A 1,150,482-nucleotide genomic window follows, 5' to 3' on the forward strand; every position below is an offset into this window, starting at 1 on the left:
TCACAGAAATGAAGTGCGTAAAAAAACATCCTTTTTATTGGAACTGAGATATTTAAAAAAACGAAAAGGAAAAAAATTAAATAAAATATTGATAAAAAAAATTGTGCACTGATTTTTTTCATTCTACTCATCTCTCTTGAAATGAATTTTTTTATCCTCAAATAATCAAAATGCAGCGCCTAAAATTTCAATTCAACTTTTTTTATTTCAGGACAACCTGCCGAAACTCTCCTAAGAAGAATCATGTCAAAATTTTTTATTGTCTTGAACGAAAAACTTTTATATTTAAATTGTTTCTGTTCTAGAACATTGTGAAGATTTTGCAAAGAAATTTTGCCTTGTCAAACCTTGTTCCCCACACAGAATTCTTTAAACGTCACCTGTCCTTCATTTCTGTTTTGTGCAACTGGACCAAAACCAGCCCTCGCCCCCCACATTAAAATTTCCTCAATTCTATCCCGACTTTACAGCTGTAGTAAAATTTTGATTGATAAACTGGCATAAACACTATTCGCTTTGTGTCCATAAAACTTCGCATACTTCAAATCAGTTTTATTCGGCGTCATTTCTACAAATCTATATTCCAGCGAGATCAGATTTTTTTATTGTATTATTTGTTCATGTGAGTAAATCCGGGTTGCAAATTCCTCAGTCCGTCGGAAAGACTTCGCCTCCGTCATTCACCAACAGTCGGCCATACAGCTGGTGTTATTGTTATTATTGTATTGATTTTTCCTGGGAGACCTTTAGTTTGAATCTAATTCAACGGCGGAGAATGAACCGGCATTATCACAGGATGAAAGGATAAGCCACACTTAAAATTACAACTGTCAGGACGACCCTACAGGAATGTAATTCCGAACGTACAAGTTTTAAATATTAATTTGTGGTAGATAAATAAATCTAATACTGACACTAACATACTACAAAACTATCGATTGGGGGCGGAACTCATCTCGAATTATTTAAAACGTGAATAAATAACGCAGGATCGTAGCCGTGCGAAATATGAAAGCGTTTTTCTCCCTTAATCCAAATTAACATGCGAATGGCATTCCGCCGTATAATTAACAGGAACGTGGGGTTCTGTAATTCGTATAAAGTCGTTTAGAGGGCAGAGTGTATCGCACCCCTCCAACTTCAGCACTTCGGGGGTGCTGTCCGCGTCCCTCAGGTACAACACCTGAAACTACAATACAGAATCTACTCGCAACTCCCCAATCCTTCACCTTGACTCCGTGACTCTGCAACTCCGTGATCCAGTGCAACTCCACAATCGCGGATGCGGTGTACTTCGGTACGTGAGGCTGGAACAGATTCAGCGCTGCTAGGATGTTGATCACGTTGTTTTCGTGTCCCGAGTATAGGAAGATCTTGCGTTCTAGAGGCACCAGAGTGCTGTTGGCTTTGTTGACCATCTGGTCGATAACCTTGCCCAACATCCTTCCTGCAACCACCACATTACCCAAAACCACACCTCTCGACTCTTCTACCTCCGTTGAGCCGCTTCAAGATGGAGTTGTAGTTCTCGTAGAAGCATCTCTTGGCTGTTATCTCGTGCACCTCATCCGGATACACCGACTTGGTCCACTCCGGTAGAGTCAAGTTCATGACGTCTTCAGCGTTGAGAGTTTGGTAGACTCCAAGGACGTTCAACATCTCCCTCATCGGTTTCTTCGTCTTCTCCTCCAGATACTCGTAGATGTGGCGTTTCGCTTTGATCTCCCTTTGGACCACATCCGACGACAGCACCTCCTCCAGTTCTTTCACATAAGTTGGGCAATAGTAGGTCGGCCGCCTGAGCGTCTGCAAACCGCGATAACGTCTGCGTGTCAGATTTGACCTTTCCACTTACAAAATCGTATCGGTCTTTATCGTAGCGATAAGGGATTGGCATCCAGGGGATCGACTCGTTCCACGTTTGGGACCTCGAAGGGGGGAACAATCCGGCTAGAACTAGAAGGACTGTCATCTTGGTGCGCTCGTAGTCGGTGCTGTACGCGGCTACGGTCTCAGGGATGTAGATGTCGCCCAGAAACGAGTCATACCGAGTGCGGAGGACTTGTCCCAACTTGTACGAGCCTTGTTTGCCTTTCTGTGGGGCAAAAATCAGATGGGAAGGTTTATTCGGGGGGACTCACGTTGGTCAACGCCCCCCAGCCCATGGGGGCGAAGGTCTCGAAGGTGTAGGGGTCGGTGGGGTAGGCGTCCTTGAGCTCAGGAGTGCGACTGCCGTGCCGGAAGAACTAAACTCTTGATGTTACAAAAGCAAGGACAAATGAAGTACGAGTAGCTACTCACCACGTGGACAAGTCGCAAAGTCTCGTGGTTCGCATCGATGCAGATGGATAAAGCCGCCACGGACCATATAATTACAACAAGCTTCATCTCAATAAAAAATCCAATCGAAATGTTTTGTTGAGAGAACGTCGCAAGTACCAGTTCAGCACCGTACTGAGACCCAATTCTGTGATACTCATTTTATAAGATGAACCAACAGTACCGGACTCTCTTTAACATTGACCTTAAGTAACATTTATTGTCGTTCAATCAGTGGATGTAAAATTATTTTTATTGTGATGATTTACGTTTGTGCAATTACGTAACACGAAGCATGTCAGTGCGTGGTATTCTCCATAATTTTTCAGTGGCTGTTGAAGAATTACCAAAGTGATTGAGTAAACAAGGTGATAGTGGTCAGAGACGCGTCAACATCTCATTCATAAATATCAGTGTCCTGACTTAATTCAATCAAACCAATGATCTCAATAACAAAGCAGATGATGCGGCCAGCGAATATGATTTCTTTTGTGTCGAGGTTGCTTTGTCACTTTGGAATTAAATGTTTTGTCGAGAAAAAACAACGAACCTCGGGGATTATTGGTCCAGATAAGCGAAAATAAAAGCGTTTGGGTGCCACTGAAAAAACCGAAACCTTGTACTCGTTAACTGGAAATTTCTAGTTTTTATCTGTCGATTTTCTTTGAATTGTCGTATTTTTCCTCGTGTTCTTGTTTCATAATGTCATCGTGACCAGAGATTTTGATGCGTTAGTGTAAGGCGTATTGTTCGATGAAAAAATTAGCTCTTGCACAACAAAAACTATTTGTGGTTATCTAAGAATACTTTGTAGCGTTATTTATTGCGTATTGAGAGATAAGTCTGTATTTTTAGAAGCAATCGGAAACGGTTTCTGTACCGTTGATTGCACAGAGACAAATCTAATGTTTTTGTGGCCCCTGATAGCTCTAGCTTTTTCAATAAAAAAAATCTTTATTCCCAGGAAAAGTACAGTGTCGATGACCTGTCAGGACTCTGGGAAAATTTTACACAACAAACATTTAAATTTAATTTATGTCTTGTCCTTTAATTAATCCATGTTTTAATTAGGTACTATTTTAGAAACAATCACAATAAGAATCTTTCTTATCACCTATTACAGTTGACTACATTCTTGCAGTTTCCATTATCTATTTCTACCGACCAAAGTTAGATGGCGCTCATACTCTTGGGTCAACTTGTCAAAAAATCTACAATCTGTGAAACTTGCACAATATTTATTACCTGATGTGATAACTTTGAGCCATTGCCCTCAAACATGATACAACAATTTTTTTGGAAGGAAATAAAAATGGTTTATTTTTCTGCTTCCTATCTAGACTTATTTTATTTATACTAAAAACAAATCAAAATAAATTACACTTAACTAATCCATATCTTTCACAACATGTTCCAGCGCAATAATCCTCAAATTCTATTTCGCTCAGTCGCATTCTTTTTCATTTTCTGGCAAATATTTCTTGTAGAGCTTGACCAGGCGCTCGAACCTGCAGAAGTGTCTACACTTTGGTAGTCTCATCCTCTTGGGTTTCCCCGTTGTGTAGTCTTGGTAGAAAATCTTGAACAACAATATCAAACGAGTTCTGAGTTAATTCGACCAATTTACCTTGACGCTTCTGACTCCTTTGACGTTGTGAATCTCGACCAAGATGTACGCCCCATATGGCGGAACATGCGGATAATATATTCCCAAAAGTTTCATCAGGAACGCAATATTGTATTCGTGAGCCGAATAGAGAAACATTTTTCTGTTTTGGGGCAATAAATTTCGCATTTTGGACTCGGTGTCGGTGATAATCTTCTTCAAGAGGAATCCTACAAGTTTCAAAATTATTTATTTCAAAAGCATCATCGCAGTGGTGATTACCTGAAGATAACCTCTTCATCTCGGGAGTCGCCGTAGAAACGTGATACCCCAAGTCTGTCAACTCATGCAAAACTTGTGGATAAACTTGTCTTGTCCACTCTGGCAACTCGAGACCATTTTCAAGCTAGAAAATAAATTTAGTCTCGAATTAACCCTCCACAATATCTACCTCTGCGCTTAGGGTGAAATACATCTCAGCCATCTCTCTGACTGTTGTGTTAATTCCTGCATATCTCTCCAGATATTGCGCTACTTCACTGTAGTTGCTGTACAGCGCTCTCCTTTCAGACGTTTCGATATATTCATAATACAACTTGAAGTAGCGAGGACAATTCTCATAGGACTCTCCTAACACCTGTTCAACACATTAAAACCGCCAAAATTTGAATTTGGATTCACTCACGTGATCAACTTCGATGGGCCAATAGTTGAAAGGCACCGGTTGCCATTTCAGATGTTTCTCCCAAATCAGTTCGTTTTCAGGTGGGAATAGCGACGCCAGGACCAGTTGTAAGGACATTTTCGTCCTGCGGTAGTCGGTAGAGCGTGCATCAACAGTATCGAGAGTAAAGGTCCCCAAGAATTTTCCATACCTTTTTTTCAAAGCTTTACCTAACAAGTACAGCTTTCTTTTTCCCGCCTAAAATTCAAAATCTTCACTTGGGGAATTTGTGCCTTGGAAAAATACATTTGTGAGTTGACCATACCCGACTGGGTGGTAAGTAGCGTTGACGTGAGGATCGTAGGGGTAGACGAAGCGTTTGTCAGGTGTTCGGTCGCCATGTCTGAAGAGCTGAAATCATTTACTTATCGCTTATTTTTTTAAGTTTAAATTGAGTATGTTACCACGTGGACCAGTTCCAGAGAATTATTTTTCTCACTTGTGGCCAATACCGCTGAGACCAAAATTACAAAGTAAAGAAGTAACTTAGTCATTATTGGTGTAAATGAATTAATCAATGGAATTTGAATTGTTATATAGTCGCACGTGTTCTACTATCTGTTCGAAATGTTATCATTTGGTATGTTACACGCGGTCATCATTTCAGGTTCATCGCGGTTCTCAGCTTTTTATCGTTGCGTAGTAAATCAATTATTTTTTCTTTGTCTTCTGATTACAAGTGTAGACAACAAAAAAGAAATAAACAATTTGCAAATTTTCAAAAAATTCAAATTAGTCTCCATTTTCTTTGACGCTTTTTCCCTCTAGTTGTGCTCGCTGTAATTACAAGAAGGGGCGTTTCAGATCGCTGCAACAGCTGCAGATTCCTACCTCAACTGATTCTGCACTTGCAGGCTTTGATAATGATTAATCGTGCGATTAGGTCTTTCTGTCGTTCCAGAAATTGGTCAATAGGGCAGAGGAGGTCGCATCCGGGTAGAGCCAGGTCGCTGCCTGCAAAAAAGAAATTTACAATGTCGCGAATCAATCATAATTTTAAATTGAATACATTTTTTTGGTATCTCCAATTCGTTACACAAAAAAAGATTGGACTGAAGTTGGAATAGTGACGTCTGATAAGTCAAAAAACAATACATTTTTTGACACATTCAATTAATTTTCTTCTGTTACTTAATCGTTGTCGCGGATTGCGCACAAGCCTTGGCCTTGCCAGACGACAATTAAAAAATCTTATATTATTGACACACTAAGATATTCGTTGTACGGATTTATAAAAATCCCTTGCACTTCTTCGTTTTCTGGAATTGTTCGGACCCTCCAAGGGCAACTTTCAAATTAGAAAATCATCTAACATTTTCAACTCAAATTACGTCTTCTTCTGCATCTGGTTTGCAAGTCATTGCCACACTAGATCCTAGTTCCGCAACTAGATAGCTCTTGATTTATAATGTCATCATGAGAAGGAATTATAATGTGTTATTGTAACGCGTGTCAGCCAGTAAAAAACATAAACAACTCTTGCACATCAAAAATTATTTGTGACTATCGAAGGATCGTCTGTAGCGTTAAATTTGACGTATTGAGAGATAAGTTTGTATTTTTAGAACCAAACGGAAAAGATTCGTGTATCGTTGTTTGTACAGAGAGGAATCTTTTTTTTGTGATAACTTGAGTTTTTTAATAAAAATATCTCTATCATAAGAAAGACTACAGTTGATAGGGTTGAACTGCAAAGACTTCCAAAAATCTTATCACAATTTATCACTGCTACTAAACACCAGACACCCTTATTACCATTTATTGCAGTGAACTATATTTTTGCAGTTTCCTTTATCCGTTCCTAGCCACGCTCGTTAGAGCTTGTTGTGTAGTCGCATAAAAAAAATACAAAATGTGAAACTTGCATAATATTTATTACCTGATGAGATAACCTTGATAATGCTCCCAAACATGATAAAACAATTTCACTTTGAAGGAAATTAAAATGTTTCATTTTTGGGCCTCTTATCGATACTTATTTTACAACTATAGTAAAAATAAATTACTCTTAACTAATATAGATCTTTGACAACTGATTCTACTGCCCTCAGCTTCACTCTTCTACCCTTTCACATTCTTCTTCACTCTCGGGCAAATATTTCTGGTAGAGCTTGACCAATCGCTCGAACCTGCAGAAGCGTTGACACTTTGGTAGTCTCATTCTTCTGGGCTTCCCCATAGTGTAGTCTTGGTAGAAAATCTTAGACAACAATATTAAATCAGCTCTAAACATCCTATTCAACTAATTTACCTTGACGCTTCTGACTCCTTTGACGTTATGAATCTCGACCAAGATGTACGCCCCATATGGCGGAATATGCGAATAATATATTCCCAAGAGCTTCATCAGGAACACGATATTATACTCGTGCCCCGAATAGAGAAACATTTTTCTGTTTTGGGGCAACAAATTTTGCATTTTTAATTTGGTGTCTGTGATAATCTTGTTCAAGAGGAATCCTACAAGTTTCGAAATTGTTTATTTGAGAAGCGTCGAAGTGGTGATTACCTGAAGATAACCTCTTCATCTCGGACGTTGCGGTAGCGACGTGATACTCCAAGTGTGCCAGTTGATACAACACTTGTGGATAAACTTGTCTTGTCCAGTCTGGCAATTCCAGTCCATTCTCAAGCTACAAAATAAATGTATTTTTGAATTAACCCTCCACACTATCTACCTCTACACGTAGGGTGAAATATATCTCAGCCATCTCTCGAGTTGTTGCGTTGATTCCTGCATGTCTCTCCAGATATTGCGCCACATCACTGTAATTCCCATACAAATTTCTCCTGTCCAATGTTTCCATATAATCGTAATAGAGCTTTAGGTAGCGGGGACAGTTCTCATAAGCCTCCCCCAACACCTGTGAACGCATTAAAACCGCCAAAATTTAAATTCGAATTCACTCACGTGATCCTTTTCGATGGGCCAATAGGTGAAAGGCACCGGTTGCCATTTCAGATGTTTCTCCCAAATGAGTTCGTTTTCAGGTGGGAATAGCGACGCCAGGACCAGTTGCAAGGACATTTTCGTCCTGCGGTAGTCGGTAGAACGTGCATCTACAGTGTCGACGGTAAAGGTCCCCAAGAAATTACCATATCTTTTTTTCAAAGCTTTCCCCAAGAGGTAGAGCCTTCTTTTTCCCGCCTAAAATTCAAAATCGTCACTTGGGGAATTTGCCTGTTGAAAAAATACATTTGTGAGTTGTCCATTGCCAATTGGATAGTAAGTGACGTTGATGTGGGGGTCGTACGGGTAGAGGCGGTACTTTTCAGGTGTTCGATCCCCATGCCTGAAGACCTGAAATAATGTTTAAGAAAAAAATAAGTCCTGATGAACTGTTTACCACGTGGACCAGCTCTAGAGAATTTTTTTCCTGACTCGTGGCCAAAGCCACTGAGACCAAGATTACAAAATAAAGAAGTAGTTTAGTCATTGTTCATATAAATGAATTAATCAATGGAACTCGAAGTGTTATATACTCGCACGTGTTCTGCTATCTGTGCGAAGTGTTATCGTTTGGTGTGGCACACGCGGTCATCACTTCAGGTTCAGTTTTTTATCGTTTCATATCAAGTCACTTATTTTTTCTTTGTCTTCTGATTAGAAGTGTCAAGAAAACAGAAAACGAATAAACAAGTTAAGAATTTTATAATTTCTGTTGACGTTGCTGTTTCTTACTTGTGCTCGGTATAAATACAGCAATAGTTATTTGTATCACAAGGCTAGAAAATGCCATTTTGCAAGTGCAAGCACGGTTTGTGGCCGAGGCCCACAGTGCAAGCTCTTGCAAAACATTTTCTAGCCGTGTAATACACAAAATTTTTTCGGCCGACAATTCATTTAAAGCAAAATATTACTTATTTATAGAGGCTGATTCACGTAGCCCGTTCATGAGAAACTTTCTGGTTTCCCGAAATCATATTAATAATTATTATTAATAATTACTATTACTTGATAGTATTATCCGTAATAGTGTATGTACTCCGGCAAAATTGCCGTGCCGCCGGGTGGAGGTGGGATACGAATGAAAATTGGTAATTGACTATAATAGACTACTTCAAGTTCAAATGAAATATTTTCAAAATTGTGGCACTTCCGGAAATACCGGAAATCAACGCAATCTTTATTTTTTTAAATGGAAAGGCCTCATTTTGACTTCACATTTCGATTCTACGTTAAATTTTGAGTTTAGAACGTCTTTTTGCCAACACTTATCTGTCATTGTTTTTGACCTATGTCATCTTTTTTGCAAAAAAGCGAGGTTGCAGGGCTTCATTAACAAATTTATAACTCTTGAACCATCGCAAATAAATAATTGATTTTTTTAGTTGAATTCCTAAAGACCTGGCCGATCTTTTCCGCCATTAGTGATATTTTTTTATGTTTCATACGTCTACTGAAATTGTTTTCAAAATTGCTAATGAAAAAATGTCAAAAACTTTATCTTTTTAAATGGCAACCACCATTTGTGACACTAGATATAAATATAAAATTTAATTCTAAGCCTACTTTTATTAACATTGTGTATGCCTATTCCCAGCCCTTTTGGAGTAATTTCGATTTTTTAAGTAAAATATTCTTTTTTTTTATCAAACAATTGTTTTATTTGAATTTTTATTCAAAAATTACATGCAATAAACAGTAGATAACAACGAAATAATAAAAAATAAGCAAATTAACAAACAAATATTTTCAATGAAATCATTTACATTAAAATATTTTTTTGTTAATTTGCTTATTTTTTATTGTTTTGTTGTTATCTAATATTTATTACAATGCTATTTTTGAATAAAAATTCAAATAAAACAATTGCTAATAAAAAAGAATATTTTATTCAAAAAATTGAAATTACGCCTAAACGGCTGCAAATAGACATACATAATGTTAATAAAAATGGCCTTAAAATGTAATTTTACATTTACATCTAGTATCAGAAATGGTAGTTGCCATTTAAAAAAATGAAGTTTTCGACATTTTTTGATTATCAATTTTAAAAAATTGCAGCAGGCGTATGAAACACAAAAAAAAACGTCGTTGATAGCGCAAAAAAGCGGTCGAATCTTTGGCAGGTCAGTAAAGTAAAAATAAATTATTTATTTCTGATGGTTCAGGAATTATAAATTTTTTAATGAAGCCCTGCAACCTCACCTTTTTGCAAAAAAGATGACATAAGTCAAAAACGATGACAGATAAGTATTGACAAAAAGACGTACTAAACTCAAAAGTTAACGTAGAATCGAAATGTGAAGTCAAAATGGGGCCTTTCTATTTAAAAAAACAAAGATGGCATCGATTTCCGGTATTTCCGGAAGTGCCAGCATTTTGAAAATATTTCATTTGCACTTGGAGTAATCGATTATAGTCAAATACCAATTTTCATATTAATATGATTTTGGGAAATCAAAAAGTTTCTAATGAACGGGCTACGTGAATCAGCCTGTATACCTATTAAGGGCATAATTAGGAGATTATGGTACCGGGGAATGTTTAAAACCCGAGGAACGAGGGCTTTTAAATTCCCGAGGGTCATAATCGACAGTTATGCCCGTGGTACATACAACGTTTTATTCTATTTTATAATTTCTAAAAGATTCATGGCCGGTTGCACCGCACTTTTAATCCAGTGATTAACGTTAAGTATTACATATTTAATTTGACAAGTTTATTTGCACCGCACTTTAAATAACGTTTAATCTTTGTTTAATAAAGTAGCCAAAATTGGCGAATTAACCCTTAAATAGAGTTTATGTAATGTCATTAATGTCAATGTGACTTCAAATTTAAAATCAACATGGAAGATTTTGATGATTTCTTGGAGATCATAGATTTTGGTTTCCATGGTTTCAGTTCACAAGGTCTAAGGTCTGACCGTTTTCATGAACAGGATAAATTTAGGTTTTATTCGAGGTTCCATCTCACAAAAGCAAGTGTTTTACATTTTTTGAATTTAATTGAAGAGGAAATAGAATTTCCTGCTGATACGTAGGTACTATTCCGGACACGGGATTTTGGCCAACTTTTTTTTGACATTTCTAAAAAAAATGATGTAAACCAATCATTAGTGTCATTAATAAATGACAATTATTAAAAATCACTTTGAAGTTTTTCTTGTGACATCAAAAAATCAGGGAAATGGCATTATCGAGTCAAAAGTTGGGTTATATTATATTCAATAAAGGCCAGTTCACACATATTTGTCAGTTAGATGTGGCCAAGATTCCATGTCCGGAATAGTAAGTTGTTGTAAGATATTTCGCAATTGTTTAACAAAAGCACATTTTACTTTAATTTTATTTACTTCTAATTCTGCTAGTTCCAATGTAGCATCACAATCAAACTCATTTGTAAGTCCTCGTACAGTTTTTTTGTTAACACCAGTCTTGTGTGTTTCCTTTTTTCTTTGGCAGCCGTTTTTCTTGTTTGTTGGACACACTTTAAAAAAAATCTTTGTAGCGACTTCTCAGGTTTTGACTATTAAAATCCTTGGCAATTTTCGGCCAACACTGACTTTTTTCCTCCGAACTAACCACGTGTGTTTTTTGATTCGCTATGATACTCTTGTACTTATGTTTTTATGTACAATACTCAAAAGAAGCGTTTTTTCCTCCGGGAAATAATTCTTTTTTCCTCGTTTTTCATCATTCTACAAAATGGAAATAGTTACTTTTCGAACTTCTCAAAAATTGTTTACAATTTATTCTGACTTTTTCCACTTTTTCTTGAAATTGTCAACTTTGAAACTGTCAAATAGCCGCGCCTCTAACGGAATTCTTCTTCCGTTGTCAAGGGCTTGCTTACAATTCGATTATTTTTGTTTAAATTAATTAATTAATCATGTTTACTTAAACAGACTTTAAAATATGCGGTGCAACGAAACAAATTTTAATACACCATTAAATTTTAATCTCGTTTTAGTTAATACATGATTAACGAAAATGCGGTGCAACCGGCCATCAAACAAATCAACTAAAAGTTGTGTCCATGCAAATTTAGTTAGCTATTTTGATGTTGTTAGGGTTACTGTGTATATAATGTACGATTTTCTTTAATAAAATAATGTTTGATACCATTGTTTGAATAATTAAAGCAACCGTTGCTTGGCAGATTTTTGACTGATCTGTGCCATAAAGACGATTATTGACTAAGGGCCTGATTTCTAGTTGACTTGCGACGGTCGCACTTATTGTTGTCATGGTAACGGCGCAAGAGAAAAAGATGACGCATATTGGTAATTAATGTGTAGGACAAAGATAGCTACACATTTGCGCTGCACCACCTATTTGCCACCATGACTTGAAATCGGGCCCTAAAATAGAATAAAACAATTTTTGTTAAAAAATTACCAGATAGGAATTTATTTTTTTTCCATTGGCAACATAAAGGATTCAAAAAGCGACTGTCACGACAAAAATCAACCAATTCCTCAAATAAGTATGCAAAACCGTCGTCGTCGTTTCTGTTATTCCTAACCCATCGCTTGAAACCCCCCTCGGCCCCTACTGCTATACACGATGTATATAAATTTTCCCGACATCAATATTTTACACTTAAAAAATTGTACAAAAATGCCACATGACACTGACATTTTGTGCTGCCAACCTAAAATCTTTCATTAAAAATTCCTGTGTCGATTTTCTTGCATAGGCAGGGAAATGCTAGTTTCCAGACGATTTAGACGAATGAAAAATCAGTGTTTCTAGACGGAGGCCGAAAAAGACAATCACAAAGGTAACAAAAAGAATTGTAACAGTTTGGAAATATTTATTTTCTACCACTACAACTGCCTCGGTATAAAAATGATTACATAGTCGTCGAATAAATAGGATTAAATGTGAGGATCAATACAATTCCTCTAATACTTAAGTTTAAAGTGCGTCCATTTTTGGCAATTTTTGGCGACGCTTCCGCCCTCTAGTTCTGTCTATATGAGGCAAAAATTGCAGATCCCTGCAAATTCTTCACTATCTCAAGTGGTTGTCGGGCGTAGCGACTTCGTCGAGCTTGCAGGCTTCTTCGATGGAGACTGTGGGAATCAGGTTTTTCAGCAATTCCAGAAACTGGTCAATGGGGCAGAGCAGGTCGCATCCGGGCAGAGTGAGGTCGACTGGTTCGGTGGCTTCGGTGTCATTTCTGTAGCGCAACTGCAAAAAAAGGGATTTACAATGCCGGCACGAATCGTCATAACTCTAAATTGATTCAGCTGGTTTTTTTGCTATCTGCGATTTGTTACAGAAATAAATCGGAGTGAACTTCGAATGGTGACGCCTGATAAGTTAAACAAACAATACTTAATAATTTTTGGCACGTTCGGTTTACTTTCTTCTATTGGCCAATCGTTATCGCTGACTGGGCACAAGCCTTGGCCTTGTCGGCCGACAATAAAAAAATGTAATAATATTGACACACTAAGACGTTCATCCTTGCTTACTTTGATGTAGAACTGGTCGGCCGATTTGCGCACTTCGAAGGAGATCGCGCTTCCGTAGGGGGGCACGTGGGGCTCGGTCACTCCCAGAGCGTTCAGCATGTACCCCAGCGTCGACTCGTGCCCCGAATACAAGAAAATTTTCTTGGTGGAACCCCCCTCGATTTTTTTCTGCGAATCGTCCAAAATCTTCTTCACCATGAAACCGGAATTGATCTGCTTGACTCTTGGGTCGAAGTTGTGGTATCCGTACACTTGGCTTGCTATGCTCTGGGTCGGCTCCGGAAACACGTCTTTGGTCCAGTTGGGCATCACCAATCCCATGTCGTTCTCCGTCTTGAATATGAAGTAGATGTCTTGCATGTCTGCAGGGTGACGCATCGCCTTTCCTGATTTGTTCTGGATGTAATCGAAAGTCTCCTTGTACGGCTTGATGAAAACCTCTTGCACTTCCTCGTTCTCTGGGAGGTGGTCGAGCACGTGGGACTTGTACGCACACGACCCCGAAGGGTGGAACAACTGCAACTTCCAAATTAAAAAATCATCTAACATTCCCAAGTCTGATTACATCTTCTTCTGCGGCTGTCTTGTACGCCACCGGAATGGGCTGCCAGACTAGGTCCTGGTTCCACAACTGGATCTCGCTGGGTGGAAACAATCCAGCGAGTACCAACTGTGCACTCATTTTTGTTCTGGTAACGTCAGTGCTCCTCACGTCGACGTAGTCTTCAGTATAGACGTCACCTAAGAAGTCTTCGTAGAGATTTTTCAGGTAGCGTCCCAATTTGTACTCTCCTAGCTTTCCCTCCTGTTGGACAAAGAGTTAGAGAAAAGGGTGTGACTCGAGGGGTGGGATTACATTAGTGAGACCTCCCAAACCGATGGGGTAGAACGTCTCGTTCTTGTTGGGGTCTGTGGGGTAGAAGGCATAAGTGGTACGAGCTCCATGCCGGAAAATCTGCAAAATTGATTACTTATTAAAACATAATTAGAGCCACCCCATCGTAATTATTTTCACAATTAAATTCGATTGTAGATAATTAGATACGAGGATAATAAAACAGTCACGTTGCAACCTTGATTCGTAATGAAGGTTAATTGATGTGGAAGACATAGGTCAAGAATGTCCACCCACACACGAATTCTTCTCTCTATTTGTAAAATTCTTGCGGTCCGTTTGAAAAAATTTGCAACTTACCACGCTCACAAGAATTAATTCGGTGTCTTCGTCGGATGGAATCACAGCTCCACTTACACACAAGAACACGCTTAAGTACAGTACTGCTTTCAGTATGAATGCCATAGTGTTGTGACTTAAGTAACTGGTCCTTTCAGGAATTTGTAAATTTATATAGTTCTCCCACCTTTCTGCCCGGTGTCCTTGATCCTTCATTTACCCTATGGTAGTTGCGATTTTCGATACAAACATGAGGCTATCTTCTTATCAGCAAACACTACGGAATTAGGAATGTACGAAAATGTGCGTCAATATTGCATTTTCGCAAAGACTTAAAAATTAAACACGAGTAATAATTTTTTCTCGTGAGAAAATAAATCGTAAATTTTTTATCTTTGCATGGCAACATTTTATCTTGACGTGGGAAAATAAATAATAATAAAGTAGGCACTCGTTTCTTGTTTTGTTTGATTGGAAATTAATTAAAGGTACTTGTGATAACAGTAGACGAAATATAATTTAATTTGATGTAATGATAATGAAGATCAGTCGATAATTTTCTGCGGGGCTTTGTTGTATTTATCTTGTTAAAAATTCGCAAATGTTTCAATAATTAAGTGTTTATTCAATCAGCAAGTACAGTTGTGGTGCATGGAATTCCCAAACCACATCTTTCTTTAATGTAAACAACCAGAGGTGTTGAGATTTTCCCATTTAGAGGAATTACCGCAATTATGCGGAAAATCGGATATTTTTGTTATCAGGCCATAAACCGATAAATAAATAGACAGAAAACTTATTTTTGTATTTCTCAGAATAGATAAATGAAAACAGGAAATATTTTCCGCATTTGAGTAGAAAAGTTGAATTGTAAAATCGTCTTAAAATCGATCCGTTACAAAAATTATTACGTTTTCTAAAATTTCAAGTACATTGTGCTTGATTAGGCTGAGACATTGCTTCAATTTCGCTATCTGTGAGATTTATGGCAATAATATTTACTTGGATTAATTCCGTCTTGTTTTATTTAAAAATACTTCCGACATCATGTTTACAGGATCTCTTTTAACATTCCTGACATTTGACACTGTAAAAGTTAATTTGACATATTGACAGATTCTCCAAAAGACAAGAGCACCAAAATTTTGTTTAGCGTATTCACACCCTGAGAGTACCATCGTCGAAAGAAGAAGTGGAGATTCTGTTGAATTTTGATCTAGGGGAAAATCAGTAATGTGGTATTGTAGGGATATTTTTTTTGTCCACATAATCCACCAGGTGCGCGTTTGGCACGTGAGCAGGATGTGATATTTACACTGGAGGGTAAAAATAGACAAGTTGTGTGTAAAATCTTCACAGCCAATGACGTATTTTTCAAAATATTAAAAATAGTGTTTTTCAAAAAATGTGTTGGTAGCCCTGTCGACAAAATACTCCAACACCTGTCTATAATCTGTTCTGGTGTGTCGCAAGGCCATCTGAATCAAAAAGCTACGCTTATAAGGCCGTTTCAATGTACATAATAATTGTTTCTGCAGAGTGGCCATAAAACAAAAGAAGACAGAACCTTATTGCGCGCCCTCGGTGGCCGATTAACGAATCAAAGCTACAATATTGGCGGCAATTTAAAATATTACCCTTCTATTTTACATGAAATGGTAAAAGCGTGTTTCATTTGTGGGGCAAAAGATGTTCGCTTATTTGAAATTCGCAGCAATATGAAACAAAGACGAAAATGGTTCGAAGCTTTTGAAACGTTTTGCGGTAAGCAAATTTATGGAGACAATGATAAGCACAACCTTTTAATTTGTATTTGTAATATAAAAGACTACAACAATTACGGATTACTCAGAAATTTGTGAGCAGCATTTTCAACAAGTCTCTATAATTACATTACAACCCCCAAAAGACGACGCTTATGTAAAGATGCTGTTCCTTGTCCTTCTATTTTTGTAAGTACCTATAATTAAAAAAGACTTGTGGTGTTTATTGCTACATGAAATATACGTAGAAGCGAAGTCAACCACGACATATGAGAAAACAAAATGAGCTTCCTCTTCTCATTTTTCGATTAATTACGTATTAGTTTTCACAGTCATAATTATAATTACTGTCATTTTATTAATGTTTTTGTTTTTTAGGCTTTTCCCACTGAAACTCCGGTTGAAATTCCTGTACCCCAAAGTCCTGTAGAGTCTTTCATCATTCCAACTGTTCCAATGACATCCAAATCAATTCTAGTAAATAGTATTTCTGCGCAGTATATGCCACCAAATGGTTGAGATAATGGGCCCTCATTTGCTAGAAAATCCAGTACTTTCATCTTGTCTAGTACATAAAAATCAGAACTGCAAGCTGATAACAACTGCAACGCTGAAACCAGTTTTAGATAATACATATTTGTCAAGAAAAAACAGATTTATTAAAGAGGAAATGTGCAATCCAGAACAAAATCCGGTAATCTTGCATTTTACGGTGGCAAATGTGCACATGCGTAGAAATGTCTAGTATATGGCGAAAATGTGTTGCTTCAGATCAAATTGTTGAATCCCAATTAATTTTAACGCGGCAGTAATTTCTCAATAAAAATTGGGCCCTGTCTAATTTATATTTTGAAAGCAAATTAGCAAATTATACCGTTGACAACAGGGGGTCAGTATATGAAGTTTGCACATGCGCACATTTGCCACTGTAAAATGCAAGATTACCCAAAATCCTTTGCAGAAAAATATTAAAGTTATAAATTGTTCTAACCTACCTTGTGTTGTGATTTCATGTTTTTTTGCAATTCTAATTTATTAGTATTTTGCTAGTCCAGAATGTATCCAAAATAAGCTCGGATCTTGGATATTTTATTGCATTCATGTTTTAATTGACGTTTTAAGCACTTAACCTCAAAGTAAAAAGTGGAAAAAGTGTCAATCGACTGCGTTCGAAATCAGTAGATGGAGCGCAAAAAGGTTCTGCCGCCCGAAATGTCACAGAAACAAAGTTTATATGGAAAAATCGAAAATTGAAACGGCCTTATAAGCGTAGCTTTTTGATTCAGATGGCCTTGGTGTGTCGATCACTGTGGCGCCAGCTCTTCGCCAAAGCTTCAACTAGCAGCCTCGCCAGAGCCATCGTAGATGGCAGTCTGAACGAGCTTTGAGCTTTCGCACGTCCCACAATCGAAATTAATTTAACAAATGTTCTGTCGTGAAATTGCGTAAATCGAGTCGAACGTGTGCTCGAGGCATTTATGACTTCTTCATCTGCAACACCACTTAATATATTGTCTCTGGGGTGAAAGTTTTAATCCCGAGCAAACTTTTCTCTTAATTACAAAAGTTATTCCCTGCTCAGTGAGTCAATAGTAATTAGTGTATGGTAATGTAATAACAGCGGTCCTCACTTTGCTTATCACTGCTTAGAAAAAAGTGTTGGTTTGTAGGATCGATTCATTAAAAGTTCACTACACCTAAGTGAATTTAAAAGTTGCTCCACCCCGACTAAATCCTAATTTCTAAACAAACATCTTCTCCTGGCGTCGTTCGCCGCCAAGCACCACCCTTAAACCGCGGCCGTAAAGTGAAACAGTTCGTAGGTAAGAGCGGTCGAGTCCAGGTTAATTCCCGGATTTATTATAGCCCCGTGCCCGGATCGTAAAGCTCCCCACGCTCTAATCGAATTTTCAAATTGTAAACCGCGATTCCGAATTAAAATAAATCCATCCGAAAGGCTGCAGAGTAATTTGTATCTGCGCATCCAATCAAGTTTGATTGTGTGTGAAGTGAGCTTGTCTCATTTGGGCCCCGCTTCTTTCAAATTTAAATTCCTTTTACTCCAATTTAATTCACTCTTTTGCTGTTGCTACAGACTCGACCTACTTACACTGATGCAAGAATTCGCTCTGGTATTTCCATAGATGTCGCCAATCGAAATGGGCGTGGTTTGCGTCACGTGTCCTCATCTAATCGAGCCACGTGACTCACTTAGTTCAGAAATGATCGGGAACTTTTAGGTTAGAGCTGTCATTTTCGGAATTGATTTTTTGGGGGGGTCGTTCTGGGGGAGTTGAAGCTCACGCTTCAGATTGGCGTTTGACATTTGCACAAATCGATATAAGCGCAGACGCACGCGCAAAATGAAACGCCAGCGCCTAAAACACATTTACACTGTAATTACATGAAGTTCTTTTATTTTGCTATCAACGGATTGTTTACCACCGCTAGTGTAGTCTGTTTTCGTCGCGCGCTCGTGATTTATCGCCCAGTATTAAATTGGAATTTAGTGAATTAAATTACACTGCGACAGTCGACACAAAAATGTGACGCCCCTTCTTGCAAACACTTTCAACAGAAGAGAAGAAATGTGATTGATTTGACATCTGTAGCTAGGGCGTGCATCAAACAAATGATTCAGGTGAGGATTGACCGATGTGACCTAAAAATAGCCATTAGATGATAACAAATTTAATTAAAAGAATGTGATAATGTTGTGGCATGCACGCGATCAGTGTTTGTTATTTGTCAGTTGGTTTCCAGTTAGTTAATTAGAGCAAGTGCTTCGGCTTAGTTATTGTTTCTATGAGTTCTGAAGAGGTAAGAGTGTCGAAACGTTTCAAGACAAGTGTGACTTGATTGTTTGCAGGGATCATGTCGGCTTTGGAACATAAGCATCTTGGCTGTGGTCTTCCTCTCCATCTACAACGTCCTCCTCACTCTGAAGCTGATGTACAGCCCGGAGTGCGTGAAGAGTCCGGCTCCGGCGGTGCGCCTCGCCCCCAAGGCCCCCAAGTGTGACCCCCCGAAGCACGCCAACGCCAAAAACGACCCCATGTTCAAGCTGGACCTGCGTCTGGGCCGCTGGGACAACCGCCTTAACTACAAGCTCTTCGACAACATAGTAGTCGGGGAGCGCTTCGCCGCCCTCAGCGACCACCACAAGACGTGTCTGGCCACGCAAAGCTCCCTCGACAAGCTCGCGTCTTTGATAGAAGTAAGCGCGAACTGGAACGGGCCTATTTCGTTAGCGACGTTCGCCGCCAGCGACGAAGAACTCAACTCCCTCCTCTTATACATATTCTTCCTGAGGGAGTGCAATGCCAAAATAAGGGAACAAGTCAGCTTTCATTTAGCTTTTCCGAAAGACCACCGACCCAAAAACATCAACGTCGACTTGGACAAGCTCGAACAGATGAGCTGCGCCAATCCGGTCGGTGCTCTCCAACACTTGGTCAAGCAGTACCTCAAGGGGGTCAGCAAGTGGAGGACGAAGTTGCCCTATCCGCAGAACCATTTGAGAAATTTGGCCCGCAAGAACTGTCAGAGTAAGTATGTTTTTCTGACGGACGTGGACATCATCCCCAACAGGAATATGGTGGAGGAGTTGGACAAGTTCTTGGAGCAGGTCAAGTGCAAAGGGTTGTGTGCGTACGTCATACCCACGTACGAGCTAGACGACAGGGTACGTTTCCCTCCGAACAAGACTGAACTGATTCGGTTGGCGAACAAGGGCCTAGCGAGACCCTTTCATCACAAGGTCTTCATTTACAACCAGTTCGCAACCAATTTTACCAAGTAAGTTTAAGAGTCAGTTGGGATGAAGCTTCTATTGGTACTTGCAGGTGGCAGAGTACCGGAAATGATATTTCGGAAGTCCACATCAGCCATCCAGTGACTAACTTCGAGTTTTTGTACGAACCCTTCTACGTAGCACCGGATACGGTACCACCGCACGACGAGAGATTCGTGGGTTATGGCTACACAAGAAACAGTCAGGTACCAAAGAGAAACAGTTAAAACTCCTTAGCACTTAGATTCTAGTACCACCATTATTAAAGCAGTTCCTTTACTTGGAAAATTTTTGGTACTTTCAGAGAGAATTTTTTGCTGCAAGCAGCTTTACAGTTGTGTAAGAATTTTTTGGGTGCATCTAAATTAAGTCCAGTTGAAGTTCTGCGGACAGGAACCAAATCTAGAGAAGTTGCAGTACCATTTAGTACTCTTTGAAGGTTTACGTAGATTAATTTTTTTTTTACTTTGGGTTAATTTATCTTTTTAATTTTGGTTGTTTCAGGTGTACGAGATGTTTGTGGCGGGGTACGAGTTCTTGGTACTGTCGCCGACGTTCACTTGTCACTGGGGGTTGCAGGTGAAGAGGACGCGGCCGCCTTGGCGCGAGCATCAGAACAATCTGAACCGGAAACACTTCGACGGCTTCAAGCGCGAGATCTTCGCCAAGTACGACAAGGACCCGCTGAACATGATGTCAGTACGAAAGAACTGAACCAAATTGATTTATGCACAGCATGTATTTCGTGTAACACGCAACTGATTATTTTGTTTACAATAAAGTATTCGAAAGAGGTTTCGTTTTGTTAGAATCGAGTCACGTTCCTGACGAAAGCTCTCAGCTCGGATATCCTGGAGTAGACTCCGGGGTATTCCGGGCGGGCGCATCCGAACCCCCAAGACACGACGCCCACTAAGAGCCCGTCAGCCACCACGGGTCCGCCGGAATCGCCCTGAAACGGCGCGCTAGGGGTGAGAACTTAAGGGATGAATGAATACCTGGCACGAATCCTTTCCTGATGCAGCGGCGCAGAACATTCTCGCGCTTATTGTCATCTCTTGGCCGTACGCTTTCTGGCACTGCTCGTTGCTCAAGTAGGGAATCTTCACCACTTGTAACTGCGAGGGGAGGTCGCCCCCTTCGGTAAGGGTCCCCCAACCGGTCACGATGAAATTCGCATCTGGGGATATTTGATAGTCGCTCGGAACCAACCCTATCGGCATCGCCGAGGGTGAGTAGTTTATGGGGTGCGCTAGACGCAAGATGGAAATGTCGTAGTCCATTGTTGAAACGTCGAATAGAGGGTGTTGATGGACTTCAGCAACTCCTATTACTTGGCCCCCTTCAGTGACTGTATTGGAGCCGACCCTGACCGACATACTGAACGGCCAGATCCTACCAATCAATATACAGGGTGTTATTGAAAGTTGTACAGATATTTTAATCACGAGCTACTGGCTTCATGTAGAACTCGAAAAAAATATTTAAAAAATTCTACGTCAAAAAATAAAATGACATTTATTTTTTGAGCTACAATTTTTTAAAATTACTTTTAGTTTTCTACGTTGTTCTACAAACTCGTAGGTAAAATTTTGGCACATTTTAAAAATACACCCTGTATATCATGTTTTATAAAATGTACGCCAATGCGAAGTAACCTATAGGAAATATGCTTTAAAACAAGGAAACCGCATTGGTGTACGTTTAATAAAATATGATATACAGGGTGTATTTTTAAAATGTGCCGAAATTTTACCGACGGGGTTGTTTGACAACGTAGAAGACTAAAACCAATTAAAAAAAATTGTAGCTCAAAAAATAAATGTCATTTTATTTTTTGACATAGACCCTGTAGATTAGCAAATATCTCTGATACGGTCCTGGACATACCCGTCGGTACAATGACCAGCTGTTATGACGAAGTTCTTGCTGATTATGATCCCCCCACACATGAGATGTCCAAAATGGAGGAGAGACACTTGGTAAGGAAACTCCTCGATGGTCGTTGTCGTCCCTCCAACGATCCTACTGTCAAGCTTTTGCACTTTGGGGGCGCCTAAATTCAACACGTTTTAATTTTAAGACTCACAAAAATTGGAACTTACCGCTAGCGGCCACCACAAGAGCAAGAAGTACCAATGGAAGCATGTTGAGATGTGAATCGATTGTCAAAAAATTCTCTTTTTATATCTTTTTTGAGCGGAGTTTCGTAATTGGTTCTTTTGCGCACAAAATGTTATCAACCAAGAATGAGAGTACAAATAGTGGAAACAATAGGGAAACGCAATTAAGACAATGAAATTATTTACTTTGAAAGAAAAAATTTAAAGAGTGTAATTATTTATTGTGGATCTTGACAAAAACACTGATTGCTAAATTACTTCGAAATTATTTTATCTATGTAGGTTCTGAACTGTGACACTTTCGTGTAGACTCCAGGGTTGTTCCTTTCTGCGCAACCGTTTCCCCAAGAGGTGACCCCTGCCAGAACTCCATCGATGACGAAAGGACCTCCAGAGTCCCCCTAAATCAACAATATTAACAATTTCCTTTGCAGGTACTGCGGGTACTACCTGACAAGCATCTTTGCCTCCTTCTCTGTAACCAGCACAAAACATTCTCTTGGTTATGTCCCCAAAATAAAAAGTGCCGCATTGAGAAGTACTTATGGTGGGTAGTTTGGCTTGTTGCAGTTCCACTGGTTGGTCCCCATCTTTGGACAAACGCCCCCAACCCGTGACCACTCCCAGTTGATTGTCCAAAATTTCAACACCTTGTTGTGGCAACGGTATCACTTGCACCGACGCAGACAATTGAAATTGAGTCTTCAGCTGTAGTACCGAAATGTCACAATCTAGACTGGTACTGTCGTAGTTGGGGTGTTGGTAGATGTGAACCACTGGACGTATTTGTCCGTTTTGGTCGATGAACGAAGAACCAGCTCGTACCAGAAGGTATACAGGCAAGAATCTGGAATTGAGTGAGTGGTACTTTGTTAATTTTGGTTGGGACTTACCCGTCGGTGCAATGAGCCGCCGTCAAGACGTAGAGAGGGTGGATCAAAGTACCACCACAAAAGTGCGAATCGATGTAGATTACGGAGACTTGGTACGGGAACTCCTCGATGGTGGCTGTGGTACCACCAACAATCCGGCTGTCCAACTGGGGGACGAAGACCGACGTGCCAAATACTGAATCTGAAAGAAAATGTAGAGTTACGTACTGGAGTACCAAAAATTGGTCAGTACCAGGGAAGACTGATCAAAAGAGAGTTTCTGCAAGAATTTTTATTGACAATAAATTTTACAATAAATTAGTTGATTATGGCATCGATGTAGTCTTTGAAATAGGACACTTTGGTGTAAACTCCTGGACTGTTAGCGGCTCCACAGCCATCTCCCCAAGAAGTTATCCCCAAGAGAAGAGTACCATCAATCAAGGGCCCGCCAGAATCTCCCTAAAACATGTCAAAAAACACATCGAATCTTCCACCTTTAAAATAATATACTTGACAAGTATCCTTTAGTCCTGCCACATATCCTGCACAGAACATTCTATCTGTTATCTTGTTTCCATAAACCAGGATACACATTTGCTGGTCCAGTGTGGGCAAATCGACTTTCTGAAGTTGCATCGGTAGAGGTCCATTCTCGGAGAGTCTGCCCCAGCCGGTGGCGGTACCACAGATATCTGCCCCAACATCCGCCCCCTTTTCAGGGAGTTGAATAGAATTGACTCCCGACCCAAACTCCAGACTTTGGCTCAATCTCAAGACGGAGATGTCGTAGTCGTAGGTGTCAGAATCAAAGTCAGTGTGTTGGAAATACACCAATACTTGTCTAACTTGTCCTCCTTCGTCGATCATCGACGATCCTGCCCTTACCATCAAGTCCTCGGCTGGAACTCTGGAACATTTTTACAATAGATGTGGAGGGTCTACGTGGAGACTTACTGGTCAGTGCAGTGGGCCGCTGTCAGAATGTGCGTGGGGTTCAAGATGCTACCGCCGCAATAGTGGCTGTCGATGTATATGACCGAGACTTGGTGTGGGTACTCCTCGATTGTGGTGTCTTCGCCACCCACGATTCTGGGTCTGAAGGGAACACTGTAGGCGCCTGGAAGATGCAAATTAGACTTGACAAAATTGGCCAAAGCTTTGGTGAAATATTCGTATTTATGTGGCGCCCCACACCAGTTCAATTGGATTCAGATCTGGTACAAAATTTTTTAATTGAGTTTATTTTGGACCAAAACATTCATAACTTCGACAAATATTTTGCCAAGCTTTCGAGAATTTCGTGTCACTTTTGTAGAATCCTAGAAATGCTGAAAATGGCCGCTCAGATAAATTATGTACGTGTCTACTTAAGTATAACATGAAACCAATGATTCATTCCGGCATACTTACTTAATAATTCCTATTATCTGTTTTTGTTGTCATCGCTTTGTAGGTTATTGACAAATAATCCTATCAATTCTCATTAAGAGATCTTATCAGACTGATTTCTGATAACAATAAAAAATAATCACGAACAATATCTGCGGTGTATTTTTCTTCAATCTGTAGCGTCTAATACCTGTCATAAAAAGTTAACAAAGGAAAATCGAAAAAATCAGAATTTTCCAAAGTGTAAGGAAATTTTGGTTTTGGAGAGGACTCTTCAATTTGACCCAATTTTTAATCCACTCGACGAGTTTCTCATTGCACCACATTATCACACTCTTACTCGAAGGACGACCAATCAAAGCAAAGCAAATAAATCTCCAATTTAATTCGATGGTACTTACGACTTTAGTAGTGATTTCGTAAAATCGATACTTACTTGTGGCGCAAAGAATTGTCAAAAGCAGAACTGAGGCACCTGCCATTGCACCTTCAACTCACAATCACTAAGTCAATGTTGATGCACCTACTGTACCTACTGAACCCAAAACACTTATAAATCCTCGCCTATCAATCATATCTATATAAGTCCATCTTGCCTAATCTTTGAAATTTCGTAGAATCACATCCGCCAAATAAAACTATACTTTTCGCCAATATTGGATTTTATCTTTATTGTTATTGTTTCGCACAATTATATCTTAATCTCCTTCCTGATCCATTTTCTAAACTTGGCCACCTTGGTGTACACCCCTGGGAAATCCTTCATGGCGCAACCGTACCCCCACGACACCACCCCCATCAGCTTCCTATTGGCGAACAAAGGTCCTCCAGAATCGCCTTGACAAGAGTCGCACAACTTATTCTTGCAACCAGCACAAAACATCCTTCCGGTGATTACCCCAACACCTTTGTAATTGTTCCGGCAGGTGGTCTGGTTGACTGTGACAAGCGCGACTTGGAGGAGTTGCGGGGAGAGAACGTTTTTCTCCTAAAATCGCAAATTATACAGTGGGGACGCTGCTTTATGGTCGTCTTACAGTGTAGCCCCAACCACTGGTCAGGACTGGAGTTCCATCTTTGATTATCTCGTTGAATGTGGGCAACGCCACCGGGAGGATTTTGTCACCAAGGGGCAAGTCTTGACAAAGCTGCAAAACTAGTCACGTGTGACTCAGATCGTGGGGACTTACCTTTAGAATCGCGATGTCGTAGTCGTAGTCCTCCTTGTCGTCGTTGTATTTGTTGTGGATTGTGACCGCGCAGACTTGCCTCACGGTACCACCCTTATCGTGGAAATCGCTTCCCGCCCTAATACTCAATTTTTTTTCCCTAGACAGGAGAGAATTACAACTGGGGTGTGGTTTAATGGTGTTTTTTACCCTATCAAGCAGTGGGCAGCTGTCAAGATGTAAGACTTGTGGATGATCGAACCCCCGCACATGTGACCCTCTTCGTTCTGGAGGGACACTTGGTAGGGTAGTTTGTATACGTGTGCAGGTGTTCCCCCTATAATTCGCCCGTTCAAATCAGGGTTGGCTGAAAGTGTAATCGGTGTTATTGGGTGTCGTGATTTGTGGAGTAATTAAACAAATGTAATCTTACGTTTGCAGGATTGCCTAGATGTATGCAACACAAAACACACTAAATCTTGTATTTGTACAAAGTAACAAAATGGTTGTGTAATGAATAAAATGGCGCCAATAGATAAAAATGTTTTATTGTCCTGTGTTGTAAAACTCCAGTGGAACTTTTATTTAGGTAAAAATATGAAAACGAGGAGCACGGGACAGGATAATGATGTCTCCGGTTATGTTGAACACAGCCAGCGTGTCAAATAATGGATGACTGGATATTCCAGGCTGATTAAATCCTGGATTACAATGCCATTCCCAACATAATGTGCAGTTTTATGTTCACTTTATTGTATCTGCTAATGGTGGACAATGGATAACTATTACGTAACAAAACTCGTGTTATCGCTTCGATTCGTGCCAGTTCCAGTTATTTTTTAGTGATTGCACACTAGCAGATACAAATTTTACAAGATAACGTTCCTATTTCGGAACATTTCGTTTCAAAGACGTCATGCACAAGTCAAATCACTCATAGGTTTTTTCTGAAGAAACCTTTCGTTTTGTTGATTTTTCTTTCAATACTAGACGAAGATAAGATCGTAGACAGATAGTGCGACAAATCACTATCTTTTAACAAACAAAGATAAATTACCTTTTAGTCAAAAGGTCAAGATGACCCTGCTCCAATTAGATTTTGTCACAAATGGAAAAATTAGTAGGTACTTAAATGGTACTGACTCACCAAGGATTTTGGAGGCGAGAAACAAGAAGCACAGGGACCGAGACATCTTCAAGGAGTCACCAAAGGTTACGATGACTTTGCCTTATAAAACACAAATACTTTGTCTTTCTCTCTTTATTAAATATTTTGTTATTCATAAATTGGCGGCGGAATGTACTCGTATTACGCACTAACAATAAAATTTATGCATTTATTATTTATTTGCTTGTACGCTGATTGCTATAATTAGATTCCAGTTTGGTCCCTTATCCATTCCCTGACTGAGGCGACGTTGGTGTAGACTCCTGGATAGCCAACCTCTCCGCATCCCAGACCCCAAGACACGATCCCGACCAGTTGTCCATCTTTGGTCAAAGGACCTCCAGAGTCGCCCTTCAAACATACCATCAATACAAAAGTACGAACATATCACGATTAAGTACCGAGCAGGAGTCTTTTCCTCCTTCGGGAACTCCAGCGCATATCATGGTGTCATCAACGTCGCCGCCCTCAACATCAGCGTAGTCAGCTGTGCATTCTTCTCTGTCGACGATGGCCACATCAACGGTGTACAACTGATTTGGTGAAATCAAATCATCCTCCTGAAGATTTGGTTTTAATTTTGGTTAACTCTGTGGGAGTACTTACGTTCAAGATACCCCACCCGGTCACTGTCACGGTGTCTCCGGCTGCAGGTTCTGCATCGGCGAGTGGTACCGCTTGAGTGGTGTCGCTCAACGTCAGAGGTTCGTTCAGCTGAAACAATCGTTGCAAAAATGTGTCCCTCCAGCGGTACCACTTACGATTATGAGCGCAACGTCGTTGCCCAAACCATCGTAGCCCTCGTGGACGATCGCTTGTTTGACTGTGGAGTGAGTACCGTTGCTCAAAAGATCGGCAGTACCGGACACAACCTCGTAGAACAGCGAAATCAAGCTGAAGCCAAAATGGATTAATTGATTATAAATTTGACAAAACTAGTCGACGGTAGTACCCATCAATGCAATGGGCTGCCGTAACGATAGTATCTGGACTTATGATGGAACCGCCACAATTGTGCAGACCGAAGGCTTCCAGAGAGACTTGCCAAGGGTTGTCTTCGATCGTGGTCTCAGTTCCTCCAACTATTCTCCCATTTGGATGCAGACGTTGCAGCTTTGGAGGTAGTACCTTACCTAAGAGAAGATTAGTAGTGCAAATTTAGAAAAGTTGGAGGGTTACCTGAAACCAAAGCTGCAGAAAAGAGTAGGACAAGAGTGTATCGAAGCATTTCTTCTGGTAGTAATAGTCCCAAATTCGTGGGGTTCTATTTATAGGGACTCGTTTGGAATAATCTTGAGTACGTGATAAGGCGAAAGTAAAAATGTAGATTACTATCAGGTTAGACTCTTTCTAAGTCTGGTATTTTCATGATAGTCAAAATAGGAATTAGAACGAGGGCACGAGGGAAGAAAGTGTTCTTATTTTCTATCCAATGAAGCAGAAGAAGAAAATAAGGAATCAGAAGGAGTTAAAAGAAGCAAGTGAGTTTTGAGAGAATATATATTACTTGGTTATAGAATTACTTAGACCATGCTCGTTAAGTGATTAAGTACCATGGCGTAGCGTACCGTTTTTGTCAATATCTTGGTTATTATATTCTAGGAATAATTTCAGAGAACGACAAAAATTTAGAAACTACTCCTACTTTTATTAGGTTGTCATATGGATTGATTTCTCACTAAAAGATGATTTTTTTAGCTTTTATTTTTCGAAGAATATCTTCCTATTGTACTTGTCTCAAATGGTGGAGCTCTTCTTATAGGATTCAGTTTTAAATTATCTGGAGTATGTGGTAACACAAGAATTGTGCTCTTCTTGATATCTTCTGAAGCCTGGCGTAGTACCAATAGTGCTTCTACAGTTTTGCATATTTTCAAAAATTACTTTTGGTGTTATAGTAATTGAAGGTAATGTTTTTGAAAGCAGTATGTTACAAGAACAGCAGGAATAGTTTACGCAATCGACAACTGAGACAGTCTGTTACTGTTGTTATTTTTTTTAAACGTAAAACAGCTAAGCCAAGGTCGTCGTGTATGATTTTTTCAGCGAAAAAAATTAGTACTTAAATGGTACTGATTCACCAAGGATTTTGGAAGCGAGAAACAAGAAGCACAGGAACCGAGATATCTTCAAGGAGTCACCAAAGGTTACGATAACTTTGCCTTATAAAACACAGATACTTTTTCTTTTTCCTTTTATTAAATATCTTGTTATTCATAAAATGGCGGCGGAATGTATTACGCACTAACAATAAAATGTATGCATTTATTATTTATTTGCTCGTACGCTGATTGCTATAATTAGATTCCAGTTTGGTTCCTTATCCATTCCCTGACTGAGACCATATTGGTGTAAACTCCTGGATAACCAACCTGTCCGCACCCCACACTCCAAGACACGATCCCGACCAGTTGTCCATCTTTGGTCAAGGGACCTCCAGAGTCGCCCTTCAAATATACCATCAATGCAAAAGTACGAACATATGACGGTTAAGTACCACGCAGGAGCCTTTTCCTCCTTCGGGAACTCCTGCGCATATCATGGTGTCATCAACGTTAGCGCCTTCAAGATCAGCGAAGTCAGCTTTGCATTCTTCTCTGTCGACGATGGTCACATCAACGGTGTACAACTGCTTTGGTGAAATCGTATCATTCTCCTGCAGAGTTGGTTTTTATTTTGGCCAACTCTCTTGAAGTACTTACGTGCAAGTTACCCCACCCGGTCACTGTCACGGTATCTCCGCCTGCAGGTTCTGCATCGACAAGTGGTACCACTTGAGTGGTGTTACTCAACGTCAAAGGTTCCTTCAGCTGAAACAATCGTCGCAAAAATGTGTCCCTCCAGCGGTACCACTTACGATTATGAGCGCAACGTCGTTGCCCAAACCATCGTAGCCCTCGTGCACTATCGTCTCTTTGACTTTGGACTTAGTACCGTTGCCCAAAAGATCGGCAGTACCGGACACAACCTCGTAGAACAGCGAAATCAACCTGAAGCCAAAATTGATTATAAATTTGACAAAACTAGTCGATAGGAGTACCCATCGATGCAATGAGCTGCCGTGACGATAGTATCTGGACTTATGATGCAACCGCCGCAACAGTGCATACCGAAGGCTTGCAGAGAGACTTGCCAAGGATTGTCTTCGATCGTGGTCTCAGTTCCTCCGACTATTCTCCCATTTCGATGCAGACGTTGCAGCTTTGGAGGTAGTACCTTACCTAAGAGAAGATTAGTAGTGCAAATTTAGAAGAGTTGGAGGGTTACCTGAAACCAAAGCTGCAGAAAAGAGTAAGACAAGAGTGTATCGAAGCATTTCTTCTGATAGTACTAGTGCCAAATTCGTGGGTTTCTATTTATCGTTTGAAATAATCTTGAGTACGTGATAACTGATAAGGCGAAAGTAAAAATGTAGATTACTATCAGGTTAGACTCTTTCTAAGTCAAAATAGGAATTATACAAATGGATTTGTCGTTTAGAACGAGGGAAGAAAGGGTCCTTATTTTCTATCTAATGAAGCAGAAGAAGAAAATAAGGAATCAGAAGGAGTTAAAAGAAGCAAGTGAGTTTTGAGAGAATATATATTACTTGGTTATAGAATTACTTAGACCCTGCTCGTTAAGTGATTAAGTACCATGGCGTAGCGTACCATTTTTGTCAATATCTTGGTTATTATATTCTAGGAATAATTTCAGAGAACGACAAAAATTTATAAACTATTTCTGCTCTTATTAGGTTGTCATATGGATTTATTTCTCACTGAAATATTTTTTTTTAACTTTTGTTGTTCGAAGAATATCTTCCTATGGTACTTGTCCCAAATGGTGGGGCTCTCCTTATAGGATTCAGTTTTAAATCATCTGGAGTATGTGGTAACACAAGAATTGTGCCATTCTTGATATCTTCTGAAGCAAAAGGGTACTGCCTGGCGTAGTACCAATAGTTGTTCTACAGTTTTGCATATTTTGAAAAATTACTTTTGGTGTTATAGTAATTGGAGGTAATGTTTTTGAAAGCAGTATGTTACAAGAACAGCAGGAATAGTTTACGCAATTGACAACTGAGACAGTTGTTGTCATTTTTTTTAAACGTAGAACAGCTAAGCCAAGACCATAGAAGGTCGTCGTGGATGATTTTTTCAGTGAAGTTTTACTTTGAGCCGAGTGTACTTGTTGTTCAAGGTCACCGGTTGTCCAGCTGTGAATATTCGCGTCGCATCTCGCTCGTGGTGGCTCCGGCGTCGTGAAGGAGCCTTAATCGCGTTATCCCGCCCCCCGCTGGCAGCGAAATGAGGCGTGGGTGGCGAAATGGCAGCGGTGTGCGTTTCGCGGGTTAGACAAATATAATATAAATGGGATTAGCATTGCTTTGCGAGTCAAATCTTCCCGTCTACACGGTCGCCGTGTGAACCGCCATCTGGCGTCGAATTTTCGAAGGGCGATAACTGAGTTTCTAGAGAACATTCTGGGCGACAGGACGAGTTCACTTCATAAGTCACCGGTCCTGCATATTATATCACGTTCCTCGCATTTAGGCAAATCCTGCAATATTTTGTTCCCTTACGGTAATAAGGAAATTTCGACGCGTGAAACATTAGGAAGGAGCGTGCTCGACGGCGAGCTTATTATCACGTCGTTACCGATGTCCTGGAGGAACCACCACATTCGGATCCCGTTTCGGAACCGAATAAAAATTTGCGAAGTAATTATGAATGATTACTCGGCGCGTTGAAAAAACGGTTTCATCGTCTTAATGGACTGAGGAAGGTTGAAAGAAATTTAAGTGGGGAGATTCTCACAAATTTTAATTTGCGCCGAATATTATTGCCCTAATGAAGATTTACGAGGCGGGAGAGTTTTGTAAACTTGTCTGCTTCGAATCGCTACAACTTCAAAAACTTACCGAATTAAATCGGAATTGTTATCGCTGCGATAGTTCAGTAGAATATTTATTTAATTCGGGATGGAGATGCGGCGGTAAAAATTGTTCGCGAATTTATGGGGCAAGAAATTGCCCTGATAATTTTCCTAAGCGAGCACACTCATAAAAGTTAATCGCTCAGTTGCGAATTGTTAAGCGGAAATTAATGTACTTTAAAAATCCGATTACAATTTAGTGTTCATTTGGTTAATAAAAATGCATACGGCGTCGGAAAACCCTCCTGCTGACGCACCGCAGATCCCTCGCTAATTTACACAGATAAGGACTCCGGGAATAAATTACACACGGAAAGAGTTGACTCCTTCGTTCCGTTCGTCCACATTTCGAATGTGCGTCTGTTCCGCGCAAATAAACTTTTATTAGTGTGGAAGTTTGGCGTGACACAAAATGCTGAAATATTGACTGTAAATATGAAGAGACGCTGTTGTAATTGGATGTCGGCAGTCTTTCCACCCACATAAATTTCACGTAATGACAAACAAATATCCAGACACGATGGTGAAGGACGAGATTTACGCAACGCCACCAGAATTGGATCAATCTGGTTGGATCCTAGAACGACGCAAAACAACTTTACAAACTAATAAAAAGAAAAAAAACTTCGCATCAACAATAATTATTCTTAAAATAATTTTTCAGTCACTCGAATGATCTAGACATGTAGACAGAGCAGATGACTCTGAAGAAGCGAAGAAGAAACGAAAAATATACAGGGTGTCTCAAAATTCACGAATTCCGAATTCAGAGCGTTGTAGGGAAGGACCCAGTGGAGCTCGAAAAATGCTTAGAAAAAAAATCGCTCTTCCTGAAGAAGATATAAGCAATTTAATTTTGTTCAATACATAGCAGCCTTCATATTCACTGTGACAAAATACTATTCTAGCTACGTTGCCGTTCCATTTTTAAGTAAAATTACAAAAATTTAAGATTTTTTTACTCCAAAGTAAAGCACTTCAAAGAGTGCACCTTCAGACCAATGTATCTTTGTGGGGGAGTCCCGATTTTTTTTTATTTCCATATTTGGACTACTGAAGTGATCCCCTACAACGCTCTGAATTCGGAATTCGCGAATTTTGAGACACCCTGTATACATACCATTAAGAAACCTTCTTTCTGAAGTAACTCAGAATGAACGAAATGTTGTTTTGGTTCCATTAAATGTTATGAACGAAATCCGGCCAGTTTTTTTATTTTTTTATTGGATTTTAGAAAGTTTCGGTACAATCTGCGTATAATCGGAAAACTGGCGAGATTTGGGGATTTTATTCGGGTGGAGTGTCTTCGATTAAATCGCCCGCTGGGCACGGGGAAGGGTGAGGAAATGGTGGATTATAATGTAATATGTGGAATTTATAGACGCATCCAGAAAAAATAATAAATTTATCCCGGCAGATACGCAATTATGGGAAGAAATAAATCAAGGGACGGGATTAAAAGAATATGTCGTTTGGGGAAATACTTAGACTGCAGCAAACATTTCTGAAGTGCAGTGGATAAAAAGACACTACTTTTTTATTTAGTCAAATTTTAAAACGCATCGAAATGTTCTCTGCTTTGTCTGAAATATTATAACAGGTGAAGAAATCTGGACAGATGCATTTGAATCTGAATCTAAAAAGCAATCGTTGTACAAAGCTTCACAAATAAGGTAGTCTTGCAAGGTTTTAGAGCACAATTGTTGGAACATTCATCTAACAGTCCTGACCTGGCACCTAGTGATTTGTCCCGGTTCCCAAATTAAGAAAGACGAAGTGTTTGGAATTTGCAAATCCAGATTAAGTCGTTGAAGTTGTACATTTTTTTTTTGTGACGTGTGACAAAGAAAATGAAAAAAGCCCCATTTGTTAAATGTCTCTTGAATGACGGAAGATGAAAATGACAAAATGGAAGGAAGTGAAGGTAAGGAAAATTGGTTGAACGCTAGAGAATCGGGACAAAACATCGTCTCTGTTGAAAATTTCTTGGATCTTCCTTTATCTTCTTGGATCCTTTTTTTTTCAAATCTCCTTGTATTCCCCTTGAATCTCTTTCTATCTCTCTAGATCACAAATGATCCTCCCTTCTTCTCTGGATCTTTCAACCCGGATTTCCATCTATCTTCTAAGGTACTTTTTATCTTCCTTCCGGATATTCCTGTATTTCTTTCCGCTCCCCATGTATCTCCCCTAGATTTCCCTGTATCTCTCCCGGATCTCAAGTCTCTTCCTCGAGTTCCCCCTATTTCCCATGGACCTCTCAGTATCTTCCCATGATCTTCCATTATTTTTCATTGATATCTTGGTATCTTTTATGGATCTCGCTGTGTATCAAGGTTATTTCCTTGTATCTACCCGGGATCTACTTTCTGCTCTTCTCGGATATTCCTGTATTTTCCCCGGACCCCAGTATTTCCCCCCCGATATTCCAGCATCTTTCATATATTTCTCCGTATCTTCCTTTATCTTCTATTTACTTCTCTGTATCTCTACTAAATCTCCATGTGCCTCCACCGGACCTCCATGTATTTCTCATCGATTTTCTTGTATTTCTTATCTATCTCACTGTATTCTTATACTCATGAAAGAAAATTAAGCAAACAAGAGAAACAAATTTGAAAACTTGTTTTTTTTTCAATTTCATTATTTGCACGTTCTTTCTTGTGTTTTTTTTTTGGTGAAGTCTTCGAGATGATTAAAAGTTAAAACGTTAAAAAACATAAAAACAAACGAAATAAAAAAAAGTTTTGCTGTTGTGACTGCCAGAAGGAAGTTGATTTCTTACCTTGGTGCTTTGTTAATTGGGGTGCGTTGCAAAACTCTAATTCAGACAATTTTTTGCGAATTGAAAGTTGTAGGCAGTTTGTCAGGTGACGAAATAGGGTGTAAAAGTGTACTGATACATTTCAAAGTCTGTTACGAAATTTATATACTTTGGAAGATATCATCAGAAATTGTAAAAGTTTATAATGAGTTGGAACTTTTTTATAAGAAATCGATAACAATATTTTAGCACGAGGCCGTCATATTTCGTGGGGCATTTTTGAATAACGATAATTAAAAGGTGCATTAACGCAGAAAAAAGGGTGTTTGATGTTTATTTATGCCGACGGGAGTGCTCGCTTTGTACGTGATTATGTGAAAAGGAAACATGTATGATGTAGTAAGCCATTTTGCGGCATACGGGTTACAGAGGGTAACATCAATTTTCTTCCCGAATCTGTCTATAACTCAGCGCTACATTATTGTAGGCAAGGGAATCCGCTGTAATTGATCACGCATTCAGAACAGCCTCTCGGGATTGCATGTTTTAGGGAAATGACATTTTAATGGGAATACAAAACATACGGAAAGTGAGCATTATATGCATGAGAAGTTTCTAAATCAAATTTTTGCCGAGGAAACTTTTTAAATATTCACCCCCTTTAACATTTAAACGGCGATCACTCAATATGTCGCAGAGGAGTTTCTGTGTTTTTTTTTCACCGGAGCTTCTGCGTAAACAAAGTGGACGGAAAAGGAGACATAAATTGTTGCGGCGCAAGAAATTTGGTTCCTGTTGCGACCCAGAAACCGTTTGATTAAGGAATAGTTCGCGATAATGGTCTTTCGCTGTTTGTGTCACATAATTTGGAAATGTGGACCGAATTAATAGCCTGATCTACGATTAGCGGCCCGGAGTTTCCTCCCGGAACCGGATTTTTATCACAACCTGGACGTTTTAGATTCAAGCTAATGAATTCGGACACTGCAGCGTTTCATTCAAACGGATCTTTTTACCAATTTTTTGTTCTGAATTTTCAAACAGTGAAAGTATTCAGAACTCAAAATTCTTTGCTTTTTGAAGCTTTACTTTTTTTTTTCAATAATTACGAATATTTATTAGACCGATTTTAATTAGATCGTATTGTTTCCACATACAAAATAGAATCCATTCAGAAATACTTCAAGAAGTATTCCGGGCAAGTCTCAACTTTTGAAAAGAACTTTATAAATCTTATTAAAATTTTTTTATCGGATTACGAGGGCTATTCGATAATTAGCGAATTTTTGTTATAACCTGAAGATTTTGTATTTAATTTATCGAACAGCAGCATTTAATTTAAGAAGCTCTTCTTGTCTGTTCTTTGCTGTTTATTTTCTGAGTTTAGTAGAGCACTGAAACTATCGTTTCAATAATGTTCTTAATCTCCAGTTGTTAGAGCTTTATGTAGTTTAAAAAAAACAAAAAAAATTCAAGAACACTGTTGGTCTGATTTCACTGACTCTTAGAGATAGATCCTCTACACATAAAAAGATAGAATGAAACTTGAAATGCTTCAAAAAGCACTCCAGGCAGGTTCTAATTTCTTGAGAAAATGTTGTCAGATTTATCAATCAAATTCTGAATTGTAGAAGGGTTCAAGTGTCCCTTTGTGATGCCTGGAAAATATTTTTTAGAGAATACTGAATAATTAATGATTGACCTGACCTATGCAGTCTGCAGAATATAACAAGCTGAATTTTGTCTTAGAAATTTTTCTCATTATCCGGATTATTCTTGGCGCAACTAATCTAGGATAAAAGACCCGGAGTACCCTCCTAGCTCCGGATTTTGATCAGAACCAGAAGATCTAATCAATGCAAGGAATCTGGACGTTTCAACAACATTTCCTTGTCAGTTCTTTACTGTCAAGCTTTCGGAGTTTCTAAAGCAACTAAAGTAGAGCTTTTGGTGTTCATAACTCTCAAGTTCTTGGTTGGTGAAGCTTTAAAATAAAAAATATTTTAAACAATTTCACTCAGTTGAATTAGACTGGATTTTCGAGGTTACTGTTTAACATATAAAAAAATAGAATTTGGAATACTTGAAGAAGCACTCTAGAAAGGTTCAAAATGCTACAATCTTTGCTACGCTGTAATCACATATTACATCCCAAGTGCAAACATTTTTATCGGAAACTTTTTGCCAATGAACGAAAACATCCATAAATGAGGCCAGAAGAGCAATTATTAGCAAATAAGAGCACGAGACGAAGTCGAGGGCTGATTATTTCCTGAATAGAATGAAACCAAACGCATTATTTCGAATCCTTTTTATTCAAAATAATAAAAAAAAGCAGGTACTGACATTTTTTATCAGATTATTGCACATATGCATTTTAGAGAAATTTGGTCAGGTTATTTTTTGTTTTCTCGTTTTGATTGGTCAATATTTGTCACGCAATTGGTTGCTAAACACATGAAGAAAACAATCATTTAAAAAATTCCAATTGGTAGAAGCTTTAAAGTGTCTCTTTTTGCTACATATAAAAATATTTTTATCACGTTTTGGTTTAGTTTTGGTTTTGGTTTGATATAGAAAACTTAACATTCTCCAGACTTTTCTCAAATTTTGAAAATGTTTCATTCATTTTAGCAAATCTAGTCCTGGAGCATTGAATTCTATTTTGACTACTTTGGCTGTCAAAATTTTCAAGTTTCGAAGTTGCCTGAAGCGGTGTAAGTAGAGCTTTCAGTCTTTACAACTCACTCCAAAGTTCTTTGCTTTTTGTAGCTTTAATAGTTTTCAAAACATTTTTTGCACTAAAAATGATTTTTTTTTACGCGAATTGACCTATTTCGCGTAAACGACACCATCTTGAATTGTTGATGTCTCATCGGACGCGTTCAGAGGGCGCCCCCTTAAGTCTAAGCTTTCCGAAATAATTAATTACAAGCTAAGCAATCCCAAATTGATAAGGCGGAAAGGTATGGTAAATATGTAATGGAAGTCCTCCGGCTCACAAGATAAGAGAGAGAGCTTTGTCTTGAAGAGTTCCAGTGTTTCAAAGTCCCCTGTCATTGCAGCGGAGCTTGTTAGTTTTCAGACAATACTTTTGCATTATTAATGAGAGCAAGGTAATTATAAAGCTCTCGCAGCCGAGTTAAGTCCTTCCCCGCTTCTGTTTTTGTCTTGTAAGTGATGAATTTTGCAGATTCCTTCATCCGGGAAGTGCCGATGTGAACATGTCCGCGAATAAGCTCGGGACATCGTCCTGCGGCCCAGGAACTTTTCGTTTCTCGCAGTGGTACGAGTGGCGACGCGATTGTTAAACAACTTGGTAAATTTATTAAGAGAACAGTGGGCTTAGCTGGAAAATCTCTTGTTATTTACGAGTGGATTTTCGAGCTTATAATGGAAAATGTATGGCAATTTATTACAGAACAGCGCCCAAGTAAAACATATTTAATTACCTGTATAGTGTAATTTGTGTAGGTTGCGGTTCCATACATTGGATGAATATTTACATCTGCGCCCTATGCATGCACTCCACTAAATACCTATCCTGCGGACCGGAAGCCGGAGCCGACCGCCGAACTGTTGAACTTAATGAATAGTTGGGACATTATCAGTGAAACTGAAACTAATTTCCGTTGTGTACACGACTGTGTCACTGAACTGCACAACAAGGCTATTAAAATTAATTGCGCACGCCGGGAAGAAAACCCGGATTATTATCGCCACACTTGCTAAGATTCCCCATCATAAATATCAGTTAAATTTAAATTAACCGTAATAAATGGTTGCACGGCTGAGATTTCGCCACTTTCCAAAAATTTACAAATCGGGACAAAAATTTATTAGACTCCCGATTTATGGTGATTAATTGGGCGGGGGCGGTCGCATTTCATAGATTTATGTATCTCTTAACTTGAAGCGACTACTTGAGTTACCCTCGTCTAAACCTGACGCTCGGTACACTTAGATGCATCACACGACGGACTCGTTTCATTCCATGAGCAAACTCATTTCTCTACCCTCTAATTATATTTCCACAATCCTTTATTGTTTTAATGCGAGTTCGCCGAACCTCACAAATTATGTCTTTGCATGTGCCAATCTCGCCTCAAATTAATTTCACCTCGTATTGTACTCATTGTTGGAAAAAGTGTGATTTCTGTAATTAAATCGACTGAATTATGCTTTCGCTCGGAATTCGCAGATCGATACTGAAAAATGTTTAAATCTTGCGGCGCTGGAAAAAAAAATAATGCAGTAGATTCAGTCATTTTGTTAAAAAAAGATTGGACTCAACTTGGGTGTTGTATTACTCGGCAAGTAAAGATCGAAGCGATATTTAATACGATTGTGTAATGTGAGAGTAATTATTTTAATGCGACCGCGACTGTCGAATTATAAAGCTGCAATTAACCGCAACGACAGTTAAATGTTTACACTGAAAGCTCCTTCGCTGTTTATCGGTGACGTAAATTTTAAGTGCGTTTCACAATTGTACTAATGACCGACACAACTAATGGAAATGCTATCGAGTATTCATCGTGTCATCATCATTTTAAATTTTATGACGGTCATTTCTTTATTTATTCATCTAACAATGAGGAAACAAAGTACCTGTCCGGGCATCACGAATCAACAACAATGATTAAGTAAATATGTGTGGCAAAGGATTAATGGTGTTAGTAATCTGTGTGGATCTAGGAGTTTCCTGCGATTTGCACTAAATTATTAATCTTGTTTTAAAAGCATTTACACGTATATTCGCTGGGAAAATTTGTTTGAAAAGTAACAAATAGGGAGTTATCTGTGAACGTGTATTGGGAGATGGAATAACCGTCAGAAACTTCTCTGGATCTAAGCTTTTTCAACGAATTTCATTAAGGTTGTAGTTTTGTTGTGAAGCATATTTGATGAGATTTATTCTGTGAACATTCCATGAAAAAATAATCAATATTTATTGAGATATAAAGTGTGAAAATTTGGACCAAAAGTGTTTTCAAACAAAGGAATTATTTTCGAATATATCTTCGGAGTTCCGGTCTCCAATTATACGGGATCATTATAAATGATTGTACCATCGTAGGTGGCTGTGCGCTATGCTTTAGATGCGCCGCTACGCCCACTAGTTGTTACAAACATTTATAATGACCCCGTATAAAATAGCCGAGAGCTACCACCTGGATCTGAGCTTGTTCAATGAGTTGCATTAAGGTATGGGCCTCGTTGTAAAGAGAATTTACCTAGGTGTATACTACCAGAATTTCAAAGCAAAATATTGACTAACAAGGGAGTTATCTGGAAATATATTTTGGAAGACCAATTGTCAAGCCTTACAAAATGATCGTAAGCAATCTATCTGGATCTACACTTCTCCAATGAATTGTGCTAAGTTTTCGGTCTTGGTTTAAAGTTCGTTTAGTTAGATATACACAGTGAAAATTTTAAGAAAAAATATTTAACAACAAGGCAGTTTTATCCAATAAATCTCGGGAGATCAAAGTTTTCATCTTACAAAATCACCTTCAGCAGTGTCTCTGGTTTTAAGTTTTGCTAACAACTCAGGCCAAGGTATGAGTTTCAATGAGGTTCTATCTAGATATACACTGTACAAATTTCAACTAGAAATGTTTAGTAAGAAGGGAAATATCTACAAATATAAATCTTCACCAAAAAACAAGTTTTATAAAATGACGGTTACCAATCCACTTGGATTTAAGGTTGTCTAATGAGTTGTACCAAAGTACAAACCTTATTTTAGAGGGAATTTATTCGAACATACAGGGTGAAAATTTCAAAAGAGTTATCTGAAAATATACCTTGTAAGATAAAAATATCAATTTTGCAATCATGTCTATTAGCAACTCGTCTTTCTCTAAGCTTTGTTCTTTCTCTTAAGATTTTGACAGTAGTTTAAAGATAATTTATCACGATATACTTCCTAAAAGCTTCAAAGAAAAATATGTAATAACAAGGGACATATCTGTAAATATAGGGTATTTCACGAGTGATAATGCGCCCGACGGAATTGAAAATGCAACCCACAATACATCGGGAAGGTAAAGCTGGATATTTACCGCGTCCATATCCAGCGTTACGTTCCAAATGTATTGTGGGTTGCATTTTTAATTCCGTTGGGTTCATTATCACTCGTGAAATATCCTGTATATCTTAGAAGACTAATCCATATTTCTTGTAAATAATCATTCCTAATCTACATATCGGACGTTCAAATGAAATCCTGGGCTGAGTATGCGTTGGAAAAATTAAACCGTTTAGAACAGTGTAAAGTTTGAATTTCCCGCCGTTTGACACGAATGACATTTGTTTATGTTTAATCGGGACATAATTGAACATGTTTGTTTTTAGCAAAGGGTGCCCTTAGGTATTTGCTTCGAGAATAGGAATCGTTAAGTTCTTCTATTTTTAATGTAAAACATTGCAAAGAAAGAAAATAAGGAAAGATATTTTTGGCTCTACATTTTAGGTTAGCTGTCAACATGCTCCAATTAATCTACGCTTTAAAAAAGCACAACAATTGACGGTTTCCAACGCCTTCCCAGCCCAGGATTTCATTTGAACGCGCGATAGATCTAAGCCTTCCCTGTCAAAAGTTACTGATTTTGTTTCAAAGACAATTTACTCAGATATAATATGTGAAAGTTAAAAAAAAAATCAAAAACAACGAAGTTTTCTGTATTTTTGTTGTCCAAATCGCTAATTTTACAAAATGAGTTTGAACAAGTCATCTGAATCGAAGTTTCTCCTTAGTTACGCTTAATGTGTGAACATTTCAAACAAAGAGATCCAACACCAAAGGAGTTATCTACAAAAATATCTTGGAAGACCAATCCACAAGTTTTACACAATGTCTATCAGCAATTTATCCGGATCTAAACTTCTTCAACGAGTTGAGCTAAGATTTTGGCTTTATTTTAAAGCGCATTTAGACAGATATTTATTGTGTAAATTTGAAGAAAAAATATTCAGCAACAACGAAGTTGTCTCCAATAAATTTGTGGAGATCAACTTTTCATCTTACAAAATGACCTCCAACAACCTAAGCTTTTCTAACAAGTTACACCAATATGTAGGTTTTGCCTCAAAGAGTATTAACCGAGTTACATATTGTAAAAATTTCAATGGGAAATATTTAGTAACAAGGAAAATATCTACAAATATATATTTTGAAAGAGCAATAACCAAGTTTTACGAAATTACTGTCAGCAACCCATTTGGATTTACGTGTTTTCAATGAGTACTAAAACGTCACCCTTATTTTAGAAAGGATTTATTCGAATATACAGGGTGAAAATTTCAAAGAAAATATGCAATAGCAAAGAAGTTATTTGGAACTATATCTTGTGAGATAAAAGCATCAATCTTAATAAAATGTTTAATTACAAGGAAAATATGTGTAAATACATAGGTATACAGGGCGTTTTCAAAGTTGAGGCGTTCCTTTTAGAGTTTTACTAAAATATGTAGGGCAATGAAGATACACTAAGTTAATTTTTTTGAAATTTTGGAACCGGTCCTGCTCAAATTTTCTCTGATTTGTTAGAAATTAGAATGGACAAAAAAAAAATCAAATGAGCATGGACATTAATAAAAAATACTGTCAGAGTTGTCATCTAATTAGTCGGAATGGCTTATCATTACGAAAATAATGAGCTCACAGATATGTTGCTAATACATATGGGCAATGTTATCAGTAGGGTTAAGCGGAAAATAGTTGGCGGCCCCCACCAGTCCGCTACAGCGTCGCACCATTATCTTTTCGCTGCGAGCGTGAACCGTGGATCGTTTTATAATACGAACGCGCTGCACTGGATCGTGATGGTGGGAGGTATTCTTGACGCGTTCACTATTTTTCGCCTAAGTCTAGTTATCAGAATACACCTGCGGCGTCCAGAGAGTATATACGCAGAGTGATTTCCGGAAAGACACCATCCTGGGCCACGTCAGTTATTAATCTAGTACAGCGGAGAAATAGACAGGACCGGACTCAAAATTTTAGGAAATAATAAAAATATACAGTCAATGATCTACGTTAATACAAACATTTTACTAAAAAGATTTAGGCTAAAATTCTTAAGAATAATGTATAGAACCTCGTGTTACAAGGAACGCTTCAACTTCGAAAACACCCTGTATCTTAGAAGAAAAATTAACAATTCTTATCAATGATCATCAGTAATTTATCTGGATTTAAGTTCTTTCAGCGATTTTTTCCAAAGTAATAGCAGATTTTTTTAAATCCTTTTAGAAGTAAATTGAAAACAAATGATTTAATAATTTTTTCAGGTGATAACCTTGTTTAGATTTTTTGTAAATTAGTAAAATTTCAACAACCACGTTGGACAATTTAAAATTTAATCGAATCCCGAGAGGAAATAAAGTCCTTCGGGCATCATTAGGGGGTCGTACTCATTAGTGCGAGTTAATCTGTCCGTCCATCGCAGGTACGGGTCCCCTCATAATCTGTTTTGAAAAAGTATGATCCCGTTCAAGTCGAGTAATATCGAAATTATTTCGAAGAGGCTTAAACGATCATCAAGAAAGGCTTAGGCCGGAGATACCTACCGGCTTTTTGGTAAGCAATCTACTCTGTTTGCGATAAACTTTCAAACTTACAAGCTGCCAATAAAATTTCCAAGTAGATCGATCGGAAGCGAGACGACTTCCCGAACGACATCGACGTCATAATTAGAAATTATTGCCGAAAATTATCCAGCCATTCCGCCACCACCAATTACTGCAACGCGCCGGGAACAATCCGGTTAAATTTTTTAATTAGGAAAGGACCAGTTGTTGCCCTCCAGCAAACGGACTCGTTATACAACGCAACGCAAGAAGTCGCAACAAAGGTCGGATGCAGTTTAGCAACGCGACATGTTTCCAGACAATTACAACAAGGAGGCATCCTTAACAAAGATAACGCACCCGGCGCGTCCCGATTCGGCACAGGAAAAAAATTAAGCCGGTTATTTTAAATTCGTGTCCATTAAAAGCAACAGAATTTAAGCCCCATATTTGGGAGAAGGGAGGCGTATATAAAGTTTTAAACAGCATTAAAACTTCGCCGTAAAGAGCAAATTAAAATACTTATTGAAACTTATTAAAATTTCCGTGACCTCACGTTTTTAATTCGGGCTTGTCTGTCTCTTATGTAAATTTGAGCATAGAGAAAATGCCGAAATTACCAGAATAATTATTAATTACGGCCGAAGGATTCTAACAATCGCGAAATTATTCCGGAATGTTGCATAATCGCTAAGTTTTATAACAAATTTACATATCTGTCTCGAGAAAAAATCTTGTCCCATATGTAGGTCACCCAAACCGGTGACTCTGATGTCACAATCTCGACTTTAATTGTCTTGTGTGTGATTTTTTTTCGACACCTAATAACTAATCAGTGATGATTTTTTCTGATAAGGAGAAATTAAATCAATTTGGTTGCACAAAAAAACTGCGATTGGGAATTGTCCACTGGAGGTCAAATAATGTCTTAATTGGTGGTCCGAGCGTGACCCAAATTGTCGAAATTACACCCACAATGTGAGAATCGACAATCGATTAGATACAGGTTAAGTGTACCACTTTTAAAACTAGATCGCACACCGCAAGTGACACCATAAAACTGGTACCCATAGTAAGTACTGACCTTACGAAGGCGCAGCCATTGTGTAATTCCCCGCTCGGTATAAAAGGCCTCGTTGGTCTCCAAAAATCATTCACTTCACCACACTCCACCGCCATGGCTTTCAAGGTACGACTCTCACCTGCTCGAACTTGTCTCACGATTTTTTCCAGTTTGTAGTCCTCGCCGCCTTCGTCGCCGCCGCCAACGCCGGTTTGATCGGCTCCCCTGTGGCCACCTACGCCGCCGCTCCCGTCGCTGTCGCCAAGACCGTGGTCGCCGACGAGTACGACCCTCATCCCCAGTACCAGTACGGATACGACGTCCAGGACGGTTTGACTGGAGACTCCAAGAGCCAGATCGAGAGCCGCAGCGGAGATGTCGTCCAGGGAAGCTACTCCCTCGTCGATCCTGATGGTACCAGACGTACCGTCGAATACACCGCCGACCCCATCAACGGATTCAACGCTGTCGTCCACAGGGAACCTTTGGTGGCCAAGGCTGTCGTCGCTGCCCACGCTCCCGTCGTGCACGCCGCCCCCGTTGCCAAGATCGCTCATTTCGGTTAAGACAGGATAGTTTAATGTACATAAAATATTTATTTATTGAAATAAAAATAGCGATGATTGTTTGTGAAATTCATATTTGGTTTGGGATCAAAATGGTGAGAGGAAATGGAGTGAAATATTTAGTGAAGCAACACTATAAGTGAATAAGAAAAAGAAAAGATAAGATAAAAAATTCAATCGATACCAGATGAAGAAAATACATCCATAGAGGAAGGAAGCTTCGAAATTTGTTTTCTTCTTTGATTTGCAAATTAAGTGGGAATAATACTTAAAGAAAAAATTTGGAAATATCTTTCTTAGGCACCCATAATGAAAATGGTAATTTTACATACCCACAAGCGCACGAAATGTAAGTCTTTTTCGGACGCTGACCGTGGCGGCATCTGTTGGTCTGTTTAGTAAGTTAGCAACGAAACCGACAAAACCAATAATTGTCCGGCCACCATAAATTATGTAAATAAGTAATTGCATTGCAAATAGTAAATTTCTAGTTTTGTTGACAAGCTGATAACAAATACTATAAAAAGAATTTGTTATAATGTCCAGAGTGAGCGTCAGCTCTATTAAAAGAAAAGGAAAGACGATAGAAAAAAATCTGAAAAGAGGTTCTTAAATGGGATTGAGTAAGGTCCATTTTAAACCAAATTTGCATATTTTTCCATATTTGGAAACTGAAGTAATGACGTCATCGAATTGTTTTTTCCCAGAAACATACCCATATTTTGGCATATTTAAAAAGAGCTAATTTTTCTGAACAATATTTGTAAAGAAAAAAATTTGCTGTCTTTAAATCGTGACGATTGCGAATTTTTGATATTTACAAATTTGCTTATCATTTTTTAACGGAAAAAGAATTTTTTTCTTTACAAAATTTGTTCAGAAAAATTAGCTCTTTTTAAATAAGTATGTCAACATATATAGGTATGTTTCTAGGGAAAAAAAATTCGAAGAATAGAGTTGAGACATCGAGTTTCGATCACCTTTTATGCAATAATAAATTTATCTATTTGAAAAAGGTAGATACAAAATATATTTTTAAATTTTCCAATGATGTCTTTTGTTTTGTCGTTCATGCGGTCGCCTAAAAAATGTAGTGTACACCTCTGCCAAAAAGTGTCTTTTGTCACGCCTCGGTTGCGCCTCGCCCAGAAAACTCCATTGACAATTTTCAGCCATTTTTTTTTTCGAAAATCCGTTTATTGCGCTTTCCTCTGATAATTGAGCACTCATTCTGAAGAAATAACAATACAAAAAACACTAATAACATTTTTACAATGTTTTTCGTTTCTTATTTCACATCTTCATAAAACAAAAGTTTCATCTCGACTATTTCCTCTTCTTTTCAAAGCTTTAAAAAATAAAATTTCCTTGTCACATTCTTCAACTTCTCTATAAACCACTTTAAAAAAATTTGTACAAGCTGAGACTGTAAGTCTAATTCTGCTAGCGTTCTTGTTCTTTTTTCTAATTTCTTGTTTTGTTGTTTTATTCTTCTTTTACCAACGAATTGTGTTGGATTGTGTAGACTAGCTTACAGGAAAATAAAATAAGGAAAAAAATGGAATAAGAAGAGAAGAAAGTTCATAAAGAAAGAAACATTTCTTTTCGATTTTCGTTTATTGTATTTATTGCTTTTTGTAGTTTGCTTGATTCAGAAGTTAAAAAAAGGGTATGTGCTTAAGACCGCACGACAGAAGTGTAAACTTCTATGAAATTAACTTCACTGTTAGTTTCATGAAAAGTAGGTAATAGTAGATTTTTAAATTTGGGGCATAGCCTGACAGCGTGACGGCGATTTGACCGTGACGATTTTAGCGTGTCGCATACGACTTGAGCGTGTCGCATGAAACTGAAACTGCCTAAAGAAGTTTTCACTTCAAAAATCAAAGAGTAATATTTTTTATTGTTCTAGCTGAAGCCAAGGTTTTTTGAGCGAACTCGTGAACTCTTGGAAACTATTTTATGTTATTTAATCCGAACTGTTGCAAATTTACATTCTCGGCAAGTTGAAACACGCCGCAGGTTAATGACGTTTCATTCCGAAATTAAACATTGTACCTGCCGAGATCAAAGGTAGGTCCGGTCAAGAAAGAAGTCCCGGGGAACTATCTGGACGTTGTGCTTTCAGTGTACATTTCAGCTACTTCAAAAAAAAACTTCCGTAAAAATTGCGTTATGTTTAAATAAAATAAGTTTATGTGTTGCGTCTCAGATGTGACATAAGCGCCGGTCCGGAGGACACAAGACCAAAAGAACATTTCTTTAATCAGTGAATCTTTCGATTCCGTCGTGTGTCAAATTAGCGCTTGCGGAAAATTTCGTAAATGCTTCAAAGGAATTTCGCAACCATGAAGGGAACGTCTAATTGCTAATAGAATTTTCAAAGGCGTTTACATTACCGAACTGATGTTTAATTCCCTTTATGCTTAATTCTTGGGGCGGCGAGGAAACAAACATAAAACGAACGAAAGTATGCGTTTAAAGTGCGAGAGATTATGTAAAAACAACACCATAATTTCAGATTAGGACCGGCGGGGCGTAAACAAGCGGGGGCGGCTGCAGTATTCATGAAGTAGTGAAGAAACGGGTGCTTGGCGCCTCTTCAATTACCATTCAATCATCTCGGCACGAAACAATAATTCGCCGAAACGAGCAACGTGGAAATTGGCAACGGAGAGCTTATAGGTTTTTCACGTGAGACGGAAAAGTGGTGCGTGTGCAGGCGAGAACTGAAGAGTTATTTGTGCGTCCAGGCTGAAAGGAGATTGCGGCGTTTTGATTGTGCACATACTCCGGCAAGGCCGGAATTTTAAATTAAAGATACGGCCGGATCGATCGATGATGCACACCTGGTACAAAGACGATCCCGACTGAATTTACATGTTTCCAATAATAGTAAATCACGTCGCATCGCACTCCTTACGTTATCTTTATGCCGGAGACCCACTTGTGGGTTCATCTGGGCTCTCTCTCTTTGTAAATGAAGGGCCTCCCGGACCGAGATAAAGCGACCTGATAAAATTTAGCAAACTCCACGCAAAAATATACACTCGTACGGAGTTGCCTTTTAACTACGACTAACTTCTAATTTAAATTAACAAACAGGACTTGTTGACTTTATCTTGCGAATTTAATTCTACATTTAGATTTGAATCGGCGAGGGAGGCTCTGGCCCGGCACAATTTCATAATTTACGGATGGGCTGCATAGGTACTTCCAACACGACGAGATTTTATCGGACACACGCTCGAAGATGAATTAAACAACGAGACAAGGAACAGAAAGGAAACGTAAACGTTGTTGAACAGGAAAAATATCAACACAAAAATTATTGCGGTTTTTCGATCTGCGTTGTATAATTAAATGTCAATAAGAAACGTAAACGTTGTCTGGTGAATTTCAAATATTATATTTCGCAATTTTTATTATTTAATAGAGCTTCGAAGCTCCGCTTCAGGAAGATTTGCTACACTTGAGCTCTTTTGTGAGCTTCGGACACACCGGAATGTTATCGGATACGGACTGAAGGAAATATGAAGGAGAATAAAACAAGAAATACAAACAAGAGTAGAAGTGGTTAAACAAGTAGTCAACAACCGCATTCTCCAAGAATTTGTTCAATTCATTAAAGCCAACTCATATTTTCATACAAATTTTGGAATAAAATCCAAAGATTCTCAAAAAATGCCAATCTAAAAATTTTTGCATCTTCATTTTATTAAAATGGTAAATACTTTATTTGTCTTACGGGCTTTCGGATTCCTGATTATAATTATTAATTGTATAGTCAATTTTTTTTAAACAATTATCAATGTCAAAATTCTCTTAAAGAGCAGGCTGTACAGTCATGGCCACGGAATTTCGTCAATCGTTGTCATTCAACTGACATGAGCTGTAAACCAGGTTTTATATATTTCTAACCTCACATTGGATTTTTGACATGGATGATGCTGATGGCATTTTGATTTTTATTATGCGTGACAGAATTTCTGTCACAAAAATTTTGAATGTCAGTCATGACAATAAAGCTACACAAGTTTTTTCGAATTGACAGTAAAATAACTGACGAAATTCCGTGGCCGTAACTGTACCACCCTAAAACCTGTCGTTTCGAAACATCTGACGTAAAATTTCCTTAGATCAAGTATGAGGTTATCTCAATAATTTTCAAAAGTCAGAAAAGTTTCAGTTGTAAGCAAATTTTATCCCAAAATAGAAGAAATAAAGACAATTGTGATACTGAAAAATACAATTAAAGATGTTCAGTAGCGCAAGCGCTTTTACATCAAAATGGCTGACATACAATTGACGTTTTGCGTTGCCAACCTAACAACCATCAAATAACTAGTGACTCAGGTTCATTTTTGTAATAGCATAAACATAACTGACATAACCAAAAATGTTTTTAATGTCGTCTCAAGTTAAAAAATCCTGTCAGTGCCAATTACGAGACAAAAAACACCAGTATTTTTCAATTGTTTCATTGCCAACAGACTCAGTCATTGTTGATCACGCTGTATAAACATAAAACTAACAATTTCAAAAAATAACATTTTTATTCCTATCCCCCATCCGTTTCTTTTTCTGTATTTCTCCCTGTTCCTTTCTCTCCCTCTCTCTCATATCACTACATCCATTCCACATGTGCTCAATTATCTTCCTCTCTCCGTATAGCACGTTCTGCACTATTTTTCCTTTCCTTCCATTCAATACCTGCTTTCTCTCTCCTCGTTCCCACATTTAAATCACGCCATCATTTTTCCTTTTTTGGCACTCTCTCTCCCCAGGTACTCCGGAATTTCCTCTGTCATACACCTCTCATACTTTCTGTTGTATCTGGATTCTTTGATTCTTTCCCTTCTCATTTGCTTGTCTGTGTCTTTGTTTCTTTCACTCGGCTCTACATTCATCCATCTTCCTTTTGCTCTTAATCTTTCCACCTCTTCACCGGCATACCCGTTTCTCTGATAGTATTTTTCTCTCTCCTTTTTCTCCGTATTTTTTCTTCTTTTCGCTCCAGCATTCCGTTAGTATCCTGCACTTTTTTCTTCTATCCATTTTGTCTTCAAACCTTGCCGCTCTCTGTCCCGCTTTCACTCTCAGCCTATTCCTCTTACACTCTTCCCCCACTATGTAACCTGGCGTTTCTCTGTCCAATCGTAGCACCCCTTTCAAGTATTTTTCTTCTCTTCTTGTTTCTTCCATCTCCAGATCTCGGAGTTGATAAGGAATAAAATCTCTTTCTGTCGTAGTTCAAGCTATTTTTTTGGCATACAATTAATTTTAATTATTTTTAGAATCAGTGTTTTGTAGCTTGATATTATATTTTGTGAAAAAAATTACTGTATATTCCTGAAGAAGAAGAAAAATGACACTCCAACAGCTTTGCTTTAAAAACTATCTCATCAGTATCTTTGTAGTGTCATTGTTAAGAATAAAAAAACCAATTCCTTGCCTGTTTTATTCCAAATATTACGTTTATTTTTCGATCTACTTTTAAATTTTTGTCATGTCTCGAACGGATTCTCACCGATTAAGAAAGAGTGACAAATAAATTCTTTATTTTAAGAATATTTTAATAATGAAGCTTGATTCCACTTATGTAATTTGCAAACCAAGAATCACTTCAGAAAATTGTTAATTAGATACGTCGTGCTCTTCTTTTAATTATTACATGATTTAACATGTTTATCATGTGTCTTTTTTTTTCTGAAGAGCTGAAAACTAAAACTGAAAAATTCTCCAAATTCTCCAAAATTTTTCCAAATATGTTATATTTTCGTTGTGGCTTTCACTTAATGAAGTAATGAAAAGTAATGACTTTTTCACACTCTTTCACACTCTACATCTGTCGTAGTTTAAACTACATACCTAATCTAATTTTATCTGTATTCAGTGGAACATGGGCGCTTAGAAATTTTGTAATAATACTCTCGAAAAAAAAATATTGAATTTCCCTAACGAACTAAATAGACATTCCAAGAGTTTTGCTTTAATAAAATAGTTATTTGTGTATCAAGCCCAAAAAGTGCATCTTTTTCGTCCGGGTATGAATCTTCTGGCCGAGGCTTGGAAACAGGCGAAAATAAAAGCCGCTTTTTGACAGAGGTGCACATTACATTTTTTAGGCGACCGCACGAACTACAAAGCAAAAGACATCATTGTAAATATTACAAATTTATTTTGTATCTACCTTTTTCAAATAGATAAATTTATTAAAACATATTAACCATTTTTTAATAGTATGGGTTATCAGATTACCAATAAAACTAGAATTTTACTATTTGCAATAGAATGACTTATTTACATAATTTATGATGACAGGACAATTACCGGTTTTGTCGGTTTCGTTGCTAACTTACTAAACAGACCGACACATGGCGCCACAGTCAGCGTCCGAAAAAGAATTACTTTTCGTCCGCTTGTGAGTACGTAAAATTACCGTTTTTATTAAGGGTTCCTAAAAAAGTAAGTTATCCGTATCCTTACGATTTGTTAGATTATTAAATCAATTAATTATTATTGTTTATTGGGTCCAAACAAGAATGTTATTTTTCCAAAAAAAGACTGAATATTTATCGTTTCTGGAGCACATTTTCACCTGTCCAATGCCAGGAGAATGTTTTGTTTTTTATTTTGAAAAGGTTTTAGCTTTTGAGTTTCGTGGAAATTCAAAGCTTCATTTCCAATTACTGGACAAATCAAGAATCACTTCAAAAACAAATAGTACATTATTTAGTACATTTTACATCTCTTTTTCACAAAAGCAAAAATGAAATTATTTAACGTCCGGTGAAATAATTTACGAGTTTTGATATTAGATAAGCAGGAATTTTTTTCCAACTCTCAAAATGAAAATTGAAAGTGTTAGACAAGATCAAGCAAAGTCCCTCCATCTTCGTGCCGTTCTCTTCCCCAGCTTAAAACAGCTTTCCCCGGCAAGATCCCTCTTTCGCCCATCGGAATTTTAAAATTCCGTCCGGATTACAGCCGACTTGCTTGCAAAGGGTTTAATTTTATAATTTCATAAAGCTTTGTATTCCAAAGCAGCTGTTGACGCCGCGTCCAGCGCGGAAATTGCCAGAGGTCCGACCTGTCGGTGATTACTGTTTTTGTGTTGGCCAAGTATACAATAATAATTGTAATAATATTAATGTTAAGTGCTTTGATGTTATTGTATCAAAATGTAAACTCACATGTTAAACAGAAGGGCGAAACGGGCACAACACCGCAACGTCTCTTAATTAAAATTTCGTCGCTGTCGTTCGTTTTCAACCGCAAAACGTTACAAAAGGGCGACGCCGGTGGGCCCCTCACGTTTCTAAATAAAATTATTAAACGCAAAACAATGAATTTGCACCGGCGTTTAAACGATATTAAATTGCGCCGTTTCGACCCTCGTAAAATCTTCATTTATCTATACAATCTTCGGAACGGCTCCGGAGGATTTTATAGTGCCGGAATTAATCCAAGCTTCCGATTGTTATCGACTAAAATACTTTTTCTTTAATCTCTCCCTCCAAGCACTCGCGCTCGCCGGATCTGTCTCCCATTGAACGCTCAGATTCCCTCCGAAATTACCTTCGGTTTGATCTAATACAATAAACATCTCGCAAAGTTTACGATGAATTCACAAACAAACCATCAAATCCCATTTAGAACATCACACATTTCGGCGAAGCAACAGTTCAGTAGTTGTGAGGCTTTGTGCAACCAATCCCACCGCTAGAATTATCTTTTTTGACATGTGTGGAACAACAAATTCTCTTTGTATTAATAACACGATAAAGGCAAAGCCGTCGACTTGCACCTGTGTTGAGAATTGTTTTTCTGACAGGACTCACTCACTTTGTTTGCTGATAAAACTTTGTGATGTATGGCGAAACTTTGAGGTATTACAAGTGTCCCCTCTCGTACAACCATTCAGAATGTTTTGCTACATAAGATACCTTATCAGGACGAAATAATATAATATTGTGTATCCAGTCCCGGCGAGCTTTTTGTTCGACTCTGATGACGAATTTTCTTTGTCTGGAAGCTCTGACCTCCGCACGGCTTCATTAATTTTGTTTAACTTTAGCGAGCAGAAAATTTGAGCGTTTGTTGTTGTCTTCGCTCAAATCTGGTAATAACTTTCCATTTTTACTGCTCAATTCCTCAATGAGGAATTTGCTCTTCGCCCGACACATCTGACCTTATCTCCACATAAAAGAGCCTCGACCTCAGCCTCATTAATTCCGTTTAACTTTAAAAAGCTTAAGGTTTGACTGTTTTGTTATTTTTGTGAAACGAGTCCAAGTTTCCGAATTTAATGTGAATGCTTTATTCATAATTAATTTTAAAAAGTCTGCGGCACCTCGCCATTTGCTAATTAATCCTGAGCACTTTTGTTCCGAAAAGTTGAGGCGCTCCGATATTATTCATCTTGCGGAACTTAACATCAACGCAAAACCGGTAAATACCTGCGAAACTACCTACTTCGTTACCTGTAAAGGATGACTCTCTCCCGGGATCTTACCACAGCATATGTTTCCATAATTTACACGGTGATTTCCCGAGAGGACGGGATTATTATAATTTCCACTGTTAAAACATGATGTCTCAATTTGTACGACTAATTCATTATTTAGGATCGAGTCGGGGGAAAGCGGCGAAACGACACCCGAAGAACAACTGTTGATCTGGGCGTGAGGAGTGCTGAGACTACCAAAACGTCGAACTGTCTAACGAGGGAAGTTGGGATGTGTGGGAGCAATAGGTCTATCAGATCGGAAGGATTCAACACGAAATGCTGAAATTCATCATTATTGCTAATTAAGAACTGTCAATTTTATTATCGCTGGAAAAGCAAGAAACAAGCACTCATCTTCATTGGATTTGTCTGAACAAAATCTGCAAAACATAGTTGTTGGATTTCATTTATCGCTCAAAACAACACAATGACTGTACGATTTATTTTTAACATGTTCCGGCGCATCCACCACTTTTATAAACGACAAATTAATTTTTTTTAAATAAAATCTTTTACAGATACAGGATTTCTCTGCCAAATCCTACATTAATTTTTTTTAATAAAAATGGAATTTCTGCTATTTATTTGAAGCCAGAAACAACGAAAATATTTGTATTTAAATTGCTTGTTGACCTTTCCGCCATTATCGTTAACCCAAAGTAAGAATTTTTATTTTTACGTTTTTACCGTTGGATTTGAAAGAATTTTCAGAATCACCAAAGAACGGTGGATTTTAAACCACTAATTTTGCAGTTACTTAGATAAGGGGCGGCTATGACTTTGACAGTGTCAGATTTTTCATCTTTGCTAACTGAGCTAATAAACGTCAAACAACTGTCACTATGAATCAAATTTTAACATAAAATATTCATCATTGAATAAATAACGGAGAATGGACATACAGTGTTGTTGCAGAGTTTCGCTAAAAATTTCCAAATTTAAATTGAAACAGGTGTATGCAACCAAAAATACTTCTGTGCATCCAGAGCATCTGAAAGTCTAGATTCGGACATACGTCCAGAATGTCAAAGATCAAAATTGTTGATCGCACGGTATAATATTCATTTTAAATGTTTTCCGGCGCATTCACCATTTTTGTAATTAAATATTTTTTATTTTTTGAATGATTGTTGTGATAGATAGCAACACGCAGTGTATTTCTTCGAATTCATCCAATCTAAAACTCGAATAAACAACTTGTCAATTTTATTGACTTCACAAATATCAGACATATTCAGCCAAATTCCTCTTAAAGAGATGATTATTGAATCGCACCAAATAACGAAAATGTTTACAATCGAAAATTTTATTTAAAAAAAATTCAGTCACGATATACAGGGTGTCCCAAAATTGGCGTAGAAACTACTTACTACCTTATCGAGGATGCTTAAATGTACATGAAAAAAATATGGAAAAAATGTTTCCGACAAAAAATCAATTATTAACGGTAATACAATGTAAACAAAAATATATTCGTACATCATTACCTTGCACTGTTATCGTAGTGAATTAAAAATTTTTTTTTCAATTTCCAAAGCTTCTAAATTCTCTATTATGCAGGATTAAATATTGGTAGTGACTGATTTTGTACTTTGTGATAATATGTACGATTAGAGGTAGCTGTCACGACAATTTCATACATATATTTCAAAATAATTGACGTGTTAAGTGCCACTTTCAAAGACCGCCAAATCAGCAAATAAGTCCAATAGAATTTTTTAAACATTTTTCTGACGTTTACGGTAATCTCTTCTACACCGTAGTGCATCGTTAGTACGCCATTTTTGGGACACCCTGTATAAAGAGCAACTTTTTCTTTAATTTGATTTAACTTCACAAACATTTGGCATCATCAGTATGAATTGTAATTTGTCTTATTATTACTGTTAAAGCTTGAAACTTCAGGATTTCTTAATTGGATTTATTTGCAAAAAATCTTCAAAATACGGTAATTGGATTTTATTCATTTCACCTTCATCTATGAAGTGATGGTAGTATTTATTTTTAGGACGTCCCTGAACATCTACAAGTTTTGCAAAAGAAAATTTAATTTTTTAAAATAAACTTTCTTAAAGATAAAAATGTGCATTAAAATTTATAAAGCAGAGTTTATTTCTTTGATTTAGCAATACTAAGAGCAGCAAGTTATTTTTTATTTATTATTTTCAATAAACATTTGTTCCTTTTAGTTAAATCAAAAGAATCTTCCAAATACGTTTAGTTAATTTTCATCTAATCAAATTACGAAGATTTAATAAATGTGTCCTAGCGCATCCACCATTTTTGCCGTTAAAATAATTTTTTTTAAAGAAATTCTGTTAGAGGGAGAAACATAAGTTTTTTTTAATCGAATTTATCAAAATAAAATCTATAAACTGTAATGTTTTCAATCAATTAGCTGCACAAACAACGGAGATATTTTTATACAAATTGTTGCTGTTGTTCTTGTTGTTATTCTTCATTGAATTTGTCTGAAGGTAAACCCAAAAACATAGTTCTCAAAGTTCAATTACTTCAGCAAACATCAAAGAACTCGCAATGTTTATTTCAAAGATATCCTGCTACATCGACCACTTTCTCAATTGAAAGTTTTTTTTTTAATTATCTGTCTTGCAGATCGAAACATGCTTTGTTACTTTGAATTCGTTAAAATACCTTTTTTGCCTTCACCGAAGATATTTTTTATTTATTGCAATTATTGTAGCTTGAGGCATTCACCATTACGTTCAATTCAATTTTGCGCATTTTTACAGCTTTCAAAGATATCGTTATACATAGTCTACAGGTTTCTTTTTAATTACAATTGACCTGAAGAAAATCTTCACAACGATGCTCTTGAACCTTATTTATCTCCACAAATCCCCAAGATAGCACAAATTTAATGTCATATATTCCCCAGCGCGTTCACAATTTTTGCAACAAAGTATTTTATTATTCATAATTACCAACAAAGATGCAAACTTTCTTCATCTGAACCTTCAAGTCAAAATCTGTAACAACCAACTTGTTAATTTTATTTACCTTCAGAAACAGCATCTAATATCTCTATTCAAAGTATATCATGATTGTCAATTTAAACCCTCAGTTCTTTGTCTCTAGCTGCTGTCAAATCCAGAAACATATGGTCCTCTTGATTCGATTTCATCGCAAACAGTCTTCAAAACAAAGTTATTGAATTTTATTTACTTCAACAAATACTGAAGAAGCGTGATGTGTACTAATTAATAGTAAAATAATATCTCGGCTTATCCACCATTTTTGCAATAATAGTAGATTATATCGTTAAGCGTAGAAGTGAGTCTTTTTGTGGTAAGCCCAGAGGTCGGCAACCGGGCGAAGCACAAAAAGACTCTGAATGATATACAGTGTGTTCGTAAAGTTCGGAATAAATTCGATAAAATTGTAAGTATTAATTTCTGAGAAAAATCCTCGAAGAGGTCAACTTTGTTTCTAAAAAGTGCATTTTGTACAGTACGTTATTTAAGTTGACAGCTTGTCGTCTCCTAATAATGACGTCATCAATAATTTTTTTAATGACAACCCTCACTTTTTTAATCTTTTTCTGGTAGACCTTCTTAGTACTTAAACGACTAATGAAAAAAATTGATACCTTACATAACATTTTTTTTGAGAAAATGACAAATTTTACTTAAAAACTTTAACTTAATTTTTAATGTTAAAATTTTAATTGACCTCAAACAAAATCAAACAAACATTTCAGGTTAACAATAAAATTTAACGCAAATGTTGAAATTGCCTCCCGCCAACTATTTGGCACTCACCGACACTTTGTACACTGCGCTCAATAATCTCAGGGCTTATTTGTTCCGTTTCAGTGCGAATTCTCTACCGCAAATTGTTCTAAATTGTTTGGTCTATTAAAATAAGCCTTCCACTGTAACTAAATCTATTGAAAAAAAAAAATTAAGTCAAAAATTAAATTACATTTTTTGATGTAAAATTTGTCATTTTCTCAAAAAAATTGTCATGTAAGGTGTCAATTTTTTTCATTGATCGTTTAGCTAGCATGAAGGCGTACCAGAAAAATAAGAAAAAAATGGGGGTTGTCATTTAAAAAAATTATTGATAACGTCATTATTAGGAGATGACAAGCTGTCAATATAAGCAAAGTACTGAACAATATGCACTTTTTAAAAAAAAAGTTGACTTCAAGAATTTTTCTCAGAAATTAATACTTACAGTTTTATCGAATTTATTCCGAACTTTACGAACGCACTGTATACTATTTTATCTTCAAGGGATTCACAAAAAATATATTTTATATATATATATATATATTTTTTTTTATGCATTTACAGTAAAATGACAATTTTCAATTTTAGAGTTTTCAAATTTTAAGGCACCAGTAATTCCTAGTTCTCTTGTTGCAATATCATTAGTATTTGAAGGTTCAATAATATTAGTAAAGTCTACTAAACTCTAAAGTTTACTTTTTAACGTTGAACGGCCATCTTGCTATTTTTGATTTTGACATCTGTCATCCGTGCACCTGGGCGACTCGTGTTACACCACAATGGCACCCTAAAATATTGGGTAATAATTTCGTAATTTCCCTTTTTTAGAGGCTTTGTTTAATAGAGATAATTTAATTCTTAAATATTTCTGGTAATTGATAAATAAATCGAAATACTTCAAATGACCTTACATTTAACTCGGTTTAGCCGCCTGTGGACATTTTAACTCCTAGGATTTGAAGTGTTTCAATTCCTGTTACAAAAAAAAAGCCACTTCAACCGCTTCTATAGAAATACACAAAGACGCGATTTTCGACCTCTTGAAGATAAAATATTTTATTTTTAGAAAGAATTATATAGAATAAGAGATGGAGAGATACTACCTTCTTTATCTCAATCTGCCCATCAAATTACATTATTTGTAGTACCATTTGGTGCATCAATCGTTACTGTTAATGGAATTGTATTTTTGTCCGCTATTCAAAACAGTCTAATTATTTTAATATGTTATTTTCTTGTTTTCAAATCAACTAAAACACTTTCGGCCACATTCCTACATAACTTTATACATTTCTATAATTGAATTTTTTTCAAATTATTCTAATTTATTTTACCCCAAATTCAACTAAGCTTTTGCACCTTTTCACAACTTTTTCCATTTTAATTTTTGGACTCATTAATTAGCGGAAATAGAACGATTTCACATGAAATTTATCCTCGAGGGACATCGGCGAATGCGACTCGCGTTGACCTTTCGTTCGCCTATTTAAAATTGTCCACTTTTCGAGTCCAGCTGCAGCCCTGTCCCTTCGCGAGCGATTGATTGTTTTATCGTCCCGAATTGCGGCGTGCCCTTTTTATGCAGAATAAATTCAGCAAGGGCAGTATGCATGATTACACGCCAATACAAGCACGTGTAGTTCGGGCGTGTCGGGTCGTTTGAGGGGAAACGAGCCTGCGCGAATCTATCAACAGGATAACTTATAGCCGAAACATCGTCCTTCCCATGTAACAGACGGTTACTGTCACGGAAATGATAAATCAGGACTGGAAAAAGACGATGATTTTTCCGCGTTGTGTTTTTTCGATTGTTTAAAATTTATTTTGGTCGCGTGTTTCCGATCCGACTATCTTTTCGGCTGGAATTGTCGTTTCCGAACGAATTTCTGCATTAATAACGTGGCCGCAGTCGTTTAATAATATTGTCAGCACGACATATTGCATGCTAATGCCGAGATGGCAGCAGATAATGCTAATGACGAGGGCGCATTCGGATTCGGTTTTGAACCCCCCGAATGCGGTAAAATGGTTTTTCTATTTTTTTTTTCGTTGCTGTTTGTCTGTGAGGATTTATGAAGAGGGTTTTTGTTTCGTGGAAATTTTATCGAGCGGACAAAATGTAGCCGTCTCAATTGGAAATGTATATCAGTGATGCAAAACCGAGAACTCTTCAGATAATGGCCGATTTAGACGTTTTATATTGAGTGGATTTGGGACGCAGAGATAAACGAAGAATAACGCTGACCACACTGCCAACACTGATAACACTCACATAATTTACGTTGAAATATATTCATATTCACAATACATCCAAAATAATAAATATAATATGGACTTGTCCACTCAAACAATTGTACCTCTGGAGTACCGCAAGGTTGGCTCCTAAGCCTGAAAAGCTTTATATCACTTTGTAATTTTTTTTATAATTAACAATTAAGTTTTCTCGCATTTTATTTCTTTCTTATGTGCTCCTATTTCCTCCTTGTTAATTCCTTCAATACCCTTCATTTATCCTTAGAAAATATATCTAAAAAAATTTGCTTCAATTTTTTCTTTTTCTCTTTTGACTGTTTTCTTTCAATTAGCAGTTTGTTCCAAAGATTTGCTCGCCCACGCGAACAAAACTTTTGGAGTCCCTCAAGGTTGACCACCAATCCCGAACAGCCCTATATCACTTTGTAAAATTTTTCGTAATTAATAATTACTTAAGTAATAGACAGTTAAGACCCTGTCGTGAGCTGGGGGCGGCGAACAATCGTATCGTAAACCGTATAGTTGAGCTAATCCTTCAAACGGTCATTGTTAACTTTAATTACAACAAAGTGGACCCGGACAATAGAGGAACCGGTGGGGTCGGCGGCGTCAAGGCCATTCTTTCATTTTTTGCCCCGACTGGCGACGACCCAAAAACTCCATCACTTTATGACGAAGAGAATAAGTGGTTAGGTGTGAGATTACAAGCTTCGGGCAACTACCTCTTCATATTTTTGCATCCAATTCCACATTCCTGCGAGTCACGTCACAAAGCTCCAAACTTCTATTCTAGTCTAGTAACTGAAGCTTGTGTTAACTAGAGTGTTATTCAACCGCTACAAAGCTTTACGTTCTATTTAACTAAAATAAATTCGGGTTTTGTTACAGGAAAATGTATAGATTTTGTAGTTAGATGTGTTATTGATTGTTTCCACGAAGCGTCATTTGAAATATTTATTATTGTGGAAGTCTGTATAATTTAAAAATTATGTCTACGTTTATAATATTGTCGGAATATGACGGGTCGTAAAAGTCAAAGCAAATATGAATGTACTAAATGAGATCGAGATTGGAAACGTAAAAGAATTATTTGAGTTTGTTTCATTCAGGACTAAAATAAAAATGAGAATTAAATAAGGTGATGAGTCGCTCTGTCGCTGCATTTCTGTGGAAAAATAAATAGATTCTTTAGATTTTTTTTCTGAAGCACTCGTAAACTTTTTGCTACCCACAACACAAATTCCATATTTCTCGACCGTCTTCTCGGGGCACTTAATAATAACTAGGATTTGCATCCAGATATTTTTCTTTGAATTTATATTATTTACAAAATTCTCTGTCTCCGTGTTTTAACTTTTTTTTGTTCTTCCTTATTCTACTTTTCTGTCTACCTTCCAATGTGTTTTTGTTGAACGATTTGAAAATATACATAAAAATTTAATTATAAAAATTCTTCTTTTTTACTCAGTATTTTTATTCCATTTTTTTTCTCTCTTTGCTATTCTCTCCCTTTTACTTTTTCTCTTCAACTTGTGGTTTGTTTCAAAAATTTGCCCATCTAGAATTTTTTCTCTGAATTTTTTAGAAACTATCACATTTACACAATTTATCGTTTTCAAATAGTAATATTATTAACAACGTCTTCTTTCTTCCCTATTATATCCCTTTGACTGTTTTCCTTCGATTTGCGATTTATTCTAGATAGTTTTTTTCTTCGAATATTAATTAAAGTCTTCCTTTTAATCATTATATTTTTATTCCAATTTTTCCTTTTAAATTTTCTTGTTTTTTCTTATTCAAAAAAATATATTTTGTTTAATTTTTGGACCAATTAGTCAGAATTTGTGAATAATTTTAAAAGTGACATTAGGTCAGTAAAAAATTCAAATTCTACCTATTCTAATAATAGATTTATATTTATTTTGTTATTATTGCTACGGACATGGAGAGACAAATAAATAGATTCCTCTTCACTCAGTATTTTTCTTTCTTTTTTTTTCTTTCAGATTATCTTCTCTAAAATTTTTCATTTAATTAGCAATTTTTCATAAAGGATTACTTGTTCACTTTTTTCTTATGAACCTTTAGAATATAATTAATTTTAGAAAATATTGTATTTTTGTATTTGCAAAATTCTTTCTTTTACTCAAAAAATATTCTCCTATACAGGGTGATTTTGAAAGTTGTGCAGATATTTTAAGCACGAGCTACTGGCTTCATGTATAACTCAAAAAAAATATTTAAAAAATGCTGTCAAAATTATATTGAATTGCTTTTAGTCTTCTACGTTGTCAAGCAACCTCGTAGGTAAAATTTCGGCACATTTTAAAAATACACCCTTGTATATCATGTTTTATAAAATGTACGCCAATGTGAAGTAACCTATAGGAAATATGCTTTAAAAGAAGGAAACCGCATTGGTGTACGTTTTATAAAATATGATATACAGGGTGTATTTTTAAAATGTGCCGGAATTTTACCTACGAGGTTGTTTGACAACAACAACAACAAGACTAAAAAGAATTTTAAAAAATTGTAGCTCAAAAAATAAATGTCATTTTATTTTTTGACATAGAATTTTTTAAATATTGTTTCCGAGTTCCACATGAAGCCAGTAGCTCGTGGTTAAAATATCTGCACAACTTTCAAAATCACCTTGTATAATTAGAATAGTTTTTTAATTAGCAGCTTGTTTGAAAAATTTGTTTGTCCAGACTTTTTGCTTAAAATTTTTAGAAGATACACGTTTACAAAATTCTTCCTTTTAAATTACGATTCTTTCCATTGTTTATTTACAAAAATTCTTTCATTTTAATCAGTGTTCTAATTAAAATTTTTCTTTCCGTCTGTTCACTGTCGTAATTTTCTTTCTTAATTTTAAAATAACTTTGGCAAATTTATGAAAATAATGTAACCCGGCGCATCCACCATTTTATAATATTTTTTTAATTAATAAGACTTATTTTTATTAATTTATTTGGAAAGAAATGTACACTGTTAAAAGTGATAACGACAGGAAAATATTAAGAAAGAAAGTAGCGCTTTTATAATTTTTATTTGATAAAAGCCGAAAGTTTATGAAGATTATTAGCATTAAAAAATTTACCGAAGCGCTAATAGCAATGCAGCGGCGGCCGCAGAAGCGGAAGACGATAACGCAACTCCCTGTAATTTTTCAGCAACTTCCTTATGTACCCATTTGATTAGTTTATTTATCTCGTTTGCGTGAAACCACGAAACTTTCGTCATGTTAAATGGTGCATAATTAAACCGTCGAACTAACCGTCCCACTCATTTATCCCGTTTAAAAATTCAGCAGCGGGCCAAAGTTGCGCCGACTGCTCTCGCCGCCTCCCGATTCCTCCGAATCCGTCAAACCGCCCCCGATCGCAATTAAATAAACATCCCGCCGAAGATGTCGCATGGTAGTCGGGGATGCACCATAAAAGTGGGATCGCGCAGACGGTGATGACCCATAAAGAGGGTGAGCTGGTGCAGTTCTCACTTCCGCCGCAGCGGCGTGGCGAGCGCGGGCATTTAAGGGTTTGGGGGTGGCAGTCGATAGCGCGTATCGTTCGCAGCCAGTCGCGCTGCGCCTCTCTTGCGGTGAGGTCTGCCACCACCTGGTCCCCGTGTGATGCATGGGAACGTGCTCGGACGCCTCTCCGAATACTAATCATCCGATAAGATCTCGTAATTATTCCGTATGTTTCTAGTTTCCGTTCCTGCGGAGGCCGGCCCGGTTCCTGCAAGTTGCGCATTGCTGGTAAGTAACACCCTGTTCAACTTTATCGCCCCGTTCGTTATCTCTTTCGGTGCTCGTTTATCTTACACGGATTTATTTCCCTCTTCTGCATCCACCTCGGACCCTGTCGACGCGATTCCTGCCACCACTCGTCAAATCACAAATTCCCCACCGCTCCAGGAATTCCCGCTATTCCACCTGATAATTGCAATTAATACCTCTCTCTTCTCCTCCTACTTCTACGCATATTTCCCATCTACTTAATAACGCTTAATCCCTTCCCCAAGTGTCTTTGTAAACATGACTGACGTTCGACGATTCGGAAAAGCTGCTTAAGCGATTTCACTTTATTTTCAAACGACTGTAAAAATTGATACCATCAAGGTTAACAAAATTATTACCAAAACACGTTCCGACCAGCTAATTCGCCGACACAAAACACAAAAATTAATTCGTGTTTACATTTCGCGGATGTCGCTCCAATTCCTTCCAGACAATTGGAGCGGAAAGTGTGATGCGAGCGGAAGAGTCTTATCAATCATTTATTTTTTTGGCGAAAAGTTAAATAAAGATGGATTAAAAGAAACCACCGTAAAACAAAGTTATCGGAAATCCGTTTGTTGGACAAAGTTGATCAATAATAAATGTTGTTGCGTTGCAAACAAGCTCTTTTGTAAAGTTTTGTTGAATTATTTGGTGATAGTTGAAGAGGGGAAGAATTTCATCGGAAACATGCAAATCACCGGGATGGGATTTTGGATGGGAAAAATATAATTGCTTTGTTATTACGAATTTATGCGGAAACTTTTCGGGATTTCAGATGGAAATGAGACGAAGCTTTAAGGATGGCGACATAACAGCCTTCAAAGGAAAATCAGAATTTTAAGAAATTGTAAAGAGAAGCGACGAAATCGGTTAAAATTACAAGGGATGAAAGACGTGAAAAATATTTGGAAGATGTTTGGGGAAAATTATGATCAAAAGCGTCAATCAATTAGTAGTTGCTTGCGCAGATTTTTATTCTTTGAATTTTTGGAAAATATAATATGGACAAAATTCTTTCTTTCAATCAGTCTTGTTATCTTTATTTTTTCTTTATTTGTCGTTCTCTTCTTCTGACTATTTTTTCTCCTCATTTGTTAGTTGGTTTCATAGATTTATTAGTCCTAGATTTTTCTCAATTTCTAGAAAACATCGTATTTACAAAATTTTTAGATCTTAATCAGTATTTTTGTTATAATCTTTTCTTCTTTTCTTATAAATATAATTACAAAATTCTCCCATTTTGAAAAAAATATGTATGTATTTCAATTTTTTTCTTATTGTCTCCTTCATACTGTATTTAATTTAGCTGAGAGTTTATTTCAAATATGTAGTTGCTAATCCATATTATCTTCTTTATCATGTTTAAAAAATTCCTTTCAGTTAGTATTTTTACTCCAATTTCTTCTTTCCTTCTTATTCGCTATTTTTGCTTGTTTTTTCTCCAATTTGTAGTTTCTTTCAATGAATTCGTGATCTATATTCTTTCCGCTAAATTAAAAAAAATATCATAAATACAAAATTCTTCGTTTTTTTCTCTTTTAATCTTTCTTTTTGAATGTTTTGTCATGCATTTATCGCTTGTTTTAAATACATATTTGTCCCTTTCTTAAATATCATATTTACAATTTTTTTCTTTTAAATCTGTATTTTTTATTACAATTGATTCTTTTGAATTTATTTTCTCTTTTTGAATGTTCTTCCTTCAATTAATGGTTTCAAAAATTTGTTGAATGAGATTTTTTTCTTTGAATTTTAATTAATAAAATATCGTATTTACACTCTTTTTTAACTAATGTTTTTTTCCAACCTTTACTGTTTTTCTTATTCCGTTTCTTTGATTGTTTAATTAACTAGCTTATTGCACAAATTTGCTAATCAAATTTTTTTTTCGAATTCTAAAAATAAGCATTTATGAAATTCTTCATACTTCATCAATATCCTTCTTGTAATTTTTTTTCTTTCATATTCTCTTCTCTTGACCGTTTCTCTTCAATCAGTGGTTTGTTTCAAATATTTGCTTATCTAGATTTCACTGTTTGAATTTTTAGAAAATGTTTTATTTATTCTTTAATTTTAATTAGGACTAGGTACTATTTTTTTTTTTGTCCTAATCTCTCGTTTTGACTGTTTGTTCTTCAATATTCGTCGATTTCAAAGATTTGCCCATCATGATTTATTCCTTTCATATTTTCAAGATTATCCGTTTTAATAATTAGGTATTATTTATTTCAATTTTCCAATTTCGCTTGTATTTTTTCTTTTTCAGTATTTTTTCCCTCAACTAATAGTTTGTTTCCAAAATATGCTCGTTTCTTTTTTGGAATTTTTAGAAAATATTCTCTTTACAGAATTCTACCAAATTATTATTAATTAGTGTTTTTGCTTTAATCTTTTCTTTCTTTCTCATTTTCTCGTTTTGACTATTTTTCATTCAATTAGAGATTCTATATACAGATTTTTTTTTATTTGAAAAACATCTCATTTCGAACCAATTTTTAAATTCAATTTTCTCTTCGTTCCTTATTTTTTTCCCGTCTAGATTATTTCCCTTGGAATTTTAGGCTTTACAAAATTTTCGTTTTTTCTGTTTTATTTTTATTTGCAATTTTGTTCCAACCAGACTTGTGTATTGCTTGACAAATAAATTTCCCATTTAATAATTTTATTATATTCAGCTTAAAAAATCACCCAAAAATGCATCGCTTCCCTATGCAAATCATCGATTCGACACAATCAGTCATCATAATTTTCTTTTATTTATTATATTTATTTTCAATTTAATATTCCATCAACAAATCTAAATTAGCGGTTTTGAAAGTTATGGCGTATTTACCTGCCCGACTAAATCAAAACAGAATTAATTTGATGATTATCTGACGAATAAAGTGTTTGCGTTTGTAAATAATTCACTTATCTTGTGTCGCGATCAACCCCCCATTATCTAAATTGGACACCGAGAAAGTTAGTTGATCGCAACAAACTTTCTAATATTTTTAATAAATGTAAATGACTTTCCGAGTCCTTCAACTCACTATTACAGATGAATATTTTAGAAGAAAGTGCGTGTGTGTAATAACACTGAAAGAAAACTGTGGAAAACTTGATTGAAAGCGAAAATTAAACCGAAAGAGTTTTGCCCTCGTACCGAGAGTTTTCAGTCGATTCATAAGACGCGATTTCGTACAGGCCTTAATAAATAACAGCAATATCAATTTCCTTCATGCCTGTAATAAAACCCCAATTTATAAAAACACAATTTATAAATTGAATAACTGAATACAGTCAGTCGGCTTTACGTGGGTATTGATCGCCAAAAAAAACCCTACTTTATGGTACAAAGCGGATGTTTTTTTCCCAAGGATACTGTAGGTTTTAAACAAATCATACGGTGTGTGCTCGGTACACGTGGACGTTGAGCATTTTATGAAATATTGATGGGGAATTCATTGTGATTAATTATTCACTAGCAAATCCGAAAATAACCGTAGCGCCGTTATGCGATTTAAAATTCTATCGCGTGTCCGTAATCTTGTCACAGTCGCATTAGTCTGCATTTACCAATTAATGTTTCAGGGTTCAAACAAATCGGGAAAATGGCTTTATTACCGGATTTTGGACACTTTTGGACAGTTTTGATACAACACATCACTACTCTGAATATTTAACGGGGTTTAGACTCATCAATAATCCACCGGATAAAATAATCATGGAGTTCAGTTAAGGAGACAGAGGCCTGGCGCTTCACGTACAGAACGGGGAGATTATCGTAATAAATAATGCGTCACACAATGTTAAAGCGGCCTTTTAATTTTTCAAAATATTATATTGACTGGCAATTTTCATTGTTCGTGTTAAAACTAGGATTTTTTTGACAAGGGTTTAATAAAATAGTGTTGCGGCTGTCAGGTAGTGGAAATATTTGATTTAATTTAAATTTTCATCGGCGCTTTTGACCGTTTAATAAATTATCCCAGTCTAGCGTTAAAATATAACTTTTTGTTCTGTTTGACGTAACAAAATGTCGCTTTTATATCATTCCTAACTCACTAAACAACAACTACATATTTTATCGTGCTTGTTGCATTCATAATTCTTGCGATATATAAACTATTCATTTGTTGAGTCGCGTAAAGGAACAGTTCTCTTGACAGGTTCGTTATATTTCAATCTGTAAAGTAGTGTTTTAAAACGAAGACACCAAACTATTTACATTTGCTCGGCGCATCCACCATTTCGACACTTTATAAAGTGTTCATTTTTACAGGTTGTAAAGCAGACTTTGTTACGATCAAATCTATAAAATGTAGTTTTCCATATTATATTAGATTCCTGGCAAATGGAGTCGTCAAAATCTTTATTATTAACACACCTTGGCCAGCTTTGCAAACCGTAAACTATTAGGAATTTTATCCAGAAGCATTCATTACAAAATTTTTCCGGCGCATCCACCATTTTAGTTCATTTAAAAATCGTTGTAAAAATGATTTTGAGAGAATGTTTCGGCTTTTATCGAGAAGGTGAAATTTATGTTACACAAAATTTAAATTATAAATTAACTTTTTAGGTTTTATCTACACGAAAATTTAAAAATATTGTTACAATTTTTTTCCGGAACATCCACCATTTAAAAATTACAAAAATTGTATTGATAACATAATTACATAACATTTTTGATTTACAATGCAAAAATTTCCGATAATAATGCGGAATCTGGAAAAGTGCCCCGAATGCTTGCAGCGTTTCCACGTTGAATAGCAAGGGAAATTCTCTCGAAAATTTATTTGAAAAATAATTTTTAAAGTGATTTTAATACAATCTTTCCGATTCTACTGCAGAAGTTGAAATCTATGTTACATGAGAAAATCTTTTTTTTTTTTTGAGACGACAGAAGATTGTAGGCCGTTTCTCGTTCGTTAAAATCACAATACAAAATTTAGATTAGTTCTACATTTTCAAACAACGAGAATACCAATCTTTCTAATTTTGTCAACCATTAACAAATTTGAAAAATATGTTTTTTTTGTTCCACACTGTCAGCATTCGAGAATTTTCTCCAAGCTAATTTTAAAGATTTTAAGCGATTTGGAGCCTTCAAGGGCCTCGTCGAACAAAAAAACGCATTCAACTCGTTCGTGTGTAAATTGGGCCTTTTCTGTTACTCATGGGCTTTAATTATTAATATTCAGACAGTATTTTAAAAACTGATTTAAAAACACTTTCAGTACAACATATTTGGAACTTTCTATCGACAAACTCGCAAAACATTCACTTTGCTCACTAGTGAGAAAATATTTTTTCCTCACTAGTGATCCAATGGCCATCTTTGCTCACTATTTTCTGCGAGCAAAGACCACTGAAATTCACTAATCATGGAAAAAATATTTAATATAATTACAATTTTTCCGGCGTATCCGCCTTTTACATTGATTTAAGAAAATATTTTTGTAATGTGTTTAGAGATAAATCAATTTGCATTTTCTTTAACAAGCTGTGATCTACATCATAGAATGTTTATTTTTTAGCTAAATAAACAATGAAAATGTTGAATTAATTTAATATAAAATTTTACCCAGCGCCTCCACCATTTTTGTATTATTTTATCTAGAAAAATTTCTTATTATAACTCAGATTCTCTCTTATTCCACTAAATCCACTGTACAATATCACTATAACAAATTTTATAACTTGGAAATGCTTATTTTTAAATTCTGCAATTCTCTCGAGACCACGTAAGTTTATTAGCACCATTCGTAGTAATCCAATCCTTGCGGCGGTCACATCTGTCGGAAGTTTTAACAAATCCATCCACCTGAAAGCAATTTTTTAAATGACCACCTGTGTATTTGGCATTTTTGGCCCAAGTAATTAATTGCTAATCCCCGAAGCTGCCACCTGCCCTTTTCCGATCTAAAACTGTTTTACGAGTGCGTTTATTTTGTGACGAGGAAGAGATCAGCGGAATTAAATTGGTTCTGCAGCCCTCTCTCGGAACACATTAATTCTTAATTTAATCGAGACCGTCTAGAACAAACTAATTTGAAAAAGGACGTGTACACTGCCCGAAATAATGATTCAAATTGGTGGCAGTTAACAAAATTATGTTTGTACTTTGGTAGTTTATTTGCGAAGAAAATTTCACAAATAGATAAAATTTCGTGGTGGAATCGCCGGGTTAATTTACCCTCGAGAAGTCTCTTCGTTTCGGCTCTCGATTCTCCGTTTAAACATTCAAATCATCCCGGATCGAGTGTACTTTAGCTACCTGTGAAAGATGAATTTCCGATATCCTCTGTATGTAAATCGGTCGGAACTTTTGTACGAGCTACGAACTAAAAACAGAATTCGCAACTAGATGAAAATTGTTTCGCTTTGAGTTCCGCAGCGGCGCGATCCTAAATCAGAACGTAAAAATAAAAACAGCAACTTTCAGGAACTGATCATGAAAGTTTCAGAGACCTTTTAGGGCCGAAAGTCTCATTTAGACAAGTATTACAAACACTAAAGTACGATAAAGTGATGATGTATAGCAGGAGTCGAGGGCAACTCTTAAGATTCCGTTTAATATTCAAACGGCGTGCTGGGGTGCGAGCTGAAAAAGTCGACAGCTATTTTCTCCGCTTCTAATCTAGTGCGGGGTCATTGCTTGGTCGGAGGGATAATTTGCTCGATAGATTATATTGTGCGATTAACGAAAGTCTTCAAAGCGACGGGATCGTTATTGCTCCAATTAACTGCATTCAACGGGGCCTAAATCATCCAAGGAGCGCCACTTATTTCCCTACGAAAACGATTACGGACTTTTTCTGATACTTTCCAAAAATAGACCGATCTAGGGAAAAAGCCGACGAGGTTTATGGCATAATAGCCGACGGTTTTTTTTCTCGCGCGCCAATAACAAAAAGGGTGCGTTATCGCTCTTTATCCCGTTATTCGATCAGGCGTCACGTGACCGGTCCATCTCGGGACTTTTTTAATATCCGCAAAGATTAATTTGTTCGATTTGTAAAGGTCGTTTGTGTTTTGGGAGGCCAACGCTTTTGTAACTCGAACGGGACATTAATTATAAAAAGAACTGTAACGCAGATTTTTTTTCTCTAAACTACAACATCATGCAAAAAAGACCCAAATGAAATTTTTCTAAAAAATTCTGAATCATTAATTACACCTGCATTCCCTCAATAAATCTATCAAGTACAATCATTAAAATAACATTTACATTAAATTTTCCCGGCGCATCCACCATTTTTGCATTTAAAAGTTGTTCATTTTTCCAGCTAATATTAAAAATAGGGACACGTAGTGATGCTCATTGAATTCATCACAGCTAAATCTTCAAAGTACAGTTCGTGGATTCTGTGTGACTTGACGAATAATAATGATATCGGAATATTTATCTTTCAAGTTTATTTATTTTTCTTGGTAAAGTTTTAATCGATAATCTTGGATTATCGAAGACGTGCGTATCTCCGTTAGATTCACCTCAAAGAAATTTAACAAATACAACTTTAAAATACTTTTAGCTTCACGAGCGGAGGAAGTATTAAGTTTTCTAGTTATTCTTTTTGTCTGACAACTGTCGAATTATTTCTCTTTGCAATTGTAATTATTGATTTAGATGGGGTCTACTACGCAGCTCGATAACTAACTAAAAAACTAATACATTTATTTTGCATTTTCCCGACGCATCCACCATTTCAGGAAATATTTAAATAGCTTACGAAAAATCTTCAAAATGTACCCACCTCCTCTGTCGTTTAATAAATAATGAAAATACCAAAGTGTTAAAATTATTGCTGTATAATTTATAATTAATTTGTAACTTTTAGATCATTTATCCTTGAAGTTGGTAGAGGAGATAGTCACGCGATATTTCTGTTGGATTTAGTACAATTAAATTTAAAACCTAGTTTTTAAATTTTTTATAACTTCGTAAAGAACAGATACTAAATCATTCAAATACAGGATGTATCCGAATTCGAACTATCAGGGCAAATTCTATGATCAAAAATGCTTAGTTTGAGAGATAATTGACTAAAAAGTTCTACCACAAAACGAATCGGGTGGAATTTTTTGATGAAACGTACAAAAATAAAATGGAACTATATACAATTTACAAAAAATGTCAAAATTTTGCCCCCTTGTTCAATGCACAGATAACCCTATAAAATCCAAGCAATTCAGATCGTAATTGTTTTTAGGTTTTTGTTGATTATCTCGCAAACTAAGCGTTTTTGACCCCATATGTATTAAGAGTTTTATGCTTATTTTTGATCGTAGAATCTGCCCTGAAAGTTTGTCGGTCGAATTCGGATACACCCTGTGTATTTTTCAGGCATATTCCACATTTATGTAATTTTCAAAATTTTCTTTTCTGGTTTTTATTGCGATTAGTCCTGAACCCATTCTAATTACATCTACGAATTACCATTTTATTTTTACAATTAACAACTAACGGAATATCAAGAAATTTATTTTAATTTTTAATGGTAAACGCGTACATTTTCGATTCGTTCTAAGAAAATATTTGAAAAAATGCTTCTGTGTGTGTTGTATCTTGATGAATTATCAAGAAGGCGAAGAATTTGTCTCTTCTTCTTTCAGTATTTTCTATTTTCAAGTGAGAATAACAGACAAACACGTCAACATAATTAAATTAATAAAATGTAGCCTAAAAAAATTATTGCTGATTTTTTTTTCAATCAGTGTAACAGTTGGAGATTCGATAACTTCCAGAAAGTACCATTCTTGAGAGTCTTTTCCAACTTGACAACCAACACAGATGTTAAAAAAACCTTTTCAATTTTTCTACGGTTTTCTTAGATGCGTCGTTATTTTTATTGGACTGATCATAACAAAAATTGTAAAATACTGTTTCGGGACCTTCACTGTATTGACGAATAGCGAAACATTCTTTGTCTCAAGTTCTTTTTGGTGTTTCTGTTGGTAACTTTTAAAGCATTAATATTTGACGTTACTAAAAAAGACAGAGCCATGCGAATGTCTTTGTCAGATTCACCAAAGTGGAAGCTACAAAAGCCAGTTTTTAGATTCTCTTCAGCTTCACAAAGATAAAATATCAAACTTTTAAAACTGTATGCTTTCAACATTTCCTCTTCTCTTTGATAACATTTCAATTTTTTCTTTTTGCAGTTAGTGTGACATATAGAGGGAATATTTTTGTTTAGTCTTGATTTGATCTACCTTTTCAGATTCTCTCTAGCTTGATAAATAATCTAGATCTCAAAACAATTATTTTGCTTTATCCCGGCGCATCCACCATTCTTGCGGTTCTTAAATAGTACTTTATTTCTCAAATATTAATCTCTCAGTTGGGCTGTGGCGATTGTTAAGTTAGAAATTGCTAGATTCACGACAACAAACTCCATCGTGTACTGAGGATTTTAGCCATCTGTCTTGTGTCCCTCTAGGTTTCCTTTTTCTACATCTTGTGATGCTAAAATGAGTAGTAGAGGTAGAGAGATCTGGTCTTTTGCATTTGATTTACCATAGCAAAGCTTAGAAAATGAATTTTACAGATCCCATTTGACTTGATAATTAACGGAGATATTAAAGATTTAAAATCGTCCCGGCGCATCCACCATTTTTAAATGAAATTTCTTTACAATTATTTCAGAGCTGCAAGTCACTCTATTCATCACTTCATCCAAATCTTGAAGGAACAGTTTTTATATTTTTAAATGCTTCATTTTTCCACTTTCTGCTGGAACATTTTGATGTAGCTGCATCTAGCGCATTTCTCACGTGGAAATCTTGTTCCCAGGTCAAAATCGAGTTGATCTGTTTAGAATGCTGCATGTGTGGTTTGAAATTCGCCACTTTACCATTTTCGGACTTGTCATTTATTAAAAAGCGCATCGATTGTCGGTAATTCCTATCTCCTTGATTTAGTGTCCTGCGCACCCAGTCAGAATATCTATGAATTTTTCCATTACACCGATTTTTGCGTACGATGGTGGTGTGCATGGAGAATTCGAATGACTTTGCACATTTTCAATATCCGTTTTAAAAAGCCTCCGATAAAAAGTGAAATTTATCGTGTTTCTCTTATCTCGTGGCGTCGTAGGTGTGCTCGTCGTCTTTATCAGAGAACTTCGTAATCTGCCAATAAAAATTATCCTGGTCGTGTTGATTTATGTAAAACCGCTTCGAGTCCAACAGGATTTTAATTTTATTTGTGAGAGCGTCGAGGAATTTTATGTAGGCTGAGTCATAAACCGCAAGAAAATCCCGTAAAAGATCTGGAAGGGAATTTATGTGGGGAGTCCCTCAATAACAAACCGAAATCCAGGCGGATGCGGCGACTTTAATTTAAGTCAATATCACTAACAAAGTACACTAGATTAAAAGAGATGGGTGTTCAAATAAGGGGTTGAAAAGCTTAGTGTACCTTTAATGCGCTTAGGAAGCTTAGTGCGAGCAAATGACGTCCAAACAGACTCCCCCGACGCCATGCAAAGTTGCATTTCGAATGCGACAATGCGCTGATACTTCAGGTTCCGCTTTCGGTACTACTTAACTAGTCGCGAAATTGGCTGATTCACTTTGCGAAGTTTAATTGAGTTCTGAACGAAACAAAAATTACCGTCAGCTCGCACGCGTTGTAATAAATTGTCTATTTCATAGTTTGATGGAGGAACTTTCAGCTTCACTTTGTATGCTAAGAGCGTATTCCATTTTTTGACAGACAAGTGGCAGGGGCTGATCCCGTGAAATTTTGTAGAAACTTTAAATTTTATACTACTTGCAGACTGCGGCTTTACAAACCAGTAATCCCCGTGAAAAACGCGAATAGCATAAATTTGTGAGGGAAAATCGAATTCGCCGCCCGCACAAAAATAACTTCTTACATCAGCGGAATATATTCGACGCTCTTCATCTTGCCATGATAACACATCTAAATGGTATTCTTTTAGCATCCTTCTTTTCACTACCTCGAATTCTAGATGGCAATAAAAATCAATATGCCACCTGTGGCGGATATTACGTGTGTCTTGCAAATTGCTACACCTCCGACAAGGCGATGCAAATTTATGGCGCCTCATTTCGGACGCAAAAACGCTAATCCGACGGCGAAGGCTCGCCAGGTCAACTGGAAATTACTCAAACTTGCGACAGAAAAAAAAGGAACCTACAAAGTGCAGCAAATGAGAGAATATGAAAGTGAGCAAAATAGAAATAAAGCTAAAAATAATGACAGGTGGAGATAAAGTCTGCAGTTCTATTTTCATTAAATTTTTTACAATTAATTCCAGAAAACATAGATTTTACATTTTTCTAGCTCATGTAATACCAGCAATATTGCTTTTAATGTTGGAAAATATCCCGGCGCCTCCACCATTTTTTATTTTTTATTTTTTATTTTTTGTATTCTATTCGTTTAATGTTACCGACAAAGTTATGCAATTTTTTTATTGGATCTGCCATATATTAGGTTATAAAATACAATTTTTAAAATTGATTCAACTGAAATAATGACGGAGATACTTCAATCTTTCGCGAAAAACATCAATGTGTTAAGTCAAATTTTTGCAGTGTGCTTAATTATCGTTAGAAATCAAATTATGAAATTTTTTGCATTCAATCCGTGACAGTTAAAGCTATTAATCACAGTTTTTAAATTCAATCTAGTTCAAACAGTAACGAAAATACCGTAATTTCTATCAAAAACATATTCTTTCCTATCTTGCAAATCACAAACTTGCAGTTTTCTAAGCTAACATTAGAGAAAGAATTATTGAGTTCTTTGCATTCATTTCGTGACGGCTAAATCTATAAAACACAGTTATTGGATTTGACCTAACTCAAGCAATAACAGAGATATCGGCATTTTATCGCGATTATATCCCGGCGCCTCCACCATTTTTCTAAAACATATTTGAAAGTTTATCCATTAATGTTAGAAATAAAGTTATGCAATGTTTCTGCGATTTATTAAACTACAAAACATAGTTTTCAAATTTATCCTAGCTTTAATGATGATTCAGATACTTTCATTCTTAGTGAAAAAATATTTTAGCGCCTCTCTCTTTTGACAAATTATAATTTCCAATTTGCTAAAGATAAAATTATGGAATTATTACAGTCGATTCGTTACAATAAAATCTATAAAACGCAGGCCTCGGATTTGATTTAGACCAAACAAGGACTGAGATATGTTCGTTTATATAAATAAATATCCCGGCGCCTCCACCATTTTTGCGAAACATCTTTGTAAATATCTCCGTCAATAGTACAGATATTGGAATGCGATTTTTTGCATTCCATTTATCACAACAGAATCTACGAAATACAGTTTTTTGATTTGATGTAACTCAAGAAATTACTTCAACGGTAATAAATCCTGTTTCGAGGTCTCATTCGCTTTATAAACAAAAATAAAAACGGCTAAAGCTTTAGGTGGAAGCTTCGCGGTTACAATATTGTCCGTTCGGAGCCTTCCCCGTTGACTCCTGTCGCAATCAAGGCCGCCTCAGCTGCGCAAGGACCAACTTAATGCGTCTGAATGAAGTTTTGACAGAAACAGGCAAACTTCGGCGGTAATGCCCGAGGACTCTCCTAGTGAAATGTTCAACAGGCTAAACGCAAAGTCTTATGGCTATCGCATGGAAGCGCTACAACCATAAAGTGACGCCGGATTTATGTGCTCTGCTCTGCAAAACTATTTTATCCGGGAGGTTCCGACAACTTCACGGCTGATACGTCGGCGATGGTTCGCAATTAAACCCCCAATCCCGGAACGTACAGATAACTTTGAGAAACTTGCACCAAAAAGACGACAAAACAAAATATGAAAACCTGCACTGCAGGAACACTAAACTACCCTGCAGTGTTGTTTTTTAAATGCAATGTAGATTTCACTCGAGCTCTTCATCGAGAGCTCACCGATTCCGATTGTGCGGATTCATATAAAATTATAAACTTGCTGAAGTAAACTGTTTCAAAATTGTCGGAACTTGTGGTTTCCGTTTCTGTTTGTCAAGATTCACGTTCAATGCGGGTTTACTGTACACTTGAAATTAGTTTGTTAATACCTATCGTAGTACTTCGGTCAATAAAATTAACGTAAGCTGATTTATGATAACATAATTACAGCGCTGGGAATTTACGGTGATGGTGTAATAGCTCATGTGTAATTTTAGTGACCATAATGTGTTACGTAGCAGATGGTTTGATCGATACTCATTTTTTATACCGTTCTGGGCAGGTCTACTTTTTGTGGGTCTCTTCAAAAAACAACGCGACCATTTGGGAACATATCTGTCAAGGTTCTACAATATAGATTCGTTATTGATAAAATTAGAAAAACAGAGGTGAATTGTTCAGCAATACAGCAAGTGTTTTCTTCGCTCCTTTCGAAATGTCAATCTGTTTATCTCGTAGGTGTGGAAAATGGAGGAATGACGTAATTTCATGATATTGTAAGTATTCAGCAGATGGCAATTATTCGGTGGAGTGTGTGTCAAATAAGACCACGAAATCCCTACAAAGAGCACTCTTATTGATACCATAATATTTCAAAGAAAATAACATGTCTCGCTTTATTCTACATTTGATTCCATCTTAATAGGAACATTTGCCTCATATTTTCTCTAAAGCTACAGGTAATGGAGAATCTGAGAGATGTCGTTTTTCATTGGAACTGCGTCGTTCTTTCACGTTAAAACGAACTAGAGTAATGACGGGAGCGCCGACGAAATGAAGGAAATATGCAAATATCCAAAGAAAAAATATTTAAAAATTTCCAATATAGTATTAAGCAAACATGTGCGGAACAGATGGTTTCCAATAAGAATTGTTGCCAACCATCAACAACAGACGTGACTTAGAAAGTCTGCTTCGTTAATTTTACTAAACTGAAGGCAGAGGCTGGGTGGAGTTTCCAAAACATTTCTAAGCTTTATTGAAAGAGCATTGTTACTGCTTCGCGGTGCTTTATAGATTTATATTTGACGAATCGAATGCAAAAAACCGCATTGAAAGCATTGTAGTATTAGCCGAGAAAACAACAAATATGTTTTGTAAAAATGGTGGAGGCGCCGGGGAGTAAAAAATTTGAACGTAGATATTTCTGTTACTGTTTGAGATAGATCAAATATAAAAACTGTGTTTTATAGATTCAATTATTGCGAATCGAATGCAACAAACTTCATAATTCTACCTCCAGTGTTAGTCTCAATAAGTGCAAAGGTATGATTTGGAGAAATAGTGGAGGCGCCAAGACCTATTTTCACAAAAAATATAGTATCTCTGTTACCTTTTGAGCTAGATTAAATCTAAAAACTGTGTTTTGTAGGTTTGAGAAAGGCGAATCGAACGCAGAAAGTGCATAATTTTGGATAAAACACAAATTGAGGAAGTTGGAATGCAAGCGACAGAATATTTTCTCAATAAAAATGAAAATATTTCTGTTATGGTTTCAGATAAATCAATATAAAATATACACTTTGTTGATTTGATCGTCACGAATAGGTTGTAGAAACCATTATCGTTCAATCTCGCTTGAGGAAAATGTAAACAAAAAATTAAGAATATTTTCAATAAAATGACAGTATCTCTGTTACGATTTAAGTAGATTTATTTGGAGACGAATCGAATGGAAAAAATTGGAAGACTTTATCATTAATTGAGAAAATTCAAAATAATAGTATCGTAGTATTTTGTAAATATGAATATAATGTGGAAACTCTCATTATTGGATCTCTCACATTAGGTAAGGAAAATGCAAATTTATGAATTGAAAAGTAATAAAGGAAATGTTGTATAAAATCACGATATCTCTGTGACGATTGGAGCTAGACTCATTTGATGAACTACTTTTTATAGCTTTGGCTGATGCAAATCGAATCCAATTAGTTGCAAGACTGCATTTCTAGCATTAATTGAGAAGAAAATGTTTTTTACAAAAATGGTGGAGGCGCCGGGACATTTTGCTCTTAAAAATCACTGCATTTCTGTTTTTCTCGATCTAGATTAAATATAAAAGCTTCATTTTGTAGTTTAACTTTAACTCCACAGTTCTAACTGTAACAGTAACACAGAAAATTGTAAATTCATGATTTGTAAAAAAGTGAACGGAATTTTTCATTACAAATGGCGGCATCTCTGTTACCATTTGACCTAGATAAAAATGTAATAACCGGCATTTACAGCTGCAACTGCCATCAATGGAATGCAAAAAATTGCACTAATTGAAAATGAAAAGTAAAAATGTGTTTTACATAAATGGTGGATGCGCCGGGGTTTTTCCTCGCAAAAAATTACAATATCTCTGGCATTACTTGAGCTAAACCAATTGAAAAACTGTATTTTTAAGATTTACTTGTGCTGAATCCAATTCAAAAAACTCTATTTCGATCTGTCGTTGTCTGTATTTTTAATTTTGTCCCTTGATGTGGTCAGATAACACTTTATTTTGTTTCTTGCCCGGCGATTTAATTATTCTTGTTTTTTCTCTCGCATCCATTCTCTTTTTCTGTGCTCTTCTGTGCGGGACACAACTGATTAACATAATGAATGAAGTCCAAGCCCGAATTTTTGTGTAAAACTTTTGCAAAATTTGCCATTTAAAATATCAATGGAGGACGTTTTATGTGTTTTCGGTCAAAGGACCCTTGTTAGTGTTCGTCTAACGATTAATTAAAAACGTCGGAATGGTCTGCGAGTGGAGATTTAAGCCGCAACTTTGGACGCGGCTAATTCCATGAAAGGGTTGTCGTGGTCGTTATCAGGGCGAAGAAGTCGTGGGAGTTTTATGCGTCGCCGTAAAAACGTTAATATTCGTTGTGTGTAAGTGTTAATGCAGGCGAAATGCAGACGGTTAATTGCTTAATTTACATGATGATGGGGGCACGCAGCGGGCCCGGCAGAAGTCACGAATAAAATTAAAGATGGGCATAAATCCAGCTCCGAGTCCAATAAGGCTAATTTAGGTTCGGAAGTTTTTGCGTCGACCCTTCTTCGCTCACAAACACGGATCTCCAGTCGAAATTATAAAATACAAACAAGAAAGTTTCGAGCTGTTCAGAAATAAAGCTGTCGCACACCGAGAGTTAGAATTAGCAGTGTTCCGCTTTTAATTGGAACATGGAGAGATATCAGCGACGCCTGGGGAATTTTCGGTCTAAGCTTGACCAACATAGTTCACTAATTCCGGACCAATAACTGCGAAACTTATAATGAATTTCCAGAGATATAAAATTAGCGAGTCCGGGTCGGGTCGGGCGTCATCGGAACAATTTTTTTTTACGTCGAGAAAACGATAAATTATTCAGGGATTGCAAATTGGGTTCATGCTCGCCCCGATAACGTCCCAACAACAAAGAATCGCGATGTTGTTTGCATTGCTGGAGGGCCCGCGACGGTCGGAGTTTGTTAACTGAGACACAAAGAATGCTCTTTTTGACAAATGAATTTTTATCAACACAAAGGACCCGAAATTAGCAGCAAGCGAACGCGGAGTGCCACTCCTACGGCATACAATTGCCTACAGAGTGGCCCAAAATTGGCTCAACTTTCATAAAAACCCCACTTTGACCAATTTTCTACACAATATGAAAAAAAATTGTTTGCAAAAACTTGCCCTTCAGCGGATGCAATGAAGGAATTTAGGCGTTTTTGTCATTTTCGGGACTATATACCTGAACATCTTGTGAGTTTTATTGGAAAAATGCTGGAAGCGCCAGGATTTGTTTCTCCCTCATTATTGGGGCTAGATTAAATGTAAAAGCTGTTATTTATTGCTTTAACTGTGAAATGCAATGTAAAAAACTTTAGAATCCAATTGCTAACTTTAGTAAAGAAACTAATTTTATTTGTAAAATGGTGGATGCGTCGGGTTACATATTGTACATTGTAAAGTCCATTCAAAAATCAAAAAACCACCACCTGTTGCTTTAGGTTGGTAAAATTTAAAAAATCCTAGGTAGATATTTTTTGATACTATGTTGGTAACTATAAATTATGACATTTATTTGATTCAAAATAAAATTCAATTCCTTTGAATTCCGTTCATATTGTTTTATTAGCAACACGTTTCATTTATTTATTGATTCTTATTATTTTTACTTAAACATGCCCAGAAAAAAAAAGACCTTTAATAAACACTTAACCTCAAAATTACAATTCTCACCAAATTTTTGTGTTTATTGTATATTAAAATATAATACAGGGTGTCACTGAAATGCGCGGGAAAATTTTAACCACGAGCTACTAGGCTTCATGTAAAACTCGGAAAAAATATTTAAAAAATTCTATGTCAAAAAATAAAATAACAATTAATTTTTGAGCTACAATTTTTTTTAATTACTTTTAGTCTACTACCCTTGTATATCATATTTTATAAAATATATGCCAATGCGAAGTAACCTCTAGGAAATATGCTTTAAAACAAAGAAACCGCTCGTGGTTAAAATTTTGCCGCGCATTTCATTGACACCTGTACATACCTGTACATTTTATTTTATATAAATATGTCATATAAAGATGTTGTTTCTGTTATTATTTGTACCAAATTAAATTTGAAAATTTCATCGTCAATATTAATAGTGAGCTGCATATATTATTTTACCGAAAGTAGTGAAGGCGCCGTTTAATATTCTCAATAAAAACTGCAATATCTCTGATGTTTTCTGAGATAAAACGAATCTAAAAGCCGTGATTTACAGATCTAATCGTGCGAAATAGAATGCCTCCAGCATTATTCTAACGTTAATTAAGAAAACTGCAAATGTATAATTTATAAAAATGTGAAAGATATTTTTAAATACATAAAAATAAAAATATCATTCTTGCTATTTGAGCTAAATTAATTTTGAGAACTGCAGTTTATAGTGTCAACTGCCATGAATCGAATACGAAAAATTGAATAACTATATCTCCAACACCAATTGAGTAAATTTAAAATATGTCTTACAATAATGGCGGAGGCGCCGGGATATTTATTACAAAACCCGTAATATCTCTGGTATGGCTTGAACTAACTTAAATCGAGAAATTGCACTTTATAGACTTAATCGTGACGAATTGAATGCAAAAAACTGCACCCTTCTACCCCTACTATAATAGCTTTTACATTAATTTTTATTTCCTATAATTTTCCTACTAGGCCTTGCCTGAATGGTCATAGACCTTAGGGTACAGCAACTGGACGCCTGAAGCGCCCCGGCCTCTTATCGTGGGCGTTTAAACCTGGAAACGTCTGACAGCTTTACATTTTTTAATTTTAAGGGCACAAGCCTAAACCAACACCCTCCTAATAAGTGAATAAATTTTCCAATTTCTGCCACCTATATAAACAATGGTCGGCAAACCCAATATTGATTGTGAGTGATAATAGGTGGCTCGAGTCGGTCTTCCTGTCAGAGCTCTTTGATTATTCAGTGAAATTCGTGTTTAGGAAAGGGAAATAAATAGTTTAAAGCCGTTTATTAATACTACATTCAGTCGCTTTCAATTAAAAGGAGTTGCGCCCGGAGAATTTTCTGGGCCGAAATTTTTGCCGAAATCTCGATTAATGGCGCGACAATTTTAAAACGAGTTCAATGAGATTATTTATGGAAGCTGTCGGCATAAATTCAATGAAAGTAATTAAAACTCCAATTTGATTATTTAAAGCAATCACATCGTGAGAATCGAGTTTCGCTCGGTCGAATTATTCAAAATAACTTGGGGAATATTCATTGCGTCTAAATAATTCAAAGACAAATCTATAACTTGGAAATTCTCGGACGGTCAAATTAGACTGCATTAAATTGTAAGCAACACTTGTGCGGCCGCGCCGCCTCCGAGACACTCCATTGATGTTCCCACTTAATATTTAAACTGTTGCCGCCGACTTCTCAAACGAATTTGTTGTCTTAAAGCGACTTCCCAACTCCACTTCTACCGAATGATTAATTATTAGGACTGTATCGATCACGGTCCGAATCACTCAAACGCCAAATTGAGAATCTGCGGTCTGACCATGCACTAGCCAACCATGTATTCCAATTATTCGGATTATAAAAGGAAACTCGCAGGCAAAACATCTCCCGCAGGAATTTAATAGAAACTTTGCCAAAGAATTGCGGTGAAAGACTCATACAGAATAAATTCGCTCATGCATTTATTGCATTATTGTGCGACTTCCAATTATTTCAAAGCTCCAACAAAGAAAATTTATCTCTTCGGACCGCTCCGCAGTCTTGTACCGGATGCATCAGCAATCTGTATTGGCGGCGAAAAGATTCCAAGCATTCTTCGCAATGCATCTTTTCGAAAGTTCAAATTTATTCAAAATATAAGCTTGTCAATATTCGACGACTTTCAAGTGCACAAAATTGATGTCAATTGGACTAATTTAAATTGACGAGTTTGTGATGGCAGCCAAGCGCGAGTTTGTGACACGAGTTTGATTGAGCAGGGAGTTTGTGAAGTTTGTGATAAAAAGTGAAATCGGCTACAATAAACTGGGGTTTGGGTGATGAGTTGGAGATGAGAATTATTTGCATAATGAGCTTTGAGTTTTCTTCGCAATGTACCTTTTCGAAAGTTCATATTTTTCAAAATATAAGTTTGTCAATATTCGACAATTTTCAAGTGCATAAAATTGATGCAATTGGACTAATTTAAATTGACGAGTTTGTAACGGCCGGTAAGGCACGAGTTTGAGCAGCGAGTTTGTGAAGTTTGTAATAAAAAGTGAAATCGTCTGCAATAAATTGGGGTTTGGGTGATGAGCTTGAGATTAGAATTATTTGCAAAATGAGCTTTGCGTTTCTGTTCGGAGGAAAGCTTCGAATGGCTTCCATTTGAGTTGAATTCAACTGTTTTGGTCGTTGCTCTGTTGGCTTTATGTTCCAAGTGTCTGTATAGAATCGTGTGCCCCATAGTAGTTGTGGTGGTGTAAATAAAAAAGCAATTAGTGAATAATCAGGAGGGCTGGGGCAATTTATCGTCTGGTGTATTATGTTTGTGTCAGCTGTCGAACCGCCGTTCCTGAATTGATCCCATCAAAGTTTAACTGATTGCTTAATTAAACACCCTTGCCAATAACGACGCCTATTTATTTATTAACTAAATCAAGTTATGCTTTCCTCATTACGTTCTCACATTGCAGCGCTTCAGTAAGCCGATTCATTCGTCGACTTCCGGGATAATTATTGGCAGGAGCAGGAAGTTTTTCGCATTATCGAAATCCCATATCCGCGACAATGAAACAAAGTTGAGGCGTTAGAGGAAGTTTCGCTTTAGAGAATTATTTGGAAAGTTGTCCGATCCCGGAGCATTTTTATTAATCTCGCTTAGGGTTTCTGTGTTAAATAATAAGCGTCTTTTGAGGGTGGATAAAAACGCAAAGTTTCACTCCGTCGTATGAATTTAAAAAGGTCCACACAATGTTCGCCGTGATGAAAAGAAAGCATGACACCCTTCTTGGGTTTCAGCTTTTTAAATTAGTTTTCAGCCGCTTAAACAATGAACGTATTAACTCATCGCGGATAAAGGGTGTCACTGTCAGGTGGTCTAATAATGTGTGGTCGATCCCGCGCCCGATTGTGGTTTTAACAGGACAAACTTAAATTCATTATCGTCGCCTGACACATGTCCTTAGTTTCAGGCGCTAAGTCCGGCCTGATCCTTGTCATTTCTCACTTGAAGCGCGTTTGCTACCAGGCTAAAAATTTGTCAGCGGTCTTACTCGTGAAACGTCGACGAAAGCTCACTCAGTCCTCGAGAGTGTGGAAAAATTTCGAGTGGGAGACAATTTTAATAATTGAAATCAAACACGACGACGATGAATTAATAAAACAACAACGATTCAACAATTACAGTTATTGAAGTTAATTTGGGTGAATTTTTGCGTGGTTGTAATTTGATCAAAGCGCAAACTTCAGACATTTAGGTAATTGTCAGGATTAAAATCTAATTTAAGAGAAGCAGAGGCCAAAAATATGAAAAATTCTCGTTCTCTTTTATTAAATCGGCGGATCTGGTCGGAGACGGCGAGGATTGTAATCCCGCACAATGTTCGTGTTGCTCTGTGTAAACCATAAATTTACATTAAATATCTCATAGGATTTGCACCTATTTTGGAACTTTCAGGCAACTATTTAAAAATTGACGTGAAAGCGAGATTTACTTTTCCCCGGCGAGCAAATATTTTTCTTGCACGGAGGATAATTGCAGACTGTCACAAGTTGTAACGCACAGAGTTGTGCATTCATTTTTATTAAATTAGCGACCGGAAGAAGTTGAGAAAGAATGTGGGACCATCCGGTGGTAATAAATGAGCGTTTTGAGAGCAACAGTAAAAGCAATGGCTTTCAAATTTTCGTACCAAATGGTAAATTATGTCAGGTTTCAGTAATTTAAAAATCTTACCGATTCATGAATCAACAAAGAGCGAGCCTGATTTTTGTTTGTTTGTTGAATCTGCAATTAAAAATTTGTAAACTTGGGAATTTGACATGCAACAATTATTACATTCATTAAATGAAAATTATTATTTATTTAGCCAACATGAGTTCTAAAATGAAACAAAAATCTGATATTACTTTTGAGTTTCCAGATATTTTATCTTTTATATTTGATAATTTATGCGGTAATGCTCTTAGCAGTTATAAATCATTTTCTGTTTTTGTATACACAAGAAATTAAATCAGACAAAATCGTTTGAGTTTATTGGTCGTCGCAGTTGAAAGAGGACTTGTTAAATTTTGGTAAATAAACACAGACCATTTTGCTCTCACCAGAAATAGAAGAATTAATTACATCAATAGTGAAACAAATTTCTAGGTTCTGAGTTAGATCAAATTTGGAAAAGGAGTTTTGTAGACGTAATTGATGAATCAAATGCACAAAACTGCATTACTAGATCTATCGCAGCAGTTAAAAAATGGTAAAAAAATTTCATAAAATTGGTGGAGGCGCCGGGATATTTTTTGTTATAAATGACCACGGCTCTGTTATTCCTTAGTCTAAATCAAATCTGAAAAGTGTGTTTTACAAACATATTTATGACCAATCGATTGCAATAAGCTCTGGAACTCGATCTCTTACCTTAGCTATGTAAAATATATTTTTTTAAATGTAATATTTTCTCCCATATCTCTGATATTGCTTGCGTCAAATGTAAATCTGAGAACACAATTTTCTTGATATAATTGTGGTAAATCGAATGCAATGCAGTATTTAACTGCAAGTATGTTTTGCGAAAATGGTGGAGGCGCCGGGATTTAAAAAATATGTAATTGATGATAGTTCCATTATTGTTAGGTGCAGATGAAATCTGAGCATTTTATAGATTTAAGTGAGACGAATAGAATGCAAAATATTTGTAATTTTATCTGTAGCATCAAGCAAAGGGCAAAATTATGGTTTGTAAGAATGGTGGAGGTGCCGGGATTTTTTTTTCTACCAATGACAATATTTCTGTTATTACTTGAGCTAAACCAAATCTAAAAACTGTATTTTCTGGAAGTAATTGTGACGAATCTATCGACTTTTCTTTGGCTCTTGCCAGACAATTAAATTATTCCGTCGCTCAAGAGTAAAGGAAATTTGTAACTTGTATAAAACTGAAATTTTCTACCAAAGTAAAATAATTTTACTAATTTGCTTACTCCATCTCTTGCTCTTTATACTAGAGCACTTGCATCTTCCTTACATAATCCTTTTTAAACAGACCCATTTACCCTTTCACTCTTTTCTCAGCTATCCACAAATCTCTAATCAATTTTTTCAGCTTTCCCCACATCACTTTCCCCATTTTATGCCCTCATTTCATTATTCCAAACCTGATGACTCTGTCCTCGTCCACATTCACTCCTAAATATTTCTTCATTTTTGTCCTTTCTCGGTTACACTCGCCATAATCAACTTGACCATAATAGACACAATAATTCAATGAGACACAATAGCTCAATCCAATTAGGCGATGAATAGCACCATTAGTAAATAAACTGTTTCCGACTGGTTTATTCGTCAAACTCCCATTAAAACTAAAAAATCTGTGCTTTCAGCGGTCCAAGTCACATTAAGCTAAAAGCTCCAACATATAATATCGCATTAGTAAAATGAGCTTTCTATTTATCATATTTTCGTTGGTGAAATGCCGAATTTATTGTTCGACACAAATCGCCGTTGTATTTTCTGGAATGGTAATGATTAGATTGTTACCGCCTCCTTGAAAATTTTATTATCGCTGATTTGTTCCAATTAGCCGCCATAACTAACTAGCACGGTAATGGCCAGTCCGGTCTTTGCGGGAGGCCATAAATAAATTACCAAAGTAAACAGTTCACTTTGCCGTTGCCGCACTTCGTGTATTGCCAATTACTCACGGAGGGGTAGTTTGGGTCAATTCAGTTTGCAAATTTCTGCCCAAAAACAACACAAAAATGCTTGTTTCTTGCGTTTTTATCCAGTCGATGAGCGTAAATTAGAGTGAGAGGCCTCAACCCTTGAAAGATTTGTTTTATGGGGGTTGTAAATATTACGCAATATCCCATCTTGTGACATTTATAACGTTCGAACGTTTCGAGCTGTTTGTTTTGGGAGCAGAACTATTCCGATAAAGTGGAATAATTAATTTCGCCCAATTATGAAAGTGTTTAACAGATGAGCTCTGCGAGAGAACTTTAAATTAAATTATCTGTTAATCAATTACCTACAAACTCATTTGCGAAAGAAATTTATGAAATTAATAACGACGGCTTCCATTTATTAAACTAGAGTGATCGGTGATTCTCTCCTAGTCCTCGACGATCGGTTTTTCGTCAATATTTGAATGCGAACAAGTCAGGATGAGTGAGGAGACACTTAATGGGTCCACAAAGAAATAATGAGCGGGATTTGTCTCGTGAAGGCTTGCTTCGCTAGCATTTTATCCTTCTTCTTGTTTGCCCGAAAGCTCAGATTTCGTTTCGGTAAAAGTTCAGTCATTTGCGTCTCAGCTTCAGAAACACGACGTAACTATATTTTAAATTAGACCGGCAGGTTTTTTAATAAATACGTTCAGTTTTGCGGTATTAAAAAGAGTCACGCTGAGGTCTGGGGGATTTCAAGCAAATTGAGGTGGGGAGGGACAAAGTGCCTAATAAATTCTGATAAAATGTTTCAAAGGTGGCACTACCTGCGCTTGGTTGTTGCTGAAGAATTGTATTTTTGTTTTAAAGAAATAGAAGAAAATTATTAAAAATTTACAAAGTCTGGGACTTAATCTGAAAGTTTATAAGAGCGGTATTACTTTCGTTGAAAGAAAATTATTCCTTTTTCGCTCGATGTGAGTTACAAAAGGAATTAAAAGTTTCATGCTCGGATCAAAATATTTATGTTTAGTACTGATTATAACTTTGCAGATATTTTGTCATTTATATTTGACAATTTATACGTTAATGCTTCTGACATTTATAAATTGCTTTGTCTTGTTTTATTGGCCGCGACATCAGCTTCAGTTGAAAAAGTGTTTCAGCTTTGAACAAATTTAGCCCAATTGAAAGGGACCTGTTAAAACATATATGGTAAAAATAAATTGTTAAAAGGACACTAGAAATGTAAGGGTTGTGTCTTCACAATTTTTAAGCATTGATAATTATTTCCAACAGCAGTTGTCTCCGTAGAATGTTTACTTTTCCATTTCCTTAGTTTCTGCGTTACTTTTGTGTTGACAAATTTTACAAATTTCTAAAAAGTTGTATAATCACCCTAGTTTTAGAATTCCAATTCAATCCTACCAGATGATTTATGTTTTCTACGTATTTTTCTGCCACCAAAACTGAAGAAAATTTGTAGGCTTTGCGTTATATCAAAGTTAAATTGACTTTTATAGACTTAATTATGACAAAGCGAATGCAAGAAACGGTTTTGCAATGTCTATAATATTAGTTAAGAAATCTTTGTTTTTCAAAAATGGTGGAGGCGCCGGGATATTTTCTTGTGAAAAATGACAATATATTTGTTATTGTCTGGGTTAAATCAAATCTGAAGACCCTGTTTTATAGACTTAATTATGCTGAATCGAATGCCGTAAACTACATAGTTGCATCTCTGGCATAATTAAGAAAATTCTAACATTATAATTTATAAAAATTATGAAAATGTCAAGATATTTGTTTCACTAATAATGACAATATCTCTGGTGTTGGATTAAATTTAAAAACTGTTTTGTAGATTAAAATATGTCGAATCAAATGCAAAAAACCGTGTTGCTCTATTTATAGTATTGTTGAAGAGAACTGCAAATAGTTTTACAAAATAATGGAGAAAATTTTCCCACTAAAAGCACGTTGTGTCATTTTAGATATTTTAAAACTAAAAGCTGTTTCATATATTTAAACGTTTAAATATTTAAATCCCTGATATTACTTAAATTAAATCTAAAAGCTTCGTTTCATACATTTAAATGTGGCGAATCAAATGCAACAAAGTCCATAAATCTATATCAGTTAGGAAATCTGAAAAACCGTCACTTAAAATGGAAATACGCTTTGACTAACACAATACGTCTGTTTTCATTTGAGAGAAATTAACCCTGAAAACTGTATTTTGCAGTTTTAATTATTATGGAGTATTTGGTAAATTTGCATAAATCCTCTAACACTCGTTGAGAAAGCGGCAAATTAGTGGAGACGCAAGATTATTTCCTTACTAAAAATAATAACTCTGTGCTTTCCAGATTTGACTGTCAGGAATACAATGCAAAAACTCCATAACTTTATACTTGTTAATTAGAAAAATTGCAAATTCTCGATTTGTAAAAACGTGGAGAGTATTTCTTAACTGTATAAATTGCTATATCCCTGTTACTCTTTCAGCTAGATCATATATAAAAATTTAGATTTATTGCCTTAACTTTCTCGAGTCAATTTAAAATTAATTTAGTAATAATGGTAAAGGCGTAGGAAATTTTCTGATAACAAATACAGTATCTTTGGTGATGTGATGATTTAAGTGAATCAAATACAAAAACAATATTTTGTAAATGCAAAAACTCTGTTACGTTGTCTTAAACTGCCATTATTTTTTCTTTTATTTTTTTATCTTTACACTCGAAATTATTTCAGATAACTTTTGAAAAGATAAAGCTTCACTAGTCCTATTTTTCACTCGTGTACCTTCCATACTAGACCATTTCAATCATCTTCACGTCATTTCTCCTTCTCAATTCTTGCACGTTGTTTTAGAATTATAAATAAAATAATTTCTCACTAATCGATTTATTCCTGCGAGTGCTTCGCGCTTTAGACAAACCCGAAGTAACTATATTTCAAATTAGACTGCGACGTTCTTTCAAAAAATATGTTGGGTTCCTCTCTATATTAAAAAGATCCACGCTGAGGTCTGAGGGATTCTTCGCCGGAAGCAAATTGAGTTGTAACGGGACAAAGTACACAATAAATTTTGATAACGAACTAATGGCGCCCATTATATAGACACATCAAAGCCCGAATTAAATCCATTTTAGTGGCTGTTGTACATATTAACATTTATTGGCGATAAGGCGCGATTTCAGCGTCTCGCGTGTCGCACGTCATTATTCCGTTCGGAAAAGTTTTACAGTTAATTTCAGAGTGATTCGGGCAAAAATCAGATGATTATCGCAATTACACTAAAACGCTTTCTTTGCGCCGCCTCTCCGTCCACTCTCTCTGTGTTAGCGGAGGAGCAGTCGTGACGATTTCGCTTTTACTCCGACTCATTTATTTGCAGAATGACTCAGGTATACACCTCACTTTACCTTTTAGTTATGGATTCAGCTAACTCCCTTCTTGTGCTTCCATTTCCTTTAATGGCGAGCCGGTAAGAGATGAAAGCATGACCTAATTCCGAGCAACGAGCCTTGTTTTTAACCCTTTCATATGTCTTGTTTGGTAGTGGCGAATTGAGGCGAATCTCCTGCCTAGCCGGTTGAAAAATGGTTGCGTTATGTAAATGGCAACTTTGGGAAGACTCCACAAATATTATTACAGTATATGTAACGAGCAAGCCCTTATTTTACACATCAGGAGAACGTGATCGCGGCGTAAGCAGCTTGCATTATCATAGGATAGCAAAGCGAACTTTTCAAAACAACGCCGCTATTAGGCGGTTATTTTAAATTCAGAACGAACGTATCTGGATGAATAATATATGGATTGATAAAAGGATTCTTCTGTTGCTTTACGTGCATAAAAGCTTTTTAAGTAAATAAATACGGACGTGTTTGCGTTTGATTGATACGTCTCTCGACTCGCCGTCTCCGCCTCCGGAATAATTAAAACAACACAACAGCGTCGAAAGCTCGACTTGTAGTGCCCCGCACGTGTTTACGATAAAACACGTTTGAGTGGTTTCGAGCCGGGATTTGATCGGGAATTTTTGTTCCCCAACTAATATGTTCAATAAAAATATATCTTCATTAAGGACCAACTCTTTGGCAACTCTTTTCAACTGCGATTTCCCAACATCGCTGTTCGCGCCAAAGACAGTGGAAAGTCCGTGACTTGGAGTCGAAATGTAATCCGACCGACCAAACACCAACCCGGAAACTATTTTCTTCGGTGGGAATTGGAGATTACCGTACTTAAAAAATTCTCCCGGAACCATCACCATCGATCGACGAACATCAACCCCGATCAAAGAATCGTTTTGTTCAAAAGCACACTTTCCAAACGCTCTAAATTGTTTTTAAAAAAATTGACATAACGGCCACTCTGTTACTGAGTGAGGAGAATCGAATACAAGAAACCCAAAAATATACAGTTGTCCCAGAGTTGCGAAAAAGCTCCATAACTTGCTTGTTATCAAAGATATCAACTTTTTCTTTTTGCTAGATGATAGCTACGCTTCTACTGCACATTCGGAAAATATTGCGGTATATATACAGTGGGTCTCAATATTAAAGCAACACTAAACTTATGTTTTTTTAAACGGAACCTACCCAGTTTGATTTTATTTTTGAATTCTATGCTAAATTATGAATCAAATCTATGCAGGTCGTTTTTACTTATCTACCATCGTTTTTGATCAGTGGCGCTTTTTTTACCAGAATTTCGCATTGCAGGGGTCCCTTCGAAAATTCGTACCTTCCAAATAGTTGCACATAAATGAAAATGATTGACGCCGTTTGATTTCTGAATGTTTGCCGCATTTGCTGAGTGTTTACCCAACAACCTACTCAGTCGCATATGACTACTGCGATGTTTTAAACATAACGAACTAAAAATGTCAAAAACTCATTTTTTTCAAATGGCACCCCGTATTTATTATTGCACTGGTCGAAAGCTTTTTTGACAAGCTTTTGAACGATATAAAGTTTGTATATCGAAATCTAAAATGCTATCATAAAATCGCTAAATTTGGTGCAATTTTTCCGTTAAAAACACAATACAAAAATCTAGTAGGCCTAACAAAAGATAATTACACAATATGGTCACTCCATAAAGATGAATCAACCAACAAAACAGTGTTTTACAATTAAACATTTAATTATTTTAGTGATTTTTAGTGATTTTAACATAGCACCCTAGATTTTCACATTCGACTATACAAACCCTATACCGTTGGAAAGCTTGTCAAAAAAGCTTTCGACCAGTGCAATAATAAATGTAGGGTACTATTTGAAAAAAATTAGTTTTTGATATTTTTACTTTGTTATATTTAAAAAATTTTAGTAGGCGTATGGGAGACTAAGCACGTTATTGAGTAAACACTTAGCAGATGCGGTAAACATTCAGGAATTAAACAGCGTCAATTATTTTAATTTATTTGGAACGATTTGGAAGGTACGAATTTTCGAAGGGACCCCTGCAAATCGTGAATTCTGGTAAAAAAAGCGCCACTGATCAAAAACGATGGCAGATAAGTAAAAACGACCTGTGTAGATTTGATTTACAATTTAGCATAGAATCCAAAAATGAAATCAAACTGGGTAGATTCTATTTAAAAAAACATAACTTTAGTGTTTTTATAATATTGGGACATCCTGTATATATACCGCAATATTTTCCGAATATGCAATAGAAGCGTAGCTATCATCTAGTGAAAAGAAAAAGTTGATATCTTTAATAACAAACAAGTTATGGAGCTTCTTCGCAACTCTGAGACACCTGCATATTGTAAAAATGGTGGAGGCGCCGGGATACCTTTTCAACAAAAATAACCATATCTTTTTCATTTTTTAAGCTAGCTCAGATTTAAAAACTACGTTTTATAGATTTAACCCTCCCCAATCGAATCTCAAAAACTGCGAGACTCCACCTCTAGCATTAATTTGCGAAACTTGAAATTTGTATGTGTCTAGAATAATAAAAATCAAAGGAGTGATTTCACTGAAGCGATTATAGTTTTTTGTGGGGAGATGCATCAAAGGTATATTTATGTGGAAAACTAACTTAGGATAATGTGAAAACAACTACTTTCAAAACAAAAAAAGAAATCTAAAAAGTAATATTTTTTCTTCTATCAAGCGAAAAGAAAATGTGTAGTCTTGTTGTTGCATTAACTTTGAAAACTGTGTTTTATGGACTTAATTATTTCAAAATAAGTGCGGAAAGTTGCAGTGCCCTATCTACAATGTTAATTTAGTGCAACTTTGTTTTGCAAGAATGGTGGAGGCGCCGGGACACGTTTCCTTATAAATAACAATATTTTTGTTATTTCTTGGGCTAAATTCAATCTAAAAACTGCATTTTCTAGATTCGATTGTAACGAATCGAATGGTATAAATTCCGTGGTAGTACTTCTAGTTGAGAAATTTTCAAAACCACGACTTACAAAAATGGTGGAGGCGCCGGAATATTTTGTCAATAAAGTGACTGTATCTCGACTACTGCTTGAGCGATTTCAAATCTGTAAACTGTGATTTATAGATTTAACTGTGACGAATTGAATGTCTGAAACTTCGAGACTCCATCTTTAGCATTAATTTAATATACTTCAAGTTTGTGGATGTTCCAAATGCAAAGAATTTACAATAGTTCAAGAATATCCTTAAAGATATCTCTTAGCGACAAGTCCTTTCGACACAGGTTTGCGAAACACACATTTATGTGGAAAACAATCTGAGAATAAATGAAAGAAAAATTGCTTTCAAGTTAGGCATCAAGAGGAATCAATTTGTCGGATGCTCTTGGACAAAATAATAAATGAATATCCATCATCGAGGAAGTAAATAGCAGGGGGCAAGATAAACATTGATTTTAACAAGAAGAATATTTTCTGGATTGTTGTCAAACGATTTGGTTATTCATTTTTTTTCTTCTATAAACAGTGAAGATCTTTGATTTTAATCTGTATAAAACCCACTAGCTGAATTTCAAAGATTTAATTATCGCAAACCAAATATAAGAAATAACATTAGTGTATCTATAATTCCGCGCGATCGAAAATTAAAAAAAATTTGATGGCCACACGATTAATACACTTCAGTTGGCAGCACGTAAAAATGTAATTCAAATGTCATCAGATGTCATTGATTGCAATAGTAACTGTCATTCCAGAATTCAAGGCATTTACCAACAACTTGCCTTGATTTGAAAACATGAAGCGAAGAGAATAGCATTATGTTTGGAAGCGGAAGGCAGATATTTCGAACATTTACTCTAGTTCGTAAATACGATTCATGATTCTTTTACAACCGACAAGTCATACATAATGCACACCTTTATGAAAATCATGATTTCAACGTTGTCAAAATCACTAACCTAACTTTTAAGACTGACATCTGATAACTGAAATTTTAACGAATTGCCAACTGAAGTTTTTGATCACAGCCAACTCTATTTTTTTTTCGATCTCACGGTACACTGAAACTTTGTGCAACTTCAGAAATGGTGGAGGCGCCGGGATATTTTTTAAATACAAATTACAGTATCTCTGTTATTGCTCTGACTAGATCAAATCTGAAAACTGTGTTTCGTAGATTTAACTTTGAGCAATCGAATACAACAAACGTAAACAAAATCATTCTATCATTAGTATTAATTACAAAATATCCAATCTATTATTTGTAAAAATGGTGGAGGCGCCGGACAAATTTTGTAATAAAAATGATTGCATCTCACATTATTACATTCAGTTGGAATAATACTTACTTTAGCGTCAAATATGACGAATTGCCTGCAAAAAATTCACTGCAGTTGAAATATTGCTCGAGGAAGACTTGAGAAATGTTTAAAAAAAATAGTGACGGCCTTAAGATATTTTCTTACTAAATATGTTGATATCTCTGACATTATTTGAGGTAGATCAAATATAAAAACTGTGTTTTGTAAAATTGACTGCGACGAATCGAATGTTGGAAACTTCAAGTCTCAATCTGCAGTATTAGCTCGAAATATTTCAAATTTAGGTACGTTCAGAATAAAACCGAGATTCAGTAAGATACGTTTATGTGAAAAACAAACTGAAGATGTTGTGAAAAACAGCTGCTTTTAAGTTGGATATCGAGAGGAATCAATTTGTCGGCTGTTCTCGGACCAAATAATAAATTAATATCGATCATCGAGAAAGTAAATAACAGGAAGCAAGATAAACATGAATCCTGTAAGTATTAAGTTAGATTAATAACCTAAGTCTTTAATAAAAGTTATGCAGATTCGCTGTAAAATCAGTGTACTCTGCAGGGGCGGTCGGGCGGTGGCAAGTCAGATATCTTTGAATTATATAGCCGGAGCTCCACTAACTAACTAATAGCTGGCGTTTCTATGCAAGCATAATAGAATTATGATCCTTCACTATCCTGTAATTTAATTAAACACTCATATACCAAAATTTCTCGAGCAATTCTAAATCATTTTATTTGTTTGCAGTTTGGGGGAACTCATCCCGCGAACTAGACAATTAAAGATGGAAGGCTCGTGTACAGCGATTAATTCGCACTAATCTACTTAATTGATTAATTCGCCCACACGAAATCGGCGTCATCTGCTCCAATTAATTCCGGAGAATTTCCTCCATGACAGACAATTGTCATTGTTTCAGTTTCGTGCTCCTGATCGATAAATAAATAAACTGGAGGCGCTCCACTCGTCTGAATTATCAAGTCAAATCGTCGAACTAGTGGTAATTTTATTTTTCCTCGCTCCTGTCGCATCCACTTCTCCGAAACAACTAATTCCGCTTCTACGACTTTATTTATACATTTTTATGAGGCTTGATAAAAGTTGGGTTGACCCACAAGGCTTACATTTACATCGGGGGCTTTTATTGCTCACAGTAAATTCTCCGTGATTGCTACTCAACACGTTTAGTTGGAAATCATTTTGTAGAATAAAAATCGACGAGACGATAAATGAACATTTCCTATATTGTGTTGCGATTCCAAGCGAACTGGAATCACCGGATTATAATAGTACGATGGAGTTGCGAATTTTTACTGATTGATTGGTTAATCCCAGCTCCAATACAGTTAAACTGCGGTGGTAAACACAAAAATGCAAAAACGGACGGAATGCAGACTGACTGAATTATTCACTTTTCCGAGCTTCGGTCCGGAGTATGTCTCTAAATCGAACTCCGGGTATCAGAGCTCCTCGATATAAGACTATCTCGACAGAAGTTTAAACTCCTTTGTTCTCCATAAGTTAGAATCGATTCCAACCACAACGTCAGATGGGGAAAACTTCCAACTCTTTGATACTTCTCCAAACATTTACCTTAATTTATTCTCCGGGTCAAAGATGAAGGAGTTGACCACCGACGCATCCACACGAGTGCCAACCCCGACACGTGTGAAACACGATCAGTTTGGGGGTTTACGGATTTACGTGCGTTAGAAATTTACTCTTCAAACAAAATGTTATAATGTATTCAGCATTTAACTTATTCGTTATCCCTGGGCATCCCTCACGCTTCCCACCTCCATAAATTTGCCTTGCATGTTAAACGGCAACCTAAAAGTGCGTAGAGGGATGTAATATATGTATGTAATCTGATAGTTTTACCGTGTTATGCAAACTATGCCGCTGATTATCGTTTGCGCTTCTAATTAATTACAACGTTAGAGTCGAATGAAATTTTCACGCCGTCACACACTCACTTTTTACGAGATAAGCGATAATAATAATTTTTACGAGTTTTCTGCAATTCAAGAATGTCACTCATATTCTGCAATTATTTTTACGACGGGTAGTATTTCCTTTGTTATGGCAGGATGGCGGAACACACACCATAAACTTTGTTTCCTACTTATTGACATGATTTATTAACGCCGATAGATACTCACTATAATGTGCAGAACGTATCGCGTGACTTCCTGCAGATCATATCTGCTTACCCGAATGCAATATCTGTATCTGCTTCTGCTAATTCGGCGTGCGAGCACTGATAAATCGCAACACAACGACATTCGCAAAAATCGAAGCGAATTTTGGTGTAATCGCGTTTACGCTTAAACTGCGCGGCGTGTGGCGAAAACGGATTGATTTGTGAAATTATCTGATGATTTTAGATCCGTGTAATGTCCATGTTCGAGAGGCTGGATTAACGCTGATTAAGCTTTGATGTGATTCGGGATCGTTTAACCACTTGAGACGTTGCCGCCGATCTTAAAATACAATCTAGACATAATTTTCGGAGAAGAATTGGTAGTTTTCTTGGCGGTGTGTTAATTAAGACCTGTAGAGAGGGGTTTATCGCCGAGACATGTTTCAGACGGCGAGAGAATAATTGCAAATGAACGTTAATTGGAGCTTTATCCTTCAATAATTCGACCAATATTGTGATTATTAGTAGAACTAGACTAAAACGATGAATGTTGTGGTTTTTGTCACTACGAAATCAACAAAATACAGTTCTTTGATGTTAGATGATTGGTTAAATAACAGCGATGTTGAAGTTGAGTTATACAGTGCATTCGTAAAGTTCGGAATAAATTCGATAAAATTGTAAGTATTAATTTATGAGAAAAATCCTGGAAGAGGTCCACTTTGATTTTAAAAACTGCATGTTGTACAGTACGTTATTTAAGTTGACAGCTTGTCGTCTCCTAATAATGACGTCATCAATATTTTTTTTAAATGTCAATCCTCACTTTTTTCATCTTTTTCTGGTAAACCTTCTTAGTACTTCAACGACTAATGAAAAAAATTGATACCTTACATAACAATTTTTTTGAGAAAATAACATATTTTACTTAAAAAATTTAACTTAATTTTTAATGTAAAAATTTTAATTGACCTCAAACAAAATCAAACAAACATCTCAGGGTAACAATAAAATTTAACGCAAATCTTGGAATTGCCTCCCGCTAACTATTTGGCACTCACCGACACTTTGTACACTGCGCTCAATAATGTCAGGGCTTATTTGTTCCGTTTCACTGCGAATTCTCTACCGCAAATCATTCTAAATTGTTTGGTCTATTAAAATAAACCTTCGATTGTAACTAAATCTATTGAAAAAAAAATTTAAGTTAAAAATTAAATTCAATTTTTTGAAGTAAAATTTGTCATTTTCCCAAAAAAATTGTTATGTAAGGTGTAAATTTTTTTCATTGATCGTTTAGCTAGTACGAAAGCGTAGCAGAAAAATAAGAAAAAAATGGGGATTGTCATTTAAAATTTTTTTGATGACGTCATTATTAGGAGATGTCAATATAAGCAAAGTACTGAACAATATGCACTTTTTAAAACCAAAGTTGACCTGTTCAAGGATTTTTCTCAGAAATTAATACTTACAGTTTTATCGAATTTATTCCGAACTTTACGAACGGACTGTATGAAATTAACGGTATATCAACCATTTTAAAACTTTTTAAATTGAATTTTTCCGATTACTTTTAGAAACAGAATGTAAAAGGACAAATTTTTTGATGCGGCTAAATAATCTATAGCAAACAACCTTTGAAACTTACCAAATATATTAAATATTAAAATACTTAAATATTTTATGTATCGTCAGATTTGCTTTACTGTTCTTATCAATAATAAAATAAATTCTTCCATGTTTATTCTCACTTGGTAAGCTTCACAAAATATTGTTCATAAATAATGGTTCGTTCAGTAAAAAAAATTGGCGGTGCATTCATTTTCAATTTGCAATTTTTATCCTTATTATTATACAGTTAATTTCAAAATTATCGAGTACACCTCAAAAATCAAGAAGTCAATTTATTACAGTTTTTTCACATGTAAAGATGCCTTTTTGAAATTTAAGTGTCATATTTTTTATATAGGTTAGGTAAGTTTGACAACATAAAATGTCGTTGATATTTTAGAACACCATAATAGTGTGTTTTATCCTCTGCACGGTGCTCTTGGCGATGTTATAATAGTGAGCTACCCTTCGGATGGACCACCCATCTTCTAATTTGGAAAGAATGAGCACTTTCGCGTTTTCGGTTAGATTAGGCATTTGGTTTGTCAAAATTGACATTGATTATTGACAAAAAAATGTAAGTACATTTTACACTGTAGAATATTAGGTGTACTCTATAATTTTGAAATTAACTGTACATAGAAAAATACGGTTTTTCTCCATCGAGTTAACACGATAAAATCCATAATAAGCAATTTTTATACAGAGTGATCAACACGAAAACAAATCAAGAGTGCTACCACATCTTTTGTTTTATCGAAACGTCTCTCTTAACTTAATCGTACACATATGTATACTTACTATACACAGTCGTTTTACTGGTTGTCTATCTCTCAAAAAATCAATTATTACTTAATTAATTAAATCTTCAAGAGTAAAGCTCATTTTACCACTTATTCAATTACAGGAAACGTCCGCTAAACTGTGCAGAAATTGGAACCGTTTTTTTCAAGGTTAACACGGCACACCCTTGTTTTAAAATTCACGTTTCTTTGACATTTCACTGAAAAATCTGCTTACCAGTGGCGTCGCGTTTGGTAATCAAGTTGAGAAGTTACCCATTCTTACGAATGTAAAATGTTGCTCTTGTTTATTTTATAAATTTTCTCCATTATCAGATAATAATAATAAATTGCACAACTGTCAAGTAGCGTTTGAGACCACAAGTTGTCTACGCCCATATAGATATTTAACACTTATTTCCATAAGATTTCGCTGAGACATGACCGATAATTTGCAACACCTGTTCTGATTTGTTTTCTTTTTGATCACTTACAATTAAATAAATGTACGTATATTTTAATTTATAATTTTTTAGTATTACATTTAAAAAAACGGCAAAAGAAAAGCTAATACAGTCATTAGACCTGCTCATTAGACCATACAGATGTGAAATTACCTTATTTAAAAAAATTTCGATGCATCCATCATTTTTGCAGCTTTGAATTTTGTATTATTGTCAAGCTATTATTTACAATATTTAAATGCGGTTTTCTTCAGTTGCTTTATTACTAAACAATCAGACACACTTGTTAGATTCACTCTAACGTATCAAATAAAGAAAATATTAAAACTTTTATTTAAATAATTTCCCGGCGCATCCACCATTTTTCACAAATTTAATTACAAATTTCTATTATTAAAGCTTAAAAAATAGACAAAATCTTTCATTTGAAATGGTTCTAATTTATTAACTAACTGTTGTTGCCATTTTTCCATTTACTAAAATCCTTCTTCCTGTCATCAAAGCAAAATAAAAACGGCCTTTAATTTGGTAAACTTCCCAAAACATTGAACAACTTTATCAGATTTTTTTTTTAATTGAAAATTAAATTTACTATTTTAGTGTTGGGTTCTGCATAAGAACAAATAAAAAAAGTGATTAGGGCTAACTTAGCTCCTGACAACAGAGATATGGAAATGTTTCATTCAAATCTCTTCCGGTTAATCTACCACTTCCTCCTTGGAATTGTAATTATATTGCAGTTAGCACTAAAAGCAATTGTATCCAATTTTCTATGCTAGTTATGGTACAGTAAAATCTCTTAAACACAGTTATTACGCCTGATGTATCACACATAACGAGACAGATATTGAAATTTTTATTTTGAGCTTTTCCACCATTTTACAACTTCTAAATTTCATATTTCATACTTGATACTGGAAACGCTGCATTTCTATTGGGCTTGAACAAATCAACATCAACCAACGTTCAAAAATTCATTTATAATTTGTTCAGACTGCTTTAGGTAATTTTTGTAATTTAATAAATACATTTTTGGCCTTCTCAACTCTAAATGACATGTTTACACATTTTGAACAAGTATGGTATTTCGATTTTTACACACTAATCAAACCATCTGTCATTTTACCGCACGGAGTGTGTAAAACAACACGAAAATTGTAAGCTTTCAGGGGCTTCTGAAAAAACTGTTAGCTTCTCATAAGTAAAGTCCGCTACTATTGATCCGTTCAGTTTTCAAAAATGAACATAATTTAATTGTATTCGTCTAAAATTTGATGGCGCCATCTTGTGGTGTAAATCGTAAGCATGTCAATTATCAGTACATCGCTCGATTTTTGTTAAAACACTCCCGTTGCGTGATCGTGTTTAAAAACCTCGCGCTGTAAAATGTAGCCTACCGCATTTGTAAAAAATAACTTATATTATAACTTATTATTATTATTATCATTATTACAGGAAATTGATATTTACTGATTTCTACGTGAGCTCTTGCTCGACAAGTTTTACAAAATACAATTTTAGATCTCGATTACATCAATAAACATATTCACATTGTTTAAAATATTTCCCGCCCCATCCACTATTTTGGACTTTTCCAATTGCAATTTTCACTGATATCACTAAACGTAGAACAATGCAATTTTTCGCAGTGCATTTGCAACTTCAAAATCTATCAATATCTATTTTATAGCATATCTACAGAAACCTCCAAATATTGTATGCACTTTTTCTCTTATATCACATGCGCAATTTATATAAAGAGATCTCCTTGACAAACGGATGTTGTTTTCTCCCTTTGCTTCAGCATTACGAACTGCACAAACACAATTTTTATCTTGTCAAAATATTCTTTGCAACCTTTCCCTTGCCATCTCTGGCACGCGAAACGCCACAAGAAATAGTAAATAGATGTGACGCTCCAACAATTTTATCATCGCTTACTTTTTACTTGTCCCACCCCACGTTGCGGCTTTATTACTCTCAGACGCAGAGTCCCGCCACCGCATAAATTACTCTTCCCCTTCCAGACTGCAGTATCCTTGTGGGGAATGCAACAGTATTGTCGAAAGTAGTTATTTGGAGGCCACAACTCAACGACACACAGCCCTCGGGCATGCTTCGGCGGTATCACGACGCCCACAGACGTCGCAGTCTGGAAAATCTTTCGCGTCCTTTACGGCCTAACCATCTTTGGACAACACACAAAAAGCCAGTCGAAGATTTTTCTTATTTATGTGGAGCTGGAGGGTGTAATTTGGCGGTTCTTTTAATGGGAATTATTCACGGCGTTGTAGTTCTTTGATGTGGGAGCAACATCGTGCAGGTCAGCTTTAAATTAAAGTTTTATCCTGTTGCCAACCTTGTAAAATATTCTAGTTTTCCCAAGCCGACGCCGCAATTTTATACATCTACAACGGTACAGGTCTTGAGGGACCCTGTTTGTCTTATTAGCAGGTACTAATAGCGTAATTATACGTTGCATTAATATTCTGAACTGTCTTAAAATGAACTAATGTCTAGTAAACAAGTGTCGAGTGTCGATTAATAATTTGTTGGGGGTGCGCAGGGGTTGGTAAATAATTCTTGAATTTGTTAAACGAGGGATAATCCTTCGGCGACAAATCCGGTGTTTTAGCATACACATGATAAATATTTATGAGTGGAGATTTCAATATCATAATGCGACATCGCCGGCCTGAATGACAGTGCACAATTTGAAATTCCACAGTCGAGGAGTCGATATTTGAAAATCAATTAAAAGTTTTTCCGTCGTGCTGACCCAGCAGAAGTTTTAATGTACCGATCGCCACCCAGAAAATAAACCAGAAAACGTTTTTATATTTGGTGTACATTGTCCGGATGCTTAAGTACTCCCCTAAAAAGTGTACGACCCGTCGAAATTTGCATACTTTTCATTAAAACACCGGCCACTTTTTTCCCGGTTTTATTCGCAAAAAGGAAATTATTCTGTTCAGTCATATGCATTTAGTAACGTAGATGTTTACATTTATGGTGGTTTTTTCATGGCGTCGTTTAGACGTGAATAATGCTGATTACCTGAGTTTACCCTGTGTTGTTTTAAATTATGTGACGCACATAAAGCTCCAAATCGGGGAAAGTCAAATGAGACGCTTTACGGCGCACTACTCGAGAATTCGTGCCGATCGTAAAGCTCTTCTATTCAGGAAGTGTCGTCTTTGCCGGGACAAAAAATTAAAACGTTTTATGACGCTTTCAGCGGAGAGGTTGCACCGCCGAGGGCGCAAAAAAAATAAAAAATCACTGCAGCTACAATACCAAATGCAGCGAGGTGTGGAGGGTTGCATAAATTCAATCGGGGAGAAATCTGGAAAAGAAAATTTTTGTTGGAACGAGGCGGTTAAATCTGAGGGCACTATAAAAAAAAAGTAAATATAGGATGTCAGGAAATGACAGAGTACAGAAAGGAAAAAAAAATATTTACAACACAAAGTACAATGACCTTTCAGTTCTGTGAAAATGTATTTACTGTGAATTTCTCAATGATTGAGGAGCGGCGCCTGTTGGAGTATTCTTGGGGGGGCCTTGGCGATAAAGGTGGTGGGAACGAGTCCTGCAGGCCCGCCGCCCCATCAAAATCTGCAAACAATCGTTATCGCCGTCCCCACATCCATTGAAATCACGATGGCCTAGTACATTTCTTGTTCGATAGTGAATGTCAGCAAGAAATGTTCATTAGCTAAGTTACGCAGTAACCGTTAAATAAAACAGCTGTTGTGCGTTGTTCTAATATAGAGAATGACGTGGCAACGGCTGCGGTAACGAGGGGCGCCATCGCCGCTCACTGTTATGGCTCGGACGAAACAAGAACTGTAGAGAAGGACGGAGTCCCTTTACAAGCTCCGCTAATCTGCGAGTTTTCGCATTACTATTTGAAATTCTGACCCGTATTTATCATCTCTTCGGAGGATCTCTTCGAATGGCTCCTAAAATATTTACCGACGTTTGTTCAACCGTTACGACAGCAGAGATTGTGACAATAACGGGCGGACATGAGCTTTGGGGAAGTGTAAATCACCGATTCGGTCCGACTGTCGGAACGTTTTAAATAAAAGGAAAACAGGAAGCGAGGCTTTTTCGAAATCTTATTCGAATTAGGGAGGAAGCGAAAGACAGTCCTCGAGGTGGGAAAGTTATTTGTCAAAGGAATAGGAGTGAAAGATCACGTTCCGGTCGAAATATAAAGTTGAAACGATTAGCAATAAAGTTGGGGAAGTGATGTAAAAGTTCGACGCATAAACAGTGCCACGGGAGGGCAAAAATTCGGTTAATTTGTCACTTCCCGGACATTGTTCCTCCTGTTTTAATAATATTTTCTCGATTGACTTTTAATTTAGGAAAGTTGGAGGGCGAGGTGCTCCCCTAAAAGCCATTTAGTAAAAAGCTCAAACGGGTTCGTTCACTCGACCAAGAATCTCAGTTTTACGGAACCGTTTAAGCGAGTTATGATCTGGACACGCTTCAAATCGAGCAAAGTCTAAGTGCCCCGGAACGTACTCCAACTGGACTAAATCCTGCCACATCTACACTTAAAGCGATCGCCTTTGCCTCCCTATATCAGTTTAACGACTGCCGAGTGTCCAGATTTGTGACCAATCGAATTTTTCTGGACTGTAGCGCCTTCTAACCTGCCGCACAAATGTGATTTAAAAAGAATTATAAACCGTGACTGGTATTAAATTCGTTCAGATTTTTCGCAACATTAAATTTTTTTGCTAGGTTTCCTTCGGGCTTATTGCTACTTTCTTCGCATATTTTTCCACGTTTTCCATTAGACATTCTCATGTTAATAATATCAATTTTTTGTTACTGTGCAAATTTACTCCTCTGGTAGCTTGTTTATTTTCCATTGCTGCTTTAACAAAACTTTTCTTGTATACTCGCAATTTAAAAAAATCATTTTTTATGTAAGTGATGCAACACATAAATATGTTTTCTTTAAATTGTTAGATCTCAGGGTGTTAGATCTCACCTATCACATTCAACTTCAGAGATATCAAAATATTTAAAAAAAAATCCACCATTTTTCATATATCGCGCGTTCCAATAAATTCCTGGGCTGAATAGGCGTTGGAAAAATTAAACCGAGAACAGTGTAAAGTTTGAATTTCCCGCCGTTTGACACGAATGACATTTGTTTATGTTTAATCGGGACATAATTGAACACGTTTGTTTTTAGCAAAGGGTGCCCTTAGATATTTGCTTCGAGAATAGGAATCGTTAAGTTATTTTATTTTTAATGTAAAACATTGCAAAGAAAGAAAAAAAGAAAGATTTTTGCTCTAAATTTTAGGTTAGCTGTCAACATGGTCCAATTAATCTACGCTGTAAAAAAGCACAACAATTGACGGTTAAAACGCCTTCCCAGCCCAGGATTTTATTTCAACGCCCGATATTATTAATTGCCATTTTGACAATTACTGTGAGTGATGTAAAATTGAAGATTTTTGCTCAAATTTTATCATAAAAAATTCTGAAAGACACAGTTTTTGGATTTTATTTGACCCAGAAGAGATACCACAATATTTAACTCACAGATAAAAGTATGATTTCCTTTTTTGGTTTCTGCATGATCATTTCTGCAAATTTCAGTTATTTGATCTCTCTTCTGTCGCATCTAACTCGGGAGACATCGAAATACTTATACAGGGTGTCTCAGCTAAGACTTTCGAGCCTAATAACTTAGTTATTTTCCAGCGGATTTTTGTGAAATTTAAAATGCAGATATTTTAGACGGTGAAGAATAAAATCCCATTAATTCAATCACCCAAGTCTTAATAACGTAATTTTTACATGCCTTTTAAAAATGTTGAATCAATTAAGATTTACATAAAAAATTTATCGTCAATAAAAAATGCTGTGGAGAAAAACTCGTCCTTGAAAGACGTCTGGTTTGCAAGAAAAAAGCAAACAACTGTGTAAAACGTGGCTGCAAATGCAAAAACGTAGACGCGTATGAAACAAACGCGCAATTTTGCAGAATTTTGGTCATCCCTTTTCGCAGAAGCACAGGTGACATATTTGACGTTTATTTTGCTAACCTTACAAACACTTACAAAGTTAAAGACAACATTTGGACGTAATTTATTATACTGGATGCTTTAATTCTTCCATAAAGGACTAAAATACGATCGGGATATTTTAGCAAGGTGATTTAGTTCACGTACGCTTCCTGTGTCTTCAAATAAATTGACGACTTTCTTAACCTTACATTTTGTAAAGCCTACATTTGGATAATATTCCACGAGAAAACGAACTGTGTCTTTGAAGGTCTTACGACACTCTCCATAGGCAACATTTTTTTCCTTTTTTAACAATATTGAAATTTCTGCCGCTGTAGTCTATTTTTAGAGTATTTTCAATAAATTTTCACAATTTGACGTTTCTAAAAAAGCGCGCCCAATTTTGACAGACTTTAAAAGGTGTACAAAATGTTGCTTGGCTATTAATCAATAATCATCAATTGTTTCAAAAGGTAACTGCTCAAATACCTTCAAATTTTACATTAAATTTTTAACGACAAAATCTAATCTTTTCGTTGAATCAGACAAGTGATTTACTTAATTGTTCGTGTAGACCCCTATTTTTTAATGTTTAACAATCTAATAATAATCGCGCATAATTTTCGATAAAGGAAACACGTGTTAAAATTCCATTTTTTAACTTGAGGTAATTTTATTATTACTAATTGAACCTTCACTGTCGAAAATTTCTGTGTTTTAAATTTCATAAAAATCCGTTGGCAAATAACCGAGATATTAGGCTCGAAAGTCTTAGCTAAGACGCTCTGTATAAATATTCCCAGCGCATCCACCATTTTTTTTTTAATTATTATTAATTGTAATTTTTACAGATTTGCTGACATACAGATTTTTTTGACTAGATCTAATCTTTTTTGGCACGCAGCAGAAATATGTATAAAAATATTTAATTTAATTTTTCTTAGAAAATATTTTTTTATGTTCTTCACATTACAAATAAAAACATTATTGTTTTTGGGTAGGGTCTGCATTATTAATTCAACAAATTTTAGTTATTGGTTCTCGTCTACCGCATTAAACTTCGGAGATATTAAAATATTTAAATCAATTTATTCCCGGCGCATCCACCATTTTTACTTTAGTAAATTATTAATTTCACAATTAATATTGGAGCTAGCAACATGCAATTTTTTGCACTATATTCATCACATCAAGATCTACAAAAAACAATTTGTAGGTATTTAAAATTTAGGCAGGTTGAACAAAACGGTGATAGCATTAAATATAAATGGAATAAATTAATTATAAGTTGAGAAAACGGAGAGGAATAGAGTGGATTGAAAATATTATTATTGTAAAACGTTAACATGGCGAGAAAAAAATCTTTTCCTTGAAGTACTTCAGGCTTTCCAGGACTAATACAAAATTCTCTACAAACTTAGGCGCCTTGTTTATTTTCGGTGGTTGTTTTTCCGAAATGTTTTTAATACATTCACACTGTCGGAATTTGGTCGGCGAGCGCAAAGCTGGAAGTCTCGCAGCCGCTCGCAACCGCAAAAATAAATATTTACGGAGGGCCGAATTAAAAAAATCCAATTTAAATTGTCTTTATTTGAATTGAATTGTTCGAGAGTTTGAAAATACCTATTATTAAGAAACAATCTCGGCAGATATTTCATAATATTATTTTAATTAAAATTTCTACTATTGTTTCACCGAGTTTGCACTGGCAGAACGCGATCCCGTGTTGGCTCTTTATTAAAAGCAAACAATAAAACCGAGAAACAAGTTCGTACTTGCTCGAAAAATGGAGCACCTGCGAAATCACAACGACGACCGCTCGCTCATCTCGGGGTCACTTAATTATTATTTCGGGGGAGTCGTGCTGGTGTTGCGTTTATTTGATCCTGATCAAAGTTGTGTGCGAGCCGGGCCCGCTTTGATGTGACAATGGAGCATCCTTGACGGAGGATAATCCGCAAAGAAAGTATCTCGGCAAAACCTATCTCAACATGCCGGATCATTATTTCCGGTAGTGCGGGCGGAGTCGCTTTCCGGGGCATCGATTAAGCGCGAACTTTCCGCTTTCCACGGATTATTCTTGCATATTTGGGCGGTTGTCCGGATCGATCAGTTCGCCGCAACAGATCGACAAGTGTGGCGGTTTTATCCTTTGTAATTTCGGTACAATTGCTTTTATGGCGGCCGACAAACAAAACGTTTTCATTTCGCTCCGCCAGATGGATTGTCATACATCATTCAAATAATCGTTTTCAATCAGAAGAGAAACGATCCGTTCTCGTGATTTATTTTTCAATTATTTAGAGATGGCGTTTTTTAATCTCCTCAACGATCTGCGTTATGTATGACGAGAAACAGGTGTCTCTCCCCTCTTGATAAATTGGCAAACGAAAATGAAATTTTAATTCGCAGATTTACTTCGCTAAATCGAGCATTAGTAAAAAGTATTTATTACGGAACCCGGGACTGATATTAACGAGAGCGTTTTGTACCCGAATAGACAAATAGAAGCGAAAGAAAGAGTTTTGTCGGATTGGCCGAAAACGCACACGTGCACCCCTAGGTGAACCCTAATAACGAACTTTAAATCGACTTCATGAATTAAAGATGAAGTTGTCTCCTCGAACCGAGAAGTATGTGCGTTACAAGTCTTGTTTTTGCTCTATTTAGCAGAATAAAACATCATTAAGCATCCAGACCTGCTGAGTGCAAAATTACAACATGTTAATGAGTGCTTCATCTGTATAAACGCACAGTAAATCTTCTTTTAATATATTCCGCGTTCGCAAACTTCCTCACGCCATTAAGACGTTCGACTTTTTCGGCCCCAAACTTTCACATCTGCTTTGCATTCGACTTGTCGAGCGCTTTTTTATCGATGGAGTTGTCAACTTTAAATGCATTTACACTTCGAACAATCGACCGGAAAGCTCGCACCGATAAATAATAAAATAATCGCGAAATTAATTTGTGCGAGGTCGGCCGGATGCTGCTCCTAATTAAATCTACCTTCGTCAACTTCTAAGTTAATTAGACAGAAGTAGAGTAATTCGGAAATTAGCAAAATTGTTTTGAATATTTCACTCCTATCCACTTTAATAACTCAGCTGCCGGGGTTTCCTTTTGTAATATTTTTGTACATTCCAGGTCCGGGCCGGATTCACTCGACTTTAGTCGAATTTATAAATACACACCTTATATTAAAAAAGTTTGCGACACTTTTACCGAAAGCAATTTTGCGCCCCCAAAATGCAAGCATCGATACCGGGACCCAAACTTATACACCCTTATTGGAAATAAACTTTCGAATGTGTTCATTTTATTCATGTTTTCTCGAGGAGACAAATTTTTCAGATGTGGATTTGACGAGTATGAAATTGTTATCAAGTAGGACAAGGATTAATCAGGCGCGCCACGAGCTCCAGCAAAAATGAAAGGAAACAACGAAAGAGGATCTATTTTATTAACATTTGAAACAATATTTCAAAGGAATCGGAGTAAGCACCTTACTCTAAGAATCTATTCGGGCAAACTGTAACGAGTTACAAAGAGCTCTAAACGCCGAAAGAACCGTACAAAGCGGCAGGTTTTTAAGTGTTTCTCGGTGTCTAGAAAATAATATAGAATTCAGGTCGGACGAAAATTGCAAAGCGAAAACATTTGATTGTAGATAATTATAATTTTCGCAGGAATTTAATACAGACGTGAGAAACTTTACACTTCACCTCACAAGATTTTAACATTTCAGTGGACACCTCCTGAGCTGGCTGAAAGCATCTGAAACATGTTTTCCAAATTAAATTGTAATCAAGGGGATGGTATTTTTAGAACTGGAGAGAAATCACAACACTTGAAAAAATTCGCGACAAAATTATTGTATTTTGGTGTTTAGGCGAGGTGAAAATTTGAAATGTCGCCTCACGGGAAGAAATCATTATGTGAGAGAATGCCGGCAAGAAAATTGCGAAATATTAGTCGAGAGTAAAACTACAAGTCGTGAATAGTAGAAATAATAAGATCAAGAGGAATCTGATGAGTAAAAAGTGGAGCAAAAAGTGTGAAAATGTAGTATTTGTGGATGGTGAAAAACAGGAGTAAATAAGTTGAAACTGGAGGCAAAAAAAAAGAGTAAAATGGCAACAGGGATTATGTGTAGGATGAAAATGTGTTAAAAGTAGAAGATTTGAATGAATCTCAATTTAGAAAAAAAAACTAAAATAAAAGGAAACAGAGAGAGGCAAGAGAAAAAATTCGCGGCGCATTCACCATTTAAAAAATAATTTTTTATTTCTGTTATTTTCGATAGAGAAATGCAATATTGTGCGTTGCGTTAGTTAAATCAAAATCCATCACAGACACTATTAGAGTGTATCTAGCTGATCAGATAACAAAAATATCAAATTGCTTAATTAAAAAAAAAAAATCACTGGAGCAACGATTTTAATAAATCTTAGATTCTATAAAAAATATAACAATGAAGGTTTCCATATTATTTTTATCGTATCAAAATCTGTGGAAGGTGATTTTCTTATCTAATCAGTTACGCCACGAAAACATCTAATTAAAGATTTTTGTAAAAATGTTTTCTGCGTAGCGAACAATTTTACTGTTTTCTTAAACACTGTTACAACTAAAGAAATGCAGTGTTCACTGTGGTATTCCTCATAATGAAATCTAAAGAAGATAGTTTTCAAATATTATTTAGCTTCTCAGCCTGCGATGATATCATGATTCTTGTAAAAATTTTCCCAGCGCATCCACCATTTTCTCAAATAATACTTTCCTCGACGATATAATAAAATCTGTCAAAGATAGTTTTCAGATAGGTTTCAACTGACCAGATAATAAATATGTATATCATTCACTTAAATAAAAAAAAATCATTACCTTGCATTACATTACAGAACAGTAGATTCGTGGAATCAAGTTTGTAAATAGTTATTTACGAACCGAGTGCGAGAAGACATTTTTCGCACATGAGCGCATTATTTGCGCGAATGTGCCGAAATGTCTTTGCGCATCGAGGTTTGTACAATATTTTTTAAAACGAACATTAGCATTTTTAAATTATTACCCAATAGTTCCCAATTTAGAGAACAGATGGCGCTTGCCCAAGTGTCAATCGAATTAATAGCGATTTATTTTCATTGGAGAAATGACGTTTTGTAAACCATATTTTATTATTATCAAGTTAAATTATTTTCAGAATGCTCAAAAAAGCCAATGCTTTTTGGATGATTTTGAAGCACTAGTGCGCGAAATCTACGTTCGCGGTTAACTGTTGCGTTTGCGAAATGTCATTTTGAAGTTAGTGAGTTCAAAAAAGTTGTTTTCATATCTTATTTAACCAGTTCAATACGAAAAGCATCAAAACATAATAAAAAAAAAATTCGACATATTTTTAGACATTTTTAGATTTTTCTTAAATAGTCTCACACGCAGAGAAATGTGATTGACAGCAAAGGATTCGTCATAACCTAATATAACATATAGAAGACAGTTTTCAAATATGTATTATCTAACTTGTTACTCTAGAAAGATATAAAGAACCTTGCAAAAATTTTCCCGGCGCATCCACTATTTTTGCAAATAATATTTTGGGAATTCTGGACAAAAATATAGAGAAGCAGTTTTCTGCGTTGGATTAATTACAGCAAATCTATAGAAACCAGTTTTCAAATCTTATCTAGTTTGCAAAACTATGTCGAGATCTTAGTTAAAACAAACCTGGCGCATCCACCATCTGACAAATAATATTTTGCACTTCATTTAATGATAAAAGGTGTTTTTTCTTAAGATTTGGCGTCGAAGTTGGCGTTGAAGAGTCGAATGTGAATGAACCATTCATTTTAAAAACACTAAATAGGAGATTGAAAACACAAACAACTCGAAAAGTGAGGTTAGATTTAAACAGCTGATCAACCACTCGTCTTAAAAAGACTGATTTTTGACTCTGCATATTAAAAACACACAGAAAGTGAGGTTAGATTTAAACAGCTAATTAGAGTTGTAATCCGGTGGTCTGTTCACAATCGACTCTTCAACGTCAACTTCGACCCCAAATTTAAAAAAAAAACTCCCCTAGCATTACATTAGTTATTGCAAAATGTATCGGGTGTTTTGACCTCATAGTAGGCGTTGAAGAGTCGATTGTGAACGCACTATACAGGTTACGGATCACGGATCAGCTGTTTAAATCTTACGTTTTACACGAGTGGTGCGTTCACAATCGACTCTTCAACGCGAAATTTAAAAAAACACCCGATATGAAAGGTTGGTCTTAAATCTTGTCTGTTCAGGCAAGAGAAAAAAATAAGACGTTTTTTTCCTCATTAAATTTTAAATAACAACTACACACTTATTTTTGGTGCGAAGTACAAATGAACAGCTGGAGGAAGTTGCAGGAAGTAGATTAATTACAGCCGGGATGCGTCCTGCTATCGAGCGCAACTGCATTGTCGTCCCCTCTTCGAAACTCGTTTTCATTTCGATAAAACCAACGTGGAAGTTGTATTCGTACCTGGCGATGGTGATTTGAATTCGGCTGTCAACTAGATTGCGGTCCATTTGTCAGTTTTCGTAGTAGAATACATACATACTCGATTATAGCGGTCCTATCGCCGCCGGCTTCACCTGTACAAATCCCAACCGCATTCAAATTCAATTTGTTGATTAACGCAAGCACGTCAGTTCAACGCTGCCAGAATAGATCATCAACAGAGTCGCGCGATAAATTCGCTCCCGCCATGCAATTAATTATGCACCGAAATTAATTCCATTAACGTTATCCCCATTGTCGCAACATCTTCGGGACGCTATCTGGCGTGATGTATCAAGTCCGGTGCCACAGGAAAACACGATTAAAAATATTACGTGAGGACTTGGAGGACCACGAGTCTAAGATAAATACAGATTTTGGGGGAGGGATTCGATATGTCGGTGGATGGGGGGGCGCTCCCCAACTTGCGAAGACGAATTCATTATGCAAAACTCGACAGATTGCTCCTTGTCTTTTATTAATATTTATTGTGGTATTATAATGTAGTGAATAATTTCGACTTCATTACCGATACAATTAATTCGGATTTGAAGTGGGGCAGTGAAGCTCCTTCGGGAAATATAAAATGAAGAGCGATATCCGCAATGACGAAGAACCGACCCTTGATGTATGCGTGCGTGCCGCCCTCGCCGAAGATTTACAATTTCGTAAGCAAACCAAGTCTGGAACAACTCATTCGCCTCGAATTTATTACGGCGTCTTTTTTCAGCCGACACTGACCTGGCAATGGCCGAGCATGAGTTGTTTCCGGTTTACCGTCTCAGAATTGATGATAGACAAACTCCATTTCCTGGTCATTTCCAAGCTGTCACTCTAAAAGGGGCACCGCCGCAACAATCCTAGATATTATCAAACTTCTCCAGTTTGTCATAGTCTGCTTCGAGATTGCTTAATCTATTCCATGCAGATCCGACCAGACCTGGCTCGATGGACGGACACTTCGTCACATTCCCAAATAAATTGACAATTTTCTAACTCCTATTAAAGACGGACAAACGCGGTTTCTCTTAATTTATTCATTAAGGCGAAGGCTATGGAATGCACTTTCCAGATCCTGTCAAGCTTTTCAATTCGCAAAGATATCAAGACCCTTTAAATTCAAAATTTTCCCAGCGCATCCACCATTTTACAAATCGTACAATGACATTTTTCTTGTATACCGTTAAAGATTAAGAAATGTGTTTTTTCGAGCCGATTCGTCACGACAAGATCTATCAAAGTCAGTTTTCAGATCTTGTCTAGCTTGCCACACCATAAAGATATCAAAGTTTTGTGAAAGAAATTTCCCGGCGCATCCACCGTTTCAAATATTATTAGGCGCGATTCTTCAACACTACTAGACTAATCGTGTCTAGCAAAAACGATACCACAACACTTCATTAAAAGAAAATTGCGCAGCATTCATGATTTTATTAAATAATACCTATACCATTTTTTTAGTACTGTTGAAAGATGAAAAATTACAACCGTACTGTTACGCCATTTTCACTGCAGGATTGATCATGATAAAATCTTCAAAAGATAGGTTTTAAATATTATTGTCAGACTTCTTTATGGTTTTATAAATATTTTTACAAATAGCATTTTATATATTTATCTTCGAAAGCCTTCAAAATCAGGGAAATGCGGTTTTTGCAGGTATTAATAGTATTAATACAGCCATTGCAATGTAATTCACAGGAAGCGGCTTCTCATGACGAAATCTATGAAAAGTAGCTTTCAAATATTGTGTAGCTTCTCAAACCATCAAAGTTTTTGTAAAATTTTTCCCGGCGCATCCACCATTTTTACAAATCGTACTATGACACTTTTCTTGTATACTCTTAAAGATTAAGAAATGTGGTTTTTTCGAGCCGATTCGTCACGACAAGATCTATCAAAGTCAGTTTTCAGATCTTGTCTAGCTTGCCATACCATAAAGATATCAAAGTTTTGGGAAAGAAATTTTCCGGCGCATCCACCATTTCAAATATTATTAGGCGCGATTCTTCAACACTACTAGACTAATCGTGTCTAGCAAAAACGATACCACAACACTTCATTAAAAGAAAATTGCGCAGCATTCATGATTTTATTAAATAATACCTCTACAATTTTTTTAGTACTGGTGAAAGGTGAAAAATTACAAAAGTACTGTTACGCCATTTTCACTGCAGGATTGATCATGGTAAAATCTTCAAAAGATAGGTTTTAAATATTATTGTCAGACTTCTTTATGGTTTTATAAATATTTTTACAAATAGCATTTTATATTTATCTTCGAAAGCCTTGAAAATCAGGGAAATGCGATTTTTGCAGGTATTAATAGTATTAATACAGCCATTGCAATGTAATTCACTGGAAGCGGTTTCTCATGACGAAATTTATGAAAAGTAGCTTTCAAATATTGTTTAGCTTCTCAAACCATCAAAGTTTTTGTAAAAAATTTCCCGGCGCATCCACCATTTTTACAAATCGTACTCTGACACTTTTCTTGTATACTCTTAAAGATTAAGAAATGTGGTTTTTTCGAGCCGATTCGCCACGACCAGATCTATCAAAGTCAGTTTTCAGATCTTGTCTAGCTTGCTGCACTACAAAGATATCAAAGCTTCTTGCAAAAAAAATTCCCGGCGCATCCACCATTTTTGCAAATATCATTAGGCACGATTCTTCACTACTGCTGGACTGATTGTGTCTAACAACAACGATACCAAAACATTTAATTAGTAGAATATTGCGCAGCATTCATAATCTTATCAAAAAATACCTTTAGAATTTTTTTAGTACTCTTGTAAGATGGAAATTACTTAAATACTATCACAGCCAGAGAAACGCGATTCTCACTGCAGGATTCGTCATGAGTCATGACAAAATCTTCAAAAGCGAGTTTTTAAATATTATTGACAGTCTTCTCTACGGTTTTACAACTATTTTTACAAATAGCATTTTATATTTATTTTCGAAAGCTTTCACAATCATGGAAATCCGGTTTTTACAGGGCATATATTTACAACAAATCTGTAAAAGATGGTTATAGTTTCAAAATCTACAAAAAGTCCATTTTCAAGTAATTTTTAATCAGCCAAACAACAAAAGCATCGAAACATTTACTTAGTACAATTTTTTCTGTATATCTAACGATTTTGCTTTATTTTAGTATTAATAACCCATTGAAATGTCATTCACAGCAAGCAGTTTCTCATGATTAAATCTATTAAAAGTAGCTTTCAAATATTGTTTAGCTTCTTAAACTACAAAGATATCAAAGTTTTTGTGAAAATTTTCTCGGCGCATCCACCATTTTTACAAATCGTACTCTGATACTTTTCTTGTATACTCTTGAAGATTAAGAAATGTGGTTTTTTCGAGCCGATTCGCCACGACAAGATCTGTCAAAGTCAGTTTTCAGATCTTCTCTAGCCTGCCACACTACAAAGATATCAAAGCTTCTGTGAAAGAAAATTCCCGGCGCATCCACCATTTTTACAAATATTATTAGACATGATTCTTCAATACTGCTAGACTGATTGTGTCTAACAACATCGATACCAAAACATTTATTAGCAGAATATTGCGCAGCATTTATGATCTTATCAAAAAATACCTTTACTATTTTTTTCTAGTATTCTTGTAAGATGGAAATTACTTAAATACTATCACAGCCAGAGAAACGCGATTCTCACTGCAGGATTCGTCATGATAAAATCTTCAAAAGCAAGTTTTTAAATATTATTGTCAGTCTTCTCTACAGTTTTATAACTATTTTTACAAATAACATTTTATATTTATTTTTGAATGATTTCAAAATTATAGGAAACCGGTTTTTGCAGGGAATATTTACAACAAAATCTATAAACGATGGTTATGGTACATAGCTGGTCAAATAAAAATGCCAAAATATCTACTTACTTTAAAAAAATTCCCGTATTGGAATATTAGTAAATAACTCTTTTACTTTTTGTTGAATGTTATAGAAAGTTGAGGTTTCTTCATCAAATTTATCGTTTCAAAATCTACAAAGAACCCATTTTCAAGTTATTTTTAATCAGCCAAACAACAAGAGCATCGAAACATTTACTTTGTACAATTTTTGCTGTATATCTTTGCTTTATTTTAGTATTAATAAGCCATTGAAATGTCATTCACAGCAAGCGGTTTCTCATGACGAAATCTATTAAAAGAAGCTTTCAAATTTTATTTAGCTTCTTAAACCACAAAGATACAAAGTTTTTGTGAAAATTTTCCCGGCGCATCCACCATTTCAAAAAATATTCTCATAACACTACGAGGGACAGAAGTCTAGCTTGCTGCATTAGACTCTTCTTAGCAATATCTGTAAAAGAGGTGTTCTGGATAGTATCTAGACCTGACCTGACCTGACCAGATATCAAAAATATCAAAATATTTCATTGCTTAAACGAATTATTCTTTTGTAATTTTCTTGAATATGTATTTTAAATATGTCATTAGGTTAAATGTGTCAAATTCTATAAATACCGTTTTCACAAATTTTCTTACTTATCAGATTACAAAAATATCACAGATGTTCAAATAATTTTCGCAATTTCTACAAATAACATTTTGTTCTGTTTTCTCTATTAGATACGAGTACATCTTGTCAAAATCTATAAAAGAAGGTGGCAAATTTTATGTAACTGGTCAGACAACAGACTTGAAAACATTTTCCCGGCGCATCCACCATTTTGAAAATAATATATTTGCTTCTTTCTTGAGTACTATTAGAGATAGATAAATGCGGTTTTCTCCACCGCATTCGTCTAGACAAACTCTATAAAATGTACTTATCGAATTTTGTCAAACAAGCTGACCTACAAGGATTACAGGATATTTGTAAAAGAGTTCCAGCGTATCCACCATTTTTCTGAGTAGTATCTTGTCACATCTTAGCTTGTATTAAATTTGTGAAAACGTGGGGTTCTCAGTAGGATTCGGAGGGACAAGATCTATGAAATGCAGTCAAATTCAAATCGGATCTATCTTATCAGGCAACGCGAATTCAAACCTTTTTTTAAATCCACATAAAATCGCACAATGTTTATGACTCTCACATCACACAAAGTAGTGCGGCATCCATTTTTTTTATCTCTCGCAGCCGCCACAACGACGCACTTGTGAGATAAGCGGACAGGTCAGAAGGTCACCGTTAATTTTCATCTCAAAGCGCATCCTCGACTGCGAATAGAATTTGATCGGTTGCAGTATTTTTGCGGCATGAAATTTCCAGCGTTCTCGTTAGCATGGAAGCGCTGTAAATACTTCAAAGTGAAGTACAAACGAGCGACCCGGGAGTTGACCGCGGCCGTGTCATCCATTCACGGTACGACGCAGATAAACAATCATAAAGGTATGGCCGTGTGTGGCAGATTTCCCCAAATCTATTAAAAAAGCGACAGATTTACTAGGTCGCCCCTTAACTACTAGTTGAGGAACGGGCGGAGAGCTGCGGTTTATTTGATCGACTGTTGCCTACGTCAAACACATTTTTTCGCTTCGAAAATGTGGCCCAACGAACACGCCCTTCATCCACAACCATCAATCTGGAGTGGACCGATAGTTTTTCACTTATTTGGACGACAAGAATGGCCCAGTAATGAAAACCAACAACGGAGAGATGTGAAGCCCGGGGAATTGTAAATTGACAGGAAATCTATATTTAATATTAAGTATACAAATAACCAGTAAATTATGTATACTTGCGGTCTTTGTTATCAACGGGAACAATAACTTAAATGCAGCGCTTCGTAGGATACACAACAACACAACCAAATGCAGTTTTTCACTCTCTTTGTTCTCACGATTTGACCCGATAGATCGATAATGTTCAATTAAATTTTTATGTCAATACAAACAGGAAGTGGAATAACAGGGATCAGAAAAATATTTTGGTGGTCCTTTGGACGAATTATCCAAGCACAGGCTAGTGGTAAAAGCACCCCACGCAATTGCGGCGACAAACCCTCTTTTTGGAAATGTGACGAGAGGGTGAAATCCCTTATCACCTATTGTTGGCAACTTAGAGGGGAAGAGCCATTGACACTTCCAAGTTCCGGTTTTAAAGCCTCAGGATGGAATGAATGTGCCATTTTCTTCGTAGCAAGTGATGCAAACTCAGAGAATTCTTGTCCTGAGCTGTAATCCTCGATTGGACCACACACGCGACAATTTAAGACTTCGACTCCCGATGTCGCCCCCCGAACCTATAAACTGGAAATATTTCCATAAACCTCCGTCGAGTAACCCCTTTTATTGGTGCTGTCACTTTACTACTAATCCAAGTCGTGATTTCGCTTTACGTACTTTTTATTAGGCGGCAAGTTTTATTTATTTAATAGTCTGGGGGCAAAATTCGTCCAATTATCGTGGCGATGGGGTAGGTTTTAAAAGCACTAACCCTAAAAAAAATACGCACAATAACGGTAGAAAATAATTTATTCGCCAATAAAAACAAAGTTGCTTGGTTGGGAAAAACCGGCGGCGAAACGGCGATAACTCGAGGCATTTAAAGAACGCGTCGAAACCTAATTAGACATTTTCGCACGTGGTAATTTTTTTTATCATCCATCCCGTTCGGTTTTTGTTTTGTAAACACATGATCGCTTCCGCTTGGCGTGTTTGTTTGTTAAACGCTTGAGGTTTCCCCGCCCCACGCGTCTTGTTATTGCGATTTAAAATTTCAACGATCGACCCAATTAAAAGCGATCGCGCCGCCCCCAACTCACCTATTCCATTTCGTCGGCAATTATTCTTGACTCGATTTTGAAAAAATCATGTTGGGTGATTTAGTGAGGGTTGCGGCGACGAATTAGTCGGCGGGATGACCGAATTAACGTTACGGAATCTGTAATTCAATTTTATGACGGGGAGAATATGAAACTCTCTTCACAATTGCCGCAGCTAAATCACCACGGCAAAACTAAATTACAAAAAGTGGTGGAAATATTTCTTGGACGCGTTGGAAGCAGTTAATTTTTCATGTTACCTTGCCGGAAAAAGTCTAACAGATTAATGTTGGAGCTATTTGGGATCTCGTCCAGCTTAATGTATTGTCCTCGAAAGATCTGCGAAGAAAAATGCAAGCTGCATACAGTTTTTTCCAGGGGGGATTTATCGCCGGCATTACACGGGAGTGCTTGCATGGAAATGCTGAAACAAAGGCGCTTTTTAATTGATTGACTTCGCCGGTTCGGAAAAAAGGATGTTTCAACATGCGATGTATCACGGGGCTTTAAACATAGCGTGAAATGTTTCATAACTGTTTGAAATAAAAAATTACACCAGGCAATTAAATTAATTAGTATTTAATAATTGATGAAACTTGTCATTACAGCTACCAAAATATCACTTCGAAATAAGGATCAGTCCAACGAAGTAGTTAAATTTATTCAAATCAATCAAACACCTGTGACATGGAAATACTAAATTTAATATTTATGAATTTACGGTAAGTCTTGGATAAACACTGAAACTTTGAAGAAAATAAAGCAACAGCAACTTGTCTGGATCGAATCTTTTTTAACGAGGTGCGCTAAAGTTTTGGTCTTGTTTCAAAGAATATTTATCCAAATACGGTTTGTGACCATTTCAAGGAGAAATATTTAAGAACTAGGAAAATATCTGCAAATATATTTTGGAAGACTAATCCACAAGTTTAAGTGAATGTCAGAAACCTTCTGGTTCTAAGATTTTCCAGCGAGTTGGGCTCAGCAATGTATCTTGTTTTAAAGATTATTTCTATGAATTCACGATGAAAATTTCAAGAAAATATGTGCAAGAAGAAAAAAATTTGCTTCAAATATATTTCGGATACTTAACTAGATCTATTATGAATAGTGGTTAGTTGGATCTGGATCAAAGCTCGATCTAAGCTTCTCCAACGAATTGGGCAAAGGCTTTAGCCTTGGCTAAAAGCACATTTAATAGGATCTACATGGTGAAAATTGCAAGAAAAAATATTTAAAAACGAGGGAGTTATCTGCAAATATATCATGGATACTTGACTATTTGTCCTATGAATCATCGCTAGAGATTCATCTAGATCTACGCTTCTCCATCGAATTGAGCAATGGTTTTGGCACCTTTTTAAAGAAGGCTTATTGAGATATACTCTACAAAAATTTCAAGAAAAAATATTCAAGGACAAGTCATTTCTAAATACATTTTGGAAAATTTGAAGAAAACATATTTAATAAGAAAGGAGTTGCCTGTAGATATACAGGTGCGTCCTAAAAAACGCGGCAAGCTCCAGTTTTTGTTTTATTTAAATCGAGCCATAAATAACGGAGATATGGCTTGCGGCGTTTTTTAGGACGCACCCTGTATCTTGAGATACCAATTTTACAAAATGGCGTTTAGTAACCTGTCTAGATCTAAGACTTTGTGATGAATTGTAGAAGAAGTAATCAGTAGTCTTGTTTCAAAGAGACCATCTCTTGTTTTGTCGCACGTGTTTTTTAGAGCACGACGAGCGCAGCGAGGAGTTCAAAAGAAAAATGAAAATAATCTGAATTCATTAAAGTTTAGTTGTTACCAAAATTAGAATCTCTGTTTTTATGAATTTGGATACAAGAAACACAAATATCATTTTTTTCTCACGTATTTTCCTCCAGATCCACCATTTTTAAATTTTGCAACTTAATGCTTTGCATTATACTAATTGCGTTGATTTTTTTGTGCCAGTAATTTCGTGAAAGGTTTCAAAAACGATTGTAACAAGCTTTTGAGCCCTCTCAAAGAGCAATTTTGTGAAAACAACTGGAACGGGGAGAGTACACAATAGTGTTGTCCCCTGCAGCGCCTGTGGTAATCATCAAAAAATTCTGGTGGTGCGCTCGCGTTAAAGTGTCGAAATTACACTTTAAAAATATACTGAAGTTTAAATGTTTTATGTAAATCTTCGGGTTTAACGCGACTATGGGGCGCAATTTATCCGCCTAAATGAAATGAGATAATACAATACAAAGACGTCAGGATAATAAAATGTCATCTCGTAGTACCCCGTGATAAAATTTTTATTTTGTTTTGAATAATGAAATTCAGTTCGCTTCATAAGAACGTCCTCCTGCACGGTCCGCCGACGTTAATCTGTGATCCTTTGATATAGTGGCAGTAGTTATTCTCGCACTCTTCCCGCTTTTAAAATTCCTTTTGTTCCCGTTCATTATCTATTCTCTTAACGTGGCCGAACGCTGTGTGTAAATTGGAAACCAAAGCCCGTAACCAGCAATTCTAAATAACTGTTCTGTGTAATTTGCCCGACTGCTGACTCCGTTCCACCGACCCCAGCTGCTGCCCCCGACGTAGACGCCGCTCCTATTGTTACCCAGAAATTCACACCCACGATTCCTCCTCTTATTTTTCCTTTTTTCTGTCTCATGGAGATGACGTTAATAGCTTCCACCACTCCAACTCCCTAAACTAATTTTACCATTTCGGAAATTCTCTCTTCTCCTCCTGGCCAAGATGGCCACATCGATTTAGCATGCGCTATCTAAATACCATGTTGCACCTCCACCTCCCCTAGATCGTGCCGCCCCCACATTATCACATTTCAGTTTGTTACGTGAAGACCCTCAAGCTATTTAGTCTCCGGAAAAATTGTTCATTAACGAATTGCACAATATTAATAAAACAGAGACACTCTTTCGGATTAGTTTCTGGGGCTTGTTTGTGCTAATTAGCGAGTGTGCAGTTCTTTGACTCAAGCAAACGTAAATAAAACATCCCACTGAGTACTCCGTTGATGTTTACTTATTTTTTAACCTATTTGCCCTGCGACGTCAAAAGACCAGTAATTCCATTAGTCGGAATTGCAAATTAATCTCGACTGGAGGAAATCGAAAAATTTATGTATTAATGTCCGGAGTGAGTTTGGTTGTTTTGTTATAAAAGTGTCAACCTAGAAGTTATTAGTTTGTTATTGTGGGGTAAAACAAAAAACAGTGAGAAAGAAGTAAAAAGATGATTTATTTGTGCGGCGCAAGAAAGGGAGCACCGTCAAGGCTGACGTCTTATTATAAAACAATTCTGCATTTTTTAGAGTGAGATCCGAACAAACAAAAATCTCGAATCAATTAAAAATTAATTACACCAGCCTGAAGCGTCCATTATTTTCACTACAGTTTTTCAAAAATAAAATTATGTTGCAATTAACTCAACTTTTATTTGAGCTGCGCGAACTCCACAAACGAGCTTCGAACGAAACATCCTGATGGAGTTATAAAATCCTGTTATGTCATTTTGCTAAATTTATGTCGCAACTACTGCTCGGGGGAGATTTATGCAGTTTGTTGCATTCAATTCGTCACAATTAAATTTATAAACCTCAGTTTTTACAATGACTACCGGTAAAAGAAATATCGCGTCAAACATTTATCAAAATATTTTTACACTCTACTGTTATGTCTAAGATTGAATTATCAGCTTTCTGTATTACGAAATCTATAAAAGGCAGTTATTAGATTTGATCTGGCCCTAAAAATAACAAAAATATCTACAATTGTATTTTAAATATCTAGACGCCTCCACCATTTTTGAAAAATATGTTTACAGTTTATTCGGTTTGAAATAGAGCCATGTAGTTCTTTGCACTATATTCGTCACAACAAAATCTATAAAACACAGTGTTTAAATTTGATCTGGCTCAAAAAGCAACCGAGATATCTAAACTTTTATTTTTACAATATCCCGGCGCCTCCACCATTTTTCTTAAATATATTTCTTTGGGTTTATTGGACTACTATAATTGATAGAGTTATGCTGTTTTGTGCGTTAGATTTCCATCAATCTATGCATTACATTTATTAAATGAATTTAATTCACTTGCACTATTTGCTGTTTGCAGCTTTTCCACCTATCAATATAAAATTTTTATTTGTCCAATCTCCGCCAGAAACGAGCTTCGAATAAAACATCCTGATGGAGCCATTAAGCTCCTGTTATGTCCTTCTTAATTATTAACTGAGTACGAATAAAATAACTCGCCATCTGATACTGTTTTATGACAGATTTCAAAAATATGAGGATAATAATATTGTGCTGTAGTAATGAAAAGGAATTTTATTATAATTTGGTCCTGTTTATGTTTCCTTTTCATTTGCAGGTTGCCTCGTAATAAGCTAAATTGGAATGAATTGGAACGTAATGTAATGAAACTCCAGTAGAGTAGCTTGTTGTGTAAATTCCTCTAGTTGGTGGTGTTGGTTCGATTCTTCTTAATTCGCTCTTTTAGTTTAATACGGGGTTAATCATCTCAGGACTAGAAACAACTCTAGTAAGAAATTTAAGTAGAATTCTCGCAGATAAAATCGGAGTAATGGTTCAAATTACCATTTATTATTCTCTGTAAATTACAATTAAGAATCTGATCTTATCTCCATAGAGAATTAACGAGCGAACTTAATTATGAAAGGCTTCCCTAGACATACATGAATCGAAGGATTTTTGCAAAGATCATGATGCATAATTAATTGTGTGTGGCGAAAACTTCAATTTTTATTTATATCGTGTGCGGAAGTTTTCCAAACAAGAAATTCGGCAAATGAAGTTGTCAAACGACCAAAATCAATATAAAATACCGTGGCTGTGAAGTCCCCCGAGAGTCGACTATCTGAGCCCGTATCGTGGACACATTTTTAAATTGTTTCTTTTTTATATAAATTGAGATAAAGTTCGGCGAAATTTATTGGAGCATAATGATTATTTTATAAAGCCGATCGGATAAAATATTACGCGGTGAATAGTGAAAGAAGAGTTGTTGGTAGCGCCGAATGAGTGTTCATTTACCATTTGCAAACTAATGTAAGTGGTATCAAAGATCGGCAATTATGAATTCCCCAAAGAGAGCGCCACTCTAGAAATTCAAGCAACGGAGTGGAAATTTGGGACCGTCTTTCTCATTGTTCTCTAATACGCGTACAGCGCACAATGGCTTTAAGACCAGAACAGCATATCTTCCCTTTTCACTATATTATCATTAATTTGATAATGACCCTGCAAATGAGACGTCTTCAAGGATGCTCCCCTCTTTAAATACACCTGTCTCCATAAGCCAAAATTGTTTGTCGTTAATTCCTTACTCCAACAAGAACAAATAACCAGAACAAAGCGTCTCTAATCTCACTTTCTATTTACTTGCACCGAGCTCCGCCGCCGCTTATCGGCCCATAGATAAACGGATTTTTCACCAAAACCATCACCGACGGATTCCCAACTGAAGATATTCAAATCAAAAGAATTCATTCCGGACGAATACATTTGCGTTAAGCGACGAAAACATCAAATGTTCGCTTAATAAGCTTACAGATTTGCTACATGAATTTTAGCTAAATCTTTAAACCGTCGCAAAGTGGACATGATTAAATTATAGCACAGCTTTCGTTGTTCCTCGAACAAGAACAAACGATTTACGTGGGATTTCATTTTGCAAGATTTTCAAGCGAATGTGCCACTGCATTCAACAAATAGAATGTCTAAGATGCAATTAAGGAGATTAATTTAAATTAAAAATAGTGGATGCGCCGGGAAAATTCTTCTCGCATTTAGTTTTAAGCTGTTTTGTTGTGGAGCTTCAGAGCACGAAGCGAAATTCTTAAAATGTCATAAAATAATGAATGAGTTGTTGATTATAATAAAACGACTTTCGCGAAAAAATTGGGAAAAAGTGTTCAGGTTTGGCTAAATTTGGATGCATGGAATGCAGTTTTTTGCATTCAATGGTCACAATTAAATGTACGAAACTGAGGCACTATGTTGCATCTAGCTCCATTGGCAATGGAAACATTTAAAAGTATATCCTACCGCTCTCACACTATTTTTGAAGAATATATATTTCCTCCTTTCTCAGTTATTATTCGCGATAGTTGCATCGCTGTATTGCCCTATATTTGTCATAATAAGATCTATAAAATACGGTCCTTTGATTTTACCTATTTCAAACCGTTACTGAGATATGACCACTTATATTTGAGAAATATCCCGGCGCATCCACCATTTTTGGAAAATATTTATTTCCTCTTTTCTCCGTTACTGCTGAAGATAGAGGCATGCGGTATATTGTGTTAAATTTCTCATAGTAAGATCTATAGACTACAGTTGTTAGATTTGACCTACCTCGAACCGTTACAAAGATATGGTCATTTAGAGCTGAAAAACATCCCCGTGCTTCCACATTTTTGGAAAATATCTGTTTTTTTCTTTTCTCCGTTACTTTTCGAAATAGAGGCATACGGTGCATTGCCCTAGATTTGCCATGGTAAGATCTATAAAATACGGTCTTTAGATTTAACCTAGTTCAAACCGTTACACTTATATTTGAAAAACATCCCGACACATCCACCATTTTTGGAAAATATTTATTTCCTCTTTTCTCCGTTACTGTTCAAGATAGTTAAATTTGTCACAATAAGATCTATAAACTGCAGTTGTTAGATTTGACATATCTCAAACCGTTGCAGAGATATGGCCACTTATATTTGAAAATCATCCCGGCGCATCCACCATTTTTGGAAAATATTTATTTCCCCTTTTCTCCGTTACTCTTCGAGGTTGAGGCATACGGTGTATTGCATTAAATTTGTCATAGTAAGATCTATAAAATACGGCCCTCTGATTTAACGTAGCTCAAACCGTTACAGAGATATGGCCACTTATGTCTGACAAAAATCTCGGCGCATCCATCATTTTTGAAAATACAAATATCTTCTTTTCTTAACTATCTTTGGAGATAGAAACATGCGGTGTCTTGCATTAGATTCGTCACCATAAAGTCTATAAAAACGCAGTTATGAATTTTAATTAAATGTTGAAACTGTCGCAAGGTGGACGGGATTAAACCGAAGCACAGCTTTCGTTTTTTCTGAAAACAAGAACACATAAATTAATGTTTGATTTAATTTTGCAAGATTTTAAGCTAAGTACGCGACTGCATTAATCAATTAGAATGTCTAAGATACAATTAAGAGGAATTAATCTAAATTTAATAATGGTGGATGCGCCGGGAAACTTATTTTCCTGTATATTTTTGTTCTAGAGTTTTACCGGAGGATTAATTGATATTCTTAAAATGTTATAAAATAATGGACGCCTGGTAGAGTTGTTAATTATAATTAAAAGATTTTGCGAAGAAAGTTGGGAAAAACTGTCTAGGTTTGACTATAAAGGAAGTGTTTGTTTTAATGAACTTAGAGCTTTAGTTCACGAATCTCACTTAAATTTTTACACCATTGTTAAAACGAACATGAATAAATTATTTCCAGTGGGAGCGCCGCCTTTCATTACTAGACTAAGTCTTGAGAAAAAAATTAATGTGGCGGAGCTAGACTTAATGTAGGTTATAATTGTCGAGCTTTTATCACGATTGTGGACTGAATTAGAGCCTTTTATTTGTTCGAAAACGACCGATAAAACGCTGAAGGTGTCAATATCGAGAAAAATTGTTTTGTATTGGTGTTAGAAAACACGAATAATGAGGCCAATCGACGGAATTATTGCTTGATATGTAATGCAACATAAATGATTCCCTGAAAATAGTTGGATCAATAGTGAATAAATATTGTAGCGGGGAGGATATAAAAAAATGGAACTTATCGAGATGCGATTATTTATTGATCAGTAATGTAGTATGCATTAACATTTGCAATGAAAAATGAATAATGTTACAGCGAACAGCGGTCGAAATAAATAATGTGTAATTACAGCGGTGGTCAAAAACGCACTCAAATTAGACAACCGATAAATTCTGTTCCCATTTCGGCGTTAATATTTTATGTTAACGAACGCATACCGGATCGTCGGGGTTATTGGCACCGTCGTTGCGCACCCTTGGTTCGAATTAATGAAAGGGGTGTCGAAAAATGAATTTTTGTAGCACTCCGTCCAAGCATTATGCAAGCATTAGCGGGAATTTGCATAATCCCTTAACAAATCATCAGTCCTGCTTTATGCACGTGCATGCCCGACCTATATAGCCGAAATGCGAAGGACTCGTCGCTGATGCCTTCCTGAATTCGCTATCTTAACGGTTAGCAGCTTCGCAGATCGCATTCTCCGACGACTAAGACCCATTGTTCCTGATCATAAATCATACTTCTATAAATCTTACATTCTTCATTGATCGGTTTATTGCTTCGGATCGGATTTCCTGTGCGCCGTAAAATGTAATAATGGCTGAAACATTTCTCTAAATATTGATACAATTTGTCAATATATCATCAGGGTGAGTCCAGATGTCGGCCGCGAATTGTGTGACTAATGCGGGGACGCTTCCGGGACAATGTTTTTCCTGCGGACTAGGCTGTTTAGACAAATTTATACAAAATATTAAAATTAGGGACGGTTCGTTAAGCAGGGCCCTCTCTATAAAATACAATAAGCTACGCTGAACATCAAAGCTCGCAATCTGAGGAGTTTTATTAATTTTTTGTGTTGCAAGGGTGGGCCGAAATGATAAATTCGTGGGTTTAAATTGTTATTAAAATTTTTGAGTCTGCTCCAAATCGACCCGTTCCATCAGTGACAACAAACTCATTTTTCACATGCTGCTTTTATCAAGATAACAATAAATCCTTGAAAAAAAATTAACCTCTTTATTTCTTTTTTTTTCTATTCTAAATTATTATGACATTATTTTTACACAAATGTGCCGAGCAAACTATAGTAAACTACCTTATTATTTTATAATAATTTACATAAAATCTCTAATCTGATTTTCTTTTTAACAAAATAATAAATTCATAACAAGCACTTAGTTCTCAAGGATTTTACTCAGAACTTTTAAATTAGTTTCATACTGCTTCTTATTTCTCTTGCAATTCCTTTCTTTATTATTCTAATATCCAAAAGTGTCTAATAAAACACAGTTTCCATCTTTGAACCAGATATCACGAAAAAAATCTAGCGCCTCCACCATTTTCGCGTTTTTTTTTTCGACAACCACTTGAGATAGAACCCAGCAAGTTCTTGCATTAAGTTAGCCGCAAATAATTCTACAGTTTCTAAATTTGACCTGAGTCAAATAAAAAATAAAATAAATAAACAATATATGTAGATTTACAGGTGAAAAATATCCCGGCGCATCCACCATTTTTGCAAAATATAATTCCAATTTTTATCAGCTAACATTAAAAATAGAGTTGCGCAGTTTGCTAAATTAAATTTGTCACCATTAACTGCACAAAATGCATTGTCTAGATTTGATGAAACTCTATTTAGCTCGGTTTTAAAATTTTTATATGCGGTTTTTGCAGTTAGAGGTAAACAAATGCACTTTTTTGCATTTAATTCCTCAAAATCAAATCAATACACGGCAGTTTTTATATTGAACCTACCTTGATCAGTAACAAAATATCCCGGCGCCTCCACCATTTTTGTAAGATATACAGGTGTCTCAGAGTTGCGAAAAAGCTCCATAACTTGTTTGTTATTAAAGATATCAACTTTTTCTTTTTTCTACATGATAGCTACGCTTCTACTGCATATTCGGAAAATATTGCGGTATATATACAGGGTGTACCAATATTATAAAAACACTAAAGTAGCGTTTTTTTTTACAAGAATTCCAAATTGCAGGGGTCCCTTCGAAAATTCGTACCTTCCAAATCGTTCCACATAAATTAAAATAATTGACGCTGTTTGATTCCTGAATGTTTGCCGCATTTGTTAAATGTTTATTTAATAACATGCTTAGTCGCATATGCTTACTGCAATTTTTTAAATATAACAAACAAAAAATGTCAAAAACTAATTTTTTTCAAATGGCACCCCGCATTTAGGATAACACCCTATATTTTCAGATTCGACTATACAAACCTTATATTGTTCAAAAGCTTGTCAAAAAATCTTTCGACCAGTGGAATAATAAATACGGGGTTCCATTTGAAAAAAATTAGTTTTTGATATTTTTAGTTCGTTATGTTTAAAAAATCGCAGTAGGCATATGAGACTGAACAGGTTGTTGAGGAAACACTCAGCACATGCGGCAAACATTCAGAAATCAAACAGTGTAAATCATTTAAATTTATGTGCAACGATTTGGAAGGTACGAATTTTCGAAGGGACCTCTGCAATTCGAAATTCTGGTAAAAAAAAGCGCCACTGATCATAAACGATGGCAGATAAGTAAAAACGACCTGTATAAATTTGATTTATAATTTAGCATAGAATTCAAAAATAAAATCAAACTGGGTAGGTTCCATGTAAAAAAACATAACTTGTTTTTATATTATTGAGACACACTGTACATATACCGCAATATTTTCTGAATGTGCAGTAGAAGCGCAGCTATCATCTAGAAAAAAGTAAAAGTTGATATCTTTAATAACAAACAAGTTATGGAGCTTTTTCGCAACTCTGGGACATCCTGTATTTGCAGTTTACTCCATTACCGTTCATCATAACGTCCTGCAGTTTTTTGCATTGGATTAGTCACAACCGAGTCTATAAAGCTCACTCTTAGATTAAATTTACTTGAATCCATCACTACTTAAAAATAAATTTGCAATTTTCTTGATACATTCAAAAAGTCAAAGCACTGTTTTTTTTTCTATTTCTTTTAATAATTCTCAAGATTATTTAATTGATATTGTGACTACTACGTTTTTAAACGATTTTAATTCCAGGAAGGGTCCCAAAAATAATCTGCGATTTTCCAATTTAGTTTTCATTTATGATGCACAACAGACGAGATCTTTGTCAAATATAAATTAATCACTGAAAAGATCTATCAAAATTGTGATCCTATTACTCTTTGTTTTATTGGACAACGCGCTAAACAATTAACGGGACATCAAACGGCCGAAAACAATCAGCCTAGTGTACATAACATAAATAGGTGGTTATAATATTAATAATAAAATTAAATTTGATGAAATCGCTTTGTCGTTCGTTTTTGTAGCGCTTTAGTTTTAATGGAGAGCCATTTAATCCAGATCGACAGTTCGCGTTTCGGCAAAGTTTTTGGTAATTTGTTCGAGGAGACAAATTCTTTGTCTTTCGACCGACTTAATCAAGAAGTTGAATCTGATCCGGGCCGAGACCATTTAAAGTTTTATTAGAATTTGTATCGTTACCAGTCGCCGAATAAACAATCCCAAACAAAGAATTTGAAATTCCCTATCTAGCAGTTCATTTATCAGGAACGACATTAGTTTTGGGCCAATTTTCGCCCGGTACATTCACTCGGAATGTTCCTTTGCTGACGGCGCTCGTTCGTTAAAAAATAATAAAATAAAGCGACTCCGACCCCGGACTATTGTTAAATTGGAAATTGGGTCTGGTTACAAATGACGAAGTAATCATTAATCACGGCGCGGAATGCGATTCGTATTTTAAACGCGGCCCATTCTTCGTTAGTTTCCTTTGTCCCGATTAATATAAACAAGTCGCGCCGATGATGTACCGGAAATATCGGCCCGGAGCCCGGAATCGATGAAGGGTCCGGCCCGATAGCGCTCCTAATTCAAATATCGCCGTGTAGCGTGACACGTATGAATTGTTGCACATTGAAATCCCTCATCAACCTGACAGAAGTTGCCCTTCCCGGAGGAATTACTAAGGGCGGGTCCAGATGCATCGAAGGGCCACAATCCTGGATGAACCCGCGCTATCCACATGCCAGACGGGGCCTGTCAACGCCCGAGATTTATCCCTTCGGGGTAGAGATTCACGAATATTGAGTAGACACCCGTTCGTGTTCGCCGCATCCAACCGAATTTCCACTGCTCCAGGTATAAAAGCGCGATCATACCGCTGACATTTAACAACGTCGTTCTCTTGTTGCGACAGCGATATTAAGCCGAACTGTTCTCGCACATTTTAAATTTACCCCAACCCCCAACCTGGACCCTTCGATTGCCACTTGACACCCCCACACATTTTCCTCCCGTCCACTACGAAAAACCTTTCCATACAGATTGAAAAAACGGATGAAATATGCGGATGAAGGATTAAATCAGTAATAAATAACCCTGACAAGGAATTATGAGTCCTGGGATACACAAAGAGCGTCCTCCGCGTTTAATTCTACGTGTTTTGCATCGATGGGATCAACGATAAATACAGACCTGTTACAAATGTTTCTAACACTGAATTTGTACAATATCAATCGCACATTTGACATCTCTCGCTTATCTTGTCATCTGTCAAATTGCGGACCCCTTGATTATAGGCAACCAAATAATCACAACAATATTGTGTGCCAACTGAAATTCCTCCGGTGTAATCGGGGCGAAAGTTCTTGTTTGCAGCCCGATGACAAATTGACTTAAGTGCTGCTTTGTCTGAACTAGAGACAAAGTATGCGGTGTATCGGGGTAATTTCTTTTATAAACAGTCGTATAGCAGGGCGAACCGCAATAATATGTTCGTGATGGCAGCGTTTTAGCTGACGTGACTTCTATTTAACCGCAAAGCCATTCATGTCTATCAATCTAAATACAATGAAAACTTGCCCCAACCTAATAATTTTCCCTTTCTTTTCCAGAGAAAAAATTCGTCGTTAATATTTACCTCTTATTCCCCACGGAAAAAATACCTGGAACTAATTCCGAGTGGTGAAAGGGTGACTTTGACAGCGTCGAAATTGAACCTTTCGGCGGGAGTTCGACGATCGATAGGTGGCGACAGCAACATTTAATTAACTTATAATTTATTCATTAGTTTAATTCGGGACAAATAAGCTGCACCTGGTGTGGCGTCGCAGCTATTTATTTCGTAGAAATGAAGAATTTCTTTCGGAAAATACTTCATTACGTTCCTGTTAATTATACCGTCGACTCGTTCGAAAAAAATTTCAGCCGTGCATGCCGAAAATTTTTGTGCTTAATTAAACGAGGCAAGTGAAAAATTCTGCCGGGAAAGTTTCCCGCAAGGATAATCAGGACGTTGCTGACATTCGGAGCAGTTCTAAATCGAGCGGTGCCAAATTGTGCACCAGTTAATAATTATTTGTGATCATTGGTGTGGAGGAGACGCCCCCGCAAAATGTGTTTAGTTTCCGGTCCGTTTGTCTTGTTGAAAAATTCAACGTTCCATTATTCAGCCGCAATTCCATCATTATTTAAATAAGTCTGGATGACAGTCTGCTTAAGAGAAACTTTTTCGTGGCCTTGTATAATTCAAGGCGATGTTCTTGGAAGTTTTCGCCCTCCTAAAAATTTAAATAGGCATCACTGTAAGCCTTCTTACGTGGTGATCAAAAATTTACTCCAACTCCGGGTCAATTTCAATTAAGCTCCGGTCGTGACTGGAACATTTCTGGAATAACGTAACTCAGCAGAATGACTTTTTACAAGCAATTTGTAGCCCGACAATTCCCCTAAACCTCAAGTGGGTCGGACTTACAAGGGCCGGTACATCGACTGTCTCGGAAGAGATTCAACACAGGAGAAGAGTCATGGCGAGTTTTTCCTTCCCACTTTGACCCAATTTAAGATCTAACTATAATCCAAAGCCCTGTCATCTCGAGGTTCCCGAGGGAGTTCGTGACTTGAAACCAATATTTTTCCCTATTGAAATATCCAGCAATATTTGGATGGAGTTGTAAGAAGAGTTTTAAATAAGCTTATTGTCGACTTTGCAAAACTTCACGGCTATAAACTTCTTATTTCGACCGCACCAGGAATTTATATTAAATCTCGACCTCTCAAAGCGCCCACGACGCCCTCATTATTTTTCTTATTAAACCCCGCAAATTTTTGTCACTAACAATCCGCCACACCTTTGACAAGGTTTCCCGACTCCTCCAAACGCGAATTAATTCCATCGTACACCTTTTACTTGACTTTATCTCGTCTCCAATTTCTGCTCGAAATAGAGTATCGTTGCATTTTATTGTAAACCATAACACAGCACACAAAAGTTTTAATCTCGCTAAAAACCGTAATAGTTCAATGAATTTACAACAAAACATATTTCCAGTGTACTCGGTTAATATTAACAATACAGTTTTGTAGTTTTTGTGTTCGATTCATTGCTTTGAAATTTATAAAACTCAGTTTTTAAATCTCCTATACCTTGATTAATAACAAATACATTAGTTTTTTTTTTAAATCCTGGCGTTTCCACCATTTTTGCAAGTTATATTTACAGATTTCTCCACTATTCTTAGAGATGCAGTTATGCAGTTGCCTGCATCGTATTTCTCATAATTAAACCGACAAAATCAAGTTCTCAGATTAAATGTACTTCGCTCCATCACTACTTAAAAAATAAATTAATTCACAATTTCTCAACTAATATTAGAAATACAGTGAAAGAATCAAAGGAGCTTTAGTAAGTTACAAGAATTGTAAGGATCATTAATTTTCCTATCAAACCCGGTAAATTCTTGTCAGTAACAAGTTCATTATTTTTTAAAAATTTTAAATATTAAACTTAATATATTTAAATATTTTCTATTTATTCCAGTAAATTTATAAAAGACAGAGTTATGCAGATTTCTACATTCGTTCTGTCGCAATCAAGTGTATAAAACCCAGCTTTTAAATTTAATCTACCCCAGTTTGTAATGTAGATATGGATATTTTAATTTTTTAAATCCCGGCTCATCCACCTTTTTTGCAAGATACATTTTTAGTTCTGCCCAGTTTTCTTAGATATGCAATTTCCTGCCTTCTATTCTCTACTAGTATTAGAAACACACTAAAGCAATTATTAAAAACTGTTCCTTTTCTGCTTACTTTATTAATTTACAAGAATAAGAAGGTTCATTATTTTTCCGTATTTAAAGCTGCAGGTTTTTTGTCATTAACAAGCCCATCATTTTTGCAAAATATATTTGCCGATTTCTTGTCTAACATTAAAGATATAGTTACGCGGTTTGTTGCATTCGCTCCATCATAATAGAGCCTACAAGACCCACATTGTAGATTGAATCTACCCCAGTTAATAACAGAGATATGGACATTTAATTTTTTTAATCCCGGCGCCTCCACCATTTTTGCTTTTGCTTGAACTTATTATTTGACTGCAGTAAATGTGTAAGCAAGCAATTTGCATACAAATTTAGACAAGAAGAGGACAATGAAAAGAACAGTCACGTTCTAGGTGATTTTGTCTCGCTGTTAAAGTGAGGAACTGTGATTAGAATCGGAGGGTTTTTGAATCGAAAAATGGTGGATGCGCCGGGAAAATTTTAAACAAATTTGAGAATATCTCGGTTATTCTCAAACGTTCATTAAATATAAAACAGTGTTTTGTAGATTATGATATGACAAAATTGATAAGCCACGTTGCATTTCTATATCTCGCACAGCTACTCTACAAACAATTTTTATCGATTGAAAAATGAGGGATGCGCCGGGACAGATTCTGAACAATTCTTAAGATTTGATTCACTCGTTTGGCGAACTAAAGAGGTTTTGGAAAATGTTCTTATGGATTTTATCGTAATCAATTCGATAAAGATACTCACATTTATCTACATCTGACATTACACAGTTTTTTTTTAGTTTTCCTCTTTTGTCAATCGTATTTCTGTATTTCTCAAAACTATTTCCTATCTCTATTAAATGTCAAAGTGACGTAAATATGAAATAGTTTTTAGAAATAGTGAAATACAATTGACAAAAGAGGAAAACCAAAAGAAAAACACTGTAAAACCACAAATGACAAATCTTTCAATTAAAATAAAAAAAAATATTGGGTGGAAGCAATTAAAAAACTGTTCCTTTTCCGTTTTCTTTATTGACTTACGAGAATAAGAAAGTTAATTATTTATCCGTATTTAACCCCGCACGTTTTTTGTCGCTAACAAATCCACCATTTTTGCAAAATATATTTGCCGATTTCTCGTCTGACATTGAAGATACAGTTATGCGGTTTGTTGCATTCGCTCGACCACAATAGAGCCTACAAAACACACATTTTAGATTGAATCTACCCCAGTTAGTAACAGAGATATGGATATTTTAATTTTAAAAAATCCCGGCGCCTCCACCATTTTTGCTTTTGTCTCGAACCAATTTATTTGCCTGCAGTAAATGTGTAAGCAAGTAATTTGCGTACAAATTTAGAATGTTAAAGTGAGAAACTGTGATTAGAATCGGACGGTTTTTTGAATCAAAAAATGGTGAATGCGCCGGGAAAATGTAAAACAAATTTTAGAATATCTTGGTTATTTTCGAAGGTTCATAAAATATAAAAACAGTGTTGTGTAGATCAAGATATGACAAAATTGATAAGGCAAGTTGCATTTCTATATCTCGTACAGCCACACTACAAACAATTTTTATCGATTGAAAAATGATGGATGCGCCGGGACATATTCGGAACAATTCTTAAGATTTGTTTAACTTGTTTGGCGAACCAGAGAGGTTTGGGAAAATGTTTTCATGGATTTTATCCTAATCAATTCGATAAAGAAACTCACATTTATCTACCTCTGACATTAAAACCACAAATGACAGATCTTTCAATTAAAATAAAAAAATTATTGGGTACTGAAAAACTGTCCCTTTCCCGTTTTCTTTATTAACTTACGAGAATAAGAAGGTTCATTATTTTTCCGTATTTAACCCCGCACGTTTTTTGTCACTAACAAGTCCACTATTTCGCAAAATATATTTGCCAATTTCTCATCTGACATTAAAGATACAGTTATGCGGTTTAATGCATTCGCTCGATCACAATAGAACCTACGAAACCCACATTTTAGATTGAATCTACCCCAGTTAATAACAGAGATATGAACATTTTAATTTTTAAAAATCCCGGCACCTCCACCATTTTTGTTCAATATTTCTCCTGTTTTCTCCAGTATTGTTACCGACAGACTTGTGCAGTTTCTGCATTTAACTCGTCATAATTGAATCTAGAAAACCCAGTTGCTAATTTAAATCAGTTTCCAACCATCTCTACTTAAATAAAATGAATTTACGTCTTCCTCGACTAATATTAAAAATACAATAAACAAACTAAAGAACTGTTTTAAAGAAAATCATAATTTTGTCGCTTTTTCGTTAGAAACCTTTGGCCCATGGAGCCCAGATGCTAAAGAGCTCTTTAAAGATATAAGCAAGTTGCTGCGTGAAAAATCTGGTGTTTCCGAGTCCCCTAGCTATTTCCAGCAAAGAATAAGTATTGCTATCCAAAGAGGAAATGCTGCTAGTGTTTTGGAAACTGGGGCCAAAAGCTCAGGACTTGAAGAAGTTTTTTTATTTGTTTAAAATTTAGTTTACATATCATATAAATATTATACATTATTACTAAATTTACCATTAAATTCCATAAATTGTAAAAAAAAAAAACTGTTTTCTGTCTTCTTTATTAACTTACAGGAATCGTAAGCATCATTATTTTTCCACCATTTCAGTATTATATATTTTCCGATTTCTGGGCATTAAAGATATGCGGTTTATTTCAATCGGTCCATGACAATGTAGCCTACAAAACCTAGTTTTTTGATTGAACCTAGCCCGGTTAGTAACAGAGATATGAACATTTCAATTTCAAAAAATCCCGGCGCCTCCACCATTCTTATAAAACATATTTTTAGTTTATGCAGTTTTCTGCGTCCCATTCGTCATAATTAAATGTACAAAACCCAGTAATGAAATGAAATCTGTTTCCATCCATCTCTACCCCAAAAAATAAATTAACAATTTTCTCAACTAAAAATAATGAAAAGACTGTTCTTTGTCTGCTTTCCGTGTTAATTATACAACAATCCATCGCACCTTCGGCGAGATTTCCCTGGTGCCCGAATTAATTCCTGTGAGATTTTTCACTTGACTTTCAGTCGTCACCGAAAAATCGCCGTTGCATCCTGGCTCGAATTGATCCGGGCTAACTGAATTATAAAGCTCGGCTCGCTGCACCTCGGGACTCAACTTCCGGCGGCAATCAGCGAAACCGGATGCTTGGCCAGCATCCGCGATAAATTTATAATCGGCTGAAATGGCTCAGTGTCCGTGCGCTTTCTGTGTGTTTGCAGACGTAAGTGAGTCGGAATTTGTGCGGCCATAATCGGTTCGATTTCCATTCGGGGGCTCCCTGATTCATGGCTCGGGGACAGAGGTGTTGTCAATATCGCCAGTTAACCGCTGATCAGAGTGTGGCGTGCGTACTGATAATAGGATGTGTTCCCAGTAATGGATAGACATGATTACACAGTAAAGTATTTTAGTGCTTTGTGAATGGCCATTTCGCTACGGATAATCATTATGGATGTATTTACCGATGGGGCCCTCTCAGCGTTTTGTGTTTGTCGCCTATTTGGCCACTTAACACTACAACACCATCATTTAAGAGCTTTTGTCACTCGAAGCCATTGTTGTTCTCTCTCATCCCAGATATTTAGCCGTATAATGTACGCATAAATCAACCCATACACCTTACGCCGACCCCGCTGCTCCGCATCGACGCTCTTAAGCCCGCTTCACAACGACAACCGCTCCCGGACAGACCAAATTGCCGCGACCACTTCAAACCCTTCACATCAGCATTTTCCAAAACTGTTTATGGCCGTTTCATTATCAAAGAAGCTTGCGCAAGCTCGGTAATGAATTTTACATTTATTGATTATTGTACTCGTATTATATTTATTAAACCATGGCAGCTAGAATCTGATGATCTAATCCATGTGGGCTTTCTGCGAAATAATTACTCCATAGTAAACACTACTTCACGATAACGCAAACCATAAGATTTACTCGAAAACGAAAATCTTCTTTTTAATTATTAATTCCAGCGCCCGAAAGACCGAATCTGTTTCGAATCCACCTTTGTCCGGATATTTATGAAAGCTGCACTCGACAAAACGACCAAACTTTCTTATCTGTTGAACATTTAATTTATTCCACCTTTGGAAAATAAACTAGAAGGCCAGAGAGAATCTTGTTTTTAAACGTCCCGACGTTATTTGCTTTGGCTGCAGTTCAGGTGGTTATTTTTCATGGAAAACTAAATTCCTCGATCAAAGTTGGAGCGCCTTGTTATGCACGAAAAAATAAATAAACACTCCTTTTCGCTATCCAATTGAAAAGCAATTTCACTTTTGTTGTAGACTAAATTGCAAAATATCAAAAGACAAACAGCGCGTCGAGCTTGGGTAAATGGAACTTTTAGAACGCGTCACGTGTTTAATTCGTAAGGAGCTTTAGCGCTTTTAATTTTTCGTGGAAAGCTCTGGATGTCATGTGCATGTAAATAACGCGATTGTCGCCGCCACTTAAAAAATGTATTCCAATCTGGAAAAGCGCGAGGGTCGCCGCCCTCCAGTTAATTATGTAATTTGTTCGATTCGAAGAGTGGCATTCCGGCGCCGTCCCTTGCACAAATGCACGCCGCCCACATTGAACATAATGGAAATAGCTGGATCCATAAATGTCTAGATACCGGAAAAATTGAATTGAAGCGATGCGTGAAACTTGTCAGGAAAATAATGGAAAATTTTGCTTACGTGGACGTAGCAAATGCGGAAAAATAATTTATTTTGCACCGATAATTACAACTATTACTGTGATAAATCATGTCCTGAGAGGTGGTTCGAGTGGTAAAATTCTGTAAACAATCTAATTTGTCTCGAATTCCTTGATTTGTATTCCTGTAATGTGTCTCCTTGATTACAATATTTCCTTCCCTCAATATTCCTTTATTTCTGCGGGGAATGCAATTAAAAACATTGCTGCATAATTTGCGCTGGAAAAATTTAAATTCCAGCTCCCGGGGTAAAATGTACTGCCCCGGAAAAAGTAGTGCGCGATCGGTTGTCGCTCGAGCTGATTGATAACAATTTTATTGGACAGTTCCAATTTCAATCTTAAATTTCGATTAGCATCACGCAGATGTGAGCATGATTGTTGTGCGCCAGGAATTTCAATAAAAGCTTTAAAAATCCGCAGGATTTTCGATTGTCAACGATGTCTCGTGCTCGTCAAATTCTCTACATATCTGCTTCCACGTTTGATTAATTCCTACTATCTCACGATCAGAGATAGAATCCAGTCCGGACAAGGATAACACGGGACGAGTGCGAAAAAGTGATGGATCGAATTCGTAAGTCCGAGAGGGATCCACATTTAAAACAGTAATAGAGTTAAAAGCTTTCCTCTACCTGAGATAAATAAGTGCCATTTAGCAAAGTTGTCAATTGTAAAGAAGCAAAGACAAAGCTATTGTCCTGGGATAATATTTATCGGGAGGAATCACAAACCGTGGAAGAGCGGGCCATTATTCACCTGAAACGACTCTGTGGCAATTGCTGGAACATTCCATAATAAATCTCGCCTCGTATTTAACCTGATTCTTACATAATTCAGAGATACGACGCTGCTGCATCCATAACAAAGCTCGTTTTTCTGAATCAGGCCATTGTATGCAAATCGTTGCAACACGGGACAAAGCTTCATTAACTCGCCGATCCAGTGGGACAAATCTAAAAACTCAGACAAAACGGACTTGCTCGGGAGAAAGGTGCTTTTGTCTCGAACCGATTATTTGCCTGCAGTAAATGTGTAAGCAAGCAATTTGCGTACAAATTTAGACAAGTAGAGGACAATGAAAAGAACAGTCACGTTCTAGGTGACTTTGTCTCGCTGTTAGAGTGAGGCACTGTGATTAGGATCGGACGGTTTTGAATCGAAAAATGGTGGATGCGCCGGGAAAATTTTAAACAAATTTTAGGATATCTCGGTTATTTTCAAAGGTTCATAAAATATAAAAACTGTGTTTTGTAGATTCAGATATGACAAAATCGATGAAGCAAGTCGCATTTCGATTTCTCGTACAGCTGAAGTACACACAATTTTTATTGATTTCAAAAATGATAGATGCGCCGGGACATGTTCTGAACAATTCCTAAGATTTGGTTCACTTTTTTGGCGAACTAGACAGGATTTAGAAAACGTTTTTCATGGGTTTTCTCCCAATCAATTCAATGAAAAAATTCACATTTATCTACCTCTGACGTTAACAGCAGAAATAACAGATCATTTTTAATTAAAATAAAAAATGTATTTGGGTCAAAGCTCTTTTGGTTCAGACTTCAATATTTTACAAGTTATGAAGGAATTTATATAATCAGTTGATCAAAAAAAAATAGTTTCCAAAATGGTGGATGCGCCGAAGAAAATTTGGAATTAATGCCGGAATACCTTTGTTATTGGGAAAATCATGACAAAATATTTTATGAAAACCAAATTCTTTTCTTTATTGAATTACGGTTGTCAAAAAAATGTTAAAAAAATAATTTGCTAAAAGGGTTGATGCGCCAGAAACTGGAACAAACATTTGGATATCTTAGTTACTTCGAGAAGAGATAAAATGCCTTAATTTTATCTTATCTACAATATGACCAACTGCAAAACGATTTTTGATTGAGAGAAAGTTCTTTGTGTACGGATTAAATTTAAAAAAAATTTTAGTTTATAAAAATGGTGGATGCGCCAGGAAAAAATAGGAATAAATACCACAGTATCTTCGTCGTCTGGAAAGCTATACGGTATGCAAAAACTGCATTTTATAGATAACAGAACATAATGATGAAAGACGAATTTCTTTGTTTCGTAAAGTTTTTATGAAAATATTTTTTAATGATTATAGAAATGGTGGATGCGCCGGAAAAGATATTACAATACCTTAGTTATCTGGAAAGGTAGGTGATATGCGAAAAGTGCACTTTATAAACTTTGATTTGACAAAAACCTTAAAGAAAACCGAATTTCTTTTTTCGTAAAGTATTGTGAAATTATTTTTATGATTACAAAAATGGTGGACATATTTTGCCAAACAAACGATATCTTCCTTGTTTGACGAGCTAAATGAAATATGGAAATTGTGTTTTATGGACTTTATCATGGAAAATTCACTGGAGAAAATAATGTTTTTAATCTGCCATATTATCGGGAGGAACAAAGATTTTTGAAGTTCCGGAAAAACCTGGTCGGATAACGCGTCCTTTGTCCAGAATCGATTATTTAGCCACAGTAAATGTGTAAGCAAGCAATTTGCGTACAAATCCCGAAAACCCGCCGCCAATGAAAAGAACAATCACGTTCCACCGGACTTTGTTTCGTCGTTGTCCGAAGGACTGCGATTAGAACCGGTCGATTTCGTCCGGTAATTACTTATTTATGACTGGTGCGCCCCAACAAAGCTAGAAAAGTGCACGCCTCCGGTACACTGTTTATTTGCAGTATCGAACGTTGAATTTGTCATCTGTTTCATTTGAATTTGAGGTCTACGCTTCGAGCTTAAACAATTAATATAATTTAACAAAATGTATTCAGGGATAATCAATTCGCTTGGCTAAATTTATCCAACAGAGACAAAAGCTCTTTTGGAGCTAGAAACTATGGTTTCCTCCGTAATCGGGATCGGTTCTGGTTTCCACACTACAAATCAAATTACGCCACATTGTTCGTGATACGTATCCGTCCTTCAAGTGCGTGATTGTTGTCGACGAACAGCCCGAAAAATATAATTGATAAATTCGCGAAGAAAGCTCCGAAAGCTGACGCCGAAAAAGCACAAAGGAGCGAGATTGATTCTCCTCTCGTCCTGCGGCTGTCCCTTCACTAATTACCGTTTACGGCCCTGTTTCCTAATAATAAACACACCTTGACTCGACGCGCGTCTTTTGTTTTTTCCACCCCCTCCTGTCGATGCATTAATAGCGGCGGTGCTAACTAGCTAGTTTCTATAGCGACGCTATCGCTAACGTCCCCTCTTGAGCGTTAAATGATGTTGCATTAGCACTTTTAGCATCCGGGGTCAGCAGATAAAGTGAAGAGCCAACTCATTCGGCTAGGTTGATGTAGGTGTTGTTTGTACGAAATCTCCGTAGACTAATTTATCTCGAGAGCACACTGTAACTTGGTGATAATAAATTTTGGTTTCAAAAGTGTGCTGACAAGTGGGATACTTTTCCGACTCGGACAAAATGCAAAGTAATGGAACAAAGAGGAACGCTGATCTGTAATTAGGTCAGTTTAAATTATTTACAAAATAATGCAGACCACAAAATTAGATATTTGCGGCGAAGGCTGGGTTTCTAATTAGCAATCAACTGTTGATTTGCATGCAGGACGTGTCCGCGGTGATGCACTAAAAAGCAACGGGGCCTTTGTAGTCCATCTCATTTCACGGGCGGTTGATGATTTCTTGCAGGCAACAGTTATTACACAAAAAATCTTTTGCAGTAATTCTCAGAAAATCAGACTAGTGGAAGTAGGAGAAATGGTGGAGGCGTCGGGAAATATCTTAGACAAATAATTCTATCTCTTCGCTATTTAGTCAGTCAGATAGATAATTCTTAGGAATTGTTTGGTATTGTATTTATTATGGTGGGTCAAATAAAGAAAACCGCATACTTCTATCTCAAACAACAACTAATAAAACGTGTTCAATTGAAAAGTTCATCAAATTGGCTTTGATCTTTGTCGCTATCTTTGTCTAACCAACCTAATTTACCATGTTGTTGTCTTTTAAAAATTAAAGTCAAAGCCAACTTGATGAACATTTCAATTGAACACTTGTTATAATTTATATTGCAAAAATGGTGGAGGCGCCGGGAAATATTTTCAATATATTTTCACATACTTACATCCAGGTGTCCCAGAGTTGCTTGTTATCAAAGATATCAACTTTTTTCTTTTTCTAGATGATAGCTAGGCTTCTACTTCATATTCGGAAAAAATTGCGGTATAAATACATACAGGCTGTCCCAATATTAACACTAAAGTAGCGTTTTTTTAAATGGAACCTACCCAGTTTGATTTCATTTTTGGTTTCTATGCTAAATTGTGATAAAATCTACACATGTCGTTTTTACTTATCTGCCATCGTTTTTGACCAGTGGCACATTTTTTTACCAGAATTCCCAATTGCAGGGGTCCCTTCGAAAATTCGTACCTTCCAAATCGTTGCACATAAATTAAAATAATTGACGCTGTTTGATTCCTGAATGTTTGCCGCATCTGTTAAGTGTTTACTGAATAACGTGCTTAGTCGCACATGCCTACTGCGATTTTTTAAATATAACAAACTAAAAATGTCAAAAACTCATTTTTTTTCAAATGACAGCGCGCATTTATTATTACACTGGTTGTACAGTCGAATGTGAAAATCTAAGGTGCTATCTTAAAATCACTAAAAATCACTAAAATAATTAAATGTTTAATTGTTAACCACTGTTTTGTTGGTTGATTCATCTTTATGGAGTGACCATATTCTGTGATTATCTTTTGTTAGGCCTTATAGATTTTTGTATTGTCTTTTTAACGGAAAAATTGCACCAAATTTAGCGATTTAAGGATAGCACCCTAGATTTGCAGATTTGACTATATAAACCTTATATTATTCAAAAGCTTGTCAAAAAAGCTTTCGACCAGTGCATAATAAATACGGGGTGCCATTTGAAAAAAATTAGTTTTGGACATTTTTATTTCGTTATGTTTAAAAAAATCGCAGTAGGCATATGCGACTGAGCAGGTTGTTGAGTAAATACTCAGCAGATGCGGCAAACATTCAGAAATCAAACAGCGTCAATCGTTTTAATTTATCTGCAACGATTTGGAAGGTACGAATTTTCGAAGAAACCCCTGCATTCGAAATTCTGGTAAAAACAGCGCCACTGATCAAAAACGATGGCAGATAAATAAAAACGACCTGTATAAATTTGATTCATAATTTAGCGTAGAATTCAAAAATAAAATCAAACTGGGTAGGTTCCGTTTAAGAAAACATAACTTTAGTGTTTTTATAATATTGAGACACACTGTATATATACCGCAATATTTTCTGTGCAGTAGAAGCGCAGCTATCATCTAGAAAAAGGTAAAAGGTGATATCTTTAATAACAAACAAGTTATGGAGCTTTTTCGCAACTCTGGGACACCTGTATCTCAGCTGTTTGACATGATAATAATAATTGTTATCGTGAATTAAATAAACAATACGTAACTCCTAAAATATGTCATTTATAGCTTTTGTTATCGTAAATTGAATGAATGAAACCGCATATTTCTCAAACACTGATCATGAAAATTAAATATTTAAGTAATAAAAATTGTTAAGCCCCGGAAAATATTTTTAATAAATGTTATGGCATCTGACAAGACATATATCTTCTAAAAACTGTCTTTTATAGCATCTCTTCTCGTAAAATAAACAAAGAAAACGACACGTTCCTGTGTCTAACACTAACCATAAAAATTAAATATTTTTATTGGGAAAGTGGTGTTGTAAATATTATTTTATCTAAGCTATCTGCCAAGACACATCATGTCTAGAAACTGTCTTTTATAGCTATAGTGAATTAAATAAAGAAAAATGTATCTTTCTATCTCAAACACAAAATGGTGGAGACTGTGGGAAATATTTCTCAATTATTTAGTGCGGTAGATAAAATGTAAAACTTGAATTTGCGATATCCATTCTTTGACAAGAACCGTGCTATAGAAATATTTTTTGATCGTTATAAAATTTGAGATCGAGATACAATTCCATATGGGAAGCATCAGCCGTGCAGCATTTGTCATCTGTTGATTGTAATATCCGTAACAACGTAGTAACGCGGCCTGAATGCCGCATCATCGTCGTCGACGGAGACATAACCCCCAATAACAAGTTCCTCGATCTCGTCTTAACAACCCTTCCCGCCTAGATCTCGTCATTTGCATTTTTTGTCGCTTCGCATTCCGCCTTTGTTCTGGCTCATAAACGATATGTTATTCGGCCCCCGGTTGCGAAATCCGCGGTGACGGTGCACCCCCTCGACGGTCCGCTTAAGTTTAATTAAGAAACTTCCCGCACTCCATAAAAATGCGCTGCATCCGAACAATCGTCTAATGCGAACGTATCGCGCGGTATCAGCGCGTCCTTTGTCCTCGTCCTTTTGTTATTAAAATATACAGTGACGGTCGTAATTACGAGAGACATGTGGGAAGTGCCGGCGGCGGCGATTAAAAACTTCCATTAATAACAATAAAACCCAGATGCGTTCCGTGAAAGCGACATCGATGCCATGGCCAAGTTATTAATGTGTGATTCCCCTCGCGGTCTCCGACGTGTCACCGCAGTTTTGCTCATATTGCCGAGATTCCGCCGGAATACAAAGACGTATAACTAAGGCAGAGGCGAACTCGTGGTAATTGAGTTCAACCTACTCCAGAAATGTACTCGTATACGTGATGCGGCGTTTTTGCGTGCCGAACATATGTCCGCCGAACGGGAAAGAAATGTCCCTGTCATTGTTTATTTTGTTTCTTCATCAACATTTATGTATCTTCGTTTCTCCTTTTTTGGCGGATCCTGCACGACGTGATAAATGACGACGGCTAACGATCCGCTTCCTGTTTTTAAGCGAACGTACCTCGCACGCCGACGACTGCATTTTTAACTAGCGAGGGGGTGGGAAGGACCCCTTTTCAGGAATCGGCTGTCCACCCTCACGCTTCCGAAACCAAACCATAAACAACACTACAACAAATAAAATTCACCACAGAATTTTACCAACACACGTTCTGATAAAAACTACACAGTAAAAATAAAATCGATTAGACGAACACGTAAATTGTTTGGTTTATTAGATTCTTGCTAGAATTTTCCCCAACTATTTTTAAATATATCGCTCGTGCGCTACTCCACAACTTCCATATATTCAACTTTAAGCTCTCCACAAAAACTTTATGGAACTTTGAATTATCCTCTTATTGGGGGAATATCGATCCTCTTCTCTTCAATAATCAAATACAACGAACAATTTATTTTGAACGTGTCGATTGCAAGAATGGTGGTGATGAAGGAAACTATTATACCATTATAACATTCTCACGTTGTCATTGTTTTGCTTCTTAGTTAAAATGAATATTGGCAGGATAAATTAAATCCAGAAACTGCATTTTATAGCATTTGCTATCTAGAATCCAATGAAGAAAACCGCAAATTTCTATCTCTAATGCTAATATTAAAACATTTTATTTTGCAAAAATTATGAAGGAGTCTGGAAAAGTTTTGAATAAATATTGATATGTGCTATCCGGTAACTTTAGGGAACATTGAATTATTCTTTTATTGACTCTGTACCAAACCGTTTCTCTTTAATAATAAAATAGAGTTTGTCTCCCAAGAAAAAAAATATTTCAAAGGAAAAACTTGTCTAACGAGGAATGAAAAAGGTGTAGAAACTTACTTTATACACATTAGGAATTTAATTTTTTCTTATGTTCTTTCTGCCAAACGGTCCAATTAGACGGGAAATATTTTGAACAAAATATTACTGTATTTCTGCTATTTGATAAGATAATAATTAAGATCTGTAAATTGTATTTTATGGTGTCTGCAATCTAGAATACATTAAAAAGAACCGGATGTTTCCATCTCTAATTTAGAGCGCATAAATTTAATTGGTTTAATAGTACACAAATGGTGGAGGCGCCGGGAAAATTTTGGCATAAATATTTTTATTTCTCTGCTATTTGCTAAGGTAAATAAGATTGACAAACTGTGTTTTATAGCATTTATAATTTAGAATCCAACGAAGAAAACCGTATAATCCTATCTTTAACAATAATGGAAAAAAATGTATTTGAAAAAATAGTGGAAGCACCCGGACATATTTTGATTAAATATCCGTGAATTTTGAATTATTCTTTTACTGACTGTACATCAATCTTTTTCGCAATAATATTTTCTAAGGAAACATTTACTTTGATTTGTCAGTTTCTATAATTTTTTTTAAAATTAATCCACGTTGGTCAGAGAGCAATAAATATTGAAGGACAATTTTACTATTACAGTTATTTATCTCCAATTAAAAAAGCAACATGCTTCTATCATCGACAGTATTTTAAAAATAAATTAATAATCACAAAAATGGTGGAGACTGTGGCATCTATTTTGAACAACTGTTAATGTCCTTTTGGTATTTGGTAAAATATTTAAGATCCGCATATTGTGTTTTATCGTGTTTTTACTCTAGAATTCAATAAAGAGAACCGTATGTGCCCATCTCTAATATTGAGCATTAAATTAAATTTTTTAATATTGCAGAAATGGTGGAGGCGCCGGGCAATTTAAAAAATATTTCTGTTTTTCTGCTTTTTGGTAAAGTAAATAAGATTTATAAACTGTGTTTTATGGCATTTTTCCTCTAAAATTACATGAACAAAATCTCACATATCTATCTTTAACAACAGCATCAAACATTTTTGTGCCAAAATAGTGGAGAAACCAGAAAATATTTTAAATCAATACTGCGATCTGAAATCCGGTAACTCTGCAGAACTTGGATTTATCCTTTTCTCTTGCATAATAAAATACGATTGTGCCTATATAAAATGCATTTCCAAGAAACTACTTTTATTGCAAATGGAAACATTCTAGCTAAATGCGAACAAATTTTTTGAACAAAATTTATACAGCAATTTTTTTTTTAATTTCATCTATTAGAATATCTTATTTCCCCCACCCTGCTGTTCAACAAAGTAATAAACAAACGAATAAACAACAACGATAGCTGGTTCGGTATTCCGTGACCGATTTGCATCTTTTCCCTTGTAGGACGTGGTGGTGTCGCGAGATTTTCAATTTAATAAATGCATGGAACATTTAGAGAAAATCACGCTATTCGTACGCCGCACAATCGCCAAGGTAAATAGAGTTCAACCTCTCATTACCATTTTGATTACGAATGAGTAATTACATTGTCCTTTACATAAAAGGCGTTTTATGCCCTAATTTGGGATGGACACGCCCCACCCTTTTATCAATAGTTTCTTGCCTCCTGAATTTTCAGCATGGCTAAATTTCCACGATCTATTCTAAATCATGAACGGACTCGTATGCGGTGGAACGTAATTTACAACGATCCTCGTAACAATGTTCGTATTTTGGCTTGACTGAGAACATACGAGGCTCTAATGTGCTGAGCATGCCCGATTGCAATTTCACAAAGCGAACGGGGTTAAGGCAGACGAACGCACCACTTTTCGTTTTGCTTGTTTCACTATTGGGGGCGGCGCTTTACACCCGCGCGACCAGGTGTGCCAACTTTTTTTTTTTTTTAAACACAAAAGGATTATAAATCTACTTATGCACGAACAATGGACGGACGGCGTGAAAGGAGGTATTCATTTTGTTACATTTTTGCACAAGACTCGCAAATGTGCACGATGATCTCGTCATTGCTGTTGTCACACCGCAGATTAAATTTGACTCGAAAAATGTGGTGACGCGCCCCGGGGCCTTCATTTTCATTACCAACATATTGGTTCGGTATTAATTACAAAAATATCCTGTCAACGAATCCTTTGTTCTTTCTTCTTTTGAAAATTTGATATTTTCTGTTGTCGAAAAAAATTGCTGCCATCAATAAAACATTTAGACCTCGTGGCGCCATTACCACAAAAATAAAAATGTCGCCACCGCCACATTCGTTGAAATCCGTCTAATGTGGGTCAAATAGAGCGTCCATTGTAGTTAATTATGTGGTTTTATTTGCCCAGTCCGGTCCCGATCTGCATTATTTAAATACACCATGAAAACTTAGAGCGCAATATTAAATTTATAACGACTTTGTGTAGTCGGGATCCTCGACGGCCATCAAAAAACCAAGTGGTGCTTAAAGCTCGAGATATTAAATCTGAATGGCGTGCCAGTGCCACTATCTAAATAGTGCAGTAATTTTGGTGTGACGTAGACAAAAGCTCCGGGCGCGTCCCGCCAGTTCCCCTAATGTGGAAACAGCCCGGAGCTTTCATAATAAAGGAGGACGTGCTGTCTCGGATGTAATCGCAGACTTATTGATATTATTGATTTGTTTCAGGATCGGACAGCGGCAGCTTCCAATACACTCCCAGCTACAGCGGTCCAGATAATCTTCTTAAACAATGAACAGTCGCAGATAAATGGCCGCATAAAACTAAGCACCGAGTGCCATGCCGTGATCAATTGTGGCCAAATGTTCCATTATTGTTAAATGGACTAGGATTTATCGCCTCGTACAGGAGGTTATGCTTGATTTTATGACGTCAGGCTGAGATTGCAGCGCCCCAAGATTCCACCTCGTGATGTAAAAATTTACGGGACCGCTGTGATTTAATCGGGCCGCGAAAGTGAAACCAGAAGTAATGTATCTGCGGCGTGGTCCTCATAACCGCCACGAATAAACATTCATTCACGTAATAAAGACAGTGACCGAGATTGCGGCGATATGAAGCGGCGAGGAGGCGCCGCCCCCACGCCGGGCGCTCCAACCGAGGGGAAGAAAGGACCCAGCTCGTGGCCGATGTACAGCCTGGTGGGCACCGTCGCCGTGGCGTGCTACCTCAACGGCCTCAACGGGGATTTCGTGCACGACGACATCCCCGCGGTCACTCTCAACAAGGACGTCCTGGCGCTCAACCCCTTCAGCCACTCCTTCAAAAACGACTTCTGGGGCACCCCGATGGCGGATCTAGCTAGCCACAAGTCGTACAGACCCCTCACGATCCTCACCTTCAGGTGAGTCCCTCTAATTAAAATCTGCAGTGGTAAAGGGTCTTGACCGGGAGGAGACCGTGATTTCCGGTCGACAAACCACTTGGGTCAGAATATAACAGATACAAATTGTTCTCGCGAGCCATGCACTCCCAGAGACTTGTTAGCGATGGTTTCGATTCCGCAAATTCCGAACTTCACGAACTGTTCCACCGGAGGATGATAACACATTTCAATCGTACGAACAACTATCGGAACCGTAAAAAATTTAATAAAAGCTCTGGACTTAAATATCGGAGCGAGCTTTGTTCAGGTGTTACGCGTTAATAAAAATTTATACTGCAATCCTTGTTTACGAGTGTTAGAAGCGGTTAAGCAGCTCGAGTGCAATTATAACGGCTCGATTTTAGCCGGGCTAGTTTTTGAGAGAATCCGGAATTCCGGATCGACCTCATTAGTAGTGCGCAGTAGTGAAATGTTGCGATATCTTTTATTCCAACGTTCGATCAGATAGTTCCTATCTATGGCACTGATGAAAGCGTAGCACCCACAATTTACCATTGTCTGTGTAAACGACACCCGTTGACGGTTCGGCCCCGTGAAATACTTTCCACTTTCTGCAAGCATGTTCCTTCACTGATTGCTTCTTAACTGTCTTATCCAAATAGTTGGAAATCGGTGACGTCAAAAAATATGTGAGCGGAACATCGTTACTCTCTCTATTTTCGATTACATTTTGTTTATTATTTACAGGATACATTTTTTTTTAAATATAAATGTGGCCTTTATTATTTTGACTAGAGAAAACCGTAAAATAGTTATTTACGTGACAAGTCCGGAAAGTTAGATTTTACTGGATGAGTAAGCAAATACCAGGACGAGTCCTAGACGAGTCCTGGTAGCTTACGAGACCAGTAAAAGCACTTTCCGGACGTGGTGCGTACAACTTTTTTTTTGCAATCGTGAATTTTTCACTTTTATGTAAAGAATGTATCATTTTAAAACTGCGGTGGCTTTGAAGTAATAATATTGCCCGTGTATTACCTTAGCAACCAGTCAACAAACATTTTTCAATTTGTAAAAACAACGTTCGTGTTTGCAATTTTTCGTGAATTTCGGATTGAAAATGAGTGATGATAGTAATTTTGACAGTAAAAATAACATTAACGAGGCCTCTAGAGCGATTGTGACAATTTGCTACCTTCTGTGTCGCGGGAAAGGTATGAAAAAGTTTTCCGGGAATTTGAAGCATGATGTAACAGGAAAAAAGTGAAACAGATAACTGAAGAAGTAGTGCTAGTGTACATCGGAGGATGGAAGTCTACATCAGTGGCAGAAAATATAAAATTCCATTCAGAATAAAATTAACATCGGGAAAAAAATACAGAACCAGAAAGAGAATACTACTACGTCCGGAAGCGGGAAACTCGTTCACCTAGAAGAAGCGACTCATTCATAACGGCATATAATTGTACACTTAATGTATATCATAAAAAAATTTCTTGTTCTACAGGACTAGTCCGGTAAAAACACACCCAGCGGACTAGTCCGGTAAAATGGAACTTTCCAGGTGGAAAATTATTAAAGTAAAGTGCTCATTACAGTACGATTGCAAAAAAAATAAATATTTATAAGATAGATAATTTTCTAAACGACACAGATGTCGTGGAATTAATTTAAAATTTTCCCAGCGCATCCACCATTTTTATTGCTTTAATTTTTATTCCGTGGGATGAACAGATAAAGCTATGCGGTTTCATTTGTTGATTTTCATAGGGAAACGTCTTTGAAACCTAGTTTTTAAAATTAAAGCGCGTTTGAATTAACAGAGATATCGTATAATTAAATCTAAAATTTTCTTGGCGCATCCACCATTCTTGCAAATTGTACTTAGAAAATGAAAAGTTATATTTTATCATAAATAGAAACCTGACAGTCTCTTCGCTTTATATGAAACAATATACTCCATATTTCTCTTAAATTTTCTCTAACACTCTTTGATGTACCGTATTAGAGCTCTTCGTAGTGCGATAATAGAAACTGAAGGCGGGAAAGTGCTATTTTAATAGTCCTTTTTAATGAAGCTACAACGTAAAAGAATTTTCATGTACTATGAGAACAAAAGCCAAATCCAATAGGTATTTAAACATAGCACGAAATTTTATAAATGACTACTCAAACAAAAATTTTCTTGCTTTCAATTTGAACATTTTCCTAGCAATTTTAGTTCAAGGAAATCTATAAAACTAACATTATATAACTGAGATAATTTTTCAACAACACAGACGTTGAAAATTTTAATTTAAAATTTTCCCGGCGCATCCACCATTTAATTACATATTTCATTTTTTAATTCTCATTTAGTCTGAAACAAATCCAGAGATGCAGTTAATTTTCCGTAAGGACACATCTTTAAAACCCAATTTACACAAATGAAATAATTTTTCAATTAACAGAGATTTCGCAAAAATCTTAAATTTTTTCAGCGCATCCACCATTTTTGCAAACTTTTTTTAAATTTTCACCACCTAAATAATCGACATTTTCTATGTATACAAAACACTGTTTATGCTTTAGATGGTTAATTTCTGGATGTAGCCACCACTTTTTAACGTACATAGATATACAGGTGTCCCAGAACTCGCGGATCAAACTTAAAGTGCGTTTTCCTTGGTGATAAATAAAAGCAATAGCGTTAAAAAATTGTCAGATTGCAGTAGATTTTTTGTAATAAACAATTAAAGTTGACCAATCGTTGTTCAATTTCAGGTAAATTCAACGAACACTTTAAATTGCTTAGCAACATAATTCTAGTTGTAATTTTTATTATTCATGCGTATTACACGTTACTTAGTAACTGAAGGAAAGAACTCGGTTTTCTGGTGAAAACTGCTCGAACACTATTTCTTAATTTGAAAAATTCATAACTAAGAAGTAATTACACCCTGAATATTTTTCTTAAGGTTTTTCACTTCCATTACGACTAAGGAATATGCCCTTTAAATCTGATTCACCAGTTCTGGGACACCCTGTATACTACTCTGGGGTGTCGTTACCAAAAAAGATTCCACAGTCAATATCTTTAAAAGTGATGTCAATTGAAATATTTTCTTTATTTATTTATTTCTATATTATTTGCAATTTGCCCTGAAGAAATAAAGAGAAGAATAATGTTCAGTGTTTTGGTAAATTTTAATTTTTTCTTTATTTGTTTTTCTGTTTGAATCCACTTAACTCAAAAACTAAGGAATGGATTTTCTTCAAATAAAGTATTTTAAAAAGAGAAAATTCCTGATTCTGTATATTGCTCTGTAGTGAGTTCGCCTCTCTTTCGTCAATTTTAATTTAAGTACGGCGCTGCGGTCGTTGCACTTCACTTCTTGTATTTTCGTTTCGATCCTAAATATCACAAGTAACTTTTATTCTTATTTCTTTATCTTGTTTTAATTTCTTTATCGTCTAAGTTTGTATGCCATCCTCTTCCTTTTTATTTCTTCTTCTAAATTTGTTTAAATTTACTGTACTGTACTGTGGTTTTTCTTTCACAACGCCTCAGTGGTTTGGAAAACTTTCAAATAAAAATTCATCTTGAGAATAATGTCGTGTCCTCAATGTACACGAGCAAAGCCGCAGGCAAAACCTCGTTTAAAATATCACTACAAGTAGTTATAAATAATAAATCTCTTCTTTGACAATAATTAGGACTGGAGTGATTCTGGAAGTTCTTTAATTGAGATTAAAATTCCGGTTCGATGAAGATTTTTTAAGCACACTTTGAAACACTTTGCGGTGCCTTATTAGCATAAGTAAGATGTTTTAAGTTTGGGAATAAACGAAACAAGGATAATCCCGCAAGGACGCCGCTCAAAGGATGTGGGAGCAGGAGTTTTGATGTAGGGAATAATGTCACGTAGCACAGTTGTTGGTTATACCTGATACGGCTTTTCGTCCCATCTAACCCCCCGAAATCAGTTTTGTACCATATAGGGTCATAATGAAGAAAAATCCATTCTGGCGGAAAAGTTGTTTCGCTTGTTTTATAGTTTCCATTAGCGTTCCACCTAACAAATCGATGCGATTATATCGTGGGGCTAAATATACATCTTCTATTAAAGGCTTGTTGATTTGGCTATAAATACCTTCGGCCAAATACAATCGAGATTTAGAGAAAAATTTTCGATCGAATCTTGCGCAACAAGTGCACTTTTTCGCTGTGTTTATGTAAAATGTAAATAAAATTTGAGTGGAAAGATCAAGATCGTATCTGGCGTCGTCCGGCTTTAAAGCGTGCAAGTCTTTGACCTTGCCGACTCGAAATAAATCAACAAAGCTTTTAACAAGCTCTTTTCAGATCTCATTAAGCCACCCCAAAGGAAAAAAATTACAGATAGGGCTAGGCAAAATAAATTTATATAGTCTTTAACCGAGCTGCGAAACGCTGAAATGGCTATCCCATAATAAAGGACTACGTAATTCACTTTATTATCTTAATTAAAATTCTGCAGGTACATATTTTACACGTAAAAAGTTGGAAACTACATTTTTTCATTAAGGCGTCGACGTCCGGAGGGGATTTAACACAAGAATTGAAACCGAAAGGGTCCTTGTTGACGGCTTAATCTCGTCGTTACAAACTCAGTTAGGATCGATGTTTATGCAATAATTGCTGGTGGAAAATAATAAATTACATTCGGACGCGGAAACCGCCCCTGTAAACGCGTAAACTAATTTAGACCGTGGTAATAGCCTGTGTGTGGTCAAAATGTAGTCAAATGAATTATGAAATTCGTAATTCCGCCCACAGAAGTTATCTATTTCTGCTGGTCTCTTCGTCCCGGTAATTACGTGGGGGCTTAATGACACCCCCTGCGGTTTTCCTTGTGTCGCGTTTTATCATTTCGACCCGGACGATTTGTATGCAGATACCTGCAGTCTTCTACCACACCGATTATGACTCGAAATCAATGCGCCGGATATAACGTCTGTGGCATTAAGCCACTTGGAACGATACCAAAAGCGCTGAAAAGAATATTTAAGCGAAGCTAATACCATGCGAAGTGCAATTAGCCGCTTTTCACAACGTCGGACCGAATACTGAATATGTTCGACTCGTGATGGGGGTTTCACGGACGGGGTAATTGACAAGAATCGACCGGAAGGGTGTAATGAGACTCGATCTGCAGTATTGTAGCGAGGGCTATAACTTCTCAAGTGTTATTGCAGTTGGAAGTTAAAGAGTTGTGTAAATCATAAATTGAACACAACAACGCAGGGACGTACTCGGAGAGTATTACAAGTTTCCAGTTGAAATACATTCTATTATTCAATTTATTCAAAGTTTCATGGAGTACCAATTTAATATAAATCTCGGATGCTCTCACATTTTTACTATTTTCAGTGTGTCCAACAGACAGAGATTTATGTTTTCGTTGTTGGTTTATAGAAATTTTAAAAAATGTTCCAAAAATAAATCTGAAACTTTTTTGAAGCATCCACCGTTCTTACAAAGTATGTTTACAAATAAACAAAAAAATATTTTTAACGAATAGAAAACAATTTTTTGTTTTATTTATGAAATATCATTCTTTACCTTGGTTTCATTTTAACACGTTTCGATGTAAAGTTCTGTAATATCTTACAGTTTGATAATAATAGAAACCAATGAAATACGATTTTCGTCATTATCATAATGAAATTATAAATTACAAGAATTTTTATGAATTATGATAACAACAGTCACAGGACAGAAATGCTTAATGACGAAGTAAAATTTACATAAACCAAGAATGTTTTCGATTCTTTTTTAATTTGAATGTTTTCCTTGTAAGTTTTAATTGGATTAATTCCCATATACGTGTTCAGCCAATCAGAGGGCTTGCTTTTATCCAATCAAAAATGTTTATCGCGGTTAAAACGTCCTGCTACTCTGCCATCTGTCAAAAATTATTAAAATTGCATGCTACTCCTGTAAGATTTTCAAATTGTTTTTAATAACTGTAAGATTTATAAATAAATAATTAACGTTAAAGTTTGTATTCTGGAATTGATCTTGCCAAAAATAACACGACCTAATTTTTTATATCTCATTATTTCCTTCATGTGTCTAGCAATCAATTGCGTGACAAATATTAACCAATCAAAACGAGAAAACAAAAAATAACCCGATAAAATTTCTCTAAAATGCACACTGTGCAATAATCTGATAAAAAATGTCGGCACTTGATTTTTTTTTTATTATTTTGAATAAAAAGGATTGGAAATAATGCGTTTGTGTTCATTCTATTCACTTCGACTTCGTTTCGTGCTCTTATTTGATAATAATTGGTCTTCTGACCTCATTTATGGATGTTTTCGTTCATTAGCAAAAAAATTTCCGATAAAAAATTTTGCACTTGGGATATAATATGTGATAAATTTCCCAATTTCCTCTTAAACATTTTTGCTTTAAACAAGTTTACTCGTTGAATTTCGGCATTTTTATTTAAAGGTTAAACCCTCGAGCTAAAGCTCTCGGGTCTAACCAGCATAAAAATGCCCAATATTCAACTCGTAAAATTGTCGAAGCAAAAAGTTTTCGTAAAATTGAAAAATTTATCCGGTAAAAAAATTAGGTCTTGTTATTTTACCTTCGAGAAAATCCTTAAATGAAACATTTATGACTTGGATAATTCTTATAAAACTACACGTCTGTCGTAAAATTAAATTTAAAATTTTCCAGGCCAGGCCATTTTTGATTATTTAAAAATCTAAATTTTATTCGGTGTAACAAACAGAGAGATGAAGTTTTCTTTGTTGGTTTTCTACGGAAACGTCTTGAAAACACGGTTTTTAAAAATTAAATGGCGTTTGAATTAACAGAGATACCGTAAAATTAAATTTAAAATCTCCTGGCGCATCCACCACTTTTGCAAATTATATTTAAAAAATCAAATTCAAATCAATAAATAGAGAATTGTATATGAAACACTATTATTTACCCCATTTACCATGTATTCTCTCTATGCATCCAAAAGTTTTTGATATGCCATTTTGGAGTATTGTATGACAATAAAAAAATTTCAAAAGTAAATTTAAACTTTTTCCTTAGTAACATTAGTATGAAGAATTCTCTAATAATACATTTTTAGGAGCTATGTAATTTTTGAAACAACGCGAATATAAAATTAAAAATTTTCCCGGCGCATCCACCTTTTTTTTTTATTTTGAAATTTTTATTTTTATTCAATATGTGAAAAACATGGAACTATGCGGTTTTCTTTGTTGGTTCTCATACGCAACCATCTTTAAAATACAATTTTTAAAAATTACATGACTTGAATTAACAGAGATATCGCAAAATTAAATCTGAAATTTTTTCGGCGCATCCATCTTATTCTAAATTAATATTTTTCAGTTATCATTACAAATAGAGAATTGATATTTTCTTTTATCTATACAGAACACTATTCTTTATCTTATTTATCTTACATTTTCTTGATGTGTCCACCACTTTTTCACAAAATTGTTACGTTACAATTCTTAGTATGAGAGCTTGCAAAAAATCTACAGAATATAATTTTTATTATTTCGTTTAAGAAACTGTAATAATTAAGATTTTTGATAAGCTGTAGCCCTTCTCACTGCAAAAGAAAATTTAATAACTGCTCAACCAAGATCGTTTAAAAAGTGTCTCTTAAAAACTAAACCTGATTGAAATATTTTTTTATTTGCAATTTATCAGCAACGAAGAACTCAAAGATAATATTTAATCCTGAATGTCAGCAGTTTCAAAAAAAGTGTTTGTCGAATACGGACAGTAACTAAATCTAGTTTAGTGCTCCAAACAACGGAAAAATTGCAAAATTAAGTTTAAAATTTTCGCAGCGCATCCGCCATTTATGAAACCCAATTATGCAATTTTTACTGTTAGTGTCAGAAACGGAAACGTGAACATCGCTGTATTGGATTCGCTACTGCAAACTCTCTAAAACACAGTTTTTAAATATCATCTATCGCTCCGAATCGCAGAGCTAGTGTAATTTTGATTAAAATCTTTTCCGGCGCCTCCACCATTTTTAAATTCGGTAAATTCTAACTTTTTAAATATTTCTGAAAGAACATTCGAAAAAATGATTCAACTCGATTAAAATGTGTGTTCTTGAGGAGAAAGCCGTCGAAGAAAGACACACAATTCATCCAATATGTAAAGGACGTTCGGTCCATAAAACGACCATAAAACTCTGACGCTTTCACAGTGGCCGTTTTGAGGCCCATAATTTCCCTATAAATGCCTGGATGCGCATTGCAACGACCGGTGCAAGAGCTTTCATTACGTAATTCCTACTAAAATGTTCCTTACTCATGACACATTCATCTGCACGAACGCTCTTTGATGCAGTAGCTGTTATCGATTTGCTTTGTTGTAGTTCGTGTTACTCCATACCTTAACAAGGTGTGCCGAGCTACGTCGCTAATTCCTTTGCCTTGTAAAATTTAATCAGAATGAAACACCACATTTTTACCACACAAACCTCGATCAACACTGACAGAAATTGCGCGATTTCGGAACGACCAAAACAATTAGATGTTTCAAAATGAACAAAAATAACATGGAACTTTGATGACCTTTTGCACGGTAGAAGAATCCTTGAGGTGTAGTAAATTTTGTCGAATCACTTTGTTCGGAACTATTGATAAGCGATGTAAATTTAGGCGGTTGTCGTGTTTGTGTGGAGTGAGTGTTTCCCTGGAGCGACGGGTTCGCTACTTGAAGGGGAACGAGGGAATTTGACGATGCAAATAACTCTCCTTATAGGTATGGAGGTACATTTTTAAAACAATCTTTTACGGGAAAACGTTTATTCCGGCGGAAGCAACAGCTCGAAACGTGACAAAGCGTGCAGGTTCGTGCAACAATCGTGCCAGGAGCAGACAGGAGTCGCATAGATATCGCAAAGACAATCGAATAAAAAACCGTACCTTATACCATCACCGAACGAAAGCTAACCCGTCGCACATAAATAACGCACCAAATGGACGACGAATCGGCCGTCGGGCTTTTCGTGATGCACACTTGTAATATTTCAGCATTTGCTTCCTACTTAGTCATCATAAATCACTCGACTACTTAAAAATGGTATCCGGGAATATTACATTTATGATAGATGCAGTTGTGTTGTGAGTGTCCGATTTGACCGTCTTCGCTCCTCGGGGATCCCTCCAAGTGATCCATCTTACTTTAAAATGGGAGTTATGATACGAAAATGGGGCGCCGGATTGGCTTCGCGGTTTTTTTCGATTAATTGGAGCTCTTTGAGGAAGGATTTTGGCTCGAGGCGGCCGCTCATGTCGAGCCTTCGGCCACATCTGCTAGAACTGCTTCGTCTTAATTAAGCTAAATATACCGATTAACATAAAATTGCCAGGCAGTTTTGGAACACGGCTAAATGTGCTTTTCAAAGACGAACAAAGTCTGCGGAAAATTATGGCTTTTGTAAAAAAATTACAACAAGAAACTGTTTTTATGTTCTTATAAAATTTTAAACATCTCAAAAACTAATAAAAATAAGTTTACAAAGCTAGATTTTCAAATTTATTCGATTATAACAAAAAATCTGTTACACCCGAGTTCTGGAAGTTACTCTTGATAAATTTTAAAACAGAATTAAAGAGCTCTGCATATCTAAAAGTGTTATGATTCTATTTTGTACATTTTATTTCTGTAAAATAAATATGAGCACGTTCCACTCTAATATTGCTGTTCTAAGTTGGATAAAGCATAACTTTTTACATTACAGTATATCACTAAAGTAACACCAAGGTAAATAAATAAGAACAAAATAAAAGTTAAAAAAAAATCACTAATCTCTCTCTGCTCTCCGTTATAATTAACAAGTTTATTCCTGCAGGGAAAACAGACTTAAATATCTAAATGTCGGAATTAACAAAGGTAATTAACTTTAATGAATAACAACAATTTTAATTTGCTAGTTAAGGATTTTAATTAATGTAAATGAAACATTTCTGAGACTGCTGTTGCCATATACCGGGTGAATGAAGTTTTACCGCCCGAGCGAAAATTCTCAAAAAATTCTGGAGTGATTGTGTATCACTGTAGAACAGTCTGTAAAAATTTCAAAATTTTTAATGAAACAGGTAAAGATTTTGTTTTAATTCAATAATCGCTACATTAATTTACATAATTTTTCAATGAGAGTTCTTTCAAACATTCAGGAAAAATTTGGTGTCATTGAAATCATGAAAACATCACCGGTTTTTGAAATAAATGGGATTTGATATTAAAGTGCAAAATTTAGCTATGATTTATTATTAAATTGGGCGGTCAGTTACACAAAAGAAGTTGACATAGGTTGTTTAGGGACTTAAGAATTACTAGAAAAGTGGTCAACAGATGTTTCCCAACAATGAGATATTTATTTATGACACTGTAGTTGTAAATCTTGGTAATTTTTCGCTCTTAATGTTAAAATTGGAATAATTCAAAAACGAATAATTATCTTTTGATGCGAATTTGATAAATGTGTTTTTTGAATTAATTGTGTATTATGAGCGTGTAGGAAAAAAAAATTTTTTTACTCAAAATCGATTTTTTAATTTTATGACTCTGAATTAAGTGATAAGGAAAAATTGATTACACACATTTGAAGTCTTATATCAAGGGAATGTAACCCTAAAGTTTCGTAATTTTTACTAATTTTTTAATAGGGTTAATCGTGCCGGCAGTAAAACTTCACTCACCCTGTACAACTTGCGAATTTTTATTTTGAAAAAAATTCGTAGAATCCCTTCCTTGGTAATTATAATATGAGCAAGCGTTCAAACGTTAATTTCCATGAGTTAAATAATTTTTTAACCAAGACAACAGGTGGCGCGAAATTTAATCCGGCGCATCCACCATTTTAAAATTTATTTTCCCCTAGATTGCCAATAAATAAAGGGTACCGCATTTTTGTTGGTACTAATGGTAAGACATATTTATAATATTTAAACAATTATAAAAGTTTCTCATATAACATTGCAAAAATTGCATTTAAAATTTACCCGGCGCATCCACCATTTTTGCTGCTTTTTTTTTTAAAGCTGAGTTATGAGGTTTTATTCTTTGGTTAATCTTAATTCGAGGGCATTTTAAAACTCAGTATTTAACAATTAAATGAACTCGCGGAGATAGTATTAAATTTAAATATTTCGGCCCATCTGCTTCAAAAAAAAAATCCCAATATGAACAACGGATAGAAATTTTCGATTTTTCTGTTAACTCAATATTAGTAAAATTGTTGAGCATCCTAGATGTCTAAAAACGAATCTTAAGTAATTCTAACGCATCCACAATTTTTCAGTGCTTTTGGATTTTTATTAGATTTTCATTTTCCAGTGCGTATACCTTTGAAGCTGTTATAAGCAATTAAAAATTAAATGGTTCTTCAAACAACACACAGATTCTCAAATTAAATCAAGACGCATCCAATATTTTCATAATTTTGTTTTTGCTTTGAAAAAATATAATAAACAATAATTTCCATGAATTACGGCATTAATAAGCACTCAGAATGTTTTTTTATACAATTCTGATTTTTTTAAGTGATTGCTGAACAAATTTACATTTTTTGTTGTTGCTAATTAAAACATTTTTCTTTGCTGTGTGTTTTTTGTCTTTTTATCTACCTGCTGAATTTTCCAATAAACACATCACTATTTTTCACTACTCACCTCCCGAATTAATTGATTAATATTCAATCTATTCCTTAACCCACAAATTCCTTAATTGTATTAACGTAAAAATTGTTTACTAAGAGTTAACACGATCAGAAAATTTGTTGAGTACCTTCCCAAAGTTTCCTTCCTTGGCGCTATAAGTTTGACACTTCACTATTTTAAGTATCAAATTTTATCGAAACAAAACCATCACGAACTCGTTGAAAGTGCAGAATCTAAAAATAGCTCGCGCTTTAATAGTTTCAGAGATGTTGAAAATCAATCTCTTCCTCTTTGAACGCAACAACTCGTAAATAATTGGTTTTGGACATGAGAGAAACATTTTGTTCTATTTTGAGGTAGAGAAATTCAAAATACAAGCAAAACCTCTCCGGTAAAAACTTCTCTCCTTGTGCATGTCGCGTTAAAGCTCACCCTAATGACTTTATAGTTGAAAGTTTAATTCGCATCTCGTGAAGAATAATTGTGAAAAAACGAAGAAGATTTAATTCCGGAGTGCACGTGTCGTGCAAGCATTTTTGTAATTATCGGGGGCGGCGTGCCGGCCGTATCTGGTGTGAGCCGGAGCATGAAGCTCATTACGCTACAATGTAAATCAGAATAAAATATAAGGAAAATCCTTTTAAAAGTTAAATTGAAGATATTACACGAGTGTCCTATCGTCGGGAGCGGAGGAAATTCAAATACACTATTGAAAAGTTTTCGAGTAAATCAATATTTAATTAACGAGGCAGCGTAAATTAACAGAAACGTTGGTTAATGAAAACAAAGCCAACTAAATAAGTACAAACAGAGCTCGCATTACTGAAGTATTGATGCGGAAGGAACACAGCGTAGATTGTGTTCAAGATGAATTGCCCCACATTTTGCACCAATTAAATTCGCAGGCGTCCGTTTCTTGTGCAGATGTGTTTGGGGTGCGTTTGACAATGCAATAAACAGGTAAGGGAACGAGTTTCCGAACGTGAGAGTTTATATTAATGACGGGGCTGAAATTAAAATCCCTAATTCAACTAATTCGGTTTGGAAGTTATTTAAGAAGTCGGAAAGAACTCACGTATAGAGTTGGAGCGCCTCGAACATTCGTTACCCTTTACTCACTCTTAACCGGAATGGATCCTATTGAAACTGTTTATCACTCCGGTGCAGCTCTCTAAAAATATCGTGTCGGGAGACACGTAAAGCTTGTCTCGGTGTGGCGCTACCTCCCTGGAGTTAATATCTCCAGATCGAATATCTCGTGATGAACATGACCTGGAGCTAAATGGGAATTAGTCGATTGTTCGCAAGTACGGCTCCATTCCGGCCAATTGGACCACCGCATTAAATGGTGCGGATAGATTTGACCGGATAAAGTTGCTCTAAGATTGCTAAACAATAAAATATAATACAGCCAATGATTTTCCAATTTGGCACGGATAATGAATGGCAATATTCCATTACCCGAGCGGACCCAGAAAGAGCGGGAATCGTCGAGGGATGAAATCCTGTAATTGAGAATGCTCCATGGGGAGCGTTTGTTCCATTAGTCTTCGACTTCCGAAGTGAAATGCAAAATAAATAAAAAAGTACCCACAGGACCTTCGGCATTAATGAGAAAAAGATGGAGGAGACGAATTATTTCGGCTACGAGCTTTAAATAACTAATAAAAGGGGAAGATTTTTATTTGATTTTGTTTTCGGAGGGAAGTTGTTTAAGGCCGCTTCAATTGCAGACGTTAATTCGACGCCGAACTCGACGCTGGATTAAAAGGAAGTGGTGAGAAAAGGCCCACAAACTCGCTAAAAATAACACAAAACAAACACTATTGTTCTCTTAATGCATTCCGATAAAGGTAGCTAGTGAAATCGCGTTTATTTTATGTTGATTCGGAACCGAACGCAGAAACGGAGTTACCAACATGGAACGTTCAATCAAACAATCACAATCGAACACTCATATTTTCCACCGTAAGCATTTTCTCTTTGTTATAAAAATGGTGGATGCGCCGGGATACTGTTATTTTATTGAAGAATTTTCTCCTGTGCAGTCGTTATGATCAACAGGTTTTTATTTCCGTCTCAAAAAGTAAAATTTTGTTTTGCTTCTGTTACGCTCCCATAGAGATTCATTTTCCCAATTTTTTTCACGTAAAAGTTACCTCATTATTCATAAAATTGTCTTACTTTGTGTTACGTCTGACATCATTAATTCCTCCTAAATTTATCCCATCTAAACATTTTCCTTTGCACTATCTTCATGATTTACTACATACTGGTAACGTCAATGATGGTGGATGCGCCGGGATTAATTTTACTTTAATGGAGCATTTTGCTGGAGGTGTTGATCAACAAAAACTTTTCAAGACAAAAATTTCCTGTCTTAAAGTATCTCCACAAATATCCTTCTACATTTCCTGGCAGCTCTCTGCGCCCATACCCGGTCCACCCTGTATTTCCTCCAGATCTTTCTGCATCTCCCCTGAATCTCTCTGTCTCTCCTTTAGTCGCCCCAGATCTCTCATCCTGAATCTCCCTGTACCTTCCCTAGCTCGGCCAACACGGATTTCCCTACACCTTCTCCCATCTTTCTGGGTCTCTCCTGGATCTTCCTGTATCTCCTCTAGGTCTCCCTGTATCTCCTTTGGATCTCACTGGGTCCACCATGGATTTCCTTTCTCTTCCCTAGATATCCCGTCCCAGAACTCCCTGTAATTTACTTTTATCGGTTTATCCCCAGATTTGACACTACTATCAAAAATGGTGGATGCGCCGGGACAATATTCCACATCAATATATTTACTTTTTTGTGCCCATCGACTTTGGTTTCATTTCGTATAAATGTTTGTTAATTAATCAATCATATTTAAAAGCACAAAAAATATTTTCCCTTCTAACACTTATCTTATATGCGAAAAATTGTGTACATAAAACGTGGGGTTATTAATTCTTGTGTCGGAGTTGAACAGTCTCGTATTAAAAAATCGTGATAAACGCGTCTTTTAGAAAGCCACTCTCCATTAGTATTTTGAGCGAAACTTTTCATCTCTCGAGTCTGTTATTCAGTCGGGTAAGCAGCAGTATGTACGTAATACATTTACGGATATCTCCGTAAAAAGAGTCGGATATGGAAGATGCATCCAGTTTTCCATTGAGAGTGCTTCAAGACGTCCATTGAACGCGAAAGTAATTCTAGTTGGAAGATTTAAAGGGTCAGACTGTATCTGTTTATTAATGCGATGAAAGGATATCGCGCCGTACACGTACAACCAGTTTTTTTCACTTATCCACTCCCTTCCAATAAGCCCGGAAAGTTCGACTTTTCCGGTCGTAAAACTTTTCAGAAAACTGTTTTAGTTTAATTAAAAATGTTCCGAGTTCCGGTTCAAATTTTTATTACGTGTAATACCGATTTGCCCCGAGATTTAAGACGGGAACGGATGATAGTCGAGAGGATGGTGCGTTCGCGGGACTGATGGAAAACTAAATGAATTTCATCCGGCAACAAAGAGTGTACGTGAGAGCGTATTGAATAAACATCATAAGAGTATCAATCACATGGGATTTAGCTTTATCCGCCTAGTCTTCTGGAAGTAGATTCAATAATTCAGTGTTGACTTCTCGCTTTTGTACCAGATAAGGTTATGGCTGCATCCGAGTCGCGCATAAGTCACCCCCGACAACTATAATGTGTTTGTACGATGAGACGGGGCCGATCCCGCCCCTTAAACAAACAGAAAAATGTACCCTCCGCTCGTACCAATCACACGTTCCCAATCTGTACACGGTTCCGGGACAAATCCGGGCTCCGATGAATTTCTCCGTGCTCAATGGATATGTCATGCCAAGAAAGGAGATTAAAGGACTTTTAGCGAAAAGCCGCAATGCCTTTATTTATACGGAGACAAGGAAATGCCTATTTCGCATTTTACACATCCCGAAAAGGAATATTAAATCTGCAGATATCGAATCTCCATTGACTTCTTTCTTTGTAGCGCGCTGTCAAATAAAAAGCGAATCAGACCAAGATGGTACAACAATGCTACATCCCTACCAACAGATTAAACATCATTCGGTTCTCCTATTTGCCACCGACGAAGATTTAAATTATAAAGAAAGAAAAAAAGAGTGTGTGCTTAAGACCGCACGACAGAAGTGAAAACTTCTATGACACTCGTTATTGATTTTAAGTAATAATGTATTCTATAAATTATGTTATTATGGATTATAGTACTCGGAGGAATAATGAACAAGGCATAAATAATTAATATTATTTAAATCCAATTGTGTTTTTAAATAATCATCAAAAATCTGCATTTTTCAATAGAAACTGTAAATACGTCCGCTTTTAGAGGTAAACACTCTGGCAAAATTTGTGAGGTATTCATGTCAAGGCCGATTTACATTACAAAGGTGGAAGAACAACTCTTTGGAAGAATTCTGTAGTGAACCCTGTTTGCAAATATGTTTTTTCTTGATGTATATAAATTCATTGTTCGGTTAACCCAATTTGTGCAATTTTGTTGTATATTTTGGCTAGTGTTGTAGTTTCATCCCTTCTGCCTTTTCATCTCCTATAAAACATTTTTCTGAACTTCATGTTTCTTGCTGTCTAATTAGTTTTTATCTGAAAATATTTCTATTAATCAATGCAATTAATTGAAAGGTTTGATTACGTTTAGTAATCCCCAAGTATTTTTCGCATTTCTCTAACTAACAAATGACCATTTCCTTCATTCTTCATTTCTATCGAGAATTACATGAGGTGATTTTGAGGTTTTGACATTGATTGATCTGTACCTGGACATAACCCCACTTTTCAACAGACGTGATCACAGCATGAGACAGACGTTTTTAGTTTCTCCCACTATAAATATTAATTTTCGTTATTAATATTGATAAATACATTGAGATCATTGCTTTACCATCATTGTCAAGTTTAGACATTTTCACTTCAGGTTCACACCGCACTAGATGGTCAACATCGGGAGCAAAAATTAAAAAAATAAATCCAAATACTTGCCTTCCACAATTATTGCTATCTTCTCAGCATTCAATCTTGTTTACCTTAACCTCACTTATATTAAATACTAACACCGTCAAATATGAATTTAATGCTCAGTGCGCAAGCGCTAGGGCTCGTTCACAATCAACAATTCTCAATTCATATCAAATTTTACCATTTTATCGGTCTCCGTTATTCTGTAGTTACAGAACAGCAAATTTGTCTCCTAGATTTAAAGACCTGTTAATATCCGATCTTTTAACGTACTCAATACAGAATAGCCCCCTATAAACATCAAAACTGTATTTCTCAATACACTGCCAATACGTCCGCTTTTAGAGGTAAACAGACTGGCAAAATTTGTGAGGTTAGGTTTCGATGTTTCAGTTTTATTTTCTTGACGATGGTTTATTATATTGAACAGAACACAAGTTTTCATAGCAATACCCTGTATTATGATAATTTGTCCATTTTCCTCTTCACATTTTGCTACACAAATTTTTCCACTAGATGAATTGTTGAAGCCTTATAATTAAGCATTACGTATTAAATCCTACATCCATCTGTAAATTTACAATATTTGTCGTGTCTGTCTCGTTGATATATAACTATATTATACAGGGTGTAACAGAAATAGGTGCATTAATTTTAAATGGTAATAGAACTCGTCGTCAAAAGGAACAACTTTTTTATCTACCATTTTGCCAAAAAAAAACTGGAGAGATTTTTCACTAAAGTAGCCCTACGCCACTAAATACTGCAATGGATAATTGAGATCAGCGCTAATATGATAAAAACGTCCATCTTCATCCAGAAAACGTGTTTTAACACCGAAATCGAAATTCAAACAAATGTACCCGTATAGCAAAAAATCCACTTCGTCAGAATCTGGTTGGTTCACGTTTTTAGGTAGCTTAGTTTTGTAGATATGAACGGTTTTAGGAAAATCTTTCCTACTTTTTTAAGCCATTACACAATGAACACTGAAAATTGAAAAATGACAAGTGACGCACAGTTGATTGTTTTCCGCCCGCTCTACAAAAAATCTCGACTCCCGAGATTTTACCTTGCCGTGTCGTGCTGCGAACGATTTTCGCTGAGCTGCGAACGATTTTACCGTGTCGCGTGAAACTAATTCACAACCCGGGAATAAAATGTATGTAGTGCGCCTAAAGAAGTTTTCACTTCAAGAAATATTTACATGCTGAAAAATATTTGACGATCTTCACATAACGACTCGGTGAATTCTAGATTTATGTCGAGCTGTGTAATTAATGAGGAGCTGAGAGTCACTTACTTGGAGTTATTAAAATTTAATTAAAGCGAGAGTCGCAAAATATGGATCTGAAGTACCAGGAGCGAGTGGTGAATTTTGGAAAAATTAAAAAAAATTGTGCGAGGTTCACTTTGCATTAATGCTGTCCGCGGTAAATTCTGAGGGAATTTCGCATCAGCAAAACATCACCATCTCGCATACAATATTCAAAAGGAAATTCCGGCAGAGGAAAGAAGTCGGAGGAAGCGGCCGTTTTAGGACCTGGCGGTACGATTCGGGGCTTGGTTCGGTTGTAATAGAAGCCCAAGGAGTCAGTTTTCCGACTTTATTATCCTTGTATGTATATGTAGGCAAGGTAAATTCGCAGCCATTACAGGACCGCCAGTCTGCAATCAAGCGGATCTTATTTGCTCTTCTTCCCACCGAAATATTCACCACCAAATTTGCCAAGTCGAGATAAGCGAAACTCGTCGAAAAAATATCGCATTATATACCTATCGGGACAGTCGATTTTTCCGGGCCCGGATCAGCAGGGTTGCAAAGTTCGCAACTAATTTAAACAACTTCGCTACCCTTAATAACGTAAGACAGCTTTACGGTGGGTTAATTTAATACACACCTACGTGCGCTAATTATCCCCCTTAATAGAAATATTCTCGTGCGCAAATTAAGCTGCGCCAGATTTTTTCCCGCTGAAAAACACCCATTTCTGCGTAACGGAGCAACACGAGAATAAAAACCATTATGCGTCCGTCTAACATGAATGGATGGAACGGTTCGGTTATAAGATAAATTTTCATAAAAATCTGGCGATAAACAAGCGGAATGTCTTGTGTAAACAAATTTTGCGAAATGGTGGATGCGCCGGGATTGTTTGCAAGTGCAATAAAACGCGGGCGCGGTGCATAAATTTCGGTGCAAGGTGTTAAAATAAAGCCTGACCCGGGTGAAATAATGGCATTAAGGGGGCGGTCATTACTCTTTCGCATCAACGTGGAACGAGTAACCGCATTAGGAATTTATCGGGTCCCGCTTTATATATTTATTTGAGAGGCGCATCCTTCGGGATCCCCAGGTTGGCACAATTGCGACCATCGGATGTTTAAGATAATGTTGTGCATTCAGCAGACACACGAGAAACCTCATCCCTTCTATTAGATTATGCTTTTAGCTCGAACCACTTCACTAGGATAAATTTATTCTACAAGAGTTCGGTAATTACGTTACGACTAACATTCCTACTAGTAATTTTATTAAGCGATTTCTACTCTTTTACAACCAAGTCTGGATAAATAAGCGACCTGGGGCACATCGATCCGTGCAATAACTAATAAAATCCACCGATTTTATGTAATTTTTCCGGGGTTTACGACCCGAACAAATCTACCCGATGGTATCGGCCACATTTGTTCTAACAAAGCGCTACGCAACTCTCTTGCATAATTCAGACGCACCGGTGCAATTAAACGGCTTGGGGCATTATATAAATTATCGACAGCGCAACTGATGAGAAGGCTACTTAGCGAAATTGAATGCAAGTCGGGTAATTAAGACTCACGTCAAACAATGAGAACAAACACCGATATAGAATATTAAGTTGAAAAGTTTCCGTTTTGTTTCCCAGAGTCAATTCTGTCATTAAACATTCGCTTTGTTCGCGACTTTACATTAACGTACTCCGTATATTTCACGCGGGTCGGGGCAAACCGCCCCCGAATAAAATTCTTTTAATTGATATTTGTCACGGGTGCCGCCTGGAGGCGGTCCCTTTTTTAATAGAGGTCAGTTATCTGTGCTGGACCACATCCGCCCCTTTTTTATTGGCAAGGTGATAATTAAGCCGAGCTGAATTAAAGAAACCTGCGTCCGGGCGCGTTCTTCGGTTGTGAAAATTTTTAGGTTGCGTCGGAGGAATTTTTGTGCGATTTGGCGTAAACAAATGTGTTTGATCGAAGGGGCTTTGTGATTCGGCGATTACCTTACCACCGACAATAAAATCAATTACCGGCAATTTAATCGACATGCGCTCGGTGCGGATGAATCGAACAAGTCGAATCCTTTAATTAACGAATTAATTACAAAGTTGCAGCCTCCACGCACGCATAAAGTATTTCTGGCCGGGTTGATGCAGCCATTCGTGGCGAACTCCAATTTATGAACGTGCCGGCATTAAACGTGCTTCCGCTAACCCGACGAGCATTTACATTTCGCTGTGTAGTCCCGACATTAGCCCCGTGAGCTTCTGGGAGTTAGGAAAAATCTCAAAGCGGCAAATGAGAGTAGCAGACAATCTCGGGAGACAGGAGGAAGCGAGCGATTCCAGATATTCGTTTACAACTGGACGGTCTGCCGTCGAATCACTATACATTTGTATCTTTGAAGGGTTTCCTTTAATCGGTTTTTTTATTCGAGACCTTTCCTCAAACGGAGCCCGGCCGATGGGGAGCTAAACGCTTTTGACTTAAGCGAATAAATTCGCCCCAGAGATCAAAATGAGCTAAATAATTTAGCACAGACGTTTCTTTTCAAGCTCGAAAAAGTTCGCACAAAGGAGGATCTCGTCATTGACGTGCGCCGATTTACAGGGAAATTTTTGTCCAAGACTGGCACGTCCAAATCCATCGACATAGCCACACCAAATCTCACAAACACAATCGCCAAGTTTCATCCAAATCTATTTCCATTAATCTATTCCTACGGCTCTACCATTTTTACAAAATATAAATTGCCAATTTTCTCATTATCGTGATTCACGAGTAATAATGACCCCGACGTAATTGAAAATGCAACCCACAATACATTTGAGAGGTAAAGCTGGATATTTACAACGTCCATATCTAGGTTTATGTTCCAAATGTATTGTGGGTTGCATTTTCAAATCCCTCAGGCTCATTATTACTCGTGAAACACCTTGTAGATTCTTTCATTCTTGGCGGCGTCAAAAAATTAACAACAACCAAAAAAATCTACATATTCAGCTTAAATCTATCGCGACACCTCCACTATATTTAAATCAATTACAACAATATACAAAGATTTGCACGCTGTCCCGGCGCCTCCACCATTTTTACAAAATATACATTGCAATCTTTTTTTCCAAATATTATAGATACGCTTACGACATCTTCATTCTTTCGTTGTTCAAAGATCTGTAAAATACAGTTTAAGAAGAATTTAAAAGGATGCCGACATATTTTACTTTAGTCTTCTCTACCCTTCTTCTTTACTTACGTAACAGATAGAGACTTGCAATTTTCGTGATTTTCTTTGCCGTCAAAAAATCTATGAAACACATTTTCTTAATATAACTTATCTGATATGATATCAGAGAATCGAGATATAGAGGATGTATCTAAAATACGTGTGTTAATTTTAACCAATGGAAGAACTCGCCACTTTATGAAACTTTTCTCCTGAATTTTTATCAAACGAGTCGTTTTGCGTGATTAACTAGTTTCCATTTTTTATAACGTTATGTTTAAAAAATCGCAGTAGGCATATGCGACTGAGCAGGTTGTTGAGTAAACCCTCAGCAGATGCGGAAAACATTCAGAAATCAAACAGCGTCAATCATTTTAATTTATGTGCAACGATTTGGAAGGTATGAATTTTCCAAGGGACCCCTGCAATTCGAAATTCTGGTAAAAAAAGCGCCACTGATCAAAAACCATGGCAGATAAGTAAAAACGACCTGCATAAATTTGATTCATAATTTAGCATAGAATTCAAAAATAAAATCAAACTGGGCAGGTTCCGTTTAAAAAAACATAACTTTAGTGTTTTTTTAATATTGAGACACAGTATACAGGGTGTTTAAAAATTGCTAGTACAAAAAAAAACTCTGGCATCTAGAAGCCCTAAGAAATCCAAAAAACCAATTTTTAATTTTTTTAAACAAAAGGGATAAAGTAACCCTATCCCAGCATATTTTACGCCTCAGGCGGGGCAGTATTTTTTAAACCTTGGTAACCAAGCGTGATAATGAAGGACTATACAACAATATGAAAAATTAATATTTTTTTGCAAGATTTTGGCAACTAACAATGGTACTAACAATTTTAACCCAATTTTTAGTAATTTTTATCTCGAAAACTAGAGGACTTTTATTAAAAAAAATTTTTGCCGATGACTTTAACTCACCATCACCAATTACCAGTATTTTTTTGTACTAGCAATTTTCAAACACCCTGTATATATACCGCAGTATTTTCCGAATGTGCAGTAGAAGCGTAGCTATCGTCTAAAAAAAAAAGAAAAAGTTGATATCTTTAATAACAATCAAGTTATGCCAGCTTTTTCGCAACTCTGGGACACCTGTATATCTGAAAGCTGCCCCGGCGCCTTCACCATTTTTACAAAATATGAATTGTTCATTTTCTTTCTTCGAAAATTGTCAAAAAATGTATAAAATACAGTTTTTAAATGAAATCTATTTCACTGAAGATATCCAAATTAATTAATTAATTTTTTAACCGTCATAGATAAAGACTTGTAATTTTATTCATTTTCTTTGGTGGCGCAAAATCTATAGTATCAATTTTTTAAATATTAATTTATCTTATTAAATACTGAGATATTAACCACAAATATAATTTGATATTTTTTTTATAATTATTAAGACACCTGAAATTGTTTCAGTCTTTTTACACCAACAAAATCTACAAAATAAACTTCCCAGATTTCATAAAGCTCCTCAAGCACTGGACATATTGGCATATTTATCTAGAAGCTGTCGTGGCATCTCCACCAATTTTCCAAAATATAAATTATTAATTTTCTGACTTTCACAATAGACAGGCTTGCAAATTTCTTCATTCTCTTTATCATCAAAAAATCTTTTAGACACATTTTTCAAATCTCAGGTATCGAACATATCACCATATTTAATTTCACACTAATCCGGCGCCTCCACCATTTTCGTACAATATAAATACAATTTTCTCTTCGTTGGTATCACACTCAGCATCTTGTAATTTGCTTCATTCAATTCACCGTAAAAAATCTAATAGACAGTTTTTAAATTTAATATATATCCCCAACCAATGAAGATATCCACATTATTTATTTTCCAGGTGACACAGCCCTTCCACCATTTTGTCAACCCATAGAGTGCAATTTGTTTCTTCACTATAATTAGACCCAGATGCACTTGCAGTTTTTCAATACTCTTTGTCACAACAAAACTTAGTAAACCCACTTTTTAGATTTAATCTAGCTCATCGGAGAGCCAACTCACTGACATTTATCTCTTGGCTGTCCCTGCGCCTCCCCCATTGCGAAATTATAAATTTACAATTTTCTCGTCTACTTTTAGAACTAGAAATTCGCATTTTCTTTATCCGCTTTGGCACAACAAACTCCGCAAAACACACTTTTCCAATTTGATCCCCGCCTAAGAAATTTTTGTTCAAGTGAAGCATAAATTAACTCGAGACGTATCAACACTATTACCGGTATCTGCACCGCTAGCAATATCGGTACGTGCACGACGGGTTCATTAAGTGCAAACATAAACGTAATAATTATCATTAGCATATAATCAGAATGTGCAGCGGCAAGTTTTGCTTTCGGTGCATGGAAATTCGTCGATTAGGTGGTCGTGGTGTAAGCGATTATTTCTTTTTGGAGGGATTCCACTCCAAGTGCTGCTTCTATTTTTGGGACAATATTAGGAGAGTCCTTGTAACGTTTATTAGCCAGTGATATTTGGACAAACTGTTCGCCCAATATTTGCAATGTCATTTCGAGTATGCACTATGGTTCTGAAATATTGATTTTCCTTTGCAAGAACAACGTCAACATCGTTTCGCTTTTGGAATGTTTGGTTTATAATGCGTTGGTTTAATACATAGGCGAAGCGTAGACCTGGATGTTTACTTAGTGTTTGTGCGGCTTTAAAACTTGCCGAAAGTCAATCTTTTCCCATTAATTATTAAAGGAAACGAGCATAGTTTTCAAATAATTGCAATTGTGGAGGAATCGCTACAATGGATTCGCAAACAACATTTCAAAACCAATTAAATACTAATACATAATACAATCATAACATAACATGTTTACTATGTTGAACTGCAAGAAAATGCAAAACATGTATGAAAAATATTCCACGGTGCAAGCCAAGCAGGACTGAACAAAACAAAATCTCCAATAATAAAAATCTTTGAATTCAGCTTCAGTCTACGCTCTTGGAAACATTATCGGTGCGAAATTTTTATTTATCATTTCAGTGTTCCAGCGCGACATTTTTTTCTGAAATCGTTTTAATTTGTGACCCTCTTTCGGTGTGCACAGCCTACAATAAATTTGTTTCAACCGAGCAACTTTATCTTCATGTTTCTGATGATTTAGTGTATGTGCAATGCTTGCAAAAACCACACAAGCGATTTTTTGTTATTGAACATATTTCATTTCAGTATCGTTTTATTGAGATACACTACTTTGCAGCTGAAAACAAATAATCTGAAAAACAGATGCAGCTCCTTTCAGTTTTTAAACATATGAAAGGTAACAGTTTTCTTTGGCAAACTCCAGCTGGTACAAGAAAATATGGTCAGAGATTTTGAGAAATGTAATTTATGTTTCTGAAAATTAGGAATTTATATGCTTACGACTGCGTAGCAGAACTATCGGACCTTCAAATAAATATATATTTAGAGTAGGCGTAGGCGACATTCTAATTCTGTTAACAGTGTAAAGATCATTTTTGTAGGTAACCAATTATTACACAGGTTGCATTGTAAGCTTTTTCCCAATTTCATATTATCATATTTCGTGGAGGGAGAATAGGAAGAATGCACTACAAAAATTAAAAATATTTTCTAACCTAATTTTATTTCGTTAAATGTCAGACGTTTCTTGTGTCATTTTCTACGCTGGAAAAATGTTGCAAACAATTGAATTTCCAAAGGTTGCTCTAAATATAAATTTATTTGAAGGCCCGTTAGAAACAAATATGACATATTCTTGCTTGATTCTTGAGTGTTTTAGATGTTATAAATTTTTCATCAATTCAAGTTTCTTCCACAGAATCAGTTTAGGGAATTAATGACACAGTTTTTAGATCTTTTTCAACTAATTAACAAACAGATATATCCACATTAGACCCACACTTTACACTGTGCCTTTATTTTTTACCCTCAAATTTTATTAGTATAGGAAATTACAAAGAGTTTTTGTTCATAAAATCAATGTAAAAAAATTCTTAAACCTCGTTTGAAACAACAAGCAGTACAAACTGAAATTCATTATTCATTATGAACTGGAACTTTATAATTTCCTTTAACTCGTGTCTGGCTCTGATTTAACATTTTCTACGAGATATTCTTCATCATGATCTCAACTTTAATTCCGCTTTAAAAAAAAATTTAGAATCCCGTAGCCAATTTCTTTACAAACTTTAAACGAGATCAGGATGTGTAAACAGGAAATCAGAAGTATTTAGAGTAGCTGTTAAAATACAATACACTGTGACAAATTTACATCAATAAATTCTACTTTGGAATGTATTGCTAAGCTCAGGATGCTTGCTACAAAATTCATCTTTTTTTTATAACCCAGCCCCCTCCCAAAGTGATGAGTAGCTTGTCTCTTTGGTTAAAGAATAATCTAACTACTAAGGAAGACCTCGTTAAAATGTGTTTAGAAATTCTTTAGTTATTAGCGCACAAGTGATACATACACACAAATTTTGCATTGTAAAGTTAACTCAACTGTTGCAGCACTTTTCCAAATTACAAATAGATATCATAAAAATCCTCAGAATGTGCGCTAATCGACAAGGAGCTTGAAACAAGACAAACAAATTTTAACATCTGTTGTAGTTATTTCTACTGACGAGAAAGTTCTTCCGCCTAATTCTGTTACACCGAGAAATTTCCTTTTTGCTCTTGTGACGTCTTGAAAGGCAAGTAGAGAGTCTTTTTTGGAACCCATCCAGTCGGTCAATTTCCTCTACGTAAGATCTGAACTGTACCTAGAACGAGTTATCTGTCTGGCAAGCAATTGATTTCATAAAATCTCTTTCAACAATTCCGACAAGTGCTTAGTGCAAGCATGTCTGTTCTAGTAAAGCTGTTACCGATTTTTTGCGAAACATTTCATCCCAAAATTGTGAGTGCGGATTGCAGATTCAGCAATTTGCGAGTGATTCAAGCGCCACGGCGACATTTTCATAACCGGACCGTCTGCACTTAAAATGGTCGATTAGAGCGTCGATTATTCGGCAGGTCTGCGGCGTTCACGCTGGGTGAAAAGCCCGTTTTATTGAGAGAATAAACCGTAGTTCTCGTCAACGAACCCAATTAACTAACACTTATTTAACCAACATGTGGCGTTTGAAAGCAACCGCAACCAAATAGGATAAAGGCCAGTGACGGGTCTTCCCAGTGGGCAAGGGTTTGACGTCCACTCCGTGTTTCACGTTTGCCGTTCCGGGAAAACTCTTTAATGTTCCGGCTGACATAAACCATAATTACGGCGCCGATCCGGAGACCAATGGCCGTATTTACTTCTGATGAATTTATTCAGCCCGGAGCCGTTGTTGTGCGCCGTCGATTATTATTCGCTTTGAGTAAGCACATTTTCAAATAGGCGGTGTAATGCGACATTTTAATTATCAGAGCGATTGCGGCGATCGTGCCCGGAGCAATTACGGGACCTGCATGCGATGGGGAAAAACATTAACTCAAACACACATTATTTGCATAATTCCGGACGTGTAATTTGGGAGATGTGGAGTCGAAACAACTCCATTTAAAACTCGAAGAAAACAAACGCCACGCCGGAACACTCCTGTTTTGCAGGTACCTTGTGTTCATGACGTCGAGGATAAAGCGGTCGCTCCGGTATGTTCCGAATAAGACAAACATTGCATTAACTGTTTCTTTTGATGGATCAATGTTGAACGCTCCGAAATTTGATGATGGATAACCTGGGCGTGCACTTACTCCGGATACGAGATGGAACCGGCTGTTATGTCTAATGCGAACAACACAAATTTTCATCAAGAGAAATTTTTCTCAAATTGCTTTATTTTACGTAATATCTCGTGAAGGGTAGACGACGGCATAAATATCCCAAAATTTGATATACGGCTCCCGTAAACCTCATTCTATCAAACAACATGATGAAACTGTTCTGGTTTATAAATCAACCGTGCCACACACAAATTTTTCCCTCCTACTCAAATATGTAGACTCGCGGAAAATTAAAAGCCTCGCGGTTTACAACAAAATAGGAAAAATGAATCGGCGAGCAAATTGCAAACGACTCTCGACTTAAAGAAACAAAATAATCCTGCCGGTAATAGTTTCGTCCTTTCAACAAATCGCACGTTTCTTAATTGTAAAGCTCCTCACAACTTTTCAAATTTCTTACCTGAAAAACCGACACGGACAAGTTTTAATTTGTTGTTAAAAAGCAGCGACGACTCTCGCTCGATTTATATCACGAACCAGGGCAACTTCTCCTTTTTTTATTGTGAGACGTAAGTGTGCTTCTGTATGCGGGCCGTAAAATAAAGAACGAAAATTCTATAAAGAAACTCGGAGAGGCTTTTGTCTCGGGCCTATGATTACAGGCTCATCTATATTTATAGCAGTCGATCGTTCAAAACTGGAACGCTGCGGCTTCGACTACTTACTTTTTAATCAAAAAACACAACGGAGCCCTACTCGTAAATACCTAGATGAAATATTAAAAAATACGTTTTCTAATAACTCGCTAGTCGCACAACCTCACCAAGATTTTCAAGTGGCAGGATTTAGACGACAAACTTTCAAAAATAATTCTTTCCAAATCTTACATCCTGAAACGAGGTACCCGTTTACGGTGAAAGTTTCTCTGGAAACTATGTTTCATTTTATTTAATACAATAGAAAACCGAGTGGACCTGCTCATAAACCCGCATTCATATATTCTGTTCTCTTGCATAAAGTAACTTCAAGATAAATTGCAGTCACAGCGACCGTCATGTATTATTCTCAACGTACATTGATATTAACAAATAGAGAATGACAAAAGCTTGCTTGATCGCAATGAAGACTGCATTACAGAATAAGGGAGGCAATAAAAATTGTACCAAAACACACAAAAATTGCTGTTAATTGTTTTTATGATTTTGTATTGCAAAACTAATTGATCGCAAAACCATGAATATGCACTGCTAGTTTTGCTACAGTTTAATATAAATAAATGAACAATAATAAAACGAGTATTTTGTTAGGAACAGGACAACAAATATAGAATCGATCAATAAATAATTATTATTCTAATTATGGTAGTACGTAAATATAAATTACGATAATAAATACATTCCAGATATTAAAGTGAACAAATTAATTTATGTGTTTTCCAGCACATCCATCGGTTTTAGAGGCTGTTTTTCATTTTTATATCGACAATATTATAATAACGTGGAAATTTGGTTAGATTTGGTAAATTACAATCACGAATCTACATTTTCTTCGATTTAAATTTATCTACAGTGATAGTAAGTGGAGCTTCCAAAATTCAAAAACTGTCCTTTGAAGATTTAGCTATGACTAGGGCCCGGATTTTAGGCAATTAAAAAGTCGGAAATAGGTGCCTAAAATAGTCCCTTAAACTACTGCAAATAGTCCCTTAAAAACTGAAAATAAGCCATACTAGGTCCTTAAAGTTGTGGTTAATTAAATTAAAAAATGTGTTTTTAAAGTTTTAAGTAGGTACACACAACAAGATATTTACTAATTATTTTTTATTAATTAATATACAATACTACAAGTTTGTTAGTTATTTACATTGTTACGTATTTACATTGCATACAAGATATTGCTCTAAATTTTCTACTTTAAAACATTGTCGGTTATCCACCAAAATGGACTTATATTTTGAAAAACTTCTTTCTACCTCGCAAGAGGTAATGGGCGCAAATTTGTAATAAATTTCTTCCATTTTGGTGTCATGTTCCGGCACATCTTCACCTCTAAAAATTCTTGCCAATTCTAGAAGAAATTTGTATCCAGGATTTTTTTCAGTAACATCTTCAAGTTTTTTTAATGCTACTGCTGCTACAGGGCCTGGAGATTTTTTTAGGGAGGTAAATACGTTTTCAACAATTTTGATTGAATCGGTTAAAGGTAACCCATTTTTTTCCAATTGAGTAATACTTTCGCAGATTATTTTAAAATTACTGCGAACATAAATTAATTGGTTTTTTATTCCGGGTTTCTTCATTATAGACTGTGCTTTTTGAATAGCAACAGCAGAACTTCCATCAAAGGACATGACAACCTGTGAGTAGTTAAAAACAGTTTAACAATCAATTAATTTGCTTATCTTTTATATACTTACTTCTTTAATGGAATCAAAGTGTTCGCTGTAAAACATAGCAGCCTGAAGCCATGTTCCCCATCGTGTTAAAATTGGCTGTGGAGGCAGTGGCATTTCTTTTAGTTTTTCTTTGTACATTTCAACTCTCAAAGGTGCCTTAACGAAAATTTTTTTCACGTTCGAAATTAAATTATCCACATCTTCATATTGATAGCGAATTTTTTCAGCCACTAGATTTAAAGCATGCGCTAAGCATGTGACATGCACAATTTTTGGATAAAACACCTTAAGGTGTCTACCAGATTTTATCATATATGGTGCTCCATCCGTTACAAACAAAAGAAACTTTTCAGCAACAACTCTGGTACTCCACAAGATTTCTACGCATAGAAATTTTAAATCAAAATAAATTTAAAAAAGTGAAAAACCCTTACCTAAAGATTGATTTACGAATCTAGCTATTGTCTCATGATTTGTTCTTTCTAATTGTTTAGACGCCAAAAGATAAGATTTTCCAGGTTCATCTTCTGAAAGTTTCCCAACCAGACAATTCGCCACATATCGCCCAAGTGCATCTGTTGTTTCGTCAACTGAAACCCATATGTTAAAAGGATCCAGCTCATTCCGAATGCGGTCAATAGTCTAAAAGTGAAAATAATTTTAAATTAAATATTAAAAGATAGTATGTTCATACATCTTTGTAGCATTTTGGTAAATAATTTTTCCGTAAAGTAGACTCATCCGGAATTTTTCTACCACAATATTTTGTCAGAAAATTCTGAAACGCAGGATTTTGTAGTTTGTGCCATGGTATATTGGCAGCTAAAAAGACGTTACAAAGTTCCATATTGAATGTACTATTTGCCGATTCCTCCAAGTTCTGTGTCAGCAACGTTTGCCGAAGCGGTGTCATAATGTTCTCTTTATGGATGGCCGTTTGCTCATGCTGTTGCAAGTGACATTTTTTTTCGCATATAAACTACAAAAAATAAAATTTTCAAATAAGTAAAAAATATAAAATGACATATTTTTAATTATGCTTAACTTACCAGTTTACCACAAGCTTTACAAAACATTTCTCGGGTTGATTTTATTTCATATAAATCTTTCTTGCTTGTCCACTGTAATATTTTTTCGCGTAAACTAATTTTTTGTTTCGGCATTATGTTCACTTTAAACAGGTTCACAAGAAACACGACCACTGCACGGAGATAAAGTAAACGAGAAATGACAAATTTGTAATGCTTATATTTACGTCTCCCACCAAATTTCAGAGGAGATGGTTAATTTTATATTTCTTAAATTTTTAGAAAATGACACCCTTAAGGTTTCTCTTATTGTTTCACTTCGGGATTTTAATTTTCGTTTTTATGGCAAGGACCATTTTATAAACGTTAAAGCTTCTAACAATACCTAAGTATCAGAAAACATTAGACCGCGTATACCTGCACCCCTTCGAACAGAGGCAAACAGATAAACTCTGTAATTTATGCCAGTCCAGTCTAATGGTTTGTGGTACTTAGGTATTGTCGGAGTATTTACCGCTGACATCATGGTCCCAACCGTAAAAGCGAAAAAGTAATTCCTGTATTGTACTGCACTTTGTACATTTCAGTAATTACATCTCCTTAAATTTTAAAATCATAAAGCATTGTAAATTTTATTGAGGTACCACTTTTACATTTTCAATACCGTAAACTTCCCAGAATTCGAAAATTGGGAAAAAACCGCAAAAATGAAATTGATTTTTGGTCATTTTAGGCATGTTCAGGCAGTTAAAAGGTAAAATAGGTATTTAAAGGGCATTTTAGGCCGAATAGGCAGAATCAAATATGGCTCTAATTACTCTAATTAAGCCAGAAATCATTTATAGACAAGTTTCATACATGTGCCTTAAAAAATAAAAATAGTCCATTTTGCCTAAAATCCGGGCCCTAGCTATGACGAATCTAATGCAAAAACCGCATTACTCTATCTTTACCACTATATAATCTATTCATTTTGATAACACTAAATCCAGTCGCAGTTGGCAACTCTCGGAGGCGCCATTTTGACAGAAACGCTCACAGAAGACAGAACGGAGAACGACTTGCGCAAACGTTTTTCGACGTACACTGTGCGCATATCTATAAAATTGAGTTTTGGTACAAAATTTTACAATTCCAAAACAAAATGCCACGTCGTCTTCTCAAAGTTGGGACTAAACGGTTAATATTGACTTGTTTCGAGACATTTATTGAAGCCAACGGGAAAACAACTCACAAAGACGAACATCACCAATAAAGTTAACTCTATTTGTGCTTTTTTGTTGTACATTTTGGCTAGTAAGTGTTGTAGTTTGATACCTTCTGCCTTCCCCTGCAAATCATTTTTTGAACTTTCTGTCTGATTAGTTTTTATCTGAAAATATTTGTATTAATCGACTGTAATTACACAAGAGGTTTTTTTTTGTCCGGATAAAATTGAATTTTTTTACGATAATTTGGTTGCTTGGTAAATTGACGACACAAATCACCCGATAAAAAAAGTCCGAAGGACGGGTTTTTTTATCTGGTGGTTTGTGGAGTCAATTTACCAAAAAGAAACCAAATTAGAGTTTAAAAAATGAAATTTTCTCCTGGACGAAAAAAATCTCGAGCGTAATTCGATGAGATAATTTAATGAATAATAATAGGTAGGTAATTATGAAACATTGAATTGGGCATTTTGCACTTCAATTTATTACAAGCTGTGTCAAAGTTTAAGATTGTTGGTTCGTTATCATAACAACAAACGATAATCAGGTTCGAAAAAGTTTGCCATGGAAGTTCAAACACATTTTATCCAGATGCAAAGTTAGGGCTAACTTTATCCGATGTCAAAGTGACAAATGCATCGCGGCTTATGGGATTTTTTATACATGAATTAAATTATCAATGCTAATTGAAAGTTCTGATTATTACCTTTAGTAATCCCCAGGCATTTTTCGCGTTTGTCTTACTACCAAATGACGATTTCCTTCGTTCTTCATTAATATCGAGAATTGCATGAGGTGATTTCGAAGTTTTTACGTTAAATAATCTGTACCTGGATATAACCCCACTTTTCAACAGACGTGATCACAGAATCAGACAAACGTTTTTAGTTTCTCCTAATTCAAATATTGATTTCCGTTATTAATATTGATAAATACATTAAAATCATTGCTTTACTACCATGGTCAAGTTTTGACAATTCTGACATTTTCACATCATGTTCACATCACACAAATATTTAGTGTAAAACGTATGCAGCACACAGCTAAACAGCGCCTGCTATGTTTTTCGTTGTGGTCACAATCAAAGTGAATAGATATTTGTCCATTTTTTTATTATAGTCCGATGAGCTTAGTTCGAATCAAGAAGTCGACATGACATGCGTCTGCTTTTGACATTTGACAGCAGTGCATGGTGTTACCAATATTTGAAAATTTATATTGGCATCTCGGGACAAATATCATTACAAATTTTAATTTTTGAGATTTTGAGTTGTGTTTTTTCGTGCTTTCATGATTTTTCTGAAAATTCATTCTTCCGTTTTCAATTTGTTTTTCAAAAAACAGTTCTTTTCAGAACTCTTTTGATAACTATTTATCAACTAACAGGTAAAATATATTAAAAGTTGTTGAAAACAACACTAAACAACCAGATTTGGACTGTCTTTCTTTCTTCCTAGATTTTGTTTCGGCAATGCCACGTAAGATCAATGCCTTTACACGCTAATAAGGAATTTGTTAATGTATTTTACACGAGAACGAGATAATAATGGTCCACTTCTGCCAGTGGCTGCTGTTCAAGAAAGAGTTGCGTAGCTTTTCCTTGGCGTCATATGGCGAAAATTTCAAGTAAAATTAAACGAAATGATCACAAATGTAGTTAAAACCTAACCAAAAAATTTGACGTCGCTAATGGAATAAACGTACAACTCGCGTCTTGCTCTAATAGCACATGCCAAAGCGAGATGCATAGTGGGACGGACTTAATGAAATACGTACAGGAATTCAATAGCTTGTTTTACATTATGTTGAAAAGAGATAGCAAATCAGTACCCTTAAAAAATAGTCGTCGGAAAACTATCTGAATCAAAGCCTTTTCGGCGAATTGCATTAAGTTGTTGATCTTCTTTTAAAGAGCATTTATATAAATCTTTTCTGTGAAAATTTCAAGGAAAAATATTCAATAACAAGGGAATTATCTACAAATATGTATCGCGCGTTCAAATGAAATCCTGAGCTGGGAAGGCGTTGCAAACCATCAATTGTTGTGCTTTTTTAAAGCGTAGATTAATTGAAGCATGTTGACAGCTAACCTAAAATTTATAAATAAATCTTTTTTGTTTCTTTGCAATGTTTTATATTAAAAATAGAATAACGTAACGATTCCTATTTTCGAAGCAAATATCTAAGGGCACCCTTTGCTGAAAACTAATATGTTCAGTTATGTCCCGATTAAACATAAACAAATGTCATTCGTGACAAAGAAAACGCTGGAAAAGAATGTTGAAAAGACGAAAATGATGGTGTTTAACAAGCCGAAGAGGAGAAGTAAAGAGAATGAGTGAAACTGCGAAGGAAGGAAAATAGAATGGGTAAATGAGTTTAAATACTTGGGTTACACATTCAACGAAAGAGTCACGGATAAGGCACATATCAAAGAGATAGTGAGGAAAGCTATTAAGTGGGATGTGTTTGATGAATAGGAGAGAGAAAGTAGAGGAGGTGATTTCAGGAGGAGAATGGTGATGTTTGACAGCATGATAGAGAGTATATTGACGTACGGGGCAGAGATTTGGGGATGGAAGGAACAAAAAGAGGTAGAGAAAGTGCAAGAAAAATATTTGAGAGGGTTAGTAGGAATGGACAGAGAAAGGCCAGGTTACATAGTGAAGGAGAGTGGAAGAGAAATAGGCTGAGAATTAAAGCGGGAAAGAGAGCGACCAAGACAAAATGAAGGGAATGGAAGAGTTCAGGATACCAACGAAATGCTAAAGTGAAAAGAAAAGGCACAGCGAGAGGAAGGAGAGAGAGAAACGGATTTGCCAGTGAAGAAATGGAAAAATTAAGATAACCGAAAGGAAAATGGATGAATGCAGAGCTGAGCGAAAGGGACAAAGACACAGACACGCAAGAAAGAAGGGTGTATGACAGAGCAAATTCCGGAGTACGTGGAGAGAGAAAGTGCAAAAGAAAGAAAAATGATGGCGAGATTTAGATGTGGGAACCAAGAGAGAGAAAAAAGTTATTATATGAAAGGAGAGGAAAGAAGGTGTAGAATGTGCTATGAGGCGAGAGAGACAATTGAGCACGTGTGGGAAATGAAAGAGAAGGAGAGAAAGGGACGGAGAGAAACACAGAATGAACACAGGAGGGAGATAGGATGAATGAAATAGATATGGAACAGGAGGTACTGAATGAACCAATAAAGGGGTGGGAGATAGAAAGGAATATGTTTTTTTTATTCTCATTTTTTTTAATATAAAACTGTAATCAGGAATCTGTAAGCCCGTAGGGCAAATAAAGGATCTTGTAGTAGTACCTATCTCCGTTATCCTTCGAACTATACAAAATCTAGAGACTAAAGACAGATTTAATTACGACGAAGAAACAACATTACACTATCTTCTACGGAAGACCAAAAATTTTTGTATTCATTGAGTGGCAGAAATAGAAGAGGCACCGTTATGCGTTTGCAACAAATTTTGAAATAAATCAAGACAAGAGAGATAGTAAGAAATGTGCGAAAACCATCCATCATTTTTCAGCAAATTTTATTTTCTAATGTTAAGAATAGCATGATAGGTATGGATAAGAGAATCTCTGAACTTCTGCAACAGAAGTAAGCACACTCTTGCAACCACGTTTATTTTTACTTCATATTAGACGTAAAATGTTATACAAAGACATGTACTAAGCCTTGAAAGTCTTGTTCAGACTTCCAACATCGGTTAGTTTATTGTCAACGACTCGTAAAGAACAAACCTCACATACTCAGCGCTCTTTTCTCGAAACTTTTCAATCAGGTCAGTTACTCCACTCCATCTTTTAGTAGTTTTCATTACAAACTAAATTTTGTATAAAACCGACCTCACTGATGCACGTTCGTGAAAAACGTATATTTGCTTTGGAAACTTTTTAAAAATTACATACGTGAGGCTGGATGTGGCCTCGACTCTAGATACAACATGAGTCAATCCCGACATCAAAGGCTGAAAAAATATTATATTTGCTGTAACAAGATAAATTAATTTTGTTTTTACAAGTGACTTTTAGTGCTCCGTAAACAAAGCGTCGCTCGGAATCCACATTTCGAGTGAAATTTTTGTTACAAAAATGTACCAAACTTACTGGAACATTTTTTACATGCAGTTAAACTTTCTTAATTAAGTCGTCTATCGACGAGTGAAAGTTTGCCGCCTACACCGTCTTGATACACCTAATTCCCATGTAAATGTAGACGGTGCAATTGAATCGAGACGTTCTCTTAACATTCTGCCAGATATAGAAAGCTTTAAATCTCGGCGAGAATATCGGATTTTGGTCAGATCGAGAATATTAGTATGCTGTCGGAGCATCCTGTTTCTCGTCCTCTGCGGAGCATGTCTTGTGTGTATCGTGCATTCTGCTCCTATCAGATATGCCCACTTGACAACAAGAGTATGCGACAAAAATAACGAGATTGGAACATATGTAAGCGCGATTTTCTTGACGGGTGCATCTAAGCGCATCGAATATAAAACAGACTGATTTACATTTGCTTTCTTGAGATGTACGAGAGGCTGAACCCTCGGGCCCGGCTCAGAGCGCCATAATACCGGTCTTTGCGAGTGCACAAATCTGCACTGACACCTCTTAATTTAGAGCGCAGGCGCAACAGATGTCTTACAGATCTGAATGTGACGATTCCGTCAAAAAGCGCGTTTCTCACGCGGTGTAATGGATGCGGAGCTTAGCCAGGCTCGATGTTAACTCCTTTATTATATTTTCCATTTCCTCGTCGAGGCGTTCAAAATGGAATACGAATGCAATTGGTCGAGGGCTTTTTATCCCGCTTCCATCAACGTCACCGCCAACATAAACAGACGTTTATCTTTCGCTGCAATAATTCCACTCGTTTTGTGTCCTTATCGATCAGGCGCCGGATCCTTGCGTATTTTTGCAATTAAATTCCGCCGCCATTATCAACTTTTAATCGAGTCGTGTTTCGGCAAACGCCCGGTGGAAACGTAAGCGATAACGTTTTTGCCCAGATATCGACCTAAAGAGCATGTTGAAAGGTTATTTTATGCAAATGCGTCCTGAAAGGACCTTTCATATGCGCTTGAGCTCACAGCAACGCCTCCAAATTCATTTTTACCTAGTTTATTAGTTTGTAACAAAGCTGGATTTTTTTTTGTGGGAACACGTCGCGTAAATCGCCCACGTGAAATTGCATCTATGCATAAATTACTTTTTAACTGCACACAGCATGCGGCGCGAGTGCTGCTGCATAAACTTTTATTCAGGTCAAGAGGATTACACAGGAAATACGATAATGTCGGAAGGCGTTTACGTTGATTGCAGAAATATTTTCGAAAAATGGCCTCTCTACACTTCATATCATTTAATAAACTGCACGACGAGCGCTGCACATGCAGCTCTGCCGCATAAATGAAACTACTTTCCGGGCTTTGTGCCGAATTATTTACGATTTATCGATTGCCAGGCTCGGATTTACATGGAAAAACGGCGCCGACGACGGCTCCACCGCACAGACGTCATGACGAAACGGATCCCGTCGGTCAAAAAAATCGACGCTAAACACGGAAATAGAAATTATTCGGCCCGGAATCCATTTTCAGGATGGAAACAGTAGCCTGAAAATAACTCAACAATACCGCAGTTATTGAAATTGTGGGGTTGCAACGCCGAAATTTTTTCAATAAACCAATAATGAAGGTTTTTGTGTCGGGGACGGGGTGTTTGTACTGCAAAACTAATTGACCGCAAAACCATGAATGTATGTACAGTGCTTGAATTGTGCACTGCTACAGTTTAACGTAAACAAATCAATAATTAAACCGGAATTTTGTCAGAAACAGGATAAGTATAAAATTGATCGATAAATAATTAATGTAATTGTGGTATCGGGTAAATAACAATTACAGTAGCAATAGATAATATTTATTGAAGAAAAAAATTATCTACATGTTTTGCAATTTATGTTTTGTTGATTTTTAGATTTAATATCGGAAATAGAGAGACGTAGAATTTTTTTTTATTGATATGGTCATCAGATTTTAACTCCAAATAATCTGTTGTATTTTCTAGTTTTATTCGTGATGAACTCAATACAAACAACCGCTTCAATGCATCTATACGATGTCAAAGACATTCCAAATGATGATATTAAATTGGTGGAAGTGCCGGGATATTTCTTGTTATAAATGACAAAATCTTCATTATTATTTGAGTTAGGCCAAATTCAAAAACTGTTTTGTAGAGATTCAATTGTGACGAAGCGAATGCATCTGGATCTTGTGTAAAGTGCTAACTGAAATTTTCCAAAAATGGTGGATCACCAACGAAATGCTTTCACTAATAATGATATTTCTGTTGTTTCTTGAGCTAGATTAAATTAAATAAAAAAGCTATGTTTTATAAATTTAGCTGCTACGACTATAATGTACCCTATCTCTACCGTTGATTAAAAAAAAACTTCAAACTTGTTTTGAAAAAATGGTGGAGGCGCCGGAACAATTAAAAAAAAGAGTGTGTGCTTAAGACCGCACGACAGAAGTGAAAACTTCTATGACGCTCGTTATTGATTTTAAGTAATATGTGTTCTGTAAATTATATTATTATGGATGATAGTACTTGGAGGAATAAGGAGCAAGGCATAAATAATTAATATTATTTAAATCCAATGGTGTTTTTAAATAATCATCAAAAATCTGCATTTTTCAATAGAAACTGCAAATACGTCCGCTTTTAGAGGTAAACACTCTGGCAAAATTTGTGAGGTATTCATGTCAAGGCCGATTTAGATTACAAAGATGGAAGAACAACTCTTTGGAAGAATTCTGTAGTAAATCCTGTTTGCAAATATGTTTCTATCTTGATGTATATAAATTCATTGTTCAGTTAACTCTATTTGTGCTATTTTGTTGTATATTTTGGGTAGTGTTGTAGTTTCATGCCTTCTGCCGTTTCATCTCCTATAAAACATTTTTCTGAACTTCATGTTTCTTGCTGTCCAATTAGTTTTTATCTGAAAATATTTGTAATAATCAATGCATTTAATTGAAAGATCTGATTACGTTTAGTAATCCCCAGGTATTTTTCGCATTTCTCTAACTGACAAATGACCTTCATTCTTCATTTCTATTGAGAATTGCATGAGGTGATTTTGAGGTTTTGACATTGAATGATCTGTACCTGGACATAAACCCACTTTTCAACAGACGTAATCACAGCATGAGACAGACGTTTTTAGTTTCTCCCACTATAAATATTAATTTCCGTTATTAATATTGATAAATACATTGAGCTCATTGCTTTACCAACATTGTCAAGTTTAGACATTTTCACATCAGGTTCAGACCACACTAGATGGTCAACATCGGGAGCAAAAATTAAAAAAATAAATCCAAATACTTGCCTTCCACAATTATTGCTGTCTTCTCAGCATTCAATATTGTTTACCTTAACCTCACTTATATTAAATACTAACACCATCAAATATGAATTAATGCTCAGTGCGCAAGCGCTAGGGTTCGTTCACAATCAACAATTCTCAATTCACAACAAATTACAGAACAGCAAATTTGTCTCCTAGATTTAAAGGCCTGATAATATCCGATCTTTTAACGTACTCAATACAGAATAGCCCCCAATAAACATCAAAACTCTGTATTTTTGAATAGAAACTGCCAATACGTCCGCTTTTAGAGGTAAACAGACTGGCAAAATTTGTGAGGTTAGGTTTCGATGTTTCAGTTTTATTTTCTGGACGATGGTTTATTATATTGAAGAGAACACAAGTTTTCATAGCAATACGCTGTATTATGATACAGGGTCATTATAAATGATTGTCCCATCGCAGTTGGCGTTGAAAACCCACACAAATTTGGAATGTGCCGCTAGCTTCGCAACGTTAGACAAACTAGTAGACAGATTTACACTACCGCCAGCAGAGCTACCTGTCGGCGATGCTAGTCTCACTCCTGTTATAAAGCTTGCGGCACATTCAACTACGGCACCAACGCCAACTGCGTTGAGACAATCATTTATAATGACCCCGTAGTTTGTCCATTTTCCTCTTCACATTTTGCTACACAAATTTTTCCAATAGATGAATTGTTGAAGCCATATAATTGAGAATTACATATTAAATTCAGTATATACAGAGTGTCTCAGCCAAGACTTTCGAGCCTAATAACTCAGTTATTTTCCAGCGGATTTTTGTGAAATTTAAAATGCAGATATTTTAGACGGTGAAGAATAAAATTCCATTAATGCAATCACCCAAGTCTTAAAAACGTAATTTTTACATGCCTTTTTAAAATGTTGAATCAATTAAGATCTACATAAAAAATTGACCTTCAAAAAAAAAGCTGTAGGGAAAAACTCGTCCTTGAAAGACGTCTGGTTTGCAAGAAAAAAGCAAAAAACTGTGTTAAACGTGGCTGCAAATGCAAAAACGTAGACTCGTATGAAACAAACGCGCAATTTTGTAGAATTTTGGTCATCCCTTTTCGCAGAAGCGCTGGTGACATATTTGACGTTTATCTTGCTAATCTTACAAATACTTACAAAGTTAAAGACAACATTTGGACGTAATTTATTATACTGGATGCTTTAATTCTTCCATAAAGGACTAAAACACGATCGGGATATTTTACCAAGGTAATTTAGTTCACGTACGCTTCCTGTGTCTTCAAATAAATCGACGACTCTCTTAACCTTACATTTTGTAAAGCCTACATTTGGATAGTGTTCCACGAGAAAACGAACTGTGTCATTGAAGTTCTTACGACACTCCCCATAGGCAATTTTTTTTTCTTTTTCAACAATATTGAAATTTCTGCCGCTGTAGTCTATTTTTAGAGTATTTTCAATAAATTTTCAGAATTTGACGTTTCTAATAAAGCGCGCCCAATTTTGACAAACTTTAAAGGGTGTACAAAATGTTGCTTGGCAATTAATCATCAATTGTTTCAAAAGTAACTGCTCAAATACCTTCAAATTTTACATTAAATTTTTAACGACAAAATCTAATCTTTTCGTTGAATCAGAGAAGTGATTTACTTAATTGTTTGTGTAGACCCCTATTTTTTAATGTTTAACAATCTAATAATAATCGCGCCTAATTTTCGATAAACGAAACATGTGTTAAAATTACATTTTATTATTACTAATTGAACCTTCACGGTCTAAAATATCTGCATTTTAAATTTCATAAAAATTCATTGGCAAATAACCGAGATATTAGGCCCTAAAGTCTTAGCTGAGACACCCTGTATATATATTCTTCTTAATAACCGTCAGAAATAGAAATATATCGTTAGCTTTTATGCAATTGGTCTGAGCAGGTTCATAAAACACAACTGTCACGTTCCGAGAAGTTTTTCAAACAATAGAAGTATCAAGAAATTTGTTTGGTTTGCAGATCCCATCAAACTTCTCACATTAGGAAATGTATTTAAATTTTTTTCCGGCGCATCCACTATTTTTTAATTAACAAGACTTAGAAAATTTATTATTCTTCCTTTGAACAAAAATGGACAGAAAATACAGTCGTGTATATGTTCAATAAGAGAAGAGAAAAGACTACAATTATCGATTGTCCAGTCACCAAAGTGAACTCAAATGGTAATCTGCAGCAAGAAACTAAAACAATACAATTTTTCATGCAAACTTTTTGTCTAGCCGTCTCTTTCTGTGGTGTGGGTCCACTGTAAAAATATCTTGTTGCGATGCTTAAAGTGGAGCAACAGATAACGGGCGGAGATAAATTATCGCGGAGATATTTAGTTAGTTTGGTGGATTTTAGGCAAGCCGAGCAACTGTCTCGAACGAGGTAAATGTATCCACTTTATAATGCGCATTTGATTTAATGGAGGGCATATTACAGTGTCCGGGTCGCTAAGTTGCTGAAACGGTAGGGAAATCTCCACGTCTCGTTGAACTCTCCCTATATTATAAATCGCACCCAACACCCAACCAACTCGACCCACTCGAGCTTTCGTTTATCTTAACCATTATTTGTTAATAAACCGGTAAGTTTTCTGGCGAACTTCCAGCCCGAACCGTGCAACTTCTTCTATGAACTTGGCGACCGCTCCGATTATTATTGGAATTGTAATTTGCTCCGAACGACGTCTTTTACGGTCGTCTCGCACCGTTCCGCATTTTTTAATTAAAATTTCTCGCGAAACTTGTCCGGAGAAATCATTGCGGCCCATCAAATGACGTCCGCCGCCGCCCGGAAAAATTGAAAAGTGCTGTACTCGAGCTTTACAAGAAATTCGGGCCGGCCAGAGCACACGAAAGCACTTCTCCCTCGAAATTAATGCGTGCTGTCGCCTGATGATGGATGCACATAATCAATCAAGGGAGATCAATTTTTAATTATCTTGTACAAGCTCGGAATAACAGGAACTGTTATTTTACAGTTTTTCCGGTGTCGAACAGCGGAGGTGCTCGGACGGACATTTGCCCGAAAATTTCCACGTGAATTATTATGACGCAGCGAATTTCAAAAGTGATTTTTTCCACTGCTTGTCAGTCCGCATTGCCGGGAGTGAATAATAAAACAATCCTCCCAGGACTTCTTGACTGACATTTCGCATATTAATTATCCACGGACATGAACACCCGTTCCAAAATTTATTCGCCACAAAAATCCAATCCTAATTAGCTAAATAATAATTCGCGTTATCGACGCTGCATTGTGCTCGAAGCTCACCCCAGATAATTATTGTTACGTATCGATCGAGAAAGTTACACTTCCGCCTAGAGAAAATTACAGCTTTGTTGCGTAGGTTGTCGATTTATAGAACTGAAGGCAATTTTCCCTTATGACGTTCTAGTTCTTTATGGGAAGATTCCATCTGTTTGCTTTTTTCCCCCGAATTTAAACATCTGACTTGCCAGCTTGACGTTGGAATCAAATCCTCGGAACAACCTCGTTGTAATCATTGTGTCTGGAATTGCACGAGGCATCACTTTAATTAAATTTGCTCGTTGCCACCATTACGATTAATATCAACAGTGCTGGGGTGCCAAAAAACGAGACAAACAACGTTTAATTTTAGCCCCCTCGAGTAGTTCAGATAATTTATTCAATCCAAGCTTAGGACAACTAACAAGTAATGGAAAAATGGTGGAGACACCGCGGTACATGCAAGCTTTGATATTAGAGCAATGTGAAGCTCTGGGCGTTCAGGAATTAAATTAAATGTTAAAAACTATCCAGTTTGCGGACTCTTAAAGAGTCGAGAGTGTTGGCCTGCAGCTCTTGTCTCCACTTTATTTATGACGGCCGATTAAACCGTCTGGCAGAGCATTTGCAATTTTTACTCATATTCTGGACTCGTTACGCGACCCTCTTCACCAACCGGAGAGCCAACACCGAGTACCGAATTTATTGAATTTGGTGTCACGTTCAGAACTTCATGTTGGCAGATTGTGTTGCATTAATGGAATATCCCGGGTACCGCTGTGGTAAACTCGACGAGCATACGAGATAAAACTTGTTACACAGTTTACACCTGGAGTTACCCCCTCTGAAATGAACCCATTACGTCTATGGTCCCCAGCCTGAACTAATTAGGTTGACAAGGCGCGACGTGCATCACTCCAAAATAAACAGAAAGCTCGGCTTCACACAAATTGATGCTATTTATTTTTTTGTGAGCGACGCCCAAGGTAAAAATATTAAAAACGAGCCAAGTAAGACAAACTTCTGATGTATTGTCTGCCACGGCGCCGCCCTCGACACCTGTTTCGATTTTTTACAACTTTCCACCCCGAAGACGGCAACACAGCAGTCTTGGTCCGGAGTTGCGGCGCTCTTAACTCATTTAAACTAAATCAAATCGAAAAGTGTATTTTATGAACTTAATAGTGAAGAAGTCAATGCAAAAAACTGCAAACATCGTTTATATCATTAATGTAGAATGGTGGATGCGCCGGAATACAAATATACAAAATATCTCTATCTCGATGATCATTTGCACCATTTTAAATTCAGAAACTGGGTTCTGTAGACTTAATTCTGAAGCATCCTGTGGGAAAAAGTGCGTGGCTCTAGTCCTATCGTTAGCGAAGGAAACGTTTTTGCACAAATGGTGGATGCGCCGAGATAGTTTCCAAAAAATTCTGTCTCGATTATCATTTGAGCTAGCTTAAATCCACTGTGCCCTGTAGATCCAGAAATGACAAATTCAATGAAAAAAGCAGCGTGAATATACTTTCATCATTAGCAAAGAAAACTAAAAACTTGTTGTGCAAAAATGGTGGAGTTGCTGGGATACTTTAAAAATGTCACTATCTCGATTTTCATTTAAGCTATTTTAAATCCAGAAACTGTGTCCTGTAGACTTAAGTCAGAGGTATCTAATGGAAAAAAATATGTGGCTCTATTCCTATCGTTAGCGAAGGAAATGTCTTGCACAAATGGTGGAGTCGCCGGGATAGTTCCCAAAAAATATCTATCTCGATTATCATTTCAGCTAGCTTAAATCCAGAAACTGTGTTTTGTAAATCTTCGTATGACGAATTCAATGAAAAAAGCAGCGTGGCTATACCTTGAACGTTAGCGAAGATAACATGATACTTATTGCGCAGAAATGGTGGATGCGCTGTTATACTTTTAACATAGCGCTATCTCGATTATTATTTGGGCTAGTTTAAATCCAAAAACTGCGTTTTACGAACGAAATTCTAAGGCATTTGTTAGAAAAGTCTGCGCGGTTCTAAAGTCCATTCAAAAACCAAAAAACCACCACCTGTTGCTTTAGGTTGGTAAAATTTAAAAAACACTAGGTAGTTATTTTTTCTTGCAATGTTTGTAACTATAAATTGTGACATTTGATTCAAAATAAATTTCAGTTGCTTGGAATTTCGTTCAAATTGTTTTATTATTGCTCAGTACGATTCAGTTATTTATTAATTTTTATTATTTTTGCTTAAACATGCCCAGAAAAACAAAACACTTAAAAAATACTTAACCTCAAAATTACAATTCTCACCAAATTTTACACTAGACAGCGTTGCCGATACTAATTATCGAGGAAAATGCGACGTTGGTGGTTTTTTTATTTTTGAATGAACTATATGTATATCTTTAGGAAATCAGATTTGCAGAAATGGTGGATGCGCTAGGGAATTTTAAAAAATATGTATCTCTATTTTGCTTTTTACCTCAACTATTTTAAATCCAGAAACTGTGTCCTGTAGACCTAATTCTGAGGCATTGAGTAGGAAAAATTGCGTGGCTCTAGTCCTTTCGCTAGCGAAAGAAACGTCTTGCACAAATGGTGGAGGCGTCGGGATACTTTGCAACAAACATTTCTCAATCTCGATTATAATTTGAGCTAGCTTAAATCCAGAAACTGCTTCTTGTAAATCTAAATATGACGAATTCAATGAAAAAAGCAGCGTGACTTTACTTCCAACATTAGGGAAAGAAATGAAACTTATTGCGCAAAAATAGTGGATACGCCGAGATACTTTTAAACAAAGCGCCATCTCGATTATTATTGGGGCTAGTTTAAATCCAAAAATTATATTATAGAAGAAATTATGAGGCATCTGGTAGAAAATTTTTCGCAGCTGTATTTCTATCTTTGGCAAATCAGATCTACAGAAATGCTGGAGGCGCTATGCTATTTTTAAAAATATCTCTTTAGGTATTTTAAATCTATAAACTGTGTCCTGTAGACTTAATTTCGAGGCATTCAGTGGAAAAAATTGCGTGGCTCTATACTTATGGTTAGCGAAGGAAACGTCTTGCACAAATGGTGGAGGCGCCGGGATAGTTTCCAAAGAAATTCTCTGTCCGGATTATTATTTGAGCTAGCTTAAATCCAGAAATTCTGTGTTGTAGATCTAAGTATGACAAATTCCTTGAAAAAAGCAGCGTGGCTATACCTTAAAAGTAAGCGAAGAAAACATGAAGCTTATTGCGCAAAAATGGTGGATGCGCCGGGATACTTTTAAATATAGCTCTATCTTATTATTTGGGCTAGTTTAAATTCAAAAACTGCGTTTTACAAACTGAATTATGGGACATCTGATTTTGCGCGGCTCTATCTCCATCTCTGGCAATTACAGAAACGGTGGATGCGCTGGAATATTTTTAAAAATATTTCTATCTCGATTTTCATTTGAACAATTTTAAATCCAGAAACTTTATCCTGCAGACTTAGTTCTGAGGCATTCAGTGGAAACAATTAAGTGGCGGTATTCCTATCATTAGCAAAGGGAAGTCTTCTACAAATGGTGGAGGCGCCGGGATACTTCCCAAGAACGTTTCTCGATTACCATTTGAGCTAGCTTAAATATAGAAACTGCGTCTTGTATATCTAAACATGACGAATTCAGTGAAAAAAGCAGGGTGACTATACTTCCCTCATTAGCGAAGAAAACATTAAACTTATTGTGCAAAAATGGTGGAGGCGCCGGGATACTTTTAAAAAGTTTAAATCCAGACTATATTTTCTGTGAATTTTATTATAATATATCTAATGAAATAACTTGCCTGAATCTATCTCTGTCAATAATAGTCAAGTAAACGTCCCATTTATCTTTTGTAAAAATGGTGAAAGCGTTGGAATTTTTTTCTGTAAATATTACAAACCCTCTGTTATACTTTGTTCTGGGTCAAATTGAAGAACTGTTTTTTGTAAGTTTCGGTGGTGTAGACATTAATAGCACAAACTATTCGTTCGGAGTTGCGTAGCTGTTAAATCATTAAACTCAAATTTGAACCGGAATTAGAGCTGGATGCGTGATGCCTCTTAAGTGCCTAATATATCACCAAATGCGACGTCTCCCCGAAACAAAGGGCGAAATTGCACGCCACCACCAAGATTTTTCCGGGCAATATTTGCGTCACCTTGCAACCGGTGCCTCCCCAAGATATCCGAAACATCACACAGGTGGAACTTATAAATATGGAAATCGACGCTAATTTACATTGATATCCAATATTGATGAGGTTTGCTCCGGTCCATCGCGACATATTTACCCGGAGCCGGTGACATCACCAAGGAAAGCAGAAACACCGGTTATGGTTTACTTTAACCTCGTTGTCTGAGTGCATGTAATTGTTTTACACCGCATCCCGCGGGAAATTATTATTCAGCTTCGCTAATTGCTAATTATTTTCTTATTACGTTCCCTTTCAATTTGGCGTGCGTTTAAGCGGCCGCTCTGCGTCCAAATTGGGGTGTTTCGCGGTTTAAAAATAATTAAAACGGCCAAATTATCGCTGGATAGTTAAATTTAAGTGCGAGAGACACCTGAAACGGGACAAGACATAATCATCTCATTTTTTTAATAAAATGAAGAAGAAAATTCACTCGAGCGTCCGAAGTTTTCGCGTAATGAGAAGACGGCAAGTCAAATGACGCTTTTGTTCCCGTTACCGTTTATTGTTACAATAAACATGTCGATACAAGCCTCTGGAGTTTACTGACGCCTTCCGAGTTCAACTTATAACGTAATAAACCCATGCGAGCTTCATGCAGAATGAATCCCGGCCAAACTTGGTAATTGAGTTAGGGAATATATGTAAGAGTTCCGGTAACTCCGGCGGTTTCGGGCTAACTCAGAATTTCATCATCACTTTGTATATCGCCCGCCCAATCATACAATTATGATCGGCCGGTATCAATGCCCGGATAATTCATTCGATTGAGTGCGATTACTCTGGTCTTACTTTCTCCGGGAATTTAGTCCTGGACACAATCCCATTCGAAGCGGTCAACAAGGAACAATGGGGGCCAAATAAAAAAACAAAAAGTTGGGGTTTTAAATAAAATTAATGCGGCTTTAATTTACACATCTCGGTGGGACTCCACTGCGAGCTAGCTAATTTACTAGCACGGATATAAAATGTACGACGCGGCGAAAGCTTTTAAAATAATTTTTAGCGCGGCTTAAAAAAGAGAGATTGTTGTTATTTTCACTTAGTTGAAAAAATATTTTTAATTAGCGGGGCTCAGCCAAGAGGATTGAGTGCTTACGTAGTTAACTACAAGTTGGGCTCCAAACCCACTGCGAAAAATATCCAATTAACAAAATGCTTTGTACGAAAAATTCGATGTTTTTTATGTGGTTAAGCGGGAAATGGCGTAGTTGTTTCGACGACTTAATAAATCAAATCTTTTTATTTTTGGTTCGGGACTTCAAACACCAACAAAGGAATCGTTTTGGAGTTTTTGTCGGTCAGGTTTGCGTATCTGAATAATTAGAGCCGCCGAGGTATTGGATGCTTTGTGAAGGGGTACAGCACTACAAAATTTACTAATGGAATACCGTATCACAAAGACCTTTCATAAATCACCAATAGTTGTCCTCTCTTGTACCTACATTAAACCAGTAATATCGCAATAATAACATCAACAAAGCAACAGTTACACACTAAGCATTAAATCAGCGAATTGTAATCGTAACGTACACTGTGGGATCAATAGCGCGTTCCGTACGCTAATAAGCAACCCAGAAAGTTGATTAATTCGAATCCTGATTACGCACATACAGAATGTTACATTACGTAATTGAATTGATTTTGGAAAAAAATCGAATTAAAATTTTAACGTATTCGAATTTCACAGTCGACTTGCAACATCTCACAGGAGTGACGTCATAATTTAATCTTAGTAAAAGATAATCTACATACTGCAGCGATAGTAAGAGAGTATCTAGATGAGGGTTAAATAGGATTAGTGGATTAGTTTGCAAGTAGTTCATAACTAATTCTCATAGATCTGTGGAATGTCTTGAACAGCACGTCCTTTTATACTCGAAAGAAAATTATTTTCTCCTTCCCTACTTCCGCTTTCAAAAGTAGAGGAATCAAAAATTTAACGATTTCGATTCTGAAATTTCAATCCTTAATTGTAAAATAAATTAACTCAGTTAAAACAAATTGTTTGCAGTGATTTCGCAAGAAATAATGTGGACCAAAAATGGTGGATGCGCTGGGTATTTTAAATCTGTATTGGAAATTTTTTTTTTTTCAATCGTACTGTAATGAACATTTTACTTTAATAATTTTCCACCTGGAAAGTTCCATTTTACCGGACTAGTCCGCTGGGTGTGTTTTTACCGGACTAGTCCTGTAGAACAAGAAATTGAACTTGGAGTTTTAGATTTATTTATGATATGTTATAAATGAACATTTAGGTATTACATTATTTTCAACATTAATTACATGACTCGCTTCTTCTAGGATCTAGGTGAACGAGTTTCCCGCTTCCGGACGAAGTAGTATTCTCTTCCTGGTTCTGTATTTTTTTCGCGATGTTAATTTTATTCTGAATGGAATTTTCTATGTATCCCTCTGCCACTGATGTAGACTTCCACCCTCCGATGTACACTAGCACTACTTCTTCAGTTATCTGTTTCACTTTTTTCCTGTTACATCATGCTTCAAATTCCCGGAAAACTTTTTCATACCTTTCCCGCGACACAGAAGGTATCAAATTGTCACAAATACGCTCTAGCGGCCTCGTTAATGTTATTTTCACAGTCAAAATTACTATCATCACTCATTTTCAATCCGAAATTCACGAAAAATTGCAAACACGAACGTTGTTTTTACAAATTGAAAAATGTTTGTTGACTGGTTGCTAAGGTAACACACGGGCAATATTATTACTTCAAAGCCACCGCAGTTTTAAAACGATACATTCTTCAGATAAAAGTGAAAAATTCACGATTGCAAAAAAAAATTTGTACACACCACGTAAATAACTAGTATCGGAACAAATTGTTTTATTGTTAAAATTAATCATCAGACATCCGGTAGAGCGTATTCCCTAAACCTATTACGACAATTCTGCTACATATTTTTAAATTTTGGTGCGGAAAAAAATTAAATCTATATTATTAAATCTAGTATTAAATAAAGCATGGTATGGTATCTTTAAAAAAATAAAGATTTTGTATAATTACAAACAAAACCATGTAGTGCAAAAATGGTGGATGCGCCGGGTAAAATCTAAATATATTTTAGACTTCGATTTTACAAAGCAGTTTTAGCAGAACAGAAGCAAAACCATTTATAACATAACTTTTAGCGTTGATTTTACTTATTCTCAAAAGTTTAAACAAAATGAACATTTTGCACAAACAATAATTTGCATGGTGGATGCGCCGGGTTAGTGCCTGAATTTAATTTAATTTTGACGGTAAACATACCACAGTAAATATAATTTGAATTAATATTTTAATAAATAGCAAATAGCATGAGCATAGAATAAATTAGTTGCAAACATTGATTCTGATAAAAAAAAAAATCGGATGTTCATTTAAATTTATCCTCAAAGAGTCGATTGTGAACGCACAACTCGCCCATCTGCAGAGTAAAAACACAAACAACGCATAAAGTGAGTTTAGATTTAAACAGCTGTAATCCATGATGCGTTCACAATCGACTCTCAACGCCAACTTTGGGGAGAAATTTAAATGAACACCCGATATTCACCAGTGTTACAAAAACCCAACAATTTCTTTTTCTCATATCAAACTACTTTTCCCTATTCTCTATTTAATATTTTCTTTACGCAACACCCACGTTTGTATTTTGTTAACTCAGACACCAAGTTTGTTTTGTTCTTAATCAAACAACGACGGTGCAGTCTGGAGGGATTCTCCGGTTCTCACTAAAAAAATTCCTGACATTTTATATTGGATTGTTCAATTCTTATGGAAAGAATGGTTTTCTACAAAAAATTCTTTCAACATGAAACACATTTGATGTCAGACTCGAAGCGCACCGAACAAATTTGCTTGTAGAAACGGTGGATGCGCCGGGTCAAGCTTTATTATTTCACGCCTCTTCCATCAACTTCTCTCGAAACAAAATCTTCGCACTCTTCATACATCATATATAACCGTAAAAGAATAACCGTGTTCGCATTTTGCCTTCGTACAAAATGCACGTGATCTAAAATTGTTCTGTTTCATTTAAACGCCAATCCGAGCTTGCATTTATACCGCATGCATATTTGATAAGTTGATTAGCTGACAAAAAACGAATTGTAGTGTCACGATCGCGTTTCTCGTCAAGTGGCGCAAATCGCCAAAGTAAAATATCATGTAGAGCAGTGTACCATTTTTGCGTGGTGATATTTGCAGGATTGGACAAGTCCGGTCGAAGCGGACAGTAATGGATCCGGTGTGGAACCACTTAATTTGGTTCTAGACGGACATGCACCGGACTTTTATCGGTTCTAACATAACATAACAAGTGCCCATCCATTATTAGATCGTGTGTAGTGCGTGGTGTGCGCGTCGAAGTACCGGCTTTCCATAGGGGTTGCTTCCACAGTCAGATTGCTCGTGTTGTATTATTAATGCAGTTTAGTCACGGAATCAGGATATGTATATTTGTGTCGCTCGGCTTGAATCCCTCGGCTTGCTCTGTGCAGACATATGAATATAAATCTTGTATTCAACGGAATTTTAATTTGCGAAATGCTGAGGAACAGGAAACATTCGTAAACTGTCTTGTCTGTATTCAGATTACACGTTATCCTGTTTATAAACGGTTGGAGTGAATTATGTAAACTTTATTTACAAATATTACGATTTTGCACAACCATTAATCTTACACCGGCCGCTTTTCATCAAATACGAACGGATTCGACGACGACTTGAAAAGCGTTCGTAACATTGCGAAAATAAGAACGAATAGGAACTATTCGTATTAAAATTGAGAACAAATGCTCCGCAGATGTAATGCTGCAACCAACGAACGTCTCGATGTTTTATTTTTCTCTCGGCTAAATCCGAATGTATCGATGAAAGATATAAAAAAAACTTTACGCCATTAGCATCATCCAACGCATCGATAACTCTTCAAAAAGAAACAAACTTTATCCATTCTTACTAAATTACAGAATAAAGGCTTTTTCCACTCTGTCCGGCCCCGCCCCGCTGCTCCCAAAACTTGCGATATTTTGCTCCGGATTAATTCCTCAACAACTAAACTTTGTCGTCTATCCAGACTGCAACACAATTGCATCGAAACACACTTGCATTTTGTAAACTGCCACTTATAATTTAGATGCAATCACTGTCACCTCTAGAACTTCGTTGTGCTCTTATGAAGGAGCTTTTGAAAGAATTTTTTATAACTCGCATAATAAATTTAAGTTTGAAAGGGTTTCACTCAACAAACAATTACATAAAGGAAGACCATTTTCTGCTGTTATTGAAGAAGGTAAGCAAGTTATAGCGTAAAACGGGAAGAAGAACCGAGCCAAATAATTTTATCTTCAAGCGATTGAAAACCTCGCCTTTGTGTATCTCCATAGAGACGGTTAAAGTGTCATTTTTTTCTGAGCGGAGTAGAAGTACTTCAACTCCTAGGAGTAAAAGTATCCAGAAGCAGCTCGACCCAGTCAAATGTAAGGTCATTTGAATCATTTGTCCGATTTATTTAACAATTACACGAAATATTTAATAATCAAATTATCCTTATTAAAATAAAGGCTCTAAAAAGCGATATAACGAAATTATTATCCAATATTTAACCGTTGGCACTGTAGTATTTCAAGAGTCGTTTGTTGTGGGCGTGTCGATGCTGTCAGATGTGATGTCAAAACCTGAAATCGCGCAAGCAAGATGGTCGTTCAGTGTTAAAAAGTAAACAGTTGTAATCGTTTGCTATTCACGTTTTGATCATTTTCGTTATATTTAGCGAATAAGTGAAGTTTGTACGATGCCCTTAAAAACGAAATGCATTTTGCAGCTTGAGAATTGACGCATATCGAGGCAAACTATGTAGGATCTAGTCCTATCAAAGTACCGAAAATTGTATGATTGCTACATAATGCTCAAATGCTCATGATGAAAAGTATCTGGCAACAAAAATAAAATTTCTGAGTTTCCTAGAGGAAGAATTATAAATTATTATTGTAGGTTATGTCTGACCGGCGCTTGTGATGCGATGATTTCACAAATTTGGCAATAAGAGATATGGAAGATTCGGGCTCTGCTATCTTAGTTAAAGTTCAGGATACTAAAAATTACAAATCGCGATCATTCACCAATTTCGGAAAGTTTCTCCTGGAAATTTGCAGAAAGTACATCGAATAATTTAGATAGCATTGTAAAGTTTACTAATATTATCGCAACTTCAAGTACCAATAACAAGGAAAGCAGAAATTACTAGGTAGTGACATAAAATTTGAAAACTGCAAATTTGAAGATTGCAACTGCAAAAAAAAAAAAATAAGTGAGTTCATGTCCGATTTTTTTTGTGATCCGCTTGAAAATAAAATAGTATACAGGGTGTTTTCGAAGTTGAGGTGTTTCTTTTAACCTGTGATAGTATGCGTTGTTCTAAAGAATTTAGCCAAAATCACCTTAGTAAAATGTGTACGGCAATCAAGATACAATAAGTTAATTTTTTTGAAATTTTTGAAACCGGTCCTGCTCAAATTTGCGCTGATTTGTTAGAAATTGGAATTGGCAAAAAAAAAATCAAATGAGCATGGACGTTAATCAAAACTACTGTCAGGGTTGTCATCTAATTAGTCGAAATGGCTTTATTATTAGGAAAATAATGAGCTCACAGATATGTTGCAAATGCATGGGCAATGTTATCACGTTATCAAAATGCATCTGCAGCGTCCAGAGAGTATTGCAAAGCGATTTCCGGAAAAACACAGGGGCCAGGTTAGTTATTAATCTAGTACAGCGGAGAAATGGACAGGACCGGACTTAAAATTTTAGAAAACAATAAAAATATACAATCAATTATCTCCGTTAATACAAACATTTTACTAAGAAGATTTAGGCTAAAATTCTTAAGAATAATGTGTAGTACTTCGTGTTACAAGGAACGCGTCAACTTCGAGAACACCCTGTACAGTGTGGAAACTAGTTATGGAATAAATTCAGTAATTTCAAAAATAATGACATTTGTGAAAAACACTGAAATAGGTCAATTTTTATTTCTCATAATGTTTATTTTCAGTTGCTTCACTTGTTCATGACGTCATCCATTTTTCAGATATGACGTCATCACCAATTTTTTAAATGACAACCCCCACTTTTTTCTTCTCTTTCTGATAGATCTTTGCACTAGCTAAACGATGAATGAAAAAAATTGGTACCTTATATAACAATTTTTTTTTATATGACAAACTTTACTTCAAAAATTTAATGTATAATTTTTTATGTAAAAATTTTTAATTATGGGTTTATTTAAAATAAAAGATTTATTTCAATAGACCAAACAATTTAGTAGAATTAGGCAGAGAATTTGCGCAGAAATGGAACAAATCAGCCGTGACATTATTGAGCGAATTGTACAAAGTGTCGGTGAGTGCCAAATAGTTGGCGGGAGGCAATTTCAACATTTGCGTTAAATTTTATTGTTAAGCTGAGATGTTTGTTTGATTTTGTTTGTGGTCAATTAAAATTTTTACATTAAAAATTAAATTAAATTTTTGAATTAAAATTTGTCGTTTTCTCAAAAAAATTGTTATGTAAGCCAATAATTTTTTTGATTTATCGTTTAGGTAGTAGGAAGGTCTATCAAAAACAGAAGAAAAAAGTGGGTATTGTCATTTAAAAAAATTGCTGATAACGTCATAACTCAAAAATGGATGACGTCATGAACAAGTGAACCAACTTAAAATAAGCAATATGAGAAATAAAAATTGACCTGTTTCAGCGTTTTCGACAAATGTCATTAGTTTTGAAATTACTGAATTTATTCCATAAGTAGTTTCCACACTGTATATTATTCAGAGTAGGTCTTTTTGTGCTCCGCCCAGTTGCGACCTCGACTGCGTCTCGGTCTTCAATCTTTGGGCTCACCACAAAAATACTTATTTCTACTCTTTATGATATAATATACTATTTTAGAAGGTACGCAGGTATTATCTTGATTACCTTTTTCCTTGCAACAAAAAAAATTGATAAATTGACCCGGCGCATCCACCATTCGTCCCTCTCAAAATATGTTTTAATTGTTTGGTTTCATGTTGAAGAACAATTCCTAAATGGCTTGATGTCGCCGTAGAGAATTATGTTATTGAAAAATGAGCCCAGCAGGTGGGCGAGTTATCATATAATCGGCTAAATTAAAAACGCTCAGGTAAATAACATTAGCAACATGATCCGTTGTTTTGGAATATAATTTGATTCCCTTTACGAGTGAGCATGATCCCGAATTGGACACATTAATTACAATGAGTCGGTACGTCAACGCCGGCCCAACAACAAACTTATTAATAATGGAACGAGATGAGGCGGCGTCCCTTGGTCTCGTTTCATTTAAAATTAAAAGCCTGTTTGGTGTGTGAGGGTAATCAAATAACCGATGGACAATCTCCTATTTTGTTAGATAATTCATAACCCGGTGTTCATGAAAGAATGTTTGCTGTCATAAGAGCGAATTAGGCCGTGGGGGAATCCTAGAAGATTTCCCGATGGACGACATCGTCGTTCATTGAAAGAGACTCCGGTTCTATTATGTATACATTTATTAATCAAAGTTGCTTTGATTACGCCACGGCGAGGACATAAACAAAATGGAAGGTTCGCAGAAACGGTCCTTAATGTTACTCGCCCCCATAATGTTGTACCGATCCACCCTCATGAAACTTTTATTTTCTCAGGCGCACATTTTTATTCGGCGTTTTATCTCCCGAAAAGTGATCAAGTCGATGCAAATAAATCTAGCTCCCCAAAAACTACACCCTTCACCTGTCATGTTAAACTAATCACGTCGAGAAAGTGTTGTCTGTGTAAGAGTAGAATAAACATGACCTGACGGAATTTAGCCTATCAAAACAGTGTGCATAACCCACCACCACAGGCGAACGGCTAGCTTATCACAACTAGGGTTGGGCATTTAATGCATATTTGATTAGCCCCCAACACCCGGATGTATCAGAATCGTGTTTGTTATTTTTACCCCACCTTTGAGCCAGCTTTCTCCAAATATTTTGAAACAGAATACGTCCCTCTTGACGCAACAAAGAAATAAATATGGACTAATCCCGCGTCTCTTCTCTTTGATTCTTGCTTTTATTTCCCACAAAAATATTTTTATTTTTTTATGTAGTCACATAAAAAATTTGAAATCTTGTCGTCCGGCGACGTTTTATTACTCTGAGTGGGCAAGAATTTATGTAACGTTTTTATTACTGCCAATAAGATATTTCTTGTCTGGTGCTGAGATGTTGTTGTTTGGTGTGTTTACCTGCACAAAATAAATAACGAAGCTACAAAACATCGGATCTAAAAGCGCAGACAATGCAGTCTGTTCTTATTTACAAGACTTGGAACAATTGACCAGTTACACAGGTTCAACGCTAATTGAAAGTGCATTTGATACCCACCGGCAAATCAACCAACATAACTAATCACGCTTTTAATCAACCAACTTGGTCTTCGAGAAAATATCAGGGGCTGTTTACTTTCTCTAATTAAAAAACTGAGACGCTTTTGAAGCGAATCTAATTTAGAAAATAAAATTGCAATCCTATCGAGAGCTTTCTATTTTGTCCTTGAATAATTCTGATCACCGCGCTGAAAGCTCAAAGTAAGATGCGATATTTTGTGATTTTCCTGGGAGAGGAACGAAAATAAAATATTGGAAACATTCGTGTTTGGCGGATTTTGAATTTTCAACATATTACGTCTTCATAATTTTCATGCAAAACGCCCGAACGGCTCCGATAATTTAAAAATAATTTAAATATCGCATTTATCCATATTTTACGAGAACCGCGTCTAATTTTATATTTGAAATTCTCATTAACGAGTCGCGTTTGATCCTGCGACGAGAATTTGACGTTTAGAATAATGTTTTCGAACAAATATGTCGCCACTGCAAACATGTAAAACGTAGGAAATCATAAATTTTAATACCGGTATCTATTAAAATACAAAAATACATTCGTATTTCACATGGCCTTTTTATGGTAATGCAAACCCGATGCGATTCATTTGACATTCTGTTTGGCGAAGAGATATCTCGTGAAAGTTTTCAGACAAAACGAATATCAAACATGTCTTGGAAGTATTATAAATTGTTTTCTAATATAAAACAAACATTTTCTTTAATGTACTGTTTTATGCCGAAAGTTTAAGAGGAATGTGTTAAGCACACAGTTTGGCAAAACTTTAGCTGTGATTTATGAAACACTCTTCTTTATGCTTTCACTGAAATGTGATAACTTAAATAAAACATATTTTAACTTCGCTTCGAGCATAAATTTCATTTAGACGCTCCTCCACGTGAACCGTTTAAAATACATCCTTACACCCTCTAGTCGCTGCGCACCGATGCGTCCACCTATTAATTTAATTAATACGTTAGTCAACATTTTTACCCCAAATGGAGACCGCAAATTCGTTCCGGGGTGGCAATTACCATTCCCTGGAAGTCGCGACTAAGGGTTAACTACATTTGTTTGCCATAATGCCGTACATCCAGCCTTTTACGTAGTTTTGGGGTTTATAACGACATTAGCAAGTTGTAATGTGCACTCCGTGACGTTTCGGGGTCTAGCCTTCTTAAACATAAATAATGTACCAACTTCTTATGTAAAACAATTACGACTGGATTTGAACATTTTTACTACACCCGGATAATATTAACCAAGGTTTATGTCATTTTCTCAAGCGACTTCCTCCATTTCGGAAACAAAGACGCTCTCATTCCGTAAAATGCAGTAATTCGGGACGAATCATTACTCAAACTCGAAGAGCATTTGTCTTTGTGACACAATTGTCTTGCCCTCTAACTCGAATTTGAATATTTCGAAATAATCCGAAGCTCCAGCAGGAGCGCTCCTGCGACTCACAGTCTAAAATCTGAATATTTAAACAATCATTGAGGTATAGTAGGAACGCTATATTGCTTCTGAGTGAAACTTATGTAAGCGCTTTCGAATCGCAAAGTTAAAGCACTTTTTGTACGGATTTTAGAATGTTTACGTTAGGCACAAGCGCTCCTGATCAATTAGAATGTTTCTGAGTCAAATTTGCATAATTAGTGTAAAGTGCAGCAGGAGCGCTCCTGTGAGCTTACAGCAGAAGCTCTCGTGGCAGGTTCAAATGCTTCCGAATCGCATTTATACATTGGTAAATAAGTATAGGATGCAGCAGGAGGCCTCCTGCGATAAATTTAAATATTATAAGTAACCGTGTGCGTAAGCAGGAAAGCTTTTGTGGAGTTAGAGCGCATCTGAATTAAACTTGAATATTCTACAAACGGGGGAATAGAGCAGGAGCGCTCCTGTGAGCTTCGAATGCTTCGATTAAATTTGAACCTTTCCAAATAAGCGTGAGATATAGCTGAAGCACTCCTGTAAAGTTAAAGCGCTTCTGACTCTTTGAACGTTTGTGAATAAGTGAAGATTAGTGCAGGAGTGCTCCTGCGAGGTTATAGCTTCTAAGCTTTTGTAAATATGAGTAAGGCACTGCGTGAGGAATTCTGAGAAGTTTGAATATTTGGAGTAGGGTGCAGCGCTCCTGAGTCGGGTTAGAGCGTCTGTAAATAAGCGTGCAGGAGAAGCGCTCCTGCGAGGCCCGGGCCGGCAGATATTTTTAATTGTGAGCTAATTGGATTAGAGCGTTGTATTTATTTTTGAGCGGCAATTCGGGGGCTGCAGACCGTGAAACAATAGAGCGGGGTTATAAATTAGTTTTATGGGACCGTCGGGGCTAAATGACGTTCGAAAATATTAAAATCGGGCAAATAACAATTTATTCGTTTTAAATCTCTCAGGATGGGCCTGGAAGTATGGTCTGTAGCAACAAAGGGCAATGTTTAAAGCCATAAATAGCGTCGGAAGTGGGACGGAATCGAATGGCGTTCATAAAAGTTTAGTAAACTACTCGACGGAATACCCCGAGTGCATATTTTAGATTTTTTAAAGCTGCGGAAACCACCGAGGTCACTTGCTCCGGCCCGTAAAAACGCTTCCTTGGAGAAATAAATGGTCCGACGTAAACTTTATTTAGGGACAAAGGCACTCACCAAATACAAACTATTTAAGCAAATCGCCGTCCGGGGGTGGAATTAGTCGGGCTTATTTTTACTTCGGCACAAAATACGACGGATTTTCTTTAAAAATATAACCGGTCTCGTTCAGAGTTATGTCGGCCGGCCTCAAATGGCCGACCATTACGAGGGTGAATTTGATTTATTCCCTCTCATGCTTAACCTTCAAAACAACGGCTCCTGCTGCGCGCTGTAAATAATGTTAATTCAGCTCTTAGCACTTCGTGAACAATATTTTCATTGTGAATGTTTTCCGAGAGCTCGCACGTCCTTGCGTGCCCCCATCGATAACAGTAAACACCTCTTCACGGACCCGGGGCTGTCACCCCCACAAAACCGAAAAATACATCTCCAGTCATGGCCACTCGAGATGAGCGCAACTGCCGAATTTAATTACGACAATTCCTGCCGGCCCAAGGACAATTCCTGCCGGTTCGGGGGCGAATCCTGCCGGGCTCAGGGCAAAAAGGTGATCGCGACTCGACACACGTCCCGTCTCGTGCAGTTACTTTAGCCGCGACGCAATTTATCCAGAAAATATTTTAACGGGACTCTGCTTGTGTCAACAGCCCCGGGCGCACTAATATCGCGAATATTTTAAAATGTTTTTCTAGGCGCGATCGATAATAGACTTATGAAAATTTCAGACGCGACGAAAATATCTGCGACGGGTCCGGGGTGATGATCCGGCTCCGGTCGATTTATTGTTTGATTAGTCCGGGCATCAAGTTTCCGCACCGACACAAAACGGTGAAAACAACAAATTATTGCTACCATTTAAGCATTTAGCGGAAATTTAATTGTCTTATACAAATAGTTGTGCACAATGTAAGGCTCCTTCGAGAATTCCATTAATTTACAGCAATAAACAAAGATTTTCATTACATAAATTTTGTGCGCCTCTGCAAGAACAAAACAATGTTTAATGACCTCGCCAGCATGGAGATGAAATTACTTCTGGCTCGTTTTAATCCCACACACGCACAATACACGTAAAAGCTCGTATATTTTTTTAACACGACATCAAATAAATCAATTTAAGCAGCGGATCTCGACAGATGGTACACTCGGAGCGCTGGAAAAACGGAAGTTATTTTATTATTTTTTCCGTTTTTCTGATACGAAGAATTAACCGGACTTTTATTTCAAGTTTGGCTCTCACCGACCGTGTAGTTCTTGCATGTCAGGGAGTCTTCGGACGATTTAACCCGACTACCGCTGATCCCCACTCTGATATCTTACATGTCTAAGTTAATGAAGCTATTACTATGCAAAGCAAAAAGGATATTCCGTCACTGGAGGCATTGTCTCTAATAATTAGCGCGCATATTTTTTATTTTTTGCACCATATTCGTTACTCAACAAAACTTGCACGAAAATATTTAAAATTTAACCTTCAGTTATTTTTTTTGCTGAACATGAAGGAAACATTTTTTAAAAATTCCTGATTCACCAACGATCGATACACATGGATTTAATGATACAAAAACCTTCAAAGCTTCAATGTTCATTCGCAGAAATTACTATAAAAAATTTCTCCAGTTGAATACTTATAATTTATTAATAAAATTGTAGAGCATTGTTTTAATAATATTTATGTTCAGTCATTCAGAAAAACTGTCAACAGAAGAAAAACAAAATAAAATGTTTCGTGGCTCTTATGAATTATTACAACAGATAAAAAATCTTTCATCTGCACAATAATAAACAAAATTAAATAATATTTGTACAAAACTCACCTTTCGTGGCTTGGTGGTGTAAAAAACAGTCAACACGGCGAAAATAATATATCCTGCGTGAGCTCAAACAAACAATAAACTCAGCAAAGGTCGAAAAAATCGTGAAAAACTAATCAAGCCTGTTAGAAGTTGAGGTAAAATGAGAATGGAAAAATTTCGTGGAGAATTGCTTCACTTGAAACTTTATAAACAATTAAATGACACAACCAGTTTTAAAAAATAACAAATTCAAACAGTTGTGAACACTATTCGCAACTGTTAACTTTTTAAACAAAATTAATTAAGCGCGAACAAGACACTACCGGCGAGCACCGGTCTTTAAAAATTAAGTTCGTTTGCATATCCAGTAAAAGATAATATTATTTTAACTATGCTATAGAGGAAAACTGTAAAATTGTTTTATTTATTTTAAATTCGCCCTCGTTTAAAAACGAGTCCAGATAAATTACCAAACGTTTGCTGTGGGCAAATAAAAAACTTCTTTGTTTATATTTAATGTACATAAAACCTAATCAATTTCAAGCGACACAAAAACTACGGTAAAATATTTGCATACAAATTATTTGTTTATAATCACTCTAAAATAAAGAATAACTGTAACAAGCTATTTGTGAATTTATTTTTTGGCCTCCTCAACTCGAAATGACATGTTTACACATTTTGAACAGCTACGGTATGTTGATTTTTACACACTAATCAAACTATCTGTCATTTCACCGCACGGAGTGTGTAAAATACCACGGAAATTTTAAGCTTTCAGAGACCTCCAAAAAACTGTTAGTTTATCATAAATAAAGTCCATTTATACTAAGACAAGATACCGCTACCAAGCTACCATTGATCCGTTCAGTTTTCGAAAATGAACATAATTTAATTGTTTTCTTCTGAAAAATTGTGACAAGGCCATCTGAATCAAAAAGCTACGCTTATAAGGCCGTTTCAATGTACATAATAATTGTTTCTGCAGAGTGGCCATAAAACAAAAGAAGACAGAACCTTATTGCGCGCCCTCGGTGGCCTATCAACGAATCAAAGCTACAATATTGGCGGCAATTTAAAATATTACCCTTCTATTTTACATGAAATGGTAAAAGCGTGTTTCATTTGTGGGGCAAAAGATGTTCGCTTATTTGAAATTCGCAGCAATATGAAACAAAGACAAAAATGGTTCGAAGCTTTTGAAACATTTTGCGGTAAACAAATTTATGGAGACAATGATAAGCACAACCTTTTAATTTGTATTTGTAATATAAAAGACTACAAAAATTACGGATTACTCAGAAATTTGTGAGCAGCATTTTCAACAAGTCTCTATAATTACATTACAACCCCCAAAAGACGACGCTTATGTAAAGATCCTGTTCCTTGTCCTTCTATTTTTGTAAGTATCTATAATTAAAAAAGACTTGTGGTGTTTATTGCTACATGAAATATACATAGAAGCGAAGTCAACCACGACATATGAGAAAACAAAATGAGCTTCCTCTTCTCATTTTTCGATTAATTACTTATTACTTTTCAAAGTCCTAATCAGGAACCTCCAGGTATTAATTACTATCATCTTATTAGTGTTTTTGTTTTTTAGGCTTTTCCCACTGAAACTCCGGTTGAAATTCCTGTACCCCAAAATCCTGTAGAGTCTTTCATCAATCCAACTGTTCCAATGACATCCAAATCAATTCAAGTAAATAGTATTTCTGGGCAGTATATTCCACCAAATGGTTGAGATAATGGGCCCTCATTTGCTAGAAAATCCAATACTTTCATCTTGTCTGGTACATAAAAATCAGATCTGCGAGCTGATAATAACTGCAACGCTGAAACCAGTTTTAGATAATACATATTTGTCAAGAAAAAACAGATTTATTAAAGAAGAAATGTGCAATCCAGAACAAACTCCTTTGCAGAAAAATGTTAAAGTTATAAATTGTTCTAACCTACCTTGTGTTATGATTTCATGGTTTTTTGCAATTCTAATTTATTAGTATTTTGCTAGCCCAGAATGTGTCCAAAAAAAGCTCGGATCTTAGATATTTTATTGCATTCATGTTTTAATTGACGTTTTAAGCACTTAACCTCAAAGAAAAAGTGGAAAAAGTCTCAATCAATTGCGTTCGAAATCGGTAGATGGAGCGCAAAAAGGTTCTGCCGCCCGAAATGTCACAGAAACAAAGTTTATATGGTAAAATCGAAAATTGAAACGGCCTTATAAGCGTAGCTTTTTGATTCAGATGGCCTTGAATTGTGAATTCTGATGGTGCCATCTTGTGGTATAAATCGTAAGCAGTTATCGGTATAATAGATAACTTTCTGGTATTTTATTAATCAAATGTCAGTCTTTGACAGATTTTTCAAAATTATTGGTTACAACAAATTTCAAATTTGAAAAAACCAGTTGTCGGCCAAAAAGATTAATACATTACTAATGCGGTAGGCATTTTACATCGCTCGGTTTTTGTTAAAACACTCCCGTTGCGCGGTCGTGTTTCAATCTAAAAACCTTGCACTGTAAAATGTAGCCTACCGCATTTGTAATGTAAAGAACTATTAAACTTTTAATATTGTTCTCGCTTTGTATTCAAACAAAAATGTATTTTGATACAAAACCTCATGCCTCAGGAGTAAGTGGGTTTTGATTTTGATTCCAACAAGACTTAGTTTTGTTAGTGGGAAATAATTAAATATATGTGTATACGTTGATGCAAAATTTATACACAACACATTTCATTATCAGCGCTCTACGTTTATTGTTCCAGTTGCAATTTATACTAACTTTCCAATAATTAACCTAACAACAAATATTATTAATTAAACCTACAAACTAATCATTAAACTTCTACTAAAGCGCCACTCTTAAGAGAATGGTTTTAGGGATGTTTACTTAATCGGAGCATCTGGTCCAAGAAGCGGAACATTGACCCGAATTTAATTTAATAATGTTATTAAATTTGCGCTAATTAATTTATGTCTTTGAAATATGTTTAGAGGAGAATTTCGATGCAAAAACTTTACAGACAATCACCATTTATTTTAATTACTCAATTAATTCTAACTAATTTCATTTTACTGAATTTTTTCTCTGGTCTTAATTAAACCGAAATGTGCATTATCTGACCTGGATACGATGTAATTCTTTTTTATGCATCCACCATTTCCGCATTTTTTATTACAAAAAGAATCTGTCGAAAACGGGATGTTTGATCTTGAGCAATAACAATTATCCCATCCCACGTCTGGCTCTCGAGGATCTATTAACAATCCATGTAATTCTAACACAGTAGCTATTAACTATGACTTCCTGACCCCTCGTTCACTGTTCCCACGAGATAATAATACTCATCCTCGACCGTGAACTAACCGCGCAACCAATTCCGATGTACCAATAACTAGTGCTTATTGCCATCCAACCATAACCAGCTTCGGAGTCCGTACGAGATTTTATCGAGATCAATAAAGCGCCAAACTAATGAAATGTAATAGATATTTGGTTCGGTCTTCGACGATACTAGTCAGCATTCTGAAAAAAAACCCCAATCGATGCCCTATTTAAATTCTAGTTCCTTCCGAGATCCTTCCAGTTAATCGAACGCGCCATAAAATTCATTACTGCCGGGCATGACTTTTTACTGCGAATTCCTGCAAACAGCAGTGTTAGTTAATGCATTTGTCTTTTTTCAGGGCGAACTACTTGTGCTTCGGACTGCAGCCGGTGTGGTTTCACGCCACCAACATCCTGCTGCACGCGGCCGCCTGCATATTGTTCACCAGGGTGTGCCTGAGCATCGCCGGCTTGAAACCCCCGTTCGCGACCCTCGCCGGCCTCTTGTTCGCCGCCCACCCCATCCACACGGAGGCGGTCAGTTTTATTTCTCTATTTCTTAACTTATTGCCTCGTAAATGCCTATCGGTCGTATTGGTTTCTCGGCTCGGCCCGGATTAAAAGTGTCCTGAATGAAATTTTTGTCCTGGGAAAATAATCGTTTGTCTTTTTTATAGCCAAAGCTCTAATTTCTGGCGAGCTTTCGCGCCAGATCTGCGAATCTCGCGCGTTACTACTACTACACAGTAATCCTGAAGGTTATGGCCGCATAATAAAACCGACAACACACACACAACTAATCCGGAAATTATTAGAGCCAGATGTTATAAATGTCCTTTATTTAACACGCAATTTACATGATTCTGTACTAGGGACGTACATCACACCAATGAACTTGGTACAATGTATTCAGGGAGTTGAGTGGAGCATCAATACCGAGATTACAATAAAGCCCACCACATTATCCTGCTTGATATATAGCCCAACCGTTCAAGGATAATCAGATTCGAAAACGCTACGATTGGTTTCAGTGATTGGTTTTATACTACACGGCTAATAATAAAAAGGGACGTTTAATTCAATTTATTTTGCAATTTACTTGGCTTGTTTTACGTTGCCGCCGTAAAAAAGGAAATCTGCATCGGCAGTTTCCGGGCACAAAATGCACCTGGATAATAAATCGTGCCGGATGAATTCTCCCCCGGATAAATAAAACTTTTACCGGTTTGCATACGAAGTATTTAGCTTGTGCACAATTTTAATTACCACGTGAACCGAAAAATTCCATTTACAAATTTCAGACCAACCAAATTAATTGCTTTGCACAGTTTCGCGTAAAACGTCTTGAACTCGATACAAAACAGATTAGATCAGTTTTGCGGAACTGCTTCGTGTTCCGGTGAGCAACTGGAGGATTTTGCAAAAGGACAAACATTGACCAACTAGTGATAAGGTGTGTCGCGATTGGTGGCGTTTCCAATTTGGGCAAGGATTAGGGAGTGCCATTTCCTAATATAAAATGTAATTTGATTTAAAAAAGTCATGGGCTCGGATGACATCGGAGAATTCGGGGCCTAATTTACATGAACTAAATTAAAGTAATATCTTTCGGCCTACTGACGATTCTGGGGTGAATAATTAAAATCAAAATTGTGGCAAAATGTCGGTGGTCGTCTTAATTAACAAGGGAAAGTTGGTGGAGTTTTGTGATTTTTTTATTAAGCTTTTGAGTCTTGATTAAACGATTGATCGAGTATCGGTGGTTAATTAGTTTGATTGTAATAGACCCGGCTCGGCCGGCAAACGAAACTATGCCGGGGCATGTTCAAAATTCTCACAAAAGCAAACTCTCTCTGGAATATATTACTATATAATAAACTGCAGAACCTATGGGGGCTGTGTTAACAAGGGTTGGATAATCTATTAGGAGAAACAATATGGGGGCATTTTACAAATTTCAATTTGGGACGCTTCATTTTACATGTAGACACCACAAGGTGCGATTATTAATTACAGGACGCTTTGTGTACCCTACCTTTAGGTAATTGCTTATTTTGGACAAACTCGAGGCAATACAAATAGAGCGAGCCCTTCACATTAAACGCGTTAAGAATCCGGTCCGGGGCCCGGATTAAGTGCGCCCACCGCAAAAAACACATGCTTGATTTGTTTTGTAGATTGTTTGTTTTGATGTGAACCAGCCCCTAAAGGAATTATACAAATGTGGTGAGCGTAAACTCAAAGTTTCGCCTGCTAGATAGGGTATTGAGTTCGGGCGGGTTGTTAAACAGACCAGAGAAATCTGTGCTTTCATGTGTTTATTCAAAGGACGAACATATTAATAGAAAATCAACAAACAATTAATCAAAAGCAAACAAAATTTGTTTCACAAATCTGCGGCGACTGACTGAAAGGATGCACGTGCTGGAGCAAAACAAATATTGAAGGAATGATGAGTCCAAGTGGCCAAATTACGTTCGAGATGAATTACCGGATCAAAAGTAGTGTTGGAAAAAATTATCGGGGAGGAAATCTCAGCCGTACAGGACAGAATGTAATTTTGCACCTCATGTGGCGATTTAAGGGTAGTCACCGGAAGAAAGTAAAAATTTACGACGACATCAAATTAACTTAAACTACTGCTCCGGCAGCAGTTTATTAGTGAACTGCCATCCGATCCGGTTACATAAAATCTGAAACATTTTTAACAAGAGTGTTTCAACGAACTGATAATTTTTCAGTCACTTTTCGGAAATTAACTTTTTTAATTACGCAAAATTTCACTTTTATGGAAACCTTGTCGTCTTTTGCCGTAAAACCTTTCACAAATTTAATTAAACCCTTGCAGATATTCGCATAAACATATATTTCAGGGCATCGTGTTGTCAGCTCCAGCAACAGAGTTTTTCCAAAACTGTACTATTTAATTTGGTGTGGCAATATAAACATATTCTGATATCATGTTTTATGGATTTCATTTTCATTTAATTAATTGAAGGGGTATTGTTTACATATTTAATTCGTATCGATACTGCAGTATTTGTTTTGTTAGATTTAATCAACTCGTATATCCATTTAAATATTCAGTAAATGCTGAATAAACATAAGACAATTATCAAATAAATTATGTACTAGTGTTGGTAGGAACATTAACAAGCGCTAACAACTAAATCAATGTATTATAAATAATAATCATTAAGCACTTTCCTTAAATATATCGACAGACACGTTAAATTTTCGATATACATACTTGTATTTTTATTTTATAAACCGCAATCAAGATAAATGCAAAGAGAGAGCCTAAATACTCTGAAACTATTACAAAATAAACTTTTTGCATATCGTAATGAAAGTGGCACTTTTTTTACACGCAAAATCGTAGTGAAAGTTGCACTTTTTTACACGAAAAATCGTAGTGAAAGTAGTACTTTTTTGCATCATTTTATTCCATCTCCTTGGAGATTATTATTATTTTGTTGTTGTAATTTTTCATAAATCCTTTTAGCCCAAATTTCTCAACTTACATCGATATGCAAAAAAATAGTGTGTACAATACGTTTCGAAAGTCTCTTTTTTTCACTTATTTGCTTGATTAACTCGGGCTACGCCCTCTTTAATCAAGCTGCAAATTCGTGAAAAAAAGTATGACTTTCATAACTAGTTGTACAAATAACTATTATTCGCTAATAAAATGTCTTGTCATTCCTAGAAAATTTTCCCATAAGGAAACTTAGAAAAGGAGTAAAAATTTAATTAACAAGTTTTATGTTAACTAACTTCAAATTGAGATGATCAGAGAACATGCCCTGGGAAAATTATTTAATATGTATTATGTATGTTAAACTCTTCTTAGATGTAAAGCAAAAGTGATAACGAAAACTAGAAATAATATAATAAATACAGGGTGTCTCAGCTAAGATTTTCGAGCCTAATAACTCAGTTATTTTCCAGCGGATTTTTGTGAAATTTAAAATCCAGATATTTTAGACGGTGAAGAATAAAATCCCATTAATGCAATCACCCAAGTCTTAAAAACGTAATTTTTACATGCCTTTTTAAAATGTTGAATCACTTAAGATTTACATCAAAAAATTGATCGTCAAAAAAAAAATGCTGTAAGGAGAAACTCGTCCTTGAAAGACGTCTGGTTTGCAAGAAAAAGAAAAAAACTGTGTTAAACGTGGCTGCAAATGCAAAAACGTAGACGCGTATGAAACAAACGCGCAATTTTGCAGAATTTTGGTCATCCCTTTTCGCAGAAGCGCTGGTGACATATTTGACGTTTATCTTGCTAACCTTACAAACACTTACAAAGTTAAAAACAACATTTGGACGTAATTTATATTACTGGATGCTTTAATTCTTTCATAAAGGACTAAAACACGATCGGGATATTTTAGCAAGGTAATTTAGTTCACGTACGCTTCCTGTGTCTTCAAATAAATTGACGACTCTCTTAACCTTACATTTTGTAAAGCCTACCTTTGTATAGTGTTCCACGAGAAAACGAACTGTGTCATTGAAGTTCTTACGACACTCCCCATCGGCAATTTTTTTTTCCTTTTTCAACAATATTGAAATTTCTGCCGCTGTAGTCTATTTTTAGAGTATTTTCAATAAATTTTCACAATTTGACGTTTCTAATAAAACGCGCCCAATTTTGACAGGCTTTAAAGGGTGTACAAAATGTTGCTTGGCAATTAATCATCAATTGTTTCAAAAGATAACTGCTTAAATATCTTCAAATTTTACATTATATTTTTAACGACAAAATCTAATCTTTTCGTTGAATCAAACAAATGATTTAATGTTTAACAATCTAATAATAATTGCGCATAATTTTCGATAAAGGAAACATGTGTTAAAATTATATTTTTTAACTTGAGGTAATTTTATTATTACTTATTGAACCTTCACGGTCTAAAATATCTGCATTTTAACTTTCATAAAAATCCGTTGGCACATAACCGAGATATTAGGCTCGAAAATCTTAGCTGAGACACCCTGCGTAATCACCTTAATGGGTTTCCGAAAAGTTTTCAGAGCTTAAGAGTGTTTGGTTGTTGTGAAAATAAGCACGAGTCGCAGACGATTCTGCAAGAAAGTCGCACACCAACAACAAGAAATAATGGAAGGAAGTGTAACCATGACCAACTTCATTAAACCATGATAACATACCTACATAGTTTAATGAAGTTGGTCATGGCGTAACTATATGAAATGTCCAACCTTCAATGTTCAAGTTTTCAGTATTGATGGCTACAAAACCATTTTGACATGAAAAACTTTCCACTTGTTCATTTTTTGCGATGGTCAAAAACAAAACCTAAAAATCAGAACAGGGCCAAATGGAAGTTTTCTGTTGGTGTGCCATTTTCTGATTAAGAAAATTCTTGAAAAAAGTAGAAAATTATTTTAGAAGAAAAACGTCTGTCTTTTTTATTTTTAATTTTTCTTTAATCTATTGCAACGAAATATGTAACCTTCTTGAAACAAACAGAAGAGGAAGCGTTGTTTTTAAGTTATAGTTAAATGAAACGAAAACATTCTTTTTTAGGCACTCTTGATGAAAACAGTAATTTTACATACTTGCAAGAGGACGAAAAGTAACTCTTTTTCCTGCGCACTTTTTTCGGACGCTGACCGTGGCGCCATCTGTTGATCTATTTAGTAAGTTATCAACGAAACCGACAAAACCAATAATTGTTCTGTCACCATGAATTATGTACTTAAATAAGTAATTGTATTGCAAATAGTAAAAAAAATTGTTTTGTTTGCAAGCTGATAATTAATACTATACAAAGATTAATATGTATGTATTAATAAATTTTATCTAATCCCGTGGGATAAATGACACTTATCCCACTCATTTGAGTGGAATAAGGAACTTCATTACCGGACGCATTTCATTACTCCACTCAGTGGGATAAATGACCTTCATTACCCCACTCAGTGGGATAAGTAAGTCATTATTCCACTGAGTGGTGTAATGAAACTGGCGGAAATAAATAAGATTTACCTTTTTTTTTTAATTCGGGGCGGTCTTAGATAAAATTTTGTACATAACACGTGGGCTAAAGCATATTACAGGAAACTCGTGTGATTACAGATGAACTCGGGCTAACGCCCTCGTCATCTGCAATCTTCACACTCGAATCCTGTAATATTGCTTTTATCCCACTAATTGTGTAAATAACTATTCCTATTCGAAAAAGGTAGATACAAAATAAAATGGTAATTTTTTAATGATGTCTTTTGCTTTGTAGTTCGTGCGGTTGCTTAAAAAATGTAATGTGCATCTCTCCCAAAAAGTGCCTTTTGTCCTCAGCTGCACGTCGGCCAGAAAAACATGCACTTTTTGGCCTTGATACACAAATAACAATTATACTTTTCCTTTATTTTAGACCATAAAGAAATTTACAGACAGATATTCGCGTGGTTGTGACGATGTCAATTTAGTTTTTATTTATTACTTGCTTATTTGTTTACTAATTTTCTCGTCTCGTCCTACGAAAAAATTTAAATTAAATTCCACTAGCATTAGTTTTGTTTTTATTTGAATCAAACTCGACTCGAAGACAAACTCTTCTAAGTAAAATTTATATAAAACTCTTCGGGCTGTTTTATTTAACATTCCTTCCAACGGTCCAACTCCAAAAAAATTTAGTTCTTGCTAGTTACAGGAGTGGGATATCATTTAATAGTTCAGTGGGAAATAGTGGATGCGCCACAATATTTTTTATTTTTTGACACATACGAATAAATTTAAAAACATTAATGGATTCATTTTGCGCCAGGCCATCCGTTTTGAAAACGGTAATTCGATTTTCCTAGTTTATCGTTTTTTATGTTTGTCCTTTGTGATTTTTTGTGTCCCTCGCCGGTGTTGCGTAGGCCGATGACACAACTTTGAAAATCGATCTGTAGAAAAGAGAGTCTGGGAGAATCATCTAATGAGATAAAACCGCTTACCACGTACAATCCATTCCCTCTAAACCGAAACAAAAAAACCCTCCCCTTTTCTCCGCCACTTAAGAGTAAAAAAATGTGAATAGTCGTCGCCGATAAAGCGAGCGTCTCTTCCTCCGAGCAAAATGTGCATCGCAAAATAAACACAACTCTAATATTCTTTATCATGACTCTTATCTCGCATATAATACAGTGCTGCAAGTGTGCTTGTAACTTATTTAAGTTGGAAGAAGGGGCGAACTGGTTCGGTTCGAGCCGACACAATATACCGGGATATTGCAGTCAGCAGAGCTTTCAATGTTGCGGCTTTATGCGCTATAAATCTAACATGAGTGGCTGTATAGAATGTTGCCTAGAGCAGGGCCAAGATATATCTGTACCTCAACCTCAAAAGGCCGATATCTGAACCACTTATATGCATACTCAATTCCCAATATGTTACGCACCCGGACTCCTCACGACTAAATCCCGCCGCCCCCGATAATACACTCCCGAGCCCGATCTGTTTGCACCTACATCCATTCTAATTTATTCGCGCTGGAGAAATATGGAGTTGTTTGTCCTAACGTGCTATGATTTCTATTTTATAGGTACGTCGCCAGACGAAATATATTTCAGTCGCAGTGCGAGCGACAATAAAACTCCGCGCAAACATATATTAAAGCTAACCTGGATGCAATTTACGGAGCGCATTCAATCTAAAAGTTAACAATGTAAACAATCGCGAAAAAATTTATTCAATATGCACCACGTGTTGCAGAGATTGCCAAGAATGAGGCTTTTTAGGAATGCCGTCATTGTCGATTCAGTGCGACGCCTTCGAAAATCTACACAGAATACACAAAAGAATAAAAAATGAATCTGGTTCGCGTGTTCGACGAAATAACGCAATAATAACACTTTTTCAAAATAAAACATCACCCTCATCCCCCGGATTGATATAATCCGCGCATTTCGCGAATTTTGTTTTTATCCGGAATTACTCAAAGCTTCACACATAATTAGCTCACACGTACAACTGCATTATCCTTATTTACTTTCCCAAAGAAAAATTCGTACAACAACAACGATTTACCGTGAAATATTTATTTTTCGTTTATTAATCGCATCGACGTTTTTGTTGTTCATTGTTCCAGCGTTAACACAAGTCGAGTTAATTTCCAAGGGTCGTTTTCATTATTTCGATAGTGTTGTGCTTTGAATGGCCTCCATTTCGTGGGGAGAACGTCTAGCAGATGCCTGATAAAGACGTGTAACATCTTGAAATAACGAGATATACGTCAATATTCTTTTCTTTGGCGGAGTACAGCCATAAAAAGATAGTTTTCAGAAAATTTCCTTTTCGAATATCCCTTATATTGTCGTTGGAGACCTGAAGCTCGGAATGACGTAATGTTCGAAAAATAACATACGTTATAAAAGGCTCTATAAAGCAGATAGGCTTTCTGCCGGCAATTCGATTTTATTGCCCCGAGATGGCCACGTATCGCATCAACAGATGTTTTAAAAATGTACAAGAATTAGACGAAGAAAACAACTTATTCGACCAATCACTGATACACTTTCGCCGAAGATAAATTCAAAACGAAGTCGACGTTTTCGCTCTTGCTCATATTTTATTCGCTGTACCAGCAAATTTCAAGATTCTTTTTTCGCTAGATTGAATGTAAAGTACATCATTTTACAACCCCATCATTTGAATATATTGGCCAAAGCTAAAGCGGGGAAATATATTTGAGGAGCTCGCGAGCGCCGGATAATTTGGGTATGTCCATATTTGCTCAACATTTTTTCACACTAATCACACTTACTTTACGTCGTCGAGATTAGAAAAATGTTGAAAAATAAATCGAAAGTGAGGATTTGCGTTCCAGAGCTTTCAGGATTTGCGGGAGCAATAATTCCAGGTGCACCGGAGTTGTTGAGACAGTTTTGATAGCATCGGTATGCATGAGGAGAATGTGTGTCAAAGTTCTCAAGAGATTTGTTCTATTCGAGGTTAAGTGGTTATTGTTGTTGCAGGTGACGGGTATAGTGGGCAGAGCAGACGTTTTGGCTTGCGTCTTCTTCCTGGTATCGCTGCTGGCATATCACGGGTAATAACACTTCACTATATTGCTTTGCTTGTCTCTCTCTTTCAACAGAAACGTCTCGGCGAGGTCGCACAAAAAGAATGTTTATTGCATTTGGAAGAATTTTCCGATTTTGTTGAACGAGAGATTTTTACATTTTTTCCCTTTGTCCGAATTAAAACCGTGCTGCATTCCGTTCCGCAGAACTGCGATCGGAAATGCACTCACGTTTCGATAATAACGCATCATTGTTTAACAAGTGTTTATTATTTGGATTTGTACACAGGCCGCATGCATGGACGTGTCTCTCTGTTTACACTGTGAACCGAGGAAAATGTTACGGGTTGAACGGAGATACAATGAGCAATATCTCGGAGAGATAGTGCTCGTTGCGAGCTTTTTACAGCTTTCAATTGCTGCACGAACGTCATGCATGAACACTAGAGGAGTTTTGTTGGTTTTTCGCTTTTAAAACTACTACTTGTTTAGAAGCGAAGAAGTTTTCAAACTGACTCTCATTTTAATTGCTCCGTGCCCAAATTTGTCTTTGTTTATAAACTGTTAGTCCTCGCGCTCTCGCATCGCCGGAATTACACTCGCTAAAATTTTATTTCAGTTAAAAACAAAAAAATTAATAGAAAGAGATAAACTGACTGTGTTTTATAGATTTCATTGTGACGAAACAGATGCAACAAGACATTGAACGATGCTAGCTCTTGCTCTAGTTAAGAAAACTTCAAATTGATGTATTAGAAAATGGTGGAGGCGCCGCGATAATTTTAAACAAAACTGAAAATATTTCTATTTGCGCTTGAAATAGGTCAAACCCAAAACTTGTATTCGATGACTTAAATTATTATCTTTATCTGAATATTTAATTAAGAAAAGTATTAATATGAATAAATGGTGGATGCACCGCAATATTCTCGTGGTGAAACTATTTATATCTCAATTATTCCTTGAACTAAATAAATGTTTCTTGTAATATTTTCAATTATTTACTACAAAAGACATCAAAACATTATATGTATTCTATATCTAAAGCAACATATTCCAAATTTATGCTTTGCAGAAGCGGTGCCGAGAAAATGTTTCATATGAATAATGACATCTCTGTTATTCCTCGAGCTAGATCAATTCTGATCACCTGTGTTTTATACAGGGTGGGGCATCGTATACGCGCACGCGAGAAATCGCGACTTCTAATTAATTAATTATTGATAAGGTATGTATATGTATTTGTGAATTTTTTAATTTTTTTTTGTTAATAAATAAGGCCGTAACAGTTTTATTAGTTTTCTGAAATTAACTGTTAATTTAGCTATAAAGTTTTTACACTAAATGAATCTGTATCTATTAGCGCATCAAACCCTGGTGCTACAATTACAAATTTTGACTTGGTTAGCTAAATAGTTCAATTTTTTATTTAAACACAAACCAGACGCGGGATTTATGGCGTAAATGCTATAATTTGCCAACAAGAGGACCATTCACTAGTAGCCGGCCGTTTTGAAGCTCTTACTTACAACTTTACCATAAAAATGACAGTTTCGATTGTCATCTAAATTTACGACAGCACAAGTAGCAGGTCATTTTTCCGCTGATTTCGCAAATAATTATAGAAAGTGAATCTAGGTAGGTCAGTATAAGAATCAGAATTTGACTTTTTGGTTGAAATTTACATTTTTTTTTTTTTGGCTTTGTTTGTAAGCGAAAAATTATTAAAAAATTATGAAATGTACCTTACCAATAGCCAGGTAAGTGTGAAAAATTTCCACAATTTTATTTAATTAGTCGCGATTTTAAGTACAAGACACAGTATTAACATATTTGTAGCGCTGATTAAGAAAACTTCAGTTATTTTAGTTTTGTTAAAATGTTGGAGGAGCCAAAAAATTATTTTAATAAAAATGGACATATCTTCGTTACATTCTGAATTTAATAAAATTTAAAAACCCCTTTTTGTAGAGCAAAGTATAACAAATCCAATGCAAAACACTCCTTGACACTAATTTAGAAAACTTCAAATTTCATATTATGCAAGAATGGTGGAGGCGCTGGGGTATTTTTTTGCAAACACCCCTGATAGCTCTGTCATTGTTTGAACTAGATACAATCCAAAAATTATCTTTCTCTCTCCATCATTATTTAAGAAAACTTCAAATTTATATTGCATAAAATGGTGGAGGCGCCGGGAAATTGTATTATCAAAAACAATGATATCTCTATTTCCAATTGAGCGAGATCAAATCTAAAAACTGTATTTTATACACAAATATTAGACAAATTGAAGGCAAAAAACCGCATAGCTCTAATTTAATATTAATTATTATTATTAATTAAATTTAGATTTTTCTAGACACAATCCACAGTTTTTGCATTAGAAGGTTTAGGTTAGGACAAATTAATTATTTATTTAAATTCTAAAGATGTACTATTGTATTGATAACATACTTACATAACATTTTTGATTTACAATGCAAAAATTTCCGATAATAATGCAGAATCTGGAAAAGTGCCCCGAATGCTTGCAGCGTTTCCACGTTGAATGGCAAGGGAAATCCTCTCAAAAAGGAATTTCTTTGATTTTGAATCGCCTGATTATTTAAATTAAACAACAACCAAAACTTCCCTAGAAGGAAAAATTTTTAAATTTGTGAAATAATGCAAATTTGAGCAAATTCCATATCAGAAATGGGAACAATATTGTGTAAAACACAAATTCCTTTGCAAATTAAAGATGGGAAGCAACTCTAATAATGACGTAAATATTTTTTGTGTGGATTGAAATATTTATTCTCGCGTTCCTTCACAACGAATCCTCAAAATTTCAACAGCTCGCCGACACAAGCACGACTTAACAAGTGTCAATAGGAGGGTGTCCCACGTAAAAATTCCAAATCGTGGGGTGGAAACGCGTGTCCCGAGAGGCCAAAGTGCGGGAATTAATTATTTCGAAAATCTCTGTCCGGAATTTTAATACGATCCTAAAAGAATCTGCTTAAAGCAATTTTCACATCCTCTATGCTTTATATTCACATATTTTGACACGCATCCGCTAACGCGACGTAGGGAAATTGAAAATGCAAATGTGTGGTACAAAAGCTGGTCCGGAGCTTTTTTACCGTTTGACCGACTTGTCTTCCGTGCTATCCGGCACCAGCTGGCGGCCAAACTTCATCCTAATTGAAAAATACGCTTGTGCAAGTACCTACACATCGACAGCTTAATTAATTTCGGCCCCGAGGGGGGGCATAGATTTGACGGGCCCGCTCATTCGAAACAACTGCAAAAGCTCACTCGACCGGACTTTCACAATCATACAGACGTGTTATTTTTCGGTGCCAATCATTCAAATTTGTTCGTTCGCGAAATTCCACCGTTTCGAACACGGTCCACCAATTAAAACGATCGTTTGTATGATTGTTAAGCCGTCTGTGCCCCTGTATCGACCCGATCTGCATAAACATTTTTACCCTTTTATCATTTCACATATTATATTAATTCCGAAACGCTGACTGTTTATTTTATTGGCCATTATCGAAAGCTCGGACCGACTCGTTCCTGCTGGCGGGACCCCTTTAATAATAATTCCTTACATCCGAGTGCAATTTCCAGTGTTTCCACATAAAACAGTAAAACGCGTGTAACATTTTCTATTCCGTCGTTTCAATCCCCGCTATACTGTGCAAGGCTCAGAGGCTGTAAAAAACTAATACATCAGCGGGTTTCTAGACATTTTATTTCTTTCGCACGAGCGTTTCTCGAAGCACTTGTATTAAATTATTTAAATAAAATTCAACATTGTTGCCGGCCTGTTTGCCATTGAGGTATTTATGGTTCCCGAAGGAGCGGCGTTTAATCATCGCAGCACGCGCAACACTGATGACTGAGGATATTGTTCACAACTTGTGGGAATTATGCAAATAAATTATTTCTTCCCAACAATCAATCTCTGGTGCAACAGTAAAAAATTAACGCGATCCAATTTGTTTGGCTGAAACACCCAACACGCTGATTTATCGAATTTTTGCGTAATTCCCAAATCCGCAAGGGTCGCAACTTTTAATCGCCAACAATTCAAAAATATTTTTTCGCAGTAAGACTTTTATTGGTTTAAATTTGAATCGGTTAGAGTCCGTATCAAAATCCCTGCTCAGGGGATAATCTACGAAAAGGTTTTTTTTGATACTGAATCCCTTTCGTCAAATTGGAAGACCCATGCCTCCATTAATATTTTATCGAGCTTCCGGCGAAAGTACGGCGACGCTTAAATTTCTCATTCTCTTTGATTTGTTCCGATGGAAATAAAGAAAGAGCACACACGCAAAACTCGTTATTCGAATTTGCATAAAGTTCAAAAATCCGCAATTAATCGGAGTGGGGGAGTAGAAAATGGGGCGGCGTTTTATTATTCCGTGTATCTGGCGGTGGCAACTTTGTAAACACTAACCAGGCCGAATTCAATCCTGCTCAATCCGTTCACAAGACGACTTGACAGCGGTCTTACTATTCAATGTCTTGAACGCCTACAAAATAACCTTGTTGAATATAGACGAGATAGCTTCTACAAGAAAAGGAAATCACAGTCCCTCGAGAGATGGGCACATCTATAAATAAAAAAACGGGATAAAGGGAGCTGGAAAATATTTTTATCAATAAACCCCGTTCAGGGGCGATTACTACTCGTCCCAAATTATTTGATTACATTTGATAAAAATTAATTTCGGCGGGATCTGGAAGAAAATTGTATTTCGGCGGTAATCCCGTCAGTCCTTATCAGCGAATGCTAATAATGCTCCAGAATAGTTGCTACTCCAGTCTTGTTAGCAATTCACACCCTTCGTATTACAGGGTAAAGCTCCTACACCAATGACACGTAATCCATCAATTTCACGTAAAAAGTTAAAGAACCCGGCCATTCTTCACGTGCCTCTCTATCATTCCTCATTCTTGACTTATCGGTATTTTATATGGGCGGCAAGTTTGCTGTATATGGTTTTTATTTGATTTTTAGTCCGACTTTTTATTGTCGCTGACCCAAAAGTATAAATTAGTCGTTTTCGGGGCGAACTCGTTCCGACGCGATTAATTTTTTCGCCCGAAACTACATCTCCACTGTTTGATAATTCTTTTGTGCAAGATTCGGCTGCACAAATGGAATTGACAGCGACGTTATTGTCTCCTTAAACGTATACAGCCGCGATCACAGAACAGCGACAACATTAGGATTCGCTTAGAACTTCTCCCTATATTTTATTCATGTCCTTTGACCCCCCACAATAAAAAAATATTACGACTTACGTTTCGACCACGTCGCTTTTGACATCATAAAGGATTGCATTGGCATAAAGCGTATCACGGGATATCATAAAATATTTCATTTTCCATTGTTACGAATCCATATGTCAAATTCGTCCGGAATGAATAAAATATGGAGTGTAAAGTTTACTTCTACATAACAAATTTATCGAGGCTGTAAAAAATTTATTGACAGGTTGAGATAATAACTGACTTAGTATTGGTGATAAAGTGTGAGTTGGCGGAGATAAAAGTGTCGGATTCTCGAAGATTTAACAATTAGAATTGAGTGGAGCATGTGGGAGAGATGTGAATAAACGGAAGAGGGCGACCCAATGATAATTTCAGACAAATGCAGCAGTTTGGAAGATTTCTGCGTAGTGCAATCGAAACGTAATGAAATATTCAGAACAACAGAGCGAAGTTTTCCAATCCCAAGGTTCACATTATTTATATTTGCCAGTAAGATATTTTCTTCAAGAACACCTGGGAAATCGCTCGGATAAACTCAACAAAATGAATATGAACACCCGCGTCCTTGAATATTACATAAACTGCTACATGTTCACATCTCAGCTTTTACAACATACGAATAGAATAAAATATACATAAATTCGGCAAAGAAAAAACGAATTCGCGGAATTAACCTTCGAGTTTGATCCGCGAACGTGTCAGAAAATAAAGCAAAGAAGACGCTCCAGCTGCTATGACAAGAGACTCGCGCCCACATATCATCACTTTAGTACTTATTTGTTCCATTTGCAGATCCTTCGTTTTTCAGACAATTCGATTTCAACAGTGATATTTGTTTTCCCGATAACCCTAATCTTTTCGAATGTATTCCGCTAGGGGTTGATTCACTGCACTGACACGGATATCGAAGCGGTGGATCAAATAGGCAGTTGGACGCCCACATTCTGGCCATTATGGCTGTGGCCGCCAAAATAAACCAAGTATTGGTCAATACAAAGGGTGTGAAATCGAGCCCGGCTCGACCCGGCGAAAATGGACCCATTGAGTCATTATGGCGGTTTTTGCCAAAAATAAAAAGTCTACACCGAGAAATTAACGCCGGAATTTTGACCCGACCCATCATTTATTTCTTCCAAACTGTATAATTTATTTCCATAAAGCGCACAGTGAAAAAAGGGGAAACATTTTAAACCCCAATTGTTTTCATTAAAGGTTTAGCGAAAATAATAAATAAATACCAAGAGAATTTATTCAAAAATTTACATATTTTGTTGACCCGGCGCATCCACCATTTTCCATTGTAAAATAAAATTTAATACAAGATGTTCAAAGCTTTGACGGTTCTGTTAGCTCAACATATTCACGATTTTTAAACAAATTCAAACAAAAAAGCTAAATAAATACCAAGAGAAAATATTTAAAGTGATAACAATTTTGTTGACCCGGCGCATCCACCATTTTAACTGGGAATTAAAGAACCAAAATAACGAATTATATTTTTGATTTTAATTTTTTAACACAAAGAATAAATAAATAGGCCAAATCTGTTCAAGTTTATTTATTGTAAGCTCAACATTTTCTCATTTTATGGGTCTTTATCGAGATCCATTCAACACTTTACGTATTTTGGTGGCATTTGCAGATTGATTTAAAATTTCCTTTTTAATTAAACAAAGAGATGATTTATTTCCCGTCGAATAAAATTAAGTTCTGGTCGACAAAAAACTTGTCTGAAGAGCTTTCGGTGAAGATCGCTTTCCAATTAATTTCCTTAGTCTCTTTTAGAACACAAGTAATAATGAGGTCACAACTTTAAATTGGCCATTCTATATTACTAACTGTTCAATAATGTTTAATGAATCATAACAAGGAGTTTTTATGTCGCTCTTCAAAAGGGAAAAGTCACTTTGATTTTACAATACCCCGTAAGCTTTAATCAAATCATTTACTGCGTAATAATCCTGCAGAGAAAAGTTGTAGCAGGTAACGGACTATGTAACGATATAATTTCTCTTCAAATTTTGAAATTTATTCGGCTGAACGAATCAGAAATTCTTTCGACGAAGATGAAACAATGTTTACAACATTCGTTTAAAAATTTAATTAAATCAACTACAACGGGAGCTTGTTTAATTTATTTATGAGGTATGAGAGGGCAGTTGTTTGTAGTGAAATAAAATTACCACAAACAAAAATGAATGGTGGATGTTGAGTTCCACATCAAAGTATCGAAATTATTAGATAAAGCGGACAATCGAGCTTTGGGAACTAGATTTATTTTAGAAGAAAAATATGCAAACATTTTATAAAGCTTAGAAAATTCAAAGTTAATGGATTGTTTCTGGCGGAGACTCCTCAGATTAGATAATCTTTAATTTATGTAAAGCTCTGCTTTTAGCTCCAGCAGAAATATTCTTTCAGTATTTCCGAATAATCCAGTTTCCATAAAATCAATCGCGTACACTTATGACCTTATTAAAAACACTTCACGAAGTCGAGTCAACACATCGACTTGTTGTTTGTCGTCGGAATATTTCATCGCCGGGTCGAAAATTAATTTTGAACTTATATACAACATAATTCGATAAGTTTTAATTGGCACTTTGAAAAAGTTGTGCGACGCGATCGGTACGAACTTATTTAAAATTTAATAGGAAATTTGATAAGGCCAGGCCGAACTTTTATGTGGTCACATTGTTGCAGGCATCCCGACGGAAAATGTCATATCTGGATCAGCGTCACTTTGGGAGGACTGAGTATGCTGGCGAAGGAAACCGGAGTTTCGGTTTTTTTACTCAATTTAGCCTACGACTTTTATCGACATTGGCCCGCCGTTAAAAAGTAAGTATGCATGACGGTCCATGAACTCTTCCATATTTAAGAAGCACTGCGAGTCGATCCATTTTCAAAAGTGCGCCACGGAAAATGCACCCGAAGGGCAGAAATTGGTCCCAAAATTAAAATGAGATTGGAAAAGTGCCGATCCGGGACGTTCACTATTTCTGCCTTCAAAAATATCAAGATATTTCGATTTAGAGAGAAAATTTCTTGAAGAAATAAAATAGAAGGTGCTAATCCTCCAACATCCAGCAATTGTATTCTCCTTCAAATAATGGTTCAATTAAAAAAAAAGAATGGGGCAGAAAATTTTCAATCCAGTGATTTCAACTTGGGTAGAAAGTCGGAAAGAAAAAATGTTCTGTTTTCAAAAAAATCTACGATAATTGGGAAAATTAATTTTCTTCAAGAAGATCCTGTCTTAAAGCTAAGAAGCTGCCAGCGCCTTTATCATTTTTATTCTTCTCCAGAAAGGAATGTTGTACAATTTAATAATTAAAAATCAAGCGCCATCAGCAGAAAAAATGTATTTCATCTGTTTCTATTTAGGGAGAAATTTGTCCTAGGAATTAAAAGACAAATAAGGGAATCGTGGCCCGGCGCCTCCACCATTTCTGCCTTTGAAAAGTATAACAATTAGGCAAATTTAACTTCTTGAGGGGCGTTCTAGAACGTTCATTATTTCTGCCTTCAAAAATATCTTTCTGTAATTTGATAAATTTAATATCAAGATAATTTCTCATCAAGTGCTTCAATTTAGAGAAAAAATATCTTGAAGAAATAAGATAGAAGGTGCTAACTCTCTACATCCTGCACATGCGTTTCTCTTCAAAATTACAATTTAAAAAAAATTAAATAGGGCGTCACACGTAGGATTTTTTCACAACAGTGATTTTGCTTTGAAAAAAATTGTATACGATAATTGAGAAAATGTAACTTCTTCAGGAAGATTCTGTCTTAAATATTTATGGACTTAGACAAAATGTATCAGAGACTAAGAAGTTATCATTTTTATTGCTTTCAACTGTCATAAATTCTCATTTTTCTTGTAAACAGCCTCCTAACTGCTCCAAAGCAAAAAATAGCAGATAACCAACCGTTGCCCTAAACAACACATTCAAAGTGACATTTCTTGAAAAATTTGTCAAAACTGTCAAAAGCAAATGCGAAATCATTTTTAAAAGATTTGGAAGCTTTAGGGACGTCGTTTCAAACAATAAAAGTTTGTATGCAACTCGTTTCTGTGCAAATTGGGCTTTTCTAATTGCCCTCGAGGTCTTAAAATCCTCGCTACGCTCGTATTTCAATCTGGCCTCTCGGGCAATTAGAAAAGCCCAATTTACACAGAACCTCGTTGCATAAATAACTATTATTGTTCTCCAAAAAGAAATATTGTGCAATTTATAAATTGAAAATCAAGCAAAAATATCAAGGTATTTCGATTTAGAGAGAAAATTTCTTGAAGAAATAAAATAGAAGGTGCTAATCCTCTAATATCCAGCAATAATTGTATTCTCCTTCAATTAATGGTACAATTAAAAAAAAAGAAATAGGTCATCACAGGCAGAAAATTTTCAATCCAGTGATTTGAACTTGAGTAGAAAGTAGTGCCTTTGAAGAATATAACAATTAGGCAAATTTAACTTCTTGAGGGGCGTTCTAGAACGTTCATTATTTCTGCCTTCAAAAATATCTTTCTGTAATTTGATAAATTTAATATCAAGATGATTTCTCATCAAATGCTTCAATTTAGAGAAAAAATATCTTGAAGAAATAAAATAGAAGGTGCTAACTCTCTACATCCAGCACATGCGTTTCGCTCCAAAATTACAATTTAAAAAAAATTAAATAGGGTAACACAAGCAGAAAATGTTCACAGCAGTGATTTGAACTTAGATAGAAAGTCATCCAAATAATAAAAAGAGAAATTTTCTGCTTTGAAAAAATTTTTATACGTTAAAATGTACCTTCTTCAGAAAAATGCTGTCTTAAATATTTCGATTTAGAAAAATGTATCAGAGACTAAGAAATTACCGGCGCCATTATCATTTTTATTGTTCTCCAAAAAGTAATATTGTACAATTTAAAAATTTAAAAATCAAGCGGTTCTACAGGAAATTTTATTTCAGTTGTTTGTATTTAGGGAGAAATTTGTCCAAGGAATTAAAAAACAAATTAAGAAATCCTTGCCCGGCGCCTCCACCATTTCAACCTTTGAAAAACTTCAATAATAATTAGGTAAATTTAACTTCTTAAGGAAGATTTTATGTCAGAAACTTGACCTGACTTGACCCGGCACCTCCACATTTTTTACTCTTCCAAATTTAAAAAAATTATAATTGGTGGTTATCAGTAAAAAATCTTTCAGACGTTTTGATTTACACAGAAATGTGTTGAAGCAGCTGACTAGGTGTCTCCACTATTGCTGCCTTGAAAGAATAATTGCTAATTAAAATTGCGTGAAAATGTAACGAAAAAATACACATTTTGCTGCAATAATTTATCCGTTTTTACCTTGAATAGTAATTCTGCGTGGCTTAATGTTTTGACCGGAGCTCTCGTTGCATGATAAATGTAATTAGTTTAGACACGCCGGTAGATATGTCACAATTGCAAATGTAAAACAGTGACTAATTAAAATTACCGTTAAAATTGTGTATGAACCTCCAATTTGCCTAGTTTCGCTTTAAATGAATTGATGTAAACTGAAAATGCAATTGGCGCTGCTTCCTGCATACTAAACCCTAGCGTTAAAATTAGTTAATTTAAAATTAATTCTAATTTGAATCCCCTCTATATTGCAAAACATACTCGTAATAAATGTCTTTCAGCAGCAATACAATAGTTTTATTGTTAATATGAAAAGAATTTAATATGACCTCATTCCCGTAAGAATCCGTTCAAATAAAATCCTCGAACCCACTCTTAATTAATACAACTTTCATTGTTTCTAGAACAATAGTGGAAGTGAGATGGAATCAGGAAACCCAGCAATTTGCTAATAGAGCTGCAAAGGTCCTTACATCGGTAAGTGCAATTAACTTTATGAAATCAATATTTAAAACATTAATTAACAACTCGGGAGAAGTTTCCTTCAACTCTAAACTCTTCGGATTAAATGGGCCTTAAAATCTATGCTAAGACTTTTTTGTACACGATTCTGTAATGAATTTTTAAATGGAGAACCTGTTCGAGGTATTGAAAGCCCGGCTCATATAATATTGAAGAGCGCACATACCTGGATTAATTATCTTAAGAGCTAGGAAAAAACACTGCGACCCCGCCAATCCGGAAAAGAACGAGTCCGAATAAATTTTCTATTTTTTTCAGAGCAATTTGGTTTAATTGCTGTTACCAACTGCTCCCCAACAAATGCCACTCCAATTACCAAATTAGCAAAATCTTTTTTATTCGCCTACTTGACAACAACAAATGGCGCAGCCAAATCGGTTTAGACGTTAACTCTTGGTTGCAAATTCAAAAACCGAACGTTTATCCAATTTTTAATCGAATCCAGTTATCATCTATTAAAACTCCATCAATCAGCAACCATTTGTTATTGTCGGAGCAATCAATCACCACAGTGAACCTCATAGTTAAGGATAACGGTAATTACCAGTTAATGACAGTCACGATCAAATAATTTATAACGAAAGCTGCACCGCCTGTTCCTCGACTAGTCCCGGATTTTTCCAAATACGCAAAAAGGACTTTCGGGGAGCTCAACGGTTCAACGAGTCGGAGATAATTTTTCCACATTCACAAAAATAAACAGAATCGAACGGTTTAAAAACGGGCAAGTGCGTTTGATGAGCAATTCCACCGATTCGTTAATGCCAAATTAAAAAATAAACATTCCGACCGGTTGTAAAAACAGCTTTACCCCCCGATAAACGGGGATGTGCATTTAACACCTAACGACTCGCTAACGGCGCGCCGTTAGATAAAATCTCGCGCGGAGATAAATTAATTAATTCGGTCGCATTATAAATTGATGGACTCTAAACGGCGAGTGAATAATGGTTACAAAAGCAGGAATTTGTTAACAAGACCCGACTTTCATTAAAATATTGATTAAGTTTGGTGTAATTTCGGGCGGGCATTGTTGTGTCATTTTCAAACGTTTATTTAATTAATTTGAATAATTACCGCAAATTAAATTTGTGCCTCGTACAACAAATTTACGTTTTATGCTAAATTTACCCTAATATTTCACACGGAATGAAAAAGATTCGCCGTCACGGATTCGCTGAATTATTATCTTTCATTAGAGTGTCGCGTTTCGCGACACCGATTCGTATTTCGACTGATACACACAAGATTGCTTCCGGAATCAAAACTCCAGCTGTAATAGTCTTCAGGAGACACTTCTAATTTCCACTGTCTCGAAAATTCAGGGTGAACTGTTCCACTCACAGCATCGATGCTTTATGGACTGAACGAGATAAGGAGGGGTGGAGCTGACGAGGTGTTAACTAAAACAGAACTAATCAAGTTAAAAACAAAAAATAGTTAAATGTACTTTGTGGGGCTGTTGCGAATCCCCACACTCAAAGTAATGAATTCTAAATTTACTTCCAGGCACAAATATTTAACATCTGTTGGGATAGTTCTAATTAGTCTGGACGAAACACGCAGGACTGCGAGACTTACCGAAGGATAATACATCAATTTTCTCATAAACTTTGTTAATTTTTACCACCCCACTATGTACAACTCTTGCATTTGGAGCAACAAAGCGCACAATTCCGATTCGAGGCGAGTCCACAATGTAGAACAAAGTTCTCCAAACTGACCCCGTTTTCTAATTCCACCCCATTATAGCACAAAACCTAAATATCGTAACTTTTACATTTTCAGAGTTAACTGAAACATTACGTTTCACTAAAAGCGTTTTTATACCTCATTTAACATTGTTTTATGGCATGTCTGTTTTGTTTTTCATAATGAGTTGGAGTCATTTTATAAAAAATCCTTCATACGGTGAAGCGAATTACGTAGACGGTGAAAAAAGCATGTTTCAGTGGAGTGAAAAAAATTTGACGGCGATGGGACATGATTTTTATTTTAATGGGTTTGAACATACTTCCTGTGCAAATGTAATATTGGAGTAAATAGAGTATTAGAAAAGTTTCGCAAGAGAGAATCGAGTTCGAGCTTTTCGTCTTTTGAACTTAATTTAAAATATTCTTCGACACGGTTATACTCGTACATTTTCAGGGGCTCGAATTAATAAAAATAGTTCAAGTATTTGAGCGGTTGGAAGTCGTGTTTTAAATGAACGCAAAGCGGGACATGCACATTTTCTTGTATCTTTCGTATTTTATTAAGTTTATGCCCCAGCTGCAGAGATATATGTATTTTCTTATTACAGCTTGGAATATTACTTGCCATCAGACTGGCACTTTTACAAGGATCCCTGCCCAAGTTCTCGCAACAGGATAATCCCACTGCTTTCCATCCGTCGCTCTACGTAAGGTAGGATAATAAAAAATGATTGTCCCATTTTTCGGCATAATTAATACCGGAGCATTTCCGTGCACTAATCCGCCAATTTTTTCCGGTGTAATTTGGACCAAATAAAATATTTAAGCTTCCAAATGAAAATCGAACGCCCGCCAAATTAAAATCAAACTAGAGTGAAATAAATTTCCACGGAATAAATTACACACGTAGATATTGAATTGGTCTCGGTGTGGCAATTACGCCGACCAACCACCGGGCCCATAAGTCGAACTTTTGCAATTACGAAATTCCCAAAGTTCCACACGAAAATAATACGAAACACGCTGCTTTATGAAGACTTCGTCAACAGTAAAGTTCGACGAAATGGTAACATCACGAGAATTCAATGCGACCCGGTCCTGATAGCGCTCCGGGTCGGGGTTGCTCACCTTGGCGGCGTTATTTACGGCGGCGGCGGACTTCATTTGATTTTTTATCGGGGTCGCCGCACCGGCCGGAATTGCGAATCTACGCTCCGGATCAAAACAATTAAGCAAAAATCCGGAGCGTATGGAGATCTATGAAAATATACGTTCCGGGGAGCACCAGCCGCATAAATTGTTTTCCGGGTGAAATGTTTATATTTTTGCGAGTTATTGCCCCCCCGGAGCCACATTTTGCTATTCGAGGTTATCAGCGAGCGTTTTTGTTGTTGTAGGGATTTCAGCACACGCCAAAGTAGAGACAAATATTATTGCAGAAAGTTGCGCGGCATTCTAGCGAAACTAAATAAATATTGTAATAGAGAATTAGAGTTTATCTTGATATGACGTCTAATTAAATCACAACATTTACAATCTTTGTGTTTGTTTGTTTGGGAATTTATGTTTTTCTTTCGGGAGGACGTTGTCTCGGCTCGTATAAAACCAAATAAAATGTAAATAATGAAATTTTGATTTAACAGTGCTAGTAAATTCACCGCCAGATATAAAAAGCACAAAGTAGTTAAACAAGAAATATAGCTTTCTTCACCGGAACGGCACCCCGGGGGATGAAATCTTGCGTCAGGATCGAGCAAGGACTTCGACGCTGCTAACTTACAATCCGATTACGTATGGGGTTAATGGTTTTAACGAGACATAATAGCAGTGTATTAATGCGGCAACATATAACATATTATAGTTTGATGCTAAAGCTTCAAGACATAACTAATAACACCACAAGATGATTACTTTGTACAGCTATGTTGCAAAGGGGATGAAATAAATTGTTTCATCAAAGCCGCCATACTTCATCGGAAGATAGATTACCCGCGGAGACTTCAAAAGAATAATGCCCCGACCTCGGAACTTAAACGGAATATTCCAAAATGCAAACTGGGCCAAAATTTTCTTTTCGATGCACACACACAAGCGAAAAAAGCTTTGAACGTCTTGCGATAAATCTAATAAACTTCACCCCTTCATTGCGCTAATTGAATTGGTGGGCAATTTTCAGACTTTTCTTTGTTAACGTTACTTAACATGTAATTCTCCCATTCTAACGTGATAGAATTACGTCAGCATGCCCCACTTTAATTTGCATAACACGCCCTTGTTACAGTCGTCACACGTTAAGAGGAATTTTATTCGAACCAATCGACACCCTAATTACTATTCATAATTTATTTGGAAATCAATCAAATCGGCCTAACAGAAAATTACCGAAATTAAATGAATCATCGACCGAAACAACATAAACAATGATGCAGTTTGTGCACATCGCTAAATAAATACTAGTTAAGCTCGCTATTTAATAAGCAAAACATAACGACAATTTAATAATCGCATCAAAAATGTTTCATTATTTAGTGTAATTACCGGCAAATTGATACGTTGCCCTTTAAAATAATTCTGCGATGGGAAAAATGTGTGTATGCGTCCGCTTAAAAATCTACATAATGTAGAAACAATTCAAAATTGTTCGTGCGTTCGCATTATTGAAAAATAATTAATAAAATAAAAACAAAAACATCGACAAATAAATTGTACATACATACATATTTACATTGGGCAGAAATTCGAGCGAGCGAATAAAATTTATTCTGCCTGAAATCGAAGCGCATCGGTTCAGATAAAATTATTTACACTGAAATATCTTGACCATTATTTAGCTGCAACAAATTCTATTGGTTAGGTAATTAAATTTTAAACATTCTATTTGTTTTTCTATATTGCTTTGTATACTGTTGTTTTAAGGAAAAATCAAAAAATCGTGAAAAGCTGCATATAAATAAACTAGGCAAAAATGAATAGGGAATTTTTCAATTTTTGATTTTTTTGTTAATACAGTTTAAAATGTATAATGAACTGTGTTAGAAATAAATAAATATACACATTAAATGTAATGTTTCAAGTACCTGTAACATTTTAAATTTATCTAGTGTTTAAGAATACGTGGGAGGATTGGGGCAATTATTTTGCTTTCTAAGAAAAAACGTGGAATTCCCTATTCATTTTTGCCTAGTTTATTTTAATGCCTTGGATTTTAAAAGCTTTAAAAGAATTTTGTGCGATACCTCCTTAGAAAGTGAGTCTATATCCATAGGTTTATCCTTCGCTCATCGTTTTTCGCTCACTGTCTTTCACTCACTGATTTTCATTCACTCGCAGATTTTTCCGATTCTTTCTAATAACGTAACTTTGATATTTTAGGCAACATTTGGTATCTTGCGGCACGTGCCTCTTCTAAGACATCCCTAGGAAGATATAACTCTTCATCATCCATTTCCACAATTTCCACAACGTGCACACAATCACTTTATTTACCCAAAAATATGATTTGTTTTTATTCAAAATTGTCAATACAAAGTTAGGTATCCTAAGGAGGTATCGAACAAAACCAAATACAGCACTCGAGAGTAATGCCGCTTTCGTTCACTTGAATTGCATCAGCTCCGCTTCGTGGACGAACACGCAATTCACGTGAACAAACGCTTTACCTTCCTCACTCTTACTATAAATAACTATTCAATGAAAGATTTTTTTTTAAATAAACGATATCTATCTCAAAAACACCTCCAAAATACTTTATCCAAGGTTTAGAAATATGTATATTTTTGCAAAATAGGATTTTCTTTGCAACAGGTACGACTATATCTTTTGGAACTTTTGAAATTGCCACTTTCTCTCGTACCTAACTTATTCTTGAAATTTCAAAATATTAATATTTAAAAATATTGAAAACGAATGTTCAAGTTTGAAAAATACATAAAACTCAAAAACCCACACTTCCTCTTAAGTCTACATTTCCCAGTTAATAAAGAAAAATTTTGTTCCCTTCAAATTCAATTTCAAACTTATCTTTCACGTAAAAACATCTCAAAAAGCTCGCATCGTCCTCACCTAATTCCTGCAACTTTAATTGCCCTCTCAAAACATGAATTTTCTCACATGCAAGACCGACGTTTTCCCGGTGACATTTTTCCCGTCCGAGCTTTCGGTGAAAAAGCAAACACTGAAGTTGAAGAGTACTTTAAACTAGACGCGATACGAGTTTCAGGTTGCAGGAGCCCGCTTTTTTCGTTGGGAATCCAAAAACCATTAGAATACATTAAAATCCCATAAGAGCTTTAAGCGTCGATTCCTTTTAACAGCAATTATTGCGCCACACTTATTCAACACGTTCCAGCTTGATAGCGAGCTTCAAAATATTGGATGCGTGTTGATGGTTGCGGATCTGTGTAAATTACTTCCAGAGTAAATATTTGTACGTCGACTACAACATTTATAAGTGATATTTGTTTTATCCGATCTGTCGAAAAATCCCGATTCCACACTTGGAAATCGACCGTTTAATCATGCTTACCTGCTGTGATGTCCTTAATCTTGCAGAGTCCTGACGTTCTGCTATTTGGCGGCTTTCAACTGGTGGCTCCTGCTGTGTCCTGCGACCTTGTCCCACGACTGGCAGATGGGGTCGGTGCCGTTGGTCACCTCAATGTCCGACTCGAGGAACCTGATGACCTGTTTCTTCTTCGGCGTGGCAGTTTTGTTGGTAATAAGGAGTCTGTGCGATTTCGAGGTGAGTCCCTTTAAGCCCGACTTGTTCAAGATAACCCACAATGTACGCCACACCTTTCACTACTCCCATGTGTACTCTACAATCTCCTTTGTTCCCGCTGCAGGATTTGCAGGATTCGATTGTTTCTATGTACACACAAGTACGCCGACAAAGTAACTAACTCCTACTGAATTAGCCTCCTTGATATTGAAACTGGGAGTAACGAGATCCGCTTCCGACCAGTAAACAAGACATGTTTTAGTCGGTGCGTGCACCAGAAATGTTAGCTGAAACGGCTAATCCGGCCAATAGCCATTAACCTGGATGGAGCGAATCCCGTTCGATATTTCCATTTAACGTCTTGTGTTCGGCGGAACGTTCAACCGAAAAGAATTTGAGTGTCTGACACCGACACGACATATCTTTTACACAGATTGACTGTCACAGACACTTATCTGTTCATACACGAGCAAACAATTTAATTCGAATGGAAGCTAAATAAAGCGCCCTCTTGCTCTCTTCTCTTGATTTTAATAATAGACGGAATAACTTTGGCAGTTCGTTGTTTCTGCCAATTATTCAAATGTAAATAAAATCAATGGGCACGGCTCCTCCCGGATCATTTATTCACCAGTACACTCGCGTCAACCTGACCTGGAAAAATCAAAACGTCTTAAATTCTAAAACGCGCCGGGAAATGCTGTGCAGTAAAGTATTGACCGCATATCTCATATCAGCTTAATGTAACGGAAATATTTACATTTACATAACGTATGCTACTATTAAGTATACAGCGCTACATTCCAAGAAATAAAAATATTGCTATAAAATGTTAAAAGCATTTTTCCTTATACTTATATCTCTTCCAACTCTCTTCTCTTCTTCCTAACAGAAAGGCAAATAATATCATAATGTTGCTTTAATATTTGCCTTTCAGAATTCGTTGCTTTAGCATTAACATAAAATACATTTATCTAATGCATGTTCCTTTATCCTCCGCATTTTACGACGGGAGTAAACTTATCTGTTAAAAATTCAAAAGTGCAAGTATAGTCTGTTTTTAATCAAAGAACCACGACCTGTTGATTTAGGTTTGCAAATATAAAATGTTACTAAATTTAGGGAATTTAATGATATCTATTGGCTATACCAGCCAACGTCTGTCATTTTTAATGTCCTTGAAAGTACTCAAACTCGCATTTAAAATTTGAACGTGTTATTAAAAATGCCTCGCAAAGTAAGACATTTATTAAACTCTCAAATTAGTTGTTATTAGTTGTTATTAACTTTATTAACATGCTGCGCTACTAATTTCTCTAATAACCTCAATTTTTATATGATGAGATTTTTCACCCTATGTCAAAAGTGTACAATGTTGTCAGCTCTATTTTGGTTGTAAATTGCGGTGTTGTGGTTCTTTGATTAAAAAATAAACTGTATATATCGCGCGTTCAAATGAAATCCTGGGCGTTGGAAAAATTAAACCGTTTAGAACAGTGTAAAGTTTGAATTTCCCGCCGTTTGACACGAATGACATTTGTTTATGTTTAAATGAACATGTTTGTTTTCAGAACAGGGTGCCTTTAGATATTTGCTTCGTGAATAGGAATCGTTAAGTTATTTTATTTTTAATGTAAAACATTGCAAAGAAAGAAAAAAGAAAGATTTTTTGGCTCTAAATTTTAGGTTAGCTGTCAACATGCTCCAATTAATCTAGGCTTTAAAAAAGCACAACAATTGACGGTTTCCAACGCCTTCCCAGTCCAGGATTTCATTTGAACGCGCGATACAGGTGTCCCAGAGTTGCGAAAACGCTCCATAACTTGTTTGTTATTAAAGATATCAACTTTTTCTTTTTTCTAGATGATAGCTACGCTTCTACTGCATATTCGGAAAATATTACGGTATATATACAGGGTGTCCCAATATTATAAAAACACTAAAGTTATGTTTTTTTTTAAATGGAACCTAACCAATTTGATTTCATTTTTGGATTTTATGCTAAATTGTGAATCAAATCTACACAGGTCGTTTTTACTTATCTGCCATCGTTTTTGATCAGTGACGCTTTTTTACCAGAATTACGAATTGCAGGGGGCCCTTCGAAAATTCGTACCTTCCAAATAGTTGCACATAAATTAAAATAATTGATGCTGTTTGATTCCTGAATGTTTGCCGCACCTGTTAAGTGTGTACTCAATAAGGTGCTTAGTCGCATATGCTTACTGCGATTTTTTAAATATAAACAACTAAAAATGTCAAAAACTATTTTTTTTCAAATGGCACCCCGCGTTTATTATTGCACTGGTCGAAAGCTTTTTTGACAAGCTTTCCAACGGTATAGGGTTTGTATAGTCGAATGTAAAAATCTAGGGAGCCATCTTAAAATCACAAAAAATCACTAAAATAATTTAATCTTTAATTGTTAAACACTGTTTTATTGGTTGATTCATCTTTATGGAGTGACCATATTGTGTTATTATCTTTTGTTAGGCCTACTAGATTTTTGTATTGTCTTTTTAACGGAAAAATTGCACCAAATTCAGCGATTTTGAGATAGCACCCTAGATTTTCAGATTCGACTATACAAACCTTATATTGTTCAAAAACTTGTCAAAAAAGCTTTCGACCAGTGCAATAATAAATACGGAGTGTCATTTAAAAAAAATGAGTTTTTCGAAATTTTTAATTCTTTATGTTTATAAAATCGCAGTAGGCATATGCGACTGAGCAGGTTGTTGAGTAAACACTCAGCAGATCCGGCAAACATTGAGAAATCAAACAGCGTAAATCGTTTTAATTTATATGCAACGATTTGGAAGGTACGAATTTTCGAAGGAACCCCTGCAATTCGAAATTCTGGTAAAAAAAGCGCCACTGATCAAAAACGATGGCAGATAAGTAAAAACAACCTGTATAAATTTGATTCATAATTTAGCATAGAATTCAAAAATAAAATCAAACTGGGTAGGTTCCGTTTAAAAAAACATAACTTTAGTGTTTTTATAATATTGAGACACACTGTATATATACCGCAATATTTTCCGAAGCGTACCTATCATCTAGAAAAAAGTAAAAGTTGATATCTTTAATAACAAACAAGTTATGGAGCTTTTTCGCAACTCTGGGACACCCTGTATGTCTACATTGTAACGGAATGCAATTAAAAATATTTCAACGAGTCGCAATTTTTTTCCATTTACCAACCAGTCAAATTACTGCTTTGTTTAAACGAAATAAAATAATTTCGATTCGCGTTTATTTTTGCGATTGTAAAATTCAAAATGAAACTCGTTTTGTCGAGTAACAAAACACTCGTTATGGGCAAGTGAAATGCTCGAAATTCCACTGGAAATTGACAATAATTTCGATTGGTGAAATTGTGAAAAAATTAGCTGTACGCAGGTGTCCATCTTGTCAGAGACACAAGTGATTTTCGATAATTCATAGTGACGGTGAAATATACGTCCGGTGTCGTTGCCAACATAATTGATTACCGAATGAATACTTCAGCACCCTCTCCGGTGTTGAGAATGAAAAGAGAGGCAATAAAAAAAAGATGCGAATAACAAAGCATGTAAATATTAAGAGAAAAGAGACGATTTTTTAGGCTCTGGCGGAACAATTGCCTTCTTTTCTTTCTCCTTTGGATAACCCCACAAGATCCTGTAATAAATTAACGAACCCTACGGGATCTGACAAAGTCTGCGACCAATTTTGAATTTCGAGTTCGTCGCTGTAAAAAGCAACTAGCTTACAGGATCAGAATTTGACGGAAACATTTATCCGTTGGAATTTATCGCTCGCGGTATCGGACCCCGCCCGAATTAACCGTTATGATTTTTCAGAACCAGAAACACGTCCCGGTGGTCCTAGGACTGATGCTGCTGGTTCTGCCGTTCCTCCCAGCGGCCAACCTGGTGGTGACCGTGGGGTTCGTGGTTGCCGAACGCGTCCTGTACATTCCCAGGTGAGCAATCGGGATCCATCAACGCAATTAAATTGTCGCTTGCTCTTCAGCCTAGGGGGCACCCTGCTGGTCGTGTACGGCATCCAGATGCTGTGGACTTCTTACTCCAAGCACCGCCAGACCATCGTGTGCTGCATTATGCTGCTGTTGACCACGAGTTGTCTGCGAACCGTGGTGCGCAATCGGGACTGGAGATCCCGAGAATCCCTGCTGAGGTAAGTTGAACTGGGTCAAGGACTCGCGACTCGAAAGAGGATTTGGGAAATAATAAGTCGAGATCCACCTCAGTGTAAACTCGTCGTTTTCTCAGGGCGGGGTTAATGACGTTACCCCACAACGCCAAGATGCATTACAACTACGCGAATTTTCTGAGAGATTCGGCGAGACCTGAATTAGCAAAGTCCCATTACCACAGAGCTTTGAAGTGAGTATCAGTTAATGCTTTATTTGAACTGGGTTAATGCAGCTTCGATCAATTCCAGACTGTGGCCCACTTACGCCAGTGCCCATAATAATTTGGGCACCTTATTGAGCAACGAACACGAGGCGGAACACCATTTCCTGGCGGCCATTCGATATTCAGCTGACCACGTCAACGCTCATTACAATCTAGGACAGCTCTATAGGTGAAGCCTTAAACAGTCTCTAATTAAACTTGAAATCAAACAATTCAGCCAACAGCGAATCTGACATTCGCAATTATCTTAACTGATCAAAGAGACGCTCTAAAATGCCAGATTTAACCAAACGAAAGGCAAATATGTTGTAGACCAGCCGCAATTATAATTGTCCCAACGACGCAAATTTGCTAACGAAAACACGGGCGAAAAATATTTCAAGCATTCCTCGTGCGTTCAGTTTATTAAAAGTAAACACTCACGCTAATCATCAAAGCTAATTTCGTCACGTTCCCAATTACATTTTACGATCCTTGTTTTTTTAATTTTCCCCGATAGCTACTGCATCGTTTCTAAACAAATAATAGCAAATTTGATATCTTTATAAAGACAATCCGACATTTTGAACCTCTCAGGAGCAATCCTTGCCGACAAGATAACCCTAATAAACAAAAAACAAAAACAAAAAAAAGATTTAACAGTCCTCATTTTATTGCTACAATTTTTATTTGTTTCTTTACTCTTCTTCTTACTTGTTTCCAGTGAATCAAAGTTAATTTCGTCACGTTCTCAATTACATTTTACGAGCTTTGTTCCTTTTATCTTTTATTCTTGTTTGCAAACAAGAATTTCAGTGGTGTAAAAATATTTTTCCAAAAACAAATTACCCACTTAATTGGTCGTTTCTCAACTTTGTAGGAAGTCCAACCGCACGAGCGAATCTGAGCACATGCTGAAGAGGTGCATCAGCCTGGAGCCCAGATTCACTCCGGCTTACATCGAGCTGGCGAGACTTCGAGGACCAAACGACCGGAGTGTCAGCGGCCTGTTGAGAAAAGTCGTAATTCTTAACCCCCGCGACCCTTACTACAGCACGATTTACGCCCACTGGCTCCTTGGTAAAGGTAAATTCAGCCGCATCTTCGGATGAGGTCCTGGGATAATGGAGGTGTTGTGTTCTAGGCCAGAACGTCAACGCCCTTCACTACTATTGGAAAGCTTTGTCCATCTGCACCTCGTACCAGGAAGCCATGATCGGGGCTTCGAAAGTGTTGAGGAAGTTCGGGCAGCACTCGAGGCTGTTTCAGCTGGTGACGAGGTAAGCAACGAATTGAAATTTTGATGTTGATAAGAGCGTTGTAAAAATGTTGTAGGTGGCAGTCAATTTTACGGATAAGACGAGGCGAACAACCCATAAGTCCGCACGTATATTTGCACGGATGGCAACTGAAGAGCGAATTGAGCCATAAAGCTAAGGCCTACGACAACTGTAGCACGTTATTATTCGTAAGTATTCTTTACCAAGGCGATAAAATTGCAAGTGTCGGGTTACACTAGACGTAAAAGCCATTGGAATTGTTTTTGCGCTTGATTATGCCACGTTTACTGCGCAAGAAGCGTAAGCAATCAAAAACAACACAAGTATCCGTTTATGGCGGCGAATAAAAAACCGTTTTGCCTCTACAAAAATTCACTTTTGTACTGCGAAACTAAACTTTTTGCGACGCTTCTCACTACAATCTTGTACATAGTCAAGTGTAAATTTTATTAAGCAAAGTCAACTGAAAGTTGAGAGCACTCTTCATAACGCTCTCGTGTCGCCATTGTTTTAACGGTTAACTTTCACACAAAACTTACCTTTGTATTGTCACTCCATAAAACTCCACCGTATGAAACTACTCCCAGCTTACACAACAACGTCCTGAATAATCTATAACTCCTGTTACGAACATAAATCCCTCGACAAAGTCTCGCTCCGGATTACAATCCCGTATCGTACCCAAAATAGACACATTTGTAGAGCTGTTCAAGATTTTTTGATTGCAGGGAAACCGTTGCACCCAGTCCTCATCCAAGACGAAAAAAGTCGCTCCCGCTGAAGAATCGACGACAAAATGGAACCGTCACACCAGCAACAGTTCAGCCAAGTACCACTCGATGAAACAGTGTAAAGTGCAACAAAAACTGCATAAACAGAGACCCACGACGCCGTTAATGGTGCATCACTTTCTGGATTAAAGTGCAACATGTGTAAAATTAGAAATTGACATTAAACAGTGCTTCTGCAAGATGTATAGTTTGATTATGTTTAAGTATTGAGTGACCTGTCGCAGCCTTATCACTTTTGTCGCCTAAATCTGTTGGTAAAGGCCCAAGACCAAAGGCAATTGTGACCAAATAAGTCAAATCGTGTGTATACGGGGTGTCTCACATCTAAAGCACCACCAAAAAGCTCTTTTCATTTATTTCTTCCTGAAGCAAATATGGAGATTGATGTGTTCAAAAAAGTACCACTCTGAATGTTCTTGCTTGAATGGAAAACAAAACAAAAAAACAGCTTTCTGGTGCCACTCCCCAAGCACTCCTTTTTCCAGATATTTAATAAAAGTAAAAGCCGAGACTAAGCAAAAATAATTTGACTTATTCTGGTAGTCTACTAATTTCGTATATTTTTGTAATATTCAAAGCTGTTGCATAAATAGAGATAGTTTTTGGGAAACACCTAAACTTAAGTTATTTTCACAATTAGAAAAAACAATTGAGCCCAACTGACTAGATAGAATGGTACTAATTTTACAAACAAAAAATGGCAAAATACGTCTTTGTAACGTTGTAACGGACAAAACAGCACCTGTGCAAGTGTGATATGATGTACTAAACTGCAGAAATTGTCAACAAACATGTTAATAACTAGTAAATATTGAGAAATGACACGATTAGCTTCAAACGCCATTTTTTTGCATACCTACATTATGTCACACTCCTATGTGGTAGATTGCTTCACTTGCATTCTGATTTCAATTTTTTTTTGCAGTCACTTAAAAATTCTAGTAATAGACATTACGTAGTTTTTTTATTGTAAAAAATAATTGATTTCGTCCTAAAAAGCCAAATTTTGTGTGATATAAATTTAACATAAAAAGGAACAGGTTCATTTCTATTTGAAAATTCGTTATTTTCGCTGTAAATATGAAATCGTTGATTTAAAAGATACAATCGTTAATTTAGTAAAATAAATATCTGAATAACAGCGTAGCATGTTTGTGCTGGATTAATAAAATATCAATTACACACGCTTCTGATCGTGATAAATAAAAATATTTCGTGTTTAGTTAGTCGGAAAAAATGTCATTACCAATCGATATACTCAAATGGAATAATTTTATTTACTCGACGATTTCAGTGGTCTCAGAGCTAATTATTTGTTATTTTGGTATCTAGGTGGTCGTTTGTTCAGTAAACAATGGAATTAATGTAACAATGTAGTTGTATTGCTTTCTCTCGTTGCTTTCAGTCCACTGAAAACAAAACTTTTGAAAGGGTGTAATCTTCATTCTAATATTAATGTTAGTGAGATTTACAGAAAAGGAATTGATTATAATTAAATAAATACGTATAATTGCGTTGCATTCATGATGATTTTCCACACCGAAATCTGAAAGAAACCGTTTGAAAATTAATTTTTCTCGATTAGGCGTAACAGCAGCAGTCTTACTTGTTTCGACGACTGCTTCATTTCGTAGATTAGTTACTCCTTTAGCAGTATTACAGAAACATTTCTTGAAGGACTGAATTTGATAAAAACAAAGATATTTTTAATAAGATAATTTTGTAAAATTCTCAAAATGGATGAACGAACCAAGACCGGTTTACAGTGTATATACTGCACGAAATGTACATAAAAACAAGAAACAGTATTAACAAATGAATCTTAGCAGTAAGTAGACTAGTAAATTCACTTTTAAAGCATTTTATAAGACATTGTTGATGATTAAGGTTCCATATACACATTTTTATAATAATAAAGTAAATGTGATCAAGAATAAAAGTAACAAAGTTGTTCTCTCCGTATATTATATAGCTTTATAACTGTGAAATTTTTCCGCTAGTAATTATGGCTGAAATTATGTTTGGAATATTTGTTTTTAGATGGGGCCATTTAATGAACTCTGTATACTGAATATTCATCAGGCAAAACTATTTCTCAATACTAAAGTGAAATTACGGATGCATACATACATATTTATAATGTTGTTGTGTCTACAAATTGTAATATACTTGTATAGTTTTTTGATAATCAATAAAATTATTTATTAACAAAGGCATCTCGTCATTCGGATCGCACCTCACGCTTTAAAACAATTTCAAGCTCCTGAAGAATTGAATAAATTAACAAAGAGACTGAAAACTGAGCACTCCCCGAGTTAGATCGCGTGCATTCACGCGTGTAGTTTGGGTTGCCTATCCAACGGTTGCGTTTTTAAAACTGCAACCACAAAATCATAAAACAAACGAAAACAGATTCATTTTTTATAAAAAACAAAATCAAAAGGCATTTTAATCTCCAAAATCTCAACATCCAGCTATTTCAACGTTAAGTAATTTTTTCCTTTTTATGTAAATCGGTTGTTCTTCTGACGACAGACGCATTTTACTCAGAGAATTTATATATTTTTAATTAGCAAAATATTTCTCTTTCACCAAATCGATAAAATAAAATAAAACGGAATAATCTGAACGATGCTGAATGAATTTTAATAATGTTTTTTTTTTTTAATAATTTCACTTTGGAATTTCTGTATTTCAGACTGTCACAATACAGCTTCTCTGTTCCTTTGCAGTGTGTTTGTGGCCGTACTTCTCATTAGCTACCCTTGGCTGTCCACGCCAGAAAAGGATTTATATAGAGTCTGTTTTAATGTACGGCTGAGTTGCTTATCATCAACAGAAGCTAAATAGTTTATTTTTGTTATAAATGAAAGAGGGATAATGGGATAATGCGTTGGTCCACAGTTACTCACTTTAGTCGACTGAACTGCGGGCTCACAACGCTAATTTTAATTCGTCACAACATTCAACAAAATTCGACAAAGAAAAAACCACAAGATAATTAAGACAATTTTATTTTCCTCTCTCATTTAAATACTGGCCTGTTTGGGGTCTCGCCTCGTCGCAAAAACCCATCCTTCCTCTTTTGGCCGACTTCCGACTGGAAGCGCTGTGACGCCATCACGTTCTTTAGAAATGACTATATAAAAGCAAGATTTAAGCGTTAGTTGTTTAGTTGTGCAATGTTTCCGTTGAAAGTTGTCAATATTTTAACGGTGCTGACTTGCCTGGCGTCAGCCGGACAAATTAGCTTCGCTCCGTTCTATAAGAGCGAGGTCGGTTCCTTCGGCGATGGCGGTTTTCACTTCGGCTTCCCTGAATATTTAGTCGCATCCGCAACAAATTACTACGGTGGCGGCGGCGGCGGCAGTGGTAAAAAGGAAGGCGGAGGGAAGGAACACCACGTGAAAAAATACGAGGAGCACGGCGACAAAGGCGAAAAAGGCTACAAGTCCGACCACCACCACGACGAGGACCACCGCAAGAAACACGGTGAGAAGTACAAGGCGAGCAAGTACGGGGAAAAAGGAGGCCACCACGACAAGCACCACGACGCTGCTGGACACTACAAGCAGCACCACGAAGGGAAGAATTCGCACAAGTCGGCCAAATTCGGAGAGAAAAAGGGCCACAAGAAAGGCCACAAGACCAAAGGCTACCACAACAAGTTCCACAAGGACGAGTACCACAAGGAGCACAGGTTCTACGACGACTTCCACAAGAGCGGCTACCACAGCAAGCACGGCGACCACCACCAGGACTGGCTGAAGAAGAACGGCGGCTACAAAAAGGGAGGATCAGCGCACTCGGGACACCACCACGACGACCACGGCAAGAAAGGCTACACCGACAAGGGAAAAATCGTCGACGACCACAAAGGCTTCAAGGGAAAGAAGGGCCACGAGTCCCACCACAAGCACCACGAAGACTACGGCAAAGACGGCGGATCCAAATCGGGCAAACATTACGGCTACTCCTACAAACATTAGTCGCCCCGTCACCCCCTGCTCACCTCGGCCAGTCTTTCCTGCTCTCTAAGCAAAATTACAATTTTATGCATCGGTGGACTTCACGAATTCGCCTCAACCGGTGAAAGCGAACTTGTGGTTTCGACTGAACATGCAAAGATAGTTCAATTTTTTACGGACATGCCATATTTTGTTATACATTGTTGTACGCCCAGTTTCACAGTACGGACCTCCACCACAGATAATCGACCCGATTGTCTCGCACAACAATAGACCGGCGACAGGTTTCGCTTGCGAAAGGGCAGACGCCGTGAAACTGGCACTTTTTCCACTGATTTTGTACTTGTCTTGTTAGTAAAAAATAAAAAAAACAATAAACACAAAAAAATAAAGAGCTTGCGTACTTACTGCATTTCAAAAGTATGTATGTATTTTTTTTTCTATTTCATTTTTAAAGTGTTCTTCTGGGGTTCGTCGTCGATGTAAATTTTCACGGATTTGTGGGGTTCGGGCGGGTTGAATATCGGCTTTTGATCGGCGCCCACGTACGAACAATAGGGGATCTCGGCCACTAGTTTCATTTTCATTTTTTCGCATAATTTCGCCCTGAAAAATCAAATTACGTTCTGTAAACATTTACGCGACGAAATATTAAACTCGCAATAACACAAAAAATCGCAATTTCCAGATCCACGAAGAAACGCCAAAACAACCCCGGCGCCCCTCGTGCTTTATTAAAAACAAATCGACACCGCACGAAAAATAACATTTGCCTTTGAACGAGCTTTCGGCAGTTAATCACGACGTATTTCTTGTTTAAGCTCATTATGATATTAAACTGGCAACTAGAAACAAATACGACTTCCAGCCGGCTTCAAAGTGATTCAATCCGGACTAATCGCTCGCAGAAACCTTACAAATAATTCGGAACGTTATAAATTAAAAAGTACAAATTGACGACGCACCGTGAAATTTATTTGCTCAATCTGGATTGGCTCTTAACGTCGCCGGTAATGGATTAATAAACTTTAATGGACAGTTTATGGAAGCGTCGTGAGGGACTAAGTAAAAATGCTGCATCAAATAAATTTTTAACTTTCTTCCAGCTCCTGAAAAGTATCAGATGTCACCGGAAACCGCCAAAAACTCGAAACTTGTCCAAACATGAAAAGCATCCGCTAGAGAGACATTTTTATAACTTTCTGCAAACGAACAATTTATGACAATCTAATTTGCAATTAGCAGAAAAGTACAACGAACGAGTCTTGGAAAGCAACAGATTTAATGAAAAAAACAATTTCATAACTCTCATTGTAATTTTATTCGTGGAAATAATTTGTGTCGAGACGAAGCAACATTTCGCGACGGTAAAATTAAAACTATCGCTTTTATTTCACATCATACAACATCTATTTCTATATCTCGAAGAAAATCCGAGCGTTAGTCTCGGGAGTGCCGTTTAATTTTGTTATTTAAATTTGGAGCGAGACGTTTCCAACTTTAATTAGAGCAAATTTATATCAAATAAAGCACAAAATATGCTAATTAACTGCACTCTTGCACTAGGCGATAACGTAAAAAGCCAGATTAGATTCGCTGATGGAAACGTTAAAACGCACACCGCCAATCCGTATAATTATTCTGTTGGTAACCGTAGCATCTGTTTACATTTCGTTAATAGATAAACTTTAATTAATGTTCTACCACACGTTGTACATCAAATAATGTAAAATAATACCGTGCTTACTTGTAGCACGCGTTAACAACCCTCTCTGCAAGAAACTTAAGATGCAAGACGAACTTTGCCACAAAACTATTATAATCACCCTGGTTGCACACAGCTTTACCGCCATTCAAGAGAAGTTTGTCGTCGAGTGGGAGCTTTAAAAAATCTCCAAAGCTCCAGCACGGTTCAATAATTCGTGAAGATCGGAGCTCGACGCCAAATGCAAGAGATGAAAACGCTCCCGTCGCGCGAAGATTTCTTTTTGTTTCTTGCCGAAACTAAATTTAACTAGTTTCGAGATAAGAGTGATACAATAAAATGTTTCTAAACTGTGTGTTCCAGGTGGACGAGCCGAACAGATAAGCCAACCACAATTCAAAAGCCTAATCGGTGTGATCAGCCTTTTGTAATATCTAGTTGCCAAAGCGAGTGCGTTACGTAATGAAGTGCTTTAGGTTGATTAACTGGAAAAACTTACGAATAATAGCTTGTGGCGTCAAGCCTGACCAGGGGAAATCCGCAATCTGCCGCCAAAATTCTCGAGTCTCTGGCGAGATTTTGGGCGATGCCCTTACCCCTTTCGTCCTTCCTCACGAACAAATAGGCCAGCTTTAAAAAAAAAATTGGGGGAAATCGAGTCGAGCGTTGTCGGTCTCTGTACCTCGAATATCTTCTGGACGCCGTATTTCCTCCACAGATCTGGCACTCTTTGCATGTAGGCGTAGAAATGAAGCAGTTGTCTGCTTTTGACGTCGTTGACCTTACAGGCGAGACTGTCTTTGACGTCCGGGTCCCAACAGTGAGTGGTTTCGTTGATGCACGCCCCCAAAATGTCACCGTTGTATTTGCACCTCGCTATCAAAGAGTATCCTTCGCACAGGGACTGGATGGTGTGATCTTCGAACACCACCGTTGGCTTGAACAGCAGAGAACTGGTGGTCGGTTCTTCGGGGTAGTAGGCCCTCCGCATCAAGCTCAAGATGCACTCGTAGTCGTCGGAGGTGGGACGAACGATTAGATAATTTTGAACTTTCTGAAAGCGCGACACCGTTAAAAGGGGAATTGCAGCAAGTCCTCCTAGTACTTTTTTGTGGCAAGCTGTCCTGTTCCTCTTGATGAAGTTGCTGGAATGTTTGATGGGTAATTTCCGAAAGAGTGATGCCATGACTTAAATTTTGAATGATTTTGCCGGAAGATTTTGACGTTTTCTCGCGTATCCACGGCGACGACGACGCCCCAAAAAATTAATCACGATTAACCACTTTCGATCCGGACGATTCTGTCTGGTCGACGAAAATCCGATGCGTGGCGCAAATTTTCCGTTATCAGGCAAAAACTCAAGAACCTGGTCAGCGAAGAATGAAGAAGTGGAGGTTTTTGCGAGATCGCTTTAATTATCGCCCCGCCTAATTAGTCGTGAACGGACCGCAAAGCGGTTTTGGCGTCGGTAATTCATGGTTTAGCGTCGGCCAAAAAAAATTATAGGTCATTGAATTAAGGAATCGAAGTATGACGATTTGCTCGTCATCGGCTTGTCTTACGTCAGCGTCGACTAAAAACTGAAGAGTTGTATAACAGAAACCGCAGTGAAAAAATCTGCCCCTACCAGAACCTCATTTGACTGGGAAAAAAAATGCACAGTTATAAGTAGAGTGAATTTACAAGTCTGTGAACACAGCTAAGGCAAACACCGATATATCGGGTATAACAAATAGGCGCATTAAAAAACACTTCGCGTTAAAACGTGCATATTTCATTTTTTCCGCGTTATCTTCCGGGGCGCTTTTTGTTGACCGTCGATAAATCCGGCTCAGGCGGCGCTTTATTTAGTTCCGTAAACATGTGTAAGCTCGCGGGTGCGTTTTTCTTGGTGGTGATGCCGGTGATTCTCGCACACCCGGCCAAAGACGAGCTCATGTTCGACCTGGGGGACGACACGGCCGTCGTAGAGTCCACCGTGAGGGAGGCCAGAGCCGTCGTCCCCGAGCACATCGAGGACCTCCTCCAACCAGGTGAGTGGTGGGCCGGAAAATTGCCGCATCAATCTAAATTCGCGTCACTTTCGATAATGCATTGCCGAACTTCCAGGAAACTCTTGCAATTTCGAATTCCACCCATCTCGATTTTCTTGCAGGAACCAAACAGGCGTACCTGCACACCTTCGGCGACAAGGAGAAAGACGACGGAGACGTCCAGGGCTACCACAAGAAGACCCAGGACAAGGGCAGCGACGGCTACAAACACTTCGACAGCTACCACAAGAAGGACGGCGACAAGTTCGGCTTCGAGATGCACTCGGAGTTCGGCAAGTCGGACAAAGGGGGCGGCGAGGGTGCCGGCAAATCCGGAAAGTACACCGAAGACTACGACAGACACGGTAAGTTAATAATTACAATCTGTATCATAGAACGAATTATTTAGTCTATCTAGATTTGATTAGACTGTCCAGGAAATGTTATTTAGAGGAGGATTTACAATTTTATAGTTTAATCAAATATAAATGTGGAAGTAATGTGAAACAATGATAATTAAATTACGGAATTTAATATCCTGCGATGTGCTAAAACGTCTGCTACATAGAAAACACTGTTTGCAATTCGCGGTTAACTAATGGAATGCAATTATATAAAGTTGTCAATTTTATTGTTGGATAATCATCGATTGTTCCGTTATTGGTCACGAATGCTGTTGATAACTCTGGATTGGTTGCAGGTGACGACGAGGCTGAAACCAAAAAGGCCTACAAAGTTGTGGAGAACGTAAACGAGTAAGTCATCGCTTTTTATTCACTTCAAAAATAATCCCCCGCAAAATCCTGTCCCGACTCGAATCTTCTACACAATCCGAATGCATCATTCCGGTGTCACAATATCAGGCGACACGTTTTCCACAATAAATAATTTCAGACATCCTGAAGTCTACCACAATTACGCTCGGTTCACTCTAATACTCGCTTCTGGATTTACTTCTGTACGAATGCGCCGCAAAACCAAATAAACAATTTTTTAAGAGAAAAACGACACCGGAATCGACAAATAAAGTGAAATATTTGGACTCTCTTCGTGTCCTGCAACGATCGATCCGTTTACACCATTTAAACGTAAAGTTTCCTCGGTTCGGTCTCTGCTGCACATCTATTTTTATTGTAGTGTCCTTCCATTGGGAAAACGTTCTGTTTAGGGCATTTTATTATACTTTGAAATGATGGTTCGAAAGAATTTCAGTCAGTGGTCTTTCCGCAGTTGCCCTCCAGAGATAACATTCGAATCAGCTCCGATCCTGAATAAATAAATGAATTTTATTGTTCAGTTTTTGCCAGTTTCGCTCCCCAAGACAAGCCTTCTTCAAGTTCAATGTTACTCAATCGAATTTACCGTCTGGCCGAAAAAATCCAAGAGGCTCTTGTCAGATCGTGTTTGTCTAATAGTTTTCTCGAGTGTCATACATTTTAACCTCCTCGACTTATCGATCACGTACCTCAGATAATAATAGAACTTTATCTCCAAGTGCATTTTATCATTTTCATAATTTCTATTCTAAGAATAAACCGGGGAGGAGTTTGACTTGGTGTCCTAGAAACTGTTGTGGAAGCTTTGGGGATGATTTATTGTAGCCTGAGTAGAGGGAATATAAGAATGTTCCTTGTGTAATACCATAAAGGGCATCTCTATTATCCAATGAAATAACAAGACCCCTAACCACATCTTAAAGCCGACGAAATCTGATCATTATTGTATCCAGTTGCGTCTCGCTGGCGCAAATATCATAAAACGCTTCCAAACGAATTATTTGTATTCGGTCCCATCTCCGGTTTGTCATACACTCTTTGATCGAGCTAATTCAAAGAGATTTATCCGTGGGTCGATCTGAAAAAAAACTACACAACGTTTCAGATTTTTAATTAAAGTACGTCTCTGCACCGGACATGTTTTTACTATTGGAAGCGACGAGATTTCAATAAATTTCCCGATTGTTTTTGAATTTGAACAACTCCAACTTGTGCATAAACAGAGCCTTTGGCGAGTGAAAGGCTTCATTAAGCTAAGCCAATGCGGATAACAACGGTGAATTTATTCATGAAGGTGTTTTGGTAAATTCGTTGTTACTTATCGATTTTAAATTAATGTTGGCCCAGAAAGCAGCTAATGTAAGCGAATCATATCTGAAGCAAACGTAAATATGATACAATTCATTACGTCCACCCTCGTTGCTCATTTTGTTGATGGACGACGTAAAAAGGTCTGTCTAATAGATGCAATTTCTGTAAGCGAGGGCAATTATTCTCGAGTGGACTATTACGCCGATAAAATATAACTATTGTCGCAAGGCTAACTGTAAAAAACGCATTTTAAAGGGGTAAAAAAGGATTGCGCGCTGTTGAAGATTACGACGGTGATTCCGGCTATTACGCCGATTCCGGAGACTCCGAAGGCTACACGGATGCAGATTCTGAAAATTACAGCGAAGGAGAAGGCGACGAGTCGGCCGGATACACAGAGGGAGGCGACGCCGAGTCGGAAAGCGACGACGAAGGTACGAAAAACTCTAAATAATTTGTAAACGACAGGATTTGCAAGGGCTGTATCCAGCTGTTGACCGTGTAGATTATGTAATGTTAAGTTATTATGCACCGATACTAATGTATATGCATGTTCTGAATTAATAGGCTATGATGAAGGAGATGGTGATTCGGGTCATTATACAGCAGGGGATGGCGACAACGAGAGTTACACGGCCCCTGCAGAATATGACGATGGAGAATCCGAGGCCTACACCGAAGCCGAGGAAGAGGATGACTATTGATTTTAACTTGTTATACTTTGTTACCTGTTTGTTGATTTTTTTTTACCCCTAGAATAATAAACAAAATTACGTTCTCCTAATTAGAATTTTTTTTCTTTATCCAACGAGATCCGCACTGTTGACAAATAACATTGTTTCACTTGACCCGAGATAACAATTTTATCAAATACCTGCCTAGGTGTAAAGTTGAACGTATCGATTGCAACAAATCACGTCACGTTATTGACAGTTTATGACAATCACAACATCCAATCAGGAGCCGGGGACAATTTTGATTTATTAAAATAATAATGATAAAAGTATTGTGTTATAATACCGGGTGAATTAATTATGATCGAATGGATATAGCTCCTCGTCCATTCTGCGATAGAAAATTAAATCGATTTCTGACGGTTCCAGTTGCCATAATGACAAAGGTCAATTGTCATTCGTGGAATCAATTAGTTTAAATAATTCAGCTAGAAAATTGTGCCACGGGTCCGCGCACGAAAAACAAGCAAAACAAATCTCAAACAGTTTTTGCAGCAACGAACGAGAATTCTTCCGAAACAATACAGGGTGATTCACGTAGCCCGTTCGTTAGAAACTTTCTAATTTCCCAAAATCGTATTAATATGAAAATTGGTAGCCGGCTATAATCGACTGCTCCAAGTTCAAATGAAATATTTTCAAAATGGTGACTTCAAATTTCGATTCTACGTTAAATTTTGAGATTATAACGTTCTTTTGTCAATACTTATCTGTCATCGTTCTTGACCTAAACTATGTTATCTTTTTCCCAAAAAAGTGGGGTTACAGAGCTTCATTAAAAAATTTATAACTCCTGAACTATTGGAAATAAATAATAGATTTTTTTAAATTGAATTCCTAAGGACCTGGCCTATCTGTTATGTCATTAGTGGATGTTTTTTATATTTCATATGACTACTGCAATTTTTCAAAATTGGTAATCAAAAAATATCGAAAACTTAATTTTTTTAAATGGCAACTACCATTTCTAACAATAGATATAAATGTAAAATTTAATTTTAAGGCCACTTTTATGTGCATGGCTATTCCCAGCCGTTTTGGCGTAATTTCTATTATTTGAATAAAATATTCTTTTTTATCAAGCAATTGTTTTATTTGAATTTTTATTCAAAAATCGCATGCAATGGACAGCAAATAACAATAACATATGTAATAAAAAATAAGCAAATTAATAAAAAAATATTTTCAATGAAAACGGAGCACACATTTATATTAAAATATTTTTTTGTTAATTTGCTTATTTTTTATTATGTTGTTGTTAAATTGTAATCTACTATTTATTGCAATGCTATTTTTGAATTAAAATTCAAATAAAAATTGCTTGATAAAAAAAAGAACATTTTATTCAAAAATTTAAATTACGCTAAGACGGCTGGAAATAGACATACACAATGTTAATAAAAGTGGCCTTAAAAATAAATTTTACATTTATATCTGCTATGAGAAATGGTAGTTGCCATTTAAAAAAAATGAAGTTTTCGGCATTTTTTTGATTATCAATTTTGAAAAATGTCGCTAATAGCGCAAGAAATCGGTCAGGCCTTTAGGAATTCTATTTAAAAAAAAACAATTATTTATTTTCAATGGTTTAAGAGTTATACATTTTTTAATGAAGCCCTGCAACCCCGATAAGTGTTAAAAGAGGAACGTTCTACACTCAAAATTTAACGCAGAATCCAAATATGAGGTCAAAATGGGGTCTTTATACCTATTAAAAAAAACAAAGATGGCGTCGATTTCCGGAAATGTCGCCATTTTGAAAATATTTTATTTGAACTTGGAGCGGTCAACTATAGTCAGATACCGATTTTTTAATACGATTTTTGGAAATCAGAAAGTTTCTAACGAACGGGCTACGTGAATCACCCTGTATACACTGCAGTCGAGATTCTTGAATAATTTTCTTGCTGGAAAGTTTGTTAACTGGAAGTAAAAAATTCTTCGTCCAACCATCTCGACGTACTATTGCGGCTTAAATTCCCCGACAATTTGTTAATGTCTTTGTAGCAAGTCCTGCTGACACCTCCAACCAACAGGTTGTTCCCTTTTATTTCCGATTCCGCCGTCTTGGAAGCCTCTAATTTCGGCTTCCTCCTCGGATAGTTATTAATGACCCCGCTAGTTTGGTGTTTCTAGTGAGTAGTTATTTATTTGCTGACGTCTTAAAATCTTTCGTGTTGCGAACAACTAGTTCCATAACTCTAATTACCTTCAGATTGAGTTTGATGGTTCAGGCAAGAACAATAAACTCGAACTTAATATCGGTAAATATAAAGTTCGGTACTATTCTCGGGGGCTTTATCTCGTCGTGTTTAATTATTCACTCCGTGCCAATTCTTTAATGCGCTATTACTTAATCAACGACTAATTCCGGACTCGTCTGTCTATCGGAAAAGTTCCGGAGCGGACACGAATAGTGGAGGGATGAGGTACAGGTCGATCCGATCTATATTTCGGGAAAACGCGCCCCGCCTTTAAATGGCGAGGTGAATAAACAAAGTGCTGGAACGTTCTTGTACGTCCTGGATGTCTCCCCAAAGGCACACTCTGCAACCTCGGAAAATAAACATGTGGTCAGGCGCCATCAGAGACCGCCTAGTTGGGCCTTTGTTTCTTTTAAGACGTCCTTACTGACTTAAATCTGTTGGAAAAGCCAACTTATCTCCCTTAATAAGAGCCAAAGCGTCTCTCTCCCACCGTATGTTTTACAGACTTGTTTGTGCTTGGTCTGTCGCAACTAATTGCGTACTTCAATGAGACAATTCAATATTTTTGACTTGTAAACAACGCTAATCTCGTGCGGCTACTCGATATTATCAGGAACGTGCCCGAGATCATATTAGAAATCCGGAAAAATTTGTCTATCGATAAGTTAAAAGTTAACGATTACGATCTGATAACTTCCATAAAAAACCCCAGTTTCATTACAATATTTCTAGTCGTCTGCCGATTAAAAGTGTGTTTTGTTGGTCTGGCTCGGACCGAGGTGAAGGTGCTCGAGATTTACACGGGATGGAAGGAGTTAAAGAGGAAACGATCCCCAGTGAGAAGAAACCTGATTTGAGTTACTATTATGAAACGCTTGAATTGGACACGTACTTCACTCAAAATAAAATAAAAATACCTCAAGTGGAAAAGGTTTATTTTAATTTTGTCCTGTGGAGATTTATGCCTCGATAAAACTTTTAGTCTGGATTTTCGTTTCGCAAATTATGGGCGTTCACGGGACCCGGATTTCTGATGTCGATCGCTTACTTAGATCCGGGAAATATTGAGAGCGATCTGCAATCCGGCTCCTTCGGCAGGTACAGACTCTTGTGGGTGTTGATGGCCGCAACCATACTGGGCTACTTGCTGCAGTCCCTCGCCTCAAAACTCGGTAAGTCTCGAGGGTGGTGATTCGACCACAAAATCGCAAAGAAAACATTCCAGGAGTGGTGACCGGACTCCACTTGGCCGAGATGTGCTACAGACAGTACCGAAAGTTCCCCAGACTGGTCCTCTGGATCATGGTGGAGATCGCCGTCATAGGCTCGGACATGCAGGAAGTCATTGGGACCTCTATCGCCATCTACTTGCTGTCGAACAATGTGTGAGTGATTTCGCCACAAGTGTGAAAATTGTCTCAACGCTTGTCTCCAGGATACCTCTGTGGGCCGGTTGCCTCATAACAATCGCCGACACCTTTACCTTTCTCTTCTTGGACAAGTACGGCTTGAGAAAGCTGGAGTTGTTCTTCGGGGTCTTGATTTCCATCATGGGCATCACCTTCGGGTACGAGTACGTGGTGTCGAAGCCGCCCCAAGACGAGGTGGTCAAAGGGCTGTTCATCCCTTGGTGCCAGAACTGCGACTCCAAGGTCCTCCTCCAAGCCGTGGGTGTCATCGGCGCGGTACTGATGCCCCATAATCTCTACCTCCACTCGGCCCTCGTCAAGTCGCGCGAAGTCGACAGGAAACAACCGGAGAAGATTAAAGAAGCTCGCATGTACTATCTCGTCGAGAACGGCATAGCTCTGGTCTGCAGCTTCATCATAAACATATTCGTGGTGTCGGTTTTCGCTTTCGGTCTCTTCGAAAAGACCAACAATGACATAGTGAGTCTGTCGGAGCGGAACGATCTAATTTTAAACCGTTTTTGTGTTTTCAGCTGAACGAATGTCCCAAAAGTGAATCTCTTGTCTACGATAGAGCGGTTGAAGTTTTCGACGTGAGTATTCGGTTAAAAAATCGATTAGAATTCAATCTTGCAAAATAGCCTCCAGTCGCCAGAAAATGAATAAATAATGTGTAAAATCGATTGTTTTGGTTCACTGGCTCTTTTCACTAATGATTCGATTCCGACAAATTTAATTATACTTTCACTCCGTTCGGCGATCTTTTTACGTGGGAACGTGACCGATTCCTGTCGAAATTTCAGAAAAACGACAAACTGGTCGACGCCGACATCTACCGAGGGGGTGTGTACCTGGGGTGCGCTTACGGCCCCGCCGCCATGTACATCTGGGCCATCGGTATTCTGGCGGCTGGACAGAGCTCGACCATGACCGGAACCTACTCCGGACAGTTCGCCATGGAGGGATTCCTCGACTTGCAGTGGGCGAGGTGGAAGCGAGTCCTCTTCACCAGGAGCATAGCCATGGTGCCGACCTTCTTCACCGCTTTCTTCAGCTCTCTAAACGACCTGACCACGATGAACGACTTTCTCAACGCCGTGATGAGTCTCCAGCTGCCCTTCGCCATCATCCCCATGGTGGCCTTCACCAGCAACCCGAAAATAATGGGGGAATTCGTCAACAACATGTGAGTCTGGCGCGCACTCGACTGTCGCTTCTGACCGCCTGTTCCAGGTTCATGAAAGTCGTCTTCGTCATCCTCAGCGTGGTGATTATTGCAATAAACATATTTTTCGTGACTGGGACTCTGGCCGACCTCGACATAAACAGCAACGTCTTTATCGCTATTGGAATTGCCGCTGCAATTTATTTCATTTTTGTGCTGTATCTGGCGCTACATTGTTACATTTCCTTCGGTAACAAACGCATCGAGAACCATCCTTGGATACAGAAGTACGTCATTTACCCAGAAATGAATACTCCCAAAAGAAAAATCTAACAAATTCACTGTACGTTTTCGCATTTCAATCGACTCACTAAAATTACTCTTCATAAGGCTTCAGTGGAACAAATACAATTTTATTCTGCTTCAGTGATAATAATTTTAACAGGGTGGAGTAAATGCACGTCACGTGATGATAAACAACTCATTGTATACGCAACCAACAGTTCGGAGGATAAATAGAACACCACCTTGGGATAAACATTGCCCTATCTCGGAGATTCTGTTTAAAATTCCACTCGCTTTTTTAGATAACATCCTCTGGGATCTCTTTTGACGTGCAAGCTGATTTTGATTTTGTTTTGTCCCGTCATTATATTATGCACAATTTGCTAAATCTAAATCTGAACGTCAATAAAAATTCCTCTTGCCACATCAATAACAGTTCGAAATTATAACATTCCAAATCGAATCATCGACTCGTCCCTCAATTTCATACACTCTGCGACAAAAACAAAGTTTCGGAACTTAACAAAAGTCTCATCGTATGATGGATCGGCACTTTTTAGTGATTGTTTGGGCGTTCGACCCTGCCCGATCACTTTCGACCGCCTGTGCGACTAGCGTGCGCCGACCCTCCTAATTAAATTCTTCCAAATATTTGCATTTATCGACGCTTGAACAACAATAAACCGTCATCCACCTCACCTGTGTTTTATTGCGTTACTTTATAACTCAATTTTCCGCTCGTATACGTATTTGATAAACGACAAGAGAAGTTAAAATTCGTCTCGATGTTCTGCAGTCCCATAGGTCGCGTAATTCAAGAAGATACGCAGAGGTCTGCCGTAAAGCTGACGGTCATTCTGCAATGCGTATAATCCGAATGTTACGCAATGAAAAGGGCCTCCTCGCATGTATTGTACGCACTTTACGTCTCCCAACAATTACTGCTGTCAAAGCTCACCTTATGTGTGATGTTAAATGTTGCGATCTGCATCAGATCATGGCCAATTAAGTCGTTTTACTGGCGATGAAACAGACGCACAATTAATTCCGCCATTAATAATAATAATCGTGCGGTACCGTTGGGGTGGACCACGTATTGGTACGTAAGTTTAACGTCCCTTCGAGGAGCGACCGTAAGCATTTTATATTTATGTGGGACTCTCGTGTTTAATTTTTATTGTGATTCTAATACAATTAACCGGGAGCTTACCATGTTTCCCGCTCGTGTCCGTTTTTAATTGAAACGAGCCTTAGCTTGTGCACTGAGTGGAATTTATAACCGATCTCTGGAGCGGTTAAAAATACAAAAAGTAACTACCGAATTACGTGTCTCGTAATACAATTAGTCCGACTGTGATTCAGCTCGTTTTACGACGGATAAAAATTAGAAAGATCGATCGAGACGTTGTAGATTCAGGTCCACGAGTTCTGTATATGAACGCAAACACTTGAGAACAAAATGGGATAAAGAAATTCAGACTTGGTCCAATGCAAACACTCGAAAGAATCGGCGAAATAACTCCTGCAAACCTGATAACTGATGTCAAGCCATTTTGCAGTCGTCGAAGAGATGTCTTTGCGGTTTCACGCGACCAGGTTGATTGTCGTGTGTTATCTTAATTTCTTCGATAATTCCCAAACAAATTATCTGCACGACAGTTTTCAGATTAAATTCAGCGCAATGCGCACTTCAATTTTCATAAAGAACAAGTCTGCTTTTAGATTCCATGCAACTGCGAAACCAACCACTGCATAATACTTGGTGCATTGTTGCAGCAGCGGTAATTCATCTAAAATTGAGGTAAAAACTTCTTGTCGGAAAGCTGCTCGTTTCAACAAAAACCGACGTACTTGGTGGGACAAGTTCGGCGCAACGATCTTGTTACATCCAATTAACGACACTGTTTTTCGGCATTTTTAGGTCTTCATTGTTTTTTTTAAATTCGGTTTGCAAATCTTGCAGCCGACGCAATTTAATATCATTAGCGAAACCCACTCTGTATAAGCCCAGAGTAATTTCCTAATATGGTGTTCCGTTCCGCAACCACCCGAGCTGCATCGCAAAGCTTGCAGTAATTGCAGATTTCGTTAACGAGCCGCCTTACAACACACTAAAGCGGCCGAATCCGACACTTTTTCGTGAGGTGGCTTTTAACTTTTTCCTCGAAGTAAGCTTGTTAATTAAAGCACTTCAATTGGTGGGGCACTTGAAGTGCGAAAGCACAACAAAACGCCAACGAAAAAAACACTGGAGAAAATTTCCGAGCGGCATATTTTCAACGCGAGAACAACCAACCATCCGAGTGGCCGTGTGAGAGAGAAGGCACAAAGAAAACTCAGATTTTGTACTTCTAAACTAATGATACTAATTCTAATCCCAGTTGCTGTCTGCCTGTTCAGCGCCATCATCAATCAGGCCGGAAAGCTTTCTGTAGTGTCCCAGGTTTCTCGTTCAAGAAATTAAATTCAATACATTTACGGCTAGCAGCTTTCATAAAACAAAAACAATTTAAACGGGGGACTTTCGTTCGTGCAACAAAGCAAAGAATATTTCATCGCGGAAATCATTTAGATCCGCAACCGGCAAAAACGAAATCGATTAAAACGTATTAGACTTGATGATTGTAAAAATTTCAAAATGGTCCGCCGACCAAGAGAACGGTGCCTGCCGTATCGATTCCAGGAGGAATTTTTGCAGTGCTAAGCGGTTCTTGATGAATTAAAAGAAACTGCTTTGTGACCGGTCGACGGGCAAATATCTACTCTGCAAGAGCGAGGGCATTTTTTTTTGTGACGATGTAGTTGCTGCCAAGTTTCGGACGACATCTGAAAATTTCCTTCAATTACCCATAATAATAAAATCCATTAAAATCTCCCTAATTCAGTTATCTCTAATACGCTCCGGAATTACAAAAGACGCTTTAAAGTTATTCTGGTTGTAATCACGAGAGCGGTTGTAATAATTGACAAACGAGAGCTTTTATCTTCAGCAATAAACAATGATACTAAAGCTGACGCCGTGAACCTCCAGAATCCTCCTATGCAGTAATATACATTAATTAGTGGACACATTGAACAATACATGTCTTCGGATTTAATGTGAGTTATGTTTATACATTCATGGCATGTGCTCACTGTACTGTGCCAACAGTTTCTCTATCTATTTGTTCTTGTATATCTGGGGCTTTGTCCTTTCCTTATAATGGAAGTGATACTGATTCTCAACGACACGCACCTTTTAGTATTCCAAGAGGGCGTTTCTCAACCGGTGTTACGTGCACCATTAGTACGGTATGCGAAGAGATTTCTGAGAGAAAAACCAAAGAAAAACTGACCTAATCAATTACGATTATTTACCGACGACTCGAACAATCAATTTCGGAAATTAATTAAAAACAATCTTTGCATCGACTGGAACAAGACAAAATATAAATGGAAGCGTACGAAAATAGCCCATGACAAATTAATATTCCCCCGTCGGGGAGAAATGAAATTGCCGATTTTTCCAATACCGAACGAGCATGATTCATCCCGTGCAACCCCTCTAACCGATTTAGGGTGCGGATTAGTTCGTCGATCCTACTTTCACCCCAACTAGGACAAGTGTCCGGTGCTACCCTCGACTTTAAAATTTCTTTGTCCTCCCTCGATTCTTCCTCCGCCGGATCGCCACATTCCTCGCCCTCCAATTAACCTTAGAATAATATCTCGAGAAACTCCGGACTCCCCGGATCTAATCAGCGGCCCCCGGAAATAAACAGCTACTTGTCACCGGAGGGGTTCTTTTATAACTCATGGTGAACTGTCGGAACTCCGTCTCGTCTCTCGTGTATTCCCGTGCAGTCTAATACATGTTGTCCTTTATTTATAGGCCCATAATGTTGTATTACATCCGTAGGCGATGGGCGCATGAATTTGTTTCGTACGCGGCCCAAACTCCGTTTTCACGTCATTTTTCCGACGGAATTTATGTCGACAAAATTATCATCGAAATACGCGACACGAAAAAAATACACCCAGCCGAAAATAGAAGCGTCGATTATGGTATTTTCAACGGAATAAATCACAACTCGGATAGAAATTATGCAAAACAGTTTCATGGCGATTGCTTCGTAACGGTCTTAAATACCTATTAGTGGTAGTTGTTTTATAACTCTGAAGTAACGATTTGGACTTAAATCGAGGATTTGCTGCTATTCAGAGCGTAATATTACCGCCGGTTTTTACTTCGTAAAATCTACAGTCGATTTATTTGATCGTGGACGTTTCATTCCACGTGACCTTCACCTGTCAGAATCAAATAAACCGACTGCAGCACATTCATAACACAGTGAACAGTGAAATTTTACGACTGGATTAGAGAGAGCTTGATTAAAATTGATATACTGCAAATGAAGTTGCTATTTCAGTTGCACATATCCGATACCTACAATACGTATCCCAGGATAAATCCTTGAAGTCCTGGAAACGCACGCTCTATTACGATATGCAGATATTGCCACGATATTGTACAGTTACGAGGAGGAAGCACAAATAGGAAAATATAGGTCTCGGAGACGTCGAAAAATTGAATTTATGTCAAACTAGATGTTGGGATTAATCATGAGAGACGGTAGAGTCACCGTCTCACGCGACATAGTTATTACCACTAATCATAAACGTAGGCAACTGTATATACACGGTTTTATGGCAGACAAACTAATAATGCGATCAGAGATCCAATTTTCATCAATAACGCTACAGACTAATCCAAATCAACGCTTTCAGCAAGTAGGTCATATTTTTTTGTGGAAGACTAACAAACAGTCTAGACGAGTATGATTAGTTTAGTTTTCGAAATTGTTATCTACCCACTGGGTGAATAATATTTGCTAGCAACTCAAAACTCAAAAGACTCAAAAGACATTTTACATTTTTGATTTGATCTAATCCAGTTGGGTTTTTTTTTAAATTTTGAAAATCGTGCCTGAAACCTGGCAAATAGCAAGGATCGACGTGAATTTTTCACCGCCGCCAATTTCGCCGATCCCGAAAAATCTACGATAATTTAATCAAGCTAGAACGTACGTGCGAGGCAAATGTAATTTTTCTAACGACCGCTCCGGTTGTACCCCGTATTATAAGTCAGATATATAAATATTCAATCAGTCAATCAATCCAATTACCTCGACGGCAGCATTCTCGTATTTATCGGTTCGCGAGGAAGTGCAACCGAATATATACATTTTTTTTCCAATCCGGGAACCGTCTATTCATTTACCACTTGGGCCGCCGCACCGCGGAGAAAATAAATTATTTATTTCCATTTCCGTCATGGAATTGCAAAATGGTAAAATTTAATTAAACGTCCATTCAGGTCGACTTCAACCAATACACGACCCATAATTGTGAGTTATTGTGAACATTAAAAATTCCCCCGTGTTCCATGGGAACAGTTATGAAACCTAATAAACCCAAATGAAACCTTTTCGACGTCGTACGTGGGACGTGTGCGGCCACGCTTTTGTACCGAACGAAAACAGGTCGGAGTCGATTTTTATTAATCGAAAAGTTTCCGGTAAAAATTGCTCCGGCGAAGAAAATTAAACGGTTATCGCGATAATTTAGTCCCGACTTGTTGATTTTAAAGGCGAGGGTCGACGCCGAACAAAGAACAAATATGAGACTTGGATCTCGTGCTTATTGTGTTTAAAAAGACGGCTGAATAGAGATCTCCGTGTCGGTGTCGGTGCCGACATTAACACTCTCCATTGATTACATTGTCTCAAAGGTTATGAAAACATTCGACTGACATTCAGCTAATAAAGCGATGTACGTGTATTGAAAGAAAGTATAAAAACAGGATATCGACATATTGATTTATCAAACTAAATGAAATTCGCATTCTATACATTTTATTCCGATATTTTCCTTTCGAAATATGTATGATTTTCATTCGGAAGCTGTCAACCAAATAACAATAATTTATAACCTTCACTCCTCCGCAAAGTGTTCCAAGCGCAGAATATCCATCGCACAAAACAATTTGTACCTACTTTACTGAATACTGAATTCTGAATTAATACAAATTTTGTTATGTTAAACAATGAAACGCAAAATAAATATTAACTGCACCATAAATAACGCTTGTCTGTTAAAACGTACACGTTGCAGTGTATTGTGTGTTGTATAATACAGTCCGTTCAAACAGTTTGGCTTTATTTTGAACATTTTATATTAAAGCTTGTCTGCATGACCAACGAAAGTCTTGCAAATCACGTACACTCTGTGGAATTGCTGGGGGCAAATGTGCTTTTTCCACACAACACAAATTGTAATAATTGTGGAAAAGATCATACAAGGACTCGTACAAGTTTGTAACATCAGCAGAGCTAACAGACGCGTTTTTGATTATTTAGAGGTGTGCAAATAGGATTGCACCGACGTTATTAATCGCACTCTATTTTGTGGACGCGAAACTACCAAACATTTTTATGACCACACTTGTTTGTTCATGTTGTTTACTATGGAAAATCGACTGTTAAGTAATCAGTGCAGTTGCATTATGCAAGCGTAAGAATGTAAATATAAATAGGAGGTGAGTGGTTCGCGTAATTTACAGCTGTCGATTAAAATTGTTCGATTAAAAGTGCCCAAATAATGTTGCAGACTAATATTTAACTTGTGTGATAGCGGTAAGAGGCGCCTTACGTTTTTATCTGTTTGTAAATAATGTCACAATTTGGATAGGGATTGTCTAGGAAATCAGATAACCGATTTCCAAAGAACTTGCTGCAACGGAAACAAGTAAAAAAGTACAAAAAGCAGCTCCAATGAACGTTGAATGCAACAGAAAACAGTTCAAAGTTGTTTCTTCGGGAAGTTAACATATCTGTGTTATCCGCTGAATTAAGAAAACGTCGAAAATGTCTCTCTGGCGGAGTAAAACGCAAAAATGTCATTTTTTTCTGTCCACGCATTTCAAGGTTACACCCACTTCTCTTCACATTTTTTCCTGTAAATTATCTAGCAACACTAAATGAACAGCAGTTCCTTGTTGTTTACCTGAAACGACTCCTGCCCCAAGGGGTGTACTCCGGCGCTCAACATTGCTCACTTGCGAAAATCAAAATGACGCCCCCATTTTTGACAGATTTGTTAGAAATGTCAGTTGGTACTGGCGCCAAAGCCGTCTTGATTTCACTGACTCATCGTAATTTTTTATTTAAAAATTCAGACCGACCCAAGTTTCTAAATATATTTATCAACTAGTTCTATCAATAGATCTTTAAAGTTGTGGGGTTTTCACAAATTCGTCGCAGTAATAAATTTTGTTTGGCATTTCTTGTACATCAGTCTGGGGTCACTGCACTCGCTCTCTTGACACCTCAACTACAAATATCCCGAACATTTCCATCTGGAAATTATTGGAATCGTGCAATTAATTAAATGGGGTTGTGTTCTGAGAGTTTAGACAAGGGCCTCTGCGCCTTTATGAAGCCGTGAGCATGCAGAGACCAAAGTGAAATTTTTCTCCCGCAAGTAATTAACATCTATTGCAGTATTGCACTCGAAAAGTAAAGTAAAAAGAATTCGTTAGTGTTCTACCCGAAGCAGGAAACACAACATTTAAATTTCATTAGATTATAGTGCCTTGATACTGTTGACTCGTTTCGCACAAATGTCACTACGCTAGTGTCACGGCAATTTGCGCTTGCGAATTTTCTTCAATATAATTTAAGTTTTCAATAGAGCTCATGTGTTTGGGTTACGAAATTCAACACTTTATTATCCTACAAGAAAATTGCGAGTGTGGAACTTATTTGACAGATCAAACATCAACGAGTTGAACAGAACAATCTACGATCGATCGCAGTACTGCAACAAATTCATGAATAATAAAAGTAAGTATTAATTTAAAATTGCAGTCTTCTTTGTTTTCCATAGCATTGTACAGTGTGATCAAGAATGACTGAGTCTGTTGGTAACAATGAAATTTGGCAAATTTGAGAATTAGTATAATCAAAGGTTAATTTTTGTAATAGCATAAACGTAACCGGCATAACCAAAAATGTTTTTAATGTCGTCTCAAGTTAAAAAATTCAGTCAGTGCGAATTACGAGACAAAAAACACTAGTACTTTTCAATTGTTTCATTACCAACAGACTCAGTCATTGTTGATTACGCGGTATATTTTTACTGTGTTTACGTAGAAAACTGAAGGAAAGGTAATTTTTTCAAATATTTTCTTAAATTTATCTGAAGCGCTATTCATTGTCTTGTAACGATAATGTTTCTTAATTTAAAATAAATTAATAAATACTAAACAAATAACACAAGTGTTTTAATCAGCAGCTACCTGTTAATAACAGTCAAACTGTCTTGGCAAAGCTACTGCGATGGTGTGCGTATTAAATGACAATTCTAGTTTTAATGTGTACAAATTGAGCGTTAATAAATAATTAATTGTACAACACATTTTCTCAAATACATACCTGAATAACTTACCTAGGCAACCAAACATCCTTCCACCTCTACCTAGACATATACGTACGAAGTCAAAGGGTAAATGTTTTAAATTAATAATGTTAGGTACCTGAAGCACACTCCTTGTTTCCAATTACAATACGATCCAACATTATCATGCAGAATAAAATGAATTTCTATTTTAAGGGCAAAGTATATTTATGCACCTCACTCTGACAGATGGAATACAAATAGCAACGACTTTTCGGTCACAGCACCCTACAATCCGGTGCGATTCTTGCTGACAGTTGCAAATTCTTACTTCTGAAAGTTAGTGAAAAAGAGTAAAAAACGTGAATTTATGAGGCGCAACTTTAATGATTTACTAAGAGAATCATGCGTCACTGGGTCCGCACTGTAAATAATGCAAGTACAAATTTAGAAGCAAAATTTTTAGATTATCACATTATCATTGTTGATATTATGAGGCATAAGAACAAATAATAATAACGCTATCCGCTTGAAATCGTGAATGTGGTGAAGTTTTGTTTAAAATAAAAATATAATGTGCTATATTTTTTTATTTGAAGTTTGACAGTAACGGTAGACTGGCAACGTTTTTCGGTCACAGCATCCTGCAATTTTAGCGCGTTTGTCTTGACAGTTGCAAATTATTAGTTGAAAAATTTGATAAAAAAGCAAAAGAAGATAAAATATGAGGTGCAATCTTGAGTTAATGAAAGAACCACCCGCTATGTTGTGTAGTTTGTCAGTACGTAGGCATAAATTTAAGAAGAGTAATTTTTCAAAAATTCTCATTTTAGATTTTATTTATAAACAGTGAAGTCTTTGTGTCTAAGTCAATATTGTTAATTTGTCTTGTGTTGTGTTGTGAAATAAAACATTTTTTCTGTTTCAGGGCAAATTGTATCGCGGTTAGATCTGACAGTTTGTAGTTTCGCCAGAACACCCAATGATCCAGCTCGCCAACAATTCGAAGAAAATGTTATTTTTCAATTTTACTGGAGCACCGTCGACCACTCCGGCCCTCGAGAGTCATAATCCCACGCCTTTTGTGTCACTTGCGCAATTAATGCAGTAGGGGCGCGACAAAATAAAACGTTTTTCTGTTGTAGGGGTAAATTGTATTGGGCGTTAGATTTGACAGTTACGAATACAAATAGCAACGTGTTTCGTGCGGGGCACCCTCGATTTGGGTCGTTGTGCCCCCGAGCGAAGCCCCGAGATCAAGCGTCGACGAGGCCGATTTGACTGATCGCAGTGGTGGTTTGGTTTTTTATTATTTGTCAGCTAACAGGTAAAAGGTGTGCATTCCTAGACGTGTATTAACTTCGCGCGGTGTCGGCAGCGTTCGGGGGCCGGCAGCCGCCGTCTGCCGGTCGCTGCGTTATTATTGGCCGAGTGGTAGTTTCGTGAGCGACGTTGCTTTGAATGTCGTTCGAAGTGTGTTCGCGAACTCGTGTGGTGCGTGCAGAAAACTCCGTTTGTTTGTGTTTGTGTTGGCCATCGTTTAGGATATTAATTAAGTTCTCGGATTATGTCCCCCCGCTAGCCAGTGAGTAGCCCCCTTGCGCCCCCCGCAGGTGTTTTCTGCTTTCCATGGGTGTGTAACCTACGCGTGTTGCTGCCCAGGTCCCCATGGAAAGCGGCAGCGGCGGTCGGGGCCCGTTCCAATTACCCCCCGATCGAATTTTCTTCCGCCGTATTGTTGCAACGCCGCGAGTTTTGTAAACACCGTCGAAGATTTTTGACCTCGAGAGTGGGCCGCCTGCGAGCCAGCTCTTCTCGCTTTGTCTCGGCCCCCGTTCTCGCTGCAAGAAACCGTCTTACCTCAACCCGTCTTGTTCCATAATTCGGGGGATTATCGTTGTTAACTAACCTCGTGTTTCTTGCAGGGAACGCTCGCAACTTGTCGAAGCCGAACCTATTCCCCCGTGCCGAAAGCTTTCAGATTTAAATAATTAGAAGGTATCAAGCGAAAGAAAAATGTGATAATGGTGTTTCGCTTTTGTGTTGTCACATTCGTGAATGCGAGGACCGACTTGTTTTATGGTAACTGCTCCCAGATCCACGCCGTAAAAATCACACGGCGTGTTTGTCAATTTTTACTTACCCTACTTGTTTACGTTTCCAGGGTTGGCAACGCTTTATTCACCCATTTTCTATTTTCGACTGTCAAAATTTCTGCCACCGACAAACATTTTCAAAATTCCGCTACGTAAATGCAGTTCACCTTTGCGGTTGCAACGGAATGTTGTGTTTGAATCGCTCGATTATGCCATAGATCACATTTTAACGACAATTATGACATTGACGACTTCAATAGTCGCTAGCTGGGCTTATTAACGCTTGCAAGTTTTGCAACGTCTCACACTGCATTCTATACCCCCGTTTCGAGTCAATACGAGTACATAAAAAAATACGCAACACTCGAACCCACTATTCATAATCTTAATCCTTATCGCAGAAATTCCGGCATTTTATTATCGGCACAAAAACTCACTCTATGGTAATTTATAGGTAAATACGTGGGGAGCTATAGGTTATGAATTGAACCATAAAAAAACTCGTAAAAACTCGATCCAAGTGTCTTACTTTCTCGCGTTTAAGTCGCTTTCGATGTCTCCAAAACTCACTTTTTGTCTTTTTTAATCAATTTGATCGATAATCTTGATCCAGCACAAATTCCAAATCGCTGAGACTCTTTCAAAAGAATTTCATTAAACTTCTTGTTATTGCCTCCAAATATGTATGATTCAACCGTGACTATTTAATTTGAGTCACGGCGAAGAGGACCAACAGATTATTAAGCCACACCGGTACCAATTTGCAAATTTTCGCCTCGATAACTGAAAAATCTGCACTAAAATTCCAAATTTTTTGTCCCAATTAATTTATAATTGGAACTAGTGTTTAGTAAGAAATTATCAGTGAAAAATCCCACTTATGCAAATTTTATTCCTTTGGTAATCTCTTTATCGCCATAACTTTTCTGTTTATGTATGTAAAATATTGATTTTATCTTAATAAAATTCATATCAGGAGTGAAGTTCTCTTTTACAGTGTTTACACACCTCTATACCTCGTTGGTTTAGGTCTGGGTTGAAAATTACACTTTCTTAGATTATAACAAATCTTTCATTTCCAGACATTTCATTTTGTTAGGTTTTTACTGCGAAGGTGTTAAAACAGTGACACTTCCGTGGTGCAAACCGGTTCAAATCTTGGACACGTGACCGGAGTATGCAATTTTAAAGGTCACGTGTCCATCTAGTTAGTACGCCATGTGTCATAATTTTTTGTTTAAATTGTGACCCGATGAGTCACAAGGAGTGGGGTTTTGACCGTTCGGTTTATTTAAGACATAATAAAAGCCCAGGAAATAAAATAGACATAAACTGGTTTAAAAATAAATAGTGCAATCAGCAAGTGATAATCCCGACAGATAAAATTTCCATAATCCACCACACCTAACTATGTAGTTTGTTTTTAATTTTTCCTGGTCCTTTTGTAGCACCGTCCAGTGTCACGTTTCGCCCGATAAGATTTCTTTTTAAGTAAACAAACACCGAACAGTACACTGCAGAACAAGATGTGTGCAGGGGTCAAAGTCCACGCTTTTGCAAATACAATCCGCATCTCTGATTGCACCGTTAGAAAAAAACTCGTCTGGCACTGTTCAACTATAAGTAAAGCTGATTTCCTCGGCTTATCTCAAATTATATAGTGGATTAAGTAAGAGTTAAATAAGTATTACGTACAAGAATTTCCACCCCTTTAAAGCTGCTCCATAATTCACGGTGCAAATTGTATCTTCAGACCGAAATAAGAAAAGTTTAGGGAATGTGTTCGCGAAGCGAGGGATTTGACCCCCGAGTGTGTTTTGTCATGTTTGGTAAGCGTGTCGCGGGTGTTTCTTAATATATTCAAAGTGGTTTAATTGAAAGTTGGAAGTGGAGGGGTGAAAGGTGACAAGAATCGGTTGGAAGTCTAGATTTTTCGCGTGTTCCGCAACGTTTCGTACTCGCAATTCGTCCACCATCAAAATTTTCCTTTTCTTTCAAATTTTGCGCTGGGAGCAACGCAGCTCTCCAATCAGTGCACTATCAACTTGTTGATTTTTATGCCAACAGAAGTATTATCTTGTCACTGAGTTCTTTTACTCTCTATAAATCTTTAATCGAGACGTTCAGAGTAATTAAACGCAGATCTATATCTTGGGTTGGAGGTCGGCGAAGATGATGCGGGTATTTAAGCAACTGCGCCAACGAATAAACGCGTTCAAGGTTTCAATTTGACAAGAATGCAACTGGAAGGGGCCTAGGTGGATGATTTTCAACCCTCGTGTACTTTTTTCATCGGATGTGTTAGCGGGGTGGGTTTTATCACCCTTTGATCTGTTCCTTCCGCGTATTCGCGATTTTTATCCCATTGTTTTGTGCCCTCCTCCAGGCATTAACTGATCGACTTTTGCTGTACAGGCTGTTCCGTAGATGTGGCTCCAAAAACATCTTTTTCTTATGTTATTTTTTACTTTCATTTTACCTAAAATAAAAGAAAGTCATGCCCATAAGCATCTTTATTAAATACTTATCACAATAATAGTAATAACACAAGCCTGCACTGATTTCGATGTTTGCATAAAATTGACAGTTTTTGAACAATTTCGACCCCCTGATTACGAAAATGATTTTGGTTTTGCGCTATCACGTCTAGTTTTTTCACAAATCGTTTTTTCTTAAAATTGAAATGTTCACCTAGAATGAATGAATTATTTCAAAATTTCGATATTGTAATATCGGACAACAATATGGAGGATATTCGAAATTTCCTTGTTTTATTTGCGAGTGGGACTGCCGGGCACGAGACAAGCATTGGACTCAAAAGAAGTGACTTTTAAGAACTAGACTTGTACCGGGAAGCAATAATAAAAAATAATTTAGTTGTATCCTAAAAAAGTAGTATTAGGTACCACCAATGCATATCAAACTTTGTTTGATGAAGCAATTTGTAAAGCCTCTTGATAAAAATGGACAATGTTTCAAGTATTAATGTACAAAGTTACCAGATCTCTCCAATGCCAAATGAAAAGAGGTTAGGACCCCAAATAAGATCTTTGTACAAAGGTAATGATTTTCAAAATTCTATGAATGTTGTTGAAAGGAATGCCTGGATGGTATTTAAGAACGTCATAGGAAAATTGCTTGGAAATCACAAAGATGAAGACTACGAAAATATTGTAAGAATCATGTTTAAAAATTTTCACATCTTGGGATGTAATATGAGTTTGAAAGTGAATTTCCTCTTTTTGCACTTAAATCTTTTTCCTAAAAATCTTGGTGCTGTCAGCGAGGAACAAGAGGAACGTCTTGACCATGATATAAAACAAATGGAGTGGTGATATCAAGGAAGATGGAGCGTATCAATGATGGTAGACTTTTGCTGGATGTTACAGCGCGATGTACCCAAAAAAAAAAAATACAGCAGGCAATCAATTCAAAGAAGTTTCCTCACAAAGCGTTAAAGATGCCATTCTCATAAGGAATAAAAAATTTAGTTAGATTATTAACCAAGAATTATTATAAACATCTTATTTTCCTAAATAAATTGCTTAATTTTTTTTTGTTAATTGTGAAAAAACCTGACGTGATACAAAAAAATGAATTGTATTTTTGTAATCAGGGCTCCAATGTTATACAAAATCAGTTATCAAAATCAAAACATCGATTAAAAAGTTTTATTTTGCAGGCCTGTGTAATTAATACATAATAGAAAAACCTTAAGGTATTGTTCGCAAATTTTTTAACATGGAGTCAAGCGACATTGGAAGTGATGTTACATAATACAATTTATATCACTTGATATGTAATAATCCGTACTGATAAATTGTTGGATGCGGTATCATTGGGTGTGTTGTGGATCAGAGCACAAAAATGTCTACTCTCGAGAATTTAAATTTGTTGCACAACTCTTCCTCTCGATTATCTATCTGATCCTAGATAACAACTTTGATTAGCGTCGAGATAATCGCACAAACTGTAATTAATCTCATATCCTAAATGAATCATTTCTATATTTTTTGCGTTATCTCTGCTTTTATTATGTAAGTTGATGTCCTGTTTTTTCTGTTGACGAGACACCCCGTTAGTTTAAGTGACAGTCAATCTGTCCAACATCTAGTGATTTATGCATCTTAGGTTGGCATTTAGAACCGATTCTGGTAAATTATTAATCGGCTGGGTATCCCCGAACGGTTCCAGTCTTGAATGGCACTTCATGACGTATTAAAGTCTTCGACGGGCCCTCGCTTACCCATGCAGAGATACAATACCAAGTCCAAGTGTTGGTTTGAGGGTGACACGACTGTAAATGCAAATAGCCACCTGAATGTGTACGGGATTTTAGGTACGAAGCCGTTTTATAATGGAGACACGCCGGAAGCTAAATTCTACCATGTATTATTTCAGTGCGAAAGACGAACGGTCCGTGCGCCATTGTCCGTTTCTATTTATTGCAATTGCATATTCAGTTATGGCTTTGTATTAAACTGCACAGTTCGAGGCGCAGATCCACGCTTTCCATTGTATAAAATTTCAATATTAGCCTTGTGTGTGAGCGGTGGTACCGCCGGTATCGATGCGTCGGTATTGTCTCTTGGTGAAGAGGACCGGGCGCCAACCTTGGTCACAGTGATCTCACTGTGACACTATTTTTCCCCATTTGATTAAAATAGCACAGTAGTTTGTTTAATTTAATGACGCATCGCTTTATATAGGCTCATTGACGAATGAATGCGGTGTGACCCACACCGGGATTATCAACTCGAGTTTATTTACAACCGGAATTTATTTTAATTAATAATTGTTTACGGGCTGCAAACGTCAAGGATGAACACTGTTTGCACGAGCGAATCACATTTCGAACAAGGATTTAGCGCTGACATAATTTCCGACATGTTTCGACCTGTTCTGGCTTCGTGGTGGTTTTCTAGACCGAAACCAGCGCAGAATTACATTGTTCATAGTACTGAGTCGGGAAGTAGGGAATCAGCAGCCAGATTTGGCCGGGTCAAGGTCACACCGGTTGGGTCTTCACTTTTATGAATGGACCACGAAGGTTGCGATTTGCAATTCATATCTTCCAGAGGTCTGTCATTCGATTGACAGTCAACGTTTCTTGTGGCCATGGAGTTTTCTATTGACGGTACTTCGTCAGACATCTCTGTTACAAAATTTTGGTTTCCACAGTAGAGTCCAATTCTTCAAACTTCAACTGTTGACAAGCTGTAGCTCGAGTACTAACTAAAGATTTTATTTTTCCAAATTGTTACTGTATTTTCAAAGAAAACATTTTTTTGAAAAATAAAAATGTGTAAATCTTTCACCTTTGTTTTTATCGTTAACCTCATTCTCCAAACACCAGGAAAATTTTGTAAAACTCCCTTCAAAAAGAAATACATTTTCCAAAATTTAACCTTGAAGTCAGTGGAGTTCGACACCTCTGTTACACATTTTCAAAATTTTGGTTTCCACAGGAGAGTCAAATTCTTCAGAACATTTGAGAAGCTATAGATGTCAACTAACTACTAAACAAAGATCTATTTTTTTAAATTGTTGCGGGGTTTTAAAAAAAAAAGTTTTTTTTAAGAAATAATAAAGATATGTAATTCTTCGACCGTTGTTTTGCTGGTCAAACCATCCTCAAGCCCTTTTTGAAATTTTTCTAAAACTTCTTTTAAAAGATTTTTTCCACAAAATTTGACGTTGAAGTGATCAAAACTTCCCTGACCCCGAGACCGTCCCCTAATCTTTGTACTTTGCGTTTCTCTAGTTCGCTTTTTGAATTTTTATGAATGATAACCCGCATCAGAAGCATTGAAGGAAAATGTTTTGTTGTCAGGTCGCTACTAGTAAATTCTCAAGAAATGGCTGGTAGCTCCCGGTTTTAAGACTTTGCGGTTGCGGTATCGATTTGGTCGTTTGAAAGACAATTTTTCCGTGATGGTAAATTTGCGGTTTTATGGACTAGGAGATTAGAAGTATATTTGTTTAGGTCCAGACTTCGCCAGTAGCGTCTCTGTCTGATCAGAGAAAGACCAGCGCCAATCGAAACCTGCCTGGAATGCTGAAAAACACCGAAAAGAGGGAAGAAAACTTGGTCCTGCATAATTTATTATCCATCTGCGTGTATAATTATTTGATAACCGTGCTCGTCATTCACATTCGCCGTAATTTACTTTTTATCAAGAGTTTTATGCGAGTTTTAATTAATTATAATAAAAATTAATGCAGCAATGTTTGGAGACCCGCTTCACTCATTATATCATAATGATGAGATAATAAGAATTTTGAATGAAAAGATACATCACGATAAAGATCACAAATGTCACGGGTCCGTTTAAAACGGAATTTTATTACATAGGCAACGTATAAATTTTTTACTTATCACGATCCATAATAAAGGTCACGGGAGGTTAGAACTTATAACATAAAAATGATTTAAAAGCGCAACGGATACGAAGCACTTCTTTAAAAATGATTTAAAAGCGCAACGGATACGAAGCACTTCTTTGTCCATTTATATTTGTTCGATTTGTGACAATAAATTCGTCCAGATTGGAAACATTCGCTGGGAGTTGATTAGCCTGGCGCAAAATTTTTCGCGAGTTTGGAATAGCTGACGCGGCGTTCCACAAACAAATTTCTGTTTCATCGTCCACAAATAAATTCCGCGACGAACTATTGTTTCTCCGAGTCCAATATGTTTCACTTAGGGAAAAATCGAAGAAGAAACTGATCAGCAGTTTTGTGTGGGATGTCACCAGATAGATAAAGCAATCACCTTGCATTGAGATAAATATGTCTGAAAGGAAACAAATTGTATGTGTGCGTACGTGGAAACACTCTCATTTAGTATCCGGAGTAATCATGAGTTTTCCCCCAGACGTGAAATAATCCCGACGTCGTGAAAATATCTGTCCGGTTTCATCGTGCGTGAGAAGAATTTTCCAATCCACTTGTAACTAATACTTTGTGTCACAGCTGACAAATTTATTATTTCGTCTTTTTGCTCACAGATTGAATTACGTGGAGGAGTAGTTTGATGGACATCCGTTCCTCCGGAGCGGAAACGCCACAGCGAATAAGAATTTTGACCACTTAAGAATTTAATATCTCCGTAAGGGAAAAGAAAGCGCTTTTAACTCTTCTAGTCGCGGTATTCAAACAGAGACTTGACTCCGGGGGAAAACATCGTTATGCTAACACCGCCAGACGAAATGTTATCCTCGCATTATTTACTGCAGCGTTAGATTAGGAGCGTAAATTTATGGATCACGAACTTCAGAATCAGTATTAAAGACGTTGGGCTAAATTATTACTGTCGGAGCAGTTGCATGTTCTCCGTTGTATCGGAAATATAAATAACTAAACAGCCTGCAAAGCTATACAACTTTTATCATCCATAATTCCATCTCCAGGTCAACGACTCCGTTCTCTGCAGCGGACGTATTGACATCACCTGCATCGCAGGCCACTTAAAACCACCTTTACGTGCGTTTATTATGCAAGTCGAAATGGATTTTTCTCGCAATTAGACGCTGCACCGAATTCACGACGAATCGATAGACCTGAGAACCGAACACATGCAGAATCCATTTCGGCAATTACAATCCAGGGCTAAAGCTGCTTTTCTTACCGGAATTTGATGGGTGAATAAGGACGGCATTAATTATCGCGGAATCCTGCAGATGCTCAGGATTTTTGAGGTCCTGGATGTGTGACACTTCAAGATGTTCGATATGTGCATTATAGGAAGAAGGCTTTTATGCATGCACCATCAGGGGCGAACTCGATAGAGTGGACGAAGACTCGGCAGTTACGAGTCCTACTTTTGGAAGAGTTGGGTCAAGGATTGGCTGCTAGTGCGACAGGTCTAAGGTTTTAAACGCCGTCTGTTGCGCCGCATCCGTTTTATGATCCATTTAGTGTCAGAATGTCTGTTGTAGCGACGATCTCGTGCCATCCGCAATCATAGCGTTTTAATAAAAACTTTTATGTCGGAGAGTTTCGTTTAAAAATTTGACCGGTGACTTTGTTTCAGTTTGTTGGGATCGGTGCAAGTCCAAAGATAAATCGTGAAAAAAGACCGGAATGGAAATGCAGCCGATACGTTGTGCTGTTTCATTGTTGTGACAGAATAATTGATGAATTTTGGACCGGAGCGTTATTCAATGCACAGTACGTGGCCGCAAAAACTGCCGAACTTAGACCCGGTTCAAGTGGAAGAGTTTAATTAGAGCGACCTTGAGGGCCAATAAAGATCCACCGAAATTACCTCCGAGCTTTTAAAATAATGAATTCAGGCCGAGTCACAATGGACATAAATAATGAAATAGCGGAGTTGATCCAAACAATTGTTCGAAGATAAAACGCGACTGCAGGAAGTAAAGTCGCGCCGCACAATGTGTTTTCAATCAAACGGAATATTGTGAAATATTTTGCAGCGATTCGTAGTCGCCTGATTGATCGAGTTTTCGGCAAGTTTTTAAACGAACATAATTGGCATTCGCCTAGTCCCGGATTGTTGCTTTTGTTCTCTTTGACTTCCAGACTCTTCTCCGTTGGAGCTGGATGGCGCGGCGGTGATTTTCACACCGGTTTGAATTCCGAATTTTGTTGGAGACGTACGAAACATTACAATACACTTAGTACAGTGGGGCTACACATGCTTAATGCGACACTGAGTGCACCTACAAAATACATTACGTTTGAAAGCCTTATCCTCTTTCCCATGCATATTTTGAACAGAAACAAACGAATGCTCCATATTGAATCCCCTTTTCTGCACTCGGATCTGTTTTTCTGGTGAGCTTTCGTTAAAGCTTCTTAGGTGGAGGCGCCCTTATGAAATATGAGACACGTGTACAATCTGGCTTCAAGATTATGAATGTCTGTTCTTTTCAGCCACCTTAATTGAAAGTCTCATTTTTCAGGAACTGGCTAACGGATCACGTCCGAACGAGCACTCGTAGTGCCAAGTTAGCAACATAGTTTCCCGGGAAGATTTCCGACAGCACAACCAATGTAACTAAGATTAGTTCGGGAAAGGGACCGCGACAAAGATTCTCGTTTATGATTAAAGTTCGCCCCTTCTAAGCTGATACATTGTGTTGCATCGCGCATTTTTATCACTGGAAATGGGTCCGATTCGGTGTTGTCTCCTCTTCGGATTTATGAGCAATAAACCGGTGTAATCAGGTGGAGTAAGAGCGGGTCCACCTCTAGGAGTTGCTTTCGAAAAAAGAGCAAGCACCGCTTATGACCAATAAGCAAGCACAAAGTTCACTTAACTGTAGTTTTCATTGTTCGCAATTCGCTTCATTAGTCGTTATCGTCATAAATAATGTTAATAAAATTATCGTCGATAAATGGAGGCAGTGGCGTGCGTGCACGTCCAAGGTTGCACCCAATTCGCTTCACTTCTTCAATGAATTTCATAGCGTCGTTTGAAGCCTAATTTAATGCTGCAGCTTCAGTGTAGCGAGTTCGCCCACGCTTTAACGGAAATCTGAACAATTTCCAGCCCACCAGCACATGTTCAGCTCCGGGATGCACGAAGAACGTCTAATGTTACAAGAAACATTAAGATTTCGAACAGATTGCTCGGAGAAAAAGTGACGGAATAATTATCCCGTGGTGTTTTTCTTTGCGTCTAATTTGTGGACGCATAGGTATAAAAGCCCCAAACAACACCGTTTATCGTCAATTAATTATAATTAATTGAATATAAACGCGAATTGTGAATGTTTGATGTGTGCCAGTGCTAATAATTAGGCGTAAATTCCGGGCCAGATCCTCGTTAATTAGTAAGGTCATAGAGCGATCCCGGAGCTCGTTTGATGTGCAGAAGAAGTGGTGGCGCCCCCTCAAAAATACAAAATTGCCGTATCCTTTGACTCCGCAAGCAAACATCCCCGACATTGCACCAGATTTGCATCCCGGAACTGGCGGTGGAAACGTGCGTTTTTCTTTCGTTTAGAAATCGTGCGATAACCCCCATTAGCCGCTTTTAAAGAAGTTGCGAATTATGTCAAAGTTGCACGCAATAAGCAAACGCGGAGGTGGTATTTACGACGTCTAAACAGCAGGTGCGATGTAATTTCGTCGATCGGAGAAACCATCATCGAAATGAAAATTGCTTCTAATTTGTTTAATCAGGGTGGGGGTCTTCTAGGTGATGGTGGAGGGCGCAAGATATGTTTTGTTTTCCCGGCAAGATTTATCGCGTGGTGCAGTCACAAACCGTTGAGTTTTACGCAAAAGACTTGGGCCTCGAGTTGTGGAAAAAGTCGGCGAAATTAACGATTTAAGGAAATGAAACGCAATTCTGCGAAAAAGAAAACTAATTTAGTTACTTGCGTTGACAGTTTTGTGTTCTGAAGTAATATTTGCCCCGACTGGTGGGATTTTCATTTTGGCTGAGTAATCAGCGAATGTCAATAAAATAGTGGAGACAGACTATTATTTGATCTATCAACACGTTAGAGAACAAAGTTGCATTGTAATGGGTGTGCAAACGTACTGTCACCACCGGCAACCCTGCAATGGGACTGACACGTGCGAGATATCCTCTACCAAATTCGCTATTTGGGTTTCTCAAGGGAGACAAACAGTCAGAAGGGATTGTAAATTTTTCTTCAGCTCCGGCACAATTGGGTTGAATTATGCGGCAGATCTTGTTGAGGAGAAGGGTACACAACAGGAACACGCTTCGCCTCTATGTTAATTAAAAGTGAGCAGTGTTGTAATTTTGCGTGTTGGGCTTAGGAAGGGTCTTTATTTTACTAATTCATTTATAATACTTACCTGCAGGAGCACTTTGCCGTTAATTAATTCAGAGGGCAGCGGTCAAAATTCCAAGCTGAAGTTTTGTCGTCTAGTAATTTTTTCTTGTAGTTCCTTGTCTTGGCACGTATTCGGCCTTAATAACAATATTTCACGGCCCATAAAAATTGCAAATGAAGAGATATTTCACGTCGTGTGGGAGGAACAGTCGCCATAATTCAGTGTCCCGATTGAGTTTTGATCAGGTGGCGACGGAGGCGAGTTTAAGCATCCCGAAATATTTATTTAAACATAAAGGAAGAAATATTGAAGACGTAGCGAATGTATCTGGAAAGCAATTTATGTTCGACTGAAAAAGAAATTGGGGTAAAATTGAATACCAGTAATTTGGCGATGAACAAATTCAATTCCACATGTTCCTTCGAACCGGCTTATTTTCCGTTTCCCGCTCCGGGAACTCCGGCGATATTTTTATTTATTACGCATGTACAGCAGACGGCTTAAAAATCGCTCTGCCCCATTCATATTACGCGGCGCTATCGCTAAACTCCCAAAGAACATTTATTTTTACGTTTTGCAATTCAACAGTTTATCTAGTGTCATTCTGCCGAAAGTTAATTTTGTAAATGGCGTCTCTCCGTTCGTGTTACTGCGAAATCCAGTTGTTCTACATGGTTTATTATTATTCTTGCCTGCATGTCGAGTAATCTCGAAGAAGGGGTTTTTACCGTTGCGACCGTCTTGTAACACGTCATTTATCTCGGGAAACTGGGAAAAGCTCGCAAGGAGCCAATAACAGACCGAGTCTTGGAGTGGCGCGACTCTTCTCGAGTGGAGAGCTCGCCGAACACGTCGATAAACAAATTTTTCCACCTAATCATTTAATAACGTTTCATTTTGTTGCTTCCAGCTGACCGGACGTAACGACTCCACCAATTAAATGTAAAATAAACGTACACGCCAAAAATACGAATTGTATCCTCATAATTGGATTTTTTACGGCGAAATAAAAGTCTTTGCAAAAGTTGTACACATCAAAGCATAATTAAATTAGAGTGCGGCTCTGCATTTCGCTCGCATACAAATGGATCACTTTCAAAGTTTTTATCGCCGCTTCCACGACTATAATTTAATAGATGCACCTCAAATTATTATCTGCCCAGGGAAAATACACCGAGGTTTAATCTGTTTAACCATTAGTTTACACATGCAAAATTTTATGGATTATTCTCTTTGCCCGGACAGGCTAGTTAAAGGGGTAGATGAATCTCGGTGGCGCGTCACTCCAAATTACCATAAATACTGTCACAACAAATTTTTACCGTTTATTTCTCGTTTTTCATCTTCGGAATCTCTAGGTTCAGACGCCTTTCAAAGCGTTTCCCATCTGGGGTCTTTGTTGACCCGAGTCTCCCAAAGTTCTGAAGAAAAACAACACGATTTGAATTACCCGTCAACATTTGTTATAGTTAACAACAGCTTTGTTTACCAAAAACTGCAAACTCGCTGGGGGCACGAATAGACCCCAGATAGGTAACTTGTTACAAACATTAATCTGATTTTTTTTATAGTTTCAAATACGTTTTTTCGTCTGACAAAAACCAAACCAGTTTTGTTTTGCTTTGATGTGCACTTGGTTTAAAGAATTGACAGTCTTTTGTTTGGTTTGTACAAAGTGCTTTCTCTGGACTCGGAACACAACTTTCGACCCATAATATCATATTCCTGAAATTTTTTGAGTGAAACACTCGTTTGAAATAATCTAAGTAATAATGGGTCAAACGAGACCCTTGAAGAACAAGATGAAAATCTGCTCTGGCAGGTGGCGAGAGTCAATCTAAACCATCATCTATAATCTAGGAAAGTAAAATCTGGACTGTAAAGAAGACAACCGTCCAATCGAAGGCAAAAACAACAGTTGGTAGAAAAATTATACTGGATTTTCTTCACTCAAAGAATCAGAATGAATCGGTTCGAATTTTTGTAAATCTCTTGAAATGTTGCAAGCCGCAGATTCAGTAGGAATTAAGGATTGGAAGATTTTCTTACTTTACTAATTTGAGAAACAATCAGAAATTTCTTCAGAAGAAGTATGTAATAGATGGCTCATTGTTTTTCTTTTGGATGTTCTAACTGCAGAGAAATGTGGGGATTTCAAGGTCCATACGTGGACCAAAATGTTTGCGGTGGGGTCGCGTCCATCTTGTTGAGCTTTTGTAGTGCACTTCATCCCTGTCAGTTCTACAAAGTTGCCACGCGTTAATTTACCTTGGATAATCTGGGAATCCGCGTAAATTGAGCTGGTGTGAAATCACTTTAGAATGACGTCTATTGTGAAGGAGCTCCACGTAACATCAAGCCAAGATCATTTTACGCAGAGCAGATTCTGCCGCTTCCTTCAATTATTATTCCCGCTAACACATGTTGTCAAGCACCTAACTGGTTTGTTTATTCCTGTCTGGTTCCCATTTTAGTGCGGAGCCGACCCTGGAAGGGAGACACTATGTATTCCCAAATAGTGTTTATCTGGTTCGGCGTTGTTTATTCCAGCGAAGAATATTACCTGGAGGCTACAGTCCCGGATGAATTTTTTCGACCCGGTCCGTACCCCTAATTAAACAAATTGTTTGGATTATTGATTAATATATCCGGTTCGGCCTGTTCGGTGTGTTATTTTAAAGCGTGAATTGTACAACTTCCGAAAACAGACGCAAAATGTTTCCGGTGTCGAACATTATAATTAATTAGTTAGTCGACTGACTCCTGCACATGGAGCCAGACGAGTGCACTAATAGATCTGTATTTAGATGTTCCCCAGCTCGCGGGCTTATCAAAACAGATTATTTTAAATTAAAGGGGTTAATAACGCGAATATAATGAGATTTTCTCACATGTTTGCGTTTAATTGAGCCAAGTCTAATTATATTTTTTGAACGACGAGCTACCTTTATAAATTTGAAAACAATACAGACAAGGTAAAAAGCACCTAAAAAGAATTTTCAAAACAAAGGATCTTGTTAAAAGCTATTGTGTGTCAAAAGCAAAAGAAAGCTTTCTTTTCAGCCGCTTTGTTTTCACAGTCATGTGATTACGTGCGTGTTGTGTCACATCATTTTGGACTTTCATAAACTAATCTCACTAAAATAATTTTTCACCAGTAACCAGATACCACATACACACATTTTTTCTAGTTTTATTCGCACTGTAAACACAGTCACAACGTGAATTGTAATTAGCGTAGTGGCGTTTATACCAGCGATAAATTAGTTAAATTAATTACCCACAAATTCGAACGGGGTATTATTTTTAATGCGGTTTTTTGGGGTTGAAAACCGACAAGTTTTAAAATACACTATCGATCCATCTCTTCACACGCTCGGTGATTCTGAACGATAATTGAACCAGACATGTTACTAATGAAGTGGAATTTTATCAGTTAAACAGGCTGTACTAGCACAGTCACCAGGAATGTTCCTTTTAAGTGATGGTGATAATAATTGTTCTTGGGGGAGCAGGCGCGTTCGACAAGAGCGGAAATTAAATTTCGAACAATATGATCCGACCATGTGGACAGATAAATGGCAAGCTCAGAAGCAACAAACGGAAAAGAAAGCAAAGTAACAAAGCTGACTCGAGTTGTTTTGTAACCGGGTCGAAAAATTCGAAAGGAAGATAATGACAAAATGATCACAACAAGCAGAGATGAAAGAGTATTTAAAGAGCTTGGAAAAGCAGGAGTATCGACGAGTGAGCTTTGTACATCGGAGGGAAAGAACGGAAAATTATGAAATAATTAATTTCACGGGATAATGATTGAAGAAAGATTTGAACAGATGCAGGACGAGTAGGTGCGAGGAGTAGTGGAACAAGGAAATGTTTAATTTAGAATGTGAGATGGCGGATAAGAAAAACTTGTTGACATCTTGATGAATTGAATTAGGGTTGGCAAAATATGGGTCGCAACATAATGACTCCACAACTCCAAACGAATTAATACAATTGATGAATTAGTCTGAATCCGGCGAACGTCATCCTGCAGAGAATCTGCGTAGTAGCATTTTTGTGGAAAGTTGTGAGTTAATTTAATTCATGCAATTTGAATAACAAGTCGGGTTCAACTGATTGTACGCCAAAATTCACAAGCACACTCATATACATGCAAATTATAACACCGAACACACTATCAAAACTTTGATAAATATTTTAACAAAATAACGTTGTTCGAGCGTGAGACACTCGACAGTTTACCGGTAATTATTTGGAAAACCTGAAAATTTCTACTTCTGACGTCAGCCCACGCCAAGGCTTCGTTTACGCGACTCGTAACAATATTCTAACGCAAACAAGTAGGACGAGTACGTAGGTTTTATTTATTTGTATAAGACAATGGCAGATTTATTCAAGTGAAGAAAAAATTGGCCCGTTTGCGATTCCTCAAGTTCAAACTCGCCAACGTCGATTTAAAAGTGGCTCAGTCTCCGGGCGAGCCCAGTTCACACCGGGAAACGTCCGGCGTGCGGTGCGACGAAGCGCACAACAATCAATATTAGCATCCGACGCCGGTTGATTGTCGTGAACTTTACGAGCACGGTGTGAAAAGTTTACAACTTAATGAATTACTTACCATATCTGGTTTGCACACTTTTAATGTTTTTTCTTGTTCCAGGCAACAGATGAAGAGGTTTACCTTCAGCCTAGACGATATGGTAGCCTTGACGCGGCGCAGTAAATCAAAGGTAAAACATTGAAGATGTCTTTTGACACAGGTGCGAAGTAAATAATATGGAAAAAGTCGACAGCTGAGGGTTTAGTTGTGTATTTTAACGAGGGTGGTGCGGTAAGTGCGAATATTAAATGGGGAGGACCGGATTATAAACTGTAGGGTTATTGTCACAAGCTCGGTCACAACAGTCTTCATAAACGGCACAATTTGAGTTCGTTTTGTGTCAATATTGAACCGCGTTAACAATTCACGAGCGGGTCGTAGGAAATTTGCGATTTTTACGACTCCCCTCTTTCCGAATTAAAATTAATTATCTTTGAACAGCACTCGTGATATATTAATGCGATCGTCAAACACTTGGCATTGTTTGTTTGACGAATTATAAACGCAGGAGCAGACCGTGTTAAGGTAAACATAAATAAATTCTCTAATTTTCCTTGCGTGTATATACAGCTGTAAACAAATCGTATAAACAGTAAAATCTCGAAATTATTAATTTACATTTAGAAATTTTACTGGCGCTGCACTTGTACCCCCAGCTAATTAGACCTTCCATAAATACGCATTAACCGCAACCACTTTTGCCCAAGTTCATTCCAGGAGGAACGACTGACCGGTGCGGCGTTACCGTTGCGGACGCATGCGCCCGTGTGAACGGCATTTTACGAGTGAGTTGCGTAACCTGTGCGGACCGCAGTCTGTGATTACAACTATTACGGCTACATTACATGGCTAGATTACATTTGGGATGTGTTTAAGCTCCGGCGACATGAGCGACATTCGAATTAGCCGTGATTACGCCAGTACACGTTGCACTTTGGTGCACACAATTTAAAGTGACTTGTCACTGAATCAAGAACAAATTAACGACTTTTGCCAAATTAACGAGGCGGTCGAGGTTGCGGTCAGGCCGACGTTAAATATGAAAGATAATGTGTGATGCCCCCTTAACTCGTTAGGGGTTGTAAATTCAAAAAGGGTCTTCCATCTAAAATTTACGCCGCATGCAATGTTAATCACATCAAGGCGAGACCTTATGTTTGCTTAGTAGCCATTATTATTAATTGGATATGGAGAAAGGAAGCAGTTTAAGGTGGATTTTGTTGATTTTGAGATGGGGTCGATTTTTCGGGGTCGCCACCTCTGCAAATAATTATTTTCAGATGACTAACACATCCTCAAAAATTAATGGGTCCGCGGGGAGGCACTCCGGAGTTCATTAACGTTTTGCTTTCGTTATGAAATGGCCCACTCGGACTGCATTATGTAGCACCTTCTGATCCGCCTTTTTCATTAATTCAAGCCACTCCATTATTAATTACGCCGAAAGTTTTGTGTTGATGTGTGCCCACCGAAATGAGCTTTATCACTCCATTAACTGTCCCAACCTGTAGCTTAGACTAGATTGATTTTATTTGTTTACTTTTCGTTTCAAGTTCCGGCGAAAGCTGCGATTCCGTCTGGTCGCTTCCCCGTCACGTCTGATACCATCGTCGACATGTTCATTGAACTCAATTAAAACTTTGATAATGTTCATTCCCGTAAATCAATTACGGCTAATTGGCAAGATGACCACGGAATATCATAATAAATTCATGCAAATCGCGCGCAAACAGGTGTTCCGTGCTGCTTCAGGGTTGGCCGCAAGACGTTGGGATTCCCCTCTTCACATCGTCGATTTCTTTTACCCCAGGTGTGATTAGACGAGTTTGTGATCTGTTGGTTTTTACGAGTGGATGTATTTCCTTCGTTTTTTTTTCGGTGCACCTCACAGCTCCCTGGATTTCGTGAGGTTGCGGCGTCCATATTGTTGTAGACGTCGTAAAACCGTCTGAGTCGAAAAACAAAACTGGGTAATTTTCCTTTCTCGCCCTTTTCGACTTAATATTATAAATTTTGTCCCGGTTATCGTCGCAGCAGAGACGGGGTGGTGTTATTAGGGGGGCTTTCCCGTAATCGCCGCCTTTTCCACTAAAGTTGTAATTTTTGTTACACCCCTGTCTCATGTAAATTCCTCGGTGTGTAGTGCCCTAGTTGCTCGCGATGCTTCGGAATTTATCGTTATTGCTGCTAACCCTTTCATGACCCCTTGGTAATTCAGAGAGCGGCCAGCTTTAGAGACCTGTTTTCTTCTACTTCTTTAAGCCCGATCCGTGTTGGATTCCCGCGATAGTCACGCTCCGAGTGAGTTCGCCTCTTTGTCTTACGGAGGAGTTCTTATCGGGCGGCGTCGACTCGAAATAAACACTTTTATGATGGAACTATCGACATGTGAATGTCGATGCACAAAGGGGAGTCAGAAGCCAAGGTTTCGGCTGAGGATACATACATAAGCAATTTCCATGCCAACATGTCTAAAGCTCCAGTGACATTCAAATCCGAATTTAACTGGTGGCACCGACAAGCGTACTACTGGATACAACTTTAGCATGAATATTGCAGAATTAGTTAACCTCATACGACTTAATTAGGGGTTAAGAGATGCTTTGCGTTTGATTAAGAGAACTGGATTTGATTCGCTTTTGGCTTGATTTATGTTCGCCTGTCTTCTATTTCCAACTGGCTTTGTGTAATTGCAACAACGGAAAGTGCACAACTCCGGATTACCAAAAACCAACTCGAACACCACTTTAAAACATCAGAACTAACGTCGTTAAGTTCCAGCTGAAAAACTTGGGAGTCGAACGTGAGGAAACCTGCACAATCCGTTCGAATTTTTGACGTTTTCCCAGATAAAACCCTTATCTCATTTTCTTGTTGGGTTAGGACCCTCTCTCAATTAATCTGTCACAAAAACACGATAATGGCTCTAATAATTGCGAAAAGTAAATACGGATAAGTAAAAGCTTTAAAAACTGTCAATTAACGTTGACTTTGCTTTTACGAATAATTATTTTCGCTCGGCGCAGACATTAAAAATTCGTCATGCCTCTGTTACACTTTCCGGTTTGCCCACTTCGAGAAGAAATCGATTCGGGAGTCATCAAGGGATTATGAATAATATAAACCTTCCATTAAATTAAGTGGAAATTTTGCAACTTTCATCATCTGCGTTATTAAATGGATATAATATTCAGATCACAATTTCGCCACATCATTTCACCCATTTTGCTCGCAAAATTGTTCGCCGATTTCACAAGAAGATTTTTCCCCTCGCCGGATCACACGACTCAGCTCTGGACTTCTTGCCGGTCGGTCACACAAACACACAAATAACTGCTATTTCGCGTCGTACATGTGCACGATTTCATAATTCTCAGAAATAATTAATGCAACCAGCGTGGTAGTCGATTAGTTCCTGGTAATTATCGCAATTGGTAAATACGGAATTGCAACTAGCGACAAATCTGCATCGCATTTGAATTCGGGTCGTTAGAAGAAATTTCGAGCAGAAAATCGTCGCGATGTTTTTGATTTTCTCTTTTAGTAAACACGAATCGATTGGAAACTTAATTGTGAAGGATTTAAAGTGGAGCTTAATTAACCTGAAACTAGAGCTTAACACATCACACGCTGTTTTTACGATTCCACTTAGATAGCAGGATTTTAAATATAGCTTAAACCGTCCGATAAAATATTCTCGACCACCGTGGGATTCAATTAGCTCCCATAAATATCTAACAAACAGTGTAGTTTGTTATTTTGGTTGGTAACTCCTCAGATTACCAATGAATAATTGATATTAAATCGATGTAATTGAATTTTAAACAGACTAAATCATAAATTTTATGTTACTGTACGGCTTTATGGTTTTAAAATAAATCACGTGTCGGCATTTGAAGCGTTTCGGATTTAAAAGGACAATTTAAAATTAACCACTTCCATCACGGCGATCAATGAATCACAGAATTTGGAACGACAGTTGTGTCAAAATCCTAACTACTGAAGTTTGCAACTTGGGCAAAAACTTTCACACCAATAAACAATAAGACTCCCATTCAGATTAGTGCGATAATTTCTTGACAATTAAATCTGAACAGAACGAAAGTTTGTCGAGTTACATGGTTAAGAATCGCGTCATAAATAACGCTCCTCTCTGTTATCTCAACACTTACAGAGATAACTCCTCCATTACATCACTTAACGGGGGTCCGCGCCACCCATAAATAATTCGTTAATGATGAAATGTGAAAATCTGCAATATTGGAGCTAATTTTACGATCGTAACGAAAGTGCTAGTGCACTAACGGTTAAAATGTATGAATTAATGGCGTCATCAATTATGATTTCTAGCGAACGAGGTTCAGCTTTCGACGTAATTGCGCAACCCTTCAGAAGTCGACGCTAGGCGTTCGCGTGGCCTTATAGGTGTACCAGCCGGTCGCGGTCGCCGAGAGTCGACACTGGCGCCCTCTCTGGATCACGAACGACTTTCAGCTATCGATTGGCAGGGGCACTTAACTACCTTCATTTGATCAAGTTTAATGAATTTCACTCTCAAACCCCAAGGTTTGTTTTAACGAGACGAATTCATATTCTATTTTGTCTTCGACGGAATTATCCAAAAATGAGACGCGCAGATCAAACACTGCGAACAATCGAGTTCTGGGTAACTGTGACACGTTCCTGGCCCTAACTAGGCACGGTCAAAGGTAATTGATCATGTAGGGCGCCCATTCAATTTTGATCCGTTGTCGGATTGTTTGCTATATTTCGAGTGCAGCATTGTTTCCGAACTTGTACAAGTTTTATTGTTTTTCTTTTTTGCTCGGTTAAACTACGGACAATATTCCGATATTCGTGCGGAAGCGAGGCTCTCGTAAAAAAAAATGATGAATTCCCTTTCTGATTTGATTCTCCGCATGTAAATACGGACGGAGATGTGATGATATTGTGTCTCGTCACGGAGGATTATGCATTTCTGTGCTAGTTTTTCCAAGAGAAGAGTCTCCCGGTTTTTAGTTTGAAATAATCGTGGTCGATCATGCAGAAAGTGAACTTGCGGAAAGACACAGTTCCTGAGGTCTTGTATCTTCATGCATTTTAAAGTATGAATGATGGTATCTGCAAGAGAACGGAGACGGTTAATCGCTCGGCGCTTTTTCTTTTTGTGGTGATACGAGAAGGGACGATAAGGGAGAGAGACAATGAGCCAAATTATGTAACCGAAAGGATAAGATCTGTTTACATTTTTCCTAGAAGGAATTTGAAGCGGGATGATTAACAGGCCGAGCCGAACGAGATTGTCTTTCAATCGAAGCTATTGTGTTACGTATCAGATTACGTCTACCAGAAATTGAAAAACTAAATTTTTAATCGATCCAAACCATAATGGGTTTGTTGCTGATGAGCTATATGACGCACAAATTCTCGCCCCCTTGTTGATCACAAAGTTAACAAACTCCGCCACAAAACTTCCAGATCTATTATTCAACTTCTCGACATGATAATTTTATACTTTTTCCAAGGAAACGGTGACGGAATTAAAAAGTTATTTGTGTCGAGAAACGCAGGTAGACTCGATGGAAATTAGGCGGAAGTCTGGACGTTTTCTGGGAGAGTAAACGATCAGATCGAAATCGGTGGTTTTAGTAGCGCGCACAACCGATTTCATCTGAATGGTTTATTTCAGTGACGTAACATGGAACTGCCATTCATATCTTTAAATACCAACATAAACTAGAAAGTAAGCGCTAAAACGTGTGGGTTGTTCCATTGATGTGTGTATAATGTATGCACATGTAGCCTAGTTGGTTTTTAAAATGCCACAACCGAAAGAGAAAGTTGTAATAGCTAGGGTCAGGATGCTAAAATATTAACCAGAACTGATTCGTTTCGTTTCTTTTTATCTCGGACAGGTAATGAGAAGCCATTAGAAAATAAACCTCGGGGGTACATCGCTGCAGTGGAACATGTCGGTGAGGGTAGTAAGTACTGCAGTTGTCCTGGGACCGTATTTTACTTTCTTAATTAAAACTTCTGACTTTCGTTCCAACTTGGCTCACAAACTAGCGTAATAATTCAAAAATTTCATATTTTATCTCGGAGGACCTCGGAATATACCTGTTGAAACAGAACAGAGCTCACCTGGAATTTTACAAAAACTGGAAATGTCAAGGTAAAATTCGACACCGACACTTAATTAAAAGTTTTGTGCATTTTAAAATCCCGTGTAAATCCTGTTTACATGCTCCCCGGATAATGAAAAGGTTTAAATCGTCGCACTCAAGTTTAATTACGCATGTCTTTGACGCCAGCCTGAAAATAGAAGAGTTTTTCAGCAACACCTGAAAGTCGAACAGAGAAAGGTGTCGGTGGCGATATCGCTCGCTGCAACTAATTATCAAACGGCGATAGGACACGAATATCGAATATTAGTGTTTTCGATTCGGTAATTAATTTCCTTAGGTATTTAATCTGGATCGGACAATTAGCACGCCACTGGAAGTGCGTGTTAATTTTTTCGAGAAAGTTGCCACGCGAGGGTGCAACGCTGACCGATTCTATGACGGTCCACCCCCGTAACAGCTGCACCGTATGGGGCGCAATAAGACGATGATTTATACGAGCGGGCCGAAATGAAATTATCGATAATCAAAGTTGCGGAAAGTTTGGGAGTTGGCAAAAATCGAAACGAGGACGCTCCGGAATGGACATCGCTCCAGATAATTATTTGTCGAGATTTGTTTTCGACTTTTTCACTCCATTAACTCTAATTCCGATATTATTCACGTCGTTATTCATAAATCAATGGAAGTTATGAATTATTCATGGGACTCTGTCCCTTCTACTTACGGCAATAATGTAACACCTAAATAGGTCGACAAAAAGTCGGTGGCGTTGGATTTTGGCCAGGGTGGTGCCAGTGAACTCTTAAATTTAGAAACGTTCAAGTCCAAGGTGTATGACGTTAAAAATAGATTTATAAAAGTGAATAGGGTAATGATACCAGACTCCGAAATAGAGCCAGCTGGTGTAGCAACATGTGGTCATAGTCGGCGTTGCAAAATCCCGGATTTTTTTTGGGGGGCGTGGGAGCGCTACTTGCGGCTTTTTGATTCCGGCATCTCGTCGCCTATTTTGAATTGATTGCTGTGTAAACTTTCCGAGATTGGGTTATTTCGAAGATGATTACTTTGGAACACAAAGATAATTTAATTTGGTTAGGGAAGTTTGTTTGAAAGTATAATACGTGTCGTAATGCGTCTAGATCTTCGTCCTCGTTTGGCAAACACGCGATCAGGATTTTTCAGGATCCCGCAATTAAAATGTTGTCTGAGTCGTTTCATTTTTGTCCGGGTCCGGGAAAACTCGTTACTTTTACGCATACGAACGGAAATATTATTTAGATAAGATTTAGGTCCGCGTCTAAGATGTAAACTTGCTTAATTACAGTTCTCTGTTGTATTTTATTAATCCGACGTCACATTTCGCTCAGATTGCGTCCGACTTACAATATGAATCCGACACAACAAACTAAGTAAATGTCAAGTCACGAGAACGTATCACTCCGGGGTTTAAATTAAAATTATCGATTGCGGCAGACGTCCTTAATTTTTTCGTTCGACTGCACAGCCGCCGATCCTATTGTGGCCCTCCGACCGAGCAGAAGTAGATAAAATGATAACACTATGATGGCATATTGTCTCGCAGGACCAATTTACACCAGGGATCAGATCCTGCGACTTCGCGATCCAAATTGCAAAGTGCCACGGCCTTTGTTACTCCTGTGCTTAATGCCCCACGACGCCGAGATGATAATTCACGTTTTTTCCGACGACCGAAATGTAAAATCCTTGTATCCTTTTTTCCTCCTTATTATGCGTTCGATGCGACTCGCTTGACTGGCACCAGTCCTTGCCTCCTCTAATTACTTTATCATTCCCCACGGGTGGCGCCACTAAACGTCTTCATAATTGTTTTGGAATAAGCTCGGCCAACCCTCTTGATCAATGTTATTTCGCAGTTTCAAGTTTTATTTCCAACTAAACCATTTGTTACGGACCGTTAAAGGCTCCTGAAATGTACATCGGAGTCAACCGTGTCTTGCAGTGCGTTTTAAATGTCCGAGCACTTAATTTTCCCCGAGGAAATATCCTCGGAATCGAGGGGAAGAGACCGCTCCACTCCCACCCCGTTTTCTTATTAGCAGTCCCAAACCTTGCAAATATTTCAACAGCATTTCAAACAACTCGCAAAGTAGACAGCTTTGGTGTGGTGTTCCACAAAGCTCCGTCCTGAGACCATTGTTATCGATTATATATGTGTATGAGTGTATGTTACCCGAGTTGATTTCTCTTTTTTGTGAATTTCGGTCCAACAGGAACGCAAATATCGCTCTGGATTTTCTTTTTCACCCCGTTCCGTTTACGTTGGTGGATTTGTGTTACCTTTGCCGAAATATGTAAATGGCCATGGCGAAACAATAATGTAAATGACAGCGTCCTTTATTGAATTTATGACGCGAGATCACAAACGACGACGACATTTGTCGTTCCATGAAGTTCAATTCTCATTGTTGTCTGCCCTTGCTCTATCACAATGGCCCCCCCTATTTAACTGAAATCTGACATGACAGGCCACAATCACGGGGGTTTTGATAGACAGCCAGAATTAGTTTCCTATAGCTGTGACGTATGATGAAGACCTATCGAAAAATGCGGAGTAGCAACGGCGGTGTATTTTTAAAACAAAGCCCCGATAAGGGTGGTTTTTTCTTCGTTGCCGCCGCTACAAATTTAGCGGCTGCTCTTTCGGTGATTGATGGTCAGATGCGAACAATTTGTTTGAATTTGACGCATCACTGCATTTGCCTATCACCTAGTCCTCCATTTCATCTATTATGGACAAAACCACTTTGTCAAGGCTTTATTAAGCATGCATCTGGATCGGCGTTTAATTTATCACGGGGCCCCGAATGATTCGAATCGGTGGGACAGTCCGGACCTGCCCCGGACCAGCTAGAAGTGAAAACTGGTAGCTCGGCGGTGGTTTTTTTGAACCCACGCCGCCTCAGCCCACACAAATACCGAAACGGCAATCTATTAAATTAATTACTCGGAGTAAATGCAAATATTTGTGTACGTTCTAATTTCTGGTGGGCAACTGTACATCGAGGCGATGCAAGAAGTTAATTACCAAATGACACGGAGAGCGCTGTTTAATAACGAAGTTTCGAGGTGGAGGAGAGCGCCTTTCCGGGATTCGTCCCGATGGAACGGGAAGAGGTCATAGTGAAAGTTGATTGTTACGACCTCGGGGACATTATCCTCCGACGATATGGCCGGGGCCGTCTTCAAGTTTCCGAACTGCGGCGATCTGTGAAGGATAGGCAGATGGAACGCCGCCATCTGTCTCTAATGGCACGCTTGTACGGATTAGTTGCGATTTAACAAACACCCACCGCGCAACACGTCAAAGCCAGTGTTATGCAAATAAGACGCCCGATGACCCCTCTTTGTTTCGGACGAAATTATCGCGACAATGAATGTCTTTTTCAGCGTTTGTTTGATAACATTGTCAAAGAATTAATTAGGGTGTACGGCTATATTGTGTGGAACTTTTTGCTCTGTTTTCACCTCTGAATACAAACAACTCCGTGTCAAACATAATGATGAATAATTGCCGTTTGATTCAGGTTCTCTGCATATATCGCCCGGTTATTAATTTTAATATAAAAGATGCCTATTTATTCAAAGGTACAAAGCGTGACAGGGGTCGCTTTCATCTGCGATGGTTTTAAATGGATTAAAGTTATTTATTTCTGAATTGAAATATTATTTTCAGTTGCGCAAAACGCTATTCACCCTACACCATTAGCCGGCTTAAGTGCATTCGATTGTTTATGGTACAGGGATTTCGTATGCCAGGAATGCTGGAGGTCAAACCGAATCTAACAGCAATAAACTTGCTTTTAACACTTGATAAAACTCTCAAAGTGCGCCGCAGAACGCTGTCTCTTGGACACATGTTCCTGCCAACAATAGTCCCTTTCTTTCGTCGATATTTGGTGGCAAAATCGAAACAGTTACTCCTCAGCTCCTTCAAACATTTATTGTTTTTATTAGATTTTTCAGGAAGGGAAGGCTGTCAATCACGACGAAATTGTGTCGCTCGATTCAGCTCCCGAAAGCCCCCCCAACTTCTCCCAACTTCTGACTCACTTGATAGATGTCTTTGGTCGGGTAACGGGCTCGCCACCCCATTATTAACAGGAGTAATACGCCGAGGGTCCATGACCCATTGTCCGGACCCAAAATTCTCACTTGGAATTAATTACGCGGATTAGGAGCACATGTGTATCAGGTAGCTGCGACATTCTGCATTATTAACTGGATACAAACGCAACTAAATTAATTATACTTGGGAGGACGCAAATCCCGTCGTTTCAATCGAATCGAGTCAGGTCTGTCGAAATGGTGGAAAAAATCGAGCCAGTTTAGAAACGATGCCCATTTGTCCACGTCAATTTGAGAACTCGAGGCGATATTTAGAAATCTACAAAAATAATTTTATTTTTGGGGTCTTGATTTATGGAGGTTGGGCGCAAGTGTTGACTCACCCTTTATTCATAAATAGCACGAAGCTCCAAATGTGTTCGATTACGAAAAGCAGAAGGATTTAACCGTCGTAAAAACGATTGACAAATTTTTGGGAATAATTTTAAAACGAAGCGAACGACTTTTTTAGAATTGCCATCATTTAAAAAAATGTAGAAAACCATCAGCCTATCGAAGTCGAAGCTCGTACAGCTTCTAGATATATATATTAAAAAAAAAATCGAAACAAAATTGAGTTATTTTTTCGTAAAAGTGGTCGAGAATTTTGCAAAATTTTTATTTTACAATTTGAAAGTCTAGAAGTGTCATTTTTTAAATTTTAATCCACCCATGAAGATTTGGTGTCTCCAGAACTGAAATACATAATTACATTACTCTTGATTGCCCATGGAAACATGAACAAATTTGAGGCACTGAACCACCTCCTGACAATCGATGAATAACTGGAGGATAATTGAATATTGGTCATCGTGAAAGCGGTAGAAAAATGTTTTCTTTTGGAAGGTAAATTAAAACCAGGTTGTCTTTTTTTCATTATAGTTTACCTATGAAGATTTTGTTTCACTAGAATTTGTCATAATTAAATAAATTGTTTGATTGTTCATCGAAGCTTGAATAAATCCGAAGCATATTAAGCTCTAGTTTTATTTCTTAGATCTCATGAATTTAGTAATCGTAAAGCGTTCGAGAATTTTGCAAAATTTTGATGTGTACTTTTGAAAGGGTAAATATGTTTTATTACCTCCCTAGAAAGTGAGTCCGTATCCATAGTTACCAGTAGGTGAAGGTTTGTCTTTCGTTCACTTCACTTTCGCTCATCGTTTTTCGCTCACTGTCTTTCACACTGGTTTTCATTCATTAGTAAATTTTTCCTATTCTTTCTGACAACGTAATTTTGATTTTTTAGGCAACATTTGGTACCTCGCGGCACTTGCCTTTTCCAGGACATCATAACTTTTCATTTCCACAATTTCCACAACGTGCACACAACCACTTTATTGACGTTACAGAACTTTGTTTATTTTGTAATTTATTTTTTTCCATAGCAACAGATCCGTCCAAAAATGTGATTTCTTTTTATTTAAAATTTTGAACACAAAGTTACAGACTCATTTTCTAAGAAAGTATCGAACAAAACCAATTACAGCACTCGAGAGTAAGGCTACTTTCGTTCACTTGAATTGCATCCTCCATTCAGCTCCGCCTCATGGATGAATACGCAATTCGCGTGAACGAAAGCTTTGCCTTCCTCACTTTTACTGTAAATAACTATTTTAAAAAGGAAACTTGTTTTAAAAAATTTACTTGCTACTGAAAACAGATGGAAAACTGACGGATCATTGAATATTATTTTTTTAAATCATTAGGATTTGATCATTGTGAACTTTTCTCTTTTGGAATAGTGAACAATTTAAAAGCACAATCTACAGCGTTGTTTTTTTATTTTGATTTATCCTAGTAAGGTTTATCTCCATAATATTTCGTAACTAAAAAACTGCTTGATTGATCATCAAAGCCTGCACAGATTCGGAGCACTAAGTTCCTTTATGAAAACCCTATTATATGAGAAGGATAATTGAATTTTGTTTTTTATTGTAAATCTGAAGGATTTAATCTTCGTGAAATCGGTCGAAAAATTATGCACGGGTATAGAGCGTTGTAATTTTTTATTTATTTATTTATTTTTTTTGGTTTAAGCACTCATTGAGGTTTTGTTTTTCTAGAATTGTCATAATTAAAAAATCACAAAATAACTTGAACCGGAGCACTGAACCACCTGCCGGAAACCGGTAATTAAATAAAGGATAATTCAGTTTTATTTTTGAAGTCTAAATTTTTATTTTTGCTTTTTACAAGTCTAAATAATTTTAAAACAAAGTCGAGAAAGTTGTCAACTTTTTTTTTCGTCTACCCATGAAATTGTCATCTCATAATTTAAAAAAATACAAAATTACTTGATTGTTCATTGAAGCTTGTACAGATCCGGAGCACTGAGCCGATAAATAAACCGATAAATAAAAGGATAATGGAGTTGTTACTTGTGGAAGTGTAAATAATTTGAAAACGAAATCTAGACTGTTGTCCATTTTTTCTCGGCTTACCTATGATGGATTAAATCTCTCGAGAATTGTCGTAATCGAAGAAATCACTTGATCGGTGAGTGAAGCTTGTACAGATCCGGAACCCTGAGCCACTCCTGGAAACCGGAAAAATAATTGAGCCAACCGGATTTGATCATTATAAAATACGAGTAGAATAAAATCTGTCGGAAATGTTGTAAAAAATCGAGGCAGTCAGTTTAGAAACTGTTTCCCATTTGTCTACGTCAATTTGAAGACTCGGGGCGATATTCCGAAATGTTGAAAAATAATTTTATTTTTACGGTCCTGATTTATGGAGGTTGGACACAAGTGTTGACTCACCCTTTATTCATAAACAGAACAGAGCTCGAACAGTGTAGGTGTTGTTCGATTAGGAAAAACATGTAAATTTCATCTGGGACTCGGTACATATTTGATAGATCCAGATCAAGCATGCACCCACCCCCGTGCCGAATTCCCAGGGCAATTATCTCATTTATTATGGAAGTGACCCCCATCAAGCCGGGTCTGGATAAGACACACGGACCCCACGTCAGTCCACAATAATTTTGACTTAAGCATTCTGCAGAGCGGATGGCGTAGGATTGAGCACGCCGCCCACCAGGCGAAACTTGTTTCTTTTTACACGAGCCGGAACGGCATTATCGAGTATCGAGGCTCGTCTCGTTTGAAGTCGAGTTGGCGGTGTCGCCTCTTAAATACTTTAAAATCTCGTTCACCTGGAACGGCGCCGTTCCAGGACGACTCCTGAAAATTGGGAGGTGCGCGACGGCCGATTCCAAAATTTAAACGTGCACTTAACCGAGAATGTATTTTGTGCTACACTTGCAAAGGCCATTCAGAACGCAGGACCCACAATCTAATATCGTGTTATCTCGGAGATCCGCTCCCTGCCCTAATGTTATTATGGCCCGGGTAGGATGTGTGCCTTGGCAGATAACAATAACACCGCTGACCGCTCCGAAAGCTCCGTCGGTCGAGGGACGTTTCACCTATCGAGGTGTTTCTTTACTGCGGAATTATTGAGTCATTTGCATAAACAAAACACGTTTCTTTACACTCAGCTTAATTTCTGGTCCAACTGGCGTTATGTTTGTTGGTCGTTAGGGAAATCTGTTACGTGAGGTCTAAAGGTTGCCACAACTTCCTCGCGCACCTACCAATTGTTACGGATTCGTGAAAAGTTGAGAGACCTCTCGCCACCGTCAAGTGTCTTATTTTTGTCATTAAAATTCACGATGAGGTTCGTATTGTTGTTTTTCTTTTCGCGGAGGTCCAACTTCTGAAGCACCATCGACCCAACTCGGAATCGATCGCGACTGCACCGAAACGCGAAACTTTTCCCCGGAAACGTGCAGTTTTTGGGATGAGCAATTTCAGGCTGGCCACACAAGATGAACGTGTTTAGACGTTTGGACGTCCCACGTTTCAACCGGGAAAAAGGAACTGTCAGTGGCTTCTGAAAGATTGTTATCATGAGTATGTTGGCCAGGAGATGACGTATAAATGTGGCGTTTGGGTGGAAGTGAATTTGAAAGCCGAAGCCACAATAACTTGCGCTACTTACCGTACACAAAAGGTATTAAGAAATTCGAATACACTTCCATTAGGAAAATGGTTTGTCGTCGAGATGCCACGTCGCAATATAAATGGGAGGTGTCATAAAAACTAACGATATAAATAATGAATATAATAAGTAGTCGGAGAAATAATGGAGCTTTTGTTTTTAATCAAGGTAATGTTTCAAGAGATGATTTGCATTGTCGTGACTCGAGGGGTGTAATTTATGGAAAAGTATGTCTTGGGGGGGGTTTAACGAGTTCAGGTCCTGGCGCAGGATGAGTCAAAATTGTGCAATTCGGAGTGGTGTGAAAGATTCTTTTAGAAACATTCGGAAAATTTTTCAAAATTTTGAAAACGAAGTATAGAACACTGTCGATTTTTTTAGATTCAATTCATGAATTGAGTTGAATTCTTGCGAATCGTCTGTTGTTAAACCATTACTAGGTTGCTAATCGAAGCTTGCACAGACCTGAAGCACTGAACCCCCTTCCCAGCAACTCGTAAATAACTGAAGTATCCTTCAGTTTTAATTCCCGGCAAGTGAAGGATACTTGACTTTTATTTTTTGAACTGAGAAGGATATAATCATCGCATGAGAAGTCACAAATGTTGCAGAATTTTTATTATTACTTTTGAAAATTGAAATAAGTACAGTAGAGTCGCGATAAGGTGAACACCCTATAAGGTGAACACTCAAAATTTTCTACAGAGAATTCTATAAGGTGAACAACTGAAACCTCGATAAGGTGAACAAAACAAACACTTTTTTATTACACATAATGCAATTGTATTTTTTTATTATACCTGCATCAGAATCGCCGTTTTAAGCACGCCTGAGCGTGCGAAAACAGGCGATTCAAGCACGCCGAGCTTTAAAGGTTGCTTAGGTAACAACAAATTCACCTACATTTTGAACAATGATAAATAGACATTGATACACGATCTATGATAGCAACGAAACAACAACAATTGACCATTTCTATATCAACGATTAATGACACAGATTACCTCAGAAAAGGTAATTCAATTTACTTTTTTTGCTATGATTTTCAGATTGTAGTGCAGGTATAATAAAAAATAGCGTATGATACACGTTTATAAGGGCCTTTAAAGCACTTGCGACGTTAAAAGCACTCCGCTACGCGTCGTGCTCTTAAACTCGTCGCGCGTGCTTTAAAGGCTTCCTTATAAACTTGTATCATAATATACTATTATATTTTCCAAAAGCTTCTTGTACCGTTTTTTGTAATTTTAAGTTACTGCGCCTCACCTTCTTAGATTTTACGTTTCTGCAAGTCTGCATATGTTCATATCAATTCAGATTTTTGTGGCATTAGACGTAGTCTTGTAGGTAGTGTTTTTAAAATTTGAAGGGTCTAGCGTGACTGCACTTTTTCGCTATTAAGGTGTCACTAATTCTAAAGTTTGTGGCTCTCAAAAATTAATTCTCGGGTATAAATAAAGAAAAACGACTAAAAAAGGAATTTCAGAAAATGGAGGCAGCAAATGATAAAAAAAAGCCAAAATATTTCAATGGTATTTTAAAGGAAAAGAGAAATTTTAATAACAGCCAAGGATGGCTTCACAACTTCAAAAAAAATTGGTATAGGGTCGCAAAAATTTGCAGTCTACTCGAACTAGAACTAAATTAACGCATTACTTTGAAGGCCAATAAATCTAAAGTGTTAAATAAAGAGTTACACGATCATATTTTGCCTTATTTTTTTGACCTTGATAAGGTGAACAAACTCGATAAGGTGAAAAGGGTCTGCCTGAATTAGTTCACCTTATCGCGACTCTACTGTACTTAGATAATTTATTTTTTCTACAAACGTCAGTAAAATATGACATTATACTGCTGGATTGATAACGCTAAAATGTCACTTCATTGCCATGGCATCTGACGAGCTGACAAGCGGCAGATAAAGTTATAATCTCCGCTGACGAGCGGAAGATAAAGTTATAATTTCCGCTGACGAGCGGCAGATAAAGTAAATTAGCTAAATAATTGAAACTAAAATTATAAATTATAACAAATTCGTTTCTGAATCTGACATATTGAAAGCTGAAGTGAATAAATAAGATGTAATCAAGAAACTTGTACATAATTGCAAAACATACTTACAAAATCTATCCAATTTAAAGCTGATTGACAGACGAATAATTATTTAAAAAAATCGGATTTTGTTCACATACTAGTCATTGTCATAGTAACACTTCCCAAAACGAGGTACATTAATTTATCACTTATCAGTCTACCCAATCTTCTACTTTAAAATAATTCCTGGTTTTTTAATTAACATTTCTTAAATAATTTGTTATGAATGTATGAAGAAAAAAATTGTATATGTTATTAGGAGCAAAAATGAAGTTTTATGTGCTGAGGCTGGTAGTTTGGCTGCCGAAGGAAGTGACTATTTTTTTGACTTGAGCCTGTTGATGAAAGTTTTATCTCTTTAGAATTGTCATAACTTTTAATTGAAATAGTATATTTCAAACCAAGGTAAGTGCCTAAGGTCTGCAAGGGCACTTTCTTAACAAGGTTTGAATACTATTTTTTTCCCTACCGGCACAACTTCGTTGAAAAAAGCCAAAAAAGATGGTTATATTCCTGATTAAAACGAAAATTTTGAGAATTGAGTAGTAGGCTGGGTTATTTGTTTAATTAACTTGTCATCGCATTTGAAGATTTGACGTTTGTTCGAAAATTTGAAATAAACAAGGTAAAGTAATCTACCTACTTAGCTTATCTGTTTATTTTCCAGATTATATGATTGATCTACCAACTTGCTTTATTGAATTGGCTTTCATTTATCAATAACTTATTTCACTTTTGACAGTTTTGACATTTGTATTTTGGTACAGTTTTACCATAAACATTTCATGATTAACTTTCTTACCTTAGCGAGAAAGTTGAATTTTCTCACCTCAAATGAGATATCCACAGCCTACATTTCTAACCGGTAGGGAAAAAAAATTATTACCTTCTGAGAAACGGCAAGTAACTATAAAAATAATTTAGTCTTATTCTTTGAAGTTTTCAGAACGAAGTATGTACGTATAGGACATTGTAATTTTTTTTTTTTAGAATCTAGTCTGCCCATGAAGATTCTATCTTTCTAGAACTGTCATAATTAAAAAATCACTTGGGTGCTCATCGAACAACTACCTACTGATAACAAGTGAATAACTGAAGAATAATTGAATTTTGCTTTTTGAAATCAGAAGGATTTAATCATCGTAAAGGTAGATTTTTACCTTTGTTGATGCAAATAATTTAAAAACGAAGTCTCCATTTTTTTTTAAATTTTAGTCATCCCGTGAAGATTTTATCTCTAGAATTGTCATAATTAAAAAATTACTGGATTGCTCATCGAAGCTTGCACAGATCCGGGACACTGAGCCGCCTCCTGGAAATCGGTAAATATATGAAGGATAATTGAGTTTTCTTTTTTGAAATTTGAAGGATTTAATCATCACAAGAGCGGTTGAAAAATTATACAAAATTTTATTTTTACTTTTGTAAGTGTAAATATATATTTTACAAACGGAAGCTTTATTCAATGTTTCCTTTGGATTTTAGTCTACCCATGAAGATTTTCTCGGTCTAGAATTGCCTCCTGGAAACCGGTAAAGAAATAAATTATTAGTTTGTTTATTTCAAATACCTACAGTTCATCATACAAAGTTCCCAAATGGTACAACACAATAATAAATGGTTATTTACATTATAGTGCGGTAGTGGTATTTTACAGCCCGAAAACAAGGTAGGTTTCAGACACGAGGCGAAGCCGAGTGCCTGATTAGTTGGAGCGCTGAAAATACCTACCGTACGACATTTGTATTGGACTAAATGTTTCATTTTGCACTTTTGCAGATTTTTATGAAGTAACAATGTCAAACTTTTTGACATACAGAGCTGTCAACCCGATAGGTTGTATTTTCCCTATTATGATATAAAAATAAAAAGAAAACATTTATAGGAAAAATAATACATGTAAATGTGTTTTTTTACACAAAGTTAAAGTAACGAATGAACAGTTTGATTTTAAAGTAACTGTAAAAAGAGTAAATTAACCGTGCATGCTACCGCACTCCTCCAGAAATTTAGAACATCAGTCGGTAAATCGCAGCTACCTTAACCTAAATTGAAAGGTTTTACAGTTAGGGAAGCCAAAAACCATTTTACAACAGCAATACGTTTCTAAAATTATCATGGTAAATTCTAAATAATCGATCGAAAAAGGAAAAAAAACATATGTAGTTACACCGTGGTGGAACTCCAATATTGATCATAGCAAATAATTTAGGACAACCAATTAAACCATTTACAATTTTGAATAAGGATAATTGAGTTTTTATTTTTTTCATATCTGAAGGATTTTTTCGTAAAAACGGTTGCAAAATTTTGATTTCTACTTCTGCGGGTGTAAAATGGATTTCTAGAGCTTTGTCCAATTTTTTTTTAAATATTAGTCAACCAATGAAGGTTTTATCTCTACAAAACTGTCATCATTAAAAAATTGTTTGATTGCTCGTGGAAGCTTGCACAGTTGCGGAGCATTGAACCACCTCCTGGCAACCGGTGGATATTTGACGGTCCACAGAGAGGTATTCTGGTTGCAGTGCATTAAATTATCGCTTTCCGCATTTCCGTAAGTGATTTCGGTGGAATAATGCATTCATAATTTCGGTACCAGTGCGGTATGGTGTAGTATCGCAGTGCCCCCGGTTCGTGCTTCGCTCCTCATTTTACTATTTTCCGTATTTTTTACCACCGGAAAGTCGGAGTCATTTATCCGGCGTCTTTCGCCTCGAGCGCCCCGACTGCACGTACGTCTAAGGTTTCGTGCATTTTAAAGGCTTAAATGCAAATTGTGGCGCATAAATCTGCGCCAGTTATCAGTTTCATAATTCCGATAGAACATACTCGTACGGACAAACTGAAATTGAGTTTCATGCACTTCCGCTAATGCGGTCATGGAAGGCAGAAATGGACAAGTAATTAGATTGCACAAACGTGTCGCACCACTGTACGTTTCCGATGAGACTCAGTTCTTGGCGTCTGGAAGAGTCCCGGAACACATGTTTTGCACCTTCTGGAAGTGGTGTGGTAACACCCGGTTTGTATATTTATGCTGGCGATAAAATAATCTCCGTGCTCTGTTAAATAAATATTTGGGGTGGCTGGATTCGTGTAGGTGATGTAGGTTGGGGCCAAGGCGGAGGTTGGGTTCGCTGTTTTGTGTTAGGAACTGGTGAGGTCTTATCTACCTGGCAGATTGCCTTGCTGACGACGTTCGTCGGTTCTGCTAACGAAACAAAGCGTACTCGGCGTGTGACAGTTGATAAGGAACTGATGGCGTCAGGGTTATCACGGCACCCACCTAAGACCCTAATTAATAAGTTAAGCCCTTTTGAAATTTGATGAGATCTTATGACCACTTGTGCCTGAGTGCAGAGATATGTCGTCGGAATATTCTCCGTCATATGTACGCAGAGGGCGCCGTAAAATGTAGTTGTCTGGAAACACCACCTCGTTACATTAATTTGCGCCGGTGGAGTTACCTACCCCAACTCGCAGAGTTTCGCCGCGAAGTAATGGCGACGATTTTTTCACCGACTTTTAATTCCGCTCGTTAATGACATTTTAAGGGACGCCCAAAGGCCGATACAAATTGCCTTCCTACCTTTAATCTAACCAATTACACACCTACAAGGTTTCGCTTGAAAACAATTTTTAATTGGCGCATTCCTGAGCTTCGACGTCCTTTTTCCCAAACTAATATTTTCTAAACAATTTTTACACCAAACCAAACCCACACACTAGGTTTTCTGTCCGGGGGTATTTTTTCAGCGTGTTTGCATTGCGTCGGTGTTTGGTATACATTTTCTTCTCTGTTTGTTTTAAAACCAGCTTTTCATTCAGCGCTTAGCTCAGACTAAAAGTTAAAATTGTTACCGTTCGTACTGCTGACACTGCAGCCTTGTTTAATTTTTTTGTTGCCAACAAAGGCGTTTTTTTAATCGTGAAAAGACCCGTAATTGGATGGATTCAGCGTCGTTTTGTCGACTTTAACTTAATTTAACTTTGTATTCCGATTTTGATAAACTGGAAAGCCGTCCATTACAATTAGCTCCATTCAAATTTGTCGTTCTGTTGACGGTGATTCACTGTCCAAACAGAATTAGCCAGGATTGATTTATGCAACTCAAGAGTCTAGAAATGGAAAATTAAAGAGCAACACAGTTTCGCGCATCTCCCCAGCGCAAGGACATTACCGAGCATTCAAAGGCAATCCAGTTAAGCATCAACCATTTGGTGCGGGATTTTTCTTCTCAAAAATAACGATTACCTGACGATCTCATCTTTATTCATAAATTGAAATTGCGAACCGCGATGAAATGAAGGGAGCGAGATAAATAACAGCGTCTATGATCAAGTTTCGGAAGTCCAACAGGACCGAAATGTGCCTTGTGGGGTCGCGCACCATCACTCTACAGTCTACACCAACCGGAGAAAATCAATACCAATAATGTAGTATTTATCGCTCCAAATATTTTTGTTCGTGAAGGTGCTTTGATGTCGCTGATGCATATTTAATTTGTTTGATTGATACTGTCCCATTTTGTTTATTTCTCTACCGACTTCAAAACAAAATCCAAACTAGCAATAAATCACGCGGCCATGTTGTTCTGTTAATATTTTATTAGTCTAATTGTTAACATGACGACAGTCTATAAACAAACTCAACTGACACGATTATTTTTTCATGCTAGTTAGATTTTTGATTTTTTCGTTTGAGCTTGTGATTGTGTGTCGAAATCGATGGAGGTTCGTATAATTGGTCAATTATTGTTGATGTTATGTAAGAGTATGGTCGTCAGTGTCGGGACGTTGACCTAATTGGAGAGTGGAAGGAAAATAATTGGGTAAAAATAATATCGAGAGTGAAACGAACGCCATTTGTTAGTGTTGAACGGTCAGGATTTTTTTCATTGTGGCGACTAAAAATTGATGTTTATTATCTGTCAAGAGGGGTGATGGCGATAAAACGATTCCATAGGCACGTTGTATCGAACAAACATGGGCAATGCTTCATGATGTGTGACAGTTGCTTATCAAACAGTCGACATGTCAACCGTGTGATACACAACAATTTCAATTTTGCCGGGAGTTGACCTCTCTCTTTACAACTTTGTTGTTGGAGTTGCAAATTTTAGAATGTCGGGATGACTAAGTGGTTAATTCAGTGCGGAAATATTCTTGCCGATAAACAGTTTAATGAATCGAAACTTGCTGACGAGGGTATTGAAAAAGTGAAGGACAAAAGGCCAGATCCCGGAAAAAGTCGGGATAATGACGGTAGTTGTTATTGAAAAGAAACAAGCTAATGAATTCAAAAAATGTAAGGAGCCATGTTCTCGGGCTCGGCTTCAATGGGAAAAGGTGGACGTCTCAGCGAATCCCAGTCATTATCATCCCAAGTGGGATTTTTTGCTGGGTGCAGCCACGAAACTCCTAATGCAGTTGGACCGTTGTATGAATCTATCGGTCGGCAATTTTCCTGCCAACTTTTACCCAATTGGTTTGACCATGTGGTTTTGATGTGTCGGACCCGAGACGTGCCTTACTGCACTTGATGCCTCACAAATTCCATTACATTCAATTCTTTGGCATTTTCCGAGCTACTCCCGACTCGCCACTATTATTCTTTAATAGTTTTATTGTTGGCGAGACTGCATTACCCTCGTGTTTGTGATGTGAATCCGAAACCGCATGCACATCGCTTTTTAACCGCCAGTCTGGCCGTCTCCCTGCGTTTCCTTCGATTACAAATTCACAACTCGTCTAATTAATGAACAGGTGAGACCTTGTCCATTTTTATAAATCACTGAACTTGGGCAACCCGCAATTAGTCGCTTCCTAGATTTGATGTAACGTAAAACCCGGCGCCGTCATCGACAAGCCAATAAATATCGTGGAGAATGTTTTGTTTTATGCGGGTTTGGTCTTGAAATATTCTCCACAAACGCAGCCTTTTAACCTCTGGTGGACGGGTCCGATGACACTATTTGAGCCCCATGAATAATGCAAGCTCCGAGTAACAGGTTCTCACAAAAACAATTTTATTATTTCATGAAATATTTTTGTATGTATAGGAAATATTTCAGGCGAAATTAGCACACCAAACACGCCAGACATAATTATTCCACTCAGTTTATTTTGTCTAATTTGTTCTTTCAAATTGAATGACTACCTACTGGTGGGGAGGCCTCAAAAGTTGTTTCCAACACAATTCAAATTTATTACCATTTCAAAAATTTTCTTTTCTTTCTGCTTTGGTGCAGTAGCAATTAAAAATGCTGTTTTCGTACAAAACTCTGTTCAATCGCTCAAAATTAAATCAACAAAGATAAGATAAAAGATATTTGCTTTTTCTGGAAACTGACAAAATTGTACCGGTTTAGATCAGAAAGCGGTCTGACGCCGTTTTCCAAGAATGGTTTTTATTTTAAGTACTCTTTATGTAAGAAATGATGATAAAAGAAATCCATATGATATAACATAACTTGATAAAGTTCCGAGAAAATGATGGATTACAGGTAATTTTGAAAGCAAGTAGGGAAGCTATGAATTATTAAAGGTACAAGGGAATGCGGTTTCCCGTCCAAAGACTGACCACGGTTGTTGTTGCTTAACTTCACTGATGGCATGGAGATGTTGCCTAAACTCACTGATCGCAGGAAGATTATGAAGCTTTCGCCGTACGAGTATCATCACAGGGCACGGCATTGAGGCCTGTTATATTAGTCATTCATGCAGGATATTTTTTCTTGTTTCGTTTCTTTTCAAATTTATCATAACGGTCATTGCGATATTACGGAGTAAAGATACATTTTGAAATCAAATAATAATTACATACATATTACATATTATCTATTAAGTATGTATTAAATTATTTGTACGGATTTTGGGATTAGGACTGTGGAATATGCTCTGTGCAGAAGATCCGGGATATTTGGTGGATTAATTTAAGACCCGGTAATGGAAGAGGTATTAATTTTTTGTTGTTGTTGTTGCAGGTGCAATGGAGATGAGCTGAGATGATGCGTCGTAGCGCTTTCGCCTGTTGCCTCCTGGTGATCGTGCTTATCCAGGTAGAGTCAGAAGGGGCGTTGAGCACAGACGTCGACATCCGATTCTCGAAGCAACTGTACAATGTCAGCATACCGGAGAACAGCGTCGCGAAGACTTACGCGACGCAAGCACCAGGTGCTGAGCGTATGGGCATCCACGTGCGGTCGAATGCGCTTAGCGACATACGATATAAGATAGTGGACGGGGACAGGGACAAATTTTTCAAAGCCGAAGATAGACTAGTAGGTGATTTTTGTTTTCTGTTCATACGGACTCGAACGGGTAACAACGACGTCTTAAACCGCGAACGCAAGGACAAATACGTGCTGCAAGTGCGGGCGACCGCGGCGAAGAGGGAAGGCAAGCAGAAGGTGTCGTTCTCGGTGGACACCACGGTCGTGGTTACGGTCTTGGACACTAACGATCTCAATCCGCTGTTCTATCCGACCGAGTACAACGCTACGGTTTTCGAGGACACGCCCGTACATCAGAGCATCCTGAAAGTGGTGGCCGAGGATGCCGACCTGGGGAGGAACGGCGAGATTTATTACAGCTTCGCCGAGGAAACGGACAAGTTCGCGATCCACCCGATGTCCGGAGTGATTTCGTTGAGTAGGCCGTTGAGGTACAACGAGGGCACATATCACGAGCTGACCGTGCTGGGTCAAGACCGCGGAGCCCTCTTCAGGCAGGGCTCTGGGATGGTGAGCAAGGCCAAAGTGCGGATCAGAGTGAAGAAGGTGAACTTCCACGCTCCGGAAATTCGGATCAGGAGGCATCCCCAGATAGTCGAGAACTCGAACGCCGACATCTACGCCATAGTGAACGTGTCGGACAAGGACAGCGGCGTCCACGGCGAAATAAAGAGTTTAGAGATAGTGGACGGGGACCCCGACGGTCACTTTCGCATCCGTCCGACGAAACAAAAGGGCGAATTTAATATAGAGGTGTTGAAGTTGCTCGACAGGGAGACCACCCCTCAAGGGTACACCCTCAAGCTGCGAGCCGTCGACCGCGGCGTGCCGCCCAGAGAGAGCTACAAGTCTGTCCCCGTCCACTTGACGGACCTGAACGACAACGCCCCCGTATTCAACAAAGAAATGTACGAGGTCAAGGTGCCGGAGACGGCTCCGGTCAACACTCCGCTGATAAGACTGAAAGTGACGGACGCCGACGAGGGCCGCAACGCCCAGGTGTTCTTGGAGATCGTGGGGGGCAACGAGGGTGGCGAATTCAACATCAACCCCGAGACGGGGATGCTCTACACCGCCGTCCCCCTGGACGCGGAGAGCAAGCAGTTCTACAGCCTCACGGTCTCGGCGATCGACCAAGGCAACGCCGGCACAAGAAAACAGTCTTCCGCTAAAGTCAAGGTCTACGTCGAGGACACGAACGACAACGATCCAATTTTCGACAAGCCGGAGATGACGGTCTGGATCGACGAAAACCTGCCGGCGGGGACGTCGGTAACGACCGTGCACGCCAAGGACAAAGACCGAGGCGAAAACGCCTACATCTCCTACTTGATCGCCAACATCAACAAAGTACCCTTCGAGATAGACCACTTCTCGGGCGTCATCAAAACAGCCGCGCTCCTCGATTACGAGAGCATGCGACGCGAGTACGTCTTGAGGGTGAGGGCGTCCGATTGGGGCTTGCCGTACAGACGGCAAACGGAAATGCAATTGACTGTGAAGGTTAAAGACATCAACGACAACAGGCCCCAGTTCGAGAAGGTCGAATGCACCGGCTACATCCCCCGCTACGTTCCGATAGGCTCGGAAATTATCACGCTGTCGGCGATCGATTTCGACGCCGGCAACATCATCAGCTACAGGATCGTCTCAGGAAATCACGACGGCTGTTTCAGCATCGACGCCACATCCGGAACCATCAGCGTCAGTTGCGACCTGAACGACCTCAAAGTGGGAGAGAGGGAGATCAACGTGACCGCAACTGACGGTACTCACTTCGCGGACATCACCCGAGTCCACTTCAAACTGGTCAACGCCAAGAGAAACTCACCTTCCGGGGGGAGACTCTTGAGCGACGACACCGGCGCCTTCGACTGCAAAGACACCGGGGTCGCCAGGAGACTGACCGAAGTACTGGCGGCGGCGGAAAACAACAACAAACCCCCGACTCCCGAGGAGTTCCCGATGATGCCCACTCGTTACGGCCAGAACTTGAAATCCCCCGAATTCATCGATTTCCCGGCTGAGATCAAAGTAAACGAGTCGGTAGCTCTCGGTACTACCTTGTTGAAGTTGAGGGCGCGTGATAGGGATCTGGGATACAACGGGAAGCTCATCTATGGCATATCAGGAGGCGACAAACACTCGCAATTCTGCGTCGATATGGACACTGGTGAACTAAAAGTCATCGGATATCTAGACAGGGAAAGAGAGTCGGAGTACTTTTTGAACATTAGTTTGTACGATTTGGGCAAACCGCAGAAGTCAACGTCGAGGATGCTCCCGATTACCGTGTTGGACGTCAACGACAACGAACCGGTCTTCGAGCGATCCCTCGCGAGTTTCCGCGTGACAGAAAACGCGTTAAACGGTACCGCGATCTTCAGGGCCAACGCTACGGATGCGGACTCGGGCGACAACGCCAAAGTGACGTACTCGTTAGTGACGGACACTAAAGATTTCGCGGTGGACAAGACGAGCGGGGTTTTGACCGTATCGAACAATCTGGACCGGGAGCGGCAAGATTTGTACGAGTTGCGAATCCGGGCGACGGACGGCGGCGGCAAAGGTCCGGACAACCCGCCGTTGTACTCCGAGGCACTGGTCCGAATATCTATCGACGACATCAACGACAACGCCCCCAAGTTCAGTCTTGCCAGTTACACGGTCAAGATCCGGGAGGACATCCCGAGAGGGAGCGTTGTCGCGGTGGTGACGGCGTCGGACCCGGACCTGGGGAGCGACGGCGAAGTGCTCTACTCTCTGGAGGACAGCGACAGCGACGGCACCTTCAAGATCGATCGCCTGTCGGGGACGATCCGCACGACCAAGCCGTTGGACTTCGAGGAGAGGCAAGTGCACAGTTTGATCGCCTTCGCCAACGACAAGGGCAACCCCTCGTTGTCGTCGGAAGCCAGCGTGACAATCTACGTGGTGGACGTGAACGAGAACATGCACGCACCACAATTCGGTGATCTGGTGTTGAACGGTACGGTGAGGGAGAACAGACCGGTGGGGACGGTAGTGATGCAAGTGAACGCCACCGACGCGGATCCGCCCGGCGGCGACAGCAACATCGAATACTCCATCAGGGGCGGCGACGGGATAGGGATCTTCTCCATCGATAATGAAGGTGAGGTGTAATTGTCGTTGCGGCCGACTATGTACATCTGACCGTTGGCGGGTCGACCAACGCCGCCACTATTGCATCGTTGTTTTCTTGTTTAATAAACGGAATATCGGGCTTACATAATCGACAAAAATTAATTCGCCTCCGTTTGTGTTGTGCCGGAGCACTTCTATTCTCTGTTTTAATTAACGCCGCCCGAAATTAATCGAAAAACGTGTTTCGGTTGATTAAGATCGGGAAACAAAATATTTCCTCGATGGAAATCACGTGGAAGAGGCGGCGCTTTTTAATGATGGAAAATATTTAACTATCATGCCACGAGATCAAAGATAAAGTTGTGCCCATGTCAAAGGAGAGCAGATCTCGTTTTTCGCTCAAATATCCACCGAGAGATGATTAGGTAGTTCGCCAATTACCGATTCGAAAAACCCGCAAAATAAAGAAAAACACAGTTTTGAGGGTCGGACGCCTGATTTAATTTTAATAAAGTGCAAAGGTGAACTTTCTCTCAATTCCGAAACTTTTCGAGTTTTTATTCAGCACACTTTCCTCCCTTTGAGAGTTCCCCACTTTGAATTTTTTTGACGGTCCTAACTTCGCTAATTATGCGACGAAGATATAAGTATCAGAAAGATGCTTCAGAACTGTCTCGACTTGAGTTACGTGCGTCCAACTTCTCCAGGTCGAATAATTTAGATGGAGATGTTCCAATGCACTGTCGCGGATAACGTGCAGTTCCTAATGAAATTGAATCCTTAAATGGGAAATTCACTATAAATTTTCTTGTTCATTTCCTATCGGAGATGTACGTTTGGCAATCCGAATTGACTGGTCGATCTGGCAGGAGGGAATCTGCATGAGTTCAAGTGGCGTTTTATTTAACACCACTCCGCGGAGCGAATTTTTGCCGAGAAATGGAGCATCAAATCGGTGCAAGATCCGAGGCCCGGAAAATGGTTTGTTCTATTGTGAGTTTTATTAAAGACAGCCGAGTATAAACAAACTTTCTATTGAGTTATAAGAATAAATCTAACCAGTTATACAATTACAACGTAGCGAGAGCCTCCAGGGCAAAACCGAACTTGTGCAAACGCCGCCAGCTGTCTTTTTACTTTCTGCTCAGTCTACCCCAGAGTCTCGTGTACAATCTTACTTATTGAAATTCATTGAGGTATGCAGTCTTGAGACGAGATAGTTGGAGTGTAATTGGCGTCGGTGCTGTCAAGGGCTTTGTTGTACATTTCTCGCTACAAATAACCCGCTGCAGCCGCAAATTGATCGAGGATATCCAGACGGTTGCGTCGACTACCCCAAATTTTTAATTTACGACCGACAGAACAACGGTCGATGGTGGAAAAGTGTGCAAACAAATGTCGATCGTCCTCTATGTTTCCTGCAGAGAAAGAATAACTGTTAATCGATAGGTTCCAATCCGCAGCGGAATTTTCGGTCTATAGTTGCCAAATAGCTCATTCATCCCTACTTAGGCCGTCGAACGGCGAAACTCCGCCGATTTATTCGAGCAGCTCCGGCTGAACTAAGCATAATTTCATTTTTATTCAATAGATTTCCGAACATAAAATATTTACGATTTTACATATTCCCGGTTGGGTTGGCGTCAAATGGCGAGCGGCAACTTTCAAAGAGGGAGTCGGGCTTTTTTCTCTCAACCACTCGAAACTTCACGGTTGTCCCCTCAATCAATAGAATCCGCGGGAGCAGATGAAGGCGCTAGGTAATCAAAGAAGCATTATTCATGGCATCGGTGCCACAATCAAATCCCATTCAAACTAAAATTCAGGCCGCCACATCGGGACCGATGTGGCCTATTCATTTCGTGGCTTTCATGCCGGCAAAGCGGCGAACAAATATCACGAATTTATGTGGGGTTGTTGCTTATTTATCCTTTAAATTAGCCGTGAAATGTATTTCATCACACGAGACTCCTGTATGTAAATTCGCACTGATAAATTGCAAGATATCTCGTATTAACATGTTCAGACGGACGGGTGATCCGCACCCTGGCATTTTTACTCTCCCTCTTGTTTTTTTTTTGGAATAAATTCTTATTAAAAATGTTATTTACTGTGTCTGCCTCGGGGGTATAAGCCCCCGTAAAAGTTTATTTGGAACTCGATTATGATTGATGAGGGGGTGAGTTCCATGATTTGATTAATTCTGAAGGTACGTCTCCCGACGAGCGGGGTATAATTTCGCATTAGACACAGACAAGTGGATCGAATTCTTTTGTACCTACTCTATTTAGAAATTCAGGAGTCGTATGCCGGTTATATCCCGAGGGAGCCATTCCTAATTCTTCAATGATCCCGCTTCATTTATTCGCACTAATAATTTTATATTGGATTGAATCGTCAGCGTTTCGATCGGCGGAACACCTCTCCACATTTTAGATGGATCCCGACGAAATTAAAATTTAATGGGGGACTCATCGCGGAGATAATTTCAATTTGCGTTGTTTGAAAAGTTGGCCGCGAGTATCGTAAACATGAAAAATTCTTAATATCTTGATTTTATGGATAGCGATCAAGCTGCAGCTGCGCCGAATTTAATAGCTCAACTTTTAATCAATTTTTCGTGGTGGGATCTTAATCTGGTCGGATTGCGCCAGATTTATGCCCCTCTTGCGGAATTTTTAAGCAGATTAGCGGGGTGCACCACCCCAGAAGTCATTAGATCGAGTCGATGACGTCCCCGATAGGTCCGATTTGTTCACCTCCGGGGACATCCAATTCGACGAGATTTGCAAGTTTTTACCGTCACAATCTCCGGTGTGGAATCTTGTTTACATTTTGCATGGACCCGATTCTATGGTCGAGCACACAAGCGCCACACTCGCCTGATTTAGATGTTAGGCCTCGTGTATCGAGGCCCCGAGTTTGCATATATCTGTCTTGGGCCAGATTGGTTTTGAATTTTATTGGCTCGTATGCCACGCTACATCCGCTTCTATCGCTGATCCTGAGACGTTTTACCCCGCTGACTTACATCCATCGATGTCTAAACACTCGACTGCGAACACCCCGCAGAGTCCAACAAAACTCAAAACGACCACATCGACCCGATCGACCTCTTCTAACAAGACTTTTTCGCCGATTCCATCTTCCATGCCTAATATGGGAATTTTATCGCACCGCCATTTCGCCCGATCCCAATTAGTACCCCGACAGGTGTTTTATTCATCGCACTCCATACTTACCGAGTGTTCGACGAACATGGTCAAGCTTCATTAGAGACGTCGTTTTAGACGTGTTCGTGAAGAAATTTGACAAAAATGCGTTTATTTCCAAAACTACTGACCCGATCGGCATCAAAACGAATAGCATAAAGCAAAATTCAAATCGGTGCATTTTTGTAAAAGTTGTTGGCGCTATTTTAATTCATTAAAAACATAATTACATAACATTTTTGATTTACAATGCAAAAATTTCCGATAATAATGGGGAATCTGGAAAAATGCCCCGAATGCTTGCAGCGTTTCCACGTTGAATGGCAAGGGAAATCCTCTCAAGAATTTCTTAGATTTTGTTGTTGTGAACTAAAGCGAATTTTTATATTTTTCACCATATTTTCATTTTTGACGCATCGATTGTTATAAAAAAATTTAAAATGCTCTTTTTTATCTTAAAAGTTCCTAATGTTTGCATTTTATGTGGAAGTTTAAAGATTTGCCTTTTATGTAGGTACATTTTGTATTGACATTTTTAACACACATTAATTTTTTTTCAGAATGTTTATGCATATCTGGAATTTTTATTACGAATTAGGTTTTATGGTAATTAAAATATTTCTTTTTCGAATTTGCGTCTTTAATAGGTCTATTATTATATTCAAGTTGGAGTCGTTTAAGGCTATCTATTAAAGCACTTGTGGTTTAATAGATCTCTAAGAAAATTTTTATCAATATTTCAGTGTATTATTGTCATTTACACCAAAAAACTTCTAATATTAACATTCAAATTCTACTTTTTAACATCTATTGCAGATATAGTTGCATCCGTTACCTTGAATTAATTAATGCAATATTCCCTAGAATTTGAATTTTTTTTTTATTTAAAAATAAAAAGTGCCGAAAAAATAACATAAAAAACTCGTTTTATAAGGGCATTGGCGCACTCGTCCCATAGAAAACTCCCCTACGACTCGTTTTCTACACCTGGGACTCGTGCGCCAAAACAACTCTTATAAAACTTGTTCTTTAATATGTACCTACTCTTACATATAATGAGATATACAGTTTCCTAATTTTTCGTCGTATCCAATATTTTTTTTTTGCTTAAATTAGCAGTTTTTCCCGAACAGATTTATCCTTTTAATTGTTTTTTATTGATAATCGAATTTTCATATTTTTTTTTCATTCCGTTTTTGATTTTCGGTCAAATTTTATTCTAATCGTTAATTCAATTTTCACCCTGAGACCTGAGAGAAATTTTGCAAAAAGGAAACATTCAAATTGGTTATTTTTGCAACACTTTTTATGAACTAGAAATTTTCCTGGCGCCTCCACCATTTTTATTATTATAAAAAAAAATTCAAAATTAAAGCTTTTTATCCTAAGTTGTTTTATTGACTGTTTTATTCCTAACTTATGTTAATAATGTTTTCATTTCATGTTAAAACTTACAGATTTGCCTATTAAGTAGATTTTTTTTTTAGTTTTTAAGACCTACAGTTTTTCTTTTTTTTTTCAGTTTTTTTTTTTACACATTTGGACATCTGTAGGATTCAACAAATTTGTTTAAATTAGTTATTCCTGACCAGATTTATCCACAAATTATTTTTCACGGAAAATCGAATTTTCATAATTTTTGCCTTTCAATTTTTCTCTTGTTGCTTGCATCAATTTGCTTTTTTGTAGAATTTCTGCCGAAAGCATTTAACTTATTTACAGATCTGTAATCTTTGTTTAATCCAGTTTTGTGCTTTTTCTGCCAAGACTTTTTCACCGACACCTTGTCACGAACCTAAAAAGGAAGTTTTATCGCAACACCATTTCTCCAACTCCCAATTAGTACTTCTGAAAGGTGTTTTATTCATCAGACTCCATATTTACCAAGTTTTCGACAAACATGTTCAAGTTTCATTAGAGATATCATTTCAGCCGTCTTAGAACTACACTCGGAGCTAATTAAAATCAAACATCCAGTACCCCAAGTACTGTTTCCACAAGACAGATTAAATTCGAAAGTCCATTCGAATTTTTTCCCCGTCTTCTAATTATTGCCAAAATTAAACGCTTCTAATGCGAAGGATGGTGCATTTACAGGTCGCCGAGCAACTCATTAAATCATTTTAATTGTTGTGGGGAAGTAACTAGAAAATAAATACCGTTTTTGTCGCGTTACGTGCACCGGGGTAAGAGTGCAACAGCTGCAATCAACCCCTCCGAGGTTAATTTACGAAAGACCCCATTCCGGCTTGCAGAGATGCAAATGCAGCTCAACAGCTGGGAGTGGTTGTAACAATAACACTATGCCTGTTTATCTGCTCCAAGTGATGTAATAACATCAGGGAATGATTGTTGGTGTTTTATCATTTAGTTTCACCTGTGTTATTGTTCAAGTTCTAATCAATATTTACTTAATCCGGAATATTGTTGTGTTTGATGAAGATAATTAGAGCCGGACGGAAACGTGCAAGAAGTAGAGATGGAATTTGTGTTAAGAAATGAAATTTTTATTTCCTCCGGTTCGGTCCCCGCGGACTTTGTTGGGATATTACAGCGAAACTTCCATTCGATGGTTGTTCCGGTACTAATATTAGGTCTGGTGAAATATCGTCGACGATAAAATGTAGTTTCAAGTGGATTACCGTGGAAATGCATTTAGAGCGATAATTAATAACTGTTATCTCGCTAATTTAACACGAAGATTTTTTTCTTGACACGCGAATAACAAATTATTATCGGAGTGGTAGGAGACGAAATTAATTTTTTGTCCATCGATACTTCACACCAGCGCTATTTGTTTTTTTTTTTTGTTTGGTAATTCCCCATGAATAAAACAACGAAATGCTCCCGGGTTTTGTTTATAATGTGGGGAAGTGTAACAGCATTGCAAGTTTAAAATGTCGCTGTCGTTGTTTTGTTGATGTATTAGTATTGATCAAATGGAAATTTATTCGACACAGCCCTCCGGCTCAAGTAAATGACTACTGCTAAATTATTTATATGAGAGTTTAACTTGGCAAATACTCAGGTCTGGGATCTACCCCCGAAACCCGCGGTCGATATTTTCCCAGTGTCTATTTTTTCGGTGGATTTGGGAAAATCGCGCCGGAGCATTTTAATCGGACCGCCTTTTCCGGCTCATAAAACCGGCCGAAATTACATCACATTCGCTTGTTTACAAATAAAAAAATATGTATATCTGGGGATAAAGGAGCTCGCATAAATATCTTCCTGTAGCAACCCATCCTCGTTCGAGCCTGTTTACATTCAGTATTCAAGACTCCGATCGGCCATAAGCCCCCAAATTAAAATAGGCCCAAAAGTGTTGCTCGTAAACTTGTCCGTTCCCAGTTATGGATCCTTTATCGACGTCGACGCGCCCCACAACGCTAAACAGGACAATAATTGCACCGCCGCAAAACAACGACCCCTCCACTTCTTCGGGGAGATTTCATCGAGTAAAGTTTTTCAACGGAACGATTTTAAATATTGAGTTGAAATTTTGCGAAAGCTGTTCGAGGAACGAATCCGGGCGTAATACGGTTCGCTCCGGCTACCCTAAGCTCAGAAATTTTAAATGACAATCTACTTTATGAGACACCTTGTTGAGGCTCCCGGAGTGTAGCGTTCGACGCTTGTCTTCACGCCGCCGCCGGAATTGACGGCTCATAATTGAAATAGTGAGATGCACATTTTATTTGTTTCGAGATCAAGGTCCTCCAGGAATGCCCCCGGAAATTTAATATCTTGCGCAGCGGGTACTTCTTTCGTAATGCCTTCACACCACCTCACGTTATTAAAATTTTACCGGGGTCGAGCATAATTAGCTCGGTTTTAACTTGAGCAGTGACATCCGAAGAATTCGACACATTTCGTTTTGTTTATTTACGAAAAGTGACGTGTTTCTCTTTTATTATAAATAAGAGGAGAGTGCGGAATGTGGCGAGTTCTGGGTTATTATCATCGTCGGGAAAAAATATCCGACCAATGTAAACAAATGATCCGTGTGCCTGAACAAAATCAAAAAATCGGAATAAATTTAACGCCGCCCACCGGCACGTTCTAGAAAAATAATCCACTTCGTCCTGGTTGAACGTGATGAGCAACAAAGCTTCGAAAACGCATGCTTGATAAAGGAGTGAAACTAAATCCTATCAACAGGAATCCTCTTTCTGCCGTAAGCCACGCGGAAAATTTCATTTTCTATTGGCGCAAGTTTTGCAGTAATTTTATTCAATCCGGAACTGTAGGAAAATGTGTGCGAGAATTAATACCACAACACAAAATTCGGTGTGTTTTCTTGGTCTCATTTCCACCGCGATGTGATGGATTCTTAGGAGAGGAAAAACTTGAGTCGTAAATTTGACGGCACATAATATTCTTGTCGAACTTACGTCGGCAATCTGTTGCCTGCAGATGAGGTGCACATCGCCAATCGGAAATACATCCGGCATGCATATGACCGCGAAGTGGCGATATCGATAAGGAGATAAAAGCTTCAAATAGATTGAACGCTGTTTTATTACGGTCCTGTCTGATTGGATTGACACTGCGGCCCGATCGGGCCAACTCAACGCGAAGACTGATTTAATTCCGACATTCCTAAACTTCGGACACTCCGTATTTTTCGATTGATTGAGCGCCAATGTACCGAAAATGCTTTTGTTTTTCTGTTATTGGTTCGAAGTGGTTTCCAGCGGAAGCGAGCCGGTGTCCTAAATAACACTTTCGACACCACTAAATTAATAACAACGATACTAATAACCGGGGCTGTTTGTCACGGACGAGGTTAGTATTTTCAGTGATTTTCTTTTTATTTCCGGCAATAACGCAACAACGGCTCCATCTATTCAGGGGCAATATGTAACGGTCCCGCACTAGACGGTCCTTAAGCGCACCCTCACTGAATCATTATGCAGGATAAACAAGCGCCAACCAGCCGTTTATGTAATGGCGGGAAAGCCAATAGTTTTCCTAAATAAACAAAATAACGATAAGGTGTGTTTATGGTATTTGGAAATTGTTTCGAGAGGAGATAATTCGAGATGGGGACTCGCGAAGCTGGTCCCACAGACGCGACGAAAATACACAGATTATCTGGAAAGGGATGAGGGTGCGACTGGATGAGATCTGTCGATGGCGAAGAGCGGAAAAATTACGATGAAAATGTGCCAACAAATTGTTTGCTCTGTTAAATTTTTGCGAAATATAAAATACAAATTTTAATTTGGTGAATATTAATTTTTTGTATATTAATATAAAATGTATCGCGAAACAGGATATTTTGGGAGGAGTACTAAACAGAGTTTCCGAATTCAATTTAGGCATTTTTGTAACAAATATTGTTGTTTTGTTATCGTCGAGTGTCTGTAATAAACTGTCAACAGTGTTTGTTCAATAAGCAATTTTTTTAAGGCCTTTTAATTAATGCCAACAAACAAACAACATAATTTTTTATAATGCTTTTGAATGATTATTTCCAACTTTCCCTTTTTAATATTCTGATTGTTATCAATTAATAATGTGGGTGCGTTACCGGCTCTTATCAGGAATCTAACAATAAACAGGTTTTTTGTTTTCTTTTTTCTAACATTAAACATAAATTAATTTTTTCACAGGAATATCTTCCCAAAATCCGAAAACTAACCATTTTTTGAGTATCTCATTTGTTTCAAGCCTTTCATAAGTATATTATTTAAATACAAAAATACACATTTTCAATTTCCAATTTTAGTTTTTATTATTTTACATAAAATCTAAAACTATCGCACGTTCAAATGAAATCCTGGGCTGAGTAGGCGTTGGAAAAATTAAACCGTTTAGAACAGTGTGAAGTTTGAATTTCCCGCCGTTTGACAGGAATAACATTTGTTTATGTTAAATCGGGACATAATTGAACATGTTTGTTTTCAGTAAAGGGATATTTGCTTCGATTATAGAAATCGTCAAGTTATTGTATTTTTAATGTAAAACATTGCAAAGAAAGAAAAAAAGAAAGATTTTTTTGGCTCAAAATTTTAGGTTAGCTGTCAACATGTTCCAATTAATCTATGCTTTAAAAAAGTACAACAATTGACGGTTTCCAACACCTTCCCAGCTCAGGATTTCATTTGAATGCGCGATACTTTTTTGCATTTTTTCTCAGTCCGTTTATTTTTTCACGTCATTATAATCGTCTTCCAAAATCTGAAATGTTACAACTGTTACTATTTTTTTAAACCTCACTCGCGTCAAGCCATTTATAAATTTTCGAAAAATATTTAAATATCGAAATTTTTTTTTCAACTTGACAATTTCTCATATCCTTTAGAATAATTTTTTTTACGTTTCCAAATCACTTTTTTAGATTTTGTCTACGATTACTTTGTAAAGGCTTTATTAGATCGTCCATTTGACCTGTTTGTGGAGTAATGAAGTTCATTACTCCACTAGTGGTGTAATATAAAAAAATCCCCAAACGATAATAAACGTTTATAAAATCTTTTTCGACTTTTTTAGATCAGGTAAAAGTGACAAGACCACATTTGCATCAGTTTCTAAAGGCAGGTTTCTGTTTTTTAAAAACTTAAATTTGATTTTGGCTTTTTTCTTAAATCTCAACCGTCGTAGATAAAATTTTGTACGCAACACGTGGCATAACGCATTAGTATTAATAATCTAAACACCTTTCTAATTTTTTACTTTCGAAAATTAAAAATATTTAGCAACTCTTCCATCATTAATTTTTGTTGCGTTTCTGAATTATTATTTTTCTTTTGGGGTCAAATATTATCATATGTAATTCTAAATGGCTCTAGACTATTTTTCCTTGCCCTTTTAATAATTCTTATCAGATTATAGAAAGAAAATTAAATATTAAATTCGAATTAAATTTTAATGCACGATTAACCCATGAATCCGAAACTTCAGTTAATTTCGCATCAGATTACGATGAACTTAATTTCGCTTCTGTAAACTGCCCCTAGATCATTTTCCAACATACTCGTAGAAGGCCAACTCTTTACCCAATGGAAATTATCCGGCGCATCCACCATTTGTGGTATTCAAGAGGTTTTTCTTTTCATTAATTACATGTATGTAATTGTTTTCTAGCGACAATAAAATTTTCATTGTGATTTATAATTTTCGTGAAGGTTTTTCACCAAAACTTTATCTAGAACCTTACTGTCACTTTACCGTTTTGCATTACATTTCCACATTTCATTTATTTCTCTAGACCCATTTATTTTTTCCATTTATGCCTCCTACAATTTTTTCACCACACCTCCCTCGGGCCGAGTCTTTCGAAAGCTCTCCTAAAATATTGAATTACATTTTGTTTTTCGTTTTTTAAATTTCCACACTTTCGTCTGATTTTACATTTCATTAATTGTATTAATTGGCAGCCGTGCTGTTGTCGGACATTTGTAGCTCGACTGTCAGGAATACAAACAGCCTGTTTACATATTCAAGGCGATTGCATTTTTTGCGTTGCATACTGATCGATCGATTCCGACTTGCCTTTTGATTTATTTGACAAATGACCATTGTAATCATCTCGGATAGAAAACAGCTCCGGTATCTGCGATCATTATTTCACTATATTTATTTACCGTTCCTCTCGAACAGACAAGAAAATTAATTACATACAAAAAGTAGTTTATTTTTGCGTGCGAACTAGATTACAACTGGATTGCATTGTTCCATTCGTCCATCAATAATTCCTCCGAAATGTTTTTTTACTCTGCGGTTCAATCTATATGCAAATCTTTGAGCTATTCCATCGATACAAATTTTTTAATGAAACTTGTCAAAATATTATCAGTTGCAATTTTGAACAATTCTGCAGGTGGGAACAACCGCGATTGCTCGCTAAATATGTTAACGAAGTGTTTGCATTTGCCGGATTTGCTGGCGTTAACGAGTACACATGGATTTTTTCGTGAATGTTTGTTATCCTCGATTTCCAGAAAGGACTCATCCAGCGCGTCGAGATAATGAGACGATCCTTCCTAAACGTGACAGTTGATCTCTTTAAAATTCTCCCAAACATCTTTATTCCGATTCCTTAGATTTATGATGAACGAAAATCGAGACGGTCAAAATCCTGAGGAAGACAAGATATTATCCTGGACCATCACGTTTCTTTTGATAAGGGCTTGAAAGTTCGCGGCCGTCATTGTTGACGTTATTGGTGTTTCGATCGAGGCGATTCCATCCCTCGCCGACGAATTTCCCGTAAATTAATAACGTTTTTCGAGTGCACTTCTACTTATCTATGTGTGGAAAGCGAGGAGATAACGAAGTCATTTCCGAAAGAAGCTCCGCTAAATCCAATAATGAATCGTGACTATTTCAGCCGTCCTATTTTGGCGGAAGAATCGATCTCCTAGTTCTAATGATGACAAAACCGACGCAGTCATGTGAGGACAGATTAAATTTGCCGATCAAATCACCGTAAATAAACCCGAAGTGCAGTTTGGTAATCGAGTTATCGAACGTCACCCTGTTGGTGTGCCACTGAAGGGCAACAACTGGGACAGTAATGGTTGCAGATTTTCCCTATTACTTGGACGTCAACCAGAGTCCATAAACTGCCATATTTATTGTTGGCGAATCAGCCGAGTGTATAATATTTAGTTCACGTAGAGACGCGTGTATTGTAAAAGTTTAATGCAACTCGCTAAACTCGTGTTCACAATGTAGCCACGCAACGGTAAAATAGCCGGAGTTACGAGCTAAAGGTGAGAGTTTTTCCTTCGTATTTACCGCATACGTCATTACTGAAACATGTCAGTTCCGAGTTTGTGTGTCAAGGTCTCGGCATTTTTCCACTTTATTTTCGGCGTGTAAGAGCTCATATAAATCTAATTTTTATTGTCTTACCCGGTACGGTTTTATTCCGGTGGAGTGGCGCGGCACGAAAATACCACGAATTCACAAAATGCACGAGTACCTGAGGGAATAAGAATTACATTTTTTCTGCGTGGTATTTATCCAATTTGGAGGGTCGAGGGACGGACACGAGTTCAGGTTGGAATAATTTCGACGGCGAGAAGGGTTTGTCGGGTTCGGATAGATTGGCAGTTGCAACGAGAGTGTGAATTGGATGTTTTCAAGCGCAACTGTCATTTTTAAGTTCCGAAATGGAGATTTTAGATTATGTTGTGACTGCTTCGTTTGTTAAAGACTCTACTCCCTCCATCTTTCGCTATTTTTGATCACTTACTCTGGATATTTGCAAATTACAAATTCTGCAAGATATTTCCCGGCGCACCCACCATTTTTGTCAGAAAATTTAATAGTTTGGACATAAATCTAAAAATAACGTTTACTTTCCCAAAGTATTTTTATTGGTTTTTGATTTTCAAATTTTATGATTTTTCCTGCGTTTTTCACGTACGTATTTTCTTTGTCGATATAAACATTTATGAATTTTTACATTTGCTATTCTGACGTTTTTTAAATTAAATATTTTCAGATCTAACAACCCTGTGTCATTTTTGTAAATATTTTAGTCATTTTCTGATATAATTTTCAATTCTTTATTTTTATTTTAGATTATTCCCGGGGATCCACCATTTCTAGTTTTTTTTTTCTTTAATGATCCAAACTACATACATAATTTTGAATTTTGTACAGGGTGATTCAAGTTTTACCGCCCGATCAAAAACACCCACCTCTAACCGATTTAAAATTCTCAAAAAATTCAGGAACTATGTATTGTGTATCGCTGTAGAAATGTAAAAATTTCACATTTTTTAATGAAACAGGTAAATATTTCATTTTAATTCGATAACCGTTATACATATTAATTTATATAATTTTTCACTGATAGTTCTTTAAAACATTTAGGAAAAATATGGTGTCATTGAAATCATGAAAACATCACCGGTTTTTGAAATAAATGGAATTTGATATTAAAGTGCAAAATTTAACTATGATTTGTTATTAAATTGGGCGGTCACTTCCACAAAAGAGGTTGGCATGGGTTATTTATGGTACCTTTTAGGGATTAAAGAATTACTAGAAAAGTTCTCAACAGATGTTTACCAACAATGAGATACATATTTATTTATGACACTGTAGTTGTAAATCTTGGTAATTTTTCTCTGTTAATATTAAAATTGGAATAATTAAAAAAACTAACAATTTTCTTTTGATACGAATTTCATAAATGTGTTCTTTGAATTAATTGTGAATTATGAGCGTGTACGAAAAAATTGTTTTTTTTGCTCCAAATCGATTGTTTAAATTTTATGGCTCTGAATGAAGTGATAAAGGAAAATTGATTGCACACATTTGAAGCCTTATATCAAGGCAATGTAACCCTAAAGTTTCGTAATTTTCTCTAATTTTTTAATAGGGATTATCGTGTGGGCGGTAAAACTTGAATAACCCTCTACTAATATATTTTTTTTATGTTGCTTTGGATTTTTTTTTTCAATTTTCTATTCTAGCAACCTAGTCATTTCATTTGTAAATTCTTTTTCCTAGATGCTTTAATTCGGAGTCTCAAACCCCAGAAGAAGTTTTCTGTTCAAGATATTTTACTTAAAATTGTAATATTTTTGGATAAGTTTTGCAAAATTTTTCAAAGAACCATTCCAAATTCCAACTCAAAAATACATTGCCTTTGGTCTTTGTGCTATTAGCATTTTTTCCAAATTTTCTGTTCCTTCAATATACATATTTCTTTCAATTTTCTCAAGTGAAAATAATATTCCTATTAATTTAATCTATTCAAATCTTTCCTTCCAACCATTTTTTACCCCTTTTATCGCCCTGAATACTTATTTACATTACAAATGCGGTAGGCTACATTTTACACCGCGAGGTTTTTAGATTGAACCGAGCGAAGTAAAATGCCTACTGCATTAGTAATAATGTATTAATCTTTTTAGCCGACGACACACTCGTTTTCTCAAATTTGAAATTTGTTGTAACCAGCAATTTTGCAAAACCTGTCAAATGTTGACATTTGATTAATTTATTAATCTATTACATATATCGATAACTGACGTTTTTCTGAAGGTCCCTGAAAGCTTAACAACATTTTCGTGTTAGTTTACACACTCCGGGCGGTAAAAATCAAGATACCGTAGCTGTTCAAAATGTGAGTTAAGGAGGCCAAAAATATATTTTATTTTTTATTTATTTATTAAATCAAACCAAAATTCTAATTATTGTTTCAAATCTTCAATAAATGGAAGGCTTTTCTTTCTTTTTTTTTTCATTTATTATATTGTTTACATCATCTATTGCTGAACCATCGTATATCATTCTAGCTAATGTTGCTGTATAATTTTTCAATATAATTTACAACTTTTATTTGAACTATCCCGGTGCATCCACCATTTTTTATTTAAAATGCACAAGCAAAATTTCTACCAATCAAAAAATCTTTCTTAATTATCTCAGCCCAGTCTACTATTTCTACGTCTCAAAAATGTTCTTATTCCTTAAAATCTATTAAGTAGTATCTCAAAATTTAATTCTTTTTGCAGTAAACTGAAAGTCGTTTTATTCGTATATTCTTTTTTTACAGATGCTTTAATTAAAAAAATATATTTTTTTCAAATATATTTTTACTCCTGTCTACGTGGTACCTACTTTTGGTCCTTGTTTAATATTTTAATTCATTTTTTCTAAATCTTCAATTCCTGCAAAATATTCCTTTGAGTTTAATCAAATCAAATAATTTCTTTCCCATCAGTCTGTTCTAGTCAAACTTTCTCTGCCAACCATTTTCTCCCCTTCTGTCGCCTTGGAAACATATTTGTATTAATTCCACCCAAAATTCGTAGTTTTCGGGGATTATTATTCAAATCTTGAATAAATCGAAGGCTTCCCCGGCGCACCCACCATTTTTGCGATTGAAATGTTAAAAGTTCGCATTTATCTGTAACCACCTGTGGTTAGGGGCGTGACTCCGGGTAAAATATTTACCGTGTCGGATTGCATTATCGGAACACTGTTGCATTTTATTCATCTTGTCGTTTTATCTGGCGTTATGGAACAAATTTCGCGTGTGCCTCCTCCGTTTCCATATTTACGTATCATTTATAAATCAAACCGATCCCCATCTCGCCCCCATAATTGACGCTTAATTTCGACACTTTCGTTCGATCCGAATTGCGGCTTAAAAGCGCTTTTCATGTCGGAACTGCGGGATCGGTTTTATCTGCGAATGTCTCAATAAAAAAAAAATCTCAGTCTAATGCGTGTTTCAATAAATTGCCGGTGCGGATGAAAGAAGGGTCGACACGCGGAACCGCCTAAATGCACCCGCCGATATTGGCGGCGATTACTCACCCGCGCTTTTCATCCCCGCACAAAGCCAACCTAACTAATTGGGCGATGGTTAATGACCGATACCTGCGCGAGGCGGCGGCCTCCTCTCTTTGTCCATTACTTTAGATAACGGCGAACAATAATACCCTAAATTACGGGATGACCCTTCGGCATCCTTCCCATAACTATTCGACAAACAAATCATTATGCAGCGTTGCCGGATCACGTTTTTAAAGCGAATGACGTGCCTGAAATTAAATTTTCCCATCACGGATCGCCGGTTTGGAACTGCGTGCGGAATTTTACGTTGTTTACATTTTTTTACATACGGTTATGGGTAAGTGCAGGAACAGGGATAATTGTTGGCGCGGGCGTGGCCGACCGTGCCGGGGGATAATGGAAATGGTGAGATCACAAAGGGACATGGTATGGGGTCGTAAACTTCAGGAGAAAACAGAAGAAGAGGTAAAAATGGGAACTGGGTGGTACTGATGGAGGTCTTAAAAGACAAGGATGTTGCGCCAAGGGCTACGTTTATAGTCTCAAAATGCCTGTTTTGTTGGAGGTTTGCGCTTTACCAACTGTTTTCAGATCCTGCGGGCTTGAAACATCAACATTTTCAAAAATTCCCAAATGTACACGGTGCTTGATAACGTTTACAAAATATTTTTTCAATATTTTTTTCTGCTTGATTCATCATTCAAAACTGTCTTAATTTACTTTCTCCACGACTATTAAAGAATGAATGCATTCTTGTTCAATTCCATACCCAGTGATAGAAAATACTAAAACACACGGCTGTTGGCCAATCAATCCCCAGTATTTACATTCTATCACCGGCAGATCGCCAATCAGATTTGTAAACAATAATCGGACGATTCCACCACTCGTCTACGACTCGTGTTGGAATTTTCATCCTCTTGAATAATAGCCATTATTATACACTGGTTGAAGAATGTACTATTTTCTACCGTTTTATCGAATTTTCATTTCCGGCTCTTCTACCATTTTTGCTTTTTTTTTCCAAAAATTTCTGATTTAAAATTTATTTTTTCCTTAATCATTCTAATTAGGTCTTTTGCATTTTTGTCTATGTCGACTACGCTTCTACAATATTGACTTTTCATGAATTTCCCGGCGTATCCACCATTTTTGCTTTATAACATTTAAAAACTATTTTTTAGGCAGCCCTAATGAACACGGTAATTGTACGAACTCACAAGCGGACGAAAACTCTTTTTCGGACGCTGACCGTGGTGCCATCTATTGGTCTATTTAGTAAGTTAGCAACGAAACCGACAAAACCGATAATTGTCCTGTCACCATAAATTATGTAAATACATAAGTACATAATTGTTTTGCAAATAGTAAATTTTTAGTTTTGTTGGCAAGCTGGATAACAAATACATACTATAAAAACATTATATTCATAAATTTATCTATCTGAAAAGGATAGGTGCAAAATAAATTTCTAATACATATTTACAAAAAATTTAATGTGCACCTGTGCCAAAAAGTGCCTTTTGGCCTCGCCTGTTTTCAAACCTCGACTGCGCCTCGGCCAGAAGACTCACACTCGGACGAAAAAGATGTACTTTTTGGCCTTGATAACACAATTAACTATTTTTCACATTACTCATCTTTTTTAACTTTTCAACTTTATTCGTATTTTTGAAAAATGTCTTGATACAGAGTGTCCCCAAAAAAAAAGACGAGCCCATAGCTCTCTTATTTATTGGAGGATTTTAATTATCTATACACCAAATTAAATGGTTGTTAATAGGCTACAAAACGGCTTAATAAATTCACGTATAGCTCCAAGGGCTTCAAGACTAAACTGTCAAAATATTTTTTTTCAAATGGGATTACGTACTTTTTTTTAGTAATTCTGATAGAGATTTTAATTCTGAAAACAACAATGTATCACAAGTATAACTTCACATAAAAAAAATAACACTAACTTTTGAAACAAATGACGAGCACAAAGCGAAAAGCTATCAAAATGCATTGCGTTACAATGTAATAACCAAATTAAAGTAGCTGGAAAAACAAATGACAAATAATAACATGTGGGATTGCGCAGATATGCCGCCAATGTTTAGCGCAAAATGGAACACAGACAATAGTAGCGATTTTTTACACATTTTTTTGTGAATTTTTGGTATTTAAGTGTATACTTGTGATACATTGTTGTTTTCAGAATAAAAATCTCTATCAGAATTACTAAAAAAACATATGTAATCCCATTTGAAAAAAAATATTTTGACAGTTTACCCTTGAAGCCCATGGGGCTATACTTAAATTTATTAAGCCATTTTATAGCCTATTGACAACCATTTAATTTTGTGTGCAGATAATTAAAATCTTCCGATAAATAACGGAGTTATGGACTCGTCTTCTTTTTTGGGGACATCCTGTATAAATTTTCTTTACTGTTCTTTTATGAAACTTTCTCTTTCAAGGAATTTTCGGCGCCTCTACCATTTTTACTTCATTATGCTTTTGCAAAAATTTTGTGATTTTAAATTTGTTGTTATTAACTTGTCACAAATTTCCCAGAAAATCTACCACTTCTTCTTCACAAGATTTTTTTTTTTTTTAATTAATCGTCAGACTTTTCAGGTTCATTGGCATCTCTCAAACCTGTTGTTATATACATTTTCTTCAGATTTTATCAGTTTTTTTTTTTCAAAAACCTTCCCCGGCATTCACCATTTAAAGATTTTTTTTAAGTATTTCTAATTAATTTTTTTGCCATTTTTGTCTATTCTTAAATCAAGTTCCCCAAACCGCGTGCACTATTTTGTTGCATTGAAAAAATCCTCATCATTTGGAACGCAGTTTTTGAATGTCTTAATTTATTCTCCTTTGTCGCATCGTGCGAAGACCTGATTTCATCTTGTCAAGTCACCCGAAGGGTGAGAAGGAGACACCGGAGGATAAAGAAGTCAAGTCGGAAGAGGGCGTAAGCCTCGACAAGAGATTGAAACTCATAAGAATTTCACGTTTTTTATAAATATGAAGGGGTCCACTGAATGGCATATGCAAGGCTCGTAGTATTCCTTTTTGTTTTGCTTTTGCAGTGGCCTCCTAAAAAAGCTTCCGGCGGACGTTCCGCCTCATTAGAAGACTCCTCCGCTCTTCTCATCTAGCAAAACAGCTTCATGCATCAAGGCGAGCTACGTCTTAGGTCGGTGAAAACTCGATAAATAAATCGAACACATTCTTGGGTTGTTTGATTGCCTGCCAAGATCTACATAGCGATTGATCTCGTTGGGAATGTATATTTTCGTCGAGTCTTGATTTTTTACGGCTTCAGTAAGAAGTTACTTCCAGACGGAGGGTTTAATGTCGGTTTTTATTCAGGCAGTTTATATTACTTTATGCAAATAGCAAGTCGGGAAACAAAGCGATATCGTGGAGTACACAAGTCGAACAGTTGACAGCAGCCGGATGAACAAAAGCTAGGAATATTTCGCAATAAATTCGAAGAGTGCCACTCGGGAACATCAAATTCTAATAATTCTTTCAAGTATTCAGACGGAGGTGGCGCTTTTATTAGCATATCAATTTCACTTAGCCCCGGGACACAGTTTCCGATGTTGCATCTTTAATCAGTCTTCGGGGTTATCGATTAGTCATCCCGCTTTTATAATATCTGTATTTTGCATCTCGGTCACGTGTCGGGGTTTGAGGTGGCGTCAAATGTTCCAGAATCCAGGCTAATATCTCAGCACTTACCCCCTTAAGGTTCTCCCAGCGCGATCATTTGCCCAAATCAGCCGCACTCAGTGCTGCCAACGTTACATTTATTATTTAAACTTGCCGCTTGGTCTTCGCTGTATATTATCGTTAACAATCTGCTCGAATAAATTCGGCGGCAGGAATTTTTTCGCATATTTATCGGCGCCGCTTCCGATATTTCACACGGGGGGGCGAAAAACGCCGAATCGAATGTAATTCGCCATTGTGCAAGTGGGAATAAATTCCGCCCGTATCAACTACGTGGGACGATTATTTCGCTTTGAGGTAACATTAATTTTCGTAATGGCGTGCACTAGTACGGTTATGGTACATAATAACGGGAGTGTGTGGCAAATATTAAACTGAAAGTACAATTAAGAAGCGTCTAGGTAGCTGCACTAGGAAGCCGCTCAAATTATTATAAACCAGTTGGTCCCGCTTTTATTGAAACTAAATTTATAAAAGCAATTTTCCCGGCTGTTATTAACTTATAAAACAGGTTAATGCGAGAACGTCCTGGCTGTTTTCGCGAAACTGAGCCCCCCAGTGCGGTTCTGCACAACAATCCGATTTGCTTACGCAAGCGTGTGTAATAACTTTAACTAAAACCCTTTAAGTAAGCGTGCTTGGTCGCACCTTGCCACTCTCTATCAATTTCCTGATGCTGAATAAGCTCGACCCACTAATTTCGACGCCACCACTCGTTTTCAAGAGGACGCAAATGCGGAACTCCGGCTGGCCAACAAAGACACTCGAGACACAGATTTAATGAATTTTGCACAACAGGAATCTCTTATTCCCCTTTGATCCTTGTTTACTCCGATTAACAAAGCCGACAGAACTATCGAGATCTGTCCTGGAAAAAATCTTGTCACCTTTCAGATTTTTTCGGAATTTAGTGAAAGAAATACCAAGAAATTTAATCAAATTTTTTGATAGCACAGGTTGTTGGTATTTAAAAATTGGCAAGAAAATTACATTCTTATCAAGCGAATGATTATGTAGGTGTATAAAAATTGTTGAAAGGAATTTTTATAAAATATGTATTTTCTCAAAAATACCTCAAGTGGTAACTCTTGTTGAATGCTTGAAGAAGTGAAAAATTAATAATTTTTTCCGAAATTTCGCAGTATGACAAGATAATAAAGTGGTTAACGGAACAAAGAATTAAAGACAAAAAAATGTTTTCCTATGTACTTCCTCCAAGATATTTTCTTACTATACTACTACTACTAGTAGTGCTACTATTACTACTACTACTACTACCAGTAAACTTATGTTGTTTTTATGAAAACGATTTGGTGATTAGGTACGTCTAAAATAAGAAAAGTAGATTTTATATATTTTTAATTTTTTTTAAATGTATTTAATCATTTTAGCTCCGTATTGGATGAGTATATTTCTGGTGCTGTCAATTAGACTGGAGTGGAGTATCTTATCAGGGCGAGCTTTTTTATATTCAAATTCTTTAAACACTTTAAAATTAAAGTTAAATGGGTTCGTCGAAATTCGCTGCAGACGATTCCAGCATAATTAAAACATCAAAAACCCTAATAATTTATTTACGAGTCGTGCTAAAGCGGCCCCTCTACCTACGCCGTATGCCTTTTCGACGTTATGCCGATTAAATTTCATAAGTAGCTTAATATTCACAAGGCAGTGTTACATTGCTCTAATGCCAAATGTACGTATTAGGGGCTTAGGCGATTACGTGAAGGCGTGACGTTTCCGGATCGTGTGCAATTTTCCGGGACGATTTTCGCGGGGCTGACTTTTGTGATGAAAATCTCGACCATAAGACTAATTAAGATAAGAAAAGTTCGTCAATATATTCTCTTGACACCAGTCGGCTGACTTAAAATTCAGTAAAATTTGCATTAAAAGGGACCCGCGTGTTGACAAAACATCTTGCATAAATTAAGCGAGCAGACGTGGCGGTCTGTTTACAAGCTTTAACCTTTGTTCCAATTCCGAGTCAAACATTAACGCCATTTTTCATTTTTTAAGTCCAGATTTCTTCGCGAAGTAACTTCTTCCGCACGATAATTGTAGTGGAGGTGTGGGTTTTCAGATTCAAAGAAATTTTGGAACAGGTAGTTTTATAATAATTAAAATCTTGAGAATTAAAGACATTTCGAACCTGAGGTACATATTTTGACGGAAGAACAAGTGAGATGGCAATTATTATTGAGTGGCAGAAGAATAAAAATTACGAAAATTGGTTTTGAACTAAAACCTGATTTGTTTTGAAAAGAATGTGATTATTTTTTCAAAATTTACTTTGCATTTTTTTCAACATGGTTTTAAAAGCTCAAATGAAATTCTGAGAGGAAAGAGAATTTTGGATTTGAAATATTTTCTCAAAAGAAAATGTGAGACGGCAGTTACGAGATAAAATGTTTAATAAATAATTTTCGCCAAGTTGCGACCTCGACTGCGTCTCGGTCTTCAAGGTCTGGGCTTAGCACAAAAAGACTCACTTCTACGCTTAATAATATATGTAATATACTGAAGCTTTTGTGGCTTTGCTGCTTCCTAAAAAAAATTAATTCCGTAATTTTTGCTGCTTTAATTTTCATTCTGTTGGAAAAGATTCTTCGGTGAAGCTAAAAGTGGTGGCATTTCCATAACGACTTGGGGACTTTTTCCACTTGATAATTACCCCCTCGACGATTAAATTGGGGGATGAGGCGTGCAGTTTTTGAGATGTCGGGATCCCTAATTGGAATTGTTTTGTTATGCGGCATCGGCCCGCTCGCATTTCACTTAAAATTGCATTTCTTGTTTAAAATTGAATCATTCTATAGCCAAACTCACTTAGTGGGCACTTCATTTAGGGTATACAAGGCCGATCCCGAAGGCAACCCAGAAATTACCGCCGGTTTAATACTCGAAAAACGACCCTAATCCAGAGTCGGGAAAAATGAAATTCCCTTTTATGGCCCAGTTATTCTTTCATATTCTATTTTCGCATTTTTTTCCATATTGTTATTGATTCCGCCCCTGCTGAATTACGCCAGATCCGAACAAAACGCAATTACGTAACGACGCAAAGTATTTAAAGTAAATAACAGTTCTGTATGTATGCCGAATTTAACATTCTGTTTGCATACTATGATTGCTTTCACAAACTCGAAGATATTGAATTTCGGAGGGAATCAGTTTGTTTGGAACTTGCACAATGGCATTTGAGAATTCTCAAAATAGAGTTTAATTAAAAAGTTTTTTGTCAAATTATCCGAACAATGTAGCAATAAATAATGGCGTTAATGTCTCCGGTGTTGAAAGTTTGCTGTTGTGTCACTGTAAACACGGTATTAATAGCGCGCTAACAGGAATAAATTCTATCAGCGCCTCTTAATTAACGATGGGTTATTATTAACAGGAGTAACTCGATGAGCGAGCGATCATTTCGGTATTTTTGACGTTGCACCTCGAGTGCCGTTGCAGGAGCAATTAGCAGGATTCGGGATGCTCCTCCATAAATATCCTTCGCACGAGTGCATCCAATCTACGTGGAAAATTTTATTTGACGAGAACAGTGCAAGGATTTCAGCGAAAATTAAAATTTGTGTTCGTTCTCATCTAAATCTTACGTAAGTTAACAGCCGACAGTTCTCCCTGAAATGTATGCCGGGAGACTTCAGCAGCTTTTAAATTACCCTCTTAGTTTATTTTTATTGCGCACTTCACAGACAATATGTTTATATTCAGCATGTTCGTAACTTGTTCCCAACTTTATTACATTCAGCTACGTGTATAAGTTCTGGCCTGCTTTTCAGCCCCCGTAATCCCCGTCTCTTCAATTATTTATATCTGGTTAGGCTGATCAAAGCTCGCCAACTTTTTAACTTCGACTCTCATTGTAAAACGTTCCGTTTATGATTAGTTTCCTCGTTGTTTTCCGAATCATGTTTTATGTAAAAGAGAAGTATCTTTCAATCCAGCCGCTCGCAAATTATTTGGTTCACTTTAAGCTCCAAGGAATTTGTTTGTTCCGACTTCAACTCCAAATATTTAATTTAATTTACGGTATATCCTGTTACGAAGATAATTTCCATGGGCGCGTGGCCGTCATGCAACACCACCGCCCCCGATTGCGGACGCGAAGCGAGCGGGGGAGAGTTTCCCTTTCACTTAAAACACCAATTAAAATCTATCCTAGACGCCTGTTTTAACTCTCTTTTAGGATTTTTTCTGCAGGTGAACAAAATAACACGAAGTTTAGTCGAAATTATTTTGTGCCATAGGCTGTTGTTGATTTTTTATTGTATTTAAGTCGACAGGAAAATACATTTTTGTTAAGCGGATGATCGTATAAAAAAAATTGAGAGGAATATACATTTTGAAGTTCAAATATTTTCTCAAAAGAATAAGTGAAGTGAAGTGAAGTCGAATGCCTGAAGCAACGAAAAGAAACATTTCACAATTTTTCTCCCAAAATCGACGGTTTAATAGGAAAATAATAACATACAAAAGATTAAAAACCTAATCTTGGCTTTAAGTTTTAAAAACCGAGAACTGAATCGCAAGTTATTTTTCTCTATAGTTCCCAAAAATACAATCAAAATTTATATGAATTTGGAACGACCGACTGGCTAGTAGCACTACACTTTCTATTTGCCATTAGTAGTTAATTGGGTATCAAAGCCAAAAAGTGCATCTTTTTCGTCCGAGTCTGAGTCTTCTGGCCGAGGCGCAGTCGAGGTTTGAAAGCAGGCGAGGACAAAAGGCACTTTTTGCAGAGGTGGACATTAAATTTTTTAGGCGACCCCACGAACTACAAAGCAAAAGACATCACTGGAAAAATTACAAATTTATTTTGTATCTAACTTTTTCAAATAGATAAATTTATTAATACATATGTATTAACAATTTTTTTATAGTATTTGTTATCAGCTTGACAACAAAACTAGAAATTTGTTATTTGCAATACAATTATTTATTTACATCATTTATGGTGACAATACCATTATCGGTTTTGTCAGTTTCGTTGCTAACTTACTAACCAGACGAAGAGATGGCGCCACGATCAGCGTCCGAAAAAGAGTTACTTGTCGTCCGCTTGTGAGTACATAAAATTACCGTCTTTATTAAGAGTGCCTAAAAAAACATTTTTTTAAATCTACAATTGTTTACTATTATTAAACTCGCCACTTAATTTTCAAAACAGGAAACGATCCTTGAAAAGAATGTATTCAAATGTTTTAAAAATGCACAAGAATTTGCAAGTTGTCAGCTTCATCTGTTAAAAAAAATCTAGTGTCCTATTTTTATTTTTTGCATCTTTGCAGCTTTGAGACTGAACCGTGTAATTTGAGCCAGGAAACACAACTCTGTACAGCATCACAACACCTATGAAAAGCTCTCCGGTGAATGGTTTTTTCCGGGACGCAATAACCGGAGCAGACTGATACCGTGCCTCTTTCATGCCGTCAAAATGTTTTGTTTTTGTAACGATCGGGTTCGGTGTATCTAATTAAAGTATTCATCCGGGAGACCTCTCTATAGTTTCGGGATGGGTTTACGGCCGGCCTCGACGTGCGCAAAGATTTCACCATCGGGCCATATTCTCAGATGTAAAGTACATCACATTAGAGGCGGCGGCATGTTACGAACATTTCTCATGAAAGCGTTCTATGAAATGGGTCGGTTTCAGGTCCCTCTGAAAGCAGTCGACGTCGGAGTTTTGCGACAGGTGAGCGCAAATCGCGCCGCCACCAACGAGTTTTGCAATCCGTCACACCTCCCCCTCAGGACTCCACTTTTGCATAATTAATTAGCCTAGTTAGGTTGCGGAAACCGTCTGGATCTGCTATCAAATGAGCGGCGGACATTTGCCAAAGTAGTGATGTATGCCCGGCGAAAAATAAAGAAACAAAATGGCCCTCCGCAACTATCGCGTTATCTGCATTTCCCGACGTTTCCTCGATTTCCCCCTACCTATCGCACATTTCGTGTCAACACAGGCGATTATTTAAAATTTATGGGCTCAGCTAATTATTGCTTTGATCTCTTCCATCCACTCATTACAACTTGTTGCTCGAGATGTATCTCTTAATGGTGTCTCTCGCGATTGAAAAAAAAAACGAGGAAACAAGAACCAGTTTCGAGTTTGAGTCCCTTGTTTTATTTCGGTGCCGCCGTAAACATCGAAACGGATATCGTAAAGGGGTAGAGCAGGTGGTGCACCGGATAATTCCATCCAAAATCTGTTTGGAAACAAGATAAAGCCGGCAGGGCTTTAAATTTTGTCGGCAAGTGCAGCGACTTTGTGCAACTTAACATGCAGATAACCTGTGGTTGAAGATTAACTGTTCCAACACAACAAGAACAGCTAACGCGCCGAGCAAAATGCGGTTAGAAGGACAAAAGAGATGCGTTAACTAATTATACCGGGTGTGCAGTTTGTTACCGTCGGAGTCGAGCTTTAATTAGTGCAAGGGCAAAAACTAGAATTTAGAATTCGGTGGGCAAAAATAAATAGGGAGAGCGTGGGGGCGAGGGTTAATCGCTGTCATCGGAAGGCGGAGTATTTCGTATTCCGGGGTCATAAATTAAATTTTCATATTGGGGCTTTTAGGCCGGGGCGTAAATTTTTGTGCTCCTCTAAGACCTCATAAGGAAGCTATTTATGTAAGTAATAAAGTTGACGTCTTCGGAATTTTGTTATTAGTTCATAATCAGTTCGCCCCACAGGAGACGTCCTAAATATCCTCAACCTGGGCTTACTGGCAACTCGGAACTACTCGAGCTCACGTACACAGTGAGCCATTTAACTACAATTACTGATAACTTACGAACCTAAGCCGTTGCTCTAATGAAAATTTCACCAGACAAATCCCATCAGTTTAAACTTCACTTAATGAGAATATTAAATCTATCGGCGGCCGATGGAGATTTATGCCAGATGCGCTTTAATTGGCACACTCGGTACGACGAGCGCGAGTCATTACCGACGTTTTGCCCTTGTTTCGCCATTAAGTAATACGAATGTGCCACATAAAAATGATACAAGGTTCGCCGAGAAAATTAGCCGAGCTAATCCGAAAAGGAAGATTTCGACCGGAACAAAAAGAGGCAATCGAGACGGTGCTTCCGGGAAATTAATGAAGATTTAACGAGGAGCGGACAATGGGACAAATTGAAGAAACAAATTTCGTGATTCCCAAATGATTAATACTGGTTGGCGGCCACTCCCGACACACTGTCCAAGAAAATGACTGACAACTTAATTTTCCATAACAGTGCGTATGAATAAGCTTTCGCAAATTTGCTTCCGTTCGTCGTTCGCAACAAAATTGAATCGTGGCGACCCCTCCGCATACAGATGGGAGATTTTTGCAAAAATTTCTTAATTAAGGCCGACGCTGCGCCTGTGAAAAACGACAATAATTATTTATTCCCGACAGGTAAACGGCCGAACAGATAAATAATGCCGATCCACAACTGCACCCGAACGGGGAATTGTGAATAACAAACGCAGCGAAAACGAGACGTTGTTGATAGCATAAAATGATACTTTGTTGAACTGACCCGAGCAAAGGTCGAATCGACGAGAAGCGAGACGTGAAAGAGCAAACTCAATTTTACTTGGAACAATGAGGTCACTTTATTATTAATTAAATTGGAAAGAAACCAATAACGGGAATAGATCTTGCGGAGTTCAAAGAAACGCGAGAGAATCGAGAAAGTGTGCAAAGACGTTTTACAACGGTGTAAAAAGAGAGATAAAATGATTATGCACAGGCGCGACAGGCAAGGTCGTGAATAAGTCTCGATGCAAAAATAAAATCAAATATTTTCACTCAGATTTTATGAACAAGAGATTTATCTCGTTACACGAGATATGTTTTTGCGAACAGTAACGGAACTAGATTTGAGCCTTGAGGGACGCCGAATGTTGGAAAGAAATTTTGAAAATTAAAAACGCGTCAAATAATAGAATAATTTAAAAAGTACAATTTAAAAATTGAAGAATGAATCACTTGATCTGAAGTTTTGTGAAAATCTGAAAAAAGTCGATTAAAAAAATTAATTTTGGGGGAACAAATTGTTTTGTAAAAAATAAAATCTTGAGGTTAACATATTTTTATCCTTAACTAACGAGTGTTCAAATAAAAAGTTCATCAAGTAGCCTTTGAATTTTTCACAACATTGTAAAGTATATCTTAGAAGGTCAATAACAAAAAACAACGACAAAAACATCTTAATTGGACGAAAGTCGCAGCAACACGACTGGCTTCTGTCAAAAAGACATCATTTTCGCTTTTTCGCTATATCTTTTTTAATCAATAGATCATGATGAAGTTTTCATTTGAACACCCGTTAGTTACTTGTGAGAAAAAGAATTTCCACATTTTTACAAGTTTTTGGGCCACTAAATAAAGCGAAACGTTTTGTGTTTGAAAATATTTTTGAGATTTTTAAGAAAGTACCAAAAATGAACAACAATTTGCAACTTGATCAAGAAATCATCTAAAAATAATTTGTATGTGAGCATCTCATCTGCTTTACTTAGAAAGAATGTTTCTGGCAGAATTTGTAACAGGAGATTTAAAATGAATCTTTTAGGATAATTTTACGATCAAAAGAAAGATTTAAAAAATTCAACGGATTTGATTAGCTAATAATAGTTATTTATGCAACGAGTTTCTGTGTAAATTGGGCTTTTCTAATTGCCCGAGGAACAAGATTGAAACACGAGCGCAGCCAGGGTTTTAAGGCCTCGAGGGCAATTAGAAAAGCCCAATTTACCCAGAAACGAGTTGCATACAAAATGTTATTGTTTGAAACGACGTCCCTGAAGCTTCCAAATCTTTTAAAAATGGTTTCGCATTTGTTTTTGACAGTTTTGACAAATTTTTCAAGACCTGTCAGAAATGTAAAGTTGAATCTGTTGTCTAGGGCAACGGTTCGTTATCTGCTCATTTTGCTTTAGGGCAGTTAAAAGAGGCAGTTTACAAAGGAGAACAATGAGAATTTATGACAGTTGAAAACAATAAATATCATTATACTCGCCACACTTCCATCGGTTTTCAGAGCCTATGAAAATAATTGAAAAACAAAGCAAATGAAAATAATAACGCTGCTAGATTTAACGACACATTGTAACGTTTTCAGGCTGGTAATTTAAAGACACCCCTGTTCTATCATCTCTAAAGGAAACACCTTTGAGAGTTCTTCTCTGAAATACAGAATTATTCATCTTTGAGACTCGTTGACATCACCTCCGTTCGCGACACAGGTACCAGTTTGGTAGTCAGGTGACTAGATGAGGCAAAAATAAATGAAAACACGATTGTAATTTTTGGTTTGTTTTACTTTACTTCTTACAAAGACACTGAAAGAACCTACAGGTCTCGTCGATGAATTGGTACTTTTTCAGTATGAAACTGGACGTATTAGAAAAGAAAAAAATCAGCAAATGCCATGTCATAAGTTGCTAAATTCCTCTTTTTGTGAATACATCCCAAAAAAAATTAATTGACACTTTTAGTATGTGTATGTCCGTGGAGTTGCAAATTAAAAAAAAAACTAAATTAAATTGTTGCGGCCGTTTTTAACGTGAAAATCCGATTACAAACCGGAAGGCCCTGTTCGGTTCTTGCCTCGCAAACTTGTTAACGCCCTTTGCAAAAAACCTCCTGTACAATTTTGGCGACTTGTTTACACAACCTAATCTTCCAATCTGTTCGGCCCCTATCGAGTTTTTGCCGTCGAAATTATTATTTGCTTAATGAGGCGCGTCCATTATGGCCGCCGCCTGTCCGATTGTTTATAAACATGGCCCTTTTGTCCCCGAACATGTACACGCGTTCGATCGCTTTGAGTAATTTAATTGCATTCTCGTTATTATTGAAACCATCTATGCCGTTATCAGTCGGTGTCAATTGTTAGCAGAGCGCTATTTCTCCAGTGACAAGTGGAATTGCAGTTGCACTCCGATCGTATATCAAAATGATGCACGCTAATGTTTCAGATAAAATATGTTGCCCAGATAGCTCCCCGGTATGTCTAATTCTCGTCGACTTGCCCCGGAAAAAATGGAGCTTTTTGTCCCCCAAAACAGTCCGATTGTCAGTTCTGGTTTACGCAGATTTGTATTGTGTTTTTCCCCCAACTCAAACATTTTTTCCGGGATTAAACGTTTAACACAAACAAGTCTAATTAGTCGTTTTGTTCGGCGACTCCGGTCGGGCCATTTGTCCGAATTAAAAATTTTAATCGATGTCGAGACGCTCCCCGTGATAGTTTTGGGTGGTCCCGGAATCGATCCGGGCGTCTCTCTCTCCTGAAATATCGGTCCACTTCTTGTCCAGGATCGTCTCAGGACTAAGTAGAGCAAGCAAGCTTCAATCCAGCGCTTTTATTTATTCATTCCATCTTGGGCGAATTAAATTCGCACCCTTGCGTATTTCCAATGCCGACATTAATCAAACGGGCTTTCGGGCTTATGCTCGGATGTATAGAGAGCCAATTATGTCAATTTAGTTTAACTTATTTCGCGATTTTAATACTTGCGGAAGTATTATCATTCGGGGAGGAGTGATTCGATGATTAATCGCCTAATAGGGCTAATTACGGAGATCCTCAGATCCGAGCCGGATCCGGGCCGTTCATTATTATTCCGGACGCAAAATTTCTTTCATATCCCCGGACTTAATTCCTCGCCCGGAGGATTTATGTTGCTCCTTGTATTTTTCTGCGATGCACCGGGTGCATCCGCCACTATTCATAATGGCGTCGTAATCCGGACCCAAGATGAATTGTTGTGGCGGAAGTAATTCGTGATAGGTATAATCACGTCTGATTAACGGATTACGATACGAATAAAACGATCACGGATATGAGAAAATAATTACAACGTTGACGTTATCTCGGCTTAATAAAAACGGTTTTTAAAAAATATTTCGCCAACCTCCGACGAGAATAATCTGAATGTTATAAGCCGAGACGTAATCTGACGTTCATGTCGCCTTCCCTTCTATTAAAGCGACTTTTTTCGAGCTCGTGTCACTTTAATGATATGTAAATAAAGCTTTTAGATTTTGGGTTTAGATGCGGCTGATCTCGACTAAAGTCGTCGCCGTATTATTTTAATCTTTTTTCCAGTTATCGATTCCCGTTCCATATAAAGCAGACATTAAATCATCCTAATCTTCCGTTATTGTTCTTTCATTACGATTCCATTATCCTGCCGTTAAATAGAATGAAGTTCTCGGTTTTGTAAAAGGTTTTTACTGCTGCCGGATAATACGCAGGGAAATGGAAATCGTAAATTTTCCTGTCATTTTTTCACCAGTCGAACCAAGATTTGTTTCTAATTCGGGTTTTGTTTGTTGCAGGTGAGCCAGTCGCCTAGACCATCAGGAGCAATCGTCTCGAATAACAGTTCATTCAACTATTTAACCTCCGCCCTTCATGACGGTTATTGTTAAAAGTAATTATCTCAAATGCGGAGAAACTCCCACGCTCGTTTTTCAAAATGTAACTAGAGAATAATATTTTGTGAAGTTTCCGGACGGTGTTTCGCCTCGCTGAAATTATTTCGCGGTCGCCTCATCTAACTTCATTACCTGGAAAATTTTTAATTCCCTTCACTTTATTAAAATCGACCGCTGCGCCGTCCATAGATATGCAATCTTCCAAATTGAATAACTAATCTGTTTACATCAAAAACTATCACTCGTTGCGTCATTTATCAAACAAACCGTCGAACTGTCCATTTGTAATTTGTTGTCCAGTACAACAGTAATTTTTGGTAATTAAAATATCAATCACCCACCTCGGCACCGTCAAAGCCTGTCACTACACCAGAACCAAATTATGCTTTAATGTATGTATTATTCATATTAAGAGGAATTTGCCGTCTACATTATTGGGGGGCAGCATAATGGATAATAATTATATGCTCCGGACAAGTATTAGGTAATTGAGTCCGGCATGGCTTATTGGTATTTTATTAAACCCGTCCAAGTAATTTATTGGCCCATTTATGATGAAAAAACACTTCCAGCTCGAGCAAATAGCTTTTGCAGGTCGCTGCAACGGTATCGATTCACCTCGTTGCACTTTTATTCTAAATGAGTAAGCGTCGACGTGGCTCAGTAAACGTTCTACACGGTACCAGTTCAGATGACTTCTTGCAAAGCTCCGTTCCAGCCCAAAATCCCGTGTATTTTCTCAGGGAGGTTCGTTTCGCAACCGCTTGCAAAGCAAATAGGCAACGATCCGAATGGCCTTGATTTCCAAGAGGAACCTCCACAAGAAAACGCATGAGATTTTGTGGTTGCGTATAAGAGTCACGTGTCGGTGTTGCGGACAACTCCTCAAGTATCTTAGGGCAAAAAGCTCTCGCAGTAATCGCCGGACAATTTACACCGCCATCAATCTGTGGAAATGTCAATGTAAACCAACAACTCTGACCCTACAAACCTCGTGCATAACTCATTCGTACAGCCCGGAGCTTCCCTCGAGAGCACCGCTAAGGACATATCTCAAGAGCCGTGGCGGGAATACGCCCTACCTGTAGACTGCGAAGAGCTTCCAGCTTAAATATATCATCACTTCAAGTTTTTATTGTTGTTCGTCTAATTTGAGAGAGATATATTTTTTGCGAGGGAACGAATTGAAAAAAAACCACACCGACCTCCACACATGCACATCATCCCGTCTTCCCCTTTTAGCGGGTCGTAAAGTTTCCATCCTAAAAGTAAAATTTATCGGGGGGGAATTTTTGTTGGCGCGCCTCGTTAGGTTTTGTTTATTTACAAATGTAGTTGTCACCACGGACAAAACCATATAGAACGCGCCATCTATTATTTCGGCAAAGTTGACATGTTTTAACAACGTTTTCCGATTCCCCAAATAAATGGCCTGTCTAATGCGGTCGCATCATATCTGACACTCGAGAGCAGTTTATCACGAAGACCGCCATCCATTCTAGACGTCGCATCATAAACAATACAGAAAAGTGCGGAGACGGCGTCGCGAAATGAGGACGTTAACGGCGCAGATTAAGAACTCGCCGGTCGGTGGAGGAACAACGTCGGAGGAAGAAGGAAGGGGTGCCGTGCCCGATGACAGATCCCCTCGTTTGTTCTTCTGTTTAGGATGAAAATGCGATGAGCTTGCAAATAAGTTATTTGATTATGTGCAGGTGTAACGGTAATGAACAAACAGGCTGATTCGAGCAGAGTCCCGGATTCGGCGACGAAAAATCCGGTTGGGTCAAAAAAAAATTTGCGCCGGTGCATTGTGCAGGATGCGAGTAATAGCGGCGCGAGTTAATGGGGCTCGTCACGGGCCCCCCTGCAACTTCCTAGTCTTAATTTACGGCGCAGATTTACGAGCAGTGCGTATATTTAATATTTGTTTTTGTCATATTTATCCCGAGATTAGGAGTGAGTTATGTCGGGACCGTGTCGAGATAATGAAGAAGAACGTTATCGGCTCGTCGGCGGTTACCATTCCAAAGGATAAATTAAGTAGATCTCAATTAACATAACCGTACTCCGGAGTGAATTAGAGGCGATAGGCCTCGCTTATCACCCAGCCGGCAATGGTGTCTTAATCAGACCGATCTGGCTTTATTAGACAATATGGCGAGGCAGGCACCTAGGGCTCAGCCGAACGGGCTGTTTATCGAATCGGATTGTTGACAATATGGCGGATAAGTGTGTGGAACGGTGGAATTTAGTCGGCAATTATGAGACTTGTCGTCTCGTGCCCCATCTATAAATTAGGGTCAATTAGGACGTCTGTGTCGAGGTCGAACCTCCGGTTAACCGGAGTGCAATTGTGCATCGAGCGTAACGTCTCATAACAACACGTAGATCGTTATTATGTCATATGCGAGATCTTCATGTTACGGCAGGAATTCTGCCAGGTACGCCGCATGAATGTTGAACATTTCGGTTTTTGTTGTCACCCGCCAGCTAAAACCGAACTTGCATATATGAATTTCAATATCGAATGTCGGGCCCCATCAAAATTACAATGTTTTCGGCGCGCCTCCAATAATATTTATTTTTCTGAAGCGTATACATTAACGTTTTCGACCTGGACGGGTCAACCTGAGAAACGCCGATTACACGTCGTGGGCTGTGGAAATTTGCCACCCACTATTCTTGTGTCTTCCTGTACTGTTAAATCTGACGTCATTAATTTGTTGTCTAAAAACAATGAGTTTTTAAGTTAAAAGAAAAGGTCTGTTCTGGGTCACTGAAAATATTCACGCTTTACTTTACTTACATATTTTCAAAAATCTTCTGCAACATTGTTTGATCAATATTACCTACGACGGTATCGTGTAATTTCCTGCTGTAGCTCTTCTAAGTCGTTAAATTGTCATTTAAAACACTTGGTGCTTAAAATAATCTAGTGGTGGCAGATCAAGTGATCGCGCTGAAAATACAGAATCCAATCATAAACGTGTTAGACTTGTTTTGACACGTGCTAAGAGGTCCTTATTCTTATCTTGTTAAAGATGTTTGTGCTTTGAGTTCATGGTCCAATCAATGTATTACGGCACTCGTGTAGTCACTTACTCGTACATTAATTCTGAGAGTATAAGAAAATATACAACGTGTTTCACGTAAGAATACGAGCCTGACGAACTCAAAATAAAACCCAATATTCAATTTTCATGAGTAACTAGATGTAATAAATAATATTTTGACAAATAGTAGTTTGGACATCCCTGAAGTTTTTTAGATTGTTCATACATTTGCGGAAAAGCTCCCGTAGGGGTAAATTTTTGAGATCAATCGTTACATAGCGCAGAAGCATTTTCACGAACGAGTTTATAACGATGACTTGCAATTCTCAATTTTGGTAGTTTTCGTTATGACATATTTTACCACTGGCTAAACAACGATTGCCACATTTGGCAGTGCAGTTTTTTCTGACAGTCAGACAGACGTGATTAGTAGTGCGATTTCCAGTCATAAGAAAGGTCAATTCTAGCGAAATGACTAGTGTACGCGGAGCTAAAATCAGCGATAAAAAAAAGTATTAATCGAAAATGTAAAACAGCTCCCGTAGTTGGTGAGCGGTAAATTCAGTGGATCATTTACCCAAAAAGACGCAGAACGAAAGTGGAGAAACATATCCAACACACTGAACAGCTTGGGAGGTGCTGAAAATGAATGGAAAATGTGGAGAATAGTTATTTACAATAAGAGTGCAATGCTTTCGTTCACGCGATGCAATTCAAGTGAACGAAAGCGACTTTACTCTCGAGTGCTGTATTTGGTTTTGTTCGATGCCTCCTTTGAAAGTGAGTGGGTCGTTCACGAAACTCGGTAAGGCTTGCAAATTCAAAACCATGACAACTGATATTGTTGAAGCATTGTATTTGCCGTTTCGTTAACGATTTGCAAATTACCTGAGTTTCGTGAATGACCTCAGTCCGTAACTTTGTATTACAAATTTTAAATAATAATAGATCACATTTTTGGACGGATCTGTTGCTATGGAAAAAAATTAAATATAAAATAAACAAAGTTTTGTAACGTCAATAAAGTGGTTGTGTGCACGTTGTGGAAATTGTGAAAATGGAAGATGAAGAGGTCGTGATGATGGCCTGGAATAGGCGAATGCCGAGAGATACCAAATGTTGCCCAAAAAATCAAAACTACGTTAACAGAAAGAATTGAAAAAATGTATGAGTGAATGGAAACTAGTGAGCGAAAGTGAAGTGAACGAAAGAAAAACTTTCACCCACTGGGAACTAAGAGTCATTTTCTAGGGAGGTATCGAAGAAAGGGTTTTTTCACATTTTTATTTACCATTTCGTTTGCAGACATCAACACATCAGAAAAAATATGTTGCTCTTAAGATATAGTTTATGTTTATAACAATTTGTTTAATTAAAAAGCGACAAATCTGTGAATGATTTCATCAAATAGAATTGGTGAAATTATTTAACACACCTTTGTTTTTCGTTCTATTTTAAATTTTAGAATGTTTGAACCAATTATTTAAATGTCGATAGTAAATACACTTTTGAAAAACAACCAAATATATGCTGTAAACATTCTCTCTAAAATTATTAATTATTCAATAATTAAATTCATAAATATATTTTATCTAATCCCGTGGGATAAATGACACTTATCCCACTCATTTGAGTGGAATAAGGAACTTCATTACCGGACGCATTTCATTACTCCACTCAGTGGGATAAGTGAGCTTCATTACCCCACTCAGTGGGATAAGTAAGTCATTATTCCACTGAGTGGTGTAATGAAACTGGTGGAAATAAATAAGATTTACCTTTTTTTTTTAATTCTGGGCGGTCTTAGATAAAATTTTGTACATAACACGTGGGCTAAAGCATATGACAGGAAACTCGTGCGATTACAGGTGAACTCGGGCTAACGCCCTCGTTATCTGCAATCTTCACACTCGGGTCCTGTAATATTGCTTTTATCCCACTAATTGTGTAAATAACTATTATTTTAGTTTTTCATCTCCTAAATTGGGTAAAATGTACAATTTTATTATCTTTCATTTATTTTTTAGGAGCAGTAACAATGATAACACAAAAATATAATGGGTGATTCAAAATGATTGTGGATAAGTATGGCAACTATGTACGAAAATTTATGTGGCAACTGCGTGGGTGGGGTAGAGTTGACATTTGTATAACATTTCAAAAGCATGCATTTGATTTTTTTTATATCATTGCACATTGATTTAACAATTTTCAAAATTGCGCGACAGTGAACTGTCAAAGAAATGTCTGACCTGACCTAACCTGACCTGCCCACACAGTTGCCACATAAATTTTCGTACATAGTTGCCATACTTATCCACAATCATTTTGAATCACCCAATACCATCGCTTGAGGACAAAAAATCTACAACTTTGAATCATTATTTTCCAATAAGTAATACAGGCTCGGAAATATTTCAAATTTAAGTGTAAGAAATGGAAATTAAAATGTTTGAAAATTACTTCTAATCGATATTAAAAATTTCTTTTCCGACGACCACTATGAAAAATGCGTAAATTCGCACAAATAACTATTACTGAAAGTTGGCTATTGCATGCAAATAGCGAACCCGTGTGCAATGAAACTGGTTATCCAATCAGATACCTTCTAGCCTGTGCGCAATGAAATCATTGCACACAGTTGTAGTAACCATGGCCACCAATGTATGTTTTGTCCGCAGCTCTGTCGAATAATATTTGAAGTTTGAAGGAATACCGAATATTAGCGTTTTTTTTTGTGGTCGTCGGAAAAATATCGTGTATACCACGTGTTGAAAATTCGATTTCAACTCTTGATATTACAATATACTATTGTGGTACACTGCTGTGCAGAAAAATCACGTACACCTTTTTTTCACTGTGTTAAATCGGTCTAGATAGGTTTTCACTTTTTATTTGTCAGTGTCAAACAACTGGCTGATTTTCCTAATAAATAAATAAAATAATGACAATTTCACTGAAAGTGTATATAACCTATTTACAAATATAATGTCAAAATCCACATTTACAAAGCATAAATTACTCGAAGACTTGATTGCTTGATTTTTGAAGTGTACGCGATTTTCTACACAGCAGTGTACAATCTGAACACTACGTTAACTTTTATTTTTTCCAATGAAGGTACCACAAAAATTGAGAGTGGGAAAATAGGAACCTTCCACTGCCGAACCGCGGGGAATTATTTTCTTGGAGAATTTTTCCCAACAATTCCCAGCCGCCCATGCAGAATTTCCTTGGAAACGCGGTCGCAATTTTCCCCGCCACTAGAATTTAATTAAACATCGAAATTATTTCGCCTTAAGCCTGGCGAGTACAATTTCGAATGTTCTGACCGTTTCCGGACATTTTTTCCCCGTCGATCTGATTCAGCCGCCCACAAATGGACACGAATTCTTCGCTTTTTTTTTCAACCGACTTGGGGTGGGTTAAGTCGATCGAGTCGATATTTTCGTTCGGGTCGTAATTAAATTCGTTTAAACGAATAATTTAGCGGAAAAGTTTGTGACATTTTTATGTTTTCGGGAGCTGAATCGGCAGCCGAGATAAGTCCGCTTTAATTGGGAGTAAATACTTTTATAATTTCTGATTACGGGGGCGGTTATGTCTGTTCGTTTACTCGACCGTAAACCGGAATAATAAACAAGTTGCGCTTTAAGTGCTCCACCTAGGCGGTTATAACCCATTCGGTTGTCATCCGGTAATGCACAATAAACCGGCGCCGTATCGGAACACTTCGGATGGTAAGTTTTCAATTAACCACCCCCCGGCTTTATTGTTGCACCGCCCTACTTTACGGTATAAAGCGATAATTACCGTTAATTGTCGGGTACAATTACGATTGGTTTTAGCGTACGCTGCGCTTGAACGAAAAAGGGTCGGTCGACGATCGTTTATAGAACGCTAAATAATTGGCTGGCATTGGTTTTGTTTAAAACTGTTCATTACCATCGCCCCTACTATCGCTAGTATCACAATACCCTTAATTACTACATCGGCAATTATCTGCAGGCGTCATCTCCACTCTGTTCTATTGATGCTCGATTTTACTTACCTCGACTGCAAGTTATTATCCTTCATCTTGCCGCTATTACCTCGGAGGGTCATCTCACGAACACTTCGCTCCGGGAAGAATCGCCCGGATTAATCTACCGCTAATTTCCTAGCATGCAACCAACAATACACGTCGAGCCAAATCAACCAAATAATAATAAAATAAGGAAAAATGAATTTTTTATCAGATTAAATTTCGATTTAGGTTAATTTTTTATGAAATACAAAATATAAAATTCGACGTGATGAATATTCAATGAATATTTTTTTTGTATTAATGCAAAAACAGGTAATTATGAAAAGAGGTGAATGTTTTGAAGAAAGCAGCTACAACGCAATACCTGTACAAGGTTTTTCGTTTTAATTCGGATTTTTTTACAAAGAAGAACTTATTGATTGTTGATTCGTTTATTGTAAAAAATTCTTTGAGAAAATTGTGTTTGTTAGCCTTGATACTTGTTTGTGCTTCCTCCGCCACTGGTGTGCGACACTTGCATCTTCTAATTCAGCACGTTAGTCACTTGATGACGACAGATATACATTTTATTAAGCTCCACGGTGTGTAAGTCAATAGTCCCTATGGCTCTTTCATTTCCAATCTTAATACAGTGTCATGGAAGTTAGCGGTAGCGCTCGAAGCTCTGCTTTGAATTTAATAGAGCACGATGAATTGAAATAGAATGTTTCACATGAAAAGAGCACATATTAGCAATTAACAGGGTATGTAATAGCAATTCGACAAATTTGTGGAACTTAGTGTAACGTGGGCGTACCTTTAAGCTGGCAATTATAATTAGAAAGTTTAAAGCTCAGGTTCTCCGCCAGTGTAGGAGTAATAGCTCGTCTGGCAATATTTGCGATTCTTTTCATCAAGCAATAGTGATACCAGAGCCGATCACTAATGTACTAAAACGTCCACGACTGTCGGATATCGCATGACATGATCTCTCCGGCATCGCTCAAGATTATGCTTGTCTCTGTAAATTATAAATAAATCAAGCTCGTGGCAGCATCTTGAGAGCCATTGTACAGAGAGGATAATGGATTGTCGGTCGCATTGTGCTTCTTCGTGTGTCGTAATGATATCCTGTCGGTGCAAAACGGGGCTTACATCCTTCACGTCGAGCACGAGCGCTCGTCCTTAAAAAATCTCCGAAACAGAATTCGCCTGCGTAATGAGGACTCACTCGATTTTTTTCCCACCCGTCGCTTAATTATTTTCCACCCTTTCTATTGAAAAAGTTGTAACTAACAGTTGGACGTAAAAATATTTCCGATTGAAAGTTTTAATTAGAATCGGAGTCAATTTGCGAAACTACGGCGGTGGCCGTTTTTCGATAATGAAAACAAACGTCCAATTAAATCGGTTAGGTGTGGCCAACCGCACAAAGCGAAAACCCGGACGAGTCTGCTGAAAGTTTAAATATTTACGGAACTTATCGCTGACGACGCGCAGGGCATAGTTGGAAACCGATGAAGCTATAACATTCTGTTTACCTTCTAACGTTGACATAAACACCCATGGCATTTTCTTGGCGCTTTATGACTCGCCACTGCCGGAGGAAGTGCCTCAAAATCAACATCAAATTTTATTTTTCCTTAATAAAATCACCCTTTCAGACAATTTACGAGGCCCGGGATGTACACCCGGTGGCCCAACCTATTCCAAAAGCTCCCGACGAACTTACAAACTTACGAAATTACAATTCTCCATATATTTTCAATTTGATAATTAATTTATATCGAAAGCTGTATTGGTTTTACGCAAACTGAAATGTTTCTAAATTTGGCAATGTTTTATAAGATTTTTTTAATTTTCCAAATGGTTCCTAATGATGGTAATAGTTGTTTAGGCAACAAGTTCGATATAGTCATTATCGCACGCATGTGAAGTTTGCACGAGGCGGTAGCTGAGCTTATGTGGTCAAATAAGTGCTGTAATAACGTAGTTTCCCAAGTATTTGTGACCGCACGATGTGCGGTAAAGCAAGTCATTACCTATCCGAAATGCGTGGGATAGATGAGACATGTATCACCGTCATGGATAAAATATTTTTACAATTTTGAAAAATTGTGAATGTTGTAAAAAGATTGTTACGCCAGTGGGTGCGACTCAGCCGTTTTAAATAAAGTGGTGAGATGTAGAATCGGGTGAGTGAACTAAAATTTATAGATTTTGGCATAAGCTCGAAGAAAAATCGCCTGATTCGTTCTAAATCCGACCCAAAGGTCGTTCGGTGAACTTGGAAACTTCCCATATTATTAGATTTTTTTGGAGAGGAAGGGATCAGGGCTCTTGAATTTCATATGAAATTTGATAATGAAGGCATACGGGTCAGAGACTTCCATTAACACTGCCGTAACAAGGATCACCACTAATCAGGCTGAATCAAATATGTACAGTTGATATTTCCTGTTGTTGATGAAACGCGAATGGTCTCGATGTCCGAGCAAGGCCAGAAAAAAAAATGTGGACCGTGGTCCCAGTTTGGAGATATTTACGGTCGCCTGTTAATGACACCTCAATGTCGATATGTGACGGTATTACTATGTATTACCGCGCAACCATACGCTCTGAAAATCATATATATGAAGGTCATAAATTGCCTATAAACTGTTCCTACATAATATAGAGGCGTGCGTGTGACACCGTGCTCATTAGGTATTCAAGTCCCCGAATCCCAGGGCCCTAGGTTCGGCGCGAGTTTCGGCGATAACAGCGCAGCGCCTTCCAAAGCCCGTGTCATGTCGAAGTCACGCCCTATTGCTCACATCATCACTGGAAAATATACAATTTCGACCCTTCAGGAGTTCCTGCATGCAAGCCGACGCCTTGCACCGGATCGAATAGAAAAGTGTTCTCTTTACGGCGACTGTATTGCCAGCAGAAAGGGTTTAATAGTCCGTCAACATGAGCACCAAGTGCTCGGACGCCGTTCGCCTGAAAGCTTATCTCCATAAAAATATACAGGGGCGACTGCATTAATTTGGCAACGATGCGCAACCGATTTCGTGTCGCGAAGCAGTCACAAGAAAATTATACGGAAGAGAAAGTAATTTTTAACTATGAAATTGATGATTGGACAAGGACGTTGATGATGATTGGCCGATGATGATTGGATTTTGAAGATTGGGCGCTGATGATTGGATTAATTAATTCTGGGTGCCTCTCGCGTGCGAAATAAGCCGGTGTCAGTTCTAAATTAACATCTCGGGCTCATTCCTCACAGAATTTTTTTGGGGAAGCCAATTCCGTGCAAGAATTTGACAGCGATCCCTCAACCGGTCTGACGATTCGGCTGTGCCGTTGGCAACAGTGCGTGTGCCGCTTTGAGCTGATTATGCGAGGAGTTACATGCAAATTATGGCGAGATAAATCTGGAGCTCTTCACTCTTGCTTTGTTGAATTTGGGAAACTGGCCCCGAGTTTTTCCATTGATGTATTATGTATTAGCGTAATTAATTTCTGGAAGTTTGATATTTATTGGATGGGAGGGAATAGATCAGTATCTGGACCCGTTGGGCTAATACGTCTGTCTGGAAGTTTTTATGTGTTCCGAGTTTGCGGAGTTATTTTTAATCTCGAATCAGAAAGCGGCTAAGTGAAAATATACTTTCTCGCCCGTTCCTTTCCTCCAAATAATGGGAAACTCCAAACCGAACCTATTCGTTTAATTTCCTAATGCCGGCATTATATGGAGCCACTCGGGAACGGCTGTTTTTCTTTTTTTTTCGTCGATCCGTCGTGAAATGCGTCGAGATTTCCAGCCGCGAATTTGAGGTGTTCCGGATTTAAACGTTGTGTTTGCGCGATAAATTTTCGTAGGTGGCGTTGTGTTCCGGATAAATATTTAATAAGCCTCTAATGAGACCATCCCCGAGAAACCTCCATTTAGCTTCACCAAAGAACATTAATTTCGTGATAAAATTAATTATAGCGGTGTCTCATCAAAAACGGCCGTAAATGTTCTTCGGCCGTATAAGCTCTTCCTAGATTTGCTGCTTGCCACCAGTTCATATATCATCGTTTGTTCTCTTGCTCGATGATTCTTATTTTGTTGAATGGCCGTACATAATTTACGGACCCTTTCTGCGAACGATAATTTTTATTCTAAATCCAGAGCGCTCCAAAATGGGACCAACTTGTAGACCCATTTGTCTATTGCTGACAAGAATAGTGGGTATTACGAATGTCCAATGGCAAACATTGTTTTATGATTTTGAAAATTATTTAATCAGCAATGCGATTTTACTCCATAAAACGGAATCCTCTTATAATAACAACGAAATTGGCCAAATTCTATTTTTAGAGTATTGCGATATTGCATCATAGGTTTTGTGATCCCATGAAAGAAAATCAGATTTCACAAATTGGTAATTTTTCTTGCAAAAATGGTGGATGCGCCGGGTAAAATCTAAAATCTCTATATCTTTTATTTAGAGATCAAGTAAATTTTAAATTCAGCAAAACTTATTGTTAAATAATTTTCATTATTAAAGGTGTGGAGGCAATTTGTGATTTGTCTTTTATTTGTATGATTAAAGGAAAGCAAAGGTTCTCCTTCTGATAAACTGAAAAAAAAAAAAAAAAGATATCGAACGTACTCCATAAAATTTTAAAAATTAATAATTTTTTACTGGAAAATGGTGGATGCGCCGGGCAAGAATTGAATAAATAACAACTTTTGCAGTCTGTCCAGTTCGACGATATTTAAAAGCTACGTTTGATAGATTTTGTGATGTCGATTCCGATGATGCAAACCGCATTACTATACCTGCGATGTCAATCGCACAAATTGCTTTTTTATTGCAAAAATGGTGGAGGCACCGGGGAAAAATTTTAAATTTCTGTTGCTTTTGTTTGGAGAATAGATAAAATTGAAACACTACTTTGTGGATCTTGTAATGACAAACGTGAAAGATGTTTCCATTGCAAACATGGTGGAGGCGCCGGGCAGGAAGTCGAGTGGATAAGATCCTACTTTCATAAAGTGACCGATTCGATAACATTCAATATCCTACATTTTGCAAGTTATACAGGGTGTACGTTTTATAAAATATGATATACAAGGTGTATTTTAAAAATGTGCCGAAATTTTACCTACGAGGTTGTGAGACAACGTAGAAGACTAAAAGCAGTTAAAAAAAATTGTACCTCAAAAATTAAATGTCAATTTATTTGTTGACATAGAATTTTTTAAATATTTTTTCCGAGTTCTACATGCAGCCAGTAGCTCGCGGTTAAAGTTTGGCCGGACATTTACCGAACACCCTGTATAATAGCAATTCGAATACAAGGAAATTCTCTATCTCTGTTGTCAACTACAGAATTTTGTATTTTAATTCATAAAATGGTGGGAGCTTCAGCCTAATTTAAAATGTATGCCGTGTCCTTTTGTTTCTTCTATTTTTATAGACTTTATATGTACATTCCAGTGATGCAAACCGCGTTACCGTTTCTGCGACACGAATCGCACAAATTGCAATTTTTATTGTAAAAATGGTGGATGCGCCGGACGCAGTAAACGCTGTAAACCTCTTCTTTGAGGAGTATGTAAAGTTCAAACACTCTATTTTATAGGTTTTGTCGTGGCAATTAGGATCAAAGAGAAACTCGTCTTCACTCTGACTCCGAATGTTAAATTTGTTTCAATTGCAAAGATGGTGGAGGCGCCGGGCAAGAAATCGAATACCCAATGCGATACTTTCGTAAAGTATCCGATTCGATAATATTCATGGATCTTGTTTTTTAGGTTATGTAATAGTAATTCCAACGCAGAAGGCCATATTTTTCTATTTAGGTATCAGTTGCAAACATTTTGTTATTCTGTAGAAATGGTGGAGGAGCCGGGTGATATATCTTTAATAATAAATAATAATAGAATTCAAATAGTCTGTATTGTAGTATTTGTGACCATTAAAGAGACATTTGATCTGCAATCTGTTTTTTCTCGCACAACGCAAAATGTTTTTTTCGCAAATTCTGCAATACACTTTTTTCCAATATTGTCCCTGGCGTATTCATTTTACATTTACCACCCGTCATTATTACCGTTCATTCGCACTCTTAAACCGAACTCTGCACACAATATTCTTTCACTCAACCCTCTAGCGAGTTGCGCCACGTGGCCCTCATTTTCATGCCAAATAAAAATATTCGACAAGAACTCGATGCTGACACGGGTAAATGCAGTAAGCGGCTTTCAATGTTGTTCAATTTTCTGTAACAGCAAATCGCAATCCTTGACGTCTGTTAGTTCGACTTTTTGCACCGCCATACTCGCTTCACTCTCCGCACTAAATAACTGAAAACGAAGACCATTAGAAATTTAGTGCGCCGACGATTTTCGACCGCTCTCTACAAACAAGACCAATGAAATTTCAAAGGACAACGTGATCCCGTAACGTGGCCATCAAAGCGGAAACGGAGCCGGTTTATATTCTGGAACAAATGAAAAATACAGTTGGTGCACTCCGTGATCATATCGCGCGTATGCAATATGGACACCGGAAGATGTGGAAGTCCAAAAGCAGAGACTGCATCAAAGATTCAGGAGTAGTTAGCGCGACGATGTCGCGACGTGAGGTGTGGATGAGGGATCGCAGGATACTGAGACAATGGAAAATAAATTTACAAACAGATTGGCGACGAAGGCTATAATTTACCAGGAATCCTACTGGAAGTTCTGATCATCTACTGGGAAGATATTTATTGCAGCCGATATTCCGTGAGTACGGTGTAGGTGCGATAAATCTCTTATTATGTGTGGTCAAACTTCGCCCAACGTTTCCTGACCCACCACCACAGATAAAAACTGCAAGAAATCTCGACCAGAATATTTTAATTCCATCCACAACACTTACGACTCTTTGATGAGACACAAAATGAAGTTATTTATGACGTACGAGCGCAGAATATAATGGACGCATGTATGAAAGCCAATCATAAAATATAGCTACGATGATGGGATGACGGTTTAATACCCCATCTCGACCGCCGAGTTATAGACGTATAGAGCTTGTAAAATTCAGATCCCTATTTACGACTTCAGTTTTCGGTTCCAGGCTCGCAAGGACACGTCCAAAATGAAATAAGAAGAGTGGGGACCGTTAAAGGATCAATTATCCTTAAGCTGGCGGACACCAAGCGTAATTGCACCTCTTAAGGCGACGTGGCGTGGTAACATGTGGATGCACTCGTTGACGTTTTTTCGCCAATCGCAAAACACACAAAAAGAGGACAAATTAGTTTGCAATGTGATGACCCCTTCCCCGGAGCCAAATCCGGTTTTATTTGTACTGTTTCCGAACGAATCGAACTATCCAAACGTGAATTTTATTTAATACAGTTGCATTTCGCGTTCCCACTTGTTGCAACACGTTTTTTTGGAAAATTCCGGCCGATCCTGGGTGCACTTCGTACAGCCGTGTCGATCTCGAATACCCAATCCGTCATTTTAATCCTTGCCGGCTCAACGCTCCTTGCTCCTGGTGGCGTGCAAAGGAAATTTGAAAGTGGTGTTCGCTTCTGTTTCCGTGATAAAATATCAGCTGGATTACCCCAGCCGATTCTAACTGTAGCGCCGACAGGAAATTGACAGTAAAAAGTTTATGTCCAATATTTCAAACGGCGCACAGAAATTACCCAATAACCTTGTCCAACCCTTTTTTTCCTCTAATTATGCAAAAATGAACGCGAACACGAACACGCAATTACAGCCGTAAAAAATGCAGAGGATCTTTGCGGAGGGTGGGAAACAGGAGGGAGGGAAGGTTCTTGTGCCGCGGAGCATCTGGGGGAAGACCGAATCTGTCCCGAGATCAGGAATTTCGATTGATTTCTTGGATGCACCGGAGGTGAGGATGGGCGCGCCCGCTTCCGCCAGTTAGTCTTGGAAGCATCGATGACAAGAGTCGTGTAAAATATTTATGTGTACGCAGCGGCGGGTGCGACACGCACAACGCCGTTGTTTATAACATGCGGACGAATTATTTATTAATTGCGTGCTACTTAGCATGTTTAACGAGCAAGGAAGTTTTTGTCTTGAACCGGCCAGGTTTTTGTCATGTCCTAAATAATGCAACCGTAATGCGTCCGCGTAGACGCGGCCGAAGAGGAAAGAGCAAAGCAATTGTAATAATTTGCGGTAATTCAACGGGACGGGTAAAGCGCTCCAGGTAATTGCTCAAAAGGGAACGTTTTGCGCCGACAGCACAGGAAACTTACAAATTAATTTGTTGCTGAGTGAGTATTACTTTCGGCTCGCCGAGGACGGACACTAATTTTTAATTATTGAGGGACGGCGGCCGCCTCCGATCGAGGAACTGATACGGTCGCCGACACGCTATATCACAAGGGATTCCCTTGTGAAATTTTCACACATGGAAAATCAATCGCAACGGCCCTCGTAATCTGGTCATCGAAGGGAACGTCCATAAAAGAGCCCTGCCCATTACATTCAATATTGTCCCGCAAGATTTGCGACCAAATTTTCTATAACCACATACAGGGATAGAAGCTGTTAGGCTTAAAAATAAAAATCTATCAGAAGGTTTTGGAACTTTTTACAGTTTATTGCCGTCAGGTTGGCAAGCTTTGGGTTTTGTTGCAACGAAACAGAAAACATCCAAAGAGAAAAGGAAGGAAACTAGGGAAGCTAGAAAATGTTTATTTATTTTGCGCATAACAAAGATAAACTTCTGTGTGGATTACTTTGCAAAAGTTTTACAAGCAGAAACACTTTATATACCTTGAATCCAGATTGAGATACTTAGTGCATTCTGAAAGACATTCTGAGGAACCACTTTTGAGTTTCTGCGTTAACTTCAACTTCTGAAGTTATTGATATAATTCTTATGAAACTATTGGCTTTGCATTTTATGTTTGAACTTACTGCTCTAGATATTTTTCTTTACAAAATTTTTCGAATGACAAAACTATTCCAGTAGAGATGGTTCGTTATACAAACCTATTGCTTTGATTTTTTCCATTTTTAAATAAAAAGTTAATCTGACCAAATAAAGAAATAGAGAATGCTGGAAAGATTGTGCAAATTGGAAATATCAGTTTGCACCATTGAAGAGTACAAAGGATTTCTCTTTGTGAAGCATTAAGATAAGTGAATTTATGAAAAATTTTTAAAAAATTTATAGTTGCTACACTGAAATGTTATCAAAATAGAGAATTTATAGTGAAGACAAACTAACAAAGCAATTTGTTATTACTTCCGTTAAGATATAGCACTCATGGAAAAGTGGATTGAAGATATGCTTGCAGATTTCTGCTGGTCAGTCAACCGAACGCCGTGGCCAAGCGCCTAGCGCGCCACTTTGCATTCGGGAAGTCCCCGGTTCTAACCCCGGTGCCGCCTGATCTGTAGTGGGTTTTTTCAGTGGTTTCCCCACTACATCACATCATGGTATGAGCACAGGTCTCATATCACAGATAAGGCGAATGCTGGGTCAGTATTTACCCCTCAGTACCTACCACCTTCCTTCCGCACCCATCCAGAACTTCCCGTCAGTGTGGCTGAAAAGGCTATGGAAATCCTCAGCAGCCGGCTCTCCCTCGGGGAGGAATGAAAGATGTATTCTTTCCTGCTGGTCAGTCTGTCATCAACAGAAAATTACCAAAGGAAAAAACAACGAATAATTCGCAATAGCTAATTTGCGTGTTAAAAAAAATTCATGTGATTATTAAAATTTCAAAAATGTTAGTATTCATCCCGTATAGCCTATTTTTTATTTTAAACCTTGATCCCTCCAAAGCCGGATGTGATAGAGCAATTCTGTCACAGGATTCGGATTCAGCACCCTCAAATGTACAAGGAACGCATGAAATTTTCGACGGGAGCGAAACAAACATTTTCGACAGACTAGTGTTATTAGCATCACGTTGCAAAAACTGTATTCGTTAGATTTCTCAGAAATCCGAAACAAAAAGAAAATAAATAATTGAGGAGGCGGCACGCGCAGAGTCGGAAGAATTTAGTAATTCTGTGTGAGACGCGTTCGCGATTTTATCAAACATCTCACTCGATCCCCTCCACGTTCCTGATACGAAACTGGTAACTTCACAAGATAAGCTCGTTTAAGGGTGGTTCTAATAAATTCGTGCCGAACCATTAGACACCGCTTAGTCCGAGAATGAACCGAGTTGCATACAGTAAGTAACGCTCTCGTAGGAAACGCGAACTATTTCAGGATTTTGGGCGAGTATTTACTAACGAGTTTCTTGTGGATGTGCCGTTGCAGGATTCACATTCTTACGTTCCATCTGTCTGTCTCGCCTCGTGAGGCTATTACGGCAGTTGTGGAGGACCAACTGGTCTCAAGACCGGCCTATTCCAGACGCGATTAGCCCGTGTCCCAAATACGTCTTCGTCATGTTAAATTATTCGGACGTTTAAATTTATGGATGGAGAACTATTTCCAAGTTAGCAACATAAACAGAAATTGGTGGCGGCGGAGGCGGAATTATTCACGCAGCTGAGACGTGTCCTTGTCTGTATTGATGGTGGAGTTGTTGAAAGAAAATGTCGAGAGTCCACGCGAGCCGGAGAATAATTTCCTGCGATGAAGCCATCGAAGACTAATCAGCGCTCATATTTCAACGAATAGATGTTTAAGCATGAAACACTCTTCCTTGATAAACGGCGATGGTTTCCTACCCTCGCTTTTCAATTTCCTAAGCCGGGAAACGTCTATTGCGATGGAACTTTCAAACTTTCCACTTTAAAGAATGTCATTTAAAAACAAAAGGCAATAGCGATTATGCATCGTTGACTACGGAAATTTATGATGGATTTTACATACATTTCCGACGAAAATGGTTCTTTATCAATCTCTTTACGATATGGAACTCGAGGAAACAGGTAATTGTGTCTCTGTCGTCGTACGCAGACGGGATTCACTTCAAAAGACTGACTCGGCGTTTGTGCGACGTGTGTCATCAGTCCTGAGGGATTGTTCCCAATATCGGGCTGGTCTTTTTCACGTGTCGTCCACCCCGCAATTTCTTCCGCACATAACGCACAACAAACACGTGGAAAGTGGCGAAACTACTTAGATAGATTGCGTGGAAAAGACAACGGAAGGACGCTCCTGCAAGAATTCCGATCGATCCGACCCCAAACAGGAAACGTCGACTCTCCTCCACCCTTAAACAAATTAACGCGATTCGGTCGTCTTGACCTCGAATTTTCGCTGGAAATTAATTTGCCCCGGCGAAAGTCTGCCATTTGGGCCTTAATCACCGTTATTATTTTTATTAATCAGTGACAAATTTTATGCGTGAGTTCCAACTATTAACTCCAACCCCCACGTAACCATGCGTGGAATATTATTTTAATGGCTCCATTGTGACAGTATCGAGGCCATTACGCATTGTTTACTTTCGACCGGTATCACGGCCGATCCGGTCAACTTGTTGACGAAGTGTACTTTATTTGTTGGACGGTAATTACCATTGTAATTAGTCTTGTGATGCCCCCACGTTGTTTATATTCAATAAAAGCTTAATAATTTCAATTATGAAATTCGTTGCCATAACTAATTTATGCACAACGAATATTCAAATTAGGACAGAGCGAATTCGATCGTCATTAGTTCGTGTATTTTAATCACCGTACAAATAATTTCGAAAGCGATTCCCAATTAATTCCGTGCATTTTTAGCGCTGCGCTGATTATTGATAAATAGCAACTCAGCTGCACCAATTCCCAAAATCTGTGTTTCTGTAAGAGTGGGGAAGGCCAAGCTTTCGTTCACGCGAATTGCGTGACGATGCGGCCTTACTCTCGAGTGCTGTATTTGGTTTTGTTCGATACCTCCTTAGAAAGTGACTCTGTAACTTTGTATTCAAAATACATGAATCACATTTTTGGGCGGATCTGTTGCTATGGAAAAAAATAAAATACAAAATAAACAAAGTTCAGTAACGTCAATAAAGTGGTTGTATGCATGTTGTGGAAATTGTGAAAACGGATGATGAAGAGTTATATGTTCCTGATGATGTCCTGGAAAAGGCAAGTGCCGCGACGTACCAAATGTTACCTAAAAAATCAAAGTTACGTTATCAGAAATAATAGGAAGGGTGAAAACCAGTGTGAAAGAGAGTAAGAGAAAAACGATGAGCGAAAGTGAAGTAAACGAAAGAAAAATAAAATACAAAATAAATAAAGTTCTGTAACGTCAATAAAGTGGTTGTGTGTACGTTGTAGAAATTGTGGAAATAGTTAATGAAGAATTATATGTTCCTGGTGATGTTCTGGAAGAAACAAGTGCCGCGAGGTACCAAAGGTTGCCTAAAAAATTGTATTTATTTTATCAGAAAGAGTTGGAAAAATTTACGAGCGAATGAAAACCAGTGAGCGAAAGTGAAGTGAACGAAAGAGAAACCTTCACCCACTGGTAACTATGGATACAAACCCACTTTGTAGGGAGGTATCGAACAAAATATTTTTAGCCAAATATGAATCTAGATGAATTTTCTTTTAAATCTCTTAAGCCGTTATCTATTAGAACAAGAAATCTGAATTGAACATTTTTCTAAATCAGTTGCAAGAAGAGTAAGAGTCAGATTTGAAACCAGAATTATTCAAAGCAAGAAGATTTAAGTAGAACTTGTCTTGGAATTTGTGGGGAACAGAAACAGTAGATCGTAGATCTTATTTTGAATATTTCAGTTAAATCTGTGGTTCGGACAAAATATCAATTAATCTTCTGAAATGAGTTCTAACATTGGTGTTGATGGTCATGTTAAAGATTTTCTGATAAAACAAATTTTTGGAAGAATATTTAGAACTATTTGCTTCAAGATTCGTTAAAGAGCTATCGTTTTAAAGTAAGAAATCTGAATAGAAGTTTTTTAAATCTGTTTGGAAGGAGAAGAATAAACGTCTTAAATCTTGAATTTTTTCTGACGAAAAATATTTGCAAAGATCTAATCAAAGTTAACTATAGTACGGTCTTCTTCAAGATTTATTTAAGAACTATTTTACATCAAGAAATCCTGATAGAACTTTTTTAAAATCATTTTAACAATAGAAACGATCATAGATATTGATCATACTTTTACAGAAATGATCTCAACCTCTAACCTAATTGCGAATGTGGTTCTTGGTTGAAGATTTAACTCAAGATCAATTTGTTATATTTAAATCAATCTTCTTTTTATTCAAAATCCATTTTATCATCAATTTCATTTAATTAAAAATTAATTCTGGGAAGAGAAATGATCATATTTTGCCTTCACAACGATTTGCTAATCTAGTTCAACAGTTATGGTTTCAGAAACTAGGACAGCAGATTCAGTCGTGATTAGTTCGTGTATTTTAATCACCCTACAAATTATTCAATTCGCAATTAATTCAGCGAATTTTTAGCGCTACGCTGATTACTGATAATGAATATGAAATGCAGTTTAATTGCACCGGGCAAATGAAAGAAACTTCTCGTCGACGTTTTTACAATTTGCATTTCGGGAGTTTTGTGCAACAGGTTGCATTTTTGAGAAGGCACCGAAACGTCACTCCATTCCTCGATACGTTATGGATGACATCTTTCATAAATACTTTCGGGATTCAGGATCCGGTTGAATTAGGACGGATTCGTGGGCGTCGAATCTGTCTCGGTGTGTTTTTCCAGCGAAATTAGGGCTTTTATGTAAATTCCTTGTAATAATTCATTGTTTTTAAAGGGGGCGATGTATTTTATAAAATCTCCAAAAGACTGTTTACTTTATACACTGGGGTAAGGAAACGATGAGGCGTAATAACGCTTCTCTCCCATACGCTCGTATAAAGTGAATTTTTGTCAGCTCGCTCACTCCACTCAGCCATTATTACTTTATTGGGATCGAGAGTCGCGCAGGAAACCGTCACCAACATCAGCTTTTCTTATTAAACGATGTGTCTAAACTATACACGAGAAAAACTTAAAGTTCTGCCCCGGAACGTTTTTCAATATTTAAATTGTCACTTGCAGCGAAAAGTTCGCGTTTGGAGCTCGCGAAAAACGCTTAAAGTTGAAATTAAAAGACCATTTGCACGAAGAATAGTCCATAAAGAAGCTCCTCGTCGTGATTATCTCGTATAATTGTCGCGGCGCGAAGACGGAATCCGTCATAGATTTTTTCAAAGCGATCGTACATTTTGTTCGCGTTTTGGGTCAAATCCCGGAGCGAGGACCGGAAAAGTGCAATAAAATGGCGAAACGTGGCTCTGCTAAACAGTTTAATTCGACGGAAATCCACCACCCTGAAAATCCCTTTGTCAGACAATGAAAAATTTCTGAAAGCTATGGCGCGCCGATCTTGATCAAGCAACAAAACTCGACTTCTCGCCGGAATTTAACAACAAAGTCTTCCTATCGAAGATCTAAATTGGATGTTGACAGTTAAAAGTTTGTAGTGTGACTCGACTTAATTATGGAGAAAGTTCGAAGGGTGATTTTTTCTGTGCGTCTGTTGACTTTTTACATGAGAGATTTCGTGCCGATTCGTATGGTTATTTACGGCAAAGTAAAATTTGTTTTCTCTAGAAATTATTTCCAAGAGTGGAACGCAACCGGCATCGTTGATTCGCTCGCGCAAATCGTCGCATTTCAACAGTCGACTGTGATTGTGTGTTCGGTTGTCTTTTAATGAGCGGGCCATTTTGAATCTCGGCCGACATCTTGCGCAATTAGCCGATGCAACGTGGCGGGATTTGGGGAAAAGTTTGTTCGCGGAATGATGAGAAAATGAGTGCTTCTGGGAAAGTTTGACGATGGCCACGTTTTATCTGTACATCGACTGCATCAGAAGGCTGCGAAAAACGCCCCCGGAATACTAATATGTGCTAACTTGAAAGGAACATATCTAACAGATAATCAAGTTATTGGAAAGTTTTATAGTGCCATTACACGAAATATCTGGCGAGGTCGGCGTCAGAAAGGTTTCGAATTTTCCTTTCCCTTTCATCTCGTAAAAAATCTCTTGCACATTTATTAAAAATTATCCGCCGACTCGTCGGGATTGATTTTCCGCACTTTTTTGTACAACGCGTTTATTTGTTTCAGGTGAGCGGACTGAAATGAAGTGACGTCCTATTTCTTCACGTTTCGAGAACGATTGATTTCCGGTATCCGGACGGATATCTGACTTGATCTACTCTCCACATTCTCTCCACCGAATTCGGCTTGTATATGACACCCCCATTAGTTCGTCTGTTTGACTAACCCCAAAACTAATCCCGCCGCCAAAGCTAATCCGGCTATCGTGTCGGCAGGACGTTCCGAATGTGAGGTACCGGCTTTGCAAATTATAAGGTCTTAGGGCCCCCACTAATTTCACCTATAATATCGAGGGGTCCGATTGATATTAATCGGCCAAGCCTATAATCGCCGCTCTCTTAACGATATCGGCCCCGGATGCGACGGCAGACCAGAGACTCTTTGTTTGTTGTGCAGATTTCAAGCTTCCAGGACCGGAGCGGACGAAATATTTAATTCCGACTGCGAGACTGGTATCTGACAGCATTGTGTCCCTACACCGGGCTTGATTTAGCACCAGCAACCAACACATAACTCCCGACATGTTTTCCGTTCTCCAGTTTATTTCACCGCGACTTTTACAACCACGAACGAGACCCTCACAAAAATTCTACTAGTGCCGTAAATCAATCATAACACCAATTCACAACAACAAAATATTTTACTCGTTACCTCCCTAGAAAGTGAGTCCGTATCCATAGTTACCAATGGGTGAAGGTTTCTCTTTCGCTCACTGTCTTTCACTCACTTTCCAAGGAGGTATCAAACACAGCACTGGAGAGTAAGGCCGCTTTCGTGCACTTGAAGCGGAGCAATTCGCGTGAACGAAAGTTTTGTCTTCCTCACTACTTATTCTGTACTGCTTGGAAATTATTTTCTTCGTTTCCGGAACCGAGATAAAACTTCTCTATCTGGCCCATTAATAATAATCAGATTGAAAATGTTGTGTTTCGATTCGATTTGATTTATTCCAAATTACAGCGTCGCCACACAAGAGAATTAATTCTCACTGTTGGCCATAAATAATTTCGATAATTTCAACGGTTCGTTTAGCAAACGAAAGCCGAAAACGCGATCACGATTGATAGAAAAAAAAAACTTTTCCACATAAAGGACGAGGCGACGCTTCTTTATCCTCCCTCATGGCTTAATCTACTCAGATACTAGCGCCTGATAGCTATTTTCCGTTGTTTAATATGGTAATGTGGCAGCTCGATAAAAAGGGATATGCACAGGGGCATTCGGATGTTTCCCTTTTGTCGGAATGGAAATCAACACTGCGGTCTTGGCAGCATTTATAAATTGATTCCTGCCGAGCTGTTATTACGCACGGGACATTTCCCGGCTCAAAAAATCGCAAGATTTTTCCTCTCGCGTCAAACCGTTCGGAAAATATGACGGAAAATGACGCCTTCGAGTGCCATTTTAAGGGTTGTGACTCCTGACGGCCTCATCTCGCCGCAGCAATAATTACGAGGGATACTTGCGTGGAATTTTTCAGGTGCCTCTCCGGTTTATAAATTGGAGACATCAGCATATCCACTCGTGGAAGATGTATAAATATTTTATTAGTCCTCTTTATATTCCGGAATATGGCGGTGGACGAAAAACTTCTTCAAATCGCGGTGGATGTGAGAGAGATTGATCACTGTAGCCGCGAGTTCAGGCCATGCGTGTTCCGAGAGAATTTGTCTGTGGATGTTTGCCACCCCCAGCCGCTGATTCCTTCTATCTCTTACCGCGTGCAATCTGCATTGTCGTTTCGTGAGAGCATTTGTCACCGCTTTCCTAGATTGATGGGACGGAACGTGCCACATAAACCTGTTTACCCTTATGATTCCATTCCGTTTTCATTTCCAGCCTAATTCGCAAAAACAAAGTTGATCGCATCGCCGGCGAACGCGTGTCGTGTTGCTGTTAAAAAACTCTTTCGTTCCAGTTTCGGCCCCAGTTTAAAATATCGCGCTCTCTAATGACCCAGAAGTCATCTCTGGTGTTTATTTGTGACGTAAAATTTTACGGCGTAATCCTGACGCTGGCCATTAGCGCCGTAAACCTTCCAAATCTCGGTTTTATAGTGTATGTGTGTTGTCGATATGCCGATTCATAAATGCGGATTCCTTTCAGATTCACATAAAACTGTTCGGAATACTGAAAAAGCTCAGATGCGAAAATGAAACAGTTCGAATTTGTTTTGTCGATTAAATCTAGACGATCCGGATCTTCGACTCCCGACTCCGGAAGCCTTTCGACAAATAATAAAGAAAACTTTCCACTGTAATTTATAAGATATGATTGATTTATGGCAGCAGTAAATTTTCCTAACTGAAAGATTAAAACTCATTCATGGTTATAAAAGTTGTACGGAAATAACTTGCGCGACGGAAAAACATCAAGAGTTATGTGTGTGTCAGTTGGCTCTAAATCGCCCCAATGTAAGCACACAATGGCATCGTTTCCATCTCAACAGGAATCATCATAAAATTCAAGAATAAACTACACCGACAGTTGGACAACTTGCTTCAAAATTGCTAGTTTTGCAGAGTTGAAAGAAAATTGATTGAGCTTTGTTCATTCAACATTATTGACGAATTAGCGCATCCACCATTTTTTAAAAAACTGTTTTGGCAATTATATTCCGAAGACAGCGATATGCTGGTTACTTCAATCGTACAATCTACAAAAAACAACAACCAACACTGTGAAACTTGTTTTTAAATTATCTAAATTATTCACCACAGCGCAATTAATTTTCTTGTGTGACGGCATTTGAAACATAAAGATAGTTTTTATTATCTAAACAAGTTATTAATGAGAAACTTGTTACAAAGCAAGAATTTTGTAGAACTGTTGACCACTTTTTAGGTTCAGGTTTTCAGTTTAAACAAATATAATTTTTTAAAAATATTTTCAAAGAGTGCTCTAGATAGAAATGTTCTACTTTCTCGATAATTCAGAAAATATTTTTTTTTTAATCAATTACCACAAAAGCAACTGTAGGAGTTTTTTTTCTTAGCTTGTAAAATCTACAACATACAGTTCTCTGATAACACCGTCGAAGAAGAAACATAAAAGGAAATTTTCTAGCGCATCCACTTTTTGTGCAAACGACAGTTTGGCACTTTTAGTCATTGTTACCAAAGATTCCGACTTCTTTACTTGACCCTCCATTATGAAACCTATGAAGCGTAATATCTAGATATCGTGTCTAATAATTTCTTGAAAAATTTTACGGGCGCATCCACCATTTTTATAAGCTGATTTCTTGGCGTCTGTCAATGACAGAAATAATCTGATTTTTAACTTTGGATCATTCATGTTAAGCACTGTAAAACATGATTCTCTACGTTATCTGATAAATTAACTAAAAAAACAACAACAAAATGTGTTTGCTGGCGCATCCACCATTTTTGTAAAATTATGTCGGCAAATATCTTCATTGCTACATGGGACATGTCAGTTTCTTTACTAAAGTCTTGATAGTAAAATCTGCAAAATACAGTCCTCAAGCCAACCCCTGAAAACTTTTTGGAAAATTTCACCAACGCATCTACCATTTGTACAAATTAAAATTTGGTCATTTTCACCACTGCTATTATAGACAGTGATAATCTCGTCAGATCTGATTCAGCGGTAGTCCGTCAAGTAAGAAAATCCAAAAATTTGTTACTGGCGCATCCACCATTTTAGATTAAAATTATTTTGACAAATATCTTCGTAGCTGGTGAAGACAGCGATCTGCCGATTTCTTCACTGGATTCTTCATCATCAAATCTACAAGACACAGTTTTCAAATATTATCCAACCCCTGAAACCTGTTTTGCCAGCGCATCCACCAATTTTTTTAAACTGATTTCTTGGCGTCTGTCAATGATAGAAATAATCTGATTTTTTGCTTTGGATCAATTATGTTAAAGACTATAAAACATGCTTCTCTGGTTCTGATAAATTAAATAAAAAAAACAACAACAAAATGTTTGTTGGCGCATCCATTTTTGTAAAATTATGTCCGCAAATATCGTCATTGCTACTGAAAACAGCGATTTACCGATTTATTCACTGGATTCTTCATCATCAAATTTACAAAACACAGTTTTCAAATATTATCCAACCCATGAAACCTGTTTGATTAGTTTTGCCAGCGCATCCACCAATTTTTTGAAGTGATTTCTTGGCGCTCATTCATTTTAAGGACTGTAAAACATGATTCTCTGATCTTATCTGATCCATTAAATAAATAAAATAAAAATGTGTTTCCGGCGCATCCACCATTTTTGTAAAATTATGTTCGCAAATATCTTCATTGCTACGGAAGACAGCGACGTGCCAGTTTCTTCACTAAAGTCTTGATACTAAAATCTACAAAATACAGTCCTCAATCCAACCCCTGAAAATTTCTTGGAAAATTTCACCAACGCATCTACCATTTGTACAAATTAAAATTTGGTCATTTTCACCACTGATATTATAGACAGTGATAATCTCGTCAGATCTGATTCAGCGGTAGTGCGTCAAGTAAGAAAATCAAAAAATTTATTACTGGCGCATCCACCATTTTAGATTAAAATTATTTTGACAAATATCTTCGTAGCTGGTGAAGACAGCGATCTGCCGATTTCTTCACTGGATTCTTCATCATCAAATCTACAAGACACAGTTTTCAAATATTATCCAATCTCCGAAACGTGTTTGATAATTTTTGCCAACGCATCCACCACCATTTTTACGACAATCTAATTTTTTTTTTAATGGATTTTTCTGCATCAACATTGGAATTATTGGCAAGAGAAATATTTTATCGAGTCGCGTTCTCGGCGTACCGAGCCAAGGGTTGAAATTATCTAAATTATTTACAACAGCAGAATGTATTTTCTCGTGTGGAGGCGTCGCACTTCGGAATAAATCAAATCGAGCCAAAACACTTATCTGGATTTTTCGATAAGATTATTAGTGGGTCCAGATAAAGAATTCTTGCTAGAGATGTAACGAGAAAGTTTTATCTGAGTTCGAGAGACGAAGAAAATTAGTTTCAATTTTATACGAAAACTTCCAAAGTTATAATTAAAATTCCCACAATTTGTCATTAATGAATTTTTATCCGTTTTCGAAGTTGCGGCTTACTTAACTGCGCCTTCGAAATTTTAATCAAACGTTGGATTGTGCCGACGAATTTCTATTATTTTCCATTCGAACGAGTGACCCCGGGATAAAATATAGCGGCGGTGGTTTCCCAAATAAATCGCCACGTTGTATTGGCTCCACTCTGATTTTTTCCCTCCCAAGACGTTCCACGGATTCCGCACTTCTTTATCTCGTCGTGGAATTGTTCCCGGCGGACTGATTAAAAATGTTAACTTGTTGCAAAAAAATCCTTGCAGGGTCGGACCAAGTCGTAAACTTCATTAAGGGCGGAATATGTGGTCACCTGGGATAGATATTATTTTCCGCGAGAAACGAAAAATTTTTTAATGCAATTCGGTTTATCGCCGGATCCGCTCATAACATTCATTTTTTACTCCCCGGTGCATGTCCGACATGGGAAAGGTCTTATTTGGGCCGAAATTATTTAGGTTTTTCGGTCGGCGACACACGAAGGACCGACTTTATTGGCTTTATAAATGTTGTAGATTCGCCGTTGTCGAATGTCTTTACGGCCGTACGGCACAGCCTCGCCAACCCATGGAAATTCAAATATTCAAGAATAGAGAACTCAGGAACACGCTTACTAGAACGGAAATTGCGCCCATATAAAAGTCCTGCCGAAACGCAAGCAAAGCATAAATCAGGACTCCTGTGATTCAGGAGGCTGCCGGTCAAACGATGTCCGAATGATAAAAAGGTGATAAGAGTAAAATATTTCACTTTCGGACGCTTTCAGCTGATCTACTGCGAATCGTACGTTTTATTTTTACATTTTTTATTGAGGGTCGGGTACCTGAAATCTGAAAGATTGGAGGTGGGGGTGGGATCCGTGGCGCATTGCGCCCTTCCGGCGAAATAAAAATGTGTAGATCATCGCCGGAATACGAAATAATTGCGAAAACAAGGCGAGAATTTGCATGCGCATTAGGAGAAACTGAGACCAGTTCCACAAGTCAAAAAGCGCTTACGATAATGTGTTTTAAAAAGAGTCGAGAGTGAAAAAAGGGTAAAAATAATATTTCAACTGTCATGGCGTAAGCGGCTTTGTCGCTGTTGATTACAAGATGATATCGGATTATGACCGCAATTAAGCTTACTTTTTCCGAAAGCTCCACAGTTTAAGTCGGACCGACGAATCGACCGTAGATTTATAAAAGCAATAACAATTAGTCATGCAAACGCCCGGACTGTTCCGGAATTTAAAACAGTTTTAATTTGTCATGATGACGATTCCCATCTAAGCCAAATGAAAAAACTTTATTAAATTAACTTCCACATCGGCCGATCTGGCTCCCGGGATAATGCGTTTTCTATGAATTTTAATTAATTTTTTTGGGGGATTAATTTTTTAGTAATTAAGGGAATCGATGTCGGAGGAGATTGCTTATGCAACGAAAAACATTTCCATGTAATTTTCCGGCAAGAAAATGCGAAAGCAGCTTAAATCCGAATGAATCGAAATGTTTAATACATCCCCGCCCGCGTTTTGAATAACGCCTCCCATTTTGTTGTGAAATGGTTCGTGAACTATTCTGGTGCGGGAAAAAATGTGACGAGAATTTCCACCGGTTGTTAAAATTTACAACGGAATGTAATTCACTAGGAAAAAATGTTTCCATTCATCAAGGGAGAAACTCTAAATGGACAAAATATTGTAATACCGCTGCCATAAACTTTCCCAATTGTTACAGATATTCAACCTGTCGCTAATAAATTTTATTTTGCGCCCTTACGCTTGTTCGTCACGTGCTCTCAACTCGATTCGCCCCCCAAGATGGATCAATTTTCTAGAACAAATAGTGCAGATAGTGGGTCCAGTGTTTGGTTGCCGTTACGATCTCTGTTGGTCTTTCAGATTTATGTACGTGAGGCTCCCGGCTCGACCACCAGCACGATTGAAATTGTAATTGAACTGTGACGAAGGTGCCATTATTTTGCCGTAATAGACGTTTGGATTTGCGTTGCTGGAACTTTTTGTTTTTCACACTCGGAATGTCTTTGTTGCACGAGATTTACCTTCCGCTGAAAAATGTTTCCACATCGAGAACAATCGGTGATCTGGGTTGGCTCTACAAATTATTTCTGATCCAGTTTTACCGTTATTGCGCTCTGATTTTGCAAGACACTTTCAGAAAACCAATCAGATTCTTTATCTCATCCTCTTTACTTTGAAAGTTACCTTTTGCAATCGTTTTGGAACAAAAAGTAGCAATTTACATTTATTGGTCTTGGTCCGTCAGCGATTATGAAGACATTTTTTCGAATTCTAGTCAAGTTAGAGGTCTTAGATTTTCTCATGGGCTATGAGTCATATCTACGGAAACGACGAATATCGGTCTCAAGCAGTCGCTACAAACCGGAAAATATCGTCATTCGTTGTCTCTCTCTCGTCTTTTCTTTTTCACTGGTTTATCGCTCCGCCTTCGCGCAGATATTTCCAAGGTCACAGCCCATGAGAGAATCCAACACCTCTACGAATCTAGTCCTGCTTGTTATAAGATTTAATTAAGAATGAAATTTTAAAAAATTATTCAAGATTGTCTTGTTTGCTTAACCGTTTGACTTAAGACTATATTTTTACATTAAGAAAAAGAAATTTATGTTTATTCAAATTCTCACATCAGAAACAATCTGAAAAATCGACTTAATCAACTTGAATTTTTTATTTTTGCTGTTCTAATGATCAGTGATCAGTAACAAAACTCTTTTTAGGATTGTCGATCACTTTAACTACTTGCAAGCTCAATTCTGTATTACTTTTTGGAGTTTCAGAAAAGAGAATTTCTTAGAGTGCTCCAATTAGGAATATACAGGGTGATTCAAGTTTTACCGCCCGAGCGAAAACACACTTCTAATCGATTTAAAATTCTCAAAAAATTCAGGAATGATTGTGTCGCTGTAGAGTAAAAATTTCAAATTTTTTAATGAAACATAAATATTTCGTTTTAATTCAATAACGGCTACATTATTTTACTTAATTTTTACTGAGAGTCTTTTCAAACATTTACGAAAAATTTGGTGTCATCGAAATCATGAAAACATAACTGATTTTTGAAATAAATGGAATTTGATATTGAAGTGCAAAATTTAGCTATGATTTATTATTAAATTGGGTGGTCACTTCCACAAAAGACGTTGGCGTGAGTTGTTTATGGTACACTTTAGGGACTGAAGAATTACTAGAAAAGTTGTCAACAGATGTTTGCCAACAATGAGGTATTTATTTATGACACTGTAGTTGTAAATCTTGGTTATTTTTTGCTTTCAATGTTAAAATTGGAATAATTCAAAAACTAATAGTTTTCTTTTGATGCGAATTTCATAAATGTGTTCTTTGAATTAATTATGAATTATGAGCGTGTACGGAAAAAACTTTTTTTTTGGTCAAAATCGATTTTTTTAATTTATGGCTCTGAATGAAGTGATAAGGGAAAATTAATTGCACACGTTGGAAGCCTTATATCAAGGAAATGTAACTCTAAAGTTTTCATAATTTTTACTAATTTTTTAATAGGGTTTATCGTGCGGGAGGTAAAACTTGAATTACCCTGTACTTCTGCTTTATTAAAAATTGAGTTTCTAAAGAAAAATTTAAATGCGGTTACAACAAAAACATCTATTGGATTCATTGTGAAATCTATTCTCGTTTAATCCCTAAAAAGAGGATATAAAAAAGAAATTCCTGGCGCATCCACCATTTTTACAAATGACAATTTGATAGTTGAAGTCGTTGCTATTATTAAAGCTCATGATATGTCGATTTCTTTATTTGACTCTTCTGTATCAACTCTGTTAAAGAAAATATTCAGATGTCGTGCTAACCAAACCAATTAAACAATTACAAAAAATGTTTTCCGGCGCGTACTATGACGGCCAAAAAATTTCGTCCGTCATTTTTCCGTCATTTCAAAAAAATCGGTGTAGTCCATTCCTTATTGTCATTATGATTGATGTTTTTACTTGTCACTTTTGAAAGTCCAGCAAAATGCCATCGGTATCAAATTTTAATAAAATTAAAATAGTAACTCTTGCACAAAGAGGAATTTCCAAGCTGAGATTTCGATGGACCTTCGAATACCTAAAAGTACAATTTCGTCCATTCCTCAAATCCTCAGAAATGGAGACAAAATGGAACTATTGAAAGACGCCAAGACTCAGGGAGGCCTAGGACATCTACTGCAGAAGAAGATAATATGCTTCTCAATAGATTACGCAATAGTCCTTTTATGACGGCTCTTGAAGCGGTAAATACAAGCGGTTTCCCAGGTTCCTTTAGAACCGCTCGCCGTCGTGTAAGAACAAGCGAGCTTAAGAACCATGTCGCGGCAATAAAATTAAGCCTTACACCTATGCATAGGGAGGCCCGCATGGCATTTTGTTTGGACCATCCAGCAAGAGACGACGCTTTTTGGGCGCAAGTTATTTTTTCAGATGAAAAAGTGTTTCAGTCGTGTCCAAATGGCCGTCTAAGAGTCTAGAGACCAAGGAACTAACGATATGATGAACCGTATATCCAGACGACGGAAAGGATTGGTCGATTTTCGGCAAACATATGGGCATGGATTTCAGTAGAGAGCCCCTGGGTAATGTTGCATGTAGAATATCGGCTCAACAGTGATGTTTATGTTAGGATCCTGACGTGATGCTGCCTTCAGTTTCAAGAATTTTTCCGAATTTTAACTTCATATTTCAACATGACAATTGTTCAGTGCATACAGGACATAGGGTAGCAGAATGGTTCAGGAATAATAACATAAACGTTCTTGATTGACCGAGACGCAGTCCAGATTTGAACCCTATGGCGACTTTTGGGTCGTAATTTGCAACAGCGACGACAAGTAATTCGGAATAGGGCAGAACTTTTGACTGCGATTACTAATGCATGGCAATCATTACCTAGGAATTATCACCGAGATTTATAAACAAAAATAAATGTTCCACTTCCTTGTCTTTGCCTTAATGTTTTTCGTTTGATTTTTTTTAAACTGCGGCATACTCGTATAATTTCCACAGTTCTCTATTTGGTACTCCAAAAATAGTCGCAAGTCTGCCTCTAGTGCCACAAGCGTCGTGTGGTGATTGTGTAAGAGTGGAACTTGTCCTTTGTATTCTCAAAATTTGAACTGATGGACTGAATGACAGATTGTCAAAATGACAATAAAATAACGATAAAAAAGCGAGGTTATGGGTGCTTAAGGGTAGTTTACACTTTATGTCAAGGCCTTGAAAGTGACGGACGAAATTTTTTGGCCGCAATAGTACATCATTTTTGTAAAGATATCGTCATCGTCAGTACTATTTAAGATAGCCGTTTTCTCGGTTTCTTCGCTGGATTCTTTATCCTAAAATCTACAAAATAGGTACTGTATTTACATTTAATCCAAGCTTTGAAAAATTTATTTTAAAAAATCCCAGCGCATCCACCATTTTTCCAGACTACAATTTGAATTATTTTTTACAAACACTTAAAGGTAGCAATAATCTGATTTTTTCTTTGGTTTCTTGATCTTGAAATCTGCAAAATACGATTTTCAATTCTCATTATCTTGGCAATTGTCATTAATGTTGAACACGGCGAAAATTTGAAAATTTCTTGTATAATTTTGCCAGCGCATCCACTATTTTCTGTCGACCGGTATTTACGATTACTTTATAATATATTTTTTATATTGTTGACCTTGAAGAATATATAACACGATTTTCAGAGCTCATCTGATCCGTCAAACAAGAAAATTCAAAAATGTGTTTCCTAGCGCATCCACCATTTTTGTACAATATTATTCGTCACTGCTATTAAAGGCTATGATATGCCGGTTTCTTTCTTTGCTGGATGCGTGATTCTAAAATCAACAAAATCCAATTTTTAAATGTTGTCCAATCCCCAAAAAAAATTAAACATTTTACCGGCGCATCCACCATTTTGTAATTTGATTCTTCACTGGATAATCATATCACGGATTTTTTTTGGAGTCATTTCTCAATGAAAAAGCGATAATTGGATAAGGCTGATGTTTGTAAATGTATATTTAGCTCCCAGGTGAGAGCCGAGCCACTCTATTAGGCCAATATTGTTAACTGGAGATGGTAATGTGACAATCCAATGAGACGGATGCTGATTCGGTAATGATTTTGATTGAAGTTGCGGCCTGGCAAATGCGATTAGGGCTAATAGGAAGCACGTATACATAGTGTACCATTTGCGGAACTAGCAAGTTGTCAACACGTTACCACGAACGCTACGAAGGCCCAGTTTCTTCGCACGTTATGGGCGGATAATTTACTGGATAATAATGCAAAGTAGTTTTCAAGAACTTTCGAAGGCTATCATTCCACGTCAATACCACACACGAGATTATTTATGCGATCGGTACTAGTTCGATTATTTTGAATGTGAGCGAGACAAACTGGAGGCGGCCGACCTGCAACAGACACTATCGAAAAACCATTTCGCAGCAGGAATTGTTGCGGCTGCAACACTGTACCGGTCTCCGGGGCCCCATCCCTTTCCTGTGCGTATGCTCGTCACAGAGGAGAGGAAAACGTATTTTACGGTGCCTCTTCTCCGATTTGGATTACACTCACTTATCTGTCGTCTTCTCTATTAGTACATGCTTCTTTCCGGATATATTTCAGGAGAGCCGGGACTTTTCCCCGAATAAGATTACTTTCGCGACGGCTCCGGATCGACACTTTTTCACCGATTTGCAAAGACTTTTTCACGCCAGCTCCCGTTTTAATTCCTCAACTACAAATCGCCACACAATAAAACTTCCGCCAAAGCACTATTCAAAATCCACACCGCGAAGAAGTGATACAACACGTTTAATATTTGACGCGACCCTCTGCGACAAACCCTCAAAGAATTACGACCTCCTCGAAGATCGACAGCTCCCATGAAAGTTTATTTATACAATTCTGGGGAAAAAATGTACGCAAAAAATGAATAAACGATGCTCAAGTAAGCTCCGGTTTATCGCTGATACTCCTTTTTGTCGAGTATTGATTGGGAGTTGTGCGATTTTTCTCTTGAAATTTAATTCCTGTGAAATATGTGATCGCATTGAACACAACAGGTGTCGGATTAGACGATGCACTTCCTGCAACACCTTCGAATGAAATTTCCATTAGAATCTGGGGTAATTAGAGGCGAGAGTGGTGAGTTGAGGAGATTGTTGGAGGAGATTTTTAATTAAAAAAAGGAACAGGAGAAGTGCTCTAGTGCATATGGAGCCGTAAATCTTCGCTATCTTGTCGGCACCAAAGACGAATAAATCACAGCGTTATCAAACTTCGTGGTGGAATTAAAATTGCCAATACAAGGCATCTGCTGAGCGAAAGAGAATTCGGAGGGAATTTACATACATTACTCATAAGTTCGCCGTTATCCTGTGGGAAAAAGGGCGACATTGTCCTCGCATACCTTTTGAAATACCACAACTGCGCAACCCTCTCTCGCAAATAATGACCGATTAGCGTTACGATTAATCGTCCAGAAAGAAAGAAAAATTATAATAAGAGTCGTCTTGGCAGTTATTTATGAATCTTGAAAAATGCGCGAGGTTTTAAATTAAACGTCTACTTGTTCTAATTAGCGCCTTAATCGGGGACTATGACACGGAAGAGACGCAAATCCCGCGGGAATAATATTGTTAGCGCCGTGGAATTAAGGTGGGCAGAGTGGGCGCGTATCTGTCAAAAAGCTGCCACAATAATTTTTATTTTCTTGGCATTTTAATCAGGGGTAGTGCGGCGTTCAGCGCCCCCTACATCCATTTAGCAGATGGCACCGTTGTGAAAAAGTACTCATGATTGCGGTGCTCTCTCATTATTTTCGCATTTAACCCGCGATCCGTTTTGTTCGGGTAGTATTTTTTCGAATGTATTGTGTAAACGGTGCATGTGCACTTTACGCTGTCCGCATGAGAGGGTATTAACAAGCTGCATAAACGTTTTGTTCATTTCGGGAGATTAATGGGAACGGTGCGTAAATGGCGAATGATTGGGTGTCAACTGTTGGTTGGTATATTTTATGATTAGCATGTGTGGCGGTGTTTCGATTCGTGACGGGTCGTTCGGGACAAAGTGCCGTATAATAAAATTTGACATTGCACAGCGGGACGGCGGAGTGATTGGATGGATATTGCAGTTTTCAAATCGGAGACTTTAAACCGGAGCTAATAGGAGATTTGTATCGTGGCTGGTTTTGTGCAGGATTTCGGTTTGGTTCAGGTTTCAGCGGCAGTAAATGCTAACTTGGATTATAAAATCTTTAAAGGTAAAATGTGACTGGCATGCCGTCGCCTGACAACTGATTTTTAAACGTTTTATGCTGACTAGAGTGCTTCTACGTTTTCTAATCAAAAGATATGTTCGACTCAGTTACGAGAAAAAAAATTTAGAATTTTTCTTAGAAAGAAAAAAGAACTTATCCTAGATTCAGTTCTCTGCACACATTTGATTCGTCATCAAAGGCAAACTAAAAATCCCTAACGCATCCACTATTTTTTAAAATATGTAGTAGTTTGTGATTTTGATCATTTGAGAATTATTTTTTCTTCCAGTTCTTCATCTTGAAATGTCTAAAATATAGTTTTTAGATCCAATCAAATAAGACAATCCAAAAAGAAATTGCTGGCGCATCCACCAGTTTTGTCAAGACGATTTTGGCAATTATCATTGTTGCCATTGAAGACATTGATGTACTGGTTTCTTCACCACAAAGTCTACACAATGCAGTTTTCAAATCACATCGAACCTGTGAAGATTCAATTAAAAATTTCTCGGCGCATCCACCATTTTTGTAGAATAAAATTTGGACATTTTGATAACTGAAATGTAGCGATAATCTGATTTTTTTTTTCTTTGGATTCTCAGTAAGAAGCCATTTTCAGTTCTCATGTGATTTCTCAAATAAGAAAACTGAAAAAAGTCCTGGCGCATCCACCATTCTTGTGAGAATTATTTTAGTAATTATCGTTATTGCTATTGAAGACCCGTTTCTTTACTGTATTATTCATCGTAAAATCTACAAGATACAGTTTTCATATCTAATTCCTTTTGCAAGTACTGTCAAAAATAGTGAAAATATAACTTCTTTCGGGTTCTTCGTTTGGAAATCTTTGGAACATGGTTTTTAGATCTCATCTAATCCGTCAAATAAGACGATTTTGACAATTATCATTATGGAAGACATTGATGTATCAACTGATCTCTTCACTAGATTCTTCTGTATAAGATCTACACAATGCAGTTTTCAAATCACATCAAACTTGTGAAAATTCGCTTAAAAATATCTCGGCGCATCCACCATTTTTGCAAATTTGGTAATTTTGACCTCGTACTGTTAAAGATGGCAATAATCTGATTTTTTCTTTGGATTCTCGATCTTGATCTCAATGAAAAAAAAAATTCAATTCTCTTCTGATCACCCAAATAAGAAAATTTGAAAAAAAATCCTGGCGCATCCACCGTTCTTGTGAAAATTATTTTAACGATTACCGTTATTGCTGTTGAAGATAGCGAAATGGCGGTTTCTACAGTGGGTTTTTCATCGTAAAATCTACAAAATACAGCTTTCAAATCTTATCTATTCCATGAAAATTAATTAGAAACTTTAGCCAACGCATCTACCATTTTTGGAAACGGGAATTTGTAAACTTTTGTAACCACTGTCCAAATTTAGCGAAAATATTATTCTCTTCGGATTCTTCGTTTCTTTAAACACGGTTTTCAGATTTTATCTGTTCCGTTAAATGAGAAAATTTTACAAAAAGTTTGTTGGCGCATCCACCATTTTTATAAAAACAATTTCAGCAATTATCGTTATTGCCATTGAAGACAGCTATATGCTGGTTTCTTTACGAGATTCTTGGTCATAAAAGCGCGAAAATTTATTGAAAAATGTTTAGCAGCGCATCCACCATTTTTGCAGTTCAAAACTTTATCACTTTCGTTAAATTGTTCACCTGAAAATTTATAACACACAGTTCTCAGATCTCGTCCAGTTTATGGGATATCAATGATATCTACAAATTTACCGCAATCTTGGACCAGCGCATCCACCATTTTTACGCACTAAAATTTACTTTTGCAACAACCATTACAGATGGGAACAATCTTTTTTTTGACATTGGATTCTTCATCACGACGTATGGACAAAAAAAAAAGAGGTAAAAATTTGTTGGAAACTTTGATCGGCTTATCCATCATTTTTTTAAATGAAATTATTTTACAATCTCCTCTAAAGCAATCCATTGAATTTTTCATCGTAAAATGTATCAAATCGATTTAGCAACAGATTCCCCAATTTGTTAAAAACTTTATAGTACTTTATACATTAAAAAAAAATTAACTGTTACTACACACGTCAACGTGATTTCTTCACTAGATTGTTTATCGTGTAATCTATATAATACATTTTCTGATAATAAAGATCTTGAAACGATTAGTATTTTTTTTTTTCGAATTCTGTTGCAATTTTCCTGCTACCCACCGCTTTGTGAATGTTTTCTTTTTGCTGGGAAGAGGCGCCACGACGAATTTCCCTATCGATTTCCGATTTTTCCATCAGCACACATTCAATGTAGAAAATCCCCGAAAGGCTAGCAGCTCGAGTGCTGTCCGAAAAACCGATTGTTATTAATTCTTTTTGGGAATGCGTAGGAATTCCCGCAGAAACTCCTTTGAGTGCGTTTAAAACATTAAAAAGGCAATTGAAATCCATTAGTCTCGTGCCTTGGCTTGTGAAGCAATTTTAGGGCGTACAAACATGTTAGTTCCGCACACACAGATGAGTTCAAAGCAACGTTACAAATCGAATTAACCCCGTATATGGAATATAAAGCGCACACCTACCTATAATCCGATCCCCTTCGAGTCGACTGCAGGGATTTAGTTATCATTTGCATAAATTACGATCGGCGACTGTTCGTTGACCTAAAAGGCCGTCCAGATAATTTTGCACTTCCGCAGAAGAAAACTGGCAAGATCGTGATGTACACGGTGCAGCCATGCGTTTAATCACCGCACCGTATTCCTCTCATCAATCAAAATTTCCAATGTTATCCCAAACAATGCCTGCATCCTACAAAGCAAGAAACCGGAGGGAAAAAAACAAGCAAAAAGTTGCGCCGCTGCAGCGTCTTCCTGATAGCAGAACGGCACCGGAGTGATTTATGGTCCCGGCATAAGTTAATTATCATCAATTAGTGTGGCGGCGACGAATAACATGACTTTTAATGAAATGCGACTTCATCGACTGAGATGCATCATCCACACGTCGTTTGCCAATCAATTTCACGAATTGAATAAAACCAAGCGCCGGATAATGCTATGGTGATTTTTTTTAAGTCAGTAAATTGTGCTGATTGAATTTTGTTTGAACGATTTTTTTTTGGCTGAAAATGTTGCAAAGCCAATTAATTTGATAATCTCTTTATCCGTCGCCATTAACAGATATTGGTGACCGACTCTTTTTAATTAAAAAGGCCGGATATCCGGAACAGCGCAACACAGACAATTTTGTCTTCAGCGAAATTTGGCAGACGTGGCAGGAATAAAAAAATTCTTATCGGGTGCAAGCGACGCCCAAGAAAAATTTACCTCTGACGGTTGATTAATATTTGCCAAATTCGATAAGTTGAAGCTTGAAAAATGCTCGATATGGAGAGAATCGCTCTATAAGGAAAAATTATGTTACTAGGATGTTGAAAATTTTTCAGAAAAGTAACCAAGATATTTATATTTATTTATTTACATCAGTTACGACAACAAGAACTACTTATTTTCATTAAATTTTTTCTCCTAAAATTAATGAACATACGAAACAATTATTTTCAAAGCATTGATGAGGACAGGAAGCTGGTCCTCTTTGTCTAAAGAGTTATTTAAATATTGAAGGAATCTCTATGTTTTTAAATTAATTCAAACACGAAATGAAAGAATGAAAGAACAAGATTTTCTTCATTGTTTGCTGTTACAATTAAAAATTAGGCAGAAATTGTGGATGCAGGATCAAGAAGCCGCCAGTGAAGAAATAAAATTGTCTCCATATTTAATTTTACAGAAATGGTGGATGCGCCCGTGCAATGTATTTAGAAATTTCTGAATATCTTCACGGTCTCTCAGATTAGATGAGATCTGAAATTTGCTTTTTATAGATGCCACATTATTATCTTTGATAGTAATGAAGAAATTGTCAAATCATCATTTGTAAAAATGGTGGATGCGCCAATACAAATTTCGCGCGTTCAAATGAAATTCTGGGCTGGGAAGGCGTTGGAAACCGTCAATTGTTGTGCTTTTTTAAAGCGTAGATTAATTGGAACATGTTGACAGCTAACCTAAAATTTTGAGCCAAAAATGTTTTTTTTTTTTTTCTTTGCAATGTTTTACTTTAAATATAAAATAACTTAACGATTCCTATTCCCGAAGCAAATATCTAAGGGCTGAAAACAAACATGTTCAATTATGTCGCTATTAAACATAAAGAAATGTCATTCTTGTCAAACGGCGGGAAATTCAAAGTTTACACTGTTCTAAACTCTTCAATTTTTCCAACGCCCACTCAGCCCAGGATTTCATTTGAACAATACATACATTATATTCTAAAGTTCTAAACTATCATCTCTATAGTTAGATAGATCCAAAAATTGTGATTTAGGAGTTTTACAGTAAAGAACTTTATTAAGGAGTCCACATTCAATAAAATCGCTTCATTTTTATTTTGCAAAAATGCTGATTCCCGCTTTAAGTTTTTGTCAACTTGTTATAATGAGCTGTGTAAGCCTGAAAGCAGTATTTGGTAGATTTTAAATTGAAGAAACGAATGAAAAAACAAGATTTGCGGTCTTCAATAGGGGTTACAATTATTGTAAATTATGTAAAAATGGTGGATGCGCCAATAAATGTTTTTACAATTTTTTTAAATCTCTTTTTGGTATATTGAATGAGATTTCTGAACTGTATTTTGTCATAATAAAGATGCCAATAACAATATACAATTGTCTTTTTTATTTCCATATTTGGACCACTGAAGTGGTCCTCCCCTACAACTCTCTGAATTCGAAATTTGCGAATTTTGGGACACCTGTATAAATTTTTGATGGAGAAACTGGTGAAGAAATTTGCATATCACTCTTTCGTAGTACTGAGAGAAAATTCCAAATTATCAGTTGCAAAAATGGTGGATGCGCTGATTTAAATATTCAACATCATAAATAACTGTCGTTTCGTGTCAAATGAGGTCCAGCAATTCATGCATGATTCATGCATTTTATAATGAATTCTATTAAAGGGTCGACATGTGGCAAGACTGGTTAAATTATTGTTTTGCAAAAATGGTGGATGCGCCAGTAAAACGTCAACAGAATCTTTATTGTGTGATGGTAATGAAAGCAAGAATGATTTCAATACAAATTTTACTTATTTTATCAGAGCATTTATAAAAGATTTTCCATATTTTATTTCCTCGTCCGCATTTCATCTTCCAAACAATGTAATTCTCAAGAACGACTGTATTAAAAGTTTTACTTTGTAAAGAATTTATGTGAGATTTTCTAAATTTTATTTCATCGCCTTCCTTAATCCAACCCGACTTGTTATCCAGGGAAAATTTTTACTAGACTGGCGACTACACTTGTTCTTGTATAAGTTCACTTTTAGAAGAGCATCCGCCTCCGAGCCTCGGGAAATAGGCGGAAAAGCGCGCGACGAATGCTCGCATCGCATCCCGAACTTATATTTCTTGATCTTGTTTTGCATACTTATACCGGAGCATCTCCCTATGATAAAATTTGTATTCATTCCCTTAAAATATTCCCCTTTTGCGCAGCTCTAAATAATGGCATGCGGCGGGGAATTCTTCCCGAATCCGTTCCAGGCGAATTCACACCGGTTTAATTGCGCCCTTTCTGTTCCAGGAGTGATCAAGACGTCCGCCGTCCTCGACATCGAGACCAAGAGCCACTACTGGCTGACCGTCTTCGCCCAGGACCACGGCGTCGTCCCGCTCTACTCCAGCGTCGAGGTAATTCCCGTTTCTTTTGTCGCGGCCTCGCCCCAAAAAATTCCGCTCGCAACATATCACATGTTTAATTTGGGCCGCTTTTGTGCTTGATAAGGGTTAATTACTTTAAAAGTATTGTGTTTTATTACGGCACGCGGAAAAGTTTACAACAGCATGCCTGAATAGAAAGCTGGGCTTTCATGCGTTCGGATGTTTTCATGCTTAAATGCTTGTTACAACAAACCGCATTAACGTCCGTCAGATGTTACCTGGACTCATAATTTAATACCGTCTGCATAATTCCTTTGTCGGGGAGGTATCGCCGTTTTTATTTACTGCGAAATTTTAATAAAGAAGGCTTCGGCGATCGGCCGCAATTTTAAAACGGCTTTCCTGCAAAAAATCAATTCTTTCTGCATTACGAGACCGAACCGTAAAGGATGTGCGCCAAAGTGGAAATAAAGTTCTGGCGGATGAATGGGCAACTTCTCTTTGGCCATCCCTTAGGCAAATATATGGTACGAATTTGTCACAAACTCGCCGCTCCCTGCCAAACTGCATAATTGTAATCTAGACTGGTGGATTTTCACGGAGACTTTTTCGCCGAATTTAATCTGACAAGCCCCGAGGTGGTTCCACTTTTGCGCAAAATAAGCTATAAGTCATTTACAATTTCGTCACAAACAAAGCCCGACTCGCCTCGGGATGCTCAATGTTTTTTGTTATTGAAAATCTTTACGGTCCGCATTTTGACGTGTCCGCACAGGACGCTTAATTGCTTTTGATAACTTTGAAAAAGCTTCCTGTGAAATTCCAGCAGCCATCTTGAGTAATGGAGACTACTTTTCTCGTTTGAACAGAAAGAAGGTCTTACCTAGCTTTTGACCCGGTCGATAGGACGTCGCAAGGAAATTGAATTTCAGATTCATTGAGAACTAATAATGAGTAGCGAAATAGTCAAATTTCCGGGTATTCAGCCCACTGTTTGTCACAAAGGAGTAGAAATTTAAAATTAGCTCTTGGAGAGGAGCAATTTTGTCGGATGAAATTGTCAGGTATCTCGTGATTGCTAGTTTTTAAATATTTCTTTGAGCGGGGAGGAATTCGCGTAAGGCGAGGAGAGATCCCATTGATATTTTATTTTCACATTTCGTCACATTTGCCTCTCGGATGTTCCGTTTAACACGTGCCAGTACCTACAATTTTACCTTAAACATGACGAAAACTGCAATGAAATCGGTATGTTGGTAGAAATCGCGCGGCGCCAAAAATGGTGGATGCGCCGGGTAAATTTTTTTAACATATTTTTATTTAATAAAGCTCTTGAAGAAGATTCATCAAACGAAATACAAACCTTTGCTGGTAACGAAAAAATTTCCAAAATATTATGTAGGAAATGGTGGATGCGCCAGTGAAATCTTCATTTGTAGAATTAACTGAATTCAAAAAAGTGTGATCGTGGATTTCATTACGAAAAAATAAAGTAAAAAAAGTCAAATTTTGTAATCTTGAAAGAAAATTAACACATTTTATTGTATGAAAAATGGTGGATGCGCTGGTAAAAAAAATTTAAAACTTTATTGTTGTACAGATTTAATGAGATCTGAAAACTACGTTTCATGAATTTTTTAATAAAGAAATGAAAAAATCGGCATGTCGTGATATTCCCTGAAGAAAATTTTCAAAACATCATTTGCGGTATTGGTAGAACCACAAATTTTTTACATCATAGTTAAAATGATGAGTTCAAAAAGTTGTGTTAAGAAATTTACCATGAAGGATTTCACTCATCACTATTTCTAACAATCACGAAAATAACCAAAAATATTCAAAATACCTATTTGGAAAATGGTAGATGCGCCAGGAAACATTTTTTTTGTAATTTCTTCATTTGATTTTTTGAAGAAGAATCATCAAACGAAATACAAACTTTTAATGGTAACGAAAAAATTTCCAAAATATTATTTAGGAAATGGTGGATGCGCCAGTGTAATTTTCATTTGTAGAATTAACTGAATTCAAAAAAGTGTGATCGTGGATTTCATTACGAAAAAAATAAAATAAAGGTAAAAAAAGTCAAATTTTGTAATGAAAGAAAATTCACATTTTATTGTAAATATAAAAAATTTGGATGCGCTGGAAAAAAATTAAAAACTTTATTGTTGCACAGATTTAATGAGATCTGAAAACTACGTTTCATGATTTTTTTTAATAAAGAAATGAAAAAATCGGTGTCGTGATCTTCCCTGAAAAAAATTTTCAAAACATCATTTGCGGTATTGGTAGAACCACAAATTTTTTACATCATAGTTACAGTGATGAGTTCAAAAAGTTGTGTTAAGAAATTTACCATGAAGGATTTCACTCATTTATCACTATTTCTAGCAATCACGAAAATAACCAAAAATATTCAAAATATGTATTTGGAAAATGGTGGATGCACCAGGAAACATTTTTTTTGTAATTTCTTCATTTGGTTTTTTGAAGGAGAATCAACAAACGAAATACAAACTTTTAATGGTAACGAAAAAATTTCCAAAATAAAGTAGGCAAAAATGAATAGGGAATTCCACAATTTTTCTTGGAAAGCAAAATAATTGCCCCAATCCTCCTACGTATGCTTAAACACAAGATAAATTTAAAATGTTACAAGTACTTGAAACATTACATTTAATGTGTAGATTAATATATTTGTAACACATTTCATTACAAATTTTAAACTGTATTTATAAAAAATTCAAGAAAGGAAAAATTCCTTATTCATTTTTGCCTAGTTTATTATTTACGAAATGGTGGATGCGCCAGTGAAATCTTCATTTGTAGAATTAACTGAATTCAAAAAAGTGGGATCGTGGATTTCATTACGAAAAAATAAAATAACAAAAGTAAAAAAGTCAAATTTTGTAATCTTGAAAGAAAATTAACACATTTTATTGTATAAAAAATGGTGGATGCGCTGGTAAAAAAAATTAAAACCTTTATTGTTGCATAGATTTAATGTGATCTGAAAACTACGTTTCGTGACATTTTTAATAAAGAAATGAAAAAATCGGCATGTCGTGATCTTCCCTGAAGAAAATATTCAAAACATCATTTGTGGTATTGGTATGGTAATTTTTTACATCATAGTTAAAGTGATGAGTTCAAAAAGCTGTGTTAAGAAATTTACCATGAAGGATTTCACTCATCACTATTTCTAACAATCACGAAAATAACCAAAAATATTCAAAATACCTAGTATTTGGAAAATGGTGGATGCGCCAGGAAACATTTTTTTTTCTTCATTTGGTTTTTTTGAATGAGTTCAGTTAAATCTGTATTGAGGATTTCCTAATTCAGTGTTTTAAAAAACCATATCGTCTTTTTTCAAATATACTCGTATAGTAATGGTGGAGGCGCAGGAGAATTTTCCGAAAATTTCTTAGATCTCCCTTATGTCTCTGGTTAAGTAAAATTTGAAAACTGTGTTGCATAGATGTCATGATGAAGAACACAATGAAGAAATCGTACAACTAGAAAAACTTCCGAATTTTATTTGTGAAGATGGTGAATGCTCCAGTAAATAAATGTTTCGCAATTTTTGTTTGACACCTAATGAGCAAAATAGTCACATTTCCAGCTATTCACCCACTCTTCCGGCACAAAAGAGTACAAATATAAAATCAGCCTCTTTGGGAGCAATTTCGTCGGCTGAAATTGTCAGGTGTCTCGCGATTGCTACTTTTTAAATATTTTTTCCAGCAGAAAAGAATTCAGTTTCGCCGTGAAAAAAATCGCATTGATATTACATTTTCGCATTTCGTTCGCCTTTCGGATATTCAATTTTAACCATTGGCCACATTTCAGCTTTAGGCTGTTACGTGACAGGATTTTCTCCGAATTATCAATTATTATTTATGCGGGCCGTAAGAAAAAGTCATGTTGTGTCGTATCTGAGTGATTGAGAAAGTCCCCGTCCATTGTGGTATCTCTCGTGCCTAATAAAAATTCTTTATTTTTGTGTTATCACATTCCGTGGCCGTTCCCTCCAATAAATTTATAGTTTCAACGGAAGCCGGGTTTGAATGGTTATTCATTGCCTTTTGATAAGAACATTCGATTTGTAATCTCTTCCAACGGTAAAAATTCCTCGTCGGTTTTACACTAAAATACCTTAAATTCCTCGTATCTCTTCTCCTTCGACAGTTTTTCCTCCGCACAATTGATTGTTTTGACCGTTGTTCCAAGTTTCATAATTAAATTTTTACAGCTCTCGATCAAATCCACCGAAAAGTTCTCCGTCCGCTGATAATTAAAAGTAATTTTTTGCAGGCGAACATCTGCGATAAATTAAAATGTATTCAAATATGCACTTGATTAAAATTCCGAATCTTTTAATTCTCCTTAACCGGTTTCTCTCCTTGATTAATTTTTAATCAGTTTTCTATTGCTCCGCTCTTTTTGGCGCCATTCGAATTTTTATGCGCTGACGGATCGTTGCGGCAACCACCCCCTCCGCCTATTAATCCCTAATTAATTGATGGCGCAAGAAGTTGTTAACTGGCCTGGCTACGGGGTGAGATAAATCAGATCGGTCCGACCCCCGTCCGATTATGTTGTTCTGCGAAGCTTCAGTTTGTCGTCGAAATGACTCTAATTAAGTCGAGGAATTCCGCGAGGGAGGCGACCACACCTCAAACTGCTCAGGAACTTACCCTCGTGTTGTCAACTATTCGTGCCTGAAAATATCTCCGCGGTGCCCTACGCTTCAACATGTTTCCACTTTATTACACCCTTATCTGGAGTTACGCGCAAGTCACACGCTTCATTAGCATGTGATGATATAAATTTTATTATTCCAACTTCGGGGCGGACCTATTAAGATTTATAATAATTGCTTTCTTGCTCGCAATTACCGAAACATCTAGTTCGGTGAAAATCGCAGGAATTATTTTTCGTGGAGTTTCCTGCGGTCGCGGAGTTGCGAAGTACATAAATATGAACGCAAGTTGGAAGAAGTCGCTACCGACAAGTCATATTTTTCCGAGGACCTCCTCTTGACCCGTGACTCGTTCAATCCCCGGCATTTCGTTACTTAACCAGCGCCCTCATTTTCGGTAATGTCGTCTGCCGACAGGATGTTTCAGCCGACTGAAACTTTTGTAATCACCTGATTTCATCCTTAAATGAGGATTAACTGTGGCTGGCGCTCGCATTTATCTTCTTGGTGCTTTCCCAAAACTGCCTACTTAAATGGGGCTTTATAATTAATTTTTTCCCAAATAACCGAAAAGGATTAGCGTTAAAGTGGCTCGGTCGGAGCTTTCGTTTTTTCATCCTTTGTCAGCTTTGTACTCTCGGTAATGCATCGTAATAATTAAGGAATGAGTCAGTCAGATGGCTTTGATGTCTGCGGTATTTCTGTTGACGGTAATGATAAGCAGATTTTTGTACAGTTCATTACCTAAATTCCTCGACACAATCTCACGTTCACGTTTTTCTGATGGCCGTGATTACTGTAATTTCACTTACCTACTTTGTCACCGGCGAGAGGAATCTTTTATGTTTATTGCGCGGGTTTTGTAATAATCATTACGCGCACGGCTCGGGATTATTTTTCGAGACAAGAATATGCCATCAAGACACTTTCAAGATTTAATAAATGGAAATACGTTGTTCGACGTTCATTTTAAAAACAGGGATATCTCGTAAAGCTTACCTGTTCTGATAATAAAATTTGTCGATAAAATAAATCGGAAACTTTCACCGTTAAACTGCATTTCCATTTGTGTAAAGAAATATTATTGGTTTCGATTGTTTCGAATATACGTACTACTAAAAGGTGCATTATTTTTATTCGTTCGACAATATTATAGAATCGTTTAGAAAAAAATTCTCAGCGCATCGAACATTTTTGTAATAGTCAATTATAACTATAATTAAATATATACCTAAAGATATAATTAAGAGTAGAAGTGAGTCTTTTTGTGCTAAACCCAGAGATTGAAGTACGAGACGAGGCCGAGGTCGAAAAAATAAATAAGTGAGTTCATGTTCGATTTTTTTTTTGCGATCCGCTTGAAGATAAAATCGTATAATGGGTGTTTTTTTTTTTTAATTTGGCGTCGAAGTAGGCGTTGAACGACCGATTGTGAACGCACTAGACAGGTTAGAGGTCACGGATCAGCTGTTTAAATCTTACGCTTTTACACGAGTGGTGCGCTCTCAATCGACTCTCCAACACCTACTTCGACGCCAAATTTAAAAAAACACCCTTTTTGTCATTCAGAGTAGAACGTCTTTTTGTGATTCGCCCAGTTGTCGATCTCAACTGGGTTTCGGTCTTCAATCTCTGGGCTTGGGACAAAAAGAGACACTTCTACTCTTGATATAATATACTATTATTATATTTGTCATGGTGAGATCTGCGAAAATTAGTTAATAATAAATAAAAAGATCATCACATTTATGATTCTTTATAATGATGATTCTCATGATTAATAATAAAAATAGAGACACGAGGTTGTTTTCATTGGATTTATGATGCATTAATGTACATTATACATTATAATTATACAATATACATTTTATCTGATCCTTCACATGACAAGAATAAGTGCAATTTTCAAGGTTAACGATAGTTACAGAAACCTGGAGATTTCTTTAATGGATTTATGAAGATAAGATCTAAAAAACATCCATTTTTTATCTACCTCATCAGACAATAGAATTATCAAATTTTATAAGAAAAAATTTCCCGGCGCATCCACCATTTTCGCAAATACACATTTATCACTTTTTATGACACACAGAAATGTTGCTGGTTTCAAAGGATTCATCCTGATCTGTAAGACATTGAAATACTCATTTTTATCTCTTAAACAACAAAGAGGTCGAAATATTTATTAACAATTTTTATGGTGAAATTTTTTATATTAAAAGTAAAGATAGAAACGTTGAATTTTCTCTGTTGGATTAACAATATTTAAACCTACAAGATGCAGTTTTTAGATTTAATCTAGTCCATCAAACAACACAATTATCAAATAATTTATGGAAATGCGTTCCCGACGCATCCACCATTTTTCTAAATAGACATTTTTTTTCATCGGAGAAATTCTGCTGGTTACAAAGCATTTGTCATGAGAAAAACTCCACATTATCCTGTAAACATTCCATCTGGCCTCTGAAACAACAAAAATATCGAAATATTTATTTAAAAAAAATCATCACAAATTTTGAAATATTCTACAGGGTGTCTTAAAATTATCGTATTCCGAGTTCGGGGCTTAGTAGGGGACATCCTGTTGACCAATTAAATGTTTAAAAAAAAATTGCTGTCACTTTGAAAAAAATATCAAAGTTGCCAATATTTGTTCGAAAGTACCTAATTAATATTCTAGCTATATTGTTCTTCCCTTTTTTTGAACAAAAATTGGAAAATAAAACTTATTTTTTCGAGATAAAGCTGTTTTTTCAAGAAATGTCTTTTCATTTATATTTTAATATTTTACATAATCATCCTCACCATATTTCAAAATGAATGTCAACCATTTATATTTTTTATTTGAAAAAAACATGATGAAAAGTTTGAACCCTCAGACCATGGATTTCCTCAGACACATATCGCGCGTTCAAATGAAATCCTGGACTGGGAAGGCGTTGGAAACCGTCAATTCTTGTGCTTTTTTAAAGCGTAGATTAACAACTGGAACATGATGACATCTAACCTAAAATTTAGAGCCAAAAAATCTTCCTTTTTTTCTTTCTTGTTTTACATAAAAAATAGAATAACTTAATGATTCCTATTCTCGAAGCAAATATCTAAGCGCACCCTTTGCTGAAAACAAACATGATCAATCATGTGGCGATTAAACATAAAGAAATGTCAAATGGCGGGAAATTCAAACTTTACACTGTTCTAAACGGTTTAATTTTTCCAACGCCTACTCAGCCCAGGATTTCATTTGAAAAGACCCCCCCCCCATATTTTTAATTTTATTTTTTCGAGATTCCTGAGATTTTTCCCTACAAGACCCCTGACTTGGAATACGTTAATTTTGCGACACCCTGTATAATGATGATTTCCATGATTAAGATGAAGACATGGTTTTCTTTATTAAATTTATGATGTTTAAACCTACAAAATTAAATTTTTCCGGTGCATCCATCATTTATGTAAATAATAAACTAGGCAAAAATGAATAGGAAATTTCACAATTTTTCTTGGAAAGCAAAATAATTGTCCCAATCCTTCCACGTATTCTTAAACACTAAATAAATTTTAAATGTTACAGGTACTTGAAACATTACATTTAATGTGTATATGTATATTTATATTTCTAACACATTTCATTACACATTTTAAACTGTATTTATAAAAAATTCAAAAATGGAAAAATTTCCTATTCATTTTTGCCTAGTTTATTTCTGCAGAATATTTGGTTACTTTTAAGGAGAAGTAATTGTTTTATTATTAAATTAGTTTAACAATTCATCTAAGTAACAGAAATATTTGTTTAAAAAATCACCACTTTTATCATTCTTTGACAAATTATATAATGACGATTTTCATGATTAATAATAAAAATAGAGACACGAGGTTGTTATTACTAATGAAAATGCGGCTTTCACATTTTATTGAACTCGTCAGATAACAAAATTATTAAACCATGCAGTAAAAAAAAATTCTTGGCGAATACACCATTTTTTCCAAATAAACTAGGCAAAAATGAATAGGGAATTTTTGCATTTTTGAATTTTTTATAAATGCAGTTTAAAGTTGTAATGAAATGTGTTAGAAATATAAATATATACAAATTAAATGTAATGTTTCAAGTACCTGTAACATTTTAAATTTATCTAGTGTTTAAGAATGCGTGGGAGGTTTGGGGCAATTATTTTGCTTTCCAAGAAAAATTGTGGAATTCCCTATTCATTTTGGCCTAGTTTAATATTTCTAACACTTTTTCTCGTATATTTTATAATTTTTAGTCTTCAACGAGGAAAATAGTTTCCAAAAAGTTATTCCTAGTTTTGTTGACCAAATTCCAAACAGAACAATTCCCGCTATTCAGACCCATTTTTAGAGCGAACGTGCTCCCCCTTACTGGGAATATTTCATTTCAGTTTTCGCAGTCTCCTCTTCTAGAAATAATCTGACGGATTCGAAGATGATCATCCTAAAAACGCTTCTCCTACTTTTTGTATCAATCCGTAACGTAGGAATTTTTTCCTTGATTTGATTGCGGTTCATGTGGTGAAAAGTGGACACGAATGAATGGCCGGGCTTAGCCAGATTTGCATAAAAATCCCGCCCCCAGCCATAAAATTGGACCCGAAAATACTCCCCGTCATATTTCAGCCGGTCTTCGCCACAACTTTAAATGTTTGCTCAAAAAATAAAATATTCTCACATTCCTCTCAAATTTAGTTCTTCAATTCATCCAAACGAACTCCTTCCATAAATGCAAATCCTTTGCATTTCCATAATGACGCCGTCCATTCAACTCGCATGTTTATTTATTTTATTAATCGTCGGAAGGAAAATATTTTCCGGCCCTTGATTTTCGCCGAAAAACTTCGATCGGACGGCGATAATGGAACGTGTCAATTAAGCACTAATTCTGATTACGTCTAATTGACTTTGGAAGTAACCTTTCCATTAGTTTAGCGATTTTTGTAATTACCGCCGTCTTCGGTGGCGAATAGATCTTGGTTAAATTGCGGCGGGAGCAAACGTTGCCCTCGTATACTTTGTTTGGTCTTTCGTTACATTTCCAACTTGAATTAGACGAGGAAATTACAGCCTTTGTTACCTGATGGAACAGGAAGTGAGCTTTTGAACCTTATTGCTTTTCTAGTTTCATAGTCTATGACCTGGAAACGTTTCTTTGAAAAATCCTTTTTTCTATCCTCCAGACAGGATACATTACCAAGGCAAATGAAAGGAGTCGCCAAATTGCTTTATTCGTCGATGGCCACCGACGCCTCCATCCAATTAAACATTTTCGTTGCTTCCAGGTGTACGTCGAGGTCCTGAACGAGAACGATAACGTTCCGCTAAGCGACGACGCCGTCTACTATCCCACCATCCTCGAAGACAGTCCTTCCGGCAGCTCCGTTCTCCAGATACGAGCCTCCGACAAGGATAAGGACCCTAATCAGAAAATAACATACAGGATTACGTCCGGCAGTCCCGAGAGGTTCTTCTCCATAAATTCGACCACAGGTAAAGATTACTAATTTTTTTTTGTTCAACAAGGATTATCCGCCAGTTAACCGACTTGTTTTAATCTCCCCCCACCTCCACTCTCAATAATTAAACCAGGATAAGAACTAAATGGATTGCACCCTGTTGTTTTAATTAACTAAGGGCGCTCAAGATCTGCAAATAATTAAAAGTTGCGAAAAGTTTCAAGTGCTCCTTTTTTCCGATGAGTTATCCTTTCTGGTGGGACATGCAAACGAAACATCAATTCCTGCTTATTCGCAGGATTGCGATCCCGGACCCGGTTCATTACTTTCGTCGGCTTATTGCGTTATCCTGGCACCTTTCTCGAGGACCTGTCGGGGACAGTCTTTAAACAATTCGTGTGCGTTATTCGATTTGGAGGATCTTTTCGTCCTTTTCCGTTATTAAACGTGACACCTGTGCGGGTCGGGAAAAATGCACGAGCGAGTGGAATTCGATATGAGGGCATTTTTCAGCGCAGGACGGTGCTGAGGCCCACACCATAAACATGACAGATAATTGGTCGTTGTGTGTTTTGGGGCGCATCCGAACTAAACCCATTAGCAATAGTTGGCTTTAATTTAGTATTAATGGGTCAGTTTAACTGGCGCATTATCAATTCATGCGGCCCCGGGGAGCGGTCGCAGCGACTCTCTTCGACCGTTTTTATTTTTTGCAAGAGTGCTACATCACGCCTGACAGATTCCGTCTTGCTTCCTCATTTATCTTAATACTGTTATGAGCATCGGGAGGACATTTTATCAGCGACTTTTACGACGGGAATATTATATTTTGTATCATTATTGCCGATAAACAAGTTATGGCACACATTTCCTTTTAAATATTAAGCCGACGATATGAAAATGTACGAGTCATAATTTTATGCTGTTAAGCGTATGACCTATAAAGCGACTTTCACAAGCCGAGCTCCGTCTCCTCCGCAAGAACTGATATTAGTTACGTAGTTTACATCGATCTGGTGCTTTGTTACCTTTGACAACAACTCGCGGTTGAGCATCTGCCTCACGGCGGAGAAATAATACATTTTACTCGGCAATGTCAACGTGAGGGATGATTCGAACAGACACACATAGACTCGAGATAATTTGGAAGGTCGCTCAGGTCACTCGCTTTACCCCAATGCATCAAGACTCGAGATCCCACACACGCCAAACCTAGCTTAGCCCCCATTTAACTTAATTATTCGTTTGAAAATTCCCGAACGCCCCTTCATTACCTTTTGATAATTACTCGAGGGGAAAACTTCTCTATTGCCGAAACAAACGCAACTAACTTACACGTGATTTCTAAAGGTTAATCGACGAAATATTGGAAAGCTTAAGACTGGAGGAGGCGTGTTTTTGACAACAAAGGAAACGATAAGTTTGAACGGTTCGGGTCGGCGCTTTGGAAATAACGTGTGGAGGGAAAATGCTAATTGTAAAAATGACTTGCGTAAGAGTGACCGCCGAAGGTTGGCGCTTCTCGAAGCCGTAAACCTCGCCGAAACGCTTTTATTTCCGCAATTAACAACATGTTTTATCAGGAGAATTGCGCGGATGGTTTTTGAGCCGACATTACAAACACCAGCTGTACCATATCACTTTACAGAAAGCCATTTGAATATTTTATTCCTCGTTTGAAGTAATTTTCAAGTCTCGTCGGCTGTTATTATGGTTTCTTGTGTACTTTCAAACTTCTCTATTTTCGCTCATGGAGAAAAACACTGATCAATCTGATGATAGCAGGATTTCAATTTATAGTTTGTATCGGCGCCGACACCTCACTTTAATATGGAACACCTTTTCCTCGGATCATTTCCAACATCTTATCAGATGCTTCATATTTTTACGTGGAATTTTCAAGGTTGACGATTGTTACAGAGACCTGGAGATTTCTTTAATGGATTAATGATGATGAGATCTAAAAAACATCGTTTCGATTTTTTATCAACCTCATCAGACAATAGAATTATAGAATTTTATTAAAAAAAAAAATCCCGGCGCATCCACCATTTTTGCAAATATAAATGTATCAGGTTTTAAGACACAGAAATGTTGCTGGTTTCAAAAGATTCATCCTGCTTTTTAAGACATTGAAATATTCAATTCTATCTCTTTAAACAACAAAGATATCGAAATATTTATTAACAATTTTTATGGTGAAATTTTGACAAATTTTATAATGGAAATTTTGGATATTAAGAGTAAAGATAGAAACGTTCAATTTTCTTTTAATGATTAATGATAATCAAACCTACAAGATGCAGTTTTTAGATTTTATCTAGTCCATCAAACAACACAATTATCGAATAATTTATGGAAATGCGTTCCCGGCGCATCCACCATTTTTCTAAATAGAAGTTTTTGTTCAACGGAGAAATTCTTCTGGTTATAAAGAATTTGTCATGAGAAAGACTCCACATTATCCTGTAAACATTCCATCTAGGCTCTGAAACAACAAAAATATCAAAATATTTAAAAAATTTCATCACAAATTTTAAAATATTCTATTGTGCATCCACCATTTTTGTAAATAATATTTTCACAAAATATTTGGTTACTTTAAGAAAAGTAATTGTTTTATTATATTTGTCATGATGAGAACTGCGAAAAATGTAACAATCCATCTAACCTCTTAAGTAACAAAGAAATGTATAAAGATAATAATAACAATAGGGACACGAGGTTTTTTTCATTGAATTTATGATACGATATGATACTAATGCACAAAATGCAATTTTTTGCATATCGTAATGAAAGTGGCACTTTTTTACATGCAAAATCGTAGTGAAAGTAGCACTTTTTTAGACGAAAAATCGTAGTGAAAGTAGTACTCTTTTACATTTCCTTGGAGATGATTGTCAAAGCATACCTTTTTTTTTGTAATTTTTCTTAAATACTCAGACCAAATTTCGATACATCGATATGCAAAAAAAAATTTATTACTGCACGTTCATGAAAAAAGTCTGGCTTTCATAACTAGTTGTACAAAGAACTATTTCAGAGTTAATTGAACTCATCAAATAATAAAATTATTGAACCATGTAGTAAAAAAAATACTGGCGAATGCACAATTTTTTCTATTTTTTTTTTTTTTTTGAAACGCGGAAACTCATTGGGTTTCAAAGAATTTGTCATGACAAAATCACCAAAAGATCAGTAAAATATTATGTTTGGCCTTTTGAAGAACAGTGAAATTTTTATCGCTTTTACCAAATTTTGAAAAATGTAATGATAATTTTCAGTATTGTTAGTGGAGAATAGAGACGTTGGATTCGGTGTAACGAATTTATGATGTTTAGACCTACAAAATGCAGTTTGCAGATTTTATCTAATCCATCGGACAACAAAATCATTGGATTATTAGTAAAAAATATCCCGGCGCATCCACCATTTTTTATATTTTTCTAAAACGTATTTCATTTGAGCGTTATTATTATGATGACGAAATGTCCGAAACATTATTAAAATTAAATAGTTGTCTTTGTTGAATTTATGATGTGGAAATCTAGAAAACAGATTTTATCAACGTAATCAAACAAATTTATGGAAATATGTAGTGAAAAGTATTCCAGGCTCATCAGTCATTTTAGAATTCTTCTTTGGGGTTTTATCGTGCAATAGTTATTTACAGCAAGAGTGAGGAAGCAAAGCTTTCGTTCACGCGAATTCCGTGGACGAAGTGAAAGAAAGCGGCCTTACTCTCCAGTGCTGTATTTGGTTTTGTTCGATACCTCCTTAGAAAGTGAGTCTATAACTTAGTATTCGCAATTTTAAATAAAAATAAATCATATTTTTGGACGGATCTGTTGCAGTGGAATTGTGTGCACGTTGTGAAAATTGTGGAAATAGATGATGAATAGTTATATTTTCTTGATGATGTCTTGGAAGAGGCAAGTGCCGCGAGGTACCAAATGTTGCCAAAAAAATCAAAATTACGTTATTGAAAGAATGAAAACCAGTGAGCGAAAGTGAAGTGAACGAAAGAAAAACCTTCACCCACTGGTAACTATGGACTTTCTAGGGAGGTATCGAAGAAAAGATGTTCAAACATTTAATTCAAAAAAACATTTTCTTGGCAAATTATAAATTGACGGTTGTTTTTATTGAATTTGTAATGAGAGAATCTGTGAAATATTATTTGAACATGTTATCTAACCTTCAGACAACAGAATAATCGAACTAATTGAAACAAAATGTTTCAGTAAATATAAAAAGTCAATTTTTGAAGCTCCTGCTTCGAATCCAACACCTTTTCAGACTTGTGCACAAAAATAAAAGTCGAATGTAATTTTATGAATCACGCGCCATTCATCTCTATAATGTCTAGTTATGAGCCGCAGCACTCCTCACGATATCGCATGTTTTATGATTGACGGCTGTACAAGTTTCATAAAAGAGGGATGATTGTTATTATTATTGCAACATGCAATTTTCATGTACCGTTCGAGTAATGCCGAGATAATTAAAAGCTTCGAGCTACGATTAAGACAACGGTCGAGCCACATTTCTCCTCTCGCGAACACTTCTCTGCGACTCTCTCTCTCCCAAAAAAAACACCATTTTTCTTCGTCCAAATCGACTGTTTTATTCGACTTTATTGAACTGACATGACAGTCTTAACAGAGCGCCGCGAAACTAAAAGAAATTCATCACAAATTATGGACGTAGAGTGGAGACTTCGTAATTCGAGGGCAAATGAATTTGTAATTCCAACCGGTGCGGACACGGAGCGATTAAACCGTTAAGAGTCGTCGATTGGTGCGCGATAAAGAGTCGCTTTGCAGTTGAACTCGTTCGAGAGACCTCTTCGTCGCAAAAGAAAAAGTCACGTTATTGATCATGGCGCATTCACCGTGCAGCCATTTAATTATTTCCGATCCTCGTGATAGTTCATACGTCAATATGTCGCCGAGCCAACAAATACCACCTTGTTATACGCTTCCTGAAAGTCGTCGTTATCGCATGCACAAAGCCGGCGAAGAGTCTCCTTCAAGGATTTGCCGCCGCCACCGATCCGTCAGATTTTTACGCCGCCAACTTTCCGGCTCGTCTTTAATTCAAATGTGAAAAGATACGTGAGGTAATTCCGAAAAATGGCGAGGGGCGGCGGCGAGGTCCTGTACTCATAACACGAAGAAGTTCGCCTTAACTCAATATTGAGGAAAACTTGGATGAACAAATTTGAAATTTTATTTGTCGATGGGTTCGGGATTCGGCGGCACAGACGGCAATTTAATTACGTTGTAAAACTTAATGTCCATATTTGGAAAATTATATTCATGGTTTAATTTCGACGGAAAGGATACTTTAACGGGGGCGGAAGCCTTTTATGGATTTGGATTTCGCTCAACAAAAAAATATTTTAATGGCGGACGCTCACTGGGCCGCATCACTCGCAACTTTTCGATTAGATTTTTTCGGGTGGCGGGATCGATTTTCCGGTGCGTTTTTTGCGCCGCCCCCGCGCTTGCATAACCAAATCGGCGACACGCGTTAATGGCAAATCAATAATCGTCGGCGTTATTTCTGTCAATAGTCGTTATGCGATATCTCGATCGTACGTGAGCCCATCGTTAATTTAAAGAATCCCGGAGTTAATTACGGTTCCGGGTGTGGCGTTTCGTGCCGCTCTCAAAAATCGTACCGATCGCGGCGATAAAATTTTCACTGGGTAATGTGCAGAAATTTAGAATATAGATTTGAAATTTCAGGAAAAACTATCGCTATCGATCACGCGATCTCATCATTACCATAAATGCTTTAAAAGTGGTCGGGTTGGCCTCTTTCTAGCCTCATTACATGCTATCAGCCACTATTTCAGGAGAAACTGGCGAATATCGATGTCCTCACGGGAAACATGAATCTGGAATGCGACAATGTGCCAGTAATTATCGGGAAAATGGTTTATGAAAAGTTCGCTGATAAAATAAAGCGACTCGCTGATCTATAAAAGGGAAAAGTTTGCGGGGCTTGTTGTGTAACCTGCTCCTGACACCGACAAACAAGTTACTTTTTAGGGTTTTTCTCCTTTTGTTAACTTTCCCGCGATCTCGAGGTTTTTGTGCTTTTCCCACAACTCGTATTAGTTTCTCAACAATTGACGCTGACACTTTGTCTTTTCACGTATCCGCAACTAACGCCAACGGTGGCGAACCGAACCGGTAAACCGGTTATAACCGGGGAAACTATTCCAACTCCCATCCAATCTGTGCAGTTTCTATATAAAATCGAAACTGCTACACCAAGACCCAGACGAATACATTTAAGTCATTTCTAAAGGAGCTTTATTCCTTTAAACTCAACTGAACATTGAATACTAATGATATTCATAATAATGTATTTTTCGTCAGGACAAAAATATTTTGCTCATTGCCGTAGCAATTAAAGTAGAAGAATATTTCTTTGATCCTTTATTCGTCCCTTATCAGTCCAGCCAAATTAAAATCGTGCTTGAATTAATTCTGAGAGCAAAAAAAAGTATGGCTCGTACAAATGAATCCTGGGCTGAGTAGGCGGTGGAAAAATTAAGCCGTTTATAACAGTGTAAAGTTTGAATTTCCCGCCGTTTGACACGAATGACATTTGTTTATGTTTAATCGGGACATGTTTGTTTTCAGGAAAGGGTGCCCTTAGAGATTTGCTTCGAGAATAGGAATTGTTAAGTTATTCTATTTTTAATGTAAAACATTGGAAAGAAAGAAAAAAAGAAAGATTTTCTTGGCTATAATTTTAGGTTAGCTGTCAACATGCTCCAATTAATCTACGCTTTAAAAAAGCACAACAATTGACGGTTTCCAACGCCTCCGCAGCCCAGGATTTCATTTGAACGCGCGATACAACAAAGCAAATACTCCGACAATTGTTTAAATATTTTTTTATAATTATGAATTTTTAAAATCATGTTTTTAGACCTTAATTAATTCTGAGAGAAACAAAAAGTATGGCTCGTACAAATGAAATCCTGGGCTGAGTAGACGGTGGAAAAATTAAGCCGTTTAGAACAGTGTAAAGTTTGAATTTCCCGCCGTTTGACACGAATGACATTTGTTTATGTTTAATCGGGACATGTTTGTTTTCAGCAAAGGATGCCTTTAGATATTTGCTTCGAGAATAGGAATTGTTGAGTTATTCTATTTTTAATGTAAAACATTGCAGAAAGAAAAAAAGAAAGATTTTTCTTGGCTATAATTTTAGGTTAGCTGTCAACATGCTCCAATTAATCTACGCTTTAAAAAAGCACAAGTGACGGTTTCCAACGCCTCCCCAGCCCAGGATTTCATTTGAACGCGCGATACAACTCCGACAATAATTGTTTAAACAATTTTTTTTATAATTATGAATTTTTAAAATCATGTTTTTGGACCTTAATTATACCAGACGGCCATTTTGTAGTTGTTATAGTTTAGAGGTGATGGACGTTTAAAGACGCACCGCGAAATACTCCAATTTTGCATGACTTTCGGCTTAGTAATAATTGATTGAAACAAATTAAATGTTGTCTGAAAATTCTAAAATAATTCATACAGAGTCTAGATACTACAAATGGAATTTTAATGCCAATTAGAAGCAATTTCACGTAGTTTTCAATTTTTAACACCGAAAAACAAAATTTTAACATTCATTTTTTATGCAATTTTAAAATGATCGCGAGCGTGGAAGAAGTGCTCCACGTAATTATTACTGTTGTTTATGATATTCGCTTGAATTTTTTTTATTTTCCTAATTATACAGGGTGTCTTAAAATTATCGTATTCCGAGTTCGGGGCTTAGTAGGGGACATCCTGTTGACCAAGTAAAAATGTTTAAAAAAAAATTGCCGTCACTTTGAAAAAAATATCAAAATTGCCAATATTTGTTCAAAAGTACCTGATTAATATTCTAGCTGTGTTGTACTTCCCTTTTAAACAAAAATTGGAAAAATAAAACTTATTTTTTCGAGATAAAGCTGTTTTTTCAAGAAATGTCTTTTCATTTATATTTCAATATTTTACATAATCATCCTCACCATATTTCAAAATGAATGTCAACCATTTATATTTTTTTATTTGAAGAAAACATGATGAAAAGTTTAAACCTTCAGACCCATATATCTTTGTAAAGATCCGCCCCCCCCCCTATATTTTTTATTTTATTTTTTCGAGATTCCTGAGATTTTTCCCTACAAGACCCCCGACTTGGAATACGTTAATTTTGCCACACCCTGTAGAATTAACACCATGCTTATTATTCTTTGACAGACGGTCAAAGAGATATTACTTTATTTGAACAAAATGCATGTAATGTTTTTTGTCCTAGAGTTTTTGCAGTTCTGAAGCAACTCCTAGCGTGTTCTATTTATCGCAAAATTACTACTATTTTTTAAATTGTTTTGTTTTCTTTAACTGTAGAAAGCGTGGCCCCAAACCTCCGCCGCAACCCTTTCCGGGGCAATTTTTTGGCGTTTTGGCACCAGTCGGAATTCCCTCGCCCGGGGGCGGCGCCTTACCGCACCTGACGCGCCTCGTTATTTACCAATTGTCGAGCTAACATCTATTCCGTGTCGCGGGATAATACAGATCCTTTTAATTAGTCCTGGTACGGTACAATCCGATAACAAATTACACATCAGCTCGTAGAACAAGACAAACATCGGATTCGCCTTCTGTATCGCTATTTCCATCTAGGAAGATTTAGCGATGTGCGAAATGGGATAGACACTGAAAACGGGATAACCACCGACTGAAATAGTTGCGTTTAATTTCAATGAACTACTTATTAACGCATTTAGCATTTAATCCCCGCATAAATAATGAACGAGTTGTCTCGCGCCCCCGCCGACGTAATTTCGCGGCGCTGCAGGAACGATCCCCGACATCGAACACGAATCCGGTTTGCAGGATTCGTCTCGCATCAAACGAGACTGGACAAATTTGCAGGAAATATGTTCAAGTTGTGTCTTGTCCTTCGAGCAGGAAAAAGTTTGATAAAACGTTTAGTCTCGATGTTAATCCACTTAGTGTTGCAAAGTTTGTCTCAGTTCAAGTCGCAAATTAATTCCAGAATTTAATTTATCAATTAGCGAGGTCCGCTCGCGTGACCGCAACACACCAACAACTCGAAAAAAAAAAACAAACGCGACCGAGGGAATTTTATTATCAAAAATACACCGGGAAATTCTACCGCAATTGAGATGCGCTTTTGACTGTACTTTCTCTAATTATTATATGTATTCGTATTATTCCAGGACTTATCACAACTACTTCGAGGAAGTTAGACCGGGAAACTCTAGACGAACACATTTTAGAGGTAAGTAGTAAATTGTCTTCTCGGCGAGCATGTTGTTTTATTTTGTTTATGTGTTTAATTAGTTGAGTCACGTAAACCGCCGGCTTTTGTATATTTTATTACCCAATTTATTCGGGGGTGTTTAAAGGGGACATTACGGTGAAGAGCGCTGATTGATATTTTAACGACTCTCCAACTTTCGACTCCATTTCCCCACGTCCCCGTTAATTGTCATTATTTTTCTTATTGACAGAACTCACCCGGAAGAATTCTATTGTTGTACAATTTCGTCGTTACCCGTCAAGATTTTCACCGGTGAAATTTTCTCAAAACATGTTTTCAGGCCTACAAATTAGATTTCACTTACATCCGAAACAACAGATTATAAAGTGATCGAATCCGAATTTTCCTGACAGTAATGAACAGCGATTTTTGACGGAATCGGTACAAAGGCCGCCTCGACTAAACTTTTCATTTGAATTAGCTTTGTACCTGGAAAACTCCGTAAACACGTCAGCTCAGATAACTCCGGCGTCTTCCCCTCGAACCTGAATTTTTTGCATTAATCTGGGAAGCCTCACGAGCAATAATTAACTCGCAAAGCTCGCCAAGATTTTTTCGCGCGACTCACACTAAGTCCGTCCAAGCTCTCGCCCGATTTGTCCCCCTTTGAACGCGCTTGGACCCTACAGAATTTCGCCGCCATTATGGAAATGAGTGTACTCGGGGTGCCCTTTGTGCTGTGAATTGTACGGGTGAAGAGCTACCTATCGCCGATTACCATAATCACCAATCAGACTACAAGATTGATCGAAACACAGTGCAAGCTGACTGGATGGTATTAGAATTAAGTCATCCGAACGAGTTACACGATTTGCATGGAGCCTTCCAAATCCGAAATTATCGACTTCCAAATCCAATTAAGACGAGACGAGGTCTAGATAATTGGAATAATTTATTTGGTGTTGCACATATTTCGAAAACAACCAGTTCTTATTGGTGTAATCATCCAATTATCTCGTTCGGAAAATGCGACTGTTAAGTCCGCGCTAATTCGGGCCGTGGAAATGGAGGGAGAGCGGATGGTGTCTTTTAATATGTAAAGATCACGACGCCAACCAAACTTTGCATTTATGATTCGCCGGCTTTATTTAATGATCCATTTAAAACTTGGCCCAACAGTAATGCCGATGACTTTTTAAGGCGAGTTTCAGGACTGCAATTGAAGCAAAAGCTGAGCTTTCAACAAGATAAAAGCTTCACTGGTAAATTGTTGTTGCAGTAGGAAAAGCTCCAACTTTCGCCGCATCGAAAGCTTGACTAGTAAATTGTTGTTGCTTTGAACAAAAAGCTCCGCTTTCAGGACAATGGAAGCTTGACTAATAAATTGTTGTTGCTTTGAATACAATACTCAAAAACACGAAAGCTTGACCAGTAATTTGCGTTTGCATTGAAGAAAAAGCTCTGCTTTCAGGAGCACGAAAGCTTGACTGGTAAATTGTTTTTGCATCGAAGAAAATGCTTTGCTTTCAGGAAGACGAAAGCTTGACTAGTAAATGGTTGTTGCAACGAACAAAGAGCTTAGCTTTCGGGACCGTGGAAGCTTGACTGGTAAATCGTTGTTGCAAGAAAGACAGAGCTCTGCTTTTAGGAAGATGAAAGCGGTTGAGAGAAAGCTCAGGCTTTGGAATGAGGGAAACTTGAATGTTTAATTGTTGTGTTTCAGGTGTTGATCAGCGACAACGGGAGCCCCCCGCTGTCATCAACGACGTACGTCGTCGTCAAGATCAAGGACATCAACGACAACGCCCCCGAGTTCGAGCAGATCTCTTACAACGTCCAAATCCCAGCGAGTGCAGATTTCAATCAGGCCATGTTCCAGGTGAGCCTTTTGTTTAGACGGTCGGAGTAAAATTAATCCGTTTAAGAAGTCCATTGGGGAATGTTTTCCGACGCAAGACAGTCGAGTTTTTGTTGATTTCCATTAACTGGTTTTGTTTAACAGTTTTAACATTTTTCCGCTCGTGACGTCGACTGGAAACTGTTCATTTCCGATTTGTTTTCCCGCCATGATTTACATTTTATCTCACGTTACATGGCATTCTAGACTGAACTAGATGTTAATGTCACTGCTAGGTAGATAACGATCCACTTGTAAGCGTGCATCGCACATGACATATGCAAGTTTCCTCGATGTTTGTTTAATGTTTTGCTCTGTCACCCATCTTGAAGCTCTCTTGTCTGATCGGATCGCTATTTGGGGATCGGGAACGTCCCGATTTGAACGGTCACGTTGTAAAGCTACTCCCGCGGGAGCAAATACCGATTAAACAAAGCCAACTTGTTGAGTCGTCATTAAAATTCTCTTAACGATCCAGAATGACAGCCCAGATGATTTCGACGGCGCCGACGCCGCTACTGACGATGATATGTGGGATTCTCACGGTCCTGCTGATCTTGCAGACCTCGATCGGGTCTTCCGGGTAAGCGGGACTGACATACAATCCATCATACGTGAAAACTAACTAGAAAATTGTATGTTCCTACTGCATGCTGTCACCAACTGGTTTTTACTTTTTTTTTTTTTTTCGTTAACCAAATCGTTCGAATAACTGTTCTAGTTCACCCATTGCATCATCTAGTGCATGAGAGTAATGATCAAGTGCAGCATGAAACGTGCACCCACATCTCGATTCTTGACCAGAGATTTTGTGTTCAGTTTTTTAACTTTTCGAACATATCTTAAGAGCAAGCTATGCCACGAACATGAAGAAAAAGTAGTTGTTCCTCGATGTGTCAAACAATTTTTAATTGCTCGAGCATCCAGAATTGGTCCAAACAAATTTTCGAAATTAGTTAAGAACATAAAAATTCTACGAGGTACATCTCTCTGATTTTACTATTATCAATATTTTACCTGGTACTGTATGTGGAGCTGCAGACCCCTTCGAAACGAAAGTTTCAAGAAAAATTTTTGAAAAATCTCTAAAAATCAAGTCTTTGTAAGTAGTACCAGAAGGTTTTGCGAATGGTACCATCAAACAAGCATTCCATTTTGTCTCTTTGAAACACGCTGACCAATCGAGTTTTTGCAATTAGTACCTGAAGGTTTTGCAAGTAGTACCATTGAAGAAATATTTATTTTGTCTCTTTGAGGACACGATAACTGATTTTGAGTGTGAAAAGAGGTCTTGCAAGTAGTACCATTGAAGAAATATTTATTTCCTCTCTTTGAAGACACGATAACTTATCTCGAGTGTGAAAAGAGGTCTTGCAAGTAGTACCATTGAAGATATATTTATCTTGTTTCTTTGAGGACACGATAACTGATTTGGAGTATGAAAAGGGGTCTTGCAAGTAGTACCTGAAGGTTTTGCAAGTCGTACCATTGAAGAAATATTTATTTAGTCTCTTTGAGGACACGATAACTGATTTGGAGTATGAAAAGGGGTCGTGCAAGTAGTACCATTGAAGAAATATTTATTTTGTCTCTTTGAGGACATGATAACTGATTCTGAGTGTGAAAAGGGGTCTTGCAAGTAGTACCTGAAGGTTTTGCAAGTCGTACCATTGAAGAAATATTATTTCCTCCCTTTGAAGACACGATAACTGATTCTGAGTGTGAAAAGGGGTCTTGCAAGTAGTACCATTGAAGAAATATTTATTTTGTCTCTATGAGGACACGATAACTGATTTGGACTATGAAAAGGGGTCTTGCAAGTAGTACCTGAAGGTTTTGCAAGTCGTACCATTGAAGAAATATTTATTTAGTCTCTTTGAGGACACGATAACTGATTCTGTGTGAAAAGGGGTCTTGCAAGTAGTACCATTGAAGAAATATTTATTTTGTCTCTATGAGGACACGATAACTGATTTGGACTATGAAAAGGGGTCTTGCAAGTAGTACCTGAAGGTTTTGCAAGTAGTACCTGAAGGTTTTGCAAGTCGTACCATTGAAGAAATATTTATTTAGTCTCCTTGAGGACACGATAACTGATTTGGAGTATGAAAAGGGGTCTTGCAAGTAGTACCATTGAAGAAATATTTATTTCCTCCCTTTGAAGACACGATAACTGATTCCTTGTGTGAAAAGGGGTCTTGCAAGTAGTACCATTGAAGAAATATTTATTTTGTGTCTATGAGGACACGATAACTGATTTGGACTATGAAAAGGGGTCTTGCAAGTAGTACCTGAAGGTTTTGCAAGTCGTACCATTGAAGAAATATTTATTTAGTCTCTTTGAGGACACGATAACTGATTTGGAGTATGAAAAGGGGTCTTGCAAATAGTACCATTGAAGAAATATTTATTTTGTCTCTTTGAGGACATGATAACTGATTTTGAATGTGAAAAGGGGTCTTGCAAGTAGTACCATTGAAGAAATATTTATTTTGTCTCTTTGAGGACACGATAACTTATTTTGAGTGTGAAAAGGGGTCTTGCCAGTAGTACCTAAATGTTTTGCAAATAGTACCATTGAAGCAATATTCATGTTTTGTCTGTTTGAGGACACGATAACTAAGTTTGAGTGTGAAAAGGGGTCTTGCAAGTAGTACCTGGAGGTTTTGCATATAGTATTGCTAAAGAAATATTCATTTTGTCTCTTTGAAAACACACTAACTGATCTTGAGTGTAAGATCAAGTTCCGACAAGTAGTACTTGAAGGTTTTACGTCTCCTACCGTTGAAGATTACTCCAATTTATCTCTTTGAAGCTACACTAACTAATCTTGGGTGTTTGATTTAGCAAATTTGACACATCGGGGGTACATCTCAACCATCGCAAATTTTCTTCAGCTTTTCTTCTTAAGATATTTCAGATAGAGGCAATTTTTTGTTTGTACATTCGTCAGCCAGCATCTGCTCGAGATGCCAAATTATAAAGAATCATTCGAGAGGCATATTTAAAATATTTCGCAATGATTTTATTCTTTCTGTTCATCTATTCTTGTCTTCATCTTTCTCTCAATCTCTCAACACTCTTGCAACTAATTTTATTTTATTTTTCTCCAAGTTACAATTTTGTCACCAGTCAGAGCATTATGTTTGCGATGTTTTCTGCAATCTCTCCCGCAAGCTTTCCACGCTTCGACCAGCATTTAATGAAATATGCCTTTCAGTTTCAGTTTTGTAAAATAATTTTCATCAAATTGTTTTGTTTCGTTTTTAATACACAAAAGCGAGTCTACATGTCAAACAACATGAACAAAACGATAAATTTGATTTTATTTAAATAACTACACAAACGAATAATTGTATTCGGTCGGTTGACTGATCTGATGAAAAATTGCCTTTATTCCAGTTTGTCAGTATCTGGCAAAGTGTGGCTTGCACAAGAATCGATTTTTTTTTATCGCTGACCTTCCACAGGTGCTAGCTTTTGATCGAGACGCCGGTCCTAACTCCGAGATTCACTACAGCATCAAGTCTGGCAAGGGGAGGTCAAAATTTCGAATTGACAATAGTACCGGAATGGTGTACGCGCAGAAGGGTTTCGAGCCTGGACAAGAGTACGAATTGAACGTAAGAGTTGAGAGAGTGGAGAGAGAGGAGTTGTTGAGCGGTTGTTCGTAGATTCGAGTGACCGACGGAGGGAACGTGTCGAAGAGCAGCATCTCCAAGGTGTCAGTCCACGTGGTAGCAGTGCCTTCAAAATCCAAACACGCTCCTGTTGTTATGAAGCCCCCGCAGCCGGTCAAGCTGACCGAAGGGGACGAAATCGGTTTTCTAGTTGCCTCAATCGAAGCCTACGACAAAGATAATGACACTCTCTGGTACGACATTGTCGGTAAGTAGTACAGTTTTGGTTGTGGACCTGTGGTGAAGAAGATATCGCAGGTGGAGATCCAAGGAACGACTTCTACGTAGGTCGAGAACTCGGTAATGTCCTGTTGGCTCAAAAGCTCGACTACGAGGTCCAGAACGAGTACTGCCTCAACATCAGCGTCACCGATTCTGTACACACTGTCTACACGCAGTTGAATGTATCAGTAATAGACATCAACGACCACCGGCCGGAGTTCTCCGAGTCCGTCTACAAAGTGGAGATCTCCGAAGCCGTCCCCATCGACACCGAGATCCTCCGGTTGCGCGCGGCGGATCGCGACGACGACACCAAACTCATCTACAGTCTCTACTCCGCACGCAACTTGATCTCTTTGCAAACCTTCAAAGTCGATTCCATCACCGGCGTGATCTACTTGATCGACAATCTAGACCGGGAGACTCTCGACGAGCACATCCTCACGGTCATGGTCCGCGATGGTGGTACCCCAGCCAAGCGAAACTACGCGCGCGTGCGCATCATCGTGCACGACCACAACGACCACATCCCCCACTTCTCCGAACAGATCCTTGTAGGGAAAGTGTACGAATCGGCGGTGGTGGGGAGCGCGGTACTTCGAGCTTTTGCGGTAGACCACGACAAAGGGGACAACGCCAGGGTGACCTACTCGATCATTTCGGGGAATTTCGGCAACGTTTTTGCCATCGATGCGGACCTGGGGATCGTTTCCGTGGCTCGAGAGCTGGACATGGCCTCGGTGTCGGAGTACATGTTGAGGATCAAGGCCACAGACCATGGACAACCGGCTCTGTCGTCGACGGTACCCGCGCACATCATGCTCACCATGGCGGACAACGCGCCGCCTAGATTCGCCCGGAAGGAGACAGCAGCGGAGATCTTCGAAGACCAGCCTTTGGGGAGCTACGTTGCGCACTTGACCGTCCGCAGTACTTCCTCCCTGCAGTTCGAAATAATCGACGGTAATGTCAACGGTGCTTTCTTGATCAGTCCCAGTACTGGTGTGATCACGACGCAGAAGTACCTAGACTACGAGGCGAACAAATTCTACAACCTCACTGTGATAACCACGAATATGGTAAGTACCGAGTCACGGTGTCTCGCAGGTGTTAACACGCACGATCCAGGCTTCCGCTTCTGCCACCTGCAACGTGATCATCCACATCTTGGACAAGAACGACAACGTCCCGCGATTCCTCCAAGCGAACTACTCGGGAGTGGTCAGCGAGTCCGCACCGATCAGTTCTTTGATTTTGACCAACAGCAGCGAGCCTCTGGTGATCAAGGCCTTCGACGCCGACTCCGAGATGAACGCGCTTTTGCACTACGACATCATCGACATCCTCCCCAGGAGGTACTTCCAGATCGACTCCACCACAGGCGCCATCAGGACGATCCGACTCTTGGACCACGAGACTTACGACAGGTTCACCTTCCACGTGCAAGTGTCGGATCTGGGCAACCCCAAGCTCACCTCGGAGACGACGGCGCGCGTCGACATCGTCGTCAAGGATGTCAACGACTGTCCCCCCAAGTTCTCGCAGTCCACCTACAACGTCACTTTGTTGCTTCCGACTTACAAGAACGTCGCCGTGGTGCAGGTTAATGCAACGGATCCAGACAGTTCCGAGAGTACTAGACTGAGGTTTGACATAATAGAAGGGAACAAGTTGGGAATTTTTGGGATCGAGTCGCGAACTGGTCTTATAACTGTTTTGCAACCGGAGAATATGAAGCATCTGTACAAGTTGCACGTGAGGGTCTCCGATGGGAAGTTTTCCAGTGTGGCGAAGGTTTTCATCCGGGTGGAGGAGTCCGACAATTCGGGCCTCATCTTCCAGAAGTCTTTGTACGAAGGGTCGATCGTCGAGAACTCGACCAAGATCACAACAGTCTGTGTGGTGAACGTGTTGGGGAGTGCCTTAAACGAATACTTAGAGTTCAAAATACTAAACCCCACCAAGATGTTCACGATCGGTCTGACGTCCGGAGTGATCCGGACCACCGGAATCAAGTTCGACAGGGAGCTCCAGGACAAGTACGAGTTGATAGTGGAGGCGCGCAGCCACTACACCGACAAGGACAGACCCAGAGTGGCCCACGTGATCGTCAAAGTGACCATCCTGGACATCAACGACAACTGTCCGATGTTCGTCAACCTCCCCTACTACGCCGTCGTCTCGGTGGACGACGAGAAGGGGAGCGTCATCGCCAAAGTGCACGCCATCGACTTGGACAACGCCGAGAACGGAGAGGTGCGCTACGAGCTGATCAAAGGCCACGGAGAGCTCTTCAAGGTGCAAAGGGAGACCGGCGACATCGAGATCAAGCAGAACCTCGAAGGGCACAACCGCGAGTACGAACTGTTGATAGCGGCGTACGACAAAGGCGAGTGTGGGATCACGTGCGAGAAGAAGTGTTGAATGTGGTTTTCTTTTTAGGAATCACTCGCTGCAGGACGGACGTCACGGTTCACGTGAAGGTGATCGACAGGTCGATGCCGGTGTTCAAGAAGCAGTTTTACTCGGAGGTGGTGCCGGAGAATGTGGAGCTGCATTCGCCGCTCTCGATTTCGATCGAGGCGGAGTCGCCACTGTCGAGGAAGCTGATTTACAGTATAGTCAAAGGGAATGAATTGGAGGAGTTCGCGCTGGATTTCAACACAGGTAGGTTTTGTTTATTGTGGAAGAGGTGCGAATGGGAAGGGAATTAAATTGAACAAGACGATCGGTTAAGCGAGTTTCGCTCCGATTCTGATCGATCTAGACGTAGATAGATTTGCCATTCGCTCTTAAAGACGAGTAGAAGAATTTGAAGCCGGATTTGTTAACAGAAAAATTGTGATATTTTTAATTGGACGAAAACGAAGCTTCGCACTAATTAAAGATTATAACGAAAAAAATGTCAACGCCGAGATTGGTAGAAAGAACCAAATTAAATATAAATGTAGCGTTTAATGAAATTTTCTTGAACCATTTAATAAATAAGTTTTTATACAGGGTGTTTTTGAAAGATGTGCAGAAATTTTAACCATGAGCTACTGGCTTCATGTAGAACTCGGAAAAAATATTTAAAAAATTCTATGTCAAAAAATAAAATGGCATTTATTTTTTGAGCTACAATTTTTTTTTAATTGCTTTTTGTCTTCTACGTTGTTCCACAACCTCGTAGGTAAAATTTCGGCACATTTTAAAAATACACCCTGTATATCATATTTTATAAAACATACACCAATGCGGTTTCCTTGTTTTAAAGCATATTTCCTATAGGTTACTTCGCATTAGCGTACATTTTATAAAACATGATGGTGTATTTTTAAAATTTTACCTACGAGGTTGTAGAACAACGTAGAAAGCTAAAAGCAATTTAAAAAAATTGTAGCTCAAAAAATAAATATCATTTAATTTTTTGACATAGAATTTTTTAAATATCTTTTCCGAGTTCTGCATGAAGCCAGTAGCTCGTGGTTAAAATTTCTGCACAACTTTCAAAAACACCCTGTATAGAGGACCAATCGAAAGAAAGTTTGAATTGCATAAATGGTGGATGCGCCGGGAAAATTTGGTGGTAGATGTAACAATATCTTCGTTGTTTGTCACGTTAGGTTAAATCTAAAAACTGTCTTTTATGGAGTTTTTTTTTTTGGGAATTTAACGAAAACAATCGCAGTTCTCTATCTCGAATGGTAATCGGAAAAATGAGGAAATTTGTGAATAGCAAAAATGGTGGGTGCGTCGCAAATAAATAGAACAATAGGTCCGTTGCTTGCTGAGCTACATCAGATTTAGAAACAGCATTTTGTAGATTTATTTTTGAAGAATCAAGTCTGTCTTGAACAGCAAACAAGAAAATTAAAATTATTTGAAATGCATAAATGGTGGATACACCGGAAGATTTTTATTAATGGTAACAATATCTCGTTCATCGAACTACGCCAGATCTAAAAACAGGTTTTTTTTTAAATTAAATAAACGGAGATAGTAAAATAAGAATCCTGGTATCGATAAAGGAAGAAAAGCTTCAAAATTGTTTCCTTCTTTGATTTGAAAATTAATTGGGAATGATAGTGACAAAATAATATTTAAAGATTAAATTTTGAAATATCTTTCTTATGCACCCTTAATGAAAACGGTAATTTAACGTACTCATAAGCGGACGAAAAGTAACTCTTTTTCGGACGCTGGCCGTGGCGCCGATCTGTTGGTCTGTTGAGTAAGTCAGCAACGAAACCGACAAAACCAATCATTGTCCAGTCACCATTAATTATGTAAATAAGTAATTGTATTGCAAATACTAAATTTCTAGATTTGTTGGCAAACTGATAACAAATACTATTAAAAAAAATTGTTAATCTGTATTAATAAATTTATTTTTCTTCAAACGTCCGTAAATTATGACATTATCCTGCTGCATTGATAATGCTAAAGTGTCACTTCATTGTCATGGCATCTAACGAGCTGACGAGCGGCAGATAAAGGTATTATCTCCGCTGAAAGCGGCAGATAAAGTTATTATCTCCGCTGAGGGCGTCCGTGAAGTTATTATCTCCGCTGATGAGCGGCAGTAAAGTAAACTACCTAAATCATTTGAAATTCCTACCTGGTTTCTTAACATGTCTTAAATACATAATTTGTTATGAAGGTTTGAAAAAAAAATAGTATATGTTATTCGGAGCAAAAATAGTTTTATGTGCTTTGGCTGGTTTGTCAGCCTCACTGCGTTCGGCAGCCAATCTACCAGCCGCAGCACATAAAATTTCATTTTTGCTCATAACAATATACTATTATTTGTTCATTTGAAAAAGGTAGATACAAAATAAATGTGTAATTTTTTCAATGATATCTTTTGCTTCGTGCGGCTGCCTAAAAAATTGAATGTGCACTTCTGCCAAAAAGTGCCTTTTGTCCTCGCCTGTTGTCAAGCCTCGGCTGGGCCTCGGCCAGAAAAATTCAGACTCAAACAAAAATGATGCATTTTTTTGCCTTGATCTCGCTTAGTAATCAGGAAAGAAAAATTGAAAAGAAACAAGCAAAACAATTAATATAATATTTCCTTTATTTGTCGAGTCAGATTAGTTTTAAATTTTGCGTTTTATGGATCCTTTCTTGAGCTTTACTTCTTATAATAATAGTAAAATAAAAAATATTTATTTAATTAATCAACTTAAGCACGTAACATTTTTGGTTTACAATAGAATCTGGAAAAGTGCGCCCAATGCTTGCAGCGTTTCCACGTTGAATGGCAAGGGAAATCCTTTCGAAAAGGAATTTCTTTGATTTTGAATCACCTGATTCCGCAATAAGTCACTCTCCGATGACATTAATGAAATCGATGGCTTCTTTGCACCAAGGGCCTAAGAAAAAATGTTTTCATTGCAAAAATGGGGGAGGTTTTTTAAATAAATATGACAATATCTCCGCTGGTTGTTAAACTACGTCAGAAAGAAAAACATTCTTTTGTAGATTTATTTTTGACGAATCTGATCAACAGATCCTCAAATCTCATATGTCGGAAAAAAAAAATAGGAATTTCAAAAGTGGTGGATGCACCGAGAAAAAATTTGTCAAGTTACGTCAGGTTGGAAAACCGCCTTTTTTTCTTGGCGAATCTTGTAAAGAAAACCGCAGTTTTCTATCTGTCCAAATTATGGGGAAAATGAAGACATATTCGAGCTACAAAAGTGGTGGACGCGCCGAGAATTTTCTTATAGAAATATAACAATATCTCCGTCGTTTGGTGAACTCCATTAGATGTAAAACATTTTTGTAGATTTTGTCTTGACAAATGTAATCCAGAAAAGCACAGGTCTCTCTCGAATGGCAATCGAGAAATAAAAAATATTTTTATTGCAAAAATGGGGAACCTTTCGTAAGCAAACATGGCAGCATCTCCGCTGCTCGTTGATCCACATCAAATCGGAAAACATCGTTTTCTAGAATTTTTCTTGATTGGAAAAAAAAATTACATGTCGCTATCTTAGGAAAAAACTTAAATCGAACCGGTGGAACGATCTTTTGCTCTGATTATGATAAATCCTCGCACGCAAACCAGATTTGCCATTCACCCTTAAAATGGTATCGAGCGAAAAAAATTCAAAGCCAAATTAATTAATAAAAAACAAATAGCAATGATATTTTTTATCGGACGAAAACGAAGCATTTAACTCGTTCGAACCAATATTGATTTTTTCCTCCTCTTTCAACTTGTTTTCGAGTGTTCCAGTCAAAGGAGCAAAATACACAAATTTAACTTTCTTTGGTGTTGGTTTTTCCTAACATTTGCAACCTCGACTGAGAGCCGAGAGTACATAAGTAATTTTTTAACATTAGCAGTAGACCCACGAATGGCATAATTTACCATAGATAAAACCCCCCGAAGTAAATACAATGACAATTAAATAAAATTTCCTTTTCGCAGCCCCCGACAGTAACAATGGTCCCTGTGAGTATTTGCATTAAATTATTAATGTTTCAATTTATGCTTTTGGGCCTGCACACCTGTTGCTTTTTAACATGTCCCTCCGATGCCTCGTCCTAACAGAGCACCACAACTCGCATGAGTCACACTTTTATTTCCGTTCGTTTGCTTGTGTCACCACTCCGACTCGAGATTTTAACAGTTTTGGTCTTCGCGTGCTTGCGCACTCCACCCGTCCACTTCTTTGTGTAGACGTCGATTGTCCGCAGGTGTGATCTCGGTCGTGGACGAGCTAGATTTCGAACAGCAACCCCAATACGAGCTCCTCATCCGCGCCACCGACTCCGTTTCCGGCGTCTACGCAGAAGTTCCGGTTTCCATCGTGCTGCAAGACGTGAACGACTGCCCCCCGGAGTTCACCCAAGAGAACTACAACGTCTCCATCTCGGAGGCGGCGCAATTCGGAACTCCGGTCCTCACGGTCTTGGCCAACGACAACGACACCGGAATCAACAAGAAGGTCAGCTACTCCATTCTGAACGACAACAGCAACTCCAGCGAGTATTTCTACATCGACGAGAACGAAGGAGTTGTGTATTTGAAACAAGCACTCGATCACGAAGAAGCTAGTTCGCACCATTTCGTCGTGGTGGCGAAAGATCTAGGAGTGCCGAGTCTGTCCAGTACTGCGCACGTTTGGCTCACAGGTATTGATTTTTTTTTTTTTGATTTGTCTTGGGTGTAATTGTTTTTTGGGTAGTGTTGGACATGAACGACAACCCCCCCAAGTTCGAACAAACCTCGTACATGTGTGGGTTGTTGGTCAACGCCAACCGCGACCAGTTCGTCACCATCGTCAAAGCCAGCGATCCAGACCTGGTGGACCAGAAGAATTTGCGCTACACTATCGTCGCCGGCAACGAACAACAAACCTTCTCCATGGACCCGGAGACCGGAATCATCACTCTGACCAACTTAGCGAACTTCGGAAGCGACAAAACAATCATTTTGAACGTTTCGGTCTCGGATGGGGTCTACACAAATTTTGCAAGACTGAAAGTGGAGTTGTTGCCGGCGAATCTGCACCCCCCGAAGTTCGACAAGGTGATTGTGGATGTGCAAGTCCCGGAAAATCAGTCCCCGGGATTTCCGGTCGCCGTGGTGAAAGCTACAGACGAAGACTTTGGAGAGTTCGGTGCAGTGTCGTATTCCATTCATTCGGATCTATTGAGCGAAACGTTCAGGATTGATAAGGCGACGGGAAAGCTCACCACCAAAGCGCGTCTAGACAGAGAAAAACAGAAGCTTTATGAAGTCCCGGTGATGGCGACGGATGGTGGGGGGCGGTCAGGATTCCTCACAGTGCGAATCAAAGTGGTCGACGAGAATGATAACGCGCCGTATTTTCTCCTGAAAGAGTACCAGGCGAGCATCCACTACAATCACAGTCTCAACGTTTCTTTCATGAGGGTGAGGGCGGTGGACGCCGACGAGGGGGCGTCCGCACAGGTCAAGTACCAAATCTACGAGAAGAAGTCGTCGGAGGTCGCGGACATCTTCGAGGTCAATCCGGACACCGGCGACATCTCCCTCAAGAAGTCCGCCAGTTCTTGGGGTAAGTCTAAAGAGACAAGTTCACAATCGATTAATTCTTGTAGTCGGTGAGGTGTTCCAGTTTTTCGTGAGGGCGACGGACAAGGGTCCGCAAGAGAAACACTCCGACGTCCCCGTTAACATTTTAATCATGGGACCGAAGGATTTCCCTCCGGTGTTCGAGCGCAAGGACGACAAATATTTTCTGTGGGAGAACTCCCCTGCCGGTAAAGACAGTCGCGTGTTTGTCGACCGCCGCCTAATCCGGTTTGCAGGTACCGTCATCACCAAATTGAAGATGGCGTCGAACGTGAGCGTCGTCTACCAGATCATCTCGGAGTTGGACGAGAGGCCGCAGTTCGAGGTGGACTCGCAAGGACAGATCAGTCTGGCGAAGCCGCTGGACTTCGAGACGCAAGATTCGCACCTGATCGGGGTGCTGGCGATGAGCGATTCGAGTCCGCCGATGACGGCGCTGGCGGAGGTCACGTTGAAGGTCTTGGATGAGAACGATCACGCACCGCAGTTCGAGAGCAGTCCGTATATCGTCTACTTGGCGGAAAATACGGAAGAGGGCACTTCGATCGTTAAAGGTTTGTTTGGGTGGGGTTTTGCAACAGAAACCGTCGAGAGAAAAATATACATTTGTTTGTTCTCGTTAATTAACAATTAAAAAGTGTGAAATATTTTTTGTGTGCAACCGTACGCGAAATGAGCACTTCGCGTGCGTACAACAGGCCGCGAAATTGAATTTCGCAGCCCTTGCCTTGACGACGGCCGTAAAAGTAAAAGTCATTTTTATATTTATTTATTATTACAATTACAACATATCTATCTGCATATTTCCGGTGTAATCTTACAAAATCTGGATTGGTTACAGTTAAAGTTTGATTTTGTGTCAGGAACGGCCACTATTAGTACAGAATTTTCATCCGGTTTGAAATTTCCGCCAGTGTCAAATGAGACAGCCGCATGAGGTTGAGGAGTCGATAAGAAAGATCCCCATTATCGATCTATCATCTATACGTAACATACACATGTGAATTAGGTTAATTTTGGTTAATTTTTCACCGATCAAAAAGAGAAATATCTCGTAACATTTCCTGAATGTCAGCAACAGACATTTTGGTTTATTTGTGTCTTTGCACGGCTCCTAATATTTCCACGAATAAAATAACCTAAAAAGGAGCAGATGATACAACCTAGCATAACAGAACTTAACATTTACCTTCCACAATCCACAATAAATAAATTCCAATAAATAGGTAAGCCAGTACAACATTATCCGACACGGTTTTCACATTCTTCTTGTTACATCAGTCTCAAAGTCACTGTAACATTTTTCATATTGCCGTTTCGATTCTTCAGGTTTCAAATGTGACACTGCACAATTTATAATATTTTTTTAACTCTGGATGAGTACACGGAACTGAAACATCGTAATTTTCTTCGGACATTTTTGCAATTTTTCTCAAAGTGAATTGTTTTATCTATGTCGTTTCCATAGCGACATGGCGACATGTAGGCCGACTTTATTTTTATTGACAGTGAAGGAAATTTTACTTGTTCATTTTATAATTACAAATTTTCGGGTTGCACACAAAATGTTATGTACACCTTGGCTACGAGGCTACGAGGCTACGAGGTCCTTTGACGACCTCGAAATTGTCTTGTCTCGGCCGAAAAGCGGCCTTGACGACAATTTTTCTCTCGGTTCGTCAAAGTACGATTTCGCATCCTGGATATGCAAATAACTATTATCGGCCGAAAACGAAAAAGAACCAATTATTTTTTTGTTAGAACGTTACAGTATCACCGTTAGTAATGAGACTAAATTAAATACAAGAGCTGTGTTGTAGATTTTTTGACAAAATTGGATCGAAAAAAAATGTCTAAAATAGCAATCCAAAAAATAAAAAAGATTTGTATTGCGAAATAGGACAAAAATTATTAAACATAACGATATGACCGTCGTCTATCGAGTTGCGCCAGATCTGAAAACCGTCTTTTATAGATTATTGCTTGACGAATTTAACAAAGAAAATCACAGTTGTCTGTCTTCAAGAGTAATTGGAAAAATAAAGAAATATTTAAATAGCAAAAATGTTGGATGTGCTATAAATAAATGTAACAATATCTCCGTCGTTTGGTGAGCTACATCATAAGTGTATGTAAACAGAATTTTACAGATTTATTTTTGTCGAATCACGTCGAGGTAACCGAAGTTTCTATTTAAAACAGCACTTAGGAAAATTAATAGTTATTTATGCAACGAGTTTCTGTGTAAATTGGGCTTTTCTAATTGTCCGAGGGACAAGATTAAAACACGAGCGTAGCGAGGGTTTTAAGGCCTCGAGGGCAATTAGAAAAGCCCAATTTACACAGAGACTCGTTGCATACAAAATGTTATTGTTTGAAACGACGTCCCTGAAGCTTCAAAATCTTTTTAAAATGGTTTCGCATATGCTTTGACAGTTTTGACAAATTTTTCAAGACCTGTCAGGAATGTAACGTTGAATGTGTTGTCTAGGGCAACGGTTCGTTATCTGCTCATTTTGCTTTAGGGCAGTTAAGAGGCAGTTTACAAAGGAGAAAAATGAGAATTTATGGCAACAATAAAAATATTTTAATTGCACAAATGGTGGATGCGCTGGGAAAGTTTCGAATTAAATGTCATACTTTCGGTATTTTTCGAGCCAGATCAGATCTAATAACTGAATTTTGGATTCGCTAGTGTTGACGTCGAATGGCAATCGAGAACTAAAAAATATTTTCATTGTAAAAGTGCGAGACATTTTAAAAATAAATGTGACAATGACGTGTCGAGCTACATGGGATCAAGAAAAAACGTTTTGTGGAATTTTTCTTGATGAATTTAACAAGGAAAAGCGCAGTTCTTTATAATCAACAGTAACTGGAAAAATAAAGAAATATTTCGATAGGAAAAATGTTGGATGCGCTGTAAGGAAATGTAACAATGTCTTTTGGTGCGGTGCATAATATTTAAGCACACCGTCTTATAGATTTTTTTTTGACGAAGCTCAAGTCAAGATAACCACAAGTCTCGTATCTCGAAAAGCAATCAAGGAAGATTAGAAATATTTAAATTGCAAAAATGGTGGATGCGCCGGGAAAGTTTCGCAATAGATATCATAATTACAATATTTTACGCGCTAGGTGGAATTTAAAAACTGCGTTTTGTGAGTAAATCGCAACTCTATAAGACCTGGAACGGCTACTGAAAAAAAATATATTTCAAAAATTAAAGCAATTTTATAAATAAGTATGGCAATACCCTTGTTGTTTGTCTAGCTACGTCAGATTTAAAAAGGACATTTTACAGAATTTTTCTTAACAAATAAAACCACAGTTCTCTATTATCAATAATAATTGTAATAATAAAAAAGCCTTTAAGTAGCAAAAACGTTGGAAGTTCTATAAATGGCAGTATCTAATAATATCTCTGTCGTTTAGTGAATTATATTAGATGTGAAATCAGCATTTTACAAATTTATTCTTGTCGAAGGTAACCACAAGTCTTTATCTCGAACAGCAATAGTAGAAAATTACGAATATTTTAATTGCAACAAATGGTGGATGCACCGGGGAATTTTCAAAATAAATCTTACATATTTTTCCTGTATTTTTTGAGCCAAATCAGATCTAAAAACTACATTTTATAAATCTTTTCTTCACTGATCTAATCGAAAAAACCGCATGTCTTGATCTTGAATGGTAATCGAAAAATAAAAAATATTTTAATTGCAATGAAAGATTTTTTAAAATAAATGTTGTTTTGTCGGGCTACGTTAGATTTAAAGACAATCTTTTATAGGGTTTTTCTTGATGAATTTAACAAAGAAAACCGCAGTTCTTTACCTCTGATAATAATAATTGGAAGAAGAAAGAAATATTTAGATAGCAAAAATGTGGGATGCGTTGTAAATAAATGTAATTATATCTCTGTTGTTTGTCGACCTACATCAGATCAAGAAACGCCGTTTTATAGAATTTTTCCTGATGAATTTAACGAAGAAAATCCCAGTTCTCTATTTTCAATATTTAAATAGCAAAAATGGTGGCTGCACTGTAAATATCGCGCGTTCAAATGAAATCCTGAGCTGAGTAGGCATTGGAAAAATTAAATCGTTTAGAACAGTGTAAAGTTTTAATTTCCCGCGGTTTGACACGAATGACATTTGTTTATGTCTAATCAGGACATAATAGAACATGTTTATTTTCAGCAAGGGGCACCCTTAGATATTTGCTTCGAGAATAGGAATCGTTAAGTCATACTATTTTTAATGTAAAACATTGAAAAGAAAGAAAAAAGAAAGATTTTTTTTGGCTCTAAATTTTAGGTTAGCTGTCAACATGCTCCAATTAATCTACGCTTTAAAAAAGCACAACAATTGACGGTTTACAACGGCTTCCCAGCCCAGGATTTCATTTGAACGCGCGATATTTTCTGAATAGGTACATTGTTGCCGGATCTTTTAAATCTAGTCTGTCCTTTTTAAATTGGAAGTAGCGAAATTATTTTGGCAATTTTGATTTTTCCTTTGACGGAAATTAAAATAATAAATCTGGCAATACGATGGTGGCAAAAAAATGTCTTACAGACAGACAAAAAAATAGTTGCATCCATTGTATCACTGAATCAGTTAGACCCAAGTCATATCTATAAACTGCACTTTGTAGATCCTTTTTTGAAGAATCTAACCAAGAAAACCGAAAAATAAACAATACAAGGTGTTTCACGTAACTTTCCGAGATCTACGCCGAATTTATGCAGCTCAATATTCAGTAGTCACAAAATGCTAGATACCAAAATATACAATTTAATTATCACATATGTATTATATCCCAAGTGCAAAATTTTTTATCGGAAATTTTTTTGCTAATGAACGAAAACATCCATAAATGAGGTCAGAAGACCAATTATTATTAGCAAATAAGAGCACGAGACGAAGTCGAGGGCTTTTATTTGATAATATGTAATTGGTCTTCTGACCGAATAATTTATGGATGTTTGAGTTCATTAGCAAAAAAATTGCCGATATTAAAATTTTGCACGAGGGGTATACGGCTGATTATTTCCTGAATAGAATGAAACCAAACGCATTATTTCCAATCCTTTTTATTCAAAATAATTTATTTAAAAAAACAGGTACCGACATTTTTTATCAGATTATTGCACGTGCATTTTAGAGAAATTTTATCGGGTTATTTTTTGTTTTCTCGTTTTGATTGGTCAATATTTCTCACGCAATTGGTTACTAAACACATGAAGGAAATAATCATTAATTATTAATTAATTATCGTTAATGGAAGTTATAAGTTATAAATGAAAGTAGTATTACGGGCTGTATTTAAATTTCGTTAGGGTTGGAAAGTTATGTGAATCACCCTGTGTAACAACGTCTCTGTTGTTTGTTGAGCTACTCAGATCTAAAAACACCGTTTTAGAGATTTTTGTCTTGATAAATCAATCTAATTTTTTTAAAACGCATGTCTGCCTTGAATAAGAAGGCACTCTTTGACTTGGCACCAAAAATCATTTTTGATAAAAACCGAGTTCTTTATTTTCTCCGTAGTTGTGGCCCACGACGAAGACCAAGGTGCCAACAGCGAGGTCCGATACAGCTTCAGCCACGACCTGGGCGACATGATGAACATCTTCGCGATCGACTCCCACACCGGATGGATCAGCACTCTGGTCAAGCTCGACAAAGAGACGAAAATGGAGTACAAATTCTACGTCACAGCTACCGACAACGGTACTCCCAAACACTCGGCCCGCACCACCGTCATCGTCCGATTGAAGGACTACAACGACAGCCCCACCACCTTCAAGAAGCGCTTCTACGAGAGCGCCGTCAACGAAGACGCCCTCCCCGGCACCGTCGTCTTAGCCCTCGACACCATCGACGCCGACAGCGACTTGACCACTCCCGTGGATTTCTACATCGTTTCAGGGGACCCAAGCTCGCAGTTCCAGATCCGGCAAACTGGTGAAATCTACGTTGCCAAACCGCTCGATCGGGAAAACGTGCCGCATTACGACCTTCAGGTGCTGGTTACTGATGGCATGTTCACGGACGTCACGAATGTTTCTATAACAATATTGGATGCGAACGGTGAGTTTGGCTGGTTCGGGATTGGGATTGGTGTTTTTTTAAAAGTGCGTGAGGTTTGCTAATTTGTTTGTCTTTGGGTTCGCGACAGGCTGAGCCCGTATTTGCGGCGAACTGACACGGATATTGTACATCAGCGGTCCAATACGGGAGTATGATGGGATTTATTGGCAAAGTTGGGGAAATATTTCGTATAAATAACGCGACGTCTGGCTTGCTTGGATAGATGGATCGACCTGAAAAGTTCTCTTTTACAGATTTTTTTAAGACGAAAGTACTGGAGAAAGTCGCGAGAATTTGTCATGAATAGAAATATTTTATGCAAAAATGGTGGATGCGCCGGGGAAATTTAAATTTGAATACAGTGTCTGTTGAGATGAAACAGATCTTAAAACTACGGCCACTAGACTTTTCTTGAGTTATATAATTTTTAAAAAATAATAAATAGAAAATGGTGGATGCGCCGCGACAATTTTAATAAATGCAGCAATATCTCAGTTGGTTATAGAGCTACGTCAGGTCTAATAACTGTTTCTTGTAGATTTGTTTTTGATGGATTTAATAAATAAAACTCCAGGTCTGTTAGTGATCGGAAAATTTTCGAAAATATTTGAAAAGACGAAAGTAAGAAAGCAAATACATGTCCGTTATTTTTCAAGATAAATCAGAATAGCTTTAAGGACCTCTTCTTCACCAATCTAATCTAAAAACCCGTAGGTCTCTGTCTCGAACAGCAATCGGGAATTGTTGCAAAAATTTAATTGGAAAAATGGTGGATGCGCCAAGAAATTTTCGATTAATGTAACAATATTTTTGTTGTTTATCGAGCTACGTTAAATCCAAAAACTGTTTCTTGTAGATTTGTTTTTGGCGAATTTAATAAAGAAAACCCCGCGTTTCTATCTTTGTTGGTAGTCGGAAAAATGAAAAAAAAAATTGAAAACAAAAAAGCAAAAAAATAAATATAATACCTCCGGTATTTCTCGAGGTAAGTTAGTAGGCCTTTTCTTAACTGATCGTATCGAAGGGATCTCAGGTCTGCTTCGAAAAGAAATGAGAATTAAAAATATTTAAATTGTAAAAATGGTGGATGCGCCGGGAAATTTTTCATAAATGTAACAATATCTCCGTTGTTTATCGAGCTACGTCAAATCTAAAAACTGTTTCTTGTAGATTTGTTAATAACGAATCTAATATAGAAAAGCCCACGTCTCTATCTCCGTCAGTTATCGGAAAAAAAATTGAAAAGACAAAAGTAAAAAAATTAATATATCCGGTATTTTTCAAGATAAATCAGAATAGCTTTAAGGGCCTCTTCTTCACCAATCTAATAAAAAAAACCCGTAGGTCTCTGTCTCGAACAGCAATCGGGAATTGTTGCAAAAATTTAATTGGAAAAATGGTGGATGCGCCGAGAAATTTTCGATTAATGTAACAATATTTTCGTTGTTTATCGAGCTACGTTAAATCCAAAAAACTGTTTCTTGTAGATTTGTTTTTGGCGAATTTAATAAAGAAAACCCCGCGTTTCTATCTTTGTTGGTAGTCGGAAAAATGAAAAAAAAAATTGAAAACAAAAAAGCAAAAAAATAAATATAATAACTCCGGTATTATTCGAGGTAAGTTAGGAGGTCTTTTCGTAACTGATCGTATCGAAGAAATCCCAAGTCTGCTTCGAAAAGCAATCGAGAATTAAAATGTGAAAATGGTGGATGCGCCGGGAAATTTTTCATAAATGTAACAATGTCTGCGTTGTTTATCGAGCTACGTCAGATCTAAAAACTGTTTCTTGTAGATTTGTAATAACTAATAACGAATCTAATAAAGAAAAGCCCACGTCTCTATCTCCGTCAGTAATCGGAAAAAAAAATTGAAAAGACAAAAGTAAAAAAATTAACATATCCGTTATTTTTCAAGATAAATCAGAATAGCTTTAAGGGCCTCTTCTTCACCAATCTAATCAAAAAACCCGTAGGTCTCTGTCTCGAACAGCAATCGGGAATTGTTGCAAAAATTTAATTGGAAAAATGGTGGATGCGCCGAGAAATTTTCGATTAATGTAACAATATTTTCGTTGTTTATCTAGCTACGTTAAATCCAAAAACTGTTTCTTGTAGATTTGTTTTTGGCGAATTTAATAAAGAAAACCCCGCGTTTCTATCTTTGTTGATAGTCGGAAATATGAAAAAAAAATTTGAAAACAAAAAAGCAAAAAAATAAATATAATACCCCGGTATTTCTCGAGGTAAGGCCTTTTCTTAACTGATCGTATCGAAGGAATCCCAGGTCTGCTTCGAAAAGTAATGAGAATTAAAAATATTTAAATTGTAAAAATGGTGGATGCGCCGGGAAATTTTTAATTAATGTAACAATATCTGCGTTATTAATCGAGCTACATCAGATCTAAAAACTGTTTCTTATAGATTTGTTAATAACGAATCTAATAAAGAAAAGCCCAGGTCTCTATCTCCGTCAGTAATCGAAAAAAAAATTGAAAAGACAAAAGTAAAAAAATTCATATATCCGGTATTTTTCCCGATAAATCAGAACAACTTTGTAGGTCTTTTCTTAATTGCTCAAGTCAAAGAAGCCGTAAATCTCTGTCGAGAAAAGAATAATTATTTTGCAATTCCAAAAATGGTAGATCTAAAGACAGTTTTTTATAGATTTTTTCTTGGCAAATTTAATTAAAAAACCGTGTGCCTGTTTTGAGCAGCAATTTGTAGACTACAAAATATGTGTTTGCAAAAATGGTGGATGCGCCGGTAATTAATTCTCGCCCTTTCCACCTACGAAAATAATTTTTCCGGTTTTACCCCCTTTTACGACCACAATAAAATTAACAGGCGTCATATAATCACAGTTTTATTGGTCGATCCTCGTCTCGAACTCGTCCACTTTATCGCCCTCTGTATGTTTCATTACATTTTTTACTGTCCCAACAGACAATCCGCCTTACTGCCTGCGCTATCGCTACAGACAAGTCCTGTCGGAAGGAATCCTGCCCGGTTCTTTCGTCCTGTCAGTGTTAGCCACCGACATAGACGGCCCCGAACACTCCAAACTCCGCTACATCCTGTCCGGCGACGGCATGGACAACTTCCTCCTGGACAAGGACAACGGTCATCTGAAGACGGTGACATATCTGGACCGCGAGAAGCAATCCAAGTACACTCTGACAGCCCACGTGCACGACAAAGAGAGAACTAGTTGGAAGTGTTCGTCGCAGATCGAGCTCGTCATTTCCGATTTGAACGACAACGCCCCGCTCTTCAGCTTGCCTTTCTACTCGGTCTCGTTGCCCGAAGACGTGGAGGTCGGGACTCTCGTGACGAAGATTCACGCAACGGACGCCGACATCGGGATCAACAGGAAGATCAAATACGCTTTTATCGACTCGTTTAACAATCACTTCAAGATGGCTTCGGACAGCGGGATCGTCACTCTTGCCAAACCGCTGGACAGGGAGATCAGAGCTGTCTACAATTTGACGGTGCAGGCGGTGGACCAGGGGAGTCCCCAGCTGTCCAGCGTCAGCACTCTGACCGTTAACGTCCAGGACATCAACGACAATCCCCCGGAATTCGCCAACAAATACTATTTCGCCGTCGTACCGGAAATTGACGCTGTCGGAACGGAAGTTGCCAAAGTTCTTGCCACCAGTAAAGACACTGGAGTCAACGCCGACGTCTACTACTCCATCATCGGCGGAAACGAGCACAAGAAGTTCGCGATTAATAACAAGACCGGCGTCATATCGATCGCAGAAATGTTGGACTACGAACGTGCCAAGGATTATTTCCTCACGATTCAGGCGATCGATGGAGGGACACCCCCGTTGAGCAACGTCGCAACTGTCAATATCACCGTCACGGACTGCAACGACAACGCCCCACTCTTCAGCCAGTTGTCTTACAGCTCGAGGATCAGGGAAGACGCGCAAATCGGCGATAAAATTCTACAGGTACGTCAAAATCGACATTTCAGAACTGCACGCAACGGTTGAACTCGGAGAAACTGTAAAACCTTCATTTTTAAACCGATACGCAACGGTTGAACCCGGAGAAACTGCAAAACCTTCATTTTTAAACCTACAGGGTGATTTTGAAAGTTGTGCAGATATTTTAATCACGAGCTACTGGCTTCATGTAGAACTCGGAAAAAAAAATAAAAATTCTATGTCAAAAAATAAAATGACATTTATTTTTTGAGCTACAATTTTTTTTAATTGCTTTTAGTCTTCTACGTTGTCAAACAACCTCGTAGTTAAAATTTCGGCACATTTTAAAAATACACCCTGTATATCATATTTTATAAAACGTACACCAATGCGGTTTCCTTGTTTTAAAGCATATTTCCTATAGATTACTTCGCATTGGCGTACATTTTATAAAACATTATATACAAGGGTGTATTTTTAAAATGTGCTGAAATTTTACCTACGGGGTTGTAGGACAACATAGAAAACTAAAAGCAATTAAAAGAAATTGTAGCTCAAAAAATAAATGTCATTTTATTTTTTGACATAGAATTTTTTAAATATTTTTTCCGAGTTGCACATGAAGCCAGCAGCTCGTGATTAAAATATCTGCACAACTTTCAAAATCACCCTGTATACGCAACGGTTGAATTCGGAGAAACTGCAAGACCTTCATTTTTAAACCGATACGCAACGGTTGAACGCGAAGAAACTGCAAAACCTCCATTTTTAAACCGATACGCAACGATTGAGCGCGGAGAAACTGCAAAACCGTCATTTTTTAACTGATACGCAACCATTGAACTCGGATAAACTCCAAAACTTTAATTTTTAAGTCGATAGGCAACTGTTGAACTTGGGAAAACTGCAAAACTTTCATTTTTAAATTGGTGCGCAATGGTTAAACTGGGAGAAATTGCAAGAGCTTCATTTTCAAACCGATACGCAACGGTTGAACTTAGAGAAACTGAGAGAATGCGAGTGTAAAGGCGGGCTGCCCCCAGAGAGGACGAGACTATTTTTATATAAATTCCTTTCAAATAAACGTCCTGGAGGATGCAGAAAGACGAACGAGCAGTCTATAGCCGAGTTTATTTCGTCGTGAGAGTGTGTCAAAGAGGAGTGAATCTTGGTGAGGTGAAACTGAAAAATCGAGTCAAAAATCTAGTTTCAATTGTCGCTAATCGAATCGGAGCGAATCGAATTACTTAGTCATTTGTCTAAACACAAAAAGCCGAAGTTTAACTGAGAGAATCGCTAACGAACCACTGACAATAACCCAAGGGAACTTTGCCTAGTTTTAATTTAAAATGTATCGAAAAGTTACCGTGTCGCGAATAAATTTTCGACAAAATGACTGCCGGTTAGGCACCGGTCATTTGACTTTAAAATTGCATTAGTCGGGATAATGAAGGGGCGATTTTATTACGTCTGGAATGTTTCCGGGGTTGCGAATAATTTTTCGTCGGCGAAAGACATAACTTTGCCTTAAATGGGAACGACAGATTTGAATTATTTAATCTTGTAATTATCGCGTTGAATGACGGACTAATTCGGATAAAGATGTTTAATGCATCCTTATTTGGTTTTCTATTGCGTGAAACCTAATTAAATCAGTTTAATGAGTTTCTAACTAATTGTATAAAATATTCACAAAGTACAGAAACTTTAATCTGTTAACGGTCGGCGGAGGTCCAAATTACGAGGCAATTTTATATTTTCGCTCTATGGAAGGGAATTACATAAACGCTTTTGTCGACCTCTCATCTTTGATGAAACTTCAAAATTCAGGTTTCGAAAAAATGATGGATGCGCCAAGAATTTTTTCAACACGTGTAACAAGATCTCCGGTGTTTTTTGGATACAGATCTAAGAAATAAATGTTTTTGATTGATAAATAGAACCAGAAAACCTCTATCTGGAACGCCAATCAGGATAATTTAAATTATTGTGTACACTTTGGCCGCGAAATCATATTTAACATCCTCGAGATTGTGTTGCCTCGGCGACAATTTTTCTCTCGGTACGTTAAAGAACGATTTCGCGGCCTTGAATACAAATAACTATAAACTGCAAACATGGTGGATGCGCCGGGAATTTTTTTACAATGAATCTAACAATATCTTTGTTGTTTGTAGAGATAAATAAAATATTGTCCAGCTCTCATCTTTGATGAAGCTTCAAAATTCAGGTTTCGAAAAAATGGTGGATGCGCCGAGAATTTTTTTTACACGTAACAAGATCTCCAGTGTTTTCTGGATACAGATCTAAGAAATAAATGTTTTTGATTGATAAATATAACCAAGAAAACCGCATGTCTCTATCTTGAATGCCAATCAGGATAATTTAAATTATTGTGTACACTTTGGCTGCGAAATCCTTTAACATCCTCGAGATTGTCTTGCCTCGGCCGCAAGCACCTCGGCGTCAATTTTTCTCTCGGTACGTGAAAGAACGATTTCGCGGCCTTGATAAACAAATAACTATAAACTGCGAAAATGGTGGATGCGCCGAGAATTTTTTACAATGAATCTAACAATATCTTTGTTGTTTGTAGAGATAAATTGAATCTGAAAGTTGCTTTTTAAGGATTTTTTTCTTAGAAAAAAAAACGCGTGTCTCAATCTTGAATGGTATTTTATGTGACTTTCAAAAATAGTCAGTGCCCCTTTTTTTTTTTTTCATTCATTATATTCTCATTATTTGGTAAGCTAGCCAAGATCTAAAAACTATGTTTTACAAAATTGTTATTATGAAATGGAATCAAGAACGATACTATCTCTAAAAAATGATGTATGAAAAATGATATCATTCGGTGATTAATAGGTCATCGCCACGGATCTAGACAGCGACAAGAACGGCCAAGTGACGTATTCCATCATCAGAGGAGACAATCGAGAGCAATTCGAGGTCGATCCCGACACCGGATACATCTCTGTAGCGGACGAACTGGACCGCGAGACCACTTCCAGCTACGTCTTGGAGGTTTTAGCCAAAGACAACGGAGTTCCGGTGCTTTCCAGACAAGCACTAGTCAACATAGAAATTTCCGACGCCAACGACAATCCCCCTCTTTTCGCGCAACCCAACTACACCACAATCATCCAGGTAGGTGTCGCCCCACCGAGTGTAACCCTCGACACAAACCTGTTTTGCAGGAGGACAAACCGATCGGTTACTCCATCATCAAATTCACAATAACCGACGCCGACACTGCCCCCAACACCATTCCTTACACCTTCGACTTCAGGAGCGGCAACGAAGGCAACAGCTTCAGGCTGGAAGAAGACGGCATCTTGAGGACGGCGACGAAGTTCAACCACAAGATCAAAGACAACTTCCTCCTCCAGATCAGAGTGTTCGACAACGGGATCCCCCCTCTCTACTCCGACGCTTGGGTGGTGGTGAAAGTGATCGAAGAGTCTCAGTACCCTCCGATCATCACCCCGCTGGACATCAACATCAATTCGTACTTGGACGAGTACCCTGGAGGGGTGATAGGGAAGGTGTACGCCAACGACCAGGACCAGTACGACACTCTGACCTTCTCGTTGGCCCCCACTTTGGGAATAGCGTACCCCACGCACGAGCTCTTCCAAATCAACCGTACCGACGGTACTCTAACCGCTCTACCTCGTCTGGACGTCGGTGACTACAGACTGAACGTCTCCGTGACCGACGGTAAATTCCACGCGCACTCCATCGTCAAGATCAACATTGAAGTCATCAGCGAAGACATGCTGGACAACTCGGTGGCCATCAGATTCCGACAGGTCAGTCCCGAAGTGTTCGTATTGAGCCACAGGAAAGGATTCGTGAGGGCGGTGCGAAACGCCATGAACTGTCGACTCAAAGACGTGGTCATCATCAGCGTCCAGCCCTCCACGGACGAAGACATCTCGCTGAGGTCCAAGCGGTACGTCGTTAACAAAGACCTAGACGTTCTCTTCACAGTGCGACGACCCGACGAAGGATTCTACACGTCCGAATCCATCCGAAAAGCTCTGAACGACAATCTGGAGGAGTTGGAAGAAAGCACGAAGCTCGTGGTCGAAGAGATAATTCGTTTCAAGTGCAGCAACACCTACTGCATGTTCGGAGTCTGTCAAGACCACTACGTCTTGGAGGCGTCCCACATCGACCCGGTCGCAACGGACGTGACGAGTTTCGTGTCGCCTCACCACCGCCAGAAGCTGGAGTGCGTGTGCAAAGAAGGCTACGGAGGAGAGAAGTGCGACACCATCGTGAACGAGTGCGCCCGCGAGCCCTGTCCGCCTTACAAGATCTGCATCCCGGACGCTTCCACTGCTGGATATTCGTGCCAATGTCCGGAAGGATACGCTGGAGCCATGTGCGACGTGGACATCTCCAAGTGCCACGACCAGAATTGCTACATCGCGCGGAACCCAATCTCCTTCAGCGGCAAGAGCTACTCGCAGTACAGGATCATCAACAAGAAGTCGATCGAAGACCAGCTGAGTCTGAGCCTGAGGATCAGGACGGTGCAGCCGACTGGGAACCTCATGTACGCCGCCGGGAAGGTAGATTATAATATCTTGGAGGTAAGTTGAAGGGGAGGGGAGAGTCGTGGGGGGTTTTGATCGGTGGGGATTTGTAGATCGTCAACGGTGCTGTCCAGTACCGGTTCGAGCTCGGGAGCGGCGAAGGCATCGTCAGAGAGTCCACTGTGTACATCTCCGACGGTAGATGGCACGAGGTCAAGCTCGAGAGGGACCGCAACAGCGCCAGGATCACAGTCGACGGCACTCACACCGCCCAGGGCTCCGCCCCCGGGATCAGCGACATCTTAAACCTGCAAAGCGACGAGATGTACTTGGGGGCGGAAGTCCACCAGCACCCGTCGATCTTGGGCTTCGAGGACATCCAGCGCGGCTTCTCGGGCTGCATGGACGACATCCGCATCTCCCGGATGTCGGTGCCGCTGCACAAATCCGGCGACAGCTCCGTGGCGGTGCTGAAGCGGTTCGCGAACGTCGAGTTCAGCTGCGACACCAACAACGTGCTGGTGCCGCCGGGGCCGTGCGGTTCCCAGCCGTGCATGAACGGCGGCACCTGCCACGAGACCAGCACTGGGTACGAGTGCAGCTGCCACACCCGCTTCACCGGGAGTCTGTGCGAGCTGGACATGGACCCGTGCGCCTCCGCCCCCTGTCTGTACGGCGGCAAGTGCGTCTCCAACGCCCCCGGCGACTACAGCTGCGAGTGCATCTTCCGGCTGTCGGGCAAACGATGCGAGTACGGCCAGTACTGCTCGCCCAACCCGTGCAAACACGGCGGCGTGTGCGAGGAGGGCGACGATCGGCCGCTGTGCAAGTGCAGGTCGTTCTTCGGCGAGTTCTGCGAGTACGACATCAACGAGTGCGAATCGTCGCCATGCCAGAACGGCGGTACTTGCTTCAACGACATCGGCTCGTTCCGGTGCGTCTGTCCGCAGAACACCACCGGGCCCTACTGCGGCAGTCAGCTCTACAGTACTTCCATCTCTTCGTCAATATACAACATCACTTGGGAGGAGTTGATCGCCATCAGTGTCGGGGTTGTCGTGATCGTGTTGCTGGTGGTGCTGTTCGTGTTCTTGAGGAGGTGTTGCGCCAGGAGGGCGCGAAGGCGACGCAACATCAACAACGAAAACATCAAGGATCACATCGTGCTGAACTCGACGAGGCCCCACGAGATGAGCGAGTTCAAGAGAGGGTCCAAGTTGAGCAATCTGGAGGTGAACCAGAGGGAGATTCCTGTGTGTCCGCCCAGACCGGTGTCTTACACCGCCTCGGGTCAGAACGACTCCCTCTACAATTGTAACGCTACGACGATGATGCTCAACAATCTCGACACTCTGAGGAGTTACGGATCGGCCGGAGACGAGCTCGAGAACGTTCCTCCGGATTACGTGAGGAATCTGAACCGGAGCAGCGGACAGAACTGCGTGGGGAACCATTGCGACTCGGAGAAGACGACGTGGGCCGAACAGATGCATCTGGCGTCGTCGCTGAACGACAAGCCCAAAGTGAAGAACGGTAAGTGCGAGTAGAGTCCTAGTTTAGATTTTTGTGTTTTATGATTTTTGTTGATTTCGTTTCTGCAGAATACAAATTATCGAGTCCCGTTAATTGTGATGTTCCAAACAGACTGTATGGAGGACGAAGTAATACTGTGAACTATGTCAAGTCGAACGGGTCGGTTTGTCCCGAAGAGGACCAGCGTTCAGTGGGAAGTAAGTAGCAGCGCCCCCTGCCACTAATCTCTACAAATCATCCCGCTTGTCTCGCTCTTCTTCTTTCTGTTAGTTGTCATTTTGATGATTTTCTAATGCGTTGCTTTCTTAGGTTATCATTGGGACTGCTCAGATTGGGCGAGACATAGCCAAACACTGCCTAACATAACGGAGGTACCAGGCAGTGAAATACCTGATTCCTCCAGCTTTCATAGTAATGAGAGTAACGAATCTCGTTGTCACCATCTTCCTCCGGTGCTGGGCCCACTTGACCCACATCGAGACATTGAGACGCTCAATGAAGATGCAGAGTCGGAATTCATGGCTGACAGTGAATGCGATCCGCATGGGGCTAGCCCCAGTCTCAATGCTCTCGATAGTGGAAATGAAGAATTTCGATTTACCACAGGTACATGTCCGAAATTTTTTATCCTACATACTTTTATCCCCTAAGACGCGCAAAAGATATTTACCGTCAGATGTTCCAGGCTGGAACGAAACACACTTGTAACGAGCCGATTTTGTAAGTCTTGTTGGTTTTCCAGTGTGTCCAACCAGCTACCAACTAACGTTGTCGAATCTCTCAAACACACTAACATTCTAATTCGCTTGCATAAACCATTTAAGTCGTTTCGACTGACTTTCACACTTGAATATGAACCGTGCTCAAATCAAAAACCCACCAACACAAAATGAGGAAAAGTAGGGTTACGGTGTCGTTATGTCAGTCACTTACGTCAGTTTATTTCAATTAACTTGGTTTTTCTACGTCCAGACGTGTTTTAACAAAATTTTCGAACTTGAGAACATCAACTCGACAATTGTATAATGATTTTTTATTCATTTTCATTCAAACCGGGCAAAATGAAAAAAATTACTAACTAGTGACTTTTTTTATTTGCCAACCTAATTCAACAGTTGGTGGTTTTTGATTGTAGCACAGACCCATATTAACCCATACTACTCACGTAAAATACTCTTCAGTCACGAAACAACTTTGTTTCTGCGACGATCAAGACAATTGTTACGATTTAATGAACTGAGCTTGTCTGATAACTAATTATTTTTATTAATCCTTTAACGCAGTGCCTTTAATTATCGTTAAACCAAGTGAGTATGACCTTGTTATGGTTCTTGCATGACTCACGGTGGCTATGTTGACGCATGCGTGTCCCATCCATAGAATATAGAGTATCTAGACCGTCGACAGACCATAACAAGACCACTGGTCCGCTTAACTCTTTAATGATTTAGAATTGATTTGTGTTTTTTTAGTAGCCCTCGTCGTAATAAATCTCTTGTGTTATCGAAGTTTTCTTTGTAGCGGATAGCTATATACGTCATCCCAACTCATACCTTCCTAGCCATGGGTACAACATTCCTAGCGAGTCGGAAGGCGAGTGCTTGCAAAGTCCCGGAGCCGAGTCGGACGAAGTCGAGCCCTACGGATTCCCGAGCAACCGCAACAGGAGGAAAAACTGTGATGACGACATAGGCTCCGTGATCACGACATTAGGTACGGATCCCCGATTCCGACGACGAGTCGTAGTCAGTGTTTGTGTTGCAGAAGAGCGCAACTCCCTCCTGGGGGGCTACGGCAGCAACAGCGACATGTCGACCAACCTGTGCGAAATCGAAGACTCCGAATGCGAAGCCGAACACAAACCGCTCAACTATCTGGCCGGCGTACAACAGACTTCGGTTTGACACAAAGCCAAGCCGGGTCCGGTCAAGACTCGTTTTCCTGGATAATTAGTATTACCGTTGTACCTATGATTCCCACAGCTCGATGACTTGTATGGCTCCGGTGTATCTTGTACAGTCGATTTTTTTCTTTCACTTCGGAATTGAGAAGGTTGTTCTTTCGACTCGTTTTATCATAGCGTTGGCATATCAAACAATGTTGTTTTACGACTTAAACATTTTGTACATACAGAAAACATATTTTTTATAACATTGGTTGATTATCGCTGATTTTAAAGTGAAATCACACTTGGAGAGTTGCCACGAGAGCAAATCGCAACCAGGATGTAGGTCTGGTTGTCGTTCGCGAGAGCGCAACTCGTAATTCGCTGTTACTTTGTAAATTGGATAGTTTCAATTTTATTTAAGGTAGGAAATAAAACGTGCCTAATGACATAGGGAGCTGAGGAAAAAATGAACGGCAGCTCTGTTTTAAACTCACTATTTAGACTTAGTTTTTATTTAAAATAATGTTACAAGACTTGAATATGACATAGATAGTGTATCTGTTGCGTTCAGACGTTCTTTTTATACATTGTGTAATGCATGTGATATAATGTTTAATTTAGTTTATGTGTCCCATCTTACTTTAAATTAATTTGCTATATGTTTTACATAGACAATTGAAATTTATACCATGAAAACTAATTTTATTACCATTATGGAATAGATCATGTAATTTTTTTAATAAAATTTGATAACTAAACGAAACTTATTTCGCCATCCGTTTATGCAACCCCTAATACACAGCTGTTGTCAAATGTCATTCCTGTTTCTGTGAGCGTCGCAACATAACCTCAAAATTTTAATTGAAATTGGTGTTTCTCGGTTTATTCTCGAATTTGCAGAACTGGTGATAAAATGTTGTACGCGTCGGACTTCAGCGATGAAGAGGGTTTATCCGACGACCCTGATTATTACGATTTCAAGGTAAAAAAAAAATATATTCATAACCGGTGTATAAATCGCAATTTTTAGCGCCGGCTCAAAGCTAATCGTCGAAAGGCGTTAGAAAAAGCTGATTTAGAAGCAGACCCAGCGAAACAACAGGCCCAAGCTGTCTTCTCGGCGATCACTTACGAAAGAAAAAATGAATTTTTTGAAGAGTTAGACAAAGGTAAAAAGATCTCAACATGGGAAAAAGAATCGTAAAAAATTGTAAAAAAGAGACTGCGCTTGATCGAGATTGCAGATTCTACTGAATCCTGAATCTCGAACCAGGTGGTGTACGTTGTGTTGCATAACTCCCACTCCTGTCGCATTCTTTCAGGATTCGACGTTAACACGGAATTTGAGTGCGGCTGGACCCCCCTGCTCCTGGCGTCAAGTATTGCCAACGTGGAGATTGTGACGCGCCTTCTCGAGGGCGGGGCTGACATCAACAAAACTATAGGTTCTCTTGTTCCCCTACAATGTTTTCTGTGTTGACCACCCCTTTGCAGACTGTCACACTCCATTGATGCTCGCCTGTAACAACTCAAAAAACATCGAAACGCGCATCGCGAGTTGCGCCCAACTCCTTCTAAAACATGGCGTGAACGTCAACGCGTTCGACAAAAAGAGGAGGACCGCGATCATGATGGCGGCAAACAACGGCCACGCTCGAACCGTGGAGTTGTTACTCCCGCTGGTGGACAGAGACGCCGAAGACAACCAGCGCTGGGATGTAAGAATCAAGCGAAAACTAGTCAGATCGTGGAGAGTCGAGTTGTAGGTGTTGTTCTGGGCCGTGAGCGGCAACCACCCGACGATAGTGAGCTTCTTGCTGAGCCAAGGCTTCACGTGCGACAAAGTGGACATCAGGGGCAACACCGTGGCGGACCTGGCCCAGTCCAACAGCAGCGACGCTATTTTGAAACTGCTTCCGAAAGACCCCATGGACAACTTCTACCTCGCTTTGAACACCTCGTCGACGTTCGAGGACACCTTCGGCTCTCTCAAAAACGGCGAAAAGTACTCTACACACTCGACACTTCCACTTTTCATTTGTCTCCTTCAGGCCGCGCTTCACCAGCGACATCTGCAAGATTCTCTACGGCACCAAAAGCGAGAGCGTGTTGGCGACTCTGTGGGAGAAAAACGTCGACCTGTCCGAATTGTTGGCGACCAGCGACACCAAGCTGATACAACTCGGGGTGCGCTTCCCCTTCCAGCGCCGCCGGATTCTCTTGGGGTTGTACAAGTTGCACAAACACCCCTTCCATCCCAAGTCGATACCGTTCGCCAGCCAGAGTCGCTTGTACACGTGAGTGGCCGTCCGGTCGCGAGATGGCGCTGATTCTCTTCTTGCAGAAACCTAGACGTCTCCGCTGAAGTGTTGACGTGCGTCAAACAACTGATCGCGATGGAGGCGGGGCTCAGATTCATCCTGGCCAATTACAACGATCCGAAGCGTCCCGAGTCGAGTCAGGTGAGAGTGTTGCTCAGTAAAAACCGACAACAGATTCGCAGGTTGAGGGGAGTGACTGAGCAGTTGGTCAAGAAGAGCGAACAGGTGAGGGATGCGGGTGGGAGGGATGGTTTGACCAATTGTTTGTCGGTTTCAGTGGGACTTGATGGTCAAACCTGTCGATAGGGTCACACTCAAGAGGAGGAACGTTCCATGGGCGAATCTCTACCTTTCGGTCAGTCTCATCACGCTTTTGACCGTCTTCGCGTACAAAAAATTTCTTTAGGGTGGAGTGGGGTACATAGAAGAATGTTTAAAAATACTTATATTGTTTATAAATAACTTACAAAAGTTTATTATACTACACTTGTTGCATAGCTAAACAGAGAATTGATTAAGCGTCGACACAGGTGACGTGTGTTAGACCATTTGCGAAAGAAACAAACTGCGGAATTTACCAGAGACGATCTAAAAGCGGAAATCAACCAATTAGTGTTGGATTGGAATCAGTGTTTCTCCGGCTGTGATCGCCGGCAAAGGCGCCTCCACGGTCAGCACTCCGTCTTTGCTGAGCGAGCTCTTGATCTGCTCGGGGTTCGTTCCTTTGGGCAGGAGGAATTCCCTATTGTACTCTCTATACACCGACTTGGACTCTGTCTTTTCCTCGTGTTTGGCGTGCACCTGCAACCCCCAATCAGCACCCTCTCGACAACGCGTCGCCTCCACTCACCAATAATTTATTGTCGACAGTCTTTACAACGATTTCTTCCGGGGCGTATTGGCTGACGTCGAACCGCAACTTGAGGCACTTGTTGTTGCCGTCCTCCTGGATCAGGGGGGAGTTCAGGTCGTCGTACCATGTCCTGACGTCCCCGCCGGGCCGCTGCGCTACGTCTAAACCAGAATTGTGCGACGACTGGGTGCTTGTGCTAAAACACCACCGGTCATCAAGTGAAAACCGAAAGGGCGGATGGTTACAATGGTTAGGCGAGTGTGAGTGGGTCTGTGAGTGAATCTCCTAATACAAACCTTGACGACGACTTTGATTTGTTTCCTCCAGAAACAGTCTCATATTCGTACGACATGCAAACATTAAAAGCATTGTTAGTTGTTTAGGTCGCAACTGCGACTGCTCGATCTTCGCAGATGGAGCAGCCGCTCGAACAATTGCTAATGCTAAGCTAAGACTCGGAGATGCAGTGGCGAGAACGTGACAATCGCACCGGAAGGCACAGACGTGACCATCTGGACGCATTCCTGCACTGTACGATTGTAGTGCAGTGTAAAACTGGTTTCTATTTTTGTCCCATGACATCACCCAACTGTTACGTAGCCGTCTTTAAATGGACACAGTTGTCAAGCGCCGATTGTAATCGTGAACGGTGAAAAAACAGATTTTTATTATGATAATTTGTTGGGCAAACAACGCGCTGGAGGCGGCCGATTAAAATTTCGACTGCCGCCTCCGCAACATTTTCTCTCGGTCTTAGACAGTTGCACTCGACTCGCAGCTTCATCTGATTCCTGGCATCCTTGAAATGGTCAACAATGACTCACTCTGATTACACCGATTGACAACACTGTTGTCGCAGGATAATGCAATTGATGCCAGTCGTCTTGCACCTGCGTCAAATCTACAAATATTTACACTGTGACGGAACTATTCCTCCCTCCTTAATAAATTCCGCTGTTGACACAGTTTGCGCTCTTTACTCTCGAATAAATTTCACGTGTGTTGTCCTTTTTCAGCGCGCATTTCCGGTGCTTCCGCTCATTGTGATGGACCGATTGAAAGTCTTTAACCCCATCGCGCGTCGCTGCCATTAGTGGTAAGCCTCAACCTCTTCCGCTCAAAAGTATCTACCTTGTGGTGCTCCTGAAGAAGTTGTTGGACTCTCTGTTCATCAGCTCGGACCTGAACTTGCTCATCTCCTCTTCCATTTTGCGCATTTCGGCGTCAAATCTCTCCCTGATGCTGCTGAATTCGGTGTCGATAACACTGAAGTCGCCCAATTTAATGGGGATGTCGCGTCTAATTCCCTCGGACATTTTGTTTTATTTATGACACTTCACACGCGAACACGAACTCCCAAACACTCGTTTTACCTCTGCTGCGCTGAGTCGACTGATGCCTAGACCGGGCTTTTTGGTTTTAAATAGATCGGCAGTGTGGGGGACTTGCGCAACGCTCGTTCTACCTTGGAAGAATTCGAGATGCATCGACTCGCCGATTAATTATTCAGAATCTACCTACGAGTTTTTCTTCGACGAGTAATTGTGACGTATTTTCGGACAAGCTGATTCAAGGATGTAGGAGTGCGACTCGGGAACAATTCCTTTAATGCGGAGGAAAATTTTCGCGGACAAGTTTTCACAGTTTCGTCGTATCGATCTACTGGCTCTGCCGGTTTGTTAGCCTCGCAATGGACAGGTGGAGACGCCGCGGTCCAGTTTTCCACGATTTTACGATTGTTGGACAAACTGGGTCGGCGTCAGACTTGCTTGCATCGAGATAGGTGCAACGAAATGTACTTTATCAAAGTGCAAACATTGATAGGCTGAATAAAAACATACAAAGTAAACGCGTCCTAGTAAAAGCTAGATCCTAAAGTGCGCACTAGGACCTTCGATTCGCATTTGCACCTGAGTGTGAAGCGTAAAACAAATAAATATATAATCAAAAACTGTTTTAGCGAAAACGTTGTTGCTCTTATCTGTTGTTGTCTCACGCAACTTTATCGCCACGCCCCCCTACTAGAAGCCGCCGGAATTGCAGTTTTACCGCTTCGCTCTTGGAAAAAATATATACGCCGCAATTGACCTTTAGCGATAACCTCGCGGGTCAAGATTTTGGGAGAATTTTGCTCATTAAAAATTTACCGCGATAATGAAGCATTTTGTGGGTTAAAATAGCAACAAGAGATGAAGACAGATTTGTGGATTAAATAATTATAATTCTGACTCATGTTTTTCATGATGTCTTGTAATAAAGAGGAATCATTAAGGCGGCGTCTGATCTAAATTGGAGCGCCAGCATCTGGCCAGGATATGTCGCAATTCCCACTGCAATAATATCTGAAGACCTCACATGGACTCGCTATTTTTAAATCTACTCCACGTCGAGTGAATAATGTTCGTAATTTTTCTGACAAGTGGAATCAAGGGAAGAGTACTAAAAGATATTATGCGTGGGTTGGGGCAAGTGGAGCAAGTTTATAGACAGACAACACGGCTTGGAGCAGAATTGAAGCCTCATCAGTGAAGATACGTAAAAATTATCGATTGCTGTGTCAAGGGTTTGTGGATTTGGTTAAATCTTCTTCATTGTATTTTGGAGAGCTCTACTGAATAACGATATTTAAACTTCCTCCTGTCTGTTTTAAAATCTGCTCTAGATCGCATAAAAAGTTTTGTAATAAATTTTTATTTTTCCAATCGGGATCAACAGCAAGAGGATTTTTTTTCGTGGATTGTGGACCTAGTAGAGTCTCAAAGTTTATAAACAATAGAACTTGAAGAAAAATGAAGGGTCACCAGAAAGTAAAAACTGAAGATGCGTAAAAATTATCGATTCCTGCATCAGATCTTGGCAGCTTTGTTATCTTCGTCATCATATTTTGGTTTTGGACAATACGAACAAGTCTTCGAGAGCTCTTCTAAATGGTGATCTTCAAAATGAATGCTACATTATTTTCCTCACGTCTGCTATTTCAGAATCTGCTCTGTATCGCACAATAGCTGTTTGTGCAATAAGTTAGGAAATGTAATTTTTTCTATATTAGGCATGGGATTTTTTATCGAGGTGATAGCCGAGATCAAAACATTCCGTGTACGGGAAAAAATGGATTTCCCACGTATTACACACATAATTTTTTCTACTGGAGTTTGGAAAGTAAATTAGGTAAATTTGAATATTTTAAGGGCCAGTTTATAGAAAGAGAATTAAATATTTAATTCGAATTTTAATGCGCGATTAACTCATGAATCCGAAACTTCGATTGGTTCAATCTAATCACGTGTTCAATTAATCTCGCATTTGATTATGATTAACTTAATTTCACTTCTGTAAACTGGCCCTTAATATTCTATTAATTATTTCAAAATTAAAAGGCGGAATTAAAATTGTTCTGTTTTCGTTACTATAGAGAAACAATTTTGTTTATAAAAAACAAATTTGTTCGCTCGAGTAAATTTACGGAAATTCTATTAAAAGTGAATCGCTTGATTGCAAATATGCTTGAATATGCAAAACAGGCCGAATACCTGAAAAGTAACAGCCCATGAAAATTGAACAACGTTTTTCGTGCTTATTTAAGCAAAGTCTTAAAAAAAAACATTAATTCCTTGTAATTTTTGAGGTTATCTTTGACAGATTTCAAGTTTTGTATCATAGGAAACGATCAAAATTGAACTTTTAGTGTTGAAATACCTATAGTAAATTCAAAAAACTCCTGAACTGTCAAAATTAAATTTTAAATAAAATCCTTGTTTTGACTGTACTTGGATATAAAAAAAATTTCGCTAGAGTGTACCGACATCAAAATCTAGTTACAAAATATATTTAGGTTATGTTTTCATTTTTAATCATTGAACATTGAACTAAAAATGTTTTGATTCATTCATTGCTTCGAACACTTGAAGTGAAATGCAGCAACTAAATGAATTAGAGCAATTTAATAAAGTTTATAAAAAACATGCGACAAACTGAAAACAGGTAACAAATTAAACAACACAACCAAAATCATCCAAAATAAACTAATTTGTTTCATTTATTATTTAACACTTGATTAACACTTATCTCTCCAAAATTTTGATTTGTGAATCACAAGAACGAACACCAATTCTTAGTTAACAATACTGGAGCGGCTTTGGCACAAATTTGTAATTTCTTCCCGTTATTATCACTTTTTTGTTTGTTCCTCATAATAATTTCTTATGGCCCTCTTCTCTCGCACCAGTAGAACCACCCTAGTTCGTTTTGAACTTTCCATTTTAACCTTTTTACAAAATACACTTAAATAATTTTGCAATTTATTTGACAATGTCAATTTAAACAAATGAATAGTTTGAAAAATTAAAAAATCATAGATAACAACTGGGCAATATGAAAATAACTAGTGATTTAACCAACCGAACAACTGCAGTTTTGATTTTGACAGTCCAGATGTTTATTGAATGGACTTTATTATTTCCGCCCTTGCTAGGAAATATTCCACTTTGCCTAACTCAAATTAGTATTCAAATATGTTAGTTTTCCAAACTCAAGTAGGAAAAAATGTTAATACATTTTTCCTTTTCAAAATTGGATCAATAGCAAATGGATCTTTTTTTTCTTGGGTTGGTGGACACGTGGCCATCAAAGTTTACAAACGACTACTGTCATATTCTGGACAAGCCTTTTTAGAGCTTTTCTGAGTAACACTATTCAAATTGAATGCTTTATCATTTTCTTTGAGTCTCATGTGGATCTGCCATTTCTAAATTCTGCTTTACGTCTCATAAAAAATGAATACATTTTTCTTCTTGAAAATCAGTCAAGAAAGAAATTTTGCATCGTGGCAGTCAAAATGAAGCATTAATAAAAAATGAAAGCTGTAGATAAATAAAAATTCTCAGTTCCTTTACAGTTTTTGCGTAGTTTTGCTCGAATCTTCTTCATCACATTTTAAACAATGTCAGCAATTTTTGACAACCCTTTATGTACGAATGACAGTCTTCAGAACGCCATTGCCACAATTTTATTGATTTCTTTAAGACAATAAACCACGTCTTATGTTTAATTTATCCCCGTGTCGTACTTCCGCAAGAAAAAATTGATTTCTGATGTAGTATCAGTATCGTTCATTGTCAAGTTTCTTATCATTTGTGGCGACACTTATTCTGCCCTACAGACACCGAAACGAAATTTTGTGTGAATTAGGACAGCTTCCGCGTTCAAAAATCTTTATACACTCCACAATATGAAACAAAAATGTTTTAAAATGCAGTCGAAATTAAATGTTTAAAGTTTTAAAATGGTATAGCGATTTGTGGGTCAATCTGTACAAATATTTGCTTCAACGTTGAGAAACCTTGAATCTACAAGTACTCAATATGAGTTCAATGAATAATTTTTTACGCACTAAGTGTTAACACCAGAGTTGCACAATTCACAATCACCTAATCAATAAATCAATAAATACATATTTCAAATCAGATTTTTTTCTGGATTGTTTTTACCCAATTGACATATCAAGATAAATTTTTCATCGGCCAATCTAAATCCAACACCTCATAATATGTAGGTACCAGGAAATTTCTCGATGATTAATGACACGAATCCGATTTTTTTTTTGTTTGAGCCAACAATTTTCTAACTCACATTACCCGGAAATTCTATTATTGTTGCCAATGTACAGATCGATAGAAGCCATTCCAAACCCCACACTCATCCAATTTAGTCTCATTTTCTCATTGACAGCTCCCAATGCACCCTTCCCTTGACACATTATCTCCAACAAAATAATCTCAATTAACACTTTACCGGCGTAAGTGCATAACTCCCGGCGACATTGAAACCAATTTAGAACCAATCCAGATCTCGTAAAAATTTTTGGCCGTGCTGAAGAATGCATGCAATTTGTAGTTTACAATTTTATGGCTCACATTGTGCCGCCGTCCCACGCCAACAAATTTGATACTAAGGTAAACAAGTTAATTTTAGCTTGTCCATTGTACGACTATTCTAGAACGACAATCGAGACTTATTAACTTTGAATAAAAATACCAGTGGGAAAATGTGCGGCGACAACTTTCCACTCTGTGGCGCGCCAAAGACACCGAGCTTTCGTATAACTTGCGTTCGTGTTTACACACCGAAATTAATAAATTTCTGGTGTGCTGTTTACACAAACAAAATAATAAAAATTTCTAATTTTTATTTCCATCTAAACATCTCGAATTTTCGCTATGATTCATCCGAGGAAAAATACACAAGCGACGTCAGTCTCTTTACTTCCGTAACAGTTGCCGACGAGTGTCGCCGCCCCCGTTTGTCTTACAGGGTGTTGCGTGCCTCCGATAGATCAATAGAGTACCAGTGAGTCACGCATGCGAGACACTTCCTCCCGAGAAGAATCCAGAATAAAATCACTGACCTTACTCAAGTTTCTGAGGTCACTCGGTGACGTACTTTTTAAAATGGAACATTTGTCGTTGGCGGAATAATAAATCGGTGTTGGCAATGTCCTCCATTGGCTCATATTCGATAACTCCGAACCACTAAATTTAGATAATTCCAGTGATTGCTTCTATTGCTTCTATTGTCCGGTATTGGACAACGCGAGTGGTACCTTCCTTCTTCCAGATGTGAGTCATGTGCGACTTGGCAGAATGCACAAATATGTGTTATTATTTCGTGGGCAAAAATAGAAAATAGTGCGTTGCGAGCAGGGTCGTCCGCATGAATTTTTTATGGAGTAAATGTGGCTTCACTTGGACAGGTGAAGGCCGTAAATTACGACAGAGTAGTGGTTTTCATTGTTGCAAATAGTCCTGGTGACAGCTTGGAATGATGGATGGAGACGACTTGGGATTAGGGTTGGCGTTCATTACATCTACTCGTAATATCGCTGAAGAATAAAATTCTAGCGGATCTTTCCAACGGTGGAAGACGTGCTCTCTTGAAGACACTTTTGTTCATCACAGGCTAGAGGGCATAAAGAGATGCAAAGCAGCAAAACCAAAGATGTTTTAAAAGGAGTTTTGTCTGTTGTTTCTTCTTGGGAAGAAAAAGGCGCGCAGATAGAACGGGTGGTGATGGAATTGCTTTTGAGAGAAAAAAGGACAAGAAATGTTGTTTAATTTTTTGCAGTATGTAGTTCGAAAAGTTTATAATGTCTTCAGTGATGGAAAAGAGTGTTGAATACTTTTTAGTAGGTAGTCTACGATAAAGAAGATAGAGAGTATTAAATAATTTGCTAAATATTTACCATACAGATTCAACATGTTTGAATTGAAATCTGTCAGTAGAAATTTAGAGAGAGCAGATATAAATTTATTCAAATGTATTTTGACGTCTGCCGTGTTGTTGTAAATGTTAACAGTTATAGATAGAAGAAATAAAAAAGAGTGTGTGCTTAAAACCGCACGACAGAAGTGAAAACTTCTATGATGCTCGTTACTGATTTTAAGTAATATGTAGGTAGGTGCCTATTCTATAAAAAATACATCATTATGGATGACTTGGAGGAATAGGGAACGAGGAATAAATAATTAATATTATTTAAATCTAATGGTGTTTTTAAATAAACATCAAAAATCTGTATTTTTCAATAGAAACTGCAAGTACGTCCGCTTTTAGAGGTACACTCTGGCAAAATTTGTGAGGTTAGGTTTGGATGTTTAAGTTTTATTCTCTTGATGATGATATTGAACACAACACAAGTTTTCATTGCAATACCTACCAATACCCTGTATTATGATAATTTGTCCAGTTTCCTCTTCACATTTTGCTACACAAATTTTTCTAATACTTAGATGAATTGTTGAAGCCATATAATTGAGAATTACGTATTAAATCCTACATTCATCTGTAAACTTACAAGATTTGTCGTGTCTTTATCGTTTATATTATATAAAACTATACAGGGTATTTCACGAGTGATAATGAGCCTGATCGAATAATAAATTCAACCCACAATACATTTTCAAGAAAAGCCGGACATTTTAATGACAGTAGCCAGCTTTTTTCGGAAATATAGTGTGGGTTGCATTTTAAATTACGTCAGGCTCATTTTCACTCGTGAAATATCCTGTATATACAATTACTCCTGCAGCTCTGCACTGAGGTCAGTCAGGTCACAACACAACGTACAATGAAAATTTAAAATTAACAAGTGACGCACAGTTGATTGTTTTTCCCTCGCTCCGATAAAAAAACTCGATTCCCTTGATTTTAGCATGCCGTGTCGTGCTGCGAACGATTTTCGCTTGTGCTGCGAACGATTTTACCGTGTCGCATGAAACTAATTCACTGCCCGGGAGTAAAATGTATGTGGCGCGCCTAAAGAAGTTTTCACTTCAAAATTCTGCAGTCTCGGAACATGACCCTTGACATTTCTACAAGTATAAAAAATTGCTAATTTAATTGAGGAGACTGGTGAAAAATGGTACATGTCTCAGAAAGTAAGAAAATTTTGAAAACTAGCTTAAATGTATTTTTCAAAAACCTTTACATCACACTCCACGTTGCATTTCTTAAGTGTCAACAGCTCTGATTGTAATTACAAATCCTAAAAAGAACCGAAGAAAGCAGGACCGAATACAACCAAATCTTTTTTTTTGACAGGAACGTGTTTTACACAATTTCGTACACACTAAATTGGAGATCTCCATTTAGAGCAGAATGAAGTCGTGAAAGTGCAGCCAAATATGGTTGGCATACGTAACAATAAAAGTCGACACTTGGGAGTCATCTCAGTGGGAAGAAATAAATTAGTCCGGATGATTCTCACCTTCTTACCTAAGCTCCTCTAATTAGCGAATAATTCACAGTCGAGATCAAAGGTTGTGACGGTTTCGTCACCCATTACCGACAATTTATGGAAATTTTCCGCTTTGTTAGGAGTGAGACTCGAGGGTCCCAAACGTTGAAGTGTCTTAGTGTTAATCGATTGTTCTCACGCGGAATTTTACGATCCTACTATAAAACTATATTTAGACATTTTAGATAGTGAGATGCCGACAATGCCATTTCTTCGGCCTACCGTCTATTCCATTAAGTGGGTGAACTTGGTGTGACGTGGCTGGAGGTCGCGCCCACACCTTTTCCCATTATCATTACCATTTATGGGCATCCTCGCTAGATGAATGGATAACTTTTCAGTGTTCGTTACCACATCTGTCCGATTGTTGCCCTCTTGCAAAGGGGCGGCAATAAAGGGTCACAGATTTATGACCGCGCCACTCCGATTCATTAAACCGTTCAATCGAAGCCTCCAAGTTACCGAAACCGTGTTTGATCCGCTCCATTTTGAAATGCACACAGAGCACTCCTCTTGACGCCCAAACCTACATTAATATCTAAAACATAAACTCCATATTTCTTCCATTACAAATATTTATTTCAATCGGAGATTATTTTAGCGTGACTGCATTCTCCGTCTGTTGCGTGATTTCGGAACAGACTTTATTATTTTTGTACCCCAATATTCGACTACAAACATCGATTAGGCGTCGTCGGTTACATGTAGCGTCTGGATCTTGGCTATTTTTGTTTCAACAGCCACGGGCTTGAAATAGCTTGGATGCTAGACAGCTGCTCTGAAGCCGACACCGGATGAAATTACATTTGTACGAATGATATCCCGTCACCTGGCAGACGGACAGATTCCTCTTGCTAGCACTTTTGATCGAATTTAACTTGTCCGCGAAGAAGTCAAGTTCTTGGGATGACCAATCGAAGGACAAAAAATTGACGTCGCGTCGAAATCCTGTCGCTCCTGGGCGTACATACCATTACGGAATTGGTACTGTTTGTTTTTAACTTCCATGGAGACGAGGCTATTATTATCGATTTTACAATGAACCTCGTTGAATAATGTACTATTGTTGGCGTTATTAGTGTTTCCGCAACAATTTACAACCAACGAATTACAAAAACACGAATTATTTTAATACAAATTAAACACAAAACGGTCTGGAAATGGGTTTAATGAATCTTTACCTTTCGAGAAGCGTAAATTGTGCCTATTGGGACCGAAAATCCACAAAACGCCGAAATACCGAAGATTACCTCATCATCAAATGTATTCCACAATTGTCACACACCTGTATAACGTGTTGCATACCCCAACGAATGACAATTTGAAAATTGCATTTTTTACCATTTTTTCAAAAACCGTAACGTCTTATCTAAATTTTTGGGAATAATAAAAAACAATAGTGTGTGAAATAAATTATTTTACTGTAATTTATCGACTAAATACGCAATTTTATTTACAAATCAGGTTGTCTCAACCTACTCTCCTTATTCAGATTCTTGCAATGCTCTTTCAACAACTTCATCACACCATGTTCATACTCTGCAGGCGTGGGTTTAATTTCAGTGGCCCAATTGTAAATGTCCCAATCATTTGAAGGGCCATTGATGAGGTTGTCATACTCTTCCAACTGACTGTCATTGAAAGTTTTCAAGTATTTTGCAACAAAAGTGCCCAACAAGAGGTCATTCTCGAGCATGCCGCGCTTGCGAGATTGATAAATCAGCCTGAAAATCAATTCTGTAAAGTGCACCACTTGTACCAACACTCAGTACCGTGCTTTGCGCTGCTCCACTGTCTCATTTTTCCGCTCTTTTGGTCTGGGGATCATGATGTCCGCCCGGTCTGGAGGGTCTATGATCGCATCGGTATTGACTTGTCTTTGGGTGGCAACGTGCAACTTGTAGGTCGGTCTCTACGAGGAAAAAAGTTTGAGGTTATGTCGACATTTCTGAGAAACTCGTGCACCCACCAGCACAGCTCTATTAAAAAATTTAACAGTGTTCATAACGAGGCTGTTAGAAACTGCAAATACCAAATCTCGCAACAATTCTTGATAATTATATTCGGAACACAAATCGTTCGTGTCAAATGTCAAATTGGCGGCGGCAAATTTAAATTTCAAATTGGATTTGTTGATTATTTTTTTAATGCGTCAGATGTTTATGTTTATTGGTTTTGACAAAGTGTGAGACGTATTTGATAGTCATAAAAAAATTAATTGTGTGTTGAGTGTCTCAAATCACTTTTTAATGAAACGGCATAGTTGTCCTAAAATTGTATCAATTATCCTTCAGGCGATGCGGCTAATTAGAGTGTGAATCGATTAGTGGCGTCTTCGACAACACTTATCGTATCTTGTGCATCGCCTTATCTACCTCTTCGCCATCGAAGAATTCCTATTAATAAAACCCGATAACACAAAAGTTTTGTTAAGGTCGTGATCCTTCATTATCATATTTCGACATGACAATAACTATGTATTTACTTGAATGGTTTTTAATCGGCGATGTTTTTATTTTCGAAAAATTCTCGTTCGAGATTCATCTTGCGTCATCTGAATCACTATTATTATATTGCGAAAGATAAGACGTTACTTCTTCTCTCCTAAATATACTCCGTTTATAAAATAGCCAGCGATAAGTATTAATTTATGTATTTAACATTCATGCGTCCAAGCTTACAATACATCAGTTCAGCGGTAAACTCCTAACTGGCAATATATTTTAACTTAAGTTACGGCGAGCAGTATTCTCAACGTATTATTTCAACCATCTCCTATCGAGTGTGTTTAGTGTTAATCTAGTGATCCAACAGGAAGAAGATGTCGGTTTATACAAGCAAACAGGTACCTACTTGTCCTCTTAACACCTAACACCTTTTGGGAAATCTTTTCTTTTCTAACTCTAACAATCGACTTAGATTTGGCCCTTCTAATCACTCGCGATGTTGCTCTTGTTTACTGATTGGAACAATGGGAAACTTCAATTTCGGTGATTTAAATCTGGAAATATCTGGAACCATTGATAAACTTTCAACTCCACCAAGCGATAATGTTGTAACAATCAATTTCAACACAAATCGACACTACAAGACAATCCTCACCATTGTCTATTTCGCCCAAATCTCGATAGTGACGCAAGTGATGTTTTGATTAGGTGTTATTGATTCTTCGACTACAGTGTCTACAGTACAATAGAAAAACATCTTGTTATTGTAGTTTGTTGATGGAAAGGGTTATCTCTTGATTATTATTTATTACCCCCGATTGATAATCTAGTCAAAAATTACCACTTAATTTGCAACAAATCCGATTGCCGATTGACTCAAAATTTATCAAAATCGTATTATCGCAAATTTGACTCATGGGGTGATGACCTGCTCCTAGGAAGAGGCCATACAACAAAAGGGGAGGGGCACAGTTTACGTAAAATAAAAACAATATACGGACTTCCTGCTGCAAAGTGGTGCAACAATGTTGTAGGAATTAATTGTTTTGTTGTAGTGTGCCTGCAAATGGGTCTTGCAGCACCAGCACAAGCTCAAACAAGCAGCGCGGGCTTGCAGTCTCAAAGTGAAAGAAGTTTTGGGGCTAGAGGAGTTGAAAACTTATGAACAGTTCGACTCGGAGTATACTTTCAGGGTGAGTTAGCTGAGCAGAGCTGTTTAAAACAGATTAAGAAACGCTTAATACACTGTTAAATAAATTCTTTAGACGCCTAACAAGTTTTTTCTCTTGATGAAAGAAGTTAAAGACCAAAGAAGTAAACAAACGCTATCTTGTGATTGTGCTAACAACTAAACAGACTTCTTTTGATTAAGGTGCAAGGATCTTGTTAACTTTACATAAAACGCACTTGTCATACTATTTAATTAAATACATCGAAGGGGCAAAAAAGTGTAGGTATTTGAAGCAATTGATCGTTGCGTTTTGTCAATACGAGTATTTTGTTTACGATGGTGATGTAAATAAATGTAAGAGAGTAGTAAACAAATGGTGAATGTTTTGGGCAGAGAATAGCCCAGCATTTTCGTTTGGTCAATTAATTCAGAAACAGGATATGCAAATGAATTATTTCAGAAAAACTTGACACCAAAATAGCACTGTAATGCTGAATAAAACATAAATATATACGACATTTTTTAAAATAATTTATTTGTCGAAAAAATCGCGAAGCTTGGGTTCGCAACGTTTGAGGCTTACCTAAGTCTTCTACGTACTTAATGAGTCCAGGAATAGATCTGAACTTGACCTTCACGAATTTATAATTAAAAAGGTGTCCGCGTTTGAATTCTTTTATCTTGAACGAGGTGTCACGGTGCAGTTGCAATTAAGACAAAATAAAAATTGATTGTTTTGACGCTTTTTCTTCAGTATAGAGATTTGACCACCAAATTGGCGGACCCGGACCAGCTGCGGTCCAAGCCCGACGTGTCAGAGCTCAAGTTCGGCCAAATCTTCACCGACCACATGCTGAAGGTCTTCTACCACAAGCAGCTCGGAGGGTGGCAGAAACCGGTGATCATCCCTTTCGAGAACATCTCGCTGCACCCCGCAGCCAAAGTGCTCCACTACGCTGTCGAGGTAAACTGTTACGCAGCTCAGCCGTCCCCAAATAACCGGAGCGATGTGTTATTCGTAGCTTTTTGAAGGTCTGAAGTCTTACAGAGGGGTCGACGGCAAGATTCGAGTCTTCAGACCCGATCTGAACATGCAGAGGATGAACCTGTCGGCGCAGCGGGCCGGCCTGCCCACCTTCGACGGGTTGGAACTCATCAGGTGTATTAATAGGTTAATTCAGGTGGACCAAGAGTGGGTGCCCCATCAAAAAGGTTCTAGTCTTTACATCAGGCCGACGCTCATTGGGATTGATGTAAGTGGGACACTTTTGTTGATTCGCGTTTTTTCTTCGCTTATTTTTGTTTTGATGTTCTTTATCTGTGACCCAAAAAAATACAACCTGCCCCACAAAGATTTCTCTTCGAGAATCGATTTTGAAAAATCTGCAATTCCTGTTTTACAAATCAACATTAGATAAGATTTGCTTGTGACCTGGAATTGCACAATAACCTTGACTTTGTGCAGGAGTACCGCTTAGTACCAGTGGTGTCAAAGTTACGTAAAAGTCGAGCAAAAGCTGATAGGTTTGATAATAATTGACATTAACGATTACAGCAGCCACTAATAACACGTTTAACAAGTTTTTTAGCTTTCGTAGAGATGGTACCACCGCACGTGCCCATTTATCAAAATTAATTCCACCTTCAGAACTGTACAAAAAATGTTTAACCTTTCGCATCAACGCTACTGCCGCACTTTTTTGACGTGAGCTTTGCTTTTGAAGGGTACTCTGGGGGTGGCCCAGTCCGAGTCGGCCCTCTTGTTCACGATCCTGTGCCCCGTGGGGAACTACTTCGCCGAGGGGTCCGAATCGGTGTCCCTCTTAGCCGACCCCAGCTACACCCGAGCCTGGCCCGGTGGTTGCGGCGACAGGAAGATGGGTTCCAATTATGGTCCCACCATCCGGGTCCAGAGCACCGCCAGCAGTAAAGGCCGCCAACAGGTCCTCTGGTTGTACGGACCTGAACACCAACTCACAGAAGTGGGCACTATGAACATATTCGTCTTCTATATAGACAACAATGGGGGTAGGTGTGCGCGAGTACTACAACCCTGGGTACTACATGACTCTCTTTGTAGATAAAGTCTTGACGACGCCGCCCCTCAACGGACTCATTCTGCCCGGAGTGACGAGACACTCGATCCTCCAAATGACTTCAGAGTGGGACGGGATTAGGATCGAGGAAAGAATCTTCACGATGGGCGAGATCATGCAACTGTTGCGAACCGATAGGGTACTGCCAAAATTCTTTTTGTTTGTTTTTTAGTAAACTTGTCTTTGTAGCTTTTGGAGATGTTTGGGTCTGGTACTGCGTGTATTGTGAGTCCCATCGGGTCTATAGAGTACATGGGGGAACTCCTCAACATCCCAACAACCGAACACTCGAATCCTCTCTACAAACGGATTAGGGAGCGCTTGTTTGACATTCAGTACGGTCACATCGAACACCCCTGGGCCCAAGTTATAGAGTAGTCCCAGAAGTACCTACGTACATTTCTTCAAGTGACTGTGTTACCATTTAGACTTACCTAAGTTCCTACCTGTAATTTTACACGTACGCATCCACCTAGCACTGTTCATAATAGCATAGTTATTTAATTCACCGCAGCGTAAGCCTCCGAATGTGATTTTTTATTTTAGAAACTTGTAACAAACGTCAAGGTCAAGGATTGTTACGGTGTGTTGTCCATTCTACTTCAAACAACACACCCGTACATGTAATTAGGTATGTCTTATTTATCTGTTCGTACTATTCAAGTTCTAGCCAGAACTGAAGTCTGAAACGAAGTGTGCTTGCCCAAAGTGATAGATGTAGCTGCAAGGAGTGTACTGAACAACCTGATCTGACAGGTTTTAGGCTTAAGCTACAATAACGTTAGAACTAGACTTAGGTTTAGGTTTTTATTTATACGTCGATAAGGAGATTTAATGTTGCATATTTATTCTTGTACTTGTCACATTTCTACTCTCGTGTACTAGAAGTAGATGAAATAAAACTTTTTCAAAAAAAAAAAGAATTTCCATAAAGACGCACCCAAAAGAAGCGGAACAAAACTGATGTTTTTGTAAGTTTAATATTTACTAATTTAAGAGTCAGTACTCGTGAAATTAACAACGATCTGTATAATACGCACAAGACCTTCAAACTGTTTCAAGTTTGTTGCTTGTGCTTTGACCCCTTTTTCCAAATCACTCTTTTCTTATCGTCGACACCATAAGTGAATATAGATTACGAACGAAATCTAGGTACGTGCAGATCAACCACGCGTGATAACTTGCAGTGTTAACACAGTCGAGGATTTGGATAAAAATCACACAATGACAAGGACAACTGTTGAGATAAACCTTGATCAAATACACGATGACGAGGCAAACGACGAAACCGCAAATTTCCTGCCGCCTGCAAGCGCACCAACAAGTGTCAGTGTTACTCTTCCTAAAGCGATGGCATCTGAAGACAAGAAGCACAAACACAAACCTCACACGGTGTCGCCGTTGTTCCAAAACCTGACGACCGCCGCTCACGCTTGCATCCTCCTCTACGTCACTCTAATCATCTACTTCTGCTTTTCGGGAGACTTTCAGTTTTTTACGTGGCATCCGCTCCTGCTATCAATCGGAGTAAGTAACCGCAACCGCACATAACCTCACTTTCTCTGTGCGTTTTTCAGTGGGTGTTTCTCATGTCTGAAGGGATCTTGTCGCTCGCCAAAGATAACATACTGACGGGGACCCTCCCAAAATTGATCCGACTCCGCCTGCACTGGATCTTCCAAACAATAGGACTAGTGCTGATTTTGATCGGCTTCACAGTTGTCTTCCTCAACAAAAACTACCTGAACAAGACGCATTTCAAGAGTTGGCACGGACTTTTTGGGTTCATAGGGGTGGTGTGCAGTGTCCCCACTTGTCTGGACGGGATCCTGGCGCTCTATCATGGCGCGTTGAGACACTACATCCGGCCAAGAATCAACAAATTTCTACATATAGCAAGCGGAGTCGCCACGTTCGTATTCGGGGGGCTCGCTTTGATCCTCAGCGTCTACACCAACTGGTTCGCTCGACATTCCGATAACAATATCCTTACATTCGTCGTGGGGCTCGCGCTTGTATCGGTCGCAGTCGTGTGGACGTTAGTACCCCCTGCTATCGCCTGCTGTCGCCACATAAAAGGTCTCCTGGAAGTCAAAACACAGTAACGAGATGTTTTGTAATTACTACGTACTTAGGACCAAATCATTTATTTTTTATGTATTATCTGATTGTACTCCATAAAATTGTGATAATTGGGGAACAGTGTTTTATTTTTTATGTGAATATTGACCCGGTGTGTAGCACACGTGACCTTGCCTTTCCTCAACAAGTGGCGCCACTAGTGCCGACGATCCGAACTACCCCCACGCGGTGTATTTTAGGGTCAGCACGTTAGCATTCCAGACAACCTTCGTTGGTAGAGTTCTGTACGAGTGGCTCGCTCTGAACTCAGCTGCTTAGCAAGCCGCCATTTTCCATCCGATAAAGTGTCTCACGCTCGCCTGAACACACCGAATTGATGACCTGTTACGTCGGACTGGTAGTAAGTAACACAGGTAAGTAACACATTTTGAGGAAAATAACTGACATTTGACGTTTTAGGTATCTGTAGGAGGATTAAAGAATTGAGGCCGCCATGTTGTCAGCTAACAACAGTGTCTCCTGGGTAGGTGACATCAGACACTGCGACCATAAAATACTCGCCAAAAAAATATCCCATTGTATTACGATGTATAAAAATGCAGAACAAAAAGACCGGAGGGTTTACGTAAAAGGTGGACGCGGTGCAGACAAATTGTGTACACTATGCGTCAAAGCTGTGGTACACCTGCACTCTAGTAAAAACAAAACAATAACGACAGAGCACCTCTAGAATCCGGCGGCTCTAGTACTCTCGTTTTCATAACTTGACAATTTTGGCCGCTCACAGCCTCATTTCCTTTTTATTTTAGACAAAAAAGCACTCGCTAATATCAAAATGGAACATTTTATTTGACAAATCTCCAGAATGGATCTCTTTCAAGCCCCAACTCGGCCTAAAAGTCTACCCTTGCTACTCTTGCAAGAACATGTAAGTGTCCACCTCTTCACCACCCTTCCCTACAACTATCTTTGTAGGTTTTCGTCGAAGTTGACGTTTCAGGACCACATAAATCGCCGCGTGGTCATCATCAGGTACAAGTGCACCGACTGCACCAACACCTTCACCTTCTACAATCGCTGTTCGTTCCTTGTCCACGCCAGAAAACACTTTTCTTTGGGCGAAGGTCGCATCAACTTGGCCCACGTCGACATCTCTCTGCTTCCGGTGGAACTGGCGGGGTTTGCGCGTCACGAAAGCATTCCATTTCTCTACGACGAAGAAGAAGAATACATTGATGGCAACAAATACGTCAACTGTCAGTTCTACACCCCCGATGATAGCGAAGCCGGAAAACAGATAATCACGTTGAGACCTTTCAATTTAGTTTTTCATTATTCTGAAGGTACCAATAATGTGCTTCTGGTGTTGAAACAGATCACTGTAAACGTGCCGTTGTGCGAGTTCGTCACTCAAGGGTACGACAAGCAGGCGAAGACTGCAGAGAAGGAGGTGAGCAAGAGTAGCGAACCGGAAATAAAACAAGAAGTCGATGAGTTTACGCTTCCGGTGATTTCTAAGATCGAGTCGCTCAATAAAGAGACGAAGAAGCATCCGCAGTGTAGCGAGTGTAGCGCTACGCAAGAGATACCGATGGTGTCGCATTTTCTCGGTAACAACAAGCCTCTAGATGAGTCTTTGTGTTGTTACGTTTGTAAGTATGTGGCTCCGACGAAGTGTTCGTTGAAGGCGCACGTCAGAACGCACGAAAACACGGCTCCTTTTGTGTGTCCCGAGTGCGGGAAAGTGTTCAAAAACTCCACACTCCTCAGCAGCCACATGGAAGAAGTGTGTTTCCACTTGAGCAAACAGGTCAGGTTCAGATGTCCTGCTCAGAAGTGCGGCAAACTCTTCGTATTGCCCACCACTTACGCGTCGCACTTCGCCAACCACTTCCAGTGCATCAACCAATGCAGCGTCTGCAATTCGAGCTTCTTCAACGAGACGGATTTCGCCGAGCACGCCAAAACTCACGACTCTTGCACCCCTGTCAAGACTTACTCTTGCATGGTGTGTAAAAACATCCCGACCTTGAGCGAGGAGAAGAGCACGGAGCACATCACCTGGCACCTGCAAGACCGAGAGCGCTCCGTCTACATCTTCACCTGTCGCTTTTGTCGCAGCTACTTCCGCTCGACGGCGACGTACTCGGTGCACAAACAGCGTTGCCAGAAAGCGGACAAAGCGCTGCCGGTGCTGATCACCGCGAACTGTCAGTTTTGCAACCAGAAGATCCAGTTCAAGGAGAAAGACAACTTCAAGACTTGCACCACTTGCAAGCAGATTAACCATTGTAAGGCCGCACCGAAGAGCGCGCCCGACAAGCCTGCCTGCATGCTGTGCAAGGAGGAGTTGGGTTCTGACAGCAAGAAAAATCACGCCAAGATTTGCAAGTATAACAATCCGATCGTGACGATTCAGACGTTGTCCAACGAGGGGAAAGACTCGGACGAGACCAGTTCGAGCGAGAAGTTCAGCGACGCCGAAAGCAAACCGTCGAATTTGGACTCGAGTAACGATTCGATGAGACAGGAGGAGACGCCGAAGAGCAAGAAGAGGAAGCGGCCGGGAGGGTCGAGCTCCAAGAGCAAGAGACCGGCGGCGAGCGAAGAGAATGACTTGCAAGCGGACAAACCGGTTTCTTTCGACGGGACTTATTATTGCAAGCTGTGCGATTACAAAAACACGGAGAGGGCGGAGTTTCACGGGCATATTGTCGGCCATCGTGACGTCTCCACTGCGTATCAGTGTATGGAGTGCGGGGAGTGCTTTGTCGTCAAGCCGACACTCGTCAAGCATCTCACCCATTACCACAAAATCACAGACACCAATCACTACTTTGCCAACAACGACTGCTACGACAAGTACGCCATTGAGAAGTTGGAAAACCAGCTGAAGCTAGTACCAGGAGAGCATGAAGGACCGGTGAAGGAGAATCAGTGCACGGTTTGTCTGGAACAATTCGACGATTCTCTCTCTCTAAGCAAACATTTCAGGATCCACGGGATGGCGTTCTTGATGAAGAAAACAAAATAAGATTGTCTGTATCAGTTTAAGAATAAAGTTCTGTTTTTGTTCGATTGTCTCTGACAATTCTCAAACACACATACTTTTTTTGCGCTTAATTTAATCCTATTTTTGCCCCAGACCTACGCTCATTTCTTCGTTTTTCCATTACGTTGCACGATGTACGCAACTGGTGGCAGAGTGCATGGGTAGTTCGAAATTACAATCAATTATAAAAGAAAAATCGTACATTTTTTACGAGTCATTGCAATTTTCAATCGAAATTAGCATGACCACAAGGAAAATAATCCTTTTGACCCTGCAGATTTATTTTTATTATTTTTATTTTTATTTAGTTTGTTATTTCATCGATGTGCCACCAGATGGAGTATTTAATTTTGTTTTTCCAGAAATTGGGAAAAACATGGATGTCTGGAAAAAATTCGATGTTTTCAATTTGTAAAATCGATCTCTCGACTCTTGTGCGTTTGAAATTCAAAAGAAATTCCACTATACAAGTTTTTGTCGAGGAAATTATCAACAAGAAAGGGCTTTATCGACAAGAATCAAAAAAAGGGAATGAGATCGGCCATAGAAAACAGCGGTTGGTTGACTACCACATTAGTGGCATTTCTTTTAAATGTATTATGTAACCGTAAGAACAGCCGTAAGAAGTAGATGTTATATATTTAGATCGAAGGACAAGTAAATTGTGAACATTCCAATACGGTGTGGGTCATAAAATGCGAAAAATTGTTTGTTTGGTTGAAGATGGCGCTGTTTCCTTGAACATTTCGTCTATTTCTGTGGCGATGTCGTCATGATGATGCCGCATTGCCGCCATTTGTAAAGTTGTCGCTGGTGCAGAATTGTTTGATTTAGTGCGTCGCAATTTCGACTTTAGGGCTATTGTTTTCGGCACAAAAAGGTGTAGATCGTGGAACAAGCCATTCGCCTGGTCCGAAAAGGTTGTGAACATAAAATGGGGGACAGAGACTCTTTGGACGAGAAGGACCGTTCTCGGGAGCGTTCTCGGAGAGAGCGTCCGAGTCGCTTCTCGGAGCCTAGCAGAGAGCGCAGCTTGGACAGGGGCCGCGAACGGGGCGGCATGAAGTCGTCCAACTGTCGAGTGTACGTATCCAATATCCCTTACGAGTACCGTTGGCAGGACCTGAAAGATCTCTTCCGGAGTCAAGTGGGAGACGTCCAGTTTGTCGAGTTGTTCGTCGACGAGAACGACAAATCTCGGGGTTGTGGCATCGTCGAGTTTTCCGATTCTCAATGTGTTAAAAAATGTCTAGAGGTGATGCAGCGGTTTGAGGTTAAGACGCGCAAGCTCATCATCAAGGAGGACTCCGGTAACATTCGCGACAAACACGGCAACATTATCGGCGGATCGGGGAGCAAGCGAGGCAGGGACGAGAATCGATACCGGGACGAACGGTATGATTCCCAACAGAGTCTGTCCAGTAGGGCTGGGGTGGAGGCGCCCGAGAACAAGTGGGGCAACACTTACGGACTCAGCCCGCACTTTTTAGAGTCGCTTCGCATTGACACTCCCCTTTGCAATCGGGTTTTTGTCGCCAACGTAAGTAACCGAACACATTGTTGGTATTTATTAATGCCCCGTGTGACGAGCTAGTCTTCAGACGGCCCGTCGGGGGTTTGCTCTTCACTTTTCTTCACACTCAGATCTGGCAAACTTGCTCAATCATTGACGATGGACACGTGGTATTAATAAACTCACTCACTCACTCGCTCACTTCTGTTGTGCAGTAGATAACAAAATGGTAAAGCTTTGTGAACTCTTTCCCGGATCGTTCGTTCCAACCGACGAGGTTTCACAATTCTTCAAATTCGCTCTCGAGGATATTTATTTTTGTAACTAAGATAAAAGCGATGACGTGTACGCAACGGTTGAGGGTTTGTTTTGTTGTCGTGTGGCACGTGGATATGTGTCGTTTAGGTCGTGATGTCGTGGTGAACTGTCAGGATTAATGGGGACGAGAAAATTTGTAATTCTTGCAAGATTTTCCATGACAATTGGCGGGAAATCTTGTAGAGGCGAGTGATTGATTTCTTTGTTGTTGACGTGTACTTAACGTGAGAAGGAAGTTTCTGGTTTTTGGGCTGGAGAAGAAAAGGATAAAGGGTTCACATCAGTGTATTTGTTGGGCGTTTGTTGATAAGTAGTTGATAAGTTGTGTGGTTGTTTTTGCAGTTGGAATATAACGTTGATAAGAAAAAGTTAAAGGAAGTGTTTCGCTTGGCCGGTAGGATCGTGCGAGTCGATTTACATTTAGACAAAGACGGTCGGAGTCGAGGTTTTGCTATAGTCGAGTACGACCACCCTGTCGAGGCAGTGCAGGCGATCTCGATGTTCCACAATCAGGTGTTGAACGATCGTCCGATGAGCGTTCGTATCGATCGCGCCAACGAGACGTTGAAGTTGCCCGAAGGACTGAAAGGCATAGGGATGGGTCTAGGTACGAACGGGGAGCCCTTGCGCGACGTGGCTCGCAACCTGCCGTCGATCACGAACAACTCGCAGCCGTCGAATCCGGGGGCGGGCATTCTGGGGGCGGTGCCGAATCAGGCATTGCAGATGGCGAACGCGCTCACCGGATTGAACAGCGTCGTAGGCGGGTCGGCGTTCGGCGGTTTGAACACGAATTCCCTCCAAGCCAATCTGGCCGGGATGAGCGGCCTGGCGAGCAACCTCCTCAACAGCAGTCTGAGCAGCGCCGATCTCTCTCTGGCGAGCAATCTGGTATCGAATCCCCTGAACAGCTCGCAGCTCGCTGCCCTCGGCGGGAGCGGCAGCTCCGGCAACCTCCCCCAAAATCTCAACTCGAGCAATTCACAGTCGTTCTCGCGGGAGAACTCTTCCTTCAACAACGGACAAAACAGCAGTTTCAACCAGAACCAGAGCTACAGCAGCGGCAGGAACTTCCAGAATTACGAGAGCAAGGGATCGACGGGGGGCGGAGGATACCCGTTCGGGAACAACAATAGGGATGGTGGTTATGGGTCGTTGGGCTCTAGTCTCGGCAACATGGGCGGCGGTGGTGGCGGCCAGATCATGAGGCAGCAGAACTCGTCGAGCAACATTAAAGATGGCGGTGGATTTTCCAGGAAGGTTTTGATCACGAACGTAAGTAGACGGTTCTGTTTGTTTTCGCAGGTGGGCGATGTCTGACGTCTTGATGGACATTTTCAGTTGCCGACTTCAGCTAGTTTCAAAATGTTGAGCGAAAAGTTTAGCGAGTTTGGCGATGTCCAACATCTCGAGGAGAAGGGCACAGGAAGCATGCTCGTTGTGTATGCGGCCGATTGGCAGGCCGAAAGGGCGATCAGTATCCTTTACTTTTTATCAGACTGTTTAGCGACATCTCTCGGTATCAGGTCTGTTTATCAGATTTTTTGAGGTTTTAAACTTCGTGCGGCGATGTCATCAAATCTGCACTTCCACAATTCTATTTATCAACAAATAAAACTTTGCGATTTGAGGAATTCTGGGAAATTTCAGAAATCCGGACGGTCTTCATCTCTTTAGACAACGTTTTGTATTTAAAAAAAACTTCTCACTTTTGTCTCATTGGTGGTCTTGTCTCACTGACGCTGCTCAGTACACACGTAGGTACTTCGGATGTTTCCTCGTGCCATCAATGAACGAATCTTATAGACAGACCTCTCGATTAAAATTTTTTTGTTTGCTTCGGGGTCTTTCAGCAAGTTTCCTTAACTTCTTTTACAGAAAACTTGGACCGGGCGCGGATCGACGGAAGAACAATTGACGCACGTTTATTTTATTGAACGAGAACCAACCTGAAAGTTTCTGTTTAATGTTAGATTTAGAATGCATCCGTTTCTTTTTAATGTTCGATTTACTTGACTTAGGGAGAATTGTATCCACATAAAATGTGTGAAAACTCACACTGTGGAGTTTATTTTTTTTATATTAAAATAAATTGCTTTGGCATTTTCAATTACTTATAGAGAACTTTTTTTATTGGTCGCATTTTCTCTTCGACGATGGTTTTAAGGTCGGGGCATTTGTCGTTTGTTTTTTGAGATAATTTGTCTCTCAATGGGTACAAATAGATTATGACATCCTAAATAAGATTTTTTTTTCGGAAACGTAATTTTCTGTACTTACAAAAAAAACAAATCGTGTTTTCATTCATCCGGTTTTTTTACATGATTTATTTCTATTGTACTGTCTGATCTAACTCGGAAAGAAACCGATTTGTTTTATTTATTAGAGGAGTTCACACGATCTGTATTTTGTGGTAAACTCTATCCGCATAGTTTGTTTTATTTTTAACAGGACACCACATGCGTTAAAACAACTGAACAGAAGGTGGGGTAGAAAATCTTTCGATCTGGAGTAAACAAAAATCTGTTGTTTTTGAGTGTATTTTGTTTTGAATTTATTCCTCGCAGACCCTATTTATTCGACTAGTTCTCACTTGGGGTCAGATCAGGCCTGTAAGGTGGACCTTATGTACATTAAAAATGCTCGGAGAAGAAACGGTGTTGAAACAGCGTCCAAAAAGATGACAGTAGTGGAATGATTTGTATTAATCGAGATCTCAATAAAATTTTCTAGTAGTAACGACTTGCGATTTTATTGCATCCCACTGCACTTCTCCGCACTTGCATACCCGACTCCTTTAATTCACAAATTGGGTCAACATCAAATTAGATTTGATCAATGCAAGCGTTGATCAAAATGCAATTCGAAGAAGTTCGTCGTTCAAGTGTGTGCTGTAGGCAACCCAAAATACACCTGCGACCATTAAAATCAAATCCACATTTTGGACGTTTTTATCTGCAACAATTTGATAAAACCGATCGAGTTCGAATCGAATTGTTAAAATAATTTCACACGAAATCACGTCTCGTCTCGTGTAAGATTTCTTCGACGCCAGTCTCGATGTGAACCGCTTGATTCAATCGCGACCAGATTTCGAGCCACTTGACGGTAAAATGTTCTTCTGGACGTTGTAAATTCACACATGTCGACTTGTATTTTATGTGTCTTTTATTAAAACAGGATTTCTGACATAAATATAAAATTATCATATGATGTCGACTTCCTACGGATGATTAGTTTATGACCGATGGCATAAAACTAACCGATTCTACACATTGTCAATGTAGTCGTAGCAATAACATTTGTACAAATATTTGCGAAATGAAGCAATTAAAAGTGAAATTATGATTCCAACATGTGGCACAGAGGCGGTTTTATGGGCAGATTCGCAAGTAAAAACCACAAGTGGACCGCCTTGGTGATAAAATTCATTGAGAAAAAATACTAACGCGAAAAACGTCGGCGGGGTGACGCGAAGAGAATTGTGATTTTCGTGTGGAAATCGGAAATCTCGCGGGCGCTGCTGTGTACTTCCCAATTTCTTTAAGCAACGTACACCCACATAAGCACGCTCAAGTCCCAACATGCGCGCATCTACATGTGATTAAGTGAATGAACATCAAGAACAAACCGTATCAGAAAAGCTCTAAAGCCGCTAGTTCCAGCTGCTGTATCACAGTCGCATCTTGGCGCTGTAAGTGTTAACATCATCGTGTTATCCCCGTCAGTGCTGTCTTTGAACTTTTATCACGTTTTTACAGACTCCCACGCAATTCCTAAAGACATGAAGTGTTAAGTGTTCATCCATACCCCACCGAAAGACGGATTAATCGCACCTCGTAAGTCGATTTCACCTGTTTTACAAAATCCCTCGCTTGATTTTTTTTTGCACTCGTACTTCTCGCCCCTACTTTACAAATTCTTTGTACGTAAAATTGACACACATAGTTATTTTTATTGGATCGTCGTTATCAACTTCCGCATATGTGCAGATCCATCATTTATCTCGGACTTCCTCCGAACGAGACGATTTTTAAAATGTGCACATTGACCCACGAAGTGTTTTACTCGATTTTTAGAGTCGTCGAGTAATTACGAGCGTCACACTTTAAATTAGAGATTTCAGAATGAAGCTGAAAGTTGTACGACCGCAACCAAAAATAACTTTCAGTTTCGTGTTGTAAATTACGAAGACTAATTCGAACAACGTTCGAGTTTTCTAACAAAATACTTTATTTTATAAATAGATACATCTTGAAATTATCGTTGGAGCGACAGATTTATTTAGGTAAATGTGTTGATCACTAACGCAAATCGAGTAATGTGTATTGGGAGAGATCAATCACGACCAGTTGACCCCTTGACTCTTGTGTATTGTTGCAGCGATTCGAATTAACCCCAATACTCCTTGGACACTTGGCTGTTTACAAGTCTGCTCCTCGCCGCATTTTTCACGCAAATCAAAATCACCGAATCTGTTCCAGGTAACATGCTTGGAAAGTCAAGAGCCCTCCTGTGCGTCTTCTTCTTGTGGGTAGTCTCCGTGGGGGATGCAGACCCCAGCAGGTACAACCGGAACCACCACGCGTCCGACTCGGAGAATTCGCTCCAACCTTTGACACCAGGAGGGTAAGTTCTTGCCACCGATAAATGTTGTGCCATCCGAGCGTCGAATTTGTGTCAGTGTCGACGCACTTTGATTAGAAATAAAAGAAATATCTTAGCTGAGGTCGGAGCTAATTTGGAACGCGACGATAATTCCGGATTGGGCCGAAAAAATCGGTCGATCGTCCTTGTAGAACATTTCTGAAATAATCGCAGGAAAATATTCATGTATATATGGCAACCTTGACTGTGGGCGCCTACACCACACGCTTTTTTTGTTCCGGTTACGCACTTACATGTGTAGCGAGCATGGTAATATATCGTCTCTTTTATATTCTCGCCACTAACATTGTAACATATTTTAAATTCTAATAGACAATATAATTTGTTTGCATCCTTGTGCACCGACTTATTTACGTTCGAACGAGTCTTGAATAGACTCACTTTTATGAATATTCATCCAAGTGAATGACGACGCTTCGTGTTTCAAATAAACCAAAACAAAACGATCGTTTTCTTCACGACAATTAGCTAACCCCGCTCTCGTGCAGGAAATGCATTCAGCTTTTCGCAATACGAATGCCATCATCACCGATTGACACTCCTTTGTGAGCCGACACGTGACCGACTGCAACTCAATTCATTTTTGCAAACAAACATTTTCATTGGACTCGTTGGAAAAATCGTGTGAATTAAATCATCACCTGGACGTTTCGACATTCAATTAACCTGTAGGTCGGACATCACGTGCTAATAAACCAAATCTCTAAGCACACAACGATGTCTTCAGATTGTTTGTTTTTCAATCTGTGATCTGTAATCGCGCGGATTTGTAACGCACAGGTATTGTTGTAATTGCACATTTGATGGATCGTAAACAGCAATTAAGTCCGGCTGCTGTAAACGCGATTAAGAGCTGTTTAATTACTAGGTAAATACTTATTAAGCCGATCTAACATAAACATATTTACGAGCGGCGGTTTTATCGTTGTGCTTCGATGAAGACTCGGACACCTAACTAACAAGCAATCATCTTAACGAGATGCATTTGCGTTCTTATTGAATTTAACAAGCCGAGCAGGTTCAATACTTGGATGCGATAAAAATTGTTACTTTCTGGTAAACATGTTGTAGCTTTTTATACTAAACGTCCGGCGTTTCTTGGACGCCGATCTGGCTTGTTTGTCTTTCTCATCGTCTTTCGCTTTTGATACGCCGAAAGTTTAAACACCCCTCGATGTGGATAAAATATTGAAAACGGGGCGCCCCTGCTCTCGTTAAAATTCTACCTGAGCTACTTGTTACGCAATTAATTACTTCTCGAACTTTGAACGCTTTATTCATTACAAACTGTAAACGGTGAAATGGGCGTAAGTGTAATTGAAAACAGGTGATAAGGAATTTAATACCGCTCTTGTTTTATTTGTAGTGTAAAGTGCGCAGCTAATTCGAAAATTAAAATTTGCCGGAAAGGAATTTAAATTAAGGTGAGATTAGAGTGGCGAGTTCCTGGTTTAAGTACCTTTGATAAAAACACTAATCTGGTGGTGTCTTTACACGTTCTTTTCTACCAACGCAGCTCGAGGTGCTATTAGATCATTCAGATTTGAGCGAATGTATTTATCAATTCCAAATCCTCTTCGGGAGCTTCCAAAAATTACCACATCTGCGTCGCAGGATTTTTTATCAAGCTTTTGAGAAGACCTCAAGACTTGCAAGTCCTAAGAAGCTTTGGAAGTGACAGTTAACGACAAATTTCGAAATTTGAATCTCTTTTAAAAGAGCACCACAAAAGTATTCTTCTTTCAGAAGAGTCCAAATCGTCTGAATGATCTTCCCTAGATTCATAAACAAAACAAGCCTGACAGGTCAACTTTTCTGACATAAAAGGAAACAGTTTAAAAGAAATATAGTCGTTTTCAACGACATCCGTGCTGTCAGTGTCATTTTTAATATGTTGGTGCAGATTGTACACACAAATTCATAACCAGTATTCAGAGTATAGGAAAATCCTAGTTAAAAAAAATGTCAAACAAGAAATTGAGGTTATGGTAAAAGAAAAATATATTTCGTGAAACATCAACAACAAACGATAAAACTCAATCTTCAACATGGTGTAAAACATCGTTAAACGAAGTCATCCTCGGAATCCGAATCAGACTACATTTTTTTGTCAGAAATGATAAATAATAATTTGAATTTGCCGCGTCAAGGTAAATTGCCAAATTAGGAAATTCAAAATTATTAAACTGAAACAGCAAGTGATGCCAACATACTGTCATACTGACAGCACGGATGTCACTGAAAACGACTATAGAGTTAAGCCGGCCTAAGATATGTCATTTGGTGGGGGAAATCTGCGCGGACAAATCACTTAAATTACTCAAAAAACAGCTAAATGGAAACTTTTACTCGTTCACCGGTTCTTTAATCTGTTGAACACCCCTATTTTACGAAAGATGAACTCGTCCGACTGTTTTCCGTCTTCGCGCACCCCCACCAAATGACATATCTCAGGCCGGCTTAACTCTACTTCATTTTGTGTTGTTCAGCCATTTTGCCGAGTTCCGAAGACTCATCTATCGGTTTTTGTTTCACATGGTACTTTGTCTTCGTTCAGAAGAAATCATCAACCAATTAATTTCATTCCCCAAATGAAGAACTTCCAATCCTGATTAACTTTGTAAGAAATGAGTTTCCTTCTGGATCTTCTGATTTGGAACACGTTCACTGTTACTGTTTGGACTCATTGCAAGCAAAACCTTCATATATTTTTATCTTTTTTAATTTTTCACTTGTCCATATTACCATATTGGCTGCTAATCAGAATGTGGACCAAGAACTGTCAGTTAGAGTAACGAATTTACACACAATTCACAATCGTTTGAGAATTTAATTCGTACGAGTTAGCACTTATGAAACAGTTTTAATAACCGTTTGTCCGTGATTGTTTGGCAATAACAACGCGAATAATAAACAATTTGTCAACATTGACAGGTCTGTGCCAAAATTCAAAAAACACCAACACTGCAATCAAACCGGCAACGCTGTTTGGTGGAAAATTAAAACAATACGGTTATGTCAGGGGTTGTCAGTTGCTTGCGTAATTCGTCTTTAGTTAATTCGGGTTTGAGGGTTTTTATTTCGTCGAAACAAGTTACAAGGGCTCGTTTTAGTTGTCCCATTGGAGGATTTTGTCGTTTGCGAGGCGTTTTTTATCAATTTTTTCAATTTTTCGTCAACCAATTTGGTGGAAAATGAAAACAATACGGTTATGTCAGGGGTTGTCAGTTGCTTGTGTAATTCGTCTTTTACTTAATTCGGGTTTGAGGGTTTTTATTTCGTCGAAACAAGTTACAAGGGCTCGTTTTAGTTGTCCCATTGGAGGATTTTGTCGTTTACGAGGCGTTTTTATTAATTTTTTTCAATTTTTCGTCAACCAATTTGGTGGAAAATGAAAACAATACGGTTATGTCAGGGGTTGTCAGTTGCTTGTGTAATTCGTCTTTTACTTAATTCGGGTTTGAGGGTTTTTATTTCGTCGAAACAAGTTACAAAGGCTCGTTTTAGTTGTGCCATTTAAGGATTTCGTCGTTTACGAGGCGTTTTTATCAATGTTTTCAATTTTTGCGTCAACCAAATAAAAAATCACCAAATGTAGTGTTTTTTTTATTTCAGTATATAATTCGGCAGGTGGCAAACAGTAGTCGGACACTTCAGTTGGCACACCTGAAGCAGTTCAAGTCTAATACCTGCGCTCTTTCATGTCTTGCTACTTAAACAAAAAAAGAGAATTCTTGGGTACCACATGTAAAGATAAGAAGAGCACGAGAGTAAATAGGTCACGGCGACAAAATTCGTCACTGGTGTCGCAGCTCTTGGATTCTTCACTTGATTGCTTTTCAATCTCGAGGACGTGTCCGCAACGAGAAATAAAACCAAGTAGCTAGTTCGCCTCGTAATTTATGTAAATTTTATAGCGCCACTCTAGTGAAAGACGCCGCCGCCTTTATCTGTCATAATGAATAACTCAACACATGAACTGCGTCCGTTCCTTGGACGCAGTTTTCCTCAAGAATGTGTTTTGCATGGTTGATCTTTCAACTGTTACAAGTTTATCTCGCGATTCTTCGCCGCGTTTAAGATAATTGCAACGTGGGGGCGCTCTCGCCGAATTTTTGTCGTAAATGGTCTGTTGTCTGCGGTTTTGACATCACTTCTATTACACCAATTATTTTAATTTGTCGGTATGCGCTGCGATGCGGTTGCGATCGTCATCTCCATTCATATCTGCGATTTGTGGTCATTTCCTTACATAATCCGTGTGACCTTTATCTAATAAAACATTACTTGAGAAAATTGTCGGCTTAAACCGTTTCTAGGCCAGATGCACCCACATATTGCAGTTCCTTAAATGTCTAATCGTCTGTAATTAGTCTGCAGTTTCTTGTTTGCCCTAATAGGATAATCAATGAAATTAGTTGGAGACCAAGGCTCATTCCGTCATCTTTACCAGATCACACAGTTCTGGAAAAAGTCACCGGTTATGTAAACTCCTGCGATTTCCTCGTGGATGAAATTACAACAACCGCCAGTTACCGCTGACTTGTAATATCAAAACGTGATATTAACACTTTCCTACGGAAGAATTATAACCACTTCGACGCCTTATTGGAGCGAGTATCAAACGGAAACACTAGACGTACACATTAAAAATTTATTTTGCTACTTAATTTCCTAAGTCCCCTTGTAAAAGTGATTGTGTATGTACACCGTATTAGCTTTGATTCTGATGTACTTCTCTGCTTGTTTCGCCTGACTCACATCGTCATCACTGTCTTTACTTTCTTCTTCTTTCGACCTCATGGATATCACAGTGGTGACTCCGTCGAACTGCAATCTGATATTTTCTGGTCCTTTGTTCACACTATTCGAATCACTGAAGGAACTGCAACTCAAAACATGGTCAACAGGCTCTTCTACCAAACCACAGTTGCCCAGTTGTCCGTCGACAGTTTGCGTTGTCACTTCCCTCATCACTGGTTCTGGGGAATTGACTTCAAAATTGACAACAGGAGGAGTGTCGCAGTTCCGTTCTAAAATCGTCTCCAAACTCCTGACTGACAAACCATCACTCCGGTCCAACACCACAGGGACGCAGAGACTCTCGTCTGGCTTCAGACGAAGAGCACCAGATTTGATAAACCTCACTTTCTTTTTTGGGGGCGATCGCAGCAACTCGTTGAGGGTCGAATTGGCGTCGTCGTTGTGCGTTATGCGCTTGGCGAAGACGCTGTAATTTGTGGGGACGCTGAGATTTCGCTCTTTGTCTGGATCGCACCTCGTCAAATCGACCTTCTCGAGGAGCACTCTCGGTTGTAAACAGTTCACTTCTGCGTCCGTCTGCGTGGTCGCTTCTATCATTTCGCACTTAGCTGCATTTCTTTTGGTACATTTTCGGCGCCCTGGTGGCATTTTCACTAAACGTCAGCGTAACAGCTACAACGTTGATCGGAGAGGCGGTTGAAATTCTTCGAGTAACGGTCGGATTGTGAGAGGATTTTTCTTACCCTATTGTTGGGACGGTGAGTGGCGGCACTGGCCATAATCCGTCAATTAGTCTTATCGCAATGAAAAGATAGGAGTGGAGAAATCCACAACTCACGAATTAGCCGTGAAAGAGAACTTGAACTGAGGTAATTGGGCGGTAAGGAGGCTTCTTCCAATAAAACGACTTGATGATTAATTCTCTCAGTTTTTAATTGGGGCGGTAATGGATTAAGAATAATAAAAGCTTCGATCGATTGGCGGGGTGGAACACTTTAGACTCTCCCAATATTGATATTATGGTCACCTCACTCTACATATTTATGGACGCCATAAACTAAATTAACTAACTATGTCACATGAAACATTTGTGTCGCCATAAATTATGCGCGATCACTGATTTGCTTGCTCAGACTCTTCGCATCTTCCAGTCCCTCGATCTAAACGATTCAATCAAATCGCCCGTCCAAGTTGACGTTTTAAGACTTTTCTGACAGATGTGACAATTATGCGCGACTCCATTTGACAGATTTGACACTTCTGCGCGACTCCATCTTGCGACCTACATCTCTATTGTTACTTTCCTTTATCAATGTTCGTGTCAAAACACCACCATCAACAAATATTACGTGAAAATTGTTTGTTTGTTGATAAATTAGGCAATAATTATTTATACCGCGAGACCCTCCTTATCACTCTTCATCGTCGCGTCGACGACTTTTCTTCTAATTTAACAAGACTGCTTCTGACGGGCTCCAGCACCGAACGATGTTTATACCACAAACATCGACTTCTTCATCGCGTAATTTAATGTAGATGGAAGTAGTTACATCACTTAGCGCGACCAGAAGATTGACTATTACTAAACACTTCAACGACTTCATAAACGTTCATTATTTTTTAATGCCATCAAGTACTGCGCCCGACAATGCGATCATTCAGACTTGATTGATGTTGAAAATCGGTGAATAAATAAATTGTTTCTGCGATACTCGATGACGTTCTCTTTTACCATCGCGAGGATCGAGTGGCCGATCGTGTCAGATTAATGACCATCTTATTCTTATTCGGGCAAGTCTGATAGTGCAGCTCGTCAGGAATTAATGATGAAGGAGTGCGTGATACGAGCGAACAAGTGGACCCAGCGGGGGTTCACACCGACCAAATTACAACTAAAAATATATTTACTTTTAATTGTTTAGTTCTCAACAATTGTTTGCTCGCTGTTAATTGTTGTCGAATCGGTGTGGAGTGTTCGAAACCAGTCGGATATTCACTTGGGGAATTTTTATGAGCTTTTCTACTACAAAGCATCACCATTCACAGTGAACACTAACAATCCCGATCAATCTGTGTAATTACATACCTCTCTATCTGAAATCTGAAAGCTTTTTTATGAGTTGATGGGAGATTAACTGTTTGGAAACATTTCGACACATGATAACGTGAGATTATCCACAGGTGAACATCTGTACCGTTTAAACACTTTTATTGCATTATCTCCTCTCATGTTTGTCTTGTTCCAGTCCCAACGTGTGCAAGGCGAGGTACAGGACGTACTGTTGTCCAGGTTGGACAAGACACAACATTTTGGGCTTGTGCATAGTGCGTAAGTACACTCCAGCAGCTCATTGACTCGACATTATCTCGTAACTTATTTTTCAGCTGTTTGTTCTAGATCATGTGGCGCTGGAAGATGCGTCCAACCCAACATGTGTCTCTGCGAAAACGGACAACAATCGACTACTTGCAGTCGCTCCATGAGTCGGACAGGTAACTCTACTGCCAATTTTTAGAAAGGTCTTACAGTGTCTTTAGGTGCAGACGGCAAGTCTTGTCGCGCCATCTGCATGAACGGAGGAACTTGCACCGACGGCAAGTGCGTCTGCACGGTGGGATACACCGGAGAGTTCTGCACAGAACGTGAGTCCCAAAAAAACTTCCACACAACTTCTAGTACTTTCCACGTCGTACAGTTGGCAGTTTTGTTTTCTGCCAACCAATTGTTGTACGTTTGACGTTTGCGACACTTTGACAGATTTTCCCCCATACGAAAAAATAAAACGTGCGATTTTTTCCAGCCATATGCTTGGACCCGTGCAGAAACGGAGGTAGATGCATCGGTCCAGACCGCTGCGCTTGCATCTACGGATTCACGGGGAACCACTGCGAAACGGGTACTTATCCAGTTTGTTGTTGCACTCGCAACTCACTCAAATTTTTCGATGCATAATACATAATTTTAGATTACAGGACTGGTCCGTGCTACACCGGCGCACGTGGAGCTTTGTGCGTAAACCAGCTAGAGGGAGTTGTCTGCACGAAGACTTTGTGTTGCGCTACCGTCGGCAAAGCGTGGGGACACCCTTGCGAGCACTGTCCCTCCCGTCTGGACTGCGAGATTGGATTCTTGAAGAATCAGAAAACTGGAGAGTGTGTTGGTAAGAGTGACGCAGGAGAGAATCCGCTTGACACTTTGTCCAGATATCAACGAGTGCGAAGCCATCCCGCACTTGTGCACCGGTGGACACTGCGTCAACTCGATTGGTTCGTTCACTTGCGAGTGTCCGGAAGGTCAGTCGCGCAACCCCGACACCAACAAGTGCGACGACAAGAACGAGTGCGAAGACGAGGACGTGTGTCTGGATGGGAGGTGCGTCAACACCGACGGTTCCTACTTTTGCCTGTGCAATCCAGGATTCATCCAGAGTCAGGACAAGAAGTTTTGCATAGGTACGTAAACGCTACTGGTGTGCAACGGTGTCAACTAGAGTTTCAGACGGGAGACAGGGACTGTGCTACACTCGGCGCTCCCACCAAGGCTACTGTCAAAACAGCCTCCCGATGCGCCTCTCCAAGAAAGACTGTTGCTGCGGAGTCAACATGGGGGAAGGTTGGGGGGGCGAGTGTTCCAGATGTCCAAAATTCGGAGAAGGTGAGTTCTTGCGCGAAGAGACGAAGAGACACGAGCGTGATTTTCAGACGAGCATCGCCAACTGTGCGCCGGTCCTACGCATCCTGGAGGCAAAGGCGGGGAACCTGTTTCCCCCATCAAAAAAATGGGTGAAGATGGAGAGCCCGGTAACGGTAAAAAACAAGGAATCGAGCTCATACCGATCAACGAGTGCGTCCTGCGCCCTCACATCTGCGGCGAAGGACAATGCATCGACACCTACGAAGGATACGAGTGCATCTGCAAGGCGGGATATCGAAAAGGACATAAACAAGTGTGTGAAGGCTAGTGCCACCCGCTCGAGTGTGCCTCCTTTGTGTTTATTTGATGAGTTGTTTCGCAGATATCGACGAGTGTAGAGAAGGGAAGTGCCAAAATGGAAGGTGTACCAACACTCCTGGCAGTTTCACGTGCGTGTGCCCCCCAGGATTCGACGTCTCGCCAGATGGGACCATCTGCACGGACCACGACGAATGCGCGGAGATCGGAATGTGCACCAACGGCATCTGCATCAACATGGACGGGAGTTTCAAGTGTCAGTGCAAGAGCGGGTTCAAACTGTCACCGACCGGATTCGCCTGCATCGGTACAAATCCTAAGAATTTCACCGTCAAAGCTTGATCGAATCATGTTGTAGACATCGACGAGTGCTACGAGAACCCCAGGATCTGTCTGAACGGCCGCTGCAACAACATCCCGGGTTCTTACACTTGCACCTGCCTGCCCGGATTCGTCGAATCCACCGACAAAACCTTCTGCAGCGACCTCGACGAGTGCATCAACACCGGAATGTGCGACCACGGCCGCTGCGTCAACATGGAAGGCTCATTCCACTGCGTCTGCGACTCCGGATACCGTCTAGGTCCGGACGGCAAGCACTGCATCGACATTGACGAGTGCATCACGAGTCCTTGCCAATTTGGCACTTGCTACAACACTCCCGGAAGCTTCCGGTGCGAGTGCCATCCAGGCTTCAGTCTGGGACCAGACGGACGCACCTGTCTGGACACGCGCAGGGACCTCTGCTACCAAGAGTACAGAGATGGTCTCTGTTTCAACCCTTCGACAACCGCGGTGACACGATCGAGTTGTTGCTGCTGCACCATCATCACAGGCAAACCCATGGGGTGGGGTACGAGTTGCCAGCCGTGTCCCATGCCGGGAACCACCGATTTTGATCTCTTGTGCCCGCACGGAATCGGATCCACTTTCGACGGAAATGACATCAACGAGTGCGCCCAAAATCCGAATATCTGTCAAAATGGCGCCTGCGAAAATATGATTGGCACCTACAGGTGCATCTGCAATCCTGGATTTGAGGTCGACGAAACTGGAAAGATCTGTTCGGACATCAACGAGTGTGAAGTTGAACAGCTGGTAAGTCTCGTTGTTGCCAAGAAGTGCACGGTTATTATAAATGTTTATTACATCGCAGTTGGCTATGGATGCGCATAATTTGCCGCCTCTTCAAAATTTGTAAATTTGACATTTGACAACTCACACTTGTCACTTTTCAAAATATTTATTAAGGTGCATTATCTCAAAGTTTCTTGTTTCTAGGCAAACAAGAAACCACGTCAATATCCCTTTAGTATCGTTACGCTATGTACTGTAGGTGGCAAATGTCGCAGCCACCTGCGATTTATAATAACCTTGTAGTACTTTGACAGATGCGAGTTGTGCTTGCTTTAGTACTCGAGTTGCCATTATGAATTGTTAGATGAATCGTGCAGGTATGCAGCGGCGGTCAGTGTCGCAACACTCCCGGAAGCTTCCAGTGCATTTGTCCCACCGGAACCCAACTAAACCCTCACACTTTCGTGTGCGAGGACGTCGATGAGTGCAGAGAGTTGGGCCCCGAGGCTTGCTTCAACGGCGAGTGCGTCAACACTTTCGGCTCTTACAAATGCGAGTGCGACCCTGGATCGATTCTGGACAACACCGGAAGAATCTGCATAGGTTGGACCGCAGACGAAATCGATTTTCCCGACTGTATGAGACTTTCCAGACAATCGCAAAGGTTCGTGTTGGACCAAACTCAACCACGGACGCTGCGAGAACAACTTGCCGCAGCTGAGCAGACGCTCCGAGTGTTGTTGTTCTATAGGAGTCGCGTGGGGTTCCCCTTGCATACGATGCAACCGCAACGAGTGCGACTGTCCCAAAGGCTACGCCAAAATCGACGGCAAGACCTGCACGGACATCAACGAGTGCGACTTGCACCCAGACATTTGCAGAGGAGGCACTTGCGTCAACACTGACGGGAGCTTCACCTGCACTTGTCCCCCGGGACTCACCCTTGATGAAACAAGTAATAATGTCTCTTTGTCTTGACTGTTGTTGCAACACTCATTTCAGGAACGTTCTGTTTGGACATAAGACAAGAACAATGCTACGTGCGCTACAAACATGGCAAGTGTACCAATCCCATCGACGGCCTCTTCCACAAGAATCTTTGTTGTTGTTCTGCTATTGGTCGGGGGTGGGGAGAAAAATGCGAACCTTGTCCCCGACCAGGAACCCAACCTTACTTGGAGTTGTGCCCCAAAGGTCCAGGTTTCATCGATAGGAAGGACATCAACGAGTGCACCGAATTTCCTGGGATGTGTCAAAACGGACGCTGCAAGAACACCATAGGGGGGTATAGTTGCAGGTGCAACAAAGGTTATGACTATGACGACAACAGAATCAAATGTGTAGGTAATTATTTGTTGGGACTGGGTTAGTAGAAGAGCCGCTTCGAACTATCTGTTGTAGACATCGACGAGTGTAGCATCACCACGAGTAACGTTTGCGGGAATGGAGTCTGCAAGAACATCCCGGGAGATTTTATGTGCGAGTGCAACGAAGGGTTCCGAACCATGGCACCGATGCAGATTTGCATGGGTAAAACTCGTCGATCCTACCACTCCAACACGTTCTAATCCGACTCTTTAGACATAAACGAATGCGACGAAATACCCGGACTGTGCAGAGGAGGTCACTGCCTCAACACGGACGGATCGTACAAGTGCGAGTGCCCCCCAGGACACGAACTCGCCTCCGACAAACAATCCTGCAAGGACATCGACGAATGCTCCAGGACCAGCGGCATCTGTTCGAACGGCGTCTGCGAGAACATGATGGGGACCTACCAGTGCGTGTGCAACGAAGGGTACCAACAGACAGGACTGAAGTCGCATTGTGAAGGTAAGGTACTCGGCACGAGCCTCTCAACTAGAACCCGTCACTCAACAAACTTCTACAGACATAGACGAATGCGACGAAGAGCCTTGCGACGACATCTGCATCAACACCCCCGGCAGCTACTCCTGTTCCTGCGGGTAGGTTCCCCACCCTGTGTCCCACCTGCTGAACCATCTCATTCCAGATCAGGCTACTCGCTCTTGTTGGACGGCAAAACTTGCGCGGACATCGACGAGTGCAAAGAGAACCCCAGGATTTGCAACGGCGGCAAGTGCACCAACACCATCGGGAGCTACATCTGTCACTGCACCGAAGGATTACTTCCCGGACCCGGTGGAACATCTTGCTTGGGTAAGACGCAACGTCGCGCGACCGTCGATTTAAACCGTCGTTTCAGACATCGACGAGTGCAAGCAAAATCCAAACATCTGCGGCAGCGGCGAATGCGTCAACACTCTGGGGTCGTTCCAGTGCAGGTGCGAAGACGGCTACTCAGTCAAGCCCGACGGGGGCCCTTCTTGCAGCGACGACGACGAGTGCTTCTTGGGATCGTTCAACTGCCATATCAACGCGGATTGCATAAATAATCCTGTATTGCACTATGCACATTTTTTCTCCGACTTATTCGCACTTTTTAGGGCTCTTACCAATGCAGATGCCAAGACGGATTCACCGGAAACGGCATCAGTTGCAGAGACATCAACGAATGTTTGACGAACAACGGCGGGTGCGACCAGAACGCCCAATGCATCAACACCGACGGTTCGTTCAAGTGCGAGTGTGACGCCGGGTTCAAAGGGGACGGGTACAACTGCGTGGACATCGACGAGTGTCTCAACGATCCCAATCTCTGCGAGAACGGTCAATGTCTGAATTATCCGGGTTCATTCAGGTGCGAATGCGAGATGGGGTTTATGCACCCGGACGAGAGGAACGACCAAGCGTGTGTCGGTACTGACACCAAACTCTCACATATCTCTTCTTAAGACGCTCAATTCCAGATATAAACGAATGCAACATGTTTAACAATTTGTGCGTCTTCGGTAAATGCGAAAACACTTTTGGAATGTTCCGGTGCGACTGTCACGACGGGTACAAACTAGACGGTTCCGGGGGCAACTGTACGGACATCGACGAGTGCGAAAGCCCCCAGTCTTGTCTCTACGGCAAATGTACGAATCTCGACGGAAGCTTTCGGTGTATTTGCCCCCCAAACTACGAACTAGTCGCCGAAGGAAACGCTTGCATAGGTATTCGAGTACCTCTCGACTTCTCTCTCTTTGACACTGCTTGTAGATCGGAGGACGTCTAGGTGCTACATCCAGCTGGACCAACAAGGCAGGTGCGACGCCCACACTGCCGATTACGTGACCAAAGCGGCGTGTTGCTGCTCCGTGGGGAAAGCCTGGGGGCCTCAGTGTGAACTGTGTCCCTCTCTCGACAGCGTCGAGTACCAAGAGCTCTGTCCCGGAGGGATGGGGTACAAACCGAATGATCTCACGGTAGGGGCACCAATCGTGATCGATTAGTGTCAAAGCGTTCGATTCTAGGTCGTGTTGGAGGACATCAACGAGTGCGAGGAACACGAGAACATTTGCAAGAATGGACACTGCACCAACACTTTCGGCAGCTTTATGTGTTCTTGTAACGAAGGGTTCCGCCTGGACGAGGCAGGTTTCATGTGTGTGGACATCGACGAGTGTGCGGAGAATCCGGGGATTTGTCAAGTGGGACAGTGTATCAACGAACCAGGAAAATACCACTGTCAGTGTCCTGAAGGGTACATGCCCTTGCCTGGAAGGAGTGAGTGGATTTTGCGTCTTGCAAAAACCTGCACTACAGCATGATTCTTCTAGGAGAGTGTGTGGACATGCGGAAGGACTTGTGCTTTCTGAATTACAGCAGGTGGAGGTGTTCGACTCCCATGACTCAGAACCAGACCCGCAAAGTGTGCTGTTGTTCGATGGGACAAGCGTGGGGCCAGCCTTGCGAACCTTGTCCCCTGCCAGGCACTAGTAGGTATACCTTGCAGTTTTAACTTTGTACCGCCAGACGTGACCAATCTCTACACTGACCCTTCTGATTCCCAGATGAACATTTTGCGTTGTGCGGAGGTCGACCCGGTCAGATCGTCAACCCGATGACGAACGAAACCATCGAGATCAACGAGTGCGACTTGATGCCTTCGATGTGCAAACACGGCGAATGCATGAACACGCCTGGAAGTTTCGAGTGTCAATGCAACCGGGGCTACATCTACGACGTCAACTCGCACCAGTGCATCGACGACAACGAGTGCTTGAGAAACCCGTGCGAGGGCAACGCCCAATGCATCAACCTCCCCGGCAGCTTCGAGTGCAAATGTCCCGAAGGGTACAAGCACGGCTCCACCTTCATGGACTGCGTGGACATCAACGAGTGCATCGAGAAGCCGAACATCTGTCAAAATGGCGACTGCAAGAACTTGCAAGGGAGCGTCCAGTGCATCTGTCACACGGGGTACTTGCTGACACCTTCGAGGGACGCCTGCGTCGACATTAATGAGTGTCTCAGACACCCCAACATATGCAACAACGGCACTTGCGTCAACATGGTGGGACAGTACAAGTGTCACTGCAATCCGGGCTTCAAGCTGAGCAACAATAATGACTGCGTGGACGTCGACGAGTGTCACATGATGCCGTTCTTGTGCCGCAACGGCAGATGCAAGAACACTGTCGGGTCCTTCGTTTGCGAGTGCGCCACGGGGTACACGCTGTCGTCGGATGGTCACAACTGCAGAGACGTCGACGAGTGTCACGAAGTCCCCGGAACTTGTCTTCCTCCCGGGCGGTGCACCAACGTGATGGGTTCGTTCGTTTGCAGCTGTCCCAATGGTTACGAATTGAGCACGGTGACGAACCTGTGCGAAGACATCGACGAATGCGTCGTCAATCCGGGAATCTGCGAGAACGGCGTCTGCACCAACACCGACGGTGGAGCTTTCTGTTCGTGTCCCGACGGCTACATCCTCGACCACAGCACCATGAAGTGCGTCGACGTCAGACAGGACCAGTGCTACGACATGTACAACAGGGCCCAATGCTCGGAACCTCGAGGCATGCAGATCACCGAGAAGGAGTGCTGCTGTTCCAAGGGGGCCGCCTGGGGGAGGAACTGTGAGAGGTGTCCGGCGGAAGGCTCCCGTAAGTTGTCCCGACACGAGCACATCCCTAACGATTCACCTTAGCCCAATTTTCCAAGCTTTGTCCTGAGGGACCCGGCCGGATGGACACCGGAAGTGACCTGAACGAGTGCGAGCTGATGCCGCACGTGTGCGACGGCGGCGAGTGCGTCAACACCGACGGCTCCTTCAGGTGCGAGTGTCCCATGGGCTACGTTCTCGACTCGACTGGTAAAAAATGCATCGACGACAACGAGTGCGTCAGCACTCCCAACGTCTGCGGAAATGGCACTTGCACCAACGTCATCGGCGGCTTCGAGTGCACCTGCGGGGACGGCTTCGCGCCGGGACCTCTCCAAGTCTGCGAAGATGTCAACGAGTGTCACGAGATGGGCAATCAGTGCGCGTTCAGATGTCACAACGTGCCCGGATCGTTCCGCTGTATATGTCCCTACGGGTACGCTCTGGCCCCCGACGGGAGACACTGCCAAGGTTTGTTCGTCTCATTCTCTGAACAGTTCTCACCGCTCAAATTGTAGACGTGGACGAGTGCATCACCCCAGCCAACAATTGCAAGTTCCAGTGCAAGAATTTGATTGGTTCGTTCATGTGCATCTGTCCCGAGGGCTACACCCAAGTCGGGCTGACAGACGACTGCAGAGACGTCGACGAGTGCGCTGCCAACCCGGACTTGTGCCAAAACGGAAACTGCGTCAATTTGCAAGGTTCTTTCAGGTGTGATTGTTACGAGGGTTACGAACCCACGCACGACAGGAGGAGGTGCATCGGTGAGTAGACCTCCAAAGAGAGAAACATTCTATCGGGTTGACTCCAGACAGGAGACAAGGAATCTGCTTCAGGAAGTTGATACACGGCAGGTGCACCACTCACAACCGTGAAATGAAGCACGTCACCAAAGCGGATTGTTGTTGCTCGATGGGCGAGGCGTGGGGGCCTCAGTGCGAGCTGTGCCCCTCCAAGTACACGCCTCAGTACCAAGAACTGTGCCTGGACAGTGGATTCACGGTCGACGGTCAAGGTGAGTACGAGTTGTGGCGATTCGTCTTGTGATCAGGGCTAAGTCTAGACGTGAACGAGTGCGAGACCATCCCGGACTTGTGCAGACACGGCCAGTGCATCAACACCATGGGCTCGTACAGGTGCATTTGCAACAAAGGATTCAAGACAGGTCCTTCCGGACTGTTCTGTCTCGATGTGAACGAATGCGAACGTACTCCGGCGCCTTGTCAGCACATCTGTCGCAACACTGAAGGCAGCTTCATTTGTTCTTGTCCTCCGGGGTATCTCCTCAACGCCGACGGTCTAACATGTCGAGATTTTGACGAATGCGCGACCGGACAGCACGTTTGTCAACACACTTGCATCAACACTCAAGGAAGCTACTCGTGTTCTTGCCCGAAAGGGTACATCCAAGTCGGCGACGACTGTCAAGGTATTTGACATTTCCCAGTTTGCCAGTTCGACTAAGACACTTTTTAGATATCAACGAGTGCAAGGAAGACACGACGATCTGTCCCAAACCTGGACGGTGCGTCAACACTTTGGGGAGCTTCAAGTGCATCTGTCCGCGCAGGTTCAAGCTAGATTCGACTGGTACTTACTGTATTGACGCCGACGAGTGTCTGGATGACACCAAATGTCCAGAAGGTAACGACCATTTAGCATTTTTGAGTCGAGCAAGTCGCACAAACGATATTTTCTTTGGATACATAACCTCACTTTTAATGTAAATTGTATCACTAATCTTAAGCTAAAAACTATCGTGTCGCACCAAGAAACCAAGAAAATTAATTGTTTTTGTAAAAGAAATCATTCGCACCATTTCACTACTGTTTTTCGCTAAATAAATGATTTTTGATTTGAAAATTACGCCATACGTCAACACAAACCAAAGCTAGTTCCAAGCCACTTGATTACAGATTTTTTGACAGACAATTCTAATTTTTGTGACAGGGTGTCAAAATCTGATCGGGGGGTACCGATGCGGCTGTCCCGAAGGCTACGTCTTGCATTACTATTACAATCAGTGCGTCGACGATAACGAGTGTTCGAACAATCCATGCGGAAGCACCGGCAATTGTTTCAACACCCCTGGCAGTTACAGATGTGGATGTCCCGACGGGTACCAGTTTGATAACAAATTAAGCATCTGCATTCAGGTTTGACTCGTTTTATGTAGTACCACCGGTACCAGTTGACTTTTAGGTGAGCGCCGGTTGCAGTAGCGCCCCCTGCGCCTTCGGGTGCACGTCAGTCGGAGCTTCCGGATTCGCGTGCGGGTGCCCTCAAGGGTACCAACGCATAGGCCAAGGGCACTGTCTCTCGACCATAACCCCCGCGACCGTGGGCTACGGACATGACATCGGGGACGTGCCGACTTACCCCATAAACGAGGGGTACGGGTCGGCGTCCAACGACAAGTTGATCACAACAGAGGGATGTTTCTCTTGCAAGGTGAGTGTCGAGGGTGCAAACGTGTAGATTTGACTGTCGTTTGGTAGATCAACGGCAGACACAGGAGACACTACAAGCTTAATCTGGAACAAAAGTCTGTCGGGAATCACACTTTGAGGCAGATATTTAAGAGGTCGAAGAGATTCAGACGACACCATCACGGGGAAGATTTAGAGTTGAAGATCAGTCTGGGACAGACCAAGCACAGGATGCGAATAATCAAGATCCAGCCGTCCGTGAAGCGAGAGATGGAGTACATGATAGTGAGAGGTAACGAGAGTGGTAAGTTCGAGTTGATGAAGAAGCACGGAGTGTGGGCGCTGCATTTCAAGAGGAGATTAAGGCATCCCGGAGCGTTCGACTTGTTGATACACGGAAGACCGAGCAAGAGTCAGCAAGAAAACAACTACGACAAGCCGTTAACACTGCGAGTGCGTTTAGTTGTCACGGAATGAAAATAATTCATAGGTAAATTTGTCACATGTTGATTATTATTTGCTAAGACTCACCAGTAAAGTGCGATTGATTCCAGACGGAATCGATATCATTTTATAATTAAAATAAGATATTAACACATTTTGGCACTGCCACAGAGGGTCAAAAATTACACTGCCGATTCGATGTGTTCTATCGCAACAGTTTTAGCTGCCCTGAAATAATAAAATGTGTTCATTTATAACGCGTCGATAATTTTTCAACATTTACACTTTTTTAAACGAATAGATGTAGGCCATAAATTAAACAATAAGTATTATTACAAAATATATATTTATGTGTATAGATAGGTATTTAAGTAGTTACCTAAAAATTTGATTCTACAACGAGATGTTTGTAATATATTTGCTTTTCAGTAATAAAATATCTTGCATGAAAGTTGAAATTGTGTTTTATTGGAAAGAAGGCGACGACTTTTTTGTGGTATGTACTCATAATTGTGCCATCAAGGAAATAAAAAGTGATTAAATGAGTGTGATGTTTTTTTAAATTCCTTACAAACCTCGACGACGAACGAATCAAAATGAACAAAAACTGTTTCTGGTTCAGCTATCTGGAGCAGAGGAGTTGAGCTAACGACAGATTAATTTCGTGTGCAAACATAAAGATTTTAAAATAATTCTACCTGTTGATTCTTGGAAGAGGAGTAAAATTGGAGTGAAGGGTATCTCGTGTCGACGAAAAATGTTCTGTTCAATCTCATTACTTGTTTATTATTTTCTAAGAAGGGGCGACGTTATTCCTGAAATTCCAAGGAGTCGCCACAGTTTTGAAAAATAAAACAAACAAGGAAATTACTGAAATTACGGAGTCATCTAAATTCCCTCACCTCCAGTGTCCCACACATGTTTTTAGCCTTTCAGTTAAATTAAAACGTTTTGACGTGCTCGTTTCTTTCAATAAATATTTGATTATTTTTGCTCTATAAAAGTAAATAATAGTAGTAATACAAATAATTAAAAAAAACGAGAACAAATAGATTTTCCTAATTCAAAATTTTACTCTTATTTGAATTAACTCAAACTACATGTCCAAGTTGTAACTTAAAGTTTGACGAGAGGCGATTGAACTCGTTGCTCGTCGCCATTTTGAAAAAAAAAATGCTGGAAAAATAGAAGTTTTTGCGAGTTTTTCGTACCAAGTCTAGATATTTTGGGCTCAAGCAGATCTTCGCAAAAAAAGTACCGAATGTATTGATAGTGCAGTCAAATAAAATTTTCTCCCGTTAATTCTAAAAGTCGAGAAAAATATGTAACTGGTACATGTGGGTTCATTAGACTCTATTATACATTTGCACCATTATCTCAAGCGATAATCGAGAAAAGACATTCTAAACTTGACCAATCCGAGTTGAGCACTATCACCATCAAGGTACGATGACCACAATTTTGCGTTGCCGGCATTTCGAATTTCAAAATTTGTTGCGATATCTATCAATAATTATTTTTGCGGTCTACCAACCTGTCCGATTTTTAGTAATACCGGAGGATGAGGTTCTGGGATTGGTGAAATTGAAAACTTTATAACTTCGTTATGTGAGCAGCAGGAAATTTTATTTTAATCATTGTGTGTTTCCAGGGCACTTATATCAACCGATTGTTGATAATAAGCCTACCTAAGCGAAGGGCTATGTTACGGGAATCGCGATTCAATAAATTCAAAAACGACTTACCGCTGGGGTGGACGTCTGAATTTTGTTCGTGTCTCTGTACGCGGTGGAACTCACCTCGTGTTCGAGATGTTACTTGTTTGGTAGTATATCGACGAACTATTTTCTTCTTTTGGGCCTCCCCGAGAGGGAGGGTTTTATTGTCGTTTTCGAACAGACGAATCGTGAATCGAAAAACGCGCCAATGACACACGATAGTAGAGTGCAACCACTTTCAATGAAACTAAATGCTAAGATCTAATAGATAAAGAACTAACTAAAATGTAAGGAAACAACAAAAGAAAAAAGTAAAGAGAGAAAAGGAAAAAAGATCAACTATGTACAAATTCAACAGTCATCTTGGAGTCTCTTGCAGTCGGCACTAAAATTAGTACATATATTAGACAGAGTTGGCTCCATCCTGGTTCCTAGAGGCGTTTGTCGATTGTTAATTAGCTGCACTGTTATTGTCAAAATTGTCATTATCTGCGGTTAAATAAAATTGCTCATTAACAAAATGTTTCTAGAGTGAAAATAAAATTTTTGGTAATTGTTCACTTTAACTACTTCTGGAATTTTCGCGTTTTTTCTGGCTAGACAGCCTCAGGACGTCCCCCTACATCGTTTCCCACCAGTCAAACCTTGTGCAAATGAAAATTTTCCTTACCCTTTAGTTATAACGGGTGACTATTAAAATTTTCACTTGGAGTTGGCTTTGAACGAGTTTTTATTTTTTCTGTTACTTTAGACACACGCAAGAACGAACGACAAATGTCAGTCAGTACAATTGAAACATAACCCATAATGTTAATTATAATGTCAAACTTGTCAGTGTCTAAGGTGCCAGGAAAAACAAAGAATGATCCACAGCCAACCTTAAGTGAAAATTTTAATAGTCACCCGTTACTAAGACTTGGCGCGACCTTGACGCGACCTTGAAACACAACAAAAGAGAAAAAAAGGCATTTGCACAAGGTTTGAATGGTGAGACACGATCTAGGAGGACGCCCTGAGGCTGTCTAGCCAGAAAAAACGCGAAAATTCCAGAAGTAGTTAAAGTGAACAATTACCAAATTTTTAGTTGACCGCTTATTAATTTCAATATTAATGAATTATTTTGTCTAAAATCTAGTGTATTAATGGACCTCATTAATAAACTATTTTTCATTAATCAACGATTTTTGCGATTTTGACGTTTTGATGATATTTTGATGTAAAGTCCATTCCCGTTGGATTTTCCTCTCAAGGTCAAATAATTAAATTTTTTGGCTCTGTAATTATGTTTTGTAAATAGTGACATGCAGGTAAACACCGTACAGGTTGGATTGAGCATTGCTAAATCGCATTATGTTGGTTAGCTGCATGTCACTATTTACAAAACATAATTACAGAGCCACAAAATTAAATTATTTGACCTTGAGAGGAAAATCCAACGTGAATGGACTTTACCTATAAACAACCTCGAACATGCATTGTTTGCACTTACCAACACTGCAGCAGGTAGTGCAGCAGGGTTTTCTATATTTTATAGATCCATAACTGCACAATCACGAATTCATTTTTTCAAAAGGCGACCTTTTTGGTTATATGTAATTCGCATGTCATATTTTTCAAAGATAACTAAAGTCCATTCAAAAATCAAAAATCACCAATGTCGCATTTTCCTCGATAATTGCTATCGGCAACGCTGTCTAGGGTAAAATTTGATGAGACTTGTAATTTTGAGGTTAAATGTTTATTAAGTGTCTTGTTTTTCTGGGCATGTTTAAGTAAAAATAATAAGAATCAATAAATAAATGAAACGTGCTGCTAAAAAAACAATATGAACGAAATTCAAATCAATTGAATTATATTTTGAATCAAATAAATGTCATAATTTATAGTTACCAACATAGTATGAAAAAATATCTACCTAGGGTTTTTTAAATTTTACCAACCTAAAGCAACAGGTGGTGGTTTTTTGATTTTTGAATGGACTTTAGGTTTTCTTAGCAACCGTGATTTTTACGTGAAATTGAATGTGAATGGAATTGACGTCTTCTGACACTCTTTGTGGAAAAGTGAATAGAAAGTATTGAAAAATTTAAAAATGGCCTACCCTTAGGACAAAAAAAAAGGATGAAGGTATTTTATAAGGTGTCATCTTCATCGAAAAAGATAAAATTGGTTTTATTTGGCTTTCATTTGAAATTTTATTACAAAAAAAAAGTTTGCGGTCAACGAAAAAATTTTGTAATCAACTCGTTTTTAATGGGCGATTAATAATAATCTCAACTAATATCTGTTCACGTTGGATTGAACATCAGTGGTGCAAATCGCTCACATTTTGCGTTAACTTTCATATGAGTTGTCATAGTAACAGGTCAGTCATTTGCACCATAGCTGTTCAACCCAACGTGAACAGGTTATACAGGCTTATTCTAAATGATTGTAGTCCAAGTAGGCGTAAAAACTGAATGTAAAATTTATGGTTGCCGCTCCATATAAAAAATACCGTTCACACACAGGAGTTAAATTGGATGCAAAACAACTCAATATTTTTAGAATTGGTTGCAAAACAACTCAATATTTTTGGATTCAATCGATAATTTAAACAAAATAAATAAAATTCTCATCACCACGCTTTCACCTAAAAAATGACAGTGACAGCGACAAAAATTGACAGTTCGGATGAAAACGGCAAAAATTTTGTAACATGGGCATGACCTCCTTCGACTACAATAATTTATGATAATCCTGTATTAAAGGCACTCACTCGCTACACTCGTTCGTGCTTTGAATAGTTTTATTAACAAACTAGTTTATTAATAGTTATTTATTTAACGAGTTCGTGTGTTAATTAGGTTTTTTTTGATATGAGTGGGCCAGATTAAATCGCGAGTGAAACGAGCGTTTTAAAGGCCCACCAGTGCCAAAAAAAGTCCGATTTACACAAGAACGAGTTGAATACAACGTTTTTTTGTTCGACGACCCCCTTAAAGGCTCCAAATCGCTTAAAATCTTTAAAATTAATTTGACGTTTCGTTTATCAAAATCCGTTCATATAGGAGAAAATTCTGAAATTCTGACAGTGTCGAACAAAAAATAACTATTACATAGGTATTATGTTAAATATTTAGATTTGCTTGCACAGACTTCACAAAGTCTGTGGCAACCAGGCTGCCAAATCAAATACATATATCTCTCAAAAACTCCCCTAGGAACCAGGATCGAGCCTACTTTCTCTATAATAGTCGGCACATGCCTGTTTTCTATGGGGAGGCAGTTCTGGGACAGTATACAGGGTGAAATTGAAAAATATCAAAATATGTACGCCATAGTATCTTCAGTAAGTGAATAATGCAAAATGTGGTTAAATATTTTTAAATTCGTCCAATTTAACTTAATTCCATCCCGAACGAGACGCTTTTGGAAATTGTAATAAATCGAAACATGAATAGCGGCGAAAACGCTTTAAAAACAGAGTCACAAAACCTTACTATGAATGAAATAGCCCAAAAACGTGTAAAAATACTATGAATGAAAACCAAAAACTATTTGCACCATTTTTGCGTTGCACTCGACAACTTTTTAATCTTACTATTCTTCCTAATGTGATATCAGTGGCGTACTCAACTTTTATGCATGGTATTTCTGCCCTCATGCGGATGTATAGCGCAAAACTGAATGCACGTGATTTTGACAAATGGTCTGAAGATCCTGGGATTTTAATATTCTGATGTACTATCAGTGGACATAAAAAACTGGGACAAACATGACACATGTATAAAGTCAAAAATCACAAATTTACATCGGATAAATTTGGCTTTTTACAATAAGGTTATAAAAATTATGACATATTGTCAGAAACATCAGGTTAAAGTTCAGTTCAGTTTTTAATGTCCACCGATAGTACATATATCGATTTCACCTTGTATAGCTAGCTATAGGTATATGTAGTTAGTTCCAGTAATAGATATTTACCGAATTTAAAAAAGTTAATTAATAAATATTGATTAATATTAATATTGAAAGGTTATTAATTAAGAAAAAATTTTAAAAGAAGATGTTTATTTATCAAAGATTTTTATAAAGAATTTTACAGTAAATGTTTATAGTATACTTATAATATTTCTTTATAATTACATACTTTAACGCATTCAGAAGTTATTTGTTTTTTCTACCAAAAAATGTATTTATAATGGAAATTTCGAGAATTGATTTATAATTCCTCTAAAAATTCTATAATTTACAATACATAGGTAGATCGAAAAACATATATGTATTAATTTTTAAATGAATTTTTCGCTCTTATCACTTCTTGATTTTTGAAATAAAAAAAATATATCTCACGAGCGTTGTATTTTTTCTGATTTCTTAATTTCCTTCTAAAAACCAAACAGAATGAAAATTTAAAAAACACATTGTTCCCTTTGTTCGTCATTTTTTATTTCACACGTTTTTCCGCATGAAAAATGAATTTAAAAAGCCAAATAAGCTTTACATTGTACTAAAACCGAAAACGATCGGAAATTACTTCTGATTGACATTAAAGATTTTTTTATGGTATCTACACACTACGTGAATCTTTTCAGAATTCTTAGACAACCTTCAGATTATTTCAAACAATCGTTACTCACGCGGCACGAATCTCATATAATCTGTAAGTCACGCAAAATCGGAGCATCTCACGGTACTCTTTTGAACGTCTCTCCTCACGCCTAAACTGTAATGGCTTACAATACAATACAACTATCCGTGACTTTTTTTTTATAGGAAATAAAATACAAAAATGATTCTATACAATTTTACTCCATTTACTGAGGCTCATTAACATCTATTAACGAAAATTTCAATTTTTACAAATTGTCAAAACAATTGCCTTAGTATTCGCTTCGGTACAAACGTACAATAGGATCTAACGAACCGATCTGTACCAGTGGCGTTTTTTTTTTTTTTTTTGTAGCCCTAGAATGAATGCAAGGATTGTCCTGGATGGACTGGACTACTGGTGAAGTGTGAAGCGGAAGAAGTAAGTAGCGCAGATTGCAGATGGACCTGGCAGGAACACTCGCGCCAAAATTTTTGTGTCGACCGTGGAAGCAAAAGCTGGGCGCATCGTGGTAGGGATCCCTTGGTGGGGAGCAAAACGGCTGCTCGCAACATGACGGTCGGCGAAGCGCTCCGCAGTCAGAATTCGTCGGCCAGCAAGTGTGTGCTTCTCTCCCACCGGTCGCAGCTGACGTCCACGCCTCCCACAGAGATGCACACATCTTCCAGCTGTATCACCTAACCATCGCCAGTTCGTCCGAAAAGTGCAGCGTGCAGCAAAATATTAATCTATGCCGACCATGGATGAGGTCAACTTCGCCGCTCAGTGTCTGGTCGAGATGTCCCACAGCAAAGACCACCTGAACCGTCCTTTGGACCTCTCGTTCACCTCGTCGCCGGCGGTGATCGTCGAGTCGGTCAACTACCCCAAGGAGGCCCCGCAGGAGTCCTCCTCGTACATGGTGGCGCGCATCCTCACCGACCTCACCCGAATCAAGCAGGAGCCGGTGCCGGAAGTGCCGTCCGACACCGAGGGCAACCTGGCGATAGACGAGGACGGTGCGGACGGGTGTGTTGGTGATGTGAGTGACCAAGTGAAGAACCGCAAGGACGCGACCGCCCCCCAGAGGAAGACCCCGAGGGCGCAGACCGCCGCCAGATTTGGCCCCCAGGCCAGGAAGACGCACAAGTGTCTCTACGAGGGCTGCCACAAGATCTACGGCAAAAGCTCGCACCTCAAAGCGCACCTCAGGACTCACACAGGTCAGTCAAAACAAAATCTGCATCGGATTTCATACGTGTCTCGTTTCTTCACCTGCTCGCCCGACATCCGCTTTCGTCGATAAGACTTAAGTCTTTGTATGGTGACCTTGAACGCAAGTCGCTGCTTGCTCAGCCAGATGTAGGCGTGTCCAGCTGTCTCTGGCTTTGAAAAAAGTTCATTGCCATTGTTTTGCACCTTTGACTCACCTCCGATGCAAAGTTGTTTGCACGTGCTCAAAGTGAACTTGACCGACACTTCTTCCTAATTATCTCTTCTTCAACACTTTTCAAATCTAATTGAAAACTCGGATTCCGCGTGTATCATCACTCGACATAATTACGTCTCCGTTTAATTCAATTTATTCGACGACGCAAGAGGTCACGCTGCTTTAATAATTCTTTCTTTTGTCAACATGTTCAAGTTGTTTAAAATATGTGGAGCACGTGTGGCGTTCTGCGCCAATTACCTTGAACTGTTTAAATTTGTAATCGCGGAATTGATTAAAATAAAATATCGCTTGTCTGTGGAGTTTCATCAAAAAAATGTCTGACGCAGTTGTGCGTTTCAAAAATGTCCCAACCAAGTTTTGCCACCAGATCTGCTCGTACAGGATTGATTCCCAACTCTCCCCAAAGCTCTCTCTAATCCTGCGAGGCTATCCTTAAGCTCCAAAATCTCCGAATCAAACGGTTCAAGCTAATGTGCACACTCATAAATGGACTTCCAAATCCGAAGACACTTCCACTTGATTCTAATTCAATCAGTCCGAGTGATTTACGATTTCCCCGGATTCGATGAATTATTGCTAAAGCTCGGTGCGACCTTGTACAACACGTTGCCAATTCGTCTTACACTCCATACATCGTCCTCATAAAAGCTGCACACCTTTTCAGCAAAACTCTTTGTGAGTGTTGTTGCAGTTCAGGTACGTCCCGGCTTGCTTCGGCTTTGAAAGCTCGAATTTATTACCTGGGTCGAACCTATCGATCGCTCCTTTGGACCATCCAGTCGTTCATCTTTTGTCAAAAAAATTCAACCCTTGTGGCGTGTTCCAGGGATCAAGGTGGTCCTCGTTTAATTATAGGCTGACGGAGTAAGTGGTGTGAAACCTACTAAAAGGTGAAACTTTTACCATGAGGTGGTTTAATATGGGATATTAAATTTTATGCCGCATAAAGCTTGCGACGCTTAACGATTTTCCATAGGCCGAGCGAGCTTTTACCGGAGCACTCGTAAACAGTTTTTGATTTTTCTTTGTGGATTTGTACGTGTTTGATTGCTGTTAATTAGGGGAACGTTTTCGGGATAATTATCGAACACTATTAGGTATTCAGAGGAATGAATGGGGTCGTTAGTCTTGTCTAATTCTACGACGTCAAGAAGGGAATGCATGCATCTACTTCCAAAGGTGTATCTGGCAAGAGCTGTAACTACCAGCCTGAAATTAAACTTTGCATGACTAATTTCGACGTGAACGGGTTCAATGTGCTATTTTAGGTGGCAAAGTAGCAAATTAGATGGTTCATTATACGACGAAGCTGTGATTCTAGTGTTTTCATTCCAACGACAGAAACTAGAAAAACATTTCAAGTTCCTATTTTAACAAGGTTCGTAGCATTTTTATTCACAAAGAATTGCCTTTTCTTCATTCTGTAGATATTTAGGTGACATTTTTTTCTATCCAATTCTAAATATTTATGTAAATGATCGAAGAAAAAATTGTGAGTCACGTTGCTGACGCAGGATCATAGAAAAGAAAAATTTCCAAATGTTTTCTTGTTCCTTTGGCATGTTTGATAATCTGCACATGTTGAAGTAAACTTGTTAAAATATTATAACGAGTTATTGTTTATCTTCGTGTGTTGAGGGTAATGCAAGTAAACACTTGGTTCCTCGTTTCGCCAAAGTTTCCCCCAAACATAATACTGATGGAATTGTTTCCCAAAACGCGGTGGGATCTGCACGGACATCACAATTATTTTCAAAACTTGTGTGTTATTTGACTTGAATGGAAACGTTGAATTCAGTTTTTTATTTATAGGCTTTTGCTTCTGACAGATAAGACGTCGAATCTCTCTTCAGGTAATTCTCTGGTGTGTAAATATTTCTCTTTGAAATTTTCCCACTACCTATCGAGGGAAATGCTCTATAAACAGAGCTCTTCGCACCTCGGAGAGGGTGCTAACAAAGATTTTGGAAGACGAGTGGTTCGCTCACTTGAGATACATTTCGACGTAATTGGCTTGTTATTAAATATATTTCTTCGTAATTTTTACAGTCTATGGCTAAGCTTTAAAGCTCAGCAAGTGCAACTGGCTAGAAAAGCTTAGATCCAGACACGTTGCCAGAGGCCATTTATAAGACGAGTAATTAGATCCCGGGAATATATTTTCGGATAACTCTCGTGTCAGTGAATATTTTTCCTTGGAGTTTTCGTAGTGTATGATGGAATAAATGAGCTTTAAAACAAGACTAATAGCTTTGCGCAACTTCCTTGAAAAGTTTAGATCCAGATAGGTTGTTGGTGATTATTCATAAGACTTTTGTTTAGGTTTGCAAGATATATTTCCAGATTGCTCCCTTGTTATTGAATATTTTTCTTTGAAATTTTCACAGTATATACCCAGAGAAATGCTCTTTAAAACAAACGTAATACCTTTGTGCAACTTTCTGGAAAAGCTTTGATCCAGATAGATTGGCGCGGACTATTTTTTAAAGGTAATGATCTGAAATATATTTAGATAACTCTCTTGATAGTGAATATTTTTCTTTGAAACCTTCACAGTATGTACGCGGGTAAATGCTCTTCAAAATAAGATTAATATCAACCTACAGCTTTCTGGAACAACTTGCATTCAGACAGGTTACCGACAGCCATTTATAAATTACGTGGTTAAGTGCCCAAAATATAATTGTAGACTCCTCTTTTACTCAACTCTCTTTACAATTTTTATAGCACATAGCCTGATAAATCCTCTTTAAAACACAACCAACATCTTTGAAAAACTCGTCGAAAAAACTTAGAACCAGACGACACCGTTCGCAAGACAAGTGGTTGGGTTCCAAGATATATTTGTAGATTGTTTCTTTGTTATTGAATATTTTTCCTTGAAGTTTTCAGTTGAAATTTAAATAAATGCCCTCCAGAACAAGGATAATACCTCAATCCAATTCGCTAGAAAAACTTTGATCCAGATACTCGTAGTTTGCCGGCGATTATTTTTTGAGATATTTAGATAAATGCTCTTTAAAACAAGGCCAACACCTTAATCCAACTCGCCAAAAAAGCGTTGATTCAAATACACACACCGGCACAAAAAACGACTCATTATGATTTCTTTAATAAATGATCTTGAAATTATATTTGTGCTTATTTTTCTTTATTATAGTTAAATTGGGATACATATTTTCAATGATCGGGAGTGTTATGGTCACCATGGCAACCGAATTGTTTTGTTTAAATAAATAATTAGAAAATTGCGTTTTTCCACGTTGTTTTTGTCGATTGATTTACATGTTAAAAGATTTAATGTGACAATACGAGATACTAATTCAAAATGCTGTTCAAATTTTGGCAATAAGATAAAAAAAAATCTGGAAAATTACTTTTTTTTTCATTAAAATTTTATTTGCTGTGTTTAATGTTTTGTTTGTCGGATATTCTTTGACAAAGAATAACTTAAATAACACTTGAATGAATACAACATGATATCAAAAAAAAATTCTAAGACAATGAATTACTTAATTATATTAATAAAATTCCAAGTGAGTCGTTTTTTGTGCCGGTCAGTGTAATTTTCCGACGACTATTTTGTAAGGCTACTGAGTTAGTCTCCTTGAAATCCTGTGCTGAGTAGGCGTTGGAAAAAGTAAACCGTTTAGAACAGTGTAAAGTTTGAATTTCCCGCGGTTTGACACGATGACATTTATTTATGTTTAATCGGGACATGATTGAACATGTTTGTTTTCAGCAAAGTGTGCCCTTAGATATTTGCTTCGAGAATAGGAATCGTTAATTTATTCTATTTTTAATGCAAAACATTGCAAAGGAAGAAAAAAAAGAAAGATTTTTTTGGCTTTAAATTTTAGGTTAGCTGTCAACATGCTCCAGTTAATCTACGCTCTAAAAAAGCACAACAATTGACGGTTTCCAACGCCTTCCCAGCCCAGGATTTCATTTGAAGACTCAATACATATTTGTAGATAACTTCCTTGTTATTGAATATTTTTCCTTGAAATTCTCACAGAAAAGATTTAGATAAATGCTCTTTAAAACAAGACCAACACCTTAACCTAATTCGCCAAAAAAGATTTGATTCGGATAGTTTTCTGACGACTATTTTTTAAGGCTACTGATTTTGGTCTCCTTAGATATATTTGTTGATAACTCCCTTGTTGTTGAATATTGCACAGAAAAGATTTAGATAAATGCTCTTTAAAACAAGGTCAACACCTTAATCCATCTCGCCAAAAAAGCTTTGATTCAGATATTTTTTCGACGACTAATTTTTAATACTATTGATCTGGTCTCCGAAGATATATTTGTAGATAACTTCCTTGTTGTAGAATATTTTTCTTTAAACATTTCGCGATATATATTCGGATAAATGCTCTTCAATATAAGGTCACTATAAACTCGCAACTTGCTGGAACAATTTAAGTCCAGACAGGTTTTCGACAGTCATTTATAAGTTGGCCGAGTACCCAAAATATAATAACAAATAACTTCTCTTTTATTGAATATTTCTCCTTGAAATTTTTACAGTGTTTGCCCGGATAAATACTCTTTAAAACAAGGTCAACACCTCTTAGCCCATCTATTTGGAAAAACTTTGAGCGAGAGAGGTTGCGAACAGTGATTTGGAAGCATTGAATTTTTTTTGCGATATCTAATGACCCTAAAATTTGACCTTATCAAAATGACGAATTACGAAGTTGGATCTACGAATGCAGTTAATCAGTTAGATATGAATGAAAGTCTGCATTTTTATTTCCGATATTCCGAAGACTTCTTCGTCAGTTCTTGTATAAGAGCCAAGAAAAACCAGACACATTATACCTTGTTCAATTTTAGTGAAATACTAGACTGATTAGGTATTGGCTGTGGGGGTGGCGTAGTCTTAGTATTTCCTGATCGATCCGCAGGCAGGAAATTTGATATTTTTTCAACATCGTCAACTTACTAACGAGCCAAATTGCGTGAGGCAAAGAGTTAAAAAAATCGTGGAAGAGTTCGAACGTCGTCAACAAAAATCCAACGTCGACCTGTTTCGAATAGGTCAAAGCGCAAACAAAATATTTATGCGCGCGTGAACGCGAGGAAATGGAAAATGACAATCTCGTAAAATAAATTCGGAACTAGTAACGAAATCAGAACGAACCAATATTATATCGGCACGTTGAAGTCCGTAAATCAGAGTGACACTAAACCACATCCTTACATGTATCTGAACACGTAAATCCGATATAATATACAACCTCCGCCAGATCTGATATCAATACAGCGAGACGCCACCAAATATTGATTCGAGGGCGGCGGCGTGTTCCAACTGACGTACACAATCAGTATAAATGCGGTCTCATTCTTACCGCCCCATTATTTCGGCGGCAAACATTCCCCACACTGGACGATTCAAATCATGCCGTGATGAACGTTTAATTCCACCGTCCAAGATGTACCACAATGTTTAATGAAAAATCACCAGAGATTCCCACAATTTTTTGCCTCCGGTTATTGATGCAAACGATTAAAACGTATTAGCTTGATTTATGTTTATAGGGCATTCTGAATGTTCCACCCTGTCGGCAACAGGAGATATTGCACCGGTTATTACAAGGATTCCTGCACGTATTATGAACGCAGATCCCCTCACTTATGAATGTTTTATTGGCCCAAATTAAATTTCCAAGATAAGATAATATGATTTGGAGGTTGTCAAGACCGGTACCGATTCCATCAGACAAACATCTCTGCAATCACGAGATCGTTGAACGTCCCAGTCCTGGAGGCTCCCGACGTGTCCCTTTAGTCTGAACTGGTTTACGAGAGTTGTTATTCCTTGATTCGGAATAATTCAGAATTGAATCGGAGGACCAGAAAGACTCGATCTTTGCCAAGTGCACACAAAAGGATAATCATGTTTTCTTATTCGAACTCGCAAAATAAAGTCACTCGGACGGTCTTTTTATTTTCTTAATTGTCCTCAATGATTTACGGATTCAGCTTTCTAGATTGTCTTTTACAGTTGGAAAGGTTTATCTCAGAATCTCAGGTGATCGGTTCGACCCAGAGATAGATTTAATGTAAATGCAAAATCTTTCAAACAAACTAAAATTTGTTGATTGTCACTGCCACCGATCAAGGCTGCCAACCGTATTAAGCAGGCGGTACTAAAAGGTGACTATGCTAATTTTAATTTTTTGCACCGATGATAATGAACTCTGCTTAATTTTATTTATTACGTGATAACATACGTCATGATTGGATTTTTAAATATGTCAGTAAATTTTAACCCATAAATGATTTTAGCAAAGTTGACATTTACTTGAAGCAGATGTGGCAATGTTGCATGGCCTAAAAAGACAATTGTTGATGACGTCAAATCCTGTGGTCAAATCGTAAAAAGATTTAAACAAATGGATTCAAAAAACGAATCATTTCGATATAATGAAAGTTTATCTTGTTATTTATCCTCAGTGATTTATAAATTTAGTTGTCTGGATTGTGTTTTCCAATGGGAAAGATTTATCTCAGAATCTCAGGTGATCTGTTTGGCCCATAATTGAAAACAATGAAACATAGAAAAAATTTGTTGGTTGTCATTGCCATTGATCAAGGCTGCCAACCATATAAAGCAGAAAGCGCTAAAAAGTTTTAATTTTAATTTTTTATCTAGTGGACGGATAGTAATGAGCTCAACCTTACTAGTTTTTATTATTACTTATTATAACATAAGTCAAGAATGGATTTTTAATTGTTTAGTAAATTTCAAATCATAATGATTTTAGCAGAGTCGACATTTACCTGAAATAGATGTGGCAATGTCGCATGACCTAGAGTGACAGTTGTTGATGACGTCAAATATTGTGGTCAAATTCGAAAATGAACCGTTTCGGCATAACGGAAATCGTTTGGTGTTGTTAATAATCGTCAATGGTTTATAAATTCAGTTGTCTGGATCGTGTTTTCCAGTCGGAAAGATTTATCTGCGGAATCGCAGGTGATCGGTTCGACCCATAGGTAGACATAATCTTCGATATCGCCCTTTCAAAATAAGCCTCCTTAAAGTTTCACTTTGAGAACAGGAATTTACTCGAAGCGCTTCAAACTATTCTGATTTATAAGTTTCAGGAGGGCACCCAGCAACGAATATAACTTTTCCAATGATGGTCTCTCAAGTACTGCAAGTTATAAACTCGTCGTGAATTTACGACCGGTTCTTACTCTATAAAAATTGTCGTATTTATGCCCACCCGAATTTGTACCTCTTGACAGACCGATCCAAGAACAGAAGAACTTTGTGCGATCGATTTTTGGAAGATCTGTAATTGCACGTGTTCCTCGGGAGGCCATTGTGCGAATCAAAGGAAAGTTATGGCGGCAAACAGGCTTTGTTCCTTGTGCGGAAATTTGATAGCGCCAGCTAGTAGAAGATGGTCATAAAACCACACTTTATTAAACTTGTTATCGGAACGAAATTGCTTATAACATAGTAGTCAGCTTTGCAACATTTTTCTCTCCTCCCCACTTGAAGTGCAAATAAATTGTTCCCAACAAACCGATGCAGTTTCGTGTTCGCCGCGATCAGTTAGAAAATCAATATTATTGCAGGTGCACGAGAAAAAACGTTATCTATGTATGTGTCGCAAGTAAAAAATTATCAGAGAGGTGTCCCCGGATGGGTAATTACGATAGGCAAATGTTGTGTGATGCGGGCAACACCGAGGGTAACACACTTTGTCACTTAGTCTTCGGTTAACTGTGACACGGTTGCAGCGATAAGTAATTATAACTTTGTCATATCCGCCTGCGAAGCAGATTAACAGATTAAACGCGTCTGCCGACGGTGAGTGGTGCAGAAATCCGTTTAAAATAATGCAATTGCCCGAATCTGATCTATTTTGAAGTGCACCCGTGTTTATTTGAGTCGCGTCCCACTAAAAACTACTGCAACATTTTGACCTGTCGCAACGCCACTTCTTGTCACTGCTTGTCTTTTGTGAAGCAAGAATTGGTATTTGAGGAGTGAGCGGCACAATTACAGCCACTCCAGGATCGGAAGTGGTCCTCAGCTTGGGGTTAGGAGATCTCGAGTTGTTGGACAGCAGCAGCAGTCTCAACAGTCCTCGGTTTCTCTGTGAATCTTGTTACAAGAGCAACAATCAGTGCGAAGAAAGTAACAGTATCGAATGTGCTGTTGACTTTCAAAACAGCCCACGAGAGTGGAAAGCTTCAAGATGAAAAACAAACAAATACATGTAATTCTGTTAAAAAGATGGTGTTTTGTTGGTTGCATACGCACCAAAAAATTTGCACCATTATCTGTTTTGAATAAATTTATTTACATCTTTCTTTGTGGAAAGATACATTTTTATGTGACTTTATAAGTGGTGTGTCGTTATCTGTTTATGCAAATTTTCAAATTCTATTTCTGGAAGGGATCGCGTTGAAATGCACGCCAAACGGAGCTTTGCAATTCCGGAGTGACAAAGGAGACCACTAATTGCGCACAAATTTCCATATACAGACGATTTACGTCGCGACGAAATTCTAGACTGTTGGTTCCGCCGCGGTTCGTCTCCGAAAAGAGTCGAACAAAAGTCATGCAAGAAATTTTTATCTCGAATAAGACAAATAACAATATCACTTTGGCACTCCATTCTGTTTGAACGCTCGGGGGGGCATAGAGATCTTAATTCCATAAAATCGAGTTTGTAGGCTTCCAGTTCATAAATGTTTTATACGGAGACTGACAGGAAGTGAATGTTTCAAGTGCAGGACCTTAAATGAAACATTAAACACGTCGGCGGTAATAAATGCACATAAAATCACAATTCGGACAAAACATAAACTTAATCCCGTGATCCATCATGTGCTTAGCCTGCAGGAGATACGTGTGGCCTGGCGGCCACTGACGGAGGTTTCAGATTTATTGATTCTGGATGGAATAAGAGGACGCCGTGAAATTTTAATACAAAATGTTACAACAGATGAGGTTAGATGTTATTCAACTCCAGTCACTGAACACCGAGTAAAAAACACCGTAAAACTTTTACACCGATGTTTGATCATATATTGAATTTGTCACGACGAAATTCACATTTCTTGAGCGATTGTTCGGTTTTTGTGACAATTTTTTTCTTCGCAATATTCCGTACTCTTCAAACAATCAACGCATTGTTACTTTGATCCTTTTCGATCTGTCACAAGATTCGAATCCCTCCAGTATTTTTTCGCTTTTACATCGATGCTTACATCGAAAAGAATCCGGATTGTTTCTTCGGCGGATTTATAAACCATTGCAGGTGTGATGGGGCCTGATGCAACAGTTCTGCTGATACCCTTCCTAACGACTTGCGCACTGCGGATGGCGTGATTAATCCAATATAAACACGACTAGAGCGGAACACATTCCGATAACAAATAATTGCTACAATAAACTTCTTCCCCTAATCGCTCATTCTAACTTGTTCCCGATTGATAAGACGTCGCAACCCACCTGCATTCGGCCAACACCTGCAACGTGCTGACCCAACGTCGCCGTCGTAAAACGTTTTAACAATTCGCATTCGTTCATTTCGAAATGAAACTCCCCTTCTCGTTGACGAAATCGCGAGGGAAAGCTTTCTGCAAATATAAATACACCGATATTTTTAGTGACTAGACACGTAGGAATAGCATCTCTTGACGCGAGTCTAGATATTTTCGAAAATATTTCGTTTTGCACGTTTAATCGAATTGCGCCGCGTCACATTGTGCAATTTTTTTAATGGAGATGAGGAGAGCAAAGTCCGGTGTATGAGTCGCAAGGAATTTGATCAGCTTGTTTGTTGAATAAAGTTGGTCTGAAAGGTATTTGATCGTAAGTGTGCATCAATATTTGCATTTCATCACACGCTCGATTTGTTTCCCTAAAGGTGTTAAGTCCTTTACACTTTCTGGTTAAAATATTCATCATCTTTAAAATATTCCGCCCACTCGGGGAGACACAGTCGAGTAAAGGGACGCAAAGCTTGCCTTTCGGGGCATACATTTGGGTGCTTCAAACGGAGTCTAATTGTTTTTGGGGTGTTGTAATGAGGTTTCTGATCGCAGAGGTGCTGCAACACCAACACTCTCACCATGTCGTGAGCGATAGAGTTGGGAAAGGTTTGTCCAAAACCAATCATGATTTGTTGGGGAGTTGGGGAATTTTCAGTTAAAAAAAGAATCTCGAAACTTTTTTGCTTCTACAACTGCACAAGATTGTCTTGGATGTTACAAAGAAATCTACTTGGGTCCTCTTGTGTCTTCATCTTGCTCCAAGACAATCAAAATGATTCTTTCCTTCCCTTTTCCGCACTTCTGGCCGTAATAAAAAAATCACTAATAAGAAAATACCTAGTGCATGGCTTGCCACGTGGAGCCTTGAGGGTGACGGGTTAATTCAGGCGCGCAACCTGAACAACCAACATTATTGATTTAAACCGCCCCGAGCCGCGCGCAATGCAGCTTCTGACAGCTTCATCCGCCACCCCCAATCCGTACCCTTATTGATGGTCATTTCGTTACGTCTGATTCTGATTCGATCGTCACTTTTATTTAATTTGCTCCGGGTTTGCGTGCATTCCGTCCCCATCCATCAAAAACCACCCAAATAAAATTCATACCAACGTGCACAGCTGCATCCGCAAGATGCATCCCAACAAACGTGTTGTCATCAATTTGAACCGCATCTGAACGTCACTTCAGATGCGTTCTTCGTTGTTGCAAAAACAGTCAGATTGGTGGTGGGTCACAGTTGGAAGTTGTTGAAGGCTCACGTTAAATAAAATGTTTTTTGGGACCGCCGGTATATCTGAAAAACAAACACATGTTAGCGGCGCTTTACAGTAAAAGTTTCCCAATTTAAGTTTTAATCGCGATTTATGGCGAGCACCCAGGACAAGACATAATGGATATTAAATGCTTCGACGCCCCTCGCGATAAATCAACCCCAGCAAATTCAGTCTCTTCTCATTTTTATTCCCTCCTTAACTGCAGCGTTTAATTTTGATTTTAGGTACTTATCTATGTACATATTTAAGCAGATTTGATCGCCGTTTTGGAGCAGAAACCAGAACAAGGTGCGAAAAGCATCTTGGGGTTTTTATTTTTACATTTTATGTAAAGCAGGGGGCGTTCTTAAATCGTTATTAATAGAGTTAAAATCTTCGCCTGATTAGATATTAGTTAATTAATGTTGATATAATCACGTTAGGTATCTTCGTGTTGGCCGTAAAATATGAATGTTCTGAAATCAAGAGGCTTCGCACTAATTAAGTACGGTAGCAATTTAATTAACAAGACAAACTTCAGAGCAAGTAAGGAACCCGCCCGCTTATCTAATGATTTATATGGCACGGTCAGCCGTTAAATACTGCTCTTTAAGCTTCTATTATGTACACGTCCTTGTAAATAATTATTTATAGTTCCGAACTACAAATTGTTGGTGTGCGAGTTGGGTTCTCGGGAGAAATGTCGCGATCACCGCCGGACTCGAAGCGATTTTCTCATCTTGTTTGTTGCAGGAGAGCGACCATTTCCCTGCAGTTGGAGCAACTGCGGCAAGAGATTCGCCCGTTCTGACGAATTGGCCAGGCACACTCGTACCCACACAGGAGAAAAGAACTTTGCGTGTCCAGTGTGCAACAAGAAATTCATGAGGAGTGATCATCTCAGGTAACTAACTAGTTCTTCCGCTTTTGTTGTCTACCACTTAAAAAAATGGTGGCATGTGCGGAGAACATGTCGGCTGCTGCCGTCACATTATCTCGAGCGGCGAAATGGCGGTCGAGGGGTGTTTTTCAATTCTATTATAATGAGGTCTCATTTACCGCTAATGGCTGACATTATGATAAGAAATTCAATAACGCAAGTGTCATCCTCGTAAAAATAATCTTGGGAAATGTTCAGCTCTCTTGTCGGCTCGTCTTTTACGATGTTTTTATTTGGAAAAGTCTTCCTCACTGGTAACCAACAGTTTTCCATCTAGTTTGTTCCGGAAACATTTTTGCCGTTGATCACCTGCGTCACGTGTTGAACAAGAAATAAGCTGTTCGAGCGTTGAGCAATATTTTTCCCTGTTTTATTGTATGAACATTGTCATTACTAGCCCCAACTTTCCGAAGTTGTGTTTGGGGGAAAATATAATTGAGGTTAAACGCTGTCAGTGTGTCACATATGAAAAACAGCAAATGAGATTATTTGGGACGACGAAATCACAAGTACCTACTTTTTAAATATAAAACGCAACTGTACCAAATTAGAGCGTGAAAATGTAATTGCAGTAACTTTCTAATATAAAAAAAAATTGTTGATTGTTGCTGCCACTACCAACCATATAAATCATAAAATACTAAAATGTGATCCTGCTAATTTTAATTTTTTCTCTAGTGGACTGATAGTGACGAGCTCTATTCTTATTTGTATTTATTACGTAATAACAAGACCCAGATTGGGTGTTTAAATATTTAAGTTCGAAAATATCAATTCATAAATGATTCGACCAAAGTTGACGTTTACGTGAAATAAATGTGGCAATGTTGCACGGTCTAGAGTGACAGCTGTTGATGACGTCAAATTGTAAAAAGGATTAAAGAAACGGATCCAAACAAAGAACCGTTACGACGTAATGAAAGATTTGAATAAAAAATTGAAGTAGAAAAACAACACGAGTGAATCCAACGAGAAAAAAGAAAAGAAAAGATTTCGACACGTCTAGTATTATGTTAAGGCGACGTTGCCAAATTTCCACATTGTCGACAGCTGATTGAGTGTAACAATATGATTTGTTGTATTAATAATTAATTTGTTTCAGTAAACACGCGAGACGGCACCCGAACTTCGATCCTTCCGTGTTGCGGCAGCGAAGGGCCCCCAACAGGGCCTTCTCGATCAACTCCAGCGACGGGACCCCCTCTGACGTGCTGTCCGACTCGATGCCCAGCCCTTAAAAAGCAAGAGAAAAGACATTTGATTTCCTAAAGTGCATATGTATCGTTGCTTTTCCAATTTTCTTCTTTCTCCAATGTGCATAAACAGTTTTAGTTGAATTAGAGTCGAATCTGGTTTCTGTACGAGTCGTACGTGTTCACTTATTTATGTACATACATTTATTTATAACTGGAAATTGTACCATTTGCTGTTTTGTATGAAGGCGATGGGATAGTTTATATGCTCAATACCTCTGAAATTACCATTCATAGTTGTTAATTATCGTGTTTCAACGTGTTCCGCCATGACGAGGGATTATTGTAAGAACTGTAATGGGAGATGCGTTGAACCTGCGTGTTAGAATTATTATTCCCTGCGGAGAATATTACTGTATATAATCATAGAGTAAGGTTTATTTTTTATTACAAGGAAATAAAGTACCTAAAACTATTAAATAAATTATATTAACAAAAACAATAAAAGACTACATTTTTGTAGGAATTGCAGCAGTTTAATTCGCATTTATTATCGTCCTGGGATTTATTTAGCTTTGGTACCTGTTTTACAACGTTTCTTTAACTATTAGTTAGTGCTTGTACGCGCAACTCTATCGACAATCGTGAGAACATTCTTAAGGCTTAGCTTCACCACTACTAGTTTAATTACGTTGATATCAAGTCTGTTCTTCCAAACGTTAGAACTTATCCTCGTTAGCAATTAATTCTAAAAGAAGATAGTGATGAAATTAGAATTCTAAAAAAGTTGACGCTAAAAATTCAATGATAATTGTTATGATAAAAGAATTTTCTAGGAGGTTTACTTAAAAGTGTACATAGTGAAAAACGCATATTTTGTAATCAAGTAAAAAAGTAGTCCACCTTTTGTATAGCATAGAGATGTAAATTAAAATGGACAATATTTGTGGTCACGTTATTTACTGTTGCCTTTTATTTCCACCGTGCTTTCGCCCCCTGAACATTGCAAATGACAGCCGATCCAGACGAGCAAAATGCGTAAAATTATTCATTAATATTTCCCAATGAAATTCGAACCATCTAATGCAGACTTACGGCTCTGTTTCACTGTCACTCGGTTCGTTTTGTCTATTGAAATGACGCTGTGATTACGTTTTTGCAGCTTGTAACGATTGTTTTGCCCCCAGAAACTTTGTATTCACACTAAGTGGTTACGTTATAGATTGCACTCTCTTGACCAATTTAGACATGCACTGGAGAAAATAGAGTATTTTTATATTAAAACACGCTTGTCATGTGTACCTAACGTTCAATCACAATTTTGTATAATACGGATGTTTAGTGTATTCTGTAGGGTAATCTGTATATATTGTACATAAAAATGCAAAGTTATATTTGTCGGTGTTTGTGTTATTAAATGAGATAAACAAACCTACAGATATGTGAACAATGAACATACATATGGTAATAAAAATTATGAAAACCGAATCTCTCTACTTTCCACATTTTATTTTCTTCAGATTTTTGTTACAAATTACACTCGTCTAGAACCTCCGATATGGGTTTGGTGAATCCCGAATGTCGCTTAAATGGGTTCTTCAGGTCTGCAGATGTTGTCAGACCTGGGAAAAACGTCGAACCTCTTTGATCCTTCTCGATCTTGAAGTTCCAGTAGGACATCGCGGGAGAAGTGTACAGCGGATACTTGTCATACATCTGGAACAAGCATCACAAACAGTGACAACGACAAATAACACTGTGATGTGTGATTTCGTCAAGGGACATCGCTTAACAATTTATATTACGGATGCAGAGCCGACATTATCTATTCCATGAATTTGAAAGTCGGCCCGATGCGAACACGCAAAAAGAGATCGCAGATTTTAGTGTTGTAAATGCAAAAGTGGAGTAGATTGCCACACGTCATAGTTTTAATTTCTACCTCTTTCTTAAAGTCTTCTTCGGTGTCACACCTGGTTGTTTCGATCTGGTTGTAATTTCCGTCGTATTCGGTGCAGTATTTTTCAACAGGAGGCGGTTCGCTACGCTCATGCACTATTTCTTCGACTGCTTCTTTGTACAGCTTCCGAAGAAGGATCGCCCTTCTTTCTCCTAGAATTTTTTCATCTTTCAATTCATTTCTTCAGGCTGAGTTATTTGTACAAACCGATTCTTTGTACCTCCTCTTGTGCGGCGGGATAGGGGTACGTGGCCTTCATCGTCGACATCACACGACCAGATTTTTTCCTGTACCCATCCCTCAGGAGCCATTTTCTGCTGTCTCCCCTGTGGTTCTCTTTCCAGAATCTTTCCGACACGACGCTGTCGTCGTCTTCGGTGACATCCTCGTTGCATCCATACTCCTCCATTTTAAACCTTCTTCATCAATTTCACCGACCACAACTGACGTAAACTTTGTTGCCAAGAAAAGTTTTGTCAATTCCCAAATTCAAAAATCTTGTCAAATTCGAATTTGCCCGCACTCTTGCGTAGGTACTTACTGTCATATTGTTGACACATTCTTAAAACTTCCATTAAGCTTTTTGTTTTTTCTTTAGAGTGGATGCACAATTATAGGAATGTGTAAGGAAGACTTGGCGAGCTGTGGAATTCAGGAGTATGGCCTTTAGATAAATAATTATATAACACAAATTTATATCTTGTTTCATTATTTATTACGTTTAGTTTGATCAGGTTTGATCCATCGAGCCTTCATGTGGAGGTCAATCGTTTTTTTAAAGCATAATTAAATTCTGAAGTCGAGACACTAATGATATCAGTAAAAATGCTCCAACTTGACAAAAAATATACAAAAGGCCGATAGGAACCAAAAATAACTTAATATTAATAACCGTAACAAAGAATTAAATTGGAACTGTTCAGAGATTATTTGGTTGCTTTTCATTTTAACAAAAAATGTAAATTATCAAAAATTGTTCTTGCGAATACTTGCTTGTGTAATGTTTTTTAATGGTATAATGTATATAATCGTTAATTACTTAATTTCATACATGTGCAACAGAAAGTTTCTAAAACGGTCGTAATTTTTTGATCGGTCTGACCCATTATTTGTCTGTGCACATAACCTCAACTTTATTTCATTAATTGCAATAAATACAACTTTTATAACTTACAATACAATAATAACGTCGTTTTTCGACTAATTCTTTGTAGTTTTGTACCGACAAGCCACATTAAGACTTAAAATGCCTGTGCCCGTTTAGGTTATGTTTCTCAACACCACGTTCGTGGTTTCATGTTTGAACACTTTACTCGTCGTGTTTTCATCAAACAATAATGAGCAAGTGGAAAAAATACATTCTGTGGTTCGCCCATGAACACATTGAATTTCGCTTCGCTGTAAGTCCTTTTGTTAACTTTAAAACAGTTGTGCGAAAATTATTTCGTATTTTTGTAGGAGATGGACTCCTTGCTCGCAATGTTCAATTTCGAGATGAGATACGTCGAACAAGACAACACCGTAAATTTGTACTCGATTGGTAATTACGTAACTGAGATAGTTTTTTAGGCACCTTACTGGATAGTAGAATGCGATTCAGAAAGTAATCTGAAAAAGTTAGTCAGCAGATCTGTACTGGTCAGGTCATGTATTGAACTGTGGGCTCATTCCAAGGACACACAAAGCTTACACAATCAATTGAAAAATTATCCAAAACACTTGATGGATCCCTTTTTTAGGCCAGACCTGTCCTTTAAAATAGAAGTGGAGACTTTTTGCCGCCACTTCACCCAAAAGGAAAAAATTGACAAAGTTGAAGTAGTAGCATGAATCTGATACAAGAAAGGTGATCATTGTGTTGAATGTAGAGTTTCAGTTATTTACCAGTCAAGGGGCCAGTCAGACTAAAAGATCCTGATGTGTGCTTGCAGTACATCGAGTATTATGGTGTAAGGGCCAATGACCCACCAAAGTTACCATATGATGTCTTTTTTGGGAGATGGGTCAGTTACTACATTAATTGGCACATAAAATCTGCCTCCACTTCTCATGTATCAAATTCATATATTTTATTTTATATAAGTGGGGTTAGGTTGAATTTTGACGTATCAACAGCGCCCCAACAATTTGCTTTTTTCTCAAGCAATTTTAAAATTAGCACAACTAAGAATTGGTAAAAAATATCAAAGTCTCTTCCACTTTACACGAAAGTGTAAAATAACTATTTAATTTTGACAGTTGGTTCTGTATGACTCAATCTACGACGCCACTTTCGTTTCTCATGTCCCAAATCTGCGTGAAAGATGATTTTTAGAGGCAGACTTTATTGTTCAATGTAGATTGGAAAGGGGAATTGCAATTGACTGTTGTAGGTAGCCAGCGGCCTTAGACAACTGATTCAAAAGTTGTCTCTCAAAACGCGAAAATTTATTGGCAACACTAGCATGGATCCGCAGCTGTCCTTGCTGATGGCCAACCAGGCGAAAGTCAAAAGCGGAGACATCGTCCTGGACCCTTTCGTAGGATCGGGTTCGCTCCTCGTGGCGGCGGCGCAATTCGGTGGATACGTCGTCGGCGGCGACATCGACTACTTGATGCTCCACGCCAGGACCAGACCGTCGAGAATCCGACAAAAGGAGAGAGCCACCGACGAGAGCATCAAAGCCAACATGGAGCAGTACAACTTGCAGCACAGATACTTAGACGTGCTCATCAACGATTTTTCTTGTTCGTTCTGGAGGGATCGTGTTGAATTTGACTCAATAATAACCGATCGTTGGTAGCTTTTCTGTTGCACTTTTATTGCCTAATTATCGCGATTTTAGCGCCGTACGGTATCAGAGAAGCGACGGAAAAAGTTGGGACGAATAAAGAAAACTTCACCGTCAGCGAGAAACATCTGCCGACGCACATCCCGGCAAAAGTCGAATACAGTATCGCCAACATTTACAAAGACTTGTTGCAGTTTTCTGCGAAACACTTGAAGCTAGGGGGAAGGCTAGTTTGTTGGTTTCCTGTCTTCAGGTGTGTTGAATTGTTTCACACCGGAAAAAAAATCACATGGCGTTTTTTGTAGGGAAGACTACAGCGACGAAGGATTACCGTCGCATTCGTGTTTGCAATTGGTAGCAAACAGCGAACAAGTCTTGTCGAAAGTCACGTCGCGGAGGCTTCTAACGTTCGAAAAAATTCGACACCCCACTTTGGAGGAGGCGCAAGATGAGAGTGAAATAACAGACTTTCGGAAAAAGTATTTTGTGGTTCGCGAAGAAACGAGGAAGGAGAGGAGGACGAGAGAGGCGAAGTTGCGTCACGAGAACTGGATCAAGTCGGGGAAAAACATAAACAACTTATAATCCCATTCTTTTTTATTTACGTTTACGATTAGAATTTTTATTTTTTACTCCATCTCTTTTAAATCTTTTTACTGGACTCTTGTTTGTATCGTCCCATTTCCTTTTCCTTCTGAACTGTACAAATTTTGGAGGCCTTTTCGCATTCGCTGTTGACGACGAAAATAAATCTACAAATTAAACCACATTAAAACATTCAAAAACTGTTTTTTCAAATAAACCTTCATCCGGTTCTTCCCCAACTTCTTCCCTGTAGTAATCCGCATCATTATCTTCTGGCTCTTTGACCTCGTTCGCCTCGCTTGACGACTTTTCTTGTGGATTCACCTTTTTCATACCTTCAAGAGACTTCTCTTTCAACTTTTGTTTGAGATTTTCCTTGACTTCCTTATTTTTTTCTTGTATCTTCTTACGCTTTTCCTTTAATTTCCTGAAAACAAAACCTCACGCGGTGAACAAACAAAAAAAATATCTCACTTTTTGTTCTCTCTCTTTTTTTGAATCTCCAACTTCTCCTCGTCAGTTTTCTCAATTAAATTGTGGTACAAAACTTCACCATCAAGCAAACCATCTTCAATTTTAATCAGCTGGAGCGTCAATCTTGGACCCAATTCGTGCAATTTAATTGCAGACTTTCCACTTTCGACGTTACCTCTTGAGATAATTTTTTGTGGTAGAGTCACCTGATTACTTGGATCATCTTCAAACTCACTTTCTGACAACATTCCAGATCTAAAAACGACTTTAAGACACTAAATCAATTGACAATCATCACTTACTTTGTCAAAAACTCTGAAATGTCATTGCAACGATTGAGATTAGGCACTTTCCCTTGAACAACTTTTTTAACCCCCTTAGAAATACCTACAGGAATTATTTTTATTGTATAATGCCTAAAGTCAATCATGTTTGTTGAGGGGTTGTAATTCATCAAAACACATCTTCTCACAGTATTTAAATCGACCTAAACGCAAATTATCAAAAGAAAATAAATAATTTGAAAAAATCTTACATTAGTCAAATTTATTGTTGGAAACATGTTTTGGAACATTGACGCCATCAGCTTCATGTGCAACCCTTCTGCAGTGAAACTGTTCAAAACAATCAAAGGAGAATGTTTAAAAGCTGCTTCAACCACATTCTGTTTTTTGAGAGATGACACAACATCTCTCGCTAAAGAAAAATTATGAATTTTAAACGTCATGGTGGGCCCCCTGGGCAATTTGCAAATTTTAAGATACATCCCCACTTCGGTTCGCGAAAAAATGGACAAGTGCGAGACATGTAATGGTCCAGCCACAGATACAAAATCTTTAATTGTGTTTTTTTTACGTTCCTGCAAATTGGAACAATAATAAAAACCACAAATTACGATCAAACTCACCTTCAGCGAGATTGCCGTGAAGGGTTCCATCACTTTTCGAAAATCTTTCGTCAATTCGAGCAAATTGCCACCTGGTAGCCCCTTGTGAATGACGAACGAGTGTGGGGCTTCCACCGTTTCTTCCGGTTCGATGTTGACATTCGTGTTGTTTTTAACACAACGACCCCGCCGCTTTCTTTTCCCCATTTTTCACTCACAACAGTTAAAAACCACACAACGACACAAATATTATAAGTATTTTTAGGTTATGTTATCACGTTAGGTTAGCACGTTTTCATGTTCTGTTAAGTACCGCTGAATAACGCTAGATGGCACAACAGTCATGACAGTGCTGACACTATTCCAAGTATGTAGTACCAACATGAACAAATATTTGTTAATTTTTAAATCAAATACCAATCAACTACTTTACGTAAGAGCAGAAGAGCACTGTTAACTCTTTGTTCTCCGCCTTCGATGTTTACGGTAGACATTATAAGAGAGAAGATTATTCAGACATTACTGGAGATAAATCAAAAGTCATTCCGAAAGTGCATTATTTTATTTTCTCAAGGGAAAAAATTTGTTTATACAAAATACTGGCGTGCAGAATATTTTAGTCTTGGAGATTTTTCAAGATTTTGTATGTTTTAGGTGGTGGCGCTAGTCGATGCGGTAGTTGCCCCTTCAGACGCAGTCGTCGAAGAATCACTACTTCCAGACGAAGCCGTTGTAGAACCTTCAGTAGTTTCGCCAGCCGTGGTACTCTCTTCCAGCTTTGTTGTCACTTCGCCGCTACACTCTTCTTCTTCTTCTTCCGTTTCGCAAATCGCAGCACATATCAGAGCGGTAAACGGGTCGTCGTAACACTCATCACAAATGTCATAACCGATCTGAAGCAAAAGATGATTCATATAATGCGATCCGTGAACGTAAAAAAAATAAAATGAAAGGCGGAGTTTTTGCGGACCATTTTAAGCACGCAAGTGCAAAAAAATCAACTTACCGAAAAGAAATTAGGCGCAGCGAACGCCATGGAGGCCACCGCGGTGGCGACCACCATCAAAGATGCGATCACCATCTTTATAGATTTTGCCGCCTCTATAAAGCTGTCTCCGGCCTAATCAGAATTCAATACTCCGCTTATATCCAGCATGAGATGTCATTATTCACCAGCATACGATCATAAAATCGGCGTTAGTTTGCCACCGCACGTTCGTTTTTGTTTTTGGTGGACGAAAAGTTCCACGCGATTATGCACAAATGGTCCGACGTGGTCTTGTTCGCACGCACCCATTTAACCATGTCCCATTTTGCACGAGTCGGGATCATTGTTGTTGAGCGGGTTGTACTTATATTATAGGTGCAAGTGCGCTGGTTTAGCCTCATCCTCACGAGGTACTGCAAGTTTACTGTCACCACGCTTTTATTCATCGAAATGAAGAAAAAAAAACAGTCGACCGTTACGCTCACGTGAAATTAATCCTTCCGGGATGGGCATTAATCTCGGTATCATTTTAATTACGATTATGAAATCGCGGAGAACCTGTTTGGAGAAAAATTGCGTGCGCCAAAGAATTCATTTGTGAAATATTTGACGACGCATCAAGGGCACCTAGGTCAGGCCAGGACGACTATTTTCTAGGAAAAAGAAGAACGGTTTGTCGACCTGGTCGCGCTCAACTTCCGGTACCACTCGACTGTCTAAAATCTCCATTTCAGCCGATCGGAGGAAGTACCAAGCGCGCTGGCTTCTTTTGTACCTCCGTGCCAAACACACATAATCGGCAAACTAACAAAAATAAAGCGATAGGAAATTGCTGCGTCCTTCTCCGACTCGCGTGTGAAACCTGCGCGACCGGGTGGGTTGCGGCACTATTCCCGTTAATACATATAGGTGATGAAAGTAGGTAAGTTATCGCATAACAAGTCGGGATGCATTTATGAAGCAGGTCGCTGCGGCTAGATCAGCAGCTAACTTGTCATGAGCGTGCCACCGCCAGTACCACTCAACGAACGACTGCGATTCGTCGTACTCTCGATGGCTCTACTTGCGGTACTGATACTGGCTGTGTACGCGAGTGTTTTCGACGCCGCCGACGCACACAAGACGCGACCCCCGTTTGGACAAGAGGACGCTCTGATGGGGGCGCGCTGCGAGGCACGCTGCTGGACAAACAAAACTCCGGTAAGACTAATTGGACCCGGAAAAAACACACCCACCCGTCGATTAATCCCACATAAAAAATGTCTTGTCTCGCCAGATTATCTCAGATTTATTAAACACACGAAATTATTCTAAACATATTTTTTATTTCGCACTGATAAACGCGGGGTCATCTTTATTCTCTCGATAACAGAACATACCTAGATAATCGTTTTTTAATATGTACATTTAATCGCTCCTAATTATTTATTGATGAAATGCATCGAAAATGTCTTATCTTGCTTAATTAGCGTATCTATTTCTCCGAAACTGCTCACGCTTGTTATTCAATGAACCACCACCAAGAGAAAACTTCTCTACAGTATGTACTGTTTATTTATCGATACCTAAGATAAAAGTGAAGTCTGCATCTGCAGATATGTGTTGCACATGAAGGCCATCAACCCAATAAAGAAGGTAATGTACAACTGACATATATGAAGCTGTATTGTTAAACTGTATCTGCACATGTGTACACACCGATTTGAAAATGTCGCTGCCTCGGTGCAAATGCAAATGCAACCGAGGGATCTCGACAAGGAGGACGCCTAGACCCTGGTCTATTGACGCAAACTAGAATTCCACTAAAATCGCGCACGTTTGTTACAGTGCGTGAAGCTTTGTTTGCAAAAAGCCTTGACCAAACCCGGTCTGTGTCCAAAACGGGAGACGCTTTTGTCCCCTTTCGACGCCGTCTGTTTGACCACTTGCAGTCAAGACTCTCAGTGTCCAGGACTGGCTAAATGCTGTCGACACAGTTGCGGAGTGACATGTCAAGACCCTGACCACCTCTCGTCGGCAACAGGTAAGCCATTTTATCATAGCCGAATTGTTGAAAGTTTTATGCAGACCTGCACCATCAATTTACATAATTTTTTGCGTGTTTATTTTCTCCATCCAGTTAATCACAACAATTTGGGAACCATAAAATTAAAATAACTGGTCGACTCCACCACTGCACTACTGATTGATTTTCGGCAAGTTAATAAACTGGTTTAGATATCAAAATAATGGCCTAGTTTTTGCCACACGACTCCCGCCTTGCATCCCAATAGGACCACCGGATTCGCCAAACAAAATTACAGCGAAGTCGACGCGATTAAAAAAATTTTCTTCATCGACTGAAGCTTTATCGTTGTCGTAAAGTAGCGTTTTTGAAAAAAAAAAATGTTATGGCGGAGGAGCCGGGTTATCTATTGTCAAAAAACCACCAACTCTGCATTCTAAGGAAAATACAACCGGCAACGTTGTTTAGTGGAAAATTAAAAAACTAAAATAATTATCGTTGCGCCAGTGATTGTCCGTTAAGTCAATTTATTGCAAATTAACTACGATTGACTTGTTTTCTTGCCTCCAAGCATTTTTATCAGACTCTTTGAGTGAATTTGACGGTTTATTTTTGATTTTTTACGTCAACCAAACAAACAAAAATCACTAACTGTGGTGACTTTTTGTTTGACAACCTAATTTGACAGGTGGTGTTTTTTTTATTTTGCTCTGTCACAAGAAGATTTGTTGCTTTGTAGGGATCCCAGAAGTACCCCGTAACGTGAGGGTCACCGAAACTGTGAAAAAGCGCTCCATTTTGATCGAGTGGAGTTCCGACGAGGAGCCACCCAGTGGTAGCGTGATCTACGTGATAGAAGAGCGCCACCACGCCGGTCGCAACTTCATAGAAGAGCACCTGAGCGAGTGGACACCTTGCGCACGCACCAACGCTTCTGGGTACACTTTGAAGAATTTGGTGAAGCCTGGACGATGGTATCAGTTTCGAGTGGCGGCGGTGAACGAGAATGGCACCAAAGGTTTCTCGAAAACCTCCCCCACGTTCGGCGCATCTTCGAGTAAGTGTGACGGGTCGAGAGGCGTCGTGATTAGGCCCCGACTTGCAGGACCCAAGCCCCCGAAAGCGCCGCAAAACGTGACCGTCAGCGCCCTGTGGAGCGACGCGAACGGCACGCTTTTCGGCGAGATCCGGTGGTTGCCTCCGCACTCCGACCTCCCCATCCAGCGCTACAAGATCTTCTGGAGCAGGAGGCTGCACGGGGCGAAGGCGCTGGACTCGGTGCTAGTGCACCAGCAGGTGGTGTCGAAAGTAAGAGGCGGCGGTAGTTGCATGGTATAATTGGGTTAGTGGTAGTTATTTTTCATACAGAGTAAGTATAAAACACTTCACAAGGAGCATTCGCAAGCGACGGTCACCGTGACCAGTTCGGGCTGCCACATGCCTTTCAGGGTGTCGGGCAGGGTCATCGTGGTCTTGATTTCGGGGCTGCGAGGGTCGCGCTGCTTCAACACTCGCACCTTGTAGTGTCTCTCCACGCAGCGGTACAACCCGCGGCAGATCTCTGATTTGCAGACTCCCGTGTGGAGGTATCTGCGCGAAAACGTTGTCACAACTGTTGGAACAAGGGGGCGGCTTACCGGGGGAAGTAGTGGTGGCCCAGGTCTAGGAGGCGAAAGTCGATGCCGCACGAACAAGGCATCGGACGAGTTGAGTGATAATGAGGTGCTAATCTTGTCGTCTTCTTTTTGTCCTCGTCCTGAAAATTGTGAACGACTGAAAGAATTATTTTCTTTTACTCACCGACGCAAATATTGACTCTTCGTCTTCTTGCACCTCTTTCTTGACCTGTTCTCCGAAAGTGTTGCGACAAAGATCGTTGTCCACACATTTGCTCTCCTCGGAATTGTTCATCTCGTCGTAGTCTAAAAGTCTGTAGTTTCTGTTTTTCATTATTTCCATCGATTTGTTCAGTGTAAAGAAAGTTGATATTAGAAATAGAAATATTATTAGATTTTTCTGCAAGTCAGAGAGAGAATTAATGCTGTACGATTAACATTAACAGAAACCGACCATATTTAGCGCTTAGCCGTTAGGCTACTTCTCAGTAACTCTGCTCTGTTGACATTTGTTCTCCTTTTATATACTCCGTAATAATACATCCATTAACTTTCGTGGGTGATGATATTGTATTACAATTTCATTGTTTCACGAGGATAAAAGGAAAGGGTGTCACCCTGTCCCATCTTATTGAACTGACGCTCATTCTCGACGAAGAAAAAAAAATTACGAAATCGAAAACAACGCGTCTAAAAATAATTCACTGGAGTGTTACACTTCCAGACTCAAAACATCCAATCTGGAACGTCTCATCGACGCACCACGCGCCTTTAATTTATTTTTTCCCTCCAGGACCGGACTAGATTTTTACTGGAAGACCTCCAGCCCAACTCTCTGTACTTTCTGCAGATCCAGGCTCTCGTACAGTTCGGCAAAAACCGCCTGAAGGGTCAAAAATCTGGACTAGTCCTGAACACCACAAATTACACAAATGGTACTTTTGCTTTACAAAAAATAATCGACCTTAAAATTTAGTCTCTGATTAGTCACAGTGTTTCGAACTGGTTTGTCGTTAAAATCGGTGCTCAAGAGCAAAGTGGAGGGACTTCACCTGCAGAAGCTTTACTGGTCGCGGAGAGGCTTAAAGGGGAGAATCTCGTGGAGGCCTCAAAAGGATAACGCGACGTACACGATCAATTTGTGGACTGGCCCGTGTTACGGGAGTTCAAAGTCTCAAAATAAATTTAAATTAGCTGCAACTAGTAGAGTGAGTGGGAGTTGGGGAGTCGGGAGTGGAGTAGTTCTTGGAATGAGTTGCAGGTGGCTCATTTCGATTTGTCCGATCTTCATTTCGACTGTCAATATAAAGTGGCCGTGAGGAAAGTTGCGGATCAAGGAGGGAGCGAAGATACTCTCACTTTTGTCACTCCAAACTGTGAAGATTTTAAACGGAAGAATCGCAAGACACGATGTATAAAGTAAATTATGTAATGAAAAGTATGTAATTGTTATTTATGTTGTCTCGAGGAAATAAATCAAATTTGACAATTTAATTTTAGTTTAATTTCCAAAATTTCACATCACAATAGCTCCCTTTTTAATACAGCAAGGACAATGGACTTTTGTATTGCTCCTTTCGATGTCTATTCTTCCAGACCAAATTTTTTCTCGTCAAGCCTTATCACTCAAAGCAATTTTAGATGGGATTGTTGATTTACTTATTTTCATTTTTACTGAAAAAAATATCCTGGCGCCTCCACCATTTTTGCTAAATATTATTTGCATTTTTCTCAGCTAATCCTAAAAAGAAACTCTTGCAGTTTTTTTACATTTACTTCCACACGGTCGAGTGTACAAAACACAGGTTTAGATTTGATCTAGCTGAAGCTATAACAGAAATATCGTCATTTTTGAAAAGATATTTACGTAAATTCAGGAATGAAAATAAATTTCAACAAAGATTTCGCTGCAAAGAAGCAGAGAGAAACTCTTCGACTGCGATTGTCCAAAATTACTTAAAATGAGTGAAGCAAGAGTAAAGATCTTCAATTTCGTGATTATTGTCTTTTAATTTTTTGTATGAACAGAATAATTATAAAAAAAAATTAATTGTAGTTACTTAGTTAGGCAACCAGTTATACTTTGTAATCTGAACATAACCTCAAAAATTAGAAGGATTAAAAAAAAATATTGTAAAATGACGATATTAATCGGTTGGCGATATAAAGTCTTCATCGGAAGCATAGTGGGAGTGATAGGTTTAGCTCTGTATCCGATAGCTATAGATCCAATGATAAACACGGAAAAATACAGTGAGTGATAGTTAATTGGTAAAGTGAGGTTATGTTATAATGGAGTTTTGTAGAAAAAAATCAAGAGAGGAATAGGAGAGGCGTCGCACAGGAAGACATACAGCCTGGCAGTGAGTATTTTACACCATATCAAAATTACGTGCCAATTTAACGTTTCGCAGATATGAAAGTATGGTCGGATCCTTTTGACCGGAAGAAGTCGTAAGCGTAAACAAGTAAAACACGTTAGATAAGTACAGTTGTATTGAAAAATTGAGACATGTCGAAACATATAAAAATTGTGAAAAAATGTTACTGTCGTTCTTAAAATAAACTGATTGATAGTTTTCATTAACAAAGGAAATGCTAACTGTCAAGTCACAACAGATTCTCGTCGTCGTCGTACACGTCCAAAAACATGTCGAACGCGTCTCTATTGCAAATCCCATCTCTATTGAAGACATACTTGTGAAACGTTCCGTCCAGACACGCCGCTAAAACAAAAAACAAAACAAAAAAAACTATTGTGTAAGATTTGGTTTGTTTTTGTACCAATAACTGTAGAATTGTTTTTGGTGAAGGCACAAATGCACGCGGACTCTGGTGGGACCGTGAAGGTGGCCAGCGCCCACTGCGAATTGGTATAGCTCGTGAACAAATTCGCGTTCCTAAATATCATCCTCTTGTTCCTCGACGGCTCCTTGACCGCGAAAATGTGGACCGTTCCTTTGTCGCCCGCGCAACAAAGAAACTCCGAATTGTGACTGAAATTGATGCTGAGACAGACAATAGAATCGTTCGAGGACTGGGTAAGTAGTACCAATAGATGGTGGCGGGGTCGGTGCCTCTTCTCAGCTCGAGCAGTTTGGCTTTGGTCGCCAACTCCCACACCCTGATCAGGGTGCCTTGGACGGACGCGGTTGCGATTTTGGTCGCCTCTTGGTTGAACGCCACGCAGGCGATTTCGCCCTTATGGGCGCTGATCCAGACGGGGGCGCAGGACACGTCCCTTTCCGTACACCCCAGATCCTGATTCGAACTGTGCAATCCAGAGAGTCAACAAAATCTGTTGTGCACTTACCACGATCTGGACGCTCCCGATTTTGTGTCCCGGGAAAACCAGGATCTGCTTGTCGCCAGTTCCCAATGGACTCAACTCGAGGATGCCCCTAGGGTTGGCGATGGTCTCCACCGAAAAGAGTCTCTGGACAGGCGACGGGAAGGAGAAGATGTGGATTTGATGCAATAAGGCCACGATTATCCTGAAAACGGGCGATAAAACAGTCCTGCAGAACAACTCGTGGGGCTTACTTGTCTTTTCTCAAGCGCACCGCGTGAATCGTCGACGCGAAGCTGATTTCCAAAATGAATTTTTTCGTCAAGTCGTCGAAGATCAGGAGGATGTTGTCGGAGAACATGGGGCGCGTCCCTCCCGCCACCACCGCTAGTAAATTGCTGCGGTACAACATTTCGCATTTGGCGACGCTGCCCATTGTCTCAACATCTGGAGAGAAATGGTATAAAAGGGGAAAAATGTGCGTGAGGCTTACCGTAATGACATTTTTCCACCAAGGGCTCGATGTTGTAGATTCTTAAACCGCTCTCCATGCAACAGGAGAAGCATCCTGCAACCACAAATTACTATTGTTTACCAAAAACACGTCAACGAACCTTGGTCTTGGTTGAATCTCAGACTGAGAATTTTTCTGTCGATGTTCATGATGGCAAGTGAATTAATTACGGACTTATTGCGTTTCTTTTTACATGATTATAATAGGGAACGACAACGTGCGGTGAACACTGGACGAACGACGCAATTCAAGAAAGAAGTTACCACGTGCAAACGAGAATTTTTAAAAAGGCATAAAGTCACTAGGATGGCGGTCCACTAATCACTAACTATTCTAGGAACTGAGCGTAAAAAAATCACAAGAATTGCAAATCGCGTTAACGGAGGGTCAATCGAAATGACCCTATTTCTGCAGCCATCAGCTGTTCTATTGTTTTATTTGTTGATATAAATATTATTGACGTTTGTGCTGACGGATACAGCGCCCTCTATATTCTGTATTCAGTGTTACTAAGTGACGCGACTGTAGGTAGTTCAGATCTCGCGTTTTTTGCATCGGGGAAAACGTCATGATTTCAAAAGCGGAACAGGATGACATAAAAGCGAAAAGTTCTTGGAGCTCTGCTTGTCACTCCATGTCTCTCAATTATTTACGAAAAGTGTAATCATTTTTTTTTAATGGGACAGAGTTGACGTTGAATTTTTTATGTAGCGCCATCTGCATTTGCACAACGCAACAGCACTGGCGCCACTTTCGAATTATGGCGGAAAGTGAAAAACACCTCATTTTCTTATATAATTTTTATTGAGAATAATTTCAGAGCAATAGCGACATAGCCATTACAATTTACACTGGGTTGTCATTCTGCTATAGCGAAAACTAATGTTATGGGCGATGTAGGTATTTACAAAAAGGTACACAAAACAACTAAAACAACGCACTAAAATTTAAGTTTGCTCGTATGCACGGGAATTTCGATGATTATATTGGTACAATTGAAAATGAGAGTGTCGACTTAACAAAAATACAAGTATTAATAGAAAAACTAATGCTATTACATAATATTTTTATCGCTTCATAGAAGCGGATGAGTTTTTGCTAGTTATGAAAATCTCTACGTTTTTAAATTCGTAACAAGAATACTTATCTACAAATTTGGATAAATTATAAGCGATAAAGCACGCATCTTAGAATAAATGAAAACGAGACGACGGGATTTATTGCAGACAAAGATATGTATCTTTCTATTACTCGAAATGATGGTGAAAATAAAATGGAACGATTCGTGTTGCACAGTAAACTAAAGCATAGCTACGGGAAACGTCTTACTGTAATTTCTACAATATAGTATAAATTACATAGATGTTATAAATAACTATACATAGGTATTTACAGGAGTACAATATCATCAAACAAACAATACTATAAGACTTCTGAAATATGATAACAATATATGTGTTGTATATTTTTTTTTTTACATTCGTACTATGCAACTTGCAAATGAACAAATCGAGAGTCACACGAAACGAAAAATATATAATCTGTTCAAGAAGTGATTGTCCTTAAATACGAATTAAAATACTCATCATAACAGATCGTGTGCGAGTTTTGTTGGTGGCAAGTCCGACAAAAGTAGCGAGATCTGTTCACACAAATCATTAAAAAATGTAGTACAAATTCTGGAACGTATTTACAATGGGTATATATTATTTTAAGGGACCAACACTTTGCAAGCGAAAAGTATTGCTTTGAATACGCACTAAAATTACAATATTTCAGATTTAACTAATCCGCGCTCAACAGTCAAGTCCATCATCCACTTTGGTCCGGAGTCATCAGTTTGTTTCAAGCTGATTGTTTCGCAGTGAAAAATCGTCAAATCAAGATAAACCTCCAATTACGGTACATATATATCACAGACCTACAATATTTAGAGAATTTCCCGAAACAAACACAAAAACCAGCGAACGAAAAGAACGGGTCGAACCAATCCAAAAAACTTTTTACATCGAAACGTCCCTACGAAAAATTCCTGCAAAAGACAACCGAGTCGACAGTTAAAAGCACTCATTCGCACCGTCCATCACAAATAAACAGGGCACTTTCACTGATTGATCGTTGATTCACTTTGGTAAGTCTGGCGAATTACATATTTACATGAAGAGAACGAGAGTCCAATACAGTGGGATTCCTAAAAACGTGAGAGCAAGGGGACCGTGCTGGATCAGCTATCAGACCAGTGGTCGGTAGATCTCGTTCGGGTGACTGTTCTGGTTGCTGTCATTCTGTCTGGAGGCGCATTGCTGCAACACACAATACAATACTTGACGAACGACACCCACCCACCGGTCACTTACCGCTTGCTTCTTCTCCCAGGTCTTCATCGCCGACTTGTACTTCTCGAATTCGTGACACCAATCCGAGTAGATCTTCTGGTAGTCGTTGCTCTTAGCAGGAGGCGAACACCTGTGCGCGTCCACCGTCACGTTGTAAGAACAGAGAAGGGACGCCCCCATCCAGCAGTCGTACCGTCCGGCGTCGCCCTCCGTCACGGCGATGATCACCAAACCGTGTTCCGAAGTCTCGACGTACTTGTCAGGTCTACAACAATCGCAATTAATTTTTATCGTCGAGTCGATCACACACACTCGATCCTACCTGTACTGGATCTTGTAGCGGCCCTTCTCTTTGGAATAGTGGTACCAGGTGATCGTCTGCGACGCCAGAACCGCCGGCATCTTGAGGAAGCAGCCCAGATGCAAGCTTTGGCCCCAAGTCACCACCATCTTCTTCTTGACGACGCTGCTGTCGCACACGTCCACGGTGCTGTTCGAGACGTCTTGCAGCAACCTGAAACCTCTCGATTGAGACGAGATCGCGAGAATTGGAATACCGACCCTGGAGAGTATGGCTTGCACACGTTGGAATCCTTGTCCCATCCGCAGTACGGATCGTGGACGCATCTCAAGCAGTTGTCGTATCTTCTGTTGCACATCACCAGGTCCACTTGTTTTACTCGGAAGTCCGACGCGACGAACAGAGCTTTGTGCTCTTTGGAAATCTCCATCACTTGGATCGGCTCTCCGGGAGTGACGTCGAACACGTCGAGAAGGATCGACGAAGTGCCGTCGCTGTCTCTCTGCCACTCGACTATCTTGTGGACTCGTCCTTCGTCTGGAAGAGGCGGTCAATACGAGAAATCGACGATCGACCCTTGGACTTACTGGTTCCGGCGTAGTAGACGGTGTAGTCGAGGACCGCACCGCCGATGTCCACCTTGATCTTGTCAACTACCAGTCTGGTGAAGAAGACGTCTCTCTTGAAGAAGACCGGCTTGTCGTGCTCGTGCATCACGGCAGAGTCCATCAGAGGGTGGGATCGGATGAAGTTGAGGACCGTGTCGGGGAGGGTTTCGGTGTCGTTGACGCAGGTTCCGGGTCGCGGCTCCGGGACGCGATTGGACAGGACCGGCAGCCAAGCCGACGACGACGAAGCTTGTTCTTTGAATTTACCGCTGAAGGCCGACTGGATGTCGGTGAGGGTGAACGAGCAGATCGCCGAGCCCATCAGACCGTTGGTCGAAGTCGTGAACGTTCCGTAGAATTTCGTGTCGTCGCCCGGGACCTTGTAGATGCTCTCTAAAGAAAAGCGTCAACGTTTTCGACCAACCAGACGATGATTCGACACTTACGTATCTCGTTGAAATAAAAAGGGAACTCGCCGGGGATCGAGCAGTTCAGTCGGGCCTTCAGGTAGGTCGCCCAGTTCTGCGACAGGATGTTCTTTCCTCCGGTGTCTTTTTTGCACACTCGGGCCACTCTCGAGTACACGCTTTTGCCGCAATTGATGTACTCGACGGCGGTCTCCCTGAAGAAGAATAAGACGTAGTCGCCGATGTCGAACGAGCCCACGAAGTTCGGTTCTGCACAGAGAAAATATTTTCATCATCTTGGACCCCTTTAATTCGTCTCGATCTAATAAAGAATCAATCGAAATCACGAAATTTGAAATCTGTTGACGTTTGTTGTGACAGGTACAGCGCCCTCTATATTGTAACAAAAGAACTATATTTGACAGATTCAAAATGCAAAATGGCAGTTTAGTCTTTAGTGTTTTAGTGTTTTATCGAAGACAATTTTGGAGTCTGAACGGTGAGTACAAAAGTACTAGCTCTTGCGAGTTTATTTTCGAATAATTGCAGATGTACAGATCGATCGGTGTAATTGTTTGCGAGTATTTTACAAATCGGAGTTTTGAGTCGGCGTCGCACAAGAGCAGAGTTGTTTTGGTTTTTTCTTGGTCGTTCGGTGAAAATGTAATGCAGCTGGCAGTTTCTGGTGGGATTCCATCGCGTCGTGATTGTGTTGGGCGCGATCTACATTTCGTCGAAATCATCCTTCTTTCGGGTTCGGCACCCATAACTCGTTCGGAGACTTCGCTAGATGTCGCACAATGGACGTAATAACCGGTGCGATATGTGGACCTTTTGAGAGATAAATTGGTCCGTCGTCCCGTCCGTGAAGACTCCATCGGGCGGCGATTGTCCGGAGCGCTCCGATCGCAATTTTCCGGATAGCGTGTAAAAAGCGAGCGTCGGGTGGGCTTTTTCGAGTCCGGTAAAACGCAAATTCGCCAATCCAATTACCGGTAATCTGTATTATCACGGTGAGCGGTGCGCGAGCACAGTCGATAATTAAATCATAGAGCGGAGAGCCGAACGAGGGCGACATCATCGAGGTTGGAGGTTACCCTCGGTGGCTATGGGAACCTGCAGGTGCAGGATTAGAACGAGCCTGTAATGGGTAACGGGATACTCAAAGGTGTTTCCGCTCGTTGGTCCTTGCCTACCTAACTTGATTACTCCATGCATGATTACGGCCCTGAGCTCCGTCTGAACGCTCAGGTGTCTAATACATCGATCCCCCGTGACCTCTTCTTTCCCTCCCGCAACTCTCGATGCCGCCCCCTCACCGAAAATGTCCCGACACGCCAACAAAGTCTTTCTGGACCGGTGCACGTCCAGATTTGGTCCAATTGATACAGCCTGGTCGTAATTTATGTAGGTCAATTACACGCTACAAATGCTTGATAAATTTATTTAGTGCCATTAGCAGTCGAACACCAAACTGATTTCAAATTAATAATGCGGATTTTTTATAAATTTGAATTGTAAAATGATGACAGAAAATATGAAACGAATTAATTCGGTTTGCAAACAGAGAGAAAAACACGCGACACATAATGCGGCCGATGAAACTAATTAAAACCGAACGAATTATTATTTTCGTCGCATTTCCGGTGCAAATTTATTTTATTCTGTCCGGGGCGAGTGCGCCGAGGTTCGGTTTTAAATAATTTCGGGCCGAGAGATTAGTTTAATCTCGTCTAGATAATTTAATTTCGGGGTCGATTTACATTTTTATAAGTTGCCTTTTCCTCGACAATTTACTTATATAAGAAGTGCATCCGTGAAATTTAAATGTCGGAGCGACTTCATTCCGGGACGTAAAAATTTCGGACCGGGGATAATATGTATGTAAATGCAAGGTGGAGCGAATGGAAATTAGAAAATTATGAAACAGGTCCGCCCCCGAAATAATAAGACGACTGTAAAGGGCGCCGCCGGTGTCACCTGTTGGAAAAACTAATTGGCCGCGGCGACATTAATTCCGCCGATTTTACATTTCTCCGCCGCCTAATCTGCACACAGATCCTGACGCCGTTCTGATATTGAAAATTTCATTTGTGGCGGCGGCGTCGTTGCGGCCGGGCCAAGTGCTCCGAGGCCCCTCTTACCTACGAAACTTCCCCGCCCCCATCACTTTAAACAGTTTTATGGTCGCGCCGTAAAACCGCACTTTCAATTTTGAACACCTCGCCCGACATGCCACCTCTCCGCGCCGTTACTTATTAAAACGAGTATTAAGTGGCTCGCCGGCTAAGACGTTTACTTAGAACTTCGCCCCGCTGATAAGACGGACCTGGATTTGCAGAGGCTTATCGGAACGACAGACGAACGTGCAGACGCACCAGCCCCACGAGTCGCACAAAACTCACCGATCTGCCTTCGGAATCGCAAGCAGTTGCTTTACTTTCACCCGAAACCTTCCAAACTCCCCTAATCTACTCGTTAAAAGTTACCGTTGAACGTTACACGTGCCCATAAAATCGACAGGTGCTGTTACGTTTACTTTTTGAAAGAGCGAGTGTTACAGTACAAGCTGGGACAGAAAACTCTGGGGGTTACACCTCACAGAGCTGTTGACGTCAGCTTTTTGAAAGTTTATGAATGTTACGCGGTTACAGAGTCTCAACAGAATTTGGAAGACTTTGAAAGTTACTCCATTAAAACAGCAGACTGCACGTCGAGGGTTGAAGCTGTATTTGTTTCGTGAAGGTTTTGCGAATGTTTGAAGATGTTTTGAAAGTTACCGTTACCTGGAGTGGAAAGTTACGGCGTCGCGAGAACCGGTGTCTCCCGCCGGAACAATTCGTCACCTCCACCACTCAACGAAATGGTGTTCCTGGTGCGGTCCTTTTTTCGCGGTTAGAGCGAGACGTGCGGATCGCATCTGAGCGAGGTGAGGCGATCAAAGAAACGCGGACCAGCAGGAATGAAGGCGAAGCCTCCTCCCCGTTTTAATTATCCCGACTTGGCACATGCTTTTGTTTGATGACGCCATTTCTAGACGGCATTGGGAATTACTATCTCCGGTAGTGAATTCCGCGTATCCCTCAACACTAATAAAGATCGACTCCGGTGATCCGTCCGAATTAGCAGCGAGCTCGCAGGAAACGATCACGCTTATCGCATTACGAGTTTTCGCCAAATGAGACAGAAGATATTAATACACATAAGCCGGCGGCGGTGGCGTTTAACGCGGGACGACGACTCGCCGCCCCCGGAAAAAATCGAATCGGTAATTGCGGCGAAAATCTACGCCGGCACGATACAATGGATGTCGTCGATGTTTCTGCGTAAATCGCGACGTTTCCACCCGTCGGATTTACGGCGGGGGTTGTAATATGCGCCGCTTAAAATCACGAATTTAACGAAATTTTAATGTCTCGGCGGGACTAATTTCGGCTAATGGTCCCGCGACATGAGATAATAAAGAAAAATTATTTATTAGTGCGGGGCTAAATAACACGGAGTCACCCCGCGACGTGAACGATGGTCATCGGATTATTTTATTGCGAGGGTCGCTTTATGAAATTCCTCCGCATCCCGAGCACGGAGGTGCGATACTCACTGTCCAGCCACTTGGAGTCGTACTTGAGGGTTCTCTTGAAGCTGAACTCCTTCCTGCCGGTGGTCAGGTTGTAGAGGTCCGTCCGGAAAATGACGGTGTCGGCTTTGGTGAATTCGGCGTTGGTTCCGGAGTAGAGTCCGGGCAGGTCTCCGGGGTTGCCCTTTTCCACCCAAACTGCCGTCGAATTGTCCGCAGGGTCGTAGGGACACTTGGCGATCCCCATTCCTATTCCCGGTACGAAGGTGTTGCGGCTGAGGTGGGTCAGATTCCCCTGCACAAAAAAAATAAAAAAAAATAAAAACGATGACGATAATGGTAACACAACGAGTGAAGAGCTGACGCAGCAGCGCCATTAATTTCCGCAATTTGTTGATTTAACAAAACGGCTCTATCTCGTTTCAATTGAGTGCGTTGATTCGGTGGAATTTATCAAAGATTCAGCGTTATGTATCTCGATGTACACGGCAGACAATTATGCCGAGGGGGATCCATTTCGGATTTAAATCACGTGTTCGGCGCGGTATCTTCCGCACGAGTTGGCACGGGGAACATCAAGAAATCTTCAACATTACAGACATATTAATTGAAGTTAAGCGAGTGTTGCTAAATCTGAAGCAATCGCTCGGGGATTTTCTCTTATTAAATTTTCGACGAGATAACGACGCCGCCACCACCACCGGGTCCCACTCGACTCTCACCAGATTTAATAAATGTGGACCATCGTTAGAGTCAAATTCGGGAGCGGTTCGGCACGACAGTCGACCGTAATAACCTCAATGGCGGACGCAAATGGCGGAATAAATAAGTAAAACACGGGAGAAAGTAATGCGATGCGAAATACGGGCGAGGTTGAAATGCTCCTGCGAAATGCGATAAGACGTCCTCCACCCTCGCCGACCTGCCGGGGCCCGTGTGCAACGGTATTAAAGATTCACGCCTGCATTACCGATGCTCGCCACCAAGAATCACATCGATTTCCCATTTGCTTTGCCCCCCGTCGAGGTCCCCGCGATATTACCCCGATAATACCCAAAGACACGGCGATTCCGTATAATGGATTTCGGATTATTTACGCCCCGATAAATAAATAATTCGCCGGCGGTGTGCAACTGGTGCCGCTCCACGTCCGCGATCCCGCGAAGGTGGTCCCCGGCCAAATAAAATATCCAACGCGAATCGAAGACACTTGGCCGTTCTTCTTCTTGACCAGAAATCGAAGAAATTTTCCTCACAATTCTTCTCAGATTGATGAAAAATCAAAGAACCATCTCCAGCTTATTCATAATTTTCCGATTGATAAGAAATCGAAGAAACTTCGCCGGTTTCTATGCAATTTTTCTCGGATTGACTAGAAATCAAAGAAATCTCCACAGTTTATTCACAATTCTTTTCAGATTGACCAAAAGTCAAAGAACTTTCTCCAAGACGAGAAATCGAAGAGACTTATCTAGTTTCGTCATAATTCTTTTCCGATTGACCAGAAATCAAATAGAGTTCCCCAGTTTATTCACAATCTCAGATTGATCAAAAATCAAAGAACCTTCTCCAGCTCATTCATAATTTTCCGATTGATAAGAAACCGAAGAAACTTCGCCGGTTTCTTCACAATTTTTCTCTGATTGACTAGAAATCAAAGAAATCTCCCCAGTTTACTCATAATTCTTTTCAGATTGACCAAAAGTAAAAGAACCTTCTCCAGTTTTTTCACAATTCTCAGGTTGACAAGAAATCGAATAGACTTTTCTAGTTTTTTCACAATTCTTCTCCGATTAACCAGAAATCAAAGAAACTTCGCCGGTTTCTTCGAAGAGAGGTCTCCAGTTTATTCACAACTCTTCTCAGATTGTCTAGTTTTTTCACAATTCTCCGATTCACAAGAAATCGAAGAAATTTCTCTAGTTTCTTCACAATTTTTCCGCGATTGACCAGGAATCGATGAAACTTTGCCGGTTTCTTTACAATTCTTCTCTGATCGATCAGAAACCAAAGAAACTTCTCCAGTTCTTCTCCGGCTGAAAACGGATGCTCCTCCCCCAGACCGATGTCATTTTTTAAACGGGCTCATAAACCGGCGAAATCGAGCGACTTGTCATGTGATCGAACCATAAAATTTCCCTCTATGGATTGTAACGTCTATAAATAGGTCGAAAAAGCCGCAGTTCCACATCAGCATAATAGCAAAGCTGCGGTGTTGCTCCCCCCGACCGCTTCACTTTATTTAATTCCACCTTAATTCTGTCGACTCTCCAATGTGAACGACAAGAAACTATGGCAACGATTGTCGCAAGCGAGGAGTTTTTCCACGTGTGAAAACCACCACGTGACTGTCGATCTGTCGATCGACAGATGATAAGACTTGTTAGTGGTAAACGCTTTGATTTTTATTATTGTGATGGGTTGGGCCCATCGCGCTGAAACTCAAGTTGTTTATGACTTACGTTGACGACCCAGTCCTTGGGGTTGTGAGCGTTGGTCCCGCAGATGTAGAGCCTGCTGCCATCGCCCATCGACTGTATGACTCTGATGTGGTTGCGGCAGTCGAAATGCTGGAAAAGAAGATCGGATGAGAAAGTGTACGAGAGGAAAAATCGCGCGTCTCAAGTTCGACCCTTGAGGCACGCCGATTAGACGTGAGAGAGAGTGGATGGATGCACTGTTGGAACGAGTGTCGATCGGCGAAGTATGAAATAAAAGGGCGATAAATTCTTGCCTTACGCGATTCGAATCATATGGTGAGGGGCTAACGTGTCCGGTCCCGGCGGTCAGTGGCGAATAACACGCCAATTTCTGGACCAATCGACCGATCAGAGCTTTTTGCGCCGTCGGGAACTCAACTTTTTCCAACTATATAAGAAGTTGTTCCCATGGGGAATCGATAGCCAAGCTGTATTTCCGCGGTCGGAGGTTAAGAGCCATTGTGATTCGACACCGAGAAACGCTACAAACTTCCTTCTTTCCCCGAACTGGGCGTTATTCAATTTTGATCTTCCGTCTTACGAGCGATCCGCGAATATCCGACCGTTTCCTCTCGACATTCATGCTGCCCCACGGAAACTCCCGGACAAGCCTTCGCCCCAGAAGAAAGAAACGACCGCGCCAGGATTAGAACATGCTTCATACGCGATTACATTAATACTCGGCGAAATAAAGAATCGCGAAAGGCGATTCCCCGGAGCGGAAGATTAATTTTAAGAGCCGGTTTAGTTTTTTTTTTCTCCCCGGAGTTTCAACACTGCAACTCGACGACGGGTCGTAAATCCCGCTCTTGTTTGTTCACTGGTCATTTCGCGATTTATATATTTACCCGCTCCGGATTTATATTCCTTTTCCATTTGGGAGGTTAAATGGAGCAGGTGAAGCGCCGAACTACATCATTAGGGGAAATTTACGCTTAATTAACGGCGAACGAGTCGGCGAAACTTTCCCGCTTTAACAACGAAAAACAATAAGACATGCAACCGGTCACGCGTGATCGCGTTAGAGTCAACGACATTCGACGCGACCATCACGTCAGGACAAAAAGCGTGCACGTCTGGATTTGAAGATGAATTATGTACTGGCGTGGGTGCTTACAGTTGGCGCCCAACAAGTCGCCGTACGCAAGGGCGGTAGATGCGTACGATGCGATCCGGTGAGCGCTCGTCATTACTTTTTTTTTTTTTTTGAAATTCTTGAAAATGTGGTTTATCGTTGGTGCAACTGCGGCTAGTTTTTGCGTGTCGGACTGACGAGTTCCGGTCGTGATTGGGTTTTTGTCCGTTTGACGTAGAAAATCGATGCGAAAAATATTTTAATCAACGCTGTCGGTTCGTTATCAACCATCACGTTTGAACATAATGGCATTTATCCGAATGGGACGAGACACAACGCTTCCATTTGAATTAGGAGCTATTTAATAATATAGTGGAAATTCGCGTACATGTATGAGCTATGTGGTTTTATGAAGTTATATAGAATATAAAGTAGGCTCTATGTAAAACTGTCACGTTACAAGCTCAAATTTATAGAACAAGTGGATAACTGGATAACTTTTCATGTTCAGGATTCACGTTCGTGCCAGATTAAATTAGATGCCAAAAGTTTAATGGACCCGAAAGTCGAATGCCGGCCCCATATCCATGTGCGGCAAAAATTAGGCGACGGCGGCGGCGAATCCGCGAAACTAATCAACCCGTCCGAACGTAAACCGGCGGCGAACCGTCCCCGGTGGCGGCGTCTCTTCCATTTTATGGTAAAACACGTTTCCGCGACGTGGCGTTTTAAAAGGGAACGCAAACGGTCGGTCTTATTTTGGCAGGGACACGAAATAGCCGACAGTAATTTTCCAGTTTTGAAACATCAACTCGGCCAACCACCCGAAGTGCAGTTTCAGTTGTTTTCAAGGAACTCCGAAAGCGGAACGACTCTCCTCCTTGCCCTGTCCCCCGTAAGGATCAATATCGCAACCGGGCAAATAGATGCTTGTCGGCGGCGGCACCGAAAGTGTGTACTTTAAATGCACTACGTGATCGCACTCGATAATAAGCCGTCCCTTTATTTTTTCGGGCGGCGGCGGTTTTAAAAGTTAAAAAACTCGAGTCGAGCGCACTATTTCCACGTGTGCGTTCGATCGGAAATCGAGTTGACAACTGTGTGGGGTGACGATTACAAAGGACATTTGCCAATGGAACATGCAAAAGGTCCGCGGCCGTGCCGACAGCGGAATGCTCTTTGAAATGTAAGTAATTTGGGATATCGGAAAAATCAAATTAGGACCTGCGGAAAAACGACAAATCCAGGTGGAAATCGAAAACAACGTCGACAAACAAAATTCGTCGAGTAACGACACGGATTATGAATAATACAGCTCGAAACAAAAACGGACGAATCCTTTATGGACCGATAAAGATCCCGGAAAGTGAGACGGAGAAGGAGAGCGGGTGCGCTCGGTATTATTGTAAACAGCTTATTGTTAATTGGCGAGCAGTCGAACGAGTGGCTTTTGAGGAGGGCTTTGCATCCGAGTGGTTTAAAAATGCTTTACGAATTACACGGATAATGTAAGCTCGCCGGAATGGATAAATTAAAATATAAACATCGGCGAGCGAGCACTCCCGGAGCGATTAAAGTCATATCCACAATTTACTCCAGAGATGATTCAATTAACTCCTCTTTTCATTACGCGCGCGAGCGTTAATCAGATTCCCTCGGAAAATAAAATTTTAGACAATTGCAAATGGTGGAGTGAGACGCAATGGCGGAGGCGACGGGAGGGCTTACACACACATGTGGTAAAAACAGTAAAGGTGGAGGGAGAGTCCGTGGAACCTCAATAAAAATAATGGAGTCATTGGGAGAGCTCGTGCAGGCGTGGTAGAAATGGTGGAGGCGCCGGGAGAGCTCATGTAAACATGGTAAAGGGTGGTGGAGGCATCAGAAGAGCGCACGCAGACATGATGGAGGCGCTTGAAGAGTTCATGCAGCTTCAAGTAAAACTAGTGGAGTCGTTGGGAGAGCTCGTGCAGCCCTGGTAGAAATGGTGGAGGCGCCGAGAGAGCACATGTAAACATGGTAGAGGCACCAGCAGAGCTCAAGCAGATATAAGTAAATAATGGTGGAAATCCCGTGCTGCCTCTGTAAAAATGATGGAGTCGTGCAGGCTTGGTAGGAATGGTGGAGGCGCCGGGTCAATACGGAGGTGATGGAATAAATTCCTCCTTTGAATTATGTGCAATTTCGTCAAATAAGAATCCACCTGTTTGTAACGCACTGCCGAAGACGAAACAGTCTCCCATGAAACGTGTCTCCTTCATAAAAGTCTCTTAGAGTAATATAGAGCGCAATTTAGAAAGTATGGCGGCAATTCAGGGATGATAAACCTGGACAGATTTTAAACGTAAGAAGATTCTCAAATAAATGCTCAGTTTTATCGTCGCTTCGACTCACCGGAACGATTCCAGCTCCGAGGACACTCCCATACATTTTCTAATTCGCGAATCCGTTTACGTCGGTTTTATACATTTATTTATTTTTTCCCAGTAACATTTAATTGGCAACAAAGGACAAAGACACAACTTTAAACAAGACTCAACCGATCTTAGCTTAATTATGTCTTCTTATTCGCGAAGCGGATGCAACAGTTGCAGCGTCCGCAAAGTTCGTTACGAAGTTTCAGTCATGTCCATCCGATATTAAGTAAATAACTTCGTTCAAAAACAAAAAAGGCGAAACTTTATTTTTACAACTTCTTGTACCGATTTCCATGAAAATAGCAACACCTGGTGGACCAGATTAATTATTCAGAATTGCAAACTTCTCTGATCTTTTCGAATTAGCGTTTATAAATGGCAGAATATTTTTTTGACTATTCCATTCACCTGTCATTTGTTAAAAATGGACCAATAAAAACAAAATTGGACCGAATATTCCCACTCGTGGAAATTGTATCGGTAATACCACTAGTGATCCCAGCGATAATTTTTAACAAATGAATGCAGCCTTGAGAATTGCTTCCAAATGGACTCACGTGTCTTTTTTGTGTTGTTGGAAACATTTTTTAAACTGGTTTCACTCATTCAATTGTGCTTGCGAATCTCACTCGTGCTGCCGCACTCGTGGATTCATTCCCACGCACAATTGATAATTCGTGACCAGTTTGAAAAATAATCGACATAATTTGGACTACTAAATTTCTTCTTTATTATGTTTATGTTTACTCTTTATTACTATTATCTTTATTTCACTGTAAATGCTGTACGTAATAAATTTTCTTCTACAGCTTCTCGTCTTGACGTTCAAGCTCTCTTTTTACCTAGATCCCCGCGTCAAAATAGCTTTTATTTTAGAAAGCTTTCTTTTTTCGTCGAACTTTTCTTCGATTGTTTTCAGCGTACTCTTTTAGCGTAAACGGTGTACACTGCTTTTTACTTTTTGGTCTGGAAGCTCTCGTCTCGATTCTTAAGCTGTCGACTTTCTCTCGTCGAGTTCTGCGATAAAAATAGTTGTTGGCATCCTCTCCACTATTTGTTTAAAAATCTCCCGACTCGATTTGGCCGAATTAAATATTCATGCATGTTTCCGAGTGCAGCAGACCTAATGGTCCCCGGAGAGGGTGCCGGTAAAGACATTCAGAATATTAAAGTAATAGTCGTTTGAGGGCGAAAGTGCCATCCCAAGACCGTCCCAATTAATACGTCGAAACGAAAGCGCCAGAAATAAATAATAATTAAGATGAAAGCGGCGTTAAACCAGTCGGCAAAGCAAACAAATTGAAGAGGGCCGTTTTTCCAATTAGACCCATTTAGCGTGTATGGCACTTGGACTAATTGTAAAAGCGAGTGTGTAGTCGTTGAATATTGCATTTTAATTAGTCCGTGATGAGTGCGCGATTTCGGCTGCACCGCCACGTCCATCAGCATTAAGGACACAAATTTCTGCATGCTAATCAAGCAAGCATCACGTCGTCCAAATTATCTGAGTTCTTCGCGACCGAATCGACATTTAATCGCCTCTATTTAAAAGCGTTTAGGTTTTTGCGCCTAATTACCGGGCCAAGTTGGCGGCGGCCGGGGGCGGCGCGCGACTCCCAATTACACGCGTTATTGAATATAAAACGTATCGGCTCCCGACCGAACGACTCGTGACGGATAATTTCGACGGGCATAAATCCGGCTTTATGAAGCACTTGGGATCGGGGGCAGGTGCACCGCCGCCACCCGGACGATCTGTCGATAAGTGTCAACCGGAAAGTGCAAACAGAATAAATATAATGCGACGCAGCTGAAAGAGAAGGCTCATGGATTACGCCGCCGTCCGGAAAACTAGTGGAAAACTGCTGAGGGACAGCCATCCTTGCAGCACCGAACGCTTTTCGTTAAACGGCGACAAAGGTGAGGCAGGAAATTGGAAAAGTTCAACGAGATGTTTACAGAAATCATCTCTAGTCTATAACTCGTTCGTCTTAAAAGTAGAGACATACAAAAAAATTCTATTGGCCAATTTTTTTTTAAATTTCGATATCTTCTCGAGAATACTTGCCACTTGACAAAAGTTTAATAACAGTTTTCATAACACGACTGTTTTTAGTTGGATTTATATTATTTCCACTTTTAGAACGAACAGAGTTTAGATGTGATTTCAATAATTCACTTTTTGGTTTGGATGAAATCTATAACTCGTTCGTCTTAAAAATGGGGACAATATAGAAAATGTATTTTGGATAGTTTTTCTTTTATTTGGATATCTTCTAGGGAAGGTTTAGCTTCTAACTGGTCTTGACAAGTTCTTGAATTGAATAAATTGTTTCCACTTTTAGAACGGACAGAGTTTAGATGCGATTTTAATAATTCACTGTTTGGTTTGGATCGAGTGAAATTAACCTTTCAACTGGGACGATTAAAAGGTGCCGAGGGTCGAAGCGAGGAGTGACAAAGGTGGTTCGGTCGGAATTAGTGCTAATGCAGTGCAAAATTCCTGTTGAAAAATCCCTCGACGTCTGTACTAAAGGGAACCACCGTAGTCGAGAGCTCCGACACAACCTTATTATGGGATAAATTTGCATGACACGCTTTAAGCCCGCTCTTCTGCAACACATGCACTGCAATCCATTAGCTGCAATTTAAACTGCAATCTAAGCGAACAGCAAATTGCTACAAGTTCCAAGGGACAAACAGAACAAACGGAGCGCACTTCCCGGAAGCAATAACAGAAACTGGAATAATTTTTCCGTCATTAATTGGGACAGATCGATCCCGTCGGATTTTGGTAATCTGGAGGGTATTTAGTTGGTGCGCGCCACCACCATTTCATCCCCTTTCCTCCCCTTCACATGTCCGCCGGTTCTCTTTCCTGCAAATGTTCCCGTTTCATCGGGATCCGGTCTAGAACACATGGTTGCTCATCGCCACGAATGCATTGTTCTATCGCATCCTCCGGGGGCGGAATTTGAATTACAAATGAGGTCAGAAGAACGGAGTCAAAATTAATTTCAATTTCGTGTCGGCGGCGTCATTTCGACGGGCCTGATTGAGACTTCAATTAGCAAATAATAATATTTTGGTGCGGAATCGGGATGCAAATTTGTTTAATTAAGTCTCCTCCAGTCACAGATACGTTAATTTATTATTAAAGATTCGGACTCGGTAAACTGGCGAAATTAATTCGGAAAGTCATAATTAAATATAAAGAGATATTCACGGATTCCATCTCCTTAATTGTAACGACAAAAACAAGACGGGGAGACGGCGCTGCTTGCTGCTAGAGAGCTACTTTTCGTTTTAATAAAAGGATTCTTAAAATAAGTTATCTTATTAGCGAGCGAAAGCGAAAGTCAAATAAGCAGGAACAAGTAAACGCTATTAAAGGACTAATTGAAACTTAGATCCTGTGTGCGATCAGCAAACGATATCATTTTAAAAGGCTCCCGTTCCTCCGGTTTATTAACGGAACCGTGACAGCTAATTAATCAGGGAGGAATGCGATTTTTATTGCCGAACATCGACGAATATTGAAAACGTAAACATCGCAAATTTAGGTATAAAACCAATACGACTCCCACTATTAGGTATTAGGGGGTGAGCGCACGCGAAACCACCATTACTCAGTCCGCTCGCTCCTTCCAAACGATCCGTCAAAAAGGGCATTTGCCCAAAACGCGGACCACCAAATTATGGCGATGCCAACCTCGTTTGCTTAAATACACCCTCGAGCACCACCCTCGTCGGATTTTTTATTTTAAATATCTCGGACGGAGGTGGTTCCGGATGCAATAAATCGCAGCAGCAGCAGCAGCGTCTTCGGCTCGTCGAGCACCTGTCGAGGGTCTTAAATAGCGTTTCGCGTTTCTGATAATTACGGAAAAGCACAGGGCGTCCGTTGTTCAAAACAGCATTTGTCAATGTTATCGTGACAAGTTCTATTGAATTAAACGACGTCCCGTGTTTTTATTCATACTCCGGATCATGGTCGATGTTGAAAGACATGTCATTCGTCAATCAGAACGAGCTTTTGACACTTACAAACTCACGCAAGGAATAAATGATGGATCGGGTCCGATCCGCACCGGTTGGGCGGCGTGAACCGATCCGCAACGGTCGGGAGGCGAAAATTAGCGACGCCAGTTATCGGGAAAAGTGCGAGCCGACGGTATTTCATTTCGCTTTTGAATGTAGTTTCCGCGATGAACCGGGGACGAGTAAGTGAATATAGAGAGCGAGAGATACCTGATAAGCGGTCCTGGTACAGGAAGAGGGGTAAATAGTCCCTCGTCAACGAGACACGTCGCCCCTCGAAAGTGAATGTGTCGCAGCGGCGTTCTCATCTCATTGACAGTGATGGGTTTCGATCGGCAAACACGACTCTTTTAATAAAGAGCTGTGCCGAATTTTGCAACGACTTATTTATCGACGGCGACTCGAATTGATCGATCGCGAAATCGCCAAGGACGAGACGTCCTCTCGATTACGTATTCGCGAAAAATATGAGATAAACATTTCAGAAATTCGAAATCCGTTAAATCCCGTCCGGGGAGGACGTGTGGATGTGTCGGAGTATCTTGCAGGTCCCGTCATAATTTAAAATGCAATTTCTTAGGGGAACGTGACGCATAAAAGCGAGAAATTTGTAGTCGTCGCGTAAATAGTTGCGCCGCCTTATACATAAAATAACAACAGTTTAAGAAATTCAGACGGCGACGAACTACTGCTACATCATGCTCACCTCCGATTTTCCCTTGGATACGCAGCTCGCCACGTTCGTCGGCTCCAGGTTCAAGGCGTCTCTCTGGAAAAGAACAAAAAATTAGATCGATTCGCACAGTATCGAGGCAAAAGTGCAGTGCGCGCAAAGACCAGATCTGGACCCCATGGACAACGCTTGGAGGACGAGAATATTAGACCGGCCTGAGATATGACATTTGGTGGGGTGTGCGTAGACGGAAAACAGTCGGACGAGTCCATCTTTCGTAAAATAGGGGTGTTCAGCTGTGACCGCTGTTCTCTGCTGTGACTGGTTTTGCCACGCCACTGGAATATTTTGTCCGCGCATATTTCCCCCACCAAATGTCATATCTCAGGGCGGCTTTACTCTACCACGATTTTTTTAACTCGTGCAACATCGTCTTGGTTCGCCGATCATTCGCTGCTGCTAACTAACTACAACTATTTCGCTTCTGTTTTGTTGGAGATGACATCACCTCAGTACGCGACAATACAATAATTTTTGTTTTTTCAGTTTACGAGACTGATAATATCTGTGAATTTATCAGAACGAATCAATGATTGGTTTTGTATGATTGATGTCGTTTAGATGACAGGTTCAGAGCCGGCACAAACATTACGTTATTGGGCCAATCCGATAATAATATTTTAGTTGAACCTTGAATTATTGATGACTTTTACTTAGTCAAACCGGCAGCGGTGTAGCTTGAAGGGCAATTCGTGGAACGGAAACTAAACTATAATTTTTTGATGTGGTCTATGAATAATAGAAGGGTTGACAGTGTGGGAAAGCGTGCGGGAAAAATGTGAAAACGTTTTGGTCGTCCACGCAGCGACTTCACACTGCAATCCCCCTGAGCGATTAGCGATTTTCTCGCCAAATTCGTCCGATTTGGCGAGTTAATTAGCGAATAAACAATGAAAAACCCCTCCGGCGAGCAAATTTCCATTTCCAATGTGGCCATGTAACAATAACATGTGATTCGTGCGGCCGGGGGCGGTCGAACTGATGAATTTATTGAACGACCTAAAGAAGATCCGCCGCCGCCGCCGCCGTCAAACAATTCGACAAAATTAATTTAGCAAATCTGCAAATCCGACAAAGCCGGATGTAAATTGGCCCAGAAGGATAAACATTTCGAATCCCTGACCCGTAACGCCGACACAAAACCCTCGACTTTCCTTGACCACTTGATTGAAGGCACAATAGCGAGAACTCACCCTGTATACAAACAAATGCCGAACAAATATTTAGTTCGTTTACCGATAGGAGTGGGTGCTCGAAAGCCTCCCTTATTTATCTCGACTCTCGGCGTCCCCCTCCCCACTCGAGCGGACAGGTTCGGGGTGAGATTTTTAATTAAACGGAGCAGTTACCGGCTTGTGCGGCCATTTAGAGAAATTACCGGAGGCCCGCCAAGACCGTCTTAGACAAATTTCAAATTTAAAACTCCGACCAACCCTTTCTTTACGACCGATAAAAATATACAAGAGCCCGAGTGGAGCTCGCTGCATTTTTAAATAGACTTTTTCTCGGCAAGTCGACGAGGGCGATAAAGTTTTATGGAATAATGGCTCTTTTCATAAATGTATTTCGAGTTTTATGCCATTCCTATGGCCGACTTTATAATGTCTGCTCTGGAGCCCCCAATTCTTCGATAACAAATAAATCTTTATTGGCGAAAACGCCACGACCTCCAAAACACGAACAATTAATTTTTGTCCGAACCCGTGTCGCGAACGGAGGTGATGTCGTCGCTCGGATTTGTTTCTTTTTTCTCGCACCGACAAATAAAACAATTACGACGGTGCGAGCCGCTTTTCCTTTCGTCTCTTTGACGTGAAACCAGCACTTTCGGGCGATTAGTACCTTCGTCCATCTTCATGAATTGATAAAAGGACGATTATGGCGCGGAAAAATCCGGAAAACCGCTCGGTTTCCGGTCGGGAACACGTTTTGCGTTTCGGCGTCGGACCCCTCCGCGGGGACCGTCTCGGCGAAGCCTCTGCGGACCAGGAGGAGACGAATAATGGGCGTCATTTGTTCCGGAAACGGAATTAACTACTTTAATTAGTTTGAGACACGTTGAATTTACGTACGTTTGCTGTCGTTCGGCTACAATTGCCGATTGCTCCCGGTTAGAATTGCACCAATAACAATCTCTCCTGTTTTAACCTTTCAGAATTTATTCGGTGGGGCAAGAGTCGGCGGAGGCGGCGCCACTAATTTATTGGACGATTTGACAAGCCTCGTTACTTTGCGAACATTGTTTCTTCACCGCGTCCGGTTCGAGGCGGGGATTAAAAAATTTCGCCGCAAAATCGAAACGAAACAATAAGCGAGATTCGTTCGGCGGCTTCGATTGCTCGCTCACTGTTTCTACTCAAAATTGCTATTGGTCTCCCGTCGAGTTATTGCTCTATAAATTTTCGAGTTCCATTTTCTCTGTTTATGTGTTATTACAATATTTCCAGGTACAATTAGCTTAAATTTATAGCCAATTAAAATTTAATTCGAACAATGAAAGGTGCTATATTCGGAATATCACAATAGCAATTGGCTCGGCGAGATCGCGTCTGCATGTAAAATAGCACGGAACACACGACAACAATCGCTCCCAACAATTCCAAATCAACGAAGAACCGAGAGGCTCACCGACACAATCGCACAACAACGAGGAATCTGATAAGCTCATTACGTTCGAATTATCAAGGAGGATCGATCATTTCGCGTAATTTGAACACACCATTTTTCCACGTTAAAAAAAATCATTATTTCAAAAACATGTGGCCAACAAAATATTCTTTCCACTATAATGCAACACCGATGTCATGAAATTAAATCTCTACGACCCTCGGTAAAAGTTTCGTGTACGATGTAATCTACATCAAGCAACACCAGAGCGAGCTGTATGAACTTTTTAAAACAGAAAAGCAATCAGACGCCATTCGGTTTACAATGGCCAACAACGGTGTACCGTTTGATTTTTTTTTGATTATTTTGCTATACCACTGTTACAATATCTACCTGTTCTCCTGTTGAAAAATCGTATATTATTCAAGGAGTGAGAAAGTTGGCCATTTCCATGAGAATGAAATTTGCGACCACGAGCCGTAGGCGAGTGGAGTAAGTCATTCGAATGGAAATGGTCAATTCTCACTATGACAATTGAGTAATAATTATATATTTTTTATTTCTACGTAATGAAAAAGTACACATTTCTTAATATGATTAGAAAAAAATCATTCCTGGTCAGACAGACGTGTGATCCTCAAAAAATATTTCCATCGCTTCTCTCAGATTTTAATTTTAAAATTAAATACATTTGTTTTTATCCACTCTCGGACTAGAACGTTAACCACACATTAATCAAAGATTCAAATTATAAAAGTACTCATTTATGTATGTATCTGCTTTTTGCTTAACCAATGTGCAGCACTGTCAGTAAATAAAACGTCGGAAATTGAAACTATTTGAATACATATTCATTTTATTTCCAAACGCCCTTGTGCGACAATTCAATAATGACTTTTTTTGGGTGAATCATTTTTGGATAACATTAACGAGCACTTAAAAAAAATCAAATTTTGTTTCTCCTAAAGCTTGCAATTTTTGAATAAATGTAGCACGTCAAGGGGAACAAAGTACTAGAGAGTAAAACCGAGGCCATCAAGTGGAAATATTGCTATAAGAGAAGAATGTGGCATATCTGGCTCTAGTTGAGGGGAAAATATGTATTTACCTCCACTGCGTATCTCATTGAGCTTTCTGTAAAGGCAACAGACAACTAAAGTGAAAGATTTAGGCCTTTCTCTCGAAGAACCCAGAGGAAATAATCAAAGAGTTTGAGTGGGACCTCTGAAAATAGTAATTTACGCAACGAGCATTTCGCACGAGTGCGGCAATCACACGAGTGCCGCAAATTGATTACTTTCTTAGGTGGTCGTTGGAAACAGGACGTTTAGAAAACCAAAGATCAGAAAATTGAGTGCAAATTTTTTTGCAGTTGGGCCCGGCGCCTCCACCATTTTTCAACAATTAAAAAAAAATGAGGAGGCAGACTTTGATGCTATTTAACGTATGCAAAGAAGTAATTTGATACGAGCAGCAAAATTCTCGAGGGTAGAAACAAATGGCTCCATTTCGGCGTACCGGAGGGTTGCAATCTGGCTGCATTGTTCCGAGTAGGGGTTGACAAATGTCCGTATGTAAAGCTTAGTCGGTGAGTCGCCGCCTCAGCGTAAATGATTAGCAATAAAACGTTTACCTTAACAAATAGTATCATTTTTTACAAGTTTAAGTACGTGTCTGTCGGTGATGTCGACGGGGGTGAGAGAGCGCACGCGGCGAGGGTAGTAGAGGTAGTCGTCTCGCGTAATTTGTTTTTCGGTTTGATTTTCCAGAGGGAAAGAAATTCTTTTCCATTACGGTTGATATACATCACGCGCTCCCGTGCATTATTTAGTAACCGGCGCAAACTTTCACCCCAAAAGTGCGAAACATTGCCGTAATGGCCCCTGCTACACACAAATTTCTAACAAGTTTTACAATTACCAGGGAAAACTTTTGTAGTTAGTGTTAAGCAAATGCTATATTAACCGTCCAAGAAAAGCGCGCCCCGCTCCCCGACCGATGAGCCACCGAACTTTCCGCAATTTTTCTTCCCGGAACGGGTCACCACGCTCCTTTCCGGAGGCCTCCCGATAATGTAAATCATTCGATCACGGTTATTGCGACGTAATTGGTACCCGGATTCGGTTTGCTTTCCGGCAAAGTGAAAATTAAACGGAACCGTATTTATTCACTCCGCTCCAGCTTTTACGATGTGTGCCGCCCCCGACTCTTTCATTAAGGTATCTCGACGCGACTCCAATATTAAGCTTATAATATGAATGCTTAGTTATTACCGCCCCCGGCGACGCTCCACTCTTAAACATTCCAAATGGGGTCTCTTATTCTCTTCCGTTACTTCCAATATCCGCCATGTTTGCACGTAAATTCCCGTCCGGACCGGTCCCGACGTTTCGCTTATTATTAGTTCGTCGTCAGTTGCGGAAAAGCGTAAAATAAACGCCGCTCCGGTTTTTATTGACACTGTAACGCTCCACCTTTATTAGACCCCATCACAATAAACATGAAATACAAAAGCAATTTTTAAAACGTTATCGTCTGTTGAAACGCCAAATAATATATTTTTGCCCAATATCGTGGTCATAATGGGAATTTATCGATATTGTAACTGCACTCGACGAAAAAAACGGCCTCTGTAACGACCCAGATTACTCCACTCTATGCAAATTCGCTCGATTTGAATTTGCAACGGACCGAAAAAAATTAAACAAAATTTTAAAACGTGTCCGGATTTACCGTTCCGAAACGCGAATTTTCGACCGCTTTAAACCAACAGTTAAGAGAAGCACGACTCTGGAGGAGTCAAACATTGCGAAGCACGTCTCCACCTCAATGATTAGAACGAAGTAAGGGAATTCAAACGCCGAACTGATTTCGAATTCCGTCAGTGTGCTAGTTCGAAACTGATTTCCAAAACAAACCGAACGGTCGACGAGTCAAATTGAAACTAAAACTACTCTGGATATTTTTGCATCGGAAAGGCGTTCGTTCCGGGGGTCTCGTCAAGAAAAACATCTATCAGAAGTGATATCAGATTTTTACACTTCTTCGATATCTTCGTCACTGTTTGAGCTATATCAAATCTAACAACTGCGTTTGAGAGGCGTAAGTACTCGTAAGACGAATCGAACACGAAAATCCCCATGGCTCCACCATTACCCAAGAAAATTGTCAATATATGTTGGTGAAAATGGTGGAGGTGCCGGGATATGCTGCATAAAAAGAGCGATATCTTTGTAACCAATTGAGGAGCTAGATCAATTCTAAAAACTGCGTTTCGTGGAGTTGATTATGACGAATATAATGCAAAACATCATGTCTCTATCTTAAGTAAGAGTTTAGAAAAATCCGGGAAAATAGAAGTTTTAAAAATGGCCGGGAAATTGTCTTCACAATAATTAGCGATGTGTCTGTAACCAGTAAAGCTGGATCAAATAAGAAAACTGTCTCTTAAAGAGTGAGTTGTGGCGAATCGAATGCAAGAAACCTTATAACTCTGTGTCAAATATCAGGTGAGAAAACGGCAAAAAATGTTTTGCAAAAATGGTGGATGCGTCGGGATATATATTTTTTTAAATCAAAACTAACGATATCTTCGTTGGTTTTTACTTTAGATATAATCTACAAACTGCGTTTTATAGATTAAATCGTGACGAATCTAATTCAATAAACCGCATGAGTTTATCTCAAGCATTGGTTGAACAAAACTGCAAATTTGTTTTGCAGAAATGAACACAGAAAAAAAAACATTCATGGTGGCGACAAAATTCAGGAAATCATAAATCAGTCGAGTAAAAAAAATTTGCACGCACCAGAATATTTTTCTGTAAAAGTGTCGATATCTTTGTAACAAACTGCGCTAGATCAAATCTAAAATCTGGGTTTTATAGAGTTCATCATGACGAATCGAACACAAAAAACCTCATGACGTCATTCCGAGTAATAGTTGTGAGAGTCCGAAATATATGTTATTCAAGAATGGTGGATGCGCCGGGAAATGATTGTCCAAACATGACAATATCTCTGCAATCAATAAAATTAGATCAAATCTAAGAACTGTCTCCTATAGGTTTATTTGTGGCGAATCGAATGCAAGAAACCGTATGACTTCTATCTCAAACGACAGTTTAGAAAACGATAATAATAGGAGTATAATTTATGAACATTTTCAGGCGCCGGAATACTGTTCTGTAAATGTGAGTTTGTCTTTTATAGCGAAACTAAAACTACTTTGGATATTTTTACATCGGAAAGGCATCCATTCCGGGGTCCTCGTTAAGAAACGGAGCGAATTAAGTCCGATTTAGCACCGGTTCCCCGGAATATATTAGTTTAGGTGGACCCGGCGCATCCGCCATTTTCAATAATTCTAGAGGAGCTGTTTAAACTTGAGTCGAGCGTAAAAACAGAGGGAATTAAGCACATCTCTAGGAATTAATGCGATCCTGAAATAAAGGAAGCGGATCTGCATTCGCCCCGAGTTGAAGGGGTTCAAGGCAAGAATACCTGCAATTTCAATTTGAGTTCTGATTATTGTTGACATAGACGTATTCCGGTATTACGTTTTCTATTTGTACACTGTTTCTTTGAAGTCGGTTAGCTCGTAATATGAATCGTGTTTGCTTATATCTCTAAGACATTCGAGCAAAATTAAAATCGGGAGGGGCACACGTCACCGGAAAGGAAAACGAAATAGTGCAGTTCTCTCTTTGCGATTTTAATTAACAATCTCGTCCGACGGAGAAAATCTTGTCGAAAGGGCCGAATTAAAATTGTTAACGTCCAAATAACTGTGAAATCGAATTCCCCACCGAAAAAAGAAATAATAATTTTCAATGGGGTCACATAATGGTGTAATTTGTGCGAAGATTTCTCCACAAAAAGGTCCCCGCCGCACGCTCCAAACCGATGTTGATGAGTAAGCGAGCAGAGACGGGTCGAGAAAATCGGATAGATAAAGTGTCAATATTTGCTGAAAACAAGATCCGATGGAAGCAGGATGCTTAAAAGCTTCGCAGCGAAGGTGAAAGTACAGGATTACAGCGTTTTAAACGGAATTCTGCCCAAAATACAAGGTGAGTGAATGATTTTACGCTTAAAAAGCTTTCAGCTTCGTGCGAATGTTATTAAATACACTTTCCGCAAAATTAAGAGGTATTTGCAATTTCCCCTTTAATAATGTATTACGGCGGTGGTTTTTCCAACAGGGATAACAAAAGATTAATTAATGGAAATTTGAAGGGTGATTGTTACATCGAACCGGCACAACTTGCACTTTCCCAACAAGAAACGTCTATTAGAAGAGATATCAATTCGGATTTTCTTACTTCTGATTTGATTAGAGCCACACGCAGTAGTGATGAATGATGATCCTGGTGCAGCGAGTAAAATAAAGATATCTCTGTTATCCTTCGAGCCAGACCAAATTTGCAAACTGTATCTTACAGACTTGTTTGTGACGAATCTAGTGCAAAAAACGACATTTCTCTACTTCTACTGTTAATACAGAAAACTGCAAAATATAATTTGAAAAATGGTGGATGCGCCGGGATGTGTAAAAAACAGTAATGATATTTCTGTAACGTGTTGAACTAAATCAAATCCAAAAACAGTTTTTTATAGATCTAGTTGCCACGAATCCAAACACGAAAATACAGAGTTCAATTTATTCTATTAACTGAAAAAGCTCCAAAAGTACAATACGCATTGCAAAAAATGGTGGAGGGATATTTTTTTCTACAAAAGGTGCGATATTTTCGTAATTGATTCAGCTAAAAACTGTGTTTCGTTAAGTTTTGATTATGACGAATAGAATCTCATGATTCTATCCTAAGCAATAGTTAAAATACAGGGTGTTATTGAAATGCGTGACCAAATTTTACCACGGCTTCGTGTAGAACTCGGGAAAAATATTTAAAAAATCCTGTCAAAAAATAAAATGACATTTATTTTTTTGGCTAAAATTTTTTAAAATGCTTTTAGTCTTCTGCGTTGTCCTACAACCTCGTAGGTAAAATTTCCGCACCCAGTTTATCATATTTTATAAAACGTACCCCAATGCATGGCGTACATTTTATAAAATATGATATACACGGTGTATTTTTAAAATGAGCCGAAATTTTACCAACGAGGTTGTGGGACAACGTAGAAGACTAAAAGCAATAAAAAAAATTGTAGCTCAAAAAATACATGTCATTTTATTTTTTCACATAGAATTTTTTAAATATTTTTTCCGAGTTCTACATGAAGCCAGTAGCTCGTGGTTAAAATTTGGCGACAGATTTCAATAACACCCTGTATAGTTTTAAAAAATGGTGGATGCGCCGGGAAATTGTCCTCGCATTAACTAGCGATATCTCTGTAACCAATAAAGCTGGATTAAATCTAAAAACTGTCTCTGATAGAGTGAGTTGGAGTGAATCGAATGGAAGAAACCTCAACACTCCATATCAACTATTAGTTGAGACAACGAAAAAAGTTGTGGCAAAAATGGTGGATGCGCCGGGATATTTTTTAAATCAAATTGGTTTTTACGCTAGATAAAATGAACAAATTCCATTTTATAGATTAAATAGTGACTAATTGAATGCAATAAACCGCATGAGTTTATCTCAAGCTTTGGTCGAACACATTGCAAATTTGTTTTGTCGAAATGAACACGAAAAAACCCATTAATGATGGCGACAAAGTTTAGGAAATCCACCTGAGTCTCGGAGTTGAGCAGCTCTGGCGCAAATCGAATTTGTTGCACGAACGATCAGTTTTTCAATCGTTCGGTGTGCAAGTACAATGTCAATGGAAATCGGGGTACAAAAAGATATTAATGGTAATGAACGTCTATGATCTCCCCCTGAAGGCCGGAGGCGTCTCTATAAATGTCCCTTCGACAAATACAAGCAAAACGTAGGAGTGCCTTCGTAATCAGTCAGTGCCCAAACATTGACATTGGGCTGTTCGTCGACAAAGAATCGAGGGGGTGTTTCTCGATATTCAATTTAATAACTCCACGTCGACTTAGAAATCTTCAAAGCAAACAGAGGGCCTCGAATCGAACGGTGAGGATTTAGAAGCTGTAATTAACTGATAACAAAAAACCTTCGGCCAAAATAACGTCCCAAGTGTTTTCCAATTAGTTTCGACCCTTCGACACGGAAAACGTCCGCGTTTAAATAAATCCACCCGCATAATTGACTCCCTCCCGTACGACTTTTCGCCGTACAAAAGTTGAATTTATGTTGCGGACACACGACCACGGCTCAGCTAACCGTTAACTCCTGGATAAAATCGCACCAGATTGGCCAATAAAAGAGCACCAAACAATGACCGCACAAGCTCCCGCTGTTTGCGTGCCAGGACGAAGGAAGCGGTGGTGGCGCCTCTGGCGGCGTGATTGATGGATCCTGACACGTGTTAACTGCCTCATCCTTGTACTCCTTATTGGCCCATTTCTCAAAACTGCACCGCAGAGATCTTCATTGGGCCACTCGTTGCGCTTCTTGTTGTTGTTTTTGCAAAATTAAAAATTAACTGGCATCAGCGGCACCGATAAAATACGGGGGCCGGTGCAAAATGGCGTCCATAAAGAATCGGGATATTGGAGTTGCTTTTATTTTCAGCGGCCATTAATTAAAACCAGGCCGGCGGTGGTGGAGCGATCATAGGTGGCGGCGACAACGGCCGTTGCGATATAAAAGTGAGATTTATGGACGAGTCATTTAAACGGCAGGTCCAGATTAGAGCGGAGGAGACCGGACCCGGTGCAGATGACGGTTCAATTGCTCGTTCTCGTTAAGAATTTTATTAAACAATGGCCCCACTGTAAATTATTGTGGGATAAATAGCGTCCGAACGTCGGGCGCGTTATTAATGCGAAACGGTCGTTTTCTCTGATTGGAGTGATTTTTTTCTCCTTTTTTTTGAGGGGGGCGGCGCGGGGTTTCCCTTCGTGAGGCCTAATCATAAATATTTCGCGTGCCGAAGCTGACTGATTTGTATAGAGGCGGGTGATACCGCCCTGATTATGATGGAATCAAACGAGATTGGTGCAGACATGGCATGCATCGTTAGGGCCAATGTTTCACGTTAATACGAGAACTAATCATAAATTTATTAGGCGGCAGGGTTGGGCGGAAAACCACCCCGAAAAAGTCGACCAACAAAGAATTCCAACTTGTAAACGGTCGATAGTGAATTCTCTTGGAAAACTAAACTAAAGTAATAACAGTTTCGTGATTCGCGAGTACAGACCCACCGGTTTGACGAAAATTCATTAATTTCCTAATTTGGCTCGTAACAATCGACGCGGTTCAAACTTCCTTAATTAATAATTGAAATAAATCGGAGAGTCGCACAATAACCACAAACCCACCGCCAAGACGATTCATTTGGAGTTAAAATTTCGGAGCTATCCCGGCGCATTCACCATTCAATTCCTCAAGATTTAATCTGTAAAGACAGCTTTTTAGATTTGATCTTGTGCAAGCACCAACGGAAATCTCAGTTTTAAAACATATATATCTCGGCGCATCCACCATTTTCGTAGTTTTTCTCAGCTAGTGTTACAAATAGACTCGTCACAAATAGATCTATAAAACACAGTTCTAGATTTGATCTAACCCAATTGGTTACAAAAGTATCGCTATTTATATTCAAAAGATATTCCGGCGCTTCCACCAATTTTGTAAAATATATTTGTTCATTTTTCTCAGTTGCTGGTAAATAGTATATTAAAGAACGAGTTTTATAAGGGTTCATTTGGCGCACGAGTCCCAAGTGTAGAAAACGACCCGTAGGGGAGTTTTGTATGGGACGAGTGCGCCAATGCCCTTATAAAACGAGTTTTTATGTTATTTTTTAGAATTTGCACCCTTGTTTTAATTTTTAAATAAAAAAATTAAATTTTCAAATTCTGGGGAATTTTGTATTAATTGGTAATTCAAGATAACGGTGCAACTACATCTGCTACATATCTTAGAAAGTAGAGTTTGAACATTAATATTGGAAATTTTTTGGTGGAAATGACAATAATACACTGAAATATTGACAAAAATTTTCTTAGAGATCTATTAAACTACGAGTGCTTTAAGAGATAGCGACAAACGACTCCAAATTGAAAACACTAATAGACCTATTAGAGACGCAGATTCTAAAAAAATAGATTTATGCAATTCGTCATAAATAAATCTATAAAACGGAGATTTTAGATTCAATTTAGCTCAGCTGATTACAGAAATATCGCCACTTTTGTAGAAATATATTCCGGCGCCTCCACCATTTTTGCAAAAGATACTTTTCCACTTTTCTCAGACAATGTTAGAAGTATAATTATACAGTTCTTTGTGTTCGATTACTCACGAATACATCTAGAAAACGTTGTTTTTAGATTTGATCTAACCCAACTGGTTACAAAGATATCGCCACTTTTGTAGAAATATATTCCGGAGTCTCCACCATTTTTGCAAAATGTATTTTGTCACTTTTCTCAGCTGCTGTTAAAAATAGACTTATGCATTGGATTCGTCCTAAAAAGATCTATAAAATGCAGTTTTTAGATTCGATCTAGCTGCACTGATTACAGAGATATCACCACTTTTGTGGAATAAAATTCCGGCGCATCCACCATTTTTTAAAACTATTTTTTACTTTTCTCATTTAATGTTAGAAACAGACTTACGTCGTTTTTTTGCGACTTGTCGCAAAGCAATTTATAAAACGGATTTTTGGATTCAATCTAACTCAACTGATTACAGAAATATCGCTACTTTTGGAGAAAGATATTCCGGCGCCTCCACCATTTTTGCAAAAGCTACTTTTCCACTTTTCTCAGACAATGTTAGAAGTAGACTTATACAGTTCTTTGTGTTTGATTAGTCACGAATACATCTAGAAAACGTTGTTTTTAGATTTGATCTAACCCAACTGATATCGCCAATTTTGGAGAAACATATTCCGGCGCCTCCACCATTTTTGCAAAATGTACCCTTCATTTTCCTCAGTTGCTGCCAAAATAGCCTTGTGCAGTTTTTTGCATCGGCTTCACCATAAATATAGTCATAAGACTCATAAGTTTTTAAATTCGATCTAGCTCAATTGGTTACAGAGTTCTCAATGAAAATATGTGGCAGTGGCCAATTTGCACGTTCAGTTGATTCGTCAGAGCTCGAGGTGTTCATTTGGGCTTGGAGATAAGGAGCTGGCGACGCCGCCGCGAAAAAAAAATCCCTTTGTGTCTAGACCCTCGCTTCATTAATTTCGCAATTAAACTCATAACAATCAGTGAGGTTCGAAACTTCGTTAATTAATAATTGAAATAAATCGTAAACTTTCGGTGGAACTTATTGTATCTATGATAACCGCAATCTATAAGGTCCGTGCTCGTCGCGTTCTACTTCTAGCACATCTCGACTCGATAATTGGAATTCCTTTTCCATTGTGCAGCCTTCAAGAAATATGGCTTCAATATTGTGCCAATCTGCAATTAAATATTTATTCATTTTGTCGTAATCCGAACGATTCGATTCGCACCGATCGATTATCTAGATTTCCGGGTCGCTTCTCAAAGTGGCACTTAGCGATAAATCGGACCGGCGATAATTAAAAAAAATAATACAATAACCGATCGGGGGAGGTGGTAAACTGCCGCCGTCGTCTAACAAAGTTCTACTGAATGGTCTGTTTAATGCGCTACATTTGTCATGTACAGTTGATTACGTTCGGCCGATTTGTGTGAATGGGTTCGTGGCTTACTGGTGCGGTTTCACATGGCCGTCGGACGCATTCGCACCGTGATAAGATGACAATGAATGTGTGCTCATAGACCGCCTTTATTGAACACATTTACCACTCACCGACTATAATTTACATGCAGAATGGACGACCGACGCCACCGGAACCGGACCATCCCGGAAACTAAACGAAAAACGCGACACACAAAACTATAGGCGCAGATTGATTCGTATGGGATTTACAAATGGAAAAAATCTAGCACGCGAAAGTCGATGCGCAGATTAGTTCGTTCTCTCTTTGGTCGACACGAAAAATACCGATAACTCTGCTGTTACGAGAAAAAATATTCAGTTGTAATACGAGTAGGTACTATGAGTAGTTAATGTTATGCCGATTATTTTTGTGGTGGTGTTACGAATTCGACTCGTGCTGCGCACTCGTCAAATTCCCAGCGCCGTTGACATGAGTAACACCACCGCAAAAATGATCTGCATAACATTGACTACTCTTTGAGTTAAATGAAATCTCAAAACTGTGTTCTATAGATTTGATTGTGACAAATTGAATGCAAAAAACTGCATAACTGTATGTTTAAGTTTTTTAAATAATATAGTGCAAATGATTACGAAGATTCTTGACAAAGTGAAATGTGAGCGCTTTTTTTTTCCAATGAAAGCACCTGACAAAAACAAAATAAAACCATTGCTGCAGCGTTTTTTTTTTTGCTTTTGTCGCCTTTTTTATAATTTGATAAATAACATTCCCTTTACACATGTCGCATTTAATAATTTTCAAATACTAACGTCTCCACCAAACGTCGTCCTTTGTTTTTTTAATTTTCACCGAACGCCACCACCTCGAGGGCCTCTGAAAAAACGTTTTTTTTGATTCAGTGACAAAACCAAATGGCGCGTTGAAATCCTTTGATAATTTTTATTTAGTGGCAGCGTCTTTATTTCACCCTCTTCATCCGTTGCCAGAACGCTTTCGCAACACAATTAAAACAAGTGTCGTGCCATAAAAACAACCCCATCGGAAACATTAATCTGACGCGGTTGATTAAAAAAAATGTACGTAATAAATACGTACGAACCAATCCACGACTCGACGTTTGCTCGTCAAGAGTGGTGGCGTAACGAGTGTAATAGCCGGTCCTGGAATATTTATTAAGCGGGCACTATTTCAGTTTGTTTTATTTGCTCGTGACTAGTCCGGCAACGATCCTGTAATTATAGAGCAGCACATTCACGCACGGCAACCGCACAAGATTAATTGTTTTATAAGTGCACCTTGCTAATCCCATCTGCATTTCGTATCAATCACTCGGACGTGCTCGATTCGCGAAGACCTAAATCAAAACGGCATTTGCCGTCGGCCGGTACGCACCCATCAAAAAAACAATAGTTCCAATCTTGGCCGAATGCGTTTTAGATTGGCTCCAGCTTCCCAAAGGATCGGCTGATCTGATGCGGGATCGACGTGACGCAGGATCGAGAATTAATAACTAGATCGGGGAATTGGTTAAAAGTTTTGCGGGGACGGAGAAACCCCCTTGCTTTGTCTGGAATTCTACCGCCGTCGCGATAAACACGTGTATTGCTCTGGTAAATAGGTTTTTATGGATGGGGGCGGCGGCGGAGGGGCCGCCACCCCACGATCGGAAACCGATATCAAAAAAATGCTTACATGAAAACTATTTTAACTGGTATTGGGGAGACGGGGTCCCGTGTCTCGGGAGGAATGACAATTCGGAACTTATCATTGGAAAATAGAAAAATGCCCCCGGATGGGGAATTGGCGGCGGCAAGGTCACCAATGATTGATTCCCGTTCGCATACATTTTTAATCGCGCTTTATGGATTATTTGGGGGAGGATTGACGAAAATCTTGCCCTTCACGATTTGATAGGTGCCGCTGTCTGGAGAGGGTTGCAGATTTCTCGGTTTATCGCCGAATAAAACCGGCCAATAATATTTTACGTGACCGACAACGGACGCCCCCATTAAAAATTTAACTCCCGATGGACGTCCAGAATCCTGAACGTTAATTTTTTTCCGGAACCACAACATTTTCCTCATTGTTTGACGCATATCGTTCGACAGAAGACACATGAATCCAGCTCAAATTTCAAGGAAAATGAAAAAGATTTAGCAAAAATGGTGGAGGCGCCGGGATTTCTTCCACGAAAATTGCCTAGCTCTCGGTAACCTTTCGAGATAGAATAAAGCTAAAAACAGTATTCGATAGATTTGATAGTGAAGACACAAAGAAGCATAACTCAATCTCTAGTCGCAGATGAGAAATGCACCGATATGTATTTTGTAAAAATGGTGGATGCGCCGGGATATTTTTTCCACTTCAGAAAGGGATATATCTCGGTAACCCCTCGACCTACAACAAAGTTAAAAACAGCATTGGCGAGATTTAATTGTGGTCAATCGAAGGTAAAAAGAAGCATAGCTCAATCTCCAGTAGTAGCTTAGAAATGATCCAAAATTTATTTTGAAAAATGGTGGATGCGCCGGGATTTAAAAAACTTAATGAAGCGATATCTCAGTAACTAATTGAACTAGATCAAAGTGAAAAACTACGTTTCCAGTCTGTTTCTGGTACCATCTGCGAAAACAAAAAATACGCGTTTTGCAAAAATCATAAATATTTTACTCGGTCGAAACGGACGTCCAAGAACCTCGCACGAATTTCGTTTTTGGGGCGGGTCCCGAGAAAAATTGCTAATAGCCGAGATTTATCCGGTTTGGCTTGAAGAATAATCGTTTACAGGATAATCCCGGGACGCACGAAAATATTTTTAGGGTGTCGTAAAATAAAATTTTGGTGGTGGTGGTGGTGGAGTCGGATCGTTAGACGAAACTGCCCCCTCTTTTGATGGGGTCGTCGGTGGTGATCCAGAAATCAAATTTCCAACAGAAATTTCTGCGTTTCGAGTAATTACACTATTTTACGAGGTAAAGCAATGCGCTCGTCGACAATAGCAGTAAAACGTAACATTTCCGACCGCATTCAACCAAATTGGTTTCACAAGTTATTTATCTAGTTTAATAATGCTGATAATGCCTGCTAAATAATTAAAACAGTTGATTAACGTTGTAATAACACCGAATCCCGGGGGTTTCAAGAAAGTATCTTTTAAATTATTCCTAATCCAATTATCCTCATAACAAGGGCTGTTGCTGTCCGTCTAGACGGACTCGCTTGCATTTCTCGCAAGAACCGGGGGTGCCCACAAGGTGGGACTCCCCCGATTCCGTGTTATAAATAGGCGTACACGCGGGGGTAAAAGTGACACTGCATCACATAACTCATAATCAAGGGGCGCATATAATCCCGGGGGCGCGCAAGAACCGCCCGTTTCCATGTCGGTAAGGTAGTAAACTGGCGTGTTCATCATGCATTATGACCTGCACGGAGGGAACAAGTTACGCTAGTGCGTAAGATGTGTAATAATCTAAGCTGGTAATCTCCGTGCGGTGGCTTATGGCCAGTAATAACAGACAAATGGGAAGGTAAAATCGCTGTTGCTGCACTAATCGTAAATTTTAAAAATTATATGTATTCCACTCACCTCGCAACTGGACTGGTTGATGTTGCTCAGATTCAGCCGGTAGACCCGATCCCTGCAACAAAAAAAAAAGTATTTGAAAAATTTCCAGTTTGAATAATTGGTATTTGACAATAGAGCTTCATCGAGACAAGTATTGGAAGCATTTCGAGTGATTCTATCTTTTCGAATGTGGCCGGTTTAGTAATCGGATCAGTACTTTGTCCGGCGCTTTATCTATGATGTGCGGATAGCTGGAATGAATTGGCAAAATAAAAATAAATTCCCCGACTACTGTTTGTGAGTGATTAAATTTGAAAAGTTCCATTGGACGTTGGAATCAGTTAATATCCGGAATTCGACAGATTTTGTGTGGGCGGGTGCATCTCAGGGATTCCGCGTGAGCCCTCCGCGATTGTCTTAACGGCGACAAAGGAGCCCCATTGTGCTTCGAATATTAAGAGTCCGATCGCGAAAAAAGCAATTAAAAATAATTGACGCCAGTAAATAATAAGTACAATAGATTTCAAAGGCACGCATTTCTTCGCGATTAATAATGGCTCCATTTCGGAGCAGTCGATGCGTTAACACAAAAGGTCGCAATGCAAATTAAAACAATGTGTAATTCTGTTGAAAATTCAATCGTCACAATGGAATCGGAAAAGTACAGCAGCGGCGGCGGCGGCGGCGGCGCAATTATCTTCCGTCATTCCGTGTTGCCAACTTATTTCGAAGTCGATCCGGGAATTCTGCGTGACAGTACTGGTAACCGGAGGGGTCGTCGTGGGACGCCGAATTATTTCTGTTTTTGAAGATAATGCCATGGACAAGTCCAAATACAATTTCACAGTAATATCGTTACAATTGGCTTTTGTTGGCTTGTCTTAATGGCAGACGTGATTGACATAAAACTGCTACTTTTAGTCCCGGACTGGCGTATCACGGCACGTCTGTCTCTTTGACAGTGATATCTTGTCAGGAGTCGGTCCCGTCATAACGCCGCAAAGGTCTGTGTACATTATTAAACTGTTTATGTCAGCCTGTTCAAACATGCCGTTACGGCGCTCCACTCTCCGTCGATTCACCCCAACAAGGAGATCCTCCGCAATGACTTCTTACAATTTTTTTAATTCGCTCCTTACACCGCACACTTGAGTGGGACGAATCGAATGCACGACTTTATATGAAGCATTAGGCGAAGATGTTTCGTAAAAATGGTGGAGGCGCCGGGAGATTTTTTACCCAGAAGATTGGCAATATCTCTGAAACTCATTGAGCTAGAGCTAATCTAAAAACAATCTTCTGTAGAATTAATTGTGACAAATCGGATGCAACAAACCACAAGATGTTACCTCAAGCACCATCTGAGAAATCTTCGAATATAAGGTTTGCAAAAATGGTGGAGGCGCCAGGATTATTTGTTAAATAAATGTTACCATATTTGCGTTACTTTTTGAGCTAGATTAAATCTCAAAATGATGTTGCATTGACTTCGTGGAGACATTTTGAATGTCATTAAAACTAACGATATCACAGACACCCATCGAGCTTGCGATAAGTCAAATAATAAATAAATCGGACGACTCTACCTCGGCATCGATGGGAAAATTTTTAAATATGTTTTGCAAAAATGGTGGATGCGCCGGAAGATTTTTTCCACAAGATTGACAATATCTCTGAAACTCATTGAGCTACACCCAATCTAAAAACAGTCTTTTGTAGACTTAATTGTGACAAATCGAATTCAATAAATTACAAGATGCTACCTCAAGCACCAACTGAGAAATCGTCGAATACAAGTTTTGCAAAAATGGCGGAGGCGCCAGGTTTATTTTTTAAATAAATGTCACAATATCTCCGTTACTTTCTGAGCCAGATCAAATATAAAAACTGTGCAACAAGTCGAAGACGACTACCTCGGACGTCATTAGAAAAAAATTTAAATATGCTTTGCAGAAATGGTGGAGGCGCCGGGAGTTTTTTTTTTTTTTTTTACTGGTGTTAATTTGTACTGGAGTAAGATTTAGGGCTTCACCTCGCCATTTCGGTATTGTTTGGTGAAGTTGTCGCCGGTGTGTTAAAACTAATACCCTTACAAAAAGTATATAGCCGGGAAAGTCGAATTTATACTTTCAAATGTGCATATCTTATGCAACACATCTGGAGGGAAAACCGCCAAACGTGCTCGAACAGCGAGAAACACGATATCCTTTCGAGTGTGTATGTTTTCGACGCCACGTTCGCCGACAAGGACGAAACACGGTCGGTTCCGGGAAAAACAAGAGAGACGCCACCGGATAAATACAGATATGTAAGTTGTGGCGTTATTTTGCGAAAACCTTTATGATACTCTCGAGTTAACGGTTAATACTGTTCGTTTTATGGTAAGTGTATTGTAATGTTTCCACAAGACGCGGGAGATACTCGCGTCGCTCACGCCACTGGGAATTATTTCATTTACATAATATGGAACGACTGACTTCCTGCAACCGTCTTCTAATGCGACCCAGTCGAATTCGGCACGCGTGAATGGCACAACGTTCACTAATTACCGAACGATAAGCCATCAAGTAATTGCACCCTTAATAATGGAAGGTGCGTACGATGCGGAGGAGTGCGCGCGAGGCCTTAAAAAATTCGCCAAGACCGCATGCAGATTCGCTCGATGAAATCGGCGGAGGCAAAGGTGAAGTATGCGTTCATTTGCACTTTAAGATAATTACAATTAAGGCCATTGCCTTAATGATACGGCACTTTGCGTGTTAATATAATTCGCGGTTTCCAATACTCGTTCCATTAGCATGCGCTTCACGGTCTGCAGATATAACTAGATTAGCATCTCCTTTGTAGAGAGTTGCCGAAGGTACGTATGTAAGTTGGCGATGGTGTGCACAGGCTGGGAAATCGTCTCTTCTCTATACATGTCGCCGTAATGACAGCATCAAGCTACGTGGTATTTCGCGCTAAGCTACCAAAGATTATTCCATTATTGTAATGTGTAATGTCAGTGGAGAAGTAACCGCACGTCTCTAGAAGCATGTCACTAATTCAGAGTTGAGTACTAAGACGCCATTTTGTCTAGGATCGCACACAAAGCCTCAAATCTGTTCGCTCGAAAAATGGGACAAGTTCAAAGAGACTCGAGTTTCGAAACTCAAGTCAAGTTTCTTTACCTTTATCTCCATAAAAAAAAAATGTTGGCAAAAAGTCAATTGCATTTTGTTCGAGACAGATCACAACCTGTATTTAATACAGTTCATTATTAGGAATCGATTGAAGAAAAGCGCACCAGTCTAGCTATTGTATTATGCAAATGAAATGAAACGTAAATGTTTATCAGAAATGGTGGAGGCGCCGGGATATTTGTAAAAACTAAATTTAGCTGCGTCTCAGCAGTTGAGCTGGACCAAATGTAAAAACTGTGCTTCGATTGATTCAATTGTGGTGAAATGAAGGCGAAAAATTGCAGAACTGGATCTAGACTGCCAAATATGTGTTGTTATCAAAATGGTGCAGGTGCCGGAATATTTTTGATACAAAAGGGTCGATATCTCTGTAATCAGTTGGGTTACATCAAAAATAAAAACTGTGTTTTGTAGAGCTATTTGTGGGGAATCGAATGCTAAAAATTGTAAGAGTCTGTTTGTAACACCGGCTGAGAAAAATATCTTTTGAAAAAATGGTGGAGGCGCCAGGATATTTTAATTAAAAGTAGCGACATCTCAGTAACTGACTGAAGCTAAAAGTGTTTGATAGATTTAATTGAGCTGAATCAAGGGCAAAAATCTTCGTAGTTCAATCTCTCACATTAATTGAAAAATCTACAAATATAGGTTTTGCAAAAATGGTGGAGGTGCTGGGGTATAAAACTTACCATATCTTCACTATCGCTTGGGGTAGATCAATTCTAAAAACCGGTTTTTATACATTTGATTATGGCAAATCGAGCGAGTCTACGTTTAATATTCGTTCAGAAAAATGTAACTACATATGTTTTACGAAGATGTTATGGTGGGGGCGCCAAGATACTTTTTCTGTAAAATGCGCTGGTATCAAAGCTGTATCAAAGCCAAAAATAGAACTATTTAATAGCTAGGTTTCGAAATAAAATAAAACCCGAATCTAACAGTATATTACACTATACTTAGTTGAAAAATCGCACTTTGATCACGAATTGTGTATACTATTTTTTCCAACGTCGCTTATGAAAATGAGTCTCAATTTTAAATTTCTTTATAATTATTTTACTCCCCTATTTTTTTAATCTTCCGGATCTGCAGTTTCAATTAATGGAAATAACAGTGTTTTAAATTTTTATATTAATAAGTAGGTAGTAGATTGTTTGTTAATGTAGTAGTAAACACATTTTCTTCACTAGTGAGTTTACTTTTTCCATTTTCCTCACTAGTGATGCAAACGCCTATTTTCCTCACTAAATTGAGTGATCAAAGTATCATTTTCATAAGCGATGTTGGAAAAAGTATTTAAATCAACAAACTTTGTGCCCTCCACATTCCACTCGCAGCCCCCTTCCTCCAGTATTTATTTATTTTCCAAATTCGCACACCGACTCGTGCCACCATCTTCACCGACCTTGGCGGCACGCCGCACTCCGCCGCCTCCTAATTGACCGGAAAATAATGAAACTTTCAAATAACCCACTCGCTCTAAAAACCCATTCTATTCTCGAATTTGTGGGTTTTGTGACGCAGGAGGCCACCGTGGGCGTTGTAAACTTCCGCCGTATTTATAGTTTTCATTCATATCGGCCCGAAGAAAAAACTTCCGACTGACGCTAATCTCGAAAAAAATTCATTGACGGTTTGGTCGTCACTACTCCATATTTCATTCTCCGAACCGATCGATCACACTAGAATATTCTTCGATCTGCCAACGCGGCTATTTCGAGAGAGCCTAGTTTAAAGCGTATAAATAGAAACGGAACTATCCAGTTATGAATAATGAAAAATGGAACACCTACATAATTTTACCGATTAAAAATTAAATCGATGTTTCATGCATAATCCATGTGAAAAATTCTACATTTAGACTTTACGTAAACTGAACGTATCTGTTGTGTTAAATATTTTATTGCGAGGATTTTTCACCCATTCATGCAAACCTAGGATAAATATAGAAGGAGGTGGGATGCTTGGTGCGCTATATTCGGTACGAACACGTCATTTCTATCGATGAAGAGTCGATAGTTTCCACATTTTAATTTTACATGAATCGTGCTTTGTGTTGGAGAACGAGTGGGACGCTCTAAATTAAGACGCGGCGGGACGTTCACACGAGTTAAGAGATTTGAAAAAAAAAAATTGGAGCGTCCTGTTTTATCCAGGATGATCCAGCCGGCGAAGTGGCGAATAATTCAGCGGCAGAGTTGTTTTTGATGTTCGGGAACGTGTTAATTCCCGCGGGTGAGGTAAAGTATCGTCGGATATCAAGAAATGGCACGCATTTACATCTTCCGGCGAGTCCGGCCACTCGCACCACCGTGTAATATATCGCCGTTTGCCTGAATTCGATAAGCGGGCGGCAACCCCCGCTTTCAAAAGACACACTCATGCGGAAATAATGTTTTGAAAATAGCGCGCCGTGTACCGGTTCTTCCGCGCTTTCGAACATCATATCGCTTTCGCTTAGATCTATAAACAACCCCAACGTTTATCAGTTGGCCAAACTCGACTTATTGAATTGTGGGCAGGGCGAATTTTTCGCGAGAATTCTCCGGCGATCGATGAAATCGGACGCGACGTATCAATTAGACAGCGAAGCGAGCGCGCCGAGTGTATAATCGGACGTCGTCTGGATGAGAGCCAGAAAAGAACAAAGAAGCTCGTGATGGTGGTTATGGCCAGTGATTTACTAAATCCGTAATAGAGTAACAACTTTATCCAGTAGTTACTGTAAATAACCGTAATTTACTTGCAGACCGGCCGCATTATACCAGAAAACAGCTGCGTCGTCGCTATTCGACAGAATTTTTCATCAAAATATTTCAAAAGTCTAGTTGCGATTTGAACCGGTGCCAAGAAGGTGGGATCGACGCGATTTATCATAACTTGTCGTGAATTACGGCCGGAGGGGCAACAAAAACTTAATTGCATTCAATTGGGACCCGGTGCATAATTATTATCACATCAAAGAGTCCAATTACTTTGTGAATCGAGCTTCGGAGAAAATCACCACCAAAGCATGTCAGAACAGGGCTGAGGACTCATTATACCACCATAAAACACTTAAAAATAGATTCAATCGCTCATTTTAAATTTTCAAAATCGTGGGTACAGTATTTTCGCAACAATTACTTCGAGAGCTTCAAAAAAAGTACCATACACCGAAGCAACAATTAATTCCGAAACCTAAACTTAGAAAATCTCTTAGAACGCACTCTTAAATTGTCGTTGGTCTATTACAGGCCAGGTGTTATTTCCAGGCTGATGAAAGGAGCTTTTGTTTGATATACAGGGTGATTTATAATAGGTGTAAAAAACTTAAACATCGTGTTCGGGAAGTCATTTTAAGAAAAAAATGTTATATGAATAAAGGTCCTATTTTGTTTATTTACAGAAATACATCAGATTGAAATTTTATTGAAAAACAGAGATTACTTTTATTTAATGAAATTACTGTAAACATTATAAAATTTGGATTAATAAACAAGAAAATCCGTCTTCACGTTTGTAAAAAAAATATTTCATCGAATTAGAGCTCATTAATTAAATTCCAAATTAATCCGGCTCCACCCTTAGCAGATTCACTCGAATTTTGCAAACTGATATTTTGTCTGTTTCGCGCGAATAAAACTTTATCCACTCCTCAACGCTCCTCTAAATCTTTGTGTTCTCCATCGCTCCGTCACTAACGACGGAAACCTGAGTAAAATTTTGAGTTCGATTTGTGCAAACGAGCGACCCAGTTCACACTTGTCGCCTAAATACCGTGATAACGCCGCGAACACGTATCCTAATAAACACGTAATGTGAGGACTGATCAAAAGTAAACATGATTACCTAATGTAAACCGAATGGATTTGTACGAATCCAGGGCCGTAATTAAACGCTCAAGAGCCATTATAGGGGCATCGGGAGGGCTTCGCAACATTTTCCACAACTAATTAGACCGAAACCTGTCCAAGAAAATTTCACATCGACTCCGGATAAATTGGAAACAACGCTGTTGCATTAATCCGGGAACGAATCGATGCGTCGATCAGGAGAGCAAAGGGCTGTTGGAAAAAGCCGACAACGGGGATTATGACGGATTATCATAAGCTCGAGGTTCGCATTGTCGCCGCCCCTGACAGGATTCCGATCTGGACCAGGTTAATTTTTTAAGAGGCGAGACCGACGGAAGGACCGGAAGCGAACGCGCCGGAGCAGATGACACTATCCATAAAAATCTAATCGTATTAAGTCGGGGAAGTTTGCCGGCGCCGCACTACCAAAATGAAAACTACAATCTGGTGGCAGAAATTGGCTGAAATATAGAGATTGCGCGATACCGGCCCTCACTCTGATAGATTAGACGTGTTTACAACTGTGAGACAGTGGATTGTCTCAAGGAGATATAAAATCTTCATTTTAGTTTATCTCCTGCCACGTACGATGCTCCCTCGAAGGCGAACCGTTCAATGCAACCACCACCACTCACTCTGAATGTAAGACGACAATTTATTGCCATTGTATAAAATGGGATTGGCCTTTGGGTGAACTTACAAATGACGTATACTCTACTGTCGTTCCTTTTTAAATTCAAATCGAAAAAAAGAGGAGCGAGATTAGAGTCGAACTCCAAAGTTCCAGTTAAATAATAAATGGTGGGAAGTTGTGACGTCAAGACATCCATCTTTATTCAAAAGCAACAAACAAAAATAAGACACTCTTGTAAAAAAAAAACCCGAACATATGGAATGTGTCTCCAGGCCGGAATAAATGTAGACGGTGAGGAATCACAAAAGCAAACTTTATCGAAAGAACGCGCTTGCACAGGAAAGCATGACAGAAAGATAAATACATCTCCTAAAAGCGTTAAATATATACTAGAGATATTCAGTGCGAGAGACGAATTCATTACTTTTTATGTTATTTATGGATTCATAAAACGGAGAAATAAAGAGTGTACCGTCGTTCCGGGTGACACTCTGTACATTCCGGTCCGACCGAAAAAATTCCTCGTCCTTTCTAGGAATTCCGCTAGAGTGGCTCTATCTCGGCGACGTCATCAATCATCACTTATCGGACGGAAGCCAAAAAGTGCATCATTAGTTTCGTATCAGCGGAGTTAGCGGCGCTGATCGGACATTAGAGCGGGGGATGAGGGCGAAAAGCTCCACATTTCACAATACGCGAGCAATATTCAGAGGAAAAAGCGCCGATAATGAATATTAATACGGCCCCGTCGGAGTTTACAAGTCTGGGATCGGTAATTGATTTATCCGAATGTTGGGCGATGCGACTTCTCGCACCACATTACTTCTTGTAGCGTCGAGATTGTGGAAAAACAAAAATCGCCACCGGAAGGTCAGATTCGTGTTTCCGGTCGATTCGGCAAAGAACGCGTCCCTTGCGGAAACCGAATCGCATTAAAATATGTTCCATGGTCGATTAACGGGGCGAATGTGCCCCCGGAGCTGGTTTCCTACGGGTTTGGGTCCGGGCAGATGCGCTGATTCAACCAGAACAAACTGTCACAAAATTAATAATAGGAATGTTTTTTAAAATATGGGTGTGCAACCAACAATACGGAGCTTTCGTACAGGCGTGCCGGGAATGGTGGTACGGCGTGCCGTACTGTTTACTTACCATAAAATAGTAAAACATTTCTTTTGTGCTTTTTGTAATTAATCTTGTGAGACTTATGAGGATTACAGGTTTGAGTCTAATACAGGGTGTCTCAGCTAAGACTTTCGAGCCTAATAACTCAGTTATTTTCCAGCGGATTTTTGTGCAATTTAAAATGCAGATATTTTAGACGGTGAAGAATAAAATCTCATTAATGCAATCACCCACGTAATTTTTACATGCCTTTTTAAAATGTTGAATGAATTAAAATTTACATAAAAAATTGATCGTCAATAAAAAATGCTGTAGGGAAAAACTCGTCCTTGAAAGACGTCTGGTTTGCAAGAAAAAAGCAAAAAACTGTGTTAAACATGGCTGCAAATGCAAAAACGTAGACGCGTATGAAACCAACGCGCAATTTTGCAAAATTTTGGTCATCCCTTTTCGCAGAAGCGCAGACATATTTGCTAACCTTACAAACTTACAAAGTTAAAGATAACATTTGGACGTATTTATTATGCTGGATGCTTTAATTCTTCCACAAAGGACTAAAACAGGATCGGGATATTTTAGCAAGGTAATTTAGTTCACGTACGCTTCCTGTGTCTTCAAATAAATTGACGACTCTCTTAACCTTATATTTTGTAAAGCCTACATTTGGATAGTGTTCCACGAGAAAACGAACTGTGTCATTGAAGTTCTTACGACACTCTCCATAGGAAATTTTTTTTTCCTTTTTCAACAATATTGAAATTTCTGCCGCTGTAGTCTATTTTTAGAGTATTTTCAATAAATTTTCACAATATGACGTTTCTAATAAAGCGCGCCCAATTTTGACAGACTTTAAAGGGTGTATAAAATGTTGCTTGGCAATTAATCATCAATTGTTTCAAAAGGTAACTGCTCAAATACCTTCAAATTTTACATTACATTTTTAACGACAAAATCTAATCTTTTCGTTGAATCAGACAAGTGATTTACTTAATTGTTTGTGTAGACCCCTATTTTTTAATGTTTAACAATCTAATAATAATCGCACATAATTTTCGATAAAAGAAACGTGTTAAAATTACATTTTGTAACTTGAGATAATTTTATTATTATTAATTGAACCTTCACGATCTAAAATATCTGCATTTTAAATTTAATAAAAAACCGTTGGCAAATAACCGAGATATTAGGCTCGAAAGTCTTAGCTGAGACACCCTGTATAAGAAAATTTTGGAAAACTAGTTCGTTCTTTCAAAATTTCAGAATATGGTCTATTGTACATCAAACAAAAGCTCTGTGCGTTTTAAAATGGCCGGTGATGGTGGTATGGCTTGCCGCTTGTTTTGAAGCACAGTCAAGAAAATATTTAATTTTTTTTATATTGACGAACAAGCCGCCGCCGTTGAGTAATGTAGGTCTGTCACGACTTTAGTTCAATACGGTTGGCAGTACTTCCAATAAAATTTTCGTTACATTTTTAATGGCATAATATTAATAAATACTAAATGTATGGACGCTGTGAATTTAATTTTTTACTGAATTTGATTTAACCGGAAAAATATAATGCTTTACTATTTTACTGTTCAATGACTGACATTTAAATCCCGAAATAATTTAAAATAACGCTAAAATATTAAATTACACATTTATTTGTAAACTAAATTCCTGTTTTTTTTAATTGGTAAAAACGAGAAATTTCTTTCATTCAACATTTAGAGCAAAGCATAGTTAATATTTTTTAGAGCGTCGTAAGTAGTTCTCGTTGTAGCGAATTCTATCATCTCTGTTGACATGACATGAAAAAATTTTCATTAAAAGTTTCCACGTCGAATAATTAACTAACTTCTTCATATTCAATTTCTGATTAGTATTTCAACGTTTCGTGTTGACGGAGAATTGAATCGGCAAACACGAAGCGAGGATTGCATCAGCGGAAAATATGACATGACCGGGACAGCCACCCTGCGGAACACCTGTTCGACTTCGAAATCTGGCAACACTCGATGACCGATTTAGTCGGCAGCGCTCGCTCGAATAAATCCCGAATCCGAAATCCATAAACATGACAAGAGCCCCGTAATGACAGTGCAGGAATTGAATCCGGGAGTTTGTGCGTCGGGAGCGGTTTTTGTCGCTCCCATTTTGTGTGTAGTGTATAAATCATAGCCGGAACGAGACGGTCCGATTTGTTCCAAGACGGGGAGAAATGGGACATATCCGCGATTCCCGTTATTACAGCGGTGGTGGAGTCGTGAGACGATCTCCAGCCGGAAGATTTGGTCAATTTTATCTGGCGGCAGATTTGCCGTCTCGACCAAATAAAACAAAAACCGACACGTCCTGTTTATAGAAAATAATAAAAGTGATTTAAGAAATACGGTCGAGTGATAAAGATGTATATCTGGTGGGTTTTTTAGCTGGGAAACTTTCCGCTACTTAATCCGGCGCAGCAGGAAGGAAAAACAAGCGTTCGAATTTTATTGCGACACACTCGGAAAAACTCCAACCCCGGTCGGCGGTTAACAATATCGGGGGCAATTAATTTGTGGTCCATGATGACATTGCAACAAAGATGTTATCAATCTGCTGTAATCACATGATATTCGGGTAGCCGGATCCCAGATAATGACATAACCCGATCTAATTTAGTCTGCTCGGCTATTACAGTAGACGGTGGTGGTCTGTAGGTCCTATCTAACCGGGCTATCACCATAGTATTAATTACCCCGAGTCCCACTTCATTCACGCTACTTTTGACAAACTAACCGTGATGATGGGTAGAAAGCGTCCCCGACCCTGCTGCATAATGTGCCTTCATCATGATTGATTACTGCAGCTGTAGAAATAATAGGTGGCGCTCTGCTCTATTTGCCTTAATTCGTTTTATCGCAATCATTGTCAATTTACCGCTCGTTTCGGCGTGTACACTTGCAAATTATGATTATTGCGACCAATCGGGCTTTTAAAATTTACCAATTAACTCCCGAATCGTATTTAAACGACAAACAGCCCGTCCGACGAACCCCACCGACTAATTGGACCGACAAATGCCAGCTCCGGCTCTAACGTGAGAAAATGCCGACACTTTTTACAAAAATTCCACCCAGGATGTCACATATTTTACGTACAAAGACATTTAATTTCTCTTTTTTCCCTGAAACGAGCCACAGGTAATGAGGCGTGCTGATCACCTCGGCTCGTTAAGACCAGATCCAAAGAACATTTCTCGAATGTGTAGTCCGGATTCTCGACTTACGCATTTTATTCTCATTTAATTCTACAAGAGATTCTTCTACCGGATGGCGACACCGCAAGATAATAATAACAACGGTTTATTTATCGTTTGCTGCATTGAAAACACTACTTATCGTAGAGGTTAAGCAGCGCTGCCCGGAGTCAACTTTTGGATGGGGGGCCGGGATTTTTTTTTGTGAAAAATCCCCAGGACGTGGCGGTTAATGAGCCGCGGCGACCACCTCGGCTCGTTAAGGTACACAAACCACCCCGGACTTTTACGAGCGTTCCAGGTCCGCTCCGGTTGCACTCCGGAGGCGTCCACGCACCGTCCCATAAATTATATCGCTAATTCGAGTAATGGTCCCGTGTTCCGGTGGCCGGTTCGCCTCCGACGTAATAAAGTAGAAGTTGTCGTGACTGCGAGAGGGTCCACCTGAACTATGCCGACTTGAAAACGAATGGATTCTAATAAGCATAAAATGCTTTAGTTTTGGTGGCGGCGGCTTACCGCACGCTCCGTTGTACCGCCGATGCTAAACCGCTTGTTACCGCGTGTTCACGCACCACGCTCTGCCGAACGCCCTCGCAAGCTTTCCGCCTCGATACTCTCTCACGCAAAATTATGGATGCAGCAGAAAAACGGCCACGTTTAACTAGTAGAACGCCACCCCCGACGCCCGTACGCCAGATGCAACCGGAACAGGTGTTTGGGAAATTCCTGACTCGCAATTAGCCACAAGAGAAAAATTCGTTAACCCCGCGCGGCTCGATTTATCGAATTACAAGTTTGAATCGTCGCGGAGGGGTGTTCACCCCTTGCTTCCGAACGCTGAATCAGTGAAACGCCCGCCACCAGTTCCGTTTAATAAGATTATGTACCAAGAATAAAGACTGATTTTCTGCAGTGTCATACATTACAAGAAAACTGCTTTAATCTATTGTGTGGGTGCTACAACTTCGTTACAATCCCTCTCGTATGTGTGTGTCAATATGAGATAATGAATGCCTTGCACGCTGCGTCGTCACTCTTTAATCCTTTAATCAATTAGGAAAATTGTGACGACTTGATTTCGCATTTGTTCCGTGATCACTGATGTTAATAATCGCTAATTCTACATCTAGGTGGTCCTGGGGGTTCGACTCTACCAAACTTTGTAACTTGCAGTGACAGTGTGGCGGGAACTAATGTCCTCGAGAGAACGTCTCCGCTTAGGCAATAACACACTTAATTGATGGATATGAGCAGATAAGCTATGCGAGTTCTAGACCAAACTCTCGTGTAGTTTCTTATGGAGGTTCGACGTGCAATTCAAGGTCATTCGGTTAATTGTACACGTACGAAGAAAATACACGGGATATGTAGAGAATGCGACTGCCAAGCAATTACTTTTTCTAATTATCTTCACACAAGGACCAAGAGTACTCTTGAAGAATTGCAATATTCTGCAATATAAGAATGTAACGCAATATTGCCACGGTTGGTAATAAAGTCTTGACGAGCCGTCTTCAGATAATGACTCTTATTTGGTTAGCAAGCGTTACATTAACATGGTGTATTAGTTTTTTCCTCACGTCTCCACGGCGCCCTCCCCCAGGCTGCGATACCGTATATAGGGTTACCAATTACAGTCTTGGTGGCTAACACAATTAGCGTCATTATGTCCTGCGAGGCAACCCCAAGACAAACGCATCTAACGATTCACGTGAAAAGAACCAGCTCCCGACAGTTTGCTGCAGTGTACAAAGAACCAGTTCAACTGGTGAAACCGGTTTTGGAAGAAACCGGTTTTTCTACTGTTTGGCGGTAGGTTTCGTATTGAGTTTGGGGGTGTCGCTGCGGGGGCGTGATCCCCTCCTAATTCGTGCCGAAACCGCAAGCTAAATTTGCAACGGAGCGAAAGCTCCACCACGCCGAACTGCGAAAGCAAAACTTGGCCAATTTTAAAACAGTTAACATCGTTAAATTAAGCAGACGAACTTCAAAGGTGGCAGAGCCGGTCGAGCCGAGCACGTCGCCGTCAAAGGCTCGGACGACAACGCCGGCCCCGGACTATTGGCGAGTCCGGTCACGCGTTCCTCCGGTAAGCAACAATGGCCCCGGAGACAACACTGCTAATTGCATTGGCTCGGCGCGTCGCCTCGCGGCTTTGTTATGGCAGAGGAGGAGCAGATCGGTTCTAATTCAACAGCTCTTTATCTTCTGAAGAATATCATATCTTGTGCACAGACCCTCCGGCGATTTTGACATCTAAAGGGTTCTCGGGACGATCGCTAATTCGATTCGACGAGATTTCTCCCAAAGAAGGCTTTGTCCTTTTCGGTGCAACTATCGATTATCTTATCTGGCCGCGATAAATATTCGCAGTTCCCCCGATGATATTTGTTTTCGGGCGCGTAAATTAAAAAACTTTCATATGTGCAATAAATCCCATTTATAACAGTTTAATTTAATGTACAAAATGCGGATGTTCGTCCCGTTCAGACGGAGTTGCACGCATTTCCACCAGGGGTCGGAGTTATGACCGTTCTAATGAATTATGGGTAATGACCACTGTCCACTCATAATGTGTTTCCCAGAAAAGCTCATTAATGTAAATGCTTACCAACCCCAGACTGAAACAAAGCGGAGACCGAACAACTTTTTCAGCGATTTTTAGTGTGCACACACACACACACACATACACTTTTTCAGCTCTACGGTAATTACCAAGTCGTCTGAATTTCGTGCAAAATTAAAATGTTCCATTTATATCCGGTGCGCATTTTGTTTCCTTTTGTTTTTATATTTAAAAAGGGGGCAAAAACACGTTAAATCCAATGCATATCGTGTTGTTGTTTACGTATTTTGATAAAAACGAAATTAAAGTTGGCTTTCACGTAAAACAGTTCGTGTCCGTTACGTTTATATTCTGGTTAGAATTTTACACGAACCGCGTTTTTATCAAAGAGTCACCTGTCAAACATTTATGGGGCTCGTTATTATACTTTATTATTGGGCAGATCTAGTAATTAATTTCGACGGCGCGTAAAACCGTTGTCACACATGGTAACTGCACGTAACATCGATGTTACGTCACCTCGAACATCTCTCACCTACGTTACATTCACATCTCTGGTATGTTACATCCTCGTCTCCGCTACGTTACATTCTCTGCTCTGACTCTGAATTTACGTCTCTGTAATGTTACACTCACCTCTTTGCTTTGTTACATTCTCGTTGAAGTTACATTACATACACATTACATTTTCGTCTCCACCATGTTACCTTTACATCTCCGCTACATTATAATACATTCGTCTCTGCTACATTACATTTTCGTCTCCGATTGATTACGTTCACATCTCTGGTACGTTACATTCTCGCCTCTGATACGTTAGAGTTACATTACATTCATATCAGTAACATTTTCGTCCAAGTTACATTAACGTCTATGTTATGTTACATTTACGTCTCTAGGACAATACATTGCTGTCTCCACGATATTACATTAATACCTTTGTTACGTTACATTTACTTTCCTGCTCGTTACATTACTATCTCTGCTACGTTACATTCTCATCTCTGCTACGTTACATTTTCGTTTCTGACACGTCAGATTTACGTCTCTGTTATATTACATTCACTCCTTGCTGCGTTACATTCTCGTCCAAGTTACACTTACGTTTCTGCTATGTTACTTTCACGTCTCTACTACATTACATTCTTGTCTCCACCACGTTACATTCACACCTCTGCTACGTTCCATCTATCTCTCTTGTTCCCATCACCGCTACGTTGCATTTACATCTCTGCTACGTTACATTCGTCTCCGTTACGTTACATTCCCGTTACTGTAACATTAACTGTGTCGAAAAACTTTGCACGGATTTCCGCGGTCTATCTACGTTTTATCTGACTTATCAAGTGCGTATTATTGGCCATTAACATTTCGGCCGGAAATTTGAAAGGAAGGTGTGAGGAAGCGTGATAAGGGCACGCCGTCGCCGTCAAACGGGAGCCTCCCTTGTGTTCCTCACGGGGGGTTAACGTTGGGCGGTCGGGGTGACAAAATTTATTGTTTTTAATCGAGCAACAAATTAATAACGGCGCGTGGCGATTCCGGTGTCCGTTTCTGGAACGTTCCGGGACAAAGACGAAGAATCGAAGGGTTGAGGGGGGCAAAGGGTAAAAAGGCGAGCGTTTTAGTGTCGATTAATCGTGAAACTAGAATCGTTTGGAAATTTTTGGCTGGTCGGAGTATTCAAATCGCCCTTTAATTCAGTTTTTCCTTCCTGTCTCATATTTCACCGGTATCAGATGCGTACACGGTGTAGTTTATTTGACGTTCTAGTTATTTAAGATTGTTGATAAGGGGCGGGCGCTGCCCTAGGGTAGCATGTTTTGACAATGCGTCACACTAAACGCAATCACGAACGCTTTTTTCTCTCACACCACCGTAGGACGGGATGAAAATATGGCCGGAATAACCGGTCCCCTCGCACTCGTAAACCCCATTTTAGCCACCGAACAAATTTTTTCTTTATAAATTACGCACCGGCGAAACGACCAGACGCTCTGTTTACCTTTCCATTAGGCACAAATCGGGAACGTACGCGTCGGTTATTAGATTCGCGGGACTTCCCCCTTCATCTGATAAGGCGACGCCTGATATTCATACCCTGCATTGATTTTGTAAGGCGTCCTTATCAAGATTTGTGTCAATCTTCGGTAAATGGGCGAAACAGGAGAAGGAGAGGAGGACTTAATGGAAGTTTCGCGCCGTTTACGAATTACCGTTAAAAAGTTTATTAAAAAGTGTATCAAGCCGGTCGTTAAGATCAATGGACAGTTATAGTATTTTACATTACAAGCCAGGTAAAATGGTTTTTACTGGCGAATGGAGGATATAACTGACGAGTCGAAGACGAGTCAGTTACCTCCTTGAGCCAGTAAAACCAGTTACCTGGCGTGTCTTGTATAATATTTTATTTGTTACTAAATTGTAAACAACTAAATAAAATTAAAAATGATCAAATTCTGTTTTCTTCCAAATTATTGCTCAAAACTCAGAAACCTTAGAAGTACAATTACTATGACAACGCGCCGTTTGTTCAAATTGTTTATTTCCGTCAAGATTTTTTCTCAAATGAACGAGGCAGAAGAAATGAAAAAGGAAGCTATAAACGTGGCTTCCAGTTTACTGCCAGCGAAGTCTTTAGCAAGATATGAACGAGAATATGAAGAATTTAAAAATTGGCAGAAAAACAATAACGTAACTAGTGTAACGGAAGACGTTCTTTTGGTGTATCTTCACCAACTATCAGACAAATTTAGCCCCAATTCTTTGTGGTCGAAATGGTCCATGTTAAAAAGCTGCCTGGAAATTAAAGAAAATGCTGAAGTTCGCAGGTTTGTTTTCCTATTACAGACGTTGTCAAAAAAGTGATATTTTAACTTGACATTTGTAGATTTCATAAGGTAATTGCTTTTCTCAAGAGAAAGAATGAGCGTTACGTGCCGAAGAAGGCAAGGGTTTTAACAAAAGAGCAAGTGGAAAAATTTCTTGTTGAAGCTCCTGATGACTATTGGTTGTTATATAAAGTGATTACAATTTTTGGAATGTTTGGTGCTTGCCGGTGTGACGAGCTTCTCTCGTTGACGGTGAAGGACGTAGAAGATGTCGAGAAATATATTATCGTCACTTTACGGAATACAAAGAATTTAACAACAAGGAGATTTACGATCACAGATGAGGGCTGCAGTTTTCAACCTTGTGTTTTGTACAGAAAATATGCAGCTCTTCGTCCTCGTCAAGCAGACCAATTACGTTTCTTTTTAACCTACCGTAATGGCAAATGTATTTCCCTCAATGTTGGCCAGCACACTATTGGCGGTGTACCGAAAAAAATTGCAACATACTTAGGGCTACAAGAACCTGAATTATACACAGGTCACTCATTTCGCCGATCAGCAGCAACAATGGTTGTGGATGCAGGTGGAGATATTTTGACACTAAAACGTGCGGGAGGATGGAAAAGTAGTGGAATTGCGGAAGGTTATGTGGGTGATTCTATCAATAAAAAAATTGAAATTGCGAAAAAAATGTTTCCTGGACGAAACTCAACAGATGTGGCTTCCACTTCGACAAATGTGGCTTCCACTTCGGGAGGTTCTACAATTAATTGTCCAATGACGAGCGAATTCACTTCCGCTTCAGGAATGTTCGACATTAGCGGAAATTCTAATTGTACATTTAATTTTAATTTGTATGAAACAAAGAAATAAAAATGTTCAAATGTTAAAAACGCTACTATCCTTTCCAAATTTCAAATTTCTCTACTAACTTGTTAAATTCATAACTGGTCTGCTGTCAATTTAACGCTACTAGCCAGTTAAAATGACTTTTCAACGTCAAGTGACAGTTCGAATAAATGACGTTTACAATTTAGTAACAAATAAAAGATATTACGATGGCCCTGGCGTTTCTTTTAATTAAGCGACCAACCCCTTCGTCTCGATTAAGCAAAACGGCGGCAAGTTACGATGTCTTCCCCTTAAAAGAAATTCCTCTAATTATCGGAGACACGAACCGTAACAACTTAACCGGTTGCGTCATTATTAAAACATGGCGCTATATTAGACAATCAGTCCGAAAGTGGATGGATCGATGTCGAAATTGTGGCGGTTTGTTTTCGCCCAACCGTTGCGTACCGGACTGTTCGATTTGGCGGAAAAACGGCTCGTTTCGACCTTGCCGACGCTGATCCACGGTGAGGGTAACCGAAATATTAAAATTTCACCAACCCCTCCAGGTGGTAGTCTGAATAGAACACCTGAATTTTACATTAGTCAAGCAAGTCTAATCTGTTAGCTCGTTTAACTCCCTCGCTTCTACTCAATTATTTGGCGATCAATTTCAAGGGTTTAGACTTGAAAACCAACTTTCCAGGATCTAGTCTGAGGTGATCGAAAAGTTGAAATTTATGTTGAGCGCGTTAAAGGTCGGGAACCAAGAAGTGGAAAAGGAACCGCGAGTTGTTCATCTCGCGTTCGCACAACGAGGTGTGAAAACTGCGGCTGCACCGTGCTGCACCTATTGTTTCCCGAAAGTGCATTGTGCGCCCACCCTTTCGTGCACGGTCTATTTGGGGATCCATCCCCTGCAACGAAGTCTGCATCCTATCGAGCGGTTGTAATTAAAAGAGATCACGTTTCATGTTTTCGCTTTAATTAACAACACCAAATTGGATATTACTTAGAAATTATTCAGAATCCGATTGTTTTCAATCAGGATTTTAATTACGACCAGACAATAAATTATTAAAAATCTTCGGCACAAAGAGATGCTCGCTGGTAATTTGTTTATCCAACGCAGCGTGTCTTTCGGTAATTAATCAAACGGCACAACGCTCACATTCTCCACCGAGAGTGTTATCACGAGCGCACCTCTTGTTCCCGGCCTTTTGTCTGCGAAACTTGAACACTTTTTGCCTCCTGTTTTATAGGCTGTTAATTTCAGATTTATTTATGTACACCGGGAATTTATATTATCAAAGTGAAATTTAACAGTGGATGCGCGAAAAATAACTTTTGTGCGAATGACACCCACGAATTTACGCTTTGATGATAAATGAACTCACATTGCTCCGACGTAAAGCGAATCTCTTTTGCTGTCCACGTAGAAAGTGCGGTAGTACAGCATCCCACAAGAGAACTCTCGTACATGATCTGAAACAGAAAACGACACCTTAGTACAAGAATAATTAACACGGCAGAGGCAGTACAGAATCTTTTTGCGAGAGACGCTCAAAAGCGCACCGCGAAATGTTCAGATTTCGCGTGACTCGCTGGTACATATATGGTACATGAAGGGGAGGTTTTTGTAAAAATTGGAAGCGTGATCGGTGAGTTTATAGCAGGGATCAATAGAAACAAAACGGTTGCAGCGTGGGGGCGCAACTGTCGGGCACGTTAAAAATATAGTTATTATGATATTAATAGAGGCGGCGGCATGAAAAATGCGTCTGTGTTGGACACACGACCGTAGAGAAGAGAGTGAAACATTCGGGGTAACCACCAATAATGGAAGGGTAATAATAATCTGCGGGCGAGCGTCCGGCACACGTGCCACCGTGGGAATAAATATTTTTATTACCACTCAATATCTGAATATTCAGATTGAAATTTTAACCGCACCCCAACAGCCGGAGACGGCGTCCGAAATTACACGTCTCCAACATTTCGGACACGTTCGTTTCAATTATGATCCAGGACAATAATAATTAAGTCTTTCAGGATAGCCGGCCATGGCAATTGAATTTTAGACGCGACTAATTACGTTAGGTCTGTTTCTCTCCCCGGAAAAAAAAACCAGCGGAGAGTTTAATTAGCGGATCCGGCGCACAACTATCGGGCCTTCAAATAAACATATATTTAGAGTAGGCGTAGGCGACATTTTAATTCTGTTAACAGTGTAAAGTAATTTTTGTAGGTAACCAATTATTCTCCGGAGTTACACAGCTTACATAGTAAGCTTTTTCCCAATCTCATATTGTCATATTCCGTGGAGGGGGAATCGGGAGAATGCACTACAAAAATTAAAAATATTTTCTAACCTAATTTGATTTCGTTAAAATGTCAGACGTTTCTTGTGTCATTTTTTCCATAGGTTGCTCTAAATATAAATTTATTTGAAGGCCCGTTATTTTTGTATGTGTGTGCTCACTTGACCGTACTAAACGTCGCAAGACGAAAGCTAATTATGGTAATCAGCCTTTCGCTCCGGTTTATACCGGAGGTGCGAAACGGCGGCACGAAACCCGGACCACTGCTTGAAACGTTACCTTATCGTTATTTCCAAGTCACTGGTTTAAACCGAACAACGTCCGTCAAAATGACACTTCGGCAAATGGGGGGTAGGGCAAAGCGTGGGAGGGACACGCGACTGCAACTCCACTCGGTTCGGTTTCAATTCGTCCGGTGGACTCGCCCGGAGTCGGTCCGGGCGCGTCGCGGCAATCCTAATTAAGTTGGAAATGGAAACGTATACAGGGTATCGTTCTTATCGGCGTAATTGTACAGGTGGAATCGACTCATGCGATCCTTGCATCCATTAGCAATGCACCGGGGGTTCCCGCACGCAAGAAGTACATCCTGCAAGTCGAAATCGAAAGATTCGGGGCCAAAATCGCTGCCCGCTTGTGGCATAAAAGTCCTAATTGTTACCGTAAACAGCATTAAAATTCCGCCTAGATGGAAGCATGAGTGGCCCTTTCGGTGGAATTACGAACGTATACTTAGCCCAAAGTACACGTTACTGTTTTAATCGAAAGCGGGAAGCTAGTTAAGAAACGTTATCGTGTAAATAGTTGCGGTAAATGGCTGCTTTGTACGGGATTGGTATAATGGGGCCATTAAAAAACGTGTAATTTGGGGGGTGGTAATGACCCCTCTTGGCTTTTCATTAAACAAATAAGTCTGCAGATCTCGGTGAAAAAAATGAACCGACTGGATGCGCTAATTGAGGATAATTGGCGTTTTGTGTTGATTGTGATAAGAGCAAAATCGAAAACACGCCACAAAAACCATCGAATTTAACAGTATCGGGTAGTATGGTGTAAACACACGCGACAGAAGATAATGTCAACCCTACCATACGTCTCCATAGCAAACCGGAATAATTGGACTTATCAAAAGCAAGCCGTATCGTAAGTCGTGACTTCAATATGCTTTACACGCGGTTGGGGAGAATGGGTCTGGTCATGCGAGCCGGAGCATGTGGAAAAACCTCACCACTTGCACCACTCACTATCTGTAGGGTTTTCATGCGGCACGCCACACTCTCTGCGGCAAAGTCCATACGTGATTGGTGCAGCGCGCCACATTAGCATGTGGGGTACGGCACGCCGGCCGCCCGGACCGGAGTGGGATTCCGTGTCGAAAGAGTTTCCGCCGCCGGAGCGCCAATAAAAATTTGCCAGACAATAACTCCAGTAATGTACATTGTTTTCAAAGAACAATACCATCATGCAAACTTACACAATCTGTCTGCAAAAACTTTCCAAGTTGCTTGTTGACTCGAACTTCGCCGAAGTAGCGAAGAGAAAAAGTGCGCTTCCTGATTCTGCGGGACGCGCCCCAAGTGGAATTTGATAATTTCTGACGTCGGAATTGGTCGATCGATTGGGAGTTGTGCGATCGGGCGACCTCTCACGAAAAACTTCCGCTCGAATTATCTTAATGTCATAATTTGTATGCTGAATGAATAAGGAGATGTCGCATCTGGGCAATAAACTCACAAATAATGTATTTAGTCTCGGCATAAAGAAGCATTACGGCAAAATCAGAGCACCTGTGTCCCACACACAAAGCCTTTATACTCCTTCTGTTACCTTGTAAATGTGACTAAGTCATAATCTACGGTGCACTCGCGGAGATTGGAACGAAACGGAATGGCTTAAGCCATCAAGAGTTCAGCAAAAATGACGTCGATTAGTGAGACAATAATTGTGGATCGTAAACCGAGTCTTGTTTCGAGATTTGGACCTTTCACAAGCGAACGTTACGAGTTATAACGTCATAAAGCCAGTTGTGGTGTTTTTTTACGGTGATTCCATTATTGTCACGGTTCGATTGTCGTCCTGCGGATCCTTCATCACGAGCTTGTCCGTAAATGTTCATTTGAATCCCGAAAATGAGTTTCGCTCGATTCACTTTTCAATTTTGTTCGACGTTTCAACTTTTATTAAATTCGACGTACCTGGAAAAAAAACCAAATTTATGTCTCGTACCGGGACGCTTTCAGTACAATTTACTCGTTGGCAATGACGTTAATCTGCTACTCTCAAAACGTCATAAATCACGAGGAGTCTCCCGACACAATGGAAAAAAATTGTTGGCTTTTGCCATTTTTTTCGCCCTGTCTCGCACTTTCAATAAAAAAAATTCAAAGTTTTCCGACGTTATTGGTTGTCAAAAAAAAAATTTTGGTCAACTGGCACGAAACCAAAAGATTTCCCGATTGAGTTTTTTTTATAAAATACTTGTTTTTTTTTTATTAGGATATTTTTAAGAAAAAGATTTTTTTTCACTACTAGTAATAAAATCTAGCGTTATCGGTTGTCATAGAACACTGAGAAGTTTCGTTTTTCTACGTTGGCCCAGTGACAGGTAAATAATTTTTCATTATTAACCGGTGGTGAATAATGGAACAACCGTCACCTAGCAACGAAAGATTGTCGTCTATTTCATTGGTTAACGTAGACGATTTTCATACCAATTGTCAAGAAATGACAACTCGGACCCGTCGCATCCGACAAAATAATTTGATTAATAATTATTATCAGAAAGGGTTTTAACGTATCTAGTAGTGGAAAAAATTGTATATAAACCACGGTGGAGAAGTCCCTTATAGCCTTCGCGCCTTATAACCCTCGGCGCGCCTCGGGCTCTAATCTTGGCGCTCTGGCTATAATCATGAACTTCTCCACCTTGGTATATAATATACTATTTTTTTGCATATCGTGATGACTTTTTTACCCGCAAAATCGTAGTGAAAGTAGCACTTTTTTACACGAAAAATCGTAGTGAAAGTAGTACATACTTTTTTGCATCATTTTATTCCATATCCTTGGAGATGATTGTCAAAACATACCTATCTGTTTTTTGTAATTTTTCATAAATCCTTTAAGACCAAATCTCTCAACTTATATCGATATGCAAAAAAATATTGTGAAAAAAAGTATGACTTTCATAACTAGTTGTACAATAGTACTACATATTTCGGAACTTTGTCTTGTATTTTCAATTGAGTAAAAAATCAAAGTTTTTCTTTCAACGCAACTGGATTTAAAAAAATTCCAAAAGATTTTCCAACCGAGCTTTTCATAAAATATTTGATTTTTTCAAACGTACGGGTGGACTTGAATGAGTTTTTTGAGCATTATGTTTTCCCTCAAAATCATCGCCATAAACCAATTTATACGAGACCTAAAAACCTTCTTAGAAACTAATTGTTTTTGCTGGCTTTTGCCACTTTTTTCGATCTGTCTCGCATTTTCAATTAAAAACAAAAACAAAATTTTCCGACGTTACTGGGTGTCAAAAAAATCAATTTGGGCATTTGAGATGAAGCCAAAAGGTTTCCCGATACAGTTCTATTATAAAACACGTTTTTTTTGTTAGGATATTTTGAAGAAAAAGAAGTCTTTCGGAACTTTGGGTCTTGTACTTTCAATTGAAAAAAAAATCGAAGTTTTTTTCCCACGCAACTGGATTTCCAAAAATTCCAAAAGCTTTTCCAAGCGAGCTTTTCATAAAATATTTCTTTTTTTGAAGAAACGCACAGGTGGACTTGAATACATTTTTGAACATTTTGCCTTCCATCAAAGTTAAGCCAAGTTCATGAAACTAAAAGCTTTTCCAAACAGTTTTTTTTTCATAAAGGACTTGTTTGTAATTTTTTTCTTTAGAAATTTTTGGATTTCAATGAATTTTTTTGACACTATGTATTTTGAATTTGCAGCTTACTATCCTTGGCATGAAACCGAAAGCTTTCCCAAACAGTTTCTGCACAAAACACTTGTTCGCATTTTTTTTGGGAGAGCTCGAAAAAGCACGTTTTTTTTTCGTATTTTGTGTTGTACTTTTTCAGTCTAAAAAAACGTTTATGTGCTTTCTGCGTGACTGGTCGCCGAAAAATTAGCTTTCCCAACGCGGAATGAAACCGAAGCTTTTCCAATCAAGTTTATTTACCAACCACTCGCGTACAATTTTTTACAAACTGTATTTTTTTGTCGAAGGAAATCACCGTCGAAACGTCATGTTTCCATGTCCTGCGTCATCCGCAGCCAGGAAAGCTAATATTACAAGTTCATATTTCCACAAGACATTCTCATACGCTCCGCCGCTTAAATCATTCTTTATTAAAACCGTTTATTTTGCAAAGCTGGGGGTTTTTATTTTGGGCCGGGACGAATCCAGTAAAATTATTTGGACTTTTATTGGTCGGTTTGCGATTTATCCTGATGGAAAAGTTATCCCGAGTTAAAAATCCCGCCAAGTTTCCGTTCCACGTTTAACTCTTCTGTTTTCGTGTGGAAGTGCGAGATCTGTTAATAAAAGGCGAGGCGAACCGTCCGTATAAACTATAAAATCCTAAAGTAATCCCGTCTAATATATTAAGACGGTCCATAATTTTGCTTTATGGGGGCGGCGAATAGATTGGATCCATTCGAGTGATCCGCAAAGTTAAGAGTCCGTTCTTGGCGGCGTCATAGAAAAAAACAATAGGAGACCTCCGCCAAGAAAAAGGAAAGTATCCAAACCATTGGTTTTTATTTCTATTCATGAATTGAATCCAAAGTCTTACGCTCTTCTGAATTAGGGCTCAACCGTTCGGATCTCTCCGGATACATCCAGTTATACATGTCGCCTTTGTTGGCGGAGTTGTGAAACTTCAGGGTTTGTTCGTGTTTAGCTCGAATGTTTATTTTCAGTTTCAATACGAATTTTCCTTACTTTATAATTGTTCCGTCCACCCTTTCGACGATCCATTGTTCCGTTAGCCCAACTCGAAACCGCGCCACCGAAGCACCTTCATTAATAATCGACGTACAATTCCTTGTTTTCTATCGTAAATCACAATTACATCGTCGAGTGAGTCACGGTGCAAGAAGGAACACAATCAGATCGGTGCACGCGAGATGGTAAACCCCAATGCAAAAGGTCCAAACAATTAACTTCCAGATCGAATTATCGATCGCGGCAGCGAACTCCTCCATATGAAAATATTCAAGAGGCTTTTTGAATGTCAAAGAGCGACGCTTTGAGAAGAATCGAATTAAATCGTCTCTTTAGAGTCGGATCGATGGATATGTGCTCGTTATTTAAAAATGTGGTTATTATGCGCCTCTTGAGGTATTCGCCTTTTGCTACAAAGGCAAACCGCATAATCCAATTTGTCCGCCGCTTGAAACTGTCGTCCTCGCAATTTACCCGATTAGGGTGGTTTCATGTCGCATCTCCCAAAAACTAACTTTATATCTTATTAAAACAATAATTCCGAGTCCTCCGACTCTTCGGCCAATAAAACGGAATTAAGTCGTCCTGCATCCTGCACCGCACGTGTATTTCCTAACGTAGTACTAAAGGGCCAGATGTTTCGACTCGTATATCACGAGGCCGTTGTCTTAAGGACTGCTATAAATATAGAAAATACTCGTGCACCCTTGTACGTAAATCGTCCCGGAAAAAAATTCGATAGTGCGAGCGGAGTTGAACACAACTCCACTGGCGTGCTCCCGACAAAACTTGCTTCCATTCGGGAGTAACATGTTTTAATAAAAAGCAAGTGAAGCATTTACCTTCCCGGCAAGATAAATAAAAACGTAAATTGTGCGTAAGAAGAACGGGATCTGGTCCGGATTCGAAAAATTATCGCGATCCGGAGCATAAATCGCAATTGAACATGAATTAGCCCGCAGATATTAATGTTTTCATTTAAATGTAAATCGAATGCCATTACCGACACACGTTATTGCAAAATTTACCGATATTCCCGTCCGGTGTTGTCACCTTGCGCCCGGAAAAACCGGAGGAGTCCGGACCCGATTTACATGTAGTGCTGCCATTATCTTTTAATTAAGCGCGACGTGATGGACTAATTAATCATTCGCGTTGCGTAATTATGCTGAACTAATCGAGCATGTTTTCAACATGTTCCACACAAATTATATTGAATTAAGTTGCAATATCTGGTTCCTACAGCCGGGATAAATCCGGGTTCCGGTGCATGCGCGCCCAACAATAAATTGGGTGCATTGTTTTGGTACAGAAATTCGCGGAGGGTGTTCCTGTCTTATGGGGTGGAAGAATCCAGACCGGCCTCAGCTCGAGTTCTAGATAACCACAAAGTTGGGACTCTTTAATGGATTTTGCCAGTTAAATATGTTCATTTCTCATCTAGAAACCGGGATAATCTTAAATTAAATCCAAATTTATAATTAATTGGAAGTGTGTCCGCGTCGCATCGATCACTTTGTAATAACCGACGAATTATCTATTGTTAATCAAAAGTTTGCGGAGTGGGACATTAAACTATCGACGATTGGAGAAAACGGGAAACCGGTGGACTTGAATGAATTTTTTCGCCGGTTTGTTTCTTGCATTTTCAATTTAAAAAAAATTTCAAGATTTTCCTCAGTTACAGCTTGCCGAAAAAAAATTGCCAAAGTGGAATGAAACCAAAGCTTTCCCAAGCAAGTTAATTTATTTAAACACAATTTTTTTGCAAATTGTTATTTTTGTTGGGAGATGACCACGATTTTTTTGGCACCTTTTATCTCGAATTTTAATTAAAAAAAAATCACCAAAGTGGAATAAAATGGAGTTCTCATAAAACACTTGTTTGTTTATTTCTGAAAAATATATTTTCCTTCCTGTGATTATGAAGAAAAGCAAGGATGGACGTCAATACATTTTTTTTTGGCATTGTACCTTCTATTTAAAACGTTTTCAAGGTTTTCCTAAGTTAGTGTTGGTCAAAAAAATTAATTTGCCGACGAGGAATGAAACCAAAAGCTTGCCGAATCAAGCTTCATTATAAAGCAGCCAAGGTTTTTCAGCTGCTTAGCTCAATTTTCTTGGTTGTTAGAAGAGATAGAGATTTGCAATATTTTTTATACAATTCCTCACGTTAAAATCTATAACAAACAGTCAAGAGACTCGAGTTCCACAAACAGATTTTTATTTTTATATTTGTGACACCTGATTGATAAAAATAGTTATTTACAGTAAGAGTGAGGAAGGCAAAGCTTTCATTCACGCGATTTGTGTGAGTGAACGAAAACGGCCTTTCTCTCGACTGCTGTATTTGGTTTTGTTCGATACTTCCTTAGAAAGTAGTAGAATAAATCACATTTTTGGACGGATCTGTTGCTATGGAAAAAAATAAAATACAAAATAAACAAAATTCTGTAACGTCAATAAAGTGGTTGTGTGCACATTGTGGAAATCGTGAAAATGGATGACCAAAAGTTATATGTTCCTGATGACGTCCTGGAAGAGGCAAAGAATGACAGTGAGCGAAAGTGAAGTGAACGAAAGAGAAACCTTCACCCACTGGTAACTCACTTTCTAGGGAGGTATCGAACAGCGATAATTTTCTCCAGGTGCACCGTTGACGTCAATTAATCTTTTTTGTACTTTGTGTCTTGGATTTTCAGTTCAAATAAATTTCAAGATTTTCCTACGATTGTAGAGTTGCCGAAAAAATTTATCAAAATGGAACGAAACCAAAAGCTTCTCCAATCAAGCTTTTCGTATTTGCATTTTTTTGTCAACGGGGATAATCTTGCATTAAAATGAACGATTAATTGAGAGCGTGTCCGAGTTGCATCGATCGATTTGTAATAACCGCCGAATTATCTATTGTTAATCAAAAGTTTCGTGAGTGGGACAAATGGGGTTCGGCCCCATTAAAATATTGACGATTGGTAAGAATGGGAAACTTCGGTAACTATTCCTAAATATAGTGTGGAGGGATCAACGTGACATGCGATATGTCGTGTCGATGTTGGTTTACTCGGCTGAAGGAGAGTTTCCGAGTTGTAAATTGTACGACATTTGCTCGATGCTTTCTTTTATGCCGAACCAATAAACAACTTATTAACACGTCCGAAAATCAAACGCGCGTGACAAACCGAACGTGTGTCTTAGATCGCGCGTCGTTCGGTATTCCGTCTCGCGGAATTACCCGAAATGTACAAGACATGCATTCACAAAGAGAATTAATTCCGCTGTGAGATTAGGGAATGTTAATATTCCCTTGTTATGCGGTAAGACGAATAAAATATTCAAACCATCATATTGAGACTGAGTCTGTATTATAATCGTATCTGCTTCGAGTGGTCTATTGTGGTCGCGGTGGGTTGAGGGAAATTTCATAAATTCATCTCGAGATCTGCACATTTAGTTCGGTTTCCAATGGAAGGAAATTAAATATTTTGCAACATAATTAAATTCTATATTTGGAACTGCTCGCTTCGCCCCATCTAGTCGTACTTTTAATATCGGCGCATTTAATAACACTACTAGTTACTTTTTTTCTGCTTAATAAACCGCACTTTTCAAACGTCACGCATCCGCCAAAATTAAATTCCGCCGGTGGAGAGGAGTCGGTCTGAGCGTGATTGGAAAATATGTATCAGATTTTGAATTAGAACGAGCGCTGCATCGTATTTTCACCCTACAGACCAAATAAATATCGCACGGGGTGGAATTCAAAGGGGATGCTGTGCTACGCTGGACCGCCACGTCTCACACTACTCGCACGGGTTGTTGCGATAAATATTTCACTACTCGCGGTAATAATAAATTAGAATTCTTTCCCTCCAGTTTCGGATTAGGGGAGTCTCTTCTTCACTTCTCTCCGACATCCCGGAGATAATGTATTGGAGCGTTTTCTTGACTACCAGGTTCTTCCAAATTATCATTTCTTGTCACTTTCAATTACAGATTTATCGGTTTCTCCAAACCCAACGCAGCCATCGATGGTCGCGCTGTAAATATTTTATAGGGGATAAATCGCTGGCGGGAGCACGAGGGCATTGCCATTGTATTTCTCATGGGACTGACAAAACTAACGCCACTGTGGCTGCACATTGACAGTTACACAGGGCAAAATCCCACTCTAGTGAATTTTTTATTACCTTCACGGTTTTGTTACACTACAATTAATCGATGCTCTAACTATTTACATGTACAGGTGTCTAATAAAAACAATCCTGTCAGGGCTGGATTCTCTTCTATCCACTCGCAAAAATTTTGCCCCGAGATTAAGTCGCGGCTTAACCCTCACATAATTACGGAACGGTGTGGACAACCCCAAGATCGACTTTATTCCTTACAAAGGATCCAAATCTCCTTCGCATTCGACACACGTCCGCTGGAGCTTTTCCTTGTTAAAAATGTATTTTTCTACTCCTATTAAATAATACATTCATTACACTTAGCAGACGCGTCTACTGCTAAATACATAATGCCGTTGATTACTCACGGCCACGGGTAATGACTCATTACTTCACGGGTTGTAACCATCTGCAAAATTACATTTGCAAATCATCGTGCAGATTATCATGCTGTTTATGATACTGCACAGCCATATTCATATATCATAATTATTTTGAAGTATCATAATCCGAGCTCTGTGTACTTTTTTTTTTTATCAAAAAGAGAGTTCTAGTTCTGAAAATAACGACATTTTTACATCGTAGAAACAATGTTTTTTTACTCGCGTGTAATTGCTAAATTTAATTTGTCAGGAATGAAACCGAGGCTTTTCTAATCAAGTTTTCTCATAAAAGACTTGTTTGCAATTTTCTGGAAACTGTATTTTTGTCTTAGCAGATTTTCAAGCACCGGTGAACGTTATGATTTTTTTTTTGACACCCGGTGTCTTGCATTTTCGGCTCAAAAAGTTTCAAGGTTTTAGTAAAAAATTTCCAAAGGAAAGAAAAGCTGTCCCAGTTATGTTTTTGCGTAAAATATTTATTTCCAATTTTTTAGTGGGGATATTTTAAAGAAATACACGTGTGACCTTCAATGAATTTTTTGGCAGTTGAAAAAAATCTCCGCGGCTTTGGTTGCAGACAAAAATAATCTACCTAGGAGGAATTGATACCAAAAGCTTCCCAATCAAGTTTTTTCGTAAAATATGTACTTGTTTGTGTGTCTTGTATTTTTTCGCTACATAGTCTGAATACGTTTTCAGATTAAAAAGAAGTAATAAAAATGCGTGCAGTGAAAATGATGAAATTTGTACGTCGTAGTAAAAGTATTGTATCCTACTCGCTTGTAACGGCCGCTACTCAGTCGGATGATTATACCACTCGCGAGTAGTAGCAATCGCTACACGCTCGTCGAGTAACGTACTATCATCACGAGTGTCTTAAATTATCAAGTCTAGATTGTCTCGCTCGTGTTTTTCTACCCGAAGAAAATTAAATTCAAACCGATGCAATATATCAAGCTTACACCACACACGTCGCGTTTTAAATGTTCACATTTCATGTATCTCCATAATAAATTTCCGCAATTAGCCCTGTTGAAATGGATAGAATTATTAATTTTTTTCGGTGGGTAGTTTGTCATTTCGAGTTGTCACAATTTCCGTGATAATTTCCAATTATTTGCGTAATTGCGGTAACGAGTAAGGTGCGTGTTAATATTTCGTCGTCGCGGATGCACTTGCAAACTGGGAAATCATTAAACGGGGAGATGTTGTGGGGATGGGGGTGAACTGTTTGTTGATTATTTTCGGGGCGACTTGTTTACTTCCGGCGAAAGCGGCAGGATAAACTGCCATTATATTGTTATTAATAGAATGACCCTCGTAGGACCTACTCGTTACTGTAATAGCTTTTACATGAAAAATTCGTGATTTATGTGTCAAGTATTAAGCGCTCGAATTACGGAAGTCTCGGTTCACGCATAAACTAATGCGGTACACCAAAATAGCCTGTTTCGTTGCATAAATGGACGGAAATTTATCTCCGGAAGCTGTTCAGGTAAGCAGTTTACGTTAAAACTTCGACTCGGTTTTATTCTCTCCAGTTCCACTGGATTACCCAGTCGGGAGCATATCGGTTATGAATAAGCGATCAAACGGAAAAAACTGCAAATCCTGCGCCGCTTCCTGCTAATTACCAGACAGCCCTCTCGAGTGCATGTGCAACCAACCCGCCAGGAGCTTTGCTCCACCCCTCCTGTTTTGCGGGAGGAAATTAACAAGAAGTACGACGGGTTAGGTCGTACTTTTAAGTGTGGAAACTTGGATGAGGTTGTAAAGTGAATTTTTAAGCCGCTTTGCGTGTCCTAATTTCCATCGGCCGCGTCCACATAATTTTTTTCATTCTCTTGTTGTCTCGAAATTTGCTTCGGTGTCAATAAACGCGCAGAGCGGAAGAGTGGACGAGTGAAGGGTGCAAATTCATGTCCAGCTTTATTCAGATGTCCGCCCTCGCTTATCGCACGCCGCCGGCCTAGGAAATGAAAGAGGGTTGGAAATCCGACATGATCTTGATGCCGACCCGCCGACAGAAGACTAGTCCCTACTAACAAGGTCGAATAGATCAGAGAAACGTGAGAGGATACCTCGAAGTAAACACGCCACTCCTGAGACAAACCGTCCTGATAAAAAATCGAAACGGCGGGGGGTGGATCGTCCGCTTTGATGTAACGCACCGCCATATTGGCAATTTTCATCCCCGAATAAACGTTAATATATGACGAGCCCCTGACATAACATTCTGTACCGGACTACCCCTCTAAAATCCTCCGAAGCCCACGTGAAACAACAGATTATTTATCGCAAGTGCGTGCGGCGGCGGCGGTCCGACCCGCACCAAAGGTTTAGCTTATAGAAAATTACCGCACACGGGAAACAAAAATCATCTAATCATACCACCCAAGGGAAATTACTCGGGGGATTTAAATTCGAATCCTCCCGCTAATATGTTAACGGCTCCGCAAAATGGATGCCGACTGCTCCTCCGGCTTGTTGCTCTGCTGCATCCTCAAACTTCGATGGATTTTAAATCCGAGGATCAGAACTGCTGATGCGATAACTCAGTCAAAAATTACTCGCGCTGATCCCTACCGATAACTAACCCGTCAGGAGAAGTTCTCGTTCCGCGCTCAACTCTACCAAGCAACACTTCTAATTTCTGCTTCTGATGCGAGAGATGTTCTTTGGTGGCGTGGGTGGTCTAAAAATCGTCGACTTCTCAGGCCGTGATGATAATAATCGACACGATTAAGTCGACTGCACCATAAATATTACACGTCGAAGGCTAACTAGTCGCTCATAATCACACAAGACCACACGTTGGGTAATTACTTTGCTGCATGTCGAATCAGAATACGCAGCATGCCCCGTCATATGGTCGGGTCATCGCTCTCGGCAATTCGATTCTTCCATTCTGAATATGAAAGGAACGTTTACCTTTCAAGGGCGCCGGGGAATACGCAAACGAAAACATCAATAGAGGGACGCGTGGGCAAAAATCAAAATGTTGCAAGGTTCTTCACCTGCCAGATAAGAGGCATATAAAACGATTTCACGGACGCGATAAAGACCGAACGAACACGACGCACATTTTTATTTATCGATCAAGTGGGCATGTTTTATTCGATCTGAGAGACGTGCTTAATGAAATGACTTGATAAAAGTCGGATAAGATGCGACAAACATCTAAAGACACTTCGAATGTTGTCGCTTTTCGAGCTAAACGGTAATTTCTATTTAAATTTAAACATTATGCACGTGTAATCCGACCGGTTCTTACAATAAACAATGCTTCCTATCGCACCGAAAAACAAATATTTAAACTACATTAGGTTCACCTTATACATATTGAAATTCGAACGGAAACTTTACTGCAGGTCTTGTGATAACATTGTGGATCAGTAGACTTGTCTTTAATGGTTTCATTAGAGCGGAGAGAGGCCCACTAAAACTGACCACTAAATGGGTACCAGAAACGGAAATAGAAAATATTCTTAGACGTTTTTCATATTACAATTTACGTAGCAAAAAATACTGCAGACCAGTTCTGGATATAGACACAAAGATCTAACTGATGATGCGTTCACCACATCTATACCAAAAGGATGGTACTTTTTCAATATCGTTGAGTACCATCCAGTAAATACGGGTGTGACAATGTAGCAGTGACTTGATAAAGAAAATATGCGATTCTAGAATATTTTCCTTCCTTTTATCATTCTAAATCCGTACCTAGTAGTACTAGAATATCCAAAGTACCCCAAATCACCACAATCTCCTCATTTTTCTTCTATGCCATCAAAACAAGACTGAAGAATTGAGTTTAGAATAATTCTGCTTCTCTATCTAGTTGTTTAGATTTATAAAATGTGTGTTGTACTTTTCCAAAAGTACTCCCTAGCGTTTCATTCATCTCTTCTAATGCTACCTGACATATACCATATACCTGTCATACCCATCCATCCACCGTGTCATGGAAAATATGCCAAAGTATCTCTTCCTATGCCTGTTCTCTGTTCTGACTTTCTTCATCAGTCAGCTTCGTCGTTCTCTTCTTCTGTGTATTTGGAACTATTACGGTGGTAGTTTTTTTAGGACATTAAGAGAATTAACACTTTCTTCTGATTCTTCTATTTCATCACCAAATACATTGTTGGGATTCCAGTTCTACTCTCACCATGTTCTTGGTCCTGGAAATTCGTGTCTCCTCATCTCACCTTCAGATTCCACTTCTCGCATTTTAATTAAGAGAGTTGACTGACATCACATGGTCCGCATACCAAACCGTTGTTGTTTTAACACCACAGAAGAAAATTGTTCAGTTTGTGATGGTCAGGGTACTCGTAGTTCTTTTTTGTCCTAATTTTAAATCTCAAAATCACTTCGCTTTGGGATTTTTGTAAGAAAAACAGGTCGAGTCCTTTGAGGTGTTTTTTTACCTCCGCTTCTGTCACCGAGATAGTGGAGAGTTATTCAAGATCGAACCACAAGAGATAATCTCCCTTCACAAAAACCAGTCGGTTGGTTTTTGTGGACATAAAAATCTCCGAATTATAGACGGCCAAAGCTAGACTCTCGATTAGATCTAGACCCGGCATCCATTACAAAGGTCTTCTAATCTGGGCAATTATCCCGGACGGAAATTAAAGTGAAGCTCAACTTGTAAAAACAGAAAGATGATATTCTACGATATTTTACATGCGCATGTGGACATAAGCTGCGTGTTTTGAGTAGAGATTCCGAACACGTAACGCCGCTCCTGGGCCGTATTGTCCCTGAAAAGGGACGACCCAAAGAGATAATTGTGGCGAAATTAAAATAAAATATTATCCTGCGGCTTACTTAAAGAACAACTCGGCCACCAAAAATAACATCGTAAAAACTTTTATGATGCCCGAGATAATTAAATTTCAACAGTGGTAATTAATTTTTTCGGGAGAAAAACCACCGTGTCCGTCACACACGTCCCACCGCCGCCCCTGATCGCACGAAACTGGATGTATCAGTCTGAAAGGTGGTAATTTCGAAATTCTTTCTTTTCGGAATCGTGAAGGAACTTGAATGCGTTCCCAGTTGGGAAACGTCGTGACACGCGTTTCTTATTCAGACTCCCCTCTAACCCGGACCCTGTTATTGAAATATATTGGACGAAGAGAAAATCTATCGATAAATCATCCCCCGACTAGATGGGTGGACACTTGTTGTGACAAAGAAAACGAGCGCACCGTTCGAGGGTGCACCCATATATTCACCCCGACGATTCTATCTTGTCTCGGAAAATACACCGAGATTCTATCAACCCCCCAATTAAATTGGAGGAAAAAAAATAACCAGTCGCCGAGCCGTTACTTACACGATAAGACGATAAAGAATGAAATTCCAAAAATCTGCATCGCGTTAAAAGTGTAATACCGTGTAAACAGAAATGTGATTTCGTGCGGAGGTCAAAAATAACGAACAGAAATATAAAATTGTGATACATAATGTATTTTCAGTTGGCTCACGAACGCGTTCGTTTATCGTGGCGAAATTAATTTGTGTGTAAAAACACAACGGTCTTATCAACTGTCATGCAACTACCCCAATTCGGAGTTCGGCAAAGCGACCACCTCGTTTTTCGACGAAACAAACCACCACCGAAATCCCCGTGGAATCCGCATCGCTTTTGCAAGCTGTGTATTAAAATAAAGACATGGTGCAGTGCAAGACCGTAATGGGCTCTTAACACGCCACGTCGTTCTCAAATGAAACTAATTATGACGTTTAAAGTTTAAATTTTAGCGAGACGAACAGTATTCAAACATTCCGGCGACGATTAATTCGTGCGATTCATGACGGATGGGGCAAAAAAAATCATAATTAAAGCCCTAATAAGAACCCATTCAGGACGTCCTCGTAATTAGGCTTCCTCGAATACAACTCGGCCAAAAGTTCTTGCCTGCTAAAATTACTCCCGGATCTAATTGAAAACTGTAATGAAGAGAGAATAAATGTCGCAGTCTTACGGCAGAATTAATATGTACCGGAAAAATACGACTCCGGGTACAATTTCGCTACAGTTTTTGCCGAGGTGGTGACGGTCAGTCGGGGTGCAAAAATGGATTTTAAAAATATTTTCTTGACTATTCCATTCTCCTGTCATTTGTTAAAAATGGACCAATAAAAACACAATTTTACACATTTGTTACCATGGTTTCAAAAAATTGGACCGAATATTCCCACTCGGGGAAATTGTATCGGTATTGCTTCCAAATGGACTCACGTGTCTTTTTTGTGTTGTTGGAAACATTTTCTTCGATTTCTGCGTTAATTTCTTCTTCCGATTTGCTGCCAAATTACCAAAGTTGGTTCATGAAATAGTCCTCCGAATACAACTCCTAGTCCACATTATGTAGACTATTTTTCAAACTGGTTTCACTCATTCAATTGTGCTTGCGAATCTCACTCGTGCTGACGCACTCGTGGATTCATTCCCAAGCACAATTGATCATTCGTGACCAGTTTGAAAAATAATCGACATAATTTGGACTACTCGTGTTATTATAAATCAGTATTTAATATACTTACAATTAATAACGTTTAACGAATCGATTTGTGCACCATTTTATGGGATGCACTTTTTGGAAATAGCTGGTGGAGGAGCGTGATTAGCACGTCGCACCGGAGGAATGAGTAATGGCGTTGTAAATTAAGAATGAGACCTGACGGCCGCTAAGTGCTACCGCCGCCCGATTCCGGGAGCTATCACAACCCGGACTTGACAAGTGACAGTCTGCGTAAGTTGTCAGCGGCGGTGCGCGGCGGCTACTCGATGGTACAATAATTTGCAAAGTTTCGAACCGAAGAGAATCGTATTATTTATCCGTTGGAGATTTTTCGGTTGGCAACCGGAAAAAAGCGAAAAATATATGAGAAAATCTGTTGAAGTGTAAATTCGTCGAGATCGGTAATAAAATATATTTCACGGGAGGAAGATCGAGCCGTATGTTTTAGATACAAATAGCGTTGCGCAGGGTGGGCTTAGGAGGTCCTGCTTCCAATATACTCACTCACGCACTCAATCAAGCAGAAAGTTTACGTCTGATTTCACTTGAATAATAGCTCAATACTCACAAGTGTTAAAGTTCGCGAATCGATTTCGGTGAATTTAAGAGGTCGCGCGGTGGAAATCACGCAGTCGCTTTCGCAGATTTGAAAAAGCCAATAGGCCGTGGAGGCGCCGCCGTCGGAGATAAGGAACTGCGAGAATTCATTGTGATGCCTCCGTAATAGAAAGATTAGGTTAGAATTGGAAGCGCGAGAGGATCTGCCAAAGAGAAAGGAAACACTGGCGTCCCGCCCGATCCGGAGATAAAAGTAAAAGAAAACATCCATTGATCATGGATCGACTCGAGATGTCGCCAATCAAACAAACAAACCTGGATTAATTCGGGTCCGGGAGGCGCGCTCCTCACCGTATGCAGCGCACATCTTCGGATCTTCAGAATCCGTGCCCCTAGCCAAACGTCACGAGTCGCGCCACTCTATCAGGATTCCATTTGCCTCCCTCGGAACCCACCCCACCAAATCCCTAATATTTTCTCCATCATCCTGAATCTTCCTAATGGACTCTAAATGGATGCGAGTCGTATGACAGCGGGCAAACCGATGCTTCTTCCCTCGAGACCCTCGTCGCAAGATCCAATTAAAAAAATAAACTATTAAGTTCTCAGGTTACGCCGCTTGCTTTTAAGAATCCACCCCGATCGCGTTACTTTCCATAATTCCCACCCTCCCCCACAACTCGCCACCGACGTCCTCGCTTTCGGACAAACGTAACAATCAACTGCGAACGCAAACAGAGCGTGATCTAAAAGGGAGATACCCTTAAATCAAAATCAAGTTATCTCCAAATGTTAACTGGACCGTGGTGTTTAGGTTAGTTCTAGGGATTTACCGGAAACCGCTACGAAATTCGGTAATCTATACAAATTCCAGAACAAAGTACAATACCTCGACCAAAATAATCTAGCTAAAACGCTAATGTTTATTTTAATGGACGGTCCGGACAAATGGAATTGTTGGGTGTGCGTCCGGGGGGTCCACCCCCGCCTTTCCAAGAAACGAACAGCGAAGGTGATAAGTCTGGTGCGACTCGGTCACAGAGACCAGATAGATATTGGAACCAATTTGCTGTACGACGTGCTCGAGCTACGGCCTGGTTAAAGCCGATAAATCCTGTTTCACGGCACCAGGTCGCGTTTTTTACTGCAACGACTTCACCATATTGCTTTTTCTGAGATGCACTATCTGAAATTAATTAAACTTCACGGCTCCGATAAAAGCCCGGACGACATCTGCGCCTCCTCCTTATAAAGGATATCAATAAGGTCAAAGCGAAGGAAGTAATCCCATTTAAGGATAACCGTCATTAGGATTCCCGTATTGCTTACACACAAAAATGTAGAGCGTCAACGGTCGAGTGCACCCTTCATGTTTTTGTGTATATTTCAAGGGTCGTTTGCATTGTGATTGCCTTTTTAAAAAAAAATCGAAATGAATTTAGTTCGTCCGGGTGGTATAGCGCGGGCGCTGTAAAAATGGGTCGGGCCATTTTTCGGAGGAACGCGGTTTAGTTGGGCAAATTGAATGAGCACGAAGTGAACTAATTGAAACGGTACGCGAGAAGGGAGGAACTCTTGGAGCATGTCGTAAATTAATTCCGTAGCTCACAAGCGACTCAGAAATCTCGGTGAGCATGGTAATGACAAGTTATAAACCGCCAATGTCGTCTGCAACCGCACAGGCCTGGGTAAACATGACAAGACAGAGTTTAATTAAGTCCCAAAACCATCATTGTTTTAGAGTCGGCCGTAATTATACATGTACTTGCACCTCCGGCTCGAAATCGAGTCCTTCGGACGGGTCCCTCCGACTTGATTGCCGTCTGTTGACTTTCCGCTCTTGATGAAACGGAAACGGCGGCGTTCATCGACGGGGGCGGGGGCCGTTTGCATACGGGGACCGAACGGCGGCGACAATTTAATCGGCCACTTTTATTTCGTCATCGTGTCAGAGCCGACGGCCGAAACTCGATCAGAACCGACGATCTGTCTTGGAGTTCATGGTAAAGCCATTTAATCCCCGAATTGCCGCCGTCTCGAATTCTATTCCAGGATGGTAATTAGGTTCCCCACAAAACCAACTTTGTTGTTCAAGATCCAGTCGAGTTTGCTTGACGTGTCGCTGCAACTTCTGCACCCATTACTGACTTCCCATTGTGTAATTGCTATTCTTATTAAATTACTTGAGCTCGTAATGGTTGCTATTGTCTGCACGTGACAGAAAATAATTGCCTGTTTATGAAGTATGAAGTGTTTGACGATTTAGAGGCTCATCCCTCAAGACTCGCGCCCGACACATTTTGCTCATCGACACCCTCCGCTCTCTCATCAACAAATCGAATCGAAGAACATTTTCAAACGACTCATTTTACCCACGAAATTCAACAGAGGCCTCCTCAAATTTTGCCGATCCCGAGATGCGATATTTTAACTCTGCTACATCTGCATGTATCGTATGATCAAATAAATTTCAGATCAAGAGTGCTTTGGACTGTCATTCGACACATGTACTTAAATGGAGCAAATGACATTCCGAAGCACTCTTGATATGAAATTTATTTGATCACATGATAGGTGCAAATCGGTTCGTTGAACACTATTATTACACATACCGGAGGAAATTTTTCGGATATTGTTTAAACAATTTATATAAATTTCTTTGCATTAATGTCTTCCGTAACGAAAACTACTTTGTCTAAAGCATAAAATGTCCAAGTATTGTGGCTAATGTAGTTTAGACGTGAGAGACGTTCAGAAGCGCGCCGCTAAATTATACAATTTCGCGTGACTATCTGCATGTATTGTTTGAAAAAAAAAAAAAAATTTTTCTCAAAAAATCACGTAAATCCATAAAATTTCAATTTTCATTTTTTCTTAAACTTTCAAATGCTCCTTCGAGTTGTAGTATTTATCCAGAATTATGATTCTTCTCTTAAATTGCACATTTTTCTGTCCTCTATAAGATGCTATGTATACCGAGTGAGTTAAGTTTTACCGCCCCCAGGATTAAGCCTATTAAAAAATTAGTAAAAATTACGAAACTTTAGGGTTACATTCCCTTGATAAAAGACTTTCAAAGAGCACATTTATGAAATTCGCATCAAAAGAAAATTATTCGTTTTTGAATTATTCCAATTTTAAGATTAAGAGCGAAAAATGACCAAGATTTACAACTGCAGTGTCATAAATAAATATCTCATTGTTGGGAAACATCTGTTGGCCACTTTTCTAGTAATTCTTAAATCGCTAAAGAGTACCATAAACAACCTACGTCAACTTCTTTTGTGGAACCGACCGCCCAATTTAATAATAAATCATAGATTCATAGCTAAATTTTGCACTTTAATATCAAATCCATTTATGTATTTCAAAAACCGGTGATGTTTTCATGATTTCAATGACACCAAATTTTTCCTAAATGTTTGAAAGGAAAGGAAATTAATGTAACGGTTAGATACGTGTTGCATTAAAATGTTTAAAATTTCTACAGACTGTTCTACAGTAATACACAATCATTCCTGAATTTTTTGAGAATTTTAAATTGATTAGAAGTGGGTGTTTTCGCTCGGGCGGTAAAACTTAACTCATCCGGTACAGTTTTTTGTTGATATTCTTCATTAAAAAAACAAATAAAATATTGGACTAAACGACAAATAAAGAAAAATTATGTTTTTCTAATTTTGACATATAAAGTGACACTTTTCAAAATTAACTGACGTTGGGAAACGTCACACTTTTCGTAACTGGTTACGAAAAGTAAAATCTTTCCTAACTGGTTAGGAAAAATTTATTGTATCATCAATTTGACACTGTCATATTTTTTGTTTTTAAGCAAAATAACCGTGCCTACTTACCTACTTGATATTTTAACACAATAATAATTTATTATTAATGAAATTCATTACTTCGTTTAACGTTTGAAGAAACTTTTTTTTGTCAAAATTAGAAAAAATCTTGTATGTAACACATTAGGAAATGCAATTTTGTGTAACTCGTGTGATTTTGCGGGATCTCGCTGCGCTCGTCCCGCAAATATTCCACTCGTTACACAAAATAACGCATTTCCTAACTGGTTACATAAATAGCTATTTTTCAAATTTTCGTTTGGAAAAAAAAAATAAAAAATAATCGTCAATTTATGAAGTACGAATTTAACGATTTAGAGAGCCATCCCTCGAGAAGCGACCGACACATTTCAGTCGTCGACACCCCCAAGTCTCTCATAAACAAATCGAATCGAAGAAAAAATTCCACCCCGTCGGGATATCATAATTTTGCCGGTGAAATTCAATCAAGAAATTTTCGTGGGCCGCCACGAAAAATCCTCCAAATTTAGCCGATCCCGAGATCCGATATTTACTTCTACATCTGGCTCTTCAATAATATGCTAATTTTCCTCAGTCGATTTGGGCATATCAATCAGACGGGGGCGACCTTTGCAGCCGTCTTATCGACTCAGTTTCGGCGTGTCCACCCCCTTGACAGCAGTGTCGCCTTAACATTTGCTCATTAACCATGAAATAAACTATCGATTCCCTCCCGGTAGCCGGAATTTATTCGCTTTGGAAAATTCCGACGTTTCCGATTTTTCCGCACCTTAAATTTAAAGTTGGCAGCGGTGCGGATGGGAGGCGAACAAATAAAATTCTCCTTCTGCGATCATTCTTCAAGTTTAACGTCAAAATTGTCTTGCGGAAACTGGCTGACCTGTGTCCCGCTCCCAAATTCAATTCCGAACTTGGAGTTCGCTTCGTACGTTTTTGATTTCGTTACGCGGTTCGTCGGACGGGATGGGGTGCGCAATTTACGCCTCGAGGACCGCCGTCGACACGCGCCCTTCGATTTCTTTCGCCGTAAATTCCACGCCCGGGGACGCATGTTTCTCGCCTAAATTATTGCCCACTCCTGTTTTCTAATCCTTCGACTCTTGATTGCTGCCGGAACTCCTCGATCAACGGTCCGTTCGGTCGGCGCCATCTGCGACGACCCAATCGTCGTATCCTCCGAGGCCTCGACGCCACAATAAAAACACCCAGATCGGATCGTCTAATCCGGAAGTGGCCTTTGTCTCGGGGCCGTTACGACTTGCGTTCACCTTTCGGATTCAATTCTTCCGAGGGAGGGTAGATAATTAAGGCAACGTCTTGGAAGGGCCGAACGCTGCCGTGTTTACCTGACGGCATCGAATTATAGCCCGGTCTTGATTTTACGGTAGTTTGGTAGACCAGATAACCAGAACGGTCGGAGGAACCCGCTCATAATTATTGCATCGGATGTGACCGTCCCCATGCGTGCACTTGCCCAAAATTAAGGTTGTTCGCTGACGAAATCCAATATGGGAACTGTTGCCCCGCCATTAAGCCCGAATAATTGATGGCTAATGGCCAACGTCGCTCATTCTTCGCCCCTCGGTCCACGATTTTTCAACCACTCCTCCATAAGAAATTACTTTTACCTTCCCTATTACTATTTTCCTCCTCCAATTTTCCGCCACACACCTTACACAGCTCCCTCAACGATGAGCCACTAGTCTTCGAGACGCGACAACATATCCCTTCCTATCTTACTCTCTGCTTCTTCTACTGTTCCCCACCAACTACTGAGATTCCAAAAGCTCTTAGCATTTCTTCAAGTCTTCGTGAACTCTCTTCAAGCCCCACGGGGGCGCCCTCGCAGATCCATCGTATTAAAGTTAAAGCAAAAATTAAATGAGAAACCACCTTCTCACATTGGGGAGCACGTAAGACGTCAGGTGACACGAAATAAGCGAGGCGAACTCGTTACAGACCCGCCGCAGATTTATCGTCACTGCGCAACTCCCTGATGTCATATCGCGATGAGACAAAGTGCAGAACACAATCATGAATTTTCTCTTTGCAACAAATTTTATTTGAAAAAAATCGATCCAACAGTTTTTTAGATGAAGGGATGCAAACGGAGAACCAGACAGACAGAGACTATAAAAACTACTGAAATGTCGTCGGCATCGCGTAGGCTGTTTCGTGAGAGTGATCCGAGCGCGGAGGGTGGACAAAAAATCATAATTGAGCGCATTGTGGTGGAGATTAGACTAATTCAAAAACCATTTGGAATGATTGATAAGATCGAGTGATTTGCACATGTCAATAACAACACAGTGTCACCTCTCAATAATTCAAATTTGAATGGCCATCACATGCAGAGTCATCTACGTGGAACGAGGGGTTGACGTTGGATCCGAGCCCGATTTAGAAATTATCACATTATATTGATAATTTCCTGTGTCGGCAGCGACATATTTCCAATTTAAAATGTCATTATCGGTTTTATAATTATTAAAAACGCTGCCCGTAATAGAATGGATTTTCAGGTGCGCTGATGGAACGACAGCCGCCGAAATATTCACCGACGGAATTCAATAAAAACTCATAAGGCCCGCGTAAATTTTCCACCGGCGACGATTTTTGTCCTTTTCAACGGTTCGATTCAGTTTTGTGTTGCGGGCAGGGACGAACATCCTGGATGTACATCATGCAAAGCATCTGGTATCATCAAGGGGCACATAATTATAGCGACAGATGCGGCGGATTTTAAATAATGTAGTCGTAACTGGGGTGGAATTTATAACATCCGAATAAAATCTCCTGGAGGATGATGCAGTATGATTGATTGCGCGGCGAGACAGTCCTGCGGGATGATTATGCACCCGTGAGCGACGTTCGAAAGTGCGCCGCGAGATGTTTCAATTTCGCCTGACTTGAAATAAATCTATAGGAGACCGGACAAAGTTCTCGTAAGTGCAGAATAGTTATAAGTTGCAACAAGAAAGCCGTCGTGCACCCTTCTTGAGCGATTCCGTAATCTGATAATAAAATAATCACGGAATGTTGTCGTACCGAGGAAGAAAAAAACAATCTGACGCCGCTAACTCGATAGAAAAGTTATCTCGCGAAGCAAGTCGTCCTGCGACAACCATACGCCTTATTAGGTTATTCAAATTTCCAGATCTAGTTTGGTTGATTGTGTTGTTGGCGCTTTATTCCCATGATTGGTGGAGGCATAAGGGCAAGTTTTGGGCGAAAGAAGACATGCTTGCAAATAAATTCGTTCCTTATGCATCCGAGAGACAATAGTCGCGAACAATGGACGAAACGCGGTGAAAATTTACAGCCTGTAATGCCGGAGCAAAAGTGGCTTCATCAGGACTTTAAATAGAGAGACAAAAAATAATCTATTGTTGTCTGCGAAATTCATGTGAACTTTGGCACTCGGAGAGCTTCCGGGAGGAGAGGTCTGGATCGGCGGCGGCGGCGACTCTCAAGACTCTTTAAAGTCTCCATTAAAGATGGAAGACAAGCGAACTCTTTTGCCAAATTCGATTCATTCTGCATGGTTTATGGCTCATACAAAAGTAGCAATCCGGGTTCGAGTCGAACGAACAGCGCCGGCATTGTTTGAGCAATCGGCGGAACGAAATGGTCCGGACGTAAAGACGACGCATTACCGGCTGGAAATTTATAAAAGTCTTAATAATTTACATTCCCAACTTTTCAATAAAACAGACGCGCAGCCATTTTTTACTTATCTGACACTCTAAAAGTTACCGGGGGCTTTCGAAATCGCCGCAAAAAGCAGACGGCGATTAGAGCACTTTTGCATTTTAAAATCTGGACCGGTACGTTTCCGCATTTTCCGTATTTGCCGGAGACAAATCCATCTTCACCTTATCTGCGTAACACAGTTGCACGCTGCTGCATCATGCCGACTTACCGCCGCCATCCGTCTCCATTCCACTGGATTTGTGTGCACTCGCTATCTGCACTCGACATCTCCACCTATTTATTTTCATAAACACTTGCTCCCAAGACCGGATCCGCCGCCGATCACCGGATGATTTGTTGGTCCCGGACCTGGATGTGCGCACAATGGTCCTGAGTGACGTGCGAGACCCAGACCGTTCAATCAAGTCTCTCCTCCGCGTTGTCCTGTCAAAGCTCGCGATTGTTAAGTTGTTCTAACTTACTGGAACGGAACAATTTTGCATTTCAATGCTCGTCTGGCTGGAAACAGACAGTCGTTGAGCACGACCGGACCCATGATTGACGGATTTTTCCCTCCCGCACATGTTTTATGATAATTCGGTGGTCCGCTTAAAATCACACAGCTGTTGCAGTTTTAGTGTACCGTCACAGTTTTCCGCTTTCCTTTCCGCTTTTTCTGTGTACACGAGGAAAATTGGATTTGTAATTGGCACGGAACGGTCCAGAAAGAATTGGAAATCCATCCGGATCCAGAGCAAATATTAAATTAATTTTGGCGTGGAGCGAGTTCCTGCTGGAGGTCGTCTTGTCTTGTAATTCCACGGACGGAGGTCGTACGGACAGGTGTTCATTACAACAGGACAAGAGTACCGAATTAAAGGACTACACGAACACCACATCCGTTTCCCCTTTTCTGGGAGGTTGTCTGGTGCTGGTGCAAAGATCGGAAGGATCGAGACCGAGCATTTGCAAGGGTCGATCCGCTGACCGCCGGCGTCATTACGGCGGTCGGGCAACCGCCCCCGGCTTAATTTCATCGCACTGCATCTTCCGCCTCCAAGGACCCGTCCGCTCTATTTGCGCAACAATCGCAACTGTAATAAATCTTTCGTTATGACGAGTCAACCCTTCGACTGTGCCACCCCCGGACATTAGCGCCGCTCACGTATCGATGCCGATTCATCAAGGTACAGTCGTCCCGGTGGGAGCGTGACACTCCGGTGCATTCCCGACTATACCAGCCGCCAACACGTGCATACATCAAGCACCACCGCACTCTGTGACAGATGGCCCCCGCAGTCGCTCTTCACGCCGCAACCCCGCTCGTTAAATATGTCCAGGACGCGGTGCGAGGCTCCATAAACATCCTGCACCATACAGATTTACTCATTAAAAGCGCCGTCACTACCTGATGTCTCCACTCCAAACGACCATTAATCCACAAACTTCACAAGAAATCATTGCCGTTAATGTTCTTTATTAAATACAAAAGATCTAGTTCGTTAATGAATTCATAAATATAGTAATCAAAACGGTAATTATACGTACTCACAAGCGGACGAAAAGTAACTCTTTTTCGGACGCTGACCGTGGCGCGATCTGTTGGTCTGTTTAGTAAATTAGCAACGAAACCGACAAATTTCTAGTTTTCTTGGCAAGCTGATAACAAATTCTATAAAAAAAGTTAACATGTATTAATTAATTTATCCACATTAGCTATTTATGCACCAAGGGCGTTACAACGATGATTACGCCCGGAAAACGATGAATCCAGCTCGAGGGCTTTAGCCCGAGAGATGGATATCGTTCGATGGGCGTAATCATTCGGTGACGCCGTGGTGCATACAAGATTTTATTTTTCACTAAACGTGTTCTTTAAAAAAAAAAAAATTGGCATCTTTGCAATTGTGAATTGATGAGGGCGTTATGAATTCATTACGCCCGTTTATTCTTATTACGCCCTGTTATTATTCCCCGGTTGTTATGGACATGTTTACGTATTTCGTATCCTAGGAGTTATCATGCAATAATTATACTAAAGTGAAAAATAAACATATTTGAAAAAGGTAGATAGATACAAAATAAATTTGTAATTTTTCCAAAGATGTCTTTTGCTTTGTAGTTCGTGCGGTCGTCTAAAAAATTGATTGTGCACCTCTGCCAAAAAATGCCTTTTGTCCTCGCGTGTTTTCAAGCCTCGGCCAGAAAACTCAGACTCGGACAAAGAAGATGCACTTTTTGGCTTTGATACACAAATAACTATTATTTTTTTATTCGGTGTGGGGCGCTAGTGTATCATTTGCTAATGTTTGTGAAAACTATTGCTGGTCTCAACAGATGTCGCAACTAAAGCTCGTACGTAACATTCGAACCACAGGAAAATCCACAAATAAATAACTGTTCTTTAAAAAAAAGTTTGAATTCGACTGCTTTAAAATCTGGCGCTCCTGGTGGTGTTTGAATTCTTCATCGCCCATTAGATTCGTCCGGAAAAACAAACGATTGTGGGAAAGTAACTTTTATAAATGTACTGGAACCCGAGATCGTGAAATCGACTCCGGAGGCGAAACGAGAAATAATCCGGGAAGACGTAGGTTACCCATCAGTGTCCCAAACTTGAGATTTAGTGGAGGCAACTTCTAATACAATTTCATGAGAGATTGCGATGTTTCGGAAGTTTCGGTGTCCACTACGGCGATGTTTACGACTCGATTTCTCCCCAACAATGGTGGGGTTATCGGTTTGTTGGGCAGAGCTGCAGAGTATTGGGAGTTTTTCGGGAATAAATGCGTCCGCGCGACGCTGGCGTAATGGATGCGTTGTTAAATGTCTTCTTAATTGGCCGCCATCATCTGTAAGCTGATGCGCTTTAATTGTAGGAGGAGCGGCAAATGTTGCGTCGAGAGATTCATCGGGTGGTGACAAACCACTCGGAATTTATGCAGCCGATTAATTACGGCGGTTTTTTATTAAAAGAACGCTTCCAAGTGGCACGATCTGCTCATAAATCACCTGCTCATATCTGCACAACACTCACAATTCGGTAAAGAAGCACACTGTTATTACACTCTATAAAAACGTTGTTTTTGTTTTATGATCCCTATTCCCCCGACATTAAAATGCAGCAAGGAACATAATGAACCAAATAACTTGAATAAATAATGAAGACGATCGTGTGTCAGTTTCGACCCTATCGTGTACGAGGAGGGGTGGAAAAAATCGACTAGTCATACTTGACAAAAAAAAAATTAATTAAGAAACTAAAGTGTATTAATTAAAAACGGAGCCACCCCCGTTCTGCGAACACAACAGTCAATTACGAAATGCAGAATTAACTGTACGGCCCGAATATTATACTACATGTTTGTTTACAAATTACTTTGTGTACTGGCCGCAATTTAATTTAGTTTCAAAAGTTAAACAAACCGAGTGCCGCACAGGGGTGTATTAAGGGCGGCCGACATGTGTCACAATAGCAACTTGATTAAAAGAAGTGTCTTCATTGCAAAGTTTGCTAGGTCGGACTAATTTTTGACATGCAGTCAGATTCAGAGTACTCTCACGGTTTAGCAATTTCTGCAGACACTGGAAATTTACGTGAGCCGGTGGTTTCGTTCGGAAAGTGGAAACGCTGCGTAACTGACCCGGATTAATTCAATTTTAATTCGCAGGAATTTTTTACGAACGCGATCGAGCGGGGTCGACTGTTCCATTTGAATAATGCCGGGGTGTTCGCCGAAGAATTGTTATTTACAGAGAGTGAAAAGTGTGAAAAGCGAATTTGAATGGATCATATCAAATTATAAAACTGGTCCAGATATTTTAAATTTGAGAGAATGATGCATCGGGTGAAATCACTTTTCATTCATTTGCGTTCATGAAATAGGTGATTTTTTAATCGGTCCAGAAGCGTTTTTTTATGAACGAAAATGAATGAAAAAACCTATGCATTTAATAACGGGCGCCAAAAAATGTTTCTAAGCAACTTGTTAGTAAAGTTATCTTTCTTTTACTCGGTGGATTTGCGCACTCGCTTTGCTCGTGCGGCAAATTTTCCTTTTCGTAAAAAAAGCATTACTTTACTCACTTGTTACATAAATATCTACACATACATGGTAAAAGTGAAACTAATTCACTGCCAGGGAATAATGTCAGTTTTTACTTCAAAAAACATGATTAGACCCACGATATGAATTTGAGTTTCTTTGTGGGTAGTGTAAAAATTTTGCACAATAAATTGAAATTAACAAAAAGATGTCTGCCTGATGCAAAACAAAAATGTTAACACCATCAGAAGTGCTATAGACTATGGATAAATGATACTTGAAACAAAATTGCTGTCGTGAATCAAAATCCTGATCGGTTTCCTGAATGATTTTTTTGTGGTGGTGAAACTCGCTTTGATCCAGCGTCAAAACGCTCCAGTTAGGAGAAAAGGTTATTCCAATTTTTTGGAATGCTCAATTTGCCCTGAGGCTGTCTGGCCAGAAAAAACGCGAAAATTCCAGAAGTAGTTAAAGTGAACAATTACCAAATTTTGTTTTTATCGTAGCAACCACCTTATAGCCAGACATTTTTTCAAAGAGCCTCGTGCCTTGAGCGATTGTTTAAAAAAATCCTTTGAATTTTCCTCTTTTTTGCTTCGCACCTTCTTATTATTCAAAACCCTTTTAACTGAAAATTACGGAATTTTCACCTTTTCCACTTAGTAACCCCGCGAAAATTCACGCTTGATCCATCGCCCATCTGAAACAGCTAAAAACAAAATTTTTTCACCGCGACAAAAACCACCCCACAGTCCACCCCGAACGAACCAGAACTTTCAAAACACACTTTATTACTGCGCCTATTGAATTTACAATCATTTTTCCGATCGACCGTTTTATGTAAAATTGATGCGCCGATAATCGGAGGTTCACAGTTCAAATGGTAATGACGCTGCGACAGATGGAACTCCATTCTTGAGTCAGTTAATGACTTCGGCACAATATAGTTTCAAATTGATTGGAAATGACGTCAGCTCGTTTCTGAATGACAAGTTATGTCCCCCGACCCTTCCACGCACCAGTACAAAAAGTCGTATTGTGGCACGTCGTGACGTTGTGGCACCGTTTCCGGTCCCCTTTCGAAAATTCCTCGCCGATTAATTAAGAGAAATATAAGAGAACAAGTGCGGGCGCGATAAATTCCGAAATTAATTTGTCCCCGCCTAATAAATTCACATAATCTCAAGAATATTAATTGAACGTTGCGTTATCGACGGACGACCACGTGAATTTATCGGTTGCGCTGAACGTTGAATTTTTATTCGCAATTTGCTTATCTGTACAGAGCTTTTATTGTTCTATAAAACATTCCACGATTCGCGTGTCTTATTCCGGGCCCGACTCTGTTATTTTATGATTGAGTGCGTGGTGATAGCCCATGATAGTCGAAATGGTTTGATGGCGTGCTCCACACATGCGTAAACACCGAGCGAAATTACAAAATTTCCTTGATATTTTCGGTAGAATTCATAAACTACGTGTTAGCACGAATGGGGCGATAATAATTTATGTTGTTTTATAAACTCATAAACGTGATGGAGAAAGCTCACTTTACACGTTTATCAAACGATACACCTGCACAATGTAAATAATCTTCGAGGTGGACTTCGTGCGGGGGACTTCCCCGAATCGCCGAGCTCAAGTTCCGGTGACGTTTTCATTTCGCCGCTCGGAAAAACAACTCGCCTGGACGGCATAAATTAAAAAAAATATATTGTGTCCGAGATTGTTTACTTTCGTAGAGCCGAATATTCGCACGCGAATTCATAATGGGCCTTGTTGTTGGCGATATCGTATCGGCAACAGGATCTACAATTTATGTTTGCGATAAAGGTCCTCTGGCCGCGGAAATAATCTCGAACATAATTTATTGGCGGCGTAACACGGCCATGATTGTTTTTACCTCTGAAAGAATCTCGTCCGGATCGAATAAATTAAAGCCGTGTATCGGGGAAATTGCTTTGATGGAGTTGGCTGCACCGGATTTCGACGTTTCAATCGAAACGTAATTTTTTAATCGACACGTAATTAAATCAAATCATTTGCCGACTTCAATTCGTTTCGTCTCCAGTAGATCGGCAAGTTTTCCGGATTTTTCCGGTGGAATTCCGGCGCGATACGAGGCATACATATTAACGTCGGCAAATTAAACGCTACCATTGTTTTACATTTAGTTTTCTGGTTTACACGTGAATTATGATAAAAGAAATCTCATGGCTTGACGCAATTAAAACCGACTAATGTAAATACACAGCCGTCCATTTCGGTGTGTGTCGCCGCCCCCAGGCTGAATTTTTATCAACAACGTATTGGGCCGCATCTATGTCCACAGAGCTGATATGCAAATTCCCTCACGCATGTCCATGCAAATTCAGAAAATGAAATTTATTCCATTATTACGTTCGGTAAACACCACTTGCCAAATATTAAAATTTCATTCTCTCCGATACCGACCGGCTGCTCTCTTATTTACAGTCCTGTACACAAATATCCGCTTTAATCAATTTCTGTTCTAATTAAAACGTCTCAGGGACGAGAAAAAATTCATCAGGAACGACGGCTTTCGTGTTTGTTTCACTGACATGTGCTCGTTCCTGATAAAAATATCGATTCGACACGACACAATGGAGCTTTTCCCTCTTTACCAACAACTAACGTCGGATTTTTGTTTCGATAAATCAAGCGAAACGTTTCGGTGAAAATTTCCAGAAAACTGACGCGATCTGTAAATAAACAAGCGGAGGAACATCGAATTTGACGTTGTTAATAACCACCGGTCGTAAATTGCGGCCGCGGAAGACTGTTCGAGAGGAATGCCTGGTGGGTCATTCCTATAAAGTTTCACTGTCTCGGAATTTTGATTAAATTCGAGATGGTGCGAATCGGTCGAAACCGAATAAAACTGTGTGTTGGATTTTTATCGCGATTTGAATAAAAAACATTCACGTGGAAGCGTTTTGTTGGAATTTTTACAAAGCGATAAATGATACAGGAAAAGTGAAATAACTTGGCCTAGGGTATCCTATTTCAGACAGGGACGAGAATAGAACGAGAGATTCAAGATAAAAAGAACTTAGACTCCGAACAAAAAAAGCACGAAAGGGAACTAACTAATTAATGCTGTCGACACCAGTTTTTCAAAAATTATTCGTTTTATTTTTAATGGGAAATGTGTTAAATATCCAAGATGCTTTCTGCACTGTTCAAATTTTCGGTGCGCCCCAAGGATCTAATTTGAGCCCATCATTTGTATTAGAATATCCAAAACTGGTTTTGTTTTTGGTACCTAAATGTTAATGATTTTTTTTCGCGTTTTTTGGGAAGACTTCATCACAATTAACATCCCATCGACCCATCAGACCGAAGAAATTACGATTCTTGAACCAACTTAAAAAGTCGAACCATTTTTCGTTTTTAAAACCTGTTTTTATTTCTACTGTGAAGATCTTTCCATCTTCAAAAATACACTCACCGGCACAAAAAGCGACTCATTATGATTTCTTTAATAAATAATCTTGAAATTATATTTGTGCTTATTTTTTTTTATAATATGTAGTTAAATTGAGATATTTCCAAAGATCGGGAGTGCTATGGTCACCATGGCAACCGAATTGTTTTGTTTAAATAAATTATTGAAAAGTTTGCGCTACTTCCATGTTGTTTTTGTCGGTTGTTTTAGGTGTTAAAATTTTTAATTTGACAATACCAGATACTAATTCAAAATACTGTTCAAATTTTGACAATTTTTTATAACATAAAATTTTTTTCTAAAAAATAACTTTTATCATTTTTCATTAAAATCTTATTTCCTGTGTTTAATGTTTTGTTTGTCGGATATTCTTTGGCAAAGAATAACTTAAATAGCACCTACCAATACAACATGATACCAAAAAAAAAATTCTAAGACAATGAATTACTTAAAATTCAAAGTGAGTCGCGAGGTGAGTCGTTTTTTGTGCCGGTCAGTGTACTTTTCGAGATTCTCCACCTATTTCCAAAAGCCACTGCACAACGGAAAGGACCACGCGTGTGAAGTTTGCGCAACGAGGCTTCGCCGAGTACGACACTGCACCGCCACAAAAATGTACAATTATCCTGCCCCGTCCCAACGAACACATTTTTCCGCCTTCATCCTAACATAATTTGTGCAGAAACGAAAACACATTATTAGCGCAATTACGTCCCGTCCTCTTCCGCAAACGCGATTGCACAAGATCATACGTACGAGTTGAATTTCGAACGTTGTAAATTCACATGTCCGTTGCTTTAATGGGGAAGGCGTCGGATGCGAAGAGCACATCGACAAAACGAAAAGCCGATATGTTAATACGTTAAATATTTACAGAGCGAGAACGTTTATTAAACGATGGGGCCGAAATGTTTGTTCTTCTTAATGACGTTTGTCAATTTGTAGAAAATATTTCAATTGGGCGAGACAAAGAGTCCGACTTGACAATCTGACCCTGTCCCGTGTTATCCTGTGGGATATTTAATTCGGACAATTAAAATGAATAATTGATGTGGCGGACAAAGTCGGCACGTCCACTGAAAAATTCTCTGTATTTTTTATGACGGATAAAGCTCCCATCCCTAAACACACATTACGCTCGTTTATACAGACGAAAAAGCTACCCTGTTAGGCGTAATTCCTCTTTTTCAACATGTAACGTGATTTTTATCGGCGACCCTGTAATGGCACGCACAAAGAACCGCCGCTGCTTTTCCACATGACCGGAATGAATGCAGTCCATCCGGTGCAGATGTGCACCATTAATAACCGGTGCGAATCTACACAGTGTTACATTTAGAAAATCTCCGGAAGCTGCAAAGTCCAGACGAGCCATAAATTGAACACAACATCGCTTTTAATCCCATTTATGATGTCCATCTCGTACCATCTCGTCGGTATTTATGGCTGTACCACGTATACCTGTTCCAACAAAAGAAAATCGAGTGGCCACCTTCCTACGCGCACTAGATCATTTTAAGTCCCGTACCTGGGGATTTACAAGGCTCCGAAGAGATGTAATTTAGGCGCGGCGCATTCACACCGCCATAATGGACTTGTTCGTGGATGCAATTCGACAGGGCGAAAAAAAAAACACCCACGACAGTCGACGACGACTACTCCGACGAGATAAATTCTAACGATTATTAACGACGTAAAATAATTAAGTACACAGCCACTAAACCGAGTTAAGTGTTCGCTAATGAATTTGCGAGTTGGTGTTCACTTTGTAATTGTTTGTAATCTATCTTCATTTACATCAAAAGATATGCAAGCGGGGACCGAGCAGGAATTCGGAATCGTATGCCGCCCGTCTTTGGTCCTTTTGCTCTGGTACGGCACTGTGTAGCGATTTTAATGCAGACCATTCAGCTGTACGAACGACATGAACTCGAATCGCTGCAAAATGCACCAGCACGGAATGTTAACTGGGAAAGACGATTACTAATACTGTTATCGCCATTGCAAATCCTGCAAGGTGCACCATTTCCGCGCACAATTTTTACTATTAATTATTACAGTTAGTTTAATTAAAAGAGCTCTCTTCAACGTTTCCTGTGCGCCATTGAATAGAAAAAACAAAAATCTAACGCAGTCGCTAATAAGAACTGGAGTGTAATAAAACGAAATCTTTCAAGAGATCGTTTAACGCTCCACACTTGCGAAAATGATTCGCAACAACAAGCTTGCACAATTTTAAATGGTTAAGGCAACAGTAAAAGCTTCATAAGTAAAGCTTTGCCAGTTCCTTGCACCATTATTGGCCAGAATTAATAACCAAGACTTCATCATCTTGCTACAAAAATAAAACAAAACCTCCCGAAGAGATCGTTTAAGGCTGTAGACACGTGAAAATGATTCGTAAGAAAAAGAAGCGAACAAAGGGAACATCTTGGAATCAAAGTAAGATTCACAAGCTTCAAAAGCAAAGCTTTGTTACAAGTCTGGTAGAGCTATATTCAGTTTTGATTGGATGAAGACAATTTAATTTTGGTAGAGACAAAACCTGCTAAGAAATCATTTAAAGATTCGTGATATATTTTGTAATACAAAGACAACTGCAAAAAGCAAACGACAATGAAAGTTCCACAAAAAGAGCCCAGCACAACTGGACTCAACTTTCATTGGATAAGAACTCTAAGAGATGACGTAACGCTCTAGACTTTTGAAATGGTTCGTAATAAAAAGAACACAAAGACAATTTGAAAAGAGCTAAAATGGTCAAAGCGACATTGCAAGCTTCAGAGGTAGAGTTTTGTTACAAGTCCAGTAGTGCAGCTGGACTTAATTTTGATTGGATAAGGACCATTTAATAACATAATGGGACATTCAAAATTCCGAGACGATCAAAATTCTTGCAACTGCACCATTATCGAGCAGAATTAATAATGGTCAAAACGACATTGAAAGCTTGTGAAGTGAAGCTTCGTTACTGGTTCACCAGTCTTGGACAGAAGCTTGATTGGATCATTTAACAACATAATGGCGACACAATTTCTACAAATTGCCTCATTGTTAATCAAGATTTATAATAAGCCTCGCCACCACTAAGAACACCACCATTTTGTAGAAAAATAAAAGAAAACCTCCCAAGAGATCATTTAATAATCACAAATAAGGCGTGTTGGTAGTCACGTGATCGACATTAAAAATCCTATAACGTACACTATTCCTGCACAAAGGTGTTTGTATCAATAATTACAGTTAGTTTAATGAGCTTAGTTCTGTTGATCGTTTCCTGAGCGTCATTAAACGGAGAAAAATAATCCAACAGGAGTAAATAAGCAGCGCTGTTGGTGTAATAGTTATTTACATTACATATGCGGTGGGCTACATTTTACAGCGCGAGGTTTTTAGATTGAAACACGACCGCGCAACGGGAGTGTTTTAACAAAAACCGAGCGATGTAAAATACCTACCGCATTAGTAATGTATTAATCTTTTTGGCCGACGACCCATTAAGTACACATGTTTTCTCAAATTTGAAATTTGTTGTAACCAATAATTTTGCAAAACCTGACATTTAATTAATGAAATGGCAGAAATGGCTTACGATTTACACCACAAGATAGCGCCATCAGACTTTAGAAGAAAACAATTAATTTCTGTTCATTTTTGAAAACTGAGCGGATTAATGGTAGCGGTATCTCGTCTTAGTATAAATGGACTTTAACTTGTGATACGCTAAACGTTTTTTTGGAGGTTCCAGAAAACTTAAAATTTTCTTGTTATTTTACACACTCCGTGCGGTAAAATGACAGATATGTAGTTTGATTAGTGTGTAAAAATCAAGATACCCTAGCTGTTCAAAATGTGTAAACATGTCGTTTAGAGTTGAGGAGGCCAAAAAAATAATTTTCAACTCTTTCGTCAGAAAAACACAAAAGGTTGTCCCGATATACGTTCCTGGGGATGCGAAAAAGTGTCACAGAAGGGTTTCTTTAAAAAGCACAGGTCCTGGAAAGTTTCTGGAGTTAACAATCTTGGTTGGTTTGGCAAAGAAAATCCTAAAGCTTCAGACAAAGAAACAAAATTTTACGATTTCGTGAAAATGCAACTGACACAACAGGGGCTGATAACGGATGTCAATCAACATTCTTTTGAGCCGGAGAAAATACAACATAAATATAACATAAGTAGTAGAATACGGTCAAGTCGAGAAGTACATGGGCGGTCCCATCATTTACGTGGTAACCAATTAGGATGGAAACCACGTGATGTGTACTCTTTTGAATGTGCACTACGTAAACTCTGTCAATGGAGTAGAACAATAGGTAAATGCAAATTTTCTGCCGGTGTTTGTACGATATGTCCTGACGTGTCGTCAGTACTGATGAATTTAGTTGTTTTAATGAAGAGAAAAGTTCAACGCTTCGTGTACATCATTATGCAAAGACAAACACACTAATGGTAGCAAATAAACTTGGCTCTGTTTACCAAGAATTAAAAACAGGCATCTTACCAGAATGACAGCGACGTAAAAATCGTTGCCAGCTGACTAAATGAACTTGTTCAAAAATAAACAATTTTTCTCCGAGATGAGAATGATTCATAATGCCAAGAATCTGGCAGAATCGAAGAGAAAATTTGGTAGTCGGAAGCAAAACCTGTTCTGATCCGGCTCGAGTGCCGATCTGACGGAGGAGTCGTCTTCTCCACCCTGTCTTGATCAACCATTTCGTTCTTCCGTTTGATTGTTGAGTTGCCGAAACAGGTTCAGCGATCAGTTTTTGATCCGCGACAGTTACCTGTCGGTCTTGCAACGTATTAATTAGCCAGGCAGTCCTGCCACCGGCCCCAGATATTATCAAACAATTAATGTCCGACCGAGAGAAAAATGATGAAGTAATAAAAGTAACGGCGAGCTTTCGTGTACATTTCGGCGATGATCATGAAAACTTGTAATAATGAGCGATTCTCCGAACCAAATTACAATGATCTCACGCCGCGGCTGGGAGTGGTCGCTTGAGATATCTTCATTGTGCGGTCGCTGGCGGCGACTCACGGGAGGTCCGAGATATTCGCAGCTGATGGATGTCGGCCGTTAACGACTCCGCCGAAGTTTCCACTCCGGGAATTCAAACCAACTCCGGATCCGGAACACGAATCGCTGTCGCGGCGAACACCAGGTAATGAACACCCGGAGCTGGACTTTTTCGCCGATCATCCGGAGTGACACGCGTGAAAAAGCGCCGCTCCGGGAACTATTATAAATATGCATGGCGGCGGACGGTGGACAAACATAAATAACTTTATCTTGATCAGATTGCGTGATAGCAGCTCCAATTCACCGCGTCCTTGGGCATGGGTTATTAGAGTAGTTTTTGTGAGAGTCTATCAACCATGGCTTCCCAGAAGACTGAATTACTTCTTCCTGCGACGACGCTAATCAACTCAGGACTCGTCGATCAAACAAACAAGAATAAAACCTTTACTGCTGTGTATTTTTGTGCATTTCGGCCAGACCTGATGGTGGAACACGTATAAATTGGATTTATCAAAGAAGTTTACGACGAGGCTGTAAAACCGCCTCAATTAAAGTTACCATCATTGTAAACTCCCTCCTACGAAAATCCTCTTTCGATCGGTGAGAGATGATCGACCGGAAGTGTTTGCTTGCGACGAAACCAACATCAGATTCTTTGGGACCTCCTGACCGTGAAGAAACTGGTTGATCCGAAGAAAAAAATAAATTCAATTGTTCTCCTCGTACCCGGTGGAGCCGAACGGGTTTCGCGATGAAAAATTAAGTTTACACGCCGCACTGTAATTAAGATAAATAATTGGTTGCTTTCGATAATAATTACCGGTTTTTAATTGAGTGCTCAGATGGACGGGAAGAATTTTGTTGGGACGGTCAAAAATCCAAACTGTAATCATTAGCGGAGTCGTGGAGGTGGCAGCAGTTAATTAAATCGGTTAATTGCAGGGTTGGAGATAATGCGTTAGGAGGACGTTGATGTCTACATTGACTCTTGGAAGGAGTCGATGGACTCGAACGCCGATAACACGGAATTCTTTCGGCAATTCGAAACAAACAATGGCGTCACAGTGTCAACTAATAAATTAATAACGCATATATTATCACTTATTAAGACAAATTATCAACATAAACGGATAAAGCCATATTTATGTGTTTGGCATTTGGGTCCCAATTAACGCGATAAATCACAGCACTTCGGTGCATTTAGTGCGATTTTGTTTTTTGAATAAAAATTCTTCATGATTAATTTCAACACAAAATGTTCTGGCTTTTTTATTTTTTTTATAAAAAAAATAAAATTGTCATGCCCCATTACATCATGTACTTCTTCTGCGGTATCCTTCGTGTCTATTTTCAATACAAAATTCTTAATTTAGTTTCTTTCCTAATTTTTGTTGGTGCTGTATTTTTGAAAATTTAAAAAATCAAAAATTCTCTAAATTTGTCTGTTTTTGACTAAAACTCCTTAATGATCTATTATTAATGAGAAATTATTATTTATTATGTATGTACATACAGGGTGTTCTGCATAATAGAGAATTTAGAAGCTTTGGAAATTGAAAAAATTATTTTAAATCCACTACGGTAACATTGCGACGTAATGATGTACGAATATATCTTTGTTTACATTGTATTACCGTTAATAATGATAATAAAAATATGTAATTAATTTTTTTGTCGGAAACATTTTTTCCATATTTTTTTCATGTACATTTAAACATCCTCGATAAGGTAGTAAGTAGTTTGTACGCCAATTTTGGCACACCCTGTATCTATTTATTATTTATTACATAAAGTCCATTCAAAAATCAAAAAACCACCAACGTCGCATTTTCCTCGATAATTACTATCGGCAACGCTGTTTAGTGTAAAATTTGGTGGAATTGTAATTTTGAGGTTAAGTGGTTATCAAATGTCTTGTTTTTCTGGGCATGTTTAGGTAAAAATAATAAGAATGAATAAATAAATGAAACGTGCTGCTAATAAAACAATATGAACGGAATTCAATGCAATTGAATTTTATTTTGAATCAAATAAATGTCATAATTTATAATTACCAACAAAGTATGAAAAAATATCTATCTAGGGTTTTTTCAATTTTACCAACCTAAAGCAACAGGTTGTGTTTTTTTGATTTTTGAATGGACTTTATGTATTTATTTATCGAAGGTAAAATAACAATAATTTTTTTATCGGATAAATTTTTCAATTTTACGAAAACTTTTTGCTTCGACAATTTGGTTAGACCCGAGAGTTTTAGCTCGAGGATTTAACCTTTGAATAAAAATGCCCAAATTCAACGAGTAAAATTGTCTAAAGTAAAAATGTTTGAGTGAAAATTGGGAAATTTATCAGATTTAAAAAATTAGGTTGCGTTATTTTTGGCAAGAATTCTTGACGTACAATTTTCAATAAGAATTCGCAAAAATCTTTTTACTTTTAGTCCCTTTCCTATTTTTACTTGTAGTGTTTTTTGGAGCTTTTTTGCAGAATTAAAAAAAATCGTCGGGTCGCAGCGCATCCTATAGTTAATGAGAGTGCAACAGACTGGAGGGTGAAATATCTGCATCGGAGACAATATATTAATGACGTTATAATTAGGTCGCGTTATTTTTGGCAAGATTAATTCCAGAATACAAAGTTTAACGTTAATTATTTATTTATAATACTTACAGTTATTAAAAACACAATTATTAAAAACAATTTGAGAATCTGACAGAAGTAACATGCAATTTTTCCGCTTTTGACAGAAGACAGACTAGGAAGACGATTTATCCGCGATAAACATTTTTGATTGGATAAAGGCAAACGCTCTGATTGGCTGAATACGCACGTTTGTTGTATGTGGGAATTAATCATTACAAAACTATTTTCTCTTTTCCATTCTTTGATGTTCCTTTGAGATATACTTTTCCAAAAAAAAAAAATTGAAATAAACTGTCAAACCCGGGGGCATCATGTACTTCTATTGGGAACTAGAACAAACTGGAAGATTCAATAAATCTCTGACTTTTCAAATTTTGAATAGGAATCCTTAAACGTTTATTTCGAACAGAACATTCGAAAACATTTTCAACTTTTTGTCTCCTACTTTTTTGAAAATTTTTTTTGAGTTGTATTTTTGAAAATTTAAGAAGAAATCAAAACTTGTACCTAGTCTCGTTGTGCATTGTGTAGTACATAAATACAAATAACCTTGTAGAGTGACCCCTTTTGATTTTTTCCGACTTTTCAGGTTCTGAATAAAGTCTTGGTGGTTTAGTCCGAATACATTTGAAAAAAAAATTAGTGTATCGTAATTTTTCCACGAGATGTACTTTTGTAAATTTAAAAAATCCAAAACTCTGCCAAGACCTGCGTGCAAAATCCTTGATCTACTTTTAAAAAAATTTACAAAATATTCCGGCTCTTACACTTTTAGAAAATTCGAAAAATCTGTCAAGCCACAGTACATTCTGCTTTTCTCTTGTAGATAAAATCTGCAACTTTTCAAGTTCTGTACAAGAATTCTTGACGTTCAATTTTCAGTACGAATTCGCAAAAATGTTTTGACTTTTAGTCCCTTTCGCATTTTTACTTGTAGTGTTTTTGGAGCTTGTTTGCAAAATTTAAAAAAAAATCGTCAGGTCCCAGCGCATCCAATAGTTAATGAGAGTGCAACAGACTGGAGGGTGAAATATCTGTACCGGAGACAATATATTAATGACGTTATAATTAGTTGCATATTCGTTGCAGTTTATGAGCAGTCGTAACAAATTACGGCCCAACTATAAACAAGAACAGCTGCTATCCACGGACATATTAAGCAAACTGAAATGAATAAAGGTCAGTTTACTACAATCTCCCACTATATAAACACCCAAACAAATCAATTTATGTTGCGTATACAGCAGCGATCGTGTGGACACACTGCCATAATGGCGCACTTTATAGCACCAGAAACTGGGGTAGAACAACACAATAAAAACTCCCCGAATATTTTTTTTCCCGATTCCTTCACAATTAAGGCGGGCTCATTAATATCTGAATCGGTTAACAACGGCCGTAATTACGCCGTTAAGAATTTAATACTTGATCGATTTCAATTATCATTAATGACGTTAGACACTGTACATAATTGGTTCAATCAGTCCGAAGAAAAAACTGCGGCAATTACAGCAGACCGCGAGAGCTCATCCGAATTCTGCACGTATGGGGCAACGTGCGCCACCTCCACGTGATGCAACACGAACGAGAGGTTTCCCGTGGGTGGTCACGACTTACGACCTACCATCGCGAGATGCATCTCGGCACGTCTCATCACCGGCCTCGTAACAGTACCCACCTACGACAAAGAAATTCCACCAAAAGAAACGATCGGGAGGAGGCGAGGGGTTGAGGAGAAACGCCAGGTGGTGTGACTCGGCACAATGGGCAATGGCGAGCAGGTGCAACGAGGAAAGACCCTCCGATGTGAAAATCTTAATTTCAAATCGACGAAATCCTCCACGGACGTTCCTCAACGGTCGCATGATAGACCAGTTCCATTGTAAACAATTATTATCATAATTTACGTGCATCCATTATTGAGACGTGCGTGTTGGTGGCGTGTTTGTAGCAGGGTCCCCGAGGAATACCTAATTACTACCCACGTTTCCAGTGGCCGTCCTATTATTCAAAAAAACTTGAAAAAGTGGTACTAGATGTTGGCAATTACGTCGAGACAAATCCATTGTTGGCGGAAGATTAGACGCTATCAAGTGGAGTAGTAGTAAATCATCAATCATTAAGTGGCAAGTTTTGTTTGGGTTATGGAGCCAACAATGAGTTTATCGAAACTAAGCCCCTTAGGCCGGCGGGTTGAGTCGGCACCGACAGTTCACAAGAACCCTTCACGCTATCTCCGCGCGGTTATCGCACAGAAAAGGGGTAATTGGTGAATTTGATGTGCGCCCCGGAACCGGCATTGTGCAGACGTACTTACGGGGGCGGCGACTTTTCCCTCCACTCACCTGAAACAAAGACGGACGTATTAAAACGAAACAGAATTATTTTCTTTGTCAAACGGAACGCAATCACACAGTCATCCCAACACACCAGTTCGTTGATTTAATATCAATATTGACAATGGAGTCATTAACGTCCTTTTCATACTTGACACGTTCATTTCGATTCCATAAATGGCACAGTCTAATTTAACGCATTAACGTTATTTATAACATCGCACTGATTGCATATTGTTCGACCAGAATTGCCCCGCGATTCTACTCCCGAAGAAGACTTCCTCAGGTGTGACGCCGCCAAAAAATTCACCTAAAAACTACACCGACGTTTCGGACGATGACTCATTCCATTAGTGTGATGGCGAGGGCGTCCACCTCACAACACGATAACTTGGTACGACCGGTACCCGATTCCGAATGTCTTCCATTCCGTGATCGAATTTGATCAACCCCGTGGACAAAGTCGACCAGTGAGGGCAGAGAATCGTGTGGTGGAGAAATGAATCAGTTGTGACTAACTCCGTTCCTTTGTGGAGACCCTACAGGGCAAAATACGAAAAACTGATGGAGACCTCGTGGAAAAAATTGCTTCGCAGAGGAAGACCGATACCGATCTAATTTATACAGTAATAAAAATAAATCTGGCAAGGCATCTCTCGAAACTAAACACTCTTAATTCTTGAGAATCACGTAAGTGGCGGTTCACTTGAACGAAATGTAAATGTTACTTTCGGAAAAGACAGACGAGACGCCTCGTCCGAATCTGAGCCAAACTGTACAAGATAAAATGCCAACTCATTGTAATTAATACGGCTTTTATGCTGCACCTCTTTGTTTTAGATACCATCTAAATTGCCGTGCATAAGTAATCAACTTTATGGCTCGGAACGATGGGTAAATAGAATCCGATGCAATGTCTCGATGCTCGATGTTGGGCGATATCAGGAACGGGAGCGGTATCGATCAGCGGCGCGGCATCCAGGCCGCACGAAGTGAAAAACAAGTGTCAATCGGCGCGGGTCGGCGACTTATCGGCATTTTTCCTGCCGCCCTGTTGGGCGAAGAGTAGATGGAGAAAATCGCTTTGGCAGCGAGGGAGGAAATAAACGGTCGGTAAACGTCGCGTGTTGCTGGTATCACAAGAAGTGTGCTGAGCAAACATCGAGTGCTCCGAGCTATTTTCGTCTGTTCTGGCATTCGTTTTTGTCTGTTCCAGCGGGAAGCAGGAACGAACGTTCCGATCCCGGCTAATTCGGTGCTCGGTTATGAGGAATATCGTGCACAAAACGCCGTTTGTTGCTTATTGTGTGATACTAAGGGCGATAAGTTTCTTTAAATATTTGCTTTATCAGTTGGGGTTGTTACGACTTGTATTAAACAGGCGAGTACATAAAACGAAAATAGTTGAATAAGTTTCCAGACATGCAACGATATTAGCATGCACTTTGTCGAACGTGTTCATTAGATTCGAGCCGGCGGTGCAGCGTAGAGGTGCAATCTGCAAATTGAGGCCCGTCTTTGGGTTCGAGTGGTGGGCGACGAAAAAGAGTTCCGGCGGGTTGGAAGTTAAGGAAAAGGAAAGGAGCTGACGAAAAGGAGGCAAAAAATAGAATGAAAATGAGTACAAGGTGTCTGGCTACACAAATTAAGGAAGAAGACACGTTATTTTTGTTGAAAGGAAATAAAATTAAAAGAGAAATGAGGAAATCAAAATTTGTTCAGAAGCCAATGGAGACCAAAAGGAATTTAAAACGGAGGAGAAAAAAATAAATGAAGATAATATGAAAGTAACTATAAGGACTTCAGTTACAAGTTCCAGTAAAAAAATTACAAAAGAAAAAATAAGCATGTATAAATTTGGAGAGGTGAGAAAAGTTGAGAAAGCAATCAAAAGTATGTGTCAAAACTTTCCAGAGCAAGGAAAAGTCAAAGGTGAGAAGAAAAACCTAAAATAGATATGAAAATGAAATTTAGATAATATGGGTTGACAGATGAAAGGGTAACATAATATCTACACCAAACATAGAAGGGAAAAAACAATTCACAGAGCATATAGAGTCCATTTCTCGTCTTTCTTTACAAGAGCAGTGTGAAATAGAATTAAGAAAATGTTTTGAATCTACAGACATCCAGGGCTGCAGAAAAAGCAGACAAAGAAAAAAAAACTTGAGTATAGAAGCAAATAAAACTAAATAAAGAAGATGATTGAGAAAGAATCATGCATTGAAGAATGAGTGTATTAAATCTTTTAAGAGGGAAGAAAAGGAAGCAACAGAGCTTTATAAAATAGCATTCTTTTTTTTAATAGAAGCATCATAAAATAAAATATTTATTACAAAAATCTTGAAGAATTTATTAGGTAACTCTCGCCAAATTATGTAGACCTAAAGCAGCTGGAACGCGGAAGGAAAGGGAAAGAAGAAAAAAGTTTACAAACACCTCTAAAAAAGTATAAAATGAATGAATTAATACCGTGCGATCAAAAATAAAAAAAAGCCGAGAAGGCCCTGATGAATACGCTTCAGTTGGCAACAAGTAAAAATTTAATTCAAAAGTCATTACAATGGTAATTGTCATTATTAATTATGTATTGAATATTAAAATTTGCTATTACAATACAATATGTACGAGTATGTATGTTCATTTTAGAGCAACAAATTTTCATTGTGCAATTTCAACAAAAGTTTCCGGACTTTCAAGGCACTTACCAACAACTTGCCCAGAAGGTAAACATGTTTTTGGAAACAGGTACTGTTCTGCGCAAAAAAGGCAGTAGACGACCGACAAAAAGATCAGCTGAAAATATTGAAGAGGTTGAACAAAGAATTGCATAGATTAACCCAAGAAACTAACCTATCATTTGGTACAGTTCAGCTTATCCTTAAAAAAGATTTGCATTTTTTTCCCTATCGTGTATCTGTTGTGCATGAAATTACCCCTTGACAATAAAAGCTCCCACAACAACCTCTCTGGATAATATTGATTGAGGCCCGATGATCGTTGGATCGATTTATAAACAAGCGGCGTGCGCGTGCTCACCGTTGACGTTGAATAAAGGTGCGGGAGTTTTAAATCTCATTGTTTCATTGCACAAACTGAGGAAATTATTTTACAACCGACAGGTCACACATGATTCACACCTTTATGATAATCCAGATTTCAACGTTCTCAAAATCACTAACCTAACTTTTAAGACTGACATCTGATAATTGAAATCTTAACGAATTGCCAACTGAAATTTTTGGTCAGCGCCTACCCTAATTTTCTTTTTTTCGATCTCACGGTATATTAAACCTTTGATAGCAAAGAAATACATACACACAAAGTTGTATAACAAGTTCGTATTATTGCTCTTACTAGAAGAATCAAAAGAGAAAATTATCTAATTATAAATCAAAGAGTGTTTCCAAGTCCAAAGGAGAGAAAAGATAACCAAAAAAATTACGAACATCAAGTTAAGTCAACACAGAAATTCTTGAAGAAGCAACAGGAGTGCTATACGTCTGCTGTTAAAAATTCCACTAAAGAAAGTCCAAAATCAAAAGCAGGATGTATCAAAAACTAAAGAAGTCTAGAAAGTGAATCAAATCATGCCAAGTTTGGAATTCAACATTCAACGCTGTCATTTAGTTTTTGTCACAGTATCAGAAAGCAAGATAAAATAAAATACAGTAGAAGCTCGATTATCCGGAACAATGGGGGGTAGACCCATTCCGGATGATCGAAATTCCGGATAATACGGAGAATTCAAATAATTCCTGGTTGCAATGATCATGTATTTTATTCAAAATACAAATTAATTACAAAATGAGAAAAATTATATTATTGGAAATATGATGAAATTGAAGGCTATTTATGCCCTGTCATACGTTTCCTTGATGCATAGTCTCTCTGTGTGTCTCCAGACGAAAAATTGTTTATCACCCGATCTAGATCGACAGCATCTTCAGTGCTAATTAACAATGCAGCGCGGCGCGTTTCACTGTTAATTATGGTGTCATCGGTAGGAGACGCCGTAGAAGGTTCGATTGGCCAGTTGTCCGGATGTTGACACAACCATGTGGGACCATTCCACCACAGCGGATGATTTTGCAATTCTGCCGGAAGCAACCCGCGAGAAGCACAATCCGCGGGGTTGTCACTTGACCGGATATAACGCCAGGACGCGGGAGAGATTTTTTCTTGGATGTACGCTACGCGGTTACTCACGAATGTTTTCCATCTATGAGGGGATGAACGGAGCCAACCTAAGACGATCATCGAATCGGTCCAGGCGGTCACGGAAGCAAAACTACAAACGCTTTCATAGATGGAGCGCACATACTTGATTAATTTTGAAAGGAGTTGAGCACCGCACAATTCCAACTGGGGTAACGATCTACGTTTCAAAGGTGCAACCTTTGTTTTGGCCATCACGAGATTGACAGTCACCTCATTGTCCGCTGTGGTAACACGCAAATATACCGCTGCCGCAAACCCTATTTCCGAAGCGTCGCAAAAACCATGTAGTTCGCACGAAAGCTGCACCTGGGTTTGTACCCAACAAAACCCCAGGTCGAAGAAGCGTGGCATAAACGTCACCACCGAGAAGCATTTCAATACGATGTGGACTATTAAAGTCAGGGTCCGCGAGGTTCAAATTCGAAATGTGTTTCCAACGACTAATGTCCACGGGATTGGACGGCTGATCGCCGGTAATGTTGGGCAACACATGCGCAATGATTTTTTGCTGCTCGATTGAGGAATTAAACACTCTGAGTATCCAGGAGAAATGGATTCCGCGCCTGGATTAATTCCCTTCACGTGCATCTTCGAAGGTGTGAACCGCAACCCTAAACGACGAAGACATTTCTGCGTTATGAAACTACCCTGACTACAATTATCTAAGATGACACGGACGCGATGAAAATTGCCGTGCATATCTTTTACCTCGATGACCGCGGTTGCTAGTAGCACAATTTTGTTACTGATTGAACTGGTCAAGGTGGTTAATTGTGAGTTGGGTACGTTCGGCGCTGACGAATTTGTTTCGATCGAATTTGAACTGGAGGACTGCGAAGTTGTTGACGAATTTTGAGTCGAATTTTTGTTGAAATGAAGCATAGTGTGATGCTTTTCCATGCAAGAGCGACACGACGATTTCGACGGACAAGATTTTGATTGGTGGGACGAACGAAGACAATTGATACAAAGGCGCCGTGACTTTACCACTTCGAACCGTTGGCGAGGTGTTTTTGACACAAAGTCCGGACATTTGTATATGTGGTGGTCTCCCGCACAAATGGAGCAATTTGTCGACGGCGACGACGAGTCGACGAGCAAAACCGATTTTGTTTTTGATTTGGAGTTGGGATTTGACGACGCGATAGTTGACGACGATTTTGAATTGCAATTTCCTAACGAATCAAGTACTCGGCACTGGCTTTCGACGAATTCGGCCAGCTGAGTATATTTCGGGACCTCGGCTGGTCCTAACGAGCGAATTTCGGCCTCAAACTGTTTCCGCGTTTCGGGATCGAGTTTTTCGAGTAAAAGTTGTAGCCACATGAAATCCTCTAACGAATGCGATAAATTTAGGGCCAGCAAGGCTGAACGATTTTCCGTGAATTTGTCGATTGTTTCACGTAGTCCCTGTGACGATTCTGATTTCAACTTGGGCAATGCCTGAATGTTGTTCCAATAATGATATGACAACCTTCGTTTGTTCTCATATCGGTCGACAAGAGCCTTATACGCTATCGGATAGTTTTCTTCTGACAACGTTAAAGCCTTCACTAAGTTCAAGGGTTCCCCCGACAAACAACTAAGTAGATATTGAAATTTTTCAATTTGTGCCACGTCTGCCCGAGAGTGAACCGCGTTATTAAAGAACTGGATAAAGGAACTCCACTCACTGAAGTTGCCATTAAAATTGCGTAACGACAATTTCGGCAGGCGCAAGTTTGACGATGACGAAGTGCTTCGATTTGTTTCTGTTGACGCTGGACGATCGATTTCGGGAAAATAATTGACATAAATGGCTTCGATTTCATCGAACGCTTCAAAAAATTCCCTGCGTATTTGTTCTTCCGCGGCGAAATCCGGTTCAGATTGGGCCGCGGTGTGTGCAAGAATTGCCGAGTGCACAGGTTCAAATTTCTCAAAAATCGATTGGGCGCGAGCGAACCGTCTTTTTAATAACGCACGTAAAGAAGGTTGTTCCTGCGAAGATTTCGCAACCTCCCAAATTTCAAACATTTGCGTCTTCAAACAATCCCGTTGGGCGCGATTCTCTTTTGCCTTTGCAGCCATTTTTGCTGGTCAATTCAATACCAAAATTGTGAGTTTTTGCGATAGAATGCGGTGTTTGCGAACGAACAAAAGAAAACAGGTACTTAGAATTGAACCGTAATAAAATCGACGCCAGTGAGACGGACCTTTTCCGGCCAAACCCCAAGTTGTCGAACAGATGTTTGGAAAAACCAGGTAGTTTCCCAGAAAAATGTCGAATTTTAACGCAACGCTTTCGAAACGAATAATTTTGTTTTGTTTGGTTTTGTTTTTAAATTGATTAAAACAATTGACGATAAATTTGTTAACTAGATGACGACGATATGACTAAACAAACAAGGAGAAAAGAAAATAGTTGCACTGCGCTGGAGACAATGAAACGAATTTTGAAAATTTTGATTGACAATTTTAACAATGAAAAGCCACAATTAAACGACCAATTATGACTAATCCGGCTCGAAGGACCAAAAAATGTGTGTCTCCAGGGCACTTAAGTCAGTTTTTGTTGACTTAAGCCTACCTAAGCGAAGAGCTTTGTTCGATTTTCTCCGTGATCCACAATTCGTTAAATCAAAATTGACTTACCTTTTTTGCGGACCGCGAAGAGACCATGGACCGATTGGCATGGGTGGAATTCGACGATAATTTTGGACTTCGGTGCCACTTCAATTAAGTGGGTTTCACGACACGAGACGATGAGTCCGAAAACTAGGTGTGTTCACTCAGACGGTCAAATTCGAAGTCTCTTTCTTCCCAAAAATGTCCATCACCGGTAGGGGAGGTTTCGTCAACCCCGATTTTGCACGAAATTGTGAATCGGTTAACGCGCAATAACCAGTGACAGAGGGTGCAACTATTTTCGAATTGTATTTTTAAAACTAAATTAAACTAGGCGCTAAAACTAAACGAACAAAACCAAACAAAAATGAAAAGAACTAAAATTAACTATTTACAAAAGCCAACACTCTCCAACACAAAAAAAGTGAACTAATGAATTTTGCCACAATAAGGTGTCAGTTCCAGACAAAATAAATAGCGGGAATCAGATTTCTAGTCAAAACAATTATTTTATTGTTTCAGAGAATCAGATTTCTATCTCATTAGAACTTTCCGGATAAAACGGAGGCCAAGAGCCAACAATTCCGGATAAAACGGTGAAATTGAAAAACACTTTTGTTGCGGATAATGCGGAGTTCCGGATTACCGGGTTCCGGATAATCGAGCTTCTACTGTATTAATGAATAAAATGGTAGAGAAGGAAGTTAGAAAGAAGAAGCAGAAACAAGCCATATGAAAAGAAGTAAAGGTGAAGAAACTGCAGGATTTGTAACCACTACAGGAGGTCTACATTCAGATTGTATCGTGTTCATTTAAATTTTTCGTAATTGTTCACTTTAACTACTTCTGGAATTTTCGCGTTTTTTCTGGCTAGACAGCCTCAGGGCGTCCTCCTAGATCGTTTCCCACCATTCAAACCTTGTGCAAATGAATTTTCCTTACCCTTTAGTTATACTAAGACATTGGCGCGACCTTGACGCGACTTTCAAACACAACAAGAGAAAAAAAGGCATTTGCACAAGGTATGAATGGTGAGAAACGATCTAGGAGGACGCCCTGGGGCTGTCTAGCCAGAAAAAACGCGAAAATTCCAGAAGTAGTTAAAGTAAACAATTACCAAATTTTTCCTCAAAAAGTGAGGTTAGATTTAAACAGCTGATCCGTGATCTGTAATCCCTGGTGCGTTCACAATGGACTCTTCAACGCTAACTTTGAGGAGAAATTTAAATGAACGGCCGATACCTAGGAGGTTAAAAGCAAGACAGATCTTCTGTGAAGAAAATTAAGTTATTTGTTAAATAAAGTATAGTCGTTTTCAATGACATCCGTGCTGTCAGTGTCATTTTTAATATGTTGTTGCAGATTGTACATACACATTCATAACCAGTATTCAGAGTATAAGAAAATCCTAGTTAAAAAAATGTCAAACAAGAAATTGAGGTTATGGTAAAAGAATATTTTTATTTCGTGAAACATCAACAACAAAGAATAAAACTCAATCTTCAACATGGTGTAAAACATGGTTAAACTAAGTCATCCTCGGAATCTGAATCAGACTACATATTTGCTTAGCTTTGTCGGAAATCATAGATAATAATTTGAATTTGCCGCGTGAAGGTAAATTACCAAATCAGGAAATTCAAAATTACTAAACTGAAACAGTAAGTGATGCCAACATACTGTCATACTGACAGCACGGATGTCATTGAAAACGACTATAGTAAAGCGGCAGAATTTTCTCAAACTGTGAAAATTAGACACGAAAGAAAAGAACTTAAAAAAGAGAAATTAAAAAAAAAAATCCAAAATAGAAAGATAAGTGGAAAAGGGAACAAAGGAAAAATCAAATAAAGACGATATGAATTTATCCCAAAAAGGAAAGAAAACGATAATGTTTGTTGGGGCAAAACAAATCAATCAGCCACAACAAGACAGTTACGAGTATAAACAGGAGAAGAGAAAAAAATAATGTCGAAAGAAATATTGTTAGACACCAAATGAAATGAAAACAATACATGAAAGAATCTGAATATTCTTCGAAAAGTGAAGAAACCGCATTAGATTTATCGATTGCAACAGAATTAAATCGCACCGGATCGAACATCCTCGAAACATTCAAACATTCAAAAAACAACTTCATGTGAAATTCATGAACGTCTAAAACAGACGCACCCTCAACTGTACCTAATTCCAAGGTGTTGACAGACGTTCAAAAGTTAATGGGGGAAGGGGTGTTCTCTGCGTACACAACCCGCAGTGAGTCAGCATTAACACCACCAGAAACAACGTACCCACTCCCATAAAATCCCGCCGAATTTTTGTCGAATCTCCAACCGATCTGGAGCTTGCTCAAAATTCAATTCAAAGTTCGAGCGGTTACCCTTTAAGCTTTATTGTAGGAAGTGCACAGGCATTATGAAGGATTACGTGTTCCTCTAGTATTTCATACGCGTAACGCTCTGTTTCCGTTCGACATACAGCAGGTGTTAAGTACCGGGAAGGAATATGTGAAATATCTCACCCAGGTCTGCTTTATCTACGACCTGTGTACACAACGAGTTATGACAGAAAAGTAAAGTGCACCGATGCACTGAACTTCCGATAAGAGATAATTTTCAGATGAGTCAATGTGTACAGACCGTCTTGACACGAGGCAAACAAACATTTTCCTAAACCGATCCGAGTGTTAAATGATCCGTAAACCTGGTGGCTCTTTGATCTCTTGACGATTAAAAAATTAAGTTTATTTTTAACAGACCCTCGACTTAACGTCCGTTGTTGCCTGTTAAAACAGATGTAGTCTCGAGTGTTTACAAGTGGCGGAATTATTACGCCGCACCGGAGAACAAACACCGTCGCCGAATTAACATCCAGATCCGACGGAGACGTTTTAAAACAAAGAAACTCGGCCCGTCGAACCGAAAGAAGTTCGATTATTGTCAATCCCGAAACACGGATCGGCTTTCTGTGCAGTTCGCTTTTATGAGGATAAAAAGTGTTCAAAGGCCAAAGCTTTATGGTTTGAATCAGCCGATCTAAAATTGGAACCACACAAGGATGAAGAATGTGGATAAAATGAAATTCTTTATTGTTATTGGTGCACTTTTGTATGTCTTGTAAGGCCGCCGCGGACCCGGGACCCTAATTAAAACGGCCACGGGAGTGCCGGTGGTCCTTAATTAAGACGTCAATTCTGAAAAACTATCGACTTTTTGGGGGGCCCCCACGATACGAAAACACATCGAGGATACCTGCAGCGATAAACCGGCCATGTTTCTTCGCATAACGAGATGCAAATATTCGGGGCCGCAACTTTATAGGTGTAATACAATACCCACGAATTAATAAATAAAAATACAAAAAATTATATTCGACGTACAGTTAAATGTCAAAGTGCAGATAACGGACAAATCGCACAAATAGTGCAATAAATCACGCGACAATGCACCAGCTACAAAAATAATTTGACGGGGCGACCATCATCGCCGCCATCCTCGACTCAACAATTATAAAATATTGTCATGAACACGTCCGTCCATTAATCAAATGTTAATTATCGCACGGCCACAATTACCTCTCTCAACTTTGGCATATTTTAATAAGGGGGGTGACTGGCGACTCTTTAAAATAAAATTTCCCAACAAATTCATTAATCACCGAAGTGACGGGGCAACGTTTGCCAACAACTAATTTTCGAAATAACTTGCCCCGATGCGTCAATTATTATGCGACACAACACGAAATTGCGTTACGGTATTTTTAAATTCGATCCTCCTGGAAAGGGGGGCAAGAGCAAGGCGTAACATGTGTAGTACGAGGGCCTCCGCGGACCGGAACAGATTGGGTTTTTCTCTCCCTTTGCCGAATTTGAATTAACTTCATAATGCGATTTCGCCATTATTCGGACACATGCCACCCTCTTTTTTCCGTCTTAATCGACACAATTAAATATTTGTTCGCGTGAGAACAACAACTTGCCGCTTTACTATTGTCCGGAACAAGAAGAATTCTTCCGACTCGACTAGATAAAATTCTACGAGTTTTTAATTGCCTTCGAATTTCCGGAAATTTGATATCTGAGCGTTTCACGATAAGATCGACCGATTGATTAACCGGAATAAGTGCATTATCGCCGCGCTATATTTAGAAATGATAAGCAGGTTTCTCACAAGAAATACTATCTTGCTATCTGAAAAGGAAGTACAAAATAAGCACGTCTTGGGATAGTCTTTACCCTGCCTTAATTGTGAAATTTTTCCCCCGATTATAACATCTACAAGAAGTCGACCAGACAAATAATAAATACTTGTCCAATGAGCACATTTAAAACACCCCAAAGCCGAGACAAAGTGAATTTTCTTTTTCGGTACTATCAAGCTAATCATAAATTGGGGTTAAAAACGTTGGCGTTTTGTATCTAGATTTCCGGGGCCCTAAATTGACGATGAGTTAATCCCATTACCTAAAATGCAAGTGGAGTCACGAGATAAGATGCGAAGGGGAGAAGAGTACGTCGATTTTTATCTTCAGAAAATTCCTACATCACAAAGTAAACAATTACAAGTATACTCCGTGTTGTTTCTTTTCAGCGGGATCTAAATCATGAAACGGGATTGATTTTGATTTGTCTGGACATATGAGCAAACCGTGGACAGTTAGGGTGAAAACCGAAGGGAGCCGGACCATTAGTAAACAAACCTAGCTTGCCAGACCCCTAACCTATTAATCAGACAAACCGCCATAATTTAAATTGGAGAGTTGCCGCACCAGCGCCATCTCTGCTTCGTTCCGATTGGTCAGTTTCTACATGCAGTGGCAGAATCGCTGTGTACGACATACATCCGCGCGATCCTGTGATTGGTTGATTAATAAAATCTAGGCGGGGATTGTTATAATTTTTGAACGTGCCAAAAGGGACTTACGAATTTATAAAAGCAAATAACAACACAGATAAGTGATTTCTTTTTATATTTGTTAGATGAGACAGAATACGGCATTGTGCACGTTGTGGATCAAGAGTTTCCAGTACCACATCAGGAATTACTTTTACATGAAGAGGAAAGGCTGACAGACCAGATTAGCAAAGAACTCTAGGAGGAAAAGAAGAAAAAAATTGCAATCAATGCAATTGAAGATGAAGTTGAAGAACGTTCTTCTAGATTCTTCAAGTTTATACAAGTCACATAAAAAAAAATCCAAACACAAAATTTGCAACAGATCAATGGTCAAAAAAAGAGGAGCTCTGAGAACAGATCTATTATGCATTTGGTGATAAAGTAGAAGAATTTTTCTTCGCAATTCTCTCAAAGTTCTTATAAACGGGCAGGAATCATTCCATATATGTAATATGTACACAGAAGAATGACTCCATAAACCTTAGAAGATGTGGATAAAGGAAGAACAGCCGTAGGAATGGATTTACTCTTCCTTAAGCAACTTTGACGTAGTTTTCCTTGCTTCATAACTCGAAATTTGTTTACAGATATGTAGAGACAAACCAGTGGTTCCCCACTGACGCGACAAACAGAAGATTAATGAAACAGTACAAAAATACTCCATCATCTATGGCAGAAAGTCTGTGGATAATGGGAGTTAGTCAAGAGACAATTTCTTGTTATTTGAAGACCAAAGCATCAAGTTTTTTGCTTCTGCAGTTCAGGTCATGATATCGAAGTGTCAACAAGAACATCACTCATAAAGTGAACAGATATTTAAAAAAGATCACATAGAGATCATGTCCGGAAGCTTCTCGAGAAGATCAAGGGTGGATCTTTCACCTACTTCTATCAGAGTCTTAGGAATCTTACGATAACTCTCGAGAGAAGGAATCAAAACCTATAAGGATCTTCTCAGATCAGATAAGGATCGTGTCAGATATTTCAGTGGATGGTACCCTTCAAGTCAAGAAAAAACAAAGAAGCCGTTAGCAAATCTTAATGTTCCGTGCAACAACAAGACAAACCATTTAACTTCTCCAGTGTCATGAGATATGTCTCTTTTAAGTAAGAATGCGGTACCTTCGGAGTACCTGAATCCTGAAGAGAACCCAAGCGTGTAGGAAATATCCAATATCCGGTTCTTCCGTCTATGTAGGAACTTGATGAGTTCGACTAATCACCAGTTTAGTACTTTTTTGTTCATAAATACGAATATCTATGTAGTTCTGCAGGCATTTTACAGATCTAAACATCCAGACACAGTGGTAAAATGTTTTCTAACCGCAATTGGCCAAATATAGAAGAAAAATGGTGAGTTTGTGGTACTTCAGATGTTCCAGTACCGGTCGGTACTACTCGCGATCGTCAGATTTATGGTCAATTTGACATTTAAATGAAACAATCGATCATTAACCAGCGCATAGTGTTCCTCATGATATTTTTTTGATAGTACCGCGATGAGATCGGCGTACCTAACACGAATTCTGCAATTTCCTACGGTCGAACTAAATCCAACTATTACCCAGCCGACTCGTCCCAGCATTAATTGTAATTTATGATAGCTTTTGGGCATTGGCCGTCAACAGAACTATTCTTGAATGGCGGACAAAAAACGTGGAGTCTATCCGAGGAGCATACCATTCCGATTCGCGTACCAACAAAAACGACCAAGATATATATCATTGTTCGTGGAAGCAGTGATGAATAGGGGAGACCTGCACTTATTCGTACGACTTTGAGAACGTCCATTTCGGTCGGTCGGACGGACAACGAAACACCACAATACGACTAAACGGCCATTAAATAATATCGTCGAGATAAGACGGGTTAGGTAAGCGTGCCCTAATGAAAGCAAAAAGAACGATCGCAACGCCCGGAATTACAAATAGGACGCGGTGCGGTTTCAACCCGTCGGAATTTATGTTTGGAAGTTGCAAGGAGGTGGTTCGATATTTCAAAATTAGTGCGAGGACGGCTTAAAAGTGTAAGTACACGACCTTCATTAATCCTGAAAAATGCGTCGGCTGAATTTGTTTTATTTTTCTTTGGGAGCCGTGCAAATTGACGCAAACAGAAGCGGAAATTCAACCGTTGCGTACCGGACCACGAATAATTAATAAAATTTTCGAGTGACAGTTTTGACAAATTTTCAAACGGAAATAATTGATTTGCCACTTGCACAATGGAAATTGTTAAAAATATTTCGAGTTTTAATGAAAATTCGCGTGAAAGGGCGGCTATTCCGGACGTGAATTATTGAGGGCCTCGTAATTTATTGAAAACTATTACATTCTCCCCACGAAGTTGTTTTTGTATTTTCATGAAAAAAAAAAAAATGTTTGGATGCTAAAAATCGCTTAGAATTTGAATAACATGAACTGTGTGCATAATGGATATTTTCGATAAACATATCCGACCATGCATTACAATAATGCGATATATAGCGTTACACAATAAATTCATTTTCCTTGCTGGCACTTAAACGGGAAATTGAACTACGTCGCCGTTATCAAATTTTCATAAACTAAATTTATATCAGGTGAGTAATCAATATGCAACAAAACTTTCGACTCGAACATCACCTGGCACCACGAAAAACCGGAGCACTCGGCTCCATCTTGATGCAGATTTAGACGTTTCCATGTATAAATAAATATTTAAACGAGCCGGCTCCGGTTAAAAGTCCGACTCTTTGCGGCGTCCATGAAATAATTAGGACATTCGGATGCGCCACTTCCGGGACACTCCGGACCCGCGTCGGAAGATGTAAAACGAGTCGTCCTTCGATGGATCGGATCGATCAATTTTCAATTATTTAGCCGACGAAAATAGTCACGAATCAAACCAAATACGTTATCGTTTGGGCAAATTGTAATGTAAACAACAGAATTAATGTTTAATTTAACTTTATCGTTCGGGGATAGTCGAAGAAAACGAAAATACCGACGACTCGCTCTTTATTTGCTGTCACAAATAGAAATACACGCGGCGCCGAGATTTATTTTTTCCGGGGGTACTGAGGAGGCGACTCGGCCGCAGAAACACGTAGAGAAACTGTGAAACAATAACGGAGCCGCGAGATAAACCGGATAACGAAAAAAATCACACACTGTGTTTGCAAACACTCATTGTCTGAGTATCTCCATGGGAAACTCCACTTTTTGAGACTTGAACGATAAAAAAGAAATTATCACAAAACAAATTAAAACAAAGGTCTCGTGAATCCAGCACGTTTCAATATTTTATTAGACTGAGCGTTTCCGGCAGTTTCAAATTACTTCAATGGATTGAGGTGTTTTTATGGCTATTAGGAACGAAAAAGGGCAAACACATAAAATTTTTATCATTATTACCTCACTGTTTGCCATGACTAAATTTTTCGGACTCGACTTTAATTAGTTTTTGCTTTTTTCTACTTTTGAGATTTTTTTACTTTTTACGAATACGAATGTACGAAATGTACGTGAAATTTTTATTGTAACACCACAGCTGTCACACGAACAGATGTGAAGTATCAAGGGAACCTGTCAAGCGCACAGTTTGTAAAGGAAGTCATCGGTAACATATTTTTTGAACAGGATAAAACCGTTTTCTTTTGAACAAAGGCATTGCAAAAGGGGGGCACGGCATCGAGGCCGGATTTACTTATCATTGCGGATACTTCTGGGCTTGTTAGTTGTTAAAAAAGCGCTACAATAGTGGAAATTATTTACAAAGTGAAGGATTTTGTTGCGAAGGATTGTCGATTAAGCTTTCCAAGTTGCTAACGCTGTGACCATCTCAAGTATGAGAAAGCTATGCGCAAAATGGCTGTCAAGGTTGTTAGCAACAGATCACAGACGCTTTCGAAAATAAATTTCTCGATAGTGTTTGGATCGTTTTAGCAAAGTGTAAGTTCTGGGAAATTGAAAAATAAAAGTAATTTGGAAAAAGAAAAATGCAGCTCATAATGTTAATACAAACATTTATTACGCCACAGTTCTACAGAGAACCAATTACAGAGCAATATAGAACAAGATAAAGAAGCAATTAAATGAAAAGAAAGAATTAAATAAAAAGAATACAAACGATTAATCCCTGCAAGTTGTGACTAAATATGTATTGCGATAATAGATCTTTTAATTAATCAATTAATTTAATTTCAAATGAAAAATAGCGTTATCATTTCAGGGTGTCGTAAAATGTTGATGTTTTCAAAACTGGTGAATGATTTAGAACATTTTCTATTATTTTGACATACAATATGAAAAAAAAAATTGCCAACACTCTATACTATCAATTCCATTACATATTTATAAACTTATAAAAAATATAAAAATTGATATCTGCCTTCCAACAATTCTTGAAGTATGGAGTTTATGATGAGGTTGCAAAGTTTTCACATGACCCTCGTACAACATATACCCTTGTTCATGATATAAGAAATTTTTTGTAATTATTTCTCTACTGAAACTATCTTTCTGAATAAATGCAAGAAGAATTTTAATTTGTTTGTAATTAGTTTCTAGCTGAGAAAAAGTGTTTAGTCAAATAATCAAGACTGATGTCAGATAATAACGTCGAAAAATATTGTCCTTAATTAAACAAAAACGTAATAACAAATTTAATCAATTTCAGTGCTGTCCAACAGTAATTTCACATTTTTCCACAAACGAAAAAATAAAAACGCTCGTTAAGTGATTACGATTGGAAAATTTTTAGGGCATTTCCAGGTTCATTGTACTTTTTAGGCATTTTATCTGAATTGACACCGTTTAGCCAATCGAATACATAGATGATATTAATTAAGTGCAAATATTTTTTCATTTTGTAGACTGAGTTTTAAAAATAAACGGACGGACGAGAGATCTCATTAAAACTTGATGCAAAACAGTGGAAGTCAATATGAAAACGAATCAATTGGACGTAATTACGAGTAAGAAAAACAAGACGATTCGAGGTCGTTGCAAAAACAATTTTAATAAATAAAACCGGCACCGTACCAACCCTAGAAAATAGACAGATCCGGTCCGATGTTAAAATTTTAATAAAACGTCAAGTGTTTCTTTATCAGGTGCTGGACGCGATATTTACTCGTTGGAAAACAAGCACGCCGGCAGTGCAACCAACACTCAATCCTCGACGTACCTCTGTGATGTCTGACATGGTGATTTCCTCTGCCCGAACAACAGGGTTGCTCCATGTACATGGTCCAGCTGTTCTCGAAGTCTGCCCCGACTCCGAACTCCCTTCCGACCACCACAGTCACAAATACAAACAACTTGAAGAAGGAGAACCTGGCGCGCTCCATCTCGGCACGTGGTCCGGCAAAATCGAAACGGAAAAAAATATATCACAAACTCAACTCCTGCCCTGTTCTGGTTTCATCGAAGAGCTAGATCCGGTCGTGTCGAACTCTGTTCCATCGGCGATGTTTGTTCGTTGCGGCCGGTGGTGCTGGGAAAACCACGACCAAACAGTACTCTTTGGGAACACTTCGGGTGCGTTCATGCGTCGTGCGGCCGGCCGTACCGCGTCTTACTCATGGAAATGGTGGAAAGCGGTGTCGGACGACATTGTTTACGTAAATCGGTCGGTGCTGTTCGACGAGCACACCTCTCATCACAACGTCGCGAGTCAAACTGAGCCGTCGAGAGTGGAGCACGAGTAAATGGCCGTCCTCATAGCCGAGCGGTCGGGAAAGCAATCGGCTCGTTCGGGCATCGTCGACGATTCAATCCGCGCTATGAAACGTTGCGCGTGCATGTCGCAGCAGGCTGTGCTCTGCCCTGTCAAACGGAGAATGTTTCGCCGCCGTTGTCTTTTTTACCGGCTGAGCACGATAACTGTCAGTTTTGACGTTTCTTTGACCGAATCAAGCAAACATCACGGACAACAACAACACAACTTTCTGTTCTCTGCATCTCCTTGTGAATCAAGCAAAGACGTCGCGTCCTTGTCTTTGTACATCTTTTGACAACTGTCATCGGTCGACTGAACCGATCTAAGACGCGCCTAGCGCCTACCGCGGAATGTCGCTACCTGAAACCCCTTTTCTTTCGTTCTGGAAGTTGGTTTTTGTCGTGGAACTTTGAAATTTTCTCATTTGGAGTTTAGTTTAAGTTAAAATCGAGAAGTGTATAATTTGGAAAGTTAATCTCTCGTCCAATGGGGCGCCAGATTTGCGCGTTACTACGTGAACCGAAAGTTTCTATTCAAACAAGACGTTCCGACAGTTCCTATTTTTATTCCGCACGGAACTTTTACCTCCACAAAGAGTAAAGATTACACACCGTTGAGCTTACAAATGTTAACGTCTACCCCCCGTTCGGGAATCTACGAATAAATACTTGTAACTCTACAAGGAATTGTCTTGCGGTATGAACGAAGAAGAATTATTAGGAGGAGATCGTTCGTGTCTGATAAAGAAGACGCTCCGGTCCATGAGCTCTAATAAAACTAATAAAAGCGATGGCGGTGTCTTTACACGTCACTAGAATAAATAAAGAAACTCTCGAATCTTAAATTCAATATGACGAAGAAACTTGATAATATGAAAGAAAATCGATGTTTCCTAACAAAAGGACATTTGTAGTGGGCTCAAAGCGACTAGGATATTCATATCGCGAGGACTACACAACTCCGGGAAATTATTAATTGACTCATCCCGGAGTCGCCCCAAAATACGAGGCATTTTGACTGCACCCCTTGCATTTTTGTCCGGTTTATAGTTTTTATCTTCCGGCAAGTGGCGACTTGGTGGAGACAGCCAAATATAATAAAAATGACCGTAAAAGGAGACTGCTCCTTCATCCCTATGTCTTCCGGTTATTACGCCGTATAAAAAAAATATGCTCCGGGTGACAACAAGAACAATAAACAGTGTCGAAAACAGTGTTCCGGTGATAACGACACAGTTTTATGCAACACTATAAGAGTCCTGTCAAATTAAAATTCAAACAGTACAAAAAAGTACTTTTTTAAATTTAAAAGACCGACAAGAGAAAAGTGAAAAATCGGAAAATAATTTGATTGGATGTAATGAAAAAAAAAAATTAATAAATTACTGAAATTTCAATAATAAAGATAAATCTTGGGAAAAAACTAAATGTGTGAAACAATCTAGAGAATATTATGTGCTACAATAGTAATTTATTATACGAGTTTTATAAGACACCATTTTGTCACACACGTTTTTTACAGCACAACGAGCGCAGCGAAGAATACTATAAAGCAAACAAGTGCGACAAAACGGCTTATAAAACGAGTGTAATACAATATTTTTTCTATTTTGCCCCTATTTTAAATTTTAAATTAAAAAAAAGTTCAAAACATAATGGTAGGAAAATTAATTTGGCAGATATAAAGGGTTGGTAACACTGGTAACTGGACGAACAATTGTAAGTTTTGCATTAAAGTGTCGGGAAGTGCAGTGATCACCTAGCAACTACTCACTGTGAGTCACTGCCAACATTAAAAATTTAAGTAAATATTCCTAAAACCAGTATCGAAAAGAACTCCTTTTCGAAACCCGTTTGAGTGTTATACTGACTGTGTTAGAGGTGCAAAATAGAAAAATATTTATTATGAAATTGTCTACAGGGTGATTTTGAAAGTTGTGCAGATATTTTAATCAGGAGTTACTGGCTTCATGTAGAACTCGGAAAAAATGTTAAAAAAAACTCTGTCAAAAAATAAAATGACATTTATTTTTTGAGCTACAATTTTTTTTAATTGCTTTTAGTCTTCTACGTTGTCAAACAACCTCGTAGGTAAAATTTCGGCACATTTTAAAAATACACCCTGTATATCATATTTTATAAAATGTACACCAATGCGGTTTCCTTGTTTTAAAGCATATTTCCAATAGGTTGTAGGACAACGTAGAAAACTAAAAGCAATTAAAAAAAATTGTAGCTCAAAAAAAATAAATGTCATTTTATTTTTTGACATAGAATTTTTTAAATATTTTTTCCGAATTCTACATGAAGCCAGTAGCTCGTGATTAAAATATCTGCACAACTTTGAAAATCACCCTGTATAACAGATTATTAATAAAAATCTTTAGCAACAAATAAAAAAACACTTTTCAAAAATTAGCGACTCCTTGTTTCACGCCCCTCATTAATGAAATTCATATACATGGTATTTCACGAGAGATAATGAACCCTGCGGAACTGAAAATGCAACCCACAATACATTTCCAAAATTAACGTGGCTATTTTAAATATCGTATTGAATGAAATTATGAATCCATGATGGCTTTGCTTCCAATAATTTTATTTGTCACAACTGACATTTACGAAAAAGTTAAAATGTATTCGAACGATGAGAAAACAGACGTTTTCCCAAAAACTCTTCGTTTTTTTACCATTTTATTTAACCACACAAATGACGTTTATGTTAAAATTTACGAAACTGCACAGCTAACCATGTTTTATGTTTTTTTAAACAACTATCCACGTTAACTTTGGAAATGTATCGTGGGTTGCATTTTCAATTCCGTCTTGCTCATTATCACTCGTGAAATACCTTGCATATTTTTTTTTCACAGGCTAAATTTGGTGAGTAGACAATGTTACGATTTGTTATTTTTATAAATAATAATAACGACTGGAGATGACTTCTAATTTGCATTAAAAATATGTGGATACCATGTGATTTTTTTCAAAATGTCACCAAGCCAGCCAGCGCCTACCGCCGAAGCTGCAAGTCATGCGAAATCGAAATTTTTCGCAGCGCGCTTATGAACAAAATAGTTATTTGTATAGCAAGGCTGCGAAATCCTACTTTGACGAACCGAGAAAAATTGTCGTCAAGGCCGCTTTGCGGCCGAGACAAGACAATCTCGAGGTCGTCAAAGGATTTCGTAGCCAAGGTGTACACAACATTTTGTGTGCAACCCGAAAATTTGTAATTATAAAATGAAAAAGTAAAATTTCCTTCACTGTCAATAAAAATAAAGTCGGCCTACATGTCGCCATGTCGCTATGGAAACGACATAAATAAAACAATTCATTTTGAGAAAAATTGGAAAAATGTCGCAAAAAAATTACGTTTTTGTTCCGTCTACTTCCCCAGATTGTGCAGTGTCCAATTTAATACCAGAAAAGTCCAAACGGCAGTACAATAAGTGTTACAATGACTTTAAAGAGCGGTGTAATAAAAATAATGTGAAAACGGTGTCGGAGAATGTTGTTTTGGCTTATTTAATGGAAAAATCAAAAACTGTGAAAAGTTCAACTTTATGGAGTACATATTCAATGTTGAAGCTCACGCTGAACATACGGGATGGCATTGGTGTTACGAAGTTTCTGAAATTGGTACCTTTTTTGAAAAAAAGTCAGTTGGTTATCAGGTGAAAAAGTGTAAGGTATTGACACGAGACCAGATCAATTTGCTGTATAGTCTGCCCTTTTTTTAGGTCATTTTAATCATGGGAATATTAGGAGCCATGTGAAGAGACGATGACGAACTAACCAAAATGTCTATCGATGACATCAAGGATGAACATTCTGTATTAATAGTGGCCATTCCTGACACAAAAACTGACATAAAACGAACTTTTACTGTCACCAATCCAGAATTTGTAAGATTATACCGCAAATATGCAGCTCTTGTTCCGTGTACTCATCCAGAGTTAAAAAAAGATTATAAATTGTGCAGTGTCGCATTTGAAACCTGAAAAATCGAAACAGCAATATAAAAAATGTTACAGTGACTTTGAGACTGATGTAACAAGAAGAATGTGAAAACCCTGTCGGATAATGTTGCATTGGCTTACCTATTTACTGGAATTTATTTATTGTGGCAGGTAAACGTTAACGTTCTGTTATAAGTTTTAGGTTATTTTAATCGTGGAAATATCAGATGCCGTGCGAAGAGACAAATAAACCAAAATGTCTATTGATGTCATTCAGGATTCAGGATATGTTACTACTTACTAGTTACTAGATATTTCCATTTTTGACCGGTGGAAAATTAATCTAATTTATACGTGTCTGTTCTAGATCGATCTTTTTTACCGACTCGTCAATACGTCAATCATCGAATCATCAGGCGACCACTCCATTTGAAATTGGCGGGAACTTCAAACCGGATGAAAATTCTGTACTAATAGCGGCCGTTCCTGACACAAAAACTGGCATAAATCAAACTTTAACTGTACCCAATCCAGATTTTGTAAGATCACACCGCAAATATAGAGATAGATATGTTGTAATTGTGATAATAAATAAATACTGAAATGACTTTTACTTTTACGGCCGTCGTCAAGGCAACGGCTGCGAAATTCAATTTCGCGGCCTGCTCTAGGCACGCGAAGTACTCATTTCGCGCACGGTTGCACACAAATATAATTTTCAAATTTTTACTGTTTATGTATTTTCTCAGATGCAAATGTATAATGAGGTGTGATTAACCGATCTGTAGGAATTATGTCTTTATATTTTTTATTGTTTGAATGAATGCAAGTGATTAGTCGTCGTCGAAGATTCGACCGGACTAGAAGCAATCGTTCAGAAGACGCGATTTTCCTCTGAGAAAAACCGGATGGAGATGCATCACCCCCTGCAGAGGACAGAAGGTGGCGTTTAGAAAAGCGGAATAATTTCAATCCGTGCTCGCGGTCCGGAAAGTAAAGCTCCCTTTTCTGAGCGCTAAATTACTTAGAGACCGATCAAAGAAAACTGCGTCCTGTCACACTTTCCCATTCACTTGATCAACCCCTTTTCACCCCGACTAGTTAAAACTCCACCTATGAAGTCGACTCCCGACTGCCAAGTCTATTTCTTTTACTGCGAAAATTTTCTTAATCAAATCTAACGCGCCACATCAAGCGGAAGTCTCCAGTGGGACATAAAATCGTACGGCCCCGTAAAACTTGCGATGATTGAAAATGTTCGACGAAAACATATTCGGTCCGTGTTTTATGGAAAACATGGAGTTTAGACAGTCGGAGACGTCGCGATTGATGCCTCCAATCAATTAGAAGTGATTGGAAAAAATTGCGATGATCGGGTCGCATTATTAAAATGCTCGTGTTCAAGTGAAAATTGGAATGTCACCAGGGGTCCGATAAATTACGCCGCTGTTCATTTACATCACCTCTTTACGATTGGTCCCCTCGCCAGCTTCAACCCTTCCGGAGGGCGACTCGTCCGAAAAATGTCTCCGAAAAATCGATCGAAACGAGGGAAACACACGAAAATTCTTCTACTAATGAATAATGGACGACCCCCGTGCACAAACGTCGAAGGGTGGTATTATTTTTCTCGTTTACTTGTGCGTGCAGACTTATGGGCAGACAAGCTCGCAATTATTTTCAATGTGCACGAGTACATAACAAAACTACAACCCGACTGTATTTTTCGTTCGGTCACGCACCTGTATTACTAATAATTACTTAGTATTTGCTTGATTTCACGTGACAGATATACGAAACTATGCCGGTATCAATTACTAATTCCGTAAAGTAGATTTGATCCCCGTACGGTTGTCACCGAAAACGATACCCATCGACAACCCACGTCGTCCATTTAATTTTTTTTTTCTTTCGGCTGTATCGCGTGCCAAGATTAATTACCCCTCTATTTATATTATTATCCTCGAAATTGCTTCGATTTCATTTGCACGCTCATAAATAATTCTATTAGTTCGCAATTACTGGCCATTTAGCTAATTGGAAAGAAAAAGTGTAATTTTTAGCTCGCCCGTTTGGAGAGTGGACCGGCAAAAAGTCCGGGCAAGAAAAATTAATCAGAAAGCATTAGGGTTGGCGGAGATGGGGTGAAAGGACAAATAGTGCATCAGTCAACAAAGCGCCACTCAGATGGACACCGGAAGCCAGCCCCGACTTCATCCCTTCAGACTTCGAGACTTCGAGGAGACGCCAGAAAGATTTCGTTCGCACTTCGTCATTACCCACTTTAATTTTGTTTATGATAATAGAAAGCTGACGGAGAAGGTCATCGTCGACGATTCGCCGCGATCATCCATTATCCTTCTTTGGATTGGCAACAATAGCGACAGACGTTCGCGCACAATATAAATTAAAAACGGTCTTTGATGTTGAAATTTTACTATAAGGGGAGTCAGCTATTCAAAAGTTTTAAATAACCATCAAACGAGATGCTCGTAGCTATTATTATTATTATGTAACCGACGCAGGTTTGAATTTCACGCTCGAACACGGTGCAAATTCTCATCGTGAATTATTATCTAGCTTCTCAGAAAATATTCTTGTTTCTCTTCTGAGACACTGGATTAAAAAATACAAACGTTTAAGGTGGCGATTCGCAGATACACAAATTTAGGTCTTTCCAGAACAAGAAAACGCAGTAAAGAAAGAATTCAGTTCATGTTTATTAATTTATTTTTAACTAAAAAAATTAATCTCTCTTCTATCACAAGGCTAGAAACTGTCTGTCATTTTCCAAGTGCGAGCACTTGCAAAACATAGAAAATTTTCAGCCGATAATTTATTTCACGTAAAAGAATTTTTGTTAAAATATTACCGCATGGGGAATTTATTTTTCTTCCGTTGGCAACATGGTAATTGTTCACTTTAACTACTTCTGGAATTTTCGCGTTTTTTTCTGGCTAGACAGCCTCAGGGAGTCCTCCTAGATCATGTCCCACCATTCAAACCTTGTGCAAATGCCTTTTTTTCTCTTGTTGTGTTTCAAGGTCGCGTCAAGGTCGCGCCAAGTCTTAGTATAAATAAAGGGTAAGGAAAATTTTCATTTGCACAAGGTTTGACTGGTGGGAAACGATGTAGGAGGAGGTCCTGAGGCTGTCTAGCCAGAAAAAACGCGAAAATTCCAGAAGTAGTTAAAGTGAACAATTACCGACAACATAAAAGATCCAAGAAGCGACTGTGACACCACAAGAGTTAATCAATTCGTCAAATATTCAAAATCGTCGTCGTCCTCTTTGTTATCCCTAACCCGTCGCCAGTTGTCTATGAAGGTTGCCGCTCGCCCGTAAGTCTGATAACCCCCTCAGCCTCTACTGATTCGACTTCTGCTATACACAATGTAGAGCTTGCGATAAAGGATACAAAATTGTCCAAGATTTCACACTTAAAAAATTGTACAAAAATTCCACATGACATTGACAGCCAGTGCCGCCAATCTAAAATCTTTCATTAAAAATTCCTGTTTCGATTTTCTTGCCAAAGGACGCCAAGATGCTTTAGACGAATGGAAAATCAGTATTTTCTAGACGGAGGCCGAAAAATTAAATTGTACGGTCATGATCAACGTGAAGTGAATTTTGACAAAAAAAATCAGTACGGCTTGCTAGACAGGACCGACGAAATCCTAGAGAAATTTTAATTAAAAAAATATTTAATAAAAAATTAAAAACCAAAAATACATACTTCGATATTTATTAATACGATATAATTATCAACTCAACTGATAAATAATATTTAATCAACTGTATGCAAGAATGAACATTCTATTAGGTTCGGTGCTCGGCAAGTACGGCTTGCCGTACTAGATATTGGTTGCTCAATGCTCGTTTGTTGAGATAATGACCTAGGAGTTTTCTTGATTCACACGTCTGACTCCTGTGCATTTCCAAACAGTAAGCAACGGCAAGCCGTACTAACGACAGCGGCGATTCTATACAAAATGTTTTGTTGGTTGCATACCAACCAATTTTTTTTAAATACTTCCTAGACAGTTCATTTGTATTTGGTTTTTCTTAAATAACTGGACTACAAAAATGTATCTTTAAAATCACATCATCTGGAAATTCCAATAATTAACGAATTTATAGCGGTTTGACAGAAATCTTCATTAAAAGAAAATTAAAAAAAAATTAATACCTATATGCGATTCTTCCTCGAAATCATGTGCTTTTAAATGGCTGCCATAATATCTCAAGATCTAGTTCACTGAGTGAAGTGACGGCTCATGAAAGACGACGAAAACTCAATAATTAATTTTCAAAATGCTCTTCACTTAATTTTCATTTGTTTTTTGTTAACCGCTACAGGCGCACATATTCGCTTCTTTTTTTGAACATAATTGTTGAAACCACGGCAGTCATTTAGAAACAAGACTCTTTTTTCGTGGATGGACATACTCTTATAAGCTTATTTCTGGCAAGTACGGCTAGCCGAACTAGACAAGACTAGGACCTAATCTATGACACACGTCACTCAACACCCGCTTGTTGTTCAATGCAGCAGATGTTGTTATAACGTGAGAATCTACTCGACTGACACGTCTGATCCGTGTGTTTCCAAACAGTGCCTTCGGCTCACCGAAGCAACAGTTTTGCTGGTTGCATACTGCCAAAAATGTTCGCAAGAAATTATCCACACACCCCTTGCTGGAGGTATAAGAACAATTTTAATTCTGTCAGTCGCAACATGACCCGACATCTTTAATTTTGATTCCGCCATGTTCGTCCTTGTGTGGAGGAGCGATTGCAATAATTCAAATTGTTTTTGTGGACTTGGGCGTCGTCTTGGAGACCAGAAATCGAAAGTCCCCCGAAGAAGTGGCCGGGATTCGTTAGACGCGTCAGTGGTTCGTGGGGTCCGTCCGAGGAGCAGTCGTGCGGACACCGACCAGATTCGGTTTTTCTGATTTGGAAAACCCCACTCGGGGCAAAGTCGTCGTCGCATTTGTCTTTGACAAGGATTTATAAGAAAACGTATTAATTACCGCGCTGACAACACTAAATTACCGACTTCGGGACGATTAGTTCCCCCCGACAAATGAATAAATGTTTCTTACGGTTGTCACCGGAGCCCCCTCCCCCGAAAACCCGGACCGACCTTTAACCCCGACGTCGAGAACTCTTCTTGCCGATTTGATTAAATAAATCGGAATTTCTGCGACTACGCTCCACTAACGCTACCTGCTGATCTCCACAGTTCTAAATCAATTTCGTTTTATGACCGAAGACTTGCCTTTCCCATTCGGGCTACAATGTAAAAAGAAAGTACCTCGAGAACACATTCGCTACGACGTCTCCGCGAATGCGGTTAGTTTCCAGGACTAAGGACGTATGAAAATCTAGGCGAAAGGAACGACGTTAAAAAACGAACGCACAAACGAAACGAATATAAAATCTCGTATGGTAAGAGCGTTATTAGAATGCATAAAACGCCCCAACCCCGAGAAATCGCAAGACAGCTCACAATAAAGAAACTCCCGTGGACTGCTCCGATGGGCTGTTACACGAATTTACCGCCCCTATTTAATTCCTGCGGCGGTTACGCAAAAAGATCAATTCTCACCGAAAACTACCCCCAACTTTGAAAAATTACTTCGTTTTCAATTTGCTAATTGTGAAGATGATTTACGACGGAGAAAGTGCCTCTCCTCCCCGATTTATCGATTCCGGATTCCGATCACGTTTGTCAATTGTTATTGGCTGGTTAGGGGTTGAACTTTTCCCAAGTTTTGATTTCTGCATCTGTCGGGGGCGGCTGCATGTCGGGTCACGGCAGAGGTGTAATAGATTTTTCGAATAGTTTGATTTATTCCAGGACAGAAATGCGATGCAGCCTCCGACGTTAATTTAATATTCAAGAGATCAGAAGAAATTTAAATGTAAGAGTTTCGGTTGATTTTCTCGTCCATAAAAAGCGCTTGGGAATGAGATAAACATTCTGTAGGTGTTTTTATTGAGATGATTAATTGAATATAATAGCTATCTAAAATTCCTCGCATCAGCATGACATCCTAATTAAGATTTTAAATTTCCAGAGGTAATAACGGACTACTGATTATACACCAAGTCTATAACGCAAGTGCTAATTAAATCTGGTCATAAGTTTGTTCTTTTTTTTGTGAATACGCCCGGAGCAAAGCACCGATCCGATAATATTCTATTATTTATTGCACAAAAGTATCCTCTAGAATCTAGATAATATCATGCAATACCTCCGAGTGACAAGTTGAATAAGTGAAAAATTATGTTTTATTAAATAAGTTATTCAGGATGTCGTGTTCGGGTTTGTTTCATTTCGCCGACAACAATAATTCATCGAATACACCAAAGAGGAATGGAAGATTACAAGATAAAAAAAATAAACGTGTAAAAATAAAATACGGCACAAAGTGACCAAACGTGTCAATGACTAAGTCCTATCGCTTCGATTATCTCCCCGTTTCCAGACAATTTCCATTCAAACAAACAATAAAAAAATTATCTAGACTTTCCGCTATCTGCATCGCTGATGAATTGTCTGATTGGACAAATACCGGATTTTTCAGAAAATGTGTTTAATAAAATGCAGATTTGCACTTGCCATTCAGGTCATAACTTTTAGAACTTTACCAGAACCATCTTTATTGAGTCCCCTGCACAGATCTGAATGTAAAGGCGCTATTAATTCTCCACCACCGACTGTGTAAGCGCCTTCTAGACAATGACACCGCAAATTAGACTTGGCAAAAATTTCATAAAACAAGACAGATTGTACCGTCCCACTTTTACAAACAGCGTGATTTACTCCGACACGATCACATTAAAAACAAACATGACTTGACAGCTCCTTGAAATCATTTTAATTCTTACAGTAGAAAATCTAAAGACTTGTTTTTTGCGAAAAACTTCTCACAAATTATGTCACAACTTGCAAAAATATTTCATTTTTTAACAAGAAGAATTAGCGCAACAAAATCTCGCATGTCAATATTTTTAAATGTTTTCGGTAGGAAAAATGACGTAATAGCTCTTTAGGATGATTTACATTTTTTCAACACAAAAATGAATGATTTATTTTTATAGATACTAATTCGCCATAAATATCGTTACAACAAATTGCAAAAATATTTCATCATATCGGGTTGGCAGCTCTGTTTGTCAAAAAGTTTGGTATTTTTGTTATTTCATAAAAATCTGCAAAAGTGCGAAATAAAACATTTCATCAGCCGAAAACTCGTAGAGTAGGTATTTTCCAGCGCTCAAACTAATCAAACCCTCGGCTTCGCCTCGAGCCTGAAACCTAGTTTTCGCGCTGGAAAATACACCTACCGTAGTCTAACGTAAATAACTATTAACTTTATGTAGCTCAGAAAGACTCACTGCCAACAATCCAAAGAGTGATGATTCTTTGAATTCTGAAGATTTTTTCATCTTCAAAAAAGAGTTTTCCATCCTTTCTACTCCTAGCAATTTTTTTATAAAGTATTGTAGAACCGAAGAACCATTTTTTATGAAACTCATCTAATCTTTTAATAGCTATTTACGCAACTCGTGGGATTGGGATGTGGATATTACTACCCCACGCCCGTGAAGTTTGCACAACGAGGCCGTAGGCTAAGTTTGTTAATCACTAATCACATATAAATCATGGAAACGCTTCGGCAACCACATGAACAGCAAAATTCGGATTTTCGTTTTTGTGAAAGTTTGCTACGAAAAAATAAGACGGGCAAAGTCTATCGTAATTAGGGTTTTCGTCCCGCTCGTTTAATTTTCTTGAATTTTTTCTTTCGTTTACGCACGTCGTGCTAAAGTAAGCCGTTATCTGTCTGAAATGAGCGCAGGATAAACAGGACATGTCGCGCGGTCGAGATAAAAACTAATTAAAATATTTTTGGCCAGACTAAAAGGTGGAACCGGTGCCAAGCGATAGATAAATGTGTGGTGGCGTAAACGCCGTTCCTGGAAGAATTACGAGCGTAAAACCAGTTGGGTTTGTTTATAAGTTATGGGTATGTCGAACAAGACACAGAGTGTGGCCATAATTTTTCACGGAATTGCAGGAAACAGCCAAATGTGAACGTCTCGATGTATCTCGGTCCGGAAAAAAATTTCGAGAAGCTCCTCATTAAAACGGAGCTGAATCGCATCAAAGAAAATTCCGCCGTGTGAGTTCCGGGTCTTGCAGAATTTGAAGGAAATGATACCTCATTTCACCTCATATCCTCTAGTAACAGCTAAACTTTATATATAAAAAATATCTGAAGTTCTTCCATTATCTTATTTTTCATATGACTCCGACAAAAGATCATCTTTCGAGTGAGCCTTTGCGAGTTCCTCCGGGCCCTTGATTACTCTCCGATCAAATAACAGTCGTCGACGTTTTCCCTTTTTAAATAAAATTCCCTGGTTTGATCCTAAATTATTCCTAATTTAAATTTCGTGATTACCGTTGCGCCCGAACGCGACGCACCGCAACCTAATCATAACGGCTACAGTATTGTCGGAATTTAATTAATTCGAATAAAGATGCGAATTCCAAGGGATGGTATTTACCACACGCAATGCCAGATACGTTAACCCCGATTATTAAACCGGAGCCGTTATGTTATTACACTTGTGTCATGTTCCCGAAAATACGCAAAAGCTTCGCATTTAGCGCTTATTAAAATGCGTCGAGGGTGTGCGTAAAAATCCGGGAAATTTTTATTTGTTTTGCGACACTCGCAAACTGTGCGGGATCCGGGAGTTTTTAAGGATCTTCCGGCCATTTCGACAACTTAACGTCTAATTTCAATTCTTAATTGAATCAAGTCTCACTTGAAAATTTAAATTGATTCGGAGCAAATAAAGTTTTGGCGCGGATTCGCCATCTGTTTAAATAGAATTAAAATTAATAGAATGCAGGGTGGAGCGCGAACTATTATCACGGAACAATTTAACTTCTCTTAATCGTGCTAATTAAAAATTAATTTATTCACCACCAATGTACACGATGTAATTTATTACGGACTTGTAACGCGCCACCAAAACTTTCTACATAAATTACGGATGTAATGATTTTTATTTTTACTTTGAAATTTATGCTAAATTCTAAATGTATCCCAGAGCTGTATGTTAATGCAAAGAACGCGGGTCTGCCAGTTCGCCTTTATAATTAAATTATGTATAGGAAGTCATTAAATTTGTATCCGGTGTTAATTACTACGGCAATAATCCTGCGAACCACAAGCGTGATTCGTCCAGGACGAATCGAACGTCGCACTAATTAACAATGTTGCGATAAATTCGCCGAGAAAATGTCGCCTCATTATGCGGAGAAAACTGAATTTTCCCTCATATTTTATGGAGGGCGAGTTAAACTAAATTAAACCACACACGGCCCCGTGAAAATTTCAGAAGCGAATTTGTGTCGTCGTAATGTGCAACTAATTAAAACGAATTTATGTGTGGAAGAAAAAGCCGGAGGAAAATTGCTCCGGGTGAGGAACAGCAGCCAAACGTGCCCTTTCGTTACCAGCGAATTTATTTATCTGGTACCGACCCGATGGGCAATCCCTTTGGGTTATTAGGTGGTCGGGGGAAAAATATTCAATTCCATCATCGTACGTGGCAACATTGAGAATGCATAAACTCTCTGAAAGCGTAATTCCACGGCAACATTGGCAAATGCTTTCTGCCTAAAAGTGGAAGGGGTGATAGGGTGTTCCTACCTTTGATGTTTAAAATGTTAGAGCATGAAAATTGAATTTCTCTGAAACGTCTTTACAACCTTTTAGCATGTTTAATCCGAAAGAGGCATAAAAAAGAAATAAATATGCAATTATTCCCCGACAGCATGACGACACAACGATCAAATAGGATTTCACCCTGCTCTCTATTTTTCATGCCGGAATGAGCATTTATTGCACCTTTGAACCTTTAATCACTCACGTATCGCCCCGTGATTCCTCCGCGACTCTCTCACCTGGAACAAGAAAGAAATCGAATGAATTTGTTATTCATGCGAGAGATACATAATTGCGGCTGCTCCGAGATCCACCCATAAAATATGGTAAATAATCAAAGAGACCCCCGCATTGATATGCAAATTTAAGCGAACAGGGAATATTAAGTGACAGTGACGGTAAGCGATCCGCAATGGGGTTGATAGGTGATATCACTGGGGCGGCACCGCACCAACTCTGACTTTGACGTGTGGTCTGTACTGCGGTTGACCCGTTCGCCAGCTGTTGTCAAAACGTAATTATAATCACCAAACGATAAAGACCGCCGCCTCATTAAACGCACCTCCGATACAAATCGACACAAAAAGGGAAAAAGGTGGCGGGTGAAGTCGGCCACCCTGCGGAACACCAGAAACAACAGAAAAATTAACGCAAACTTCGAACACCGCAAAAATCTCGCAAGATTAATAAAAATGATCGATGATGTCGTAAAATAAACAACCACGGCATCGAGGCCGGATTCATTTACCATCAAGAAGTAATGATAAGTCCTTTGAAAGCATCATTATTATTATTATTATTTTCTTTGCCCGAATTAACTCGAGGTTGAACCGGATTTTATATTTTTGCTCTGGTGCACCTATTATTATATCGGGTGTTCATTTAAATTTCTCCTCAAAGTTGGCGTTGAAGAGTCGATTGTGAACGTACCACTCGTCAGTTTGCAGAGTAAAAACACAAACAACGCAAAAGTGAGGTTAGATTTAAACAGGTGATCCGTGATCTGTATCTGTGGTGCGTTCACAATCGACTCTTCAACGCCTGCTTTGATAAATTTAAATGAACACCCGATACAAACCGCAGCATTTTGACAGACAAAAAGAAAAGACAAAATATTATCGTAAAATGACAGCATTGAGGCCGCGTTTATTTATCATCAAGTAATGATATTTTTTATTACTTATTAACCATTATTATTATTATTTTCTTTTGCCAGAACCGGATTTTATATTTTTACTATGCTGTACCGATTATTATTATTGCTTTTATTATTTTGGAGAAAACAAGACAGGAACTTTGTAGCAGTACCAGAAAGGCACGTTTTTGAGTAAATTTTTTTTTTAATAATCATTTCAGATTTTAAATTAATTGATTTCTCTTGAAGTTTTGGTGTTTCGGCGATCTCTTTGAATTGGAGACGATGCTTCAAATTAGACAAATCAGTTGTAGAGAACGTGGAACTGGAGCATTTTATTTAAGCAATTAGGTCGTTTGTTCCTTATGGCAAAGTAGCTAAACGCAAGCGAATGATTTTAATTAATGTTCCATAATTCTTTGAAGCAGCTAAATTTCCGCACAAAATTCACGCTTTAGCGAGAACAGCCAAACGCTCGTATAGTAATTGCTTAATTAAGAGTACATATAGGGACACTGAATCCACAATAAAGTCGATACGGCGACAAAACGCCTTTGAAGGCGGCGTTCGAAATAAGCGGCCAGAGGAGCGGTTACTCCTTTACCAGAGCGGCGGTGTCAGGACCAGAACAAAAACTAACCCCGACGAACGAGCAAATTAATTAGGAAAAATTACCAAGTCCGACCGGAGGGAGTCCAGGAAAAAAAGAGGCGTCCGACGGAATCCGCCGCCTCCGCGGGAACCCAAAAGGTACGAGATTATCATCGATCGTTAAGACGCTCTCCCTGCATCTCCCCGGAGAAAAATTAATTCAGATAGAAAATTGAAATATAGTTCTACATATTTATACACCCCCCAGGCGGCGCAATTTTCTATAGGGGAACAACATGTCTAGTGACGTGGTGCAAAATACATAATTAGAGGGTGTCAGGTGATGCTAAATGAAGCCGAGAACAAGGCCTCGCCTCCAGCGATCCGCATTAGGGGTTGCGAGAACGATCCAACAAAGCGGAGTAAATTCGGGAATGCAAATCTCCAGAAGATCACTTTGCGGTGTTTTTTCTTCTATCCGACACTGTAACTCTTAGGTCCGGTTTTGGGGTGGGTGTGCTCCAGGGTTGACTCCAAGTCTTCTTTCCGCCTCGGTAATCCTCATTATCGCAACTTGTATTGTGCAAGTTTTAATAAGCTGACGAATCCAATAACAAAAATTATTGTGCCAGGGTTAGACTAATTAGTCACAGAAATCGGAGAGGAGCCGTAACAATTTCTCAGTGAATGAAAAAGGAACATTTCCATAACAATTAATAACGCGCCAGTTTAATTTAAATCGAGCTTAATCCGATTGAAAAAGCGTACTTGTGGAAGTTAACACGATTTGCCAACGAAAACGACGTCTCATCTGCCGGCATTGTTACAGCGTGGACACAAAATGCGTATAAATATGTAAATTGGCGTAAATTTGCTTTGTCCCGCGTCAAAGTTGCGGGGAGCGAATGCGGATTGATTTAAAGCAAGGGGCACGAGTTATTGCGTTTCGAATATGTAAATTGCGATTCATAGTCTGCACCAGGAAAGAACTCGCACAAACTTTCTACCAATGATTTATAATGACGATGTCATGATACTCGACTAATATCAACTCCGGACAACTAACAAACCCCAATTTTACCCGCCGAAAGGAAAGTTGGATGTCGCATGGATAACTGAAATCGCGAATAAATCAAATCCCACACAAACACACAAAAAAATAGTCGCGGAATTTTACGCTGTACACGGTGTTTAACACTTTATACCGAGCGTAAAATATCGCCCCCGGCAGCTGTTTATACAGTGTCGATATGAAATCTCAATTTAAACTCGGCATGATCCAGACACTCGCCTTGATCCAGACGCCCGGACTGATAACACCAACAAAATGTCTCTCTCGAATTACGTCGCATGAAATTTTACAAGATAGTGGAAATTGAATTTTAGACAGACACTGTCTCAAATCCAATTTCAAGATGTCCACCGTCAACCACCTGCCGCAATTACGCATTTAATTACCAAAAGGAGACTCAGACGTTCGATTCTAATTCACGTAACGTCTCGATTGGAAACTAATTTTCGACGAAACATTCACAAAAGAATCGAGCAAAATTGGGGTACCCCAAAGCTCCACATCGGGCCCTCTATTGTTTACATGTCAATGATCAAGTAGGCACAAGGCACAATACACCAATGCTGATCGATGTTATCAATCCAATCTGGCTTGTGGAGAAGCTTCTGGAGGAATTTTAAGCTTGAAAAAATGTAGATCACGTGATTGTTTAAGAACAGGAAGAAGAAGAAGAAGAGGAAGAAAAAGAAAAAGAAGATGGTGGCTGCAAGTGATAAAAGCTTGTCATTAGATAATTTGGCGAAAATAGAAATGTGCCCTGTAATCTTGTAGAATCTATCTAAATCTGTACCAAGAACTCTTCACTTGGTTCTGTAGTGTCCTTGCATGAAGATGGAGCAGCAAACCTTCCAAAACTTTACTTATAATATGACGCCGAATAAAAAATTCTAGTTCTTCCATTCATTAGATTCGGTGTCAGCTGTGCTAAAGCAACGTCAGCATTTGTACCTAACCTAAACTGTGTTTCTGAGTCCGTTGCCGCTAAGCCATAAAACAGTCCGAAACATTTCATAACGGCAAGGCGTTATGCTGCTTATAGAGTGCAATTCAGACTACCTGATATTTTTGGTTTTCCTGCTCTAAAGTACTATCCCTTACCTGGTATTCTCCAAACATCATGTTTTCTCACTCTTACGCCCGCACACAGCTTTCAGAACAAGGATGGCCAGTTTGTTAACGTGAGCCGAGCGCAAGTAACAAAAGAAAGTTGCTTGTGCCGGTATTAAGCGGTGATTATTACTGATTCCAGGTTTACAACGTACCGGCAACGAACTCAGAAATGGATATTAGACCAATGTGTTTGAACAGCAACAACCTCGAGAGTAAGACCAATCGTGAGACACTGACAGCTGTCTCGTGCGTGTGTTGTTTCTGTTGCATATCTACGAAACCGGAGAAGATTTTGCTACCGAAGATACTCAAGTCTCAATATCTGTGCGATCAGCGACCAGAAGCATAAATATCGTAAGAATGCGTCGCCGGTAGGCTGATTAAAAAATAATTACAAAGTTATTGGTTCGGTGGATGTACAATGCACCATATGTTGTGGTGCAGGAACAAAAGGTATTATTAGAGATTTTTAAGAGAACAACCCACATCATAACGGCGGCAAAACTGGTATCCTGATTGGATCTTCAAACTGTTTGCAAGTGGAATGAAAAGCCGTCACCACAATAAAAGAAGTCCAGTAGACAATTTGTTCGATGCGGTGAGACGATAATAAAAATCTTGGAACACAAAGAAGACCATCGACACGTTCTTCATCCGGGATTTACCAGATCGGGCTTAATCCATGCCGAAATAATAATTCGCGGAGATCCTAATCAAATCGGAATACGTATCCAGTTAATTGGCATCTAGAGAGGCGACTCATGAACGTCTTCGCTGATGCAGTGATGCGATCAAAATGCAATCAGTGATCGATATTCGTTTATTAGTTGCGAGTGGCGGTGCTAGACGGGCATTAGCAATAATTATAGTTTGACCTATATTGAGACGCCATTTCCCAAGTGCTAATTGTCCACTGGATTGTTCACCGACGCTGTTACATCCAACTTGCCTAACTTGGTTACGTTACACTATTCAGATGCAGAAAGCGATCCAATTGAATTCGAAGTGGAGCGTCTCGGCATTAGTTTGGCCTCTTCGGTAATTTCCCATGATAAATAAGCGCACACGACCTGAGAACCGCCTCGTGCACCTGCAAGCTCGTTACACCATTGAGAAATAGTGAGAGTAACTTGTGATCCCTCTAGGTTTCGACCTTTCAAAACTTCATTTATCACAATATATTACGCGGTTCGGCTTATTACGGTTTAAATCGGGGCGCGTCCGTTAATTTATCATTTTTAAAACACAATTGAAACGCTGTTGTAAAATGCTCAACCGCTCTTGAACAACTTTGAAAATATCTTCGATGTGATTTATGACGGCGAGTTTTAATCACCGACGACAATTCCTCACTTCGTAATTCTTCCTGGCCGTCCTAGCATCCTCATCGATGTTTTCCCCGATTAGTGCGTACTGTTTAGCCTCGCATTATGGTGATTGTCAAAGCCAGAATTGCATATTCCGGGGGAAAATTTGCAATTTTCGCGTTGAGGAAAACGTGTAGTGATTCGTCGGTCCCCTCCAGTGCATGTTGCTAGTAATTAAGAAGTCGTTTAAAAAGCTCCAGTAATAATCTCGCAGCGGCTCTCGTTAATGGGATTCACTCGCGCCGGATTTTTCCGGGATGTCACATTTCTTCCATCCAGTTTAAATATTATTCGATCTTAATTCGCGCCAGCGTGATAGATTTTCTCATTAGAAACTTCCGTAAACATTAAGAGTACTGGAGAAAAATGTCGCCATTAAGCTCCGCAAGGATAATTATCTTTCTAGTTAGAGTCGGGACTTGTCAGCTCATTAAAACGAAACTGTTATACTTAATAAAAGTTTTTCTCGCGTATCGGCGGATAACGTGAGGGGTAATTTTAATTGGGGATGATTTAGACGACAATGACGATTGTCGGTTCGCAAATGGTCCGGTGGCTTCTTCGCGCGCCATAAAAGCCGTTCCTTGTATATTTCATGAGACAATTTATCTGAAACTAACTTGTGAAATATTTAAGGTAGTTTTTACCCTTTTAGTCGCGGTTGCGACAGTGATTTTTCCGCTTCCTTTCTGTGACAGTGACGGACGCATCCACCACGGCAAACAGATACAGAAACGCTTCTTGGAGCTTTCTTTCATGAAGATGTACACCGCGATGAATCAGAATTAAAACTGCTCTCGATATCGGCATCCGGAGATAATCCCAGCGCCACTATTTATTTATCGCCTCTTTCGCGGCACTAATTCATCCTCACCCACATTAATATGTAAATCACACGAATGTTATCATCAACATTGTCGCGTTTTATTTATACACTCGGAGGTAATTAATGAGCGCCAGTTTCAACATCTCAGTGTGATGTCTTCTCTTGGAAACAGCACGTCCCGAAATTAAAATTTTCATGGGGTCTTCTTCAAACAGCACGCTGGGCCTGTCGAACACGCCAACTACACCGGGTTATTAGTTTTGAGAACTTTTTATTTGGCTCGTTTACAAATCGTAAAAATATGGCTCGGCTCGAACGTGATTTAAAATGTCATTAAAAAATTAATTCCACTCATTTTTCACCGCTCTCACCGACAGACAACGCTAATGATCGATAAATCATAAGAAAAAACTTGGAAAAAAATGCAAATCCGGTGCCAACGGATAGGCATGCCGTATCAAAACGGCCAATAAAGTATCACTTTGGAATTCCGTCTCGAGGATTCGATATAAGCAAATTAATCCTTTGTACTTTCAAAATCCGCCGACTCAGAAATTCAAGTTCGCGATGCTAACCGAAAAAATGGTGGTGAAAATATTTTCAGGCTCCGAAGAAATCGTGTAACAAAAGAACTTTTGATTGATAATACAACAATGATTTAAAATTTAAATCCTTCTTCTGATGGTTAACAGGACATAAGCGTTATTACAAAAATTGCAGTAGGTAAGTGTTTAGTAGTTATTTGGATGTCAAGGCCGCGAAATCATTCATTAACGTACCGAGAGAAAAATTGTCGCCGAGGCTACTTGTGGCCGAGGTAAACAATCTCGAGGATGTTTAAGGGTTTCGCGGTCAAAGTGTACCCCACATTTTTTGTGCAACTGAAAATTTGTAATTATTATAAAATGAACAAGTAAAATTTACTTCACTGTCAATAACTAAATATATACAGGCTGTCTCAAAATTCGGCAATTTTAAGACACCTGTATAAATTCGGCTTACATTCGCTATGGAGATGACATAAATAAATATAAAAATGTCGGAAGAGAATTGTAATCAAAGTGACGTTTCAGTTTTCCTGCAGAGTTAAAAAGTACGTATTATAAATTCTGCGGTTTCTAATTTCATATTCAAAAAATCTAAACGCCAGTCTTACATGTAAAGTCTGATTTGTATAAAATATTAAATGACGTTTACTTCAACGGCCGTTGTTAAGAGCAACGGCCGCGAAATTGGATTTCGCGGCTTGTTTTAGGTATGCGAAGTGCTCGTTTCGCGTACGGTTGCACAAAAAATTTTTTTTGAGAAATTTAGTTGGATAAAATGTTTTAAAGTTGCCGGAGACAGAAAAATAAATGTCTTGGCAAAAAGAAAAATATAGCTTTGTGTATTAGACCGAGAACTTTAACATGGTCGTAGTAAATGGAGATCATTTTGAAAATTTAGTAACTCTGTTATGGAATTTTCTTTTAGTCTGACCGTAAAATAAAACGTTTTCGAAGAATAATATTGCAAGACAAAACTGTGCTCAATTTCGATACAAGTCATAATTGAGGTGCCTAATAATTTCTAGGTTAGGCTTTATACTCGTACATCATGTGTGAACAAAGAGAATGAATAATAACAAAACAAAGAAATTGGAGTTTCAAGGTTTAAAATGACATCATATACGAGTAATATAAATAATTTGGAAGGTGCAATCTCTATGCAAATATGATATAGTCACCAAAATAGAATCAATCAATCAAGATAAAACAAAAAATGTTTTTCACCGAAAGTGAATGAATAAGTATTACAGGCTTTGTATCCTACTTATGATGTTATCAGGACGTAGCTTTATTAGAAAAATGACATCACGGATTAAGTGTAAACTTTTTGCTAATTTAAAAAAAATCTATTTATGGTAACTGCAACATAAAAATTTTGAAAAATGTGGAAATTCAGGGAGACATTAAAAAATAAAGCACGACATATTAAAAAAATTACAGCCTCCTATTTATTAGATGAAGAAATTTCAAATGTCCCTGATCTTTAGCTTCAGGTACCATTTTGAAAATTCAACCACTCAAAAACAGATGGAAAATTTTTTTTTTGAAACAAGTTTAACTGTCGCAATCGGATTATAATCAAAGTGTAATTAGCTTTGTCCTCACTGCGAAACTTTCAAGTAAACAATTACAGGAAATTTAAAGAAAACAATTCTGTTTGTGAAAATGTACTTGCATAAGTAACTAGTCAAGGCTTTATATCCCACTTCTGATGACGTGAGTAATAGTTAAAAATGTTCCTGACAATTAGGTGTGAAAATACATATACAGGGTGATTCATATAGTTTCATACATATCTTAACCAGTGGCAGATTCTAGTCTCAAAAGGCTCTTGAAAACAAAATTTTGAGCCATACATCAAAAATTGGCAAAAATTACCATATCGGTTTTTTCACTATTAGTAAATGCTAAATTATTCCACTTTACTTCCAATCTATAACAAATGTCATGAATAATAGAAGCAAACAATTGTTGCTATAGAGTAAATATTGGTATTATAAAGTTCGCTTTAGTTTCATTTTGACAACAATGCCTGACAATTTGTTTCAACGTAAAATATTTTCATTTATCTGCAATTCTTAAAAGGTACACTCTTCAACATGCTTTAGTTTCAACAATTTTAATTTTAGAACCTAGACATTTTTGTAAGAGTGTCTAGGGGTTGGAATCTACCACCGGTTAAAGTTTGTATGATACTATATGAATCACCCTGTATTTGTGGGAATCACTAAACAAAAATTTTGAAAAAATTTTTCGTTGGGAAAGTGTCTTCAAATAATGAGAAACTATGAAAAATAAAATATTTCCAGCAAGAAAAATATTAATAACCTTCTATTATCAGATTGCAAAGTTTCAAATGACCCTGGTAAATGACGTTATAGAGATTGGTGGCCATTTTGAAAAAAAAAGAATGACAAAAGAAAACAAAAGTGCACGTTTTAACTGTCGTTGTAGGATTATAATCGGGCTGCAAAGTGCAATTATCTTGATCCCGAGTGAACTTTCAAGGATTTAAACATTTAAGGCTCATTAGGCGAAAAGCCTGGATAATTCAATCGGGCCGGCGAATTTAACAACATTAACAATCCTCCCAAAGAAACATCACATCACAACTATCTCCCAGTCCGCGCAAAAAATACTAGTAACACGTCGCTCTCGAGCTTTTTCGAGGTGAAATATAACTTTGTTAGCGCAATTGAATTATTTTGCGCGCTCCGACGTAAAAGTGCTTTTAATGCATAAATTCGTGCAAATTTACGTCGGTATGGATTCGGGAACGTTTGAAGATAATTCTTGCACGCGTCATAAACACCACCGTCTAAATTTGGGCCGGATTCTAATTGCGGAGTTGCATTTTGGGAGTCGTGTCGCTCCATGTGGGACGCAGCTTAACCCGACGTGTCGTTTTTGTGGACGACGTTGATCCACACATGGTAATTTTAAATCGAACAGGGCATGACAGTCAAATTTCCTCTTTATCTCCGTGACACCGACAGTCTCGCTAATATATTTAATATACGGCACAATATGGCCGTGCCATTGACGTATGAGAGTTAATCTCCTGTCGACGTGAAGACTCGACGCACAAATAAATAACGGATTCGGACCCTAATTTTAATAAATCGACACAGAAAAAACTGTCAGACATGACACCGCACCAGTCCAATTGATATTCTGCATTTCTGACAGAAACACGAATAATCCATTAGCAAATGTGCATATTTGGCTCGACTGCAAGCTTTCTGTCGCAACGACCTTATTAATAATCCGCATCGCGATCTTTACTTGTTGCACGTCAATCGTAAATCAGTGACGCCTTTTTAACGCGTCCACCATCTGAAGACAAAGATATCGGTCTTCAATCCTCCAGGCATTGACAAGTAAAAGTCCGGGATTTGGAAGATTCGGATATCTGAAAACTATTGGCTTTGCCGGTAATCTGACAATCCCCTGTTCAGGGAAATAGTCCGGTAACTCACTTTTCAAACTAACTGAGTGAAAGGTGCGTCAAGAAAATCTTGTTATCTCATTCGGTGTTCACGTAATGTCTGTTTTGATTAGGGTGCCACGACTGCAACACCTATTGGACTCTTGTACGATCGGTTATCGATGTTCAAATACTTGTCTAACAAGATAAAATCGTGAAATCTGTCTCTTAGGGGTCAACGCACGAGCAAACATCGCGAGGGTGTACACTACCCCTTAATCGCGTTACGTCCCTCCTAATATTTCTGATTTGTTCTTAATCTGATTCCGTTGTATTTTTCTTTGCCCACTGATAAATTAATCCCGAACGATTGATTCCTTATCTTGTCACGGGATTGGTTTTATTGGAAAATAGAAAAATCCCATCGACTCTGATCAATTTCACGACAGACAAGTCGTCAAGATTAACCCATTTTAAACCTGTCCTTGCACGTTTCCGCAAAAAGAATTCGGTGAAGTTCATGCATGGACGTGCACATGTGTTGTAAACAATGCCTCGCGCGAAGCTCTCTACCGTGAAGAACTATCTCTTGGAACTCCTTCCAGTAGACATCGATTGGGAATAAATCTCCCGTACCTATACAGTCGTTATCAAAATTCTTTTGTACGCACGAACGAATCGTTCACGAGCTATTTCACCAAAGCGTGCTTAAAAATTTATTTCCTAGATGTATAAATTTTCTCACCTAACAGGTGACACGAGAGGAGGTGTCGTTATGTTCAAACGCGCCATGTAAAAATTCGCATTATAATAATTTCCAGATTTATCCGATCCGTGATAATTTTTTTCCACTCTTAACTCATTTTTTTATCGACTGGTTTCGGGTTTCCCACCCCGGCGGAGCTATCCAATAACCGGCTCCACCGACAAAGACCTTACGCATGGTCACTTCGAAAGGTTAATGCAAAGTTCAAAAATTTCATTAAGTCCCCATCTCGAGGTCACGAGCCTCTCGCAAATGTCATGTTTTGGGCGAAAGGTTACGGTGTTAATTCGACGTGTCCCTCCGGCGTGACCGATCTCCTCGGGGGTGACTTTTTCGAAAATTGTTCGCATTGCGGGACCTAGTTTAAACTACTTCCCTCGGATTACACCCGGATTATTATCGGGTTTAGTCCGGCATTTCGAGAGTTATTCGACCGCCGTTTCGGCTACTACATGTTTACTGAGAATATTAAATTTTATTGTTAATTTGTATTCCGTATATGAGCGGGGTCGTAACTTATACTGAACTCTAATCTTGGGCCGTAACTTTAATCGCATTATACTTCCATACTGCAAATAAATTTTATGCAATTGTCGAATTTCTTCGACTCTGACTTAATCCACAAGATAGCTCCTCCGCAAGATAAAAATAAACGTGACGCGAGAGACCGAAAAATATGGCTAATGCAGGCGTACACGGAAAATCCATATCGCCTTCAAATATTCATTCAGACCATCCGGAAAATGCTGGATGCAGCTGTGCAGCGCCTCCGATCTACCAGATCTCCCGTTAATTATTCTTAATAACTCATTTACTTTGTTTGCCGTCTGAGGAATCTTTTAAATCCGCCTAAAAGCTCCGGTCGTGATGAATACAAGCTCGGCGTCATCATTTTTCGGCTATTATCTAGCGTCTAGACGAGCTTTGAGCTTATTACAAAGACGCCGACATATTTAAGCGGAGCAAGACTGCACCCTCCGGAAAAATCCCGTGATTTGTCCCATTTTTTCCCGAGACCTGGAGTGTCTAGTCCGAGGTGTGAAGCTCGGCACAATACAATTATCTGGATGGAGTTGAGCACTTGACACGCGTCAGATCTTTATATGGCCGGAGCAGAAAGCTTAGACACACGTCGGTTCGTGTTAATGAACAAGCTTTGTACTTGACGCTAGTAATTAATGTCGTAACTTGATGCGAATATCCCAACTTCAAGAATATATGAGCGTGCCTCTCGGTGTGACCTCAATTGCACTTTCCCCCCACAGAAAATAATCATTCCAGACGGAATCGTTCTGGTGGCGAAAAATATTTCTGGTCGGGCCCGAAACATAAAAGGAATGTATTACAAGAATTTCCTCATTAACTTTACATGTATAGCTGTCGAGCTTTATAAATGGATATCAAACATGATCTGACTGCTGCTAGCGCACCTATAAATTAAAATTAAGAGTCGCGGCTGGAAGCTTATCTCGGACAGGTGGTGTTGTCAAATATTCAGTCGCACACCTACTCGGGCTGTGATAACCGAAGTTAATGTCATCGACGAGCGGAAACACGTTTTCTCCATTAAACCGACTCTTGGATGATATCCGTTTAATTCAATCAGCACACACATGAGCGAGACCATTTCTGACGTTGCCTCCGAACAACACCAAATAATTCCAAAGAAATTTATCATGATAGATATGAATTCCCAGAGATGCGATTTGAATTGTAAAATATTTTGTTTAAATATGCAAATCGGCTCCGGTCGAATCCTCTACTATTAATAATATTCCACGACGTTTTTTTCTTCACGCATGAATTAATCCCGAACAATGACGCCGCTCTCGCGTCCATCTTATCGCTATAATTGAATAACACTGTACAATTAATTTTCTTCATATCTCTAGGACAACATCACCTCACTCTTTATCTGGAAGCCACCGGTGGATTTTTACTACGAATTCCTTTTGAAATGAGCGAGGAGCGTCAACAGCTTAGTTGGTGCCCGTAAAGTAATTAAAAAGAAAACATTCATTTATCACCTCCATTTAAACAGTCCCTGAATGCACTTAATGGCAGTGCACTCCTTTATCGCGAATAGAAAGTACATTAGTATTTAAATTATGCAGCACTAAATATTCCCAAATTGCAACTCTTAAAACGGTGAATTAAACGTGAAAAGCGTTGGTTTATTGATGACGCGACTATTTACATTTTCTTTCGTTTATATTTAGTAGTGCACTTCCATTTTCTAAATCGAAGCGTGTATATGGTGGGTCCGCGAGGCACATTTTACAGCTTTAAAAATAAACAACTCTTGGTGTAATTTGTTCACTTATATTTCGGTAGCGTTCGAAATGTCTTGAAACATTTTACGACTTTACATTCGCTAAGCTATTAAAAGGTTCATCTCGGAATCAACCCCTTGAGAAAATACAGGAAAAGGACGTGCTCCGTGTATATAGCATTAGTGATTTATTCACGTTTGCAAGTGCAATACGGCTATTAAATATTTGACATGAGTTTAAGTTAGATTTGGTGTGCGTGTAAGTTTGTTGTCGGGCAGAAAACTCCATTTCTTGATTACTTGTCGGGCCAATAAGAAGAGAAACATGCGGTCTGTTGAGAGTCACATTACTGGATAAAAAACATGCAGATGGAAGACATAAAACAGAAAAAGTTGCGCTAAGCACAACTAGATGTGGTGCTAATGATGGCTGGTCCCGACAGGTGACATGTCTTCCTGTGTTGTCGAGAGCAAAAACAAATATCTGGTTGCACGCGAACTATGCGAGATAACAACCGCTCTGGAGATTGTCACGGTGATATCTGTTAGTCGGAGTCGGAGTAATTTAAATTAGTTTTTGTTCGGCGGGGGTAGATTAAAAATGCAGGGAAAATCTCGGCTGCCACCTAATGACTTTATTATGAAGTTGAGCAAGACAAAAAGATGAAGACGTTGCCGTCACGATCGACGCCCCACAAGTACGGGTTAACTACGAAATGATTATAAGGCGTAGAAAAGAGCGCGGCACGCCGCTGGCCGTAAATACTGAGGGATCATGAGAAACCACCAAATTATATCATTATCGGCAAGATCATGATAAATATCGGAGTGGAAGAGAATCATCAATTACCATAATATCCGAGCATCCAATCACGCGCACCATTTATCATCCTCCATATTTTTCCAACCTTAATAATCATCAATTAAATATTTGTGGGCCCTGACAAACTCGAGGGCCCCCGATCATCTCCAGATCCTACATTATCATTTGCGGCGACTTTTTAATTTCGCCCCGCAAATAATTTTCCATTTTCTCATTCGAGTCACGCCGTTGACGTAATTCGCATTTTTATCCGAAAATTTCCGAGCTCCCCTAGATGACTACATTATTTTCAAATTCTCCGGGCAATGGAGTCGGCGAACGTCGTATATAAGAAGTGGTTACGATGAAACGAAACGTAGAAAATGTCTTTACGAGAACGTGTGCCCGAATTTATGCCCCCAATTACCGGAATTACTCAAACTTTTAACGCCGTGTGTCAGCGAGCCTCCCGGAAAAAAATTCAAGGATAATTACGCCTCTCCTCCTGTTTATACCGGATAAGTTCTTCGTCGGAGTGGGACGTGTCCGGCGTTCGCAAACCCCGTGAAATCAGATTTTATGAAGACGCCGCCGAATCCTGCACCTGAAGGGTCCTTCCGTCTGCATCCTGCGAGCGCTCCCGAAAAGGTAATTGTTGTGCAGACGCGACGTGCAACAGGAGCGACGGAGAGCAGACGACAGGATCTGGCAAATACCGGAGCTCGAAGGTCTAATAAGCGATTATAAGCAATTTAGCCTGAGATTGTGACAATCCGACCGCGAGATCTTGTTAAGATTTCTTTCAGTTGGTGATTTTTATCCGTTCAGTTAGTAATGGTCCGTTTATCGTCGGATAGGCGCTTCAGTACCGACGATAATGTCGACTGACTGCATTGTTAGCTCGATCGTTCAAACAAATTCGAGATATCGTCCAATTAAATTTTCGACGTTTCCAGACATAGTCAGGTGTGCAGGGCGCCCTACTGGTAGCAAGAAATCTTTCCGATTTCGCAAATATGCAACTGACATAACACGGATAGATGACCCTTGCCAATCACTCTGCAGGGGTCCTACCCTCAGGGCTTTCGCTTTCCATTTAACCAGCATGCTAACTTCTTCGGACCGAATCTGAAACTGAATCTGTTTCGTCGCCAGATCAGATACATCTCTTCAATTTACATACTCGAAAAACAATGTTCTTTTCAGAAAGGACCCGATGCTTTCCTTAATTGCATTTTTTCTTGTCCAGAAAAGTGCATACGTGCAATTGCTTTTAGTCATTTAAAAAAGCAAAACAAGCTCTTTGTTTCCTTTTTATTGTTTAAAATAATGCAACAACAAAGAGCGGAAATGTTACAGTTTAAGGTTTCTTGGTAGTTGGAACAGTCGGAGTGGTGGCATTTTGTACACACAAAAAATAAACAGAAATTTTTAGGCACTCTTAATGAAAATGGTAATTTTACGTACTCACATGCGGACGAAAAATACCTCTTTATCGGACGCTGACCGTGGCGCCATCTGTTGGTTTGTTTAGAAAGCAACGAAACTGACCAAACCGATAATTGTCCTGTCACCATAAATTATGTAAATTTCTAGTTTTGTTGGCAAGCTGATAACAAATACTATAAAAAAAATGGTAATATGTATGTATTCATAAATTTATCTGTTTGAAAAAGTAGATATAAAATAAATTTGTAATTTTTCCAAGATGTCTTTTGTTTTGTAGTTCATGCGGTCTCCTAAAAGGTTTAATGTGTGCCTCTGCCAAAAGGTGCCTTTTGTCCTCGCCTGTTTTCAAGCCTCGGCTGCGCATCGGCCAGAAAGCTCAGACTCGAAAGAGAAAGATGCACTTTTTGACCACAAATGACTATTATGTAACATTACTCCTTCCAGTCCAGCTTTTATATTAAAATTACTGTAAGTCCTCAAAGTCAAAATCTTACAATCTCTTCAGTCTCCCCTGCTATTTGGAATTTTTTCCACTTCCTTGACTGTTCTGCAATTCTTTCCTCTTCCTGATGTGACAGCTGCAGATTGAATTTTTTCCTCTATCCTTGTAAAAGATTCTTGCCATTTAGTCCTCACATTTTGTTGCGTTGTCGAAGGTGGCAGTTTCTGCTTTCTTTTTACCTTTCTTCCTGATTTATTGCTTGGTAGTGGAGCGGTTTTGAGCATTAGGTATGGTATAACATGTTTTCTTCAAACTGATACTTGAGCAATTTTGTATTGAGTTTCTTTACTTCACCAAAATTCTATTTAGCATTTCTTGTGCTTCTTTGATTGTCTTGCAACTTTCTCTTACTTCCGGCCGTCTTGTTCTTCCATTCTTCTCGTTCTCGTGACAACTCCAGAAGGATTTTCTTCCATTGTATCATCCATTTCGTACAAATATCCAGACATTTGTTTACCATTTAGTCCATTTCCACATTTTGTTGCTTTGTGAAAAATGGCGGTTTTTGATTTCTTTTGATCTTTCTTTATGATTGTTACTTATGGAGCGCGTGTTTACAACTAGGACATTTCTGTTATTCTTGGTAGAGGCTCTTTCCCTCAGAACGATAGATTCGCATTATATTTCTTTACCTCACCAGATACTGCTCTTTGAGCCTGGTAATTTTTTTTATTTTTTGAAACTTCCCAGCAAGTTGAAGACATTTTTTAATTATTGGAAAGAACTCTGGTCCTTTATTCCTTCATTTTTTCTTTGAGATAATACATTATGTATGGAAGTCGTCAGAATCACAATAATAATACTTATAAAGCTTACAAGCTAAACCAAATTTGCACAATGAGCTTTTCTGACGAATATAATAATTCCTCTCACGACCTCCAACTCTTCCAAGGATATGGAACATCTAGTGTCCTTGCCTTTAAGCCTCCATTTTTGTATTTTCATGAATCATGCAACATGGATTTATCGACCAGAAGTAAAATAAAAAATAAAATAACAGTCCAAACCGTGTGTAAATAGCAATTTGTACAACTAGTTATGAAAGTCATACTTTTTTTCACAAATTTGCAGATTGATTAACGAGGGCATAGCCCGAGTTAATCAAGCAAATAAGTGAAAAAAAGAGACTTTCATAACGTGTTGTACACACAATTTTTTTGCATATCGAAAAAAGTTAAGAAATTTGGTCTAAAAGGATTTATGAAAAATTACAAAATAGGTATGCTTTGACAATCATCTCTAAGGAGGTAGAGGTGGAATTATTTCAGAAGAACACCCCGTGACACTATCACGTGGTCTGCGCCAAGAACGTATTTTGGGACGATTTTAATTCGTTGTCAGAAACAGTGTCGCACGTGTTTTTCTCCACATTTTCGCAGCGTTTAGTCTTGCTTCAAGTTTTTCATCGATTTCTGACAATAGTGTTAAACTGTCTTTTTCAAGACACATCCTAGTGAATTTTTCTAAAAATTGTGAGTTAAATATTATGTTTTGTGAGGTTATGGTAAATTTTTGTATTGTTTGTTGTTAGCTTAAAAAACGTCTCAGACTGTTTGCAATGGCAACATCTTCATCCACAAAACTTGGTATCAAGGGTAAAGTGATACACAGTCAAGGGCGAGAAATAATAAGAAAGTTGGACAGATGATAGTCTATTGGGATTGCCAATTTCCAAAGGAAAACGTTTAATTATGGTCCATGCAGGTTCAAAAGCAGGATTTGTACCCAATGCACTTTTAATGTTTCCTTCAGGTACCTATTAAAAAACGTGTGTTTATGACGTGTATTAAAAAATTATCTTTTCAAGGGTCTAAATCTGGCGACTACCATGACGATATGAACTTCCAAAATTTTATTACCAGCAACGTCTGTACTTGTAATCGATAATGCTTCCTACCACAACGTGAAAATTGAAAAAGATCCTAATTCTAATACAAGAAAACAGGTGATGATTGATTGGCTGGTGGAACGAAATATAACCCATGACACAACTCACACTAAACCAGAATTATACGGCATAATAAAACAACATAAAACTAGAAATCCGAGGTACAAATTAGACACACTGCTGCATGAACACGGACATAACGTATTGCGATTGCCACCCTACCATCCGGAATTCAATCCGATTGAAAAAATATGGGCTATTGTGAAGAACTGGGTTGCTGCAAGAAACACAACTTTTAAAATGGCAGATGTGGAGGACTTGGCAAGACAAAAATTTGATTCCGTTACTAGTGAAACGTGGTTCTCAGTTTGTGAACATGTAGATAAATTTGTTGATGAGTATATGGTAAAAGAACATATTATTGACCATCTTCAGGATGAAATGGAGTTTATGGTAAATACAGGGGATTCAGATGATGAATCATCTATTTGTAGTGAATCGGACGATGATTACAGTGATGTCTGGGGAATAGAACCCTTTAGTGATTAATAAGCGATAGTGACATGCAGCTGACCAACATAATACGAATTTAGCAATGCTCAATCCAACGTGAACGGTGTTTACCTGCATATCATTATTTACAAAACATAAATACAGAGTCAAAATATAGTTACTATAGTACTAACGATGGTAAAAAAAATACACGAAAGAAAATTACCCACTTCATTTGTCGGACAAGTTCTAGTACTTTTTTCTATAATTGATGGATAACATGCGTGAATATCAATTTTTTGAATCAATTATAGAAAAAAGTACTAGAACTTGTCCGACAAATGTTTTACTACTCAAATAGTAGAAGTTGTATCTAAATGATTAGAGTCAGCCCGTTATAAGAGTAAAAAATATTGTAAAAAGAGTTTAATCATTATAAAAAGGGATATCCAGTATTCACTGTCTGTATTATCATGTTCACTTTCACTGAATTTGTCAGAGTCACCAGTATTTACGGTGAAAATTAATTCGTCGAATGCTTGATCAAACATATGTTCTTTTTGTAAGTATTCCGCAACAATCTTGTCAACATGTTCGCAAATTTTTGACCTGCCTTCAGCAGTAATAGCTTCGAATCTTTTCTTTGTCAATTTCTCTACTTCCTTTGCCTTAAAACTTACATTTCGAGTTGCCACACAATTTTTTACTAAGGTCCATATTTTTTCAATAGGATTTAGCTCCGAGTTATAGGGAGACAGCCGAAGAACACGATGTCCATGGCTTTCCAGTTCGGTGTCCAGCACGTATTCTCAATGTCTCGGTTTATTTTGCTTCATTAATTCGTATAATTCAGGCTTCGTTCTGTGTGAGTCGTGGGTAAATATTCCGTCGTATCAACCAAGAAATCATTTCATTTTTTTTGGTAGCGGTTGTTGGGTCTATTGATTTTTACGTTATGATAGGATGCATTGTCTATAAGTAAAACACCTTGTCGAGGTAAATTTGGCAACAGCTTGGTTCTAACCCAGGTCATAATATTAGTGATTCATTTCGTCGTGATAATCTCCCGACTTAGTACTTGTAATTTCAAAGAAAGATCAACCACTTCGTTTATTTTTATTGGAATTTACCTGAGCGAAACATTAGCAAAGCATTCGGGATGAAACCCGCATGAACCATTATCAGACGTTGTCCTTTGCCGATTGGCTTATTAAAATTAATGAATTAAATTATGAACCATCAGTCCATGTTTTTGCCGAGCTGTGGCTAGAGTGAATATATTACTCGTCAGTGAAAATTAGTGGACGATTTTCATTAACATATTGCTGCAATTGTTTTAAATATATGATCCTTTGGTCTCGGGTTAAGAAGTTACAAGTTTAGGTTATACTTTGTACGAGCCTTTGAATAGCTCTTTAGGTTTGTCTCCTTGAAAAAATTACATCCTGTACATTTATTTTGGACGAAGAATAAATCCTTGTTTTCCATACAAACTTTTTATCGTTTTCTTATCGGAAAATATATGGTATGCTGTGCGATAACTCACTAATGTTTGACTAACTGTTTTTGCAATAAAATCATTAGGTATAAATATTAGTTGTTATTTCAATTAAATTCCCCTATTTCCATCCTACACGATACGCCAATGGATTCACGCGCAGGAAAAGGCCACGCCTCTTGATGACGTACATGTTCTTCTGAAATAATTCTACCTCTACTGCTTTCACTACGATTTTTCGTGTAAAAAAGTGCTACTTTCACTACGATTTTGCGTGTAAAAAAGTGCTACTTTCATTACGATATGCAAAAAAAAATTTGAAAGCCTAAAAACCAACTGGAGAAAAAAGACCCCTCTTGTAGTTGTGGTGTTAAACCCGTGGCAAAGAACTCTCCGGACGTTGATTCGATCCAGATTCACGTTGGTTTTTTAATCCGTCAGATTAAATTTTCCAGCGCCGCTTAATTTTTATTATCTCTGTTTTACTTTGAACATATCATTTTCATTACAATAAAAAAGTTGCCGTGAACAATAGAGGTAATTTAATTTCTGCAACGGTTTTCCTGTTTCGGACACTTTTAAATAAATTCTGTCAGCAGTCTGGAATATGAACACCAGCTCGCCTTTATGTGTGCTATCAAATAACGAATTTCACGAGAGCTTTACACAAAAAACCCTGAGCTTTCCACCTTGAGGCCTCGACCGTCACACACACTGATTAGGTACAAGCAAGCGCTGATATATCCCGTACACATTACGAAGAACCATCTGGGTTTGTTAGTTGGACGCCATCCAAGATGCAAAATAGTGATGCCGTCTCCTCAAATAAGCTGAGATTTGCCTCCCGCTGCAGCGTTCAGGATATAGCAGGAGCGCCAGTGAGGCGGCAACGCATAACTTTAAATGTGTTTTATATGTTTGGGCACGACGATTCTTACTGGCTATCTTTGATCGTCTTTGTAGCTTATTTCCGGTATAATATATGAATGACTTTCGCATTGAAAGCAGACCATTCTCCCAAAATGGCTCCACATGCTAGGCCACTTATCGCTACAAGCTGTTTATGGTTCGGCTGCAGGAAATGGATTACTTTCCTGCTGCCCGACGAAAATAATACCCAAAACTGGGACGCAATTACGAATTTACTAGTGCAAGCTTCGTGCATACGAAAGGTGCACACAGTCGTGCATATTTGAATATTTCATGAGTTCTTCGGAGAAGAGATAGAAAAGTGAAATATGGAATTGAGGTGTTGTCGGTGTTTATTTTCGATCGCGACTCGTTGGGTAATTAAAAGTAAACGGTTCTGATTCGGGATTAACTTTTTAATAAGAAAACAATGGCTTGTTAAAACGTACGAAACATGAGAATAATGAAAGGCGCGCATCTTCGAATGTTATTAATTTAATGATTTCGCTGCGAGCTCGGCGATAATCAATTACGACGAAGTTTGTCCTAGATCCGGGCTCTTCTAATTGCTCCGTTTATTTTTAACGTGATCAGCTCGGATAAAACAATTTCGACGAGATTAACATCTCGCGATCGATTAGTCCGAAAAGGATCTGTCGGCGTCCACAGTTCGATCCTCGAAATTCGAAATAAATCGTTCCTCCCGAACAAACAAACCTCAAAAACTGCCAACCAATAAACTTCTCGCCATCGAAGTGAAACCGTAAAAGTGTTCGATCGCACGAATCGCTTTACTAGCGTGTGAGAAACGCGAAATGGCCATTTTTACAAGATACACCGAAATTGTGAGGTGGTACGCATGCAGAATCCGCAATCGTACCAACATTAACAATTCAACGGTGAACGCTCCGTTTTAATAAATCAATAGGACAATCCCTGTTAAATGTATTTATGGAAGAAGGTATTTACAGAGATAATAGCCAAGAACAAAACACAGAAGAGGTATAAATATTAAATCAAGAAATAATGCCTCGCCTTCCGGAAAAAATGTAAGTAAAATTTTCAGGGAAATACGGTTCATATATAATACACCAGAACGTGACACGAGCTTTGAAATTCTTTCCCTGATCAGAAGTCGACACTCGCTTCTTCTGACACGGTACATTTCTATTTTTGGGCCGTTTACGACAACAGTAAAATGATCAGGGTGGTGCGACGAATCTGTGTCTTTTTCCTTTTTGGGCGACGTCCGACCACCAAGTTATGGCGCGTTTTTGGCAAAACACCCTGTTAGGCAAATCTCCAGGTCTGGATTTATGGCAACAAGGTGACACACGTTGCGGAAGCGCCAGATCTGCAAAGGTAAGTGTAAAGTCGTGTCGGTGAGCGCACTCGGACAAGAAAAACAGATATTGAACAGTGGATCTGATGGAGTGCTCCACATGATCATAATAATGCAGCGGCTGTCTGGGATTTTCTGAATACGCATACATTTATGCATAAAGCATCAACTGCCACAATACCTACTGTATACATTGGTGTCAGAATAATTCATTTCTCGTTCTCCTTAAATATGACGGATTGTTGGCAATGAATTCTGTTGGTTGCGCATCTTAAACATGTTATGGTGGAAACAAGTCGAAAGATTCCGATTTGATTTGGTCGATGTTATATATTCGTATGAAATACTCCTCTATGTCAACATGTTCTCGTTGTGGATCCTAACTGTCGTCCCTGCTGAAATGTGCAAATAATGCATGCATCTGTAAATATTGAAATGTGTTGTTACCGGCTTATTCCACTTGTCGACTGGGTGTTCGCCCGGATAAAGCTACAGATAGATGCGAAACAGAATCTGTAGAAAAATGTGTATCGAAGCACTGTTATTTATTCTGTTCGGCGAGAGATTGAGGAGAAACACGAAAATATCAAAAACTCGACGAGCGCGAAGAATGCGATTCGTTTCCCACAAATTCACTGAAAATTGTTACTGATAATTTACGGGGAAATCTCGCGTCTCTTTGTATGGACAGTTTGTCTTACGTCAAGGATTTGCCTCGTAAGAAATGCAAACGAATGAAAACTCTCTAATACGGATACTCCGTAATCCAGACACGGACTCTAAAATACCTTCGAATTGTCTCGAAAACTTCTTTATTAGGGTCAGTTCGTACGGCCTCCCCGACGAGTTAGGGGAAAGAAGTAAAAATGTAAAAAAATAGACGTTTTCCTTGTTTGTCGAGCTGGCGAAAATCCAAAGTGTCTTTCAGAGGAATGGGTGAGTGAGGAATCGAATGAAAAAACGTAAATCTGTATCTCTAACATAGGTAGTGAAAATTTATACCTAATTAGTGATTTTAAGTTTGTGGCAAAAAACCTTAAAAAAAACTTTACTCTTCCCTGTGTCTTTGGAGTGCTTGAGCTGTCTTTCATAGATTTTCATATGCGGAATCGAAGAAAGAAAGCGACAAATCTCTTCTTCTATCTTCCTATCGATCGAGAAAATTAATTAATTAATTAAAATTAATGATTTTAAAATGGTGGAGAAACAAAAATTACAAAAACTCGTCATTTTTCTATTTTTTGAGATTTGAGTGTTGGCGTTGTCTGTTATTGATTTTGATTTATTATACATTAATTATTTAAAATAGATAAATGCACGAAAAAAATTGATAAACTCTGTCCACTCATAGATTGCTTGACATAAATGTTACTAAAAATGTTCACTCTACGCTACAACAAATAGATCCGGCGCGAAATTTTAAAAAATGGAAAGAGCAGGTTTACACGTGATGTTTTATTATTATTCTGCATGTTTGCACTTAGGAAAGACGAAAGACGAAAGAAAACTTCAGTACAGTAATATATTAGGTTTTATTAATACAGGGTATTTCACAGGTAATAATAATGTGCCCGACGGAATAAAATAAAATACATTTTCGAATTTCAGAAAAAGCTGGCTACTGAAATTAAAATATCCAGCTTTTTTCGGAAATGGCTAAGCACAAGCAAGATATGTAATGTAATATGTACTCCTATTTAATGCATGAACAAAAATTACCTCTGTATCATTTTCAATGTTTGTAATTAGATTCTTGAGGCACGCACTCACTTCACAAATTTAAAAAAATCAACAAAAAATCGTAACGGAACAGATCAAAACAGCAACACAATCAAAACTAATAACTTTTAAAACCAGAGAATCGCAAAACAAAGCTCTAAAGATGAAAAATCGCAAATCTAAATGCTTAAACCACTTTGACAGAACTGACAATTTTAAATTTGAAATGTCATATAATTAATTTTTCGCGTGGGTTTCATAACAACCAGTGGCGCGAATGCTTTAAGATATTACCAACACAATCTATGATACTTTCTTAGGGCCGATTACACCAACGTGAGTTAAATTTAACTACAGATTAAAATATACGAAAACATTGTTATAACAATAGGTAACTAAAGTAACGAAGCATTTTAACCCACAGCGTTGGTGCAACCGGCCTTTAATATTTTAATGTTATGGTTTGGGGATTTTGTTATCTAAGGATATTTAAAAAAATGCATTCTATCAGTGGACGTAGTCTTATCTTCCTAGTTCTTCAAGTTTGAGGGTGCCGATGCTGCCTCAAAGATTTTCACATGAAGAATCGATTAAAGAAAACTGCAAATCTCTATTTCTTCTCTTGATTGAGAAAATTGAAAGTTAATGCAAAGAATAAAAAAAGCAGCATTTTTCTTTTATAGTTTTTAGAGTGAGGAATCGAATAAAAAAAATCGCAAATCCCTATCTCTTCTAACAACCAAGAAAATAACAAATATGTAATTTAAAAATGGTGGAGGCGCAAAAGAAAAACGTCATCTTTTCTGTTTGGAATTTGGGAGTAAATTGGCTCTCTCTTATAGATGTTGACGTGAGGAATCAAATAAAAAAAATCGTAAATCTCTAATAATTCTTGTAACCGAGAAAATTTAAAAATGGTGGATGCGCCAAAAATCTACAAAAAATCCTTTATATTTTTTGAATGGGGCAGTAAATTGGCTGCCTCATAGATTTTAACGGCAGGAATCGAATAAAATATATTGCAAATCTATCTCTTCTAACAACCGAGAAAATAAAAAATGTGTAATGGTGGTGGTGCCAAAAGTCCAAAAAAAATGCCATCTTCTCTATTTTTGGAATGTTCGATTAGGATCGTTGACTGATGTAAATTTTGAGGTGATGAAACCGGTAAACAACAGTAGATTGTTTTACAAGTAAAGAAAAGTGAAGATTTACTAGCGAGTGAAAAAAGTGTGATTCACGAGCGATAGCGAGTGAATTACATTTTCACGAGCTAGTAAACCTTCAGTTTTCTTACGAGTTGAACATACTATTTTTTGTATACTCAATGGAAAGGTTTGAGGGAAAAAGGCATTGTTTACACAAATTTCTTGCTTCAAAGTTGTGTTTTTTCAAAACATGCGTAAGTACGAGTAAACAAACAAAACTATTGTGAAAAATATGAATCTGTCAGATATGAAGCTTTGCTCGAAGATTCTCCTGAAATATTGATAGCAGCAGAAGAAGCAACTTCAAATTTACTACCAATGAAGTCGAGATGTGTTTCAGTTAGAGAGTTCAAAAAACTTTAAAAACTGTGAATGAAAATATTATGTTGGCATTTTTTTTGGAAAATAAATCGATTGAATAATTATTGTTTGTTTAAAAAAAATGTGTGACTGCGTTGCTAATGAGTAAAGTGTTGCTCGAGTGTTGTTAACGAGTAAAGTGCCACTTTATACTTTATTAATTTCTACCTAGTAAAATTATTGTTTTCCATTGAGTATACAAAAAAAAAGGATATCTCTTCTATCAACCAAAAAAAAATTAAAAATTTGAGATTTAAAAATCATGGAGGTGCCAAAAGTTTTAAAAATAGTAATTTTCTAATTTCTGAACTTCAATAGTGTTCGTGTTACCTTTTATTATCGAATAAAAAAAATCGAGTATTTAAATCGAATTTTAAAAAACAGCAAATTTCGATTATTCTTATCAGCGAAGAAAACTGAAAATAAATTATTTAAAAATGGTGGAGCCCCAAAAACCTTCCCTCTTTGTCGAGCTCTCCTTTGCTGTCCAGAATAGTGAAGGCAAAGTTTTCTTGCAGACAAAACCGAGTTGCTCTCTTTGTTGTCGGAGAACCAGCACGCTTCCATTGTTTTGATTGCTGTTTTGTTTCTAGTGTGTAGTGGTGGACTCAAGTTTCCAGTAAAAATCAATAACAACCATATTGTTCCTAAAACGATCCACGCAACGTCGAGAAATTTGCATTCAACAGCACTTTAACAAACACCCCGTTCATCTTCCAGACAGTGTCTTCACACCCGATCACACTGATGAAAAACTATTACTTATGTCTCGTAACAGGGAAGTTTAATTGTGCAGCAAATACGACTCGTTTCCCTCAAATTTACAGAAAACTGTGACTAATAATTTATTGTTGTTAAAGTTGCGGCGATAAAAGTCGCCGACATAAAAAGAGATGAAATACGCCAGGTAGTAAAACAATAGTTTATAGGTTTGTTTTATCGTTTTATTCATATATTATTATTAAATTAAGAGGGTGGCGGCGGCGCACCCCTCGCATCGAATAAACAACGATGCTCTTCCGCCTTTACCTAAGTATGAAATATCATGAAAGAGCACGACTTTCGGAATCGTTCGGCGAATTTATGATCGAAAACAATAACATTAGCTGTGCAAGGGTTCGAAGAGGCTCCCATAAAAACAATGGCTCCGGAATAAATGATCGCTTTGTTTTCCCTTCGGCGAGGGACTCTATTTAAAATCCTTAATTGCCTGATATTTAAGTGGCGCGGTGTAGCCGAAAGTATGTGCTGAAGGAGATAAATCTACTCGCCGCGTGGCGTTGGAGTTTATTGCCGCGACGAGCCGTCGGGGGTCCGCGACGGGCCCCCCGTCGCACAAAATTCGGACAAAAAGTCAATTACACACGCGGTGATAAATTCACCGAGGAAAAAATGACGATGCGCGGGGCGGCGCTGGTTAAATTGCGCCACGCGACACCTAAATTTCAATCTGGCTGACACCCCACGGTAAACAAAGTTGACGACTAGTTAGCTCACATTGTTAGTATTCAACTTGGCGAACAAATGTTTAGTTTAGGGCGAAATGGGGAATTTATGTTAAACTCGGCTGGCAGGATGTTGTTGTCCTAAAGTTTTAGTCCTAGTGTATTTTTTCCGAGCCTTCTGTCGCACGAGGGGGCGCCCAAGAAGACGCACGTGCGTGCGGCGAGGGGACACCTGCGAATACTGAATTTAGAGAAATTACCCGGTTTGTCGAATGTCCTTTATGAATCACCGTTTAGTAACGGGAACACCGGCTAAATAAGCAATTATATCACGAACCATCCACCCTACTTCATATTTATACATCCTAATAAAGGAAATAAAAGACGAGGATTACAATTCTAGAGGGAGGTTTCTGATTTAAAAAGGGGGCCGAGATTCAATTAAGTACACAAATTAAACGTCAGCACCATTCTTCGTGTTGATGTAGTACTCGAAAATGTTAATGTTTGCATATATTGGCATCGATTGCGGCCATTTTGTCCATAATTGGACCCCAGCGAAAATTTTTTAAACGGCAATCTCACTTTACTTTTACTCTGTGCAGGCCGGAGTAATCCTTTTATCAACTTAATCCCATTACGTTCTGTATAAAGTGAATTTTAAAAGCTTCTAAAAATTACTCAAGTCTCATGATTAAAGGGAAACTTTTGATTGGAACTGCAAAATGCATCGGCTCGCCAACTTTTTATATCCCTTCTTTCGACATCCCGCGACCGGGGCGGTCGAAGCGATGTATCAAATCTGAAAGATTTACAGGATTGCAATTCAAATTAGCGATTATTCTTTCTTATGCTTTGCAAAAAATGCAAAACACTAAAATATACAATTCGCCGGAAAGCAATGCAAATGTAGATTTCCGCAAGATAAGACGCCGGCTTCATCTCTCAACCAACTCGTGTTTTCATCGGGACAATCGAACAACAAACCGTTCGAACTAATTTATTACAAAACAAATACAAAAAACATGTCAATAATACTATATCGAATTTTTTGAGCTGCAGTCTTAACGTAAACTAGTACAAACTCGAGAATCTGATCATGCCTCGCTTCATCGCGAACCCCACGACTAAAGACGTAGCGCTGACAACTAGAATGAAAATGGCCATGTACGACACTTCGTCGTCGTTCTGTCGAGTGGCGGTTTCGCTGGGCAAGTACTTCGCCTCCCTTTTCACGTCCGGGAAATATCTCGAGTCGACTCTCTTCACGAACTCGCTCAGATTCGGCCACATCGAAAGCAACGACGGGATGTCGCTGGAGGGAAACGGCAGCTTGACGAGGGGCGCGATGTGTGCATACACCACCACGTCCACCGTCATGGGGGCGTCGCCGTAGAAGAACTTCGCCTTGCCCAGGCGCGTCGACAGCGTCGACAGACACTGGGTCGCGGTCTTCGTGATGAACTCCTTCACCACCTCCATGTCCGTGTCGAGCGGGTACATCGTCTCGATCAGCTGCAACGCCTCGTTCTTCCTCCTCTTGGTGTACGCGTAGTTGAAGGGGAACGGCAGCGCTCGCATGAACCACCGGTTGATAAACTCTTCGCTGTTCCTCTGGTCCACCCAGTAGAGAAATTCCAGTACCGGTTTTAATTTCATTGTGACTAAATTTACGAGCGCCAGAGTCTCGCTGGCTTCTTTGGCGCTGAGGCCTCGGTCGGGGTCCCCGTGGGTCTTCCTCCAGTGGCCCACCATCGCTTCGAATTTATCGATGGCGACGCTGCCGCATTTATAACTAGGCGCACTGTACAACGCACACGATTTTATACTGTTCTGCACGTTTATCTCTACGGGAACGTCGTTCAGGGTGGCGTACAGGACGGCCTGGATGCACGCCACGTCCAACGAGACGAGCCCGTAGTCGCCGTCGATCACGTTCAAAACCGCTTTATCCATCGCCGATTCACGCACCACACCACGTTTCAAACGACAAAACGAGATCCATCACGATAATTTCCATCGAATTTTTGAGGTTACAGCAGCCGACAACTGTCAACGCACCCGATGCCATCGATCCGCGAGCGCAGTAACCGACTTTACCGACGCCGCGCGCGCTATTCAAACATTCCGACTCGCCCGAAAGAAGTTTCACTTCTTTTTGATTGATACCAGGTGGGCAAAGTTCGACGTGTAACGACATCTCAACAGTATTAAATTAGATTCGCCCACATGAAGACATCAAAGCAAAAAGACACTCATCAATATCCTATTTTAGTAAAAACAGGTAGACAGCTTCCCCCGCAAGTTTTTAATCAAAGAACTTCGACAAAGTGGATGCCAAAAAAACGCGTTCACTTCTTCAAACCGAATTAGAATTTTTAATGAAACGCAATCAATTCTCTAAGTGTGATGATGATGTATTTGCGCGACAACGGTATTGGTGTCACCCAAATGTGCGTTTAATTGTAGCAACAACGATCATAATTAACAACAGGACCGGCGATATTTCACGGCCGGGGGCGGCGATCAGTCACTGCAGATTTAATTAAGTGAAAATGATGATGGAACGCCGCCTTCGAAAAATTACAATGTGCCCTAACCGCAGCATCACGGGAGTATGACAGACACTCGATATTAAATTTCACAAATTAATCGGAAACATTCCTTATTAAAAAAACAGGTGCATCTAATACTCCAGTGAAATTGGTTTTGCTGGTAAATATCTAATTAGTTGTGTCATGCATGCTCGAGCAAGCTTAGGAGTTCGTGTCGTGTGACTTGCATCGAATGCATCTAAAATTCATGTAATAATAGCAAGATGGTGTAGTTGGTGGTAAGTAAGAGCCGGATGAATTTTTAATTAAGATGTGAGAGGAAAAGCAATGACCCGACGATTTTGTTAATTGCGCAATGGTTTTTGCAAAAGTTCGAATCGTCTCGGTTTACGACGCTTTTAGGAGAAAACTGCAAATTCAAATTAAGCCAAAAACGTAAGTTGCGAGGTTCTATGACACACCACTAGTTGAGATTTACGAGTCCACTAAGAAACTTATAAAGTTCTCGACAACTTTTAACAGATAATAAAATTTTAATCGCCGTCTTAATGAACTGATGAAAAATAGCGGCACCGCTCGGGGCACTAAACTTTGCTTTGCATTTTTCCAAAGTGAAACATTCTTCGTCGGAAATAATCCCGAACTATTCGAAATCCGTCGGCGAGTGACGTTTCGATTATTCCAACCTGTCGGTGCATAATTGGATCTCGAACTTTATTTGACAAGTTATAATGGAAATGAGGAGTCCGGAATACGGCTCTGTCATTCTCGCTTTTTATTCCAACACAATAATAAAATTATATCTTTTACGGCCACATTTTTCGAGTCGAACGGCAAAAAATCATTTTATCGTCCCGTAAAGCGCTTGTTTTAAATTGCGTATTCGAACAATTCGACCGTTTTGCCACTAACGGTTATGACTCCGACACTTGAGGGCTTACTCGTAAACCATCGCCAGATAAACAACCTGTAAATTTACCGGTGGCGGTGGTCGTCTTGCGGCCGAGACCGTTCGCCCCCGCCCCCGGTAATGTGTTGCCGCCGTTCGACTGACTAATTGCCGCCACAATTTGTCCGTCTTGGACGATGAATTTTTTCTCCACGGTGCTTTTATGATTTGCGACACCGACGCGGCCTTGTTTACGCTCATGTATCTTTCCATTAACCTCTATAAAAGTGTTATCTGTTACGTCGTACCCTTTATCTGTGGAAATTTAGCGTTTGTTGTAAAGTTTTAGGTATAAGAGCTTACTCGTTGGCTAATTTCAAAAACACATAAAGAGGGAAGCGTCGCAGAGTGTCTCCTAATTACCAGATAAGATTGCCGTTAAAACGAGGAAATGTTGCTTCTTTGTCGCTGTCGAGCCGACTTTCTATCTCCTCCCGTGTACTTTATGGCCGACCATTTGGCATTTTTAATACAGCACTTAGTCTCGCCTCCCGTCCAATTCTTTCAATCAAGACTCGACTAACAAACAAAGCGAGCCGACTGACACTAGTACAAGAACTAGTTGCTAGTTCGATGAATAAGTGGGAGGAGCTGTCCGGAACGTGTAATTTAAAACAAGTCCTTCGACGTAACAACCATACATCAAATCTCTCCGCGATATTAAATATCGCACACTGCCGATCCTATCAGTTTTAATAATAATTGAAGTTGGGGTGACGTCGATATGAGATCTTTTGATGTAGTTGCCGGTCCTTTGTGGCTTACCCTTTTATTGACCGGATTTTCTCATCGCATCTCGAATTTGGTAATCGCAACTCCCAAGCAAATAGACTGCATGACTTGCATTCGCTTATAATTTTCTGCGCCTCCTCCTTTTATTAAATGTCGACCGAGTGGACACAACAATGGCCACCTGCTTTAATGGCCGTATAAAACACGCTTTATCTCTGAGTATTGTCTCTGATCTTCACGCGAATATTCAAAGTCGACCCGTTGTAAATATTGTACGTACCAAGGTGCTTCGTCATTTTCTGTCCCCGACACGGGAGCAAAAAAGGAAATTCCAACAATATTGTCCTCCAAGACGCCATTTGAAAAGTCAAAAATATTCCAGTCGATGTTGACGATCGTTTCAAATTTTTCCTGTTGAAGGATTCCATGGGGAATTATTTTTTTCAAGTTAACACTGTCAGAAGTTATGTTGGGTCTAGTCAGAATAAGTCAGGTCAAGTCAGGTAAGGTTTAGTCTTTTTTTTACGAGAAGACTATGACAGCTTAGATCTAGTAAAGTTAGGTCACAGCAGGTTTAGTCTGTTAATCTTTTAAAGCGTTAAAGCATTTCCACTGATGTCTATTAGGAATTTAAACTATCGCAGAATGGTCTAGTCAAGTCTGGTCAGGTCAGGTCTTTTTTTTAATTCTTTGGAGTTGACGCATTGTTGAAACATTGAAATTTATTTTTGAAACTCTCTCTTTTTAGACATTAAGATTGTCACACACGTCAGGTCAGGTCAGGTAAGATCAGGTCACAGTGAGTTTTTAGCTTAATTTTTTCTAATTTTTAAAAACGATTTTTTATTAAAGCATCAAACAATTTCTTTTGGAAGTTATTTCCATCACAAATCTAAATTGTCACATGCTGCTATAGTCAATCCGAGTCAAGTCAGGTCTGGTCTGTAAATTTTTTTAATATTGAACTTTTTCATGATACAATTGAAGCATCCGTGCATTCGTTCATAAAGTATTCATTCATCAGATTAGAGATGTGCCTTGACCCGCTATTTTTTTAATCGTTACAATAACAAAACACTCAAAATCCGTCGTTTTGTTCCAATTTTTCGAGCCAATTTAATTAAATCATCCCGTCACGGCAGACGAGTCTAAAACAAAGGATCACGTCCAATTTAAATTATCTTTAAGTCTGTTTGAGGTCGTACGATCTGCTGCTTAATTAATTTAAATTTAATTTGGAGTCGATTGATGGTCGGAATTAATCAGCGCCGTTATCGAAATGCATTTGTGCAACCGGAATATAAACGTCGATTTTAATTAACGTTTTAATAAATATCGCATTAAAATTGTTTCACCCGTTTTCGGCTTTTACATCATTTGCAAAAAAGAAAATCGATTCGAATTATTGCTTGCTTAGTTCTCGTTAATTCGTTTGAATTACGAATTTCGCCACAACCTAAACAGGTACAAATTGACGGTTGTGTTGTTGTAGCCACCAAACCGATTTATAATGCAAGCTAAAAGCTGGACCATCAATATTTTATAGAAAAATGTTCCAAGTCACACATTCATTTTTTCCACAAATGATATATTCCTAGGAAAAAAGTGTAATATTAAAGAGGTATATTTTAGAGTAGCGAGACTTGTAATTTATATCTATTTCATCGATTACTTGCATGTTTTATGGATTGACAAAGCATTAAAAAAAATGTGGGTGATTAAGATTCTCGGTTGAAATTCTGTTATTAAATCTGCGAATGCGAAATGAAGTGATTAAATCACGTAATAAGACAGCCGCTGGAGACCGAAAGTAACGAGGGAACAAAAATGTCGGCCATTATTTTGACTTACAACGTAATATGCGCAAAATGAGAGCGACTAAAAAATGCAGCAATATTTCGAGTTAATTGAAGCTCTAGGTAAATGTAATAACTTCATAAAGTCCAGAGGTAATTTAACGTGAGCGGTTCTTAACAGTTATTTGGGAAATTGATGTCGTTCAGAGTCAGGATTTTGCAATATCGCAGAAAAATCTAAAAGGAAAAAGAGTTGAAGAAAATTGTATCGCGGAACATGTTAAATGTCTACATTGTGGTAACGCGAGTTGATTAATGGACTCGAAGAAATTAGAATATTTAAGTAATCACTTAAAAATAACGAGTCGGGCGAACGAATATGCTCGGCTATAAAATTTATATTTCATATTAATTTCTTTGAAGATTAAAAAATATGAAATAGAACGAGCGTGTGTCGGAGGAAATTTAAAAAAAAGCAATTATGTGAAAATTGCGGCAGTCAAACGAATTCATTACCTGAAAGTGAACAGCCGAAATTAGCGGTTCGAAGTTTATTGAAAAAAGTGGCCATGTCAAAATCGACTAGAATAGTGAGTTTTTTTAATTAGAATCTTGAACCTTGGTGGCAATAAAAAGTCCGTCTTTCAGATAACATCGGTAACACGGAGGAGAGGGAAAAGAAAATTAGGAGGGCTGAAAAACGAGCAAAAAGTTAGTCAAACTGGATTATTTCGGAGCAAAGACAAAGTAGGGAGGGTGCATAACGAATTAGCAAGTGTTAAAGCGAAAATGGGAGGGTATTTTAAATATTCGAAACATGATTTTTATGTGCGGAATAATCAGTTAGAACGTCGGTCTGGGGGTATGTTGCATTCAGAATGTCAATGACGAGTCCCGATGGATTTATTTTAATGATTTGCCCCGCCGGCAAAAACCCAACTAAATGGAACTATAATGAAAACTTTGTCTGAGAAATCGAAAAATTCCCACCGGTCCCGCCAACAAAAAGAACGGACAATGAGTTAGCAGGAATCGGAAAGAATAGGTCCTGAAATAAAGAATGTTGTAAGAGCGGTCTGATTGGTGTGCAGAGATCCCAGGTCTCCGAGTGGTCGTATATAAAGCCGCGGGAAGTATAACAACGGTGACCTCCGTGCTACTCCGGGCAAAAATAGACCTCCTCGCAAAAATTACCCAAACATCGCCGATTCCATTGTTCCGTGTTGGTGCGCGCGCCAAGAGAAATGCGCCTCCACTCCGGATAATAGTGTGGTGATTGCAGGGGGATTACGGTGGATAAACGTGGATTAGCGCGCCCCCGGGTGACAGCAGCAGCGGCTTCAACTCTTTCATCGTCTGACACCGGAATTTATATTTACAACTCCGGTGCGCCACCGCGCATTATCTAGGAGGAACACTCGCCGAAAACTACAACACTCGTTATCTCCGGCTCCGGCACCGGATTCGACCGGACCAAAACTAATTCAATTAAAAAAGGTATGCGTTATGAGTGTCCGCCGGTCGAGAGCATAAAAGCGCGTTCAGGAACAGCTTTTATTTATAGGTGGCCCATAATCCAATTTGTGAGCTTGTGATATATAACAGCGCATGTTTTGCGTTGGGATGTGCTTTAGAATTAATTTATTGTTTTTACAATGCTCATTCGTTTTATTATGTATGTTTGTTTGAATTTTAAAGTATGAATTTATTATCGCCAACGACCGCTCCAGTTTCCATTTTGCACGTTTCTGGCGATTTATTGGGCCGCAAAACGCAGAAACAACAAGTCCGGCTCTGTCCAAAGAGACAAAAAAATAATTCAACAACAACGGGACTAAAGTGGAGTCTTGAGTAACACCACTAGTAACAACTATTGCGTCTCAAAAAAAATCTAATACTTAATGTTGGTCCAAACTGCAAATGAAAAAATTCTGCCAACCAAGAGTTAATCTATATTTTAGTTGTGCATGCGTTGCATTAAAATTAGTGCCGTAATGGTGGTTTTATCGTAATTGTTAACATTCTCCACCCATCAGTGGCTCACGTAATATCACGACTGAGTAATCGTAAACCAAGCTATCAACAATCGCAGGTATTATACTAGTACGTTATAATTAATGATAACGAATTTACGCTTGGGGTTGCATCTACAGGTAATTACATGTACAGTTGGCACCACTGCCACCGCGTTAATTTACTACGTCACAGATGCGCCTTAAAATTTTTCGCTTTTTCGGACGCGTCTTCGTGGAATAATCCGCCCCACGTCTGCCATTTACAGGACTGTTCCAATTTGGAGTGTCCCTTTGAAATATCAATTAAAGTATGCGACCATGTGTCCTCAACGCATGGTCCCATTATAAAAAGAGAATGTGACACGCGCACCGTTTTCAAAGGGGTGTTAATAAACAAATCTACAGCGGAAAGGGCGATCCGGATCGACGTATTGAATATTTATCGCGGAGGACTAAGCAAATCTGGCGTGAACTGCGATTTGATTGGCGGCGCTAAAGAGGCGGAAGGGCGGGTTTTTGGAAATTCGCCAAAAGCGATACAAATCTATCGACAGTTGTAGACGAATAAAAGCGACCTGGGGGTTGGGAAAAAGATCTTCATAGAGTCGTTAAAATCAAAAACTATTTTTTTTAAATTTAAGTGTGTTCCCAAAATCCCATGTATTTTCTTATGGAGGTTCGTTTAGTAAATCAAAATCGTTCGGGTGATTGTGCGTGTTAGAAATCAGTTTGCAGCCAACAGTTAACTGACATAAACACTTGGTTCTCTTTTGCTAAATGGTTTTCTCTTGCAATCTACAATTAACCAATACAAAGAGTTCATCTCTTTTGCTAAAGGTCTTTGTTGGTTGCAAATCGTTTGCAAAGCGACTAATAGGCAACCAGATGTACAACTAGCCGAACGACCTTCAACTGCAAACCGAACCTCCATAAGAAAACGCATGAGGCTTTGGGCTAGTTGTTCTGTATTCAATAAATGGCCATTTGGATTCCTCAGCTCGTCAGTGATTTTGGTGATCCCAAAAAGTGTCCCAACTCTTGGTAAACACGTCCCGTTCTTGTTATTTATTTTGGCTTCTTGTCGGTCGATCCCGGCCGCCCTAAATTGGGCTAATCCGTCGAAACCGCCCACAAATTAGCATCGATGGCGTTCCCGGTCGGCCGGATAAATTCGTTCCCGCAGGTAAAGAATAAAATTATCGGGAAGGGATAATCCGGCGACTGTGCCGGCATATGTGCATGATGTATAGCAGTTCATTTAGGGAAATCCGGATGCATATTCTCTATTTCAAGCTCGGCTGGTCGCGAATGTCATAGTTAAAATAAAGGACTGCTACTGGCTGGTCCCTTTCGTGTGCAAAAAGTGTGTTTTTTTAATACGACCCGGAGCCGGCTTTTTGCAGTCGTGATTTAGCCCCGCGCCACTTTAAAACAATATTTTGTATTAGCGGGACTAAGCTCGCCAACTGGATCTCGCCGTTCGGGGTTAGTTCGCTACCGTGCACTCTCGTAAATATTCATTACCGAAACTGGAGATTTTCGATTTTTGTTTACGGATTCCGGACGGATAATTTGTGGCCGTTCGAATTTTTAACGGCGTATAAATTACGTTTAACGAGCATTTTTAATAGCACTTTAATTTCACTTTGATTACATTTCAGTCAAATATTGAAAGTTAAGTTTTCAGCAAGTTTTATGTCGGAATGTTTTACGGCCGCCATAAAAACTGTACTTATATCAGGCCGACGGCGATGGTCCTCCTTTTCCTGCCGTTTTATTTCGTCTTTAATGAGGGTGTTTTCGATGAATTACACGTTAACGATCCGACTCCACCAGAAAATGAAAATTATTCAAATGGACTTTTCTATTGCCTTTTTTATATTTTTTTACAGACACGTCAATTTGCACCGGCCGACAATTTTTTAAATCCTTCTATAAATTCTCTTCGCGTTCTGCACACTTTATTACGCCGGACTGATTTCGATCGGTATTTTCCACTCGAATAATTATTATATTGTTATGGCTCCTATAAATTTTGTTAATCTTTACCACTAAAAACAAAATAAAAATCCTCGCGCGCTTTACGACGCCTCACGTCACACAGCTCCCCTCTCAATTTAACAATTTTTCCAAAAACGCCGTCGAAGTTAGGCAGCATTTTTTTTCTCCCTCTCCTCCGGATCTTCTAGTCTTTTGCCAACCTAGAACATTATAAATTCTCCCGATTTCCGTTCCCTTCGGATCAATGTGTCGCACACGGTCAGAACATTAATCACCAGCTCCTGGCGGGTACCTTCGGGTTATCCACGTTCACTAACCGTTTACATGTTTATTTCAATTATTCACTCCCGCTCTGCCATACTAATTAGCCTTATTCGCTTTAATATGGTCGTTCCCTTAACGGGAACAGATCGCTTCGAGTCGGCGTGTTCGGATCGCACTTTGGGGATTTTTCTCTCCCCATCAAGGGAAGAATCTCCTGGATGTCTAGTCATTTAGGCCGTAAGCGGGAGCCGGCAGGTTCGCCTTGATCATGTGTAAAACAAGGTATACATATTTAAAACGATGCGAAGGAGTGATGCCGACCGGGCAACGACGAACCAGAGGCGGTTGTCGGAGTTATCGCACCTACGGGATCCCCTTTCTGCCAATAAAACATACCAGGGATCAAAAATATAGTGCGCACTTTGGCTATAAACTAAAATAGGTACAGGATATTCACATTCAGAGGTGGCTTCTGATTCCTGGGGGACCGTTGGGAAACTTTTCAAGTTTTCTAGACCGTAGTGGTGTTTCTCCGGAATTTACATGGCGGCGTGTTCGTGTGCCGCCTCCGGACCGGATGAAACCGATACGACTTTCTCTTACTAACTAGGCGGCGTGAGGTATTTTACGGGGGATGGATGATACTTATGATATTGAATATAAAGTTATGCGTAACCCGATTTGAATACGAAGAACCGAAAATGGGACCTAATTCTTGGGGGCGGCGAATTTTCCGATAAAATGTGGTTCATCAATTCCAAAGTTTATGATTATCCTAATGTGGAAAATTTATGCGGCAATTTCCCACAAATCTCGAATAAAAATATACGACCCCCACCTACACGTCGACCGCACATCCACCGGATTAAACTTCTGCACAGAAGACGTGCCAGTGCTAGTGTCAATATTTAATTACGAGCCAGAGTGTGTTCTACGTCTTCTCCGGGTAGTTTTTCCCGGATTAATTAAAACTTGTTTGCAATTTTAATTTTGAATTTATAATCCGCACTAACTGCACTACAACTAACTCAAGGCATGTAGACGAACAAAGAATGCAACACAACTTCGAAGTTTAATTAGTGTTCTTTCGGCTTCGACAACTTTCCACATAAATACTGCATTTTATGGGTATTGCTCGCTTTTTACGGTGGCCGTAATTAAAAACGAGTGTTTTCGAGATGTTCCATTCTTGAGGGGGCTCGACTCATTAATATTGCAAGTCGATTAGAAGACTCCCACCGTCGTCATGTCGTAAAAGCGACTGCATATGAAATACCTATCATCTTTGAGGAGTAATTTGGGGGCAAACTGCGGCCGCCTCGCTGCCACTTCATCGGCGGATTCCTCATCGATTGTATAATATAAATTAACTTGTGAAATAGTTTGGAAACGCAGAATATTCGGACGATTCAGGTGGGGCGAGAATCACGAAATTCAATTTAACAATTTAATAAGGAAAAAATGCGATTTTAAACAGTTCGCCCCGAAAAACGTGCTATTTGGCACCACGGCAAAGACGGGGGCGCTATCGAATAATCTCAAACATTCCGGGTGGAATCCGGGTCCGTTTGAGTATGGCGGGAATGTTTGGGGCCGGTATGTTGTACTTGCGATTACACGCTGGAATGTCCGACCGCACAGAATCTATACCGCGCATCATATCAATGTTTATTTTGTTGTAAAGCGCAAATGACACTTAATGAGACAAGTTTTCAACGTCAATATCATCAGTGGAATTAAATTTGTTCAAGAGATGAGGTCGGATTAGTTGCGGAGTCTATTTGGGAAAGTGTTGCTCTTCGCGATTCGTACACTCACAAAACTCTCTTGAACGAGCGACCTGCCATAAAACTATTTTCTATGCAAACGAGAGAACAATATTTTACGGTTTGTTGTCACAGAAGGGAACGAGGTTTCACCCGATCGAGGAAATTTTCAAAGGGACGAGATTACCACAGAGGTTCATTATTTAGGTATCGTTGTTCCTACAAGGAGTTGTTGACTAATAATAATAAATGTGTCTTGTTTCCAGTAAAATCAGCGTAAGAAAATAACTGTAAAAAATAAAAAAAAAACTACAATGAACCGATTAAATCTCTCCTGACCTGCCAGGCTTGAGCAACGATGGTTTCAATTTTTAAATGAAATAAAGTTTCGAAGGATCCTTCGTGTGACATCAACTTTAAAAGTACGAACAGAAAATTAAAAGACTAAACCCGACATGATCAGACTCCACTTGTCTGTTAGGCTCGATCTGTGATGGTTTTAATTTATTAATTTCTAACGGAAATACACTTTTTTTGCATATCGTAATGAAAGTGGCACTTTTTTACACGTAAAATCGTAGTGAAAGTAGCACTTTTTTACACGAAAAATCGTAGTAAAATCAGTACTTTTTGCATCATTTTATTCCATTTCCTTTGAGATGATTGTCAAATCATACCTATTTTTTTTTGTAATTTTTTATAAATCCTTTTGGACCAAATTTCTCAACTTACATAGACATGCAAAAAAATAGTGTGTACAACACGTTATGAAAGTCTCTTTTGTTCACTTATTTGCTTAATTAACTCGGGCTACGCCCTCGTTCATCAATCTGCAAATTCGTGTAAAAAAGTATGACTTTCATAACTACGAGTAGTTGTACAAATAACTATAGTAACATCCCTTACATATTTTAGGATTACAGCACCCTTGAAAGTACAAAAAAAAAATAAGGGACTGGACCCGATCAGACTGAACAGTTATAAACAAAAAAAAAACTCCTTCTGAGGACATTAAAATGCTCCGAGCATGCTTATCCCAAATTCGTTGCCACTTTAGGTGAATGTGTTGAAAAACATATTTTTTTCAAGTTTTTCTCTTCTGCCATGGGAAATAAATAATGAAACACCATGAATTACAGTTTTTTTTTACTTGCTAGTTATTATTTCTACTAAACAAGCAAATTTAAAACAATTTTTCATTAGATATTCATTCCGTATGAGAATTTTTGTACATTTATATTTTTATTATTATTTATTTCCAATTATTAATCATATTTTAACAGAAAAATTTTGGACAGTCGAAAAATGTGAACTCAAAGCTCAAAGCTTTTATTGAACTAAATTGATAACGTTCAGTTAATCTTGTTCCCAATATTTGATATACATAAATATGTACATATGTATTTGGAAACTCTCAGTTACATGTCCATTTTTTAATTACATATATTGAATTATTGAACTCTTGTACGTATCGTATTGTATTAAGCCCGTCCCACTATGCATCTCGCTTTGGCAGGTGCGATTAGAGCAAGACGCGAGTTGTACGTTTATTATATCGGGCCTTCAAATAAATATATATTTAGAGTAGGCGTAGGCGACATTCTAATTCTGTTAACAGTGTAAAGTAATTTTTGTAAGTATGTAACCAATTATTCTCCGGAGTTACACAAGTTACATAGTAAGCTTTTTTCCAATTTCATATTGTCATATTCCGTGGAGGGGGAATAGGGAGAATGCACTACAAAAATTAAAAATATTTTCTAACCTAATTTTATTTCGTTAAAATGTCAGACGTTTCTTGTGTCTACGCTGGAAAAATGTTGCAAACAATTGAATTTCCATAGGTTGCCCGTTATTAGCGACGTCAAATTTTTAGGTTAAGTTTGAACCACATTTGTGATAATTTTGTTTAATTTTGAAATTTCCACTGCATGATGGCAACGAAAAGCTACGCAGCAAGTGGACAGATTTATTTGTGGAATTGTAATACATATTGGAATAGTGCAGAGTTCTGAAAAAAACTGTTTTTTGAAAAACAAACTCAAAACGGAGTAATGAATTTGCAGAAAAACTAAGAAACCACGAAAGAACACAACTCAAAATCTCAAAAATTGAAATTTGTAACATAACATCTGTCTCAAGTTGCCCACATAAATTTTCAAATATTTGTAGCACCATGTACTGCTGTCAAATGTCAACAGCAGACGCAGGTCATGTCGACTTCTTGATTTAGACTAAGCTCATCGGATTACAATTAAAATATGGACTCTATATTTGTAGAATTTTCTTTCGAAAATTTTGTATACACAAATTTTTGCTTTAGGACATTCCCAATTTATTTTGATTTAATTCGACAAAACTGGACAAGAGTTGCATTTCCATAATGCCGTTTTCAGAATGATCGAACTTGTCGCTTTATCCGCCAGATCTAGTCTCCAGAGACTAGTGTTTATTTTCAATAAAAACATTTTTTTTAATGCCAACACCAGATTATTATCATTACACCTTGTTTGTTAGAATCTCGGATGATTGTGACAAAAAATAAATAAATTGTGCGAATTTTCCTAATTTGTTGCTTCTCCGTCAAAAAAAAACTATGAACCACCCCGGCATAATGTAAAATTGTATAATTATAATTTGTAACTGAACACCGTACAAATTATTTTTAAGTTTTGAATGTTCCTCTAGAGATCAATTAATTGTTATTATTCATTATTATGATCGTTATTATCAAATATTACGAACGCTTTCAACTGAAAATAACGTGTTCACTTTTTTGCACACTATAAAGTCTTGCAAAATTATTAAATTCAGGCTCATTATGTAAAGGAGATTTTTTTTGAGTATCGTAAAAAATTAATTAATCAAAATTCATAATAAGAGAACTAGAAGTTTGGAAATAAATTTCATATTATCACAAAATGCTGATATCGAGTTTACAATTAATTCTGCGGGCGCCCATTTCATTTAAAATTGATGTGAGCGATCATCGAATGATCGCAGTTCAAATGGTAATGACGTCGCGACAGATGGAATCCCATTCTCGAGTCAGTTAACGACAGTAGAATATACTGGTAGTTTGAAATTGATCGGAAATGACATTAAACAGTACAGCATCGTTAGACAGGACGTAGTAGTATTTTTGCTTGAGCTTTAGGGTAGGTAAACGGTGAACCACCCTCGTAAAGTGAAAAAATGCGGCGCGATTGTCAGAATGGAGGGTAAAAAGACGTCTGGCTAATAATAACAATTTGTTGTAAAAGGGTTGCAGCGCAGCTCCGGATCCAATTTTAGGTGTAGCACGACCGATAAAATAAAATTTTACGAAAGCAATTTTGTTAAGGAGGGCATCCTTTCGCTAGTTGTAACGCGGAACGGAGATTAATTAAAAAAGCGTGGGGCCCCCTTTATAAGCAGGCACCGGAGTAAAAAATATCTGGCTGTTCGGGCGTATCTCGAAATTTCACTGTTCCCCTTTACAGCTCGCAACGTGCCAATAAAAATCTGCCTAATCAAAATTTGTGTCGGGGAACAAAGGGGTCGGAGTCGGACCAGTTAAAATCCTCTAATGCAGACATACGAGAGGGAAAAGTGTTTTGTGACGTCGTGCGTCATTTCCAGGTGGCATTAAGCAAACGTAAGTCTCTGGAGTCGGATACGAACATGGCAATGTTAAACTAATGGGGATGTGTTGTCTCGCCGTGGCGCTCCATAAAACCAGATGTTACTCATGTGGGCGCTACGGATCTCATTTCCATGCTTAAATTCCCCCTTGTAGCTGCCACTGATGCTGAATTATAGATGCAGTCGTATATTTATTGCTGTCCTTTTTCAAGGTGGGATTCGCCATTGTGATCTGCGTCGGACTCGGCCGCTGCAGATCCTAGTTCTGGTCCCACAGGTATTACAACCTGGAATGTTTATTGTGGCCCCACTTATTTTATTCGAGCAAACTGTTAAAATATTTCCACAAACTTTCTGGAGAGCTCGCGCGCTTTCTACTAAAAACCGGAATTATTTATGCACTCTGGGCCACTTCTTCTTCGCATTAGTCACAAATGCGAAAGCTCGCTCTCCGACATCAATAATTAACCTCCACACCAAGATTTGAAATTTTTATGCCCCAACAATTGTCTCACGCAATCACCTGCACTCAAGATGCACATCCCCGAATACGCCACGCCGGATTTATGGGGTTGTAAAAATGTTGAGAGCCGTCGCGGCGCTTCACTTTGCCTTAGTTGTCTTTCAGATACGCATCCGTCTTGGCGGAAGACAATTTCGAGGCACTACAAATATTCAAATGTCTGTCGGATTTCGGGGGCCGGCCATGATTTATACGGGCGAGGAGACGGCAGCACTTTCTTCTGCGGTCCCGCCGGAGCCGCCAACTCCCACCGATATAAAACTCCCGACCTGTATCGCAATTCTCTCAGCTTTACTGCCATCGCCGAAACAACGACCGTTCCACAATGAGGACAACCGGATTAACACCGAATCAACAATTTATCGACTTGTCCTCCGGCTAATGCCGTCGAGGATAAATTAACTTGTAAATTAATTAGTTCCCGTCTAGATTAATTAACGCATAGATGATGTAAGTCACCTGATAACATCTAGAAAAATTACGCGACCGCTCCTCACTTCTCCTCAAGACCTACACCGTGCCACGCGCTTAATTACTCCTGTCTCACTTTATTTTTAAACTTTGCATATCAAATCGACAAGAAATCTACATATTATTCCGAACACGTTCTTTCAATTACCGGGAGTGAGCCGTCTAACTTAATTACTCAAATATACAGCACAGTGGAACAACCGCAACAAACTCCAACCAGATTGTTCTATACTTCCACACTCACCTTCGTCTATCTTTTCGTTTTCTGGTTCCCGCGAAGCCGACGTCAGAACTGCCACCAAAGAAATAACAAAAATCTCCTTGTACGGCGGGGACATCTTCTCTCACGCACAATCACTCACACTGTATTGTCTGAAACAAAAAACATTTCCTTTGATTGTTTGACTCGCAGAATGCAAAATTAAGATTTAAATTAAACTGGACGCTACATTGTTATTCAGGTGTGCCTCAAGGAACTACTGGCGGCCCGGTGTTGTTCTGTATATAAGAATACTTAGGAGTGGGAGTCGCCGTCCCATCGAGTGGGCCACTTTACTAATCAAGGTGATTAGGTTTCTGGATTATTTCAGACGGTTGATGGAAGTTGGTGTTATCTGGCGCGGTTTGGCCGCGGTCCAACTCCGGTCGGTAGCGCTACTCCGGGATTTGAGCAGAAAACCTTTGAACCCTCTCGATTTAGTCCGGCTCGTCTGCAATTCGAGGGCGAGTACTTTGTGCCCGTCTGCAAATCATCTGATCGCGACGTAATTAAATTTATTTGGCGAACGTCCCGAGTGCGACGTGACTAAATTGCAAAAGGCTGGCGTCCACCGATGGCACAACGACTCGTTATTCTTTGCGAGAGTGGCTAATGCCAGTTTAAGTAAAAATGAAACGTAATACCGTTGTTGGAGGGGCGCGAATTAAAATAAAGTTCTTCGAGGAGACGTTGAAACGTCGTCGGGAAGCTGAAATCACAGAAGACACTTTGTAAAGAAAACAAAAACAAAACCACACTTTAGACAGCCGGTATTAACCATCCCAACAAAGCTAAAACTAAAAACTACCCTCGAAGGCAGGTAGGAGGCAACAGTCAAAATCAACAAAAGGAATTTCACAAGCAATTACCGCCGAGGTGAGCCCATCGTCTGCAACACGAGACGATGAAAAATTTCAAACTTTCAGCCAAGTTTAAATTGACAAAGTTGCGAATGCCTCTGAACGGCTACTTTTAATAATCACCCGATTATTCTAATCGACACGTCAATACACCGTCTGGGAGGACTTCACGAGAACACCTTGACCATTGTGTGTAACATAATGCTGAGTCCTATCATGGAATTAGTATGCTTCGAGATGCGTGACGCCATCTATAATGACTTAATACACGACGGACTGCGGCAGCCTTCGTTTTGAACCTATAATTATGTCCGAGGCGGAATGACAGGATAGAGAGATGATGCTGGTGCGGCTCTTATTCAAACGAGTTTCTCAAATAGCCGTAATTTACAAGTGAGATTGTAAGAGAATAGGACACGTCTTTTTTTTACGTAATAAGCCAATTGCTCATTCGTCGAAAGACTTCATTGGTCACGCCGCCGTGAAACGCCAAGACCGTAATTGTGTCGGGTATTGGTCCCCCACAAACTTGTACCGCGGGATGACCTCGCCTGATGCAAATCACTTTTTTAGGACTTGTGATTGCTCAATCAGCAAACGTGAGTCGGTTTTTGCCGTCGAGTAGCGCAATCGCAATATTGTGTTCTCCACCTGCAAATCGACAAACGCTTGACCATTACCCACTTCCTTCCCTGATTCTTTCTGTTCACAAAAAACAAATTTAAGCACATCTCGACAAAAAAATTTAAAACCAACAAAAACGAACGACGTGTAATGTAGACAACCTGCAACAATAATTTTGCCAGATTTATATTTTGAATTTCACTTACCACACAATTCAAAACAAAACATAACCTCAACATAATTTGCACTATTAATGCATCTATTACTCGAATTGCTACATTTCGTCATTAATCTTGTCCTTCTAAAAATTTAGATTTAAATTTGGGGTATTAAGCAACTTCTTTGCGTAAAAATACGAACCACTAATTTGAGGTTATGTGAAAATAAATTGTAAACAATTGTCCCAAAATGATTAATGCAAGTTGCAGGTAATTATTTGCGAAAAATTGCAAGTCATATCTTTTAATAATTCAATCATTTTCCCACTTGTTTCCGTTAATTTTAATCTTTTTAATTATTTATTGGAGAAAATCAGCAACCGCAAGAGGGCGCTGAAAATTGAACGAAATAGGGAAAACAAAGAACAGCTGATTTCATTTGTATTTGGATTTAATTTGCCGCTAACAATTTTTTACATTTTACATTATAATAAATGGTTTAAAACAAATTGCAAGTTATAAGAACCACCAAGATTATCAGTTTGTGTTGATTTGTCTACCAAGACCTTTGTCATTGCAACTTTCTAAACTGGCTCTTCAACATTTATGTTTGTCTGTTGTGCTGTTTCTTCATTAACATCAACAGTTGGAGAAAATTTGTCAGCATCAGCAGCGTTACCCAGATCATTTCTTGCTTCTTTTACACCAAAATTTAACCTTCACGAACTACAAAAAAACAACACTAGTTCGGTCAATAAAATTTGTTATTATAGTACCTAAGAAGTGTTACCTATTAGTATAATTGTCCGTTTACTCTAAGGTTATATTGGGGTCGTAGAATTATCCCATTGTGTAAAAGTTGATTTTTCTACAATAGAAAACATTTTGTGATTGTAAACAGCAGGTAAACCCGGCTGGTTGTTTCATTCAGAGTGGGACTGAGGCAAATTTGTCGAAATATGAATTCCAATTTATAAATTTTCGTTTTTAGAGATTATGTTGAAAAATAAGCTATGAAGGTCTAGTCACAAGGGGGTGTTCTAATCCTATTAAAAAGACCAGTGAATTAACCAGGGTACCATATACTTCGGTTCAGAAAATAATAAAACTAAACATTCTCCCTTAAACCGGACCTTGTACATCCACCCAACAGCTTTTAAAATTTGATTTATTGCAGGGGCGGGTGGCTTCTGAAACCCACACAAAAGGGCAGCTTATTAGGAGGTAACTACTTTTACGGCCCCAATATAACCTTAGAGTAAACGGACAATTATAGTTTGTCGACATTTTACGGTTTTATTGTGAGTACCCACTGGTAAATTGTGAGAGGGAATGGCTGTGAGTTTCAATTGTCTCACTTAACACCTTTTGCTGATGTGTTTTTACATATAGCTTTTTAGCTATAATCAATAATCATCAAAGCTTCCCAAACTTGCCCAAAGGTATAAAATCGGTTGGTAGAAAGTGCTTTGTAACCCCCAATAAAAATATCTCCGAATTTAGCCTGAGTCCCTGAGTCTGCTTTCAAAAAATCGCAACATCTTGACCTGCTGCAAGGGGTTTTAAACAGTTTATTATTAGGGATTGATATCCAACTCTTAGGGGCCAATAAAGCAATTGACTCTATTCTCACTTATTTCTAGAAGCTCTTTAATAGGTTTTCCGATTTTTAAAACTTCCTGCCTGGTATTTTTTAGAGTTTTTCATTGGGAAATAACATCATGGAAATAGTGCAGAGAAATGTCTTTGCTCACTAAATATCACACTGTATCACACTGCGGCACGGAACAATAACACTTTGAGGTACTCGTTATCACTTCAGGCACAATTTATTATGAAAAATAAACGAATTTGGCTATTTTTTGGCGATTGAAATGTATTACAGCCAATACGTAAACATTTGTTTTCCCTATTTCGTTAGTTCAAAAATTACCACCAGAGGTCAGCCACTTCGCTGATTTTCTCTAATTGCACCCCGCCGGACCTGTTTTTTTACATTTAATTTGTAGTAGGCTTTGGTAAGGGTGCGGGCTGCGGGCCCTTTGTAGTTGCCACCTTTGACATTTCTCAATTCTCATTTCATAATATTTATTTATTGTGTTTATAACATCACTCCGACTCCGATTGTTTAATAATAATTCATTAACATTTCCTAAACAACTGCGGTTATCGGGAAGTTGTAAATTGTTTGTTTACATTGTGGAGCAAAATTTTGTTTTGAGGTTATGCGGTAAGTGGAATTAAATTAATTATGGCGAAAACATTATCACGAATCGCGCCTAACATTCCACACTAATTTTTCACGTTTTCTAAACACAAATCAAAATTTGGGCGCTCCGTAATAATAAATTATCACATTTTATTTCAATTCAATTTTATTTCTTCATTGTGTATCGAGTAGGCCGTGAACAAGCAAAAGCCGTGAGCTTGTTGTTGCTTTTGACATTTTCCTTTAAAATGAATTTATTGCGTTTATAATATCAATCCGCTCGTTTAATAATAATTTATTAATGTTTCTAAACAATTGTGGTTATCAGCAAGTCGAATCAATTGATTGTTTACATTGCAAAAGCAAAATGTTGTTTGAGGTTATGTGGTAAATAAAATTTAATTAATTCTCGCAAAATTATTATTACGAATCTTATGCAACATTCGATACATACAAACATTTTCACGTTTTATAAAAATAGAACCATATTCATGATTACAGTAGTATGTAATCAAATCTCATTTTTTAATCAGTAGTAATTTCTACTTGTACTCTGTAGTTTCTAGTAGGCCGCCGAAAAAACAAATGTCGCCCACTTGTTGTTGCTTTTGACATTTTTCTTATAATTTCACTTATTATGTTCATAATAATAGTCCAATTGTTTCATAATGATTTATTCGTGTTTTCTTAACAATTGTGGTTATCAACAAGTCGAATCAATTGTTTGTTTACAATGTAAAAGCAACATTTTATTTCGAGGTTATGTGAAAAGTGAAATTTACATACTACCTAAATCTAGCAAAATGATTGTTCCAAGTTGCCTATTCATTTTAATTTATATTTTGAAATAAATTGAAAAATTTTCAGGATGTTCACCAACACATCGAGCCCTCCGTCTGTCACACGGGACTCTACTTGATGACTGTATAATACGGTATGGAAACAGGTAATTAATTACACATTCGTATTAAAAAAAAGAGGATTGAGTTTAGTAAAAATTTGTCATCGTTTTTACAATTTTTTATAACGGTAATTAAAAAATGATTTTCAAAAACGTACTGCTGAAACTGAGGCTATTTAATAACAGTATAATACAGGATGGAAACTAGATGTGCACAGAATTGTGAAATAAATTATAGTAACTTAGTAGCAATGATAGGAACTACTATGTAGTAGAATGAATATGATTAGTTGATTACCATTATTATTACCAAATTTTCCAAATCTGTTGCTCTCTGGTGAAGATTTAATGTGAGAGCAACACGTTTTATGTGAAAGTATTGAAATAACGTGAATATACACGTGGTTGACACTTGGTCACTCCGCATGTCTTACACTGTATATCTAAGCAAAGAACAAATGGACCTAATGACGTTCGATCATTTACTGACACATGGCGATTTTTCACGGTCGTAAATAAGCCATCGGCGTGGACCGTATAACTTGTGCATCAGCCCCCCACACACAAACAAAGCGACCCTCTCCTCTAAACGAATATAAATGACAGTATCGAATGGCAAATCTCGCTAATCCGGCCCCTTCTGAGCGATTATCTTGCGATTATCGTCCTTGTGAAACGCTGCATGCGGACCCACACTGAAGAGGTTATCTAATGGCTCAATAAGATTCTTAAATCTCACTTTGGCCACTTTCTGGTCCGTTGATTTCGGTCTTGGGGGATGCTGCCGGCTGTCTGCGCGGTGCTCACCCAAACTAATGGATGACATTTTTAAGTAGCGAAGACTTCGCCGCCCTGTATGATCCTTGATGTAATAAGCCGACAATATAAATTGCGGTGATACATCGCAGACTGTCCGAAATTGCGAGTGGCCCCAAAAGTGCATCCTTCAAGTTTTATTCGGGCGACGGAGATAAAACGCAATTATGGTCCTGACACGGAACGAGACACTGCGGAAACGGAGGCGTAAATGTCGAATGGTGGAAGTGGTCAAAAAGTCAAAACCGATTCGGGAGCGAATAAATAACTGTTAAACTGTCGCTGCGATATGAACAATAATATGTAATTAATTAAAAATAATATGCATTTACGTGTGCGTCAGTCTCGCACACGGGTGCACTAATAAACCGCTCATTCATGATGCATTTAACAATTATTATTAAATTATGGCGGTCGTCATCAAAGAGCGAATGCATCGAAAACGTGCATTAGGAACTTTTCGATTTTTAAAGAGTTTAATATTGGCCCTTCAATAATGCAAGTGCAGTATCGATCGTCGACCGGACCAGAAAAAAAAAAGACAGGGGAAGCTTTGTTCCTTATATGTCATCCAGCAAAAAAACGCTATTTGCAAGACATATTGTAGGCAGTTAAAAATGGCATGATATGTCATTTACTTTGACATTTGGCCATTTTGGAAGCGCCACAGTTCGGTTCCTGGAAAACAGTTATTACATAGATTTGTCTTGAAGGGGAGGGGATTGCGCATCGCTTCCTGTGTGGGGTGAAGCTTCCTTGATACTAAACTGATGGCCAAGGGTAGACACGCCGTGATTGATACAGTTTTCGAATATCTCAAAAGCCGACAGACCTCCCCTGTTATCTTCCACCCTAATTGAAGTTGCCGAACTTGAATCTCTTTCTTTTCGTTTTAATAACTGGAGAATTTTGGAATTTTTTTGCGACGGAAATTCCGGCCCAGTTAAATTATTGCTGCGCGAGTTAAAAGACGAAAGTTGTTGCAGTTTCGCTCGTCTCATATATAACCATTCGCAATTTCCGTGTGTCCCGCAGCCCCCGATCCGAGATACGAACAAACTAGATATAAATGTTGGAAGGAAACGGCGAGATGGACGTAAGAAGATGTATGTGGGAAGAAGATGGCTTCAGTCAATGCAAGTTAAGTTATTACATCAGATGACGGTCCAAATTAATCAGAAAATATATAGCCTTCGGAATGGAGAAAACAGGGGAAATTGTCCGTTATGAAAGGAACGAACAAAGGTTTGAACGTGAAAAAGGAAAGGGGGCGCCGCGGTAATTGAAAGGAGGTTCGATCCGGTGGCGTCTTCGAAAAGTCAAACAAATCGAACTAAAATTGTTATACTTTTGTGTTGGGGCGGAGTCCAGAGGAGGATTTATGTGGGGGCAGATATATCTCGCCTTTTAATTACCGTTAGGAGTTTTAAAATGCTCCTGCGTGAGTAAAATAAATGCTTTCAGCAATGGTGCCTAAAAAGTTAATCAAGGAAATAAATTTGGTAAGAAGAAGCGATTTCTTTTTACCTTTTCGCAACTTTTGCTATTTTTCTTTTGGAACTTTTCTCATTACGTGTTGAATTCTCAACCTTGTCAGATAATAGAAAAAAATAGGACAGCGACGTATTTCATTGCTTGCTTCAATTTAGCACGTTTTTCAGCTTAATTGAACAGGAAATGTAATTTAGGATAGCAAAATTCATACGTTTCGCTCTTATTTATTTACTCTGTCGGTTTGCAGCGAAACGTTTTCAACACGTTATCGGTTTTTATCGATGTTATTGGAAATGCAATTTTTGCAGTTATAATCTACCTGTTTGTTTTCGAATGACAAATCCCGATTCGTTTATCGGACAATACCGCAAAACTTGCTGTCACGAACGATGAACTCCACCGAGATGCGACTGTCAGTTATGATGCAAATAAACCGACTCCGGATCGACCATTTTTCAAATTATCAACTTTCATCTGGACGGGATGAAGGACCGGAAGCCGGTCCGTGATACATCACTCCTCTAATTTCTTCCGTTGGAGGTGCTACAGTCAGATAAATTTGTATGCGGGCTTAATCGCGAAGTCTGGATTACATCGTCTGGATTAAATATGTGTAGCTATCCACTTTGTGAATATTATTAAAAGCTTACTCACACAACCCGTATACTCCTGCAGTACAGATACGTCACCAGATACCTAACGTAATTAATTCCCAACAAAACTGTTGACTCTGATTAATCCCCGCGAAAAACTGAACGTCATCAGTCAGGTTACATACTGTATTATGCGGTGACAAAAACTCGATGAAAACACTCACAACCGTCCGAATTTGCCGGATTTCGACGCACTTTCACCATTTTCCACTTTTATTTATCAGAACAAAGAACGCGAAACAAAAATATCGGGAGTTATGACATTTATAATGTGGAAGTAAATACACTTTATGGAGATGTCGACATATTTATTTTTCAACGTTCCGGAGCTTCCACCGTTTGTGCAACAACGAAACTAGTGTCAAATAAAATATCATCTCGCTTCCTCCGCCATTCCTGCAATATTATAAATTATAAATTTTCCAAACTAATGTCAAAGAGAGTTTTCTTTGATCTCTTCGCCTCAATAAACTCCATAAAACGTTCTCCTTTCAGATTTAATCTCCAGCTCTTCAGATAATGGAAGTCGACATGTTTCTTTCGTAACTGTTCCGGCGCCTCCACCACTTTTTTAAATTTTCTTTTATCATTATACCTAATAATTTATTTATGTTATTTCTGCCGCAGGTTGGGTTTTGCCGTAAAGTAAAACACAAGTTCTGATTGATCTCCACACAGCACAGCCGTTATCGCATAGAACACACCTTCTTGGCAAATAACCGGAAACGTACAGAATTATCGCGTCTGGTGTACCTCAAGTTTTAAGTTTAACTTTGCCAATCAACAGTGAAAAGTTTCGTCTAGGTTTCAGGTGTTAAAATTTCCAAACAAATCGCTAGTTGGTGTGCTAATGGAGTCGCATCGAAGTGACCGTTATTACTACTATCTAAGTGCTTTGTTATGTAATGGGTACTGACGTGGTATGAAGAATTGGGGATAATGGTAATCTAATGTAACGGCCGCCAAAATCAATCTCGATCGCCCTGAGCACTTCAACCAGGGATGAAACTTCCCTTTAACTGTTTCATCACCATCCGAGTCGTTCCTGTTAGTTGTGGAACGTGAAAATCCAAAAGAGTCGTTTTTTCGTCGATTGATCGGCGTCCAAATTTCGCGTGTTATCCCGGCTTAGTCCCGAAATCCGCCGACTGTTACCACGTGGTCAGCCTGCGGCGAACAAACTGGAGGGAAGCTAAACTCAATAATGATAAGGGTCAGCAATTGAAATGACCCTCACATACTGAGATACAAGCAGTTATCCCTATTCGGGAAACGCTCCCTCTACTTTATGTACTCTCAATAGCGCTTTTCTTTCTCCGGAGCTGCAAAAAGAGAGACACAAATAAAAATATCGCTGACGTTTACGTTTTTTCGTCGCATAACGGAGCAACAGTTATTGGGGGATACATTTGCTTCGGTTGTTGTTTCAAAATGAAAATTTTCCTGCAGGGGCTGAAAAGTACACGTTTGCCGAAACACACCTACAGCCAGTGTAATTCGCAGGGAAATATCGCTTCGCATCGCGAAACACCCGTTTGGATCGGATCCACAAGACCGTGACTGGATCCCCATTTTTAAGGACAGAGTGTGCATTCGAATATCAATTTAAAGTTATAATTTGCAAAGTGGCGGCTGACAAAAGCAGGGAGTCGAAGGTTCACGTGGGATACGAGAACTAGTCCCGTCAAAAGCAGAGCATCAGCGACTAGTTTCTTGCAGCTAGTTATGATGCGCCATCACACACAGGCGTGCATTAAAGTAAACTTCGTGTTGCTCCAGACCCGGCGACGGAAAGTTGCCGCCCGTTCCTTGTCCTCCGAGCTCTCCGCTGGCACACCTTTGCAAACTTGGAGATGTAAAATCGGGAGACAAGCTTACTAATCTCTATTGAGATGTAACCGAAGAGGCATCGAACGTAAGTGCAAAGCCCGACAGGACTCTCATCGACCGATAAAATATGCAATCAAGGTTCGCATCAAACGGCTCGTGTGACTCCACCAGAGCCATTGTATTACAATGAGACCGACTTAACATACAAACGACATCGTAGATTAGCTCGGATGGTTTTATGCAGTGGATGAAGAGATGGTGGTAGTGCATTAGCTAGAAATTCGAACCGCGCCGGACAACTTCCTACTTCCAAAAATGGAAGCCGGTCCAGACAATCGGCAACCTTGGGCTTGAAGAACAATGCAGCTTCTTCGGGAGGGAATCTTATTAAAACGGGCTCGTCAATACTGTCGGTCCAGTGTGCAACATCAATCAGCGTCAGTTAGCAGACACATCAAGGGTATTCTATTAGGAAGTATGGAGTGGTTCATGCAAATGCATCGCCGACTCGAACAACTAATCAAATGCATTTCTGGCATTCCTCCAATCTATCCGTTTAATTTATTTCAGATAGCGATTTAATTGGTTACGCTTCTCATTAAGCTTGACTGGAGTCACGGTGATTTGTAGTAATATAAGCCCCTTCACGCTGATTTGTTACCATTTAATGCCGCCACATTGTGCATAACTTCCTCAAAAGTTGTCCGCTGGCACCGTTGTCTATTGATATTCACTACAAAGTGTTCCGAAATTATTGTGGAAAAAATGTTTGCCACTATTCGACGATAAGGTCCCGCACTACACCATACATAACCTCCAAACCGCTGGCAAGTGTCAAATATCATTTCTGTCAGTCATTGATCAAAGATTCACAAGAAAGTGAAATGATGTCCCGGGTTTACTCAACGAAAACTAGTCAAAACATGTTATTATTATAGAGGTTTTAATTGATTTAAAACCATTACATTACTGTTTGGTTGATAAACCTAACCTGTCTTGTACCTGTCATTTTGACGGTTCTTGATAGCTGGTATCACTTTTCAAATGTGCGCCAAAATTCAAAGCCAACTACGATACCACAATCATTTTGGAACACTTTGTAGAAACTCTCACTTGTCTAAACAGTTGATTCCATGTTGCAACTTTTTGCAACAACTCTATGCACACAGATGCACCGTCTCCGGTCCCGGGGTCGTAACGCTGATTATACGGCCGATAAAGCCGGAATTATTGACATTTTGTCGTTATTTCGTCATAACCATACTTATTCCGGCATCGACTAATTACTTCTTTGGGGTTACGATCCAATAAGGGATGTTTTATGTGTTGGCGTATAATGAGTGCACATCTCCATTAGTCACGTCCGTAAAAGTGCACCGGAAAACAGACTTTTGCCGGATTCGAGCGTGAAATCGTGGAAAATCTCGAAGATTAATTGAATAATAATGTCGACACCCCCGACAAAATACGAATAATAAATATGGTCTCCACGTGTCGTCTCCGACGGTGGATGACTCGGCATAAAATGTAGATTAATGGAGGCGTGACAAACTTTCTAATAGAGATGCGCCGGAAGGGCACCAATACAAACTGTGGCGGAGCATTTCCCGGTGCTGGGAAACTGACAGATGTGCACTGTTGACCTGGCTAATGGAACCGCCGTGTTTTCTAGCCTTTATCATTCTTACAACCGTCACTCACCTTTACTGTTTACTGCCTGGAGGAAATGTTAATGCTGACCGAAGCGATTGCAAGCTTAGCTCTCACAAAATTGCAAACAACGAGGAGGAAGCGTCGCTCGAAAAAGACAAAGAAGAGCGTCTCACGTTTGCAACGGCAAAACTAAAAAATAAGTAAATCCATCAGGATAATAATTTCCGAGACGAAGACGCCTCCAGATGAGTGCTTGGTAGATTAGATGAATTTCCGGTGCGGCAGTCGGATAGATTCGTTAGCAAAAATAATTGTAGTCATCGACTGCGTTGAATAAATAACTGCAGCTTGGCAGCGACTGCTGTCGTGTTGTCGCTAATGCATACAAATTGACGCAATTACACGTAACGTTCCACGAATCCAAGAAATAAAACTATCGGTTGCACCGTTTGAAATGTGAAATGCAAACGAAGATATAAAAAAAAATGGTGATGGAGTGCGAGAGACCGAATGAGCGATAAGCTAAATAAAAGAGTCTTTATTGCGTTTTAAACCGGAAGATTGCTCAAAGAGGCTCGAAAGTGGACGATAACGTTTACGTCTCGAAATAAATATATCGCAGGTAATAACTTAATAGATTGAGACTTTTATAAAACGCCATATCTAAAGGATACAGCCAACGAACGAGCCATAGCTACGTAATCAATAGGACGGAAACCATTTAGTCTCGCCGATTCGTTTCGAGATTGAGAACACCGGGGCGTAGAAATGCTACTTTTTATTTGCGAAACTGGAGGAGGAATTAATCAAGAATGCCTCCGAGCGGACAATAGTCTCAAAAGAAAATAATAATAAATCAATAAGCCCCTTTTAGTGCCGATCAAACAGAACAAAGTAGCTTATTTTACAATGCAAAATCATATTTATTGTGATTCATCTCGCTCTGCCGGCGAAAACGCTATTAATTAGCGGAATTGCTCTCTCTCCGTGATCGACCGCGACCCATCGACATCTCTTCTTTCCCCTTTTGCATCATCCCTAATAACCTCTCGGTGTCTTGTACGTGTCAAAGGTATCTGGTGCAACGGCGTGATAGAGTGCTCGATCCTTCCGGAATTTAGACGTACGCCAGCTGCGACAGCTGCCCGTGGCAACCTATCCGGAGGCAAATCTTGTATCTGAATGCAACATTTACCAATAAAGACGGCGAAGAGACCTATTTGTTTTTTTCTATCCGGAAGAATCGATCCCGTCCGAATAATTTATCACGAACGGGGCTAATGGTGCGTCTTTACTCCTCTTTATCCTCAACCTAATACAGATATGTATCGCGAATCCTGAATCCGGAGATGTGATCGCATCACGAATCAGATGTCAGTCGGTATTAAATTGTCCAATCGAGTAGTACCGACACCACTCCGCCATTCATCATACCAGGAGCAGGCCTATAATGGGCGATTGTACCGAATTCAAGTAAATGGCAATTGAAATGCAGATCTATAGGGCGTAAAATTGAAAACGCGTACAGATATGACGTATGATGGATCCAGGGGCGGCGGAAGCTGGAGAACTGGAGCGGAAGTCGGTGCACTAATTCTTAAGAATATCTCTCTCCGTTCTGTATTTGTTACGCATTGATAGATAGCTTTCTTCATAACGAAAGCAACCAAAAGAAAAGGGTTATCCAGAAACGTTGAACGACATCATCACGCTTTAGATCCAGGTTGTCGCGAATTTATCAAAGACACTGGAAGATCAGCCCAGCCGGGGGATACCTTCTCAACTACATTCGATTATTTCAGGCCTAAATGTGGATTCCACCAAAAATTACATTTCGTACAGACGAACAAGTTTTTCATTTCGGTTATACGCGAATAAGCTGCTTAGTAGCGTTGTACAATTATAGGGATTACTGCTCCTATTGGAAACCGGGTCCCACAGGAAGCGGCAATGGAATAAAATTGCGCCGTTACGGTTAAATATTGAATAGACAGCGGCGCCCACCAGGTCGAGGTTTTCTCTTCGATAAATCACATTCGAGTGTTAACAGCTGAATTCGGGCGAAATTTAGGCCCCGATAATGACAGCTTTGGTTGTCGGGACGTGTTAACAAGAGCGAGAAGGACGAAATGTGCAATGTAATTGTGTCCAACGGGTTGAAACCAATCTAAAGATGGCGTTGGCTGAATTTTGTTGCCGCAAAGAGATTAAGCATAACAGAAATGGTGGATGCGCCGGGATTTTGAAGAACAGAAGAATTATCGTTCTTTCTAAATTTGATCAAAGCCATCAGACAACAGATATGTTGTACAAGGTGATCAAAAAGAAAACGTATCAAGAGTGCTACCTCATCTTTTGTTTTAGCGAACCGTTTGTCAACTTTGAGTCGTACGTGTAGTTAAACTTGCTATCCGTAGTCGTTTTATTGGTTGCCTATTTATCCATTTTACCACTTATTCTGGGATAATTGTTGCTCACAATTACAGTAAAAGTGTGTACATTTTTCCTAAATCGAAAAGTTGTTTGCTAGGTTAACAACAGCACATCGTTGACGTTTCTTTGACATTTCAACGAAAAATCTGCTTACCAGTGGCGTTGCGTTTAGAAATAAAGCTGTAAATTATCCATTCTTACGAATGTAAAATGTTGCTCTTGTTGATTTTATAAATTTTCTCCACACTCACATAATAATAAAATGCACAATTATACAGTGTGTTTCAAAATTCGCGAATTACAAATTCAGAGCGTTGTAGGGGATCACTTCAGTAGTCCAAATATGGAAATTAAAAAAAAATCGGGACTCACGCCACAAAGATACATTGGTCTGAAGGTGTACTGTTGAAGTGCGTTTTTTTTTAAACAAGCTGAAAAGTTCAGTGCTTATTGTTATTTATGGTGTAGATCATTGTGGAAAATAATAACGTAAAACAATTTTTTGAAAAATAGCTTTACTTTGGAGTAAAAAAATCTTAAATTTTTATAATCTTTTTTAAAAATGGAACGGCAACGTAGCTAGAATTTTGAGACACCCTGTAATTCCAACGTCTAAATTTTATGAGATATGATTTATTTAAAGTAGGATTTTAGACCACAAATTGTCTACGCCCATGCATTACGCTTATGTGCATAGAATTCCGCCACGACATGACCAATAATTTGCAACGCCTGCTGTGATTTATTTTCTTTTTGATCACACTGTACATACCAATGAAGTGAGTATAAAAATATGACATTTTGAAACATTTTTGAATTGTTTCTGGTCTGAAATGATCAAAGGTGTTTTGTCTGGACGAGGGCGCCACAAAAAAACGCCATAAATCCGTAAATTGTCATAACTTCCGAAAATAAACCCGGTTGATTGTGCACCGACACAGTTACTGCTTCCTAATTATACATTTTGTCGTTCGTCGAAACACGAACCGACCGTAAAGCAGAAAACGTTTTTGAATTTATATCGTCTAATCGAAGCCAAAGCAGCCGTAAAAATCTTGTAAAAAGTAAACATAACCGACACACGCATAAAGCAGGTCGGCCCTTAAAACATCATTTATTGATTGTGTTTTGTATTCAAGGCGAATTTTCACGCCTCTCTCTTAAATGACAAGCCCCGTTTATGTGCAGATCTTGATGGAAATAGAACACGACTCGAAGCTTCCCATAAAATGGTTCATTTTCGGATAGCATCTCTTTGTTCGGCGTTCTACATAACACGCTTTCATTTAACTCTACATCAATAGCAATTTCAACACCTTTTCATACACTGCATCCATTCTTTCCGTCGCTGTTTAAACAGTTCCTGCAATCTTGGCTCGACTTGCATGGCTTACCACTCGTTTCACGTGAAAGCCGTCGCGTTCGTATTTTTTTAAACGACGTAACGACTCGCCAAACCGAGTACGTGTCCATCGTTCGCAATTTCCTTTCCGAGATCAATTAATACCGGAATTTTATCCCGGATTATGCCTCGCAGTCATGCACACGTCGGGGGGACGCCCCCGATCTGATGCATCTGAAATTGAAACCTGAATGGATATTAGGACTTGAGTTGAGCACCATTCGCTACCATCAACTGCACGAACGGTCCAGAACAATTACATTTTCTGATACACCGTCTCCTCGCTAATCTGTTACGGTTTTTTTCAGCAGCTTTAATCAGCGAGAGCACGAACGGCATTAAGGTAAATAACGCCGCCTTGTAATAATTTAGTCGTTTTGTCTCCAACGAAATTTAATTAATAAGGGAGTTGAATCAGGATTGTGGGGAGTAAACTTACACTCATGTGTTTATCTTAAGTATTAAAGTGTTAATAGGATCTATGAACACGGCACGAGATTATGCAAGGGTTGCGGGCCCCGAATAACTTTGTATTGTGAAATCTTGTCGACGATGAGATGGGCGCGGCAAATTCGATTCGCCAGGAAAATATTCGGAATCAGACCTGCCTGGATGCCGCGTCTCTAGGCGTCGCTAATCCCGCCGTGAACTATGTTAACATCGTGCAGAGAATAGTTTAAAGTTGTATGCGTGATGGCCGAAGGTACAGAGTGTGGGATTTGCAGGAATTTAGCGGGCGACTTGAGATCTGAACTAATTTTCCCCGGGGTAAAGTGCTATTCCCTGTTCTGAACGTCTCGATAATTAATAGTATAACATGAATCCCTCTCCATTATCAGGCTAAACGTCTTAAACGGGGTGCGTATTTATTACGGAAAGTTTACAAAGTAATCGGTTTTTAAGATTATGTCTGGAAATTGAATTTAACTTCTTTTGATAGCGCCCCGACTCCGTTCGGCAAACATGTCGATTGCTTGCTATTTTAAATGGAAACATGGTTATCTAGTGCGGGTCGGCGTCGCGACCGAGCGGCAACGAAAGAACCCGCACTAGCGTCCGACTCCGGGGAGCGCAGATTCGTTAGTTCGGCAGGAAATTCACGAAACAAACTGGATAAAGATTGCAGGGAGATAAATTCTCAGCTAACAGTTGACACATTCGTCGGCTTCATATTTTATCGGATTCGCACATTTTCACGGATCACCGATTTTCATCCGCCTTCGACGCCGATAATTAAACTAATAATGTCGGTCTTGGTGCGGGGAAGTGCCGACATCTTAGATAAAAATATAAATCGTCGCTGGCAGGCGGTGGGTGCTGATTTTCGAAGATTTTGCTCTCGGGACGATCGATAATTGGACGCCTTAAGGAAGGTCAGATGGCAAAGGTTCGTTGCCAATTGCTTATTCATTATATCGGTAAGAAGAGATCAAAACGGAATGATTACTGACCGGAAAATCCCACCAACAAAAACAACTCTACAAATAAACTCGAACAGATACGGTTTTGTTTTACTTCCATTTAATTAAATCTATTCGTACCCTGTTTATTTATCAAATTTGTTGGCGTTTGTATTGTTGGTTGGTAAAACGGAACATCACTTTGTCAGCAGAACTACGCACAAGTGGAGAGTGTAACGAATTTTCATCGTAAAAAAAAAACTTCATTTCGCACAGTTTTTGAGCACTTCAGTTCAACTGATTTTAGCAAATTTATTTCCCTACTGTCCCGGTCCTTCCTTCCATTTTTCTAATCCATAAAAAGTCAATTATGTAAACTATTATTAGAAACACGGAATCGTGGATTTCATTTTTTGTTTCGGCGCACAAAAACATGTAAAGCACAGTCTGCAGATTGGTTAGAACCATCAAATCAATTTATAAAAAAGAATTTCGGCGCATCCACCATTTCCCAATCAATAAAATTCAATTCCATTGGCTATTATTAGAACAATTTTCCGTTTTCTCTGTTCGCTTTGGCACTGTAAAATATCTAAAACACTATTTTTAGGGTAGACATGAATTATTAAATAACGAAAATGTCGCGGAATGTTCACTTAAAATGTCACGGAATACCCATCATTTTTTCCAGTCGTAAAATACTAGATCTACACTATTATAAGAAACAGAAAATCGCAATTTTTCTTTCTTCATCTCATCACGCTAAAATCCACAAAAATTTAGATTTGATCAGATTCATTAGACAATCGGGATATTATTAAATATCGGGTGTTCATTTAAATTTTCCGTCAAAATTGGCCTTGAAGTGTTGATTGTGAACGCACCACGCGTCAGTCTTCAGAGTAAAAACACAAACAACGCAAAAAGTGAGGTTAGATTTAAACAGCTGATCCGTGATCCGTAATCCGTAGTGCGTTCACAATCGATTCTACAAGGCCAACTTTGACGGCAAATTTTAATGAACACCCCATTTACATATAATCTGTTTCAAAATAAAAAATTCACCATCTGTTGAATTATGTTGGCAGAAAAGAAGAAATGCCTAGAAAAAGTTTATTTTTTTTGGGTTGGCTCAACCTCCCGCCAAAATTTGACATTGAACTGTTGAGTTTATCTATGAAAAACAAAATAAATATTATGTACAAAAAGGTTTTAGCTACCATATCATACTTTTTGAGTGAAATAATAAAATGAGAATAAAAAAACACGATGAACTACGACGAAAACGACTGCACAACAGTTTTCTTTCATAACCCCACTTTTTTCTGACACTTACGGACACACTAAAAACAAAAGTCGGCGACGTTGTCGGTTGTATTTTCGAGGTAGAATGCACTGTTGGTGGATTTTTGATTTTGAAACAAATGATATATTTTGAATTTTCGCAAAAAAATGAGGTTAGATTTAAACAGCTGATCCATAATCCGTAGTGCGTTCACAATCGATTCTACAAGGCCAACTTTGACGCGAAATTTTAATGAACACCCGATATATTTTTAGAATTTTCCGGCGCATCCACCATTTCCTCCATCAATAAATTGTAAATTATCGAGGCTGTTATCAGAAATAGAAAACCATCTTTTTGTCGTTCGCCACTCTTAAATCGAGTCACTATTTTTAGATTTAGTCAGAATTGTCACATAACAGAAATATCGTTTGAGTAAAATGCTCCGGCGCATCCACCATTTCATTGAAGTCATTGAATTTCAATCATCTAGACTTCTATAGAGTCATAAAATCGCAGTTTTCTTCCTTCGCTTTGTTCCACTGAAATCTGATAACAGAAATAATAGAAATATCACTAAGGATTTTTCTAAAATTTCCGGGCGCATCCACCGTTTTTACACTAACAATTTTTCTGATGAAACGGTACAAAATACGTTGTTGCGTCGTATTTTCTAATTGAAAAATGTTTTTGCCGCACAAAAACCGGTTCGTCTTTAGTCAAACGTCACACCCGTTAAATTTTTGTCACCCCGCCTACTCCTCCATTTTTACACCCTTTCACTGGAGTTTTTTCCGCGAAAGCGTTCGCGAATTGTCCTGGCAGGATCGAGTGCAGCTGTTTGTAGCGCGTGTGCCTGTGCCAGCGCCGTCGAAAATTTCCTAATAAATAACAACATTAGCGCCGTCCCCGCAAAGTAGGAAATTCCCGAGAGCACTGGGTTGTTGTCATATCGCATTATCCCACTTTATGCGTCAGTACACAACTCCTTACTTATGCCGTTCCTCTCATTAAGGATAAAATCGGTACAGTAAAGCTCTCTACAAGTTAATGCTTCGGGGAGGTGGCAACGGGTGGTGGCAGTGTCGCGCCAAACAATCTTATTATGTAGCTCAAAGTTTACGTCGTTTAATTACAGACAACGAACGCACGAACTCGGTGCACCGACTGCCGCCACTGTCGGAGACGGCGCTGCCCCCGATCCGCTAACTTGGCTCCCGGAGAACCGGGCTAATTGCAGCGGTTTCGCGTTTCTCATGAATCACAATGGCGACTCGACGAATGGTGCGGAAAAGTATAAATGCAACGTGGAAATGGCGGCGCACCGGACCCGGATTAATATTTATAAGAGGGCACACGCGAGCGCGGCGACACAATTTTTTACAGATGATGTTTGCTCCGAGCAGAATGGAAAGCAACGAACGGTTAAACTTTGGGATTTCTTTCAGTTAATGTTGTTCGGAAGCGAGTCTAAATTCGAGTTCCTCCGAGTATTTGCTCCAAACATAAATAATTTAAGGCGAGGAATTAAAAGTGCGGAGCGATCAGGATGTTGCGGTCGAGGGGTGTAAAATCTCCGAGTACAAATTAAACTTATCCAGTCGAAATGGAGGTGTCTCCAAGTCTAGTAATCTAGTAATAATTAGTATAAATACTGGTTAAATTTGTCGTGTAAAATCTGGACTTATCCGAGTTTCTTAATTGCCAAGTTGCAGATTTGAATCTGGCAATTAAAACGAAATTTCTTTATGCCCTTATCTCGACTCCAGACGGAGGAGTAGTCACTCATTTCAACGCTCCAGCGTCTCGACATTAAAATTGAAATTACCCCGGCCCCGACTTTAAAGTCACATTCACTCCGTAATGAGTTACTGATACAATCTTATTAAGGCACGACTTGAGTATCTTTCATTCTTATCCACACTTAACACCCTCGTAAACGCCAGTAATCTCTCCGGAATAATACACACTTTACACTACACATGCCGTGTCTGGATGTTGCAAGTTTGTTGTCGGATGTTCTACGTAGATGTGCACGCTCCTCTGCACTCGCCGCCGTCTGTTTTCTTCCTTTCCTCGACACAACTTCCACTTCGACGTGTATTTGAAAGTTGCGCCCCGAAGAATGTTTCCTTGGCCGCTCTTTCGCCAAACAATTTTAACTTTGTTTCCGACCTAGACCTGCGATCAAATCTCGGCTAAGCGCGGCTCACGTACGACAAAAAAAGGACAAAGTACCTAAATACATTACAAATAATGTAAAACAAAAAATGAGAGTGAAAAAATCTTGAAGAAATTTTATATACTGCACACTGCAGGTCTTAGATTGGTACCTTGAGGAACCCCAGGACTGTTAGAGCGAAAGAAGCTCAATACGTAATGAATTTTATTTCTGCGATCAATGGAAGGACGAAATGAAGGTTATCAGCAGATAAATCTCCGAGACACAGGGGAGGTTGCAGAATAAAGAGACTACTGCACTAGTGCGCAACGAACCCTTTTCACCCCTCGCTCGCCACTCCATCAGAAATTTGTAAAAAGTGTCCCATTGGCCGGGAGCGAATAATCCGGCCCCCGCACCGACATATTTAAAAGTTTAATGTCGTGTAAAATAATTTTTATGACTGAATATATTCCGGCGTTTCCACGTCCGGGGGACAAGAATGTAACCGAAATGTTGCAGGGGGTGTGCACGTAAAAAAATCACGCGACCCGTTCCGATATCGCCGTTAATGCAATGTTTTCGCCGCCGACATAAATTCATAAAAATTTACACAGCCGTAAAAAACCTTAACACCTCTATCAATTATGTCGGTATCGCGGTCCCATCTCCTGCGAATATGAATAAGTGAGTAAGCCTTTCTAATATCGCCGGATCCGGTGAGGTGTGCACCAGTCAACCATTAAGGCATTGTCCTGGTGTGAATTACTCCGGGTTATTGTTACTTAACGACTCACGCATTCGTGCATTCCCTTGTTGCCTTATAGAGAATTACGCCCCCCGCCGGCTGTAATGTCTTCCTATTTCCAAGAAATACAGATACGAAGGTGAAATTGGAGAATTAAGATAATAACGCTGCAGCGGAGCTGGGGAGATTGTAGATTTGCCGACATATTTCACCCCGCGCGAAATTTTCCAAATTAAACAACCCCAAATGACCATCGCATATTCTGGTTGTTGTGGTGATGACGAGTTGCGCCGGAAAAATCGCAACACACCCCTCCTGGCAACCCGACGACCCGAAGATCTCTCATATATTGAACAATCTGTTCTTGATAGGCGCTTTCCGGTTTAGAACAAGCTGGACATGATTTGATTAGGGTGCTTATCGAACCCATCACTACAAATTAGTTTTGTTCTTTGATTTTCCGACCTGCGTCGTTCCTCAATTACGGCTTAATTGTAAAGCAGTTACTGTCACCCCACGACTTTATGACGCAATTTCATACAGTCCCCATCAAAATTAATTACCAAAAATGGTGGATGCGCCGGGTTTCGACCTAAAACTCCGAGTGATTGCATCGTTTTTTTTTTATTTGGAACAAGTTTAACTCGCAAAGAAACTCATTACGGAAACGATTTGAAGTTGTTATTGTTTGCCGGCGCAGGAGTTTTGAACTCGACGCGGCGGAAATGCAATGACTAATATCCACTTTTAATTTAGAAGTCCAATAAAAGGTAAATTTATCTCGGCAATAAAATCGGCAATCAACTGAACACGCCGCCATTAAAGCTGTACGATTGCGCTTTGTATCTAATTTTAGAAATTCCCAACAAATTTGGACCGATGAATTTTACAAATTTGTTTGGCACTAAACATTGACGGCGTCACGATTAATTGCATTTTTAAATATTTTAAAAATCTCATCAGTATTTAACGGAGAGCTCTTTTGTTTGTCCATTTTGTTAGTTGTCGGAGCGAAATGAATAATTTGATCCAGAATTAAGTAATTATTTGAGCCTGAGTACGAAATGAAACCTGAATTAGACCCTTGAACCGTAATTTAAGCCAAACAATAAAAAAAGCGGGGAGGTAAGCGAAAAAAGAAGTCCCAAATGCGACCAATTAAAAATTTAAAAATAGCTTAGGATACAATTACTCTGCTCCTTGTAAATATCGTGGGGATTCGGCCTAATTCTCCCCTGTTCGGTGAGAATTTTCCGGGTATATATTTATTGCCTGCAGAATATTGGAGGGAAGTGAAAATAATTAACATTCCTGGACCGGAACAAACGGCGCTATTCCCTTGTCAAATCATATCGGCGGAGTGCTTTCGTCGCAAGAAAATGTAAAAAAATCAAATTACAATGTAGAATGCGACCGGCGTAAGCTCAATAAACAACTGACTCGCAGTCACACTCATCCCGTGATTTATCTGCAAACAAGAAAAAAAACCGAGATAGTTCGCGAGGGCCATCTGTTGTTCGAAATCTACTCGAGTCGAGCTTACCATCCGCGCGAGCAGCGAGCTTTAGTGTCGGCGTCTGCCGTCGCGACGCCCGGAATCTGTAGTTCGGCACCGGACCCGAGACCGCGCTTCGCACTCTCGCCACCAGATGGAAGCCACAACTATCCAAACGGCCAGCTTTCGGCGGAGCTTAACGGCTCAAAGAAACGGAAACACTTTCACTATTTTGAATTATTGATTGGCTCGCCGACGAAATTTAAATACATTACAATAAATTTCGTGTTCGGGTTTCAGCTGTGTTTACGGAATGCCGAGAGGGAAAAATACAAGGAAAAAAATATGTACATATACCAAGAGAGCTGCGTCGGAATTTTTCCCGTCGTGATCGGCGGAAAATTTTCGACTTGATCGATGTCGGCTTTTTGTTTCGGAGAAAATCTCGCCCCTAATCAAATAAACGATATGCGCAAGATATTGCGCATCTAGTTCGTTTTATTCGTAAAGTGTCTCATCCCCTGGAGCGGTGGCAACCACCTAACTACCCTCGGTTCATTGATCGCGACACCCGAGGCGCGGGGCCACACGAGACCGATACCACTCAAGAGTAAAGTCAATAGTTGGCATTATTAATGACGCTGTTTTAGAAATGCCATGCGATACGCGAATCCGACTGTGGTACGCACACACCCCCAGGAGCTCGAGAGGGTGGTCGACGAAATCGGCTCGTGGGGGATGACGGGACCCAGGCGCGAATCTGACGAGAACTGGACTAAATAATAAAAAAGTGGTTCGAGACCAAGATGCCTCGATAAGCGATAGGTCGGGGGATGACCCCGTAGAGAGTTTTCCGAACGTCTGGTGCGATATTTCCCGATGTGTATTAGCATTAGATAATGTCTGATCGCAGTAAAGTGACAAGCGGTAATCCTGCAAGGGTCTCAACAGGCGTCAAGGACCGGTCCAGGACGATAACACCAGCGGTATTACAAGATGACAGTAATAACTTTACATTTATGATTTAGTATCAGCTGTTTATGGTGTAATCGGGGGGGATTTACCACCAGAGTAATCTACACGAGGCCAGAAGCTAATAAAATTTATGATTTAAAATTTAATCGTAATTCTATTTAAAATATGTTTTTGAGAGGTAATTTTATGAAAAATTAAAATTTCTGAGGCGAAAAGGTGGCCCTAATTTCGACCCTTAATGTTTCTTTTAATTTAAACATCAAAGCAAAGAAATTGATTTATTACTAAAAAAAAATACTTTTACCTTGCCGAGTAATAAAATTCAAGTGCAGGAGGCTTGTGTTTTATGAAGAAATAGCAGGGGCGTCGAATTAAGGAGCACATTCTCACTCTTAATTAAACCATTCCATTGTTGTATTTATTTTGCAAAAATGGTGGATGCGCCGGGGCGGATTCCTTTGGAGGCGACAAATTTGTGTTTAAATATTTATTGAGCAAAATTAAATTATACAAATGTCTGGCAGCATCGAAAAGATAAAATTTCTAACTTGGAGTTCAAAGGGGTTAAAAGAAAAGCTAATTAACAAAATTAGTTTCAAGAAATACTTTCTTAGTCTTGACACATATTTTGTAAGAGATCGAATTGGTTTAAATTAATCAGATTTTGAAATCGCATTTGATCTTGTCGAAAAAAACGCATTTCTGCGGTGCATAAAGACGAAAATTTTTATTCATTCCTCTGCAGAGAGCGAGGGTTGCCTGCGGCACACCTGACCCTGTTAAAACTCGACTTTTCCGAATTTGCATTTTCAGGTTAATGAAAACTCTAATTCCGGAACCGACGACAAGGGTCTCCATTCATACCGCGAATTTGAACTTAAGCCGCCCCCAACGAACGAATTTAAATACACCGAAAGTCCCAACCCTTGATGTATCGATTTTATCCAGGTAGAAATATTTTTAATAACGAAATAAATTTGAAAAGACATCGAAGGCGGCACGCGAAATATTTTAATCAAAGTCGGGTTTTTTTCCGAAAGGAGGAAACCAGAGAGCATTTTAAAGAAATTGTTTGAATTTATTAAATAGCTTTAAACGAACGTTTATTTGTTCGGTCCCGTCCAATCCTGCTAATGTGGGCTTCTTTCATGTTTCCCGATTAAAAAATTCAATTCCTTCGAATTTCCAATCGTTCTGCTTAAGCTGGCGGATCATTGTTTTCGTTCCCGAGTATGATTTATCGTAGATGGTGATAAATTCAGCTCGGGGTTAAAAACTGAACGAAACCGGAGCCAAATGAGGAAACTGACAGATCAAACGTGGGCTATGTGTATTTAGTCCGTATTAATTTACATTCGCAGCGGGGAACTTATTCTGGAAAATTGATTTCAACCTACGGAGGCACACGACCTCGATATCTTTGATTACGTATAACGACTTGTTTGTGTAATATCGAAATTCAACACAGATACGATCTTTAATTTGTTGCGTAAACCGCAAGCGCCGACACCGCCCGGACGATTAATTTTAAAAACGAAAAAAAAAAATCACCGCTGGACCTCACAGATGCAAAGACAAAGACTGAGTTATTACAGCCCGAGTTTGGCCGGCTGTCCGGGAGGCCGGAGCCTATTTCCGGCACTCCGTGAGCCCTAATGGGAAATCTATAGCCGGTGTTGTACACGGCTCGTTGCGTTTTGTTGCTTTTATTGTATCCTAAATAGAGGTTCATCCTTACTTATCGGCTGCAAGCGAAGACTTTTCCTTGACTCTTGACGCGTCGGCCGCCAAAATTAAACGGAAAATTTCATGCGAGACGGACGCGTGATTATTTCGAATTTATTTGATGCCAGTTTTATGCGGTTTTGTTTGTTATCGTTTTTATCGTCGGATTTATCGATGTTATTCTAGGGCATTTGAGTCGTTGTATAAATATTTTCCTTTATTACGCAATTCAGCAACACAATTGCACGGCAAAACTGGAAGCTATTAAAACGGGAGATTTATAGATAGTCGGGAATAGAGCGACCGTTTGTCCCGGACTTGTTCTAAACTAACTCGACTTTCCGAAGCGATTGCAGCTTTAACGATGCACTTTTTAGGAGAAAAGTTACGCAAAAATTAGTTTCTTATCGGTCAAACTGCGAAGAACAATGTAAGAGTCTGCTGTCCAAAGAGTTCAGATTAGATCTGTGACGTGGTCGATAAAAATTTGTCGCCAAAGAACGAAAACGAAAACTTCAGTCAATTTTCAATAATAATAATAATAGTTTTATCGGAGGTGAAGCAACATCTTGCGTGGTCATTATTTGGATGGGTGGCCGCGGAAGTAAGGACGTTATCATTATTAGATAGAAAATACGTAATGATAAATAATTCCGGCCTCGATGCCGTGCTCCTTTTCATAATAATATTATTTCCACCTTCTAAGTAAATAACAGTTTACAGGCATTTGAGGGAACTAAGTAAATGAGTAGTTACGGGTAGAGCCCTGTAATATTTTACAGGCTCGTAGGAGAGACGATACTCATCAAAAAATAATTAAATGATTTTTGAAAACGTTTATTATAAACACAAACAAATTTAACTATCAATTGTGCAATTACATACGTTAATAATGCATTTTGATCCGTTTTCGAAAGTCATTTTCATACCGCTCTTGGGATCGAATCAGTAGAGAACCGGACTTGCACCGTTGGTAATTCCGTGGTTATTTTTTTGCACTTCAAGAAAATCGCCTTCAAAGTCTTCATCAGGCATTAAAGCCATTCTTTCTTTTTGCAACAATTTTCACTAAATTTCTGACAGTATTTTTGTTGTTTATCTCAACACCATGACGACGTAGGTATAATTGCCTCACCGCCTTTCATTATAAAATTTTTAGAAACATAAATAACAATTAGGCTTCTTACTGGCTTATGAAGACTCGTTCCTTACGTCACTCGTCTCACAAGTGCCAGCGCGCCCGTAAAAATTAATTTACTAAGCTCGTCACATAAATAACTATTATTGTCCAACATTCACTATGTTAATACCAATCCGGGATAAACAAAAACAAATTATCTGAGATTAAAAGAAGTGGAAAAATGAAATAATCAGGAATTTGTAATGAGTTGACGTAAAAATTAGAAAAAATTCGTTGTGGAAATTTTTTTGTGGTCGTCGAACGGCACCGTGGACGGTTTCCCTTTGAAAAGGAAAGCGCCGACGAAATAATTTTGTTGTTGCAGTTTCGGGGTTGTTCAGAATCCGGATAATGGTCTTCCGGGATCGAATTGGGCGTGTGCGAGTCCCGGAAATGTAAATTCGGGCATTTAGAAGTTGGCACAGCCAGATCTGCGAAGATTTCTTAAACTGGCATTAAGTTCTGCTGAATGTGAGGACATATTTTCATGCATGACTATATTTCAGGATCTCTCATGTGTGAAAATCCCTGATAAGTTTCAATAAGCCCTCTCCTTTACATATTTCCGTTGGCCGACATGCACACGAAAAATTCGTATATATGTGGAAGAAACCTGAAAAGCCTCTTTAAATGGAAATCTGTGAGGTAACGTCACCCGAATATATTATCGAGTGGCCGAAACCCTCCGCGTTACTTATCGTTAAATCAGACTCTAAATTGACGTATCTGGTTTTAATCAAATCCACTCGTAGCAGTTATTGGAAGCAGTTCGAGCGGACGGATCATCTGTTTTCGTTCAATTGAGCATTCAAAAATTTCTAATTTAACTTTTACAATTTTCGCCGTTGCACCGATCCGGCCCGCAACAGTCACGAGGACCGGAGCAGCGCTCTTTTTATTTGCGGGGGCGGCTCCGGGCCAATTATGCCCCACGGTAAAACCCCCAAATCCGGTTAACCGTTTTACAAGGCAGGAATAGAGTTGGCTTAAAATTTCAAAACGTAACTAGTAAACCACTCAAAGCTCCAGGATTAAAAGATACTTAGATTAAGGAGCTTATTATATTAAGAAGACGAAATGAACACTGAGCACAGTTTACTCGCAACTAATTAGAAAGTTTGAGCAGTCGTGACTCCGAACGAGTCGGCAACATGCTGCGATAATTGTAATTATACATGGATCCGAGTGTGGAGTTTGCACCTGCAGGGGTTGTCGAAGAAGGAGGATCGGGAAGAAAAAGTCAGCAGAAAGCGGTCAGAATCGGTAACGCGATTATTCGGACAAAGTGCAGATCGTGAAAGAAAGCGGTCCTCAGCCAGGCAGGACACGTATAGATCAGGAAATGCGCGTCAGGCCTGCAGGACTCGTTCCGTGATTAAATTTGTTGCGGCTAGTCCACGACTGCGTACACCTAACACCATTAACCGTCGTATCCAACGAGCAGCTAACCTGAGCCGAACGTCCACGTCAAATGCAATCCGACGTCCGGAAATCAGCCGAGAACAGGCCAACAGAATTACGTTTACTAACTTTCCGATGAAAATACGGAAAAATGGCAAACTAAGGAGCCATTCCTGCCACGTAATGAAAAATTCAATTTCACACGTCAACAACACGACATCCGAAGGCGGCGGATGGAAGTGCGCGACTTTTTCCTTTTGTTCGACTCATAAGGCGGGTGGTTCTTTTATTGCTTATCGGCGATCGCGAGGCCGAATCGAGGCCCAAGGCGAAAAAGCGAACGTCGGTGGTGCCTTAAATGCAGGTTTCATATCTAATCGCGACGTAAACAACTCGCTCCAGGCACTCTTCCTTTCTGATCTTGGACATTTCAAGACGCAAAGAAACATTACTCCACTTGGCTTCCCGCCAGAACTTTTCCAGTACAGTTGAATGCATCAAACAAAAACACGAACTTTGTCAACGTTCTTCGGAAATTGCCCGATTAACAAACCTCTAAACTACGAGTAGATATAATTCAGATAATTGAAAAACGATCTGAATGATGGAACTCGTGATTGCCAAACACATTTGTAGATTTTGTGATAATTCAGATAAATAGGTATACATTTTTTTAGGTCACATAAACTCATGAACTTAATGGTTGTGTCAAGGTGAGGGAATAGTTATTTACATTAGAGTACGGGATGTGAATTTTCCGGCACGACAACTGGTTTCGGGCACGATGGCGCAGCCGAGTGCCTGATTAGTTGGAGGGCCGGAAAATACGTCCCGTACGACATTTGTATTAGACTTTTCGGCTGACCAAAATATTAAATCTTTTAAAAATCAAGACTAATTTTATTGTAGAATTTGACACCGTCAATAAAGAATCGAATGCTGTGGAATCAATTCCTAGACGACCGTGACCGCTCATTTGTTTTTTTCCTAACAAATTATTTACCGGCTAAATTTTCACGGTCGTGCTTCAAAATTTGATTTTGGTGTATTAATCGAGTGAAAAAAATGTCTAGTATATAATATAGAGTGAGTTAAATGTGACACCAGAGGCAGTACAACTAGTGGCAGGACTAAATTCGGAATTATTACCACAAAAATCGAAACAACGTTACATAGGACAATTTTTTCTCACGAAAGTATGTAATAACTATTCTTTAATTCACAAATTTTTAATAAACCATATTTTATTACAGACAGTTTTATTAATAGGTGTTTGTGGTGCCTGTCTCCGAAAGAAGTTATATACTCTGAAAATGTAAAATGTCAAGAGAAGATATTATATTGATAACTGACACAAAAACCAATATTTGTAGATCATTTGCCATTACCAATCCAAACTGGGTTGAAACTGTGAAGAAATATATGGAAGTCAGGTTAAATTGGTATTAATAAAATTGACAAATATTTGAACCTTGATTGCCCTATGGACACAAGATTGAAGTTCCTAAAATGATTCGTGATGACTGATGATGACCTTCCTTCAACATCAAAAACAAAATGTACTGTGTTGCAGCTATAGCTCAAACAATGGTGAGTTGTGTCACAAACTTCGATACAGTGCTTTAATCTACTTGAATTTTTAGCACTTGCTTCCAATATAACTATGTACCAGCAGACAATTCCATCACCAGTACCGTAAGAGAAGCACCAGTACAACATATTGACATTCAACCCAGAAGTAATAAAGCTGACAGTTACCAAATTGTTTCTGCATTGTTCTCTAAAGGGGAGAATTGTAACAATAATGTTTACAACTGTAATTTTACAAAATAAATTATGTTAATAATGTTGCAAATTATTAAAATGTCTTGTACTTAACCACTTCCTGGTGAAAACGAATCATCTTTCTTCATACAAGATTTTGGGGTTAGAATGTTTTGTAAATTTTTATTTTCCAGTTGCACTTTAGCACTAACAGCTAGTACTGGATAAAGTAGGTACACAAAACCATATATCAACTTCTATGGTTTAGTTTTATTGTGCAATTTTGCAGATATTTATGAAATACCTGACAATTGTCAAACTTTTTGACATATACAGCTGCCAACCCAATAGGTTGCATTTTCCCTGTTACGATTATTTTCTTTTTCGATCGATATAAATTAAACAAACACATTTATCGGAAAAATTATTCAGGGAAACGTGTTTTTTTACACCAAATTAAAGTAACGTATGGACACTTTAATTTTAAATTAACTGTGAAAAGAATAAATCAACGGTGTCCGCACATTTTTCCCGTACTCCACGAGATTTTTCCCACATTCCACTAGAAATTTTTGACATTGTACGGGAAATCGCACCTCCCTTGACCTAAAGTGTAAGGTAACGCTATATTTCCCAGATTGGGAGGCCGAAAAAAACTTTAATCGTATCAAAAAAAAAAAAAACAAATATGGTGGATGCGCCGGGACCAATCAAAATGTTACTATGTTTAGTTTCTTGACTATCATTAAAGCAACTGAAAAAAGAAAACCAAATGTCTAGCACAACCCTTAATCAGGACAATTTGTAAGTACATAAGTATTAAATGTTTATCAGCCAGAAATTAGAATTCAAAAATCGTCTTTTTTAGAATTTGCGTTTCTAATAGGTCTATTATTGTATTCAATTTGGAGTCGTTTATGGCTATCTATTAAAGCACTCGTGGTTTAATAGATCTCTAAGAAAATTTATCAATATTTCAGTGTATTATTGTCATTTATACCAAAAAACTTCCAATATTATTGTTCAAACTCTACTTTTTAACATCTGTTGCAGATGTAGTTGCATCCGTTACCTTGAATTACCAATTAATACAAAATTCCCTAGAATGTGAGAATTTAATTTTTTTATTTAAAAATTAAAACAAGGGTGCAAATACTAAAAAAATAACATAAAAAACTCGTTTTATAAGGGCATTGGCGCACTCGTCCCATAGAAAAATCCCCTACGGCTCGTTTTCTACACTTGGGACTCGTGCGCCAAATCAACTCTTATAAAACTCGTTCTTTAATATACTTTTATAGATGTATTGCGTTACAGAAAACAAGTGCAATTTCTAAGTTCTAGGGTAAAATTGATAAATACGGAACTTTGTCACATATTATTTAAATAATTTTTAAACCAAATCTAAAACCTGCTTTAAGAATCAACCAAGAAAACAACGAATCTTTATCTTCTGAAATTAGCTTAAGAAGTAAGTTTTGATTCCCTCACTGTTTCTTGACCTAAAGAAAATATAAAGATTCCATATTTTAGACCTCTCAGGCAAAACTAACAAGGAAAACCATAACATTTTCTCAGTTATTAATCTTTCTAGGACATGAATTATTTCCGAAAATTGTTCCGAGCTCATGAATCTTTTTGTTGTTGTCCGAAATAAGCTCGAGTCGCAGATCCAGACAGACGTGAAAAATTCTGCAAGAGAAAATCGCACGCCAAGTTCTTGAGAACATGTACATCTTTCAAATGTTAAACCTGTAATGTTCGGGTTTTCGCGATAACAGTGATGTATACAGGGTGACTTTGAAAGTTGTACAAATATTTTAACCAGTGGTAGAACTCCACAATATGTAACGATTGCACCAATAATGCCGTATACAAAGGTTGATATTTTTCGAGAAAAAGGGGCAAAAAGTTTTTCAAAAAAACTTGGAATTTTACGAAAAAATGGATTAAAAAAAATCATAGTAGACTTTTTTGTTGTCATTTAATTCAAAATTAAGTCACTTTAACAAGAACCTCAATCTTAACCTCAATTTAAATCACAAATGACTTTCATCAACCTGGAGAAAACCGATATGGTTTTGACCTATGGCGAAACCCGTGGACATTCAGAGCTAGCACGGCAAATCTACACTAAAAGGTTTCCCCAAAGGACACTTCCCAATACACGAACCTTTGTAAACGTTGTCCAGCATCTTCGCGATTTCGGGTGCTTCGAAATGCATTAGCGCGATCTTAGCCGCCAACGAGAAGATCGCATTTTACTTGCAGAAGAAGAAATTCCTCACGAAATTGAAACCAGCCCCGAAGAAGTACTTGGCGCCTTGCAAATCACCTAGGAGTTTCTCAGTTTGCGAGTTCTAAACGCCGCTCAGGGAATTCTGAATCGAGTTTGGTTTTCTTGGGCACGTCGCCGTCGTACTGAAGCTTGCATTGCAAACGATGGCAAGCATTTTGGACAACTTCTTTCATGTTTCATTTTGTACTTTTACTCACAATTACAGTCCTTTTACTTTGTTGTTTAAGCCTTTGTTGTTTTCTGAATCAGTTGCAGCCACTATTTTATCACAACTTTACAAATTTTATCAAAAATTCATGATGAAACTCAAAAAACTTTAACGATAAAAACCAAACATAACCTCGATTGGCATTTTAGGTTTTGCCTTCTTTTAACACGTACTACCTGCACAACTTTCAAAATCAGACTGCATTTTGAGCAATAGCACTTTTTATAACCCTACCAAATGTAGGCTTGCCATTGGATATTTATTGTAGACGTTTTTCTGTAATCTTTAAGGTAATTCCAGTGGTGCATGTCTATTTGTTGTCATTTCAAAAATGGTGGACGCGCCAGGAAAATATTATATTGTCTGGTTTAATTTGTGGTTAAAATGAATTTTTGTAATTATTATTAGCTTGATGGGGAGCAATTCGTCGGTTCGGATTTCCTCTAGGCCCCTTTGGCAGACGAGTTCATTATTTCGGAAGGGCCCTGTCCGTATATCAGCCTTAATTATTTGGATTTAGGCTTATCAAGGGACGGTGGCTAAGTGGGGTCGTTAACGTTGGCGGCCAACTACTCGCCTGTCCCTCAAGATTTCGCTGACCGAAAGCGTGGGCAACTTTAATCTCACGGACTGTGAACTCATATAAACTCGCCAACCACAAACCATTGTTTGCAACTAATAACACAATTCTGTTTCAGCAGACAGATTTCGGCGGAACCGCCCCCGAATCCCCACACGCTTCGATTATGCCCCACGTAACTGTCACTGCGGCTAATTAGTTGCGAAACTATCGGCCGATTAGCGCAGCTGAAACTGCGCCTAATTGAATTGTAAAACTGATTCCGCAATCGGGACACCATCCCCGGCTTTTTGCCTAACAAAACATTCCTCCAGGACCCCGAAACATCTTGTATATTCCGGCATCGGCTTCTTGTTCGGGCCTTTTTGTCAACTCCTGCTCTTGTTATCGCGGAACTCGTCGGATCGACGATTCCTAAACTGGCGAAATGTAATTTCGAGGGTCTCCGCAGCTTTGTAACAGTTGTGTGGTCATGGTCAGCCATTAAATTAATTGGACAAAAAGTGCGCCCGGGGACACCCTAAATTTTTTCTTTCATCTTCGCACAAAGACCCGCTCTCAAAGGGTTCCAATCGATATCACCCGCCGCCTCCGAACCAGATAAGCGTCTTGCACCAGGTGCAACACTCGACTAATGCGAATATGATGACCCCACATTAATCAAGACCCGGTGAAGGCGACACACCGAGTACATTGTTTAAATTTTTCGACGGGATGGAGGCTCAAATCGAAGCGATGTCGCCTCTCCGTCCGTCTAGTTTCGGAAATGCTGATCGGTATTCACACAACACATCCAGCTTACAAGTTGATCCTTGCAGATCCCTGTTTCCGCGAGTAATTCCTCTTAGCCCTGCGGCCTGCTTGCTAAGTCCCGGTCACTTCTTACGAGATATCGATCTCTGACCGAGAGATATCTATCCAGTGGACGCCTGTTTGCTGTCGGCGGACGAACCCTCGGGGATACCAATCATAATTTTATTAAGTGTATTGTGTGCGGGAGTGTTCCTTCTTTCTTGCGATTTACGGAACGACGCTCAAACATTTCATTTGGAACGGTCTGGCTTCCGCTCTTTCAAAAGGGGAACTTCTGAATCGCGATTATGCAGCCGGACATGCTACGAAATTTTTATCATTCTCTAATTCACTCTTGCAAAAAGCTGACCTGAGATTTTATAAAGTTTAGATGACTTCTTTTACTTTTTAATGTTCAGAAGCTCCACTATTTTTGCAGAACAATTTTGTAACTTGATCCAGTAATGCTTTAAGTAGAACAGTGCAGTTTTTTACGTTCGATTCGCCCAGTCAAATCTATTAAACCAATCATTTAGATTTGATCTAGCCCAATCAGTAGTCGACATGTCGTTAGTTATAGTGAGAAAATGTTCGGGCCCTCCACTATTTTTGCAAAACATTTGTCGATTATTTCGCAAATGATATTGGATGTAGAATCACAGGATTGCAAATATAACAAAAATTTTCAAAACGTGAATAGCAACCGATTACAACTTAAAACTGTTTACTTTTTAACACTGAACGACCATCAAGTAATGCTTGGGATAAAATGGCGAGTTTTTGCGTTCAATTCGTCACAATTAAGTCTACAAGACACAATTTTCAGATTTCATTTAGCTAATTTGACATCTGAGATTTCGACAATTTTATTTGACATTTCCCGGCACCTCCACCATGTTTTTTACTCGACTGAAAGCCGGAATGGGCCGAGTAGGATCTCCAATTTGCACAATTACTTTAATTATCCTGAAACTATGATCTCTCTTTGGTGTCATTTTGCGCTTGTTAGCGATGGCACCCGATCGCCGTCGTGAGTTTCGCAATTTGGAAATGTGACGAGCGAAAATAACGTGGGAACTCACCTGCCACGTCGATGCTCAATTTGAACTGTCGGCGGTGGCGGCGGCGGCGTTGCGAGGAAATTACGCAGACGATGGCTCGATCCAATTCTACGTTGGGGTTTCGTTTGCAGTGTTTATAGAGTCCCGGATTCGCTCATTCATTTTGTAAAGTTCTAATTTACACGTTTCGGTATTTGCCGCATTTATATAAATTAGGAGGATCGAGCGAACGACGCTCTATCCGTTCGTCGTTGGGCAAACTGAGAAAAATCGCGTGACTTTATTGCATTTTGTAAAGCAACAATCGGAAACTGAGCAGTAAACGATATAAAAAAAAAACAAACGGCGAGGATAAATTTTATTTCGTCCAGCGAGGTAAATTATATTTGCGCCGACCCGGAGCGACAAAATAAAAAGCTCCGAGATAAATTCGGTGGTAATAACAAAGTTCGCAACATTTCATTTTCTTTAAGATTATTTGAAAGTAACTAATTGCTTTTCCGCCGGAACATGAAACTGTAAAAGATTTTTCAGCGCTTTAGCTAAATCAAACAAAGAGTTTTTAATATTTAATTTCGTCTCGGGGAGACATGAATGAAGTGCTCGCTAATTGGAATTTGAAGGCGAATTTGCAGTTCGAGCGGAAAAATCGAAATTTTCCGATTTCTCCCGGACGCGCAATAACCTAAAAGAATATAAAAGGGACAGGACGTGCCCTTTCCCCACGGGAAGCAATATTAATTCGCAGATGTCAATAACAACAACTTCGGAATACTGATGATCATCTGGCACCGGAGATAAAGGAGAATGGATATATTGCTGCGGTTTCGGAAAATTACCAAACGTTCGATCTCCTTCCGAACAAATATTGAAGCCTCTCTATGCTTTACCGAACTCATTTGCGTCGTTTATTGGCGTGTTCCTCTTTGTCGGGATCCGCCAGGAAAAATTTATGCAGTTCCTGAACGGTGCGGTTCGGGGAGTTTTTAATTTTTTTTTTTTTGGCGGCGGTATCGCTCGAAAATCCACCGCGATATCGCGCGGGGCGACATTTCCGGAATCATTTCCCGCAGCCATTTCCTCGACTAACAGTTAACACTGGATCGTTATCTGCGAATTGGCGGCTCCAACACCGCCCTCTGCCTCCCAGTACAAAAGATTTGCGGTCCGATGACATTTATTACTCGCCAGAATCTAATTATTGCAAGTTTAACACTTCGAAGCCCAACAAATCTTGCCTGTTTAGCGAACGCAGCGCATCTTAAGCAAGCAAGATGCGGAGGACTGCCGACTCGTAAAACATCGACGACACCGTCACGGCCCTCGTAAAATTCGATGTTTTTCTTTTTGAGTCGCTCAAGTAATTGAAGCATCAAATTTAGTTTATCAATTCTTCTGGGTCAAAGGACTCGATAACTATGAGCAGGAATTGGCTCGTTAAACAAGCGATTGCCTCGGGTGAGCAGACGACGCAGCAGGAATGAGTGCGTGGGTTTGCGGCGCAGGATACGGAGACTGTAATTCTAGTACCTTTGTACCGACGAGTAGTCAGCAGTCTAAGAGGTGACAATGTCCACTTCACTGAGGTCTTGACGCTCGACGACACTCACCTGAAAATAAAAAGAAAATCAGGTGGTGATGTTGGTTCACGAGGAGGTTTGGCGAACGGATTTTAAAGGACAAGAGTGAAAAGTGTCGCGTCCGACGCCCTCAAAAACAAAAAAAAAACTTTGGGGGAGACTTTTCCCAGCGCATCCACCATTTTTGCAACAGTAAACCGCTAATATTGGAAATAGCGCGAACTGTTTTCTTTATTCGATTCACGGCGACAAAATCCACAACACACGGTTTTTTAGTTCTCCAAATGCGCAGATAACAAAAATATCGAATTGTCATTCCCGGCGCATCCACCATTTTGCAACACACTAAATTGTCAACTTATTTCTTTTCCAGATTTTACGACAAATGTTCTACTACTGGAAACTTCACTGCAATACTAGTGAAGCAACTGACAGTCGTGATCCCAATCTAAACATGAACAAGGTAAGATATACGAGTAGATATAAGTTTCAGCTCCACTATTTTAAATAATATATTATGTGGAGCAAAATGTTGCAACAAGACGGTGCTCCACCTCCTTAAGCGTCTCATCTGCATTTTCAATCCCGAGCAACCGCTTCGCTTAGTCTACATTGTGCCGTCGCTAATAAACTTCTTGAAAAATTGCTTTCGTACCCGAACAGCTATATAAAGTTTTAGTGGCCATTCGTTCAACTTATAATTATTGCAGGCAAACGACTATTCAAATTAGATAGGCGATTTTATACTGGTTGTGCACCTTTCATTACCGAAATGTCGTAAACAGATCCTGCCAAGGCAGCTGTTTATAATATTACAATGTGCACACAACACAAGACACACAAAGTGGCGTAGATCACGACATTTGCCGAACACACCCCCGATCTTCCCCATCAGATAGGTGAACTCGAAAGGTTCAATTAACCCAGGCAACATAAACAGTGATTATAACACCTGCTTTGTGATGAGTACGCAACACCTGATCTAACAACGTGACTGGTGATGGCGCCATAAGGTCTAAACTGATATTGAACCCTACCCCGAAATAAACAACGATAAGATTTTAATACCTTGCAAAAAATGGGAGCGTAAGATTTTATGTAGCTCGTCAGACAATGGAAATATCAACATGTTTCTCTCTAGGTTATTCCGGCGCCTCCACATTTTTGCCATTCATACATTATTAATTTTCTTGAGTAGTATTAAGGGCGGAGATTTGCGGTTTCCGCCGTTCGCTTCGCCGCAACAAAATCTAATGAACGATGTTTTCAGATTTGTTTTAACTCGTCAGATGTCGGAGATATCGATAATTTTATAAAATATTCCGGCGCCTCCACCATTTTGCAACTGCTACATTACTAATTTTCTTGAGTAGTATTATTAAAGAAAGAGGTTTGTGGTTTTCAGTGTTCGCTTCATCACAAGAAAATCTACCAATTGATCTTAGATTTATTTTAGTCGGCATTTCGATAATTTTCTAAAATATTCCGGCGCCTCCACCATTTTTGCTATTTCTACTTTATTAATTTTCTTGTGTATTATTAAAGACAGATTTGCGATTTTCACTGTTCGCTTTGCTGCAACAACATCTACAATATACCGTTCTTAGATGTGTTTAGTTCGTCAGACATCAATGATAGGGTAAACTGAGGTGGTAGCACTGAATAAATCGAAGATCATTAACGGTAGTACAAATCTTCACGGGGGTAATCAAGCGTTTTTCTTGTGCGCACCTGCTTGTGAATGCTTCGTGTTGCTACCCCCTTGAGAGACCCTTGTGAAAGGCGCCATTGTGTTTTGTAAAGCAAAAGTAACTATTTCTGACAGCTTTAATTCTTAAATACTTTTCTTGCTGTATGAGATACAGACACTTGCTTTTTACCTAACGTATGATTGGATATTTATGCTTAGATTCAATTATTACTATAATATTTACGTAACTTATTTTTCGTGCCTCCGGCCGGAATTTGGTAAATTACAGATCTCGAAATCGTCCAGAAACACATGCATTGCCGGCCTAGTCCGGCTAAAAGTAGGGATTTTGAGTTGTCGGTTGGCATTTGTTATCAGAATTCTATCAAACGTCAATGTTTGTTCTGTGGATGGCTCGTTAAAAATGTTTTTCTATTTATAACAACGTACAAACTACAAAGAAGCAACATTTAACTAAAATTAATTAATTAAAATTACGTTTCGAGCCACTTCTTGAATATGGGCTGGTGTATTTATTACAACAAATGTTTCAGGAAAATGTCAAAAACAAAACAAATTAATTAAATTTAATAAATGTCAGGAAACAAGAGCGATGTTGATTTTAAAATTTAAATGTTTAAATGTAAGTGTTGTCAACACAAAAAAGTCCCTAATACCAATTATTAAAACAAGTGCTTTAACTTCCATTTAACAAAAATCCGCAAAAGTCGGCACGAAAATTTTTGTGTATCACACGTCCAGAAACTGTTTTGCGAGCATTCGTACTTACAATACTCGTCTATCGACTCGTATTGCAAACCGTACTCATGCTCGCAAACGTGCAGTTTCTGGCCTAGTGATACAAATAACTATTCGTCATCGCATGTCATAGCATTCTAAAAAAAACAAATTGGGGACAATAAAAATTTTAATTGGGTCACAACTGGCCGCAGTGTATTACTTTTGGGATGATAGATAATGGTTTTCTGTTGCCACATGCTATTTCGCAAAAATAATAGATTATATCATTAAGAGTAGAAGTGAGTTTTTTTTGTGCTAAGCTCAGAGATTGAAGACCGAGACGAAGTTGAGGTTGACAACTCGGTGAAGCACAAAAAGACCTACTCTGAATGATATATACTATTTTATCTTCAAGCGGATCACAAAAAAAAAATCGGACATAATGTTATCTAAATTATCCGATGTACTTTTTGTAAATTTCCAAGTAAAACTTTCCCAAAATGGTGAATGATCGCGATTTGTAATTTTTAGTATCCTGAACTTTAACTAAGATAGCAGAACCCAAACCTTCGATATCTCCTTGTCAAATTGGTGAATTCATCGCATCATAAGCGCCGGTCAGACATAACCTACAATAATAATTTATAATTCTTCCTCTCGGGAACTCAGAAATGTTACTTTTGTAGCCAGATACTTTTCATCATGAGCATTATGTAGCAATCATACACTTTTCGGGACTTTGGTGGGACTAGATTCTCGAGGCACGGTATGCATTTCGTTTTCAATGACATTGGACATACTTCAGTTATTTCTAAATATAACAAAAATTATCAAAACGTGAATAGCAAACGATTACAACTCACAACTGTTTACTTTTTAACACTGAACGGTCATCTTGCGCTATTTTTGTTTTTTTTTAAATTTAATTATCAAATATTTCGTGTAATTGATAAATAAAAAGTGGCAAATACTTCAAATGACCTTACATTTGACTCGGTCGAGCCGCCTGTGGGACACTTCTACTCCTAGGACTTGAAGTACTTCTATTCCGCTCAGGAAAAAAGTGCCAGTTTAACCGTTTTTCAATAATTCCGTGGTAAGCTTCCTTAGTAGGTGGAACAATTAGAGTAGTACCATATTGTTGACAAATAAATACACTTTTTATTTACTTTCTGAACATTTCTTGTTCCAGTAGGTACTGTTATATGTTAAAAGTCCTCAAAATTAAAATGTTACAACTGACCCCAGTCTACCATAGATTTTTCAAAATATTCCGACGCCTCCGCCATTTCTACAAATCATATTTTTCATTTCATTTTCATCTACTTCATTAGAAATCATATTCCCGGTGCTTCCACCATTTTTTCCTTGATACTATTTGAGCCAATTCGACTTTTTTCTGTCGCTCGTCCAAACAGAAATGATTACTGTTGCTAAACACGACCCCAATTCTGTCGACTTGCAGGTGTCCGGGTAAATATTGAATAAAACAATAAAATCGGGAGTGAATTTATGGCTGTCCGTGACAAAGGCGAGAGAGCTCTCGGTACTTGTATATCATGTGTGCGCTTGATGTTTAACCAGTTTGCGATGATTGTAAGCGAGCTCCATTGTTTCTTGACAATACCGGCATTTTGAATGCAAAGGTGTCAAAAGAGGCAGGGCCGGAACATGCGTCAAACCGTTGTAAGGCTTCTCGTGTTTCTATAGCATTGTGTAAAACTTGAATGCTCAAGATGTTGTGTTTAGTTGACTTCGCAACTCTGAAAACTGATACCTGGGGTATCTTCGTCGGGAGTGTCGAACCTTGATAACTCTGCGCGACAATTTTAAGAAGGATTGTCTGCGAGTGGGGTCAGGGGCGTACTCGCGAGATTAAATCCACTAGTGTGAACATGTCGGGATGTGAGGCGCGTTTTAAGTGCTTTATGAAAAATTCAATTCTGCGAAACGTTCATATTAAAAACTTGACTGTTCGTTTGGAAATTTTCTCTGTATTAAACTGTCTCTCAGGGCAAAACTAATTTTAATATCATTCGCGAGCTCGATGCACCGACTCTGTAAAACTTACTACAAAAGATTTACATCGGAGAGTTGCAATTATGAAAAATTGTAAAGGATTTAATTCAAACGGTGCAGTTGGAATCTCTCTTTGATCCGTAAAAAAAAATCGGTGAAATAGAGATGCAGTCACAGTAACATGAAAAATGGTGGGCGCCAGAAGCCAAGAAAATGTTTGCCAAATTAATTCACCCGAACTGGAGTTTTTGCCCTTCCCTGGACTCCACTTTCCCTTGAACACACCGATGATAATTTTCGATTCTGTTTTCCACCGCCGAGCCGGTTTAATCTGCCCCCGGGTTCCGGTATCCGCTAATAAAAAATTCCGTAAAACGGGATAACTCTTTGGCGCACCTATAAAAAATGTGTAGGTGTTTTGGCTCAGGCTATCGGAATTTTCAGCAGGCCGTAACATATTTTTAACTGCGTTATAAAAAAGCAGTAAAAGTAAGACCTTTTTCAGGTGACCCGCATCATCACTCCCCTGAATAAGTTGTAAGTCGACAATCTGACTTGGAATCCCTCTTCAGTTTTCAGTTTTATGTTTAGGGTTGCAAATGTATGCGACAATGCTTTCCACTTTACATACAAAGGTAGTGCCCGTCCCGGTGCCACTTTAAAATTCATAGTGACGGTGCACCTGTTATTCGACTCCCAGATTTATGCGGTCGACTCTTCCGAAACCCGGGCGGGGGCGGCGACAAAATTACTTATGTATCTCCGACTCGACAACACCGCAGCCAGATTTTTATTAAGCGTTATTAGTGGCCGCACGAGCTACACGTTTATTGCGTGTCCGTCCCTGTACGCTCGGTTTTTATCAGCGATACGCGTACGTGCCACCCCCGACCTGCATTCAAAAAAATACAAGCTGTTTTTGCGCTCCTGCAGATAACGTGCACCGTGTGTTTAACATAACAATTAATAATAAATTATCGCTATTTGCACGGATAAAGCGGCGGTGGATAAATGGTGGCAGGTTTAAAAAATTACGAGGGCCAGGATCGACTGCCCTTTCGGCGTTTCGCGGCGGATTTTTACTGCCAGTCATGATTCAAATTAATGAATGCGTGCAGTCGGCCCGGTGACTAATGTGTCGCGTGTTGCTCATTAGGACTTTATTTGTTGGGGGCGGCGTGGGCTCCCGACGCTCTCGCCGGTCCACCATCTGCAAGAGACGAGGGTTTCTAAAATCTGTGAACAATCTAAAAAAAAAAAACACTAAACCACTTAACTCAACAGATAGTATGTTACTCGATCGGCGTGTAACGACGGCTATTACTCGCGAGCAGCAATTGACCATTACACGCGAGTTTAATACGACAAAAATTTCGGTTTGTTATTTCATCATGATATACGAATATTGGACTGTATCATAGCAACTTTACAATGGTCGATTGTATTGTACTTTATTAACCATGAATGTAAATACGTTTACAAATTAGTGTCAGTAATTAATACAAAATAACAGTAAACTAATAACAATAAAATGGTTTGCAAATGCAGTTTTCTCATTCGTCGTAACCAGTAGAGTAATGAATATCATTATTTAAAAAGCGCATCTATAATGAATGCATTATTCAATGGGAGTAGAAAAAAAATTGGTCTGGCGCATCCACCATTTTTAAACATTTTTTCAAAATAATTTGTCAGGTTATTACTTAGAAATTTAAAAACAATCTGTTTTTGTTTGGCACAAACGCACCTCTTTGTATATTTTAAAAAATCATCTTAAGCAAACGGTTTAGAGATACCTCTCGTCTAGAATCCCTCTTGTCTTAATCCGATTCCCTCAAGACAACACTCGAGACAAGATGTGTACAAAGCCTCCTCCTTTATTTAATTTCAATCCCTGATTGATCTGCGAGTATTATATTTGCCGACACCTCGATCCGTTCGGAACCGCCTCCAGATCGGTATTTGTCTTGGAATAATAACGTTTTTGAGTCCCATAATACATACACACGTCCATTGTAGGTCTGGATATAATAGAACCGGATCGTGTTTTAACATAATGGACCAGTAATTCAGGATAATTTAGATTTAGATTTGACCAGCGGCCGATAGGGAGAGGCAGCAGACACACACAATGAACAGGTACCAGCATTTGTGTTGTCAGTACGCACAATAGGTAAGTGTGTGCATATGCGAAATGGGATTCCATTGTTATGATTCAAAGCATCACCGGTGATTGATAGGTGGGGTACGCGGCGGTCGCCGCGGGTGCAGGTCACGACCCCCAGGTATCCAGGAATCCTGGGGTGCACTCCTTCCGGGGCATTACCGGAGGAACGTTCGTTCGTCGGAAAGTTTCTTCGCGACTCCATTAGTTTTTCGGTTAATTCGCGTCCCCTTTGAGGCCCCATATTGTCAGATGTCAAATATTTGCGAGCGCCCACAGAAATATGAGCTCTGTCAAGCTGAAAAGAAGCGGAGGTTATTCATCATTCAAAATAAACAGGACGCAAACGATTCCGAACGCGCAGAATATAAATCTTGTTTTATGGAAGGGCGCATTCTCACCGCAGTCATCTGCCATGAAAATCAAGCAGGAGCGTTAATAAACATCGCCGAAGGAAAAACTCGATGTCCGACATCTTCGGAAAGCGATGGCCCTCGCGGTGTTATTTATTGATTTCGATTTTATCCGCAAAATAACAAGTCGACGTCGTTGCATGATTGATGGCTTGTTAATGTAAATTCTTCTCGGCGAGCAAATGTATTGGTGTTCCGCATCAGCAAAAAAGGCGGATGATTTGCCGGGAGCCATTCTTCATTCACGAGACGCCTCTCATGTTTGGTTACATGTGCCAGACATGTTTTATGCACCGGACGAGCGAAAACGCCCGGATCCGCGACTCGACAAAGAAATCTGCGATTAATTAGTGCCGACTCGAAAAAATAAAATCTCCGGAGCCGCTCCGGCAAACAGTTAATTGTAACGACCCGGAGGCACCGAAAACGACAAATATTTATACTTCCCTCGACACATAGATTATCTTAAATTTCTAGGAAATGTAATCAACATAAACACGCCGAGGTTTCTGCTCTCGCTAACGAGAATTCACATTTTTTACAATGTTTACATTTAGAATCGCATTTCTTTCGAAAATTCATTATCTTAATTAAATTAACGTTGTCCTTTGGACCGTGTTTTTGCTCATTCCGGACACGAGACGTCGTTATTCTCGAATCACTCCTGACCCCCTCATTATTCGTTACACATTACATTTATCGCATCGATTCGAAAGCGTTTAAAACCGGCGTCAGTTTTTGCCGTCGCGACGAAACTTCAAATGTGCTTTTAATGGCCACTCTCATTCCACCGACATTTTCACGCTCGCTCTAATTTCGTCCAACAGTTTCCATTTCGCGGAGGTGTGATGTGGTGGAAGAAACACGATGTCGCAGGTGTCGAAGAAGCCCCACGCGGGGCGGTGTCACCTTTCCGGCCAGCCGAGACAATTACAAGAAACATTCAACACCGAAGGACAAGGGGGACATCGAGGGCGGGAGAATCATCACGATACGGTCCTGGTAGGGATGCATTTATATCAATAAGCTGAGCGGATTTGGAAAACGCCACCGAGCCGATCGTTTTCACTATAAATTCAATTATAAAGGGGGTGGATGATAAGGGAAAGCGGTTTTATGGAGTCGAGGGATGTGGCCCACGATTAATAGCAAAATAGGTGGACGCTGGATGAATCTGAATTTTTTTTTAATTTCCTCCCGCCGGTTACGTCCTTTGGTGCGACGGATCAAACGAAATGTGAATCGTTTTGAGAAGTATCAATAATTCTGGCTGAAGCGTTCGCGATTATTATCAATTAGCGCAACCCTCTGCGGGGCGGACAATTCAAATAAAACGATTACAACGGTGTGGAGTGCATTAGGGCAATCGCACACATCCGCGGAACAGATAAAGGCCGACATTTTTAACAATGTACTTGCAGAGGAGCCGTAAAATGTGCGATAAAAGAAATTGCTCCAAAATGTATACAGCATTTAATGCGTCGGGGCGTCAACTGGAAAATTCCCCCCCAATTGTTGGCATTCAACGAGATTTTATATTTGCCATGACACTTAAAATAACTAAGTGTAAACGTTTGCATTTCATTTTCCGTTCGGATGGGGATTTTTTTTTGGCCTTTTTGTCAAATGGCTGTTTGGAATTGGACAAAAAGCAGACCGTGTTTGCCGGTTATTGCTCTTCATCTATTACGCTCTCTACTTGTTAAGTCCAACTAGTCGCAGTTAAATAAATACGCGATGTGTGCACTCTATTTTTGAAATAAACGTTCAAACAAAAGGATCGAATCGTGGTTTCGAGGGAATTTTGTGGATGGACGGCGAGGAAGCGGCGAGAAAACGCCCCTTTAATTTGGAAGGCAATACGGGTAAGTAGCGGCTAGTTATCGGCCATTTCTATGTATAAATACATGTTCAATATAGGGGAGAGAATCGATGATTCCTTTGCGCACTAAACCCGCGCCTAAATATAATATATCTATCAACTGCATTCTCTTATATTTTCAAAACGGAACTGCAGATGCGGCTAAACGAAAGATCTTGATGGAGATTGAAACCGAGACGATTTGCAAAAAAATCCTTTATCGGTCATAAAATTGAACCGCAAAACGGATAATGAGGGTATTGTTGTTCTTTGTCGTACCCCTTATTTATGACTACAATAAAATTTTATGGGGACCCAGATTTGTCGGGTATACATAAATAATTAACGAGATTATTAGCGATCATAATGTTTTGAATGGCTCGAGAAAAAAATTATGTGTCTATATTAGTCTCCCCAGAGGATAAAATCACAGTCGAAGTGGTTGTTAAATAAAAGAAATAATATTGAATTTAAAAATAGTGTATAGTACAATTAAAGAAAATCATAATTTTGTCGCCTTTTCGTTAGAAACCTTTGGCCCATGGAGCCCAGATGCTAAAGAGCTTTTTAAAGATATAAGCAAGTTGCTGCTTGAAAAATCTGGTGTTTCCGAGTCCCCTAGCTATTTCCAGCAAAGAATAAGTATTGCTATCCAAAGAGGAAATGCTGCTAGTGTTTTGGGAACTGTGGCCAAAAGCTCAGGACTTGAAGAAGTTTTTTATTTGTTTAAAATTTAGTTTACATATCATATAAATATTATACATTATTATCAATAAGTATGTTACAAAATATTCTAAACAAAAACCTTTTACAAATATATAATTATTCAAGTGTATAGTATTTTCTTATGGAGGTTCGCTTTGCAATGCAAGGTCATTCGACTGATATAAAATTAGGAGTTTATATCGGTTAGTGTTGGTCGCAAACTGTTTAACTGAATTTACAAAACTACCCCTCATCTTAAGCTCGCCCTCTGTTAGCCGTCAACTCGTACTCGATAAACACCCTTGTTTTTACGTCCAAGGATTCGCCCTTCACAACGACTGTCTGGTTTTGTGTCCTTTTTCATTTTGAATTCTATCGTCCGTCCAGTTTCTTTATTTTCTCATTCTCTCTTCGAGAACGGTTCATTTCTGCAACGAATGAAGATGCAATTGCAAGTGTGTGTGGGGAGGGTGCATCTTGAAACCGGAGTAAATATCCCTCGTACCCTAAGGTAAGACAAGTGGTAACCGATGATGGTCACTACGTTATCGTGCCTCGAGGGTAACATCTACTCGGCCAGGCGTATTCTGCAGTCGGTGGTGCAATTGAGGATATCGCTCCCCCAGGTGCTCTCCGCTTTCGGATCATGTAAGACAAGAGATATATAAGTTTTTTTAGTGTCCATTTTGATTTTTACACCTTCGCATTAGCGAGCCCGTTAAACCTGACCGTTCGATCTCACCTCGACGTTATCTTGCGAAAAACGGGAGCGTACAAGTGCCCGCGGGACCTCACGAAGTCAATAAAGATGGAATGCGGCGCACAGCTTGCACTATCGTTGTTCGGCGTTATTTTTCTTTTCTTTTTTTTTTTTTTGGTTGGGAAAATCGTGTGAAACGAATGTGTAATGGAGCGCCGCTTAACCGGCGCACAAAGAAGCCGAATTATTTTCATTATTTCGTGTAATTTTAAACCGTCGGAGTAAATCCCGGCGGCTTCCTTTTAATTTTTGTTTGAAAGCTTATAAATCTCGCCTTTCTCCAATTATGCGACTTTTCACATTCACCAAATTAATTCCGCCTCGTCTTGTACGACGCGCACGGAATCGGCAGACCCGCACTTTCTTCCGTCGAGCACTTGAATCAACAATGAGACTTTTAACAGTGAGATACAGTAGCTTTTAGGGCTTTCCGCATTCTCTAAAGTTGAAAGGCTTCAATTTGTGAGCCGCGGCGGCGGGTTCGTGTCGATAGAGGGGTCCGGATTTTTCCCCGGATTCGAACCGGCGGTCGCGTTTTAATTGGACGCTCCCAGGCGGATGTCGCCTTCTTATCGTCGGAGCTTTCCGAATCGACACGCATAAAGCTGACGGCAGCTTTCGGGACTTTTTATATGTCGGTCATTCGGCGGCACCGCCGAACTCTAAGAGCGGAGGCGTGCATTGTAAATTATCTCGATGTTAGTTTTACTGTTGCCCATCAGGGAGGAACACGGCTGCCTCAAATGTAAAAGTCATAAAAAAGAAATAGCGGCCAATCTCTGCCAAACGCCGACAATAAAGATGCTATTTTGACTCGGACGTAAAGGCGGGGGCGCTCTCGACGCTCCGCGCCCGCTCCCCGGGAGCGGCTCGCGGTCGAAATTGCCGTGTCCTGTTGCTCACCAAATCGATTAACCAAAAAAAAACTTCGTTGTCGCTGAATATTTAAAAACCTCATGTTCTCACACTTTAACCGATGAGTTACTTCACAAAACATCCGGAACTTGCAACAGCTGAGCTTCTGGGTAACTTTCACTCTCACTGTACTCACAAATGAATATATTCATTGGTAACTTCCTCAGTTTTAAATATTGCAACTTTGAAACTTCTCAGTACATTCCTTCAGTAGTTAGATAATCAGCAGGTACTTCTGATTTGCTGTTAATGAATATTTTATTTGTATTTTCCATTTTTCTCAGAGAATTTTCTCATTTTTGAATATTTCATTTTGAAATTTTCTTTGTATTTACCCAATCAATAACTGTACAAAACAACGTAAGGATCTCTGCATTAACCCTTCTAATGACTGAGATCCAGGTGGGTAACTTTCACTATCTGACTCATATAGGTATTTCCGAGATATTCTTTCTGATAACTTTCTCAGTACTGAATATTGCAACTTGAATCTTTCTCACTTTATATGTGGTTAACTACTCTTCAAGATGAAATTAATATATCGATGCTAACATTTCCAACAGCGGATCTCTAGAAGAATCGATTTTATTGTGTAACCAACAACTCACTCACAGTGAGTATGTTCAGTGATAACTTCTTTTTTAATTAAGACTGTGATTTCAAATTTTCTCGATATCTCTGCGGTAGCCTTTCTGACAATCTAGTTCCACAGGGTTACTTTCATTTGACCGACTTTTTCCCTATTGAATATTTCAATTTAAAACTTTTTTCAATTTGTATCGAAACCTTATTTTACACTACTCTGGGCCGACATTTTGGTCCCGGTGCGAGACGGTGCCGTCCATCTTGTCTTTAACCGCGTATAAAACGAGAAATAACTAAAAGTGACCGCGTGGTGGTGCAATCTTTTATCCCAGTTTGAAAGTAGCACTTACTGTAATACACTGAAACCATATATTCCCCGGAATACGGCTACGAACAAAGAATACTGATGTATTCCGGCTGCGGTTCTCACCTTTGAGTCTCCGGTCTCTGCAGATCGACTTATTGATTCTTCGCGCGCTTGTTGTTTGAATATTAGATAAGCACAGACGGAATTTAATCCCGATGGTATTCCGCATGCAAACCCAGAAATGCGATATTTATATTCGGTTGTACGCTTTCCCGCTGTTCACACCTATTTTCCGCGATTTGCAAGCCGACACAAAAAATCACAATTCTCATAATTCCATCATCAGCGAAGAACCGAAAACTCTCCACCTAATTTCGAATTCGAGTCCGTCGCCTCCACGGCCACTCCTCTCCGGTTTAATTTTCCGGGAGGAAAATGAAATATTCACGCGCTCGACCGAGAATGCCAATCGAATTCATATGCAGGTCGCTTGTTCGGTGCACTCGCCATTTTCAAAACGAATGATGTTCCAGCCGCACACACGTCAAATTGCACGATTTGAATAAAATACCGGAACGACGCCGCCCAATCGCAAGTCCGAAATCGAAAAAACATCGCTAATACCTGTCGGGAATCTCCAGTTGGTGACTCTTCACAAATCAAACATCTCTTAGTTGGGAGATCAAGTCGCAGCCGTGGAAGAGATAAAATTTGCTCGCAAACACACGTGTTGTAAAAAGCGATAATACCTTGTAGCCACGGGCGCGGAAAAGATTTGCTTGCTTTTCTTATTCGTGCATTTGCAAAGATTCGGAACGGTCGACCAAAGAAATATTTACTGGCGGCGGTGCGGAAGGAATGCAAGAAATGCTTGTGCTGGTGAGGGGAGGAAAAAAACGGATTCTAGCCGGAGGGATTTTTTTTTTGGAACTGGTGGTGTGAATTCATTCGAGGCGGGCCTAGGAATACGACGCTTTTGATCCGGTCAAGGCCAATTCTTGTCCATTGAGGCGAGGGAGAGATGTAATTTACGTTTTTTTGTAAGATATTAAGAACAGTTTTAACCGAGTCAAAGATATTCGAAATAAATAGTATTTGTATATTTCTGTAAATTGTTTCGTTTGGACGTTTTCCCCTTTGCTGCGTGTGCCTTATTAGACGAATCTAATATCTAAAAAGTGCGAGTGCGTAACGAACGTAGTGGATTTATCGATTCGGTGAGGAATCACATGAGCGATGCCTGCTGACTACGGCACTCCGGGGAAATTACCGGAGTCCGGACGGTCGCGGCCACCGGATCCGATGCCAAGATTTACCGCTGCGCCACCGATAGCGGTAGCACTCACTCACGCTATTAATAAGAAAGTTATAATCTTCATTAAACGGTATCCCATCGAGGTTCCCGGAGGAAAGCTGCCAGACCGCACACGCATTGTTGAAAGCTGACTTTTGTGACCCGACAAAGATTAAACTCCCACAAAAACGACCTCTTTACAATGTTAAAGGCAGCTTTTTGTCCGAGATCAGTAAATCGCGCATCAAAAACCGCTCCCTGTCCTTCCACAACCATCTGTAACGGCCAAGTTCGAAAGCTCGAATAAGAGTTGTTAGTTGCCGGTGGTTCGAGTCTTTTGGGAACCGGTAAATTATGAGCCACATTTCATATGTGCAACCTTACATAGATGAGTTACCTTATTATTTACGAGACCGCACATATATCTCAAGATACCGGAACTCGTTTAATTCCAGTCCGGCCCAGCGGCTTCGAAAGGACGCCCAAGGCTCCATAAAGACTACAGATTTATGGGTGAGGCAGCCGAGCTTGCAATCTAGGCCAATGCAAATACACCCCACAGATCCAGCTTCGATTTTATTACCGAAAGACGTTCGTTCAGTCTTTTCAGATGTCTCACGCAGATTCTGAATTATCACCTCCGCTCCGGCGCACACCGGACTAACGTCGCAGCTTTGTTCGACCGCCAGAATGACATCTGTCAAACGTCGGTTAAAAGCTCTCCCTCTCTGGACGCAGGAAATGGGTCTGGTTTTCGCGATCGGATTTATGGGCGGTTTGGGTGCGTTCGCCGCTTTTAATCCCCCCAATAAACAATACACTAGCGACATCTGGTTTGTCTTTGATTCGCGTGATATATCCGCTCCGGATATCCGCCATTATCTTCATTCATAAATCAATCTCAATCAATAAGCATTACGCCAATCACGGTTCTCGAATTAAAATGGACGATCCGTACACGAATTATTACATTAATCTCCGGGGCATCGAGCCGGCCATTTTCGGATTTTTATACTTGACCGTTCGCCGTGATTGATATGCGTTTCGAAATTATTTTTCAACTGCCCCAGATAAGATAATCCATTAGCGAGATGTTACTTATTACACAAAAAACTAGATTCGATGATTGATGTCCCGTGCGTGCGATTAATTTTTCCAGTTCTTCCCCGGAACAATCACTTTCAAGTGAAGTCTCGACGGCCCCGAAGCCGAATTCTCCCCAACTTCGAGCCACTAGTTACGCCGCTTTTACTATAATTCGCACGTAAAATTTTTAAGTCGGGGTAATATGGCGTTCATTTTAGGTGACGTCGTAAATTCGTCATGAAAATGTGTAAATCTTACTTAATCCTGTGTCGAAGGCGAAAAAAGAGACTCCGAGTTGCTGACCTCGTAAAACGTACCTTAGTTGTCTTTATAAATCTCGAGTCTGGAAAACAAAGACCTTGTATGACACCGCCGGTCTTTACGATAACCTGAATTCCTTTATAATTGGCAGTTAACCCTGCGCAAACTGGTTATTAAACCCAAAAAAAACAGTGATAAAATGCGCGATAACCATCACCGCAGGTTGTCCCTTTCTGTCACGAATTTTTGTTCCTCTTCGGAAGTCGAGATCGAGAATTCTTCATTCCGAAGAAAAATTTGTGCATCCAAGAAATGCTCTGAAAATTGCCGCGATCACGAAACAACAACGTCGGGTTACTTGAGACCCTCTCGTTCTCGACTGTTTACCTCTGCCCTAACAGGATGATCCAGGTTGTTGGATTTAGTCAATAGAACGCGCCCCAACCCTTTAAATTACTTTAGGCAAGCTATCCGGGAGCCACATTTGCGGCTGAACAGTTCAACCGACAACAAATCAAACGGACCGCTATTTTGAAGTGTCACCTGTTCGAGTAAAAAATTTACAAATGCAGGTTGGGTCCTATTTGCAGATTGTCAGGGATCGCTAAATTCGCGACACGAACGGTCATTTTTAAAATAGACAACTTTTATTATGTCCGCTCGAGCGGTTCAATTCCCAAAGAGAATCGGACCTCGCAGCGAGAAGTTAATTAAAACAGACTCCCGGACAAAGCAGGAATAAGAGAATCCTCGCGATTGTATAAAATGTGTAAATGCACGGATGCCCTTTTCACCATCTCGCACATTCAACACGACCAGTCCACGGGAAAAAATCCCCCAACCCCGTCACGCATGTCTTTTATATTTCAAAATATTACACGAACGTTATTTTGTTGTGGGGTTTACGACAACTTGACACTTTTCCACGGTTAAGCCGCAAGTGATTGATATATTTTACATTGTGCGACCACCTATTCATAAACGTGCGAGTTTATCTTGCGCGGTCGGCGGATCCGGGTCCGGAAAAAAATCCCGACGAATAATTAAACCTAATGCCGTCCATTATTCTCCTAATTGAGTTGAAGTGAGAAAGTGAACTTGACACCGAGACAATTTATGGCGGTTCTTTGTGCTAAAAAACAACCACAAATTAATTTCGATGCAAATGAAGCGAATCGCATAAGCGGTGCGGTGCGTGCGTATCGCGGTGCTGATCGACACGCCTCGCGGTTGCATACTTGTGCAGAAGCAGCGAAGGCCGCTGGGGGTCAGCCTTAAGAAGTCGCAACGATTGATAACGCATGGATATCACGTCGTATGCTAAGTTGGGACGTGAGACCCCCCCGGCCAAGCGAGCCTCTTCGGGTCCCACAGGACGACTGGTCCTTCCGTTCGTCCTTTTCGAGCCCTGGAGACAGACCCGGGACGTTCACGTCCTCCGCAGATGAACTTACACTTATCACTCGATCGGACCTGGAACCAGGACCCTCGGAAAAATTTCAAACTATCGTTAGACAGTCACGGATCCTTCGACAATTTGTTTTCTTCAGGACACTCTAAGAATGTTATTAAATTACGCGATCTGAACCCGGCGGAATGATTCATTATAGCGAGAGCCGCCCTCATCGGATTTTAATATAAAATTAATTAAGGAATTAATTGATCCTTCATTATTAGTCGTTCGGAGCCCCTCGAAGCCGAGTAAATTTGTGTAGTTTTACAGCGAGGATTAACAACATCTGAAATAAACCGTCAGCATTGCTCGATATTTGTCCGTTAATGATTCCCCGAACAAGAAAATGTAAATAACGACACTCGATTCGTATCTTTTAATTAAAGAAATAGACTCGCTACTCGTCCATTCTTTTATTCTCTGAGCATGTTGCCAGCGATGAGTGGAGTCGTCAAGTTTCTTTACTGTCGCCAGTTGCACCTGCCGACTCTTCGCAAGCTTCTTATTCACGAAGAATTATGAGCAGAGAGGCGAGCCCCCACTTAAATTAACACTAAAATAAAAGGATTACAATCGCCTGTGTTGTGATCGCGCGAGCGGCACGGCGTAGTCACACCGCGACCGTCCGGACGGAGCGCTCTCATGCGTTACAACCCGTCCGCATTGTGCTCTCGACTAGAATCGAGTACGGTCCGAGCAGTATTTACAACTCGGTCTTCCACTTCTTCAAACTCAACTTGTTCGACGTCTTTGCAACAAGCGCTGCCCTCGAGCGGCCCATCCAACGTCCATTAAAGAAAAACGCAAACATTTAAGTCAGAAGCGCCGCGAGCGTTTGCTCAGCAGAAAGTGTAAGATCGAAAATATTGATATACATGGCTTACCGATCCTGTTTAACTTGTGCGAGACTGTTTGCGAGACTGCATTAATGAATCTCGACAAGATCGAAGAGTCGCTCGACCAAAACAGTGTCAGATTCGAACGGACACGAAATTCGATCGGCGAGGGTTTTTCTGTTTGTGAACGCACCACGAAGAGGAAACCGCGCTAAACAAACCGAATTAAATAAACCACCTGTAATTACTTTTGTGTCGGATCGAATTATCGCGTTTGAACTGCACTCGCGTTTTTTTTTTCAATCGGTAGGTGGGGCTCATCCCGAGGCAGAGATTGCGAGTCGAGTGAATGTTTAATTCATGGAGGCTTTGAGAGGCGAACGCTCAAGTCGGAGGCGTTTCGCACTTAAGCGACCTGAAATTCGTGTCGCTGAGAACCATCTCGGCTGAAAAAAGCGCCGGCTTAATGATAAGTGAATTATTGCGCGGTTGCAATTTTCGGCCAACTTGTGATTTATGGCTTTTACGTATTGTGGAGGTAATAAGGGCGTAAAGAAGAAAAACTGCTTCCTCTAAGTATAAAATATGCTATCGAAAGAACTAGGAGTGAACATGAATAAATTACGATATTAAAGGGGCGTGGGACCGCTCGACACGTTATTAAAATTTTAAGGGCCGAATCCTTAAATACGCCCCTTAATGTTATATTCTTCTATACCACAAACGGACATCCATAAGTCACCCGAAAGCGGCTTACTCTGAGCCGTCTCTGCTGTTTCTCCGGCACAAGAAAAAAACCAAAGAGACTTCGTTACCTATGGTTGTCGGCGGGAGCAGCGATTCTCGTCCGGTCGTAATTAAAAGAATCGGAGTTTCGAGACTCCGGACGAGTTAATATATCAAGAGTAAATTAATACGAAATGGGAGGAAATGAAAATTTATTATTTATAAGGCGGTAATTTAGAGACTTAACCGCAAGATAGTAGACGACGTCAAAGATCTTGTTCTAAGGCTCCGGTCCCGGGAGAGCCGAGGGATTTCATTAAACCGGTTACAAAAGAACGAACCAATTTAAATTAAGAAATATTTTATCAAAAGATCCCGTTGCCAACAAACATCTCAATTAATCTCGATGCCGAATGACGACGAGTCGACCAGACTTTCCAAGTTGTTCTGGTTGTTACCGAGTTAAACGAACGATGTGCTTGTAAATCTGCATAATTTGATTATGCAAGTTTAGCTAACCGGTAATGGCGGAGGATCACAGGAATAATAATTTTACCCGGACGCACATTCGACCCTCGCATGCTCCCGATATTCCCACGAAATCCTCGCCAACTGGTGCTCGATGAGTTCGCTCCTTTCCCGGTTGTTCGGCGAGACACACAGTAAAACTTCGCTAATGAATCGTTTGATTTTTAACAGTTCATTATCTACTTAAAAGCACAATTTGTGCGAGCTTTCCTTGCACAACTTGAACGCAGAATTATGCAAATCGGCCCTCCGCAGGAATATAATGGAGTCATTGCCGGCAAATTAAATCGATTTTCTCTTAATGAGCAATTCGAGGCGGGTGAACGTTTTATTTTTGTTTGTCGGAGGTGAGAGCGTGGCATGGGTAGGAGTCAAAAAAAAAAATGCTAACGAACTCGTGGAACGTGCCTTCGGTGAATTTAGAATTTACAGGGGATCCCTTTCTGGTGCGGATCCTACATAATTCCGAAAATTATGATGTGAACCCGGGGAATAGATCGAACTCGATAAATCTTCCACGGAATCACACAAAGAGGGACAGAGCAACAGTCAGAAAGAAACTAATCGACGTTCGCATCGCAGGCATGCTAATGGTGCCATCGGGGGTGAAATATTCCGAGTTTATTAGGCCGGGATTTTTCTAACTCGACTCTATAATTGTAAATAAAAAGATGAAAGTGAAAAGAATAAAAAAATAAGAGTGGGAACGGATGGATGGTTGAAAAACCTGAATGCCCTAATCAAATATTAAAATCCGGTCTCGTTAGCATTCCGGATTAGTGTTTGGATTGGCGAGCGAGCCACCCCGATGGCACAGTTTTTCCGTCGCCATCAAAGAAATCACCCCAAACATCGGCATTCATTATTCCCGAGCACGTAATCATGACCGATAACCGTTCCGTCACGGTTCCCGCCTTCGTCAAGAAATATCGAAGAAGTCGGCCAAACCTCCAAACAATATTATTCCGGTCCCTCCGCCCTCCTCCATTGTTTCGTTATTCCTGACGGCGCTCGGTTCGGGAGTCGTGGGACAAATTGTCGGTGTGAAAAAATGTCACGTCTGCCCTACGTATAAAAGAAGAAGTCTCTTATCTGAATCCGAAGGATAGCGGATATATCATTTCACGGAGGATGCGCAATTTTCATTCAATCAAAACGGGCACAGACTTCCCGCCTTGCGGTTCGTCGTCTGTCTATTTTGCGGCGCGTTCGTCTCCAGTTTGTCATCTTCCGAACGCCATCCATCTTGGCGCTCTTTGCCTCCTGCAATATTGACCGTGTTGTCGAACGACTCCTCCGAACGGAATTACCGGTTTCTTGCACCGACCGATTTACGGGGGCGGAAGTTGTTTATGGGGCTCGTTTTCGCACCCCGACGTCGATTCCCCGTCGACTCGTACGTCACCACTTGAGGAACACGCCGAAAGATTACCTGCGAACACCGTACGTCCTGCTTTACCGACCGGAAACGGCCGCCTTTCGCCGCCTCCCGCATCGATCATACAATTAGAGAAACGAAAGACCGGACTCGTCGACTCGTAAATTTCCCTCCGCGGGAATTGCACCCCCGACACATCCGCGTCTTTCGCGTTATTTCTCGAATTCCTTCCTCATATTGCTTTCGTTCGCCCAAAAATTCCGATCGTTCTTTTTTTAGATTTCTCTTATTTTAGCCAGACGTGTCGACCTGTTCGTTATTCGACCGGACCTTTATGTTTTTTCACTCGTTACATCCGAGGTCTGCTACATGCTACGTTCCATCTAGATAGCCGCTTTCCTTTATTTTTCGTGCTTCCTAAGTTTTGGCACGTGAGCTCCTTTGCCCTATCTTTCCTTATTTACGGCCCACTTCATTATCGCCGAATGTCGACATTAACGCAAGATAGAAAATTAAGCTGTTAATGGAATCTTGAATTGTTCTTTATTGTGGGACCGCCGCCTTCTTATTAATTTCATTTCATTCGCAGGAACGAACATCCTAATCTAATAATGGCGGCGGTGCCACGAGTAAACAACAAAAACCACCGCTCCGACAAGACACACCAGAAAACTGTCACATTTTCATTTCCGTCGGCAGAAATGGTGGATGCGCCGGGTCAACACCACAAACAATCGCATCCTGTTCACTTCACGTGATGTTTAAACAATTCAAAGAACCACAACTGTCTTCCCCTTCTGTTGTTCAAAGTGAAACGCACAAATTAATGGCGGATGCGCCGGGATAATAAATCTTGTAGCTGTAGATTTCGCCGAATTATCGCCGTCGGAGCGGGTCAAACTATTTTAATTAAAAACGTTGCGGTTCGCGCCAGTCAGCGAATTTAAAATTTATAACGGAGTCGTTCTGTCGCAGCGTTTGGATATTCCTTTAGGAGGCGACTCCTGAAACATATTGGTCCCGATAAATTTCGTCGGGAATCAAGGAGCGCTACACGGCCTCCGCTCCTGGCGGGTTTTTTCCGGCATCCTGGACGACTCGTACCCTAAACGCCGATACATAATTTATGTGGGAGCACTTAACGGCTCCGTTGACGGATCCCCGGATTCCGTCGCGAGACGCTCCGGCAATTATCGAAGTCATAAACGGCGACAACGTGAATTATGGATTGTATTCAAAGTTGTTTGGTTCCCGGAGTCCGGAATATCGGCCGAGTCCGGTGCGCGGCTCCACCTTGAACACCACACGGAGGCTTAGGTCTCTCGTTCCGGCCCGTTAAAATGTCACCGCCTAAGACCGGCCGTGTGTTTTATTGCAAAAATAAATTTCCCCCGTAACGTGTTTGCAGCCACCGAGCTTTCAGTCGACCTCCAGGAAACTGTTTTCCTCCGGACCGAAAACGTATAAGTAAGAGAAAAGACGGCAACAAAGGAGCTTTTTGCTTCGCGACTGAATTTTCTATTACACTAGACCGGAATCGCTGCCGGAGCACTTGGATGCGTGTAAAAGCTCCCGTGAAGCTCTCTTTACGCGTCGTCCTCATCAGTGGAATTTATATGTTTTTCCGGAGATGTTCCGGGCGAGGTTTTACTGCGGCAACACGTGCGTCTCGATCGGAACGGATGAGTGACAGTCGGAGCAATAGAAGACTTGTAACCGGAGCAATAACTGAGCTACAATATGGGGAGGCGTAAGGATGTCGGCAGCCTTCTGGGAAATTCTTAGCGCAGTTGGCGACAATCAATACGGTTGCTGGGTTGGCAGCACGCATTGTCGTATACCGCCAGAATGCTCACCGGTGAGGATAACACCGGTTCCATGCTCGCAAGCATGACAGGAACAAGCAGGACTAAGAGGAAAAAATTGTTGCGCAGCCGGGACCGTTTCCTCGTCCCCCGCCCCCAATTTCGAGCGGCGCCGAAGAAAGCTGGATTAAAAATGTACAACGTTTTTGGACCAATTAGTACCTTTTGTTGGCCGATTAACTTTTGTTTTTGCGTTAATTCGCTGAGGGTGCAAAATGGTGGATGCGCCGGGAAATTTCCCGCTCGGGAGAGTTTCGCTTGTGCGTCAGCAAATCAGATGAAAACGCGCCGACAAACAATAACGTTTAAAAAAAAACACGATTTGCGGAATCTTGTCGGAGCGGTCGATTTCAAAGAGCCGTTTTCGAAAAATTAATTTGTTTCTCCGGTGTTTGCCGTATGCGGTGCAGGACAAAAATTGGATGAATAAACAACAAAGGGATTTGTTTGCTTTATTCCGGGCAAACAAACCTTATCACCGAAATAATAATCTCTGTTTCGATTGAGCAAATCTTCGTGAACGTTCTGAAGGATTAGCGTTATTTTCGGAGCGGCGAAAGTCAACACCGCTAGCTGTTTCCGGTCAACGAACGATTCTTTAGTTCTGCTCCGGGTGCCCGCGGCGCTGCTGTTCAATATCGTTGCAAGAAACTTTATTCGCGATTTGACGATTCGCCTGAAAAATGGCTCCCGAATTAAACGCCCCTTGTTGTTCCAGGTAGAAGTAAAAATTCGACGAAAAGTTAACGCGCCCCGGGAAGCATGAAACTTCGTTCCGATGAAAGTGGGAATTTACGAGTAAAGACGCTTTTCAAAGTTGAGTTTCACGGAGGATTGCTAATCCAAGTGTTGTATACTAGAACTTCGTAATTTCATGAACTCCATTTTACATACAAATGTTCTTGATTACTAAATACTAAGTAGACCCTCCGAACATTTTAATACTACAAACATGGAAACTGAATTCGGGCTTTTGGAACCGGCGACGGCTCTTTTCCCATCGACCGATTCGTTTGGCGATCGAAATTCCCGCGGAAGGGACGTCGTCATCACCGTCGTCGACATTCAACATGCCGACTCGGCGCGATCATTATCATGGTAAGCAGTAATTAATTGGGAAACTTTATTAACAAACAAATCATTAAAAATTCCTGTCTCGGTTGAATTCATAATAATCAAACCCAGCACAACTTTTAATTAAGTCTAAGTAATTAAATCATTCCCTATTAGCAAACTGTAGTTCGGCTGAACTGCTGCGCCCGTGCCAATTGCTAACATAATTGTTTGCGTTAGTTACGCGCCAACTAATTAAATTTCTTACCGCTCCAGAACCGATCATATCGAACACCGAACATTTTCGCACTCGACCAAAAACCCAAGAAAGCTCCTCCTTCTCCTGGTCCTCGTGCCGACTTAATTCGCTCTAGCACTCCGCTAGCAAAACATTAATCAGATTGTCAGATTTTAAATTGATCTCAGTCGGTTCGAACCCCGACCGTGCACCACTTCCCTGTCATTTGCGAAATCTAATAGAGTTTAGTTTGAACTTCATTCGGAAGGTGTCTCCTTCTGGCCTGAAAAACTGGAAATTTTTAACGAGGAAAATTTGATTTCTGGCCGTTGGACATTTTGCGCAGACTAAAGCAGATTTGTAATTTATTTTAAAAATATTACTGATGAGAAATCAACGAAGTATTGAATTTGTCCAAGGGCCACCCATCCAACCAGTGACCGCACCCGATGTTGCTTCACCTCTCCGATCGAATTGCTTTTCGCGTTTCTCACTGGAATCTCATCTATTACCGTCATTATTATCTCGCCGGGTGCGTGATCGATAAGTCAAGGTTAATACCTAATTCGTATCTCTCCGACGAAGCGGCTGCGTTCCGTAAGAGATTAAAGTTTCTTTAGAAAATTCCGAACAAGCAAACTTTAAATAATTACTCGAATACTTCCTGCTCGACTCTTACAGTTTCTTGTTTCGTCGGAGCTTCGGAACTCTTTTCACGTCTTCCAGACCGGCGGCCATAATTTCATAATTAACCGTTCCAGCCACTATAACGGTCTAGTTTTCGCGTGAAAACTATATCTTTGCGTTCATTCCAGACGCTCAGTTTCGCTCGTGACTGACAATCCAGCGCCGAATAAATCTCCATTAGGCATTAGTCAAACGAAGTTTGAGTCGACAGCTCGCAGACAACTATTTGTAATTACTTCTGACTTCTGCTGGTAATTAGAGCTGTTTGTCAAGTGTCAATAAGGCGCACCGAGTGCAGAAAGGTCAAGTCGGGAGCGTCGACGAGATCGACAGTCCGTTTGGACTTTTCCCGATTGGCCTTTATGCACGTGCTCCTCGTTTTTCGGCGAGCTCGCTTGGTATTTCGTGCATGCGGCGACAATGATTTTTTTCGTATTTAAATGCAATTAAGAGGGTGGCCGTCGCTGTCGGCTCCACAACCGACAACAAAAACAACGGACGATGATTTCGAAACGCTAACGACCTGTTACATTATTCATATCGAGCCACTTAACTAAATCCACTCCACGCATATTGTATTTCGGACGAGATATCCTTTTATGGGGCTGGCAGTTCTTTGTTTTCCTTTTGTGCGCCGGTATTAAATTTTACTAATGACAATTGGGGTCGCTAATTGCAGGACGAAACCTGCGGCCGCGTCCTATTAACGTGTCCGAGATTCACACCTCCCATTTGGTCCTGGAAAGTTGATCGTAATTAATTGGATGGATGGCGCGAGAAACTTCTTGATACATTTTGTCCGATGTCTGTGTAAGAAATTCACTTCTAATCCCCCGAAAACTCCAAAGAGACTTTCCGAGCATAAATGTTGATAAAGTTCGTGCAATCTGTCAAACTTTTGTAACTCCATTCAGCAAATGGTTAGAGCGACGCTGTTATGAAAGGGGATTTTCATTTCGTATTAATTATATCAGTTTAACCAATCAAATTACTCAGGGCTTTGCTGCCACTGAGTTGGATTAATTTCGCGTTTCTTTCGTATTACACTTTCGACCCCATTTTGGCCAGATCGGAGAGATAACCGCGGCGGCTCTTGTCTTCGCTTCACCTTCAGCCTCCAGGAGGCAAACTTTCAAAATACCAACAAACGAAACAATAAAGTACGAGCGTTTCTCTCTCTGTGTGTGTGTGTTGGGATTTTTGGAGCCGGCGAGCTTGACAGCTTTTTCGAAAGCCCAACAATGGTAGATCGGCAGTTATCTTTCGCTTTGTACTGTGGAAACATACGGTCCCGAACACGCCTCCATTGTTATCAATACTCGCTAAAGCTTAAATAATATCGAATCCCTGGAGGTCCGCAGGAATGTTTGTGCAGGATGCGGCCGAGCGAGAAGTATGTGAAACTCGGACACGGGTCGGCAGGATTATGCGGACAAGGGTTGAGGCTTTTTGCCAACTTACACTTATTACATTGTCTTGCATACAATATTATACCTCAACAATGTGCGCTGATTGTTTCCAACGTAAATAAAACAGGAGCAACCGTGAATTCCCCGTTTAAAATTTTATTGGCCGAATTTCGCTGCCATCCATGAATATTTAAAACGCAACAGAAGGGGGGCTACCGCGTGATCGCCACCCTTTCGTTAAATCCGCCCCGATCCGAGTCCAGATCGTCTTCTTTGTGCGGACAGGTCTGAACAAGTTGACAAAGTTTATGGTCCATCCACAATCGAATTAGCTTTTGGACGGAGACCAACCAAGTGATATGGAAAATGTACATTAAAACGAAACGGAACTGGAACATATTTTTGGTCAGGTCAAACGAGGTGACTCGTCCAGATTTCGACGCGGATTAATTCGAGATTTAGTAAAATGATATTTGACGGCTCCATCCGGCGGGATATTATCATTACGTGCACGCCGGCTACAATTCATTTAGCTTTTGCAGTTCAATAATTCCGTTCTGTGTTTAATTTCTGAATTCTGTTAGTTAAACTCGGTTGAGCGCACCGCGCCGCAAAGTTTATACTGTTTAAAAGGGAAATGTGCACGGATAGTGCTCAAAATCAACAGCTTCGAGTGGGCAACGCGCTAATTTTGATCGGTCGGCCGTTTTCGATTCGCGAAAAACACGCGAATTAGCGTTCAACGCTAATTTGTTTACGCGGGTCGGAATTGGGGGTCTGGCTTTTTCCAGCTGTGCGGCGTTTTGATAATGGGCACAATGTAAACCTATTTAAGGAGGGCGGGCGTTTTGCCAGAAAATACACAGGCAAGAATTCATCCTGACGAGACCGCTTTCATCTCGGAGTCGGCGAGGGGCGGGTTGTCGGTTCCAGTATGTGAACCACTAAGTCAGAGGGTTGGCGGTATTATAGTTCCGGAATAAAACCCTAACGTGCTTGCCACTTACAGTCGGAGAAAATTGGGGACGTTCTGCCGGACATAACGACTTGAAAAAAATTCAGACGGAGGAGTGGAGGGCGGCGCTGTCGCGGACGAAATTCGACGAACGAGACGATCACTTACGGAAAAAAGAGAAAAATAAAAGTGCTCCTAAAACTTCTCGAACTCGGGAAAAATATCGATATTTCGGTTCTGCCATGAAGTGGACAAAATGAGAAAAAAATACTAAAAAATCAATGATTAGTCTTTTAGAAAGTTTGTGAGGAAAAACGAAAAAAAAAACTTGCAAAAATGGTGGATGCGCTGGGGAAAATTTAAACAAAGATTCTTAGTATCTCTGTTGTTTCCTAAACTTTATGATGTTTATGGTATTAAATGGTGGATGCGCTAAGAATATTTATTAATATAAATGTCGGCACTATACAGAGTGTCTCAAAATTCGCGAATTCCGAGCGTTGTAGGGGATTACTTCAGTACTCCAAATATGGAAATTAAAAAAAAAAAATCGGGACTCCCCCCACAAAGATACATTGGTCTGAAGGTGCACTCTTTGAACTGCGTTTTCTTCAAATACAGGCTGAAAAGTTCAGTGTTTAATGTTATTTATGGTGTAAATGATTGTGGAAAATAATAACGTATAAAACAATTTTTTGGAGAATAGCTTTACTTTGGAGTAAAAAAAATCTTAAATTTTTGTAATTTTTCTTAAAAATGGAACGGCAACGTAGCTAGAATAGTATTTTGTCACTGTGGAAATGAAGGCTGCTATGTATTGAAAAAAATTAAAGTGCTTATATTTTCTTCAGGAAGAGCGAATTTTTTTTTCTAAGTATTTTTCGAGCTCCACTGGGTCCTGCCCTACCATGCTCTGAATTCGGACTTCGCGAATTTTGAGACACCCTGTATCTGTTATGTCTTGATTTAGTTAAAATCGATGAAGCGCTTTTTGTAGATCTTGATATGATGAATAAAAAAAAAAAGAAAAACAGATATCTATATCTAATATTAATTGAAAAACTGAAAATATTGCGAACTGATAAGTGGTGGATGCGCCGGAAAATTTTTAAACAAAAATTTTAGTAACTTCCTACAGGGTGATTTTGAAAGTTGTGCAGATATTTTAATCACGAGCTACTGGCTTCATGTAGAACTCGGAAAAAATATCTAAAAAATTCTCTGTCAAAAAATAAAATTAAATTACATTTATTGTTTGAGCTACAATTTTTTTAAATTGCTTTTAGTCTTCTACGTTGTCAAACAACCTCGTAGGTAAAATTTCGGCACATTTTAAAAATACACCCTGTATATCATATTTTATAAAACGTACACAATGCGGTTTCCTTGTTTTAAAGCATATTTCCTATAGGTTACTTCGCATTGGCGTACATTTTATAAAACATCATATACAAGGGTGTAATTAAAAAAAATTGTAGCTAAAAAAATAAATGTCATTTTATTTTGTGACAGAATTTTTTAAAATATTTTTTCCGAGTTCTACATGAAGCCAGTAGCTCGTGATTAAAATATCTGCACAACTTTCAAAATCACCCTGCATGTGTCATACTATGGATAGTAAATGAGGAATTTTTTTAATTAATTTTGTTGTAAAATATGAAAAAGCAAAACGGCGAATCTGTATGTACTTAATCGTAAAGAAAATTAACAAATTGCGAAAATGAACAAGAGAACTTGCGAACACGTATGTCATTATGTCTGTTGAGATAGATTTAAAGTGCCTTTTATAGATCAAAGGGCAAATCTAAAAGAGAAAACTAGACATCTCTATTGCTAGCTACTTTATAACATTAGCTGGGTAACTGAAAATTTCGTTAATTGAACAATGGGGGATGCGCTACTAAAATTTTAAATAAAAATTTCGTTATTTTTACTGATTTTCATAAATCAAATGAAGCATTTTTATAGAGTTTGTTGGGAAGAATACTAAAAAGCAAAATTGATAATCTCTATATACAGGGTGAAATCGATATACATCAGAATATTAAAACCTCAGACCATTTGTTAAAATCACGTTTTGCGCTATACTTCCGCATGAGGGCAGAAATGCCATGTACAGTTTAAGCACAAAAGTTGACTACGCCACTGATATCACGTTAGGAGGAATAGTAAGATTAAAAAGTTATGAGTACAACGCAAAAAAGGTGCAAAAAGTTTTTGATTTTCATTCTTGTATTCTTTGGGATATTTCATTCATAGCAAGGTTTTATGACTCTCTGTTTTTAAAGCGTTTTTGCGGCTATTCATGTTTTGATTTATTAGAATTTCCAGAAGCGTCTCGTTTGGGATGGGAGTAAGTTAAATTGGACTTTATGAATTTAAAATCTTTAACCACATTTTCAGTATATTCGCTTATTGAAGATATTACAGCTTACATATTATGATTCATTTGAATTTCACCCTGTATAATCAGAACGAATAAAATTAATAAATTGCAAAAATGGTGGATGCGCCAAGAGAGCTCATGAACATAAATATCACTGTATCTGTTCTAAATAGATAGAATTTAGAAATTGTTTTTATAGATCTTATTATGGCAACTCGAAAAAAGAAAACCAGATATATCTCAAAAAACAATAAATAGAAACAATAATAAATTACATATTTCTTTTTTATTCAACAAAAACAGAATGAAAGAAATGATACTCAACAAACAAAATGAGAATTTTGCTTTGAAACTCGATGCAAGGGATTCTGTACAACTTTTTACAATAACTTCTTCCAACGCGAAGGAAAATGTCGAAAATTGGCCCCTATCGCAAGGTCACAGATGACTACCTAGGTTTATAACTTATAGTTGAATTGAGTTCTTCAAAAAATAAAACTCATTTCAAAAGTTTGGGAAATCGTCCAAGGATTTTCTTTTGCTTTTCTTTCCATTTTTTTTAATTTGATAAATAATTCGAAAATTGATAGCTGATTATGAGATTGGAATTCCAAGTGAAGTTACGGAGAAAATGTGTCACGTGTCCTCGAAGAAATATTACAACGTGAACCATTTGTAATTATGAGGAATTATCGTGGAGAGCCTCGCTACTCGGAGGGCGCCTCCGGCCGTCTCGTTTATTTAGGGGATGCTGTCGAATTTCAACTGGACAATGGTCAACAATCGAGGCTCTTGAGGAAATTGAAGTCCAGTGTAAATACTCAGCTTTGATTAGAAACGTGTTCGATTGAATGAGAATGAGATTCAAAAGCTATTATAAACAATCAATGTAAACTCGAGCCGTGATGCGTGTTAAGCACAAAGACGAGCCAAGCTCAATTAAAATATGCAAACATCTCCAGGGCGACACAACAAATGCACGCGAAAAATAATCGGGCACATGCATTTCGGTTTTAATTAAATCGAATTTTCCACCGATAACAACCTGCGAATTATCCCACAACATATAAACGCATTCGGATCAAACAATAAAATTACAGCCACAGAAGGATACAACTCGTATTCAGCTCATATCCGCAGCGACAAACATGGAAATGCTATTTACGGAAAATTATTTGACGTACACCGTCAAATAACAGGGGCGAACCGCCATCGGAATATCACTCTCCTGTTTAAACAGTGACGCAGCGTGTACGCATTACGGTGCATTTGCATAACTCCTATTTACTAATGTGCCGGCATGGCGAAAAATGCACCGACCAGAGACAGGACACCACTCCGGAGGATTTATGGCGGAAAAAGCGAATAAAGCGGCGCCGACAGTTCCCAGACACTGCTGCTCAAAATGGGGAAGTAATTAATTAAGAATTTTAAACAAACCACAGATTTCTTTCGTCCACAAATATTTTTTTATTCTTGCAAAAGCTAGGTTTAAAATCTTTTAATTTAGCCTGAGTTGAGCACAGTCTCGTGAAAAAATTCCGACACCGCTACAAATTCCCACAACGCGACTTTTTGCCCAGATCCATCCTCGACTCGATTTGCATAAATACCAAATCAATTTAAATAAAAAGAACAATGGCTCGTTCATCCTGTTGAAGGCGAACAATTCCTGCAAATGAGTGAACAAGTCCTCCGTTCGACGGGAGACCGGCTGCAATACAAATCCTTGCATTTTACGGGCCGGATGCAAAGGAACACCGGGGATTTACCTATCGGACATAAATCCCCACGATAAGACAATACAAGGCGTCGCAAAAACCCGCCAGGTAGTAAATTCTCCGGTGCAAAACGGCGGAATGATTTTTTAATTGAAAACGGTCTGTCTGAGATTGTTCGATAAAAGCTCGCCGCTTTAGCGAATTCTCGTTGCGGTTCATTTGAATAAGCGAACCGAACACAGAAGCGATACATTATAAAGCGAAATTTTGATGGGGCGATAGGAAACCTTGCGGGAATTTCGATGTCGTGTAAAACGGACCGTGCAAAGGCCCAGACGGAATACACGTGAAAGCCATTTAATTTGTTTCGATCAGATATATTAAATTAATTTGTCACAATTTCCAAATTGCATGACGGCCACGAGCTCGTAAAAAGCGTAACGGAGTGTCTGCCAGGAGAGGAGAAGGCAATAATTGAAATGTGCTCGAATCGGAGGATATTTCACTTTTCAAAAAGCTAAAATTTTCTATTGTTAAAATGGTGGATGCGCCGGGAATGACAATGCTCGGGTCCCTGTTGCCAGATGAGTTATCTAGGAACTAAAAAATGTTTCTGATAGATTACAAATGACAAATGGTGCAATAAAAACTATAAATCTGACTCTGATACAGAGAAGGAAATTATCCAAAAATGGTGCATACGCTGAAAAACATTTCTACAATAATTCCGTTGATTGATTGACCTATTTTCAATTTAATCACGATATCACAATGTTGATAATTACAATGCTAATTGCATTATTTTTTAGTCGAGAAAGTAGTATTTTTCGGTTTGAATATCTGGACGAAAACGTCATCTTTTCGTCATAACATCATTTTTCGTCCTAGGCCGAAAAATATTTTTCGTCCGCTATGTTGTTAAGCAATGAATAAGGTTCAACAATCGACAAAAGTTAAGTTGTCAATAACACCCTGGCAACACTCAGGGTTGTTAAGGAAGTTTTTAACAGGCCGCATTTTTTTCAAACGCTACTTTGACAACGGAATGAAAATTTGTACGAGAATTTTTATTGCAATCGACTAAAAAATAATGTATATATGATAAATATGGACGAAAACAATATTTCGGACTCATTGCTGTTGTTGGACTGGGCTTTGCCTCGTCCAGCAATTTCCAGCAAATCGTCCGAAATATTTTCTTTTTCGTCCTTATACCTTTTTTTACATTATAAAAGCTTTAAACACAGTAGAACAATTTTTTTAAATGTTGAATAGTTATTTGAAAACACCCATGGACGCCTTTTCCCGACGGGACTCGAACCCGTGCTGACCTCGCGGTGGTGGCCGAAAGAGTGTTGATCTTCCTTCCACCACCCTACCGTCAGCCCCGAGGAGACATACACACACATCCATGGCCCGGCGGAGGTTCCTTCCTTTGAAAAAATCCTCCCCCTTCGGTGGGATTCGAACCCACTAGCATCGGGACCGCGACCTCGGAGTACTTTCTCCGACAGCCATGCGGCGAGGTAGCTCGGTGGCCGCATGGCTGACGGAGACAGTGCTCCGAGGTCGCGGTCCCGGCGCTAGTGGGTTCGAATCCCACCGAAGGGGGAGGATTTTTTCGAAGGAAGGAAACTCCGCCGGGCCATGGATGTGTGTGTATGTCTAGTAGGGGCTGACGGTAGGGTGGTGGAAGGAAGAGCGACACTCTCCCGACACCACCGCGAGGTCAGCAGGGTTCAAATCCCAGGCCGGATGGGCCTCCCATGGATGTTTGTGCTGTATTTCATGTTGTGTTGTCCAGAAAGAAAAAAGGAGAAGAGAGGGTGGGTGTGGGTGGCCGGGGAAAGTACCCCGGAGCCCCGCCGCACACAAAAGGAAAAAATAGGAAAAAAGCCGACCGCAAGGTACCTGGTAGACCAGTACGGTGAAAAGGGAAAGGCTATTAAAAAAAAAAAAGTTATTTGAAAACACAAAATACATATAGACTTTTCGTTTGACAAATCGAACGAAGAAAACCATAAATAAAAGAAATTTATAAGCTGCAAAAATGGTGGATGCGCCGAGAAATATTAGCTTTTTTTTCTATTTCTTTGTCGTTTGATGAGCTATGCGCGATCCAACGACTGTTTTATGTAGATTTAGCCGTAGCAAAATAACACATTAAAAACTATAAACCATCACCTTTAATTTTAATGAAGAAAACTACGCTTTAAAACACGAAAAAATAGTGGACGCGCTGTGAAATAGGAAAAATATGTCCACATTTCTGTCACACCGATGGAATTTATAAATTACAGATCTTTAAATAAAGAATTTTGCGAGTAATTTTATTTGAGAAAATGCTAAATGCGTATTGAAAAGAAATTGATACTTTGTAAAACAAAATAAGTTTCCTTTCACGTCCTGCGAGAGACCCGACAACCGTCTAGAGGTGGAAGGTCCTGATTCCTCTTTAATCCTCTCTGTGGAGGCAGAAAATAAAACCTCGCTGATAGACGCCGGAGAAGACAAAAAAAAGTATGGTTTCTATTTAGCCAGCATTTACCAGAAGGGTATTTATGAACATGTTGAACCGAACTTTAATGAGAAACGCATCACTTCTGACACACACCTCATTAGTGAAGTAGCAGAGAAAAGCGGTGGTGCTTTTGAACTTCGCCAGAATGTTTCAGGAAACTCCAATTCGTTATGCCTTCATCGTTTCTGCGGAGTTCCACTAACATTAATTCACTGAAATATTAGTTTTCACCGGAGCGATGTAGTTCTTTGTCGGGGCGAGGGCGTCCCGGGATTAAATGTTCCTACGCGACCAATTAATATGCACAACTCCCGGAACAAATCGATACCGGACTCCGGATCAAATCGTCGGAACGATCGTGATCCATACGTGTCGACCCCGGCTTTCGATTTATGGTTTGTCGACCATTCAAGACGGTCCGGAACGAGCCCGAGAACCGCCGAAATGGTCGTAAGAGCTTTACAATTGAAACCGAAGCGTGATTTCCCCGGTCCGGCATAAGTTATGTCCGGGACCGCGAAATTAAAAATAACGACTGACGAGCTTAGGTAATTGGCGGCGGAAGGACGAAAGGTAAAAAACGGTCGGGCAAGAGCCGCAGTACATTTGGGCCGATTGCCTTGTTTCATGGACAGCTGCAAAAAGTGATTAATCTGTGGAAAGCTTCCTCGACGGGTCGCTGGTGTTTCGGGGATTATCGCCGGCGGTGCAGACGCTCTACTGCTTCCATTATGCCCGATTTGCACTGCTTCCTAATGCACTCGAACGTTTCCGAAGCTTATCAAAGTTGGACTCGTTTTAGTTTTGGTCGAGACATAAAAAGCAAATTTTCCAAAGATTAAGTTTAAAAGGATCTCGGTTAATAAATCTGAGCCGATAAGGACGAGCCAACCAAAAAAAAAAAATCTAAAAAAAAAGTCGATTCCTAGTTTCATCTCCGGTCGGTGCTCCGACTAGTCGAGATACTTTTTGATGGCTTATAAAATTTTAAACTGTTAGAAAATGCGAAAAGGCAGAAGAGCCCCAGGGAGTCATCCTTCCGGATAGATATATAACAGTGGATGTCCATTAGAAAGCAATAAATCTGTCCGCAATATTTCATGACGTACCTGTTGGAGATTTATACGCAGCTTCTTGCCAATGTCGAGGTAATAAATAAGAACCTTTTCAATATTCCTTCATGTTTCGGTTTATTTATGGCGCGTCGCGTGTTCGCGACGCCGATTAGCCTCCATTACCATTTTTACGACATGCCCATGGTGGGATGCGTTTTCCGTGTACCGCGAACGTAGCCCCACATAAACAACAATTAAAATCGGGCGAACACATTTTTAGCGACGCGCAACCAAAAAAAAATTTCTATTCTAGCGTGAAACGTATTTTTGTCGATCCGAACATGGTCGGAAATTTCCGTCTGAAAGGAACCGTTCCTGCAAATACACAATTATCGAATTGACAGCTCCAGTGTCGCTCGAAAGATTTCCTCGATAAGCTGCTTTGAAAGCTAGAAAAAGTATGATAAATGGTGCTATAATGATAATATTCTCTTTCGGAGTACATTTATTGAAACTGAATTTTTTATGAGGTGTAGCTTCGCCATGATAAATTATACGTTTCGGGTTATACATATTCGGCGAAGATAAATAACGACAGACACAATTTTTTCTCGTGTTTGGGACGAGCTTTTACCCCCCAAATTACAGCGGTTCACTCGATCCAGTCACAGCTTCGACTATTGTGAAAATATTACAACAGTGCTGCGGCGTTGGTGATTAATGGTGTTAAGTCGTGGAGTGCAAGCTTATTAGGCACCAGAAGCGCTATTGCTGTACATGGCGTTCAGCTGAACGACCTTGAATTGCAAAACGAACCTCCATCGGAAAATAGACGTGATTTTGGGGCGTGGCAAAAGCTCCGAAAAATTTCGCACAGCTTCTAATTCCGAGATTTAATTACGGAGATAACGTACCGGGCCCATAAAGCTCGGATTTCCAGTTTTATTGTGCGATCGTCCTCATCTATCAAACGGATTTGATATTTGAACGTCGAAGAAATTACAAGCCATTCACGATCCGAAACGAATTTCAATTCCGGCTCCGTAGAGATTGGAAGACTGTTGATTCTCCATAATCAGCCGAAAGTACTCATCATTTATCCAGTTTCGCAAGTGTACCATTCAGACTGTCCGTCCATTTCTCATTAGTCCAGATGCGTATTGAACGGTGGAATTTTATCATCCACTCGACGGAGCCTTAATGGGCCGGCCGGAATCAATTCTTGGTGCATTAAGCGAAAATCAAAGTCGAAAGGAGAATAAACAGGAAACGGCGAAATCTTAATTACGATCAATGCGGCACTTTATCAAGTTAACGGCCAGTTATACTGGCGGCGATAAAAATCTTATAAATCTTGGCCGTCCCGATTCGAAGAGACGTACCGTCACCTTTATGGAGCACCATCGTTCGGACGAAGCCACGATTTTTCCTCCGTTTCATTTAGATGGTCCTTCACGGTTCATTACGGGCACACCCCTTGATTATATTGCCGTATACCGAAATTAAGGGGGCATAAAAAAGCAACGAATTCGACGACAGATAAAGTCCTCGCTTCAATTTCCGCGAGAATATACGTTTCACATTACGGGAGGTATCGCAAATTGCGAAACGATGGAAATAAAGCTCGAGTACCGGGACCGCAATAACGTTTTATTTATTTTTGGAAAATTGAAACGGCACGAATGACATTAGGCGAGCTTCCTGCAGCGGCAACGTACGAGAAGACGATTGTCTGGGCTGCGTTTCGTAAGTGGGTCAATAAAAAAAATCTAAAAAATAAAAACGTGAAATGTACAACCCGGAACGAGACCGTTAAGAGTGGAACCGTCATAAGTGATGCGTTCACATTCGGTTTTGAAGAGAGCAGCATCCGGTGAGAGGTCATCACATACATTTTATTCCCGGGCAGTGAATTAGTTTCATGAGTCACGCTAAAATCGTTCGCATCACGCTAAAATCGTTCGCAACACGCTAAAATCGTTCGCAGCAAGCTAAAATCTCGGTAGCCGAGTTTAGCGGAGCGAGTGAGAAACAGTCATTGTTCATTGTGTTTTCATTGTGTTGCTAAATTTAAGTGACCTCAGTGCAAAGCTGCCACAGATAAAAACGATAAAGACACCACAAATATTGTAAGTTCACAGATGGATTTAGTAGGCAATTCTCAATTATATGGCTTCAATAAGTCATCTATTGAAAAAAGGTGTGTAACAAAATGTGAAGCGGAAAATGGACAAATTATGATAATACAGGGTATCTATAAATGATTGTCTGGTCCTGCTTGCTATGAAAACGTGTGTTCTGTTCAATACAATAAACCATTGTCAAGAAAATATGACTAAAATAAAACTTGAACATCAAAACCTAACCAGTCTGTTTACCTCTAAAAGCGGACGTATTTGCAGTTTTTATTGAAAAATACAGACTTTTGGTGTTTTTTTTAAAAGAGCATTGGATTTAAATCATATTAATTATATGTGTATGTTCTTGTTCCTGATTCCTCCAAATACCATCATCCATAATAATATAATTTATATAATATATTACTTAAAATCAATTACGAAGTCATTGAAGTTTTCACTTCTGTCATGCGGTCTTAAGCACACAATTTTTTTTTTTTTTTGGAAGCCCACAAAAATTTAAATAAAGAAAGCAACGAATCGAAATGGTCGACAAACCTTGACAAAAGCAAGGCAGGTTGTTCAACTCGAGTGAAAAAAGTCAAATCGATAAAACAAATTTGGGTTGAATTTAAGTGGCAATAAAAAGTGAAAAAGATGTATCAGTAGGTCCAAGAGGTTCTAATTTGGCAACATTATACAGCAGTGGATAACGTGTTTTTATCATTGATTCGTTAAATTGTCACCAAGATTGGATAAAAATCATTCAGGGCAAAGCAAAAATACCTTTCTACAAGTTAGAGTTGATTAATTTAAAATCAATTTGAAAGCTCTGTAGTCGTGATAAAGAAAAGGTGATTAGTAAATTGATTCATACGAGTATAACGATCAAAACGAAAGAGTTATTCGTGTTTAATCGATTAGAAAAGGATTTCTCTTGACAATGATTTTCTTATGTTTAAACATGACAAAGTGAGATATACAGGATTATTCACATAAGATGACGAGCCTGATCAGGTAAAATTGCAACCCAAAATACACTTTACAAAGCAGTCATTGTGTTTTGGTATTTAAAAATTAAAACAGGAATCCAAGTAGGTATTTTATTAATTTGAAAGGTATATGTGTCATAGCATTTTTCGTTCATATTTAGTATTTGAAAAGGTTTGCGAACGATGACAGAACCCATATGATCTTACTTACCCATTACTTTTGTAATTTTAATCCCTTATTATTCTTATTAAATCATACTTTTTTGAGAAAGGTATTTTTCTGTCAGAACTTGACATTTATTAGGCTGACGTTAAAAGCTGTCTATGTTTTATGTGCATTATGGTAATGTCGGATGTAACAGGGATCGAGATTGCTTTGTGAATTGTCTTTTGGGTTGCATTTTTACCTGGTCAGGCTCTTCATCTTACGTGAATAACCCTGTACATTAAAAACAAAATACGACTCCTAGTTTGATTCATAATGATGTAACTAACAAAATGAATTATATTTTTTTGTGAATTGTTGTCGTTGTAATGAAAATAGCAATAAAACTAACATAAAAACCAGTGCGATTTAGATTTGATTAATTCAAAATTAACGTGGCGTGAAATAGTTATTTGTACAACTAGTTATGAAAGTCATACTTTTTTTCACGAATTTGCAGATTGATTAACGAGGGCGTAGCCCGAGTTAATTGAGCAAATAAGTGGAAAAAAAGAGACTTTCATAACGTGTTGTACATACTATTTTTTTGCATATCGATGTAAGTTGAGAAATTTGGTCTAAAAAGATTCATGAAAAATTACAAACAAAAAATAGGTATAAAATGATGCAAAAAAGCACTACCTTCACTACGATTTTGCGTGTAAAAAAGTGCCACTTTAATTACGATATGGAAAAAAATTAATTTGAAAGCTCTACTAATCGTGAACATGGAAAAATGATTCGTAGCAATAATTTTACTTAGGTTTCAAGATTACAATTTGAGATAGATGTCAAAAACAAAACACGACTCTTTGATTGGCTCGTACAGATGTAATTGTCAAAGTGAAAATGAAAGTAATAATTATAACTTGTCCGTTGTGGTAAATATCAAACAATAAAAACAAATCAATCAGTATGAATCAATTTACGACTTGATTTTGGTTTCGCATGGGCAACAGGACTTATAATTTTTATGCGAGTTAAATTTGATTAATTGAAAATAAATGTGGCAAGAAAAATAAATTTGGAAAATGGAAAAATGATTCACAGATTAATATATTGATACGATGTTTCTAAGCAATATTTTTTTGATGTTTAAAGATTACAAAATGAACCAGTATGAACGAATCAACGACTTGATTTAGGTTTTGCGTAGACCACGGAACTGTAAACCTTACGAGATGGATTGATACAAAGTCAGAGTTATGATTTTCATGTAAAAATTGCAAAATTCGTGCACTTTAGGAAAATAGTAATGTAAAGATACAGAGTCGCGAGTGTCTCGGAGTGTTGGAGATTTTTACGATTCGCCTTTACAACCGATCCAGGCCCATAAAGCTCGCGATCCGAGTGTCGAAATGCAAATAAGAGTTCCGGTTAAGTGCAAATCCGTAGTGGAGTAAGCTCCCGGAATAATGTGGAACAACATGTGGAGAGCTAAATGACTGCACGTTCCCGAGATCTATTGTTCGAGGGCAATGATAGTACACAGACGGGTCGGTGATGCATGGTGATTGTGGAAGGGCCCCAGGTCACTTTAATCATCTACACGAAATCCGACCCGCTGCTGCACTAAAACGCTTAAAACTTTTCGCAGAAGTAATCCGCCAAGTTAAGATCTATAGTGTTCACGTGTAAATATTTTTCACTTATTGCGATTCCGCGGAGCGCGGCTTGGGGAGCATATTTCAAATTAGGATCCGGAATTAAACCGCGCCGGATACAAAGCCCTAATAAAAATTTTCCGGACGGGCTGCGTCGTCGATTAAACAAAGTCACCCCGGACCGGGGCCACTTTTCGATTCGGCGAAAGTTGAGTTGTCGGAGGAGTATCGACCGGTCGGGAGTCTCTGTTTGGTTAACCACCACGGTCCTAAAACCACATTAACCATTTTAACCAAGTTATAGGATTAAACTTGCGGCTTGTACTCGATTGATTAATTCCGCGCGTACAGTCGACTCGCCCACACCACCGACATTATTTTCGCAAATCCTCAAAGCGAATTTTCACAATTAACGAATTAGTTTCAGAAAGAGGATCAAGAGGGAGCGAAAAATACTCACGTTTTGGGCCGCCACCTCCGTCATACCTGGAACAGAAAACGCGGTTTAAACGGAGTTAATTAACTGCATCGCTTTTCGCGGACGGCCAGACCGTACGCTACAACAGAAATCAATTTGTACTAGAATAGATTCAGGTAAAGACTCACAAAAGCTGTTTCATTTTGCATGAAACTACGAAATTTCAAGGGTTATTCTTGGGCTCTTTTCCAAAGGAAATGGAATCGGTGCTGCAACAAAGGGTTAATGGCGTGGTTAAAAGAGGAAAGATAATTGGTAACAACCACCACAAATGGAATAGCATACGAGTACGAGTACCTTTTGTTGTCTTTCTTTCAGATTTGTAAATTGCGGTATCTATTAAAAACTCGAAAGGCACAATCTCGCATTAATGTATTCCTGGTAATAGTTAAAAAAAATCCAAATGCATGTCAACGAAAAATGGTGGATGCGCCAGGAAATTTTTTCATTTTAACTAACGATATCTCTGTTACCGTCTGAGCTAGATCCATTTTAAAAACTGTGTCGTATAGATTTATTCGTGGTGATTACACTGCAAAAAACTGCATGACCGTAGCTTTACTAACCGTCGAGAAAACGGCAAGTATATGTTTCACAAAATGGCGGAGGCGCCGGGACATTTCTTCGCTAAAAGTCATGATATTTCTGTCATCGTTTTAATCAGAACTAATCTAAACACTGCATTTTATAGATTATTTTGTGGCTATTATGCGACAAATTGCATGGTATCTCCAATGGTACTCGCGAAAATAGCACTTAATTATTGCGCAAAATGGTGGATGCGCCGGGTTCTTTCACTAAAACTGACGATATCTCAGTTGCTATTTGAGCTAGATACAATTTAAAAACTACATTTTATAGATTACTTTGTGGCGACTCCTATGCAAGGAACTGCATGACTGTGGCCATAATAATGTTTCTATAGTTTCATTTCCAAATTATAAAGATATTGACGGCTGCACTTCATTACTCTTAAATGAAACAAATTTTATTCAAACATTTAGAGTAGTCTCTGCAACCTATATTTTCCAAAATTCGAAGGGCAAATGTTAGTTTGACAACTGTACGAACCAATCTACGCACTGACTATGCTTTCCCACAACCCAAACGCCAAGCGTCAAATTGCCTCTTATCTAGGACACTACTGCGTTGATTCCTTGCCACTTGTGGTCCTTTATTTGCACACACTGTAGATACATACTTTTCCCTAAATGAAATTTTTGGGGCTGACCAGCCCCGTTCGCTGTTTCCGTTTACCACAGGTGGTTTCCAAACAATTTACCTTCATCATATTATATTACTTTATGACAGTGGTCCCAGCAGACACTTTATAACTTAAATACAATTTATCGCGTGTGGGGTACTTTAATCCACTACAACAATACATTAATTTAATTTTCATTATCCTTTGCCATTAATTCACATTTACAAGTTGACGACCCTACAAAGTTTTATTAGTGGGATAAGAGGCACCTTTGTGCGCGTTGCGAAACTCCGCAGAAAAATACCGATCCAGTTGGCAGCGGCGAAGGTCGACGAGGTGAGAACATTTGAAGAAATTCTTCTGCGAAAAGCGTGTCCTTGTGCGAACTAAAGACGTAGAGCAATGACAAACACGGCGTCACGTGTAAAAATAACGAGGAATTAGATGGTGTCAGATAAGAAAAGATTGATTCCGTGTGTATAACACAAAGGTCTGATGTTTGAGCGGCTCTTAGTGAAAAGAATTCACTCGCTCAACTGCATTCCAGCACCGACTGCTTCTTCATTCCTCACTGTCTGTCGCACTTTGTTGCCGTTTACGTGGCACCTTTTCAACATCGACGAAAACTATTTGTTCCGCCGATGCGCCGCGATCTTTGTATTGTATTTACTTTGCGATCTTAATCTACCACTTGGAGGTAATGGGAGATCGTGACTTCGGGTTCTTGCGAACATTAACAATGACACGAACGGCGGCGGCGGTGTGAATCCGATTGCTATGATAATATATTCTATTGCTCCCCGATCCTTTGCCCTTCCGGACTGATCGGGTCAAAACCACTACAAAGTAGTTTGTTACCGAAAGCTTCCAGCTTATAGAGATAACAGAAAGCTTTCATCTCTTTTGATTTGTTGTTGCGGTTTCACAACACATTGCACATCCCAGATAAATCATAATTAAACGCTCGGATACGTTCCTGGTTTTTTGGGGGTAGGTGCATCATCCACCGACAAGATCTCCAAGCAAGTTTTTCGACGTCACCCTTGTTAATTTAAATATCAAGGGTGACGGAATTAATTCGGCGCACAGATTATGATAGACACTACTCAGATTGGACCTCACTCTACCAAGTGGTTATCACTTCAAGCTCTCCCTCTGTGTAATGCAAAACCGAAGAAGAAACCCGAAAGATAGGCGCACGGAATTTAATTAAATTGCATATTGACCGTTGATGCGACCCAATGAAATATAGTTTAATTAAGACCGTGCACAGACTAAAACAAACGGTTAGCCAACCCTAATCTGATATTAACAAAGTTAATTAACAAAGACAAATGCGCGGCATCAGTCATGACACGCCCACCTGAAATACAAAACAAGTGTAATCAAATATTATGGCGGTACTACTGAAAATTGAATTGTCCGGGGTACATGTTCGCTCCGGCGTTGTCGTGATTGCGGTATTTTCGGGTGATCAACAAATCGCCAACATGACAAATTGATTGGCTCTCGTTAACTGTTTCAACAGTGGAGGAATCCTTCGCATGCGAAACACGAATTACTCATTCCGAAATGAAAATTTACAAATAACGACCGCTGAGGGTTACGGAGCGTCTGGAATCACAACAGCGCCACGAGGTTTCGATGGGGCATAAATCGGGACGAGAGTGGGCAAAAAAATATGTAGCGCGTACTGTTATTGAAGTGTTTCGCTACCACAAAACCGCAAGAAAATCAAAATTCAAGACTTTCGGAAAAGATTGCAAAAACATGCAAAAAAAATGGTGAATGCGCCGGGAAATAAAAATTTGATCCGATGAGTTATAGAGGTATCAAAGAACGATAGGTGATGATTAGCGTAAAAATTAGTCTGAAGAGGTTTTAACCAAAGAAAAACTGTTGGGCCACTATGAGAAAGTTTTGAAACATTTTGGAATTTATAGATCGTTTATTTACAAAAGGAGTCCTCCGGCCCGCAACACATGTTAAACTCCATCCGAGCGGCAAGTTTAAGGACAAACAAAAGTACAGAACACAACAAATCATTAACAACGGCGAAACAATTAAACTGGAGGAAGAGAAGCACACCGAGTAGAAAAAGTTTTTTAGCGATTATCGGCCAGCTGGCAGTTTCCACGCCAGGAGATAAAGAGCATCGCCCCAGCGGAGTCATCAAATTTGGAATGGGCCTTGGCAAAGAGTCGAACAGGAAAAGTTAATTGGACCGTTGTTTCCGGCGGTGGAATTCGACGGATTCCCCTTTTTTCGAGTCGCGTTCACCTGATTTCATACGGCGAGTAATGCGATTATAAGTGTATAAACGGCTTTAATCTGGACCGTATTGCGTTCATTTCACGCGAAGGGTTCCCGCAGGGTCCGAAATTCGCCGGATTACAGATTCATCCCCGTTAAATATGCAAGGCACATTTAAATTCCCAGATGAAGAAAAACAAACGGCGAAATCGGACGCGAAATCTGGACGGAATGAGGGATTCGCCGCGTACAAAGGTCGAAATAATTTCGCACAATTACAAAGAAATCTTTCAAGTTGCGAACAAAGTAATGAAGAAAGATAAAGTTTCTAATTACAAATTGCGTCGTGAGAGCGCCGGCTCATCAAATCGCTCCTCTCTTAGGGCTCCGGACAAATTAATTAAGAACCTCATAGATGAGGGCGACGGGACTCTTTTCCCAATCGGACAAAAAATCTGAATCGACGGCATCCGGGGCTTCCGAACTCCTCTTTTTTAATAAATTTTCAATTAAATCACCTCCCCGAAATGCTACTTGAGGACGCTGATCAGCCGGCCTCGATAAAAATCCGTTCGAAAAGACGTGACACGGGGTAAAGGTCAATTTTTATGCAAATCTTCTGTCACGACCTCCATTTGTCCCAAGAATTGGTTTACGCAGACGCTCTTGTTCCAATCCGCTCTCTGCACCGATGCGCTGCATATTAATCGAGACTTTTATTTAAAAATTCTTCGGTGCAATAAGACAGAAAAGATGAAGAGATGAATCACTCTGTGATTGCTTCATTTCCAGCAAGATCCAATTTAATAACTGTGTTTTACGGATTACGCTTCCGATGCACTGCATCGCTCTACACTTAATAACAGTCGAGAAAACTCCAAATACATGTGTTGCAAAAATGGTGGATGCGCCGGGAATTTTTTTCTACTGCACTAACGATATCTCTGTCACAGTTTGAGTCAGGTCCATTCTAAAAACAGTGCTTTATAGATTTCTTTGTGACGAATCCGATGCAAAAAACTGCATGATCCTATCATCAGTAGCAGTTGGGACAACTAGAATAATATACATTTTGCGGAAATGGTGGATGCGCCGGGATATTTTTTTATTTTTTTTTTATTTAAAAATTTGGAGCTGACGAAGCAGCCTTCGGTGCAGATTTGGAGTGCTTAATTTCCTGCAAGCTCACCGTTGGGGAATAAATCTAGGTTTATTTCTTTTGTCGCGATCAAACAATCTGGAGTCGTTCATTATTTTAAATGGGAAGAAAATAGGGTCGGTGCATGTCAGTAGCCCGAAGAGGCGCGATAAGGTTAATGAAACGATGTGAACCGGCTATAGAGAAACATCTCCGGCAAACGTTAGTTTAACTTTTACAGGAAAACGGTTGCGGCGGAGCGGTTAAAGTGTGTTAAAACTCAAATAACAGAGGCGCGTGCTTCACCGCGCTCTGAATTATTCAATCAACGCCCAAATGGAGCTTTGCTTTTATTATTTTATTATGTCTCGCCATTCAAATTGCAAGAATTTGCACAACTTCTTCTCTCCTACTTCCGGAACTAATTCCCAAGTTACGGAAAACTTCAATCTTAACGAGAAATGTTAATTACGTTCCCATTCCTGGAGACGCCTCCGGAATATTAATATTTATTTGATATTTATTTGCATTGCAGATTATTTTCATTAACATTTTTCGAAACCGGTTTACCGTTCGGCCGGGATAATTGATTCCGACGCGAGAGTCGAACAAAAAATCCTTCAGGATTCAATCGGCGGCGGCGTCCAGGGGTCGTGCAAGTGGCAGCCCGATAGATTAAATTTAAAATTTGGGGGCTCAGGATTTCAGACGTGCCGCTGACTCAAATATCGAGAATAAAAATTCACACACTAATGCAGAATGTTTTTTACAAACGTTTGATAAAGCAAACGAAAGAACTAGTCTACCTAACATTTAAAAAAATTATGAATTGCTGAAATGCAAAAATGGTTGATGGTGGAGGTAAAAATTTCAAAATCTTTGTTTGACGAGTTATTTTTAATCCAAAAACTATATTTTACAGGCTTACTCCTGATGACTTAAAGAAAGCTCCAAATCCACCAAATGATACATAATTGCCAAGAGTCAGAAATATATCAGATCTAAAAGAACTGAAATCTTTGCTGTCGAACAACTTCAATAACAAAACCTGTCCATTGCAGATTTTTCTGTGATGAAGCGAACTAAGCTATCTAAGCTTTAATGCTGAAACAAATTGCTAGTAAAAAATGTAAAAACTTACAAGATAACTTCTTGGTATCTTTCTTGCGTGTCTTAACAAATTAAGTTTTATTTTGAAAAAGGAGTTAATGAACTTTATCATGACAAACTAATAAGAGGAAAATGCGAAAATTTAATTATTGCAAGAAAATAAAAAGTGGTGGATACTCTGAGAAAATTGAGAAGATAATTTCTTGGCGATTTTGTCATCTACTTAATAAAATAAAATTTTGTTTAAAAATGCTAATTAATTTGTAATAATAGAACTTTATATTAATAACATAATTACATAACATTTTTGTTTTATAATACAAAAATTTCCGATAACATTGCGGAATCTGGAAAAGTGCCCCGAATGCTTGCAGCGTTTCCACGTTGAATGGCAAGTGAAATCCTCTCGAAAAGGAATTTCTTTGATTTTGAATCGCCTGATTCCGCGATAAGTCGGTTTCCGATGACATTAATGAAATCGATGGCTTCTTTGCACCAAGGGCCTAAGGTTTCAAATGCTTTTAAACCTTTAAACACGTAGTTTGACGAAATGATTGAACTATATTTGCTATGTAATTAATTTTGTCATAATAACAAAAAAATGTATCTATAAGTTTTAAAATGGTGGCCGGGAAAATATCTCTGAGATTAGAAATTTTATAGAGATATAGAGTTCTTCTTGGCAAGCTAAAAACGCATCCATTCGATTTTTGAAGTAATAGTCCAAAACATTCCAAACAAAGATGAGTTGAAAAATGTAAAAAGAAATTCGTTAATCTTCGTTATTTGGCGAATTGTTTGTTATAGATCTCTCTGAAAAATCGAACTCAGAAAATCGTAAATTTCTTGCTCTAGTAGGTCGTAGATTGTTAATGTAGTAGATTGTTAAATAAATTTTCCTCACTAGTGAGTTTACTTTTTCCATTTTCCTCACTAGTGATGCAAACGCCTATTTTCCTCACTAAATTGAGTGATGAAAGTATCATTTTCATAAACGAAATGTTCCAGTTTTCGAAAATGGTGGTTGCGCCAGGAGAATTGTAATAAATTAATTGATAAGTCGATTTTCTTAAAAATCGTCTCAAATCTAAATTCTAGATTTTGTTGTTGAAATAGAGAAACGTCTAGTGTCATCGACATCTGCAACGTCCGAGACTGCCGTTTTTTGATTTGCGGGTAAGTAAAACAAAATATTTTCTTACTGTATTTGGCTCGCCCTCGATCTAGTTTTTCCCTCACCTTCTTGTCGGTATCGTTTAGCTGCGATCATCACGCTGATGACGCAAGTTGTTTGCCGAAACGTCCCGTCCGTTCGATAATCGCCACAGTTTCCTACAAAGTTCCGCTAAAATATGTGTAATCCGAGAACGGACCTTCCTGCGGCACCCCTCGAAGTTCGCCGCCCTCGCTCTCCGTCACCCCTCTCTCGCGTTTAAAACTCTCCCGTAGGTGCGAACCGTTCCCGTCTGTCGGAGACGGGTTAGGGGACCGCAGCGTACAACAAAACCCGCATAGAAAATGTGTGCGAGGCATTAAGTGGCCGGCGAGGTGCGAACAACCCTCATGTCACACCAGTCACAATAACCTGCCTTGAATGCGAGACAAAACGAGCTCTTTATGCACTCCCCGTCGTTCTGTCAATTATGTTTAATTTGACAAAGGTCTGCGATGAACGTGTTTGCGAAAGTGAAACGTCGGAAAATATTAAACAACGACACTAATGATAAAATTTATCGAGGGGCGAAAGTCGCGCCACGAAATTTTGATTAGACCGCGCTTGCACTGTAATTGCACGGGGTCTTCGCCGGTGCGTTTACATTACACGCACGTTTACGCATTATCCTCAAGTACCTCTTAAAATTAATGCTAACGACCGTGCCTGCTGTTTCTGAATGTGGTGGCGGCTTCGAAAATATTCACAAACCGAATCTCCGTTCCATAAATCCGGAAAATTGTGTCTCTTTAGACCACACAGTATTCAATTTGATGTAATTATCTTTCCGGGCCCGGAGCTTATCTTGTCTGAATTAAACAGACAAGCTCCGATTTGAATATCTAATTTAATATTTTCGTCTAGAATCGAGAGCTTCGACTCTTCTTATTGAAAAGCTGCGGGAACACGGAGTCGAACGTTTATTGTTCCGGGAGCTCGAGAAGCATTTGTCAGCCGGTCCGGATTATGACAGCGGCCACCGGAATGTCACATCTAATTTACACAACAAACTGGCCGTCCCGAACTCCGGACTCTATTAGCAACATTCCCGTCAAATTAGGAGCGACGACGCAATTTGTTTAACTGTGTAACTGAAAAAGCGTCGTTCCCGGACGAGATGATTGCGTTTTATCGCAAATTCCCCGGGAAAAAAACAATAACTGTTCGTTAGAAAGCACATATTTACGTTTAGGCGTGGCGCAGGGAAAAATTCGGGGCGAAGTAAATCAAAGTTCGGGGAGCTTTGTCAATCCAGAGATCAATACGAATTGTCTACGGCGAATTTAAGATTCAAAATAGGCGTAAAGCGGAAGTTTGGTTGAATATAGAAGGCGAGGGGGTCGACGCGCAAGACGACTCCAACAGAAATAAAATATTTAAAATGATTGATGCGATATTTACGACGGAGACAACCGGATTTCTGAGAAAGTACAACGGTTGTTCTCGGATGAATTGTGCGAAAGTGGAGTTCGACCTGAAAATTGTGTTGTGACAAAGTTGAATTCGATTAAAAATTCTTGGCGAAGTTATGCCGTGCAGATTTGCATCGTAGCTGAGTAAATTTGACGCCATCGAAAAATTCTCGTAATTGCAGGTTTTAATAAAGTTTGGGAAAATATGCACCGGGAACTTCGTACTTCCAAACAAGTGTAAACAAAAGTTTTAGTGAAATTCCACAAGCATAGGCGAGCCATTGTCGAGTGTCTTAAACAAAGAAACCAAAACAGCATGTTTTACTTTGAGGAGATAGTGAAGATAAATTTCAAAAAGAATTTAATAAAGAGAATTTTATCCGAGTCGAGTTGGTGAAAATTTAGATGGTGGGAAATACGAGTATGTAGTTGCAAAATAAAAATGTGAAATAAATCAATGCGCTAGAAAAATAAATGTGTGGTGAACTGATGAGTGACAGAAACAGAAAAATCTATTTTCAATTGAAAATTTTCAAAATAGGAATAGCGTTAAACGCACCGGAAAAATAAATGTGAATCGTTTCGAATTCAGGCAAAAATTAATAATGTAGACATGATGGATGCGCAGAAAATAAAAAATATTTAAATAATGACGATCATCCATCAAAAGTATTAGTACATTTATGACGAACAGTTCAAACTTGTAAAAATGGTGGATGTGCCGGGAAATGTTTTAGTAATTTGTGATGAATACAACACATCAATGGATCCATCAAAAAGATTCTTTTGGTAAATTGCATGAAAATGAACAAAAAAATTCTAAACTGCATTAATGGAAGACAGCAAAAAGATACAAATTTAACAGCGTATTAGAGACAATAAATAATATCTTTTGGTGTAAGTTTAAGAAGAAAAATTTCAAATTTCTGTAGATTTGTTGCATAAACTTTAGTAAGTAAAAATGGTGGATGCGCCGAAAAAAATCCAAAATGTCACTTCCATCAACTAGAGCACGTCATCAAAATTGTTCGAAAGTTTTTGTGGAGAATACAAATAGCAAATTCGCAATTAATATTTTTGAAAAGTCAAAAATTGTAAAATTGATGGATACCTCGAAAAAAATTAATGTGGTTATTCTGATTGCTAACAAAGAACAGAAGCAATTCAAAAAATTTTTTTAAATCAGTTGCAGAAATGATACATGGAAGAAACAAGAAAAATCTCAATCTTTTAGCAACTTATGGAGACTAGAACTAATGAACAGCTCTACAAAAACATTACATAGTCAATTTCCAAAATAAACAAACCGAAGATTGAAATAGAAAAAATTCAGTGATCAGAAAACTAAAAATTGAAAAACGTATACACATCTTATTTATATAGATAAGTCATTATGATACTTATTTGTATACCAAGGTCGCAAAATCATTCTTTAACGTACCGAGAGAAAAATTCTCGCCGAGGTCGCTTGCGGCCGAGATAGCACAATCTCCAGGATGTTAAAGGATTTCGTGGCCAAGGTGTACATAACATTTTTTATGCAACCGAAAATTTGTAATTACATATTATAAAACGAACAAGCAAAATTTACTTCACTGTCAATAAATACATACAGTGTGGAAACTTTAACTGGAATAAAATTCACAACTTGGACATAGGCGGTTTTTGTAAAAAAATCCCGAAACAGGTCGATTTTTAGGACGTAGGGTTGGAAAATATTCAGGAAAAAATAGTGCGTTGTATTCTTTGCAAAGTGGGCTTTCAAACGAGGTGTCACTTGGCATACCCTTCTATTTGAAAAAAAAAGTTAGGGGTGGTTGCGCACTTCCTGGAGGAGATGTGAAAAAATCATATGCGCCAAAATGTGAGCAAGGAAAAACAAAAATTGACCTATTTTGGGTTTTTTTACAAAAATCACGCATGTCCAAGTTATGAATTTTATTCCAGTTAAAGTTTCCACACTTAAGAGAAGAGAGGAGAATTGTAGTGAATGAAAGTGATGTTTCAGTTAACTCCTCCATAGAGTTAAAAAGTACATAGGTATCATAAATTCTGCGGTTTCTAATTTCATATCCAAAAAATCTACAGTCTTACATGGAAACTCTGATTTGTATCAAATATTAAAATGAGGTTTACTTTAACGGCCGTCGTTAAAAGCGACGGCCGCGAAATTGGATTTCGCGGCCTGTTTTAGGTACGCGAAGGGTTCGTTTCGCGTACGGTTGCACAAAAATACACAACAAAATAGTTGGTAATAGTGAATAAATTGTGAATATTTATGAAAACACTAGATGCTCCGGGGGAAGGTGAACGAAGACATTTTAATGTTGCACAGAAAGCGAATATATCGAGAGTATCTCGTATGAAATGTGACATAAAATTTGAAAAAGAAACTTACGCTTGAGCATGTAACATTAATCAAGTTGTCAACATTCAAGTGGTACAAAAATAAAGTAATAGGTAAAAAAGTCGACATTTCTTTTACAACCAATTGACATCCACAAAATCGTAATTTTTGTATGGTGAAATGAATAAATAAATTCCCCGATGGCGTCGACATTGTGTTCGGTAATGAGTTGTCACTCAACATCCGTCGATCTTCCGAGTTTCTCCGTCGAAACGTGCAAAGTTGATCGGAAGTGCGCCCATCTATTATTTTCGTCATTCAGAACTTCTAATAACTCACTGTCGATAATCGTTAAGATCATGGATCTAATGCTTTTAGGGCAAGTTTCCTGGATCGGCCGCCATCGCCGAACCTATAAAACATTTAACAGCTTTTGGCAAAGTTCAAAATCACGATCCGTTTTTTAGATTAGGAAGTTTTTACAACGGTGGCCGAATCTGACCACCGCCGACATCGATTTCCTATTTGTCTAAGAAGATTCGGAACGTGCGATGACGAAACGCCGCATTTCCGACGACACGAACGAGAACACACCGAAAAAAAACTTTCTTTCATATTTTCCCCAAAGTTATATCATCGAACTGTATCTAGTTGCTCAAGGCTGTTTGTTATTCCGAGCGCTATTCTAATGTAATCCTTTTCTGTTTGTTGCCGAGTATCAGTCGATGTAATACCCTTGTCGTTTAAATGTACAAAATATCGAAGAGAACCCGGCCGCATTACAAACATTGCCTCATATTCCATTTCCATACGAAAAACTCAATTTGGAAAAGTTCGTTTCTGCGGCTGAAAAGAATATTTTCAGATAACACACGCGTGCAGGTCTGCTCGTTACAGTCGCCTTTCACGCTGAAAGCTAAATCGATTTTGTCTGTGTGTTTAAACACTGCACAATACGCCCATATCACTCGGTTTCCATAAATGATATTATTATTATATCTCGCGATGTCATTTTTTCAACAGCCGAAAGAGTGATGATTTAGCCCCCAACGCGACTAACAAAACCTCGCAAACTTTTACTGATAAGTGCTTAACAGTTATGTCGGAGCGTTTTCAGCGAAATTGCTTTCGATTCACCTAAAGACGAAAATACACATAAAGCGCCGCTTAAAAAGCACCAAACACAAATGAAAATCCTCCAAACTGGATGCCATTTTTCTGAAAGCGCGGATTGCAGAATCACCTCTGACGACATCAGATACTAATGGAAAATGATAACAAAATGAGACTTGTTTTCTTATTAGTAGATAAACCGTGAGTGTTGATATAAATTAAACTAAAATTAAAATGAGTTTAGAATTTACCAGAAATGTTATTAGATTAGGCAACCAGATATACAGCGAGCCGCACGACCTTGAATTGTCATACGATCCTCCATGAGAAACTGCATGTGATTTTGGACTGATGCACGACTACAGGATGCGTAGATGTAAACAAAGGAACGCGATCGAGTGAGCGCTAGCCTTAAGCCGCGATGAAGCCATCGCGAAACCACATTTTCCCCAGATCCGAAATTTATTTGCGACCCTGCTGCAATATCTTATACATATGCAATGGTTGTTTTATGCTCCGCACATAACAAACGGCAGATATAAAATAGAGTTATGGCGATACGTCAATACCGAAGAACTGGTGCAGATCGGTTCGTCGTGATAACCGTCGAAATCTTATCGCCTCTGATTAGAGTTAAAGATCGTGGCGGGGTCGGCGGCGGTTGCCGAGAAAACAAATGACAGTTGCCACCGAGTTCACCTACTCTGATCTATATTGTGCCTAGCACTGACACGGCTGCCGCCCCTCGTGGGATTCGCCCCATTTTCCACCACGCCACAGACCAACTTTCGTAAATATATTAAGGTAATACAATGTGGAAAACTAAAAGAAATGTTCCATCGTCGGAGGAATATTTCCAGGTTTGTCGCCGAGTTCCGGCTCGAATTTGTCCGGTCCGTGACGGGATGATGCGCAAATCGATCAGGACGAAAGGATTATTTCATCGAGGAATTGATTGTTGGTGGGGCGGCGCGAAGTCGAACCGGGGCGAACTCACGCAACTAATTCATGCAGAAAAATTCTTCAGAGGATTTGGCTTGGAAATTTACAAAGTTTATAACAAGTTCATTGTGCCATAAAAATTACGTGGTGGCTTTTCTAGAGAACATTATGTTTTATCCTATTTCCCTTATAGAGCCGTTCTCCAGGAAAATCGAAGACGAATGCAAATTCGCATCGCTTTTTTATTCTTTTCAGGACGAGTATTGTTCCAAGCGAGAGGGAAAATTCGCAAGAAGAAGACGTTTTACGTTGGGGCTCGGCGCCTCCACCATTTTCCATCAATTTCAAAAAAATATTTCCAACAAGAAATCGTTTACTTGTACCTATTGATAATAAAATTAATAAGAATTTAATATTGGTGTTCTTTCGGTTCTTCACACATTCTGCCTGTTTATTAAACACCCTTGTCAGCTTAATGAGTTGTCCTCTTCTTTCCATACAAACATTTATTTACATACTTAGGAATAATGAGCTCGAAATATTTACCCAATCAAAATTCTTCTATTCTCCCTCCAATCTTTTTTCTTCTCTTTATCTTAATCTCTGCATATAAATAACCCCTTGTTTTCCAATGGTCTTTTCTTTTCTTTACGTTTTATTTTATACCCGTTATAGACCGATTCCGCGGAAATTAAAAAAATATATTCCTCTCCCATCCAAAATCAAGAAATAGTTGCAAATCCGAGCACGGTTTGTATGCAGAGGCGTCAGCCGAGGCGCCACAAGTGCAAGGATTTGCAAAACAGTTTTTGGCCATGTAATACATAAAAAAAATTCGAGCGACAATTTATTTAAAGCAAAAGATAAGAAATTTTGTTAAAATATTACCGGATATGGAATTTATTTTTCTTCCATTGGCAACATAAAAGATTCAAGAAACGAATGTGACACCACAAGTCAATCAATTCCTCAAATATTCAAAACCGTCGTCGTCTTCTCTGTTATTCCTAACCCGTCGCCAGTGGTCCATGAGGGTTGTCGACCTGGTGGCCGCCCGCACGTAAGTCTGATAACCCCCTCGGCCTCTACTGATTCGGATTCGACTTCTGCTATACACAATGTGCAGCTCGCGGTAAAGGATATGAATTTGCCCAACATCTATATTTCGCAGTTAAAAAATTGTACAAAAATTCCACATGACATTGACACTCAGTGCCGCCAACCTAAAATATTTCATTAAAAATTCCTGTTCCGATTTTCTTGCCAAGGCACACAAATGCCACTTTCAAGACTCTTTAGACGAATGGAAAATCAGTAATTTCCAGACAGAGGCCGAAATAGCTATTTATGCACCAAGGGCGTTACAACGATGATTACGCCCGGAGAACGATGAATCCAGCTCGGGGGTTTAGCCCGAGAGATGGATATCGTTCGATGGGCGTAATCATTCGGTGACGCCGTGGTGCATACAAGATTTTATTTTTCACTATACGTGTTCTTAAAAAAAAAAAAAAAAATTGGCATCTTTGCAATTTTGAATTGATGAGGGCGTTATGAATTGATTACGCCCGCTTATTCTTATTACCCCCGCTTATTCTTATTACGCCCTGTATTATTCCCCGGTTGTTATGGACATGTTTACGTATTTCATATCCTAGGAGTTCTCATGCAATTATACTAAAGTGAAAAATAAAATTTTTTTGAAACACGTTGACATTGAAGCTCCAGGACTACGCTTTCTCCTACACTGTGTTCTTAAATTTTCCTTCCTGTGGAAAAACTAAAACCGAAATTCATTTTCGTTTTCCTGGCGCCTCCACGAAGTCTTCTGTTCCATTTTTCTTTATAACTTATATGTATAATTTAATTGTTCATATACTCCTTCCATTACATAATTCCAGTGCGAGCTACAGCTCTTCCGGCTAAAAGATTATTTTCACTTTGAACTCTGGCATTTATCAGTTTTATTTCCACCCAAATATTCCATTTAAATACTTTGAAATTGTTAGCTCTAAATATTTCGTCAACCTAGATTGTTTTATTCTAGATTCTTTCTCTTTCCGTTTAATAAGCGTTATAGAGCGACACCACAAACGAGATCTAAATCCTTGGCAAATTTTCTTCTCCAGTCCAAATTTGTGTCAGGTAAAGGAAAATATTTTGGAAAAAAATCATTTTAGGCTCTAGGGCGACGCCTCCTGCTTTTCCTTTAATTCGTAATAAAAAATTTTCACGAACAAATTTTTTCATCATCGGTTTTTGTTGATATAATTTATACTGACGCATTCACCCTTTAACCTTTCTATTCGATAAATCGAAAATCATTTTCTTTTACATTTAACCACCGCCTTCACTTCTCGTTTCCTTTCTACCTGTTTCTGTTCTCTCAAATTTCCTTTACTCTGGAACAACTCATTTTTAAGTCTGCCCCGGCGCCTCCACCATCACAACAATATAACTTTTATTCCTTTTTTTTTTTAATTCACACTATTCCTAATTACACCAACATCTCATTCTCCACTCTCCACCTTGATATTGAAAAACTATTTAATCAAGTTTCCAACTTGCTAATTCACTCACGAAGATCTGACAGATCATTTTCTCAAGTTTCCGCCGAGAATAGTCCGTGTACACACAACAGTACGAAGATAGCTCATAATCAGATTACCTCTCCGAATACATTACCACCCATAGTAGCCAAGATCTGGAGCAGTTTCCCGGCGCATCCACCATAACTTCATCGCCCCCCGATATTTTTCGTGCGTCACTTCATCTTGTTTAAAAAAAATACCTGAATTATGGTGTATCGAGTTGAAAAATTCTGTAAAAGAAGCGAACGAGATAACGACGGTGCCCCCGAGTACATTTTTTCCTCTTGTCAATTAGCCTTTGTGAAAAGCCAACCGAATCATAATGAGATCATACAGTTCAATTATTGCCGTGACTTGGAGCAGGTCTCGCAAGGGGGCCCCGTCGCGGTCGCCCCCGACACTCGTATCGACCGTGGCAGTCATCGACGGAGGGCGAGAGGTGCAAGTCTGCGGGAATCAGAGGTATTCACCGGAGGGAATTGAGTTTTAGGCTATTGGAAGCGGAGTTAAGTAGTCCATCAGCACGCGTCCCTCAAGGTTCCGAGCCGGTAGCTTCAATCATTCTAAACGAAGTGAAGGCAAATTTGTTAGTGTAAGTACTTCATTAACTTATTACCGGATCTTGTGATGATGGGACCCGCCAACCTAATAACGTTAAAGTATGTAAGAGATCTTGTCGCATCGACCGGGCTAATGTAATTACTCCACAACACTGATACGATTCGGGATCGGGGAGGCACTTTTAAATAATAACGGACAAGAGGGCATCCGTGGGGCGATCGATCGCCACAAAAAGGTCGTCCAAGAAACGGCGCAAGAACTGCGACACGTTTCGCCTTTCTTCATTACGCCCACGTGCCCACCAGAAGTTAATCTCCCACCTTTTTTACCTTCGTTTTCAACCTGATCGCGTCAACGTAAAAACTACCAAACTAGACAACCAGGAATACACCCTTGACGTCACACCAACAATACTCCCTCTGTTTCCATGGACAACTATATAAACAAGCTCTCCGTGCTATTACAAAGTAGAAATATTATTTGTGAAAATATTATTTCAACATTTTATTGTGCGAACAAGCTTCAATATTGCTCTACGAACTGTCTATTCGTTTTTGTTTCCTGTCTTGCATTGATATTAATAATGCACGATCGCTTTCACGAGACTATTCAACAGTTCAAAGTGGAGACAGGACAAGACGCTAATAAATAAAAATAATAATTTAATCGAGTGTATTCTTGGAGGGATCAAAAACTCGCCGACAAAACAAGATTCTTCTTGGCAGCCGTCAATAGTGAGTCACTTTAGTAATTGAAGTGGTCGATTTGCATAACTAATTTATACGGAAGTTTAAGCAGTTGCCCTTCTTCGGCAAAATAATTTCCATAGCCGTTGAAAAGTTCCGAGTTATTTTGCAGTCACTACTTACAATAAGATTATTTACATATTTGCTCCGGCGGAATTGCATTAGGGAGCGACATTTTCGTGCAATAATGTTCCTCTTGCCGCCTCGAAAATGGAAAAGTTTCCTTTATTTCGCGGGGCGAGATAGATTTTTAATCTGGAGAGAGAAGAAAAAAAGGTGGAGTTGTAGATGAGTTCGGGAGAGGGAAAAAAATGGTAAAATTTATCTGGTGTCAGGATGCACCGGCGAGATCCCGGATTTTCCGGGCCGACTCCTGGAGTCGATATTTCAGGACGGTGTGGTCCTAGACGAGATTAATGCCCGCCCTGCGACGCCGTTTGATGGGGAGTTTTCAAATAATGCAAATTGGCGAAAATCAGGACGAGTCATTTGAAATTCGGATGTTGTGCCGAAATGGAAGTGGCGAACTAGTGCGCCACTACTAAGCCGATTAAATTAGTTTGGGACTCGGCTGAGGTCTATTGTGATGGAGAGCGCTCTCGGTGCCGATCTGTTATGTCAGCGTCTTCTTAGGTTCGCTTTAATCCTTGGCGGCAGGAGATTTTCCTTCGGCTCATGTTGACGACACACAAAAGAGGTTGTTGTGAAATTATCTTCCTTTATATAAATCTTCGCTCGACATAATGTACTTCCGAAGCCTGCAATTTTAATACTAAAAATAAATCCGCCAGATACTGAGATTCCAATTTATATTTAAATGGGAGCACCCCTCTTTCTTTTTTTTCCAAAAAAAAAAAAAACGACGCGACGCCTTTCAACCGACAAATTAATTTATCCTCGAGTCTTCACACCGCGACTTTTAATTCCATTCAACCTCCGGATTAATCTGCTCCAGCAAACGGATCTAATTTCGTTGATTTATCAAAACTCTTTTGTACCCTCCATGGGCCTCAAATCTGGCGTTTTTCGTGTCTACTCGCACAAATCCGTTGCAATTTTCTCCTTATTCATAACTGAAGCGCATCCAGCACCATTCATGTAATATTCATCATCGAAGCGCCATTGTCAAAGGCTTGAAGACATGACAAATTGATTCAGTCGCTTCAACTCCTCAACTCCTCGACTTTTACTTCTATTTACAATCAAACTCCAAACACTCGAACCAAACGAACTAATTTCGTTAGTTTATCAAATCTTTGCCATTTCCTCGATGGGACTCGAATGTGGAGTTCTTGGTGGCAACTTCCAATAATCCGTTGCAATTTTCTCCCAATTTATCGCTGAAGCGGATCTACCGCCATTCAAGAACTATGTATTATAGATGCAACCGTGCCATCGAAGCCACCGTCAAAGGAATCCTTGAAGACAAATTGATTCAGAGAGTGCGACTTAATCTGCCCAACGAACCATTCTAATTTTGTTCCCTCGATGGGACCAAACTCTGGCGTTGTTGGTGGCGTTCGCGATTTTCTCTTACGTTGGTGTCTGAAGCGCATCTCGCCCCATTCATGTAATATGCATTATCGAGGCAATTATGCCATCGAAGCCATTGTCAAAGGAATCTTTGAAGACATAACAAATTGATTCGGCGTAGACGGCGGCGCTTTGAACCGTCTCTCCATTACGTATGTGTGTAAATTGCGCTAAAGACGAGTCTTCCTTTGAAAGTTTCCCTTAATTATGAAATCAATTAGCACGGTGTTCGCCGCCTCCGTGGTGGACGGTAGGGGCGGGGTCCGGTCACTCGAAATTTGTTGATATATGAGCCGTTATCTCGTGGACACACGTAGAGACCCGGGATGATGCTTTATATAAGTGTAAGATACTCGGATGAAAGATGGACTGGGCTAAGTGTGATGGACTCTTATCGTGGCCACACTTTGCGCCGTGAAATTTGTCGAGTCAGCTTCTACAAGACGGGAAGTTCCAGATGGATATCCACTCGATTATCGCTAATTCTTCTGTTTTGGCGTAAGATATCGAGCGGTTTTTTGGTGGCGGGGGTGCGGTCACGACCCCCGCCGCATTTCAAGTGAATCGTAAAATTGGGCCATCAAGAGCAGATTAGGGCACCGATTAGGGCTATTTATGTTCGATGTATGCGGTGAGGGTCAAACGGCTCGCCTTACAAGCTATGCAACCGACTTGCTCGGGATCAAGTCCTGAGGCCACTCGACGTCCCTCGCAAATTCGCGCTAACAGGACCGGGATCGGGGAATGATCCACGCTATTACTGTTCCGAAGGGGCTGTCAGCGATGCATAAATCGGACGAGTAAAAAGGTCCAGATTAAGCCGAGACGTGGCGATGGAATCCGAATATTTTCTAAGTGAATAAGTACGACGGACGACACAATGATAAAATCGTGTCCTCGTGAGTACGTTTTCTTCTTATGGAGGTTGTAAAAGTTGGATTTCGCGAAACATGTCAGCCCGGAATTTATACAGGACTGACGTGGCATTTTCAAAAGATCATAAACTTTATGCCATCGCCGAGTTTCCTCCTGTTATTTGCAAACTTTAATGGGGGTAATAAAATTCCAACATGGGTCTGATTTTTGGCACCGGGAAAATCACTTTTCTGACACTCCCTTTCGGACCATAGGCTTGAAATAAAATCATAATAGTAAAGTTTGCCGTGTTCTCTCGCCGAATAAAAATAAACTACAAAGTTATTATCTCGCAAAAAATATATAGAAGCTTATTATCATTTATGGACAATAAACTGGCACTTACTGCGGAACCTTGAGGCACCCCACAATGCCCACAACTAAAATATCTTATCTGATTCTACAACTCTTCAAAATTTCTGTAATTACGACAATTTGTAAATATGTACTCTGATGATTTTTTCCTTCACGAATTTTGTTTCGGTCTTTGCAAACATCTCTCTCTCTATGATTATTTTTTCAGTCGTCAGAAAAAAACTTGTTCTTTCTAAAAGCAAGCATCTATTGCTGTCGAGTCGAATATTTCATTTTTCGCTGCCCCTATCATGGAACTGACCTTTTAGCCCATTGGATCGGATAACTAATAATAATAATAATAATAATAACAATAATAAAGTAGACGTATAGAAAAATAAATGATTATATAAATGGTGAATTACCATTAGGTAGTTGGTAAAAATGTTCCTGATGGTGAATAAACGCGGCCTCGATGCTGTGTCCCTTCCACGATAAAAACAGCGTGAAACATTATTTACACATAATTCTGGCGCTGTTTAGCACTTTAGATCTGTACTGTGGCACTGAACCCAATTTGCTCTGACGCAATTTATTCTAACAAAGGCTAATTAATTTAGTAGAGCCTCCTTTGAAAAACTACTTTGACGAATCCACAGTTTTATGGTAAAAGCGAGAGAAAAATCCACGACGGAATCCTGTTTGCGCCTTTCATCCCTTTTGCGGGAGCCGCCTCGGCACTCTCGCCGGAATATAATAATACAACCGGACATTAATAGAATAACACCACGAGATTATTATCGCCTTGGCCGAAAGCTCATCACTCCATCGGCCACAGATAAGTTGATTATTATCATCGGAGAAGGGCTGAAAGGTCTTCCGCCTGGTGATAAACTCGATACGGTGTTGCATCTTCTATTTCGCGGCGTGCGCCTTATTCGCCTGGTTTATGATCAACCACTCATTTTACGGCCATGTTTACGGTTGTGTTTATCGTTACGTTCCGGCGAGATGAGTGCACCGTTCCTTCGGCAAATGGAGATTTATGCGATGCATCGCCGCCATATTTATGCGCCAGCCTTGATATCTGCACCGGTAAATTACTAGCTGACGGCTAAGATGTGCTACCTCGCAAATACAAAAACGAAAGCACAAAAGCTCGCTCCGACGAGGTGCGGTGGTGCAACACGACATCAAAAATGGAGAAATATACTGGTTTTCCCCGGCCGGCGAGACGTCCAGATCTTGGTCCCGTCGAGCGTAATTACCGCGCCCGTCCCGATCGCCTCCACTCGAGCAAACATTTGTCTTGGGAGAAGGGCCCCGGGCCCGGTTATTAGTTGGCGTTTAGAGGGTGCGAAGGGTTGGCCCTGCGCATTGTTCCTCCAGATTCGCGAGTGCGGAATTTGTTATTTTCGCTTGGCAATAAGGAACATCATATTAATGAACACAGCAAGAAATGAATAACTTCGAGTCGGACAGACAACACGGCAGGACCGAGTTAATTAAGAAAAAGAGCGGTGGCGAGGCGCAATAACATCAATCTCTCCCTGCTAATTACCAGGCGAACTGGCAACGCCGCCGACGTGCCCTATTACCATACAGACGTGCCGACCTATTTGTTACATTTATTCGAACTTATCCAGAAAGTAAGTTTACGGGAAAGTTGCCAGACGGCCGCATTCAGGTTGCCAGACACCTTTTAAGGGGGCACTCACTACCATTGGTAATTGGGCAAACCGACCCGCGACAATAAACATTTCACTTGACCGCTTTATGCCCAAAAGGCTAACCGCAAACGGCCAAATAAATTTGATTACCGCTTCCATATCCAAATTACCCCATTGCACAATTCAATTTCTATTTTTCAATAAGCCAGGGTTCCTCGGTAAACGCATTTCTTTCTGAAATATGTATGTTTTACTAGTGTGGCAACACGATTTGGTTAGTTGAGAGTTAATGTAATTTAACGTAACAAAGCACCGTCATTATACAAATGTATCGTGGAAAAAAGCTAAATTGGACATAAATCATAGAGTGAAGCGACTTGCACGCAACGTCACACTATGACTGATACAACAATAAAGTGAATCATTACGTTACAACATAAACAACATTAAAACAAAGATATATCACTTCTGCTGCTAGCAAATGTAGATTTACCCAGATAATCGGTATTTGTGCGGCACTCAGATGAATCACATTTTTTACAAGTGGGAAGTTTACACGCACGAGCGCAGCGAGTACAAAAAATGAATTATTACGAAAAAATAATTAATAAAATATGAATATGTAACCATGCTGCTGAATCGAGTTTTTTACAATTATTTTCATAAAATAAGTGGAAGCGCTGCCAAGTATTTTACCAGAAATTAATTTCTTTATATTTTCTTTAATTCTGTGGCAAATTAAGCAAACTTTGTGTAAGTGTAGCAAAAAATGTGCAATCGAGTTTTCCAAAACGTAAAACAAATGTTTTCATTTGACTTGCAAAAAATCTCACTTTAAGAAGGATAAATTGATTAGAAAACAACAACTTTTTGAAATGGCAAAAAATCTGTATTTTTCCGCCGTCTGAATTAAAAACGAAACGTGATTTAGTAATGTGCCCCAAATGTGGTGTTTGTGATTCTTAAATATCTCCGAGCTAAAATGCGAAATCCCTTTGAGGGAGTGCTCCAAAGAAATTAATTTCATTTTATTGCTGTACGTACATCTTCGGCGTGTAATGAAAGAAAAATAAAGAGGCGAAATTGAAATAAAAATATCAAAACGGGACTAATTTATTATTGCGTTAGACAAGGAGTGGCGCTAGTTGGGATCAATTTTGGGGATTCCTCCACCCCTCGTTCTTTTTTAGGTGGCGGTATTATCTTAATAATGCCTGATAAAATTATTAAAACGGATGGAGAGGATACTGGAACGGGTTCGCATAATGACGCTTTTAAAAGCTACCCCTTCAAATTTATGTACAATTAGTTCCTCCACTTGAAACAAATATTACGCCGACGTTAATTTCTTCATGATGCAAACGACGCGACCCCAAATTGCACTAGTGCGATAGGTGAAGAGATTAAAAATATTCGTTGCGATTTTATTAAATGAAAAGGATCGACTGCATTAACCAACAATTGCGCCCAATAAATTACGACGTGCATTATCTCGCGACCTACCTTTCACACTTTTTGCTGCGAAGAGTGTTGCCCCGAATGAAAATATAATTTAAATTACAATGCCAGAAAGGAAGGTTTATAAAGACGACTCAACACATTTGCATAAAGGAGAATATTTATTACTTTAATTGTAACAACTTTATTAGTCACTCTGGAAACTTGAATGAGAAGACGTCAAATAAACTTCTTTCTCCTTTTGCACATTTTAGAGTGAGGGTTGGGTCTAAACATTAGACACCCTTTCGCGTTACCGAAAACACAAAGATTTTTATCTAAATGAGAGGTCCAGATTCTGGATTAGGTGGAATCTCGTTGGTTTGCCGATTTACGGCGACACCCGAAATTGAAATTTTTGGTGATCTCGTATAATAGAGCGGTCTTATCAGATGCGTAAACAGAATGCGTGGGGCGCGCTTCGAGAAAAATTAAGACGGAATAAATTACGTCGGGGTTGGAGTTATTCTTTATTTGGAGGAGGTCTAGACATAAAACGAGATAATTTCGCGAAATCTCGCAAAGGGACCCTTAACATATCTTAATTTACTGTCAATTTGTTAGATATTTTACTCGGTTTTTTTACGGCGTTGTTGTCCCGCTCGCTCCCATAAAAAATCAACGAATTTACTTTCGTAATCTCGGGTTTCGGTCTATCTCCGGATTAAATAAAGCCCGGCGCGAGAATAACGCGTAGACCTGTAACCCACCGAGTTATTATTTCCTGGTTAAATAAAAAAAAAAGACGAGATAAGCCCGAGGCGTACCGCAGGATGAATAAAAAAAGAAGAAGACATAAAGACAAAGCTTGCTAACAGGAGTCGTAATTTTGTAAAACTTGATGTCGAAATTATTCGTTATCTTGCGGGATAACACCCGAAAGGAGAAAAAACAAACACTAGGAAGGGCGAAATTAAAAGGGAAAACGCGACGTAATTGCTAAAACAAATACATTCCGTATGGTAATTCTCGCCGGGCAAAAACTTTCAACCGGCGAATGCATCTGGGCGGATTGGGGCGGTTTTGTGCGGGGGTGGGATGCACTTTCGTGTCCGGAAAATAAAAAAACTGTTATTATACGTTATCGTCTTTCGAAGAATTTAATTTAATGAGCTGGATGTGTTTAGCCATCAAAATAAAAATGTAAATTGCATCCCTTTTAGTAATAATCTGCTGCGACTAAACCAGTCCCCAGGCTTACACCCCAGTTATTAAAGTTAGATTTTAAGTCGAGTCTTAATACAGGAAACTCGAGAAAAACGTCTCGCTGTAAACAAGTATCTGTGTAAATAAATAATAATTCGAGTCAACAAGTCTTTTATTCAAACGCTTAAATATTGGTCCTTCGAGCCGGATTTAAAGCGCAGTCCCCCAGTCAAGTGTTTTGATTTAAACGCTCAAACTCTACGTGACAGATCGGTGGATGTATACGCTTTTACTCCGGAGGCCGCCAAAAAGTGTCCTGTTTGCTGCATAGTCTAAAATGAAGAAATTGAAAAAGCGACTACATAATAGTACATGCAAAAAACTTAACCTATTGCACAACTAAAGGAAATGTATGTTCAAAAAGTCTGAGATTGGGAGCCTTGAGCATGGCCTACTAAATCTGAACTGCGCTGCGCTTATTACGGCCGTAACAAAGCTCGGATTTTCAAGGGAGCAATTGATTCCGCTAACCTCAAAAAATTCACCCTTAACCAACTCCATCTGTTAGCGAAATAGAAAAGAAAAATGTAATTTGAATTGAAATTATCCAATCACAATCACGTAACGTGTTTATTTTGTTAGGTTAACACTTTCTATTTTGTCATTTTGACGCGAAATAAATTTTCACGAATACGTTTCATGAACGTAAGAATACCTAATAATTACAATAATCAAATTATGAAACGTAATATTTATATATTAAATGGAATTGCAAAATCTGAAAATGGATAGAGCACAGTAGAAAAATTAAAAGTAAAACTATCTATCTGCAGGAAGACAATACCTTTCTTGTAAGTTTATAATTTTAAAACCTTCCTACTTGTGATTTTATTCTGAATGGATTTCGTTTTTATGTAATCTGTTTTTTTTTTTATAAACAAATGTTTAAAATTGGTTTCATTAATAATTGGATAATAACTATACAAATTTTATCTTTGTGTTTATCACAGGTAAATATGAAATTCTGTATTAAATGTGGATGCAAAGTAGTAACCAGTGGCTGACAAGGATTTTTTGGAATTAAATATGATAAAATTTGTGTGGCAATATTAGCCAAGTCTTTTAAAAGCCCCACAAATTTACAGACCCCACGGTCTTGAAGCCAAACTAATCGTAACAAGGGTCCTGGAGTTGCTGTAGATAATAAAGAAGAAACATGTATTACAGTGAAGTGTTTCATTTAGTTTTTTTTTATAATTTTATCAATTTTGGATTTGGTTTGGAGGTTGCTGGGAATTTGAAAATAACTGTTCTTATTTTCTCCACATGCAACGCACTATTTTTATTACTTCAACCTTGATGAAATTCAAGGAAATTTAAATTATTGTGGCAATTTAGTTGATTTGTAGTTTAATATCTTTAAAGAGATGGCGCTAGTTAAGGGTAGATTTTTTGAGGTTAGCCGAATCAATCATTCAGCTAGTTTGTTACGGCCGTAATAAGCGCAGCGCAGTTCAGATTTAGTAGGCCATGCCTTGAGAAACCTCAGAAGTTGGAATGATTCTAACAAAAATTATTATGACGACTCAAGCTCAAAAAATTATTTTGGCGGGTGTATTTGGAGGTACGGGATGGATTAACGAAACACTAATTGAACTGAATTGAAAATTCCTTTATTCAAAGTTTTATTTAACAATCACACAAACCACAATTTGAAAAAAAAATCAATATTTTGTTTGGAGCTTTTTCTGAAAGATAGAGTTTCGAAAATGTAATATATTGAAGTTCATAATCCTCATTAAATCCTCATTAAAACAAGTACGAAATTTTTTTATTAAATTCGTTTTTCTGAAAAACACAACTCTAAAAATGGCTGCCATTACTGTCTACTTAACCAGTTGACTTCAAATTTGGTGCAAATCATTATCGGTGGTACCATAAATGAGTGGCAATTTTCCTTTTCTATTTTTTTTACCACACGAAAAACAAACAAAACATTAACTATTTTCGAAAATACTCCTATTCTGATGAGTTTCAATGTTTTTTTTCTTTTTGGTACAGGCTATAGGCACACTTATACTGTTTAAGATACTTATTCGTTTCTTTTTTTTTCAGATAAGCTGAACTCCTGAATTCATCGCAACCATTTGAGAACTTTTTTGGCGGATATCCCAAAGTCAACAGCGAGCTTAATTCTTAATTGTAATTTTATTTGTTCCAAAAAATGTGTATACATATTATATCGAAACATTAATAAACTTGCACACCAAAGGACGGTAAAGTTTTATAATCCAAAAAAATCCACAAAAAGGATAAAATTTACTATTTTAGAGCAAAATATCTCCTTAACGAAGCATTAATTTATTTTACAATAACAAAGAGATTTTAAATTTTCAGAGACAGACGAGACTGGACAACTCCGGCAATGCACTCCCGTGTAGCAGCAGAAAGGGTTTCCACATCTTACATATTTTGAGTACGTTCTAAAAGACATTCTGAGTGAGCACTTTCGCGTTGTACTTCTCCTGAAGCTCTAGAGGTAATCCTTTTTCATCAAAAGCTTCAATAAACTGATTCGAATTTCGGTATAATCTACGCAACATCGGATGAAATTCAAACCTAGTCGGTACCACTACCACCTCTCATTTCTTTCCGGTGCCGTATCGTGAAACTCGTCCATGAAACAGTATATTTGCATATCGAATCCAGACCATTAAATCGAACAACAGCGTCTATCGGCCGTCGCCGATTTATGCCTGAAATTCAGCAATCGACGTTAGAGAGCTTTTGTAATGCGATAACCATACACAATCAGATGCGGAATGATCGAACTATCCTGAAACTCCGGAGCGCAGTACACGTTCAAATTTAATATCCGCATCGTGACATTTGAGCGGTGGCAACACAAAGAGCTGCACTGTTGACGCTGTGTGTTCATCAACCGAACCATCATCGCGCTGGTTGATTAGACCCGGACTAAACCCTGCCGATGACAGATGTACGGGACGTGTATGTGTGTGTGTGCGGACTCCGGTTCCTCTATTTAAATTTCATTTTCGAACAACCGCCACCTCGCATTCTCTCCCGGAGTTGCGTCCCGTCCGGACGATTTGTCCTACCGTAAATTCAATTTGTAATGAAATCAAATGAGACGAGGTCCTGGAAGATCACAGATCAGTGCAGGATTAGTGGGTACATAGTTTATCTCAGACCGCAACAGGCAACTGGGATCCAATTAGGTTTTACACATCGCATACCTCGAAATTGATGATGAGAAACTGGTGGAATGTTTCATTTGGCCTGCTGCGGTTATTCCCGATCATTCTCTTCCTATTGCACTTTATTGAAATAGTTTGTTCGGGGCTGCCCTAATAATGACATCCGCCCCCGATCGACAGTCTCACCTGTTCGGCAAGCTCGTCGATGCCCAAACCTTCTCAATGGGACCCAAATCTGGTCCAACTTGTTTACGCTGCACAAAACTGCACTTCAAACGACAACAAAATTTGCAATTCGGACATTCTCCGCATGTTTCTTTTTCCGCACCATTTGTTCCCTTTTAATCTGTGGTGTTTAGGGACGACGATCTGGAGGTCCGGGGGTGTAATACACATAAAAATAAATATCCGTATCAAATTAGATGCTAATAGCTCCAATTGTTCCCCTTTCATAAGACTTTCCGCTTAACAAGCGTTTTTTCGCCGCCCCCACAGCCGACTCCTTATTTGCCAAAACGGCTCATCTTGAAATTTCACTTCGAAAATGGCCCATAAAATGAATTATACTTTAATATTCTTGCAAACTGCTGTGTACATTCCCTATTTAATCAATGAACGAACGAACCAAGGGACGTATTAAACAGCAATGTTATTTACATTAAACGGCCGACGGTGCGGCGTTATTATCCGCCGCAATACCGAACTCGCATTATTTTTATGGAACTCTAATTACTGGACTGTTTTCAAAGCGAACCGTTCGAGGACCGATCGATTCAGACTCCGCCGCGACGAGTTTATCAATTTGTCGAATCGACGAAATTAACAAATCCTCCCCACAAAAAAAAAAAAATAGACAATAATTCATCCCGCATCCTCCCACCACAATTATGATCTTTGACCGGACTGTATTTATGGAGTCACGGACAATTAATTTCCGAACAGTAGATCTGGCTTCCCTTCGGCCATAAATTGCTCATAAAAGAGCAAGAGTATTGATTTACCGAACGTCGCACAGACAAAATGAGACAATCTTGAAAATTACACAACTCAGACATCCAAAAAAAAAAACGTAATAATGATATAGGGAGGCCGCACTGCTGTGAAAACACCCTCGTCGTTCGATCAGTGAGGTTAAGCAGCGTCGGACGCGGTCAGTGTTTGGACGGTAGGCCGTTGAAATTTCAGTGCTTCCTGGCTTCATTACTTGAGAGAAGTATCCGTAATGGTGAATAAATCCGACTTCGATGCCGTGCCCTCTTTACAATAATGGTAATAACGTTGAATTCTCTGCAATCCTAGGTGGAGAAATAATATGGAAAACTGTCAAAATAAATTGTTCCGTCTCGTTTTTCCAGATAAATGGCTTAAAAACTGTTCGCCGGCTGTGAAATAATTTTTGCGCTTGGAAAAAAATCTTTCCATTGTCCGGCCCCATGTAGAGATTCTCTATTTAACGTCATCTCTATTACGTGGCGTGAGTCCATGACGGTCACGATAAGCGTCCCAACAATGGAGCGAAATATTTCATTTGTTTTGTTTTAAAAATTGTAAAAGCAATCAGGAATAAAAATCCCAAGCGGAGCATTCATTATAGTGGACAATCCGACCGGAGCGAAGTCGGTTGTAAATCAGAAAATAATCATTTTTTCAGCGACGCTGCATTTTCAGTCGGATTAAAAAAAGAAATGAAAAAACGATTTCTACCGGACGGATTTGCGTCGAATCGGAATAAAATCAAGTGTGGAAATAATCTTGTGGGGATTTTGGAAGGCGACGCGGAGACACTGATGGATGACTGTCGATGGTTCGCGGTATCTCCCCCGTATCCATTCGCTAAACACTTATTTATTATTCATTTATAATGAAAAATTAGAGTCATTACCGGCAATTTCCTGTGCTTTTTATTCCGACTGTATCTCCACTTCATTGCTCCACCCTCGTGCACGCACCATCTTCATCGTGCGACCCCAACACACTGTTAATTACGCACGGAGCAGGCATAATGTTGTTGAATATTTAAACGAGACGGATATCGTCGTTCGTTATTCCACAAATCCAATAAACTCCCATTATTAATAGACGCGACGAACTAAAATATCTCTAATGGGCGATCCGGTGTGATAACACCCCCGTCTTAATTATTATTCACCCGGGGACAAGAATTTAACGGCGTCTCTCCCACAGGGCCGCCTCCACTTTTTGATCGGCGCAAAATACCTTATGCAAAACTATTCACAAGTGAGGCAATTATCAAGGCGAAGCCGTTACTCTTCGGCTGGTGCATATGGGAAGTGCGCTAACAAAGCGTGCATCGGAGATTAATCTCACCACTTCGGACTTGTTAAATAATAAAACGATCCGTTTTGCGTAAAACAATCCGTTCGCGATTGAAATCGTGACACACCGAACCAATCGAACTTGGAAAATTGGTAAATATATCACTGTTGATCTGACCAAAAATTTGATTCCGTTCGGAGCGCGAATAAATTCTCTACAATATTTCACTAAAATAAAATGCCGCTTGTGTGTTAATTACGAATCAATCACAGCCATATATGTCAAAGAGTCGGAATTAATTTTGATTTACATGTCAAACACAGACCGGGGGCGCGTCGCATTTTACGTACGTCGACGAAATAATGGCGACAAAATTAATTAGTCGGTGGAAATGATCGATTTTGGGGCCGCGAGAAGACGTCTCTGCCGTGATGGAACACTTTGATGTGGAAATGTGACTCCAGAAAAACGTAATCGTATCGAGAGCACCACTTATTTTACGCAGAGACGGTAACAAGCGTACCATTATTGCATCGAGTTGCCGTAAAAGAATCGGTAATTCGGTGGGAGCTCGAGACAAAGGCCGGCTTGTATCGCGAAATACCATGAAAGGGTACAGCGACAATCCCTTCGACCATCTTCGATTCGTTTAGTGCAGTGTTTCGCCCTCCGCTGATCCTGTTTAGGTAGTCGAGAAACAATCCCGGTATGATTCCGTCGGAATTCAGATTCTGTACAGGTTGTACGAAATTGCGCGGAACAAAACAGATTTCCTTTCGCTCTAAAAGTGACGTTTATAACACGCAATGCAGCGCGGAAGAGATTTACAGCAGCTGAAACACTAATACCGCCTTTAATGGCATTTTTTAGGTTTAACGGCAGCGAGGGAACAAACAGATGAGTCGCGAATAATTCCAAATAAATAAATAAATAAGCTTCTTACCGTTGCAGCAATCCCGGACGGGTTTTCGAAACAGCACACTCGAAACTTCTACGAAAGAAACACAAATTAGACCCGAGATGAGAGTGGATCACTTGCATATTGTTTTAATAAGCGCGTGACGCCGGGTCGGTGCTCGGCTGGGGTATTTAAGGGGGGCGAATTGTGCCAGTTGTTGATGCAAAACTGTCTGTAAACACATCGAGTACAGACGGCGACAGACCTTCTAATTTAGATTAATTGCGACGCCTAAGCCGAACGAGAGCGAGCAAAAAATCGCGGCGTGCTTTTGACTGTTCGATTCAGTTTAATCCGAAAAACGATATTGTGAGATTATCTCGCGACGTATCGTTGCGGCATTATCGGTCGAGATTAATGCCGAGAACATTAATTAGGCAGATTAGTTGATTAGGTAGGTGTTGGGAGCGCCACATTAGTTTAATCCGTTTAAGGTGTACGTGCATACGCCCCAAGCGAACCATTGTCGTTTCCCGGTCCTGCAACCGATAATTAGGATAACACCTTGTTAATTCCGGATGTGGCGTTCGGATCCGACACGATTCCTTCCCGGGTTTTTCCTATTTCTAAAACAAATTGAAATTTAAAAATTCAACGTAAGCACATTTAAGGCAAGCACGCCCTCAGGAAACTTGTAACAAAAACAAAACCAAAGAGGAAAAAGCGGGATTTTAGATGAGCCCCGTTACCTTATATTTATGTTTAATGAAGCGTAATTCCATTCTCGCCGAAAAATAAAAACACTTAAGTGAACAGTATTTCGAAACCCCACGCAGCGTAACCTTGAATGTCAAATTAATACCTAGCCCCAATCCGTACATTCTGACTCGAGTAAATAAACAAATTTAGCTACATCATCCTCCTTAATCCTCCGGGAGACGAAACGAAGCTTTTTCTGCTGTAAACCCGATTTGTGGTCCTTACGAAATGTTGCAATTTGTAGGTATCCCGTTTTGAGGTTATGTCAGTCGACATTTATCGGTCCATTTTTAATCGTTTTTTGTAATTAAAACGCATTTACGCAAATTTATCATCGTCTTATTAGACAAGACAGGCTTTTCTTTTACCTATCACACTCAAAAACCTCTTCCAAAATATTACAATTTCCCGGTTAGGTATCGCGTGTTGAGGTTATGTCAATCAATATTTATCGATTCGTATTTGATCGATTGTTCAATTGAAGCGCACAAACATGCAAATTTACAATCATCCTCACCCTTAATCCTCCTATACTAGAATTTCTAGGTTATATCAATTTATCGGTCAATTTGGGATAGTTTGTTGTAATTAAAGTGCACGAACCTGCAAATTTAGAATCATCCTTATCCTTTATCTTTCCAGATGAGACAAAAACTTTATTTATTTTAGAATTTAAATTTAAAAACTTCCAGAAAATAACACAATTTCCACGTCACGTAATACATTTTGAGGTTAAATTTCAAAAAATATTAGTTGGTAACGCAGATATTTATCGGTCCATTTTTGATTATAAATATATTATGTAATGTCGAACAAAGAAAATACAATCTTTTTGGAGCAGATTTTTTATGAAAAATGCTTCAACATTTGTGAATGTCTGTAAAATACACATGGCCTCCATGATCGAAAGAGACTTTGCCTCTTTTGATTTAGAAGGCCATGAAAATACAAATCAAGGTTCGTTAAATTATCGGTTGGTGGAGCTGACATTTGTCGGTTCATTTGAAAACATCATGATAGCTCCTGAAGAAATAAAATAATGTTGTGGCAGATTATTGTAAAGAATGGAGTCATGCTGGGGGTACTCGAATTCCCCCAGGCGTCCAGTGTCAGATTGACGTTTGCTCGTTGCGGTCGCGAGTCGGTCATGATGTCACTTAACGTCAGTCAAAAGTCAAATTTCAGTCTCATGCACCTGTACTTCCCGTGAAATGTTGTGTCTCGAAAAAAACCCGTACAACTTAAGAAACAAACAAGGATCAAAACGGAAGTACGCCCCGACCGAAAGCGTCGTCGAGAGAAAGCGCCTCAGAAACTTCGACTACATAGCCTCTCTCCCTGACGAGATCCTCCTCCACATCTTCTCCTACCTCGACACGGACGACCTCTACTACAACGTCCGCCTAGTGTGCAGGAAATGGCGGCGAACAGCCATGCTCTCCTCGGCCTGGAAAGACGTACGCGCCGGTAACGACATCCCCACACACATCCTCAGCAACTGGATACAGTTCTCCCCAGTGATCAAACACTTCAGGATCAGCGACAGGAACGACGCCGACGTCATCCTCGAAGCGGTGTCGAAGCATTCGAGCCACCTCGAGTCGATCACGATCGAGAACTGTTGGGGTTCATCGGAGAAGATACCCATCCAGAGCCAAACGCTGTGCAAGCTGTTGACGCGTTGCAAGAAGCTCGGCAAAATTAATTTCGAGAGAGTCAAGATACGGTCGTGTAAATTTTTCAAATTACTGGCAAAACGGAGGAACAATGGCAAATTCTTGCAATTGTGTTACGTCGGACCTGTCACTCCCAAACAGTACAACACGCTGAAGGAATCCTGCTCCGGCTGGATATTCACCGAGTTTATCGAAATCGTCTGAACCGTCGCGACTTCCCAGTTAATTAAGATGAAAGTGTTGGCTAGATTTTTACCGTTTTGCGAGTGTTACTGTAGGTGTAATTGTGAATTTGAATAAATTCATCTGATGCAGGCCGACCCCGCAATTACCCCTTTCAACACACTCTCGTTCCTCAATCGCATTTTTTCATAATTCTCATCTAGTCAACTCCATCTGCTTCAAGTTATTTTTCATCGCACCACCCTCCCTTCCGACGTGGATTTTCTTTATTACACTCCTGCTACATCAACCAAATCGATGTGATTTCGCTCCTTACTAGTCTAATCGTCAATTGATTATAATTAATAATTGCCTCGAGCGACTCAGTCGAATGTCGAAACCATTCCAGTTGAATTAAAGAGCTGACGGAACAGCAATAATTCCAGATTGCGCTGATACAATCCTGGCGCGAACGTGTCAACTTCCAATTGCTAATATGTACGTCCAAACAAAGCACGCAGAGTTGTCCGGTCCGTGTTCCTGTTGGTCTAGAGACGAAAAAGGCTCCGCCTTCGAGATTGATCACGTGAGTTTGTAGGTGGGGGGTCAGAGTAGGGATTAGGTCTGGAATTAATAGTTGGTTGGGCTTATTGTCGTCGTTTTTCAATTAACAAAGCACCACCTGTGTTCCTGCAGTCGGCGTACGTTTCAGTTCCTGCGGACATGTGGGCAGACCTGTAATTAGGACGACGGCGATAGTATCTCGTCGATGAAGTCCCGCCATAACTCCACATGAGATCAGGTGGAGAAGGCGTCGTGGGTCTCTCGCCGTAATTAATGGTCGGTCAATCGCGCCATCTACAATCCGCAGGACAACGTCGACGGAAGGAATGCAGTTTTGTGAAAGAGCACATTTAATTACGGCTCGTAGCAAAAGTGAGAAGGCAATCAGATAAAGGATCGCCTAGCAACGAAACCACCTAGTAGACACGCCGACAGGCTTTTACTTAATTATCAGTCAGCGGAGTTATTCGGCAAGGTTTGAGGGGTCGCCCCTCGCAATAAATAAATCGAAGGTCTCGATAAGATCGCCATCTCGCACCGAGTCCCGACGAGGTGTGTATCGCACTCGTAATTTCGACGGTCGACTTAACGCCCTGACAGAAACTCACCGGCTTATACTGAACCTTTCCAGCCGATAACAAATTGCCCGTGTAATTCGGGCGTACAGGTTTTTTCCTTTCTAAAGCTCAGACTACGGACGATTTCATATTTCACGCGTGATGTAGATTTTGTCGCGCCGGTGCCAAAGCAACACTTTACGCACGCCGTAATTAAGGCGACTCACGAAAACAAAAAACGCCACCGTTAGCACACCTACAACAAGGACTTAATTAAAAAAGTTGGCATGTCACTGGACCCTTTCTCACCGACAGTCGTTCGCCCGAATTATTAGAAGCGCCGATTTTTCCCAGGACTTTCTTAATTTCAGCTTTACATGCATGTTGCTCTCTAGTTTAATGCGAAATAACACGAAGCTGAGGAGGGATTACATCGTCCAATTTGTAACTACTACTGCAACATCACGAAGGATTCAGGTTAACTGTTTTAATAACAGCCAGAAGTTTAGAACGATTTTTGTCAGGGGACCTGACCAAGGATCACTGTTTCCACTCTTTCCTCGCAACAACTCTCTCGGCTCCGGTTTATATTTAGTCTCGATCAAATATTCAACCCCACTCGAAGTTTTCGATATACTTAAAGGGCGTTTATATAATTTCCGACCCTAAAGTTTGCATGACAAACATTTCTTGCAAACCAATCACGCTAGTTTCCAATAGATCCTATTTGACGTGTCTTTAGGTTGTTATATTTGGGAACGGCGGAAACTTTCCTACAAACAAAACTTAATGAAAAGCTAACTAATTACGACCGAATCTGTAATTCCCTGTCGCAGAAACTCAACCCGCGACTTGCCAAAAGTTTGTCTTAGCTCGGTTCGGCGTCAAAAATGTCGACCCAGCCAAATCCGTTCAGATCTGTTGATAATAATTATTTAATTCCGGTAGCTACGACTTTCACCCCCATTTACATGTAGACCTCTTGTTTTTAAGTCGACTGGGGGCGGCACATAGTTCGACCAACCGAGCGGCAAATTACATTCGTTCTCGAACACCCGGCAATTATAAGCCGTGTTTACCAGTTCCTCGTTCCACCCTCTCCTAATTCTTGTCAGGTTCTTGACAAAAAAGCGTGATCTATCGGAATATTTAATAGAGGAAAAAATCTGCAAAATTCAACTTAACCCAGTTTAGATTCACAAAGCGCGGCTGCGATGTTAAAAGATGAAATTTTCGAGGCGGCGTTTTCCTTATTATTGAATAAAAAATAATGTTCTTCATTTTTTTCCTAGCAGAGGGAAAACTGCCGCAACCGGCGATAAATAAAAAAGGATTTGTGGAAACTTTACCACCGGTCCTGTCAATTCCAAATAAATTAATAAACGGTGGAACGACGACGATTTTCGGTGGTGATTTGTGAGGGTAGATCGTGCATTAATTCGTAATTGGGGCGCAAGTGGAGGTGTACCCGGCAATTAAATAATTACAAAAAGGTAAGTAAGGGATGTAAACAGGAAGAGGTCGAGGGTCGGTGCGAGATCGTAAGAGTTCCAACCAGTCAAACCGTAACATGTAAACAACATGAATTACCTGAAAATTATCCTTGGGGGTTATTTGGCGAGGAGCCGCCGCGGGAAACGCAGCTTTGAAAGTTACTCCCGTGCACCAACACTCCACTAGGTCCGTGCGGGATCACACGTGCTGATCTAAATACTTTGGGCAAATCTCGAGACAGTCTAAGACCCCCTTCGAACGTGCATCAGTTGAATTCGAGCAGATCGCAAACGGGGGATCATAATGATCTTCACAAATCTCGCTCGGACCGAGCCGGAAACGTGGACCTCACCATGCCTTATCAGCGATTCGGTGCAACACGCGCCTCGGCATGCAACGGTCGAGATGACGATCTGGACGGGCACGCAACAAGAATACGACCACCTACAACTTCGCGACAGGACGAACTGAGCACAGAGGGCGCTACGGATCGGCTCCACGCGATCCGCAAAAGCAGAGTTGCGCAGGAGGAATGCCACAGTTTCCCCCGTTCGGTTCGATCTGTACACTCACCGACAAAATACGCCAAGATTAATTGTTTTCAGGCGTGATTGCTAATAGAGGGAAATGATTAATAATTTCGGAGGAGATGACCGGGTCGGGGGTGGAGTCGGTCGACTTGGAAATTTTACACCACCGCTGTTTTTGTTGGCGGCTCGAACTGGACCGACGTGTTTTCTCCTTTTATTTTCTATCGCCCACGTTGTAATCAGTGTTAAAATGTAAATACACCGAAGAACACGATTCTCGTGTCAATCGCAGCATAACATTTATGTAATTCAGCTGGATCTTAAACAGAAAAAGTGCCACGACGAGCCCCCCTTCCAAAATGTATACGTGCATAATGTTCCTGGCATATCATATCCCTTTGAAGTTCCATTTTATTTTTTGTAATTATTCTTAAACAACCCTTCACTTCCAACTTTCTGTTTTGCCACCAGCATCAATTTCAATTTCATACCTTGCCTTTATTTTAACTTGTACTGTCTCTTTTTTCAAACCCTTTCATGTACACACTTCCTTTGTTCCTTTTTCGCCCTGTAACTCGTGTAATTTTAATTAAATATTAAATGTAAAATAAAAAATTTGAACACATATTACCCTTGATATTACGCAAGTTATTGACACTTGATTAGGAATTTTTTTCTGTCAGGGTGGCAGCAGATTTTTTCCTTTAACTGTTCAATTAGTTTCAGATATGTCGCAATAATTCCTGTTAGGATTAGTTTTGCAGCTAATACACTCGGTGTAAGCTTTTACAGAAGCTGACGCTTAAAATTTAATGCCTTTTGTCAGAACTAATGATTCTCCTGATTAATTACCGAAATTAAAACAGTTTGCTTTGGAAACAAACAACTGCAAAAACATCATAAAAAACTAGGTAATAAATCAAATACTTCCGCTGAAGGATGAATTCGTCCGTAGTAATTTTTATTTGGTGGAGTAGATGGAATTCTGAATTAATTAAACAAGTCTGAAACACAAATTAGTTTAGGGACATGTGTCAGGTGGGGTTGGTATACCTATCATAACAATAACGGCTAAATTCCGCTGTTTTAAATTAAAGGCAGAATAAAACGGTCCCGCCTTTTAATACGTCATATAAATACCGAGCCTCTATTAATCCCATTTTAAAATTGAATTTGTAATTACTTACGGCCCAAAATACTGACTCGTAATGAAATTTATGGTGCTGAACCCTTCACCGCCGGAGCTCGGTAAAATTCTTGGATTTTATGGGGGCCTCCCTCGTGAAAAAATGAAAACTGCGCGACGATCGCCCCTGTCGGTCCCTCCTCCACCAGCGAGGGAGACTTTTCCGCAAATTTAATGCCATCAGCTCGAATGCTCGAAATAATGAAATGGATCTGCTTAATATAACGATCGCTGATTCTTTACGACGCCCTTCCGAAGAAATACACCGTATGGCAATAAAACTTGAAACAGAAACACGACGTGACCCCCGAAAACACCAGCACCGAGAACACCGCGAGACTCCCACCGCACCGTCATCATAAAAATGAAGTGCACTTTGGCGAGCCCGCTCCCAAAAACTCGACCGTCAACAATTTACGTTAATTTGAATCATCCGAGCGGAAGTTTTAATCCAGACTGCGAGGTGCGCAAGTTGGTGCGACTGAGCGCGATCTGTCATGTGTCAACTGTCAGGTGTCAGTCCGGCGGTGTTGTTTACGTTTAGAGTTGATGAACCGGAGGTGAGGGCCGCTCCATCTGGCAAGTATCGTGTCTCGGCTCTTTTTTGCGACTTCCGCCGCGTCCCGAGATGGATCGCGATGCAGTTTTGATTAAATCTGTTCCGAGATGTGGAGGGTCGGAGCGCTCCGAAATCGGCGGCGGCGACAACCCAGACATCAGCCAGCGACCAACGAAAGTACGAACATAAATATGCAGCTTCAGTCAACAACAGCCCGCGCGGTTATTTATGGTCAACTGAACCGTTTATTTTACACCGACCTCTGAAACAATAGCGCTTTGAGATGATCCCGAATGCCTCGAACGCGGCATGACCGGCGCGCACAACGGCTCATAAATTGTCTGTTATGTGGTAATTATACAAAACATTGTCTCTCAACAATGCGACCCGGACCGGTCAAGAGGCCGACCGGCATTCCCTCGCGGACGCTCCCCGGGACCCAGCCTGAGTGAATTCCCATATCCACAACTTAATTTCATTTCGAAATGAATAACATCGGAGTTTGTGTCGCGCCGTCGAGGACCCCCTTTATTGATAATTATGCTTTAACTCCTACACCCGCACAATAAACACTAATCTGTTTGCAGGAGGCGATCCGGCCACAACGAAAAATTCTGCCCCAGAAGAATGATTTCCAGGAGTTCGACCAGAAGTCACAATAAAAAATCGCCAATTTGTCCGTAACGACATCAACTTCTGGCACAAACAAGAATTTCGTTTGAACCGGAAAGTACTGATTGAAAGGACCGATCCTGTCCCTTTGATGACATTTTCACAAATGTAAATTCCAACTAACATGCACCATGGCCCCTAATTATTCAGGGCCCTTTTTCGGCGCGTCCTCTCTCAGGATTAGAATACGCGCGCGAACTAGCCGAATTAAATTATCCCGCCGTAATTTTTAAAACAACACCCCAAACAAATTTTTCCATCCTAATTAAAACAATTCTTGCGGCCTCAGCTTGCCCCATGCGGTTGTTTACTATGTTGACAACGCTCATCATCAGATAAATCTCCTCGATAAAAATTTATTGCAGCCGGCGCATCTAGATTTGTGTTGTGGTTTGTATTTTATCTCGTGATTAATCCAGACATGGTTCGAATCGACAGTACAATTAGGTGCAAGGAGTTGCAATAAAATTAAATTTGCAGGATGAAACATTTAAACGGAAACAATGAATTTATAACGCCCCCAGCCGTTGTAACTCTTTTTGCGCGATGATAAAACGGGGAACGCGCGAAATAACTATTTTATCTAGAGCGAATGCAAAAGTTTAATCCCTGCTCACCGATTCGTAATCACCATTAGCGTTCCACCAACTTTACACATAAAATAAAATTCATTTTGGGCCAAATTGGAGAGGGGAATTTTTTCGACGTGACGATTAATGGAGAATCTCTAAGCCGGTCCCAATTTGCACAATTACAATATCTGGGCGGCGTTTTTGCCGTCCCTTTGAACGCTTTAACCTGTTACTCTCACATGTCGCCGGTCCGATTTGATAAATTTACTTTGTTTTATAATACACAAGTGCGAACTTTGTAAAATTTCATTTGTAACATAAACGCGTCACGTGCGTCCGACACCACTTTTACTCTTTCCGTCCCAGATTTTTAAATCCAATTTTCGTTTCGATGTGTACAGAGTTTTATTATTCTCCGAACGCGCCCTCTTTCTTTTGATCGCATGCACGGATCCGTCAAATAAAATTCCTGCCAGTAATTTTTCTTATCAAATTTGATGTATCAACCCCGCGAGTGTCGTACTCCATAAAATCGAATATGACAGAAAATTGCTTTTATCTTTACGACGGATTTCGGTGGCGACCTTGTTTTCCGCAGTGTGTGCCTCCAAATTTATAATCAAACGTTACATAAACACGGCGACGCAATTAACCGACTCAATCAACTTATACGACTGCGGCGTTAAAACCGCACCCATTATGGACCACCAGATTGAAGAATTTACAACTTGTTCGTCGCCTTACCTGAGACAAATCACACCGAATTCGCTCGCGATAATTCCACAGAAACAGATGCGTGCACCCCAAAATTGCATTCAGTTTCATCAAACACTCAAAGCAGGAGCACCCCACTTGTCGATGTTTTGTCGGAAAGGTAGTCCTGGATTCGGTCCAGAAATAAAGATATTAGCTTCATTAGTTGCAGTGAAAGGGCCGAGATACTTTCCAAACATGGCCGAGCCCTAACGAATCTCCTCACGTGATGCGAATAAATTTTCGATTTATTTTTTTTAAGACGATTATGAAATTATGAAACGGGTAAAGTGGCGTTTTCATGTGATTTTCTTTGTTCCAGTTGAGTAGAGCACAACCGCGCGTTCGTTTCATTTTATTTAGTCTCGTTAGGCCTCGCGGAAATTATTTACAATTTAATTGGAGATTTTCCATGTCGAACCGCACTACTCGTTCAGACAAGGGAGCTGCAGATCCAGTCATTAAATGAACACCCACACTAAGTAATTACAGGATATGTAATTTGATCCCTTTAAATTAATTTACATATTGCTACGCGCTCCCGATTCGTTATCGAACAACTAAAATCATAATTGGGTAATTATAAATCGACGACTCTGTCTTAATTAAATTCTTGTCCTACACGAGTAGTTATTTTCCAATTTAAAATTCCCGATCGGATTTTAAAAGTTGCCCAATTAAAAATTCTCTGTGTTTTGTAATTCTTCTTGTAGCTACCGTGGTCGACTATTTTCAAATTCATCTTGCAGTTGCGCCATTTTGTGGACTAGGAGCCCAAGAAACGAAGCCTCGGAGTCGGCTTAGAGAGAATGCTTGAAAAGCGACCGGAGTTGATTGTGTTTCCGGCGAAAGTGATTGGAGGAACGGACTTGAATTTTAAAATAGCGCTGCTGTGTAAATTCCGTCAGTGAAATGGCGTCGAGTAATTAATTATGACTGCTTTGCACAATACGGATTGAATTCGGCAAAACCGATCGGAAGTTTATCGAGAACGGAGCGACAGTTTCAATTTCGATTGATTATAACAAAAGTGAAATGCCGTGTTTCGGCTTCCATTTCTTAATTTCTCTAACTTTCTTAAACTTTGTCTCAGTCGGCGGATCACTTTTACTGTTTGCGACAGATATAAATGGAAGGCTGCGATGAATCGAACGCGACAAGAGAAAAAAGTACCAATTTGAATGTGGTGTGTTGGAGTTGAGGAACGTAATTAAAATTTAGTTGGGTTAACGTCGATAACACGTTTAATGTATTTGCACGTAGTACCGCATTTCACGCTAACATCCAGTTTATTTAATAACAAGATGGTTCCGACTAATTACAATAAACGTATATGGCAATTAAATACGACTGCGAGCGCAGAAATTCGTGTGTGTTTTGTGTTTCTGTACGGGTTCATCGCTCCAAACCGAATTTGTTTACGTAAATACGTTAATTATTTTTAACTGTTCGCTTTTATTGATTATTTGTGCGCTTTTCCGTTGGGTAATTTGTTGGTGAAGAACCGATGGGATTGGTGTGCCCCGTTTGACGTATGTTTATGGAATAATTAAAAACTGATAAAGGTTTTGATTCTGGATTCGAACAAATTGCGTTCATACATCACGTTTTATGACCGAAATGGCTGCTGTTTGGGCCATTTTTCCAACTGTAAATTAAAAGTCAATTTAAAAAAATGTCAACGGAAGGATCGATGGGCGATTTTTCAAAGTTAACTTGGACGAAAAAAAACGCACTCGAAGCTCTCCCTCTGATATTGGGCTACAAAATTGACAATGAAATATTTTCGGATGGTGGAGATGCCAACAATTAAAAATATGGCCGTCTTCCTTGCTTCTCGAATTTAGGAGTCCCTCCCTCCTGGTCTGGCTTTTATGCGTGTCTTGACTTAAAAAAAAAACAAAACAAAAAACTGTATTTCTTCTAACATGCGCGGCAACTGATAATAATTGAAACATAATTCCAAAATGATAAAGGCATAGGTCAAGTCCATTCAGAAAACATCTGCACTGTCAAAATCAAAATTCCAGTTGTTAGGTTGGTTAAATCACTAGTTGTTTTCATATTGCCCAGTTGTCATCAATTTTTTTTTTTTATTTTTCAAACTATTCATTTGTTTAAATTGACATTGTCAAATAAATTGCAAAATTATTTAAGTGTATTTTGTAAAAAGGTTAAAATGGAAAGTTCAAAACGAACTAGGGTGGTTCTATTGGCGCCAGAGAAGAGGACCATAAGAAATTATTATGAGGAACAAACAAAAAAGTAATAATAACGGGAAGAAATTACAAATTTGTGCCAAAGCCGCTCCAGTATTGTTAACTAATAATAATTGGTGTTCGTCTTGGTGTTCGTCCTTGTGATTCAAAAATCAAATTTTTGGAGATAAGTGTTAATCAAATGTTAAATAATTTTCTTTCGATTCTGAATAAATGAAACAGATTTTTGATTTTGAAACAGATTATACAGGGTCTCTATAAATGATTGTCTGGTCAAGCCAGCCTTGGAAAAAAATTTTACTGTTCCGCTTTTTTGAAACTGATGCCAAATTCTAGTTCGTTTTCACGGTCACTTTTGACATTAGTGACTGACGTTTCGTTTGCGCTTGTCAGTCGAGTTTTGGTTCCTTAACTTCCTTATATTCGTTTTATCGCAGTTAATCACAGTTAATATACACCAAAAATCAGTATTTTTCAATAAAAATTGCAAGTACGTCCGCTTTTAGAGGTAAATACACCGGCAAAATTTGTGAGGTTATGCTTTAATGTTTTATGTTTTATTTTAGCTTTATTTTCTTTACAATGGTTTATTCTGTTGAACAGAACACGTTCATTGTTGTTTTTTACTTTCGAAATGGAAGGTTTAGTAATGGGGAATTATCTGTTTGTAAAAATGAATTCCATCAAAATATCTGAACAACATTGTGAACAGATTTTTAACAATCAGAACAATTAGCAAGGGTAAATCATTAGGACGAGCACCAGTATCTGATGAAATACTCGAGGATTTGAAAGAAATGGTGGAAAAGACTCTACAGATATCCATAGCCTGTTTATCTCAACAATCTGGTGTACCACGATGCACTTGTCACAAAATCATTAAAAATAGGCTACAACTGCATCTTTATAAAATTAGTGTTGTACAAGAACTCCAACCTGCAGATTATCAAAGTTGTGTTTAATAATGTATTCAGTTTGAAAATCACCTCAATTTCATAATTTGGAGTGCTGAGAATCCACACCAATTTGTAGAGGCTCCTTTACATGTTTTGAAAATTGGTGTGTGGACCTGTGGATAGCAGTGTTGCTGTACCCTTACCTAAGAAATGCTGCAAAATATTTTTGAAAATAAATGAAGAATTGTCAAGTGTTTAGAAGTTAATGGGGGACATTCTCAATCTATTTTATAAAAAAATACCTATTTGTTATCGTTATTTAGTGTTGTAAATTATGTTGTTCAATACATTTGATTTTATTGAAAAACCAGTAAGACTAATTTGTTATGAAAAACACTGTTATTTATATTGGAAGAAAAAATGGGAGTCAATACCATATTCGACAATTCAGTCTAGGTCGTATTTACCACTAGCATAAAACAAGAAATGTGAAAGCACTAAAGCAGACAAAAAGGCAGTACCAAGTATTGTATTGTGGTATACGGGGACAAGGTGTTCTCAATATTTATCTGTTTGGATTTGTTCTCATACCAATTCCTGTACAGTGTGTGGCGGTACGATTGGGGGCAATAATTGTTCCCCTGTTGGTGTTGATATTAAATAATAAATACATTAATGTTAGCAAGAGTAAAGCACAGTTGAAACTTGTCTCTGGTTAAAAGCCAACAACCTAACCTGAAATCCTGAAAATGTGACATTCATTAATTGCCGAACAAAGCGGCACATTCAAAATTTGACAACTTTCCATGGCTGGCTGGACCCGACAATCATTTATAGAGACCTGTACATATGTACGAGTACCTACTATAAAAAAAAAACTTTGGAACTGTCATAGATTTTCACGGGAAGAATCGAATCTCTTCAACAACCAAGAAAATTAAAAATATGTGATTTCAAAATGGTGGAGGCGGTAAAAAACAAAATAAAAAATCGACTCCTTGTCTACTTTTTGAATTGGGAGGTAAATAAACATTACCGCAAATCTCTATCTCTTCTAATAAAACCAAGAAAATTAAAAAAACATAAACTAGCCAAAACTGAATAGGGAATTCCACAATTTTTCTTAGAAAGCAAAATAATTGCCCCAATCCTCTCACGTATTCTTAAACACTAGATAAATTTAAAATGTTACAGGTTCTTGAAACATTACATCTAATGTGTATCTTTATATATTTCTAACACATTTCATTATAAATTTTAAACTGTATTTATAAAAAATTCAAAAATGGAAAAATTCCCTATTCATTTTTGCCTAGTTTATAATCAAAAATGGTGGATGCGCCAAAAATTAAAAAAAAATCGCATGTTTTTTATTTTTTGAACTGGGAAGTACAATGGCCGGCAAAAAAAATTAGCCATCACTTTTGTGTTACGTCAAAATCCAAATGTGTAATTAATGCTTTTTTGACAATGACATTTAAATGGCTAATTTTTTTTGCCGGCCATTGTACGTTGATTGCCTTTTATAAATTATAACATGCGGACTGGGGAATCGAATAAAAAAAATTGCAAATATCTAGGTCTCTTCTAACAACCGAGAAAATAAAAAATATATAATTTAAATATGGTGGATGCGCCAAAAATCCAAAAAAAATCGTCACCTTTTCTATTTTTTGAATTTTGATTAAAATTGATAAATTTGTTATAGATTTTGACGTGAGTAATCGAATTTAAAAAATCACAAATCTCTATCTCTTCTAACAACCTAGAAAACCATAAATATGTGATTTAAAAATGGTGGATGCGTCAAAATGCAAAAGAAAAAATCGACATATTTTCTATTTTTCGAATTGAGGAGTAAGTCGGCTGTCTGTCAAAGATTTTGTTGTGAAGGAATCGAATAAAAAATATCGCACATCTCTATAAGTCATTCAAAAAAACTCCCGACATTTTTGACATTTCGAATTTCTCAAAATGATATCATTAATGGTAATCTTTTGAAAGTTGTGTCGGTAATAGGATGATTAGGTCTTATGTACAGCAGTTAAAACATTAGGTGGTTAGTATCCGGCCTTCAAATAAATATATACCGGGACATTTTTTTATAGTATTGCCGTTATAACTTTTTATCTGCTCCGCCCACTAAAATTGACCAATCAGAATCAAAGCCAGATTCAATCTGTATACTTTTTCATCACATTTGCCACGTAAAAAAGTTAAGGTTAGAATTTTGCTGTCAAGTCCACAATTATTGTTTTAGGTTCTAAAAAATAAAATGTCATTAAGACAATTCGAATGTCAGACATTATTACTGTGTAAATCAGATCGTCTTAACAACCTAATTGATTGGTAACTAAGAAAATGAAATGGGCGGGGCAGATAAAATGTTACGTTGTCCTTAGTATAATACTGAACATTGCCCATACTTATTCCCTATGTTCAGTTTTAAAAAACACAGGTCAATGCATGTATGTAATCACGTAACCAAGATAACGAAAATAAGTACTTGACAGTTTAACAAAATGGTCAAGTTGTTTGAAGAAAAAAGTACTCATAATGCACTTATTTCATGGTAATTAGACCATTAGAAATGTGCGTAACATTTCCAATACAACACAACATGATAGACCAATTTCATCAATCGGAACAAATTTTAACACTATTGCAAAATTTCGACCATTTTTACAGGTCGTGTATAATTGGTTGCATAGCAACTCACAATGCATTGATCTGTGTTTTTTAAAATTGAACATAGGGAATTAGTATGGCCTATGTTCAGTGTTAAAAAAATGTCCCGGTATTTAGCGTAGGCATAGGCGACATTCTAATTCTGTTAACAGTGTAAAGTAATTTTTGTAGGTAACCAATTATTCTCCGGAGTTACACAGGTTACATAGTAAGCTTTTTTCCAATTTCATATTGTCATATTCCGTGGAGGGGGAATAGGGAGAATGCACTACAAAAATTAAAAATATTTTCTAACCTAATTTTATTTCGTTAAAATGTCAGACGTTTCTTGTGTTGCAAACAATTGAATTTCCATAGGTTGCTCTAAATATAAATTTATTTGAAGGCCCGTTACTTACTTATGAAATAAACAAATAATTTACGTATAAAATTGCAAATGACAGCAGATATTACGCGAGTTTTCTGAATAATCATCTCTCTCTCTCTTTTAGAAAGCGAGAAAATGGTAAAAGCGCCAAAAAATATAAAAGAAAAAAATCTCCATCTTACATCAAAACTGACTAGCGTAACATGACAAAAAACACGCTTTTTGCAGTGCGCTACTGATAACAGCCAATTCATTAGCTTCTTCAATTTATTCCCGCAGTTTGCAAACAATTTTTACGAACATTTCAAAATAAGATTTCTCGAACATGATAATTGATAAGACAAAGAATTTTGTTTCGCATTTTTTCAGGGTACCACGAATAGAGACAACACACAAAAATCTTTAAAAAAATCACAAATCTATCTCTTCTAACAGAGAAAATTGAAAATTTGTAGTTCAAAAAGTGTAGAGGTGTCAACAATTAAAAAATCACTATCTTGTCTATTTCTCAAATTCGGGAGTACGTTGAGTTATACAAAATCAATTATTCTTTAAATTCTGCCCTGCAAACTAAACCAAACTAGATACAAATTAGCACATTGGCCAACAGTTTTTATTATCGTCAAATACCGGGTGACTTTTAATGATTTAAACAAATTTAGTAGGTTGGCACGCCCGAATAATTGGTACGCCTAGTCATTTGTCAAAGTTTCTAAAGTGGACTCAAGCTGCAAAAAACCACGGATGAAAAATTAGGTTGGTATTAGCTGTCATCGAGTTTTTGACGAATCAATATTGCTAAAGTCCGTGTAATACCCTAAGGCAGTAAAATATCCTTGTCTAACATAAAAATTTTGGATGAAACGGACAACTACAAAAAAAAAACGTATCTCTGCTAGATCAATGGAATCTTGTTGTAGGCTGTTTCCTAAAAAACGCCGCAAACGGTGGCTCCGTTATTTATTATCCGATTTTAATAAACAAAAGAAGCAATACAAAACACTACAAAATGGCTTAATTTTTTATTTTTTTCAACATTAACTGTTATGTCAAATAAGCGTCACTTTGTTTTTTAAATGGAAACATGTATATATTTTTTTTATTCTGGTAGAGAATTTTTTTCTGATTTCAATGATGTCTAACTTTTGTGCAATAAAAATTCAAGAAAATAAATAAAAAGTTTTATTACGTTACGATGTTTTATTAATAAATTTGAAGAAAAAAAACCAAGCATGCCGTGGGAAAACAATGACAATGTGTGTACAGTAAATAACGGAGTTACGGCTTGCGGCGTTATTATGCGTAACATACGGTGTGATCAAGAATTAGTGAATCTGTTGGTAACAATGAAATTTACAAAGGTCAAAGGATCAAAGGTTCATTTTTGTAATAGCATTAAACATAACTGGGATACCCAAAAATGTTTTTAATGTCGTATCAATTTAAAAAATCCGCTCAGTGACAATTACAAGACAAAAAAACACCAGTACTTTTCGGTTGTTTCATTGCCAGGAGACTGTCATTGTTGATCACGCTGTATTATCATGCACATAAATTATTGCCAGCAGACTGTCATTGTTGATCACGCTGTATTATCATGCACATAAATTTTATAATTAAAAATATATGCTTTCATTCTATTGACTTGGGGTATTACACATGGACTAAGTATAGCATTGCTGTAATTTAAATCTATTTATGCTGCACCTAACCTCAAATAAATAATTACTAAAAAGTTACTAAAAACGGCCGCTATAAAATTCACACTAACGAAACTTCTGTTGCATACTGCAACTATAGGTCGTGCCAAAACCAAATAACGACCAAGACTGCATTCTATCCAGAAAACCAACCGACAACGTTGTGTGCAATTGCGGTCACGGAATTTTGGCCGTCACTTTCATGTCAATTTAAAAAAAAATTGATATAGTCCGTGCTTTATTGTCATTAACTCATTATGATTGACTTTTGGAATTGAAATCCAAAAATTTGCCATTTGTCACGTCACTCACTCAAAAAGCTGCGAACATGCCACCAATACCTTATTTCAATAAAGTGCAGCTAACATCCCCGTTTTCATGCAAGTTAATCACAAATTACAAGTCTTGGAATAGCAGCAAATGAGATTACGAATACGTAAGAGCCGCTTTACATCTCATGACAATGAAATGACAAGTGACGGCCACAATTCTGTAGATCTGATTAGTCTAGCAACCTAGTAATATCAAAACTGCCTAAGTGAATTTTGTTTTCACCAACTTAATTCAACATGTGGTGGTCATTTGGTTTTGGCATGGCAAGAATAGTTTTACTTTGGAGTAAAACAATCTTAAATTTTTGTAATTTTTCTAAAAAATGAAACGGCAACGTAGCTAGCGTAGTATTTTGTTACTGTGGATATGCAGGCTGCTAGGAATTGAACAAAATTAAAGTGCATATATCTTCTTCAGGAAGAGCGAATTTTTTTTCTAAGTATTTACGAGCTCCACTGGGTCCTTCCCTACCACGCTCTGAATTCGGAATTCGCCAATTTTGAAACACCCTGTATAGTCACCTAACACTATAGTATAATTCAGAATAAATGGCATCGCGGTAGGCGTTGATTCTCTAAAGTGAGCTTTATGTTATGTCAAAAAAATTAATAAACATGTCAAACCGTCATTACTTTATTCTGAGGTTATACGTTACATAATTTTGACATGGTTTTCACCCACAGCAGAGATAACCCCCAGACAAATAATACACTTTTCATAAATGAAACAAGGAAATTCGAAATACTTATAACAAGAAAATAAACACAAAACGATTTCAATGATAATATCAAGGCCAAATTAAAAGCGAAGGTTACCAACAGCGTCGAAACTAGGGTATTATTAGCAAGGGTCTTGCTGCCAACGTAAATTTGAATTTCCAACGCCTACCGAGATGCCACTTATTCTGAATTATAATATAAAGTTGACTCAAGTTGCAAAAAACCACTTTGCATTTGCAACAGCACTTTTAGGGTGTTAAGTAACCAGTAGGGGTGTCTTTCTCCCACCCCCAACTTAGCTTATATAACCACTGACGAGAGCCGTCCGAGCACTGTCCGTCTCTCTGTCACCACTCTGTCTTTACCTGTACCATACCTTTTGTAACACAACACAACACGAGACAATATACATTTGTTAAGTTATACATTCCGAGTACATCATTTATACCTCATCATCAAACCAGCAAACCACACATAGGGCATTAGTCATTTGAAATTACTTTAAAACTGTACTTATACGGAAAATATTCAATCCAAACTATGATTTTCTGGTCCCTTTGTGCTTTTATTTGTTTCAAAAATATGAAAAAAGTGCTGTTGCAAATGACAAGTGGTTTTTTGCAACTTGAGTCAACTATATGTAAATTTTCGAAGGTCAGTTGCAAAGTGGTTTTTTGCAACTTGAGTCAACTTTAGATTAGGATTTTTGCAAATTAATAAGTCGTGATAATGACAATTTGATCAATTTTGACTTTTGAACTGTCATATTTGAATTTGACAGTTAAGTGTACCTACTAACTACTAACATAAAATTGTAAATGTGTTGCCAATCGAACAAAAATAATTTCAATTATTAAAAGTCACCCGGTATCTACATGGCATAATTATCAACCACACACGCATTGATTTTGTTTTTTGACACATTGTATAGTTTTTAACTTGTTCATCCCCTATTACGTTACAACGATAATTACGGCGGCATAAAATTCCACAATTCAAGGCTTTTAACAAACCTTCCCTAATTGGTAGCGCCATTATTTTCCCAAAACAAACAACCACGACCTCTGCTTGCACCTATCTGCAAAAACATGCAAAATCGTGCGTGCAAACCCGGACGCCATATCGCACCAATTAAAAATGTATCTCTGTGCCACATCCCCAGTGGAGCCGTGGCAAAAGATTTGTAAACGTCACGAACTGCACCGTCCTGCACTTTCCAGAACAGGCGAGCATCGTCAATCTTTCAAAATTACGTCCGGCCGACTATTAAAATTCAAACAAGAAAACCCGGATAACGGGGATATTGAACAGTTCGGTGTGAAGCTGCAGAGGAGCGCAAGATAGGTGCGTCATACCTGAACCAAACAGTATATTCGGATTATGAGACAGGGTACGTCGCCACATAAAAGTTTTGTTGGTCGCTTTTCCGGATAAATTCTTGTTATAGTCGGAGAAATGCAAATGCATTTGCACATTTTTCGCGTAAATCAGCAGCACAAAACATATGTTGTCGGTACAAAGAACGCATTAGATTACATTCATTGTATTTTCAGTTATTTCTTGTCCCGTGAGACCGCCGCGCGCCGGTTTCGCCACCCATAAATCTGCAAAGTTATCGGTAAAAAGCTAAATAATGCGTTCTTTGCACAATCGGAAGAGATGGTGTTCCTCCGGCGAAATAATTCCTGCGCTCCTTGTCCTCGTGCAGGTGACGGATCAGTCTCGTCGAAGGAGAATTACGACTGCCTCTTGCATAATGGGCCGCTAATCTGCTTTCAAACAGATTATCAATTATTAATCGAACCCTAAAAGCGAGCTTAACATGTTCCATTAATGACGCGGACATTTTTAATGTGCACCATAGACGAAGATATAATTTGTATGTAAATTGTAAACTTGTGGATGTTCAAACATAAAACCCATCAGTATGGATGAATACTTCATTAGTGTTAATCAGAAACAGTAAAAAGCTTTCATAAATATCATGGGAGGACGCCAGAAATGAACACATTGGTCCATCGAGCCCGAGGGCCGACAAGCGGGAACTGAACGTGATTTATAGATGGACGGAACCAAATTAAAAAACTCTGGATGTTTATATATTGGGAGCTAGTTATGCGATAAAAAATTATTTAACCCTGCGATGTTTACTTCGCCGCAAAAATTGCAATTCCTGGTCAGCCAGCCTTAAAATGTTGTAAAACAAAAACACCACAGGCAGAATCGAAGATGTTCGGGAGTATTTAAGGGTTTTTTGTTTGTGTTGTTTGACGGGAAAGGAACGCCGCGTGAATTTTCATGCGGCAAAATAAATCAGGCTGATGTCCCAGACGAAGTTGCGACGATAAAGCATCGCACAATGTCGCAAGAGCAAAACTATGAACGTCACGCTCAACATCTATCGCTTAAATGTGTTTTAAGCAGATAATTAGATTATGAAGAAACACGACGCAAGAATTAGACGTAGATTTTAATTTAATGGGCCGCCGAACCGGCACATCCGTCATATTAAGAATGAATTTATATTTGCAAACGTGAGTGTGAGGTCGGACGCACCACCAAGATGTCGCCAAGTTTCCTCACAATTTGCTTATTAATATTTGCCAGGACTAAACAGTTTAGCATGTAAATCACATCGTACTCGGCGACGCTTGAATATTCATATTAAACGCACTTCGCATGCACACTTCCGCATTCGCATGTCTGCTGTTCCAATTAACCAATAGATTTAATTAATCTCGCGTCGCGCGTACCTACTCGCTTTTTGCGCCGGCCAAAGTGGCGTCTTGGCTAGCTTCGGCGCGATTATTAATCGAGGGCATTTGTTTGGCGTTGTTGCGACCTGTAAAACAAAGAATTCGAGGGAGATAAAAGTGGGAATGGAATTAATGGCCTCGATTAAACGAGGCTCTTGGTAATTTTATGGTCGATTAAAGGTAAATGTCAGGTGAACCAACACGTGACGCGTTTCGGAGTTTTTACGGCGACATCTTCCGTGAATTGTAAAAAATTGAAGGCGCGGATCGAGTCAGGAGAGCGACAAGAGTGACAAATCGAGTCATCTGGCCGGAGACAGCTGCACCCCTCGACTTCATCTGTTTTCATCTTGGGTGCTACTCTCGGTTTCATGGATTGCTTATTTTCTACTTCAGCCCATAATTTATGTATGAGCTCAAATGGTCTTGAATTTCAAATTAAACTAAGTGTGCTTTTTCAATTTTCTGACGTTTTCCGTGACAAAAACGCTGCATTTGTTGCCACACGCTGCTCAGATATGCAGCGAGATGCTAATGCATGCATAATTACTTATTCTGGTGAATTTTTTAGCACACCCCTTCTGTGCATAATTCACCACATTGATTTTTAAATCTTCTTGTCGTTCTGTTCGTTGTAAAACGCGACATCTTCCGACACCTGTCACTTTTAAAATTTGACAGTTGACACGACGTTGAGTTGAACATGTCTCAGACGTGACTTCGAGGGACCACAGGTTTATTATTTAGGCAAAATTTACTTTTATTCCTTCACAATAAAAAGTGCTTCTTCATTGAGACAAAATTCAAAACAATATAAAAATAACTTTACGTGCATTCATTAAAATCAAAAAATTATTCATTATCGAGTGAGAAGAGTGGCCACCGAAATCTCAAGTGCAATTTCTTTAAACTGTTGACCACCTCTAGTCACTCACAATAGGTCATGACCAGCTCCAATTTTGGTTTTGACACAAACTCTTTCCTAACAACTTTAATAGCTGAAATTTTCAGCTGCCGATCTGTGAATTTTATCAAGAACAACTAGAACTCATTTTGGGCTATGTGAGAGCGGTAGGTCTACATATCTAGCTGAATAATCATTCAGGATCAGGCTGCAAGAACATAACCTCAAAATACCGTATAAATCCGGAACGAGAAGTGAAACGGTCACCTTTCCCAGTTTTAGCTTCTCGTCTCTACGTCGCTAACATTTTTCAACTTAATAATATTTTCTTCTTTGCAATTAATAATTCGTTGTCTTGCCACATTAAATCCCAAATACTAGGGAATTTCTTGCCGCCAGGTTGCCGCTATATCGGTGATGACAGTTAATAATGATTGTTTATGTGTTTGACAGTTGACGCATTCATCAGATTTGAATTCTTCTCTTTAATTCTTTATTAATAACGTTTCCGAAAGGTATGTAGACACAAGACTAATTTTTGGTGTTGTTAATGTTTAGTATGTTTGCAGCGTTCACAATGAGTTTCTCTGCGAAACAACAGAAAGAACTTGAGATGAAAGTACACGAGAAGTTGTACAGCAACATTTTTCTTTTAACGCTGATGTATCCAACAACAAAAGACTTCAAAGCAGTGTTTAGAAAGGACATGTTTGTGAAAAACAATAAAGCTGCATTCCAGCACGTTATTTATTATCTCTTCACTGTCCTAGATCCAGATTTAACAAAAGAAAAAATCACAGTTTGGCCATTGTACGATGTTAAACTAGAACACATTTTTAGGAAGCAAGTTGTAGAAATGACGGAAGCAATAAATTCAAAATATGCTCATGCAAATGTCCCTTCTATTATGGCATCACATCTAATATCTCCAGGTGGTTTCAGTTTTAGCAAATTTATGTTGAAACTGTCGTTGCTAGTTATGTATGAACATTTAAAGAGGAATGATACAGTAGAGCCAGAAATATTAGCTCCAATTAGGCCACACACTAGTCCAGTGGTTACAAATGCAATAATAAGCAACATGAAAGTGAAAACTTTAAATGTGGAAGCGAAAACACAAGAAATGTGGAGTAAATTTGTAAAGGGTTTTCAGAGGGCAACTGCTGAAGCTAATTCTCTAACAGATGAACAAACACAAATTGAAAAAGACTTGTCTGAGCTTAATAAAAGGCTCAAAGAGAGCAGAAGGGATTTTATCAACACAAAGCAAGAAAACAATGAGAGATTATCTATTCTTAAAGAAAAAATCGTACATTTAGAAAATATTAAAAATTTGTGTGTGAGGAGCAAAGATTTGTTAATCTATTTAGACAGTGACCAGCTAGAATTAAAATTTAATAAGACTGAGTGGACAACTCCTGACAGCACTTTCCATTTACACAGCTGTGATAAAAAAGTGAACTTACATCATTTCTTCGAAAAACTTACTGTTCTTCTTGAAAATGAAAACTTTGAGATGCCCATGTTTGCAAGTGATCAGCTAAATGACAGAATCAAGGTAGTAACAGAACTCAGTGAAAACTTTTCTGAAATGGATCAGAAACTGTCAAGTCACAGAAATAAATTAACAGAATTAATCGAATCTTGTCCAACTGAAATGGCTGAACTGTCCAGAACTAGAATGAATAAAAAACAAGTTTTAGTTATTGCAGCACCTATTGATTCATGAAGACCTCCAGTGAGGATTGTTTGTGCTGCTTCTTTTAAAAACATTGCTTTATGGATATTTTTATACAAATAAAAATTATCAAATTAAAAATTTTCGAACCATGAATGTTTTTTTTCTATTGAACCGATTATTATCATTTGATTTTCGATAGGCTATGAGCACACTCTACCTTTCTAAATGTTCTAATCTAAACTAGACGCATTAATATTAAATTTGACTGTAAGATAAAAGTTTCGTTTACATAAAAATTAAAAGTGAATCAGTCTGAATTAAATGCAGTCTAGTGATAAGATTCCATTGAAACAAGAATCATTGCGATGTGGCCACTAAAAAAAGGTACCTATGTGCGAAAAATCGTATATTATTAAGAGTAGAACTGACTGTTAGGTGTTTTTAGTTTTTTGCAATTTTCTCAAAAATAATGAAGCGAAGCAAAGTATAATTTTTTCGGCTGAAAAGAAGCCCTTTGACGAGAGGAATCCAATGGTGCAAGATTCATTTAAATATTTATGTTATTAATTCAGCCTAGGACCGAGTAAAATGACTGAAATTAATTTTGGGGTTCCTTTTTTTTGACTCCTAGGTTACAAAATGGCGTCTGTGGCTGGAACTTTCCCTGTACCTGAATTTAATTCGTACATCGGGAATCTTACACCAAACACCATTCCATTCCTCTCTTCGATGCGCTTCTTTTGACATGAAAATATTTATGCTCGAAAATTTTCTTGAAAATCCCGGAAAACTGGGAAAACAAGAAATAAATCTGCAATAAGTTAAACCCATCTTATGTATATCGTGGTTAAACCATTGCGATCTGTTGCTTTTTTGTTTAATTTATGCTGAAATTATGAAGACTTTTTGTGAGGTTATGAACTTATCCACATACATATATGTCCACATCGGACTCATCGAACACTCATTGGATTCGTGTACCATTTTTTATTTGCAAGATGTTTGTACAAAATATTTACATGTCAGTTAAAATTTAATTTATATTCAACTTGTCTCAGAAATAAGTAAAGTTGACTCAAGTTGCAAAAAACCACTTTACATTTGCAACAGCACATTTATGGCATTAGTCATTTGAAATTACTTTTAAACTGTACTTATATGGAAAATATTCAACCCAAACCTTTATTTGGTTAATAGTTATTTAAGATATAAGTGTAAAAAGTTATCCTTTATTGCACGAACGGGTTTAAAATACGACCGAGGTACGAGGGAGTATTTTAAAAGATGTGAGTGCAACAAAGGAACTTTTTACACGTATGTCTTACAACATTTTATCTACGATCGTGAGATCATCACACCGGTTTCAACATAAATTTGTATAAAATAATTCATGGGTTCAATATTTCATGAATAACCAAAGTCGTTTGAGAACCACGTCGTTTAGCAACAATGTTTCCAACAAATTCGATTGTTGTATTCTGACAGTTTTGTGCCACAAAAGCGAGAAATCGTGCTCTAAAACTTTTAGAGAACGATTCCGTCAGTTTCTCTAAACGTCAACTTTGACAACGATTTTTAGTGCAAAAAGTGCCTACTTTTTACGCGATCGTAGATAAAAAATATGAAAAAAATGCTGTTGCAAATGACAAGTGGTTTTTTGCAACAGCACTTTTATGGCATTATTCATTTGAAATTACTTAAAAACTGTATTTATATGGAAAATATTCAATCCAAACTACGATTTTCTGGTACTTTTGTGCCCTTATTTGGTTTAAAAATATCGAAAAAATGCTGTTGCAAATGACAAGTGGTTTTTTGCAACTTGAGTCAACTTTAGGTAGGTACTTAATATTGACTCAAGTTGCAAAAAACCACTTTGCCTTTGCAACGGCACTTTTATGGCATCAGTCATTTGAAATTCCTTTAAAACTGTACTTATATGGAAAATATTCAATCCAAACTATGAGTTTCTGGTACCTTTGTGCCTTTGTTTGGTTTAAAAATATTGAAAAAACGCTGTTGCAAATGACAAGTGGTTTTTTGCAACTTGAGTCAACTTTACATTAACTTAACTTAGAATTCCTTAATATTTAGAAACAATTAGGTATACCTAGGTGTTTAAATACCTACATATATTTTTTTCCTAAACCTTGAAGTTATCCAATTAAAATTATTGAAAGATTTGGCACAAATTTCGTTACCCGCCTATGAGGATTACTTACTTCGCCGATGTTGATAAGCGAAGAAGAAAAAACAAATGCAAGAAAACTTTCACTTGTTTTTTGCTAACTTGTGCATAGCGGCTAACTGCTGCGCCCGTAACTGTTACCTAAGAGTGGAAGAGAAAAAAGAGAATGATATGGTAGATATTAAATAAAAACAATTTTGATAATAAATATTTTAAACTGACTCTAATGACTAAAATAATGACAAAATCCTCCTAAATTAGTGTATTAATTCGTAAAAATTCTCACGAAGTAATCAGAGTAATCACTAATCATTACAAGAAGTGTTCAAAGTGACCTCCGTTACTGTCAATTATACAATAATGAAGGCGCCGACGAAACGTTCCACTCTTTCCAGCAACCTACCTCTGCTATTGCGAACTGTTGTGGCAGCATTTTCCACCCGTTCTCTTAAAACTTCAATTGTATCAATTGGGATAATATACTTACCAAGTCCTTCATGTGCCCCCACAAGAAGAAGTAGCACAGAAATTCTCTTACTCGAGGAGCACTCCCCACACTTCACCAATCGCCAACACTACATTTATATACTCACTATTCGAAAATAAACGCACCATTTTCACAAAATTATAGCTCAAATCACAGAACCAACACGTAAACACCTGCCTTGTGCAGTCCGATAAAACTAACTAAAAATGTAATCCTCTTGTCTCTACTTCGACCGTGGAGCGAAAAAACTTTATTCTAAAAACACAATGTTTTGCACCAATTTTACAAAAACTATTATATCACGGTCACCGTCATTGGGTGAAATAACTAGAAAATAGACATCTCGTTAATTTATGAGGGGGTAAAATACTGAAATAAAAATTATATTTCGAAAAAATGGTACACTGCTGTACAGAAAAATCGCGTACACCTATTTTTCGCTGTGTTAAGTCGGTCTAGATACAAATAGATAAAACAGTGACAATCTCACTGACAGGTTATACCGTATTTACAAATATAATGTCAAAATCCACATTCACAAAGCACAAAATACTGGAAAACTTGATTGCTTGATTTTTTAAGTGTACGCGATTTTTTTGCACAGTAGTGTACATTGGCCGGCAAAAAAAATTAGCCATCACTTTTGTGTCACGTCAAAATCCAAATGTGTAATTAATGCTTTTTTGACACTGACATTTAAATGATGGCTAATTTTTTTTGCAGGCCATTGTACATAACAATTTTGTTGTTCTTGACGAGATCTGTCACTGATTAATTAATGCACAGTCGCGAGCATTAAATCTTGGTCGTCAAGGTCATTTTGAAATTTCCCTACTGTCATAAATTACAAATTTTGCCTGCTTAATTACGCCCAATGTCAATAAAACCTCAATCAAAAAAAATTGTCAAAGTTTTATTCTAAACATTTAAAATTATGACCCCAATATCGTATTTTAACAGAGTAAAAATTATTTCGCTGATAGAGACGGATGTGCCAGAAACTAGGGTGGCTACCCAGTTAGGATTTCCAAAAAGTTGACGAGATCTTGACAAGACAAGACAAATAGAATTTATTAGCGGTTATGCCTGTTTCACATTAGAGCACTTTCCGTTGCGTCAAAGAATGACCTTGACGACCAAAATTTATCACTCGCGACAGTACTTCTGAGACAGTTTGTAGGTACAATTACGCCCACGGAATTTTGGCCGTCACTTGTCATTCCATTGACATGTAAAGCGGCCCTTATTTATTCGTAATCTCACTTTCTATTATTAGAAGACTTGTCATTTTGATGCTGACTGACTTGCAAAAAACGCGCTTCCTCATTTCGTGCAATTTTGGAACAGGGATACTATCGGCACTTTATTGAAATAGGGTATTGGTAAAATAGCATGTTGGCAACTATCAAGTATGACATTGACAAATTTTTGGATGTCAATTCCAAAAGTCAATCATAATGACAATAAAGCATGGACTATATCCATTTTTTTTTAATTGAGATGAACGTGACGGCCAAAATTCCGTGGCCGCAATTGTATATTTGAAATGACATAAATTATCTACTGTAAATACAGGGTGTTTTCGAAGTTGAGGTGTTCCTTTTAACATGTGATAGTATGCGTTGTTCTACAGAGTTTTAGCCAAAATCACCTTAGTAAAATGTGTACGGCAATGAAGATACAATACAGGGTGATTCAAAACGAACGCACCAACTATTAGCAGTTGTACAGAATACAGGGAGAAGAATATAAAAAAATTGGAAATTTTTTCCCCAGCTTCAATTAAAAGTTAAGCGTGTTAAATTTAGACAATTTTAATCAAAAATGTTGAAAAAAAATGTTTTTTGTTCCAATTAGGCACATTAGACGGAGTATTCCTTCAATTGCAATAACATTCACTAATTAAATTAGTTTTCTTTTAGTCCGTTTGCCTTTTTAAAAACCGAAATTTAAAATTTTTGTTACACAATTTTTGAATAAATCTTAGGCCCGGTTGTATAAAGCGATGTCAAGTCGTTGTTAAAGTTAACATACTGTCAAGCGATCTGATTGGAGAATATTTAACATTTTATTTGAATCAGCCAATCAAATGGGCAGATTTCCGACTTGACGCATTGTTAGCTGACACGATGTTAACTAAGCTTTATACAACCGGGCCGTAGTCAATTAATCATGTGCTTGTATATGTCAACAAAAAAAATCAAAATTTCGAAAAATAAGAAAAAACAAAAAAGCATCAGGAGAACATTTGTATTATTTTTTTTGACGTTCCTCTCAGAACTTTATACGATTACAAGTAGTTGGTGCGGTCGTTTTGATACACACTGTATAAGCTAATTTTTTTGAAATTTTTTAAACCGGTCCTGCTCAAATTTGCGCTGATTTGTTAGAAATTAGAATTGACAAAAAAAAAAAATTAAATGAGCATGGACGTTAATCAAAAATACTGTCAAAATTGTCATCTAATTAGTCGGAATGGGTTTATCATTACGAAAATAATGAGCTCACAGATATGTTCCTAATGTATGGGCAATGTTATCACATTATCAGAATGCAGCTGCGGTATCCAGAGAGTATACTTGTATAATGTGTATAATGGTTTGTTTATCACTCTCAAGGATGGAGTAAACACGTTACCTACAGTGTGCGTCAAGATAATATGCAACGTTGCAATTGCCAAATAAACGAGTTAGTACTGCCTTGGTCTAATTACGAGTACATTAGACTCACCTTTAACTGTCGTATGACTAACCTCCATCAGTTGTCAATATTAAAAAGTGTTCCCAACAAATTCTTTCTTGCCTCTTACCAGCGGTAAGTGCTACTTATCCTAGTTATCCCAAATTCCCACGCACTCAAATTCCGCAACACGGTTTTCCTCATTTTTAGATGAAACTAGTGGGGATCGAATTTGCGCCGTTGTGCGTCCCGATGCACCGAAGATACGAGGTTCTGGCGGGGGCAGGCGCCTTCCTGTCTTTCGCTATCGGCGGCTTCCTCGGCCTGTTCATCTGTCTCTACCTGCTCTTCACCCCCTTGTGGTTTTTGGTCCTGTTGTACCTCGCCTGGATGTACCTCGACCGGCACACTTGCGAAAACGGCGGCCGCACCAGCCTCTGGGTGCTGAACTGGCGATGGTGGTACCACTTGAAAAACTACTTCCCCGTCGATTTGGATTGCGTCCCGGGGCTCGCTCTCAACGCCAAGCTTAACTACCTATTCTGTTGCTTCCCTCACGGGGTACTCCCTGTGGGTCCGTTCAACGCCTTGGCCTCTGGCTGCAACAAGTTTCACCAGTCGTACCCGGAGTTCATCGTGAAGACGGCAGTTGTGCCCCAGTTATTCCTTCAACCGTTCTTGCGAGAATTGGCGTTGGGTATGGGGATGATTTCGTGCTCGGCTAATTCCCTGAATTACGAGTTGAGCCGTCCAGAAGGGGGGCACATCGTGACTTTGATGCCTGGTGGTGCGATGGAAGTCTACAATGTTCAACCCGGGAAGTACAAATTCGTGGTGAAGAACAGAAAAGGATTTGTGAAGGTGGCCTTAAGAAATGGATCGCCTCTTGTGCCTGTTATCTCGTTCGGTGAGATCGACGTGCTCGACCAAATCGAAATTTCAGGACTACGCAAGTATCAGGAATTTTTCAGGAAATATTTAGGGTTTGTGCCTGTGATTTTTAATGGAAGAGGATTCTTCCAGTACTCGTTCGGTGTTATTCCACGGAGAAAACCAATTACTACAGTCGGTAAGATTGTAATCAGTACCCATCTGGTAAGTACTCTAATCGAGTGTTTTTCGTCAGTGGGAGCGCCGATCGAAGTTAGCAAGACGGAAAATCCTACAAACGAACAGGTAAAGGAGCTGCACGACAAATTCGTCCAAGCATTAGTCGCTCTATTTGAAGAGTACAAACACAAGTACTTATTGAATCCGGAAGAGCAGCAGTTAGAGTTACAGTGAAATAAATAAAGCCTTTCTAAAACAAATGTTTTTAGAATTTTTTATTTACAAATTGTCATCCCTAATGTAAAATTTTCTTAACGAATAACGTTGTATAGCTATTAACATACCTAGCGATGTTATGACTATCATAACTACCGCAGATGTCGGTTTGAAATTCAAGCTCGTAGAGGTTGTTATGATTCATAACATCCGTGGTTTGTTCAATAGTTTACCGGTTTCAGAATAATTAGAGAGAATTTAAAACAATTGAATCCAAAAACTCGGTTTAAAATAGATTGAGTTGATCGCGTTTGCATGATATGTTCAGGTGTCATAGTTACATTTGGTTGTTTATACAAACAGACACTTCGCAAAATGAGTTTGAATGATAGTGTTTTACCAGAAAACATCTGAAATGAAGCAAAACAAGCTTTAAATAGCTTAATACCGGAAAAATCAAAAGGCAGGTACTTATCTAAAATCATAGAGACATTCAAACAACGGCAGGATCTAAATAAGGTTGTAAATGAAAGTGATGTTGGCGTATTTTCATGAACTGGTAAGTGCTCATAGTGTTAGTTCCGTAACGTATTTATTTTTTTGTTTATAGAGTCGAAGAAATACAGGGTGTTATTGAAAGTTGTACAGATATTTTAACCACGAGCTATTGGATTCATGTAGAACTCGGAAAAAATATCTAAAAAATTCTGTCAAAAAATAAAATGACATTTATTTTTTGAGCTACAATTTTTTTAAATTGCTTTTAGTCTTCTACGTTGTCAAACAACCTCGTAGGTAAAATTTCGGCACATTTTAAAAATACACCCTGTATATCATATTTTATAAAACATACATCAATGCGGTTTCCTTGTTTAAAAGCATATTTCCAATAGGTTACTTCGGAGAATCGGAAGATGAGCCGGGAATTGGAACAACTGAAAAGTATGATGCGTGAAAAGGAAGAAAAATGGGAAAGAGAAAAGATGGAATTAAAAGAAAAAATGACAAAATTGGAGGAGAAAATGGAAGAGCAGGAAAAAAGAGTGAGAAAAAAGAATATTGTCGTAACGGGACTGGATGAAGAGGAATGTGAGAACGAGAAGAAACTGGAAAAATGGATGAAGGCAGAATTAGAGGTTGAAGTAAGGGTGAAAGAGATGTATAAAATAAATGGAGGAAAAATGATTGTGGCAGAACTTGAGAGTTGGGGGGAAAAACGGAAAGTTATGGAAAATAAAAGGAAACTAAGAGAAAAAAAAGGAAAGAGAGTGTATATAGAAGATGATATGACAAAAAAGGAGAGAGACACACAGAAGAAATTAAGAACGCTAGCCAAAGAAGAGCGAGAAAAAGGACTGCGGGTGAAAGTGGGTTATAAAAAGATATGGATAGAGGGAAAAGGTTTTTGGTGGGATGAAGAAAACGGGAAGTTACATACAGCAAATTTTTGAATAAGAGCGTAAGAAAAAGACGACAGGGCAGAAAAGGGAAAACGAACATGGAGAGGAATAAAGGAGAAAACGAGCAAATAAGAATAGTATTCTGGAATGTAGCGGGAATAAAAAATAAAGAGAATGAGTTTTGGAAGTATTTGGGAGAATTTGACGTAGTGGGATTGGTAGAAACGTGGGTGGAAGAAAAAGGCTGGGAAAGATTGGAAAAGAGAATGCCGAGAGAGTTTGAGTGGAAGTGTCAATATGCAGAGAGGGAAAGCAAGAAAGGGAGAGCGAAAGGTGGGATAATAATGGGTGTGAAAAAGGGACTGGAAGAAGAAAACGGATCTGGAGTAAAAGAAGAAAGAGGGTTTATGGAAAGAACGGTAAAAAGAAAACAGAGAAAATGGAGAATTGTAACAATATACAGCAGAAGTATGAAAGAAACGAAGAGAATAATAGAAGAGCGAGTAAAAGAGCAGGAAGAAGGAACTCTGGTGATTGGGGGGGATTTTAATGCAAGAATTGGGGGAAAAGGAAGGCGGATGGAAGAACAACAAGCAACAATAGAAAGAAGACCAACAAAAGATGGAATAGAAAACGCAGAAGGGAGAGAACTGGTTAGCTTAGTAGAAGAAAGAGGATGGGACGTACTTAATGGAAACTGCATAGGAGACGAGAAAGGGGAGTACACGTATATTGGATCGAGAGGGGAGACAGTTATTGATTATGTTATGGTGAATGAAGAAGCATGGGATAAAATAGAAGAATTTAAGGTGGGAGAAAGAGTGGACTCGGATCATATGCCATTGGAAGTGAGGACAAAAGGAAGAGAGAAAGAGAGAAGTATGAAGGATGTTAAAAGAAAAATTGTGAAGAATATTTGGACGGAAGAAGGAAAAGAAAAGTATAGAGCAAGACTTAGGGAGGCAAAATACGAAGAAGGAGAAATAAACGAAAAAGTGAGGGAGCTGAGCGAGAACGTAAAAAATGCAACAGAAAAAAAAGAGATAGAGATAAGAGAGAAGATGGGGCTGTGGAAAAACGAGTGGTGGGATAAAGAATGCAGGGAAGGGAAGCAAGCAGCAAGAAAGAAACCAAGAAATTGGAAAAAAGAAAAAGCAACGAAGGAAGAGTACAAGAGAGCACGCAAGAGGTACAAATTAGTATGCAAAGAGAAGAAGGAAAAGAAACGGATGGAAGAAGAAATGAAGATGAAAGGTATAAAGACGGAAGAAGAGGTGTGGAGATACATAAATAGGGAAAGAAAGAAAAAAGGAGAAATAGTGAGTGATAGAATTACTATGGAGGAATGGAGAAAGTACTTCAGTGAGTTGTTGGGGGGTGAGGAAAACAGACAAGAAAAGGAAAAGAGACAACACAGAGAGGGAGAAATAGAAGAGATAACAAGAGAAGAATTAGAGCAACAACTAAGAAAACTGAAAAGGAAAAAGGCACCGGGGAGGGACGGTATACAGAACGAATCGTGGATATATGGAACTGAAAGGGAAGTTGATAGGTTGTTAGAGATAATGAATGGAGTGTGGAAGGGAGAGGGCTTCCCCCAGGAGTGGAAGGAGGGGATAATATGCCCCATATATAAGAAAGGAGAAAAGGATACAGCCAGCAATTACAGGGGGATCACGCTCCTTAATACGGCATATAAGGTATACGCGATGATTGTGGAACAAAGACTGATGAAGGAAATGAATGAGCGGGGTGCGTTACCAGACGGGCAGGCGGGATTTAGGAAAGGTAGAGGGACTATTTGACAACGTATATATCTTGAATCATATAATAGGAAATGAGATAAAAAAGAGGGGTAGCAAGATATATGCATTTTTTGTAGACCTGAAGGCGGCTTTTGATAATGTGGAAAGAGACTTACTGTGGGAATACTTGAGAAAGAAAGGGATAAATGAGCATCTGGTAACAAAAATAGAAGAGATATATGAAGAGACGATAAGTAGAGTGAGAGTGGATGGAAGAGTGAGTGAATGTTTCAAGACGTATAAGGGAGTAAGACAAGGTTGTCCACTAAGCCCCAGCCTGTTTGCAGCGTTTATAGGAGATATAGAGGAGATGTTCAGGAAGGGGCAGGCAGGGGGGGTCGTGGTGGGCAAAGAAAAAGTGTGGTCTTTGGCATACGCGGATGATTTGGTGGTGCTAGCGAGAGAGGAGAAAGGTATGAAAGAAATGTTGGGAAACATGGAGAAATATATGAGGAGGAAAAAGTTGACGGTGAATGTAGAGAAATCCAAGATGATGGTGTTTAGAAACGGGGGTGGTAGGAGAAAAATAAATGAGTGGAGATGGGAAAAGGATAAAATTGAAGAAGTGAAAGAATTTAAGTATTTAGGTTATGTGATGAATGAAAGAAACACAGCAGCAGCACATGTGAGAGAGTTAGTGAAAAAAGCGAATAAGATAATAGGAGCGGTATGGGGGATAGGAGAGAGAAAATTTGGACATGACTTTAGAAGGAGAATAATGATGTTTGATAGTCTGGTGAAAAGCGTGATGATGTATGGAGCGGAAATATGGGGATGGAGAGAGCAAGAAGGGTTGGAAGGGGTGCAAGGAAAATATTTGAAATGGGTGCTAGAAGTAGATAGAGAGACACCGGGCTATATAGTGATGGAGGAAACAAAAAGGGATGGAATAAGAATAGAAGCAGGAAAGAGAGCAATAAGATTTGAGGAGAGGTTGATAAAGAGAGGAGAGTGTAGAATTTTGCAAGAGTGTCTGAAAGAAAAAAGGAAAGAAATAGGAAAAGGGGTATGGAAAGAGAGGGAGGCATATTTCGAAAGAAATGGGTACGCAGGAGCGGAGATAGAAAGAATGCGAGAGGGAGGCAGAGCAATGACAGATGAATTGGTGCAGAGAGACAGAGATGTGCAAGTGCAGGAAAGAAGAACGAGAATTAGGGAATCTAGGTACAATGGGAAGTATGAAAAAATAATAACGGAAGAACTACCAAAGTACCTAGGAAGAGAGTAGAAAGGAGAGAGTGATAATAGCAAGATTTAGGTGTGGAAATGAGGAGAGAGAGAATAAATATTGGAATGAGGATAGGATTAGAGTGTGCAGGATGTGTGGAGAAAAAAAGGAGACGATAGAACATATGTTGAATGAATGCGTAGAATTGAGAGAGAGAGAGGAAAGTAGAGAAGAAATGTTGAATGAGGACGGAAGAGGGATCGAATGGATGAAGAAGGTTGAGTGGATAAGAGGGACAATATGTGTGGAGGGATAATTGTATTTGGAAAGCTGCTAATTTGTTATTGTTTTGAATTATTGTCTTAGTTAGTTAGTTTTAGTTATTATATTATATTTTATTGTATTTTATTGAGTTAGTGGGAAATGTCGAAAATTGGATAATTTATAAACCTGTATAGGTATTAAATATACATACAACAACAAGTAATTATTGTTGTTTTTAGTTCCGTCTGTTTGAATTAATAATGAATAAAGTTAGATATTCTCTTCATTTTGTTGATTGTTGTTGACATGTCACTATGGCAATATTACCCTACAGCATAACTGTACCAGTACAGTTATGACTCACCTACCATCCAACTTTTGTGAACGTAAACCAAGGCTTACTATACTGAAACCGGTAATATTTATTTACCTACAAAATTACGTAAGCCACACATTACAAGCTTTTATCACTCTCAAAAGAAAACAACATGTTTTAGGACGGTAATTATAACTGATAAGTGATTACGGTATAATTGCGAAGACAAAGTTGCAATTGCTCGGTCGAGCAGTCTTGCATATTTTAAAGGATCCGAAAGACAAGAATCTAGAGTTACACTAATGTTCAAGACAGCTTTGTTTTCATTTATCTTTTATTTACGATATCATTCTCAAGCATATTTGAAATGACATAATGATGGTTTTTATCACACTCAAGGATGGAGTAAACATGTTAAATACAGTGTGCGCAGCTGATAATATACCAAATTGTCAAGATAAAATGCAACGTTAAAATTAGCAACTAAACGACTTTGTACTGTTTTGGTCTAATTACTCTAGATTACCCTAGACCTTTGACTTTTTTGTGATCAACTTTCTTCAGCGGTCAGTATTAAAAAATGTTCCCAACACATTCTTTCTTGGGTCGTATCAACGGTAAGTGCTACTCACCACTTACCCAAAATTCACACGCACTCGATTTCTGCAACACAGTTTTCCTCATTTTTAGATGAAACTTCTGGGAATCGAATTTGTGCCGTTGTGCATCCCGATGCACCGAAGATACGAGGTTTTGGCGGCGGCAGGCGCCTGTCTGAGTTTCGCCATCGGTGGCTTCATCGGCTTTTTCATGTGCCTCTACCTGCTCTTCACTCGCTTGTGGTGGTTAGTTCTGTTGTACTTCGCCTGGATACACCTGGACCGGCACACTTGCGAAAACGGCGGACGATCCAGCGTCTGGGTGCTGAACTGGCGATGGTGGTACCACGCGAAAAACTATTTCCCCATCGATTTGGATTGCGTCCCGGGGATCGGACTCGACGCCAAGCGCAATTACCTCTTCTGTTGCTTCCCTCACGGAGTGATACCCATGGGTCCGTTCAGCGCCCTAGCCACTCCCTGCAACAAGTTTCACAAGTTGTACCCGGAGTTCATTGTTAAAACGGCTGTTCTGCGCCAGTTATTCTTTCTGCCGTTCTTGCGAGAGTTGGCGTTGGGCATGGGGATGATTTCGTGTTCGGCTAACTCCCTCAATTACGAGTTGAGCCATCCAGAAGGGGGGCACATCGTGAGTTTGATGCCTGGTGGTGCGATGGAAGCCTACTATTCCCAACCCGGCAAGTACAGATTCGTGATAAAGAACAGAAAAGGATTTGTGAAGTTGGCCTTAAAAAATGGATCGCCTCTAGTGCCTGTTATCTCGTTTGGTGAAACCGACTTGTTCGATCAAATCGACAATCGTACTCTACACAAAATTCAGGAATTTATCAGGAAATACTTAGGGTTTGCGCCTGTGATTTTTAACGGAAGAGGATTCTTCCAGTACTCGTTTGGTATGATTCCACGGAGAAAACCAATTACTACAGTCGGTAAGATTTTGTTAGTACTCATTAGGTACCACACTAACTAGTGTTTTTCATTAGTGGGAACACCAATTGAAGTTACCAAACTGGAAAATCCTACAGAAGAGCAAATACAAGAGCTACATGACAAATTCGTACAATCATTAGTGGCTTTATTTGAGGAGTATAAACACAAGTACCTAGAGAATCCAGAAGACCAGCATTTAGAGTTGCAGTGAAATAAATAAAATCTTTCTAAAACGAATGTTTTTAGAATTCCTTATTTACAACTTTCATCCCGAATGAAAAATGTCCTTAACGAATAATGTTGTAATTTTCCTACTACGTATCTAGAAAGTTTCGTCTACTGTCCTAGCAACACACTTGTAATCGAAAGTGAAACCTATCTTGCGTGTGGTTGCTAGCTACGAAAGTAAAATACTTACGCGACTAGGAGATTCCTTACGGGACGATGAGAATTTATTTTATTTTGTGACAATTTCGATTGAGGTACCCAAATCATCAAATGGAAAACAGCAACACATTTTATAATAACATGTAGTTTAATTAGTCCAATTGAATACAACAAAATAATTATTATGATAAAAAACAATAAAGAGGGTTTTCCACATCACCTTAGAGGTACCCAATACATGCGTTGGCTCTTGTGGAGGCCTCGCCAATAGTCCTATCTCTATGTGTTTTATAAGTTTAACTATTAAATTTAAGTAATTTTCTAATTTGGTCGTTGATTAATTTTGAATAATTATTAAGAAATATATTGGCAAGTATATGACTATTTCAATATCAATATCGACTTCAATGTTTTGTTACATAAAATACATTTTTGTAATATCTAGTTGTTAAAGGTGGCTTTCCGGATTGTTTCTCACCATGTAAACAACCTCATAACGGCCGGAGTCCGTTAAGGGTGTCCGTTATGAGCGGGAGCGGCCGTTATGAATGACTAAATAACTATAGAAACGGACATCTAACAGTATTTTACAGTAGAAGTCCGTTAGGATAGCCTTTACTGCCGAGCCAGAGATTTTGTGAGACGAGCTCGCAGAGCGAGTCGAATAATACTGGCGAGGCTGTAAACGCCCTAACGGACGTGTATTGTACAATAGTTTTTGTAATATCTCTACGATTCGTTCACAATTATCTTTTTGCAATACATTTTTTTCGACGCCATCGAAAAAACCGAATGATTAATAAGTGTGCGGAGGACGTCGTCATGTCAACCGTTGTTTGTGAAAAAAAATTGTTTCAATGTTGTTTGTCAGATTTGTTCAACGCTTAACTTTCCGTTGAAAATAAATGAATGAAATCAATAAAAAATCGCAATCAAAATATGCCCGATGTCCGGAAGTGAGGTCATCGTTATTGCCTGCAAAATCGCGCTTGTGTTGGTGTTAAAATTCTGAAGCATCATCCTCGATCTCGTCTACGAGTACATCTGCTAGTGGCATACGGATTTCGATTAATTCAAGGTGTGTCCCATAACATTAAACATTAATTATTGTACCAATTGTAAAAAAGTTGAAAAATAAAGTTTAGATCTACGTTGCTATAGTTATTTAGTCATTCATAACGGCCGCTCCCGCTCATAACGGACACCCTTAACGGACTGCGGTCGTTATGAGGTTGTTTACATGGTGACAAACAGTCCGGAAAGCCACCTTTAACAACTAGATATTACAAAAAACAATTTTCACAACCGTTAACAAATTTAATTAGTAAATGTGCACAGTATGCGGCAATATAGAACAACAATAACAAAACAACAAAATATAGAACATGACAATATAGCAGAAAAAGACCATTATCATTTTTATTTCTGGCATCCACTGAAAAGTCTTTTAAAGAAAATGTTCCAAATTTCGCAGACTTTAATTTAAGAAGGCTTAAAAGTTTTAATTATTGTCTTTTTCTTGCCACCTCTAATAGGGATCCATCGTTTCTGGTCATTTTATCGACTCTTAGAACCGATGACTGCGAAATGTTTGACACAGACTGCTGAATGTTTTGTTGGATTAAATGACTCCCTATGAATGCATTTAATCCATCTTTTTTTATTTCTTCATCTTTTGGAAAAGAAAAGACGGTCACATACATATTAGTACTGTCGTAATTGCTTGAACAATTAATTTCAGGCATATTTAATGAAAGGAAAAAGACTCACCCAGGTATATATTTAGTCAAATTTTTAGCGCTTTTGATAAAATGATGTTTATTATTATATCCTAAAGGGCACCAACCAAAAGTTTATTTTATACCTAACTAATAATATATAGCTTTCATTTTTTTCATTTATTGAAAAACACAAATTTTACAATGCACTTCAAACACAGCTAACGGCCACCATATTAGCTGACGCTAACAGCATCAGTCAATCACTTGACAATCAATTACCGTTTTTCACTTATTTAAGAATCGTCTTCAATTAAATTTGGTAAATATAACAAGACTACCACCTTTAATTTATCACTTTAACTTTTCTGAACTGTTTTTTACACTTTTTAAAAAGAAAACTTGCGAAAACGGAACTACTTACACGTCGCGATCAACGAACAAATAGACTGTTCCGAGTTCCCGCTCGACGCATGGCGTGTACGGTCAGCCGAGACTTGTGACGAAATAGTATCGTGCGTTTATTTAAGTTTATTCTCAAAGTTGGCGTTGAAGACTCGATTGTGAACGCACTATACGTATAAAGGATCACGGATCAGTTGTTACGCTTTTGCACGAGTGGTGCGTTCTCGATCGACTCTCCAACGCCAACTTTGAGGAGAAATTTAAATGAAGGCACGATATATTATTTATATTAATATACAAGTTGCAGACGGCATCTATTCACGCACGAATTTGAAATTCCGAAACGAGCCGCGTAGCGGCGAGTTGAAGAACATATGAGTGCTTGAAGGACCTTCTGCAACGAGTCTTTTATACTGTTATTTTTTCTATTTTTCCGCTTTATACCATTTTATAAATAAAAAAATAAACATTTTAAATGTAGGGAATTTATGTGGCGTAATTTTGGCCGGTTGTGAAAAAAATAATTAATTCAAATCATCAGTTTTTTTATGTTTGCGTTTGATGTTTGAAAATGAATGCTGAAGAAAGTTTATCAGTTTATCACTAACACCGCCGCAAATTAGGCAAATTGCACAAAAGACGTTAGAAAATCTACTGCCGGAGAAGTCCAAATCCCAGTATGAAAATTAAACTTTTTGTTCATTATTATTTATTAATTTGCTTTGTTCTCTGCGAGATTTATTTTTTGACGTATGTCAGTTGACAGTTATTCACGCTACCAACATCAATACAGTAAATTTTACTAGTCTATTCTAACACGCCAACGACTTATTAAAACCAATTAAAATACTCAAATGAAGTCATTTGGGTGTTTTGATAGACTTATTTTAAATGCAAATGGAAAAAAACAGTTCTAAAACAAGTGTCTTATTCCTAGACTCACCAAAAACTAAATGAGTACACTACTCTAGGAATCTGTCTAGGACTATCTCCCGAAACAACATGGTCGACCAAAAATTTTACTCAAATTAATTTAGGAAAGATGTGAAAAGACCATGGATTTGTTTTGTAACATAAGTTGCTTAACACTTGTCACGGTTCGAAAATTTCATCCCGTTCGTTTTTCGTTTTTTTGCGGATTTGGCCGGAGTGGAAGGCCCATGGGTTCCACTAACACCTCGAAAGTAACCTTAAAAGTAACGAATTCAGTACACTCTCGCTCACAGTTAGGCTGAGAGTAATCGCATGTTACCGCGACCGTTTTGTTTGTGTCTTTTTCGTTCCCGATCCCTCATCCTCCCGTTCGCTTGTCGTTGTCGTTAATCCTTTCTACCTTGCCTTCTCTTTTGGTTTTCCTTGTCGGCTTTTCTTCGTTTTCTTTTCGTTTGGCCCCAGCTGAAGAGGCAGCTGGAATCGTGCCCTTATCCTCACAATTTCAGCGGGACGGTAGCTATATACCGTCGAGTTTGTCAGGTCGCGAACCTTGGCCCTTCGCCAGAAAAATTTCGCTCTTTCCTATCTTCTTCTTTCTTCACGGCCTAGAGTTTATCGGAGTTGAGTAGGTCTTCTGAATGTACCGTTCACTTACCTTTCCCTTTTTTTTTGACACCAACTCCATAAATTCCCTTCACCTTCTCGTCCCTGGACATTTTTTTTTCTCCCTCTTTCACGGAACTCTCTTCATCTCCCGAAACACCTGGAGACGGTCTCGATCGACGGTTCTCATCGATGATCGACGGCGTAGGCCTTTTGGTCCCTTTGTTTTGATTTTTCTAACCTATCTCGGTCCCGCTGTCGCGCGTCAAAAATTCGACCACGCACGCACCTGTCGGTTCACGATATTCCTTCTGTCGACAGCTGTTAAGGTCTGTTTTCCTTCACCGAGACTGGTTAGACTTTTTTGGGCAAGGCGATAAGTTCGCGTTTCGATGCCACTCTTCCTTTTTCGCAAAAGTACCGTGACTGGGTGAACTTCGTGTCAGCGTTTCTTTTTGTGGATCGCACCGATTTTCGGGATTTTCACGAAGTCTCCTGTGCCCGTCAGAAGAGTTGCGTGGTTCTTCGTTTCGTGCTGGATAGCGTACCTTTTGGAACCCCAACTCAATCGGAATTTCCGGATCTTGGGAGTCACGGACTTTTTTTTGGCTTTTCGTCGCCCCAAAAAAAAGACCTCACGCCGACTGAGTAAGTCACAGTTTTCCCGTCGTACGTTACCTAATGGCGTTCTCTTCTTTCTATGAAAGGGTCTTTTGAGCGGATCTTTTATTACGAGGACCTTTTGCCGGACCCGTTCCAGCGGATCCGTCGAGTTCCCTGTTTTTCTGGCCTTCTTTTTTTTTCATCTCCACCGGAGTCAGCAGCGGCCTCAACGGCAGCAGGACCGCCGAGCAGCGAATCCCGCAGGACGCCGAAGGACGACGCAGGAGGCTCAGGTCAGATCGTTCCCGAATATCATATCGCACCTACAGGAACAGAGCCTCCATTTTGCTCGTGTCGGGTATCTCCGTCTCTCAAGGCCGCAGCAGTTTTTCAGCAGGGAGATAACGTCCCTTCTTTTGCTTCTTTACCGTCTCTCTCTGTCGCGTATTTTGTCTTGTGTGTGTGTGTAATTTGGAATTCAAACTTTTTTTTGACAATATTATTTGTAAATCCGACGCCGGTAAGTTTAGAGTTGCGCTTTAATTCGATACCGTTTGTTTCGCGGTCGCACCGAAGCTTGTACAAGTATCGTCGGCGGCTCGCGGGAATTTCATTATTAGTTCAGATTTATTTTGTGCGTTACCGGTCAGGACCGTTCATTGAATTTTTTTGTTTGTTTGTTGCAATTATATTTGGCTTTGGCCACATCGAACAATAATTTAGTTTTTTTCCAACAATTAATTGTACAAATTACCCTTTTAATTTTCACTTATTGTAAATAAATATTGTACCAGGGAATATAATTTGATTAAATTGGTTAACTGGGACACGTGCGTTTCATTTCGGGTATCGGCCCCGGAGTATCACTGGATCCGGATACTCCCTAAGCATCAGTGCCGGAGGATCCTGGCGCCCTTACTATCTTGTCTTTCGGGTCTGGCTGATTCGTTCGCTACCCCGCCCAAGACTGAGCTACCGGCAACAATTGCCAACCGCCGACCCAAAATTTTGAAAAATATCGTGGCACACTGCGTTGTTTTTTAACATGTGTTATCAATTACTCCCATTTAAACCTGTCAGTAATCGCGTTGAGTGATTCGATCTATTGAAGTTAATGCAAAGTAACAATTTATTTCTATTTACGATATTATTTTCAAGCATGGATCAATTTATATTTGAAATGACATAAATTACTGATGGTTTTAATCACCCTCAAGGATGGAGTAAACATGTTAAATACAGTGGGTGCAAATTATCAAGATAAAATGCACGTTGCAATTAGCAACTAAACGAGTTTGTACCTACTGCCTTGGTCCAATTACTCTAGACTCACCTTTGACTTTCTTCAGCGGTCAGTATTAAAAAATGTTCCCAACACATTCTCTCTTGGATCGTACCAGCGGTAAGTCCTATTCACCACTTTTACGCACTCGATTTCTGCAACACAGTTTCCCTCATTTTTAGATGAAACTTGTGGGGATCGAATTTGCGCCGTTGTGCGTCCCGATGCACCGAAGATACGAGGTTTTGGCGGCGGCAGGCGCCTGTCTGAGTTTCGCCATCGGTGGCTTCATCGGCCTTTTCATCTGCCTCTACCTGCTCTTCACTCGCTTGTGGTGGTTGGTTCTGTTGTACTTCGCCTGGATACACTTCGACCGGCACACTTGCGAAAACGGCGGCCGCATCAGCGCCTGGGTGCTGAACTGGCGATGGTGGTACCACGGGAAAAACTATTACCCCATCGATTTGGATTGCGTCCCGGGGCTCGGACTCGACGCCAAGCGCAATTACCTCTTCTGTTGCTTCCCTCACGGAGTGATACCCGTGGGTCCGTTCAGCGCCCTGGCCACTCCCTGCAACAAGTTTCACAAGTCGTACCCGGAGTTCATTGTCAAAACGGCGGCTCTGCGCCAGATATTCTTTCTGCCGTTCTTGCGAGAGTTGGCGTTGGGCATGGGGATGATTTCGTGTTCGGCTAATTCCCTCAATTACGAGTTGAGCCGTCCAGAAGGGGGGCACATCGTGACTTTGATGCCTGGTGGTGCGATGGAAGCCTACAATTGTCACCCCGGCAAGTACAGATTCGTGGTAAAGAACAGAAAAGGATTTGTGAAGTTGGCTTTAAGAAATGGATCACCTCTAGTCCCTGTTATCTCGTTTGGTGAAACCGACTTGTTCGACCAAATCGACAATCCTACTCTACACAAGATTCAGGAATTTATCAGGAAGTACTTGGGGTTTGCGCCTGTAATTTTTAACGGAAGAGGATTCTTCCAGTACTCGTTCGGTTTGATTCCACGGAGAAAACCAATTACAACAGTCGGTAAGATTTTTGTTAGTACTCGTTAGGTACCACACTAACTAATGTTTTTCATTAGTGGGAACACCAATTGAAGTTACCAAACTGGGAAATCCTACAAATGAGCAAATACAAGAGCTACACGACAAATTCGTACAATCATTAGTGGCTTTATTTGAGGAGTACAAACACAAGTACTTAGAGAATCCAGAAGACCAACATTTAGAGTTGCAGTGAAAGAAATAAAATCTTTCCAAAACAAATGTTTTTAGAATTCCTTATTTACAAATTTTCATCCCGAATGAAAAATGTCCTTGACGAATAACATTGTAATTTATTTATTTCATCCTGTGTCAAATTTCAATACTTTATTTCATTCTGTCCGGTAGATGTTCAATTGCATCATCAATTTGAGTCGGGTAGGTGAGTTATAACAGTATCAGAGCCGGAAAGTGTCACTAAGCAACACGATTGTTATATTTTTATTCATCAAATCTGACATTGAAAAATGAAAAAGTCAAAAAATATTCAATCTAAAAAAACAATAGCAACGGCCGTTGCCACAGGAAAAAGGTAATGCTATTTTGACAGAATAATGTGATTTTTTAATTTTTGAATTAAAATTATGATGCACAAGAGACTTCCAGTATGAAATAAAATATATTACGATATACATCCGGTAGTACGTACTTGTAACAGGTACTTGTTTAGACATTCTTGACTCGGCTCCTAACGTCGCCTCGTCCATAATGTCTAACTCGTACTGTTACAAGTAACTTACCGGACTTATGACGTAAATTACAATTACGTCATCAGTTTGAATCCGGGAAAACGCAAAAAACGGCCGGACGCCGGTTAAGTGTTGCTATTGGAAACACAAAAGTAACAATCGCAATAACAATTATTCAGGTTTAAGAAATGTTTTATTCAAAACTAGATCTAAATACAAATTAACAATTTAACTATTTTGGCCACAAAGAAGATGATGCACTTACTTTCTCAGACTAAAAACGTTAGTTCACAAATAAAATAATACAACCATTTAAACCAAATCTAAAAAATAGACCAGCTAGCATAACCTCTTTCGTAATTTTCTTCACATTATTTTCTGATTTCCATTTACAAAAATGGCTGAATTGTTTTTGATACCTTTCACCAGACTTGCTACTCTTGCTAGGTATTAATTCAGCACAGGCTTCTGCAGATTTTCTTACAATTTCTGGAGAATTTGCTTTAGAAGTCATTTTGACGCACCAAATTATTTCAACAAAATCAACAAAATAAACAATTGCCAAACAGCCGTTCCTAATCATGTCCCAAAAATGTGACTAGATTTGGAGCATTTGTTGAATTATTTTGAAATTAATTTCAATGTTTCTTTCAAACGAAATTTGAGGCAGAATGAAATAAAATACATAACGACATTCGTCCGTGAACTCTTTTTACAGCACTCGTTTCGAGTTTCAAGACTCGGCTCCTTCGTCGCCTCGTCCTTAAACGTCTCACTCGTACTGTAAACTATGAGTTCCCGGACTTATAACGTTAATTACTATTACAAAATTACGTAAGCTACATATTACAAGCTATTATCACTCTCAAAAAAAAAATTCATGTTTCAGAACGGTAGGTATAACTGATACTGTATAATTGCGAAGACAAAATTGCCATTACTCGTTAGACCACTTGGTTGTACCTTTGCACTTGTACTTACGCCTTGCCGTTGTCCGTGTGCAAAAGTGCTTCCAACAAACTTTTTGTGGCCTCGATCCACCGTAAGTAGTACCACCTGGTGCAAACTTTACCAAACTCGAGTCCTGAAATGCAGTTTTCCTTTTCTTGAGATGAAACTTCTCAGAATCGAATTCGCACCGTTGTGCGACCCGATGCGAGATTTTGGCGGTGTCGTCCTGGTTCGTGACGATGGCCTCTCGAGGCGTAATCGGCTTGTTCATCTCGTTCTTCCGCGCTTATGGTGGTTGGTTTGGTTGTACACTGTCTGGATGTATTTCGACCGACACACTTGCGATCCAGGAATGCCGGTGGGGCTACCACATGAGGAAATACTTTTTTCCAACGTCAAGTCTGAAAATGACATTTCCATCACTCAATTTAGAGATGAAAGTAGGCGTTTGCATCACATGTGAGGAAAGTAAATCACTTCCCTCACTAGTGGGGAAAGTAAAACAAAAATTTGATCCTCATTTAGGTATGTACATACTTTCTTTAAAATAACGTTCAAATATACATTTGTAAGAATTCTTTATTAACAATTAGCACTTACAAAGATACTTAACTTTTTTTATCAGTATTATAGAAATTCAATGTACAATTTTTTAATCGAATTAAAACGCCAAATGTTCCTGTTTTTTTTTTCTAAATAACGTGTCGGTACAGAGCTTGACGTTGAAGCCAAACTAGCGCTTCTTGCTGCTTGTCTCCATCTCAGTAACGCATTGTATTCGTTTCCGTAGCGTGCTCGAGATTTTATAGGTAATAACTCCAAAGATACCTAGTTCGCTGCTTCTTTAATTTCTGTATTTGGTAAATTTACAACACTATCTTCTACTTCCATAACTATTTGTTTAGTAAATTCTGATTGATTTTCAAGTTTTGGTAAAAACACGACTTGACATTTATTAATTAAATTTTATTGTTTACTGTGAGCATGGAAACGTGATTTTCAAATTTTACTTGTATGTTGATTTGTATAAAATAATAAATTGATAATCCTATGCAAGATAAACCGAAAGCTCTTGACGTTGGAAAAAATAGTATGTTATATACGTGAGGAAAGGTCCATTGCTAAACTTGAATGATTGGATCAACTCGCTATCGCTCGTGATCCAATTGTCATTCTCGTTTAGCAATGCATCCCTTTCCTCACTTATATAACAATATACTATTCCGTTGAAATGGACTGTGTTCCGGATTTTTCTCTGGCTTCCAGCCTCAACTACCTTTACTGCTACTTCCCTCACGGAGTGCTACTCGTGAGTCCGTTCAACGCTATGCTTGCCAGGGTTTGCGCTTGTGATTGTTAATGGAAGAAGGAGAAAAAAGTACGAGTATTACTTTACTCACTTGTTACATAAATAACTATCATTTTTACACTGAAATCGACGATTTTTTACTGTTTCTTCTTCCTGTCGTTTGTGCAAGAGTTGACGTTTATTGTTGGGAGCATTTTGTCTTCTGCTAAGTCTTGCATATTTTAAAGGATCTGGAAGACAAGAATTTAGAGTTACAGTAACGTTCAAGACAGCTTTGTTTTCATTTTCACTTTTATGTTAATTTTGTGATAACGTGTGATCAATTAAAAAAAAAAATCTAGTTAACTGGATTGTGCTATTCTGATGCTTTGATTGGTTCAAACCACCATTTTCGCCTACTCTGTTTTTTTTTATCGCACGGTACTTCAATATGTAATAGTATCGTGCGTTCATTTAAATTTATTCTCAAAGTTGGCGTTGAAGACTCGATTGTGAACTCACTATACGGAAAAAGGATCACGGATCAGCTGTTACGCTTTTGCACAAGTGGTGCGTTCTCAATCGACTCTCCAACGCCAACTTTGAGGATAAATTTAAATGAACGCAAGATATGTTATTTATAGGTAACGGGTGTTTTTTAAAATTTGGCGTCAAAGTTGGCGTTGAAGAGTCGATTGTGAATGAAATAGTTATATTTTAGCACCCAAGGAAACTTTTTGACAAACATTTTAGCATCCAAGGAAAATTTAACAAATAATAAAAAATTCAAAAATTTTAAAATGCGGTTGTAGAAAATATAGTGTTTTTATTTCGTGCGAAAGAAGATTGTTTTGTTGGTCGACCTAACGGTCTCGACCAAAAACTCATTCTCATGCCCCAACAAAAAACAATCATTTTGTGCACTTAATACAAAATAGTTATTTACGAACCAAGTGCGGGAAGACGATGTTCCCGCATGAGCGCATTTTTTAAAGCACGAGCGACGAAGGAGCGAGTACCTTTAATTAATGCGCGAATGAGCGGAAGATGTCTTCACGCAAGTGGTTCGTACAATATTTTTTGTACGAAAATTAAATTAAAATTTTTTGTTTTAATACATTAAACATAAACGAACATAAAACCAAGTAGGCAGTGATCTTTGGTTATTGGAAACAATTGCTTCACTTGATATTTCAATTTTTGCAATAATTTGTGAATTTTGTAGAAACAATTTTCAACGATTATAAATCTTTCCGTAATTTTTTAATGGAGGAAAATCCAGGGAAGTTGTATTTTATTAACTAAATTTTATTATTATCAAGACAGATTTTTTTTTAATGCCTCAAAGGGCCAGTGTTTTTTGCAATTTTTACATTCGAGTCGAGCGGGAAGCACTTGTTTCGGAGCGAGCGTTGGATGTTGGAAGCGTTGCTTTCAAGGCTATGAGTACAAAAAAGTCTTTACAGGTCTCTTCTACGTGCCTGTTAAATATTACAGGGCTCTGCCTGTAATTACCCATTTACTTAGTTACCACAAATACTGTAGCATGTCAAAATGCCACTATTCTTTTGGCCGGTGTAGGAGGCCCAAGAGATCCTACTATTGCTCGCGGTCCAATCAGATCGCTGCTCAAATACCTGGAGCTAGCAAGATAACGCACGGCATTTGACGACGCGACGCGCCCACCCTGCCGTAACCTTTTTCGGGACGCTCATTTCGAGATCATTCAGTTTGTTTCGTCAGTCAGTTCATTTTTTGTTTATCGTTTCAGTATTCAGTTTCACTTTCGGTTTCATTTAGAGTTTTCTTTTGTGGAGACTGTGCCAGCCATTTCGGGGCGGTTGGAACAACACATGTTGGCCCCAAAATTTAAGGCTGAGGTGGCTTTACGCCTATAGGCTGTCTAATAATAATAATAATAATAAGTTTATTCATGCCAAGATACAGCGTATTTGCACACGTCAACCAACTAGATTTAACTACTTATAGGAGAATGCAGCTAAAAAATTCAACTAAGCATAATAATATATGTACATCAAATTATAATTAATAAGAAGTAAAAGAGCAAAAATGAAAGCAAAGAAAAATGATTGATCAACTACAAGACTTTGTGCACCCATATCATGTAAAATCAGTGAATTTATTCTCTAAAAACTCTTCAAACGAATAAAATTGTTTTTCTATAAGATATGATTTGATTTTACTCAACAGCATCTTTTCATCAATGGTTTTTGTTATTTTCACCGGAAGTTTGTTAAAAAATTTTATGCAAAAATAATTTATACCATCCTTGGATTTAGATAATCTTATTGTTTTAAAGCTAATGGCTTCGGCTCGGGTGTGGTAGTCATGAAATGCACCAAGAGTAGGGTAGGAATCAAGATTTTTTATAATATGTTCTAGACACTTGTAGATGTATAGACAGGGTAGAGTGAGAATATTGAGTTTCTGAAAATATTCGTGGCAGTCATCCTTGTACCCTAAATTTGCAATTATTCTAATGGCTCTTCTCTGCAACCTAAACAGTCTATGCCGCGAAGGTGAATGACCCCATGCCAAAATGGCATACTGTAGATGACTCTGAATTAAAGCGTAATAAGCAATTTTTAAATACTGTTGGGACAAGACATCGCTCAAGTTACGTAAGAGATACAAATTTTTGGATATCTTTGTGACCACCTCATCACCATGCTTATTCCAATTTAGCTGTTTATCTATAAATACCCCCAAGTATTTTGTAACATTAGAAAACGTTTCTGTAGTGGCATAGTTTTTTAATGTGAAAATTATAGAGATAGTTTTTTCTTTATTTAGAGTTAATTTGTTGGATATGAACCAATTTTCAGTAAGTGTAAGAAGATTCTTTTGATCAATCAACAGTTCAGTTAAAGATTTGGCCTTATTACTGACAATCGTATCGTCGGCATACATTGTGACATTTTTATTTGATAAATATCCTGGGAGGTCATTAATAAAAATTAAAAAGATAATGGGATCAAGTATAGATCCCTGAGGTACACCGTGGATAATCTTCTTTTCAACTGAGTAGGACCCATTTGTACGAACAATTTGTGTACGATCACTTAAAAATGACAAAATAAATTTTGTACTTGCAGGGTGGAAATTATATAATAAAAGTTTTTTGATTAATAATTCATGCGATACACAATCAAACGCTTTGGTTAAATCAAGAAAATATGTGTGATAAAATTCATTTTGTTCGAAGCTGTTTAAAATGTTGCACGTAAGATGGAGAATTGCTGAAGTCGTTGAGTAGTTCTTTCTGAAACCAAACTGGTAGGGTGTAAGTAGTTTATTATTATCCAAGAACTTGATGATTTGAGATAACATTAGTCTTTCAAAAATTTTAGAAAAGATGGGCAATACTGAAATGGGTCTATAATTATTTACATCCTCAGCGTCGCCTTTCTTAAAAATCGGTGCCACTGCTGCTTTTTTAAGCTGGTCGGGAAATAACCCTTGTTTAACAGCACAGTTGAATAATTTAGTTATAGGCGAGATCAAACAGTTCTGCACCGTTTTTACAAGAGACGTCGAAAATCCAAAAATGTCTTTGGTGTTATTATTTTTTAATTGTTTAATTACATCTCTGACTTCTACTTCCGAAACTTCGTGAAAATAAAAAAAACCATTGCACTTGGCATCAGTAACATTCGTGGACCTCATTATATTTATGGGACTATCTGTGGCTGTCGGTAAACTGGAGATAATTTTATCGGCTATAGATGAGAAATAATCGTTAAACTCGTTTGCTGTTATGGTACACTGAAGGTCTTTTTTAGGTTTATGTTGATTTATGATGCTCCAAAGGGCTTTGGGATTACCTTTGTTATGTCTTACGAAACATTCATTTGCTTTCATTTTTGCCTCCTTTATGGCGCCAAGATATCTTTTTTTAAAACTAGACAAAAGTTGTTTAGTTTCTATAGTCTCATGAAGTTTATAAGCGTCATTTAGTAAACCAAGAGTTTCTCGCATTTTCTGTAAGTTAGAATTAAACCAATTATTACTACAAGAGACTTTAGAATTACGTTTAAATGTAACCATTTTCTCAGGAAAAGCAGTATTGAATATAGACAAAATGTTATTTAAAAACATATCAAATTTATGGTTTATATCGAAGTCATAAGTTAAAAAGTCCCAGTCAATATTGTCTAAGCAGTGGTAAAAAATGAATTTTCCATATTGTGTAATGGGTCTAACACGTTTTGTTTCCATTTTACACTTACGATTGAAGAAACAATTTTTTACCTGCACTAAAACTCCTGTATGATCGGAAAAATCCGTTTCCAGTGGAGATGTGCGCACAAAATCACACGGTATATTTGTGAAAACATTATCAATATGGGAATTGTTTCTAGTGGGAAAATCTACAAGGGCATATAACCCAAAACTACTGAATAAATCTGTTAGTTGTTGAACATTTTCGTTTTTCAAGTTAAAATGAATATTAAAATCCCCGCCAAAAACCACATTCTTATCTTTATAATCAATTACATCCAATACTTTACAAATGTTTTCGCATAGAACTTCGAATTTACCCAATGGTGATCTGTAGACGACAATCAAATACAAGTTGAATTCTGGTAGATAAGTGCCAATTATTTCGCAGTCAATTTCGGATGACAGGCTCTTGACAAATTGAAGGGATTTGAACTGATGGCAACTGAGAATAAACTGGATGACACCTCCATGGGTATGATTTGACCTAGTGAAGCTTTCCGCTGTCGTGAATGATTCTATTCGCACAATGTCACTTTCCGCTGGCTTGAGCCAGTGTTCTCCAAAACATAGAGCATCTAAAGGTTGTGATTCCATTACCATTTCGATTGCACCAATTTTGTTTCGTAAACACTGGATATTTAAAAACAAAATGTTTATACACTGGTTCCAGTTCTCTGATTGCTAGACTTCGTATACAGTTTGACTTCTTACGACTGCCACTTGTCTTCTGTAGGCTTCACATTCATAGTCGAAGCGAGAATGATTTACTTTAATATTTATATTGTTGATATTGTTAAGTTTGGAACAATTAATGCAGACTGTATTATTTTGACATTCACTTTCAGTATGACCCGCTTTGCCGCAGTTCAGACACAGGATTTCTTTTATTTGACAATTATTACTCATGTGATTGAAACCTCCACATTTGTAGCACCTTATGATATTAACATGTTCATGCCTTCCATTTAACAAATACTGATCTTAGATTTATGAATGTAGAGTAAGTTAGAGGATCGACTTCTATAATCGCGAAGTAATTATTCTTCATTTTTTTACAGACGATCATACGGAATAAACCTTTCATATTTTTTAAAGAAGAATTTTGATTTATAAGACACTGTTTCAATTCCTCTTCCGTCATTTCATTGTTAAAGCCCACGATTTTTAATTTTCGGATTATGCGGCTTGACCTTTTTAACTTCATACTCTTTGCCCATTTTTGTCTTCACTTCTTCTTCCAATTTATTGGCCTCTTCTTGGTTGCAACAAGCAATTGCGACGCTCCCATTTCGCAGACGTTTAACTTTTGTGATGCCCACTTGAACTTCTTCGGGATTAATTTTATCCTGTAGGGTTTCAAAAGTTACATTGGCATTCTGGGAAGATTTTGGTTTTAAAATAACAACATCTTTACTAGGTTTGAGGGCTTCACTATATAGTTGCTTATCTTGATGGAGGACGTTTTTAACATTTTCCGTGATCCTTAATTGTCCGTTTGAGAGTGTGTTAAACTTTTGATCAATTTGTATTTGTACCTCTTTTTTGAACGATAAGAACTGTTGAGATAGTTCTTCTCTTACTTTCCCTACAAGACTTTTTGCGTGGAGCGTTTGTCGTGGTCCCACTCGTGCGCAAGCGCACTCGACGGTCAAAATTCTCACTCTTGTATAATAATGCATTTCTATCACTTATAACATAATATACTATTATTTAAAGTCAAAACCAATTTGTTTTAAAAAAAAACCTCCGACGAATAAGTATTGAGCACTTGTCCCGGCAACTGGGCAAGACAAACACCAGCTCAGAAAAAGTAAGTTGCCTGGCGCCCATTTTGAACCCACACCCTTGCCCCGAAAAACCCCCTGAGAGCCCGGTGCTGTCCCTGGCCCATTTTGGGTCATAATACCTATAAAGTGTCATTTACTTAGAAGGTGGAAATAAAGTAATGAATGATATAGTCAAGATAAAATGCAACGTTGCAATTAGCAACTAAACGAGTTTGTACTGCCTTGGTCGAATTACTCTAGACTAACCTTTGACTTTCTTGTGATCAACTTCCTTCAGCGGTCAGTATTAAAAAATGTTCCCAACACATTCTCTCTTGGATCGTACCAGCGGTAAGTTCTACTCACCACTTATACGCACTCGATTTCTGCAACACAGTTTCCCCCATTTTTAGATGAAACTTGTGGGGATCGAATTTGCGCCGTTGTGCGTCCCGATGCACCGAAGATACGAGGTTTTGGCGGCGGCAGGCGCCTGTCTGAGTTTCGCCATCGGTGGCTTCATCGGCCTTTTCATCTGCCTCTACCTGCTTTTCACTCGCTTCTGGTGGTTAGTTCTGTTGTACTTCGCCTGGATACACTTCGACCGGCACACTTGCGAAAACGGCGGCCGCACCAGCGTCTGGGTGCTGAACTGGCGATGGGGGTACCACGCGAAAAACTATTTCCCCATCGATTTGGATTGCGTCCCGGGGATCGGACTCAATGTCAAGCGCAATTACCTCTTCTGTTGCTTCCCTCACGGGGTGATACCCATGGGTCCGTTCAGCGCCCTGGTCACTCCCTGCAACAAGTTTCACAAGTCGTACCCGGAGTTCATTGTTAAAACGGCGGTTCTGCGCCAGTTATTCTTTCTGCCGTTCTTGCGAGAGTTGGCGTTGGGCATGGGGATGATTTCGTGTTCGGCTAATTCTCTCAATTACGAGTTGAGCCGTCCAGAGGGGGGGCACATCGTGACTTTGATGCCTGGTGGTGCGATGGAAGCCTACAATTCCCAACCCGGCAAGTACAGATTCGTGGTAAAGAACAGAAAAGGATTTGTGAAGTTGGCCTTAAAAAATGGATCGCCCCTAGTGCCTGTTATCTCGTTTGGTGAAACCGACTTGTTCGATCAAATCGACAATCGTACTCTACACAAGATTCAGGAATTTATCAGGAAATACTTAGGGTTTGCGCCTGTGATTTTTAACGGCAGAGGATTCTTCCAGTACTCGTTTGGTATGATTCCACGGAGAAAACCAATTACTACCGTCGGTAAGATTTTGTTAGTACTCATTAGGTACCACACTAACTAGTATTTTCCATTAGTGGGAACACCAATTGAGGTTACCAAACTGGAAAATCCTACAAATGAGCAAGTAGAGGAGCTACACGACAAGTTCGTCCAAGCATTAGTCGCTCTATTTGATGAGTACAAATACAAGTACTTAGAGAACCCGGAAGATCAATATTTAGAGTTGCAGTGAAATAAATAGTCTCTCTAAAACGAAAATTTTCAGAATTCTTTATTTACAAATTTTAACCCCGAATGAAAAATATTCTTAACGAATGATGTTGCAATTTATTTACAAAATTACGTAAGCGACATACTCGTATTACAAGCTCTTATCACTCTCTCTCAAAAAAACATGTTCCAGGACGGTAGGTATAACTGATACCGTATAATTGCGAAGACAAAATTGCCATTACTAGTTAGACCACTTGGTTGTACCTTTGTACTTGTATTTAGGCCTTGTAGTTGTCTGTGTGTAAAAGTGCTTCCAACAAACTTTTTGTGGCCTCGATCCACCTTAAGTAGTACCACTTGATGCAAACTTCACCAAGCTCGAGTCTTGAAATGTAGTTTTCCTTTTCTTAAAATGAAACTTCTCGGAATCGAATTCGCACCGTTGTGCGTCCCGATGCACCGACGGTACGAGCGTAATCTGCTTGTTCGTCTGGTTCTTCCTCCTGTGCACACGCTTGTGGTGGTTGGTTTCGTTGTACATCGTCTAGATGTACCTCGACCGCCACACTTGTGAGAACGGCGGCCGCGTCATAAAATGGGTCCAGGAATGGCGGTGGGGCTACCACCTGATGAAGTACTTCTCTGTTGAAATGGATTGCGGATTTTTCTTTGGCTTCTGACCGCAACTACCTTTTTTGTTGCTTCCCTCACGGAGTGATACCCGTGGGTCCGTTCAGCGCCATAGCAAGTCCCTTCGGCAAGTTTCGCAGGAAGTACCCGGAATTCACCGTGAAAACAGCTATTCTGCACCTGTTCTTCGTTTTGCTGTTTATGCGAGAGTTGGCGTTGGGACTCGGGATGATTTCGTGTTCGGCTAAGTCTCTCAATTATGAGTTGAGCCGTCCGGAAGGTGGACACATCGTGATTTTGATGCCTGGTGGTGCGACGGAAGCGTGTAATTCTCAACTCGGGAAGTACAAATTCGTGGTGAAGAGCTGGAATGGATTTGTAAAGGTGGCCTTAAGAAATGGATCGCCTCTAGTGCCTGTTATCTCGTTTGGTGAGACCGACTTGTTCGAACAACTGGAAGGTCGTACTCTACACAAGATTCAGGAATTTTTCAAGAAGTACTTAGGGTTTGCGCCTGTGATTATTAATGGAAGAGGATTCTTCCAGTACTCATTCGGGATTATTCCACGGAGAAAGCCAGTCACCACCGTCGGTAAGATTAGTTAGTACTCATCTTGTACTACTCTAATCGAGTGCTTTTCATCAGTGGGAGCACCCATCGAAATTACCAAAATAGCAAATCCTACAAATGAGCAAGTGGAGGAACTGCACAGAAAGTTCGTTCAATCACTAACAGCTTTATTTGAAGAGTACAAATACAAGTACTTAGAGAGCTCCGATGACAAGCATCTAGAGCTGCAGTGAAATGCAAGACTGTTTTGTTTTTGTTGTCGTTTTTACATTAACAATGTTATAATTAAAAATGTTCTATAAGAACTGTCTTACAATTTGTGTTATCAAAAACCAAAAGCGGACACTAGTAAGTACCATCCCAAAAGCGTTTTCAGTTCCTTCCTTCCAATTTGGGCAAAATCCGTTTTTTTCAAGAAAACTCTTTTTTGTAACAGGAAATTATTTAAATTTTATGAATGCAAAAGAGCTCAAAGACAATGCGTTTTCGGTTTCTTCTAGTTTTTCTTTGTAAAAATATTTAGTTGGAATTTAAATGTCTGATAAATTAGTGATCGCTATAACCGAACGAATTTTATCACACAGTGCGTTCGTAAAGTTCGGAATAAATTCAATAAAACTGTAAGTATTAATTTCTGAAAAAAATTCTCGAAGAGGTTTTTAAAAAGTGCATATTCTTCAGTACCTACTCTATTTATGTTGACAGCTTTTCATCTCCTAATTATGACGTCATCAATTTTTTTTTAATGTCAACTCTCACTTTTTTCTTCTTTTTCTGATAGGCCTTCGTACTAGCTGAACGATGAATGAAAGAAATTGATACCTTACATAACAATTTTTTTGAGAAAATGACAAATTTTACTTCAAAAATTTAATTTAATTTTTAACGTAAAAATTTTAATTGACAAAATCAAACAAATATCTAAGATTAACAATAAAATTCAACGCAAATGTTGAAATTGCCTCCCGCCAACCTTTCGCACTCACCCACACTTTGTACACTGCGCTCAATAATGTCAGGGCTTATTTGTTCCGTTTCAGCGCGAATTATCTGCCACAAATTTTCTAAATTGTTTGGTCTATTAAAATAAACCTTTCATTTTAACTAAACCCATAGAAAAAAAAATGGTTACCAAAAAAATTAAATTAAATTTTTGAAAAAAATTGTAATTTTCTCAAAAAAATTGTTATGTAAGGTACCAATTTTTTTCACTCATCGTTTAGATAGTACGAAGGTCTATCAGAATTAGGAGATGAAAAGCTGTCAACATAAGAAAAATACCGAAAAATATGCACTTTTTAAACGCAAAGTTGACTTCTTCGAGGATTTTACTTACAGTTTTATCGATTTTATTCCGAACTTTACGAACGCACTGTATATTATGTCATAACTGGTAAAATTTTGTCCGAAAAATTTTCAGATTTTACGAGAGTTTGTTGATAGCAATTTATCGAGTGGCATTGTTAAAAAAATCACGAGTCGCAGACGAGTGGTTTTTGATCAATGTCACGAGATAAATTGACAACAAACTCGAGTAAATCGATCGTAAAATTGTGCCAGACAAAATTTTACCACGAATGGTATTCGGAGGACTATTTCATGAATAAAACTATTTTCAAATTAAATGAAATAACTGTCACTTGAAAGTTGGCTTGGTTTAGATTTTGTTGCGTAAATATCTTCGCTTATTGGCTCTAAATATGAGGTAAAGGCGATAAAATTTTGGTTTAATTAATTTTACCGACTGATTTTTTTATTACTCATTGTTGAATGACGAGATGCTATTGGCCGAAATATAAATGAATGAAATAGTCGCCTTAATACACAACTATTGATAATTAAGTTTTTATATCTATAACTGACTTTCCTTTAGATAATCTTATCATTTTCAAATATACAATTCTAAAGGTCACACTTTGAGTAACTATATTGCAAGTGACAGCTGTACGAATCTTCAGTTCCGGAAAGTGCTCTCAACATACCCTTCGTTGCTTTGTCCCAACGTAAGTAGTACCACTCGTCCCAATTTATGAAAAATTCCTAAAACTCGAGTCCTGTCAAACATTTGCATTCATCTCAGATGAAACTTTTGGGAATCGAATTCGCGCCGTTGGTGTTACCGATGCACCGAAGATACGAAACCTTGGCGGTGGCGTCTTGGTTTTTTCTGGTCGCCTTCGGGGGCTTAACCGGCTTGCTCGTCTGCCTCTACCTCCTCTTCACCCGCTTGTGGTGGTTGGTCCCTCTGTACGCCACCTGGACCTACCTCGACAGACACGTTGGCGAGTCCGGCGGCCGCGGCAACGTCTGGGTGCAGAATTGGCGGTGGTGGTACCACTTGAAGAACTACTTCCCCGTTGAAACGCATTGCGTCCCGAGTTTCTCTTTGGATCCCACGCGCAACTACCTCTTCTGTTGCTTTCCCCACGGGATAATACCAGTGGGTCCGTTCACTGCCCTAGCAAACACCTGGAGCAACTTTCGCAAGTCGTACCCGGAGTTTACGGTGAAACTGGCGGTTCTACATGCACTTGTACTTCTGCCGATTGTACGAGAACTGGGTTTGGCGTACGGGACGATTTCTTGTTCGATCAAGTCACTCAATTACGAGTTGAGCCGTCCGGAAGGTGGACACATCGTGAATTTGATGCCTGGTGGTGCCGTGGAAGCCTACAATTCACAACCCGGGAAGTACAAATTCGTGGTGAAGAAAAGGAAAGGGTTTGTGAAGGTGGCCTTAAAAAATGGATCGCCTCTTGTGCCTGTTATTGCGTTTGGTGAGACCGACTTGTTCCGCCAAATAGACAATCGTGTTCTACGCAACGTTCAGGAATTTCTCAGGAAGTACTTTTTTCTTGGGTTACCACCTGTGGTGTTTATGGGAAGAGGCTTTTTCCAGTACTCGTTCGGAATGATTCCGAGGAGAAAACCAATTACTACCGTCGGTAAGATTTTCGTTAGTACTCATCAGGTACCGTACTCATCAGTGTTTTTTGTTAGTGGGAACACCAATTGAAGTTACCAAACTGGAAAATCCTACAAATGAGCAAGTAGAGGAGCTACACGACAAGTTCGTCCAAGCATTAGTCGCTCTATTTGATGAGTACAAATACAAGTACTTAGAGAACCCGGAAGATCAATATTTAGAGTTGCAGTGAAATAAATAGTCTCTCTAAAACAAATGTTTTTAGAATTTTTATTTACAAATTTTCATCTCGAATGTAAAATTTTTTTACCAAATAAGAACAATTCAAAGTTAAAAACATCCTTGTAATTTATTTATAAAATTACGTAAGCCACATATTATCATAAGCTCTTTTCAATCTCAAGAAAAAGATGAACATGTTTAAAGACGGTAGGTATAACTGATAATTCTATAATTGCGAAGACAAAGTTGCAATCACTCGATAGATCACTTGATTGTACCTTGTACTCTACACAAGATCGAGGAATTTTTCAAGAACTTAGAGTTTCCGCCTGTGATTATTAATGGAAGAGGATTCTTCCAGTACCCATTCGGAATTATTCCACGGAGAAAGCCAGTCACCACCGTCGGTAAGGTTGTTAGTACTTATCTTGTAATACTCTAATCGAGTACTTTTCATCAGTGGGAACACCAATCGAGGTTACCAAAATAGCAAATCCTACCACTGAACAAGTAAAGGAATTGCACAGCAAGTTCGTTCGCTTTATTTGAAGAGTACAAATACAAGCACTTAAAGAATCCCGAAGACAAGTATCTAGAGCTGCCGTGAAATGAAAGAATGTTTAGTTTTTGTTGAGGTTTTTAGATTAATAATGTTATAAATAAAACTGTTCCAAGTATAAGAACTGTCTTACTCTTCGTGTTACCAAAAACCAAACGGGTACTACACTAGTAAGTACAATCATTCCTTCCAATTTTGTCAAAAATCTGTTTTTTCATAAAACCTCTTAAGTATACATAACAAGAATTTATTTAAATTTCATGATCGCTAAATAGATCAAGGACAACGATGCGTTTTCGGATTTTTCTACTTTTTCTTTGTAAAAATGCTTTGGTAAATTTTATTGTTAATTATTATTATTATATAATTATTATAAATAATAGTGATAATTAGTGATCGCTTTAAGCGAATGAATCTTATCAAGTTAATACACAAATATTGCAAATTAGATTTTTACATCTACAGGTGTCCCTAAAAAAGAAGACGTGTCCATAGCTCCCTTATTTATCGGACGATTTTAATTATCTGTGCACGAAATTAAATGGTTGTGAATAGGCTACAATACGGCCTACTAAATTCACGTATTGCCCTAAGGGCTTCAAGGTTAAACTGTCAAAAAAAAATTGTTCAAACACACTTTTTTTTAGAAATTCTGATAGGGATTTTAATTCTGAAAACAACAACGTATCACAAGTATAACCTTGCATAAAAAAATAACACTAACTTTTGAAACAAATGACGAGCACCAAGCGAGAAGCTATCAAAATGCATTGCGTTACAGTGTAATAACCATCGACATATAGAGATGGACTGCTATGTACGACTGCGCTTCCAAATTGTATAGAATGAGATGGAAATAACAGGAGGCTCAGCTCCTTGTCTCTGATATTTTCTTATTGGCCCTTCGATAATAAATGACGTCAAAAGAAGGGTAGCGACAGCGTTCCCTTTATTGCTCTCTCTTTCTACGATTTTTCGCTCGCGCAGCCTACATTAGCAGTCCATATCTATATGTCAATAATAGTAATAAGTAATAACCAAATTAAGTTAGCTGGAAAAACAAATGACAAATGATAACATAGGGATTGTGCAAAGATGCCGCCAATGTTTAGCACAAAATGGAGCGCATAGACGATAGTAGCGTTTTTAGTTTTTTTATGTAGTTTTGTTATGTAAGTGTATACTTGTATACTTGTGATACATTGTTGTTTTTAGAATAAGAATCTCTATCAGAATTACTAAAAAAAAGTATCTATTCGCATTAAAAAAAAAATATTTGGGAGTTTACCATTGAAGCCCTTGGGGCTATAAATAAGAGAGTTATGGACTCGCCTTCTTTTCTGCGGACACCCCGTATAACTGACCTTCCTCAAGATAATCTTATATGTAATTGTCGAGAATGCAGTAAACAAGTATGCACATTAATGCGGCTGATATTCTTAAGGTCAGACTTTGAGTATATCGCAAGTAAGTAACTAATAACTGTATGAATCTTCATTTCGGAAAAGTGCTTTCAACATGCTCTTCGTTGCTTTGTCTCAGCGTAAGTAGTACCACTTTTCCCATATTAGGAAAAATGCCACAAACTCGAGACCAGTCAAACATTTGCCTTCTTCTCAGATGAAAGTTCTGGGAATCGAATTCGCGCCGTTGATGGTACCGATGCACCGAAGATACGAAACCTTGGCGGTGGCGTCTTGGTTCTTTCTGGCCGCCTTCGGGGGCTTAACCAGCTTGCTCGTCAGCCTCTACCTCCTTTTTACCCGCCTGTGGTGGTTGGTCCCTCTGTACACCACCTGGACCTACCTCGACAGACACGTTGGTGAGTCCGGCGGCCGCACCAACGTCTGGGTGCAGAATTGGCGGTGGTGGAACCACTTGAAGAACTACTTCCCCGTCGAAACTGATTACTCCCAGGGCTTCTCTCTCGACCCCACCCGCAACTACCTCTTCTGTTGCTTTCCCCATGGGATAATACCCGTGGGTCCGTTCACAACTCTAGCAAACACCTGGAGCGAGTTTCGCAAGTCGTACCCAGAGTTTACAGTGAAATTGGCGGTTCTACAAGCGCTTGTACTTCTGCCGATTGTACGGGAATTGGGTTTGGCGTATGGGGCGATTTCTTGTTCGATCAAGTCACTCAATTACGAGTTGAGCCGTCCGGAAGGTGGACACATCGTGAATTTGATGCCTGGTGGTGCCGTGGAAGCCTACAATTCACAACCCGGGAAGTACAAATTCGTGGTGAAGAAAAGGAAAGGGTTTGTGAAGGTGGCCTTAAAAAATGGATCGCCTCTAGTGCCTGTTATTTCGTTTGGTGAGACCGACTTGTTCCGCCAAATCGACAATCGTGTTCTACGCAACGTTCAGGAATTTCTCAGGAAGTACTTTTTTCTTGGGTTACCACCTGTGGTGTTTATGGGAAGAGGCTTTTTCCAGTACTCGTTCGGAATGATTCCGAGGAGAAAACCAATTACTACCGTCGGTAAAATTTTCGTTATTACTCGTCAGGTACCATACTCATCAGTATTTTTCGTTAGTGGGAACACCAATTGAAGTTACCAAACTGGAAAATCCTACAAATGAGCAAGTAGAGGAGCTACACGACAAGTTCGTTCAAGCATTAGTCGCTCTATTTGATGAGTACAAATACAAGTACGTGGAGAACCCGGAAGACCAACATTTAGAGTTGCAGTGAAATAAATAGTCTTTCTAAAACGAATGTTTTTAGAATTTTTATTTATAATTTGTGAGTCCGAATGTAAAATTTCCTTACCGAATGAGGACAATTCACAGTTAAAAATAACCTTTCAATTATTTATAAAATTACGTAAGCCTCATATCATTCGTGGTGAAGAACAGAAAATGATTTGTGAAGTTGGAGCACCTCTAGGGCCTGTTATCTCGTTTGTTGAGACCGATTTGTTCGACCAACTGAAAAGTCGTACTCTAGGCAAGGTTCAGGAGTTTATATGGAATTACTTAGGGTTTGCGTCTGTGAATATTAATGGAAGAGGATTCTTAAAGTCCTCATTCGGGATTATTCCATGGAAGCAGCCAATCACCACCGTCCGTCGGTAAGATTTTCGTTAGTACTCATGTTGTACTACTCTAATCGAGTGCTTTTCATCAGTGGAGCACCCATCGAAGTTACCAAAATCGCAAATCCTACTAACGAGCAAGTGGAAGAACTGCACAGCAAATCCGTTAAGTCACTAATCACTTTATTCCAAGAGTACAAATACAAATACTTGGAGAATCTCGAAGACAAGTATCTTGAGCTGCAGTGAAATGAAAGATTGTTCCTTCCAGTTTGGGCAAAAATCTGTTTTCTCAAGGATACTGTTTTTTGTAACAGGAAAATATTAAAATTTGATGAACGCAAACCAGCTTAAAGACAACGATGCGTTTTCGGTTTTTTCAAAAAAAATTTTTTGTAAAAATATTTGGGTAATTTTTTATTGGAATTTAAGTGTCTGATAATAAATAATAAAAAATTATTGAATTTTTTTATTGGAATTTAAGTGTCTGATAATAATAGATATTTATACACCAAGTGAGTTAAACCAATGTTTATTCAAGAGAAGAATGTTTAGCTCAAGAGCGCGAAGCGCGAGTGAGCTAATTCTTCGAATGAATAAACATTCGTTTAACTCACGCGGTTTATACAATATTTTATTCAATTTTGCGACAGACAGTTTCAATTCACGAATTATTATGAATTATGCAACATACTGCAACAAAAATCAAGTCTGTGACAGTGGCAACACTTCCGTGACAACCATTTTGCTATAAACAATTATTTTAGTGTCAATAATTTTCGTGAAAAATGTCGGAGTCAGAAATATGCGACGAAACGAGATTTTTGTTCCGGAAGATGTAATCAATGAAGCACTAGAAGCAGTAGGCAAAGTAGTGCCAGTAAAATCTAAAATATTGTACGAAAAAGGGTATAATTGTTTGTGTAATTGGAGAAATAAGAAGAACGCCCGGGGGTCGACGTGAAGATAAGTTTGGCTTATATTTCGGAGCTATTAAAATCTGTAAAATCATCTTAATTGTGGGCATACCGTTCACAGCTGACGAAAATGTTATTGATTAAGGAAAATGTCGATATAAACAGGTTTGTGGATGTTTATCTATAGAATTTGTGCTAAATTAAGGTTTGTAGATTCCATCAAGTAGAAACATTTTTGAAGCAGCATTCTGTAGGACACAGGGCAAAGAAGTAGAAGGTTTTGACACGGGAAGAACAAGTTCTACATACATACGAGTACATTATATATCTGTTCTTTAACAAAGATTGAATTAAAAAAATTTTAAATCGCTAGTGAGTTAATTTTTTTTTAACTCACTCTACCGAATAAACAATTGTTTACCTTGGTTGTTATGAAGTTGATAAATACGGTTTATCCAACATTCAATAGTAATATCGTGTTTTACTAGTTAGTTTTAATTGAGTAAACTGGGCTATAACTAGTCTGTTGTTTTAACCCACGTTGCCATTTGCACCGTGGGTTATAACATACATAACCCACGTTGCCATTAGCACCGTGGGTTATTAACGTTCATAACCCATCGGGAGCAGAATTTCATCAATAATGTCATTATCTAAAAATTTTGGAATATTGGATAAAACGTTGTATGGCATACGTGGGTTATTAAGTACTACCCACTCGAGGTAATAACCTACTCGGGCAAGCCCTCGTAGGTTACAAATACCTCTCGTGGGTAATATCTTAAATAACCCACTTATACCATAAATAACTATTAAAACGTCAGAATTGAATAAATTATTATTAGTGATCGTTTTAAGCGAATGAATTTTATTGCATTAATAGACACCTATTGCTAATTCGATTTTTACATCTATAACTGACCTTCCTTAAGTTAATCTTGTTATTATAAATTCGTATGAAGAACAATACAATTAAAATTCGAAATAATAATCTTGTTATTGTCGAGTATTCAGTAAACAAGCAAGCACAATAATGCGTCTGATATTCTAAAGGTCAGACTTTGGATACATAGACAGTGATAAAAAAGAAAACAAACCAGAGCAGGTGTGGCAAATTATCGGTCATTACAGACGTTTACTGTAATTGTAAGCAACAATTAACCCTGAATAAATGGTAAGACGAGGTTTACCATTAAAAAGAAAGCATTTTCATTAGAATGTTACGTTCGAAACGGGGTGCAACAAGAAAATGGAGACTTCATATCACCTTGCATTGGAGAATTTCAAGTCAGATATCCGTACCTGATGGAAATTGATTATTATCCACAAGTTTATCAATGTATTAAGCTTATATTGTCAAATTTGAAGGAATCGGGTTCCATCATTAATTAAGAAAGCAGGTCTGTCTCTAGTTCGAATTCTAGAAATGGTGTAAATATTCAACAAGTTGTTTGAGAACATCCTTCAACTTCCCAAAGGTGTTTAAGTCAGCAAGTTAATTTGATTTACGGCACTTGTCAGAAAATTTTTCGTTTCCCTTGAAATTCGTGTTTTGCAACAAATAAAACCCAAGATTATCCCAAACGGATGAATTATTGTCAATGGTTCGAAGAAAATATGAAGAGACGAGTTCAACTCTGTGTGGACCACAATGGAGAACATTTCCGGCAGTTTTTGTGAAAAAAAAATTTTTGTCCTTAGAGTGACTTAAATCTTTTAACGACTGCTAGAATAGATACGAGTAAGTTCTCAATTAACCAATAATTAGACAAATGATTATAACTTGTATATTTTTATTACAGAAAACACCAATTACAGAAAGGAAACTCGCCTTTTTTCTCTGGGGAGCAAGTTCTGGGATACCCCGTATAGCGTGTGTTTTTTTATTAAGTAATAAGTTAATAATAATTCAAATAACAGAGTATTTAAAATCCCCCCATCAGTACGAAAATGATACGCCACTGGACAAAACATCAGTGACTTATTTTGATGATTTAACATGTTGTTCTCAAAGTGTTTCCACTTTAGCACCCTTGATTTGTTTTCTTTTTGATCACCTTGTAATTCAGGTAACAGTTGCTCGAATCCTCTGTTCGGGAAAAGAGCTCCCAATATATTTTTCGTTGCTCTGTCCCAACGTAAGTACTTGTTCCACAATTTAATAGTTCCCCAAATTCGAGTCCTGTTAAATATTTTTCCTTCCTCTTAGATGAAAGTTCTGGGAATCGAATTCGCGCCGTTGCTGGTACCGATGCACCGAAGATACGAAACGTTGGCGGTAGCGGCTTGGTTCTCTGTATTCGTTTTCGGGGGCTTCACCAGCTTGCTCGTCTGCCTCTACCTCCTCTCCACCCGTTTGTGGTGGTTGGTCCCTCTGTACGCCACCTGGACCTACCTCGACAGACACGTTAGCGAGTCCGGCGGCCACGGCAGCGTCTGGGTGCAAAATTGGCGGTGGTGGTACCACTTGAAGAACTACTTCCCTGTCGAAATTGATTACTCCCAGGGCTTCTCTCTCGACCCCACCCGCAACTACCTCTTCTGTTGCTTTCCTCACGGGATATTACCCGTGGGTCCGTTCACCGCCATAGCAAGCACCTGGAGCAAGTTTCGCAAGTCGTACCCGGAGTTTACGGTGAAATCGGCGGCTCTCCATACCTTTGTATGTCTGCCGATTGTACGGGAGTTGTCTTTGGCGCTTGGAGGAATTTCTTGTTCGGCCAAGTCACTCAATTACGAATTGAGCCGTCCGGAAGGTGGACACATCGTGAATTTGATGGTTGGTGGTGCGGTGGAAGCATACAATTCACAAACAGGGAAATACAAATTCGTGGTGAAGAACAGGAAAGGGTTTGTGAAGGTGGCCTTAAGAAATGGAGCGCCTTTGGTGCCTGTTATCTCGTTTGGTGAGACCGACTTGTTCAGCCAAATCGACAATCGTGCTCTACGCAATGTTCAGGAATTTGTCAGGAAGTACTTACTTCTTGGGTTACCACCCGTGGTGTTTATGGGAAGAGGCTTCTTCCAATACTCGTTCGGAATGATTCCGAGGAGAAAACCAATTACTACCGTCGGTAAGATTTTCGTTAGTACTTGTCAGGTACCATACTCATCAGTGTTTTTCGTTAGTGGGAACCTCAATTGAAGTTACCAGACTGGAAAATCCTACAAATGAGCAAATAGGGGAGCTACATGCCAAGTTCATCCAAGCATTAGTCGCTCTATTTGATGAGTACAAACACAAGTACTTAGAGAACCCGGAAGATCAACATTTAGAGTTGCAGTGAAATAAATAATAATAATCTTTCTAAAACGAATGTTGTTAGAATTTTTATTTATAATATAATAAGGACAATTCACAGATAAAACCAACGTTGTAATTTATTTATAAAATTACGTAAGCCACATATCATTAGTTTTTTTCACTCTTAAGAAAAAGATGAACGTATTTAAAGACGGTAGGTACACCTGATTACGAAGACAACGTAGCAATTACACGACAGACCACTTGGTTGCCTCTTTGGATTTATACTAACTCTTTGTAGTTAACAATGTGCAACAGTGCTTCCAACAAACTCTTTGTGGCCTCGATCAACTGTAAGTAGCATCACTTGGTGTAAACTTCACCAAACTCGAGTTTTGAAATAAAACTTTGCTTTTCTTAAGATGAAACTTCTCGGAATCGAATTCGAACCATTGTGCGTCCCGATGCACCGACGCACAGTGGGCTGAAACGCCGAAAATCTGGCCATAATACGAAGAAAATTATCAATTTCTGTGAAAATGTGTATATAGGGGTTTTTCAGATCGCTGATTAAGAATCCAACATTTAATTTTGACAATTTAATTCATACACTAAAAATCCCATAAGCAGCGGTGTTTTTGTCACTATGACAGCGAAAAAAGTTTGCCCTAACTTTTCCAGCGACAAAACGGAACCTAATTTTTGAAAGCGTCTGATTCTAGTAGGTCTGCATCATCGTACTTTTTCGTATTCATTAAATTGTCTTACCGAATTACACTCAAGCTTTTTTGGGTCGAAGTAAACTTGACATTTATAATTCGAGTTTTGTTGCCTGCAATTAAACTCAAAAAACTGCCAGAAAAAAAAAAGATCTCGTGTAATTATAAGTGAAAAAAACAAAATGGCGGCTACAAAACATCCAAAAAATGTGCCAAAAATCGTCAGTATTAATTTAAAAAATACAGGGTGATTCTGAAATAAGTTTGGAAAAAAATGTGGAGTACCTATCCTTGACATAAAATAATTCTGCGTAAATGACTTTTGGAGGTGAATTCAAAAGGATGGAAATTATCCCTTATCCTTGTATTTTCGACGGCTATGAATAGGGAAAATTTGTCCGAATTTATTCACTTCATTAGCAACCATTGTTACATCAACTCCACAACAAAGTCTTAGGTGCAAGCACACTGCTTTATAAATGTTTCTGTGGAAATGATCGAGAGGAGTAAGCTTACGTTTGTGACTGACGGGCACCTTTGATTATTATTGTTGCTAAACTACCAAGATAATCAGGTAATCACCTTTAACTCAGCAGCGTACTAGCAATTTTGAGCAAATTTTCGATCATTTGTATCTCGAAAACGAAAAAACTTTTGTAAGAAAAATTTTTTGTCTATGACTTCTTCTCATCATCACCAATTACCGGTTTTTTTTCCAAACTTATTTCAGAATCACCCTGTATACAATATTCAATTTTACATAGTGCTTAATCGCTATAGGAATCGTATACGTCATTGTCATCATCACTATTAACATTTAAAACATGAGAGCATGCTGCTGCAATTTAAAGTGGGAGTAGCACTCTAGCAGCTCTGTTGTGTGTAGGGACAATTATTGTAAGTTTTTCGTAGGAGTTTTTCGCCAAGTAGAAATGATTGGATCCCATCATTTTAATAATCTACGGAAAACCTCTTCAATGTTTTTTTTGCGATCACATTTTCTTGTAAAATCTTCGCGGAATCTTTTAACATTCTTATTTCACAACTCTTGAGCTTCTTCAGACATCTGTCCAGTAGAATGCATCAAGTATCAGATCGAAAATTTGCTTCTTTAACAAAAAAATTACTCTTCATATTATTTGGATCTGTAAAAATGCTTTAATTTACGCGCATCTTCGCAGAAAAAGTGCCTCAAAAAGCAAAGTTACAGAAAGTTGCAGCCAGTTCTTTGTAAATAGTTACGAAGAAATATTCAACAAACAATTTGAACTTGGTTTCCTCCCTATTGGCTACTGATGACGTAACTTATTGCTTTTTTAATAACTAATTTCCATAAAGAAACCAACAAAATTTCGAGCGAAGTCGGCTTCTTCATCTGGTTCTTCCTCTAGTTCACGCGCTTGTGGTGGTTAGTTTCGTTGTACGTCCTCCGGATATACCCCGACCGACACACTTGCGAGAACGACGGCCGCATCATAAAATGGGTCCAGGAATGGCGGTGGTGTTACCACATGATGAAGTATTTCCCCGTTAAAATCACGGAGTGATGCCCGTGGGTCCGTTCAGCGTCGGAGCAAGTTCCTTCAGCAAGTTTCGTTGAAGATACCCGGAGATAGAAGCAAGCAATTCTCAACCCGGCAAGTACAAATTCGTGGTGAAGAACAGAAAAGGATTTGTGAAGGTGGCCTTAAGAAATGGATTGCCTCCTCTAGTGCCTGCTGTCTCCTTTGGTGAGACCGACTTGTTCGACCAACTGGTTCAGGAGTTTATAAGGAAGTCTTTAGGGGTTGCTTCTGTGATTATTTATGGAAGAGGATTCTTCCAGTGCTCATTCGGGATTATTCCACGGAAACAGCCAATCACCACCGTCGGTAAGATTTTCGTTAGTACTCAAGTTGTACTACTCTAATCGAGTGCTTTTCATCAGTGGAGCACACCAAAATCGCAAATCCTATCAACGAGCAAGTGGAAGAACTGCACAGCAAATTCGTTCAGTCACTAATCACTTTATTCGAAGAGTACAAATACAAATACTTAGAGAATCCCGAAGACAAGTATCTAGAGCAGCAGCGAAATGAAAGAATGTTTCTTCCAGTTCCGGCAAAAATCTGTTTTCTCAAGGATACTGTTTTTTGTAACAGGAAAATATTTAAATTTGATGAACGCAAACCAGCTTAAGGGTGGGCTTTACCTGATTTGAAATGGTCGAAAAACGGTGATTTTTAAACATCCATATCTTTAAAACCACAACAGATGAAGGCAAGGTCCTTTTTTTATCTGAAAGATACGTCTTTCCTCTAGGGCCCCATACTTTTCTTTTTTCGATTTCGTTATAAATAACAATAAAATAAATTGCAATTTGAGGACTATGCAGGAAGCTGTAACACTAAAACCTAATTCGAAATTAATTTTAAAAAAAGTATGGGGCCCTCGGAAATTGAATTTTAAAGCGGTTGGTGCCATCACCGTTTTTCCAAAAAAATCACAGATCTGAAAAAAACGACAAAAATGTGAAGGAATTTCGTTCATTTACACGGAAGAAAAAATTGGAATGCAGGCAACCAGAAATTATTCTTTACCTTCAGGCCAAGTGGCGATTCCTAAAATAAGTAGGTATATTTCGGCTAGTTAGAAAGAAAACATTTTACCTGTAATTTATGCAAGAGAGCGAAGGGTGTGCTCTCACAGCCTTCGGACAATTGACACAACTAAGAACTGAGGAAAGTGGTATTTTTATAGATTCTGATTTTCTGTAAAATTTAATTGCAAGACCGCTTTTATTAACATTATGTATGCCTATTTTCAGCCGTTTTGGCGTAATTTCTATTTTTTGAATATAGTATTTTTTATGTAGCAATTGTTTCATTTGAATTTTTATTGCATTGCTATAAATAATAGATAACAACAACATTTATTCTTGACTGTCTCAATGAAAAGTTATTTTTGTATTAAGTGCGCAAAATAATTTTTTTTTGTTGGGGCATGAGAATGATTTTTTTTTGTCGAAACCGTCAGGTCGAGGCTTCAAACTCATTCGAATGCGCCAACAAAACAATCATCTTTCGCACGAAATACAAACACTATTTTTTCTACAACCGCATTTTTAAATTTTTGAATTTTTAAATTTTTGTAAAATTTTCCTTGGATGCTAAAATATTTATCAAAAATGACATATGTACACTGACCGGCGAAAAAAGTGGGACACCAAGAAAAATAATATTATACTAAAATCATTCTTACAAAATTAAGTAAAAATGATGTCATTACTTGTATTCTCTTCTTAAAAACATACTACCTAACAAAGATGTCATTTGAAAGGCTTCAATTAACACATTAACAACAGAAAAGAAAAATACAATTATAAAAAATAAATAAACAAGGAACATGAACGCCTCTACTTAATTCAATATTTGGTATTCCCGCATCTTGCCTTTATGACAGCTTCTAGCCTTCGTGGCATTGACTCGATTAAGTGCTGAATTTCTTCTTGAGGCGTATTATCCCATTCTTCTTGCACGACTCTTCGAAGCTCTTGAAGAGACACCAGCTCATCACACCGCGCTCTAACCTGTTTACCGACAACGTCCCATAGATGCTCAATGGGGTTTAAGTCGGGACTACGTGCTGGCCAGTTCATTGTATCAATTCTTACATCATGAAGATAATCTGTTACAATTCGAGCAGTATGTGGGCGAGCATTGTCGTGCATGAAAATGAAACCATCTCCTGCAAACTGGGCAAAACCCACGACATGGTCTTGTTGAACCTTCTCTATATACCTATGGGCTGTTAATGTGCCTGTTTCAATAAAAACCAACTCTGTACGGGCTTCCCAAGAAATACCTCCCCATACCATAATTGATCCTCCATTAAAACTGAGCCTTTCAGAAAAATTGCAAGGTGCATAGCGTTCTCCTGGTCTTCTCCAAACTCTCGCCCGTCCTTCTGGAGATCAGAGAGCAAATCTCGATTCATCGCTAAAGAGTACCGACTTCCATTGCTCTAAATTCCAATTTAAGTGTTCCTGTGCAAAAAGTAATCTGGAAACCTGATGACCTCTGAGAAGTTCTGGTCCAGTTGCTGTTCGACAGGGCCCTAAATTTGCTTCGCCAAGTCTTCTTCTTACAGTCCTTTCATTCACGTTGACCTCTCGTACCCTTTCCAGTTGATTTCTTATCTCAACTGCCGTCATATGCCGATTTCTCAAACTAAGCATCGTAATGTCCCGATTATCACGAGCGCTTGTACTTCTTCTACGTCCTGATACAGGTCTTCTGGTGTACCCTCCAGTCTGACGAAAACGAAGTACGGCTCTATGGACACTGGATCGTGCAAAACCAAGAGAATTCGCAGCTTCGCGAATGCTGAAGCCCACGTGGACTAGAGTTATAGCTCTGGCAGAATCTTCTTGCGATAATGGCATTTCAATGACAAAATGACAACTTGAATAACAAATTTGTGAAAATTCCATGACAACAATGTCAGAAATGCTTTTTTTTTAAGATGAAAGAAAATCAACGCCATATGAGATTTTAATAGATTTAAGAAAAACTCAACAATTGAAAGGTAAAACCCAGTAAATCAAAAGAAAATTGTGGATAATAGGAAATAAAACAAAAATAAACTTTTGGGATAAAAAAAAATAACCTACATATTTAAATATAAATGATTTTTTTTAATGTCCCACTTTTTTTGCCGGTCAGTGTACTTTGCGACTTGATAACGATGCATAAATGTCACGTTTTTTTGACGGTTGTAGAAAAATAACTATTTTCTATAATTGCTTCAAAAAATTGATATTCATGCACAGTTATGTATGCATGAAGTGGGTCATTTTCTTACATATAATTTTTTTTTACTGTTGTAAGATTGAAACTATTGAAACCATACATAACAGTGTGTGAAATAAGATTTCACACACATAAGCTTTTCTGTTTTTAACTTCACGCACTGTTTTCTATTAGTTACCTAGCAACACGGTCACTGCGTTGAAAATTTAGATTTGTTTCAAAATTTGAATTTTAAAATTTAGTTGCGTGTGGACGTGAGTTTTCATGAATTCGGAGTAACGAAATCAGACGAATTCGGATTATAATGTACACAATGATAAATAAAAACTTGTGCGAATTATGGAAGAATTAGAATTATGTATTGGGATTCGGATTAACGAGGTTGCACTGTACCAGCAGTCATTAATTCAAAAAAGTCATTAGTTACCTGTATAGGTACTTGGAAATACCTTTTATGACAAGTGGCGATTCCTAAAATAAGTAAGTAGATAGATTTATGTCGGCTACTTAGAAAGAAAACATTTTACCTGGATGTACTGTATACAAATTGCTCCCACCAAAATTAAACACAAGATAATTGTCTGTGTAAGAACTTTTTGAAAATTCAGTAACAGTTGATGAGTGTTAGTGCTTGTTACTTCATGTGATTGCCTTGCAGTGCTTTGTGCGTGTTGAATTGAGTAAATATTCTAAATAGTGTAGTGTTAGTTATTAATTTGGCATAGTTTAATTATAGTAGTGTAGTGTTTTATTAAGTTTAATTACATAGTTTAGTGTAATATTATTTATTAATTTATCATAGTTTAATTAGTGTAGCATTTATAAAAGCAATACCCTTCTCAAGATAACAATTTTTAATTATCGGACGATTACAACAATTTTTAATCGACACATGAGGTGCACAATAATCAATTATTAGTTAGCACATCTCTTTCTCTAACGTCTCAAGCGTCTCAATTCGCACTGCTTCCCCTGTTCCCGTTTTCGATATTGCAAACCCATGCATTGGCGTTGACCTTCGTCTTGGGTTTCGAATATCCGCGGTGCTGTACAGGCTGACCGGTAAATGGCGCTAACAGCTCGGCCACGCTCCATTTGCCCACGTCCTCGTGGAGTTACAGCACAGCATAGCTAAAACGGGAAAACAGGAAAAGTCAACGTTTCACTGTAAGATAAATAATATTAGTGTTAGTACAACGTGTAATCAACGCGATGAGCTCATCAGTATCGTCTTAACGTATATGAATACAATCACTATCAGGTACAAGTGTCGTTTTCACTCGTATATTGGGACAACGTATTTGTCAACATCGTTTTCGTTTTCGTATCAAAGGTGATGTATTCTCGTAAGCGTCCGGACATCGTATTCGATTAGCAACGTATTTGCTCAAACATTACGGGTACCCTCGTGTCAGGACAACGTTTTTGTCCTTGTACTTTTTCGTCATTGCCCTATTGAGGCGAATCAGGCACGTTTTGCCGAGACGTATTAAGCACGTTTTGCTCAGACGTATTAGGCGCGTTTTGCCCAGACGTATTAGGCACGTTTTGCCCAGACGTATTAGGCACGTTTTGCTGAGACGTATTAAGCACGTTTTGCTCAGACATATTAGGCACGTTTTGCCGAGACGTATTAAGCACGTTTTGCTCAGACATATTAGGCACGTTTTGCCGAGACGTATTAAGCACGTTTTGCTCAGACATATTAGGCACGTTTTGCCCAGACGTATTAAGCACGTTTTGCTCAGACATATTAGGCACGTTTTGCCGAGACGTATCAAGCACGTTTTGCTCAGACATATTAGGCACGTTTTGCCCAGACGTATTAAGCACGTTTTGCTCAGACATATTAGGCACGTTTTGCCGAGACGTATTAAGCACGTTTTGCTCAGACATATTAGGCACGTTTTGCCCAGTAGCATCACTGCTACTGTCGTCCGTGTCCGTCTCAGAATTCAAGTCGTATGGTTTCATCTTATCTATTGAGACAACTCCTTCGTAGCGTCTTTGAGATCTCGTCGATCCAGACAGATCTCGTACCACAAACCGGTCCGAGTCCAGAACTTTTGTGATCTCGTAAGGACCACTATAGTGTTGCAACAACTTTTTACTTTTCCCGTCATTTGTCGGAATAACTTTTCGTATCAAAACATGCTGGCCCACCGTATGAGTAGGTGCAGCTCGTCGTTTCTTGTCGTAATGAGTCTTTTGTTGTGCCTGTTTTGCACTAATTCGTTTACCAATTTTAATACGTGTTGCCGGAAGGTCGTCATCCCGGGTTACTTCACACACCTCTGTGCTCAAAAAGGCATCGTTTGCTTGCCTGGGCTGGTATCCCAAGAGCAACTCGTATGGGGTTTTCCCAGTCGTTTTGTTTACCGTTGTATTTAAGCCCCATTGTATCGTACGTAGTGTTTCGTCCCATTTTCGCTCATCATCCGTAGAGGCAGCTAGACAACTTAGAATCGTTCTATTATACCGTTCTGCTTGCCCGTTGGCTCGAGGTGTTGCCGTGGCATTGTGGTTAACTTTAATATTGAGCGTTTGGCAATAGCTGATAAAACGTTTACTGGTAAAGCAGCTTCCTCTATCACAAACAATTCGTTGTGCTACTCCAAACATACTAAAAATCTCGTCTAGGTACGTTAACACTGGCCCTACTGACGTATTTCGTACTGCTTTAAGGAAAGCAAACTTCGTAAACCCGTCTATAGCCAGAATCAAATGCGTGTTCTTTCTGGCGCTCGTGACAAATGGTCCTAAATGGTCTATATGTATCGTATGCATGGGTATGTCAAATTTTGGAATAGGGTGAAGAAAACCTGGCTGCTTCCCCGTGGGCTCCTTGTTGTACATACATGCTAAACAGCAGGAGACATAACGTTTAACGTATTTTTTCATTTTTGGAAACCAATATTTTCCTTTGATTAGTTCCAGCGTTTTCTCGGCACCAAAATGTCCGACGTTATCGTGATGGAAAAAAACAATTTGACTACGTGCAGTCTTGGGCACAACCCACCTTTCACCTGTTGGTGTTACTTTAAAAATTCGGTTCTGCTTTAGTACATACTCTGAATGTATGCGCTTGTCCTCGTTATCTTCTGGTTGTCGGGATAAGATAGCATGTATGTGTTTGCACAATTCGTCCGTTAGTTGAGCAGCCAGAACCCAGTCGTCTTCGTTGATGCTCATGTGGTGCACGTAAAATTCATTTTCGTGATCGTTTATTTCCTTTTGTAAACTATTCCTACTCAAAGCGTCCACGTGCGCCATCTTCTGACCGGCTCTGTACTCAACACTAAAGTCGTATTCCTGTGTCAGCAGCCACCATCGTCCCACTCTCGGAATGAGATCTCTTTTGGTCATCGTGGTTCGTATAGCGTTACAGTCAGTCACCACCGTAAAGTGGATTCCTAACAGGTAGATACGGAATCGTCTCATAGAGTCGACCACAGCAAGGGTCTCCAACTCATACGAATGGTACTTTTCCTCCGTCTTGCTTGTCTGCCTACTAAAATAACAAATTGGTCTTAGCGTCTGGTCTTGTTGTCGTTGTAACAAAATCCCGCCTATACCATGTTTAGATGCATCAGTGTGCAGCTCCGTATGAGCATCTCGATTGTACAGAGCTAACACCGGGCGTTCCACTAATCGTTGTTTCAGGAATCGAAAAGCTTCTTCTTGTTCTTTTCCCCAAATAAACGGCATGTTGGCCTTCGTGAGTTTCGTAAGTGGTTTGGCTTTGGTGGCGAAATTCTTTATGAATCTCCGGAAATAGGAGGTTAACCCTATGAACTGTCTTATTTCGTGTACATTGGTTGGCCTTGGGTACTCGCTCACTGCTTTAGTCTTCGCTCGTCCAGGTTGTATGCCCCCCATATTCAATTCGTGACCTAAATATTCTAACTGATTGTGGAAAAATTGACATTTAGTCAAACGAAATGTCATTCCTGCGTCTCTGAATAGAGTGAACACTTGTCGTTAAGTTCAATATGCATTTCTGAAATGGTCGTTTTACCTAGTTCGCTAGTATCGGAAGCAAAACAGTCTAGAAATTCGTTTAGTAATTGCAAAACCTGGAACTGTTCGCGTTCTGTCAGAGTTGATTCGTAACATCGTCCACGAGAAACGGTTGCAAGTTACATGGAGTAATAGAAAAATTGCTCACCTCGTTTGTAGAGCTCTCCAACTTACATGGAAGTCCTCGAACCAACAATTGCCCTCGACTGAATACCAAGTTGCTATCTGCTGCATTGCGGACCGAGATCACTCCTCCTGTGGACGTAATGCAGCTTGGGATGCTGTACTCGTGGTTCGGCTGTTGCCTCGTAGTGGCTTCTACGTAGACGTCACCATCGTAGGTCTCCGGGCTGTAGTCCTCGATGAATCCAATCATATGTGAGGGAATTACTACGTCCTCCTTTGACCTCAAGGCAACTTTTCGCGAGGGTAGGTCGTCTAATCCTGGTAAAGCAGCCAAATGTTTGTCGAAGAGTCTGATTTGATTATCGCGCAACACCATGGTTACACCGGCACGATTTAAAATTGTTTGCCCGATAATAACCGGCACTCTTTGCACGCGATCTTCGACAATACTTGCTGTCACTTTGGCCGTGATGAGGTCCATCGTTAATGTCACTTCTGCTTCCCCCAACGCGGGTGTAACTCCTCCTGCATAACCTCTGATCAGCTGTGTTGATGGTCTTTGCTCGAGCTGTAGTTCTATAGCGGTTGCCTTACGAAGCGTTACAATACTACAACCTGTGTCAATATACCCTTTCAGGGGTTTGCCATTTATTGCACACTCAACAAAATAACAATCCTGAGTGTCGCTGGGACACAGCAGCCTTACGCTAGGCCCTGACGTCTTGGGTCGTCTACATTTGCCAGCTTCGTGACCTAGTAATTTGCAGTTGCCACACTCGACTCGTGGTTTGGGGCAATTACCCGCAACGTGTCCGGTTTCGTGGCAATTATAACACCGGGGTATTCGTTTCTCTGTTGAATCGCTATCATTCCGTTTATTCGTACTCGGGCTCATTTTGGTTCCCAACCTCCTACGATCAAAACCTTTGCCTCGCCTATTGGCAACTTTCGTTTCGTTATCTGCGACTTCCGCGACTAATGTGGAAAGATATTCAGTGTACAACTCTTCAGGGGTTTCATAACATCCCGCTTTAGCCCCGTTTCGGAGCGTGCGATCACTTAATCCGTCAATGAGACAAGAAACTGCGTGTTTGCCTGTGATGTTGCAGGCCTGTAATAAATTCATTTTTCCAAAATAATATTGCGTCATGCTTTCGTGGAATTGTTTTTCTCTATTGACAAGCTGTCGTAACGTAGCAGCAAAATCATGATGATCGGGAAACGTTTTGACTAATAACGCTTTCCACTCGTCCCACGTGTGGGTATATGTCGTCAAATTATCGTACCATGTACGTGCTAGTCCTGTCAACCGATTCTGCATTAATTGTATTGTGGTATTCTCATCCCACTTGTTGACTCTAGCCAATTGATCAATCTTATCTACCCATTTTACCGAAGATTGGTTAGGTTTACCGGGCAAAAATTCCGGAATGCAATCGCTTTTGACCGCCATGCGAACAACGTGTTGACTATTTTCACTAGAGTGCGACTCGCGTCTTATTAATCTATCTACAAGCGCTTCTAATTTTCTCAGCCGAACATCCCCATCTGAATTTCTCGTCCAGTCACAAGAGCGTTCGTCAAGACAATCATAACTGGAGTTCCGTCTCGTCCGTCGATCAAACGGCCCTTTTTCGCGTCGTTTGGATGAGCTGATTTTTCGATCTTTTCCCAATTTTTTTTTTCTTATAATCGCCTTGCGTAAACAAACACTTTATGCAAACGTATGGTAAAAGTCACCGTCACTGTTCCAATTCAATAAGACACAATATTGCGCAAGAGTGCGACAACGTAAAATGCACTAACTTGATATTTTTAATAGCCCCGTCGGGCAAGTACGACTTAAAAAAAAGTACTCACAGTTTGTCCGTACTTGGTGACATCGAGGAAATCATACACAAATCACAAACACCGTTTTTCGTTACTTCAATTTCAAAAATTCGCAAAATTCGCGACTTTGCGGCCGGGCAGGTTTGTGTTATCCCACCGCTGCTCTAAAAGCAATACCCTTCTCAAGATAACAATTTTTAATTATCGGACGATTACAACAATTTTTAATCGACACATGAGGTGCACAATAATCAATTATTAGTTAGCACATCTCTTTCTCTAACGTCTCAAGCGTCTCAATTCGCACTGCTTCCCCTGTTCCCGTTTTCGATATTGCAAACCCATGCATTGGCGTTGACCTTCGTCTTGGGTTTCGAATATCCGCGGTGCTGTACAGGCTGACCGGTAAATGGCGCTAACATTTAGTTTAAAATTTTTTGTGAGATTGTGCATCGCAAGATGGGAAATAAGCGCCAGAAGAGGCAATCCAGCCGCAAATTGCATTTGAAAAATATTCGCTTTCTCGGTGGTAGGCCTCAAAAGAATGGTAGTATTGAAGATGAGAGTTTGGTGAGTAACGATCAGACTGATTATCCATCTACGTCAGAATTTGTTCCTGATAGCCAGCATGAGGATAAACTATTAAAAAATGTCAATTCTGAGAAATCTTTTTCAATGTGTATTCCTGATTTGGTAACATTATCAACATCAGATCCTGAGAACGATTTCGTGCAAACATCCGAAGAAAATAGTGTAAGTGAAGGTCATTCCAATTCAATAGAAGTAAATGATTTTAAAATAGAAGGTCGGATAATTATAAATTTCAATTATTTTTTTGAGTCTTTGAAATCATTAAAACATCATCCTGGATTTAATTGTGGTTTTGAGTTTAATGAAATAATCAGTGAAAAGAAAATTGGTTTCAATAGTGCATTTACTTTGAAATGTAAATTTTGTGGAAATATAAATATTTTATATTCAGACAATCCCAACACTACTCATACTAATGTTACAACGGCTGCTGTTTCTGGAATAATTGCGTCTGGTGCGAGTTATTCTTGTTTAGATGAATTGAGTACTGCTCTTGACATACCCCCAATTTCAAAAAAGACATTTTTTAGACACCAGAATAAGGTTTATGAAGCTTTTTATAGTATCGCCTTTGAACAATTGGAAATTGCTGGTAAAGAAGAAGCACGTCTTGCCATAGAAGCAGGTATGGTAAATGAGCAAGGGATACCTATTATCACTGTTTTAGCGGATGGTGCATGGTCCAAAAGATCATATAAAACTAATTATAATGCCCTTTCGGGAGTAGCTTGTATTATAGGATATCGCACCAAAAAGATTTTATTTATTGGAGTTAAAAACAAATATTGTTGCATATGCGACCGCGATCAGCGACTTGGCAGCGAAAAAACTGAGCACGTATGTTTTAAAAATTGGTCATCTACCAGCACTTCAATGGAATCTAATATAATTATAGAGGGTTTTAAAAAATCTTTAGACATGCACAAATTAATATATGGAAAAATAATAGGTGATGGAGACAGTAGTGTCATAAGACGTATTAGGGAAGCGGCTCCCTATGGGCCACAATTCATCGTTCAAAAAATTGAATGTAAAAATCATATTTTACGAAATTTTATGAACAAAGTAAAGGAATTAGGTAAAACCCCAAAATTGGACAAGAAACTCAGAAATTTTCTTGCGTCGAACCACTTGCGTTTTCGTACAGCAGTTACAAAAGCAATCGAGTTTAGGAGCAACCAGGATGTCCCGAAAAATAATAAAATCTCCTTGCTGAGGAAAGACATTACAAATGGCCATAAACATATATTTGGTGAACATTTCGACTGTGATTTATATTTTTGTTCTGGTGCAAAGGAGAACGAAACTAATAATTACGATTTATTGAAAAGTAGTCCAATTTATGATACATTTTTAAGTTTAACTTCGAAATTAGGTTTGAACGCACATTCCTTGATTGAAAATGTGGACACTAACATTGTAGAGACGTTTAATGCCATAGTAGCAAAATTTGTTAGTGGTAAAAGAATAAATTATTCACAAAGATCATCGTACACTGCACGTTCTATTGGAGCCGCTGCGTCCTTCAATTTGAAAGGGTATTTGCATGTCCAATTACAAAAACAAATTTCGTCAGACGGTTCTAGTACATTTGTACAAAACCATTGTAAAAGAAAATTTAAAAAATTAACGTCATGTTCGAAAAAAAAAGTTCGGCGTAACACGACACAGGTGGAAGATGCTGACTATGGGGAAGAGGCTAATGTTCCTTTTATACCGGACATCAGTACTTCCGAATACGAAGAAAAAAAAAAGATTTTTTTTAACGAATTGGAACAGGATAATCCTTTTTTTTAAGAACAGTGTGTTTTGGGAAGAGAAGAGAAAAAAACTTTGCTTATTTTATATGAATGCCATGCTTCCTGAAATCTTAAATCCTCGTAAAACCCGAAAACGAGATCTGCGAAATATTTCATTTAATGATTTTGTTTGATTGGAAATTGGGTAATTGGGTCTTCTTTTTTCCCCTTTTTGTGCGATATTGGTTTTTGTTTTTCTATTTTTCGTTTCAGTTGTACAAGTATAGACAACGATGCGTTTTTGGTTTTTTTATTGAATTTAAGTGTCTAATAATAAATTATTATTAGTGATCGTTTTAAGCGAATTAATTTTATTGCATTAATACACAACTATTGCTAATGCGATTTTTATTAAGGGCCTTCAAATAAATGTATATTTAGAGCAACCTATGGAAATTCAATTGTTTGCAACATTTTTCCAGCGTAGAAAATGACGCAAGAAACGTCTGGCATTTTAACGAAATAAAATGGGTTAGAAAATATTTTATTTTTTGTAGTGCATTCTCCCTGTTCCCCCTTCACGGAATATGACAATATGAAATTGGGAAGAAGCTTACTATGTAACCTGTGTAACTCCGGAGAATAATTGGTTACCTACAAAAATTACTTTACACTGTTAACAGCATTAGAATGTCGCCTACGCCTACTCTAAATATATATTTATTTGAAGGCACGATATCTATAACTGACCTTCCTTAAGTTAATCTTGTTATTATAAATTCGTATGAAGAAAAATACAATTAAAATTCGAAATAATAATCTTGTTATTGTCGAGTAATCAGTAAACAAGCAAGCACAATAATGCGTCTGATATTCTAAAGGTCAGACTTTGGGTACATAGACAGTGATAAAAAAAAACAAATCAGAGCAGGTGTGGCAAATTATTATCGGTCATTACAGACGTTTACTGTAATTGTAAGCAACAATTAATCTGAATAAATGGTAAAACGAGGTTTACCATTAAAACGAAAGCATTTTCATTAGAATGTTACGTTCGAAACGGGGTGAAACAAGAAAATGGAGACTTCATATCACCTTGCATTGGAGAATTTCAAGTCAGATATCCATACCTGATGGAAATTGATTATTATCCACAAGGAATCGGGTTCCATCATTAATTAAGAAAGCAGGTCTGTCTCTAGTTCGAATTCTAGAAATGGTGTAAATATTCAACAAGTTGTTTGAGAACATCCTTCAACTTCCATAAGGTGTTTAAGTCAGCAAGTTAATTTGATTTACGGCACTTGTCAGAAAATTTTTCGTTTCCCTTGAAATTCGTGTTTTGCAACAAATAAAACCCAAGATTATCCCAAACGAATGAATTGTTGTCAATGGTTCGAAGAAAATATGAAGAGACGAGTTCAAATCTGTGTGGAACACAATAGAGAACATTTCGGGCAGTTTTTATGAAAACTTTTTTTTTTCCTTGGAGTGACTTAAATCTTTTAACGACTGCTAGAACAGATATGAGTAAGTTCTCAATTAACCAATAATTAAACATATGATTATAACTTTTACATTTTTCTTACAGAAAACACCAATTGCAGAAATGGAACTCTCCTTTTTTCTCTGGGGAGCAAATTCTGGGATACCCTGTATAGATGTGTGTTTTTTTCTTAAGTAATAAGTTAATAATAATTCAAATAAAAGCGTATTTAAAATGTCCCCATCAGAACGCAAATGATACGCCACTGGACAAAACATCAGTGACATATTTTGATGATTTAACATGTTGTTCTCAAAGTTTTTCCATTTTAGCACCCTTGATTTGTTTTCTTTTTGATCACCTTGTAATTCAGGTAACAGTTGCTCGAATCCTCTGTTCGGGAAAAGAGCTCCCAATATATTTTTCGTTGCTCTGTCCCAACGTAAGTACTTGTTCCAGAATTTAAGTTCCCCAAATTCGAGTCCTGTTAAATATTTTCCTTCTTCTTAGATGAAAGTTCTGGGAATCGAATTCGCGCCGTTGCTGGTACCGATGCACCGAAGGTACGAAACGTTGGCAGTGGCGGCTTGGTTCTTTCTATTCGCCTTCGGGGGCTTAACCGGCTTGCTCGTCTGCCTCTACCTCCTCTTCACCCGTTTGTGGTGGTTGGTTCCTCTGTACGCCACCTGGACCTACCTCGACAGACACGTTAGTGAGTCCGGCGGCCACGGCAACGTCTGGGTGCAAAATTGGAGGTGGTGGTACCACTTGAAGAACTACTTCCCTGTCGAAATTGATTACTCCCAGGGCTTCTCTCTCGACCCCACCCGCAACTACCTCTTCTGTTGCTTTCCTCACGGGATATTACCCGTGGGTCCGTTCACCGCCATAGCAAGCACCTGGAGCAAGTTTCGCAAGTCGTACCCGGAGTTTAAAGTGAAATCGGCGGTTCTGGATACCTTTGTACTTCTGCCGATTATCCGGGAGTTGAGTTTGGCGATTGGGGTGATTTCTTGTTCGGCCAAGTCGCTCAATTACGAGTTAAGCCGTCCGGAAGGTGGACACATCGTGAATCTGATGCCTGGTGGTGCGATGGAAGCTTACAATTCACAACCCGGGAAGTACAAATTCGTGGTGAAGAACAGAAAAGGGTTTGTGAGGATGGCCTTAAGAAATGGATCGCCTCTAGTGCCTGTTATTTCGTTTGGTGAGACCGACTTATTCCGCCAAATCGACAATCGTGCTCTACGCAAAGTTCAGGAATTTGTCAGGAAGTACTTTTTTCTTGGGATACCACCCGTGGTGTTTATGGGAAGAGGCTTCTTCCAGTACTCGTTCGGGATAATTCCGCGAAGAAAACCAATTAATACCGTCGGTAAGATTTTCGTTAGTACTCATCAGGTACCACACTAACCACTGTTTCTCGTTAGTGGGAACACCAATTGAAGTTACCAAACTGGAAAACCCTACAAATGAGCAAGTAGAGGAGCTACACGCCAAGTTCGTCCAAGCATTAGTCGCTCTATTTGATGAGTACAAACACAAGTACTTAGAGAACCCGGAAGACCAACATTTGGAGTTGCAGTGAAATAAATAAAATCTTTCTAAAACAATTTTTTTTGAATTTTTTATTTACAAATTGTCAACTCTAATGTGAAATTTCCTCACCGAATAAAAACAATTCACTGTTAAAAACCTTGTAATTTATTTATAAAATTACGTAAGCCACATATCATTAGCTTTTTACTCTCAAGGAAAAAATAAACATGTAAGGCCGGTAGATATAACTGATACCGTATAATTGCGAAGACTAAGTTGCAATTACTCGATAGACCACTTGGTTGTACCTTTGCACTTATACTAACTCCTTGCAGTTCTGCGTGTGCAAAAGTGCTTCCAATAAACTCTTTGTGGCCTTGATCAACTGTAAGTAGTACCGCTTGGTGCAAACTTCACCAAACTCTAGTCCTGAAATGCAGTTTTCCTTTTCTTAAGATGAAACTTCTCGGAATCGAATTCGCACCGTTGTGCGTCCCGATGCACCGACGGTACGAGATTTTAGCGCTATCGTCCTGGTTCGTGGTGATCACCTTTGGGGGCACGATCGGCTTGTTCATCTGGTTCTTCCTCCTTTTCACGCGCTTGTGGTGGTTGGTTCCGTTGTACATCGTCTGGATGTACCTCGACCGCCACACTTGCGAAAACGGCGGCCGCATCATAAAATGGGTCCAGGACTGGCGGTGGTGGTACCACATGATGAAGTACTTCCCCGTTGAAATGGATTGCGTTCCGAATTTTTCTCTGGCTTCTGACCGCAATTACCTTTTCTGTTGCTTCCCTCACGGAGTGATACCCGTGGGTCCGTTCAACGCCCTAGCAAGTTCCTTCGGCCAGTTGCGCAGAACGTACCCGGAATTCACTGTTAAATCAGCTGTTCTGAACCTGTTCTTCCTTCAGCCGATCTCTCGAGAGTTGGGGTTGAGCATGGGGATGATTTCGTGTTCGGTCAAGTCGCTCAATTACGAGTTGAGTCGTCCAGAAGGGGGGCACATCGTGACTTTGATGCCTGGTGGTACGACAGAAGCATACAATTCTCAACCCGGGAAGTACAAGTTCGTGGTGAAGAACAGAAAAGGGTTCGTGAAGGTAGCCTTAAGAAATGGATCGCCTCTAGTGCCTGTTATTTCGTTTGGTGAGACCGACTTGTTCGACCAACTGGAAAGTCGTGCTCTACGCAAGATTCAGGAATTTATCAGGAAGTACTTAGGGTTTGCTCCTGTGATTATTAATGGAAGAGGATTCTTCCAGTACTCATTCGGGATTATTCCACGGAGAAAGCCAGTCACCACCGTCGGTAAGATTTTCGTTAGTAGGTACTCGTCTTGTACTACCCTAATCGAGTGCTTTTTATCAGTGGGAGCACCTATCGAAGTTACCAAAATCGCAAATCCTACAAATGAGCAAATAGAGGAGCTACACGCCAAATTCGTCCAAGCATTAATCTCTTTATTTGATGAATACAAATACAAGTACCTAGAGAACCCGGAAGACAAGTATCTAGAGTTGCAATAACACGTAACGCTGTTTTTTTTTTGTATTATTTACGTATAAAGTTTTCCTGAAACAAGTGTCTTTGTTCTAACGCCACCACAAACTATACACATACGCGAGTACCACCGCCAAGATCAACACAATCGACCAAAACAATCTCTCGATGGTCTGCAATAGAATCTGTCAAAACAGTGACAAAAAAACTTGTGCAACGTACCCTATCCTGCCACTGTCGATTTGCGACGCACTCCTTGTACCCAATTCCGCTGAAGGTGACGGAATTGTACAGTGGTATCCACATATTTGGCAACAGCTTGAATAAAACCTCGTCAAATAATTTTCTCAAGTGGTACGAACGTCTGGTCACAAGATCTCTCATTTCCACGTAGTTGTACATTGCCAAATCACAAATAGCGTGAGCGTCTTCGACTCGCCTAGCAGTGAATTCGTGTACGGTACTACCAACATCGTCCTTGTTTTGGTCAAGGATGCTGTTCAGTATCAGACAATCCTCGAAGCCTGCATTCATCCCTTGCCCATAAAACGGAACCATCGCGTGCGCAGCATCTCCGACAATCAAAAATTTGGTACCCACATGATAAGGATTACATTTGAGAGAGACCAAGGGAGATGGTTTCACTTTAAAAAAGTCTCTCGCGAGTAAATCTTCACCAAGGAGACTGACAGAATCGGGGAAGACTCTCTGGAAGAATCGAATCAACTGTTTCTCATTTTTCAAACTGGTAAAGTTCGTGAAGGGCATGAAAAGAGTGACGGTCCAGGAGTTGTCTTGATTGGGCAAAGCGATCATCATGAACTGTCCTCTTGGCCAGATGTGCAAATGATTCGGTGTCATTTGGAGCCCTCTTTGGGGCGGTACTGTCAGTTCCAAGTAACCATGCTTGATGTAGGTTTGGCTAAACTCGAAGAGTGGAGTCAGTTGCATGAAGCGTCGGAGAGTACTGAAAGCTCCGTCTGCTCCGATGATCAAGTCGCTCTGGTGGGTTTCAAGTTTTTGGGTCTTCACGCTACAATAGAGTTTTCATCCGTACTACCAAGCTCCCAAGTACTTACTTTAACACGGCGATTGTTTCCTCGTCGAAATTCACACTGATCAGTTTGTAACCAAAGTAGAGCTTGACGTTGGGGTAACTTTCCAGTTCTGCAAAGATCGAATAACAGCGTGGGAGCTACGAGTACACATGTTTGAAATATTACCGGTGAGGAGTACTTTGTTCAAGTAGTTTCTGTTAATAGAGTAAATACACTGAAAAATAGTTAGAAGGAGAATGTATGTCGACACGTCATCGATGTGGTGTACCTGTCCTGATCTAGCATCGTATGGAACACTCTTTGTCCTCCCTTCCAGGTCGTGCAACATCCTTCCTTTCATCGGAATCGCCGATTCTAAGATCAAATCTTCCAGTCCCACAGCAGCCAAAGCTCTTCTTCCCCTGTTGGAAAGCGCCATGTTTATCGATCTTCCATGCACCACTCTTGCTGACCTCACATCTAGAAACCTTGCGTTAGTACCGGTAGTACCAGAACAGTTGCGTACCTTCTCTGTATTCAAAAATCGTGACGTGGTACCCTCTTTTAGCCATGAAAATACCGCACAGTGACCCAACCTCCAAAAAAAAATTACTTTCTAATTTTCTTCGGTGACAAAAATCTTACCAGACCACCACCGATCACGATGACCGTCTTGATGTTGTTGCTAGCCATTCCGCTCAAGAACTGACAGAAGTGAGTGGATTTAAAGGCTTCACAACTAGTGTTTCCGCCACTTGATACGTGAAATAATCCTGTTAGTGTTGTGTTACATTTCGTTACATTGTTTTTAAATCCGATAATTCCAGTTTAAAAGTGAAGCAGAGTCAACGAACCTCAAATCTTTGTCTATCTAAGCCCCCTGTCTAGGGGTCAAAAGGTGGTCACGAAGAGTTCAAAGGTGTCCACGAAGAGTTCAAAGGTGTCAGTGCTGAGCAAACAATTGCACTGCAATATAGTCTGGTTATTTTTGACAATTCTGAGAATCAGAATCTGGACATTGTCCTATGAATGTTTTTTTCTGGTTTGTAGGGTCGACGCGCGGCACTAGCGTGTATATCTGGTTGCCTATGCTGGGAATGTAATAATTGCACAATTTGAATTAGGTGTTTGAATTTTGTGGAATTTGAGGAACACGGGATGATTTGATTTGTTCGGGATGACTCTGGTTCAGGATCGCGTCCTGCGGCGCGTCCAGAGATAGGTCCAGGTTGGTTGGCGTGCGGATGTCGGAGCGACGTACGATGGTGGGAGTGTAGAGCGCCGCGACGCCGATTCCTTCACTCAGTGGACGGCAGCATGTGGTGGTGGCTGCTGCTCGTGGCGCTGGCGACGGCCAAGCGCGCCCCGTCGACCCAGGAGCCCGTCATCGAGGAGGTCACGGCCAAGCAGCTGGAGCGCGTGCTAGCCGAAAAGGACTTTGTGGCCGTGTTCTGGTGTAAGTACCCTGTGGTGTTGATGCTGTTGAGCGCCCCACGTAGCGGGTTGTCCCAGAGTGCGCGTGTGACGGTCAGTGAGTGTAGAGTGTCGGTCCGGGAGAGGAACGTGCCATATCCCGATTTGGCGCGCCTCAGTCTCCTGCTGGACGTCCACTACGGCGGGTCTCGTCCATCCTCCCGCGCTCTCTGATGCAACCTTATCTTTGCCGACGCCTTCGACCAGTAAAAATAAATCCAACCTGCATAATGAAGCCATTATAAATAGGATCGCATGGCACGGTCGGCTAAAATTGTTGCTGGACGCGGTTTCGGAGTGCACCACGACCTGGGGCTCTTCCGAAGCCGGGAGGCTCCCGAAACACACACGGAGCTCTCACCAACACCAAAATCTACTTTTTTAGTGGGCGAAAACAATAGCCTATTTAAATATATGCCTCTTATTTGTGGCTATTACAAAATATTTACTCAAGACAACAGAATGCATATTTTTAGAATTTTTATTTCAGGCTTTTCACTTAACTAAAAATTTTGAAATAGACGTAGGTGTGCGGACCTACCCACAAAAATCCGTTGTTTTTGATCCCATCGTGACAATAGCTCCAGATCTAGGTTGCTCTCGACAGAGCACAACACCACAATCCGCTATTTATATCCGATAAAAAACACAAATCAAAACCGGATCAAAAGAAAAAATTTCACGATCCCGTTACTTCACGACCAAATATAATTTTGTGCGTTATTAATTTCCCCATAAAACACACTCAAACTTTGGCAGCTGATTCAGACAAAGAATAAATAGAAAAGTGACAGCGATCCTGAACTACTTTTTTCCCAACAATCCAAGCTTTCTCACCTGCGAACCTTCCGGTCTAGGTCCCCCCGTTTCCCATTCATCATCTCCTCGCAGTTTTGAATATCGAGAATCAGCTTCCGCGTATAAGACTCAGGTGGGCAATAGACTGGCTCGTCGCCAGAACTCCGACCTTCACTCAAAATTTAAATTAATATGTTGGCATAGATTTCGAAATGCAGTTTCATTATTAAGCGGAGCGCGGATTATTCCGACATTGTTTCTACCAAGGGGGTGTATTTTTGCAGATGCTCGCAGCTGCACCACGTGCGACCGCGTGCTGCAAGAGTTGGAGCAGATCGACGACGACACTGACTCGTTCGGAGTGGATTTCGTCAAGATTAACGACAAACGACTGGCCAAGCACTATGGCATCACCAAATTTCCTGCACTCACCTATTTTAGAGAAAAACAACCGATCATATACGAAGGTGAGTGGATGCGGAGATCTTCACTTTCTATAAATAAGAGGCGCCGCGCTTACACCGGATTTGGGTCTCCTGGAATTCGGTTGGTGCAGGTTTGCCATCGAGACACCCAAAATTTGGTCTACCAAGAATATATCGTTCCCGATTATTAAATAATTCACAGTTAGAAGCTCCAAAGACACTCAGATTTTTTTTCTGTTTTTTTTTTACTTAAAAATCTAGTAGGTGGTTCAAAACTAGTCACACGTAAATTTTGCTATTAGTCTAAAAATAGTTAAAAAATACCTCATCTGAGATGATTAGTTAGTTATTAATAAACTCATGAGCTGAGGTCAGATAATTTGCAAAAATTTATTTTAACTTAACTCTATAGAGTCAACTATTTCATTCCATCTATTTTCATCTGATCTCACGTGATTAGTGAATTCTTGACATTGTTTCATCACATCTCGTCTGATCTTGTCTGTTGTGAAATAATCTTCTCAACTAGTCTTATTTCTTATTTATATCATTTTCTCACCTCATTTCATCTCATTTATTGTTATGTAATCTTGTAATGTACCTAGATCTGTCTCATAATCATTTGAGATTACAAATTACTAAACATCTCTCAAATAATCTGATCTCGTCTCAAGTCAACATTTCGTTTTTCGCAATCATATGATAATTCACTCAACTTTACCAGAAATACATTATTTCACCTCATCTCAATCTCATGTGAATAGCGATCACGTGATGCGATATTTTATTCATTTTCTCAATCTTTCTCATCCTATTGGTATTTGAAAACGACGTGAAATAACAACTCATTAAACCTTATTTAAAATAAATGACATAATTTCATCTCATGTACCTAGGTACTGTCATTGCATCTTCTCAGCTAATTACTTTCTTTCTCATCCCATCTCACATAATTCTCTGATTTCATTTGATTTCATCTCACTTAATAATTAACATAATGTAATCTTCTCAGCTAATTTCATTTCTTCTCACATATTCTCATCACGTTTAATCTCTCATCTCATCTCACATAATTCTCTCATCTCATTTGATTTCATCTCACCTAACAATTAACATAATGTAATCTTCTCAACTAATTTCATCTCTTCTCACATATTCTCATCACGTTTAAGAAATTATCAAGTGAAATGATAGTCTCATTTAATCTTCTCAGTCTCACTTTCGTGTTGGCGAATTGCTAATAATCGTTTAAAGCAGAATATGAAATAGTTTCAACCCATTTTGTAATCATGTTTAATCATCAGCAGATTTGTTGTTTTAGTTTTTTTATTAGCTTATTTCTTGTGGAAAAAGTATTGACGAAGCACGACAGAGATTTTACGACAAGAATTCATTTTGTGGAGACTTTCACGAAACACTTCTGATTTTGGAAGCATTCTTGGTGTCTAATTGCTCGTAATTTAGAAACACTGTGTACGAAACGTCGAGGAATAAATTTAAGCCACAGGACGATTTATTTGATTGTTTTCGCAGAAAAATAATAATTATCATAAAGTGATAATAGAACCAGAAATTTTTGCCAAGAATCCAATTCCGTGCCACTCGAAAAATTTCAAAAGCGAGAAAGTCATTACGTAAACTCGAATTTCGTATAATTCCGCTAATTACATTGACTCTCGACTCGTTCATTTTATGAATGGTACGACCCCACCCAGTTTCGCTCATTTTCCGAAAATGCGCCAGCATCCGTAATGGGTTTATTGATGTGGGTCATCTTCGATACAAGTAAGCCGATGAAATTTCGGTTAGACATTAAAACAGTTTAAGATATAAATAGCCATTTGCCTAGTTCCCTCTCTGTTGGACTTGGGTCATGAATTCAGCATGGAAATTACAAGTCTAAAAATAGCCCAACACAAATTGAAAATATCTCCAAATTTTCGTCGCTCACGCATTCTCGCAACTGGATGTCTCTTTGCAGGAGACCTGATGGACGAGGAGAACGTCCTGGACTTCCTGACGAGTCTGGAGGCGATGGACCTGCCCGACCGCATCGAAGAGGTCAACCCTCGCATCTTGGACAAGATCGTCCAAGAGACGGATTTTGTGGCCGTCTTGTTCTGTAAGTTGCCACCAAATCTGCCTATACTATACGACCAAACACTCGATCGTTGTTTTCTTGTGTTAATAACATTGTCCGTCGAATTGTATAGTATCTAGATATCTTGTAAATGTTATGCAACCACTTTTTTATCGAGTGTGTGATGTACAGGTCCTGATGCAAGTACGTGTTCCAATAAAGGAGCCAGTAAGTAGATGTTCCCCTTGGTTGTGGCTCTAAACAGTCTAGATCTACCTGACTCATTGCAGCGCCACCCCAAATTCAATCTTCCTAGATTATTTGAAAACCGAAAGTGGAATGATTCAGTGTAGTTGCAGACGGTGTTTTGCAATATTTACAGCACTACGCATGCGTCTTCGTCTTCCAGCACCGCTTTTATATTATTTTATAACTTTACAAAAATAACCCCCACGTATCTGCAAGAATTTTCTCGATGCCCCACGTAGAACGCAGGCCCCAGCACCCCCCGTCAAACTTTCTTTTTTTTAACTCCGACGGATGTACTGCTTGCATGTTCCACTCTCGAGAGTCAATCCAAAAACTGTTTTATTTTTACCGTAGTCATCGAGATTTCACGCAAGCTCTCGAGAACTGTGACCCTTGATCTCTGCCAAATAATTTATACATAATTCACGCGATTAATTTGACCAGACGAGCCTCTTTTTGTGTCATGGTTCCGTTGTCCCATTTTCGAACCGTTCTGGGCGCTAATAACTCTCATTCCCCCAAATACAATAACTGTGACGATAAATCGAGGAGTTCTCACCTTTCGTCTCGATTTAGACAAACCGGAGTGCAAGAAGTGCTCCAAAGTCCTGATGGAGTTGGAGAACATCGACGACGAAGCCGACCAGTTGGGCATCGGGTTTGTCAAAATCAACGACGAGAATCTCGCCGAAGAGTACAACTTGGAGCCTCTCCCCGCTTTGGTCTACTACAGACACCAGATCCCCATCATCTACGAGGGAGAACTCACGCGAGAGGAAGACGTGTTGGAGTGGCTCGTCCAGCACAAGAGCACCGGAGATGAAGACGACGTCATCGAGGACGTCACTCTGAAGACCCTCGGGACTCTGATCTCGAGCGTGGACCACTTGGCGGTACTCTTCTGTAAGTAGCGGTCGCCAGGCTTGACAGTTAGTAGAGATTTGAGTGTTTAGACGATCACGGAGACGAAGAGTCTATGTCCGCACTGGAGGAACTGGAGCACATCGACGACGACTGTGACAAGTACGGCATCCAGTTCGTCAAGATCGATGATATCGCGGCGGCCGAAGAGTACGGTCTGGACACCCTCCCCGCGGTCGTCTACTTCGAGAAGGGAATCCCGAACGTGTACGACGGGGAGCTGGAGGAGGAGGACGAGTTCTTGGAATGGCTAGTGCAGCAACTCGAAAAGGACGAAATCGAGGACGTCACTGATGAAATGCTCGACAAGCTGATCAACGAAGGGAAAAATCTGGCAGTTCTGTTTTGTACGTTCGAAATAGATTGCGTCTAATCGTTGTTTGATAGAAGCTTTGCAGACAATGAAGACGACAGGAAGTCACAGCGAGTCCTCAACGAACTAGAAAACATCGACGACGAATGCGACCAGCTCGGAATCGTTTTCGTGAAGATCGACAACGATGAAGAAGCTCAAGAGTACGGCATAGAGAAGGTACCGTCTTTGGTCTACTTCGAAAACGGAATACCGATGCTGTACGAAGGCAACCTGGAGGAAGAGGAGAAAGTGTTGAAGTGGCTCGAGCACCAGATCAAGAGTGACGAAATCGAAGACGTGACAGACGAAATGCTTGACATCCTTATTGACAAGAAGCAGTTCGTAGCAGTGTTGTTTTGTAAGTAGGACAACACCGTTAGATCGTCGACTGGATTTGGTCTTTTGTAGATGACAAGAATCAGAAGAAGAGTCAAAAGGTGTTGGCTGAATTGGAGAACATCGACGACGAGTGCGACCAAAACAATATCGCTTTCGTCAAGATCGATGACGTCGGAGAGGCCAAAGAGTACGGTATCGACGTCATACCCAGCTTGGTCTTCTTCGAAAAGAAAATTCCGCATCTGTACGAAGGAGATTTGCTCAAAGAAGACGAACTGCTCGGGTGGTTGCTGCACCAGAAGCGTCACAGCGAAATTCCGGACATCACCGACGAAATGATGGATCGTCTGATCGACACCACAAAGTACTTGGCGGTACTGTTCTGTGAGTGGATCGTGGTTGCGGATAGTAGATAAGTACTAGTGGTGTTTCTTTTGCAGATGACAAAGACGACAAACAAGACATCAGAGTACTGAACGAACTGGAGAACATCGACGACGACCTAGAACGCGAGAACATCGTGATCGTCCGCATCGACAACGACGCCGAAGCGAAAGAATTCGGAATCGACCACCTCCCCACTCTCGTCTACTTCGAGGCGAAGATCCCGTCGATCTACGAGGGAGACCTGATGAACGAGGAGGAAGTCCTCCAGTGGCTCATCGAGCAAAAGACCTCCGCCACCATCGAGGAAGTCACCGACGAGATCCTCGAAGACTTGATCCAAGAACACGAGTACGTCGTGGTCTACTTCAGCGGGAACTGCGAAGAAGGCGAGAAGTGCGACGACATCTTGGACGAACTGGAGAACATCGACGACGAACTCGACGAGACCGGAATCATCTTCGTCACAACCGAAGACCTGGGACTGGCGAAGAAACACGGAATCAAGACCTTCCCCAAGTTGGTGTTCTTCCGCAACAAGGAACCGCTCATCTATTCGGGTGACATCGGCGACGAGGACGAAGTCCTCGCGTGGCTCACCGACGAAGACACCCTCGAGATTCCCGACAGGATCGAAGAAGTGAACTCGAAGATGTTGGACAAGATCTTGGCCGAGAACGATCACGTTGTGGTGTATTTCTGTAAAGATGGCGCCAAGGTGTTGGGCAATTCACTACTGAACGTTTTGCAGATAAAGAGGGGGACAAGAAGTGTCAAAAGATCCTGCAGGAGTTGGAGAACATCGACGACGAGTGCGAGGACAAAGACATAGACTTCGTCAAGATCTCCGACGAGGGGATCGAGAAGGAGTACGATTTGCCGTCGCTTCCGGCCGTGGCGTTCTACAGACACAGATTCCGGGACATCTACTCTGGTGACTTGATGCACGAAGAGGCGATCCTAGATTGGGTGTTGAACTTGCGCGATTCCGCACCAGACGTGATCGAGAGCGTCGACAGGAAGACTCTTCAGGTGGGATCGTAGCAAAAAGATTCGCAGAGGGTAGAGTGTGTTGGTTTGCAGGGATTGATCAGCGATGTCGAGCACTTGGCGGTGTTGTTCTACACCGACGACTGCGACGAATGCGATGACATCCTCGAAGAGTTGGAGACCATCGACGACGACACCGACAAGCACGGCATCCAGTTCGTCAAGTCAAAAGATGCCAAGTTGGCGTCAGAGATTGGTATATTTAGCTTTCCCGCTTTGGTTTACTATGAAACCGGAGTGCCCATAATGTACGACGGTAAGCAGACCGACTGTTCGATGTGATTGCAATGTTATTTCCTTAACAGGATCCGTTAGAAATTTTCGTAAGTAGAATGTAAACCGGTGAGGTGATTAATGTGGATATTTTATAGGGAATCTTAATAACGAGGACAGAGTTCTGGAATGGCTAGTTGAGCAGAAAAGTAAGAAAATTTCACTTAATTCTATCTTGTTTCTAAACATTAAATGTTGATCACTTTGAGATCGTAAACGCGTTAAAATTCGTTAAAACAATGTAAACTATTGGCTTGTGCGGGCGTGTGTTGCATGTTGCTGCATGTTGCTATGATGTCCTAGGTGATGAGGATTCGGACGAGGACGATGACGACGACGACGACGACGACGATGACGACGACGACGACGACGACGAAGATGATGACGACGACGACGACGACGACGTACAGAATGATTTGGTTAAGGGGATGTTTTCAGGTAAACTGGAGGGATGGTTTAGGTTGTTGGCGGACCGAGACCGGCAGGCCTGGAACGGTGTAAACGCTTCTGGAGTGGGTGTCCTTGTCTGTGCATGTTTCCCTTTGATGCTGCATGCAGGACATAGTGTCAGACTCACTCCTCTTACCTTAAGTTACTAACAGCTAAAGCTCCTAATAACGACCCCGTTTCTCGATGTTTCGGGTGGATTCTGACATTATGTTTCCTGCTGCAGGGGATGGTTGCTTCTACATCGGAATGGGGGGAAAAGGCCAGCTTCCCAACCCTTCCTACGAACCCTACCAATGCTGTCCTAGTAGTAAACCGACCCAAGGAAGCAAACTAGCCAAATTGGCCGCGAAAGGAACTGCCAAACAGGTCGCTAAGAGCGCAAGGCCGCTACCCAAAGAAACTAAAAAACCGGAAAGACTAGCTCCGGCGAGGCCGGTTTCGAAGGCCAACCATCCCACCAAAGTAAACAAGGAAACCGGCAAAGAGAAAAACCTGCCGGTCAAGCCGGAAAAAGGAAAAGGAAAAAAAGGCTTTTTCGGGACCGGTAAATATATATGGTGGTGGTAGGTAGCGGAATCTAATCAACACATTTTCCATGTGAAGCGTGAACTCTTCGACGCAGACTATTTGTTAGCTCAAGCGACAACTTAAACGACTCCACTGACTATCATTTTATTTTCTGCTCTTGTTAAGGCTTTTGAGTGACTTGTTTTGTGTTTTCATTAAAATTAAGAAAAAGTAATTCATCCTAAGGCATTATGTAAACCAGTTCAAACTGTTGACTATGTTATAAGCTCTAAAAGAAGGCTTACCGATACAACTGTATATATTGTTAGAAGATTAACATTTGTATAGAACTCGTCTAGATGTAGCATTTTTGAACGCATGACTGTATATTCTGTTCACTGTAAAATAACCAAACGCCCTGAATTCATCTGATTCTCTGGCTCTACGTATTTGCACTCAACAGTTGCATTCGGGGATGTAACGTTATCATCGGTGTCAGCGCTAAAATCACTGCCGAACACCTCGCATGTAAATAACATCACACACATGTAAACTATTACGTTATAATAAATTGTTTTCTATTACTGTTACTTTATAGTTTAAATGCAATACAACACGCCCTAATTAAAACGAGCATAATAGTGCTTGGTGTGCGCATAGCCAATAACCGGTAAGTCTCATCAAGTCTTCGTCAATTAGCCATTCCGTCTGTCTCTCGCCGTTGCAAAAACCCAAAAATCAAACTGGTTTCTCGACAGGCAACTTGATGGACGAGACCGAGGTCTTGGAGTGGATGACCGACCAGAAGAACGACGCCAGCATCGAGGAGATCGACCGCGAGATCCTCTTCAAGTACATCGAGACCAAGGAGTTCCTCGCCGTCGTCTTCTGTACGTCATTCTGCTTCCGCGTTCTTTTGCTGACTGTGCCCTCTTTCAGACAAAGAAGAAGATCCGGACAGTCCGCGGATCCTGCGCCACGTCGAGCTCATCGACGACGAGGCCGCAGAGTACGGGATCAAGATCGTCAAGATGAGGGACCGTCTCATGGCGAAGAAATACGGCTACAGAGACCCCCCAGGCATCACCTACTTCCGCAAAGGCAAACCCATCAAGTACGACGGCGACATCGACGACGAAGAAGAGATTCTCGACTGGTTGACCGACCCGGAGAACATGGAGTTGACGGACCACATCGAACGCGTCAACCGGAAGATGTTCGAGAAGATCAGGCAAAGATCCGATTACGTCGCTGTCTTTTTATGTAAGTGTAGAGCTTTGGCTAAATCGCGAACTAACTGACTCTTCCAGACAGCAACGACTGCAAGCAGTGCCCCAGGGTACTGGTGGAGGTGGAGCACATAGACGACGAGGCCGACGCCGCGGGGATCAATTTTGTCAAGATCGACGACAAGCAGATGGCCAAGCAGTTGGGGGTGTTTGCTCTACCGGCGATTCTCTTCTTCAAGCTCGGCTCCAAGGAGCCGGTGATCTACGCGGGAGATCTCTACGACGAGCACCAGATCCTGCAGTGGCTGCTCACCCAGCAGGACCCATCTGGAGATGTGATCGAGGCGTCCGAAGGAAGCGAGCTGTTGAAGCTGATCGAAGAAGAAGACGCCCTCGCCATCTACTTCTGTAAGTATCGGTGGATGCGTCGGTACTGCTTGGCTAACACCAAACGGCTATAAGAAAGCACTGTTGTGTGCAGGGAACAAGACACTGTGTGATTTATGCAGTGCACAGGAACCGCAACACGGGAGGAAGGCTCACAAAGTGCGGACTGCGTCTGAGGAAGAAGTCGATACGAACAAAGACGGTACTTTTTTCCTGTAGTTGAGTGAATTATGCCTTTCCTTGCACAGGGACACTTTCCTACAAGTTTTTCTTTCGACGATCAACGACTCGACTCTTCATCCAACACATTGTACACAGTACCCACACAGTAACCTGGTTTTTCACACCAAACTTTCAAAAAAAAAAAGATCTTAACCAATTCTGATCCTTAGTACTTAACAGTGAACAGCTTTAGAAAACCTAGGTTCTGTAGATTTTTCACGACCAGTTCTTTCTCTCCACCTATCTCTTCCCGGTACTAATCCGATTGTCGATTTAGATAGCGACGAGTGCGAGCAGTGCGCCCACATCCTCGAAGAACTGGAGAACATCGACGATGACTGCGAGCGCCACGGCATCGTCTTCGTCAAAACGCAAGACTTCAAAATCGCCGAGCACTACGGCGCTACAGACTTTCCCGTCTTGATGTATTTCGAAGAAGGAGTGGGGGGCGTGTTCGAAGGCGACCTCGAAGAAGAGGAGGAAGTGCTGCAGTGGTTGATCCAGCAGCGCACCGAAGACCGCATCGAGCTCATCACTCGAGTCATGTTGGAGAATTTGGTCCAAGACACGCAGTACTTGGCCGTCTACTTCTACAAGCAGAACTGTCACATCTGCGAGCAGATTCTCGAAGACTTGGAGAAGATCGACGACGAGTGTGACGTCTACGGGATCCACCTGGTCCGCATCCAAGACCCCCAGCTGGCCAAGAGATACAGCATCAAGACGTTCCCCGCGTTGGTCTACTTCCGCAACGGCAACCCGCTCCTGTTCGAGGGCGACCTCCAGAACGAAGAGTCGGTCTTGGAGTGGTTGATAGACGACGACAATCGCGAACTGGCCGACGAAATCGAGTCGGTCAACGAGAGAATGTTGTCGAGGTTGTTGAACGAGTCTCCATTTCTCGCCGTCTTCTTTTGTAAGCTCCAAACACTCCACCGGTCAAGCTTAACTGTTTGATTGCAGACGACGAAGACTGTCCCGAGTGCGACGAAATCTTGGAAAACTTGGAAGACATCGACGGGGAAGCCGACATGTTCGGCATCGACTTTGTCAAGATCTGCAGCGCCGAAGCTGCTGCAGAACAAGGACTGCACAACTTGCCGGCGCTCATGTACTTCCGCAAGAAGACGCCGATGGTCTACGAGGGCGACTTGACCCAGTCCGAGCGAGTCCTCGAGTGGCTGACCTCGCAAGACGTCTTCGAGATCAAGAACGAGATCGAAGAGGTGAACAAGAAGATGTTGGAGAAGCTGTTGGAAGAGAACGAGTTCGTCACGGTTTTCTTTTGTAAGTATGTCCGTTTGGAAGATGCGAAATGAGTTGAGTGTGTTCCAGACGAGATAAATTCGGACGAGAGCAAAGTCATCTCGGAGAAGTTGGAGAACATCGATAGCGAGACCGACAATTTTGACATAACTTTCGTCAAGATGGCGGATCCGCGGTACGCGAGGAAATGGGGCGTGACCAATCTCCCTGCGATTGTCTACTTTCGGAGGCGCTTCCCGAGCATATATCGGGGCGACATCCATGCCGAAGCTGATGTTTTGGAATGGCTGCGGAAGAACCGCTTCAGACAGCCCGAGCTGAACCTCTTCATGTACGCACTGTTCGCCATCAGCATCGCCTTCGTCATATACACCGCTTTCCTGCTGCAATGCTTCAAGGCGCAGCCGCAAGCCGTGGTTCCTCATCCGAAGCAGTCCTAATCCTGGTTGTTCGAGCGAATGGTGTGCACATGCTGGACGAGTGTGGATGGAAATTCAATCATTATCAGCATCCTTGTACGAAGGGAACGTTTAGATAAAGCCGTTCTTGTTTGATTTGTTATTTTTTATTGTTCTAATGAGAATATTCCCTTAATGTTAATTGACTCCATTAATTTATTTATCGTCATATCCTGGACCAAGTCAATCATGATACATCACCACTGAAATGTTCATCTAGATAATTTAATAATTATTATGTACAGCGACTGTACAATCATTCCCAAGAGAAGTTATGGACAGGAAGATATAGATAAACTTAACGTATTAATATAGTTATCTATTTTTAGGTGAACATTGTAAATACTCTTGTAAATAAATTAAGTAAGTTTACGTAATCAGACTTTTATTTCCAACAAAGAACATCAAAACATTACAGTTTTCCCTTCTTCCTAGCGTGACGCCTAACTTTGCACGCATCGAGGTGTTAATTTCGCATCTTTAGAATTTTTTAATGCCGCTTGATAAATAATTATTGTTTCTCTAATTTACAAAGCCGAAGAAAAAGTTCATTTAAATAAAGAGAAAACGCACTCGACTATAATCTTACTCACCATCATGAAGTTCGCTCAAGTGTGAGATTATGGTACAGGTCAGGACTCAGATGATGCAATTTGCGCACTCCCAAAAATGTTGACTTTAACCAAAGAACTACCTTTGGGGGTACGGTTGGCTTCAAAAAAAACGGGAACTGTCAGAAAAAGTTCTGTCAGATTTTATTAAATTTTTATAGTTTGAAACGACCTTTTAGAATTTAGGTTAAAAAACTGCACTTATGTGTCAGAAATACTACTGTCAAACAGACACAAATTGACATAAATTGACAAATTACATTTCCAATTCACATTAGGTCAAATTTCATTTCCCGTTTTTTTTGAAGCCAACTGTAGTACAGTGGGAAGCACGGAATTTCGGGCAGGAGTTTATATGTCATTAAAAAAAAACAATGTAGTCTAAGCTTTATTGTCATAAATGTCATAATAATGAATTTTGACTGAACTTCAAAATAAACTGTCACAATTATGCACAATTATTTTAGATTTTACTTACTGATTTCCGAAGATTAATAAAAGACTGTTCAGTTTTCGGAAAATCACATCACTTTTGAGGATTGATGAATGCAATTTTTCAAAATGACATGTAACGATAGTAGAAAATGAGGTTAGGTTTAGGTCTAGCACCTAAAGCCTTTTTCACATCTTATATTAGTCAAATTTTAAGTCTGCCCTAAATTCCGTCGATGGACAAATAAAACTGGGACAAAAACGACAGTCACATAAGTCGAAATTTACAAATTTGCATCGTTTAATTACGGCTTTATCACAAATAGGTTAACTTTAGTATGACATATTATATAGAGACTGACAAATATATTGACAATTCAATGATCTGATTTACATTGATTAAATTTTAAGTGTCCCAGTTTTATTTGTCCACCGACCGTACCTCCGACATAAATTTAGAAGCGTCCAGGTGCAGACGCAAGTCTGTATGACACACGTATGACAGTACAGTCGCGAGCAATAAATTTTGATCGTCAAGGTCATTCTTTGACGCAATTGAAAATGCTCCATTGTAAACAGTCGTAAATATCATAACCTTTCATCATGTTGTATGACTTTAATTGTCATTTTTTGCTCATTTTTTTGACACTTTGTTGACATGGGCATAATCAGGCAGGGGAAATTTGTGACAATCTAACCAAATTTTGAAATGACATTGACGACCAAAATTTATTGCTCGCGACAGTACACAGAATCTTGGCCACAATTGACATTTAACTAACAAATATGTGTGAACTGGCATTTTATTGAATATAACCCAACTTTTGACTCGATAATGTCATTTCCCTGTTTTTTTGATGTCACAAGAAAAACTTCAAAGTGATTTTTAATAATTATTATTATTGTCATTCATTTATGACACTAATGATTAGTTTACATCATTTTTTTTAGAAATGTCTAAAAAATGTTGGCCAAGATTCCGTGTCCGGAATAGTACCTACTGGACACTGTATTGCTTAATTGATTCCATTTCGCCACAAGCTTTCTAAAATGTGGTACGTCTTGTTAAAAATAATATTTTGAAAAATGTACCTATGGTCTGTGACGGACTCAAAAAACTGCCACACTACATTCAAATTAAAAAATGACAACTGACAACGCTCTTTAGTGGAAAAAGGCAAAAAGTAAGGTTATATTAGTATTGTCTGTGGCTGTCAGTTATGTCAGTTTGTTGCAAATTAAGCTACAACTGTTTTTTTGTCAACAGATCCTCCAAGAATGTTAGATTGGTGTTGAACTTTACTTTAAAAAAATCATCTAGTCTCTAAGCTGCGTCGAAATCCGCTGGCAAATTTTTGAGTTTGAAAACATCAATCTGTCAATTTAAATTTTGATAAAATAAATAAAGAAAAATTACCAATTGTAGTGACTTTTTATTTGACAACCTAATTCAGCAGGTGGTGGTTTTAGCAACAATAAAAGCCAGATTAAATGGGAAATGTTTTATTGATCTTTTTGAGGTTGCGAATGTTGCGATACGATAAATCTTTTGTAAATATCTTGTGGAGCAGCTGTGCGCCGCCTTCTTTGTTGACAAAACTGGAACCGCCCCGCCATCTGTCGCGTTTGTGAACAGTCGCTTCGTCCTGCGCACCTCGCACGGACATTTTAATTCCCATTTAAAAAATTCTTCGCTCACTAAGTTGTTGTGTGGAAGAGAAACAGCAAACAACACAAACAGTGCGGGGTCATATGCGCGCAAGGTGTTCGGCAAGGTGTTCAACGCAACTTTGCGGTAGTTCGTCTAGAAAACTGTCGGAAACAGGTAAACCACTTCGATGTTCTTCTCCGAACCTGCGAATTTTTTTCGTGATGATCGCGACGCTCTCCTTGTCATTTTTAATTTTGCCACAAATTAAGCAAGGCAACTTATCCGCTTTATCAATACAAGCGTGATAAGACACTTATTAAATTGTTATAATTGGAGCCACGTTTCAATTCACACGCCAATATCACCTGTTATCACCGTGCGATTACACAGTAATCCTTTTGCCGCTGGTACAGGTATGTCAATTTTTCTAACTCCGCTTTGCGAACTAATCCAAGCTTCAAATTGGCGGTGGGTCCGGTTGCTGTGGTGTCACAACCCAATAAACTCGGTGTAAAAAATGGGCAAAACAGTGCGTTTACCACTTTCTAAGTCGAGAGAGATCCATCCGATTTTAGAAAGGGGTACCTACTAGTTTGGCGCAAATCCGGTGACATTATTGTTGCACAACGTTTCCGGTGACAAGATTACCGGAACTACACGTCTATAACATCCCTAGCGTTCATGATGACCTTTAAACGAAACTCTGCCTACGTCAGACAACAATACCGGCGAAACCAAGTACCTACCTGTCAGATTTTACGTGCGGTACCACCCATATTAATGACAAACACAATTCGAACCGGTCCCACTGTACTCTTACATAATCGGTACCGCTCGAATTTTCACGAGATGACTCAGTACCTGGGTACCACCCGTAACGATCAAAGGGTGAATCGGGTTGGATAGTACCACAGGAAAAGGTCTCGACCCCGCCCTACCGACCTTCTCTTGTACAACTTGCAAATCATGTCTTCGTGGAGTACCTTCGCGTTTATCAATTTCGCAACAGTTCCAATGTCTGTTTGGAGTGGTTGTGATTTGTGAAGCAACCTCAGAGATCGTATCTTATCTTGAACAAACGGACCGAGATAAGAAAAAGAATTTTCGTGTAACCACTTCGATCAAACTTATCCAAGGCTGTTCGAGAGTGTCTCATTGTGACACCGGGACAAAGCGACTCGCAAACAGAGCACAAAAGGACAAATATTAATTGTGTCCGAGATTGAATGGTGCAAGATGTAGACACTGATACTGATAGTTCGGTGGCTCAGTTCAGTGATCCCAAACCAAGTGAAACGCGACTATCACGAAATGGTGGAAAAACTGCACGGTACAACTAGTTACACTTGACAATGACCTTTCGGTTGTTAACCACCCAAATTGCACGAATTAAATTAGCCGACAATTTGCATTTTTGCTCCGGGTTTGTAAATATAATCGCTCAATTAACCATAATGCTGTGTTACAACAAACACGATGTACAACAAATAACATCCAATTAACAGATTTCTTGTTGCAAAGATTTATTAACATTCACTCGACCACTGATTGTTTGATACGGTCGTGAAAAATGCGAATTGAAAGTGTGGGCGCATCATTACCTAGGCCTAGACCTTGGAACCACCACAACCCAACTATGATTAATTTCCAGGACCTTGAACAGATGTTCCCATATTAGTACCGCTGTTGTTACAGTTGACTCTTTCGACCGATGCCGAATTAATTCAGATGACCAACCGCATCGGTGATGCTTCACCGATCAACAAAATACAAAATTTCAATCGCACAAGAGCGCCCCCGGTGTTAAATAACGGACAGGAAGACACCGCGTTTCTGCCGCATCATTGCAACAAACATTTTCTTTCTCGAGTAAAAATATGAAAACTTCCGAGACGATCGATCCGTGACGGTTCTTTCAGTCTGACAATGACGTACATTTAAAATAGTTTGTAAAAATTGCGTTAAATTATTCCTCGAACTCACAACACCGGAACTCTCGACTCTCGAGACTCGAGAATTCTTCTGGAGCCGTTACTTTTGTGAAGAAAATTTAGTAAAGTGCTTCGCATTCCTGAAACGGTACCATTAAATTTAACGCACGTTTGGGAGTCGTAAAAAAGGAATAAAAATTATTAATTTTCTCGTCCCCCGAATGCTAACCAGCCTTATCAGCGGTACTCGTAATCTATCTAATCGACTGTTACATGGTTCAAAAATAAATCTAATAAATCTATTTCGAATTGGCGAACAGGATGTTATCGTGTCACAGGTTTAGCTTGATTGAAACTTGCATAAAACTTGTTAAATCCACTTTCTTTCCTGTCATAATAATTGCGGTACCACAGGTACTAGTTTGTCGCAATCCGTGCCAAGTCCGCGCTGGCGTATCTAGCTTCGTGAATATTCCAGTTTAAAGCATAAACCGATAATGTTATGAACCAGGTACTATCAGTACCCAGCACGTTTTGGAGGTCGCCTTAAATGTGTCAACTTAAATTAACGACGAACAAATTCCCATCGTTGCAAATGACACTTTTGACACTCACTCAAAATTGCACGTTTGAATTTTTTCCCAAAATTAACAATAGTGGATCTGTTTCAAAACTAATTGGCCAACAGCAGGCTCCGTTGCGTAAAATGCTGAATCCTGCGGTGACAATAGTGTGAACTTCATTCACGTAAGTAGAGTGGTGGTGTTATCATCGCCATTAATAGAGTTGTGCAATTGGGATTTGCAAAGAAATAATTACAGCGATCGATCAGTTTTGCGACCCACTCAGATATTGATCAGGTTTCATAATCTTTGGTCGATATGGATTTTCCTTCTTGCAATCGACAGTTGAACGTCTTCACTTGCTCTACCCACAAGTAATTTGATATTGCGCTCGACGAAAACGATGAATTAGCGTGACCGCGCACAGCTCTCCAGGTACCACAAGATTAGTAGGTCGCTGGTACCGGTACCACTCTAACTGTACCGTCATATGGTTCTTTGTGCCTAAGCTGAAAAGTGCAGTAATTTTTTTTTTGTGTATTACCGTTTCGTTATTGTTCAAACACCTTGAGCACGATTAAGATAATCTTTGAAAATAAATATGCTCAGTGTAAAGTCGTACCCGAAGCCAGATTACTGGTGTTGATTGATACAGTTTTAGAATTTTGCAAACTTCGTCCCGATTAAGGTATCATTTGGGTAGCGTCAATCAATCAAAAAATGTGTCGATGGCGTCATCGTCGCTTATCTGTGAGTGGAAGGTAAATAAAATACGTTGCGTTTCAGTCAACGATGGACACGGTCTGGGCGAGGGACCCCGTCGAGGGGTTCATCCTGGCCCAAATATCCGAGCTGTTGGTAGAGGGCGCCGAGGTGATCCCCATCAACCCCAAATTCCCCAAAAGAGTGTTGTCCTTCAGTGATGTTTTCAAAGCGCAAGAAGATGACAAAGACAAAGACTACGACGACAATTGTAAGTGTGATGCAGTAGTTCTGGTGCAGTAGTAATGGTGGTGTTTCCAGGCGAAATGGTGTTCCTGAACGAAGGCTCCCTCTTGAATAACGTCCGTGTCAGATATTATAAAAACAAGATTTACGTAAGTGTTATCTGGTGTAGTGATTGAATGATAACTATGGCGGTTCTAGACCTATGTGGCGAACATTCTGATCGCCGTCAACCCGTACAAAGACATCCCCCAGCTGTACGCCGCCCCCACAATCAAGAACTACCAAGGGAAGTCGCTGGGCCAGATGCCGCCTCACGTCTTCGCCATCGCCGACAAAGCTTTCCGAGACATGAAAGTCCTGAAGCAGTCCCAATCGATAATAGTGTCCGGAGAGTCCGGCGCCGGAAAAACCGAATCCACCAAGCACCTCCTGAAGTACTTGTGCGTGAACTGGGGTGCCCAAGCCGGTCCCATCGAACAAAAAATCCTGGACGCCAACCCAGTCCTGGAAGCTTTCGGCAACGCCAAAACCACGCGAAACAACAACAGCTCGAGATTCGGGAAGTTCATGGAGGTCCACTTCGACAAGAACTTCCACGTGGCCGGCGGCCACATCTCCCACTATCTACTCGAAAAGTCGCGGATTTGTTCGCCGCAAGGGGACGAGCGCAGCTACCACATCTTCTACATGATGATGGCCGGAAGTCCCGAAGCCCTCCGAAAGCAGTTGTCCTTGACAAAACCCGACGACTTCAACGTACGACTCTTCGACACCCGATCCCTTCTGTTCTGACCGCTCTGTTGCAGTATTTGAAATCGGGGTGCACCAGATACTTCACCAGCGCCGCCAACGAGAAGAAACTGTCTCCGAGTCAGAAGAGCGCGGACCACGTTAGCAACGGTCCTCTTCGCGACATCCTCCTGGACGACGTCCAAGACTTTCTGACTCTTGACGGTGCTCTGTCGAGACTGGGACTGAGCGATGCTGACCGCACCCAGATCTACTCGACGGTAGCGGCGGTGCTTCATCTGGGCAACGTGCAGTTCGAGGAGAATCCTGAAGACACCAGGGGGGGTTGCAGAGTGGCATCTGCTGCGACCAAGTCTCTCAATATTGCGTCAGGGCTTCTCGGAATCGACCCTACAGAGCTGAGACAAGCTCTGGAGTCGCGTGTCATGCAGAGCAGCAGAGGAGGAGTCAAAGGAACTGTCATCATGTACTTACCACTCGAAAGATGTTGCTTCAAAAAGTAATAATTTACTTGCAGGGTGCCTTTGAAGGTCTACGAGGCGAACAACGCCCGCGATGCTTTGGCCAAAGCCGTCTACAGCAACTTGTTCGACTACATCGTCAACAGAATCAACCAAAGCATTCCTTTCCAGACGTCCTGCTACTACATCGGTGTCCTCGACATTGCAGGTTTTGGTGAGTGGTGGTCGAGACCTGAAGAATCCAGTTGTACGAGTTGATCCCTTTCAGAATTCTTCACCGTCAACAGTTTCGAGCAGTTCTGCATCAACTACTGCAACGAGAAGTTGCAACAGTTCTTCAACGAGGTGATCCTCAAGTTCGAACAAGAGCTGTACAAACGCGAAGGTTTGAGTGTTCCTGAGGTCCCGTTCGTCGACAATCAAGACTGCATAGACTTAATAGAAACGAAAAATCACGGTATTCTCAATATACTTGATGAAGAATCAAAACTGCCGAAACCGTCGTACAGCCACTTCACGTCGGAGGTCCACAAGCACTGGGCCAACGAGTACAGAATAGGACTGCCGCGCTCCTCCAAACTCAAATCGCACAGAAGCTTGAGGGACGATGAAGGATTGTTGATCAAGCATTTTGCAGGAGCTGTTTGTTACCAAACCGTAAGCATTTGGACTGTCTTAGCCGATCACTTGACATCTTCACTTGCAGAAACAATTCATCGATAAAAATAATGACGCTTTGCACGCGTCCTTGGAAGGAATCGTCCAAGACAGCAAGAACAAACTGATCCAAACGCTGTTTGCCAACTCGAACGCACAAAAAGGAAAACTCACATTTATCAGTGTTGGCAACAAGTTCAAAACGCAACTGTTGGAGCTGATGGACAAACTGAGAAAAAACGTGCGACTCTTTGTCTTTCTTCTTTCCCAAAATAATTCCTCCGCTTTGTAGGGCACGAATTTCATCCGTTGCATCAAACCCAACAACAAAATGCTCGACAATCAGTTCGACGGAGCTCTGAGCTTGATGCAGTTGAAATGTCTTGGTATGACGTCAGTTTTGGAGTTGATGGAGCACGGCTACCCCAGTCGGGCGCCGTTCGCCGACTTGTACAACATGTACAAAGACCTTCTTCCTCCAGAACTGAAGAAACTCGAACCTAAGACTTTCTGCGAAGTAAAATCTTCTTCGGAAAGTTTGTACCAACTGTAAAAATCGTGTTTCAGGCGATGCTTCACAGTTTAAAACTTAAAGATAGAGACTTCAAGTTTGGCATCACTAGGGTGTTCTTCAGGCCGGGAAAGTTTGCCGAATTTGACAAGATCATGAAGTCTGATCCTGAAAACTTGAAGGCGATCATCGCCGACGTGAAGAGGTTCTTGGTGAAGTCGCGCTGGACCAAGGCAATGTTCTGCGCCCTCACTGTCATTAAATGTAAATTTGCAGAACTCAAATGGAATTTGTTCTAATGAATTGGTTTTTAGTAAAGAACAAGATAATCTACAGGAAGCGAGCTTTGATTGTTTTGCAGAAAACCATCAAGGGTTATTTGACGAGGAAAAGGCACGGACCAAGAATCAAAGCTTTGGCTAAGATTAAGGGTGTTGAGAGTAATTTGAAGAAGATGGAAAGTATTGCTGGGCAGCTGAAGAAAGATAAAGACGCAATGGCCAATGAAATCAATAAACTCAAGAACGAGATAACTGCCACTATTGACCGCATCAAGGTAAGTTTGTGGTCTGCTCGGTGTCAGAAATTTCTGACTGTTTGTACCAACAGAAAGACGATAAAATTAAACCAGCCGCTGTCGACAGTCTTTACACTCAGCTGGTTGCCAAAGTGGACCAACAAATGGGAGCGCTCCAGAAGAAGGTTCAAGACCAGAAGAACGCAGAAGAGCAGGCTAGACTGCGTAAAATACAGGAAGAAATGGAACGGGAGAAAAAACGCAAAGAGGAAGAGGAGCGCAAGTTGAGGGAGGAAGAAGAGAACAGAAAGAAGAAGGCCGAGATGGAAGCCAGACGAAAGAAAGAAGAAGAGGAACGCAAAAAACAAGTAATTTCCTTTTTCTGTTTGGCCGGGATTTGTACCTATTAATTGGTGAATTTAGGAAGAAGCGGACAGGAAAACCGCCGAACTCCTCCAAGCGCAACAAGCAAAAGACGCCATCGACGAGCGACGCTACCAGGAACAACTGGAGCAAGAAAGACAAGATCACGAACTGGCGCTGCGTCTGGCACAAGAATCCAACGGACAACTCGAAGAGAGTCCTCCGATGATACGGAAGTACGATTTAATGTTTCAGTTTGTGTTTTGTGAGAGTCCGAAGCGTTTTGTTGGTCAAGTTTTCGATGAAAACTCGACGAACGAAGCGCTCTCGAAGTTTTAGCGTTTACCATGCATTGTACATATGTATATTGTGGTGGCAGCTCAATATCAATGCTTCTTGTTTCCATGATTCAGCGGTGGAATGGATTCGGCCAGGCAGTCTTTCAAACTCAACAGGTACAACCTCACAAAGATAAATACACTAACACCACTTATTACCTAGATAAAAAAAATACTAACACCTGAGGCCGAAGTTTGTGCTAAAGAAAGTACCGGAGTTGTTAAACAAAGTTTCTTTAGCGCAATGTTTTTGCAAGTCTTAAATTTGTATGTGCCGTCAAAAAGCTTCAAGTTTTGTGTGAGTCAAACGTCTCGCAATTATTTTGTAATGTCTGGTGTCATAGTACTGGTGAACAGTTGAAATGGTACTCTTTAATTTGTCGACTTTTTGCACAAAATGTCTTCGTCATACAAATGTACATACACACCGGTACTACGTTGTAGTACCGTCATATCTGAGAATGTTTCTTCGGACAAAATTATCTCTGTTAGTACTGGCACAGTATCACTGAAGCAGTTTCGCTTCGTAAGCACCGAAGAAGTACCGTTTTTAGGTAAAAATCAGGTACTCCTCCAATGTGTCTTTGTTTAGATCTGAGGCGGTGAGAAACCAGCAGGCGGCCATGGCCAAAGGCAAGTACGACCTGACCAAGTGGAAATATTCGGAGTTGCGCGACACCATCAACACGTCGTGCGACATCGACCTGTTGGAGGCTTGCCGCCACGAGTTCCACCGCCGCCTCAAGGTGTACCACGCCTGGAAGGCCAAGAACCGCAAGCGCACCATCATGGACGAGAACGAGCGCGCCCCGCGTTCGGTGATGGAGTCGGCGGCGAGGACGCCCAGGTTGCCCCAGAAGGCCCCGGTTCTGGACAACAATACGCAGCGTTACTTCCGCATCCCGTTCGTGCGCCCCGGAGGCGATCCCAACAAGAGGGGGTGGTGGTACGCGCACTTCGACGGACAGTACGTGGCAAGACAGATAGAGCTGCATTCCGAGAAGGCCCCGATTTTGTTGGTTGCCGGTAAGATCGAATGAAACTTGCGCTGTGGAGATTTGAAGTGGGTTTGTTTAGGGAAAGACGACATGCAGATGTGCGAGCTTTCGTTGGAGGAGACAGGCTTGACCAGGAAGAGAGGTGCGGAAATTTTGGAAAATGAGTTTAACAAGGAGTGGGAGAAGCACGGAGGGACCACGTATGTCAGACCCGCAGACAGAAAACAATAATTAGACAACATTCCTTTACAGTTTAAATTAGTTAATTAAAGGGGCCTTTATCGTTTTGCAATAGTTAGCTTCACAGTATTATAAAATATACAATCATATTCTAAAGTGTAAACATTAAATTATTATTAATAAATTATTTATCGTTAAATGACGATTTATCTAACTTATCCCAAAAAATGGTCACGACATAAACAAATTTATTATTATAACCTAACTTTTACAAAACTAGTACAAACTTCTAATCTTCTTTTTCTCCCGATAGACACACTCCTTTTGAACTACAAAAAAAATTCATTATTGTAATATAAACAATTAAAGGATTTACTCACGGAAAGGATCAAAGCGAATAACTTCCAACTTATCCGCCAACCTTTCTCGTATTTTATTGAATCTGTGACCACTCACGACACTTTCCATTTCCACCATTATTCGCCTGTAAAACCATTAGTACGGCAGTTTATTCAATAATCTAATCATATTTCGTCAAATTCATAATTTAATTTTTCAAGACATAACCTCACTTTTTCAAAATGAGAAAAATGGCAAACCAACACAAAGCAGTATTTCAAAAAAACATCCAACCAAATAGAAAATTGTATTTAAAAACCCGTTCCATTGAAATTGCTTAAATTCATATTATTTTATTTCAGTGACATAACCTCACTTTTCCCTCAGGTGCAAAAATACAAGACAAACACGTCAAGCATTATTAAAAATACACAAAACTGGGCAAAAACTTTTATTTCAACTAAAAAATCATCCTACCGGATCGACTTCAATTCAAACTTACTTGCTTTTCACCCTTTTCAAAAGAATGTTAGTCAGAAACATGATTGTCTCAGTTGCCTCCAAACCACATCCAAACTGTTTGGATTCGATTTCGAAACGCAAATTCGAATCAATGTGTTCGACTAGGGCTAAAAGTTAATAATTTAGTCTAAACACAATTAATTAAAAAAATAATTAATTTCATACTCACCGTTGACAGATTGATGTGACCTTGAGAAAGGCGCATGCTTGAACCTGTTCCATTTTTGGCGCATCGCATCCTGCGAGCTCGTGTTCGTGTTCCTGCTGTTACTCCTGCTACTGTCATGATATTTCCTTGATCATAGATTCGAACAAGTTAAACAGTTCCTACAACTCGTCAATCATTAACGAGTCTCGAATTATTTTTCGCATATTTATTTATCGTCCAGAAAACCTCGAATAAAAATGAAATTCAAGGTTTTTACAGGACCCTACAACCTAAATCGAATCACGCATCCAGTATTAATTTGTTCTACTTACGTCAGCTTCCCCCATTTATTTTTTCAACAGTCCCGGAGCCATCACTTGGAAGATCCATTACTCATTCATAGCAATCTAATCGTCGCGGAGTATCACCAGTAGTGCGATTTCGCAACTTTGCAAGGTGATACGGTCAAGTTGCGAGTTCCATTATTTTTGCAAGTGTTGCAATTCGAAAAAGTCGCCTTTGTGAAGATGTCTTTCAAAAAAGTCACGCACGTCATTTTCGACATGGATGGCCTGCTAATTGGTAAATTTTTTCTCACACTTCACCTATCCCGCCTTCGATCGGCACCCTTTGTCTCATCGAATTCTGAAATACCTTCAATTCATTCATCACAGTTGAATTTCAGAATCGGAATCGGCGTATGACAAGGTGATCAACGAAATGGCGCAACCCTTTGGCAAAACCTACACCAAGGACATCAGAATCAAAATTCTGGGCACCCCTGAGATAGACACCGCGAAAATTGCGATCAGGGAGATGCAACTGCCCTACACCGTTGACAAGTTTTTGGAAATCTACAGGGGTAAAGTTAAGGCGGAGCTGCAGCATCCTCCTCTCATGCCAGGTATTTATTTGTTGTTTCTTTGAGCGAACGCGTCGTCACTTTTCCGATCAGGTGCTAGAGAACTGGTGCAACATTTGCACAAACACAACATTCCCATCGCCGTGGCCACCTCGTCTGCCCAAGACTCCATGGAACTGAAGACCCAAGACCATCAGGATCTGTTCAAGCTCTTCAGTCACATTGTCTGCGGCAGTACCGATCCCGAAGTGAAGCACGGCAAACCCGCCCCTGACATATTCCTAGTTTGTGCGTCGAGATTTCCCGACAGGCCCAAACCGGAACAGTGCTTGGTCCTCGAGGACGCCCCCAACGGGGCCCAAGGCGCCATCACTGCTGGAATGCAAGCGGTGTTGGTACCGGCGCCGGACGTCCCCGAAGAGTGCAGAAAACCGGCGACTATAGTTCTCGGTTCTTTGAGGGAATTTAAACCCGGAATGTTCGGACTCCCGGAGTTCGATTGATGGTCCCAGAGATCTAGATAATTTTCCAAAGTAGGGATCAACGATTAAGTTATTTTATTTATTGTTCCTAAGTCGGTGTCTCTTAATTAAATCCTGTACACGAGTTACTTAATAGAGAATTATTTTAATAAAATTGTTTTTCTTTGTAAAAACACTGTTCAGAGATAAAATTATTTAATCACTGATAAAACACAATTCCGCCAACATTGAACGGAATATTTCCAAGGACGGCTGAATTAAACATTTATTAAATATCGGTCTCGTCTTCGATTAATAAAAAGCTTCGCGAGAACGTACCATATTTGGAGTTTATCAGAGCGATCAGTCATTCTCGTCCGGATTAAGCTACGACAACAAGTTTTGTTCCAAGGATTGTGCCGAGTCGATTAATTAAAAAAAAATCACACGTGGAGGTTCAGTGGCGTAACTAATAAAACAGCAACGTTGCAATATTAATTAGCTTTTTCTCTTATATAGCACAATCATTTACACCTCATAAACTTTTGTTGTACGTATTAAATGTGATGCTTAATTAAGTACTTCAGTTATGATTGTTTGGGGGTATAGTACATGGAATCCAAAAATAATCTGGTGAACTCCGTCACTATGGACCTGTCCGGCAAGCTTTGGGCCACCCCGTATATCGCCATCTGCAAGAAATCAACACAATTAACGCTTTACGACATCCTGCAAAATTACTTTTCCCTCGACTGGCACATCCGGTTCCTTCAGAATCTCGGCCACGCTGTTTTGGACATCGTTCAAGAACTTATCAGCGACTCCTTGTTGAGTGTGAACGTGGGTAACGCATATGTGTATTCTTAAAATAAAATTCCCATGAGTGATATTTTTAACTCGATTGCGACATTACCCTGATGGGAACTGCAACACATTCAGATTCCACCCGAGCGTGTTCAGCGCCGAACCTAGTCTGTAAATATCGAAATCGTTGGAACCCAAGGCGACCACGCTCGTGACGGGTTGACCGAAAATAAAAATCCCTTTCATCCTCCTCAACCTGAAACGCGAGCATTAGTGGGGCGTCCCCGAGCGGTCTTTACTCTTCACCCCTTTTCGATGTATCTAGTGGTGTGAATGATGTCTCTGGTGGCTTGCACATATCCCTCTTTGCCGAAACTGAGCATGGCGGCCCAACAGACGGCGATGTTGCCCCCGGCGCGCGATCCTCCGACCGTGGGGGACCCGTACACGCCACCTGGCCAGTCGGTGGTAACAGTGTACTGGTGGTGGCGATATCTGTAAAGACAAGACTTGAGAAAAAATCGTCACGTCGGTGATCACTCCCACATTATGTCTCTGTAGAGTATGACGGACGAGCCTTTCGGGGCGAAGCCGTATTTGTGGGTGTCCGCCGATATACTGGTCACTCCTGGTAGTCTAAAGTCGCACAGCGGGACCGGATATCCGGCGTCTTCCATGAAGGCGGTCAAAAACCCGCCGAGGCAACCGTCCACGTGGACTGGTATCTTGTACTTGACCCCCAAAGCGGAGATTTGGTCGATGTCGTCCATTGTACCGTACGGAAAATTCGGCGCTGAGCCTACCAACTGACAATCGATAAGACAAGATCGTCGCCGCCCCACGAACAATTATCAATTACCATGATGGTGTTGCAATTTATGGCACGTTTCATCGCCCTTATGTTGACTTTGGTGGTGACAGGATCGACGGGCACCGATCGAACCCTGAGGCGCAAGAATTGGCCAGCCTTGTCGAACGCCGAGTGGGCGGTTGCGGGGACGACGATTTCCGGTTTGCGGATCCCTTTCGTCTCCCTCGCGTAATCCCTGTAGGCTTTGCACGCCATCAGGATGGACTCGGTCCCGCCGCTCGTCATCTACCTCACGAGATGTGTTTATGTGGAGAAGAAAGTTTGTTTTTTGGGACTTACGGTGCCGGAAGTGTTCTCGTCCCCGTGGAAGAGATTACAAGCCATTCGCACTACTTCAGCTTCCATCTTGCACAAGCCGGGGAAGAGGTCGGGATGCAAGGGGTTGGTGTAGGAGGTCATGCCGTACACCTCAGTGATCAGTCTGATCAGGTCGGGGTTGTGGTAGTAGACGGCGCCCGAGACGAGTCCACCTTTCCAGTCATAGTCTCCTGCGGAAAGCGCGATCGAGATCATTTTTACGTTTCAATTTTGTCTTTAAATCAATGTATAGTTGCATAGTTATGCAACAGCACAAATAGCAAAAATTTTGAAATCATTTTAAAAAAAAACTTTTTTTAATTGTTTTAAAATTTTTGCTAAAATTTTCAAGTGACACTTACATCACTGATAAGCATTACATGCAAAGTCATAGATAAGACATCACCTAAGTACACTGTAAACAACTCATAGTTCATTCCTCTCACCTAATTTTAAATTCTCTTTGACCAGGCTTAAAATATCTTCTTCTGAAAGTTTACCAGCTGGTAGAACTGTGGTGTATTTTAAATGTTTAGTCTTTTCAATAGTCTCTTTCTCAAAAGTTTCAGAAACTGACTGCAACTCTGCCTCTATCTTCCTTCTGATGCTTGGTATCAACTTGGCTAGTCTAAAAACAGTCTTTTTGGCCCTTTGAGTTACACCTACAACAAATTTAACAGTGAATCTCATCTTTGTGTAATCACATTTCTCACTTTCTTCCTGAGTGACAAAGTCATGCAGCCATACAAGCAACAACACAGATGTGGTTGTTAGTGTGACAATCTGCCATGGTTCCTTCCCGGCCAGACTGTTGTTGAGCCCCACTTTAATACTGGTCAAGGGATGTAATATTGCGTCCATGACTGAAACCACAAAACGTTACCGAGCTTCACCTCACGACAGTATTTCAATCAACTGGCGATAAAATGATCAGATAAGCTGCAAAAATAGTGTCCACTTCAGATACACTTACCTAAAATTGTTAAAACTTGTGGAGTGAACAACAGAATCTTGTGTAGTGTACAGCGACGAGTCAAGTTTACAACGCAACGACATAAACATTTATTATAAACATTTTTAAAGATTACAAAATATAGGTTAACTATAACAATGACATTGCACCGACTTGACGTCAATTCTGATCACGTGTGCACCAGCCGGTTTTATCAAAACATGGAAAAGTCGCCGTTTTTATTAGAATTTTCCGTAAAAAACAATAATTGTGCATTCATTATTGATAAAAAGTGCATTACGTGCTACTGGAAAACAAGTTTTATTTTCAACTTGGCGCGAAGAATTTAAAATGTTGTGTGATCATTGGTCGGAACCACGTCGGAACAGTTCAGGAGGATTCGTAATGGCGCCACTTGCCATTTATTTAAATATTTTTAAAAAAATATTTGTAATTTGCGTAAACCACGAAACATTAGCATCAAAATACAGACTTGTTATAAGTACTTATAAAATTTGTGCAGTTTTCATAAATAAATAATGGATACAAGGTAAAGCTAGACCGCTAGACGTCTTACGTCGATAAAGGCAAAAAGGCCATTAGATTATTTGCCATTAGTGAAGTTCAATTGCAAAAACATTGCAATAAAGTAAATATTTTTAAATGAAGTCGGAGATTACAAATCTTTGCAAAAAATACGAAGGAATCATCAATTTCCGGCGAAAATTACGAAGTTCTGCGTTTGGATATTATTTTCGTTAAATTTTTAATTTGTCCCAATTTTAGACTCCCGGTTTAAACCGCACCAATCCACTGATGCATTCATTTTATCAAAAAGTAAACGAATCCACTGAATCTACTGGTCATGAACCTGATGGTTCTAGGTATTTTTGGTTCCGGTTCGACCGTGCGTAAAATCGCAACCGTTATAACCTAAAAAATGCACGTGTTACAAATGTAGACTGTATTAATAGATTTATTACAGTTAGGATTATCGCGTTACAAAGTTAAGCTGAACCAACAAAAATCTGATAAATTCTCGACCTAGTCAATAAAGAAGTAAACGTAAGTAAAGAATGATGTAAGAGTGACCGCGTTTTCGTTATTAGCCGCTTCTCTCTTGCAGACAATCTCACGCCACCAAAATGCCTTCACACAATACCAAAGTTGTCAAATCTACAACAGAAGACATGTTGCTATCCCCTGCAGAAACCCCACAAGTGGAGGTTTTAGAAGAAAAAGTGAAGATGAAGAAGCAGTTGGGACTGTTGGAAGGGGTCGCGATTATTCTGGGAATAATCTTTGGATCAGGTGAGTCCTCAAAAAGCCACAATCCCAGCTGAGGTGTCACATTTCAGGAATTTTTATCTCACCAAAGGGAATAATCCAACAAGTGAGCTCAGTTGGTTTCTCTTTGGTCATATGGGTCATGTGTGGACTCCTCTCCATGATTGGAGCCCTCTGCTATGCAGAGTTGGGCACGACGATACCAAAATCGGGGGGCGACTATGCATACATTTACGAAGCGTATGGCCCTCTCCCCTCTTTTCTGTATTTATGGGCGGCAAATCTAATTTTTGTGTAAGTCAGTAAACTCCACAGACCCAGTCTAGATCATTTTATTTTAGCCCCACAACAAACGCGATCATGGGGATGACGTTTGCCGAGTACGTTATTCAGCCGTTTTTCTACCAGTGTGACTTGCCGTTAGAGGGCGCCAAATTCGTAGCCGCCGCCACAATATGTAAGTGTACAACTTGGGACAAAAAAATCTTTATGTAACGTGATGAATTCAGGTTTTCTCACCTTTTTGAATGGGTATAACGTCAAGGCCACCACTAAAATACAAAATGTGTTCATGTTTTGCAAAATTGGAGCGCTAGTCCTCGTCATCGTCACCGGCGTGGTGTGGATGGGGTTGGGGCACGTTGAGAACTTTGATAATGCGTTTGTAGGGACCACCACAAACGTGGGCAAGATTGCAAATGGGTTCTATTCAGGAATATTCTCTTACTCTGGATGGTAAAGTTGATGATTATACTTGAAAAAATACGAGTTTGTGTTATGTTTTAGGAATTATCTGAATTTCATGACAGAGGAACTGAAAAATCCTTATGTGTAAGCTCTCAAAAAATTAATTTTGCTAATTAATTAAAATTTCGTTATTGTAGAAATCTTCCAAGGGCGATTTATATTTCGTTACCACTGGTCACAATCATTTATGTCTTGGCCAATATGGCGTATCTGTCGGTGCTAACGCCTGTCGCTCTCGTGTCTTCAGATGCCATTGCTGTGGTATTTACCACTTACACATTTCTGTTTTTTTGTTTCTCAATCCCAATTTTTAGACATTTGCTAACAACGTGTTGGGCCAAGGGGCGTGGATAATCCCCGTGATGGTCGCCATATCAGCGTTTGGCGGTCTCAGTGTTCATATCATGACTTCCTCTAGAATGTTGTATGTTGGTGCCAGAAATGGTCACTTTCCCGCCATGCTGTCGCATTTGAATGTCAATAAGATGACACCAATGCCCTCTTTAGTTTTCCTAGTAAGTCTGATCACACCATCGCCGGAACCAATGTTGTTTATAATTTTTTTAGAACATTCTGTCTCTCTTCATGCTTCTTATGAGTGACATCCACACTCTCATCACCTACTGCACCATTGTAGAATCTTTCTTCATGATGCTGTCAGTATCTGGATTACTTTATTTGAGGTGGAAGAAGCCTGACATAATGAGACCCATCAAAGTGAACATTATTTTTCCTATTCTTTTTGTCCTTATTTGTTTGTTCCTAATTATTTTTCCTTGTTTTGATACCCCTCTCGTTGTGGGAATTGGTGCGTTGATCACGTTGTCAGGAATGCCTGTTTACTACTTTGGAGTTGTAGACCAATATAAGCCTTTAGTTTACCAAAACGTGATGGGTATGTAATGTACTATAATTTACCTTGGAAAAAAAACATGTTTTTTTTAATTTTTAGGTAAACTAACAGAGATATGCCAAAAAATCTTTGTTGCTGCTCATGAAGATGAAGATGTGGAAGAATAAGAGTTTCTCAAGTGTTGTTGTGCTAGTATTATTTTTATTTATAATATTTATTGATCACCTGAGCTTCATCACCATATTTTTACATGCATTTTTAGCCATATTCATTTTTTTAGCAGGAGCAGTAATTTTAATAGTTTTTACCAAACACAGAAAGCAGGATCTCTTTTATTTTGTTGGATACTTGTATACTGTGATTTTTAACTTTTAATGCTGTTGTACATTTTGTATGACATCACTAATTTATAAATAAGAATTTTTTGACTTTACCACATTTTTTTTTACATTTTCTCCCAAGGGGTTGATAATTTTACATCAAGGAATGTATTTACACTTTTACACTGTCTTCTACACCTAAATTACAATATTGATGACACTTTTATCAATTTATATTTACAACATCTCATCTGGATTAAACATTCCCTGCAAGATACCAAAAATGTGAATAATACAAAATTAAATTTATTATATTTACCTTTGCGCGTCGCAAAATTGAGTCCTTACTGGCATCATAAGGATGATCCTTTGAAGGAATTTCCAAAACAGCAGGTATGGGCGACGAGTGACCATCTATAACATGCCTGATCATCTCAGCAATGTTCTGATTGATCAAAATAATATCAATATCATCCCTCTTGATAAAGCGTTTGAAGCACTCCTCAATCTCGCTGACGGCGGTGCCTTTATCCACCACCAAGAAGTTGGGGTGGCGATTTTTGTTGATTTCTCCAACTCCACCCAACAAGAATCCAACACAAGTGTCCTAAAACAACTTCTAAAACAGGCTAACTGGCAAAATTTTATGCAGTACCTCGTCTCCGATCACGGAAATCAGTTTTCCTTTCATAGCAGCGTGTAAGGCCATCGTGACACAAATATTCCGCCCTCAAATTTCAATAAAATAAATTTAAAGTCCGTCACCTGACCACTGAAGCACCTGACACACAGATGACAGTTGACAGCCAGGACTGTCAACCTGACAGAGTGAGAGAAGGGCACCGTTACGTGCGCGCAAAAGAGAAGGGAAATCGAAATGTATTGGTGGTCTTATTAGACAGTGATCGCGATAGGGAAGGGAATGAGTGCGAGAGAGAGTTGCTTTAAAATAATAACCTAAAAATTAACACAACAATAATTTAAAAATTTAAGGTGAGTTTTATGTTTTCCGTGTGGCGTCGCAAATCTGTTGTTGTAGATGCCCAATTCAAAATCGACAAATATCAAAGACGCCAAAGAAACTTTCCAAGCGCTGATGGAGATATCTCAGTTGCTGTGTACAGGGTTGGACCCGGAAGCTCTATCAATATGTGTAAGACTGTGTGAGGCAGGTATCAATCCTGAAGTTCTCGCCACGGTTGTGAAAGAATTGCAGAAAGAAGTGGCAACTTTTAATGAAAATTCTACAAATGACCAGTAGAGGAACAAGGCTGGGTTAAAAAATGGATAAAAACACTTTTAAAATAATCTTTATTAAAAAATGTAACAAAAATATACAAAAAGTATTAAATATTACGTTATAATTCCTCTTTTACATTTTTTGCAAATTTCCCTGGATACACTTTACTCTCAATAGTGACACTCTCACATTTTTCTTGCTGCACTAAGTACTCCTTGGCAGTCCAAGCTTGTGATCCATCTTTGAACAAAAATATCGCCCTATTGTCATCCACCAGATACCTGAAACAAAAATTTATCACAACTGATTAAAAACAAAACACTTTACTCCACCTTTCTGCCTGAATATGATTGTTCCAAAGACTAGTTTGCCACAACTTTGTCAACTGTTCAGTCTCATCCCTGCTAAGACTCCCTGACACGCTAACAAACGTCATCAGCGTCCTCCCTTTTTTTGTCGCCTCCAACAAACTCTCCGGATCCTCAGGATTGAGCTTGCTCATGTCAATCTGAGGCATGGGGCGCAGATGTTCGGGCAACTCATCTTCTTCGAGCGGTTCGTCGTCTTCCTACAACCCGCAACTGTCGATTTTTTACCGCACTTGTCCTTGCGACTTACTTCCCACTGCTCCAACAGCCGCTCCATGTCGGCGTCCGTGAAATCTCTGATGTCTTTCTTCGCCCAGTCTGGTTTCTCATCTCCTTTGAATTTCTTCGGCGTGGACGCGCTCAGCAAACTCAACAACACCACAAAGATCACGAATTTGCTCATTTTTGGGAAAATGGCAGCAAGCGGATGATCTTAACCCAACTTTTGTCCTCTCAAATGGATGACATTTTTTGCTTCTTGCCGATAAATCAGATTTCTGTCGGAAGTTCACTGCTAAAATCTTGCAGAGTGGACTTTCTTTTGAAAATCTCTTGCGCAGCAGCCTAAAACCGCCAATTTTTATTCTTCTGAACGTCTGCGCAAAGGCGTATTTGCCGTGCAATTATTTGTTTTGTTGTTTCCTGTTCTGCTTGAAGAGGTGACGGTGTGTAAACAGCTGACTCGTTTTCCCGCGTTTTTCACAAATGTACCAAAAGCGACTTTAGGTCGACACCGTTGTGTTTTTGTTGAATGAAATGTGCGTTAATAATCGGTGATCAACGTGTACGAAGAAGGAACGCCTCAAGATGCACGTACGAATCCGAGAACTAACCTCCACAACCAAAGAAAACGATTTGGTATTGAAAGTATCCAAAACGGCCCTAATTAAGGAACTGCAGCGCATGATTTACGACAAGAGGAATGTGGAAATCGAGCATCAAAAGTTATACTATCGAGGCAAACAGGTAGTTGTTGGAATTATTGTTCAAGTTGAGGTTAGAATTTAACGGTTTCAGTTGATTCCGGATCATCGGATAACCGATTACGAAATTAAATTGAACGATGTGGTTCAACTGTTGATCAAAGTTGACGGTGAAAAGGAAAATACGAGTCCCAACGTACAAAAAAAAAGCGAAAATGGGGCGCCCAAGCGAACGGAAGTGGAATGTCGTTACTACAAAAAGGGCGACCGCATCGACGTCATAGATAACGATCACGGGGCCTGGTTTGAGGCTAAAATATTGAATATCTTTCAGGGAAATGACGAACAGGTTGTACAAGAAAGTGACTTAGTTTTTAAAATTTGTATGGATAGGTATGTAGTACCCATGAGCCCTTTCACCAATGACCTTGCTTTTAAAATGGAACACGTCTAGAATGAACACACTCAGTGTCAGTGACTTGAGAATTTTAACAGTACTCCTTTTCCAAAGTACTTTATTAAACGCTTCAACAGTTAAATACTCTTTCATCTCCTGTTTTAGAAATGTGGAAACTGCCCCCATTGAAGTTAAATTTGACGATATCAGACCCCGCGCGCGTCATACTTTTTCAAATGAAGAGCTTCAGCCCGCAATGGTCGTTTTTGTCAATTACAATATCGAAAGTCCCAAGGAACGCGGTTATTGGTGAGTAGCATTTTTTTTTTTTTTTGTATTCTTGTGATAAGCAAATTTGTAGGTACGATTTTGAGATAAAGGAAATTACAAGAAGGGAAATAAAAGGAACACTGTTGGTGGGCAAAAATCACGCAAAACTCGAGAACTGCACCGTTAAATTCAACGACGAAATTATGAAGATTGAAAAACCGAGTCTCTTGACTGAGAGAACGGAAAATTGGGACGAAGCGATTCCGCTTAGTGAGTTCTCAAATGTTTTTTTTTTTCAATCATTGAACAATTATTTCTTAGGGAAATTACCGCTCTATTGCAACAAGTGTAAAGACGTCGTTACGAAGAAATGTAGAGAGTGTGGATGCTACGTCTGCGCCGAAAAAGAGAGTCGAGGCACTTTGATGTTGTGCGACGAGTGCGACCGTGCCTATCACTTGTCATGTCTAGATCCACCATTATCGGAAGTTCCTTCTGATCCAGAATGGTACTCGATTTTGTAATATTTTGTTACCACGTGATCATTGTTAATTTCAGGTACTGTCCCAGTTGTAAAACTGACGACAGCGAGATAGTAAAAGCTGGCGAGAAGCTAAAAACTAGCAAGAAGAAAATGAAGATGGCTAGTTACAAAGAGGGCGCCACTAGTCGCGACTGGGGCAAGGGAATGGCGTGTGTGGGCAGAACAAGTGAATGCACGATCGTGCCCAAAGACCATTACGGACCCGTGCCGGGAGTCGAAGTGGGCACTTGTTGGAAGTTCAGGGTACAGGTGAGGTTAAGGGTTCATTGCTAGGTAAAAAAATCATGTTGGCAGACTTACCTCCTAGTACTTTCCGTTTTATATGGTTGGCAGCTCTGACTCGGTGACAAGCAATTAGTTTTTAAATTTCGTGACGTTTTTGGCATTTGACATATTTTGAGATTTGAAATGTATTTTAGGTGTCTGAGGCTGGAATTCACAGACCTCACGTCGCAGGAATCCACGGCCGCGAATCCGACGGGGCTTACAGTTTGGTGTTGAGCGGCGGCTACGAGGACGACATCGACAACGGAGAAGAATTCTACTACACCGGTTCCGGCGGACGAGACTTGTCCGGCAACAAGCGCGTCAACGGACAAAGCTGCGACCAGAAGCTGACCAGGATGAACAAGTAATAATCGACAGCAAAGAAAAATGTCCGAATTGTTAATTGTTGATTGTTAGAGCGCTGGCCCTCAACTGCAACGTGAAGTTCAACGACAAGACTGGCGGCGAGGCGAAGGACTGGAGGAACGGCAAACCGGTCAGAGTGGTCAGAAACTACAAACTGCGCAAACATTCCAAATACGCGCCGGTCGACGGGAACCGATACGACGGAATCTACAAAGTCGTCAAGTATTACCCCCAGAAAGGCAAGTCGGGGTTCGTCGTGTGGCGCTACTTGCTCAGAAGGGACGACCCGAATCCGGCACCGTGGGCTAAAGGAGGACGCGAATTCGACATGATTGTAAGCGAATCTAAGAATCTCGAGTACCGATTAATCGAATTGTAGTACCCGCCAGGTCACTTGGAAGCCGAAGGAGCCCAACAGAACGTCAAAAAAGCCACCAAGAGAAAACACCAAACCTCTCCCGACGCATCATCGATCACGAACTATTTGACGGTGGAGAAGAAGCAAAAAATCGAAGCTTACAAGGTCGGCACGGAGGTGAACAAAGCGATCGCTCTGGATAAAGACAACGAGAAGTTGTGGAGTCAGTGCAAGGAGTTGTTGGGCGAAGGCAAACAGAAATTTCTCAACAAAGTGGAAGAGGTGTTTTTGTGCGTGTGTTGCCAGGAGATCGTCTACGAGCCGGTCACGCTCGATTGTAAACACAACGTCTGCAAAGTGAGTAGAAGCGAAGCGAGATTGTTTGCATTCTAATTCGTCCCGTTTCAGAGTTGCTTGAAGCGATCGTTCGCTGCACAAATCTACGCTTGTCCTTGGTGTCGATTCGAACTGGGTAACAGTTATGCGATGAAAGTCAACGAGAATCTGGGGAAAGCTTTGAAAGCTCTGTTTCCCGGGTACGAGTCCGGACGCTGACGTTAACTTACGCTTATGTTTCAATTTTTTTTACTATTTTAAGTAGGGTAATTTCTAACTTATAATTTTATGACATCGTTTACTTTTTATTGTTACCGGCAAGGATGGATTTTTTATGACTACATAATAAATGATTTTTGAAATAATTCGCATTTCACCTCTCGACCAACGGGAGCAATAATACACAAATTTGTTTAACAAAATTTATATAGCTAGATTATTGTAAATATTCAGCACTCATAAAAATCACACGTTTAAAATACAACACAACGAAAATATATTTGTTCCGTTTAAATGGAGTTGACAATAGAACAAACTATTTTAGTCATAGTACATACAAACATTTACCTGACCTACAATTAAATTTATTTAAAGTAATCGCATTTAATTACATTTACCAACTACAAACAATTTCATTACTTTCGTTTAATTTTGACCGTAAAATTTTCTCTATCAACAATGAAATAGCCTACGTATGAAAATTCTACTAGTTTAACTGGTCCGTAACTCCCGCTAACTCTCTCGGATGTGACAAAAGTAAAACATTTAGTCACGCTTGGTGTGCGAACCGACCCGTTTTTCATGAACGAGCAACTCGATTCACGTTGATTGAAACTATCACATCTGTCCGTCTTCTTCGCATCAAAAACAAAATAATTTTTGACATCCGTACAGACGCCGTTTCTAGTGTTGACTCTCGATACACTTTTGATCATGCATCGGTCCGAATCGTTAAAAATTGCAAATTACAAAATGACACTCCACTCGAAATATTTTAATTGTAGATGTTGACAAATTGTTGTATTTTTTATAACAGAATCAGTGGCATGCGATGAAAGATTCTAAAGCGGCTGGCACGATACCTTTGTAAGGAATTTTAAACTGCTGTATGATGCGGGCGGCGGCGCAACTCAGTCCCGTGTACTTGGCAGTGTTCACTAACTGATGCACTTTCTGTCCTTTGAGCAAACTGGCGAAAGTCTCACCGTTACTGTTCACTAGATCGAGGTGGGCCCCGTGGTTGAGCAGCACCTGGGCGATGTTGGCGGGACACGGTCGCGCCATCGCCGCCAGATGTAGCGGCGTGTTGCCGTCGTCGTCCTTGGTGTTGGGGTCGGCGCCGACCCTCAGCAGCACCTCGGCGAGATGCGCCGAGGGAAACTGACACGCCGGGTACCTCCCCAGCAGCGCCGCGTCCCTGCAGCAGGCCAGATGCAAGGCGGTGCGGCCCGAGCGCGCTCGAATCTTCAGCTTGACCAGATCGTAGACGGCTTTGTGTATCTCCTTCGTGATCTGTTCGGTGGTGTCGTGGTGTTCCAGCATCCTGGTCAGCAGGCAGGCCAAGTGCAGGGTGATGACGAGAACGCGAGTTAAATAAGTCATATCTCTCTCAACATTGGGCATTTTCTCTAACATCTGGCTACCTAGGTCTACTTCTCTGACGGCTTTCTTAAATACTCTCAATATCTCAACAACGTCAATGGGCGGTACGAGGCGACCTCGCGTCGTGTGCTTCCCCTCTTCGCCCATTATGAACGAAAACAATTCGGTGAACGAGAACAAGCTGCTCTGGGTCATGGGATTCAGGCGCTCCAGCATCGACTGTTGCATGTCCAGGGCGTAATTCCACAACTCTATGCATCGGTTGAACTTGCCGGCGTCGGCGTACACCGCCCCCCTGTAGCGGATGTAGTAGCTGGTGTCGGGGTGGGCTGGGCCCAGGATGCGCTCCCTCATCACCAGAGCCTGCATCCTCATCTCGTCGGGGTCCGCCATCAGGTCGTCCAGAGCGTCGGGGTCGGTGATCTCGACGACGTAGTCGTAAGCGGAGACCTTCTGGACGCGCGGTTTCATGATCGGCGGTCCGTCGTCGTGATATCTAAACCGACAAAATGAGTCAAACCTCATTTTTTTCCTTCCTACTTTTTACCTATAATGCATTGCACGTTTCCAAACTTCTAAAGCACCAACCATATCACGTTTTTTGTCGACACACGTCGCTCCTAACAATTCTAAAGCGTCGATTTTTTCTTTCCTCGTGACAAGGCTCGGAAGTTTAATTAAATATTCTACGATGTGGTTGTGTCCGGTGACTGCGGCCGCCAACAACGGTGTCATTCCTGAAACGACCCAACAAGTTTCGTAGGTACGAATCGACGCAAATCTGTTTTACTTACCGTACGAATCGACATCCATAGTCGCCCCATTTTCTATTAATAATTTAAGTATCTCAAGGCTGCCCGATTCGGCACAGTCGTGAAGAGCCGTATTACCTTTAACACTTTTCCTATTAACACTAGCCTTTAAACTAAGTAAATATTTGGCAATTCGAATGTGGCCCTTGTAACAGGCTATCATCAAACACGAGTGTCCGTGCCTGTTGGCCACTTCTATGTCGGCCCCGTGCTGCACCAGGTATTTGACTATTTCTAAGTGGCCGTCGAAACATGCGGCTCGCAACGGCGTCGAATTCGTCCTCGTGGTGCTGTTGACTCTGGCCCCGTGAGACACCAGCAGCTTCACTATGTCCAAGTGGCCGGCGGCGGCGGCGCACCACAGCGGAGGCGCTCCTTCTATGGTCTCCCCGTCGAACATCACTGCAAAACAGTCTGCACGTCTAAAAACTCACACTCGTTTCTTCCGACCTACCAGATCCGGGTTGTTCGATGTCTGCACAACATTTTTCGATCAAGTATTCGGCGACGTCGTAGTGGCCATTTCTGCACGCGATGACCAAAGGTGTGGCCCCGGAAGTCTTAGCTGTGACGAGCATGGAAACTTCTTCTTTAGTCTTGCTGTACTGGAGCAACGACTGAAACGATACCCACGCTGTATCAAACTTGAGTGCGATTTCGAGAAGAGTCAAGACAGTAATAAACAGTCGCGACACCGACAACGCACCGTGTGACAGTCCGACTATTCAAAATTTTGAAATGTTACCTCCAATAACTCCGTTTCTTAATCCGCAGGTACTTCACAATGGAGGTAATCCAAAAACAATAACATTGTTCGGATGACCCACTTCACTGACCGGAATATTCAATTAAACGGTTCTGACATCTACACAGGATACCCCATTAAACTTTAATTAGGCGTATCGGTGGGTATTATGTCTTCGGTTTGCATAATTAATATTTGACCAAACGGAAGAAATTTTAAAACCATCAAGTTATAAATTGGTCGAGTCGATCATTCAAAATCGATAAATGATTAATCTTTTATTGGAGTTTGGGTGACTATTGCATTTGCTCCCCTTCGTTTTTAAACATTGTTGTTGGAAATTAAAAATGAGAAATGATTTGACAGTTGACATTTACGTCAACTAGATTTGGCACCGTTGCATGACCGCGAATAATCAGCTGTTCACGATGTCAAATCATCTAACATTCAAAACGTTTGAACAAATCGATCCAAAAAGTCGCTTCCCCTGGGTACGGACGAAATGTATCACAAGAAAAAAAAATCAGTACAAGAGCGTGGATATTAAAAAATTTTGAAAAAAATTTCCCGCATCTAGTCGTCTCTGAAAACTACGTTGCCAAACTTGAACGTTGTTGACAGCTGATTAAGTTTAGAAAATGGCCGGCGACGATATATTAAAAGTTCTAATTTTATTAATTTATTACTTGGAAGAAAATGTTTTTGAATACGTTGGATCATAGATCGTTTGATACTGTTGAAAATAATAAAAATTCTGATTTTTATCTTGCAGTGAACCACAAGAGGTGCAACCGATTCGTAAAAAAATTTGGACACATTTCTCGTAACCTTTACGTCAGGATTATATCATTATTGTTCAAAGTTTTGGCCGACCTTTGCCATTGACCCCAATTAGGTAATTTGAAAGTTTTTGGTTTTAGTTAAAATGCTCGGAATAAAGTTTGTCTGACACACTTTCAAATCAAGTTATTCGAGCCAAAGAAATGTTTAGCGATTTGTTGCCAGCTTCAATTATTCCCTTAGTTCATTAAACATTTATTTATGTCGAATACGGAGTTGAGGAACAGTTCCTCGAGCAAAAATACGGTAACTAGTAGGTATTTAGTAGGTAACGTCATGAAGTAATCCGCCGCTTTCTATTTTAGTGTTTGGCAATGTTAAATCACTGTAAGGTTTCACGAAAAATTATCACTCGTACAATACTCAACGATCGGACAAATAACACCAATAGCTGCGAAAATGGGTCACCGATATTAAATATTTTTTCAATCTTGTGCAGCGATGGCTTTGAATCTTCCAACCGATGATGGTGCGTTTATGTAAGATAAATTACCCAAAATGGAGCTGGTGTTTAAATCCGGGTCCAGTTTTGCGTAAAACCTGGTGGGAAATAATGAAAAAAAGAAGATTTCAATGTATGAATGTCATGTCGTTCAAAAAACTAATAATAGACAGAGCTCGTCTCACGCCAAATAATTTTTGGCAAAACTCACACTCTTTAGGTAATACTGAAAAATAAATAAATGCAGCAAAAAATAAATAATAATCGTTGAGCGATAGTTTTTCGCATTTGTTCATGACAAGGCGAATTTCGATGAATGAACGCGACATGTAGTAAAAGTAGTGCTGATTAGTTCGGAGAGAATGAACAAGACAACGTGAGCAACTCGGTGGAGTTACCGAGAAGAGATTAACCGCGACAAACAACGTTATTGTTTACTGCGTCCTTCAGGGGCTTTATTCCGATTTTGCTCTTTTCCGGAAAAGAATTTGGAGTTGATGCGTGCCATAATAAAATTATACGAATGCCAAGGTCGGTTGTATAACAGACGTCTGGGACTAATAAGTCTTGATACGGTTTGATTGGCACTCGTTAATAATGGCGTTTCCTCATTTTTCGAGTTGGTCAATACTCCACGAACGAAAGTAAAACGCAAATTGGGAATTTTTGTTTACCAAAGGGTGTTTATCGAGTCGTTACATAAACCGAACTGTAACGCACACAACAACAAACAACATGTCGTTTCTTGAAAATAATTAAAACGCATTACGTAAAGAAAAAAAGTGTTTTTGAATTAATCCACTGGGTCGAGCAGAAGTAACAAGTTTTCAAATCCTGTTTCTCGGAATGGATTTCCCCTGATCCAGTGATGTCTCTTACAAAACATTGTAAAACTTGTTGATAATAGGATAGATAACCTTGTTTGTATCAATTCAAAATACACGATCTCAAATACAGCTGAAAAATAAATTTTGTGTTTTTCCGTATGCGGGGAACGGCTCGATCTCATTCAACCTCGAATTTCAATGGTTGTGATGCATATTTTTTATTGTTTAATGATGTTATCGCCCCGTAGACGTCAAGATCAACATGCGGTCTTGAAAATCTCTATATGGAATAATTGCTGAAGGCGGAAGCTGTAGACGAATGTAGCAAGCCCGTTCAATGTTGTCGCTGCATTATTATTATCTTGTGGCCTTTACCGGGACGTTTGCGTATGTTGAGGAAGGCTTGTCAACTCGTAGTCGAAACTGCTTTTGGTAGATTTAATTCGACAAAGATTAGAATGACACACAGAATACTATTCGGTCAGAATTGATTCTAAAAAGACCACAAACATTCGGTTATCAATCTGTGATAATTGCGGTTAAAATAATTATGTTATAATATTTACGAACAATAGCGGTCGACCATAATTTATAGCAGCAAAGTGATTGGCCTTCGCTGACTAAATACGGTGAAAATTTATTATTTTCCGCATATTTCACCGCGCACTAAAACAATAATCATTCAGAGAATGCAATATCAATTTAAATAGTTTTCCTTGTGGTAGTCGGTAATGAATCTGTCGAAATTGAAATGATCTCGAAACGTGAACCCCACAAAAAATTCATTTCAAATTACCCAACATGTAGCTTCATAAATATGCAACTGATTTGCAAAACGGTCTCTTTAAACGGGTCTACATAATCACTTTCACCAACTCGGACATGCATTTTTCTACCGAAAACAATGACAGTCTGGGTCAATAATAATCATCCATTATCGGAATGGAAATTGCTTCATTTCCACGGTACGGAAATTGCAACTTGCCCCATAAATATTTGTAAAAGGCGTATCTTCTTGTCATTAAAATTTAATTATATTCTCTTAATTCGAGTAATAATATGTAATTATATTAAAAAGGCAAACATTGACAGTATTGTGGAGATTTTTTGATTTCTATTGTATCAGCCAGAGAATTACTTGGTAATGGTTCCGGCAAACTCAAAACGAGTTGAAAAATACCAGTTCAATTTTCGCTTTTCACAGAACTGCATAAAAATATTCGATCTGACACGATCATACCATGAGTCCAAAGTACAAGCCAGAGTAGATAATTGCATATTAACAGTAATTATTACATAAATTTACTTGCAGTATAAAATAGTTACATAGTGGATTTTACAGGATTGTGACTGTTTCGTTTCGACACTTTCTGGGATTTTTCGGTCAAAATATTTATCCATAAATAAAGCTAATTGTATCAGTTTAGCTCGTTCTTTGTGTAGATTGAATTCTCTGTGCTAGGCTTGTTTCCTAAAATAAATGGAACTCCCGAAGAGTTACAATCACACATGCAGAGAACACGTAAATACCACAAAGGTATTCATTCTGGTCACGATCGAAACGTTTAATTTCGATTTGGATTTGTGGAGCTACGAATGCGTTCCAAATTCATCACATTTGTGTAAAATGAAGGAAATTATGTAAGAGTGTATTCGAAAGTGCGTTTCACTTGTCACAAAAAATACACCTTGCGAACGGGCTCAGCTCTGAACTTGTGCAGTTTTGCTCAACTTCCAAGTTGAATTTTTAATTTTTGAAACTTGTCGAGCGTACCGAATTATCTACGTAAATATTCATAAGTGCGGAGTAATCTGGAGGTCTGAATAACTTGTTTATGTGGTCTATAAAGCAGACACGAGTTTTATTGGAGTACATCTGTGAAGTTACCACTCACCGTATAACTGGATCGGCAAAGTAAAATTTGCAAATTTGCTAAATAGTATATAAAATTCGACTTATTTATAGATTTCCGCAAATAGACACTCATGACGTGCAACCTCAATTCCTTTCTAATCAAAAATAAAAATCAACTTGTAAGCTTAGTTCGATAAATTGTCCCGATCCGAACTTCCTTGTTTAGTCTGCTTCCAACATAAAAGTATCAATCAAAATCGGACGTAAATCAATGAAAAGTCTATTCTACCCTGCACAAGAAAAACTGCTCTTTTTTTATTTTCGCACTTGCAACCGCGTTATCGATAACGTAATTGTCTGAGCTTTTGCATAATGTACCTGGTATCTGTATAGGTTTCTAGAAAGAGGAGAGTCGCAATACTGGTAGAATTTCATCACAACAAAATCTAGTCTTGTAAACAACATTTTTTCAACTTGTACATTTACTACCCAGGAAAATTTTGAGTTCATGGTCGTAGATTGTTCAGTTCTTTTAAAAATTGAAATATCAGAACTTTTGACCGGTTCAGCTCGTGAGACACAAGCACGAGTGAGGACCGAAAAATAGAACAATTTAAATAATGAAACAAGGACATCTACTTCTGTCAAATTGATGGAATCTATTTTGAAACCCTACAATTTTCTTTCGCTTTTAAACAAGACGGATCGATTTTCGCCGAAATCTGTTCCATTTTAATCGATTTGCTCTCCAACTTCAACCCATTGTCTAACTTAACCCATTTGACCCGATTTGATCAAGTGATCACCAATATCGCAAACGATTCGGACGAGTCTGACACACAAAGAGGATTTTGCACCAAACTAAGGACTCGCTACATCCGCAAACTTAGCAAACACGCAGTTTTTCATCTTGTTCGCTTGAGATAAATTTAGAATAACCCGAAAACTAATTTCAAGCGAGCAACGGTGAAACTTATTCTGGTGTGAAAAAAAAATCCAAATCTTCACTTTTCACTCGAAACAATCGAATGCACGTGTTGGGGGTTTAAACCAGTTTTGTGCATTTCTGGAAATCACGTCGATGCTGGAATCTCTTTGTTTGGACTACAAAAAGAAGTCAAAGTGAATACGCTTGATGTTAAATGTTTCCGTTATTATTCGTGGAGTGTATTTATGTTTCGGCAAGTAATCGAAAAATATGAATTTCACACAAATACGCGAGGCTGCAGCGGTGGAATAATGCCAAAAATACCGAATCTAATGGTAATTAATCATGTGACTCATGGATTTATTTTTGAAATACAAGAAAGCAACATGAGATCCTGACAACCAGAGACTCGGGTATTTACTTACTACTGACAGTAACACAAAGAATAATCGAAATAGTCTGCACAGTAAAATATCGAATTGGAATGGCTAAACTCACAAATTAGATTGAGTTTCTGGGAGTTTGCAATGGGTGTTCTATTATGAAACGTGTAATAATAGTGTCATTTAAAGGGAGCTACTCCAAAGTAAATATTTACGTATTTCCTTGCGGGAGCGATCCATCTGTTTGTCTTTGATAAAAAAGTGTCTTAACATTTCTTCTTAACTTAAAATTTTACAATCATCTATTGTCTCGACTTCTTTGTTTGTTTGGCAACTGTCACTAGACTTCCTTGTGAAAATAGTTTGAAAATAGCCCAAGATTTTTGCACCGAAATTGCACATCATCGGTTTCCACCTAATTAAATTTGCAGTTCTTTCAAGCTCCCATTCAAGTTGTAACCGTCAAAAGACGGTTATGTCATTTTTAACAGTTACCACGATTTCGACTCATCTAGGCCAGAACAATCGAACATCTAAAACGTAGAAAGATCGAAACTTGACGCGAATCGATCACTGATAAGAGATAAGTTGACGCAATTTTTGTGCATTCCAAAATTAAACCCCTTGGTCCGAAGAGTCCTTACTTACTTTTAGTCTGTGAAGATTTCCATCTCTTGCCGAGTTATAAACCAGGCTCCTAGGATCCATTTTGGCTCACACGTTTCACATAACAACGTTAGAATTTTGAAAATTATCTCTGCAGCTTGAAGCAACAATGAATTAACAACAATCCATTGCTATCATCACCACTCTGCAGCTGATAGACTACTGCCATCACAATTGTGTCGTGCTTTGATAGATCGACCGAGAAACGGACGTTCGCATGGAGGGCCAGCTGTTCGGCTGGTTTTCAGCAGGGCAGGTTTCTGCAAGTAGTTGCTTTGCCTAGTGACCGCGAGAGGGCGAAACCTCACATCCTCACAACAACTTAAAAATTGTTTCGTTTTCTGTAGCAAAATCTCCAATCCAATCATTTTTTCACCAATTTTTTAAACTGATTAGAGATTAGGACCCAGCTGACCATGAACATAACTGATAAGTAGGTTAATTGGTAAAAAAATGTAGTTTTTGACTTTTGGCTTAAATATGTTGATCTTGTCAAAACTGATCCTAATCTATAACCTCATTTACAAGTATATTTTTTTATCTACGTATTTCATGCTACTTTTCTGATAAAACAGGACATTTCGCACATACCAAACAATCCTTTTTACGTTGAATTAAAAAAAAAACTTCAAAAGACGTTTCTTTTTCTCTTAGGTCAAGTCAGGATCAACTTTGACACTGATAACGCTACGGTAATCCCAAAAATTGAAATGTAAACAAAAATTCATTGTGACTGGTTAATCACAACCAGTTATGTAACACGTATAATTGGTTTCAACAGGATTGACGAGTGTAGTTGTCGTTGTCAGTTAAAGCTGTGTGAATCAATCTACGATTCGACTCTTACTTTTCACGGCCAACTGGATCATTTGGTTTTCAAAATCTCATCTCTAACCTACGAAAACTTCTTCTTCGAGCAGTTTATTACTGCATTTTATTTTATTCTTCTCATAAAATGCACACGTCAGGATTTTAAGCTATCAAAAGACGCTGACGTAGTGACGCAATAAAAATATGACAAATGAAGACAACTAATAAGGAATTGCATCAGTTTTTCATAAAAAGCAAAATAAATAATTTTTTGAAAAGGTCAAGTTGGATTCAAGCGTAATATCTACAAAAGAATGAAATTCTCGAGAAAGAAAAATTGTCGAGATTGGAGTAGGTATTAAGCTTAGACATCACGAGCAACTTCATACGTAGAATTGTACATATAATATGTATATCGATTTTTCTGTAAACAGATAATGAAAATTGAAAATACAAGATATAATCACGGAAGGTGATGGAGGACAAGTGATTATCACGGGTGATTATGCATTTTAAAGCGATGACAGAAAGTCTTGAAAGACCAAAACACAAATGTATCGTATTAGTTATCGTCGACAGATTTGACCTAAATTTAATGACAATCAAAGTTGTATGAATCAATCTACGAATCGACTTTTATCTTTCCACGATTGGCACCAAATGTTTTTGATCCACGAGATTTACGCGGTGAGACAAGATATTCCCCAAGTACAGACAGCTTCCGAGGGAGGGGAGAAACAATTCGGCTTGTTTTGCTTGGGCGCAACGTGCATTACTCAACCTGGAACCTGTCAACTATGAACTTTGACTCGTGGCCAAGAGAGGACGCCACCAGATCACACTGTTGTCACATTGGCCTCGATAATTTACAAATTGTTCAGCGTCCAATGAATTTTCGTTCTGAGCCGATACCTGCTAACAAATGCACTTATTAACGAGAAAGTCGCGTAAATAAAAAATAACACGTCAATAATCGTCATTAACAAAACATTCTACGTGATATTATGATTATAGCGAAATAGTGGAAGGGTAGCCAAAGGGTTATTAAGCAACAAGATTTTATCTGGTCGTTAGAAAATATATCGTTATGAAGTGGAGTGCTTTTTGTAAGCGATGAGACAACGGATAGATCGATTTGTAATTAGTGATAAAAATGGATGTGCGACCATTAATTTGTAGTATAGTTGGGTGTTCGAGATAGGAAGTAATTTTTTATCATCCCGTAACGTAATTAGGTTTGAGCGCGGTCAAAAATGTAATGAGCACGTCGCGATCACGACCATCGATGGAGGTGGTGCATCCCGGATAAAAATAATGTCCCGGAGAATTTTTCTTTGAGCAGGCAACACCGCAGTCCACGTGGACTCGATGCGCGCTTGTCAACGTCCTCGAAGGCGTGTTCCATCTAATGTGCCCCCACCATTGGCCGAGTGTTCGATGACGTATGCCGCAAACAACCACGTGGGTCTGTCTCTCCCGCCGCTCAACAGTCGCGGCAGATGAGCCCGGACTCGGGGTAAAGTTGTATGTGTATTGGTTGATCCGCAAGTCGCTTCTTCGCGCGAACAACGGAACAATGGATTGTGCGCGTTAAAATTTTTCACCGATTTGAGTAGTGTGTGTTCCACACGACCATGTCCGCTGTGAGTTCGGCGTTTGTGCTCGAGTACAGTTGATAGTGATGGTGATGAGTAAACGGTGATAGAGGTGGAAGCGTGGTCCGACCGGTGTAGCCATGTACCCCACCCCTGCTCGGCACCCATCTGCCGCGGTAAGTGGTTGTTTAGGTTTGCCCCCGCCGCCGCCGCCGCCGCCTCGCCTGCGATCGTGTTAAGTCGCTAACCAAAAGCATGGCCCTCTTCCTCCCGTCTAACGTCGTTAAGTGGCAATTACCTGCGCAAGATTTCGTTTTTATTTCTCCCGGAGAATAATTAATTTTTAATATCTATTGTTTTACCGTGTTTCGACGCGACCGAGCTGGCCCTCAAGGCTGCAACAACACGTTGTTCCGTGCGGCGAACGCATCCACAACACAATCTACGGGAAGCCTTCCTTTCATTACAAAAATAAAGAAAATCTATGACATCAACATAACCCTACTTACCGAACAACAAACCTACTCCCAACCAGTACCACTTGTACATTGTAATTATCAAATTAAGACCCATTCACTATTCATTAATAACCCATCATGAATAAACATTGACAACGCGTTAATACTCATCAATATTAAACAAAATTACACTCGCTTTTAATTCAAACAATTCTTGTGACTGTCAACAAAACTCGTGTTGCCAATCGACCACGAAAATTTACATTACATTATGTACGATGTTCGATTAAATAAATTCCTTCAGATTTTCCCGTTTCTGATTTCTGCATCGCAAGAGAATGCACCACGGATCAAGTCGGATCAACAAACTAATTTTTCTGGATAATGAACGTTGAGATTTGTATTTGTTCATTTGGCACTACTTAATATTTATTCAAACAATTGAAATTTATTTAAAAGTACAAATTTAGTCTTATTCTGGTGTTAAATTTGCGTTGTATAACAATCCCTTTTAGTTATGTTGTGAAGAATTCGCTAAACAGTAGGTTTTTACCGTTGCACAACAATTTGCGTATTACTGACAATTACCGATTGAGGTTAGGTTTGTATCAGACTTTTTTCCTCCGATAACCGAATCGTTTCCAGATTTTCACGAATGACCGGATTTTGGCAAATTTTTGACTCGTCTTTCCCCCTCTCGGAGCAATTACTCGATGTCCCGCCACTATTAACATTCCGCTTGTATCACTTACACACGCGAAAGATAGCAAGTCACGTCATTACCTAAATAATACATTAATTACTCCCGATAGTTTATTTTCGTTGACTGCGCCTCTCATTAATATTTCTTCAATTAATTCCGTCTTACATGTAGGTATTAATGTGTCTACATCAATAAAATTCATCAATTAACACAAACACATTCGTGCGCCGTATAATGGCGTGAATGCCGGCGTACTACTCGACAATCAATATTGCACACAAACAAAATGTAAACAAATTCTGTGTGAAGTCAAGTTTATCGAGATCACACAGACGGTAACCCCACAATAAATAAATATACAGATTTGCATATTTTACGCTCCGGGTGCATTTTTAATTCGACGAGTTAATCGTCTCGGCGTTAATTTGTGTCAAGAGGAGATGGTCGATCGGTTTAAATATTTATGGAAATCGATCTCGGGTTTTCTAGGGTGGGATCTGTTCCTCCAGTCTATTGCAGCTTCCTAGGTGGGCACGCGGACTTGCATTTGAGACATTATCGTAGGTGATGATGAATAACGGTCAAACAACGAACCAAAACACTACCGTGTTTTTCTGTTTAGTTGATTAAATGTGTGAACTCTCTTTAAATGGAGTGAACAAAAACGTGGCGCGAGAAGTTCCCACGAAGAATCGAATCGCGAAGTTGGGTGTAATCTGTGAGAACTACAATACACAAAATGCGGAAAAGACTAACAAACAATGGAAGAAGACGTATTGATTGGAAGTCCAAAGTTGATTTGTGGAAAATGAAAATTATTGGACGAGATACAAAAGTTCTTGAGTTCGAATTTTGCCGTTTTATTTGGCATGGGGGAAGGACAAGAGTGTCGAGACTTAGATACACTGTACAATATCAGAACGGAGGAAAACAATGACGTGGTTTACTTCTACTTTATCATTTAAACAATTTGCTGACATTCTACCAAGACATAAATAAGTCTAGTTGTGTGGGGGTGCTCACAAGACTGATAATTTGTTACTTTTAACAAGTACGGCGTTAGAGCATCTTCGTTTAATTCAAGAAAAGAATTAACTCAAGCAAAGTCACGAGATAATGGAGTTTATAAAGATCGATCAATCATCGGTCAAGTCATTAATTATTTCTAAAATTGTAAATTCAACGATAAACAGTTTCCTTTGCCCACTAAAGTATTCCAGTTTTATCGTCAGTAATTTTTTATATATTCCTTTTTTGTGTTGTAGTGCATAGATAAATATTTGTTTATAACATTTTAAAAATGTGTGTAATTACTCCTTAACGTTATCTTTTATACAGCTTACACCGTGCTATTATGTGCAGTTAATTATCAAAAAAGTCATTGTTGTTATTTATACTTTTAAATACACACACACACACACACATCCATTTTCATCGTTACATGCGAAGCAATAGAATGTTTGCAGAACTAATTATCATTGTAAATTTTTTCCGTTTAAAATGCGGTCGGGAATATCGTAATATTGTACAAAGTACAAAAGCGGCTTTATTAGTCGCGCTTTTACGCACATGAAGGGATAAAACTGTGTTGTAACATCTGCACTCCGTCTTAGTCTACCAGTGCGGATGTATGATGTGGAATTGATACAGACATATCTTCGCCTTTGCGCATACCAATCTGCAAAGTAACGTCTAAACTTGTTGTTTCCTCTTTTTGATAAATCTAACCGAGCGAAGATTATCTTCGGAATAATCGTTCGCATAATCACGTTAATGTTTTGTAATCTCGTAAATTGTGGCAACCGGCAAATAAAATGCATCGCAGTGTATAACTTGAAATTGCAATCTCCCTTTTAGAAATAATTGATATGACTTGGAAGCACGCAACGTTCAATTTTTTATTAACTGAAATGGTTTTTATAATCGCACTCGTATTTACTTTTAAATTAATGAACAATCTGTCCGTAAAACGTGTTATTAAGTGAATTAAAAAAATTAGATTGTCACAATGATAAAGTAATGATTTTTCTCTCTTGTGATTATCTCCCTCGGCAAGGTACTCGCGGGGAATCGCTCAACGTGAACACGAATTAATACTGCGAAGGGTCGATCGCTACTGATATGAAGTCTAATAGAAGTGTCGCGTTTTAAAATTTAAATTAAATTGTCTTCTTTACTTGAATCAACACGTCTCGTTTCACTACAGCCTGGCCACTTAATGAGAGATTTTCTCCCCGTCTTGCTTCCATCCTTCCGCACCATTGTTATCCGAAATTTACGTCTCAGTGGGTAGATAAAGGAATTTGTTTCATAATTTTTTCGCAAATTTATGGGACACTTTCAATGTTTAATATAAAAAAATCCGACAGGCTCCCACAGTTATTTCATCTTTCGATAAATGGTATTTTAATTGTCATAATGGCGACGCATTTAAATGTTTACGCCATATAACAATTAATAATCGTCGAGCAAAATCGTATTATTAAATTCATAAACGATTGTTTGGACTTGTGCTTGCGTTAATTCGATTATGATTGGAATAATTTAGGACACGTTTTAGCTCATTCAAATTTATGTTTAGTTTTACCTTATCGATTCGTTAATTACTTGTGTACATGCCATTCTGTAATTTATTATAAACTAAACCGCACAAAGAGAACATCTACTGGGTGTTGGCAAAACGTGTAACAATTAAATGGTGCAGCTCACGATAAAACTTTAATATCCATCGATCCCCCTTCCTCGAATACCTACCTTATTATCTTTCTACAAATGCCACGACTCTCTATCCCAAAGATTCTGACACCCACCCCTTGTCGATCCCTCGTTGCATGGGTTTTAATGTTTTACCGACCTATCAAGCTCATGTGTTTACGCTGAAGACTACTTCCGATCCCAGAAATAGATCCACACCGTATCGAAAATCTATTTTGAGCAATCTGCTTTTTTCCATCTAATTTTTATTTGTAACGCGGCAACATAAACGTTTTCTTATTGCCTCAAGTCTGAGTTTTTTCAAAACTTTTTTGTCCAAACGATCTTGAACAATAACATTGTGAGTATGCTGTTTGTGGCCACAAAGCTGTTCAGTCGGTGCTAATTTGAAAGCGGATTTGTCCATCTGTGACGAGCGATAAAAACACAAATATTTTTTAATGTTCTTGGAGTTAACAGTCATAGGTGAGGTGATGAAGTTTAGGGCCCATTCACCATTTTTATGTTTGCCCAAGCTATTTAGTATTTCACTGTTACTGTGCGTTTGATTCCAAAACGAAGAACTCTCTCAAGAAGCACGTTTAATCGCGGACAACATTGAGGCACTTTGGTGTCTTTTTGTTGAGCAAAGCAAGAGTCATTCGGTCAGGTCTGGAGAGTTTTATGATCAGTCGAGTGAAGCAAGTGATGTTGACGCCATGTTATCTCCAATTAAAATCCACATATCGGTTTAATTGCATGTAGAGTTGCACGGCAGTTTGCGTCAATCCGTAAACCTTATGACTGTGTGCGCGACCCCAGTCAACAATAATTCCACCTCCGTCTTGACCCACACCAATTACTTCTTACTCTTCTTGTCGATTTCGCTGTTGTTGTTTCACGAAGATGGTCACGTTTTAAGCCCATAATTAATTCGTTACGTAAGCTTATTGCTGTTGTTTTCCAACATGTGTCGGAGCAAAGAGTTGATCATGTAACTAAAACTTGAACACCATAGCCGGTGTCTAATTGGCGAGGCAGAAGGTCTTGGAGGTTATGTTTCCGAATACAATTAAGCAGTATCATTAATCCGAGAAGAATAAACAGTGTCGTGTAAATTCCGTAATTAAAAGACTGGGAGAGTTTGATGGACAAAAATAATCTCTGTTTTAATTTTATTTAAACAATTTTTCTGACTGTCAAAAACCCGGTGTCGCCAACCGTTCACAAACTCAACGTTACATCGTATACGTTGTCCGATCAAATAAATTCCTTGAGATTCCGCCGTTCTTTATGTTGACAGAGATTCATCACAGATCTAGTGAAGTCAACAAAATATTTTTTTAAGTCGCGAACAGTAAAACACGGTTTTCGTACAAAAAATCTCGAGTTTTATTTTTACACAATTGGCACTACTTATTAACCCGTGACTGTCATTCAATTTGAAATGAGTAAAAAAGTAAATTTTGTCTTTTGGCCTTCTGGCTAATTGTATTGTATCTATTCTGTTTTTATGAAGAACACGCTAAAAAGTACGTTTTTACCGTTGCACAACCATATGGTGACGCATTACCAACAATAAGTAAATGAGGTTAGGTTCGCATCCTACATTTTGTTCCTCGTTTTATTTTGTTAGTTTGTCGTGTTTTTGCGTATTTTTGAGCACACTTGTGGCCGAGTCAAAACGTAAGTATTGCACCGGCGTGATTATTAAACGGATGTAAAGTTTTCAGAGAACGCACGGAGCAAGTTTAATATAAGAGGAATGAACCGTGTCGTGTTAAATTCCGTAAGACAAAGACTGGAAGAGTTTAATGGACAAAAGCGCGGCATCTCAACAAAAATAAACGGATGGGAAGAAAATGATATACGTTCGGGACTGAACGTCTGAATGTCTGTGCTAATGCAATACTCGGTGATTAATTATGATTAATCTTTCTTACAATTTACCGTCGCCATTTATACCGTAACACGAACATAATGAAGTACTGATACGTCATCATTACGATGCGAGCTAATTTGTAGGGAATGCGACTCGCATTGGTACGAATAGGGCCGATTAGTTGTAAAAAAAATGAATACCGGTTTAGTGGAACCGAAAAAATCTTGGCGCACTTATTTATTTGTCAGTATTACATAAAGGGTGATTCAGCGTCGTTTCTGTTAGCTGGCGACAGTACAAAAGTGTAACAGTAGAAGGCGCCACCGCTAATTAGTCATCGGAGTACACTAGAGTGCGCCGAACTATGACCACGATGTTCTTCGACTGCGGAGTCTTGTTTAATTACTTTCGCAGGTCAACTAGATTGAACTTTTGTAGATGTGTGGGCGAAACATTTAACTGTCGAATAATTTGTAACATTTTCTTGGTGCTGTTCACATTATTAACAAGACAGTAAGGTGTTACGTTTACTTCCCGTTACACCCCGAAGTCGCTCACACGTTACTCTTCATCTAATTGAGGAACTGAATGTTGTGCGCCATAAAGAATGCTGGTCACGAACCGAATGAATTATGGATTTTGGCGTGAGAAAACTTTTCTGTTGCTTTAATGCGTCCCTTAAATTTGGCAGAATAATTATTTGCTGCCGCAAATTAAAATTATTCGAGACATTTTCTTCCTAGAGCTCAAATTATCTTGAAATTTAGTTTAGTTAAAACTTCGTCGTCGTCGTCGTCGTTAACCGACTGTTAGACACCCATTAAGGGCATAACGTGGTATGTCGCTAATAACTCTACATTAAAAACTCCATCAAGTCAACTTATGTCTTGCTGCACCTGTAGCCTCTCCGCTTGGTTAGCGAATATTTTTTAACACCGTTATTTTCTTAATTGAAAACCGAACGTTTATCCATACATTAAACGCCGCCAATAAAATTCCTCGATTTTGTTGGTTTATTTTCGAATTCGCATTTTGCAACGCGTTATAAAATGTAATCGAAGTTGGATATTGAAAAAAGCACAACCATATTTACGACCGGAAAATAACATTCGGCACTTCCATTCTGACGACACGCTTGGATTTTGTAAATTAGCGCCCCTCGGATAATTACGGCAACCCGTTGGGAGATTCGTCGAAATTGATTTTTATTAGTTGCTTCCATTTTCTTATCTGGTTCCCTCCAAACGGGAGTTTATGCAACCGAATGGGGACGAGCCGGGAGGTCTGGACTCGTGTTTACACAACTTGCGCAATAAAAGTGGAAACAGAACAAACAGTAAAATCGTTTAGTGAGGGAGTTAAGTTGCAGCCGAAAACCTCCACGTTAATTACTCACTACTTGTGCAAATACATTTTTTCGATCACTAATCAGACTAAATTGACTCGACATTCATATTAAATCGGTGCGAAAGGGTGCCCTCCCTGCATCTACATCTGTCATCTGGAGGGATGTTCGGCAGCTGCGGTGCTAATTATCAGTGTGCACCACCGATACATTCATACTTTTGACGCTTGCACTGCCCACATGGGGTTGTCAGACATGTTGTCTAGGAACAAATGCGACTTTCTTGCAGTTCTGTTTGATGCAGAAATTGAAGCTTTTACACGTGAATTGGAAAAAAATTGTCCTGACCGATTATGTCCTTTATGCGAGCACTAAAACGTAAAACCGGTGAAACGGAAGAGCGGAGTTATTAACCTGAACACATTAAACAAGCTCGTGCATAGTTAAACCATCAGATGGGAAACGAGTGATGCCACCACTTCGCATATTGTTGATCCAACGCAATTGTTTCGTTAATGTAAAATATTTACGCAACTTACGATTTTGTGACATTACATGATTATGATCGCATTAGCGATTGCGCTTTTTTATCTTTTATCCGCGTAAAAATGGTTTACCCATTTGGACACGAGGCGACGTGCAATTCTGTGCAATTTTGGGATTGTGTAAAGCCGTCGGAGCAGCACAGTTGAAATATTGAATGATGGCAGTGGCAAGATTAGAAATGCTTTTAGTTCATATATTCTATTCACAGGGTAAGGATTTACTTCTTCCTGTTATTAAATATTCAGTTGTGGATCTGTACAAAACAAGAGTCCGCACATTTTCGTGCATACACCGAATTGGATATAAATCTCAATGCACTAGATTTTTATATGTGAACGCAAAGAGATGCAAATCAACATTTTTCCAACCTGCAGTCCATGACGTCAATAACGTTTTAAATTGGATTTCAGATTTATCTTCTGTATACACAATATGCATGCGGGTATTGTTAAATATGAGGGACCTGATATGTCTAGCTCAAAAACATATAAATAAGATAGATGCGTTGTTCCATTTTTCAGCTATCACAGGATATATAGCAGCGTTCACTAAAACGAATATGGTGCAGACCTCGAGGCGGGTTTCTTTCAAAATGACGATTATTTTTGCGTATCCGATCGACCCCTTCGGTCCAGAAAAAGAACGGTTTATCTAGACCAGACGAGTAATTCCTCCCTCTCGGTTCAACTTAATTTGTATATTGTTTTCATTTGTGAGTCCGGGGATGTCGTGCGAAAGTTAGCGGCTTTTGTTGCTTCATCCGGGGCTCGTTAGCAAGTCTAACCGTGCAGGTTCATCACTTTAATGCTGCCAGTTGATTCTTCCCTATAAGACGACGCTAAATGGAATTTGAAATTCGCTTAAAAGAAATTTGTAGACTCTAGTTTGTGACAGTTTCAATTCTGTCTTACGTTATGCCGAAAGATTGTGCAATAGTATTTTGCTTCGAGAAATTTAACAAAAATATAAAATAAAAAGAAGTTTCTTGACTTTTGAGGTTATGTTCGTAGTTCGTTCGTCTTTCCAGTGACAATTTGTTTCGTAACGTCAGTTTCAAAGTCGAACCTAACCCAACTTTTTTTACGAAAAGAAAAACATGAAGGATGCCAACAAGGATTAACCGTAAGGGACGGGGTTACGTAACAAATTCGTCCTCTCGGCGACCGTGACTTTGATCAGGATGTTGGGCATTGACAATCAGGATTTCGGATGAAGAGCAGGAGGTCGCGCTTTGGTACTTTTTGATCTGTGCCACCGGAAGAGTCCGGCGGAGGCAAAGGTAAACGCGATGAATGTGCCTGAAGGGCTCTGCGCAACCAATTATTGTACAGATAGAGGATAAACAGCGTCAAAGAGTGTCCACGAGGGGTGAGCGGGTCGCAGCTCTTCGCGCACGACATACGAATCAATAAAAACTGACACTTTTTTACCCTATACACGTCTATTCGCTCACGTACGTGTATACCGGCGGATATATATGGAATTTCGCGACTCCACGATTACACGAACGGAATTTGATTTTCCCATTTTTTGGTAATTTGCATTTAGATACGCTAGAAATCGAATCCCTTATCAAAAGGACAATTTGAATATTTATGCACACCCTACGCACGTGTGCCAGCTTTTGTTGCGCTACACCCTACTGACACCCAAGTTAAACGCAAGCCGCAAGCACAAATCAGGTGATCAACTCGGATGAACATTTCTTCATTTTATTCTTCACAAAGTAATTGTCCCGTCCGGGCAATTTTTGCATCGATTCTTGTCGAGTTGAACACCAAACCAAAAGATCTCGCCAGTCGTGTTGTAGTCCGCAACAACAAATCAATCTCAAACTCTATTCTTGCAGCGCATTCTTGCGATATTTGGTGTAAGCGGAGCAAATACTACAAAAAACAAAAAGTTGGAAGCTTGCCCGGCCACAAATTACACAACCGCACCAATTACTACATCAACATTCGTTGATTTGATCACCTAAGAAGTGAAAATCTTGAACAGTTCTCGTGGACGATTCTCTTCGAGTAAACTTCGATCAAAAATATGACCGACCGACGGCTCAAATATGCAAATATAAATGAAATTTCTTGGCGTTCGCCCAACAGACGATATTTGAAAACGTTCACGCTAATAGTTGTCGCGTTTCGTCTACTTTTCTCTTGTCCGAATTTAAAAGTTTCAATTCGGTTAATTGCATTGTTGAATCCAGCGATACGACCAATTTTTGGAGGCGACTCCTCAAAGCTGTAAACAACGCAGAATTGATGTTTTCTTCTTTATGAGTAATAACGTCATGAATAAATGTATTATTATGCAGTAAAATATAAACTGAATAATACGAGATTTTATGGTGAGTTCCACCAACACCAACAGTCTACTACCAGATACGCGGGGCGCATTTTCTCAATGTGCAGTTAGAATCGAACGAGTTGCACTTTTGTGCTTCGCCACCCTCATTCCCTTTTTTTTGTTGTAGTTGTTGCTTTAGCCGTGTTGATTTTCGTTAATCGCCCTCTTGCTCGACATGCCAAGATTATCCCTCTGTTTGAATATTTATGTTGCAGAATTGAATCGCTCCTCCAGATTGGGGCAACTGAAACGCGAACATAAACGAGAGTGTAATAAACGAATGGTCGTCTATCGATCCAAAAGACAAACAAAAGACAGACCAAGAAATGTAATGAACAACTTTGGAGTTATTGAGGGGAAAATACACTTTTCGTATCGATCGCCAAAAATTATTACTACGTGGAATCGAAGCGATCAAGTGATGCGGCTATTTTTTAATGCGGTTCTGTCTGGTGCGATGTAACACTTGTCGGTTGAAATTCGGAAATAACTTCGATCGCGGTTTTGACTTGTATCATCCAGTAATCAAACAGACTGAAATGTAATCAAAGGATTCATGAAAGCGTATGAAAATTAATACCTCTACTTGAGGAGATTGCGCATTCATCTCCTATTCAAGAGGATATGACGTCACTAACGGAACACATCGATCGCAAATTAGATATCTGATGACAAGTGAGAATGATATTCCGCCAGCACCTTGTCACCGTTATAAATTGGTAAATGGTTTCTGCTTAACCACTATTGTCTGGGAAAATTGCTTCTTCGTCTTGGCGCCGACAACAAACCACTTTAAAAATTGTCTTCCTTGACGATTCCCCTTTAAATTCTAATTAACAGTCTCGTGAGCGCACTCGACGTCATTTTTAAATCGAGTATAGATCACTAACATTGCCAACGCTGCTTATTTATCGACCATTTTCCGTTTGGCTACGATTCAACGTCCGAATCTCGTGTTATTTTTTATCGGAGATGGTGCTCCTTGGATCTTAATTGGCAACACTAGTGGCGCTGAATTTACGGTAGCATAAAGATAATCGAGCTGGCAGTGTAAAATAGTCCAATCAATAAGCATAAATCGTTATATGACTGAAGTAAAGTGGTTGATATGATTGGTGGTGGTGCTTTAATAACACGGCGCTTCCCTCGCCGCGAACGATTCAATGAACCTCTTAACAAATCTGTGTAATGAGTTCCCTCCTCAGTAGCGGAATAATGCAGTGAAAATCTCGGAACGATATAGCCAGATTATGTGGTGGTTTTGTTAGGGGTGCCATCCCCCTCTACATCCACCCCGAACGACTACTGCGACTGTTGTGTTAGTTTAGTTGCCGACACGTTTCCGCTGACAGCTGACGGTCAACCAAATCGGAAACGGGACCTATCACTTGTTTTTTATTTATTACACGTTTTAAATAGCTATTTTTAATCAGGACTGCGAGTGGTGTGGTGCGTGTCTTCTACCCTTGGATAATTATTATCAGCTCTGGATTTATGGGACTCGTTACACAAATAACATGTTCAAAACGGTTGGTAACTGATCACACTTTGTTTTTGAAAAATTGTGACCAACAAAAAACTAACTCGACTAATTAAGGTCGGCACACCGACCAACACAGAAATACGATGAGTATTTGCCTCTCATTGACCTTTAATTCCGGTTATTCTCACCACTATGTCTCGGGTTCGAAGAATATTTCCGAGGAATTCGAGAATTTATTGTCTGTTCACATCGATTTAGGTAACTGCGGCGGGGTCGTAGGCGGGAAAGTGGAGGTTCAGCTTTGGGGTGTAGAAATTTAAAATTTTAAGGTATCTGTTGTGGACAAGTCACCGGTTTACCGAAAACTGGGTAATGTTTCATTTGAAGGGGTAATAGGCCCGAATGAATTATTCCTGTGGGAATCATTATCTGGAGTACCTACCCCTAACAGACTAATTCAAGTAGTGCCAACGTCTGCTTCATTCTAGACTAGACCAAATTTGTCACTTAGAAGTTTTAACACGACTTGCACAGAAATTTATGAAATATAATCTGAATTAATTGGTTTTTTAGAGCGTTTTTACATTTTACCTCGTACCTACAATGTGCAGACGCAAGAAAAATTAATTAAAGAACTAATTCTGTTGTTTACGTTGATTTGAACACTGCGTATCTTTAAGTAACAGATAATTAATTGGGAACAACGTGGATGGGTGCCCACGAACAACTAGTTGCAATTTAATTCCAACTCAAGAGGGGAAGCTTCTGCTTCTTTAATATCTCTTTAATGGTAACAAATGTAAAATGTCTTAATTTCAACCGAAAACGGGTTGTTTGACGTTTGAAGTTGTCATTTCACATTCCAGTGACAGTTCGCTTCGAAGTCGAATCTAACCAAACTTTTTTCCCTAAGAAAATTAATGCATTTTCTGTATTATAAATGCAGATAATAACACATAGTTCGAAGTATTTATTTTGTGCATTAATGCCGGTGCTAGAAAAACATCGAAATATCAGTGCTTCAGGTAATTTAGCTGAGGCCGCAGCAGTCAAAGAACTCGATTTTATATTTTTTATGGACTCCTGAAATATTTATTTTTATTTGTGTAATGACATTATAGCATGACTCGTGATTGGATTTAAAAAATGTAAGTTCTTGAAAATTAAAATTTATAAATCAGTTTGGCTAATTGACCTTTACGTGAAGTAGATATGGCAACATTGCATGACCGCCAGTAATCAGCTGTTGACAACGTCAAATCGTAAAAAATGTTTGAAGAAATAGATCCAAAAAATGAACGTTCCAGCGTAACGAAAGATTTGCACCGCAAAAAAATTGTTCAGTGAAATTAAATTGGCAAGGGCGTCAATATTATAATGTAAAAAGCATTTGAAAGATTTTCGCGTCTAGTCTTGGCCGCAACGTTGCCAAACTTCCACGTTGTCGACAGCTTATCGATGTCAGAATATGGGCGGCACGATTCCGACGATTTACAATAATTTTAAAATAATATTCATGTCAGTGAACGATAATTTACGAGATTTAAAAATAAAACTTCCAGAGATTCTGAAATCTTTATCTTTGAGTTTATTGTGGCTAATTCTGTAAAAGTATGAGAATTGAGTGAGTCTCTGCAAGTTTCTCCATTAACCGCCTATTAAAAGTTCTAATTTTATTGTTCACCGTTCACTGTACTTCTGTTTTGTCGTTTCTTGTGAAGCTTATTTGGTGCTTGTCGATTAAATCCTCCCAATCTGTGCTTACAGAAACGGGAGTGAATACCAAAAAATAAGAGATTCTACATCAACATTACTCACTCGAGCGATACATAAACATAACAATGTTAAATATTGTTTCTTTAAAATTCCAAATAAAATTTTCAACATGGCGATGCCAACGTCGTTTGCCAATTACAAATCGCACATGTTTCGTTCAGTTGTGACCCAAGTTGATGGAGTTTACACAGATTTTTCCAGTGTTTTTGACACCTCAAATCATAACATTTTCCGTACAAATTTCTGCTGCGCATTGATTTATCTAGTTCGTTTCGCTTCACACCTAAAGTAAGGAACATGCTTCGGGGAGTGTCCACCTTTCTTAATTTTTGTCTTACGACGTATATACGCCGAGTATTTTACTAATGGTGTTGTAATTTGTTTGCAGGGTCCGCCACCACAAGGCGGTCAATTAAAATTTACAATTGCCGACACGCTGGAGCGAATAAAAGAAGAATTTAACTTTCTGCAGGCGCAGTATCACACGTAAGTCCTCTTTATCTTTATCTTCGACTTTAATCGATTCCGGCATTTCGTATAAGTATGTATTTGCAAATTTATTCATTGGCAAACATTCTCTGGCGTCATGGGTGTATAGAGATTTAATTTAACAAAATACTTTCCGAATGACGACGTGCACGTAATTTACAAGTGCTCAAGTGAAGCTTCGGTGCAAGAGGTTTTGTTATCATTTTTGCAAGTTGATGCAACAAAGAAGTTTCCAAGTTTGATGTTTTCTATTTTCAACTAGACTAAAATCGCGCATTTGATCTGTCGCAAGGACCGCCTCTTGACGGCAGCGGTGGAAGATTGATTGCGGAGTTTTTTAAAGTTTGTGGAGTTAGATGACCGCTACCGAAATTTTTAAGCTTTTGTTCGTTGTGACAGACAATTGTTGATCGGACTATCAAGTGATTTCGTCGAACACATCTCGAAATGTATTAATAGTAACAGTTTGAATTACATCGAGTTGATCTTTTTCAGGTTAAAATTAGAGTGTGAAAAACTGGCTAGTGAGAAGACTGAGATGCAGCGGCACTACGTTATGGTGAGTAAAAATGGTCGATTGAAGATTGTTTGAGAGTGCGGTGCATGAGACAGACACGATTGTTTGAAATCTAATTGCTGTTAATAGTTGCGAGGTAATTGTGGAGTTCCAAGGAGAAAAAAAATGTGTTGTGGTCGGCCAAGCGTGCAGTCTAAATTGTAACAAAAGACAACAGCGGTTCTCTAATCCATTGCGAAAGCTGAAAATATAAAACAGGAAGGTGAAGAGTTGGATCCATTAGGACGTAATGAGCACGTTTCCTTGCTCGCTAATGATTTATCCGAGCAGTCTCGTATTCCGGTCACACTCTCAATAATAATGTCGCCTAGAAATTTTTGTGTAGCGAGTAATTGTGGTCGGTGTTGATTAAAATATTTCCGTTGGGTTCGTTTACCGTAAAAACGTTACCAGTCGGATAAATTTACGCCGACGTAGGTGTCTGGAAAGTGGCAACCGTCCGCATTGTTCGTACATATTGCATATAAAGTAAGTTATTTGGAAGCGTCGGGGGTGGGGGTGGTGTAGCAGCATCCCGACCCGGAACCTCTAAGGGTTGACATCCGGACCGCGCCTGCCAGAGCAGCCACCATAAACAGCTATTTCACTTGTATCAGACGTGACAAGCACCTTGTCGAGCTCGGTAATCGATACACGCCCTTCCCCCGACAACCCCACGCCCTTTCGGATGCGATTCCAACCGTGTTCGTCCGCCGGAAAAATTGTAGCTGGTTGGAAGGATTTAGGTTCTCTCTGTTCGCGCAACTCGGATAAATAGCCCCGGAGAGTTACGGCTTTCATGCCTCGCACAACGGACGACTTTTTCGCAAGATCGGGGGGATGGAAATTTTACCATGTTCGGTGTTAATTGGAAAATGCCGCCGAAACACTCCCTTATCGTTGCGAAACTTTTTAAATGTTTTCAAAACCTTCCTTCCTCAAGTCTCGCTCGACGCAATTTCTTGACACTTATCCAGGTGCAACTTTCGACTCGTTTAAACTGGTATTTCTGTCTAAACCAATATTTGATGAAGCGTGCCCGACAAGATAATTACTATTTTCGTGTCCGAGCGAAAGTGCGAACTGTGCGGCCAAGAAATCGCACCACTGGGGTTGTTGCATCGTAATGCAGCCTGCACACGCACTTACGACCACACAATCGATCCGGTGGTAGACTGTAAGTAATATTATTGTCAGTAGTGTAATCAGCGGATTGCCAGTAATCACGGTACGAATGTAAATTGTGATTGATAGCGCATGAACATTCAATCATTTGTACATGTAATATTGTCAATTTGTACCCCATTTCAAACCTACCTTTTATCCATTCCGTTGTGATCTTTGCCGAAAAGAACATTTTTAATTGTTCCAGACATTTTTACGCGTGGGAAATCTACTAATCTATTAGTTTTATTGCGAGTGCAATTTACAAGAAAAATTGTGTAAATAGAATCAGAAAATGGCACCTACGTGAACAGGATTTCGATTCTAACCCATATAATACATATTCACATCTTTATTTAGTTTATTTAAATTGACTTATTTAAAACTTTCCGACCGACAATTAGTTTTTTGACTTTTGAGGTTATGTCGTTCAAAATTTCCATGACATTCAAATTCGAATCTAACCTAACTTTTTTTAAGAAATTAATTCATTTTCTCTGTTAATAAATTGAGTTGATGAGACTTGAAGTACTTATTTAAGGTTTGTTAATTCATACTTCATGAAACGTCGTTTCTGATGTCCCGGAGGATTCCATTTCTGCGTCCACTTTTCGTCGAATTTTGATGCAGCAGGGTCTCTAGGAACCGACTTTTCCTTCCTTTCACTGTTTCAAAATCGTCAAATTTACTTAACATACGAACGAATGAATTGCATTTAACAATCAGTTATGAGCTTGGGCAACACTTTTTAACAATAACTACAACTTGGCAACAATTTCAAAGTGTAAAACTTTCGAAATTATTTGACATCTCCATTTTATCTTCTCGATTTACGTTCAGAGTTATTTACGTTTGCGTCGGACGATTTTGTTTTTCTCTTCTTTTCTGGCATTCCATTTTTACTAATAAGGATCAAATATTGAGAAAAAAAAGCAGCATCAGTCCAATTTTTTTTTCCAATATCCCGTCGTCATCCTGTAGAATATAACACGATGTCAAACATGTCTGTGTGCATTCGTATCAAATCGAGCGACAAGGAGATTGTCAGCGTGGAATATGAGCTCTGTTTACAATTTTAAAATAAACACTTTCGCAAGTGCAAACTAGAGTTTTTACATGAGCACTTCAGGAGCGGTTATTAAGTGCGGTACAATAAAAAATGCGACCAATACTTGCCAACAAGTATTTTTGTTTGAAATGAAAATTTCCGGCGATCGAAAAAAGGTGTTGGGCGATAAAACTAGGAGCGCCTCGGTTGAAAGAGTTCGGTTAAAATTATTTTCTCTTCTTGCCGATGTGTTGATTACTTTTTATGGTCCTCGCATTTCTTGTAAATCCGCTTTGATCAGAATCTACCACGCAACCCCCTCGATCGGCGAAATGAAAAGTAAACGGGGGTCGGGAGATTCGCGTCTGAAATTTTCTTCGTACGAGTGAAGCGTCATCAAATGAAGAAATAAAGAACGAGGAGAAAGTATAATGGACGAACCTGGAGAAGATAACCGAGGATCTGATAAGATTTGTGTCGAGTTATAATTCCGCAGAGAGGGGCAAAACTCGGTTAAGTACGGTGAACGTTGGGGAACGGAACGTGACACGATTTACTATCCCTTTAAATAAGGTTATTACACGAAAACAATATTACTCGCTAGACTTGAATTATTGCCGGCGACATTTTTTTAAACGCGTTACGCCATCACTCAAACTGCTAATTATTTATTTCCCTCTCGATCGCACTAATTCTCTTCTCTTTGTTGCAGTATTACGAAATGTCTTATGGCCTTAACGTAGAAATGCATAAACAGGTAAGATTACGCCGGTCGATTCTCGAGTCGCAGCTTTCCTGCGTAACTTATTTTTTTCTTCGAGCTCGATTAAATTTTCTGTTCGTTCGTTCATCTTTGCATTTTGTTCCAGACTGAAATCGCAAAACGCTTAAACGCAATTATCGCCCAAGTGCTGCCGTTTCTGGCCCAAGAACATCAACAACAAGTGGCAACGGCAGTTGAAAGAGCGAAACAAGTCACGATGACGGAACTGAACGCGATAATTGGGGTGTGTAATAATTATTTTCTTCGGAATTTATTTTATTCGACGTTTTATCGATTACCGTTTAGTTTATCAATGCCTACGATGAGACTACTTATATGTTTTATTTAGGTTGGTAGTTCTTGCAATTTGCATGATAATTTAAGAACATCTTAGCAGCTAGCCAGCTACATCTTTCAATGTCATCACAACGACAGTCTGTGTGTTTGTATCACGTTTCCCTCGAATCCCCCAATATTTGAACGAAGAGACAAAGATGTGATGACTTTCAAAGAAACATTTTAAAACAATATAAGTAGTACCTACATCTTCGAAGTAAATTTTTGTTTGGTTCATCTTCTAAATTGTCTCTCTACATTTATTTTTGGGTTTATCACGTACATTGGTGTTGGTTTATATTGTTTTAATTTTGTCCGTTGTTGTTTCCAGCAACAACAACAACAAGGTCTTCAACAGTTGCTTGTAAGTAGTTCTGTTAGCGTACCTCTTGGGTGGTTAAGTGTAAATTGAGTGGGAGTCCTTCGTGTAGTTGTTGATTTTGCATGGCATTTGATATCAGTATGTCGGCAGAATAATCGATGATTAAGTGATGGTTTTATTAGCAACAGATCCACGCCCAGCAGCTTCCTCACGGTGCTCACGGTCCGGGACTGCCCATAGGTCCGCATCCGGGTCTGCCAGGGATGGGTCCGGCCGCCGGTCTGCTAGGTTTCGGAGCCGGCCTGAGCTCCGGAGTGCCCGGAGCCCCCTCAGGTCCGCACGCCTCCGTGGCCGGAGGCGGCCATCCCCTACTCAAATCTGCAGAGCTCCACTCCAGGGAGTCGGTCGACATCAAAGGACCCGGATCCGCGAACGCCGAAGAAAGACTGGTGAGTGTCGACGAAGGTGTCGGTGCGATATTTGTCCGAGTTTGTTTCAGAATTCCGTTTCTCCGGGCGACCGAGATAAATACAGATCGAGATCGCCGCCAGACGTGGAACCGGACGTGAAGCGACGGAAAGAAGATAAATTAGGTCACGTAAGTAACATCTTTTTTTTTCGGCATCATCAATCGGTAGAGTTTAAAAATTGCGAAAAGTTCGTCGACAAGAAAGAAGTGGCGCTGTAGCAGTAGACGGAAGAATTGGGGGCCCGAATCTAATTTGTTGGGACTCGTTTCGAGGTAGCTGTGGGGTTTGTCAAGACCTGTGTCGATGACAAAGTGTCGGCCATGTTTTGTGCTGGATCACCAACTGATACGGATAAAGCTTAGGGTTATAAATAAATGACGATTCTCGCCTGAGGTACTCCACTTCCCCCAGTCGGTTTCAGCGCAGGCATTACATTTTATGAAATTGCTTCGCCGGAATTATATAAGAGAGCTTTTAATACCTCGACAGTATTTGTTCTGGTGTATCTAATTTCTTCGGTGGATTTCTGTCGCTGCCACCACATCATTTTATCGATTCGCATTAAGTTCACTCAATAATTAATCACGTAGACGATTGCCGCACGTGAAGAAAAACGCACACGCCGATTTTAAGTGGGTGGTGTGTTGCTTTGATTTTTCGCGAGGAAATCGCATCGATCGATGGGAATTGTTTGGCGAGTTCCACCGGTGTGCAATCATTAAACATTGACGACGAAGGTGGATGCGGAGTTTACAATCGTAGTAATGGAGGATTATTTTTGTGGAACTGCAAACAACGCGGAGCGAGGGGGATAAATAATTGCGTCCGGAACGACTGGGATTGATGACGGCGGAGAGGGATGGTCGGGGGTGACATAAAGGAGATATTACACACAAAAGCGCCATCAAATTTTATTCAAATTGTGATTTATGAGTAAACAGTGACACCGTGTTCTTTGTCTTCCCATCAAACGAAAAAAACATTTTCAAGTATCTTATAATCCCCAACGGTCCAAACTAACACCCAGATTTCGTAATTAACGCTGAGACACATTTATTTTATGGGTAATTCAAAAAAACGTCTGTCGGAAACTAAATTGTAGTCGTCAAGTTTGTCAATTCACCAGTGATTTTCATATTGTGCAGTTGGTAACCAAGATTTTTCAAATAATTCATTTATTTCAATATGACGTCATCATTGTCAAATGTCAATATATTTTATTAAAGTGAAAAGTTCAAATTGTCCCAAAAGGAACTGGGGCGGTTTTATTAGGGCCGTTGCAAATTATTATGTTTTATTTGGACGTTTCCTTTATAGACTTTATTAAATTACTCAAAGTCTTTCCGCAATAAAAATGTTTAGAATCTGAACCAATGTAAATTATTTTGTTACTAGATTTGACGAGACTGTGCCCCAGAGAGAAAATTCAATCGCCCCAAATGCAGCGGAAAGAAATATTTTATTCAAAATTACATTTTGACAGTGCAGGAGGTTTTTTTTTCTACCATATTGGACTTTCCAGATGGCAAATTTCATCTCGCCAATGAAGGGAACAATCGCCGACAAGTTATTTATTTTGGACAAAATTAAACGTTCCGTTTTTATATCGTGATTTAGGCAAATCTGTTTGTTTAACTCGTTCGTGTTTATTTTCTTTTTTTACATCACACTGGTGCGCCTCATTTTTACAGTTTTACTGCATTCACTATAAAATGGTTTGTTTAAATTGGCTTTTATTAAAAATTACAACTGTTTTGAAACAATGACTCAAATTTGATCAACACGATGACGAAATTAATCCAGAACCGTAGGAATTTTTTTTGTCCGAGCAAAAAGTCCGTGGCGTAATGATTTGTCGCTTTTTTAACAGCAAAGTTGTGGTAATAATAGGGGAGAGCGGTTATTTTTCTATCGATTTTATTTGGTAAGTTCCTTGTAGTTTGTTCTCATCACTGCAGTATCACATTTATGTTTGAATCAATAATTTATGACACTCGCTATGAAATATCGGGCTTCAAATGTCTCTCCATATTAAATAAATTACACCGAACCATATAAAAATCGATCGCTAATATGTTTAATGGAACTGTTTGTATATTAATGAAATGTATTTCATAAATAAATTCTATAGTCCGTAATTAATAATTCCGTAGATTATTATTTGTGAAGTAAATATTTCACCGTAACGATCATTTTCCATCCATAAATATATATTTCGCATGAATACAAATTAACGTCTAGTGGAGGTGGTTAATTGATTTTTTTTTCCAGGAGAGTGACGGCGAAAAAAGCGACCAGGACCTGGTGGTGGACGTTGCAAACGAGGTGAGTCGCAACCGTAACGAAGAAGAGTTTTGTGTTAAGTAATTTGGTTTAGGAAGCGTCGTCACCTCACACGAACGGCGAACACGTAGCGTTGAGCAATTCGAGTGAAATTCGAGAAAACGGAAGCACCAACGGGGACAAAATCAAAGTGGAACGGCCTCCCAGCAGAAGCGGTTCGTCGTCGTCACGAAGCACACCTTCTCTGAAAAGTAAAGATGTAAGATTATTCACACTGCCATTCATCGACCCGTTTAATCTGTCCCATCCGGAATTTCGCTTGTGAAGCTGTCCAAAGAGAATTTCGCCATTTCGTGCTGTTGCAGGAAAAACCCCTGACACCTGGCTCAAAGCCTCGATCCACAACGCCGAATTTGGGAGCTGCCCCCGGAGCGAGTGGTCCCAAAGTTGGGCTTGGCCAGTACCCCCCCTACAGTCTGGGGGGAGCCCGCGGCAGTGAACACCTCGGTCCGTACAACAACGTCGCCTCCTCGCCTTACAGTAGACCCCCGTTGATGGGGTACGACGGCCACCCCCACGCCAGAACACCAGGAATCGCCACGAACGGTCTCAGCTCCATACCCGGAGGCAAACCGTACGTCTAGATCTGGTCGCGTCACGTCGAGTGTCTTATCGAGTGTTGCAGGGCCTACTCTTTCCACATGAACGGCGAGGGCCAGCTCCAGCCGGTGCCGTTTCCCACGGACGCCCTCATAGGTCCGGGGATCCCCAGACACGCCAGACAAATCAACACTTTGAACCACGGCGAGGTGGTGTGCGCAGTCACCATCTCGAACCCCACCAAGTACGTGTACACGGGAGGCAAAGGGTGCGTGAAAGTGTGGGACATCAGCCAGCCGGGAAACAAGACCCCCGTGTCCCAACTGGACTGTCTGGTAGGTGGCAAAGTAACGACAAGGAAAAGTGTCAAGAGGGGGATTTTTCAGCAACGGGATAACTACATCAGATCTGTGAAGCTCCTCCCTGACGGTCGCACCTTGATCGTAGGGGGCGAAGCCAGCAACCTATCGATCTGGGACCTCGCCAGCCCCACGCCTCGAATCAAAGCGGAACTGACGTCGAGCGCCCCGGCCTGCTACGCCCTAGCCATCAGTCCCGATTCCAAAGTGTGCTTCAGTTGTTGTTCGGACGGCAACATCGCAGTGTGGGACCTCCACAACCAGACGCTAGTTAGACAGTTTCAAGGACACACGGACGGTGCCTCTTGTATAGACATTTCTTCGGAGGGAACCAAGTTGTGGACCGGTGGTTTGGACAATACAGTGCGGAGTTGGGACTTGCGCGAGGGCAAACAGCTGCAACAGCACGACTTTAGTTCGCAAATATTCTCGCTGGGGTACTGTCCGACCGGGGAGTGGTTGGCCGTCGGCATGGAAAACTCGCACGTGGAAGTTCTGCACGCGCTCAAGCCGGACAAGTACCAGTTGCATCTGCACGAGAGTTGTGTTCTCAGTTTGAGGTTTGCTACTTGCGGGAAGTGGTTCGTGTCCACGGGCAAAGACAATTTACTTAACGCTTGGCGGACGCCGTACGGTGCCAGCATATTCCAGGTAATGATGCGGGCTTTTTGCTCGGACCGAGCGTTCCTTCGTTTTTCTAATCTCGGTTTTATTTTTCAGTCCAAAGAGTCGTCGAGCGTGTTGAGTTGTGACATTTCCACCGACGATAAGTACATTGTGACGGGATCTGGGGATAAGAAGGCTACCGTGTACGAAGTGATCTATTAATTTTACGTTGTGAGAGTGTACCGGGGCCAGGTCAGCCAGACAGTGACGTACCTACTTACATCGAATTGCAGAGGTCGTTCGGACACAGTTTCCAAACATTTAAAATTACTGAACGAACATGACAAGTTATTATTTTAATAAGTCAATACCTGTTGCCTATTTAATTAATTGTAAATTAAATATTGTAGGTACTGATGTATCATTAAGTAATGTTGAGTAAACAGGAAACAATTCAGTGATAATTATTTATGTTTTAGTTATTGTGACAAATGACTTATATTTGTTATTTGTTTACTCAAAATGTTGTTAATATGTGTGTGAACTAGATGTCTAAAACGGCACAAAGTGATTCAATTACTTAAAATAATTGATTTTTCAATACTTTCTCGATGTTATTACGAAACAGAAGATTACGTAGCATATTTTTCGTAATTAAATAAAAATCTTACAATAATCTGCAGTTTTATTCAACAACAACACATCCAACCCTTCAGTAACTATTTAGTATTGAAGATGGGGTCTTCGCTGAACTTGATTTGAGTAGCAGGTCCAAACTCTTCGAATATGACGATTTCATTTTCTCCCGTCTGCAAGAACGGACCAGGCAGATAAAGCGTTTGTTGCGGCCCTATCATCGCGTGCTTGCCGAGAGCAAATCCGTTAACAAAGACAACTCCTTTGGTCCATTCTTGCATGTCGATAAACGTATCTTTTGGATCTCCTTCTACAGTCAACGTGCCTCTGTACAACACCGGTCCTGTTTGCGAACCATCGAAAGGTTTCCAATCAGCGAGTTCAGCAATCCATGACTTTTTGAATTCCAGAGGATAAATAGTCCACGAGGACAATTCCTCTTCGTTCAGATAAACCTGGTTGTCTTCGGAGAGACCCTTGTACTGGTAGTACAAATTTCCGAAGTTGCCGCGTCCCCAATTTTCAATGACAATATCCAGAGTGGCGTCGCTTAGATCTTCAGACGTCAAAGTGATGTTTGAATTTTCTTGTTTCCAGTAGCCGAAACCTTTGAGGTCGTCGCTGCTACTCAGTGGTTTGGAAATCAAAACTCCGTTGATCAAGACCATGATAGTATCACGCACGTGACCTGTGATGGTGAGGACTGAATCCGCCGCAATGCTTAGACCTTCTTGGCGGTAAACTATGTAACCGTAACTTTGCCCAGAATCGTTATTGATTGGTAGTTTCTCCATTGGGAGAGGATTCTGACTTTTTACCACGGGAGAACTTGCGATGATATCGTCAAAGTCGAGTTGTTCTGTGACATCAACAGAAGCATATGCTTGACGTTCCATCAGCTCTGGTTGATCAGGTGTTAGCGTTTCCACAGTGTTGTACTGTTTGATCAACTCCTTAGCTATGTAGTATTTATCTGTGTAATCTCCGGCTTCTGATAATGGAGCGTCGTAGTCGTAACTAGTTGTGGTGGGTTGAAAATTGGAATTGTCACCTGGCCCGATGTTTGCTCCGTTCAAAAATCCCCAGTTTGTTCCTCCGTGGAACATGTACATGTTTACAGAAGCTGGAAATGTCAGAATGGTTTCGAGAATCCCGCCGAAAGTGTTGTTGGCAACTGTATGATGTTCTTCAGACCAATGGTCGTACCATCCAGTCCAATACTCCATTGTCATTAGGGGCCTGTCAGGTTGCATTCTTTTCAGTGAATTCAAATACCCTAATGGGTTCCCTCCAAAATTGATAGTCTGGAGGAGTAAATCTGGCAGTGTTCCAGAAGTTCCACCAGCACTGTCAGAAGTAACCAACAACTCCACTATACCCTTGTCCCGTATTAAATCGTACAGTTGTTGAATATAATCCAAATCCTTCTGGGGGCTGGATCCGTACTCGTTCTCCACTTGCACAGCTATTATGGGTCCACCATTGGTAAATTGCAATTCGGCCAGAAGAGGAAGCAGTTTGTCAAAGTATCGCTTCACGTATGTCATGTATGTGGCGTCAGGTGTTCTTACTTTGATACCGTCTGCTTTCAACAACCAACTAGGAAAGCCTCCCCATTCCCACTCGGCACAAATATAAGGACCTGGACGGACTATGACGAAGAGATCTTCTTCCTGTGCAATTTTTATGTATTGTTGAACGTCCAGGAATTGTTGCATGTCTGTTCCGCCATCTCCAAAATCGAAGAGTCCGTCTTGTGGTTCGTGGAGGTTCCACGCAACGTAAGTTTCGACTGTGTTCAATCCAGCTGCTCTGAGTTTGCGAAGACGATCTCTCCAGTATTGTGGAGGAATGCGGAAATAGTGCATGGCACCGCTATAGATGGTGATATTCTTGCCGTTTAGAGTGAAGTAAGGCTGGTCTGCTGAGAGTCCTGAAGATATTCCATCTCCTGTGTAGTATTCGTAAAGAGTTGGGAGGTCGGCAGAGGCCACAAGTGAGGTCAGCATGAGTTGAGCCCATAGAGAACTTGAGTAAACGTAATTATAACAAGAGAATTTCATTAGTTTTTGTCCGATGTACTTACAAGTGGACAAGTGCCATTGTTCAGGATCCAACTAAATTCACACGAAACACAATAATGACAATCGATGCGAGATACTTGCATTATATTACTAAAATCTAGATTTTATCAAAAGTGGAAAAATAAAACACTTCTGAATCTGAACACGTAATCAGGAAAATATCAATCTGGAATCAAGGGCCTATTGTAAATTCTAACAGGTGACTTGTTCAAGAAGTCCATTTTCCGTCGTTCAAGAAGACTCAGAGTTTTCAAAAACAAGTTGCTTGTGCAAAATGAAGCTTCAACAATCAACATCAAAAGTAAACGCTACGTAGTGCAAGTTTATAACTACAGTGCATTTTTTTAAACTGTTGCCATAGGGAATTGCATGGTAAAACTTATACCCCCTGTTAACTTTTGTTCTGATGAAAATATTCAAACCATTTTTACAACAAAGTTTGAAGATTTTTTAAACTATCGGATAGATTACAATTCAATATCCTAAACTGTCGAAAAAGTTGTGAAAAACATATTTACTCGTATTTGTTCCCTACTTGTAATAGCATAAACATAACCGGCATAACCAAAAATGTTTTTAATGTCGTCTCAAGTTAAAAAATTCACTCAGCGCAAATTACGAGACAAAAAACACCAGCATTTTTCAACGGTTCCATTGCCAACACAGACTCAGTCATTGTTGATCACGCCGTACTATTTCTAGCGCGCCGGAATAATAGTACGTCGAGCGGTCGCCAGAATAGCGTCCCTGTCGGCTCAACCAGCACCTGACCATCTCCACTTTTGACTTTTGTCACTTTCATTTAAAAGATAGATAGCGAGACCTCCTCGAGGCTATGATTAAATTAGCTTTTGGAAGGCAGAACATTTAAACATTTATTTATAAAAAAAAAAACAAAACGTAAAAACGTTAACGCACAAATAACTCGACAAATTAACAGAAATTGTGAAAGGAATTGTTCAAAGTGCCTTCCTTCGACTGCTAGACAATGTCCCAAGCGATCTTGAAAATTTCTTCGCGTGTTTTGTAAATGTCGCACGGTAATGGAATTACAAGCTTCAGTTAGGTATTCTTGCCCTTAATTCCTCCACAGTTTCTATATGCCGTTCACGATTGTTTTAAACACGCAGGAGGCCGCGATATTTTTTTGTTAGATTGGCGTCAGGTCCTGTCATATGACGTTTCGTTTTTAAATATTCGCATTGTTGTCAATTCCGTCATTAATTTAGTTAATAAGAATTTACCCAGAACTGGCCTACAAATATGTATGTTTCATTTCAATTACAATTTTACGATTATTGTTCCTAATGCGTTCAATTATTTAAAAAATGTAACAACTTAAGAGCAGTGTTCGGTTGAATTATAACCTAAAATAGATTTATTAAGACAAATCACATTACTGCCAACTAAAATGTCAGATTTTCATAGATAGTCCGAATTTGAAATAATCGTGAATGGTTTATAGTTGACCTCTTATGCGTTTTTTTAAACTGTTGCCATAGAGAATTGCTTGGTAAAAATTATACCCTCTGTTGACTTATGATGCACTGCTGATTTGGTGCTAATTTTTATTTTTAATTTTCTCCCGTGTGAACGGATTTTGATAAATGTCATAACTTGTCAAAACTAAACGTCAAACTAATTTTAAAAATTTTAAGCGATCTGGAACCTTTAAGGGGCTCGTCGAACAAAAAAACGTTGTACTATCGCGGCCAAAATACTTTGGTCGTCACTTTTTGACACTTCAAATGTAAATAAAGTATTAATGTCAATATACATGACAATTTTAAATTATTCTTGTCAAAAATATGGCACCTTCAGTTTTTGATAAATATAGAATCGTCTTACTTGCTTCTGAAGGTTGTCTAAACCGCGACCATGTTGATCTTTTGCTTTTGAACCCTGCCTCCGCAGCTGGGATTTACCCCACCCGTATGACACTGATAGATTAAAATAATTTTGACAGTAGTAAAAAATAAGGTTAAACATCCTAAAGTTTGCTTTACAATTGAATGTCATTTATGTCACATTGACGACCAAAGTACGGGGTGATCAAAAAGGACTGTTTAAGTTGGTAACACTGAATTGTATTTTAAATCGTATAACAGGAGTAACTTTCGGTTGTTGATGGCTTGTCGTTATTAATGCTATACCTACATCAGATATTTGTCAAATAAACCAACAAAACATATTCGGTTGGAGTGTTATAAATAACCGAATTAAAAATTTTTCTTAATTGTACTGCCAACTTAAACAGTCCTTCTTGATCACCCGGTATTTTGGCCGCGATAGTATTCAAGTCGTTCTTGTGTAAATTGGGCTTTTTTTGGCATGAATGGGCCAGTTTAAAACGCGAGTGAATTAATTTATTATTTATTTTAATCATAGCCTCGAGATTTCGCTATTTATTTTTTAAATGAAAGTGACAAAAGTCAAAAGTGGACATGGTCATGGGTTGAGCCGACAGGGACGCTATTCTGGCGGCCGCTCCACGTACTACTATTCCGGCGCGCTAGAAAATATTTTTTTCACAACTTTTTGGAAAGTTTAGGATATTGAATTGTAATCTCTCCGATAGTTTAATAAATCTTCCAACTTTGTTCCAAAAATGGTTTGAATATTTTCATCAGAACAAAAGTTAACAGGAGGTATAAGTTGTACCATGCAATTCCCTATGGCAACAGTTAAAAAAATGCACTGTATAGGTGTTCCGTCTGCACTGTACGCGGGGCTGTCACTGGAAGCTAGCAAGTAAACCATTTCGGAAGAGATAGCTTCGTGTATTTTTTAATTCAAGTGTTAGTAATAAATGTGTCGAATATTTTTTGTAATCAAAGAGAATTTTAAAATGATCTGTAGTTTTTTTCAATGATTTGTAATCCCTCCAATAACCAACTGGTACTAAAAATGCGGTCCTGACTAAATTTAATTTGGGCAGCATCCTCAAACTCTTCGAATATGATGATTTCATTTTCTCTGCGTCTGTTGCGGTCCTATTACAGCTGGCTTGCCGAGAGCAAATCCGTTAACCAAAACATCTCCTTTGGTCCATTCTTGCATGTCGATAAACGCATCTTTTGGATAGTTTTCCACAGTCAACGTCCCTCTATACCGATTCTGTTTGTGGACTATGACAAAGAGATCTTCGTCTTGCACTGTTTTTATATGTATATAGCTGAATGTCTAGTCTAGTTGCATGTCTATCGGGCACCTCCAAAATCGAATAGTCCGTTTTTTAGTTCGTGAAGGTTCCACGGAACGGAGGTTTCGATAATGTTCAATCCAGCTACTCTTGAGTTTGCGAAGACGATCCTTCCAGTAATGTACTGCGTCCGCTGTGTAGTATCCGTAAAGAGTTGGAAAGTCGGCAGATGCAACAAGTGCGGTCAGCAAGAGTTGAATCCATAAACTTGCGTAAACGTGATTATTGTACGAATTAGGAATTGAAATGAAGATATCTTTACAAATGGGCAAATTCCATAGTTCAAGAATAAACTTAATCCACACGAACAAAAGGAATGATAAAAGATAAGAGATGCCTACATTATATTTGTAGTAAAATCTGGATTCTATCTCAAGTGTAAAAATAAAACCCTTCTAAACATACGTAAATACTTTATTAATCATGGATATTCACAAATAATCTGAAATCAAGGATTATTGTATATTGGATCTTTAGTAAATTTAATCTGTGACGCCGGCCAAGGGCTATGTTCGAACACGATGATTTCGTTGTCTCCTTTATGTAACCACGGGCCAGGCAGGTAGAGCGCTTGTTGTGGACCAAGGGCTGTAGCGTATCTCCCCACTACAATTCCATTGACAATAACGAAACCTTTGACCCACTCTTGCATATCGATATACGTATCAGTTATATCGTCGTCATATATAGTCAGTGTCGCTTTGTATAGTGCTGGACCGGTTACCGACCCGTCCACTGCTTCCCAGTCGCTCAAATTCTGATTCCAAGATCTTTTAAACTCCAACGGATAAATCGTCCAGTTCGTCCGGCAACCCAATTCTTCGTAGTTCAAGAAGAGTCGATTGCTGTCGGTGAGACCCTTGAATTGTTTATAAAAATTTCCAAAACCAACGCGGCCCCAATTTTCGAAAATTAAATCCAAAGTGGCGTTATTTAGATCTTCAGTAGTTAATAGCACAATTCCATTTTCGATTCTCCAGTACCCGAAGGTGTCGAGGCGGTCGCTGCTTGTCAAAGCGTTGGAGATCAAGACTCCGTTTACCAAAACCATAACAGTGTCACGCACGTGACCTGTGATTGTCAAGGCTGAATTAGCTGGGATATTTAGACCTTCTCGGCGGTAGACTGTGTAGCCGTAACTCTGTCCACTGTTCTCATTTATGGGTAAGTTTTCCATAGATTGAAAACAATCTTCAATCTTGTCCGGTGCTTGTCTAAGAATGTTCTCGAATCTCAATTGTCCATTTAGATCTAGACTGGAGTAAACTCTACGCCCTTTCACTTCTGGTGGGTCAGGTGTGAAGGTTTCGATCGTATTGTATTTTTTCATTAGTTCTCTGATTGCGTCGTACTTGGGAGTGTAGTCTCCTGCTTCTGTTAATGGAGCGTCGAAGTCATAACTTGTCGTAATCGGTTGAAAATTGGAATTGTCACCAACTCCATTATTGGCTCCATTCATAAAACCCCAATTTGTTCCACCATGAAACATATACAAATTTACCGAACCAGGCCATGCAAGAGCCTGTTCGTAATTATCTCGAAAGTCGATGAGATCTCTTGTACGATGTTGTTCAGTCCAGTGGTCAGCCCAACCCGAATAAAACTCCATCGCCATTACAGGTTTGTTCGGTTGCATTTCTTCCAACTTGCCGAAATTTAATGCGATTTCTGATCCAAACTCGATTGTTTGGAACAACAAACCTGGTAGAGTTCCATTTTGTCCGCTACTAGCACCATCACATGACGACAACAACTCAACAATATCCAAATATTGAATAAGTTCATAAAGAATTTGAAGATATTCCGCATTGGGATACGGACTATACGCAAGTTCGTGCTCTACTTGAAACATTATGATCGGTCCACCGTTAGTGAACTGCAGTTTAGAAAGAATAGAGAGCATCTCTCCAAAATATTTCCCTACATTAGAAAGGAAATAGGCATTATATTGTCGTATTTCCATTGTTTCGACTGATAGTAACCAACTAGGTAAACCGCCAAATTCCCAATCGGCGCTAATGTAAGGACCTAGACGGACGATCACAAACAAATCTTCTTGCTGTGCCAGTCTTATGAAGCCTGTCAAATTAGCCCATGCTTCTAATTCTGTTCCACCATCTCCAAACTCAAGGTCATTTATATTTGGGTGATGGATGTTCCATGCGATGGAAGTCTCAACCGTGTTCAGACCAGCTGCTCGGAGTTTACGAAGACGGTCTTGCCAGAGTTCCGGTGGGATACGAAAGTAGTGCATGGAACCGCTGTAGATGCTTATATTTTTTCCATTCAATGTAAAGTAGGGCTGGTCTACAGATAATCCCGATTTTATACCCCCTTCAGTGTAGTACTCGTAAAGAGTTGGCAAATCAGCAGAGAAACCGATAGTTAACAGTGACAACAGGCCCAACAAAATTCTTGAATAAAAAATTGTTATAAAATGTTACATGAAGACAGTCAAGTAAACTCACCGGGTGTTGAGTGCCATGGTCTTAGGTGATCAAATCGGTCAGGAAGCTGAACACATAATACAAAATTTGGAAATTTCGAAGGCTTATAAGCTTATGTGTTTCTATATCTGATTTAAAATCTTAAACGTCACATCAATGAAAACTTGTTATGAAATGATAGTAACAGTGGCGGCTGTTGCCGGGGGCTCAAAAACACGTCTCCCCTGAATGGGATTCCAGTAAAGACAACATGATTAGGTATAAGAATGAAAAATAAATTTTCGGTGTGTTTAGCAAGAAAAAAATATGTTACAAGTTTCTTTCGGTTATTCGACCAGGAGTCATAATTTATTAGGTATACTTCGTATGTAGGTACTAATGACAGCTTGGGAACGCGGAAACAGTTTTTCTATACTAAAGACAATAATATGTTTCTTGAAAAACACAGTACCTTAAGGAATTCTAATGCACTCGTCATGTTATCAGTTGACAAAATGTTAGCCAAATGATTATTTTGATAATAAAGTTTTATGTTTTTAACAACTGAAGAACTAGAACCATAGATTTTCACTTTAGAAAACTCTCCGTTTCATTGCACAGTTTCTAATTAGATTTTTAATACATTTCCTAAATGTACTCGTAAATCAAAAATGTTCATTTAGGTACTTCGCAGGACCACACGACAATTACAAAGCTGATAGAATTATTGCCCCCCCCTATTTAAAAATGAGGCGAGTTACCACTGGCTAATAACAAAGGATAGATTAGTATCTGCTCAATTGAAAGAATTTAATCACTTAACCGGCTCATGTAATAGAATGAAAAATACTTATTTTTAAATAATAACAACAAAATATTTATCAACTTCTGATTTTTAAATCAGTTAAGAAAGCCAAATGCCAATCATTATAATTTTAATGTTGTCATGATTTAAAAACGCTGTAACAGTTTTTATAGAATTTTGTTTGTTTCACGAAATATACAAAACTTATAAAATAACCAAACGGAAAAATAGAATCTTAATTTGAGGTTAATTTCTTGATTTTTCAAAGAAAAAAATTATCGCGGCCATTCTGGGCCGCATTTCGGGCGTGAACGGCGATTTTGGCCCTTTGGCGTTTTATAATTCCGCTGCAGGCCAAAATCGCCTCCTTCACGCCCTTAATACAAAAGTATCTATTGGTTAAAATTAACAATTCAATAGTCGTTAGTTTATTAAATAGTTATAGTTTACAAATATATACAACTGTCCCAGATGTATTTGAACATTTTTTTTTCTCATTTGCTTTTCTTCATTGTTTCTTATTGACTGTAAATTGTCGTTCATTATTTATCATCATTACTATGTTCTTCATTGGGGTTTTTTGCCTCAGAAGTATCGGATCACCTACATGACTGTAAGTACACAAATTCCGTCGTTCGGGAATCAGCTAAATCCACAAGAACAAAAGGAATGATAATAATTGATAACATACTATGCTTACATTATATTTGTAGTAAAATCTGGATTCTATCTCAAGTGTAAAGATAAAATACTTGTAAACATGCGTAAATATTTACTTTAATTAGGGATATTTACGAGTACAAATAATCTGAAATCAAGGGTTACTGTATATTGGATCTTTAGTAAATTTAATCTGTGAAGCCGGCCAAAGACTATGTTCGAACACGATGATTTCGTTGTCTCCTTTTTGTAACCACGGACCAGGCAGGTAAAGCGCTTGTTGCGGCCCAAGGGCTGGAACGTATCTCCCCACTACAATTCCATTGACAATAACGAAACCTTTGACCCACTCTTGCATATCGATATACGTATCAGTTATATCGTCGTCATCTATAGTCAGTGTCGCTTTATACAGTGCTGGACCGGTTACCGACCCGTCCACTGGTTCCCAATCGCCCAAATTCTGATTCCAAGATCTTTTAAACTCCAACGGATAAATCGTCCAAGAAGTCAATTCTTCGTCGTTCAAGAAAACTCGATTGGCGTCGACGAGACCCTTGTACTGATGAAAGAAATCCCCAAAACCGACGCGTCCCCAGTTTTCGATAATTAAATCCAAAGTGGCGCCATTTAGATCTTCAGTGGTTAGAGTGATATTGCCATTTTCTATTCTCCAGTACCCGAAAGTGTCGAGGCGGTCGCTGAGTGTCAAGGCATTTGAGATCAAGACGTTGTTTACCAAAACCATAACAGTGTCACGAACGTGACCTGTGATGGTGAGGAGTGAATTAGCTGGAATATCTAGGCCTTCCCTGTGGTAGACAATGTAGCCGTAACTTTATCCAGAGTTCTGATTTATCGGTAACATTTCCATAGAGAGAGGAACATCACTTTCAATCTTGTCTGGTGCTTGTCTAAGAATGTCCTCGAATCTTAATTGTCCATTTAGATCTAGACTGGAGTAAACTCTACGCTCTTTCACTTCTGGTGGGTCAGGTGTGTAGGTTTCGACCGCACTGTACTTTTTGGTCAGTTCTCTGATGATATCGTACTTGGGAGTGTAGTCTCCTGCTTCTGTTAATGGAGCGTCGAAGTCATAAGTTGTCGTAATTGGTTGAAAATTGGAATTATCCCCAACTCCATTATTGGCTCCATTCAGAAAACCCCAATTTGTTCCGCCATGAAACATGTACAAATTTGCAGAACCAGGCCAGGCAAGAGCTTGTTCGTAATTATTTCTGAAGTCGTTGGGATCTGTTGTATGATGTTGTTCAGTCCAGTGGTCAGCCCATCCAGGATAAAACTCCATCGCCATTACAGGTTTGTTCGGTTGTATTTCTTCCAACTTGCCGAAATTCCCTTCAATATCTGATCCAAAATCGATTGTTTGGAATAACAAACCTGGGAGAGTTCCAATTTGTTCACTGCTAGCACCATCACATGACGACAACAACTCAACAATACCACCACCTCGAACCATATCGTAAATTTTTTGAAGATAGTTGGTATCAATATACCAACTAAACCCAAGCTCGTTTTCTACTTGCACCATTATGATGGGTCCACCTTTAGTGAATTGCAATTCGGAAAGAATTGGGAGCAACTGGTCAAAATATCGCTGCACGTAATTCAAGAATACATCATCGTCTTGTCGTAATTTGATTCCGTCGTTTCTTAATAACCAACTAGGAAAACCTCCAAATTCCCATTCTCCACAAATGTAAGGACCTGGACGAAGTATCACAAACAAATCTTCTTGTTGTGCCAGTTTTATGAAGCCTGGCAAATCCGCCCATCCTCCTGATTCTGTGCCACCATCCCCAAAATCAAAGACACCGTCTTGAGGTTCGTGGATGTTCCACGCGATGTAAGTCTCAACAGTGTTCAGACCAGCTGCTCGGAGTTTCCGAAGACGGTCTTGCCAGAGCTCCGGTGGAACGCGAAAATAGTGTATGGCACCGCTGTAGATGCTGATATTTTTTCCATTTAATGTAAAATAGGGCTGGTCTACAGATAATCCTGAGTTTATACCGCCTTCTGTGTAGTACTCGTAAAGAGTTGGTAAATCAGCGGAAGCACCGATTGTTATCAGTGACAACAGGCCCAACAAAATTCTTGAACAAAAAATTGTCATAAAATGTTACATGAAAATTGTTAGGTAAACTCACCGGGGGTTGAATGCCATGCTTTTAAGTGATCAGATCGGTCAGGAAGCTGAACACGCAATATATAATTTGAAAATTTCGAATGCTTATAAACTTGTGTGTTTCTATGCGGTTTTATCTTTTATCGTCACAAAAATGAAAACTTGTTATGAGGTGATACTAACAGTGGGGGCTGTTGCCGAGGGCTCAAAGGGACATGTCCCCTAAACGTGATTCCAGCAAACACCACATAATCAGGTAAGAATAATGTCTAGAAAGAAAAAAATAATTTTATTCAAGTTTCAAAATAAGTTTGCTTCGGTTATTCGACAATTTATGAGGTACACTTTGTATATATTAATGACAGCTTGTGAATGCGAAAAACGTTTTTCTATACTAAAGACAGTAAAATGTTTCTTGGGAAACAGTAGGTTAAGGAGGTGAAATGCACTCAGCATGTTAGTTGAGTACACGTTCGCCAATTGATTATTTTGATAATAATGTTTTATGTTTTGGATTTGAGATTTTGACAACAAGTAAATTTAAACGGCACATATTTCGCTTTAAAAGATTCTCCCTGTAATATTTTTTGAAATATATTTTTATTTGTACAGTCCATGTAAATCAAAAATGTTCGTGTAACTATTTCGCAGGACCACACGACAAAGTCTGATTTTCGCAAAAATTATTGCGGCCCCTTATCTAAAAATGACGTAAACCACCACTGGATAATAACAAAGAATAGGTTAGTAGGTATCTGCTTGATTGAAAGATTTTAATCAGTTAAAGGACGCTTCAAACGTAACGAGAAATACTTATTTTTAAATAATAATAACAAAAGATTTATCGATATCTGATTTTTAAATTCGTTAAGAAAGACAGATGTCAATCATCACAATTTTAATGTTGTGATGATTTGCAAAAATGCTGTACACTTATACTCAATTTCATATAAATGTGCATCTAAGCAAGCCATGAAAATCTGATTTTCTGTTGGTAGTAAAGCTAAAGTTAGTGACTTTAACTTTCAAAGTTGCTTGCTCTGCGCGAACCCGATTTGACTAATTTTTTAGTTTTTGTCCATTTTAACATTGCTGATTTCAAAAGCAATGTTACGTCTTTTTACTGATTAAATTAAAGTAATTCTTATTTGTTTTTGTCTTTGTATTTTTACCAAGTAAAGATTTATTGGACATGACCTTCATAAATGTGACTTTTGTAATGTAACTAAATTAAAGGTGCTTTTACAAATGCACAGCTCACTTGATGAACATTTATATGAAATCAATTATAATTTCAAAATTATAGAGTACACCTCGAAAATTTAGAAGACGATTTATTACAGTTTTTTCCACATGTAAAGGTGGCTTTTTGAAATTTGAACTATATTTTTTATATAGGTTAGGTAAGTTTGACAACATAAAATGTTACTGATATTTTAGAGTACCATAATATTGTCTGGTTTATCCTCTGCACGGTGCTCTTCGCGATGTTACAATACTGGGCTACCCTCCGGATCGACCACTCTTCTTCTAATTTGGAAAGAATGAGCATTTTCGCGTTTTCGGTTGTTTGTCAAAATTGACATTGATTATTGACAAAAAATGTAAGCGCATTTTACACTGTAGAAAATTAGGTGTACTCTATAATTTTGAAATTAACTGTACAGTTAGGGACACGGAATTTCGGGCATCATTTTACTGTCATATCAAAAAATTACGATGTAAATCATTCTTTATTGTCAACGTGACATTCAAACGTCAAATTTTGAAATTTATTTTCTGTTTACTGGTTCACCCCTTGATTTTTGAAAGAAAAAAAATTTGTGTGGCCACCCTGGATGGCAGTAGAGGTAACTACATTATCCACAAGAAGACTCTTTCGCAGTGACAGTTATAGAATTGTTCGTATTACATAATAGATTTGATTCTGTTACATCACGTGGGACTGGTAAATATGCAAGAGCGTCTTCAAATCGCTGTCGGAAAATGTGGGGAAAAGATTAATATCACTTAGTGACATAGTCAGGGAAGAGTACAAGAGGAATAGGCGGAGAGTGAAAGCGGGAAAGAGCGCGACAAAGTTTGCAGATAAAATGGATGGAAGGGAAGAGTGCAGGATACTCACAGAATGCTGGAGAGAAAAGAAAAAGAACATGGAGACGAAGGAGAGAGGAGAGTGAAGTGGAAAGATTGAGAGCAAAAGGAAAACGGAAGAATGTAGAGTTGAGTGAAAGGAACAATGACACGGACAAGCAAGAAAGAAGGGAGAGACTCAAAGAATCAAGGTAGTACAACAGGGAGTATGAGAGATGTATGACAGAGGAAATTCCGGAGTACCTGGGGGGGGGGACAGTGCAACAGAGAGAAAAATGATGGCGAGATTCAGATGTGAGAACGAGGAGAAAGACAACAGATATTGGATGGAAGGAGAGGAAAGTAGGCGCAGAATGTGCTATGAGGAGAGAGAGGTAATCGAGCACATGTGAAATGGATGTAGCGAAATGAGAGAGAGGGAAGGAAAGGGGCGGTGAAAATTCGGAATGGAGACGGAAGGGAGATAGGATGGATGAAAGAGATATGGACGAGGAGGGAAAGGGTAGAAAAGGAGAGGGGTCAAGATGGGAATCAAAAAGGTTATTTTTGGAATTGTTATTTTATGTTTAGTTATGGTAATGTGTATACATTTAAACTGTAACGAATCACGAATCCGAAAGCTCGTAAAGCACAATAAAGCATTATACTGATTGACCTCGCGATGGCAGAAGACACGATCAGAAGTCTCCCAAAACAACTGTTGCCAACCCTCAAAAGTAATCGCTGTATAATGATAATGCATGATTATATGGTGGTCAGAAAAACACACCACTTTGGAAGAGATAGTGATAAATATTTTTTTCTTTTCTCACAAGGTTACTGTGTTCTGGTAATTATATAAAAATCTTAAAATGATCTGAAGTTTTATTCAACGGCTACAACACATCCCTTCAATAACTAATTTGTGCTAAAGATGGGGTCCTGACTAAACTTGATTTGATCAGCAGCTGCAAACTCTTCGAATACGATGATTTCATTTTCTCCCTCCTGCAAGAACGGACCAGGCAGATAAAGCGTCTGTTGCGGTCCAATAACAGCGTGCTTGCCGAGAGCAAATCCGTTAACAAAGACAACTCCTTTGGTCCATTCTTGCATGTCGATGTACGTATCTTTAGGATCGCCTTCTACAGTCAACGTCCCTCTGTACAACGCCGGTCCTGTTCCTGTTACATCATCAATAGGTTGCCAATCGGTCAATGTCCAAAGCCACGCTTTGCTGAATTCCAGAGGATAAATGTTCCACGATGACAATTTCTCGTCATTCAAAAGGACTTCGTTGTCTTCAGTGAGACCCTTGTACTGGTAGTAGAAATTGCCAAAGTTGCCGCGTCCCCAATTTTCGATTACCAAATCCAATGTGGCGTCACTTAGAGCTTCAGAAGAAGTTAAAGTAATCTGTGAATTTTCTTGGCGCCAGTAGCCGAAACCGTCGAGATCGGCGCTGCTACTCAGCGGTTGCGAAACTAAAGCTCCGTTTACCAAAACCATGACGGTGTCTCGGACGTGAGCTGTGATGGTGAGGACCGAATCAGGCGGGATGTTTAAACCTTCTTGGCGGTAAACTATGTAACCGTAACTTTGCCCGGAGTTACCATTGATTGCTAGTTTTTCCATTGGAATGGGATTCTCACTTTCTATCATAAGAGAACTTGCAATGATGTCGGCATAGTTGAGTCGTTCTGTGATATCAACAGATGCATATGCCTGACGTTCCATCAGCTCTGGTTGATCCGGAAGTAGTGTTTCTATAGTGTTGTACTGTTGGATCAACTCCTTAGCAATGTAGTATTTACCAGTGTAGTCTCCGGCTTCTGACAATGGAGCGTCATAGTCGTAACTAGTTGTGGTGGGTTGAAAATTGGAATTATCGCCTGGTCCGATGTTTGCACCGTTCAAAAATCCCCAATTTGTCCCTCCGTGGAACATGTACATGTTGACAGAAGCGGGATATGACAGAATGCCTTCGTAAATCCCTCGGAAAGTGTCGTTAGAAACTGTGTGATGACCTTCAGACCAGTGATCGAACCATCCAGTCCAATACTCCATCGCCATTATGGGTCTGTCAGGTTGCATATTTTTCAGTGCGTCGAAAGATCCTTTCGGATCTCCCCCAAAATTGACAGTCTGGAGGAGCAACTCTGGCAGTGTTCCAGAAGTTCCACTACCGGCACCGTCAGAAGTATACAACAACTCCACGATACCGTTGTCTCTTATTATATCGTACAGTTGTTGAATATATTCCAAATCCTTCCGAGGGCTGGATCCGTACTCGTTCTCCACTTGCACCGCTATTATGGGTCCACCATTGGTAAATTGCAATTCGGCCAGAAGAGGAAGCAGTTTGTCAAAATATCGCTTTACATATGTCATGTAAGTGGCGTCAGATGTTCTCACTGTGATACCGTCTTCTCTCAACAACCAACTCGGGAGACCCCCCCATTCCCACTCTGCACAGATGTAGGGACCTGGACGTACCAAGACGAAGAGATCTTCCTCCTGTGCAATTTTTATGTATTGTTGAATGTCCAGGAATTGTTGCATGTCTGTTCCGCCATCTCCAAAATCGAAGAGTCCGTCTTGTGATTCGTGAAGGTTCCACGCAACGTAGGTTTCGACAGCGTTCAATCCAGCTGCTCTGAGTTTGCGAAGACGATCTCTCCAGTATTGTGGAGGAATGCGGAAATAGTGCATGGCACCGCTATAGAGAGTGATATTCTTGCCGTTTAGAGTGAAGTAAGGCTGGTCTGCCGACAGTCCAGAAGATATTCCATCTGCTGTGTAGTATTCGTAAAGAGTTGGGAGGTCAGCAGCGACCACAAGTGACGCCAGCAAAAGTTGAACCCATAGATAGCTTGAGTAAATATAATGATTGTAAAAGAATTACTTTGAGGGATTTGTTTGATGTACTTACAGTGCCATGGTTCACGATTCAACTAAATGCACACGAATACAATAATCACAATAGATACTGGACGCTTATATATTTGTATAGAAATCTAGATTTAATCTCAAGTCGAAAAACAAAACACTTGTAAACATACGTAAACACTTTAATAAGGGAAATGTTCAAACAATCGAGAATCAAGGGGTTTCGAATATAGAATCTTTTGAAAATACAATCTGTGATCCAGGCCAAAGACTGTGCTCGAACACGATGATTTCGTTGTCTCCTTTTTGTAGCCAAGGTCCCGGCAGGTACATCGCCTGTTGCGGACCAAGACCTGAAGCATATCTCCCCAGAACAATTCCATTGACAATGACAAAGCCTCGGACCCAGCTTCGCATGTCGATGAAGGTGTCGGTTATATCATTGTCATCTATGGTCAATGTTGCTTTGTACAATGCTGGACCACTTTGCGACTCTTCGACTGCTCCCCAATCGGCCAAATTCCGATTCCAAGATCTTTTAAACTCCAACGGATAAATCGTCCAAGAATTCAATTCTTCGTCGTTCAAGAACACTTGATTGCTGTCGATAAGACCCTTGAACTGATAATAGAAATTTCCAAAACCGACGCGACCCCAGTTTTCCACGATTAAATCCAAAGTGGCGTCATTTAAATCTTCTGTGGTTAGTGTGATGTTTCCATTTTCTATTCTCCAATATCCAAAATCGTTGAGGTGGTCGCTGCTTGTCAAGGCGTTGGAGAGCAGGACTCCGTTTACCAAAACCATGACAGTGTCGCGGACGTGACCTGTGATTGTCAAAACTGAATTCGCTGGAATATTTAGACCTTCTCGGTGGTAGACAATGTAGCCGTAAGTTTGTCCAGAGTTCTGATTTATCGGTAATTTTTCCATAGAGAGAGGAACATCACTGTCAATCTTATCTGGCGCTTGTCTCAGAATGTCCTCGAACTTCAGTTGTCCATTTACATCTATAGTAGAGTAAACTCTACGCTCTATTAGTTGTGGTGGATCAGGTGTGTAGGTTTGAGCTGCACTGTACTTTTGGGTTAGTTCTCTGATGGCATCGTACTTGGCAGTATAGTCTCCTGCTTCAGTTAATGGAGCGTCGTAGTCGTAACTTGTCGTGACTGGTTGATAATTGGAGTTATCACCGTCTCCATTATTAGCCCCGTTGGTAAAACCAAAGTTTGTCCCACCATGAAACATGTACAAATTTGCGGAACCAGGCCAGGCAAGAATCTGTTCGTAATTATTTCGAAATTCGTTGCTGTCTCTTGTTTGATGTTGGTCAGACCAGTGATCGAGCCAGCCCGGGTAAAACTCCATGGCCATTAGGGGCTTATTGGGTTGTAGTTCTTCTAACGCTCCAAAATTTCCTGTGACGTCCGATCCAAAATCAATTGTTTGGAAAAGCAAACCTGGAAGACTCCCCGATGTCCCACTACCAACACCATCGCCTGACGACAACAACTCAACAATACCGCCAGCTACAATCATATCGTAAACTCCTTGAAGGTAATCTATGTCTTTCCTCCAACTAAACCCAAGCTCGTTCTCTACTTGAACCATTATAATGGGTCCACCTTTAGTGAACTGCAGTTCAGAAAGAATAGGCAGCAACTGGTCAAAGTATCGCTGCACATAACCCATAAATGTGGGATCATTGGTCCGTACTTCAATTCCGTCGTTTTTCAACAACCAACTGGGAAATCCTCCGAATTCCCATTCCGCACAAATGTAAGGACCTGGACGGACAATAACAAACAAATCTTCTTGCTGTGCCATTTTTATGAAGCCTGCCAAATCCGCCCACGCTCCCAATTCTGTGCCACCATCTCCGAAATCAAAAACACCGTCTTGAGGTTCGTGGATGTTCCATGCGATGTAAGTTTCAACAGTGTTCAAACCAGCTGCTCGGAGTTTACGAAGACGGTCTTGCCAGAGCTCAGGTGGAACGCGAAAGTAGTGCATGCCACCGCTGTAGATGTTTATAGTTTTTCCATTTAGGGTAAATTGGGGCTGGTCTACGGAAAGTCCCGAATTTATACCGCCTTCTGTGTAGTACTCGTAAAGAGTTGGTAAATCAGCAGAGGCACCGAGAGTTATCAGCGACAACAGGCCCACCAAAATTCTTGAACAAAATTTGTTATGAAATGTTACATGACATGAAGACACTCAAGTGAACTTACCGAAAATTGAATGCCATGACTTTAGGTGATCAGATCGGTCAGGAAGCTGAACACGCAATATAAAATTTGGAAATTTCGGGGGCTTATAAACTTGGTTGTATCCATGCGGCAATATCTGATTTTAGATCATCAACGCGTTAACAATGAAATAGGTAGGTACTTGTCGTGAATTGGTCATAATAGAAGTTTTAAATCACACAATTCTTCTTCAATGACACTTGAAACACGACAGCAAGCACTTGTTATGAAATGATAACAACAAAAGAGGTGTTAATATCTGATCGAAAATTTTTAAATCCGAATGATAAAACAAATCCAAGTCATCACAACATCTTATTTGTAACAAAGTTTTTATTTTCGTAGTGATATGAAAATTTAAAAATAGAATCAAAATACAAGGTATCAAACGTAGATTTCAACTGTGTTGAGTCCATCGGCTGAGAGTTTGCGAAGACGATCTCTTCAATCTGGTGGAGAAATGTGGAAACAATGCATAGTGCCATTATTGATGAGAACGTTTTTGTAGTTGAGGTGGATCTGCTGAAAGTTTCCAATGTATATTGCAAGATGCATCCTTATACAGCCTGTGCATTCTCAAACTCGAACATAGGCAATTAACATTGTATTGAACGTTTTTGCTGATTCTTGCTCGCCGATTGAACTTACAGGTAAGGTAATGGTATCAATAGAAAGATAAAATTATTCGGCTTGAAATGATACTAATAATAAGATTAAAGGTGCTATTTTTATTTTAAAATACTAATTTAAAACTTGGCGATTTTTAAATATGACATGCCATGATTTTCAAATTGGACAGCATTTGTCAAAAAATTTAGTAATTTGTTGGGTATGTCAGCGAATTTCGGTAAATTACTGTCAAAATTATTTACGGAAAAATGAATAGTTACTCCATACAGATTAAGACAAATTTCTCTTGAAGTAAGTTTATGTAAATCGCGGATACTGAATATCCTCAGGAAGTATAAATATCATCCCTACAAGACACAGTGTCGTCAACAGATTTTTGCGCTTGATGAAGAAAGTAAGAATGAAACCTGTTATGAAATACAGGAGCGTGCTAATGATCGTGGCTTTCTGTCGACAATTTGCTTCACAGACGAATCTACTTTTACACTAAATAACGAACCAAATGATCAAAACACGCGATATAGGGCTCAAGAAAACCCTGGAGTAAATAGAACTCAGTACCCTCAAAAAATTCATATCTGGGCTGGGATTTTTATTAACATTTGAAATAAAGGGAAATTTAAATTCAACAAATTATTTAGATTTATTATTATTAACTAAGGTAGGAACTGCATTGTAATTTTTTCAAAGAATTTATAATAAAAACTGCTTAAACTGTTAATTCCTAGAGTGGTATATAAGGGAAAGTAGGCTCGATCCTGGTTCCTAGGGGAGTTTTTGAGAGTTACATTTTCTGTTGGCAGCATCTACTGTTTACTATCAAGCTTCAAATATCTGTCAGTTCGGTCAAGCGCCAAATTCAAAACAGAAAATTTTCTTAAAATGGTTGGTTGCACGGCACCTTATTGTTCTGCCAGATCAGAAAGAGGTATTAAAATGTTTCGGTTCCCAAACGATGCGTCACGCAGACAATTGTGGATCCAAAATATTGGGAAACCATTGAATTGGCAGCCTAGTTGCCACAGACTTTGTGAAGTAAATGCAAGCAAATCTAAATAGTTAACATAAAATTTACATTTTATTTTCACTCTTGAAATATTTTAACAATGAGCAATTTAATTTAAATGCAAATAATGACAAAGTTTTAAGAAATAAAAAATAAATAAAACAACCTCCAAATTTGAATGCACCTTCAACATCATCACTTACACTCCCTACTTGTTCCTCCACCTACACTGAACATAATTCTTCTCTAGCAAATGAAAATATTCTTCACTACATTGCAGGCTCAATAGGCAACTCCCTACCTAAAAAGAGCATGTGTACTAAATGTGCTAATTAGCTTCATTCTGAGGACAACAATCACTGTGACGACAATGTTCAGATATATAGTCCAAAGTGAAATTTTGGAGGTTTACATTTTCCAAGTAGCTGCTTTTTTACACTTATTCGAATATGTGAAGAAACATTTAATCGCCATACAAAAGTTTTACTTTCCAATCAGCTTACAGAGACAACATACACTTCTATAGTATTGTCTATGTCTTCCCACATCATAATTCCAGCTTGCTGTAAACTTGCACACCTCATTATAAAAAAATTTCTAATCATTCGCTCAACATCACTAGCAAATCACATTACGGAAAATTTACAGCACAAATGGCAAAGTTTTTCCACAAGTTGTAAGTTTGTAGTTGAACACTGTAATTGAACTTATTTTCTTCCATAATTGTGTTTATTTTGCACCTACTTTTGAAATGTCACCTGTCATATCCACAGAACAGTCATATCATAGTCATATCTAACAATTTTGACAATAACAGTGCAGCCAATCAACAATCGACAAACGCCCCTAGGAACCAGGATAGAGTCTACTCTCTTTAATATACTAATTTTATTAATTCCTACTTTATTATTATAATTTAATTCTTTAATACCGAGTGACTATAAATGATTGAAGGAAAATAGTGGATTGGCAACACTGATGCTGTTGGTAGTGCAAGTCTTCTCGTGCATCATCTGTCAATCATTTCTATTTAGGTTAGGTTAAGTCACGAAGTATAGTGAAATTTTTTTAATAAACAATTGTCAGTGTCAAAATGAAGTAAAAAACGATACTGTACCACCCTAAAATTTGGACATATGGACCAGCTGTATAACAATTTGACACCAAATCATGGTTAAGGTTATGTTCACTTCACTTCCCGTACCTTTCTTCCGTGAATTCTTTTTCAAAACAAATTTAATGAGAAATCAGGAGAAACCTTTTCGAATTTGAAATAAACTCTCGCTCGTTGGGGCGCAGGCTCAGTTACATAAAAAAATGTTGACACTCAATGTGACCAATCGTATTATCATGAAAATCACAGTTTGGCTCATACCAACAAGACAACGTTTTGACAATTGTTTATTAAAAAAATTCAACTAAAGTCCATTCACGTTGGATTTTCCTAGTCAAGGTCAAATAATTCAATATTGTAGCGGTGTGATTTTTAGTTCAAAAATGCTTTATCTGTCTATGTCACCAATACGGGCTGATAAAGTAACCAAGTCATTCGTAGACTGTAGAGGTTATGTTATTCGCTGTCAGCAAAGAAACAGTCATTTTTCAAACATTGTTATTAAACTTTCTAGAGGATAACAATAGGTAATAATACATCAATTTTGTTATCACTTGCACTAAAAATAGTGTCAGTTGTTAATCGGTATGATAGGATTAGGAACATACAATAGGTACCTAACTCATACCTATTGGTGTTGTATTTTTCTGCTTGCGTTGTTGATTAAGTGAAAAAACCCTTAATGACTACATTTACTTAACCTTCTACGACTAACATGATGAGTGATGAGGAACCAGAATAAGTTAGGTGTAGAAAATGAACCCAATAGGAAATTGTGTGAAGTTTCTTTCATTGGAAGCGATGGAAGTAAGGATTGCATCTAAATGATGGAACAAATTTGGCAATAAAATTTTAGTTATTCAGAGACACATATACGTTTTGATTGTGGTTGTGACGTTTCAAGAATGTATTGTTACAATTGCATACCACAAAAGAAAGGTGTATTTTGATTTTTAATGATTTTTTTTCTAATTTAAGTTTTTTCGATGTACATATTACCTTTAAAATAACGTTGTATTGTTAAAACTGCTCAATAAAGGTCGTAAATAGATTATAATCATGTTAATACATACAGTACATTAAATATTAAAGGATTCTAACTAATTAATTTTCGAACTAAAGCTATTTTTTCTTGAGTCCGTATTAGCTTGCGGGTTTCGTCACATTACCTCAGTTGTGGAAGGTTAACGCAATTTTAAAATTAACCTTTTTTCTTTTCGCAATGGTAAAATCATCCAGGAATAGAATTTTATTAAAAAATCTGTGACTTTATTTCACACGTCAAACTAACATTCAAAATTAAAGACGTCAAATCGCTCTATCACGAATAAAACACGATAATGTAAAAATTACTAGGAAAGGAGGCGCAGGCTTGCAACGTGACAACAATTTGGCAGGGAAAATCCAACGTGAATGGACTTTATACATATATACCATTCACGATGTTTTGGCATAAGGGGAGGCTATGATTTCATTTTTTAACGTTGGATACATGTTTGATTTCTGTCATCGCTACTGTCACTAAAGTGCCTGGACATGCGGACCTATCAAAATGAAAGAAACATGTTGCCGAATTTACCGTAATCATAATTAAGCGACTTTAAACCGTATTGATGATGTTTGTATTAGACTGCAGAACTAATTTTCAGTAAGTTACAATGAAGTCAAGTTTTTTTTTTGTGTATAAATTAAATCGTAGGTGAGTACAAGATAAATATGTAGCACGGATAGTGAAGGAAGAAACAACGACCCAATTGAAATGACAAGGGACATTTCGCGAGTTGTGAATTTATGGCTTGAGTCTATTTTGAAATATACTCCTGAAATTTGCCAAAATTTTTGTAGATATTGGAAAGAACTTATTTCGGAAGATTGGGCAAAATTAATGTGAAATCTTTCATTTGAAAACGTTCTTCCTTTAATAATTTCATTAGGAGAATCTGACTCGGAATTTGATTTGGATTTTGATGCAGGTAATGATGATTCAGAATTTTCTAATGAAATTATGGAAGTTGAATAGTTTTGTTCTTTTTGGTCATGGACGATGGGTGTGTAAATATTTTGCAGAAAGATTGGCATAAAGTAAGACTTAATAAGTAAGTACAAGATTTTATACAATCTAGTTCTAGGAATGTTTTAGTTAAAATGAAAAATTTATTGAGAAGTTACTAGAGTGCTTTTCAACGAGAGGTACACGTCTATAAACTTGCGCAGAAATCTGTTTCGGTCTACGGTGGCGTGGCTTATCTAGACAGTAGCGGTGTTAGTTTGTACTTTTTAGGGAATTTCATTTCGACAGCTGATTTGTCGCAAATTACAGTCAGGTTATTGTTCTTTACCGTCTTCTTTTTTATGTCATACAACTCGACTTCTAATCTCGGTTGTGAAAATCTGATATTTTCTGTGTTGTGAAAGTAAGAACAAAAATACAGGGTGTTTGATAAAAAACGCCTCAACCCATAACTTTTTTATTTATTATCCGATTTCAATGAACAAAAAAACTAAAGATATGGTTTTTCATGCGCTACGAAGCAGCCATAAAATATATTTTTTTTTGCGTTATTTTCAGTAGCTAACGATAGTCAACTTTTTTTTTTTAATGGACACATGTAGTTTTTTAGACTTAGTCTGGTAAAGTATTTTTTTCTGAATCTAATGATGTATTAAAAGTCCATAGCTGACTGAAAAAAAAATAAAACAATTTTTAATTGTGGTTCAGCTTATTATGAAATTTTCGAGTGTGCCGTGAAAAACAATTGGAATACAGATAGCAACAAATGTCAAGTGTGAGTTTGAAAAATTTCAGGTGCAATCTTGAAGAGTTTTATTATTATTTTCTTGGAAAACATGAATAATAATAATTATTGTTATTTTTTCTATTAAATTTTTGTTTTTGACTAATTACGATTTTTATTACACTCGAACATAAAATAATAGTCAAATAACTGCTATTCTGCATGATTGACAATGTTGTTATTTTATACTTAAATAAAAAAAGTTTAAAAAAGCAAATGAAAATTCCTAAGTTGACGTTTAGATGACATTTATCGTACTTTGTATTCCGATTGTTTTTCACGGCACTCTTAAAAATTTTATAATAAGCTGAACCACAAAATTTTTTTAAATTTTTTTTTCAGTTAGCTATGAACCAAATGATAACTTTCAATACATCATTAGATTCAGAAAAAAATACCTTACCAGACCAAACCTAAAAAACTACATGTGTCCATTAAAAAAAAAAAAAGTTGACTATCATTAGCTATTGAAGATTACACCAAAAAAAATATATTTTGTCGCTGTTTTGTAGCGCTTGAAAAACCATATCTTTGATTTTTTCGTTCATTGAAATCGGGTAATAAATAAAAAAGTTATGGGTTGAGGCGTTTTTCATCAAACAGCCTGTAAAACAGGACTACGCCAATGCACTCGATTTTGGGTTGCCCTTCCCCTACATCTGGCGCATCTCGGTAGCCACGCCTGTGTACCTCTCGTTGAAATGCACTCTAACTGGTTGGTTAAGACACTGTATAGGTGGGTTATCTAAAGTGGTGCATAAATTAACAGGAGCCACTTCATCTTTCGGTCCTGGTCCCTACTATTCTGTTAAATTGGATTAAAAATGTGTGAGTATTTTATATTGCAAACTAGTAAAATTGACAACAATGCACTAGACAATGACGCAGTTTATAACCTCAAACTTAGAAAAAAATAACCTAATTCAACAGACAGCTTTACTGCCAACTTAAATGCACTTTTTCCATGGCCTCCCCTTATGCCAAAACATCGTGAATGGCATATACATTGTCGATTTAGATTTTTTTGGCGTTGGTTTCAGATTTAAAAATTGCGTGTGTCATGCCAACGATGTTGCCAACTAAAGATTTCAAATGTGTTACCAACATAACAAAATAATTTTCAATAATTTATAGTCACTCGGTATTATTAAAAAAATATATATTTTTTTTTATGTGTCTAAATAATGGCATAATATCTATAAACTGAATGCACAGTGTTAATTGCGTTTGTTCGACTTTGAGAGTGGACACCCGGTATATACGTAATACAGGGTAATTTCATTATAAATGATTGTCCCATCGCAGTTGGCGTTGGTGACAGGGTTTAATGTGCCGCAAGCTTTATAAAATGAATGAGACTAGTATCGCCGATAGGTGGCGCTCCTGGCGGTAGTGGAAATCAAGTTTACTAGTTTGGCTAACGTTGCGAGGCTGCGGCACATTCAAAATTTGTGTGAGTTTTCAACGCCAACTGCTATGGGACAATCATTTATAATGATCCTGTAGTTATTTATGCAACGAGTTTCTAAGTAAATTGGGGTTTTCTATTTAACAAAACAAGAGCGTAGCCAGGTTTTAAGGCCTCGAGGGCAATTAGAACAGCCCACTTTACCCAGAAACGAGTTGCATACAAAATGTTATTGCTTGAAACGACGTTCCTGAAGCTTCCAAATCTTTTAAAAATGGTTTCGCATGTGCTTTTGACAGTTTTGACAAATTTTTCAAGACCAGACCTGTCAGAAATATAATGTTGAATGTGTTGTCTAGGGCAACGGTTCGTTATCTGCTCATTTTGCTTTAGGGCAGTTAAGAGGCAGTTTACAAAGGAGAAAAATGAGAATTTATGACAGTTGAAATTAATAATAGCTATTTATGTATCAAGAGCGTTACAACGATGATTACGCCCAGCGAAAGATGAATCCAGCTCGAGGGTTTTAGCCCGAGAGATGGATATCGTTCGATGGGCGTAATCATTCGGTGACGCCGTGGTGCATACAAGATTTTATTTTTCACTACGTGTTCTTTAAAAAAAAAGACAAAGAATTGGCATCTTTGTGTACCCTTTACCTACATAAATACAACATTTGGTAGCCTATGAAAAAAAAACACATTGTTTATTTATAATTGTCAAATTTTCTTTTGTGTTGCAATTATGAATTGATGAGGGCGTTATGAATTCATTACGCCCGCTTATTCTTATTACGCCCTGTATTATGCCCCGGTTGTTATGGACATGTTTACGTATTTCGTATCCTAGGAGTTATCATTCAATTATAGTAAAGTGAAAAATAAAATATCTATATCTTATCGAAAAATAACACATTTGTAATTATGTGTACATACCAGGATATCAAAAATTATCTTCGTCGAAGGTGGTCATGGATTTTCAAATAATTGTCGAAGCTTTGTGTCAAATCATTTTTTGAATGTCAAAATCAATTTTCGAAAGCACTTCCCACACTTTGCAGTAATGCCGAAGGATTTTTATGCCGGTAGACCACCGTTCGTACCGAAGAAATCATCACACTAAATAAGTTGAGACGGACGTTTTCCAATCCATGACCATCTTTGACTAAGATAATTTTTGATATCCTGGTAGTTTAATAAGAAACATTTTTAAACAATCCAGCATCAAGGTGTATTGAATATTGAATCTTTGGAAAATACAATCTGTGATCCTGGTTGGAGACTATGCTCGAAGACAATAATTTCATTGTCTCCTTTTTGTAGCCAAGGACCAGGCAGGTACAGTGTTTGTTGAGGACCAAGACCTGAAGCATATCTCCCCAGAACAATTCCGTTGACAATAACAAAACCTCGGACCCACCCTCGCATGTCAATGAAGGTATCGGTTATATCGTCGTCATCTATGGCCAGTGTCGCTTTGTACAATGCTGGACCACTTTGCGATTCTTCGACTGATCCCCAATCGGTCAAATTCCGATTCCAAGATTGTTTAAACTCCAACGGATAAATCGTCCAAGCACTCAATTCTTCTTCGTTCAAGAAAACTTGATTGGCATCGACGAGACCCTTGAACTGATAATAGATGTTTCCGTAACAACTGCGACCCCAATTTTCGACTATTAAATCCAAGGTGGCGTCACTTAGATCTTCAGTAGTGAGGGTGATGCTTCCATTTTCTATCCTCCAGAAACCGAAGTCATTGAGGTGGTCGCTGCTTGTCAAAGCGTTGGAGATCAAGACTCCGTTTACCAGAACCATAACAGTGTCACGGACGTGACCTGTAATGGTGAGGACTGAATTAGCTGGGATATTTAGACCTTCCCTACGGTAGACCGTGTAGCCATAACTTTGTCCAGAGTTCTGATTTATCGGTAATTTTTCCATAGACAGCGTGACATCACTTTCAATCTTATCTGGTACTTGTCTTAGAATGTCCTCGAACGTCAATTGTCCATTTAGATCTACACTAGAGTAAACTCTACGGTCTATCAGTTGTGGTGGATCAGGTGTGTAGGTTTCAGCTGCACTGTACTTTTGGGTTAGTTCTCTGATTGCGTCGTACTTGGCAGTATAGTCTCCTGCTTCAGATAATGGAGCGTCGTAGTCGTAACTTGACGTAATCGGTAGAAACTGGGCATTGTCACCGTTTCCATTACTGGCCCCGTTCAAGAAACCCCAACTTGTTCCACCATGGAACATGTACAAATTTACCGAACCAGGCCAGGCAAGAATTTGTTCGTAATAATCTACGAATGCTTTGGTGTCCTTTGTTTGATGTTGGTCAGTCCAGTGGTCGAGCCAACCCGGATAAAACTCCATGGCCATTAGAGGCTTATTCGGTTGTAGTTCTTCCAAAGCGCCAAAATTTCCTTGGACGTCCACTGTAACTTCGATCGTTTGGAATAGCAAACCTGGAAGAGTTCCCGTTGTCCAAGTTCCAATTCCATCACATGACGACAACAACTCAACAATACCACCAGCTACAATCATATCGTAAACTCCTTGAAGGTAATCTGTATCTATTCTCAAGCTGAACCCCAGCTCGTTCTCTACTTGGACCATTATAATTGGTCCACCTTTGGTGAACTGCAGTTCAGAAAGAATAGGAAGCAACTGGTCAAAGTATCGCTGCACGTAACTCATGAATGTGGCATCATTGGTTCGTACTTCAATTCCGTCGTTCTTCAATAACCAACTAGGGAAACCTCCAAAATCCAAGTCCGCACCAATGTAAGGCCCTGGACGGACGATAACCAACAAATCTTCTTGTTGTGCCAGATTTATGAAGCCTGCCAAATCCGCCCATGCTCCCAGATCTGTGCCACCATCCCCAAAATCGAAGACACCGTCTTGAGGTTCGTGGATGTTCCACGCGACGTATGTCTCAACCGTGTTCAGACCAGCTGCTCGGAGTTTACGAAGACGGTCTTGCCAGAGCTCCGGTGGGATACGAAAATAGTGCATAGCTCCGCTGTAGATGCTTATATTTTTTCCATTCAATGTAAAGTAGGACTGGTCTACAGATAATCCTGAGTTTATACCACCTTCTGTGTAGTACTCGTAAAGTGTTGGTAGATCAGCAGAGACACCGAGAGTTATCAGTGACAACAGACTCAACAAATTTCTTGAAGAAAAAATTGTTATAAAATGTTACGTGAAGATAGTTAAGTAAACTCACCGAAAACTGAATGCCATGACTTTAGGTGATCACATCAGATAGGAAGCTGAACATGCAATATAAAATTTGGAAATTTCGGAGGCTTATAAGCTTGTTTGTATATCTATGCGTCAATATCTGATTTTACATCTTGAACGTCAACAATGAAATAGGTACTTGTGGTGAATAAAACAAAACAAAAGATATGTTGCTGCTGATTGACTGGATGTTTTAAATCACACTATTCTTCTTACGAGCAAATGACACTTGAAATACAACGAACACTTGTTATGAAATGATAACAACAAATTGAAAATTTTTAAATCAGAATTAGGAATCAGATTCAAGTCATCACAACAATATATCTACATTTTTTAAATTTTTGTATTAATGTAAAAATTGTATTAAAAAAAAAGTAGAAAAATGCAAGGTATTATTTACTGAAGGTATTGGTCCTAGATTTTAACTGTGTTGAATCCACCACTCTACATTTTGCAAAGACGATCTCTCCAGTCGGGACGAAAATCCTCAAAATAATAAATTGCAAGATGCATTCTCATATCTTGATTTGTAAAATATCTATATTTTATCTCAGGTCGAAAAACAAAACACTTATAATCATGTGTAAACAGGCACTTTAATAAAGGAAAATTTTTAACCAATAGAGAATCAAGGGGTATTGAATATTGAATCTTTCGAAAATGCGATCTGTGATCCTGGCTGGAGACTGTGCTCGAACACGATGATTTCATTGTCTCCTTTTTGTAGCCAAGGTCCCGGCAGGTAGATAGTTTGTTGGGGACCAAGACCTGAAGCATATCTTCCCAGAACAATTCCATTGACAATAACAAAGCCTCGGACCCAGCCTCGCATGTCGATGAAGGTATCGGTAATATCGTCGTCATCTATGGTCAGTGTCGCTTTGTACAATGCTGGACCACTTTGCGACTCTTCGACTGATCCCCAATCGGCCAAATTCTTATTCCAAGATTGTTTAAACTCCAACGGATAAATCGTCCAAGAACTCAATTCTTCGTCATTCAAGAAGACTTGATTGGCGTCGACGAGGCCTTTGAACTGATAATAGATATTTCCGTAACAACTGCGACCCCAATTTTCTACAATTAAATCCAAGGTGGCGTCACTTAGATCTTCAGTAGTGAGGGTGATGTTTCCATTTTCGATTTTCCAGAAACCGAAGTCGTTGAGGTGGTCGCTGCTTGTCAAAGCGTTGGAGATCAAGACTCCGTTTACCAAAACCATGACAGTGTCGCGGACGTGACCTGTGATTGTCAATACTGAATTAGCTGGGATATTTAGACCTTCTCGGCGGTAGACTGTGTAGCCGTAACTTTGTCCAGAGTTCTCATTTATCGGTAATTTTTCCATAGAGAGAGTGACATCACTGTCAATCTTATCTGGTACTTGTCTTAAAATGTCCTCGAACTTCAATTGTCCATTTAGATCTACACTAGGGTAAACTCTACGCTCTATGAGTTGTGGTGGATCAGGTGTGTAGATTTGAACCGCACTGTACTTTTGGGTTAGTTCTCTGATTGCGTCGTACTTGGCAGTATAGTCTCCTGCTTCAGATAATGGAGCGTCGTAGTCGTAACTTGACGTAATCGGTTGAAAATTTGCATTGTCACCGTTTCCATTACTGGCCCCATTCAAAAAACCCCAATTTGTTCCACCATGGAACATGTACAGGTTTACCGAACCAGGCCAGGCAAGAATTTGTTCGTAATCATCTACGAATACTTTGGTGTCCTTTGTCTGATGTTGGTCAGTCCAGTGGTCGAGCCAACCCGGATAAAACTCCATGGCCATTACAGGCTTATTGGGTTGTAGTTCTTCCAACGCGGCAAAATTTCCTTGGACGTCCGCTCTAAAATCAATTGTTTGGAATAGCACACCTGGAAGACTTCCCGATGTTCCACTTCCAATACCATCAGTTGACGACAACAACTCAACAATACCACCAGCTACAATCATATCGTAAACTCCTTGAAGGTAATCTATGTCTTTCCTCCAACTAAACCCAAGCTCGTTCTCTACTTGAACCATTATAATGGGTCCACCTTTAGTGAACTGCAGTTCAGAAAGAATAGGAAGCAACTGGTCAAAGTATCGCTGCACATAACCCATGAATGTGGCGTCATTGGTGCGTACTTCGATTCCGTCGTTTTTCAACAACCAACTGGGGAATCCTCCAAAGTCCAATTCCGCACAAATGTAAGGACCTGGCCGGATGATAACCAACAAATCTTCCTGCTGTGCCAGTTTTATGAAGCCTGCCAAATCCGCAAATGCTCCCAGATCTGTGCCACCATCCCCAAAATCGAAGACACCGTCTTGAGGTTCATGGATGTTCCACGCGACGTATGTCTCAACAGTGTTCAAACCAGCTGCTCGGAGTTTACGAAGACGGTCTTGCCAGAGCTCCGGTGGGATACGAAAGTAGTGCATGGCACCGCTGTAGATGCTGATATTTTTTCCATTTAATGTAAAATACGGCTGGTCTACAGATAATCCTGAATTTATACCACCTTCTGTGTAGTACTCGTAAAGTGTTGGTAGATCAGCAGAGGCACCGAGAGTTATCAGTGACAACAGAGCCAACAAGTTTCTTGAAGAAAAAATTGTTATGAAATGTTACGTGAAGATAGTTAAGTAGACTCACCGAAAACTGGATGCCATGACTTTAGGTGATCAGATCAGATAGGAAGCTGAATATGCAATATAAAATTTGGACATTTCGGAGGCTTTATAAACTTGTTTGTATATCTAAAAGGCAATATCTGATTTTAGATCTTGAACGTTGAAATAGGTACTTGTGGTGAATAAAACAAAACGAAATATATGTTGATGCTGATTGGCTTGAAGTTTTAAAAAAATCACACTATTCTTCTTACGAGTAAATGGCGCTTGAAACTCAACAACGAACACTTGGTATGAAATGATAACAACAAATTCAAGTCATTACAGCAATATATCTTTGAAAATTCTCTATTTTTGTGTTAACATAAAAATTTACAAATAGATGAATAACTGCAAGGTGTCATTTAGTGAAGTTATTGAACGTAGGTTTTAACTGTGTTGAATCCACAAAGTTGCAATAGCAAGATGCATCCTTGTATATAGTCATTTGTAAGATATCTGACTTTTATCTCAGTTCGAAAAACAAAACACTTGTAAACATACGTAAACACTTTAATAAGGGAAATTTTCAACCAATCAAGAATCAAGGGGTATCGAATATAACATCTTTGGTAAATTTAATCTGTGATGCCGGCGTAAGGCTGTGCTCGAACACTATAATTTCGTTGTCTCCTTTTTGCAGCCAAGGACCAGGCACGTAATATGTTTGTTGCGGACCAAGACGTGAAGCATATCTCCCCAGAACCATCCCATTGACCATAGCAAATCCTTTGACCCAGTCTCGCATGTCGATGAAGGTATCCGTTATATCATCCTCGTCATCTATAGTCAGTGTCGCTTTGTACAATGCTGGACCACTTGGGGACTCCTCGACTTCTCCCCAATCAGTCAAATTCTGATTCCAAGCCTTTTTAAACTCCAACGGATAAATCGTCCAAGAATTCAATTCCTCGTCGTTCAAGAAGACTTGATTGTCGTCGGTGAGGCCCTTGAACTGATAATAGAAATTTCCAAAACCGACGCGACCCCAATTTTCGAAAACTAGATCCAAAGTGGCGTCTTCTAGATCTTCAGTAGTCAGAGTGATGTTTCCATTTTCTATTTTCCAGTAACCGAACTCTTCGAGGACGTCGCTGCTTGTCAAAGGTTTGGAGATCAAGACGTTATTTACCAAAACCATGACAGTGTCACGGACGTGACCTGTGATGGTGAGAAGTGAATCGGCTGAAATATCAAGGCCTTCTTTGTGGTAGACAATGTAGCCGTAACTTTGTCCAGAGTTCTGATTTATCGGTAACATTTCCATAGAGAGAGGAACATCACTGTCAATCTTATCTGGTACTTGTTTTAGAATGTCTTCGAACTTCAATTGTCCATTTAGATCTAGACTGTCATAAACTCTACGCTCTTTCACTTCTGGTGGGTCAGGTGTGGCGACTTCTATCGTATTGTACTTTTTAATTAGATCTCTGGTTACATTATACTTGGGAGTGTAGTCTCCGGCTTCATTTAATACAGCGTCGAAGTCATAACATGACGTAACTGGGTTAAAACCGGAATTATCACCGGGTCCATTATTGGACCCGCCAAGAAAACGCCAACTTGTTCCACCATGAAACGGGTAAAGATTTGCCGAACCAGGATATGCAAGAATATCTTCGTAAATATTTGTGAAATCTTCTAGGGATTTTGTGTGATGTTGTTCGGTCCAGTGGTCCAACCAACCAGTGTAAAACTCCATATCCATTACAGGTTTATTCGGTTGAATTTTAATCAATTTGTCGAAATTGTTTTTGGCGTCTGCTCCAAAATCAACTGTTTGGAAGAGTTTGCCTGGAAGAGTTCCAGATTGCCCAACATCGGGACCATCGTTTGACACTAACAACTCTACAAGGTCACTGCTCTTGTACAAATCGTAAAGTTGTTGAAGATAATCCATATCAATTTTCGAACTAAACCCGAACTCGTTCTCTACTTGGAACATTATGATGGGTCCTCCTTTGGTGAACTGCAGTTCAGCAAGAATTGGCATCAATTGCGCAAAATATCGCTCCACATAACTCATAAATGTAGAATCACTAGTCCGTACTACGATTCCTTCGTTTCTTAGTAACCAACTAGGAAAACCTCCGAATTCCCATTCTGCATTAATAAAAGGACCTGGACGAAGTATCACAAACAAATCTTCCTCCTGTGCCAGTGTTATGTAGCGTGCCACATCCGCCCATCCTCCCGATTCTGTGCCACCATCTCCAAAATCGAAGACACCATCCTGGGGTTCGTGGATGTTCCACGCGATATAAGTCTCAACCGTGTTCGCACCAGTTGCTCGAAGTTTACGAAGACGGTCTTGCCAGAGTTCCGGTGGGATACGGAAGTAGTGCATGGCACCGCTGTAGATGCTTATGTTTTTTCCATTTAATGTAAAGTAGGGCTGGTCTACAGATAATCCCGATTTTATACCACCTTCTGTGTAGTACTCGTAAAGAGTTGGTAGATCATCAGAGGCAGCGAGTGTTATCAGTGACAACAGACCCAACAAACCTCTTGAACAAAAAATAATTATCATGAAATGTTACAGGAGACAGTCCAGTAAACTTACCGAAAGTTGATTGCCATGATTTCAGGTGATCAGAACGGTCAGGAAGCTGAACACGCAATGTAAAATTTGGAAATTTCGGAAGCTTATAATCTTGTTTGTATCCATGCGGCAATATCTGATTTTAGATCTTGAATGCGAACTATGGTACTTGAGCGTGGAATGGTAATAACAAAAGATATATTAATATCTGATTGAACATTTTTTAATGACTCAGGATAATCTAAGATAGATAGAAATCATCAAAACATTCTGCTGGTAACAATTTTTATATCAATATGAATATTTGCAAATAGAGAAGATGCAAGAGATTATTTATTGTTTCAAACGAATCCACATTATATGTTTCTTGTCTTTTTATGCAATTTAGTTGTTATAAAAAGCGATTTTTTTCTTTTGGGATTGGGACTGTATTTGATATCAAATGTAGGAATTAATTGCGACAAATAATTTTGTTGATAAAATGATGTTAACGATTTCTTCACTATACAGGCTGTCCCAGTACTCGCACCCTAGAGAAAACTTATCAATGCCGACGACAATGTACCGGGTGGGGCATCGTATACGCGCACGCGAGAAATCGCGACTTCTAATTCAATAAAATTGTCGAAATTTTTCAGACTTACCTGGCTATTGGTAAGGTACAGTTCATAATTTTTTGATAATTTTCACTTACAAACAAAGCCAAAAAAAATTAAAATGTAAATTTCAACCAAAAAGTCAAATTCTGATTTTTCTACTAACCTACCCAGATTCACTTCCTATAATTATTTACGAAATCTACGGAAAAAAATACCAATTAGATTTTGAATTAAACGCAGTTTTACATTTCAACTTTCAAAATCATTTTTATTTATGACCTGCTACTTGTGCTGTCGTAAATTTAGGTGACAATGGAAACTGTCAATTTTATGGCAAAAAGGTTTAAAACGGTCGGCTATACCTTTGTTGGGAAATTATACCATTGTGCCCTAAATCACGCGTCTGGTTTACGTTTAAATAAAAAAGCGAATTATTTAACTAACCAAGTCAAAATTTGTAATTGTGCCACCAGGGTTTGATGGGCTAGCAGATACAGATTCATTTAGTGTAAAAACTTTATAGGTAAATTAACAGTTAATTTCAGAAAACTAACAAAACTGTTTCGGCCTTATTTATTAACAAAAATTTTTTAAAAAATTCTCAAATATACCTTATCAATAATTAGTCAGGTATATAAAATTTCGCCAATTTTATTTAATTAGAAGTCGCGATTTCTGGCGTGCGCGTATACGATGCCCCACTCGGTAGATCCCAAGAATGCATAACATAGTTGTAAGACGTCCAGAGAGATCCATCAATTCCAGAAAAGAAACTCCAGGTGTCAATGTGAATAGAATCGGTTGCTAAGCGTATTATTGAAATTTTTTAATAAACAATTGTCAAAACGTTGCCATGTTGGTATGAGCCAAATAGTGATTTTCATGATAATACTATAAGTCACACTGAGTGTCAACATTTTGTTCTGCGCCCTGACGAGCGAGAGTTTATTTCAAATTTGAAAAAGATTTCTCCTGGTTTCTTTTTAAATTTGTTTTGAAAATAAATTCACGTACGGGAAATTAAGTGAACATAACCTCAACTTTGATTTGGTGTAAAATTGTTATACAGCTGGTCCATACGCGCACATTTTGGGTGGTAAAGTTGGTTTTTTACACTGACAATTGTTTATTTAAAAAAATTCCATAACCTAACTTTTTAATAGCCCAAATGCTGGGTAAAAAGGTGTGTTTACAAGACAAAAGTTACTAAATGTAGTATCTCCAGTTCGTCATTACAAAAATTAATTTACTATACCTATATTGGGTGATTCAAAATCATTGTGGATAAGTATGGCAACTAGGTATGTACGAAAATGTATGTGGCAACTGTGTGGGAAGGATAGAGTTGACATTTCTTTGACACTTCATAGTCGCGCAATTTTGAGAATTGTCAAATCAACGTGCAATGGTATAAAAAAATCAAATGCGCGCTTATGAAATGTCATGCAAATGTCAAACTTTACCCCACCCACACAGTTGGCACATAAATTTTCGTACATAGTTGCAATACTTATCCACAATCATTTTGAATCACCCAATATTATCACCCTGTCAGAATGACATTTCTGCCAAAGTGTCAACATCATGTTAGGTTAAGGCAGATGTCATTCAAGATGTCACACTCGCCATCGATCATATGAATCTATTTTTACTTTTTAAAATAAAACAACAAATGGCGGTTCTGAAAAGAACCTTGTTTATTTTAAAGCACGTGAGCTTATCGTAAAAAACAGGAGAAAAGGTATAACATAAGCCAAACGGGATCACGAAATGAAAAATAAATGTTTCATGGTCGGCCAGTTTATTGAAAACGTAACAATTACAAGAAATACACCTGGATGGCTTAAAACGCTTTGATTGGTCGAATTAAAATGTTTTTTTCTTGAATACCGTTCAAGCTGGAACATTTTTTCTTTGGGAGTGTTTATTTGTCCTTTTTTTTAAGATTTCCCTTTTTCTTTGGGGAACGTGTTTTGGGACACCTGTATATTTATAACAGGTGTACAATCAAAACAATATCAGTATGTAGGAAAAATCCTATTCACAATGATTTCTCTGATTAGATAAAAACTGACTTGCAATTAATTATTAATTCATTTCTACAGTAATAATTCACAAGTCATAACTACTCCACTGATTCGACTTAAATTCTTAATAAAAATTAAAAAGGCGCCAATACAAGGTGAATGATATCCACATGCAGATATTATCCTTTCTTTTTTATTTTTCTGTTGCGTGTGTACATACCTAGTTGTATTCTTATAATTTAGTCTGATTTAAAGAAACTTGATGAAAAAGATAACAATTAACTTTCTTGTCAAATTACAAGTTAATACTAATTCATTATAGATAGTGTGTGGTACTTGGCGGGGCCCAATTTGGTGATGCCGTTGCCACTTTCTGGGGTTTGATTTTGTGGACTGTATTTTGGGTTTTCAATTAAAACTATAGCTTCTAACACACTGCTATATTAATTTTAAAATTTAAATGTGGCTCGGTGGCCGCATGGCTGTCGGAGAAAGTACTCCGAGGTCGCGGTCCCGATGCTAGTGGGTTCGAATCCCACCGAAGGGGGAGGATTTTTTCAAAGGAAGGAACCTCCGCCGGGCCATGGATGTGTGTGTATGTCTCCTCGGGGCTGACGGTAGGGTGGTGGAAGAAGAATCAACACTCTTTCGGCCACCACCGCGAGGTCAGCACGGGTTCGAGTCCCGTCGGGAAAAGCCGCCCATGGGTGTATAAATGTTGTTGTGTATGTCTGTGAATGTGAGGTGGAATGGGCGTGGGTGGCCGGGGAAAGTGCCCCGGAGCCCCGTCGCATCACCTGAGAAGGCAAAGGAACAAGGAAATTGGTATGGAAAAAGACAGCCGACCGAAAGGTACCGTAAAAAGCCGTATGGCAAAAAACGGGAATGGCAAATTTAAAAAAAAAAAAAAAAAAAAAAATTAAAATTTAACAACTTACACTGAAACAACACTTAAACTAACATGTGATAGGTAAATCGAACTTGGGCAAAATTTATAGCGTTGAAGGCGCATTTTGGAAAATAGTTTTTGCGCATCGGCGACTTCGAGAAACTGTAGGGTGGTGCCTGGTGCTGACATCTGATAAGGGTAGCTACAGTTGCTCGAAGCCGCCAAGATTTAAACGAGACGCTACAGATAGACATTAGTGAAATTAGTATTGTAGACTTCCTCTTCCGGATTCGGGAAGGTTCTAGATGCGCCTTATTTATTCATAATTAGTTGTTTAAAGTTACCATAAGTTAGCCACTTATGGACGTAGTTTTAAACCTTATTAAAATAATTATGTAGATCATACTTTTCGTAATTAAATAAACAATCTACAATGGTGTTATCTTTTATTCAATAATAACACTTCTGTTCAATAACTAATGGGTAGTGAAGATGTGATCCTGACTGAACTTGATTTGGGCAGCAGCTCCAAACTCCTCGAAAATGACAATTTCATTTTCTCCCTCCTGCAAGAACGGACCAGGCAGATAAAGCGTTTGTTGCGGACCAATATCAGCGTACTTCCCGAGAGCAAATCCATTAACAAAGACAACTCCTTTCATCCATTCTTGCATGTCGATAAACGTATCTTTTGGATCGCCTTCTACAGTCAACGTTCCTCTGTACAACGCCGGTGCTGTTTGTGAATCATCGAAAGATTTCCAACCAGTGAGTGCAGCAATCCACGACTTTTTGAATTCTAACGGATAAATCGTCCACGAGGACAGTTTCTGGTCGTTCAGGTAAACCTCGTTGTCTTCAGTGAGACCCTTGTATTGGGCGTAGAAATGTCCACCATTGGCGCGTCCCCAATTTTCAATGACAATATCCAGAGTGGCGTCACTTAGATCTTCAGACGTCAAAGTGATGTTTGAATTTTCTTGTCGCCAGTAGCCGAAACCGTCGAGGTCGTCGCTGCTACTCAGCGGTTTGGAGATCAAAACTCCGTTTATCAAAATCACGACAGTGTCACGCACGTGACCTGTGATGGTGAGGATTGAATCAGCCGCGATGTTTAGACCTTCTTGACGGTAAACTATGTAACCGTAACTTTGCCCAGAATCGTGATTGATTGGTAGTTTCTCCATTGGGAGAGGATTCTGACTTTTTACCACGGGAGAACTTGCGATGATATCGTCAAAGTTGAGGCGTTCTGTGATATCAACAGAATCATATGCTTGACGCTCCATTAGCTCTGGTTGATCAGGAAGTAGTGTTTCAATAGTGTTGTACTGTTTGATCAACTCCTTAGCTATGTAGTATTTACCGGTGTAATCTCCGGCTTCTGATAATGGAGCGTCGTAATCGTAACTACTTGTAACCGGTTGAAATTGGGAATTGTCACCTGAGCCGATGCTTGCACCGTTCCAAAATCCCCAGTTTGTTCCTCCGTGGAACATGTACATGTTGACAGAAGCGGGATATGACAGAATGCCTTCGTAAATCTCACGGAAAGTGTCGTTAGAAACTGTGTGATGACTTTCAGACCAGTGATCGAACCATCCAGGCCAGTACTCCATCGCCATTAGAGGTCTGTCAGGTTGCATTTCTTTCAGCGTGTCGAAAGATCCTGCCGGATCTGAACCAAAATTGACAGTCTGGAGGAGCAACTCTGGCAGTGTTCCAGTAGTTCCACTACGAGCCCCGTCAGAAGTAACCAACAACTCCACGATACCGTTGCCTCGTATTAAATCGTACAGTTGTTGAATATAATCCAAATCGATCTCCGGACTGTATCCGTACTCATTCTCCACTTGCATCGCTATTATGGGTCCACCATTGGTAAATTGCAATTCGATCAGAAGAGAAAGCAGTTTGTCAAAGTATCGCCTCACGTATGTCATGAAGGTCGGGTCTGACGTTCTCACTTTGATACCGTCTGTTCTCAACAACCAACTGGGAAAACCTCCCCATTCCCACTCTGCGCAGATATAAGGACCTGAACGAACTATGACGAAAAGATCTTCTTCCTGTGCCATTTTGATGTATTGTTGAATGTCTAGGAATTGTTGCATGTCTGATCCTCCATCTCCAAAATCGAAGAGTCCGTCTTCTGGTTCGTGAAGGTTCCACGGAACGTAAGTTTCGACAGTGTTCAATCCAGCTGCTCTGAGTTTGCGAAGACGATCTCTCCAGTATTGTGGAGGTATGCGGAAATAGTGCATGGTGCCACTATAGATAGTGATATTTTTGCCATTTAGAATGAAGTAAGGTTGATCTGCCGACAGTCCTGAAGATATTCCGTCCGCTGTGTAGTATTCGTAAAGAGTTGGGAGGTCAGCAGAGGCAGCAAGTGCCGTCAACAAGACTTGAATCCATACAGAGCTTGAGTAAATGTGATTGTTGCATTAAAAAAACAATCAAGAATTTGTTCGATGTACTTACAGGTGTACGAGCGCCATCGTTAACTAAATCTACACTAACAATAATGCAGTAGATGCGAAATGCTTGCTTATACCTGTATTTATATGCAAGATATCTAGATTTTATCTTAAGTCGAAAAATAAAACACTTGTAAATTACCCAAGTACTCGTGATTTAATCGTAACAGTTTACAAACAATCTGGAATCAAGAAGAATATATTGGATCTTTTGAAAATACAATCTGTGATCCAGGCCAAAGACTGTGCTCGAACACGATGATTTCATTGTCTCCCTTTTGTAGCCAAGGACCAGGCAGGTAGAGTGCTTGTTGCGGACCAAGACCTGAAGCATATCTCCCCAGAACAATTCCATTGACAATAACAAACCCTCGGACCCAGCCTCGCATGTCGATGAAGGTGTCGGTAATATCGTCGTCATCTATGGTCAGTGTCGCTTTGTACAATGCTGGACCACTTTGCGACTCTTCGACTGATCCCCAATCGCCCAAATTCTGATTCCAAGATTTTTTAAACTCCAACGGATAAATCGTCCAAGAACTCAATTCTTCGTCGTTCAAGAAGACGCTATTGCTGTCGGTAAGACCCTTGTATTGATAATAAAAGTTTCCAAAACCGACGCGGCCCCAGTTTTCGACGATCAAATCCAAAGTGGCGCCATTTAGAGCTTCCGTAGTTAGAGTGATGTTTCCATTTTCTATTCTCCAATAACCGAAAGTGTCGAGGCGGTCACGACTGGTCAAGGCATTTGAGAGCAAGACGTTGTTTACCAAAACCATGACGGTGTCACGGACGTGACCTGTGATGGTGAGGACCGAATTAGCTGGAATATTTACACCTTCCTGGTGGTAGACAATGTAGCCGTAACTTTGTCCAGAGTTCTGATTTATCGGTAACATTTCCATAGAGAGAGGAACATCACTGTCAATCTTATCTGGTACTTGTCTAAGAATGTCCTCGAATCTTAATTGTCCATTTAGATCTAGACTGTCGTAAACTCTACGCTCTTTCACTTCTGGTGGGTCAGGTGTGTAGGTTTCGATCGTATTGTACTGTTTCATTAGTTCTCTGATTGCTTCGTACTTGGTGGTGTAGTCACCGGCTTCAGTTAATGGTGCGTCGTAGTCATAACTCGTCGTAACCGGTTGAAAATTGGAATTGTCACCTGGACCATTATTGGCTCCGTTCATAAAACCCCAATTTGTTCCCCCATGGAACATGTAAAAATTCACCGAACCAGGATACGCAAGAATCTGTTCGTAAGTATCTCGGAAATCGTTCGGGTCTCTCGTGTGATGCTGTTCTTCGGTCCAGTGGTCTAGCCAACCGGTGTAAAACTCCATATCCATTACAGGTTTATTCGGTTGCATTTGTTCCAACGTTTCGAAACACGTTTGGATGTCTGATCCAAAATCGGCTGTTTGGAACAGCAGGCCAGGAAGAGTTCCGGATTGTCCAGCATTGGTACCGTCATTTGACACCAACAACTCAACAATGCCACTGCTCTTATACAAATCGTAAAGTTGTTGAAGATACTCCAGATCAATATTTGCACTATACCCGAACTCGTTCTCTACTTGAACCATTATGATCGGTCCACCTTTAGTGAATTGCAGTTCAGTAAGAATTGGCATCAACTGCCCAAAATATCGCTCCACATAACTCATGAATGTTGGATCACGAGTCCGTACTTGGATTCCTTCGTTTCTTAATAACCAACTAGGTAAACCTCCAAATTCCCATTCTCCACAGATGTAAGGACCTGGACGAATGACAACAAACAAATCTTCTTGCTGTGCCAGTCTTAGGAAGCCTGGCAAATCCGCCCACGCTTCCAATTCTGTGCCACCATCCCCAAAATCAAAGACACCATCTTGAGGTTCGTGGATATTCCACGCGATGTAAGTCTCAACAGTGTTCACACCAGTTACTCGAAGTTTACGCAGACGGTCTTGCCAGAGTTCCGGTGGAACGCGAAAGTAGTGGATGGCGCCGCTATAGATGCTTATATTTTTTCCATTTAGAGTAAAATAAGGCTGATCTACTGATAGTCCCGAATTTATACCGCCTTCTGTGTAGTACTCGTAAAGAGTTGGTAAATCAGCAGAGGCACCGAGTGTTATCAATAACAACTGGCCCAACAAATTTCTTGAATCAAAATTGTTATGAAATTTTAGATGAAGACCGTCAAGTAAACTCACCGGAAATGGAAATTGAATGCCATTGTTTTAGATCATCAGATCGGTTAGGAAGCTGAACACACAATATGAAATTTGGAAATTTCAAACGCTTATAAACCTGTGTGTTTCTATGCGGTGGCACTTATAAAAAATAATAATAATAACAACTGGCACAACAAAGAAAAGCTTGTTGTCGAATGATATAAATATCTGATTACTGATTGAGAATGTTTAAATCGATTGGGAAAGATAGATGATACAAATAATCAAAACACTCGACTTGTGGCAATTGCTTTATTTTTATGCTAAAATGAATATTTAAAAATAGAAAAATGTATCGTACAGTTGCGGAATTAAAATTTCGGGCACTATTTTTCTTTCCTCTTCAACAAAATCTCTGTAAAGCACCTTCTACTGTCATCATGAAGTAGTAAGAAGGCCCCTTCAACACACTGCCACTTTTTAAGGAAAACACCCCGATTTTCAAGGGTAAACTGAAAAGCAGAAAAAATCGTGAAGACACCCTCGTTTGAAGGTATATTTTAAAATTAACATTTTTCAAAGATTTTACTCTGTTATAGTAATAATAGAGGATTAGGATAATTATAGAACTACTTATATCAAAAATAGATAAAATTTATTTAAAAGAATCATATGAGTTGGAAAATTTGGTGTATGCCCAAACGGTATAAAAATGACCAAGTTTTAAAAATTCTACAAATTATTTGCTCGAATTTATGGGATAAAAAACGCGATTATAAGAATCACAGACGATTAATTAGTTTTATTATTTGATCGATAAGACCACATTTAAATCCAAAAACTGTCAAGTCAAATTTATCAGATTTAACTAATGTATTCGAAATATCATCAAATTCATAAAACATTTTATCTTTAAAGAAATATAAATGTTAGCATCACCCTCGCTTCGGCCCGATGCGCGACGTGGTGGGCTGACCGACCTTCCCCCGTCCTAACATCCGAGGACTACCGACGGCCCAGCCCGAGCGCCAATCGGGAGACCGCGCGAAAAATCGGGGAAGAACGACATTATTCCTGCGAGTACCTATGTGAACTATTGTCAGTAACACCTCCTGTTCAAAGAAGCAGAATAAAGTCTTAAGTGAAGTCAAAGTTAAATTAATCTTTAACATCAGAAGTGGGATTGTGTCCTTCGTCTTACTTAATCTGCCTTCAGCCGACGTCATGCCAAAAGCGAAGAGAAAGCGCAATCCAGAAGCTCCCACTGGAAACCCAGTAGAGGACCAGGCTGAACAAATAGAAATTGATAGGGAGGAACCAGGCCTTCCGCCTCCAAAGAGGAAAAGTGTGCCCTGGCAAGAAACCCTCCTCACGCTAATCGCAAATCAACAGAAGCAAATTGCGGAGTTGCGAAAATCCAATATGGCGGGGCCAACGCCCAGCACGTCCACCGACGGCACCCTGATTGCGCAGACGCCAGCACCAACGCCACCAACGTCACTTACCACGTGGGCATCATTCCGCCTATCAGACTTTGACCCCGATAAAAGCAATTTTACCATCGAAGAGTGGTTGGAGGATGCTTCAAAACTAAAAGGAGAACTAGGTGCCAGCGACCTAATCATGATAGCAAAAGCAGGAGAGGCGCTGAGGGGCAGAGCATATCGCTACTACTGCGACTGGCGCCCGGTACGACTAGGTTGGGAGGATTTTTGTAAGGACTTGGGCGTTGCTTTCCCGGACCGTGAAACACCAGGTGTTCGTGCTTTTATGGCGGCTACCTTAAGAAGCAAAGACTGTGAATCGCTCAGCGACTACGGAAACCAGAAGCTTCGCCGAATTCATCGTTTCTGTGATGCGTTGCCGTGGGCGACTAGACTGAGTATGGTCGAATATGGCCTTGACCATGCAGAAGCCCAAGCCTCCATACGGATCCGACAGCCAGGAGATGAGCGAGAGCTCTTAAAACTACTCTCTGAAATTGATGGGCACAGACGCAAACATCAAACTGTGGTTGACCCGCGTTCTTGTGATGCGGTGGGAACAAAGAGCGCGGCGCGTTCAACAGTCCAACGACCGAGTGTGTCAGGATCCTCTTTTCGTGGAAAGTGTTTTAATTGTGGCCGGGTTGGTCATCGCCAAGAAGACTGTCGTGTGTCGCAGACAACTAAAAAAACCATCGAAATTGAAAAGCCAGAGAAACCAACGGAGTCGAAGGTGTCTACCTGTACGTATTGTAAGAAGGTAGGACATATCGAGAGTAGCTGTTTCTTTAAACACGGAAGACCCAAGAAAATGTGACTAGTCCGTAAAAGACGTACGTTTAACACTACACCTATCGCTACCGCCTTATGTAACCACCAAGCTGTTTCCTTGACCTACATCATCGACAGTGGTGCCGATATCTCAGTTATAGGCAGGAGCACAGTGGAAAAACTGCAAGCATCGATGTCACCGACCTTGCGAGTTATTTCTGGACTCGGGACAGAAACTATACCAGCTATAGGCACGTGCGAGATTGTTGTCGTTCTACCCAACGTCAACATCGATGTTTTGTTTACAGTCGTTCCGGACGGTGTAATGCCTTCCAATCTGGCTACTATTATTGGTTGGGACGTGATTAGTAGGCCAAACGTAAAAATCAAAAAGGGTACCGACGGCCTCGAACTTCATCATGACCTATCCAACACTGGGAATGTTCTAACCATCGAAGAAAGAGGTATTTTTGATGACTTACAAGTAACAAGGCTGGCCGAACGGAACCTAGCACGACTGAAACAACTCCTGATCGAGACGCAAAACGCAATTCCAGACCATATCACCACGGGGAAGTTGACGATCACACTGAAAGATGATATTCCGGAAATGACACCGTTCCTGACCTGACAACACGACCCTGACCGCACAACAACGTACGAGTCATACTGCCGACGCAGCAGCAAGACGCTTTGATGTAAAGCGGTACAAGCCCGTTCTGTTTACGATCGGCGATCAAGTGGCAGTTGAGGATTCCCAACATGCAAGTGGTGGAAAGCTCCGCGCAAAATACAACGGCCCGTTTGTAATCAAACAAATTCTGCCAAATGAACGCTACCTCCTAGCAAAAAGGGGACAAAGAACGACAGTCGCGGCCCATCAACAACTTAGGCAATGGCCGGTCGAAAGTACCGAATGGCGTCGTGAGTATTACTAAGAACATAAAGACTGTGGCACATTCACAGGGCGGGAGAACCGCAACATAAAGACTGTGGCACATCCACAGGGCTGGGAGAACCTCAGCATAAAGACTGTGGCACTTCCGCAGGGCGGGAGAACCGCAACATAAAGACTGTGGCACATTCACAGGGCGGAAGAACCGCAACATAAAGACTGTGGCACATCCACAGGGCTGGGAGAACCGCAACATAAAGACTGTGGCACATTCACAGGGAGGGAGACCGCAACAAGATAAAGACCGTGGCCCGATACTACCATGAATTTTAACAACCATGATCACTACACGGGACTCGGGAGCAGTGAAACCCGATGAACATACTAAAGCATTTTTGCTGTTTCAGCGTCAGATGGAGCGAGGCCGCCCAAGGTCAGGATAGCCGTGTTAGCATCACCCTCGCTTCGGCCCGATGCGCGACGTGGTGGGCTGACCGACCTTCCCCCGTCCTAACATCCGAGGACTACCGACGGCCCAGCCCGAGCGCCAATCGGGAGACCGCGCGAAAAATCGGGGAAGAACGACATTATTCCTGCGAGTACCAATGTGAACTATTGTCAGTAACACCTCCTGTTCAAAGAAGCAGAATAAAGTCTTAAGTGAAGTCAAAGTTAAATTAATCTTTAACATAAATTTCTATATCTGAATGCTCTGCTTATATTTGGAGGTATTCCAGCAAATAATTCTGAAATAAGGCCGTTTTTCTTTGATCTAAACAAACACTCATCAAACTCAATATACAAAACATTATCATAAAATATATATGTTTTTCCAGAATAAGTTCTAAATATTGCATCAATTCTTTTTCGTTTTGGTATTCCTAAATTTTCAATAGATTGACTATTATATCCACTTTTAACATTAAAACTTGGAAAATCAATTAAATAATATAAATTTTTAACAACTATTAAAACATCACCTGAAGGTTTTTGATAAATATGCGAAATTTCTTTAAAACCATCTGGTAAAAAATATAAATAATCTTTAATTAATTTCGGTTCTTTATCATAAGTCATGTCTTTTAAATTGACTAACCAAACATATTTCTTATAAAAAATATACATATGATGATTTGCAATTAAAAATGTGTCAATTTCTTTATTAAAATCACATAATTTTTGATAATGAACTCTATAAGCTGTTGGATTATCTTTAACGCCACATCTAGGTTTACTGATAAATGCAAGTGTTTCTTGATTTAATGTTCCATCAGTTGGTAAATTATAGAATTCTTGAAACCTTATTAATGCTTCATTGGTATGCGAAGCACTAGTCAAAGACGTTTCTGTTAATAATGATCCATTACTCTCTAAATACCCAAATTGTTCTAAATAACTTGTAATATTAATATCATCTGAATTTTTTACAGTAGTGAGAAATAAGAAAAGAATAATATATTTCATTTATTAGAGTAAAGTAAACAATTGAAATATCTTCAAAAATAATGATATTACAAAAACAATCTCCATAATCTTTAGACTTGAAGTTCATATTATCTCTTTGCAGAGACACTCTTTGTTTTTTATCAAGAAAATACGAAATATAACTTATTAATTTTTGATGAATCTGAAAATAAGTCAACATCGGATAAATATAACTTCAAGTTTCCTTCTAAAATAAATAATAACCCATTAGTTGGGCCAACATCATCTGATTTACTTATAGCAGTAATTTCATAGCACTTATCAACCTTTAAATCAAATAATTTAATTTCTTTTGGTACTGTCATCGTCCTCGACTCGGGGCTGGCCTTGCCAGTCATTTATTACAATAAGAAATCATCAATTACCGTTTAAGTGAACTTTTTCTAGGTATTTTTCTCTGGGAAAATAATTAAAATTACTGACAAATTCCTCTTCACGTATATTTATTTCTTTTTCATTTATTTTATCAGCCTTATATAAATGCAATAACTGTCTATAAAATGTATAAATCAACTTATATTCTTCTATTCTTTCTGATATTTTTAATCTCTTATCTAAGATTTCTATTACCCCCGCACCAAGAGATAAACAAACTAGTGGAGGTAGGGCTAACGAAGATAATCCCGATGCACTAAATAATAATTTACTAATAGGTAATCCGATTCCAATTTTATAAAAATATATGTAACTTTTTCTGTATACATACAAGCGTTTTTGTAAATATTTTTCCATTTATAACATATAGATAATATATATTTTTTTAATTACGTTCAAATATTGAAATAGTAGGTATTATCACGAGTGTGCAAAGGCGAATCTTTTCTCATTTAAACTACACGTTATCTGTTTAAAAGAATATAATATATCATAAAAATCTTTGCCTCTGTTGACATTGATTATCACATATATACAGTAATGACCACATAAAACAGAAGAATTCATTTGTAACTGCGTGCTATTCCATGCAATATTTTTTCCGCTACTTAATAAATATTTTTTAATTTTTTCTGGTGGAGATAGATATTCCAAAACTGTCAAAATATAAAATATTTCTTAAATATGGTTTGTTTATGTAACATACCCAGTGTGAGCCATAACAATTAGAGGGTTGAAAATTAATTATACCTGATTCATCTTTTCTAATTTTTTTTGGTAACATGTCAATTGCAAAAACACCTAGAAAATTTCGCGTAGCTTCATGAGGTAAACCCGAATTTTTCATAATATCAGATATTTCTATATTACTTAAACCCGATTTCCTATCAATTTTATTCCTTGTCCATATGTCTTCGTCTTTTTTGTGTTTTTTTTAATCCTTTTTTTATACCATCTCCAAAGGCTTTTTGTGCTAATTTAGTACCAGCATAACCAGCAGCACCTAATCCCAATGCTTTGGCTACAGCTAATGCCGCAGGAATTAAAGCAGGTTTTCAATGTCTTAAATGCGGATGTTTATTTGATACAACTAAATGCTCTTATACAGAAAAATATTTATTCTTTGATTATGAAGCGATGCAAGAAACAGGCAAACACATCGCTAATTTAGTTATATCTCACGATTTTAGCGGAAATGTTAATTCTTTTAAGACTAACGAAGATTTCTGTAAATGGTTAATTTCTAGAGATCATCGAGGACACACAGCTATTGCACATTATTCTAAAGGTTATGATTCTTACTTTATTTTAAAATATTGCGTTGAAAACGGTATTAAACCTTTCTGCGTATATAATGGATCTAAAATAATGTTAATGGAAATAAAATCAATTAATTTAAGAATTATTGATAGTAGTAATTTTGTTCAAGGACCTTTAAAAAACTTCCCTAAAACATTCGGTCTAAAAGAACTTAAAAAAGGTTATTTTCCACATTTCTTCAATACAACAGAAAATCAGAATTATATTGGAAAAATACGTGATGCAGAATACTATGGTTTTAATTCTATGAAACCAAAAGAAAGGGAAGAGTTTTTAGAATGGCATAAACAAAAAAGAAAAGAAAATTATTTGTTTGATTTTAAAAAAGAACTTTATGATTATTGTAATTCTGATGTTGATATATTAAGAAGAGGATGTCTTGAATTAAGAAATCAGTTTCTAGAAATTGCGAATATAGATCCTTTTAGATATATTACTATTGCAGGTGTTTGCTTGGCTATATATAGATCAAAATATATTAAGAAAGATACAATAGCTGTTGTTGATAATCCGAAAAAAGATCAATATTCTCAACAATCAATTTCATGGTTAAATAGTTTTCATAATCCAAATATAAAACACGCATTAAACAATGGTGAAGTGAAAATATGTGGATCAAAAGTTGACGGATTTGATAAAAAATCCAATACTGTTTACCAATATCACGGGTGTTTTTCGCATGGTTGTACTAAATGTTATAGTTCAGATTTTATTAATAATAAGAATAAAACAACTATGGAAGATCTTTATGAGAAAACAATAGAAAGAAGCGAGGAATTAAAAAAAGCTGGTTATAACTTAATAGAAATGTGGGAATGTGAGTGGACGAAGTCAAAAGAATATAAGAAAGAAATGAAACAAATTGAAGAAGAAATTAAGGAACAGGAAGAACTTAATCCTAGAAAAGCATTCTTTGGAGGAAGAACGAATGCAACAAAATTGCGCGTTAAGGGGAAGAAAATGAAATATATAGATATTTGCAGTTTATATCCAACAGTACAATGTTACAATGATTATCCAGTTGGACATCCTACTAAAATATTCAAACCTCGTACGTATAATTCAGATTGGTATGGTTTAATAAAATGTGCAATTTTACCACCAAAAGGTTTGTATCACCCCGTTTTACCTGTTAAGAATAAAACCAAATCTGGTGATGAAAAACTAACATTTCCATTATGTCAATTGTGCGCAAAACTAAATAATCAAAAAGATAAATGTTCTCATACGGAATCTCAAAGAATTATCAGAGGAACCTGGTGTACCAACGAAGTAAAAAAAGCAATTGAAAAGGGTTACAAAATAATAACTATTGATGAGGTTTGTCATTTTTACGAAAAATCATCAAATTTATTTAAAGGATATGTGAAAGCGTTTATGAAAATTAAATTAGAAACAAGCCCTTGGCAGGATGATTTTGAATCAGAAGAAGAATATAGAAAAGCTGTAAAAGAAAATCTAGGTATTGAATTGGGTAAAATAGAAAATAATCCTGGAAAGAGGGCTGTTGCAAAAATATGCTTAAATTCCTTATGGGGTAAATTTGGGCAAAGACAAAATATGGGTGCAACAGAATATGTTACAGATGTTAAAAGGTTTTATGAAATTTTATTAGACGACAAACTTGATAATATACGTATAAACGATATAAATGAAAATATGTTACAAATTGATTATAAGTTAAAAGATTGTTATGTTGAAAATGATTTCAATACCAATATATTTATAGCCGCTTTTACAACTGCAAACGCAAGACTAAGATTATACGAAATGTTAGATAAATTAGGAAAAAGCGTAGCATATTATGACACAGATAGTATTGTATATATAGATGATGGAAAAAACACTGTTAAAACAGGTTGTCTATTGGGAGATTGGACAGACGAATTAGGTAAAGGCGTATGGATAATAGACTGGATATCAACAGGTCCAAAAAGTTATTGTTATAAGACTAATACAGGTAAAGTTGTTTGCAAAATTAAAGGATTTACGTTAAACTATGAAACGTCCAAAAAGATTAATTCCGATAGCATGAATAATATTTTAGAAAAGTCCAGCAGAGCCGCTCCAGAGTCAAAAACGAACAAAGATTGCAAAATCAGTACACAATATAATCGAATTACCAGATACTAAAACTAAAAAACTTTTAAATAAAATAGAAACAAAAGAATTTGGTTTTGTTTATGACAAGAGAGTTATTCTAAAAAACTTTGATACAATACCATTTGGATATTAATCCTTTTCGTTAATAATAAATAATCCTTCTTTATTGTTAGGTAATTAATAATTTATTATATTATGTAAATGGAAAATTTTATTAAGCAAACTAGCTTCGACTTTGGACTAACTTCATCAGGCTTCATAGAGTTTCGAAATTGATTAAAAACTTGTGGTGTTAAATGAATGGAATTCAATCAAGCTTCATGAGTCCAGGAATTTTACATTTTTTTTACATTGACATTTGTTTGTTTTGTCTGTGATTGTTGCATTCTGCATTGTTAGGTTTGGTGAATTTCAATTGAACATGTTTGATGTTCATTGTCTTACTAAAGAAATATTAGAACAAATTAAATCAAGTGTCGTACTACTAACAGTAAGTACTTATATTTATTTTGCCTGTTTATTTACCGAATAAAGAAGTTTGTGAAATTAATAACATATGCAATACAATATACAGATCTCACAAAACAGTATTTTAGATTTTAAGTTGTTGGCAACACTGGCTGTCAACTGTGTCAACGGTGTCAACAGGCACAACCTCATAATCTCAATTATTTTATTACTATTACTCGGTGAGCTCAATTATAGTTGAATTTTTTTAATAAACAATTGTCAAAACGTTGTCTTGTTGGTATGAGCCAAATTGTGATTTTCATGATAATACGATTGGGCACATTGAGTGTCAACATTTTTTTATGTAACTGAGCCTGCGCCCTAACGAGCGAGAGTTTATTTTAAATTCGAAAAGGTTTCTCCTGATTTCTCATTAAATTTGCTTTGAAAATGAATTCACGGAAGAAAGGTACGGGAAGTGAAGTGAACATAACCTTAACCATGATTTGGTGTCAAATTGTTATACAGCTGGTCCATATGTCCAAATTTTAGGGTGGTACAGTATGGTTTTTTACTTCATTTTGACACTGACAATTGTTTATTAAAAAAAATTCACTATACAATCGGTCGTTGTTATTCTATTGTCTATGTTCTGTGATTCTAGGCAACATTCTAGGGTTTGATGGGTTTGATCAACATGGCAAAAGGTATTTATGCGAAAATTGTAAAAAAGTGAAAAAAACCTGTTTTCTTCTGCAGATAAGATAAATAAATTTATAAAAGAAATAATCGAAATGCAAGAACGTCGGCAAAACAGCAAAACCAACATGCATCTTAACAACGTTAGAGTGGTCTTCAGCGGCCAACAATATTACGCAAACGTACAAATAACTACGGAGGCAATAATCATCAAGCCACATGATGAAGAAATACCAGTGACTTACTTTTTACCGGTCCACTTACGTGGATATAGTGAAGTTGAAAATAGGGGTTTAAGAATAAACCAGCGCTTTAATAGACCCCCGTACAACTTATATTTTCGGACACCAGCTCAATGTGCGAGAGCTCTTAGACGAATAAGGGTTATCACTGGGTATTGTTACGTTATAAATTACGCTCCCGAAACTGGGCAACCCTGTTACCGGTTACAAATCCGGAATGTTCAGGGGTATAACGAACAAGTCGTGGCTTCGACTCGGTTTACAATGCGGACCACGAGAAACGCCGACTGAAGCTGAAAATTTGGTGAGAACAGCCCGGAGTACGGGAAATGATACACAATCTTCCCACTAATCGTTTATTCAGATGTCAACAACGAAAATAATGATATAAATGAAAAAGGAAAACAACGAAGCCTGACTAGCCTAATGGCGTGTACAAATTTAAATAACCCTAACTCTTCGGAGGGTCCTCCGGATCCCAGACGTTCAACAAACGAGTACCGGCGAAACAAAAAAAATTCCTTTCTTTAGCGAAGGAGGAAGGCCGACTGATCCTACGTAACGTCGCTATTCGGCTACGCCGCCCGCATAAGCGGAGAGGTCCTCCAAGTCTTTCTTCGCTCCAAAAAAAAATTGAAGTTAAGATGTTTTTCTTCGGTACGGACCGGTGAAGAACCACGCGCAAAAAAATGTTCGGTGAGCGCGATACACAATTCCTGGCGAGGTCGCTCACGGATTGATAATCGTTCGTGAATATAAAAACCCGACGGACTTGATAAGGAAATTTTTTCTTAAGTTAGTACAATTATTGAAATCACGCGCCTTATGACAAAACTGGAACTTTAACAGTCGAACAAATTATAAATCCTAAACGCGATATACAAATTAAATGCAACTGATGGAAACTATTCACCCGTCGAAATAATGAGTTGACAAGGGAAATTTGACAATAGTTAAATACAAACGCTCAATTAGTTCGACGGAGTGACAAATTATACAACCAAAACTTTGGGAAGCCACGGCCTGTGGAAAATGTGGTGTCACCACTGCTCCTGACTTGCTGGAGGGTGGATCCGGCACCTTCCGGTGAGTCCGGGGACGACCTGGACTGACAGGACCCGACGAGATCCTGATCCGCAAAAGCGTTCGGTCTGGAAACTTCCGTAGTGAAATCCGTGATCCGCTTGGCGATGTGGGCGGTGGTACTTAGGCGAATCGTCTCCAACGGCCCTCGTGAACTCCACTACGTCGTCTCGTCGGCCCTGCAAATTCACTCGATCACTGTCCCCTTGACTCTCCCCAGGCACTGACAACACCACCGGCAAAAGGTCGTGAAAAATCTCTCTGTCCGTCTCTGGTTCCCCCGATTTATAGCTTCCACCCCCTCTATGCGCAGATTTTTCGGCGGAAGTCCGAGTACGTTTCCGTCGCGATGGATTCTAGAACCTTCTAGACAATCGCGCGGCGATTTAAATCGTAACAGTATGTAACATTCTAACCCGTTTAATATTTAATATATGTGGTTATTTTACAAGCACTTGTGTTGCGTAATGAATAATTGTATTTTTTACAGGGCAGAATCAACCTCGGAATCCTCAGAAAACTAAACGGCGCGCTGCTAATTGTTAATTATACAACAGCATAATTTTTTATTATTTGTCCAAGCGTCTGTATGTTTTGGATAATTCAAAAAATAAAAATTATTAATGAACTATTGTATATATTTTATTCTACAGGGTGCGTCTGCTTAAACTTTATATTTGAATATCTTCCTTATTTTAAATGACTGCTCAATGATATTTAGTCTTAATAAAGGCTGCATTGCCCTCTTTACATAGGCACTACAAAAATTAACAAGGATCTGGACAGAAGAGGAATATTCAAGAAAAAAATTAATGAAAAAAATTTATTTTCTGCATTTTCTAACATGCATATCAAATGTTTCTGTGTAGATTTTCTGCCTAATAATCACCCTAGTGCTTATTATTGACCAATAAATTAATGTTAAATAAAGACAATTTCCAGACTTCATTCACCAGTGTGTATTTACCACGGCCTCCTAGATTCATAAGAGACTCGTCTCTTATCCGGCCTGCCGCATTCGTAGTTCTAAGCATTATTTTTGTTTTATAGGGTGCGCCACAATACGGGGCTTATGTGTTGTACTGGTTGCCTGCCTTGCAGGAAATTATTGTTTTATAGAGGTGTTTTCAACATTTTTCAACAGTTTTAACGCACACATACATCTGACACTTTTTCAAAATCTCAAATTAAAAACATTTTTTATGAACGGTAAATTTAATTTCAACAAATTTCTTTTTTATTATTTTTTGTTATTTGTCTGTGAGTGCAAGTTACAAAAATTTACAATGACAGGAAGTTCTAATTTTTAAATAAGTGTCTCACTCACATTTTACCATGAACAGGACAATGAATTAGTGGATTTCCCGAAAGATATGAGGCCACGATATTCTTCAAAACAAAATTTATATTTTCCTTTGAAATGCTTGGTAGAATTTCTACTATTATTGAAATTATTGTAAATTGTATAGTTTGCGAACGAGAAATTGGAATTTAAGTTTCTTCACTTGCAATGGGTTTAGGGTAGATTGTAAAGATTATAATATTGCTAGTTACTAAAAAGGGATGGCGAATATCGGCAAAATGCAGATTGTTTGTCCCTCCTGGAATGAACTGCTCATAGTCGTAAATCTTCATTATTATCTATAATGTTTAACCTACCCAAAACCCATTGCAAGATGCAAGTGAAGAAGCTAAAATTCCAATTTCTCATTCCCAAACTATACTAGACCCACAAATTGATCTTTGGGGTAACTTAGCCTTCCTCTATCTTAGTAATAAATTAATTCCAGCAACGGGATTTTCTTTTTCGAATTTGAATCTTGTAAATGTGACAAGCAATAATCACATCCATGGATTGCCTCCGTTATTTTCATAATTAAGTAGCCACATAAAAAAGCTGTTGCCGCCGTCTCAATTTGAAAATTGGTACTTGGCAAATAACTAAAAGAAGACAATTTTTCTAGTTTTTCCAGAGAACTATCTTGCAAGGTGACTGAAATATTTACATTGGTCCTTAAATTTTGGAATCTTGGTAAAATTTTACTACTTGCATATTCTGCGGCACTCATGATATGATCTCTCAGTCCTGTCTTCGAGTGTCTTCCATGCCGCATTTAAAGTTATATCATTGGGTAGATTATGATAAGAAGTGTTAACTTTATGTCGTGAACTAATACAACATTTTTTCTTTGTTTGTGGCATTTTTTAAAGTTTCAACTGCACTTAGTTTTTCAAATTGACAATTTATTATATAAAATGTCATTATTCATACGTATTTTTAGTTGCATATACTAATATATGGATCACATTAAAGTCGCTAGATGGACATACTATACGGGGAATTTCATAGGGGAATTTTCAATAGTAATACAACGAGTGGGTACGAAATTGCCGGAAATTTTCGACCTCAGATACGAGTATTTGTTTCTTAAGACAATTTTGACGAGTGAGCAAAGCGAACGAGTGAAAATTGTCATATATAATATACCAAGGGACAGATATATTGCCGGAAATTTTTTCGAGCAGTCCTCACACACGAGTGTTTGTAGCAAGAAAATTACACGAGGGCGCCAGCCCGAGGGTAATTTTGAGCGACAAACACGAGTGTTGGACTGCAAGAAAAAATTTCTGGCGATATATATCTGTCCCGAGGTATATTCGGAAGAGAATCGCCCGAAAAATTTTTTCCCTAGGTCAATTATATCGGAAATTTTCCCTAGGGAAAATTTCCGCTTAATAAAATCGTGATTGGTTGCTATTCAAACAATTCGGAGTTGTGATTTGTCAATATAAATCATGTGACATTTGAGGGCGATTTTCTTAAGAAACAAATACGAGTGGTCTGAGGAGAAAATTTCCGACAATTTCGTACCCACGAGTTTGTATTCGGCATGACAATTCACTGAGCGAAGATTGAAAAATTCTATGAAAGAAATACTTGAATAGTCGTTCGTGATTTAAAAAAGATTGTTATTGTACAATTCGTCAATAAATAGTGAAAATGTCAAAAAATTTCCGGCGGCAATTTTCACTAGTGAAAATTTCCGCGGCAATTTTTTTAAAACAAGCGTGATTGGTCCGTACTGACCAATTTCGTAAATCTGATTGGTCGAGAGAATGTCAGTTGAATTGTCAAAAGCAGACATTTATCGAATGCGACAGGCCGGATAAGAGACGAGTCTCTTATGAATCTAGGAGGCCGTGGTATTTACGTAAAAAAGTACTTCACGGCTTACTGATTTACAAAAAAAAAAACATAATTAATTTATTATTTGACAACGTCAAAGTAAAAAAGTTTGTGAAATCTTTGAAATAATCTTTTATACAAGATGTTATTCTCACAGCAAGAGAAAATTAATATTATTTTTACGTATGGAGTGTCACAGGTGCTATCGAGCCGCAGCAAGAATTCTTCAGGACCGTCAAGAAAATGATAAATTTTCCGAAATGAATATCAGATGAATTGTAAAGCTGTTTGAAGATACTGGCAGTGTTAAAGAATTGCCACGAGTAAGGGATGCACTCCCCAAAAATATTAACTTTCAAAATGCCGTTGTTGGTTAGGTAACTGAAAATCCACACACAAGCACAAGAACAGTAGCGGCTACACTGAATGTCTCACAAAGCACGATTATTAGAACTTTAAAGTCTTTGAAATTTCATCCATATGAAATGATCCTGCAACAAGAACGGAGTTTTTATTCCAGAATTGAAAGGTGTCTGAAAGTTAATGGTTTAAATAAATTTTGAGCCTCTTATTTAGTTATAATTATTTTGCTGCTAATTGTGTTACATTGTTGAATTTATTGCAGATATTTTAATTGTTATTATTTAGGATGTGCTTAAATTATTTATTCACCTTCACCCCCTCTTTAAGCTTGACGCACCCACTTCCATAATAGCCACTTTTATAAATAAAAACAAAAAAAATAGGAGGGTACCGGGTACCCCGTGATTCATTGTTTAAAAAATAAAATTAATAACATTTAAATTCGTTTTATTGAAAACTTACTTTAAAATAGTTTAGTAAATTTTTCCAGAGAAGACTGATCCCTAGGATGCAGACGTACCTACACCGGGGTTTGTACATACATACCCATTTGAGTTTTTATTGTATTTTACCAAATAGTTCAGAAATAAAAGAATTTTAAATAAGATAACAATGCCCCGTCAAATTGACGTATCTAAATTATTTGCTGAAAAATGAGTAATCTGTGAAACAAATTCGTAACAACTTTTTCTCCCTACCGGTTAGAAATGTAGGCTGTGTATACCTCATTTGAGGTGAGAAAATTCAACTTTCTCGCTAAGGTAAGAAAGTTAATCATGAAATGTTTATGGTAAAACTGTATCAAAATACAAATGTCAAAAGTGTCAAAAGTGAAATAAGTTATTGATAAATGAAAGCCAATTCAATGAAGTAAGTTGGTAGGTCAATCATATAATCTGGAAAATAAACAGATAAGCTAGGTAGGTAGATTACTTTACCCTGTTTATATCAAATTTTCGAACAAACCTCAAATCTTCAAATGCGATGACAAGTTAATTAAACAAATAACACAGCCTACTATTCAATTCTCAAAATTTTCGTTTTAATCACGAATATAACCATCTTTTTTGACTTTTTTCAACAAAGTTGTGCCGGTAGGGAAAAAAATTGTATTCAAACCTTGTTAAGAAAGTGTCCTTGCAGACCTTAGGCACTTACAAACCTCGTCTACGACTCGGTTTATAATCTTTGCCTGCGGTCTGCAAGAAACCACTTTCTTACCTTGGTTTGAAATATACTATTTACGCATAAACTCTGTTTTGAACACAGCTGGAAAATTAGTTCTTTTTAACACTAATTTATTGCGTAGTCATCAGTAAAAGTGTAATAAAAACAATACAGGTCGATACAGAGGCCACAGCTGAATATGTTATACTCCGTAATCTGAGAAAAAGCCAAAAAAAAAAAAGTTTTACTGCGGTTATTTTTCAAATAGCTCTGTATCCTTGCAGGTTTCGTTAACTTTTGTTAAGCACGTGTCAAGAGGTCATTGAGATATATAATATTGCTAAATATTATTTACCTTAATTGATAATTAAAAAAGATATTCGGATATAAAGTTTTAGTAGACGCACCCTGTATATGCTAATCCTTTATTGTTGCTATAACAAGGTAAAATCCTTAAATTTGAGCCGTTATTGTGCTAAATAGACCCATATAGTACAAACTTCATAACAGGGGAAAATCGCAATAAATAATCCTATTCATTAACAAATAGTTTTCACATCAATTTTACAGACAGGGTGTTTTACCCCGTCGGAAAAATCTATCAATATTTGAAATTGATTAAAAACATGTTCAATGAGTTGATTTCTAGAATCATTAAATCTGTGCTGAACAGACCCACCTACATGAGTTTGTATAGCATGCTTTCTAACTTATAGAAACAGGGCAAAATCTTAGAAAATGTTAATTTTAAAATATACCTTCAAACGAGGGTGTTTTCACGATTTTTTCTGCTTTTCAGTTTACCCTTGAAAATCGGGGTGTTTTCCTTAAAAAGTGGCAGTGTGTTGAAGGGGCCTTCTTACTACTTCATGACTGACATTAAATTATCGCTTTGATATGTTGCCTACCCGTTATTATGCCACAAATGACAATTTTTGAATGCCAAAAAGACAAAAACATGACAAGAGTAAAAAGTAAGGTTATTAATGTAAAGGTTGTTTTAGAGTTTATATCATGACATTGACAATAGTGCCCGAAATTTTAATTCCGCAACTGTACTATACTCTCATGTCAAAAATGGATTACTCCCTAGAATTCGAACTTTTAGGGAAATAACGTTTTTCATGTTGTGTGTAACTAGAATTTTCAAAAGTTATTTTGAATGCCTAAGGTTGGTTACTTTGAATTGAGAGATTAAATCCCAATAAATATGCCGCCAGTAACCAAAATTGATTGTGAAACGAAAAATCATCTATCACTTAGCGAGAAATTAGACATTTGCAGTTAATTTGCTGTCTTACATTTTTGGGATATCTTTTGTTTGTCACCAGAAACCACATAGCCTCCAACCTAACCAAATTTATGGCAACCTAGTAACGAATATCCTTAAATCCTAGGGAGTAATCCATTTTTGACACGAGAGTACTTATCTGCAAAATTTTGATTTGTGAATTACAAGAACAAACACCAATTATTAATTAACAATACTGGAGCGGCTTTGGCACAAATTTGTAATTTCTTCCCGTTATTATCCCTTTTTTGTATGTTCCTTATAATAATTTCTTATGGCCCTCTTCTCTCGCGCCAATAGAACCACCCTAGTTCGTTTTGAACTTTCCATTTTAACCTTTTTACACTTAAAAAATTTTGCAATTCATTTGACAATGTCAATTTAAATAAATGAATAATTTGAAAAATTAAAAAATCATAAATGACAACTGGGCAATATGAAAATAACTAGTGATTTAACCAACCTAACAACTGCAATTTTGATTTTGACAGTCCAGATGTTTTTTGAATGGACTTTACTTATTAGGCTAACGATAAAATATGAAGACATAAGTATTTGCATATTTCGAAGAACAAGAAAGTATAATTTAGTTAAAACTTGAAGACAATCAATTTTATTGTTGACTACAATTTCTGTTGTCAAACATGTTGTCTTTAAAGACATATTTTTTGAACCGTTTGTATAAAAGTGAGATTTAGAAATATAATTTCTTAAATGAGAGAATTAAACCTGTTTCACAAGTTGTTATGTTCAGGTTATGGACGATAAATTCAATATCACAGATTACATGTGTGACGATTTCTTTTGTAATTGTTATCTATTGAAGAAATTAAAGGAAAAAACAAACGTGTAATCCTGTTTGTGGAAATTCGTGATTCATAACCTCTATTCATAATTGGCGCGCATGTCACGTGTTGCGGCCTTGATACGCGAATGCCTCCTGTGATGAAGTTCGTTCTGTGAGTTGATAATAAAAAAAATGGTGGTTCTCAGCCCTCTTTTGCAATATATTCAAGAAGTCATTATGAAATGGAAACTTTTCGGATAAGTGCACCGACCTACGCCCATCCGTTATCTCATTAGGAGTCACTCGTTTGAGGTACGTGTAATTCCGAAAAGTATGTTTCACTGGTCATATGGGCGGATGCAGCAGTAGCAGTTATGTTTGGCTGTTATTATGATGGGTGTTGCATACAACACAACTGTCACATTAGTCGTGACTTGTCATCGCATTGCATGAACTTATTCAATTAATTATTTCAATTAGACAGTTGTTTTTATTGTCCGACATCAGCGAAATAATTGTCGTTCGTCAACAATCGGCGGTTGCAGATGTAACATGTGACCTCAATTTGACGTTTACCCCTCGATTTTTCCAAAAAAATAAATTATTGTGGCCACCCGGGGTAGCAGTCGTGGTGAATACACGATCCACAAGTAGGCCGTGACTCAATGACAGTTATAGAATCGGCAGTGTAAACGGCAATTATTAATAGATTTGAATTGGTTGCAGCACGCGGGACTGGCCAATATGCAAGAGTGTGTTTGAATGAGTGCAACGCTATCGGAAAATGTGGGGAAGTGAGGGACGCGACCCCGCAATGGCAGAAGACACGAACAGAAGTTTCCAAAAACAAGTAGGTTGTGCAAATTGACGCTTCAACATGTTGCCAACCACAGAAAATAACCGCTACATAGTGCAAGTCTATGTGGGGGCCCTGTCGGCGCTGTACGAGGCGCTGTCAGTGGAGGCCAGCAAGCAAACCACTTCGGAAGAGATAGTCTCGTGTATAGTGGAACGATTACTCTTGAATGAGAACGTCTCTTACGAGCTGGCCGAAGTGATCGGCGATGATTTCGGGGAGGAGTGCAAGGAGCGCCGGTTGGCGCCGTCGGAAAACCCGGTTCAAGTGATGATGCTCTGGCCAAAGAATCGCACCGATCAAGCGTCGTATCGGTTTTATCTGAAGGAGAAGGTAAGCGATTATGGATGGCAAGACCAGTTCGTGATGGATCCCCAGCTGATCAAAGATTATTTCCACCGATTCTTGTACCAACCCAAAGACAGGGAATACCCCGATCTGTGTCAATTGCCTGACTTAAACGAACAAACTTTGCTTGACAATCTTCGCGCACGATTCGTAGCCGGTCACATCTACACTTACGTGGGATCAATCCTCATAGCTCTCAACCCGTTCAAGTTCTACCCAATTTACAACCCCAAGTACGTGAAATTGTACCAGAACCGCAAGTTAGGCCCCAACTTGCCACCCCACATATTCGCCGTCGCCGACACCGCGTACTATTGCATGCTGAAAGACAGGAAGAACCAGTGCATCGTGATAAGCGGCGAGAGCGGTTCGGGAAAAACAGAAAGTACAAATTTTTTACTGCACCACTTGACGGCCTTAAGCCAGAAAGGTTCGCACGGAAGCGGAGTCGAACAAACGATTCTGAGCGCCGGTCCCGTCTTGGAGGCCTTCGGCAACGCCAAAACTGCCCACAACAACAACTCCAGCCGCTTCGGCAAATTCATCCAGGTGAACTACAAAGAGAACGGGATGGTTCACGGGGCTGTGGTACAAAAGTACCTCTTGGAAAAGTCGAGAATTTGCTCCCAGGGCCGCAACGAGAGGAACTACCACGTGTTCTACTACTTGCTGGAGGGGGCGACCGAGCAGGAGAAGCAAATCCTGCACTTGAAAACCCCCGATCAGTACTACTACCTGAACAAATCCTGCCACTCTCTGGAGAACGTCGACGAAAGCTACGAGTTCTCCCGGTTGAAACAATCGATGGAAATGGTGGGGTTCACCGCCGAGAAGCAGAGGCGACTCTTCTCGGTCCTCTCTGCGGTGCTGCTGTTGGGAAACGTCGAGTTTCAGCCTAGAAGGCCGGCTTACCACCACGACGAGTCCGTCGGGGTGAAGAACCCCGAAGTGGTGTACTTGATTTCGGAACTGTTGCGCGTCAAGCAAGAGACTCTTTTGCAAGCTTTGACGGCCAAGAAGGCGCGAGCCTCGGGCGAAACTCTCGTCATAACATACAAACTGCCTGAAGCCATAGCCAGCAGGGACGCCATGGCCAAGTGTCTGTACGGGGCGCTCTTCGACTGGATCGTCCTGCAGGTGAACCACGCGTTGCTCTCGAAGAAAGACACTTTGAGGGAACACCAGGGGAATTCGATCGGTGTGTTGGACATTTTCGGTTTCGAGGATTTCGGATTGAACAACAGTTTCGAACAGTTGTGTATTAATTACGCAAACGAACACTTACAGTATTATTTCAACCAACACGTTTTCAAATACGAACAAGAGGAGTACCGGAAGGAAGGAATCCGTTGGAACAACATAGAGTTCATGGACAATACAGGGTGTCTCCAGTTGATAGAGGGCAAACCGAACGGTTTGCTCTGTCTTTTAGACGACCAGTGCAAGTGAGTATCGATCGATTTTCAAGTGAAGAGTTCCCCACCGGGATGTTTTCAGTTTTCCGGGCGCCACCAACGAAACTCTCCTGCAGAAGTTCAACAGCGTCCACAAAGACAACAAGTTCTACATAAAGCCGCAAAAGAAGGAGGGCGCTTTCATCGTCATTCATTACGCCGGAAAAGTGAAGTATCAAGTGACGGACATGCGAGAGAAGAATTTGGATCTCATGCGACAAGATATCGTCGGGGTGTTGAAGAACAGCTCGATGGCGTTCGTCAGAGAGCTGGTGGGTGCCGATCCGGTCGCAGTCTTCCGATGGGCCATAGTGAGGGCATTTTTTCGTGCTTACTTCGCGTTTCACGAAGCGGGCAGGAAGCACAGACAGGGCAGGGTTGACGGAAACAAAAACAATATACAACAGCGATACCAACGAAATCACATTCCGAACGAAAATATTATAAGGTTTGTATGGGATTTTTCGCATCGTAACTCGACGAGGGCGGTTGGAAGTTCGCTGCCCGACGCACGACGAGTCAGACTGAAATGTTGAAAGGTTTGGTTAATTTGACACTAGTTTGTTGAAGACACACGAGACTGAAGAAGTCTCGAATCCCGAATCGATATGATGAGTAGAAGTTTTCGTATAAGAATCTCGTAATGGGATTTTCAAATATTCCTACAAGACAAATTCTGATCAGGTGTGGGAGAAACATGAGTTTCTAACCTCACTTTTACATAAAGTTTGAATTGTGAGTTTTGTTCTTAACTCAGCACTTTTTGAAATTCAAAACATCGTAAGATGCTTTTGGAAACGTTAAATTATTTGTAAACGTTTTACTTCGCCCCCAAATGCCAAAAAAACCTCCATTGTGACCTTAAAAATATTTTGGAAACGTTAAATTACTATTAAAAAATTTATTTCACATCTAGATGGTAAAAATGTAAGTGCTACCAACCTGAAAGTATTTTGGAACTATTGGATGTTTCTAAAAGAGATTAATAGTGGAAATATGCCAGTTCTGCAGAAGGCAAAGGCAGTTTCATGACGATTGAATATCTCTGAATATCTGAAGAAAATACTGTTTTGTGAAGAATTTCGTCACACGTTCTCGACTCTCCAGATGTGGCCCCTTTAGACCTTTCTTCAGCTCTGTCCAAGTCTGCAGTCTGTTCGGGCCGCGAATTTAGCAAACCGCCCCCGTAAGCACACCCGTGAATGTGTTTGTGCTTTTTATTTATGTGTGTTTCCACATTCACACATAAATAAGTCACGTGTGTGTGTGTGCGTTTAATTACAAGAGTCACGGAAATTTAGCCTTTGATTTCGAGTTGTTGATGTAACTAAATATGCTTTTGTAAAGTTGACAAATTTCAATGTTGTGTTCGGTTCTACAGCCATCTCGTGACAGTTTCTGCTGTGAACCTTACAGTTAACAGAATTGCGTAAGTTATTAACGGTTGACGTTTCTCTCTTAGTTTCATGTTCATGTCCCTGATTTATTTTTTTGTTGGAAATTATTTTCACGTAACACCCGTTTATTTCGTGACTTTTTTTGGAAGACTTGTGTCCTCGATGTCTAGTCGATGCTGTTTATTTTTGTTTCATCATCAACATCAGCATGATTCTTTTGTTATATGCAGACAATAATTTGCATGATGTTCCCCAAAAAATTTGTGTACGACTAACCGGTCTCTTGAAGCGGTACAAAATTGATTGAGAGGTGGTTTGAGTATTGACTAAATTGTGTTGTTTTCTTTTAAATTGTGATTCAGCAAGCAACGAAACATTCTCTCAATCAATAGACTTGGAAGAAACAACGAAAACGAAGTTCCTAGCAATAATAACTGTAACAGACTGTCTTGGCCCCAATTTTATCAACGAAATAGAGGTATCGGATTAGGTTGTAAATCTGTAGACGACGAACGAAGGAGGAAAGATTCGACAGGAAACGCTACGAATTCCGCTTTAGAGAGAGTGTTGTGTCCGGACGAAGCCAGGGCCATTCAAAGAGCAAATCAGATAGTAATGTATGTAACATTTGACACGAAAGGGTACTGGAATTTTTATTTTTCTCTTGGTGGAGGCTGAATAGTATTTTTGTGGTAAATTGCGAACACGTCAGTAGAGTGAAAACCATAAAAAATCAATCAAGGTGGGGTTTTATGGTTTTCGGTGATTTTGAAGCTTCTAACCTCCCGTAAAAACTTAATCTTGCAACCAACCACCTTTGTAACTTCTTCCTCATCTGACTAACAAGCATGGGTTCTTGCATGCATCGCATTACAAGCGCACGACTCGTGCATCGATCAAAACGTCAATTTCTTTCTTAGGAAAAACAAATCTTTTCGTCCGAGAGAACGCGGCAAGAAGGGCTTGAAGAACTTGCAATCGGTGAAGACTTTGGCCGGCAGAACCGGCATCACCTCTACAAATCAAGGACAACTCGGCAAGGCGCGCAAACAACCGATGACCGTCACCGCTCAATTCCAACAGTCTCTTCACTCGCTGATGGACACTCTAAACCAAGCCAATCCGTTCTTCATCAGGTGCATAAAATCGAACGGGAACAAAATACCGAACGAGTTCGACGACGAGACAGTACAAAGACAACTGAGATACACGGGGATGCTGGAAACTGTCAGGATCCGACAGGCGGGCTTTAACGTGCGACTCACGTACGACGAGTTCATACAGCTGTACAGGATCCTGTTGCCGAAAGGACTGCTCAGTTCGCAGAACGACGTGCGCGATTTCCTCGCCACTCTCAATCTAGACAGGGACAATTACCAGTTGGGAAGCAGCAAAGTGTTCTTGAGGGAGTCGGAAAAGCACAAGTTGGACTGTAAATTGCACCAACAGATCATGGCGAGCATCGTCACGTTGCAGCGTTGGTTCAGGGTTTGTCTCGAGAGGAGAAGGTTTCTCAGGATCAAGAGCGCGGTGATCACCATACAATCGTACTGTAGGATGTATCTGGTGCAAAGGTACATCAAGAGAGTCAGTTCCGTTTTGAAGATACAAAAGGCTTGGAGAGGGTACAAGTGCAGGAGTTGGACGCAGAAATTGAAGCAGGGGATCGTGATGTTTCAGGCTCATTGTAGAGGGTTCGCTTTGAGGAAGATGCTCTCCGAACAGGAGGCGCAAAACAAGTCGCTCAGGAGAACGGTAGTGAATTGTGTAGGTTTGACAATCAAGATAAATTGCTTTGTTGCAGGTGATGCCCGTACAGTTTAGAAGCATCTGCAATTCGGATAGTACGCCCAAAGGGAAAGATTTGGAATCTGACGAGTACGTTGTGTTTTGGGTGTTATTTTGTTGTTATGTGTATCTGTCGTAGCAGTGGTGGATACCAAGAAGACGGTGATTTGGAGGCCTCTCACAACAGGCTCAGTTTGAGGTCTACGTTATCGCTACCCGCTCACACGTCCCCTACATATTTCCTCTATCATCCGAATAATAGGTAAAAATTGGAAAAAATGTGTTTTTTGTGATTATTAAAAAAAAATTGGGCATAAAAGCCCCAAAAATAATTGTCGGTATGATTAAAAACGGTTCATTAAAGTTTTGTTGCAATTCGGTCGCGATAAAATTAAATTTAAAGGAAAAAATCGATATGTGGTGAAAGTTAGGTTACATCTCACTACTGCTTGACGTACCGGTATAAGTATATATACGATTACTCGACGTAACATAATTGGAGGTGTGTGTCAGTGATGGCACAACTGAACATTGATCGCTTTAGCTCAGTAGGCTGATCTGCTCAGTGACGTGCGGTCACGTGGTCGATCCAGCAACCATCGGACTCTGACGATGCCATAGTACGCACGTCAGTCATCCTCTGGTTTCTTGAACGTCCGCCATTTCCAAATTTTGGGGGGTTACGGATGGGTTTCATTTAGAGCACCTCCAATAATAGGCACTGCAGTTTCGTAGTTCGCCATTTTTACTTTTCTTGGACTTGCAATTTTTTTTATTTTTCATTAAAAAAAAAAATGATTGCGTAACGACAGAGAAACTTTGAAAGACAAATTAATTCTTATTTGGTTTTTTCTAAAAGCGATCGAATATCGAGGTCAATTGAAATTGTGAAAAAAAAAAAATAATTATGAAATTGTTTTTCGCCACAGCTTGCGTTAGTAATGATAATGAAATTTGATCAAGGTCAATCGTAAGATCTGTCACGTTTTTAATAAAATTTTATTAACTAATTCAAAGGTTAGGTACTACAAAATTCCGTAGACAAAAATAAACACTTTATGCCACTTCTTTTATGGCTAAAGGCGTACAATAAGCATTTTTTGTAATTTGCCTCCATTTTGATTCTCTAATAGATCTATTAACGAACGCAACGTCATCATCTGGGATGTTCTTATAGGCATTGTTTCACGAAACATTCTACGAAAATTTTTAGGTTGGCAAAGTTTGATCAGGATTTATCAGGCAACAAATTCGCCACCGTATTTTTGGCAATTTCACGTATTTCACGAGGCGTACATGAAAGATTATCGTCCATATTCGTGTTTTGTGACAGAATTTGGATAAAACAAAAGGCGACTTTGAAGACTTGATCGAATGTTCACTTTTAAAATTAAGACATTACCAACCGCCACAAAAATCCCTAAATCGAGGAAAGTAAACTTTTTTGTTTAAAAACGGCTTAAAAAGGGCAAATTACAAAAAATAGTATAAAAAACTCGTTTCATAAGACCTTGAAGCACTCATTCATTAAAATAACTCGTGGCTACGCCACTCGTTTTTTAATCTAGAATTCGTGCTTCAAGACTGGTCTTATGAAACTTGTCTTTTAATATACTATTGTGGAAAAATTTAATTTACAGAAATGTTAGTTTGAACCTTGGCGCTCGGGCTATAATTTTTTTCTCAACATCATCAAACCGATAGTTATTTCTGTTTTGGGCATTAAAAGTTAATGAAATTCTTATTTCTATTAGTGATCATTTAACTACTTTGGCGTATCAAACGATTGAATTAAGAGATGTAATAAAGAGATTATTTTCGTTGTGTTGTAGACTGGAGGATACTAAAAAGGAAGGAGTCATCCTGGACACGACTCTGACGAAGCGCAAAATCAGCAAATCCCACAAGACGATCGACTACTCCGAGCTAGAATTCGTTCCGCAACGAAAAGGTAGCGACGAATCGTTGGGTTCGCAACGCAGTCTCGAGTCCCAACAGAGTTCCGATTCGCATTCGAGCGCAACAATCCGCGAATTGACGAGATCGAAACCGAAACACGGCCAATGGTCGACTCAGAGCACAAGGAGCGAAACCGATTCGGAAAGTTTCCCGGCGACGCATTCAGCTTCGCCGAGCGGAAAGCAATCTTCTTACGGCAGTTTCTCGTCGGAAGAGGTGTTCATGGGAGGAAAACTCGAACAAGACGTGTTGCCGCCGAAGACACAACTGACACGAGCGCCTCCAGTCAATCAGTCGGGCAAAAGAAACTTGGACGGTTTAAAGAGTTTACCCCCAGTACGGCGACCCAACAGAGAGATCAGCAGGTTAGGGAACGACGAAAAGCAAGACGTCTACTACGGCAACGATCACACCCCCAACAAATTGGAACAGATCCTGGGGAAACCCGAAGCCCCGATTCGGAGCATAAGAAAGGCGAAAAGAGCTCACGTGAAGAGTTTGGGTGAAGAGGTGACCGACGGCGGAAATCTAGACAAGAACGCGATCCTCGGGACAATCGAAGAAACGAAGACGTTACACAAGGAAGACTTGTTGCAGCACGAGTTGACCAAGCCGTCGCTGACGCCCAAGAGGCAAAGACACAACATCGGGTTGGATTTGCGGCGTCGGAACAGCGATCCAGCCACTAAAGCTAGTCTGGTGAGCGAACATCCTACCGGAGGAAGTCCCCAGAGCAAGATAACGTCTCAGGACGACTTCAAGTGGCAAAAAAACACCTCCACCTTCTCCATAGCCGGACACGTGTTCAGGAAGATCCAGCGGTTGCCAAAAGACGATCTGTGCACCTTCTGCAACGAGAAAGTCGACATATTCTTGACGCACGTGTACAAGTGTTCGAATTGCAAGAAATTGTTTCACACCAAGTGCATCCAGAACAAGAGCGTGTTGCAAATGCCGTGCGACCAGAGCGTCCCCGCCGCCGACAGCGGAAAAGCGGGGCGACGCAAGCCGAGGAAGCACTCGAGGACGCCGTACGACTACCGCAAGGAAGACGGAAAGTTCAACTTGACCGGAACGTCGGAGTTTACGGATCGGACCGATCAGATAATCACGGGAACGGAAGAACTGACGTTGATGCAGCAGTTCATCACCGATAAGATAATGAAGATCGAGAGCGACGTCGGCGAGAAACCCAGCGACGTGGACAGGTTGTTCAAGCAAGCGTTGCGCGAATTCAAAGACAACCTGGTGCAGATTTACAGCGCCGCGTCCAAGCACGGATTCGAGGCCGGTTGCATCCGGTACAAAGATTTGATAACGAATTTCATGCAAGCAATGGAGACCGTCTGCCAAAGAGAACAAAAGGAGAACGACAAAGACTTCCCGGTGACGATGGGCGTGAACGCCTTCAGGGGTTTCATGAACGAGTTCATGTCGACCAGAGCCGAAGAGAAACCGAACAAGACGAAACGAAAAAAGGAGAAGAAGAGGAAAGTGGAGACGATCAAGCACAAGGGACACACGTTCCTTTTAACCATCATTAACATTCCGACGGCCTGCGAGATCTGCAATTCGTTCTTCATGTGGCCAATCGAACGCGGTCTCGTCTGCCAGTCGTGCAAGCTGACCTGTCACAAGAAGTGTTACACGAACGCGTCGAGCAGTTGCAACAAAGAGTCAGGTTGTCAAGGTGAGACTCGCAGAGTTTTCGGCGTGCCTCTGGTGTCTCTGATCACGGAAAACAACAAGATCCCCCTGGTGATCGAGAGGTTGCTGAGGACGATCGAGATGTACGGCTCGTACACCGAAGGCATCTACCGCAAGTCGGGGGTCAGCTCGAAGATAAAAGAGTTGAAAGTGAAAATGGACGAGAACCCGGACGAGGTCGACTTCGAGAAGTACCAAGTGCACGTGCTGGCCTCGGTGCTGAAGAGCTTCCTGAGAGAGATGCCCGAACCACTGTTAACCTTCGAGTGCTACGAGAACTTCATCACCGCCGCCAACCTGGAGGACTCCCAAGACCGCGTCACCACGCTCTACGACATCTTGAAGAAGCTGCCGCCCGCGAACTACGATCTCATGGAGCGGCTGGTGTTCCACCTGGCGCGGGTCGCGTTGCACGAAGAAGTGAACAGGATGAGTGCCGCGTCTTTGGCGATAGTCTTCGCCCCGTGCGTCCTCAGAACTAACAAAGTGGTGCCGGCCCAGGACAGTCTGCAAGACATCGGCAGCCAGACGCAGTGCATAGAGACGATAATCCGGGAACAGTTGCGCAAAGTCAGGAGCACACTCGACGACATCGACACGTTGGACACGGCGTGCCAAGCGGCCACCAACAGGTTGTCGTCGTTGAGGAGCTCGAAGGTGTTCAGTCCGGACGAGCTGCTGCCGCCCAACCAGCCTCAGCAACAGACGAACGACGAGGAGCATCTGTTGGTCGACCACATCCAAGAGATCCAGAAGGAGAAGGAGCACCTGACATCCACCTTGCCGACGCTGACGCACGCCATGTCCGACGACGACATGTTGTCGACGGACGGCGACGGCAGCCTGGACGACATCTCGTGCATCGCGGAACAAGATAAGGTGCGAATTCCGGTCGTCAGGTCCGTGTCGGGGGGAGACCCACCGCCGCCGCCCCTCCAGCACAAGGTCAAGAGACAACTGTCGTCGGACGTGGCCGCGGTGAAACCGGTGGAAGATTGCGAAGATCCGATCATGGTGTAGATGGATGCGTGTGTGTAGATCGTCGGGAACAAGACTCTCGTAGGTACAGAAAGAAAAATATATATTTTTAAAGAAGTGTGTGTGTGTGTGATCGATACCACCAACCACACCTGAGCATTTATTTGTGTACCATAATATTTTCGTAACAATTTTCGCCAAGTTGAAGTGATATAGATGTGTAAACCATGACGCTAAATTTAATGTTAAGTGCAAAGTTTTGTCTGTTTCTATGTTAATAGAGTAAGACGGTCGTGATCGAATCGTGTTGTAGTACGACAGACAGGGTATCCGCTAGAGGGTGTTGTAAATTTGTACGTTTTAGATGTAGACAAAACTATTGTGTAACTGAAACGCTTATTATTGATTGACTCGATGAGAAAATGTTTTAGCGAAAGTACTCTATTTACATTGTTGTATAACATTTTTATATAGTCAACAAGTAATAACTGATGGAAAAATATTTGTTGCCAATGTTTTGTAACTGATTTTATATTTATAGCCTCTATTTTTGAATGTATTCGTGTATTCTACATGGTATCTTCCAGCATGAGTTCCTCTAATGTTTTGGACCAAGCGTGAATTTCGTTCGAGACTTACCGCGACGGGCAACAGATATGACACGACCCCGAACAACTAATTTTTTTACTTCATTCATCCATTTCAGAAACCAAAAATCAAAACGGTAGAATAGGGTTTGACAGGACGGATCGAAAAATGACGAACGCAGACGGTTTGATCAATTTTATTAATTCAAGGCGACTACTTAAGTCACAATACTCACATTTTCATTTATTTCTTAATCAATCAGCTGTTGTAAAGTAAAACCAAAGCAATATTATAACATTTATGAGTAATAAGGAACTATTCTTTAAATATGTTTAGAACGTGCAATTTGATTATACATAATTTAGGTTAGATTGTTTAAGAAATAAAACTGATGCAAGTTAGATATTTATTCTTCAATATTTATTGAAAATAAAGCATTTTATATTGTATTATTGTTACATAATAATTATATTAAACAATATATTTTTAAAGGGAGGTAATTTATTCGCATTTGTTGAAGAGATGGTCACGTGTTTCGTTCCTTTGTGTGAAGGAGTCATTGACGTTTTAATCTTGTTAATAAATATGTGAAATGAGCATTTGTTGTTAAATGCAATAGTTACGAGTCATATGTTAAGACAAACCGTGCTTGTTTAAGTTACTAACGCTAATACGACTATTTATTTTCTCCATTCCAAATTTCTGTATTGAGCTCAAGTGACTGCATTCCCACCCGTTTCGTCACGGACGGTACAGAATCAGGACTAAACTGACCGGTGAAGCTCCCTCCACCGGTCGGTTTACGAATCGAATGTTGCCGAAACGTAGGGCATTTTTCAAAAAAAAAATGACTGAATTGTACTTCTAGTTCTCTCTGTGAATGTTGATTAAACGTTTATATCTAAATTAATAAATATACCAAATGTTAACAATAATGACACAATTGTATATCAACATAAACAAAATACTCTAAATTTAATATGCTAATATTTTGTAAATAAAAAATTCAGATTTTGGGGAATTTTCATTTTCGTCGATCACCACCTAAGCCACAATTGTATTAATTTTTTGTGTGTTTCCGTGATCGCGCATCAGGACACAAAAGTTATAAATTGCTCGACACTTCCTTTAATTAAAACAACATTGGTAAAATGTTTCATTAGGAGACAATTTAGATGGCGACTGGATAAACACGCAATTTAATCTCTTCAAGCTATTTGTCCGTTCAGTCGCCATGAAGCAAGAGAACAATTGGCAGTACCTCAAGCCTTTGTACAATCTGTGCAACGTCTTGGCGATCACTCCTCCACATCAATTTGGAAATTCTGCAACCGCAGTTTCCGCACGTTTCAAAATATACACCGTGATCCACATTGTCGGTAATGTAGTTCTCTACATTCACTCTTCCTACGGACGAGAGACTTTCGTTTATCCTGTTTTGGAAAGTACAGTAGCGCTCACCGACAAATTAGCCAATCTAATACTAGCACTCTTCAACGTCGCCACACGAGTCATTTTAATTTTTTACAATGATAAAATCACGAAAGCTTTTTTCAGTCAGGGCTACCAACTGTCCAAGCAAGAAACTCTGACTTCTTACTGCAAACGATCGTTCATCGCACAATTTGCAGCGTTTAATCTCTACATGTTTGTTCTGCTGATGTTTGATGGTTACTTCTGGATCAATTCCATCGGTCTTACCATATTCCAATTCTACTTAGGGAGAAGTTTAATGTACTACTCGCTAGTCACGACCATGTTCCTCATATCCCACTCGGTCTTGCCCCTCAAGCACCTCTTCGCTTCTTTGGGGGTTGGCTTGGAGACAATCGTGAAAAATCTGGTGTGCGACAGCGACGCCAGAAGAGAGTATTTTGTGGCGGAGTTCAAAATGAGCAAAAACTTGCGCAGGCTTAAGTACCACCACGCAGACTTGCGAATCGTCAGGAAACACTACAACACCATCTGCACTCTCGTCGACGACTTCAACACCATGTACGGTTTCGTAATACTCATGGTCATAATCGTGGTAGTCGCCTACGTGTTGAACCTGACCGATTTGCTCTTGGTCTACGGAGTAACGAAAGTCAAAGACATCGATGGAGTGCAATTTGGAACTGATCTGACCGTCATCTGTGGATTGTGGATCGTGACATTACTCGTGAGTACTCGACGTTACTTTCCGATCGAATTCATTCCGCTTTTCAGGGTTTTGCGATTTTTTTGGCGTACGGCTGTGTCGGTGCTGTCTCAGAGTCGGAAAAAATCTCCAAGATTTGCTTCTTTTGGTTGAACGAGATCTCAACGATTCCTGTCTCGAACGAGGAGAAAGTACTCAAGGAGGAATTGGTGTTGATGGTTCAACAGTCCACGTCGCGTTGTCCCAAGTTTTCTGCCGCCGGATTCTTTCCGGTAGACTTTACACTGTTGGGATTCATATTTGGAAGCGTCACTTCTTACATTATAATCTCAATACAATTCATCCACTAATTGTCAACAACTGTACCACGTTGAAATAAATCAATCTTCACATACAATTTTGAAGTGAAAACTTCTTTAGGCGCGCCAGATACATTTTATTCCCGGGCAGTGAATTAGTTTCATGCGACACGGTAAAATCGTTCGCAGCACGACACGGCAAGCTAAAATCAAGGGAGTCGAGTTTTTTAGCGGAGCGAGCGAAAAACAAACAACTGTGCGTCACTTGTCAATTTTAAATTTTTATTGTACGTTGTGTTGTGACCTGACTGACCTCAGTGCAGAGCTGCTAGAGTAACTGTAATATAATAAGCCTGACGTAATTTAAAACGCAACCAACACTATATTTCTGAAAAAAGCTGGCTACTGACATTAAAATGTCCGGCTTTTTTGAAACTGTATTGTGGGTTGCATTTATTATTCCGTCAGGCTCATTACCACTCTTGAAATAACCTGTATAGATTTATATAATATAAACGATAAAGACACGACAAATATTGTAAGTTTACAGATGAATGTAGGATTTAATACGTAATTCTCAATTATATGGCTTCAACAATTCATTAATTGGAAAATTTTGTGTAGCAAAATGTGAAGAGGAAAATGGACAAATTATCATAATACAGGGTATTGCTATGAAAACTTGTGTTGTGTTCAATATCATCGTCAAGAAAATAAAACTCAAACATGCAAACCTAACCTCACAAATTTTGCCAGAGTATACCTCTAAAAGCGGACGTATTTGCAGTTTCTATTGAAAAATACAGATTTTTGATGTTTATTTAAAAACAGCATTGGATTTAAATAATATTAATTATTTATGCCTTGCTCCTTATTCGAACATCATAGAAGTTTTCACTTCTGTCGTGCGGTCTTAAGCACATTCTTTTTTTTTTTTTTTAATTCGCTTATTTGGTGGAGGCGCCGGACCACTAAAACTTCATACATCAATTTTTTTTTATGTCCATCCAATTTGGTGCCGAATTAGTAAAGTAGCTGTGTAATATTTAATGACTCTAATTTCCCCGTAGATTAGAAACGTTTTTGTTTCAGCCCCCACAATTAAGAACCAATTACCGTATTGTGCTTTTCTAGTACACAGTTCAAGTAAAATGGAGCCCCACACAGACCTGTCCTACGTCAGACCTTTGCACCGTTTGTGCAACATTTTAGCCATTTTGCCGCCCCACGAGCTCGGAAATCGTCCAACTCCCGTCTCCTTCGCCTTCAAATTCTACACTTGTGTCCACATCTTCATCGTCATCGCCATCTACGCCTACTCTTCGTACGGCAGAGAAAAATATGTGTACGCTTCGCTCGACATCACTGTGGTCATAACCGACAAGTTGGCCAACTTGACGTTCACACTCCTCAACGTCCTTCTGCGAGTCTTCTTTACTTTCCGCAGCAGCAACACCTTCAAGACTTTCCTCAACAGTTCCTACCACATCTCCAGAAAAAGAGAATTTAACTGTTTGACGAGGGCACGCTTCAACACCCACTTCATCATTTTCAACCTGTACATGGCAGCCATTTTGATTTTTGACGCGTACGTGTGGATCACATCTCTCGGACTAAATGTTTTCCAGTTTTACGTCGGGAGGAGCATCATGTTTTACGTTTGTAACACCACCGTGTTCTGGATGGTTCAGTCGGCTCTGCTGATCGAGCATCTCTTCACCTCGCTCAACAGCTTGCTCGAAATCACTTTGAAAAATGTGTGCGTCAGCGAGTACATCGCGGAGTTGAGGAACAGAACGAACTACCGCTGCTCCGACTTGAAGCAAGTCCGACGATACCACAACAACATTTGTGATCTTGTCGATGATTTTAACAGAATCTACGGGATAATCGTGCTGGCGGTGACAGTTTGTACGATCTGTTACGTGTTGAATCTGACCGACATCTTGCTGGTTTACGCCTCCGATAGCGCCAAAGACATACAAGGGTCGCGGTACGGGTGCGAACTGAGCATTGTGTGCCTGTCGTGGATCGCCTCTCTTCTGGTGAGTCTCAAATTACGACACCTCTCACATTTTCTTCCAGATATTTGCAGTTCTGTTGGCACACTCGTGCGCCAACGCTGTTTGCGAATCCAACAAGATCACCGCAATCTGTTTCACTTGGTTGGGCGAAATTCCCACGATTCCGGTCTCGAATAAAGACCAAATCGTCAAAGAAGAGATTTTGCTCCTGGTCCAACAAGCGGATTCTCGACGACCCAAGTTTTCTGCTGCTGGATTTTTCGTAGTGGACTTTACTTTGCTGGGTTTCATTCTCGGAACTGTCACCTCTTACATCATAGTTTCTGTACAGTTCATCCAGTGAGATTAATATTTGATTGTTGCCTGCAGAAAATCAGAAAATAATTTGCTAGTGTAATCACGAACTGTCAATATTTCAGAGGTCCAAAGATATATATTATTGTTTGTGGCGATCAGTGTTCCACACTATGCAAGAAAAATTGAAGAATGTTTGTTTTTCAAAAATCCTTCAAAACATCCTATTCTCTTGTGGCATGTCAAACAAGTTGACAAAAAATCTGACGCACTCCTTTTGAAAAAAAATTACTGGTCGTTGTATTCGTTTTTGTCTGCGAGTACCTAACACTGCTTCGGATGAGAATAGACAATGTGTACGACCAGATGAAGACTGAAGAAGTCATATTTGACACGCTCTTGTCTCTACTGGAGAATCTAATCTCTGCGCAAATCTTCCTCAGCAAATATGTAAATCACGACAAATCGCAGCGATTGTATCAATTATTACATCAGTTAAAATTTGAAACTATCAATTTGAGATTGTGTTTTGAAACTTTACTCCTCCTAGCAAGTCTCTTCGTTTCCTTCGCGATCTCTTGGAGATCGCAGCGACGCTTTCTGAAGGACCATCACTTACCCGAATACGTTTTGCTGACAATAATATCGTCTAAAGCACTTCAATAGTTATTTGTACAACTAGTTATGAAAGTCTCTTTTTTTCACTTATTTTCTTGATTAACTCGGGCTACGCCCTCGTTAATCAATCTGCAAATTCGTGAAAAAAGTATGACTTTCATAACTAGTTGTACACTATTTTTTTGCATATTGATGTAAGTTGAGAAATTTGGTCTAAAAGGATTTATGAAAAATTACAAAAAAAAAAAATAATATGCTTTGACAATCATCTCCAAGGAAATTGAATAAAATGATGCAAAAAAGTACCTACTACTTTCACTACGATTTTTCGTGTAAAAAAGTGCTACTTTCACTACGATTTTGCGTGTAAAATACTGCCACTTTCATTACGATATGCAAAAAAAATAACAAAATACTCTAAATTTAATATGCTGGTATTTTGTAAATAAAAAAAAAATCAGATTTTGAGAATTTTTATTTTCGTCGATCACCACCTCCGCCCTAATAAATTGTATTAATTTATTTGTTTGTGTTTCCGTGATCACGCGTCAGGACACAATAGTTATTTATGCAACAAGTGCAAAACGAGAATGATTATTGCACGCGACGTGAAAATTGTCCCACGAGCCACAGGCGAGTGGGACAACACGTCAAGTGCAATAACACTTTTTGCACGTGTTGCATACAGCATTTTTTCTACGATCGTTCACAATCCACAAACGTTATTAAATCATTTTTTTAAATTACGATAGTCATGTAAAAAATGCAAGGAATATCATCTGATGAAGATATTTACACGATACATTCTCAAACGTCGGGATCAGGATTTTGACCGTATGATCGTAACATATTTACATTTAGAAAATAACAATAATTGTACTATTAATTTCAACTTTTGCCACTGTTCAAAACTACATTGAATTAAATGTTTAACTGTTCCATTATTCTACAGGGTGTCTCAAAATTCGCGAATTCCGAATTCAGAGCGTTGTAGGGGATCACTTCAGTAGTCCAAATATGGAAATAAATAAAAAATCGGGACTCCCCCCACAAAGAAAGGTTAGTCTGAAGGTGCACTCTTTGAACTGCGTTTTCTTCAAATGCAGGCTGAAAAGTTCAGTGTTTATTGTTATTTATTTTTTGAGAAATAGCTTTACTTTGGAGTAAAAAAATCTTAAATTTTTGTAATTTTTCTTAAAAATGGAACAGCGACGTAGCTAGCTATAATAGTATTTTGTTACAGTGGATGTGAAGGCTGCTATGTATTAAACAAACTTAAAGTGCTTATATCTTCTTCAGGAAGAGCGAATTTTTTTTTCTAAGTATTTTTCGAGCTCCAGTGAGTCTTTCCCTACCACGCTCTGAATTTGGAATTCGCGAATTTTGAGACACCCTGTATACTTCGTCCAGCGAGAAATTGGGAGATTTTAAATTGTATTAAATTAACCCAACACTACAAAATGCACTAGAATACATTAATTAAGAGCATAATTTCAGGGCGAAAATGTTACTGCATGAAGGATGTACATATTTCAAATTTTACGTGCGCTAGGTACTACTTTCTCTACGTAGAATTTAGTGATTTTTATGTCAACCAATCTCTCGCTGGACAAACTATATCTATTTATTTTGAAGTTTGACAAACTGTTGACAGATGCGTGCAATAAAGATTTTATTGCACTAGTGCAATTAAGAGGCACTTTTTCCACTGAAAACAATGAAATGAACACTCACTTTTTGCACGATCGTAGAAAAAAGTTATAAATTGTTCGACACTTCCTTCAATAAAACAACATTGGTAAAATGTTTCATTTGGAGACAGTTTAGATGGTGACTCGATAAACACGCAATTTAATCTCTTGAAGATACCTATTTGTCTATTCAGTCACCATGAAGCAAGAGCACAGTTGGCAGTACCTCAAGCCTTTGTACAATCTGTGCAATGTCTTGGCGATCACTCCTCCACATCAATTTGGAAATTCTGCAACCGCAGTTTCCGCACGTTTCAAATTATACACCTTGATCCACATTGTCGGTAATGTAGTTCTCTACATTCCCTCTTCGTACGGACGAGAGACTTTCGTCTATCCTGTTTTGGAAAGTACTGTAACGCTCACCGACAAATTAGCCAATCTAATACTAGCACTCTTCAACATCGCCACACGAGTCTTTTTGATTTTTTACAATAATAAAATCACGAAAGCTTTTTTCAGTCAAGGCTACCAACTGTCCAAGCAAGAAACTCTTGACTTCTTACTGCAGACGCTCGTTCACCGCACAATTTGCCGCATTTAATCTCTACATGATTGTTCTGCTGATGTTTAATATACTACTCGCTAATCACCACCATGTTTCTCATATCCCACTCGGTCTTGCCCATCCAGCATCTCTTCGCTTCTTTGGAGGTTGGTTTGGAGACAATCGTGAAAAATCTGGTGTGCGACAGGGAAGCCACAAGAGAGTAGGTATTTAATGGCGGAGTTCAAAATGAGCAAAAACTTGCGCAGGCTAAAATACACACTCACGTCTTCATTTTCAACCTGTACATGGCGGCCATTTTGATTTTTGACCCGTAAAATGATTTACAATTTAAGTCAGAATTGACTATTTCTATAGACTTTAGGTCTGGATCGCCTCCCTCGGACTGCTGCTGGATTTTTCGTAATAGACTTTATTTTGCTAGGTTTCATTTTCGTCACCTCTTACATCATAGTTTCTGTACAGTTCATCTAGTGAGATTAATATTTAATTGTTGCGTGCAGAAAATCAGAAAATAATTTCCGTATTCCAAAGAGTAATCACGAACTGTTAATATTTTACAGGTCCAAAGATATATTATTGTTTGTGACGATCAGTGCTCCACACTATGGAAGAAAAATTGAAGAATTTTTGTTTTTCAAAAATCTTTCAAAACCTTCTATTGTGGCAAGTCAAACAAGTCGAGAAAAAATCTGACGCACTACTTTTGAAAAAAATGTACTGCGTCGTCGTGTTCGTTTTTGTCTGCGAATACCTAACAGTGCTTCGGATGAGAACAGTCAATGTGTACGACCAGATGAAAACTGAAGAAGTCATCTTTGACACGCTCTCGTTTCTACTGGAGAATCTAATCTGTGCGCAAATCTTCCTCAACAAATATGTAAATTACGACAAATCGCAGCAATTGTATCGATTATTAAATCAGTTAAAATCTGAATCTATCAATCTGAGATTGTATTTTGAAACTCTTCTCCTCCTAGCAAGTCTCTTCGTTTTCTTCGCGATCTCTTGGAGATCGCAACGACGCTTTCTGAACGACCACTTACTCGAATACGTTTTGCTGACAATAATATCGTCAGAAGCACTTCAAATGGAAATTGTCTTGACGATTCTTTTACAAACGGTGACACTTCTAGAGTCGAGAGTGTCAAACTCGATGATCAACTACTTCAAACTACCGTCTCAAGAGATTCGCAAGACTGACAACGGCGACTTGTTGATTGTCGGATGGTTTAAAGCGATTTTAGACGCGAGAAAAAATGTTACTCCTCAGGATGACATCAAAACTGTCTCCTCTTCAGTAGTGACAATCACTAGGTGTTTGTTGTTCTTCAACCAGAGATTCACTTGGACGTTGACACTTCTTTTCCTGCACGTCTCAATATCTCTCTATCAAAACGTGTACAATTTCACACTCGACTACGAAGATTTTTTCAAACTGCTCTACCATTTCTCCATTCTGGTACGTAAAATACTCGCGAGTTCACAATTAGAACATTTCCTTGCAGATTTTGACCAAAAGGACGTACTCCAACATCTTGACACGACTGAGTCGTGTTGGTCTTCAAGCGCACAAGTACTTCTTGTACACATCTTCAGATTGTTACACACCAGAGGAAGAAGCAGTACGATCAGAACTGTCATTTTCCATGAAATTGATTTCCACTCTTCGGCGAGTAATTTCGCATCTTTTCACTTTCAAATTTTTACTCTTTTCTTGCGATTCACTTCTCAAATTGTCTTTAATATTTGGAGTAATTGTTGTGGTACAGAACCACAAGAAAATCGATTTCATCGAAATAAAAACAAACTCAACAAATTAAAGTACTCGTAACAATCATTTCATTTTAATTAATTAAGCTCTTGAATTAATCATTTCATTTTTGGATGGATGTTTGTAGAGGAGTAGCTATGACAAGTCGGTCTTGTCGCCGCGTCATGCACCACACCATCAACTTGAAGCTCTCCAAGATACTTTCACTGCTTCCGCCCCACAATGTGCGCCGCCCCCGATCCCTCTGTGCCACCCTTCACGGTCTATTCATCATATTTGTTCTCCTCGGCATGTTCGCCGCCAACGTAACCACCCGAACCTTCTTCTACTATAGGCACCTCCAAAATCTAGAAAAACTGCTCGACGCCGTCATTCACACTTTCACCACGTTAACAAACGTCAACTCTCTGGTCTGCTCCGTCTTTCTCCACCGCAAGCACTGGACGATAATGCTGAACGACGCGAAGAACCGATTCGAAAAGACCAACAGCGACTTGTACTTCTGCATCTTGACTCTCCTCTTCGCCCTCCAAACCTACTTCGAGATATACTTCCACGCGCGCCTCGGCCACAGAATAATCATGTACTTGATTCCGTCGTTCGTCAACGTCTTCATCATTCTCATCTCAGTCCTCAACATAAATTACTTCGCCGGTCAGTTGAAAAACATGTTGGCCACGTTCAGAAAAAACTTGAAACTCGAGAAACTGAGACTCGACGAGATCAGGAAGACCGAGACGAACCCCCATTTGGTGTCGAGGATGCTAGAGGAGTCGTCTCGTGCAGACGACACCTTCAGGAATTTTGTCGACATCTGCCACCGGTTGAACTCGTTCAACAAGATCTACGGCTGGCAGATTCTCAATTTCGCAGCAGTTGTGCTCATCTTTGCTTATGAAAATCTGAACGTGGCGTTTCGCGAGGTCTTCAAAAACAACAAGTACTCAGTGCATTCGGAAATAGTCCTGATCAAAATGTTGAAATGCTTCAACTTCTTGGTAAGAAGAATCGACGCGAACTCAGTCGCTCGTGAAAAGTACTATACGAATTTTTGCAGATTTTTGGCGTCCTGTTGATCAGACCCTGTTCCCAATTCAACGGCGAGATGGACAAAGTCGTCACGCTCTCCAGGAAGATTTTGATCAACCTTCCTGAAACTCTCGACAGCAGCTTCACCCACTACTTGAAACTCAAACTGATATTTTTGCTGAAACTCGTCGAAATGCGGCGTCCTTACTTTTCGGCTGCTGGGTTTTTCGAAGTGAATTACGTCATGCTCGTGTACATTTTGAATGGGATCACGTCGTACTTGATGGTCACCTTACAGGCTGCGTAGTGATCTTGTAAAAACAGGATTGTTTACAAAGCAGGTCCAAAAAACAATACATCAAGCTTTAAATAAGTCAGAACAGGCGTCGTGTTGTTATTATTAGATAACAGATATTTATATTTTAATGGTGGCGAACACTTTTGTCACATTCTTGCATTTTTTCAGGCACTCCTGAAGTCAGATATGACCGCTGAGATTGCTTCTGTCGTTGCAATCATGGCATATTTGACAGAATTAGCGTCGACTATTGTTATGCATAAATACATAAATAAATGCAACACTTTGTTCTAATAAAAACCAATAAAGCGCCGAGAGTAGGAGTGTATTATGGCACGGAGGCAGATCATTTATTAAATAATTGATGGGTGAGATACCTACGTGGACTAAATATAAACATTTATATCACTGTTTTTGAAACACTAATTCACACAATAATTGTGCAATTTTAAATTACTCTTTTCGTTTTTCGATCGCTTTCGATTAATTTTTTTCGAGTGCTGTTTGGAAATAGAAATGAGCAACAGTTAACAGAAAAATCAAATAATAGTATAATTATTATTCCCCCACTTGTTGTGCACAAAAATCCCACTTCTGTCTTGATTCAAATTATATTATGCTCGGCAGTGTAAGTTTTGCGCTTGCAAAGCTCATATATCCGACAACTTTACCTGTTCTGACGTTCCTCAAGGTGAGTCGACAACTGAATTCAAAATAATTCAATTTATTTTTTCTTTGTTGTCTTGTTTGTACAACTGATTTAGATTTGTTCTAATCGGAGATCAAACAATTTATGGAGTTGTAAAGGAACAACTTAGAGAAATAAAAAGATTGTCAATTAAATTTACTAATTATTACATGTTATCTAATAAAATGCACCATTACGAAATTGCGTTATCGCCTTTTTCTCGAGTATTTTGCAAAGTTTTTGATTCAACAATCGAGATTTAATTTTTGTCGGCATGTGATGAGGTCAACGGATTTTTTACAGTTTGTAGAAATTTCTAATAGAGTGAACACGATTCTCTTTTTTGTCGACATTTAATTGCTTTGTAAAAACGGTACTCCAAGGGAAACCATGAAGCGTGGAACGCCGCCATATACTGGTGCCAATGTGTGAGTTGAAATTTGTTATTTCACATAATTACCTCAGTGACTTTCTTTTCGACGCAAAAATGTGTTCTTGATAGTAACCGCAGCGGTTTTAGATAAGTAAAATCGCGATTTTGTAAAACTGGTGGTTAAGAAACCAACGAAACAATTTTACAAGGCGAATGTGGCTAAAGTTTTATTTTAAAAAATGTCATCATATCATATGACATCATTATGGAGATTATGTTTTCATGAATTTTGCCGGCTGCAGATCCATTTCTTATGACATCACCTTATGTGGGTAGTTTGGCGAGTGCAATAAATAATTTGCAAAAACCCCTCGAGACAAATACATTTACAATTGAAGATTTCATTTGAAAAATAAAAAATCAACAGGTAAATGTGGTTGTAAAACTGAAAGCTCACATTGTTGTTGGCAAAGTGACATAAATGTCAATTTTTCTTATCAAAATATTTTATGGACGAAGTTAATGAGAAACTTCAGTTTATGTCATTTAAAAAATGTAATAATTTAATATAGGCGGCAAATAATTACGGGGCCAAGTGTCCATTTTGACTGTTTTACAACTTATAACAATGCATAAACACTTGTGAGGAATTTAATAGACATTTACGAGCTGTTAAAATCTTCTGACAATAGAGTTCCTGGCCCGGGCTACAATATGATCTGCAGGACAGTGCGAAAAAACAACTTAGTTAGCGATGATTTCACAAAAATATTTACTTGTCATGAAAGTCCTGCAGAATACTTGCATTAATTACTCAATAAAATTATACCAGAAGTACTTCTGACACTTTGCCAACGTGCCATACTACATTAACCTGTTTAAAAATCAATAAAAGTCGCCGTAAAACACATTGTTTGTGCTTTAATACTCATTTAAAAAAGTGGAAGTCTATTAAGTTAAAGCGCCATTACCGCCGACACTATTTACTGGACGTGCAGCTGCAACGGCCCGACTAAATTTGCACATTTTCTCCTGTTTGCATAATTTTCAAAATAAAACAATTCATGCGTAACGCACATACTGCAATCCATTGCGCTTCGGTGCGTGGAAATCGATCATTTTCCCATATGGCCCGCGATTTAATCAACCAAAATCAACACACAAAAATGACAAAAGAAAGATTTTTCTCCTACTGGAATTGTTACATGGATCGACGAGTGAAAAAATGTAACATTTATCGCTGCATCGATTTCCCATTTTGAAGGCGACCTTTTCGTCTTCGCTTCCATTGGCGTTGCCACCTGACCGTGACGCGCACTCTTCAAAAAAATTACCTTTGTCTTAATTCCGGGAAAGAGAAGGTTTTAATACGTCCACCGGTGCACGAAGAGCCTGAAGACATGTTTATCCGAAAAATTAAGCGCCATTCACGTCTGTTTGCACCGAAAAATGGATCAAAATTTTTCAACAATCGCATTTATTGCTTGGTCAAATAAGAGTGTTGATTTTTCAAATCGAACAAACGATTCGAAGGTTAGCACTGGTAGCGTTTGAGCAACTTTTTATTTAAACTATTCATCGATCCAGAATGTATTATCATTTATTCAAAGATTTAGCAGGGACGCGTTAATATTTTTGCAAATACTTCGTTATTACAATAATTAATATTGTCTTACCTTGCTTTTGAATTAATTAGGACTTATAATTGGCCGTAATTTTGCTTTCCTTTTGTAGTAAAATGTCACTGAGCCACACTAACTCTAGTGTGGGCGGTGACATAATACGAGAAAAATGCGAATTTAATTATGATAAATTTCACAAAGCGACCGCTAATGAAAATCGCATTTTATTCATTTAGTTCAAATTTGGGCATTTTTGACTTATTCGCCGATCAATCTTGATTTCCTACAAAATTTTCTAACCGTGGCGACTTCGGGAAATTACTTCTAACTCACTTCAATAAGTATAAAAAATTCGAAAAACTAAAAAAAAAACATATTATTAAAGGAATTACAGCAAAATAACTCTTTTTCGCACAAAATTCACGAAACTGTTTCCCTACATAATGCTTGGAACGCATATTAGTTTGATGGTCGTACCTTCGACTGCTTTGTCAATTTCATCATTTGCCTTCTTAGAAAATCCAGAATTACCATTTGACGGCTCCACTCATGCATTTTTAACCTATTTTTTTGAAAAACTAATACACGACACTTTAATGCAGTAATGGCGTTGTTTATTTATTTGTTTCGCTTGTCTCTGTTTTGTTTCCTTGGTTACGCGACGAGTACCTTCTTGATTTTTTCGAATAAACTGTCAAATTTTTAAATGTCAAAACATAAAATCCGATTTTACAGCAGAATCTATTTTGTGCAGCACTTGCTATGAAAATAATGTGTTACGATTAGTCAAAGAATTTAATTAATTCACAAGAAACAATTTACGTTTACGTCCGACTTGTGACAAGTTCTTTTCTGGAATTTTTTCCGCGTTAAATTGATACCAAGAGATGTAATGATTAATTGGATTGTTTCCTTTGTGCGGATTAATTTAATACGGTACAAATGTAGCGATGATTGGATGCTAGATCGCTGTAAAAAGCCAAGACCGGTGCGTGACAAAACAAATCATGACGAAATCCAGTTTTGATATAAATGGAGTGACTAGTATTAATTAATTATGGAAATTTCAAATTACATTTTGCTTCCTGGAAGTTCAGGTGTACAACGTTGGTGCTCTGCACAAAAACTGCCGATTACTCATTTGCCTTGGAGAGACTGTAAGTCAGTAATTGAATCACGAGACAAAATTGTTTGCAGACCTGACGAGATGGGCAACTTCCGCGAAACCTTCGGTATCAACGACCTAAAAAACAAGAACACCATCTGGAAGGCGCTCTTAGCCGAATTCTTGGCAAACGTCCTTTTGAACTTCTTCGGCTGTGCATCTTGCGTGAGCGCTTCGGGCAAGCCGCAGGGCCTCGTCCTCATCGCGCTCACATTCGGATTGGTGATCTTCATTTTGGTCCAGACCGTGGGACACGTGAGCGGCGGCCACATCAATCCTGCCGTCACCGCCGGCATGATGGCCACCGGGAACATCACCATCATCAAGGGAATTCTCTACATCATAGTCCAATGTCTGGGCGCACTGGCCGGCTCGGCGGTGTTGAAGGCGTTGACCCCCGAAGACTTGCACAAATCGGGCCTGGGGAATACCCAATTGGGTCCCGGGTTTAGCCCGGTGCAAGGTTTCGGAGTGGAATTCTTCTTAGGTTTTATTTTGATTCTGGTGATTTGTGGGGTGTGCGACCCGAACAGGCCCGAGGCCAAGCCCGCGGCGGCTCTCGCCATCGGAATGGCCGTCGCCGTGGGGCACCTCGCCACTGTTGACTTCACCGGCTCCAGCATGAACCCCGCTAGGAGTTTTGGGTCGGCACTGATTGCCAGCAACTGGACAGATCACTGGGTTTGTCCATCACGAAATTCTCACTTTCCGTGATTCACGGTGATTTGTTTAGGTCTACTGGGTGGGCCCCGTCCTCGGAGGCATCGCCTCTGCTTTGATCTACAAACACGCCTTCGCCGCTCCGACTCTGGGGCCTTTGGAGATCGTCGAGCGGTACACCACCACCGCCTCCGACGAAAAAGAGGTGAGCAAATAGCAACGCTCAATCAAATCGGAAACTTTCTCTATTTTCAGTTGAAACGACTAGATGTGAATCGAAGAGATGAGAGTTTGCCATAACACTTCAAGACTAAATATTTATTCGACATCGACAATTGTTCGCTTCTCAGCAAGATGCTGATTCTGTGTACAAGAACTGCTCAGGAAGCTGTTGTTATGTATTTTGTTGTTGCCAAGCCGAGTCATGCAGTTCGAAAGGTAGAGAAACGAGACAATCACTTGGAATCACTTAATCTGAAACACGCACACGCACCGGAAACACATTCGACTCGAAGGACTAAAATTGTTTGTTGAGACTTGTAATACGAAATTATTTTTTTTCGAGAGAGTTTAAAAATGGAAAACTGTCAACAACTGCGTGACAACCGTTGTCTTGGCAACAACTGTATCCATAACAACTGCTTTCCTAACAAAAATACATTATTATTTATTGTTATTTTACGTAAATATGAAAAATTGTTGATACGTAATGTTGTTTCAGGCAAGTCTACGGCTTTAATCATATTAATTTAAGCAATTTAGGCTCGATAATATATGTATATCGTATTACAATCATCCTTCACTATTTATTTGATTTAATTATTGATATTTTTATTCGTGTAACTAATCATAATAAAAATATAATTATATCACTTCTAATGTAAAAAAATGACTAAAATAATAAAATAAGTTTTATTAAAGGAAATATTTCTTTTATTTCCATTCCCTATCCGAGAATTTTGTAATTGAGAAAAAAAACTTCCGACTACAGTGACAGTGACGGTAACAGATGAAGTACTTATTTAATATGACTAATATGACTCGTGATTGGATTTTGAATTTAGTTATTGAAAATTAAAAACTACAAATAATATGTCAGACATTTACGTGAAATAGATAAGGCAACATTGCACGACAAAGAATAATCATCTGTCAAATCCGTAGAGGGTCAAATCAAAGAAAGTTTGCTTTTGAAGAAATTATTCTAAAAAATGGACGATTTGCGAAATCGAAAATAATCAAATAAAAATACAAGGGCGTAGATATTAAAAATTATTGGAAAATAGCTTGGTGAAAGATCGCCGGTCTAGACTCTAAATGCAACGTTGTCAAACTTTCACCTAATCAACAGCTGACATCTGACAGGGGCGACAATTTATGTCAAAATGAACGGTAAACATTGTCTTTTGTTAAAAATGATTTGTAAAATGTTTCATAGACAGACATCGTTTTTCAGCGAAATAAATTTTTTAGGAGAAAACCAACGGACCCAAAATTTTCCGAGGTTAACAATGATTTTTTTAGTATACTGTGCTGGTAGTAGGTGTCTACCTGCTTGACGACGAGTCCGGTAGACACATGTTTATGGTCTAGTCCGTTTTACTTTCCACCGCGGCCGGTAGCAAATGTCAAATAATTTGTCAGATTTACACATGTTTATGGTCTAGTCCGTTTTACTTTCTACGGCGGCCGGTAGCAAATGTCAAATAATTTGTCAGATTTATTGGATTTTATTTATTTAAAAATTAAATGTACAATTACTTATGTCATTGAAATGGTTTTCTAAAGGCAAGCATTACCCTTTGTCAATCCAAACAACTGTGTTTCGTATTCTCCAATTGTAGAACAACTTGTACTCTGTGAAATATCTTCCCGATGATTTTTGGAGCAATAAGTTTGATCGCGCACTATCTACCTTCTCCAAAAGGTGGTCTGGGAAGAAAACTTGACTTCTGCTTCGGTTCGGTTGTGAGAATTTATTTTGTTAAAGGAAGTTAGCGCAAATGAAAGAAATCACATGAAAAACTTTGACAGACTGAATTTTGATGAATCGTTTGTTATCATAGTAACAAGGCATAGCAGTCTTTTTCAAAGCCAATTTTTTTTTATTTAAATTTATTTTCTTTTAAATAATTGTCTCAGTATACTAAAAAATCTTGTACGTCACACGACCGGTAGACGCATTATGGCCTCGCTAGTTTACAAGTCTCGCCCTATCGGGCTCGACCTGTAATTCACTAGCTCGTCCATAAAAACGTTACTACCGGTCTTGTAACGTAAATAGCTATTACTTAATTTACTAGATTTAATTAAAAACGCTCGTCGCTCCGGGTCCGAATCTTTTTGCCGGAGTTTTTTTATTAATTACTGAAAGAAACGCATTACTGTCACCTTCTTTATAATTTTTTTTTCTCGTAAATTTACCAGCGTTGGGGCGCTTCCTTTCAGGACAGTGACATGGGCAGTCGGGGCAAGCACCCCGATTTTTTTTTTTGTTCAAAAAGCCCTTGCACACTTGCGACCTCTCCTAGTTAGATTTATCGTGGCCAAATTTTGTATTGGAGAGTAAAGGAATTGACAGAAAAAAAACTACAAGGGTTAAGCACATAATAAAAAAAGTTAAAGCTTCAAAAATTCTTTATTTTGAATAAATCTGCGTGTTTACAACTCAAACAACAAAATGCATAATTCCATTTTAAAAGGATAAAGTTTAGTTGAAAAAAATCAGCCTTTCTTATTACTCTAATTTGGGTTTGAATACTGCTAAATTGATATGCTTAAAGAATAAACATTTAACAACAATTAAATTTAAAAAACATATAATATTCTATTCCAAATTAAAGCCAATTACTTGACACAACAAAAAACAATTTTTTTGCTATTATAATTGTAATTCCATTCCAAATCCTTACTCTGTATTGTATGTGCACGATCAGTTTAAAACAATCACATTTAGGAAATTATGACTGGCATAAAAATACAAAACAAAAAATACATCCATACATATAATATCACAAGAACCTTAAATATCAATTAAGGAATGTGTTCCATGATGGCGTTTATGTCAAATTTAAAATTGAGCCATGATGGTGCACAAAAATCTGCGGCGTCGTTTTCGGAAAACAACTGCCTCTTCAGCGAATGCCTCTTTTCGGCTTTTTTCACATTTTTTGCCGTTCTGTTATCTTCGGTGTCCGATTTTCCGACAGCCTTGGATTTACTTTTTGCAGATGACGAGTCGATCTCGCTTATGCTGGCCGACTTGTGCCTCTGCTTTTTGTTCACGTTACAGATCATTTTCAGGCGTTTGACGAAAGGTAGGACCATAAAAAAAGAATTGGCGCTGACGCCCATTTTTACTTTGGGTGTGGCGTCTTTTTTGCTGTTTGGCAAATCGGCGACGGGAAACCACTCGCAAGCTTTGATCTCGTAGCGCGTTTTCGGTTGAAATTTTGTTTTCATCGGGATGTTTTTGATGACGTAGAGGCGCACCAGCTGGTCGTTTATCGTGGATTCTAACCATTCATCTGGTGATACGTAACTCGTGATATCGAAACCGGTCTCTTCCAGGACCTCACGGATGGCGCAATGGGCGGGGTCTTCTTCTTCGTTGACTTTACCCTTTGGGAAGCCCCAGGAAGACTTGGCAAAATAACTTTGTACCAACAGCACGTGCGTCATCCCTTCTGACAACAGAATGGCACCATACGTTGGCACCGTTTGTTTATACTCTTTCCATTCCGCTAAGATCTGGTTTAGCTTGTGTTGCTCTTTTTGTAATGACGGTATGTGCTGCAATTTTCAACATTTGTCACGGTTAAACATTAAGACAGACATTTCAACAAACCTGAAAGACATGAGCAGCGAATTCGTATATGCTACACGCTTTTAATTTACTTTCGCTGGTAACGTAAAAATCTAAATAGAACCAATGTGCTAATTCGATTTGAAAACAAATTCGGATTAAATTTTGTTTGGCAGATTCTGGCACACAAATTATAAAACGCCTGTAGATCCGACTGTTACAAAAACCTTTTACAAAAAATCATCTCTACTTACGTTAAGAGGTCATCCAGGATGTCGGTCGGAATCGAATGTTCCACTGTCCTTAATTCCAAATCATCCATTTTCGTTCCACAATTAAAACAACGTTGAAAATAACAATTTTCAACTGCAACAACTACATAAACTGTAAAAGAAAAAATATCTGCGTTCTCTTTACGTATTTTGCTTTAGACATATTTGATTGACGCTGTTGTCTGTTGACAGCGCAACGCAAACAGCAAAACAAAGCAGCTGCAGAAATAAAATCCCCCACCTTATTTCTTTTGAGAGACTGACGCGACCTCTGCCATCTGCCAGTAAGATTGTCAACTATTACTTTTTACAGGTTTTTTTAATCTTCTTTCTTATCAGATTGTTATGGTGAAATAAAAATTAATCATTAACAATTTCATTCAATTAAAGTCAGATTATAATTTAATTGGCCTGACTCCCAAACTGACGTAGCGGTATTGCTTGGTATTGCTAAAGTTTTTGCAGAAAGCCAACAACAAATACCATTTCTATTTGACTTTTTTAACTGACAAAGTAAAAAACCACAATTTCACATCACATCATCTTTTCTTGCTAGCGAAAAATGGAGAGTCTACAATGAGTTGTGTACAATTGTATGAACAACAATCTAGTTACTGTTGTACTATATGAAACTCACCCAACCACCCATTATGAACCTATCTAACCTCACTTTTGACATTTGGTATGTTTTATTTATACAGTTTCTCTTATTAATAGTTAATAATAATAGTTTTAGTTTTACGAATTGAAAACTTTTGGAACCTTTCTTTTAAGAGAATAGCAATGACATTTTGTCAACGTTGACATAAGTATCGAAGATAAACAAACTTTGAGGTTAAGTCATGGACAGAAACAAACCGGGACAAAGCCAAGGCAGCAGAGGCCACAAAGCCAAAATAACGCAACAGCCCCCAGATCTATTCATCGCACTTGGCGCTAAACAATCATCACCCAGAGATGACCCAAAACGCAGCGTCCCCCTGCCCAAAACCACTGTCAGTTCCCACTTACAGGCGAGTTCCAGCAAAGTCCCGGACAAACTGAAAAGGGAGGGAAGCTCGTCGAGTTTGTCTGGTGTGCCCCCTTCGAAAAAAATGAAAGTTGCGCTACCGGGGGCGCGCACGGGGATTGCCGGTACTTCTACTAGCAGTATGATTCCTTTAGAGCGTATGGGAGTGGAACCGTGGGAGGCGTTGGCGGTCGATTGTGAATCTGCCGATTTATTCGAGAACATAATGAGTGCGGTCAATTCGGGGAATAACGAGAAAGCTGTACGTCCACACGTTTGCGTAAATTTAGATTAATCCGCGTGTTTCAGGTCAGCTACATTCTAGGTGTGATCCGCTCTTTGAAAGGACAGAGAACGAAAATTTGCAAAATTGTGTATTTGAGTCTTTTGTTGACTTGCAGTTGCAAACCGACGCTGTTTACCAACGAAAATATCATCGCCGCTGTTGTGAGCGTTTTGCGTCGTGATGTCACTTCTGGTGTTAAGGGGAATAATAAAACCAATGCGTACTTTCATATTTTATTTATGAACTTGGTGACACACGCTTTTGCCGATGTTGGCCACTGGCCTGATGTTTTCGTAAAAGTGAGGATATTTATACAGTTTTTATCAAAAAAAAAAACAACAAACAAATTTGTAGATTTATGTAGAAGATGCTGTCGCGGACAGGATTTTTATCGATAATCCGTACTGTAAGCCCTTCGTTGACAACGTCATCACAGCTTTCAATACAAAACTACCACCTTCATCGCTCTTTAAATCGGAAACGTGGAATTCTGCCGCGAGAGACACTTCCAGCCCGCTAACCATAATGAGCAACGACGACGAGAGCAAAACTGAACGTAACTAGTGTTGGTAAAGACTTTCTCGAGTTTTTTATTTAATTGTTTGTAGCTTGTATCGAGCACAAGGTGGCTGTCGAAAACTGGAACGTCAAAGTGTACCCTCGCTTCACCCACTCTCAAGAAAACGTGGAAAAAATCGTATTGGAAGCAATCAAAGAACAGCTAGCTCGTCGGCAGCAACCCGAAACTATTACAAAAAATTTCGTTCGATTTTTGAGCATAGCGTGCGGACTCGTCGAAATTCGAATAATTGCGGTGTCGAGAATAGAAAGTTGGTTGCACAATCACAAACTGATGAAACCGGCGCAAGAACTCTTGGCTTATCTGTGCTACAACTGTTCGGCGAGCTCGCAAAGAGATTTGGAAATAATCTCTCAACTGAGCAAATTACGATTGAAGAACAAACCGATGGTCAACTTCTTCAACAACTGTCTAAGAGAGATGGTTTTCTCGTTCCCGGAAAACTTGTACCCTCTCCTCAAGTACACGATCTACAACGAGCTGTCCAACGCGCGCAACACCAACAATTTGATCGTCGTGGGGGCGCTCTTTCAGGTCGCTCCCGAAGCGAGCGCCGACGCTTTCGCCGACATCTGTTTGGTAAGTTGGTCGCATCAATCGACACCCCCTCTCTGACGACGCTCTTCCCAGGAACTCTTGCTGAACAAAGACGATTATCTGCGTTCGTTGAGGGCGCTCTTGAAAGAGATAAATCGAGTGTTACGGCACGACTTCAACCTCTTGAGCATCGTACATTCGCTGCTGCGCGAACGCAAAGAGTTCGCCAACAGCGTGCGCGAGTCGGAGTTCCGCGAACGCGTCTTCTTCTCTTCGGCCGATTTGGTCTGCATGTGCATGCTCCTGTGCGTCACTCCGCAAGTCAGAGACGCCTCCAGTCAGAACAAGCGAGACGTGACAGTCTTGAAGGCGTTCCAGAAGCAAGTCAGCAACATACAGAGGGAGGCGGTCACGTGGCTGAACGATTCGGCGCTGAGAGTGTTCAGACCGAACGTGAACGACTTCCACCACGTTCTCTTGAAAGTCTTGTTCTTGGAACAAGCCGAACACTACTACAAAGTGGACTCGTGGCCCGGAGAGAACGAGAGGAATTTGTTCTTGAGGCTCGCGAGCGAAATCCCGCTGCTTCAAGCTACACTACTGAGGATTCTTCTGATTGGGAATTCGAAAGAGCATCCGATCAGTCCCACCGAAGCGATCGAGATCAGCGACCAGTTGATCCGGCGAGCGGCCAATCTACCGCAAGACTGTGCCCCCCCGTTGGCCATCGATAACATCGAGATCATCGGTATCTATTTCAGCCTCTGCAGCTACAACTATCCAGAAAATATTACTTTACCGACGGGCTACGTCCCTCCGAGTCTGGCCATTTCGGGACTCTACTGGAAAGTGTGGTTGATTCTGTTGATTTTGGCCGCCCACAACCCCATGACTTTCGGGAACGAAGTCTGGAACAAGTACCCCACCTTGCGGATGTTTATGGAAATGTGCATCACAAAGTGAGTAGAATAACTAATGCTTTGCACGATGTTCTTGCTGCCTCAACTAAGTCAGAACACCATATTTACACTTTGAAAAATGACAAGCGTGAGCTGTCAAATGAATGTCAAATTTACAAATCGACATAAATCACAGTTCACAGCCAACTACGATGTTGGAAACATTTATAATTTTGTATCCGTACTACCAACCTTATAAATCAAAAAGTACTAGAGACCAAGTCTGCTAATCTTAATTTTAAATCTAATGGACGAATAATAAAAATGTGATCTGACAAAATAAATCTCTTGCCGTAGTCATTTTTCTTTTCCTCCGCCAACTATGGCCTCGCTGGATGAAGACTACCAATCGCGCGAACAACAAATCCTGGCGTTGGAGAAGCAAAAAATCCTCGAGTTCGAATCGCATCTGGCGGCGGCCAGCACCAAAATGGAGATAACCGAGCAGAGCAGTCTCCTGTTGCCCCAACTGATGGAATTGCGCCCGGAAGGTGAAGCCCGACGGCCCCCTCAAGCCGTCCTCGACCAGTTGCTGCACCTCAACAACACCCACCGCATGGGACACTTGCTGTGTCGCTCCCGCAATCCCGACTTCTTGTTGGACATAATGTCGCGACAGGGGGGCACAGCGCACATGCCGTGGTTGGCCGAACTGGTCCACAATTCGGAGGGTGCTTTGGCACACCTGCCGGTACAGTGCCTGTGCGAGTACCTCCTGTCGACGGCACCCACCGAGAAGCTGACGAAGCACGGACAGCTGCTGGCGCATCTGAGGACTGTGGTCAACGAGAACGACTCGCAGACGGCGTGCGAAGTTCTCGAGTATCTCTTCAGGAGGTTGACCTCCGATCACGGAGCGAGCAGGACGCAAGCCACCAAAGGGTTGAATCTGATTTTGGCGCCCGGCGACGAGACCGAAACGAACAACACGAACTGGTTGACGAGTTACATCAGACAGTTTCCGCACTTTGCCATGATCAAGCCGGTGCTGGTGCAGTTCTTGAGGCAGGCGCTGCAGATCGAGACGAATCCGTCGAGGGTGTCGAGTTACATCAACTTCTTGGCCATTCAGGACTGCAACGATTCGTTCACGGAACTGCACGATTTGATCGCCGATTTGTCGTCGGTGATCATCGAGAGACACAGTGTGGCATCGTACGTCCTGCCGGGACCCGACAATCAAACGTTGAAGAATCTCCTGACGATCTTCTCGACGCACATCCAGAAGGCGCAAGAGTACTCCGAAGATATATACAGTTCGTTGCAAAACTACAACGAATACGTCTTGATCACGTGGATGTCAGGGGAGCAGTGTCACATGCAGACGCTCGTCATCCACGCCGCCATCGTCCTCTTGACGTACGGCCCCTTGGAGAACTTCGATCCTTTCGACAGGTTGCTCAACTTCTGGTTCCCGGAGAACGGCGAACACCCGCGAGCTTACGTCCCGGACACCAACGAGAGGACGTCCTACTTGCCCGACTGGATGAAACTCAGGATGATCCGATCGAACGTGCCGCGTCTCGTCGACGCCGCCATCGAAAAGCTCGAACCACCAAAGCTGGTGCTCTTCATACAATCGTTCGGAATTCCGACCACTTCGATCAGCAAACTGTTGAACACTCTTGACAAGGCCACGCTTTTGGATGCGAAACTGGTCGTAGACTCGGTCCTGGACAAGACTTACATGATACAATTGGTGGAGGTGCAGAACAAACGAGGAGCGGTGGGCGGAGAGACGTTCGTCAAGGCCATAGAAATGCAGATGCCGGTGGTGCAAGACGCCGACGTCGACGTAGCGATCGAGACGAAGAAAGCGTTACCTGATCTGGTGAAGAGTCAGCAAATCGCGTCCAGCGCTGGGAGCATCGTCAACATGTTGAACAATATTTTCAGTCCCAATTACTCCGGCAGCAAGAACAAAGACATTCTCAATTTGACCAAGGTGAGCGAGCGCTGAAATAAAAACGAAGTGTTGATTTGTTTTGCGCAGATGTCGTTTGAGCAGCAATCGATCGACTTGATCTTCAACTATTTGAAATCGCTTCCGATGAACTTCATCACTCCTGTCATCCTCAAGTACAACTCGTTGTCGACCATTTTTCGACTGTTATTTCCGTTGAACGATCGCAACAACGAGAAGATCGTCATGGCGACGAATTTTTTAAATCACTTGACAGACGAGCACAACTGCATTTGTGCTTTTTTGAAGCAGTACTTGAAAACGTGTCGCAGTGTCAAAATGGAAGTCAAAAAGGAACCGGACGACGTTGTCTCAACAGGTCCGGACATTACGGGGGAGAGGCTCGGGAATATTTTGAGCGAGGCCAAAACGCAAGACGAGAAGATCGGATTGTTGGTCGATTGGTTGTCGACGATCGAGTTGGAGATCGCGTATTCGCAAAAACAAAAACTACAGGTGGGTAGATCGTGTGTTGATCGCACCCGCTCAGTCGTCTGTTTCAGAAGGACATGTTGTTCTCCAAGGAGAATTTGTCGTTCAGGCCGCTGCTGATGTCGCTGGTCTTGCAGAGAGCCAGTTGGCAGAGTTTGCACGGCATCATGAACTACCTCCTGCGAGACGACATCTCGGACATTTGTTCCGTTTCCGCTCTGGATTTTCTCTGTGCCTTGACTCAAAGCCCCAAGCTTTGGCAAGGTCGCGATAAGGCCATACCCAAACATCATCATTCTGAAGACGTGTTCGAACTGGGAAAGGACAAGGTAAAGCTCAATTTGTAATGGATAAGTTGGTAACTCCGCAAAACTTCACGTGCGAGAAGTAAGGTGTTAATTTATGCCGATAGCTTATTCGTAAGCGATCACACGTCAAGGGAATGACGTTGTAGCAAAGTCGCCGTAAGTTGGTATTAAAAAATCCCCTAACTGAAAAACCAGGTTGGCAATAAAAAATTACTGTGTTTTTGTGTACATAATCTGCAAAAAAAGATATGGGGCGGCTATGGAAAACAAAATTCCTGAAAACTGTCACTTGTCAATTGGGACATTTACGTGAAGATTATTTTAAAAAATGATTTTCACTCGAGAATCTTATTTTCAAACTGCGAATGAAGAAAATAGTGACCTTGTTTGTTATTTAAGCAAAACTGTACCTCATCAACGCTGTTAATATGGTGAAAGCCCCGCCACGTTCTCAAAAGTTTTATGTTCTTATTAAGTAATAAACCAGGGCGATTACGTTTTATGGCACAACACTACAGGTACCAAATTAAGTTAATATCCTTTATAAACCAGCTCTAAGTGTGGCGTGTCTCGAAAACGACTCAATCGTTCTCTTCCAGGCACTCATATTAGTGAAGTACATCTTGGAAGAGAGCAAACAGAACACCACCAACTGGCAGAAGAAAATGGAGTCTCGGTTGGTACTCCTGTTGAAGTGTATGAAAAATTGCGCGTCGAATATTTTGGAGATACTGTTGAAGAGCGCCGACGACGACATCTACTCCCGCGAACTCCTCCTGATGATTTACATGTCGCTGCCGTCATCCGGTCAGCACTTGGCCAACAAAGACATCTCCAAACAGGCGTACTCAAAGAACTGCCCCAGTTCCGCCGACGAAATCTCTCACTGTTTGTTAAGCGCTCTGGCGGCGACCCCGCGCAGCAAAGACTGGCCGAGAAAGAGTCAAGATTTGGAGTTGTGCGCCAGGAAATTGACGGCGACTCATCCGGTTTTGGTGCTGCGACAGCTGCCGATGCTGGCTGGGAGCTTGAAAGGACGGGCGCAGTACGACTGGGGGGTGTTGAAAAACAGAGGTCACTTGTTGCTCTTCGGACAAGTGCTGGGACTGCTGGAGTTGTTGCAACCGATTGTTTTCGAGCAGAGTCACACTCTGTGCGACATCTTGGACTCGTATTTCCTCCTGTTGCAGTACCATGGACACATGAAAGACTTGTGTGTGTTGGTGCAAAGAATCATCACTTTTATACAGAACTGGATGACGCACGACATAAAAGGGGCGTCGAGGTATCTGCAGGAGCACGGATCAGTATTAGTGTAAGTCTTTGCGGGGTGTTAAATTCGCGCGTGATGAGTTGGTTGCAGTGACATCCAGATGGTCCAGCCCGGGATTCGACCGCTCCTCTCCAACGTGTCTCTACCAGTCGGGGATCAAAGCACTCCACCTGAAGTGTTGGTTCGTACGGCGATGTCCCCGATGGTGGATCCGCTGCCGCCGCATTGGCCTCAGCTTCTGGCGGCGCTCCAGTCCTCAGAAAACTTGACGGTGCTCCAGGAGTTGGACCACATCACCAACAAGAAGCCGCACCTGCTCGAGATTCCGTCGCAGCATTTGTACAACTACATCAGTTCGTCCAGCGGGACCGTTAGGTCTCTGGCGTTGATGTTGATTGTTCGCTGGTTGAAACACAATCCCAAAGCTGCCTCGGAGGCCCTACCGGCCATTCTGACATGTTTGAACAGCAAAAATGGAGATGTCGTTGCGAGCATTTTAGAGAAATTGTCCGATTTGGTTTCGGTGATGCAAGAGTACGGGAAAGTAATACTGACGAAGGTCTTCCAATTGGGGATGCAATCCACTTTAAACACCACCACTAACATAACGAAAAGTATCGATTTGTTGAATTTACAGTCGGGGTGTTAATAAATTGTACAATCGTTTTACTTACGAAACTGTATTTAAAAAACAACAAAACATTAAATGTTCAAATCTAAGTCGTCCAGATCTTCTTGACTTTCGAATATTGAAGATGAAATTTTTGTGTCTGCGTTGACAATTTTTTTAAACTTGAATTTCGGCGCGCAAGCATTTTTTTCTGTCGCCGGAAAATCATTTTCTTTTTCACTTGTCTTGCTAGGCACTGCGTCGGCATTATCGCTTTTATATTTGGGTGGATCATCATTCGACGTCAACCTGAATTTATTCATGAACTGTTTGAAGACCTTTGTACCTTGGGACAACTCCTTCCCTGTCCTCTCTTCGGATGCACCAGTTTCATCTATCGCCGTCTCGTTCTTCCCTTGACCATCTTCCACCTCCGTCTCACCCTCTCTCTCACAATTTAAACGAAACTCGTCGGTGTCGCCCAAGAGCAAAACATCATTTACGCTCGGCATCCGACTAAGCGCGACCGCATCACTCTCCAAATCGTTTATATTGTCCCCCAACCTAATTTTTTTCGACGTGATCTCCTCCGGCGACCTGACCCTTTTCGTCTTGTGCGCATTTTCCGATCGATCAAATTCGGGCTGGTTCTTTTCAACGTGAAAAAATCTCGATTCGATCTGGTGGACCGGCGGCGCACTTCTATCCTCACCTCTCTTCGCCGTTGCGTTCCTGTTTACCGACTGTAACTCTTTCCGAAGCAAATCATCAAGTTCCAACCTTCCCAAAACAATTTTCGCCAGTTTGCGATAATTGTCGACGGGATCGTCCGGAAAATCGCTTCGCACGTCAAAGCGCAAATCGAAGATGGACGAATCGGTTTCCATCGACGTTTCGAGTAAAATAACAGCGGTTACGGCGTCTACGATTTGGACTTCTTCGTGGTACATGAGACGAGCGTGTCCTTGAGACAACCTGCTCGGCAGAGTTAATCACAAAAGCTTGTATTTTGAGTAAAACTGACCTCACTAGACTGTCCAGGAGCCGAACCGTTGTCCTGGACTTATTCCGAGAGTTTTTCCGCCTCTGGGCTTGATAGTAAGCGCTTAAAATCCTGTTGGAGTCGTCAGTCAAGGTCGGATGGATTTTTTTGATCACCGCGAAGTACGCCTTCGATTGGTCATTTCAAATCACGAAACAATCAATTTCCCATACTCACTTGTAACGTCTCAACTGTCCAGTTGATGCTTTCCGACAACTTCGACGAACTGGAGTTGTCTTGACAACTGAGAATGTAGTCGACCAGTTGCGAATCGTAAACTGAGTCGACTTTGTCTCGAAGAAGTAGAATTAAGTCGAAACGACTGAGTAGCGGACTAGCTAAGGCTACATTAGTATTAAGAGGTTGCGACGGGTCGATGTTGCCCTTCGGATTGGTCGCTGCCAATATGGAACACCGCGTGCTGAGCTTGCACACGATGCTCGCCTGTTAAAAATGCATCATCGAGTCGAAAAAAATGCGACAACATACTTTAGCAACGCTGATGCTTTGTTGCTCCATAGCTTCGTGAATGCTGATCCGGTCGTGTTCTTTCATCGAATTGAACTCGTCGATGCAACAGATTCCGCCGTCTGACAGAACGAGGGCGCCACCTTCCAACTGCCACTCGCCGTTCTCCTGAAACAACGCTTGAAACAAACGACAAACGCGCACACTTGTTTACCATGACAGCTGTTACGGTCAGTCCCGCCGCTGTAGACCCAACTCCCGTCGTCAGCACCGATCTGGGGATGATTCTGGAGGCGAATCTGAGAAGTTGGGACTTTCCCGTTCCAGGATCTCCCACTAGCAGCAGATGAGGTTCGGCGCGCGTCCGCACTCCCGTGTTGGAGCTGTTGACGTCGCTTCCCCCGGCCAAGACCACCGCCACCGCCAGTTTCACAACGAAGAGACCGAAAAGCTGAGGACTGAGATGACGAAAAAACCGTCAGTTGTTCGTACTTGCGGACAAATCGACTTCAAGATTATGTTTCTAGCGGCGAGAGATCTGTCGGAGTAGGTCTTCCAGAAGGCTTGGAACATGTCCTTGAGCTCGGGCGTGAGCGAGACCGTTGAGCTGTTGTTGTTTACTTGGATGTGGTTCGCTTTGATGACCAACTCGACCTCGATTTTTTTACCGACGACAAATGGTTTTGACCGCCTTTTGATTACCCCGCTGCAGAAAAAATAGATAGTTGCGGAACATAATCACTATAATACCGACCACACAGTGATGTTGTCCCCAGGTTTGCAGCTGTCCACCAAATCGTCTTCAAGAGTGACCCACATGGACGTGGGCATGCTCCCCACGTCAAGCTTATTAACTGTCTCTTGCATCCTTATTTCTTGGTAGTCTTTACAAAACTCTGGACTCAACTCTCCCATGCTCACCACATTTGTTCCTTTGCACTCTACCGGATTCAAACACTTATTGGGGGGTTTTATCATATTCTTCATCTCATACTCTGCATTGACAGTCATGACATGTTTACATTTTGTACAAACATATTCTCTTTGAAACTCCAACATCCTCATCGACGTCATTCTTATCACAGTACCTGATTAAACATTACATTTATACAAATATTCCATTTTGTTTTTTGGGAGATTAAACCTGTAACTTGTAGAAACTTGTTGGCATCATCATTCTGTGGAAATTTAGTTCTGTGCAATTCTGGAAACATTGGAAGACTGTAAATTCTACAGTGGACATGTTTTTTTATTGTATAATTGCCCTCAGACTCTGAGGTCATGTCCATTTGGATCTTTCTGAGGGCAGCATCCCACTCTTGCAATGACTTTTCTGGCTCTTTCAAAATGTTATTTCCCAAATTTGGATCATTTTCAAACAATTCCAAAAAGCTGCAAAAAACTTTGTTACATCAGATTACTTAATTGTAATGTTACACTTGCTTGATCTTGATGGAAAAATATTTGTTTAGATCCAAATTGTTTAAGATTTCCACAATACTGTCTCTGTGGTATGACAGCAAATATTTGTCACACATTGCAAAACTCAATTAAATTAATTGTAATCCCTTTTTATTTTAAATCCACTCTATATATATATATACCTCCTTTTCCGTCCTAGGGACCTTAAACCCACAGCCTAAACCCTAAGATCTAAATCCTAGAGCATTCCTAGGTGTTCTGTGATTCCTCGAGGTAGTGGTAGTAAAAAAAAAATAACTAAAACTATGGTTGCCAAACGTTAAAACATAAATAGTGCAAGTGTAGTAAAGTAAAGTATTCTAAAACTCTTCTTTGTGTTTTACAGGATTTTGAAAATTTAGCACTTTAGTAAAGTAAGGTCTGTGCGCATTTAAGTATGTTTAAGAATTGACAAGACAACTTTCGCTGATAAATTTACTTAGTACTTTGTACAGCAATTATTAAATTAGTAATAATAAGAACACAACCATAACACAACACCACAATTTGAACTGTTGTTTGTTGTTAACAGCTGATTGTCCTAACAGACATTGCGCATGCGTGTGGCCGTGTGTACTTCAAAATTTTAAAGTTTGTGATAATGTCTTATTTATAAAATGTATTTAAAAGTACGTATTACTTTAAAATGTATTTAGTGTAAAAACAAACATAGAATTTCGTTCTAAATCTTCTGTTGAGTTTAGCATCGTCTCATTTTCTCTTTTCGCTGTAGCGCCATCTTGTTGCTAAAATATGGAACGATCTTTGTTACACGTTGCCAGATCTTCAAGCATCCCCTTAGTTATTTTTTTTTTTCGATTTAACCTTAACCAGTTATTCTTTCCATTGCAAATATAATACAGCGTGATCAACAATGACTGAGTCTGTTGGCAATAAAACAATTGAAAATACTGGTGATTTTTGTCTAGTAATTGGCACTGACCACGCACTGACCGGATTTTTTAACTTGAGATGACATTAAAAACATTCTTGGTAATGCAGGTTATGTTTATACTATTACAAAAATTAACCTTCGTTCGTAAATTTTAAATTTGCTAAATTTCATTGTTACCAACAGACTCAGTCATTCTTGATCACTCCGTATAATATGAATATCTATACCCCGTAATAAAACTTCATCATTACAAAACACAATTTCACTTATTCATTGGAAACAGTTAATAGAAAATCATTCTTAAAAGTTATACATAAAAATTACGTATTCTACAGGTTAGTTTGCGTTTTCGCTTTGCATTGTTGCTGTTTCTCCGGTTTCGTTTTGCATTGTTGCTGTTTCTGCGGTTTCGTTTTGCGTTGTTGCTGTTTCTGCGGTTTCGTTTTGCGTTGTTGCTGTTTCTGCGGTTTCGTTTTGCGTTGTCGCTCCTTCCCCGGTTTCGTTTTGCGCCGTCGGTACTTCAGGGGAAGAATCTGCGATGAACAAATCCATCAACTGACGTATCGTGACCTTGTTCTTATCCCAGTTTTGCGCATCCGTACTGATCGCCTTTTGAATACTCTCCTCGATGGTGTTCTTTATGAAGAATTTATGGACAACCGTCGGCCTAAAACCACAAAGTTACCACTGCCCTCGCCTGCTCCAACACCTACTAACTTTGTTTGTCCGATTCGGTGCACTCTGCCGATCGCTTGGCGTTCCTCTCCGGGATTCAACAGCGGTTCCGTTAAGATGACGTGAGTCGCCTCGATCAAGTTGAGCCCTTTGCCTCCCAGATGAATCGGTAGGAGCAGCGCCGTGATGTTCTGCTTCTCGTCCTGTCAACTCTCACCTCAACCTCAGATCATCACAATGACAACAACAATTACCTTGAACCGTTCGATTTGTTTTTCCAGATTCCCGCTGACCACGAGCTCTGTGGAGATGTCGTTGTTGATCAGCGCGTCTTTCATGTAGGTCAGCACCGAGATCCACGACGAGAACACCAACACCTTTACGCTCTCGTCTTCGGCTTTCAGCTGCAGGATCAGCTTGATTATGCTCTCGACTTTCGTTGAGTAGTTCCCTTTGATTTTCGTGCTGTCCGAGATGGTGCTGTGTTCGCCGGCCTTGATGTACGAGATGTCGATGACCAGATGGTAAGCCCGACAGACGGAACACTGGACGTGGTGGCCCCGCGTCTGCAAAATCATCGTTGCAACAGTCGCACCGATCGAAACTCACCCACCTGTTCGATTAAGAGCTGGATGCACTCCAAACAGTAACTGTGGCCGCACGGAAGGATACTCCAGTGTTGCTCTAGCGTGTTTTTGCAGATGGGACAAGGATCGGGACTCTGACCCTCGTACTGTTGCTTGTGCAGAGTCTCCAAGTAGCTTCTGATGCCCAAGTTTTTCTCCAGATGGTCCATATTCTGTCTGTCCTCATTGTGAAGCACAGTTCTCTGGTACTCCAGCTGGAATTGACAACTCGTGAAATTTTCACTCACACACTCTGCACGTGACAAACCTCGTGCTCGTCCAAAACATGGATCGTCTCCAATTTGTTTTCCAAATTGTAAGTAAGATTCTTCAGCAGCGGCGTCAACTTCTTCTGCGACTTCTCCTCGACGGCTTGCTCCTTCAACCGCAACCTGATCTTGCACATGTTCAGTTCGTCTTGAGCGCAAATCTGCCGATCCAGATGCGTCCACAGTTTTCTCACTTCTTTGAATTCCTTCTTCAACGTTTCGATTATGTTGATGTGGATTTCTCCGTCTTTGACCAGATCGTTGTTGGCGTTTTTCGCCCGACCGACGGCTACAAGCGCTGCAAAAAAACAAATCACCAACAACTCCCCCACACTGTGATTGTTTACATTTGAAGATGAGCTCTTCAGTGGTCGGCTTCCAACTCCCTTTCAGCGACATCTCCTCGAAGTTCGCCGTCCGCTTGCTCATCGAAAACAACTTGAATTCGTACGACTTGAGGTGATCGTTGGCCACGCAAACCTCACACTTCTTCTTGCTTTTGGATTTCTTTTGAGGTCTCAGATGGCAGTCGGTCGCTTTTTCTACCAACTCTTGAGCTATGACGATTTGGAATTCGTCTTGGGGGCAGTGCGTGTACAGGTTATTGACAACATCGATGGTTTTTTCTCTCAGTTCTGATATGGTGTCGTCCCAGGTGGCGATCTCGTAAATTATGCTTCTCTCATTTCTGAAACTGCACTCCACCAGTAGTACCAACTCTCCGAACCTACACTCCGACATACTTGACTGTAGGTTCCACGTTGGCAACAGCGAGCAAGTTCTCGATTTTGGTGTGCAAATCTTGGGTGAACTCGTGCACGCAGATCCAGTTCAACAAGTCGCTGTACCACTGTCCAGCGCGCAAAACAAAACTCCCCTGCAACTTCTCGATGTTGGCAGAAATGAACAAACTGTCTTGGAGCGCCGACATCGACTAAAAACCCCCAAAAAACAACTCAAAAATCGTCTGCTTTCGAATATCCCAGCACAAAGTTTCCTTTTTCTTTTAAAACGCCCTCCTTTGGAGTTATTACAAACTACCCAACAATCGTTGTCATGGCAACGACCACGTCCATAGCAACCGTTGTTATGTACGCAACGACTGTTTGTTTTCCTCAACCTAAAATTACAAAAACCCACCTGACTGATAAATCTCTCGATGTACTTCTGTTCCAGATCCGCGCAGTCCTTCCTCAGAGTGTCATCCCTCAGAGTCCTGTCCTCAACGGGACACATCTCCAGGATTTCGGCGAGATTGTGCATCGTGTGTATCACCTGCAACCTGTCAACGGTCAACTTGGCAACTTTCTCCTCTTCGGTGAAGCGAGTGTACAGCTGGAGCACTTTGCGGTACTCCTCGATGGCGTGTTCGGGTGTCTGGAGTAATAAGTAGATGCCGGCGAGTCCTGTCAACACACGTTACAATCTCCCCCTGCACTCGGCCGCTCTCTCACCGTTCAAAGAGCTCAAAACCACTCTCAAGTACTCTTCGCTTTCCGTGGTGTTCTTGGCGATGAGCGCGTCCAGCAGGTCCTTCATCGACTTGACCGGCTTCTTCGTGGCTAAGTAGCGAGTCCTAACTGAGTTGGGGTAACTGCAGACCTGACGCAGAGACAGCAAAGGCGCCAACACCATCTTGATGGAGCTCTTGTCCAGACTGTGGAGCGGAATGGAGGAGTCATAGCGGGTGGCTCTTTCGACGAAAGCTTCGCAACTCGATTGGTGTTCGCACCTGTAGAAGTAGTGCTCGACGGCCGAGAAGTAGAGCCAGTGCTCCTCCACGGTCTGGTTGGGAATGTTAATCTGGAAGAATCTCGATTTTCGTTTGTGTCAAACTTTTCGCGGGTGGTACCTGATCGATGATTTCGTCTTTGGAGGAGCGCCACAGGACTTGGGACAGGAATTTGTACATGGGTTCGGGTTGCCCCCGGACGTAGGGGTTGAACAACAATTGCTCCCAAGTGTATCTGTCGTTGTACGGTTCCATCTGCAGATAGTCAATCAGTCCGTGCAAGTCTAAAACCTTCTGTTTAAATTTTGTATCGAATCAAATCGTTCGTTTTTCACCTGAAATCTCTTTCGAGATCGGCGTGCCCGTCACCGCCCACCTGAAATTAGCGCTCAATTTCTTCGCCATCGCCGACACCATACTGGTCGGCGTCTCGACGGTTTGCGCTTCGTCGAGGCACAACCGCCACCACTTGACTCTAGTCAGGGGACTCCCGGGAGCCGAGTACCTCCTCTGGTACCTGAACGACAGAGTTTTTTCCGTTTCGGTCAGTCTCAGTTCTGACTGGAGCACGTTGTACGTGGTGATCACCACGTCGTATTTCGCCAGTTCCGTCGGGTAGATCGGCGTCAGCGAGGACCCCCCGTACTGGAGCACCCTGAAATCGCCTCTGATGTGCTTGCAGATTTCTTTGCACCACTGGGTGCGGAGAGACGCTGGCGAAACGATCAGCGTGGCTTTACACTCGACGAGAGGTTGGTTCATCCAACACTGTGGACACCTGTATGGTCCACACTTACTCTTGTAGCCCAAGCAACCGCCGTGTTGGATCTTCTCGCAGTCCACGCAGCTGAAGCTTCCTTCTTTGTGGCTTTTACCGCAGACGCACTGCACCGAATGCGTCTCTCTGTTGTTCGTGGTTTTTTTGTTGACGTCCTGCAGACAACTGTTGTACCACATTTCTAGAGCGACTCGCATCTGAGATCTTTTGCTCTTGCCTTTTACCCAATCTTCGGGCACTTTCAATTTTTTCGGGTTGTCGACGAGGGTTGTTTCGGGGGGCGGAGGTTCGTGGATTTTTCGTTTTTTACTGATCAGTTCCACGGTCGGCGACTGTTCCGAAGTGGAAGGTTCTTTTCTCGACCCAGAATCTGGTGCCGGGTGCGTCAAAATGCAAGCCAACACTTCAACTGTTTTCCCCAAACCCATCTCATCAGCTAAAATGCCACCTCTAGTGCTAGTCTCAACGGTCGGTTTTATTAACTCTACATATCCCGAGTATGTATCATAATAAATGTCTAAACCGGATTTTAACTTTATCACAGTGTAGAGAGGGTGAAGCTCACCTAAAACATTTTTTGTAAAATTGAAACTTGTGCCAAAACAATAAAACCTTCAGGGTCACAAGCCCTCGTTTCTCTGTGCAACATCCACCTGACAGCATCCGCCTGATAAGGTCTAAGTTCTGGCTTAAGTCTAGGGTCTTGGACATTATCACAACCTAAACTTATCTCTTTCTCCCGTGTTTCTTTAACGTTCGTGTATAATCGATTTATCGCATAGTCACTAGACTGATCCATCTCAGTCTCATCTACAAGCAATGGTCACTACTCACAGTTGACAAGAATAAACAAACAGTCTTACCACTATCGCTATCTACTGAAACACCCAACAGTAATGACAATACTGACTGAATACACAATCCAACGCGCTTATTGAATTTGGGCAGTGGTAAATTACAAAAGTAAACGTCAAAATGGACGTCTCCATCAAGAACACGAATATTTATCGCGAATATTTTTGCGGTAATAATTTCTGCAAGAAGATTCTTAACTTAATCAATACAACTATTATCTAGCTTACCTTTAATTAAATCAAATTCTGGTAAAAGCTTAACTAGTAAACTAGTAGAATCTAGTTTGATGAGCAAGTGTTCTTCATCACTCTCCTCCGGAGTGAAGAAACTCATTTTGCAAGACCTCCAACTTTCCGGGAGCACATTGTTCGTACTCCCGACGCAAATCTCACCCAAAAGAAACTCTTTATTCTTCTCCGACGCCACAATTACGTTATGGAACGGTCCGGTACAGGCTTTTTTCCTGCTTCTTCGTTTTTTGATGGGAATGTAATCCAACGGCTTGTGCCAATTCCAGTGTTCTCCGGAGTTGTTTAATTTCGTGGGGACAGACTTTTGCCGACCCATCGCACAATAGTGCAAAAATCACAACAAAACACTTGATATTGTTAGAAATCAAGAGAAAATGACTATTTACACTTTGATTTGAAGGTTACCTAGCACAAAACAACAAACGAGTCAAACGACAGGTGACTTGGTGACATCAATCGGCAACCGAGCGGCGAAAAAGTCACTAAATGGGGGGTGGTGAAGGCGTGGATCAATATGCAGGGGCGGAGGTAACACGGGGAAATAAGGTAGTTGGGAAAAAAAACAATAACGTTTTTACCACTTTACTAAAAAGTAAGTAGGTAGAGATGTTTATAATAAAATGTAGGTGGTATGAAGCTAAAATTGATCTAATTGAGCCTTAGTTGGGTGGTATCCAGCCGCCAAAGCACTTTTCTAGTTCTTCAGCGACAGCGAAGCACAGTCGGTCTTGGTACGGCGCCGCCACCACTTGAATACCGATGGGCAGTCCATTCTTGTCAATCCCACAAGGAACGTGAGTCGCGGGAAGTCCCAGCGAATTGAATATCATCAAATACGAAATTCCTGAAAACTTGAATATGAAAGTGCCATGAGTGAGCGCTGAGTTTGTAAACGTGGGGTACAGGAATACTCCATCGTGTCCCAGTTTCTCCTGCAAGTTTTGATTAAGCCCGAGAATTTGTCAGTCGACGTTTTTACCATAAAAAGTTGCTTCAAGTATTCGTTCTTCTTGATGTAGCCCGGATCGGAGAGGAAAGCCTTGTTGATCTGCTGGAACACATAGAACTGGAGCAGATTGAAAGTGTAGTTGGAGAGTCCGACGCAACTCTTGATCACTTCCAGCGCCAGATTTTGATCGTCCTGAAACGGAAGATTGACTCGTGGGGGGTGGAAGTAAAATTAACTTACAGCTTTCAGAGGGTTTGGGATGTCCTTGAGCGAGAAAAGAGTCGATCCTGCGATTTCGAAGCTGTTTTGAAGCTCGGAGAACTTGAAGTCGTTTACGATTTGGCAATTAGATCTGTTCCTTAAATGGTCGACGCTTTGCCTAACTGTAAGAGCAATTTCGTCTTGTACCTTTGGCAAAGCAAAGGAGTTGCCTTCGCTTTCCATGAAAAACACTTTCACCCGGCTCATGTCCACCTAAAAGTCGTACAATAAATTCAAATTCTCCTCTCCGTCTTGTCTTCCACCTTCTCCTCCAGTCTCAGTCCAAGCACGACGTCGTCGCTTGTCATCACCCTCATCATCAGCTTCAAGTCTCTGGAGTAGCGGGTCATGGGCCCGATCGCGAGAAAATCAGCGTAATTCACGTCGTCGCACGAAGGGTAGTGCCCCTTGATGGATATCACCCCTTCAAAATTCAACAAGTTGTAAATTGTAAGTTTGCAGCATTGTTGTGTCTATTTACTTGCGGTGGGTTTGTGGCCGAAGACACCATTGAACATCGCCGGTAGTCGGATCGAGCCGGCGATGTCTGAACCGACTCCGATTAGAGAAGCGCCCGCTCCCAACAGAGCCCCCTGAAATGTTTTCACTCATTCGTGTCCTCGAATTATTGAAACGTACTTCTCCACCGGATGATCCGCTGCTGGTTCGGGTGGTGTCGTAGGGGTTGTTCGTTCGACCAGTTATGAAGTTGTTGCTCTCCCAACTTAGGCATATCTCGGGGGTGTTGGACACCAGGAGGGCGACGGCGCCGCTCGCTTTTAGTTTCGCCACCACTTCGCTGTCGGTGGAGGCTTTGACGCCGGCCCGCGAGAGGGTACCCCCGCAGAGGCTCAGGCCTAGAACGGGGCAAAGTGAACGACACAATCTTTTTCTTAGTTCATTACCAGTTTCAATCGTACCAGACAAGATCAAAATCTGAATTTTTGTATAGAGTTTAATAAAAACTGGCCCCTACTTGCCAAATCAATAAAATTTGAACTTTTAATATGATTGTGATCACTGGAGAAACTCTGTTAAACACACTGAAACCTTATAATTTTCCAAAAGAAATCCTACACAAGAATTTCAAAAGAGGATTTTTTTTTGTTATATAAGTTATAAATTACATAGAACTAGATGCGGAAACTTGTGTTACTGTTCACTTTAGCATTAACATCGATCTAAAATAATAAATCATTGAATTCGGCCATATTATAAACTCAATCAAGTATCGGCAACGTGACAACGTTGCGTTCACAGACTGCTCGTACGAAAATACTTCAAATAAATTCCATAATATTCACTGTTCGTTTATTTTTATTTTCATTGCATTATTTTTCGTTTTCTATTACGCTGAAATGTTTATTTTTTTAATCTCCATCCATTTGTTCAAACACTTTCAACTTTTGTGGTCATGCAATGTTGTCACATCTACATCACGTAAATGTCAACTCGGAACAAATCATTTTTCATTTTCAATAATTTAATATTTGAAAATCAAATCATGAGTCATGATATAACCAAATGAAAATAAGAGTACTATGCCGTCCGTACTTTATTGTCATCATGATTACCGTCTTGATTATGAACGTTAATTTTTGGGTGGTAAATTTCAAAACTCAAAACTATTTTGTCATTTCTACTACACAGAACGTTTACCTCAGGTTATCCATGTACGATTGCTCATGTACGATTTTGTTCATTCATGTCGGATTTTTGGAATATCTGAGCTTCAAACAGTTTAAATTGATTGTCAAAATGACAAGAATCGAAAGTGGGGTTACGATTTCTAAAGGTTTATTTACACTTTACTTGAATATCAAGAAAGTGACGGCCAAAATGTTTTGCCCGCCATAGTATTGGGTGATTCAAAATGATTGTGGCCGAGTATGGCAACCACAGAATGGCAACTATGTACGAAAATTTATGTGGCAACTGTGTGGGTAGGGTAGAGTTGACATTTCTTTGACAGTTCATAGGCGTGCAATTTTGAAAGTTGTCAAATCAATGTGCAATGGAATTAAAAAAATCAAATGCACGCTTATGAAATGTCATACAAATATTAACTCTACCCCATTCACACAGTTGCCACGTACATTTTCGTACATAGTTGCCATACTTGGCCAAAATCATTTTGAATCACCCAATACATATTCTGTTCATAATACAGGGTGAGCAACAATAACTGTATCAGTTGGCAATAATAGTAGTTTATTTGACGTTTTGACAAGTTATGATATTTATCAAAATCCATTCACATAGGAGAAAATTCTCAAATTCTGACAGTGTCGAACAAACAAAAAATTTACATGAAATTTTCAAGACTGAATTGTACCTATTTCGGTTTATTTTATTGACACTATTGACAGCTGGTATGCATTTCATATTTAAACGTCTTGGTTTTTGTATTCTTTTATTAATAAAATGGTTTTCTCGTTGGAACATGACATAAAAGTCACCAATAATATAACACGGTATAATCACAAAAATGTACTATTCCGGACATGGAATCTTGGCCACAACTGACATTTAACTGACAAATATGTGTGAACTGGCCTTTATTGAATATAACCCAACTTTTGACTCGATAACGCCATTTCCCTGATTTTTTGTCACAAGAAAAACTTCAAAGTGATTTTTAATAATTGTCATTTATTAATGACACTAATGATTGGTTTACATCAAAAAAATGTTGGCCAAGATTCCGTGTCCGGAACAGTAGGTTCTATTGTTCTCTTTACTACGAAAAATCATATTGAAACAGAACAATTTATAAAATATTCTAAAATAACTGCTGTTGAGATCTTTCCTGAACGTTTCAACATCATTCGTTTGTCAAGTTTTGTCTCTTTAATTCTCTGAAATTTGTAGTTTCTTAGCTTAGTTGATGTGACATTCAAGGAGTAAATATTAAGCTAACTGACCATTTTACAGATATCACAACATTTACTTACCAAAAATACTTGAATAGCATCATAATAGGTGGTAGACCATCCGCTACAAGATCAACTTATTGTTTTTACTGAGAAAAAATTGACGGCAATTTCTTTACAGTCTCGTTATTGTGTGATTTCGAAAGAAGAATCTTTCTACAACATCAAAAGTAATTTCATCCACTGTTACCCGGACTTCTTTAATTGTAAAGTGTCGTTTGTTGTTAAAGGTCGCACAATGTCCTTTCGTGTCGATGCAACGTGCGTTTCACTGAATGCTATCAAAATTTGTATTTTTAGCAACTACTCAATTAAGAAACAAGAATTTGTTATTTATCGACTAGTCCCAACTTATAAAAAGTTACTCGTAACGTAAAAGTAAACTAAGTATTTGTGACGTATATTGTACCAAATTATTTGTCCCCACCGTGGACATTGCACACAAACACTCCTTTTTCATTTATTGCCGTCACCTCCAATTGTTACAACAATTTGTACTAAGTTCTCTGTTTTTTTCCCAAACTAGTTTTTTGATAAACACGAAGTCGTTTAATGATTTTAATTTGCTTGTTCACTTTAACATTTTACCATAATTCATTTTACGTTTGTGGTTTACTGACTTTACTGTTAGTTTTTTCCAACTCATATCAACGTGGGTACTTAATTTTTTCTTTAATTAAATTTTAATGGGCACAACCTTGGACTCAAATTGTACACCCGCTCCAACCTCTATTTCGTTGAATTATGCAAATTCTTAATTTTTTTAACAGTGAACTATGCATTTTTGGTTTCACGTCCTCGCATCCTAAAAGACTGCTCACCGTCATTGGGTTTTGTTATCTAGTTTTGACGTCATTAAACAATTCCACTGAATCTGAACTAGTCTTGTGGAATTTTCGGATTTTCCTGAATTCTGCATTAAACCTTTTCATAAAAAATTTCCGTACATGTCCCAGGAACCGCTTGTTAAAATGCAACAAGAAACAGATTTTAGTGAAGCGAAACCAATGAAGTAGGAAGCAGTCGTGTGACATCTTTTCAACTTTCGCTGCTTCTTGAAGAAAAACATTGCGTGTGTACGTTTTGCTAAGCGCCCACTTCAGGTTTCCGGTAATAACACATCAGTTCTGGTCGCTCCTCATTGATAACACGAAACAGGAAAACGTTGTTACGTTTGAAACAACAAACAATTAATGACGCAAGAAATGTCAAGCGAGATATGAAATGAATTGTTATTTAAGCATCATAAATTTTGATTTCCCTAACTTTCTTTTCATGGAAGCAACGGAAAAGAAAAGTACCAATCCGGTACCCTGCGAGCATTATTTCCAGGATTACGAGTAGATCAGACCTCGCAACGAATTCACGCTTTCGCTTTCATTAGCACAAATTTCAAGTCTCCGTGTAATGTTAATAACTTTCTAATCGTTTGTCCAAACTTGCAATATTTGCGACAAAATTGTCTTCGCTCCGATTCGATTTTTCCAAAGATTTTGCCATCACCGTGCACTAATTAATTACCACTTGATTGCATTACCTTCGAGCGAGCAACTTTCCTTAACTGTGAGCGGTACTCCTAACAAAGGTCTTGTTTTCTCCAACTCCTCTTCGCTTTCGAGAGATTCTCGTAAATAAGAGTCGATGTTGCGGGCGTCCTGCAAGGCGCTTTCGAATCTCTCCTCGACGATGGCGTTCAAGAACGGGTTCACTTCCTTGATGCGTCTGATGTACGCCGTGCAGACCTGCTCGCTGCTCACCTGAAGAAGGCGGAAGCCGGAGCCGGTTCGAGACGTTAATGAATTTTTTCGGAGGAAAATTGAAAGTTGGTCTCACCTCGCGCTTGCGGATTTTTGCCGCCAGCTCCGTCGCGCTTATCTTGAGCAGGCCGTCGCTGATCGTCGGGATGGTCTGCTTCTTTCTTCGGGATTTTAGCCACAAGATCGGCGTGATGAGGACGTACAGGACGTGCAGCAACAGGACCAAGAATCTCACCGCGAAATTCATGGCGGAGGAGAGTGTCGTCTAGTGGTTGGAATGTGGCGAAATAATCATCTGGAAAATTAAAGGATTGTGTTTTTGTATTGATTGATTATGCGATTGTTCGAAAGTGGTGTGGGAGAAACCGGGTGGTCACACTGTAAGATGCAACATATTTGAGTCAAGATCATTACCTCTCTCGCATTGACCATGAAACCGGTACCTTGGACTTGTAATTTTTGACGTTGCTAAAATTTATCAACGGCACCAGCAACACGTTTGAATCTTTGGCTTTCTGCGCCAACTTCTTTTATAGATTTCTCAAGGACGCCAATTGCTAATTTGACCAAATTAATTAAACATTTTTCAACTTGCAAAAAACTCAAACAACCACTGTAGCACTGCACAACATTTTCGTTTCTAGTACGTACAAAGATACTTAGCACTTACCGGTCTTGATAAGATTTATTTTTAAATCCACTCATTTCCACTTCCACTTATCAGATTTAACTTTGACACGGACCAAATCGAATCACAAGAAAAAAGTCGGGACGTAACTCCCACTTGGTCGAAGAAAGTGTGCGTCTCTGCGGCGTCTTGCACAAACTACACCATGGATATTTTCCCAACTAGCAACACTGTGGGTATTTTTTTTCAGTTCGGGTGAGTGGCGGCAAACGAGAGGGGATTTGTATTTTGTTTTTGTGGAGACAATAAAAATGTTGTCGAGATGAAAGGACCCTTGAAGTGATGCTGTACAGAACAATTGTTTGCATAACTCATAACTTACATTTTGTTAACTTAAAAGTTCGTCAAATGTCTTATCACTTATCAATGTTTGAAGTCTTATCTCGTTGGAAGTAACAATTTTGCAATTGGATGTTGCTCGACTCGATAAGTAAGTCCATGGTTACGAACAATTAATTTTGTGCGATCATTAAAACCGGCACGTGGCTTTTTAAATTTTACTGCATTTATTAAAACTTGTTGTTTTTTTATAAATGCACATTGATTACAATAACAAGGACGTGCTAGTTCTATTTAAAAATGGAAAAAGGTTGTTGCAAAAACTCGCTTAGGTAGTATTATTAATGGCCTTATAAAATGTATAAATGCATCTGTATGACGCTGTATTGCATATTAATTAGAATTTATACCCATCCCGCCTCTTCTTTTTAGCAACACTTTCTTGATTTTTACTATAATTTAATTGGCATTATTCCCCCGCAATAGATTTTTATTGTGTTGTGACATATGCAACACGCAACCCACCATACAAAACACTGACCGCAGAGAAAAATCATTCTTGCTGTATGGAATCCTTTGGTCGAGTTCTATCACGTAGATCACTTTTAGTTTGAATCGATTCACTCTGGAGATGATCTGAATGTTTTTAATTTTGGACCTGTCCAAATCAGCAAAGATTTCCACAGGAACTCGCTTATTGTTGAAGATACGGCAGTGGTTCTTGCACCGCTCGATTCCTCTTGTTCTCCTGATTGATTATCTCTAATTATTATCTGTATTGAATCTACATTTACCAAGTAGGTAATACAGTCTTAAATTTGACTCCGAGGTTTCCTTTTTTGGGCTGCCAGTCCACAAAATGGCGTCTGTAGGCGACACTTTTCATATTCGACAAAACATTTTTCGAGAACAAACACGTCGCCCCGCCACTCACGTATTTTGTTGAAATAATTTTAAATGTGCACAATTTAATATGGTGGCAGCTTTTGAATTTCAGTTGGTTACCGAAGTTGCCCAATGGTAACAGAAAATTGATACCACCTGATTTATACATATTTTGAAATTTTATTAATAATTTTTTCGGGTGTACCATTGGGGACAAATTACTTTGGTCGTCAAAGTCAGTTGACTGACATAAAGTTGTAAAGCAAGCATTAGGACGGTTAACCTTATTTTTTACTACTGTCAACCACTGTCACTGTCAAACTTATCATTGTAAAATGTTAAATACCGAAAAATGGACAACTGAAGGTTGTATATTCCTAGGAGGAAAAATTGAAAAGGTTTCCACAAGGCAATTTTACCCATGGACAATCCCCCAGAAACAAGGGAGATGATTCTAAATTTTTGAATGGTGGAAGGTGCCATATTTTTGACAAGAGAAAAGTCAATAATTTGAAATTGTCATCACTATTGACTTGACGTTAATGCTTGGTTTACATTAATTTGTTTTGAAGTGACAGAAGAATGACGACCAAAGTATTTTGTCCCCAATAGTAATACCACGAATACTTAAAAATTACCGATAATTTTCATGAAAGCTTGTTGTTAATAATTCCACGAATTCAATTCGAAGAACGAGTTGAATTATACAGCAAGCTTGAATGGAAATTACCCGGTTAATTTTTAAGCACAGGTGATATTTAGGGAGAATATTTCTCAAATAAAAATACAGAATACTTGGAACCAATACTGGTGTCTCAATTAAATGCTCTTTTCCGTGTTTTTGGGTATACTTCTAATGACATTTCTGTCAATTTCTGTGATACCTTCAAATCGATTCATGACGTCTAGAAACTTGGGTTTTCTTGACTTTGACATTTCTGCTGTAACAATGTCAGGGCAACGTGGAATTTCCAGTGTAATTTTTTGAATTTTCTTTTAATAATTCAGTACCTGTTGCATTGTTACAACAATGTAGAATGAAATAGGCTAATCAATAACATCATTAAAAGAATTTTTGTGTTAATTTGTTGGCAACACGGTACTTTATGAACGTCCTCTGTGCATTGTATTGCTATCAAATGTCAAACTGCGTTTTCAACAAATTTTCAAAGCGCGAAAGTAGTGAAATGGCGGATTGTAAGTTTGTGTTATTGCTACATCAATTTCTGTAATGATGTAATAATAAGTAGAGAATTTCAATTCTTGTCATTGTATAGTATTCAAGATGAGGAGTTCTGTAATTTATATTATCTTCTAAATTTAATTTAAATTATAAAATATATTTTTGTTTGTAAGTAAGATGTGTTTCCATGACATTATGAACTAAGGTATTAAAAAAATATATAAAAAATCATATATTGTGTAATTTATTTTGCTTTCAAGTCAACCGATTTCATCACATTTCATGATAATGATACCTAAAAGGATGTTATTGCTTCAAAATATCAAATTGTTTAGAACAGGCAATAGAAAACAAAAGGCAAAATTATTTTGTTTTATAAATCTGTTATTCTTTGTTTGTGTATTTCACATAGGATTTCTTGTTTCGTGGTTATCTCACTTTCTTTACTCCCCTATTATTTTTTTTTCTTTTTATTTTTTTATTTGAGGTTAAGTAGAATAGCTGTGGCTAGACTTCACCTCATCTTTGTACTATGTTTTTTTTTTCTTAATAAAGTCCTTATTAATGTTATTATTATTATAAAGGATATTTTTTGTCGAGAATTCAGCGAGCTTCTGAACCGGAGCCAAATTCGTTTAATTATGGCTAATTTTCATAATTTAAAAACTTGATTTTACCCAAACCCAAAAATTAAATTGTCCCGGACAATTTCACGCATGATAATGAGCCCGACAGAATTGAAGATGCAACCCACAATACACTTGCATACGAATACAAATATATTGTGGGTTGCATTTCAATTCCGTCATCACTCGGTGAAATATTTTGTATAGTATGTACAAACTTAAAAAACAGGCCGACATTTCTTGAAATTGTATCTTTTTTAATATACTCTAAAAACAGAGCAAAATCCTTAAAAATTTTATTTGTCCTGAAAATTTAAACTTTTTTTTAATATACCGTGAGTTTTTTATTTTACTGAACATAGGATTCATGGATCTGTAAGTTTGGTTGCCTATTTCAAATGAATTGACTTGTCCATTTTAAAACTGAACATAGCCATTTTACGTTGTATGTCAAGCGAAATAAAAAACGCAGTGTATGTAAGTACCTTAAAACCGGTAAAAAATAATTGAAAATAGAAATACACCCAGCGAATCGAAAAAATGTTCTTTTTTGCCGGCTGGGAAACCGCGTCTTCTGAACGATACCTACCTACTCCTCGTTTCTGCCAAGTAAATTGCGGCCTCGGTGCAGCTGCGCATCTTCACCTACAATAAATTTATACAGTAGCTGCCACAGTAACGCAGATTAAATAACAATTTAATAATGTACACAGTTAGAAAGTCACTTATTTCGCTCGAGTATTGTTGGTTGCATAGGCCGCACGTCAAACATCAATGTGCCAAATGTACAGTGTGAGCTTCTTTTCATTTCGTTTTTTTTCTTTTGTGGAGGTGTCTTTTCCGGTGTCCATTCCTTGTGCGCTCCAGACAGGATAATTGCCAATCGATCATCCCTTCGATAGACGGACGCCCCTGAATGTTTATTTCTGGCTGATTAATCAACGCGTAAAAGTGTTTAATTTGACCTAGTCTGGCTTATTTAATAAAAGTACGCCCACGCCGCTCCGACTAATTCACTCCCAAGGATTCGATATGTAGGTTAGTCGCTTTGTTCCCCTACGTAACACCATCCTGTGGGGGTAAAGCTAGTCGGAACGGCGGCACGTTTTGCACGTACATTTCTGTATTCCTGTTACCGTTGGCGCCGCGTCGATGTTGTCCCTGGGGAGCACGAGAGGTTAGCACGAGAGAGTCTGCGTCATGGCAACTCGGAAATATCCTGTGAGGATAAGTCCCTTCCACGCCAACAATATTGCTACTAGCAGCCGGGGAGAGGATAATGGAATTGGATAGGGAGCGAACTTTATTTTGCGGCGTCTTAAATAGAAACCGAGGTGTTTTTCCGACGAATATTCCACCGATTACGGCCCCTTGCAGCCCCATCACCCCGATTAATCACGATTTTACACCTGACACATTGACATTTCGGAATTTGACGCGACGACGGCGACACCTCTCATCACGGCCGCCTTCCAAATATTATTAACAATTATTATTTTTTGTTATTTCTTTCCAAAAGGTAATAAAAATCAATATTCAAATCAAATCGTTTTATTTAACTACTAACAGAATAAAAATAGCTTAGTGGACGTGTTGGTTGAAAACAAGTCTACTGATCAAAAATTGACGCGACAAGGGCGACACCTAGTTTTACGACGGTTTTTGAACACCTCTTCGATTTTTACCAACAGAATTATTGTTGTTTATCATTAAAATTAAAATTGTCACCTTAAATCTCTATTTTACTGATTTATTAGAAGCAACACATTTTTGTTAAAAAAAAAAAAAAATGAATTGTCAGAAGTGGGATTCGAACCCACGCCCACAGAAGTGGACTGCGACCTGAACGCAGCGCCTTAGACCGCTCGGCCATCCTGACTTATTCAAAAGTGAATCATAAGTAACAAATAGGGTGATTAAGTTTATCTTTATTTATTCCATTTTATTAATATAGTTTATAAAAAACATAATTTTTTAAGAAATTAATATATACATTTTTATCGAAAATACTGACTTTTATCAGACGTCTTCATAAATAAGAGGAATTTCGTAAATGAACCCTAAATAAACTAGGTAAAGGGAAGTGGGGATTGTTTAAATTAAAACAACGTCGAGAAAATCATATTATCTGGCTCGTGGTGAGTTTGATAAGCGCTTTGTCGAGCGGCCACCAGAACAGCGCTGCGATCGCCAGTCCAAAGCCCTCTTTACACCCTCAGGCCAGCCGAATGCCCTCACCAGCTGACCTTCCAAATAAAAATTCCAGTTTTTCTTGATTGTAACTCTTTTGTTTGTCGAATCTGCTACAAACATCGATCGATTTGTTTCTTCAAAATATTTAATTTTGCACGGTTGCGCCACAACCGCAGACTCCAAGCGAAGAACTGCCGCGGTATCTTGTGCGTTAGTCGATGAAGCAACGGTTGTTGCTAGCGACTTTTCGGCGCTGGAAGCGACATTGCAGCACGACTTTATTAGGTATTGCGCATTTGCGTTTTTTTTCATGGTAATTAATTCAACCTGAATTTAATTTTCTCCACGTTCCAACGGGCCCACTAATCGTATTTGCTTACTTGCGTCAACTGGAATGATCAATACAAGACCGTCCACGGACACAAAGAAAATTGTTGAAACTTAGAACAGGAGTTCAAGGTGTACCGACACGAGCCGGAGCCGCCAGTCAGTACCTACTGCTGGTACTGCAAACGAACTACCGCACTGGAGGTGCCTTGTGTCAAGGTTGTTGGACACATGAAGAAATAATAAACGAGGTGCAGCAGCAGAGTATGTCTTTCACTTTTCAAAAAATCAAAACGGTTTGGTGCGTGCAGCGTATTTTTCCACTCTTAATCATTTTATTTTGGTTTGAGTAAGGTGGAGTGTTTATTTAATTTCATAATTTCATCTATCAACAGTTTAAATGTGTGTCAGATTGTCTTATGAATATTATCTATAACTAATTCTCAAGTGTCCAAACAAACTGATAAATTTATCGCTCATTTTACAAATTGCGCATGACAAGTTGTACCGCATGGGTCTGTTTAAATCCATTCGTGTTTTTTCAATGCTTTCAAGCAGAAATATCCTCTTCGATCGTAAATTGTAAGTAGGAAAAATTAATTCTGTTTCTTTAATTGTTATAAAATTATCATCTAACAAGTTCATTAGATGACGTACAATAATTATATTGTTGTTGTTGTCTCTAGCAAGCATAATCAGCTTTTCGTTTGAATAAATAAAATTATACAAGGTTAAAAGTGTTGCTTTAATTTAATAAATAAATAAAATAAAAACATTTTTTCCAGATGCCTTACCCTACCACTTTGAAGGTAATCTTGTGGACCTTCAAGACATGTGTGGAGATATGTTACCTCCCCGTTCACATTATTAGGCTGTTCAAAAAATCCCAAAAGTGTCCTTCTATAGAAGACAAGTTGTTGCTGCTTTCTGCGTCAGAAGTGGCAGAACGCATCCGCAAGAAACAAGTAATTTTGTGTTGTGGTTCTTCTGGATTTTACATTTTGACTGTAGGTGACAAGCGTGTCTGTTGTTGGAGCCTACATCGCGAGAATAAACGAAGTGAACCCCCTAATAAACGCCGTGATTGAAGACAGATTCGAAGCAGCTCTTCAGGATGCAGAACGCGCCGACCAGTTGGTCAACAATTCGAAACTGAGTGAGGAGGAAATGAAGGAAAAGTACCCTCTATTGGGGGTGCCTGTAACAATCAAGGGGAGCATCGCCGTGGCAGGAATGATAAACAGCTCAGGGAGAAAAGATCGCAACGTAAAAGCAGAGAGCGACGCTGTTTGTGTCAAGTACGCCAAAGAAGCGGGAGCTGTGGTGCTGCTGACGTCGAACGTCCCAGAGCTGTGCATGAACTGGGAAACCAGGAACAAACGAGTCGGGAGGACGGCCAACCCCTACAACACGTGCAGGACTCCCGGGGGCTCTTCTGGGGGCGAAGTGCGTACGAAAAACCTCGGCGAAGCATTGACTGAAATTGGTTTCAGGCGAGCTTGATGGCGTCGGGGGCCTCGCTCATAGGGATCGGCTCCGACATCGCCGGATCCCTGCGGCTGCCGGCGCACTGTTGCGGCGTCTGGGGGCACAAGCCCAGTCCTCGTGTGGTCTCCTGCACGGGCCACTACCCCGACTGCAAGAACAGGGACGAGTGGGACAAAGTGTTCACGCTGGGGCCGATGGCGAGGTACGCCGCCGATCTGAAACTCCTCCTGAGCGTGATCGCCGAGCCTGGGTCCAAACCCGAGCTGAAACTGGGCGAAACGGTTCGTCGCATCATCTAGTCGACGTCTTTACTTCCAGCTGTGTTCCAGGTGGATGTGAAGAAGATCAAAGTGTACTACGTGGAAGACCCGCAGTGTTCCCTCGGCAATCGAGTCGACACTTGTGTGATCAACGCTCTTCACAGAGTTGTCGCTCATTTTGACCTAGTTTGTGATTGGCGCTGCGCAAAGGTAAAACACTAATCAGTGACGGTGAAGTATTGAGATGATCGGACGCAGGTCGAGATGTCTTTGATGAAGTACTGTGCCGAGTTGTCGTACATCAGACTGTTGGACGTCGACGACATCGAGAACTTGTTCGAAGGCAAGGGCGAAGGGTCGTACACAGAATTATTTCACTTTCTCGGAGGGCAATCCAACCACGAGTTGACTACGATCTTGTACGGAGTACTCAGACGCAACCTTCATCTAATCCCTCCCAAATCGATTAATAAAGTGTACAGATATTTAGACAAGTTGCGCAACGATCTTATCAAGATGTTAGGAAACGATGGAGTTTTTATAATGGCGACGAGTCCGTCTGAAGCATCGTGGCACGGTGACAGCATAAGGAAATTGTTTAACTGTGGATACCTTTCGATTTTTAACGCACTAGGTCTTCCAGTGACCAACTGTCCAATTGGAATGTCCAGAAATGGATTACCATTAGGGATTCAGGTGGGAATTTTATCAGCGGCGCAAAACAGACTGATGGACTTTTTCAGGTTGTGGCTTCACCCAATTTAGACAGACTAACTCTGAGTGTTGCCGAAGAAGTGGAGAGAGCTTTTGGTGGTTGGAACTTTAGCTAGTTGTTACCCAATTGTTGATGTCTAGAATCTAATTAATTGAAAATACGAAATATATTCATCCAGTCGATAAAAAATAAATAATACTTGTACATTTTAAATCTAAATGTAATATTTGTATGAAATTTAAATGAAACGATGTGGTTTAGTGGTTTTTAAATTTTTGACAAATGCGGTGTAGGCCACCAATTCATCGCACATGTTTGTGGGGTTGCCTAATTCAACACAATGTCATTTTAAGTATTTATGTGTTATTTATGCAATATAAAGTAATACTTCTTTGTATTAGGGGGACGTTTACACACCCGAAGGTAGCGAGTGTCGTAATTCCACGCGTAAACAGTGCTTTATACACTAGTTGCATGTATAATTTGTTGCTACATCATTGTCACTGCAAAATGAAATTATCATGTTTTAGTCGTCAACAGGTAATAGTAGTAAAATGGGGCCGATATGTTGTGTCACTTATCGCCTCGTTAAGTGTGTGAGAGCAGGTCCTCGCGCCCCTAGCACAAAGTCCTGGAAGCGGCGTTCTTCGTGTCCCACATCTATACTTTGATAAAACTGGCAAAACCAAAACAGATGCATCCCCCCAATTAGTCCCTGGTCTTATTTTCCGGGAGCGCGAGAGCCCCTTCACTTTTCGCCCCGTCCTATTCAGATTCGCAAAGCTCCTGTTCTGGGAAAGTGGTTTCGGGCAACGCCAGATGGTGTATAAAGCTCGACTGGAGTCCGGGATTCAGGATGGGGTGCGGGAGTTGAACTCGCAGCGATACATCACCTCTCCCCCACCTACATTCACTCTGCACTCACGGAAAATTGAGTTCGCCGTATTTATTACCGCAGCTATCTACTTTATATTATACGAAGATGTTACTGCCAACGAACGTTGCTTGCTTATTTGCCTACGCAGATGATAAATATTTCGACGTTCGACGAAAAGGAAAAATCTTTCCGGTGGTTCGGAGAGCGGAAACAAAAACGTAATTAGCGGGGGATTTAAAGCGCGAGGGAGGTCGAAGTGTTGCGAGGTGGTAGAACTTTTTTCAGGGAAATTGTCAAGGCGAGGTCAAACTGGGGATAGTTTCGAAGCCACAAGCACACTGTAAAATGGTAATAGCTGGAAAGGCGGTGCAAATTTATGGATTGGCACGTAGCATTGCTAAATGGTGGTGGGGTTGTCCTCTGTGTCGAGCTCCGCCTTCCAAAAGTCATATAGCTTGTTTGGAGTTGCTAATTTAAAGATAATGAAATCATGCTTATGGGGTTGAGCCAGTTGATAAGGTTGCTGCAGGATTTTTACATCAAGTGGAAAAACTTCATTTGGAAATTTTCAGAAGTGCCAACCACCACAGGGTGGTTCTAATTTTTACAAATAGTTTGACCTGCGCATCCACCATTTTTACACTTTTTTTTGACAGAAATCCTTATTGTTAGAAGATGAACCGCTGTAGCTTTTGATGAACTAAATTCTTCAGAAGATTCTCTCGATGACTACGTACAGTTTTTACATTACAAAAATCTTAACAATTACTGTTCTTAAAAAACAACTTATTTATTTTGACAGATCACATCTTCTAAGAAATTCACTCATTCTTGAAATCAGACATGGCGTATCCGCCATTTCCCCATTATTATTGTTACTATTATTTATTACGAACTGACGTTATAGACACGAGTGTTCTTTACCAGGTTAAATTCTTCAAAAAAGTCTAAATTGGGGTTTTTACAGCGTCAAAAATCAAATACGGTGTTTTAATCATTCTTATGGAAGATTGAAAATTGTGAAATAAGCAAAAGCTTGGTGGCAAGTGTTATAATAATTTCAGTTGATACCAGGGTATTTACTGTTCATCGAATGTCGCAAAAGACGTTGAAACCGGGGAAGTAATTTTATAACCTATCAACATTTTCGTGATTGTAAGTATTACGCATTCACGATCGTTGGCTATGATTTTTTCTTTTCATGTTGGACTAACTGACTCAGTGATGTAACGGATGCAATTTTTTTTCTGTCAGTGTCTGTTCGACATTTTCTTGTCACCGCATTACCAGATTTATTATTTTAATATTCGTAAGAAACTAAATGATTTATTAAGTGTGTAAAAATAATGTAAATCTCCGTCAAAGGAGCAATCAGAATTGACAAAATAATTTTATTACGATAAAAAATTTCTATTAAACGATTTAATTTAATTTAAAAAGGACAGACCAGATTTAAGAGATCCGGCAACAATGTACCTATTCAGAAAATATAACCCTAAACTGAAAACAACCTAACCTAACACAAAAAGTGTCAATTTCCTTTAGTTATCACAGAGGTATTGCCAACAAAATCACTAGATGGTCATAGCCAACTCGGTCCCAGAAAGGTCGTGAATGCCTTATATGTATACAGCTGGTTGCAAAAAAAACGGAAACTGTCAGAATAAAATTGACACATTTTTACAATTTTTGCATAGTGTGAAACCTTCTTATGAGAGATAGGTTAGAATTAACGTCAAAATTCAATGACACTGTTTTAAATTATTTAATAGGTATTGTCAAGTAGACAGTTAATTGACAAATAAACAAAATCAAATTTACATTAGGAAAATTTTCGTTTCCCGATTTTTTTGCAACCAGCTGTAAGTCGTTGTAAGCACAATTTAGTTGAAAAAATATTTGGTACACAAATAATTAAGATGTAAGAAGCATTTTTTGTTGTGATTTGGTGTTATTTAAATGATTCACAAAGTAAAACTTACGCAAAAACAATAAATACACAAACTTAACCTCACTTGTAAATGACAATTTTCGCGTCATTAATAGCATTTTACTCCACGGTCCACGAGGCAGTAATTGTAAAGCCTAAACACATCGTTCTATTAAAAAAAAAGAGTGCTAACCAAAAATGTTACTGTTTTTCTTAAATTCTGGAGGTTTAATTCGTTTTTCGATGAAACCTTTACTGTGACGTCACGATCAAAACCAATTGCTGCCTAAAGGCTTGGTGTTCTAGATGGCAATGACAGTGTCTTGGATTAGTTCGTAAATTTCAAGATGGCGCATCCACCATTTTTGCATTTAAAATTTGGTCGAGGAGACTCCACTCGTGCCCTAGCCGCATCCAAACAACTCCAAACTTTATAATTAGCGTTGTTTTTCGATTTTTTCCGCCGCCCACGCCTCGATCCCACCCCCGAAGCTCGCCTTTGCAGCGAAGGAAGAGGGCATCTCGGCGCTCCAATAAATGCAGCTTCGACAAACAGTAATAATCCGGTGCGACATGAGAAGTGTGTCGGAATCCAACAAGTCGTGGCGCCGCGACGCTGTGGGCGGTCAACTCTTAGGCGCCTCTCTCCTTCTCTCCCTTCGTGCTTTCCGCACTCCTCTCCGCCGGTCGATATCACTGCCAAACCTGCCACTTTGTTCCCTTTTGTTGTTGTTTATCCAGATAATGTCTCGTTTTTTCGTGGGAGAAGTACGCGGAAGCGGTGCCGTTAATAACTTACCTGCCCACGTGAAATCCCCCGGACTAATTTCGGGCGGGCTAATTGGCCTCGTCGCGGGAATAAATCTTTTGTGGAAGATTAAAAAGAAAACGGCGATAACATATTCATCACGAGCTCGTAAAATAATTCAACACGGTCGTCGTAATGGGCTAATGGAGGAGTTTGGTACATATGGCGATGTGATTTGGCGAACTCTTCCATAATTTAATGTTTTACGATGTCTAAATCGAGATTGTCGGCGTTATGTACTTGGAACTAGGTAGAAATGATATTCATGCCGTATAATTTCGCAATTCGATGGCGAATGATGAGTTCCGTCATAGCTTTATTATGCGTGCTCGTTTTTATCACATCATTCTTCTTGCCCTCTCGTCTTGCTGGCAATTCGTTCGCGTCCCACCGAGCCGCACGGCGCTCCTCTCCTCTTAGGCTTAACAACTAGAATCGTCATAAATTTATATGGCAACTCCGTCTAAATTATGGCGACGTCGTATAGTTTGCATTGCTTGCCACTGCAGACAGATTGATAAATGGGGTATGTTGTACTACGCTGTCAACTGAAATTCGAAGCAAATTACAACCAAGACGTAATTAATTTCGCTTCATTAGACGCCATCGCCGAAGTGCACACAAAATGTACACACTCTTACATTTTTGGGGTGAGGTGCAGCGTCGTCTTGTTGACACTAGAAATCTGTGCACTGTTCTTTATGTGTTTACAGGTCCAGGTTGGAGTTTATTTGTTCGTAAATGGGCAAACTTCAGTATCATATTCAAATAGAAGAAAGTTTTCGAGTGGGTGGGAGATGAAAAACCGGAACAACGTAAAAGTGTGGGGGCCCTGGCGAGCGATTAAATCGCGGTGTTCTCGGTAATTAAACTTAATATCCAAAGTAGACCGTCACGTCTTAGCAGGAAAACAAATAAACGTCAGGGAGGGTGATCGGTATTCCCCTCTTTGGTTTACTCGACTGTCTGAGGAAGGAGCTGGAAAAGCTGGCGCGTAAATGGGAACAAAAGGAAAAGTGAAAATAAGATTAAGGTTCATTTCGTTGCTTTGATTTTCGAATAATGAAATTAGATGAGTTGTTATTAAAATTTAAAGTGTGACGCGCGTAGACTCGCGGAAATTAGACCCGATTCACGACCTTTTCGATCTGGTATTGTGGCAACAATTGCGTTGTGAAAAAGCATATTTTTAAGCCAGTTAAACGATAGAAAGATATTTGGTGTATGTTGTGTTGCATACCTACACCCACGTCTTTACGAATTGCAAGAATAGACCGCTAATTAAATTCTCACCTCTAAATATGTCTTCCGTAATATTTCCACCCTTTTAAATATTTTAATACTGGACTGAGAGTATCTTTTTCTTCTTTTTATCTCCTCGTTTAGTTGACTACTTTCTCCACACTAATGTTGATTTTTTTTATACTACCGCTATTACCACATTTCCTTAAATACTCAATATCTGTTTTTACTGCAAGAATTTTTTCTTTCGTTCTTTGTTAGAATTTTCTTTCTTCATTCTATTTAACTTATTCATTGAATGGAGCACTTTTCTAGCAGCTACAGTTTTAATAGTTTTTTAAAATCTTTTCTTATTTACCTATATCCATGTTTCTCCTTTCTCTCTTCGCACATTTCATTAGTTTCCTCTTGCAATTTTGTTTGATATTTTTATTGCTTTTTTTACATTGTTTTTTTACTGTTTTAATTATACTGTTCAATACTTCCTTCGTGTATTTTTTCATTGCGAAAATGGTTGATTTTCAAGAAACTCACTGTCTCTCTGTCTTCCTTTTTTAATATTTTACTTAGTTTCTGTTTAACACTTTCTCGTCTTAATTTGTTTTACTTTTCTTTTATCTTTAAAACTATAACTCTAGCTGAAAATTTTTATTTCTGTTTTTCTTCGTAACTCCTTTCATTTCATTTTTCACGGTATTAGCTCAACATCCATTTTCCAATTTTTCTTAGATTTCTGTCAACAAATCATTAATACATATTTTTTTTATCATTTTCTTATCTACCCTATACATATTTACTTTGCTACTTCTCATTTCGCATTCACTTTTTTTCATTTCTTCTTTAATAATTTTTTTATTTCATATTTGTGGCTTTCTTTTTCTGTTGTCGTACATTTCATTCCAATTTTTTATTCTTGTTCAACTCTTCGTCATTTTTGTATAGGTATCATTTTGTTTTCTCTTTATTGTTTTTTCAGTTTTCCAACAATCTTTTATACTTTTTTTGTCTTTTATCTAATTCTTTATTAATATATGAGAAATATTTTATCCAACACCTATTTCCACGAAGTAAAATATAAATCTAGTTAATAAAAAAAAATAATCTCATTTGTGTATGCAACTTATAATACAACAGTGACACAGAATTATCTATACTTTCATATTACAAACATGAAATAAATATTTGTTTACTTTGAAAATTGTTTGATTAAAAATTAATTTTCTTTTAACTAAATTAACAAACATTAGTTAGCCACATTTTTGCTTCACATTATATGTTAACAAAATTTCGCTAATATTAAAGGGGGTGTAACTCAGTGGTAGAGTGTCTGCTTCGCATGCTGAAAGTCCTGGGTTCAAATCCCAGCTCCTCCAAAGCCGTTTTTTTTTCCTTAATCGCGCCCGTTATTTATTTTCCTCCAACTTTTCGATGATAAAGCAAAAAACCTGCGACTCGGGTTATTTTTTTGGGGGCGGGACCCGCCGCCCCCGAGTTCCGGGTCTCCCCGTCGAAAAATCGAGATTAGTCCCGGCGTCGAAATATGTCAAGTAGCGTTGATTGGTTTGATTTGCGGCGGCGTGGGGTTAACATAAGGGTGACACTCGTCACGCTCGCGATCGTCCTGATCCTGCGATATTATCTGGCGGCGGCAGCCGAATCCCTCCGAAAACCGTATTGATTCCGGAGGTTCGCAAATGAAGAAGCGTCGGGAGCGGCGGTGGGGATGCGATGCAACAGTGATGCAACATGCGAGGGCGCTTCGGCCGAAGCGGAGCGAACAGAGGGTGGGGCGGCGTCGCCACTTCGAGGGGAACTAATGCGGTTCGTACGCAGTTTGATCACAGGTTAAACTGCGAAGGAAGCGCCGGACAAAGACGGATGCACAAGTGGAAGGGGACGAAAATAAGAACGCGCGAGGGTCGGAGCGAGCGAGGAGACGGCGGAGGTTGTGGCAACGTCGCACAACGACAGACAAGGATCACCGCCACTGTAAGTTATATGCAGTCTTTATGTATGCATTTGCAAACGAGATGTTTATACACCGCGTCAAGTTAAGAAAGCGACGGGAGATGGCGCCCCTCTCGCTCTCTCACGCTCCCACGTCGACCGTATGCTCTTTTATTTCGGAGCGAGGAGTTGGCGCGGATTTGACAATTACAGAAATATTTACATCCGCCGCCGGGCTTAGAGCTTCGATTAAGGCGCTTTAACTCGACGATTAACTAATCGTGCGGTTAGCCATTTTGTTTGTCTGTTTATTTATTTATTTATTTAGTCGATTCGCACAATCATTAATCACCGAGCGAAACGCGTCGCGCTGCCATTTCTATTCAAGATCAAAATAATAAATATTTGACATTGAAACTAATTCAAACTTTCACTCTCGACGTTTCCTTCGTGCGATTCGTCCACGCTTTTTCAAATTTCCCGCTACAAAGTTTCACTTTCGAGACGCCTCGAAATATCCAATTTTTATCGGATTTATTGTTTGCGAAGTCGCGTACCTAATTTGCGTGCTCGCGTGGTATTGGGCGTGATAATTTATCGAATAGCAACAACCTTTGGGAAAACTCTACCGTGCAAACTTGGAACTGCAAATTAAAATGTAATCCAAATCAGAAATGTTGAATTGACTAGAATTGGATTTGTGCAAAAGAATTTTTTATACTTCGCGTCTCTATGAAATCTATTACGAAACCCATTTCGCGTGGTGTAATAGAAATTCGCGTTTTGAAACAAACTAGTGCAATTTACTTTTTCAAGGTTGGCATTCCTGATCTTGGCATGGCGAAAATAAAATGTCAAAATATAGGCCAAAATAAAACGAATTCTAATACATATAAGTTGTTTTGTGGAATGTACAATTGTTGTAAACATTAATCGTTACATTACAATTTGAATCTTCCAAACAATATGACATTTGTTGCCAACCACGACAAAATTCCCAAAATTTGAAAATTGTTAATTTTCACTTAAAAATGGCTTAAAAGGTACAAAGTAGAAACAATACTGCATTAGATCTCGTTTATAAGGCGTTTTGTAGCACCTACTCCTCGCAAGCTCGTCGTGCCCTAACCCCGTGCGAGCTACAAAATGCTTCTTATAGGACTCGTATCATAATGTACCATTATTTTTTATGGAGATACTCAAAAAGTCAAATTAGTTGAAAACAAACGGATAAAAATCTACACAGCAAGATGGTGCCTCTTCACACACTCACTCTTGAATTATGTACTTTTATTTTTAATACATTTATTACTCCCAGAAACAAAATCAAATTGCTTTTCAAAAATGTTTTTACACCTATTTTTTAACATCATCTGAAAGACGTTACGTTCAGAAGAAAGAATAAAAATGAAGAAAACAGCAGGAATGTAAATTTTGGAATGCTGTCATGAAACTGCGCTTCACCGTATATGGAAGAAATACCAGGATGTTATAAAAATTGTGCTTTTTAGATATAAAATCTCAGAAGAAAATATTCTTTACTTATTCATTTTGCAGACAATCAGAAAACACTAAATTATAATAAAATCTTCTGTAATTTTTTTTTTCAGAAAATAGAGAAATATCAAGAAAGCTGCGACTACCAAAAATGGAGAACTGTGGTTAGGTCATGACTTTTTAATCTTCGGTCTAAGATCCAAAAAATTGTCCTAAGAAGATTGGAATATTTTGGAAAATATTTCGCTGTGGTAAATTAAGCGTTAAAACCTCTGACTTTGAAGGCTTCTCAAAATTGTCAAGCCCCTTAAAACAATTGACATCTGATTATTGTTTAGTTTCTTCCTTGTTCATTCTATTTCTTCATTTGGCTATTTTTTCCTATAGAACAAATGTATCACGAAATTGATCTTCTAAGGAACATTTGAAGAAATAAAATGTGATTAGAAGACCAACGGAAGAATAAAGAAAATGAAATGTTCTTCTTTGTTGTAGTCTAGAAGCTTCGGTACTTTATGTTATGACTACACTATACAGGCTGTCCCAGAATGAACCAGCATAATTTTAACCATGAGCTACTGGCTTCATGTAGAATTCGGAAAAAATATTTAAAAAATTCTGTCAAAAAATAAAATGACATGTAATTTTTGACGTACAATTTTTAGTCTTCTACGTTGTCCCACAACCTCGTAGGTAAAATTTCGGCACATTTTAAAAATACACCTGTATGTATGTATATCATATTTGATTGTACCTCAAAAATTAAATGTCATTTTATTTTTGGACATAGCATTTTTTAAATATTTTTTCCGAGTTCTACATGAAGCCAGTAGCTCGTAGTTAAAATTATGCTGCTTCATTCTGGGACACCTGTATACACACCAAAGCACAGATTTTTTATTTTGCTTTTCTGGGCGTGAGCAATAGTTATTTATTTAACGAGTTCGTGTGTAATTTGGGATTTTTTTGGCATGAGTGGACCAGTTTAAAACTCGAGTGAAACGAGAGTTTTAAAGGTCCACGAGTGCCAAAAAAGCGCAAATTACACAAGAACGAGTTGAATACAACGTTTTTTTGTTCGACGAGCCCCCCCAAAGGCTCCAAATGGCTGAAAATCTTTAAAATTAGCTTGACGTTTCGTTTTGACAAGTTGTCAAATTCATCAAAATCCGTTCACACAGGAGAAAATTCTCAAATTCTGACAGTGTCGAACAAAAAAACTTTTTACGAACGAATTGATTATTGTTTACATAGTTTCTTCATTTTACTATTTTTTCCTATAGAACAAATGTATGAAGAAATTGATCTTCCAAGGGACAGTTGAAGAGGACAATGCGATTAGAAGACCAATGGAAGAAATAAAGAAAATGAAGTCTTCTTTGTTGCAGCCTAGAAGCTCCAGTAAGTTAAGTTATGACTACACTACACAGTAAAGCAAAGCTTTTTATATTTTCTTCTTTGGGCGTGGAGCAAAAATTTTGGCACCAGGTCTGAACAACTTGAGTTTGAAGTCCAAATGAGGCAACGGTCGTAAAATCAATGACAAATAACTGATCAATAGAATGAAAACGGTAGAATTCCAACGAAATTAATGCAAAGCAGATGTAAAACACGATAAGAACTCGGCTTGCATGTCGTACCAGCGGTGATATCTAATATCTTTTTGTCCAATTCTTAGATAACTAGACACAATCGAGTCGGATTTATGCGAGTTAATCGCCAATAAAATTCCTTAATCTCGTCTCTGCTCCCAAACAAGTTTTTCATCGAACACCCATCGCCACGACACGTGACATCCCATCCAGTCCGGCGCCTCGACCGAAATTTTTCTCCGTGCACGCACAGATTGGAGTGGTTGCGCCAGCCGAATCGTGTCCTGCGGGAGTTCCGCTCCTGGAACAATTACTTATTATTGCCCAATTAGAATTCCAATCCGCGAGTCGAGTTTATGAAAGGTAGATAGATAGATAGCAGTGCAAGGTGGCGAAATGCACGTATTCCAAGCATTTATTAATACCTTCGGCCGATCGCGCATTGCGACACATTGGCCGCGCGCCCATGCAAATTTGCACCGGATCCGAGCAGGTTTTGCTTCACGACTTCTCGGTGGGGTCGCTCTCGCCGGCTCCGGCTGGCGCAACGACCACGGAGGACGTGGGGAGCGACCTCTTCGGGTTGCGCTCGCTAAAACGCTCCAGTTCACGCCTTCGCGTTTCATCAGGCTCGCGTTTCAGTTCTTTACTCTGTGATTGCGAGGGATGCGCCGTCATTAAAATATTACTTGGAGAGTTGCGACGGCGGGGGCGGCGAAGCTTCTCCCGAACGGCGCCATTTTTGAAACGGATAATTCCGACTAGATTCTGGTTTTATTGTCGTTTTGGACAAACGACCCACTATAGGCTTCTTTTCTACCCATGCATTTTCCGGAGTACCCCAAAGCAACAGATTGGGCCCCATTCTATTCTATCTTTAATGCCATGTAGCATGTAGGTCACAGCATATTCAGAACTTACAGCAATAACAACGGTTTTTTACTGTTTTATTTATACTACATACTTCCTTTCTATATTTTTGATTTTCAACAAACACACTTCGGTCTTTTGACTGTCAGTCTTCCTTTTTTAATTTTTTATTTTGTCTCTGTGTTACACTTTCTCATGGTCTTTATTTGTTCCTCTTGCTTGCTTTTGAACCTAATACGACTCATTCGGAAATTTTTTGTTTCTATTTTTTCTTTTTTAAATGTTTCATTCAATTTTCTTTTCCACACGTTCTACTTTGTCAAATTGAAAATAATAAGTTGTTGATTTGGGTCATTTTTTTCTGTTTCTCTGCTTTTCAGTTTATCAAAAAAATTCTGCTACATTTTTCCGGGGTACCCCAAGGCAACGTATCGGGTCCCATCCTATTCCATCCACCTCTGTAGGTCACAGCCCATTCGAACTTCTCATTTCCGCCAGTTCGTCCATAAACCGTCCACGAAAATACCTTCTGCAAGTAATTTTGAAATTTGTTGGCGTCTCCGAGCGCGGTGGAACCTTCTGCGACAAACTGCAGCGCTCCATAAATCAGCACCGACCAGCTTCTCAGCAGCTTAATTTTTCAATCGGGAAGTTGTTGCACCACCTCGGGCGACCGCCATTCAGCTAAATCCAGCCATACCGATCCAGATCTGTTGTATCATACCTGCCCACATGCTTTACCTTTTTTCCATACCACATCCAACGTCGTCGTACCTTTTATGTCTGCTCGTAATAACCCTCGACTGCAGCATTTTAAATCGCCGCTTGCAACTTTCCACGCTTTAACCTCTGACCAATCCGGACGTTTGTTTATGCCAGTCCTCGATGGCAAAGGTTAAGTAATTTAATCTTGTGCGACTACTGAAACACGAAGCGACTGCAAACACTCCGTCTGGATTATTTTTATGCACATTCGTCCAAGATATTGACTTTGCTAATGAATTAAATCGTAACGGGGCGCTAATTAGTAATTACGACCAGAGGCCATAAACAATGTACCGAGTGTGGAGGACATGGGTTGTAACCCCGGATCGACGCCATTTTATACCGCACGCTTGTATTAACTGCCCAGTAAATTGCACACGAGAGGTGCAAATGAAACCAAGGTTCTAGACGGAAGAAGATCTTGTCTCAGTCTCTCTGGACTGGATTTTTCTTTGTAGGTCCTGCCAGGTTGAGTCCTGCGAGGGGATTTGAGGCGACAATGAAATTAAGACCGCGGCCGCATTATTTGCGTTTGGCAATATTACATCAATGTCTAGTGAAAGCAGGCGGAAAGTATTAGAAATCAATTCCTGGTCATGTCTCGCCGTTCCAGCGCTTCATTACCTACACAATACTGGTGTTATAACACCGTTGCGCAACCCCGGCCTGATCCAGATCGTGTCGCTTTCAAACATGGAAAAAATAAATATTTTGCCATCCCCGTATAAATTTGAAATATTGCGTTACCACCATTATACTATACATAGATCAATATAAATAGCTGCACCAATTTTGAACGGCGTGATTGGCAAGAGGCTGTATTGACTCGAATTCGATGCTTTCCTGCTCGAAGCATATGAATTAATAATAGAATGCCTAATTTTATCTGGGCTTCACACGAATCTAAATTAATGTGTAAACGTCAGTTTGAAATTTTGTTACACAATTTGTAAACAGTGTGTCCGCACTCGATACTAACGCAGATGGTTTCCACACTCCGGTGAAAAATGGTTCGCCGGTTTTGAATTTGCGCGCCAAGGATCCCCTTCACGACAGCCAATAAGAGCGCATTCACAAAATACAGTTTTTACTCCAAAAGGAAGCTACTGGGTGGAATAAAACTGGTCCTGATGCAGCCCCCTGTGGTACTCCGCGTGCAGTTACGCTCTTTTAGGACTAGTGGGATACCGGCTTGCTCTTGTACAGTCGCAAGTAGAGTAGGTGCGCCTCAAGGGTCAAAACTAGAACCTCTTCTTTACAAGTATATTTGGTCAAAAGCTCCCCTATGATTTTATTTTAGTGGCGGTCACTTCGAATAATCTTTTTTTTCTTTTTTCGTTGTTTTGAATTTTTTAATTGGTATGTTCGCGTCGGGAGCCGCCCACGCCAGCTGCCCCCATGGCGGCGCGGCGGCCCGCTCCAAGACAATCGATCTAAAAACCGTCTGTTATTTTTTTAGTGGCAACTGTTGATGTTCTGGTAACTTGGTAACGATAAGGCGCTCCGTTAATAATTTACAGTTACCGTGATAGGTGGCCGTTTGTTCAGCCAGATCCGTATCGATATCGCTTGCCCACTCCTGCGAGGGCCCCTCAGTCGATCATCTCGCAGGACGATATCCCCCAGATAGCGTTATCGCACCTGCGGCGGTGTAAAAATTTAATCGGCGGATCCGGATCGAACGTGCCGACGTTTCGACACGACACGGACTTAATTTACAGGAACAAAACGTCCGGAATCGGTGGACTGGAGTCCGGTCATCGAGCGGTGACCGGGCCCGGATTTATGAGACCGGAATGTTTCGCTCGTCCCACAACAGAACTCAGTAAGTCACGACCGGACCTCTTGTAATAATTAATAGGAGTATCGGGTCGAGCGATTGCCCAAATCAACGAGCGATCCCGCCATCGATCGCGAGTTTGTGAGTCAGACGCGGCACAAAAATCGGCGCGTCACAAACTCGCCCGGTCACATTTTCGTCGCGAATGTAAGTATCTGTGGTGAGCATGGTTCGGCGGTTGGAGCGTCGTTTTCCGTGATATAGATTAAATTGAAGCAAAATTGTTATTTGTGCGGCGGTGGCGGCCAAAAGCTCTCGTGCTATGCAAATGTAATAAGCGTAAAAGCCGTCGCTTAATCTGGCAATCAGGACATGCTCTGAATAAATCATTTTGGCTAACCGAATGCCAACAATATAAAGAAGACACCTGTAAATTAAATTAATGCCCGGGAGGATGCGAGATGCGAGTGTTTGCAAAGGGCAAACGCTGTTACCGATCTTTGGAGGCAATTAATGCGAGATGGGGGTGGCGCGGACTGGACTGTTTTTCGTTTTCAAAGGAGTTTTGGGGCAACTGGCAATTGATTTTTTTTTATTAAAAAAAATAATTAATTTAGACGTCACTCCTTTGTAACACTAAATGTGAAGGTTCCCAAATTGTTCGGAATTATTTAGTCCAATTGCATTTATAAAAAAAGTGAAAGCAATACCTGTTCATTTTATTTCTTGAGTAACAACACTCTCTGTATATTACTATTTAATTGAATTAAATTGAAATGAGTTAATTTCAAAACGACTCTCTTATTCTTCTAGACGGAACATTGTAAATTCTCTTTTTCTCATTTATTTTAGATGCTGCATGTTTTGTTTTCGAAACTAGAATTTTCTATTTCTGTAAAATATTTTCCTTTTCTTTAAATTGCCTCTTTCAAAAATATTGTGTCTCTTTATTTCTTTCTTTTACTTCTTATAAATTCTTCTTTATGATCTATTGTTATTTTTTTTGCTGCTATCTTAAATGTTAAGTTCTGTTTTTTCTAATCTTTTTGGACATATATAAAGTATTTTCTTCTCTCCTTCTTCTTCAATCTTTCTTCTGTTGTTTACTCTTTCGTTTTTCGTCTTTCTGGAAGCGACACTGAAAATTCTCTTCTCTTGAATTTATTGCTGATTTTTTTTATTTCTATTCTAAATGCCCCCTTGTTTTTTCAAAGCCTCCTGTACGTATTTCTATTTCCAAAAAATATTTTCTTTTTCCTTAACTTCCTAATTTCAAAACTATTTGGCATTTTTATTACTTCCTCTGTTGTTTACTTTTTCTTATAATTGATCAATTTCTTTGTGCTGTTGAAAACAGCATCACAAAGTCTTCTTTTATTATTTTTTTTAATTTCTGCTCTTTATTTTCTTAGTAAATACAAAATTTTGTTCATTCAAAAATTTCTGGGTTGAAAACTTCTATTTATATAAAATGGTTTCTTCATTCTTCCTCCTTAATCTCTCTTTGTTTCTTCCTTTCTTGTTTACTCTTTCCTTATAAATCCATTGTCCTTTTCGAAGAAATTGTTGTTTTCTTCATCTCCCCGTTTCTGTTACCGTTTAGGACTAAAACATCTATTTCTGGAAAGTATCTTCTCTTTTCTGCGTAATTTCAAAACTCTTCTATTGTTACTCTCTTCTCATGAATTTTCTTTTTCAAACTAACATTGGATTCTTTGTTTTGTATTTTTTTAAATTTCCTTTCTTCAAATCTTCTCTCACGCTACTTTGAACCTTTCCTTATAAACCTTTTGATACACTTCCACTTTCAAATCTTTTTTTTCAATACTTTTTTTTTCTTACGTTCATTTTCCTTTTTTTCGTCTAACCTCGCGACCTTTTCCTCCCGAGTAATTAGTTTTTTTTTTTAACAGCAACACAATAACTCTGACGAAAAGCTTATCGTGAACCATAAACGTGGCAATAAAATATAGAACTGCGTAACCCAGTGTGCAATCGCACTCGAGTAACTCATCCAATTTGATCCTGTTGAATTTTTTAAAAGTCCTGACGTACTCTAGAAGACACATCCGACGAATACGTTTTCTTCTACGTTCTAATAAAAATGTCGTGACGTCTGGAATTGTGCGCAAGGAACGTGTCAGTTCTGTGGGGCCGTGAGAGCGTCAATCAAAATCCAATTAAAAAAATGTGTTGGTCCTTTTTCGAATTATTTCCATAAAAACCGCTATCCACCAATTAACACTAACAAATTGTCTAATTAGGAGCTAATAGACCGAGAGCTGTTTTATTTAGTAAATTAATGATATGGATTTGAGTGGTGTTCCAACTGTTCTAACCTGTCTTAAATGGTGTTGGAATGCTGACAGGTCGGTGTAAAATATTTCGCTCGATCATGCAATTAAATCCTGATTAAAATAGACTCACCTATTAGCTTAACAATTTCGTGATACCATAATTATTTCGACTGGCTGCAAATAATTATGAATATTTATTCAGCGATTGTTTTATCCGTTGACAACGCTCCTCAACTACGATCTGTTAATAATAAATGTGGCAGGTGTTCGCGTATTAGCCGATTATTTTCAAGCGATCGCTGATTGAGACCAACAATTTCAACATTTAACAGCGATAAGATCACAATTCTGGTCAATAATTCAGTTCGAGCAAACACATCGAGGCGTTTTACCTTCCATATCTCTTACATTATGTATATTGTTTTTGAAGTTGATCTCATTTTCGGCTGAACCGGTGACTCCACACTGCTTATCTGGAGCTGGATAATCTGCGTAATTTCTAAATATAGTTGAGAATTAATTGTTGGAACTTGATTGCCGTATAATAAACTTTCACTGGAAGTTTTTTGCCCAAAAATACGACTTTTGTATTTACAAAACTGCACGCCATCGCATGTCACATGCTAATTTTTATAATTTAAAATAATTGCATTATTGATTTAACATAATTTTTAATTTAGCCGCGGATAATACAACTTCATTTTCTAATGGAAGTTCTAGGTCGATCTCCATACAAGTCATTTTTCAATCACGTAAGTGACAATCGATAAATGTTCAACACTTCCCTTTCGGAAGAAGGACGAGAAGGATGACGTACATATATGAAATTGAAAAAGTGCAATGACAAAACCGTACAGTTTATTTTGTCTACGATTTACTTTATCGAAGCAACATTATAAATGTTCTCTATTACTGTAATGCACAGGTAATAAAATATTTGTGAAAGCTTCTTCTGATTATTTTCTTCTTCTTTGTCTTCATCACTTCAAAACTGACTCTTGCCTCTTTTACCCTCTGTATTTCCTTATAAATCCTCTGTTCTTTTGTCCTATTGGAAGCCACAATGCAAGTTCTTTTGTTTCGGATTATTGTCGAGCGTTTCTTGAAAACTCTAAATCCTAAATGTGGTGTTTTGCTTTATTTAAGGTTTGTAGACTGAAAACTTCTAATTCTACGCGTATCTAAGGTATTTCCTTTTTTTTTATTTCCCTACTTCAAAGCTGCTTAAAATTCTTCTCCTTTGAATTGTTATTTTCAAAGCAATTCTGAAAATTTCCTTTTGACAAAGTCTGGTCCTATTTTAAAGTTTGTTGGATTTCTGTTTTTAACTAATTTTTCTTTGACTTTTTTAGAACTCAGTTGCCTGTTTCTTCCCCTGTTGTTTCTTCTTTCCTTATAAATCCCTTATGCCTTTGTCTTTTTGCTAATTCACGTCTTCTTCTTTGAATTTGTTTGATTATTTTTTAGGAAAATCTGTCTATTCTAAATCTAATGTTTTTTCAGATTTCCGTGAATTGAAAATCTCCATTTCTTAATTTCCTAATTTCGACGCTGGTCTGCTATTCTTTATTTCCATGTACCTATTGTTATTCTTTTCTCATTTTTTTCCTTCCGTTGTCTTTTCCAAAGCAGCATTACAAATTTGCAATTTAGTAAAATTTCTCTGTCGACATTCCTAAATACTCGTACATAGGTAAGTAGAGGTCTTGGATTTTCTTATGGGCTATGAGTCATATCTGCGCAAACGACGAATATCTGTCTCAAGTAGGCGGTACAAAGCGACCGGAAAACATCGCCATTCGTTACATTAGTTTCGTCTCTCTCTCTTACAGCTTTTTACTGGTTTATCGCACCGCCGTCGCGCAGATATTTCCAAGGTCACATCCCATGAGAGAATCCAACATCTTTAGTATGTTATGTTTTTGAAAACTTCTTGGACTAGAAACTTCCATTTCTGTTGAGTAGTTTCTTTTTCCTTAATTTCCTAACTTCAAAACTGTTTTACATCTTTGTTGTTTGTTGTTCTTTTTTTTAATTTTTAAATCAACTGTTCTAAGTTCTCATTAGTTCTTTTGAAGCAACATTGCAAATTCTCTTTTTTGGATTTATTGGTGATTTCCTAATTTCTTCTATCTACCCTAATAATTGCATGTCGTGCTTTTCAAAACTTGTATCTTTATAAAATGGGTCTTTGTTTTTTCTTTTAACTTCCTAACTTTAAAACTGTTTCTTTTTCTTCTTCCCTTATTTATTCTTTCGTTGTAAATTTGTCTGTAAGTTCCCTGAATTTTTTTTGCAAGGTTGTTGTGTTTCTGTCATGTATTTCCTTTTTCCTCATTTTCCAAATTTCTCTTTATTTCTATTTCTGTTATTCTTTATAACTCCTCTATTTTTTGGCGTCCTTTTGAATTTATTGCTGATATTTTAATTTCTGCTTCCTCTTCTCTCAATCCTTTACGTTCTGCTTTTTTCTAAACTTCCTGAATTGAAAACTTCTACTTCTACTTCTACTGTAAGCTATTTTCTTCTTATTTATCTTACTTTTTTCTCAAATTCTGTCTTCCCTTATTTTCTTTTCTCCTATTGCTCACCCCTTCCTCGATAAATTCTCCGACGTCACCTTCTCCGATTTATCTTTTTGCAAGAACCTATTTCTGTCGGCGATTTTCTTCTCCTCTTCACTCTTCCCTCGTAAATTTTCTCGTCTTCTCGAAACCACCATCACACTTCGTTTTGGATCCATCTCCGATTTTCCAATAAAATCTCCATCCCAAACGGCATATTTTGTTGGAAAGTGTAATTTATTTGGGGTCTCCGGATCTCTATTTTGGCCTTCCTCCGGTTTGAATTTTTAGAAGGCTCCAGCCTCATTCGGTATTCTTGATTTCTACACTCCAGATTCCTGCCGGCATCGATTTTATGGAAATGAAATACACTTTCAATTTTCAATCTCGAATCTGTTTACCCTCTTAGCTCCCATACATCCAGTATAAATAAAAGTGTTTTCGGGAGTCCGGTCGTGGTTTTCCGGACGCGAAAAAATAAACAAACGGGTCGATTTATCGCCGGGCCGCGATCATTAGGGACATCCTACCCTTGACCCGGAGCGGAAGCGGCAGCCCCTCGGCCACATTCCTCGACACCTTGGACCACCAACCGTTGAGATGTCTGCTGACTGATACCCCGATAAATAAATAACCTATACTAAAGCGACTCCTTCGCTCTCGCTTATCATTTCGATGCGTTCCTGCAAACATTTTTCCCAGCCCGTCCTCGCTCCCAATCTGGACCAACCGATAATTCATTACACGAGTTTACGTCTGCTACGTAATAGACTGATGACTAGCCCCGCTTATAAGCTTTTAATTACTCCGGAACGTTCAATAGGCTTCTTGATAGAAAGCTCCAACTTTACGCAGCTGTTGCTCTCCTTGTTGAGCAGCAGGCAGTTGCCCGATGAAATTGTTCTCGCACTTAACGTCCTAACACAAGTAATAATATATTTAGTAAACTTAATCAATCATTCTGTCAACATTGGGCTTGGATGTGAACCACTTGTCACTCGGGACGCCGTCGTCTTGTTGCAATCATTTTAGGCGCTCCTGCAAATTCACGCCATTCGAAAAATTTCAAACAAATGTCGACACAAAACCGACGCAAAAATTATGGATTTAGCGACTGAAAAGAACAGAGGGAGAAGAGGAGAAAAGATTACCGAAGCAGATGACAGGAAACGAGGAACGTACAGGACGTACTTATCATAGAAAAATTATTTAGACACCGGCTACACTCCGGTAGATTCCATTTTGATCTCGATTTATCTATTTATTTAGTTTATTTGCTAAAACTTCACTTAAAGAAACATTTTAACTAGTAGTGAAGACGTCATCAAAATCTGTTAAGTAATTTTTGAGTTATAAGCGAACAAGTGATACATACGTAAAGACAAGTTTTTAGCAAAACTTCAAAAAAAGAAGATTCAAAAGTTTTGGAAGGTTGGTTTGGGTTAGAATTTGAGTAATTTTGGTAAAATATGAAAAATTGTGTTTTTGAGTAAAGTTTGTAGGGTTTTGAAAATCTGTCGTAAGTACAAATCGTGTGTATCCCTCCCCTTGCGGTAATTGCATCGCATCTGATATAATTTGTAGTCATTTCCCCTATCCATGAAAGGAACTGTTGAGTTAGTGTAACCAAAGTTATTTCGGTAATGCACTCCTTCCATTAAGTTTAACCCCGGTCTCGTAACTCTTTGGGGTAGCGCAACTTCCCCGCCGCGCGCCACCGTAAGACAAAAGCAACTTAGGGACTTATTGAATAAAGCTCGTATTGTCGGCGTTGGTGCGCAGCTGCCGGCCAGTTGACAGGACCGTTTTCACCGTAACTTGGTCAAACAAGTGTATTATTTGTGCGGGGCGGCGAATTAGCGCTCGCCCCCGTTTAATTTTTGGCAAAATCATCGCCGCCCCCCGGAAACCGTCCCCGGGTGCACCGGAGCGATTGGACACGCGGACAGTTGACAGGAGTAGCCACAGCGCAAGCAAGCGAACAGTCGAGTGTCCACAAAGCTGCTGCTATTGATTAAACGTCAGCAAGCTCTTCATGGCCGATTTACCATCTACTCACTCCACTGGACTACGTACATATCTATATTGAAATTGAACTGCATCGGTCACGGTCAAACGGTTGGAATGATGATGAGCGGGACGGGGTTCGAAACGCGCGCCAAAATTGACAGGGGCGGCGGGGCAATTTACCGTTCGTTTGCCGGAAAAGGAGGGATAAATGGGACGGAAAAGGGTGAAGTTTACAGCCATATTTCGTACCGAGAGAGGTTTGCCGAATGGCGGATGTGTTTCCACTTCAGTTCTGTAATTAAGATTAAAATGCGCTAATCCGAGGAGTTAAGCGACGAGGAGCGTGGTCAACATTTGGAAGGGGGGCCCTCGGAGGAATCGCTTCATTGATTTCAGAATTGTGTCGCCTTTTATGCAACTGACAGTAATAATAATAATACGTTAAGACTTTGGACGTGGTATAGACAAGTACAAAAAATCTGGAAATTGAAATAAACAATCATTGAATAAATAAAAGAAGATGAACACATTTAACAAAGTTGAGCGTCTTTCTTCTTTTTTTTATTATTCAGAGAACACGACCAAGTGTGTTCTGTTAGACTCAGCTTGGGTCGAAGAGGTGCTGGCAGAAATAGTTTCCAAAGATAGTCTTTTGAAATGAACAAAATGTTTGTATAAAATGGCCAAGATATTCTAATTTGGTCGAATTTTTAAAATATTCTTTTCGAAAAATCAATTTCTTAGTCTACCATCAAAAACTATTATTATTATTTATTACTAATTATTTATATTGCTTTAGTATAGTTAATAACTGAGCTAAATGTCTGTATTAAGATCCTATAAATTCTTCTCACAAAAATTTCTTAGCCTGCTTTTGAAGGGACCTACATATTTCTATCTAGAATCTCCATTTTTGTGCAAATTTTACAAAATATTTAAATCTGTTTTTCAAAAACCACTTTTCCTTTAGTTTTATTAAAAACAAATTGTTGATAAACAAGATGAATAGAATCACTTTGTCCAACACTTTACAAGTAGCACTAAAAAAAAATCCTAGAGCGACTAGATTTTCAAAAAATGTTAATTTTTTCCGAAAAAGGAGATCTTGTGGCTTTGCAAAAATAAATAAATGAAGGGAATCGAATGACTGCATAACAACTGCATATTCACTAATTATTTTTATAAACTATGATTAAATTAAATTTTTCAAAATTCCCCAAAAGTCTTCCACAAAGCCAGTTTTCTTTGTGATTTTGCAGTGCCCATTTTTATTACTTGATAAAAATGAATAACTCGTTTAAAAAATTTGGTTTTCTTCAAAAAAAATGCTTAAAATTTGTAGCGAAATTTTCCAAAATTTCTTCGTGTTCTAACAAAATTGTAACGTAACGAGTCAAGGTTGTTCACTTGTTTGTTTTGTTGATTCACTCGACGAATTCCAGATGCAAAAAGACGATCCTTTCCGTGTTGTAGAATTAGTATGTAAATGTCCTCATGAATTAATAATTGCCAAGAAATTGAGATTTCAGCACTTCCAGCTCTTACTTTCGTTTGTGGCCATCTTTGTTATCCCCTCGTAACAAAGTTAAATAAGTAACTTGAATCTTTTACATCTTAGTACATCTGCAGAGAGTTTTTTTTTCCAACCGCCCGGTTAAGTATCAACTGTGAAAAGTAGTAGTTAATAAGATCACATAAAGATAATATGTAGAATTTTACATTTTACAGATGTTTCTGTTTACATAGCGACATAAATAGTGCGGCTTCTAAATTTATAAAATGCCGAGTACTTGTTCGCCGGGATCGATTCCTTTTTCGGTAGACGTTATGCAAAATCAAAGAAAAAAACTAAAACAAGTAAATAAATTGCCCGACCGGTAAAAGCCCACTTTAATTGTTTCATCGTAATTTTTTTTCAATTTATTTTGGCCGGTCCAGAGCAGCTGCGTAATTTTCCCAAAAAAATAATTTGCCAATCCGTCACGGTCGGACTCGATGCGATCATTAATAACGTCCCAAAATGATCAATGTTTTCGGAAAAATGCACCTTGGCACTCGGCGAACACATGTTCGCTGCTTAAACACCTATTATATTATTATATTTTGGTTGGGCGCGCGCCAAGGCTTCGCTTTAGGACCGGCGCCCCTTCGCTAAATCGGTAATCATCATATTGTTACTAAAACTGCGATGTCGTAATCTCGAACGTGCTTCCTTATAAAATTTCCTTCGCGTTCGAAAATCATGTCTCCGCTAATTGCACGAACGTTCTGTATAATTGCGCGTTTTGTTGTTGCAAATATCCAGCTATTATACCGTGGAGGTTACATGTTTGAAATTAAAAAATTACCGATGTAGGTATTTTATTGTTAAAATTAAGCAATTAGCATAACAATAAAATTATTCTGTTAGCCGGATGCTTATGTAATAAAAGGTCAAAAATATAATGACAGAAATGTGGAATATTAAAAGTTGCAAACAAATGTAAATGGTAAAGGTCACCGGTGGACACAATGGGAAGTCGGTGATTGTCCAAAATTCCGAAAAAGTCCAGAAGGGGTCGCGTTTGACCTTGCCAAGTGCGTGACTCACGCCTCCACTAATTAGCGAAAATTTTCCAGATGAAAATCCACAAAACGAAACGAAATATTTCTTTTCGACAAATCAATTATTCAAATTCTTTATCCACATGTGAAAAAGATCGGTGTGAATTAATAGTCGACACGAAACTGTATCGTTCATATATCACATCCATTACGAAATAAATACCAGGCAAACACGCTCCAACTCCCTTTTTGTTAACATGACTGTGAGGAAATAGTAATGATATGTTATTAATGACCATCAAATCTTACGCAACCTCTCCCATTCATGAATCCTGGTGGCACTGCGACTTCCCGTCCATGCTGTATGCGCCTAATTAGGCGACAATCCGTTAAACACCACCACGGCTAATCTTCGGCTCGATCGCTGTTATTATTTCATGCCTACTAGATTTTAAATGACACAACACGCGTTCGGTCGCAATGCGGAAAACACTAACAGTGTCACCCAATTCGTGTATCAGATCTAGATACAAGTCGTTGTATTAATGTTCTACTTATCGTAACATTCATTCCGCCATTATCTACAGCAATTTTTATGTTTGCCATGCTGTGCGCTAGACTCGCTATGACAGATAAACAGCGGTTTTTATGCCGGTTGCATCTTGTAACGCATGCAAAGTCAAAACAAAGACACCACTTAATAGTAATATGTAGTCATTTTTTTTTTCAAAATGTAATTTATCTATTAAAAATCGGGGGTTGTAGAGTTGACTCCTGAAGCACCCCTATGAAGGTCTAAGCTCTGACCTGTGTACTCAAACTAACACATAACACCAGAACTTGGATCACATTGCTCATTGCTAGCTGTACCGAACTGACATTACTTCATCGTACCACTGTACAGAGAGCTTAGGTTTATTAGCTCCGGTTTGTCTCACCGGATTCCTGCCATTGCACTATTATGACTCTATTAGAACCAATTTTCACTTAGTTAAGTCAATCTATAGATCTTAAATTATTTTAATTTAAACAATATTAGTGTAACATGTTTCAAAGCAAATGAACCGCGATGCCTTTTCAAATGTCGTCACAATCTCATGCAACTAGTCGTAAATTTATTATTATTGATGCAGTCTGCACAAATGACCAAGTTCAAGTCTGCACACTTGAAAAATTTGTAATTGGTCCGATAAGATTGCTCTTTACGTCGATGTTCACAAGCTAGTTACACCATAAACGCTGTATAAATTACCTGAATTATACAATCATAAATCCGGCTGTGAACGAGTAAATTCCTCCAGTTTATGTCTCTTTTTTGCCGCACGATCCGACAACGCTGCAGTAAATGTCAGCGCAGGTCTTGATTGTGACGATTGTTGGCGGATGTCGATGAAATTCAAATTTCAATTTTTTTTTTCAAAAAAAGTGTGTTTCGATGGAAATTTGTTGACGACACTCCGTGTATATTAGTGTTGCAGCGAATGTCAGACTGCGGCAACGCCTCTTTTAAAGTAACTACTTGATTTTTGTACTATTGCACTGAAATTCGGTACGAACTGGCAACACCGCCACCAAATATTATGCGAGATTTGTTGTGAGCGAAATTTGGTGCAAGCTGGCAACGTTCGATATTTCATATTATGTATTAGAAAAAAATGCCGAATTGCGATGAAATTTCAACTTGGCTGACAAAAACTGACCAAATGTCATGGGAGATTTTTTCTAGTGAAATTTGGTGCAAACAGGCAACACTTGATATTTCATATCTATTAAAGGGAAAAATGTCGGAAGTTTCATTTTAACTGGCAACACCGCTCCCAAATGTGATTAGAAGTTTTAGTTGTGACGTCACCACTTGATGTCATGTTTATTGAGAAAAATGTCCGAGTGTAGTGTACTTTCAAGTTTTGTTTTAGTTTGTTTGTCTGTTGTGGCGGGATTCGAACTAAACTGGCAACTCTGCTTGTAAATGACAGTTGTGACGTCGTTACTTGATTTTTGTACCGTTCCAGTGAAATTCGGTGCGTGCTGACAACACTGCCGTCAAATCTCATCGAAGATTTTTTTTAATATGTAATCGGAAAAAATATCGGAGTGCCATCAAATTTCATACTGTCTGGCAACACCGCCACCAAATATCATGCAAGATTTTTTTGATTGAATTTGATGCAAGCTAGCAACACTTGCAAATTTTTGTTATTAGAGAAAATATCTTAACTGGCAACACCGCTCTCGAATGTGATTAGAAGTTTTCGTTGTGACGTCACTACTTGATGTCACGTTTACGTTCACTTCGATTCGCGCTGACAACACCGCCACTAAATATGTACATATTATGAGATTTTTTTTTTATGAAATTTAGTGACAACATTTGAGATTTCATATTACATATTGGTAAAAATGTCGGACTGCGATGAAATTTCATACCGTCTGGCAACACCGCCACCAAACATGCAAGCTGGCAACACTTAATATTTCATATTATTGAGTAAAATGTCGGAAAGCGATGAAATTTCATCTTGGCTCCGCCATCAAATAACGGAGATTTTTTTTAATAGAAATCAGTGAAAGCTGACATTTAATATTATTGGAAAAAATGTCGGAAAGCGCTGAAATTTCATACTGTCTGGCAACACCGCTACCAAATATTATCTTTTTTTGAATGAAATTTGGTGCAAGCTGGCAACACTTCTTATTTTCTCATTGTTGCGATGAAATTCCACTGTAACTGTCAAATGTGAGACTGTGAGTTGGCAACAACGCGTCAAACGTCAGTAGTAGTCCTAGACGTGACGTCAGCTGGACATTTCCAAGATGTAAAAAATTGCATTTGCATGCAACAGCATCCGGAAGCGTTGCTAGTAGATGTTGCCCCTGAAACAATAATGGAGCAATGATAATAACGTCATGATATAACGCATTGTTGTTTGGTGTGTAATTCAGAAGGTCGCAGTGGCTGGAAGGCAGGGTCCCGATCACGTCCCATATTGGCAACATTGAAATTCAATAAAGTCTGCATTGATGATGTATGTGTGGGTATTGTGGACCGGCTCGCTCACCCCTGATGTATTAACCACTCGGCTGGGGAGCCTTGAGGGTCTTCATCTCGACAAAGGAAACGCGTCTGGAAACCATGTGTATCTCGGATTTTGACACTTATAAATCGTATTACTTTTTTATGGCGTACGGTTTGAAACCAATAAAGCTGTTTTGGTCGGTCCCTCAAAGGATAAACAATTTTACTACTAATTTTATTAGCCGTTTACTTGATAAATCCGATAAGGGCCGGCATTGTTTTTATTTAACGGGTCGGCGAAATTCAATATCAGCCAGTAAACGGTTTTACGGAGATCGAAACTGAAAAATGACGATTTTACGGCGACTTTTTTCGCCGCCTCCTCCCAGACGATCCGCAATTACGGAATTATTAGAATATTTGTTTCGGGTTGATGAACCCGACCAACCATTCACAATGGGACCGATCGGTGGTACAAAACCGTCGACAACAGTTACTCGGAACAATTATTGTCGCACAGATAAAATAGCGTTATGTGTGTGCAAAAGTCCACGCTTTCTATGCGGTTCTGTACCTGGTGCATTCTAGATTTCAAACGTTCCTCTCTTTGCAACCGACAACAATGACCGGGAGTGACCGTAACTGTCACCAGGTCGAATTGGGACATCTTGCCACTTTCTAGAAACAATGATTTTTAATTTGAGCGTATGAATACATAATGGACGAACTCCGGCAAATTTTATGTATGTGGGTTGCCTTGTTCTTATTATGTGTGTCACTTAAAAGATGATGATTTATTCGAAGCGTCTTGATTCTACATTTGCATACAATCTGGATTTTCTCTTATGAAATATGCACACGACGCGACATTTCTTCACCTATGCACCACCAACGAGCTCCCCTCTTTCGACAAATCACAAAAAAACACTTCCCACAAACTCTCGATGGCTGACAAATCTGGAGCGTACGAAGGCTAGAAACGTCGTCGACGCCGCTTCTTCACAAATCACGAACCGGACAAGTGTTGTGTCTTGACGTCCAGATCGGCGCTTTAAACCTAGCAAGAGTGTCGTCTGATTTGCATAGTTGTAAAAACGGTAACAATCTTCTCGCCAATAATTTATGAGGAACGTGTAAAATTTATGGACACCTTTACGGCCCAATTAAACGTGAAACTGCACCGGTAATCTTTTAATTGACAAATTGCAGCGACAGCCGTGTTAATAAGGTGCGCGATGACACGAATGTCGAAGAGAACCGGAACGGAGTCGTGCCAAAATAAAAAGCGATATACCTTTCAGTGGTTGGGGTCCTTTGATCGAAAATAGTCGGTCGTTCCGCGTCCTGTCGAGTGATTCAGATATTATTTTGGTTGGAGTGAAGGCGCAACAATTATATTTTAATCAGTCGATGGTAAAAATAAAATACAAGCGAAGAGCGGGACGTGTCGGAGAGCGAGGAAAGGAAGAGATGCAAGGCGATGCAGAGAACCAAGGTCTGAGTGCATGTGTCATGTGCGACCGTGATCCCAAAACGCAGGAATGCAGATACCATGCCCGTAAACATAACAAAACGATGACTTGGAGGTTTCAAACGGTGAGATGGTTGGGTGCAGAGGAGAATTGAAACGGTTTATGGGTTCGAGATAGCGACAAAGCGGTTAGAACCGAGATGGGTTTCAAAATGATGGGTTTAAGCCAGTGAAAGTGGATATAACCGTGAGGATTTATTAAGACGGTCTTTGTTTTGAGAATCGCCCAGTCCGAAACCAAGGTTTCAAGACCTTTGAAGAATTTTGAGTTGTGTAGAAACCATCAGATTTCAAACTTTTCAATTTTTTCCAATATTCGCAGATTTAAACCATAACGTGTCACAACCTCCACAGTTTAAAACAGCGTTGGTTTTGAAGACCAGTCAGTTTAAAACCGTTTCAACTAAACATTGTAAAGTTTACTGCTTTGAAGACTTTAAATAGTTATTCAGATGTTTAATGTGTTTAATGTCAAAAAATTGTAGAGTAGTAGTAGAGTTGTACATATTACCTTTGAAAACCATCCAGTTTAAAACCGTTACAAGTAAACATTGCGAAGTTTACTAAAACTTTAAACAGTTTTTTACAAGTTTAGATGTCAAAACTATGAAGATTTAAAACCGCTAATTTCAAAAACCATCCAGTTTAAAACCATTACGGCTTGTACAGTTTTTGAGAGTTTCATTGTTCCAGTTCTTTATCTTCCCTTTTACAGTACACGTTTACGTAGATGGTTCAAAAACCATTCAGTTTAAAACCGTTTCAACTAAACATTGTAAAGTTTACTGCTTTGAAGAGTTTAAATGGTTCTTGACAAGTTTCACTGCCAAAAAATTGTAGGGCTGAAAAATAATGTTTCAAATAATGAAGATTTTAAATCGTGTTGCTTTCAAAAACCATCAGGTTTAAAAACCATTTAATTTTTTTTCAATGTTCACATATTTAAACCATGCCAATGTTGACGTCTCAGAACGGCTTAAAAGAGTATTGGTTTTGAAAACCATCCAGTTTAAAACCGTTACAATTAAACAATGCAAAGTTAACTAGGACTTTCAACAAGTTGACATGGCAAAAAAATGTTTTTCAAGCCATGAAAGTTTTAAATCGTACTGCTTTAAAAAAATTATCGAGTTTAAAACCGTTTGATATTTGAAAATCATAAAATGATAACCATGGTTTTAAACAGCTTTTACAGATCCAAACCATCACAAAATTGAGGTGTTATATTATTAAACTATGACGATTTAGAATTATCAATTTTAGAAACCATCCAGTTTAAAGCCATCGCAACTTGTACAGTTCTTGTGAGTTTAATTGTTCCACTTCTTTATCTTCACTTTTACAGTACAGATCATTGATCCGGTTTAAAACTATCACCACTTCAATTCCATTTAGAAGCTGTGGAATTCATACGATTTGTAATCTTAATTCTTCATCGTTTCGCGCCTTCTTCACACCACTAGAAAAACGTATTGAAACCATCACGATTTTGCTTTGAGTTTGTATCGTATTGCCAGTGCAGGAGCACCTGAACGCTCGTTTAGGCAATCTGACACTCTTCTAATTCAATGCAGCTTCTCGTCGAGCGACCGTACAAGATTCCAGCATAATGTCAAAATGTAAAAGAGAAACTCCACGGTTGCTCCTGTCGTACATAATATTTAATTGGACTGGTAATCTCCCGACACCCACGTGTCTACCGTATCTTTTCACATTCTCAGCTAGCTCTCGTCCATTCAAGCATTTGGAGTAAGACAGAGCATGTGCAACGTTTGAAGTAAGAAAAACGGATAATCGTTGGGTCGGATGGCGCCAGACTCTATATGCATATGTTCGGAACGTACCCGATGCTGACACTCTTTCCATATATGAAAGTTCTAATGAAAAACAAAAGCCTAGAGCGTAGCCAGCGCGTTCACTCAAGGGCCTGTTTTTAAGAAATATAAAATTCGATTTCCGCTAAAAAAATGCACCTTATTAAAAAAGTTAAAATTAGCCTTCGGCTCATAAAACAGTCTTTACTGCACTGCTCTCTCAGAAATTAACGCATCACCAACATTTTTTGTAATAATCAAAAAGTCTACAAAAATTCCCAAACATGGATGCCATGATTTATTAAAAAAGTAACTAAAATACTCGTCTCTGACTATTGTCAAAAAAGCCATACTAAAAGATAAGGAGCTATACAGTGAGCTATACAAGGAAGACATCGGGCCACAACACCAGTACAGGACATATATCTGAGACTGCTCGCTGTCAGGGAACGGTTCACCAATACCCGACGTCTGCATAGCAGGAACTAACGTTCGAATTGGCCGCGAAACCATTCACCAACGTCTTCTACACGGTCATTATAAATTATTGTCCCATCACACAAATTTGGGGTGTGCCGCTAGCTTCGCAACGTTAGTCTGACAAATTTACACTACCGCCAGCAGCGCTACCTATCGGCGATGCCAGTCTCACTCATGTTATAAAGCTTGCGGCACATTCAACAACGTCACCAACGCCTACTGCGATGAGACAATCATTTATAATGACCCCGTAGAAGACAACTTGCACATCCGACGCCCTGCTACTGGATCCTTATTAACAGCAACTCATCGGCAAGCACGTCTGCAGTTTGCCGAAAACCATGCCAGATGGAATGATAATGAATGGGCACGAGTACTGTTCTCAGATGAGTCCAGATTTTGCTTGGAGTCATCTGACAGACGTGTAAGAGTAATTCGACGATCAAATTAACGCGATGCCCAATGCCTTCCAATTCTTGGAAGGCAGCCTTACGGAGGTGGTTCGGTTATGGTTTGGGATTTATGTAACAGATATCCTGGAACAACATGTGGTACCATTTGCCCCATTTATCGGGGATAATTTCATCTTCCACCCAGTGCCAGAATTGTGTCCGAGTATCCTTCCGCTGTCTTTGGAGAGCTAAAGTAAGGCCGGGATGAGATATGACAGTTGGTGGGAGCGTGCATAGACGGAAAAAAATCGGACAAGTCCATCTTTCGTAAAATGGGGGTGTTCAACAGATTCCCAATCAGCTGATTGTTACTGTGACAGCTATTCTCTGGTGTGACCGGTTTTGCTACACCACTGAAATATTTTGTCCGCGCAAAGTTCCCCCACCAAATGTCATATCTCAAACCGGCCTTACTCTAACTGAAATAATCTCAGTTCTTGTATTAGCGAAGTTTTCACACCCCAACGGTTTGGCTCCATTTTTGTATTATCTGTAAATGATCAAGCACACACAAAAATGAAAAGAAAAAGCACGAGAATTAAGTAGAATCGTTCACTGTTATTAATGCTGTCGTCAACTGAAGGCCAGCCATTTTGCTGTATACGCATACGCATACGCAGTGGCAGTACGCACAACGGCACAACACAAACCAATTTTTGGCTTTCAGAGATAGGCAACCTAATTAACATACTAGAAACTCGATTTTGCCTATTATAACCATATTTCAATAATGAATTTTCAATTTGCATTTAGAAATTATATTTTTGTAAGTATGTAATTGTATAATAAAAAATAATTGAATTATTCAGTTTCAAAACTATCGCGCGTTCAAATGAAATCCTGGGCTGAGTAGGTGTTGGAAAAATTAAACCGTTTAGAACAGTGTAAAGTTTGAATTTCCCGCCGTTTGACACGAGTGACATTTGTTTATCTTTAAGCGGGACATAATTGAACATGTTTATTTTTAGCAAAGGATATTCTATTTTTAATGTAAAACATTGCAAAGAAAGAAAAAAGAAATATTTTTTTACTCTAAATTTTAGGTTAGCTGTCAACATGCTCCAATTAATCTAGGCATTAAAAAAGCAGAACAATTGACGGTTTCCAACGCCTTCGCCCAGGATTTCATTTGAAGGCACGATATAAGAAGCCAATGTTAAAAATTTTACTTTTTTAAATCGTTGAAATGTTTGCTTTTTTAAATATACCTTTGAAAACAGGGTAAAATCTGTAAAAAAGTGTTGTGTGCTGAACAGGCCCTTATACAGGTCATTATAAATTATTGTCCCATCGCAGTAGGCGTTGGTGGCGTAGTTGGATGTGCCGCAAGCCTCATAACATGAGTGAGACTAGTATCGCACTAGTGGAAATCAGTCTAGTAGTTTGTCTAACGTTGCGAGGCTGGCGGCACATCCAAAATTTGTGTGAGTTTTCAACGCCAATTACGATGGGACAATCATTTATAACAACCCTGTAGTAGTTACTTAACACTTTTTGATTTTTCTCCAGAGAAAACAATGTCGGTAAGGTGTGCGGGCAGACGGGGTTTTTACACAACAAGATGAGCTTCCGCTCGACCTCAAAGCTTCAACACCCAATCGAAATTAATAAAAACAATATTCCGGAACGCACCCCACACTGCGCCATCTTGATTGACAGTAATCACAGCAAATGGAACCCGAAATGGGAAATGACGAATAAATAGTGTTGGTGCCTGGCGAAATGCAATCTACCAATCTCATGACGTAATTTGCATGTATTAGGTAGGAATCATGATCCATCAGGATTATCTGGTGTTGCGCATCAGGTACCATTATCGACCCCGAAGTGGTAATACAAGTTGATTTTTGTAAATTATGCGCGTTTAATAAACGATTCCTCTATTGTGACAGCTGAACGGGTCGCTGTTTTTCCAGGGGAAACAATAAAGGACAATCTTTTTATCAGCAACCCTAATCGTCCTCCAATTGGTTATCACCCATTTATGCCACTTGAAGGGAGCGATGACGTAATCAATGCACGTGTCTCTTGTACAGATGGATCCATATGCCATCCGGAGTCGCACAACGGAAAATACACCACTCTTAATCATCGTTGTACTTTCCGGTGTCACGGACTCTCTCTTTTCACGACGCATCCCTCGACAGACGTGAAGAACGTCATCGACTCCGGTGTAGAGATTCTCAACAATCAACCGGGGGTGGAGAATCATTATTAGAAGCATTTATAGAACCTCTCCAGAGCTTCAACGCTTCGTAGGCAAATTTGCAAAATTTTCAAACGCTACGAAATTAAACTGACGCTTTTTTATCAGAGTTTCCGATAGCACTTCACCGAAACATGTGTCAGGTTCCGTTGGTGCAGTATATTAACAGATAAGTCGTTATCAGTGGAGGGTTAATGAGCATAAATGACTTCATTATTACCTTTTTTTTTCAACGTGGCTTTGGACAACTCAAACTAGCAAGTTAAATGTTGAAATTGAGTTTGTAAAATATATGGAGTGCCTCAAGGGTCTGACTTGGGTCCAACGACATATTCTGCATTGTATAGTCGTTTAAAAAATTGTCAGATGGTGAGTTTACCGGTGTAGAATGAAGAGAGCGTGGAGGTGCTTTTGGGGTTGGAAGTTGGTGAGCCTCGTGTGTTGCGTTTTGAGACCTCGTTTTTGTGTATTTTTGCAAATCGATGGCGCCGACACAATCAGCGTTTCTAATCACGAAAGAAAAGGTGGCGGAAGTGTGAGTGTGCGGGTGGTGGCGCAAGGAGACGCCAGCGCGGCCGTCGCGGCGCTGCACTGCGTCCGTGATGTTCCTGACTTGCCACCGAGGTGAATTAATGCCGAACCGACCTTAATACTTACCCTTGTGGACTAGATCGTCCGGTGTACAGTTAAGAGCACTCCACCTGTGCTTTCTCCACGGCGTACGTGTGCTTTGTTATAAATATTAACCTATGACATTCCACGCGAACGCCCTCCGCTTGCATTACTTACAATCATCCGAAAACAAAAATAACTTAATGCCACTTCTCCAGGTCGATAATATAAAACAAACACGAAAGGAGAGACAGCAGGCGGTGTTTGCCAAGAATTCGTGTAGGAATAGTGTCAATATTAAGTATCGTGCTAATGCTTGGCTAATTACATCTCATTCACGAAGCGAAAACCGCTACGTAAATACGCATTTCGGAAAATAGATCACTCCACGTTCATTCATCTCTCGGTACTCTTCCGTACCTCTTGGTCTAGTCTTTCTACTTCTTGAAACAATCGAGTCAACACCCAGATTCTCCTCTTGCAACTTGACCAACAACCAAATCATTCCGAATCTGGTCCAAGTGGTTATCTGGAGCGGTACCACTCTCGTCGACTAAAATGCCAAAGTCGTAGATCTCTTTTGGTGCGTAACGTGATGACACGTTTCCCTGGAGGTAAATAAGACCTCGTCGCTCTTAATCGGTGCCGTCTCCCTCATTAGTACCAATCAGTACTGACCACTCTTGAGAGTTTATGGCAGCGTTCATTTTTGACTTATTTACGGTCTTTATCGTGACGTGATCGTGCTTTCGATCCTCAAGAGTCGAGCTTTAATCACAACTGTTTAATGAATCAATGTAAGCGCATATAAAATTACCAAGCAACATCCAATTAGTGGCTCTAACGGTACGAATATCGTGTTGGCTCGTTTTGACACAACACCGTGGGGAGTGTTATAATTCAACGAGGCAATAACTCTGTGCGGCGTTCACGCCCCTCCAATTCAAAACTGGCAACTCTCGAGCAGTACTCAGTAGTACCATTGGTTCTTTTTTGCGTTTTTCTATCTTTATTTGACGTTTCGGAGGCGAGATCTTCCGCATCCATTTGTTCTTTGTTGGTTTTGTCTGTTTCCGAGCCGAGATCGTCAGCCCCCAGGAGTACCTTCGTCGTGATTGTTCCCGGCGAAGGGTGCCGACCCCGTCTTTCGCCGGATCTGATTGAAGGCGGATCGATCCGTGGAATTTTTGCATAATCCGTGAGGCGACATCTTCATGACAAATCGTCCTTTGTTTTTGTGCGGTGGGAGCGAGAGCGACGGGGGTTGACGTGGGGACGGCTGCGGCGCGCCCGCGTTTGAGCATTCTATGCGTCAGCTTCGGCAGCTGCCTGGCGGGTGACGAGCAGATGATTTGGGGTGGGCCACCCTTTTTCACATACATCTCGACTACCCCTACGCCTACTCGTGTATCCCGCAGCCGCGGGATATCCGTACTTATCGGCGTGTTAACTTACCCCCGCTCGTCGCTTTATTTTCCTCCACGTATCCGACCTGTTTGTCGACTAATTTAACGGCTTCGGAGGTGATTTATTTGTCTTTCTTAACTTAGAATGATTTAATTACTTGTTGATCGGCGCTCGCATTTCGCCGTTATTATTATTTAGGGCTTCGTCGAACACTTCCACCGACCAATTAGCCCAAGCCCGACTCAAGAATCTTACCTGAACGAGGGCACAAAAAAAATCAAGGGCCAAGGTTCCAGAACAGGTTGCCCCGAAAGTGCGAATTATCACGCTACACTCCGTTCGCCCTAAAAGTGACCATCACCTAAACCCTAAACTGTTTCCCTCTTCCTCTCTTCCTGAAAACAACACTTTCATGATACGTTGCCGATTCTTGTTGCTGTTGTCGTACTTGGCAGTGACGTGCAACATTTGACCTTGTCCTTACGTTATAAAAATGATTGTCACGTGTCAACTTGCAGCGATATTTGTGTTTGTCGTCCACGTGCTCAACAATTACTCATTAATTATAATTTGATTATGTCAGGTGGATATAAAAATAGATGAAATTTAACACTGACGCAGCTATTTACCATCGCGACTGCTCTGAATGCTGAAAGGACGACTGTTTATAGGTGAGACACTAAATCAAAAAATAATAAAGCGAATCCGCACGAGCTGTAATTGCGCCGCTTTATGATACTCCGATCGCAGAATTGTTCTCGCAGATGTTATATGGCCATCTTACCAGAATTTATATTACCGGATTAATATCTCTGTCAGAGGTCACACCCATTCGAGTCGGTCACCTGTCCGTCCTATTGACTGTCGATAAATTATATTTAAATTACCTTTTTCGCCGATAATGAGGGCGCACTGTTGACTTTTCTTCCGCCATATTTGTCAAAAGCGTTGGCACTCGAGTTAGCACCTTTCCTACAACAATTAATCTCTTTGTTAATCTATAACTGTAATTCTATTTGCTCCAACAAACCCAAAAATGTTAATTATCCAGTTTGGTCTTGTACTGCGCATGCCCACCACGATCCTTCACGACGCCTCACCGTACAAATTCCTGCAATCAAATAAGAAAATTAAATTTGTTCGTGGAATTTTTCCGTGTCGTAATTTATTATGGACTGAAAACAACAAATAAGCGTTGTCAAATGACAAATAAAATTCTTGTAAATTCAATGTTGAACAGTTTATAAATATTCATCGGTGTATTAATTGCGACATGCACAGAATCATTTAAAATCATATTAGAAACTCAATCGGTAATCGCGGCGTATCACATCTTAATATGGATCGTAATTAAGCATATAATTATCTAATTAGTTAACAGACCACGGCTCGCAACCAGAGGGACTTATAAGTAAATAAAGACGAGATTCAAGGTCGAACTGGACACTGGGAGGTAATTTTATGCACTTATGTAACCACATGATTAAATGCATGCGTACAGTACTCGGATTCATGGGATAATACGCCTCAACTCACATATTATACACATTACGGTAATGATTTTGTTATGGTCTACATGATAGGGCCATTTAGGAAAGCTCTGGGTGGAATTTGAGGTTAACTCTTCTGTCACGAGTGGGGACTTTGGTGTCGTTCACACGGCAAAACAATGGAGTTTTTAATTTGTTCATGTTGGCACCACCACTCGAAAACACTAATTTACAGATTTTGTCGTGTTTTCGTTTGTAATTTAAACAAATCGAAAGTATTTGTTGTAGTGTGGGGTGCAAGGAATGTGTGGGTGAAGTGGTAGGGTTGACAGTTTTGAGAGCGTCGTTTGGTTGGAGGTTATGTGGAGTGAGGTTATGTGGATTCGACGCAGAGGGTTCGTCGGTGAGTTTTTGCGCTCGCGTCGGGTAACGAAGTGCGTTATTAAATTAATTGTAGTCGCAATTATCTGGTTTCTGGTGCGAACCTTTGTGTTTGTCATCTGGGCGAGCGTCCGAATTAATCTGCATAATCCGCGTCCTCTCGCTTCGTTATGGTCCATCCGGGGCCGGAACCGTCGGGATTAGTCTTGCGAGCTGTTGGTATCTCGATATCAAGTGTTGGGTAGGGCGATGGTATCGATCAGGACAGCGGGTAGTCGGTAGTCGGGATACCCACGCGAGAGATGTCCCGAGGGCTGGCGTGACCTGCAACCCCGAGCCCGCCCTTGTACTTCGCTCACCGGCTAATTAAAGGTCACGCCGCCACCGGCCCAACTGCTCACGTATCGGGGGTCCGTTTGGGAAGGAGTCGGATTTGTGCGGCGGCGGCCCGGGCGACATTTTTGCCGCCGGAGTCGCACGGAGTCGTAAAATTAAATTAAAACGCCTCCGCCGTTGCCGACTTGATAATGGAGATAAAGGGGACACGGCTGATGGGTCTGCGAAAGGATCGTTGTTACGGAAGATTAGAGGGGTCACCACGGGGACGGCGCGGTCGAGGGTCAAGGCCTGCGCGGAATTTAAGGAGAAGGTGGTCAGCGAAAGCGCCAAAGAAGGATGACGAGGAAGCTCCGGATTCCTTTTCTCCTCGCCCGGCTTTAATATCATACCGGAAAAAATTCAAACAACATTAAATTATTTTCATTTCTTTTATTGCCTTTCATCATCTGTTACATCCTTCTTGGAACAATCCACATTTAACCCACAAGTTTGATTTGGTCTAGTTAACTTTCATAACTTATCTCTTAATTATTTTTTGTTAAATTATCTGTTTCTTTGATTTAATTATTTTTATATTTTACTATTAGAGATAACTTTTGTCAGTATTGTTGTAGGAATAAAAAGGAGGAAAAGAAAAATGTGTCGACTGGATTAAAACCAGAAACTTACTAAAAAATCAATTTTATTTTTTGTTTTGATTACATTTGTGAAAACGACTGAGGAAACGTTGGTGTTTAAGCACTTCTTCTACATTTTTACTGCGAATCGAGAGCGACTTAATTGTAGAGCTGATTGTAGAGCATCTGCTGGACGTTCATCCTGAAGAGCAACTTCTTGTCTTGGTCGAGCTTCCGGGTGAACGGCAGCAGACTCCTGAAGAACAAGAGATCGTCGTCTTGTTCCTCATCGCTGTCCGCATTGTCCCCATCATGACTCCTCTTCCGCTTGGCTCCCCTCCTGCTCTTCTGTTCTTGCGTCGTGTTGACTTCTTCGCTTTGGGGCCTCAGCGACGTCACGTTCTCGATGACGATGCCGTGATTGGTGTCATTATCGTCGGCGAGAGGATTCGGCGAGAAGGTGATCTCCGAATCCGGCTCGACTTTAACATCGGCGAGTCCTTCCGAGTTGTCGGCACCGTCGTCGCCGTCTGTCAGTCTCCTCGTCTTCAGGATGTCCTTGAGGAAGTACATGTCGTCGTAGTAGGCCCACAGACTCCTCAGCGAGCTGTCCGTGTTGCTGTACCTCTTCGTCTTCTTGAGCTCGACGCGGAACGTGTCCCTCAGGTTCTTCCACTTCTGCTTGACTGCGATCACTGGAAAGGGTCAAAGTAGAACGGAGCGCGCGGCGGACGCGGCGTTTTACCTTCGGTGTTGAACATCTTGGCGATGTCGCGCCACCCGTCGGTCAGCATCCTCCGGTTGTGGTAGTTGGTGTTGGTGTGGTCCCACAACGCCTTCCGCTTCTTCACTTCGCCGATGAACAAACGGGTGTTCATGCTTGGGACACCTGTCGGCAGAGACTTTACACGCCAACGGTCGCTCATTCTATTCGCGAGAAGCTTTGCGTGCGCACCGATTCGCTCCGTTCGATGGTTCTTCCCTCACGTCTACTTCTGCGCCTGCTCCTCGATGTCAACGCTCGTTCGCTCGCGCTACCTAACGGTACGACCGCCAAACGACCGAAGCCGAGGCGACGATGCTCATTTCGACCCCGCCAGCACGTCGCAGCGGAAGCTTTTCTTTCCCCCTCTTGCTCGCAACTAATATTTTTACATCTCGACCTGAACAACTCTCCTTTTGCTGTTTTTTTTAACTTCTTCTGGATTTTTCAGCCTCCATTCGAAGTACCCTCCCGACTCCAGCCGTCCCAGCCTCCGGCTTTCAGGAGAATTAGCGTGTTAATTTTTAACGAACTCCGCCAGAACAGAGGGAACAGCGAGCGCAGGAATCTGGTCCTGGCGACAGAGCCTGCGCTCGCATCCTAGCCTGAATAATTACTGGAGCAGCGGCGTGGTCAGCACGATCCTTTATCTCGCGCGAAAAATAAACCATCTTGGTCCGCATCGATCGGAGTCGGATTTGTGGAGAGCCGCTCCACCGACCTATGCTAAAAATCAATGCGATGTTTGCTAGGTTAGGGTGAACGGTCTCTTTATGGGAATATCACGTCGGTTTTTCCATCACAATTACCACGCCACTAATGGGTGTAACTTTACAGTCCCAATTTGGTGATGTAACAAAACGCGACGAAAGTCGGAAAGAAATTGGTCGGATCGCTGGAGGAAAAGAGGCGACCGGTGAAGAAGGTCATGCTCTGGTAATTTGTACGGGGATCGGCGTAAAACAGAGCCGTTGTTTTGTTTTAAAGGAGTACAGTGTCGCACACATAAAACACACCCTATTCCGAAGTCATTCCCACGGATGGGTTTCACTCGAAGAGTGGTGGGTTCTCACGGAGCAGGATGTGACATGCGGGGGGAAGAGCTAGCGGACCAGTGGACTGGTAAAGGGTACCGGAAGGAAACCGCACCATCGACGACAACCAACGTGCCAACTAATGATAATGCGCTTTATCACCTCAAACACTTTTCATGCCGTTGATAAATATTTCGTGGTAAATCGGCCCATTAGACCCTAATCACCGGAATCAAATCGATACTGCCTTGTTACAATTTCAAAGCAAACAGATAATCAACTCAGATGGTTGGTCACAGGTCGGCTCCTAATTTACGAGCCATCTGATTCGGCACGCCGAACGGAACCACCTGTTGTGGTGGTACCCTCGAGATTCCGCCCAAGAAAAACTGAAAATAATCGCGAACTCATTACGTAACGACGAAGCCGTTAGAGGGCGACGAGTTTCGCTGCTCAGCTGGTCAACCCCCTCGTTCACGGCGCTTTTTTATGCCCATTGTGCAGGGGCTGTTCCGGATATTAATATGGGAAAATCTGGTACGCATTGTGCGGTTCCGATCGATATTTCGGACAGTACTGCTGTATCAATCGCTCATTAAAAAACACCACCACGTTTCAAGTACCTTCAAGGGCTGAGTGGTACCACAAATGTAGCACTGTTCTATGTGAGTAAGGTCTCGAAAGAAAACTGAAAGAGAGAGAGAAGCTGGCAAGAGATTAAATGGTGTAAATAGTTTTTTAATCTCAATTCGTTAATCTATGTTATTATGCTGAAAGCTGTCATTAGGGACGACTCCCTCCCGTATGGACAGTTTTTGCTACGTAAGAATGCATAAAAATCTAAATTCTCTAATACGGTTAATAATAATAATAATATGTAATAGTGATAATGGGAATGGGGTATTGTTGGGTAATAAGAAGTTTCACTTTGTTAGTACATATTGGTGTTATTATTGATAGTTTGATATGTGGGGGGATGGTGAGGGGATGTCGGGATCCTACATGGGGTGAATCGGGGGCAGATCGACAATGGTCAATTAAAATATCGCCCTCTCATCCTTTTGTAATGATGTTTCAATGAAAAACCGCCGCGGCGGGCGCTCGTAAACCGGGATGAGGGTCGGCGGTCACGTGAGCCCATCCCGTGACGTAACGTCACGTATCAGGTTGCACATTAGACCTTTGAAATGGCATCGCAGAGTGCGGCTAATAACAGCCGACAAACTGTTTACAGAACAACCGCATTAGCGTCCATCGCGCGAATTTCCCAAAAGCGCGATCAATCGTGATAATTCGGGTTCGTCGCTCCGTTCCAGGAGTCCGGATTGATTCCGGGGGGCAGCTCCGGGTCCAGCTCCGTGTCCCTCCAAATGGGGTAAAACAATCGGGCCAGGCGAAACGTAATCGAAGAATAGAACGGAACAAAAGCAGTCTGGCTTCGCGTAATCAACTCAGATATTGGGGGATTCACTTAGCAGGGGTGGCGGCGCGCGCCGAGGGAAACCTGCGAGTATTGTCTCACATATGGGCTCCCTTCATTTGCCGACGACCAAGACTCGGTATATCGGTATCGATTGTTTGCCGGTCGAGGGTGGGTCCCGGGGGTGGGCGAATAAAGCGAGAAAAATTAATTCGGATCTGTGTGTCAAGGTCGGCACCAAGACGCTGGCGTTTTTCTGTGGGGTCGAGTCTGGCGGGAGTGGCGGCGGCCTCGCCGGTCTGGTGCAGTAAGTGTTTAAATTTAATTCTAAAAATGCTCGCCCCTTTCACGAGTTCTGGTAACTGACGGTAATAAACTAATAAATAACGCGTCTAATAATACCAATGTTCGAATACAGCTTCCTTCCTTGTGTAAAATTAGACGGCGATTGGAGTAGAAGGGGCGAGTGCGCGACAGAAGGGCGAGCCGTGAGCAATCACACAGGAGCGAGACGAGATCAGATCAGCGCTAATAATACACCCCCATACCGAGCGCTAAATACAAACTCGTCTCGACCGAAGGATTAATATATGGGGTGGTTCGACATTGCCGCCTCTATATTTAGCCAAACTAGATTTATTTTTAAATCCGTCGCATCTCATTACTGCTCGGGCCCACACGCTCTCTTCGGAATTCCACACGACCTCCGGGGGCTGACCGATCAACATCGACTGTCTTCAGTTCACTTCGCACCTCTTTCAACAACTCCGATAAAATTTTTATCGTGGGGTACACATCTGGTCGAGCTTCGATTGGAAATTTATGTCGCATCCGCCTTGCTCGCCCGATCTGATCCCGTCGACGAAAAAATGCTTTCGTTTCCATTACGCGTTCTCGCCGTAATAAAATCGTAATTACATTGTAAACATGCTTTTCCAATTTGCAAACTCTTTCTGCACCTCTCTCCACCTTGGCATTTCGCTTTTAATACACTTTATTAGATTTGTACCTGTGGAAAAAAGGTGGAGAAGGACGAGATTGTAGTTCCGAGTGTGGAGCGCACACCCACGACAATTTCAAAACAGATCGACTCGAACAAATGACTGGCGTTTTTTCGGCTAATTTACAAAAGTAGCTTTGTCATATTTCCATCGAGCTATTATTGTTGGACTTTCACTGCATTGTTTGATGATACGCCGATTAGCGCTAGTCAGAAACTTGAATTATTTGCATTTTTAGGTGTAGTTGCTTGCGCACAGTGTCGTTGCTCGTTCTGGAGAAATCGAAGTTTTCGTTACATAAACCTAGAAACTCTTACTCGACGATAATTTCCTTTGAGAGGGGACAGTGTCAATAACTCAATTTTACACGCGTGCTGCAGACTCTTATTTGTTTAAAATAAACATCAAAACGCGGTCTCGTCAACGCGGAAATGACCGATTCACACAAACAATCATATTTTCCAAAAATATAGCTTCCCAAATAACGAAGGAGATGGATCCAGAATTTTTTGAGCAATTAAAAAACTAAAACTTGTCAGAAAATTGCAATTGTGGTTTTGTTATTGAACTAGACTAGAGAATTAGAGACAGCATTAGAGAGTTAGGGCAATAGAAACAGAAGACAAGATTTCAACTGAGATGCTGGTGAGAGTCGGAGAAATTTGGTGGTAAAAACTTTATTAAGTAAAAAAGTACCAAATGGTACCAAATTCAACAGACTCAATCAAGCACATTGGTGGTTCCATCGTGGTTTAATTTATAACAAGTTCTCAAGTTCGAAAGACTGGTGTAGCAGTACCAAGTTCTATAGACTGTAGAGTCTAGAGAAAGACCAAAAGAAACATTTTTTTTGGGTGTACAATTCTAGTTTGTTTAAAATAAGTGACTCTAGGACAGGTGGTACCAAACTCTACAGACTCTACAATCAACCATATTGGTGATTACATCGTGGTTTAATTATTATAAAGTTTTCAACTTCGAAAGACTAGTGTAGTAGTACCAAAAGACTAAGAATACAATAAACCAATAAAAATGATTCCCACTTTCTAGTTTTTGAGTGTAGAATTTTAGTTTGTTTAAAAGAAGTGATTCCAGGACAGATGGTACCAAGACTGTGGAAAAAATTGTATACCCTGTACCAGAAAGTGAGGTAATGGTTCCGTTACAATTTTGTGTTATCTGAATTTGTTTCATTAGAATAATGAAGAAAACACAACAATGTATAAACATTTTAGGCAGATCTGAAGGTGTAGACTCTTAAATGTGGTACCAAGTTTTACACGATCATACTTGGTAGTACTTTCACCATAAAAAAGCGTTGTTTCGGATTAAAAAAAAAACAATTAAAGACACTCAGTGGAGGTACCGATGCCAATATCAAACACAACATGGTACGACCATACGTTGTTTTTCTGATGTGACCAGAATTAATCACAGTTTAAAAATAAATCTCGGACAAAGATGACAAGAATGTGGTACTACGTAGAATGTTTCGCCTGGAGTACAATTTACTGTTTCCTCTTTCCTCAATGCCCCCCTTTTGCAAAATATATTCTAAACTTATTTTCTGCTTTAGATCTTTGATTTGTATACTTATCTTCCGGGAAAAAAAACAGAATTCAGCTGGCGACAACATAGATCTGGTTCACTCAAAAGCTCTAACTGCTGTTCTAGTTAAACAAATTTTGTTGTCAGCTCGCCCAAAACGATCTACTAGAGACATATTTCCTACTCTCGTGCGAAAATTCTCGTAGAAAAATTTCCACGTGGCTGGGACCAACTCCGTCGAAATAAATTATTGTAATTCTAAAATTAGTGAGGTTCCGTTTCATTTTTAACCGTTTGCCACTTACTGCGGAAAACTCTGCGTCCGATGGGTCTCATGTCGACCATCAATTTCCACGAGACGACAAATTCATTTTGAAAAATGCGGACTCATCTGTGAAAAATCTCGCCGATTAGCGGGGCGAAACTAGGTGAATAAATAAAATGTGTCCGATATGAATTCAGGATTGTTAGCGGCACTCATCAGCCGCCTTTTTTTTATCTTGGCATGGAATCAAACCACCTGAAAGCCCGTCCTGCGCGAAGCTCCCGAAATTGTGAAAAAATAAACGCGTTCTGGGTTTTTCGAATAAATGGTGTTAAGGTCGCCAGTTGTTTTTAATTTACACTGGGCTTAAGTAATATTTACACTTTCTGTTTAATGGACAAAACTATTAATAACGCCTTAACTATAAACAATTCGTATTTTTAGGAGTATTGAAATATCTTGAAAATGATTCATCCGACCAAATCATTGTGTACCGGGGGGAAAAGTCTGTTTGGAAAATGAGAGTCGCTTACGTAATTTAGCTATATTAAAATTTTCCACCCACCGTATTTAAACGAAACCTTTTGTTTGTTTAACATTGCGTGGTACACCAATAGGTATCGATTTAGATTAATGCAAGTGCGCGTGAACATAATAATAAAACGTTGGTATAAATAACTTACGAGTCTGCCGCTTTACCTTGACTCACTGATATACTTTTTTGGTTGTTCGAGTGTGTTGCTGAGAAAATCCAGAATTGATTAAAAAAAATTCCCGCCAGAAAGTACCTAGGTACCATGGATGTGGTGCGCTCCCGATGACGCTCCGCTAATCTGCCTAAACTATGTTAATTAAAATTTAACGATTCATGTCAACTACCGACATAACTTTAATACAACACATTGTAAAATTCAGACTATAAATTCTTTTGACATTTTTATGGAGCGTTAAATTGCTGGATGCTCGACCTTCGTGATGGTTCAATCCTGGATGGGCATTTGCACAATCGTCATCGAAACTCCGCGTGTTTTATACATCCGACTCCGGGAAAAAAATCGCGGGTATACCAACAACACACTCTATGAATATTCCATTCCACGAACGGACGACTCGAATAAAATTATAATAAACCCATTTGAATTGTTGCTGCCGATTCGGAGACTCCAAATATGTCGAGACTGTTCTTTGCCAGATCATCGAGTGTAATAACGAGATTTTTTTTGAGCGAGAGTGAATGGGAAAAGTCTGACGATCCCGATGCCGGACAACACACCATTGTTGGTTTAATGGTTTAATGCTTCCGTGAAATATCCCATTTTCTACTGTTCGTTTCCTTGAAAACTCAATTATCGACCCACCTGATCAAAGTAAAATATTGATAACTATGTTAACCAATAATTCATTAGCGCTTTTACAAGAATTGTGTGCGCACAGACGAGCACAATGAACTAGTTAAAGTTCCAGAGGTTAGCACTTGAACTGGCAAACATTTGGGCTTTGTTGCCGCCTAGTTCCAGGACCGGGCTGGGAGGAGGAGGCTCTTGGTAGTCTTTCCGGAGCGCCAAAACTGAACAAAATTGAAATAGAGAAGTAACAGGAGAGAAATTAAAAGGAGGAGAAAGAAGAGAAAGAATCGGTGAAGAAAAAAAGTAAAAAACAGGAGGAAAAGAAAGAGTTTCAAAAAGAATCCATACAAAGGTTGAGCATTGATACAGGGTAATAGAGACACTAAGGTTTGATGTGTTAGAAAAATGTTAAAAATGATAAGAACAATGAATGCAAATAAAAATACAGTAAGATGCAAAAAACAGAAAGATATTAAAAACATGTGGAGGAAGGCATGAAGTGAGGAACAGATACCAAGAAAAAGAAAAACGGAGAGATGTAAAAATACAACTTTGAAAGGAGTGAACTTTTATTGAAGATGAATGGGATAAGGTGAATGTGGTTGGTGTTGAAATGGTGAAAAAGAAAAAAAATATATAAGTTCGGATTATCAATAAAAAGGATAGAAAACAACAATAACAAAAAGAGAAAAGAATAAGAAGACAAATATGGAAATGCTAAAATTCCAAGAAAGACTACTTAGAAGGGAAAAAAGAAAATACTTAAAAATTGTATCACAGAGATCAAAAGAAAATTAAAAAATAGGCCGAAGAGAATCTACATTCTCTTTTTCAGCTTCTCCACAGAAGCCAACAGAAAAATATAATGCAATGTTCAATATATATAAAAGAATTTTGCGAGAGTAGAAATGATGTTTAAAAATGGTTTCATGAGAGAAGAAGAAAGATATTATGGAAGGGACTGAATCCAACGTGTAAGTATCAAAAGAAAAATAAGAAGAAGAGAATAGTATTTTAGAGTAGAAGTCCGTTAGGATAGCCTTTACTGCCGAGCCAGAGATTCGAATAATACTGGCGAGGCTGTAAAGGCCCTAACGGACGTGTATTGTACAATAGTTTTTGTAATATCTCTACGATTCGTTCACAATTATCTTTTTGAAATACATTTTTTCAACGCCATCGAAAAAACCGAATGATTAAATAGTGTGCGGAGGACGTCGTCATGTCAACCGTTGTTTGTGAAAAAAAATTGTTTCAATGTTGTTTGTCAGATTTGTTCAACGCTTAACTTTCCGTTGAAAATAAATTAATGAAACCAATAAAAAATCGCAATCAAGATATTCCCGATGTCCGGAAGTGAGGTCATCGTTATTGCCTGCAAAATCGCGCTTGTGTTAGTGTTAAAATTGTGAAGCATCATCTTCGATCTCGTCTACATCTGCTAGTGGCATACGGATTTCGATTAATTCAAGGTGTGTCCCATAACATTAAACATTAATTATTGTACCAGTTGTAAAAAAATTGAAAAATAAAGTTTAGATCTACGTTGCTATAGTTATTTTATTCATAACGGCCGCTCCCGCTCATAACGGACACCCTTAACGGACTCCGGCCGTTATAAGGTTGTTTACATGGTGACAAACAGTCCTGAAAGCCACCTTTAACAACTAGATATTACAAAAAAATATATAAATGGCAGCAAGGGCAGCTTAAATAGATAAGGGAAAATGTGTAGGGGTGATGTTAAAAGAATTTAACAAAAAATAAGATTGAAATGTCAAACAAGAGGTAAATATGCTACTATACTACTCTTAGGAAAAAATGGTTAGAAAAAGAGAACAAATGTATATGATGAATAATTATGGAAATAAATGAATAGATATCAAGAGGAAATAAAAGAAGTGTGGAAAATCTTATATAAATAGTTTAAAGGAAAGGAAAAGGAAACAACGACATGAAGCATCAAAACTCGTTAAGTGTAAACGTGAGAATGAACGATGTTGAAAAGATACAATAAATCAGCAAAAGAATAAAAAACAAGAAATACCAAGGCGAAAAATTTGGAAAAAGGAAGATAGAAGATAAAATAAAGTATTAGTGTTGAGATTTCAGGATGAATAACATGACGTCAGCGTCGTGAATGGTGTTGAAAAGATGTCAAAAAAATAAAATATAAAGTAAAGGAAATATATTTTTTGTCGTAATACATAAATATTTTACTCATTCTAAAAATGTATTTAATACAACAAAGGGTCAAAAAAACAATTACTAAAGTTATCCGCACAAAACATCAACACAATTAATTGAGTAATAAAATTAACACATGGAGGAGAGACAAAAAATCGATTCTCGTGTAACTTAATTAAATTAAAAATTATCAAAGTTACCATGTAGATATTCTGCAAAAGAGTAAAATGACCTTTCTTTTATAAATAAAGTTAGCACCAAAGAAAAGATAAAAGAGAATTAGGACACGTTAAAAATAAATGGCTCGCATGAAGGGAGAAAGTGATACCGTGATTAGATAGATGTGTGCAGAAATTGAGCCAGACAAGGGATAGAGAAAATGGCGATGCATGTGGGAGGTCTTGAGAAGAGAGAATTAAAACGTTAACCCCACGCGGAATGTAGAATCTGAAAATAAAAAATCTCAATGGAGAAAAATAGAAATAATTATTGTAGATTTGAATTGAAAATATCAAAATAATAAAATTTCTGTAATACAGGAGATAGTGCGAAGAAGTTCGTTAATCTGTGAAGCTCTTGTCGTTACGATATTTATCGACTTATCTATTACGGATTTAGTTCGATTTTTTTAAATTAAGGCTCTAGCTGGAGGAATATGTATTTTAAGACTATTTCGGATTTTGAGAAGAAGTTTAATAAATCTTGTCGTCCAAAATTGATAGAAACAAAGGGCGCCTAAATATAGCTGACTTCTGGGCGCACATATTTTTAGACCCGCCTCTGCTCAAATCGTTAAGCAAATTACCAAAATTAGTAGGAAATAAAGAGAACACACGCGAGCAGCTGAAATGTCAGTTATTTCTTCTTTCTCGGAGTGTCGACCCGAAGTCCCCGAGTGCCTTCCGCGCAGGACTCGCAAGGATAACGCAGATCCGTCGTCGTATGCAAAATCGAACGGGTTATCAGCCGCGGCCGTAATTGAATTAAATTCTAAGGTCCGAGTGGGATTTCCAGTTTGCGTAAAATATTAAGGAAAGTGCATCGCGTGTTAACCGGTATTAACACACGCACGTCGGATTGACAGGCTCGTCCATCAGCCAGCTCTTTGTTAGAAGGAGCACCGCCTTAGAAACTGCATCGCGCGAAGGACGCAAAAAGGAGCAGCGCCGCGAATCGCAGAAAAAGAGCCATCGCGTACAAATATCGACTGAACATCGCAAACTCGGTGTCTTTTTACGAAACCGCCCAGCTTCGTGCCACGTTTAACAAAATAACAGTAATCAAACAATAAAAGCTAAACCTCCTGGTTGATCAGTGAGTAAAGCGAAAAAAACGAAAGCTCGTGCACTCGCCGCCATCGGTTTTTTGCTCCCCGCCGTTAATATTCGTATCACACACGGCCAGGCCGCATAGGTGGTGAGGGAGACGACACAAAAAAGTGTTACAGACAGCAAAACAAAGAATTTTAAAATGCCGGTTAAACGGCCCGAAGACGGGATCCGGCGAAGGTCGTGCCTGCACTCAGGTGTATCAACATAAAGCCAATTATTCAGACGCCGTATTAGCCACACATCGCAAATTAATAAAAACTGGAACTTGAACTGCTGGTACGCGTTTCTTCTTCGGTGGGTACAAATTGCACCTACGAGCTGACGAGTCGGACCCGCATGGGGAAGGAGCTTTTTGCGAGAGGACGTGATGCCGCGGCACAGGGAAAAAACTAAACGGAGGAGTCGGGATGGACGCTGTTCCTTACGGGAAGGAAAAAGGTTGGAATCGGGGAAGATTGATGAAAATCCGAAAGAACTTGAAGAGTTGAGCGGATCAGAAAGGACTTTTGAAATGTACGTGAAAGAATAAGGAGAAGTGAGATGAAACAAAAGAGAATTTGAAAAATATGGTGGTGCGTGATGTTGGGGATTGATAAAGGAATAGGAGTATGTTGTTCTGGATAAGCGTAGGGGAGATATAAGAACAAAAGAACTGCAAGATTTAAGAAGACTACAGTACCGTTTGAAGGAAGAAGGAATGAGTTAAAGAAACAGAAGAAAGAATACTGGAAAGGAAAGTGCGTAGAGATCAAAGAAAAGGGAAGAAAGGGAGTAAAAGGAAAGATATATGGTGTTATGAAAGACAGCGGAAGATGTTATAATATTTGTTGAAGGAAGAAGGAATGGGCTAGAGAAACAGAGGAGAAAATATTGTAAATGACACAGTAACGAATTCCTAAAGATCATAGAAAGATAAAAAGGAAGGAACAGGAAAAAAATATAGTGTTATGAAAGACAGAGGAAGATGCTACAATATTTGTTGAAGGAAGAAGGAATGAGCTAGAGAAACAAAGGAAAAATATTGTAATGAAACAACGAGTGCGCAAAGATCATAGAAAGAGGAAAGGTAAGAAACAGGAAAGAAAGATAATGTTATGAAAGACAGAGGAAGATGCTACAATATTTGTTAAAGGAAGAAGGAATCGGCTACAGAAACAGAGGAAAAATATTGTAAATGATGCACCAACGAATTCCTAAAGATCAAAGAAAGAGAAAAGGTAAGGAACAGGAAAAATAAATAGTGTTAAGAAAGAAGATGTTACAATATCTGTTGAAGCAAGAAGGAATGGGCTAAAGAAACAGAGGAGAAAATATTGTAAATGACACAGCAACGAATTCCTAAAGATCAAAGAAAGAGAAAAGGGGGGATCAGGAAAAAAATATAGTGTTATGAAAGACAGAGGAATATGCTACAATATTTGTTGAAGGAAGAAGGGGCTAGAGAAAAAGAGGAAAAAATATTGTGAATGAAACGAGTGCGTCAAGATCATAGAAAGAGGAAAGGTAAGGAACGAGAAAGATAAATAGTGTTATGAAAGACCGAGGAAGAGGCTACAATATTTGTTGAAGGAAGAAGGAATGGCTTAGAGAAATAGAGGAAAAATAATGTAAATGAAACAACGAAGGCGTAAAGATCAAATAAAGAGAAAAGGGAAGAATCAGGAAAAAAATATAGTGTTATGAAAGACAGAGGAAGATGCTACAATATTTGTTGAAGGAAGAAGGAATGGCCTAGAAAAACAGAGGAGAAAATATTGTAAATGAAACGACAACGAGTGCGTAAAGATCAAAGAAAGATGAAAGGGAAGGAACAGGAAAAATAAATAGTGTTATGAAAGCCAGAAGAAGATGCTACAATATTTGTTGAAGCAAGAAGGAATGAGCTAGAGAAACAGAGGAGAAAATATTGTAAATGACACAGCAACGAATTCCTAAATATCAAAGAAAGAAAAAAGGAAAGGAACAGGAAAAAAATATAGTGTTATGAAAGACAAAGGAAGATGCTACAATATTTGTTGAAGAAAGAAGGAAGGGGCTAGAGAAACAGAGGAAAAAATATTGTAAATGAAACGAGTGCGTAAAGATCATAGAAAGAGGAAAGGTAAGAAACAGGAACAATAAATAGTGTTATGAAAGACCGAGCAAGAGGCTACAATATTTGTTGAAGGAAGAAGGAATGGACTAGCGCTAGAGAAACAGAAGAGAAAATATTGCAAATGAAACGGCAACGAGTGCGTAAAGATAAAAGAAAGCCGAAGAAGCGAAAGAACAACAAGAAGAAGTGTTAGCCCTAAGAAGTGTAGAAATGCCAAAATAGAATATTTAGAAGAAGAAAAAGAGAAAACAAAATGAACGGTTAAAATTTTTGTTAAGGGCAAACAAGAAGAAATTAGTATCTATAGTGACTTCCACAATTTTTTATCTCTTCAACTTTTGAAAGTCAACTGTTGTGAACACTACTTCACTTCAAAATTGTTTTTTTTTTAATTTGTAATTATTTTCTTTTAAGTCCATTTCTTTTTTAACGTTTCTGGGAGTTCTTTTTTCATTTACCTAATATTCTTCCTCATTATTATTTCCTCTTTAGAATTATTTCATTTTCTCTTTTCCCAAAATATGTGATCTCCTTTCACTCTTATTCTATTACATATGAATACATTTTTTTTTTCTTTTTGTTTCACAGATTTTCGTTTGCTCTCTTCCATTATCTCATATTATACATCTCATTCTCCATTTTTTTTAAATCCCTCTTTTTGTATCTTTCTTCTTCCTCATCACCTCCTCTTTCCACCACACTTGCAGACATCTAGTTTCAAATCTTTTCCGTCTGTTGATCGTCATAAACAACCATCGAGGATGTAACAGTGCCCATCAACCGTCGCCTTTACCATTAATCGCTGTCGTCGACTCCATAAACTGGAGTTGCTCACCTAAATTTCAATATCTCGTTAGCACGCATCTGCCCGTATTATAAAATGAGATAAGAGCGACATTATTTATTTATTTGTGAACAAGACCTTACAGATGGGTATGCACCTGTGTCCTGTGCGCGCAGTATCCTTCCACGTCGGCGTTTTGTCCAAATAACAGCGGATTATTAGCATCCGAACAGGTGGTTCCTCGTGCCAATTTCTGGCAGCGTTCTGTACAAAAATCGCCCTTCGACCCGCCGGATTTGAGCCATGCGAAAACATCGTAGACAATGGAGTTGTGTACCTAATTCGTGAGGTTATTGTATCGGTTTAAAAGTAAACGGTTGTCAGACGCGGCTGGTATGTAATTATCGTCATCGACGTTTACTCCACTTTTGTTGTGGGGAAGTTTATTGTGTGAAAGCTTTTTCTCTTTGAGGGAATCAAGTAGAGCAACAATCGTCTGAATTAATAAAAGAGCTTTGTGCACGACTTTATTCCTAATCTATACCATCGACAATCTGATCGAGGGTGAGCAGGTATGGCGAGCGGAAGTGGAAGAAAGGAGGCGACGTGGGGTTGTCGGGTAACTAAAGATTTCTTTATAATGAGGCAAAAGGTAAGCAACGTCCCGCCCCAATAACCGATCCGGCTCCGTTAACGTTTTATTAAATATATCTTACTCATAAAGCAAGACAATTATGTGGGCACTGTAATGAGTGACATAATTGGATTCAATTGACAATTGTTAATTGAATTATTCCTAATAAATACCAGCTGGATTAATAAGGCAACAACAATATCCTTAATTGTTCGGGTCGGGGCGATGACGCCTCTCCCGAAAAAACAAAAGTCGCAAGTCTTCAATCGCGATTTGCAATTGTAATGAAATTGAATTGGAGCAACAAGAGAGGTAAACATATTAGAGAGTGATTACCGTCCGAAGGGAGCAGCTGCAAGTGTAAAAGCTGCAGATGCAAATCAAATACGCGGGGTTTACTAATTGTCTTCCGAAAGGGGCGATAAAACGGTTATAAACTTTGCCGATTAAATGAACTTTTGGGGCGTGCCAAGAGCTTACAAGAAATAACATCGAGTATTTGTCACGAGAGGTCCACCGGATTTTCCACCGGACGACCGTCAATACCTAAATGATTTCCAGGATGTGGCTCCCGGCTACATTTTTGGGAGTTTTCATTTTATAAGTCCCTAGTTGGCAAGTCTTCCAAAAACCAATCATGCAAAACCAATTCGCCCCAAATTTGGACTGGATTATTTCAAATCAAAACACTTGAAAAGTAAAATGTTGTGACTTCGACGATGGAAATTATTCACCGACAAGGAATATTCTGCAAACTCCATTTACAACAAATGATTTCATCTAGTTTGACATTTACCTTGATTAGACATTTGTATGTTGTCATGGTAACACCTCATTTATTTTCACTTCAGTCCCTTGACATTTTCAGTCATTTTTAATTCCTTGGAAGTAAATACGAGTACAATTTGAAAAACTGGAGTGAAGTACCTAGTTATTTGGTTGCAGCCAGTGCATAACAATTTTAGACATTTATTAATAAAATTTGCAACTGACTGGTAGTTTCAGAAAACGATCGCGGCGCCACCTGAGATTTTTGTTGGCGCTGCCGGCGTTCTTTACAATCTAATGCATTTTTGCTTCTCCAACTTTTCCTGGTTTTAGTGACGGTGAAGAGATAATCGCAAATGGCAAGGGATCAAAGTGCGCCTTTTCCTCCCGAGGGATTAAAAGGTACTCGATCCTTGGGGTGTATAAGCTGTTTTCGCACTCCCGAATAAACAGAAATCAAAATACTTAGCTAGCTGAGATGTTGTGATTTCGACAGTGGAAACAATAATTGTATCCTTTCTTAGACAGTTGTATGTTGTCACGGCAACACCTTGTTTGTTTTCACTTTAGCCCCATGGGGCTTTCAATTATTTTTATCCCTCGGCAAAAATGACACTGTACTTCTAGAATGTGGTACAGTTTTTTCCCGCGTTCAGAAACAAAAATGGCGCTGCTGTGACAATTTTGGGAAACGACCTCAGCGCCGTGTCATGACATTCGTAATTCTTGTTTTGCTTTCAGGTGGCGCCCACGTTCTCAGCAGTGTCTTTCGTCCACCTTTTTGCCTGTTGTCAATGTTCAGACGCAAAACTACTGACTGGAAGTTTTGGTGAGCGATCGCAGCGTCGCCGTTGCGTTTCTGCTTGAGAGGTGGCGCTGCGGGCGCGTCATTTTTGACATTTCTTTTTGGAGATTTTTCTGTTTGCGACAATAATCAGTGGCGTTTGAAACAAAGCCAATTTTTTCTGCATTCCGCTTATGATTTACACATTTGCATTATCGTTAACGAGTCACGGTTGCGGAGCCGGGTTTATTCTTGAGCGAAGTTCTCGTTGGCCCGTGCCGCTTATTGTGAGGTGATGGTCAAAGACCCGCCAAGACGTTCAACAGGAAATATCGACATGCGGTGTGCGACGATTCTGTGGTAACAAACTGCTCCCGTTTCAGGTGTAATTCACTTATAAGTATCGTTTTCCGAAAAGGCCATTATTCTAAAAAGCCGCCGTTCCCATCAACTTTTCTCACATTTGGAATGACCGTTTTAATAGTTCTTTCTAAATTACATACTATTGTTCGTATAGCCGACAATGATATTGGAGTTACCAGTATTGGCTTGCGTGAGACTTCTGTTTGCGCGGGAAAAGACACTAAATGAACATTTCGGATTATATCGACTTTCTCACCGGTTAAAAGGTCACTTTGGAATCTCGTCCCGAAATCAACACTCACAACCGTTCTCCTTTCGACGATTATTCCAATCCACAACTCCAAAATGACAAAAACCTCCACGTTTTCTTCTTCTTTGTCTTTTATGATCCATAACTTTCTTTTACATTTTATTTCATTTCGCAAGACGTAATAATTCAACTTTTATCTACCGTGATGTTACGATGATGACTTCGAAGTAAAATAAATGTTTTCTTACAATGATTCACTCAAGTTATTCCACAAAAAAAAAAATTATTAGGTGGTTCCCACTTTTACAAACAGCACCCGTCTAGACATCTGTCTCAAAAATCATTCGCTCACGCTAAACTCACTCAATTAACATTTACGCCAATTAACATCGACATTATTAATATTCATCATATTTATCTTTGAACTCGTTGCTGAAGAAAGTGAACGTGATTTGTCTCTGAATACATTACTATTGCGAGAATACTTTATGGGTTGTTTGTTGTTACGATGAATAATTGACAATGACCCAATGCGAAAAACAATAAAATCTACAGAATTTAACCAAGGAGTAGGTTAAAAGAAGAATGGGTAGTAACGAGAAAGAAGAAGAAAATTGAAGAATGAGAGTAGGTACCGCTCGCAGCGCCATCTGGAAACAAAACGTCTTTGCTGTCACGACGGTGGCGCTGCGATCGTTTCCGAAAACTGTCAGTTGTGGTGCGTAAATCTGTCAGTTCTTCGATAATAGTAAAAAGAGAAGCGTCAGAATGAACGAACGAAAGGAAATAGAAACTGTTTGAATATTCATTTTATTTCCAGATAACTGCATTCTACATCCATGTACTTAAAGCTGAAACAATGGGATTTTCTGAGCTAATCATTTATTTAGCTTTCTGCAGGTGGTGTAATAATTCAGATCAGTTTTATCGTCGGGCATCAAAATATTTTCCTGGTGCAGCGGTAATATTTCAAGTGCGCTATCTCGTCTCGATAAGTCCGATAGTTGGTTCTTGTATCCAGAGAAATTAATTGGCCAGCGGGAACACATCGCTGTGACTTCACGGAAGTTTTCAGCTGTAATCGGGCTTGTAATAAGCTGCAATAACAAATTTAAGCGAACAGATCAGATTTATGTGTGCGAGTTTCGGAATTTGTTTGTAATCCGAGACTCCGGCTGGAGTTCCAACAGTGAGTGTAAGGTTAGTTGGAGATTTGGCGGATTTTCGTCGGTCTTTGGGGGAGCAGCAAGTGGTTCGGTGCCTCCATTTCGATACAGAAGGACGAACCTCCGCGACCCTAACCTCTTTACGGGGTCAGCGCTTTTGTACACACAACTTCCCAAGTTTTGAAAATTGAAGCTTTCGCTTGCGGTCCTGCGCGCTCGGGCCCAATTTGCGCCTGGGCCGCGTGAATAATTCATCGTCGCAGGATTTCAGGACTCGTCCTTATTTCAATCGATTCGATGGAGCGCGATCTTCGATTGGGATTTTTTTGGCGGGGACGGGAACGAATTTTGGGAAATTTGGGGAAAAAACGCGTCGGGAAACTCCCCGAAAGTTGAGTCGGCGAAACTTCAAAACTTTTGTATCGAAGTTCACTGATGCGCTGCTTTGTTCCAGTCACAGCCACCGCGACTGAGGAAATCTTCCGCATATCGATCGGTGCCTGGCTGTTGCCCGGCAACCGAAGTCAATCTGGCCAACACAGGGAAAAGAAGGATATTTTTTTATTTATTATCCTCCATTATCCCTTTTGGGTCGGACGAATTCGGATCTCATCGGTGGTGCGAGCGTTGACAGGCGGGGTGATGATGAAATATGGGACACGTGGTTAGACTTGAAACGACGTCACTCGACGCCGAATCGACGCCGAGGCGCCCGTATAATGGAGCATTAACAGGGAGGCCAAGCGAGAAAAGGGCCGCTCGAAGCGATTCCTTACCGACACTCTCCGCCAAATTATGACGTAAATATTTATGGACGAGATGCGAACCGAACCGGCCCAAGAAGTTTTTCGACAAGTCAACACCGACGAACCGGAACTGGTTCGTATCGATTCGTGCGCCGGATGCAAAGCGGCACAGGAGCCATGTCCAAACTTTTAAAAAAAGTTGCAAAAAGTCCCAGCGCGAAGTACAGGGTGTCACGGGAGCGCCGCGCCACAGAGATGCGCTTCGGGACCTCTGTTTCGATAAAAAAAATTGAAATGTTACAATTTTTGAGAATGCAATCTTCCGCATCGGAAAATTAACGCTCTGTGTGCGACCATACAGCTCAAGTGTCAAACATAAATATTTATTATTACGCTTTAAATCAAGTTAATTTTGTTGAATAAATAAACATAAATCTGCATAAACGAGCAGAGGTGAAATTATAAATCAAAATTCATGTTTACAATTCTTTCGGTGAGCAATGAAGGCGGCAAAAAAGCGGAAGGTTTTTGTAATGTTATTATTTAGGGAAGGAGCTGGTGAAAATTAACAAAATATGGAAATTAGATCGACCGATAACATGTTTTGTTTTTTGATAACAAATTTTGTAAATAATAATGAACTCGGTGTGTCTACCGAATTTGAATTGATAACCAAGGGGACCTTTTGGTTGAAAAAACCAAAACTCAAAAAAAATTTCAAAAGATTATTTCAAAAATTTTTGTCATGGAAGCATCTTTTTATTTGTGATTCATTTCTAGTATTTTGTTTTTTTTTTGAGAGAGTCACCCTGTATCTATTAATCAAATTAGGTATGTAATTTCAAACTGGAATTTTTCTTGTTCCTGATTGGACCCGTTTATGAATTTCCAAAAAAATCTCACATTTTTCACTTTTTAAAGCGATTCACCCTGTAAATATAAGTACCACTTGCGAAGACTGAAAATAAAAAGAACAGCACAGCAACAATTTAAAAAAAGTACTTCAAAAAGTCCATATTTGAAACGTATATTTTCTATTGGTTATTAATGTAAATAATTTTTGTGTTTTTAGACAATCACTCTGTATCTAATACAGAGGATTTTTTTTTATTAACAATAAGCACCTATTGTTGAAATAAATAAAAACAGTAAGAATTTTATTAAAATAAAGGGCTACGTTCAAAGTAATACGTAATTCCAAAAAAAGAGATTCAAAAAATTCTTCCTAATATTTTTAATTTGAAACTGGAATTTCAAAGAAAATCTCGGATTTTCACTTCGAAGAGATTTACCCTGTAAGTAGGTAATGGTAGTGGAATGGATTGAAGAAAATGGATGGATGGAAAGTATTGAATGGCTCTGTAACTAAACAGCGCCGGACAAAATAGCGCTGGACAAAATGACGTGCGACAAAATAGCGAACAACTAAAATATCGCGCGACAAAAAAGCGACGCGACTAAAAAGCGTGCTACTAAACAGCGTGCGACATAATAGCGCAAAAATAAATAAACTTAAAATAAAATTAGTCGGCTCCATAACTAAACAGCGCTGAACAAAATAACAGCGACAAAATAAATTAGTCAACGTCAATGGAATACATAAAGTCGCAGAAAAACGGTAAACTCTTGCTGTGTGATGGGTACAGATATAGAAAAGATAAGGCGCGCCTCAATTCCACTTCGTGGCGATGCACCAAAACTGGTTGCAAGGGGAGGCTGTTGGTGACGGGAGAAAATTACAAGAAGGCAACAAATGAGCACAATCACGGTCCGGATCCCGCAAGCAATGAAGCACAAATTGTTAGAGAAAAAATTAGAAAGTCAGCTGTATCATCCGAAGAAAGGCCAAGGGCTATTATTCAAGCATGCAGCAGTAATATTTCCGAAGAAGCTTGTGTCCAAATTCAAAGTTACGATGCTGCAAGACGTACTATACAGCGTCAGAGAAATAAAATTCTTCCAAGAAATACAACCAGGAATAAGAATATTTCAGAAATTGACATTAATGAAGAGTACAAAAAAACCGACAGAGGGGAAAATTTTTTGCTGTACGATTCTGGTAATAATGACAACAATCGAATCATCATGTTTGGCACGGCAAGAAATATTGCACTGCTAAATGAATTTCCACACTGGTGCGTTGATGGGACATTTAAGGTAGCTCCACAATTCTTCACTCAAGTATATACTGTTCACGCATTGATCAACAACAGAGCTCTACCTATGATATATGTATTATTAAACAATAAACAACAGGCAACGTATAAGAGAGTATTTGAGAAGTTGATGGAAATTGAGCCAACGCTAAGACCTGAAAGCATAGTAAGCGATTTTGAAATATCCGCAATCAACGCCATAAATGAGGTTTTTCCAAATGCACAAATTACAGGATGCATGTTTCATCTGGCCCAAAATCTTTGGAAAAAAATTCAAAAAACCCATTTAGTGGAATGCTACAGAGAAAATGAGGACACAAGAAAAAAATGTAAGATGTTATTAGCATTAAGTTATGTTCCTGTAAAGGATGTACAATTTGCTTTCGAAATTATTACTGAAAATTTTCCGGACGAACTGAAACCGTTAATAGATTATTGGGAAAACTACTATGTTGGTAGAAGAATTCTCAATGTACGACCAAGATTTGAAATTAACATTTGGAATATGTATGACAGAATTCGAAGTGACTTGCCTAAAACAAATAATTCTGTGGAAGCATGGCACAATTCATTTCAGAAAAGTTTAGATTGTCATCACCCCTGTGTATCCAAGTTACTGATGCATTTAAAGAAAGAACAAAGTTTTACAGAGACCTTCATTACGCGGTACCGCGCTGGTATCAGAGAACCAAAAAAACCCAACTGCAAGTACGTGCAGCTAAGAAGTAGGCTTAAAGTTCTGGCTGAAAACTATGCCTTTAGAAACGTAGAGGATTATTTGGTTTCGGTCGCACTTAATCTTTCATTGTAATTATAATTGTTGTGGTTTACGTTGTGTTTATATTATTCTTGTTTTAGAAATAAAGTTGATTTGAAAATTTTAAATATTGAGGTTGACAAACTTTGACAAATCTCGGTAGGTACGTTCACTCAGCCTAAATTTTCAAAAAATCTCAGAGGCGTCCCAAGTTAACTGTAGTCGATTTTTATCATCACAATGGTACCACATAAAGCTGTTTTCAACTTGCGCCATTTTGACTAACGCTGTTTTGTCCTGCGCTGAATTGACCAACGCTGTTTTCAACTTGCGCTATTTTGACTGACGCTGTTTTGTCGTGGCGCTATTTTGTCGCTGTTATTTTGTCCAGCGCTATTTTGTCCGGCGCTGTTTAGTTACAGAGCCGTATTGAATGGGAATAAAAAAGGGGACCTATACAGGGTGTTTCTGAAATACGTGTGTTAATTTTAACCAGTGAAAGAACTCGCCAATTTATGAAACTTTTCTCTATAACATTTTGTAAAATTCGTAAAAGTATTCCAAGATTTTTTGCCCCACCATTTTTACCAAACGAGTCGTTTTGTGTTATCTATTAACTAGTTTCTATTTTTGGTAACCATGAGAATCTAAATTCTGTTTTTTTTTTCTATAACAATGGATTTTCTTAACAAAGCTCTGCTTCTGTCACAACAGAAAATGTTCGCCCTTACCCATAGGCGGGTATACACTTTGATGGTTAATTAATTCCAAATTTTAAATCAATTAAATCAATTGCTTTTTCGTGAAAATCTTATAGAGAAAAGTTCCATGATTTGGCGCGTTCTTCCACTGGTTAAAATTAACACACGTATTTCAGAAACACCCTGTATCGGTAGCAGAGGGGAAACAAACAGTGATAGATTACGGAATAGTGAACAAAGAAGCTTGGGAAAGAATAGAAGAATTCATTATAAGAGAAAGGGTAGAGTGGAACCATCTCCCGCTAGAAATAAGTATAGAAGAGACGAACCATGAAGAGAAGGAAAAAGGAAGAGCAAAGAGGAGAAGAAGAAGGTGACAATAAAAATGTGGGATGATCATGGACTAGAGGAAGATAGGAGGAGACCAGAAAAAGCCAGATTCGAAAAGCAATATGTAGAGAAGATGGCGGTAGAACTGAAAGAAGTAATTGAAAAAGCAACAACAAAAAAAGAAGTAATAATCAAGGGAGCAAAAGGGACAGGAAAGAAAAATAGGTGGTGGGACAAAGAATATGAACAACTGAAGAAGGAAGCGGTAAAGGGGTTAAGAGAATGAAAGAGGACCAAGATCAACAGAAATAGCTTTTTAGAAGCGAAGGGAACGGAAAGAACAGAAAGTCTTCCTATTTTTTCTTTAAAGAGATTCAGTGTAAGTAACAAATTTGAAACTATACTATTTAGTAATAGTAGTTTATTTAACGAGTTTAAAACGCGAGTGAAACGAGCGTTTTAAAGGCCCACGAGTGGTAAAAAAGGCCCAATTTACACACGAACGAGTTGAATACAACGCTTTTTTTTTTGTTCGACGAGCCCCTTAAAGGCTCCAAATCGCTTAAAATCTTTAAAATTAGCTTGACGTTTCGTGTTGACAAGTTGTGACATTTATCAAAATCCGTTCACGCAGGAGAAAATTCTCAAATTCTGACAGTCTCCAACAAAAAAAGTATTTAAACATACAGCCAGTTGACATTTCGCTTATTTTTGAGTGTCCATAAGTATGTACCACTTGTGAATACTGAAAATTAAAAAAAAGAATGTGGCACTGGTTTCCAAAAATTTTTCAAAAAACTCTCAGTTGTTCTTTGCCGTAACCTACATATTTTCGCACAAAACCACACGTTCGCATTGTCGCTTTTGCAAAAACATCGTCAGCAGGATCACAGCACAGCCCCTCGTTTTCATTGTGAGGAGCCTGACCCAGGGTCGGGTATCGTATACGCGCACTTCTAATTAAATAAAATTGTCGAAATTTTTCACACTTACCTGGGTGTTGGTAAGGTACATTTAATATTTTTTTGATAATTTTTCACTTACAAACAAAGCCAAAAAAAAAATTAAAAGTAAATTTTACCAGAAAGTCATATTCTAATTTTTATACTAACCTACCCAGATTCACTTCCTATAATTATTTACGAAATCACCGGAAAAAAACACCAATTACATTTTGAATTAAACGCAATTTTATATTTTAACTTTGAAAATCATTTTTATTTATGACCTACTTGTGCTGTTGTAAGTTTAGGTGACAATGGGAATTGTCAATTTTATGGCAAAACTGTAAATAGAGGCTCAAAACGGTCGGCTACTAGTGAATGGTCCTTTTGTTGGCAAATTATACCATTTGGGCCATAAATTATGCGTCTGATTTGCGTTTAAATAAAAAAGCGAATTATTTAGCTAACCAAGTCAAAATTTGTAATTGTGCCACCAGGGTAGCAGGTATAGATTCATTTAGTGTAAAAATTTTATAGGTAAATTGACAGTTAATTTCAGAAAACTAATAAAACTGTTACAGCCTTATTTATTAACAAAAAAAAATTCAAAAATTCTCAAATATACCTTATCAATAATAATTAGTTAGGTATATAAAATTTCGACAATTTTATTTAATTAGAAATCGAGATTTCCCTCGTGCGCGTATACGATGCCCGACCCTGTATACGTCCCTCGATTATTTTGTTGTGCGAAAATCGAAAGTTTCCGTGCCAAAAAAATCCAAAAAAGTTCGTTTTCTACCGAAGACCGTCGTCGGATTATAATATCAGCCTCTCTATTTAGGGTAACTCGTTCTCGCGTTCGAGTTCAAACCGGTAAAGTGATTCCGCTACCGCATCACCGGATATACACGGTCGTCATGGCAACTGCACCGGAATCCTCGACATCTGAGCATCGCCCAGGATTAAACAATCCTTAAACAACAGAGAGAGACGCGCGTTTAACTTACAGTTTTCCACTTTTCAGCGGAATTTGACGGTAACACGCGGTGAGAGTACAATGCCGTCGGAAATTTAATTTTCGCTACAACTGGTCGGCGTTTGTGACGTAGCCCGAATAAAAATTGCGTTAGCGACTTTTCGGTCGCGTTTTTCGGTGTGATTCTTTCAGTTTGTTTAATCGAACCCGCCGGACGACTTCGATAATAATTCAAGCGCCCCGTCATTCCTACCGGATGCTAATCAAATATACATCGATTATGGTGTTTTATTCGGTGATTCACCAGAGCTGGGGTCCTGCATTATTGTGTCTGATTTATGCCGGGGCGTTCGTCACCACCGATCCATCATCATCTCGACTCTCGTCCCAAGAATTCGCAACCGATGCTAATTAATCCCTCAACAAAAACTCTTCCAGACAAGAAATCCAACTCCCCTCGGATCAACCTCGCGATTTTTCCTTTTGCTATCGATTCCTTCAGACGGGTCGCGCCGCCGCTGCCCCCGACAAGGGTTGTTATGATTTGTATCCCTTATTTTAACTGCGACCGTGGGAGGCGCCAACTTCCCATCAACCTTGGGAACCCCAGTTAACCGTGTTACAGAGGGTGGATGATAAGGAAACAAGAGATAAAATTTGCGCCGCGTTTTCCGATAATCACCACGTTAGGTACCACCCCAAAGCAACAATTGTTTGCGATGCTGATCACACAGATTTTGACACGGTGCTGTCGATTGTATTGAAATGTACGTTTTTCCGCATGTGGGCTACGTGTCCACACAGAAACACGAAAAAGGACGCGTGATTTTTTGACAAGAGTCGTAAAACGATGACGACCAGAATGCGAGAGTGGTACTACCGATGTGGTACTGGTGTAGTCTTGTTGGATTGTCCCATCGGATGGGACATTACGCGCGGTAAAATATTTATGGTGAGTTTGTTGGCAAGTTCGTCGTAATGGATCGAAGTTGGAAAAGTCTTGAGATTGCGACTGGCTAGTCTGCAAGAGAACGATCTCCGCCGCACATATCCTATTCCTTTCTAGACAAGTTGCTCTCGGCATATTTATGGGCGAGCAAAGTGAATGTGCGGTGGCAACACGTGATACTATTTATATTTATTGTTCTATTCCCACGTTATTGTATTCTTTCTTTTTCACCGGTTTCGTTTACGCTAACGCCGCAGCGACACGAACGACTCCTGCTAATTGACGTCGCAGGAAGAATCCTGCTCCTAGACCGCTCAGATTTCCTCCGGCAGAATAGATTCCTCGTGAATGCTCCCACCGAATTGGGAATTCTCGTTGCATATCGGACGTTTCTCACGATTTCATCTTTTCAAACTGGAAGCTTCTTTGTGTGCGTTCCAGAATGGAACTTTTCACAAAACAGTTGCCCTACCTTCGATTTCGCCACTACCTACTCTAACAGCTCCGCAAAAAACTCTTTTCTTCGCCTATTTTTAGACCTACCTCCGCATGCCGACGTAATTATCGCGAAGCTCACGAAAGCTCCTCCGGATCGAAGACGGTTTGGAGAGGACGTCGCGGCTTGAGCTTCGGGGACAATGCAGACGGTGGTCCATTGATGGGGACGAGCCAGCCGTAAAATGGCCCCCGAGAAGAATGCACCGACGTGTTGATAACTTCTAACAAGGGCCCCCGCCGGATGTGCAAGGTCATCGAAGACTGGAGCGGTTCTTGTAGTGCGCGGGCGGGGTTCTTGTCAAAACGAGCACCCCAGGGACGCTGCACCCTGTCAAAGACCACCAAATACAACCAATTGATCTTGTTGTAAATTTCCGGACGGACTTGTCACATCTGCACCTTTTGTCGAGGAGAAGCGATTTGTTGCGCCCCAGTTGTTGTCGAGCTCCTGTAAACAAATAATTAACGTCAACATCGATTAATTATTCATTATGCATTATGTATGTTATGCAAATCGGCGTCGACTTTTTTCGGAATTTGTCTCAATCAAGTGCGTCGACTAATTAGGAGCGAAGCCTCCGGTGGCAAAAACTCCGTTTTTTCCAAATTTGTACGTGCGCCAGGCGGCGATCAATCAAAAAATTGCTCGTGGCAAGTTATAAATAATCAAAGCTGTCTAATAAACAAATCATCAATCAATGCTCCGGTCGTGTCTTAATCGTTGGATGCGCGAACGGAGATGCGTTTTCTTTCTTTTCCTGGAGAGCGATGATTTATGGAAATTTTGCCGAATGTGCGCCAGGCCTGCCAGAACTAATAAGCCAGTCGGCCAGACATCACCTGACCTTCCCCCCGAAGAAGCGCCGTGTTAAACAATCGTTTTCGGCGCAACCGCAAACATAAATAATATCCATATGCCGACGGTCCGTTTCTGTCCTTCTGTCGTCGACGAGACCACCATAAGTTTATCACTCTCGGAAACGCCGAAGGAACTGTCTGCACCCTACTTCTCGGAATTCGAAACTGGGGGCCCACTCGCTTGACTCGTTTTCTTCGGATCGATATGTTTTTTTTTGACTTTGAACGAAAATGACATCGAGATGGCTCCAGATCGCGATCCTCACCTTGCAGATGCGCTACGCTCGGAAACGAGTTTGTTGTTTAGTAGATAAACAAATTTGTAGATTAAATATTTGCATATTATCTATCAACAAACAAATGAGATTAAACGGTTAAAGTGAGAAGATATGAATATTCAGCGTGTCAATTACAACGTCTTAATGGTGTCGTTGATAAAAACGGACGTTGCACAGACGAAAGCTTCGAAAGCTCTTGTTCGTTCAAAGCTACGAATTGGCTGCGCTCTCGGAGGAGCATCTGTACAGATGTTTTGTCCCCGAAGAGAACTAATTCCTGGACTTTTTTCAATTTTTACTTAAAAAACGAAAGGTATACAAATGTATCGAGCTTAGAGCTTTCTCCTGCAAACATTCGAAGCAGAATTTTTATTCCTTCAAAAAACAAACTAAATTATCAATGAAAACAAAATAAACTTGTTTCAAAACTGAAAACAAGTGACAAAAAAATTCACAAAAGCCTTGTTAACTCTTTGGAAAAAAATGTTTAATTATGAAAGTTCATGTGTAGAGGTACATACTTTTATAATTAAAAAAAAATCAAAAAACGATAAAAAAAAGTTAATTTTTTTAAGAACCAGACTGTTGATGCTAAATTTTAATTTAAAAAAATGCTTGTTTATTAAAAAATAAAAAAAATCTAACATGTTTGATTATTCATATTTTTCGTTTAAAAAGTTAAAAAACAGCAATTCAGAACTACATATTTTCTTTTTTTGTAGTCCTAAAAAAATTCAAGGTTACGTAATTCAAAAAATGACACCTATGGTTAGTCTTTTTTACAAAATTATAAAGTAGAACATTTTGACGTGGTGAAAAAAAAATCAAAACACGGCGACAAAAAATTCAAGGTTATCCAACACAAAAATTGGTATCTACCTATAGTAAAAACGTTTTAGACGTGGATTGTCAAACTCAAGGTCGCTTAAAACTTATGATTGAACTGTACTAGTTACTTTCCCTGGTAGTGCCAACTTAATAACAAGTCCCCAAAACACATTTATGTATACTGTTTCGCCAATACCTATAATTATAAAGAAGTTTTTAAAACATTTCAAAATGGAGCACTCTGGAGCGTTGCTTTGAAAATACATACATAGATTCAAAACTCAATTCTGTGTTGAAATTTATAAAGGAAGTGTATAAGGTATACATTTTTATATTTTAAATGTTGTCCAAGATTGGGTGTAATATGGAAAAAAATTCAAATTTTTGAAAGTAAAAGATAATTGAATGATATGTTAAAAGCACATTTTTTACAAGGATACAAAACAATGTACTTAAAAGGAAGGTAAAAGAACAAGCTTAGATCATCAATGACATCAGATTATGTCTTAATGGAGAAAAAAATAAAAATTGCATTGTACCATTAGCAGGGCCGGCTCTAGGTTGTAATTAGCATACTAGAATCAAGCTTTTCAATGAAAATTATCGAAAGTAAAATAACACCAAATTTTTTTTATCGGATAAATTTTTCAAGTTTACGAAAACATTTTGCTTTGACAATTTTACGAGTTGACTTTGGGCATTTTTATTCTGGTTAGGCCCCAGAGCTTTAGCTCGAGGGTTTAACCTTTGAATAAAAATGCCCAAATATCAACGAGCAAAATTGTCTAAAGCAAAAATGTTTAAGTGAAAATTGGGAAATTTATCAGATATAAAAAATTAAGTCGTGCTGTTTTTGGCAAGATTAATTCCAGAATACAAACTTTAACGTTAATTATTTATTTATAATACATACCTACAGTTATTAAAAACACATTTATTAAAAACAATTTGAGAATCTGATAGGAATAGCATGCAATTTTGACGGAGTAGTAGGACGTTTTTATCGCAATAAACATTTTTGATTGGATGAAAGCAAGCGCTCTGATTGGAAGATTTTTTTTGTTGTACCTCTGTTGAAATGATGAATTTTTAATTCGTTGTATTTTTTATAAATTTTGAAAAATATTTTAGATGAGAATCCCAAGAAATCTCGTGTTTATTTTTCCACAATTAAAGAAACCGCAAAACAATGAATCTGACCTCGGCATCTCTTGTTTTAAAAAAACAAACACTCGTGTGCGAAAAAAAAGTAGTTCCGTCTGACCTTAAGATTCCGATTTCGTTTTTATCCGAAAACCAATAAGTTTCCTTGGAAGCGTTAATAAATGACGAACCCTGTAAATCATCTCTGTTGCAAAATCCCGGTAGGTACCACCTCCGAGGTCGAAACCGGTCGCAAACAAATTAAGCCAACGCATGAAAACCTGCTGCATTTCAAAGCAGGAATTATGTAATTCGTGCAGGAAAAAGCGCACCGTACTAGCGCCCGGAGCGCAAAACTGTTCGATGGGTACTCGTCGGGCGACAATAGACGCCGACCAGAATTGAACGTATCAATAACTGGCATAAAAAGTGGCGGTTCCGGTAGACAAATGTCAAAAAGTGGTCCGCGGAACACAACTGGATGGCAGCTGTGGCCCGGCTCGTGCCGTGCGGGACTCACCTGGCCCTCCTGTTCGTGGTACTCCAGGTGATCAGCACCTGCCGCACCGCGACCCAACACTTCGGCGTGAATTTGAGGTTTGTCCCTCAATTTTGATGTTGATTAAAATGCGTTTCGTGGATGAAGGACGTCCCATTCTCCGGAAGAGATCTCTCGACTTGCAGAAAATCCAGGAGATCTTCTCCTAGGCGAGATCTCTCTGCGGATCTGTTTGAGTACTTAATCTGGTTATAAGTACCGACACCCAGTGCTAATGAATTGTGTGGTCGCTTACACAACGCCACCTGTCTTTCAGCTGCGCATCTACCTGTGCACCTGGATTCCTTCGGAGCGCCTTCTGCCGCATCCTTAGACTTGACTTCTTTTACGAGGACTAATCAAGTGCAGCGAGAGATTGTCATTTGCACATAAAGAAAACGCGCCGAAGCATTTATTAATGTCACAACACGTTCTTTTTTTAATAACAATAAACTGGAAATATATCTTGCTGTCCGCTAGTTATCACCCTGTCACTCGTTTCCTTTTGTTTCTACCATGTATTTCTTGTCGCGTCTTGTACTCATTTATAAACAACAATCATTACCGACCTCGGCTAAAAACCATGATTTTTCTATAGCTCCTCTCTCAATTTGTCCACGATTTATCAAGCCACCGGTGCATCGCGATTTGCATTTGTTTCAAAAAAAATTGAGCTGCCGAGTACAAGCGCGCATTGTCTTGTTGATGGGAGAGCTTCTCGGAAGCTACAAATCGCGTTTTTTTGGTGATTTCGAAGAAAAAATCTTCACCGTTGCGATTAAAATATTTGTCGAGGAAGTGATACGCTAGGTCCATCTTCGAGTGAATAATGAATAGGCCTGTACAGTTATAAAGGCACCAAAAAAGACAAATAGCGTTCCAATTAGTTGCTAATTATTATTCAGAATTTTACAGATGGTACATGGTAGACCCGGTGGGAGTCCGCTGGAAATTCGCCTAGGTAATCATTATATTTAACAAATGTCCCGCGACCGAGATACTCTCCGATAAAGCTTGTTATTGAAAGATGAAGAAAGCAGATACAAAGCAACATATTAATTGGCATCTCTTTTGTGTGGTCCACCTTGCGGTTTTCCACGTTTCGACAAAAAATGCAAATTCCGTAATAAAATTTGTAAGATTTTTTATCGAACAACAGGATGACAACACGATTTTACGATCCTTCTAAAACAATAATTAATTCATAATATTGTTAAATCTAACTGTTAGATTCGCAAACATTTGCCGTTATTTATTAATGAGTGAGTGAAACGTTATTATTTTTATATTTGTGATTGTGTTGACTTAATAACATCCGCGTTACGAATATAGACAGGCATGTGATGATGTAGATGTAATTGCAATTTTGCACCGGTGCCCCATCTCGCACTAGCGTCGACGATTCCAGACGCCTTTCCGGTAGCGCGAACTAGTTGTGGAATCGGTGCCGCCTACCAGTACTGGCGCAAGAACTCTTTCGCCCCGATGCAGCAATAACTTACAAATAAAATATGCAATAAATATCTATTTGCATTTGTTCGATAATAAATCAATTAAGCTGTTGGCGGAAAAAAGCTTATAATTCTATTAGAACGCCACTCCCCTTGTCAAGAAATGAACATTTTCACCTGATGGTGTAAATACGCTGTATAATTATCCGGATGATAAATATCCGCGTTAGATTTATGGTCAGATGTGCAGGTAATAGCAGCGCTTGGATCGACAGGAAAAGTCTTCGGTTTGGAAAAATTGTCATTGGGAACACGTCCACCGCCATTAACAACGCTCTGTGTATTTTACAGTACAAGGAAACGCTGCCGATATGAATATTTGAACATTCCGCGATCTGCTTCTAATTATAGAATTAAGGAAGTCTGATCCTATATCGAGCGTCACAAGTGAGGTCACTCCTGTCGGACGGTTCCTGAGGTCGTCCTCGATTACCACCAAGGATAATTAGCATATTAGGTGCGAATGCGCAGTGACAGGACGTGCAAAAAGTCCCGACTCGTCAAATTAATAAACGCGCTGTAATTACAAGGATCCATTAATTGCTTGAACCGGGGGTCAAGCGATTTTAATGCCCGCCAAGGTGAGGTCTACGTGCGCAATCAACCACCGCAAAAGTTTCGGTCCAGCAGGAGGAGGCGCGCCCCGACACGACAATCTTCAATTGAATTCCTGCAAATCGCCTAAACGTTGTTCCTGCTGCGTGCGATGGGCTTTTTGTCCTGATCCGACAGGTTCAATTAGTGGAGAATAAGTCGTAAAGAAGCTGAGTCAGTTTTTGTGTTTTAATAATCTCCATCTGAAAGAGTTGGCGAATGAGGAGCGAGCAATCGTCGATTTGTTCTTCGTCCAGGTTTGATTGATACTTAGTGTAAGCGTTCGTTACTTAACTGTAAATAATTGAGCGTGTGTTGCTCAAGTAAGTCACAAGAATGGGAAATGTCATGAAAAGTTGTAGTTGGAGGTATCGCTCGATTGATCTAAATATTTCAAGTATTTATTTAATTATGAAAATCACGCGGCGGAGTTTTCTAATGAAATATCATGGTGCCCTTATAAGGTGTTTGCCATGTTGCTCCCAACACCACAAGGTAAATATTTACAAGGAAAAGTAAAAGTAGGTGCTTGCTAATGTTTATAAATAATGAGGACAGCACAATATTATATCGATATCATTACTTCTGCACATTTATTGCCACCTTAATTGCTCGTTCTTGCTTATACGTGTTTACAGCCGGGAAATTGTTGGCATTGTCTGTCGGTATCTCTTACCTGTACGTCGGTCGCGATTTGTTCGAGACATGATTGATTTTATCTGCTAATCAACTGTCATTATCTATTAATGAAGTTCCACGGTCGGCCGGAAAACTCGCCGCGCTGCCGTAATTTTATGCGACGATTTTAATTGATCTTGTTTTTACGGCCGCATTTTCCAACTGTTCGTGGCGTATCTGGTTGATATTGATTGTTATCAGTCGCATTCGACGATAACACATCGACCGTTGATTGTCTGGAACAAAAGGATGGAGAGGCGCGAGACGGGGGAAGGTCAACAGAAGAAGATGCTCCGGTTGTTCTAGTTTGTGTCTGATCACTTCCTGCGATACTAAACTTGCCACTTTGGAAACTGTTCCAACATTTTCATACCTTTTGAGTGATGTAAACAAAAAAAAAAAGCGAAAAAGCTTGCTTCTAATCGATATGGAGCAACTATTCAGAAGTCAGTCGTGCAAATGTCTGTCTCGACTCTTTCTGATTTTCATTTTTGATTGGGCGACTTAGATTTAAGAAACAAAAACTTTCAAGTATCCACGAACAGAAAATTACTTCTGCTTCTGAGTTATCGGTTCGCAAGAAGGGGAGCTTTTGGATTTAAAAAAATCGAAGTTTTTGATAACACAATAAAACAATACAAATTATCAAATCTCAACTGTTAAAATATATAGTTGACGCGGCGCACCAGTGGATTAGTCACGAGGTGTTCACGTGATAGTTCGTAGTGACGTCATGAAAAGACAGCAACGAGCTTTGCAACGAGACTCTGGAAGCTTGAACATTTTGGCTGCGTGCATTGAGCTACACCATACTAACGCGCGCCCTTTAATCAATAGGAAACCATCCCCCGAAAATCACGTGAAGATCACGCCAGTTTATTAATACTCCACTGGGTCGCCGCGCCGACTATAGCAGTAACCTAGGATAAAAAAAGTTTCTTGAAATTTTCTTCACTTCTTTCTGATCAAAAAACACTTTCTTATTTGATGGGATTAATAATTAGGTATGAATAACAGAAGATTTTTCAAATTTTGGAATTTTCGTTTCTGGTTAAAAAAAAAATTACATAAGTTTAATGACAAGAAACTACAAATTATGAGAAATTTTTTTACTTCTTGGAAAACATTGATTATTCATTGCTGAACATTGCTAGTTCCCGATAGTGTAACAGAAGCATAAATTTTTTTCCAAATCTTCTAATTATGTATACATACAGGGTGTTTCTGAAATAGGTGCATTAATTTTAACTGGTAATAGAACTCGTCAAAAGGAACAACTTTTCTATCTACCATTTTGCCGAAAAACGATGTTTAATTCCAAAAATAAATTGGAGAGATTTTTCACTAAAATAGCAGTACGCCACTAAATACTGCAATGGCTAATTGAGATCAGCACTAATATGGAAAAAAACATCCATTTTCATCCAGAAAACGTGTTTTAACGCCGAAATCGAAATTCAAATAAATCTACCCGTGTAGCAAAAAATCCACTTCGTAAGAATCTGGTTGTTTCACGTTTTTAGGTAGCTTAGTTTTGCAGATATAAACGGTTTTAGGAAAATCTTTCCTATTTTTTTAAGCCGTTACGCAACGTTTTTTACCAAAATGGTAAAAGTTGTTCCTTTTGATGAGTTTTATCACCAGTTAAAATTAATGCACCTATTTCAGAAACACCCTGTATGTACCTACATATCTCTTTATATTAAAAATAAACACTCTCTTCTTACTTGCCGAATAGAAGAATAATTTTTCTCCTTTGTAACCAATCAAGTATGAGATTGTGTGATCAAACTATCGGGCCTTCAAATAAATATATATTTAGAGTAGGCGTAGGAGACATTCTAATTCTTTTAACAGTGTAAAGTAATTTTTGTAGGTAACTAATTATTCTCCGGAGTTGCATAGTAAGCTTTTTCCCAATTTCATATTGTCATATTTCGTGGAGAGAGAATAGGGAGAATGCACTACAAAAATTAAAAATACATATTTTCTAATCTAATTTTATTTCGTTAAAATGTCAGGCGTTTCTTGTGTCATTTTCTACGCTGGAAAAATGTTGCAAACAATTGAATTTCCATAGGTTGCTCTAAATATAAATTTATTTGAAGGCCCGTTACAACTCACTAAAAAAATTACTTCCTATCTCTTGAAACTATCCAAAATCACTTTCGGAAACAGAGGTAAATAAGAACGTCTCTATTTTTTTTTTTTGTTATTTACTCCAAATTTTAATTATGTATCAATTTTTTTTTTTAAATACTCATCTTCTGTCTGATTTCTGAAACAACAAAAATCTTTCTTATTAATTGAAGCAACATAAGCCTAAAATGCTTCTTTCTTTTTTTACAACTAAAATAGAAATTTCTTATTTACCTGGTGACACAAGATTTCGTGTTTAAAAAAGACAAAAGTCTGTTCTGCTTCTTTCAAGAAATGCCTAAACAATAGCTTCTTCTTATTTCTTCTACTCATTTGGCAATTTTAGTTTCAATTTTTTCTATTGGTGGATTTCAATTCTCGTTTCCTAAAACAAATTTAAAACCTGGTCAAAAGCTCCGGGGTTCCCCAATTTCTGTTTTTGAAGAGAATTAACCTCCATTTTATAAAATACTTTGTCCTGAAAAGGGAATGGTAAATGTCAAAAGCTTTTCTTACTTTTTGGTGACCCTCTCGACATAGAATTGAAAAGTTCAAAAAGCAAAAGCTCTCACATTCTTCTGGTTACGACCGGAAAGTGAATTCTTTTCCTGCGAAACGCTTTTAATGCGGATATTCCTTTTTAGTACTCAAGTATGAGACAAGGCACTTTATCGATGCGGTGTCGAGGAAGTCAAAGAAATTAAGTAGCGCCAAATTCATCACAGCACACGAGAACATGTCCTGTCCTACTAAGCGAATATTAATAAGTTGGAAGAGCGAGAGTAAGCTCGTTCATTACTTCTGGTACAAGTGCGACAACTCTTCTCGTTGTACCACGAAACAAAAATCTGGATAAAAATTGAAAACACAAAGGTGAAAGTCGCCAGAAAAAAAATTGAACTGTAGGGACTTTCGCCAAATTGATGTCATAATAAGTATAAACAGTTCCGACATAATTTGGCTTATCTGAAATGCGATCTTTCGACGTTGATATTTTCTCCTCTCGGCGAGTGCAAAATATTCAGCGTATTAATTCGTGACGTCTTGGTGGACCACCTGTACGGAGGTATTCCAAGTCTCGGTAAAAAGCCGTCTTGTTCGCTAACTGTGCCAGGAATGTCGTTACGAAGCAGTAATTGTATCCCGCACTTCTTTAAAACAAACCACGAGTCCTTGAGGACTGGAAGACTAAAGAGCTTCGTAATTTAATCCAGACGGGAAGGTGCGTGTGGGCTTACCCGCACATGAAGTGGGAGCCGGTGTCGTGGGTGGTTCAACTCGAACAAAATAACGCCGATTAAATATACAGAGCGTCGCCACAAAACCATTTAACAAATATGTACTGCGACGCGCCCACTCTCCCCCCAATCAATTATCCCGCAGAGGGAGATTCCACAAATGAAGAAATCGAGACACCTGATTCGGCGACGACGTCTCGAGCCCGGAAAATTTCCGCCTGGTACAAAATAACATTTTATCGGATTTAATTCCGGTAGGCCCGGAACCAAGTTAGTACGACACCTCATCTACATGCAAATGAGATAATGTTTGGTTACGGTAGAATAGAATAACCTTCCACTCCTGAATACATTGATGTGTTGGCAATTTACTGAACAAAGACGAGGAGGCTACGTGAGCATATTTTTGCGAAAACAACCGAACGCGGGAGTTTTCACGGCAAAGGAAAAATCGACAAACTGCACGGTTTTCTTTGTCTTTGACCTTTATTTTCGGAGATTGTCCGGCTGCTAATTGCGGCCCGTTTTAAAAAGATAATTGGCTGAACCGCTCTCCGATGACATAGAATAATTTAAATCTAGTTGAAGTCATGATGATATTAGCAACGCAGAAACCTTGGCAATCCCATTTTCAGTAATAAAATATGATGTTATTAAGAACATGCACCTACTTTCTTTCGCATCACACTGTAATTTATTGTCTTCGTGATGGCTTCTTTCAATTATTCTATGTAGACTCGCAGAAATTGGAATATTTGGGAAACAGACTGTGAATTATTTATTCACCGGTACGGATATCAACGGCGAACGACGCCAGAATAATAAATTTAATAATTTTGTAACATTTAACCATCCACAAGATAATCTTCATTTCGCGAAATTGCTGATTTTATAACTGATGCTGATTAAATCACGCCACAAATCAAAAACCACACTCGTGTTATTTCATATTTTGCTTTAAAACTAATAAAAAACATCCTCCAAGCTCATATTTTATTTACTAATCAAAAACATGTTTCAAACTCATATTTTATTTAACTATCAAATAGTCTCCATTTATAGTTAATTCACGTCAAACCAATTTTCTTGGTGTACCACTTTTACATTTTATTTAACTATCAAACAATCTCCATGTAATTAATTCAACAAAAAATAGTTTCAATTCTTTTGTAGTACCTACCTTCCAGTTGTTAACGTTGAAAGTCTTTCTCTACCACAGAATAGTCAAAACCCTCCTTCATTCATATTTTACTTAACTATCAAATAGTCTCTATGTTTAATTCACAGAAAATATAGAGGTCTTCGGTGTCTCACTCTCATTTTAACTTTTTCTACAAACTCCACGTGGTTCAACAACTGATTCTTCTAGCTTATTTAACAATTTTTCTTAACTATCACATACGAACCTATCCAGAATATGAATAATACCATTTAACTTTCCACGAGATAATACATTTCCACAATTTCACAAATAAAAAGGATCAGGTAACTCTTTAACTTTTTTTTTTCATACAGGAGTCAAAAACTCCTTTCACGCGTTAACAATTTCCTCTATTTATAGTTAATCAACCAACAGAAAACGGAACTTTTTACAGCTAGTTGGCATCTTTAACTAGTGTAATTATAATTATTGTTGTGCAGACGTATCAACGATAATAGATCCAATAGGTACCACTGGGTACCACTTAATTGTCAAATAATTCAATTTATAGTTAACTCGTTCTTGTGAATCAATTTTTGTAATTTGTAGGGAGTTTACTACGAGAGTAGTATCTACTAATAAGCAGTACCATGCTCTTCCCTCCTGCCATAAATTACTTCCTCGTCTTTACTGCCGCTTTATAATCTTTTAAGCCATTTAACCCGATTTCGTCGACCATTAAATCGAGACATTTTTACAACAGTGTTTGTTGGTGGTCATCGGCGGTACCGCCGACAAATTCTTTTTCATTGATGATTTACGCAACTGTAAAATGGCACTCTTTGTAGCTTTTGTAAGCGTGTTGGATTTAATGATCGCACTTTATGCTGGATGGATATTATGGTGGTATAGGAAGATAACTGATACCTGAGAATATGGTGCGCGACTATCAAGTACTGTGTAGCGGTCTTTCTTGACGTTTCCGCGTTCGTTCACTGACAGTCACATTGAATAACGTTAGT

At 39.1% G+C, this 1,150,482-nt stretch overlaps 76 protein-coding genes, 21 long non-coding RNA genes, 2 other non-coding genes and 1 pseudogene across 154 annotated transcripts; 51 read left to right on the forward strand and 49 right to left on the reverse strand.

Moving 5' to 3' along the window:
* Positions 1-537: 537 nt before the first annotated feature.
* LOC138135041 (uncharacterized) lies at positions 538-5,200 on the reverse strand. Its single transcript, XM_069053677.1, has 13 exons — positions 5,054-5,200; positions 4,896-5,000; positions 4,611-4,847; positions 4,377-4,562; positions 4,208-4,331; positions 3,947-4,155; positions 3,767-3,898; positions 2,302-2,481; positions 2,142-2,246; positions 1,856-2,095; positions 1,494-1,806; positions 1,230-1,447; positions 538-1,183 (listed from the first exon to the last, which is right to left on the reverse strand). Exons 1-13 carry the CDS (start codon positions 5,141-5,143, stop codon positions 1,028-1,030), a joined length of 2,295 nt encoding a protein of 764 aa, XP_068909778.1. The 5' UTR covers positions 5,144-5,200; the 3' UTR covers positions 538-1,027.
* Positions 5,201-6,504: 1,304 nt separating this feature from the next.
* Positions 6,505-8,147, reverse strand: LOC138134669 (venom acid phosphatase Acph-1-like). The gene is made up of 7 exons (XM_069053064.1): positions 7,997-8,147; positions 7,846-7,950; positions 7,561-7,797; positions 7,328-7,513; positions 7,159-7,282; positions 6,901-7,109; positions 6,505-6,849 (listed from the first exon to the last, which is right to left on the reverse strand). Exons 1-7 carry the CDS (start codon positions 8,084-8,086, stop codon positions 6,703-6,705), a joined length of 1,098 nt encoding a protein of 365 aa, XP_068909165.1. The 5' UTR covers positions 8,087-8,147; the 3' UTR covers positions 6,505-6,702.
* A 4,247-nt stretch (positions 8,148-12,394) lies between these two features.
* On the reverse strand, positions 12,395-14,526 carry LOC138134371 (venom acid phosphatase Acph-1-like). The gene is made up of 5 exons (XM_069052590.1): positions 14,277-14,526; positions 13,938-14,036; positions 13,647-13,886; positions 13,082-13,597; positions 12,395-12,794 (listed from the first exon to the last, which is right to left on the reverse strand). The coding sequence occupies exons 1-5, from the start codon at positions 14,469-14,471 to the stop codon at positions 12,615-12,617; spliced, it is 1,230 nt and encodes a 409-aa protein (XP_068908691.1). The 5' UTR covers positions 14,472-14,526; the 3' UTR covers positions 12,395-12,614.
* Positions 14,527-18,268: 3,742 nt separating this feature from the next.
* LOC138134369 (beta-1,4-glucuronyltransferase 1) lies at positions 18,269-20,605 on the forward strand. 6 transcript variants are annotated; one of them, XR_011160718.1, is made up of 6 exons: positions 18,269-18,659; positions 18,782-18,838; positions 18,888-19,816; positions 19,864-20,017; positions 20,116-20,250; positions 20,316-20,454. XR_011160718.1 is itself a non-coding variant. In XM_069052589.1 (5 exons), exons 2-5 carry the CDS (start codon positions 18,824-18,826, stop codon positions 20,152-20,154), a joined length of 1,137 nt encoding a protein of 378 aa, XP_068908690.1. In that variant the 5' UTR covers positions 18,269-18,659; positions 18,782-18,823; the 3' UTR covers positions 20,155-20,459. The 6 variants fall into 6 exon arrangements, 4 of the variants coding, with proteins under 4 accessions (XP_068908690.1, XP_068908688.1, XP_068908687.1 ...); XR_011160719.1 differs by having other exon boundaries at positions 20,116-20,256; positions 20,316-20,436; XM_069052589.1 differs by having other exon boundaries at positions 20,116-20,459.
* Positions 20,532-27,869, reverse strand: LOC138135043 (transmembrane protease serine 9-like). Its single transcript, XM_069053678.1, has 14 exons — positions 27,715-27,869; positions 27,488-27,668; positions 27,297-27,429; positions 27,142-27,249; positions 26,937-27,095; positions 26,742-26,886; positions 25,578-25,734; positions 25,389-25,527; positions 25,236-25,346; positions 24,895-25,186; positions 21,917-21,991; positions 21,702-21,867; positions 20,810-21,206; positions 20,532-20,763 (listed from the first exon to the last, which is right to left on the reverse strand). Exons 1-14 carry the CDS (start codon positions 27,761-27,763, stop codon positions 20,617-20,619), a joined length of 2,259 nt encoding a protein of 752 aa, XP_068909779.1. The 5' UTR covers positions 27,764-27,869; the 3' UTR covers positions 20,532-20,616.
* LOC138134374 (trypsin-1-like) lies at positions 22,135-24,794 on the reverse strand. Of its 2 annotated transcripts, none has more exons than XM_069052594.1 (4): positions 24,635-24,790; positions 22,828-23,008; positions 22,385-22,781; positions 22,135-22,335 (listed from the first exon to the last, which is right to left on the reverse strand). In XM_069052594.1, the coding sequence occupies exons 1-4, from the start codon at positions 24,678-24,680 to the stop codon at positions 22,189-22,191; spliced, it is 771 nt and encodes a 256-aa protein (XP_068908695.1). In that variant the 5' UTR covers positions 24,681-24,790; the 3' UTR covers positions 22,135-22,188. The 2 variants fall into 2 exon arrangements, with proteins under 2 accessions (XP_068908695.1, XP_068908696.1); XM_069052595.1 differs by lacking the exons at positions 22,135-22,335; positions 22,385-22,781; positions 22,828-23,008 and adding exons at positions 23,084-23,268; positions 23,320-23,716; positions 23,764-23,926 and having other exon boundaries at positions 24,635-24,794.
* Positions 27,870-28,714: 845 nt separating the features above from the next.
* Positions 28,715-29,941, reverse strand: LOC138134372 (trypsin delta-like). 3 transcript variants are annotated; one of them, XM_069052593.1, is made up of 6 exons: positions 29,803-29,941; positions 29,576-29,756; positions 29,393-29,525; positions 29,238-29,345; positions 29,033-29,164; positions 28,715-28,982 (listed from the first exon to the last, which is right to left on the reverse strand). In XM_069052593.1, the coding sequence occupies exons 1-6, from the start codon at positions 29,849-29,851 to the stop codon at positions 28,836-28,838; spliced, it is 750 nt and encodes a 249-aa protein (XP_068908694.1). In that variant the 5' UTR covers positions 29,852-29,941; the 3' UTR covers positions 28,715-28,835. The 3 variants fall into 3 exon arrangements, with proteins under 3 accessions (XP_068908694.1, XP_068908693.1, XP_068908692.1); XM_069052592.1 differs by having other exon boundaries at positions 29,033-29,167; XM_069052591.1 differs by having other exon boundaries at positions 29,033-29,191.
* A 13,891-nt stretch (positions 29,942-43,832) lies between these two features.
* LOC138135420 (larval cuticle protein A2B) lies at positions 43,833-44,494 on the forward strand. Its single transcript, XM_069054143.1, has 2 exons — positions 43,833-43,985; positions 44,030-44,494. Exons 1-2 carry the CDS (start codon positions 43,974-43,976, stop codon positions 44,423-44,425), a joined length of 408 nt encoding a protein of 135 aa, XP_068910244.1. The 5' UTR covers positions 43,833-43,973; the 3' UTR covers positions 44,426-44,494.
* Positions 44,495-62,507: 18,013 nt separating this feature from the next.
* LOC138134879 (protein O-mannosyl-transferase TMTC1-like) lies at positions 62,508-247,703 on the forward strand. The gene is made up of 16 exons (XM_069053460.1): positions 62,508-62,711; positions 148,136-148,812; positions 212,755-212,932; positions 221,387-221,460; positions 229,414-229,551; positions 232,503-232,575; positions 234,923-235,026; positions 238,866-239,055; positions 242,883-243,004; positions 243,055-243,219; positions 243,315-243,428; positions 243,487-243,630; positions 244,321-244,526; positions 244,585-244,720; positions 244,776-244,908; positions 245,449-247,703. The coding sequence occupies exons 2-16, from the start codon at positions 148,523-148,525 to the stop codon at positions 245,638-245,640; spliced, it is 2,259 nt and encodes a 752-aa protein (XP_068909561.1). The 5' UTR covers positions 62,508-62,711; positions 148,136-148,522; the 3' UTR covers positions 245,641-247,703.
* LOC138134881 (uncharacterized) lies at positions 177,482-180,009 on the reverse strand. Its single transcript, XM_069053461.1, has 5 exons — positions 179,123-180,009; positions 178,768-179,052; positions 178,508-178,715; positions 178,095-178,453; positions 177,482-178,034 (listed from the first exon to the last, which is right to left on the reverse strand). Exons 1-5 carry the CDS (start codon positions 179,234-179,236, stop codon positions 177,546-177,548), a joined length of 1,455 nt encoding a protein of 484 aa, XP_068909562.1. The 5' UTR covers positions 179,237-180,009; the 3' UTR covers positions 177,482-177,545.
* Positions 210,294-211,299, reverse strand: LOC138134882 (uncharacterized). Its single transcript, XR_011160834.1, has 2 exons — positions 211,018-211,299; positions 210,294-210,893 (listed from the first exon to the last, which is right to left on the reverse strand). It is a non-coding gene; the product is annotated as an uncharacterized lncRNA (long non-coding RNA).
* Positions 247,704-248,686: 983 nt separating the features above from the next.
* Positions 248,687-249,856, forward strand: LOC138135316 (eggshell protein 1-like). Its single transcript, XM_069054009.1, has one exon. It carries the CDS (start codon positions 248,694-248,696, stop codon positions 249,498-249,500), a length of 807 nt encoding a protein of 268 aa, XP_068910110.1. The 5' UTR covers positions 248,687-248,693; the 3' UTR covers positions 249,501-249,856.
* A 24-nt stretch (positions 249,857-249,880) lies between these two features.
* LOC138135319 (arylalkylamine N-acetyltransferase 1-like) lies at positions 249,881-252,454 on the reverse strand. Its single transcript, XM_069054011.1, has 4 exons — positions 252,290-252,454; positions 251,867-252,238; positions 251,684-251,814; positions 249,881-250,085 (listed from the first exon to the last, which is right to left on the reverse strand). Exons 1-4 carry the CDS (start codon positions 252,368-252,370, stop codon positions 249,920-249,922), a joined length of 750 nt encoding a protein of 249 aa, XP_068910112.1. The 5' UTR covers positions 252,371-252,454; the 3' UTR covers positions 249,881-249,919.
* A 417-nt stretch (positions 252,455-252,871) lies between these two features.
* On the forward strand, positions 252,872-256,088 carry LOC138135317 (uncharacterized). Its single transcript, XM_069054010.1, has 5 exons — positions 252,872-253,217; positions 253,340-253,582; positions 253,918-253,972; positions 255,560-255,738; positions 255,872-256,088. Exons 1-5 carry the CDS (start codon positions 253,046-253,048, stop codon positions 256,006-256,008), a joined length of 786 nt encoding a protein of 261 aa, XP_068910111.1. The 5' UTR covers positions 252,872-253,045; the 3' UTR covers positions 256,009-256,088.
* A 2,866-nt stretch (positions 256,089-258,954) lies between these two features.
* On the forward strand, positions 258,955-261,802 carry LOC138135286 (protein Malvolio-like). The gene is made up of 7 exons (XM_069053986.1): positions 258,955-259,176; positions 259,228-259,417; positions 259,471-259,630; positions 259,681-260,134; positions 260,188-260,247; positions 260,458-260,840; positions 260,888-261,802. The coding sequence occupies exons 1-7, from the start codon at positions 259,051-259,053 to the stop codon at positions 261,150-261,152; spliced, it is 1,638 nt and encodes a 545-aa protein (XP_068910087.1). The 5' UTR covers positions 258,955-259,050; the 3' UTR covers positions 261,153-261,802.
* Positions 261,803-267,741: 5,939 nt separating this feature from the next.
* Positions 267,742-269,265, reverse strand: LOC138135315 (uncharacterized). Its single transcript, XR_011160934.1, has 2 exons — positions 268,149-269,265; positions 267,742-268,109 (listed from the first exon to the last, which is right to left on the reverse strand). It is a non-coding gene; the product is annotated as an uncharacterized lncRNA (long non-coding RNA).
* A 1,684-nt stretch (positions 269,266-270,949) lies between these two features.
* kug (kugelei) lies at positions 270,950-437,188 on the forward strand. Of its 6 annotated transcripts, none has more exons than XM_069053724.1 (27): positions 270,950-271,125; positions 287,082-287,151; positions 310,390-313,771; positions 385,620-385,726; positions 395,708-395,915; positions 405,147-405,208; positions 406,914-407,069; positions 407,566-407,670; positions 410,558-410,710; positions 410,762-410,975; positions 411,026-412,068; positions 412,118-413,378; positions 413,432-413,656; positions 417,408-417,431; positions 417,677-418,114; positions 418,168-419,022; positions 419,066-419,227; positions 419,276-419,593; positions 424,598-425,140; positions 428,083-429,101; positions 431,943-432,224; positions 432,275-433,678; positions 433,735-435,154; positions 435,223-435,351; positions 435,464-435,760; positions 435,840-435,874; positions 436,676-436,817. In XM_069053724.1, exons 3-26 carry the CDS (start codon positions 310,411-310,413, stop codon positions 435,860-435,862), a joined length of 13,809 nt encoding a protein of 4,602 aa, XP_068909825.1. In that variant the 5' UTR covers positions 270,950-271,125; positions 287,082-287,151; positions 310,390-310,410; the 3' UTR covers positions 435,863-435,874; positions 436,676-436,817. The 6 variants fall into 6 exon arrangements, with proteins under 6 accessions (XP_068909825.1, XP_068909824.1, XP_068909820.1 ...); XM_069053719.1 differs by lacking the exon at positions 435,840-435,874 and adding an exon at positions 436,919-437,188 and having other exon boundaries at positions 270,952-271,125; positions 436,676-436,867; XM_069053723.1 differs by lacking the exons at positions 435,464-435,760; positions 435,840-435,874 and adding an exon at positions 436,919-437,188 and having other exon boundaries at positions 270,951-271,125; positions 436,676-436,867.
* Positions 437,189-437,819: 631 nt separating this feature from the next.
* Positions 437,820-439,866, forward strand: Gasz (ankyrin repeat, SAM and basic leucine zipper domain-containing protein 1). Its single transcript, XM_069053730.1, has 8 exons — positions 437,820-438,024; positions 438,073-438,211; positions 438,365-438,487; positions 438,537-438,760; positions 438,809-439,047; positions 439,094-439,339; positions 439,387-439,588; positions 439,641-439,866. The coding sequence occupies exons 1-8, from the start codon at positions 437,956-437,958 to the stop codon at positions 439,767-439,769; spliced, it is 1,371 nt and encodes a 456-aa protein (XP_068909831.1). The 5' UTR covers positions 437,820-437,955; the 3' UTR covers positions 439,770-439,866.
* On the reverse strand, positions 439,792-441,671 carry LOC138135085 (heat shock protein beta-1). Of its 2 annotated transcripts, XM_069053733.1 has the most exons (4): positions 441,346-441,671; positions 440,513-440,564; positions 440,214-440,412; positions 439,792-440,164 (listed from the first exon to the last, which is right to left on the reverse strand). In XM_069053733.1, the coding sequence occupies exons 1-4, from the start codon at positions 441,530-441,532 to the stop codon at positions 439,973-439,975; spliced, it is 630 nt and encodes a 209-aa protein (XP_068909834.1). In that variant the 5' UTR covers positions 441,533-441,671; the 3' UTR covers positions 439,792-439,972. The 2 variants fall into 2 exon arrangements, with proteins under 2 accessions (XP_068909834.1, XP_068909835.1); XM_069053734.1 differs by lacking the exon at positions 440,513-440,564 and having other exon boundaries at positions 441,348-441,647.
* Positions 441,672-450,407: 8,736 nt separating this feature from the next.
* Positions 450,408-451,138, reverse strand: LOC138135086 (succinate dehydrogenase assembly factor 2-A, mitochondrial-like). The gene is made up of 3 exons (XM_069053735.1): positions 450,977-451,138; positions 450,780-450,919; positions 450,408-450,731 (listed from the first exon to the last, which is right to left on the reverse strand). The coding sequence occupies exons 1-3, from the start codon at positions 451,010-451,012 to the stop codon at positions 450,461-450,463; spliced, it is 447 nt and encodes a 148-aa protein (XP_068909836.1). The 5' UTR covers positions 451,013-451,138; the 3' UTR covers positions 450,408-450,460.
* A 122-nt stretch (positions 451,139-451,260) lies between these two features.
* On the forward strand, positions 451,261-455,249 carry Bcat (Branched chain amino acid transaminase). The gene is made up of 7 exons (XM_069053731.1): positions 451,261-451,852; positions 452,510-452,647; positions 453,380-453,589; positions 453,648-453,878; positions 454,350-454,653; positions 454,706-454,860; positions 454,911-455,249. The coding sequence occupies exons 1-7, from the start codon at positions 451,829-451,831 to the stop codon at positions 455,097-455,099; spliced, it is 1,251 nt and encodes a 416-aa protein (XP_068909832.1). The 5' UTR covers positions 451,261-451,828; the 3' UTR covers positions 455,100-455,249.
* A 555-nt stretch (positions 455,250-455,804) lies between these two features.
* Positions 455,805-456,921, forward strand: LOC138135084 (transmembrane reductase CYB561D2-like). The gene is made up of 2 exons (XM_069053732.1): positions 455,805-456,248; positions 456,299-456,921. The coding sequence occupies exons 1-2, from the start codon at positions 455,946-455,948 to the stop codon at positions 456,824-456,826; spliced, it is 831 nt and encodes a 276-aa protein (XP_068909833.1). The 5' UTR covers positions 455,805-455,945; the 3' UTR covers positions 456,827-456,921.
* A 139-nt stretch (positions 456,922-457,060) lies between these two features.
* Positions 457,061-459,908, forward strand: LOC138135081 (zinc finger protein 532-like). Of its 4 annotated transcripts, XM_069053728.1 has the most exons (5): positions 457,061-457,203; positions 457,263-457,326; positions 457,613-457,731; positions 457,779-459,747; positions 459,798-459,908. In XM_069053728.1, exons 2-5 carry the CDS (start codon positions 457,297-457,299, stop codon positions 459,855-459,857), a joined length of 2,178 nt encoding a protein of 725 aa, XP_068909829.1. In that variant the 5' UTR covers positions 457,061-457,203; positions 457,263-457,296; the 3' UTR covers positions 459,858-459,908. The 4 variants fall into 4 exon arrangements, with proteins under 4 accessions (XP_068909829.1, XP_068909828.1, XP_068909826.1 ...); XM_069053727.1 differs by having other exon boundaries at positions 457,061-457,216; positions 457,779-459,879; XM_069053725.1 differs by having other exon boundaries at positions 457,779-459,879.
* A 725-nt stretch (positions 459,909-460,633) lies between these two features.
* Positions 460,634-463,801, forward strand: rump (rumpelstiltskin). The gene is made up of 4 exons (XM_069055089.1): positions 460,634-461,395; positions 462,029-462,961; positions 463,028-463,163; positions 463,565-463,801. Exons 1-4 carry the CDS (start codon positions 460,790-460,792, stop codon positions 463,621-463,623), a joined length of 1,734 nt encoding a protein of 577 aa, XP_068911190.1. The 5' UTR covers positions 460,634-460,789; the 3' UTR covers positions 463,624-463,801.
* A 1,280-nt stretch (positions 463,802-465,081) lies between these two features.
* Positions 465,082-484,495, forward strand: LOC138136033 (fibrillin-2-like). 3 transcript variants are annotated; one of them, XM_069055086.1, is made up of 34 exons: positions 465,082-465,525; positions 466,171-466,315; positions 473,365-473,447; positions 473,504-473,611; positions 473,657-473,761; positions 473,920-474,015; positions 474,085-474,279; positions 474,323-474,571; positions 474,618-474,773; positions 474,821-475,075; positions 475,135-475,377; positions 475,429-476,168; positions 476,525-476,750; positions 476,800-477,102; positions 477,150-477,491; positions 477,549-477,677; positions 477,729-477,980; positions 478,039-478,114; positions 478,162-478,328; positions 478,375-478,568; positions 478,616-478,928; positions 478,979-479,227; positions 479,274-479,479; positions 479,528-479,780; positions 479,834-479,992; positions 480,068-481,162; positions 481,207-481,632; positions 481,680-481,928; positions 481,976-482,179; positions 482,228-482,593; positions 482,641-482,808; positions 483,115-483,320; positions 483,367-483,615; positions 483,663-484,495. In XM_069055086.1, exons 2-34 carry the CDS (start codon positions 466,176-466,178, stop codon positions 484,068-484,070), a joined length of 8,610 nt encoding a protein of 2,869 aa, XP_068911187.1. In that variant the 5' UTR covers positions 465,082-465,525; positions 466,171-466,175; the 3' UTR covers positions 484,071-484,495. The 3 variants fall into 3 exon arrangements, with proteins under 3 accessions (XP_068911187.1, XP_068911188.1, XP_068911189.1); XM_069055087.1 differs by lacking the exons at positions 465,082-465,525; positions 466,171-466,315; positions 473,365-473,447; positions 473,504-473,611 and having other exon boundaries at positions 474,092-474,279; XM_069055088.1 differs by lacking the exons at positions 465,082-465,525; positions 466,171-466,315; positions 473,365-473,447; ... (4 more) ...; positions 474,323-474,571; positions 474,618-474,773 and having other exon boundaries at positions 474,923-475,065.
* Positions 484,496-490,749: 6,254 nt separating this feature from the next.
* On the forward strand, positions 490,750-506,189 carry LOC138135388 (Krueppel-like factor 13). 2 transcript variants are annotated; one of them, XM_069054109.1, is made up of 3 exons: positions 490,776-491,551; positions 503,322-503,472; positions 504,611-506,189. In XM_069054109.1, exons 1-3 carry the CDS (start codon positions 491,080-491,082, stop codon positions 504,744-504,746), a joined length of 759 nt encoding a protein of 252 aa, XP_068910210.1. In that variant the 5' UTR covers positions 490,776-491,079; the 3' UTR covers positions 504,747-506,189. The 2 variants fall into 2 exon arrangements, with proteins under 2 accessions (XP_068910211.1, XP_068910210.1); XM_069054110.1 differs by lacking the exon at positions 503,322-503,472 and having other exon boundaries at positions 490,750-491,551.
* On the reverse strand, positions 506,190-507,977 carry LOC138135390 (uncharacterized). 2 transcript variants are annotated; one of them, XM_069054114.1, is made up of 5 exons: positions 507,836-507,977; positions 507,203-507,303; positions 506,869-507,158; positions 506,644-506,813; positions 506,190-506,417 (listed from the first exon to the last, which is right to left on the reverse strand). In XM_069054114.1, exons 3-5 carry the CDS (start codon positions 507,068-507,070, stop codon positions 506,229-506,231), a joined length of 561 nt encoding a protein of 186 aa, XP_068910215.1. In that variant the 5' UTR covers positions 507,071-507,158; positions 507,203-507,303; positions 507,836-507,977; the 3' UTR covers positions 506,190-506,228. The 2 variants fall into 2 exon arrangements, with proteins under 2 accessions (XP_068910215.1, XP_068910214.1); XM_069054113.1 differs by having other exon boundaries at positions 506,869-507,303.
* LOC138135383 (tRNA (guanine(10)-N2)-methyltransferase homolog) lies at positions 507,920-510,093 on the forward strand. The gene is made up of 7 exons (XM_069054105.1): positions 507,920-508,061; positions 508,120-508,182; positions 508,231-508,479; positions 508,530-508,664; positions 509,034-509,436; positions 509,487-509,685; positions 509,738-510,093. Exons 1-7 carry the CDS (start codon positions 507,999-508,001, stop codon positions 510,015-510,017), a joined length of 1,392 nt encoding a protein of 463 aa, XP_068910206.1. The 5' UTR covers positions 507,920-507,998; the 3' UTR covers positions 510,018-510,093.
* ppan (Brix domain-containing protein peter pan) lies at positions 510,012-511,704 on the reverse strand. The gene is made up of 6 exons (XM_069054106.1): positions 511,399-511,704; positions 511,027-511,350; positions 510,794-510,978; positions 510,492-510,746; positions 510,236-510,444; positions 510,012-510,184 (listed from the first exon to the last, which is right to left on the reverse strand). The coding sequence occupies exons 1-6, from the start codon at positions 511,582-511,584 to the stop codon at positions 510,030-510,032; spliced, it is 1,314 nt and encodes a 437-aa protein (XP_068910207.1). The 5' UTR covers positions 511,585-511,704; the 3' UTR covers positions 510,012-510,029.
* A 220-nt stretch (positions 511,705-511,924) lies between these two features.
* Positions 511,925-512,615, reverse strand: LOC138135393 (uncharacterized). The gene is made up of 2 exons (XR_011160965.1): positions 512,384-512,615; positions 511,925-512,270 (listed from the first exon to the last, which is right to left on the reverse strand). It is a non-coding gene; the product is annotated as an uncharacterized lncRNA (long non-coding RNA).
* Positions 512,616-513,226: 611 nt separating this feature from the next.
* On the forward strand, positions 513,227-517,480 carry Kal1 (Kallmann syndrome 1). 3 transcript variants are annotated; one of them, XM_069054102.1, is made up of 7 exons: positions 513,297-513,565; positions 514,193-514,388; positions 515,110-515,427; positions 515,476-515,678; positions 516,780-516,921; positions 516,974-517,194; positions 517,248-517,480. In XM_069054102.1, the coding sequence occupies exons 1-7, from the start codon at positions 513,362-513,364 to the stop codon at positions 517,407-517,409; spliced, it is 1,446 nt and encodes a 481-aa protein (XP_068910203.1). In that variant the 5' UTR covers positions 513,297-513,361; the 3' UTR covers positions 517,410-517,480. The 3 variants fall into 3 exon arrangements, with proteins under 3 accessions (XP_068910205.1, XP_068910203.1, XP_068910204.1); XM_069054103.1 differs by lacking the exon at positions 513,297-513,565 and adding an exon at positions 513,821-514,000; XM_069054104.1 differs by lacking the exon at positions 517,248-517,480 and having other exon boundaries at positions 513,227-513,565; positions 516,963-517,101.
* On the reverse strand, positions 515,709-516,780 carry Ptth (Prothoracicotropic hormone). Of its 2 annotated transcripts, XM_069054115.1 has the most exons (4): positions 516,441-516,780; positions 516,171-516,386; positions 516,008-516,126; positions 515,709-515,960 (listed from the first exon to the last, which is right to left on the reverse strand). In XM_069054115.1, the coding sequence occupies exons 1-4, from the start codon at positions 516,441-516,443 to the stop codon at positions 515,756-515,758; spliced, it is 543 nt and encodes a 180-aa protein (XP_068910216.1). In that variant the 5' UTR covers positions 516,444-516,780; the 3' UTR covers positions 515,709-515,755. The 2 variants fall into 2 exon arrangements, with proteins under 2 accessions (XP_068910216.1, XP_068910217.1); XM_069054116.1 differs by having other exon boundaries at positions 515,710-515,960; positions 516,171-516,780.
* A 571-nt stretch (positions 517,481-518,051) lies between the features above and the next one.
* On the forward strand, positions 518,052-518,582 carry LOC138135392 (small integral membrane protein 20). The gene is made up of 3 exons (XM_069054117.1): positions 518,052-518,239; positions 518,293-518,349; positions 518,401-518,582. Exons 1-3 carry the CDS (start codon positions 518,125-518,127, stop codon positions 518,442-518,444), a joined length of 216 nt encoding a protein of 71 aa, XP_068910218.1. The 5' UTR covers positions 518,052-518,124; the 3' UTR covers positions 518,445-518,582.
* LOC138135386 (WD repeat domain phosphoinositide-interacting protein 4-like) lies at positions 518,465-520,254 on the reverse strand. Its single transcript, XM_069054107.1, has 7 exons — positions 519,890-520,254; positions 519,769-519,843; positions 519,530-519,722; positions 519,300-519,480; positions 519,039-519,247; positions 518,771-518,994; positions 518,465-518,712 (listed from the first exon to the last, which is right to left on the reverse strand). Exons 1-7 carry the CDS (start codon positions 519,936-519,938, stop codon positions 518,597-518,599), a joined length of 1,047 nt encoding a protein of 348 aa, XP_068910208.1. The 5' UTR covers positions 519,939-520,254; the 3' UTR covers positions 518,465-518,596.
* A 320-nt stretch (positions 520,255-520,574) lies between these two features.
* Sema2a (Semaphorin 2a) lies at positions 520,575-802,121 on the reverse strand. Of its 3 annotated transcripts, none has more exons than XM_069054101.1 (13): positions 801,768-802,121; positions 691,672-691,799; positions 574,290-574,377; positions 554,677-554,728; positions 537,738-537,800; positions 529,481-529,588; positions 527,043-527,313; positions 523,481-523,711; positions 523,014-523,427; positions 522,687-522,963; positions 522,448-522,639; positions 522,147-522,390; positions 520,575-522,092 (listed from the first exon to the last, which is right to left on the reverse strand). In XM_069054101.1, exons 2-13 carry the CDS (start codon positions 691,763-691,765, stop codon positions 522,021-522,023), a joined length of 2,106 nt encoding a protein of 701 aa, XP_068910202.1. In that variant the 5' UTR covers positions 691,766-691,799; positions 801,768-802,121; the 3' UTR covers positions 520,575-522,020. The 3 variants fall into 3 exon arrangements, with proteins under 3 accessions (XP_068910202.1, XP_068910201.1, XP_068910200.1); XM_069054100.1 differs by lacking the exon at positions 801,768-802,121 and adding an exon at positions 727,324-727,403; XM_069054099.1 differs by lacking the exons at positions 691,672-691,799; positions 801,768-802,121 and adding an exon at positions 633,749-634,260.
* LOC138135845 (uncharacterized) lies at positions 637,408-638,845 on the forward strand. 2 transcript variants are annotated; one of them, XR_011161109.1, is made up of 3 exons: positions 637,408-637,973; positions 638,025-638,414; positions 638,611-638,845. It is a non-coding gene; the product is annotated as an uncharacterized lncRNA (long non-coding RNA). The 2 variants fall into 2 exon arrangements; XR_011161110.1 differs by having other exon boundaries at positions 637,408-637,968.
* On the reverse strand, positions 675,718-676,824 carry LOC138135387 (metaxin-1). The gene has a single exon (XM_069054108.1). It carries the CDS (start codon positions 676,685-676,687, stop codon positions 675,806-675,808), a length of 882 nt encoding a protein of 293 aa, XP_068910209.1. The 5' UTR covers positions 676,688-676,824; the 3' UTR covers positions 675,718-675,805.
* LOC138135395 (uncharacterized) lies at positions 695,359-792,337 on the forward strand. Its single transcript, XR_011160967.1, has 4 exons — positions 695,359-695,558; positions 696,405-696,483; positions 727,747-727,836; positions 792,182-792,337. It is a non-coding gene; the product is annotated as an uncharacterized lncRNA (long non-coding RNA).
* Positions 720,462-721,649, reverse strand: LOC138135774 (uncharacterized). The gene is made up of 2 exons (XR_011161073.1): positions 720,969-721,649; positions 720,462-720,903 (listed from the first exon to the last, which is right to left on the reverse strand). It is a non-coding gene; the product is annotated as an uncharacterized lncRNA (long non-coding RNA).
* Positions 798,186-799,208, forward strand: LOC138135389 (uncharacterized). Its single transcript, XM_069054112.1, has one exon. The coding sequence runs from the start codon at positions 798,430-798,432 to the stop codon at positions 799,096-799,098; it is 669 nt and encodes a 222-aa protein (XP_068910213.1). The 5' UTR covers positions 798,186-798,429; the 3' UTR covers positions 799,099-799,208.
* A 1,780-nt stretch (positions 802,122-803,901) lies between the features above and the next one.
* On the forward strand, positions 803,902-809,425 carry LOC138135394 (uncharacterized). The gene is made up of 3 exons (XR_011160966.1): positions 803,902-804,123; positions 804,534-808,670; positions 808,729-809,425. It is a non-coding gene; the product is annotated as an uncharacterized lncRNA (long non-coding RNA).
* A 6,318-nt stretch (positions 809,426-815,743) lies between these two features.
* LOC138135140 (uncharacterized) lies at positions 815,744-820,359 on the forward strand. Of its 2 annotated transcripts, XR_011160873.1 has the most exons (3): positions 818,229-818,583; positions 818,633-819,040; positions 819,095-820,359. It is a non-coding gene; the product is annotated as an uncharacterized lncRNA (long non-coding RNA). The 2 variants fall into 2 exon arrangements; XR_011160872.1 differs by having other exon boundaries at positions 815,744-819,040.
* Positions 820,360-825,492: 5,133 nt separating this feature from the next.
* Positions 825,493-826,870, forward strand: LOC138134729 (2-acylglycerol O-acyltransferase 1-like). The gene is made up of 3 exons (XM_069053189.1): positions 825,493-825,695; positions 825,771-826,629; positions 826,687-826,870. The coding sequence occupies exons 2-3, from the start codon at positions 825,771-825,773 to the stop codon at positions 826,842-826,844; spliced, it is 1,017 nt and encodes a 338-aa protein (XP_068909290.1). The 5' UTR covers positions 825,493-825,695; the 3' UTR covers positions 826,845-826,870.
* A 5,199-nt stretch (positions 826,871-832,069) lies between these two features.
* On the forward strand, positions 832,070-833,566 carry LOC138134730 (2-acylglycerol O-acyltransferase 2-like). 2 transcript variants are annotated; one of them, XM_069053190.1, is made up of 3 exons: positions 832,070-832,396; positions 832,470-833,328; positions 833,383-833,566. In XM_069053190.1, the coding sequence occupies exons 2-3, from the start codon at positions 832,470-832,472 to the stop codon at positions 833,538-833,540; spliced, it is 1,017 nt and encodes a 338-aa protein (XP_068909291.1). In that variant the 5' UTR covers positions 832,070-832,396; the 3' UTR covers positions 833,541-833,566. The 2 variants fall into 2 exon arrangements, with proteins under 2 accessions (XP_068909291.1, XP_068909292.1); XM_069053191.1 differs by having other exon boundaries at positions 832,070-832,345.
* A 5,601-nt stretch (positions 833,567-839,167) lies between these two features.
* On the forward strand, positions 839,168-840,540 carry LOC138135414 (2-acylglycerol O-acyltransferase 1-like). Its single transcript, XM_069054137.1, has 3 exons — positions 839,168-839,380; positions 839,443-840,301; positions 840,357-840,540. The coding sequence occupies exons 2-3, from the start codon at positions 839,443-839,445 to the stop codon at positions 840,512-840,514; spliced, it is 1,017 nt and encodes a 338-aa protein (XP_068910238.1). The 5' UTR covers positions 839,168-839,380; the 3' UTR covers positions 840,515-840,540.
* Positions 840,541-849,248: 8,708 nt separating this feature from the next.
* On the forward strand, positions 849,249-850,767 carry LOC138135314 (2-acylglycerol O-acyltransferase 1-like). The gene is made up of 3 exons (XM_069054008.1): positions 849,249-849,608; positions 849,671-850,529; positions 850,584-850,767. Exons 2-3 carry the CDS (start codon positions 849,671-849,673, stop codon positions 850,739-850,741), a joined length of 1,017 nt encoding a protein of 338 aa, XP_068910109.1. The 5' UTR covers positions 849,249-849,608; the 3' UTR covers positions 850,742-850,767.
* A 503-nt stretch (positions 850,768-851,270) lies between these two features.
* LOC138135044 (2-acylglycerol O-acyltransferase 1-like) lies at positions 851,271-852,156 on the forward strand. The gene is made up of 3 exons (XM_069053679.1): positions 851,271-851,356; positions 851,460-851,944; positions 851,999-852,156. Exons 1-3 carry the CDS (start codon positions 851,271-851,273, stop codon positions 852,154-852,156), a joined length of 729 nt encoding a protein of 242 aa, XP_068909780.1.
* A 1,637-nt stretch (positions 852,157-853,793) lies between these two features.
* On the forward strand, positions 853,794-855,188 carry LOC138135313 (2-acylglycerol O-acyltransferase 1-like). The gene is made up of 3 exons (XM_069054007.1): positions 853,794-853,926; positions 854,004-854,868; positions 854,924-855,188. Exons 2-3 carry the CDS (start codon positions 854,004-854,006, stop codon positions 855,079-855,081), a joined length of 1,023 nt encoding a protein of 340 aa, XP_068910108.1. The 5' UTR covers positions 853,794-853,926; the 3' UTR covers positions 855,082-855,188.
* Positions 855,189-856,998: 1,810 nt separating this feature from the next.
* Positions 856,999-858,365, forward strand: LOC138135397 (2-acylglycerol O-acyltransferase 1-like). Its single transcript, XM_069054119.1, has 3 exons — positions 856,999-857,173; positions 857,251-858,115; positions 858,171-858,365. The coding sequence occupies exons 1-3, from the start codon at positions 857,117-857,119 to the stop codon at positions 858,326-858,328; spliced, it is 1,080 nt and encodes a 359-aa protein (XP_068910220.1). The 5' UTR covers positions 856,999-857,116; the 3' UTR covers positions 858,329-858,365.
* Positions 858,366-861,391: 3,026 nt separating this feature from the next.
* LOC138135275 (2-acylglycerol O-acyltransferase 1-like) lies at positions 861,392-863,093 on the forward strand. The gene is made up of 3 exons (XM_069053974.1): positions 861,392-861,726; positions 861,798-862,662; positions 862,718-863,093. Exons 2-3 carry the CDS (start codon positions 861,798-861,800, stop codon positions 862,873-862,875), a joined length of 1,023 nt encoding a protein of 340 aa, XP_068910075.1. The 5' UTR covers positions 861,392-861,726; the 3' UTR covers positions 862,876-863,093.
* Positions 863,094-869,177: 6,084 nt separating this feature from the next.
* LOC138136085 (uncharacterized) lies at positions 869,178-874,164 on the reverse strand. The gene is made up of 3 exons (XR_011161159.1): positions 871,917-874,164; positions 869,540-871,852; positions 869,178-869,472 (listed from the first exon to the last, which is right to left on the reverse strand). It is a non-coding gene; the product is annotated as an uncharacterized lncRNA (long non-coding RNA).
* Positions 874,165-874,861: 697 nt separating this feature from the next.
* On the forward strand, positions 874,862-879,828 carry LOC138136083 (2-acylglycerol O-acyltransferase 2-like). 2 transcript variants are annotated; one of them, XM_069055171.1, is made up of 4 exons: positions 874,862-878,177; positions 878,239-878,575; positions 878,644-879,508; positions 879,564-879,828. In XM_069055171.1, the coding sequence occupies exons 2-4, from the start codon at positions 878,309-878,311 to the stop codon at positions 879,719-879,721; spliced, it is 1,290 nt and encodes a 429-aa protein (XP_068911272.1). In that variant the 5' UTR covers positions 874,862-878,177; positions 878,239-878,308; the 3' UTR covers positions 879,722-879,828. The 2 variants fall into 2 exon arrangements, with proteins under 2 accessions (XP_068911272.1, XP_068911273.1); XM_069055172.1 differs by having other exon boundaries at positions 878,239-879,508.
* Positions 879,829-881,118: 1,290 nt separating this feature from the next.
* Positions 881,119-883,293, reverse strand: cn (Kynurenine 3-monooxygenase cn). The gene is made up of 7 exons (XM_069055170.1): positions 882,862-883,293; positions 882,743-882,812; positions 882,506-882,696; positions 882,403-882,451; positions 882,259-882,346; positions 881,402-882,212; positions 881,119-881,352 (listed from the first exon to the last, which is right to left on the reverse strand). The coding sequence occupies exons 1-7, from the start codon at positions 882,907-882,909 to the stop codon at positions 881,272-881,274; spliced, it is 1,338 nt and encodes a 445-aa protein (XP_068911271.1). The 5' UTR covers positions 882,910-883,293; the 3' UTR covers positions 881,119-881,271.
* A 240-nt stretch (positions 883,294-883,533) lies between these two features.
* Positions 883,534-895,459, forward strand: hlk (hulk). Of its 7 annotated transcripts, XM_069055166.1 has the most exons (21): positions 883,534-883,672; positions 884,772-884,954; positions 886,894-887,034; positions 887,185-887,220; positions 887,818-888,144; positions 888,195-888,509; positions 888,561-888,875; positions 888,926-889,240; positions 889,297-889,941; positions 889,992-890,272; positions 890,324-890,546; positions 890,662-890,712; positions 890,867-891,001; positions 891,237-891,557; positions 892,279-892,410; positions 892,460-892,783; positions 892,831-893,157; positions 893,231-893,338; positions 893,636-894,274; positions 894,322-894,645; positions 894,694-895,459. In XM_069055166.1, exons 1-21 carry the CDS (start codon positions 883,534-883,536, stop codon positions 895,062-895,064), a joined length of 5,652 nt encoding a protein of 1,883 aa, XP_068911267.1. In that variant the 3' UTR covers positions 895,065-895,459. The 7 variants fall into 7 exon arrangements, with proteins under 7 accessions (XP_068911267.1, XP_068911265.1, XP_068911266.1 ...); XM_069055164.1 differs by lacking the exon at positions 893,231-893,338; XM_069055165.1 differs by lacking the exon at positions 890,867-891,001.
* Positions 895,460-896,410: 951 nt separating this feature from the next.
* Positions 896,411-897,546, forward strand: LOC138135177 (uncharacterized). The gene is made up of 2 exons (XR_011160890.1): positions 896,411-897,309; positions 897,393-897,546. It is a non-coding gene; the product is annotated as an uncharacterized lncRNA (long non-coding RNA).
* A 66-nt stretch (positions 897,547-897,612) lies between these two features.
* On the reverse strand, positions 897,613-899,693 carry LOC138135172 (uncharacterized). The gene is made up of 2 exons (XR_011160883.1): positions 898,523-899,693; positions 897,613-898,465 (listed from the first exon to the last, which is right to left on the reverse strand). It is a non-coding gene; the product is annotated as an uncharacterized lncRNA (long non-coding RNA).
* On the forward strand, positions 897,794-906,192 carry jar (Myosin heavy chain 95F jaguar). Of its 4 annotated transcripts, none has more exons than XM_069053819.1 (16): positions 897,794-897,950; positions 901,057-901,243; positions 901,294-901,367; positions 901,417-901,974; positions 902,025-902,434; positions 902,486-902,643; positions 902,698-903,086; positions 903,136-903,327; positions 903,379-903,603; positions 903,654-903,861; positions 903,912-904,153; positions 904,207-904,482; positions 904,538-904,713; positions 904,891-904,932; positions 905,408-905,841; positions 905,893-906,192. In XM_069053819.1, the coding sequence occupies exons 2-16, from the start codon at positions 901,063-901,065 to the stop codon at positions 906,042-906,044; spliced, it is 3,717 nt and encodes a 1,238-aa protein (XP_068909920.1). In that variant the 5' UTR covers positions 897,794-897,950; positions 901,057-901,062; the 3' UTR covers positions 906,045-906,192. The 4 variants fall into 4 exon arrangements, with proteins under 4 accessions (XP_068909920.1, XP_068909923.1, XP_068909921.1 ...); XM_069053820.1 differs by lacking the exon at positions 897,794-897,950 and adding an exon at positions 898,034-898,189; XM_069053821.1 differs by lacking the exon at positions 897,794-897,950 and adding an exon at positions 900,304-900,454.
* A 32-nt stretch (positions 906,193-906,224) lies between these two features.
* mRpL33 (mitochondrial ribosomal protein L33) lies at positions 906,225-907,272 on the reverse strand. Of its 2 annotated transcripts, none has more exons than XM_069053837.1 (4): positions 907,024-907,272; positions 906,835-906,961; positions 906,374-906,477; positions 906,225-906,322 (listed from the first exon to the last, which is right to left on the reverse strand). In XM_069053837.1, the coding sequence occupies exons 1-4, from the start codon at positions 907,085-907,087 to the stop codon at positions 906,270-906,272; spliced, it is 348 nt and encodes a 115-aa protein (XP_068909938.1). In that variant the 5' UTR covers positions 907,088-907,272; the 3' UTR covers positions 906,225-906,269. The 2 variants fall into 2 exon arrangements, with proteins under 2 accessions (XP_068909938.1, XP_068909939.1); XM_069053838.1 differs by having other exon boundaries at positions 906,835-906,981; positions 907,024-907,156.
* A 112-nt stretch (positions 907,273-907,384) lies between these two features.
* LOC138135165 (pseudouridine-5'-phosphatase-like) lies at positions 907,385-908,500 on the forward strand. 2 transcript variants are annotated; one of them, XM_069053833.1, is made up of 3 exons: positions 907,385-907,584; positions 907,688-907,906; positions 907,958-908,500. In XM_069053833.1, the coding sequence occupies exons 1-3, from the start codon at positions 907,530-907,532 to the stop codon at positions 908,365-908,367; spliced, it is 684 nt and encodes a 227-aa protein (XP_068909934.1). In that variant the 5' UTR covers positions 907,385-907,529; the 3' UTR covers positions 908,368-908,500. The 2 variants fall into 2 exon arrangements, with proteins under 2 accessions (XP_068909934.1, XP_068909935.1); XM_069053834.1 differs by having other exon boundaries at positions 907,390-907,584; positions 907,677-907,906.
* A 311-nt stretch (positions 908,501-908,811) lies between these two features.
* On the reverse strand, positions 908,812-911,414 carry Sply (Sphingosine-1-phosphate lyase). Its single transcript, XM_069053831.1, has 10 exons — positions 911,271-911,414; positions 911,011-911,160; positions 910,744-910,959; positions 910,280-910,488; positions 909,989-910,225; positions 909,676-909,935; positions 909,436-909,624; positions 909,239-909,385; positions 909,067-909,187; positions 908,812-909,017 (listed from the first exon to the last, which is right to left on the reverse strand). Exons 2-10 carry the CDS (start codon positions 911,156-911,158, stop codon positions 908,913-908,915), a joined length of 1,632 nt encoding a protein of 543 aa, XP_068909932.1. The 5' UTR covers positions 911,159-911,160; positions 911,271-911,414; the 3' UTR covers positions 908,812-908,912.
* A 319-nt stretch (positions 911,415-911,733) lies between these two features.
* On the forward strand, positions 911,734-914,569 carry gb (genderblind). The gene is made up of 10 exons (XM_069053832.1): positions 911,734-912,314; positions 912,376-912,560; positions 912,608-912,830; positions 912,878-912,993; positions 913,046-913,271; positions 913,323-913,367; positions 913,421-913,544; positions 913,598-913,798; positions 913,851-914,178; positions 914,236-914,569. Exons 2-10 carry the CDS (start codon positions 912,395-912,397, stop codon positions 914,301-914,303), a joined length of 1,497 nt encoding a protein of 498 aa, XP_068909933.1. The 5' UTR covers positions 911,734-912,314; positions 912,376-912,394; the 3' UTR covers positions 914,304-914,569.
* Vha14-1 (V-type proton ATPase subunit Vha14-1) lies at positions 914,453-915,272 on the reverse strand. Its single transcript, XM_069053836.1, has 3 exons — positions 915,112-915,272; positions 914,776-915,063; positions 914,453-914,723 (listed from the first exon to the last, which is right to left on the reverse strand). Exons 1-3 carry the CDS (start codon positions 915,163-915,165, stop codon positions 914,694-914,696), a joined length of 372 nt encoding a protein of 123 aa, XP_068909937.1. The 5' UTR covers positions 915,166-915,272; the 3' UTR covers positions 914,453-914,693.
* A 478-nt stretch (positions 915,273-915,750) lies between these two features.
* boca (LDLR chaperone boca) lies at positions 915,751-916,596 on the reverse strand. The gene is made up of 3 exons (XM_069053835.1): positions 916,315-916,596; positions 916,029-916,264; positions 915,751-915,977 (listed from the first exon to the last, which is right to left on the reverse strand). The coding sequence occupies exons 1-3, from the start codon at positions 916,465-916,467 to the stop codon at positions 915,815-915,817; spliced, it is 552 nt and encodes a 183-aa protein (XP_068909936.1). The 5' UTR covers positions 916,468-916,596; the 3' UTR covers positions 915,751-915,814.
* A 126-nt stretch (positions 916,597-916,722) lies between these two features.
* Positions 916,723-919,890, forward strand: LOC138135160 (E3 ubiquitin-protein ligase UHRF1-like). The gene is made up of 10 exons (XM_069053828.1): positions 916,723-917,030; positions 917,082-917,380; positions 917,550-917,693; positions 917,746-917,924; positions 917,976-918,162; positions 918,213-918,447; positions 918,618-918,829; positions 918,883-919,165; positions 919,211-919,546; positions 919,598-919,890. Exons 1-10 carry the CDS (start codon positions 916,872-916,874, stop codon positions 919,742-919,744), a joined length of 2,181 nt encoding a protein of 726 aa, XP_068909929.1. The 5' UTR covers positions 916,723-916,871; the 3' UTR covers positions 919,745-919,890.
* Positions 919,891-919,933: 43 nt separating this feature from the next.
* LOC138135162 (protein fem-1 homolog CG6966) lies at positions 919,934-928,850 on the reverse strand. The gene is made up of 5 exons (XM_069053830.1): positions 928,608-928,850; positions 922,394-922,556; positions 921,922-922,341; positions 921,675-921,864; positions 919,934-921,623 (listed from the first exon to the last, which is right to left on the reverse strand). Exons 1-5 carry the CDS (start codon positions 928,665-928,667, stop codon positions 920,564-920,566), a joined length of 1,893 nt encoding a protein of 630 aa, XP_068909931.1. The 5' UTR covers positions 928,668-928,850; the 3' UTR covers positions 919,934-920,563.
* On the forward strand, positions 923,301-924,241 carry LOC138135170 (uncharacterized). Of its 2 annotated transcripts, none has more exons than XR_011160882.1 (2): positions 923,301-923,777; positions 923,830-924,241. It is a non-coding gene; the product is annotated as an uncharacterized lncRNA (long non-coding RNA). The 2 variants fall into 2 exon arrangements; XR_011160881.1 differs by having other exon boundaries at positions 923,301-923,770.
* LOC138135174 (uncharacterized) lies at positions 927,283-928,601 on the reverse strand. Its single transcript, XR_011160885.1, has 2 exons — positions 928,175-928,601; positions 927,283-927,752 (listed from the first exon to the last, which is right to left on the reverse strand). It is a non-coding gene; the product is annotated as an uncharacterized lncRNA (long non-coding RNA).
* Positions 928,851-930,912: 2,062 nt separating the features above from the next.
* gro (groucho) lies at positions 930,913-953,935 on the forward strand. 5 transcript variants are annotated; one of them, XM_069053823.1, is made up of 14 exons: positions 930,913-931,206; positions 944,652-944,749; positions 945,248-945,311; positions 948,233-948,277; positions 948,390-948,527; positions 948,951-948,983; positions 949,124-949,390; positions 949,441-949,539; positions 951,683-951,736; positions 951,789-951,953; positions 952,060-952,328; positions 952,380-952,629; positions 952,681-953,304; positions 953,374-953,935. In XM_069053823.1, exons 1-14 carry the CDS (start codon positions 931,171-931,173, stop codon positions 953,479-953,481), a joined length of 2,250 nt encoding a protein of 749 aa, XP_068909924.1. In that variant the 5' UTR covers positions 930,913-931,170; the 3' UTR covers positions 953,482-953,935. The 5 variants fall into 5 exon arrangements, with proteins under 5 accessions (XP_068909924.1, XP_068909925.1, XP_068909926.1 ...); XM_069053824.1 differs by having other exon boundaries at positions 949,130-949,390; XM_069053825.1 differs by lacking the exon at positions 948,951-948,983.
* Positions 931,184-931,676, reverse strand: LOC138135173 (uncharacterized). The gene is made up of 3 exons (XR_011160884.1): positions 931,540-931,676; positions 931,393-931,472; positions 931,184-931,328 (listed from the first exon to the last, which is right to left on the reverse strand). It is a non-coding gene; the product is annotated as an uncharacterized lncRNA (long non-coding RNA).
* LOC138135169 (uncharacterized) lies at positions 931,907-933,422 on the forward strand. The gene is made up of 3 exons (XR_011160880.1): positions 931,907-932,084; positions 932,134-932,755; positions 932,814-933,422. It is a non-coding gene; the product is annotated as an uncharacterized lncRNA (long non-coding RNA).
* Positions 935,552-936,873, forward strand: LOC138135176 (uncharacterized). 2 transcript variants are annotated; one of them, XR_011160889.1, is made up of 2 exons: positions 935,552-936,571; positions 936,612-936,873. It is a non-coding gene; the product is annotated as an uncharacterized lncRNA (long non-coding RNA). The 2 variants fall into 2 exon arrangements; XR_011160888.1 differs by having other exon boundaries at positions 936,619-936,873.
* Positions 938,838-939,666, reverse strand: LOC138135175 (uncharacterized). The gene is made up of 2 exons (XR_011160886.1): positions 939,570-939,666; positions 938,838-939,517 (listed from the first exon to the last, which is right to left on the reverse strand). It is a non-coding gene; the product is annotated as an uncharacterized lncRNA (long non-coding RNA).
* Positions 953,927-956,071, reverse strand: LOC138135161 (beta-galactosidase-1-like protein 2). The gene is made up of 2 exons (XM_069053829.1): positions 955,982-956,071; positions 953,927-955,923 (listed from the first exon to the last, which is right to left on the reverse strand). Exons 1-2 carry the CDS (start codon positions 955,996-955,998, stop codon positions 953,979-953,981), a joined length of 1,962 nt encoding a protein of 653 aa, XP_068909930.1. The 5' UTR covers positions 955,999-956,071; the 3' UTR covers positions 953,927-953,978.
* Positions 956,072-959,574: 3,503 nt separating this feature from the next.
* Positions 959,575-962,211, reverse strand: LOC138135547 (beta-galactosidase-1-like protein 3). Its single transcript, XM_069054302.1, has 2 exons — positions 961,650-962,211; positions 959,575-961,595 (listed from the first exon to the last, which is right to left on the reverse strand). Exons 1-2 carry the CDS (start codon positions 961,664-961,666, stop codon positions 959,630-959,632), a joined length of 1,983 nt encoding a protein of 660 aa, XP_068910403.1. The 5' UTR covers positions 961,667-962,211; the 3' UTR covers positions 959,575-959,629.
* An 891-nt stretch (positions 962,212-963,102) lies between these two features.
* On the reverse strand, positions 963,103-965,377 carry LOC138135999 (beta-galactosidase-1-like protein 3). Its single transcript, XM_069055026.1, has 2 exons — positions 965,241-965,377; positions 963,103-965,186 (listed from the first exon to the last, which is right to left on the reverse strand). Exons 1-2 carry the CDS (start codon positions 965,255-965,257, stop codon positions 963,911-963,913), a joined length of 1,293 nt encoding a protein of 430 aa, XP_068911127.1. The 5' UTR covers positions 965,258-965,377; the 3' UTR covers positions 963,103-963,910.
* A 2,781-nt stretch (positions 965,378-968,158) lies between these two features.
* On the reverse strand, positions 968,159-970,349 carry LOC138135998 (beta-galactosidase-1-like protein 2). Its single transcript, XM_069055025.1, has 2 exons — positions 970,224-970,349; positions 968,159-970,163 (listed from the first exon to the last, which is right to left on the reverse strand). The coding sequence occupies exons 1-2, from the start codon at positions 970,229-970,231 to the stop codon at positions 968,210-968,212; spliced, it is 1,962 nt and encodes a 653-aa protein (XP_068911126.1). The 5' UTR covers positions 970,232-970,349; the 3' UTR covers positions 968,159-968,209.
* LOC138135996 (beta-galactosidase-1-like protein 3) lies at positions 970,342-972,551 on the reverse strand. Its single transcript, XM_069055022.1, has 2 exons — positions 972,412-972,551; positions 970,342-972,353 (listed from the first exon to the last, which is right to left on the reverse strand). The coding sequence occupies exons 1-2, from the start codon at positions 972,426-972,428 to the stop codon at positions 970,394-970,396; spliced, it is 1,977 nt and encodes a 658-aa protein (XP_068911123.1). The 5' UTR covers positions 972,429-972,551; the 3' UTR covers positions 970,342-970,393.
* A 7,727-nt stretch (positions 972,552-980,278) lies between these two features.
* On the reverse strand, positions 980,279-982,761 carry LOC138135997 (beta-galactosidase-1-like protein 3). Its single transcript, XM_069055023.1, has 2 exons — positions 982,620-982,761; positions 980,279-982,565 (listed from the first exon to the last, which is right to left on the reverse strand). The coding sequence occupies exons 1-2, from the start codon at positions 982,634-982,636 to the stop codon at positions 980,606-980,608; spliced, it is 1,977 nt and encodes a 658-aa protein (XP_068911124.1). The 5' UTR covers positions 982,637-982,761; the 3' UTR covers positions 980,279-980,605.
* Positions 981,345-983,267, forward strand: LOC138136000 (uncharacterized). The gene is made up of 2 exons (XR_011161136.1): positions 981,345-981,479; positions 981,529-983,267. It is a non-coding gene; the product is annotated as an uncharacterized lncRNA (long non-coding RNA).
* Positions 983,217-985,451, reverse strand: LOC138135995 (beta-galactosidase-1-like protein 3). The gene is made up of 2 exons (XM_069055021.1): positions 985,282-985,451; positions 983,217-985,227 (listed from the first exon to the last, which is right to left on the reverse strand). The coding sequence occupies exons 1-2, from the start codon at positions 985,296-985,298 to the stop codon at positions 983,268-983,270; spliced, it is 1,977 nt and encodes a 658-aa protein (XP_068911122.1). The 5' UTR covers positions 985,299-985,451; the 3' UTR covers positions 983,217-983,267.
* A 339-nt stretch (positions 985,452-985,790) lies between these two features.
* LOC138135994 (beta-galactosidase-1-like protein 3) lies at positions 985,791-988,017 on the reverse strand. The gene is made up of 2 exons (XM_069055020.1): positions 987,862-988,017; positions 985,791-987,805 (listed from the first exon to the last, which is right to left on the reverse strand). Exons 1-2 carry the CDS (start codon positions 987,876-987,878, stop codon positions 985,843-985,845), a joined length of 1,980 nt encoding a protein of 659 aa, XP_068911121.1. The 5' UTR covers positions 987,879-988,017; the 3' UTR covers positions 985,791-985,842.
* A 3,767-nt stretch (positions 988,018-991,784) lies between these two features.
* On the reverse strand, positions 991,785-993,947 carry LOC138134626 (beta-galactosidase-1-like protein 2). Its single transcript, XM_069052999.1, has 2 exons — positions 993,840-993,947; positions 991,785-993,779 (listed from the first exon to the last, which is right to left on the reverse strand). The coding sequence occupies exons 1-2, from the start codon at positions 993,854-993,856 to the stop codon at positions 991,832-991,834; spliced, it is 1,965 nt and encodes a 654-aa protein (XP_068909100.1). The 5' UTR covers positions 993,857-993,947; the 3' UTR covers positions 991,785-991,831.
* A 26-nt stretch (positions 993,948-993,973) lies between these two features.
* Positions 993,974-996,216, reverse strand: LOC138134625 (beta-galactosidase-1-like protein 2). The gene is made up of 2 exons (XM_069052998.1): positions 996,037-996,216; positions 993,974-995,983 (listed from the first exon to the last, which is right to left on the reverse strand). Exons 1-2 carry the CDS (start codon positions 996,057-996,059, stop codon positions 994,024-994,026), a joined length of 1,983 nt encoding a protein of 660 aa, XP_068909099.1. The 5' UTR covers positions 996,060-996,216; the 3' UTR covers positions 993,974-994,023.
* A 707-nt stretch (positions 996,217-996,923) lies between these two features.
* LOC138134628 (uncharacterized) lies at positions 996,924-999,817 on the forward strand. The gene has a single exon (XM_069053000.1). The coding sequence runs from the start codon at positions 997,222-997,224 to the stop codon at positions 998,296-998,298; it is 1,077 nt and encodes a 358-aa protein (XP_068909101.1). The 5' UTR covers positions 996,924-997,221; the 3' UTR covers positions 998,299-999,817.
* A 5,241-nt stretch (positions 999,818-1,005,058) lies between these two features.
* LOC138135396 (uncharacterized) lies at positions 1,005,059-1,007,533 on the forward strand. Its single transcript, XR_011160968.1, has 4 exons — positions 1,005,059-1,005,119; positions 1,005,545-1,005,587; positions 1,005,640-1,005,973; positions 1,007,395-1,007,533. It is a non-coding gene; the product is annotated as an uncharacterized lncRNA (long non-coding RNA).
* A 6,290-nt stretch (positions 1,007,534-1,013,823) lies between these two features.
* On the forward strand, positions 1,013,824-1,025,788 carry LOC138134344 (unconventional myosin-IXb-like). Of its 3 annotated transcripts, none has more exons than XM_069052534.1 (8): positions 1,013,824-1,014,011; positions 1,014,426-1,016,348; positions 1,016,401-1,016,805; positions 1,018,117-1,018,371; positions 1,018,675-1,019,509; positions 1,019,559-1,019,632; positions 1,019,682-1,019,804; positions 1,021,375-1,025,788. In XM_069052534.1, exons 2-8 carry the CDS (start codon positions 1,014,577-1,014,579, stop codon positions 1,024,226-1,024,228), a joined length of 6,318 nt encoding a protein of 2,105 aa, XP_068908635.1. In that variant the 5' UTR covers positions 1,013,824-1,014,011; positions 1,014,426-1,014,576; the 3' UTR covers positions 1,024,229-1,025,788. The 3 variants fall into 3 exon arrangements, with proteins under 3 accessions (XP_068908635.1, XP_068908636.1, XP_068908637.1); XM_069052535.1 differs by having other exon boundaries at positions 1,019,685-1,019,804; XM_069052536.1 differs by lacking the exon at positions 1,018,117-1,018,371.
* A 133-nt stretch (positions 1,025,789-1,025,921) lies between these two features.
* LOC138134345 (uncharacterized) lies at positions 1,025,922-1,027,311 on the forward strand. The gene is made up of 2 exons (XM_069052537.1): positions 1,025,922-1,026,935; positions 1,026,983-1,027,311. Exons 1-2 carry the CDS (start codon positions 1,026,009-1,026,011, stop codon positions 1,027,262-1,027,264), a joined length of 1,209 nt encoding a protein of 402 aa, XP_068908638.1. The 5' UTR covers positions 1,025,922-1,026,008; the 3' UTR covers positions 1,027,265-1,027,311.
* Positions 1,027,312-1,027,317: 6 nt separating this feature from the next.
* Positions 1,027,318-1,030,257, forward strand: LOC138134346 (putative gustatory receptor 2a; annotated as a pseudogene).
* Positions 1,030,258-1,036,054: 5,797 nt separating this feature from the next.
* On the forward strand, positions 1,036,055-1,040,942 carry Prip (prip). Of its 3 annotated transcripts, none has more exons than XM_069054134.1 (4): positions 1,036,055-1,036,200; positions 1,039,390-1,040,038; positions 1,040,091-1,040,222; positions 1,040,273-1,040,942. In XM_069054134.1, exons 2-4 carry the CDS (start codon positions 1,039,400-1,039,402, stop codon positions 1,040,315-1,040,317), a joined length of 816 nt encoding a protein of 271 aa, XP_068910235.1. In that variant the 5' UTR covers positions 1,036,055-1,036,200; positions 1,039,390-1,039,399; the 3' UTR covers positions 1,040,318-1,040,942. The 3 variants fall into 3 exon arrangements, with proteins under 3 accessions (XP_068910235.1, XP_068910234.1, XP_068910233.1); XM_069054133.1 differs by lacking the exon at positions 1,036,055-1,036,200 and adding an exon at positions 1,036,432-1,036,625 and having other exon boundaries at positions 1,040,286-1,040,942; XM_069054132.1 differs by lacking the exon at positions 1,036,055-1,036,200 and adding an exon at positions 1,036,442-1,036,625.
* On the reverse strand, positions 1,038,152-1,038,728 carry LOC138135406 (uncharacterized). Its single transcript, XR_011160969.1, has 2 exons — positions 1,038,608-1,038,728; positions 1,038,152-1,038,552 (listed from the first exon to the last, which is right to left on the reverse strand). It is a non-coding gene; the product is annotated as an uncharacterized lncRNA (long non-coding RNA).
* A 1,694-nt stretch (positions 1,040,943-1,042,636) lies between the features above and the next one.
* Positions 1,042,637-1,044,378, reverse strand: DCP2 (decapping protein 2). The gene is made up of 3 exons (XM_069054131.1): positions 1,044,077-1,044,378; positions 1,043,865-1,044,024; positions 1,042,637-1,043,809 (listed from the first exon to the last, which is right to left on the reverse strand). Exons 1-3 carry the CDS (start codon positions 1,044,142-1,044,144, stop codon positions 1,043,051-1,043,053), a joined length of 987 nt encoding a protein of 328 aa, XP_068910232.1. The 5' UTR covers positions 1,044,145-1,044,378; the 3' UTR covers positions 1,042,637-1,043,050.
* Positions 1,044,379-1,044,936: 558 nt separating this feature from the next.
* IntS1 (integrator complex subunit 1) lies at positions 1,044,937-1,052,161 on the forward strand. The gene is made up of 10 exons (XM_069054120.1): positions 1,044,937-1,045,365; positions 1,045,413-1,045,688; positions 1,045,744-1,045,945; positions 1,045,998-1,046,548; positions 1,046,600-1,047,465; positions 1,047,763-1,049,410; positions 1,049,459-1,049,884; positions 1,049,932-1,050,189; positions 1,050,768-1,051,483; positions 1,051,532-1,052,161. The coding sequence occupies exons 1-10, from the start codon at positions 1,044,937-1,044,939 to the stop codon at positions 1,052,088-1,052,090; spliced, it is 5,931 nt and encodes a 1,976-aa protein (XP_068910221.1). The 3' UTR covers positions 1,052,091-1,052,161.
* Positions 1,052,106-1,056,014, reverse strand: LOC138135400 (DNA helicase MCM9-like). Its single transcript, XM_069054122.1, has 9 exons — positions 1,055,005-1,056,014; positions 1,054,706-1,054,953; positions 1,054,316-1,054,649; positions 1,054,054-1,054,267; positions 1,053,776-1,054,012; positions 1,053,583-1,053,729; positions 1,053,271-1,053,537; positions 1,053,076-1,053,221; positions 1,052,106-1,053,026 (listed from the first exon to the last, which is right to left on the reverse strand). The coding sequence occupies exons 1-9, from the start codon at positions 1,055,097-1,055,099 to the stop codon at positions 1,052,144-1,052,146; spliced, it is 2,571 nt and encodes an 856-aa protein (XP_068910223.1). The 5' UTR covers positions 1,055,100-1,056,014; the 3' UTR covers positions 1,052,106-1,052,143.
* A 150-nt stretch (positions 1,056,015-1,056,164) lies between these two features.
* LOC138135399 (E3 ubiquitin-protein ligase SHPRH) lies at positions 1,056,165-1,061,556 on the reverse strand. The gene is made up of 14 exons (XM_069054121.1): positions 1,061,080-1,061,556; positions 1,060,861-1,061,031; positions 1,060,610-1,060,807; positions 1,059,555-1,060,562; positions 1,059,340-1,059,503; positions 1,058,942-1,059,290; positions 1,058,628-1,058,893; positions 1,058,231-1,058,421; positions 1,057,835-1,058,181; positions 1,057,487-1,057,785; positions 1,057,206-1,057,433; positions 1,056,847-1,057,158; positions 1,056,635-1,056,795; positions 1,056,165-1,056,584 (listed from the first exon to the last, which is right to left on the reverse strand). Exons 1-14 carry the CDS (start codon positions 1,061,417-1,061,419, stop codon positions 1,056,254-1,056,256), a joined length of 4,365 nt encoding a protein of 1,454 aa, XP_068910222.1. The 5' UTR covers positions 1,061,420-1,061,556; the 3' UTR covers positions 1,056,165-1,056,253.
* A 113-nt stretch (positions 1,061,557-1,061,669) lies between these two features.
* Positions 1,061,670-1,068,025, reverse strand: LOC138135403 (fatty-acid amide hydrolase 2-like). 2 transcript variants are annotated; one of them, XM_069054127.1, is made up of 10 exons: positions 1,067,674-1,068,025; positions 1,067,418-1,067,560; positions 1,067,080-1,067,298; positions 1,066,784-1,067,003; positions 1,062,953-1,063,170; positions 1,062,795-1,062,906; positions 1,062,577-1,062,737; positions 1,062,293-1,062,526; positions 1,062,083-1,062,244; positions 1,061,670-1,062,035 (listed from the first exon to the last, which is right to left on the reverse strand). In XM_069054127.1, the coding sequence occupies exons 3-10, from the start codon at positions 1,067,248-1,067,250 to the stop codon at positions 1,061,763-1,061,765; spliced, it is 1,551 nt and encodes a 516-aa protein (XP_068910228.1). In that variant the 5' UTR covers positions 1,067,251-1,067,298; positions 1,067,418-1,067,560; positions 1,067,674-1,068,025; the 3' UTR covers positions 1,061,670-1,061,762. The 2 variants fall into 2 exon arrangements, with proteins under 2 accessions (XP_068910228.1, XP_068910229.1); XM_069054128.1 differs by lacking the exon at positions 1,067,418-1,067,560.
* A 4,434-nt stretch (positions 1,068,026-1,072,459) lies between these two features.
* TRNAL-CAG (transfer RNA leucine (anticodon CAG)) lies at positions 1,072,460-1,072,543 on the reverse strand. Its single transcript has one exon. It is a non-coding gene; the product is annotated as a tRNA-Leu (tRNA).
* Positions 1,072,544-1,072,951: 408 nt separating this feature from the next.
* On the forward strand, positions 1,072,952-1,075,907 carry LOC138135401 (fatty-acid amide hydrolase 2-B-like). Of its 4 annotated transcripts, none has more exons than XM_069054124.1 (7): positions 1,072,952-1,073,448; positions 1,073,970-1,074,149; positions 1,074,196-1,074,630; positions 1,074,678-1,074,953; positions 1,075,002-1,075,142; positions 1,075,191-1,075,628; positions 1,075,676-1,075,907. In XM_069054124.1, the coding sequence occupies exons 2-7, from the start codon at positions 1,073,970-1,073,972 to the stop codon at positions 1,075,760-1,075,762; spliced, it is 1,557 nt and encodes a 518-aa protein (XP_068910225.1). In that variant the 5' UTR covers positions 1,072,952-1,073,448; the 3' UTR covers positions 1,075,763-1,075,907. The 4 variants fall into 4 exon arrangements, with proteins under 4 accessions (XP_068910225.1, XP_068910226.1, XP_068910224.1 ...); XM_069054125.1 differs by lacking the exon at positions 1,072,952-1,073,448 and adding an exon at positions 1,073,468-1,073,485; XM_069054123.1 differs by lacking the exon at positions 1,072,952-1,073,448 and adding an exon at positions 1,073,492-1,073,766.
* A 5,898-nt stretch (positions 1,075,908-1,081,805) lies between these two features.
* Positions 1,081,806-1,081,877, forward strand: TRNAA-CGC (transfer RNA alanine (anticodon CGC)). The gene has a single exon. It is a non-coding gene; the product is annotated as a tRNA-Ala (tRNA).
* Positions 1,081,878-1,100,806: 18,929 nt separating this feature from the next.
* Positions 1,100,807-1,111,897, reverse strand: LOC138135468 (uncharacterized). Its single transcript, XR_011160993.1, has 4 exons — positions 1,111,425-1,111,897; positions 1,110,919-1,110,999; positions 1,110,776-1,110,860; positions 1,100,807-1,101,244 (listed from the first exon to the last, which is right to left on the reverse strand). It is a non-coding gene; the product is annotated as an uncharacterized lncRNA (long non-coding RNA).
* Positions 1,111,898-1,112,763: 866 nt separating this feature from the next.
* Positions 1,112,764-1,114,054, reverse strand: LOC138135436 (uncharacterized). Its single transcript, XM_069054159.1, has 2 exons — positions 1,113,461-1,114,054; positions 1,112,764-1,113,410 (listed from the first exon to the last, which is right to left on the reverse strand). Exons 1-2 carry the CDS (start codon positions 1,113,639-1,113,641, stop codon positions 1,112,875-1,112,877), a joined length of 717 nt encoding a protein of 238 aa, XP_068910260.1. The 5' UTR covers positions 1,113,642-1,114,054; the 3' UTR covers positions 1,112,764-1,112,874.
* Between the last annotated feature and the right edge of the window lie 36,428 nt (positions 1,114,055-1,150,482).

The sequence above is a fragment of the Tenebrio molitor genome, chromosome 7, assembly GCF_963966145.1.
Source record: "Tenebrio molitor chromosome 7, icTenMoli1.1, whole genome shotgun sequence".
Classification (NCBI taxonomy): Eukaryota; Metazoa; Arthropoda; class Insecta; order Coleoptera; family Tenebrionidae; genus Tenebrio; species Tenebrio molitor.

Excerpts from the sequence above, each read along its gene's own strand:
- LOC138135041 (XM_069053677.1), bottom strand. The coding sequence starts at position 5,143 with ATGACTAAGTTACTTCTTTACTTTGTAATTTTGGTCTCAGCGGTATTG. Across the intron at positions 5,001-5,053 it reads CTCTGGAACTGGTCCACGTG|CTCTTCAGACATGGCGACCG; the intron begins GTAACATACTCA and ends AAATGATTTCAG. Across the intron at positions 4,332-4,376 it reads ATTTCACCCTAAGCGCAGAG|CTTGAAAATGGTCTCGAGTT; the intron begins GTAGATATTGTG and ends TTTATTTTCTAG.
- LOC138134669 (XM_069053064.1), bottom strand. The coding sequence starts at position 8,086 with ATGACTAAACTACTTCTTTATTTTGTAATCTTGGTCTCAGTGGCTTTG. Across the intron at positions 7,951-7,996 it reads CTCTAGAGCTGGTCCACGTG|GTCTTCAGGCATGGGGATCG; the intron begins GTAAACAGTTCA and ends ACATTATTTCAG. Across the intron at positions 7,283-7,327 it reads ATTTCACCCTACGTGTAGAG|CTTGAGAATGGACTGGAATT; the intron begins GTAGATAGTGTG and ends TTTATTTTGTAG.
- LOC138134371 (XM_069052590.1), bottom strand. The coding sequence starts at position 14,471 with ATGAAGGATCAAGGACACCGGGCAGAAAGGTGGGAGAACTATATAAAT. Across the intron at positions 13,887-13,937 it reads GTTTGGGAGGTCTCACTAAT|GAGGGAAAGCTAGGAGAGTA; the intron begins GTAATCCCACCC and ends TTTGTCCAACAG. Across the intron at positions 12,795-13,081 it reads CCGACCAGTTCTACATCAAA|TTGCGCTACAGAAATGACAC; the intron begins GTAAGCAAGGAT and ends CTTTTTTTGCAG.
- LOC138134369 (XM_069052587.1), top strand. Across the intron at positions 19,817-19,863 it reads TTCGCAACCAATTTTACCAA|GTGGCAGAGTACCGGAAATG; the intron begins GTAAGTTTAAGA and ends TGGTACTTGCAG. Across the intron at positions 20,018-20,315 it reads GCTACACAAGAAACAGTCAG|GTGTACGAGATGTTTGTGGC; the intron begins GTACCAAAGAGA and ends TGGTTGTTTCAG.
- LOC138134374 (XM_069052594.1), bottom strand. The coding sequence starts at position 24,680 with ATGGCAGGTGCCTCAGTTCTGCTTTTGACAATTCTTTGCGCCACAA. Across the intron at positions 22,782-22,827 it reads GCGGCTCATTGCACCGACGG|ATTCTTGCCTGTATACCTTC; the intron begins GTAAGTCCCAAC and ends ACTCAATTCCAG. Across the intron at positions 22,336-22,384 it reads GAGGCAAAGATGCTTGTCAG|GGGGACTCTGGAGGTCCTTT; the intron begins GTAGTACCCGCA and ends TTGTTGATTTAG.
- LOC138135043 (XM_069053678.1), bottom strand. The coding sequence starts at position 27,763 with ATGCTTCGATACACTCTTGTCCTACTCTTTTCTGCAGCTTTGGTTTCA. Across the intron at positions 27,669-27,714 it reads TTCTGCAGCTTTGGTTTCAG|GTAAGGTACTACCTCCAAAG; the intron begins GTAACCCTCCAA and ends ATCTTCTCTTAG. Across the intron at positions 20,764-20,809 it reads CAGGAAAGGATTCGTGCCAG|GGCGATTCCGGCGGACCCGT; the intron begins GTATTCATTCAT and ends GCGCCGTTTCAG.
- LOC138134372 (XM_069052591.1), bottom strand. The coding sequence starts at position 29,851 with ATGCTTCGATACACTCTTGTCTTACTCTTTTCTGCAGCTTTGGTTTCA. Across the intron at positions 29,757-29,802 it reads TTCTGCAGCTTTGGTTTCAG|GTAAGGTACTACCTCCAAAG; the intron begins GTAACCCTCCAA and ends ATCTTCTCTTAG. Across the intron at positions 29,526-29,575 it reads GCAGCTCATTGCATCGATGG|GTTGATTTCGCTGTTCTACG; the intron begins GTACTCCTATCG and ends TTTTGGCTTCAG.
- LOC138134879 (XM_069053460.1), top strand. The coding sequence starts at position 148,523 with ATGAAGCGGCGAGGAGGCGCCGCCCCCACGCCGGGCGCTCCAACCGAG. Across the intron at positions 229,552-232,502 it reads CATTGGCCCGCCGTTAAAAA|AACAATAGTGGAAGTGAGAT; the intron begins GTAAGTATGCAT and ends CATTGTTTCTAG. Across the intron at positions 232,576-234,922 it reads CTGCAAAGGTCCTTACATCG|CTTGGAATATTACTTGCCAT; the intron begins GTAAGTGCAATT and ends TTCTTATTACAG.
- LOC138134881 (XM_069053461.1), bottom strand. The coding sequence starts at position 179,236 with ATGCCGAAACAAAAAATTAGTTTACGCGAAAAAATATTACAGTGGACA. Across the intron at positions 178,716-178,767 it reads TACCAAAATGCTACAAAGAT|ACTATTGACCGCATTCGGAA; the intron begins GTATGAACATAC and ends TTTCACTTTTAG. Across the intron at positions 178,454-178,507 it reads ATTCGTAAATCAATCTTTAG|AAATCTTGTGGAGTACCAGA; the intron begins GTAAGGGTTTTT and ends TTCTATGCGTAG.
- LOC138135316 (XM_069054009.1), top strand. The coding sequence starts at position 248,694 with ATGTTTCCGTTGAAAGTTGTCAATATTTTAACGGTGCTGACTTGCCTG.
- LOC138135319 (XM_069054011.1), bottom strand. The coding sequence starts at position 252,370 with ATGGCATCACTCTTTCGGAAATTACCCATCAAACATTCCAGCAACTTC. Across the intron at positions 251,815-251,866 it reads GCGTCCAGAAGATATTCGAG|CTGGCCTATTTGTTCGTGAG; the intron begins GTACAGAGACCG and ends TTTTTTTTAAAG. Across the intron at positions 250,086-251,683 it reads GACGCCACAAGCTATTATTC|GGCGAAATTATGCGAAAAAA; the intron begins GTAAGTTTTTCC and ends TTGATTTTTCAG.
- LOC138135317 (XM_069054010.1), top strand. The coding sequence starts at position 253,046 with ATGTGTAAGCTCGCGGGTGCGTTTTTCTTGGTGGTGATGCCGGTGATT. Across the intron at positions 253,583-253,917 it reads CGAAGACTACGACAGACACG|GTGACGACGAGGCTGAAACC; the intron begins GTAAGTTAATAA and ends GATTGGTTGCAG. Across the intron at positions 253,973-255,559 it reads GTTGTGGAGAACGTAAACGA|GGGTAAAAAAGGATTGCGCG; the intron begins GTAAGTCATCGC and ends CGCATTTTAAAG.
- LOC138135286 (XM_069053986.1), top strand. The coding sequence starts at position 259,051 with ATGGAAGGAGTTAAAGAGGAAACGATCCCCAGTGAGAAGAAACCTGAT. Across the intron at positions 259,631-259,680 it reads TACTTGCTGTCGAACAATGT|GATACCTCTGTGGGCCGGTT; the intron begins GTGAGTGATTTC and ends GCTTGTCTCCAG. Across the intron at positions 260,135-260,187 it reads AAAAGACCAACAATGACATA|CTGAACGAATGTCCCAAAAG; the intron begins GTGAGTCTGTCG and ends TTGTGTTTTCAG.
- kug (XM_069053719.1), top strand. The coding sequence starts at position 310,411 with ATGATGCGTCGTAGCGCTTTCGCCTGTTGCCTCCTGGTGATCGTGCTT. Across the intron at positions 419,594-424,597 it reads GGGCACTTCGATCGTTAAAG|TTGTGGCCCACGACGAAGAC; the intron begins GTTTGTTTGGGT and ends TTTTCTCCGTAG. Across the intron at positions 433,679-433,734 it reads TAGATTATAATATCTTGGAG|ATCGTCAACGGTGCTGTCCA; the intron begins GTAAGTTGAAGG and ends GGGGATTTGTAG.
- Gasz (XM_069053730.1), top strand. The coding sequence starts at position 437,956 with ATGTTGTACGCGTCGGACTTCAGCGATGAAGAGGGTTTATCCGACGAC. Across the intron at positions 438,488-438,536 it reads TGACATCAACAAAACTATAG|ACTGTCACACTCCATTGATG; the intron begins GTTCTCTTGTTC and ends ACCCCTTTGCAG. Across the intron at positions 438,761-438,808 it reads AAGACAACCAGCGCTGGGAT|GTGTTGTTCTGGGCCGTGAG; the intron begins GTAAGAATCAAG and ends GTCGAGTTGTAG.
- LOC138135085 (XM_069053733.1), bottom strand. The coding sequence starts at position 441,532 with ATGTCCGAGGGAATTAGACGCGACATCCCCATTAAATTGGGCGACTTC. Across the intron at positions 440,413-440,512 it reads AAATCAAAGTCGTCGTCAAG|CACAAGCACCCAGTCGTCGC; the intron begins GTTTGTATTAGG and ends GTGGTGTTTTAG. Across the intron at positions 440,165-440,213 it reads CTGTCGACAATAAATTATTG|GTGCACGCCAAACACGAGGA; the intron begins GTGAGTGGAGGC and ends TGGGGGTTGCAG.
- LOC138135086 (XM_069053735.1), bottom strand. The coding sequence starts at position 451,012 with ATGAACACTGTTAAATTTTTTAATAGAGCTGTGCTG. Across the intron at positions 450,920-450,976 it reads TTTTTAATAGAGCTGTGCTG|AGACCGACCTACAAGTTGCA; the intron begins GTGGGTGCACGA and ends TTTTCCTCGTAG. Across the intron at positions 450,732-450,779 it reads GTGGAGCAGCGCAAAGCACG|GCTGATTTATCAATCTCGCA; the intron begins GTACTGAGTGTT and ends ATTGATTTTCAG.
- Bcat (XM_069053731.1), top strand. The coding sequence starts at position 451,829 with ATGTCGGTTTATACAAGCAAACAG. Across the intron at positions 452,648-453,379 it reads ACTCGGAGTATACTTTCAGG|TATAGAGATTTGACCACCAA; the intron begins GTGAGTTAGCTG and ends CTTTTTCTTCAG. Across the intron at positions 453,590-453,647 it reads TGCTCCACTACGCTGTCGAG|CTTTTTGAAGGTCTGAAGTC; the intron begins GTAAACTGTTAC and ends TGTTATTCGTAG.
- LOC138135084 (XM_069053732.1), top strand. The coding sequence starts at position 455,946 with ATGACAAGGACAACTGTTGAGATAAACCTTGATCAAATACACGATGAC. Across the intron at positions 456,249-456,298 it reads CGCTCCTGCTATCAATCGGA|TGGGTGTTTCTCATGTCTGA; the intron begins GTAAGTAACCGC and ends TGCGTTTTTCAG.
- LOC138135081 (XM_069053727.1), top strand. The coding sequence starts at position 457,297 with ATGTTGTCAGCTAACAACAGTGTCTCCTGG. Across the intron at positions 457,327-457,612 it reads CTAACAACAGTGTCTCCTGG|ACAAAAAAGCACTCGCTAAT; the intron begins GTAGGTGACATC and ends TTTTTATTTTAG. Across the intron at positions 457,732-457,778 it reads TGCTACTCTTGCAAGAACAT|GTTTTCGTCGAAGTTGACGT; the intron begins GTAAGTGTCCAC and ends CTATCTTTGTAG.
- rump (XM_069055089.1), top strand. The coding sequence starts at position 460,790 with ATGGGGGACAGAGACTCTTTGGACGAGAAGGACCGTTCTCGGGAGCGT. Across the intron at positions 462,962-463,027 it reads GGAAGGTTTTGATCACGAAC|TTGCCGACTTCAGCTAGTTT; the intron begins GTAAGTAGACGG and ends GGACATTTTCAG. Across the intron at positions 463,164-463,564 it reads GCAGGCCGAAAGGGCGATCA|AAAACTTGGACCGGGCGCGG; the intron begins GTATCCTTTACT and ends CTTCTTTTACAG.
- LOC138136033 (XM_069055086.1), top strand. The coding sequence starts at position 466,176 with ATGCTTGGAAAGTCAAGAGCCCTCCTGTGCGTCTTCTTCTTGTGGGTA. Across the intron at positions 466,316-473,364 it reads CAACCTTTGACACCAGGAGG|TCCCAACGTGTGCAAGGCGA; the intron begins GTAAGTTCTTGC and ends GTCTTGTTCCAG. Across the intron at positions 481,633-481,679 it reads CGACGGGAGACACTGCCAAG|ACGTGGACGAGTGCATCACC; the intron begins GTTTGTTCGTCT and ends CTCAAATTGTAG.
- LOC138135388 (XM_069054109.1), top strand. The coding sequence starts at position 491,080 with ATGCCGACCATGGATGAGGTCAACTTCGCCGCTCAGTGTCTGGTCGAG. Across the intron at positions 491,552-503,321 it reads GCACCTCAGGACTCACACAG|GAGAGCGACCATTTCCCTGC; the intron begins GTCAGTCAAAAC and ends TGTTTGTTGCAG. Across the intron at positions 503,473-504,610 it reads ATGAGGAGTGATCATCTCAG|TAAACACGCGAGACGGCACC; the intron begins GTAACTAACTAG and ends AATTTGTTTCAG.
- LOC138135390 (XM_069054114.1), bottom strand. The coding sequence starts at position 507,070 with ATGGAGGAGTATGGATGCAACGAGGATGTCACCGAAGACGACGACAGC. Across the intron at positions 506,814-506,868 it reads AGAGGAGGTACAAAGAATCG|GAGAAAGAAGGGCGATCCTT; the intron begins GTTTGTACAAAT and ends AAAAAATTCTAG. Across the intron at positions 506,418-506,643 it reads AAGAAGACTTTAAGAAAGAG|ATGTATGACAAGTATCCGCT; the intron begins GTAGAAATTAAA and ends TGCTTGTTCCAG.
- LOC138135383 (XM_069054105.1), top strand. The coding sequence starts at position 507,999 with ATGAGCAAGTGGAAAAAATACATTCTGTGGTTCGCCCATGAACACATT. Across the intron at positions 509,437-509,486 it reads TGACTCAATAATAACCGATC|CGCCGTACGGTATCAGAGAA; the intron begins GTTGGTAGCTTT and ends TCGCGATTTTAG. Across the intron at positions 509,686-509,737 it reads TGTTGGTTTCCTGTCTTCAG|GGAAGACTACAGCGACGAAG; the intron begins GTGTGTTGAATT and ends CGTTTTTTGTAG.
- ppan (XM_069054106.1), bottom strand. The coding sequence starts at position 511,584 with ATGGGGAAAAGAAAGCGGCGGGGTCGTTGTGTTAAAAACAACACGAAT. Across the intron at positions 510,445-510,491 it reads AAAAAGAGAGAGAACAAAAA|GAAATTAAAGGAAAAGCGTA; the intron begins GTGAGATATTTT and ends TTTTGTTTTCAG. Across the intron at positions 510,185-510,235 it reads TGGGGAAGAACCGGATGAAG|ATTTATTTTCGTCGTCAACA; the intron begins GTTTATTTGAAA and ends TTTAATTTGTAG.
- Kal1 (XM_069054102.1), top strand. The coding sequence starts at position 513,362 with ATGAGCGTGCCACCGCCAGTACCACTCAACGAACGACTGCGATTCGTC. Across the intron at positions 514,389-515,109 it reads CCACCTCTCGTCGGCAACAG|GGATCCCAGAAGTACCCCGT; the intron begins GTAAGCCATTTT and ends GTTGCTTTGTAG. Across the intron at positions 515,679-516,779 it reads ACCAGCAGGTGGTGTCGAAA|GACCGGACTAGATTTTTACT; the intron begins GTAAGAGGCGGC and ends TTTTCCCTCCAG.
- Ptth (XM_069054115.1), bottom strand. Across the intron at positions 516,127-516,170 it reads AAGAGTCAATATTTGCGTCG|GACGAGGACAAAAAGAAGAC; the intron begins GTGAGTAAAAGA and ends CACAATTTTCAG. Across the intron at positions 515,961-516,007 it reads GGCCACCACTACTTCCCCCG|ATACCTCCACACGGGAGTCT; the intron begins GTAAGCCGCCCC and ends GTTTTCGCGCAG.
- LOC138135392 (XM_069054117.1), top strand. The coding sequence starts at position 518,125 with ATGACGATATTAATCGGTTGGCGATATAAAGTCTTCATCGGAAGCATA. Across the intron at positions 518,240-518,292 it reads GATAAACACGGAAAAATACA|AAAAAAATCAAGAGAGGAAT; the intron begins GTGAGTGATAGT and ends GGAGTTTTGTAG. Across the intron at positions 518,350-518,400 it reads GGAAGACATACAGCCTGGCA|ATATGAAAGTATGGTCGGAT; the intron begins GTGAGTATTTTA and ends AACGTTTCGCAG.
- LOC138135386 (XM_069054107.1), bottom strand. The coding sequence starts at position 519,938 with ATGAACATCGACAGAAAAATTCTCAGTCTGAGATTCAACCAAGACCAA. Across the intron at positions 519,723-519,768 it reads GGTGGAAAAATGTCATTACG|ATGTTGAGACAATGGGCAGC; the intron begins GTAAGCCTCACG and ends ATTTCTCTCCAG. Across the intron at positions 519,481-519,529 it reads GTGCGCTTGAGAAAAGACAA|GATAATCGTGGCCTTATTGC; the intron begins GTAAGCCCCACG and ends GCCCGTTTTCAG.
- Sema2a (XM_069054099.1), bottom strand. The coding sequence starts at position 633,911 with ATGGAGCGCGCCAGGTTCTCCTTCTTCAAGTTGTTTGTATTTGTGACT. Across the intron at positions 554,729-574,289 it reads TCGCTTTACGTCGGAGCAAT|GGATCGGGTCTACCGGCTGA; the intron begins GTGAGTTCATTT and ends TTTTTGTTGCAG. Across the intron at positions 523,712-527,042 it reads CGACTCCAAGTGGCTGGACA|AACCGAACTTCGTGGGCTCG; the intron begins GTGAGTATCGCA and ends TTCTCTGTGCAG.
- LOC138135387 (XM_069054108.1), bottom strand. The coding sequence starts at position 676,687 with ATGGATAAAGCGGTTTTGAACGTGATCGACGGCGACTACGGGCTCGTC.
- LOC138135389 (XM_069054112.1), top strand. The coding sequence starts at position 798,430 with ATGTTGTGTCTCGAAAAAAACCCGTACAACTTAAGAAACAAACAAGGA.
- LOC138134729 (XM_069053189.1), top strand. The coding sequence starts at position 825,771 with ATGAAACTAGTGGGGATCGAATTTGCGCCGTTGTGCGTCCCGATGCAC. Across the intron at positions 826,630-826,686 it reads AAAACCAATTACTACAGTCG|TGGGAGCGCCGATCGAAGTT; the intron begins GTAAGATTGTAA and ends GTTTTTCGTCAG.
- LOC138134730 (XM_069053190.1), top strand. The coding sequence starts at position 832,470 with ATGAAACTTCTGGGAATCGAATTTGTGCCGTTGTGCATCCCGATGCAC. Across the intron at positions 833,329-833,382 it reads AAAACCAATTACTACAGTCG|TGGGAACACCAATTGAAGTT; the intron begins GTAAGATTTTGT and ends GTTTTTCATTAG.
- LOC138135414 (XM_069054137.1), top strand. The coding sequence starts at position 839,443 with ATGAAACTTGTGGGGATCGAATTTGCGCCGTTGTGCGTCCCGATGCAC. Across the intron at positions 840,302-840,356 it reads AAAACCAATTACAACAGTCG|TGGGAACACCAATTGAAGTT; the intron begins GTAAGATTTTTG and ends GTTTTTCATTAG.
- LOC138135314 (XM_069054008.1), top strand. The coding sequence starts at position 849,671 with ATGAAACTTGTGGGGATCGAATTTGCGCCGTTGTGCGTCCCGATGCAC. Across the intron at positions 850,530-850,583 it reads AAAACCAATTACTACCGTCG|TGGGAACACCAATTGAGGTT; the intron begins GTAAGATTTTGT and ends ATTTTCCATTAG.
- LOC138135044 (XM_069053679.1), top strand. The coding sequence starts at position 851,271 with ATGTACCTCGACCGCCACACTTGTGAGAACGGCGGCCGCGTCATAAAA. Across the intron at positions 851,357-851,459 it reads TGGGGCTACCACCTGATGAA|CGCCATAGCAAGTCCCTTCG; the intron begins GTACTTCTCTGT and ends GGGTCCGTTCAG. Across the intron at positions 851,945-851,998 it reads AAAGCCAGTCACCACCGTCG|TGGGAGCACCCATCGAAATT; the intron begins GTAAGATTAGTT and ends GCTTTTCATCAG.
- LOC138135313 (XM_069054007.1), top strand. The coding sequence starts at position 854,004 with ATGAAACTTTTGGGAATCGAATTCGCGCCGTTGGTGTTACCGATGCAC. Across the intron at positions 854,869-854,923 it reads AAAACCAATTACTACCGTCG|TGGGAACACCAATTGAAGTT; the intron begins GTAAGATTTTCG and ends GTTTTTTGTTAG.
- LOC138135397 (XM_069054119.1), top strand. The coding sequence starts at position 857,117 with ATGAATCTTCATTTCGGAAAAGTGCTTTCAACATGCTCTTCGTTGCTT. Across the intron at positions 857,174-857,250 it reads CTTCGTTGCTTTGTCTCAGC|ATGAAAGTTCTGGGAATCGA; the intron begins GTAAGTAGTACC and ends CCTTCTTCTCAG. Across the intron at positions 858,116-858,170 it reads AAAACCAATTACTACCGTCG|TGGGAACACCAATTGAAGTT; the intron begins GTAAAATTTTCG and ends ATTTTTCGTTAG.
- LOC138135275 (XM_069053974.1), top strand. The coding sequence starts at position 861,798 with ATGAAAGTTCTGGGAATCGAATTCGCGCCGTTGCTGGTACCGATGCAC. Across the intron at positions 862,663-862,717 it reads AAAACCAATTACTACCGTCG|TGGGAACCTCAATTGAAGTT; the intron begins GTAAGATTTTCG and ends GTTTTTCGTTAG.
- LOC138136083 (XM_069055171.1), top strand. The coding sequence starts at position 878,309 with ATGTGTGTTTTTTTCTTAAGTAATAAGTTAATAATAATTCAAATAAAA. Across the intron at positions 878,576-878,643 it reads TTTCGTTGCTCTGTCCCAAC|ATGAAAGTTCTGGGAATCGA; the intron begins GTAAGTACTTGT and ends CCTTCTTCTTAG. Across the intron at positions 879,509-879,563 it reads AAAACCAATTAATACCGTCG|TGGGAACACCAATTGAAGTT; the intron begins GTAAGATTTTCG and ends GTTTCTCGTTAG.
- cn (XM_069055170.1), bottom strand. The coding sequence starts at position 882,909 with ATGGCTAGCAACAACATCAAGACGGTCATCGTGATCGGTGGTGGTCTG. Across the intron at positions 882,697-882,742 it reads GATTTTTGAATACAGAGAAG|ATGTGAGGTCAGCAAGAGTG; the intron begins GTACGCAACTGT and ends CAAGGTTTCTAG. Across the intron at positions 882,213-882,258 it reads GAAACAATCGCCGTGTTAAA|CGTGAAGACCCAAAAACTTG; the intron begins GTAAGTACTTGG and ends ACTCTATTGTAG.
- hlk (XM_069055166.1), top strand. The coding sequence starts at position 883,534 with ATGTGGTGGTGGCTGCTGCTCGTGGCGCTGGCGACGGCCAAGCGCGCC. Across the intron at positions 892,411-892,459 it reads GTTCCTCGCCGTCGTCTTCT|ACAAAGAAGAAGATCCGGAC; the intron begins GTACGTCATTCT and ends GCCCTCTTTCAG. Across the intron at positions 893,158-893,230 it reads CGCCCTCGCCATCTACTTCT|GGAACAAGACACTGTGTGAT; the intron begins GTAAGTATCGGT and ends TGTTGTGTGCAG.
- jar (XM_069053819.1), top strand. The coding sequence starts at position 901,063 with ATGGACACGGTCTGGGCGAGGGACCCCGTCGAGGGGTTCATCCTGGCC. Across the intron at positions 901,368-901,416 it reads ATTATAAAAACAAGATTTAC|ACCTATGTGGCGAACATTCT; the intron begins GTAAGTGTTATC and ends TGGCGGTTCTAG. Across the intron at positions 901,975-902,024 it reads CAAAACCCGACGACTTCAAC|TATTTGAAATCGGGGTGCAC; the intron begins GTACGACTCTTC and ends GCTCTGTTGCAG.
- mRpL33 (XM_069053837.1), bottom strand. The coding sequence starts at position 907,087 with ATGCGCCAAAAATGGAACAGGTTCAAGCATGCGCCTTTCTCAAGGTCA. Across the intron at positions 906,962-907,023 it reads GTCACATCAATCTGTCAACG|CCCTAGTCGAACACATTGAT; the intron begins GTGAGTATGAAA and ends ATTAACTTTTAG. Across the intron at positions 906,478-906,834 it reads TTGAAAAGGGTGAAAAGCAA|GCGAATAATGGTGGAAATGG; the intron begins GTAAGTTTGAAT and ends ATGGTTTTACAG.
- LOC138135165 (XM_069053833.1), top strand. The coding sequence starts at position 907,530 with ATGTCTTTCAAAAAAGTCACGCACGTCATTTTCGACATGGATGGCCTG. Across the intron at positions 907,585-907,687 it reads CATGGATGGCCTGCTAATTG|AATCGGAATCGGCGTATGAC; the intron begins GTAAATTTTTTC and ends GTTGAATTTCAG. Across the intron at positions 907,907-907,957 it reads GCATCCTCCTCTCATGCCAG|GTGCTAGAGAACTGGTGCAA; the intron begins GTATTTATTTGT and ends TTTTCCGATCAG.
- Sply (XM_069053831.1), bottom strand. The coding sequence starts at position 911,158 with ATGGACGCAATATTACATCCCTTGACCAGTATTAAAGTGGGGCTCAAC. Across the intron at positions 910,489-910,743 it reads CAAAGAGAATTTAAAATTAG|GAGACTATGACTGGAAAGGT; the intron begins GTGAGAGGAATG and ends CGCTTTCCGCAG. Across the intron at positions 910,226-910,279 it reads ACGAGAACACTTCCGGCACC|ATGACGAGCGGCGGGACCGA; the intron begins GTAAGTCCCAAA and ends CTCGTGAGGTAG.
- gb (XM_069053832.1), top strand. The coding sequence starts at position 912,395 with ATGCCTTCACACAATACCAAAGTTGTCAAATCTACAACAGAAGACATG. Across the intron at positions 913,272-913,322 it reads ATATTCTCTTACTCTGGATG|GAATTATCTGAATTTCATGA; the intron begins GTAAAGTTGATG and ends GTTATGTTTTAG. Across the intron at positions 913,368-913,420 it reads GAACTGAAAAATCCTTATGT|AAATCTTCCAAGGGCGATTT; the intron begins GTAAGCTCTCAA and ends TCGTTATTGTAG.
- Vha14-1 (XM_069053836.1), bottom strand. The coding sequence starts at position 915,165 with ATGGCCTTACACGCTGCTATGAAAGGAAAACTGATTTCCGTGATCGGA. Across the intron at positions 915,064-915,111 it reads TTTCCGTGATCGGAGACGAG|GACACTTGTGTTGGATTCTT; the intron begins GTACTGCATAAA and ends AAGTTGTTTTAG. Across the intron at positions 914,724-914,775 it reads CAATTTTGCGACGCGCAAAG|GGAATGTTTAATCCAGATGA; the intron begins GTAAATATAATA and ends GGTATCTTGCAG.
- boca (XM_069053835.1), bottom strand. The coding sequence starts at position 916,467 with ATGAGCAAATTCGTGATCTTTGTGGTGTTGTTGAGTTTGCTGAGCGCG. Across the intron at positions 916,265-916,314 it reads GGCTGTTGGAGCAGTGGGAA|GAAGACGACGAACCGCTCGA; the intron begins GTAAGTCGCAAG and ends TGCGGGTTGTAG. Across the intron at positions 915,978-916,028 it reads AATCATATTCAGGCAGAAAG|GTATCTGGTGGATGACAATA; the intron begins GTGGAGTAAAGT and ends TTTTTGTTTCAG.
- LOC138135160 (XM_069053828.1), top strand. The coding sequence starts at position 916,872 with ATGCACGTACGAATCCGAGAACTAACCTCCACAACCAAAGAAAACGAT. Across the intron at positions 917,031-917,081 it reads TATACTATCGAGGCAAACAG|TTGATTCCGGATCATCGGAT; the intron begins GTAGTTGTTGGA and ends TAACGGTTTCAG. Across the intron at positions 919,547-919,597 it reads GTAAACACAACGTCTGCAAA|AGTTGCTTGAAGCGATCGTT; the intron begins GTGAGTAGAAGC and ends GTCCCGTTTCAG.
- LOC138135162 (XM_069053830.1), bottom strand. The coding sequence starts at position 928,667 with ATGGATCCTAGGAGCCTGGTTTATAACTCGGCAAGAGATGGAAATCTT. Across the intron at positions 921,865-921,921 it reads TATGGATGTCGATTCGTACG|GAATGACACCGTTGTTGGCG; the intron begins GTAAGTAAAACA and ends GGGTCGTTTCAG. Across the intron at positions 921,624-921,674 it reads AAACGTGCAATGCATTATAG|ATATCACGACGACGGACCGC; the intron begins GTAAAAAGTAGG and ends TTGTCGGTTTAG.
- gro (XM_069053823.1), top strand. The coding sequence starts at position 931,171 with ATGTACCCCACCCCTGCTCGGCACCCATCTGCCGCG. Across the intron at positions 949,540-951,682 it reads AAGAAGATAAATTAGGTCAC|GAGAGTGACGGCGAAAAAAG; the intron begins GTAAGTAACATC and ends TTTTTTTTCCAG. Across the intron at positions 951,737-951,788 it reads TGGTGGACGTTGCAAACGAG|GAAGCGTCGTCACCTCACAC; the intron begins GTGAGTCGCAAC and ends AATTTGGTTTAG.
- LOC138134625 (XM_069052998.1), bottom strand. The coding sequence starts at position 996,059 with ATGGCATTCAATTTCCATTTCCG. Across the intron at positions 995,984-996,036 it reads GCATTCAATTTCCATTTCCG|AAATTTGTTGGGCCAGTTGT; the intron begins GTGAGTTTACTT and ends TTTTGATTCAAG.
- LOC138134628 (XM_069053000.1), top strand. The coding sequence starts at position 997,222 with ATGCCAAAAGCGAAGAGAAAGCGCAATCCAGAAGCTCCCACTGGAAAC.
- LOC138134344 (XM_069052534.1), top strand. The coding sequence starts at position 1,014,577 with ATGTTGCCAACCACAGAAAATAACCGCTACATAGTGCAAGTCTATGTG. Across the intron at positions 1,018,372-1,018,674 it reads AGAGCAAATCAGATAGTAAT|GAAAAACAAATCTTTTCGTC; the intron begins GTATGTAACATT and ends TTTCTTTCTTAG. Across the intron at positions 1,019,633-1,019,681 it reads AAAGATTTGGAATCTGACGA|CAGTGGTGGATACCAAGAAG; the intron begins GTACGTTGTGTT and ends TATCTGTCGTAG.
- LOC138134345 (XM_069052537.1), top strand. The coding sequence starts at position 1,026,009 with ATGAAGCAAGAGAACAATTGGCAGTACCTCAAGCCTTTGTACAATCTG. Across the intron at positions 1,026,936-1,026,982 it reads TGTGGATCGTGACATTACTC|GGTTTTGCGATTTTTTTGGC; the intron begins GTGAGTACTCGA and ends TCCGCTTTTCAG.
- Prip (XM_069054132.1), top strand. The coding sequence starts at position 1,036,588 with ATGAAGCGTGGAACGCCGCCATATACTGGTGCCAATGT. Across the intron at positions 1,036,626-1,039,389 it reads CCATATACTGGTGCCAATGT|ACCTGACGAGATGGGCAACT; the intron begins GTGAGTTGAAAT and ends AATTGTTTGCAG. Across the intron at positions 1,040,039-1,040,090 it reads GCAACTGGACAGATCACTGG|GTCTACTGGGTGGGCCCCGT; the intron begins GTTTGTCCATCA and ends TGATTTGTTTAG.
- DCP2 (XM_069054131.1), bottom strand. The coding sequence starts at position 1,044,144 with ATGGATGATTTGGAATTAAGGACAGTGGAACATTCGATTCCGACCGAC. Across the intron at positions 1,044,025-1,044,076 it reads ATCCTGGATGACCTCTTAAC|GCGTTTTATAATTTGTGTGC; the intron begins GTAAGTAGAGAT and ends TCGGATCTACAG. Across the intron at positions 1,043,810-1,043,864 it reads TCGCTGCTCATGTCTTTCAG|CACATACCGTCATTACAAAA; the intron begins GTTTGTTGAAAT and ends TGAAAATTGCAG.
- IntS1 (XM_069054120.1), top strand. The coding sequence starts at position 1,044,937 with ATGGACAGAAACAAACCGGGACAAAGCCAAGGCAGCAGAGGCCACAAA. Across the intron at positions 1,045,366-1,045,412 it reads CGGGGAATAACGAGAAAGCT|GTCAGCTACATTCTAGGTGT; the intron begins GTACGTCCACAC and ends CGCGTGTTTCAG. Across the intron at positions 1,046,549-1,046,599 it reads CTTTCGCCGACATCTGTTTG|GAACTCTTGCTGAACAAAGA; the intron begins GTAAGTTGGTCG and ends CGCTCTTCCCAG.
- LOC138135400 (XM_069054122.1), bottom strand. The coding sequence starts at position 1,055,099 with ATGTGTGACAAATATTTGCTGTCATACCACAGAGACAGTATTGTGGAA. Across the intron at positions 1,054,268-1,054,315 it reads GGGGACAACATCACTGTGTG|CGGGGTAATCAAAAGGCGGT; the intron begins GTCGGTATTATA and ends TTTTTTCTGCAG. Across the intron at positions 1,053,222-1,053,270 it reads GGACAGTTGAGACGTTACAA|GCGTACTTCGCGGTGATCAA; the intron begins GTGAGTATGGGA and ends GACCAATCGAAG.
- LOC138135399 (XM_069054121.1), bottom strand. The coding sequence starts at position 1,061,419 with ATGGGTCGGCAAAAGTCTGTCCCCACGAAATTAAACAACTCCGGAGAA. Across the intron at positions 1,060,808-1,060,860 it reads TTCAGTAGATAGCGATAGTG|ATGAGACTGAGATGGATCAG; the intron begins GTAAGACTGTTT and ends CATTGCTTGTAG. Across the intron at positions 1,057,434-1,057,486 it reads ATGTTTTGGACGAGCACGAG|CTGGAGTACCAGAGAACTGT; the intron begins GTTTGTCACGTG and ends TGTCAATTCCAG.
- LOC138135403 (XM_069054128.1), bottom strand. The coding sequence starts at position 1,067,250 with ATGAATTTCGCGGTGAGATTCTTGGTCCTGTTGCTGCACGTCCTGTAC. Across the intron at positions 1,062,738-1,062,794 it reads CGGCCACAAACCCACCGCAA|GGGTGATATCCATCAAGGGG; the intron begins GTAAATAGACAC and ends TGAATTTTGAAG. Across the intron at positions 1,062,036-1,062,082 it reads ACTTGAAGCAACTTTTTATG|GAGAAACTGGGACACGATGG; the intron begins GTAAAAACGTCG and ends CAAAACTTGCAG.
- LOC138135401 (XM_069054124.1), top strand. The coding sequence starts at position 1,073,970 with ATGCCTTACCCTACCACTTTGAAGGTAATCTTGTGGACCTTCAAGACA. Across the intron at positions 1,074,150-1,074,195 it reads AACGCATCCGCAAGAAACAA|GTGACAAGCGTGTCTGTTGT; the intron begins GTAATTTTGTGT and ends TTTTGACTGTAG. Across the intron at positions 1,074,954-1,075,001 it reads AGCTGAAACTGGGCGAAACG|GTGGATGTGAAGAAGATCAA; the intron begins GTTCGTCGCATC and ends GCTGTGTTCCAG.
- LOC138135436 (XM_069054159.1), bottom strand. The coding sequence starts at position 1,113,641 with ATGAGCGACCGTTGGCGTGTAAAGTCTCTGCCGACAGGTGTCCCAAGC. Across the intron at positions 1,113,411-1,113,460 it reads CAAGATGTTCAACACCGAAG|TGATCGCAGTCAAGCAGAAG; the intron begins GTAAAACGCCGC and ends GACCCTTTCCAG.